General features: G+C 43.0%; 12 protein-coding genes and 1 pseudogene across 16 annotated transcripts; 7 read left to right on the top strand and 6 right to left on the bottom strand.

Moving 5' to 3' along the window:
• Positions 1-23,033: 23,033 nt before the first annotated feature.
• Positions 23,034-97,871, top strand: WNT5B (Wnt family member 5B; the record flags this gene model as incomplete). The annotated part of the gene is made up of 5 exons (XM_080363752.1): positions 23,034-23,122; positions 80,615-80,757; positions 81,503-81,750; positions 88,626-88,918; positions 97,413-97,871. The coding sequence occupies exons 1-5, from the start codon at positions 23,117-23,119 to the stop codon at positions 97,869-97,871; spliced, it is 1,149 nt and encodes a 382-aa protein (XP_080219878.1). The 5' UTR covers positions 23,034-23,116.
• Positions 55,326-58,952, bottom strand: FBXL14 (F-box and leucine rich repeat protein 14). The gene has a single exon (XM_080363911.1). The coding sequence runs from the start codon at positions 58,675-58,677 to the stop codon at positions 57,475-57,477; it is 1,203 nt and encodes a 400-aa protein (XP_080220037.1). The 5' UTR covers positions 58,678-58,952; the 3' UTR covers positions 55,326-57,474.
• An 8,042-nt stretch (positions 97,872-105,913) lies between the features above and the next one.
• ADIPOR2 (adiponectin receptor 2) lies at positions 105,914-154,515 on the top strand. 4 transcript variants are annotated; one of them, XM_080363696.1, is made up of 9 exons: positions 105,978-106,011; positions 116,030-116,141; positions 131,398-131,633; positions 144,478-144,597; positions 146,532-146,703; positions 147,374-147,560; positions 148,643-148,830; positions 150,050-150,243; positions 151,760-154,515. In XM_080363696.1, the coding sequence occupies exons 3-9, from the start codon at positions 131,466-131,468 to the stop codon at positions 151,889-151,891; spliced, it is 1,161 nt and encodes a 386-aa protein (XP_080219822.1). In that variant the 5' UTR covers positions 105,978-106,011; positions 116,030-116,141; positions 131,398-131,465; the 3' UTR covers positions 151,892-154,515. The 4 variants fall into 4 exon arrangements, with proteins under 4 accessions (XP_080219821.1, XP_080219822.1, XP_080219823.1 ...); XM_080363695.1 differs by lacking the exon at positions 116,030-116,141 and having other exon boundaries at positions 105,914-106,011; XM_080363697.1 differs by lacking the exons at positions 105,978-106,011; positions 116,030-116,141 and adding an exon at positions 107,761-107,821.
• An 8,691-nt stretch (positions 154,516-163,206) lies between these two features.
• Positions 163,207-294,211, bottom strand: CACNA2D4 (calcium voltage-gated channel auxiliary subunit alpha2delta 4; the record flags this gene model as incomplete). Its single annotated transcript, XM_080352552.1, has 40 exons — positions 163,207-163,293; positions 164,060-164,125; positions 165,057-165,186; positions 168,630-168,747; positions 174,018-174,038; positions 175,297-175,352; positions 176,330-176,382; positions 178,212-178,287; positions 179,120-179,190; positions 184,572-184,634; positions 185,570-185,614; positions 187,531-187,545; positions 188,657-188,718; positions 233,235-233,315; positions 236,451-236,578; positions 238,581-238,676; positions 239,878-239,971; positions 242,623-242,720; positions 244,163-244,208; positions 244,347-244,414; positions 245,099-245,160; positions 249,288-249,359; positions 252,854-252,940; positions 254,330-254,404; positions 256,505-256,585; positions 257,880-257,957; positions 259,222-259,239; positions 260,545-260,678; positions 262,308-262,386; positions 263,418-263,531; positions 271,247-271,336; positions 272,558-272,632; positions 274,225-274,375; positions 274,975-275,035; positions 276,088-276,219; positions 278,746-278,908; positions 280,620-280,679; positions 282,180-282,296; positions 288,794-288,875; positions 294,147-294,211. 40 exons carry the CDS (start codon positions 294,209-294,211, stop codon positions 163,207-163,209), a joined length of 3,270 nt encoding a protein of 1,089 aa, XP_080208678.1.
• On the top strand, positions 172,547-173,481 carry LOC308047634 (annotated as a pseudogene). The gene has a single exon. The product of its transcript is annotated as an uncharacterized misc_RNA (transcript).
• On the top strand, positions 205,882-212,970 carry LRTM2 (leucine rich repeats and transmembrane domains 2; the record flags this gene model as incomplete). The annotated part of the gene is made up of 3 exons (XM_080352566.1): positions 205,882-205,948; positions 209,696-210,286; positions 212,516-212,970. The coding sequence occupies 3 exons, from the start codon at positions 205,882-205,884 to the stop codon at positions 212,968-212,970; spliced, it is 1,113 nt and encodes a 370-aa protein (XP_080208692.1).
• A 19,823-nt stretch (positions 294,212-314,034) lies between the features above and the next one.
• DCP1B (decapping mRNA 1B) lies at positions 314,035-358,585 on the bottom strand (the record flags this gene model as incomplete). Its single annotated transcript, XM_080351377.1, has 9 exons — positions 314,035-314,115; positions 315,972-316,220; positions 322,524-323,363; positions 324,073-324,201; positions 330,940-331,075; positions 333,263-333,329; positions 354,709-354,836; positions 357,387-357,427; positions 358,433-358,585. The coding sequence occupies 9 exons, from the start codon at positions 358,583-358,585 to the stop codon at positions 314,035-314,037; spliced, it is 1,824 nt and encodes a 607-aa protein (XP_080207503.1).
• On the top strand, positions 345,096-830,398 carry CACNA1C (calcium voltage-gated channel subunit alpha1 C; the record flags this gene model as incomplete). The annotated part of the gene is made up of 49 exons (XM_080351364.1): positions 345,096-345,225; positions 422,264-422,585; positions 426,300-426,405; positions 628,707-628,846; positions 637,663-637,802; positions 658,929-659,090; positions 660,959-661,155; positions 683,137-683,240; positions 689,495-689,667; positions 713,089-713,179; positions 722,394-722,420; positions 724,541-724,701; positions 725,475-725,700; positions 731,652-731,859; positions 732,692-732,812; positions 734,729-734,843; positions 735,952-736,072; positions 736,200-736,269; positions 742,351-742,483; positions 744,199-744,328; positions 747,970-748,029; positions 748,166-748,225; positions 751,629-751,735; positions 753,226-753,313; positions 754,471-754,578; positions 755,258-755,310; positions 755,415-755,561; positions 756,439-756,640; positions 757,093-757,251; positions 759,836-759,946; positions 776,435-776,518; positions 777,141-777,224; positions 797,559-797,591; positions 800,597-800,725; positions 804,296-804,361; positions 807,527-807,618; positions 808,437-808,602; positions 809,502-809,629; positions 811,863-811,959; positions 814,126-814,228; positions 816,422-816,523; positions 819,204-819,331; positions 820,437-820,571; positions 821,457-821,809; positions 824,047-824,175; positions 824,648-824,757; positions 826,826-826,929; positions 829,508-829,831; positions 830,102-830,398. The coding sequence occupies 49 exons, from the start codon at positions 345,096-345,098 to the stop codon at positions 830,396-830,398; spliced, it is 6,636 nt and encodes a 2,211-aa protein (XP_080207490.1).
• Positions 830,399-839,145: 8,747 nt separating this feature from the next.
• On the top strand, positions 839,146-862,066 carry IL17RA (interleukin 17 receptor A; the record flags this gene model as incomplete). Its single annotated transcript, XM_080363629.1, has 13 exons — positions 839,146-839,274; positions 847,756-847,780; positions 851,013-851,159; positions 852,370-852,494; positions 853,554-853,680; positions 855,743-855,790; positions 855,884-856,041; positions 857,209-857,286; positions 857,723-857,798; positions 857,883-857,897; positions 858,756-858,857; positions 859,931-859,972; positions 860,550-862,066. The coding sequence occupies 13 exons, from the start codon at positions 839,146-839,148 to the stop codon at positions 862,064-862,066; spliced, it is 2,589 nt and encodes an 862-aa protein (XP_080219755.1).
• Positions 862,067-867,672: 5,606 nt separating this feature from the next.
• Positions 867,673-869,187, bottom strand: TMEM121B (transmembrane protein 121B; the record flags this gene model as incomplete). The annotated part of the gene is made up of 1 exon (XM_080340489.1): positions 867,673-869,187. One exon carries the CDS (start codon positions 869,185-869,187, stop codon positions 867,673-867,675), a length of 1,515 nt encoding a protein of 504 aa, XP_080196615.1.
• An 11,173-nt stretch (positions 869,188-880,360) lies between these two features.
• On the bottom strand, positions 880,361-885,180 carry HDHD5 (haloacid dehalogenase like hydrolase domain containing 5; the record flags this gene model as incomplete). The annotated part of the gene is made up of 8 exons (XM_080363297.1): positions 880,361-880,730; positions 881,252-881,440; positions 881,758-881,932; positions 882,510-882,543; positions 883,030-883,123; positions 884,299-884,411; positions 884,750-884,950; positions 885,085-885,180. 8 exons carry the CDS (start codon positions 885,178-885,180, stop codon positions 880,361-880,363), a joined length of 1,272 nt encoding a protein of 423 aa, XP_080219423.1.
• An 8,424-nt stretch (positions 885,181-893,604) lies between these two features.
• ADA2 (adenosine deaminase 2) lies at positions 893,605-912,742 on the bottom strand (the record flags this gene model as incomplete). Its single annotated transcript, XM_080362123.1, has 9 exons — positions 893,605-893,713; positions 894,633-894,835; positions 895,704-895,861; positions 896,885-896,993; positions 897,284-897,374; positions 898,527-898,654; positions 902,041-902,251; positions 909,334-909,559; positions 912,430-912,742. 9 exons carry the CDS (start codon positions 912,740-912,742, stop codon positions 893,605-893,607), a joined length of 1,548 nt encoding a protein of 515 aa, XP_080218249.1.
• Positions 912,743-944,282: 31,540 nt separating this feature from the next.
• Positions 944,283-1,042,543, top strand: CECR2 (CECR2 histone acetyl-lysine reader; the record flags this gene model as incomplete). Its single annotated transcript, XM_080349117.1, has 19 exons — positions 944,283-944,459; positions 995,799-995,893; positions 1,018,027-1,018,210; positions 1,018,954-1,019,093; positions 1,019,600-1,019,704; positions 1,020,321-1,020,370; positions 1,022,479-1,022,648; positions 1,023,398-1,023,475; positions 1,028,310-1,028,466; positions 1,032,692-1,032,821; positions 1,033,114-1,033,151; positions 1,033,243-1,033,334; positions 1,033,619-1,033,745; positions 1,035,101-1,035,528; positions 1,036,723-1,036,851; positions 1,036,961-1,037,783; positions 1,039,845-1,041,252; positions 1,042,092-1,042,197; positions 1,042,468-1,042,543. The coding sequence occupies 19 exons, from the start codon at positions 944,283-944,285 to the stop codon at positions 1,042,471-1,042,473; spliced, it is 4,443 nt and encodes a 1,480-aa protein (XP_080205243.1). The 3' UTR covers positions 1,042,474-1,042,543.
• Positions 1,042,544-1,060,734: the final 18,191 nt, after the last annotated feature.

Here is a 1,060,734-nt window from a genome sequence, read left to right as displayed (position 1 = left end):
TTCATCTTCTCATTGCCTTTCTACTTCAGAATCCGATTCCCCGCTGACTTTGTTGATGGTGACTTTTGGATACGGCTAATGAGAGCTCTTCCAAGTCTACTGAGCAAAGAAGAGGGGATCCACACAATACAAGCAGCTCTAGTTTTCTGTGAGGTTACAGAAGGATGGCCCTTGCCTTTCACTCATTTATTGTTTCTTTCTTCTTTCTTTTTCTTTTTTTTTTTCCATAAAAGCTGAAAGCCTGAATTTCATAGTGCTAAAACCAAATCTGAGTGTGCTCTGATTACGGCTCACAACTGGCCAGCATCAGCTAGCTAGCTCAGGTCTTGCTGCCTGTCTCAACGTTTCTTATGTTCTTAAATAACAAAGAGAGGAAAGTTTCCCTATTTGTTCCTGTTACTCACTTCATCTAGCAGCTGGGAAACAAGGTATGCATACCGGTACTTTCTGTTTGCTTAACTTTGATTTTTATTGTTCACTGATCTGTCTCCAAAGTGCCAAGTGGGGCATTTTTTCAGGTAACTGTTTTCATCTGCTGATTTCTTGGTTATTTTAGCAGAGGTTTCTCATCATAGGTCTGTGTCTCCTAAGTTCTTATTTTATAGAGAGCTCTCTCCCTTCAAGCAGGTGTGGTCAACAGCTCAGCTCCCAGCTTTAATTTGGACGCTTTGTCCATTGCAGTTTTTTCAGGCCATAGCTTTGTGAACACTGGCTGCCAACAGAATAGTACTAGGTATTTTGTAAATGAGAAAATTGCGACATTTAGCTTAAAGGTGTAATTTTAAAGCTAAGTTAGGTAAATCAGTAACATCATTCTCACTATAATTATAATTTAATTTATTTTGGTGTAGCTTAGGTCGACAAGGAATGAGTCTGAGTTCAGAGCTATAACCCATTCTTATAAAAAAGAGCATCTCGGCTGGAGTTGGCACCCAGCTGAGTACACAGGTATAAAATCACAGCTTTAGTTAAATCAGTGCAATTCTTCTATGTCTATGAGAGGCCTTAGTCTTGTTCCCATCCATCTGTGACACTCGTTAAAGTCCCTGCTGATAGGGAATATGACCTGAAATAGCAGGTCAGTTTGTCATTGTGGTAGAAAGCCGGAATCCTATTTTGTGAGTAGGACTTTGGTGTTCATTCTTGGACTATGCATTAACGGAGAGACACATTTTTTTCTGGCTACCAGTGGCTGTGTGTGTCTGGGGGCATCTGCAGGACAGAACCCTTTAACATGTCCCCATGTGCTCCTTAAAGGAGTTGTTCCCCTTTTGCTTTCAACACAGCAGTGGAAGAAATCTTGGTTTTTCTAGTCACTAGCTAATTATGAATCCTCTCAGTAAACCTCCCATTCAGAGCCTCCCATTTAATCACTAAATTGTTATGCTAAGGAAAATGTTCCAATATCTTTCAGGAAAACTGCATTTCATATGTCTTTCAAATCCACAGCACAGTTCCCCTGTAGGTCTTTCACACCTTGTTTTTATCTTAACAAGTGACCGATTGCTGCCAATAGTTAAGAGATCAGCCAAAGTTTGAGTAAGGGAAGACGTACCATGTCTTTTTTTCAAATAAGCGCTGAAAATTGGGCAACACTGAAACCTTATATACCTGTGGACTCTGTTGTAATCTGATTTAAAATAAATCACATCCCATTTCATTCTACTGTAGTGATTCAGCAGAAGAAACTGGATCCATAACCACGGTGTCCACTAGGAAGAAATATGTAAGTCTCCAAATAAGAGGCGATTCACACCTTTTTCGTGTTTTGAACTGCCCGTGTCAAATTGGGAAACATAGCTTTAGTTCTCGCTGTCATAGCAGCCTGTGTCTGAAGCCTTTTTGTCGTGGATGAGGAGAGTAATGGGAACCTGAATGTTTGCAAGGGGGCACGCCGGAAGGCGTGTAGACGGTGACTGTACACACCACTGAGCTGTGTCTCATCCCAGAACCACCACCCTTTTGGTCCCATTATTTGAGTCAGCACGTTTCGATAGGAGCTGTTGTTTGGAAATCTTCTCCCTCTTGCTTTTTCTTCATCACCCCTAATTACTCACTCAAGGAATTTAACGCCGCCTGTAAAAGCATCAGAGCCATCAGCCTAACATCATCGCGCCACCGCTCCTGACTATCTCATTAACTTATATGGTCAAATCTCCAGCTGCCCTGGTTCCCTGCTGTAAAACAATCCCTCCTCTGTGAGAAGCTGTGGAATTTCCCTTATCGATGGTTCAAATGACTCCTGCTTGTAAACCTCTTACTGAGATGTTCCTTGATAGTGTTTCTGCTGCAGGCAGGGGCCGGGGGAGGGGACAGCAATGAGGGGTGGTCACTCGGGGCTGTTATTTCAGTTCCCTGGGTTGTCCATGCATTGCAGAGAGGCTCCAAGTTTCAGTGCCGGTTCTTTGCATCTTTAAGTCAGCTGCCAACCTGTGACTGCATTTCTAAAAGGTGCCCAAAGGCACTTCGCTGTCCTGACAAGCATGTGCAAGATCCATGCGTCGGCAGCCAGGTGAATCTCGCTGTTTACATATCTCTCAGCCTCTTCCCTGGGAGGATTTGTCAAGCCTGGCTAGTTTTCACGCTGGCCATTTGGTCTTTTATCTCCCAGCCACACACCTGCTGTTCCTCCCATCTGGATTGTTGGGCCTTTGTGATTTTTCTCGTTAACCGCTGTTATCTCCTAAGTCTTCTAGGCTTCCCATCTTAAACATTGATCTCAGGCCTCAGTAAAGTGCTTTCAGGGAGAGAGCAGATCTCATTTAGGAATAGACTTGATCCAACTTGATCTCTGTTGAACTATTTTGGGTAACATATCTGATCCCGTGTCGACAGAGATCTTGTCACGGTGAATAGCTTGAGGAACTGTGTGATTTGGAAGGTGCTGCTCGCCACACTTTAATGCTCAACGTGACCAGTGAAAGCTTTTTCTTTTCACTCGTATGGAGTGCCGCACCACTGGCCTTAGGGCAAGAAGGGGATTTTGTTATCGTAATCCATCACAAAATTGCCTACCGGGCACATGGCAGAAGGGCCGTATGTGTACACATAGTGCAATGCTCATCCTGTTGCCTAACCCACCACTGCTCTTTTAAAATCTCATACCCAGGTGCCAGCAGCCAGGGAGATGGAGGCAGTTTCCTAGCACAACCATCCTGCAACGCAGCAGCTCTGGGAAATTCAGGGGCCCTTTCCCAGGCAGCCTGGGGAAACTTGCTCTTTCTTCTCTTTTTGAATGAAGTTCCGTTTGCTATGGGAGCTGTGAAAGTTTTAATTGCTTTAATTATTTTTTTTTTTCTTTCAAGCATTTGTAGAGAAATTGAGAGATGTAAGGACTTGAGGAGCTCTCTGTAGAAAATTTAATTAGTCATTTTAGCTGGGTTTGGGCTAAAAAATAACTCAAGCCTGAAGCCCACATACAGTGTAAAAGCTGTCACCCCAACCACGTTTGTTCATGGCATCCACAACTCCAAATACGTATTTTCCTCTGAATCCAGCCTCATGTGAAACACTAAAAGGATGTTACAACACTAAAATTACAGGGTGAGGACATGAGCACTGTTTGCGATTGGAAGAATTGCCTGGCATGGTCCCAAAGGAAGCTCTAAGCTTCTAGTATTCTCTCTCATTTTGACTGCCTTTAACCAGTTTTCCCACTAGAAAATGCCAAACCCTCTTTGGGGTATCTGATTTTTGCCAAGTCCAGGGGACGGAAGGTGAAGTTCTGACGTGATGCACGGAACTGTATGTGCCGTTTCTGGTTGCACGGCTGGAATATCCCTTCTCTGGCAAATTTTCTGGTACTTTGGGGCTCTCGGTATTTTGCACAAGGGAGCATTAATGTCATAAATCTTATAGGCATAACCCTGTTTTTTGAACCAAAGGGGCACTTCTTTTCTTTTGCCCTGTAATTCCTACGCGTTCTGCTGCTAATGCTCAAACTGTTGGGAAATTTCTACAACCGGTAGAAGGTTGACAGGGTTGAGTCCCCACTCCTGTACTAATTGCCAATCATTGTCACTGAAGGGGTCTTCACAAAGGACGTGGAGAGCCACGCACCGATACCGTTTTAAAGCAAAAATTCCACTACGTAAGTAACGCATATATTCTTCAAATGACTCCGATGAAATGCAAAAGGGAAATAGTACAATCAAGGTGTCTGATGTTTAAAAGAACCCCGTATTCAACTCAACGCCCGCACTGGAAGAGGGAAGCGGAGAGGACACGGAAGGCTGTGGATTAACTAACACTGCCCCAGCAAAGCCGACGGGGTAGGAGGGTCGGGCACGGGGCAGCGCGCCTGGCAAGGCCAACTCTGCCAACCCATCTTGTCAGTGTGGCGAGGAAAAGGAGTGTTAGGGGGCGTTTAAACAAAATAGTGGTTTTAATTGTTGGGGTTTTTTCCGCATAAATGGAAGGAACCTTCCACAACAGCAGATCCTTCTGAACAAAATGGCTGTGTCCACTGACTGTTTTTAAAAAAAAAAACTGTTTCAAAACTTTTTAGTGTCAAAGCATAAACACAGAAATCCTGACTTTTTTCCAGTGTGTGTGGTGAGTGCTGTAACCCTGTCATCAGTATCTCTCCTGACTTTTTCAGGGGTGTTTTTTTCCTGTTTTGTTTTCTGCTTGTCGATATTGTCTGTGTGGTCCTAAGGCTGGGGCAGTTACCAACAATGTGTGTCTGTTGTCAGATTAAAAAAGATAGTAGTAGAACTGAAAAAGATGTGTTTTAAAAAATATATTAAAAAAAATTTCGTCAAAAGGAATTCAAGTGAAGAAGCAACAAAGCCATGACTCCTCCTCTCGGGATTGTACGGAAAAGGATTTGTGGGCTTATAATTATAAACAGTTGCCTTTCACAGGCTTTTGAGGTTCAAGGCAGCTTGGCCTCTTAAGAAATGTTACGAACCCTGTATAAATTCCTGCTTTGCCAGGCTTATACTGTACACATGTAATACAGAAATGGGCAGAATAAACCAGTATTTTGGAAATCAATACTTTCTGGTAAGGGATAGCACCACCAGGTGTCCCTTGAGACAGGAAGAGCTCATGTAAATGGGCCAAATGCTTTGGCCGAATTTTCCCCATCTTCTCAGTCACACCCATTGATACTGAGGACCCGTTTAAGTGCGGATCAGCTGGTGCAGGTGGTCGTGCGTGGGGCCATTATCAAATTCTATTTCTTTGTGTTGGGTCTTGGTCACATAGCTGCGGCAGGTTATGGTACAGGAAAGGACCAGCAGCCACCTTCTGCTGCAGTTGCATCAAAGCCTTGCACTACTTAAAAGGAACAACATGAGGCTAAACCAGCACAAAACGTAAACAAAAAACTCATGCAAATCTTCACCTATGTGACCAGGTAAAGAATTTCATTAATGTATTTTTAATATCACATTTATTATATACTGGTTTTCCACATTTTGCATTTCGAGTTTGGGTCTTGAAAATCAAGTCAATCGGTTTTGCTTTTAAATAGATGTTTCCACTTCAGGTTCTCAGTGCTTTGATGGGGCTTTTTTATTCGAAATATTGCTTTTCCTTTTGGAAACTGGCAACAAAAAAAAATTGGTCTATCAGTCATGTGTACTCTTAGTTGTTATAAAATGTCGTTATCTAAAAGCCAAATTTTATAAGCAGACATTTTTCCTTTACCCCATCTTCCCAGCTCTCCTCATACACGGCCAAGTCTGTGTCCTCCCTGCCTGCCCGGGGGGGCTGCATTTGGCCCTTACTGACATGCCTGTTACAGTATATCTGGGGAGGCTTTAGTGGCAGATGCCTTTATGCGTTCAGATGCTAAAAGAGGATTAATGAAATGGGACCATGAACAGGGGAATAATTTCTGTGCTAGCCTAACATGCTGCTCCAAGCCCACTTAGACAGTATATTGCCGTTTCCCTCCAAGTCAGTAAATGAGGAGCCGCACACCGGGTTCACAAATCGTGTCTGGGGTTAAAACTTAAAAAAAAAAGGTGGGATTGGGATGCTCCATCCACTCCTCATTTGCTTTGGAAGAGATGTGTTGCACTTTAGCGGAGGGGGAGACAGGCTTTGGGGGTGGGATCTAGCGTACTTGAATTCCTTTTTGAAATAACAGCAGCGGGAGACATTGATGTCTGTGATGCAAGTGCGCACGCTGCCTTCAACTTGTATGTGTTTTATTGCTGGAGTTATGTTACTGGCAGGATAATGAAATTGCAAAGAAAATGTGTTATATTCAACTTTGCCTTGATAATATAAACACTTTGTTCATTTTTTTTTTCTTCTTTTTTTATTCACAGACTAAGTTCATCAGGAAATTATAAAATTATTTAAAAATTCTGTGCCGTGTCTTCATTTCGGGAAATTTTTCTGTGCTTTGCTGGGTGACCTCTCCTGCGTGCCTGGGATTGGAGGGCAGGTAGGAGGGCTGAGCAGCTGTGCGGCCCTTACCCAAAACCAGGCTGGGGGTCCCATTTGTAGCCCACCTTCACCACTGGAACAACCCCCTGAGGGTCTCAGTGGCACCACATGCCTGGCAACGCTGGTGGGCACAGCTGGGGCTGCCTGCAAGGTGAAGGTGAGGGGCTGTCAATCACAGAAGTATCCCTGGACTGCACAGCTCAGGTAAGCGGAGGTTTAGCAACCTGGTCAGCTGGTTCCTTTGTCTTTCTCGTGATGGTTTTCCAAGGAAATGTGTCCTAAACATTGCTAACGAGTGACTGAATCCCAGATGTGCAGCCGGGGCTGAGTCCGTGTCGGGGTCACGTCTCACGGAGTGACGCGCCTGGGAAGCCTTGCTGTGCAAAGGCTGGTGAGCCCGTCCTCTGGAGCACATTCCTGGTGAAACCCAGACGGGGCTCTTGTTCCTGTGGGAGCAGAGGAGAGTCTCAGCGCGGTGGTGTCAGATGTGCCGTGTCTCCCCCGAAACGCTGGAGGACACAGGCTCTACCTAGCGTCCAGTCTTCTGCCGCATTTTGAGGATGTGGGAAATTGCCTGAGTCATGTCACTATAAAATCTCATTTTTCTGGCTTTTTTAACTGTTCTAAAGAGAATAGCATTGCAACACTGGGTCCCACTGGTAGAACAATGTCCATGTTAAATACACTCCACTAGATTCTCTGCAGCCACCCCGAAGCCCTGGCAGATCAGACCTCCCCAAGTTGGATGCTTTCTAACCAATTTCTCTCTCAAATACTCTCCATTTCTTTCTCCTTTTGTCTGTCTATGCAGCCGATTTTTCTCTGAGCTTCCTTGCTGGCCTTGTCCCTTCTGCTTTCTGTAGATCCTGACTTGCTGTTTCCATACGAGTGACTTCATGTGTGACAGAAACAGACGTCCTGATCTCAGTGCCTGGATGTTCATCTCCCTCTGCTAATTGGATTTCAATCACTTGGGCTTCAATCAGGCACGTAAAGCAGCGTGTGGAAAAAGGATACACGGGGATTAAGGGTCTCAGGAGCTTTGAAAGGAAGAGTCCATTGGCCTTTTGGTTCCCAGTCTGGTTTATGTTCGCTTCAGCGTCTTTTGGCTGAGAAGGGGATTCGTGATTCCCATCAGGCCGGGGTGTGCCTGGCTTGTGCAGCGCAGTCCAGATCAGCTGAATGAAACCACATGCCACATAAATTTAACCGATTACTGTGTCCGATCGATCTGAAAGCGGTACGAGGGCCATTTCTGGACGGCTTGTCCTTTCAAAAGAGGAGAGCGAGTGAAAGGCAAGAGTCGCAGCCACCGCCAGCGGGAGAGCACATCTGCAGGGAGGGCACATCTGCAGGGAGAGCCGAGCCGAGCTGCCGCAGCCCACGCCGGCTCTGGCTGCTCGGTGTGTTGCGCCGCCGCATCCCCCCAGGCTGACTCACATTTTGGATAGCCCATAACAACAACATTGTCCGCTCTACGAAGCGAAGATGCCAAATCCCTTTTGTGTGTTATCAGGTTACACTTCATGCGTTGTGCAGCAAAACGCAACGAGGCATCTGAATAAAATTGTCTGCGTTGACTGCTGTTACTGTGACACGGAGCAGGCAAGGCAGCACTGGAAACAGCAAATGGTCAGCACTGGGATCAAGCACATGCAAGTTTAAAACGTTTTTTGTTTGCGCATATTGCAAAGATAGGTTCATAGAGATGTTTGGAGCCCCTGTGTTACCCAAGCTCCTGATTAAACATGGGCCTTCTGCAGTCTTCTAGCCAGGATGAATTCATAAAACCTACTTTTCTAAATTGCACCGGTCAGGGAAACTGCTGAAACCACATCAGCGATCCACTGGGAAGAGTAACATGTTTAGGATCTCCTGTTTCCATCAGAATCTGCTGTACTTGTGCTGCACAGGTGCATTCTGCTCATGTGGATTGATGTGGTAGGGATGCATCAGCTGTAGTGCCTGGGATTACCCGTAACCTTATTTACAAACTGACTGCCCACGCTAATGAGGCTATTTGCATATGGCTAGTGACCTTTAGACTGGGACTTTGAGGTATCAAGTAGCCACTCTTCTCGCTGGGCTTCAGGATGTTTAGAAATCTTGAGCAAATGGCCAAAGTCCTCCTTTTAAACTGTATTTAGAAACCTCCAAACTCAAGGAAGAACATATGCCCAGGAAAAGTAAATATATTGTAGCTGTATATAATAAAATTAATTGCAAATTATTTTTTCACTTATCAAGCAAACAGAGCCATACACCTTGTGTTGGTAGACTATTTCTGAGTATACTGATGAAGTGTTATAAAGCCTAGTGGAATGGTTGGACCAGCTCAAGTGCAGCAGTGGGGTTACAGCCAGTGATTCTCTGGATGTGGGCTCTGAATTCAAATGTTTTAAAGTATGTGAACAGTAGCTTTTCCCAAAAGGTTGCAGTTGTGAACATTAAAACTGGTCTAGATGAATCGCTGAGAAGTTAAATATTTAGGCCCGGGTTCTGCAGCCCGTTTGTGTGAAGGTGTCATTTACTTCAGTGGGAATTCAGCTCCAGGAATGTGTAGGGACTCAAACCTCGTGACAAGGGAAGTGAAAAAACATCCTGTTTCTTTATGTATCGGGGAAAAAGGATGGGTCACTGCTGTAGCTCAAAACCTCTCCTAGAAGGATTTTTGTGCAGCTCGAGCAAACCCTTCATTTCCTGTGAGGGCACACCATTTTGGGGAACCACAAGTCTTGGAATGCGTATGAACACTCTTAAACTCTCTTCTGTAATGCATAGAAACTGTTTTTAGCTTTAAACAGTATATTATCTTGTAGCCTAATGTATTTTAGTGTACGTGTGCATATATCTCTATGGGTCTGTGCTCATCTGTGTGATTATATACATATATATATATATATATAGGCAGCTGCTCACTGAAAACCATGTTTCAAGAATACTAAGCTTGCAATGCCAAAGCTCTGGAAATGAGAAAATCTTCATGACTTCATGCCTAAATAGGTCCATGATGCAATTTTCAGTTATGTGTTTATGTAACTATTTTTTTGCTGGACTTTTCCTTTATTAAGTGTGCAGGATGAATTGATTTGTTCAAATTGCGTAAACCCTGGCATTGCTGTCATCCGTGCTTCTTCCAAGCCCACCAGTTCTCTGTTGCAAACCTCTTGTTACTCTGATTCTCTAAATTGTCCCTCACATTAGTGACCACTGAGACATCCAGGGGGCTGCTCCCAGAAAGAACGAATTGCCTCAAAGTCCCCCAGTATTTTTCAAGAGACACAGGTTCATATCTGCTCTAACATGACTCTGAAGTGAACCAAATCCTGACATTTGGGAAGAACCAGACTTCAAATTCCACAGCCCACAAGTGCCTGGAGTAGGGGATTGGGTCAAGCACAGCATATGTATACATCATCCACATCCAGAGCTAAACTGGGTTAATCTCTTCTATCTATACATGTGTTTCGTAGTTTAGGTTGATGAGAAAAATCTTGTTATTCCAGGGTTATGTGCATCAAGCCCCTATTTGAGTACCTGGCTCAGTTCAGTTTTGCACATGTGAAAATGCAACCTAGTTCGCTTTAACCACACACCTGCACGTGCCCCAAGCCTCCAGTTTGTTTCTGTGATCATCTCCATCTCCTGGCAGAGGTGTCTGACCCTTCTCTGCAAAACATCTGCCAAGGGTGCTTAATGCCGCAAAGCAGCTTCTTCGACGCGTCTTCAAACTTTAATTGCCCCCACTCATTTCCAATGGGTTTGATAATTGGAATCTTCATCTAGACTCCTGTTTCTTCAGACACGTGGTTGGACATTAACTATGATCAGACACCATCTGCAGCAAAGATTGTCTGAGACTTGTCAGAGAGTCAAACACTCAGAGGGAGATAGTTTGACATTTAAAACAGAAGTGGTGACGTGCTTCCTCTGTTATCCCTTATTGTCTACAAAACATATAGACTTCCCCAGCCCAGGTCATTCTGGCAGCACCACGTGTCTCCCACAAAGTCCTGTATAAAAGATTTGAGGCTCTACCTGATAGCTGGAGTGACTGACATATCACAGAAGGGGCGCATGTTTGCGGACGCTTGTAGGCTGCAGTTGCTGAGGGCTGCAAGATGCTGTGTCAGATACTTAGTGGCTTGGAGGACATGTGCCATACACGCACATGGGATTGGAAGACTGAGCGCAAAGTGCAAAAGGAGGTAAGTTTGATTTCAGCACCTCGTTTTTTGATCCCCATGTGACTTCAATCAGCAGTTCACGCCATTCTATGAGTTAGTTAATTTAGCATTAATAGCTACTATGAGTATTCTGGTGGTAGTAGTTATTAAAGTTTGAGAAAGTAAAGTTAAGGATATTTTGAACTATAGCCACTTTTGCAGATACCCTTCCTTGCTGTAAAGTGGCATATTTTGGCTTCAGGTATGTTTTCCAATCCAAGTGGTAACAGTGTAAGCTTGTTTTTAGAGGGAGCCAGGGCTCAGCAGCAGCCAAGGCAGGAGCTCATGGCACCCACCAAAGCCAGGGAAGCTCAGCTGCTTGTAGGGAAGGTGCTTCATGCATCATTTGCAAGATCAAATATACAAGTACGATAAAACTGTCACTTGCCCTGGTCCAGGCAACTTACAACCTGAGCTTGATGTTAAATGCTCTTGGAGATACTTTCAACCAAAACAGAAAAAAACAGGATTTTTACCAGGGACTAGAAAATGGACTTATTTCTCCTCCTAGGAGATTCGTAGCTTTGTGTTAGGTTACTGTGGGTGGGGATCAACATAAAGTTTTGGCTGAAGAGAGCATCTGGTGGCTGCCTTTGCCCGTGCTGTGCAGAGCATGCCCAGCACAGGCTGAGCTTATTAAAGGCTGATGTTCAGTAGAAGATGGGAATTTGGTCACTTGGTTCTCCTTCTGCAGTACCAGAAATGGGTGTCTTCATTGCTGCTTTCTCACCTGATCTGATGCAGAGGGAAAAAAATCTGCAGTGCTGAGTGGATTTTTCTATATAATGTAGACTATACCGAGGAGTTTATCTGGGAGACTAATCCATTATGCATAAATACAACAGAATGATGGTTGTACAGGATAGCCTCTTTTTTGTTGTTGTTTGATTGGTTGGTTGGTTTTGTGGTTTTGTTTTGTTGTTTTGTTCGGGTTTTGTTTTGTGGGGGTTGGTTGGTTGGTTGGTTTGTTTTTAAACACTTATTAGCAGAACGCACCTGAAGTGGTAACAACGATATTAATGAGTTTGTTCAGACTTGCCTCTGTTCCCAAGATGACCTCTTTTCTGTGTCAGGTGCTACTGCTCAATACTCACGTATTTACAGACTCTCGGGGCTCCAAAGATATCAAGTGGACCAGGATAAGTGGAAATTTCTGCCATTAGCTTGATTCTCTGCAGAAGAGGAGGCCCTGCAACAGGGGATTGTATGGAAAACCAAGACTCTCCGCTGAGGGTGAAATATGACCGTGGCAAGGTCTTTCTGCTACTCAGCAAAGAAGGAGAGGACAATGGTAGCTGGCAGCTACTGTTTCAGCTGAAATACTTGACTTAGATTTGCGTTGGGCTGAGACCACGCATGCTGCCAATCGCTAAAGCTCCGCTAACTTGCAGCAATTTGTTAAGCCGTAGTAAATCCGTGGCTTGCATTGTCTCTTTGGATGGCAAACCAGCAAAATGCTTTTAATTTTTCAGTACTGTCAGCTCTCTGTGTGTCTCAGAAAGCAGCACCCATTTTTGTTATCTTTATTTTCTTTTTAACCCAAAACTGTTAAACACAAGGGGTTTGCTAGTTCCTCTGGATGGCCTGCAAAGTTATCTGGTGAGTGGGACAAACATGGGAACCACTACCCCAGAGCACATGGTGCTGCAAATCCTTCAAGAGGAGATGATAGGAACTAAGTTGCTCAATCTGCTCTGGCTTCTGCAAACTCCTTTGTGACCACTTCTAATACAATACTCTAAGGTCTCTATTTTTCCTGCCCCAATGACATGAGAAATGAGAAACACTGTTTTGAGCACAGATAAAAGAAACTCTTTCCCGTTGTGTTTTCAGGCCAGCATTAGAAAACTTCCATTTTGATGATAACATTGCACAACATTAATTGTGCTTCCTAACAGGGCCCTTTGAAGGGTCCTCTCCTGGTAATTTGGCAGCAACACGACACCTTGCATCCAAAATGGACCCCTCTCTAGACACAGGGCAGGAGAGATACAACAACCTGGAGGAACCCCAAAGAAATGACAGAACTGGGATTTGTCAGTAAAAGTTCGCAGCTTCCATCAGGAATCCATGTCCACAGTCATCCTTGGGTGGCAAGGAGGCATTCATGTCTTCAAACACCCACTCTCTGTAACCCACGGTTCCTCGTGGACCTGACGAGAGGTTTGGCTGCTCACCGGTCCATGAGCCTGGTGTGCTGGCTTCACACTGAGCTGCAGGGACAAGCACTTGGCCAAATGGTAGATGCCGGAGATGCAGTGCACGTAATGTAACATCAGTGCCTACCATCTCTCCCCAGCAGCCCAAGTTAGGCACGGTGACTTCAAGGTGACAGTGACAGGCTGCTCCTCGCCTTTACAGTTGGAGGCTTTAATTTGATCCCTATGTTAATGAAGTGATGACTCTTGAAAACAAGAGCGGTAACACAATTATTTATGCTCATCTGTCAGAAGAGGAGATCAAAGCTCTCTGTAGAGCTGCAGACAAATATGACCACGGATGACCCAGAGGCTTCCTTTGTGTGAAGTGACAGACCGGAGCATGACTTCATTGGGAAACCAGTCTTAGATCCATACAGCAAAGCCACCCAGCCTAACGCTGACCCAGGACTTTCCTCTGCGTTTGCTTACAGCTGAGTAGCGACAGGGGTTAGAGACGATGACGCCGACTTTCCCTGTTTTTGTTTTTCTGGTAAGAGACCTTATTCAGCACACCAGTATCGCTTATGCTCATCGTTACGTGTGCAATCTTCAGATGATATCTCGGCAAGTTCAGACACGATGGAGGCCTTCGGGTTGTGTCGCTGAGGGGTGCGTGTTGCAGCCTGGCGCTGTGCAGCGAGGGTGTCGTGCATCATTTGGGAACTTCTGCAGAGGTGTGAGGAGTCAGTCGCGTAGCAATCACTTCATGCCCAGCTTGGAGCCAAACCTGACCAGATTCCTGACATCCAGGTGTCTCGAAGCACACGTTCACCATAGCACTGACACCATTAACTACTAGTAGCTTCTCAAAAAGGAAGAGCCAAGGAAATAAAAGATAGAGAGCAAATCAACAAAAGATGATGTCGAAGGCCAGCTTCCCGCTTGCGTCCAGTAGAGCTCTGTCGGCACGTACCAGCTGCAGTTCAAGCCTCTAAAAGGACAATGGTAATGAATGATGTGGTCACCCCATTATATGTGGCCCCATTATATACTCATTAAGGATCAAGAGAGACAGATCTTGGCCCTCTGCACCACACAAAAGGTTGTTCGCTTTCCACAGATCTCTGTGCACAACGTTATTGACGCTGCTATAAAAGGGATTATACACAAGCCATATCCTGAAGGGTGTTGAACACAACATTACAATCTTATGTGATGTTTGGTTCTTCAAAACATAGCCCCTGAAGCACTGTGATGGAAAGAAGGTCCCCATCTGCATTTACAAAAAAAAAAAAAGAAAAATAATAAAGAATTCCAGCTCCCATGGCTGGAGGGAACTGAAAAAAATGTGGCTTCAATGAACACTAAACACTTAGAAATAAGAATCATATCCATCAAAAAAGGCCTCCCTGAGTAAAAAACAAGATCCTATACATGTGAGCAAATATGTTTTGGGGCATGAATCACGGTGTTTTCATTTTTTGTGGGTTTGGGTCTTTTTGTTTTGTTTGGGTTTTTGGGGAGTTTTTCTTTGGTTTTTGCAGGTGTATATAATTACAATCACAGGATGTGTTGAAGCATTTAGTGATTTGGCATAACCTCAGATGCCACAAGTGGTGTTAACAGGTAGGTACTCTGCACATCCTGGAAAATCAGTGTCTCAAGCTGAAAATTCAGTGATGACTTAACGATGCCAACCACAAAAAATACAGAACACATACACAATTACACTTAAATTATATGGGGGAACTATGTCTTCAATTTTACCTTTGAAAGAGTACGTGACAGCTATCTGAACTAGAACTCACTGGTTTGCGTGTTTTTAGTTTCTTGCATGTGTAAAGACATACACGCACACACTTTTTTACATAAACCACCCTTGAAAGGTGCCAAGGGCTGCTTGTGCCACAGGAGCATCAGTATCCATGTGTGTCCCTTTGTCTGGTGGCCGAGCACTAAGACCATATTCAATAGAACATCTGAGTACCTTTGAAGAAAACTATCTATTGCCACGTGGGGTTTTTTTTCCCTCTTCATATCTCATGGCTGCACTGGTGCTTCAGTTAGTATAGTTTCCTTCCACCGACTACTTTGTGTGCTTTAATGCCGATGTTTGTGTAAGCCTGTATGTTACCCATGCTATATATATTTGTTTAGAAGCCACAATGTCTAAGAATTTTATTTATGTTCCCTTCAGCTTGCCCTGTGAAGGCAAAGGCATTTGTTATCAAAGGACACTTGGGAGCCTAGAAAACACAGTGGCTTTCATTCAAAGGCTTTATTGTCATTGGGTTAGTTTGCAGAAGGACTTGTGAGTGGCAAAGCCAGGAGCTACAGAGCCCATCCTAAGAGTTGCTTACACTCTCCAGTTCAGCCCTGGGCTTTGTGTGACCCAAAAATAAAAGTAGGAAAGGCGCTGTGGTTTCGCTAGCTGTAAATAGCGACCATCCCTGGGCTGTGCGAGAGCTGTCCTAGGGCAGTGTCTGCCTCCGGGCAGCGGCACTAGCAATCACACTCCTGGAAGATGTACATTATATCATATATGTTCTCTTTCCTTCTGCAGCTCCACAGAACCCTCCCATTCTGCACAGTGACATTCCTGACCCCATCCAGCCTCTGCCCACTGTCCCAGCTCCCTGGCGACAGGGTGGCACTGGTGGTAGGGTGGCACTGGTCGCACCCGCCTGGCCTGGTGTCTCAGCACATTTCCTTCGCTTCCCTTGCTGCCTGCCAGCCCGCGGAGCGTGTGCCACTCACCCCAGAAGCCAACTGCGTCACCTGCGTGTCCCCAGGGCTGTCCAAGCGGGGCGTCGGGCTCAGCCTCACAGCCAGGAGTGCCCAAACCAGTGGTGACACAGAGAGACATCATGCAAGCCCAGGGAGCAGCTCTCACATCAGGCTTGGTGGTTCTGCCCCCCATGAGCACCCACAGTGGTGCCTGTGAGGCCGGGCAGGGGAGAGGGGGCTCAACCTCATGAGCCCATTGCCTGCCTTTCCCCGTCCATGTGAGCCCACCTGCCTGCACCGTCTGTGGGAAAGCTGGATGCAATGTGTGAATTGGGTTTGTGTCGTCCTTTAGCTGAAGTTGCTCTGTGGTATTAATCCCAGCGATTACTGGGAGAATAATCCCCTTTCACCTCATTGGTGCCAGGTCCAGCCAGAGGCCTGTCTTGCTTTCTAAGAAAGAAATTACAGAAGAAGCAAGTGAACAAAGAAATTCCAAAGGGAGATGATCAGAAAGAAGAGAGGAAAAAAAAGAAGAAGAAACAAAAGGGAAAGGAGAGGGAGAGGGAAGAAAGGAAAAGAAAGGAAAGGAAAGAAGGAAAGGAAAGGAAAGGAAAGGAAAGGAAAGGAAAGGAAAGGAAAGGAAAGGAAAGGAAAGGAAAGGAAAGGAAAGGAAAGGAAAGGAAAGGAAAGGAAAGGAAAGGAAAGGAAAGGAAAGGAAAGGAAAGGAAAGGAAAGGAAAAGAAAGGAAAGGATTAAATGGGGAAATTAGTGGAGTGAGGTAAACCCTTAGCATTGGCTGGGTTTCCCTGGTGCCACACAGCTCCAAGGGGTACACATCCCCTCCCACCCCAGCTGCACCACCCGAGCAGCTGCAGGCCACAGGAGGGGGGGTTGCCAGGGCTTGTCTCTCTCTGACAGACCCCAGCTAGAGCCTCACGTGCACTTTCCCCAAAACCACCCAGGGATGCCCAGCTGTTCAGGGACATCTTCTTGCCAGATTTGCTGGGATTTCAGCATGACCCTGCTAATCCAGAGGGAGGAGGCTGGAGGGGAGACTGCTCCCTTCTGATTGTGCAGAGCAGGAATTTAGGTTTCGTCATTTCCTGACAGTCAGGTATTGGGGGGAGACCACTGTCACAGCACCTGGGGTGAACAGCCCCAGCACGCTGGCCTCAGTACCCCCCATGTCTCTGCCCAGCTCTGCCCTGGGGTTGCTCCTGTCCTCGCCAGGCAATGCTTGCCCTGCCTGCATGCAGGCAGGGGTGTGCTGTCACCTCCCATGCACCCCAGCCTGCACAAAGAGACACACATGCACACCCGTGTGTTGCTGCTGCTGGGGAAGCCCATCGCATGGTTGCTATCACAGATCGTGTTTAATTACACTGTGGAGCTCATTACCACAGGAAGCAGCTGAGGCCAAGAATTAAATAAGACTTTAGAACAGGATCGGCCATTTGAACAGACAATAAGAATATCCAGAGTTGTCATAATTCATGACGATAAAAATTTTGGAAAGGATGTACAACTCTTCGCCTTGGGGTTTAAGCCAAGTAGAAGAGACCAAGAGACTTGGTCTGAGAGGAGGGGAGTCGGGGGGCAGATTACCTCACCGTCTGGCTATGGCCATGGCTCTGTGCCTCCCTGAAACACGTAGCCCTGGTCCTTATCAGTGGCAGGGCACCGTTTTGATACCCTGTGCATGCACCATGGGCATCTCCTGTTCTCCTCACCAGGCAATGCCTATCTGCCCATGGGAGGGGGAGGGATGGGGAAACTCTCCCAGCTCCATGGAACAAAACCCAACAGGGTCCTGGTCCACCCCCACAGCCACAATGAGAATGTGGGGCTGCCCCTGAGGGTGGGGCCAACCCCATGTCCCCGCCCAAGCCAGCAGTGGTAGCTGGTGGGACTCGGTGAGAGGCTGGTCCTCCCCTGGTTACATGAGCCAGGGCTCTTTGCTGGGGGCCACCAAGGAGGCCAGTTACAGTTTAACTTGCTCAGCCTACAGAGCCTGCTGTTGGGAGCACCTGTCTAATGATTAAAGTGCTAAACGAGAAGGAATGAACTCTGCGTGCTCTCCCAAGCCTTGCTACTGACTTACGTGGAGCCAGGCAAGTCAGAACTTCACCCCATCGCAGCCGCCCGATCTGTCTGTTTACTGCCACCTCCTTTAAACCCTTGTGTCTTCACAAGGGTTTCTCTTTATTTGATTTCTTGGTATTTAGGACCTAGTTGATGGCTCAGCTCAGCCCTTTGTCCAAGGACTGAGGAGAAAAAGAAAGGAGCTGCAAGGAGGAAGGCTGTGGCCACAGGAGAAAGCCCTGGTACCCTCACCTTCTCTCCACCCTGTGGAGCTCGATGTTCAGAAATGCAGCTCCAGACACTGAATTCCTTGCAGGCACCTGATGGGCTTCTCAGAGCTGCACTTCAGAGGACCAGGAGGGCAGGGGCAAACCAGACAGAGGATAACATCTGTAACCACTGAAGGTGGAGAGGTAGCCTGCCCTCTGTCAGGGTGGCACACATCAGCCAGGACTGCGGGATGTCTCCACCTGCTCTCTGGAGCCGTCCCCCAGCGAGCAGCATCATCCAGGTGGGAGATGGTTCCCAGGGGCCCTACCAGTGCATCACCAAGGTACGGAAAGGCAAATGCACAGCATACAGTTGCTGCATTGCTCTTTGTGCCCTGTGCTAGTGGAGGGGAAGAGCATGCTCGGAGAAGTCCAGCTTCAAAGGCAGCAGCTTCTGTCCATCCCATGGAGCCCGTGGCTGGCTCCTGTCTCTTCTCAGCAGGGTGTCCCTGAGCCCAGGATGGATTTTACTTGGTGATGTCAGGCCGGATGAATCCTGGTTTAATTGACTGTGGGTGAAATCGTGCTTCAATGGTTAATGTTACACTTGAGGCTGGGAAAACTAATGCAAGATCTTAGCAATTAGAGCTGGAAATGATTCAAGTCATCTAATTTGTTTCCTCTCCACCCCCTCACCCCCACCATTGTCTCTCCCGGGGACAGGGGCAGTAAGGTTCCCAACAATGTGTCTCCCTGTGCGTTGTCTGGTCCTGTCTCCCTGACTCAAGGAGCAGAGCATCCACGTGTCCCTGGGGAGACAAGTCCACCGCTTGAACGACGTCAATGCTAGAAAATGCTTCAGAAGTTCAGCCTATATTTCCTTTTGTGGAGTGCCACAAATTCTCAGGTCATGAGCTTTATGCCTCAAGGAAACTGGCTGCTTCCCACAAGGGCAGTGGCTGGGAATAAGGTGGTTTTCTTTGGTGTTTGCAAGGGCAGGTAGAGAACATGGGGGTGGGTCAATGAAGGTTTTCACACCTGCGAGGCAGTTCAGATTAGGTAACTCGTTTGGAATGAGCCCTCCTTTGGCAGGAGCTAAAGATATATATATATTTTTTTTCCATTTCCAGATTTTTATTCCATGAATTCCACATTGACTCGTAAAAATCTCACTGCTGGAAACTTGTCCAGTTCCTCGCAACAAATTGACCTCCTTTGACTTGCTCCTACTACTGCTACTAATCCCACCACAGGAGTGTGAGGTGAGTGGTAATGAAAGGGCCAAAAAAGGTCCATCCCAATGAAAGAAGCACAGCGAGAAGCAGCAGGTACTCCTTCAAAGCTGTCACAGAACAGGCATCAACTTGGCCTTGGCTCTGCACTGGATGCAGAGAGGACACAGGACCATCTGATCAGGGGGAGGCTTATTGTGCAGATGCAACAGGAATGGAAGAAGCTTGCCAAGAGATCAAAGCTTATGAGCACCACAGAAATGCCACACTGAACCTGCATCTATGTTAAGAAAAGTTGGAGCCACATAGCTCACTTTCTAGTGATAAGGTCTCCCACTGCTGAATAAATTCTGCAGGGTCATGCCATTAACTGAGAGGGACTTATGTTACTTACACAGATTAAATTGCTCTCCTCTGCCAAGTGAACTATTTCCACATCTCAAAGAGTTTAAGGACTTCCCTACCCTCACCAGCAGCAGAGGCCAGCCAGGTGAGAGACACGAGATCCATTACTGTACTAGAAGAGAAAGAGAAGTGTGAGGGCAACTGGAGCCATAGGAATGTTTCAGTGAGATTAAGAGAAGTAAAACAGCTTGTGGTGTCCTAGGGGGCTGCATGGGTTAAGCTACTTTTTGCAACTGATCAGATGTAACATTTTCCCTGAGCATGTTGTGACAGCGTCTCCCACCAGTATTAATCATATCCAAGACTCTGGTCATGGAGTGAAGTCCTCACCCTGTTCAGTTCCAGTTGTGGACACTGCTCATTATTAAATCAGAGGGACTTAATCATATCAAGACATCTTCTAAAGAACATTTGGATGACATCTTTGGCAGCCAAGGCTAGACAGGAGCCCCTCCTACTGGCAGCTGGTGCCCCCAGTACCTTATGATGCTCACCCCTGGACAGGAACAGGGGCCCTTTCCTCATCCATCCTCTGTAGATGGAGGAATAGCTTCAGTGGACAAAAATATTAATGAATCACTGTTTTGGTGGAGGATAAAGAGAACTTAAGGAGGAGACCAGAGGAAAAGAAGGCAGCCAACTTTTCTCCTTCCAGGAGAAAAACATCAAAGACATTTCGGCAGAGAGGACAAAGTGAGGTAAAGCAAAAGGGGGGGATCTCCTGTCCTCACCCACCCGTGTAAGTATGATAACCATCTCATTCTGTGTTTTTTGCCCTCAGCGCTGGCAGGAGTGCTAAATCTTCCCCTGCCTTGTGAAACACACCCCACCATGGGCCGTGCATGCTGGCTGAGGACCTCTTGCCTCTTCTCTAGCCCTTCAAGTGGCCTAGCCTTCAAGAGCCCTATGTGGCTCAAGGGGCCTACGGTCACCCAACTTTTGAGGTGTGTACCCCCAGTTGTTCCTCCTGCCCTTCCTGGCACCCAGCACCACCACAGGACTGACATACATCTATGTGCCTCACAAGGGCTCTCCTTGTCCCACGAAAGCAGGAGTGGAGACAGCAAGGAAGGATGAAAGTGGCAGGAAGTCCTCTCTTCTTCACAGGCTGAAGCCATGGACTTCCTCATGGACTGAAGTCTTCCTCCTGCGCTGAAGCCAGCATGGTCTTTCAATAAGCCAGGATCTTTGTTGAATAATCCACATAGACCATAGCTAGAGGTTTTAAAGAACATATGTATCTAGTCCTGCCAGTTCATCTCTACTATTGGTCCTACAATGGCTCTGCCTTCCCCTTCTGTCAACTCTGACCCTGATGTAAGACACCATCTCAGGGTGTGAAGCAGTGTCAGCCCCAGGAGGATTCCTGTGACGACTGGTGAGGATCTCTGGCCTGCTGACCCATTGCAGCCAGATGTGTCTCGTAACACCAACAGTGGAAAAGTGTGTAACTTGACAGGCCAAGCAATCTGTTACCACGTGTCAGTTCTGTGATGCTCCCCTTCATACCTCCAGGTCCCAGGAGGAGACCCTGCTGTTTGCGACGTCTCCAAAGGACCACCCTGCCCTCCACAGCCTGAACATGCAAGTAAGAAGTTCAACAGACAAGCAGGGAACAACAGCTCATATGGTAAACTGGCTTTACCTCAGAGCAAAAGAGCTGGCATCTAAAATTTCCTGCAGCCATCTGCAATTTCAAGACTGCCTTTGCCCTCTAATTACTTGGTATTTGCTGTACCAACTATTCTCTTTCTAGTTACATAGTGCTGAGGACAATGGCTCCTTATTTCCTACCACAAACACTGGGTTACTATTTACCTCCAGCTGTACCTCCTCTATCTCCTATTTCCCACTAAAAGAAAGCATTATTAATTACTACAGTGATGGGAACACTGGAACAGTTGGTCATAAATTAAGATACTCAGGGCCTTCAATTATTTGCACCATGTAGCCTGTATTCAAACATTTACCTGCTCCTCTAAAAATGCTCATGTATTTCCACTCTGAACCTGAAACGATGCTCAAAGCTTTTTTAAAACCAGGCACTTGTGTAGGGGTGTGTGCCTCAAGCTCCACCAAATCTCAACCTGATACAAATTTGAGTAGTTCCAGGAGGGTGAATGCCTCCCTGATTGAATTACCTCCAAAACGTCATCTGCATGCATCTGTGCATGTGTAGGATCAGCAAAGATCTCCTTGCACTACACACAAGGCTCTGCAGCTCCTGACGCGTGGACACCTTGGATGCCTGATGCAGTGGGACCTGGAAATGAGGATCCTGGCACAACAAGTGCAAATCCCGGCTTCCTTGGCTGCTGCACAGCTGTAACCAAGCTCGGAAGCCGAGCGTGTAAATCCTGCCTCTGTGTGCTGAGATGCCCAACGATCCTGAAGTGTAGGCATCACTCTCAGTTACATCAACATCAATTTGCAGTGATCCTGCTAATGCCTGTGCAGCTATTCCCTACTTCTGCCAGGAAAAGTGAGAACAGGGTCTGGCTGTGAATCTGTGAAGTTTTATGAGAGGATAAACCAGGGAGAGCCAGTGGTGTGATTCCTGGTGTTGCAGGCAAGGGATGGATATGCCTGTTGAGAGTCACCCCCATCAAGAGCTTCATGCAAGCTGTACCCTGCCTCCTCTGCCAAACTTTGCCAGGCTTTTTTAACAGCGTCCCTGAAACAGGCTTTGCCTCATTCGCACCTTCCCTGCAACCCACCCCTGCCCGCACCTAGGTACAGATGCCAAAAATCCCTTCAGATGAAGCAGCAGATTACCAGGTCAAAACTCTTTTGGCCAGAGCCAGAAACTCCACTGCTCACGCCGGAGGGGCTTTGGCTTCCAGCACGTTAGCCTCTGGGCCACAAGGGCAGGGTGCCCGTGAGCACTCACAGGGAGAAATGTGCAGGAGCTGGGCATTTAGGGGCGCTGGGACCCAGCGGCCGGGGAGGGAGCGACCGCTGCAGAGGTGCGCTGGGAGCGACCCACGAGTGACTGGGAACCCCCGGGGGCGCTGCGCTGCCGGGCCCGGGTGGGCGGCAGGGACCAGAGAGGAGGAGCCCGCTTGGTCCCCGCGTCCCCCTCGCAGCAGCAGGGGCTTGCCCAGGGGTCTCCTCCAGCCCCCTCTGCCGCACAGGGAAGCGGCGGTTCCCCTTGCCGCCCGCCCCACCCGCCGGCACGGGATCGCCCCGACGGCAGCGGGTCCGCCCCTCGCCCCCCGGCCAGTCCCGCGGCCGCCCCGGCGGAGGAGGCTGCCGAGCCCCCTCGAACGAGCCCCATCCCGGCGGCTGCGGCGGTGCCCGCGGTGGGGCGGGCGCAGGGCGCGGGGGGCGGGCACGGGGCGGGGGGAGGCGGGGCGGAGGCGGCCGGAGTCCCCGGGATCCGCCGGCACCTCCCGGGCCCGGCACTCGCCGCCAACTTCGGTCGGCGGTCGCTCTCGGTGCCGCCGTTCCCGGAGCCCAGCGCCGCCGCGGCGACGGGGAGAGCAGCGCCGGCAGCCTTCCCCTGCTCCCCTCTCGCTGCTGGCGGGGGGCTCGGCCCGGCGCTGCGACGGGGCCTCGGCCCCCGGGGCAGGTGCGTCCCCTCGCGGTCTCCGGCGGCCGCGACGCCGCGGAGGGAGGCGTGGAACCCCGTGCCCGCCGCGGGCGCCCGCTCACCTGCCGCTGCCGCCCGGGGACGCGGCGCCCGGGAGATGCAGGTAGGAGAAGCCCCGGCCCGCGGCGGCGGGGGGAGGAGGCCGGGGGGCGGGAGGTGTTTCGCCGTGCCGGGCGGCGAGGCTCCCCGGGCCCGTCCCGGTGCCGGGCGGTTCCCCGGGCGGCCCCCGAAGGGGCGGGAGGCGACGCGGGGTCTCTGCATTCTAGCAGCCCGGGAGACACGGCCGCCTTTCGCCGCCGATCTCTGGCAGCGCGGCCGGGGGCGCCCCCAGCCCGTTACGGCCGCCGGTCGGGGCAGGCAGGGCAGGGGCTGCGGGGGGCGCGGGGATGGGGCGGTCTAGGCTGCGCGGAGGCCCCGCGGCGGGTGGCCCCGGCCGGGAGAAGGGACCGTCGGGGGCCGCGGCTGCAGCCAGGCACCAGTCCCCGGGCGAGCTCCGTGACACGGGGCAGCAGAGGGGCGACCGGGGCACTGGGCTAGGGTTGATTGCAGAGTGGCCCCGGGGTGGCCTCGACGGTGATACTGCGGTGGGAGAGACCTGTGACAGGAGAGAAGCTGCTCAGGCATGAGGGGCTGTGCTCCAGCTCAAGGGATGTTGCTGGGGTGTGAGGGATGCTACTTCGGTGTTGCAGGTATTTGAGATGGTAAAACAGATGTTCGGACGTGAGAGACATGAGTTTTGCAAAACAGACGTTACTTCGGTAAGATGGACGTTACTCCGAGTGGAGGGATGTTACTCTCAGATGAGGGCTCTGCGAGCACAGCAGCTTTCCTGAGAGCATCTGAGGTCCCTTCTCACGCCATCCTTCTCACCTCTACGTCCATGGCAGCATGTGCCATCATGAACTGTGGTATGTGGCACAGGAGAAGGTGCTCATGCACATGGAAATGCAGAGTAGCAACAGTGTGCCCTGTCTCATGGTACGAGGGCATGAGCATCCCAGTTACGCCCGTAACAAGCACGCTGTTTCATGACACTTGTTTTTCTTCTGGGAATTATGGTGCAACACTTCCGTTAGTGATATGGGTAGAATAACTTCCCCAAACATATTTTTGTGTGCTGTGATGGACCTTGTTGCCCCATGCTTTTCGTACTTTTCATCTGCCACCAGATGGGTGTGCCTGTTGGTCTCTATATCCAACTTTTAACTGCTTCTTAATGCTTTCCCACCCGCACTCTCCAGCGTGGGACCATCATCACCCTTGCTCTGCTACCTGTACCCACATACATGTTCATCTTTGGGGTGGTGGGTTTTTTTGTTGTTTGTTTCTTACACATATACCAGCATTTATGTTCTCACTTCATTTTCTTTATAGCCCAAAACTCAGGCGCATGCATATCATGTTCCTGGTGTGCATCTGCATGCTTCTGATATAATCTGCTCTACCACACTTCACCTGCACACACAGACTGTCTTTTTCACTGATGCCTTCTTATCTGCCTGCACATTGAGGGCTCTTTCTTCTTGCCTTTTATTTGGGCTTTTGTGTCTGCACAACCTCTGATACACATGTCTAATGGGCACACAAGGTATCTCCTTCCTTTACACTCATCTTCGTCTGTATGTCCCTCTGGAGCCTGTCTGGGAAATGCATATCTCTGACATCTCGCTCACCTTCCCCTGCAAGTGGCAAGTCTGCAGGAAGGCACCAATACTCAGGCGTAAGCCTGTTGTTCTCTTCCTTCCCATATTCGCTACCGGTCATCGACACACGGGCTGAAGCGACTGCTCTTTCTGGTGGTGGCAGGTTTAACTTGTGGGTGCCTTTCTTCTGTCACACGCATAGACACTCTTGTAAACGCATAACCAAATTGGGTATGTGCTCTTCTTCCCAGAAGAGAAGGAAGTGAGCTCTCTGAAAGTTGGCAGGAGAGACAGACTCCTCTTAAGCCAGTGTCCTATGCATGGACACTTGTGTTTATCCAAGGTGGAGGCTTGGCACTGCAGGAATTCAGGTGGAATTTTTTTGCCCCAAGCATCCAACATATGGGATAAGTTCCCACATATGGCAGTGAAGCTAGCCCAAGTACTCGGGTTTTTATTTCCTCCTATGTTGAAGAAATTAGCCAAGTATATGATGAGAAAAGCATGAGGTTGAACTGCCAGGATGGGGTAGGAGGCAGAGCTGGAGAGGCAAGCTGGTCCCATTCTAGTCGTGGGTTTCTTCTGCTACCAGGCTCCATCACTCGCTCTCACTTCTTTGCCCAGGAGTGTCCACAGGAGATCCCTTCCTTTTGAAAAGGAGTCCCTCCCTGGCTTCTGTGCCTTCAGTAATAGCACACCTCTCCTCTTAGTGACTGTAAGCAGCCTCTGTGTCCTTTTCTGTGTCACTAGTGCGTGTACAATGAAAAATGTCTTTCCATGTGTAACTAAGCTGAAGCTAAAATAGTGGCTACAGGCTCTCAGCCCTGAGAAGTCTTCTCTCACAGCCCCTTCCTTCCCAATCTGCTAGAATTCACTACATCAGTTGAAAAACATTGAAGTATTGAAAGACCTGCGTCTAAAAAGCTGGGGGTTCCTACTTTTTCTCAGGTAGTAAGGTACGTCCTAATTGTATTTTCCAGACTTATTCTGCAAAGACCAGAAAACCACCTTTTTAAAGAGAAATTAACTTTCTTGCCTGGTGAAGTCTTCAGGAGCTTGACTTTTACGAAGTGATCAAATATTGTGAAATTAAAAAAAAAAATGAATAAATCAGTGCAGTCACCTTTAATGCTGTTTGTTCCTTTCTCTAGCCCAGTAGGCCTCTCTGTTTCTGGACTGCTTCAGATCTTGAGTCTTTTGTCCTGAAGTTGTTGGATTTGAGTTTCAAGGCGTGTAGGGAAATGAGTTCTTTTCTGAAAACTGCATGATTGCTCATTTAAATGAATATAAATTGTTTCTAGTCATAAGATCTTTTTTCCACTAGCGGATCAAAGTTTGAGTGAAAACCATTTCATCATTTCCGAATTAATTGGACACACACACAATAAGCATTTCAGAGAGACTTTTAAACATAGTACATTTAAAATCAGGATGCGGACAGCCAAGGCATGTTGTCATCTAAGACAGGGCAGTCCATGATTTGGTTCCATTTTTTGCATAGAAAGGAACCTTTGCTTGCTGGAAAATGGCATACAGATGTCATTAAAACTGAAGGCAGTGCAGAGAAGATTCACAAAATTCTTTTCTGGACTGGAAAAAATCCTTTTCTAATGGGAGATTTAAGGAATGTGGACCTAGGTAGCATTTCAGAAAGAAAATGAAGAGGTGGCATCGTGCAATACCTGAGCGCTTTTAGCGGCATTGAGCAGAGCTGGTACCTGGACAGCTTTCTCATTCAAGAGGAGAACCTACAGCATGTGGCTGGGCATTTGAGCTCTGTGCATTCACGGTAGAAGCAGGCAATGTTTTAATGGCAGTGTGATTAACCATCGGAACAACCAACCAAAGGCAACATTAGCTTCTCTAGCTCTTAAAATCTTCAAATAAAGACTGAATGGCTTTTTGGAAAAGATACTTTACTGGAGCACAAGTTCTTGGGTTCACTGCGGAGATAACTGGCTGAGACTGTATGGACAGAATTACAGATAAGACCAGACCCTGTGATCCACCACCCCCTTCCAAGCTTTGGCTTAGGCCATGATGAAGCTTATGTGAGCCTTCCCCTGCTCTGTGTGAGGTAGAGCAATGGGGTCACTGAAAGCAGATTGTTGCTTTTTAGCATAGCAGTTTCCACAAAGAAGGGATGCCGTGTCATTGCACAGCCGCTCTCTGTGAAAGCACCTTGCAAGGGGAGCCCATTGCAGACAGCAGGCTGTCCGTACGTGGGGATCCTTCACTTGTCCTTGGGAGCAGTGAAGCACACAGTAAGGTTTGATGGCTCGCAGTGGGGCCTTGGGCAGCACAGGGAAAGGAGCACTGTGTGTCCTCTCCAGCCCTCGGGGTCTGGACAACTCAAGCTACGGTTTGGCTGAGCCTGCAAGACGTCAACTCCTTGTTCTTGCATTGTGTCACGAGCAATCACCAAGCCTCTTCTATTACCCCTTTTTCACTCAGAAAGGAAGCTCAGCAGGGCTCTGGCACCCAGAAGGCTATGCCGATGCTGTAGCTCCTGTGTTTCTGGCTGGGTTTTCTCTGGCAGGGCCACAAAGTTGGTGAAGGGTTTGGAGGGGAAGCCGTATGAGGAGCAGCTGAAGTCACTGAGTTTGTTCAGCCTGGAGGAGACTGAGGGGAGACCTCATGGTGGCTACAGCTTCCTCACAAGGGGAGGAGGAGGGGCAGGCACCGATCTCTTCTCTCTGGTGACCAGTGACAGAACCTGAGGGAATGTCAGGAAGATGTGCCAGGGGAGATTTAGGTTGGACATGAGGAAAAGGTTCTTCCCCCAGAGGGCGGTGGGAGCACTGGAACAGGCTCCCCAGGGAGGTGTCACAGCCCCAAGCCTGACAGTGTTCAAGAAGAGACTGGACAAGCCCTCAGACACATGGTGTGAACTGTGGGGTTGTCCTGTGCAGGGACAGGAGTTGGACTTGATGATCCTTGTGGGTTCCTTCCAACTCAGGACATTCTATGATTCTATGATACCTTTCCTTTGCATGGTCCCCATATACCGTGCATACCCAGAACTGTTTATCTCCTCAGGCTGTGGTGTCCTACATGCTTCTCTCAACAGCTTTCCCTCTTCCTGAGGACGCTGCCTGGCAGGGAGTTGCTTGGAGTAAATTATGAGGAAAAAGCATCCATGCAGTTGGGTTCTTCCCCACCTGCTCGACCCTGATGGCCCTGTTCTGGGATGCCCCAGCCCACAGCTGCAGCCCCCCAGCAGTTTTTGCTGGGGGGTCTTCCCCAGGGCTCAGCAGCGGCAGATGGTGAGAGCTGTGTGAACCCCGTCTCTTCCCCTCGATATGTTTACCTGTCTAAATTTAACTCCCCAGCCGGCTTCATCCATCCTAAGCCGACCTGTTCTCTTGTGGCTGGGCTGTGGGTCTGGCTCCTGCTGCAGCGTTTCCTGGCTGCCTGGGGCTGGTGGTTTGCCGCTCGCTCCCTCTCTCTGGCGGATGCCGGCTCTTTCGAGGTCTCGGACAAGCCAGTTCTCCCCGCTGGTAGGTTTTATTTTTAAATCTGGTTGTGCAGCCCTTGGGACTGGAGGGTCCCTTGTTCTCTCATCCCCAGTTGCCCTGAGTATTTACTCTGCAGTGGGCTTGAGGAAATCTCCCCTCGTCCCACTACAGCCCACAGCCATTTTCCTTCTGGCTGTGGTTGATCCCCAATGGAGACCAGCCATGCTGAGTAGCTCCCTGGTCATCTCTAAAGGGACAGTGCCTCTTTCTGCCCCCATCAGGGCCCCAGTGGTGGGCTCGGTAGATGCTTCCCCATGGAGGCATCTTCATCATTTCACTTTGTTCAGAGCTGGGCTTCCCCGAGTTGGCTTTCATCCCAGTTTGGTTGGGAATTGAGTGATGTGCCTTTTGGCTTCAGAGGAGCTGGAAGGAGGGAGAAGCAGGGGAGAGGGAGCACTCCTGTTTCTGTTGGGCTAAACAGAATTTGCTTTCTTTAGAGTTTCAGAGTTTGGGACAGTAAATATGGCCCGACCTGGCAGCTGCCTTCATCTAAATAAAATTGTCAGTATCAAACCATTCGTGCCCTGCATAACCCTGCAAGGGACCCCTAATTGATCTCTGCTTTTCTAGGCATGCCTTCTTGTCATGTAGTTAATGCTGTGGTCAACCACATCACAGGGATGGTTTGAATCCTGGCCTCCTCTGTCACTCTTTGAGCTAACCCGGTGGCCTTGTGTTTAATAATCTCATATTTAGAGGAAAGGTAAGGAAGGCCAAGGTTTTCATCAATGACTAGTGATTTGGGGTATCTGACTTGAAACGCTGTCAAAGGTCCCGATTTTTTTCCAAGGTTCAGCTATTTCTGATGCTTGGGTAGGCTTAGGTAGTCTGGACTTGATTACTCAAAATGACTAGTCTGTTTTGCAAGTCTTCATCCCAGGATCTGGAGCAGAATTAGGCAAAATAAAATAAGGTAAAATAATACATGATGTTGGTCTCTAGCAGGGATAGTCAAATGGAGTGAGTCTTCCTAGACTGGGAATCAGTTCGTGGCCAGAGAGCTCATGGCACTGTTACATGCAGGGATTTGAAAAAGAATTCTTGGTTTACTTTAATTTGTGGGTTTTGATAGCTCATGGGAGAGGTTTGAAGGGCTTGATAGTTTTTCTCTTAGGGAAAGAAGAGGAGAGCAACATTTCTCTTTATGTTTAGATATGCAGTGTTTATATATACACACACATTAAGTCATTTTATTTGAAGGATTTGGGGAAAATACAGTATATTTTCTGTAGACTCTCCCATCTTAGTTGGAGATGGAGACTGAAGTGGTTGGGTGGAGCATGTATTTTTAGTTGGTTTTTTTCATCACTAAGGGCAGAGGATTAACAAAAGCCATACCAATAGTAGTTTTGCAGTGGTCTCCCTCAATTTATCTTTCTTTTCCAGTTGTTCTCTGTTCAGCTTCTTGGCTGGTTTGGTATCATTGTTTCACTGAGTCCTGAAGCATTGTAGCACCTCAATTATGGACAAGTTGGAGTTCTAAAGCAAATTAAATTAGACTCTCTCTTGCTTAGCTGTGAAAATGTTTCTGAGCTTTGTTATGCATCAAAGAATGGCAAGAGAAACCTATGAGCCTAAATATGTCTTCATTAATGGAACATTTTTTCAGAAAAAATCGTTTTGTGACTGCCAGGTTCATTACTCTCTGAGGTGTTCCTAAGTACTCTGAAGTTGTCTCTAATCATAAAAAGTTGATACTGTACAAAAGAATATGAAGTTCCTTTTTTTTTTTCCTCTTTTTATAGATAGAGCAATTCTAGAGGTTTCCTTATTATATTCTGTAGCTCAGATTTGTTAATAATTACTGTAAATATTGGTCATGGCAGAATGTCAGGGTTTTGTTCAGTAAATATTTTGCCAATATCATTTCTGGGTCATGGCTGGGTAGGTTTGGAGTATCCTGTGGCTGTCATTACTGTCGATTCTGCCGGGCTTCGTATCTTTGAAAACTAACTGGAGCTTTACAGTCTTGTATCAAGAGGATGGCAGATATTGATGGGGTGGCTTCATGACACACTGAAGTGGAGGCTTCTGGTTTTGAATCGAAATGTCAGCTCTTGCTCCAGTGCGTGGTGTGTCCAAATCAGGTTTCTCAGCAACATCTGCAGCCCTGTGGGTGGCTGTAGCTGTTATTCCACCTGCGGAGATTTCTCAGCCTGCTGTACAGGTAGAGCGGAGGGAGTGCTCCTGTGAATTATGACCAATTACCTGTCCCAATTTCTTTTTTTGTTTTTATAGCTATTCCCCATTTCCACCTATTATTAACAAGCTGTTTGGGAGTTTTGCCAAAGCATAAAATGAACTTCTATTAATTTTTTATTAATGGCAAGAAAGTTTTCAGCTGGTTAAGCTTGGTGAGTGCGGCACCGTTTATGTTCAGCTTCTACTGCAATTGTACAGGCTCTTTCAGCATCTCTACCATTTTCCAAGGAGCCTGCACAATCCTGAAAGACTCAAGAGCTGGCTGTCTTCTCTGTAGCATGCTGAGATGATCTAAGAGTGTATCTGTATTTCTGCACAATGTTAGTTGCACTTCAATGGCATAAAAACCCCATGGCACATAACAACCAAACTTTTTGTCCACAAGGCATGTAAAGCTTCTGTATCCTCTAATAAAATGGTACCATTTAAGTCGAACACGCATATCAGTGACAATTACTCTGGTCAATCTCTGCCTGAATTTGGCTGCTTGTGTTAGGTGGTGTCTATACCAGAGCACTGCCAGCATGGCTTTTCTGCCCATGTTGCTGTGACACCTTTCCACAGACCATGAATAAAGGCACCAACAGCTCCTTCTCTGGGCACAGCTGTGGCCAGCAGGCATCTCTGTCAGCGCATTGGAGTGTTTGGAGGCATGTGGTTCTATTATACCTTTTTTCACTCCATGAACTAAAGAAGTTTTATGGGGTAAACTTGATAGTCTGGACTAGGCTGTACTTGCAGAGGCAAGGTAATGTTTCTAAGTCAAGCATAAAACTAAACTACAAGCAATAGGAAGAGCAGTTATGTTTAGACAGAGTTGGTTTGTGTTAGCTGAGCTTAACTTTGGTTTATAGACAAGGCTGAACTAGGAAATTTATCTTAAATACATTAGAGATAAGGCTCTGTCAGTTCGTTGCCACGTTTGGTAAACCTGTGTGAGATTTGTGTTGGTGAACCTTGTGCTTCACGCAGTTGGTCCTGAGCTGAGCAGGTGGAAGGTGACCAGGTGCTGCTCACCATCACAGCATGCCTCTGAGACAGCATGGACTGATTTGCCTGTCACCTGTACCAATTCCTGCACCTCCCTGAGGCAACAGGGAAGGTTATCCTTAGTTCCAGACTAGTCCGCTAACTCATTCTTCCTTGTGGTAAAAGAGGTGGTGATCTTCACAGAGCCCCAAACCTTTGTCCATAGCCAGGGAAGCATTATCCAGCAGACCTGTGAGTAAAAGAGGACGTGTATGCTGGCTTGCAGGGTATGCTGGAGCTAGACTTGGGTTGGGGGAAGATACAGCCCTGTGGAAGTTGTGGCTCATTTGTGTCTTGGGACAGACATGGGGGACTGCCGTGCATAGCTTTGTAAACTCAGCCTGGGATTTGAAGAGTTTGAAAGCAACACTTGTTCCTAAGCTATGGATTGTCCTACAGAGGGTCCATCCAGACCTTTGGAAAGAGTTCTGTAATCTTGCTTGCTGATGAAGAGATGCTGCTTTGGAGGCCATCTAGGAGTATCCTCAGACTCTACTCCTCATCTGTGCGTAGAAATGGGCTTCTGTTTGTCCAGCACTCATCTGACGCTGTGGACCCCTTCACCTAAATGAAAATCTGTTGTTGCTCTGTAATTTTTTGGAGTATGATGTTCCGAAACAAGGCTGGGTGTAGGCATGCCAGACTCCTGGACTTTGATAAGGAATCCCCAGTGTGGATATGCCCATTGCAGACATCCATATACTTGGAGCAAATGCTCGGTCCTCAAGCAGCAAAACAAACAAACATGAAGCTGGTGAAATAAAAAGGCTTTCATTAGAAAACAAGGCTTGGTCTAAATTGAAATTTTCAGAAAAACATATTTTTCCACATTGATGTTTCAAAACCTAATGATTTCTGTTTCCAATTGACATTCAGACTTAAATGGCATTTTAAGTTGAAACCTGAAACAGGAGTTTAAATTTCAGGTCAACATCCCAAAATCTCTTGCTTTGGATCAACATTTCATTTTTAAATGTTTTGTTTCTATCCATAATATCTTGGTGGTTTTTTTTCCCTGTGTTTTCAAATCAAAAGCGTTTGGAATTGTTAATGGCATGAAATAGTATAATATTTTGACCTTTCATCCTTATTTGGGACACAGGCAAATGCTGAAATCCCAACCCTTCTTGGGGAACAGAGATTCCATTCTCCAACCAGATCCACAAAAGTATATTTCCACTGGTTTTGCTGGCCGGCTACTTCAATACTTTGTGTGTGATGACTTGTAATTCACTGCAGATTGAATCTGTGGTGTGTCCACATGGCTGGTCTGGAGAGGCTGAGGGCAGTTAATCTTTCTTGCTCTGTGTTGTGCTTTCAAATTAATATCCAGATTTCTTTCCCAAGATAAATTTTCCTTTCTAACCAGCATTTGGTAGTGCGCTGCACAGCTGCTTGATACATATTCCATGCACAGATGAGGGCTCTGGTGCTCAGTCTAGCTACGAGCTTTCTTGCAAAATCAGGATGTTTTAATATTCGAGACAGCTCCTTGGTTGTCTATTGTTTGCAGTCTCGCAGACTGCCATATATCTTTCTGCTCAGAAGTTACTTTTCCCCCTTCCCACCATTTTGGGGAACTTTTTCCTGCCAGGCTCTGAGCAGTGAGTCTCTGAAGCAGTTTTATGGTGTTCCCCAGAAGCATGCTTTTGTCAAGCTGCCTCAAAGCATAATCCAGAGAACGGTCTCTGAAGCAAGAAATGTCTTTTTCTGTTTGGCTTTGAGGTGTTATCTCCCGTCTTCAAAAATGCAGTTGGCTTCATCCACATCCCCTAAGCTGTTTTGTTTGGAGCAAAGAGAGCTCAGAAAATCAAGAGAGGCCACACACATAAACAACTGTGTGTGAAATCAATTAATCTAAACGAGCAGGAGACATATTCTTGAAGGAGAAAAGACTGGTTCTCACAGAAACCTCCCTTGTGTCCGGCATTGGCGGCACTGTTACAAACATTATGTCCCTGGAACAATGAAGAGCTAGGTGAATATTTTAAACCTTTTGGCTAGTATTGGCCAATATTTAGAGGAAGAGTGGTGTCCCATTGTGTTTCAAGAGCCTTCCACGCTCTTTCAGAACATTTTAACAAACGATTTTCATGATGGAAATGCTCACAGATGTAATGTTAGCATGCTAAACCAGAAGCTATTGAAGGGACCTAAGTTTTGACATCTAAACTTCAAATATTTGCATCACAAATTTGATTCCAGGAATTGCACTCATCCAGTCAGGGATTAGAAGCCATGCCTCTTATTCTTGTGTATTCAGGTAGCAGATATTGTCAGCAAGACGTACACAGGCAACCTATGGCACAGGAATTATTTGCAGGAGTTTATATAAACAGATTTTTAATCTCAAATTAGAGAAGAATCTGATACTGCTTTTTTTGAAAATCTGATAAGAAAAAAGAGGTTTCCTCAAGCTGTGTGTTATAAAGTATTATTTGTCTCTGTGGTTGCAGGACTGTGAAACAGGACACCAATGTGTAGGGATTTCTAAAGCCGGTTAGCTCACGCATAGTGGCAGTGCCCAACCTTCCCTGAGGAAAAAAGGTTATTCATGTCTCAGCACATTGTGGGCCTGTGCTTTGGGATGCCCAAGGGTCAGTGATTACCATCATACCCCAGTTCCTCTCTGCGCCTCTTTAAATAATAGTCTCCTCTCTTAGCTGGCTGGCCCAGGGCAGCAATAACACGTCCTGGAAGCAAAAAGCTGTGGTTGGCCTTTCTTGGCTGAGGGAAGGCCATGGAAAGGAGGCCTCAAGGGCTTTCCCTCAAGGGGAAGGCAGTGGGTAATCTAGGAGACAGCTACTCCACTCAACCTCTTAAACTGCCACAGGAGAGCATGAAGAGTACAGCTCTGAGAAATCAAGTGTTTGTGCTTGTAAGTGTTATTCAGACAGTAGAGTCTCTTCACAGCCATGAACCTTCCCTGCCCATAGCTTACCTCCCATTTGAGGATGAGAAAAAATAACAACAATTATTGCTTTGTGTTTTGCAGTGAGGTCTTCCTAATTATCTCCCTCTGCTTAGTCCAGTCCTGAACTGAAAGTTCATCCTGTGGAGCAAAAGGTTCCCAAAAGCTTGAAGAAAAACCAGCCATCTTAGGGGAAACTGCAGGATAGGAATCTTGCTTGGATGCTCCTGTTCATGCAACCTCGACATTAGATTTTTCCCCGATTTCTTGTTTCACTTCAAGTATGTAACAAATTATTTTTCTCATTTGAAAAGAAAAGGAAGTCATTTACAACTAAGACTTCAGTGTCTTATTTTTTAGTTGGGGCCAGGAGATTGTCCAGCAGGGAAGCCAAGAAGAAGTCCTGTGTTCCTGTGTTGCAACTGGGTGCCTTTCTAGAGAAGGCAGAGAGCCCTTCTTGTAGCTTTCTAAGTGGAAGAGCATGATCACCACATATAACCTGCTGATGCAAAAACCCAAGAGGTTCGTGGAAGCATCTGAGCAGCCACTGCCTTTATCATTCTGATCACCATAATTTGTTTTATTTGCTATCTGATCTGGTGGTGGATGAGAAGGAGATCATTTCCCAGGGCCCTCAGGGCAAAACCTGGGCTTCCTAAAGCTAAGCTTTCTTTCCAACCCTCCCACAGCCTTGGGGGTGAACCCTGAAGGCATCTTTCTGGATAGGTGTCTGCTAAAATGTACCAAGTCATTTCCAAGTCAGCTGGCTATACACCGCTGAAATTCTCCCTCAGGCACTTTTCTAGATCTCAAAAGCAGCTAGTGTGCTTCTTTGTGTGCTTAAATAGCGCTGTTAAAGTGGCTTCTTGTCCCGTAGTTTCACATCTATGAAAGAGGAATCACAGCATGTTCATATTTCCATGATGCTCGTGTGGCACTTACACCACCTTCTCTTGCAACAAGCCTGAGGAGGAAAGGTAGGTGCCTTTCTTGTTCCCTATATTCTCATCTGTTTCTTGGATGGAAATAAAAAAGAACTTTCGACAACACAATAAATCAAACTGTTAATTTCCAGGACCTAATTACAGCTCTCGGTTTTGCTTCCTGACCTGAAAATAAAACTCCTCTTGCGAAGTTTCCTTGTTTTGTTGTTTGTTTGCTTGTTTTAAACAAAGCAAGTAAACAAGAGCCACACTACTGAATAGGAGAGGATGATTTGCCCAGTTCGTTTTCCTGTGTTCCTCCCTGGGTTCTGCTTGGCCAGTTGTGCCCCATGCTGCGCTTTGGGAGGGGTGTACCCAGCTAAATATATCCGCGCTGCCTGTGAAATGCAGTATGGGGTGCTGCGTCATTTGGTGGAGTTTACTTGGAAAGTAAGGTGGGAAGCCAGCTTTTATTTTCAGCCTTGGGTCAGATGCATTGGTCATTTGTCTCACCCAGAATTTTAGTCTCGATCAGGACCTTGTCCTTGAAAGACTGACATAAAACCTACCCTCTAAATAAAAATTGCAGCAACAAAATAATGTTGGGGCAACCATATTTTTCTTGTTCGGCAACCAGATTTATGATCCAAGAGCTTCTTTGGGTAGGTCATCTTAAAAAAAGAAAAACAAAATAAGAACAACAAAAACCAAACCGAAACACAACAAAAAAACCCCAACGTAGCTCAAATATCACAGCTTATTGAGTAGAGGACTTGGTGTGATGCTGCACGCTCTAAATATATCAAGAAAGTACTCCAGTGCTGGCAGCACGCTGACAACTGGAGTCCTTGGGCTGTTGCTTATGTTGGGACAGAAATGTATGCCTCCAAGAAATGTGTGAGGAACAGATGCAACTTGGTGACTAAAAGGGATTTACATTTTGCAATCTCTAGTCCTCCTCTTTGGCTTGTCTCTCTCTACTGTTTCTGTTTGTGCAGTGGGAGCGAATTGACGGGAAGGGAAGGTATTCCCACAGTATGGAAATGCCGAGGGGTGGATGCGGCATGGGGAGGCACACCTGAGCTTGCTATAGTCTCTGCCACACACAGGTAACAGCAGCAGGGTAAGTCTCCATGCATTGGTGACACAAACCTGCTGGTGACTCTCCGGGCTCACCCAGGCCCACAGGTGGGTGGAAACCCTTGCTCTTTCTCCGTGAGCTTGCCAGGATCATCTGCCTGCACATTTAATGTATTGCAGTCTCATCTCAGGCTGCTGAATACGTTTTTTTGCTCTTCTTTCTTATGCCACTGTGAAAGGAATGCTGGTGTTGATATATGGCTGTCTTACTGAAAAGGAAGAGGAGTAAACTCTTCAGTATAAGATTTTATATTTATCCAGGGGGATAACAATGATGTGAAGTAATTTCTGCCTTGTGCTTTTGAGTGCCTAGCACATTGGGGCCTCCGAATATTCCTGCAGCGCAAGCCACACACTGCAGACCTAATCTGTACAGCTTTGCTGCCATAAAGCTTCCGGCACACAGCGGTCCTGGTCTGCACCAAGGGATCCTAGAGCTCCAGGATGCTAATGACAATAAAGTCTTCCACATTTCTGTCAAGAAGATTCAGTGGTAAGGGTGAGGGCTGGGCACTGGGATTTCTGGGGTTAACTCAGGCTCTGTGACTTCTGGTAAGCCTGAGTGCCTCCTTTCCTTCATGGGCTTCACCTGGGCACTGATGGCTGCAGCAGCAGGGACTGCAGAGGATTACCATTGCCATTTGAACCTGCCCAGGTGTAGTTTATCCCCTCTATAACACAGGAGTTTTGAGAGAGCAGGTGGGAATTACTTTTCTTTAGTCTCTGGTTCTGCTTTTTTGACTGTCCAGTGGTTCCTAGGAAAGTTGTAGGTAAGTGAAGCAATCCTGGAAGATATTGTTGTTCAAATCCGGTAGCTTGTAATCTCATCTTTCTTGTACTTTGTTCCTTGGTGCTTTACATCTGTGAAGTGATCTGTTCCCTCCATCAGTTGCCCCCACCTCAGCTCTGAGGGGTCAGTACAACTTCTGTAGCTGGGATTACCTGGTTTCAGTGATGGGATGGCAGGGCTTGGGGAAGGGTGTTTTTTTCTGATAGGGGCAGGCAGAATCCACAAATAGCTGTCCTGCAGCCCTGTGCTCCAGCTGCTGTACCACATGCTGTGGCACAGACTTAATATTCATGGCTTTTATTCAACCGCTATGTGAAAAGTAAAGGCTGGCTGCACAACATGCCAGAAAGGTACCTCTATTAGGAGAGGAGGTGCTGCATGGAAGCATGTGTCTCTAGTCCACCTCAGATTATTAACTAAACTATAATAACATGTAATTAGCCATTCAAAAAAATAAGCATTGCTCCTGTAGGAAGCTTGCTCCCTTCTTTCCCCTTCAAGCCCTTCTACCTAGCCCTGTTATCACTATAGATTGCTTTCTGGCCAGGCACTTCAGCCATCTCATATTGGTGGGCAGGTTGCAACCTGAGTGTCTGCTTCTTGAAAGGCATCTGTGGCTTTGCCTTGAATCCAGCTGGGGAAGGTGAGATTGGCTGAATCGGTCGCTGTGCCTGCACAGAGGGCGTGTTGTGTGAAATCACTGAGTGAAAATGCTGTGGTCTGAGGACAGCGCGTGGTTTTGACCCATCAGTAATGCTGCTGATGCTCAAGCTGGAGTTCCTCAGGGTGACTCTGGGAGTACTGAAGGGATGTGGTCTGCATTTCAGTACGTTAATGTCCCCAGTCCTTATATCCTGGGTCTCCAGGGCAAGAAACTGCTTGCAAAGGGCAGCTGATCTTGAGATGTTGAATTTCTGAACTGCAATTTCCCAGTCCCCTCTGCAGAGGGATGTGAGATAGCACTAGAGGATATAGTGGGCAGGAAAAATGTGCACCTCTCCACCAGTCCTTCTCCTTATTGCAAGTCTGAACATCAAGCAGCAGCAAGATCTTGGCAGCCCCCCTTCTCCCTTTGCCTTCTGCACAGGCCTCTCACTTTGGAGCCTTGGAGAGACCAGCTGACAAGCTGCAGTTTTGGGGAGCAGCCGGGCCTTAAAGCAGCAATTCCTTCAGCCATGCCAGACAGAGTAATCATGAGCTTCCTTGCTCTTGGCGGGCATTGACCTCAAGGGGATGAGGAGGGGAGCCAAGAAGGTAAAAGCAGCCTCAGGACTGGGTAGAGCAGGGACAGAAAAGGAAAGGAGCAGGGAGGGAGCACGTGCTAACCCAGTTGGGATACGGCACATGAGAAGGAGGGTGCAGGTTTGATCAGTGCACCTCCCAGTCATGACACTGTGCTGGCGTGCTACACTGGTGACCCCAGCACAACATATCACGTACCTGATGGGCAGTGGTGTATGGGGAAGGATGGGATGTGGTGACACACAAGATTAACCCCACTGCTGTGAGCTTTTTTTTCCTCTGTTGGCATCTATCTCCTGTTCTGTATATTCTCACCTTTGCTTACCTGAGGGTTGTCATCTCCCAAATAAAACCTGCATGTTGCTCATGTTCTGTGTAGGAAAGCCACAAAGAAACCCTGTAGCTACAGAAGGCAGAGTAGGAGACAACTCCCCGCCACCCCTGGCCTCCAGTCAGTTCCAGGAAAAAGAAAAAGTAGGGTGTCGTGTCATGGGAGAAACAGTCTTTCTCATGGGACATAAGGCTTTGTGTCTGACTAGTAGTGGAGGTCTCCTGGCACTGATGCTAATCCTGCCCAGGTTTTACTGTGCAGTACATAATGTAAAAACACGTGATAATTCCTTCTGTAGAAATTTTTCATTTTCTAAACAAGTGTGCTGTGTTCCTACGTCCTGTTAAACCGCTGCTGTGTGCCACTCCAGCAGCCTTACCTTAACAGCTTGGCTGGTTTGCTGGGTGGTTTGGAGCCTTTTGATGGAAGGCGCTATTTAATTATCAGCGGTGTTATGTTCCCAGAGCTCCCTACATGAAAGCAAAATACCGGCAGCCTGTAATTAATCTAAGCTAATGTGCCACTGTTTATACTCCATTTCCCAAACCAGACAGATGTAAGAAGACACCCAGCCTTCATCTGGGATCCTCCCAGGTTATTTCTGAGCTATCTTTGGAGAACTGTAGTGAGCGTATCTACCCACCCCACAAGTCCCTCAGAAATGAGTACCTTTAACTTTTCTAAGGAATGAGTGGGAGACTTTGTTTCCTAGCAGGGAGCAAGGTTAATGCCTTTTCGTTTGCGTTACCACAGCTGAAGCTGTCTGGAGTGGTACAGGAGCACATAACTCCTTCAGTAGTCATGAATTTTGCAGTGTGAAAGGGTCTGATATAATAAGCCTTGCTTCCTCCATGGCTTTGGGTGAGGATAAGGCAGCTGACTATGGGGATGTGCTGGATCTCTTTGGTGGAAAGAAGAGTGATTCTGTGGGACTCCAGTTTTAGAAGTAAAATATCATATGTTAATTTCTGATCAGTCTGCTACAAATATTTAGCAGGAGGAGGCGATGAAAATGCTTAGAGCTGTGGAGAGACTGAAAAGATTATGCACCTTTAGTTAGGGGGAATAGTAATAAAAAGCAACATGACAGAAGTATATAAACTTTGAAGTACAGAGAAGTAAACCAGGCATTCCTGTGTATACTTTTACATGATACAAGGTTTTCAATGAAATTGAAATAAAACATCTGACATAGGTGAAACTTATTTTTTCCTAACAGCACATAAATAACTGAGACCAAGAACACAGTAGAATGCAGGAAGGATTAGACATTTATGTGGATAAAAATCTTACGTGCAGTTTATGAATTTCATTCTAGCTGTTCTAGAAGGTATCAGGCCTCTTGCTCTTGGACAGCCTTCCAGCTGCAGCTGGTTAAATGCTCTTCCTGGCCACGTAAACCTCCAATACCTTCCTTTGAAACAGTGGACGCTAGCTTAGATGAGTTATTGCAGAGCCTTGTGTCCCTGAAAATCTCTGTCTTGAATGGTTGCTATAAACCTGGTTGGGATCAGAGGTGACCACAACTTTCTAATCACCTGAAGGCTGCGATGTGGCATATGAGGATGTTGTGGTCATCCTCAGGGACTGTAGATTCCAGATGGCAGTTATCCATCTTGTCAAACCACCAACTCACCTGTCTCAGTTACCTCCTTCCTCGTCATCCACCCCAGTGTTGCGGTGCATAGGTGACCTCTGCAGGTCTGAGCCACAGTGGGAGATGTTACAATATCGGAGTCTATGTCGTTCCCATCCTCTTGGAGAACAATGCATTTTGAGTGTTGCATTGGCACCTTGTTTTCAGCAGTATGTTTTGTTGAGTCCTAAGTGAGTTGTAAGCAGCTTAGTCACATGCTGAAGACTTTTGTTGGGTTTGACTTTTCCTCATTATGAGTATGTCTTTGGGCTCTGATTGTTTTCAGTGAACACTGATTTATCCAGCTGTGGATATACTGGTGCAGAGTAGTTCTCCCCCATGCACTGGTCATGTTGTTTGCTGGGGCATCCTGGGGGTACCCGGGACAGGCTCCCTGCTTCCACACCCCAGCATTTTGCTGGTTTAGCAGAGGTAGCCTGCTAGCATCACTGGCTGGGAGGGAAGAAAAAATTGTAATATCCAGCAGAGGGTGCTCATAAACAGATATCCCAAGTAACCGGGTACTGCTGGTGCCTCTGCGCTCCGGTTCTCTGGTGACTGGTCCCCAGTTTTGGTGGCTGTGTCCATGTTAGCAGGCAGAGTGGGCCAGGAGGAGAGAGTCTGGAGGGTGAACAGTTAGTGCTGAAGACCTGGAGGACATGCAGTAGCACTGTGGGGTCGTGGTAGTGGGGGGTTATGTTGGACTAGCTCTTGTCTGGTCTCATGGATATGGAGGAGATGTGTGAGGTGTCCTCCAGCATGGTCTCCTGTGCAGTTTCATCCAAAGGGAATCTAGTTTGCTGGCTCTAAGGCTGCTTCAAGTTGCAGACCACCGCAGGGGTAGTGTGATTGACAGGAGATGTACTTCAGGAGTGAATCCTGATTTGAAATACAATAGTAGCATGCTCATGGTTGTGTAGGTAATGGTCAGGTCTGCTGTTGAATCCCTGTCACCCATGTCAAGCTGATCCTTTTTGCCATGCCAGTGAGCGCAGATACTCCAACCGCTCTCCATTCAAGGCAGTTTCCAGCCTCTGAGTTTCAAACTAAGTTTATGCCTGAACTGAACTCAAACTCTCTGTCTCTCCATCAAAGCTTCCAAGTTTGATCAGATTTTTTATTTTTATTATTTTTTTTTTGTCCAAGCCACAAGATACAACGCAAAACTGTAACTTAGTCCCAGCTGTGCTCAGAAGGGTCACAAACCTTTTAGTGAACCTGGACTGAATTCGTGCCAAATTCCAGAACCAGGTGTATTTTTTGTGTGTTTTTAGAACCGTGTGTTGTAAATGTCACACGGCTCTGAATTTGAGTCCCCAGAGCAAACATAGCATGTGATCAGAGCACTGGGATTAAGGAAGAGGAGGAGGAATTTTTCTTCAGATAATTATAGGCAGCTGAGTTGCCTGTGGTGGGAGGGGGAGAAGCAACCTTGCTAATATTCAGCACCTTGAGAATACTCAGTGTAGAGTAGGCATCACCAAACTCCTCTGCATTGAAGTGGGAAATACCTGTCTGGTCTGTAATCCAAGGCATTATTGAATTAAAAAAAGAGCATAGGTCATGATTATATCCAATGCAGACGACTTCACTGCCGTCTTTACAAATCTCTCTTATTTTCCCTAACACTTTTTCTGCCGGAAAAATCCCACAATATTTAATCAACATACCTAATTAATAGTGCTGTCTTGCATAATTCATCTTTATAGTGCTCTCTTGCATAGGTTTTTCCACCAGTAGCTCTCAATGTGTTTTACAGATACATTCTTCTTGTGATCCCCTTTTGCACATGGGAAAAGCAAGGGAGAGGGGAAGGTAGAAGAGACTTGCTTAGATTATACGGCCAACCAAAGGTGGGGTCAGCAATAAAATTCCAGGTTCTTAGTTTGGAGCTCTGCTGGAGCTGCTCCTCCAACCACCAAAGTGCATTTAGGGCTGGACGAAACACAGCAGCTATTGAAACAATTCAGGACAGAAAGTGGAGGAAGGCAGAGATGTGATTACGCACATAGGGAGCGGTCACGTAGCCAAATGCCGATGTTTGTGTAAAGCGACATGTTGTCTTTAATAACCACAAGTGTGGTCGAGCACCCATTTATTTCCTCTGAAAGACAACGCGTCGAGCAGGTCAGCGCCCTCCGGCGTGATGCTGAAACACTGGATCAGTGTTGACTCAGAGGAAGGAGCTCTGCTGCCTGAGTCACCCCCATGGCTGCCTGGGGGACCCTGGTTTCCCCAGGAGTGTCAGCAAGACCCAGCGCTGCCATCCTGATCCTGCTGAGATCGGATGAGATCATGAGCTGAAGTGGTCTGGCTGCAGTTAAATATAAAGAGATACTGGAAAAAAACACATCTTGCTCTAAGGACTAGCAGGGTGGTGTGTTTGGGGTTTTTTAAAAATTATTTTTGGTTTTTTTAAGTGATTTTGTCTGGAATTACAGATCTTCCCCTGACTACCTCCTCCCCACCCCCCACCAAATAAAAAAAGAAGACAAAAGCCTTCTTTAACTAGCTTAGTAATAATAGTATGGTTTTAAAAGTACTTGTTTAGCCAATGCTGACTATATGCTTACACAGCTACCTCTGGCCTGGGAAAGATCGAAACCACAATGGCTAAGTATAGAGGCCTCTAAAATATCTTCATATATACAGTGCCTGAATACACAAACAGAACTGGTCTCTCTTCTGTCCAGAGGAGCAATATTTTCCATAGGATTTGTATTGACAGAGGTTTTCCTCCTGGACTTATGCATATTTATTAAAATAAAAATCCTCCAGGACTGCATCCATGTGCTGAACTCTGTTCCATGACCACCTTCAACCTGATATAAGAAATATGATTTCTTCCTGAAGAAAGCACTTTTTCATTTTGTGGTGTAGCAGGCTTCTGACTAGGGATTGTGTTTTTTAGTTTTTCTTTTGTTGGTTGGTTTTGTTTTTTCTTTTCTTTCCTTTGTTTTTAAAGAAAGGGGGAAACTGCTGCCAGGATTTCAGTCTTAGCTCTTGGGAACGGCTTGTGCATGGAGGAGAGATATTCCCATCCTTGAAGTGTGGTGGGATCCATGGACTAAGTGGCCAGAGCCATGCTAGATGCTGGGCACGATGAGATGCATTTGCCTCTGTAAAGAAAGCCCGTCTGTGCACAGCGTGAAGCTTGCTGCTGGGATAAACTACTCTTTGCGTTTAAAGTGCTTTGTAGCCTGTTTTTCGGAGTGCAAATCTCCTGTCTCTTTTGGAGCCAGACCCCTGACTTCTCTGTGTGCCTCCCTTTAAGCCTTTGACTTAACTTTGACAGTTGCTTTTGGGCAGTTGTGGGCAAAGTATTTTTTCCTCTTCCTCCTTTGTGAGCGTGATACCTCAAATATGTTCCTGCTGCTTCCCAGCTGTGGGCTCAGCTTTGTACTGACACAACATATTCTTGGGTAAATGACAGATTTCTCTGAACTGGGGTTGGCGCTCCGCGCTTTGCACGTAGCTGTAGGCAACGCGTCACGTTGTTTGGTGGGAGCCAGGAGGTGGTAGGAGTGGCACACTCAACGCCTGCCCAAATTATGCGCTCCAGGGAGCAACACCTGGTTTACGAGACGTGCAGATGTTGCGTAGGTGGTCCTCAGGCGCTTGTAGATTTTCCTGTCGGTTCTACCGTGGTTATCTATCCTGGCTCTGGATTGTTTGCTGGCACACCAGCAACCCTGGAAACCCCCCAGCTTTCATAATAATGAGAACTTGTCCTTCCTTTTTGGATGCAGCAGCTTCTTTAAATGTTTGTAACAATATACAGCTGAATATATAGACAGTTCTTTCAACACAAAGCCCCTGTTTGACACAATATGTCTGCAGTTACTGCACTCAAGCTGCGTTTTGAAACTCATCTGTCTACAAGGCCCATTCATTCTTCAGGGAAACAGTACGGAATGGGGCAGAAATGTGCCAGGACCTCCTCTGGTGGTGTTGGGAGGCTCTGACACAGGAATATCAGGCATGGGACTACTGGTGATTCTGTTTGAGACTTCTCTGACTTCCATGCAGATGTCTCAAGGATTTTTTTTTCATTTCCAAAAATAAGCTTTTGTGTGCTTATAGATATGTACCTATCTGAGTTTAAACACAAAGGAGCTGAGATGCAGAGGGGTGACAGGACTTCCCTGCAGTCGTGCGTTGAGCCCAGAACAGAATCCACTCTGTTATTTGTCCTGAGAGGTACAAGTCACCAGAAGCTCCTGTGGTGCTCTGGGACATCTGAGTGCCTAGGCTCTTAAAAATTCAACCTCTAAGCCTCTTTATTTGCCTCACTCTGCTGCCGTTGCTTTGCACAGCTACACACAAGGGCAATACACTGTGTAAGACACAGAGTTATAATTTCCTGGATGAGCAATGTTATTTCTGTACTGTATTATAGCTCAGTACTTCTGTTCAGTTATGAGCTCAAAATTGTCTCAAAAATAGCAGTGATAGTGCAAGCAGAAAACCAGTACCTACTTGTGCACCGTACCTTTGCCGAGTACAGAGACATTCAGCATGACCTCACTGCTGAGAGCTGGAAAGGCATTTTTTTTCCACTCTATGATTGTGGGACATCTTACACTGGTGACAGAACTGGCAAGTTTAAAGGTCTGTGATACTCATGCTGGGACAGTTTGGTACAGTGTACATCTCAAACAGGAATGGTTCCAGTTGTCATGGCCTATCAGTCCCCTCTTCTCACTTGCATCGTAAAGCTACGCTAGAAAAATAAGATCATTCTACTTTGCGCAGCTGCATGTGAAACGCTGATTATCTTTAGTCTCACTGAACTGAGCACATCCCTCGTGTCTCCATCAGTGGCCTCTGGGAGGGGACAGAAATACAGTCCCTTTTGACTCTTGTGGGAAACACTGTTGTTAGATCAAGAGGTGTGAGAGAACATCCGTAAGGAGGATAAAGGAGCGGGGCTGGCAGGTATCTGTAAAATAAAGTAGTGGGAGCGCTGCGATAGAGGGTGGATAGTGAATTATCTACATGTCTAAGGAAGCTTTAACAATTTACAAGTTGCAAGTTGTGTCATTATAATACCTTTATGGTATGTATTATAAGAATACAGTAAAATATTTAATCTTTATAACATCCCAGTAAGCAAATCACATCGGGATTCTGGATTCAAGTCTTGCAGGCCACAAACATTTGGGAGGATCCTAATAGTTTCCAGATGTATTTATCTCGCATTTAGAAATCTACCTGTATACTGCAGCATGGTAGTTGGGCTTTTCACAGGGCAAACCCTGCACAGAGGTGGAGCTGAAGCATATTGCATTTGAGGTCCATCTGCATGGAGATGAGCGCAAGGACTAAGGGAAAGGAGTTGCGTTCCAGGCCATGAAAAGTTACCCTAAACAGAACAGTCATCAACTCTTTTCTGTTGCCAGTTGCGGAGAGCTTTGAAAACACAGCTTAATGTGCAAGAAAAACAGAATATTTATGGTGGATCTGGAGAAAAATTATTAGAAGTAAACTAGAAGTGGCTGGGTAGGGGAGCTGCAGGCGGTGCCTTTAGGCAGACTTTTAGGAATGGGTAAGATAAAGCCTTGTCAGGAATGATCCGAACATACTTGATCCCACCTCTGTGCAGAATTTGGATGGTGATCTCTGGAAGTCCCCAGTGTCTCAGTGACACTATAAGTAGGGCTTTTCAAGGTTATCCATGGACAGCAGGCTGTGTATAAATAGAAAGACTCAGGACTCCAGGAGCGAGGCTTTTCTGTGGCGTTATGCCTGGCACTCAGTTTGTCAGGGTGAGAAGGTGGAGCTGGAGCTGACTCTTCACCTGACCTTAGATTTCTAGTGCTACCAGTGAATCACATAGGTCACATCCTACACCACTAGTTACTGGTGATTCTGAGTCCCTTATCTTTGGATAGTGAAGCTCTCAAGCTATCTTGGAGAGCAGACTCATCTGTCTTCCAGAAGTTAGACATGTACAGAGTACCTTGAAGCACATCAGCCTTAATGAGTGATTATGAGCAGGCTAGGCCATTTGTCTTTTTTTCTTACTGTCTTAAAACTGCAAAAACAGTGTCCATATGGATGGAGAGAATGAAGCAGAGAGGGGCAAAAGACCTGATCCAAGAGAGAGGAGAGGAAAAAAAAGGAGAGACATTTAGGCAGTATTCCAAATTGCAAAATCAAAATCCCCAGCTTAGGCACCACCTAGCTCCTGGAGGCATCTGAATTCCACAAATGCCTCATTTGCCTTTTTCTCTGTGCTTGTTTGTCTGGTGGTGTTTGCTTTTTTAACATTATTTTTATTTTTACACCTCTCAGGTGCTAAGTGTTGTGCTTACGTGCCTGCCCAAAACTGCTGGAGCCTGATCACAATCCAGAAAGCAAGCATCCTGTCCCCTCAGCCTCCTCAGGCATTTTCAGAGCACACCTAGCACACATGGACACGATAAGATCAAAAACCCAGTGGCAGCTGCCGCTTTCTTTTGAAACATCTCACATAGCAGCTGAACAGTTGGAAGGCTCAGGGATCAAAACTTCATTCTGTATTTTATCCAACGGCTGCTTTATGCAACACACCAAGAGGTTTCAGAAGGAGACAAGCCCCCAGAGTAAACCCTCCTGCTCTATAGCCATTGCTTCCTTCATCTACTCTGTTTCTTGCACCAAATCTGGAATAATCATCCACACCGTAGTGTGGATTATGTGAGGGTAATGAAGAGTGGCCCTTTCTTCTGGCCCTTGCCTGAGGGCTGATGGTTAGTGCCTTCTCTAGGAGTGTTAGATTTGAAGTACCATGAAGGGAAGAAGGAATTAGGCTGGTCTCCTTCTTCCTTGGACTACTGTTTAACACAGGGCATGTTGCTGCTTCCTCTGGGTATGGCTCAGCTGCTTGCATGCAAGCAAGAGCATGGCAATTTGACAGTAGAGGAGAAGCACCTAATTTTGGGTCATGTTTGAACACAGTTCCTGGTAGCTCTGAGCAAGGTACAGAGCTCCTCAGGCAAGGAGAGCCAGCGGCTTTTCTCTTTTGGCCAGCCCATGCTAAGAGTGCTGACAGTAGGTGGCTCCATGCCCAGCAAGAAGTTGTTTTGGAGCCTCAGAGGTGTCTGACTCTTCTTGGAGGCTGCAAAAGCACTGAGGACCCTAACCCCGGGATCCACCCTTGGAGCAAGGCCCTTAAAAGCTGGGTGTTGTAGCACACACATCTTTGGTGCCAAGTCTTTTTTGGAGCTTGCTGCATGTGACTTGTACAAGACCTCCTGCATAATGGCTTTGTAGAGCCAAAGGCCAGCCTGTCCAGTAGACCACGTCTCTGCCTGCTCCTTGGTTTTTCAGTTCAGTGAGACCTACAGGACTGAAATCAGTTGGTTTTTTGCAAGCTGTTATTAAAACAAACAAACAGAAAACAACAAACTTCTAGTGTTGCTTCTGTGGAAAAGTGTTTCCATTCATTGCATGGTGCTGGAGTGGGACTCATCTCCCCCTGAGACCAGGGTCCGTCCTGTAGGACATAGAGAAGGTGTGCTGCCCAGCCAAGCCCTGGTTTCGCTAGATCCAGCTGCGGTGGTTTAGGTTTCTGGCTGAGCCTGTCTGAAAGCGACACAGAGCAAAACACAAAGAGAGGGAGGGTCGTAAGTACCCCCATTCTCTCCTGATAATCCCTTAAAAAATAATTGCAGGCCTAAACCTCTGGCCTCCAGCAAATTTTCCACTCGATTAGAGGCTTTTGTGAAACTGGGGAAAGGGACACGCAGACTTGCACATTGTGCCGCTGCCCGAAACTTCCAGCTGGGATTTTTTCCATCAAAAGGGGATTTTAGTAAAACCATTATAAGGGGCTTAGTCACAGAAAAGCAGTTGAGCTGAGACAGGGGTAGATTAGCTTTAACATGCTTGTTTTTGGCACTAGGGACAGGGTGGAAGTTACACCCAGCCACTCACATGCAGGCTCCCTCTGTCTGGCTGAGTCTCCAGCAGGTGTGTGCGGGAGATGCTGTCCCCCTATGTCCCCCCGTGTGCCTGACACTGGTGGAGGTGAGGGGAGGGGAGCGGGTAGCCCAAGCGCGAGTCCTCGCGCCGTGTGGTCTAGGTCTGGAAGTCAAAAGTTGCTGCCGCTGGATCGGTCTTTGGTGTGGTCTGGGTGAGTTTTTTTGATAATGGACAGGTGCCTCTCGGGAAAGAAAACCATGAGGGGTGATGGCATTTACAGCCTTAAGGACCGTGTCCTGCCCCTGCCTTTGGTCTGCATGGGTGGTCCTGAGATTCGCTGCAGGGACAGTCCTGGTGAAGATGTAGATAGAGCAGCTGGGAGAGCTGCAATCCGAGCCGTACCTGTTGTTTTGACTGGACGTTGGCCTTCAGGGCTGTCAAGGCGGTGCTTTTTGTCAGCTTGGCGTTCGGCTGGTGAGGCTTGAAATAAAAGCTGTGGCAGCTGAAGGGTCTGAACAGATAGGGATGGCTTGTTGGAGCAGTTCTTCCTGCTGGGAGCTCTTCTACAGCCCACACTCGAACATCAGGGCTTCTGGGGCTCCAAGTGGCAGAGCTTGGTGTGAGAAGAATGGGAAGGTGTCCTCTTCACTTACTCTTCCTCTGTCCTGACCCGCCCTCTCCAGGGCTACCATAGGTTGGAAAACTCATACCAGTTTTTGCTGCTCCAAGTGGCAGAATCCAGCAGGACTGGAGATAGGAGAGGTGGGTGCCAGGTGCTGTTTGGCTGCTCCCAGATTTGGGATGTAACCTTAGTCAGGCTGCTTCCACCTCTCTTTCCCCATTAGTGATGACACTTTACTTTCTGCCATCTGTGCATGTAATGAGCCATGCAGAAGCTAATTATTAATGCTTGTAAATTATAGGGTATAGCTGCTCCTGAAAAAGGCACTGTCACTATATCTGTAGAAGCAGTGTGAGAAGTGGATTAAAAATAAATAATAAAAACCCCCCAAAACTATTCAAGTTTAGATGCTAAAAAGGGTGTGCACGTAGAGCCCTAGATACCTTCATAACTACAAAGGTACCCCACGGAGTAACTGTGCCAACACAGTGAAGTGCTGCACAACGAAACCAAACCAAAATACAATCTTAGGCTGTCCGGAGTTGAAAGGGACCCACAAGGATCATCAAGTCCAGCTCCTGTCCCTGCATAGGACAACCCCGAAATTGCAAGCGTTAAGTTCAGTCCTGTTCTGTTACCATTCTCATGCTTGCACACTTTAAAACAAAACAAACAACAACCAAACAAATTCTTGATGCCAAGCTATAGATGTCAAGAGATGCAGACTTAAGGCAGAATTACTAACCTAGGACAGGTGTTTTCCTGAAGGCAGCCAGTTTGGACTGGGGTGTGCCGGCTCTCACCCAGTGATGAGGTGCAGTTGACCAGCAGTCCAGCTGCACCGGCTACGGCTTCTTCCCATTTTTTTTTTCGTTTGTTTCGTGGTGCAAAACCCACAGGAGCCTTTGGACCGGGTGCAGGGGTGTGCTTTAATTTTAAATTAATTAATGCGTGAACCAAACGTGTGCAGTTGTAATTAATTAAATGGGGGGCAGGGACACCTCGGGGCGGGATGAGTCAACTCGCCGCCCCCCTCCCGCCGCTCCCGGGCAGCCGGGGCTCCGCTGGGGCCCGAACGGGCCCCAGCGGAGCCCCGGCTGCCCGGGAGCGGCGGGAGGGGGGCGGCTGGTTGACCCGGTAGCCGGCGGGCGGCACTCGGCGGGCAATGCTGCCTCCTGGCGGAACGGCGCCGCTCCTGCAAGCGGAGCCCCGGCCCGGGTGCGGCGGCGGCGGCGGGAGGATGGGGGAGCCGACGGGTCCCCGAAAGGTGCTGCGAGGTGGAGAGAGAAATTTGGGGCTGCCGGTGACTGTGCGGCTCCGGATAGGGGATGTATATAGGGGATGCAGATGCATATAGGGAATGGGGTTGAGGATGCTTCACCGAGCCCACGCCAACACAGACACCCCCCAGCCCACTCCCCCGCGTGGTACCATAGGGAGCATGTGCTTTTTGGTCTTAGCACGTTCTCCCCGTTTGGTTTTACTGGGTGTTTGGCCAAAGGGATCTCGTTGTCTCCATCACCTCTAGCCAACCCGCACAGGGATCGGTGGCATGTAGAGGGCTTTGGCCAAAGTGGCTGGAGATTTGCTGGAGTGGAGAGGCAGGCGTTGCATCCCAGGCGGCTCCATAAGGCTGGAGGAGCAGAGGAAACCAGTTTGCCTGTGGCACAAGCAGCTTTACGGGGCTTCTCCCCAATGCGCTGCAGGAGAAGTTTATAGTGCTGAAGCATGCCCGTGCTTCACGCTGAAGTTGGGGCACCAGGAATGCAACTGTGGCTGTCACAAACAGAGATAATGGCAGGGTTTTATTGCTGGCTGCTTGGCGTTTTAGATCGCCAAACAAGGAAGGAGGCTGCTGGCTGCAGTGTGGTGCTGTCTGTATGCCTTCTGTGCCAACCTGCTGAGCCCCTTAAGTTGCCAGGGGTTGTAAAGTTTGGGCACTTTGGGAGAAAAACAGGGGAAGGAGAAAGAAAATGAACCTCAGATTTTTTTTATTCTATTTTAGTTTATTTTTTTTAAGCTGGGAAGGGAAGTTGCTTCATCTTCAAATCACTAAGCTCTGTCTGGAGACACAAGACTCAAAGGAAGGAAAATAACGAGGAGGAGTTGCGCATTTCTAGATCCGAGTTAGTTTCTGTAGCAGAATAGGAGTTTGGTTTATGTCTCAGTAACCCTCTCATGTGGAAATACTTGCTCAGGGCATGTGTCCAGGCCCTGGTATTAAACTTTTGACACTCTTTCCAAAACACGCCCCAGATTTTAGGAAATATTTTAGGAAAATCCCATTTCCGTTCATCTTTCTGCCCTAAGGACAGATGGGATTTGGATCTTTCGAAATCTCCACGGTGATATTTCAAGTTGGGCTGCCATTGAGCTAATGCATTTGGTAGATTTAATTGAAGAATGGGGAGAAGCAGGACCGTCCCTGCCAAACATGGCTGGAGTCTTAAGTTCTGGCACAGGAGCCCAGAGAACCCTCTCCAGCTCTTTCTTCTGTGCAGCTCGGGGCTGGGGAATTGAGCAGGACAGCCTTGCTGGCTGGCCGTGGTGGGGAGCGTCACGCAGCCCAGCCAGCGGCTCTGGCACGGGGCCTCGCCGATGTTCTGAGGGGTCTCCACGTCCAGCCTGCACCACCCAGTTGAGTTTATTGACTATCTTTTTCCTCCGTAGAAGACACTTTTAAAGAGCTGCTGGGAGAAAGAGTGTGATTTAAGGTAGACGAAGGAGAGAGAGAAAACAAAAATTGTCCAGTTTGCTAGAAGCATCCCACGCACATAGGTTGCAAGGCTGCCAGATCTGAGGGACACCTGCCTTTGAGCTGTTAATGGCAGCCTGTGCTAACTGCTAGTTTTGGTTCGAAAAACTTTGGGTGTCTTGGCCACCCAGCTCTCGTTTTAACTCTTCATTGACCGCCAAAAGCAGGTTCAGTGGTAAGCTCTGTACTATCTAGCAGGGAGATCACCTCTCATCCTAGCACAGGCCCCAGGCGGTTTGCGTGACAGCTGCCCCGTGACCCCATTATTTATTAACAGGGAAACAAAGGAGCCCAGAATCACCATGACAAACTGATTCAGCTGAACCCGCAGCGTGGGGTGGGAAGGTATAAAATGTATAAATCTGTCATGCATGGACCTCCTGCGTGCTAGTCCAAGGGCAGCAGGACCCAGGTGGAGCTGCTTTTTCCATCCCGTCTCCCCGGGAGAGGAGCCAGCCAGTGGAGCAGCTACTCCAGCAGAACAGGGACCCACACACGCAAGGGACTTTGCTGCAGCTTGAGAGTCAGCATCCCCCCACCGCTGCCCCTCAGTCCCCCGCCACCTCCTCTCTTGCCCAGTCCCTTCATCCCTCCACTTTGCATCACTCCGGCTTGGCTCCTCTTTCTGCCACCACCTCTCAAGCATGGCACTTCTGCTCCCTGTAGATACCAGTCCATAAAGCAGGTCCCTGGCTCATCCTTCGTGCCCCAGCTTTTGTGGCCACAGGCGAGGGACTCTGCTGTCCCAACTGGCTCAGCTGGGTGGGCTGGGAATGCTTTTGCTGGGCACGCCAGCGAAGGTTGGCACCAAAGCCACCACTGGGACACTGTGGGCTCACTGACACAGATGGGAGACTCAGCTCACTTCCAACTAGCGGGGCTTTTTTATGGTTTTCTACCCCAGTTGCCAACTGAGTCATGTTCAAAAATTCAAGAGTGGCTGGAGAGTGAGAATTAAGTTTCCTTGTTACCCTGAGGAGTCATATGGTAATTGGTGTATGGTTACTGGCAATGGATTATTTGTTTTAAGAAACTCTTCTCTTCCCTAGTAAACACATGTGTTCCTCCAGCCCTGGCCTCAGTGGACAGGGAGGCCTGCGGCAATGCCCAAGGATGTGCTGTCACGCTGGGGCATGAGAGAAAGGCATGAGGAGCACTTGCTCCATTTATGTGAGGGTGTCTAAACACTAGGCTTGTCAGCTTCCTTTGGCTTGGATTCCCCTTAAAGAGCATGCCAGGCCATGTGGGCTATGCTTTTGGCCTCTTTTTTTAAAGTGGAGAGAGGAAGTTTTTGGATTTTTTTAGGAAAAAAAAATCCTGTCCTAGTTCTGATTGCAGAACTTATGAACACACGTTATACACGGTGTTTCAAAAAGATGGACCCAATTTAAAAATCACTCTATCTCTGCATCCATGAACCACCCATGAGTGAAATTCTTACCACTTGAAAGGGTGGGTAACCCTTTACCTTTGACAGGAAAGCATTTGTAAAGTATATACTACCTTGAAACTTGGTCCATCTTTCTGAAACACCCTATATTTAGACATAGATGCCCCGCTATTATCCATGTGAACATGAGGCTGAATGAGATGCGATTTTCACTCAAATCCAGCAGAAACAAACCTACTTTACAAGAGATGTATCATTCCTCATCCCTGGCTGGAGCTGCTGCCTACCCCAGGAAAACTAACATTTTCCACAGTAATGGGAACCTGATCTGGAATTGCTGCTCTTTAAAATGTTCATACATATACCCTCTTTTTCAGTCAAGAAGTTACTGCAAACTTTTTCTTAATGCAGGAAAGACAAACCCCACAGCTCCCTCCAAGTAGGGGAATATGGATATAGTGTCAGGCTCAATTAGATCCAATTGTGGTGGCTTTCCCTGAAGTGAACAATGCAGCTTTTGTGACAGACTCCCAGCAGAAAGCTTGGAAGTCTTGGAAAGAGGGGGAAAAAACAACACACACCCCGAAGTCCAAACCTTGAGATAGTCCAGGCCCTTAGGATGCGGAGGAGATAATGTTTCTTTTTAAGAGGGCCAGAGTTGGGCACTATTTTTCCCCTTTGAAATGCAGCACTGACATAGAAGGGATGAAGTGGTTAGAGCTGGCAACAAAGAAGAATGCCTTGTCCAGCCCCAACCAAAAACACCCACCGAGGCCAAGGCTGAGCACCCGGCGCAGGGGGGAACCTCCTTTAGTAGGGCAGCCGACCCACCTGGAGCAGCACCCCAGCCAGGGCTGCCGGAGCCGGGCAGCGCGGGGGGAACAAAGTGGCCTGCTCAGAGCTGGAAGTGCTTAAAATGCAAATATACAGGAACTTCAGACCATCCCCCTCCCTCCTCCTCGGCACGGAGGGAAAGCAGCTTAAATACAGCCAGGCCTGGAGAGGAATGTTAAAAAGAGGGGAAGAATCGCCCTCCTCCTTTCCATAGGGACCCGGGCCCGGCCGGATTGAGTATGCATGACTGAGCAAGCAAGCAAGGACAGCTCCTCTTTTAACTTTCCTGAACAATGGCTCCGGCTTCTTCCACCATTTCGCATTCCCCCTCCTTCGAGGCAGGAAGGGGGCAGCGGGGCGAGCGAGCCCGGCCGCCGGGCTGGGGGGAGACGGGCTTTGTCGCTGCCCTGTAAACACCGCTTAAGCTCCATCTCCAACAACAATAAAAACCCCACATCGTGGAAGACTAAAAAGGGTCCCCATCAGGTTAAAAGTCATACGCTGAGGAGAAAGATTATGGTAGTAGGACAAAAGGATGTCTTGGATTAGCCAAACTTTTTGCCTTTTTTTTTTTTTTTTTATTTAAGGTTCCCACTGTACCTTCTCTTTAATCTTAGCCTGGGGAGTGGAAACCAACCAAGGCATTTCAGATCTCCCAGGTCCTCATGCACCAGCAAGGGCAGTTTTTGTTGGTTTCTCTGCTGGGAAATGCTTTTATTTGACTGGTCTTCCACCCAGGGTGGGTCTCAATTTAAGTAAATCACAAAAAAAAAACCCTCTGCCATCTACCTGGACCTTTAAAAAACTAAGAAACAGCCCTTCAGTCCCCAATCCCAAATCTCTTCCTCTACTGTTGCGTACTTGATTCACTTGCTAGTGAGCTTCAGCACCTTTGGGTTGTCTAACTGAGCTGACATCTCACACGGATACGCAGCTGAACTTGGTTTTTCCCCGCGGATGCTGCGGACACCCTCGCAGACCAGACTGGTCCTACCAAACCCCTTCCTTTACAAGCTCTTGACGATGATGTTACTCAACATCCTGCACAGGAGGCACCAGGCTCTCTTCCTTCCTTCTCCTCCTCCATCACCCACTGGAACAAGAGCAAGAACCCCCAAACTCCTGACATTTGCCACACAGCATACTTACCAAACACACCGGACACCGGAGAGATAAATAGAGAGATACATGTCTTTAAAAAGCACAGACAACACAGATACGGCTTTTTTTTTTTTTTTTTTCAAAAACATACTTCATATTTCCTCTTTTATTATATAAATATGTTTAACCTTTTACTGTAAGAATATAAAATGTTTTAAGAGGATCTTTGTTATTTTTTTATACAAATTCACAAACAGTACAATTAATCCATAGGGGTCTCTGGGTTTGCGTTAACTCCGTGGTCTGGCCTGTTACTGTGGAGGATTTGAGATTTTGAACAGACGAACAAAAAAAAAAACCCCACAATATTTTCTTTAAAAAAAAATAAAAGAAAAACACAAAACCCAAAACTTACTCTTCCTCTTTAAAATAATAATAATAATAAAAAAAATCTAAAGACCCAGCTCCATTTTATTGACAGATTAGAGACAAGACAGATGAACTTCAGTCTCCTCCCCTTCACATTACAGCCTCAGGGCCTGCAGGCCAGCTCTGCTCCTCTCCACCTACAAACAGAAAGCCTCACATAGTGACCTTTTGTAGGTGATCTGGGAGGGGAAAGCATTTGCATATATTTATAGATATAGTTATTATTTAAAAAAAAAAAAATCAAACAACAAACTTGCATTTTGCATGCTTCTGTTAATAGGAGCCCAATCCTCAGTGTGGATTTTCATGTTACACGTTTATGGTAGAAGAATAAAAATGCAGCAGCACAGTTTGGGTCCCCAGTGAAGAGGGAGAGGCACAACCAGAATGTGAAGGTGGGATACAACGGGGTAAGCTTAAAAAAACAAAAATTAAAAAAAAAAAAGGGGAGAGGGGAGATGGGACGGGGCAGAGAGAAAAAGACGAACAAACCCAAGGGGCATTATTCCAGTCTAGGCACAAAAATGTTTCAGTCTCAAAATCTCTTTCCTGTAAGAATTCCAGGGCTTTTGAGGAGGAAAAAAACCAAAAAAAAAAAAGGTAACAAATTAAAACGAGGTAGCCAGACATCATATATATATTTATATATATAGAATATATTCAGCAGAAAAAAAAAGTACTTAAAAATCCACAAGAACAGCAACTTCAAATGTCTTTAAAAATAAAACCATGTAAGAAAATGAATACTGTGAAGAAGAGAATGAGTGAGGAAAACTGGGATCAGTTACAGGACGTAAGCAAGGGATAGATGGGAGAGTAAGAGGCTGTTTTTGTAGCAGTAATTTTTTTTATGCATTTCAAAATAAAAACAGGTCACAGTATCTCAAATGAAGCAGAAATGAAGCTGGAGATTCTTCCTCCCCTGGTTAGAGGGGAACTAGCCACACACTCTACCCTTTCACCCACGACCCAAAGAGGAATGGATATGTAGCTAGATACGTCTATCCCTGTTGCCAAGAAGGAGAGGAGAAAAAGAGAATGACGAAAGGGAAGACAAGTCTTGGTAGCTCTCAGTGTCCCCCAGTGCACAGGAAAGCATAAGACACTGAGGTCTGTGTCCAGTCCCTACAGAGACAGGAGAAGGAGGAAATGGAGAGATGGGGAGAAAGCATGGAGTGCCCAGGCTTTTCCATTAACCATAGTGCAGGATGACATGGAAGAACATACTGACAAAAGGAGAGGCTGTAGCTATCCCTACTCTCAGTGCAGTGGAGAACTGGCATAGTGGGAGGTTGTATCCACCCACAACAGAGAATAACATGGAACTGGAGATTGAAAACAGATTAAAAAAAAAAAATCAAAAAAAAAAAAAATCAATGTACCTAGGGAGCAGTATTTCTGTCACAATTCCCAGCTGACAGGGGAGGGGCAAGCGCAGAGGTGGAATGGTTATTTTGCCAAAAGCTGTGTCTGTGCCCAGCATAGGATGACTGGATGGCCAGGTACATAAGTATGGCTAGGAAGCCTTTTCTGCTGTTATTTTTTGTTCCCATCTCCATCCCCACTCTTTTATATAAACCAAAAATAATCTATTCTGAATACAGGGCAGAACAAGGGTCTGTCTTCATCCATCCTTAGTGCATGAGGGGATGGAATCAGGGAGTGGGGATAAAGAGGGGTGTCTCTAGCCCCAGTGCATAAAAGTGTGGGCTTCTACCTGTTCTGCAGAGAAGGATGCTATGGGGGAAGGGGAAGCTCTGTCTCCCCAGTACGGAACTGGAGGCATGACTTGGAAAAAGGATAGGTGCATTCTCTCTCCTCCTGCCCCCCTTCCTTCTCCTCCTCCACAGCGAGGGCAGGTAGGCAGCACAGAAGGGTCAAGGATATACCCTCCTTCTCTGTGTTCCTCCCTCCGGTGCCATGTTGCGTGGGTAGCGTGGGTCTGTGCGTGCCCCTCTCTCTCTCTCTTTCTCTCCTCCATTGCAGCAGTCAGTCAGTCAGTCAGTGAGTCCCTCCAGAGGAGATGGAGGTCTTGGGGCACCCACCTCCTCTCACCTGACCTTCTCGCTCTCAGTCATTTCCCAAAGTCCCAGGTTGAGCACCTTGAGGCATGGCAGCTGGGTGATGCGCTCCAAGCCCCGCTTGGTAATGCGGGTGCAGCCGTAGAGATCGATGCCCGTTAGCTGGCTGAGGTGTTCGGCGATGAGCTCCAGGCCCTTGTCGGTGATGCGGACGCACTGGCCGATGTTGAGGGTGCGGAGCCCGTGCATCTGCCGCACCATGCGGTTGATGCCCTCGTCGCTAATGTGGCAGGAGCAGAGGGAGAGGGAGCGCAGCCCATCCAGGCCCTGTGCGATATAGGCTAGGCTCTGGTCCCCCACCTTGTCGCAAAAGGAGACATCGAGGCCAGACAGCCGCAGGCTGCCCATGGCTAGATGCATGATGCCCGTGTCGCTGATGTTGTCGCAGGAACGCAGGTTGAGGCTGCGCAGGCTGCTCATGTGCGACAGGTGCAGCAGCCCCGCGTCCGAGATGCCCCCGCAAAAGCTGAGGTTGAGCTGGCGGAGGCGGCCCAGCCCGCGGGCCAGGTGCTTGAGCGAGAGGTCGCTGAGCTTCTGGCAGTCCTGCAGCGTGAGCTGCTCCAGGCCCAGGCAGCCCTCGGCTGCGCTGCGCGTCATGCCGGCCAGGTGCCCGATGCCCACGTCGGAGAGGTGCCGGCAGGAGCGCAGGTTGAGGCTCTTGAGCCGCTGCAGGCCCCAGGCGATGAGGAGGAGGCCGGTGTTGGTGATGTTGCTGCAGCCCCCCAGCTCGAGCACCTCCAGGCCCTTGAGGTACTGGGCGATGCGGCCCAGGCTGCTGTCCGTGATCTGCTTGCAGAGGCTCAGGTTGAGCGAGCGCAGGGAGCTGATCTCCGCCACGAAGGCGTGGCCCAGCCCGTTGTCGGTGAGGTTGTAGCAGCCGCTGAGGTTGAGGCTCTCGATGTCCGCCATGCCCTGGATCACGTAGCTCAGGCTGCGCCGCAGCGACAGGATCTGCACCCGCCGGATGCCCCGCGCCGCCAGGCTGGGGAAGAGCGAGGGGTTGGCGCGGCGCAGGTGCAGCTTGGCCTCCACGCCCCGCCAGACCGAGCGGTGGTAGGCGGCGTCCCGCCAGGCCGTGCACACCTGCGCCGCCCGGCCCTTGTCCCGCACCTCCAGGTACCCGAAGATCATGGCCAGCAGCTCGGGGAACAGGCACGAGATGTGCGTTTCCATCGCGCGCCCGGCCGCCCCCGCCGGCGCCGCGCTCCTCCTCGCCGCCGGGCCCGGCCCGCTTCCGCTCGGGGCCCGCCCGCCTTCCGCTCCGCTCCGCGCCGTGCCGTGCCGCGCTCTCCTCGCCGCCGCCGCCGCCCTCACATCGCCGGCCCGGGCGGCGCGGCCCGGCCCGCGGGAGACGCTGCTGCGCGACCGCCGGCCCGGCCCCGCACCCTGCGGCCGCCGCCGCCTCTACCGCCGCGCCGGGCGGGCCGCGCCGCTGCTGCCGCCGCGCTGCTGCGGCCGCGCCGCCCCGTGCCGCATCGTGCTGCCTCCCGGCGGGCGGGCGCGCCCCGGCGGCGACGGCGGCCCCCGCGCTCCGTCCCTGGTGCCGGCTGCCGAGCCCCGCCGCCTCCCTTTGTCTCCGCGCTTCCGCCGCTCACAGCCCGCGGCCCCGGGCCGCCCGCATCCCGCGGCAGCGACAAGGCAGCGAGGGCAGGGGGTCGCGCCGGCCCGGCCCGGCCCGCCGCCGGTACCGACTCCGCCGCTCCGGGCCCAGCCGCCGCCGGCCGCCTGCTCCGCTCCGCCGCGCGCCGCTCGCTGCTGGGCCCCGGCGCCGCGCTCCGGCCGGGCGCGAGGGGGAGGAGGCGCGGCGAGGCGGAGCGGGGGGGGGAGGGAGGCAGGGAAGGAGGAGGCGGCGCTGGGCCGGGCCTGGCGGCGGCGGCGCTCACGTTCCCCCCGCCTTCCTCCCTTCCCCCCGCGCCGCTTGCGCAATGGTACGATCCGGAACACTCCGAGCCGTCGCCCTGGAAACAGCGCGGCCCATTCGCTGCGCCCCGCCGTTAACCGTTGCCGCGCCGCCGCGGCGTCACGCTGCCTCCGCCCCCGCCCGCCGCTCCGCCGGGGGCGCCCGAGGCGCCCCCCCCCGCGCCCCCGGCGGCTGCCGCCCCGCTTCCCGCCCCGTCAGCGAGGAGAAGCTGCGGCTGGGCGCTGCGTCGTCACTCCCGGGTGACCTGTCCCCTCCTGGGCGGGGCTGGAGGAGCTCCCCGTGAGGAGGGTTGAAACCGGGGGGGATGGCAGCCCCCGCGTCGCTGTCCAGCCGGCCGTGTCGCTTCAGGCCTCCCTGCCCAACCGTGGGGGCCCGGCGCCTGCCACAGGCCCACCTGAGCGGTGGGGTTTGCCCAGGGCCGGGCATTGGGCTGGCTGGGAAGCAAACCTTTGGCGTCCCTGGGGAACCCCGGTCTGCTGGACCCCATTAAGGACGGACAAGAACTCATGCTGCTGCACAGGGTTGGCAAAGGGAAAGCGGGCTGGTGCCTCGCCTCTGCCTGTTGGAGCGCAGGCTGCTGCGGTCTGCGGCTTGGCCTCAAGGCTGCGTGATGGCCTTGGGAACCAAAATTTGGGAACTCCTTGTCCGGGCGTCCCTGCAGGAGCAATAGGAGTGTGGCTGTAAGTAGCTCAGAGATCTGGGTAACTGTCAAGGTTGCCAGACAGTGGACCGTTCTAGGACCTTCATGATAGGAAATGGAAAAACTCCTGAAAATGGCTTTCAGCTGATGGTCTCCTTGAACTAGAACTGAAAATACTTGAAGTACTCACATAAATTGAGCAATTGCCAATGATTTCCAGCAATTTCTTGAAAGAATGTTTGAAATCCCTGTTTTCTATGTGTCTGTAGCCTTGTGTAATGGCAACTGCGCATGTTTCAACACTGGCCAGTACTGTGGCAGTGTTAAAAATGGGTTAAGTTCTACCAGGGATCAGGTAAGGCTTTTCAAAACAGTTTCAAAAGAGCAAGGCTGCCCTTCTGTGCCAAAGGGTTGTAAAGAAAAAAAAAATAAAGTTCACATCTGTTCAACACGACGGGGTGCATTTTTAATACTGTTTGGATTAGTAAAATACTAGTAAAAACCGTGGTTTCTGACGTTTGCTGTACAGAGACTTTCACTAAGCTGAAGGAATAGGCTCTATTTCAATTATCATCTAGTTTTATCTGTTACAGAAACGTCCATGGCTCCATCTTCACATACAGATTCCAGACTACTGAGAGGTTAAACGTTTAGATTTCATTCTTTTTTTCTTTCCTCTTTGCTTTGAGTTGGAGGCAATGCAAGTTGAAGGACTCTGAGGTCCTGATCCTGCAATGAGATCCCTGTGTATATAAGCATCACTATCAACATTTTAGGCTGTGGTTTGGCAGCACAGAAAATCCAGCAGTACCATTACTACTACTAGTGAAAGTCCTATTCTTGGCTCAAAAACAGGGTGGCCACATGATGTGAAGCGCTGACCTGGTATTCATTCACTCTGCCTGCTCAAGTTAATTCGACAAGTTTTTGACAGGTTAACTTTTTACTAGCAGACTTTATGCTGGATCAGGTATCGCTGTACACAACTCCAGCCAGATCAGGTATCGTCTGCACCCCGGCGGCTGGCACACGGCCAGTGCAAAATTGGCGTTGGCTCCGTATCGTGCGCTCTGGCTCATTCAGCAGAAGCATGATCATGTGCCTTGGCCTGATCCCGATCAAGTTTGTACTCCTGGGTGATCCAGCAATGTGTAGACCTGTTTTTAATGATTGTGGAGCCACAGCTCCGCACAGACGCTGTACTGGGATGTCACCCACTAGCAATTATTTTTGCAGCACTTTTTTGGTTTTAGTTTTGCGCTGTGGGGTGGGTGGTTAACGATGGGGTTAATAAGGAATTGATAGGGGGAAATAGATTTTGCTGAGCAGCCGTACTGCAAACCTGCTGTGCTCAGACCCGTTGTAGAGCATCACAACCAAAAATGATAATTTCCTTGATGCGAGGAGCAGGTGAAAGATACTGTGTGTCTCATGGGCTGCGTTGGGCTGCCTCGGTGAGGGCTGCTCGGCTGAAGACAGTGGGGTCACCTACGAGAGTAGATGTCGGGCAAGATGTGAAGGAAATGTGGTACAAAGGTGGTGCTGGTGTATCTTAGTGAATGTTGCATTACTCATAAGTGGCAGAGCAACAAGCAAGTTATACAAGTCACTCTGAAAGAGTGCTAGTGAAGTCTTTTACCATATCATCTCGAATTCAACTGCAGAATCTTACCGTGGAAGTAATGTGGCATTTCCTCTATCTAAGCCTGTTACTTTCAAACCACATTTGAGGGGAATCAGGGAAAGGTGTGCTCTTTAAAGTATAAAAGCTTAACCTGAAATACTTTTTTCTTTATGTCTTAGCATGTTGTATCTGTAATGCCTGTTGTCTGTAACCAGCAAAGGCTAGAAATAGTTGATGCATTTTCTGGAGACCCTGAAGTTCCCTTTCTTGTATGTTATATGCTTCAAGCATCCGTGCTTCCTTGTGAATAATTAAGATTTATGTGTTAAATGGAACAGCCCTGGAATTTGAACTTTTATTCCTAATATACTGTGGGATTGGTTTTGGTTTTTTTTTGAGGAGGGCACAGAAAGTATTCTTGTGGTAGTTTTTTATTGCTCACTTTATCTAAATGACAGATGTTTGGAAATAGAGGTTTAGGAAGACAAAGTAGAAGTGCACGAAAAGAGCCAGTTTATCACATGGTTGTTCATTTAATTTTGCGTTTTCAGGAGTAAGGAAATATGTGCCATTTATTTCATGATCTCATATGGTATAAATAGGAGGCGGTAATCACCATGTGATAAACTGCATTTTATTAAAAATCTCTGTCTGCCTCTCATACGCACTCTGACGGCTAATCCATCCCCTTGGTACTGTCTTCAGCATTCCAGCCCCTAGAGCAGCTCCCAACAGCCACTTTCTCTTTTTGAAAGGACTTGCCAGGTAAATGTTTCGTTCTTGTTTTTTTTCTTCTCAATTTACACCTGTTTTCAGCAGGGGCCAGACAGTTTTGCTTGGCAGAGGTTCAGGAGGATCCACCTAACTTGCTTCTGCAATTGGAAGTAGTTTGTGCTGATAAAGCTGCATCATTGTCTATCCTGTATCTCTTACTGTATTGTTGGGCATAATGTCTACCAGATCTTTCTGCAGCTCCCACATCAGTCTGTCCCTGTTTGTTGGGGGTTTTTGTGATTTGGTAGTTGGTTTCTTTTTTGGCTTCTCAGTTTGCAGGGCAACTTTTGGCTCAAATGAATCTTTTAAGCAGTAACAAATACAGAGTCCTTCCCTACCTTTTCTTTCCTTCTGCTACCCTACTGCATGTGCTTTCTGCATTTTTATGGCTTCAGCCATGGCATGGAAAACTTGTGAATTTACCCACAGGAATCTGCTTGACATTTGGCTTTTTCGTACCTGTGGGCGGTGGCCACGGGGACTGCAGGATAGAAATGATACAAAACCACTTGAACAGTAAAGCCTGTGGTCCACTAACCCTTCTCTGTCTTTTGATCCACTTAATTCTTGAAGTGATGCATTTCCCCACCTTGCCTAGGTAACTGTACTCCTTTCCCTGACCTGGCTCCTGGAGGAACTGTGTTCTCCTTGCCTTCTCTTGCTAATCTCTCCCTTTGCCCCACTGGCTTTGCTGTCCCACACTCCAGCGCCCAAGAGACAAGAAGCAGCTTCATCTGAGGGAGCAGCTAAGGCTGCAGGGAAGGGGTGTTACAGGCAGCTCAGATTCACGTGCCCCACTCAGTACAGCTGTGATGATGAAACAGATATGAGGGAGGCAGGAGCCCAGTGGGATCCTTGGTGACACAGACAGCTGTGGAGATCGAGACTTTAATTTAAAACGTTGGTGTTTTCCTTTCCACCTTTGAAAAAAACAAGGCATGAGTGGCCTTAGCCTCTGTCATCTATTGCAGAGGCTGCAGGCTGCTGACATTTGGGTAGCAGCCTGATAGATTCCACTAGCTGATTTCCTGTGACAGGCTGATGTTGGGTTTTCAGTCCTTTTGTCCAGCCCACCACATTACTTTTCAGCTTAAAGCATTTCGCTGCAATCTAAGCTACAGTGGGAAAATTTCTCCACTCCAAAAAAATGCAACTGGCTTTAACGAGTAGCTCAGCTAATGCTGGTTTGGGACTGGTTCAAGTTCTAATGTCAGCCATGCTCCAGGGGCCTACAGTTGACCTTCACAAATTGGCTTCCTGACCTTCTTCATCAGATTTGAGTTGTGTCCACAAAAATCAACTAAGCCTGATACAACCCAGGGCCTTAAACCGAGTTTAAAGTTGGTTTAGTGGAACTTTAAAGTTAATTTGGGGAATGGTTTTTCTGTATGGATGAGACCAAAACCATCCTTTGGCACTAATTCCTAAGCCACCATCTTCTGACATGGCTCAGCAAAATGAGGGTGCCAGCTTGTGATGGAGAGAATGTGGTGCTCATCAGCATTTCACGCTGAGTGGACTCCTGACCAATACTGTAGAGCATTTCCGCTCTTCATAAGGTGTCAGCGAAGCTGCGCTGGAGTGCTTTAGAGGTTACTTTCCTTCCTTGAGTATAAAGCAAAAATGATCCCCTAGAACCCTTCTGTGAATGCAACCAGTAATTACATGACAAAGATCTCTGTTAAGACTTAGGCATTTAAGTGTAGGCGGAACAGATGTGTAATGTGCATATTTTAGAAACATAAGCATATATACATATCTATGTACATGCATACGCACATGCATAAATCAGGATAGAGCTGTTAAGTGAATGGATTCCCTTTGGAATTCGTGCTGGTCATGATCTTTTTTTGACCAGGGATTATAAAGGAAAAGTAACTAAACAGCAAGTTATTTGGAAATTGTAACACTGGGATCCTCTAGCATGCAGAGCTTTGTGGTGAAGCTTAGGCCACTATGAAGCTTTCCTTAAAAATAAAAAACTTGTATTTTTTCTATACTTTGTAGGTGTCATGCCTCTAATACAGTGCGATGCCCCGCAAGTCTGTGGTTTAGGATTACGTGGTTCTACTTGCACAAAGTAATTCTTTTGTGCCATGTATTTCCTGGTATCAGAGTGACTTATTCAAAATATGGCGTGCTGTGAATATGTGGTTAGGTGCTGGAGTGAAATTCAGAGCCATTGTGTCCACGCAGATTCTAGCTTTAAACTTGAACCTTTGGGATTTAGGTATTTTCTTCAGGTTTTTATTTTACTTGTCAGTCAATAACTGACAAGAATATAACTGTGCTGGTATGAGGAGGAATGGTCAGAGGATGTAAAGCTTGGGAGGTTTGGATGATATTCCCAGTTCTGCCATTAAATTGGCCATTGGTGGTTGCTGCTGTAACAGATTGAACCAAGCATAAATGAAAGGATTGCTTGAAGAACTAAAATAATATACTATGGTCCAAGCAACTGCACTTGAATGCCATGTACCTGTCGTGTATGTCTTGTCTACTCTGGTGGGACAGGACTGTCTGGTGGTTTGAGCAAGTGACCTGAGCCCCTGGCCGCAGGCCATTCTCTGACTCTGCCACGCATGTCACACCCTTCGTGGCTTATATGAAGCTCAGAACTCAATGATTAAAAATCATCAAAGGGAAAGTGCTCTGGGAGGACAGGATGTAAAATCTCAAACCTTGGCACTTGCAGTTCATTGCATTGGTGCTTTTTTAAGTGTTGGGTTTTGTTCTTTATGAGCAGTACCAAAGAAGATGGAGATGGCAGAAAATATCTGATGTAATCATTATTATTAAAAGCAGTGGCACAGAACCAAATAGATCTTTCAGGTAGTAATTGCTTTCATAAGCCATTCCTGGGGATTGAGCTCTGAGACCTCTACAACTTGATCTAAAAAGGGGAGCTCCTGCAATCACAGCAGAAATGTGGGTATGATGTGCTGTGTGGTACCTGTTACAGCAGCAAGTTTGTGAAATCTTCCCTGGTAGCAGGTGTTTAGTCCAAAACCCAGCAGCAGTGGCTAGACGTTGTATGTGTGCAGCTCTGCTGACTGCCAGCACATTCATCCTGGGATGAAGTAGCAATACTGGCCAGTGATGGTTATTTGGCTATTGGAGAAGCTTCTTGCTGTTCTCTTTGTCAGAAGCTCCAAGGGAGAAAAGGCATCAGTGCCTGGGCTTGTCCCTCTTCAGACAAGCCTCGCATGGGGCCCCAGGAGCAAAGTCCAGGGCTGGGTAATTCATATATTCTTGCCATAGTGAGAATTAGAGGTAACCTTGCAAGACGGTAAGCTTGGCCCGAGGAGCGTACAGATGGAACTGTGTGGTTCTTAGAACACAGGATTTTTGTACCTATGGATTGCTGCAGCATTACTGGTATTAACTCCTCCCTCTCTGGACTGTGGCCAGCAGCACATTTTCAGGTAGTAAATAGCATTCTAAAATTGGCAGTTCAACAGAACTGGACAAAGTTATGTCACCTGCCTTATGAGCGTTGGCTCCACACTGAGTTCTGAGAGAAAAACTGAAAAATTGGGCAGTATTGTTTTGGAAACACGCTGTAAAAATCAGAGTCACAGTTAGAGCCCAGCACAAACTGCAGGTGAGAGTTACAAAATACAGTTTTATACAGAAGGCAGGATAAAGATACAAAATACCATTTTATACTTACTAGAGGATTTGCATTAGTTTTGGTCAAAAGCAAGGTTACTTTAACATGTTGTTCCTAAAAGCAACAGTGCAGAAACTGGTGGTGCTAAATTCCCCCGATTTTCTGAAAGTTACCTGGTGCAACTCCAGTGGATGCATAAGTGATGGCAAAATGAGGTGCCTTGCAGAAAATGCTTTCTATCTTGCTTGCTTTCTTGCTTCTGTTCTTGAGTACACGTGTGGAGTGTCTTGAGAACACCCTAAAATGCCATTCAAACTGCTAAATTTACCACCATGTGTTATCTACCTGTGCATGACAAAAATCTTGAAAATCCTCTCTGAAAATGCAGGTGTAAAATTAAGGGCAGATGCAAACAGGGTGGGAAGAAAGTGTAGAGTTCACCATGTTGGAGGTAGAAATATAAACGGGTAAAAGAAGATCTGTGTTTTATGTTAGTTCTTTCAACTTGTTTCTACATAATTCACAAAAAAAACCCCACAACACCACAATGATCCATTACCTTCAGTGTAACATAAATTAATCTATGTGACCAGACCCTGTCATGAACGGTGAGAACACAACCGTCTTTAATCCAGATGGTTCCACATTTTTTAAAGTGTGTGCACAGAAAAACGTAAGCTAGAAATACTGCTTTTACTCCTTCCCCACTCCACCCCCCCCAGCATACGTGCTGACTAAATTATGTGGAAAAGCCTCTTTCTTTCCACTATTTCACCCCTGAGATCTACTTTTTTTCCTAGTCTTGTTGGTGGTGTTCTACACGCTTTGCCAGCAATTCCGGTTTGTATTCTTTATGTTCCTTTTGGAACAGTGAATCCTTTTGCAAGAAGATTATTTCTTGATGCCATGAAGCAGGAAACATCGACAAAAATCTTCAGATGTATTGAAATCTGTGAAAATATATACAGAACGGCAATGGTTGCCAGGATGTGGGAAGCAACAGGTACCTAAATAATACTCCTTTGCATATCTGTAGCAGCTCTCCTTGGGCAAAACGAGAGATCTATGTAACCATGTAATACCTGCAGCTTCATAGCATTTTGGGTTGCTTTGCAGATTTTAGCCCCATTGCATCTGTGGTGAAACTGAGCCCCAAAACAGATCTTCTGCATGGATGGGAAGTGAGTACCTGCTGCTTAACTTTGTTTGAAATCCTAGATGTTTGGGCTCATGCGGTCTCACGCTAGGTGCCCAAAAGTACAGGCATGAAATCAGTTTTTGGAAACTTTGGGGCTGAATGACTTTCCAGCGCCACATGCTGGGTTTGTGGCAGGGCCAGGAACGCAGCCCAGATCTCCTGGCTCCCTATCCACTGCCTGGACAGCAAGGCCAGTCCTCAGCTCTGTTTGAAGGGATCCTAGAGAGCACTGGCACTTTAGCAAGTCAGCTGGCAACTTTGCCGTGTTTTGTTTAGAATGGTTCACATTCTTCCATCTAATTCCCACACTGAAAAATTCCAGCTTCCTATTTTCCCCAGGCTGTCCCAGCAAGATGTATCGAATATGCAGATGTGATGGCACATACTCACACACGTGCTTTTCCTGAAGCAACTCCTCAAAGTTTGTTCTGGATGTTTGTTTTACTCTGGTTCCTCTAATCCCCAAAGTGACATTAAACAGATTTTTTTGTTTAACCTTTGTATGAAACACTCTCTCTCCCTTTATTTGTAAGGATATGCGGTTTTAGTTACATTTCGTTATATTCCCTCGTGCATGGAGGAGACCCTGTTTAAATGAAAACATATTATAATTATTACATACCATGCACGAATGTCTTCTCAGACATCTCCCGTACATGCCTTCCCTAGAACATACTTTTGAATGCGCACGTCACTGTATTTTCAAACCCATTCAAGTAATAAATAACTGCTTTCACTCTATGACTGTTCAGCAATATGAGGGCTGTTCACTCAAAGTCTTGGAAATACATCTTAAAGGCAGCTGAAGTTGTGACTGAGAGCAGGAATAGGAGCTTGGAGGCTTGGTACCCTGTTTCTTAGTGATGAATCCCTCAGTACAAAACTGGCACTGGACTTGACCAAAGAACTGCATGCTGTCAGCACGAGTGAAGTAAAGACAATGAAAAAGCTGGCTTCTGCTTCAAGTGAGGAAGTTATTTTGCTGGAACAGCATAAATCCTTAATAGGATTTCTTGTTTTCCCTGCAATATAGAGACTCAGACAATTCCTTCTCTCCTCCTACACCCTGCCGACTGCAGGGGTGGGTGGGTGTATCCTCATCCACCAGCTTTCTGTGGTCCACACCTGCAAACGTGTGTACAAGAGTAACGCTTCTGTGCAACACAGCATGCTTCCCTCACCTGGAAGACAAGCAGTCCTTACCTCCTCTACAAATACACTACGTTTTTGCAGGACAAACACATTTTTCGCTGCTAGAACATTGTATTTGTCAAAAAAAAAGCCTAGATTGCATTCCAGATGTACAGCAGTTCCACATACAGAAATTCCCTAGTCCCATCTAGTCAACATATTCAATAACATATTGCCAGGGTGAATAAATATGTTTAGGATAATGGAAAAAAAAATCTCTTGTACTGTAAAAGTCATTTTGAATGACAGCATAAAATAGATAATTTTAATATTTTAATTTTCTCTATTTGAGTGGCAGTTTGAAGAACTTAACCCATTGGATTTCTCCCATTGGATACATGTCTTACCTTTAGCTTCAAGGGAAGAATAAACATACTTCTTTCTTTGAAAGAAAGCTGTCTCCTATAGACTGTTTTCTTGTGTCTGGTAAGTTCTGTATGAGGTATTACTGTGGACATGGACTGCACTTACATGTTTTCACTGGAGGATCTTTAAATGCATTAGAGCCTGTAATGTATCACAGCATCCGCAAGCAAGATCATAATACCAATCCTGAAATAAAATTACCTCCTCTTGGCAGTTGAGAAAAATGAATTTCAAAGTCTCGGTTAGTAATAACCAAAACAAGACAGCTAAGCAAATCAGCAGCAGTGTTGGGCAGTCCCAACCTGAGCCCTTGCTATAGTCAGGAGACACAGGGTTGGATCCCCACCTTGCCTGTATCAGCACGGCTCCAGACGAAGTCACCTCAGCGAGGACTGTTCGTGCCAAATCGCTGGCTCTGTACGTGCTCCTTGCTGTAAATGCCGGCACAGTGCAATTTAAGTGCCGTGCATTATATGGCCAGAGAGTAGCATTAGCATAAAGGTGTGATGGAGCCTCAGTGTGACCCGGGAGTGGAGGCTGGCTGGCCCTGCAGGGGTCCTCACCTCATGTCCTCCCTGTGCCCCCGGGGAAAGTTTGGCCACAGAAGGGGATTTTAGCTTCCGTCTTCCAAGCTCTGCTGCTTCTGAAGACCCTTAATAGGGAAGACACCTTTCCCTTTGATCAATTGAGACCTTAGTGCGGCCTTTCAGTACTTAAAAGGGGCCTATAAGAAAAATGGGGACAGACTTTGTAGTAGGGCCTGTTGTGATAGGACAAGGGGTAATGGTTTTAAACTAAAAGAGAGCAGATTCTGGCTAGATGCGAGGAATGATTTTTTTACAATCAGTATGCTAAAACACTTGCCCAGGTTGCTCAGAGAGGTGGTAGATGCCCCAGCCCTGCAGACATTCAAGGTCAGGCTGGACGGGGCTCTGAGCAACCTGATGTAGTTGAAGATGTCCTTGCTCATGGCACGGGGTTGGACTGGATGAACTTTGAAGGTCCCTTCCAACCCAGACTATTCTATGATTCTCTGATAATTGTATCCATACATGGATTTTCACTGGGGATGAGAATCACCCAGTAGTAACTTGTTTCCTTCTGAGACCTGGTGACAATCTCACCATCTGATGCTGTAGGTGTATGATCGTGCAAAGATGACATCAACCCACATTGCGTCAAAATAAGCAGTCCTGCCCTCCCTCAGCTCTTGATACCAAACTGGATTGAAAAACTGGTTGGCATTAGAAGTCAAAATATCCAGGTGCCTTTCTGAAGTTTGCAGGATCGTAACCACTTGAATTGGGTACCCTTATCCAGCTCAGCTACACGTGCTGCAGGAACCATGACTTTTAAATATGTATTTGAAGGGCTGCAAAATGTGCGGTCTCAGAACAGCTTAGGGCCAGATTCTCCAGTGTCCATCATTCATGGGCTTGTACACTGCTTTCTCAGTAAATGAGGTGTTAGATAAGCACCTACATTTTCCAGATAATTTAACCCCTTAGAGTTTTGCTTTTGGTGGTTACAACATTTTTCATGTCAAAAGCAGGAAAGGGAAAGCTCAGTTTTCCACAGGCACCTCTGAAATCTGATTCCTTGTTTTGAAGCCTAGGTGTGGGCTGAGCTCTTTGGAGGATAAAGTCCCCACCGGTGAAGTGCAGGATGTGTTCAGAAACCCTCGTGATGGGTGGAAAGCCGGTCTGGTGTTGGGGTAATGCAAGTTTTGACTTTTGTTAGCCCTGCTGGGCCAGCAGAGCTGTGGGAGGAGAAGATGCATGCTGTTCTAGTGTCTGTACCACCAGCAAAAATGTTCGATTACAGTTCATGTTGAGGAGGGAAGCAGGAAAAAAGCATAGCTTTTTTTGGAAGGCTTTTGGATAGCTTTGGCAGTTAAAATATCTGTATAATCTGCTTTCAAAACTGAGTGAAATTCAAAGTCATTGAAAATGAATAAATTTGACTAAAGCGTGCTAGCAATTTCAGTTACTTTTCCAGTTCTTTTTTCTTTCTGCTCAAGGAAGGATTTGCAAAGCAGCAAATAGTAGTTGCTACACAGGAAACCTCATGTGTTCCAAAGCAGGTAATTTTACACAGAGGCATCTTTCAAATCAATGCTTCGTTACTAATTTATTAAGACTTAGATTTTTAAATTATTATTTATTTTACTATCATGTTCTTGCACTTTGGGCCTTGCCCTGGTAACACACAGGGGCTTTGGCAGCAATATAGGTTTAAGTAGTTCCTGTCCAAGAAGCTGATGTTCACCCTCTGTGCAGTTGTGCCCTCGGCCTGTGGCAGCGAGCTGTGAAATTGGCCAGGGAATGGATCCACAATGAAAAAACCTCCCAGGAACGCAACTTTTGTTGAAGTGCCGGTGCGGCTCCATGCAAATTTAAGTCAGGTGAGGGTGGTATTGCTCCAGTTCAGCCCCCTCTGGCCATGTGTTCCTAAGTCTAATTTTGAATCTTTTAAAACTCCTTATATAGTATTTTTTAAGTGTTTATTATCATCAAGGGGCTGACCGCACCTTGAAGGAGCAATGTCCTGTGGCACATAGCTGGGATGAGCCCCCCAGGGTGGGAGAGAGCCAGCAGAACCATATTGTCAGGCTCTGGCATCCTGAGCCTTAAGGGACAAGCTGGCACATAAATAAGTGGCTGTGAGCTGACCATGAATAAATTTAGACTGGAAGTTAGAGAAAGAGTAGCAGCTTTTTGTGTGGGGAGATGCCAGGCAGATTAGGGACCCCAAATAAACCATGGCTTTCAAGATGCTCTATAAGTTTCCATATGGGATCGTATGATATGTCACTGGAAAGAGGCAGAACCCCTTGTTCCTAATGTCAGACCTCATCTACTTAAAAAGTAAAAAGTTGCGGTGATTTAACTGAACAGTCTAGTTAAATCAGTATAGAACTTAATTTTAAAGGCTTTGGTTTTGGTTTAAAGGGTAAGTAATCTACACAAAACTGATATATAAGTCTTCCAGAATAGGTTGCACATTTTTCTGAAAATGTGTATCTGGAAACTTTTTATTTCAGCAGGTAATAATATTATAATAGCACTTTACAAACATGATCTTACACGGGATACTTTCTTTTCTGCAGTTAGAATTGCACATATGTGGTTGGTGATAGAATAAAGGTGAGATATAAAATTATCTTCTTTTTGGTACAAATTTATATGCGGTCTGTTCCCAAGACAGTTTGAACAAGTTCGGCTTAAATCTGTTGCATCCAGAATTAACTGGAAATTCCTACACTGAAGCGTGACAGTACAGAAGTTCTGAAATTGGTTAAATCAGTATAATCTTCTGATTTAGATAGGAGTTTATTTATATCAGCCTTTTCTATATATATATATTTAATACTAAAATACAATAAGCATGCTTGGAAAATGTTTTATCTTTGATTCGGAAACTGTTTTGTTAACTGTGGATGATACAGTTGATACACTGGGCATTATTCCCAAAATGTTTATTACTTGCATTTTGAATGCACTGTATTTGAGCAGGAACAACGTTTAATTGATCGCAGAAGTATTTGGTGGTTGAAAGAAAGGAAAAAGCAAGCAGATTTAAATTTCGATCCTGACTCAGCAAAAATGAGTAGGTATATCCTTACTTTCAGGCACCTGGTTTAATGCGTTGCTGAATGGAGGTAGATCTGCACCACAGATTTACTGTTTTGAACTTGTTACTTAGCCCATCCTGCACTTCTGTAAGGGAAGGGAAAAATAGTGGCTGTTAAGAGTTGTGAGGTCTAATGTATGGAGTGAATGTGCTTGCTTTGCAATTCTAGAGAGGAGGAAGAGCTGATCATTAATATTATTTTCATTAGGTTGGACTTTATAAGAACATCTTTGAAGACTCTAACAGGAAGGAGAGAAATTAAATTCAATTTGAATTTATTCCATGGCTTACTGTTTCCTTTGGAAATGTATGTATGAAGCTTTGGTGGCAGTGATTTAACTGACAGGAGGCTATTGATCTGAGTCAGTCTGACACCGGTCCTTGTGACCTACACCGAGATATTGAATGTCCAAGACAGAGCAGTAACTGTGCATCTGCCTGTTTCCCCTGGTCATTCACGCCTGGAGAGCTCAGAACCACTGCAGCAGCAGCTTAACTGTATTTTAAATATTTGAATTTCTTTGCCAGTCGATGTAATTATTACAGAGCATGGAACAAATGGAAAGGAATATATACTCAGAGCAAAAATGAGGTTCAGGTGTGGGAAACAGAGACATAATCCTCTCAGTTTGGGATGATTCCAGTGGGACTGCGGGAGCTAGACACCTCTTTGGGGAGGATGAAGGGTGCTCCGTGCTTTGCGAGATCAGAGTAACAAAGAAAACACTTAAAGTCATCCAGCTGTTTCCATCCCCTGGCCCATTCTGAAATCTCTGCAGAGAAGTTGCTTTGACTTGGGTTTCTTTTTGCTGCATCGTTGCTCACGCTGTTGGAGAACTTTGTCCTGTTATCGTTCCTAATCTTCAAGAAGGGCTGACGTACGTGCCTGTATCCGCCATAATCCAAGTCCAGAGTTCTCATGCAATTCCTGCAGCCAACATCAGCTCTCTAGCAGGGTAAGGGCTGCCCTTCTGTCACTGCTGGAGGGGTCTGTGCCACAGGTAACATACCAGGTCACAGGGTTGGCCCTTGGAAAATGAATAAAGGAGGAATGTACTTTCTTTTTTTCACTTTCCTCATGTAGCAACCCCAGGCAGTGCTACAGGCTCAGGGAAGAGTGGCTGGAAAGCTGCCTGGTGGAAAAGGACCTGGGGGTGTTGGTTGACAGTGGCTGAACATGAGCCAGCAGTGTGCCCAGGTGGCCAAAAAGGCCAACAGCATCCTGGCTTGTATCAGGAATAGTGTGGCCAGCAGGACTAGGGCAGTGATCGTCCCCCTGTACGCAGCACTGGTGAGGCCCCACCTTGAATCCTGCATTCCGTTTTGGGCCCCTCACTGCAAGAGAGACATTGAGGTGCTGGAGAGAGCTCAGAGAAGGGTGACAAGGCTGGTGAAGGATCTGGGGCACAAGTCTGATGAGGAGCAGCTGAGGGGACTGGGGCTGTTTAGCCTGGAGAAAAGGAGGCTGAGGGGAGACCTTATCACTGTCTGCAACTACCTGAAAGGAGGTTGTAGCATGGAGGGTGTTGGTCTCTTCTCCCAAGTAGCAAGTGATAGGATGAGAGGAAATGGCCTCAAGTTGTGCCAGACGGGGGTTTAGATTGGATATTAGGAAAAAATTCTTTATGAAGAGTGTTGCCAGGCATTGGAACAGGCTGCCCGGGGAAGTGCTTGAGTCACCATCCCTGGAGGTGTTTAAAAGATGTATAGATGAGAATCTTAGTGACATGGTTTAGTGACATTGTGAGGTGAATGGTTGGACTTGATGATCTTGAGGGTCTCTTCCAGCCAAAATTATTCTACGATTATGTGATTCTATGATTCTATGTCTTATTCCGCTCTAAAATGGTTAATCCTTCATGTAAACTTAACCCTTGGGGAAAGTGTTGTCTACATGGCCTTAGTGGTTGGAGTCTTCCATTCCTAGAAACCCGTGATCTTGGGGAGAAGCAGTGTGGGCTTTCTGACCTGCCTGGGGTTGTGTTTCAACCTGACCTCCTGTGTCTCCTTCAAGGGGGTCTGGAGAGCAATTTCTGAAGAAGAAATTGTTAGTACAAATTAAGGAGATGGGGTGCCTGTTTGGCAAGGAAGCTGTGACACAGTGGGCATGTAAAATAAGCCACTGAGCAGTCATCAGAAGATAATGCTTGGTATTTTTGTCAAATATACGTATTTAGTGATTTGTTAGATTATGACTACACACAGTGGAGCTGCAGTCAATTTGCTGCAGTCCCATAAACCCTGGTATTCTAGTAGTCGTGGGAACAAGAAGTACAAAACTTGGGCCAAACATGTCCCAGTTCATGTCTCTGGCTCTTGACTGAGGTCGCCAACATTCAAATAGAGTTCCCATGGAAGCGGGAACCGGATGGCCTGGATCTGTCCCTGGGAATATCATAAATGTGGACATTTTCCAGGCAGCCATGTACGTGCAGGGATAGGTCTATGTTGCTTCCTTCCAGATTTAAAAAAATCAAAACAATTTTGTTTCAGCACTTGCAGTTTCTGCAGGTGCTCCAGAGGTTGCTGCTGAGTCTCTTGCACTTTTCTTTGAGATATCTGGTGCTGGTCTCTGTGGACGAGGCTGGCTCAACACTGGGATTTAATCTGCTGTAAGAGTACAACTACCACCAAATCACCTTGAGAGGAAGGAGGATCATGTCCAGGTCTATAATTGGAGTTTGATGGAGTGTTTGTTTGTTTGTTTCGGTAGAGGATGAGGTGGTCTTGCTCCAGCTGAGCTTGTTGCCTCTCATGTGAACTATTATGGCATCAACGCCAATGTTCATAAGGATTTACATATATTCTGTCTCTTATGCTAACGAGAAGCTGTTTTATTAATAGAATTACTATCCTGCATACGTATTTTGGTTTTAAATGGTGAAAATATTTAGTATCTGGCCTCTCTTGTTGTCTGAAACTTCTGCCTTTCTTGCAACCTTCCTCCATTCTTGCTCTCGTTGGTGAGGCACTTCAGGGACAGCTGCCACTGGGTCTGCTGAGACTGGCAGGTATATCTTGGCATTTGCTACACTACATGCCCTGATGACAGTGAGACTGGATGTCATTGGCCGGGGGAGTCATGGAAAAATGAAAGAGCAAGGTAGTGGTGAAAGGAAATCTGGATCTGTCAGCAGGGGTGACAGGTGATGAGATGCAGAAAAAGGTAGCGCATGAGCACATCAGGAGATAAAACTGAGTGTGTAAGTACCGAAAGAAACAAGCAGGACATAAACTGGAATAATCTGCCCTTCCAGTGGAGACAGACAGTGTGTAGCAATTCAACAAAGCAAGGCAATGTCAGGACAAAAGAGGTGGACATGAATGGCTGATGTGCTGGGATACTTTGAGAAGGTTTTATTACATCTTCTGTAACACCCTAGCTGGATCTGAACCTACGGATGTGACTCCAGTTGCTGTTTAAGTAATAATTGCAATACATAAAACATAACACATTTGGATCTGAGAAGGTTGACACCAGTAGAGCAATGTGGAGGTACAGTGCTGAGAGAGGGACAGATGGGCGGCAGGGGAGCAGCACAGGGCCAAACAAGTAGGGGCAGATGGGATAAAAGATGATTTGTCTGTCTGGCTGAGGGCTGCAATTTAGCTTCAAGGGACTTTTTTTTCACAATCTACATTCCCTCTTAAACTGGTTCATCTGAATGGGCAAGTATGTGACTTTAATGAGATTCCTGAAGTCTTAGTAAGAATTGTGGTTAAAACCAAGCCTGCAGCCAGAAAGCAGATGTATAGCAGGATGTCACAGTACATCTCTTGGTGCCAACGGGTCCATGGCACAGAACTGGAGGGCAGGGATTCCCTTTTAAGCAGCACTTGTAAACCCTCCTTCCAAGGCAATGCAGTCTACTGGCACCTTAAGTAGAGGAGCTTCTACTTCAGTTAATATTTTTCCCATCTTGATTAAGTGTCTTATGTCAGAGAGAGCAATAAATGTTTCTGGATGCACTGGACATTGCAAGGCATTAAAAACAAGCATTGAACCTCAGTCAAGTTGCAAGAATAAACAGGAACTTGAAAGAGTCTCTTGATCAAGAATGTTTTCCAGCTCTCCCCAGTCCAGGAGAAACTGGACAAGATGCAGAAATGAGGATCATTGAAGTTACGTGGAAAGAGACGTAAATTTTCTTTCAGCACTTCTTATAGCACATGATAAAGATCTGTGTCACACTTGGGGACATCTGAAATTTTTGGAAAACAATAAGGGTAGGACAAAGAGTTTGCATGAGTAACTCCTTTTCTAATTTATCAGGGCTGTCTTCCAGACAGGGTTCAACTTTTTTCACGGGCTGCCAAATCTTTGCAAATGATCTCATGGACATGACCTCCTCTTCTTTCTTGGAGTCTTGCAGCTTCCCTCCGGCAAACGCAGCAGGGACAGTATTGGGAAAGCGGTGATAGCTCTCCAGCTGCTCTGCCGTGACTTTGGAAACTCGAGGTGTAAATCTGTGCTTCATGCACAGTTGTCACCTCTGAAAATCGAACAAAGGCAAACACAGGTACTAATTTTAGGCAGCCAGGCAACACAGTCGACAGTTGCCTAGGGCAGCAGACTGATGAATGCAGCAGAATGCCAAGGCTTTACGAAGACGCAGCCTCGCTGCCGCCGCTCTTTCCTCTAAGAAGGGACCCGGCTAGACCTAAGAAGGGAGCATTAGACCTTTAATCTGAGGGTTGAGATTCATGTTCCATTTTCAGGCGACAGCTCCCTATTTGGCCCAGGGGATCCACAGCAGTCTGGGTGAAAGCATCAGCACTCAGGGCACAGCGTGGGTTCACTGCTGCCGTCTGAGTGAGGCAGACCCACTCGAAGGGTTGGGACGGGACTTTTTCCAGCAGAAACAAGAGCAGCCCTCCATTTCAGAGGTCTTTCTGTTGCCCCTTCCTATAGCAGGAGCAATGTGAGTTGACGTGAGTGGGCTGCTGCAGGGGAGTAATCGTTTGGGATGACAGTGGGGGTCACTTGGGTGGTGGGGAGTGGACAAGGGTGATAGCCAGGAGGGGTGATCTGCCTGGGGTGAGGTTGGCCTCTCCTGGACTTAACATAGGGGTTAACCAGGGAACAGAAGAGCGAGCGAGACCAGTTTTCTCCAGGGCCTTCCCTCTACCCATTAGTGTAGTGATGCCTTCATGTCATCCGTATGGAGCCATCCCAAACTCCTGCTCATTCCTAGCCCCCCTTCTCCAAGCCACCCATATCCTGATAACTCTCCCAGCATCCCAGCAGCTCCTTACTCCGTCCCCCTTACCTGATGCCTCTCTGGCTCCTTTCATCCCAGCCCTCCAGCAGCCCCGTTTCACCCCACCTCTTGTCCTCACAAAATTTGATTGACTTCTCCCACCCAGCCCTGCTTTGGCAAACAACCTCGCCAAAGCTGTTTGGGCTTTAAAAAAATAATCCAAGCTTTGTATTTAGAAAATCGAAATATTGCTTTAAAGATTTTGGTGGCAAGTAGAAACAGGCACAAAGAAGAGGGATAGACAGTATTCTTCAGACCATTGACCAGGTGCTCACAGCTTTTGTTTGGAAGTTTTTGGCTGAGGTTGAAACCCTCCAACAACACCTCACCTGCTATTACCACTTTATCTGAAGTCATAAACACAGCCAGTGAAGAAATCATTTCAAGCATCTTAAAAAAGGACTCACTTCCATAATTCACATCTTAACTCAATGGCGGTCGCTCTTGCCAGCAGCAGAATTTAGGTAGAACTCAGTTTCAGACCTTTTCCACTGAGGCATCTCCTTTAGTTGCCGCCTTTGGGAGGATATTAGGTTGGCTGGATAAGTGACCTTATCCCATACAGCAATTTTTGTCTCTCCTTTTTCAAAATAAGATCATTGCCTTGCTTGTGCTTGTTGGCAGTCAGGTTGCTACTAGCAGTATTCACAACACTTTGCTGTTGTTAATCATCATACTTAAAATGAGATAGTTAATTAATGCCGTATGTTTCTGGACCAAGCTTTGCATGAGCATCTCCCAGGTTTTACCAGCTGGAAAAGTTTTAATTTCCATGACACCACCATGCCTTGGGTAGACCACCGGTCCAGCACCACGTGGTGATACGTCCTTGCCCCATGGAGTGCGGCTGCTGAGCACATGCGCACGGAGAAGCTCACACAAACATGGACATTGACATCACCCGTATTTGTGGAAATGCTGTCTCACATTCCTGGCTGGGAGAGGCACTGGTGCGGTTCACCACGGTTTACTCCTTTCTCAGAATCCACAGGGAAACTTGGTGAGGGTGAAGCCTGGAGATAGACCGCTCCCATCATGTCATCTATTTACATGGCACATGCCTTGTGTGCATGTGCGAGACAGCGAGGGCTTTTTCCCGTCCTAGTTCTTCTTTCTGCCTGTGGCAAGATGGAAAGGTGGGACGGTCTCATCTCTGCCAGCGAGAAGGTTTTCTGTATCTGAGGCTGGCTTGGAAATTCTTTAGGTGACATCACACCATGTCTGTGCAGACTCATTGTTTGTCATGGAAAAGCCATTCATCCATACACAACTTCCTTCCTCCCCAGACTCCTGGAGATAAACTTTCCATTCTGTCTATTCCCTATAGAAACAGACCCAAAACATGTATGCGTGGCTACACACACATACACCTCGCCATCCCTCCGTCACACTTGGAGCTGTGGGAGGAGGAAAAGGGAGGATATAGAAGATGTGAATAAAGTCACCCTGTTTTCTTCAGACGTGGATCCTGCTGTGCCTGAGCAGTAAAACCCCCCTCTTGCTGAGGTTCTGGGTCACACAAGGCTTTTTTGTCCTGAGGCTAATTCTGGCACTCGCAGCCCCACATCTGCCTGCCAGGTGAGATGGGCCACCAGCTGCAGGTACAGCACATCTGGATGGGGGAGGAAGCGAAGCGTGCTGCAAACAAACACAGCAAGTCCACCGTGGCGGGCGCAAGGAATTTGATAAAAAATATACTTGAGTGGTCTGTGCTGCCGAACCTGGTGATTCATGTCTCGGGCGCTGCTCGTGAGGTGGAGTGAAAGGCTCTGGGTAGTTGTGGGTCTTGCACCACGGATGCCATGGCCACAACCTGGAAGTCGCTGGAAGGGAGCCATACATTCAGCCTGCATTTGGGGAGCCGCAGGGGCAGGGTCGGGGGGGACGCCAGGCCCAGCGTGAGGCTTTATGAGAAAGGAGGGGGAAGGCATTTGTCCATGGCAGAGAGGTGGGGACCTTGTGGCGCAGGGTAGGACAGGATGGTGGAGGCTGTGTAGAGATGGGGGCAGCAGCAATGATGCCGATGGCGTGACAAGGTGACTATTTCCTTGTGGCGTGGAGGAGGTAGGGTGCGAGGAGCGTTTGTTGCAAGTACCCATATGGGTCTGGGATGCCTGTGTTTGGTTTCTGCCAGTATCTGGGGGGGGAAAGGGCTGAGGAGCTGCCAGATTGCCCCTGCCGTTGTGGTTCCCAGTGAGTCGAGCAGGGAAGAAGGGAGAGGGATGTTTGGACAAGAGGAGCCTTTGAAGCTTTTCTTCGGTCCACCTCCCCTGCTCATAAAGCCATTAGGCTCTGGTGCCAGCCCTATCTGCGCTCGTCGCCGGCAGCCCAGCCGAGCCTTGCAGACCCCCCGCCCGGGGCGCGGAGCCGGGGCAATGGCGTGGGGCCCTTCTAGAGGCCGTTTTGGGGAGGGGGCAGCTCATTTCCGAGCCGGCCCTGCATTACAAAGGCGGTGGGGCCAGCGCGGCGCTTTGATGTGCCCCGCCGGCTCCCCGCACACCTGCAGCCTCGGGGCTCCTGGCCGCGCCACGGCCCGAAGGGGTACCCACGGACCACGGGCTGGCGGCGGGGAGCCCGGAGGCTCCGGGGGTTCATCCAGACGCCCCTGAGGGTGAGGCCAGCCCCACACGTCTCCTCACTCCCCCTGGGCGGGACGGGGGAGCTCCCTCGGTGGCGGTGGAGCCCCGGCAGCGCGGCCCCTGCCCCCGGGCCGAGGGCGGGAGGGAGGCAGGGCCGCCGCCGGAGCCCCCGGGAGGCAGCGGCCGGGGGAGGGTCCTGCGGGGGGCGGCGGGGGCGGAGTGGGAGGGGGCGGCAGCCCGGGCTGTGCTTGCTGCGCCCCCGCCGCACGCAGGCCCCGCTCCAGGGCTTCTTTTCGGTGCTTCTCCGCAGGGCGCCCCGTCCCGGCGGCCGGCTCTGCGGGGGCTGCCCCAGCGCCGCCGCCCGCAGCCCACCATGACCGGGCCGAGACTGGCCCTCGCCGCCGCGCTCCTCTGCAGCTGCACCTCGCCGGTGGCCGACGCCAGCTCCTGGTGGTGAGTGAGGGCGCGGGGGAGCCAGCGGCGCCTTTGTCCGCCGCCGCGGGCCGGGCACCGGGGGCTGGGACCGTCCCGGGGCGGGCGGCGGCGAAGGAGCGGGGTGGCTGCTCTGTGCTCCCCGCGGGAACTTTCCTGCCTCCCGGGATTCTTTTGCAGCAGCTTGCTTCTTTCCAGGTTCCACCCCCCGCCACCGTCCCTATCCAGTTTTTGGGGTACGTGGGACGCAGCCCCTCTCCTCCAGGCATTTCTGGACTCCTTTTGTGCGGGATCGCTGAAATCCCATCTGGGCTTTAAGGTGGGGGGAAAGCGTAAGGAGAGGATGGGTAAGGTTTCCTACCCGCTGCCAAAAGCGCTGGGAGAAGCCGCCGAGCCCCCTTCCCCTAAAGAGCGGAAGATAGCTCGGCTCGAAGGCAGGCATCGCTCGCTGGCGGTCTGTTTAAAAAACTCCCCACTTTCTTCTTTTGCAGAGAAAGTGCTGAGCTTTCTCTCAGCCTCCTCCCCATCCCGGGTGTCCTCTGTATTTAAACTCAGGTTACAAACGAGCTGTGTTTCTCCCGCTAGAGCCCTGGAAAAGCCTCGCATCTGGCAGAGTCGTAGAGGGAGGCAGCTGACATGAGAAATGCGCCCGGGCTTTGGGAGCGGAGCGGGGCTGGGCTGGGCTGGGCTGGCGGGGAAACGTGCCGGGCGTTTCGCAGAGGGGGCCTCTCCCTCCAGACTCCCTTGGATGTTTTTCTCATCGCAGGTCTTTGGCCATGAACCCCATCCAGAGACCTGAGATGTACATCATCGGCGCTCAGCCGGTGTGCAGCCAGCTGCCGGGGCTCTCCCCTGGGCAGCGCAAGCTCTGCCAGCTGTACCAGGAGCACATGGTGTTCATCGGGGAAGGGGCCCGCAGTGCCATCAAGGAGTGCCAGTACCAGTTTCGGCAGCGGCGGTGGAACTGCAGCACGGTGGACAACACCTCCGTCTTTGGGCGGGTCATGAAAATAGGTAGGAGCACCCAGTATGGGGCAGGTGTGGGGCGCAGGCCGGCTCTCTCGGTGCAGTTTTCTCCCGTTCTTCAAATACACGCGCAGGAGTGATGAGCCCCATTAGCGCTGCTCTTAAAGTTGCTTTTAACGAGCTGTTCCATTGCCTTGTGTGCTGGTGCTGCCTGCACGGGTGACAGCGGTGCACCTGAGCCAGGAGTGAGTTGGGGCAGCAGGGCGGTGTGTGTTGGAGGGCACACTTTCCGGGGCGGGGGGGGGCATGGGAAGGTCAGGAAGAGGGGGGGCTGCTTTTGTTTTGTGTGCTTGTTCAAAGGTAGGGAGGGAAGAAGCTGGGGGGAGAAACAATGGACCCGTGTTATCATTCCCAGCATCTGGAGTGCCCTCAGACAGGGAACGCACCCCTGAGATGTGGGAAATACGGACTCCTCTGGCATGGGATTTTCCCCCCTCCCTGTTCTGCCACTTTCTATGTAAACTTAAGAGATTTTTATAATTCCTGCCCTGCTGGCAGTAAGAGGCACATTGGCAGGCCATTACTGCACTTGAATTGAGGTGTGACCTAGCTACATTGTCTCAGCTCCTTTTGAAATGCAATCATCTGATGGCAAGAAACTGAGAAATCCGGGCTCGGTTTGATGTGTCCGACAGTCAGGACAATAAAGAAAAGGTGTTAAAACAGTCACTCACACAAACATGCACATGCACACACGCATGCTCTCCAACCCCTGTCTGAAGGTTTTGGTTCCCACCCACAAAGCCGATCATTTACCCCGAAGAACCGTCACTTTTTCTCAGTTGTGAGGTCAGAGAAAACACTTAGCAAAGAGTGGAAAAAGACCTGCATCTCCTGCACCCCAGCTGCCCCCAGCATTGGTGGCACCTTTTTGGCTTCGCTGTCAAAAAAAGCACACGGGCAGCAGTACACTAAGAGATGCATCTTTAATACCTCTGGGGTGTGAAGGTGATAGAGTACCAGGATAACCAAGTCCTGTGATCCTTTCTGTTTGATCCTGAAATTCTAATGTGTCATCCTAGGGAATTTTAGGGATATTTCTGCATGTGTTACTCAACGTTTCAGAATTCCTAATTCAGCCCACCAGAGCCATTCTAATTCCTCCCCTTTTGCACAGCTCATACCCCAACAAATTGCTGCTTCTCTGGGGTACTCCACTGGGAAATGCAGTTTCCTGACACATACTTTCAGCTCCTGACACACATCCAAGTCATCTGCGCATCCTTGATCTCTCACTTTCTGATAGCAAGAGTGGTGGCCAGATGAGGTTGCATGCAATCCCATATTGTTAAAACTTGTGCTTTGGGGTATGCACACTGAGATTTTGGCTACTAAAGGAAAAGGACAAAACCCATACCTTCATCTCTCCCTTCTCATCACCCTCCCTCACATTTAACGTATCCCAAAGAACAAGGTAAATTTCAGATCCCCAAAGAGATCCTAGTGACTCCACAAGGACACCAGAAAATACTGGTTTACTCCCCTTCTGGAGTAACCTCATCCTCTTCTTCAGAACCTTCCTACAGGTTGGTCCAGTGGGTGAGTCCACACCTGGAGAAAAGAAGTAAGGGTGAACTAAGAGAAAGCAAAGATCAGAGCTGAAGGATGAAAAACTGTCAGATAGGATCAGAGGGCATATGCGAAGAAGGGACTAGAGAGGATAGTGGAAAAGGTAAGATTTATCCTCTCTAAAATGAATTAGATTGTATTAGTTTAGATAGGGAGTAGATATGGGTTTTGTTGAGGGAAGAGGTGGTGTGAATATGTGATGGGTGTGTCTGGTAGTCCTGCTGCTGCTCTTTGGTTTGTGTTTGGGTGCATTTGTTAGGGGAACTGTTGTATCTGTAGTAGGAATCTGCTGATGGTAGTGTCTGTGAGGTGGCTGCCTGTGTTTGCTTGCTGTTTAAAACCCCATCCTAACAAAGAGTTTTAAATCTATCTCCTTTAGATTCTCTGGTCAGTTAGAGCATATTTGGATGTCTATGCTCCAGCATGAGACAGCATGGAAAAGCAAGAAAAATGTACCAAAGGTGGCCTGGGCTATTAAAGGGTCTATGATGGTTCATCGCTGTTGTCTGTGTCAGTGATAAGCTGCTGTGGAGGGGGATGCTGCCTCTTTTTTTCCTCTTAGTTCCACCTTCCCCTTTTTCCTACTTCGTAATGAGGCATTGCTCATCATTTCGGCAAATCCATTTTCCACACTGGGGAAGAAAACAAAGCCTTTCAGTCTCTCAGGTTGTGTGGACTATAAAGTCATTCTTCCCTGGGTTCATACTGCGTGCCTGTCTCCTGTTTTCAATGTCTGAGCCCCAGTTCTGGACCACAGCCCTTTTTCTGTACTCTGTGCCAATGGCACGAGAAAGGTCTGGAGACCAGAATATCTGCAAGAGTGCGGAGGCATGCCAGAGTGCTGTGGAGGGGGGCAGGGGGGGGAAGAGATAAGAAGGACTCAGAAGGTGTATAGTATGCCAACAACTCTCAACTGCCCACCCACCGATGTGGGCATGGCATGCATTATACGATTTCTTGAGCTGCTCTAGATTGTGAGAGGGAAGGAGAACCTGCCCTGGCCAAGTCCAAAGCCTGGGAGATCCTCCCGAGAGCGTTCACTCAGAAACCTGGAAGATTTGTTTCCTTTCTCCCTTGCAGAACTTGGCTCAGCTCAGAAACGGGAGACCCAGTCTGTGTTTAATCATTACACCTTCATTTTGTGCATTTCACAGAGGTGAGGCAGTCTGATGATACAAAGCTTTGTAGAGGCATCCATAGCACTGAAGTAGACTGCTTTTTAGCATTGTTTTTTCCTGGTGTTTGTGTTGTGTTGCCTTTTAAATGTGATTTATTCAATAATGATATCTGGCGATGTACAAAAATTATCCTTCTGAAGTTACTTCTTGTTCTGTCAATACAGATTTTAGACTGCACATATGTGTATATATATATCTCTATACATTACAGAGAGACACATTCCTTACTGCTACATTTGTGAGAGAGAGGACAGAGCACCCAAAAAGATCATGTTAGAATTTCCTGAGGGGAAGAGAGAATGTATCTCCTTCTGTGCAATCCTAAACACAGGGCTGAGGTTTCCAGGTTTTTCCAGCCATTTCTGGAGCCAAAGATCTCTCTTCTGCCTTTTCAAATGCAAAAAGAAAAAAAAAGGCGTCATAACAAGTCATGAAAGCAGAGAACAAAGAGAAATATTTTTACTCTTTTTTTTTTTTTCCAAGATTGCCAAACTTTAGGGAAATGCTTTTTAAAAAAATCAGCTGAAACTAAAACTTTTCCATCAAAGAAGTTAGAGTGACACATTTTTATCATCTTAGCATCAGTCTCCCCTCTGGGGTCAGTTCTTCTCCCATCTCCTTCTCTTGCAGCTCCCAAAAAGCAAGCAAGCTGTGTGGACCGACACCTTGCCTGGGGACAGCTCACCGTGGCATCCCCGTCACTGCCATCCGAAAGCTGCCTCGTCCCTGCGCTCCCCATGCCGGTGGCGGGTGGGCGGCGGGCACAGGAGGGCAGCAGAGCTCCGCGGAGCTCCCTGCCGCCCGGCACAGCCTCTCGGGGACCGCAGAGGCCAGGGAGAGGGCAGAAGGGGGGGGGGGGTTACTGCCTGACCCCTCTCTGTAACCTCTGTTCAGGTTTGCACACATTTGGAGAATAACACCCCTGTCTTTTGAGGTGATGGCACGGATGTGCAGAACTGGAGTCAGCTTTGAGATGGTGACCAAAAAAATGAAATGCTTTTCCAAAGCTGGGAAACTTGGATGCATAAGCCCACAATTGCCAGCTACAAATTTGCTTTGTATTAGCACAGGGTTTCATGCACATGTCCGATCCCACCTTCCAAACTGAGCCTTAGTCTTCCAAACCTATGTCTAACAAGTGCTGTGGTTTGTTCTGCTTTGTGGGCAGCAAGCAGGGAAAAAAAAACCCGCTGTGACTTGTTTCAGCCTCCTACTGCCATCCTTAGCAGCCTAAACAATTCGTGCAGATTCAGGGACCGCGTATCAAGTCGTGCTGCTACATCTGAAATGTGGAGGTGGTTAGAACATGGGCAGTAAAAGTGTGAATCCAGTCTGTGCTTTCAGGGATCTCCCCCAAGCTATAAGGATGCTAAGCACCTGGAGTCATGCAGACTTGGTTGCACAAGCTGTGGCACCTGGAGGTCCTTTCCTTGTGTCTGTTTTAATCTCTATAGTTGCAGGGAGTGCTCTACTGAATAGGATGATTGGTGTGTCTGCAGGGCTGTCACCATACAGACACAGACTGGTAGGGACAAAACTGCACATTAGACCATTACCTTAAAGTACCCACAACATATAAACTAGATGAGTAAAAGTTGTGGGGGTTTTTTTGTTGCTGAATAAATGACCAGAACTCCCTTATTGGCTAGTCTCAGCAGAATTACTTTAACTGGGAGTCACTCCTCTTTACCTCTTGGATCAGGGAGGTTTGGGGGTCACAGTCCTCTCCTTATGACTTGCTAGCAGGGCCTTTCCTTCTATATTATGTGTCCTTTAGCATTTTATTAGTCTTATGCTGTACTCCAGAGCAGAAGCTCTTAGTGTACAACTCTCATTTTGGGGGGGTGGGAAATCACAACTAGTTCTGAAAGGTGGATGCCATTCACAGCCTTGCCTTTGTCTTGGGTCATTACCACTAAGCTGGTGATAAGCTGCTATTAATTACAGATTGTCAGCACATGCAAATGGAACAAGAGCATACCAAAAGCATCAGCTCAATCCTGCTGAGGGATATGGCACTGAGAGCCTCAAGGGTTGGTGACAAACTGTTCTTGGAGGATCTGCCCCCTGAAGTCATTCAAATTTGCCTGAGAGCATTAGAGGGTTGCCTCTTGCTGGGGCTTGGTGTAAGTAGCTCTTCACAATCAGATTGCTTATTCCATTGAAGCTTTGGCAGTTGTGCTCTTTATCACCTGAAAGTTTGGTGATGCACGCAATGACTCTGGAGGTGTCAGTTTAGCTATTTATTATACCTTGTGGGTAGAATGCAGGTGTGGATTGCCTCCTTCTCCTCATCCCCCTCTGCTCGCCCGCAGCACTGGCTGGTGCAGCACACTTGGCCTCATGCAGTGTTCTGGCTGCGTTGGTGCCCCGGTCAAATTGGAGCTGAATCACTGCCAGGAACACATAGCTGGAGAACCAATCCAGCTGCTTGGCTAAGGCTCTAAGCTGTACAGAGCATACACTCCAAGCAGGGCAGTCTCTAGTAAACCTGCTAATGGAAAGTCTTTTTATTATTGTCTACATGGGAAAGTTTTACTTGTTCCAACACTGCAGTTCTGTAGGTGTTGGGAGAGCCTCTGAATAGATGCTGTCGTGTAAAAATGGGTTTTCTTCAGTTTGCCTCGAAACAATTCTCATCTGACCTTAAGTAAACCAAAATGAGATCGATGAACTGAGTAGCCCATAAGGAGTGCTTATCCCAATTAAATGAAAACCGTTCCAGAGTGATACCTGGCTTAACCAGATTGCTCCTTTTGCACAGACTCAACCTTGTTAGTTCTCAATGATTATTGGCAAATTTAGTGGCTGAGGCAGCAGTTGTATTTTCAGTGAGTGAATAACCCTCTTCCTGCTTGAGAGTTTCCTCTGGGTAAAAATGAGAGGGTACTGAAGCATTGCTCTGAGGGGAAAGAGGCTGAACAGTCCCTGCCTATGGTGTTGCTATTTCTTTTGGGCAAGGCATGGAATTTCCAGGGCTCTTGAAAGGGCAAAGGTAGGTGTAATAAAAATAATAACCCTTGAGGAGCAGCACCTACAGATTCCTGAGGAGCATGCTCTTCCCAAGAACACTATTCCAGGTGACAGCAGGAATCTCAGCCCCTTCCCTGGTGAGAGAATCTCACCATGTGAGATTGTCGAGGGTTAAGATTGCGGGGTGACAATAAAACCCTGGCAGATGTATTGTTAACCCCCTCTCCCCCCACCACTTCCCCCTTTTTGCCCCTCCCTCTCCCCCCTTCCACTCAGGAGAGGCGATTGGGAGGAAAAAAGAAGGACAGAGAGAAGAGAGTTGGGAAAAATTAAAGATGTTTTACTAATGCTACTAATAAGAATAGAGAAAATAATACAAAATATACAAAACCAATCTTGAAAGTCTCAGCAACTGCAGAGCCGGCACCCAAAGTCCTGGATTAGACTCCACAGCCAACCAGAGCTGGATTCAGTCTCTCACTAGGCCTCAGTTCGCAGGGACGACTAGCAAGGTCCTCTCCTAATGTCGGCCATAAGAACAAGAAGAAAAAGGGAAAAGAAGGCCCGAGATCCTCGTGATCTCCCATTTTATATGAAGTATTCACGTGAATGGAATGTTATACACAGTTGGTCAGTTGTTCCTCGTCGCCCCTCTCGCGAGATGTCCATCCATGCTTATCAATAAGTTTGCATTCCATTGCTAGGTTTTACCAAAACATATGTCTGGTTCTCCAGGAAAATGCAATTAATATGAAGGCTTTAGCTGACAGGCAAAATTCACTGAAAGAGAAACTTGTTTTTAACAAAACCAGGACAGAGATTCACACATATGTCAGAGAATCAGATTTGAGTTTGATCCTGGTTACACAGGAACTGCCAGCTCTGGACAGTCAGTTGAATGGAGCTGTTGTTGTGAAACGAAAACAAAAACGGGATCCAAGGATGTGTTAGGACAGTTCCCCCTCTACCAGAACAGGGTGGTGCCCTGACCACCCCATTCCTTCGTTCCAGTTGATTGTGCCCCTTCTCAGGGCATGCCATGTCCTGCTGTCCAGGGCTTCTTCGCTTGCTCCTTGCTGCGTGTTGCGTTTGTTAGATGAGATCTGTCTCTCATTAATTTTGCTTCTCACATCTCTCTCCCAGGTAGCCGAGAGACTGCTTTCACCTACGCCGTCAGTGCTGCCGGGGTGGTGAACGCCATCAGCCGGGCTTGCCGTGAAGGAGAGCTCTCCAGCTGTGGCTGCAGCCGGACCGCCCGGCCCAAGGACTTGCCCCGAGACTGGCTGTGGGGTGGCTGCGGGGACAATGTGGAGTATGGATATCGTTTTGCCAAGGAGTTTGTGGATGCCAAAGAGAGGGAGAAGAATTACGTGAGAGGTTCGGAGGAGCAGGCTCGCATGCTGATGAACTTGCAGAACAACGAGGCTGGTCGCAGGGTGAGACAGATACTGACCCTTTCCTTGTTCTCAGAGGCAGATTCAGAAGGTTGCTAGATACCAAATTACTTGGAGGTTTGATGAGGGGTGGTCCAATGATGCCCCACTAATAGTGTATGGTCACATATTCTGTATTTCTGTGAATATTACAGACACTATTGACAATATTATATTCCAGTTTTAATAGCAGGCTTCCATTGCCAGCTAAAGCCAGTGAATGTTTGGGTCTGTTGAGATACTGTATGACACAAGTATGCAGGCATGTAAGCCCTTTCCAAATAAACTAGGTGCTGTCGTGGTCCATTTTCAAGGTTTACATTTCAGAAACTAGCATCCCAGAGCTGCTGAAGTGATGGGCTGGTGGTGAAAAGAAGAACCTGATGGCATGTGGAGTTCTCTTCTGCTGCCATCATTCAGATTTTTGGGATTATAAGGCTGGAAGCAAATATCAAAGCAGGCTGCCTGGCTATCTCTGAAACTTATGCCTTGCTCAGTTACCTTGGTATTGGTCAAACTAAACAATTTGTAGCTAGGTGACAGAAATTTTCTGAGAAGATACATTTTTGATCTGGAGACCACTAGGGATGGAGAGTCCATCACTTCCCTTTGTAGTGTGCTACCATCATTCATCACCTTGTTGCAACACTGTACGTCTCTATCATTTGAATTTATCTGGCATCAGCTTCCAATCAGTTCTTTTTCAGACTTTTACAGTTAGATCCAAAAGCCTCTTAGTAATCAGAATTTCCTCTGCATAGAAGTATTTATCTACTGTAATCTATTCACCACTCTTTCTTGACAAACCAGATTGAGCACTGAAGACTCTCTCACTTTCAGATGTTCTCATCAGCCACCACATCATTTTCACATCACTTTAGGGTACCCTTTCCAGTTTTCCCATATCCTTTAAGAAACCTGATATCAGAACAACATATTGGGTTCTGGTATTGATCTCACTGATTCTATAAACGTAGGTGAAGTTGTCCCCTTTGCATTCAGTATAGGCACATTTGCTTTTTACACAATTCCTCTGTCTGTGATTAATAGGCTGGAAAGTGTATCATCATTCATATGCAGTACAACTGTGTAATCCTGCCTCTTTCCAAATGTAGAGCAGGAATGCTTACTTGAACATTTGTGCCTTTTCCACAGGGTGTGTAAAGTTTTTATCATTCTTCTCTAGTAGTGAGCTCTTCCAAGGTTAATTTTATTTCTAACGCATATTAAAAAACCTTATTAAGTGTACTTAGCCTTGCTCTTTTGCACATTATTAACAAATATTCAGTTTCCTTATCAGTTTTCTCTCCTTTCTTACTTCTAATTGTTACAGAATTATCTTTCCCTTTCCCGTGTATGTCTTTCTACTGTAATTTCAGCTTCATTTTGCCACCAAAGAAGATATGCTCCATTTTTTTTATCGTGAAATCAATGTGTTAGGTTGAAGCACTGCAAATATTCCGTGGCTCTTTTGCAAAATCAAATTTGAGTAAATTTGCAGCAGGTGGAAAACTGTGAACTTGAAAGCTGTGGAACTCAGTGGGTTTTGGGTTGGGCTTGGGTTTTTTTTTTTTTGGTTTGGAAGGACAGAGGGTCTGCATTTGCTTAGAAATGGGGAGGAGGGTGCATTCCTCCACTGAGTAGTAGACTGCAAGTGGCATTCTTCTCTGCATTATTTGCTTTGAACATCTTATATGTCTGGAGTCGTGAACCTGGATTACTACAAATAAATACCCTACCTAAAATAGGGAGTGAATATGTTATGAGGCTTTTTAACAGCCAGTCCTGAGACAGAATATGGCCAAAAGTTTGAGGTGCCAGTTGAACTGTAGTAATATCTGTATCAGAAGATCAAGTCAGAAGACTCTTGCTCCACAGCATGGGTAGCACTACCCTGTCTTGTTAATCTTGTTCTATGGGCAAGTGTCTCACTGAGCTGTGATTTCACACAATGGGATGGTTTTAGATGGAAGAAAACTTTGTCCTGCTGTAAGGACAGAACTAAAACCAGTTATGGCCTCCCTTTACTACAGTGCAGAAGTTTGTTTAAATTGTGCTTGGAATGTTATGGTGCCCCCGCTTCTTTGGACTCGTTGACAAGCTCTCAGGACAGTTTCTGTCTCCAGTTAACGCAGGACCCAGACAAAAGCTTTCCAGAGGGGCCAGCAAAAGACAATGTTATTTCAAGCTTCATTTTTGTAGACTCTGTAGAACAGATGGCCATAGAAAATAACCTTAGATTAAATGAACACAAGTAATTTTATATTAAATTAAATGGAAGTATAAACCAGCGTGTAATTAAGCTTGTGGATTTCAAATAACAAACTCTGATAAAGTAAGGGAGCTGGTAAGTAAACTCAGCCGGGGAACTCGATGTGGAGGAGGCCTGGAACTTTTTCAAGTCAAAGATGCTAAAGCCATTACAATTCTGCATGCCAAGCAAGAGGAAAAAGCTTGTAGGAAGAATATCCAGACCTCACTGAATGAATAACTACCACAGAGAAGCAAGCTGTTAGCAATAGGCTGAGAGCCTACTAAGAATGGCAAAAAATGAGCTGATAGCAAATAAATAATGAAAAGCTCTGTCTTAGAGGTCAAGAAGTGTAAAGATGAAGTGAGAACAGTAAAATATCACGCTGAGTCAGACCTTGCAAGCAAAGGGTAGTAAAATAAACAGCAAAAGTTTTTTGAACTTTGTAAATTGGAGGAGATTGGAAGAAGGGAGACTGCTAGTCAGTGTGGATGGGGCTGAGTCCAAAGATGGGGTACTTTTGGTCCCCAAAGTAAGCGAGTGCTTTAGCTGGGGCTTCAAGTTGGAATGGGGGGCATTGCTTGTGGGGAGGGGTACTGTATGTCTGCTGCACAACAGACGTCTTTCTCTATCCCTAACACTTCTGCCTAGGGAAGCAAGTGCTTGTAGTGTAGAATTTTAAATCCCTTGTGACTGTGCTTTTTGGGAGAAGCCAGGCAAGGGGCTCTAGGGCAGGCAAGGTCTATCACAGGAGGCAGTGGCCAGTGATGCTGGCACCTTGTGAGAGTGAGGAAGGCATGAGAAGACAGCTGTCATGTTCAGACAGGTTGAGGAAGAGGAGCAGCAAGTACCAAAGGTTGGGGCCAGTGGACCTGAGATGGGTGGGATGGTGCAGGGGCTGCTGATGGAGGGGAGTTTGGGATCAGGTAAAATGATTCAGATAGGAGTCAAATGGCAGCAAAGGGCTGGAAGGAGGATGAAGGGCTCTGGAGGAAATGAGAGTGGGGCTTCGGGGTGGATTGAGTGGATGAGGAGTCTGGGGATGCTGGGATCAGGAAAGCAGACGAATATGAAAGCATCTGGATGGAGATGAGACCTGGGGTGGCTGTGAGATGGCATTATGATGGGTTCCAGGTTTTCTGGTGAGGATGGTATTGGGCCAGTACAGGGGGCAGCCTTTCCTCTTGGCTCTTAGAAATGTATTGGCATGGGAGCAAAGGAAAAAGGCTGGGAATGTAAATTATCAGAACGAAGGTGGAAGCAAAACTCCGGTAGCATAAAGGTTTCAAGTCACAGGGAGTGCCCACTTTGTTTCCTGGCACTCTGAAAGAGCTGGCGCCTGGCAGCACAGGCAGTGTGACCTTGGCAGCGTTCACAGGAGGACCTGGGAGAAAGGACATCTCAGAGGAAGAGGCAGAATGGCAAGTAATGTGAGAAGAATTTCTCAAAGATCAATCACGCAATCATTTAGAACATCACTTAATTCCTAAAAAGCAAAATAGTCCTCATAGGTCTTGCTTATTGGAACTTCTGTGAGACATTTAATTGTAGCCGCTATGTGATGGACAAGAAACTGGCTTGAGGAAGGATGTCAGTAAGTTGTATGAAAGGAGGTATCTGGACCTTGACAGAGATTAATTAGGAGAGCTCTTCAAGGACTTGCCTCAAGATCAACACTTAATATTTTTGTTTCTCAGCCTCAACACAAGAATTATGAATGGGCTGATGAAATTTGCCAATGATGCAAAGGTGGCAGGTATTATGAATACAGAGGAGAATCCAAATTTTGTACAGCAGCTAATGATATCCAGTACAACTACATAAAACCATCGTTTGAGGTCTTGTATGAAAAACATTTTAGTCATTAGGAAATAAGTAGAAAAGAATTGGACACAGCAGTCAGCTGCAGATGATTGCAGATGTAATGTGGCTCAGAAGGTGGTAAATATCCCATAATGTACTAGGGAGAGTATTTTCATAAAACGTGAGGGAGTACTAATGCCATTGTATTAAGCTCTCTTGAGGCCCCTAAATATTGTATGTTCTCATATTCCCAAGCAAATTTACCTCAAACTAGAAAAGTCTTGTTATGGTTGACCCAAGGGATAGGAATCTTTTCTTAAGAAGAGGGGCTAGAATAGTTTGCCATGTTTAGCCTACCAAAGTGAAAGTTGAGAGGGGATATGACTGATGTCTGTGTTAGCGGGAGAAGTAATAGGGGAGGAAAAGTACTTATTAAGCAAAAGGCCAATTTGGCATAATAGCAAATGGGCATAAAGTGAATACACTGAGGCTGGAAATTAGAAAAAGATACTTTATCATTGAAATAGTGATCAGAATAATGGTGGCTGAAAACCTAATTGCTTTTAAAAGCGCACTCCGTACATGTAAGGAAAATATTATTTGAAGCAGTGCCCACAATAGGAAGAGATCATACTTAACAACCAAGGAGGTCCCATCTAGTCCTGCATTCCTAAATGTTAAGTTTTCCCTTCTGAGATTATGGTTTTGGAAGCAGGAAGGTGCACGTGTAACTCCATACTCCCAAAAGCTGTTTTTGAAAGGAGTACTGGAGACATGGCAGTGAGCTTTGCTGAGTGACCACCAGGTGCCATCCCACATACAGCCTTGCCCCACTTTCCAGCCAGCGTTTCAGTTGATGTCTCCTGATTTCTAGGCAGTCTTTTGGCGTGTCCCCTCACTTTCCTGTGGGTGAGAAAGTTCTCCTTGAACCCTGAGGAGCTCTGGTGGCAGGAGAGTAGATGGTCTCTCTGCTCTTTGTGGTTCTCAGAAGCAGCTGAGAGGGATGGGAGGGGGCCAGGGGTCTTTAATCTTTCAGTCAGTCCTGACCCCATCACCCCTTCACTCCACATAGGAGTCCTTGTGGTGGTGGCTCCTGGCTTTATTGCTCTTGTTTGTTTGTCTTTGGCTGTTATCTCAGTATGTTCTTTCCTTCCATCTGTTTTTTTCTTCCAGTTGGTCTCAATTACCCTCTCTTTATTTCCCCGTACCATTCCTTATCTGTCTCCCTGTCTGGCGGACTGTGGCGATCTGTCCTTCCATGCTGTTTATCCAGTCAGCATATGGCAGGCCTCCATCATCAGTCACTCGAGCCACTGCCAGAAGAGCCTGGAAGGGGGTCTTAGCTAATTGACCACATAGGAATTCTCCATTAATTCTCTTCCCATTCCTGTTCTTGCAAGAAAAGAATTGAAAGAGAACTTGTGCTTATGGGAAGGGGCTTTAAGCCTGTCCATTAGAGGCATTTTCAACCTGTTTAAGTGGCATGGCCATCGATCAGACCCTGCCCTCAGAACTGCATGTGGGGTCTGTTATTCTTTACCTTGACCCAAGCCAGGCCAGGAGGGAGTTCTCCAATTTCCTCTGCTTTCTCCCCACCTGGGCAGCAAAGGGAGAGAGTGGGAGAGCCATTTAATATCTGAAGCTGTGGTTACCTCCGTGGGACGTTGATAGTGGGAGCTGCATGGGGGGCTGAGTGGTGCCATGCTTACCTGTGATAACTGGTAGCATTTGCATTCACCAGCACAGCTACTGCCCACATGGGCCAGATGTTTTGAGCATCAGTTGCTTAAAGCCAAGCCAGAGTGAACTCAGTCCCATAACATTAACTGAGAGGGATCGAGTTGCAGTGTTTTTCTAAAGGAACAAAGCCCAGGATTAGGAAGAATCATAATACTTTATAAAAACACATGCAAGGGCAAGGGAGGCACGAGTGGCCTGGGATTTGACAGAGCCGTAACGAAAAAGTGCTAACACAAGCTTATAACAAGTAGGCTGGCAGTGCAGTGAGGATATAGTAAGTGTCTGGGGCTCGGGAAATTCAGCTGTAGCTCTGTCTGGTTATAGGACGGCAGGAATCCTTAAGTAACGGTGTGGTTGGTCCTTCACAGTTGTAGTTTGATCCAAGACGAGTGCTTAACTTCCAGTCTCTAGCTGTTACATTGCACCGTGAGGGATTGCCTCAGTAAATTGAGCTCCGAGGAGCAGAATTAAAGCTTCTCTGTTTTAAGGACTCACTCCATTGACTTTCTTGGGAGCTGGATCGGCCTCCATGTGATTTAGCCATTAAGCCAAATTGAATCTTTGCTAGCTGTCAAAAGCATTAGAGGTTAGTTAGACCAGGGGCAACCAGTTGTTGTAGGAGAGCTCTGACCTCTCGCTGCTGGTCCAGAACGTAGTTGTAGGCAGAAGGTTTTGCTTGCACTATGCTCAATTGCCTTAATCACTTACCTCTTGGCAAGTGAATGCAGAGAGCTGGGAAGCTTTCTTCTGTGTCGGCGACTGAAGCAGGAAAGAACTTCAGTGTTTGGCTGCTTTCTTCAGCAGAAAAACAGGCTAAAAGACATATCTCTGTCTCCTTCAGAACATCCTAGGTTTTCCTCAGGTTTCTTGATCTCCCCACCAAATACAGCTGGTGGTAATTTTGCATCTAATGCCAAATAGCTGCTTGGCACGTGGGATCTGGCAGAGGCGCTTCCCTGCGAACGTGTGTGGTGCAGGATGGTCCCGGGAGAGCAGATGTGAGCCTGATGGTGAGAGCATGAGGAGCCAGGGCTGGGGGAGGTAAGCTGCTGGAACACAGTGTAGCTCTGATTGTGTAGGGATGCTAGTTCTTCGCTTTGCAATCTCTTGTCAGTGCCTTTTGAATGCTGACAGGATCTCATGTAGCATGCAATTTTTTACCCATCTCTGCAATTAATGGAAAGAACAAATGCAGCCTGCATTTCAGGTTTTTTTTCCTAGGTTTTGAGCTTTGTTATTCCATAATATTTTTCAATATTTCTCCTCCCAGCTGGTGCAGGGAGGAGTACAGTAAAGACCGTTTTCCTTTACACCCCATGCTTGCTCTGCTGAGGGTTAACACCCACTGCACTGAATTTTTGAGACTATTTGCTAATTTTGATTTCCCAACCTGCAGCAGGTGATGCCTCATTTTCAGGGGTATGATACATGTACAACCCCTGCAGACTCCCCAAAACATAGCCGAAAGTAACTCAGAAACGACAGTGCCAAAAGCTTGCGTTTGCTGTTTAAAATGCAGGCCCTTCTGCGTGGCGACAGTCCTGTTAGCGCAGGGAAATGTCTGGACACAAGACGGCGCAGGTTTGCAGTTAGGACTTGCAGCTCAGCTCTGCCTTGCAAGCAGGGCGCCTGGTAACACCTCAAGCAGAAGTGAGCTCCTTGGCTCCAGCGTGGAGATGTTCATCTTTCCCCTCACCACTTGCCACCCCTGCTTGCTCCTCTCTGGAAAGACACATCTTCTGAACGCGACCCTGAACAAGCTCTTCTCAGCAGAGACAGAGGGAAAGGGTGTGGGTTCATGGATTTATTTCAAAAAGGATGCAGGTGTATCCCTACAGTGATAGCATCGGTTCCTGGTGTGGGTGGTAGGAAATGGGCAGGTTCCCAGGTATTGCCTTTTCCCGGCTGTTGCTCTGAAAGGGAAAACATGCAATACCATGGTGGTCTGTGAGACTGGGCAATTTTTCAGAGTCCATGTGGATGGGACTCTTCCCCTTCTTCTCTCCTGCTCTTGAGACTGCTGTCAAGTCAGAAATCTGCCAGGAGAAAAGAAGATGGGGTGTGGAAGTCATGTTTGGAGACAATGTGACCAGAAATAGAAATATTTAGGGAACAAGAAGGTGCAGTTGCAACAGGCAGAAGAGACTTTTATCTCTTCTGAAGGGCAAAACAACAGAAATTGGGGGATAATCAAAGCAGCTACGAAAAGTGATGAATTAATTGTAATTAAGCCAGCTGCTGGTGCAGCAGGAATAAATGCAGCCTTGCCTGATTGCACTCACAGAATCACAGAATGGTTAGGGTGAGAAAGGACCTCTAGAGATCATCCAGTCCAACCCACCTGCTAAAGCAGGTTCACCCAGAGCAGATCACACAGGAATGTGTCCAGGTGGGTTTTGAATGTCTCCAGAGAAAGAGACTCCACAACCTCTCTGGGGCAGCTTGTTTCAGTGCTCCAGCACCCTCAAAGTAAAGAAGTTTCTCCTATTCAGACGGAACCTCCTATGTTTCAGTCTGTGCTCGTTGCCCCTGATCCTATTGTTGGGCACTACTGAAAGGAGTCTGGTCCCATCCTCTTGAGATATTTATAATCATTGATAAGATCCCCTCTCAGCCTCCTCCAGGCTGAACAGACCCATCTCTCTCAGTCTCTCCTCATAAGAAGGATGCTCCAGACTCCTAATCATGTTCCTTTTCCTGCAGGCTGTGTACAAGCTGGCGGACGTGGCTTGCAAGTGCCATGGTGTGTCGGGCTCCTGCAGCCTCAAGACCTGCTGGCTGCAGCTGGCTGACTTCCGCAAGGTGGGCGACTTGCTGAAGGAGAAGTACGACAGTGCCGCTGCCATGAGGATCAGCCGCAAGGGCAAGCTGGAGCTGGTGAACAACCGTTTCAACATGCCAACGCAAGAGGACCTGGTCTACGTTGACCCCAGCCCGGACTATTGCTTGCGCAATGAGACCACTGGTTCACTGGGGACTCAGGGCCGACTGTGCAACAAGACCTCAGAGGGCATGGATGGCTGTGAGCTGATGTGCTGTGGACGGGGTTATGACCAGTTCAAGAGTGTCCAGGTGGAGCGTTGCCACTGCAAGTTCCATTGGTGCTGTTACGTCAAGTGTAAAAAGTGCACAGAGATCGTCGACCAGTACGTCTGTAAATGAAAAGAGCCACCAAAGCAACAAATCTATATTATATAAATCTATATAAATATATTTTATATTTGTATAAATAAACAGATGATGATAATAATTAAAGAAGCTTATTTAAGAGACATTTTGGTTTTGAAATTTCCCCCATCAAGCCAGCTGATTTGCCATTCCTTCAGTTCTGCTGGGGAGTTTGTCTTTGAGTGCATCTCCCCTTGGATGTTTCAGTCAAGGAGGTGCTGACAAAGTGAATTCCCCCTGCACACATGCACACACTATTCCATTACAGAAACAAAGCCAGCAAGAAGGAGGAGAAGGGTGGCTTCTTTCTGATCTCTAAATATCAGCATTTTGCATAGTTATTGCACATCTGAAATGACAGCCAGGTGTGAGTTCTAGTTCTCTTGAATTTCAAACCCTGCTAAACTCACTGGGGAATTTGGAACCAATTCTTGATTCCTAGAAAGGACTTTGTCATGTTAGAGGAAAAGTTATCCTAGGCTTCTCTACTGTAAACCATTCCTGGACGCTGCATGGACCACAGTGTGGTGGAGGAAGGTTTACAACCTGCTGTTGTGAGGAAGGAAGGTGTGACCTGTGACTGACCAGTGCACAGCCTGGCAGTCCCCATGAAGCCAGCACCTAGCTCTTCTGTACTGCTTGGGCACAGGGGAAATCTGTCCAGCTCCGACTATGTGGCTATGTGCATGAGGGTGATTTTTCTTTCTTTTAATCCTATGCTGAAACTTAATTTGTCAATATAGAGGAGAAGCTGCTGGTGCGCAGGGATGTTTGCAAAGGCAATATACTTCATAGATTGTCAGTAGAAAGAAGCATTGCATGCACACACGTGCACATGACTCCATAAGTGCTCCTCATACCACTGCCGGTTATCGTCTTTGAAGTGGATGCAGGTGGTCACCTTGTTCAGCTCTATTAAATCCCCCTCACCACCATCCCAGATGTATAGTTTCTCTTTAACATTAAACACCCCTCAATGACATTTCTTTCCCTCTGCTGCTTGTGTATATGTGTGGTTTTGTGTTATTCTTTTGGTGGGTTGTATTTTATTCTGCTGCTCTTTATTTCAGAATCCAGGGGTCACGCTCTTCCCCAGCATAAGCTAACCACAGATAGGTTTGTTCTCAAAATGTGGGCGCATGTTCACCAATGGAAGTATTTTCTGTGTTTTTCATTGGTAATAAAATAGTATCATAAAACTGTACTAGGGCAGAAGGCATTACCAAAGTCTGCTAATCAGTCTTACCACATTGGAATTTTAGTAGAATCCAATTCATAAAGCAGGGAACAAATGCTTTTTCTAGCACAAGACATTTCCTGTGCCTCTCAGCATCTGCAGAGTTCATTTGCAGTCAGAACAATCAAGAGAAGGCAGTCCCCAAAATATAAGGGTTTGCTAATATACATCCCCTTTGTTACTGGCATTCCGAGGGTGGTGTTTTCTTTTTTACTGTAAATTTTAAAATGCGCAAAATGTGCCAATAAGCAAAGAGCCAGGCATGAAGATTATTATTTTTATATTAAACCTCTGTTTCTTATAAAGCATTGCAGTTTTACAGATTCCACCATTTCAACCACCAGAGAAGAATTTATATGTACCTTTCATACTTCAAATATTTGAGGATTCCAGAAAAGCACAAGGAAGAAAAATTATGTTTAATAATTAGGCGCTGTTGTTTTTTTAAACCAATGTGTCCCATTTTAATTTTATTTTTTCTAATCCAACAGGCAATATATTTGCTGGCATCCCAGAATGCAGTTTCTTGGAATATAAACAGTGGCCTAGATTTATTTTATTATATAAAATCCAAAGCCAGTGGTATTGTAATTCAAAGTAACGGAAATAGTTTTCCATGCATGGAAAAAATGTGAGTGCAATGGCCTGATCCAACTCCCATTAAACTTCAGTGGGAGCTGGACTGAGCCCAAGATCGGATGAAATGTGTGAGCTATTCACTCCTGGGATACTATGTATTTCTAGCCCAGTAATAAAACTTACTCTACCTTGGATAAATCTAAAAAAGACCTTTCCTCCCACCACCCTCACCTCATGTTCTTGTCCATCCTCGTTGCGTCAGTACTTGAAAGTGTCAGCTATTTGTATATGACACCCTCAGGCATTGTTAATCTGTCTAATAATTCCAAATGGTTTCATTTGGCCTTCCCGATAAAGACCACACATTTAAGGGAGTCGCAACTCTCCTTGCAGTTTGGCACCACAGTTCGTTTTGTGGGTGTAAACAACTTTGGGAGCAGAGAAGTTGGCATTGTTAGGACTACTATTCATCTGGGTGTCCCTCGACATGTTCTCCTTTTTCCACCTAAACTTTTGTCTGGATGGAAAAAGGATACATTTTGGCCTTTTGTCCCAGCACTGCAGACCTCTGGCCGCCTGGTTGGAGCCAGCAGTTCCTATTGGACTGAGACTACATTGCAGTAGAAGTGACCATTGGATTTCTTTCCCCCCTGCCCCCGCCCTGGGCTCTTTTTACAAGACCTAGGTTTCAGTCTTCCTCATTTACTGGGAGTTTTGTATCCAAAAACTTGATCCTGCTAAACTCTAGCTTAAAACTTAATTTCTATGGCGCCCACACATAAAAGAACCTCCTCAGAGTGGTAGTAAGTATAAAATAAGAGCACAGCTGGTTTGGTTTGATGCAAAGCCAAAGCAAGTCAAACAGAAAGCTGTAGCAGAATGGCTTCTTTTACCGTGAAAGTTAAAAAGTGGCGGATTTTAAGTTGTGACTTGTTTGATGCACAAAGTGGTAGAGGGATGTGGGGGTGGAGAGCTAAGCTTGATTCTGAGCTCTGACGATTATGTGCTTTGTAATCTTCAACAAGTTACTTGATTTTTTTTTTATTTTAGCCTCCAGCCTTCTCCTGTATGAAACGAGGAGTGGAGTACCTCCTTTTTCTGTAAAGCTCCTTGAGAAATACGACTAAAAAAACCCCAAAACATAATTGAAGGCCTACCCTCTACGCTTATTAACTCTGTCAGGCAGACAGCTGTATCCCCATTATGCAGGGACACGCTCAATTCGGGACAAAGAGGCTCAGCGGCACCTCTGAGCGTCAGATGCTCCAACGTGGTTGCTGGGGGGCTCAGCAGGAGCCTTGGAGAGTCTGTTGCAGCGCAGCCCTACACCAGCACAACGCTGGAGGCAAGACTGTTCTACAAAGGAGAGGTGAACATGGGGCTTGTTTATTTATGGGTATTGAATATCTGGTAGCAAGAGTGAGGCTTAGGGAGGTCAGCCTGGTTTCTGAATCAAATACCTGCTGGCTCAAATTCTATTTGCAGTTTCATATGGATAAGATATTCACACAATATGCTATTATATAGTGTGTGCTGGTAACTGGCTGCCACATTCCAACCCTGAAGTCACTGCACTTCAAGGCTGATAGAAATGACCACCCATAAGTCATGTAAAACTGAAATATTTTGGAGTTAAAGGCACTATGCAAATATACGGTTATTGCAAGTCAGTGAACATCAGCTCCTAAATGGAGCAGAACAGGATGCAAATCTGTCATCATTTTCCAGCTGGCTAGTAATACATAAGTTATAACGTGAATGAATGAGGCCTTAGTATGTTCTCCTGCAAGGTAAGCTAAGCAATAGCTGATCCCAGAACAAATGGAAACTTTCATTTGACATTAATTATGGTAAAAAGATAGTGGCAGGGTTGTGATAAAATTTAAAGCAACCTTTTAACACCGCTGGACTCCAGGCCATTTGGACTCTAGGCTCCCATTCTGTGTCCCCAAGAAGTTGGTGTCTACCCAGAGCTCAATGTAAGAGAGAGACTGCCGCCTTTTGCAATTCAGGAAATAGCCAAGTTGAACCCACACACACAGCTTGAGTGTAACTTACACTTTCTGTATGGACCCAAGTTTTGTAGCCCTGACAAAGCACTAATGAAGCAGATCTTGTTCAGTCATAAAAAATCAAACATGCAATGGTCTCTCTCTGCTCACTTGACCCCGTCCAGGGAGAAGCCTAGTAGGTTTAAATTACAGTCTGGGAACAATTCCTAATCACCTGTGGCTACAGAAATATAGACAGTATTTTCATCAGCTGATGCAGACACAGACATCCCAAGGGGACCTTGGGAAATACCTTCCAGCAACTAAAGGGCATTTCTCAAGTGTCTGTCACAAGGTTGTCCAGAACCAGCTGCTTATATGGTAATTCACTTTCATTTAGCTTTTGTTTAACTACATTTCAGGTTGAATAGTTTTGAGAAAATACTGTATGAAATCAAGTTCACTGAGGGGTAGGCTCTGAAGGAACTCTCATATCACATACAGTGAGCAGATGTGAACATACTATTGGATTGCCTTCTCCTCAAAGGTAGATTCTGTCTCTGTCTAAGCCATGGGACCCAGAGATGCGTCCCATCTCCTTGGCCCAGACGTGTAACCTGACCATATTCCAACTTCCTGCCAGGGCAGTGCAGGAACCAGTCCCTCATGTGCAAAGGCTGATGGATGCATAGGCCGTTGAGTGGGTAGCCTGTCCCAGCTCCAGCTCCAGGGTAAATTGCTGGTGGCTTTGAGAGTGAGCCATATCATGAGCATACCAGCTCTGAAGTCTAAATATAACCAGCCTCAAAGATAAGCAAAACAGATTTCTGTGGCCAACAGGACACATACCAGAAAGCACAGAAAGAATCATGATCCACCATTGTACATCCCCAAATAATAACCCAGTACAATACAATGATGGCAGCATGCTCATGCATTCCATCCATTCGTCTTCTCCTGCAGGGCCTGAAGCTGTTACTATACCCTCTTATTTCTTAGCTCTGTTTAAATGATAGTTGAAATTATTATGGTTTTTTTTTCTATTAGGATTAAAAAATGCATTACCTACTCAAAGTATTTTCCTCAAAGAGAGAAAGGGGGAACAAACAGTAGGGTCCAGAGTTCTCCCTGTGAGCAGGGATGAAATGCAGCAGCCATTAAATGGAGTATTAAATATTGCCCTATGACACCCAAGCTGGACACCCGCCCTGAGTGTCACAGTTACCTCTTCATGTTGCCTGCCCGAAGCAAGCTGGGCCTGATGGCGTTGTGGTACCACAAACAGCTCTGCCTGTTTGGAATGTGGTGGCTGCAGTGAGCACCAGCCTTCAGCAGCATGATGGAGTGTGCAGTGAGGGTCAGGCCCTCAGTGCTTTGGGATGAGAAGAAGACTCTGATAAGGAAAGAAATGCAAAGAGAATGAGCAGGCACGGCTTTACTGGGAGGCAGGGAGATGATAATACCTCCCCAAGGCCCCTTCCCTATTAGCACTGCCGCATGGTACTGTCACATGGTGGCAGCCATCCTGGGGAATTCAGAAGGGAGCTGCTCAAGAAAGAATGTTTGCCAATAGAGATGAAGCAGTTTAAAGGCTTATAGTAATAAGGCATTAAAAGGTCCAGGCTCTTCCTTACCCTAGGGCAGTTTTATTCTGAATCATAATTTGTCTTTTGGCTCTTCCTACAGTGCCATATAGTTGTGTCAGTCCTTCACGTGACTGCGGAAGCGTGGTGATCACATGGGGTGGACAGGATGAGGTACTGCCAGGACACATTGCAATCCTGCCTTTCAGGGGGAAAAAAATAAAGAGCTGCGGAGTAGACCCAGTGTCACTTAATGACTGTCACAGTCACTGTGCTGGAGCTAATTGTAGCCCTGCCTCATTCACAGCCCCAGGGAGCTGCACAAGTGCTTGGCCATTACCTTCCTTGGGCCGAGAAAACTGCTGGACTGAGTTTTCAGAGTGGCAGCCCTCTGCAATTCACTGTGATGAGTCTGCCCAGTCTCAGTTTCATTTACCACAGGCAAATTCGTTCTGCCTTGCTGGGGAACAAGAAGTTAACTAATGACCTGCCAACTTTCACAAAGCGTAGGACAAAACCATTCAGAGACAGATTTAAGGCAATGAACATTTTATATTAATGCTGTTATTTCTAGGAATTATCTATAAATGCTGAGGAAGTACCTCAGGTTTTTTTAAATTGTGTCTTTCTGAATGAATACTTCACCTCGTATGGCAGAGCATAGCTTTCCTTTTTGATTTCCACACTCTCAAATCAGAAAAAAAATCCACTCTAATTTCTTTAATTTAATATTTAATGAAATGGTATTCCTATCTCAATTTCCCTCTTAATTGGCTGAGTACATGTTAAGTTATGGTGACAGGAAATGACAGATGAAAATGACATGCAGTTTTTATATATATTTTTCGTCAGTGGAGCTCAAAATATTTTAAAATCATTAGCGTTATTTTACAGATGAAATACTGAAAGACAGGGCAGGAAATACTTCATCCAGCCGGCACAGGGTGGAGCTGGAGCAAGCGCTGCAGCTGCTACGCTCTGTGCTGCTGCCTGACGGCTGTCAAAGTACATTTCAGTTGATGAGGGAAAACGTAAATTTATGTAATAGTGCGACTACAACGTTGAGTAACTACCTTGCTCTCTTCACAATAATGAAGACTTTAATGAACGTGTGAGATGGGACATATTTTAAAGGAGACAATAGGGAATCATAGTTCTATAATCAGAGTTTTAAGGAATGGGCAGTATGTTTTAATGTTCATATTAGGGATCAAAATGCATGGAATATTAATTTATAGGGATAATTCTCCTCCCATTAACTACCTTTTTCACAGTCACTGGTTTGAGCTAAAATTTATGGGTGCAGGTGCAAGTGTATTGATTGGAGTGTTGCTCAGCAAAGCACTAAAGTGTGTAGAGCCCCACAAATTACAGATGGGTCCTCCCAGATCACCCAGTTGTTCTCCTGGGCAATTGTTAAGACTTTCCTTTAACAGGACAGTGCTCCCTTAGCGTTTTGACTGGTCTCACTGCGTAACACACAGGCCCCGGGTTTTCACCATTTTCACCAAGGACATGATTTCAGAAGCTGACATCTCCACATCACCCAAGTTTTCCTGCTGCTCTGCCGACACTTCCCACTAAACCAGAGAAACGTCTTTTTCTATTTGGTGCTGCCTTTCCCTTCCCCCACCTCAGACATACGTTTCAGGCCCTGTCACTAAGGCCAGGCTTCCCAGAAGCCTCCAGCAGCATGAGGCCTGGTAACACCGGTCTGGTTTTCATCATCAGGCATTTAGACGAGGTTCTTAGGGACATGGTTTTGTGCTAGATTTAGGTTATGGTTGGACTCGACGATCCTGAGGGTCTCTTCCAACTGAAATGATTCTGTGATTCCACCTTTCTGGCCATGGTGATAGCTGTGGCCTCCCCACCCCATTCCATGCCCTGGAGCATGCAGTTCAGTCCCAAACAACAAATGCTGGTCCAGTGGGGCCTCTTCCCCTGCCCCCAGCAGGACCTACGGCAGCTGCTGAGGCCCCCAGGGACGCTTCACAACTTCCCCCTGTGAGTTTCACAGTGCCTCTCTCAGGCTGGATGACTACGAGATGTCACCCTCGGGTGGCCCCTTTCCACCACGCCTGCGGAAAGGGCTGCGTGGCCTGGCGTTTCCTGTGACACCGGGTGCTGTAGGAGAGGGTGACGCTCTGCCGCCTGCTCAGGGCCCAGAGGAAGCCGTGTCACAGGAGACTCCCTCTCCGCCCCCTCGGGAAGCAAGACGGATGCGCCGACAGCCCCAGCCCTTCCTGAGGGGCCACCGGGCCCGCCCCGCCATCAACGGCCACCAACGGCCACTAACCGCCCCACACAGGCGCAGACCCGCGCCAGCGGAGAACAAAAGCCCGCGCAAACGTCACTCGCTTCCCTCAGCCAATCAGAGCCGGCTCCTGCCGCACCCCCCCGTTCCCCAGCCTCCCCGCCCCGGTCGGGCTGCCGCTCCGTGCGCCTGCGCCTCCGGCCGGCGGCCGCCCCTTCCTGACTGCATCTCCCGGGATGCAGCCGGGCTCCCTCCCCGCGTTTCCTTCCGGCGCGTCGTGCGCCGGCGCGGTGGGGCGTCCCGCATTGGCGGCGACGGCCTCGTGCGATGATGACGCTGTAGGGCCGGGAGGAGGCGACAAGGCCGGGGAGGTGGCGGTGGCGGCGGCGGCAGCGGTTGCCGCAGGAGGGGGGCGGCGCGGGGCGGCGGGCGGCACCTCGCGGGCGCCGGGGCGGGCGCTGGCCGTTGCCAGGGCGCGCGTTGCCAGGTGAGTGCCCGGCGACCCCGCACCGGAGGGGCTGCGCGGCCTGGGCGCCACCCGCGGGGTCCCGGGCCGGGAGCGGCCGTCTGCCCGTTCGGTGCGACGGCGAGGGGGAGCCACTGAGGCAGGGGGGCGCCTCCTTCCCTCCCGCCGATCCTTGGGGACGGCGCTGCGGCTGCCCCCAGCGAGGGTGGGTGGCCCAGGTGCTGCCCGCGGCCGGGGCCGCGGTCTGTCTGTCCGTCCGTCCCTGCGTTCTGTCTGTCCCCTGTGAGGCGGGCTTGTGGCCACGGTGTTTGCTTAGGGGCAGGAGGGAGCACTTGGAAATGCCGGGCTAGAGGAGGCTTTAGGCCAGTGAAGCACTCTAAAGTGGGTCAAGAACGCTGTAAGTGGGTCTTGTTTGTACACTTGTTGCTTGTCAGGACAGGGAAATGTGCTGCTGCTTCTAAAAGCTTTTTATGGAGGCGATAAAAATAGGAACAACTCTGCTTGCACAATACGGGAACCTAGCCTTGCCCGCAGAGCACTCTGTGTGTGCGTGCATGTCTGTGTATCTATAAACACCGGAGTTATCAACAGTAGATAATGTCATTATTTATACTAGTATAGCCACGATTTAGGTATTTGCAAGTAACACTTTAATGAACTTTTTAAAAAGTTTTTTTTTTGTTTGTTTTCGGAGAGAATCGGGTATCCATCTCTTGGTTGCTTAGGATAGGCAACAAAGATATTGAAACATGGTAATGGACTAGAAAACAAAGAAGAGAGGACAGCTGTTGTCCTTACTAAGTTTTTCAAGCAGTGTTGGTTTCTTTTTGTGTCTGCCTTAGTATTACAAATGAGTTGATGTGGTGGTTTTGGTAGGTGTGTGGTTTTTTTAAAGAAAATCCCTAATATTAACTAATAACTTCTTTGATGTACAGGCTTTGTCACTTTGTGTATATAAAGTATCGTATGCACCTGTCACATGGCAGGAAAGCTTTTAGGTGTTACTCCTTATTTGAAGATACATTCTGTTCTTAGTGCTGCTTTAAAGTTCTTCAGACAGTTGCCTTGTCTATAGCAACTGTGTTGTATATTTTTATAAAATGAACAGGGTTTTATAAAATCAGCCAGGTCCTCTGGGCAAACCCTTCTGGGCATAATCTGGTTTTCAGGAGCTGAATTCTTAATGTTCAATTTAAACTCTTGTTTTCACTCCTGTGCTTTAGTCAGTGTCAGGGAGTATTAAATTCCCAATTCTGTTCTGGCTGTTGCAACAGAGGAAAATACATTTATGATCAACAGAACTAGATGTTGTGTCATGGAATTATGGGTGCAGCGCAGTCATAAAATACAGCCTGTTTTCCTTATTATCTTCAGCTGTGAGCTAATATTGTATATACAAGAAAGGATGTGATTGTGTTTTGAGGTTGTTTTTCCTTTTTCTATAGGGCTACTAGCCACTTCAGTTATGAAAATTTGATGCTGTGACTCTGTCCTGGTTTTGGCTGGGATACAGTTAATTTTCTTCCTAGTAGCTGGTATAGGGCCCTGTTTTGGATTTAGTATGAGATAGTACACTCAGTATGGATTTAGTATGTCGATTTTACACAAGTATTTTGGTTCTTACCAGTCAAGGACTTTTCAGCAAGCAGGATGCATGTGTATAAGAAGCTGGGAGGGGACACAGCCAGGACAGCTGATCTAAACTGACCAAAGGGATATTCCATACCATATGACATCATACTCAGCATATAAACAAGGGAAGAGTTAGCTGGGGGATCACTGCTCGGGAACTGGCTGGGTGTTTGGTCAACGGGTGGTGAGCAATTGCATTGTACATTGCTTGTTTTATATATTCTTTTATTATCATTATTATTTTTCCTTTCTGTCCTATTAAACCATCTTTATCTTAACCCATGAGGATTACCTTTTTCCCCCCCCTCCCTCCAATTCTCTCCCCCGTCTCACTGAGGTGGGGAAGTGAGCAAACGGCTGTGTGGTGTTTAGCTGCCCACTGGATTAAACCTCAACAGGCTCTTAAATTATGGGGATAACTTACTTATGTGTAAACTTCAGCTGTACTGTGACACTTTTAAAGACTGAGTGTGTGTCGGGGCGACCTGAAAGTTCGTTGTTGTGTTGGAACTGTGAAATTAGTTGATAAAATATGGAAATAATTCCCTTGTCTGAGCTGATGACTAAATATGGTTAAATAAGCCTGTGGATAAGGTTGTTGGCAGCTTCATGGTGAAAACCATGTTGCTAATTTGGAAAACTGAATTGAAGTTAGTGATGAAGGACTTGATAGCTGAATCCCCACTCAGTCCAGGTTTTCAAAATTATGCTGAGTATAAATCATATAAAGAAAAAAGAATCTGGTGTGAAGGGGCAGAGTGTATTTTTGGCATACTTCTTAAGCAAAACTTTTCATGGTGAAACTCGCCTCAATGGATTCTTATCAGTTACATGTATGTCATCAAACATAAATATAAAATGCAATGAGTAGAGGAGCTTAAATTGTATCAGGTCTTCAAGAGAGCCGGACACAAACAAAGGGCTCCCACTTATTCCCCCACCCCAATCTATGCACCAATGGAGTTGTGTCAGTGACATTACAGTGAGTCTGCTCAAGTGACTAGTGTGTGGTTGTTTTGGCAGTTGTGGCTAAGATTCAGACTGGAAGCCTAACTCCTGGATACAGGGGGAAAAAGCTGGAGTTTGAAAAACCTGTGCTTGCTCTAGGCAAGAGTTTCTGTTGGTTTGTCATGAAGGAAAATTAATAGGAATTGGCAGGGCATGTAATGCCAGTGATTTAATACTTGGATGGATCTCTGCTGTTATGTCTTCAGTTGTGTGTTCAAGGAGCTGTGTCAAGCATTCATGTACAAAAGATACTCAGTATTAGGCACTACAAATTTTTCATGTTTTACAGGTTTCTGGTTGTGTAACCATATTGTCAAAGACTGTGCAAGGAAACAAGGCTTGCTTTTGTCAGTGCAGAGGCTGTCTGGGCATGAGGAAAATCTTGACAAGGAAACTTCAGGAGGTCGTTGGATTATTATGCTATCAGCAGTTTGAATGTTTAAATAGAAGTAGTTCTGAAATGGAAATAGCAATTTTGAGTATTTGTGGTTTGAAAGTGTGTCTGAGTCATTCAGTGAATTTTCTGGCAGACTGTGTTGGTAGATTTTGAAGACATTACACAAGATGATGGTAGTGATTATGAAAAAGTATTTGAGACTGTGTACAAGGGGAAGGCTATTACTTTAAACTATTGTTCTCTGATAAAAGTTGTTTTAATGCCTTATCTTTTCAGCAAGACATTGTGTTTCAGCTGGTTGTATTTAATGTGATGACCAGCTGCCTTTCCTTTTTAAAGCAATGTGTTTGTCAAGGCAAGTTCAATAAAGAAACTGGATTTAAAAAAAGAAGAATATGGAGACAATCAAGGTACTAGTTCTGCTAGTTCTCTGAAAACATTTTGGACTTTCACTTCTTTATTTCAATATGATACTACTACCAGAATGTTTTCCTTTTGAAGCAGGATGCTGCAGATTAGTATGTAAACTAATAAAAAGCAGGAGGTGAATTGTTTCCACATAGTTCCTGTTCCAGTCCAGTTTAAGTATTGACCTCCTGCTTTCTATGTGGCTGCAGCTAGGATGGAGAGATTCAGACTATTATCGTCAGGTAACTGTAAAACTGAACTGGAGTTTAACTTGCCCACTGATTGCATATGTTTATTGGAAAGTTTGTCTCAGTGGTTTGACATAAAAATAAAATCGCAGTCCAATTCGAAGATGAACCTCAAGGTTTCTTTTCAGGGCACAGTGACAATCTTTGTTTACAAAAGACTGCTCGACATGTTGCCATGTGGCAGCTGGTGTGGTGATAAGCAGACAGCCTCTGTCGGATAAGGAGGTGCCACAGCTTATACTGCTTCTGCTTGATTTGAGAAGTAGCGAAGAACTTGAAATAATGAGGTGTTGGCAAAATTAAGGTGCTCAGAATTTTGAAGAGGAAGTAGTATATGTTTAATACCAATTTGCCCTCTGATTTAACATGATTTTCACAATAACTTCTTTGGAATTTTCAGAACCTCATGGAAATATCTCTATCATTCAGTGTGTTTTGTTAAGTGGCATCTGTTTGAGTTACCTTATGGCTAGGGTAGGAAGAAAATTACTGTCCAGGGTTGTTGTTGTTGTTAGCTTAATGGTCTCTTGAGCAGATGAAATATGTTGTAGGGATGATGAGTATAAAATAAGATTAGATGGCTGTTCTATTTGTTGTTGCATGTAGCCATGATGACTCTTATTATGGAGTTACAGATCTCTGCTGCTCTGTTAGTGAAGGAGAGAGTCTCTTTTTCTGGCCATGCACGATTGCTTAGGGCTGCCTTGTGGTTAAATTGCTTTCAGAAAGATGTCTTCAAAGGTATAGGTAGATAACAAGGTTCACAGTTCATGTAATTGTCAGTGTAGAAAAATTTGCAGCATGCTTCATATGGATTTCAGTAGCTGTGAAAATGTGATGGAGTCTGCTGGGATGTGCCAGCTGCTGTAACACTCTGTGAACAGGACTAATTAAGCCCTTGTGAGAACAGAAATAGTCAGGCACTATTTGCAGGAAGAAAGGGTTGGAACAGGCAGAGCTATAATCATTTGCTCTAAGGTACCTTTAGACAGCAGTAAGCAAGAGAGTTAACAATTTACTTGCAGAATGGATGAAAGTCAAGCCTGAATACTTGAAGTGACTATTGCTGTGTTCTGCCAGCAGATCTAAGTATGTTGCAAACTTCTGTTGAGGCCTGCTGCTGGGAAGGCTACTTCCTTTTTTTGCCTGGTCTTTTTATCTTCTTTCTCACAGTATTTTATCTCAAAATGGTTAGCATTCATGTTTCTTCATCTAATGCTGAATAACAAACTTATACTACCTATATTGACAGATGTTGTAATGCTACAACATAGCCTGCATTTATGTATGTTGCGCAAAAGTCTAGATGTCTTTGCCAACGTGAATTGTTGTTTTTCTAAATGTATCTGCATGTATCCAAAGGTAAGGTGTGGCTTGGCTGACTTATAAGTACACCGAAGTAGTTTTTCATATCTGCTAATCTAATTCTCCTCTTTCTCAACCAAATTAGATGTTCTTATTGCCAACCTGTTTGGTTCCATCAGTTTAGAGGATTGCAGAGGTTGCTGTTCCTTGTTTGAAGCCAAGGTCAATTGTGCTGCTCTGTTTTGGTCTAAAGGATGACAGTTTATATGGTACAAATTTCATTAGGGGATCACTGGACATGTTAAGCAGTTCTCATACAGCTCTTAGATATGGGTTGTTTTGTGGGTAGGAGTCTTTAGTGGACTTCTCTCTGATTTAATGGCAGCATTCTGATGAATTTCCTGTTTTAGCTCCTTACTGATGGATATGTTTATTGCTTGACTAGTATAATGTTGTTGTGTGTTTAGTAAATTGGATTTTTGCAGATATTTGAATAAACAGGCTGTTTTTCTGGAGGGAACATGCTATGGACTTACTTGCTGTATGAAAAATTTTCTTCCTGTAATTCTGCAGACTTTATTATAAAGGCATGTATTTGTGCTCTCTTTATTTCTTGTGCAGACTACTTGATGGGTGATACTAGGTTTTGGGACCTGTTACCATAAGAAGGACTTCAAGCCAACATATGTCTATACATTGTTTATGAGATTTTTGTAAAATGCAGAACTTCTGATGGAAAATGCAGGACTTCTGATGGTCTCTTTAGCTCGGAGGAGACTGAGGGGTGACCTTATTAATGTTTATAAATATGTAGAGGGTGAGTGTCATGAGGATGGAGCCAGGCTCTTCTTGGTGACAACCAATGATAGGACAAGGGGCAATGGATACAAACTGGAACACAGGAGGTTCCGCTTAAATATGACAAGAAACTTCTTCACAATGAGGGTAGCAGAGCACTGGAACAGGCTGCCGAGCAAGGTTGTGGAGTCTCCTTCTCTGGAACCTGCATGGATGCCTTCTTGTGTAACCTCATCTAGGTATTCCTGCTCTGGCAGGGGGATTGGACTAGATGATCTTTCAGGGTCCCCTCCAATCCCTAACATTCTATGATTCTGTGATTCTATGGAGTAATTGAATTCAAGCAGTAAAATCTTTCGAGAGCGAATACTACGTCTGGCTTCTTAGATTTAATCTGAATAGTAATCTCCCTTTAGCTGGTGATAAAATTCCTTTAGCTAATATTCAACTCCTGCTTGTACTAGAAATACTTACATCTGTGTCTCCCAGTCTGCAGTGGGAGCTGTTTTAAAAAGCCATGCAGTGCAAAGATAGCTATAGCTGAGGCTGCCTGTTTTCTCAGTCCTGATAATATTGGCAAGCTTTTACCTGCAGGGAAAGGGATTTTACCATTTGGAACAAACTGGATAGCTAGTAGGACTTGAGGTGAAGAACCAATGAACATGCATTTCAGCTTCTCTCAGCTAACAGTTTAGGTGTGCTTTTGTTATGAAGAATACGGCACTGCATTTCCTAGTGGTCTGCTCCTGAGATTTAGTGGTTGCTATTGCCTGCTGTAAATGGAACGATGTACTTTTTCTGTTTTCTTAATGCTTTATGTATTCATCTCATTGCCTGGTGGAATTTAAACAAATACTAGTGCTGTGGAGATAAGTTAGTGGTGATTTCTGACATTATGGGATGTTACAACCGTTTTGCTTGTGAAGAACAGTGTGCTTTGCAAATTGCTATAGTTTAAGCAATTATTTTTGTGTCTCTGAATTCCCTAGAATAGCATATAATGTTGCAAGATTAATAACAGCAATATTCTGATGTTCTCAATATTAATATTTTAGGCATTTTTTTAATGGAACATGACTGTAGAAATAAAAGGAAGAGCCTATTCATAATTCTTATTAAAGTAGCTATGTGACAAAGTGCCAACTATTGGCTTTCTGCCTGCTGTACCTTCAGTGGGGAACAAAATAGATTATTTTCTGAGGTGAGTGTCCTGAGAGTTGAGAAAAGCATAACAAAGTCAACAAAAGCTTTACTTAGTGGTTTTCTGACCTTTATATAGTGCAAGCTAAAAAGAGGGTGCTGAAAAAAGGCTTGTGTCCTGATGATCTTAATGTCCATCGTTAAGTGCAACTGCTGCTTGACTTCCTGCTTCATGACCTTTTAATAATTGGCAACCATGTGAATTCTGCAGCATTACAGAAATATTTCAATAATGAATGTGTTATAAAAATCTTTTCCTTTTTGTGCAATTCACTAATGCAGTGAAGGAAGTTGCTAGGTAGCTTAAACTTGATTTGTAAGATATTTGAAAATTGCTCCTTTAAGAAATATGTTTTTGGTGTAGAAGAGGAATACTAAATTTCTCTGGCCATCTGGTAATGATGAATTATTCATTTTGCTCCTATGAAGGATATAAAGGAATGGGGTTTGGTGGTGTGGTTTTTTTTGTTCTCTTTTTAGGTCATCCTTCAGAAACAGAGTGTAATTTGTCAAAATGTCCTTTTCTTTTTATTAGGATTTTTTTCATAGCTGTTCTGGATTTCTTACACCAGCTAGGACTGTAGAGGAGGAAGATTGTGTCCTCCTGTAGTAAAATAGTAAAAAACATTAAAACTTTCTGGGCTACAGAAATCCAATATTTCAGTAGGAGGTGACTTGTTGCTAAAATAAGTGAGAAGACTGGTGTTGGTTTCAGCTTCTGTATCTGTAAAACTCTTCTAATTTGGCCTCGATCCTATACTCTGGAGTGTAAAGGTAGCATATTGCCTGTTTTCTGCTATGAAAGCAAACTCAGAACTTCAGATTAATCTGGTCCTTGACACGGAGCGCCTGACCAAGTTTCACAGTACTTGCATAAATGTTTCTGTCCAAAACATCTAACTAGCGCGTGATCCTGTTGAAAATGCCGGTTATGTCAACTGATTTGGAAGGACTCCAGTATACGGGGTCAGTGTAGGGAAAGGGAGATGATACACAAGACTGTCTGCAATGATACCAAAAAAATCTGAGATACTCAGGTAAGGTCAGGGTTGATGTAACAGTACAGCTCTGCATAGCTATGGGTAACCGGGGTCCACTTTGCGTTTTGAGCAGTAGTCTTAAAATGCTATTGTAAAAGTGCTACAAGATGCTGTCAGAAGATTAGTTTTTCATTCTTCCATGTAAGCACTTTCCAGCTGACTTTTTCTGTATCAGTTAATGGGTTCAAATACCCCCTTGTTACACATCACAATAAAGTCATTGTGAAAAACAAAGCATGATCACAGACCCCATGACTGTTTTCCTCTGAAAACTCATGTCTTGGCTCTGTTTCAATAGTTGATGATTATGTAAATGCCTGAGGGCTTATCTGCCTGCAAGACTCACATGTTTTGTGCAGTCTAAGGTCATTCTTGAAAAGGTACAATTCCACATTCCTGTTCTTTTAGCAGTAAGTATGATGTGTCTAGTAGTTCTTGTAGTACTACCTGAAATCTTATTACCTTTTGTGAGGCTTTATCCTATATAAAGATTAGAACTCCCTTAAAACTCGATGCTCCCTTCTTGGAGATACAGTTCTGAAGTAACAGAATATTTGAACGCTTTCTTATTTAAAGCTGAAGGGACTCCTGCATTGGGTGGTAATCTAAGCTATGTCTTTGTAATAAATGAACACATTATAAGCATATTATTTGTTACAACATTCAAAGCTACAGGTAACAGTGGTGGTATTTCAGGTTGACCAAAGCGTAGTTGCATAATTCCTATTGTAGGGTGACATTTAGTCATGCTAATGATGAAGTAATTGAGAATTATTGGCACTTAAAATTAATTACTAGGCAGACATAAAAAGGAAAGGTGTAGAATGTCTGTATTACTGCTGCTTGCTTTAGAGACTGCTTCTTCAGGGGATGTGACAGGTCATAGACCTGTATCAGCATATTGTGCTGATGGTGATCCAGTTGCTAAGCGAACACACGGAATGTGCATGCTAAAACTGCTTCTCTTCAGTGATTGTCCAATTGTCTTTGAACTTTTGATTTGATTGTGCTGAAAATCTTGGATCATTTGGTAAGTGGTCTAGAGAACTGGTTATATTAGGAGGCAAGTGGTCTGTTATTGAAAACCAATTCTGTTTTCTGTTGGAAATGTTGAATAAGGAGGCCATGCCACTGGAAGACTTTAAACTTTTGAGTATAAGACTTCATAAAGAAATATTACTGACACTTGCTGTACATAATGTAATATGTGTAATGTTTGAGCCATCTTTTCTGTCTTGTGTACTACTTGCAGTATGGACTTATAAACCTCCCTCTGCTGGAGTACAGTGAATGTCAGTTTGAAGCTGGCATGTGAATGCTGTATGCTTTACAACTCCAGTGACATGAGATTCTAAGATAAACTCAGCCTTCATTTAGAGACATTTTTAGGCTCTAACAACATGCCATGAAGTGAAGCAGAGAAAATGGAAATGAATTACAGGAAAAGTCTTCTGCATTCCTTGGCGTTTTCATGCTGTAGTATTTATGTCACAGGATCTTTCCCAAGCTCTGATTTCGAACTCCCATGGGGACCAAAAGCAACATTGTGTATGGCTTGACAAAAGTCCCTTCTGACTAACTTTAAGTGACCTGAGGCATATTAACATGTGGATTAATGTATTTGATAGTAATAAATCAGTTTTAACAAGCAGTGAAGTAGAGATTTGTTTGGCAGAGAGTTTGAATAAAATATGGTATCTGTAGTTACATTGAACATTTTATGGAGAATGATGTAGCTGAGATGGTTAAAAAATTTCCTGCTTTCCTTGGTTTTGTGGTGATGCATCTTTATACAATTTAGCTGTAACTGTGGAGTTTTATTTAAGTCAGAGTTGTTATAATGGTGAACAAGCCTACAAAAATGAAAGGATTCTCATTTAAATGGCATGCATGCATTTTGTCATTCACTGTACATGTTTAATAGCTGCTGTATAGCACACGTATTCTAAGGAGTGGTGTTTTGTCTTTCTCATCTGCGTACATTTTTTTTAATCTACTTTAAGATTATTTGGAGAAACAGCCTTCATGTTGATTGCACGTCCATCTTGTATGACTCTTGGACTGTAACCTTCCCAAGCTTAAATATGAACCTCAAGAACTGGTGGCAAGTTGAAGGTGAGAGAAATTGATCTCTGCTTCCTCACAGGTATTTGTCAGAGAGCAGCAACAAATCAGAGATTAGGAATATTAGGGGAAATGTATTTTAGTGATTAAGATAACTGCTTTGTGTTACTCCACAGAGCAGGTGTGAGATCCATTTGTCTCTTTGTTCTAAGTTATATTTCTCAGGATGCGTCTTACAGAAGATTTGTATGTTTCTGAAATGAGATGACACTTAATGGGACAAGCTTGGTTTCCACATTTAATTTGACAGTTGAGATGAGTGCTAGGTACATGCAGAGACAGGACTTGAACTAGTCATTCTGTTCCCCTTAGGAGGGAAACTAGCAGTGTGTGAGGTATTTGGTAGGGTTGTTTAATTGAGCAGTTGTGGTGCTGTGGGTTTTTTTCGGTGGTGTGTGGCTGTTGGTGTGTTTTCATTTTTTTGTTGTTGTTTTTTCTCTTTTTTTTGGTTGGTGTTGTGGTTTTTTTGTTTATTTATTTGTTTATTTTTCTTCTCTGTGGGCTTGTGTTGTATTTGTTTTGGGTTGAGGTTTTTTGGTTTTGTTTTGTTTTTAAGTTTTTTCTTAAACCTTTGTTCTTACTGTTCTGACTTTGGTAGTGGAAATCAATGACATCAAATTACTGTGTGACAGTTTAAACACTTCATGCAGGAAGGTAAAAATCATAGTCAGTGGTTAATCGATTTCATCTAATCTGTATGTAAGAATCGAAATTGGAGCACACTGAGTGTTTTGATTTTCCTTGAGTCTCTGGAACAAGGTGAATCATTCCATTGAGACTTGGAATTCCAGAATAGCTATAACATGAACCAGGCTGAGTCAAACCAGAAATCCCTCTGTCTCAGGATCTTGCCTTCATTGTGGAGCTGCTGCTTAAGCTTCTGCCTTGTGAGACTCTCAGATCACCCTCTTGTGTGTAACCCAAGCAGGCTGTGTGATATCCACCAAGTCTGCCTCCAAGCCATACTGCAGAAACATCTTTTATGTTGTCATCCTGCACTTGCTCTGTTTTCTTGCCCTTGTGTCCCACCCATGCACAAAGTGACAAGACTTCCTGCCTGAAGCTGAGAAACCAAGAAGCTTTGGGCTGGCTTGTGCTCAGCAGATCTGTGTTTCCCTGGGGGCGAGTGGATGGCTAGTTTGAGAGTGGTGCTATGGGTATGTTCATGGGGCAGACCACTTGATGTGTCTCCCTGTGGCAATATGAAATCCTGATGTGTGTATGCCAAATATGCCAGCTTGTCACATCTCTCATTGAGGCTTTGACTGTGCTTTGTCCCTAACCCCGCCAAGTACTTTGTCCCTATACCCTTTGAATCTGAAGCCCTGCCAAGTTATAGGACCACCTATGGGTCCCAGACAAGCTGACTGTTCAGTGGAGAAGCAACAAACTTGGCAAACAAGATTCTGGCAGCTATAGGGTTTTTCTGTTCCCTGGTCCTCTTATAAAAAGTCTCTGCCCAGAGCATGTCAGGGTAGTACTTACTGTTGTCTTGGATGCCTTTGGGGAATTGTTGGCATTGTTAGGGTGCTTTGCCTGGTATCCCTGAGAAGGTTTCCGGTTTGACGCTCATCATTTTCTGTGGGGTTTTTCATTTTCTGTCTCATAATCTGTTTTCAGTTTGTGTGGGTGTTTTTTTGGTTTTGGTTTGTTTGTTTGTTTGTTTTTGTTTGCTTGTTGATGTTTTTTTTGTTTGTTTGTGTTCTTTTTAAACCCTGTCCTTCCTCAGAGAGGACTTTCAAAATTTTAGTAAGGATGCCTATCCATTAAATAAGAAAATAGCTTCTAATCATGAATATTCAAGCAATATATGATAGCCAGTAGTTAGGGTCCTCTAGAGCTAGAGGTGATTTCATGTGCTCGACACCCCTTGATGGATTTATCCTGTGCGTTTGTCCATTTTCCCTGTTAAAGTTCCAAAGTATGCCTATTTGCTGCGTCAAGAACAACTTCTTTCTGTGTTTGAGGTTGCCATCTGCTAACTCTGTGGCTTTATCTTTGCTGACAGGCGATGCTTGGTATTTTCACTTTCTTGTTGTTGTTTTGGGTGGTGATGGTGGTGTAGACATGAAGATTGGGAAACCTTGTGCTGTGTTGAAATCTTACTGCAATTTTGAGTGGTCAGCTGTGGTATTTAATAAAACATTCTTTGCCATTGCAAAGCAAACCTTTTATCAAATAATTAATAAATGTGTAAAATGTGCTATAAAACATTTGAACTATTACTACTAGCACATCATAAAAATAGATATCTGGGTTTATATTTCATAAATGCAGGGCTTGTCATTTCATATGCTTGTTTCCTTAGCTACAACTGCTTGTTGTCTACATAGGTCAGCACTTACCTGCTCATCTGGGCAGGTCAGTTATCCTCCAAGGTTTTACTTCTTTTCTGTTCTAACGTACTAAGTTCACAACACTGATTATTGACTTTTCTTAGGACTTACAGATCTGTCAGTGTCTACTTTTTTTCTGAAAGCACGCATGTCACTACCGTGCTGTCGATACTGGCAGAACCTTTCATGCTTTTCTTAATAGTGTACCTGAGGATTTTAGAAGTAGTTAAGGCCATGTTTATTCTGTTTACATCTGACACCTGTATAGTTCTCAGCTAGGTTTCCAAGTACATCTTTGGCATACAGATTAGTGATTGGCTCCTATGTGTAGCGTTCAGTCTTTGTGGAGAAGCTTGGCCTGCATTTTCTCGGTATTGATGATAGCTGTCTCTGTACATCAGGTGGATCTGAAGAGCTCTGTTGTATCTTAGTCACAGCCATGGACGTGGTAGTTCATCTTTGCATCAAAATGACACTAGATAGCTTATTTTTTCTTACAGAAAGAAAACAAACTTATACTAGAATGAGATCCCTTGTTTGCTAACTCCATTCACAGCAGGTGTTGTGTCACCACAAGGTATTTTTTTTTATTTTCAGAATAGTTTATCTGAGTAGTTATTAATGTATTAACACCTCTTATAGATGCAACTAGGCTACAGTAAGAGTACCTTCAGTGAGTATTTGAAAACTGGGACAAATAACTATTCAGTAGTTTGCTGACCTAGTTCTTGCTCTCTGCTTGTGTTCCTCCTGTCTGGGCCCTTGTCCAGGAAAAAGCCCAAATTCCTACCCTTCCTATGCTTAAAACTGGGGATGCTTATCAACTTAGCCATGCTTCCTTCCTGTTCTTAGGGTTTCTTAAAGAAATCAAGTGTCTTCTATGATGTCTAGAACTTATTTCTGCAAAATACAAAGTGCAGATAGCAGCTGCTTAGCTCACTGTTTTTTGTGTTTCGGTGCTGTTGTAGGAGTGTATGTACATGTATGAAAGGCCCTTTGGTACAAAACAACATTGACCGGGTCATCCTGGCACAAAGAGTTCCCTCTGGGGAAAGAATGTATTAAAAGTTCAGATGGCCCATTTGGTTGCTTTTCCTGGAGCTGTTTCAGACTTTGTTATTATATTGTAATTTTCCTGTAACACTTTAAAGGCTAACAATGCTCTTCAGAGTTGCAAAATGGGAGAAGGAATGGAGGACTCCATCCACATTATTACATTCTTGCTTATGGGCAAAGAGGAAACACTGCTTCTGTATGTGTGTCTGTGTATATAAAAATAATGTGTCAGTATAGCCAAGAATATATTGTTAGCATAATGAAAATCTTAGCAGTCTGACTCAATAATCATTAGCCTAGATTTAACTCTTAACAAAAAGAATATTGCATTAGAGTACTTGCATACTGGAAAATGTTGCCAAACACACCTAAAATTGTAATATGCACACTTTTTTGTTTCTGTCCCTTCTCCTGGAGTTACTTATACTCTTCCATTGCTCCTCTGGGTCTTTAAGTAAGGAACTTTGGGCTACTGGAGAGTATAACAGGAGGCTGTCAGCCTCAGGACTCCTTTGTTGGGAGAAGTATGATGTTAGTGTTGCCTATTTCTTCATCCTCTACGATCCACTTGCGTTTTTTTTTTTTTTTTTAATGTGTTTGCTAACATGCTTTTATGCCTCTTTTCATTCTTCATTGGTCTACAGCTCCAGGTTTTGTCTGAATTTACTATATATGGTGCCCTTTATGTATGTTAGTTACTGTCTTTGTTACCCCTAAAGCCAGGTTTGTTCGGCCCCGTGCCTGCATTTTTTTGAACTGACCATCAGTGAGTTATTTATAGCTGTGGGATCTCTAGTGGCAAACCTGTGCCCTGTCTCCTCCCATGCCTGTACTGCTCTCTGCTTTTCAGGGCCTCTGCTGTTACATTAGGTCCGTATTTCCTGACATCATTGTAAATACCTCTTTCCCTAGAGGATAACTGGAGGTTATATCACACCAAGGTAAACAGAAGTAAAATAAATTAGACATAGACATCTAGTCAATTAGAAAAGCTGCTGTTACAGCTAAACCAAGTAAAAGGCAGGTCAAGAAGAGATCAGAGAGAGCAAGCCTGGCAATGCTCAGTCTTGCCTTGTGGCCCAGTACAGAGATGGTCTACTGCTAGCACTGGTAGTGCTGTGTTACAGGGCTGCATGGTTATGATTTCTCCCATTGGATGATCTTAAATTGCTGCCTATCACTCACAAGTCCAGGAAGAGTGCTGCAAACCCTCCTCTGATTCGAGGCTTCCGAGCAGGACCAAGTAAAGGATGCTGGAGGCATCTGCTCTTTTCCTTCCTTTGCCTTGTGGTGACCTGTGTAGTTCTGAGGGTAGTCAGTAACAGTTTATTGTGTTATATAGTCATCATTACTTAGTATAAGTGCTTCATATAGTAGTGTTTTTGTTCATGAATTTTATAGCTATAGTAAATGCTGTATTCTATGCATCATAAAGGCAAACTGGATGTCTGACTCCAGCTTCTTCTGTTTTGTGTGAAATTAGAGTTTTATTTCTCTTTTGTAACAAGGTATTTTTATAAGTGTAAATATTGTGTCCATTTCCTTTGAGGAATTTTTTGCTTAATCTCCCATTGTCACTATCTTCTGTTGTGAGTTATCTACTGCAAATAGATTGACATAACAAAATAATTTTTATTTTCCTTTAATGGTGCTGACTGTCATTCATTCAATGTTTCATTCATTCAATGAGCCAGTCCTCATTTTACTAAACAAGCAGGGTAGCTCTGTTATCAAAGGGTGGATTCCAACTATGTGCTTCAAAGTAGGGACAGTATGTTTTTAACTGAAGGTATATAGAAATGAAGTGCTCGTCATTGCCACAGCTCACAGCATTTTGTGTGTGTATTTGGGGGTCTCTTTTGGTTTTGGGTGGGTTTTTTTTGGAGTTTGAAGAGGTGTGGATCACACACCCCCATGTCCTCCTTTCCACACCCAGCTATCTGAGTGCATCAATAAGTAATAGTAAGTCACGCAAAACATCTAATGTGTATATTCCTGAAATGATTCCTGGTTACTTGAAAATGAACTTGGAGCATGCTTATGATCTTAAACTGTTTCAAACTTAAAATTACACTAACATAGCTGTGCTGATTGGACTGCAGGCTGCAGCTATACTAGCAAAAACCTCTGAGGGGAACACAGTTATACTAGCAAAAAGTGTTATGCCAAGCTGGTATAACAGACCACAGCAAGATGAGTCTTTATGTGAGTGTCTTGGTCTAGGTCCTGTAGACATGTTTTGAATTTAAACTACATCCCTACTTGAAGGGCTTACATTGATACAGATAATAATTTTGTTTCTTAGAATTTTAGCTGTAATCTCACAGAGTATCAAAATTTGACTGGGTGGTTTGATATATCTCCACAGTTATAGTACAGGAGAAAGTAAAATTTTAACTTAACATTTCTACTTTTGAATTACCTCAGTGATGTATTGCAATATCGGTGTCCTTGGCCTTGTTTCGGAATTTGAGATGACTTCAGATAATATTACCAGGAAATAAATGTCTATCCAAAAGAGTGGCACTAAATGTTAGAGGACACTAGAAGTTCACTTCGGATTATTTTTTAACTCTCAACAATTATTATATTTTAAAACACAAACTATTCTCTGGCTATTGCATTAAGGAAGTTAAGATATGAAATTAATAGGTAGCTTTACCTGATCTTATTTGCATAGAACTTTAGCCATATGACTAAGTCTGCTTCTGACTGACATAAATTAGGTGCAGTCTAGTTACAGTAGTTCTGCCTCTTTTGCTTGAGTTTTGGTGGTTAAGAATCTGAAAAAGATGCTGCACAGCTTTTTTGATCTTAGACTAATACGATGCTGTGGGTGTGCATGTTGGTTATTCCTACAATGTTCTTGTAACGTTTTTGCTACAGAAAAGTAGCAAATTTTTAGAGTTGTCTGACTTGTGGCAAAACAAAGTCATTGTTTTTGAGGAGAAAATGTATGCTGTTTTCAGCTGAAGAAATACCATTGAGTGTAAGTAAAGGAGTGAGTTTTCTTCTTCTTTTTCACAAATATAGGAATGTAAACATGCTTTGTAGACCAAACCTGTCAGCCACAAAATGAAACACTGATGAGCAAGCTTGCAATGTCATGAATAACCTTATCAAGATTATCAGTAAAACTAGAGTAAGTGCTTTCAAAAACTGGGAAGAGCGATCAGCTTTCTGCAGCCAGCTTTTGAGATCCTGACCACTGTATTAAAATCAGTAATCCTGGTAAGGTGTCTGGTTTGCTGTGCCACGTGTGGTCTGCAGCTGGTCAACAGGTCATAATAAAGGCTGTGGTATGTACAGACATGACAATTAGAGGCTGGGGCAAACACATAACTGTCAGTCCATAACAGGTTAGGAAAATGCTGCCTATAAAATACATAAAGAATTAAAATCTTGTGTGTGTGTGTGGTCCTCCCCTTTCTGTCATGTTGTTCACACTGCTTCTCTGAGGGTGTGTTGTGGTTTAAGCCGAGCTAGCAGTATGACATCTGCTTGCTCACCTCCTCCCTCACCCCCCCTCTCCCCCCCAGCAGGGGAGAGAATCAAAAGGGAAGGGAGAAACTTGGGTTGAGATAACACAATTTAATAAAATAACAAAATACTAATACATGACTAGTAAATATATATATAAATATAAATAAAACAAATAAAAGATACTGAAGGCAATTCCTCATGAACTCTGTCCACAACGGAGCAGTCAGTCCCAGCTTGCCACAGCTGGTCCCAAAGCTGATCCCAGAGAGAGAAAAAGGGAGGAAAAAGGCAGAGAAGCCCAAAGGCTTCTGCAAAATAGCAAAAGGACTAAATGTCCTGACCGAACCTGTCCCGGCTCGATAGCAAGTCAACACAGAGAAAACAGAAGAGGCAACTGGAAGGCCCCGCTCATCTGGAGCATGATGCTAATGGGATGGAATACTCTAATTGATCAGTCTGGATGTCAGTCAAGCTCTGCCACATTTGTGCCCCTCTTCCTCCATGCCTCACACCTGTAAGCAAGGTGCTCAGAATGTCCTTGGCTCTCAAACCAGACCAATTGAAAACATTAACTCTGAGCTGGGGTGTTATCTGCTTGTTCTCAAACTAAGTCCAAATAATGAGTGTGCTAGTGATGAAAGTTTTCTAACTGCACGAAGATAATCAACCCATTTTCAGTCAAACCAGCACAGGGTGTATTGAGCCACTTCAGTTTGCTGGTTTGATAGAAGACAATTATCTCATTCTCCTCCCCAGGTTAGTATTTCTCTAGACTGCCCCTGAGAATGGGTTGTGTCAAACACCAGAGTGCCTTGAGGGGGGCAGGCAGCAATGAGAAGTGGGGCTGTTTGCTCACCCAGGGAAGAGTGGGGCTGCTCCCTTGTGGCACCAGCCGGCCCTTAAATCTGCACAGTGATAGCATCTAAGTAAAGAGGTGTCCAAGCACACCATAAGAAGCACTGAAGGCAACTGTCTTAAATGCTTTCTTGCTTGAAGTTTGCAGGCCAAAATGTGTGTATTCCTCTTTGGTTTTACGAACGAGGTCGTAGTGTTTGTTTTTTGTACAGTTGCTTCAGCCTTTGGGGCATTTTCTTGAGTTATAAAAGGTCTCACTTGAGTTTCTAGAGAGATCCAAACCCATGCTTCCTAGGGGGAGAGTGGTGTGACTGCCTGGATAGAGGAATGTTTTGCTGTCTAGTTTGCTGCTCTTGATCTTTGTGCCATTTACATTCTCACACAAATGTGTGTGTGTGTTTGGTTTTTTGGTGCTTTTGATGTCTTTTTGTTTTGTTTTTGTTTTTTCACTCAACAGTTCTTCTGTGAATCTGATGTCTTTAAGGCAGTAGTTAAAAGGATATATTCTAAATTTTCACTGAAGAGGAGAGTAATGTCTAATTTCAGTCTTTCACTTTAGACAGTCTGTGATCCAAAGTGTTACTAACAAAAACCAACTGTATCTTTTTATTGTTGGCAACTGTGAAGTAAGTTGGTGTGAGCTAGTAGCATGCCATAGAAATAAAATCATGAAAGGGCACGAAATTGGAACATTTCTCACTTGGAGAAGCAGAGCCATTTACTGAAAAATGAACAAAAAACAACTTTTCCAGGTCTGGGTTGTGGATTTTTGTGGAACGTGATGTGAGAAGAATTTCTGTTCCTTGTTTTGTGCTGGTTTTGTGACAATTGTGTTGGTTTTGGTTTATTGAAGAGTAGAACTAATTCACAGCAGTCATCCAGTCTGTAACAACCGGACATTGTGCGTGGGGGGTGGGCCAACTGCTGACATAACACTTAACCCAGTTACAAAACTGAGGTTCAATTTGCAGTACAAATTGGACAAATGTTGTAACAATGTAATGGGATCCTCTGAAATGGAAGCATTTCGTTAATGGAGGCAGGCTGCTGGCTTGTTCCCTTTCTTTGGATCCAAATGCATCAGAATGTGCTTGATTGTTTGCCTCTGCAGCCTGCTGTGAAATAGCTGAGGCTGAAGTGTCCAGTGACAGTTTACAAGTTACAAAGGCAGCTTTTTGGCCACTGACCCTCTGCGGGAGTCTAATCTTTGTTTTGTAGATGTCTCTTTATCTAGGGAAATTACATCTAAGAGAAGAGGTGCTGGATTACTTCCTCATTGTTCCACATTGTTCAAGATGACTTCCAAAGAATTTTTACAGCCTGATTCATACTCTTCCTTTAGGGTACTTTGAGAAAACAAGGTTTTCTGTGATTTTCCTCCTTCCCCTGTTCATACATACCCTTGTTTGCTTTGGTTTTGACAGTAGTTTTAGAGAATATTTGGAATATTGGTGTGGATATTTAACTCTTTCATTCAAAAAGGCAGCTCAATCACTGAACTACTGAAAAAAGGTAAAAATCCCTTATTTCAAGTTATATTATTGAATCTTTCAGCGTTACTGTTTGTTTAACTTTTTAGCTTGTGGTCTTCCAACTTAGTGGCAATTCACAAATCTACTTAAAGTGTATGGTTTTCTTATCTCTTCTGCTTTACATATAATGAAAAAAATCAGCCAACCAGTGGATACCCCATATAATTAAAAAGTGACCCAGTATGGGTTAGCTAGGCCACATGTATGGGTGATACTCAACAGCTGTCTTAACTCATGTGATACAGTGCTTACTGTCTGACTCCCTCTTTCCCTTACCCAAACTGCAGATGTCTGCCTTGTGTTGGCACTGGTGCTTGCCCAATTTCTCCAGTAAATGGATCAGGGTGTCATGTAGGCAGAAAGTCAAAGAAGAGCTGCCTCTCCCCTCAACCAACCCAAAGCACAAAACCCAACACCTTACCAACAGCTCACTGCTGATGAACTCAATTGAGTACCAGTACTGGTGCTAGGGAATAAGGGAACCAGATGGCTGATAGGGTGATGCCACTGTCACCTGAGAATAATTCAAGCTTTTGTGTGATGTTAATGAACACTGTTGGTGTTATTATACCATTTGAGAGGGACTGCTTGTGACAGAACCTCTCTACCATAAGATAGTAGAAATATAATGTCAAGACAGCTATGTTTTGTTTCGTATACCTTATTTTGGTCAAGGTAGCCAGAGTCAACTATTTTGTAGGCAAAAATTGCCCTCCATTGATCTATATAAGCTTTCTTCTTAGCATGAGCGATCTGCCCATGGGTTGTACTGGAAGTACCTTGCCATTTGTACCTGTGCTAATAGTTATGGAAGTGGACTGTGCCTCTTCTGTTACTAAGGCCTAGTCTAATCAACTTTGGATTCAGTAGTGATTTTCAACTGGTAGGTGTTTACTGTTCAATTAGCTTTGTCATTTTACTGGCATGGACGTAGTTAGCCAACTAGTAATGCAGTTTGTAGCAGTGAGGGTACATGGACACAGGCAAGGCAAAGTTTGTAGACTGAGGTAGTATCTCTTACAAGGCTTTTCAGGCACTCACACCCTTCATTAAACATTAAAGAATGTTCTGAGAAACAATGTAGCCTGAAATTTTCATTATGGCCTTTTGTTCTTTTGATAACTGAGCTCTATGGGAGAGAATGAGCTAATTTTATGAAGACTTGTCCAGCGTGTATACAATGCTTATGCTAGTATATGGGATGCTTAGAAGAGGATTAGCAAGGAAAGAGCATACAGTGAATGCCAGTGCCTTCCTGAACAGGAACGTTTCTATCAGAAAGGCTGTTGGTCAATGAGAGGGGAGCGGAGGGGGATGCCATTTTCATTCTTCTAGATACCAGCTACAGACAGAACAAAATAGCTTTGAAGGGATCATTCTTGTGCTTCTTACAGAGAGCCCTACTGGGAATAGCTGGATGCTGGAGAGATTGCTTTGCCTAGGAATAGTGGGAGGTAGTCTGACCATCTGGGACTCTGTTTCATCCTAAAAAGAGAGTTACAGGTCTCTTAAATTTAACTACAAACACTACTCTTAGCATGCTTTCTTTGCTTTGCTGCCACGTGGCATTGCCTGGCTTGAGTAGAAAACCAGTTGTCATGCCAGGTGAATTGTGGGAGGTTAGAAGGGCTGTATTGCTTCTCCTGGAGAATATCCAGGAAGATCTTACAAAGAATAGTAGCATCATCCTGTGGTGCCTAAGTTTGTGTAAATACTTTTACCTTGTCATCTTAAGGAGCAAGACAGTGTCCTATATGTGCTCTGTAATTGTGGATGTTGACTCCTCTGACACTTACACAATGGTGCTGAACTGCTGAATATTTTTGCCTTCTGATTATGTTTTCAGAAAGACGATAAGTATTTGTCTAGAGACTGGAACAGGCACTGACTCTCCTTGCGGTGGGGTTGACTTCTGAACTGGGGTGGAGTGACCAGTTGGGAGTGATGACCACTTGGGCTTTACAGGTTGTGTGGTGGCAGCATCATATTAAGTCAACTAATGGAGTGCTGCATTTTGTGTTTATAGGCTGTGTTTAGAACTATGGTAGTATTAAACCGGTAAGTCCTTTCTAAAAGCTAATTTAGCCTTTAGAAGTTTTCTATAGTTGCTTTTCTCCGCTGATTTTAAACACAACAGGAACTGACCAATTGATCTAGATGCTGATATTATGCTTATTATATCTGCAATCATTAAGTAGATTTAAAGTTGTACATCACAACTTCCTCTTTAAATCTAAGCTAGTTTTAATGAAAGCTTTTAGTTTGTGTGCTGCAAAAAAGTGAAGGGACTTAAATGTAAGATTTACAATCTCAGTGAAACACAAAACAGTGTCTTCCAAGACCGCAAGTGTTCTATAGCTTTCAGTTTTCCAGTTTTTGTTTTCAGGAACTGCCTAGTCTTAGAGACAGAATGGGCAATAAGTCTCTTAGTTCACAATGTTTCAACCATCGTCTTCTGGCTAGATGCTACTGACCATACTTCTATTTTCTTAGGAAAAGGTCATCCTAGTCATTCAAACCCATCACAGAACTGTGGCATCATAGAAACTTTATAATAGAAATTAAAGACCATCTATGTCTTCTCTGTTCATAATCTCAGGCTGCTTTCTTTCACATGTGAACAAATAGTTTTGGCTGTTAGTACTATTCTGCTGGCAATGCCGTGTCTCATTCAGGCATACGTTTTTGGCTTTTGTAGTACATTTTTAAATGCTTTTGGACTGTCTTTTGGCTTGCTTACCTTTGTATGCTCAGTAGGGGCAAACATACTTAGCACTAAAAGGATCCTGCGTGAAGGGCAACATGGAAACATCTTTGTTCATTGAACAATTCTGCTGTAATGCCAAGAAACAAACACTTCAGTTTGTGCAGAGCTCTGAAGTTCAACTCTGATGCTGAATGCAAATCTCACTTGCTGGAGGTGAAAAGCATCTGTTTTTAGCCTTAGTGATCACTTGGCAGCAAGTGCTAGTGAAGTAAATCTTCAAGGCCTGATTTAAGAAGTCTCTTGGCATTCTTGTGTTTAGAAGAACCTTTTGCAAGCATCTTGGCCAAGTGTGGTTAAGCGTGTTGTGATGGTTATTACCATATCTCTTTGAGCATTGCTCCCACAATGTCACAGAGGTGATGTAAGGATGTGCACTGAGGCAATATAGCAGGTAATGCAGCACAGAATGGCAATTCTATTGCTAAAAGCTGGTGGAAGGAAAAACTAGTAAAACTTGCTGGTTAAATGTCTAATGCAGATTGAACAATCTGTGAAAATATCTATGGCTATTTCAGCTAACTACCTGTTGGAAATGTGTGGAATATCAGGTAGGGGTGTGTAGATGTGTGTTTGTAACCCTTGTTAGCTGCTCTGGTTTCTTGCATTTGTTTGGTTTTAGCTATAGCTTTAAATTGGTACAGTGTACTGTACTGAAATTAGTCTCTTAGAAGTTGCCTTTTAAGTGACGACATCCAGTAAGTTTCATTTTAAACTATAGTTCTTGTTGCATAGACTTTTCTTCTTCCCTAGATCAGTTTTACCAAATGGCAATGTGACGATGTCTTCATGTTTCTTGCATAAAAATAGAATTTTGAATTGACTGCTGGAAATATGACAAAACCAGTCACGATTTCAGTTGTTCTGTGGGTTTCTAAATACTTGTTCTTGATCTTAAAATCCACTTGTTCAAGTTCCTCATTGGGCTTCCTGTGTGATTAAACCTTGACTTAATTCTCATGAGGTGATAGTCCTGTGGCTCTTGTGTTTACCAAGTAAACAGCTGCAGCCATTTTAGAGGTTATTCTCAGATGGAGGTTACTGACCCTATGGTGGAGTTAGCAGGAAGGTGGGCAAACCATCTGCTCTGCTGTCATATTGCAAGCTTACCTTCCTGGGTGATTAAGGCAATGTGCCATACTGAACTCAGACAACTGAGGTATCGTTTGGTTCTGCAAAGTCTGTTACCTGCTCATTAGTAGCTCTCTCCTTTGGGGACTGCCAGGCAGCTGAGGGGATATAATATTACAAACTGCTGCAGCAAAATTATCTGTAGCACATTTGTCAGAGCTGAGAATTATCTTTTAGTGATCATGTGTAAATGAGATTAGTCCCTGAAAGGCAGGAGTACATTATTTATTGGCTTTTTGAAGGTGATATTTTATTACACAACTGCCAATATCAATCCCCCATCTTACATTTTTAATTTGCCCTCCTACATTAAGACAATTTCAGCATCTTTTATTGGGCACTAAAATTCCAATCTAATTATGTATCCTGGCAAGTTAAAAGTTGTTAGATGGGTTATCTTAATGTTATGTGTTAGTCACATCCAAGTACTTAAGATGCTACAGTAATAGAATGACACCAAGTGATTAGTACAAAATGAATATATTCTCATTCAAAGAGATTCTGAAGCCTTAGCTAAGCACCGAGTCATTCCAGTGGTTTCTGGCACTCTAATTTCGAAGTGCTCTGGCTATTGTGCCTCCCAAGGCAACCAGTGTCAATCAGGTATCTCTTGGCTGGCTATTGAAGTGACCACCACACAGTCATGTACAAGCAATGTGGTTTAACCCCAGCCAGCAACAAAGTACCACGCAGCCATTCATTCACTCCCCACTGTGAAATAGACAAGAGAATCAGAAGAATAAAAGGAAGAAAACTGGTGGGTTGAGATAAAGACAGTTTAATAGGGAAACCAAAAGCTGCACACACAAGCAAAGCAAAACAAGGAATTCATTCACCGCTTCCCATAGGCAGACAGGTGTTCGGCCATCTCCAGGAAAGTAGGGCTCCATTGTGCATAATGGTTACTTGGGAAGACAAACACCATCACTCTGAACATCCCCCGCCTTCCTCCTTCTTCCCCCACAATACATACTGAGGATGACATCATATGGTATGGAATATCCCTTTGGACAGTTTGAATCAGCTGTCTTGCCTGTGCCCCTTCCCAGCTTCTTGAGCACCTGCAATCTTTTGGCTGAAAAGTCCTTGACTTGATAAAGCATGGCTTGGCAACAGCCAAAACATCAGTGTGTTATCAACATTCTTCTCATACTGAATCCAAAACACAGCACTATACCAGCTACTAGGAAGAAAATTAAGTATCCCGGCTGAAATCAGGACAAGGTACCAAATAATACTCTTGGATGAGGGCTCTGATATAACAGGTTGTCATTACTTACATTTTCAGAAAACTACCCAATCTTTAGCATCTTGAGTAAAATTTACCCCAAATCCTTTATGCAGCGTTTCATGTGTAAAATATAGTTACTTTTCTGAGTAGAAAGCATGGGTTTTGGTTTTCGGGGAGAATTATCTGTTTCTGATTGCTGTGATGGAAAGAATGGTGTTTAAATTTGTCTGGTCTAATTCCTTATACAAGTAAAGGCACAGATCCATCGCTGGCAGTAATTGTGAACATGTTAATTTAAGCAAGGAAAACATAATAACCATGTGTACTAGTGCCCTCCTTGCAGTTTGTCTGAAGTTAGTTGCTGTTTGAGCTCTGCTTGCTTGTTGCTACCAACCAGTACTTGGTGTCCTAGTTTTGATGAAACCTATCCCAGATGATTGAGCTTGGGTACGAGCTTCATACCCACAAAAAGCTGATAATTATAGAGTGCCTATGATAAGCAGTTTATTTGTAAATAGTATTATCAGCCCAGTGTTTGCAACATTGTAAAAATAAAAATAATAATTTATAAAAACATCAGCATGCTTTTGTGAATTTACTGTTTATGGAGCTTACTTTCTATTGTCTTCAAAAGTTGAGTTTAACTCGTGTTACGATACGAAAGTATTAGTGGTCACAAGATGTAAATTCTTTGTCCATCAGTGTAGAAGTCTATATAATTGATCCTGTGGGAGTTTGGGCACATATAAAGGCAGTTGTCATAGCTGTTTGGTAGCTTTTAAGCATGTTATTCTTCCAGCCAACTCTTACACTCTTATTTTTCACTTCAGTTTAGTTATAAAAACTGTTTGTCTTTCAGAGCCAACACATAATCAGCCAAACTGAACCAAGAGAAAGCAGAATATTTGAGAAGGCTCCCAGCATCTCATGAATGAACTAACGCAACTCGATAATGCTGGTTCTCCAGAGCCAGGTCTACGACTCAGAAAAGGACACATGTCTGACACTGCAACAACACAGGCAGCCTTTGAAGAGGACAGCTCTGAGGAGAGGCTTCTTCTAGTGGAGCCACCCTTGTCTTCTGACCAGGATAATGTAAGTTATATGATTATCTATTGGTTTTGCTTGGGAAAATGAGTTTTGATGTAAGTGCTTTGGTGCTTGAGGTAAGTTCCAGAAATGTGAACCATGAGCCTACAGCCTCTTTCTGCCTGCTGAATAATTGTAAAAAAAAAAATAAAAACAGGAAGATACCAGAAATATTCGTTTGAATGTGTGGGAACTTAGGTGACAAGATGGGGCATAAGTTTAAATTTACCAGCTTTGTGGTTTTTGTTCCCTCCTCAAAGAAATGGGATTCATAATGGTTTGTTCTGTGCTGCGATGATGTTCATACCAAAGCTTTTTGTTCTGTAATTTCAAATTAATAATAAGTAAAAGTAGTTGACTCTGGCTGAATGTAGTCTGAACCTTGGCTAATTGCTGTTGTTTTAGAGATTAGAACAGAAAAATCCGTTTGCAAGCATTCCTGTTGGAAGAATGACCATACTGAATTAGACCAAACCTCTATAGTGTGCAATATCCTACCTCAAACAGTAGCCAGTTGCAGAGTCATAAGGAAGAGTACAGGGATTGGGAAGCATGTTGCGTTACTTCCTTAGGACACTGTCCCAGCCTTTAGTGATTGGTGGCTCACAGATTTCCTGAGCCAGTGGCAATGTTTTTGAATTTTCAGTGCATGTTCTGCACGGTCACAACATCCTGTGGAAAGGAATTCCACAGCTTAATTATGTGTTGTATGAAGGTAATGTCCAAGCATTGGACAAAAGGACCTTCTGGTTAGAGAGTTTCAGAACTGTAATTAATGCTTCTCCCAAGATATATACAGATGGGTATCATCACAGTTGAGTGGAAGAGGCGTTCATCTTAAGCTCGCTATTAAATTTATCATGGCTTAATGAGTTTACTGTATCAACTCAGTTACAGCAACTGTGTGGTTTTCGCCAGGAGCAAAACATGCTGATGAGACTTAATGTAGCCTTCAGTGCAGAAGAGTTGGGCTGTTGGTGTAATTGCATTTGCCACAGATTCTGGGTGTGGGCATGGACCACTATTGTGGTTCAGCTGACATGAGAACCTGTCTTTATTAGTTTGAGCCCTTGTGGAATTTAGTTTTAAGTCTCCTTGTAATGAGAAGTCAGAACAGGTATTAATGGCTAATAAGCCAAGCCAATGCACTGGAAGTTGTACGCTCCTGTAACTTCTATAGGGCATTCTCAGTATCATGGTAATAGGAAATACAGTAGGGGTTTTTTTTGCGTTATGTGGGAAGTCATAAAGCACGCATATAAGGTGCAAAGTGTTAGCCAATAGCTGAATTTGCGAAGGTCAAAAACAAGAAAAGTTGAGTTGTACTAGTGGATATTTTGAATGCACACACATTTATCTGACAGCGTTTGGGATCATATTTTTGTGAAGGCCATTTTCATTCTTGTCTCTGACTTTCCTGGTTGAATAATGTTAGTTTGCCTGTTGCCTGAAGATGGAATAGCCCAAAGTAAAAGCCCATGACTGATTATGACCTATAATTTTTTCTGTACCTTTGCTTAGCTAAATAGAAATTATTTGGATGAGTCAAAGTGATTAATTTTATAATTTTGGAAATGAAATGGTTAAAGTACTCTTATTCTCTCTTCTGCTTGTTTTTTCTGGCATTCTTAGCATGTGTTAATATTTTCTTGTTTGTTTGCTTTCATCCTTATGACAAAAGTATGTGTTTCTTTTACTTTGGCTCACTACAAATATTTAGCTTTCTTGTATTTGTCTTCTCTTTTTCCCAGTCTCTTAAAAAGCTGCCACAGAAATTTGGTTTTGCTATTTGGGCCTTGCTGTTCTGTCTCAAACTGCATCACTTTCTCTGCATTATATGGCCTCCTGCTTGGTTGACCTTTTTTCAGCCTAAACATTTATTGCTGCGATATCTTTACTTTTTTTTTTTCTTTTCTTCATAAAAGGCTGAATAATTGATGCTTCAGATGGAGCATCCCAAAATGCTCTGCTGTCAAAAGTACCAATATTGTCTTCCCAAATGGCCTTTATTATGTGGCATACTGCAGTATTCTAAATAATCTGAAAAAAACATTATGCTATGTATCTTCCTCTGTCTTGTATAAGCCTCAGCACAGCTGTTACTCAAATGCCAGCTAGGATTCACTTTTTTGCTCTACTATACATTCTGGATATGTGCAGCTGCCTCAGTAGAAATGACTTACTAGTTCAAAAGCATGATTTTTCCTCTGGTTTTGAAGAGAGTCTTGTTTAGATAACAGTAATTTGCTCTGCTGTAGGTGGCAATAGTACTTGGGCACACAAGCTAAACATAGGCTTATAAAAGGACTCCAAGTGGTGCCAGCTCTGTTAGTATTCTAGTGGCTAAATGCAACCACGTTAAGCTGATGATAATGATTAAGGAATTATTATTTTGGAGAAGGAAAGTAGATGAGAGCTGTCTTGATGGTAGAACAAACACAATCATTTAATATGCTTTTAAATGCTTCTGCTTATGACAAGCTAATTGTATTAACTTGCTTGAACATTGTAATATAGGTATATTCTAATAGATACTATACTTCCCCAAAATTTACTGGGCCTAAGACTTGAGGTATTAGTTTAAAAAAAAAAAAAAAAAGCCAGTATTTTATCCTGTGATAATATTATAATATTGCATTGCTTAGTTTTCCTATTGCCTGTTAGCCTATTTATATAATTGCGCTTCCTTTATTTATATAAAATCTGCCCCAGACTCTGCTTTAGAAGATTCCTTTTCCTCTGCCTACTTGCATACCCACTTTCTGCTCCACCTGTAGGAGGAAGCATTCTGAACTCTTAAGTAGTAGTAGTTGCTATTGATGAATTATTTTAATGGTATTTCCGAAGGAGGTGTGTGGAAGCATACTATTGTATTGTTCAGAATTATTTTCCATCTACCCCACAACTTGCATTATATGCTATTGTTTTGGTTTGGTTTTGTTTTGTTTTTAAATGAGGCCTTTGTCCCTGGCACCAGGAACCTGCCTGGGTGATTCCATTGAAGATCCTACTTGCTGTAAATTGTGGCATTCACTGAATACATGTAGCAAAGATTTACTAGCTGTATTGAGCATGCTTATCCTAAATAATAATAAAGCAGCTGCGTCTGTCTGCCAGTGCTGTTAATCTGTGCTGTTAATCTTATAATGATGCTTTTGAGAAGAGATGGGTCATGTAAAATCAATATCCTTTTACACCTGAACCTCTCAGTCTGTATTTTATCCCATGTCTCTGTGTTCTCTCCTAGAGTGCATATTTGTTCTTGCCTTATCCCCTCTTTTAAGGATCTGTTCCGAAGAATAGGTAGACATCTTGCTATCTTGTTTAAACATACAATTAGTGTAGTGGCAGATGAGTGGTGTGCTTTCTGTGACTTTGAGAGATAGTGACCATTTATCTGCATGTTGAGGATTTAGTGCTGAGAAGAGGATCAGGCAAGCTGCATAAATATTCACTTTCAGCAGTTTAAACTTCTTTCCCTTCTCTAGTTTGCATATGCTGTGTATGTGCTTATAAGGCATTTTTCAGCAGGTGCTCCCCTCTTGTAGCATGCTGGATTGCCTAACCTTTGGGGCATAAACTTTCCTCCTGTTCTAGTGTTTCTGTGTCTCAACCACCTTTGTAATTCAGGCATTGATAGTTCCACAGGAAATCTCTCTTGCTGTGGCTTTGTTAAGATGACACAGTCAATCAAATGCATGTGGCTTCTTATAGTCTGATGAACGGGTTCTTTATAGTGCCCTAAAAACCTGTGTTTGACTCTTTTCTTTTATACTTTAACCTGTCAATGACAGGAGGCAAATGAAAGAACCATTTTCTCTGCCTTTATTTCAGTCATCAGGCTTTCATGTTCCTGAATGACAGTTCCTTTTATGCAGTTGAGCTGTGTTGTGTAGTCATCCTGTGTGGTGCCAAAATGCGCCCACAAAGTGGAGATCTGTTGCTCTGAAGTATTTGATAAACTCTAGTAAAGGTCTAGAAGGGATATGTAGCTCTCAAGTCATCTGAATGGACAGAAGAAATTTGGGAAAATACTCATACGTGTTGCCTCTCAGGGAGCATGGGTTTTGACTTCCAGTGGAACTTGACCTCTGACAAATTTCATGATACGTATGTGTAGCTGCAAGTCTTTCTAGAGGATAAATACCAAAGTGACTTGAAGGAGGGAGGTAAAAGGGTGTAACAGATTTTCAGGTACAAAAGAAAAGTTTTAGAAAAATTGGAAGGTGAGCAAATGGCTCAAGACTTTTAACTTGAATCATAGAACTTACTCGAAGCCTTTTCTGTTATGAGAACTGTGTATGTATTATCTGCAAAAACAGGCTACAAAACTAGTTTTGGTATTTACAGAAGGGTGCATATAGATTCATGGAATTGTCAACTTGTCTTTATGGTGCATGATGAGAGAAAAAGTTAGGTGAAGTGTTAAAGGCCAAAGGCAGACATTTGAGTTTTAAGAACGGTCATTCTGGAGCTGATATTCATGAATTCCGATTGCCTTAATTTTTGTCCTTGCAAGTTTCTCGCTCTGTTTGAAACCATTTAACTTTATTTTCAATCTAGCATTTTACTACTGTTACTTGGAGTTATGATTAAAAACTTGGCATCTGCTTCTGTATTTGCCTTCTTCCTGTATTGCACTATAGGTTTTGTTTGTAGAGGTCATGGGAGAGGCCTGGCATAACAGAATTTGAGGTCTCACCAAAACATATTTACTTTTGTTTTAAAGTAGATGATGTTCAAAATTTGTTTTTCTGTAGACTTCTTCATCACCTCTTCCTTTCCTCCATTTTGCAACTCTTAGAAAAGAACATTATTTCTTTGAAAGTATGCAAATTGGCATTTTACTTCAGGACAAAATATGTTACCATCTGAATTTCTCCTTCACTTGTTCTAAGCACTGGAGGTAATGCATATTTTACTCAGACTGCTACTCACTAAAGCAAGTGCTGGAGTCTAGCCTCTTTCCCTACAAATATGCGTTTTTTTAAATTTCTTGGTACAGCAAGGCATTTTTGGATACACAGAGGAGAATATATCAAAGTATGCCCACTTAAATAGTATGAAGACATGTGATAATGTCTATGGAGATGGTTTCCAGGCTCCACAGGCTTCAGTTGGTTGGATGCTGATGCATCTTTCATGGGCAGTTGATGTGCCTAGTTTATTAACAGGCTTTTAGAGGTTGAATGTCTGCAGAAAAGACAGGAACTGTGACCTAGACAGTATTCTGCCCAGAAGGCTGGTAACATGTGGGAAATGGCCATGTCTCTTGTGTGTGCCCTGGCTCTCAGAAAACTCTCCTGTGAATTAACAAGAAAGCTTTAATAGGTTATGTCTTGTAGAGTTGCAGCTGGGTTCAACTGTCTCCTTTTAGTCTGGAGAGCCTGAGCTCTTTGAGAGAGGAAGTGTTGGCACTCTGCTGAGTTTGCTGCCTGCCAGCTGGTTTTGTAACCATTGCTTGCTGTGCTGTGTGTTGAAACTGGGAGAGGGAGGGAGCGGTTTTGTTTGTGATTCACTGGCACAACTGTTTCCCTGGGCAAGGGTTAGATTCCATGGTTTTTGCCTTTGTTCTCCTGGAGATCATATCTCCCTGACTTGGGCAGCAATGGGAGACATGACAGCCTTTCACAGTGATACAAGAGAATAAAATGTTGTTCTGGTGTGTTAACTTCCATCTTCCTCTGTTTTAAATTTATTGACTCTGATCTTACATTACGTTCAGCAGTACACTTTCGGTCTCTGTTTATTTTTTTAACAGAGCATTTGTTTTCCATAAGCCCAGCATGCTTGTTTTCTTTTTCTGCTGTCAGAATTAACAACAGCAGTAAAGCAGAAAATGGCACATGAGAATCTTTTGGTAGTAGAAGCCATTTCTATAGGCTTTTCACCAAAGTGTATGGATGAGCTGAGCACATGTGGCCATTGAGGTCTTTGGTACTTGTCAAGTACTGGGCATTGACAGAAAAGCAGTAGTTGCTACTGCTTAGAGATTCGACAAACCTTTTTCATCTGAAGATATTTAATGAGGGAGCTGTGTCTAATAAGGGTATATTAGCAAGGTTGCTGAAACCAAAATGTGACTTTGTCCTAGGACTGTTTGCTGAACGAGTGTTTAAAGTTAGTGCTTGTTTTTAATGAGTGCCAGCAAGCAGTCACCCATGACTGGTTGTATAAAACTGTTTCCAAGTGCTATATTAAATGGAGTGTAGCTTTTATAAGAAGGTGACCTACAAAGGAAAATTACTAAACTCCAGGAACCTTCAAGTACTTAACATTTTGACCAATAGACTGAAAGGGTCTTTGGCACAGTGCTATTGCAAGACTTTTTTTGGTCCTGTGACAGCAAAAACAGCTTCGCACACCCTGCTTAGAGAGTGAATGTAGTTAGCCTTTTGGAAACTGTGGTGTGCCTATGTTTACAAGCCTGTCAGATTAAGAGAGAATGTAAACTCTAAATGACAAAGCTGTTATTTTAAAGTAACTTGGTATGTGCAGAAGTTAGGGGAAGTCACGGAAATTTTTAAGGTGCTGTGCTTTTCCAGTTAATTAATTACAATCCGAAGAACACAAGCTGATGAAATTCTGAAATATGTGCAGCAGGCTTTTAGGAGAAATGGCATGGTGTGGCACCACCTATCAATGCTTTCCTCTTACAAAAGACCTGTTGATAAAAGGTCAGTTGATAAAAGGTCAGTTGACAAAATAGGCACAGAGGATTTGCTGGAAAAAAGCAGTCTGGCCAGCTGAAAAGGATGTTATGGGACTGTGATTATAAAAATAGCATTTTTATATTATAGCTTTGAACATATCTTGGCCATTATGCTGAATACTCTTGAGTTACTGAAACTGGCATGCTGCCCCAAGAAACATTAAATGACTTGAATGTCATGTTAAACACTATTAATCATTCATCTGATGAGATCAAGATAAACAAGAGCAAGAACTCCAAGTTAATGTCTAGACTTTGTGACTTCGGTTTAATATGGGGGATAACAGTGCTATTGTAAATGCAGCAACATATGTTTTCTAGCTTGTGTTCTAAGAAGAGAATTGCGTGTAAGTACTGAGTCTTATTATATCCCACAGTTCAGTGTTAATCAAGGCTTTGCTTTTTCTGAATTATCTTGCCTGCGTTACAATGATGTGTTCATACCGAGGCAGAGTTCTGTCTGGGGACAGCATCTGGGGGAGCATCTATCAGTAGCTGAAGGAAGCAAGAACATCAGAACAGATTCAGACTGCATCACACTTTGGAAATTCCTGTGATAGCAGCTTTAGGGCACTGGTGATGACATGATGGTGAATTGGCATCACAAACAGTTGAGCTTTGAGACATGAGACTTCATCAGTTCCAGAGCTTAATACTGCATAGGTATGTGCACAGTCAGGCCCTCAAGTAACTGAGTGGTGACTGTCCAAAAAGGAACCCTACAACTGAAGAGTTTAGCCCTTTATGGGGTTTAGGAGACTTGTATTGCAGTTACTAGTGTTACTGGTTAACATGCACTTCTGATTCTGCATCAAATACCATACATGCAACCAATGAAAACTGTCACATTTTTGGAATTGCAGTCCTGAAAGCTGCTGGAAGTTGTGGGAATACAGCAGCCTACTGAAGTGATCGTTAGTTTTAATTTCCTTAATCCATGGCTAGCTAGGTTTTTAGGCTCCTTTCTAACTGATGAATGCTACAAAAATAGGACTGGAGATCATTTGACATCCAACTGAAACATGTTGAAAAGAAACGTGGCCTTGAACATGGTCCACAGAAAGTATTCTGTAGTGGTTCTCAGTAAAATGGGAGCTGATGCTCTCTTTGTTTCTCTTGCGCTAGCTTGAGCTCCTCAAATCCCTTATTTTTCTGAACCAACTGTAATATCTAATAGGAAGCTTGCCTAGCAAAAACGTGACTGATTTCTGCCTGATTAGTATTGGATCAGCTAATCAGCCCAAGGATCAGATGAGTGCCAAAAGCAGTGTAAAGGAAGATGGGAGTGAGGAAGGAGAGGACCACTTTTGGCAGAGTAAGCTTTGTAGGTGGCTTCATTCAAGTCTGACTTATGTTTCAGTTTATGCACTGTACTGAACACAGATTAATGATGCTTTCTAGCAAAATTGCAGTCTGAAGTGATGAACAAGAGCTTGCTTGTCGCCTGTGCAAGTAGTAGTCCTGTGTAAACCCTCAATCTTTCTAGAAATCTGTAAACTGACATCGAGAAACCACAGACCTCAAGATACTACACTTTTATTGCTTGAAGTCCAGAGAATACAGCTTTCTCGAAAGTGGGAAAAGGGTTTCTGGCATCTTTTTCTACCATTGTGACTTGACTTCTGACAGGCTTTTCCATAGTAAGGGCATTCATAAACAGTGTATCTGTTAACAGATTTGAGAGTGAAAGTATAAAAACTGTTAGTCTATGTGAGAAGGACAAGCTGTTGTAGTAGACAAGGGAAGCATATTGCATTTACTAGAGCAGGTTTTATTGCAGTTTTATCTGTAACAGGGTCTTTGGCTGTGTGGTCTGACTTCTTTGGACCGTATTCAGGCAACAAATTCTCGTACTACATGTAAAGCTTTTTTAAAATTTTGTACAAGTGCTATAAAAGAGTGAGATTTTCATGTTAAACTTACTTAATGATGGCCACAGTGCAATTGGGATCTTAGGTTTCTTTCTCTTGTTTGTTCTGGTGCTCTAAGTCTTGCTTTTGGCATTAACATTTTCTATCCCTACCAAAGCACACACTGAAATTCTTGTTTAGAAGGTTATCTGTCGCAGGAAGTGTGTTGCCTAGAACTCTGTATGAAGTGGTATATTCAAGTCTGATTTCTACCTCTTCCTTTTGCTTTGTTGTCTATCACCATTGTTGCAATAGAATCTGTAAGACATCTCAAAACAAAATGAGTATGGGTAAACCATTAAAACTACTTTCTTCCAGCCATTGTCACTTGTCCTTCAGGTTTAGTTTATTCTCTGGTACCATTATTCAACTCGAGATGCATTTGTACTTCTGTTCTATGATTTCCGTCTCATTAGGTATCTGTATTATGTTTGTTGGTGGCTTTAACACTCTATGAATTTGTGAAGGGGTGGGATTAAAACTGGAAGTACTGTGTGGCATTTCCGTAGAATTAAGTGTCTAGATGATCTGGAGTGTAAGTATACAGAAGCCACAATTTCTGATTTGTATGAAAGACTGATTCTATGCAGTGCTGCATGTGTGCAGCTGAAAAATGACAGCTGCTGATTGCAACAAGTTCGCTTGTTATAAGTGGATGGGGGTTTTGATTTCGAGGTAGTCTGAAATGCTCTAAAAACTTCACAGAATTATTTAGTCAAAATTTGAGATGGCTTTTAAAAGAAATTGAGTAAATTAGATGACCTAAGAGAACATCTGAAACATTAACCAAGTGAAAATCCTTCTGGCCAATGATCTAGAAGTTACAAAGGCAAAAATTATTCTGGAAGCCCTTGGTTCAGGATATACCATACTACACTGAAAGTGGAAGTCTTGAGTTTTGTTCTGGGCTCTCATTTCTTGCATGGTCTTAGGCAAGCAGGAATGTTTACCCAACCTGTTCTCCATTTTAAAGTGCGATTCTGTGGACAGAACTTAAAAATAGTTGAAAACGGGTCCTGAAGCCTTTTCTTGGTTATGTTGTTGTATTCTAGAAGTATTCTTGAATTTCTGGTAAGATCAGCCAAATAAGAGAGACTGTGATTATCCTAAGATACAAAGGAACTTGTCACAGTGGAAATCTTAGAACAATATGCCTTCTGAACAGAAAAGTGGTATTTTTTCCCTTCAGTTATTGTCTGAAGAGCTGAAGGTCAACAGGCTCCTTCAGATTTCCAAATGAAAACTGGCATTGATGTTGTGCTCCAACTACAGAGTTCCAGCTTCCAAGAAGCACAGTTCACTGTTCTTCCTAATGGGATGTTATGGGAAGGAGTTGAGAGAGGACAGATGTTCCAGAACAGACCTCATTTTGCCTCCTTAGCAAGAAAAGGACTAAGAAGCTGAGCTTCAGTTTTTTTTTTCCTTGAATGCTAATTTTGCAGTTTGAGGGCAGGAAGGAGATAGTAAAATCAATTCAGTTTTCTGGCAGTAATCTGGACTGTATATATGATATGAATTCTTTTTATCACTAAAAGAAGCTCAGTAATGATTTGTTTGTAGGCACATTGCCAAAATGCAAACGATTGGGACTAGTTCATAAATAGCTGTGCTCTTCGAGCTTTACAGTCTGTTCAAATTTAAACCTTCCCATCATTCTAGAAATGAGAGTATGTGGAGGGGGGGAAATGAACATTTTTTGGCTTTGAGTCACTGGGCAGACTGCAATGAATACAGGCTTTGATTCCATAAGGGACCTTTTTTCCTTCAGTCCACCCAGTTTTATAAATTGAGGATTACTAACTTGTTCACCCCATTCCAGCTGGTCGTGATGTGGTGCTGGGGGAGGGAATTCTAGGGTAGCTAAAAGGCACAGCAGTGCTTCTTGTGCCAAGTGCATTGGAACTAAAACACCAGCCTTGCTTTTCTGTTAAGGCATGTTCTTGGAAACCAAAGATTTCTTTGATTTGTAACATGGTGCAGATTATCGTGGGCACCTTATCCAGACCCCCATGGCAGGGGGCTTGAACTAGATGATCTTCAAAGGTCCCTTCCAACCCAAACCATTTTGTGTTTCTGTGACCTTGAGTTAATTATTTATAGTGTTGAAAACTGAGACTCTTAACAAGATAGATCCATTAATAGAAAAAGCCAGTAAAATTGATAATATGGGAAATAATGTCAGTGAATGTTGTTGAGTCAGAATGAAACCAAATTTGTTTTTTAGTAATGCACTTTCTGGTCTAACAGAACATGTGCCTATTTTAGAAGGCTATTAAACCTATTTACATCTTGGTGTTGCCTGATGCCTTTCTCAATAGAATTAAGGGAATACTCTAGACAATGAAAGTGTATTTAAGACTGTTTTATCCTGCTCTAGGATCTGCCTAGAGCTGATCAATATTTATATCAATCATTGCTGTAAAATATGAAATCATTGCCCAGACTTGCCCAGAGGGGCTGTTGACTGGAATGATAAATGAAGGTGAGTAGATTGTACAAGGGACATAGGCTATGTGCAAAGATTCATTTAGTCAATCAAGTTGTCCTAGGATGCACAAATGTGAGGTCATATGTAAAATGTGAAGGACGTATACTATGTATTGTGTAGCAGAGATCTGCATGCTGTATAAGCAAAATTGGGTCAAGATCTATGTGGTGGGGGGACCTCTTCAAAAGGTGAAGCTTCAGTGGCTACTGCAAGTCTCTGCTACAACAGCAAGTATTAGCATGTAATTTCTCTCAGAACACACACACACCCCAACCCCCTGCCTCCCACCCCCCAAATATTGAACCTAGATAAGCTCACTGTAGGTCTAAAGAATTCTCCTTTTATTTATTAAAAAAATGAGTGTTTTAGGCAGTTTGTTCAGTTAACTTATTCATGGAAATGGTTAATAAGGCTTTATTCTAAGGAGAGAGCTGTAACGTGGGACAAACGCACAGCCAGATCTGATCTCTGACTCAAAGTTCATGACATTAACCTCAGCATTACTGATAATAATTTATATATAAAGTATCTGATGTTATATATTAGATCTTCAGTCACTTTGGATGGTATTATTGATAAGTAATCTCAATTTTAAAGTTGTTAACCTTCATGTGAGGGGGGAGAAGCAGCGTTCTGCCTTGTAATATAGAAGAGGCTGGTCTCCATACAGATTGTGGGGCTCTCTTGGCTCACTCACGAGGTGTGTGGCAACTTTCGGCGTCAAGCCTGAAGGGTACAAAAGACTCATTCTCTCTTTTCTAGCTTTCTCAAACTTGTACTTTGGAAACTGCAGCATTGAATGGAGTCTCTGGTGGGCCATGAACATTGTAGTAAGCAAATGGGAATCTAGAACTCTTGTGACACCCACCCCTCCTGCCCCACATTTTTTATAAATGGAAACCCAGAGTGTATCATAACAATGTAGATGATGTGATAAGTCAACGTAGGGTAAAAAACTACCACACTTAGTGACTCATTCCTAGAAAGTTGTTAGTGATATGTACTGGTTGAAAGCCAGGCTCAGTGTTTTTTTTTTTGGTTTTTGTTTTCATAATTCCCTTGTTACACCTTGGGGATATGGATGTTTCTTTTCATTTGAATTTTGCTTTAAACTTTGATATCTGTTACTGCTTTTCTTTGATAGCTTGCTTTGTCTAACTGGCAAAAGTTTCATAATGGTTTCTGGAATACCTTGGAAGTCAAATAAATGAGTAAATGTCCATTACTGGATTATAAGCTGAACATAAATGTTAGTTAAACAGAATAGATCTTCACATTCGAACCAAAAATTGAGGTGAAGCATTTATAACAAGGTAAATGTATTCTGCTTTTTGGCTTGCCTTTTATTATCCTAAAATGGCAGATAAGTTAGAGGCATTAAGGCAGGCATAGTGATAATGAAACATAAAATAGGAAGTAATCCTTCCCTAGAAGTGGGTAGGCTGCAAGCCTCAGACTCCATATCTGGGCTTTAATGAAGTGTAACTTACAGAAGAATGCCGCTTTCTTCCAAGCCTGGTGAAAACATGTGCAAAATGGTTGAGATGTGTGAATTGTTCTCAGATAACTAAGAATGCAATATTTTTTTGCTGGTTGTTTTGAATTCTTTTCTCAGTGCAGTACAAGGAAAGACAACTTCTTTATTTTCTAAGACCTCAAATCATAGCTTTGTATGGGAAACAACATCACCTTTCTCTGTTCATCTTTCTACAAAACATTTCCTATGTTTTTTCCCTCCAGAGTTCTGAGGATTCTAAACACAATGATGAGTCACCTCAAGAAGATGAAGGGTTTATGGGTATGTCACCTCTTCTCCAAGCCCACCATGCCATGGAGAGAATGGAAGAATTTGTGTGTAAGGTAAGGGCATGTGGAAACTGCTGAAGTAGTTTCATTTTCTAAGAAAGTTCAGAGGGCTATACCTGCAGCAACTGCACTACTCATGTGAGGTAGAGCAGGTACACATGAGCATTTCTTGTTATAACTATAACACTACAGCTTCTCAGGATCTCAGTCTGTCATAAATGAACACATTGTAAAGCATGGAACAATAGGGATTACAAATAAGACTGTAAATATGATCAGGCAAATGAGGAGTCTCTCTTGAGAAACACCTGTTAGTGCAAAGCAGAATAAAAGCCTTTGGTTTCCAGTGTTTCTGGTTCAAGGCACTTTCATTTACAAGGTCATTTTTTGCCCAGTTTTTTTCAGTCTTGCAAATATTTTGCTTTTTCAGCACCATTTGCATGCATTGTAGAATAAGCTTTGTCTGTTACTCAAAAAGAAAACAAGGCATATTAAAACTTTATCTAAGTAAATCCACTGTAGATTTTTATAATTGCTGACCTGGCTCAATTTTTGCTACTTTTAAAAGCCATGGGTCTGTATCAATCTCTAGCACTCCTTTCTTGGTGAAGGAAATGCTGCCCCTTTATATGCTTGTTCCTGCTGGTTTTATGAACTATTCTCTGATGTTTTTACAGAGGGACCCTAATTATTTGGTGGTCTTTTCTGTGTGGGTTGTTTTGGGGGTTTTTTTATTTCTTGTTGGGTTGGTTGGTTTGATTTGGGTGGCTGTTTTTTGGGTTTTTTTGTTTTGTTTTGGTTTTTGTGTGTGTGTGTGTGGTTTTTTTCTAAACTATTTATTTTTGCCCCTTTTTAGATGTTCTGTAGGGTGGATTGTGTAAAATTAATTCCTTCCTGCTGTTTCTACCTCAATTCAAATTTTTGGTTCATGAAGTAAACCAGTTAATTTTCTTGTGGAATATATTTAAGGACCTAGTCTTCAACTGGGTTGGTAATTCTAATTAGTTTTGTTTTGCTTCCATGAAGGAGTGTGGATAATTGATTTAAAAACTCTGGGCTCTTGTTGAAACTGGAATAAGAATGTAGCTTTTTAAACTTAGTGTTTCAGGATTCTTCAGGCTTGCTCCTGTGTTACTAGCCAGACGACAAATCCAAGGAATACTGCAGACACAACCCCGGTACATAAAGCAATTCCCTGGTGCCCTCTGCTTGGCAGTGCTGCTTCTGAAGCCAAACTGAAGACTCCATGTATCTTATGTTACTGAAGCAGTGCTAAGAAATCCTGTGCACACTTTTTTCATTTGGGACCAGCTGCAAGAATTAGACCTGTACACATATGCGCTCTCTCTCTTTAAAGAAGAAATCTGATGAAACAGAGTCATGGATCTGTTGCCTTAACTGATCTCTCCCTGTTTGTTTTGGAAGTGTGGGAGCTTTTTTTATTCCAACCTGGATAAGGGACTGGCCACTTCTTACAGGACTCTTGCCACTTCATGCTCTCTGGCCCCTATTAGTGTTGATGGATGTAACTTTATTGTTAGGCTGCCTCAAATGCTAGCAAATATATAGTCAGATTGGCTTGTGGTTAGAAGAACAGACTTTTACTTACTTATTTATTGGAGAGAACTAGGTGTAGACTTTTTCAATTAAATGGAAAGGATGATTTGTGAAAATAGAACATGGAAATGAATTAAAAGCTCTCCCTTTGTTAGCAGTGAGGAAGCCCAATAGCTTACCTGTTCAATGAAATACTGAAGTTTTTCTTTCTCTGGTGGTGCAGCTCAACCTCATAATGATACCATTCTGAATAGGGAACAGTGACTTAATTGCATTTTAGGTGTAGAGCCTTTTCCCCAGGGATGTCCCATCAGCCCTCTACTGTACTCATAGATTACTCCAACACTTTTACTAATATGGGTTTTCTGACTTTTGCCATAGATCAGAGGAGCTCAGTTCCCTGCATTTAACTAAAGTCTTCCAACTTCTAGGTATGGGAGGGCCGATGGAGAGTCATTCCCCATGATGTTCTGCCTGACTGGCTGAAGGACAACGACTACCTGTTGCATGGACACAGACCACCCATGCCTTCCTTCCGGGCTTGTTTCAAGAGTATCTTCAGAATACATACAGAGACTGGTAACATCTGGACACACCTTCTAGGTATTTTCCATTTGTTCTATTCTAATTGGTTTGATTACTCTGTTTCATTGAGAGCAAGATAGAATGGGGTGGTCAGCATTACCATTCCCTTAGCAACCTGTTAAATTAACAGGTTGGTGTCCCTCTCCTAATTTTATCCCACTAGGGTTGGATGGGACTTCATTAATCATGGCATTCAATACAAGGGAATGAATTGGAAATTTCCCAATCGTTAATAAGTTGCAATTAGATATTCTTTATTCCCCAGTGTGTAGGTGTTAATTGAGGTCATTTCTTGCCACAGGAACACACTTAAGTTGCGCCCTGTATGAGTGATTTTCAACATGCAAGGAGCATTGAAGGGAAAAAATTTCTTTGAACTACACCTTTTTCTTTTTACGTTTTGCAACAGATTTTTTTTCATTGTTCTAGAATGTCCAGTGGGTTGTGAGCATCTTGCAAAACAATTAAAACTAGAGAATCTATGCAAGTCTGTATTGCATGGGTTTGAGACAGAAATGGGGTTGGAATGCATAACTGAAATAGGGCAGTACTTTATTTTGCATGTGCGCTGCCGGTTTTAATGCAGCTCCTGTGTTTAGTGCTCCTGTACATTAAAGTCCTGCTTTTAGAAAGAAAAGCTTTCAGTATGCATGTACGTGATGACACCATTCTGCTTTATTTTTTTCAGGATGTGTGTTTTTCCTTTGTCTGGGAATCTTCTACATGTTTCGGCCAAACATGTCCTTTGTAGCACCTGTGCAGGAGAAAGTGGTTGTTGGATTGTTCTTCTTGGGAGCCATACTCTGCCTCTCCTTCTCATGGCTCTTCCACACAGTTTATTGCCACTCAGAAGGTGTTTCTCGACTCTTCTCCAAGTAAGTGCCTGGAGGACAGGGGTATAGGCCAAATAAGAAGCAGGTGGGAAAACAGAGTTGGGATTTATGCCTGGAGCCCGAGTGCAGGAGTTGTTCATTGCATGACTGCATGTACTTTGGAACAGAGTTGAGCAGAGATTAAATGCAGCTTCTTCTAATTATTGTTTGTTTCAGTATGAGCCTTTTATGCCGTCATTTTAGTCTTAGAACACCTTCATTTTCGGCTCTTCAGCAGGCGTGTGCATGCATCTTGCTGCTGCCAGTTATACGCCTAGAGCTTAGTTGCAGGACTATGCATTTTCAATGCAACTGTCACTTCTTGTCATTTCAACTGTTCTGAGTAACTTTGAATCTCAAACTTATGCAAGACAGCTCCACAATGTGTATCAAGATGTCTTGGTCTTCTGGTTTTAAGTGTTCTTTATTTGGCTGGCTGCTAAATATCTCCTATTTCCTAAGATTACTCAACCTAGGGTTGTGTAATCTGCAAGACCACCTCTAAAGTAACCCAGCAATTAAAAATTCCTTACTGAAAACTAAAGTACATCATCTTCTGTAGGAGCATTTTGGCAGGGTGTGGTAAAAAGCAATGCCTGTAGCATTGCCCTTTTCTTCACTGGTGTATACAAAAACCAGTGTAGTTGGAAAATTGGGACATTATTCCCCAGTGGTCACTTAAGCTGATGCCTGACTAACTCATACTTGTCAGATACTAAAGTGTTTGTATTGGCTGTGTTCTCACAACATAGTGTGCCCTTTCTTGTGTTCAGAGGACTCATGCTGTTTTTTTCCTCATCTGAAGCTTAAATCTGAGTTTCCTTCAAAAAGTTTTGGTCTAATGGCTGCTGTATATCTTGCTGATGACTGTCCAAAAATAGCCTTACTAGCTGGCTGTCAAGGTAATCCATCACTGTAGGAAGGCTTTGGTGGAAGAGTTGCCATCAGGAAGTAAATTGCACTGGTGAGAAGAACTTCATTTTGCAGTGAGAAGAGGACAATTGGTCTACTGAAGAAGAAAGTGTTGGTATGAGGACTTCTAAAGCTTTGCATTTCTTACAAAACTGATTTTTGTTTCCTTCTAGGCTGGACTATTCTGGTATTGCGCTTCTCATAATGGGCAGCTTTGTACCATGGCTGTACTACTCCTTCTATTGCAACCCTCAGCCTTGCTTCATCTACTTGATTGTCATTTGTGTCCTGGGCATCGCAGCCATAATTGTCTCACAATGGGACATGTTTGCAACCCCTGAATACCGGGGTGTAAGGGCAGGTAAGACTTGAAGTTAATAGTTTTGCTTCTTGACTGCTTTTCCTCCTTCCTACTTGCCACTTGGAAAAACTATCTTGGGAAGACTAAGGAGAGCTTAATTTTATAGAGAGCTAATGTTATTGGATTGGGAACTTGATGGGTTTTCTTTCAGCATTAATTATAGCCAACTGGATGCATAGACAAGGGCTAGTGCAAGTCCTGGAAGTGCATTCCTGAAATGGACAGTAACACATGCAGTAGGATAGCTATTGCAAAGTATTTCTAGCTATAGCTAGCAGCTTTGCTCTCTCAAAAAAAATGACTGACTGCTTGGTGTGTGTATGTGGATATTGCTTCTACTGTTAGTCTTGGTTTTGTAGTACTAGGCACAGACACTAGCAAATCGTTGGATGATTTAATTAATCTGAATGATTTGCCTAGATAAAACACTTATTTAAGAAAAAGAGCCGAGTTTGTTCTCTTCACATGATCAAAAAGAACAAAGATTCAGTTTCACATTCTGAGGTAGGAAAAAAGAAAGCATTAGGGGGCAGCTGTGGAATCTGAACACAGCTGGGTTGAATAGTAGTATTTCTTGTTACTTAACCTGCACATGCTGTCTACAGAAAATCTAGATTTCCTGGACAAGCTATGGGTGCACCTTCAGAGAGTTCAGCCTTCCAGACTGGATGGGACATGATTATTCCCCCCATGCACACTTTTTTGACAAGATTTCTGTACTTGCTGCTAAAATCTAAATGAATAAACCATGTTCTCGTATATGGCAGATCAGATGAGCCTCAGATGCTACTTTTCTGTTTCCTAGGACTACTTGTACAGTATATGATAAATAATCTCTTTGTCTCTCCTTGTCTTGCTCTTGTTGAGAGATTATGGTAAAGTGAGCTGTAGTTCATGTAGTCTCAGTGCCCTCTACAGTCCAAGAAGTGTAACTGGCTTAATGTACATTAAAGCTGGCAGACATGATCATTAAATGAAATATTCCAGTATCTGCTGGAATGTATAACTAAGTAGCTTCTGGTATATGAAGAAAGTCTGTGCATTCTTTAACTTCCTCTCCAGCAAAGGTCTTCTGGGGACCTCCAGCTTTAGGAATTTTCCCCTTTCTGCTGCCTTGGCAAATACTGAATTTTCCCTCTGTAGCTTTTGTGTTTTCGTTGTCTCCCTTTACCACCAGTGCGTTCAAATCTGACTCTTCCACATTTTCTTTACCTCCCAGGAGTATTTCTAGGTCTGGGTCTTAGTGGGGTTATTCCCACCCTGCACTTTGTCATCTCTGAGGGGCTCCTGAAAGCAGCCACAATGGGGCAGATAGGCTGGCTGGCACTCATGGCATGCCTGTACATCACTGGTGCCGCACTATATGCTGCCCGCATCCCGGAGAGATTCTTCCCTGGCAAGTGTGACATCTGGGTGAGTCTACAGAATGACTGAATGAGGAGGCCAATGTGAAAGCTGGTTCCCCTTGAGGCTGGAGGATGTTGTCAGTGTTTTCTTACTGCAAGTATCAAACTCCTGCACCAGAAGCATAGGTCTTAAGGGGCCAAACAACTGTGACCTCTCTGAGCCTGGCTTATCTGGTGCCTCTCTTGCTGAGTGAGCACAAACTGGCCGGTCTGAGGTAGCTGCTGGTGTGCAAACTCACCCCAGCACATATACTAGATAGCTTTAATAGGCAGGTAAACGACTTTGTGAACCTTTTGATGTGTATGTGTGTTGAGCGTCCTGCAAACACCTAATCTTACCTTGCTTCTGTGCAGAATAGTGCATGGTTATTTCTTGGATGTTCAGTGTGTTCTCTGGGATCTTTATCATGTCTGACTCCTCATCTTGTGCAGCCAGTGAAAGTGCTGGATGGAAGTGGTGGGCTTTGGAGGGATCTCTGGCCCAGAAGAAGGGAAGGTTGGCTGAGTGAGGGAGCAGATGGGGCAAACTTGATATGAGGGAAAAGATCACAAACACTGGAGAGGGGAAATGCATGGGGAAGGTGTAAAGAAATTGGGTGGAGCAAGAGTAGAGGTGAGAGAGAGGTGGACCTTTGGAACCCCTCTGTACTTCCACTAGGATAGTTTAAGGTCTCTAAAGAAGATCAGAAATGAGAATGAGGCCTGGGTTGTTTGAGTGGCTTTTGCACAGCACCAGTTTGCTAGGTTTGTTTAAATGGCCAAACGAAGCCTTGTTGTGATAATGAGCAAGGCTCCAAAAGCACTGCTGTACCACCAGCTCTTTTCCAAGCTTCCTGTGGAGCCTGCAAATACACATTTGTATAAATTTTTCAAGGGCATTATTCATATTGGTTATGGCTTCCTTCAAACAAGGGCATGCTTTGTCATGTAGCTCCCTCATGGTTTTCATTCTGCTGTACTATAATCAGTAGCATCCTGGGCATTCATTCGGAACATCTGGTTGTTTCTAGGTTTTCTGTTTCTCTATGGTGAAAAATAGAATAGTAATGTTCTGAAAATCCGCTTGATAGAACTTATGCCTGTAACCAGAGCAAAGTTTGTACCTGTTAGATGTGTGAGAGCCCGTTTATTAATAAGCCACCAGCATGTGTTGTGGAGGAACTGATTTTAAAAAGTGTCCTGCTTAAGCCTTTTGCCCAAAGCTCTGAAATTACCCTTGTCCCTTGACAAAGATGTTCAATAGTGTTTATGTAGCGTATTTGTTGATTGACCAGCTGGTTAAGATGACTGAAGGAACAGGTTGGGGGGGTATGTGTGTGTGTGTGTGTAGAATTTGATGATTTTGCTGGTGATAGGAGAGGGATGGGCTTTTGATACACAACTTGAAGAACTCTGCAGCTGGTGGGTTGAGGCACTGCCACGTGTTACTGTGTACTTCAGCTGAACGTGTGGCTTTTTTGAAGACAGGGGATCACTAGAACCCAAAGCCCCGCGACTGACCAGAAGTGTTTTCTTTCCTGCAGTTCCACTCCCATCAGCTGTTTCACGTCTTTGTAGTGGCTGGCGCTTTTGTGCACTTCCACGGGGTTTCGAACCTCCAGGAGTTCCGTTTCACGGTTGGAGGAGGCTGCACAGAGGAAGATGGGATGCAGTAAAACCAGCCTTCAGCCCGAGATCGTAACCAAAACAGTGCCGCGAGCGCGGCTGAAGCATACAGGCTAGTGAAATGAATACCTAAGAAGAATCCAAGTTTCAGCTGATGAGGCGCGGAGCTTCACGGGGATTCTGACTAACCAAGATAAATTCTATACCTCAAGCAATGGAATGAATCAATTTGAAGACCAGGAAATTCTGAAACCCTAATTTATTCTTGGGATCTACAGATTGAGCTACAGAGGACCCTTTCCAAATCGGCTTCTGTTCAATGCCATATTTATTTGTAGAATCGGGGAGGGATAGCTTAGCATTTCCTTTTTTTAAAAAAAAAGAAAAAAAAAATCAAGGTTAAATTTATATCCTCTTGGAGGGTTTGGGAATTGATTTTAGATGCTCTTTTGGGAGAAAAACAAATTGTAAATAAGATTTCTAACTTTCTGTTTAAATAAAATTTATATAAATGTTTTAAACAATGGGGGGGGGGTTGGGGAGGAAAGGGTTTTTGTAAAGAATGCAACATGCAAGTACCACACACTGTTTCAATTTTGCACAAAATAAATGATTGCAGGAGGACCAGGTAAAATTCCCAGGAGTGAAGCATGTTGGCCCTGCAGATTGTCCTGGTGGCCACCATGCCCCAGGCAATGTGGGGTCCTGGCCAGCACTTGGAGTAGGTTTTGTACGTGCACACAAGGGTTGTGAAGGCTGGATTAATCACATTGTCATCCAGGTCACAATGTTAGCAAGTTTGTTTACTCAAATAATTCGAAAGACACATCTGTGCCCTGCCCAAGCGGTGGGACAGCTGCCTTCCAAGCTTGCGTGGCCTGTGTAGTTTTGGATAGCGGATCTGACAGTAAGTTGTTTTGATTCTCATGATAGGAGTTGGAGCGTGGTGGGATAACTGCACATGAAATGGCAAACAGTCCAACTCCATCAGTGCCTGCCTACACCCAAAGGCCTGTGTTGAGCAGATGGTTGCTGTTTGCAGACCTGCCCTGTTTGGTCTTAGCAAAGGGTGGCGATGCCTTTGTCAAAAGATAGTTGAGCATGTGAGGGGAAACAGAAGTGGGGTTGAGATGAACCGGAAAGAGGAATCTGTGTGCTCCAGGACTTGGAGTTAACAGTTACTGCAGACCTCAAGCACATTACCGTCTCATGTGTCAGGCTCTGTAGGCCAAGGGAGTTTGCAGGTTTTTCTTTTTAAGAGGAAAAATCCACGGTCAGCCCAGTGCAGTTCCTTTTTTTTTTCCTTTTTCCTTAGGTCTGCTTCCCATCTGTGCTTTAGCAGTGGGACTGCTGGTATTTCTGAAACCTAAAACTAAGAGTTCAGTTGGACTGCTGTGGAGCAGGCGCACCTACTATACATGGGCAAGCATATACCCTTCTCTTGTGTAATTGATGTAGCTTGATCTTTGGAGCCCAGTCAGAAGCCACACTGAAGGAGAATCTTTGGAGTTGCGTTATGAAACTTGAACGTTTTGTTGGTTATGGCACAGGTATTGCTTGGAGTGTTTAGTTGGAAATTCAGAGCAATTACCTCTCTCACAGATGAGTTAAACAGCTCATAAAACGCTGTGTTTCACAAGGAAGGAAGGTAAAGGGCAGGAGTTTTTGGTTTATGGTGTATTTTTTTGGTTGTTTTGTTTGGGGTTTGCTTTTGAGACTCCTGCAGGTTCAAATTTTCATTCTTCAAGAGAAAAATGTGGATTGCAAAGATCTTCCCATAACCTGGGTATCATGCAGTGTGTTTTAGGGAGTTCCTTTGCCTAATGGAGTCAAGTAGAAGCAGAATGCCTTCCAAAAGTTGACTGGATATTGAGGCTTCACCCCTCGACTGGAGTCTTTGTAAAGCCTCTGAGAGCCTGCAGTAGAGCCTACGAGCTTAGTGGGACGTGTTCTCGGTAGGATCCCTACACTGCAAGCCTGTAGGGCCAGAAGTTGTTTATCGCAGGTCTGTGTGGTACTAGAGTTAAGTAAAGAGCAGTATTAACTTGGATGTAAGGGCTAATAGCACTGGCATCCCCGACAAAGAGTTGCCTGGCAGGAAACATACTGGTGTCTGAGGAGAACGTAGCACATATCAGAATCAGAGTTGTCCATCTGGCGCTTTGGGATGCCTCTGTAACAGTACCAGCGGATGGGGCCGTCTCCATCCTGGGTCATCCCACGTTCACTCCTTGAAGGGAGTCCTGGTCCTACACAGCACAGTACTATTACAAAAACACCGTGCTCCACCTGCTATTCTTAACCCAGTCAGTCTCTCCGTTTGAGAAGTTTGTGTGTTCCACTCAAAGCAACCTAGCTGTGCACTTTTCTGTAGCTCTTGCTGAGAACTCTTCCCAGGTTGGCACCTGAATGCCTTACTCTCAGCAGTCAGAGGCTTGCTTGCTCTGTGTGCAGGTTATTGCCATAGAATAGTTAGGACCTACAGCTTCTTTCCTTCCCCATTAAATAGTGGCCTTGTTCAGTATATTTCTTTTTAAAAATTGCTTACTGTTGAAAGCAATGAAGCACATTCTGGGGTTTTGATGGTTGGGGACTCTGGTGATGGTTCCATATAAGATGGGATCTTACTACTTGCTGTATTCTTAACTTCTGCTAATAAAAGAACCAAATGGAATATTGTCTAGTTTGGGTCTTTTTGTGCTGTGTGTGAAGCTTGAAACAGTTGCTCTCCCTTTCTTCCTTCCCAAAGTTTGCAGGCAACACTTCATAGGTAAAAGGTTTCTGCTGGTGCAGAAACCAAACTGATGCCTGAAGGCTTGTTTATGTACAGCTGAACCAATGCTTGCTGTGTGTCTCCTCGGCCAAAGCCAGTGGGTGGGAGTTTGTGCACCTGAAACTTTAGTTCTGCTGCATGGCATCCTCTTGATGTCTATAATTAGTGTCAAGTTTGTGCCTAGTCTTGCCATGAGATTTCAATACTCTAATGTATATAAACATCGCAGCAGACAAAGGTGTCCATGGACTGTGCTGCCCCTCAGTGCTGATCTCGAGAGAAATTTGTTTTTCTGAAGTCCAGACTTTAGTTCGATGCCCACTGGAGTTGCCAGTTGTAGCACGTTGCAGATGGTGGTTTGGGGGAAGGAGGTGGCATTGGGTGGGTCTAGTGCCACCACTTCATGAAGCCGCTCATCATATGAATTCTACTGACATACAATTATTCTGAACTTGCAGAGAATGAAAAGCCTGGGCCAACTTTTATACTATCCCATTTCTGCTTGGTTGTGACCTCTGCCATATTTTAAAAGTAACTTGAGGAGAAAGTGGGATTGGTGTTACTGCCAAGTTTCATCCCTTGCATTGGAAAGCTTAGCTGAACCCACACTGTAGAGTGAGGGCATAAAGCTGTAGGGTGGTCTTGGGGCTGGGTACCCCCTGTCAGGTCTCTCTCTCCATCCCCCAAGTCTCCATCAGAACCCAGGCTAAATATAATTTCAAAGGTTCTCTATTTTTGTACGTTTAGAGACACTGATTTTTCAGTGGCTTAGTTTTCCTGTTCCTAGTCTTGCAGGTTTTAGATGTGTACTATCCTGTCCCCTTGATCCAAGGTTTAAAAGGGTTTTCTCTTGCTGCTGCAGGCTGGGTGCCATGGGGGTAACAGGCAGGTAAGGGAAAAGAACAAACTGGCCAAGGAGTCCAACTGGATGGAGAGTGGTGGAAGGAGCAGAAACTGTGGTTTATGGACAGGATTGGAAAGCCAAAGGTGAAGTGCATGTGGGTGAGAGCTTGTGAGGAGGAAGATGGGCAGGTGGGATTGAAGGTGCAAACAACAAGAGCTGGGGAGGAAAGAGGGTGGGTGCTGGGCACTTTGGTTTATGTGGGCAAATTTTTAGGTGAGTTGAGATTGAGAAGAAACATTCAGGAGGCCTGGACTTAAATTCCTGGTGAAGAAATGCCTCCCAAGTAAGGGATTGATTGTCTTCTCCTGGCATGCAGGCTTAGGGGTGGGAAGGAATCGGGTTTGGCTGGGGAGGGAGTGGGGCTGGTGCTGAGCAGAACAGGCCGGTGCCTGAACTGGGGCATTTGGTCCTTCATGGCTGTTCCTTGGCTGTCAGCAAACATCTGTGAACTGCCAGGGCAAGATATAGCTAATCCTGCTCTTGTGTTGGCTCACACTGAGTCTGGGCATCTGCAGCTCTGCTGTTCATCAGTCACTTGACTCCAGATACGTGTTTTGCAGTGCCTTGTAAGAGAGTCCGCTCCAATAAATGGCCTGTGACAGCTTGAGGTCTCAGGATGGATTTTTTTTTTCCCTTTTAAAAATGCAAAGCAAATTCAAGGAGCATAGAGAACTTTGGCATCAGACAACACATGAATTGTACTAAAAGAAGCTGCCACGTTTTAATATGAATTGAGTTTATTTTGTTTTCAGGAAGCAGAGTGATACTTAAAAGCTGCCTGGGCAGGCTGAGGTTGTACGTCCTACTTCTTCTGTGTGTGGATGTGGCCATGCTTTGCCCACTCTCAAGAATCACTTGCTTTGCTCATTGCAAAGGGTGAACTTATCCTGAGTAGGGATTAAAGCGCTGCAATCAGGGTGAGTGTCTAAGGTCATTGCCTAACTCTTTAAAGAGCTGGAAATAAATGAAGCATATGATTAGGACAGAGGAACTGAGTTTGGTTTAGTTGAAGCTATTAGAGGCTTCCCTGCAAAACTGAATTTCTTTTTCCTTTTTTTCCCCTCCCTGCCTCCTTTGTGGCATCAAGCAATTTGTTGGAACCAGATTCTCCTGCTGGTCAGTGCTTCTATGTTTGTCTGGAGTGCCCAAGCTGAAATTCTCCAGGCTGATTGCCAGGAGCACTGATGTGCTTTGAATGGAGTTCCCTAAAAAGTTCAGCTCCTTGGAGAGGATGTGTGTTAATTTTTAGGTCCATATTGCTCTTTATGAAGAAGGAACACTGACCCTGAGCTCATGGCAAGGTCGGGCATGTCACATTGGATCATCTTCATGTACTTCAACAATGAGCAACATAGAAGAAACCCTCCACCTGTCCAGCATCACCCAGGTAGCAGTTTAGTTTGGCCGCAGCAGAACTGGTTCCTTCTTCACTATCTTTTAGAAGGGCATGTTACAACAGGACAAGGGGTGACGGTTTTAAATTAAAGAGGGGAGATTCAGGCTAGACACAAGGAAGAAATGTTTTACAATGAGGGTGGTGAAACACTGGCCCAGGTTGCCCAGGGAGGTGGTAGATGCCCCATCCCTGGAGACATTCCAGGCCGGGCTGCATGGTGCTCTGAGGAACCTGATCTAGTTGAAGATGGCAGGCAGTTGGAGTGGATGAGCTTTGAAGGTCCCTTCCAACCCAAACTATTCTATGATTTGATGATCATGTTCCCTGTCAGGCAGGTAGGCTTCTTGGGAGGGATGGTGGGGTGTGAGCCTGGCGCTCCTGCATGCCTGCTCGCTCTTAATTCTAGCATTTCTGGGAGCTTCACCTTTGCTCTTCTCTCCTCCGGTGAAATTCTTGTTTGAACAACAGAGCTGTTGCTCTTTCTGACCTGTGAGATGTTTGCACTGGAGCTTCATGATAATCTTATGTTTTAGCAGCTTTGTCTCTAGTAGTGGTACAACTGGGCACAGAGGCTCTTCAGAGTTGGCATTAAAAAAACATGCACTGGTCTAGTTGTAAATGAAATGGGAAAACCATGAGCCTGGCTGGGTTCCCAGAGCAACGACACATTTACCTAACAGAAGCAAATGACACCAAAAGCTCCTCTAGTAGGTGTATTTTGTTTTCATCTCTTACCATGCGCAACCTGTCCGTGTGGTTTGAGCTTTGCATCAGCGCTGTCTCGAGTTGAGCCTCCCCTGGACTGATGCGGTTGTTCTCTGCAGCTGACCTCAGGCTGTGGGGGAGCTCCCCCCCACCTGCAACAGGAGCAGCCAGGGCTGTGAAGCAGCAGCTGCTGCTGGGAAGGAGAAATAGGAAGCCGTCCATCCCGGGAGGGAGCAGCCGCCGCCACCACCTCCCCGTCTGCTCCCAGCCACAGCGGCCAGCCTGGGGCTCTGCCCTGGCTCTGGCCCAGCTCCCTCATCCCACTGCCCATGGGGGTGGCCAGGTTGGGTTTGCTGCCTTTGCCACGGGGCCTCCTGCCAGTTTCGACAGGGATGCTGTGTTCCTCGGAGGGTGGCACAGGCTCCAGCCCCTGATCCTGGGGTGGGAATTGGCTGTGCAGCACTGAAGAAAGCCACTGCTGGCTGAGATTGAGCCAAGCGCACAGCTTGGGTTTTTGGCTAGCATGTAACATCAGTGTACCCGCTGTTGCCAGCATGGAGCGTTCCCTGGAAATTCGTGTTATGAGACAAGGGGTAAATGGTTTTAAACTAAAAGAGGGAAGATTCAGACTAGACACAAGGAAGAAATGTTTTACAAGGAGGGTGGTGAAACACTGGCCCAAGTTGCCCAGAGAGGTGGTAGATGCCCTATCCCTGGAGACATTCAAGGCCGGGCTGGACGGGGCTCTGAGCAACCTGATCTAGTTGAAGATGTCCCTGCTCATGGCAGGGGGTTGAACTAGATGACCTTTGAAGTTCCCTTCCAACCACAACTATTCCATGATTCTATGATTCTCCTTCCCTGCTGCCCATGAGAGACCAGCCCCTGGTATGATGGCCAGGTGGCAGCAGGGCCTTTGGGAAGATTGGCAGCCTCCTGCCACCATCCCCATGGCCTTTCCTCAAGGAGGGCTGAGGAAGCACTGGCACGCATCCCTGTGTGATGCATGTGCTGCTCCTTACCATGCCAGTGGCAAGGACAATGGTGGCTGCCTGGCCCCAGTGGAGCAAAATGCGAGTGTACTAACAGGGCTTGGTGCACAGCCCTCTCCCACCAGCAACAGCGGTCTGTGCAGGGAAAGACGGGGTGACAGGACACCCAAAATGTGAGGCAGTAGCAGGAAGCAAAGCAGGAAGAGCTGATGAAATTCCCTGCGTAGCCCATGAGGAATTTACTGAAGAAACGTGCTCGGTGACGTTCAGGTGGGGCTATTACAGTTTGCATCAGGTGCTGCTGATGAGCTGCATTGCTGCAGCTGATGTCATGGGAGGTAATGACAGCAGCATTTGCTGGCAGAGTGGCAGAAGATGTAAAGGCTCCTTTCAAGTGTGAGCAGAGGTGGTGTAAGGGGCCCTGCAGCTGGGGCAGGGCAGAGGTGCGGGGAGCAGCCTGTGTGGAGGAATGGGGGAAGCTCCCTGGCATCTGGGGAGCAGGAGCAGCAACCCCCTCCAGTGAGGGTCCTGCCAGCAGTGGAGTCACTAAGTGCACGGGAGTTTGATGCTCCTTCCCTGCTTGCTTTTAAAAAATTGCTTTGTGCAAAAGTGCTGCATTTGATTGCCCTCATTCCCTTCCGCTGCAAGCAGAGGCAGGTAAGAGCGCAGGGTTTCCGTGCAGAAGGTACTAGTGGGCTTTGTAAGCAGAAAAAGCATCCTGGAAAATACTCTGAGGAGCTCTAGCCGGAGAGATGCACACAAAGCCAAGCAAGACTGTGGTATTGGTCCTTTGCTGTGAGAACGAGGGCACCCCCACGCTATACAGCGCCTCAGTGCAACCGCTGCCATGGCCAGCCTGGGGTGTGCCAGGCGCTTGCTAAGTGTAGGCTGACCCTGACCAGCCTGCTGAAAGCTGCTGCTCCTGTGACTGCTCCCAATTGCAAACAGCTGCTGTAAATCCAGGCCTGATTTTTCTGCTGTTTTGTAGGATGAAGTCATTCCTGTCTGGTCATACTTGAAGCTGTAGTCATCTGTCTGCTCTGTCCCAAGCCATGAGTCAAGGGAGGGCACGTGTACGTGACGCTGTGCAAGGTGTGCGTCCCTGCCTGCGGCTCGGACACCCTCAGTGCCCACCACAGTGTTTGGGAGGGGACAGGGTTACCTCAGCCTGCAGCAGGATGTTTCTGAAGCCTGTGAGGAGTGTAACAGAGAGATTTTTAGGTCACTTCCCAGCTCCCTCTCCACCTTCCTGGGAGGAAACCAGCTGCAGATTTAGGGCCTGTGAAGCCCCTGATTTGTGTGGCAGCCAGACGTGGCTGGGTGGGTCTGACAAACACCCTTCACTGCAGAGCATCACTTAAAACTCTTCTCCCATCAAGTTTTGCCTTAATAGTTATTCTGTTATCTAATATTCTATTATCCCCGTGCCTACATCCCCACGCTTACGGGGGGTGGATAGGATCTTGCAGGAGGTACAGCTGTGATTTGCAGTGCTGTCTCAGGATGGCAGCGGGATGCTGCTTGGCTGGAAGTGAGGGATGACTCCTCTCACAGCTGCTCCACTGCTGATCAGATCCTCTGACCTCAGATCTCTGCTTTTGCTGACCTATTTTCATCTCCTGTGTCCAGCACATGCCTGAAGATATTGGGAGCTGGAGCAACTGCTTTTCCCAGGGATTTTTCTCTTGCTGGAGGGCTGTGAGCTGCCATCTCTGCCAGGTGAGTAGAGCAGACATTGGAATTTGCTTAATCCCCAGAGGGATACCCAGTACTGCCCAAATGGTGTTGCTGGAGCTTCCTAGCGATCCTGGGGTCTCCTCCATCCACCTGTGCAGGACATGAGCAAGGGGGATGCTTAGGACATCCCTATCAAACAAAGAGTGCAGGTGTAGGTGCGCTCTCTGAAGCACAGCGGGAACAGGCGGTGCAGCCCCGTGAGGGGGCACAAGGAGGCGTCTCCCCCCACAGCCCTGCAGCCAGAGTCTGGGGAGCTCTGCCACAGGAGTGGGGCACCCCTAGAGCAGCCCCAGCTCAGGCAGTTGGGGGCTGTGGGGGTCATGTCTTACCCTTGCCCCTTCACAGAGGCCAGTCTTCTCTGGAAACACACCAGAGCATCTCCCGACTATTAGTTGCTGTCTGGTTTCATTCTCTCAGTGCAGGTCTCCTTACAGAAAACCGTGTTTATGGTGGATTAACGCACCTGAAATCAAACACAGTTGGTATGTGGCAGAGCAATGTGTATTTATGTAACTTTTGTGAGATGAGTGGAGATGGGACTGCTAATACTTTCTGACAGGGAGGTCACCCTTGAGAGCAGTGCCCCAGGAGGGCAGGCGCACGGAGCTGGGTGAGCTGTGCCAGCCGGAGAGGGATGCCCTGAGCCAGCGGCTCCTCTGTCTGTGAGCAACTCCTGACTCCTCGGCCTTGACAGCAGCCCCTTATTGCTCTGTGCTGCCTTCATCTTCCTCGGCTGCTTCTGGCTCTGATAAGGTCACTGCATCTGAAGCCTGGAAACACCATCTCCACCTCCAGATTTATGTCCAGTAGTGCAGCCATTCTTCTTTTTTGCTGTAGTATCACTTTAGTGAGGCAAAACCAGCCACAGCAGGAGCTGGAAAGGTCCCCATCGGGATCTGATTATGACCAGCACTGTCTCCTTATTGTTGATTGACACTGGCAGCAAGAATGGCAGCATCCATACCTACCCTGGCATACCTGAGTCCGTCTGTGGGCTCAGGTGGGGAAAGGGAACAGTCCCAGTGTGAGGAAAAAGCCTTTTCCCATAAAACTGCCCATTGCAGCAGCTACTAATGGGTCTAACCCCAGTGGCAGTGGGGGCTGCAGGAGTTGGGGGGCTTGGTGGGCCCACTGGGGAGCCCAGCACCTCCACGCAAGCAGCACGTCTGGAGGGCAGCGTGTGGGCAGCGCTGCTTGTTGGGCACAGGCACTTGCCCTGCAGGAGCTGACACCTCGGTGTAATGAGCCCCACAGCTCTCGGGGGGCTGTGAGGGGCACAGGGGGCTCCTGAAGTGGCTTGCTGGAAAGAGGAGGCCAGGGCAAGCCTCTGCCTTGCTGGCCTGACTCCTTGGTGCCATTGCAGTGGACCCACACGGGTGCTGGGGTGGCTACAGATGGGGATGGTACAGAGCTCAAGGTGAGATGCGACCCCGTTTGCTTCTGTAGCTGTGGCATCCCTACTCCTGTACCCCACCAGTGCCAGGACACCTAACCTGCCTCAGGGGTGACAGATAGCTGTGGGGTGCCAGTGTGTGCGCTGCATGGCCAGAGGCTCTTCTTCCAGTACCTCTGGTAAAAACAGTGACCACAAGCTCTTCTTCGCATCCCCATGAGTTGCCAGCATTTCCCTGATGGCCAGGCCACTGCAGCTCCATTTGCAGTCCCTCTACCCACACCTTCTCCCCACAGGTCTTGCAGGGAGAAGGGTTTCTGGAATGTAGTGTAGGGCTGCAATTCATACCAAACATGACATGATGAAGCTTAAGTATCTATTTAAAATATGCCATATATTTGTTTTTTACCAAGATGGTACGGAGTAGTTCATACAAAAAAAAAAAAGAAAAAAGGAAAAATGGGTGCTCCCCACCCATTGTCCATAAAGCTCTGTGAGAAATGGCCCATGCCCACCAGCCAGGAATGCCAGGCTTAGGGCAGGGGGCTGCTTGCCCTGGGACAAGCAAGGACAGCTTCAATGAGCAGGGCAGTGCTGCTCCAAGGGGAAAAGTGCCCGTTTCTTAGCTGCTTCTGCAGTGAAACTAGCAGGCAGTGGGGAACATACCCCTTCTCAGAGGTAAGTTCACTTCTAGACAAGAATCTGGATGCTGTGCTAGCAGTGTTGTCAGGGATCTCCTCAGCAGAGCTGGCATTGCTGCAGCTAACTAGTAAGCCCTGCTACTTCCCATCGTCCAGCTGTGTGTCACACTACTGCAGTTCAGGTTAGGTGCCACTATGTCCTGCCCCTGTGGTCCCAGTCAAGGACCACCCCTGAGACCAGGAGATGCTGCCTCACTGCTGGGAACCACTGAGAGCCCTGTTCTGGCAGGGCTGTGCCTGGGCTGCTCCAGTCCTGGGTGCTCAAAATCCTGGCAGCTCCCACTGAAGGACAGGCAGAAAACAGACTGCTCTTCTAAGGCCAGATCTGCCCCACCGAGCCCTGTGCCTCCTGGGGTCAACTACCCCAAAGTGGCTCCATGGGAGGCAAGGTGATGGTGAAATCTAAGCCATGCCAACAACCTTGGCCATTCAGGCTGGGCGCTGATGGCTGCAAGGAGCAGCTCCGTAGGTGGTGTGCTGCGAGCCAACCCTGCCAGTCCTCGCAGAGGCCTTTCGCTGAGGGATTTTGAAGGAGGGAGCAGCTTCCACGGTTGGCGCCACATTAGACCTTGTGACGAAGGACACAGGACATGCTGTGCTACGCCGTTAACACCTCGTCTTCCTGGGGAGCTGCAGTGGGCATCCAGAATGGCCTGTGCCTCCATCTCCTCCCCTCCTGCTGCTCGAGCCAGTGGCAGCCCCTTTCTTCCCAGGTCTCTGCCACATAAGGCGCATTGCAGGCAGTGTCACCGTTGCAGGCAGTGTCACCGCAGGAGCAGCGCCAAGGGCAGGAGGAGCAGTGTCGGTGAGACGGAGATCTCGGCAGTGCCACCGCAGTCTTGGGCATTTTCCTGGCAGATGGGAGAGAAGGTGTCAGCTTGCTTGCAGCCTGGGTGGCTACCGGCAGAGGGAAGGGAGCCTACCCCTTGCCTTTGGAAGGGGGAGCAATGCTTGTGGCAGAGGGGCAAGAGGAAGGATCACCGGGGCCAAAGGAAGGGACTGGTTTGATGCCTCTGTGCCATGGCATCCACCTGTGAGCCAGGAAGCCTCTCACCTTCTTGGTTTTTACCATGCTTTGCCCCACACCCTGAAACCCATCCCTGGGCCTGGGAGGCTGCAGCCGGATTAGCTCCTGCCTGCAGGTCCCTCCTGCAGCTCCTTCCAGAGTCCCCTGCCTGTGAGTGTGTCCCTGTGCCTGTTCCTGGCCATGCGGGGCAAGGACAGGCAGCTGGGCTGCCTCACATGCTGTGTGAAGGTGCCTGGACCAAACTCCTGCCAGCCCGGCAGGCATGAGAGCTGCCTGGCTGCACCAAGCTTGGGTCACAAGGGGTGGTTACAAGAATCATGGCTCTTCCAGCAGGTGACCCCCCTGAAGAAAACTAGCAATCCTCTGACTGCCAAGCTGAAGCCCTTCCCAGGTGTCACCAGTATGACCATCCTCCTGCTGGGAAGCTCCCTGGGCTGCGTCTGGGTCCAGACAGAGAGATGGGCACGCCATGTGCACAACGCAGGGGTGCAAAGGGGATGTATGTGCATGGGTACAGGCAGGTCCATGGTGAAACCCAGCTGTGTCCTCCTCTTCCTTCCCTCCCTCCCTCCCATGTCGTCCTGGGGTACCTCGGGGTGAAACGCGTGGCACGTGTCCGGCCGCCGCCTCAGCTTCTGGGAGCGCATCCGTTCACACTTCACTGAAGCGTTATGTGCGAAGCTGTTAAGGACACGGGCAGCAGCAGGGCAAGGGAAAAGGGGATGAATGCTGCATGGACTTACAGGGCTCTGATGCAAGCTGTGAAGGTGTAACTGCACAGCCTAGGGGACAGAGTGGGGAGGACAAGTCAGCCTGCATGGACTGGAGACATCTCTAGCACTAGAACATGGCAAGAAAAAATGGCAGTGGCCAAAATGCATGGAGAGGGCTCACCATCACAGTGACAAGCTGTGCCGTATCACTTCCCTTATGAGGAGTAAGGGATGAAGACTCAACAGGGGTGAGTTAGGGAAGCACCTGGGAGCACTGTCAAGGAGCCAGCCTGGCTGTGCCCACCCCACCACTGAACCTTTCTCCTGGCCTGTCCCACCCTCACCCTCATACAGCACATCTGACAGCTTGGCTTGGGGAGACTAGCTTCCTCTTCAGAGTCTGGAGGGCAGGACTGTCAGGGAATCCACAGACCCACTGTAGTCCCCCACACAGGACCTGAAGGAATGGCAGGAAGATGTGGCAGGGAGGTTTAAGTTGGACATTAGGAAAAGGTTCTTCACCCAGAGGGTGCTGGAGCACTGGAACAGGCTCCCCAGGGAGGTGTCACAGCCCCAAGCCTGACAGTGTTCAAGAAGAGGCTGGACAAGCCCTCAGACACATGGTGTGAACTGTGGGGTTGTCCTGTGCAGGGACAGGAGTTGGACTTGATGATGCTTGTGGGTTCCCTCCAACTCAGGACATTCTGTGATTCTATGTTGACTGTTACCTCCTTCCCACCACACCTCAAGCCTGCCTGCTCTGTGTCTCCCTTCCTGGCTGTCTCACAGTTCAGGCCATGCTCTCCACCCCTGTGGCAATTGCCACAGCAGCAGGTTTTTCCACCCTAGCAAAGAGGGAGCCATGCATCCCCACTGCGTATGGAAGGATATATTTGACTTCTTTCGCATCCAGCAGGACGGGTGGGAAGACACTGCAGTCACAGGTAGCATCCGTGACGAGGAGCAGGAGGTTACTGCTGGTGATCTGTTGTGCCACAAACATCCTGCAAGAAAAGAGTGGGCAGGAGAAAGCACATCCCTCCCGCTGCAGGGCCATGGCAGCTGCTCCCGCAACACCCAGCCCACAGCAAAGAAATCCAAGGAAAACACATAATTGGAAACAGGATCTCAGGAGGAAACGGGAGAGACTCAGCGAGCAGCTATGCACATGGGGGAGGAGGCTTTAGCACACCTTTTTGGTTTTTGGAAGCTCTGAACTGGCTCAGATTTACAAATCCTTGCTGGCACAAAAGCCAAAATCAAACCCACAACCCAGCCTACCAACCAAAAATACCAACCAGCCAACGAAACCCAATACAGGCCCTCTGCAAATGAGGCAGCATCTTGCAGCAGATGATATCTGAGAACACCTGGTTTTGTCCAGAGGTCTGCCAATGTCCATTCAACATACACTTATGCATATGCTTTTACAATGCAAGGATGTATGTACTATGAGGTCCTGTAAGGGGCAGAGTTTTGCTACATTGCATGTTGCTGGAGTGAGAGATGGACGATCCCAGCAGCATCACACGTTACTTCGGTGTGATGGGACTGACTGGCTGGTGCTTGGTCTTCCCCACCACCATGAAAAACACGCAGCATCACTTGGCAGCCACAAGTTCGCGTGCCCCTTCCCCTCCCTGTCAGACAAGGGTGCGGTGACGAGCACAGGCATGTGCTGGTGGGGCTGTGTCTGCATGTCAGCGTTTGCCCCAGGATGTACACGTGAGGGTTTGCAGAAGCGTCGCTGCCTGGTTATGTGGGTGGTGGAAGGCTTGCGTGGGCAGAGCAGGCTGAGGGCAGGCACGTGTTTGGGCTGTGTGCAGGGGTTTGTGCACACGCGTGTGTGTGCACGGGCAGCTCTGACGTGTCTCTGTGCTCGCAAGGCTGCGTGCACCTGTGGGCTTGCTCACTGGCACATGCCCGTCTGCAGCCCCCGCCCAGGTGAGCACGAGGGGCTGGCAAGGCTGTGCTGCCCACCCTGCTGTCCTGCCCGCTGCCAGGCTGCGCTGCCACCGTACAGCCCTGTCAAGGAGCCAGCAGCCTGGCCTGGGGCCACTGGGCGCAGGGATGGCAAGCTCGGTGTGCCTGTGCTGGTGGCCCAGCTGCAGCACTGCAGCCAGTACGTGGCTCTGCACAATCCTGGTCCTGCCAACCACCTCCCTGCCAAGGGAGAGGCCTTCTGGGTTACAAATACAGATTTGTGAGGATGTGCCCACTGCACCAACTGATCTGACTGCACTGGAGGCCCGCCCTGTCTCTCTGGTTATTCAGCACTGAATCTCAAATCTTGTGCCTTCTCGCCTCCAGGGATTTCTGTATTCACTTGTAGAGCTGTTGAATGTCATATGCTGCAGCTCACAACCATTTCATTAGTGTTCCTGGCTGATGACTGCTTTGGGAGCTTTAAAATGCAGATTTTAATCCATGCAAAATTCAGGAACCAGGACACAGTGTGGCCCATGCATGAATCCACAAGCTGTTTTTTTGCCCAGGATGGAGTACCTAGCCTATCCTTGCTCTACTGGGAACCACTTGAGCTTGTGAAACATGATGGAGAAAGCCTGCATGGCTGAGCAGGCCACTGGCTAATGTTCCACAGAGGCTGTGTGGGGGTGCATGTCTCTCCTGAGCATAAAAGATGCACAGGAGATGTGCCCAGGGCCCAGAGGCTGCAACCATGCCTGTAACTACGAAGGAGCTGAGCAGAACTCAGCAGCTGCTGCTGATGGTGCTGGTAAGGTGCTGCCTCACCCCTTGTACCACGTGGCAGTGAATCGAGTGGGATGGGCAGTAGGAGTCTATTCTGTAGTAGAATACAGTCACAAAATCATTTTGGTTGGAAAAGACCCTCAAGATCACGGAGTCAACCATTAACCTAACACTGCCAGGTCCACCTCTAAACTGTGTCTCTATGAACCTCATCTATGCATCTTTAAACACCTCCAGGGATGATGACACCACCACTTCCCTGGGCAGCCTGCTCCAATGCCCAACTACTCTTTCCGTGAAACATTTTTTCCTAATATCCAATCTAAACCTCTCCTGGTGCAACTTGAGGCCATTTCCTCTTGTCCTATCACTGGCTACTTGGGAGAAGAGACCAACCCCCTCCATGCTACAACCTCCTTTCAGGTAGTTGCAGACAGCGATAAGGTCTCCCCTCAGCCTCCTTTTCTCCAGGCTAAACAGCCCCAGTTCCCTCAGCCGCTCCTCATCAGACTTGTGCTCCAGACCCTTCACCAGCCTCGTCACCTCCTCTGTATTCTCTCCAGCAACTCAATGTCTTTCTTGTAGTGAGGGGCCCAAAACGGAACATGGGACTCAAGGTGGGGCCTCACCAGTGCCGAGTACAAGGGGACCATCACTGCCCTAGTCCTGCTGGCCACACTATTCCTGATACAAAGAAAAAATGCTCATCACCCTGAGATTATACAACACCCGCCCCAGCTCCCACCACTCAGGGATTGCTGTAACCACCACAGTACAAAATCCCTGGGGAGGAAACCTCTGCCAGCTTTCACGGGGAGGGCGGATGGGTGCCGGGCTCCAGTGGGATGGAGGCACCACAGCCAGAAGGGGTCAGTCCCAGGTTGAGGTCGCTGCAGCAACATCTTAACCCACAAAAACGTCAGTTTGGGGCACTTATCTTCTCCGTATCCACCCCGAGCTCACTGTACTTGCACAGTCCCTTGACGTCACCAAATCTGCAATCTCTTCTTCTAAAACAGTGTTTGGCAAGGCCTGGTCATGCTGAGTAGTGCAGGCTGTTTTACTAACCCTTAAGTCTTTCCTGCAGTCAGTCCAAGACTTAAGTCAGAGTAGGTAGGATTATTATTATCTATATATTTTTTTAAGAGGGATTCCAATGAGATCTGTTTGGACACCTCATGTTAGGAAAAGCTGGCCCAGTGGAAATTCATCCTTCTGTCACCTTTCCACACATGATATGCAGGTGCTGAAAATGGCCACTTTTCCCACTGACTTTTCTGTTATTTTGGACTGTTCATTCTCTTAAAATGAAAACAGAAAAGTGGATCCATGTCCTAATTTCTTACAGTTTAACACTTCTTTTTTTCCCCTCCCTGCTTTTCTTTTTCTTTTTTTTTTTCTTTAGAGAAACAGAAAAGAGAGAAAATTTAAAAAAACATATATATATTTAAATGCTCTTTCCCTCATTCTGCAGCCACCTGTGTTTACTAACAGATGTTTTTAATTTTTTCAATCTTTTATCAATAAGCTGTAACCCAGTCATTTCACCTCCCTGTTGTCCAGTGTGGCTGTTTAGCTTTGCTCTGTGGCCAGAGCTGTGGATGCGGCACTGGCCACACTATGGGGACAGTGGCAGAAGACTCTTTGCAAGTTACTGCCAGCCCCAGCTGGCTCGTGTGCTGTCACACCCTGGGGATAGGTAGCTCCCAAATTAAAGAGAAGCTGCAGTTCTTACTTTTGGCAATCTCCGCACTCAATCAGCCCGTTGGTCTCCTTGATGGCCGGCTCGTACACAAAAACAGGGTACTCTGTGTCGCAGGGCTGCAAGGTGTCGTGCTTCTTGTGCTTGTGAGCTGCAGTGATAAGGAGACAAGATGAGAAATGAAGGACAGAGGATTGCATCGGAGAGGGTTTCTACTGGGATGGAAGCATTTAAGACTAGCGGTGCAGGTTGGAGGACCAGCCCTGCATACCCCCTTGACAGCGGCCAAGAGCAGGTGCTGACCAAAGAAAGGGAAGGAGATGCTGCAGCGAGCAGCCAGGCAGCGATCTCTGCTCCCACTAGGTGGTGTGGGAAAACCAGCCTATGTGAAAAATGTGCCTACTATTCCCTCTCACCTCCCCAAAGCAAGGCTGAACCCTGTCCTGCCCAAGCCACAGCAGTTGCAGCACCCCAGGGACTCCGGTGGTCAGTTACGCAGGAGAATTTGGGCACTGGTGCCCTTGTGTTCGAAGTGGGGGGCAGGAGGGAGGGTCACATCTACGGAACCAGCGGCATCAATAAAATCCCTCCTGCCTAACCCAGCCCATGCTCATGCACTTTTAAAAATATTCACAGCTGTGATTGGGCTGTTCCTCAGTGCCCATGCTGAGGGACCTGCCCCTGCAGGGACCACGGGTGTCCATGGTGGGATTCTCCATCAACTGCTGATTATTCTCAAGTCCTCTGACATGTCAGAGCAAGCCCGCAGCAGACAATTTGAGGGGTGAAATATGTGTCACATTAAAAAGAAAACATTGCTGGCAAACAGATCTGGCCTGAGACCACAGGAAAGCTGACGATAGCTCTTGAGGACCAGCAAAGACCTGGCTAACTCATGGCAGTGGCTCCTGGGGGCAGCCATCCGCGTAGAGGTAGGGACCAGCTGCTCCACCACTCATCACTCACACTCTGTGGGACTCCCAGACTAATTTGGGGATGAGGGGGAGCTGAACCGCCTTACTGAGCCTCCCTCAAGAAGCAAGGGCATCCTTTCTCAGAATTCAGTGAAGTCTGAATTGACTGAAACTATTGCCTTGGGCCTTTCTGGCAATTATTTTCTGCAGTTGGAAGTAGCAAAGCCAGCTCCTGCCTCTGTAAGACACAGGGGAACGTCGCCGATGGAAATGCGAGGCTTTGTTGCTAGGGGAGAGGTGGCTGCAGCTCAGCCAACAACAAGTATGAGAAATGGTTTCTACATCAGCTTTGGGTCTGAGCACAAAAGACTCGCTCTGCAGCCCTCTACCCACGCAGTGGCCGCAGGCAGCCCTTCCAGGGGGACAGGCAGGGCCCCGAGTCCTGATTTGGAGGACAACCAGCTTATCCCTTGCAGCAGCGGTGCTGAAGATGTATAGGAAAGCCTCAGGAACGCGGGCTTTAATCAGTGAATGAATGGTAAGAAGGCACCAAGAGGGTATCCATGATCCTGATGGGTAATTTGCATCACTGTAAAACCCTCCCTGAGATCTGTGGTCTCCTTTCCCCTGACACTGCCGGAGCACGCAGAACGAGGCAGGCGCCACTCTGCGAGACTTGCCATCTAAACAATGTGGATTATGTGAGAGAGAGAAAACCTGGGTGATTTTCTCTGATTTTCATCTCCACCACAGTGATCCAGTGCCACAAGACATCCATCTAAGAGCCAGGGACTGCAGCCCAATCCCTCCCCTCTGATGCCTCACCCAAGTGAATATGATGGGCACTCAAGCACCTCCCTGCAGTCCAGAGTCTCCCGTAGTTGTGCCTTGTGCTTTTCTTTGGAACTCTCCAAAATGTCACTCACGAGGCAGCCTCCTACTTAAACTCTCCCAGATAGTGGGATCCACCTTTTAGTATCATGGTTAAGTTCATTTTGCACAGATTCAAAAGCACACAGGGCCTGATTTCAGCATGATGCCTTGTTCTGTGTTCACCCTGGATTCACACTAAATTCATCAACTAAACTTGTCATTTCAGGGTCCGGCAGCAAATCTACCACCAGCCAGGAGCTGCCTGGCTGTGCTCTGTCACCATTTGCTGTCCCTCTCTGCAAAACCCATGCTGCAGGAGCATGGAAAAGCCTCTGCCTTTTCTTTTTACTCTGACTAGTACTTGTCACAGGGGTGAACAGCCCTGAGGACATTCGGCATGAGCAGAAGACCCTGTTGCTGAGGTGAATTTCAAAGACTTAGACATTTCTGATGAAACACACAGAATATGCTGTAAGGAGAGAAGCTGCAAATGCTTTCTGGCTCAGAGCAGCTCCAGGCCTGGTAACCATATTCTGAGCAGTGAAATCCTGATGGACAAAAGGAATGTGAGGGCCAGAGTTGGAGTTCTTTTCCTTCAGCCTTAATTCACTGTACTAGTAGCTGGGAAAACAGTTCCAAACTCTGAAACAGGTGGCCAGATGGTTGTAGTCTGGGCCAGGGACAGATCTTCTTAGGGACATGCTTGCAGCAAGACCACGCATTGGTCCCTCAGCCACGAACCATCCAAGTCTCGTTGTGTTACCCCTGGATTTGCAGCACTGTGTGACCAGGGCTGTCACTGCAGCAAAGCTGTTGGCGATGGACTGTGCCAGTTCTCACTCAGAAGAACATCTGTGATGACCACAAAGGTGACCTGATAAAACTGGGGCACAATGGCTTGCAAGAATTTAGCGTATTGCTCATGTCAGGAGCGGCAAAAGGTCCTGACATAGCAGACACCTCAGCCAGGTCCTCATTTTTCCCCTACTCCTGGCAAAGAATGACATTCTCCACTATCTCTGTCTTCCTGATGTAGTGCCATCAAAGCAGATGGAGTTAAAGCCATATAAAAACCAATGGTGTGAAGGATGGCATGTAGGGAGGGTGTGAATCAGATCATCGGCTTGGAAAACATGGGATGGAAGGAGACTTGAAGCCTCCCAGCCTCAGCCGGTGTTGAATCAGGGCCATTACATTGGACTTGCTGGGCTTGGAGAACTGGGCCTCAAGGGTAAAGGCAACTACAGAGCCTACACGACCCAGACCCAGGACAAGCACGGCCAGCACAGCCTCCTGGCCTGACCCACAGACATGGGCAAGAGCTGTACCTCAGCTCTAGGCACAGGACTAGAGAGACAACCTTCCATCAGTAATCCTGGGCCAAACTGTGCCATGGTGGCACTCACAGGAGCAGCCTGGGCATCAGGAGGTCAGGGGTGCGAAGTGCACGGGGTTTAGTTCCTTCGGGGGCACTTTTGCCACTGGCAGTAGGGGCTTGGTCTCGGGCAGAGGCTGCGTTGCTGTTGGAGCCTTTCACGAACATCTGCAATTTGACTTGCTCTGGGTTAACCTCATCATGTGCATGAAGATGTATTTTTAAACTCTGCTAAATTGGCACAAGTCCCCTGCACAGACCATCTTAAATCAGTTTCTTGGCACAGGCTAAATGAAAAGAAGCTACTTTAAAAACCTCCTAACTTCTGCACAGAGACAAGACCTATGACAGAGATTATGCTTAAGCCTACTGCCACTTAATTTGCTTGGAAGCAAAGCAGCTGCAGCAGTATTGAGAAGTTCAGAGGAGCCCCGTGGCATGTACATCATCAGCAAAACGCTTGGGCTGAGCCTCTGTGGGCACGTGCTGGACATCAAAACTTTATCAGCGCTCTGAGAGAGTCTGGTGGTCAGGGATTAGCAAACAGTCAGAGGAGCTGATAACAAATTGCAAACTTTATAGCAAAGAGTGAGTTAATTCCAGGCTGTCGTTGCTACCATCTGCACTTCCAGAAAGACTCTGTCAGACATTTGGCAACCGATCCTTCTGAGTAGCAAAGGCAGCCGCCGCGCCTTGTTATGAACCACACAGCCCAGATTGTGAACTCATTCCCACCAGCATAAGTCATGGATAAATGCACCCAAGTCAACGGATTTACCCTGGGACACATGAGACAAAATCTACCACATAGTTACAAATACAAAATACAGAATTTAATCAATTACCTTGTGAAATATCCTCTGTGTACAGTACCATGCAGTCAAAAAGAAACTTTTCTGAGCTACAGAATTCTAGAAACAGTCCTTTCTGGGCTGCACGCCTTGACTGGAAGTATTTTTGGTTTAATTAAAGGCTTTCAAACCTGTTCTGGTGTCCATAAAAGCAGAAGCCCTTACAAACACAGAGAGGAATGAGATGCTGAGAGCAGTGAAAAATCTGTGTAAGCAAACATGTCTTCTCACCACCTCTAAAAAGCAGGTTTGTGTGATGAATGCAGGCTGAATATATCATGCCCGTATTCCAATGGCAAGTCTTGCCTTCCCAGAAAGCAAGAGAACTTGGGGGGCAGAAACAGGCTCTGTGCTGCAGAACCAGAGGTGCACAGCAAAACAAGGGTGGGCATTAGATCCCCTACCATTAATTCCTTTGCATATATCCCTGAATAAATGTGTGCTCAGTTTCTCTCTCACAAAATGTCTCCTTCTCTCCATACTTTTTGCATACACCAGCCTTGGCAGACAGTCAAGAAAATGTTAACATCTCTGGCAAAAATCTACAGCCCATTCTTAACAACATGTGCAATCCATTTCTTCCAGCCCCAATAGTATTCTTCCACCCTGCTATTCCCTCCCCAACACATGGACACTAATTTTTTTTCATCCATAGCCACACTCTTTCTTTTCCTCTTCTTCGTACAGTAAGACACATTCCAACTGTCTCTGCTTCTCTATCTCTGTCTCACACATACGTCTTGCTGGGCAGAGGGTAAATCAGCAAATACAAGCTAGATATGGAAGCAGGGAGATATACAAATATAGCCACAGTCTGGACTCTGTCTTGGAGGGATTTCTAACTTGCCTGTAGGAGTGGATTTGTGAGCTAGAGCATACACTTATCAGTTGAACTGCTTGAAAGTTAATTCTGCATTATCCTGGAGCTGGGCTGGAATTCATCAGAAGGAGCTAAGCCATGGGGTGTGGAAAAGAAGACTTAAGTTGCCTCTTAATATCTGAAGTCTGTGAGACTTGTATAATTTTTCCTGCAAGAAGGCACGTGTTGGTCTTTAGTTTTGGCATAACAACTGAAAAGAATGGTGCAGCTGGGAAGCAAGGTGAAGAACACAGGCTACAGGCCCATTTAAGCCATAGTATCGAGTGATAGTGTTGTCTGTGCCTGCAGTCCCTGAGGAGGCTGGTGTGTCACTTTTATTGATTTCTCAGTGACAGACCTTCATTCACCAGCTCAGCCAGGCAAAGGAGCAACAATTTTGCAGTGCAGGGACACAGAACCAGACACTGCCTTGTCCCTGTCACACCTTTCTGCAAGTCCCACATTGTCCAAGAGGTGGAAAAAAGTCTTTCCTAGCCTGAGATTTCTAGCTAAATCCTCCTCTTTTCGCTGCTACATGTTTCTACTTACAGTGATGGAAGACAGCCTTGGCTGGAAAAGTCAGATGACACACACAGACGCACAATGAAGATGGAGCCACGCGGCAGTTTCACACGATGGCAGTGCAATGAAGAGATGAATTTGCACACAGCAGTCATGGAGGTGATGCGGGAAAGAGATGAAGAAAGCACAAAAGGAAATGGTGATGAGCAGGTCAGCAGTGAGAACCTCTCCCTCCCTTTTTCCTTACATCTCCTCAAGCAAAGACTAAAACAAACTGCGGTCATTTAGCATCCACAGCAGCTCTCAGCAGGAACACCAGGTCGGTCTGTCCTTCAGAAAGAGCAGTCCCTCCTGCATTGCCACAAGTTCTGTGCTTGCTCCTCTGACTCTTCCTCACCACTCTCTGCATGGGGCCACTCCCGTTATCCTGACGCATGTTGAGCAGCAGCCAGGGATGCGTAGAGGAAAGCTGCAACTTGTGCTGCCATCTCTGGGGCCCCTCGTTGGAGGAGGTGAGTGGGATCTCAGCATTATCCAGACATTGGGCTGATTCTCTGACGAGAATGAAATCTTGCTTTCTAAAAATGACTGTTTCCCTGTTATGCCAGGTGAATTCAGTGCAGAAGACTCAGCCCCACAGTTAGCAGGGAAGGTACCATTATCTCCACTAAAAACGCTGTTAGTGCTGAATAATTAGTGAGGATGTAATAACAGCACCTACATGGCTGACATACCAGATATACCCCTTGCTGCACTCATGTGCCATCATCTCTTCTATCCTAGAGTCCAGTGGGCAAGTGAAAACCTTCAATGTGTTATTGAACCTTACTGTTTCCTGGCTAGCTCCCTGGTACCCCTGCTAGGCTCTGGAGAGCCTGCTGCTCCAGCCCTGCTCTGTCCCATCCTACAGGCCACCCTTGGAAAAGACTGGAAGGGGATCTTTCCAACCGAAGGCCTTTTCAGCTGAAGGTTGCTCTTGTCCCACTGCACATGGGGTGGAGGTCCTTGGAAAGAAGAGCTTCCCCTCACGCCAGTAGTTACCCTGAGGAAAGCAAGCGGTGTGCTCCGAGCTGCACACACCTTCACCCCAACCTTGCTCTCGTGGTGCCTGAAATGGGGGTGGGAATGTGGGGAGATGGGGTAGTGGCGAGATGTGGAAGCTGGATGCCAGGGTCCATGGAGGGAGAGGTGGCAGAGTGGACGGTTGGCTCCTCGCACGAGGATGAGCTTCCCTGTACAGCTTCTTCTGCCACCAGTGGCTGTAACACTCACATGCTGTGGGGCGGCTGGACTTTTGTGTACTCACCATCTGCCAAGTTGTCTGAGTGCCAGAAGCTACTCATGTTAAACTCCAAAAGTAAGCTGTCAAAAGAGCAAGAACAGAGGATGCTTTTTCAGCAGCCTGGAAGGATGCAGGTGTTAGGGAGATGGCCCTGTCACCCGGCAAGTATCAGTTCTAAAATGTTTACTACAAATTTGCTGGCAGTGGAAGTCTGAGGGTTTTTTTAATTTTTTTTTTCCCCTCCACATGCTGAGGGTGTAGCTCTGCATCATGGGATCTGTACTATGGAATAACTGAATGGGCTTTTACTTGAAGTGCATACTGTGTGGGGCCCTCGCCAGCTAAGAAAGGACTGCCTACGGCAATCCCTGAGGTTGGGAGGGGATTCAGCTACCATAAGTCCCACCTGAGGAGCAGGCATGGATGGCCATCAGGGAGCCTGTACACTGGCTACACAGAGGTAGCTGCACATCATGTTGAATTACTCTGAATAATGCTTAAGCATGAGGAGCTGGATCTTTGCCATACCTTGCCTTTTGCACAGCCAGCAAGCTGAGCAGCAGCACTTTCATCCTCATGTGAACTTGAACTCCAATTCCTCCCAGCAGTTTGAGGTGAGCCCGAATCCAGAGCTTGATTCATGGCCTCTCCTCTCTCCTCCCTTGCCTGTCACTCAGACCTGAGCTCCCTGGCTTCCTTTCTTCAGCCTTCACCCTCTGCAAAGCGAGGTTGTGCATCTGCTCACCACGGGCGAAGGACACAGGCGAGAGGACTTCGCATCAAGGATCTGCACGGGGCCCCGGGAGACCCGAGTCCTATTTCTGACTCTGCCACTTTGTACTGAGTGACTTCAGGTAAATCCCAGACCCGCTCCAGGCCTCTGCCTCTCAAAATGGGAATAGTAATAGGTTTCTGTCTCTCGGGAGCAAGGCGCTGAGCTGAATGTCAGGAGAAGGCTGAGAGCAATGCCCTACGCGGGGGCCTTGGCTTGTAGCTTTCTCAGCTCTCGCCCCCATTGGTCTGAGCCTCCCAAACACCCCCATCTTTTGGTACTCACATGAGGAAATCACTTATCAGCCATTTCACTGCAGCTAGAAAGGCATATATTGGCTGGAGAACAAAAGAAGAAATGAGAAATACCGTAAGAACCTGGTCAGAGAGTTTATAATTTTTATGCAGGACCCCATATTTCTGACCAGTTCCCTCCACTGATCAGAGCTCTTCAAGACAGGCTGGAAATTCAAGGCCTGAGCATCGCTGGAAAATGTTCAAAATACATCAAAAGCCAGCGGAGCTGCCTTGCTACTAATAATATCTTCTCACTCCCACCCCATCAGGGTCAGGGAGTTTATCAGAAATGTATGAAGGACTTTGAAGATGTAATTGCTTGATGATTTCTCTCCAGTATGGATGACCTTGAGAGCTCAGAGCAGAAGAGAAACACAGCTAAATGGGACACCACCAGTTTAGGATGCTTTTATATTCTGATAGCAAGTGGTATTTCTGGGACAAGCAACAGCATTACCCAGGATTTAGTATTATCTGCCATTGATTGATTATGCTTAACTGTGCTTTCATCCAGCTTTTCCTCAAGATGGAATGGCTTCTGTCATCTTTTCAGCTACAAATTGGGAATCCAGCATTGTCCCAGGGACAATTTATCTGCCAAGGATCCTGCTGCTTCTTTTCTTCATGGTAACCATGTCTAATTTTCATCTCTCTCTCTCATAATCATGTCCGTATCCTCAAACCCAAAACAGATGCAGCAGTCACAGGACACAAGATAATGTTCCATTATTACTAACTGACTTATCGTCAACCAAAGTAAGTCAGCAAATAGTAAAATGTATAGATGGTTGGGAATTTGACTGATTTTTTTTCTTTGAACGATGCATATGAACAATGGACTTCTCTCGATTTTTTTCCTTTTGGAGGGCTTTGCTAAGAGGGGAAAGGAAGAGATGAAGGCTGAATGCTCACCCTTTTATTCTCTTCCTAATCCACCTAATTTTTGGCAGCTCATATTTTGTGACATGTTTTTCAGTCATCAAAATTCTCAAGGATATGATCAAGCAAATATTTGCACTGCAATCACAATATTTTACCTATCCAGCTTAAGAATAGCTATTACCAAAACTAATATATTGTTAAAAATAAAACAGATTATTAAAAATTATTATTTTGTTGTAAATTCTTTGACTGGAAAAAAATGACCATGTGATGCTGTAGGACAAACTTCCAGCACACCACATTTTAAAGTATCAAACAATCATAACAGCAAGAAACACATCCCTGTTTAGGATTGCTTCAACTAGTTTGAAGTGGCCTGAGTGCTGACTAATTACTTAGCTCTGCCTGTGTGAGGCCAGTTTAGGACGGTAGAGTGGGATTAGACTTTGTATCAGACTAAAGAGAGGTTGCATTTGGGTACTGGCAAAACTGCTCACTCTGATAGCTTGTTCCCTGGGTTATCAGCATTTCTCAGCAGCTTTAGCCCCTCTCTCTGTGGCTCCAAGCCCACTCACACTTCCCTGAGAGGCTGACAGTTTTCTCCCAATGCTCTGTTCCCTGACAGTGCAATTTTTCTTCTTGAGCTGCTGAGTAAAACTATGCCCTGTAAAAGCATTTCTGTTCATTTCAGTTGCAAGCTGGTTCTTTTAGGAGGAGCCTGGCATAGTCTAGATCCTGTCCTCTGCCTGGTGCTTCCAATTATCTGTGAGATCCTACATGCCAACAGAGTGCCAAATTGGAAACCACCGTCAGTGGCCACCAGTGCCTCAGAAATCTGCCTTACATGAGTCTGGACATTCCCACCACTTGAAAGCAAACAGCTACTAAGTTCTTTTGGGGACTGTGCTACATCAAGGTGTTGGAGATATCCTAGGAGAAAGCCTCCAGAGCTGAGCCCAGAGAGGGGCTGTGTGCCGACAGATACGTACGCTGAGCAGACGCCGGGCACCGCTGTGGTGGTGGTAGGGTACTTTGCACATTGCTTGATAGTCATACATGGTCACCCTGCAATCAACACAAAACAAGCAAGCCGTCAAAAGCGAGCAGTGCAGCTGCCTATGGGATGCACACATCGGCGTGCACTGCTTTCTCTGGAAATGTTTCTGTGTGGAAGAACTAAAGCACTGGCCTGTTCTCGTGTCTTTGCTGTTTGGTTGGTGCTGGATTTCGCAAAGCGAGAAATACAGGCCCTGGATTAATGTAACTGGGTCAGTACAGGAGGAAATATGTCCCTAATTTCAGATGGTGAGTAAAGCAGGCTGCAAAGCATGAGAATTATAAGTGTAGCTATCTCAGGCCCCCCTAGTTGCCGTTTTCAAGCCACTGAAACTCTGATCTCTCTTTCAACATGGGCTGGGGGAGTGGAGTGAGACAGAGGTATTTTTAGGAAAGAGAGAGAAATGTGCTCAGCCAGCTGCAATGCCACATCTGGGAGGGCTCTCAAACAACTGCTCACAGAAAGGCTTTCCAAGTGGCAGAAGGAACTGAAGCACTTCACCCAAAACACCAAGAAGTGTTTCCCATACTGTCTTGCCCTGGGAAAGACAGAGCAGCAGCTGCTTGCTGCAAAACAGAGATCAGGACTTACAGTCTCTCTTGGTGCTTTGCAGCAGGTGGAAGAGCAGGAGATGAGGAGAAACAGGGTGTGTGGTGATGGCTGAGTGAGTCAGGGGAGAGGGCAGGTAGCTAAAGGAGCTCTTGTAGACAAATAAGAGAGCCACGTGCACCAGCACGTGCATTTTCCCCTGCTCAGTGGTGCTGCTTATAGGGACCAGTACGCTCTGACCCACACACCAGCTGAAGAAAGAGAAGTACAGCGCAGAGATCCTCCACTTACCGCCTGAACATGCCCATGTTTAGTAGCTGGGTCATTACTGAGCCTTCCACTGCACCAAAAAATTTTCCAGTCTGCAAGCACAAGAAAGGAAAAAAAAAAACCCAGAACAGAGTGTCAACAGTAAAATTTCCAAATGCTCGATGGCTCCAGCTGATCCAGTCTGTCTGGAGGCCTGCTACACATAACGAGCGTTTCATAAGGAGGTAAGGCTGAGCTTTATCCCTTGGCTGGCTGGAAAGCTTGAGGGAGGACTTCCCCCATCACCAGCTGGGCATCCTGCACCATTCCTACCGCACTTCGAAATGATTTAGCCCACGTAAGTCCCTGCAGCTTGCAACAGAAAAAGGCAGATTCTCAAGCTGCACAGACCCTGCACGGTGATTCTCTGGCAGCCTGGGCTCTCCTGTGGGTTTTTGTGAACCCACATTCACTGAATCTGAGTGCCCAAGTCTCCTTCCGCTTGAGCCTCTCTGCCTGCCTGCGGCCGCAGCAGCTTCGGAAACCTCTGTTCTCCTGCTGCCCGAGGCGAACTGACTCACCACGCGTGCACACATTTATTTAGGTAGCAAACACAATCTGACAACTCACTGCTGTGCAAGTTTGGAGCAGGCAGTAACCCAAACCAACACAACACACGCTGACCCATCCCTCTAGCTGACAAACTACACCCTGGCATGGCCAGAGCTGTGCCAGCACAGGCTCCACCCTGGCACAAGTTGCATTTGTGGGGGTAACAACCCCCAAATTTCACTTGCACACCTGGACTAAAAGTGGAGCTCATGGCTCTCTGGTCACATTTACGTTTTGGAGTCAATAACCTCAAATACAGTCCTAATCTCAAATCTGGAAACCACTGCTCGAAAGACTTGTTCAAATAAACAACAGCTCTGGCTTTCCTGATTACTAAGCCATGACAAATCTATTACAAAAAATGCTTTGAATCTGCCAAATCCACTGCTCTGTTTGCAAGCAAGTAAATAAAATACTCATAAATAATAAAAATGCAGATATGAGCTGTCTATCTATTTTCCTGGCTCATGGGTCTTGACATAGTAAATAGCTTCTATATGTTATGGAACTGTTCATGCAGTTTGAGGGGCATTTTACATTTCCACTGATAGGCTAGCAGTCATTTAGCACATATTAGGAGATGACAGATGACTTCATTTATCTAAGTGGGGCATTTCCACTAAAAAAACACACACACACAAAACTTAGGCAGATTTACCTAAAATCACATGGTAATCATCTAGCAGTAGTGTTACATGGTTATGAGCCTCTTCCCAACAGGCTTTCCAAGGCATTTCACTGTATAAATCGATACATAACATCAACTCCCCTTCAAGCATTTAGGCTGTAATCATCTCAGACATATAGCCAAATGTGTCTGAGCAAGCCCTAACTTTTTTTTTTATCTCCCTTGCTCATTCAATCTGATTAGGGTGGTGAGGAGGCCAGCTGCTTCCATTTAATACCAGTCTGCAGCCCCAGCAGGAGTTGGAGCTGTGGGATTTAATGCAGTGCAAGCTGCAGCTGGTGTGGCAAGGACAGGGGGCCACTGCAGGACTCCAAATGGGCCCAACCCTGTCCAGAGGTGCTGATGTCTGACTGAATTTATCCAGGTAGGATGCCATTCCTATAGGTACAAGTATGAGGAGCTATTAGCATAATTGCAAGTAAGGCCTAGGGAATGTGCTCAGAAAAGCATCAGCAAACTGGCCTTTAACACTGAATCAGACATTGAAAGCTTGCTGCTGTTTTAGGTACCCTGTGCAGGTGGCAACACAGGAAAGCATCACTTGGCAGCAACCAAAGTGGTCCTGTACTGAAGCGACACCTTGCAAAGCAGGTGTCATTACAACCTGCTTCCTCCAGTGACTGGCTGCTGCTCTCCTAGACACCCCTCTGCTGTGCTTCTCCTAACTCCCAGCTCTGCACAGATTTCCACGGGCCCTTGCAATTTCAGAGGTTCACAGCACAAAGCATCACCTCTGTCATCCTGCAGGACACACACTGCAACACAGCCCCCTGCAGCTGAGAGCGTACAGGTACATATGCAGGCTAAGCATGGGAAGGAGATGCATCCTGGAGCACACATATGGCTAAAAAGGTATATCACTGCTTACAAACATATATGTGTCACAGAATAATAGAATAGTTTGGGTTGGAAGGGACCTTCAAAGGTCATCTAGTCCAACCCCCTGCCATGAGTAGGGACATCTTCAACCAGATCAGGTTGCTCAGAGCCCCATCCAGCCTGGCCTTGCATGTCTCCAGGGATGGGGCATCTATCTCCTCTCTGGGCAGCCTGTGCCAGTATTTTACCACTCTTCATGTCCATGCTTTGCTGGCTCATTGAGCAATTTGCACTTTGGGATCTTGGCTTTTTAGCTGTCAACCTGCACCCTGTCCCTGCAGTCCCCCCTGGGCAGAGCTTGCAGACATACCCTATGAGATGCCTCAGGCAGAAGGCAGCATCCTAGAGAAAGAGTTTTAGTGAGTGAGGGGGCATCTGGATGCAGCATGTGGAGGGAGCTCCAGACCTGTGATGTGCAGCTGTGTCTCCATCTGGCAGCAAAACATAGTTAAAAACTTGGGGGCGATTGTGGGGCCACAGCTACAAACATCAGCAGAAACGTAGGGGAGAGAAGCCCTCACTGCAGCACAGCCTGGGCCTATCACATATTTTCCCTTCCTCCCCTGCCCTAGATTGCCTGATCCTCCTCCTCACCCACTCCCTTCTCCCGGCCCTGGCTAGTAACTCTTTGCTCCCTTCATGATGAGTCTGGATGGGGGGGATTAGCCCGAATTAAGAGATTTACTCATTCTTTCACAAGTAATCCTGCCAGGAGCTTCCAACTCGTCACTCATTAAAATCCGGAGTCCTCCTTTCTTCTGCAGTGGCTTCTGGCTACTGGTAAGCTTCCTGCTGCCTTCAGGCAGAGGATATTAGAGCTGATCCCCCATCCCAATCCCCCATCCCCAGGGCAGAGTGGAGCTGAGCACACTGTAAAGCACCACAGACCCAAAGGAACAAGCAAGGAGATGGAACAAAACATCTCAGAGTCCCCGAACTGGGTCTCTGGTGCCAGCCACTTGCCCAGCGGCTGTAAGGACATAGGTAATTAGGCACCTCTCTGCTCTTCTTAGCTGGGCCACTCTTGTTGGTCCTGGTGTCAGGTACAAGGCAGGAAGGGACAACAGCAAATTAGCTGACTTCTCCAGAAAGGCAAAAACCCCACAAAAATCCAGGTACGGGATTTTTTTTTTCCATTAAGTTAAAGGATGCAGTGAGGGAAGAGTGTGGCATGGGGGCAGGAAAGACCATATAGCAGCAAGTGATCCCACACAGCAGCATTCAGGGAGCAAGGTTATTAAACCTGGGGTATGGATTTAATGCTGCTGCTGTCTTGAATTCCCTGTAGGGTTTAACAGTCTGGACACTCATGGTACCACTGGGAAATAAAAGCAGTAACTGGAACAAGATAAAGAAATCAGCAGAAAAGTAGTGGTAAACTCTCTGAGGTCAGGGGAGGTAACAGCTAGAGGAGATGACAGCTCTGGTGCCTGCCAAAATTCCTGATCTCGGAGGCATGTGGATGATGCTTATAATTTAACCAAATCCACTATAATGCCATGTTTTTGCTAGTCAGGTCTTTCAGAGACGAGCTTTTTGAAAAACCCATTTTCCATAAGATGCAGGAAAAATACAAAGATAGAACCCAGGAGGCCAGTGCTTCTTTTTTGACACACCTAGTCATTGTAGGGGCACTTTTACTGGAATATTTAGTGAGTGGGGTAGGTCACTTTCCCGACAGAGAAGAGGCCGGTTATTCCTTGCAATGTGCCCTTCTTGCTATCTGTCTGTATTACCCCTTGGTGCCACTATGTTGCTGATTCATTTTGCTTTGTGAGCCTCAGCAGTTCTTATCTCGGCCCCTCTGAACTCACTGCATAGTGGCTGCAGAATTCATCATCTCACCTTTTTCTTTTGCCAGTCTATTTGGAAAATTCTAACCAACACAAGTCCAGATGGGAAACCATGGCACTTCTATTGGTGACATTCTCTGACTAAATATCCATCTAAAAATGTATTCTTTCTTTTCTGTCCCAGCTGCTTTGAGATCAATGCCACTGCTTCACACTTCACTCTTTAACAGACTCTTGTAAGGGATGCTGTTAAAGGCTTTTAGAAAAACTGAAATGCAGTAGGTCATCCATTCTCCCTTATCTCCTGATTTACTCACAATTTCAAAGAACTACAGCTGATAAGACAGGTTTTCTTCCTTTATAGAAGCTGTGCTGCTTGTCCCAGACATATCCATCGGGTGTTCTATTACTTTATATTTAATTGCCATTTCAACCTGCTTGTCACATCTTGAAGAAAGTAAGTTCTGGGATCAGATCTACTGCTTTTTGGAAATACGCATACAGTATTTGTGAACTCCAGTACTAGGGCAATTTCAATGAAACTCCACGCTTCTGTCAGTAAAAAAACTGCTTCATTTCCCATTTCTTGTATGAGCCCACTTTTGATATTGACTTATTGCTTTGTAGCTTATGGAACTGCTCCAACACGTTACTTTCTGACATCCAAATCTATGGCCTTTTATTATTTTGAAACAAATAGCTCCGTGATGAATTTACTGGAGAGCAGAAAAGTATAGCTAAACCGTGCAGTGGCTGGTAGTGTTGACTTTACCCAGGCTGCAGGGGATGTCACATCACAAACTGTGCCCCTTCAGCTCCCTAGAAACGGTCATAGAGGCACTGGCAGCAGGAGGAAAAGGAAGCAATTTCAGTTGCTTATATTTTTGTCAGTATTCTAGTATTTTTCCTTACTTCTTTCACCTCCGCAAGTCCACTAAATCATCCAGTTCTTCAGATGTGCTCCTGTTTCCAATTTGCTTAAATGATTTTGTCTTCATTTTTGCCTTTGGCATTTTGCTCTTACCATCCCCTAAGTTTTCTTTCCTGAAGAATGCCTATCTCAATTTCAGAGGTGTCCAAGAGTGCTGCTCCCTTCCCTTCCCTTCCCTTCCCTTCCCTTCCCTTCCCTTCCCTTCCCTTCCCTTCCCTTCCCTTCCCTTCCCTTCCCTTCCCTTCCCTTCCCTTCCCTTCCCTTCCCTTCATCAGGTCACACCTGCCTTCTGGGGCTGTCTCAGATCATCTTTCAGTAGCACTTGCACCAACGGAAAGGAGTCTGATTTCCTCACTTCTGATAAAGAGATATTTTGGCCAGTTCTTTCCTTTATCACTGCAAACTCATTCTTCACCTAGGATGTGCTGTCACTCTGCTGGGAGGCTTCCCCCTCACCACACAGCTGAATTTAAATTTAAATACCATGGCCACCCTTATTACACAATTGAACTTCATTTGTTTTAACCAGCTCTGGTGGGTTATTTAGGAACAAGCCAAGCACACTCTCCTTCTGCTTTTATGCTCTCTTACCTCTGCAGGTCTTTTGGAAACAAGTATAAAGCCGTTATTATCAATGAGGAAGCAATTCAGGATCTGCAGAGATGAAAGAGAAGCAACATTAAAGACAGTTTTTTCCGTGGTTGTCTGCTATGTGCCGCTGTGTGCAGGATGGAGCGGTGTGGGCTTGTGCTTATGGCAACAGCCTCAGCATTTCCACACCTCACCTACCACGGATTTGACACAATTGACTTGTCCTTCTCTGCCTCCATTTTAAGGTATTGAGTTTGTGAGCTGACTGTGACAGACTGCCTCTTGCCAAGGCTGTGTGCAGGCCTAGCAAGCTCTAAGCCACACTTAGGAAGACAAGACATCCTGCAGGAAGTGACAGAATATTTGGAGAGCACTTCTCTTTAGTAAAATGCTACCTAATGCATTCCATCTTCAGATTTCAGAGTTTTATAACCACTCATGAAATAACTCTTTCCTCACCATTGAGTATCAGTGTTGGTCTTTATTTTGCAGAGCAGAAAATGGAGGCCAAGAGTTTAGATGAAAACCTTTAGGTCTCACAGGGAAAAACAGGGGAAATCCTATGTGAACATAGAAGGAAAATTCTCTGGTGATCCCACTGTCCAGAGCAGAGGAGCCCCTGTCCCAAATACAGCTGAGACCAAGGCTGAAGCATTGGAATAAATGCAAAGAGGGGTGTCAAGGATGCATGTCATGCTGACAGGCACTCTCTGTGGCAGCCTTGGGAAGCCAGTGAGACAGTCTTAGAGAACATGGACTCTCCTTAGAGTCACTGGCTGGAATCCCCATGCCCCTGCCCGGGCTCAGCTCACAGTTCATAGCTAAGGAAGATCTAAACTGCAGGTTTGACTCAACAGCATGAGGTTCTGCCCCAGCTGTGCAGCCTCTTGTGAGGAGATGACAGGCTACACCTGACTTTTGGAGAGACAAAGACCTCCAAAGAGCAGGTGGTCAATCACACCCATCACAGGTATAGAGAAGAAATCTGGGCAACTTACCTCATCCTGACAGCTTAGTGGACAGGCACCGTCCAAGGCACTGCACTGGAAAGGAAACGCAGGGCATTAACCATGGCATGATCTCATCTTAGTCTCCTTCTTGGGACTGCTGAGCTAAAGTTCTCCATACCAGCATCTCATAAAACTCTGCGATTTAGCTGGCATTTCCAAGACAAGCTCTACAGCATGCACCAGTACCACCTCTTGTGTTGGCCACTAAGTGGCTTTGCAAATTCACCACCTCTCTGAGCAACGTTCCCTTTGCTGAGGGCTCTGATCCTGCACATGCCTCCCTATGTGCTTCCAGCAGCACCTGTGCACCTCAAGCAGAGACTCGCTAATGAAGGGGGCAGTGTCAAGTTCTCCGGCTGCGAAAGCAAAGATTATTGTGCACCATTGAGAAACTGGCATGCATTCCAGCCTCTGCGAGTATCTGGACTGAACACATGGCGTGATATTTCAGATTCTTCTCAGGCAGGGATTTTTGTTGTTGTTGCTGTTGGTTTCTTTATTCTGCAGACAGCTAATGATAAAATAGGATGTGAATGGTGCTCCTGTAGCCCAAGGCACCATCCATTTGTTTCACTTAGAATTTCTGCGTACTGGACTTGACATGTGTTTCACAACATTGAACCGGGTGGGGACGTGAAGGGTTAAGTGGTGAGTAACAAAGCCCTTCAGGTGCTTATTGATTTCATAATTGTTCTGAGTTTGCTGTGGCTGCGTGTGTCTGTCTCTTTGTGTTATTTTTTAATGTTATTTTCTCCAGCAGCAGAGGCAAGAAAGCTGACATGGTGTTGCCATTTCTGTACACGGGGTCCCTTTCTTGCCAGAGGTTTTCTGGGGTCAGGGAAGGACGCTGATGTGTCACGTAGACTCCCTGCTCTCAGCCAGCTGCCCTTTATTTCTGCAAAACCATTATAAATAAGCCTCAGCCCCCTTTCTGGATGATTCTCAGTAACAAGAGGTGAATTTGCCCTTTCAAACCAAAATAAGACCATTATTTTCAGTTAGAATTTGTTTCTCCTTTTGAGTTTTGCAGACCAGAGCCAACAGTTTCAGGTTTCTGTCCCTCTGCTCAACTTCAGAGGAGTCTCAGAAATGCCTGAGTTTGCTTCAACCCCTGTGGCTTTGCAATATCACATGCTCATGCTCCAACTCCAGCTGTTTTTTTGAGGGTCTAGGGATGATGGTTTAAAAACAGGCTTTTGCCCACAGTTGCAAGCATCGTCTCACCCCTGCCTCACCGCAAAATAGCATTGGGTTGTTTTGTTTCCCTGGATGTACACATAGAGGTGGCCCTGTACTTCATCCCTGGTGTGTTCCTTCCTTTGGTCAGCAGAGAATTATGGCTACAACGAACCACCATTACAGCCTTGGGGGTTAACAAATACAGAGTCCAGAGCTCAGAAACTGGAGCAGAAACCCAAGTGAACCAGAGTGGTATCCCATAAGAAGGGCCTATGTCTCACAGCATCTGCCTCAGCAGTTTGAGGACTGAGTCCTGCTGCCACTACTCTTCCAGACCCGGAGAAGCTCCAGCAGTGCTTAGTGCAATACTGGCCATGCAGCATTGGAAGCGCAGTGAGGAGCCTGATCTGAGAGTACCACCAGCTTGCAGGGAGCCCCTGAGAGGGTGCAGAGCTGAACCTGAGCTCCCTGCATCCTCTGAAACCACATCTACTGCCTTATGGGCAGTAGAGACCAGCCTACCTCACAGCATCCTCCTGCTGTTGGTCAGGTCTCCGAAACACTGCGACCCAGAGCCCTTTCAGCTTTGCCAAAGACCCTTAATTACTGTGAAGACAAACACAGCCTATGACAGGCTTGAACTATCTCCAGTGACTACAGGCAAGGGACAGTGCCTATAATATGCTGGCACACAAACGACACAATTACGAAGCCGCGCTGTGCTGAGGCACGCCGGGATGCCTCCCCGTCCCCAGCTTTTGTCTACTTACATCACTGTCATTGGGCTGGGAGACAGGAAGCACAGCATGGACATCCAAAGGGTCACAGCATGTGGTGAAGCAGGAGAGAGAGAGAAAACAAAATCTGTTAGTCATTCCTCTGTTAAACAGCGGTCTCGTCCTGCGAAACCATACGCAGGCTTTTTTCATACCAGCACCTACCAGGGCCGTGGCGTGCAGGCACTTGGTACACAGGCCTCCTTTCAGCTTCTTTAATAAGCCTTCCTAGTCTCACTTAACGCCCATGTGGGCTTGTTTGTGTGAGAACTGCCTGGGTATGGCCCTCAGGAGATTTTTTAAAATGAAGCTCTCTGCTGATGCTTCAGGATGTGCTCATGTGCTTTGCAGAAGTATTTTTAGCTCAGGTTAGGTTTATGTGATCTCCCACCTGTGAGGATGCTCCCAGCAAGCAGCCTCGTGCCTCCTCCTCTCTGTTACACCCATCTGATGGCAGTTCCCTCTCCTGACAGCAGAGAGCCGCTTCTGCCCTGCGCTGCTTTGATTCTTTCAGTCTCGCCTCTCCAGAATACCTCCTCGAAAGCAAAGCCTGGGGCCAAAACCCCTGGGTGGTAAAGGAAAAGTGTTTCACTTTTCCTGCCTCTCAGACTTGGTGGTGGGTTGTTTTAATTATTCCACTTCTCTCAGTCCAGCAAGTGTCCAAAATTAGGACAATACTGAAAGCTTATCCCTGAAGCAAATAATTTTGACTTTGGCAAGCTGGTAGCATTTCGTTACCATTAGCAAGCTGATAAGAGAGGGCAGGGGATTTTTTTTCCATGTGCCCAAAATTGCAGATTTCCATGAGGTTTCTGAAAGGCTGAATGAGCACAAACATATTTCCACAATTAAATGTGTCATATGCAGCAGAGCTAATGCCAGGCCAGGATGCTGACACCGTCAACATGGCATTTGCGGAACAGACTCATGGCTCACACAGCATTAGTGCCGTCAAAGGATTACGGAAATGTGTGACTTCAAACTAATCTACTTCATAAATCTTTTAATATGAATTCCACAAAAGCCCTCATCAAAACGTCATCGGATATGATGTAACATAGCAGTGACCTAGCTGAGAAAGAGTATTAAATTGTCTCTGCCTGATTGCTGATGCTCCTACCTGTTGCATGGCCATCCAAAATTTGCGTTGGAGCAACTCCAGCTTAATTTGCACACCCACCGCTATGAGAAACAAAAAAGAGGGAGGAGGAAAAGAGGAATGTGCAAGAGAGAGAAAAGACAAGCACAAGTTAGGAAAAGAGGAATAAATATTCACCCAAAGTAATGGGACGGAAATCCCAATTGCAACCTGCTTCCAGGTGTGAAGGAGAAGCATCGGGGGATCAGCGCTGAGTCAGACTGCCAAGTGAGAGTCAGAGGTTTAACAAAGTAGAGGAAAAGGCGACACTGGCTGCTGTACCGAGGTAATGACATCCCCCTCCCACTAACCACTACAGAGCTACGAACAAATTAACAAAAAAAAAAAACCCAAACCAAATAACAACACAAACCACCAGAAAAACCTCAGGAGAGTAAGCATGTGAGCTTTAATCTCTGTCTTTTGTAGCTTTGCCTGGCCAGAACAGATGTTTCTGATCACCCCAGCCTCACCTCCAGCACCACACAGCATCAATCAGAAATAAAGCAGGTCAGCATGAGGAAGGGATTCAAAAACCCACCTGTCTCAAGGGGAGACCACACTGATTTAGATTGCTCCTAAACCACTACAGAAGTACAGAAATATGAATGCCACTTGATGGAAAAGTGTCAATTAGAAGTAGTGCTTCGTTACCCAGTCCCAGCCTAGTGCATGCTCCACTAAGCACAAGTGTGTGTGTGTGTGTCTTTCTTAATGAAGAGCGTCCTAATTTCTCGGCTTAATTTCTCTTCTATTCCCAGCATCATGTTCCTGAAGTAAGGCATAGTTCCACATGAGAAGAAATAGTGCAGGGTCTCCCTGACAGAATAACCTGGCTGTCCCTGGGTAGGCTGACTACAAGTACACATAATAACCAGTGCAGTCATGCACAGCCTGGCATGGCAACGGGGAACAACAGGGCTGTGTGTCAACTAGTTGAATCCAAGAGCTCTGCAGGAATTGCAGCCTCCAGCAGGACCTTGAAATAGAATATAAAGTGCAAGTAGAGGGAGAAAAAGGAGTACAGAGGGAGAGTTAGAGCCCTTTTCACAACAGCCAATATCAGGCAGATGAAGTGTTGCTGTTTCTACAGATTTCCTCTGAATTAGCAGGAGCTTCAAAGCCTGGAACAGATCCTTTAAATCTGAATCACACCGTGTGGGTGCTTTTAAGATAACAGTATGATCTGGTGCTCTAATTCAGATGGGTATGAATTAAAACCGGAGTATGCAATAGTGTATTTTTTTTTTGCAGCACGAACAGAGATCTTGGCACCTGGCATTGGCTCCGCCTTTTATACCAGTGTCAGTGTCCTTCTTGTCACATTCCCACTGCTAGTACATCTTACAAAATTCTATTCACAGATGCATTTCTCATCCAGCTCTCCCTGCTGTAGACTGAACCTGACTGCCTGTACGTGGGGGAAATTAATGATTTTGTAGAGCTGCCTTGCCCTAAGCCTCGCAGAGCACAAACCAGACACAACAAGGAATGCAAACAAGGTAAAAAGGATGGGGCTGAGTCCAGCCCAGGTGAAGATTCATCAGCTTCAGTGGGGCTATCGCAGGCATGGCTTGGCTTGGTGCCTCTGCTGATAAACTGGCAGTCCACGGCAGAAGGCAAATGGTGCTGTTACTGCTGAGCCCAATGATATTCAGGTGTCCGATTTGGTATGCAGCTTTAAATATTTTGTTGTCCTCTAAAACCATCTCAAGAAAGAGTTATTCCCCTTATGACAGCAGATCACACCAATGGGACTGAACATTATCCAGGACGTAGAGTTTTTATGAGACTTAAAGACAAGTTGATACCTTCAGAACTAACCTTGCAGTGCAGAGCCCTACTGAGTCCCTCACGTTTGTGCCAGTGGGAACATCTGCCCTCAAATTATTCTTCAGGAGCTTTGCCCCTGGTTGTGTATCCTTGCCTCTGCCCAGGAGGCATGAGTAGCATGTACCAAACTTGGACAGAGTTGCCTGCAACATGAGGAAGGAGAGTACCTGGGGGCTTGCAATAGTGGCTGATGGCAGGCATAGAAAGCAGAGTCTCCTAGCTCTCTTCTTCTTCCTTCCACATTGCTCACAGCCATGTCTAACTGGTCTGTGCCATCTGTCAACAAGCCCCATCCTTTGGATGCAATCTTTGCAGCTCTAACCTCTCCATAGGGCTTGAGCTTACCCATCTTTTCTGCACCAGCCCTTTCTTTCCTTCCCAATGGTCCAGGAAACATTTCTAGCTATTCCCCATGGAGCTGCATAGAGCACCCCTCTCCTCCTCACATCACAGCACAGTCTGAAGAGGACAATGAAAGCAAAGCTGGGGCCTTGCAGACAGGTTTGTCTGTCTGGATGGTGCCCATCACAGGGAACAGTTTGAGAGGGATTGCTCCATGCTCCTGCCTGGTAGCACCACTCCTCACCAGTCGTGGTGGATTGGCAGCACCCGGCAAGAACTATAAGAAACTTCCACGCATTCACGTGATCTGAGGAAGACGTGTATGCTGAGGAGAAACAGGCCACAAACACCCTTCCAGTGCTAGTAACAAGAGTTGCCTGAGCACCTTGAGGCTGTTGGTGAGGACAGGTAGAAAGGAGGAAAGCAGTGATTCAGTCTGAGGTAAGGATGATGCTACAGCTCGGGTGGGAGTGAGAAAACCAGAATAACCCTCCTCTCTGCTTATTCCAAAGTGCAACTGATTGTTAATCAGCCTTTTTGCTCTGGTGTCAAAGAGCACGCTGCAGGAGCAGGAAGGTCTGAGGCCCGTGAAATGATGTGTGGCCCTGGTGTGCAGCACAGCAACAACCGTAGAGTCCTTTGAGAGACCGTGGCTAATAGTCATATTCCTACTAATGTGCAAACAACCTGCGCAACTGTAGGATCCCAGCAGTGAAATAAAACACAAGGACAAGCAACGCTGCACACGTCGCCTAGTCAGACGTTCCCTCATCATGTCAGTGAGCCACCCAGCCCTGTGCGTGACTCCTCACCAGCAGGCACCCTGCCTGCAAACCAAAGCAGCGCCCACTGCATGGCTGCAGCCGCTTTCTCCGGACTTGTGTGCTGCCATTTACCGTGGAGATAAGAGTCTGCCCCTCCACCTGTTCATCCCTCCGTTGAGCATGTCTGCCTCATTAGCTCATCCTCTGCGTGTGTCTCTTTCTGTCTGCCTTCCCTGGCTCCTCTCTTTGATGATCCATATGCTGTTCTCATAAGGAGCTTTTCCCCAAGATTTAATTCTTGGGCCTGCCGCACAACAAAAAGGCACAACGAAGAGTCACAAGATTACATCCTGTAGAGTGCTTATCAAGATGTACCTTGCCATTCATAACCTGTTTTCATGGCAGCCGGTCCAATGGTTAAATAAAACCCATCATTCAAGGGAAGAAGGTGCCAGAGCAGCAAAGCAGCCCTGCCTGTACTGTCTATTTGCATTGCCCATTCTCTGTTTCTGAAATATTCCCATTTTCCCTCTTGAGCCAGCAGCGGAGCTGCCCTGCTCAGAATTTTACTTGGAGTGTCCTAAAAATTTTACTTTAAAAATAACTTTCAGGCAAATTAAAATTAACAAAGGCCCAAACCAAGGGCAGTATGTCTATGATGAACCTGACAGAAGAGGCAGTTCAAGTGGATCAGTAAAAGAGTAATTATTGCAAATGTGAGCTGCCAAGGTCCTCAGCAAGCTGGAGGAAGGCAAGCGAGGGGTCAGATTTTGGGGGGGCAGGCTGCAGGAGCCCATGGGAGAGCACAGAGGGAAGCCTGACAGAGGCAGTGGGTTGGATTCAGGTGCTTACAGCACCCCTGTACCAATAGGCTGTGTCAGGGAGGGCAGGGGATGCCTCTGTTATGGTGTGGATGTAACCGCACCCCACACTTGTGCTGAACATGGGGGCTGAGCACGCTCTACCCACCACATACCAAATCCAGGGGAGCAAACTGTGGGTGCAAATAGCCTCACCCATTCCCCGTGGTCCAACTATCCCCTACCAGCACTCCTCAAGTTTTCCCTGAATCCCCAAGGAAACTGAGACTGGGTTGTGCTGCATGCAGGCAGGGGAGCATTACAGCAGCCCCGGCGCTCAGCTGCTGGGGATGCTTGGTGTGGCTGGGCAGGATGCAGCCAGCCCTATGTCTGCCGGCACCTCTCACTTAAATCGCTGTCTCAGACACACTGCTTCCCCCCGTTGTCTCCGGAGGACCAGTGGGAAGGGGGTGACCTGCTCCCAAGCCCCTGGCTTTCTCTCCTGCTGCCTTGCCTTGGCTGCAGCCGCTTGCCTAACCCCTATACTAAACCCAAGGCTCATCTCTCCTCCTCCTCCTCGTGCCTTTCTCTCTGGGTTTATTGTCATCAGCCATACCAGGCAGGGGAGGGATGGAAAGAGGGGAGGAGGCATTCAGCTCGGTGCCTCCTCTCATAACCTGTGCCTGACCAACCTGCCTCCGAGGGGGCTGCAAGGAGCTCCCCCCATCCTGGCATCTCCTCACCCCTCCTCTATCCCCTTGGCTCCCCGCACCCTGAGAAGGATGGCGGCAAAGCGGGGAGGAGGGAGAGAGAGGGACTGACAGCAACTGCCCTTTCTCCAGGATGGGTTGAGAGAAATGAAATCCTCCCGAGCTCCTTCCTCTGGGTGTTTGGGAGCAGATCCTGCCTGCCTGGCGGGGTGACTCCTCTGCACTGTCTGTGCGCGCTCCTGTGTGTGTGCTGTGCCACCGCAGATGTACCCCCAGCTGTCACTTCCCTGCGCGCAGTCGCTCCCTCTCCCGCCTCTCTCTCTCTTTCCCTCTCCCCCTATTTATTATTTACGGAGGATTACAGTCCCTTTCCCACGCTGCCATCTCACCGTGCGGCTCCTCTGCCCTCCGTGCGGGGCGAGCGGCTGGCTAGGAGGGGCTCCTGGAAAGTAAGAGAGCCAAGAGCCCAGCTGGCAACCGAGGGACTTACTGCTGGATTTGCTTTGGGATTGTACCGGGTTCGCTAGAAGAGCTGCTGTTCTCACAGGAGGTTCCGTTCCACACAGAGAGAGGTAAGTAGAGATGTCTCCCTTTTGTATTTCCCCCATCCCTTCCTTGGCTATGCGAGATCAGTGGGGCTGCCCCCCAGGAACCGGCTCCCCTAGGGAGAAAAGCAGTGGCTGGGGGTAGCACTGTCTGCCAGACAGCACGGTGCAGGAGTCTTGGTTGTGTGAGGCTGATGGGCAGCGAGCTTCCCGATAAGGCAGAACGACAACCCTGCCGCAGAGGCTGCTGGTACTGGTTCCAGTCCAGTTTCAGCACGGGCAACTGGGAGCAACTTCTCCCAGCTGTGAATGGCACCAGCGTTTTTCACTGCAGCTCGGGCAGCTCAGGTGCTGTGGTCACCAGGTGCCTGGCAGCTCCCGGAAAGCTCTGGCTTCTGTGCCCTCCTCAGGGCTGTGAGAGGGGCCAGCACACAAGGTGCCACTCACCTGGCCCATGGTGGCTTTGCTAAGTCTCAGCTGTCTTAGTAAGAACAGCCTAAAATGGAGAAGTGAGGATCAGAATTGGACAGGTCCAGCATTCAGTAAACAGGCTTAAGGCTGAGAAGTGTGTATATATGTAAGTGTGTGTATGTGTGCATGTACGATTTCACTCACAAAGCTCACAGACATGACCACAGGACATGAAGTGAAGGATACTGTTTCACGAGTGGAGACAAAAATAAGTCCCAAGTTGCTTCCAGCATCCCTGCACGATTTCTGAACTTTTGGGCAGAAGGTACAGCACTGAGGGTGGGGGTGAAACACAGCACAGAGAAACTTCACAGCCTTTTCCAGCACTGCCTGGGAGGCGAGTGGGAGAATGAGGTCCCAAATGAGCTGATGTGAAGCCCCCTATGGACAGGGATATGTATGTGAGCGTTAGTATGCGTGTGCATGTATATACATGTGCATATATACACATGCACAGACACGTGCAGACATACATCCCACTCAGGGCATTCTGCCCCCCTTCTCTTGCTGCCTGCCCAGTTTATTACTGCCACTGCACCTCATGCTAATTAAGCGAGACATGTAAAATTGGAGCTCTCCCATTGTGGGGAGAGAGGATGCCCCAGGCCCCACCAAATGGACCATCAGGTAGCCTAAACGCGGCATGTCCAGCACATCCCTGATGGCAACAGTGTTGAGCAGGGTATAGCGCTGCTCTGCTGTCGGTGCCTGATCTGCCAGCCAAGGATGGAGGGAGAAACGAAGATGTAATTTGGGAAGGACTGGAGCAGCTGCTATCGCAGGGTTTAAAGAAGAAAACCCTTAAAAGACAGCGGGACCCTTAAAGGCACACAGAGACTCATCACAAAGCAGGGAACATTTCTGGCAGTGAGGAGGAGGGAGCACCTTTCCAGAATTGCAGACCATTTTTCTTCTGAGCTTTGTCACTCAGGTCTGTTGGGGGGTGGGGGGTGGATCCTCCTCTAACTGCTGTGGGCAAACAACATTTGCAAGGGAATTATTCCACATGAGCGGAAGGCTTGCGGGAGTTGTCTCCCCGTCAGACATCAGTGCTGTCTCTGTTTGCGTATCTTGCCCACTTGGAGGAATTATGGTAAATCCTGAGTAAAGGGGCTGTTTGCAAAGAGAAAGGGGGGAAGCCCTCTTATGCAATTTTCATACCAGATCATAGATTTACCCTTGCCTCCAGCAAAGTGAATGCCACAGGCTAGCAAGGTGCACCCCCAGCTCGGATATCTTCATCAGCTACTCCAGCTCCCTGCCCTTCCTCCGGCTTTTCTCAAACTGAAGTGGAAAGGATTTTCTAGGCTTTTCAGCATCACAGAAAGCCGATGAAGGCAAACCCGCGTCTCGGTGCAGCAGGGAGGGCCAGCAGCAGCACAGGGCCATGAGGATACCTGGAGAGGAGCATCCAGGGAGCAGCAGAGGCTGTAACAGGATGGGGACAGGCTTCAGCCTGTGTGAGGGCATTTCTAGGCAGTTCTTCAGTGACTCTTCAGCATTTGCCTGTTGCTGATTCAAAAGAGAGACCAAGCAGTTTCCTTCACTTGCCATGTTTGGTTACAAGCAGCTGCTTACACCGTTTGACATCTGTCCCAGCCATGAGTGTCTAAAGCCATAATTCAAATGATCATACTGGGATGCTCCTGCCAGCTGGGTAATGCTCCAGAGTGCGACACCACGACACACAATCCAGTTCTCAGTGGGAAGGAGCTGGAGTTGGAGTCCAGGGGGCTGTTTCTGTCCCTGCTGCATGGAAATACACTGTAACACATACCTTATTCCTGCCATGGCTTTACCAATATGCTGGCTCACAAAAATGCTTTGTGTGGCTGAAGCCATCCTAATAGCAAGAATATTTTCTTTCTATAAACCAGTTCGATTCCAGGCTGGAGAGATCAAGGAAAAGTTGCTCCACCTGTGAGGGGTGGGATTACATGAAACATGGTTTTATTCACATTGCAAAAACAAGCAGTTGAAAGTTAGGAAATGTTGGGATTCAGGGCAGCGTGCCATCTGCACCGGGTTGCAGCCCTGACTGGTGGGATCACACGCTGTATTTTCAGAAGCTGCCTCATTCAGGGCACCAGCTACACGATGCTCAGGGAGTGAAGCAGGGGGCTGTTATTTAATTTTTTTTTTTGGTATTGCAAAGTGCTTGTCTGTTTTATTTGTTTACTGCCTGCCATCCAAACCCTGCAGGCAATACATCATTATTCATTGTCTTGTGGTGTTCTGAAGATGTTTGCTGCTGCAATTGCCTCGTAGCTGATGATAGAGAATTTATGCTTTTGATGAGGCAAAAGAGAGTGGTTATTTTCCTTGCTTTTGAAGGGAAATGAGACTTCCCATTTAGCCACATGGGGAAGGAGCAGCAGGTGCAGGACCAGAGCTTGGGGCCTCTTGGCTCTTGGTGCCACTGAGCCCTCCAGACTGTACCAGTTTGCTGGCAAAGCTGCCAGCATTTTGGAAAACAGCTGTGAGCACTCAGCAGTTCTGCAAAATGGCCCCTAGGGTCTCATGTTGGGCACCCACAAAATTAGGAATGCATAGACTGTGGCTACATGCCAAAACTGAGGGTTGATATTTAATGCTGACCATATAAAAATAGCCTTATTTATGACAACATCCTCATTGTAAGTGGAAGTATCATGTGTCCTTTGCACTGAGTATGGGACAGGGTCTTGTGAAAAAAAGAAACAGGACCTGCTGGGGTAAGCAAAGGCTGTGTTGTAAGGCATACATACAAGTGGCTGAATTGAGGTTGTGCAGGTATTAACTTACATTTAAATGCTTGGCTTTGCAAACCAAATGGCATAATTTATCATATGACAATTTAAAAAAAAAAAAAGACAATTTCTTGATTCTTTTTGGATGAATGGGAAAACAAGAGACTTTCCATTATTTATACACTGCAATGTCCCACATCCACCCCAGGAAGGACTGAGACTTAAATTTACAGCAAGGCCATACAAATCTGAACTTCAAGACTGACTGCAAGCAAAGGCTGTTACTTTGAAGAGAAGCCCTGCTACCACATTTGTCCTCACTCCAAGGAGGCTGGGAAGCTGGGGAGCTTCCTTTCCCATGGACCATGCCCTCAGATGAGGAGTAAAAAAGTAGGACCACACCCTCAGTCTGGAGAGGAGCTGCTACAGGCAGTTTAGCACTCATCACTCAGGTTCTCTTTCCATACCCGATGAGAGTCTCAGCTGCTGGTGCTCCCCAAAGCAGGGTGTGCTGCTGCTGCGGCTGTGAGGTACCTGAGAATTTTGCTGTGAGGTACCTGAGTGGGGGCAGAGGGGCTGAAGGTGTGCCCTGCTCTCCACACCACTTGCATTTACTGGTTTCGATGGGATATGAACATTGCCCAACCTGTATCTATTCTGTGGCTGCAAACCCTCCAGAAAACTAACGTCAGATCATATGTGAAGACCCTCTCCAGCCTCAGCAAGCTCTGCAGCATGGGCTGTGGTGTGCGTGCTAACCCAGATGCATCCAAATAGCCTGGTGGGAGCTCTGGGTTGTGAGAGCTGTCACCGCATCTTGTTGAGCTATAGGCAATGTTCCCAGCTTGTAAAGAGCATGTGTTCCAGAGATACTCAGGCACCCCTGGAGCTACAGGCTGCAGCCCAGACCCCAGGCAGTTTGTGTGGACTTTGCAGGGATGCCCCTCTTGGATGCTCTGGGAAGGTGATGGACGTCAATGGGGAAGGGCAAGAAGAGCTCCAGGCTCTCTCTTACAGGCAGCGTCGCCAACTTCATGCCGCAGTGGCAACTAAGTGAAACATATCTATGCAACTTAGGAAGGCAGAAAGAGGTCTCCTTCAGAGTTCAGTATAAATGCATCGTGTGAGAACAATGAGAGTCAGCCTTTCCTTGGGATGTTTGCCAGGAGCTGTGTGCGTGCTGGGTCACTGATCCCCTTATGATAAGAGGCAGAGAGGATTTTTACTGCTGGCATCTCATGCTCTGCCCCACCGCTGTGCATGCATGGATGATCCCTGCCCCTGTGCACATGCCTGGGGCTCAGGCTTGTGAAGTGAGGCAGCAGTGAAGTTCTTCCCTTGTCCCACCATGTTTTCTATCTCCTTCGTCTCCTGCTCCAACTGCCAAAGTGGCAAGTCACTACCCTCGCAGCCAGGGGTCTCATCCTGAGAGGCCTGCAGCTGGGAATGAGCAGCCAAGGTGCTGGGTGAGGAAGAGAGGAAGGGACTCTTCTCAGCAACTGTGGTGACAGCAGTTCTCCATCACGTTGGCTTCTCCACCAGAAGCAAAAGTAACAAGTGTCAAGCACTAGGAAGGCTAGTGAGCTTGCAGGCCTGGGTGTATTGCTATGAAAAAAGGCAAAGCCAGTTCTTGGGCTAATGCAGACAAGAAGGATGGCAAACAAGCAGGTACGGGACATTTTGTGTGCAGAGGACTACCCAAGCTTGCAGAAGCCCATCTGATTCTAGGAATAAGGAAGCACAAGGAGAAAGGCTTATGGCTGAATTGCCTTGGCCCCCATAAGATATAACAGGGGTTTCTTGATACTGATCTGGAAGCCTCTTGATTTGGCAGTCTGGCCACACTGTTTGACAGATGTCTGCCCTAGTGCCCCAAGGACAGAACTGTGAACTGAGAGCTTACACTAATAAAAAACCTTACATTTTCCTGTTTCCCTGCTAAATTGATGCACCTCCATCTACTGCTCTGTGCATGTAAATGTATGTCTCATTTCAGACAGGCTGGCACCTTCCCTCTTACAGACCTGCTGCATCCTTTAGGTCTCCCTAATAAGAGACTCAGGGAAGGTACTGGGTCACCTCAAAATTTCTAAGCCCTCAGAGAATCCTTCACAAATATGGGCCCATACATACCCTCCTTCTTGAATACCACCTGAATAAAAACAAGAAAGAGATTACTTTAGGATTCGGGGCACCAACCAACTAAGTAGTGTGGAAAACATCTATGTGTGTGTTGGGGAGGGGAATGAGGACCACAGAACCAGGATTCTCACTCCAAGCCGCTTTCTCTGCCCGGAGCCTCTCCCTGGGCTGTGCCACCCACCCACACCCCTGGGGTAGGGTCGGCAGGAAGGGGGGAATGGCATTTTAAATGCCAGTGAGCTGAAGGATACTCGTGAGGTGTAAAGGAGAAATGGGGAGCAGAAGCATGGCTCCCTCAGACCTGCTGGGTCAGGAGCGGCCACAGTCCTTCTGTCAAGGATTAAGGGCATGAGCTGCTGTTGACCACAGGATTAACCCCTGCAGGAAATTAAAGTCATAGAAAAGGCTCTTCACTCCACAGCTGAGAGAATGAGAAAAACTGGGATCTGGATTAGAATTGGCAGGGCTGGTGACAAGCCACCACCCACAGCCAACTGTTCTGGGCTGGATCAGAAAATGTTATCTCAGTCTTTATGTAGAACCCCCATCCACATCTCACTCAGTTACCAGTTTTTGCCAGCAGAGTGAGAAGAAAGACAACATCACTCCGTGGCAAGAAAAAAAGAGCAGGAAACTGGGTAGCCAGCTCACGTGTCCCTCTTCTGAGCCCCTCTCCCACTCCCTCACCCACTTCGCTTCTCAGCTGCCTTCCTTTCACATGGAGGAAACATGCACGTGGTTTGTCGCGTTCGGAGAAGATGCTGGCACACACATGGCTGGATTTCTTCCTGTCAGCTGCCCCCTCAGCTCTCCTCCTGCTGCTGCTCTGGGCCTCCTCCATCTGCCGCACTCTCACTGTGCTGGGACTTTCCTGTCACTCCTGTGTTGGATATCCCGCTGTCCCCACCTGCTTCCACAGCTTCCCAAGGAATCCCACATCTCTGTGGCAATCTGGGTCTTTCCCATCGGTGCTACCCGCCCTGGCTTCCCTTCAGATGCTCTGTGCTTTCTCAGAGGGTTTAACGGGGCCTGATGCCTTTGATACTTCCAGCCCTTCCAATATCTCCAAATTTTGCTATTGTGCATTGGTCAAGGAGGTTTGGCATGCAAATAATGCTTCCTGCTTAAGGTACGGGACGAGGAATCAAGAAAACTGGCTTCTCTCCTGATTTTGGCACCAGCTCATCAGAAAACTTTGGGAAAGCCCCACCAAAACTCCTTTAGTCTATGTAACTTTGATAAGCCCTACAAATCACCACTGCAGGACAGGAGAGTATTTACAAGCCCAAGTGATCCAGTGCAAGCCCTGTACTTCGCAGCTTTGAAAATCTTGAGTGGGGAACTGATGTGGGCTCATGCCAAGGTATCAAGAGCTGGGCAGCTGAAATTTCAGCCAGCCAAACTCATCAGCCAGTTTTACCTCTATCGTAGTTTACCTCTCCATAAAATGGGGATAAAATTGATTTTTCTTGGAGGGGCCTAGGGCGGAAACATTTTTTAACACCAATCACATTTGCGTTTCAGAGGTGCCTACGCATTGCTATTCCAAAAATCAGAAGCTTTCTGACCTCTTCATATCCCAGAGAACAGGATAAAGCTTTTATTCACACAAAGTCAGGAATGTGGCAGAGTCCCTTACAACACCAAGGAGGTTTTGCACTCTTCCTACTTTACAGCTTTCTATACGAAGTGTTTTGTATAGGTGTGATCGATCATTGCAAGTCAGATGGCACCATTTCTTCTGCAGCTGGGTTTCTCGTGTGAATTTAAAATGTGCTTTCCATTGATTGTGACAGCAAAACACTAATGAATCCTGAACACATGTGTTAATCAGCAAGTGCTGGAAATGAAGCCCCCAGCTATTTAGCTTAGAAGCTCACTAGGGCAGCAACACACACTGTATGTTTCTACAGAGCTGCTGAGCTTGGCTGCCACCTCTGGGTGCTTTTGCAGTCCAAATAAACAATAAATGAGGAGCTGAAACAAGGTGACCTCTTGTGGTCAATAATTTGCTAAACTGACCTACCAAATTGGGGGACCAAGAATGGGCATCATCTCCATGCCATCTAAACCCACTTGTGGTACTGTCAAGGGCACAATTCCCCACTAGGACTCATCAGACAGGTTACTTAATTAACTTCTGGTTGCTGTGATCAGATCCTATGGCTGCTGTGTCTCCCTGCCCTCTGTGTGTCAGCTCTTCTCCCCCAAGGGCTGATGCAGGAACAAAATACAGAACAATGCACTTTAATCACTGGAGTACCACTGTCCCCCACATTATGGGTGATGATAATAAAACAGGAATCCTAAAAGCAACAAGGAAAGGCGAGGAAAAAAAGAGAAACTCCTTAAAGTGTCCTCCCTCACCCTGCTGCATTTCCGATAAAGGCTAAAGCAATTCAGCATTGGAAAGGCGAAAGGGACTTTGCCACCTCTTGTCAAGGAGAGTGTGGGAGAGGGATGAACGTCAGCGTATGCTTCCTGATAATTTATTGCTGGCATCTGTTGCAGCCTCTGGTACCTACCCTTTTGTAATATAGGTCACCCGCATGCCCTGCCACTGCTCGTAATCCAGGCTGTTAACGGGGAGTCTGATCTCTGAGCCATGATCCAAGGGTTAGTGCTAGGGACTAGGAGAGATAATCAGAGACAGAGGTTGCTGGGCTCTGTTTCTGACTGCGACTCATCCGAGTGACACAGTCACCTGTCTCTCCAGCCTCAGTGTCCCTGTCTACCTACCTAGAGCAGAGACACTACTGGTTACAACCTCAGCCTTGCTTCTGAGGGGTCATTAAATATAAAATAACACAACCACCACCTACAACTGTGGTAAGGGCCATTCGTAAAGTAGATGGAAATCTTTGGATGAAAGATATCACAAAATTGGGAAGTGTAACTAAACCAGAATGTGGATGCAGGGAACTGAAACCCTCCCTACCCTCACAGTGTGCTCCTTGAGACCTGGCTTATGAAGGCTTGGGCTTTAGAGTGATGCTGCAAACATTACTGGTATCTGGGCAGGGAGAAGTGAAGCACAAGAGAGTGGTAGTGCCTGCTGTAGCTTTTGTGCTCTGGCAAGTGCAGTAGAGTCATTACAATCTCCCCAGCATCTCCTCCCCAGCAGTAAAGTTCCCTGTTCAAGCTAATTAGGGGAATCCTCATTAGAGAGTCCTCTAGAGTCTGTCAGCAGGCCAAATGTCCAAGTGGCACTTCAGCTCAGTGTATTTTTGGCCACCAGAGCCCATGGGCCAGAAATTGATGATTTCATTCTGTTGCTTTGAGCTGAAACTAAAAAAGTTGTCTTTTACTGTCCTATATCAAATGGCAAGAAGAAAAGGCCATCACCAGCCCCACAGGCTGCCCTGTTCATTTCTCCAGAATCTGGGAAAAAGAATCAACTCCAAGCACATGGAGGAAAGCTCAGGACAGTGTGTCCCATGGATCACAGGGGATTCAGCTGACACGTTGCTCCAGGTAGAAGGAACCATCTAGTAAGCCTGGGAAAAGACTAATGCCTGGTTATGGAGCCCTTGGGTGACTTCAGAGCATTCTGAGCTCCAGCGATGCAGATCAGCCTCGAGCCCCCAAACCCAGGCAATGCCACGCTAGTTCAGAATGGATGGCATGGTGCCTCTCCTCTTGGGCTGGTGGTGTATGGGAGACACTCCTAGGTCTGGCAGAGTCCTTGCTGCTGGAAAAGTCCCTGGCTGTCAGGCTGAAAGCAGCTGGATAGATTTGGTGGTGCTCTGGAGAGTCTGGAGGTGTGGGCAGGTGTTAGTTGTCCCAGGACTATTGGGGTTCCCAGTGCTGCGTTGGCAGTGAGTGCAGCTGGCCTGGTGCTCTGCAGAGCAGAAGGCATCTCTTGGGCCACAGTAAAACAGTTAATTAAGTCAGAATTAAAGACAACTCAGAGAAAACCTTTTAGAAAGACACTCTCAAAAGTCTTTTCTGTCTCCTTGCTCTCTCCTGGCTGCAGAATACTAATCTCTAAGGGCCTAAAGTGCTTATGGGCGATAGATGCATGGGAGAAACTGGTTTTTTTTCTGCATCGTTGGAATTAAAATTGCTCATAAACATACTACTTCAAGGCCTAAATGCAGAAGCTTATTGTCCCTTACACTTCAGCAGTCAGGAACCGCTACCTATCCCAAATCTACTGCTCTGCCACCTGAACTTATTCTTGGAGAAGCAGGTAGTTTTGTGCAAGTCATGGAAGTCACAAAAGAATTCCTGGCATGTGTGCAGGCCCAACTCTTTGTACACATTTGTAAAAGTAAGCTAGATTTGCACCTATATCTGCATATATACATGAAGACAGCTGCTTTAAAGTCATAAACGTGTATGAGCACACAAAGGGTGGCTGCTATCTATGGGGCGGGGAGTATTGTGTTTATGTGACATGCATTTAAAATAATCTTGGGTTTATCAAGGCGTCTCCATCTTCATGCATGTTGCAGTGCAGGAGACAGCATTAAAGCCTGAACAGGTGTTAATCACTATGCACTGTAATAAATTCTAAACATAGGGAAAAGGCTTATTTATACACGGCTGCTCCTCCCACCCTGCACTTTGTGCTTGAGCTTTGGTGCTGCCTGAGAGGGAGAGGCGCCGATGAGGTACCAGAAACTAGTGCCAGAGCTGGACTTGCCCTGCCAGAGCACCAGGAGTGAGAGGCAGAGACCCTCACCCTGTCACCATCCTTGCACCTGGGTATGCTGGTCCTGCTCCAGCCCCGCACTGTCCCCTGGGGATGTTGTGGCCAAATTGCAGAGAGTAGCAAGAGGAATGGGGGGGATACCAGCCCATGGCCTGAGTGGGGGCCTGGGCTGAGGGGACCCCACAGAGGGAAGCTATGCCACAAAGCACCCAAGGAAGCTGTTTTGCTTTGTTTTAAAGCTTAGCCCCCCTGATTGGAGCCAAGCCAGCTGATACAGATGGGGTGTTACAAAACAGAGCCAAAAGGCAAGAGTGCAAGGAACAGAGCTATCTATAACCCTGACAAAGTTAGACGGAGTGAAGGTGGGGAAAGGGGAAAGACAGAGCATGGCTGGCAGCCCCTGATGCCAAGAGCAAGGACGCGATCGTTTGGCGACAGGATTTGGAGCTGATCGACTCCCGCTATCCAGCAGGCAGATAAGGCTCTGTGGCTGTCAGCTTAACTCTGCCGTTTATTCCTGTGCTGTAGGGAGTTAAATAGAGCACACGGAAAGCCTGCAGCCGAGGAGAGAAAGTCAAGGAGGGAGAGGGAAGGAAGAGGCTGTAACTGGACAGTGCCTGGGCAGGCGGGTGGCAGTGACTGCGGGCAGAGCCCCTCCAGGTAAGTGCTTACAGCTTTTCATCCTCCTTGTTAATACTGACAGCCAGGGACAGGAGACTTGAGGGGTGGCATTTATGATGGAGGCATTGATATGGGGGAAGCTGAAAGTCTCCTTCTCAGCCAGGGTGAGTGCAAGCACCTACTGGGGACAGCTATTTGTTGCGGCTTCTCCTTTAGCAGGGACTACAGAGAAAGGGCTCCAGCTCGGTTTGGGGAATGGGGGCTGCAGTAGGTGAAGGTTGGATTAGTTTTGGTGCCATGAGGGGTATTAATCTATTTGGTGCACTGGCATTTGGGTAAATTATCTAAATAGCCTTGCAAAATGTACTAGTTTAGGCACTGAACCTACTTGTCTTTCTCACCGAGATGCTAATTTAAATATATGATTTACATTCCTATATAATATAAATCAGTCATGGGAGCCTGGGGGAGGGGGAGCAGCTGGCACGTGTGTGGGGAGAGTGTCCCGGTGGGAGCACAGCGCCCAGCTAAAATAAAGGCTGTAGATGTTGTCAGAGCCACACAGAGGGGATGGAGGATGGTTTATTTCTGTATCTTGGTTGGAATGTGTCCCTCTAACTGCTGCTGTGTCTGTGGGTGGCACGTCAAAAGCAAGCAGGGGAACAGGAGGGTCTGCGGTGTTTTCCCTTTTCCTGCTTGCCTGTATAAAAAAGGGAAGCAGGAGAGAAGGAGGAACCTGTTGTCAGCCTTTTATTGTCAGGGGAGAGTTTATGGTCTTTGGGTTTCTAATTAGATTGAGCATTTTTCCTTCTTCTAATTAAGATGTAATTCCTCTCTTTTCAACACTCCTGTTCAAGTCTCCCCTGCCCCAGGTCCTCCTTTCTCCTCCGAGGCTTGCTTGCTCCTCAGCTCCTGCAGTTGCTGCAGTGTGGAATCCCCAAGCTGGAGCTGTGTGTTTGCTCAGCCCTTCTCTTGCCATCACATCCATTTTACCTTCAAACAGAAAGGAAGTGCTGGTGGGGAATTCGGGGAGGGGGGAGAAGTGGCTTCGCAGCTGCTGGTGCCCAGACCTCAGAGAGCCTGAGCCGTGCGACAGGGGAAGGATGCACAGGTGGTACCAGCCTGTGTGGTGGTAAGAGAGAATGAGCTGGAGTCTGCTGCCCTGGCAGCAGCACCTCAGCAATTCATCCCGTTAACCTTGAGCACGAGGCTAATGTAGCTCCTGTAGCAGACGATTCAAGCACAGACTTGTCTCTTCGCCACTTAGGTGAATCAGGTCTTATTTCTGTACTGCAAGGTTCAGAGTGAATTAACGTTGAACCTTCATCACGCTGCGCCTCCTGAAACATCCTCCATCCTTCCTCCAAAACACAGCTGATGCCTCAAAGCCAACACTCTAGTTGAGGAGTGGGAGAGGCAACACTGAGCCCAGCCCAGCCCCACATCCTGCACCCAGGGAACTGAATCCCACCTGCTCTGCTCTGCTCTCCCCCTCCAGGACTCAGCAGGCAGGCTACAAGGTCATTCCTCCTCCCTCCGAGGCCGTGTGCCAGGCTGGCTGGTGGATGTGAAGACACGCTGGAGAAGACAACGATGCTGCCTACAACTGCTGGCCACCGGTGGAGGAGCAGGTTCCTCATGAGGTGGCAAGAGGCTTGTTGTAAGTAACACCTGCTCAGGTACTAAGTACAGTGATTCTGTTTGTCAAGGGAGCAGAAAGAAAATAGGTCACATCAGGGTTAAGAATAGGGGAGAGGGACAGCTAAGAATGGAGATGTTTGAACTAATTCCTGATTCCTTTAGAGGCCAGGCTAGCTGGGAGGGAGAGCGAGACTCTAAAGATGAAGATGGGCTTAAAGTGGGACAGTGAGTGATGATTGTTTCTGAATTCCAGTGGGCCTGGCAGGTGAGAAACAGTGAGACAGATACCACCGCACAAAGATCCACCCTGAACACTTCTCAGGCATCCTGTAAGCTGCAGACTCCTCTCTGTGGCAGGGGTTTACACATAGGCTGCTGAGCAAGGGTCACAGCTCCTCACAGCAGAAGTCATGACAGATTTTACAAGGGAATGCAGGATGCAAATGCAGAATTCTCCCACTGGGCACTGCCACATGTAGTGAAAATCAAGGAGTCAATAAAGAAGATCTCTTTTAAATTAAATTGTAAAAGTTCAGCCTATGCATCTTCCCAGTGGACTAGGGTATCTGCTACAGTATCCCTGAGAGCAGAGCAGAGACTGCTAGGGTGGGTGATGTGGGCATCAGGGAATGTACCTGCACTTCAGATGAGCATTTGGGAACCGTAGCGGAGCAAAGAGAGCACTTGGAGGGTGTCCATCCATACTGCATGCCCAGGTAGCTGAGCAGGTTTTCCTTGTTCCTGCCCCCTGATCTAATTTGGCACTGCCACTGTAAGAAGCTGGGGCAATTGTTTCCTTCTTCAGAAAACAGGCATCCTCACAGACTAGACTGCTGTATAAATTATTTACAATGAATGCTACTGAGTCTTGACTTTGATATACCTGGATCAGCTTTCTGCCACCTGCTAGCGTCACCAAACACTCCACAAAGTAACTTAATCTTCCCGTAACACAAAAACACATGCTACACATCCTTCTGTAGGGTTGGAAGACAGTTTCAAGTTCTGTCTATTACTTCCCTGCCTCTCTTCCTTGTGGAGCTGCATCCTAACCAGTGCAATGAGTTCCTTGGTCTCAGCTTACATCCTACTGGATGCATCTCTTGCAGGGACTGAAAATGAAATCAGACCATCTCTCCATGATTTTAGTAAAATATTTCCAAGAGCATAGAGCAATATATGGGTAACAACAAGACATTTTTGGCACATCCTACATGGCTGCAGAAACTTGGCATAAATCCCGTTCCTGAACATAACCACAGCAGCTGCCTGAGACTTTGTTCCTACCAGCCACTGCCAGCATGCATACTGGTGGAACCCCACAGCCACCCAGTCAGGGCTGGTGGTGGGTAGGCATTTTGAGAGATAAGCCCTGAACAGAATGCTACCCGTATAGCATTACACACAGTCTGCTCTTGCGTTTCTTGGTGTACAAAGCAGCTAAATGTTATCTCATCATCACAGCTGTCAATCTATTATTAATACTGTACTTTTGTTAAGCATCCAGGAAAATACGGGGTCACTTGAGTGACTCACTGCTCTCTCCCTTCCCCACTCTAGCTCCCATTCTTTTAATTCTCTCCCTAAACAATAGTGCGATGTATTCTGAATGGAATTAAGTATCAGTCAGACAGATAGTACCTGCACTGTGCCAGTCCATGGGCTATGAACTGCTTTCATGGCAGTCTCTGCTGTTGACCCTAACCTTTCCATGACAAGAAAGCACAGAGGTGCTCAGGGTAAAGATCTCTTTTGTATTTCACCATAAGGATCCCTAATTATCATTAAAAGAGCACAAAGACTGGCATAGCCTGGGCTGACATACACCTGACATCTCAACTGTAAGAGAAAAAAAAATTCTTGAAGAAATTATAAAAGATGGATGAAATGAAAAAGAGCTGGGACACTCTCTCTGAACACTTATCCCTTGGTCCTCAGTAAAGTCGTATAGCTTAGGATCCGAACTGTGTAGTTCTCCTTAGGCTACCCGTCCACAAATCCAACAACTCTCACAAGGATCATGGGAACACAAAAAGGCCCTATGCAGGATGACAAGGTTTGAGTGTGAAGGCAGCATCGCTGACAGAATCCAAGTTGATATAAAAAATTGGGCTATGGGGCAGACTAAACTCTAGAGAGACTGGCGCAAGGGAAGAGCATGGCTGACTGCAGAGATGTTCCAGGCAGAGCTTCTCCAGAGCATGGGACTCCACTGGCCCCCTCTCCTATGGCAATCCTTTCACAATTCCTTTTGGGTTTAAGAAACAAAACACCTGCTTGTTGGTTCTCTGGAAAACAAAAAAAACACAAAAAAAACCCCAAACAGGACAGAACAATCTGGTTTCCAGCCCAAGAAAGAACCACGAGATGGTAAAGACATCCACTTTAGCTACCATTCACCCCTAAAAACACTCTACCAACCCCAAGTGACTATCTTCTCCCGAAACAAGTGAAAAAGGGACAGGACAGAGCATGATGTACAGGCAAACCTGCTTCAGTTTTAGTCAAATGCTCAAACTTGTCACCTTAAAAAACAGCGAGGGAGCTGAATTTGCTTCCCACATTGAAGAAACTAATCTCAGTTCCACAAAAGGAATTAAGATGAAGGATGAAAATGTTTTACATAGTCTGCTTAAACATAACTCCCACTCCTCTAATGACAGGAGGCATAAAGCTTGCTTTCGTGTTGCTGATACTTTTTTGTCACAGAATTGAGAGTTTTAAAAGCTACTGGCTCCCAGGGAGGGTTGGTAACTAGTGCCCCGATGCCATCCACAAGGATCCAGACCCATGTCTGCAATGGTGATTCACAACAGCTCTAAAAAATGCTGTTTTGGGGATTGTCTGACCTTGCCTTTGAGACACTGCAGGAGAAAGGGGGAGCATGCTAACCATCTTCCTAACAGCCCTTTCTTCAACTAACAACCTGCAATTTTTTCCTCATCTCCATTGCTACAGGCAGTATTGGTTAGAGGAGATACTTGCAGGGCTGTTGCTGTGGGATTCAGAAAATATTTTGAGGGCAATGGCAAGTACCAGGTGTCCAGTGGTTTAGGGTCTCCTTGTTACTTTTTAACAGCTTTCTTGGTCATCCCTTTGTAAAGTAATCTAATTAATAAAAAAGTCTCTTGCCACAAGGCCCAAGCAACACACTGTGGATACGGAAAGCAAACGATACCCTAATTTAGAGGCTAACTTAGACCTGGGTCTGATCTGTCACAAAGATTAGGATTAAAATTGCAGGAGCACCACTGAGATGTAGGTTGTTTTGTTTTATTTTTTCTTAAAAGCTTTTCATTAACATGTCTATTTCTGAAAAAAAAACCCAAACCAGAGCTTCTTAAATACATACCAGTGCCTCCTCTCTCAATCCTGACTGTTTAGAAAGAACTGTCTTTTATCAGAGGTGACACTTCCCACTGCTCTGTGCTCCATTCTCCTCTGACAGGTTCCAGTACTCCAGTATCTGGCAGCAAAGTCCCCTGGGATGCACCCTAACTTCCTTGTGAAACTGGAAGGATATTTACTTGCTTCCTCATGGGAAAAAAAGAACAGGCTAAGAGGAAAGTCATCCTGCCGGGGTGCAGGCCAGCAGTGAAGGGATGTAGCTGTTTAGAGGCTCATTACAGTGCAGGGCATTGCAGCGCAGAATCCCGCTGTGAGGGTGATGGTGTAGCCGTAGTGGAGTTCCAGGTGGTGGTGGGTGAGGATGAGAAAGCACGGCTCTAATACCTGCACTGTTTCTCCTCTGCTTTTCACCTACCAGTGCTCGGCTGCTGGCTGTCGCTATGTGCTGCCGAGTCCTTCTTTGCGTGTCCTTCCTCCTGCAAGTGTAACAGCCACAACCTGGAAGTGGACTGTAGCGGCTTGGGCCTCTCTTCCATCCCCTCAGACATCCCCACAAACACCAGGACCTTCCTCTTTCTCAACAACAAACTCAGCATCCTGCCGGGAGCAGTGTTTTCCAACCTCTCAGCCCTACAGAGGCTGGATCTATCCAACAACTTCTTGGACCAGCTCCCTCAGAACATCTTCAGCGACCTGGGGAACCTCACGGAGCTCCAGCTGAGGAACAACAGCATCCGGGCCTTGGACAAGGACCTGCTACAACACACGGCGCTGCTGCGCCAGCTGGATCTCTCCATCAACGGCCTGGCCCAGATACCCTCGGGCATCTTTGATGACCTGCCTGCCCTCCGCTCCCTCTCTCTCAGGTCCAATCGCCTGCAGAGCCTGGACAGGGTGACCTTCGAACCGCTGACCAGCCTGCAGCAGCTCCAAGTCGGGGACAACCCCTGGGAATGCGACTGCAACCTCCGAGACTTCAAGCACTGGATGGAGTGGTTCTCCTACCGAGGTAGGTGCTCACGCAGCGGGAGCCAAGCACAGAAGCGCTGGTTTTCCACGGAAAGGCAGATAAAGACAGGCAGGGAAGAAGCTCAGGCAGATACATCCGGCAGGTCAGGCTGACCCAGATGCCTGATCTTAGCCAAGGAGCATGAGGACTGTGCTGCAATGCTAAGAGACAGTTTAGTGCCACTGCACCTCCATACGGCAACACTACCAGGCTAAGAAGTCCTCTGCAGCCCCATATCTCCTATTTCCTTATTCTGTTTCTAATCTGAAAGATCACTGTTTGGTTTGTTGTTATTGTTGTTTGTTTGCTTGTTGTTTTTTTTTTATTTTTTTGATCGGAAAGAACTTCCCTCAAGTAACATCAAAAATTTAGGATTATGGATTCCCCTCACCCTTTCTGCCTAGAGAGAAGAAATGCTTTTCATGCTTGAAAATAACCATGACATTCTGTTCCTTAAGCCAGAAGAAGTAAAAGCTGTAAAGCATCAGGTTTGTTTTCAACAAAAGAGCCATAGGAGACAGTGCCACTTGGGAAAATACTGCAACTAATATTAGCAAACTCACACTAAAGCTCCAATTAACAAGCCAGGCCTTATAGTCTGGCTATAAAATCATCATTTCAAACCAAGCAGGTTTTGACAAGTTTGTGTTTCTAGCTTTTCCTCAAAATATGGAAGGCTGGAAAGGTGTGCATCATTTAGGAGGAATGTCGACAGGATGACACACTTTCAGGTGCTGAGACTCAAAGAAAGATGCCACTTCTTACAGGAATGACAACTGAAGGTCTGACCTTCTGTTGCTGGAGCCAATGAGTAGGAAAGGGTCTCAAATCATGCGGATAGCAACAGTCAGCTGTCACATCCCTGCTGATCACAGCCATGCTGCAAAGAGATTATCTATGCCTATGGCTACACTGCAGTCTGAAATATGAATTTGTGTGAGCAGAATCAAACAAGCATAGGAGTCCCACTTTCCTGCCCCCTCCTTTTATTTTTTTGGTTTGTTTTCTTTCTTGACTCTTATATCACAGAGTCGATGGAATGCACACGGAGTTAAGTTCCCTTTTTTCTCTCTGTCCAAAGAAATTGCCCAAACTCGCTCAAGCATTTGTTTCAACATCTGTCACTATTTTCACGGAGGGGGGATGGATTAGTTGTTAGAAGATGGGACTCTGTGTCTGTTGTTATATTGAGAAGATACAGTCTGGTCCTATCTTTTTGCTTTAATTTCTCCTTTTCTAAAATGGTTTTACTGACACTTACATAACTCACTAAACAGTATGAGGCTGACTTTATAGATGGTCTCAGAGGGCTTTCATGTCCTGGCCTGGAAGATGTCTATGCAGATATCATACACTGTGAGCTCTACTGTCAAACTCAACATAGGCAGAAGCATACCAACCAGCTGCCATGGTTGAAGCTGTCCCAACTGTGGAGGGCTAAGGCATGCAAAATGTCTCCAAGTTAGGCAGAACAATCATTTTAAAGGATACCATGTGTCTTCCTTCTGCCCAGTGCATGGAGGTGTAGCCATTCCTCCCTCCACTTTTGACAAGCACTGAGGATCTGTCAGGCTCTCTTGAATACTCTCCCTACTCAGCAATGCACTCCTACATGAGGGACTGCATCTCCTGGCCCTACTGCTATAATAAAGCAGTTCTCCACTTGCTAACCATAATGCTGCTATGCCTGACTTCTGTAGGGCAAATGCTTAGAATCATAGAATCATTTTAGTTGGAAAAGACCTTGAAGATCATTGAGTCCAACTCTTAACCTAACACTGTCAAGTCCACCTCTAAACCATGTGCCTAAGAACCTCATGTATATGTCTCATATACCTCCAGGGATGGTGACTCCACCACTTCCCTGGGCAGCCTGTTCCAATGCCTGACAATCCTTTTGGTGAAGAAGATTTTCCCTAATATCCAATCTAAACCTCCCCTGGTGCAACTTGAGGCCATTTCCACTTTTGCTATCACTTGTTACTTGGAAAAAGAGACCAACACCCTTCATGTTACAGCCTCCTTTCAAGTAGTTGCAGACAGCAAATAGGTCTCCCCTCAGCCTCCTTTTCTCCAGGCTAAACAGCCCCAGTTCCCTCAGCTGCTCCTCATCGGACTTGTGCAGGTGTGAATGAAGTGATAGGCACTTAGATCACCTGAGGATCTAGCTCTGCTGTCAATGTATCGAGATGAAGCTGTGGTTCACTCCTATTATCTCTATTGGCACAGGTGGAAAAATCGACCAGCTGGCATGTACCCTGCCCAAGGAGCTGAAAGGAAAGGATATGCGAATGGTGCCCATGGAGATGTTTAACTACTGCTCCCAGCTGGATGATGAGAACAGCTCCACAGTGCTGGACAATACTGGCCCACCTTGCACTAAAGGAAGCCCAACTCCTTCCAAATCTAAATCGGGCCCAGAAACAGAAGTGGAGCCCAGCGTGGGATGCCCTCAGAAGCAGCGATATAGGCCTGTGAGCGTGCGCCGGGCTATTGGCACTGTGATTATTGCAGGGGTGGTTTGTGGAATTGTTTGCATCATGATGGTGGTGGCAGCTGCTTATGGTTGCATCTATGCCTCCCTTATGGCCAAGTACCACCGGGAGCTGAAGAAGAGGCAGCCACTCATGGGTGACACAGAAGGTGAACATGAAGAGCAGAAACAAATATCTTCTGTGGCATGAAACTCCTCTAGGAAGGAAAGGACAGCAATGAACAAAGGTACCTGAGAGCAGTCAAGCATGGGTTCTCCCAAAATATATCTTCCCAGACAGACAGACTGTGCTATTGCTCCACTCACTCAAGTAGTGCAACATGCTTCTGGGGGGTCAGGGCACCTGGCTCAATTTCTGTTGCTCTGCCTCAGGCCCATTTTATGTCCTTTCACCCTTGGGCCCTCTCAGACAAATAAAGTAGAGTCAGACCTTGAGTGCTTGCTGTGCCTCATGCCCTTGCACAGAGCTCCCCTCACATGTCAGCTGTGGAGGCAGCTGGCACCTTCTGGGAACCTGTGTCATCCTCTCAGCTTTGGTCCTGAGTCACCTTGTATCCTGTCAAGAGCTCTCTGCAAACAGAGAGCAGCTCTGTGAAAGCTTATGATGTGAGGAACAGGACACCAGAAGTGTCCATGCCTCACTTTCAGGGTCACTGCTGTTGTGTGACAGTAAATTGTTGCCTACCCTACAAGTCAGTGCTGCTGAGAGCACACCAGAAGGAAGGGAAGGTTCCAAGGGGATGACAACTATCAGGAAGAGATTTCCCTTCTCACTTTTAAAGGTGGAAAGATACCACTACCACCCTAACACGATGCCAGAGAGTGCTGTGTCCCTCTTTTTGCTCCTGGTCAAGTCCAAATCTGTGAGCTGACACACACGTCATCAGGTGCACAGATACAGAGCCGTCCTCCTGTACACACACAGCCCGACTCATTCTGATCCCACCACACACACAGAATCAGCCCCAGCTCCAGACACGGAGGCACCCCACCTGCACATGGAAAGCCACACATGCTCAGACTGATTTGCCCTCTGCAGGCAGCCATGAATACATTCAGCCATTTTACCTTACCCTCATCATAACTGTGCATAACACCTTCTGGTTCAGACAAAATACATGCACCCTGCCATTAAGGAGTTAATAAAAACATCTCAGCCATAGTGCAGAGGCAGTGGAAATGGGCAGGAGAGGATGGAGAGAGGCAAAGTTATTAAGGTTACAGCAGAAGTCTGTGGAAATGAGTACACAGCATGAAAAAAATAAGGTCTGCTCTTGTTTTCTATTTTACATTTTCTATGATAAATGGAGAGGGTAAGGAGATGAAGCCTCCATTTGGAAATGTTTGACTGGCAGAGCAGAAGTGGGTCATCAGGAAAGACTAGAAGAAGAGGTGGCTTACCAGCATCAGCATTGTAGGGCATGCTGAGGAGCAGTGTGAGCCTAGTGGAAGGTGGTGGGAGAAGACACACAACCCAAGAGCTGGCGTGGCTAGCCAGAGGGGCAAGAACAGTGTTTGGAGTAGGGTTATGCAGCTGGGGCGACCGAAGAGAGGCAGCAGAATTCTGGAGGGTCTTGAGGTGAAGGCTGAAACCTGGACCACAGGTGGGAGAGCCCAGGAAAGGTCCAGCACGGTAGGCAGCACAGCCCATATACTCTCTCCTTATCGTCACTGCTGTGGTCACGGCCATTCACAGCTGCACATGAGTGTGCCCCCCCCCACACAACTGCACACACTGCCACTGTCACGTAAGGGTGACTTCCCCCAAACAGGATTTGAAAGCCCTCAGACTGCAGCACCTCCTATTAGTCTCAGCTCTTTTCAACCTGACAGTAAAAAAAAAAAAGAAAAGGAAAAAAATTGAAAGGAACTCAACAACTCAACATAAGGACTCATTTTGTATCAGTGGAAGTGGGATAAAATGCTGTCTCCAGGGGAGAGCGCACATTGCCATGGTAACCTGCTCTAACCCGTCACAGTGGGTATTCCTGGGCGAGGAAGATGACACCGGAGGTCGTGCATCTGCAGTGCCTGTGGATGGTGTGATCCCTGCCATCAGGAAACGAGCTGGCAGCCAGCCCAGCTTTGCAGGGTGTTTCACTAGCAACCTGTGCTCAGAGCCCAGCGTGCACTGCAGGTGGACCCTGCCAGGGCACGTCACCTCTTCCCCCTGCTCCAGCTGGATCCCGATGCCTTTGGATGTCTCACAGCCCTCCTGCTTATTGCTGCTGGATCCCCATGGAAGTGATGCACACTGGCTCCTCTCCCCGTTCTGGTCCCAGACAGGTGGTTGTCCTGATCCATGGGCACACAATTCCAAGTCGTTAATCAAAGCCTGGAGTGGCAAACCCCCTCCTGGCCTACCCAGGGTGACCAGAAGCAAAGAGACAGGATGCTCTGGGTTGTTCTGGCATGACATCCCTTTGACACAGGGATGCATGGGACAGAAAAGGATGCTCTTCAGGAAGCAGAAGACCAGGCTGTCCTGGAAGAAGGACTAAGAGAAGCAATCCACCCCCAAGTGTGCGCACACATTGTACCCCGACTCCCAGCTTGTGGGAAAATGGAGAAGGAGGGGGGCTGGTAAGATGTGAGGAGGAAGGACTCTTCCCCCATGCACTGTATAGCTACTCCAACCATCCCATCTGCTGCAACCGTAGCCCGCTCTGAAGGGCAGAACTGGTGCAGTGCAGACTCTGTACGTGTGTTACTGCTGCTCCACATTCCCAGCAAGCCAGGACTAGACTCTGCCTGCTGGATACAAACCTCTCCCCACCCTCCCTCTCAGGAGAACTTATCCCTTTACCATACTGGACTCCGCGGTCATACTTGAAATGGGACTTGAGTCAGAGCGGTATATTTATAGATCTATATTTTACTTGCGTCAAATAATGGTGAGACATTGCACAAAACAAATGGAATCTATATATATGTGTGTGTGTATATGTGTGTGCGTGTGTGTGAGTGAGCAAGAGAATGAGACTGTTTTTAAGGGGACAGACTAGAGGTAAAATGAATGGGAGGGAGGCAGGGGACAACGCAAGGGTTGGGGCAGGGGAGAAATCCTCCTTTCCCTTCACTTTCCCTGTGACCTCCTCTGGCCCTGACCAATTTTTCTTTGTTGCTAATAATATTTTCTATATCTTGTGTCATGGGGCTGATTATGACCTTGCCCATCCTTTCCTTTTTGTTTTCATTTATAAGGCAGAAAGTTTGGATTTATCTCAACCCTAAGCAAGGGACTGCTACGTTTAGAAACCCATCCAGGAAAGGAGAAGAAGGGAAAGGGGAGAAAAGAGAGTTACTGAGAAAGATGAAGGCTGGCTGCACTGGAAAGCAAATACTGTGCTTGGAACGACAAGGACCTGTCCTCTTTCACACAGACCAAAGTAACAGGGTTCACTGGGAAATGTCCTCTTTACGCTGCTGCTGGCAAACAGGCTCTTACCTTGTTCTCCAGCACACCTGGAAAACAGGCTGCCCTTGTGTGACTGAGCTGCTGCACCATCCACTGTCACTCTGGGGAACACGGTACCCAGCCTGGTCAGAAACAAAGCTCTCCTGTGGGTTGCTGGATACAGAATGTGACCCAGTGCATGCCCAGGCAACAGGTTCCTCTGGTGTGTGGGGACAGGGGCTCCCATTGTCCCTGAGGCCATGGCTAGGCATGGGGGGAACCCCCTGAATGCACCCTTTGCTGTGGGCAGGTGTACCAATGCCACATGCAGGTGCCTGCCCTCGGGAAATGGCCATCTGGGGCAGGCAGGTCCAATATGTGCCAGGGCAATGTAGGGGCTGGCAGGGCCACCAGAAACACCCCTTCTACTCCCCCCCGCTCCCCTGGGTACAGGTACAGGCACATTTCTTGCAGGGAATGGATGGCACTTGTAATTTCTTTTTCTTTTTGTTACTGTTTGAGGGAGAGCAACAAGATTTTCTAAAAATGATTGAATGGAGGTTTCTTTGGCACGAGGCAGAAAATTTTTAAAGGTATACTATATTTCTGGCTTGTTGTTACAGAAGAATAATAAAGAATGTATTTTCCTATGCTCCTTCTTGTTTAAATGATATATCTGATAGTAACCTTCCCTCTCTCCCTTACTCCCCGCAAAAGCAAACACTGCAGGGATACAGCCAGTGAAACAAAAAAGACCCTGAATTCCCACATATGTGTATGCTTGTCTATACATGGTATTTGAACTTGGAATGAACATGTACATATATACACACACACTGTATCAGTGTCTAGGCAAGAATGTACTTGTAGTTGGAGTGAGGCTGTAGGACTAAATACACAGTCAAGGTGAGACTCTATATCTAGAAACACAGACACACAGACACACAGTGCTCCAGGGACACAGCCAGACAAGGGCGATTGTGTAACAAGGATAAGATACTGTGGCAATCAGCTCATTACATAAAAGTAGAAAGGGCCAAATTAATCCCTAGTGTAAGAACGCAGAAGCCAATGGAGTTATATTCAGGTCAAATTTGATTTCAAAGGCTTTTTTTTTTTTTTTAATTAGAGCATAATGTTCAATAAAACTTACAGCAACAAATAGTGAGCTATGGGTTCCTACATCTCCACATTCCTGACCCTCCTGAGCAAGGTTATTTGGAAATGGATGGAAATTGTTGTCTAATCCTATTGCACCCCCAAGTACACAAGCTGTCACTCCTAGAGCTAAAAGAGTCTCTCCACCAGCTGTTCACTGGCTAGGTCTATCACACACAGCTAAGAAGTTTAAATTCCCCAATTTTCCACTTTTCAGTGCAACATATACACAATTAATCACATGCTCTACCTGTGAGAAAAAGCTCATCTGGATGCACATGGAGCCACAAAAGATGTTAAACTCTGCCACCATACTCACACTGTTATACTCAGCCACCCTGTTATACTCAGCCACCCTGTTATACTCAGTCTGATCTTCACAGGGAAACTGGGAGCAGAACCCAGATACTCCTAATCCGATAATATCTGAGGCATCTGTTCTGCTGAAAAGGTATGTGCTGTGAGAGAATCACCATTATTGCTTAACTGTATGGTGCCTATGACATATAGTTTAATCTAATTTTGCCATGTAGGTAGAGGAGTGCACACAGATACTACTAAGCAGTTCATATAATACCAGAAATGTAGACCAGAAAAATATAAAGCCAACACACTCATTTGATGACTCTAGGCTTCTTCAGCTCATGAATTATCTTGGAGCAGGCTGTGATTTTCTGCAATTTGATTATCTTTCATTTGGCAAATGTATTTGCCCTGTATATATATATATATATATATATATATCTGCTCATGCACACATGTAACTCCATATATATAAACACATAAATGTGTACATGCATATATAACACATGTAAAATATATAAAGTAGAAGTCCTCCTCACTATCTTGTTCATTGGGAGCTTGCTGTGCCAGCTTGAAAAGCATTTGCTAGTACTGATTGGAAGCACGGGTCAGAGGGTCAGCTTGTATCCTCTGATTAGATAAGGGCAAGTCCTCACCTGGGATTTTTGAGGACTGAAAAGCCTTCCCTCTCAGAATACTGTGCAATACAGACAAAAGAATAAGCATTCCCTGACAAGTATGGTTACAAAATGGAGTGGAAGTAAATAAAGATCTCCTGTGTCATTTTGGGGAGATCCCCACACCAGTAGCAGCCCTGGAAATCTGGGGACAAGGCAGCATCCTTGCAGGTTTTTTTTTCCTTTAGGAGGTGGGGGAGAAGCAACCAACAGAAGCTAAATCTCTCCTTCCCATGGTGGCGTTGTGCTGAAGCCAGGCAGAGGCCATGTGCAGGGCACCTGGAGCTGAGGAGAAAGCAACGCGTGATTCTAAGAATAACTGCCTTGTGTGGAGCTTCTGGGCCAGGACAACAACACGCTGCTCTTTGCTTGGGGCTCCAAGTTGAGCTGTGACCCTTTGCATTTGTTTTTTCTTTGCCTTAACTTGGGAATAAACTTGCTTGTTAGAACAGCTGCAGAAAATCAACTCGTAAAGGGCATCGAATGAGTGATAAATGCAGGTATTTCATTTGAGGAAAGAGGCACAGACGATACACTGAGATATTCACCCAGCTCTGCATAAAGCTCAAGGGAAATATCCAGAGTAACAACAATGCTTTGCATTTCTGTAGCGCTTGCCTTTGGCAGCTCTCTGGGAGCTTGCAAACATTAATGAATTCACAGAGGCAGAGATTCAGAGAGTATAAAGGCCAGAAGGGACTTTAGATCATCCAGTATGACCTTCTGCATACTGCACGCTACTTGGAAAGTGTGTGGAAAAGAACCACAAACATTATTTGAGGGTGGCAGAAAAATGCCTTGCTGTGGAAGGCTTAAAGAGCTCAATCTGCTTAGCTTATGAAACAGAAAATAGAGAAGTTATCCTGTAGAAAGCCCAACAGTGAGTGTTTACATGCAGCTAAGGTGAATTTTCCAGAAAGGCATCCACCTTTGATTTGAAAACATTCAATAGATGAAAAAAACCCTTTTTCCCTTGGTACCTTACTTCAATAACTGTTCAAGCTCACTGTTAGCATTCATGCTAAATATCTCATTTGAATCTGTTTGGTTTCACTTTCCTGTCATAGGTTTTTGTTATGCTTCTCTCCCTTAGATTAAAACAACAAACATTCAGTAACTAGCATCTCTCCTTGTGAAGGTACTTTATACTCTAATCAAACCATCTCTCATTCTTCTTTTTGGTATAATACGCAGATTGAATTCATTAAGTCTTTCGCTGTAAAGTTTTTCCTTATAGCCTTTTGGTCGCACTCTTTCCAATTTTTCCTCCTCCTTTTAAAACCATGCTCCTCATCCGTCAAAATCTGTCCTCCGTATTGTAGGTATTACCTGACTATTGCCATACACTTTACACCTCCTCACCAACCATATCTCACAAAACACAGGCTGTGTGAGCATTGTTCCTACTTTAAAGATGGAGGCATATGGAAAACACTCAGGCAAAACCCTAACAAGTCAGTTGGAAGGAGTCAGATTACGGGAAACTGGTTCTGATCCCACCCATAAGCACATTTATAGTAGTACAACTGCACTGGATTTTAAACAAGAGTCTCCAGATTTCTTGGCAAGAGAAAAAACTAGCCCTTTATTTGAACTGATGGTTCCCTTCTAGCAGTCTCCACTTTCTGACCCACTCGTGGTCTCACACGGTTATCTTTCACATATCTCCCACCAGACAAAAAATGTCTTTGATTCCCTAGTTATTCTTTCTCTCTCCTCCTTATTTTCATCCTCTTGTGACTGCTCATCCCCTTTTCAGCGGCTGCCTCTGACCAGCTGCTTTTCAGATTCTTCCTTCTCTGATCTCCTCAACTGTCACTTCTCAGCTGCCACAAAACACACCAGCCCCCACATCCCCATCTGCTTTTTAAAGGCTTGTTGTCATAAGCAGGGGCTTCTCCGCTCGCTCTTCTTTACTTTGCAAAACCCAAATCAATCAGCAGAATCCACCCCACTGTGAAAGGCTGAGAGAGGAGTTTAGGTCAGCCCTAACTTGTGGCCTTCCAGATTCAGTGAAGAGAAACCACCACACTATAAAAGTCTGAGAGAGGGGTTTAGGTCAGCACTAACTTGTGGCCTTCCAGGTGCTGTGCTGAGGCTTTCAGCTGCATTAAAAAGCATATTTTTATTCAGTCATGCTCAAAATCATGGAGTGTGTGAATCACACCGTAAAAAGGCCCAGCGTTGTATCCAAAGGGAGTGCAAGAGGTGAAGGGGGAGAGCTCTGAGTGACTGCCCCGTAGCTTGCTTGCCTGCTGGTAGTTGTACTGTGGCATGGCGAGACAGGGGACTTCAGTTGTTCCCTGGTGATGCAGAAGGGACTGCAGGCTTGCAGAGTCTCATCTCTTTCTATTCAAGGCACCAACACCTTCTTACAGACTTTACAAGCTCCAGCTTAAACCCATTTGCCTTTTTCCCTCAGATTCCAGCTAAAGGTGCATTACATTAATGGCTAGAAACCCACTTCTAGTTTTGCATCCTAAATATTTTCATGGCCTATATATACTACATGGGCTTCATACGAGCTGTGTCCCTTAGTTTAAATGTTTCCTCTACAATGCATTTATTATAGCAATCCTATCTGCTGAAGCCTTGTTTCCATGTGGCTGAACAAGCTGGGTTCTCCCAGGCTCCTCTCATGGAGACAGGCTTCTCCTTCCTCTCGCCATCTTTCTGTCCTGTCTTTATCTGTCCCAGCCCATATTCCTCTGGCCAAAACTGTAACACAAACTAGAAGGAGAGGTCTCAGAGGGCTTTGGGCAGGAGCACTAACACATCCCCAGCTCCACAGGGAACACCTCTCCAGTTATATTCTAAGACAACGTTTGCTTCATCCACAACTGCATCACACCACCACTTGCCATCATCCTGCTATCACTTCTCAGCATTTTTATCCTCAGCTTTCTCAGGATATGTTTACAAACTCCATCATGACAAGTTGAAAAAAAATAATTCCTTAATTTGGTAAACAGATCCTAAGAACACACACATTTGAGAGCCAAAGGCTAGTGAAGAACAGGGTGGAGCACAGCAGGATGTGGCTGAGAAATGACCAGAGCTTCTGGGGACTGCTGCCCAGTCTACTCAGCTGCCTTTCAGCAAGGATCTCAGGACTGAACTTGGCAGAGCAAAGTTCCCTGAATTTTATGTAGGCATCAGGGGGCAACACAGCCTACACTGAGGATCTCCACTGAGGCTTGGCAAAATGGGCCCAACAGTTCCCAGAAGACGAGGGCTGCCTCTAGTCCTGCTTGCTGTGCACTCCCCCTTATCTCACAGAGTTCCCAGCTTACAGAAGACTTCTAATATTAGTTCTCAAGCAGATGACCTTGTCTGTTGTACTACTGAAATTTGTTCTGGTTTTGGTACTCCTGCCAAGGTCAAATAAGGCTTTCTCTACAATATCCTGGTCTGTTGTACTAGCGATGCCTTCTAGCATTGAATCATCAGGGCACTTCCTCACTACATATTGCTGTCTGTGTCAGGGTCTCAGATTAATGCTAGCAAAGACCAATCCATGACTGACCATGGGGAAGTGCTACAAGTAATCTTCTGCTAGACTTTGATAGGTGCCACCTTCCCACACTGACTTCTATATCTCACCCCGCCCCTCGCAACTCCCCCACCTAATCTGCTCCAATTAAATTTATTGTTTCTTACATGGCAAGTGCTTTACTGAAATACTGAGATGAGACCTTTGACATTTCTTTTTCTTCTAGGAAAATAACCATCTGACAGGAAGTGACTGGGCTAGTCTGGTTTGTCTAATTAGGTCAGCCCTAACTTGTGGCCTTCCAGGTGCTGTACCGGGGCTTTCAGCTGCATTAACAAGCGTTATTTCTATTCAGTCATGACTGAATGAAATAATCTGGTTAGTCTAGTTAGTCTCTGTATCTAGCATTGATAAACTCGTATTACCTGACTCCCTTTTCCTCTAACCGCTTGATAATAATTATACTTTCTTTCAAGATCTCCTCTAATGCCCTGCAAACATTACACAGGTCACATTTCCTAGTCTGAGAGTGACAAACTTATTTCTCCCTCTATTCCTTAACTCTAACCACTGAATTCTTACTCTTCCGGCCGGCATAGAGTCACCACTGCTGGTAGAGTTGAAAAAAAGATCATTTCTATGAGCCTGTGTTTCCATGTGCCAGCTCTCCTGGGGCCAGAGAACACCCAGGCCCAGCACTGTGAGTGCACTAAGCAGCTTGAGCTGCTTATTCCCAGTAGTCAGCTTGTTTCCTTTGCCAAAGATGATATTGCTGTCCTTATCAACAACTTGGGTGCAGAGTCCTCTTTGGTTTTGGCTCAGACTATAGTCTCCATCATCTTGACTTCACTCTTACAGCCCAGAAGTAGACCCACTTCTTATAACCTTTTTTTTTTTCCCCCAATAGCTGAAGAATCTTTTGCTGTTTGTTTTAATCTCCTTTGCAAGGTCTAACTCAGCTTGATTTGTAAGCAATTCTCACTTTATCCCTATATTTTCTGACCTCTAAGATGCAGCTTTCTTTGCTGTCTGTTCTTTTTCCATTCCACACAGGCTCTCCGCAGAGCCAGCTTAAGCAGCCTAAGTAGTTGCCTGTAGTGGCAGATGGAGGGCAACTGAATCAGGCATTGCTGTTTACTGACTCTTCCCAGAAACATGGGCTCCAAGGTGTCCCCAGAAGCTGAACCTCTCCCTCCCCAGTCCAAACTTTGCATTGCTGCCTGTGAAAGGGGTGTCAAGAGCCAGCAGCAGATCACTCCTCTGCACGCCCTGGGTAAGCAGTGTTGTCCATGGCTTGTCTATCTCCTGCACACACACCACCTCTGTCCTGCCTTGGGAAAGTGTGGTGCTGCCCAGGGCTTCCAAGCAAGAGCTCCCAGCAAAGCTCTCCCATAGGCAGAAGCAGAACAGCCACCTTCCAACTCTCCTCTCACATCCTCTGTACCTCACCACCCCAAAATGGGCTCATACCCACTGCAAGACACCTTGCATGAAGATTTGCTGATAGACCTTGTACAGAGCAAGGATAGGGAGAGAAAAAGAGGATGGCTATCAGTACACCCTCTGCATGGTATGGACAGTGAGAGCACAGTGTATGAGCATTAGGAAAGAACAAGGAATATTTCTGGGAATATTATTGCAATAAAGCACTAAGCAAACTGGTCTGATCTCATAGTTGACCCTGCTTTGAGTGGGAGGCTGTCTAGAGACCTCCTGAGGTGCTTTCCAACCAGAATTATCCTATGGTCCTATGATCCTTCTGTATTCCAGTGAGGGAAAGAGGAGAAGCAAAAGGTCTTATGAGGGGAAAGTGCCGATAGTAGGAGTCCCATTACATAGCCTTATGATGAAGAGATTTGTGCCTTAAGTGCATAAGTAGTGAAGGAGAAGAGGAAGCAAACAGGCTAAGTTTGGCAGTAAAAGGAGCCTTATGATGAAGAGATTTGTGCCTTAAGTGCATAGGTAGTGAAGGAGAAGAGGAAGGAAACAGGCTAAGTTTGGCAGTAAAAGGAACATATCCTAGGAGCAGACTGGAGCTGTCCTCAGGTCTGCTAAGTTTCTGTGGTTCTCACCCTGCAAAACCTGTCTGCTTGTGTTTTGGCTGAATTTAAACCAAACCATCTCACAAGATGTTTCCCATAACCTCCTCTGCTGTAATATTTACCACCTTCATTCTCACATCTGCAGACTGCTGCTGTTATCCCTTTCAGCATCTTCTCAAATGACTTCGCACCTCTGTTGAACTATAGGTCCTAACACAGGTCATGACGTCAATTATATCTATGCTAAGGCTGTGGTCCTTGCATGGACAACACCACTTTCCACTATATACCTTAGATGAATAGATGTGGGCTGTTGTGGGAGGACACGTGAAGTGAGGCAATGAACTGGCCTTGCAATCAAAAAAGATTTAGGTTTACACCCTGCTTGGTCAGACGTGTTAATGCCACTTGCTTGGCAATCGGTAGATCTTCACACAGCTTCAAATGGGAGGTCCTGGCCCATTCACGACCCTTACAGTTGGTCAGTCCTCCTGAACGCTCAGTGCATATCAACAGATTCTACACAGCCACAACAACTACACCCTGGGTACACCTCCACATCCACAGGGATTACTCATGTACCTACCTGTGTGCACACACAGAAAACACATGTCACCCCAGACAGGAATACATGCAAATGCTCCATGAATATATGCATCTGTGCACACACCTAGTTATACTCACAGACAAGTATCACAGCCACACAATACACTGCAGAGAAACTGTTTGCCTATGCAAATACACACTCATATGCACACATTCCCCGACACGATGTGCATCTACACATACCCCATATGCAATGCACTCCTAAGGGCCCCTGTGGCCCCAGGCAGAGATACAGGTCCCTGCTGACGCTGGCTCAGTAGGAGTTAATGCAAGAGAAGCCTGGGAAGGAAATTAAAAGCAAAAAAAAAAAGTTGAAAGCCCAGCACATGATTCTTCTCCTATCACATCTGTGAATCCTGGAGCGCAAGAGTAATTGTCTGCAATGAGTCAGACCAAAAGGCACAAGGAAATGGTTGCTATGGCAACCCACACACTGCTCTAATTCGGCTCAGAATTAGAATGATATCAAATAATTTGCACGCAAAGGGAACACAGCAAAGGCGCCGGGTGCCAATCTAAAGAATCCAGCTATATGCAAGCCTCTTCTGAGCCAGTGTCAAGGGCTCTTTTCCCTTCAAGCATGACAGCCGTGGCAATCAGAGGAGCTATAGAGGCGGCAGTGATGGATAACCTCAGGCTAGAAGATTTCTGCTACGCATGGGCAAGAATGGGCTCCTGGGCTGGAGCTCCAGCCCGGAACAGGCTCCAGGACTGGGGATGTCCTGGAGAGATGCCTCGGCAGACCTCACAAGAGAAATCCCATTGCTCACAAGTTGCTATGGTGCCCCGTTGAGAAAATACCCCAAAACAGCTGGTGAGGTCAGGGTCTGGGCACAGGCACCTATCCACGGCAGAGGAATTCGCACTGTGCCGGGCAAGGCACTGCCTGCATGGGCTGAGAAAAGGAAGGCTGATTCACTTAATCACTGGGTTTTTATTTTGTTTTGGGTTTTTTTGTTTTTGTTTTTATTTCCCAGTAAGTGGTGCAGCATGCAAACGCTGGCACTGAGCTGAGTCTGCAGGGAAATATTTATCATATAGAACCGCCTATTGTCTTTACTTTTCCCCCAACCAAGGGCTCATCCCCAAGGCTACAGGCAATGTCCATACACACAAGGTGCAGGCATGAGCCCCAAACTGAAGGTCTTGCAGACAATGCAGACAGCAGGTGCACCATGGAAGAAAAGGAAATTGCTGATGTCCAGCAAGGGTGTGCAGAATGCTATGGAAGATGTCTCACATACCTATTTTTAGCATTCTTCTGAGGATAAAATAAACATATTTGACCTCTTTGTCACAAGTTACTCTCTATGCATCGAGACATCTATATGGAGTTTTGCAGGCAGATTCTTGCTCTTTCTGCCTGTTCACTGACCTGGCTGGAGGACAAGCAGCTCTGAGCATGGAACCATGTGGCCCCAGCACTGATACCAAACCTTGGCAAAAGACAGACTTTGTAAGATCAGAGTCAGTGCAAAATAAGGCAATCATCTCACTTTTATCTGGCTCATAGAACAGCTTGTGTCTACCCTAGGAACACCCCACAAAGCAGCCTTTATGCTTGCAGGTCTCTCCCCCAAGGCTCAGCACGTAAGGTAGAATGCAATGGATGGCAGACACATGGATGGATGAAGGATGCAAGAGACACTGGTTCTGGCACACCAATGGCATCATGTAATGTTGATACCCAGGCCTGTGGAGTACTGGCTCAGGTCTTAGGCCAGCCAAATGTATACTGGCTGATAACAACGTCCACACAGATGTCCTGAGAGGTGGAGCTGGCATGGCTGCTATTAGTACTAAAATAATCAGCATTTCTGCCTTACCAAGTACTGCTATCAGTTTCTATGACTGAGCTCCAAGGCACAGACCCTTCAGATGTCTCTCATTTTGTCAGATAAAAGGGATGCCCAAGAAACTGCTTGGTCTTTGGGGATTGCCAGGAGGGAATGGCATCAGGCAGAAACCAGACATAGCAGGTGATGGGCTCAAAATGAGTTGAGTCTTCCTTCTTTCTACCCGTGCTACCACTGGCTGTAGGGGAGGCTTTGATTTCCATAAAGACACCCAGCTGATGCCTCAGGAGCTCACAGAAGTCCCTGCACTGAAACAATGATGTTGGCTCAACCTTCAGCACTAAAAGAGAGGCAGTATTCCTTCTGAGCACTGCAGTACACATTCAAGAGATCAGCTGCTCTCAGGTTTTGCATGGGTAACATTATTGCTGGTTTCCAAGCCAGTCTAGTGAAATCATTTTAAATTTCCAGCTTGGACACAGCTATTTCCATGAAAAAGGTGCTTATGCTATTGTAGCTTATTTCCATGCATTTTAGCAGCTTCTACAGGTCTAACTGTAACTTTCTAGAGAGAAGGTTGAAATGTTTTATCCACCCAAGCAACAAAACTGTAGGGATACAGAATTGTGCACAGATTAGTTTGAAAAGATGCCACAGCAACAGAACTGCTGAAAAAAGCACCTGCACCTCCTGTCCCTGCTCACTGGTAACATACAGCAGGTAGCCAAAATTTGGGACTAAGGAAGAGGAAAGAGAGATGTCAAGCTGGCCAGTAATCACTTCTCAAATGAAGGGCTTCCATCAGACTGATAGAGGTTGGTTGGATTTTACCCAGCGGTTTAAAGGCAAAAATTTCCTCTCATTATCTATTTTCCAGACTGTTTGATTTCAAATACTTCTGAAAAAAACCTAAGCTTTTAAAAAAATCTGTTCTTGCTGAAAGTACAGAGCTCTTCTGAAAATGCTGGCCTTAATAACTCAGTGTCTCAAAAACCTCTGTAAAATAGAGACAACATTTATCTCATCCTTGTTTGAGCTTGCCTAGGACTCTGCCCATACATGCCCAGGTCATCAAAAAGGGCAACAGCATCCTGGCTTGTATCGGGAATAGTGTGGCCAGCAGGACTAGAGAAGAGATTGTGCCACTGTACTCGGCACTGGTGAGGCCCCACCTTGAATTCTGTGTTCAGTTTTGGGCCCCTCACTACAAGAAAGACATTGAGGTGCTAGAGAGAGCTCAGAAAAGGGCGACAAAGCTGGTGAGAGGCCTGGAGCACAAGTCTGATGAGGAGCGGCTGAGGGAACTGGGGCTGTTTAGCCTGGAGAAAAGGAGGCTGAGGGGAGACCTTATCGCTGTCTGCAACTACCTGAAAGGAGGTTGTAGCATGGAGCGGGTTGGTCTCTTCTCCCAAGCAGCAAGTGATAGGACATGAGGTAATGGCCTCAAGTTGTGCCAGGGGAGGTTCAGATTGGATATTAGGAAAAAATTCTTCACGGAAAGGGTTGTCAGGTGTTGGGACAGATTGCCTAGGGAAGTGGTGGAGTCACCATCCCTGGAGGTGTTTAAAAGGCATTTAGATGAGGTTCTTAGGGACATGGTTTAGTGCTAGAGTTAGGCTATGGTTGGACTTGATGATGCTGAGGGTCCCTTGTGACTGAAATGATTCTATCCCTCCTTTCTGTTCTAGCTGCATTTACTGTTGGTATCATGGGATAACGATTTCACTGTGGTCCCATCACTGCAGATAAGAGCTACTGGTAACTTTCAATATAAACAGAGGAGAGATGCATTGTATAAAATAAACCTGCATCTCTCAAGTGCCCATTTGTTTCCATTTGTTGTCGTGGGTTGTTTTTTCTTTTTCAATCAGGTACCACGGAGCCTGTGCCTGCCCCATGGTTTGCTGGTATTGGCTCTCTCCCATCCCTGAGACACAACAACCATGGCAAGGAACCTAATGGAAAGAAACCGCCACCTGCCCCTGTTGGGACTGGCAGGCAGCTGACAGCCATGTGAGTCGAACAACGAGAAAGTGAGGCAATGAAAGAGACGTCACACACAGCCCAAAGTGACAGCTAAACTCCTGCACAGATTCCAACAGCTTCACTGGGGCTTTAAATCACTAAAAGCTTCTGTCAGCAGCTACATGTGATTTCTGCTGTGCACCCCGTGAGGACTAGAAAGCCCCAGGCTACTGACTCATGGGAGGGAGCAGATGACAGTGCTATCTGGGGCAGGACTTGGCTTGAGGAGAGTGTCATCACAATTCCTTATTTTTCATTTCCAACAAAGTTAGTGTACGTGAAAGGTACTGGACTGACATCTCAGGAGAATAGCTGCCTTCTAATTAATTATAATTAATCATCCAGGCATTACTTAATGTTTGCATAGTGCTTTGAAGCTCCAAAATACAATATAGCAGGTAGATATTATTAATTCAAAGAAACAGGTATAGCCAAACCAGGGGCAGGTTTGCCTGTGTGGTTTCGCACCTGAGAGACCACACCAAATCAGCTTGCTGGAGCAGGTGCATTCACCCCGCTTTTTTTTCATACATCAGAAACTTCTTGACTGATGGACCCTGCATGGTGACTCCAGTCATGTATGCGCTTGGGTATGATGTTAATCATCATGTACACAGCTGGGTTTGGTGACTCTGGTCACATATACCCCCTTGGCTGAGGGAACAAGAAAGGCAGGACCCCTTGGTCAACAGACAGGGCCCTTAGTCAATGAAATGCTTCACTTAAGAGAAGTTTCTAAACTGTTAATCATATACAACCACAAACCAGATTCGACCTAGGCTATAAATGGAGCCCTGCTGGAGATATCATTTGAGTTGGTCCTCCTGGGAGCAGTGGGTTTGCAGTCAGGGACTCTCCCCTTGGCTTGGGATGCCCCCCAAGGAAACTCCTCAAGGACTGAGTGCCCTTGTCTTCTTGGTGAGTGATCACATATTCTGGATTATCCTTGAGCGCCCTTGCCTGATGGGTGAGTAATTGTACCTTGTGGGTTACCCCTGAGAACCCTCGCCTGACTAGTGAGTGACTGTGTATTGTAGGCTGCCCTTGAGAGTCCTCATGGAATGAGTGTACATTTTGAATTCCTGTGTGTTCATGTGTAGTAATAAGAACCCAGCTGAGCCTGTGGGTTGCTTAATGTTATTGGAGTATTGAATGATCTCGGATAAACCTCATTTCTAGCTGTTTTTCTGCTAAGCAGTTTTGGTTAGAATAAAGTTTGTTTTGAGTTTATCATCTGTCTGGTTTGGTTCTGGTGTGCCTCTGTGACACTCACACAAGTGGACCCTGCCCTTGGCTTCGATACATCCTCTGAGAGACATGTAGGCACTTCGAACCCTTTGTTTGTCTCCCTCATGCCCTAGATCAGGGGCTTGGCCCACAGGGGAAGGAGTGGGATGGGTGAAAATGGGAGAGAGTAGGGCAGAGGACGCTGTTTTTCCCTCCTCAATTTGGTGACCTCCTCCTATGTCCATCTGTGGAGCAGCATCTCCAATGGCGAGAGGTACATCTTGGCCTCCCCCCAGACTTGTTCTGGGATTCCCTACAGAGCAAAGCCAGACCGAAATCGGAGGAAGGAGGCCCTTGTACTCCCCCGGCTCCATCCCTGCTCTCAGCCCTCCATCCTGGCTGCTCTCTAATCCCAGCTGACTGCTTCCTCATGCCCTGACAGCATACAGGTCTGTGTCATCTTCTGGACATTTGATTTTACCAGTTTGCCTTTCTCCACATTGGCTGGGGACTGCCATTCAGCTGCCAGAAGACAAGGAGCCCAACGCTCCCTGTCACTGGTGTCCTCCCCATGGGGGCACTGGGGGTGCTCCCACTCCACAGGCATGGCTGTAAATCCTAGAGCTTAATTTTTCGCTGCATGCATAGTGAACATTTCAGAGCGCTTACAAATCCCTCCCAGCACCATCAAGTCAAACAAATGACAGTAACAATCACTGGCAGAATGACAGGCCAGTTCATACCACTTGCACTTTTACAGGGGCACTAAAAAGCCTTTGTTGTTCTTTTTTTACAGAACTGTAGCAGCATTTACCCAGAAATTACAAACCTATCCAGATATTTGGCTTTCTGGGAAGCAGTACTAGGTACCAAACTGACTACTGGTAGTATCCTAATTCTAAATGAATATGTTATCAAGCCCACTAAGGGCTGACGCCATCAGAATAACAATAACAACAACAATCTGCATTCCATTCTGCTCTGACTGCCTCTTGCTGTGTCTCCGCTCGCTCCCCCTCCTTTACCTCCCTCCTGTACCCAGGATGATGTTGCAGTACTGCCCAGCATCATTCGTGCTGCAGCCTCTGCTGTGGGGTGAAGTTCCCTAGAATCAGGTCCCAGCCACTCAGGGTGGTTATATTAGTGTGAGGAAGGATGAAAAGAGATCTACATCCTTACTTTTGAAGCTGCCGTCCTTAAGATCAAACAGTAGTGCAATAGGTAGGGTGACTACAATTATTTTTTTGTTTTTAACCACTACTTTTACTATGGAAGATTCCAATGATGAACCAGTCACTAGTGGAAACAAAGCAGATGGTGATATAGATATAATACCTTTTTGCTCCCTGAACTCCACAAAACATGTTATAAACCTATGTCCAAGCCAGCAGATGGAACACACATCAGCAAACCCTTGTACTCCCACTGAAGTCAATAGGCGCTACAGCTGGGGGCCTGAAGGACTTTGGATCTTTTGGAAGAAATTATTTCTCTCAGTGCTGTCCTGCAGCACATACTTGGGATGAAATATCGTTAGTTTTCCTCAATGCATAAGAAATGTGGTATGAATAACACCCAGTTGAATGTACTATGTGTGGAAGTATGCAGGAGACACCTGTGGTCAGATCACCTAGCGTGCCTTCTAGTGACAGGGACCGTGGTATCTTTAAGGAACAAAAGTGACTGCGAATTCATTTCTGTGTCTCGACTTCTGTGGTTACCAGAGAGGAAACTGGTTTGTTCTGTATCATTTCCACAAATGACAGAAATTTTACCTTATTGTTATTGTTTTAACATGATTACTTTCCCTGTTCTCTGCTGGTTTCTTCACCCTCCTCTTCCCTCTGCAGGGGACCCTGTCCCTTCACAGCATGTCCACACAGACAGTTGATTCAGCATTCAGCATAACTGAGGGGGTGGAAATCTCCACAGGGGTTGTGAAAAGTGCTGCTGACAGAAGAGAATGGCTCTGTCAGGGGTAGATCCTCCTTCCACTTGTTCTTGCCCTAGCTCTTCCACCCAAAAGTTTCCCTCCTTGTATTTATGCTGAGTGCAAGACAAACTGTGTGCCTCTGCTCTAACTCACAGGTCAGGAAACAGAATGAAAAGAACCATGAAAAACAATCTTAAAAAAAGAAGATTTTCCTCCTCCCAAATTCTTGCTTAGGAAAATTATCTAGTGCTGCAAAAAGACCCTTTGTACAGTTTCAGTGCTATTCCATCCTCTGCTGGGTGTATTCATAAGAGTGTCAGCTAGTATCAGTTTTGGGAGCAGTTTCTATGACCCAAGCACCTGCTTAACGTGAACTTTATTGAAACCATCTCTATTTCACAAGGGTCTCTGGATAGATTATGTAATCATTTTCTGGCTTTGTTTGGGTTTGAAATGGTGGTATATTAGTGAAAAAGGCTATTTCACAACATAGCTTCATCCCTCAGCTTCAAAACTTTCTCAATACTCAGGTGAGACGTACAGAGTACCACTGTCAACTGGGAGTTACTGAAAGCCTGGAAATGAAGGAATGCTTCATCAGATGAAGTGAAACTGCCATAATTTTACTGACTAGTAGATTGAAGACTGTTCATTGTGTCCTACCCAGCCTAGGCAAAAGCAATGTTTGATTCTCTGATATGAAGCTATCTGCTATATGGCCTTCTCTCTACTGGGTATTCCTATAACAATTGGCACAATCTCATGATGAGATAAACATGGCACAGTTTTTCTTTAGAGAACTAGACATCTACCATTATGCTACTCAGTACAGAAGGAAAGTTTAACCGACTTTACTGTTAGAAATTAAAAGACATTACCATATAACTGGAAACTCAAAGTTGTAGTTCAGTATCTGTTCTACTCAGTCTTTCCTTTTACTATATGGGACTCCGTTACCACTAACCTTTCTTTCACAGGAAGCTTTACATTGCTGCATGTTTCTAGCGATAATTACTCCATTACCTGTTCCAGCAACCTTTTCCCTTAGTCAGTGCTTCCAGTCAGTGCTTCCACTGAGCTACATCCTCTCTCACCCAAATACTCCCACAAAGAGAGTTTAAGTTGGATATGATGCCAACGTTATTAACATTGCTCTGTTTCATTAGATGGCTGCTCTGTTTCACTTCTGAGTTTACTGTGCTTCTGCAAAGGCTGAAGCAATTGTTGCAGAAAATGGTAAAGCTTTACAAGATTTGGGGTTCTATTGGAAATATTGTGTTCTATGAATTTTCCATAAGTAAATGCAGAGTCTAGTGAAGGTCTGCTAGAGTGGGTTCAAAGCTCAGATACAAGGACAAGTTCGGCACTCTATACATCTGAGTTGGAAATCCAGCAACAAGCCCATTTCAGCAGCAAAAATTATTTTTCAGCAGAGATAACGATGGAGATGCAGGAATATGCTGTTCTTCCAAAACCAAAAGCGTCTCTTGCAAAAGGCTCAAAACCTGCATGGACTTCTCAACCTACTCATGCTCCAGGGAAACAGACTCAATTCACAAATTCACCAGCATTGAAGATGTGAAGCTTCCATTGAAACAGCTAGTTTCCTTTTCAAAAGCATATCAGCCATTCAGTGCCTATTCTAATATTCTCTGTTTAGTCTAGTTTTCAACATCACAAGCTATTGTGACTCCCGTCACTTCCCTTGAATGACAAGCTAACAGCTCTCAGCTCCCACTCTCAATACAAGATGCAACCATTTCATTCAAGATAAAAAGAGAAACGAACATGTCCTACCTGCAGCAATACCCATCTTCCCATCCACAGACACCGCCACAGCCGTGCTCACTGTCACCACTTTTGGCAGGCCACCTCCCTCTGTTAAGAAACAAATGCAGCAGGCTTGGTTAGCTTACTGCCAGAGAGGAGTAAAATGAAGTGCGGGCAGCTTGCTCATATACTTTCACATCCATGCCTCAACCCTGAAAAATCTGCAGGTTTGGAGGACAGCATCTTTCAAGACACATAAGCAACCTAAGGGGCTAATAAGTAGATTTTTTTTTTTTCCTAAATAATCCTCCACGATAAAAGCAGTATCCTCAGTGTGACTTATAAAGGACTGGCCTCCTCAGTTTGGGGCATGTAGAACTTTTCTTAGGCCAGAAGGCTGCTCTGCTTCGTGCACCAGCTAAACTCATCAGACAGAAAAACCAGACAGGTATTTCTGACACTGACTCTTGCAGAGCAAAGGCCAAGTCAACCTCTAGCTCTGTTAACCAAGCCAGGTCAGCGCTACAAACTGGAGAGACAGCACTTCCAGGTACTTCCAGGGTACGCCCATTTTAGAAACAACGTTTTCTGGGATAGATTCAGCTGCCTATAAACTCTGTTATGCCCCAGGGTCTCCTGCTTATCCTTTAGTTGCTGCTTTAAGCATCCTGTAGGTCCTGTGTCACATCTGCCAGCCCCGTGCAGATCTCTTGGCTCCCAGAGGGCATTTAAAATAGCACGGCTGGATAGGTTTAAGCAACTGAACCCCACCTCCCCTCTCTTTGTTAGCGCAGTTGTTTCAGCCTGCAATTGCCCATGTGACAGATTCCATTTCTGTATTTTTTAAAGTGATTAGATTAGCTTCAGCTGGGGCACCTCTTTTGGAACTGCCAGGGGACAGTTTGAAGGTCAGCATGATCGATTGAGCCTACAGATGATTCTCTCCTTGCATGCTGTACAAAAATCTCCTGCTCCGACAGATGGGTCAGGGATTCTTTCCTTCCCAAGAGCTCCAGCATTTGTTACTGCTTTCCATTTCTGCCTTCATCATTCTAGATGGTACCCACTGTGTCCAGAGCACAATTTGGTGTCTACCACAGTCTAGCCTAGAGTGTCTCATTTTTTTTTCTTTTTGACTGAAGCAAGGATATCAGAAATAGTAAAGCCCTTGTGAAACAAATACCCAGCCAACTTAAGCTCACGTGCCTTGAGCCCGACTCTGCCTTTATGGTGAACCCCAAATATCTTTTTCTTCCTAGGATGGGACAAAGAAACAAAATACATTTAGCACTTCCAGAAAACAAAACAAAAAATACTAAACACATGAGATATCTGGGCTGCAAGAACAGTTCTACTTGACTTGCAGAGCTTTTTCTTTTGGATTCTGGAAGGTGATCTGGATAAATTATTCTAAGGAACTACAGCCATTCCTGCTGTTTTCCTCCCCAACTGGGAGGTCTATGGGCTCTTCCCTTTTATGTAATGGGAAGTGCATGTGCCATGAAAATCCCTCATCATAGGGTAGGCATGTACTGAGTAACACAAAAAGTACGAAAGGGGGACTTTGGCATCAAACTATCAGGAATTTCTCTAGAAACTGCGTGGCCCATTCTGGCCAAAAGGTGGTGCACCCCTGCTTCACCGCATCTCAAGGAAAGGCCTGGACTTTACTCTGACAGTGAAAGACTGTGTCTCAGAAGCACCGAGTATTATTTCTTGTCTCTTCACAGGCATCTTGTGTGATCTCATGGATCACAGTCTCCCTAAGCCTAGCTGCTCACCTCTAAAGACACAGTCTCCCCGACAGCTCAGAGCACATAACGTTTCCAGGCCCATGCACTACTTCTTACAGTGTGCCTGTAGGGTTTTCAGGTGAATGGGGTCCTGGACTTGGTTGAAGCTTCTGACCAATAGCCATGTAATCAAAAAAAGTGGCAGCTGCTTGTCTTTTGTCTTTATCCTTGCAGAACTACCTGTGACTTCTAAAAAAGTCACATCAAGCCACAATCCCAATGTTAACCCAGCAGTGACTACTGGGGCCAGGGTAATGGCTGCCTTAGGAAGCCTCACAGGGTGTCACTGACTGGTTTTCTAACTTATACTCTATTCCTAAGAGTAAATGCCATGGCATGCAGGGAACTAAAATGTGCGTCCTGCCATGCCTCTGCTTCTCTCCACATTTGCCTTTTAGGTGAGATGTAAGGATACTGGGCAGAGAAAGGCTTTTGTAGAAGATCTCAAGTATTTTCTCTTTCCATCGCATTCCTGGTTCATCTCTTGCCTTCCAGTCTGGTTTTCTCCTCTTTGCTACTTGCTTTCCCACCCACCAGCCTCCCACCACTGTGCCACAAAAAGCTTTAACAGCTAAAGCGCTGAGCTCCGTGACTGAGATGGAGTGTTAAGGGCCAGGGAGGAGCGCAGAGGGGATTTCTGCCTTCTATGCAGGAGTCTCACATGTGTATTTTGTTTTGATTGTTTCTTTCTAGGCTCTTCTGCTTTCTTCCAGCCTTTGAGGAGGCCCTGGTTGGCCCTAAAACTCACAGGAAGCAACACCCTAAGCAAGAGACACTGAAAAATCACTCACTCCTTGCTTTCCTCTTGTGTTTGAGCTCCTTAGCTGGGCAAGAGATGCCATATTCTAGTAGTATGACGGGAAGGGCACAGGGCACCGATGAGACTCCCTCACCAAGAGGAAGCTACGGAAAAGCCTCCCCCTCTTTTCCTCCATTGCCTCCATAACAAACCCATCCTTTCCTATCATGGAAAGTGGTGATGGAAAAAAACGATATCCTCTAAAATCTTACACTGCCTGTTGCTGTCATCCAGTATGCCTGACAATATTCCCTCCCAGGCCTGGTCACACCTGCGTGTCTAATCCTTCTGTAATACCTTTACCTACCTCTTCCCACAGTCCATGATGTCCTCCAGGCCTGGAAGTACCTTTTGCTGCCCCATGCCCCGCATCCCTAAATCCTTCAGTCTACCAAGGCCCGTTGTTTCCATGTGTCCACTATCTCTTCTATGACCTGATGTTACACAGCCCTGACTGCCTTCTCCACAGCTTGTAGCTTTGTCTTTCCACTGTGTCCAGTTCCCATATCTTGGCCATGACCCCTGTGCAAAGACAATTCCAAGAAGCCAGGTCCCAGCACTTCAATAGGAGGTGGCAATAAAGGGATTGGCATGTCAGGGGACACAAGATATGAACAGTTTTCTCTGCTGTGGTGTTCAGGCTGGGGTTACCTGAGTCATCTTCTGAAACAATGCTGTAGATGAAGCTCCCAGGGGGATGCTCGGCCGCTCGGCGGTACCACAGAGGGAAGTGGTCCATGGTGAAGATGCTTTCCTTGTCCTTCCGCGTCAGGAATTTCCTGCCACGACAAAACCCAGGGCAGCCTTTCGTACGGGGTGCAGAGGAGCAGCAGCCCTCCCCAGGGCTGGGCACATCACCCGCATCTCATCACCTGGGGCTTCTCCTGCCACGGAGGGAGCCCGGGGACCCAAGGGTGACCCAGACGCGAAAGGGTCTTCGTGGTGCACCCCTCGCCCCGGGAACTTTGGGCGGGGGGGGGGGGGGGGGGGGGGGGTGTGAAGCCTCCTTCGTCGCCGAAACACGGCCACCGCCCGGGCCCAGCGGTCCCACCGCCAGCCGGGCGGGTCAGGACGGGCCCCACCCGCTCCCCCGCCGCCACTTCCCGGCGGCGCCCCCGCCCCGCTCCCCGCCGCCCCGGGGCCGGCGCGGCCGCTCCTCTGCCCGCCAGGTGCCGCTGTTGCCCCGGCCGAGGCCCTCGGCGCCGCCGCCGCCGGCCCCAAGGGCGGGCGAGGGTCCCGCAGGCGGCCGGGCGGTGCCCGTCGCGGCTTCCAGCGGGGAAGTTGTGCCTGGGGAGGGCGGGAGGGAAGATGTCCGCCAGGTCCGCCGGAGGCCGGGCAGGTTGCGCCGTGAGGGGCAAGGGGCAGGGCCGGGCACGGTGGGTGCGAGCGGGTGGGCGAGGGAAGCCAAGCTGGCGTGTGGCCAGTCGAAGGCTGTTAGTGGCCGTGGGAGAATGGGAAGCAGGTGAGAAAAGGGGATTAGATAGTCTCCTACAAAAGAAAACAAAACCGAACAACAAAACCCAAACAAACAAACAAAAACCCCAAAACGAAGATGATGCTGTTGTGGCTAAATAGAGAACTGGAGATGCAGGGACTAAAGTACTTGAGGAAACAGGTGCTCCCGAGGGCAGGAGGATGAGGCCCCAGGGGAAGGCAGTGGGTGCTCAGGGGACACCTCGTGAAAACCAGGTCACTGGCTTCCCTGGGGGTCCCTGCTGTCTTGCTTGGCAAATCCACTTTGCTTTCAGGCTATTTTGCTGTATACTTTGACGTAATGACAATTACTCATTTGTACCATTCCTTCCTTTCAGGGGGTTCCAGAAGCGCCTCTTGTGTGACACGCAAGGGGTCTGTCACTGCAATGTGGTGACTTTGGCTGCTTAAAAGCACTGAACAATGCTCCTGATGAGCAGTGGGGGAGAGGGAATCATCATATTGGCTTCCTGCAGCATACATTATTTTCTTCCTTGTTGCCTGAACCTGACTACTCTGACTTTAATCCAAATTGCCTCGAAAACGTGTCACCTTTCAGGCACAGCGGAGCTCTCTGGCTTGAATGTATGACTCGTGTTTGGGGAGCTCAGAGACAGCTGCCAAGAAGCTAAGGACCACCACCAACACTGTCCCCTTCTGTTCCATCTGCTGGTGTGCCTCTGTGACCTGTCCTTTCTTACAGCAGCATGCACCAGCCTGCATATTCAAAAAGCAACAGAAATGCAAACTATACCCTTTCCATGTCAAAACCCTCCACTGAACACACACATTTGCCTTGAGGGAGAGGACAAGAGGATGAATCATATATGACAGATGTCAGTCACATCACTTAATGCCTCACTGGAAGGCACTGGGATACTACTGCGATGTGGTCTATGTAAGAGGTAGAACAGAACAAATCTGGAAAAGGAGTTGAGACAGAAATATCAAACCTAGCCAAGCTGAGAATGTCACTGGGGCACTGGAGAGCAGAGCCTCTGCACTGCAAAATGGTCCTGGGGATATATGGTAACTGTGGACATTGTTAGCTGACAGAAGTAAGAGAATGATTGGAGGTTTTCACTGAAATGAATGCACTTTGGGACAGTGTTTTAAGAAAAACTCAAAAGGACAAGAGCAAGACAAAGGACCCTTACCCTGGCTCTGCAAATCGGCACTAATACTATCACGTTGCTCCCTTGCTTTCTGTTTCTGTTTTAACAAATACATTTCTAAGGCTGGTGGTGATTTCCTGCTTTCTCTTCAGAGTTATTGAGAGAAACCCCTTAATGCAGTTTGGGGACTTACCTGTTGGAAATTTTCTCAGATCCAACATATAGGGCACTCCTCATAAGTCCAGCCCGAGTGCCCAGAAATGCCACCTCGACACCTGCCTCAGTCTCCCTGTGGAACAGAAACACGCAAGCAGAAGCAAATGGTTCTCAGAGCAGTAGCCACCTCCCTGCCCCAGGGTGAGGACCTTCCAAACTAGTAGCCACAACTGGAGGTTTGATCCCAATTTCATTTGCAGTATAACCCATTTACACCAGGAGAAACACTGGCTCCTACCTGCTAACAGCAACAGATTGTTACTGGCTAACAATTGTCAGGCTTAGACTTGTATCTAGATTCACATCTTTAAGGTTTGCTCATTTGGCTCTCTTGTAGCTAGGCCATAAGCTCTTCTCCTCCTGCTAGCCCTGCTCCAGGCTGCCTGCATGGAGCTCAAGTGAGGGAGAGGGACAGCAGAGAGAGAAGGGCTGTCTCAGACATGTGCAGGATGGGCAGAGTAGCAGACTGACTCTGAAGCAGTAGATTGATTTGGAATCCTGTTGCTGGAGGCATCAAGGGCACACATGTGACAGCCCCATAGTGGAGAGCTGGCTGCAGTGTGGTGGCCTTAAAGCAAGAGTGCGGGTGTTGGTGTAGCTGTTTAAAGATGTGCTGATAGTTGAGTGTCCTAGCACGATTGCTGCTGGCTCACGCTCTGTTAGTGGCAGGGGTGCTGGTAACCAAAATGAGGGCAGGAACCCTGTGGCCACACATCTAAGTAGCATGTTGTCTGCTGAAAGTAGGTATTGTGACATGATACTAGATACTACGAGTAATAGGTGCCTCACTGGTAATAAGAAAGTAGGAAGTTGTTTACTGAAGCCAGCCTGTCCACTCCCTTCCTGAGGCTCAATGTGAAGGTATCACCAACAGAGACAAGATGAAACTCCCTTTTCTTTGCTGCTGGTAAGGGTGCCCTGAGACACCAAACTCATGCAGTGCATCTGAGTTAGGTGCTGCAAAGAACTCGTGCTGAACACCCCTTGCAGTGACACACCTGGATCACTGCTGTCCTCCGGTGATATTCAGACAAATTCGCCGAACTAAAGGCTCCTCTGAGAAGGCCCAACTTACTGGAGTCCACTCCCAAGATACACTTTTTGAGTTATTTCTAAAGTTATTGAGCTACTTCTGTCAGCTTTTTGAACTATTTCTGAAGTCTCTTATATGCTGTGCAAGCATCTGTGACTGTTTCAGGCACTGCATAAGCCCATAGCATCTGGAAATGCATCTTCAGTGGTGTTTTACTCCTATTTGTTTCTCATACACTTACATGGACATATTGAGAGCTAGTGTTGTCCAGTAGGCCTCCATGGGTGCAGTGACCACTGCATCAAACAACACTTCCTGGACCAACTCCTCATCACCTAAGAAGAGAGAACAAGAATCAGGAGAGAAAGACATGTCCTTCCCTAAATGTTTTACGGAGTTCCTTATTATGGAACATCTGGCTGACCCAGGGCAGTGAAGCAACACAGCACAAAAAGAGGCCTCCCCTTTCAGGGCTGAGCATAGGACCTGCCACGCTTGATGGCAGAGAGCACAAGAACAGATGTTACTGCTAAGACTGGTACTGGTACCCCTGCAAATTCAGGGGAAGGGATTTGGGTTTGAAAGTGTTGGCTTCAAATGAAATTATTCATCAGGCCTTCGCTCTGACCTTCTTAATTGAACAGGTTGTCCACAACCATTGCCTCAAATCCCTGCTTTGACCTTTCTTCTAGATGCCCTGTAGAAGGGCAGCAGACACTCCATTCCACTCAAGAAGCTTCTTCAAAGTCCCTGGTGACTTCTTCATGGCTTCTACTATGTCCTTGTGTTCATTGGCTTCTCTGTTACCCCTCTCTCTGTTCTTCCTGTAAATCTCACAAAACACTGTCCTGTCCTGGCTCCCCTCAGATCCTCAAGCCAGTCTATCCTACCAGTCTAGTCCAGCCTGGACTGGGACGAGAGGTGTTAGGAAGGTTCAAATATGCCATGTACTAAATAGCATGTTCTAAGATCCCTTTTATTTGACCTGCTTCATTTCTGTATTGCCCTGCCTGCATTAATTTCATGCTGTGAGAGTGTTATGGCTACTGTATTGCAGATACACTCCTTTCAGTGCTGTTCGAGATGGAGACACCTACCTGCCCCATTTCAGTGTTTCTGCCTCCACTTAATGGGCTGAGGTCCCAGGTCTCCCCTAATGTTTTCTCCCAAGTTCTCCCAACTTTCTTTCTCTTTTCTTTGTCAGAATCCATTTCTCCATCCTTGCTGTCATTCAGACCTCAAAACCAGAGCTCAGCAGCAGATCTTTCCCTCCCCAGGCCCCATGTGTCTAGGATGTATCCCAAATCCTATTTATTTTTCCTCCGCAGCACTTCCAAATCTGCATGTTTCTCATAGTCAGCTCTCCTGGAACTTTCCTCCTCCTCCTCCCTGGCCTCTTCAACTCATACATCTTCTCTTTTCAACCTCCTCCAAAGACAGCCAGGAGAGGTCTGCTCACACTATGCAAGAGAGAAACAATTATTGGATTTCATTTGGGTTTAGTTTTAAGAGATTTCCCTCTTCATGCCAAAGGTTTGTGCCTCTCGGCTGGAGCATTACATGCAAAAGCTTGTACTTGGCACAACTAAGGGGTGATACAGGGAATTGACAATTAACTAATTAACACTTAAAAAACTAACACTTGACACTTAAAGAACTAACCCTACCCCACATCACTAAAGACATTTAGAGAGCTGACCCTTTAACCCACATCACTATTGCCTAGCCTTGCTTAACTCTGTGTAACTTATTGTACGAAAAACAGGACTTCACTGACGCCTTGCAAGGATAATAATCCTTGGGTGCATCCTTGATGCATCCTTGGGTGAACTAGATTACAGAAACTTGGGCACAGGACAGGAGATATGCCAGTTTTAACCAACTCAGCAGTCTGAGACCTAACCAACTCATCACACTGGACCAAAGGTGACCATGTACAGAGAAAGAGGACCCGGGTTCATGATCACTGCGCAGCTGCAACCAGGAGGAGCCAGAGGTGGAGACTGTGGAAATGATCTCCCGGAACTTGTAATAAGAACCGCCTTCTCGGGGACAGGTTACGAATATGTATAGGCGTTCCTAAAACTTTCATGAATATGTAACACTTTACTGCATTTAACCAAGTTCACAGCTACTGTAGTTTTACACAAGCATTAGGTGAAATGATTCCCCGTGTGTCCGGCGTCGTAAATAAATGCATACCTTCCTTATACCTTCAAGGGTTGTAAGGTCATTCCGCGTCTCAGGGGTCTGATGCCATAGAGAGTGAAGGGGCTGAAGGACATCTCAAAGCTAAATTGCTATAGGGAGTTCCCATGCAGAGCTGCCCACCTCTGTTCCCTGACAGAGATCCCACTCTGTAGTGGTGCTATATCAGCTGCTCGCTTGGCTGCACATGGCCTGGAGAATGGGACCCGGTGAAAGGCATGAGCAGGGGGAGGAGCAGGAAAGAGAGTAATTCTATACCAGTTTTTCCCCCAGACCAGTTACCCGTTGTGTTTGGAAAACAGAACTAACAATCCTTGTTCTGAAGAACCCATCTGACTGGATGGTACCATGCAGCCCTCAGAGGATGTTGGCTATGGCCCTGTGGAGCAGAGTAGTCACAGCAGCTTTCCTGACTCCTTCTGCCATCACTTCCTCTATCCCAGCAGGTCAGTCTGTCTTAAATGTGATGTGCAGCCCCCACCAACCTCCTCTCAAGCCTTTCACCTTTCAGTATTTCCTGTGCTGAGACCTTCAATAAGGCTGAGTTATGTGACAGCTTTGAAATGCAAAAAAAAAAAAAATCCTCTGATGGCGACAAGAAAGCAAAACCTCAGCTCATTTCCACATGTGAATTAATCTGGGCTTGAGTTTAGTCCTGCCTGTGCGAGCGGGTGCCACAGGAGCTCAGTCTGACACCAACCAATTTGTCACAGTCTTCTCTCCCCCGTGATGGGTACAGGAAAACTCCAGCAAGGCCCTTTTGGTGCCTGGGACTCACATTCCAGGTCAGGCTCCTCTCCGGTGAGGAAACGGATCACAGCTTCCAGCTGGCTGAGCTTCCGATGGTCTGGATCAATGTCAGTGATGCAGTAAATCCTGGTGGGAAGGGGAGAAGAAGCCCACAGGGGCAAGAAAAAAAAACACAATCAAGCAAATGGCTTCTGGAAAATAATAACTGCAAACAAAAATTCATTGAGAAAGCTTGGGCTGCAAAGATTTTGCTGCTGGTGCATGCTGTACCCACTCAAAATCTAACAATCTGGCTATAAGTCAGACCCTACCAATAAACCAAACACCAATTAGTCTGACTGCTGCGCTTAGTGGGGCTGCTGTTGTGTTCTCCAACATAAGCTCACAACACAATGTAGCAGTCCCAAACCCTTCCAGCAGTCATTTGTATTACATGTTGTTTAAGATATGTACCTGTGTCTGTATAAATAATAACAATGTGATGGAGAGACCTGAAAAGCATACGGTCACGTGGAATGTGAGTAAAATTGGATTGAGAGCAGATAAATAAAATGAGGAATGAGCTTGTAGTATGACATGGTGGCAACAAAAGCCAAAGGGATACAGCTGCGGGAGCCTCAGGACTCAGTTTGGGGATAAGTGGGAGAATGTATTACAAATGCCTTATAAAGGAAACCAGTCTTTAAATCCTGCTTCCACGTTTGACCGCTTCATTGTCAGGACAACGGGGAGGAAAGTGTTATAAGAGAGAATTACAACTCATAAAGGAGCTGAAAGGAATGATTGATGAGAGATGTCTAAGAGAAATGAATATGTAAAGTGTGGTAAGCTGACACCCCAAGTTAGGAGTGGAAGAAGGAGAAGTCACTGCTTGTGTCTCAAATGCGCTGCCTGTGAAACTTGACAGTGTAATGAGAGGTGTGAAGGGCTGCGGGGCTTCTTGAATATAGTTATTTTGGCATTGATACAGGCTGGGTTCATGTGCCTGAGTGTAACTGAATGTTGGGTTCATGAAAAATCCCAAACCACACAGCAATAAATGGAAAGTGCCATGCTTCACCCTCTTTCATATCTAAACCAAGCAAAACCATAAATTATGTTTGCTATTGGAACAGAGGTTATAAATCACCTCCATGTTCCTTAGAAATTAGGTCTAGTCTCAGTTTGGAGAATGCCAACCAAAAATAAGCTAGGATTTAAAAAAGCATTTCAATCTCTCACTAAGCTTGAAATGAAATTTCCTGACAGGTCTGACATACTGTAGGTTTTGTAGCACAATTCTGAGCAACGTGAGGAGGAACAAAATGAGTTTGAGCACAGAAGACTGAGGATAACTCTCAGGAGATGTTTCCTAGCAGAAGGTTGTGCCAGGCCTATGTGAGATCTTCCGAAGGAAGAGCTGGAACTGAGATGCCTGGAAACAATCAGGTCTTTGCAAGTACAGACCCTGAACAACATTTTTTTTTCTCTAGGCCACAGAAGGTGGTGAAGTCAAGCCGAATTGCTGGGAACTTTGCCAAAATCTCATGACAAAGTCCTGTGTCATAGACAGGATTTCCTCCACTTACCATTCATTCGCTAAGGACAAGTCTGGCTGGAGCAAGTCATGCAAACCTGCAACCAGATAATACGCAGAGTATTCAGATAGGTAGCAGACAGGCAGATACAGGCTGTGATGATGAAGTGAAGCAGCAAAATGCAGAGTAGATTCCAAGTCCCTCAGGACAGTGTGGCTGTTTCATGTTAACTTACCTTCTTCCACTGAAGTGTTCCCCAGCAGAATGTACTCCCCGTGTCCCCTGGACAGCACAACACCCAGGCTGCAGGAAGGAGGGAAAACAGAGGGCTCGTCAGCAAGGAGAGGTGTAATCCCTAAACATGACGCTGAGTTCCTTGCAATTACGACCCTTAAAGACATTAACTCCCTCCACAGCTATTAAAGAAAAGAACATCATCAAAAGAGGATTAAGTGAGATCTGATTTTAGCACAAGAGGCTAAGGAACCTGTCTGTAGAGCTATGAGGCATTTTTGGTGACAATATTTTTGGGCAATGTTGTAGGTTCAAGTCAAAAATAACATTTCTCAAATCTGTGCCAATTTCAAACCACTTCAGCTACAGAAAAACACACCAAAAATTTTGCTTGCTTTCTCAGGTGATGTTTTATAATTTTCAGTTTATAATAAGGTTTTGTTTAGAGCCATACACCAGAACATAAAACATATTCAGTAGAACCCCAAATTGAAGATGTCTCATTTCTGTGAAATGAAACAACATGCTTCACCTAAGGTAGAGATTTTGGACTTGGAACTTCAGGTAAATAATAATATTCCTTTTGAGTTGACCCCAAACAGTATTTTAATGTTCAAAGAAACAAAGAAAGCAGTTATTCGTACTGCTATACTCTTGAGTCATAGCCAGTTTATGAAGAAAAGGGACCGATTTGCTGTCCCTGATGGCAGACTCCTGATACACTGCATTGGTGTCGCGTGAGTCTTTGCTCACCTGAAGGGTGTGCCACTGATGTCCGTGAAGAAATAATCATTGGTGAGGAAGAGAACTCGTTTCTGGAATAAGAACATGAACAGGAAGGTGAGAAAACATCTGACAGACCAAAGCATAGCGATGATGGGGACCCAGGATATACATCCCCAAGGCTAAGCAAAAGCAATGGATCATTACCAGCACTTCACACCCTGCTAGGGCTGGCTGGAGGCAGGGATGAATGTGCAGTGTTCAGCATATTCAGCAGCCTATGACTTTCAGGATCCAGGCAGCCACTCTGTCTTTCCATCTAGGGCTTCAGTTAAGCCTTTCTTTGCTCTAGGGCTCCTGCACAGGCTGTGGGGAGGGGTGGGGGGAAGCCGCTGTCCCACTCTCACACCCTTTGAGCCAACATGCTGGGGCCCTGCTGGTCTTTTGCTATACAGAGCAACCCTGATGGCTTTGCACATCATCATCATCCCAAGCAGGAGAATGGGGTTCAGTGGGGCAGGTAGGAAGGAGAGGTGGGAATCGGAGGAGTGGCAGGATGGCAAACCTACCCACTGCATGGGTGGGCAGCTGGGGCCAAATCTCCCCACTCCTGTGAGAAATGCTGAGATTCCTGACATTTGCTTTCATGCCAAACTGAGACAAAACAGTGACATATTCCAATTTTGTTAAAAAACATCAGTGAAAAAAAAAAAAGTTTTCAAGCTGAAAAAAGTGCTGATTCAAATCCAAGCTGTTTTGATTCACATGAAAACATTTTTTTCAGACTAACATTTCCACTGAAGACATTTCAGATTATTGAAAGCTGCTTCAGAACTTCAACTCTTTGCCAGACTGGGCTTTTCCTGTAGGAAAGTGTTGATTTCAGTGGAACGCTTTTCCAAAGGAGAAAAGTTTTTGGAAAATTTCTATCCAACCTTTATGCCAGTATATGAACCCTAATATGTTTAAAATCCCAGCTTTAGTCTGAAAACGAGGTGAGAGGATGTGTGTGGGAGACAGGGAGTGAACACAGAAAACTCAGTGTTCCCCAGGGAAAGCCATGCCTGCTGTAAACTGCTGGAGCTGTGCGGCAGTGGAAGTGGAGTGAGGCACAAAGGGTGAACCTGCGCCAGCTCCACAGTGTGCCCCGAATTTGTGCACACAGCACAAATGGGGGGTTATTAGTGAGGAGATGGCAGGCGGCTCAACTCTTCCCTTCCATCTCTCTCCATGCATGGCGATCATGTACTATTGGTCAACAGGGTCTTTTGCTGGGACAAGATGTTCCCAAAGTGCTGTGATACCCCCCAAGGAGCATGGCATTGGTGATGTTTCAGTGGCTGTGGGAAAGGTACAAGAGGTATTAAGCCTCTCTCTCCTTGCCAGTCTGATCTAATGGTGGAGAGGTTGAGGCACGGGGAAGAAGGAAACCAGGGGTTGTAGGCCTGCCCCTGAGGGAGAGGATGCGGTAGAAATTAGTGCCACTGCTCTGAGACCCTTTCCTTCAGCAGGACTTGTTCTGCTGCTTCTTTGCTCCCCTGACCTGTCCCTCTTCTGCACATGCAGCCACTCAGCATTGATGGCTAGTGGGAGGGAGACCAAATCTCCTTCTGGACAGAGGGAGGTGTTGGGTGGCCAGCCCTCCTGAAGACAGCTGGAGGTGTCACCACTCATCCATGGGAAGGGAGAGAAGCAGAGGCACTCTGGAGCCAAGCAGGGCTGGGGAAGATCAGGCAGGACTGTGCCACAGAGCAAGGGAGAAGACAAGACCATGGGCACCTTTGGTGCAGGGTAGGATGGGTGACTACCAGCATCTGTGGCCTGAGAACATGTGTATTTCCAGTTTTGGTATTGTGGCTGCACTAGGCTGTCACACCTGGCTAGTGCCATTATTAGTGGTTTGCCAAAGCTCCTACTCACATCCTTGCTCTTTTGCTTTCACGACCACAACCCATTTGTACCTTGACTGCAACCAAAGGCATTTCTGCCATCAGATATCTCTAACAACTGCCCCTTGTCTTTGGTCCTTATTTTTCCCTTTCTATCTCACTCCACTCTCAATACCCTCCTGAGATCAACCTGGGGAATTAACGTTTGTGGCTGACAGAATAATTGCTGTCCCCTTCACTCAGCCCTTGTCTCTGCCACCTGACTGCCTCATTCTCTTTGTTTCAATGCTCTGTCAGCACTTCCTTTGTTTTAACCACTGCTCTGCTTCATCATTTAGCAGAGTACAAGTGGGATTTGCTAAGTTCCACTTCTGGTCCCCGCTCTGTGGGTATTCTGATAATAGTGAAACTGTCACATTCTCAGCTTCAGTCTCCTGTTATCCTTCACAATGCTTGCAGAGTTGCAGAATAACACAGGTGATATCTTTTACCAAGGCTACTTTTTGTTATCTTTTTTTTTCCCTGGGTAAGAGAGCATAAAGGTGTCTCTAAAATACAGAACTAAAGAGTATCTCTGGATGACTCAGAATAAATGTTATTGAGCGTGCACAGAGACAGAGAAAGAGGTTAAGCTACAGAAATAAGCAATCTAGACTTACAAAGAGTAGATCTTGCTGGAAAATCCTGATTGCTCTTCTGACAGAATGACAAAGATAATGGATGAAGGGAATAAAGGGCATGCAATATATCTGGATTTATATAAAACACTTAAAACAGCTTCTCAGGAAATTTTATTCTAAAGAGTCAGTTAAAATGGGCTTAAATAAGATGTGGAGTGAGAATCAGCTGCAGTACTGTAAACTAAAGAAACTATAAACAACAGGGCATGTAAAGAAAAAGATCTAGTGAGAGGAACAGACAGACTCTATCTTAGGAACCCTGATGTACAGTGATCAGTAAAGACAAAATAAAACAGCATTTCTATGCTTACAGAGAAAAAGTCCCTACAGCCCTAAAAATTAGAAAGACTGGACAAAAGAAGTAATGGGATTAACGTAGGAAAATGGCAACTGGTAAAAGTAACTAAGAAACATGGAAACCAAGAAAGCCATTCCAGTGCAGTTGTGGGATGGAGAGAAAGTTGAAGGGACAGTGGGAAGGAGATTTGGGGCTCCCTGTTCAGAAATACCTGCTGCAGAGAACAGATGCTCTTGACAGAGCAACAGGGAAACAGTACTCAGATAATTCACTGAAGCTTTGGTACTTCTGTACCAGAAATGATACAGGAGACAAAGGAAAGACAAATAGTTACTGACCTGCTTGGACTGAAAAATGTGCCAATATTTCAAACGCAGATGTTGGCAATGCCCGGGAGAGGAAGGGCAAAGCCATTGACAGGTAGTTACAAACATCAGGAATAAAGAGAACTTGGTTACAACATCTTGCAGTACAACCATTCAGAGGAGATGGAGGGGTGTCTTCATGAGGAAATGGCATCATTTCAGCAGTGGTTGTGAGTAGTTGGTTTGTTGAAATTGGTGCTGACTGTGACTTAGCATGGGAGCAGTTCATCCAGCCTGGTTACTGAAAAAAATGCTTTCTATGGAAGATGGAAAATTTTCCTGAAATATGGAAGACTTCTGGGCAGTGTAACTTGCAGGACTCTGGAATACTTCCTAACAGGAAATGATGAAAGCCAAAACCTTTACGAGAGTTGAATAAACCTGAATGAAAAAGTACCAGTGAACATAAATGTACATGACAATTTTGCACTGATTCCAAGGGAAGATGTATTACCCTACATTAGAGCTGGTAGAGAATGTTCTAAAGTCTCCATTTCATTAGAACTTTTCATAAGAAATCTGTAAATATTTACATAGAAATTTAATCCTGGATTTGGATAAAGGAAATAATATTCTGACAGTGAGGGACAGTTTTTGTGAGTGCTTTTGGGTAGGGAAGGAGAGTTGCAAAATAGTCTTCAAACCGCTTTCTGTCTAGGTCAGCTCATCATAAACTCTTGAAGATCTCAGTTTCATTTCACAGCCCTATAAACAGTGAACAACATGGGTTTTGGCTTGGCCTGGACAATGTAGGGAGCTGTGAGGCCTTTCCAATAGCTTTGTAAGAGCAGAATGTCAGTAGGTATAAAGGGCACTTCTGAAGATGCTCTATTTAATGTCTTTAGCACATGTGTTTTGTATGTGGTGAAACAATAAAATCCTCACACTCAGAAATGCTGAGCATCAAAACCACATCCTTTGTGGCTCTACAGCATTCATTTCCCATCCTCTCCCTCCTGTGACCTGAACAGAAGGATAATTTCTTACCCCTTTATCCACAGGGACCTTCACATCCATAGAGAGGTAGCCTGTTTCCCCATTGATCATGGCAGTTCTCAGCTGCAGAGGTTAAGAAGATTAGTATTAGTGTCTCCAAGCGTTCCAGGAACTAATAGAGCCACTTGTCCTTAATGTACAGGGGCTGGCAGAAAAGAGTGATTGCAGGTTCCCCCCTCTCTTTCTTGCTTTTTTTTTTTAAACTGAAAACCTGTTCTCAGTGGTCAGGATGCTTGTTCAGTCAGGCTGATAAGTGACAGAAAAATAATGACTTATGTTGAAAGCTTGTTGATATGTCTCTTTAGTGAAAGGAAAGGATCTGGAAACTATGAAATTGCCAGTCCAAGTTTCAGACTTCACCTTTTGGCAGACAGAAAGTCATTAACATGGTGCTTTGAGAGCCTGGAAGAGGAGACACCTGAGAAACACACTAACTCCCCCAGACTGATTCCAAAGATCTTAAACATTTTTTAAACTGATTTATAAATTATAGGCTGTATTCAGCACCACTTCTGAGGTACAGCAAACCAGCTGTTTAACACAGCAAAGCAAGACTGGCAAGAGTATACGGTGAGAAGACCACTTTATTCAACTCAGGTTCCAAAGGCAAAATGTAATTTTCACAGTGACTCCCAGTCCCTTCCAAGAAAGAGACAGGGAATTTTTCCACAAGTGCAGAGGCTTTATGTCCAGCCTGTCAGAGTATATCAACCTATTGCTTCAGCCTGCATAGAAAAAAAAAGGTGGGAAGTAGCTTATTCATTCACACAAATTGCTTCCTTACTTCCAGAGACAGGCCTCCATTCAGGTGCTGGCCAATCTCAACCGCATTTGCTTTACAAGGCCACAATTCTGTTTATTATGGCTGTTTGATGTGGGTTATTTACAGACCTAGAATATAAAGCTTGTGTTTCCCGAGGCCCACGTCCTGGAAATCAAAACACTGACTGCTACTATTACTCCTTTCTGGCTAGGAGCATTTGACCTCCTGCCAGAGCCACGGCATATTCTCTATTCTATTTTGACAGCCTGCAACATTTTCTATCGGTTCTGGGTCTAGTTCAGATAGTGTTATTTCATCCATATTTTCTTCTTGAATGTCAGGCACCTCTTGTTGCCCCAATAAGACAGTAGAGAAGGTAATTAGTGGATATCTGAGATCTCTTTGGAAAAACTCCTTAGCTCCAGCTAGTCTGCAGACACACTACTTGTCCTGTGCCCAGCCCCCAGGTGGCAGTGGCTGTAGGTTGGTGCCATGATCCAGGCTTGCTGCTTCTTCCTCAATAGCTTTTCTGGTGCTGAGAAGTCAATTACAGCCCTGGTGTGTGGGAGCCACCATCATGCTCAGTTCTTTTGAGGCAGCGGAGCCTGGAGAGCGGGGTTTGTCCGGTGCCTGCTGAAGTACTCGTTCCCAATGCCCCAAACAGCAAACTCTCTGGCTCCAGGGCAAGAAGTCTGTGCTGTCCCTGTCACTGGCAGTGAGCGCTGCTGACTCTTTTTCCGTGTTTCCTTGTGTAGTTTCAAACCACTGCAGGTACACAGTTTTTTCTGAGGGATCTCACAACATCTAGGCGTTTTCATACTCAAGTTTGACATCCTTGCAGGCTAATTTCTTCTTCAGTGATTCTGTCAAGGCTGAAGAAGATGTGTTTGGGTGACAGCTCTTAAACTGATGGGGAGAATCCATCAAGCCTTCCTTTTCCCCTCACACTGGGAATATCCCTGTGTTGCTTTCCAGGCAAGTCCAAACTTCCTTGCTGCCCAGCTGTAGTTAGTATTGTTGGTATTTTTCCAGACAGTGTCATCTTCCCTTCTCTCGATTTCTTTTTAGCAGCTGGCTGTATTACACATCATTAGCACTTGGGCATATTTTTCCAGTCTGAATTTGCTGCTTATCAGTGTTGCTGAGATTATACTGCAACTGATGTTCAGTCTGTCATTGATCTAATACCATAGCTGCAAATCTGAGTGTTGAAATGTTGGCAGATTGCTGCAGTGGGTGTATCTTGGGAGTCTCTAGACTTGCTGAAGTCACACTGCAGATATTGGTCACGTCACTGAGTGTCTCTGTACCCTCAGGGACTGCAACCTTTCTTTCTTCTGGAAGATGCAGTACAGGAACACAAGGTAGCTCTGTTTTTCATGCCTCTTTTTGGCTTTTTTCCCCATTGGATAGTTTTACAGACAGACACCTCACATTTTGCATCTTATTTGCATTCAGGTATCAACATTATTTGGTCAGATGGGAACCTGCTAGCTGAATAAATATAACAGCAAATAAAAATCCTCTCATTTCCTGGATTTTTTTTTTTTTTTTCCAGTAGAATAGCAGACTAGGTGAAGAGAAGCAGCTCTAAAAGTGGTTCCAGTGAGAGAGAAAACTACAACAGTAGCAGAGATCCTAGAAGACACCAGCAAACCCTCACAAAGCCATTGGCAACCTGTATCTTGGTCATTCCACTGCATGTGAAGCCTCTTGTTTTTGTCTTGCTTTCCACATTACACACCCCGTCCTGTTGTGTTTCCTTTCTCAATTTGTCGCTCTTCCACTTCCCAAATTCCTTTCGTGTGGCCCTTTGTACTTGTCCTGCACTAACGACAGCAGCTACTTGATCCTCTTGCTGGGTAGTACATTTGCCCTACCTGTTAAAGTGGATATCTATAGCCTCAGATCCATTCATCTCAGCAGTCTCCCTTGTAATCCAGAAGCATGTGTCCCACAGCTAATTCTATCTTACTCCAAATTCAGGTCTTAACCTAGTAACTTAAGCATCTCTTCTCTCCTAATTCTTCCGAGTAAAAGAAAGCCAGCCACAGAGGAACCTCTCTAACTTCTCATTATATGTGGGTTCCTAGTTGTGCAACACGGCAATGTGCAGCTGTTGAGGTGCATGCTGTTTCTTGTTTATCACATTTTAATAATTTTGCTCAAAAGACAGTAGAAAAGGTATTTTCTAATATTTTCTCTCTGGTCAGCTATTGTTTTCAGAAGCTCCACACCCGTGCAATAAAGCGGTTTCTGGATATTTGTTTTTCCCAAGTGTTTTTCCCAAGTTCTTTATCTTATCCTCTTTGTCTATTATTAATACTGACTGCAAGCTTCAGTCTCTTTTTGAATGCTCTTTTTTCCTTGTTGCAGATTTCATTAGTTGAGTGACTTCAGCGATATCTCTCATACTACATGTACAGGTAACATCATGGGACACTGTCACACTCCTAAGCTGTCTTGGCTTTGTGTTATGGCAGCATTTGGGCCATGTACACACAGACTGGCTCCCCGCAACACCCTCCAAAGTGCTTCCTTCCTCCTACCAGTGCTTTTCCTCCCCGTTCCATGAGAAGGAAAACTCATACTGGGAAAGATAACAGACACTTTGAAGGGGAGCATCATCCTTGTCCTCTTGTAGACCACCAGCCTCTCTTAGTCAGGACCAGTTCAGCACAGAAATGAACAGGAGTGCATCCTGCCTGCTGCTCTCCCACCCCTTCTGTACAGGCACACAAAGTAATAAAAAGGAGCAGCTACAAAAAGGCTAAATTCACTTTCTGATACTCACTATTTCATCCTGGTCTTCCCATTCCACTTCTGAGAGGTCTACACTGTTGTAGTTTGGCTTAGGCTTCAGTTTCTTTCCTTCTTTGTACTAATATTTATTAAAAACAAACAAACAAAGAAGTAAGCAGCTAGATAACTTCCTAAACCAGCCCTTTAAGGATTGATATGTAATTTGAAAAATAGGGGTGTTTTTTTCTCTGACTAGGAAGGCAGTGTTTGAATGCAAGTACCTTCTTGGTCCCATGCCATGTATTTCTTTATGGAGAGAGTGTGGGGCTGGGAGACTTCGAGTGGGCAAGGCTGATCCAGGACCAAGGGACAGGCAGGAACACAGATAAACTTGGAGGTAAAGGCTACAGCCTCCTTTATGAGAATACTCTTCAAAATAGATCAATACGGTACTCTTGCTTCCAGGAAATCAGGTTTTTCCCACAACTAAAAGTGTAATCCCGTTAACACTATAACACCAGCAGGAGATCTTTTCTGATGGGAGTTAGGCTTTGGCTCCACTGACAAAAAGACAATCTTTTCACTCAGGGCTAACTGATGCAAGAGGTCCATTTCCCTGCAGTCTTCAGGGCGAAGGAGTAGGTATGAAGCAGACTAAGGGAGACCAGTTTTAGGTGGCAAAGCAGTGCCCTTGCAATGCTTTGCCTTGCCCCATCCTGCCAACATGATGTGTCCCTTCTCTTCACCTAGTGAAGTAACTGCCAGTGCTTGTGGGTCTCCTTGTGCCATTTTGATGACGGCTGCTGTGAAGCCCTGTGGTGGCACTGTCTCTTGCCAGTAACCACACTAGTGCTTCTAGCTTCATGCCAACAGGCATGTGTATGAAATGTAAAATCATTTCCTGCCTGAGTATCTGGGTAGTGGGTCCAGCTGTGTGTTTGCAGACAGATGTGTAGTCTGGAGCTCCAGGTGGCATTGTGAGGGAGAAATCTTGTCCTTGTGTCCACTCCCTCAAGTCTCAGAAGGTCTTTGCAGCCCACTGGTCTTGAAATTGTTTCTGACTTGCCACACTAAGATTAGTGGTGCTGGATCCTGCTAAACTCACATTCCCAAAATGCCCAACTCTATAGCTGCTAGGTAGCTATTACTAGGGTGTTATTCATGATGGATCTTCTTGCAGGAGATATGCCTGAGCGAGAGGAATTTTTTCTTCAGCTCAGAGCAAAACCTTGCATGGATGCAGATACAGGTGTAGCAAGTGCACACAGATACAACCATCACATGCACTTTTATGAAGGACAGGCAGGGTGCCTTATGCTTCATACACATGTGTATGTATATGTATCTATATATCTCTGTATCTCTGTATGTGTATTGAATTAATTTATCTGGCCCTCACGCTCCTGGATGCCTGTATATCAGGGCCCAATAACCTTCACAGCTCAACAAAGTGTGAAAAATCAGAAGCATCCCTGAAGGGCACTGTTTCTAAGTAAGCAAAGTTTCTCAAGTTCGCAGCTATACATACCAAAGGACGGAGGTCTGGGTGTGAAAGGATGTAGCCGTTGTTGGTATTGAGAAAGGCATATCCATGGACACCCAGCTGGAGAAAGAGGCATTAGAATAATTAGTGCTTGAAGTAGAAATACTCCTGTGTAATGGGTGCCACCAATACCCTGGCACCACCAATATTCAGAAATATTTTCCTTTTAAAGGTATTGACCAGCAGAAAATAGCATCCATCCCAAACCATTTATTTCTGGATCTCTGGCTGCTCTGTCAGAGCAGGCTGACTATGCTTGGAAGCACAAAAGGATGGGCAGGTAGTTGATTTCAGTACACATTCAGAAGAAGGTGCCCTCCTAGACTCTGAGTGTCCTGGACAAATACCACCCAGAGGCCGAATAAGCTCTCCGCAGCAGGCACAGCAGTGCTGCACAGAAAACGGGCAACGATGGGAAATGTCGTAAGCAGTACAGAAACAGTGGTGACAGGTCTGTATGGCCATCACTACATGTGCCCAGCAGTGCATGAACAAGCGAGTACAAATCTCACAGGTGGCTTCCCTGGAAACCCAGTTGGTCTTCAGAGGAGCTCTTCTCTCTGTTTCAGTGTTGACAAGACCAGACCTAGCCTAGGCCAATTGTACAAGCGTGTAGTCTTAAAATGCTTTTTAAGGAACAGCATAATCTAACAGGAGCAGACACTGGCTGATCTGATCTGCAAGAGATTTCCAAGAGGGTAATTTACTCAGATTGAGCCCTTATATAACACAAATTCCAGGACTACAGCAAACTTCCTTGTTGGTCTATTAAAGCTGAAATTTCCCAGCCCAGTGAGCATGATCATAAATGTATGAGCTCTCGAGGGCTGTAACTCTGGAACTTGCCCTTTGTAATGTGCATGCGAGGGAATTCAAGTTGAAGATCCCAGGTTTCCAAACTGGTCTCGAGCTGGAAGAGCTTCTGGGAAGCTGTCCTCTGCCCCTGATGTAAAGAAATCCTTCAGATAATTTTATTTCCTTCCCTGGCACTGCTTGGAGGAAAGACCAGTGTCCCTCCTTGTCCCAGAAGAAAGATTATTGTGACACATGGCCTTTGAGTGATGTGGAGGAAGATTAAAAGGTATTAGTTTTACAGAGAAAACAAATGTGTATAAAAATTGAATTTCATAGACCAGGTTACCCCAGACCCACACCGGCTGGCCTTAGCATGCTGAGTGCATGCACCCCAACACTCATAATTCCTAGGTTGCCTGAAGGATCATTTCCTACAGCTGCATGTGAATGGTCTGCCCGGCATCCATGTCTGGAAGCACCACACAAATTCATAGCTTCTGACAGCACTTTCAGTCCTGTGAGGCTTCAGCAATCGTATTTTGGACAACTGCCTAACTGCTAGTAGTTGTCTGATAGTTATTTAAGTGAAAATGAAAACTTGGAATGATGGCTTAAGTTGCTTGATTTTTTGGCAATCCTGAGATGTGCTTGCTGTCTCCTGGTGTGCAGGATGATTGAACAAAAGGTCACTGCACAGAATTTACAGCAGAAATCAAACTAAACAGTGCACCTCTGGGGAGTTTCCTGCAGATGAGTGTATTTTTTTATATCTATTGAAGACAGAGCTAATAGAAAGTTGTTGGACTAACAGTTCTGGAGGGCAAATACTCTATCTAGTTACAGCACAAGTGGGTGAGAGCCAGCTTCCTGTGCACTGTTCTGCCAAGGAATCTTCATGCTGATCTGGAGAAAGGAACCTCAAGGCATGTCAGAAAAGTTGGCTCTCAATAGTCCATTCAGTCCTTAGTTTTTCTGCTATGAAACTAGTTTAATGTTTTGTCAGTTGGCATGGCAGCTTTTGTCCACTGGGACTGGATATAAAACTTCAATTCTTCTGAGGTAGGCTGTCAGGTTTGTATCATCTCTGAGGGATCTAGGCTGGTGACCATCAAGACACAAACACTCCATGACCTCTTACCAGTCTACTGGATCATCCAATCCTTGTGTTTTTGAGGCAGCCTAAGAGCTTCTTCTAGTAGGGAATGATTTCCCTTGTGCTGTATAGAAACCACACATCACCACATCTCTTGCTTTTTGCTCATAGTTCCTCCTACAAGCTGAGGAACTACTTTTTAGTCATGCCCATGGAAGAATGACTACTGACTTTGCTGTGCAAAATAATGAATTGCATTATCTCAGTCTTACCTTATACCGTGGAGCAAGTTTTAACAACTCCCTCAGTGGTACATCAGAGCCCACCACACCCAGGAGAATGCCATGGGATCGCTTAAAAACAAAGGAGAATCCATTTTCAGAAGCAAAACTTGAGTAGCTTTCTACCTGAATACACATTATTGCCTTCCTACTAGTCTCTCACGTAACCTCTCTAGGCTTGTATGAATATGTTCATTTAAAATCATCTAACATACCTCAAAAAGTCTAAAGGGATTGCTTCAGTGTTTAGGGAGAGGAGAATGTCTACCCGATACTATTCAGTGTTTGTTATGATTCAGAAGTAACATAGAATCACTAAAAACAAGTTTTGAGAGCAAAAACCTGCATACCTTGTGTGTAAATAACAGAAAGGGCAGGGCAATGATCTAAAACAACATGGATTGGCTGATAACTAAACTAAACACCAAATACAAAACTGTTAATCTAGGAAAAAAGAACGCAGGAAATCCCCACAAAATGGGGAACTAGTTGTTTAGTAAGCATCTGAAGAACACGATGGAAAAATGATACATAGGCTGCCACTGCAGTACTGTGCTAACATGGGTTAAAACCAGCCTCAGGTGGAAAAGGCATACAAATCTTCATAGGATCTAGTGTCTTGTACAGCAATGGTGAGCTACTATCTGCCATTTAAAAAGGGTGCTGAGAAACTGGAAATGGTACAGAAGAGAGTGTCTAAAGGGTTTCAAAGCCCAGAGGAAATGCCCTTGTTAAAGATGCCTAAATTGTTCAACCTTTTTCTCTTATCGAAAGATGGACAGGTTTGACTTTATTGCAGTGTAGAAGATGCTTCTCAGGAAAAGATACCAAATAGTACAGGCTTTTTAATCTAGCAGAAAAAAACATTATGACAGGAAGGTGAGTCCAGACAAATTGGAAGTGGAATTTAAACACCAGTTTTTAACAAAGAGTGAGAAACCACAATGGAGAGCTCAGGGCCGGATGCCTGTCTTCAATGACACTTTTGCCAAGCACAGGTTATTGGGCTCATGAAAGACCGTCTATATGAAATGTAAAGGTCTGCAATAAAATGCACAGACTAGACAAGGTAATGATCTCTTCCAGCCTGAAACTTTATGGGTCTGGAAATTAGTCTCAGTTTGAAAATAGAAGGGATAAACCAGGGAGAAGTGTCGTATTTAAGGGCTATTTTGAAGGAATAGCATTCACAGGAAATGACAGACTATAATTTTGACAGATAAATATCAGCCACACATCCTGCCAAAGGTCCCTAAAGGCCAGCTTTTCTTTCATAGACCCATTGGCTATAAAAACCCCTCCAAGGTCCGCTGCATCCCTTCACCTCCGCTGGCTGGAAGAAAAGCAAAGCCCATGTTTCACTCACCGTCTCGTTCTTTTTGCTGAAGACTGGCATAGCCACTGTTGTCATGAGCAACAGACTTTGAGCTTGAGATGCAAAGAGCTGCCACAGAACAATGGGCCACGTGTTAACAAATGCAATATCACAGATAACCCGAATGAAAGGTGCTGGAATTCCCAAGGACCCCAGATGTTGATTACAATTAGCCACCTCCTTGCCTCCCACACCCTTCCAAAAACAGATGGCAGGACTTTTCAATACTCCGTATCCAAGAGGATGGTGGGATGGATGCTTGCTTGTGTGGGGTGATGAGGATGGGATGAAAGCCAGTGAAATGTGTTGAAGCAGGAGAAATTAAAGTGTTGTTTTAATGAAGAGACAGGAACCTGTAGAAGTGGTGGCACAATTTATACTCACCATACTTTGGGAGCATAGACATGAACACTTATGCAACAAGTGTAAAAACCACCAACACAAAGAGCACAGAACAGAAAAAAGCAACACAAATATGCACAAAATCACAAACATGACATCATCTATATTGCAAACACATGAATACCATGAATGAGAAACACCACATACAAATATCTGAAAGGGACAAATACAGAGCCTGCTTATATATACTTGTTACTCAAGCATCTAAGCTTAGGAAAAACAGAGACAAAATCAAGATCCAAACAGATATAATGTGGTGAGCTATCTCTACAGGCAATACAGGATGTGCACACGTAATGAGCTAACAGATGCTCCCAGTACTGCAGAAGAAAGATGCTCTAAAAACACACAGGAAAGGAGGTAACACAGGCAAGACACATGCAAAGGGGTCTCCCAAACATGCCCAGCTATCGAAATGACCTAAACTCTTTGATGCCAGTAGCATCCCCCTTCCATATCTCATTTGGTCAAGTAAGTAGCAAGGCAAGAAATGACCTCTCCATTACTGTGTACACTATGAGTCATAAAGGAGCCAGTCAATAATCTGTGGAGTTGCTTGGTAGAGATTTAAGCCTGGTATCTTGAGTTACTGGTCTGGATGATTCTGTGTGGAAATTTCCCATTCACAGCAACACTCACACCAACACACAGCAAGTAAACTTCTCTGGCACTTACTGGACATATGTAAAAAGAGATCCGGTGAACTAAGCTACAGCACAACAGAGACACCCCCAGCTACTCTGAACCAACAGCACAGGTCCCCAGTACATCCAGCATCTCCTTTTCTTGTCAGTGTAAGAGGGCTCCTTCAGCCCTGCAGCCCCCACCCCGCTCCAGATGTACAGGCCAGCTGTGGCTGTGGGCACTGGCACTGACACACCAACTGGCACAAGGGAAACAGCATGCTCACAAAACACAGGGGTGCAGTTACCTCCTCAGACTGTGGCAGCTGGTGAGAGACAGGGATGAACAGGTGAATGAATACATGCATGAAGGAATGAAACAAATATGGGAGAGGCTGGGGCAGAGAATGTGAAGAGCAAGCCAAGTGGTAAGAAATGAAATGGAGCAAAAAAAGTGCAGCAAACAAACCCCTGTGGCTACCTTGGGAAGTGGGACACCACACATCAGTGCCAGGGGTGGCATGCCTGCTATTAGAATTAACTTGTTGGGTAGCTAGTAGCATTTCTGGAGGTTTTGCTTAGCATACTCAAGTACCATGTCCCCAGATCTCACTTGGCACAGCTCCTGCAGCAGAAGACATGCCCATGTCACCCTCACAGAGCCAGTGTGCCATGGCTGCAGCCTCCCTGGTCAGCCACAGCTCTGAGGTGAGGGACAGACTCCTCCCATAAGAGCACAGCACTGATGCACCACAATGGTGCAAGCCTGGCTGCCTTGTAGGTATTTCCTGGGGTTTCTGTGGTCTTGACTCCAAATACAGTATCAAGCACCACCATGTGTGACCTGGAATTTGATGTTTCCTGCTGCAAAGCTAGGTTCAGTACCTCTAGTTTTATTTCAACTCAGAGAGTTCAGGTTTCTCACCGTGGATCTTAAATGCAAAAACTGTGGGTTCTCCCCAGGGCTGTGGCAGACACCCTAAAGTTGCTGCTGCCCAGACCTGGGCTAATAACTTCAGTCCCCCAGTGGGATTGTGTATGGAAACATTTTCCATGTATCTAGAAGATTTTTCCCCTCAGATCAAGGCCACTGCAGTGACATTAGGTCTTGCTAGCCTAAGGAACAAAAGAGTGAGCCTGCTTCCCAAACTGAGGTCTCTATCTTTGAGTGGCAAGCAGTGTGCTGTTAGTTGCTGGGCCAGGAGAGATAAGCCTATGTGACCTGTATCTTGAGCTGTAAATATTCTTTCCTGTGAATAATCCTTTAGAAGATAACCTGCTTTCACAGAAGCATTGCTGAAGTCTTGCTGTGCCTGTGTGATTAGTCCTGGGCCTCTGGGTCACTGCAGATTCAGACCTCAGTCTACATATGCAGCTCAGCTCCAGGAGTGAGGAGAAAAGAAATATCGTTTGTCTCAGCAACAGAGACCAGTAATTTCTATCAATCACCCAGCTCCCAGTTTTACATAAGTTCCAGGACTTTATTTGGTTCTGATACACATAAGATATTTAGATGGAAAGCTAGGACAAGTTGTATGCCTAACATACTAGCTGGGTGTCTAACACCTTTGCCAGTTTGGCCCATAGGCCCTACTGTTTGCTGACTAAAGTCTTGTGCTGCAGGTCCTTACCGCACTGTCCATGTAGGCTTCAGTCCAAATAATGTCATGGTCATGGTTGATGACCATGGGACGGCTGAGCACATGCAGGTACTCCATCACGTTCTCCTGGACATCCGCCAGCGTGGATATCTGAGTGTAGTAGCCTTCACAGAGAAACAGAGGTGTGAGACACTCTTCTAGCACATCTTCATTATTTTTAAATGAGCATTTGTGTGAAGCTAGAAAACTGGATGTCAAAGACTGTATCTGAGTTACCTGTTTCCAGAACTTTCTTCCTGCAGATGGGCCCATAACAATCCAACACTATACCAATGAATACAGGGGAAGAATGTCTTCAAGTTATCAAAATGTCTTCTAAACTAGCTGCTTAGAAATGCTAGCACAGTGTAATGTCATGAGGACTGTTGTCCTGCTTGTCACCACATGGTGAGAAGGATTGGTTGTACTTGGTACAGAACAGAGTATGTCAGATGATAGATGGAAAACTTTTGTTATCACTAGGAAAACACTGCCATGTGCAAAGGCTCATGATCTGATAAGCTTTGTGATGTAGAAGCAGATTTAGTGCACTTGAAAATTAGGACTGCAAGAGCTATACAATGTGTTGAAACAGAAAAATCAAAACCAGTGAGTGTTCTGCAGAGCTCAAGTCTGGTAAGTGAGAATTCAAGTGCAAAGAGCATATTTTTGTTTTGTTTGGTTATTCAGGAGGAGCCATTCTCACATTTTATGGTGAGCTAACAGCAACATGATTTCCCTGTCACTAATCTTATAGTTGAACATGCAATCTGAAATCCAGGATTTTTTTTTAATCTAACAAAATCTAAAAACGTTACATGTGATTCACAGTGCTAATAGACAAACGTTTCAGCCTTGAACATCCGTAGTTCACATTCCACAGGCCAGCAACTCTTGTCTGTCAATTATCTTCAGTAGCACATGCACCCATGCATTTCAGAGACTGCTGACGCAACTGGTCAGACAGGAAAAGAGTTGATACACCTAGCTAGTCAGCCCACAGCTTCAATCTTCCCTTCCTTTCCATGTTTAAGATTGATACTGTTGGATCAAGCCTGTCTCCAGGCATACTGAGACCAAGTCATGCCCAAACAGGGAAGACTTCTATTTTTTTTTTCCCCATCTTTTTCTTTCTGTTGCATGTTCTTGTAGGGGTAACTGGATGCTTTAGCTGGCCCCAAATACAAAGAGGTGACTCACCTACTCTGAATGGATTTTCCCATTCATGCCATTTCATGCCAGCTAGAGAGAATATTGGTTTTGGGATGTGATCAACAAGCTATTCTGATACCTCAGTGAAACCACTGGCACACAAAGAATTTGGCCAGGATACAGGGATTAACCCACAAATCTTGTGAAAAATGCTGTAAAATCTTTAAAGAAGAGATGTTTGTTTTACATCCCAGCCAAAAGATGTCAGGCTTTCTGACAGAGGTTTAAACAGATTGTCTAAAACCAGCAACTGGGACACAATAAGCACAGGGGCTTAGGTGGACAACAGCCAGCATGAATCTCGGTCACAGTGTCCCTTGGCACTGTGACAGGAAAATGTGGTGGCTCAGCATGGAGGACTTGTGTTAGTTGGACACGGGCACACTTCATGGGAACTAGCAGGGTCTGCTTTTTCCTTAGATTGTCTTCCAGCTGAGGGCTAGTGGGTCCCAGCTGTAGTGGGGAGGCCTTAGAGGGGTCCAGGGCCCTGTGACTGCAGCCCAGGTGTGAGATTGGGGATGGGAACCATTCCTGTACAGCACCTTTGTTGTTGCATGCGATCCATTTCACGTTGGGGGCAAAAGTGACCTCCCGTCCAATGAGGTAAGTGAAAACCCGGACCTGGGAACAAGAATGCAAAGATAGAAGAATCAGACTGTAACGTGCTACCAAACCCAAATGACCGAGGTTTGGCATCCTGCTCTACACTGCTGTGAATGCCTGTTTGTGGTGCACAGCAATAGCTCTGCCTTCACGCAGAGACAGGAGCCTCTTGCTCCATTTGTTTCACATTTTGTGGGCTGGAACTTCATTTCCAATTACAATAAGCCCCGAAAGCCAAGTAGCAGCCGGGATCATCTGAATAACAAAGCAGAAGTGCAAATTCTGTTTGATTTTATGATAGCAGCTCTGCCAGGCAGTCAGCAACCCCATGCAGAGAGGTTTATAGCTCACAGGAATCCTTTACTCAGGGGAACAGCTGGCCCCATGAATCATTTAGAGAAAGCTTCACCATTTCTCCTGTGTTTGACCAATAACAAAAGAGCCAATCCTGAAATAAACTGCTTTAACAGCCCCATGCTCTGGTCTCTCAGTAGCCTGCTTCTCTCCCCCTTTGTGCATTGCTGCTAGCTGGGATGAGGTAAACAAATAAATCAAGAGGGTTTAGGATAAGCCATGGTGTATTCTACTTTCACAGTCTGCTCCGCTAGTACAAGCCTGATATCACAGACCTCAAAGTAAATAGGACCGGAAGGCACCTAGCGAGGTTGTCTGTGAAAATTATAAACAGTTCTGGATGGGATTAAAATTCTCTACTTTAAAAAAAAAAAAAAAAAAAAATTCAACACAGTCTTTATCATCTTATCAGGGGAACGTTTTGATTCCCCACATCTTTAGAAAATGAGATGTATGAAAAAAACCTCAATCTGCACTGACATACAGATATCCATTTGTGATCCTGCTACCTCTAAAATCACCATAGCAGGATCCTGCCAGGCTGTTTTGGTTTATGTTAACAGCAGGATGCACGTGGGTATTGGAGAATGTGAATTCTCCACTCTGCCTGTCATCCTGGCTCACACTCCTCTATTCCCACCGTAGCAGCATAGGACCTTTCCTTGCCCTTTCTATTTATCCCTTTCCAGACAAACCTTCCGATCTGGCCAGTTGTATTTTTCAAACACAGCTTCATAATCCTCCACTGCTCCATCTGTGATCAGCATGATAGCTTGGTTACACAAGCCTCCTTGACCAGCGTCTCTGAACTACAAACAGAGAAAAAGAGCGTTAGTTTGCACAGGCCATTTCTGTGTAATTGCAGTGTATTCATTCATGATGGGCCAGATCCTGACTTCTTCTTGCAAGTCTCACACTGTGCTCAGAAAGAGATCTGCTTCAATAAGGACTGTGTTTGTATAATGCTTATAATTTTTTTATTTGTACAGCCCTTCCTAGCACATGTGGACAAAGGAGGCTTTACAGAAGTAAAATAGCAAGAAGAAAATAAGTGCTGTAGAGAAAGGGTGTGATTCCCTGCTGCCTCACATCTTGAACAGTCACATTCATTTATGCAAAATGACTATAAACTGACCATAAACACTGCAATTCTGATTTGACAGCAATAACTGTCACTTTTTATGACAGAAAATGTGAGAGGCAGGGGAAATGAGACTCATTATTTCAGAGCAAATCCATCAATCTGCCGAAGAAATAGCAGAGAAAGGCAGGAGCACATGAAAAAAGATGGCTACTGCCACCAGTGCTGAAACAGGTTATGAATGTGCCAGACAGAAAGGCCATACACTGTAATGACAGATGACGTGTCATCTGTGCATAAGTGACATTTAAGGTAGAGTGGAAGTATGGCTGGGACTCTGAAACAAACGCTCCCAGGAACACATAGAGAGGTGTTGAACAGCCGCACTTTTACAGGCAAATCAGACCCTGCCGGTCCATCAGCAAGGAAGACCAGCCCTTGGAATTACAGAATCACAGAATGGTTCGGGTCGGAAGGGACCTCTGGAGATCATCTAGTCCAACCTACCTGCTGAAGTAGGTTCACCCAGAGCAGATCACACAGGAATGTGTCCAGGCAGGTTTTGAATGTCTCCAGAGAAGGAGACGCCACAGTCTCTCTGGGCAGCCTGTTCAGTGCTCTGGCACCCTCAAAATAAAGAAGTTTCTCCTTACATTTAGAGATGGAACCTTCTATATTTCAGTTTGAATGCTGCTAGTCTAGTGCTCCTGCCTGCAGAGCTGCTTGCCTCTCATGGCCTCGGGTGCACTGGCTCTGGAGGAGAACCCAGCGCCTCACACTGCACCAACACAGCTCTGGAATCAGCAGTCACCACAGGACATAGCAGAGGACATTGAGGCACAAAAATGAGCATTTACTTTGCTGTGGTGCCCAGCTCAATGTCAGTATGCGCTTCTCCTTGCACAGCATCTCACTGCTTATATCGTCTGAGCAAGGAAAAGTCTAACCAACAAAAGAGGATACAGAAAGTCATGCAGAGTGAAAAAATATGGAGAGATGGAGATATGACAACTCTGCACAAGAGATTAATGAGAGGTAATAGCATGAGATAGAAAGCATACAGGAGATTAACAGAAAGGAATCTGAGGTTATATCAAACACAGCAGCAATTTTAAACTGTAGAGTGTAGCTATATCTTATAAATGAGGAAAATGGTATCCAAGTAGCAAGGCTAATTGCATAAAATAAAATCAATCGCCGGATGAGAGAACAAGAGCACAGGGTGTGAACTGGGATTTTTTAGATATTTTAGGGTTCAATTCACAAGTCCCTTCTGGTTTGGTAAAGCTATGTTAGGACAAAAGGCAAATGCCTTTACTAACACAGATGGCACTGTGATTCCACGCAGGTTAACATCACAACTGTCAGTACCTGGAAGCCAAGTCCAGATATCCCCTGTCATTTCACTACTCCCACAATTACCTCTGTGTTTGTTTCTTATTAGAAAATTACCAGGTTCAGTGCTAATATCACCATGTATCCTTCCAGCACCATTTATGTTATCAGTGCTGCCTCCTTCAACATTACTCTTGATGTTGTTTGAGTACCTGTTACTTTACTGCAGTAAGCATGGATTCAACAGCTTCTGAGTGACCACACATATGAACACATCTCTCCCTGTTTCTTGATAATCCCATTACTTGTGGCAGTGACCAGAATCAGTACAGATGATTTTTGGGTCCTTCTCTGGCTGGCTGCAGCCATAGCAAATGATCTGACAACATTCACATCAAGCTCTGAGCATAATTTCCCACTCTGGCTGAAGTCTCAGGAAAAGGAAAAAAGGGAAGATGAAGAACAAGATGTCTGAAGAGATGCAGTCTAGAGCTGCAGTCAGCAAATGAGGCATGGAGCTACATATTATCCCATATAACTTTGGTCACATTGCCAGGAGTAACAGGCATGTTCTAATTAATTCATGGTCACAGTATTGTGTACTCCCTTGTTTGCTCATTGCCATTTACTTTGCCATTGTAGCCTGGCACAGAGTTACTGAAGAGGCTGTAGGAACATCAGCATAACTCAGTGGGGGTCAGGCATGTGTGCTGATTATATACACATCTGGCCAAATGTCTGAGCAGCCCCTCTGTCTCCTCCTGCCCCATTCTTGTGCAGACCTGTCTCCAGAATTACTGAAAATTCAAACTCAGTGGAAAGCATCCCATGGGGAGAGAATTAGCAGTAGAGAAGGAAACAAAGCCAGTGAAGAAGAAATGAGAGATGGCATTAAGCAAAATAGCATAAACTGGTAAAAAGGAAATCCTGAGCTTCGCATATCCTGAAAAATATGCTCCAGAATCCAGGTCTATAAAAATGTGAATGGAATCAAGATGCTATTTATATGGATTTAGATAAGAAGCAAGAAAGGGAATAAAAATACTGTGTTGCCAGATGATAAAAACCAGAGGGAAATGGCCAGGCAGAGATGCTTTATAATCTCCATATTCATCATCAAAAGGACAATATTGTAATGGTTTGGTACATGCTGAAGCGATAAGAAACAAAAAAAACCACATGAATGAATTACATTGAGGGTCACAGAGTGTTAGGATTAAATAAAAAGTTAATTGAAAGCATTTGAATAGTCTGTAGACAGCAGGGAGGGACAGGATTGCAGAAGGTGTTGCTGGACTACTTGCCTCATGGGCTGAGACCTGACTGGGACTATACAAGATCCCAAAAGATGAAGAGGAAATAATCAGAAAACATGCTTTACAAGAAGGGAAGCAACTAGATGGGAAGATTGTCCTTAAATATCCAGCATGTTGACAGAATAATTAGTAACAAAGTCCTCCTTGAGTGCACAAAGGAAATGCGTCCCCACACAGATGGGGCATAAGAAGCCACAAACTCCTTTGATTACTCACAGCAGCAAACGGGCTTATTCTTTGTATGATACCAGTGTGCTCAAGTTATGCAGCATTTTACATCCCACTGAAATCCAGTTTGTTACCAGTTTCACCATTTTTTGTTCACCCATTGCCATTTTGGAGTAACTACTCATAATTAGCCTTGAAATTGGTGTAATGCCTGAGTTCAACAGTGAGTCAAAACACCATTAAACCATCTTGGTGTTAAGATGAGGCATCATTCCCAGATGGCCTCAGAGAGAACAACCTGGGGTTTATTTTCCTTCATGGAGTAAGAAAAACATCAGCTTTCAAAATACCAACTTACTCTGAGTGGATCCTGAGAAAGAAGGACCCATAAGAGTCACAGATTTTGTACTACCTAATCCCAAGAAAGTCATATATATAGAATAGGATTAGGGCTGTTTGTTTGCATATGTATGTATATATACACATATATGTGGCATGCCTATGAAAATATATTAATATCTTTACAATTGGTTTACACTGGAAAGAATAGGCAGCTTAGTACTGGCTAGAGAGGAATAACACAGAGGCACATCAGCTGGATAGGAATTAGCAATGTGACTGAAGAAACATAACTGTTGTCTTATGCTGTGTTAAGAAGACTATAGTGTGTAAAACAAGGAAGGTAATTATTCTGCTCTGCTTAGCACTTGATAGATCTCAGCTGCAGCACTTACATGCTGTTGGGAGGATGGTGTTTCAGGGAAGGCAGACAGCCTGCAAGCAGCCAAAAGCAGAGCAGTGGCCAGAACAAAGGGGTATAAATCCTACAGGAAAAGGATGAGAGGACAAGATGTGCCAAGCTTGTTGAAACAAAGAAGAGAAGGCAGCAGCAAGATAGGCTAAAACATGATAAACAAGAGCTCAAAAGATAGCACTTGATGTCTGAGAATTGTGAAGCACTTTGTAAATGTATGCTTAACACCGTGGTTTCCCTGGGATGCATATTTTACTGAAACCACTTGGTGTGTGGCTAAATTGAAATAGAGAGTTTAAGTGGTTTATTGAGCATGGCAGAGAGGGGTAGCGAAGGCTCTGACTAAATGTTCTCCTGAAACTGTTCTGCAAATTGCATCACGTATTAAAATATGCCTGTCTACCCCAGAACATAATGGAGGAAAACAAAGATGGTGCTCTTCTTCAACCTCTCTCTGCTACTCATACCTCATTGAGTAGGTCTCTGCTGGGCTATTAAGTCTACGAACAATTGGACTCAGGAAAATTACCAGGGAAATTTTGCAGTCACTTTCATTACAGATATTATTATTGGTTGTCTATTGTAATCAGCAAAGCCTGTTTCATCAGTGCGATGTAGCAATTTTCATTTTCATTCTCTTGCGTATGCCCCTGTGAACAATAACAGGACAGTCTGTGAGGAATGGCTGTGATTACAAGTCGAGAATGTGAATTTTGTCTGACGGGAAGGGGGTGGCCAATTCCACCAAAATTCCCCCTGCAGCAGCACAGATTTGTTTTTCAGGACACAAGAATGGAAACCGTTTTCCTCACCTATTACTGATATAGACCTAAAAAGCTCTAAGAGAAGATTTCAGAGCCCTTAAAGCCTACGAGCACTTGCAGGTGGTACGCTTTTGCCTTAAGGAGCTTAGCTGTGGTACTTGCAGAGCCTGGGGTCTCTGAGCTGGTGATACCAAGGCACACTAGATGAGAAGGGAAGCTACAGTTTGGGGAAGACACTTGCAGGACAACAGGTCTGATCCTCTACCTGCCTGCCTATGTACATGCAGCCTCTGGGGCTGCTGTGTGTGCACCCAGACACAATCTCTGTCTCTTCTGAATGTCACCAGCTGGGCAGAAGTCCCAGGATGAAGCTGCAAAGGGACTGCGGGATGCCCTGGAGGCCTCCTGCTGCACATGCAGCTGGCCCACAGTTGGCTGTCAACAAGGTGCCCAGCTACTGGCTTCAGTGACCTTGGACTGAGGTCCCAGTTCGCTAGAGAGGAGGCAATCATAGTCCATGCTACAGTGGATGATCTCTCTTCTGTCATGCTGCAAGAAAGCTGCCACCACTGTTGTTGGGAAAGGAAAGCTGGGTGGAAGAGATACATAGCCCTACTTCATACCTTTCTTTGACAAGAAAATCAGTGTTTCTGAACTTCTGTTTCATGGAGAGCAGTTCCCAAGATGCAGAAGAATGACACCAGCAGCCACGAAGTGTGCAGCCACCTTTCCCCATCTGCAGATGCTCAAAGGAAAGATGCACGAATGGCTGATTCAACTACCCTCTCCCCAGATACGAGGTGATAAAGAAAGGCATGAGGGAAGCAGCACTCACCGTGTGAATCAATAACATCAGAAGGTTTTATCACCACTGGGTGCCATACTGTCTAAGAGCAATTTCAGAGTCATTTTGACCTCATTAGCCACAGAAGAATCAACAAGGATCAGGATAAGCGATGACTACTTACACTGTTGACTGCATTTTTTATGCCAAATAGAGAGGAAAAATATTTTCTCTACCTGCCAAATAGCGTTCTCTCTGTTACTGCAGTGGAGTTGTTAGTCCACTGGGCTGCATGAGCACCACTCTTTTTCTCTGGAGATATTTTTGATCCAGCTGTGTCAGGACCAAAACTGAGGACAGTTTTTTCCATCTCAGCTGTTCCACCATGTACCTTCTATTTCCCAGGGGCATGCCTGACCCAAAGTATGTAGGGTTTTTCAAAGGTCCTATCTCCTAGAGTCTTGAGGATTGCATAATGTCTAGTGAGTGAGCTACACCTGCCAGAAAGAAGGTATGAGGTCTCATCATTAATGGAACCACCCCAGTTTTAGCATCTGTGCCTGCATGACTGGCTGTGCTGGTTGAGAGTCTGCAGTTGTACTGCACTGGGCTTCTTTAATATGTTGTCACTGTACATAACCAGTGTTATATTAGATATTAAGAAATATTTTTTCCTCTGGTGGAAAAATCATTTAAATATTCTGATTCATACAGTGGAGACCCTTATAGGCTCTGGATCTTCGTTTTTAAAGATAATTTTGTCATAAAATGCAAGGATACATATAGATAAATCTAGCAGCCATCTAGTCCATGTAATTGTTCCAGGTTTATATCGTTACTACTTCCCTATTCATCTGCGTAACTAATGCCCCAAAGATGTTGAACTATTACCACTAGGAGTGCTACTGTCCTATTACTGCAATGTCAAGACTACACCACACTCATCTCAGGTTACCATGAAGACCATCATGCTTTGATTACCACAGACAAGTCAGCTCAGCTACCACCGTCCCTGGGTTCAGCACTGATCATGCTTGCATTGGCGTAAATTAGAAACAGCATTACCATAGACAATGAACTTAAACTTTTAGTTTGTAAAATAAGTAAGAGTGGAGAATCTTTCCCAGGATGTTAATACCTCTAGCATGCTACCTTTAGCATCAACACCGTCATTATGGCCACTAGCACTGTACTATGTCCACATTTTTGTCAGCACCAGAGGCACTGATGCCAACCCCTGTGTGAGTGGTACAGGGATGAGGTGGGGGTGTTCAGCTGGTTCTTGGTCATTTTTTGGATAATATTTCTTAAGAAACAGAGTTAAGTTGTACATTTACCTCCAGGCTATAAGTCCCAATTGTTCACATAAGGCAATGAATCATTTATGATCCTTATCACAGGACATGATCAGACTGATTAATTCTCCTGTACCTGTGATTTCTCCCCAAGCACTGATCCTCAGCACACTGACATTGAAATAAATCTGGAGCCTGAGAATAATCTTTCATGTCTTCATCATCATCTACTTACCAAGACTCACTAATAACATTACTTATGTCCAGAATTATTGCCCTTAGCCGATCAGTTATATTTTATTGCCACCATCTATAACCAAGGTGCCTAGGCAATGCCCAGTTATGGGGCTCATTAAAGAAACACAAGACCAAAGCCTTGCTGGCTCCTGCAAAATTACCCCCGGGTTACTCCTTGTGCACTGAGGGGAGCAGATCCCAGCCCTTATAACTCTCACAGAAATCACGAGACTAGCAGCAGGAGGAAATAAAAGCTTCACTCCCATTGAAGTCCATGAAGTTTTTACACAAAAGCAACTGATTTTAGTCCAGTGAGGGCAGCTGGGTCAGTTGTTGGGTCATGTCAAGACTTCTTGGGCTGCTTCCCTCCTCTTGCTCAGCCAGCAGCCAAAATCCTCCTGTCCTAGGATGAGCTGGCACAATGCAGAAACGAGGAGGAGAGGCTGATTTGGTGGGGCCAGCCAAGGAAAGCAGGAAGGCTGCCACTGCCCCAGCACCCCATCAGCAGGGTCCCCACACCTGCAAGTTCTACTCTATTCAGCACCCCACTGCTGCCCTCATGGGCAGAGATCAGCAGCCCCAGGGCACCACACACAAACCAACACCTCAGTGAAGCCATGTCACCCCTGCATGCTGTTTGTCACAAATTTGGGGCCCTGTGAGATCAGTTCACACAGCCTCCTTCCTGCAAGACCATGGCAGATGGACTAAATTGTTAGATGTAGACATAGAGGGGAAAGTAGGGATGGGCAGGGACATGTGTGCCCTACACAAGCACTGATTTTCTTACCTCCCTCAGGATTTTGAAGGCCTCTGTCAAAGCCTTGTTCACAGTCCCGACTCCTTTTGCCTGGAGTTCGTCCACCAGCTGCTTGAAGTGCTGGCAAGAAGAGAGGCAGAAAGGCAGCAATGAGTTGCAGGTGGCAGGCAGGGCACACCCTGGGACCAGGGGTAGGGAAGAGTAACCTGGAAAAGTCTGCCATTGGGCTGCTGATCCTTCACTGCTACTAGCAGGGCAGTGCTTCAAGTGGCTGCTCCGTTGGCAGTGCCATCATGTTGCACCTGTGCCCAAGCAGCCACAGCAGGACCGCACTTCTTAGCCTGTGGGCTGTGAACCATTGTTGGTCCATGGAACGTCACACAAATGACAAAACTATTAGAAATCTCAATTTTCCTTATCTACCCTTTCAGGGAAGAAAAAAAAAAAAAAAAAAAGTCATTCCTGTGCATGCAAGAACAGCAGGATTGGGGGAAAATGAAAGTAATAAAAAAGCATTCAAATTTTAACAGGCATTGATCTGGTTGTAAACAAAACCCTCAAAAACTGCTCTCTGTAGGATGGACAGTGCCCAAGAGACTAAGAGTGACTTTGGGAAACACTGCAGGAGACATCATCCTGGAATCATACTCTGTGATGCAGGGCGAAGCTGGGAAAGAAATTTGGAGAGAAAGCCAGTTGTTGAAGACATGGAGGGATGTGCTACCTCTGTGTTATTAGTAAAGAGAGAAAAAGGAAGAAAAACATAGTAAGAGCAGCTAAAAATACAAGTCAGGCCAGATGGTGGTGGAGCAGCCTGATGCAGGCTGAGCACCTCGGGGCTGCTGAGCCCTCCTGAATCAGAGCAGCATAAGGCCTCCTAAGACAAAGACTACTGGCACTCCACTCTAGTAAAGGATAAGAGAGCATTCACCAGGAAAAGGCTGATTTTTCTCCTTTGTGAGGGCTGAGGACATGGGATTTCAAAGATGGAGAACCTTTGCCCCCTGCATGCTGTTTTTCCACAGCAGTCTGGGACAGGTCCACTTGGGCTCCGGCAGCGTGGTGGTGCCAAGTCTGTTGTGACACAGGGAAGCTGGTTGCTGCTGTTTAGCTAACCAGCTGACCTGGTGTTACAGAGGCTTCGTGTGAGCAATGTGAACCATGGAGCCAGCATAAGCCACTGAACTGGTGCTTGTTCTTGAAATATTGATGCAAACCCACAAACTCCTGGGAGATGGTTACTCCTTGTCACTGGAGTTTCATGTCACAGAATCTTAACCCCATGTACTTATTACATTAAGAGAACTACCTGAGTAACATCAATAGCAGCCTGGTACTCACCTCTCTGTTATCTCTGTCTGCTTGGACCAGGATACCCTTAAAACAGGGCTCAATAAAATGAACATAATCATTGTACTGCAAAGAGAAAATGAAAAGAAAGGGGTTGTAATGGGAGAAAATTAACTAAGTGGATTCAAGTCCTAGGTGGATGTTCAGAAAACAGTATGGAGCAATATGCCACCTATTCCCCTTAAGAATTGTTTGCATTGATTTTGATGAATCTTGTATTTGTTTAAATTATTTGTTAATGACGGTGTTTTGCCGAGTTCTAACTGAGCAGATCTACACATACAAAGTTACTTTTTTTCCACTCACACTCTAGAGATTTTCTCAATACTTTATTAGGTTGTGCCCCTGCTTTTGCTTGTAGCACTATTTGTACATGTTTTTGGCTTCTGGAGACTTTGAGCCCCCAGTCACCAGAGGAACCTTGCAACCAGATGAACCTTTGTAGCCTAATGTCTGATGCCTCTAGTGCACAGCCGAATGATAACACATTGAGTTATTGTACAACCACCAAACTGATAATTAGTGGGGTGTATGCTTCTAGCCTGATACATATGTGAGATAAAACATGACAGTGTAAACCTTTTCCTGCAAGTTTCAGAAGAGCAGGATTCATAAGAACATGGCTACGAGGCCACTGATACGCAGCTGATCGTAAAAGCTTAGGTCATGCTACAATGTATCTGAGCCAGTAGGTTCTTCCTCTGACTACAGCAAAGGAATATGTATTATGTGTTCTTTCTGAGATTGTTATTGAAGAACAGATGATATTTCAAACTCCTTAACGGCTTCCCTCAGTTTTCCTGCCAACACTGTTCACTCTTCCATCTATCCAGCCATATAAAGACAGAGCTGTCACCGCTAGAGTTTCCAACCATCTTACACGTTAAGTAGCTATCAACAAAAAGTAGACTTTATATCTTAGTGACCGTGCCCTGGCAAACTTTTACAGAAAGGAGCCTGAGGAAAGAGATAGTGCTTGAATTAGCTTTGAAAATTAGGAGGCAAGCAGCCACTTGCCTTTAACCTGGCAGCAAACCCCTAGTCTTGGCATGGATCATGGAAAAGTTTTGCTTTCTGCGGTTAGTGGTGCTGGTTCTCTGTGGGTAACTGGCCCATCTTTGTCCTGGCTAGAGCTTAAAATGGGAGAGAGTAACATCAAGGCAACCTGACCAAACTCCATGCAGGCCTGTGCAGACTGACCCTGAACTGGATTGCAGCCTTGAAAGATGCTGACGCATAAAAAAGCATATGGCAGTTATTTTCTAGCCTAGAAACATTATCCCGAGGATTATACTGCTGCTGGGTCCAAACACAGTATTATGCTATGCTCTTCTAGGTGGATTTATTAGCTCAGGTCCCTGTTAGGTCGGGTGTCTCTCTACAGCACCTTGTTATCTGTTGCAGTCACATCCCAAAGTAAGCAAAAAGATGCAGTTGGCATCCTCCATAGAAGGGAGTGAGACGACTTAGCAGCCACCCTGCTGACCACACAAATCTGACTTCCCAAGCATAATTGGTTTTAATCCTCTCCCCTATCCAATACAGGTACTAAGCATTGTAGTTACGCCACTCTAATGTCTGTAGTTTGCTGAGGGGACTGAAAGGTGGACGTGAGGCACAAAAATGATAACTCAGGACTGGAAATGGGACATACTTACTGCAATGATGTTGACAAAGTCATTTTCTCCCAGAGTATCTAAAATGGTGATGATGGTGTGTTTAGCAATGGTCATCCGCAGGCCCTTCATGCTCCCACTGACGTCCACAATGATGACAATGTCCTTGGGAGAAGTGGCTGCTTGGATGTACCTTTATAAAAAGAAGAATTAAAGGAAGCAGGGTGAGGGTATGGGGAGGAGGAATGCTGGGTGTGCTGCTGTCACATGATGCTAACTACAGCATAATATGCAGCAGGAGTACAGCTACCCAGAAGGGTCAGGCTGCACATCCAATGGGTCCTGTCCTACCCACCTTCCTCTCCCACCAGCCACAGCATTTCACTTCCCGCATTGGCAAGTGCTGGGCCTCCTGCAGACATATGTCCTCATTCAGCTGAGAGTGCCAATTGCTAAAGCCTCCATTAGCCATGCTGAGTAGACTGAGTGAATGCCCTGCATCTCAGGAGTCTGAACAGCCCCATCCCTCTGGTCACAGAATTATAAAGAGGAAGGAGACATTGGTGGCAATCTCCATGTGGTAGATGTTTTAGATGCCGTGTGGAAAGCTGGCACTGGCAGGTGGTAGGGCTTCCCAACCTACTATTGCTTTTGTTTATGTACCACTCATCTCTCTCAGGAGCAGCATGGGGCAGCACTTGCTGATCAGCAACTCACTGAGGTGTCACCTCGGAAAAGAGGGAGAGAAGAAGACTGAAAGGTGCTTTGGCCAAGTCTCTCCAAAACTCTTACCAGCCACGATTCCTGCAGTCGAAGGAGATGACTCCGTTCTCATCTGGTAACCACTTTATTCCTGAAGGGAGCAGCAAAAGGAGCAATCAACACACACAGACAAGCAGACATCTGCTCCCTGCTACCCAGGCACCCTCACTTCTGCTGTTCCCTTCTGAGATGCGGATACCCCACGGGGACATGTGAAACTGGCCAGCGATAGCAGCGACCATTCTGCACAAATACAAGCAGAGCAGCCATCTTTGGCAGTTCTCAGTAAACTATCTATTAATTTCTATTAAAAAAATGTACCTAGGCATAGTCTGTTTGAATTCGAGGAGCAATTGCACTTATTTTGAACTTTCTGCCACTTTGATGTAGTTTTCAACAACATCTTTTTCTCCCCAAGGGTTGTTGAGAGCATCAAAAAGCTGCAGCCGTGACAAGGACGTGTCCCAGATTCCCTGCTAAAGGCTCTGTTCACAGTCTTCTCTCCTTTCCTCTTCTGCAACATGTGACAGGACACAGAACAAGGGCATGCAGCCATCTGACGAAGGGGCCACCAGGCCAAGCTACAGCTGCGGAGGAGCTCGTGGATTCCTCCGAACATGGGGCCTCCCTCTCACACCGTGACCTTATGTGCCACTCACAGCTGGCGAGTGGATAACAAGTCAGGCTGACCAGCTCCATCTGCCATGTGTGGCTTCAGAGATGAAGAGAGGCTGTAGCTGTCACTAAAAACCACAGGGGAGCATGAGGCAGGGAGCCCTCCTGCAGCCTCTGCACCCCACCTGTGAGAGTCACAGGTCCTGCCAAGGGGTTTTGTGGGCTTTTTGGAGAGCAGTCTACCTGAGGCACACCCTTGCAAGCAGACTCCTCTGCGGTTGCAAAGGCAACATGTCTGGAGAGCTGGTCCACATGAGAAAAAGGGGTTTATGCCTGCTGTGGACAGTATTCCTTCAGCCTAAGAAGCAGCAGCAGTCCACCCACTGAGTATTTTGCTTACTGCATTCCTGCCGTTCCTGAGGCCATGCTGGCCTCAGCCTTCCCATTGGGCTCTTCCGTGGCACAGGCTCTGTCTTGCAAGATTTTTGCTTTGCATTGGAAGAGGAAAGCAAATCTCTGCTCTTTTACCTGGGTAGAGCCTGAAGAATCCAGTGGAGCTGCCGAAGTATTGCCAGGTCAGCGTGGGATCCCTTTCAAAGTTGTCCACAAAAATAGGATTCAAGGCTTCTGACATGTAAACGCCATTCAGGATGTCAGGGTCTGTGGGCAAAAGAATAGAAAATGGAGAAGAAAGTGTGCAAGAAAGGGGAGGACAACCACCAGCACCAATGGAGGAGGGAGATGGGAACAAAGGCAGCACCAGGAGGCATGCAGCCTTGTCCAAAGCTTTGACATTGGGCAGGGAATTGGCTGCATCAAGAAGAGTGTAGCCATCAGGAATAGAGAAGCGATTGTTGTGCTGTACTCGGCACTGGCGAGGCCCCATCTCGAATCTTATGTTCAGTTTGGGGCCTCTCACTACAAGAAAGACATTGAGGTGCTGGAGGGAATTCAGAGAAGGGTGATGAACCCGGTAAAGGGTCTGGAGCACAAGTCTGATGAGAAGTGGCTGAGGGAACTGGGGCTGTTTAGCCTGGAGAAAAGGAGGCTGAGGGGAGACCTTATCACTATCTACAACTACCTGAAAGGAGGTTGTAGCATGAAGGGTGTTGGTCTTGTCTCCTAAGTAACAGGGCAAAAGGAAATGGCCTCAGGTTGCACCAGGGAAGTTTCAGATTGTGCATTAGGAAAAATTTCTTTGTGGAAAGGGTTGTCAGGCATTGGAACAGGCTGCCCAGGGAAGTGGTGGAGTCACCATCCCTGAAGGTGTTTAAAATGTATAAATGAGGTTCTTAGGGACATGGTTTAGTGCTAGAGTTACGTTATGGTTGGACTTGATGGTCTTGAGGGTCTCTTCCAAGTGAAATGACTCTATGATTCTAAGTAAATTCTGGAGGGTAGATCACCACTGGCCACTACAGGTAATCTCAGCTTGGTCATATGCTATCAGCCTCATTTCTCTTTCCATCTTTGTCTGCCCTCGGGCTTTATGTTTGGTTGGAAGAGGTCTTCGAGAGACCCAGGAAAACTAGCACTGTGCTGAGCACAACTGGCACACCACACAGATAGGGCTCAGCTGCCACTGAGGAGGGGATATGTGGCTGTTGTAAGGCAGCTGCCTAATGCACCACTCAGAGGAACAGCCTTTCTACAGAGAGTGCTTAAATTTGTGCTAGATATAATTACCCAAGACAGAGCAGCTCTAGGATTTACATGCTGTTAGTCTCTTTCTCCAACAATTCTTTCTGTTCTTCTTTGCCTGTCCTTTCTTTCACAAAGCCTGAGCTGTCCTCCTCTGCCCCTGATCTCTTCAAAATCAATAGGAAGTTGCAGACTTGCAGGGAGTCATATGAGGCAGCGTATATTTGGTGTTTGTGTAGACTCATTGCCTCAGGAGACCAAACAGAGCAGCAGCAGTAGAAACAGGGAATAAGAAACCTGTCATTGTAGGATTAACTGTATTAATGTTGAAAGGCGTGGGGCTTTGACCTACCACTTCCTGTTTAGTCACTTTGCTAAAGGCAGCTTTAGTCACAATAGGGGAAAAACTAAACTGTGGCTCCCCAGCCATGAGGCCAAAGTAACTTATGGAGGAAGGGAGCTAAATGAGCTGTGGAGAGCCAGGCTTGCTGCTGCTTGCAAGGAGGGGAGTGAGTTCTGCCAGGCACGGCTCTCAGGAGGAGCCCTGAGCATAGAAGAAGCCCTCATCCTCTTCCTCCATCTTCTGTTCATCCTCCAGCCATAGCCAGAGAAGCTGGATGGTTTGTGTTGAGCTGTACATGCAAGAAATCAGGCAGCTGGGCAGTGCCTCTCTGCTGCCTCTGACAGCAGCCATTTGGCCACCTCTTTCTGTGTGCTGCTGTATGCTTGCCCAAAATTATGCAAGGGGAATAGTTGATGGGGAGGCAAGGAGGGACCCAGTTCAGGCAGCTTTGATTGTTGGCCAAAAAGAACAATAAGCTTAGAACAATCACAACTGGTGTCTCAGCCTGCAGATCTGGCAGTGTGCTGACCAGCCTGGACTAGTTTCTGATGTGTAACTGGAATGGTGTGATTGTGCAGGGGGAGAGGACATTGAGGCATAGACGAGGCCATGTGAGCCTCAGTGCCTCCCTGGGCTCCTGGAGCTGCCAAACTGCCAAAGGTTTGCTGAGAATGGAAAATAGCCCAGAACAGTCATGTCCCAGTAGCAGCTGTGAATTACCCCCAGTTCTCTATATTCACTGGGGATTAGGAGTGTCCCTGAGAGGTGTCAGTGCCTCATAATACAAAGGTATTTGTGTCTAAATTCTCAGCTGAAATCAATGAGATCCTTGACACCTAGAGACATTGACAGATCTGGCCCTTTGTAAAGAGTAACCATTGCCAATAAATTCACATCACAGTTTGTTTTCACACCATCTTTGATAGGGCAGGTGAATGCTAAGAGACTATACTGCCTGCCTAAGATGGAAGACTGTCCATCATGAGAGGTCTTCCAAGAGCAAATTATACCTAAGCCCTGTCACAGTGAGGGACTGCAGCACAGACATGACTGTGCCTTGGAGCAGTATCTTTTCAGCCCTTTTTTCTGTCAGGTGTTTTTTTTTCTCCTGTTCCCATCCTTTTTTTTCCCAGTATTATTACTGGTAGTTTCCATGGCAACCTATTAGTAGTCAGAAAGTAGAGGCCAGTACAGGCCCTTACCTTTGTTGTAGACATTGGTGGGGAGCTGGATATCACTGTATGTTGTGTTCACCAGCAGGTTGTTGAAATGTTCATTTGGCTCCAAAATGAATTCGTCTCCAAGCTCAACATAATTGTCATTTTCATCTTTCTCATTAATCAGTAGAGAGTTGTAGTAATCAAACTGTTGATGAGGACAATGGAAAAGAGAAAGGCAATAAGAGAATAAGACAGACTATTACCAGTACTGCCTGGAAAAACAAAACAAAACACAAAACAAACAAAGAAATAAAAACCACCAAAACCCCACCACCAACAAACAAACAAACAAAAAACCCCAACAAAAACCACCACACCCAAAAACCAACAACAAACCACTCTTTACAACATAAAAAAGGACATCTGGAGAACGCAGACTTCAAATAGGATCAAGATGAGTAGCAAACAAGAGCCATTGCCAATTGAAAAGTATCAGGCTCCTCAGATGATGTTTTCTGCCCTATTTCTTGTTTTCAGGTGCCTACGTAACTGAAAGCATGGTCACAACCAGCAGCAGAAGAGCCACCTGAGAGCAAAGAGACACAGTGGCAGAGTCCTATGGTCCATTAGGGGTATTTAAGTGACTAGCCAGAGAGGTGGAGTGTCTCCCTGGGTCTGGCTCCCAAGTTTGCTTCAGGGCATGTGGATGCTGACCTTACTTGCCCTGTCTCTACAGCTGTCAGAGGTTGCTAGAGTTAACTCCTGATGTACATCCAGCCAGGATTATCCCCTCACTCTGTCATGCCAAACAGCAGGCACTCAACAAGAGCAAAGGATAGAGCAGAAGGTGCTCAAAGATGATGCAATCTTCCCCCTGTGAAGGCCACTGGGGCTTTAGCATCTATGGTAACTTTGGTATCTTCAGGATGCTCCTCACCCTCGGATAACAGATGTTTTTAAGATGCTTTTGTTGACTCTATCTGAGGCCAGAGGTTATTTAAGAATTTATGTTCAAGCAGTAACTGTGCTTAGGGGGTGTGAACTGTGTGTGCAAATACAGGGTGATGTACCTCGATTCACCCATGACTTTTACCATGAATGCAGATAACCCAACTAGCTTGACTGTAACACACAATTCTTAAATAAATACGTAGGAGAGGAGAAACTGGTAGATAGCTTGATATCAAGAAGTATTTTCATTCCCACCCTTTCCCAGCACGGAGGGGTGTTCTTGCAGGGGTAGCCTGGACTTCTGCTAAGCACTCTGCTTGTACTGTGGACTTCCTTCATCAGAGGTTTCACTCTAGCTCCCTTCAGCAGCAGTAATCCCGTAGCTTGGCTACAGTTTTTAACAGAAAGCCAATTATTTGAATTGCTTGGACAGCACCAAGCTTTCACCTAACAGGGAGTCCTGACAAGTGGGTGTCTGCATGGTGGAGAAAAGATGATGGGAGCTGTTGAGAGAGTTGGTGAGAAACTCAGCTCATTGAGATTAATGGTTTGCTGCGAGTATTTGCAACAGCGTCCTTCTCATTGCTAAAACACACTCAATTTTCAGCTCATTTTCCAGTCAAGTAACCCACAAAGCACCAACTAATTTGCGCTAAAATGTCACATAATGACGATGTTGGTGTGCAAGTAAACGTAATGCAAATAACATCACACTACCCCCTATCTTCCCAAATCCTTCACCTACTGGAGCCAAAGGGACTGACCCCCTAGGTGTTACTAGGCTTGGGATATGCCAAGAAAGGCACTTAGTGACACTAGCTCATCGACAAGCTGAGTGTTCTGAAGACACAGAAACTCCTAACCTGCCTAGGAGCCTAAGGTGGCTAGGTGCTGCTAGGCCTGCTTTTTGGCTAGTCTCTCTGAGGACGTGTGTCATATTTTGTCACCGAGGGGGATAAACTTACCTCCAGTGAGGAGTTGTACTCGTGGTTCAGATCTGCATCTTCTGCTGCTTCCACCAACCTCTAATGCAAGCACACAGAAAGAAAGATGAGGGGGTGCTGTGGAGACCCCTCCAGAAGCTCTTCCAGCTGTGTCAGCCATTCATACATTTAGTGAAAAGATACATGGCTGCCTCCTTCACCACAACACAGAGTCACAGGGCTAAAAACTTCTCTCTTTCCCTCTTTTCTGCTGACCTGTCATTCTGCACCACAGCTTTACAGCTTGGAAGGTATATTCACACCTACTTATTCCAGAGTCCCTGCTAAAGCCCTGGGCAATCTTAGCTATCACAGGACATATACAAACAGAAATATGTCCATTTAGAGAAACAACAGCCAGAGATTTAATTTCGTTTTCCATGAACCCTTCCAAAAAGCCATGGGAAAGGCATTTCAGACCCAGCCTGATGTCAATACCTCATCAAAGGAAAAGGCCTTGTGGGAGTCTCAGTCTGGTATTGTTAAAGAAGACAAAGACCATGACTAGAGTTCATAAAGGGCTCAGCAATGCTGTGGCCATTTATAATCTCTTACCATTTATGGAAGGCAATATAATCAACTAGTATTCTCCAATATGTTGCTTCGGGGCACTAATTCTCAATTGGTACAGACTGGGAAGGAATCCAGCTAAACATGTACATGTTTTCAGAGTTGCACAATCAGCAACAGTCTCAGCAAAACTACTTTTTCTCCTTCAGAAAGGATAAGGCAATCCAAACACTGGAAAGGTCTGGCTATGAATTTAATGTTATGGGCCAAAGCTCTGGGTCTAAATATGTCCACATTTCACTTTGAGATTCAAATGATGTGTTTCTGGATGACTTTTCCACATTAGACACCTTAAACAGTCAAGGCTCTGTGACTACAGAAATATGCTTTTCAAAGTGGGTAAATATAAGGGAATATAATAGATCCTTAGATGCAAGAAGTAAGAGGGGCCATAACGATTACCTGCTCTGATCTCCAACACAGCAGCAGCAGCTAAAGACCTCTTGCCACCTCCTCCACGCTTCCTCATGTACACAGCTGGAAATCCAAGCACCTTCCTTGCAGCTCATGTTCAGGGGCTGCAGGAATTTCCCTTGAGCCACACACACAGCTGAAACAAGCTACCAGTCTTCAGTGGTCCAGAGGGCATTATGCAAGGATGAACTTTATTTTCACTTGTGAGAGGTTTTTTTTTTTTTTTCCCCCTCTTTAAACAGCTATAGAATCAAAACCTCTTTTCTCCTAAAAGAGTGTTCGTTCCCTCATATTTATTCCTAGACTTTGTTTTTGTCTTATTTCCTACTTTGGGCTGAAGGAGAAGCCAGCATTCCCTTGTCTGAACGCCCACATCCTCCCACCAGTATCTACTTAAAGCTCAGAGCAAGCCAGCTGCACCAGCAGGCATTTGGTTCAGCAAGGAAGTCCTCATGCAACCCCTGCACCCACACACTCCTGGTATAGGCAGAAGACCAGTGTCTACTGCTCTGGGGCTGACAGGAGAGGACTTCCTTCTCATAGCCCCCATGGTCATACCTCAACGGCTTCGACCTTCCTGCGGAGCATGCTTTCCATCTGCTCTGAGAACTTCTTCACCAGCTCCAAGCCATCCACCTCTTTGATCTTCAAGGTTGGCTCCACATCTTTGTACTTCTACCCAAGGAAAACCAGAAAATTCTGCTGAGCTGGAGGCTTATGTGGAGAGGGGTGAATATGTGTTATTGTTAGCTGGGCATTGTCTTTGGTGAAGACAGATGTGTTGAAAGAACTGGTCTGATTTACTACCTGATTTACCACCTTCTCCCATCTTTGCCTTTCCTCTTCTTTTACACCATAATTTGGTTATGTGCAGATCACTGACCATAACACAAAACATTTTGACTAAGTAAAAGCAACTGAATCAATTATGAGCTCATGGCTTTTAAAAGTAGCAATGTACCTGGTGCCTAAAAATAAGGGATAAAAGCAGAAGGCTGACTTTTGAAAACCTAAAATTAACATTGTGCTTACATCCATAGTCACATTATATGCATTGCATACCTGACATGTACTTAAGGCAGAGGGAATGGCAAAGGAATGGAACTGTATGCTGTCATTACATTGCCTCCTATGTCATATATGCTCTGGGGCACTAGTGGGAGAGATGTAATGCTAATGCATGTCCTGTCTCCCATGGTGCCACCATATCTGTAGGGTAACCTGACAGGAGAAGGGTCTACTCAATGCTTAAGTAGGAGACTGCCAAAGGAAGGTTATCTAGGCAGTTATGACATTACTTATTCAGAACACGTGGGCATGCTGTGGGCCAAGAGCAGCACAGAAGCAAGTCCCAGCAATTACGAATTACAAGCATGGCTTCTTAGTGCTGCCTCAGCTGGGAGAGATGCTGTAATGAGGACGATCTGGATCTGACAGCTTTAGATACAGCCAGTTTCTTCTGACCGTGTTTCACATAATCTAGGCATTAAAAACCTCAGAGTAGTCCCAAACTGGGTAACTGTAATCTGCCTCCCTAAATCTGCCCTTTCAAGACTGGATACAATGGCCTTTATTTCTCCATTTCAAAAAATCCCAAAGCTAACAGAGATAGGCGGAAAGAAAGACTAAAAATGTAGCAAAAGGACAAAATACAATTAACCTATTTTAGGAAACATGGAGACTTATCTCCCTGACAATGTGGAAGCACAAAGGCAACCAGTTGTGTTTCCCTCATCATCATTTCTCTCTGCAGTGTATGTACATCCCCTCCATCTTCATGTTGTGTTAGCACTGCAGCAGCAATCTCAGCCAGGGCTGGACTTCTTGTGCTGATACAAAATGAGGGGGGTGAAAAGGGTAAGGGGATGGCAGAGGCTTTAGTGGCACATTTGAATTAGAAGGAATTGTGGGGGGAAGGAGTTTGCATGTCTTTAGGGTGAGCAAGCGGAGCTCTTTTTGTTCAAGAAGCTCACTGACTGTCCAGGAGGGTGGCTGAGCACAAGCGGAGTAAGAAATGCCTCGAGGCTGGGGCTGGCTGAGGAGGTCAGACAGAAATAGCAGCAGCATCCAGCCTGCAGCAGGCATGGCGGGGAGGCTGCTCGCTCTGCCTGGCGTGATTAACAGCAAGGGTTTTACTGGATTAAAAATGCCAGGCCTCGCATCCCCTCTGCTGCGCCTGGGAAGCCAGGACATGTGGGGGAGGAGGAGGAGGAGTTGAACATAAAGGTTTGCGTAACCACGCTGACAAAAGAGAGATGTGCAACAACCACCCCCCCCGGCCCCGAATGAGGTTCCTGGCTGCTGACATCCCAGCTGGTGCCTGTCCCATTTAGCTCCATGTCATGGTTTTGTCGGGAGGTTAGTGATCTCTGCCACGCTGGGCTTTAATCAGGCCCTCCTCGGGGGGAGAAGGGTAATCTCTCCTGGGAAAGCCAGCGACAGAGTGGGGAAACAACACCAGCATGGGCAAACACGGGCTTTACAAAGTGACCTGCCATTGGTTACCTTGGGTCGTCCCTTGAATTAAAAAGATCAGGGCTCTTTACCTCTCAATTATTTTTTAATGTGCTTTGGACACATTGACAAGTAGATGCTATTAGAGTAAAAGTAATCATGAGCAATCTGCTAATACCATACACACATCTCAGCTCTGGGAACTAGCCAGAGCTGGGAAGACAAAAAAACCCCAAAAGACTTTCTGCAAAGTTTCAGTTGGCTGCAAGGAATTCACCATCTTTGAGCTCAGATCCTCTTTGAGTTTTTTTTTCTGACAAATGATCCAGCAAACCATTTCATATCTGTATTCCTGCCCCTAAAATCTCCTGCTATTAATGAATATTCCCTGCAAGAGTTCCCAAAGGTGGGAAACAGAGTAGTACCTGTGATTTCAGTACCGTTACCAGACACCATGGCTGGAAGTACAGAGCAAATGTCAACACAGGTCCTTGGAGCTGACCAAGATTAACCTGCACAACCCGAGTCTAGGGTTCAGGTTATCAGATAATTATAATTTACAGAACAGGCATCAGCTACAGGCTTGGGAGAACTGACTGTAAGGATCTGGTGTTGAAAGGGGTTGAAAAGTTAACTCTGATCTAATGAAATACTTTCATATTCATCCAGTTTTTAGTGTTTCCTTAAAACAACAGAAACAACACATTAAGATGCTTCTTCCACAGTGATGCAGGTGGCAATTTAGAAGTGGAATATCCAGAATTCAGTATCCTTAGTTCTATCTGTGAACAGAAACATGTCACCAAATATATTTTCTTGTTCCCACCTCCCATTGAAGTATACAGTGTTGCATTACTCACTGCTAGTGAAACTATATTAAGAGTGTGAAAGACATTTCTTTCATCTTCACCCAGGAAAATGTCTTGATTGAACTTCTCTAATTTGTCTGTTACTTGCCATGTAGTTATTTGTCTTACTTTCTAGTAATTACATAGCTGGAGCTGAGCCCTGCTGTCCTTTCTCAGCCCTGTCCACTGGGGAAGGCAATCGGCACTGCAGCTGCAGAGTGAAGCAGGAGGTAGTTCTCAGAAACGCTTATAATGCATCATTAACATAGTAGAAGAAAGAATAAGTTTGGGGTCTGCTGAAGCTGCTGGTGTTTCTGTCATTCAGAGGCGAGCCCTGAGAAACCCAGAATCACCATGGCATCCCCTCAGCATGGCTGCAGTCAGTGGCCCCAGGCCTTTGGTCACTGCCTGGCCAACTGCAGCAGCAGGGCTGTGACAAACAGACCAAGCAAGCCACAGGTTCAAGCTTTCTTTTCCTTAGTTCTGGAAGATGCTACTGCCCTCCATCCTGCTAAGCGTTTCATTTCGCCTCTGCTCTGGCTGTGTTGGCCTCAGCTGTCCTAGACCCTGGCCAGCATTTTAATACAGATCCATCATCTCTGAGCCAGGGTAAAGAAACAGGGGCTGAGAGAAGGACTGAAAAAATGGTCCCAGGGAAATAAGATGAAATGAAATTGCTGAAGGAGTAGGACTTGAGAGGTGAAAGGTAAACCTGAGCTGTTTGCTTAAGTAAGAGCAGGACATGCATTTATGAGATGAGTCTGCTGGAGAGTATTGACAGAGCAAGCTTGGATCAAGCTCATCTGTAGCCCATGCTGGAAGACGTGACAGTGACTCATTGAAGGACAGTTTTGCTCTGAGCCACAAGTGACACTATGCCCCACTCAGGTGGGTCTGTGCTGCATTCAGGCCCAAACATGTGCAAGAGCAAACCAGACACATGCACCTCTCCAAGAACAAAACCACAGGGACATGGACTCGAGCAGGCCAGTGTGGTTATTTTACAAGGCTGTCAGATCACTGGAGAAATATAGCTCTGCCTTGGCTCCCCTTGACATGAATGCTAGATAGGATTTGGTTACATTCAGGCTCCTTTTTCATCAGAAATCAGTTTTTGCTTCCAGAGAATTACACCAAAACCTGATAGAGTTGTGAGTTTTTGTTTAAAGTCTGTTTGTCATGACTCTCATTTTTAGTGGTACTATAGTAGCATCTACAGGTCTCATATAACCTCTACCCCAAAGAGTTCAAAATCGCAAGAGTCAAAACATAGTGTGGACAGAGGGAGATGAAACAACATCTCCAGGGGACCAACATAGCACATCTATCTTGATACCCACCTCAATGATGCATCTGCCATCCTTGACCTCCATTGTTAACTTTTACAACACTGGTATTTTCAGCTAAGCCCTGTTCTGCTGAGTCACACTGATAATTTAGACCTTAGAAATGTGTACTTTTTTAATATGTTAGTAGAAGTCGCCACAGAAACAGCACAAGTTGGCTGTGTTGAAGCAATAAGGACAAGACATAGTGGCTGCAGTATGGCTTCACACAATAAGGGGACACCCTCATTTTCCAGAAAGAACTGGTATCTGTAAACTTTCTGTTGGACAGCAAATACCTTTACAGCATCAGACGCAGATACCTAACTATCAAATAATCCAAATTTGTATCTCCTGCCTACTGGAGCTCCAGCACCCACCAGAGATGCTGTAGCATGTCACTTTGCCTCTGGCGCTACCACTTGGGAACCCCATAGAAGAATAGGCAATGCAGAAGCAACATCAGAACTTCTAAAAGCCAAATTTTTGACTGCATTGATATCCCACTACAGCTGCCTCAATGATTTGGGCATGAAATACCTACACTAGTGCTAATAATTTTTCATTGCATGGTGGCACATTTGTCCTAAGAAGAGCTGAGGATCAGTATAGACTTTTGTGATGCATGCTGAAGGTCTTTCTTGGCCAAGCCTAGCAAAAGTGATGCTCTCTTCCTCCAGACAGAAAGCAGGACTGTGGCAACGGGGAAACCAAGGGCAAGGCAAGGCAAGAAAAATGATATCCAGATCCCTTTTTTATACAGGGATGGGGATGTTATTACTAGTAAGAAGACAAAAATCAGACACCCAAAAGGCCAAAGAGGCACTGTACAGCTTGTCTTGAAGAGACTAATCAGAGAAAGAGTAAAGAAAAGGAATCATAGCCACATGAGGTGGAGAGGGGACTGCATCCCTTCAGATGTACTCAGCAGCCACCAGGCCCCCTTAACAGCATTTGAGAGGTGCTGATCCATGAGCCAGCACTGTGCCCTTGTGGCCAAGAAGGCCAGTGGCATCCTGTGGTGTATTAGAAGGGGGGTGGTTAGTAGGTCCAGAGAGGTTCTCCTTTCCCTCTACTCTGCCCTGGTGATACCACACCTGGAATATTGTGTCCAGTTCTGGGCCCCTCAGTTCAAGAAGGACAGGGAACTGCTGGAGAGAGTTCAGTGCAGGGCAACCGTATGAGGAAAGGCTGAGGGAGCTGGGTCTCTTTAGCTTGGAGAAGAGGAGACCAAGGAGTGACCTTACTAATGTTTACAAATATATAAAGGGTGAGTGTCAGGAGGATGGAGCCAGGCTCTTCTTGGTGACAATCAATGGTAGGACAAGGGGTAATGGGTTCAAACTGGAACATAAGAGGCTCCACTTAAATTTGAGAAGAAAATTCTCAGTGAGGGTGACAGAGCACTGGAACAGGCTGCCCAGGGAGGTTGTGGAGTCTCCTTCTCTGGAGACATTCAAAACCTGCCTGGACACATTCCTGTGTAACATCATCTGGGCGTTCCTGCTCTGGCAGCGGGATTGGACTAGTTGATCTCTTGAGGTCCCTTCCAATCCCTAACATTCTGTGATTCTGTGATCTGTACAGCCCTGCTGCCACAGTGCAGAGCTCACAGAGCCTGAAAGAATCATAGGATCATTTTGGTGGGAAGAGACCCTCCAAATCATCGAGTCCAAACATTAACCTAACTCCGGCACTAAACCATGTCCCTAAGAAAAGAGAAGCAACCTGACTGAGTTGAAGATGTCCCTGCTCATTGCAGGGGAGTTGTACTAGAAAACCTTTGAAGGTCCCTTCCAACTCAAACTATTCTATGATTCTGTGACATCAGGAATCAAAGGTACCACAACAACTTCTCTACAGCTGCAGATGGAAACATTTACTTAAAGCCCTTGGAGCCTTTAATGCTGGTAGAGAGTTAAGCCCAGTGGTACCTGTTGTTTGGTGACCGAGCCAGGCATGCCAGGCTGGGGAGAGAGGCAGAGCTCTGCACCTCTGGAAGGTCACACCTTCCAGGGCGTCTGCCTCAGAGACTCTGTCCAAAGAAGAGTTTTAAAGGCACAATTCAAAGAACTGATGAGTTACTGGAGGAAGACAGATGAGGAAACAGCAATAAACAATAGTGCCAGCTGGAGAGCTGCAGGAGAGGAGAATGAGCAGGTGAGTGATGAGCAAGAGGAGAGGGACTGATATGCACTTGGGAAATGAGGAGTAAGGGGTCAATGTAGAAGGGCACAAAGTGATCATCAGAGGGGAAACATGATGAGTACTTTTAAATTTATTTATTTATTTTAAATGGGACAGTTCAGCTGACATTTGGCCGTGGCTAATGAAAGAAGAAAAGGCATTAGATGTATCCCCCTCTGCAGTTCAAGGGGAATAGCCACAGGGAATCACTCTTTGTGTATGGATATGAACCTGCATGGTTTTGCAATTTAGCTGGAGACCTGTGTGTTTTGCTCTTTTTCACCCCAGGGGAAAACTTTGGAAGACTACATGGGAAGATGACGCAAAGCCAAGGGAAACCTTCACAGCTTTTACCTACCTTCTGCAACAGGAGAGAGCCTGAATACTTAGTCACGATGGAGTACAGCTCCCCACCAAAGGCATCTGCCCAAGACTTCACCCTAAAAAGGGGAAAAAATGAAAATCAGGAGAACTGCTTACTTCCTCAGACAGGGAAAACTCCATCTTCCCTAGTATGACCCCCCCTCTATATATCTCTAAGCCACTATAGTGATAGTGACCATGCTTTCTCCCCAGTTTGCTAGCCAGACAAGCAGTGAGGCAAGAGGCAAGTGCTGCTCTTGGACATTCTGCCCAGGACATCAGTCAGCAAGGAGAAACATGGAGTTCTGCTGGTCTCGGTCACTGCATTTTGACTGAAGGTGGAAATCATCTCATCCAACTTCAGAGGCACAAAAGTTGTATGTTTGGTCTTAGGTATCATCTGTTTTCCTCTATTGTTAGCAAAGTGAAATAAATAGCTCTGCAAAAACATATTTGTCTTCACTGCTGGCAGACAGAGCCTAGGGTGAAGGGCTAGACAGTGTCAAGACTGAAGAGAATTAAGTGTCAGACCTGAAAGGAATTGTCAAGATTCACCCCTTGGATTCAGTTCCCAGATCTGCATGGGGCAGAGACTAATGAGCCATAAGAATTCACTGCCTTCAGTGAAGATACTACAGCTCGATAATGCAGGAGTAGATTATGCACCTCATAATTGTAAACCACCACTCACATTTTTGCCATGCTGTAAATAACTGATGATAGCAATACCACATGGAGAACATAAGGATGTTGAAGAGCAGCCTGAACACTGAGCCATCCAAATCAAAATAGACGGCTCTTGTAATTGACAGAGCACTTCATCAGAAATCTGTTACATGATTCACATTAGGCAGTTCCACCTACATACAGTTCCTTCAACAAGGATTCACTTAGGAGAGATTTATTTAATGAGATAAATAGCCTGCTCCACTTACCAGAATACACTACTTATTTATGGGGTGCAGAGTCTTACCTATGGCTTCCAGTAGATTTCTTCCAGTCCTAAGCAGACTTTAGCCCCAGAGCCTGGTTTCCTAGTGCATTGCAACACTTTCTTGATAGAATAATATGCCAACACAGAGACAAGCTCTGGAGTAAAGCCAGCACAGCAATGGTAGAATAATCAAAACAGCCATCTTTAGCCTAGGAAAGTCTGTTTATGCTCCCCTCTTGCAAACAGACACACATAGGCAGCTATAGGGGATGATTTGGATCATACACAAGGCTTCTGCTCTGAACTGTACCTCTCTCTGCTGCCTAGTAAAGGAGTACAATAAGAGTGGGTGCCCTTTTTAATCACTCCTGAATTGCCAATGAGGCAATGAGGTTCATTTCTAACCACTGAGTGTGATCCAGCACCAGCTGAGCTCAATCAGAGCAATGCTCTGCATCTTGTTTTGACAGCCAGAGCTTTTGTCTCTTCATTTTATTCTTACAGAAAAAAAGAAAATAGTATTTTCTAGGAGACAAGGATTGATTGTCCTTATCAGAGTTGTGCTAGGGAGCCTAGAATAAAAGAGGAAACCAGAAACAGGGACCCCATGGGAAGCTCTCCTGTTTGTTGTGGTGACTAATGCATTCCCTGAGGTGTGTGGATCTCTGAATCAGCATTTAACTTGATGACCATCTGCAGCTGCTGATTTTGTAACTTTCATGTATAAGATGTTTTGTGCTGATATTAATGCATACTCTCCAGTCTCCTCACCTTTTACTGTAGAAAGAGAGCACCTAAACATGGAGTTTGGGTTATTAATGTTAGCAGGGAGGTTTATTTTTACCTCATTTCCCTGATAAAAAAAATGAGGTGCATGTGATCCTGGTCTTTCTGTTTTGTGTTGCGTCTGTAGCTGTGTGTGTGCCCCTATTCTTCCCAATTATTAACTTCAGCTGAGCGGGGCAGAGGAGTCTGTATATCAATTTCTGATTAGCTGGTGTGGTTGGGCAGCTTCAGCCCAGGAAGGTGCTATTATTGAGGTAAAAGGTCCACAATATGAGCTTAGCAATGATCAGCCAGCAGAGAAACCAGACATAGACACAGTTTCATAGTAGATTCAGCCCTGCTGCTTGTGGAACTGCTTGTTTGAAAAGTCCTAAAGTCTATGATGACTTGGGATTCTCTGCTTTCATTAAAACAGGAAAAGGGAAGGTCATCTTTTAGCTTTTGAGGCTGTGGAAAAAGAAGCCAAAGTACATCAACCTTGAAACTTCCCCTAACAGCAGAATTCAAGAAAAAAAAAAAATCAGGATTTGTGTAATTTTGTGATTTCTACATGGGTGCCCTCGGTGTGGGATGCTCAGCTGGGGAGAGCTTTCCCAGCCTGCCTGAGACAGCAGCCCCACAGCCACATCTGAGCTGCTGCTCCAACTTGGGGGCTGATATTTCTGCTGATCTCGAAGCAGGTCTGCAAGGCACCATGCTGCAAAATCCGCTCGCCCTGGGAAGAGGCAAAGGGTGAGAGGAGGAGGAAGGAGGTGCAAAGGCATAGAGGAGCAGAGAGAGGACCAGAGACTGGCAGTGTCTGTCTGGCTGGAAAGTTATGGAGCACAGAGGAATGAGAGGGCACAGAGGTCCCAAAGCCCTGTGTGTCAGGGCTAAAGAGTGGGTAATTAAAAATATATGGTGGCATTTCAGGGAAGCTGAAGATGAGGCAAGTGAAGAGAAAGAAATATGCTGGCATTTGCATATTTAAAAGACTATTATTTGTCAGGGAAGGGAGTGACTTAAGGGTACTGGCAGATTAAGGGCAGCCTGCTGAGTTTAAATAGGTTTCTTTATTTTTTTCATAAACAAGTGAGAGAAAAGGTCAATCTACAATTCATCAGGTTGCAGGGAAATTTCACCTAAGCCTGCTGGTTCCACAAACTCAGGAGCAGATGCAGTGAGGCAGTAGGGACAGCTTGAAGAGGCCATACCATGTTGACCTTCACGTCTCCCACCAACATTTGCTGATGTTTCTGGAACCCCAAGAAGCAAAGGCTGAGCAGCCAGCCCCAAATCCTCACCATCCTCACAGCTGCCAGTGCTCCAGCTTACAAGTAGGACAGTGTCCAGGAGGAAAGAGGAGGCTGTTTCTGTGCTGAACCTGCATCCCAGAAGGGTTGCTAGTAAGTGAATGTGCAGATTTTCACACGGCTGGCATTAAAGCAGAGTGAGCTTTGCAAAGATGTGAATAAGTTGTCAATGAACTGAGGGTGGTGCAGCAAAGCCAGGCACGACTTTGGGAGCAGCACAGGCTGACTGGGCCTTGTGTCACTTAACTGTGATTGAATCCAGCTGGTGTTTAAAGGCCTCAGATTTTGTGTCCTCAAAATGTCCCTGTGTAATCTATGGAGCAGGTCCATTTTCTACTGATTTACTCCCTTTAGTCCTCTCACCAGTGTGTTCTTCTACTGAAATTTAATTCAAAAAGGGCAACTTTTATGTTTTAGTTAAATTCATGATCATATTTGAAACACCAGGAACTAATTCAGCTCTTGGTCTGGTTTCAGTACCAGGGGAGAAAAGCTCTTTTTCTATTGTTTATTCTTGTACATGAATAAATTCCAGATCATACAAAGTGACGTAACTCTTTTCTCAGTAGTAAAGGGCTATCACATTATAAACAAACACATCAGAAAAGGATTTGGTCAGAGATTGCCTGCCTGTAATCCCCGCACTTGTATTCAGTGGTGAAAACAGCAGAAAGGGCAGGCTGTCTTCTTAATGCCACAGATTTCAAGACCTAAAGGTATTTCCATGCAGTATTTACCCTGGGCACAGAAAGCTGATTTTTATTTTTTGCAGTTTGAAATTATCAAGAGGTTGGATTTTTTTTTTCCCTCTATAACCTCTGTGTCCTTTTTTGTGCAACCCAAATCAAAAGCACTTTGTTGAGGAAGGGCTTGATAGTGCAGCCAAGAATAAAGTTGATGGCAAAGTTACTTGAGATAAGGTCAGCACAATGTTTGGTAATCACATGGGCTGTACTGGTGAGCACATCTGCAAGGGTCTTATTGGCACTTTTTGAATACAAAACATTTTCTCAGTCTCAGGAAAGGGCTTGAGCTGGCTCTGGTTGGTTTAGTGGCCATATCTCCTCCTGAAACTCCACAGCAGTGTTGTCTTCTCTCCAGACCAATCTGCTGTCCTGTGCAGACAGAAGCTGCCCCACAACAACTTTTACCAGCCACAGTGCTGCCATTTTTAATCCTTATAGGATTTAACTTGCCTAAATCAGCTTAACAAGGTGAAGTTTCTATAAACTGGGTTTGCTGAGGGCTGTTAGCCTCCTGCTAGGCTGCTGGAGTGGGCTGCACTGGTGGTGGGGACCTTCCCTGCAGCAACCGTGACGGGACCAGCACAGGGCGGGTGACCATGACGGAGGAGCCAGTTGCACACACCAACAAGCACATAGGTGCCCTGCAAGCCCACAGCCAGAAAGTTGCATCAAAATTCCTTGTGTGCGCACTAGCACCTGGCCCCAAATGCAGCACCAGCACAAAACACGGCTGTTCAGGCTTAGATTTTCATTCCTATGCTCCAGAGCTCTGGAAAGAGCTATTGAGCCCTTTGTAGTAAGGTGGAGCAGGAACAAGCAAGGAAAAGTACCGTGGCCTCTTTCTTCTATTTAGCCTCCCACCACTAATATCCACTGACATCCACACACATGAATAAACATGTGTGTGTATTACTCAGGCTGCATATATACACAAAAGCCTTTTTTCAGACTTCAGTATACCAGACCAGTGCACTGGATCAGCGCCAGTGATACATTTAGAGCTGCAAACCTTGCACTGCACAATCTGGATATCCTGGGGATACCTTCCAAGGCCAGATTCTGACCAGGGCTATGCAGCCCCAGGGTGCCCCTGTCAGGCTACAAACCGGCAGCATCTGCTGGAACTGCTCTGCTAAACTGGGGAGCTGCTAAACTGGAGCCATTTAAATCTGCCTCCATGGCTGAATCGCCACAAGTTGCACCAGCAGTGGAGTTCTATGGATGTGCCTTTAAACTTGTTTTGCCTTTTGCCACCAAGTGCATTAAGCAGAGCATTAATAGATGACAAAGTGCTTAACTAAAGCAGATGAACATCATTGCCTTGCTTGATGAAGGAGGGAAAATGGGGCATTGCACCCATGCTAGACCTGAGAACTGAATTTGTGGCTCCCATGCTCGTGTCTTCTCCCAGGAGTCATCACCTCCATCATAAGGAAAAGCCACCACCCCCCTGGCAGCAATGTGCCCATCAGAGGAGCCTGCATTCACAGTGCCTGCCACCGCTGGGGAGGCACTCCCACCCACCCATGCCCACGGCATCACCCACCCCACACCACAAACACCCCACGCCAGAGAGAGGGGAACACTCACGTCTCCAGCGGGATCTTCGTCTGGGCCCTGGTGGAGGGCAGGAGGCAGAAGAGCCAGAGCATCATCCACGGGACGGCCCAGGGCCCCATCCTCCACCCGCCAACCATCAGCAAGGGGCCTGGCCGGTGGGGTGCGGGGGCTCCATGCCCTTCCTGCTGCCCTGCGGGGGGTCCCAAGCGGCCCCCGCCATGCTGCCGGGCTGGGTGCCCCGCTGCTGCGGGGCCCAGCCCCGGGGTGACCCCGGCTACCTCTGCCCCGGGAACGTTGCTCCTGATGCCGAGTGCCGTCAGGGGTCTCTGGCTCAGGGCAGGCGGCCAAAAACCGACCAGGGACCCTTGTCAGCGGGGACCTATGGGTGCAGTGTGTCTCCGTGCCCCGAGGAGCGGCTGCGCCAGGAGGGAGCTCTGCGCTGGGAGCTGCAGCGGCTACATAATCCCCCGCCAGCCCCTTAATCCCTCGCCGAGCAGCAGCAGCCACAGATTTAGGGAAGTGGAGTGGGATAAAATCACCCAGGATTACTCTGATTCCTGAAGACGGGTCTGGGCTTCTCCAGCCGGAGGTCAGGCCATGCCTGCTTTGAAAGGTTGCACCCAAACCCTTGAACAAAAACTCCCTACCTTTGATGTCTGTCTGGCAGGCCTCCCTGTTGCACTGTGGGATGCTGAAGGGTCACCCTGGCACCACCCCCTTCCACTGGGGAAATGGGGTTGGGAACAAGAGCGTGGGGCACATGGTGGGCTCCTGCAGGCACCAGTGTGTCTGTGCCATGCTGTCACCTCGTGCTGAGGTTTGCAGGGGACTGAAGAGGCCCAGCAGAGCCGGTGCCTTGGCAGTATCCAGTCCAGGTCACAGGATCACAGAATGGTTGTGATTGGAAGGGACCTATGGGGATCATCCAGTCCAACCCACCTGCTAAAGCAGGTTCACCCAAAGCAGATCACACAGGAATGTGTCCAGGTGGGTTTTGAACGTCTCCGGAGAAGGAGACTCCACAACCTCTTAGGGCAGCCTGTTCAGTGCTCTGGCACCCTCAAAGTAAAGAAGTTTCTCCTCCTGTTTAGATGGAACCTCCTGTGCTTCAGTCTGTGCTCGTTGCACCTCATCCTATCACTGGGGTCCTGCCAAGGTGCTCATCCTCCAAGCCATGTCTGGAGACCTCACACAGGCGAGAGGAGAAGAGAGAAAATGGGCAGCGGGAGATAAAACCAGCATGAAAAAAAAGGACTCAGACAGTTAACTGATTGCCTCCTAATGTAAGCAATTATTTATTAATGGTTGAACCTCTCTGTTTGGGCAACATTCAGTTGAGATTGCCATCCCCTCATCTGTGCCTGGAGACCAATGAATCAAAGGAGCCCAGTGGCTGAACTTGATGAATAGCAGCAAGTAGCAAACTGCATGCTCAGATGAGGGGCACACTATATAAGCTCATTATCATCATGAGAAGTATGAATTATAAATAACTATAGATATAGCAGAGTAAAGATTATAAATGACTAGAGCAGCCTGTTGAATAGCTTGACTCTTTGGGCTATGGATTAACTCGTTTATTAGAGTATCTTCCAATCACCTTTTGCACTTTTGCAAATGGCTTATTTAATATAAAATGCAAAGCCATGGCAGATCATTAGGTTTCTCATAAGGATGTGGAGAAGAAAACTGGCTGTCAGAACACTGAAGTAAAACTAGAGCACATATTAGAGATGTGCTACTGGGTGCAGCATTGGTACTGCACTTTAAATGGGATAATAAAAGCAGCAGAGGAAGTATAGAAAAGGGAATAAAACTGTGAAATGTGGAATAGAGGTTAAATTGCATGATGAAGAGGCTGAAAGCCTGGGGTGAGCAATTAAGTAGTTACAGTAATAACTCAACTCAAGATAGGATGGTTTCATTATTTATTACAATCTTTACTCCAGACTGAGTATCTTTTTAGAAGTTATGATCTTGTTCAAGCAGAGGTTGGGGGCCTCAAGGGTGGAAATTTCCAGATGATGCTCTTAATCCGTGCAAAGGGTTACACGGGAAGGTTGAAATGCTTCTTTCTGACTTGAAAATCTACAAAAAATCAATTTCTACGCACACAAACACTCCAGAGACAGTGCCTTCAGGGCACCACATGGCTGTAGAGCAAATGCCACAGTCAGTATGTGAAGGCAACAGGCAGAGAAGAGCTGGATCTCAGTAATGCATTTCTCAAATGACCCAAATGCGGTGTGGGGGCTCTTGCCCTGGTATGTACAGACCTGGATGGCCACAGGGGAGTCTGGGGGTGAGGGCAATACAGAGAAACATCTTCCTCCCAGAAATGCTTGTTGCAGACAAGGGGTGCAGCATGTTCCCCATGAGAACAAAAGGGGCTGATTGTCCCTCCTTGGCTCTGGCCTCACTGCTGGGGCGAGGGACTGCGGGGCTGGGCTCCTGCTGCCTCCTCCTACCTCTGAGCCTGAAATTAGGAGAAGATTGCTCTTAGATGGGCTAGGAAGACTGACCATCAAGGTTGCATTTCTCTTTGTTTACCAGGATTAAAAATGAGGCGTAGTGTCCAGCGTACCAGGCTTCCCTGTCTGGATACTTCAGGGAAGAGATAATAAAAATTCATGTTCTGAAAAAAAATCTGAAATGAGATTTGAAGGCAGGAGAATCAGCGTTTTAGATAGCATTTTCTCACCGCTTTGCAAGAAGTCATAAGCAAATAGTTATTGTGAGCGATTTTTGCAGGATCTTTTCACTAACCCTTCCAGCTACTGTGTGCTATTTGCAGCTGGGACCCAGTTTAATCCAGATGGGCTCTGGCAAGAGCCCTTGTCTGAGTATGTTTAGAAACGCCTGAAACACTGATAGAAAAGGCAATGAGACACAGCAGCATGCTGAGCTGGGAGATCCAAATCCCTTTATTTGGATTTATCTCATTTACTGGATATATCTCACTTAACCTCTTAATGATCCAAAGTTGCAAGGGAGTGGGATTTGAAGATGAAAACAGCAAGGAAAAGGGAAAAATCCCAGGTGACTAGAGGGTTTCTAATGGGATTAGTGTGCATCCAGTTACTTCTGCAGAGCTCAGCCACCACAGTGTGCAAACACAGTTGGAGCACAGGGAGGAGATAAAAGATGGCAAGGTCTGACTGGGGAAAAAGAAAATTAATCACATGAGAATGAAAGCAAATACATAATGAACAGTGAGAATTTGAGGCTGCAAGAGATATGGGGTAAATACAGCAAATTAGAGCTAAATTTGCAAAGCCATGGGGCAATAAAAAGTGACAGTGTGATTTTGTGCTGTGTTTACAGGTGAGGGAAGACTTAGCACCCTTATTCAATTCTGGTTTGACTGTAACCTGATTTTAGTTTGGATTATCTTGTTATGAGAAGACACTGGCAAATGTCAAGACCAGCCAAAGAACAAATATAATCAAAACACTGGTGTAAGCAGTCTGTGAGTTTATTAAAGGCAGTGGAAACCCTCATTTGTAAATTGCGTTCATGTGATGACCCTGACCTGGAAATGCCTGAGCAGACTAATATGTAGTCTTACAGTGGGATAAATATGAGAGTGGGGCAAAATGAAGAAAGGAGATGGCACAGCCTCTTGAGGCAACTTGTCTCCGTGCAGTATTGGTCAATAAGGCACATTTTGTAGCAGCCAAGTGTCCCTTTGTTAGAAAGTCAGCTGGAACAAGGAATATGGCAACAACCTTGAACACAACAAGGAGAAGATTATGCAGCTTAATGGGGACAAAGAGCAGATGGGACAGTGCCTTGGCTTCCTTGGGCATCAAGCTCATTGTGATACCACTCCTGTTGCCAGGAGGTTTATCAGGCTTGTCACAGGAGACACTTCTTCCTCATGGCACCCATGGTACTGGTACCCAATTGGCCCATGCAGAGAGGCAGGGGTGCTCCCTCCTATTTTCTGGGTACTCTGGAGCGGTATCTCAGGGGCCACATGGAGGGAGCATCAGGATTCTTTTTGCACTGTAGGTATCGGGACTGGGGAAGAGTTTGCAAGAGGTCAGCACTGACTTGTTTTTCATTCTGGAGATACTGGGATCTTGCTGTGTGCCTGACACCACCACAAGCCTCAAAGCAAGTCTCTGCTCCTTCGTGATGCTCAACTTAAAACCTCTGGGACATAATAACTTAATAAGAATATTTTGCTTGGATTTTTAACAACTTAAAATAAGGCATGGTGGGAATAAACTATGTGGTCTTGTTCCTAGCAGATGCATTTATTTGAGATCATAATCTTTTGTGTCTCATCTCTTGGCAGGACTCAGATAAGCATCTAGGTACAAAAATCTCCTTTCTGCCCTGGTCAAAGATTCTTCTTGTGAAACTGCTCTCTCAGCAGTGTTTGAGGTTGTGTCCTGTTCAGGAGATATGAGGACGATGTCTCTGGCCTGCCTTGAGTAGATTTAGCTGTTCCTTGGGGTGGTTTGGAAAGCAGTCGCGCAGTGTTTTGCCAGTACTAGAGAACCTGATCTCCCTGTCCCAGGATCCTCCAGGAGGAGGAGGCCCTTGCCAGAAGCAGCGATGGAAAAGCACTTTTAGCCGTGGTTTTACTGGCTGGGCATACAAATCTCTTCTGATCAGGTTTCAGTGCTGTGGAAAGTTAGCACTCACAAGCCAAGTTTGCAGAGATGTGGATTTAATAGCTGAGCGGGGATGGGGAAGGGGCTGCAGACTCCCTGCTGCATGAGTGCTGGTCCTGCAGGCAGGGCTGGGCTGGGGGTGTCCCCCCACAGCTGGGTGCTGCCAGTTTGGGGCATGTGCAATCCCAGCTGAGCTGTGGGAAGCTGCATGTTTATAAATATCTCAAGGGTGGATGTCAAGAGGATGGGACCAGACTCCTTTCAGTGGTGCCCAATGATAGGATGAGGGCAACGGGCCCAGACTGAAGCACAGGAGGTTCCATCTAAATAGGAGGAGAAACTTCTTCACTTTGAGGGTGCCAGAGCACTGGAACAAGCTGCCCAGAGAGGTTGTGGAGTCTCCTTCTCTGGAGACATTCAAAACCCACCTGGACACATTCCTGTGTGATCTGCTCTGCGTGAATCTGCTTTAGCAGGTGGGTTGGACTAGATGATCTCCAGAGGTCCCTTCCAACCCCAACCATTCTGTGATTCTGTGGATTTTACTGTTTGGTCTAGGACTGAGTTGGCTGTGTGACCAGCAACATGCCTGGGACCTGGAACATTTGGGTGGGTGAGGCCTGGCAGATGCGCAGCGCTGGGTGGTGCTGGGTGAGCTCAGCCTCTTCGAGTGTCCCTTTTCACCTCAGCCATTGTGGGAAAATGATACCTCCTTCACTCCCAGGTGTGTTTTGGGTTAAATTAGCTGCTTTTAACACCATCTGGGTGCAGAGGAAATGTTCAATACAGTCTGAAGCTGTATGTTGAAAGGTTCTTCTGCTGTCAGAGAGCAGACTGATGAGTGCCTGTGGTCACAAGAAGACTCTGTAGAGGAGGCACACAAAAGTCTGTTTACCATAGGAATGCAGCTAATACCTGAATTCTTGATATCTCAGTAGGATCTCTGGAGAGAAGGACAGACTCACCCCTAGTGTAACATCAGGGGAATATCCAGGGAAATATGCAGGTACACCAACTGACATGTAGGCAGGTATTATGCCACTGACTTTCTTCATTTCAGGTTGCCTGAAATAATAATGGGTGAACATCTGGCCTGCAGAGCATTATGAGATGTCAGCAGGATGACTTGGACCAAATGTGTCCTTCTAGACCCCACATTCCACCTGCGTACTCTGTAAATATCTGCCTACAGACCCATTCATCTGCAAGCCACATGCATTCCCTGTTGTTTATAGAAGCAGCCACATAGGTGTCATATTAATTAATGCCTTTGGCTGGTTACTTTGCCCTTTTTCCTTATTTTTTATTTTTTTTTATTTTTTTCATAGCTCTACTCTAAATTTAGACTTATTCAAATACTCCAGGATGAAAACCCTCATCAGGCACAGTGTTCTGAGCAGCAGGAAATTTAGGGCACAGAGGGAGACACCAAGGGAGAGCAGAATGCACAGAAAACAAGGAGTACTGAAGCATCTTCCCACCATCTCTGAAGGCAAAGTAAGAAAAAAAAATAAAGGAAAAGGAAAGGAAAAGGAAGGGAAAGCAGATGCCCAGTTTGGGAAGAACTGTGAGCAGACAGCAGCTTTCCCGCCTGCTGTCACAAAGACACCCAGAGAGAAAGCCAACTTCATCCTTATCTCTCTACTACCAAAGGGTTAAGCCTAATCTTTTCCATTTCAAGTCATGTGACCTGAAAGAATTTGATTAGGAGGGAAGGAACCCCTGTTTTAAAAGAGATTAAAGCCTTTTGTGATAAAGTGGCTGCACTAGAACAGCTTTTTTCAAGGGAGGAGGCTTTGCTTCAAGAGGAGCCCCAGAAATTGTGGTGCCTCAAGTGACTACATAAATGATGCCACTTATTCTGCTAATCTCCACAGCCACAAAGACACTTGACTTCGTGTATGTCTAGCAACATCATTTATATTGCCAAATCCTTCGTATTCAATGCATGATGACGCAATGACCCTATTCAGAAGACATGCTACAAATACTTGCTTCTCCCTACTCAGTGTGTCAATAAGGATTCAGGACTTTGCAAGGTTATCAGGACAGAGGTATTTGGGTCATATTAGGGTTGCTGCAACCTGGCTATGCTAGAAAGAAGGAGGATCCCTCCTCCCATGTGTTCCCCTGTCAGGGTCAGCAGATGTGCGGGGCACAGAAATGAGTTACTTGCCTTTGTGATCTGACTTTATGGCCTCACCTATTTGCTGAAATCCTGATGAGGACTTATCTGGCAACAGCTGTAAGGTCCTTTGGAAATCCAGGGTGCTCTCTAATTATTTGCGCTCTGGCAAAGGGAGACAGCAGAGCCCCCAGGGGGTGGCAAGGACCATTTTCTCCCTTATCAAGTGATCTACAGGGGCAAAGCAGCAAACCCCTCCGCTTCCTTCCTTTTCCTTGATTTATTGGGATCACACTGTCAGTGGTCCAGGGGTCTGACAGCGCCCACGGGGAGGTTTTATCTGTTCCCTAACAATGGGGGTGGGTCAGGGAGCCAGCGGAGCTGGGCTGCAGCACTCTGCAGACCTCTCTGTAGTGATCTGGGCATTAAGCATCTGCCTGTCAGGAAAAATGGCATCAACACAGATGAGCTGACTACCCCCAGTGCAGCGTCTGTGGGCCATGGGCTCTGCGGCTGTGGATCTGCACAATATATACAGCAGTGGTGCCTGGGGAAGCTACTGTGTGCTACCATAGCATAAATGAAGGGCAATGTCTAGGCAAAAAGCCTTTATATATATATATATATATATATATATATATATAAAATCTATTTTTTTTTTTAATCTTTCAAAGGTTTCCTATTAATTTTCTTTGTTTTGCTGCAGATACTGAATGCCCAGGCAAGAGCTATTTTAGAAATGCGTATTAGCATTAGCTGGAATATTCAGAAATCAGTTACAAATCTTAAAAGTTTGATTTTTTTTCCCCCCTCCCTCCTTTTGATTTCACAGGAGGGAGCAGTTTTGTCAAAATTCTAGGTCACATAATATCATTTCATGCTTTTCTCCTTTGAAAACAGGGCTATTTTTTTCCCCACAAAAATGAGAGGCGATCAGTTTCAGTGTGATTAAAGATAAAAGCTGGGCTTTGGATACATTTTACCACACATTGATGTAGGTGTAGATGAAAACAGTCCATTCTTTCATGAATATTAATGAAAACATGTTTTGTGATTTTAGGCAGCCATCAATTGTTATTAAAAATACCCTGACAGTTTTGAAGAAGAGAGAGGGTGGGGGAAGGGTCTGCAAGGCTTTCCACATCCCATTAACACTATTTTTGCAGGAGCTTGCTTTTTGCTCTGCAATGACCCTGCAGAGAGTGTTAAAGGTGTTTCCCTGACCTATGGCTGCTCAGTGGGCTGATGGGGAAAGGTCTTCAGCCCATCTGAGCACGGCAGCTCCGGCACTGTCTCCTTTTAACCTCTGGTTACAATTCCAATCACTTCCCATCACCCTAAATTGCCTCTGAGTCAGTAATTAGCTCAGTCACCTGCCAGCTTCCATAACACACACTCACTCTTCCGTCCTTCAACATCTGACAGCATCTCGCACAGCGAGCAGCTTTCAAAGAGATTCCCCCTCCACCCCAGGGGTTTTCGTGCTGTGAGCTTGCCCTGAAAGGATGAAAATACAAACCGTGTTGTGCCCAGAAGGATCATTAAATGCCTTCTTTGATTTCCTTCAAGCGGCACAAATTAGCTGAGGAAGCATTTCTTGCTAGCAGTTTTTGCTGATGTTTTTTAACCTCCATCGGCACGGGATGATAGAGTCAGGAGAACCCTGTGGTGGGTGAGGTCTCTCCAGCTTGCAGCCATCTCCTCCTGACGTGGGTGCTGGCCAAGGAGAATGTCCATACCCCAGGAAAGAGTGGCTCATCAGGATTTAGCCTGGTCTAGATACATAAGGCACAAGAGCAAATAATCTCTCTCGTACTGCTGGAAGGTGTAACTGCTGGGAAGTGTATGTCTGAAGAAATCAGTTTCTAGCAGCATCTGGGCAGCATGTGGGACAATTGGTAGAGAGATGGGGACAACTGGCAAGCCATTTTCTTTGGTTGGGAATGGAGCAATCTGCAGCACTCTTGGAACAAAACTAAGAACTGCATTCACTGTTCATGACAAAAGTGGAATTTGGGATAGCTAGCACCATAGATAAATAAATAACACATGCATATGTTGCAAATAAGAAAATTTCTATTCCATTTTAGGATCCAGTTTAGGATTACTAGCACTATAGAGAAATAAGTAATGCAAGCTTATGTTGGAAAACAAGAAAATTCTAATTCCAAGTTGTCATGTCTGTCAAAAATCATCTGCCATTTGCTAAAGCCCTCCAACTGTCTGCCTTCTGCTTGGTGCAGAGTGGAGGTTGAAGTTAACATCTTTCTGAGCCAGAGGCTCCTGAAGTTTCAGACAGAAGCCAAACAGCTGTGCCCCGAGGGATTCCTTCACAGGAAATCTGATGTGCATAAAGTAGGCAGAGCGGCACTGAAATCTCATTAGTGATGGTTGCTTGCTGCAGCTCTGACCTTCACTTAATTCGTTCAAGTGATGCTGGAGTTAATTGGCATTCTCAGTTTGGAGTGATTCCCTTTTCTATCTGCAGTTTAAACCTAGATCTGCTCTTCTCACCAGGCCTGGAAATCCGCTAGAAAGAAAAAGCTTTACCTGGCTCTTCTTGTACTCTAATGTACAGTCTCACATCTGACAGCCACTAAGCTACTGTATATCTGTGTAAGGACCAAAATGTCATAGCAGGCAGTGGTAAAATGGGTGTTGCAGCTTGTATGCTGGTAATTCTGGTGGAGCACTTCCACTCTGAACACTTGCAACATCCATTAGACTGCAATGTTTTTGTCCATTTTCAATGTGCTACATTGCAAGAAATGAAGACCACATCTGAGAGAGCGTGATGCATGGAGTCAGCAAAGCCACTCAGGCAATGCCAACCTGGGAGCAATGGCAAATACTGGTTTGAAGGGGCAGGTCCCCGTGGTGGGTCTCACAGAGTACATGGTGTCTGCACCACACTGGGAAGGAGAGGGACAGCAGTCTCTGCTGGCACGGGGCATCCATCACACTGTTGGTGGTGTGTCTTAGGAGAGCCGTAGGCAGATACGAGTGATGTTACCATTGCTGGTCATGGCACAAGCGCTGTCACCTGAGTGCCGTGGCTGTGCGGAGGTGGCTGTGACCCGGCAGCAGTGCCATGTTGTGCTGCACAGGGACCTGCCTTTTCGTCATTAGCAGTGTACGTAGTCTGAATTATTATATCAGGCAAGTAATGCTCAAGCTTCCCCCTGCACTTCCCAGCTACATAAGACTCTACTAGTTGCAGAGTGTCACCTACCCATGTGGAGCTCAGTGCTGTAGAGAAACCACACAGCAGCTGGGATTTACAGCTGAAGCTGTTAGGCAGCCTTATGGTTCTCTGCTCTGCACTGCCGAGGCACAGGGCCAGCCGCCTCTGCCGGGACATTCCACCTGCTCTCTCCTCTCCCTGAAAATTCCCTTTACTCGGCTTGCACCTCCACCCCACAAGCTCCAGCTCACTTAAGAGGTGAATTCCTGAGACTGGCTGCGGTGGGGCAGCGCACAAGGCCAGAAACCCAGTGCTCATCACACCTTGGAGATGAGAAGAGTGCCCAGGATTAGCAAACTGTACTGTGGCTGTTGCCACAGTCCTCAATTTCTCATCAGCTTTGTCCCATCTTTAAAGTGCTGTAAGCTCCCATTTGGCTTCTCGAGGTTTTCCAAAGCTCTGCTGATATTTTTTCCTGTGCGCTAATATTTGGCTTCACATCTACCACCAGCTGCTTTCTCCTCATCTACAGAAACAGAACTGCAAAGGTTATCCGCTTCCAGAGCCTCCCCTCCAAGGATGGTCTCCAGCAGCAAAGGGCAGGCTGGTGATGGTTTCTCATCTCACTGGCACAAACATCTGTTGAGGGTGACCGGGAAAGAAAGGAGCTCAGTGCTTTCACAATCCTTCCAAAATGCTGGGGGTGGGGGTGTGGGGAGGTGGTGGGGAGGTGCTGAACACTCCTGGTCATACCTGGGCTAAAGGATAATAATGATAAAAACCCACAACCTAATGCATCTAGTATGAAAGAAGATGGAAGCAGAGGAGGTTGATGTAACCAAAACTCCTTAGAATTGATTGCTGAGAATGGCTAGGAGAGCTGACAGACTAAAATAGTTGTAGAGCCCTTTCCCTGCTTTTTGGCAGAGAAAACACCTATTAGCTGGATTGAGTAGGCTGCTGCACATGTTAACCAAGTAGAAAATTGTTATTAGCACCAGAAAATTGCAAATTGCGCATATAAGGGCAAATAAAGTCGAGAAGCAAATGCAGATAATGTGAGAGCACACAGCGAGCTCAAGTTTCTGTACAGGGGCTCTATGTAGACGAAGGGAAGAGTTGTTGCATTCAGGAGTCAAGAAGATGTTTTATCACGCACATCAGTTTTTGGCATTGCTGATCAGCGCTGTGCTGGGCCATCTCTGAAGCATGAAGACTGGGGTGGCAAAGGATAGGCAGAAACAGACCTTGATAGCTCAATAGTCCAACTTGTTCTAGCAAATTTGCATTTTGGGGAAGTCACTAACACATGGGAGGCTTTTCCTTTTCCTCTCCCACTGAAAATAGACTTTTTGTTAATTCTGGTCTTTTCTGAAATGCCAGTAGCAATTGCTTACCTCTGGACAGACCAGCAAGAAAACCTTTAAGACTCCCATTAAGCTGATGCAGTCATCTGGCAGAAGAAAAACATTTCAGAGGAGGAAGCGCAACAGCAGTTTTGTCAGCAGCACGTCGCAAATCACATCAGAGACTCCGAGCAAAGAGCTGAGGGAAGAGCAGACGCTAATGAGACAGGAAAGATAATGGGAAACTTGCACCAACTGGCCTCTTTAGCATGGTCTCTATTACACAGCTGGAGACAGTACATTTTGGAGCAACAGTAATTTATTTTTTGATCAATACAGGAATTGCATATGACAATACTGTCGCCATTCCATCCATTCCTGCTGGGTTTGTTCATTCCTCTGGCCCACGACAGGCACAGGGCACACTGGGCTGTCACACACCAGCCTGTGGGATGCAGCGGGGATGGAAAGAGATTCCTGCAGGGTCATACGGCACCCACAAAAGGAAAAAATATAACATCAGAAATCCTGCATTTGTCAGGACCCATTTTTGCTCTCTAGGCTGCTGCTGTTGCTTCTATCTGTTCTTTGCTTTTTCCAGTTTTCCCCACCTACACAACACGCTGATCTCTTCTGAAGTGCTGTATCTTAGAAACAGAGTGGTTTGGGCTGGACTGAGTGATTTTTCTGTTTGCTGCAAACAAAAACAAAGTGATGGAAAAAAGGAGAGAAGCCCCAGTGAGGCACAACTGAGCATCAAACTCTGCCTTTGCCTCTTGACTTCTGTGACCTCCATAGACCCATTATGGAACCACTCTTCATGACCATTTAAAATGGAGATAATATCTCCTCCTTTGCAAGGGTAATTTGTATAAAAAGCACTTCTAGATGCTTTGTATCTGTATCTGTCTAGATATTTTTGTAAAAGCTGTTTTAGAGCAATGCTGAAGATACAGAAATATATACATAAGACATAGAAATCCTTTAAAATCATATGAGTTCTCATCCAAAGAAGTTTAAGTGGATTATGAAATCACCACTATTTTCATCCTTTAAAAAAACAAAAAAGCAGATTCTTTTGGGTTAAATATTGATCAAAATGTGTCCCTCCCTTCCGTACCTGAACCTGCCCATCTTCCCCACCCCACCCCACTCTCTGTATATTCAGACCTGCCCCCTCAACACCAGTGTAATGAAACATGTTGTTTTGGTGTGACGAGAAGAGCCCCCAACTTTTCTCCTTCTGTCACCTCCTAAGCTGGTATTTTATCTCTGAAATCTTCCCATCTCCTGAGCTGATTTCTTCAAGGTATGCACAGTAGCACTTGCAGAGCACTCTGCTCTGTTTGAGTGCCTGCTTGCTGATGTTCCAGAAATGAGCGCATGTGGCCTTCAGCTTTGGTCATCAGTTGGTTCAATGCACTGGACACTGAAGAATGTTTGTTTGATGGATTTAGCAGTCTCTCCTGCAGTCAGGGATGTGCTTAGTATTTCTTCTGAACTTTATTGCTCTCCAAATTTCAGCTTTTATACAAGGAAGGGAAAGTTTTCCTGAACAAAATGGTGTTGCATTCATGTTTTTGCATCCCCCTGCTTCCTCTTCCAATTGCCACATCTTCACTGCTGTCCCTAGAGGTGAGATGAAAATTCCCAGCTTTCAATTCTGTTTATAATTATTCCCTATACTTTCTTCTCTCACTGTACGTAGCCAGTGTTTCTTCATACCTCTCAGTCAACCAATTTAACTGGAGATCTTAATCTTCTTCACGTTTCGACTCATTCCTTCTAATCCTCCCTTGATGAAGTTGATGTTTTCCTGCATGGACTTTTCTCAAAGATAACAAAGCTTTTATTTGTTATAGGAGTCATCACGTCAGTTTTTTGTTGCTGTTGCAACATTCCTGAGTTGTGGCACACATTTTTGGTGGGATGTGATCCACTTGAAAGTGGTATGTGGTGATGGCTTCTGCTTGCATGACAGACATGGGCAAACATCCCTGCCAGCAGCTTCTTTGGAGGAACTGGAGGTGGGGATTGTAGGAATTGAAGCAGTGGTAGGAAAGAGAGGACACATTATCTGGAAGTTTTGGAAATAGGAAGAGAAAGGTGTGTGACAAGAGGGTGAGACAGCAGGGACAAGCAGTCGATCCTAATTGCAAATATAGTCCCAAAAGAGACAGGAATTAGACCTCTCTTGCTAGACAGGAAGTGTTAAGTGTGAGACCCCTGAATTATGTTATGATACCACAGGCTGATGGACTTCTACTTCAAACTCTCAGCCGCAGCTCGTTGCATCCATGGGAGAAGCCAAGAGAGACAGGACTCCCCTGACAAGAACATGAGAGGGGAGCCTCACACATAAAAAAAATAACTTACTTAGATGAATGAGAAATGCAGGTACTTTTACTAAGTGGTAGGTCTGGGGCTACTGCTCTAAGCGGAAAGAAGGCAGCTGGTAGTGAGCCAGGCTGCTAAGCAGCAGTAAAAAATGAAGGAAAACAGAGCTTTTGTTCCCAGCCTGAGTAGCCCTACGCTGGGAGCACTGCCAAGAGCCTGCACGCTCCTTCCCTTTCTCCCTCTAAACATTTATCTACAGGCAAGTGCTGAAGAAGAACACACGGGTGCATCGGTTTTTGAAGTGACTCAATAATCGTCTCCCTCCCTTTTTTAGTGTCTGTCACACACAGATTTCGGGTATTGGTTGAAGAGATGCGGAGCAGCATGGTTCAAGGCTCTGCATTCAGCACCTGGGCCTATGGAGCAGTCTGCCAGGCCCTGGCCAAGAAAAGCGTTAATATTTATCCAGGATCTAACAATGGAATTAGCACCCCTCCATGCATGCAGTTGTAGCTGTAGGACTTGGCCATCAATTCCCATAGGTCTCTCATAGTTTGAAAGCAGGGTCCAACTGAACCTCTTCTCTTCTCTTCTCTTCTCTTTCTCTTCTCTTCTCTTCTCTTCTCTTCTCTTCTCTTCTCTTCTCTTCTCTTCTCTTCTCTTCTCTTCTCTTCTCTTCTCTTCTCTTCTCTTCTCTTCTCTTCTTCTCTTCTCTTCTTCTCTCTCTTCTCTTCTCTTCTTTCTCTTCTCTTCTCTTTCTCCTCTCCTCTCCTCTCCTCTCCTCTCCTCTCCTCTCCTCTCCTCTCCTCTCCTCTCCTCTCCTCTCCTCTCCTACTCTACTCTACTCTACTCTACTCTACTCTACTCTACTCTACTCTACTCTACTCTACTCTACTCTTCCCTGATAGTAAGATGTCAACCTTTCTATTTCTTGACTTTAGTCACCACATGCCAGAGGGTTTTTTTTCTTCTGCCTTTATTAGCTGGTGGTGTTCACGAAGACTTATTGTTCTGATCTCAGAACTTAATCTGCTTTTTGCGGAATTTGTGTCCAAAGACAGTAAAAAGGCCTTTTAATTAATGTATGCTTCAAATACATTCAAAAATACTTTCAATACATGTATGACTGAAGCTGCTACTCTCAAAAAACGTGTGGTGACTTCCTATTGAGTACACCAGATTTCTATGCTAAATTTGTTCTCCTTGAAAGTTTCTATGATGTTGCTTACCTTTTAAAAGGAAGAAGCATGAAAATTAGGTGCAACTATTCCTTTCCGTAATAACTCTGTTTTTTTTCTTTCAACAACAGCTATAGAGTAAAGGTGTTCATATATGGGACATGCTTTCTCCTAAAGCTATTCTTTAAAATGACTTAAAAATCTCATGTTTTTCTCACGCCTTTATCTTTCCACTGCTTATTTCTAGTAGTTTTCTCAGGTACACATACAAAAGCAATCTTGTTCCAGCATTTCATATTCACTTCTATGCTGGGCAGATTTTATATCTGAACAGTCTGTTCAGGTTTGATGGTAAATTAAAAAAGAAAAAAAAAGGAAGGGAAAATTCACCCAAAATTCTGCTGTATTGTGAGGAAAGGTAGGAGCTGATTCCAGTGTCAGTACTGGTTCAGTACAAGATGGTGGTGGTGGGGAAGGTGTTTGCAAAGACTAACTTTAGCCCAGTCAATCTAATCTTCCAGGCTAAATTAGGTTTGTACTGAGACTTTTCCTCAAGAGGATTGTGTCTTTCCAGTGGCTCTGCAGAGAGAATAGGCTCCTGTACCGTGGTTACCCTTTGTGGAGGTATCTATCCGCAAATGCTTTCCTGTGTTTCCACGCAGAGCCAAGGTAGGGGATCACAACAAAGTCACATTCTGACCTTTGTGGCATCTTCCGAATCTTAATGTCAGCAAAGAGGCAAAGGCCTCTAGATCGCAATGTCACAGAAGCCTCATGCCAGGTTAAGGCAGCGCTGCAGCTCGAGTCTCCTGCCTCATATTCCTCTCCCCACATTCCAACCCACTTATCCCCGTGGTTGCACCCCCTGTCCACGCACCACCAATACAGCTGCTGCCTGCTGAACTCCCCTGGGCTAAACCCAGCCTTGGCATGGAGGAAGTCTTAACCTGGACTAACTTTGCTGAAATACATTTTACCACACAGCTGTCTTAATTAAAATTCAGAAAAATAAAGGAAAAGGAAGGAAAGCCTGGCGTGAGGGCAGGGATGAGCAGCAAGGAATGTGTTGCTTTAAGTGTTTCTAAAGCTACAGCCCTTGTTTCTTCAGTGTCTTACAGAACCATGTTTTCCTCCTCCTGTTTGTATATGCCAAGCTCCCTCCTCCTATATTTGTGACAAATGCTGCGCACAGATTTACATCTGGAGGCCAGAACAAGCTGGTCAGAGATATCCGTAGCAGCTTGGAAAACCCAAGGACTTGTAAGAGTCTCTTAAAAGTCCTTAGGATTAGCAGTAAAGTTTACTGTAGGTTGACTGAGGAATAATTTTTTAGTGCATTATTCACCTCCAAGACTAAAATTTTGCCTTTTTCTAGGATTCAGGAATCCCTCTGGGTGAAACTGACATCTCATAACATTTTCTACATTGGAGCCTCAAATGCTTACTGAAAAACATCTTTTAATTTTGCCTTCTCTTCAGCAAAGATCTCGAAGTTTGCTAAAACATTAAACTACAATTTTAATATCCCAAAGGGACGAAGATATCTAGAATACTCATTGCTGTTATGACAAATTCAAAGCTCAACATGTTCTAAATAGGCTGTCAGAGGAGACAAAGCATCCTGCCTATTCAGCTGCATCCTGCTCCTGGAAAATTTTATTTTGCTGTACAATTTTAATTACTCCCTTTGCAGCTACAAGAAGCAGGAGTAAATAGAGAGCAATAGAGAGTTAATGAATAAAAATCAAATAAAGCATTTGAATTCTCTGTGAGAATGGCCTGAGGAAAGATTTGGATGCCTTCATTGAACAATATGGATTTTCATGAAAAACACTAACAGACTATGCTTCAGTATTTCACTGACTTTCTACTCTTCATCTTCTAACTCTAGTTTAATACGTGTGGAATTTTGTAAGGAAGTGGACAGTGGTTAAGTGAAAACACACTGAAAACTAATTCAATGCTGAGAGTGGGATTAATGCATAAAGCACTACTGCAACTTCTGGAATTCTTGCTAAGCCCCAATTTACAATGTATTTGTTCTACTGAAAAAACAAACAAAAAACCAACCCAAAAACTTAGCACTATATTAAGGAATACACAGACAATAAAAAAAAAATTACACATGTATACTGTGGAAGCATCTAAAGCAGAGTTAATATGACCCTTACGTACCTTCAGATTTTCTGCTTGCTACTTTTATTTTTCCTTTTTCAGATAAAAAACCTCACAAGCTCAAAGAAAGGCAATCCTATCAGCTGTGGCCTTTTCCTCACCAAAGGCCTTGATAGCTTAAGGGTTTTCTAGTTCCAACAGTGTCTTAGAAAATAAAACAAATTAAAACAGGGGAATGGAGTGTTCAGAACCACTCAAGTTCAGAGGTGATCTATCAAACCTGAAATCAATGTTTTGGTATCGTGCATAGATCTGGCTGCATAAAGAGACAGTCCCAGCTCATAAAAAGGCTGTTGAACACAACACAACACCAAAAGGCAGACATGAAGTTTCCAGTATTATGTGAGGATCCTCCAGCTTTCCCACGGTGCTGGAAGCCTACAACTATATATCTGGAAAAAGCCTTTTTTCTGAGACAGATACTTCAGTCTGCAGAAGAAAGAAGAGAGAAAGGGGCACTGCACAGTTTTACATTCCAGTGTGACTCCCAGTGCAGCCTCCAATTCCCAAATGCCTCTGAAGAAGCAGATCCTGCCATCTGAAATGGAAACCTACACAACGAGCTTGGTGTCATTTCTCAATGGAATTCTCTCAGTACTTTCCTGTTCCTTGTCATAAAATTGAGAGTTTCTTTCTGAGCCTGTTCTATCTTCTTACCTCTGTTGTTCTTGGTAAGCACACAAGTCAGCTAAAAGAGCACCTCTCTTCTTTAGCAACTACCCTCCTTTTCTCCACCCCACAAAAGGCAGGTTATGCCTCCTGAACAAGTGCAGGAATCCCTTATAGCATAATACAGTGGGAGAAATCCACCTCTGCCAGTGTCACTTGGTGTAGATGTAACCAGAAGAGAGGGCAGCGAGAAGAAACCCTGAATCAGCTCTGTCCTTGTCTGCTTTAAGATAAGCCTCAGCTTGTCAAACGTAGAACCAATACTATCGTTATAAACACTAAAAGTTAACAGATGTTTAAAAAAAAAAAGCCTTTAATTTTTGTAAATGATATGTTTCTCTGAAAAGCAACAAATAAGGATGCTTTTAAAATTTCTGCTTGCCTTTTTTTGTAAATAAAAATGTTTCTCCCATGACTAGAAAACCTACCACAAACACAGCTTGAGATGCTTAATGATTATTTTTACCTACCAATTACAGAAGTTCTACAAGTCAAATGAGGCCTATATATGTGTCCCCATCATCTTTAAATTGTACTCTCTGATAATCCAGCATCAGACACCAATTATTCATGTATTTAGCCTCATACAAACTCTTTTGTGTAGATTCCAATTTCTTCCATGCCAGTTCATTCAGAAATACTACTAATTAACTCAGCAGAAACCCATAAATTATAATGGCTACGGGCTTAGAACTAGGACTTGCTATCTTTAAAGCCTGCCTTTCCCGATATCTGCTCAACATGTTCTTTTCACTGAATCTGCAAGAATTGTAAGCAATTGGGTAACGAAATGGAACTAGAATACAACTTGCTCTCTGTGAGTGTAGGAAAAGTCTGGCAGTTTTGTAGGCATGCGTCTCTTGGGGTTATTACCTTGTGTATAAAGAAAGTAACTCGTGACTTTTTTTAATATTGACTTAGCGGCTTTCCCAAGGAATGTGAGCAAATCCCCTCACCCCTTGCCTCGTCCCTCAAGTCACACTCTTACACTGGAGAAAGGCCAGATGTATGAGGGTGGGGGCAGCTGTTGGAATCATTACAACTATACTAATTGAAACCTGCATCCTAATTTACACTGAAGAACCTTCACAGATGAGGCTACTGAGTTGTGCCTACATCAATGCCCACAGTAGAGTGTACGCTCATTTATGGGTTACTGGTTGGGTTCTCTGTGCCCACAAAAGAAATGCCTCCTCGGCAACAGCTCTGGGTTCCTACACTGTAGTAAACTGGCACTTTAGCAGCAGATGCCAATACAAATATACATAAAATTTATTTCAGTCATTTATTCTAATTGATTTTAAACCTCATGTGTCTTCTGCCAAGTGTAAAAACATTTTAAAGTCATACACATACAAGTGACCCAACAATTCTACATACATAGTTCATGGTACATGAAAACAAACTCAGCACATAGTGGGGATTATCCATTTTATTTTCTTTAGAAATAGATCAATGAAATCACTGTGCTCCAGGAACATACTAAAAAAAAATTAATGGGACTTTTATACCAGGTAGCCTTCCCCTGAACCAATTGTACGTTGCTTATAATAATGCAGATTGGATCTGGAATAATAAAAACATGAATCCAGTGCCACTCCAGAGCTATGCTGATAGCAAGTACATTCACGAACAAACCCGCCCCCCCCAGTTCTTCAAAACACGTGCAGAGTCCCATTTCTACAGCTAAAAATATTCTTGTTAAAATAGAAAAAGATTTTCCTACAAAAATTTGGGGGAAGGTCATGGCATTTAATTTAAACTGCTTTGCAGACAACTAAGTACGATGGTAGGTCGGCCTTCCCAAGACTTTCCTTTCCAAGATTTCACCCGCATTTTCACGTTCCTAAAAATAGTCCAACATTGCCACCCTGCGGTCAGAGGTGGACACGCTCATCGTGACAGATGATGCGACGTCTGTCAGCGAAAATCCACGAGAAATAGCTAGTCAATGAATCATCACCCTGCAAGTAAAAAAGGAAACTGAACTCTGAGAACTGGGTCCTTAGGCAGAGAAAGCAATTCTGAGTATGGACCAATATAAGAAAAATAAGATATTTTGTGATTAAGTCTTCAGTATCGTGATGCTCCTCTCCCTGAAGGCACAATCCACTTCCGCTGCCTTCTCAGTACAGCACGTATTTGCCAACAAGCAAAATCTATGTGTATGCAAAATGCCTAAGACCATTCACTTCTTTAAACGTAAACGTATTTGAAAAATTGGAAACCTTTTTCCTGGAGTTCAGGAAGCAACAGAAATTGAATTTAAAAATCATCTTTCACATAGACTTTTTCATTGCCGCCTTTCTCACGCTGAAGAGATATGCTTCATAAATAATATTTAAGAAGTTGTCATCATTCTGAAAAACAAAACAGGTAATTGTTAGTGCATGATAGGTGTTTTGAGCAAAGAGATTAGAAGGATCTTCTATTTCATGGACCAAATACTTTTCAATCTTACAGTTTTAAAAAGTGAGTAATAGGAAGGCTGTTTTCCTTTACAAAAAAATAGATATTATTTCCGAGCCTTGCTAGTAGCCTTAGAAGAGCTGGATGTGAATATAAATTTTACTGCAGCAAACAGGACTGTATCTCTATAAGAAGTAATGACAACAGAGAAAGCAGACTGTCCAAACTCTGGATTTAACTTGAATCCACCATTCTTGCATGACAATGCAGTGACAGTACAACCCTGTAATTTCTTCTCTTTGGCCTCATTTACTGAGGGATTTCCTTAAGTAGTTTCCACCATTAGGACAGTGATAATTCCAAGCATGTCCAAAAGAACAGTGAAACACTCTGGGTTTTGATCCCATACTAAATCCTACCTAGGCAAATCTTTATATCTTCTTTAGCTCTTTCAGACTTAGTGCTTCTAAATGATGCTGCTCCTTTAGCTCTGATGCTGCTTTAACTTTTTCCTTCTGAAGATTGTTTAGCAAAAGTGGGTTAACCCACATTAAGAAAGAGTGTCCTAGGTAGCTCACATAAACATAGGAGGACAATTTAAATCAAGATATTACTTCAGGAAAATCAGGAGCACCCAAGATTGTAGTTTTATATAATGGAAAATAACAGGTAAGAAACTGGCAGTAAATCATTCCCATGTAATTCAGTTAATCCTAACTACCACCAAGAACAGCAGGGTTAAATATACATTTTACAAGTACAGTTTCAGAGGGTAAAATCCAATTTTCCTTGACTAGTTTTATTTTTAACTTCATATATGGTTTTACTACTGTCTAAATTCTTGAATTATGTAAAGACAGGATAATGTGATATTCTTACGTTTTAATCCCGAACTAAAAATACAGGGAAAAATTAGAAAAGTCTCTAATTTGTTAAAGATGCTATTTTATTTCTGGGTCTATAACTTAAACCACATTTTAAGCAATTCAACATTCCAATAATTACTTATATTTTTATTTCAAAGCCATAAAGACACATAGTTTTGGCCTACAAACTGGATTCTTAAGAACTTGTGTCTCTATTCCTTGTGCTTTGTAGCGAGGTCTTTAGTTACATAAACTCTCAACTTCTACTCTTCAGATATTCATCATATGGCAACTTAAGGAAAAAAACATTCATAACCACTCACATCATTCCAGAGCAGTAAACAATCATCTCATACATAATATTATTAATGCTTTCTTATACTTAAACCTGTAAAACTGTAGCAAAAGGAATTTTAGCATCTGAACTAGAGAATTACATTGTATAAACGGAGCTAGTATATTTTTAGGTTATCTAACCTGTATTTTAAAGTTGCTCACGCTCATCCTGCAATTTTAATTTCCCATCTGAGCTCCTCTTACTGCTAACACACATCTCTGAAACATGTGGCAGCTAGGATAATCACTCATTATTTATCCTCAGCTAAAAGTATAATAGATGTCTCTCTAGCTCATAGGACAAGCTTATGAAGCTTTCAGTCATCTTTGTTCTTTTCTGTCAAATTTATTATCTTTCCTGAACTCAAAATCAGATGCATTAATCAAAATCCAGCTAAGCCAGCAGTGTGCAAGGAGAGGCCATCACATCCCCAGTCTATGTCATAGCGCCCCGTTAACATGCAGCCGTACTTAGCACAAATTCCAACAGATATTTTAATTATTCATTTAGCCTCTAGACTGGCAGACGTGGCTGATTGTAGGCTGCTTATATCAAAATGGGAATCTGGATTTTAAGCAAAGTAGGAGAATTCTTGGTGCTTTACCTGGATCAGGTGTAGAAGCGTTTCCTGCAGCTGCATCTTCGTCATCGAGCTGCTGTTGACCACAGATGTCTCGGGGGGTTGCAGAGGCAGGAGAAGGGCAGCTGAGCCACCAGCAGGTTCTTGGTTTGCTGTTGGCAACCGCCCACCTTCATTTGCTTTTGGTGGAGCAGGTGCAGACTGAGTGAACACCATTGGGGACATCAGCAAGGTTGGAGTCACAGTGGCAGGAATGCGTTGAGGTGAGATTACCTGTTCATATAAAAATAAAGTCATCAATTAAACCTATCTACTTAATTCTATGGGAATAAAGATGATGAAGACCGCGGACCAATTGGCAACAGGTACAGAGGCTGCTGAAGATTGACGGAGTTCTGTGAAACTCCAGTTCAGGACCACCCATATGATTTATTTCCAGATTAAAAGGTTTTCCCTCCAATTTGAGACCGCAGCAATGGATTCAAGCATGATTAAGTAGGCAAACAATCTAAGGATGAGAGCATTTTATTCAAGAAATCAGACTACTATTAAATATCAATACTGTTAGAGAGTACAGCTATAAAGTCGTCTACACAGGAACAGTAAATTGTTAAATTTAATCTTGGAGAAAATGCAAATACCACTATTAAAGATTAATCTTTGTACCTAATACTAGAAAGTATTATCTAATTATAACTTTCAAATTACTCTATATATATTTTCTTCTCATTTTACTTGAGGAGAAGGAAAAGAAAACAGAGATTAAGTAATTTATCTAAAGAGCTACAGTGAGCTGGTGGCGCTGTCAGAAACAAAACCAAACCCTAACCAACACACAGCTGACAAAATCAAGGCGGTTCTAAAAGAGAAGAAAAACCTTGTTGCTGCAGTAGTCCTGCAGGTTCCCTCAATATCATAGCCATGTCAACCTGCAAATATAGGTGTCAAAGAACTTTTACTTTTAAATTCTGTAATGTATCTCGGAACACTAAAATATCCAGGAAAAGCAAATACTATCAGATACAATATACAGCATAGCAGAAAGTTTATTCTCTCTGTTTGCAGATATTGGAGCTCTCTCCAGATAATTCTAGTAATAAATCTTAATCCTAATCACCCATCTCCTTGCTATTCAAGTATCCGATCTTCTCTTTTTCAAAGAATAGAACATACAAAGGAATTAGTATGAGCTCAGCAAAGCTCCTTTCTTTTGGGCTGGAGCATGATCTACTGCTCCTGTGTGAGGGTGAAAGGCTACTGCATCACTTCACTGCATGCCCTGGCTTACATTTGAATTCTGAAGAAAAATTTAAAACAAGTAAATAAAACTGAAGTTTATCTCCTAGGTGTGCAAAACAATGTAGCTTAATATTAAATAACATTCATATTTGTGTAGCTTGTCTTTATCCTGCTTATGATTGTTCTAGCCAAGACATTTCTAAACAAGAAACAGAAAGAAATGAGGAGGACTGAGATCTCATGATATTTTATGCAAAATTTAAGGAAGTAGAAAGACTAGGGGTCAGGAAAGGCTCATGGATATTAGAAAGCATGTACTACACACCTAATGCAAAAATAACCCAGTACACACTTTAGGTAAATGCTGTTTCAGTTTCTTAAATACAGAGTACTGCTTAAAAATGAAAGTCTCGACCTAGAGCTTTTTTTTTTGTAATCATAACAGAAATCGTAAAGTCTGTGTTATATACTCTTGAATGAGTTAAGGTATTCCTAACTCATTGTAGGTTTGCTTCAGACAGTAAGAGAGTGCATATATTTGTGCACCTGTGCTTGAAAAACAATGCTCATTTTAGAAGAAAAGCCATGTGAGGTCCAAAGTGACACCTCTATGGAGCGAGACCTTCACACTGTGCACAGATGTTCTCCTGTGAGAAGATTGTTCTCCTGCCTGTGGAAGATTGACTAAGTCCAGACACAGCACTTCTGCTCTACTCCTCCATGCAGCTGAAGTAACTTGTCTTTAATTCAAGCAAAATTGGCAGGGTTTGCTTAAATCAGATGATTCTTCCTAATGCGATGTAAAGAATGCATATACAAGCTGCTCTCCAAGGGCAGGAACCTCCAGCAAAGGGACGGTGGTGAGCAGCTGGAGAGATAAACTGTCCCACCAATACAGCTGAATTTACCACAGACTATGTCAAAGACCGAGATGACACATCCTTCGAAATCCAAAGACATTTCTCTCTGGAGTCCAAGTCAAATAAACAAAACTCAAGACAAACTGTGCTCTTAATAATATAACAGTTATTACTGTCAAACACGTATAAAGTTGTGGTTTAAAAGACACATGAAAAATAGTGTTTTTCTGGGATAGAAATGGCTTTTTGGTAGGACTTGCCAAGTATATGGAAGCTATATGGAATGAGCAATATTGCCATCTACTGGTGACACAGCTAATATTTACAGGCTACTGCAGAACTTTTGTGTCAGAAGAATAGAAAATAAACGCATCCATTTTTTCAGGGCATAGCATTTGTTTCTGTATGCAAACATTAAAATGTATTTTTTGCTAACAGTTTGTGCTCATAGCTTCTGCCATTTAACAATCTTTTACATACACAACCTGGTTTTTTTCAAAACACAAAAGGCAAATTTTCATTTTAGGTTTAGTTCACCTCACCTTCAGTCACTAGGAAAACTGACACCTACCCAAAAATGGGATGCTGATCTTGGCATTACTGGTGCAATTCTGCAGCACCATACTTTTGCTGAAAGCACTGAAAAGGCTCCGTAGGGACAGAACAGCCTTTGGGGCAACTTGTAGCTTTAAGTAATTTCACACAAGGAATAACAGCCCTTCCAAAAGGCTGTTCTTTCTTCTTTCCCACAGAATCTAATCTGAGTTGCTTGTTCATCCAGCTTCTGCTGAATTATCTTCAGCTTTATCAGGTCAACACTTACATCTCTGAGACACTAATAACAGAGTAGAGGGTCTACCATCATCGACGAAGTACAAACAATGAAAAAATGTGCAAAATAACCATTGCAGCATATAGTATTCCTTCTCTGAAGCACAGACACGCACTAAGATATCTGTTTGATATTCTGCATGGCTGCTGGCAGCTAGATGACAGGATAGCTGGCAAATTCACATAACACCATGAACTAAGGAATGTATCGGATCTCCTGTAATGCAAACTGGCACCCTCTGTTGCTTCTGAGGCTTGTGGAATCCCACGTGCACCAAGTGCTCCTCTGGAATATCTAACTGGTTTTAGTGGCATTACTTAAAACCGAGAACATTTAATGTAAGAATGGTTCAAGAACCTTAAGGACAGTTAGTACTAAAATAAAGCCAGCTACAATGCTAACATTGCTTTGTCTGTCAAGTTTAATTCAGAATTTTTAAATCAACCTTTAACTACAGAATCTTAAATTGCTTTTCAAAACAAGTTTATTGTATCTATTGCATTCCTCCTGTACATGTTTACAATCTCATGTCGGAGAACAATTAGAGAAGTAATGGTGCAATGCTCACACCAAAAATATTAGGTACTGTGCATATATTCAGAAGAAGTAATGTTACGTACAAAATACATTCTTGATGGAATATGCTCCAAGAAATGAGAAAAATGGGCTGTAAGATAAGTGGCCTTCTGAAGAAAAGATAAATTTGTGTCAAGGTTATTGGAAGCACTTTTAAAACCATAACTCTGATTAACATAAACACTTAAGCGTGCATGTATCTATAATCAGGATAACTCATGCCTAACACTAAGCATATGCTTAAAAGCCCACTGCAGATTAATGCTTTTTTATTGCATCTTAAGCACACGTTACTCACTGTCTGCATTAGAAATATTTCACAGAATAGGGCTGGCACCAGACCAGATCGAATGCTTCCATGTATTATTCTTCAGTGCCTTTTTTTTTTGGTAACTGGTCTCTTCCTTTCCATGTGGGAGATCAGTTCTTACACCATATGGAGATGCAGCACAAGCCAATTTAAACTTGGACTTGTAATGTGTCAATTGTGGAAAAGACTATTGCTTTCTTTTTCTTAATGCTGCTGATGGATCTAGTGTGTTCCTTTAATATGATTTTTCCAACAACAGACACTGTCCAGATACCTTTCTATTCCTGTCAGACGTTTTCGAATTTGCTTTCTCTATGCTGAATTGTAGTAAAAGCAGCAATACCGAAAGATAAATAATTACAGAGAACAAACCTTTTGCTGCATTTGTTGTCAGAATCTGCTTTGATCAATTTTGCATGAGCATGTGCAGATATATTTGTGCCAATTCAATTTCACTCGAATGTCTGTGTTTGTCTGCAGGCACGGCAGCACTTAAAGCCTTTGGTATACAGCAAGGATTGTATTATGAAAAGATTAATGTTGGTTTTAAAAGTTGTTTTGAATTTTTATTTTGTTATTTTATTTCAAAAGTAGGAATATCTCATGTGGCTACTTCATGGCATTCTACAGACTCAGTCCTTCGTTTTTAGCCCCCTCCTCTGCTGTTGTTGTTGTTGTTGTTGTTGTTGGCAATCTGCTGCATGTAAAAGAGGCCATTCCTTCCAGATTATACAGCTCTAGGTGTCTTAAACAATAATTAGTCATATTTTCATTACCATTTTTATTCTATGTATTAAGTCTCATTAACAATACTAAATGTGCCAGAAGAACTGCATCTAATACTGTTTTGACAGCAGCTGTTGCTGTGTCAGCCCATAAAACCACTCCTAGGCAGGCTCAGTCTACCCAGTCTGCTCACAGCCACGCAAAGTGAGACTGGGAGTCTCCTTAGTTACCTCTTCTAATTTTTTTAAGGCAAACTTGCAGCAATAATTGCAGTGAATGAGACTTGTTCCAGTGAAGGTTTTTGTCTTATCTCAAGCTACTGTTCTACTCGTACTCAAGCATAAAATCATTGAAATTGCGTTATGTCAGACTTCAGTAATTCCCTTCCCATATTGCAAGTAATGCTGCCATCATTTTCTTTTTCAAATATACACAAAGTCATTAGCCGTATCAGTATCAATATGGATTTTTCATTTGAAAATATATCAGCATATTTACCATTTTCTATTTATGCATATTGGCACTTGCCTCATTTCACTTTTACCTTCAAAGCAGGAATGCCTTATGTCTCCAAGCTATCTACATCTACCAGTGAAATCAGAGAATTTAATTTATAATAGGCAAATTCCATTCCCAGTGAAAAGAGAAGCACATTTTTTGTGACTCTGGATTCTCTTTTTATTCATTAGTACTCCACTGGAAAGTCAGAATACCATCTGTAAACAGCTGATCCTGAATAATTTCAATGACTAATCCCCCTCAAACTCTTTCACACAGATTCAAAGGCATGCCGCTTTAATTAAAATAATAAAAATAATGATGGCTATTTGCTATATCAAATTCATCTTCCTTCCAGAATGAGAAATCTTGACCTGTCACAGTGTTAGTGACAGATGTGGCCCTTAATGGTTAAATGACTGTTTCAGCCTCTTCACGTGTAGGACAACTTTCTAGAATAAGGAGGATTCTTGGAGCATGCTGAAGTATTCTGTAGTCTTTCACTCAGCTTTTAAAGAAGTTGCAGCAGAAAAGCAGCTTTTGAACTTTACACTGAAAAGGTGAATGTTTTATCATTTGGATAAGTAACTTCTAACTCCAATACAAGTCAGACTCCAGTGGAACACAAGTCCTGTGGACAGTTTGTCCACACTACAGGAAGTTAAAAAGGGCTGAGATGCTCGCTCATCCCCAAACAGGACATTTAAAGATGTTCAAGTGCAGAAGATCCTACAGAGAATGAAGCTGTTAACAAAGACAGCAGTTGTCCAGGATGGGACATTTTGAAATTGCACATGATGCTTTTCTGAGGAACAGAAAAATACACTCATGAGAGACACAGAGTCTACTGTTATCTCTCGAAATTTTAAGAGACCAATCTGACTTTTAAGGTCACAATTGCCAGAGTTAATGGTTTTGGGTTTTTTTGACAGCATTCAGGCACAAAATATTTATTTCAAAATAACAGATAGCAAAAAAAAAAAAAAAAAAAAAAAAAAAGAAGCTAATGAATGTAGAAGTAGCAGTTACAGTACAAGACAATTAATTCAGCAATACACAAATACTTACAAAATCTGTTAGAAAACAACTGACCTTTTAAGCACCTTTAGCATTCAAAGGAATGCATAGCTACACAGAGAGAGCTATGACTAATTTTATAAGAAAAAATAATTATGAAACCTGAAATATTACACTCAATAACCAGCAATTACACAGAAGAACTTGAGGCCAAGTACAGCAACTGAAAACTAGGTGAATTCTCAAAGTCTCTGGAAAAACCCAAGACTGCAGTATTTTTGGTCATTATTGAAATGCGAGAGATGTAGCCTTCAGTATTTACAGTATCACAGCATGGTAAATCATAACCTACTTGATGTTATTACATTAGCACCCACAAAATTAATTAAGTGCCAAAAGTAGTAATACAATAACAAGAATATACCTGTCAAAACAAAGACTAAGATTAGGAAACTCTGAGTTCAAAAGATTGCTAGATTTTTTAAAACTCATTTTAAATTTGGAAGTTGCCCATTTACCTGAAAGAGCGAGCTCTGTTTTTCCGTACCCGGTGCCTTCTCTATCCAGGAATCCAGTGGTTTCAGTGTGTTGGTATTCTGAGTAACAACAGGAAACTTAGCTGCCAAGGTTGGTCTGCTGGATACATGCAACTGTTGCTCTTGCTGCACAATCTGGAGTTTTTTCAATAACTCTTGAGGTGAAATCACCCCAGAAGTAGCTGCTTGATTGCCAGAGAGAGAAAGTGGCTGTCTGGGAAGTTTGGATTGTTCTTTACCAAGTGTTTGAGACTCTAAAGTCTGGCCCGGTAGGGAACCATTGAAATACACCAAAGGTGGCTGGTTCATATTGTTTACTGGTGCTGCCGGTGCTCCAACAGCAGCAGGAGTCCTGCTGAACACAGAGGCTGTCGAGTTCACAGATCCTGTTGCACTGGGCTCCATCTTAGTCACTGACCCTGACTGACTCTGTAATTTCTGCAACAAGCTCTGAGTGCCAGCAGTATCCTGAACCACGTGAGACGTCGCAATGCTGTGAGAAGTCACAGGTTGGAAGAGCCCTGTGAAAGCCTCACCCACAGGGTGGATATTGCCATTTTCACAGAGTCTGTTCTCGGGAAACTCAGCGAGCGGGTGAAGGTCTGTCCCACGCACCATGAGCTTCTGAATGGCGGGGCAAAGCTGCTTCTCGGCAGAGGGCGAATGCCTGCTGGGTTCTTCGTAGGACAGGGACCGTACCACACCCTGCCTCACAGGAAGATTCTCTTGATGCTGTTTATTAAGTGAGTCTGAGACATCTGGCTTTTCTTGCTTTCCAAACAGTGCTGTCAAAGACAAGTGCTGCGGTTCAGGATCCACATTCTGTGAGGGCACAAATGAAAAAAGTAAGCGCAGTTCCCTCAGGCATAAGTTACATTAAGCAGTGATAATATTTAGCCAGCAGATTTCACGGAAAAGCCAAGAAAACAGCTATGTTCTTTTCTCCTAAGAGAATTTTAAATAGTTTTGTCACATAGGAAGGGCAAGAAGACAGTTGTCAAGTTGCTAATGTGGGAGAAAACCACTGAATCTGAGATTTAGCAGTGGCTTCACTTTAAATGCCATGAAAGAGCATCTTCCCTTTCAGCCATCCATACGATATTAGCAAGAGACAGAAATCTCCCCTTGTGTAAAGCAGGGCCACTTCTTGTGCATCTTCCTGTCACAAATTAATTCAGTTTCTAGGATTTTCCAGTGTGATTCAGCTTAACTATATATCAAGATACTTTTCTTTATTTAGATTAACTAAATTCACCTAAAGGAAAAGAACACAAAAAATGTGGTCCAGCAACTGACAACCGACCAGCAGCTCTTGGTTGCATCAGTATAGTATGCCTGCAATTCACATGCTTCCACATCATACGGTGGAGGTTGGAAGCTTTTTTAGAAAACAGATTTGTTTTTTATTAAAGTAACTCCTTACGGTGGTTCCTCCTCAAATTCTGGCACTCACCTTCTGACTCAAATAAATATTCCTACATGGCTCCTCAATTGCAGCAGCACTAGTCAGAAAACACACAAAGTATTTTACCTTGCTTTGCTGAGATATTCGTTGATGCTGGTTTTCACTTGGCTTCACTGGAATCGGTTTAATTAGGTTGGGGTTGTTATAGATTGCAGAAGAACTGGTTATCTGTTTTGGTTCTGAGCAGGTCTTACACTGCAATAGAAAGGAAGTATTTTTTAGTAAGCAGGACAATATCTTTTCCTGTAGTTCTCAACTATAGTAAAATCCAGACATAGCCACGTACTCAATAACTAAAAATATTAGTTGCAGCACTGATTATGAAATGTTATGCTACTGAAGGAACTATAAGAACTACAACCTAATTTTCTAAAACCACAAGGCACACGTAAAAATAAACACTCGATTCCAAGACTCCCTGAGTATAAGGCCTTCTTCTAATTTAAATCTCAGTTCCCTTTCTTACCTTCTGCTTTTGCAGCACTTAAAAAAAAATATTAAAAAGCACCATAGAAACCAAGCAACAGACATGTTTTTCCCGCATCAGTAGGCAGCTAGAAGTAGTTTAGATACATGGAGTATTAAAGTGCCCACAAAGAACATTTTAAATGCTCTGTCTTAAAAGCTGGAATTCTAACTCAAACTCTTTTACATAAATATTCCACATTGTGCGGACTTGGAGGATGCATTTATCTGCACAGATAAATAATTAAAGGTTTAATCAATTTGTAGAATCAGTAGATCTTCTGATTAAATATGACAGGATTAATAACAATATTTATAAAAAGATGGGCAGACACTGATGACTAAAAGTGATCAAGGACATGGAATGACTAACAAGAAGAGAGAAGTGCATGATTTAATTCAGAAAAAATGCACAGAAAATGCTGCATGAAAGAGAAAATAAATGGAATAGGAAAATGTCTTATTTACACTGTGCAAAAAATAAGAATATACTCAACGAAACTAAAAAAGCATTGTGTATACAAGGAATGCTATTGTCAGTAGGAAACAAACCAGCATATTGCAAGTCATTGTCTCTTGATACAACTAAATCCAAGAAACCAGAAGGATTTTTAAAAGAATTTTTAAAGAAAAAGTTAATCCTATCTAACAAGAATATTTATAGTTAATTACCTGAATTTGATGGGCCCTAAATTTTATGACACAGGACTAATGGTTGCATAATGAATGATTACTTTTGGTTTCTCATTCTTTCCTCCCAAGGTCTCAGTCCTGCCCATTACTGGGGTCAGAACTCTGGACTGGACAGGCTGACATCAGGACACACAGTGAAGTCACTGCTGTGCAACTGTGAAAATGTCAGCGTCCTTTCCAGAACTTTTTGAGACAAACTCATTAGGATGCAAATGTGTTAGGTGAGAAAATAACCCCCACTCTCAAATACACAGAATTTGTCATTTAATCAATTTCTGGCACCTACTGCAACAGTGAACAGAAACACTGGTTCTAGGGCTGCTCTGCAGAACAGAACTTGAACTCTCGAGGGGACTCAAGGGGCTCTAGGAGGTTCTCAATGCCCTCTTTGCAACACTTGTCTCTGTCCCTGGAAATATTTAGAACTTGACATAACATGGCCCTGAACAACCCACTTCAGCTAATTTTGCTGTAAACAGGGAGGCTGGACTAGACCATCTCCAGAGGTCCTTTCCAATCTCAATGATTCTTTGAGTCTCTGCTGAAAAATGATCTCATGGGTATTTGGACAGCCAAGGGCTTCTGCAAGGAATTTCTGAAGGCACAATCTTGCGAAGTAGAAGTGTAGTCATGTACCTGGCTTTCTTCTTTTGTATGACAATTTTTGGTTCAAATGTTGATCTTAGAAAGAACTTTAATGCATGCACAGGCAATCATGCCATCAGTCGGTTAGCTATTCATTTTGAAGAAAAAATAAGCATGTCTCTCCCCTTTCCTGCTCCACCCCTACTACATAAAGTGAGAAACTTCCTCAAGCACTAGACTGGAAAAAACATGAAGAACAAAGTACTGACTTTGCCAACAATGCAGAGCTTCACAGTAAAACTTAATTTCAGTTAAATATAAAACCACATAGCAAGCACCTCATGGCTAATCTCAGCAGGCCACATTCACCATGCAAATATTTTAAAACTCAGCAACTTTTTTTGCCCTCTCTGGAAAAACTAAAAAACAAACAAACAAATAATTTTACTAGTATGCAGTTTCTCATTCACCAGAGCCTTGCTACCCATCTCACAGTGCAGTGCAAGTTTGATGGCTCAAGACGTCCCAAAATTAAAATAAAGAGCTAAGTCCAGAGAGTACTCATGGTAAGCCAAACAGTTTTCTTTTAAAGCTAGTCCATACTTATCGCCCTTCTCTATGATTCAAAGCCTGATTAATGGAAACCCTCAACAGGAATCTACACTTAAGTTTCACTTTTTCTAAGCAATTCATATTTAAAATAGCTATGAATGGATTGCCTTGAAAAATCAGAACAGAAAGAAGCCATGAAAAAACAGTGTAGAAGACAAGCCTGTAACACTAACATAATTAAAGCTTTTACGTGAAGGAAAAGTTTTCTTTCCATTTACTAGCTCTGAGTTAAATTTATCAATGCACTACTCAAACAAATTTTCTTAGGTTCTTCTGAGCTTGAATTTGAGTAACTTAGTTTTTTGTTGTTGTTTTCTACAAGCTTTATTTTCACATCATTTCAAGGCAGTTCATATGGACTCTCAACATTGCCCTAGTATTGAGACTTCTGCAACCTCACCAACCTTTTAAAAATTTTAAATACAGTAGGTCAAATGACTGAATTATTCTTAAATCATTTTCCCATCTAGTTTCTGAGTGGTGACCTAGCTTGTCCCTCATTTACTTAAAGACAATTAAGCATCTTGCCTAGTTAATTATCAGGTGGAAGCTTTTTTTTCATAGTCCAAATAAGTGCTTCCTATAGCCCCTTTTTTATCTATACTAAAACAAGTGAAGATAATCCTACATGATACTACATAGACCAAAACCACATGTCAGTAAGATTAAGTAGCTTTTATTCTCCCAAACTTTTCCCTTTGTAATGATGCTGTGTTTTCTTCAATATACCTCCTTATTGATATTTTTCAGCATAGCTTTTTGGGCAAAAAACATATAAGGACATACTTAAACTTTTTTCTTTAACATGATAGATACTCTTGTATGTTTCACCATGAGTTTTGCAGAATTTAAATAATACTCGTATTTCCCCAGGCTATTTCAATAGGCTGAATTCTTCAGAAACCATGAGAACCTTTGATTCTACTGCCCTATGCTGCCTGCTCACAAAACCAAGCATTTAAAAATGAGGCGAGAAGCATTAGAGTTTAACAGAATTATTACTATATAAGCATTTGTCAGATCAAATTCCTCAGCAAAATGTACAGCAGCATACACAAAGGCCTATAGAGAATGACATTGACCTGACCTGGTATCATTCCCATGGTTTGACAACATGGCTACTAGGCTGGTATCGAATACAGAGAAGTATGCTGAAGAGAAAAAAAAGCCTGTGATGGTTTTGAAGAAATCTGTAACTATTTGAGCTCAAAATATAAGGTCATTTTGGGAGATGGGTAGCTTGGCCTTGCCGATGAGTAAGTTGGGAGCAGCGGCATGACATTTTAAGCAACTGTCAGGTGGACAGGTAAAGAAGATTTCAGATGCCATCAACATCAAATATGAAGGAACAACATGAAAGAAATGTCACCATGCTCTTTAGTGATAAAACCAGAAGGGTACTCATCAGCCACAGCATTTGATGATTGCTACATCTTGCTTCACACGGGTCTGTCCCTTAGTCACGTGTCTTGTTCAAAGCTATGCTCCTGCAAAAGGTGCATCAGAAATCAAAAGGTTCTAAGATCAAGTCAAAGAAAAGCTAAGCAACACTGGAAAAAATATATGTCAATGAAAAAGAATAAGACCATGACTGAGGTTGTTTTGGCAAGTTTGGTGCAGTCAGAGACATTTGAGACAAACAACTGCTCTGTGTTGTGAGATTTTTCACAGCCTACCTGCACAATATGAAGTTCTAGCTGAACAGAACGTTATCAAAGGAAACAGATAACAGACAAGCGTCAGACCTCAGTATTGCAGCTCTCCTGAAGCAAATACCATGTCACATCCCCATCTCATACTCTGTAGCGTAAACCTGACTTTGAGACATATAAGCTGCTAAGACCTGTTAATTACCAGGAGGAGATGCTAGAAAGTCTGTTACAAGGAAAGAAGGTCAGCCAAGAGCTGATGGAACTTAGAAGAGCTTTGTAGATAGATGACTATGCTGAAAGAAATGGACTTTGAAGCTGTCGGAGCTAAAAAGCCCCGGAAACTGGACATTTCTACCTAGCTGATGTAAAGCAGCCACACAATGACATTAATGTACAGTCACATGAAGATGTCCAAGGTGTTTGCAGAAGAGAGGAACTAAGGAGGATGAGAACTTTCTCAAAGAAGATCAGTAGCAGCACGGATTTCCAGTCAGAGCCCTACTGAAGTGAGACATGCAGAACCAATTCAGGCTGTTTAAGAATAGTAGAGTAGACTCTGCATCATCCAGGCTGTGCATGACACAGTGCCCTTGGGAAAGCTCGGCCTTCTGAGTCTACTGTCAAGTGTCTCATGCAGTTAACAAATCAAAAGCTAAAGTACCATCAGAACATTTTACTGAAAGAAAGTGAAGAAGCAGTAAAAGAAGAGAAATAGAAGTCCAGAGGCCATGCTTGTTTGCTACCAGAAATTACATTCTTATCAAATGGTTGTGTGTCCTTAGTAATGACGAAGGAAGCTTCAGTTATTCTGGGCACATCAAGTAGACACAGGACGCCCACTTAACGTGATCTTTAATAAATCAAATATGGTGTAGTAATGGGTAGATGATGTAGAAGAACTGTGCACCTAAAACAAAAGCTTGTCCTGTAGTACAAGGCAAGGCACAATGGGTAAGAGAAACATATATTTTCATGCTTGGTTCTGTACCCTAGCAGCTCTTCAACTGTTTATCTCCCCAGCTATCATTATGAGGACTGTTATCACTTCTTCTTACCAGAGATCAAGAGAAGACAAGAATGTAAGTAGCATATTTTTCAAAAAATACTTTAGTCATTTAGCAACTTAAAGCTCCATTAGCATTAAGAAAGGGAAGGGGGAGCCCATGTATTTTCTTTTACACATAACCTCTAAATGTGTAACTTAATTTGGGAATAAGATATGCCCTTCAAAGTCAGTCACACTCTTAAAAGAAATTCTCATCACAAGACTTTAAAATTGAGCAAAATTCCTTAGACGCTTTGAAAATTGATGTTCTTATTCTACAGTTTCCAACACTTTAAAGCACCCTCTTCTCCAAAACCACACAGAATTCAAAAAGAGAACAACATATTTCGTAACTCATTTCAGCACATCAGCATTGTAAGTTGTAAGACATACACTGGCAAAGAAGTAGATGTCATAAAGCAGCCAAAAAGCACGACTGCTCTGAAACATATTGGCATTACATACAAAAATGGTTGTCATTGCCTTTATTTGTCATACCCTTCTTGATTTTGGTATTACTAACAAAGCAAGAAAACACACATTTCCAGTTCTTAAGAGTCCAGATACTCCTAGCACTCCTGTGCCACATGAAGAGGAAGTTTTCATGTTATTTCCTTAGCAATCCCTTAAATACAAGAAGATTAAAGATGAAGTGAGAAGCAAATTTGCAAAAGATCTTATCTGAAGGGAAAGAATTCAAAAATATTATTTAAACAGCAGGTCTTCTAGAATTTCCTCTCCTTTGTCTTGATTTTCTGTGTGCTCATGTAGAAATGGAAGGTAACTTTTTTTTAGATGCATTACCTCCTACTCATAGAATCCAAAGACAGTCTAATATTTCTCCAGTTTTCCATTCACAGTAGTTTAAGGTTATTCAATTAAAACTGCTTAAACATTTCATAATATCTCAAATCACACTCTTATGTCAAGACTAGGTACTGATTCAGTATTAAAACATAGAAAAAATAGCAGGTTTTGGAGGTGTTTGTCCAATATAATGCATTAAATCCCTATTACGAAAAATACTAGGCCCTAAGCTTCAAAAGAAGCTATAGCACAACTAGGAGGGCTACACTAAACTCAAATAGTTTGCTATTTTCTTTCTGAGGATTTTATTAGTAGCCACATTTAAGAAAAATAACATTTTCTCTCTTTAAATTGCTTATGTTTATCTATTTCTAGACTCAGAACCCTTATGAGCTTTATTATTGCATGGCAACACATAGGAAACAGCAGTAGGAACCTGCAGGCTCTGTAACAATTTGCAGTGTATATATGAATAGTTAAATTTATTAGAATTTTATTCCCCAAAGTAAAAAGTTTTTGATTGCTCAATAATAGAGAACATTATTAGTCCATTAGTTACTTCTTTATTTAGAAGCCTCAGAAGACCAAAGCTGCACATGGGCTGAAATCATACTACATTTCAACCTTTCCATTTCCTTCCATTAGTGTTTGAAAGTAGCTAACAACCACAATTAAAAGCAGTAACTTCACTGTTAAAGGTCTCCTCTGAAGGCAATAACTTGTATAAACCACAGAAACTATTAGCAGGTTTGAATACTTCAGGGAGAAAGAGGACACAACTTCCAGGTGCTACTCAATAAGCAAGAAGCCCAGGAGCTTTAAGGGTCAAACTAAAAGCCAATTTATACTTGTTCTTACCTGCTAGCATTCAACAAATAATCAACCATACATGTGTTCTTTCAGAAGCTTTTATTTATGGCATTAATTGCTTTTGAATCTTTAGCAAATTCTGACAAAATTTTTCTACCAGCAACTTTTATACAAGATAAGAAAGCCCACTGGCCAAAATCTACTTCACTTTGAGTAAAACTATTTAAAACCAAACCAAACTCTTTTATAAACAGCAAGTCTCACCTTGGTATACTCATCTTTGGCCTTGGTAAGCATCCGTAAGATATCCACTTCTTTATTATTAGCAGAATTCATGATCATTGGGGACAGTCCTGTTCCTGTGCCCTGCTGTGCTTTGAATTGTTCCTGCTGGGTTAGGCTGAAAGTTGGAGGTAAAAGGAGAATATACAAGACAAAAAACAGATAAAACACAGAAAGTTTAACCACAATTACTTTACAATAATGAATCAAAACTCAAATATTTTCTTTTTTTTTCTTTTTTTTAAATTTTTTTTTTTTTGCCTATCTACATTTAAACATCTGTAAAAAAAAAAAATCTATATTAAAATATAATTTGACCAGGCATGAGGTTCATTTTCTGTATTCTTGAATACACTAGGGTATAGACTAAAATTTCTGTAACTCAGTCACAATTTTTATATCCAGAAAGAGCAGGAAATTTATAGTGTTATTCAGTTCTGCTGGTGGTGGAGAATGGCAAACACACACAAATCAGTCATTAACTACTAGCAAATGACCGATTTCCTGCCCCAGCTGTTTTATTATTATTGTAGAATGCTGAGAATTAAAACACGCAGCCAATTGGCTGAGTGACAGGGTATTTTTTATCTATATGCAACACTGCCATTATAAACCACTATATGTGGTTTACAATTGCATGAATCCTCTGAAAACCAGTTTTTATTGTAGTAAATTACCAGTTTGAAAGTACCTAATCACCACCAACTGCAACTTGAACTAGTTAACTAAAATTAGCTGTCAAAAACCTGGGTTTTCCTAGGGTTCATTGCTTATTTCTGTAAATTCATCCTCATCAATTATTTCTTGGGTCACAACTGACTCATTTTAGAGCTGTAGGATACACAGCAACACCAACAAAAACCCCTAAACAAACCCCCACCATCGTCACAGTTTGTGTTTCACAATGTTTTGTCACTGCAAAATGAAAAGCAGCAGGTATTACTTGAAACAGAGACATAGAGGAAATATGTACTTTGTACCAAATCCTATCTGGAACATTGTGGTAGAAGATTTAAAGCACTTTGCCATGGATCGAGATGTGTGAGGATGAGCCTTGTTTGAACTTGTATTGCAGGGCACATAAATGGGCTTTTGGGCACTTGGTAACTTTGGCAATCAAAATTGATGTCACTTCCCCAGCATGCTTCTGGCTACAGAAACTGTTAGGATGGGGACAGACAACCCAAAAAGGAGAGATTCACAGGTCTGGCAGTGCCTTTGCATTCCGCTCTGTTAGTGCCTAATGCTGTCAGCTTGACTGTATCTACCTCCCATGGCTTTTCTTGGGATGAGAAAGACCTGGCTCTACGTCAGCCCTCCTCCTGCCCCTTATAAGAATTGTGACACAATGATATATGTCCAACCCTACATACTGCAGGAAACCAGTATATCCAATCTCCTCCTGTTCCTATCAGGCCCTTTTACTATATCCTCCACATTATACCTCTAAAAAAATTTAGAGTGCATGTGTTGACAAAAATCTGTAAGACTTCAGCTCCTTCCTCCTCCAAACAAACAGGAAAACCTGCAGAAAATAGTCATAAGGCAGGGATCATTACAAAACAAGCCCATCATTAGGCCAACCAGAGGGCAGAGCAGAAGAATGAGCCGTGCCCATCCTGGACACATGAAGAAAGCAGTGACAGTGAAAAACCTATCCGTGATATTGATAGATTAAAATATAGCTGAGAATACAGTTCCGTTTAAAATTGCAATCTCCAATTTGACTGCAAAGATTGTATAATGTACAAAATATTATTATTATGTAGATAAAAGATATGAATTCAAAGTCTTGCTTTATATTCCAAAAACAAAGTTGATTTTGTACATATTGGTAAGAAATTAGAAAGCAGAAATTCACTCATGATGTAGAAACAGGATAAAAACCACAGAAATTGTATTGTTACAGTATGGCTTCATGACTGCCTGCACTTCCATTGACATAGGGAAAAAATGAACAGAAACATTAAAAGAGAAAATCTCCCCAAACTGAAAAATATACTAAAACTCCAAAGAATACAAGTCTTCAAAACAGATCTCTGAGTCATCAGGAAATAAACCAGATGAACTGTTACATTCTGATGTAGCTGGAAAGCTGTGCAGCAAATTATGAAAAAGTATTGCAATACAGTGACTTATTTCTGATTATACGAAATGCAGGTTTGTGACAATTTTATTTGCAACAAAGTCTATAAATATAGGTTTAAAGTAGAAAGGTATGACCATCCTAGTAATATAATGTGCATGTATGTACAGAAATACATACATAAAAAAGCACAAAAAGTCTTGTTTACCCATCACTTACTTTTTCATGAGTTCTGCAATTCTTTGGCATTCTTCCTTATCATAAAACCAAATCCCATATATGGACACTGTAAATGCACATCAAACACAAACTATGAGCATCTTCTCAAACAGCAATTCTACCTGGTACATCTTTAAAAGTGACCTGTAAAGGAATTTTTAAATTTATTTCTGTCTTATGTTTTCCCCATCTATAAACCTAGAAATGACACCTCCAAAATCAAAAAAGATCAAAGGCATATCTCTGAGGATGTAAATTACAGGCTCTTGAACCTTCAATAAAGGCAGAGGTATTTGATCCTTCAGAACACTAAACCAGAGGGTTTTTTCTTTAAACCTTTTCTTCTTGCCATTTTTTTTTCAGTTGCTGTATCATATCTGTTAGACTCCCGTGGCCATTATATTGCAGGTAGCGTTGCACACACATGTAAAGCAGCAAGATCTGTTTAGTATTCAGCAACATTCAGGTCTATCTTATGTATCATCCAAGCTGTTAGAGTAGCATGAACGCACCTCTGCCTCCCTGTAGATTTCCTATAATGTTGCCCATTATCTTCCCCACCAAAGAAGTAATTGTCTGTAGTCAACCCCAGGATTACAAAATCTATATCCAAGTTCAGACATCCACTAAGGTAAGTGCCTGCAGCTTTGCCCAGCAACAACAGATTTAAATTTACTACTAGTTCAAGATTCTCAAATGTGCACACCGCTAATGAAGCCATCGTGATGGTAATAGCCATAATGGAACTGTAGTTAGTGCAGCTTTCATAATCATCATAAACAGGGAGCTTTTTTCCACTCACAACCATCTTATATAGCTCTTGTAAAAGTCAGCCTGGGAAAAAAAATCTACAACACTGTCTCAAAACAATCTGTCCACGTTTGTTGGGGTAACTGTCCTATTGTTAACCTCAGACGCAAACCTGCCATGAGAAAAGGAAGGGAGAAGCACTTAGAGGGTTAATGTGGATCTTCCCTTCTCTATCACTGCAACCTTGAGTAACATTCATGTTCCCTTTACATGATATGGTAGCAAATAAATGTTTTCCTTCCCCCTCCTACCAGACTACAGGCCAGAGATCTCCTTTTATCTTACTAAGAAATGGCAATTCCTAACATGTCTTCAGACACCGTAGGGGCGAGATTTTACTTAAAAGGAGCAGAAATGGATTGAGTACCTCTTTAAAAACAACTGCAACACTGCCCCTGACCGTGTAATATTTCCTTAAATTGGCAGAATCCAAAAGCAATCACCACTTCTTCAACTCCACAGAACCAAAACCATGGCATACGGAGTATATGTTGGCTTTGTTAATGTTTGGAATGAAAACGAAATGTACAGCTCCTTGTAAGACACAAGTGTAATACTTATCTCCATTCCCCCTCAAATTTTCAGCCATGTGTTGTCTTTTATATAGCTAAAAATGGTTCAACTGTTTCATATAGTATACTGGTGAAAAGCCTAAAAAACCCCAAAACCCAACAGCCACTGTTTAGACATACAATAAATAACATTCAAAAGATCCACAGTCCTTTTTATGATTAACTTTTAGAAAGCATGATGATGATTCTACTGCTCACCTAAAAAAGACAAGTAACATAGTACATTTGCAACACAGATATTAGCATTAAAATATGCATTTAAAATAGACATTAACATTTTGACATATTGCAACAAGTATATAATAATAAAATGTAAACCTGTAGAAAAGTGTCCAAACAATTCACAAGGTTCCAAAACACTGACCTATTCGGCAAAACTATGCATCCTTCTGGTGAAAAACATTTGAAAACCATATTACAAGTAACCCTATACTCTTTGATGTGACAACATAGCAAGCAGACTGAAAACCCCACACAAGTCGAATTTGTTTCTTTGTTATAAAAAAGAATCTCCAGTGCAGAAGAGCACTGATGAAACTTTGACCATCTGCTCCATTCTCTCTCTTTTTTTTAAATGTCTGCCACAGCTGGTGGCATCACCAATATGCAAGACAGGCTGAACAGATTCACATTTTGGCCAATTGATCAAACTTGTCCTGGACTATTTATGAATATCCAACAAATTTGAAAGCTGACAGTCCCATGGAAATACCGCAGTGCTTCTGGCCATTAAAAGTTGAAAGGCGGGAATCAACAGCAGAAGCAAGGTACTTCAGCTCAACTCAGTGACAAACACAAGTAAACTGTCTGATTACCAGTATCAAAGACCATTTAACATTTTACAGAACTACAACTGATACTTTGAAATACAGTTCAAACAAATGCAGACCCATTTCAAATCGCAGAATAAGGACACTAATTACTGCCTGTCCCACCAGACCAAACCACCACTCGGCAATATATCACATCTTAACTGAAGCTTTAAGCCAGGATATTGCAGATCCAGAGACCTTCAGCCTAGATACCTGAGCTTCGAACCCACCCACACCTCCTTTCTTACCTCAGTCAAACTGGCACTTTCAACCCAGCCTAGGAAGCACAGCTGAAAACAAGCTAAAACCTAAATCCGACATCCTCTGAGCTTACAGCTCACCCATTCAGCAGTGAAATTTTTCAGAAGTGGACGGTCCTCTTCTTCCTCCCACACTTCTCCGATCTGTCCAGAACACATGAACACCTCAGAAATACACTGACAAATAATCACACAGCAGCTCCATTTGTTACAGCACAATGTACTGCAAGCTCTTTCATGCATGGCAAGAACAATGGACCAGTGAGAAGGACATAACTCAGTGGAAACTGGAGATACCAGGTATGCAAACTACATCAATGTATGTTTTCATATTGAGTGCTCATCACCTGGAATAACCATGGTGGAGATTCATACTACAGTAGCCTATTCTGTTACAATCTACATTTAATGAAACAAAAATGTAAATAATAGTAATAATGGCCATCTTCTTGATTAAAGCTGAACACAAAATGGCAAAAAAAATGTTTCTCTGTATGACACCACATAAAAACCCAGGACCAGAAAAGAACCTAAGATGTTTAGAAACTGTAGCTGTCAAGCTAGGAAGCTCGTACATTCGTTAATGAAAACTAAATACGCACACAATATAAATTTCACCACAAGCTTTCTACTAGCATGAAAACACCGCATGTTTTATCAGGATTAAATCTAAATAGATTACTTTTATCCGCCCTCCATCTCTATCAGACTGTTTGACAGAAAGGAAATCCTGAATTAAGTATCATCTGTAGAACGGTAATTTCACTAAAACGTTCACATGTTAAAAATGAATCATCGAACAGTGGAGGCACAACTGAATCACTAAACAGCAGAGACACAAAGCAAATTATTCTACTGCAGCATAAAAGAGGAAATATTAAGTCACTTCTAGGCCCAGCTTCAGATACAAAGTTATCCAAGAAGAGATCATTGTAAAAAAACCCCAAACAAAACAAAACAAAACAAAACAAACAGAAAAAGAAAGAAACAAATCAAAGTCTCTTCTGCTAACCCAGTGAGCCAGTTACATGGAAAGTAGCTAACAAAAGCCCAATAAGGACAGCTAGTTTTATACGGACAAGTCAGTACACATCTATGCATCCCCTTTCAACAGTTCCAAAGTAATTTACTAAAATAAATGGGACTTAGTGATGAATTGATCACATTAAAGAAAGACTCCAAAGTTACAATGTTGTTAACAAGATTACACAAAACTAGAAGGATAGAATGCGGGTATCAAATCAACAAGAAAATTAATATTGAACAGAAATAATCTATATGCATTACTTCAATTATCTAATTGAAATTATTAAATATTAAGGGATATCAGTCTTTGGAATTTTAAAATTTGAAAAAGGTAAGTTACTCATAAATCAAACTGAAAAATTTTAACAAAAATCTGTGAAACTCATTTAATATAGCTCAGTGCTTGAATTTCAGGAAGTATATTATTTAATTTTGAAATCACAACTTCAGAGCTAATTCTACAGCTTCCGTCTTACCATTTTCATTTTTTGGCTATGGATTTCTCCTGTCCTCACCAACACTAGAGCACTTGACACTATTTATAAGCAGAAGCTGACAGCTGCTATCTACCAGAATTATAGATGACATTTTCTAACCTCTCAAAATCTGAAACATTTTTTTATTACAATGATCTAAAATTTATTAACAACTTCCATAATTCATGCCAAGTATCCTATTAGAAAGGAAGGCATTTTCTCTAGGATTGTTTATTTTACTCTTCATTTGTCTAGCTTCGACTTCCAGCTATTAGATTTTTGTCTTCTGGATAGACGTGTCCATTATCAAAGTTTTGGGTTCACTGTATTTTTTAGATATTGCTCTGCAGACTGCATACAGTATTTAAGCTTGGTAAAAGTAAATACAGAAATATCAGCTACTGACTAGAGACTCCCCTGTACCTAGAATCTGTTTTACACTTGCTGGTATCAAAAATAAATACATAAATAACACAATTCTTCAATTTTCTTGTTTTATTCTTGATATCACGCGCCTTAAGGTACTTTATGGCCTATGTATGGCCTAGATTCTTGCTCCTAAATATATAAATCCACCATTTCCTATATTAAAATGCAGTTTCTATATGCACATCTTACAAGGTAGTAAGACTCCTTTATGTTGTTCATCTTTTCTCTTGCTATCTACCATTCATGTAATATTTGACTATTCAGGAATCTATCAAAGTTTGCATCTCCTTTTCTAGTACTTTCTAGAATATTGGAGCCTCCATTTTGCAGGATCTACTGAAAAAAGAACCAAAGTAGGTTATATCCACAATAGTAATTTTTAATGTATGAGTTCTTAGCTTAAAATATTAATTAAAGCACGTCATGTTAATTTTGTGCTCTTCTACTCCAACGCAAATGTGATCCCTTTGTCCAAGATTCTGCCTTTACAATTATGATACAAGTCTACGATGCTTCTTCCACTTTGCTCAGGGTTGAGCAGTGAAGCAGATTTGCCTGTTGAAGCTCCACATCCTGTTCCGCAGCATAAAGCAAGAGAGAACTGGAACAAATTAAAGAAGATACAAAAACCCTGCAGCTAAAACAGCTGCACACTACCTTGGAAAGCTGAATTCCATCTCTGACGCTGCCCCAGAGATATTATGCAATGATACACAAGTTGCGAAATGTCATCTTAAGCGGCTGTCACTGATTGTGTTCGGTTTATTTCCCAGTGTTCGATTTGAGGTCCTAGACCTGGGTTTTATTGCATGGCCTGCAAAAACAACAGCTACTTATAATCACAACTGAAGTCTGTAAGTGTTTTTGGACGTACAAATGATAAATATATTGGAAAAATTAGGCCCGAGAAATTTAAAGTCAGACATCTTGCATTCAATTGATCTCTGTAATTGTAACTACTTTGCCTTACGATCCCAGTTTGTGAAATGGGAAGAACACTACTTCTAATCTGAGCAAAGTACAACAGTTCAGCTTATTCACGAATTATCAGCTATTATACTGATTTACTAATCACCTAAAACAAGAAAAAACCAGTTAATAGTTCTGTTCCTAGTGCAGAACTTCAGTGGTATCTAACAAAGCAAGAGGCCCACATACCAGGAACGAGATAAAAACAGAATACTGCATAGCCACATTTACATGAACGCTATCCAGGCTATTTGATAACTGAAGCAAAATCCTTATTGCAAAAGAATACGATCATGTAATTTAAAATTCCATAAGCAAAACAGAGAAATCACACAAGCAACCTTAATTTTGTTATTTGCTAGTTTAGAAGCCTTGAAGTTCTTTTAGTTGTTTATAGCTTTAAAGTTCTTTCAGACAGAACATGTTGCTTAGCTCTTTAGGTATTTAAAACCAAAACACTAGAAGAAAAATATTTTTCATCCTATTATACCATATTGACAGTGACATGGGTCATTAACAGGACTGCAACTTTCAGATCTCCTACTTCTCTACATTATGTAAAGCAACACAATGCAAAGCACATATAAAGCAAATGTATTTGTTTATCAATAATGGAAATTCAGCATAGATATATCCTGATATTTCCGGAAGTTCTTAGAGGGGAATGAAAAGTTTTGTGATCTCTCAGGCACAAAAATGCCAAGAAACTGAAGAAAGGTAAGAATTTTTCAAACAACCAAAACCTATATTTTGATATGAGCTTAACTTAAATTCCTAAAAAGCTGCTGAGAAAGAAAACAACCCTGTAAAATCACCAGACACTTGTTCTTTCATTTAATCATTGATAAAGCTCCTTATCCACTTGCTTGGGGAACTTTTAACAGAGACAGGGAAAAGGATGACTTGGTATTTTCGTTATTTCAAACATTATATATGAATAAATAGGAAAAAAGGCAGTTATTAAAGGGAAAAGCATCCTGCTCAGAGACACCTTAATGCAAACTGACGATTACATATAGAGAGTGAAAAAGCTGAGTTTGACCAGTCAAATTCAAGTCAGGAGGGAACTGTTCAAGCAACTTTCTTAAAAAAAAGCTAAAATAACAAGAAAAAATACAACAACAAAAACCCCAACAAAATGCAAAAGTCCCTCAAAACTCATTTCCCCAAAAGCAGATGGGTTGAGAGTGGGCAATGACTGGCAACACTACTGAAGTCAAGAATAAGTTCCTTACCACCATGTGTTTAATTGAGCCTGGAACCATGCCTTAAAACAATGCAAGAAGCAATTTTTTGTTAGTAGGATGGACACTGAAGTATCCCTGCCATCTTCAACCAACATGAAACTTCGGTGACCAGCCTGCAGACTGCCAGATAGAGCCAGCAAATACTTCTGATTTAATGAGACAAAAAGGGACAACTAAGAGATGGTAGGTTATTTATTAAATCATGTCTATGGCTCTACTGGGATAGCCTGACTTCAGGCAGATTTTTAATCAATATTTATCAGAAACGCTTTAGGAAAAAAAAAACAACTCTGTAATAGACATTATCAACACTGTCTTACTAGAGTGCCCCAAAGCTGAAGTTATGTTAGTACCATAGGAAACTTTAAAGTGCATTCATACATTTATTTCCATAAAGCTCAGGAGATATAAGTGTCCATAAGCAGGTTCTTTACTTGAATTTGCAAGAATTCTCTTAAAATCGCACTCTGTTGATGCTACAAGAAATTTTTAGTCATGACACAGGAACAGGATCTATGTTATGATCCATCTGGCTTAGTACGTTTATATTTTCCCTCACCACTGGCCTTCCAGTCACATTCACTGCCGTTGCATCATTAGTTCCAAATAATTTTTAAATCATGATAATGTGTGACACTGAAATTAAGGCAGGAAGTCTGCAGATGCCAGACTATCCATTTCTTAAATAAAAAGTTGTTCTTAATAATCCTTTATTGTTCTTATAAATAAGTTGTTCTTAAATAACAAATGGTTCTCATTACTATTTCACAATAGACTTCTGAAACGTCCACATCAGATTGGAGCTCCATTGCCTTGTGCAATGGAAACGATTAAACAGTCTCACTCAAGGAATGCAAAAGCTAAGTGAAGTGGTATTAAGATAAACAAATAGTAAGTGAAAGTACTGTTCCATTTTTGATGTAGAAGAATGATAGACACTGACTTTAGAAAGATAAGTGAAGAAGTCTGCAGCAAAGCTAAAAATCAAATCAAATATCCTGAGTCAGCAAAAGCACCTTTAACGAGAAAAAAATCCAATCAGAGAATGCCTCAGTGGAAAAGAAACTTAACACCTCAAAATCTGAAACTATTATCTATATTAGGTTACCAGTTCTCTACATTCTCTGCTTTCTGCAGCAAATCATAAAACGTCTTCTACGCACTGAAATGAAGTCAGGTCCTAACCTACAGGAATCATCTGAATACAACACAAAAATGTCATTAGAAAACTCTAGGTTAAATATATATCCATGAACTCTATTAGCAGAAAAGCTTACTCTAACAGAACACTATCCCAAGGAGAAGTGGAACTAGAAACCAGTCTTTTCTTGATTCTATGCGTATCACATCATACCTCGTAGCTAAAAGCACTGAGAACTCTCCTCAATCAAGGAGAAAGGGAGAACACTGCCTTTCCAACCTGAAGGCAAAAAAAAATTGCCTTTGTTTTCAATAATAGGAAGGAGAGCTGTGTTCACTTTCTCAGTTTCCAGCCTTTTTATTTCCACTCTGCCTTCACTAGGTTAAGACAAGCAGCAGCTTCTGTTATGTTTCTTGTGGAGTATCTGGGCTTCTAGTCCTGTGGGGATAAAGTCGGTTCTACTGTATGTGACATATACGGTTAGTAGAGGACTCATCAGGATCAGAACATCATGGTTCTCATTTATAATTTAGTCAAATCTAAGAATATGTTCCCAAAGATTTTTAAAGTGCATCTCTGGGGTACCTGCCACAGGTCAACGTACACTTCCAATTACAGAGCTATGGTCAAGTCCAAGGTCAAGTTCCCCAAACTCTGATGATGCCATTTTTTCGGTAAAATAGAAAAGAATAGGAAAAAGAAGGAAGAATATTTTCATCTCAGATAGGTGTTCAATAGCATGTTATTTTATGTTATTTTTTCCTGAAACCTGAATTTTTACTATAATCAGTCTGATGACCTGTCACTCCATATGGTTTAACTCCCACAAAATTATGAACAACTTCAAAAAGGGCTTCACGAGGGAAAAAAGCAACCTTAACTATAGATGATGTTTCCAAATCTGACTGCTGTGATCTCCTCTCTTATTTCTTCATTGCACACCTTCAGATCCTACGTAACAGAAATATATTTACAGATCTGGACTAAGTTCTAAACTTGCAACAACAAAAGTTTCAGTTGCTTTTATATATATACATATGTATATATATACTTGTTCTTGTAACAAGTAACACCTAAGAAATAAGATTAACTGAATTAAAAAAAAAATAAAAATGTATTTTTTCATTTGTATACTCTATACATGCCATAATTTTTCCTATACCATATCTATTTCTGAAATGGTTAGAAAAGAATAAAAAAAAAATCACACAGAAACAGGCAAAGGTAAAGTCAACTAGTCTTCCTGAAATTTCAAATGCATAGTCCATATTTACAGCATATCTTATGCATTTGCTTTTATTGATTTGCCATAGCTTGTTAACATGTTATATTCAACACATTAAAAAGTCCTTTTCTTCTAGTCTGTAGCCATTTCTCCTCTTAAAGTTGGCTGTGAGATTGCCTTCAGTAACATCTGCTTATCTGTAGAGCTGCCGCTGTGAATTTCTATCTATGTACGATTTTTAGCCATACAACACAATTTCATGGGCACAGAAAGGCCTTTCAATGTTCTGATGTAGTGACAGGCAGACAGTAATAAGTTTAGTCCAGTTGTGGGTAGGCTCATGCTGTGCTTGCAAGCTAAATGTCAGTAGATGGCTACGTTTTGGAAACTTTAATCACTACATTTAATCTTAAAGTATTAATTAAAATAATAATTAAAATAATTAAATGACCTACTTTATTCTAGTGAAAGTTGCAATTTAATAATTTCTTTAAGAAGATACAAATACCACCTCTTCAAACTACCGTACTGCTTTTTTCTTTTGATTGCTTTAAATCTTTTAGCATGTTTGTATATATTTTTAAAAAATTATTTTAACTATTGAAGTTAGTGTTTAGATTACTATGAATATGAGCAGTTTACTGACTTTCCTACCTTCTCACACAGAAAGCATTATGTGTGGGTATAAGTACATTGGGAGAAAAATAATGTACTCCTGAGATCAAGTTTGTCACCAAGAAAATACAACTTAAGCAGTAAGCATTTTCTAGTTTCAAACCTGTAATCCAACAGGAGGAAAAACAACAACAAACAGACACAACCAACAACAACCAAAACCCCACCCCCCCAAACGAACAACAACAACAACAAACAAAAAAACCAACCCAAAGACATTTATCAAATTCATTTTACATTAGCAGCTAGACATTGCACAATAGCAGCACTGGGAGGTACACTGCAATTTTGAATCCCTGAATATGGAACAGATATACACTTAAATTCAAATAAAAATTTGGCATTTTGCATTGGGTGATTTTCATTACAGCAACTGTATTATTTTCACACAGAAAGTTAAAGTGTGTATTTCATTTTGCTTCAGAAGTCAGCAGTATTTTACTAGCTCATGGATAATCCTTTAGGAATAAAACATATCAGTAATCATCTTCTGCTCTCCTCTCCTTCAGCTTTTAACTATGTCAGTGAAAATTTGAACCTCTACTTTGTTTTCTGTTTGAGGGAGAGATGTACAAAATATTCACGTGAGAGAAAACCAGAATAAAACCAGAAGAGCAATGACAACAACAAAAACAAGTAAAGCACTGCAGGAAGGCATATGATACCTTACATAAAAATCCAATGTTATTTCTCTCCTTTTCTAATTATGAATTTTCATGAATCTCATTATTGTGAGAATCTACATGTGCCCGTGTAGAGGATTTAACAATGTATGTTGTTAAGCAAATAATACTGAAATTTTGCAGAAAGGCAGTTTGTTTGACAGAGACAAAAGAATTGTTGGAGCTCATCAAACTGAAAGTCCATATCCTGTCTAAGACAATGACCAGAACCAGATGATTCACAGGAAGAATCTTCCTAGTCCCTTTATTGTTGACTTCTGACCTGAAGCATGTGTCTTACATCACTTACATTTTTTTTTTCCCCTGGCTACAGAATCTCTGGTTGTTTTTATTCATATAAATAATACCGCTATGCAAAGGGATTACTGTAACAGGCTCCAAAAGACCTGGGAGTATCTATGTCCAAATAATGAAGCTAGCAGGTCAAACCCACATTTTTTTAAAGACTAGTTTTAAGCAATACATTACAATATGAAGACAATATATTTTATTCCATTTTATTGAAGCAACCTCTGCATTGCAAAACCAACAACTGGGCTGCAGCCACAACCATTAAAGGACAGCAGATAGCAAATAATAAGCTCAATGCTGTTACTAGTTTGTACGCCAGTTAAGACAAAAAGCAACACTGCACTTGCAGCCTTAGAGGAATTCCACTGGAACAGTTGCACCATGTTTCTGTATAGAACACATTCCTTGTCCTTTAAAGGGTATGCTATCTTATACTTGAGAAGGGTTTCTTTCTTTTTTCCTCCTGTAATTGAAAAGTATTGTTTACTGCCGATTTAAGGCTTGTTTTGACGAAGAGAGAGCTGATGAGGCACTCAAGAGCTTGTATTAAATCAATACTAGTCAGAAGTGAGCAGCTTGTATATGCGCTGTGGGATACACTTGCTCACATATTTATCTTCCATGTTTTGAGAGTAGGTTACAAATATTTTTATATATATATACACATATAAAAGAGTGCCAGTGAGCAAGCTCACATTCCACAAGAAGTTTTCTGGCTATGTCAGGAGTGAAGTCCACCCCCTACTAGACAAACCTATTTTTTTTTCAAACAGAAGAGGATATTATCAGAGAAGTCCGTGCTGATATACAGAAACCAGAGATCGTCAGGGCTCGGTGAGGTGATGAGCTGACGGGTGGATGGCGCCTATTATCTTCACTTCTCAATCCAAGTTTTCCTAAAAAACCACAGGGGGAGGAGAAGGCTCCAGCTCAGCAGAAGGCACAGAGGACAAGAAAAGGATTAGGAGTGAAGAGCAAGGAAAGGAAGGATAATGCAAGAGATATTGCAGAGGTTTCAAAGAGCTGGAAAATAGTTTCTAGATTAAAAGACCAACTTGTCAGTAGTTTAAAGCAACATTCGGGTTTTAACTTCTGCATGAGGCTACTACATAAAATAACTCTGAAGTAGGAAACTATTTACTGAAAGGAATTTACCTTTACTATATATAGAAAATATACTCAGGTTCAGTTGTTTCAACGTTTCTTGGAATTTTAAAATGTTTCAAGCCTTAGTTCGGCAAGCCTATCACCCTCTACCCAGCCACCAGCCAGGGGAACCCGAAACGAAGTACAAGGGGAAGCTGGTGCATGAAACTCAGCTTAACTGCTTCTACATCAAACCTGGAGGTAAGACATTACCTAGTTGTGTGCACGCAAACTGTACTGGTATTTCCTTGCTTGGATAAGTATTCCCTTTCTATTTAAATAGAAGAGTCTATATAATGTATGAAATGATACTAATAACTTATAGTTGTGGATAATACTGTGGATACTGTGAAGTCCCGTATGTGTGATCACACTACCACAGGATTTAGATAATTCTGTTAATTCTCAAATCTGTGGAGTCAAAAGATGGATGGCTTCACTTGGCAATATATTGTCTTTTGAGTATCTCATGAACATCGCTTTCCCACTTACGCTTTGACATGAGAGAAAAAAAAAAAGCAAGCAAGCATAAGGAATAAAAAAGTTTTGTTTCATAGGCGATGAGGCTAAGAAGTTTAAAACATACAAAAACTCAAAATATTAAATGCACATGTGAAAGGAGTTACGCAAGAGGTTTCTAAAAAGCAACTAGCTCTGTAATATTTTCATTTGCAGAAAAAATATATATGCACTCATGTACATATCTACATTGATCTGGAAACATCTACCATTTTATACTATACAAGGAGGTGTGTATGAAGTAGAGGGTATACAGGTAGTCACACGAAAATAACCTATTTAAAAAAATAATTATCTGTTCCAACTTGAACTCTTGAGCTTTACTGCATCATATGCCTATCTTATCTCGAAAAGATGTCCGGAATTCTCAGTGCTGGCAGTACACACTCAGCTGTAAGCGTCCAGACAAGCTAATAGTTGCTTATATGCTGACATCCATAAATGGGAAACGAAGACTGTGTCTAGCAGATACACACAGTATTAGACTCCTTTCGTTCTATACAGAAACTCATCCACAACTGCAGGATGATTGATACATGCTTTTAATATTCTATTCCATATACTTTTCCTACCAATTTGTTTGCCCAGGCAGGAAAACAGTTTCACTATGCACAAAATAATTATCAGCCATCAAAAAACTACATAGCTTTGTTATCTTAGCTTCTTAGCCTGTTTCTTCTCACGTGACATATAGTTTCTCTGACTTTTAGATTGGATTCCATCATTCCACATAACTGAAAACCTACATTAGGATTACTGCACTACTTTTCTGTACACCTTTTTTTTTTATCACCTTTGTCACACAACAGAAACATATCATTAGAGCAAAAAGGTGGCTGCAGTTATCATAGTTACAGCTGCAAAAAGCCACAGGACTAATGCAAAGTATTCTAAGCCCTTTGCTTTGCTCAGGCTTCCACAACTGCTAACAAATCTGTAGGGTAGGAAGGCTAAGGAAGGAACAACAAAAATACCCTTTTAGGAAAGGCTGAATAGAAGTATCTGTGCTGAACTGGGTGGGGTGACAAGGGATACAGTTTTATGCTTCAAAACTTATATCTTAAGGCCTTCACAACTGGTATGTACAATTTCCACTGAAAACATACATTGTATTTAAAGGAAAATATTAATAAGGCAGCCCCAGAAAAAATAAACCTAGAAATACTTACTAGTACAAAAAATTTTGCTTTAAGAAAAACAAGCAAAAAAGGGATAACATAGTTCCTCTACTGCATTGCTTGTTTTACTTTGAACCTTAAGAACCTAAACCATTTCCTCTCCACAATAAGCACAAAAAAAATCGCAAACACTCTAAAGTAGAATTAACCAGTACCTGCTAATTCTAGAATCACATTAATGATTTAGTGCGGTTGGGGCCTTTGCGTGTCATTTAGCACAGCTTTCTGCTCAAAACAGGGCTAGCTTCAGTAAGACAGACAGGTAGGAAAAGAAGAAATTATGATTAGCTACAAGTTACAAAAGAAGAATATATGCTATGGCACTTTTTCAACTATTTCTTGAGATAATTTGCATATATGTACACTCTACAACAAATTATCCTGTCCTTTTCACTACATTAAAAATCCACTCCTGGTTCTATAGACTCAAGCAGAGCTTAGTTACAGATTTCAAAACCAGGCGTATCAGGTTGTAAACTCTAGAACAGGGAAGCCAACTAACCACGAGACAGCGAGATCATGATTTCCCATCTCAAACACCACCTGCCTTCAACCAGCCCTGCTGCATGTCTGTCCACACTCGACTGCAAAACAGCGTTTAGTTATGCCATCAAGTTACAATAATATTTTTATATCTCAAAAGGCAAGCATGAAAGATTTTTTTAGGTATCCTTGAAAATTAAAATGAGAGATAGAAAGCACAAAAATATAATAAAACATAAAATATGTACATTTATATCCTTAAAAAAATTTTAATACCTATAATAATTTCCAAGGGGCAGTTTATTATTTTTCTTGACATTCTGAAACTATTTATACCATCTTCTAAGCACATTAAAATGATTAGTGTGTTGAAGTATAGACTACAAAGTGAGGAACTATATGGGAAACGTAGTAGGAAATTAGTAATGCGTTTACATATGCTTTTATAAACTGGTCTAAGAACAGATAATTTTTGAGTGTAGGTACCATGAAGTCAGTAAACTCAGTGCTAGACAGCATCTCACGTGAAAAAAAATCATCACTGTACATCTAATAAACAAGTTTCTTCCTGCTCCTATTTATTTGCTTCTCTCAAGAAAATTTGCACATGACAAACTATAAAATAGTTATGTCGGACACAAAATATAAAACGGGTTTCCAAAAAAAAATAAGGCATGCAACATGACAAAGCTCATGCTGCAACCTTAATTTGGAAGGTTTAGAATCAATTTTTACTACAAAATTTAAGTATTTTCAGTATGCATAGTTTAAATTTAAAAAAGGAAAATAATATCTCTGCTTGGCAGTGTTAGCATTCCAACAGCCTCAGCAAAACTGAGGTTTCACTTTAAGGTCGGTAACATCCAGGGAAGGTAATTTTGACTGATGCTGCTGTTTTGTCTTGCTGGATACATGATGAATTTTTATAATGCTGATGAAAGGAGAGAAAGTGGAATGGGAAGAAGGAGGAACAATTTGTTTATTTCTCTGAGACAAAAATGTCCCCAAGGACAGAACCTCAGGTAAACCACAAGCATTTGTATTCTGAACAAATGGCAGTAGTCAGTCCATGCAGGCTTTAAAAAAAGAAAAAGGCTTTAGCCAAATCAGTTTAGCAAACAACAGGCTGAGAAGCACATACCTCTACTGAGGGCAAGGCCCTTGTGCCAAAATGACTTTGAATTTCTGTAGTTGGAGCTTTCACTTTACAAACACTTCTGTTCCAAATTAAAACTCTGAGGAATGTTTCTCAAACTACATAAATATTTTCTTCAACAAAGCATGAAAGTTCTAGCGGGCCAGAATAATAATTTCGCAATCAAACTTAACCTCAAAAAATTGTTCTTAAGTTATTCAGCTGTAATAAAAACATAGTAGTTTGCTTAATGATGCAGCAACAGAAAGCCATGTAATATTTCTGAACAGCAGACCACTGAATTTAGAGAAATACAATACAAATTGAATGAAGCTAAAAACATTTAAAGGTATTTGTTTCAAAATTCAAAGAGACCAATGTGCATTTGAGGAATAGTCATTTGAATACACAGTTTACTGTGTTCACCCTGTTGGGTTTTTTTCTGTTATTGGACCAGATACTGTATGTTGGTAGGTAGGAGGCTGATGAATAAGGCTCTCCATTTAAACTGACAATTTTACTGAAACCAAACAGAAACTCTATTATATCATAAAAACAAAGCCTTGAATATCTATTTTGCTGTCTCAATGGAAACAATTGAGCAAGTAGTTGTTTATTGGTCAATATGCAGAAGGCTGAATCTAAATATATAGACAAGTAAATTTAATCACCAAATGCTGTTTTCACACTCGAATAAAAACATACTTCAGAAGGAAGAAAATATTTAAAATACTGAATTACAGAATATATAGACTAAGAGCATATTTCAAGGTAAAAAAGACACTATAGTATCCAAAAGAAGATTGTTTTCCATGACATATTCATTTTTACGTATTACTCAAATTCTATTACTGTTGTATCCTGCTTTCTCTTCGGAAGCAAATTTCTAATAGTCTTCAAACCAAGATGTTCTTCACAAGAGAAATGTACTTGCAGGGTCAGTGTGTCTTCAGAAATGCCTACAGAAGTAGGACACTTGTTATCCATTTAGAATTTTTTATCAGGATGAATTTACTTAGAAGAGTGACCTGATATTAGCCACAACTGGTCTCCAAGAACGTGAGTTGTTCTGTTTGAGAGGGCTCTAGGATGCTGTTACATAGGGTTTAAGAACAAAAAATGATAGTTTAAGAAAAATATACACCATTACCTTTTCCTGAACATTTTTCATTCACTTATCCCCAAGCATATATTTGGAAAAATTTTCACATATAAATAAATATGACCTACAGGGGGAAAAAAAACAAACAACCAACAAAAAACAAACAACCAAACCAAAAACTCCCCAAACAAACCAAACCAAACCAAACCAAAACACAAACAAACCCTCAAACTTATGCTACTTCTTTAGAAACCTGGCAAACTTCCCTCTCCCTCCCATCCCATCCCATCTCATCTACTCGACATTGTTGCAGTGTGGGAATCTGCAAAAATAATACTAAATTTTCAGGGTTCTGGTAGACATATGGTGGCAAGTTAAACTGGACAACTGAAACTAGTATGAGGTTATGTACATATCACATGTGTCTAGACAGTTTTACCAAAACTAGGCATGCCTGGTCTGCTTTTGTACCGCTTCCTTAACCTCTGCAAAAGCTCACATTCAGTAGAATATGCCACATCTGATGAGGAAGCTTCATCTGGTTTCAAGCCCAGGAGATGACATAATCAAAGGCCTTGCTACAAATGTGGCACAGAAATGAAAGTAACTTCTATGCCCAAATATGTAGAGAATCTAGCCAAATATAAAATATTTCTTGACCTGTCACACAGTTTCTTTCTCCACTTACTACAGCACAAAAGCACCCAATTAACCTGCACCAGATCATTGTCATAATTAGCACACTAACTATTATAAGGTAGGATCTTGTATTTTTTTCTGGCAGCTGAAATGCTCAAGCTGAAGTTAGCTCTAAGATATGCAACTTAATATTCACCAAATTCTCTGTGTCCTGTAAACATGAAAACCAATATTCAGTGATAAAATGATAAATCAGTCAACTCCAGAAATAATTCACTGATCCAGCATACACCCATATACACCTGGCACAACATACAGTTGAGAATAGTTGTCAGTAAATTATATAGTTGACCAGTACTAAAAGGAGAAGATTAAGTTAGTTTAATCAATAATTTACAGTTATGCATTTCTTCTGAACTATCTCATATAAGCCAGCATCAAATATCAAGCAACGGGCTCTAAACATTAGTTTTCCCAATAAATATCACCAAGGATTAAGGAAAAAAAAAAAAGTACTAACTATGTAGTTAAGATTATTCAAATACAGAACCCAGGAAATTTAAAAAATTCTTCAAATCACTAGACGATCTAAACAAAAACAGAATTACTGTCATGCTCTCAGAAAGCAAGCATCTAAAAATGCAGTTAACTACATAAGTGTAAAGGTCACATTGAAAAATATCAATTTGATCCATAAACCTTCTGTTTCTTGGTGGACAAGGATTTCTGCTGGCGACAAAAACTGTAATTTGAGCTTCCCTTCCAGCTTTGAAATGAATAATCCTAGCTCTAGCCTAACAGATTTCCCAAACTAAACTTTTTTTGTGAAACAGTGGATCAGTGGAAACATTAACTGGCACAGATCCCAAATCCAGCCTGAAAAGTCCTGGGATTAGACTGTAGGTGTCTGCAACATAGTGTTTAGACAGTATTTCAGCTTTACATGACCAAGATCATATGGAACAATAGAAGATATATGAAAACCAACAGAGCAAAAAGGTTAAAATATTTCTTTTCTTATTGTAAGTAATCATAAAGCTTACATTTATTGTGTATAATTTTGGGAAGCTTTTCCTATTGTAATTGCAAAGCAATCTTTACAAAATGATAGCTATAACATGGCAAACTGTTGGCGGACTTGTCCAGTATGCAAGTACCACCTTCTGCTGCCAAGAGCATTTATTTAGTGTGATACAACCAGCCACAGACATTTAGCTGTACTGAAATGAAGTTGGTTTCAAAAAACATTCAAAATATTGAAAGAAACAAAACACTGGCCAGGACTTCTTTATTTCTCCAAATGCTTGCCTTTGAATTTTTCTGAAATTTACAGTCACAAAACCCAACGGTACGTCCTGGGAAAGCAACTATACCAACCAGAAGAAGAGAGGAAACTCTGCTAGCTTAGTTACATCTAATAAGAAAATATGTATGAAAAATAGAGTCAGAAGTAACCAACTCAAACACAAGGTTAGAAACAGATAACTTGTTTCCAGATCCTGTTGAAGTATTACTGCCAAACTGTCTAGTGTTTTGCCAAGTAAACAGCTATTACTGAGTACTCCTTGTTAGTAGCTAGAAGCAGGAGATAAAAATAATATTATAAGATTAGGACCTCAGAAACCCAGTTTTGGATGAAAACTCCATTTATTAAGGAAGAAGCTTGAAGCCTTAATTTTGCAAAAAAATATAAAGGCAAGTCGTGTAGTACATCAAAACACAAGGAAAAAAATTCATACAGAAAATTCAAGACAGATATTCAGAAGAGTGTTTAGATGAGATCATAGTGAAAACAGATACTTCTATGAGTCTATGATACATTCTATGATTCTATGATACATTCTACGAATTAATATTGAGGAGGTTCCTTAATTGTATGTAGCTTTAAAACAGAAGGAAGAAAGGGCTATAGTTACTTGCATCTTCGTGGATAAATCACCATGTGAACGATCTTTAAGGACCTAAAGAAAAGTCAAATTTTGCTAAGTAACTTTTCTTCTGTGGGTCTGTAATGCCAGCTTGCTCTGATAACATCCACATTTCTAAGAAAATCTGAGAAAACAACAGTTTTTCCTTTGAAGTACCAAGACCTTCCATTTTCTTAAATAACTTTGCAAGATTATTTTAGGAAGATAAATAACGAGGGGAAATACACCCCTATACCTGGAGCACATCTGACACTAAAAGAAATACTAAACTAGTAGATTTTTTTAGTAAAGCAAATATGAATCTTGCCTCAGACTAGAAAATTCTCAAATAAATAACATCTATAGATTTACTCATGGCTAGATCAAACGGCTTATTGCAGTAAAAATCAGACCCACAGACCCAGGCTGAAGATGCCTTTATAGAACTGGGAGTACCCTAGCTGGGGATCTTGTTATTTCTTTTTTATGGTTGCACTCAAGGGAATGATACAGTAAAGGGTACCACGAGGTCCAGAAGCTCTCAGATCTTGCGGCTGAGAGATCCTAAACTGCAAGAAAGGTGTTACTTTCATGTTGCCACTGGCAAATTGTCAGTGTAGGTGCTATGGGCTCACCCCAGGCGGCAGCTCAGCCCCACACAGCCATTCACTCCCTCCCCTCAGTGAGACGCGGAGAGAATCAGAAAGGCAAAACCAAGAAAACTCGTAGTTTGAGACTAAAGAGAGTTTAATAGGTAAAGCAAAGCTGTGCATGCAAGCAAAGCAAAATAAGGAATTAATTCACTGCTTTCCATCAGCAGGCAGCTATTTAGCCATTTCCAGGAAACCAGGGCTCCATGCTGTAGGATGATTACTTAGGAAGACAAAAGCTGTAACTGCAAACATCCCCCATTCCTCCTTCTTCCCTCAGCATTTATCGCTGAGCATAACACAACACAGTGTGGGGTATTCCTTCAGGCAGTTGGGGTCAGCTGTCACACCTGTGTCCCCTCCCAAATGCTTGTGCAACTCCAGCCTATTCACTGGCAGGGCAATGTGAGAAACTGAGAAGACCTTGATGCTCTGCAAACACAATTCAGCAGTAGCTACCCTAAAAAGAGCACACATTGCCTAGACAAAAGCCAGAAAGGAGCCTTCTGCATTTTGCTGTTGCACAATTAGCCAAAAAGCCCCAGACAAGTTACTTGAACATAGGTCCACTACTCAGAAGCACCTTAGTACTTAATTTTAAGACCCCGCAAATCTACGATTCTGACACTTCTTATGGAACAAAGAGCCTACACTCCCTCAAAACTCCTATTTTTTTTGCCTAATAAAAAAAACCCCAAATGAATCACAGTTTACATGCAGTAATCAGACTAAAGATGGTCTTACTTCATGTCAGCACAGAGTTACGACAACTTCTAGCTACTCTTTTTACACCAACTGTCTCAACAAAAAAGAAAAAATAATATATTGTGTTTCAAAAGGTAGATATTAGTATATACATAAATAAACTCCTAATGGAATTTCAAAAGGATTTAAAAAAAGATTACATGTACATAGGAAAGGATCTTCAAAATCAGATGGGAAAAATAGGTCTCACGGTACATAAAATCACAGTATCACAGTATGTTTGGGATTGGAAGGGACGTCAAAAGATCATCTAGTCCAATCCCCCTGCTGGAGCAGGAACGCCTAGGTGAGGTCCCTATTGTTTCTACCACATAGTGTGTGTGAACAACAGGATTCCCTCTTGATATACTTTCCCACACCAAATTAGCTTAGGAAGTAAAAAGGTCTAGGAGATTCTCAAACTGGGCTGCTTTCTATGTCACAAATTTCCTCTGATTTTACTTCATCCAGAGGGAACACTTCTGCATCACAGTTTACACAAAACATTTTTGTGATCTGATTCTATGCGTCAAGCAGAAAGTATACATCATACTACAGCTCTGCTTCCAAGTACAGATATAAACTGTATATTTAAAACTGCTCACTCTCATATAATTGCACACTGTAACAGTACATTAGTATATGTGCATATAAAAGTGCAGCTTTCTCTTGTCTTCCACTTATTTCTGAGTTTGCCTGACACTTGCTAATTCTTGTATAATCATGCAAGATAAACACAGAGCCCAAAGTAATAACTTTGTCTTTCGTCACGATTTAAATTAGGCTCAACACTATGTTGTTAAGAGTCACTCCTAATAATCGAGAAGTAACCTGCCTTCCAACTTGCTGTAAGGACAATATTTTGTAGCTGAAGCAGAACACGGGCTTTGAATTGGCTCCATTTGTCTATTTTGATGCAGAAAACCAAGACTACAAATACCACTCCAGCCGTCTGTAGATCTGCTTTATGGTGAGACTTCCCAACACTGACTGGGGTATATTTAGAACAGACAATATTTCTGTGAGTCTCTACACCCATCACATACACATGACCATAAAAGTCTACTATTTGTCAGTTAAATGAAGAGATTACTGTTAAGCACATACTAATACTTTCTTTAGAAGGGTGGCATTTTAGGAAGCACTGAGTGAGTCTTCTCTTTCAGCATGCCAAAAAGCAAACTGTATTCCTTAAACTGTAACTGTTAACCAGCTAGTTTCAGTCCTTGAAAGCTGCAGTCTAATCATTTGGACTGCCTTAACGAAGAAGAGACTCTAAAGAGGGCCTAACTTCTTTAGTGTTTAACCCAACATACCACATACTTACATCTGGCATTTCTGTACAGTAGAAAAGGGTCCTGCAGCTGGAAATCGAGGTCTTTAGTAATAGGTTCTGTTCGATTTTCCATGCTCAGTCTGTTCATAATTGTGAAGCCATGTCTTGGAGAAGCTGATCTAAAAATTATCAATTAGAAATCACATCAAGTCAAGGAAAAAAGAAACAACTACAATTGCTTCACCATATAGTTTTCAATTTTTTTTTTAAATTTTATTTCTAAGACATACTATGAAAGTCTAATCTTGTTGCCAAGGAAATAACAATTGACTCTTGTGGTGTTTTGTGCAATCCTTTTAATTATTTCAAACCCCTACATCATGTATGAGAAATAACAGAAGCACCATTAGTCTCACAATAGCTACAGAGAGTATGCCACATTGGTGATACTACCATTGCAGGTTCAATGATTTAGTCACAGCATAATCATACCTGCATGTCAGGTTTTCACTTCAAGTTATAAGGCTTGCAACTTCCAAATAAGCTAAAACATTACAAAACACCACTTCGCCCCAGACCATCAGCATCACGTTGTCCAACCACCACCACCATCTACCCTATAGTTTCTCACAGGAGTAGAATACAGCAATTATAACAATTCAGTCATAGGCCAGAGCAAGTATATTTTTTTAACACTCAGGTTAATGACTGCAGATAGTAACAGTCAACCCAGGTAAGATTTTCCACATCATCTAAAGCATAACAACAAAAGTGAGGGTGGTGAGACACTGGAACAGGTTGCCCAGAGAAGTTGTGGATGCCTCATCATTAGAAGCATTCAAGGCCTGGCTGGCTGGGGCTTTGAGCAACCAGATCTAGTGGAAGATGTCCCTGGTCATGGGAGGGGGTTGGACTAGAGGACCTTTAAAGGTCTTTTCCAACCCAAACCGTTCTATGATTCTAGGACTCTAAATCATTGTGCTTGTTCATGAGGGTTACACTACAAGTCAGTTAGACAATTTTATTAATGTGAGCTGTTAAACCTATCACGGTCCTGACAGGAGATACTACTTTCAAACCAAGTATGACAATAAAGAAAAAGATGATAGCTAAACATTTGGGAAAAGTGCCATCTCTGGTAATTGCTGGGGAGCGGATTTCTCTATAAAATTCAACACACAGGAACCTGCATTACAGGACTGCAGTCAACAGAAAATTAAACAAAAGTGGAACCCTTACCAAGAAACCTTGTTTGCAACAGTCAGTACTTAAAAGTATCCAAACAAAGAAACAAAAAAACAGCCCACTTCCACTGGTGTTATCCATATTGGAAGTCGGATTTATTTGACCATTCTTCAGATTTGCAAAGATGTGACAGGTGATAAATGAGTCAGCTCAAGTAAAATGGTTGCATTACTTTACATCATCACAACAATAATAAGAAGCAACAAAGGCAACAGCAGTGGTCTCCAACCTATGGTCTTTTGGCAATGTTTTTACCACAAGACGTCATGACTTTGTACAATGCCACAGGAAATTTAAGTTGAAACTGCTGGGGAGGCCAGCAGCTCACAACCTGTTCCATACTGTTGCTTATAGGGCAGCCAGGGTAGCAATCTCTGTTGTAAATGGAAACTTCCTCAATCAACAAAAAGAACAGCAAAAGATCACAGATACTAGAAGTGCCAGGTAACATGTTGTCAGTTACAGAGTTTTAAAACCAACATACTAGAGAAATACTACTTCTGTTGTGCAGTCCACAACTAGCCACCTCCACCTATTGCTAGCACAACTAAGGGCCAGTTCTTTCCTCTTGTGGTGGTAATTATAACAGCATCTTATCTCCTCTTACCTGAAAGCAGCTTAAAAAAATTACGGATGACAATTTCCACTGCTGGTACAAAAGAGCTCAGAAGATTAAAACCAGCATTCCCACTTCACACAAAGCTCACAGTCTCTTGGGCCTCCCTGGCACCTCACACATACATCTCTTGGCTTCTCAAAACAGCCTCTTGCTTTCTCAGTTCTTCTACGAGATCCTCATTGTCAAAAATGCTGAAGGAGAAAGTTTCTGTGCTGGTTACCCACCCCAGCAGCTACTGCAAAATCTGCTTACTGTATTATTTCCTGAGTTTAATAATAGTCACAGGGAAAACATGGCACACTAACTTGGAAACTCAAATAGAGGGAAGGCTGCACAACAAATCTAAGGTACATGCTAGAAAAAATATGTACTCAATGCTCTGAAAAGCCACAACCAGAGCTGCTGCTAAAAGAAAGCATTAAAAACATCCAAAATGTTGGATGAGATATGCATGAAAAATTAATAATCAGAAACAAAGAGTATGAAAGTACCCTAAGTAGGGAACATAACACTTTGTAAGTTCTACCATTTGCTTACTTTAAGGAACACAATTATTTATTTCACTATTTGTTTTTTGTTCAGATATCTTTTAAACTGCAAATGCTACCTTCTGTTGAAAACAACAGAACAGATTTATATGGTTTACCCATATTGAGATTTAAATCACATTTGGAAGTCTTATCCAAATACAAGGTGATGCCTTCTTCCCAGCATTTTCTTCATTGCATTTGCCTCTGCCAATTTCAGTTTCTTTTCACCTTTGAACAAGGAGGAGCATTTCATTTCATTCAGCCATGCTCCATCCCAGCTAGCTTTTCCACATCCACAGGTTTCACCTGCAGACATTAAAACACTATGTCCTCACCTTGTGTAAACAAACAGTGTTCCCTCCACATCAGTCTTCTCCTGAAGAAAAGGAAAGTCAAGAAAGTTGTAATCAGGGCAGTGTTCTGCTAGCCATCAGTGAGACCCTTTTTATCTCTTGTTTTATCAGTACCATTAGTCACACCTCTCTCACCTAAGCCATGAAATATAAAAATTTGGTGGCACAAGACCAGAGCAAGCACAGCTCACCATACAGCTGACCCAAGTTTTATGACAAGATATGAAAAGGTTGAAGGCTCGACACCATGAGACTAAACACTGTGCTGGATTAACTCTCTGCTACACCCAAGGGTGAAGCACAAGCCAGATTCAGGGAGAGGATTTTCCAAACAGCTCCTGCCCTCAGGGGCGACACACAGGATGGGTAAGGGGGAATCACACAAAAGGCAGAATGTGCAGGTTCTCCAAACACAGGCACTAGGCCCCACCACTATAGGAAACCCAGAACCACCTGCAAATAGCCAGAATGTTAAATTACTGGAAGATTCCCCAGGTGAATGAATTTTAAAAATCTTTAATAGCCTTTTTAGCATTGGTAACTCCAATACGCTTTTGCACGTGTTTTAGTTATGCTATGGTTGTTCGGATAGCAGAGGAGGTCCCAAGGCCCAGGTCCTGGTTCACACCCTGGTCTCCTACAGCTCTGCCCAGCGGGACAAACTTTTACAGCCCTGTGCACCTCTCAGCACCCACTCGTGAGGCACCGCAGGTCTTCTCATGCTCCTCACAGCAGCTGAGCCGGGCGCAGCCCCTCGCCCAGCCTGGTGAGGGCAGGGAGCGTCCCAGGACACGCTCCTTGACCGAGGCACAGGGCAGCCCCTCAGCACGACCCTCACCCCTCGGCCATGGTGGCGCCCCCTTCCCGCTGCCCTCCCTCACACGGGGGGGCGGGGCCTCCTCGCCCCCGCCCCCTTTCCCGACGCCACGCCTCCTTTCACAACGCCACGCCCCCAGCTATGGGCAGGGTCGCCTCTCGCCCCGCCCCCACCTCTCCCGTACGGTGAGGGGAGGGGCAGCCGCACGTACCCACTCGTTGGCGCGGTGCCCGAAGGTGTATAGCGCCACCTGGCTCGCCACGTCCACGATGCTGCTGATGTAGGGGTCGTGCTGCTGCAGCGCCGCCAGGCTGATGTCCAGCCCCTTGCCCAGCAAGGCGGCCCCGGACACCGCCGCCGCCATTTTGCCTCTCACAACAACACAGAGTTCCTAGTAGGCGCGACTAATCCAACACCGAGAGGAAGGGTGGTGGCTCCCACACCCCGCCCGCCCAGTCGGAGCGAGAGCGGGCGGGAGAGTCAGTGCCCAGCCACCGTAATCGAGCGCCGAGCGCTGCCGGCTCAGGATTGTTGCCGTTGGCGACGGGGCAAAGCTGAGGAGCGGCCTGGCAGGGCCAGGGAGGCAGTGGGGTACAACAGACATCGCAGCAGCTCCTCCGGCAGTGACCCGCCTGCGCTGGCTGGTTTTCCCTTCGTGCTGGCACCCTTTGTTTTCAAGCCTCTCCCTGTCACCGGGGAGGCCACTGACTGTCTTCCTTTCCAGAGTGGCGGCTGCCCACCGGGGAGACAACATGGTTCCTGCGGCTGGAGGCCAGAGAGAACCAGCAAAACTCGGCGGGACGTGCCGAGCAGGGAGTCCTGTGCCCACACCACTTGTCCAGTAGCCTCAGTGGCAGAAAGTGTGTTGGTGTGGTGTGCACCGCACAGTGCAGAGAGCCCCGGCAGAGCAGGAAGCCACAGGCCAAGGTGGAGCTGAAGCCACTTTGGCTCAGGCTGGCGTGAACACAGGAGCGCTTGAGTGCACTGGTCTGCCTGTGGAGGGAATGTGCGGCTGGGACTGCCCAGAGTTAGCACGTCTATAAGCACGTGTATCTCTAAGGACGTGTGTGCTTCGTGTGTGCTTCATGTTTGCTCACGTGTGCACCAAGGCAATGGGTGCACGGCACTCCAACAGGAAGAGAAGTTGGTTCGGAGCGATGAATATATAGAACCTGCATTTGCTATCATACACTTGCAGACTTCTGCCTAGAACTTAAGGGAAAAAGAACACAAATACAAACTAAGCCATCATACAACCCTGGTGTGTGTGTATATATATATATATATATACACGCATACATGTGACAAGCAGCCGAAACACAAACAAGCATACTATAATATGGAGATACTCAAACAGCAGAGAAACAGATGGACAAGAGCATGAATTTAGTTACCATATTTTCCTGTCAGACACACATATTTATTATTAATCTATTGATATAAACAGTTTACAGCAAATACATGAGCTTTATGTGGCATGCAGATGACGTTAATACTTACTTACATTTATAAGATTTGCTTAACTGAGCGGCCTGAACCACCTCCAAGAGCAAAATTTTGTTTACTTCATCACTTCAAGCTGATGTAGCAATTCTAGAAAGACCACCTTCTGTGTATGGAAGCAGTAGGGTGATATATGTTCTTCTAGAGAATGGAATTCCCTTGAAGAACAGAAGGCAGAGGTAATGGATGCTATCATCTTGTTGGTTTGCAATCAACATTTTTACAAGCTGGACATAGGGATGAAGGCTGCCATTTAGTTTTCTTGCTTTTCACTCTAGGTCAGATGGAGCCTGTGGGATAGAGTACGCAGTAGCATCTGCTCTGAGAGCAAATAGGCAAGCCCTGATGAAAAAGCTCCCACAGTGTGAAGTGAGGTTAGGAGAGAACTGAGAGAAAGCAAGGTGGGAATTCATAGTATTAAACGTAAGGACAGTGAGTCTTTTGAGTGGAGTTAGGAATGGGTGTGCTCTCAAGGCAGAAAGAGAAGCTGTTCTTTGGGACTCAGGAGAGAACATGTAGGTTTCATTGTAGCCCAGAAGGCCGCTGAAAATCGTATTGCTAAGAAGGACCTACAGTAGTGGGAGAAGAAACCTCTGTACATACTCTTTGATTATAATCTGTCTCTTTTTCTAAAGCCACCTTGTTTCAATTGGGGCTGTAATGAAATACAGCTTTACATTTAGAGGGGTTTAAGTGGTTTTGGTACTCTTGTGGTAGGAAAATGGCTCTAAGCATTTCCATTGCAAAGCTCCAGCTGACTTACAGATCCTGTAACAGCAAGGAAGATATGTGGGTGCACGGAGAGCAGGGGAAACTGCTGTCCTTGGTCTGGAAATGACCAGAGTATAATGGCAAAAAAAAGAGTAGTAAGAAGAAAAGTCATGTCGCTCAAATAGTGAACAGATGCATAAGCTTTTTTTTTTTTTTTCTGATTAGTCCTCAGTTCTCAGTTTCAAGGCACACCTGAAAGCACTCTTCCTCATGTGCTGGAATTTCCCATTACCATCTTATCTCCAATTCTTTGGCAATTTTCCTGCTTACAAAAAGTCCAAACTTGTCACCAAGGCATAGAAGCTTCAAACTCTTGGAGTTCCACTCCTGGAGTTTCCTTTTTTAGATGCCTTTGCTCCCTCCAACAATAATGCCCACAGAAAGGTGCCCTGTTTCTTTGTTGGTGTTGTTGTTGGTTGTGGGTTTTTTTGGTGATGCTGGGAAGGGAGTATTGCGAAGTCCCATAAGGAAGAATGTGTTACAGAAACTATATTTCAAAGGCTATTCATTTGAACTGAAAACAGTTACTCATAACTGCTATTGGGCAGGAGAAAGCAGTATGCAGAATTCAGATGTATTGCAGCCCTGTTCCAACTGAAAAAAAAAAAATGTTTGAAGCCCCTTTTGTTAGGTCAAACCTTGCACATTTGTTATGTTATAGAGAGAGACTGACTAAACGTGTCTCCTATGCCCTTCACTTGACATAAGGAGATTGTAGTGTCCTGTTTCCTTATGCTCCATGGGAGAAAACTCAACTGTCAGGTTAAATGTCTTGAAGTAGGCTTGTCAAATTTTTTGCCTGGTTTTGGTGCCCTGTTTGTAGATACTTCTTTAGAACTCCCTGACTCCTGGACTACTGTGTCCCTTTCCAACATAACTGGACAGACGGTTCCCTAGGCCTGTGTTTTGAGTCAGCAAATATGTCAAGCTTCTGATCAGGCCTTTCGTATTTTCTCTTGCACTGTGAGGTAGCTTCTGATGGTTCCAGCTGTTTTGCTACATAAGTGGGATGTAATTGCTCTTTCCATTTAGCCTGAAGTAAAGGTACTTAAAAAGGCCATTAGTTCTGCCCTGCTTTATGAGATCACTTGATAGTAGACTAAAATTTTTCCAATGCAACAAGATCTTGTTAAAAGGAGAAACACTGTGAATTCTTGCTGCATCTAAACAGTTAAAAGGCCATTTTGGCAGAAATGTCACAGTTTTAAAAGGGTGATTCTTTAAACTGCTGTTATTTGCTTGCAGTCAGTAATCCAGTAGTCCATAATAACTATCAAATTGAGTTAGAGTGATTTTGCTGTAATTTTTTTATGAAACAAAGTAATTTTCTAGCTTCCAAAATGTTGTAATTTCATGAAGTATATAATTAGAATGTCACATTTTTGTCTTCAACCCACCTGGATACTATTCTGTTAAAAAAAACCCCACACCTATGCTCTTGACACAGAATAAAAGGGATTTTATGAAGACTGATTTAAGGCAAAATCCACACAGCATGACATTCCTAAGGTCTCCATTAATAATAAACATTAACATGGTTAGGCCAAACCTTTTCACAAGGATTGTTCACACAGATATTGTTTGCTTCACATTCAAGAATCTATGGCACTTGTAAAGACTAAGCTGTGCCTCTGACAGCAAATTATCGACACTGAGGATATAATTTTCTGTGACTACATTTGGTGGCACTGCTGGGCACATACAGCCCCTGTCTCAGGTTCTAGCCGTTCAGTCCTGCCGTTCTGGCACCTTGGTACTGTACAAGGGCATATGTGGCCACAGAGTGAACCAGTCAGACTGGGGAGATGAACTGATTGAAAAACAAGTGTTCATACTGATGCTGAGATCACAGCCTCGACTGGCTGCTCTCCTGCCTGTTCACATTCAGGCCTTTCTCTAAGCAGCAGTTTTGTTAAGAATCAGCAGGAATCCCTTGAGAAAATGTGGTGTTGAGCACCTCATTTCCTTCACTTCCTCATCTCCAGCCCCTTTGGAGTTTTTGTTGCATGATAGTTGCCTTTTCCTTTTTATTCTTTCCCCAAGACTACCAAAACTTCTTCTCTGGTGGCACCACTGCTGGCCCTGCTAGCAGAAAGGGTGCTCAGGCAGTATTAATAACCTCCTCTTACTCCATCAGGGGCCATGCAAATATCTTTGCATGGCACTTTCCAGCATGATGGCTTCACGGGAAACACTGGGTTGCTCTTGTGGAGCTGGGATGATCCCACAAGGCTTGGCTGCCCATGCTCCATGTATTTCTGGGGATATGCTCGCAATACAGCAGTGTGGTGCTTCTCACCACTTGGGAAACAGTGCCCCTGTGGTTTGTGCTGGAGGCTGGCTGCATCCCTTCCCAGATGCTGTTGAAATGTATGGCCTTTTCAGACCACATTTATTACAGACTTTCAGTAGCTAGCTTTAGAGTCCTTTCCTCGTGCTCAAAGTTGAAATTGTTGTTTGTGCTGTTGGACTACCTCTTAACTCCAGTCCTAATGGTTAAAGCAATTTCAGTCTTTTTGTTCATAGTTTACTACTTGCTAAAGGTTCCTTAATGAATATAGGGTCAGACTGTATAGTTTAATCTGGTGCAGTTATTAAAAAAAATCTCTCACTGAGTTAAAACTTCATCTGGTTACTGTCATTACAATTCACAACAACTCCCCCTGCCTCCAAATAAACCCCCGTGCATTAAATTATTTGCATGCTCTTGTGTGTCTATAGTGTTGCTCCCTGGTGAAGTTTATGAGACTGTTTTTAGATTTTCTGCAAATGTTAGTCCACACAGGAATAGCGTGCTTTGGTATTGTTGGTTTTGAAATTCTGATAATATACATACTGTGTATGGAATAATTATCTATAATTTACTATGATTTTCAGTTGAAGGTTGTTTTGATGGGATTTTGGGGGGAGCTTTTTTGTTTTGTTTTGTTTTGTTTTTCTACATGTAAGAGCCTGGGTTTTTACCAAAAGACTGTTTATTTGTTTGACTTACATTTTGCTAAGTGATTCTGGTAGTAAGTAACTCTACACATTTTCTTTTGCTATAGACGTTTGCAAAACACAGAGCTTTACCTGTCTTATAGGCCCAGCTTGTGCCAGTGGCCCAGCTGGAGGAGCAGTAAAGATCCCTACTATTGTTAGTTGAACTACAGGCTTTTTCTTTCTGTCTTCCTATGTAGATATAACTCTTCTGGAGTGAAGAATTGTTTTTTATTTAACTGTAATCACTTCTCAGAGGGCATAATTTGACCTGAAAAAAATTGTAATACCAGGAAAAGACTATTTTAAAGGGAGAAAGGGAGAGGCTGTACCAATATAATTACATTGGATTATAGTGTTATACCCAAAAAAAAAAATATTGTGTACATTTAATCAGTAAAAAAATCTGATTTTTGGTGTTTTAAGTGACTATATGATTTCAGTGTCTTAACTTTCAGTAGAGTAGAAATGAGAAAATGATAAACCTAAAAAATAATTTTCTATGTGGAATATTTTCTCCCAGTTATACTAGTTGATACGATAAAAGGTGTTATCTTTGTTCATAAACTTTGCCTGACTTCTTTAACTATACACTTGTGATTATGATTCTGTCAGATCTCTTAATAAAATTCTAGATTACATCCTCCAGTCTCTCTCTAATGCTGATAACGTTCCAAACATACATTGTTTATTTTCCTGCTCTAACAAAGAAAAAATACTGTCAAAACTTGTTGAGTTTTTCCACCTTCTTTATTTATTTAATGTAGCAGAAAACACTGACTTCCTTCAGTAGTATTTCTCATAACATTTAAATTCACAAGTTCCTTTACTTTTAATCCTATGCTACTTTAATTACAGTTTTAAAAAAAGAAGACTGGATTTTATTATGAGAAGGCAACCATTCTGGGCCAGTATTTGAGTTTTTCAGTAGTTTTGTTACCACAACTGTATGTGCTTTTAATAAAGAAAATATTTTTGATAGCCATGACCTTATTACCATTCTGATAAACTGCTATAAACTGATTTGGTCCATCAGCTTAAATCTTTACACAGTTCATTGGCTAGACAAACCACCAAAATGCTGATGAGGATAGCGTATTCCTGCTATTTCCTTATTTCCAGCAGGTTAATAAGATACAATAGTAGTTATATCTCACCCAAGTTATAATAATACCTTTACAACCACATCTTTCTGGTAATCACCATTTAATTTAGCAGAATGAAACACCTGTAGCTCTAAAAGAGCTATTTTCCAACTAGTTACAGAGAAGACGGCCTCATTGAATTATTTCCTAACATGAGAAGTTCCATTAGATAATTACATAAAGTCAGGACCTCATTTTTACACCTCACCTGGCATAGGAACTCTTGCTATATTGAGGAGATGGAGTAATCACAAAGGTGTGCTGGTGCTGCTGGGAAGAAGCTGGGAGCAAGGCTGGTGGAGGACTTGGGCTGAATCTGGTCAGATGATGGGATGGGGTGCACAGAGACTTCTACCGGTGGTGTCAAAGTGTCTTTTTATGAAAATGAGTTCTATACATTCAAATCAGCTTTTTTTTTTTGGTCTTCCAGTTAATTGACAAAGTAAGGACAAGTTCTGAATAACTGTTATACCTCTAGTTGTCACAGTGTTACTTTATGAGGAAAATTTGCATTTTTGCCGTCTCAACTAACAGAAGTATACTGGGTTTTTGTTTGCTTATTTTGTGGTTTCATTTGGTTGGTTGGATTTTTGTGTTGTGTGTGTGCTTTAATGAAGAATGTTGGCATTTATTAAAGACTGATGAAGGATTTCATAGCTTTAGATGCAGCATAAGTGAATGAAGTTAGTGTTGTACCAGTACTGAATTCCTGAGAGCTGCAACAGATAAATTATGATATAAGGAAGAATCCTTAAAGTTAACAAGAAAGTAAAGTGGGGTGTCTGCCTCAAATATTCCCCCAATCTTTTTGTATTTTTGATAGCTGCTTATGAAAATTGCCATGGGGAAATTCTTGTGATGCTAAAGACTATTTTGTATCTGGTCTCACAGATGGTAAGAGCTTGTGAAAGTTCTCATAATTGTATCTTCTGTAATTAAAGTTAGGCTTAAAAGCTATTGTATGTGTCTTTGAATGTGAGGTCACTTCATATAATAGCATGGTCTTTTCATTTTGGTATAATGCTTTGGGTGAGCATTTTTATTTGTTGGTGACTTATTTGGCTAGCAGATGTCAATGAGGTACTTCTTTTAAAGTATACTTCCTTTCAAGCTGAAAACTGTATTTTTTTCTCTTGTTATGCACCATGGTGCAACAAGGATACACAATTACCTCTATGCTTTAAAAGCAATTAGTTGCTTCTTCCTGAAATTTAAGAATGCTTCATTTTTATTTTATTTCTTCATTTTGATTATTGTTTGTGTTGCTCTAAGGTTTGTCAGTATGGGAAGATGGGCCTGCATAGAAAAAGGAGCTCAGATTTGTGTAACTGTACCAGAAGATAAAACGAAACATTTGAAGTGTTGCCCTTGGAAACAATGAATTCAGTCTGTCCCTGTTTTCTAGGAGGGATGGATTTGGGCAAAGGCACCTTCCAGCAGGCAACCAGTAGAAGATTTAAGCACTTTGAATGAGATTTTGAAGTGGAAACTAAAGGTATTAGCACCACAAACCTCCAGTGGGTATCTGAGTCTGGGTTTATTACACTTGTGTGAATTTGTTTCCCCTGGTGAATTCTGAGAGCTGTGAAGGCGTTTGGCAGTCCCTCTCCTACAATCTGATTTTGTCATTTTCTGGTGACACTGTGCTATGTCTTCTGTCAGATTAAATTTACAGGCTTATTACCTTGCTTGACAGAAACATGAACTATGTGGACTTTTCAAAGGAAAACTTCCATGAGCAGTAACAGGATGAAGTTTCTTTCTTCCTTTTACTTTTCCTGCTCGCTTGCCCATATCTGTTAATTTTATTATCATCCTAAATTAATCTTACCATCTTCAGATGAAGGTGCTTTGTGACCTACAGTGAAATTGCTGTGTCATTTAAGCGGTAGTAAACTTAACAACACTGTGTAAACCTAAACCAGATTCAGGATATTTTTGTTAAGTGCTTCTGGTACTCTTGACTTGATACTCAACTTCAAGGGGAGATCTTTCTGAAACAGTTTTACGTGGCTTCTGGAGGAGTTCAGTTATTAATAGGTCAGATAATACATTGTATTTCGTGGTGCTCTCAGAATCACAGAATGGTTGAGGTTGGAAGGGACCTCTGGAGGTCATGTTGTCCACCTCCCTGAAGCAGGGCCACCTAGAACAGGTTGCCCAGGACCTCCAGTGCTCCAATGAGGGAGACACCTCAACCTCCAGTGCTTGGTCACCCTCACAGTTAAAACAAAACAAAACACAAAAAAACCCACAAAACCAAAACCAACCAAATGAAACCAGACAACCAAACCCACAAACAAACAAAAAACCTCAGTGTTTCTTGATGTTCAGTGGGAACCTCCAGTGTTTCAGTTTGTGCCTGTTACCACTTGTTCTGTCACTGAACACCACTGAAAAGAGCCTGGCTTTGCACTCTCCATTCTGGTATTTATATATATTGATAAGATCCCTCCTGAGCCTTCTCCAGGCTGAACAGTCCCAGCTCTTTCAGCCTTATCTCATGGAAGAGATGCTTCAGTCCCTTAATCATCTTTCTGGCCTTTCGCTGGATTGTCTCCAGTACACTCATGGTTCTCTTGTTCTCCAGGTGTGGCCATCATGCTGAGCAAGGGGGAAGGATCACCTCCCTTGACCTGCTGGCAATACTTTGCCTAGTGCAGCCCAAGATACCATTCAGAATCTTTGCAGCAAGGACACATTGCTGACTTATGTTCAACTTGGTGTGTACCAGGACTCTCAGGTCCCTTTTCGCAAAGCTGCTTTCCAGCTGGGTGGGTCCCAGCATATATTGGTGTATGGGGTTGTTGTTCCCCAGGTGCAGGACTTTGCACTTGTTTTGTTGAACTTCATGAAGTTCTTATTATCCAATTTCTCTAGCCTGTTGAGGCCTACTTTGTGTCATTTGCAAACTTGCTGAGGATGCACTCTCTTAAACAGGAGCTCAACATCTTAAACAATGCCATTAGTCCTTATTCTAATAAATATATTGGTGTGATTTGTTGTGTTTGGTGTTGGTTTGTTTTTGTTGGTTTTTTTCTGATGCAAGAACCAGCATGTTTCGTTTTATCTCTGACTTAAAAAGAAAAGGTATGGGGTGTGGAAAAAATGCATGAAACAACTTGGAATATTGGATTGTAAAGGAGAGATAAGGGTAGGAAAAGAAGTAGTTATAGTATTGTATTGTTGTTGATATAAGACACTAGCATACAGACTGGGGAAGCAGGATGCATGTGGAGTCACAGCTGATGATATGAGGGAACAGAAGAACAGGATGGAGCACAGGAGGCAAAGCTGATGTGGGACAAGGCTTGCCATGATGGAGTGGAAGGCAGGATTAGGATGGGGGCAAAACTGAAGGAAGCTTATGGCCAGAATGAGACATCTGCTGAATAAAATGAAATGGAAAGGACAGAGTTGTGTAGATCTTGGGGCAGAAAAATTCAGGTAGATTTTATAACTGGAAGGAGAGTTAAGAGGTGTGTTTTGAGGTTTTGATGGAATGAAATGCTGAGCGCAAGGATGGGTAAACAGTGCGCTGTCATTACTGGAAACTGCCCTTCTGCCATGACCATTTTTTAGGTCACTTTAATCACTGCTTGTGACATGACCTAGTTGGAAGTGGTTGCTGTTACAGAACAGAACGTATGGAGAGTCTCTTCTCATGCAGCGCTGAGCAATTAGGAACCAGATACAGCATCACGTACGTTTTCTGTCTTTTTGTCTCTGAGTAGTTCCTGAGGGAGACAGAAAAACAGGCATTTTATCTGCCTGCTTGAGAAAGAAAAGGACATAGACTTGAGGGTTGTAGGAGAAGTTACTTGACAATCAAGAGAAATGTTGTAATGATTGAGGAAAAAAATTATTAAAGGATAAAGCTGTCTAGAAAGCATCTCTGTTTTCTTTATGCTTGGCAACAGTTACCACAAGATGTAAAATCCTCCTGTACCATTCTGAGATGATATAGCCTAACATTTTCAAATGGTTTAATATCATTAATTCCAACTGATAAATAGCAGTTACATTTTATCCTAAAAGTAACTGTATGTCAATAGAGACTACTGTTTGAAATGTGGTTTAGGATATAGAGGGAGGAAAAGGCATAGGGTACTATTTTTAACATTCTATCTTGGATATTGCTGTGTGTAAAAAAATTATGTAAACCAAGCTGTTTTATCTGAGCTTTAGGTAGTATATGTATGTGTGTTTGTATACAAAAAACCCCAAACAAACAAAAAAACCCTAACACCACAAAAAAACAAAAATCAAACCCCAAACCAACACGGACCTGAAAGGGGAGATGGATTCATTTTACTTGTCACTGAAAATTTCAAGCAATGAAATGATGTAAAGCATTTCTGAAGTTTGATTTCCTCTAGCATTTTGTTATCTGCATTAGCTCTGTTAATGATGAGTCCATTTTCATTCTGTGTAAGTGAATAAGATGGCTTAGCTTATGGGTTTTTCCTTTCCCATGGCAAATCCGTCTTGCTCTAGAAGAGCATTTTAACTATGTTAAGTTTGTATTTTCATTGATTCTCAAGTGTCCTGTGGTACTGAGGAATATGATCTTTGTTCTGTGAATGAGAATACTGTACTTAAAGTGCTAAAGTAACAGAAAAATATCCCACATTTCCTTTTTCCAAAAATGTGACTCTGAGCAGATCTTTGACTTGAAGCAAAAGTAGTAGCAACAGGAATGGAGGTTCCACAGCATTTCTGGGCAACCTATTCCAGTGTTTTACCACCTTCATCATGAAAACAATTAATATTTTCCTTATGTCTAATTGGAATTTCCTCCTTTGTGACTTTTCTGCTGCCTCTCATCCTTTCACTATGTACCTCTGGCAAGAGGCTGGCACCAACTTCTCTGTAGCCTTGCCCTGAATACCTGAAGACAGCAACAAGTTCTACCTTAATTATCTCCAGGCTTAACAAGCCCAGTTCTCTCAGCCTGTCCTCACAGTTCATGAGCTTCAGCCCCCTAATTTTCTTAGAGGCTCTGGACTTCCTTCAGTATACCAATATCTAGTACTGGGTAGCCCAAAACTAGACAGGGTATTCCAATTATGGTCTCACAGAATGACTTCCCTGTGACCTACTGGCAACATTCTTGCTAATTAGGTCCAGGATGTGGTTGGCTTTCTTCACAGCCAGGGTGTGTTACTTCCTCATGTTCAGCTTATTGTCTACCAGGACATCTGGTCCTTTTCTGAACAGCTGCTTCTTGGCCTCTACTTATGTATGTGGGGTTATTTTAACCCAGATGCAGGATTTTGCACATGCCATTGTTGAACTTCATGTGATCCCTGTCAGTCCATTTCTCCAACCTGATGAAGTGTTTCTGGATAGCAATCCTGCCTTCCAGCATCCCCCAAATTTGGTATCATCCACAAGCTAGTTGAGTGTGCACTCCCTCTGAAAATCAAGATTGTTAATAGAAGTGTTACACAATATTGGCCCCAGTTTCAATAGCTGAGGGACATATGCCACTAGTAGCTGGCCACCAGTAGGGCTTTACACTGCTGATTAGAACCCTTTGAATATGCCAGTCTGGGGAAATTTTTATCCTTGTTAGTTATCCAGTCCATATCTCTACAATTTAGCTACAAAATATTATGGCATACTGTCAAAGGCCTTGCTAAAGTCAAGGCAAGTGACATCCATTACTTTCCCCTTTTCCACAGAGCCAGTCTTCTCACCATGGAAGGTAGTCAGGCTGGTGTGGCATTGTTTGCCTTTGGTAAATCCAGTCTGGCTGTTCCTTTTTGTCCTTTGTGTGCCTGAATATGGCTTCTGGGATGACTTATTCCATAATCTTCCCAGGGACTGAAGTTAGGTTGACTGTGCTACAGTTACCTGGGTCCTGCTTCTTGGAAATGGATCAGAAACCTCCACTGATAGTCATGACCTTTCAAAAATGAGTGACCTTGCAGTGACACTGGACACCTTTCTCCACACCTTCAGATACAGTTTGTGTCATTCCAAGGATCTGTGTACGTCCAACTGGCTTAAGTGCTCCACTCCCACAGACTGCAACTGGGCTCAGAGACCTGGAAGGCCTAAAGATAAACTTTACTATGAGGAAAAAAAGCCCCAACAAAAATGTGAAGTAAACCAGGCATTGAGTACCTGAGCCTTATCCATGTCCTTTGTCACTAGTTTCCCTGCCAGACTGAGCTGTGAGTCCACATTCATCTCAGCCTTTTCTTTGCTGCCAATGTGCTTACAGAAGACCTTCTTGCCTTTTGTATCTCCCACTATTTCCAACTCCCTCTGAGCTTTGTTTTTCATGACCCTATCCCTGCATTCATGGGCCATGTCTGTGTATTCCTCCTGGATACCTGGTTGCTGCTTCCACCCTCTACATATTTCCTTGTTCACGTTTGAGCTCAGATGGGAATTCTCTGTTCATCAATGGGAGTTTTCTGCCATGCTTGCTTCACTCCTACCTATCAGAATGGCTGTTCCTGTGCACTGAAAAGGGGGTCCATGAGGACCAACCACCTGTCCTGGGCCACTTTGCCCTGCAAGGCAGTCTTCTGTGGGATCCCACACAGCACATTCCTAAACAAGCTGAAATATAAAGTCCAGACTTGTGATTCAAATATTTCCCTTGTTCACTTTTTTCAGGATGTTGAACTGTAGCATATCACATTTGCTGCAACCTAGGCAGAACCTTGACCTTCACATTACCCAGTTCTTCATCGTTTTTAATGAGTAGCATGTTGAATGCCTCTCCTAGTCATCTTGCTGAAAATCTGCATCAAGCAGTTGTCATCAACATCTTAACATGATTATTCATGAGCAAGATTTGATTTCATGAAATGTCTAGTTCAGAATTACAGACTAAAGGAGTTTGAGTAAGTTTCCAAAACTACTGGGTGATTATCCAGACAGAACTGTTTAAAGCTCTCCCACTCCTTACATTAATAGGAGCCACAATATTCCCATGCTGACCATGAGGGGAAAAATCAATATCAGCAAACGCACATTCATATTGATTTATCTTCCCTTTTGGTTTTCTAATTTAGTAAAGGCTACTAATGCAACGTTACATAAAGATTCTCAGGAGAGTAAAAAGGCTAATGAGATCAGGTATCACTGTTTGTTCTCTGGAAGTGAACTGACTTTACTGTGTACAGTCAACTGTTGAGTTACCCGGTACAGGAAGGCCAAGACATACTTTTGAGCCATATATCAGAGGGATTAAAAGGAGCCATCAAGCTGACTCTTTGGGATGCAGGCCTAGCATGCTGTTAGGATATGAACATTAGAGAAGAGAGGTCCAAGGAACAAAATACTAAGCATTTTTTTCCCTAGAAGTATTCCAAGAAATGTGCATGTATTTGAATGTCCTACTATATGTATTTGTTCAGAGTTTATGCTGGTAACCTTTGTCAGACTAGATTAGAAAAGGGGTTTCTGGTCATGTGCAAGTTCTTATGCAAGTATTTGATTTTTAAGGTATTATTTCATGTGTTGTATAAATAAAAAGGAATGCATAATGAAAATGATCAGTTTGCTTCACTTACTCATTCTAAACAAAGGGTAGCAAATATAGGCAGGGATGTTTTTATTATTTGAAAACTGAAGTTCATGACTGTCCAGAACACAAAAAAATTGCCTCATGGGAAAATAAGTCAACTATATACATACATATTATTGAGATTAAATAATATTTAGAGATTAAATTAGGACATGACATAGTGCAAGCCATTGTGTGTTTGAAATGATCTAAAGCTTCGGAAGCAAAACTTGTTCATTTCACAATGTGCACTTAACATAGCCATATCAATCTTTTATCACTGTTTCTTGTACTGAATATTAAATCTCAAGACATTCAACCTTAGAGTTAAAATACGTACTACTTCTTATTTTTCAAACATGAAAGTGCAAAGTTATTGAAATCAGAACAGCATTATCTGTGTTCTTACTGTACATAATCTGTATGCATGGATTCATGATTGGAAGTATTATTTCCTTCATTTCACACAGTTGGGTAGCTTTTCCCCCATTTTTGAGGATAGGACATTCATAAGGGCACTGTCAAAAAGTAGGACATTTCCTTATCCTACCAAAGGACAAGGAATACAGCAGATTATGGAAAAGTAACACTGAATAATTAGGTCACTGAAGGCCCAGGCTCATAGAGGTATTTAGTGTCACAGAAGAACAGCTGATAATCTGCAGCTGAAAAACCATATTTTCAGGATGATTGTAAAAGTTGAGTTCTGTCTCCCAAGCCCCAAATTCCTAATATTTTCAACTTCTAATAAATTTGGCCATCAAGGCATTCTACTAGAGATATAAATACAAGAACAGTATTTGTCCCACTATAATTGATGGAAAATGAACTTTCACTAGTCACTTTCATTGGACCATCAACAAGTTATTGCTTATGAAGAAGGATTACATCTTGCTTTGGAGAACAAATGATAAGGTTGTTAACTCCAAATGGCCATGACATAGCTTAAAAATAACTGTGTTCAGACTGCTCTCTCCCAGTTGTCCATCAGCAAAGACTGTGACTCCTGCCTGGAGCTACAATAACACTAATTTGGTTCAGTATAGAGATGTGTCTTTTTCCTAGGGACAGAGATTTTACTGTAAATATGACCTCTTTACTCAGTCCTTTGCTTCCAAAAGTAAAGAAGATAAATAACTATCACAGAAGGTATTCCAGTGGTCCTATCAGAAGGTAGGACTTGGACATAACTTAAATATTATAAGATATTACTCCATGGAGACAGAATTGCAAGGTTACTCAGCCAAGCTTAATTCTTCTTTCTTTCATGTTGTCTTTTGAATATAATTTTCTTGTAATGCATCTCCTGAAACTCACACTTTCACCCACCTCCAAATTTAAATATATAGAATGTTATTACTGTATGATTTATTGAAATAGCTGGAACACTTCTATTCATAGCCCTTATTTTGCCATTTGAAAAAAAAGAGTAACTGATCACAAGTATGAGCGATCATACTGATATGTCAGCCCTGGAGAGAAAACAGGGACTATGCCTGCAGAAGTTGTGCAATCTGTTCTCTCTGAGCAGAAGAGTGCTGGAGATCCAGGTGTGGAGTTCAGTCTAGCTCTGAGGTCAGTGACTCTCATGGTCTGGGGTGTTTCTGACCCTATAGCTTGTTATTTTTCCATACTGAGCACATGGAAGTCACAATTCTTTTATGGAACTCGAAGTTTACAAGATTCAAGTCATGTATCTTCAGGATACAAGGCCTTGAAATCTGGGCAATTTTGCTTGTCAGGTTGCTAGTCCTAACTATGAAGCATTTATTCCTTTATTACTTATTTTCACTGATAATTTCTAGTATATGATTTTTTTAATATTGTAAGATAAAGCACTTCTTCCCCTTCTCTTAGAAATTACCGTTGTTGTTGATTAGGGGTTTTTTTTTGTTGGTTGGGTTTTTTTGTTTGTTTTTGGTTTTGTGTGTGTGTTTTGTTTGTTTGTTTTAGCTAAAACTTTGCTATAAAAAACTGAAAACGATCTCTTGTGGTAGTATTTCTTTGTATTTATGACGTGTAAAAGAGGGCCATTTGAAAATGAGAATAAATTTACAGGGTACCATTTAGTAACACCATAATTCACATGTAATAGTATGGATTTTCAGTTCAATATCTCAAATAACTTCACAAATATTATCTCAGTGAGGTGTAGAAATACTATGTTCATCTTATTTTTAAGTAAAAATATGGGAGAAAAAGACCACAATTGGTCAATATGAGTGAAGAAGCAAGATACATTTGAGGTTCGTAGAGAAAAATCTTACAATGTCCTTCTTGTTAACCTTTGAAATGCTAGCTCTTCCTTCCGAAAGGTTCTTTATAAAAACCTTAGTATTTCCATCTTTGTTTAGGATGGCTGCATTATTCACTGAAGTCAGTGTGACCCTTTGACTTCAGTAGGTTTCAAATTAGGTCTCTTATTGATGCTTGCGCAGTCACAAAATCTTTCTTAGTGACAAGAATCTCTCTCTATATATTTAACCTCCATGTTCCTTTGTAGGTAATGCTCTCCTTTTCCTGTCCAGGTGCCTGGTCAGTGAATCAACAAGTATTTTAAATATTTACTTTCATCATTTTGGCCTGGTTAGTGCAAAATCATGAACACCTGTGACATCCTGTTGTCTAGAAAAGTACTAATTTGGAAATAATTCTGGATAGCTCATAATATAGGACTGTCGGTGCCCTTTCTTTAAATAAAGTCTATTGACTGTAAGTTAAATGGACACTATCAAGCAATAATTTGTATGGGGAATTTTTTAAATGTATTTTAGCCAGAGGCCTGCATCTTCCAGAAATAATTTTTAAAAGTCAACACTGATATATTTGCATATTTTTTGCTTTTCACTGTTATGATTAGTGCCATTCTTCATTTGTAATCACTTCTACCTTTTGTTTCTAATGCACTAGTCAGTAGTTCTTCATCTCATGTAGCTTGGTGAAGTTATTAACCTCTTTACAACCAAGGATTAATGAAATAGCTCTGAAGAGACCTGACATAACACCTGTCTGGACAGCTTTCTGCTGTAGATAAAATAATGAGAAATTTTTTCAAAAATATTTCCGGTATTCAGAAAGTTTGCCAGTATAAATATTGCCAGTATTGCACTTTCCCTCACTGAGATATCAGTGAATTATTAGGGTCTGTGGGGACACTACTTTTCACAAATCATCCTCAGGCTTCTTCAGAGGTTTTAGAATGTACGTTACTTTCCTGAAAAATTTATTTTCTGATCTTTAGTTTTCTAATCTGAGGAAGGGAGACCTATTTGTATGTAGCTTTCCCCTGTCACTGTTTATCCAAATGCCTGCGTGATATTAGAAAAATATAGGAAAAAGATAAGTCAAAATTCAGTCTCAGAGAGTAGAGATTGAAGGGATGGACAGAAAAAAAACAATGCAAAGAAATCATGATGCGCACTGTAACCTGTCATGAGGAAATCTGCCTGAAGATTGGAAGTGTTGGCAGCCTTGTGTTCTCCTAGATCTTTCATTGCTTTCAAAAAGCAATGCAACTTTTACTGGTAACCAAATCTTTTCCACCTGAGGTTAGCAGGAAGACTGCATGTCCTCATGTGAAACTAAGGTTTAGTAATAGAAAGCCATGTGCATGCCATGGTCAGTTTTTTGTGTCTCCCTGCTGCTGTCTTTTCCTGTGAAATGTGGAGAATAGAGTCTTTGGGAAGAGGAACACAGAGCATGGAGAAGAAAGATCGATTTGATTCTTAGTGTTACAAGAGGCTAAAGATCTTGGGGGTATACATAGGCAGAGATACAACTAGAAGCTGGCAAGGAGATGTCAAGTGTCCCTCTCAATTTTTGCAAGTTTCAGTAATAAATTACTCTGCATTACAAATCTGCTCTTCCCCCCTCCCCTCCAGCTGGGAACACACTGGCTTCCACAGTGACTCACAGATGGAGGGGAAAGATGGGAAGATGTCAGTAAAAACATCCTTACTAACTGTATGTGGGGGTTGGGAAGAGTGGAGGACATGACAGTTTGGCTAAGTCAAGATATGTCTTGAAACAAATATTAAGGAACAAATTGTCTTTGTGGTACTTTATATGCTATCTGAACCCAGGAAGCTAAGTAGGGATAAGAATGAAAAACTAAGAAGAAAGTATGCAGAAGATGCAATGCATACATTAAATAGTGCAAAGTATTGAAGAAACAAAAGTAAAATATGTTGCATGGTTTGTTTTTGTTTTTGTTTTTTTTTTTTGAGGTGGAGAGGGAGAGACAGCAGGTACATCTCTTTAATTCAAATGTATTATATTTTAAGTTATAGTCTGTCTTATCTTTTAGAACTTGAACAGTTCTCATGTGTTTAGTAAGCTACTGAATAAGAGAAAGTAATAACAAAGGTCTTGAGTAATTCAGAGGTCATTGATCTCTCTCTGGTTATTCAACAGTCATTTTCACTTGGATATGAAGGATGACAACACTCTCTTCCTCAGTGTTTTGTTATTATGAGAGTAAATGACTCAGGAGCACCTTCTTTATGTACCACTTGTAGTAACTTCCATGTATTGGCCATTCATAGGCTGACAGTTTACTCAGCAAGTTCATGATTACCCACTAGTTTCTCCACCACGTAACCCATGGCTCACTTCACTTGGTGGGTGTTTTCTCCTTTCAGAGCTGAAGATAGTTTATTTAGAGAGGGGAGTGCAGAGTACTTTATGCTTTGTCAATATTCTGTGACACAGATAGCTGCTGGTAAGTGGTACCCTCAGTTCCTCCTGGAATCCCTTCTTACATTCAGAAGAAACAAGGTGGTGGAAAACATCTTTGCTCCCACTCTGCTGCATGTGGGTTTTCTGGTGGGAGATGATAATTCAATTGGTGACGCATTCATGATGTGTGTTGTAGTTTTTTCAGGTCCAGCTCTGCCAGATGTGAAGACCATAACAGGCTAAAGGCATTATTTTACTTTTATTTACAAAAAGCTGAATTTGGCTCTGGAATTAGTTCTAATTGTTTAAAGTTACAAAAGCAACTTCTTTTCTTTCTTTTAACCCTATACAAAGGAGAGGGCTGCCAGTGTTGCAAAATAATTGAGTCAGAGCCTGTTGCAATCAGAAGATGATTAGTTTCTTGTGTTTATGTGTGTTCTGATGTGAATTAAACCAATCTATTATGTCTGTTTTGTGTTCCTCGGGATGCACTATTTTTATGTGGAACTTGCAAAAGCAGACACAGTTCACTGATGTTTATTAGTGACCTTGTCCTCTGAATTATGGACAGTCTGCTTTGAACATGGGGAAACGCTACTAGCAGTCATTATGTGGATGTTCAGGTTTTTTGTAGTTGTTTAACCTCTCCAAGGCCTTGCTGCAGTTCTAGATGTAAAAAAAAAAAAGAGAGAAACTGAATTATGGGTGATTAAAGCTGAAATATTTATAGACACAGTTTTTATTTAAAAATAGCATTTGTGCCTAAGACGATCAGATGTACTAGTTCAGTATGAAAAACAAAACCAGATTTTAGTTGATATTATTAATAGAAATCGCATGAAATTTGGTAATGTAATTTAGCTGAAAATATTTTCTTTGAGTCTAGGTTTTGGAGTGGTTTTGTGTTACTAAATTTTATAAAGGAAAAAGAAAATAATATTCTGTATTTTTTATGGTTAGAGGTTTCAAAAACAAATAGTCGAACTACTGTTTATTTAGGAAGAGAATATAGCAATTATCAGAGCATACACCATAAAAATTAGATATTTCAAATTAAAACAGAGGCAAGGATATTAGAAACATAATTTTACTTGCTATGGGAAGATGGGATTCCCATCTATCACCAACAAGGTGTTATCAATTAAGATGGAAATGTGTTCTAGAAATATATTAAAATAAAAATTTCCCTTAATTGCCTGTGAGAGCAGCTTACATGGACATTCAAAATCCATCCTTATTAAAAACAAAAAGCAACAATATCTGGAATCCTGAAGTCATTATTGATTTAAAGTCACTATTTATGTTGATTAACATTTTATCTGAATGATGTCAAGTACTGCAGGATGTGGACCAATTGATTTTAAGGTAGCAGCAATCATTAGTGCTCAGTATCAAAACTATATCCAAATTTGGGTCATTAGGAAATGCTTCCTGATTTGAGAAATCATATACTGATGGGATTGAAAGAGTAAAAATGTATTATGTTTCTCTTCTAAGGCTCAGGTGAAGAACGTAACATACAGTGGTGTTTTTCAGCTCAATGAAAGAAACTCTTCCATGTTCTTTGTAAAATGCTAAATTGTGACAGTTAAGTAAATGCCTATTGTGAGTTACTGCTTTGACTTTTTAAATACTATCTTGGAGCACACTGAGCGGGAAGAGAGGTACCCTCGGAGCAATGATCCATGACTCCAAATAAAAAATGTAAATGTTAATGTGTTTCGAAGATGGGTTTTGCTCCACTTTCTTCAATATTTGAAAATATTCCCAGTGCTGTAACAACTCTCTTAATAAAAATTTGAAGAAAAAAGTCTGTGTAAAACTGTGGGTACCACCTATAAAAAACCAAAGCCTGTCTGAAAAAAGAGAAATTCCTGCTTCATGTTTCTTTAGAATGACAGATCTCCTTGGCTTCTCCCCCAAAACAGCGTGAAGCAGCACTCTTGATTAGTCAAGAGAAGGCAGTATGCAACCATCAATATTAACTGTATCACATCATACCATCTGGCTCCACCAGCTTGGAAATAATGGCCTGTATTCTTTAGTCATGGCTGACAGGAAACAACAAATTAATTGGAAGTACAATTGTGATTTACCTTTTACCCCTTACTCTTCACTCCCCGTGGTCTACCACTCATTTTGCCTTTCAAAGACATAATACTTCTAACTGTATTGGTTTATCTATGAAGAAGAGAATATTTATTATATACTAGAGCACTAAGTATATAAAGAAAACCAAAAAGTATGATGGTGGAAAAGTTAAGTTTCCTTTTAAAAAGCACACACAATTTATTTATTTTTTTTAAACTACAGAGTTGAAGGAATATACTCTTCTGCGAGGGTCCATTTAACGTTGATTCTCTGAGGTATTTAGGAACAGGGTGAGGAATGTTAGCATGTAAGAATACTGCTAGGCAGACATCTACTCACCTTTTATTTCCTAACACATAGTTGACCTGGTACCCTTGCTTTATTTGAAAATACATTTGATCTTACTTCCATAAGTTTGATTTTGTTGCAGGTAAAGTTTCTAAGATCCTTGCAATTTAGTCTAGTTCAATCTGAGCATAAAGAACAAGAACTTATTCACTGTCTTCATAGATCTCTAAAGCTAAATTGGCCCATGCTTTTCAATGCTTTAAAGAGTTAAAAATGCTATATAAGCACTATAACTTGGTTCTCTCTAGTGTAGCCCAGCTTTTAATTGCTCTGCTTGCCATATTACCTGGAATTCAATTCTTGCAAAATAAGCAAAGTCAGTCATAGTTATTAATCGGATGAGACTTCAAGTAGAGTTTAGAGTGACACCAGATGTAGTGAAGCTTGTGAGCAGATTGCATTTTTCTCCTGAAATAAATACTAAGCCAACAAAACTATATGCTTTGGGTTTCACTGTGCTGTCTAATATGTTGCCTTTCTGTAACTGTAACATATATCTGATAGCTCAAGAATTTATGGTCATTATAGATGTCTCTGAACCTTTTTGTAAAGTTTAGAGGACCAAGCTAATTTCCTGTTTTTACAATTATATTCTGACCAAATTCTTACAATAGCTAAATAGTTTCACATGGCATTTTTCATTTCCAGTCTTGAAGTACGGTGCGGTCTTAACCCAAAATGAAGCTTTAACTCAAATGTCAATTCTATCTTTGCGACTAGTAGAATTATTTTTAAACAATTTTTGTGTGCTCTGAAGTTTTTTGGATGCAAGGCACTCTGAATATCATCAGTGACTGTATTTGCTGCTGCAGACTATGGGAGCTTCATCTCAAGGACTGAGAAACTTAGAACACAGGGAGTCATGAGTATGTTCTCAACTGGTGCCAGAACATCAGTCCAAGCTGATTGCTCCTTTGTGTCTTTCTTAGGGCAAGAATGTGATTCATCACTTCCATTTTGCTGAACACTGAGGTGCAGATGCATCTTTATGAGTTAGATTTTACTTACATTGAAGACTAAATGGCATCCTGATCTCATTTGTAATAATGTAAGTTGGGAGTAATTTGGTAAAACCGATTGACCTACATCAGTATAATTCTGGTGTGAGATCTTGTCAGATTCAACAGCTTCACTGGAAATAGGTTTGATCCTAGCAAATACATATATTTAGTGCCCTTGAAAAGTATGTGGATTTCTCATGCACCAGGGAGCATGTTGGGATTATGATTGTCATTTACCAGTAGAATGTTCATAAAATAAATTCACTGAACATGTTTAAGCCGTGTGCTTTCCTGTATGAAAGTTCAAGCATGATGTAGCTTTCAATGAATGGTTAGACTTGACCACCAGCCCGCTTCCATTTTGACAATAATACCATCTGCCATTCTTTCATCATGTGCTTGTTCCTCTATCTTTGTAACTCTCTTGATGACTACATTGTTTTGATATGCTAGGCCAGTTAAGCTGCAAAAAAAATCTAGTTTAAAAATAGTTGTATGATTTTAAAATTATTTTAAAACTGGAGGAGCACAGAAGAAAAATTGTTTATATATGATTATGGATCTATTTCTGTAGTTCTATTTCTGGTAAACTGAAGATATCTGGTATAGTATAGTAGCACAAAAATGAAGATTTATATAAGTATAGGTACAGAGTCATTTTGGGCTGTGCTCAGGGTGATCTTACTGGCATGTCTTTGGGTCGCAGGGCCAAGCAGGGGTTGTTTTTTGTTTGGCTGGGATTTTTGTTATTATTTTTTTCTCTGTAGCATTCTTCTATCAACCAATTTTATTTTGAGAACAGAATTTCCTTGCTAGTTTCTTCCTCCTTCAACTAATTGCTGTCTTTCACTTCTAGACATCAGTTAGGCTGCAAAACAGCAGTACAGTAATGTACAGCTAAATAGAGATATTCAAAATGTGAAAACTGTCAGTCCATCCCCTGGGCACAAGTCTGTGCCTGTTCATGTTAGAACAACAGTCACATGTCTTATTAAATCAGGTACTCTTTGTGCAGCCCATGTACTGTGGATTTGCTCTACTATATACTGCATGAGCTCCACTGTTGTGCTTGTGCTGATAAGAGTTCTTTCCTCAGGCTGCAGTGAAAACCAGCAGCCCTTGTTGTGCATGGCAGCAATTGCCATAAACACCACAGACTTGAATGGAAGAGAAATGGATTCAGAGGGTTGTAATAGTCCCGTATAATTTAAATATTCATTTTCTAAATTCTTAAACTCTACCAACCTGGAACTTGCAGGCTACACTTTCCCTTTGGGACTGACAGGCAGCACTGACCAGTAGAAAGCTCAGAATGTCGATACCTCCATTTTTCTCTCTTCCTCCAAAGTTCAAGCTGTATTTCTTCAGGAGATGGCAGCAGATGATACAGTAATTTTAAAAATCATAGACTCTCCTATGAGACTGAAGAAGGGAAAAATATCAGTTACTCAGTTAAATAAAAGAATGATCAAGCCTTTTACATTATGCTGATACAGATGGAACTGAGCAAGATTTTGAACCTCTTGTGTTCCTTTGATGCAAGAGAAGTACCCTCCACACTAAAGGAAGATGGTAAAGTACAGGTGAAAGTGAATGAACAGGTTTTTTTCATCTGTTCTTGTTTCACAGTTGCAGAATATCAAAACACATTTTATACTGATTACAATAAAAGACACACCAGCAAAGTCTCATAAAAATTTTGGCATTTTACCCCTTTCAGTCTTAGAAACAGAACAACTAATGTTGGTTGGAAGGGACCTCAGGTCACCTACTCCAACCTCCTGCTTGAAGCAGGGACAAGATTGCTTAGGGTTCTGTCCAGCTGATTTTGAAAACCTCCAAGAGATGTCCTTCTGAAAAATCTGGTCCAGTGCTTGACAGCTCTCAGGGTGAAGAAAGTTTTCTTTATGTCGAGTTCAAGTTTCTTTATGTCTTATGTCAAGTTGGACCATCCTGTGTTTTAGTTGATGACCATTGTCACTTGTCACTTGTATCTGTTGTAAAGAGCCTGGCTTTGTTTTGCTCTGTAAGTCTAAAAGAAGAAACAAAGGAACTGGATAGAGAGACTTCTTCAGGGATTTAGTTGTTAAGGAGCGAGATCTGAAGTATTCATCTTGCTTTTACTCACCTAATCTTCTGAAGTCTGAAGACTCAAACTGTCTCATGGAAACATAAGTAGATGAGATATAAAGAACATCTCCTGAAGAGACGATCAGAGAACAAAGTGGGAAGTGTGTCCTCTTCTGTTCTCTTTACAGCCTGTTGCCTGCGTAACATTGGGTCAGACCTTTATTCTGTTTTTCCCAATTTGTAAGATTACTTATGATAAATATTATTATAATTTATCAGTTTATTGGTTTAATGTCCAAAATTCTGGATCAAGATAAAGGCCTGAGTTCTTTACAACTCCTATTTTGTTTTATTTTTTTTCTGGTTTAAGAAAACAATGCAGAAAGGTGAGGAGGACAGGACAGAAAGGAGGGATAATGGCAAGGAGTGAAATTATGCAATTGCACATGCTTGCTGTTTGTGTAATTGACATGAGCTTTCAATTGCCTTTTGATTTCATTTTTTCTTATGAAAAAATGAGTAGTTTTTCTTCCCACAGTGGAAAAGAGGAAATTAAATAAAGACTGAAATATTCCATGTTGCTCTGAAAAAGGGTGAGTTATGAATAACTGCTCAAGCAGCCTTAGCTGGTGATGTAACCTATTCTGAAACCTACCTATTTTGTTACTTTTCAGAAGACTGTAATCTTGATTAGCTGTGAGAAGGCAACAAGTTTTTCCCTCGGTGTAAAATTATTACTATTTTAAGTTCCAGCAAAAGGTGGTCCTCATCTAGTTCTTGGTTACTGTCTCACCCTAAATCGAAGAGGATCAAAGCTTACTTCTTGTAATGCATTTATGTTAGATAAAACTACTTTTTCCTTTTTTCTACTTCTGGTGTGAGTGTTAGGATCTTAGCATGGTTATTCTTGATCTCATGGAGTTCTTGAGAGGCAACTCTTATAAACTAGTGTACACATTGATGGCATTATCAAATAACTGAACTCAGCTATTTATGTTAAGGAAATACAAGTATTTCTTTCAGAACATGTGGAACTAGTCAGTATGGATTTTAGAGTTGTTTATTTGTTTCATTTTTCTTGTCTGCATGTTTAAGCAAAGATGGGAAGAAATGAAAGGAGAGACATAAATAAACTGTTGTGATTGCATGCTGGAGGGGTAGTTTAAATAACAGTATAATATTTTTCTTAGTTTCTAAAGCTACAGATTTTTTTTGAGAAACTGCAAACATAATGAACATTTCTTACACTGTGTTGATTCAAAACCTCCCTGTTGTATTATCCACCAAATCAAATAATGCTCTCAGCTTCACTGCCTGTCACTTCACCTATTTTACTGCTTCTGTTCCACCAAGGTTCCATAGCAGCTAAGGAAGCTTTGGAGGGCACATATTCAGGAAACCACCCATTACATATTGCTGCAAGTATTTGGAATATTCTGCAGCAGCTGTAGAGTTCACAAACAGTGACAGCCACACAACCATTTTTAAATTAAAGCTATTTGAATAAATGTTGTGTGTAAGCTCAAATCCATGCAATTGGAGTGGATTTAATTCATACAGGAACATTCAGGAACATTTCCAGGATGCCATTAATATCTCTCCAGCAAAATACACTTTGAAACACTTTGTTTTCCACTTCCATAACTTCTGTAACACTTTATTAAAGTCCCACAAAATGAACTTTGGATGTCCTAGGACAAAGATTAGTCAAAATGGAACCATAATCAAATGCACAGTTTTAAAGTTGGTGATATAACCAATTCAATTAGGGTCTGTGCAGCATTTGCTTGTAGTGTTTTGATGACGATTTTTATGAAAATAGAGCTATTTTGAGCACTCTGTTGGAACTAATTGTGTTTTAAAGGGCTGTTTGCAAAGAAGGGCTTTAGATCACTTGAATGCAAGGTTTAGGTGACACTGAAAAAAACGTGGACTGACTACAGCCTCTAACCATATGATTCTGGAACCTGTAGTTGAAATCAGATGTTGCCACATGTGGAAGTTGTCTTTAACTTAGCACCCATTTGAATTGAACACGAAATAATTATTTAGCTAAACATAATTACCAGTAATTTTAACAGGAGGCAGTGGGAGAACTGCGACTTGTAGGACAGATTTTAAGATTACATGAAATAAAGATGCTGCAGTTGAAACAGAGGCTGATTACTAGGTGAGTTGTGATTTTATGCGTTTTGGAAAGAAATAATGATGAGAAAAGCTAGAAGAACACCACAAAGATTGCGTTATAACCAGATACACTTACTAAGCAAGCTTAGTCCTTCAGTGTAGAAAGACTTATTCAAAATGAGATGTTGACATTGTGCGTAAGGCAAATATCACAGTAACTGACTATACCAATGAATTAATCTACTCATCTTTCTTGCGCCTGTTACATAAGACCATGTATTTTTTAGACCATTTTATCTCATTAGTGATTATTGTAGATGCCCCCAAATCTGTCAGAATTCCAAACGGTTGGCTTCCTCAAGTTTATCAATAATTTTCTCTGTTGACAAGGCAGATTTAGAAGTTCTGAGACTTGAAATGCCAAAAGAGAAGGAAGGAACTTGGTCTTATAGCCCATCCCTACATTTAAGTAGTTTTTCCTTTTTGAGCTCAGTTTATGACTTTTATACGTAGATTTTGTTAGACTAGTGAAACATATTTTTCTGCATTGCCTTCTTATTTTGACTTTGTGTAGTTTTCATTGTTTAATAATTAGATCCACTGAGGTTTCCAAATGCCAACATCCTGTAATCCTTCCAGTCACTGTAAAGTCTTCCTTAACAGTTTGCAAAATTTACTTTTTGAAGAATGCATATCTTAAAAAAAATATAAAAATCTTTGTACTTGCCCTAAATCTCAGTTTATGTGTGGTGCTTAGTTATGAACAAAATACAAACTACATATTCCTTAGAATTTTGTAGAACTGTGTGAGAAGATTAGAATGGTAATAATTTCTTCATCATTGTTGTGTAAGCAGTGGCAAGTATCTAAGATACCCTCAACAGTTTGCCTGATGATTTTTTTCACCACAGTGTAGGCTGTTTGGATTAAAAGTATCATTTTTCATTGTAGATCTCCTTGTAGACATTATTAGGTCATGTCTTTTGTTTGACTGGTGATTTTAGGCTACTATAGCAGTAATTATTTTGCTTTTTTTTCTCCTTTTTTTTTTTTTTAATTGGTAGTAGCTAATGATGAACTGTCGAGTTTAAATGTCTTTGTATCAGTATATATCCAGTCTAGATCGGCCCAATTATTTCTTATCTAAAATAGAAACAGTACAACGCTTTTTTTTTAAGTTTGGATCTTCCCCTTAAGCTTGTATGGCAAAGTAAGTCAAAAATTGACCTTTTCCCTTCTTGAGGAAAAGTGACTACTCCTGTATTGTAATTCTGCAGAGGTGTTAGACCTTCCTGAGTGCACTAATTAGCTCTGTGTCTGTGATGACGATGGCATAATGAAAACTGCCAGAAGTTCTCTTCAAGCCTGATAAGCATACCTGCATTTGTATCTTACTTGGGATAAATGTCTGTTGTGTTGTTGCAGTGTGTTCAAGCATTTGTTGGCTGCTATGCTTCAAATTTGTGCTTGAATTCATACAATGCTACATAGTTATCGTTAAATACTAATCACCTGTTTTCAAGTAGAAATGGTGACCTCTTTCATTTCTGTAGTTGGAATTAAAAAAAGCACCACTACCACCACCCAGTGAAATAAGAGATCACAGCTGAAAGCTGAAATACTAGCAAGGTTTGAATAAAACCACACTTTCAGATACTGAGGTTACTTTCTAGAAAATTCTGCAGTCTAGAAAATCAAAACCTACTTAAAGGCTATCAATTTCTTCTACTTCCTTCTCTTCTGTGTCTAATGAGAGTTTATTCTAATTACTAGCTACTTTCCTACCCAGTTTTCAGTTATTTCATTCTTTCTTTTTTTTTTCCCCTCAGATCAAATATTTTATGTTGTTTACCAATACTAGGCCTTAATATGCGTTAGTAGACCATACGAATATCTTGATAAATCTTATCATTTTCCTTGTAACTTTTTGCAGTTGCTTGTTGACGTTTGAATGTAAATATAAAAGCTAATGACTGAAATTTCAAAACCAAGTAAATATTCCTATTAATTTCAGTGTGAAAAATACAGCTATGTTTTCCAGGTTGACTTTGAAAATCAAATTTCGAAAGTTCCTGTGGATATGGCATTGCTCCAGATTTTAAGAAATGATATCACCTAGAAATCCTGATCATCAGCCTTTCTTTTCCATCCTGGATTTCATTTTCTTGAGAAAGTCTCCTGTGTTCTAGCTAGTCGTTAGTTTTGAAAGGTCTGCAATTTCCTGACCACACTTTGAATAGCTTTAGATAGGACTGTCAATTGTTTTCATTCCAATTAAAATTAAGCAACCAAAAAAATTAATCAAATAAAGAACATTTTTACAAATCCATATTCACAGATGTAAACAGTTATTGTTTTTTCAGTAACAACTAGGAAGATCAGATGGAGAAGATGATACTCACATTTTTAGATGATATGTAGTTCGAAAGAATCAAAAAATAACTATGAGAACAATTCTAAACAGAGCAGTCCCAAATTATGAGAAAAAAATTGCTATAATCAATATATATATATATAGAGAGAGAGAGAGAGAGTAGTCATGCAACACCAGCAAATAGCCCATATTTCTATTATGCTGAGTATGGATGAATGATGCAGCATTGTCAGAAATGACCGAAGTTGTCAAGTGTATTATGTTATTCATGCATAATGATTATTTTAATATACCCAGAACTGATCAGGCTATCACTTTAGGTTTGAGTACACTGAAGGAAAGAGACACTAGACAGAAACCAGAATTATTGACATGGTTGTCTTTGAAAACAGGAAAGTCAAAGTCTTTGTGCAAAGCTTACACTGTGTTTAGATCTCATTTATTTAAATCGGAGACAAAAGAAACCACACAAACCTATAGTTTTCAGTGCAAGAAAGCGCTGATTCTGATGGGAAGCCTTCTCTGTTGACAGAGGTGCAAAACCTTAAATTTGTGGTGAAAAAAGTACCTTTCGGCAAAGCAATAAAGCGCTCTGGCACTGTTTCTCTGAGCTGGCCCTGGAAAGAATCACATTTGTATAGTGAGCCATAATACTATTTCTAGATAAATACATTTATTTCACACTTTTGAATAACTTACCTTCTTATTTTGTGGTAAAATGCATTATTGCCAAAATAGTGTGAACATAATATACTGTAACTAGATAGCTAGATAACTTATGCAGTAGGCCAAATGAAAACCCTAGATAGTTTGAAAAGTACCGGGACTGCTTAAAAGAGCCTTTCAAATGATTTTATAAGTTTTAAAAATAGTTCAATACAGAATTATTGTATGCTTTTGTCTGTTTTCATCCCATTACTTTCTAACCCCATCTTTAAATACAGCCTGACAGTAACTCTTCCTTTCTGAATCAAGGAGATGTTCTCCTGTGCAACCTATTTGGGCAATTTCTGTGCTGAAGATGGATGTAGGTTCTGATACTGGATTTTGAAGAAGCTGTTGTGCCCAGTATAATCTATATATGGCTGGGTAAGAAGGAAGGAATACTACGTTGTACACAGAACAAAAAATTCCTGACATGAAGAATGGACTGTTGCATGTTCACATTATGCACTCTACAAATCATCTTTGACACTTTGTAACTTTAAATAGCTGTTTCTCAAAAAACTCTTTCTTGGTGCTTAGCATGGCCCTCATTACTATTGTTCTCACAGCAATTGGAGAACAATATTTCTCCTCATAGTATTCCTGTGGGGTAGAAAACTAGTATCTCCACTTTAGAGCTGGCTTAAGGCTGAACATTCATTGGATCATTTGTCCAATCTATAGTCATCTGTTTAGAGGAAGTCTACAAGCACAGATTAAACCTGGTGTGAGAGAACTCTTATGTCTGATCATGGTACTGTTTAACTCTAAATCTGCTGGCTGCCATATCAGGCAGGGACTAGGGGCTTTCTAGTTGGTTTTCTATTGAAATAATATTATTTCATAAATCTTTTAAGATCTTTCATTTATATACTCCTCTTTGGGCTGCATGTGTGGGCAGCTAACTCTGAAGAAAGCAAAGTGTGCTTCCCCCTTCAGAAGGCCTTAAAGCTTTTCAGAGCATCGGTCATTCAAAAGTAACAGAATGCCTTCTAATTCACTTAGGCTGCACACTTTGCCTTTAGAGTCCTGGCCTAGAACGAATCCAATCAGAGCGCTCAGGATTCAGAGGGAAGGGCTGTTGTCATCCCTGAAGTCTCTAAGCTGGTACTCTGGAATATGAAATAAAATCCCATCTGCATTACTTCTATGAAAAATGGAAAGAGAGAGAAAATGGAAAGAGAGAGTAAATGGAAAGAAATAAATCTTAGGCCAGTTGAATTTTCCTGGTTTGTGTGGAGGTTAACACCTCAGGTTCTTTCCTGAGGGAATTATTATTAAATGAGAATTTCAGTAATTACATTATTAAGAAAAAAAAATATCTTATAGGCACCTTTACTTCAAATGCCACCTCTTTACCCCACCTGTTTTCATGGACTATATCTTCTTAGTGTACTTTGTCAGTACAAATGCTTTAGGGGAAAGTGCCTTGATCATTCTTATGCCACCTTATTCTCCTTCATTAGGAGGATCTTTCCATCTTAATCCTACAATCAGTTTCTTTCCACTTCTCTGTATAGAAAATTATTTGCATCAGAATTGCTGAATAAGGAAACCTCAAGTTATAGTAGAATTTTATTTATGCTGAAGAAATTAATGCCAGCTAATATTCTTGTTTCTTGTTCTGTTTTTCTTCTGTATTTGATTTTTGGTAATCGGCCCAACTTGTGGCCCGCTGTGGGAGCTTGGCAGAGAGAGAGGGATAAAGAACGAAGAAGAAGATTTGTAGGTGGCAGGGACAGCTTGTGTATGTGGCTGCATATGTATGTGAGCTGGCATAAAGCAAGGCTATGTGGATGTTAACTGTTTAATACTGTATATAAATCTGTAGCTAGCTGATATTGCAACCCAGGAAGGGCAAAAGAAATATTTACAGTTGCCCCACTGGTGTTTGACTTCTGTACAGCAGTGATCAGCATACACTTAGTTACTTCCCCAGAGATTATGCTCATGCAAGGTTAAACCATGCAACTCTTGGTCTACTTATAACTGGAAAAAAATTGAGTTAGCACAATCCAAAATGGCAAGGATTTGTGGTCACAAGGAGAAAAATAAAATGTATATTTACACAACAAATGTAGGCAGTGAAGGCTTTGGTGTTCAGTCCTTCATAAAATGGTGAAGAGATGATATTTTTAGGAAAAAGGCAACTTGAATTAAAAATGAAAGCTAATATATTGCCGTTCCACCTCTAGCTGTGATCTTGCTTGATCTGGTAAGTTAAACAGGGTAAATACATGTGACATTATTAGAGAAGAAGTAGGCAATAGAGGAAAGTATTTTAATTGCTCAGAGGAACTCTTCCTCTTGAGTCAGAAATAAAACTGCGTCTCTACATGCTGTCAATGGCAATATGTTGTTGGTGAACTACCCTTTGAATAGCATGTAACACAGAAGTGATGATCAGTGGTTATTAGAAACCAAAATGACCTTTTTTTAGGACAAGTGCTTTGGCTTCATCCAGTTTTCGGTAAGTGCTTTAAATCTATTCCAGTTTCTCTTGTAGTTCCGAGAGGATGTGTTGTTTTCTTGTTTCTTTGCCTAAAACTGTTAGGTGGTGTTGTTTTCTATTATATTTTGAGTTCCATCTGAGAGACAGCTCATTTAGAGTGGTGGGGGGAAAGCCTCAAAAAGAGACATATATTTAATACATCCTACAGAAATCCATTTGTAGGGAAGGCACTAAGTTCGTTCTAAAGCAATTCCTTTATAGGGGTATTAGCCACTTTAGAATACTCTCTTTCTTGTTGAAATGGAAAACCACTTGAAAGGAAAGAACCACTGTGTTTTAAGTTCCACAAATAGTATTGCATGCATGGGATGTTAAATGGATACTCTGTTAGCATGAGGATTTACAGCCACAGGTTTGCACATAAGGACACGATGTTCTGGACATTAACCTCCATGTATGTCGGGGCGGTTTAGTTTCTCAGGTTGTGGCAGTTTCTGCAGTGGTTCCTGAGGGGTGTTTTTGAACTCTGCTTCTCTTGTTTAACATGGCAGCTCAGCGAGTCCAGATGCATTTAGCATGTACTGCATTCAGTTCACATTTCGTTTTAAAGAAGTAATTTTTGCTCTCTGTGGAGGCTTCAATTATAGAGGACCAAATGACAGGCATAATTAAGGCAAGCGGTGGGATACTAGCAGAGCACTTCGGTGTTTCCACCAAGGATTTTGCAAATCCTAGCTTGATTAATCTGTTTAAACATCTGTGCATCCTCTCGTCTGTACAATTTATCCCTGGGTATCTCTTTCCCTTCCGCTGCCTGCCTACCGTGCCTCTATCTGCTCGTAACGGATCAAACGCAACCGCAGCCCGTTCTGTCGTTTCGTTAAACGCCTGCACACGATGCCGGCTGTAACGCTTCAGCAGATGAGATTGTTCTCCTTGAAATGCAGCTCACAGACGCATTCCGTAGTGGAACCGCAGGGCAGAGCCCCACAATATTGAGAAACCGGATCGAAGCGGGGCCGGAGGACGGCGGCGCCGGCTGCCGCGGGGTGCTGGGGGCGGGCGGGCGGGAGGCGGGCGCGGCTCTCTGCCGCCGTGCCGCCCTTACTACCGTGCCACCGTGCTGCCGTGCCACCGTAGTACCGTGCCACCCTGTCACCGTGCTGCCGTGCCACCGTGCTGCTCCCCGGCCCGGCCCCGCCGCCGCTCCCCTCGCCTGTCCCCCCACTTCTCCAGGCAGCCGGCTCCAGCTCGCCTCCTTGACGTCATGTCTGTAGCAAGGTTTCAGCAGGCGCAGTGAACGGCAAAGGCAGCGTGCGTTCAACTTTCAGATCAAGTCCGGCGGCTCCTAACGCCGTGCGCAGGGGGGCTGCGTGCAGCCGCCGCAGCTGGAACATCTGGAAGCGTTCAGTGTGTCTGTCTGTCGGCGAGAGGGAGAGAGCGGGGAGCGAGCGCGCTGAGGGAGGGGAGGGAGTAAGGGGCTGGGACTGTGCTCTCTTCCTCTGCAGAAACAGCTCCCTGCCAACACAACGCGCTCAGAATGGCTTTGAAGAGGAGGAGCAGCAGCGTTTGAACATCTTTTTTTTTTTTTTCTTTTTTTCCCTCCTCCTTTTCTTACTCTGGTAGTTGGTGGACTTTAAAGGGACATTTAACCCTCAGAGCTTTGTCCTGGATGGTTTTGCATTTCGTTCTTTTTTTTTCTTCTTTTTTTTTTTTCCTTTTTTTTTTTTTTCCTCTCTCTCGTTTCCCCCCTTCCTGTTCTTTTTTATGGTTTAACAGCCAGAGGTGCTGTGCTAAATTCTTGGAAGGGGCCCGGATGTACTGAGGATGCATTGCAATTTCACTAAAGGAGGCAGTAGTGGAAAGGATCAGTTTTTGGTGTTTGATGCAATAATGGGAATCAGGTAATAATAAAAGGGGAAATACTGCAGCTCCATTCTTCCTTGAATTTTACCAAGCCGATTTTCAGAGGGATTAATCTGGACTCGTTTTAAATGGTCAATGAAAACAAGAGGATGTACATTCCAGAAGAAAACCATCAAGGTAAGCCTGAGATTTACCTCTGAGGATCTAGCAACCATTCTCTCCCCTAGCCTTTGTCCGTCATCTCCCGGTTCAGTTCAACCACTGCCGCCGCTGGCACAGCCAGCGGCAGGCGGAGAGGCCGGGGGAGAGGGACAGCCTTTGACACCGCTTTCCATTCGGAGACCCTCGCAGCCCCTCGAGGAACGGGTGTTTTATAGGAAATCCTGGGTAGAGAAAAGTTGTATTAAGTCGCCGTCGTCGCCTTCCGAAGCGGAGGGGCGAGGAGGGACGGCCGGCAATGGGCTGCGCGCTGTGGCCGGGGGCGAAGTGAAGGCGAGGAGCAGCCCGCTCGTCCGTGTCAGAGGAAGATTAACTCGCAGTGCGGCCGGGATTACGCGATCTTTCCCAATTAATGTCGTCCCGGTCCTCATAACCCCGGTCTGGGTACGGCTCCCTAAAGCACTAGGAGAGGAGCCCTTTTGCTTCTTGTACGATATTCTTAATATCTCACACGAAATGGGAGGGGAAAGGGGGAATTATCTATTTACACACATACGCACGCACTGAGAGACTGAGGGACATTGGGGAATGCCTGTATTAAAATTAAAGTTGGGGTTTACTTCGGGCAGCGATTTCTTGCCGAGCTCCTCTCAGAATCGCCCACATCATGGATACCCACCCGTGCTGCTGCTCCTCGGCATTAGCAAACGTCCCTAGCTATTCCCTGTAGTAAAACTTTGTTTGTCCAAACTCCAGAAACCTTCCTTCCCCGCCCAACCTCGTTCCTGAAGTTATTTTTATCCTGTTACCTGCGTGTTGTCACCCCCTCCCCTCCCTTCCCCACCAGCCCCGGCTGCACACACACGTCGGGACTGCAGAGCAGACAGAGCTATTTCCTCCCCTCGGCGAGAGAGGAGCAGCGCTCCAGCGGCTGCGAGCCCCCGAACTGCCTCTCCTTTTCCAGCAGAAACCCCCCAGTCACCGCCAACTTCTTCCTCAGCTCCCCCCGCTCGCCCTCGGCTTCGCCCTGCGGGGCAGACTCTCCCTCCGGGGCCAACTTGTCCACCCGCAAACGCGCCCCCGCCCACTGTGACTGAACACCTGGTCTTGGTGCGAGAGTGCCCGGGGGGTGGTGGGGGCCCTCACCAGGCCGGTGCCCCCACCCCACAGGAGAGCTCCCTAGGTGCCCTCTACCCCTGAACCGCTTGCAGGGATGGCCAAGGATGCAGCTGGGGAGGTGTATTTAGCCCTGTAGTAGCTCTGAATGGTGGAGGGGCAGTGGGTTTCAGAAATAACACCCCACTCCTTCTGATTTAATACAGATTAAACAGGAAAAAACCCCACCAACCCCCCACCTCAAGCCACTCTGTTGAAATAAGGTGGGAGGGGAAAGGAAGCAGCCCCTGATCCAGAGTGTTCCTTCCAAGTGGGAGTGAGTCCGCAGCACATGCAGGTGTAATTGGGCTGCTCTTCCTGGACCAGAGCTGATAAAGTGGATGAAGAGCTCAGCCTCCATAGCAATATGGCAACGCTATGGCAACCTAAATCCAGCTCCCTCCTTATCAGCTGCAGTGATTATATAATTGGAGGAACAGTTTTGCATCTGTCTCTTGATGTGGATTGTCATTACTCCAGGTGAAAGAGCAACTTCTAAAGCAAACAGAAAATCAGCCAGGTGGAAGAAAGTTCTGTTCTCTGATAGTGCTCAGGCTGCCATTTATTTACAATCTATTTTTATTTTGTGCAAACAGCACCTGAAAGGTTAAATTGGTCAGTAGCCAAGAAAACCTGGTGGCAAGGAGATGGGAGCAAACCAATCACAATGTGGAATGAACTAATTAAAGCAACCACAGATGCCCAGTTGCATGGTAGAGATAAAAAAGACAAGGAGAAGGCAAAGCTAGGTCTGTGATCCTGATCTGCTCCTTGCCTATAAGTGGGAAGGTCCATTTGGATAAGTCCTTACTCTTGCATCCTTCTCTGTTACTGGCAGCAAGGTGAATGTTCCAGGTACTACTGATGCAAGACAAATTTTAATGCCTATTCTTGAAATGTGAGTGACATGACTAGGCCTCTACTAGCATCTTCTTTTTGCACATGTCTGTTGTTGGTTAATCCCTTATCAGCCTACCTGAACAGCCTTATGCTCAGAAGTCTGGGCAGCAGGGGAGCCAGCATCATAGTGGTGTTCTTAAGATAAATAAATAAAGTATGCTCAAGGCTATTAGCTAGATTGTGAGGACTGTAGGGAAGAGAAATCGTATTTGAAAGTGCTTTGTTGACTTCTTAACCGGTATTTTGGGTAGTGTAATATGTTTGTTTTATGCTTTTGAATGTGACTTGGTACACTGAAAATCTTTTGCCCCAAAGTAAGAATTTCCTAATTTTTTTTTTGCACATTAAAATGTAAGTCTACTGGGTTTTCATTGCAGCTTCCTATTGCACAAAGAAAGGGAAGCTGGTGATATTTTTTGTTGATGCTGAGACACTTTTCAATGTTTATTTTTGCTACACAATGTGCTGTATTTTTATAACAATTAAGTATTCATTATTGCCATAGACCATACGCTTATCTAGAAAATTAAAAAAACCCAAGCACCCCACAAGAACCAGAAAAAGCTTTCAGAACTAACTACATCACATTTAATGCACATGTGGGACTGGGTGGAACTCTAGATGGGCATCTTTAATGCGTTCCCTCATAATATTTTGAAAACTTGCTCTCATAATATAAAATGGAAAATCAGTTTGCAAACTCACGTTTCACAGCCCTCTCCAGGGAGGGACCAGAAGGAGTCAACCCGGCCTCTGATTTTGCAAGTTTGATTCTCAAGTGTAGTTCAACCATCTAGTAAAATTGCGCTGCTTGCGATCCTGGCATTCAGTGGGATTGTTCCTGGTGAGATTTGGTGAGCAGCCAGAAAATGAAAGAAACCCAGTAGTTTTGCTGTGTTTTTCAGTTCCAGGACTTAGGGACAAGGGGGAGTGGGGAGGGTGAGCCGGTGGGGGTCCCGGGCGGTGCCTCTCCCAGGAGGTGGCACTACAGGGCTGCGGAGCCCCGAGGCGTTCCGGAGGGGTTTGGCAGCAGGCACTTCTAGGTCTGCTGTGTCCGTCCTCTGCTTTTCAGGAGGAAAGGCCAGATGTAGCACCGATAGATACATCTCTATCCCGGTATAAAATCCATTAGGATTGTAGAGCCCTTGGTAGGTCATTTATTCAATACAGTAGTGATCTTCTGAGTGAAAAGCCATTTCTGATGCCATGTCTGAACTATCCTTCCTTCAATTCCAGGCAATGCCTTTGGGCTTTGTCCTTATTGCATATTTTGAACAGATTTCTACCTGCTGCTTGTAAAAAAGAACCCCCTCAGGTATTTGTCAACCATAATTAGGTCTTCTTGCAACCTCCTTTCCTAACCTGCACATATTCTGTTCTTGAAATCTCTCCCTGTAAGACACTCTTTTTGTAGTCCTTGTGTCTTTTGTATCTGTTAAATTAGGAACTAATTAGTATTCCTTTTATTTCTCAGAAGCCTATTGATAGTGAGAGGGTCAAGTCACAAGCATAGTCCCTGATGCATTTTCTGACGTGAAGTGAGGGTCAAACCCACAAATATTCCCCTTAACTTTGCAGTTATAAATGCAGAGGTGATTGTGTACACTTCACAGCTGATTTCAGTTGAAGGGTTGAAATCTGTCTCATGCTGTGCTACAAGACAAAACCAATGGAGATATGGACTAGAATTTGCTTTGATTTTCTGCTCAATTTTCAGAATGCCATTTGTATTTCCTGTAACTTTTTGGGACACCGCTTTTACGTGTAGGAGAAACCGTGCTCTTTCCAGGGTGATAAAGTGATCAGATTATCAAACTGAGTCTTCATTTTTGTGTATTTGTTTTTGTGCTCTTGTTTTTCTGTAAAGATTTGTCAGAATAGGCATTAGTAGTGGGGCATGAATAATACTGCTAAGTGGTTTGAAACAGCTTATCTTCAGGATTTTTGGGGAAGAAAATCTGAATCACCACTCTAATGCAGCACTAACATTCCAGTCCCCACTGACTTACCAATAAATGCTTGTATTTATAAAGTATGATCTCCTGTCGCAAAGTACTTGGAACATTAAGTAAGCGTTAAGCATTTAATTCAATATAATATGAAATAGCAAAGTAATATAAAAAAATATTTAATATGATGTTAAATAACACTAAAGATTCGGCATAATGTGATGCACTGTGTTTACTTGTGGTAGTTGCCAGGAGAGTCTTCAGTAAAATAGTTAAGTGCTTTCAACCATTTCCTATCCTTAAAAGAAGTATTTAAGTATCCTGCTGAAGGCATGGAATTTAAAGTATATACTTTTTCAAAGATTTTCTTTGACATGATCTTCAGTCATAGAGTCCAGTTAGGGCTAGGTCATCAGCAGTGTTCCTGCTGCTGATTCTTCCTGAAGTTTGTGACTTTCTGCCATTCTGAACACTTTCTTGTGAAGACCAAGCTGGTGCACTCTGTAAACCAAGACACCCTTATGAACCCACTCTTGGTTGCATCTCTGTTCTGCAACTGAGTATTTTTGGGGGGTTACATCTATGTAATTCACTGCAGCAGCTGTGACACACCCTTACCATGTGGAATTAATTTATCCTACCGGATATTTACTTTAAGTTATTTGTCCTCATCTTTTTGTTTTGTTTCCTCAAAATACTTTAGAGAACTTGTTTGATAACTGCAATATTACCATGTATGCCTAGGTTTGGCTTACTTTTGATTTTGTGGAACATGGGTCTTGAAATGCTTAAACTAGGATTCATCTGAATGGCACTCACCCTTAAATTTACTTTTTTTGGCGGGGTTGATGTGTATGTGTTTGTGCAAATTGTGATCATGGTCTTTCGACTTGTTAGGAACTGTCTTGTTTAACCCTTTCTGGGAATTAATTCAAGGAACAGACTCACTGAAGTTTGTGAAGAGCAAATAAAATATTTCCTCTGAGCAAATATGTTTTCTAAAATTATTTTCTATCAACCAACATAACGGATGTGACTATGTGCAGTAAAAGTCTCTCTTAAATTATTGAAAACAACAAATCAGATCAATGCTGAAGAAAGCTTTTACCAGTGGCAGATATGTGCTTTACAAAACATAATGTTATTAAATGGTTCAGTTACCCATTTGCTTGTATTTTTGAGACTGTAGACAACACCAATATATTTTTCGAGTAATTTATTTATCTGTGACAATGTTTCTATTTAGATAATGTGGATGAGATTAATTTGAATAAAAGAATACCAGTTAATGTTTATTACTGGATTTAAGTATAATTAATTTGAAGGAAAGAAGGCAACATGAGGCATTAAGACATATTTTTATGACTGAATACATAGTTCATCTATTACATAACATAGAATTGTCATTTTTTTAATTGTAATTTTACCAATGGAAGTTTTTGAAAGAATACCATTTTTAGACAACTTTTACTTTATTGGAGAAAAACACCTTTATGTGTTTAAGCAACTTGAGGATTTTTTTTTTTGTCATCCTTCCCATTTTTTTCTTATGGGAGAGGAAGTCACAGTCAGTCTTCCATGTAGAGAGTATGGTGATGGGCTTATGGTGCTTCTGCCAGAGAGCCTGTGTAGTTTCAGGTGGCAGAGTGGTCCTGCTGGAAGCTCTGAAACACAGTGATGAATTTGTATGATCACAGGAACACCTGTTGCTATTGCAAGGTTGTGGAATAAATCAGGCTATAGTCAATAGGATATATAAATCTTCATCTGAAAGAGTCCTTGAAATAGTTTCAGTTTCCATAGATGGGATATAATGATGAGAGTAATATAAACTTCATTAAGAACTTGGGAGGGATTCAGGGTAACCCTTTCGCAACTGCAAGAGTCACAGGTGTCTCTGTATTGTGTATAGAGATTTCCATTACAAAAGCTGTATTTCTCCAAGGAACCTAAATATAATATTAATAAATTTTATTGTTTGGATTATTTAAAATGATAGTCCAATGGGATGGGGAAATAAAGAAAATGTTAATATATGTATCATAAGAGGTGACAGAAGATTTGATGGAATAATTTTGTCTTTATGTCATCATAGTGGCAGTTGTCCAGATATCACAGTGAATTATTGTGATATATAAGATGAGAGATTATTAGCGTGGTTTATTCTCAAGAGATGCTTAGATTGAGGGCAACCCAATGATGAGGGCTTTGAAGCTGGTCTGCTCTGCATGTTGCCTTCCCAGGCATCTTTCCCAGAAAGGGCAGTTCGGGGAGATGCTGCTCTCACTGGTACTCATTTCACTGCACAGAATTGTATTTCTAAGGAGTGAGGATTAAATAAAACCATAATGTAGGGTGGAAGGGACCTGCAGTGGTCAAGCAGCTCAGCACTCCTGCTCAAAATGGGTCTAATTAGATGAGATTGCTCAGGGCCATGTCCAGTCAAATCTTGCATGTCTCTGAGGACAGAGCTTCCACAAACTCACTGAACAGCCTGTTTCAGTATTTAACTACCCTCAAACAAACAGAAAAACCCAACACATTTTTCCTGGCGTCTGCTCTGTATATTTAAATCTGTATATTTTAAGATGGAGAGCTAATTTACATATATCAGCCAATAGCTAAACTACAGCCATGTTTCTGTGTTTAATCGGACAGAGGGTTTTCATGTGTTGAGACTCTGAGATGGAAGACTTGAGGGACTTTTGCTTCAATGCATCACACCAGTTTCAGAGTATGTTTGGTTTGTTTGGTGGTTGTTGTTGTGTGTGTGTGTGTTTTTTTTTTTTTTTTAAATTTTTATTTATTTTTGTTTTATAATCGTTTATAAGTGAGGTCAGACAGCCATGGAATGTACATTGTTCTGATAGACACACAACGAGTTTGTAAGCGGGTTGTTTTCCTGCACTGTGCTAGAATAACTTTCATGCAGAATTGTGGCTAGAGGCCATTGGCATGTATAATGATGAGGTAGTAGAAATCTATGAGTAGTTCACTTTAATGTTCCTACACATGTTAAGATATCAGGTCAATAGATGAACCCTGCTATAATTTACAAATGTTTGGCCGAATCTAATTACTTACTGTTGAGATATATATAGTGATACATAAAATCACAATGGAAGTGATTACTATAGGGCTTGAATCCATCCTAACTTCGATTTAGATTTCTTTTTCCCTACTGACTAAAGGTAATTGAGATAACTGTTAATGGATGTTCTATGGGATCTCAGAAGCTCACATAGGAATGCTAAGGCTATGGGATCTCAGAAGCTCACATAGGAATGCTAAAGCTATATATATTCATAAGGGATGCAATTTTCCTTTTTTTTTTTTTTTTTTCTCTGTGTGTGTTTTTTTTAGTCCCAGATGTTAAATTCTAAATCTCAGTGACTGTTTTAGCAGGCAAAATATTCAGAATCCATTAAAAGAGACCAGCAGGTTGAGGAGGAGTTATCAGAATACCACTTAAAGCCTTGTCCATGGGGATGGGGGAGAGGGGAAATAAAAGGTTATTTAATCTGGGACCTGTAAAGCAATAAAAGAAATTCATGAGATTCATCAGTCTCCTGAGAAGGGCACCAACAAACTTAGGACAGGAAGGACTTAGAGAGGGAAAACTTGCTTCTTTGCTAAAAGGCAGAAGATTGAAATAAGTCTCCAGTCACCCTTAAGAATTACTTTAATGGTTTTCAAACCAGACCTAGAAATGAGACAAAAATCTGGCTAATCCCATGGGAACTCTCTTTGCATCTTGTACATAAATCTTAAGTGTTTTAAGGAAAATGTTGTCTGAGATCCATCTACTGTTAAAGGGTGCTTGATCATATGTTTAAAATGTGCTTCTCTAAATGGTATTGTTATTTATCTGCACTTTTTTGGGTTTTCAGCCCATGATGTGGAAGATGGTTGCCTTTGGGTATTTTGGAAAAAACAATTAAATATGACTGAACATGACATTACAATTACAAAGTAAATATGCTCTAATTGAGTAATTAACTCAACATTTCTTCCTAAAGGCATTGTAGGAATGAATTCATGTTACTGATCAGATTTCAGATTCTTTATTCCAAAGGAGAAGAAAAAGGTTTCCATTCTACAATATGGCTGGCTAGATGTAAGACTTCTTGGGATACTTGTTTTTTAAAATTTAATACGTATTTTCAATACATCAGGTGTTCCTCTAACATTTTTTGTCGGATGAAATAACCTTTTAAATATACAAAAAGAGTACCTGTGTCTTTTTGCTTGTAAGTCAGTCCCACTCTGTTAGGTACCAGCTATGTTCTGCTTCATGCATTATAATAATAATTCTGAAATTGAAACCTGTATGATACAGCTGTTAGTAGTAGAGTTCATGAATTTTAGATACAGAAACACTACAAGGGACTGTGTGAGAAGCAATGGAATCCAGGTGAATTTAGGAATTAAAATGGATGTTTGAAGACAGTGGAAAAATGAATTATTGTACTTAAATACACTACATTGTGTATTTATCTTAAAATTTATGTTGAAGTCTGATACAGATTGACAACTATCAGGGATCTGAAAGTTGACTGATATGCAATGCCAAAGGTCACTGTGTTTTCTATCTTGCAGCTTTCATATAGTTCAGACCCTATGTGTAAATATTAGAAATTTGGATTTGGTTAAGTATCAAGGTGTCTGATTTCCTTGAGATAAATTTAGCATATTGACAGTAAACTTAGCAGATGAAACCAGGTAAGCCCAAGTGCCATTAAGCAAACAGAGGAAATCCATACTATTCATTACTTTGAGTTTTAAACAGACTCACGTGCAAAGAGGAAAGCTTCACCTGCATGCTGAAATTCCCAAATGGTGGGTAAATTATGTATTGTTGATTTATAAATTGTATAGATGCTCAGAGTGTTTTCAGGTGTAATTTAAATTTGAATTGGTGTCTTTCGAGAGAATTAGAATGCATTCATGGAGTGAAAATTGAAAGTGATCAGGTATAATTGTAGTTTGAATGGAACTTTTGTATGACTGTATTCAGGAGCAACAGGTAGGAGTGGACTATAAAATTTTTATGTCGCTTTTGCCTGAATGAAAATTTTAAGTGAAAAAAGCAGAGATTTACAAACGTCAGTTAGATTTGGTGCAGGCAGCATCAAAATTGAATTCTTAAATCAGTAAATGGCCTGAGTGATATAACTCCAATACCTTTTGTCTGTCAGATTCTCACTGGCTTTGGCTCAATTGCACAAATTCTGTAAGTGTGAAATGTTTGTTAGCAGGTGTTTGGGATGTGGTAATCCTGTACAGAGCAGTACACTCTGCTGAGCTCTGAAACACTTTACTCCCCAGCTTTCTTTGAAGAGACTTGTTTGTTATTTGTCAAATGTAATGGAGCTTATTGTTTAAATCAGAAATGGGGGAATTCCAGGTTTCTGGTAATTTCATGAGGGACTATGTTGAATCTTAATTCTTAAGTTTTTGTGTGTGTGTGCATGCGTGCGCGTGTGTGTGTGTGTTATTTATCTATTTAGGTTATGACCAAAAGACTTATAGTTTAATTTTAATTTTGGATTTGAAAATAAATGCAATGGTGAAGTAGTGACTGGAATAAATAGAGTTTCTCTTGTCAATTTGGCCATTGTAGTGAAAATCAGAAATAAAAGTACAGAGTGAAAGCTTAAGATGAGCATGGCTTGAAGGCTTTTATCTGCTTTAAGGCAAAGGGTGTCAAGAAAGATCAGAAGAGATGAAATCTTGTGTCCTAATTCTCATGCAGTGATAAAAGCTGTTATGCATGCCAGGAAGTCAGTCAAAAAATAACTAGAGGTACTTGGTACTGGGAGTTCCTAAAACAGCTTCTGAAGTGTTATAAAATAAAGAAAAAGTCAGATATCAAGTTTCAGATAATTAGAGCATGGAGCTCTACAGGTGCTTGGCAGAATCTCCAGAGAAGTATTTTAGCACATGGTCAAACTCTAGAAAGGATCGCATCTTAAAATACAAATAATTCAACAAAACATTGAAGAAAAAAAAAAATAATGCTGATAATGCAACTTCCATTAACAGTATGTTTAGGTATCATCTTAAATGCTTTTGATTTGCAGTGTGAGTTATACAACTTAGAGTATTTCTGTCGATAGATATGTATTTGACTAGGCCATACATCCTGCTGCCTTAATGCAAAGGTTATACTGAAATAAGTTTTCATTTGAATTTTATGGTACAGATGAGTCAGCAGCTTTCTGTCTATTTTTCTAGGACTTAACATTCTTGTTGAGAACTTTGCGGTTATCTTGCTTTGCCTTAGTTTTGCTCTTATTTCACCAGAACACCTTTTTACTTTATTTTGGGGCATGCCTTTTGAGATTTTGTCTGGTGAGTTTTTGAAGATGGTTTCTTATGGAGAATATGAGTGCATAGAATACAGAGCTGGGTTTGGGTGAATGTTGCTAAGGATGTTGGCATGAATGCTATGGAACAAAGAGTGCATAATTTACAAGAAATATGGATGTGGAAACACTATGTGGAGTCAATTTTACAAATATAAGAGGGCAGGAAATTTTTCTTTATGGCATCTATGAGTGATATTTTGATAATTCAAATGGGATGTGATGTAGGCTCATCCAGATGGCTTAATATATTGGTGAATTTTACTACTTATCTCCCTATGTCAGTGTTGAAATACTATTTTAAAAAAACTAAAGATAGAATTACTATAGAAGATGGAAAGCCCCACTTGTCATCTTGGGATTTAAACCTCTAGTTCATGTAGCTAGTTGTTTTAGTAACAGCAATATAAAGTACCTAAACCTAATTCTGCAGATACCAAACACTGAGAGATTTGACAGATTGTCAGGTGCTATTTGGGAGATTAATGTAAAGACTAAAGTATGGAAATTTAGAGGATCAGACTGTGTTTTAATTTATTTCTGTGTTACGATATAGACTTCCAGAAAGTCTGTCATACCTCCACAAAGGCTGTATTTCTTTCCTTTTTGAATGCTGGCAAATGAATGTTTTCTGTGAAGTTTTCTACCTATGTCCTTATATATTTACATGGTCATGATTCCCCTAGTGTGAACATCTCCCAGTGTTAAACACTTCAATGTTCTTCCCCACGTGCTAGGTCAATAGGCTTGAAAAATTAATTTTCTTTTTCTCCGTTAACTGTGTTATGAGTGTATGATGTGAAGATATTACTTTGGGAGGTTCAGGCAAAGAAATTAATAAGACCTTTAATTCTAATGAGATGAGTGTTATGAAATGGTATGTAGTTACTGATGTTCTCAAGGCTGTAACAGATACTGACATGGAAGTACTGGAATGCTCGATCCATCTGTCTGGGTGTAAGCCAAGGAGAGCAACCCCTGCCCTGGTCCTCCTGACTGCACAAGCAGGTTTGAGTCTTGTGGTACATTCAGAAGAACAGGTTGGTTTGTTGTAGTGGTCCAGCTGTGGTGATCAAGTGCAGGGCTCCTGATGGGCACCCCCATACAACTGTTGCCCCATGAATTTTACTGTATCTTTTCAGTCCTGCTGACTCTCATTTTCTCTGCCTTTGTGGCTCCCTTCTCTGGCCGGTCTTCTCCAAAATAAACAACCCACTCCTAGTTACATTTTTCCCCGCTAGTCACAGCTTTTCTCCATCCATACCCGAATTTGACGTTTCTATACTAGTACTTGGTAATCTTGGCCTTATTCGGTGTTACTGACACAGTTACCTGGATGTTGTTGGCCTTGCCATACTCCACAAAAGGACTCCAGTTCTTCCCTTCAGCTAACTGCAAAGTTTGCTCATCTCTGACTCAACTCCCGCCTAACCATGTGTGAAATCTGGCCAGTCCTCACAATGCTACCCATAACTCTCGTCAGCTGCTCACTCTGTTGTCATGTCTGGTAATTTCTCATGTTGTATCCAGTAGTTTTCCATGTCCAGATCAGTTACCCAAGCCAGGATTGAGTCATCTGCCTGCAGCCCTAATACCAAGTCTTCTGAAAAATCTGAACTTTGACAAGTGAGTCCTGTGTATTAATAAGAAAAGAGGATTCCCTTCTGTGTACTTACAATCTTTCCCTGATGATCAGTAGTTTTATAGTTCAGAGATGTAACGGTCATGGAAGGAGACCCCTATCTTGGGTAACTGGAAAGAAGTTATCAGACAGGTTTGGTCAGAGATCCACAGGTTTATGACGAATCAGTGCTGAGATGTTGGTATGAATTTTGGACCAGATGCTTATCATTAGCATGTGTGTGGTCTCACTCTGGATGTCAGTTGTAGAGACAGTGCACTTCTCTTGAATGTAGGAGTTGCCATGATCACATGTTAACCTGATAGATAAGGGGACTGCTGTCTGGTCTCTTTCTGAGGACTGTGCATCGTAGCATGTGGTGTGCACACAGTGTACTTGGTGCTAATGGATAAGAGGAATTATGCCTCTCTTTTCCTCCTATCTCTACACACACTTCTCAGTAGGCAACACTGAAGCTTGAATAGCAATCTAACTATACAGGCAATACTGGTTTTATCTGCCATCTTTCTAGTGTGTGTGCCATGAGACATACATTTTTGTTGTTTTCGAATAGCTGGAAAAAGTTGTCTACACTCTGGAATAATTAGAATGTCTCTGAGATGTCTGCAATTGCACTATGCCTACACAGTTGTGTATATATACATATATATATAGGCAGCTGTATAATTTGCTTAGTGGACCAGAGTGAATTAGTGTCTGTGATTGGAAGGGGTCTAGCTGTGTTATGAAAGATTTGGAAAGAAATAGAATAGTATTCAATAAGAGAGAAATGGTCTATGTTTTCAGGTTGTCATTCTTCATATAGTAAAACTAATCATTTGGCATAGATTTCATTTTACCTCTCTGTAGGTGTTTAAATTATTTAGTTGGATCTAATTGTCTAGAGTCCATGTGTAGTCAGTGGAGAGGAAGGCAACCATGGCCACAAAACATTATAGACACCGAAAACAAGTGGGATGGACTGCTTTTTTGAGGTACTTATCTGTGCCTTGACTATATAGAGAAGGCTCTGAAGACTAAGTTAGACTAAATGTCAGATTTTAGATTGCTAGAACTAATGAAATGAATTCCATGTTCTGCATGTGTTTTGAGTTCTAATTTTGGTTGTCAACAACAAAAATGTAGTAGGAAGAAAGGAGTTATGTGCCTATAATAGATTTTAATAAGTCACCTCTTTTAGGTGACTTGTGTGAATGCAAATATGTTAAATGGGTGGTTCTTCCCTGAATGTGTGCCATTAAATAAAATAGTTAAAGAAAAGTGTGACAAGAAAAACAATGAGATGGGAAAAATCCATTGGAAATTCAGGGGGGCTGCTACTTGAAGGATATCACTGTCTCTGTCTGGAGTGAGAACAATTCATTTTTCCCAAGATAATGTTTAGGAGTCACAAATACTGTGAATGCAAAATAGGTAGCCTCAGAAAGGAGATGGGGCTTTCCAGGCAGCATCAGCGAGGGATGGCAAGCATGCCAGAAGACACAACATCAGAGAAACCGTGCTGTAATTACTTCAGTCAGCTTCTTGTAGCTAGCGAGTGTGGTTAGCCAGGCTGGCTGGAATGTACAAAATTTACAAGGAAAGATTAACAGTTAGGTAATGTAGAGACAGTTCTCTGCGTTAACTCTGTGTGTTTTGTGCTTGTGGATGAACAAATACAGCATGCCTAATTTCGAATGTGCCAGAACAATTGCAAAATGGTACAGTGACAGGGTCCTAAAGAGAAGATAAACTGAGGTGCCGAGTTCATTTGGTCTTGTCAACTTGGCAAATTTGTCCAACTTTGGACATGTTGGCAAACAGGCTCTGCCTGCCAGAGCCTGGAGTACCAGGTGAAGTGTGCTGGGTCTGTGAATTTCAACCAGGGGGAGAGCCCTTGTCCCTTCAGGATGCAGCCAGAGGAGGAATAGAAAGAAATTTGTTCCTCTCACTGCCACAAGCAGGAATACAAAGTCTTTATGTATCATCCTGTTTATGTCTTCAGAGTGTCTTTTCCCAGAATTTATACAGAATCACAGAATGATTTGGGTTGGAAGGGACCTCTGGAGATCATCTAGTCCAACCCACCTGCTAAAGCAGGCTCACCCAGAGCAGATCACACAGAAATGTTTCCAGGCAGGTTTTGAATATCTCCAGTGAGACTCCACAACCTCTCTGGGCAACCTGTTTCTGTGCTCTGGCACCCTCAAAATAAAGAAGCTTTTCCTCATGTTCAGATGGAACCTCCTATATTTCAGTCTGTGCCTGTTGCCCCCTGTTCTATCACTGGGTATCACTGAAAAGAGTCTGGTCCCATCCTTTTGACACCCATCCTTGAGATATTTATAAGCATAAATAAGATCCCCTCTCAGACTTCTCCAGGCTGAACAGACCCAGCTCTCTGTCTTTCCTCATAAGAAACATGTTCCAGATCCTTAATAATCTTTGTAGCCCTCCACTGGACTCTCTCCAGTAATTCCTTGTCCTTCTTAAACTGGGATGCCTAAAACTGGATGCAGCACTCCAGATGCAGCCTCACCAGGGCAGAGCAGAGGGGGAGGAGAACCTCCTTCAACCTGCTGGTCACACTTTTTCTAATGTACCCCAGGATACTGTTGGCCTTCTTGGCCACAAGGGCACATTGCTGGCTCATGGTCAACCTGTTGTCTACAAGGACTCCCAGGGTCTCTGCAATGCTGCTTTCAGCAGGTCAAGCCCTAATCTGTACTGATGCCTGGGGTTATTCCTCCCCAGGTGCAGGACCCTACACTTGACTGTGTTGAAGAGGGCACCTGGACTCTGTCATGCTGCCCTTTGGATGAGCTATATAGTGACTGAACACCTGCTGTGCCCTGAACAAAGGCTGTGCTGTGGCAGCTAAGTTACATGAAGCAACTGTTGTGTAACAGCTTCCTGAAGCGCATCAATGAGAAATTCTTCTCAGAGAAATTGTCATCTGTGAAGGGGTAGAGCAGTGCAAAGCAACACCCTTCTTTTGAGGTGCTGATAAAATAATTGAACTTTTTGAACTCAAATTTGAAAATTGAATTTTGAAAATAGGAAGTTAGGGGAATTTTTGCTGAAAATAACAATTTTTAAAATGTAGCATTTCCTATCAGTGGATTCCAGTTTAAACTTTCTATAGAAATCACAAACATCTGCTATGCCTCTATGAGAAGCTATTCTGTAATTTTGCATAGGGTTGTCTATGATGCTATCTGTCATCATTTCACCATTTGCTTTTGAATGCTCTTTTACTGCCTGTGCCTGGTAATGATACAATGACTCAAAACTTGAGACAAGAGAATGTTTCAGGAAATGTATGGATTTAAGTGGGAGTAGTTTACTTAAAATAACATAACTGTTTTCGTAACACTACTTTTCTGATTAAGCCATTGTGCTGCAAATAGCTTGAAATAGAGACAACAATGGGGATCCCCAGTCTACGTGTGAAAATGTTGCATTTATCCCACCATGGGCCTCAATATGTTGCATGTTACAGAAAAATTTCCCATTGATGTATTTTAAAAATCATAATAGCTTTGTCTTTCTTACTGTCCTTGGACTGTCTGTGGATAACAGATTTTTGAAGGCATCTGCCAAGCTGAAGAATGTTGTTCAGTGGTTTCTGCATCCTTCTGTTTGAGCTCCAACAGGATCATTAGCAAAATACCCAGGCCTGACCCACAGAGACAAAGTGGAAGTCACCCGTGAGAGTTCACGATTACGTTTTCCACTGGTTAGGCCTCCTCATTGTTAGAAATGTGTACCTTATTAAACATCTGAGTTTGGTTAGTTACAGCTATGAAATATTTAATCTCATAAGGTTCTTTCCAGTTAAAGAGTCATGTGGTGTCAAATCTTTCACATGCTCATGCTGATAAATGCCGATCAATTTTTTTTTAACCATCTCTTATATAAGACTAAATGATTCAGATGTATTTAGTCTCACAATGTAAGGTATTATCCCACTCTACATTTTCTGCTACATCTTTTTCTGCGTTCTTTAAACAATTTTATTATTATTTTTGAGATTCTAGAACTGGGACCTACCATTAACCTAACTCTGGCACAAAACTGTATCCCTAAGAACCTCATCTACATATCTTTTAAACACCTCCAGGGGTACTGACTCTGCCACTTCCCTGGGCAACCTGTTGCAGTGCTTTACAACCCTTCCAGTGAGGAAATGATTCCTAATATCCAATCTAAACCTCCTCTGGTGCAACTTAAGGCCATTTCCTCTCATCCTGTCACTTGTTACTTGGGAGAAGAGACCAACCCCCTCCATGCTACAACCTCCTTTCAGGTAGTTGTAGTAAACTGTAAGGTCTCCCCTCAGCCTCCTTTTTTGCAGGCCAAACAGCCTTAGATCCCTCAGCCTACATAAATCTTGTTCTGTAGACCCTTCACCAGCTTTGTTGCCCTTCTCTGAACTCTCTCCAGCACCTCAGTGTCTTTCTTGTAGTGAGGGGCCCAAAACTGAACACAGGATTCAAGGTGGGGCCTCAGCAGCGCCAAGTACAGGGGAACAATCATTTCCCTAGTCCTGGTGGTCACACTATTCTTGATGCATGCCAGGATGCTGCTGGTCTTATTGACGAACTGGGCGCACTGCTGGCTCATGTTCCGCCACTGTCAACCAACACTCCCAGGTTCTTTTCCACCAGGCAGCTTTCCAGCCACTCTTCCCTGAGCCTCTAGCACTGCCTGGGGTTGCTACATGAGGAAAGTGAAAAAAAGAAAGTACATCCCTCCTTTATTCAGCATGAGCATGTAAAAGATTTGACACCACATGACTCTTTAACTGGAAAAAACATTATTTTTGAACCTCATACAATTGGCCTCAGCTCATTGATCCAGCTGGTCCAGATCCCTCTGTACAGCCTTCCTACCCTCCAGCAGGTCAACACTCCCACCCAATTTGGTGTCATCTGCAAACTTGCTGAGGATGCACGCAATCTCCTTGTCCTGATTGTTGATAAAGAGATTAAACAGATCTGGCCTGAATACTGAGCCCTGGGGAACACCACTTGTGACTGGCCACCAACTGGATTTGCCTCCATTCACCACAACTCTTTGGGCCTGGCCATCCAGCCAGTTCTTTACCCAGCAAAGAGTATGCCGGTCCGGGCCATCAGCTTCCAGCTTCTCCAGGGGAATGCTGTGGGAAATAGTGTCAAAGGTTTTACTGAAGTCTAAGTACACAACATCCACAGCCTTTCTCTCCTTCATTAAGTGTGTCACCTTGTCATAGAAGGAGATCAGGCTGGTCAAGTAGGACCTGTCTTTTGTAAACCCATGTGCTGACTGGGCCTCATCATTTGTTTGTCTTGTGTGTGCCATGTCATGGCAGTCAAGATGATCTGTTCTATGACCTTCTCAGGCACCAGCGTCAGACTAACAGACCTATAATTACCCGGATCCTCCTTCCGGCCCTTCTTGTAGATGGGCATCATGTTTGCCAACTTCCAGTCCACTGGGACCTCCCTGGTCAGCCCAGACTGCTGATTAATGATGGGAAGTGGCTCTGCCAGCTCCCTCAGTACCCTTGGATGGATCCCATCTGGCCCCATAGACTTGTGGGCATCTAAGTGGTGTAGCAGGTCACCAGTCATTTCTCCTTGGATTATTTGGGCTTCATTCTGCTCCCCATCCCTGTCTTCTGGCTCAAGGGGCTCTGTACCTGGAGCACAACTGGTCTTACTGTTAAAGACTGAGGCAAATAAGGCATTTAGTACCTCAGACTTTCCCTCATCCTCTGTGACTCTTTGCCCTCACTTCCACCAGAGGATGAAGATAATCCTCACCCTCCTTTTGTTGCTGATATACTTATAGAAACATGGTTTTGTTCCCTTTTACAGCAGTAGTCAGGCCCACCTCTAGTTGAGCTTTGTCCCTTCTAGTTTTCTCCCTGCATGACTTCAAGGCATCCTTGTAGTCCTCCTGAGTAGCCGACCCCTTCTTCCAAAGGTTATACGTTCTCCTTTTATTCCCGAGTTCCAACCAAAACTATTCTGCTGGTGCCACCAGTCTCACAGCCAGGTATTGATCTGATGGGTCTTCCTGTATCTTTCCTCATTGTACCCTGCAACTGGGGGGACAGAGAGCACTCCAGTGCATGTATGCTGTGCCTCCAGACAGGGAGGACACAATACTGATGCCATACTCCAGAGGTAGTGAGAGATGCCTTCTCCTTGTAAATAGACTGGCTGCGTTTTTTGTTTCTTTGGTTGGTTGGTTTTTTGTTTGTTTGTGTTTGTTTTGTTTGTTTTTTGGTGTCCCTAATAAGCAATAAAAATGTAGAATGTCTTGCCCACTGTTCAGATGGTATCAGAGTAAACAGTTTGTGGGAAATTTCTTGCTTCTTTTGTGATGCTGATCTGATGAAGTGCAGTGTCCTAAGAAAGGAACACAAAAGCCTCAGCTTTTGCTGACTTTGTGTGAGCTGAAAACTATCAGAAAGATGAAGCTGGAGCTCTAACTCAATGGCAGTGCATAAATATTGGCCACTGACTTCTAAGCAAGTGCTCTACAAACCTGGTGCATCTGCTTTTGCCACCTTTGCTTTGGTACGTGTAAATTCAGTAATGAACAATGAATCAGCTTTTATATAGTAGGATTTTTTATTTTTAGAAAGAATCTATAAAGAAGACTGTCTCAAACATTTGTCTGCATCTGCTGTAGAAAAGGTTACAGAGAAGCTGGTTAACAATGTTTGTATAGACAACCAGTGACATAAGAACTATTTTAGGGTTATGTGTTAGTGTTCAACCTAAGATGTAAGCCAGATGCTTTCCCCCTTCCCTACGTTCCATCCCCATACAGTTGCTTACAAAGCTTGTCTCTTGATTTTTCTCACCTTGGATTATACATGCTCCCCCCTCCTCTTTTTGCTACAGTTGCAATATTCTGATTTAGTGCCTTATTTGGTTTGGAAATGCTCTTAACTAGCAGAGCAAGTCAAGAGTGCTTGTTTTTGCATCTGGATATTACATATGCTTAATATTCAGTCTCAGAACATTCTGCAAGAGGATGCCAATAAATAGAATGTTAGAGATAGAAAGTACCAAACAACTCAATGAACTCATTTTCATCTTTGTGAAGTGACTATAAAAATATGATTAAATCTGTTAATGCTGTGATGCCTCTAGATCACAAAAGTCTAGTTTGTGTAAAGGTGTTTTCCTTGTTGTTGTTGTTGTTTTTGTTTTTCTTCAAATTGCCTTTTAATATCAACTTGAAATGGAAACAAGACACTGTTTTCCTTTGTTGTATAGCATGGTTTATGTTCCTGTGGCTCATAGGGGCTTCCTTTTTCTTGCTTTGCAGAGTACGTTGCATATGGAGCATCCTCTTGAAATCTGAGAATGAGAGGAAATAGAAGGATAGGACTGAGGCAGGATATTTTGCCCTTTTTTGGATCATCTTTTTCTAGCACCCTAATGGTGCCAAGTTACAAAGAACCCACCTTTTTGAATGCTTTTGTCTAAAATAATTAAAAAGATAACATTTATCAGATTATGAAAATAAGGGTAGAATCCAAACTTACATATTTTCACGTGCTTAATTCTTAGGATTTGGTAGAACTTCTTGTACAGTCTGTTTCAAAACTTTCTACTTCAGTTGCTTTTCTGATGTTTTTTTTTGGTCTCACTCCAAGCAGTAGGGTAAAAAAACCCACCACAACACACTGCACTTTAAAAATAGAAAAATGTGGTTTTTAGAACCCTAAGATTAATAGCTGAAATCAAAGTCAGTTTTGACACTTGAAATATGTTTTAATACCTCTTCCTTTGGAACTGCCTGCATTTCAAGAAGTGAGTACATCTTTAATTTATTAGGATATTGCATGCATAATCTAAAATTAGGTAAATGAAGTTTAAAATAAGTTCTAAGTTTTGCCTTACTGAAAAGCAACAACTAGTTTTCAGGTGACTGTTTTGTGTGGGTGCTAATGATATCATTTACACATGTCTGATTTTCACGAAGTATAATGTAGTAGGTTTCTCTTAAAATTAGGTATATGTTATTCTCTGAAGTGGTACGCCCAATACCCGAATGAACCTTTGATTTAGGTGCCTGCTGTGATCAGTCCTTGCAACCCTACCCACAGACTGAGACAGAAGTAGTGATGCCAGGTTTGGTGCTGGCTAGCAGAAGGAGTTGATGAATTTTGACTACTTTGAATGAGGGGGCTAAAAAGGAGGAGAGATATGGACCAGGTGGCCTTCAGAGATCCCTTTTAACCTAAGTTATTGTAGGATAATGTGGATTAATGTCTTCCTAATGGGGGTGTTGCCACTTGGAGGGAGGGCTGGCATGAAGTACTTATGGCTTGTATAGGACAGTTAGACATACACTCTCCTTTTACATACTAGTTAAGCCCTTTCTAGCAAACTCTGCCTGCCATCTGGGTTTGTGCAGCTGAACCTTGGCCCCATAAGCAACAAGAGAAAGCAAAAAAACTCAGGCTATAAGAATTGGCACTCTGTCTTGTTTATCAAGGCTGATCTCTATTTAGATATGGATATTAAAGGTTTTTTGTTGTTGTTGTTTTGGGGGTGTGTGTGTGTCTTTATTGAAATTTGTCTGTAACTCAGATACAGATCTATACAGTGATCTCTTTGGACTCCTTAATGATCATCTACCTGATGTAACTGGGAACAGACTGCTATTTCTGGACTGAGAATACTATGAGTTGTGAAAGAATTGTGATTGATTTTTCTAGGATGAAGAACTGTTGAAATTGCAGGCTTTGAATTATTTAAACATCATACCTTTGCACCTATTTTCCACTTTTTGCTAACTTTTGTGCCAAAAGCAGCTACAGTGTTGCTCTCTACCTTGTTCACAAACATGTGCATGCATGTAATCCCCACACATAAGTGGGAGTCATCTCATCTCATTTAATCCACTTAAAGTTGACATGTAATTAAATTCATGTTTTAGATTACTTCTGTACAATCTGAAGAGAGATTGGCACTTCCAGCAGCTGGTTTTGCTTGTATTTCAGATATCTGTCTTAATAATGGAAGAAACAATCTTCTGTACTGACTATAGAGGGAGCTTAGATAAGATCCCTTTTTTAAAAATGGCTTGGGTAGTGTGAGGCAAATCACATTAGCAGGTTTGTTTATTGATTTCTATCTCACTCTGAAGAGAAGCTGCCTTCTCTGTTTCAGCTCTGCATTCTCAGACAATCCGTACACCATCTAATACAGTAGAGATTATTTTAAACCTGCAAGATCTTAATTTCTATAAAGAAGTTACGTTTAGATTAATCACTAAGTGAGGAGTAATCATTCACCAATAAGAAAATGATGAGCAGTTAAGTTGACAAGTTTGTCAGAAGAATCCAATCCATTGAATTACAGTTAATCTCCAGAGCAATTTTACTGCAGTCAAGGAAATTTTACCAAAGATATGCTTGATCCTGGTACACTTACTGACAATGACATTAGCTTATATGAATGGTGCAAACCCATACATTTAAGCAAGAAAACTCTCTCTTGGTGTCTCTGTCTGAGGATCTGTGCTTGGGGGGTGTCCAAGAAACATGTTGTTCTTCCAGGAAACTCACCATGATGTTTAGGCACGTTACTGCAAAGGTTTTGTACTGATAGGTTCCCTAAATTACTTTAAAAAGATGTGTTAGTGCACAATACCATGAGACATGCATCTACAACTGTTTAATTTATATGCCATTTGGTGTTAGAAATGCCTTAGTGCTTTGCTTTCTGTGGGAGACTGCATTACCACAGTAGAACTATGGTTTTAGGTAAAAGCTGTTGCTAGCCATTTCTTTGAATAGATGGCTAATAGGGTTCCCTAAGGCTTATCTGAGATGAATACAAATACTGTTATTAGTAAAAACTATCTTTACGTCCCTGGTCCTCTGGTGCTATTTTTGTGTTTTATAAATGTTTCAGTGAGGTGTGGTTGAAGGAAAGTGTTCCTTGGTTTGACTTCTGAGAGCTTAATCTAGGTGCCACCAGAAACGTCTCAAGAAACCAAAAAGGATTCTTTGTGAGTTTCTTTTTGTTTTCTTGTAGCTTGAAAACCACAAGAAAATACAAATTCTTCAAAGGAAATTGGCTTCTTATCACCTTCTACACCACCCCTCAGCCTAATAAATGTATCTCGTAATAGAATTTGTAGTCCAGCTGAGTTGTATTATAGACTTCTCTGGCTCTTTTGATATCTACATCGATCATCAAACTTTTCATATTAGACACTTGCCTCGGGGCTTAACATTTAGTAGGCTCCATAGTTTTTGCCTGTATTCCTCCTCTATAAAAAAGAGAGACCAGTCTAGTTCTCTTGAATCCATAGTTACAGAAGAGAAAATCAGAAGCTAGGCAGATTTTTGTGACTGTTGAGGATTTTCAAACTTGTGCCTTTCTAGATTCCTTCAAGCAAGATTTTGACAAGGTACCTCTTTGGTGAAGGAGGCAGAACAGACTGTTGCTTTACTTTATTTATTTTTTTTTTTTTTTCAGAATGGAGAGATAAAACTGAAGAAATAAAAGAAGAAACACTTGAGTGATTAAATCTTAGATGATAACTTGCTATCACCTGTTAATTAGAAGGGAAAAGAAGGGGAGATTCTATATCATTTGTGTTGTAGACTGTGCTGTAAAGACCCCAAATTTGTTAGTAAATAAGAATATGATTTACTTTTACTACAACTACAGGACTGTATCTCTTATTAAAAATAAAAAGAACCCAATTCAACCCAAGCATCCCCTACCACAAAAAAAACCCAACAACCAACCAACAAACAACCCACCAAACCCAACAAAACAAAACCAACAAAACCCCCAACAAAGTAAACCAAAACAATACAAACCAAAAAACCACACCGAAAACCACAACCCAAAGAAACAAAAAACCCACCCCACCCCAAACACCTGAACTGTGTTCATTGAAAACCATGGTATTTTCAAATAGAAAAGTAAGAGAAATTTATATATAGGTTCCTAGATCTTTTACATGTTCAAGTGCGTATGGAGGAAAGGTTTTATCAGGAAGCAATGGGTTTCTAACATACTGTGAACCAAGCTGGTTTTGCACAGAGAGAACTATATACGTAGTGATTTTAAGGGAAGAGTTGTTCCATGATTTATTCCAGTGTGGACAGGGAATTATTACTGCTTGTATGCTTGTTGTGCATTACTAATGAGCCAGGAATCTGTGCTGGATGTTCTACCAAAAAAGAATAAAAATCTGTCCCTTTATCAGAAAATTCAGAATCTAAATAGTGTTGGCAAAGTTACAATAACTTACCATGAAGTTTCCACAGTTAATTTTCAAGCATAAACATTTAACTTTGGAGCCATTCAATACTTGAAGTGAGAGGAGCTTGTGCACTTGCTCTTTTTATTTAAACGGACTTGTTTCTTCACGTTGCTAGTAGCTCATTGTGTCTTCTGATGTTTATGACGTTCAGCAAAAACCTCTCTGTTTGGAGGGGGGAGATAAAGGAAAACAAAGATCTAGTTGAAAATGAAGCATGGTCCTTGAATAAGATTTTTTTGTTTAGATTTAAAAAAATGTTTAGTCTTGATGGCAAATGAACTGTCTTAAATCATGCATCTCTTACATGTGTGTTCTGAAGTCCCCAAACAATTTACAGGAAAAATTCTTTAACTCTCTTATCTGGGCTAACAACTACATACTGAATTTTAATCTGACACGATGATTAAAGTGCATGTATATGCTATAAATGTTGTTATAGAAACAGCCATAGTTCAAGTTGCAATCCAACTTTGATTATAACTCCTATCTCTACTTACAAATTACCTCCAGAAAAATCTTCTTTTTGGGGAAAAAAAACTATTGTCACTTTAGCAGTTACTTCTCAGAATTAATGTCTTGTCAACTTTTTTTTTTTTTTTTTCAATAGGCAAATAAGCAAAAATATCCAAACCATGCTTTAAAGAAAGTGAATTTTATGTATATGCAACCCTGCATTTGCCAGGAGAAATTTCCAGGGATGTCAACTGAAAATTTAATAAAGATTTCCAGAAAAGACTGTTTTCCTCATACAAAGAAATGGACTGATATAACTTGAAGATTTTAAACTTTGTGTATGGGTATTTGTTGTAGTCCTGATATACTGAAAGGCCAATCATTCTGTGGGCTCTCACCTTTCCACTGTGGAGTGATGAGCATGCATATGGAAGTCTTATAAAGTACTGATGTAGCTGTGATGATCTAAAGGTTTGAATGAAGCGGGGTTAATACAGAGAGGTCGCTTTTGATAGATTAGCTGATAAAAGAAATACATCCCCTTTCTGTGCAAAGGACTCCCTTCAGGTCAAACTTGCTTCCGACTAACAAAAGAAACTACTGCTGACTATAAACCTTACGTTATGTATGTGATCCTGGAAAAATGTTTTTCTGACCTTGTCTAAAAGAACTGGAGTGCAGGAGGAAACTGCCACCAATCCAGAAGTCAATAGATGTGCTTTATTGCAACTACAATTAGAAAGTGTTTTCTCAAGGTAACATCCTGAATTTTTCTTACGGCAAAAGCTGTTGCTCATTCTTATTCACTAAGGATATGGTAATAAATATTCCCTTTCTGTTGTTTGAAATAACATACACACATGTATAGTTACATATTTTAAACCTATATGTAAATGTTATCATACTCTTTCCCCCCTCACATGTTCAGGAGCAGCAGTCCAAGCTCTGGCATTCCCATTTCTGCAACTTTACCTCATAGTTCATGTCTTCTAGGCCTTTGGTTTCCTTGTTCTCTTCTGGGCAGCCTGAACTGAGCCACATCTTTCCTGAAGCATAGAACTTGAAACTGCACGCTGTGTTTCAGCTGAAGCCATGCCAGTTCTGAGCTGAAGAGAAGCATTTCTTGTAGCGTTGCATAGATTTTTATCCCTGTTTATGTGCTACGTTGTGACGACTGGGAAGAAGGCAGTATGACAATATCTACCTCTGTTCTGTTGGGGATCCAGTATAAGCCCCAAGGCTTTTCTGAAAATAATTTAGGCGGATGATTCATTTTGCTTAAATACTTTGCATTTGTCCCTGCTGAACTCCATTCTATTTTTAAGACTTTCTCCAATTCATGAAGTTCATTTTGAATTCAAATCCTGTCCTTCAGTGTATTTGCTTTACCTCCCAGCTTCATAGTTACCTGCTTGTTTAATAACACCATTCACCATTTCATCATCCAGGACATTAATGAAAATAGTGAACAGAATCATATCCAGGGCAGGCACTTGGGTACCTGCATGTGACACACCCTTCAATTTAGACTGTACCAATGATAACTGTTCTCAGACATCCACTGGTTTTGTACTCGTTATAGCATTTTATTTTTTGTTTTTCTTTATCATATGTGCCTAACATCCTTGTGAAATTGTCATACAAGCCCTCGTAAAACTATTAATGAAGTCGGGAGACACAACAGTCACTGCTTCCACCTGGTTCTGGAAGGAATTAGTTTTCTTTGACACAATGTATTCCTGATGGATTCACATTGTTTCCCCTCTTCCTCCTTTTTTTAACTGGAGTCCCCGCTCACCATTCTGAGACTTCTCCTGTCTTCTGTGAGTTCTAACCAGCAGCCAACAGGTTTGAGATTACTTCAGAAATATTGTTAAATATTGTAGGATATTATAGGGTATGGTACCTAAGTAGCTGGAATGATGGACATTATCGAAGTACTTTCTAACATGTTGTTTCCCTTTTACAGTATGAAATGATACCCTTTTTGGGGACTAATTGTGCTAGTGACCTGCTCTTGATAGATTTTTAGTAAAAATTGATGCAAAAAGGTCATGTAACACTTAAGCCTTTTTGCAATTATCTATCAAATGCTCTCCTTTTTCCATTGGTTAATGGATCAATATTTTCCACGTTCTCCCTCTTATTAAAAGATGATCTCATACACTGACATTTTTTTTGTATGTGTGTGTGTGATTCTCCATGTTTCTCGTTAGGTACCTCTCACTTCAGTCTTTTATAACTTCTTCTCCTGTGTGCTTGAATTGGTTTTACATGTGACCTTAGTAGTGTGACCAGTATCCAGTTATGACACTATGATTTAACCAGTTTTGTCTTTTACTGTACTCATCTCTCCTTTGCTTTGAGGAAAAATACAGCTCTGCAATGCATTTTCAAGGCTTGCACTTTTAGGATTTGGTTGTTTTTAAATTAATGGGGGAAAAAAAAAGGTGACACTCCACATTGGCATAGCTCTATTTTCATTTAAAGGAAATCTAAGCACAAGTTCATCTAAAATACGTGTGTGGCTAACTAGACGAAGTAAAAAAAAAAATCAAAAGTTGCAATTCCATTGTGTCATTAACTTGCCCACTTCTCATATTAGAATAGTCACTGCTTTTTTATTTTTATATATATATATTTTTTTTTTTTTAATGATGCTTTTGAGATAGTTAATATGCGGCATGGCAGGTAGATGTTATTAAAATGCAAATAACACTTGGAAAGGTATTAATATAATCACCATATATTTTAATAGTGATTTTAGTGATGACCATTTTGGTGATTCAGTTACAAGCTTACAATATCAGGTATTTTGTGCAACATGGTTCATTTCCTGTTGTTTGGCAACCTTATCTGTTACTTTTCTGACCGATTTCTGTTTTTGAGACCTGTATTTCTGTTGTTTTTTGTATTCTAAGTAGTTCTGCAAATTTGCATTTTGACAGAAATGAAGGTCTCCCTCAAAGACTTCGTCATCGAATTTGTTCACTTACATTGACTTTTACCTTTAGTTACTATTCAAATGCTTAAACACATGATCTATAGCACAGAACTACTTGAGAGAGAAGGGTTTTTTTCACCAGCTGGACGTAGTCAACAGTACAAATTCTTGCTAAAGGGTGGTAGGGATTAGCAGGGTGATAATACTGTGGATCACAGTGCTTAGTGAGTTACTGCAGTTGAGTGAGGGCTGAATCTCAGTTTCCCACTTCTGGTCAACTTCCAGCTTAATAATAGTATAAACAAATACGACAAAAGTGATTTAGGTATCACAAAACTTTATTTGTAGTGGGAAAATCGAGGGAAGTATTTTAACTGCTACAATGCAGAATGAAAATAGCAAATCCAGTAACTGCAGCTCCTAGGTTGCATCACAGTTTTCCGGTGGGGGAGAAATGAGTGCTACAGGTGAAATTTAGCATGGTGCCTCACAAGTTCAATATTAATTGTGTTCTGTTTACTTCCTAGGAATTAACATTAAGCATTTAAATTATAGGGTAGAATTTAATTCTCCCTGAAACTTTGGCTATGCTGGCTTTGAAAATATGTTGCTCAGTTGCTGAATGTACTTTCTGTGAAGCTGTGTGAGCGTCACTCTTTAACTTATGCCATTTCCGTAAACTACCTGTAGATCAAGTCATTTGCCACTGCCATTCGTTATTTAGTACAGATAGAGTCTGCAGTCTCTGAGCTTCATAAAACAGACTGACTCTTATCTGTAATCAATATTTGTAATATTTGTTAATATAAATCTGTCATTACTGACTCATCTTTTGAAATTAATTCGAGACAAAGCACTTTATTATGGGACTGATGATCGTGGTAGAAACAAAAGCAATGAAACCACCAGAAGTTGTATCCTTAAACTTGCTGGCGCATCAAAGTCAAAATGTATAGACTTGAATGCTCATGTGAAACTTAATTAATAAGCAATAATAATGGTGAATCTTGACACATTCCCAAGTTGCAGAAAAGTCTTCATTAAGATGCAGCAGCTGTTTACTTTCAGGACCACATGGTCTAGTCAGCATGATAAAAACACTGTGGTGATGGATCAGCAAGTTTGCTTTTATTGGAAAACACACATCTTTCTTAGCTGCTCTAATGGGTCAATATTAAGAGCTGGAGTCAGAGTTGAAGAATAATTAGAATTAGAGTAAATTTTTTTTTCTACTTTCCAGCATGCCTTAGGCTAAGGAGGTCAAATAGAAGCTAAACAGAAAAACTGCATCTGGAACTAGTCTGAAAATAAATATCTATCCCATGAGTAGCGCTGTGTACGATTTGCTTAGTCTTAGAAAACTAAGTTTGTCTGCCAGCTGATTGCCTGCTTCATTGAAGGAAATCTGCTTAGCCTGTGCAATTCTGAAAGCTTTTTCTTCAGTTTCAAAATCTGAGAGATGTGAATTAACTATTTCCCATTTCTTGTTTCTTTCAGCTTTCTCTTTCACATCAGAGTTGTATTACTCATCAGCTTCCTTTTGGCTGGTTTGCAACTAGGAGGTTTTTCAGTGAGCAGAGATAAGCTCTAGATTTTCCTGCTATGCAATGAAACTATAACAGCCCGGAAATCTTACGGCAATGCCTGACATAAAACAACATCTGACTCTATCATGTCCTTCTTTGCAATTCAGTGAGATGAATTTCAAAATCTTGCATGCTTTCTAGGTAGAAGTGTATCATGGTGCACTCTGTGCATCAATGTGCTTGTATTTATTGTACCTGCTTTAATTCATCTGTAGTGCAGTCATTGCTACCACATCTTGGTGCTGCACATCTAGCTATGAAATATACATCTTCAGTAATTATTTCTGTTCAAGAACAGTTCACCAGTTCCTTAGTTATGAATGTCTGTCATCCAATATTTTAAAGAAAACAGAGCGTCGTGTTTATCCCTTTGCTTTTTCTAGTAGTGTATAGAAGTCCATCTGATCTATTTAGTAACTATTTTTGTATTAATCTAAAATTGAACATGGTCAGTAGTAGACTTTGAGCTTGCTTTGAAGTAAAAGTTGATCTAACTCCTTTACTGGGTTTCTGCTCTCTGTCTGGCATTTACACTCTTTCTGAATCAGTCGCTGCTCACCAGATGTAAGTGCAAACACAATCTCTTGAGTGTGCAGTGTTTTGAAACTGACCACTGGCTTCAAAGCCTGTGAAGGAATAAGATCTGTGGGCCATTTGGGCTTCCTTTTACCTCTGTCTCAACATATGGGCCACAGGCAAACTCGCAAGTCCATAGAAAAGATAAGTAGTCTCTTAAATCTTATGTAGGACATATCTAAACAAGACATTCTTCCTAGTTGAAGTTTGCTGTTGTGACTTTGTGTAGATTTTATGTTGCATGTTTCTAACATGGTTATATTTTCTTCTATGAAGTCTGGGTGAAAATTCAGTTAATCTTTCTCAGGTTCTCACATATTGCAGTTGAAACCTACTCCAAAGAGCAAGAGAATCTATTCTGAAGTTTTAAAATTCACTCATTTTGAAGTTATTTAAGTTTTAATTCAAGTCACTGAAAAAACTTAATTGAAGAGGCATAAATGACTTAACTGTCTTTACTGAAACAGTGTATCAATTGCACTAAGTTGGAAGGGTGACTTTTATTTTTTGTACTGCAAGGCCTTCTAAATATCAGCCATATGTCACCTGACATATATGCTATTATTGTGGCTGGGCAAAAGCATATACTCCCTCAGTTTTGGCTAAAAGAAGTGCAAAACTTGGAACTGCCAGCTTGTAGCATTCTTGTTAATACAGACTTTTAAAGTAAGTGTTACTCCATTGATTTCAATAATTCATGTATCTTAAAGTTGGATTATCAAGATCAGGAATCAGTTCCAGTTTTTAAATATGTATTCATTGGCCTAAACTATCCACAAAGCATCCTACAGAGCACAAAAGCCATGAACTGTGCATTTGTGTTTGCATTTTTGCTTCAGTGTACTTTTGAGTCAGGCTGTTCTTAAGCTTATACCTATGTAATGTTTGCAGAGAGCTCTTGTTAAAATTCTGCTGTACCTTGAGGTGATCTTGAAAATGTAAGCGTTTTTATGATAGCACTTGAGAACCTTGTTTGGGTGCTGTGCCATGCACCAAATAGCATAGTGCTGCATGTCTGTGTGATAAAGTGATGCGGGCTAGCCTCACCTTTTGAACCTTCAAACAATTCAACTCACAAAATGTGGGGGTAAAAAAGGAAAAGGACAGTGCTTTTCTGTGGATGCCTGGAGATGGTATTGATTTGAGGCACTTCCAACAGCTCAGTATCCATTGGGTCTTGTTGGGAGGCTGTTGCAAGACAAATTATTGAGTAGTAGTTTTACTTTAAAATGAAGAGTTTGAACTGGAGGAACAAGCTGGTAGTAAGTGGATATCCTACACTTAACCTTAGCTGTTGATTTTACTGATACTTAAGATACTATTTCTCTTTTCTGCTGTTTAAAAAATGTCTTCACAATTAATTTTTTCTCTTCTTTTTTCCCTCCTTTCACAGGTTCCAACTATGGGAGTCCCCGTCCAGCTCATGCCAACATGAATGCCAATGCAGCTGCAGGGCTTGCCCCAGAGCATATCCCTACTCCAGGGGCAGCTCTCTCCTGGCAAGCTGCGATTGATGCTGCCAGGCAAGCCAAACTGATGGGTAGTGCTGGCAATGCAACAATATCCACAGCTAGCTCCACGCAGAGAAAACGGCAGCAGTATGGGAAACAGAAAAAACAGGGTACCACCACAGCTACGCGTCCTCCCCGGGCACTGCTGTGTTTAACACTGAAAAATCCCATCCGGAGGGCATGCATCAGCATCGTCGAATGGAAATATCCTTTTTGATGTTCTCATTTGGAAAACAGCAAATTGTTTGTGCCCATCAGGCGCTATTCATAAGTGTGAAGAAATCAATACACTAAGCTGAAAGGCACCACTGGGAATTTAAAGTACATGAATAGTTTTTGGTGTCTTAACAGAATTTCTGCTGGGGAAAAAAAGGTTAGGACTGAAGCTCTAACTATATCTTCATGTAAGAAACCACTAGAATTTTAAGTTATAAAGGTTAGGGGTTGAATTTTGCTCTTTTAAAAACATGTGGCCCAGTCTGAAATCAGTGGGGCATATGCAAGATACGAGGCCAGAACTAAACTGGCTCCAGGGATTGATATAATAGCAGCTGCCGGCTTTCCCTTCTTTTTCTTTGCAGGCACTTAAAGAGGTGCCGTCAGTTGAACAGCTCTGGTACTTTGAATCATACACACTTTTTTGCTGAACACTTGGCATCACGCTTTCTACAGTATGGAGAAAAGAATGGGACAAACAGAGGAGGAAAAAAAAACAAGCCTATGTGATAAGACCCTGAAAGAGAGCTAAGGTCTTCTAATCACATTGGGATTCCTCTTAAACTAGTAAGGCTCACTAATGTATGGTAATAGATACTGGTTATCTGGAAGAGGGGAAAAAGAGTTATAAGTAATACTGCAACACCTACATATGCAGTACAGGGCCAGATCTAGTAGTTTGAACAAGAGACAGACTGTGTCACAGATGATAGATGGTAACCACTGACACAGAACTGCAGAATATAAGGGTCAGCGCTGCTTCCCTGGAGAGTCAATGAGATTTTGGCCCTTGGCTTCATCATGTGGAAGGAGCAAAGGCTTTTTAGTCACCCAAGTCTGATCAGCACAAGCTGGAATTCAAGAATCTGGTGTGAAACACAAACTGAAATAATATATATCTCCCTTGTCTCCCCAAAGAGAAACCAAGACTAACACTGAACAGTAATTGTTAGTAAATCACAAGCTAATGGGGTTCTTCAGTAAATACAAAAGAAAAAGCATGTTGTTAGGGGTAGGTAAACACGTCAAGGGAAGGCAGTACAGAACTTGGCAGTAGTTAGCATGATAAAAAATGAATGTTGGCATTCAAGGCAATGTGATAATATTGTTCTTTTGGGGGTCTGGTGGGATGTTAGAAGGATCAAAACAGAATATGAGTATATTAGGTCTTGCTGACATGGGTATATTTTACAGATGAAGAACATATTAAAAATGCTCTTGTCAATTCTTACATGTCCTTAAATTACCTGCCTGCCTATTTCTTTCCTCTTTGGATGCTAATTTTTAATCCCACCCGATTAAGTTTGCTACTTTTTATCCCTTCTGGCATAGCTCTGATACTTTAAGCATAAGATGATGGATGATGACTAACAGGATGAAGCTGAATATTGATTTTCTTGCTAGCGCCCCAGTAACCACATGTCTTTAGAAAAAGAGCACAGAATGACATTTGATAAATGAATAAGATCAGCAATGAATGATGGGAATGATGTGTTGTAAAACAGGATACAGCACTGCTGAGATCAAGAGAGGACCAAACAATGTGATTAAAGGAATCAAAAAATGCTGATGCTTGCTTTTTTTTTGGTTTTGTTTGGTTTTAGGTGAGTTGATGGAAGTATTTTTATTTTTCCATCAGAACCCCTCATTGGACATCTGGTATTTATAAATGTGGAACACTTCAATGACAAGTAACTATATCAAAGGGTTCTTATTAGGTTTAATTTTATTCTGTACTCTGGATTTTCCTAATTGCTAAAAACTACTGAGAAAAGTTTAGCTTAATTTGCTGAACCACCAAAGTCTAAGCATAGTAGATATTAAACAAATATCAAATGGTACTCCTGTGGTTTCTTACCCAAACATTATAGCATTAAGGGCCTGAAGGTGCAGTTGCATGTAAGAAAATATGAAATTAAGTAATTACCTTATTTTGCAAAGATTTAGCTGTGAATTTAATTTTCTGCTGTGTGTGCAATGTATCTGTAGATTTTATAGCATAATATTTTTACAATGTAAAAAGAGAAGCAAAAATGCATAAATAGTGATAATTTAATAGATAATAATCCTGTGAAAACCAAAATCTGGGGAAAAAAGCAATTAAGAAAAGGAAAGCCTATGAAAATTCAGGGTTTTTTGGTAGTAAACACTATATATACAGCCTGAAGTATCTGAAAATTCCTGTTTGTTTCACAGGTAGTCTACCTACACTGATCTGCTCTTCTTCCTCCATATTATCTAATATCTCCTATTATCCATAGTCTTAAGCATGGTAGTCTGGCAAGTTTGGAACCCCTTGACTCTTCCATATGTGAAATGCAGAATGTATCTGAGCATATACATTGGTCAGGTGACTGGGATTTGTGTATATCTTGCAGTTCAGGCTGCTGCACATCCTGATCTCCTGTTCTTTCCTGCTAAAACCTGCCAAGAACAGCAGTCTGCTGACCAAAATCACACATGCTGTGTTGACATTTGGCAATGCTGCAAAGCCAGTCCCATGGTAGATCGATTCATGCTCAAATGTACTCTGTGGCACAGGTTATACTTGGTGTTCTCCTTGTCCTATCCTGCTCTTCATTTCCTTCCAGAGTATTGGTGAGTTACTCCAGACCTAGCCTCCAGGATGTTCTTGCAGGCAAGCAGATGTAGACAGACCATAAATCTGGGCTCTAGTCTGAGTTTGGAGACAGCTAATAAGGTTAAGGAGTCCATACAGGTAGATAAAGTGCAGTGCCAGCAAATTGGTCAGTAGAAAAATGCTTTTTGATTCCCATGGAAAGTCAGTGGGGCATCAAGGTGGTGCAGGATTTGTTTATTGAACATCCCATTTTTTTTTCTTTTTATTTATTTATTTATTTATTACCCACCGAACAAAATTGATGCCAGGCCAAAATACCCCTGCATGGATGCTAGTTCCTCTGTCATAAGGAACTCTTAGCTTCCTGGAGTCCTCAACATACTGTGTAGGCATTTCCCCCGCTGCCCCCCAACCATGATGCCAAATGGAATGGAAAAAAAAATAAATTAAACAACAACAACAACAAAAACCCTCCTTGAAATATTTTTAAGCAAATCTAGGATATGTGGCGGTGTCTAGTATAAACATATTTTAGACAAAGACATCTCTCTTTTTTGCCTTAAATTGTATCATCATTTACATGCCTTCTAACTAAACGTATGCGTGTATTATTTGGGCCCTTGCATTTGAGATGAGAGAGATTGAGAAAGGGGAAAAAAATTACAACAACAGCAAAAAAAACCAAAACCAAAACTTTTGTTAAAATTGTTTCAGGATTTGTAAATGCAGATGGAAAAGACTGAGAAACCAATTGTAAGAGGAAAGATGACATTCCTTCTAGAACAGGCTTCTGCTATTAAAAATAGTACAACCACATTTGAAGGAAAATGGAGAAAATGCAATCTAAATAAATAAAAGAAGAAAAAACTTTAAAGAAATCTGTGTTTACTCTGGCACGCGACTGGCCTACACTGCTTTTGACATATTAGGAAGATTCTTGGCTGGGAGCTCCTAAAAGCACTTAAAAAGGCATATGTTTCTTTTCAGAATACAAGGGTCTTGGAATGTTTTCTTTAAACAGAATTCTTATAAATCTTCTCTTTTTTATTTTTATTTTTATTTTTTTAAATTTTATTTATGTATGCACATTTTGGAACAATTTCCTTAACTCCATTCCTCAGACCATTTGAAATAATTATTTTACTGACTATATTTGCCAATTGTGTGGCCTTAGCTATCTATATCCCCTTTCCAGAAGATGATTCCAATGCCACCAATTCCAATCTGGTAAGTCCTTAATGGTGTTTAGTCTTACTATTTTGAAAATCCTTCTTAAAAGTGACCAGAGAGAGTGTTGAAGATAAGGAACATAAATATGTCCACCGACGATGAGAACATAATAAACTAAAAATTGGTTTTGAGTTCTACGTCTCCTCTATTTGTGTTAGCACCTATTTCAGTTGAGCTGGCTTTAGAAAAGAATGTTCTAAAAATTGTGTGGGTGCTGTATGTGATGTTTTCATTAACAAATTTCTGCATGCTGCAAAAGTGCTTGGTAAGTTTTAAACTGCAGGTATTTTCGGAAGAAATATTTTAATCATGGATTATACGATGGTTTTTGTCTTACAAAGTGCCATGGTGAATTTGATACTGTCTTACTCTCAGCGGATATATGAGCGCACAACTTGACTGATTTCTAGGAAGTACATTAATGCTTGGATTTCACAGACACATGTTTAGTTGGACAACGTTTGTGGATTTGGGTTTGTGTTGTTTTTTTGTGGTGTGTGGGTGTGTGTTGTGCGGGTTTTTTTTTGTCTTGTTGGGGAAAACTTTTCCTCTGTCACCAGTGATAATGTCAATGCTTTGTGAAAGAGCTGTTCATGAAAGAAGGCGAGAGTGCTTACTTTTGGCTTAGCATGAAATCACAGCAAAGAATTCTGTTCAGTAAGAGCACAACACAAAACAGCTCTGGAACACGATTCACTGGATTAGCAGAAAATATTTTTCTTCCTCTCATATATGTGAACAAATCTCCTACTTGTCTGGTTGAATCAGGATGAAAACTTGCTCCTGTAGTTTAAGAGTTGGGATGCTATTTTCTGATTGAAATTTACTGAGACTCAAGAAATTTTAGAGCAACAGGAGAGGAAAACAAAAGCCATACTTCCAAAGCAGAGGTAATTGGGATGGCTGACAGACATTGTAGTCAAAATGATCCATGCTGTTCTTGGAAGTTAATCGTTTGATTAAACATCCCTTGAAGTTATTTAAAACAAATTATGTACTTCAGAACTTTGCTGGAACAGTACTTCTGTGTTTGTGGTTTTTTTATTTTCTAATTTTTTTTTTTTTTTTTTTTAAAGTTAGTGTGGTGCTTTTCCACTGTAACTCCTTAAAGAAGTTTAAAAATAGGAGCAGATAAGTGACTGTTCTCTGCATTTACAGAACATATGAGTTGGTCTTGTTTCTCTTTTGCTATTATCTCTTTGTTACCTTGATTTAGTGTTTAACAACAATGATCTGTGGGGTGTATGTTCAAAACACTTCATTATAGCACCTTTCAAAAGTGAATATCTTTTATTTAAAAAAAGGCAGGTCCAATTGATCTACTGGTTATAAAAGATACTATGTTGTTTGTTGCACATTCAGACGTGCAAGGTTGAAAGAGGAAAACAAAGCAGAGTTGAAGGCTAGAGACTCTTAATCTTTCTTGAATTTAATTGGGTGTAGGTATTTGCTTTATTTCAGTGATGAGGTTGCTGGCTAATAAAGGTTAGGAGTATATTCATAAATGAATGAGGTATATTTAAATTGTTCTACTATGGGAAAATATATGCAACTTGTGAGCTGAATTGGTATTCTGCATTTGTTTTCCAAGACATTTTTTACATCATTTGGTCAATCTATCAAAACAGTCATGTAATTTGTGAGTAGGATTTAAAAAAATCCAGTCAAGCAAGAATTATCTTGGGAAAATTTAGAAATGTAACAGCCTTGATGATGAGGAGACATTGCTAATTTATCTAAACTGCTTCACAGAAGTAAGGGGAGAAGAAAATAAAATGAGGAGTCTGCCTGTTTGCACTTTGTTCTTTGAGTGTTAAGGAAAAGAGTAGTTAATAATGGAAAATGGGATACTAACTATCCCATGAGTGGCTTGCACTGGTGGAATTAAGACTCTGTTTTACACTACAAACGAAATCCTGGAGCTCTGACTACTCAGTAGCCTTTGTTTGTGTGATCTCCTGGTAGTCCCTGCTTGTGGTTGTTGTTTTTTTTTCTTGTGTTTTGGTGGTGGCGTTCTTCATTGTTTTCTGAGGGTGATATAAATATATCTTGCCACGTATCTACTGCAGTTGGGAAACAAACTTTTTGAGTATATGTCATATACGGCATTCTGAATTTTTTCACAGAATTGTGACGAGTTGCATGTCATGATTAGTGAGTAAAGTACTGAGCAATAGGGAGGGGTACTGAAGGAAAATTGGTGACAAAGGTGAAAAAATGTATTACTTGCGTTTCTTTGAATGGGATGAAAAAATAGATAGAACTCAGAGTTAAAATAAAGATATTTCAGACAACAAGAATTGCAGAAGAGTGGGACCTTACTCTGAACAAGCCAAAATGTACATGGGAGTGACTAGAAAGATGCTGGGTTTAACATGTAAATGTAAAAACTCATGTGCTCACTTGTTTGGTTTTTTTTTTTACATTTTTTTTTCTACCTGTGGGCATTTATTTTGCCATTAGATTTCTTTGTAGACATGAAATCTAGAGTTCCAAAGGCTATTATGTGAAACAGGGAAGGAGTGTGTGTCTGCAATATGTGCATGTAGGTTAATAATGTGCACAGAGGTGTGTACAGTGCAGAAGTGTGAGTCTGACTGAATGCATACAGAATCTTCCTAGCTGCCCAAAATAAAATTTCACTTGTTTAAGAACTCCTGATTCATTTCTAATTTGCAATTTAGTTGATTTAGGAGTAAGGCTGCCACAGAAACTCCCGCATCCCTGGTTTCCTGAACTTCCTGAGACATGAAGAAACTATCTACAGAAAACACTTGATGGATAGTAACTGTTTTACAAGGTCTGAAAGTGACACTACAACAGTTTTCCAATAAGTTGCCACTTTTCCCTTAGGGTCTGAGCATTCTTTCTCTAGGTTTCATAATAACTTTCACGCAATATTTTCTTTGGGAGTTGAGGTAAAAAAATAAATCCGTTTTTAACAAGCTAATGGATTAAAGAATGGTGAGAGAAGAGAAAGGAATTCTGAATTGTGTGACTGATTTCCTTCTCTCTGTAAAAGTAGAAAAATGATAGCTAAATGATGTTTTGATAAATACTTGCACTGTAGGAATTTAACAGATGTGATCAGCCATTGGTCAAATAGGGCAGACTTACTGCTGTATCTCTTCCACACAGGTCTTGAAGAGACACGTGCCTTGTTTGCCTGTACAAAACCAGTAACCCATTGTCATATCTCCAGTTTACTAAGCCTTGTCTTTAGGTGCAAAACCTGTTTGAACTCATACCACAGTAATTAGTATGAACACTGGAACTAAATACAGAAAAGTCTAATAAATAATTTCTTCCCTTTTGTGTTAGCAAGGAATTGTGACTAGCTGATATGTATTACAAGTTTAGGCCCCATACCGCAGGGATGTTCTGACTGGTCTCTGCAATCTGGCTTACTATAATGATAATTCCTGTAAGTCCTCAAGCCATTTTTACCAAGTCTAGGGATTGTATTTTCGACTGTGAAGCACTTTCATTTTTCAATTGCACATCTATACTAAAACTCAGTTTTCATATTCTTATGCTCAATGCAGTGTCTTTGTCACTAGTTTTAAGAAAAATGCCAGAGCAATATAATGTAGTAATAACAAATGCTTGAAGTTGTCTGCAGCAGTTTTTATGTTTTTCTTCCACAGTGTGTTCACTGGAAAACTTTTGAACTAGCATGAAAGGAGGGTGCAAATGTTTCTTGTATTAATGAACTCTGCTGAGACTTTGCTTAAATCTACAAGTAAAGAAAGCTCATGCATGACCCTCTGCAAAGAACAATTATGCATTCTCTTGATGCAGTCAGGAAAGTTGGAGCTAGTTTGAATGGAATTAAAGTTAGCCTGCATGAGGGGCTGTAACTGATATGGAGGCTTTCTGCTTGTTATCCCTGCAATTATGCATTAGAACTGAGATAACATGCATTTAGAAATAAAACTATAGACTGTCTAAGATAGGAAGCTGAGAGGAAAATGCTTCTGTCACTTTACTGGCAATTGCGAATGGCACAAGCCTGGTCAATGTCACAGCATGGTGATAACATAATGAGGTTAAGACCAAGGTTTACAACACGTTCTATGGATGGCGACTCAGTCAGTTGTTTATGCTTTGGATAAATAGCAGGAGAAGATTCCTTGTGGTGCTTCGATAGCTCTGCTTTCTGTCCCTTGTCCTTATTATAGGAAGGAAATCCTGTTGTACACTAGTTAAATATAAAAAAATGATCTCTTGTGTTTATGTGTGAGCTCATAATGGGATGTCACCTTCAGACTAATCTGTTAAACCTGAAATAGGACCCTGTGAAAAGGAAAGATGGGATTTCTGCTTGCTTGTCAGTGTTTGTGGTAATGTCTGCCTATGGAAAGGGAGCTTGCCTTTCAGGAAGGTATGTCTGCTTTATTAACTGGTGATTATGGTAGTACCCAGCTGAGCAGGTGATTCCTGTACAAAAAAAAAAAAGAGAAGAAACTGTTTTTAATCTTCTTTGCATTTTCAGCAGACTGACACAATAGGTATGGATTTGGCTATATATATATATATATTTATATATATATAACATTTCTAGATACTGGCATGACAAACTCAGCATTTTTTTTTTTTTATATCAGAGAATTCTGGAGTCAGCATACTGAGCAGCCTCTCAATTTTTCCCGTGCAAAGTCAGAAAATGTTAGAGAGCAAAGTGGGGGTGAGGGGGTCAGGAAAAGAAAGTATGGCTTTTCTGGATAAGGATAAGGAAGAATACTGCACAAAAGCTTTTGGTTGTCGTGTCATTGCTATCGTCCTCCTGTGTGACAGTTCCCAACTAGTAACTGAACACAGTAATGAGATATGCTAACATTAGGGGTGAGGTACAGGGCGGGATAGACTGGATACCAAGCTAATAAGCTCTGATAGGCTTATTAGATTGGTCCTCTTGCCAGCACTGCTATAGCTGGAGGAAGTCATAGAATTTGAAAAGTGAGGAGTAAGTGACAGAAGCTGGAAGAGAGGAGCAGAGGAGGCCTGAAAGGGACTGGAGTCAGGATCCAGAGAAGAAGAAAGAAGATTGTTCCAAAAAGTCTTTGAGAACTTCCTCCAGAAAGATTATGAATCACTGACCTATGTGATGCTAAGGAAGTTGATTGTGATGGAATTTAGGCTTAACCTTTCTCAAAGTCCCCAGAAGCCCTGCCTCTGGTAGGGAGAGACTGATACTCAGCATCTCTAGCAGCAGTGAAGTACAACGTAGAAGAACAAGCACTGGGTTTGAGAGCAAGACATTCAAGCTTGTCTGCTGGTTCTGGTGTTGGCAAACTGTGTGGCCTTGGGTAAGCTGCTGCCTCAGTTTCCCCACCTGTAAAGTGGGTTGGTTTCTGCTTTCATCATGAAGTTAGTCAGTGCCTTACATCACACAGACCATTACAGGGAATGCTGTAGAAAAGATTGTTTGCTATCGATTTTATTCTTTTCTTTACAATTCCAAGCCAGTGGTCACGAACTGAACAAGGGTAAAAATGTAGGATAGAGGCCTCATTTCTTTGCGCTGGTGGAGGATTTAATTTCTGCAGAGAAGAGCATAGGACTGCATCATCCCATTTTACTTGTGTGTGTTGAATTAATTTGATGGCGGCTTTTAACTTTCAATACTTGCAGCCTTTGGATCTTTTTTTAAATGTAATAATGTCATTTCCTAGGCTTTGTGAAGATGAAACTAGTAAAGCAGAAATTAATGCCTATATGCGTTACTAGGAGGACCTGTTGGGTTCCTGGACAGGCCTCTGCTGCTTGAGTTGTCTGGGTAATCAGCAGTGGTAAGAGGTGGTTCTCTGTGTGGAGCAGGTGAAGATAGGATTGGGAAAGTTTGGCAGAGCCATTCAGAGGAGCTCACCCACAACAGAAGAATGGTAAGTTCTATTCCAGGCTCTACAATGAATGTACTTAAAAGGCTTTTTGGTATCTTTGGAAAAAGGGTGGTTTTTCTGTCTCTTTCTTCCAATAATGCCTCCTTTTGAACCTCTCTCTATCTCGGCTATCATTGTCTTTTTCAGTTCTGCCATTTTTGTTTTCTTTACCAGATTGAGAGTCCATACTTAAGGTTTCTTGTCTTTCTACAATTTCATTAGCAGTTTTCTGTCCTACACAGGGCTTGCTGTTGAGTCAAAATCAAATCCCAGGCTTCTGCTTCTCTTTATACCAGTAGTCCCAGTGTCCTCACTCAGTCTGTGCTTGTTGTTTACCATCCCTTGATGTGATCTGAGATCTCTCATGTCTGCATGTCCTCATGTTTTTGTTGTTTTTCAAGTTCATTAAATTCATTAAATGCATCTTTGCTTTGCCAAGTAATTTTTCTCCTTCCAGCCCAGCTTCCATCAGACCTGTCTCTTTTGTTTTCCTTTTTTACTAATAATGGCAGTCTCCCCCTCTATAGTGGTTTCATATGTTACTCATCTGTTTTGCCATTTGATCTCAGTGCTATCCTCACTCAGCTTTGACTCTCTGACCACTTCTCTTGTTAATTCTAGTCTTAGATTCTTTTCTGCTTCTAAACCTGGTTTCTGTAAGCAAGGAATCCTAGTGCTCCTTTCAGCTGCTTATTTTCCAACTCCATTCTCAACACATTGGTCTCCCAGTCTGAGCCTGTCCCTGGTTTTCCTTAGCCTTTTCACTTTTAAAATCAGTAGTGTCCTTCCCAAAGATGTCTGGATTCCAGCGGTAGAAATACTGAGAGAGCAGCCCCAACTCAAAGGTCAGTTGCTTTATTCTGGCTTGATTCAGACCAGTTGAGAACTGTTATTACCTGGGTCCTTGAAAGCCTTTGTAGCCCTTGCTCAGCTCTATGGATGTGACACATTCTTGTCTGCAGAAGGTGTAAGATGCCTGATTAGTATTTGTAGTAAGAGTTCAGGTGTTAATTCTTAGCAAGTCTCTGTGAAGCCTGTGCAGATGGAGATTTTTAAAAGCCAGTCTAGTCAAATTTAAGTGGGTAGGCAAGGCAAAAGACGAACCCCTGATACAGAGATCATTAATTTGGCAGTTCATATGGCCTCGTTGCGAAGAATATGATCACTAAAGAAAATCATTGTTGAGGCTTATTTTTTTTGAACTGGGATAAATCAATGGATATTGTTAAACTTTTTTGTCTGAAATAGTGCACAAATAGCCTGAGAGAGAAGCAAGCCTAGAAAACTGTATTACCAACTGGCACAATCACAATTAAAAGCAGCTGAAAACAGTATCTTAATAATGAAAAGTGTTGGGTAGCTTTAACAGAAGTAGTGTTAGAGATTCACCTCCTTTAATGTCTTCCATATTAAAATGTAGCACAGTGCTTCACTGAATCAGTGGCATATTGAAAAGTGGCATAATAGGCTTTCAGAGTTAAATAATGAATTACATATAATGCTGTAACGATATCAAGTACATTTACCTTATGCAGTATATAGTGTAGTAGAGAAGAGGATTAAGAGATACAGGCCAAGGGGGAAAAAGTGGGTTTCAGATAGGATTTGAAAGTGAAAAGTGTGCCTTTGAGGCAAAATTCAACTATTCAAAAAGGACTGTCCTGGTTTGGAGGAGCTGCAGAGAAAGGACTTTTGTACAAACAGCTACAAAATTGGTAGAAGAAATGGATAGTCTTATTTGCTTAGAGCCAGACTGTAAGTGTAAGTTGAGAAAAAAAAATGACACAAACTAGTCCACGTCCATGGAAACAGTAACTTGAAATTTGCAGATTGTGTGTTTCTGCGTAAGCGATTTGGAAATTTTAACTATAATTGCATGATGTAAATTGATGTCTTGATACTTACGGTGAGCTTACTAATGCAGACCTTAGGCTCCAGTGCAGAACACCTGGCCAAAGCAACATACCTGCTCTTTGAAAACTGTTACACTCCTGTGGCTGCTGGTATTAGAGTTTCCTTATGGTGTCTCTAATGGTGGTGCTGATACCTTTAGCCCTGTGCGCTAAGTTTGGCAATGTCAGGAGCAAGATGCCCAACTCCCACAGCATAAGCTTTCCAGAAGCAGCATGGATGTGGTTCCCCAGCTAGCTGTGCTGGCAAGTGTGCAACTGGTTTTCAGGCTATCCTGATGTAGTTACACTGATGGGAGAGTTTGGGGTTTTGGAATTCTTCCCATTCTGCCGGCTTGCTATTATCTGTTGCTTGAAAAATTTATATTTAGGTAGCATATATTAGAAATTGAATCAATCTTTTGTGTATTATCTTCATCTGGTATGTTGATATGTTTTTCTAGTTAGCAATAAATGTGCTTAATCTCTTAATATTACTCTTTGATCTGAAGCATGGTGAATGCTTTTATGTGGACATTTTGAAATATTTTCATTCTATTACATACCTTCAAACATAAAACTTCACACAAGAGCGTAACACGTGTTATTTTGTTATTATTATTTTTATTTCTATCCATTGAAAACTACTTACAGTGCTGTTATCTTTATGTGGCCTTATTGTTTGTTAGAGTAACTTTAAAACAAGAATCCCTGTTTGGCTGCATAATCTCTTTTAAACATGTGGTCACAAAAGATTTTTAAAGATCTAGTTGCATAATTGTTTCACAACCTAAACTTCTATTTAAAACCAAACAAACAGAAAGCTTCTCCTCATTATGGTCACCAAGATAATGTTTGAATCTGAACAAAAGGCACATTAATGCCCTTCAGGAGTAGTTGGCTGAGATGAAAGACTGCAAGATGAAATAACATGGAAAAGAATGAACAGTGCCTATTCACCTCCTTTAACTGTTAATGCTAAATCATAACAATGACAAACTAACATAACATTACCACAGTAGTGACAGATATTGGGGCATTTAACTGTTAAGGATTGTTTTTCTGTAGAACAAGGAAATCTGCTATCTCTGCTCTTAAAACTGCTGCTGTCCTTGCAACAAAGGGAAGGAAACAGAGGATTTCCAGCTTCCTACTTCTATTAAATGCCTCAGGTGACTCCTGAGTTCAAGAAGATAACTAAGCATTTTCTTGCGTAAATACTGAATAATCATACACTATAGTAATGGAGCAGCACTATACCTCCATCTGGATTTTTCTATAAAATCCAGTGCTATATGTCAAAGTGGGGAGAACAGTAGGTAGAAGTTGGTATCTGCATGTAGATATCTGGGATGGATGTGCAGCTGTGGTGTACACCTGACGTTGCATTGATTTCTATGAGCAAGAAACTGATAAATCTCCTTTAAGACAATCAACTTGTATCATAATTTAAATGAAAAAATTTGTATCTTAATTTTTATAAGTCATTAACCATGATTTGTTCTTCCCTTATTCAGCCTGAACCAAGTGTTAGCTGTGAATCAAGTCACTGACTTTTTAATAGCTCTTATCTTATTTAACGTTTTTACTGTATCCTACTTCTCATTTGATAATTATATAACTTTTATCCATCTCAAGGATGCGATGCTTTCATCCTGACACAAATAAGTTCTGGTTTATAGCAGTTCAAACTCCAGCATCACCCTTTACTCGCTCAAATTAAATGTTTAACATGTTTTACAACACACTTAAAAATTACATTCTGGTTTTGGCCTTTTTTTAATATTGGATATGAATATTTATGTCCAAATATGTTTTGTCTCCAGTTTTCATTGTGCTTATGATAAACCCAGCACTGCTGCTATTTTTTTTTTTCCTTTCAAAGCATCAGGCTGTTGCATGCAAATATTTGACAATCCATAGGGCAGAAAGGAAGAAGCAGACAAACCAGAATTGAATGTTTTAGCCTTTCAGAGGCCATGAAATATGAGAATGTGTTTGAGTCTTTTGGATCGTCTTTAGGTACTGAAATCTTAGGGTGTGAAGGAAAAGGAGGAGGAAAGCATATATGCTGAAATGTATTTGTCACTCTCAGAAGGTCTAACTCTGCTAAGTTTTGAGCATGTATGTAACTGTCACCTTATAGAGGACATGGCTATATGTTTTAAAGGTTTGAAGAGCAGGAGTTAATCTAGAGAAATGCAATGCATTTGAGAGAACTAGGTGCTCATACAACTATGGAAATATTTCTGATAAATATCTGTTGAAATAAATTCAGTCCTGGCTGACAGCTCATTTTGGAAATGTTTACCTTTGCTTTCACATTTCAATATTCCATTGAAAAAGGATGTCACAGAGATATTGATCCCCCTTTCAGAGGAAGAGAGATCACAGGTTGTATTCAAGCTGCTGCTCATGTGCTTCTCCACTCTATTCATCTTGGCTACTCAAGCCATTTTCCATGGGAGGCAGGTAACATTGTTGGGCTCTGGCATGGATCTAAAAGAGTGTGTTTAAAGCAGTCAGTGTCTTTTGTGGTTCATTTCCCGTCTCCATCATCCAGATGTGAACTAATGTGGCTCCCAGGCTGTGTGCCTGTAGCTACACTTCAATAAAATACAAAGAGAGGTTTCATTGGACGTTAACTTATCATAACTTATACATTTTTCCTTTTCTTAAAAGAATCATAGTTTCCAAAGAAGGATTTTTGAACCATTGGTTCTTCAGTATGTCTTGGCTTTTTTTAAAAGTCTCGTACTAATACATTGAAGCAGAACTTAGAAAGAGCCTGGTTCCACCTTTACTGAGTTCCACTTTGGAGATCTTGGAGGTCAGGGTTACGGATGTTTCTCAGTGGTTCTCATAACAGCTCACACCACCAAGAGGCAGCATGATTGTCAGAGGCTGGCCTTGTCTCTGTTGCTCCCTGTCTTTAACATAAGTAGACACTTGTGCTGACACAGATGCTCAGGGTAACAGGCACCAGTCTGGAGGCTTCTCCCTTGTCTCTGCAGGCAGACATAGCAGCTGCTGCATGTGTAGGAGGAGTTGCCTCTTCCCCTTCCTTGCACCTTCCCTCCTGTCTCCCTGGGGTGGGTAGCAGGTCCGTTTGGCAGCCTGTGCAGGAAAGGAAGACAGTGGCAGAGCAGGGAAGGCCTTTCACTGCTCTCCCGTGGGTGACTGTTTTAAGCTTTGATCGGGCGAGTGTTGAAAATTGCCTCTAATCGATGCATTTGCATGTATGGACAGAGGGCTGAATGCAGCTAAACACAGTGACAACCACATTGCTCTCCATGCCTCTGACCGTAGAAACTGATGTGTCTTTACTGTTCCAGCCCAGAGGCAAACTGGGCTGAGCAGAGCCTTTGACCTTTTGAAAGCATGAAAATCCATAGGGAGCTGAAAATGATTCCTTTTTCGTTGAACTGCTTAAAATAAAGTGGCCTATGACCTCTTGAAATTATGTCTGACCCTGTGGGACTAGGGACAGACCAAATGAACTAGAGTACAGCAGGACCTAGAGGTGAGCACAAACTCAAATTTGGAGGCAAACTCCATACATCAGACTGTAATGTAAAGTGGAAGGTGGAAAATTCAAGCATTTAGTCTTGCTTTCCACTGGTCATATATATTCATGCAGTAATTCTTCTATCAAGAAAAAGGAAGATGCATATAGCATATTTGTAAGGACAACCTCAATCCTAATTTAAAGCTGTTTAAGAATAATGTAACCTGAAAAAAAACCATTGTTTTTTTTCATTGCTCCATATGTTCTTCTACTACTATACAAATTGACACCAAGAAAGAAAATGGATTTCCTAACTCCATGTAAATTCTGTCATATTATTCTTGAGTTATGGCTTAATTATCCCTATTATAAAGACTTTAACCTTTTCTATGCTTTCACTATTTCCTGATGATTCTTTTTTTTCTCCTGAAAATACTCATTAGCACTGTCTTTGAAGGATGGACATTGGAGGTAGATGAAGTTTTCAGTAATGCTCTCACTAGCACAACATAGAAACTTAATAACTCTTCTCTGGTTCAGTTTTTCTCCTTGGGCATCCTAGATTCTTATTAGTCATCTTCATTAGTCATCTTCTCCTTATGCTTGCATTCAGTTGACCTTGGATGTGATCTGGAAGCCACCCTGAAGAACTATTGCTCTCCAATATGTAATGACAGTTTGATAAGTTTGGCCTGCATTCCTTGATCTCAAATGTATGCCTTTGTTTTTTGGCTGAAACATGTTGTTCAATAGTTTCCAGTTCTCTGATAAATATACTCCTAAGCTTACCCTGCTTTACCAACAGCAGAAGCATTCAGATTTATCTCGGTGATTCTCACTTGAACAGCTTGTAAACAACATGTTGCTTTTCTTCTGCTGTTTGGCTACTCCTATCATTTCTCTATGTCTTCTTACTTAACCTGCTGGAGCCATACATTGTATACAAGTAATTACATAGTTATTCTGTTTTGCTATCAGTAAATATGTTTTAATTGCAACAGAGATCAAGAGAGACTGATCATGGGCTTTGAGTCTGTTGTATTTACTTGCCATATTAAAACCTATTATTTTACATCCCCTGCTCTGAATCAGAAAAGCAAGAACTGAAAGCTTGTAAACAAATCCAAGTCTTGCTTCCTAAGACACAGATGAGAACATATTCTCCCTCATCATATGTGAGAAAAGTGGTGATAAAGCAAACACTGAGGGGAAAATGGCTCATAGAATAATGTACAGAAGAAAAGCACCAAGCGAATTTCAGAAAGCCATCACATTATGCCTGGCCAACAAGGATTGCACAACGATTTTTTCAGACATTTAATGTCAGGAAAAGAAATCGTTTCTGCTTCAGGATATTTGCCATTTTCTTTATAATAGTGAAATACTATATACAGCCCCAAATGTTTTGGAATCTAATCTCACCATGTCCATCAAATGACCATGCTTGAGGTATCTCAAACTCTGCCAGGGGAAATTTAGGCTAGATATTAGAAAGAAATTCTTTACAGAGAGAGTGGTCAGACATTGGAACGGCCTGCCCAGGGAGGTGGTGGACTCGCCGTCCCTGGAGGTTTTTAAAGTGAGGTTGGACATGGCACTTAGTGCCATGATCTAGTAAACAGACTAGAGTTGGACCAAGGGTTGGACTCGATGATCTCTGAGGTCTTTTCCAACCCAGTCGATTCTGTGATTCTGTGATCTATTGATGAGGCTGGATAAATCCTAGCTGAAGAGAACATCACTTGTCATGGAGTGAGTAAAATCCTGGGCATGATGCCAGACTCTCAGGGACAATTTTGCCTTCATGGCATATAGTGATTTATACTTGTCTTTGCTTCCGTCACTGGGTGCTAGAACAGGGAGAAGGGGGAAGGAGGAAAGCAAAGGCACTGTATTCTCACAGGGATGTTATTTACTTAAAAATTGAAGTCTTCTCGTTGCCTTGCTGTTTTCAGGGTGGGGGGAGGGGAGGAAGTAGATTCCTAACTTCGTTTGAAATGATATCATCTATGCTAAACATGAATCAGATATGACAGTTGTGATGATTCTTTCTCACCCTAAATTAAGTTTTTTCATGCTGAAATAGTCATAATCCTGTGACAACATGAGCTAGTTCATGTTAAATAATCTTAGACTGGACTGCTAATAAATAGACTGATTTCTTGGTAGAATTTTTCTTGCTACTCAGTGATGTTTTGTTTCAGAGAGCAAAAGCTGATTTTCCAGTCTACTTTCAGTGAATCATAGTGAAGTCTATACACTTTAAAGATGGAAAACGACCAACATGATTTTCAGTAAAGCTTTTGGTTTTGCTAGCTTATTAAAATGAATTTTTGCACTTGGGAGCTGACTGACTTGTGCAAGGAACAGTAGTTTCCTCCTATTCCCTACAGCCTCACAGTTAAAATAGCATTCCCGGACAAAAGTTGAGTCAGGAGAGAGAAATGACTCATTCTCTGCACTGTTCCCCTCTGACATTACTTCATGAACAATCAAGAGGTTTAGTCTGAAGTATGACTGTTGTATAAGAATGCAGAAAGTTTACATTAACTGTAGGGGAGAGTGGAACAAGAATTTGGAAGAGATGTCCACTGAGAGTTAAAAAATGGACAAACTACATCAGGCTGAGGAAATCCCCTGAGCTGAAAATAATTGAAGGATGGGAGGGTATGCAGGAGAGGTACATGCCTGTCCTGTAGTTGTTCTTCCTTTGGTTTTTGAATATGGCCACCCTTGGAGGCACAATACTGAGTTAGATTAACCCTTTTTTGAAGTGGTAGGGAAGCCTGAAAACCAAAACTTCGGGATTCAAAATCCAGAAAGAGTCCAAGATTTTTATGGTTTTGTGGCCAGCCTTCTGCTGGCATGGAGGGGAAAGGAAGAAAAGGAATAAATATGTTTTGAATACCTAAGACTCATAACGCTGAAACTGTCTTTTAAGGTCAATAGTCTTTGCCTTTTAGTGAACTTGGTTTGACGGAACATACTTGTAAGTGAAGGTGAAGATTTGTGGTTTGTTATTGTAATTAAATCTGAGGAAAAAAGGGAGGTTCGAAGTTGTCAGCTGAGAAGCTCATCCTGAGACAGTAATGTAGGAGCTGCCAAACTCAAGTAGATGTCTGAAAAAGCACTTCTGCCTAGATTGCTAATTTTCTTGGTAATAAGCTTTGGCTTCATACACATTGTTGACTTAACTCTGAATGAAACTGGGAAATGAAACTGGGAAATGAAATCTAAACGTGACCAGTAAAACTATTCATAAAGAATTTTCTTCTTTCACATCCCTTCACATGAGAGAACTCTTCCCAAGAACATCACTTCATTTCCCTCTTATTAGGCTGCTCATCAAAGCTGTGGCCTGTAAACCCAAAGCATCAGTGATTCCTACCATGAGATAATACTGTCCAGATATATTTAAGGTGGTCTTGCTAACAGCAAAACTAAATTCTGTGCTTTCCTGAAACTTTCAGGATGCTGTCATGGATTGTCCACAGCACTGAAGGTGAAACTGGTCTTCTTGTTATGTAAAGAAGTCTTTGTTTTGGGAGTTCAGTAATTGTGAAAGAGTATTCAGCAAGAATTCTTCATTTCAGGGTGGTACAGAGAGTCGGAAGAGTGGTATTAAGCTGAGATAGCAATCTCAGCTAGGAATTGAGGAGGAGGGATGCAGATAATATCACACTGTCAGTTTGTTCATTTGTGATACAGCTCTCAATTCAAAACATAGCTTTTAAAATCCAATTTTGTTTTCATGCTGCAGTTAAGCAAGAAAAATTGGAAATCTGTGAAATGACACCACGAATCCTGCATTAGAGTCCTGGCAATGTAGTGTCACAAAGAAGCTGACAACTCACCTTCAGACTTGTGCCACTTTTTTCTCTTCAGTAGCTTTATTTCAAGGAGTTTTCAGTGGAGAGTCACACACAAGGACTATAAAGGAGATAGCAGGACCCAAGACATTTCAGGCTCTCTCCAAGGAAAACAGACCTAGCAGCACGGTCTAGATACTGTCCCTATTTTCATCAATTCCCTAGCAAGTGTGAGTCCAGATATAAGTGTCCTAGATATCAGAAAAATGGATCTCTCTAAGGCCTCAGAAACCTTGCCTGAACAGAATCCTCTCAGTCTTTCCAATAAAGTTCCTGACCAGGAAACTTTCTTAGAAGACAGCTTACGGAAACAGGTTATGCTTAATACTTATGCACAATATCAACAAGTGCCAGCTCTAATCACACAGGGGTATTCTACCCGTTTTTAACAAGATTTTTGCTTCCCTTTTAATCTTTTCGTTTCCTACATAGGGGAAGCACAGCACCTGTTTGACATTTTCCCAAGGTGGCTTAGCCAGTTTACCAGTTGTGCAGACATCATGCTATAAACCATTCAAAGCTGGGTGTGTAAGAGCTTTGAGGCAACTGCATTCACTCTGCATTAGTAATGAAAGGGAATTTCTCTGGACTCAGGAATTAGCCTGGGATGAGCTCTGTGGCGCCTGGGTCAGTCTCTAGTGTTGTTTGAATCCAAGGTTTGGATGCTGGCTCTATGTTGGAAAATATCCTTGTGGTTTTGCATTTGTTTTTGGCATTTCCCAGATTCTCTAGGAAGACAGTTCAGCAAGATTATTCTGAAAGCCTATTAAAAAAGCTGATTTTTTTTTTTTCTTTTTAAACACTCTAGTGTATAACCAGGGTGCCATTAGAATCAAGACATTGATACGTTTCCGAATAGAGGACCTTTGCTCTATGCACACTTTTCTGTTAAATTGTACTGTTAAATTTATCTTTTGTTGATAAGATTTCTTTCATGGACCACTGGTGGTTGCTACTGATGTCCTGAGGATGTTATTTAAAGTCATTTAGTAAAATTTGGAGTCGCAGTTCTGAATTTCTAAAGATGGGTAAAACTAAGCTGCTGTCTTACATAACCTGTGGCTGGGTCTCCTTGACTGTTGTTCTCTACCAGCAGATGTGGAGGGTGATTAGCACGAACCATTTTCTGGATCAGTGGACTTCTGGGAAGCTCACATGCAAAACAGGACAGAAACATAGGAACAAATCACATAGGATCAACATGATCCTATAATGACTCTTCAGGTCATCTTCCCAGACTTACCCAAGGTTCAATTGCTATGTGAAAATGTTGATGGAGCTGCTGCTTATTTTTTTATTATTATTTTAATGGCCTAGAAATCCGACCAGAACATTTCATGTTATTTCGTTGCCATTTTCACGACTTCTCTAATTATAGAACTGTCATGAAAAAAACAAACAATCTTCCAGTCGCAACTAATAAGGAAATAAGGAATATGCTAATTGTTTTACCACATTTGCTTTAGCTTTCAGTATTTGAATTAGGGACCTGGATTTAGGGCAGGCATCAGCTTCTGTTTGACTCTTACGTCTTAGAGAAGGTCACAGAGCCCATAGAAGTATCATCTGCGAGGTGTTACGGTATTTTCCACTTGTAGATTATAAGTGTTGTACCATGACAATGCCTTTGTCATTTTAATAATAGTTAATACAGTGATTGGAAGAAAAGCAGTTCAGTTCTATTAGGAACACTAATTATACACCTTTGAAAAGACACTGATAGTACATAGGACAAAAGAGTTATAAAATGGTTATAAAATCCTTGAGTTGAAACTTTCCGGTAGGCGATTCAAACTGATAGTCCTAATTCAACCAGCAGAAATAAATCCAGCAAAAATATATATGACCTAGATTATGTGAATAACAATTACTATAGTCTTTGAGAAGGCTCTGAGTATAAATGCTGATAACCACTACTTAAAAGACTAATTTAAAACTGCAGAAGAAAGTGTTTTTATTTTCTATCCAAATTATGTTATTAGAAGAAAAGTAGTCACTAACAATGTAAATTATGTGTTTGTTTCTTGAAAAAACTTTACTTGAAAAAAAGAGGAAGCTGCATTTACTAATATTTATCTGGTTTGCTTTGCTTTTTTTTTTTTTTTTTAAAGCAACAGGGAACTATATCAAATAACAGGAGCAATATACTGTGTGAATACTGATTTTTGCATTGTTACTGATTCTGAGTTGGTTTATTGTTTTTAAGTGATATCAGTGCTTTCAGAGGTGTTATGTCCCTTTCCTTAATGATATGAACGTTTGTGGTAGGTAGGGTTGGCAAGATATGAGTTCTGGATGTATCTTAGTGCTTGCTGTTTAGGACAGCACGTCTACGTGTGTGAGAGAGTATGGTCACCACTGTTCAGGTGAAGAAGGTAGTAGACTAAATAACAGCCTGCTTCTGGAGGGGGTTTCAGAACTGGAGGAGTGGGTTCAATTTCAATAGGCTGGAGCTGATTCTAGAAGCATTTTGTTTATCATTATGAAAATATCTTCAATAATGATTTTGGTTAAGCTGTCTTCTTGGGTTTGCTATTTTGAGTGAGTGCAGCCACACAGTGAAATAATACTTGAGTAGCACATGGCATCTGCATTAACATCACAGAGTAGCACACAGATTGATCTGGGCCATCTATGCCATTAAACTGCAGTAAAATTTAGAGAATCAAAGCCACTAAGAAGCCTAGGTGGTAGGCCAGACCCCATTGTGCTAGGCATTATAGAGAATAAAAGATGATCCCTGACACAAATCTTTCAGCACAGTGCTTGGAAGAGGCAATTCTGTGTAAGTCAAACCATTTTCTCGAAGTGCTCCTTTTCCTGAATGTGAACAGAGAACATATATATCAGTACAAGCTGATATCTGAGTGAGTTTATCTAAGTATCAAGAGCCATCTCAAACCAAGACATGTACCATAGCAAGTGACATGTATCGTAGTGAATTACTGCTTTACATGCCTATATTTAATAATATGTGAGTTTACATAGTATTTCCAGTTCCTTAAATTGTGCAAAGTTACCAAAACAGGAGGACAGTGTCTAGGACTACTCTGTCATAACACTGTATCTATCAATGTAAATAGATTTTTTTAAAGCTATGTTTTCTTTAATGGTACAAATGGAAGAAGAGGTGTCTGTTGGCTCTTGCATGTCTAGAAGTGGGATAAAGTACCATTGCTTTAAAGAAAAAAATATATAAGAATATGAGAATGTCACTGAATTTTTTTTTGTGCTTTACAAAATTAGATCTGAATGATAGCTATGTTTTCACCTGCATCTAACGAATGTAAGGTACAACATATGGGGAAGAAATTTTTAACTGAAAATACGCAATATGATTCCAATGATCTTATAGTATTCTCAATAGAATAGCTTGTAGGCCATGTCAGATTCTCTGTTTTGTGAAGAGAAAAAAAAATGGTGCTAGTGTTATCTTCAGACCATGTTAAATATTAATTTGCCTTTTTTTTTTTTTAACCCACCAGAAGATGAATCTTTAATAGTTGCAGTGTCTAACAGCCCACAGTAAAAGTTTTGTGACACCTTTACTGCATGTCACATTTAGATTTAGGGCAGCAGGCTGAGATTCAACCGACGGTATTGCTTCCATGCACTGTTAGGATTGTTGCTCCTGAGGTTCCAACCAGTGGCAAGTGCAGGTGTGCACTTGTTGTGAATAAAGTGAGTGAGGGCTTTGAAATTGCCGCTATGTAGTTGTGGGACCCTCCTCTCCTATTTGCCTTCTGTAACATGTAATATTTCAATTGTCAACCATTCTGAAAGGCCAGCATGATACACATGACCACTGGCTTGAAGTGAGGTTTGGCAGAAATGGGCATGCTTTGATTTTAGAATTTCCTTATACTTAGTCATCTTGTGTATGGGTAGGACAACACAGAATCCTTTTGTTTGGAAGAGACCCTCAAGATCACAGAGTCCAACCGTAACCCAACACCATCAGTAAACCATGTCCCTAAGTACCTTATCTACACATCTTTTAAACACCTCCAGGGATGGTGACTCCACCACTTCCCTGGGCAGCCTGTTCCAATGCCTGACAACCCTTTCCATGAAGAAAGTTTTCCTAATGTCCAATTCAAGGCTAGGGAAGAAAAAATGTTGTTTACTTTTCAGAGAGGATGAAGTAAATTTAAAACAAACTAAACAAAACTGAAGAAACAAACAAAACCAAATAGAAACACACACAAAACAAAAACAGAGAAAAAACAACAACAGAAACCAACCAAACAAAACCAAACCATAAAGTGTCATTTTGCCCGGGCTTTACTGATCCTTTCTCTTTGCCTGGAACAGACATCAGGAGACTCCACTATGTTACATTGCTGGCAAGTTTTCAGAATGGGTGTATCAAGCCCCATGGTGTCCTACTGAGGTTTGGATGAGAAGAGCATTCCTGCTATAATTACCCAGCCCACTTCCTACAAAACTTCTACTTGAATTTTGTATTCAGGTTCTCCTTGTGCCCCAACCTCCTTAGTTTTTGTGATTTAATGTTTGAGAACTGTGGCAATGAGAACTGATTAAGCACCAAGAATCATGGATATTGCCACAGTATTTTGAAATTAATTAGTGAGTGCTTGGTTTGAGACTGTGGTCAAAGGGTTATGTTTTTTAATTTAACAAAAGTTTCCAGTCTGGTGCTGGAATTAAAAATAAATCAGAAAAGTGATTGAGGTGGAAAGAAGGAACAATAGGCATAAGAACAGTAGTCTCTAATTGCCTTCAGATACTCTACAGGTAGATAATAATTGCAGATTGGATGGAATAGAGTTTCTTATGAGTTATGGGTTATGATAACTTTATTAAATAGTAGTAAAAGTGTCTGTTAAAAAAAATGGTTTGTGACTAGCTCTTTGGAATAAAATCATCAAAATAAGCTGCATCCTTATTTTGTGGCCCTTGCAGTTCTGCTTTCTCCTCCCTTCCTAAACCTCTTAGAGCAAATGGGATGTATACACTTTGTATTCTGCATTTCATTCGTGAAGTCTAAAACTTTGAAGTAGATTTATTATTACGTGTTTACAGGTATAAAATGTTGTTTTAGGACCAGGACAGAGCTTTCTGCTAGATATAGAGCAATTCAAATAAAATTAAAAAAAGTAATAATTCAGCTTCAGTCAATGTAGTGAGTCACTGTCCTGAAGACTTTGTTCTGACACAGTAGTGGATTAAGACAGACTCTTCCATCTTTTCTTCATGCACGACAAGTCATTTGGAAGAACTGTGCAGCTGGCAGAGAAGAGGTGTGAGCATGTCTATCTCCTTGACAGGCCTGACACTATTCCAGCTACATTAGGTAAAATTAACTGTTTGACTAGGGGCAACTTCTAGTTTGTGCCAGGATAAGGAAGAACACCTTGAGCAAGACTTATGACTTACCTTAATTTTGTTTTCTGTAGACTTTGTAATACGCAATTTTTTCAAGGGTAAACATATTTGCTAGCATCACAGGTACTTTTTCTTTCCTTCAGATGTAACTTTGAGCAGAAATTTGTGAAATGCTTATAAAGATGTTAAACTGTAGGATTTACTGATAAAACAAGGTGGTAGCTGGACTTCAATGCAATAATGTGATGACTATCACATTTTAATTATGTCACATGCTTTGACAGAAGAGGTTTGCATATGGGACTCAGTGAAGTTCCTTGCACCTCTATACTTCCCATATATTCACAGATTTCTAGTCTCATCAAAGGGTATGATGGAGATTTTGTGCTTTCCTATGAAATTTCAGAAACTGCCCACTGACCAATATAGGTTATCAACTACATTAACGATTTGACTGTATTGGATATTACATGGGTTCTTAGGATAAGTTTATTCTCTTCTCTGACTTCCTACATATTGGAGTGGTGTAGCTTTCATCCTATGGTTGTGCTTGGAATTCAGTAGTCTGAATACCATTGCCGTTGATCTGGAATATCAAAACTTGTAATCTTTATAAACTCTCAGGTGTACATTGGTATTAAGACCACAAAGGAAAAATATATTTATTTTTGTGTTTGTATATGGTACAACCTAAGAAGAATTTTTGAACTTCAGAATGGGAATGCAGGATTTTAAAAATGAGCATGGAGTAGTTCTGTAGTGAGCTCTAGGGTGCTTCATGAGAACATTGCAATTGCCACGTTACAAAATATATTTGCTTTATTGTTTGCTGTCCTTCCTTTGGCAGAGGACTCTAGTGGTATCTAAATAGAAGAGTGGAAGAGAAAAAGCCATTATGATGTTCAAGCTTATCTGAGAGGGAGAATATTTTTCCTCCTAGCAGTTGGTTTAAGCTCTAAAGACATTTTATTCCTGTGCTTTCTTTTTAAAACCTCCATGAAGTTCTGAACTCCCTGATTTTTTTGATTTTTTTTTTTTTTTTTTTGTGGCAATGAATTCCAGTATTGATATAAAAGCTTTTGTATATTTAGTCAAGTTTTTCTGCTTCACCTGTCAAATTTCAGAGCCTTATCATGAAAAATGAAAGCAAAACATGTCAAATAAACTTTGAAAAACATACTTTCTTAAAAAGAAAAAATAAAATCTAAATTTCAGTGCCCTTTATTATTAATCTTGAAAGTTAAAGTAGGAGCTGTATGCTCAGCTCTTTTGAAAATTAAACTAAGGCTTTAGATGCTTAAGTATAGACATAGAACGCTAACTTCAAGCAGTGACTTTACAAATTCTTGGCTTTGGTTACAAATGTTAGTGAATACAGGTAATAGCGCAAGTATTCCACATCATGCCAGAATCTAAATAATGAAAAGATTTGTATGATAATAGATTAAAATCTATTATGAAAACGTGAAGGAATTATTGTCATTAACCCAATATTAAATGACTGAATAACACACGAGGACATAATTTAAACAAATATCTTTTTACAACATAATAAATATTTGGGTTTGGAGCACACAAAGAAAGAGCCAAGACTTAGAACTTTGTTATTGGGACTGATGGAGGCAAATAGGGCATCACAGAAGTTACCAAATGGTGGCAGTAATGTGCCATTCCCTTGGCCACCCATTTCAGCTTGGAAGGTGAACTCACCTGCCCTGGGAATCCTGCTGGTATGCTAGATGGTGAAATGTGGCTGCTGAACCTCTGGTAGACACTCTGTGCGCTGCTGCATGAGCTCTGGGGACAGTTATCCAGAGCCATATGAATTGGCAGAGCAGATCACTTGATGCAGCAACGGCTTTTTACATGGGATGAATTCGAGTTATGGCCAGAACCCAAGGGAATGGCAGGAAGATGTGCCAGGGGAGGTTTAGGCTGGACATGAGGAAAAGGTTCTTTACCCAGAGGGTGGTGGAGCACTGGAACAGGCTCCCCAGGGAGGTGTCACGGCCCCAAGCCTGACAGTGTTCAAGAAGAGACTGGACAAGCCCTCAGACACATGGTGTGAACTGTGGGGTTGTCCTGTGCAGGGACAGGAGTTAGACTTGATCCTTGTGGGTCCCTTCCAACTCAGGACGTTCTATGATTTCACTCAGTTGTCTCCAGATTTGCCTACGAAACCAAACTCTTCTTCCTCCCCTCCTGGGGCAGCAGTAAGCACAAGGCACCTGTCCTCCTCCAGTTGCTCCAGTCCATGAAGGTCCCAAGGGATGTCTCCTGCCCCTCTGCTGTGCTCCCCTGCCTCGTTACCTCCTTGTTTTCTCTGTGGTAATACTGCTGCTGCCAGGATCACAACTCAGTCAAAGAACTGGTTGAAGAGCTGGAGATAGTAGGGTGACAACTATTTTTTAGAATTTTGGTAATTTGTACCAGTTTATAACAGCAGAAATTCATAGACCAACCCTCTCTACAGAGGTCTACAAGTAGTTCAGCTATTAAGTGAGGGTGCTCTAATTTATTAGCAGAGGTGTTCTGAAGGCAATTTTCATGGCTTTGTCATTGTGAGGCTTGAAGGAAAATAGTTAATGTGGCTGAAAGACAGAATAACAAGAGAAACCTTAAACTATAAAATCATCCTTGAGAAGGCCATTTAAATGTGTTTTGCTAGAAGAATAAATAGAATAATGAAATAAGGATACTAAGTTTGCCACAATAAATCACAAAATAGAACTAATTCATTATAGCCTAAAAAAATCTTTAAAATCCCTGAAATTCTGTCCAAACACCATTAGTAGATTGGAGCACAGGTTATGATACAATCTGAAAATAATATTTATTAAAATATAGGAAGATGAATACAAACGTGCTCTGAAGATATGATGTAAGGCCACTGATAATATAAACAGAGGCTTCTGCCCTAGTAGCAGGCGATCTAGAAAATTCTCTGTATCTCAGAAAATATTGAGGAAATTCTTTGTTTAAAAGAAATTTTAATAGAGAATTTTAGTATGGCCTCAACTGAAGATAAAACTTTTGGAACAGAGTTCATATATTTTTAAGTATTTGCAATTTGATCTGCTCCTTTACTGGTTCTGGGTTGTTTGGAATTTTTTTATTTGTGGTGATTGCAGTTTGAGTTTTAATTATCTTTTATTTAAGTACCTATAGTAATAATCAGAATATAGGAGGAAAATGAAAATGCCAGAATCAAGTTATATTCACAGAAGCATTTTGAATGGATGGACAACAACTGAGATGTTTGGATCTATATTCCAAAATTTAGGATGATTAGGATAGTGTTTTATTTCCAGTCAGTCTCTAGATCTAAAGCATGAAGAGAAATGGCGAAATGAAGAAATGAAGAAAAAGAGATATGGGTGAGGAAATGTCATGCATCCACAAAAACAACTGCGATCAAAGACTTGAACTTACAAAACAAACCAAACAACAAAAACAAACAAACAAATACCAAGCTGTTCAGACTTTGAATCTATTTAAGGACAGAATTGTATAAAGACCTGAAGTCTGCTTTGAGCTCAGAGCCGATCTTTGAGTGGGAGGTTGGATTGGATGACCTCCAGAGGTCCCTTCCAACCTAGATTATTTTATGATTCTGTGATTCTCCCTGGTCTGTTTTACAGTAGGCACAGAGGGGTACATTTTACCATGGACTTGTGCTATACGAATTCAAAGGCATAGCAGCTCTCCTGGCAGTGCCCCTTTATATGGTACAAGTTACCACACGTAAGCATCCCTCTAAGGGAACATGCTGACTGGTGTGGATGTCGGCAGTGGGCTCAATCACCCCAGCAAGGCAACACCAGCTGGGTAGGCTCCCAAGATGTTTGGATGTATGTGGGGAGTTTTTGGGCCGTATGCTGTGAACAAGCCAGGGCTTGGGGTGACTGAGGTGCACTAGGACCATACAGAAGTAAACAGAAGCTGGTCTGCTCTCGACCCAGGCTGCAGGAGGGGCCGTCATCGTTGCGCATGAATAGTTTGTGGACAGTGCCCTCAGTGCCCTGCAGCTAATCACCATCGTGGTGGGGGGAAGAATGACTGCAAGTGTAGCCAATTGTGGCCTGTGCTTGCCACATGGCCTTTTGGTATAGACTATATAAGGGTTGGAAAAACGTGGTCTTGCGGACATTGATATTCAGTGTTGTTAAGAGTTCATTAAAGGATATTGATGTTAAATTCATATTGAATTAGACTCATTACTCTCGCCGGCCCGCCCGTTGTGCTCAAAGAGGTCCTGCCGGCAATTTTGCATTCTCCACATCATCTCATGACAGATGTACAGCAAAGAGCCGTAAAGATGAGAATGCTTCCAGGAGTGAAGTGAGGATAGGTAGGTTCGGATTTGGATTCTCATTCTGCAGCAGATGCTTTGCAAGTGAAACACTGAGCTTGTGCTCAGTAGGAGTCTTTAATGTTGTTTGTTCTTCCTTTATTTGGGAATTAAGTATGATGAGTTGTGTGTTCATAATTGTCAGTGTGTTCACCTACATGGGTATTGTATTTGGTTTTGAAGAGTAATCCAAGATGAAATCATTTTCCTTTTTGAATAGTCTGGGCAAAATTGCTTAAGCCAGCCCTTGGTTTTTAATGACACTCTATGTTCATTAGGACAATGTCTAAATCAGCTTGAAACTTTGCTTGTTGTAGTCCTCTCTGCATTGCTTGGTGCCTAGCAACCACCATCAGGGCCAGTATTTTCATCCACTTTCCCTTTGAAGTGTTTTCCAGCATCTTCTAGCTAGGGTATGAAAATAAAACAGCCTGAGAGACTCTTACCTCTGTATGTAATGGCAATAGCTGATTTTAAGTACTTTAGGGCAAGCTTATCGTGGTAGGAAGCCCTCCAAATCATTCTTTATTATTCTAATATTATGATTTGGAATCCTTGCGCTTAATCTCTTGGAAACTCTTCCCATGCATGTGGTAAGAAGATGCAATAATTTGTGTGTTCTTTATCACTTAGAAAAAAATCACAGGTCATCTGCAGGGAGGAAGAGAAATCAAAAAATAGTCCAAAAGCTTCGTTTTCGCAGAGTTGTTCTTCAAATATATTATCAAGAGAAACAGTCTTGAATGCTTTCTAAATAAGCAGACAGCTTGCAGATATAAACAGCTTTTCATCTCTGTGCTGTTCAGACAATAATCTCATTTTCTCAATATTAATAACTGCAGAGGCTTTAGGGGAAAATCTACTCTTGCACCAGATGTTAAACCAAAACTGCATAGCCTAGACCTTATGTGCAAACTACTCACTTCCTTTGCCAGGTTTCAGTTGGAAGGTATGTTGGTCAAGTATCATCCTTTTTTTTCTCCCCCTCAATTTAGGAAAGTATTGTGCCTGCATTAGTTGAACAGTATCATGAGACATATATGTATTTGGAAATGCCATTTATCTATTGCATAAGGCTGCTTTCCTAAGTAGCGGCTTAGCATGATTATTTCTCTCAGCAGTAAAGTGAAAGAAGGAAATAACAACTATGTTTACTTTCTTTTTAATCAAGTAGCTTTAAAATTGACCATCTACATTGCTAGCTGTGTAGCATTTAATTTCTTTACAGGATAATAGCTCAGCTGGGGTATGCTGGAGCTTGTAGTTCTCATAGGTTCTGCAGAGGCAGTTCAGGGCACACTGCAGAACTTGCAGCTCTCTTGGACAATAGCAATACTTGCTCTAATGAAAACACAATTAAAACCAGGCAGGAGCCTCTGGACTCCCACTATAAGTTATTTAATTACAAGTCATGGAGAGCTAGTGAGATGAGATTATTTTCTGCCCATATGAGACTTTAATGGTGATGAGCTATTTGTGGAAGATGAAATGGTTTACAATTTAAAAAAAAAAAAAAAAAAAAGACCAGTCTTGGAGCTACATCCTCAGACTGTAAAACTGGTGTAACCCCACAGATTTCAATGGGACTAGGTCATAACTGTTCGAAAACATGGCTGTCATGTTGAAAACAAACTTAGATGTGGCGGGGGTGGGGAAAAACATGCCTATAAGCTCCTCTTCTCTGGGCCTTTCCTTATTTTACTACTTTCCTGCAGTCTTCCCACCTACATAGTCTTTTCTCTTTAACAGTCATACCAAGGAACAAAATCTATTTGTGTCCTTACAATACATTTCGAGAGACTGTCCTCAGAGATGGGTTGATGTAGCACAAACATAAACTAAGGGTGTATTACCTGAGTCATATGAACTATGCTGTTTGAATGAGAAAAGATCCGCAAATATTCTTTCAGCTGGTGACTGAATTTTGCCTACTGCAGGTTTGGGGTTTCTTATCTGATTACCACACTTTCCTGAAACATACTCCAAACCAGGTTTCAGTATTTTTTTTTAACAGAGTGCTTACAGCTGTGAAATTAAATGCTATGATTTAAGATCTGGGTGTTTTATCCAATGAGAAATAAATGTATGTTATCTTTTACTGAGCCAAGGATTGTACTGTCTCGTATGCACATACATTGTACTGCCAGTATGTATTTTGTAATTCATTTGGTATTTACAGCTGCTCAGTAACATCCCAGCTAAAATTTTAAAATATTAACCTTAGGTACATGGCAGTAAAAGGTCACCTGGGCCATGTGTTTATTTTCCTTGAATTAGCAGTTCTGCTCCAGAAGCACCTTCAAAAGTTAAGAAACATTGAAATATATTGCAAATTATATATAATATAATATAATATGTATATTTAATTTGCTTGCAAACTTTATTTTTTTAATGGCCTACAGTCTCAGTTTTGTCTGTAGAGGAGAAAGAATTTAATGGTAAGAAGGACAGATTATTCCTTTTGGCAGTTACATAGTTTGTGTGGTCCTTAGTCCATGTGGAGCAAGGAGATTAGGAATATGATTGTCAGAGCGTCCTTGTTAAAATGGTGACTGGAAGGAAGGTGGATCATCGTATTTTCCACCATATTTGTCATATGTGGCAGCTTTTTACTTGGAACACCTACATTGTTGTGGCAGCCCGTTCACACAGAGATGGAGGAACCAAGGCAGTAGGTGAGAATTTTTTAATAGAAGCCTCATTGTTTAGACAGAGTACTACCAGTAATTTTGTCCTCTAACTCAGGTCCAGCCTGGAAAACACCAGTTTCTATCATATAGGCTGCATAAATGTCAGACTGGAATTTTCCTATTAGCACTTGTGTCACAATAGACACTTTTTATAGCAATGTACACTACAAGTTTCTGCAGGAAAAGCTTTTCAGATTCAGAGTGGAATTTATAGTGAAGATGAGAAAACACACAACCTGGAACAACCCCCGAGAGGTCAGTGTCCAGGGCACTCACTTGACGAGGGTGATTCAGATTGAAGTCTTCAAAAAGCTCAGCAACTTAAGTGGTGATTTCTCTACCAACAAGCGCTCCAACTACCAGGTTACAGAATAATTTATGGCTTTTTACCTGTCAGATGTATTCTTGGTGAACGTAATTAAATACAGTGAAGAAAAAGTGAATGGGATTGAAACCATGTCCACAGTTAGGACAACCACTAGAGATGTGCAAAAGAAATTCAAGCCTGGTCTATGAGTCAGTCATTTATATATGATATCTCCAACAGGAAACCGTGGGAGACAATAATTCTGTCATCTAGCTGCTAAGACCTTATTTTAAAAAATTTAGAGTTGCATCCTTAAATAGACAGTATAAAGATCTGTATTGGGATTTCCCAAATCCAAGAAGAATGCTGTAATCAGCTGCAGAGCTTCTGGTTATGCACTGGGTATGGGAGCTCTGTTTTTTCTTGTAGACTCCAGAACACACTCATCTTTAAGAAGAATTTGTTTTGCTTAATTTCAAACTCTTGTGTTAGGAAACTAGGGACCTGTTTCACATTTATTCAGTTGTTTGGGTCTAGATGGAGCATTACATGGTGCCTCAGCACTGAAGATGACAGCTGGCTACACTCCATTTTATATACATGTTCTTCTCTTGCTGCTGTTTCATTATGACTCTCTGCGGACAAGGGATGTGCATCTATGTACCAAACTACTTGTAGCTGGCTCCTCTTTGCGGTTCCCCATGTAAATGGTCAGAAAGAAAGATGAAAGCCAGTAATAACAGCAATACAGTTTGCATTATTAAACTGCCTTCGTTGTTTTGAAATGCTTCAAGTGTATAGCAAGAGGAAAAATTTTAGAAATAGGCCTCTGTATGTTTCACTGAAATGTTTCAATTACTTTAACCCTTATTTAATGAACTACACAAAACTAAGTGCTTAAAAGCCTTATAAATAGTCACAAAGATTGTAAGCAGCCTTTTTGAACTCAAAGCAGGCTAATGAGAAGCATTGATTTAAAGGAACTGTACAACTTTGGCTCAAATTAGTAATGAGACAAGAGAACATTTTACTGCTTCAATAGCTTGTGTGAAATGAATTGGTGGCCTCAATCCAGTTTCTAGTAAATGTTTCACTGCTACAGTAATAGTCTCTCTATAAATCATGAGTAGTGCCCACATTAGAAAAGTCATCGCTGATATTTGACCATAATTGGCTGAATGAACATGTTCATGCAGGATTATCCTCAATGCCTTTCAAAGGAGTTTCTCTGTGCTTATGTTAAAAAGCATTGGCAAAGAATTTGGGGGGATTGGTAAGTGTTGCTGCAGATATTCTTTGGGTAAAACCCTTTGATTCCTAATTCTGTAGAAGTTTCATTTTTGTCCAAACTAAAATTTCATGAAAATGAAGTAGAGGAATGTAAAAAAAAAAGGCATTAGGCTATACGGTTCTGACTTCCTCCTGGTCTAATAGCTGATGTTCAATTATTCTTATGTTGCTGCCTCTTTCAGTAGTACGGACAATAGTATCAGTAGTAATTCTGCTTCTGAGTGCTCACAGAAAATGCATTCTGCAGTTCTGTACTTTGTCCTAGCACTTGCTGGTGTTTTCTTTACCTTTAATACAGTAAACCTGTTGTATACTCAAGCAAGGCTTTTTAAGGCTGAACAGTGACAGCCAGACCACTGGATGGTCAGGGTTCTGTTGTTGTTCTGAATTGGCAGCTGGTTTAAGTTCTCTTTATGAGACATATTGTTTTGCCTGCTTTCGTATTGCTTGCCACAGGGAATCTCCATAATAAGATCCCCTTAATGAGAGCTAGTAAGATATTCTCTGTCAAATTGTGAGTTTGTCAGTGAAAAAAATGCTTCAGGGTCTTAAGAATCTGATATCTGTGTAACAGTGCGGGTAAAAGATCCACAGGACTGTGTTATTAGAGCACACAGGACAGCCATTACCAACAGGTGAATCAGTCTGGTTAAAATTAGAACTGACTCTGCTCTTTACCAAGTCCTTGAACTGAACCTAGATCAGATTACTTTTCAAGTAACTGTCAAATCTCTCAGAGATTTTTAATTGGAATTACTAATTCAGGGCTCTGATCTTTCAATTTTGTTAAGCTCTTAAAGTCAATCCACTTTGGTCCATTTTCATGAACTCTTCACTTCCTTGTTCTAGTGATGGCCCTTTGTGCAAAATCTGCATCATGGAAGGGTAGCTCTTCCAGCCACACCAGATTTGGGAGGGACCAGAAACTTCCCCATGGAAAAGTAAAAATGAACCAACCAATTACAACCAAGCAAGAAACATACATTCCCCATGTCTGCTCTTGAAAGACTTCCTTCTGTGTTAAAAGACAAAAGGGTTTGGTAAAAGTATGAGGAATCAGCCATTTGGTGTAGTTAACAGAACCCCGACCATCCAGTGCTTCGGCTGTCACTGTTCAGCCTTAAAAAGCCTTGCTTGAGTGCACTATGTATACCTAGCAACCAGTCTCTCTTTTAGTGTACTTTCAACACAGTAGTATGCTATTAGCATTAGCAGGCATATCTCTTAAAGGTCAGATGAAGTCAGAGAAGCATGTTCCTCAGTGATTGTAAAACAAAGCCAGAGCAGAGACTTCAGCAGTGCCAAGGAAAAGGCAGTCTCTCTTTGTGTGCATGCATGCACATGCACCTGAATCAGAAAGCCAGTCTCTGCACTCTTTTAGAACACTGTAAGAACTTCATGAACAGTAGGTTCCTCAAAGAAACATAATACTGATTCTTGAAATGAGGATTTTGTTTGTTTTTCCTGAAGCAGTAATTAATGAGCATCAGTGATCCACATGCTGTGTCTAGGAAACTGTACAGCAAAGCCCATGCCTGTTGCATTTGTACGATGTTTTTGCTTTTGGCAAATTAAAATAATAAAATCATTGGAGATAGCCAAAGACTAATCCATCAGGAAGGAGTTTGATAAAATTGTGGTATTTTTTATTTTGCCTCATGCTACCTTATTGATAGATGTTGTTCAAGATAATTAGTGAGTAAGACTTCAGAGTTGCATGACAGACAATGCTAGGAACGGTACTTTGGATTATTTCAGTATTTACTCTACAAACATATTTAGTCTAATTGGGGCAGTCAGGTAAAACTCAAAACAAGCAGGAAAAGAAGAATGGCTCAAGCGCACTCCCTTCACAGCAAGTCCTTAAAGGTTTGAAATTTGGAAGGCTGTTTTCTCACTCAGCACTACAGATCATGAAGTCCTAACTGGAGTGAACCACAGCAATCCAACTCAGCAACATCTACAGGGTTATACTATAGCACATAATCTGGTTATGAGTTAAAAACCATAGGAGTCTCCTGCAGTGTAGAAGAATGAAGCCTAGGAGGTGCACACGACTGGACATGAATTGGACACCAACTGCACAGAAGCATCAGTGGAGTGGAAGTAATCATGTGGTTGTTCTCATACTGGAGGTAGGTTAGCAGTTGGGTGGCCATTGACTGTTTAAAAGAAAAACTATTTACTTTATTCTAAAGTTTGTTTACATTCCCCGGAGTGATAGTCAATATTATCTGCATTATTATGAGGATGATAGTGTGTACCTTGTGGTCTGTTCTCCCTTCCCACCCACATCTAACGTATTGGCAAATGATTATCTTCAGAAATTAAAGCTGCTTCCTAATGAGGCTAATCTTTGGAAACTAATGGAGTTTCTAGAACATTGATGATAAAATACATTATCTGTAGGAAGGTCACAGTCACATCATGTTCATTGGTAATTTTCAAAGTCAGGAATAAGTTGTTTTATTACATATAACATAACCTTGAATACTAAAAAGAAAAAAAAAATGTAGCAAAATTGAAGAGACCATTGGTGTAAGTCCCACGAATGTGTATCGTTCCTACCTCTTCACTCATATGCCTCTTATCTTGCATACTTGCTTGTGACTTCCTCAGCTGGTTTCAAACTGATGATCTTCTGGCTTCTTTACCTACACATCACCCATTTGAACCACAACACAGAAACGTCTGTTCTGCTTCTGATGCTGGTGCAGATGCAATTGGCTGAATGGGACAGAAGCTCCCCCTTCAGGCAACATTCCATCAGGGTCCCTCTTCCTTCAGGGCTCCAAGGTGTGTGAGATGATGGGTGCTCACAGAAAAGGTTAGAGAGGTTGGAAATATGTGCAAGCCTGGGTGATGACTGGCCAGAGAGAAGTGGTCATGCAATTTAAGAGCTGCTTTGAAAATAGGCCTCACAAAAAAAACAGCGAGTGGAACTCAGTGGAGAGTCATCGTCGTAGGATGGTAACTGCAGCCGTTACTCATGAGAGCTGTAAGATGCTTTTGTCCTTAACCTGGCAAGCTTGACTCCGAGAATAAATTTAGATCAGTAGGGACTTCCTAGGGTCATTTGGTCTAAGCATCCACTCAAAGCAGAGCCAACTTTGAGCTTAGATTGAACTACATAGTTAGATCAGATTGCTCAGTACCATGTCCAAGTGAGCTTTGATCATCATCAGGGATGGAGATTCCACAGCCTGTCAGTTTGGCCACATTTGTGACAAAGTGTTTTTCCTAATATCTTATTGGAAATGCTGTGGTAAGGTTTTCTACATATGTAAAGTCTGCTCTGAATTATACCCTGCTATGACAGAAAGGAAATATTCATAGTTTGAAACTGTTTGCAATTTATTTTAATCATTCAGAACATTTCAACACATTTTTTATTTTTCTTCCTCTGGTAAACTGCAATTACAAAAGCAGAGGAACTACTTCCATTCTAAATAGTTGTTAGGCACGTAGCTTTAGGAGAGAAAGCAAATAAGGTATCTGGCCTCTGAGGAACTAGATAGATGTTGAAGAATGAGTGAAAGAAAAAACTATTAATACACGTTTCTGAGGGGCACCAAAATGGAAGCTATTATTTATTAAAGAAAAGTTTGGTTCCTTTTTATTAGCATGAGTTTTTTATGAACATATAAGGTCATGTAATCCCAAAAATGCACTAAAAAGGTGAACAAAAAATAAAAAGCTTAGATTTAATATTTCTATGTTAATATATACCTATGAAAATCATACTGTTCTCTGCAGCAGCAAAGCCCGTAGAGAAAATCGTTATCTAAGTATCTTTTCAATGTGCCAGGAATTAAATATCAGTATGTTTAATTCCCTTATATAGGCAGTGAAGAGATTTCACTAGAAATCAAATTTTCAATTTTTATGCCGCATTATTCCTTCTTAGTGGTTTTTATACCAAAGATTTTAGACGTGTCATTTTCCATTGCAATCGCATATAGGTAAGAAATGCTAGAAACATTTCCTTTTTTCCTGTGGGGTAGATATGTTTACATACACAGAGATATTTCTTCTATGTTTTTGCTTTCTTGACTGCGATTCTTGTAGCCAAGCAGCTTTCCTTCCTATATAGGCATCTTTTGCATTGGCTCCTTGATTTGACCTTGGATTACCTGTGCAGCTGCTTAATCTCAATTTTGCTAAGACGTGCCTTCTCACTTTGCCCTTCCTTTAGGGAGCTAAGCATTCACTTCTGGTTAGTTTTATTTCAGTTCATAGCCACAGTTGTTCTTGGATGGTGTCCATGTCCTGAACATGCTGGACTCCTCCTTTCTGCAAACCTTCTGAGTAACAATAGTGTCGCATTTTTGTTTTTGTTTTTTTTTTTCTTGCAATGGAACCAGTGTGAGTTGCTTATTATTTGAATGATCCTCGAAAGGAGAATATTATGATGCTAAAGTGACATTGCTTTAGGAATGAAGATGAAACAAATAGTGTGAAATAGAGCATCTGAGATGATGGCATTCTAGTTATGTGAGGAAAACCATTTCATGGTTAGAAACTGTCTCATAATCTCAGCATAAATACATTCACATCTTGATTATTCCCATGTCTTCCATCATCTCTGTCAGTTCCTTAATTCTCATTCAAGGCTGTTTTAGATGTGCCCTAGAAACACAGAGAGCATGAATGTCTCATCTAGATCTGATGAAATAGCAGGCATAATTAGAATGTTTTAACATGTTTGTGGTTGCCAGCACGTCATTAACCAAAGATTTAGCAGGAGTCTGTGGGCAGTAGAATTGGATGTGTGTAAAAGACCCAAAGTCTTTTAATGCTTTTGTCTTTTGTGATTTTTTTTTTTTTGAGTGTCCAATGAAGAAAACATGCAGATATCTGAAAAATCTGTTCTAGAAATCTAAATTTTATCTTCCTTTGGGGTCTGATATTTAGTTAGGGAACAGTCCTAGTTCCGTGGCAAAACACCCACAAAACTGGAAAGCACTTTCAAGATGGATGTATCAATTAATTATTTCTTCCATCAAACTCAAACATAATTTATTGGTTTAGAGAAGTCTGCTGGCCTTAGAGATCTGTTTCACCCTGGAAATCGCTCATCATATCCACAGCTCTTTTTATGTAACATGTTTTTCAAATCAGATGTTCTTTGCTGGAAATACCTCGTCTTTATGGAATTTGCAGGTTTATTATGATTTTATAATTAAAAATACTTTTATTTAGAGACTAGCAAGGACACTACTTCCTTCACATTTGATAGTGCGTAACATACCCTGGCTTGTATATAATGATTTGTGCCAACCACATGTGAGTTAGGAGCTAGGAACTGGCTGCAGGGCTGTGCCTCGGAGATACGTGGCAGGTTTAGCAACCTCGTGTCATGCAGATGGACACTAAAGGCATGCTGTTGCTACACTAAAGGGTAAAGCAATGAGCTTTTATTTTCAAGATGATTAAGATTAGCAAATATTTCTCACTAGATGTACATACAGGTATGGATATCAATATAGGTACACAGAGATAGTCAGAACCCTGGATTTCTAAAACAAATTTTGGTTGAACGATGAAATGCATTCTCCACATCAGCATGCAACAAGAAGAGGCGTTGGTTTGTTTGTTTTTATTTCGCATGATGGAAATTGCCTGAAAACTAACGTGTTTTGTTAAATAATTTCTTTATCATTACTGACTTTGATTTAAAACTCTAATAACATGCTGAGGAAAGCTTCTGGTCACTAAAGTTATGAGGCATTATCACTACCAAAGATGATCTGATATATCAGAAGAACTTGATGATTAGATTAAAGTAGTAAACATCAGCTATAGTCCTGTAGCACAAAAAGCTAGATCATGCATTAAGAAGATTTCTGTTATCATCTGGAAGAGCATTTTTTGGAAAAAGCTATGATAGTTACAGTTTGACCAGAGGATGAGTATGAATTTGCACTATAACATAGCTGACAGGAAGGTTAAGGTATTACTTGAGTTAACAGTAGTCTGATAGATTGAATGAGGCATTAACCCTGTTGTACATGGCACTCCACAGATAATGATCTTTAATGTTAGATGTGAATGAAACAGGAGGTGGGGAAAGACATCTTTGGAGGACTAAGGAAATGGAAGCCATTATCCATCAAGTCGACTGAAGTAGTTTCACTAGTCCTGCTTACCAAAACAAAGCTGGAGAGAAGGTACAATTACTGACTGCAGCTTCTCAGGAAATAAGTACAAAGAGAAAAATACTTTGTTTAAAGGATAATTTAATGGTTTTCAACATTTCTGGGTAAATTGTTTATCACACTGTTCAAACTCTTTTTAAATTTTTACATTATTTTATATAGAAAAAATAGACATTTCTTTCCACTCCTCGCTAATACCCAACCAAGCACCACTTGTTTTGAAGCAGAGAGGATAATAACTCAATCAGACAGGAATAGCAATGTCTTCTATGTAGAACTGTGGGATTTCTAGTGACTTTAAATATTAGAGGGTCTCAGCTGTAAAATGGTGCCTGTTGCCAACAGCACAGCACACACAAAGTTTATGAGATCAGCCATTCAGTTATTGGTTTATCGATATTCCTTGTGTAAGAGAAAGCCATGTGGTGAATCATGGATGAGATTTTCTGCAAATATCCCTTAAAGATTCTGCTGTCTGCTTTCCCACAGTTCTCTTAAACAGCCAATAAAACCCCAGACAAGCTTGGGAAAAGAATTTTCCCCAGATGCACGTTTCAAGTTGCACTATTGTGCAAGGTCATTGCTACAAGCTCCAGTACAAGGGGAATGGTGGAGGCTGAGCTGAGCAGAGGGTGAACAGCTTGGGGAAGTGAAAAGAGCTCAGGTCTATGGGTACTACAGAATGTTCTGCTGTTATGTACAAGTGGTGACATATTTATAGCATTTTCACAGTCTGTCCTACTAAAATTGATGTTCATATTTCTCTTTAGAGCATCTGAAAGACTAATAGAAAACATCATATACTTGAGGTGTCCCATTCAAATATTGTGGACAGTACAACTGCTTTTATACCCTAATAGAGTCCAAAATCCATTGCATTTGCAGGGATTAGAATGAATTGTTTATTGGTCACAACTGAAGTGAACACATCTAATAGGTGCTAGAGGTCTATAGGTTTCAAAAAAACAGGCTGAATATGTTCTCCAGTATCCCCTTCTTTGCGAGCAATGATAGCATCCCTGAGGTACTAATATCCCAAGGTCACTTTGAAATTTTATTAGACTTTCCTAGTCCTCTCATTTGACAAACAAATATGGCCAGTGTTACAGGAGTACCAAAGGAAATATAAACTTAGCGAAGTGCTGATAAATGCTTGCTTTTTGGAGACTGTTTTTTCATAAGGGTCTACAAATCCCTTAAAAACTATTGCATAACAACTGTGAATAGGGCTGCTCAGGACGTTGTTATTGTTGTTATTGGCTAAATGTTTCCATCTGAGTTCAGTGAAAAGAAAGCTTTTGTAGGAACTTAGCACTTCTGATGAAGCTTAAACCAGAAGGGGTTCCGAAATCTTGGATGGGATTCCTGGCTGACAGCACTTCAGGCATAGCCAGTGTTCTGGTGGATGAAACACTGATTTGGGACACAGGAACCAGGGCTTCAAGTTCTCTGCTGTTTCCTACTGGGAATCGGAGACCGGGCTTCAGCTGGAATGGCTCAACTGCCAGAAAAGTGCAGTTCTGTTTGTTGCAGCGAGCAGGTGAAACTGGGTTATCCTCATCCCAGAAGAGACTCTTAAGCACTGAAGGCTGTATTTTTTTCTGTCCCTGTTATTACTTATTAATACAAAATAGAACTATTACAACAGGAGGTGCTAGAAAGGAACAGCTGTGGCTAAGTCCTCAGCTGAGTTTAGACTATCTAGGATTGAAACCTTTATTGCCCTGGCTGTATGTAAGGGATTTAGTTCTTGCTTTCTACATGTCAGAGGCATTCTCTGCCCAGTACCTAGGCAGATCTTACAGTATAGCACTCTGTTTCTTATTAAATGAAAAAAAAAATTGGAAGTATTTTGCATTTTTAAGGCAAACAATTTTTTAAATCTTAAAAATCATACATGGCAGGAAAGACACCTTAAATAAATTCATCTTATAAAAGTTCTGTCATTCTTTACAGATGAAGTGTTACTTCTTGAAGAAAGAATATTTTACTCTTGGTCATTAAAAATGTATAATAAACCAATAAATGTTATACTGAATCTGAGATGAGTTTTATGCTGAAAGAATAGCACCATGAATGAAAGCTCTTTGAACTGCTTTTTTGTCATAGGTTCTTCAAGAAAAAAAAAAATAAATGATAGTCTTCTGCTAATAAATTTTGAGTTTGTTAGCAAATTTCAATCAAAATTAGCATGTAGACATCTCAAAGGTGTTAAGTTTCTAAAACAATTACCAAGAAGGGAGGCTGATTAAAAGAGAGAAACCCTGTTACTGATTCCACTGACAGAATGGAAGAGAAAACTCAACAGCCAGTTGGGCAGTCAGCAGAACTGTACATCAGACAAACTCATGCTATGCCTTGCCCAAGCAAGAAAGGTCAATGAGATTTGGAGCAAATGAGGAGTACCACTGCTAGGAGATGGGGTAATGGAATGTTGAGAATACTATGGAGAAATAATGTGAATATGGCGAGGAACAGAAGGCCTTTTGCAGGTAGCTAGTATTGCAGGCATCTGGGGAAATGTAGATCTAATGGAAGTACAATAGGAAACATGGGATAAGTTGAGCTTCTTGTCCTGGAAGTGGAGAAGGCAGAAGACACATGGTATAAATCTGTTTGAATTTTGATTTTATTAGTTCTCCTGCCTCAGGAGACATTTGTTCCTTTTTATTTTTTGGAGTGGAGGGAGTGGGGTGATGCACTGCTCCTCTTTTTATGTAGGGCTGCATATGGCAGAGGTGTAGTGCTTGCATCTCTGCATAAGGGTCCTCATCCCAAAGAAGAAAACTGAGTTATACAAGTTTTATTTCAAATATTGTACATGTTTGCAGACTCCATTATTGAGAAAGAAGATAATTTTTAGGTTTGATTCTGTTTTGCTTGTCACATTCAAATTTTCTTTGAAGATTGTAAATTAGAGATTTGTGCTATGTCAGAGACCTTTCAAAAGAATCAGAAATATCCATATTCAAGAACCTCATGTTCTTTGGATGCTGATCAACATCGCTATTTTTTTCCTTTGTGCCTCTTATTAGTTGAAGTAAATGGATGTGTCATGCTACCCTTAGTTTCCTTTTTTTATTTAAATTTTTTAAATTTTTTTTTTTACGTCTTTGAGGCTCTGCTTGGATGCCAGTGTTTAATCTATCATTTCAAGTTGGTTTATTCCTCACTTAAACTCATAACTAAAGCTGATTAAGTCTTTCTCCCCAAGAAGTAGGATGTTTCAGTTTTGATGACAGTTACATAAAATCTTGGATAGAATTTCAGCAAAACAGGTACAGATTAGTGTAAATTAGTGCACACAAAAGGCATGGGAGATGTGTGATCAAGTACTTTATCTGCCAATCAAAAAAAAAAAAACCCCAAAGAAATCAAAACTTCAAACACTTTCAACATGTAAATTTGTTGTTTTCTTGCCATCCTTACCAATATTCGACTCAGATAACACAGTTTGTTGTTTGAAGGTGATGAGCCTGTTTCAAAGAGATAGTCTAGAATCATTAAAAGATAATAAAGAGTAGAAAATATAGATCTCCATGTGATCTTATGCTTTCAAAATGGTCTGTTTGGTTTTCAAAATGTGTTCATTCCTATGTAGTAGCATCCTGAATAATTCTGAGGGGAAAAAAAAATAGTGGCGAATCACTGTGGATGTTGAAGCAGGAGGATGAAGAGACAGGAATGAGGCTGGCTGGAGGCTGGCAGGTCTTTTGGCCTCTCTTACAAAGTAGTTCTCAGGAAGAAAATGGTGCAGAACTCCTGCAACAGATGAACAGGCTGATTTCTGGCCCATTTTTGAGAGCTTCCCAGGAGGTGGGAGGTGGTGATCACTCTCAAAAGACAAAGTTCTTCTTAGTTGTCCTGTACCTCTCTGAGGGAAAGCTACTCTTCCAAGGGGCATATAAGCTAATTGCCTTGACTCTAAAGATACCTGCTAGAGCTTTGCTTGTTCATTATGCCCACTTTCTGCTTTCATAACTGACATAGACCTCAAAACTTGAAAGACTCCTTAAATTACATTTCTTCTTAGAAATGTGACTTTGTTTAAAAAGAAAAAAAAATGTGATAGGTTGTCATGTTTCTCTCTCTATAACTTCAGATCAAATATATTTAGATTACAGATATTTTTGCTGTCAGCCTTGCAGACTTAGCAAAGAAAGACAAGCCTGATTCTTTCTTACTTGTGCATCATCACCAGCAATATTCTGCAGCATAGATTTGACTCATAATGAAACTTATACAAGCTCATTGTTTCAGTGTAGTTTTACAGGTGCCATAAACTTCCAGATCTAGCACTTCAATGGAAACTTATGAATTGATATATAAGTCAAAAATGAACCTGTCTGACTTTGTTCCTGTTAGCAGAATTATTTTTATGGATTGCTTTGTAGATGAGAATCCATAAAGAGAATAGTGAATCTTTCAAGTATATTTGAGCCAATTAGAAATTTTTAGTGGAAATTAGCTGCAATTCAATGATTCTAAGGAGGATTTTACTTCAAGTTTTAAGTTTAATGAGAGTTCAACTGGCAAAAAGTTTGTTAACGCCAAAATATATATGTTCATGTAAAACCATTTTAGATGTGGATTTTTCGACCAGAAATTTTGCAATTCTTATCCAGTCAAGAGTCAAGAGTAGAGTATCCTGTAACTTACTGAATTAGTTACAACTGAGCAAACCCACAACAGTCTCTAGGGAAGGAAAAGAATAAATATGTCCTCATGGGGAGGGTATTCCACTATACCTATTTTATTTTAAATTGATGCTTTGCTGCTATAATCTATTTAACTTCTGTACATAGATAAATGGTGACGTGTTAAAGAGACTGGGCCTTCTAATGTCCAAGAGGTGGTCATGTTATAATACTTACTGGTTCAAAACAGAGAAAGTAAATGCAGGTGGCAATTCCAACAAATTTAGAGCAAAAAGTACTTTCTCAGATGACATAACACTTCTACAGTGTATTTAAGGTGGTGTTTTCTCAAACTGAACAATGGTCCGGTAGAATTTGAGACATGACATCAGTGCATCCTGATTCTAGTGCTGCACAAGAATGAGATCTGTGTTCTGTTTTGGTTATGGGTTTCATCATCAGTTCTTCCTCCAATGTGCAATCTCTACATTTTGGATTAATAGAGACACATCTGTTGTGTTTTGAATGATACCTGGTGTGGAACTCCAACTAGATGCTTTCCTCTCTTTCTCTAGTGCTACCTGAATGCAAAGCTTTTATTTCTGTTTTGAAGTTAAATAGGTTGATATTATGGCAACTTTTTTTGTGTCTTTTTGGGGTTACTTGTTGTTTTAACTATAAAATAAAATGTAGATGCAAAAAATAAAAAGTATAAGACACTTCTTGAGGCTAGAAGGAGGATAGATACAGATTGATTTTAATTACTATTTTAATGGCAATATTCTGGAGGTAAATTAATAACAACTTTTTCTTGCATGTATTCAATTTAGCTAATGCTCCTGGGCTGCAGCTGTATTCCACAGAAAATTCATGTGAATGTGTGATAATAATTTGTATCTAAAATTCTAGGTTTTCTCTCCCATGGGAAATTAAAAATTTGAGTAGAAAATAATGTCAAGTTGGAATATACATGCAATATTTTCTGAATGAAGATTCAAAATATAGCAGTCACTTCAGTGGTATCAAAACGTTTTGATTAATTTCATTTCCACTTTTATATTGTACTATGTCACTAAGTATGATACAGATTACTTTTACATATACAATTTCAATTAATAGTTTAATATGACAAGGAGTAGACTAATTGCTATGTTCAACATCTGAAGTGGAAAGCTTTGACAATTTTCTGTTAAAGATTTAGTTGATATCCATGTGTCTGCAAAACATTGCAATTTTGATAAAATTATTTTTATGTCAGAGAACTTTTCTGCCTTTGTGGTTTGTGTGGTTTGTTTTGTTTCAATTTTTTAAGCTTTTAAAGATACCAGAAGAAAGACGTAATATACGTAACAGAAGTGCAGCAGAAATAAAATGAGAAAGACATGATGAGACCACTTGATGATGGCTGTTCCCTTATTTGCCCTTAGTACTGCACATGTTAAAGCTAGAAATAAGAGTTCACCTCTCCCTTTCTCACCCCCTGCCCCGTCCCCACCTGCTACTGCCTCTGTGGTACCCAGCTTAACTTGTAGCCATTGCTGGGCTCTTCTCTCTGTACCCAAGGCAGTGTTCAGGCCCCCTGTTTAGGATGTTGCTGAAGGATTTGCCATGGAAGACTCATTGAGGCATCACTTCCCCATAACTAGTTAAGCTCTGTGGAGACTCGTGCATGGCACAGAGAACAGAATGTCTTCATAAAGTCATACCACTTTGTGCTCCTCTTCAAGGGAGCTGCTAGTTGGCACCTCACACAGAATCACAGAATGTTAGGGATTGGAAGGGACCTCAAAAGATCATCTAGCCCAATCCCCCTGCTGGAGCAGGAACACCTAGATGAGGTTACACAGGAAGACGTCCAGGTGCGTTTTGAATGACATACATGCAAGAACTTGGCTAAGGAATCCCTAAATATATTTTAGAAACAAACCGGAGAAACTCAGAGAGTTCAAAATAACTCTTCTGAACTTCTTCTCTGGAAACCATCCCTGGAATGGGTCTTTGTGTTTCCCAAGGTGATGCAACAATAGGGAAAAATTAAGTCAGATTTTTTTCAGTATTTGAGTTTGTGGTTTCCTTACAGGTTATCACCATATTCTGAACACATATTGCTTTGTGTTTTTGTGGGAGTTGAAGGCCATCCAGACAAAAAAAAATTCTAGGCTGAAATCAGCAGAGTTAAGATACAGTTATATTAACTGTTCTGTGTGTCTGGCTATGTTTGTATAAATTAATCTTATCTGATATTCAGTGAGTCAAAATGTATAAAATTCAGTGATGGGTGACAGAACAAAGGGAAGAGGATAAGAATGATTTTTCTAACTAGAAGAGACATTTTAATTTAAGTCCTTTCTGAAAACAGTCACTAGTAAGAAATGCAGCTCTCATTGTTTTAACTTTCTTTGTATTGTTCTTGTTCATTTTTGGAAGTAATTTTCCACTCAAATTTGGCCTTTTTTATTTAGTGCCATTGTAGGGTGTCTAAAAATTTATTTTTAGAATATTTTCAGTAAATTTGCTGCTACTTTATGTAACTGTTTCAAAGATCCCTGGTGCACAAGTAATATTATTCCAGTTTCTAAAATTCAACATGCAACTCTTAAGTGTTTATTGTGACATTTTCCACTTGTCATTGATTCCTAATATACACTGAAGATGATTTATGTTTTATTGAAACAGGAAAAAAAAAAAGGCTGAAATGAGAGAATCAGTTTAATCATAATGCAACTGATGTGTTGCTTCTTTCTAAACACTGGGTCATGTACAGCATAGGATTTAGGGGGAAAATATTGTCTGGACTGGGTGATTGAGGTAGAAGAGAACTAAATATTTTGATCAGACTTTACTGCTACTGAAGCATACAGATTTTGCAACATCAAGATGTTTTAGAAATTCCTTTTTTGTTGCCAAGTTATTCATTTGAAGCAACAACGTTCAAAAACCACCAAATGTTTCATTTTAGCATCTTAAGCATTGAAAGTTTGCATATTTTAAATTGAAGTAACTTTCCATTTCATAATTCCTTTTTGGATTATGTCATTACATCTTGTTTTTAGTTTACAAAAAAAGAAGAAAATAATGTTTCCTAGTAGAAAGAATTAATGCTTCTTCAGACTTTCCTTACTTGAAATGAAAAAAAAAAAATCCTTTTTTAGTTAACAGAAAGGAATTATTTATTTTGTATATTGAAATGGATTCAGACACGATATTTCATTCTTTGTCTAGCTTTTCCTGTGAAAGGAGGCAGCTGGACAAGCAGTTTGGCCCAACCCTGCTGTATTTCTGCCATGGTCTTATCCCTTGAAACCTCCAAGGAACAGTTCTGGGGAATCCAGTAGCACAAACCCAAGCACATCTTGGAGTCAATAACTGGAATACACTGCTGATTAGGATTAGACTTGATTCTGGTATTTTAGTTTGCAGAGGTTCTTACAGCTATCTGTCCTCTAAAATAATTGTCTCTGGGAAGAAAGGTGCTGCAGATCTGTCTTTGAATGTGACTTTGGGGTGAGTTGTGGTTGTCATGGGTTTTGTTTGTTTAGGTTTTTTTTTTTTTGGTCGTGTCCATGTAGTGACCATTAAGAAGCAGTGAAAGCTGCCTTTTATTTTCTTAGTTGAAAATTTTAGTAACTTCTGTTGAAGAATTTTTCACTTCAACACTCTTTCCTTCCTTGGTGATGGGCCTTTGCAATGTTTGCTTTCATAAACCCTGTTGCAGTTAGATGTGGCATATCTTGCATTCCCATCATGTCTTCAATCTGAGAACGCCAAAGCCCTTGATGTGTTTGGTTGCACAATATTCTAAGTCGCATTTTCTGTCATTTTATAGGGCTCATGTGCATAGGGAATGTTTAGGAGTGGAAATGAAATTATTTTTTTCCCCTCATCCCTTAAGTACAATACAGTTCATATAAGGATGATGTAAACCAGTAGAGCTGCCATAATTTCTGGCTCTGCTGATGTAGAGATTTAGAAGATTTTTAGTCTTTTATCTGTCAGTTTCTTTGAATATTCAGAACAGTTTATCTCCATTCCTGCTTTTTAGTCTCGTGTTTTCATTGATTTGGAAAATCTTGCCACTGTCGTGTTTTAGTTGTTTTTGTTGCTTAGAAAAATGTGCTAATTTTAAAAGGTGATCAAAGACTGCAGAATATAAACACCCTGTAGCTGCTGAGCTCTTGAGGGAGTTTTATTATTATTTTGCCGGTTACACATGAACATCTAGGAAAAAAAGCCCGACATCTTTATTTTTAGGCCTTGCTAATTCTCAGTCTTCTCTTAGCGGCAGGCTACCTGGCAACAGCTCGTCGCCATGGCAACACCGCGCTGATGAGTGGGGCCCAGCCTGTCTGTTCTGTCTGGGTCGCTCTGATGGATAGAGAGCTGCAGTAGCTTTCTGGCCACCGAAGGGGATAAACTGACAAGCTCCTTGCTCACTCGAGAGGCTACAGTGCTGCTGGGGACCTCCAGCACGCTGTAGAGGTGGAAAGAGAGGGAAGGAAGGAACTTGTTGCCTGGAGTTCAGATTTTTGTTGGGAAATAGGGAGCTATTCCTGTCAAATTCTTCTCTTCTTTTGAGCCATCATCCAGACTTTTGATGTGCTTGTTGTCTTTGCACAGTTCACAACTGCAATTGCACCGGTACCCGTTTGTGTTCCTTACTCTGCTTACTGAACATGTTTTTTCTTTTACTGTTTCTGAATTCTTTTCTCAGCCACAGGCACCCAGCCCATGGTGCTAGAACATGTCCTGATTGCATTCAGATGGTTCATGTCCAGCATTGTACCTTCTGCAAAACACCAGTGGTAGTGTTGTCACTGATGCTAGAGTTTGACCTGGGACTTTAGTGCCAAAGCTGTAAGCCAAAGCAGAATTTTGAACATTTGATGTATTGAGGTTAAACTAGCACAAGAAGAAAGAGCCATTAGTCCTTTTGTAAGTTTATGTAATACTTAGTGCTAATGCAGTGGTTAAATTTCTTATTATTGTTTGTATTCATTCCACAGGACACTCAGATAATAGAATTTATTATTTTCTGACTTCTGGAACCTAGACATGAAAGTTTGCCAGAGAAAGACCATTCTCTCCCCTGGATGTTAGGACACATTGCTAGCTTTGCTACCAGCTTTGGATTGCTCTAACTTCCATATCTTGGTTTTTAACTCATTGCAGTATAACTCAGGCCTGATTGTCCATCTTTGCAAGGTTAATGCACATTAGAAGTGATTGGCATCTCTGAATTAGAAAATATTTTTATTGAAATTCTCCTCAGTGCTACTTGAGGAGGAGTGGGTGGATCCTGCAGGTGAACAACAGGTCACACAGCTGATTTTGACAACAAGGATTCTGCTTCTATGACCATGGGATCCTCCTTGAGTACCAAGGACTGCTGGGCAGAGATGGGATCCACCTTACTGAGGGGGTCAAAAGCATCTTTGCCAACAGACTGGCCAACTGGGTGAGAACTTTAAACTAAGAATGATAGAGAAAGGAATGATGACGATCCACAGTCAATTAAGGAAGGAGTGGACTGTGTTCTTAAGCAAAGGCTGCAGGATTTTACAAACAGGAGAGCGCTCTTAATGCACAACACTGAAGGGGGCCCACGTCGAGCCTATGCCTGCAATAAGGAAGTGCCTGTAGGACAGCATTACAAGGAAAGTTTTCATACCTTTTCTGGGAAATCAGCATGACCAAGTACCTGTCTGTCTGCTAATACACATAGTGTAGAGAACAGACAGTAGGAGTTATGGGTCTGTGTGCAGTTTCAGGGGTCTGCTGCAAACAGCTGCAGACACTGATCAAGACTAAGATGTTGATAAAGTCTTCTTCAGGCAACTGAAAGAAGCCTCATGTTCAAAGGCTCTGGTCCTCATGTGGGACTTAAACCACAGCAATATCTGCTGGAAGGGCAATACAGGAGGCTACAAGCAAACCAAGAATTTTCTGGAGTGCGTTGCTGATAAATTATTGCTAGAGGTAATTGAGCAGCCAACAAGATGAGGACACTCTGCACCTCATACTTACAAAGCAGGAAAAACTGGTCAGGGATGTTGAAGTTGGGGGTTGCCTTAGCTGCAACATCCATGAGGTGGTAGAGGTCAGGATTCTGAGAGGGAGCAAGGTAAATAGCAGGATCACAAGCCTGGATTTCAGGAGAGCAAACTTTAGTCTGTTCAGGATCTGCTCAGAAGAATCCTATGGGAGACACTTACAGGTAGCAGTGGGCTTCAGGAGAGCTGGTTGATTTTTTTTCTTTTTTTCCCCAAGAATCACCTCCTCAAGTCTCAAAAACAGTTGATATCAACATGCAGGAAATGCAAGGTGGCTGGAGGTCTGCATGGGTGAAAAAAGAGCTCCAGACAAAACTCGAATTTTGAAAAGGAAGCATACAATAGATGGAAACAGAGTCACATCTACAGAGGCACTGTCCAAGTATGAAGTGATGGTGTTAGAAAAAACAGAATCTGCCTGGAGTTGAATTCAGAGAGAAATGTGAAATACAAGAAATGCTTCTGCAGGTACATTAGTTGCAAAAGGAAGAGAAGGGAAAAGGTGGGCCTGCTGCTGAATATGGTGGTTGGCCTGGTCACAAAGGACAGGAAAAGACCAAGGTACTTGGTGCTGCCTTTGCCTAGGTCTTTACTGGTAAGATCATCCTTCAGGAATCCAAGGCTCCTGAGACCAATGGGAAAGTCTGGAGTGCAAAAGACTTAGCCTTGGTAGGGGAGGATGTAAAAACCAAATTGACATAAACAAGTCCATCAGACCAGCTGAGATGCACTCTCAAGAACTGAGGGGACTGCCTCTGTCATTGTGAGACTATTTTTGATTATTTTTGAAAGATAATGGGAACTGGGGGACGTTCCTGATGACTGGATCATGCTGTGTTTGTTTCCTTTGTAGTGTGAAAATAGAGGATTGTACTAATCATAACAATAGAAGAAATAGTAAATTCAAGAATGCCCTCAAACTGGCCATCAGAAGCCCATTTTATTTTGGTTTTCCAAAAATCTGAACCCAGAAAACATTGTACATGAAAACTAATCAGGATAAAAACTAATCAGTTACCTAAGTGTTACCTAATCAGTATTACCTACAGAAAATCAGACTTTTTTGCCTTGAAAGTTTGCTGGTTTCAAAACCTGGCTTTCCTCACAGAAGTTTCTGTGGGAACTGAAAGGCTACTCTAAACAGCCCCCATTTAAACACATTACCTACTGGTTTGCCATTCCTTTTGGGTTGATGTCAGTGTAACTGTGTTAATAAATAAGCAATGTGTTGAAGTTCTTTGATGTTGTCACAGCCTTTTTGAATGTGCAAGGTAGCTATGGAGCAAGTTTCCTTAGAGCAAAGAGAGCGGCCTATGGCAGGTGTGCTAATGGTAGAACACAGTAGGTACTAAGTGGCACAGGGCAGAGCCAGCACAAAGGCAGATCTAGGACACCAAGCACCCTTCAAAAACATTTGTGAGGGCAAGGGCCTCCCAGGGCCTGCTTTCAGAAATCAGTGGGAGGCTTTGCCTTGCATTCATGAAGTGAGTGATAGCAAGGTCTCTTGGGTCCTGCTAAGTTTCCACCAGCATGTTAAAATATTCAATATCTTACCTGGTAAAGAAGCATGCAACTGTTCCTGGCAGTTAGATCACTGATGTTTGCCTTGAAATTTCTCATCTTGAATCTGGATTGGTAGGTTTGGGATATTTTTCTTTTTTATTGTTTGCATTTTCATGTATTGGATTTTCTAAATGCTACTATTTGCTAGGTTCAGCAATACTACTTTGAGGGTTTCGATAATGTACAAGTGAAATGTTTTTCGTTTTTATCCAACAATAGCCAATATACCCTATTAAAACCCAGATGTGCTTCCTGTCATGTCACTTTGAGAGCCTGTAGTTGCCCACAAAAGCACTGATTGATATGCTCATTTCCCTTATCTGTCAGTGGAATAGAATACTCTGTGACTGGTCTGGTATTTTAGTAACTGTCATCTCATACCTCTGTTAACAGTAGCAAAACACCAAGTGCTTATGCTCATTTCTGTACTTGAACTTGACTGAAATTCCTGGGTTGGTGCAAACTACAGAAGTAAGGAATTTGTAGAATACATGTCTTGATTTAGAAAATTTTGGAGTTATCTATCTCATTTTGACATTTGGGGGGGAATTTGTTTGTGCATATATATATTAAAAGAAATGCTGATATCTATTATTTTTGCCATTTACTTTAGTTTCTACACCACTCATAACTGAGTGAAATGCCGTATTTTGTTACATGTGACATATGTTGATGATAATATACATCCTAGAAGCAACTGCACTTACTAATTTGGATTGAGGTTTTTTTTTAATAAAAAAATATTTGCTGTAAAGCTACAGACAAAATTCTGATTGATACTCACTGAGAGTATTATGTTTAGCATCAGTGGGAGTTAAAACAGTTTCTTGGTGTCGGTGGGCTCTGCATTGTTGAACCCTGTGAGTTAAACGATTTCCTAAATCAAGATAGTGACCTACTTAGGGGAGATTACTTTTCAAATAAAACCTTTGGAATCACAGTGTTATTGCAAATTCCTTAGCTATGTGCTATAGCAATCATTACAGTCTAATTCCACCCGTAATTGGTCTTTACTCTGAGTGTAGATTTCACTGGTAGATTGCTGAGGTTCTTATGTAAGAATTTGTGGAAGTCATAATAAATAGGAATTTTAAAAGAATTTAATTAGTGCAAAAGAATTTAAAAGGTTCAATTAAATATTTATAAAGAGATTTCTTTCCTTTTTGATCCAAAAATTACAGTACAATTTGGAGCTACTGGGTGGTCTTTGCAATCCTCAGTAATGATTTTACAGCTCGTTGGTCCTATTAAGGCCACTGGAAATGTTAAGCTTATCTTCTGTTAAAAGCATATTTTACTCATTACATACTTCCAAGAGTCTTACCATTTAAACACTTAAAAGCTGAGGTTTTGATTTTTGTTCCATCTACTTCAGTTTCAAGGCTCCAGAAGTCATCTTAAGTCCTTAACACAAGACGTGGGAACATCGAGAATCTTTTTGTTTATCTGTAGAAATTGTCACTGGAAGACTTAGGAAAACTTTGTAGTGGAAACAATATATTTGTTCTAATATTAAGAGTGAGGGAGCTATTAGAAAGAATACATAAACAAAAGAGAAACCTCTAATCATTCAAATGCTCTTTCAGGATAAGAAGTTGTCAGCACTGGGCTGCATTGTGTGCATAGTGATAAGATAGAAGATGACTGACACCTTTGGAAGACAGGGAGGAAAGGATAGGTTGCTGTGAGCTTTGCAGGGGAAACTTATTTTAAAGTTGAGATTATTCATATAGCCATCATTCTTTATTTTAGCACATAATTCAGTTTGGGGAGAGATTTTATGAATGTTCATGTGTGTTTCTTTTTTTTTTTTCCTGGATGTAATTACCCTGCTGACATAGTAAACACTTTATTCTCTCAATAACATAATCTGTCCAACAAGCTGTTGGCAGGATGGGAGATGCTTTAGAATACACCCAAGCTACAACTCTTTTTGCAATCACAGCATTGTTGCAGGTGGCTGTTTGTAGTTCATCATTCCTTTGGGAATAAAATCTTTAAAAATTTTAAGAAAAACACAACCATTACAAGTAGGACTGTGTTGTTGAGGGGAAGGACCATTCTCTAGGTAGGCTTTTAGAAGTATATTCAGAATTGTACTTGTGGCTGAGACACAGTTTGCTCTCTCTTGGCACCCCACTTCTTGAAACTGGATGCTTGAAAAATAAGAAATGCCACTTCTCTTTCATTTCTATGGGCCTGGCAGTACCTTTCTGTTCAGAGATTCTCCTGCCAGCCACATGCAGGTTCCTACCAGTTCTTTCTGCATTCTGCTTTTGGCCTCTCTTATCCTGAAGCCCCTAACCAATAGCTGGGATATAAATACACCTTGCAAATATACAGCACTTCAGAACTGTGGGGAGCACTTAGGAGAGGAGAAGGGTATGGGAAAGTTTTGAGCAGAAATGGAACTTGAGGTGCATTCCAACAGTAGCTATGAGGTGTGTACTGATAGTTTTTGTTAACTTCCCATCAATTGTTTTTAAGCAACAAAAGCAGAAAATGAGGATACACTGGGATTTATGGTTTTTATTCCCAATCCATTGACGTTCCTGGGTGTGTAACTTGACTAAAGAGACAGCCAGTGGGCCTTTATGATTCACAGTGCTAAAAAAAGGAATAAATACTGAAATTCTTTAGGAGAATGCGTCTATGCGACTCTTCATTGTAAACTACAATTATGGAGGAGAGCCTGAATCCTTTTATTTTTAACTGTGAAGGGTTGACAGTGTGTTATGTAACTTCAAAATATTGCCCTCACACTTTCCTTGAACATCTTACTTAAAATCCAGGAACAAAAGCATATGAAAAATAAAGTGCTTTGCTGTGTTGTATCATCTGTACTGTGTGCTCCATAAGCATTGTCAAGCTGGACTGAATATGCAATGCTGTGTGCTGTTGCTATCACAGATGCATTTGGCAATCAAAAATTTCCCCTTTCACAAGATGAAAAGATATTTTCTTAATGTTCATTACAGCGTATTAAGACATTAGTGCTCAGATCCTTTCAGTGCATTAGACAGAGCATTGTCATTCTTTTTTTCTCGTCAGATGAAATCGGTTATCTGAAATTGCATTACCTTCAAATAAACCAGAGGAGAATATGGGCTCAAGCTTTGACAATCAAGGCTTACTTCAGATAATGCAGTTAACCACTTGAAATAGCAGAGTGAGACATCTGAACCATTGCCACATAGCAAACCAGCAGAAAACGGGGCAATGCTTTTAACTTGTTCTACAATACTGCATACCTATGTTAAGACAAAACCTGAGGCTAAGGTCAGTCTACTTGTGGTAAACTTTCAAGTTGACTTTGCATTAATAGGTGAGAGAAAGATGAGAAGCTGTTAAGAAAAAATAAGAACATTTTATTTTCATTAACTTTTAGATTTTATACAGAGCCATATATGTTTGTGGCACTCTTCAGGCAAATAAAACAGGTCCAGACCCTGAGGAATCAAGACTATGGAGAAATGTTACACAGTAAGGGATAACAATATTCACAGGGAGACTGGAAGTAAATGTTTTCACAGGAGTGAAGTATCTTGAAATGTGTTTATGACACACATTTTAACATCTATCTAAGAAAAGGTCAAAGCAAAGCTGTACTTAATACTGTAAGATTATAACTGGTGTCCCAGAATGAGGGTCATTGATGGAAAAATGCCTAAAAAATTCAGAGCCATCAGGTGCCCGAAGATGAAAGACGGGATCTGGGAGAAAACTGCAAGCAGTGGGGAGGGCATGGCAGAAAAAAAATGTATGCTGCTAATCAGCAGCAATTAAGATTCAGACCAGTACACGACCCTGAAAGTTTAATTCTGTTTGCCATCCCAGCCTGTGGAAATGGATCTGTGTCTTGGTGCATAGTCCAAGGCTATTCAAAGACCCCATGCACTTCCACGCTCCCCTGAAAAAGTGTCTGTTTTCTCTTCCAGTTTCTTGTGAGTGAAGGGATAGTCTGTCACAAGGTGACAGGAGTGACCGGGCAGTGAGTGGAGGGAAGAGCAGGAGGCACCAATGATCTGAATTCAAACAATGAATTGAGGGAGCATTTAAACCATTTAGGCTCTCTGGATATAAACAAATTAAGCAAAGTGGGAGAATTTTCTAGTAACAGCCTGCTCAGCTAATCAAATCCCATAAAACTTCAGAAAACTCTGATTTAGGGAAAATGTCTGTTTTCTTTCTGGGACGTTGTAATGGGGCTTTTTTCTCTATGTGTTATGGAGGTAAACATGCGGAATTTGGTTGGAGTTGCTTGGTTGAGCCTTCTGTGAGTTTTATGAGTAAAATGAACTTGCTATCTTTCCTTGTGAAACAAAAGGACGGAGAAAATTTTTCAAGAAAATTTGAATTGTACCTCTCATCTAGGAACTGAATGGCACTCTGTTCATAGAAAAAAATCTTCTGCAGAGATCTGTTGTTTCTTAAGAATCACTGCTTCCTGTTTGATAACTGCAGTGTTGAATGTCTTAGAAGAGATTTCATGGTGGTGTGTAGTTTGCATGTTCTTTTTTATCCAAATGCATGAATTCAAGGAATTTCTGCATAACTTGGACAGTTTTTGAACTTGGACAGGGAAAAGAGTGGGATTATCAATTTTATGTACCATGAAATTGTTGGAGTTTGTCATCTTCTTAGTAGTACCTCCAAATTGAAGTGAGTGATGGGGAATGGAGTAATGACTGTATATTGCAAATGAAATTCTGAATCTAAGGGGACTTTGAAAGGCATTGAGGACTGGCTATCAGATATAGTTTCATCAAAATAAATACAGTAATCAGCTTTAAGGGGCTGTGGTTAAGATATGTAGGGTTTTTTTCAGGTAAGAGTTTTTGGAACAAAATGGAAACATCATCCTGGATGTGCTTTTACCAAATGTATTTTGAACTCATTAATCTTTTAATCTTTGTTTTATTTTATTTTTTAAAATCAATCTGACTAGAGATGCTCGTGAAGATCTTGAGAATAAAACCATGTGGTTTTTTTCTTTGATAAGCTTAATTTTCCAAGTTAATAATTTTAGCTTTTTTTAAAACCTATGTAAATACATTCGGCATGTGAAATGACACTGGAATGCATGTTGTATGCTGCCAAGAGATGTACTACTTAACTAAGAATAGTAAAAAACTAGTAACTTCCCTAACAATTGCATGCTAACAAAGATAAATTCTAAGGAAGGTCAATCCCTTTCCCCTCCACGTGCACAGGAAAATGCTACTTTCCTGGCTTAATTCCTTAAAGAGTTTTGACCTGGTCATTATTCAAACAGACACTTTACTGACATCACATTGGCTGAAGAAAGAACGAATTAAAATGTGGGAACTTGCCTCTGGAGTCTTCTTTATGGTGATTTAATACAATGAAAACATATTTTGAGATTAGGAGAGAATTCCATTGGAAGAGATGATGTGGGTTTGAAGTGAAGAAAGTACAGTTAGCTGTCACGGAGTTATTCTCAATAACAGTTTGCATAACAATAAATAGTTTACACCTCTATAGGTCCTTTCAGTCAAGAACCATGAAGTACTTTATGAAAATGGCCACATATTGCTATCCACACTTTGCAGATAAGAAATTGAATTAAATACTATTTAAATTACAGGTCCCAGGTCTCAAATGAAGGAGGCATATCCACGTTCACAAACAGAACTTCCTTTTTAAACTGTGAGACCATCCTGCCAAACCTTATGACACTTCTTTTTAACACACAAACTTCAGCAGATTGCAGTGAGAATTTTCTCAACTGACAACCATTTAGGCTTTATGGTGGCTGTTCTTAATTATGCAAATTTGCAGTCGTTGCCCAAACTGAGATTTAGGACTAGTTGGCAATTATATCTTTTTTAAAGTGCTGCTGGGCAATCATGAATGCTTTTGAATGACTGAACAGATTCACGCTGGGGCGATTGCTTGACCTCTAAATGTGAGGTTTTTCTTTCTTTACTGTCCTGATAGCTCTTAGGGTTACTCAGGAGTTTTCCAATTTGTCTTTTATAACTTTAGTATTTTCATGTACAATTTATTTTATTCAAATATTTTCATCAATAATTTACACACGAAAAATTTCATAAACTATACTTTATCTAAGAACGGCTGAAGATGCATCTGTCAAGAAAAGTTAAATTCTTGCTGCCTACTTCCACTATGCTTCTAAGAAACTACACAGCACTACATTTAAATGGAAATTTTCAGATTCAGGTTCATGGTTCAATATTAAAGACAGGAGATCTAACTTTCCAAACCAGCAAAAAGCAAGAGCCAAAATTTAAGTCTAAGCCCTCTGGTACAATTTGTTTGAAGTCAATAGGAATGCAGGAGAGCAGATTACCCTTCTCTTTGCACTATTAGCATCCTTCAGCTCCACTTTCTTCTTTCAGCTGAAAGCATATTATATGTCTTTGGCTTACATTCTCTCAGTTCTCTTTCTGTCTATGGTTACTTACTGATACTGTTTTATTGCCCATAGTTATCTTACAATTGTCTTCCTTGTCTATTTAACATTGTAATATGTTTGAGACAAGGACCATCTCAGCTGATGTAGAAATATGATCTCTGAAGAGATGGGAATTGAACTTCCATAATCACTCTGAGTAGGAAAAAGATAAAGCTTCAGGAAAAATAATAATTCCTGCATCTTAGATGCTATGGAAAAATATTATACGGACTAAAATGTCTACAAAACCTACTCAAGAAAGTACTTAAACATTGGTTTCAGTGTCTTTGTAGAACTGCTGCACAGGCCTAAAGTTCATTGTATTTTTAAGCACTTTTCTGAAGCCAGAGCCTGAATTACATTCTGTTACTGTGTGATTATTTTTTTAAAAAAGAAAACCTGCATTTTAATGCAAGTTTTCATTACTCTTATCCTTTGTTCTTTGGCAAATTGCATAGAGAAGTCACTGGAGAAAAAGAAGCCAAAAGGACAGGTAAAGTGGAATAATTGACAAACACTGACAAACACCAAGAGAGCCCCACTGAGACTAAATCTCATTAACATTGTTGTAGAACCAAACTGGGTAATCTCTTTCCTGATTTCCATTTTGTATAGAGAGACAGTCGTCACATATGTTGGTAGCAGAGAAGAATCCCAACTATGCAGTTTAAATATTTTCTTTATTAACCTTTGAGAAGGTCTATTTATGCCCTGTATTGTTCACTTGTACCCAGCAAAGTAACAATGAGGAAATCACTTCTTAAAAACAACAAACTTCAAGCAGCAATCCCTCCCTATCACTGTGGAGGTTTTTGAAGTTGGGGAAAAACTTTGTTTTGAGGCCAAACTGAACTGCATTTGATCTATGCATCAGTAATGGCTCTTTTCTATTCCTTTGCTGATAGTCTGTTATTTTAATTAACTTAATAAAATTATTTTATTGGCTATAGGCAGGCTGCAGGATCCAACATCTTGATGTGGCCGTGGTTGACTAATCTGGGTGAACTGATCTGATGGATGACAATTTATGACAATATGATAGTGATTTGTTAGATGTTTTGACATCCAGCCAAATTATGCTGTGTAAACAAGGCCCTAGTGGTTTGAAATGTTAAAACAAAATACATCGGTGTGTAAAAGATCAATGACACATTTGAATATCATCTGGATATAGAGTTTATCACACATATTTCAATTCTATATATGCATGAATGTAAAATACATATGATGTATCCTTCCAGACTTGTGAACACAAAACACTTTGTCATTAGATAAGCATTAGCAGTCCGCATTCAATTCAGAATGAGATTAGGTTATTCTTAGTGAGTTGATAGCATCTGGGATTAGGCATTCTTTTTCATTCATGGAGAACTGAAAAGAAACTCTCATTTGTCATCAGAGAGGATGACTTCTGTGCATCTGTATTATTATATAAATCTACCAGAAATTAATTGACAAAGGATGCCTGCAGAATACTGCCACAGGAAATGAGGACCAGGGAGACCTTCTGCATGTTTTTTTAACATTAAGGGTGCCAGGAATCAAAATGTTGCATGCTTGTTTTCGTGGATGCAAATAGAGAATCTGATGAACCGATCTTTAGCTTTTAATATGATCTCTCCCAGCTTTTATTTATCTGTTGCTCTTCCGTCTGCAGGTAGTGGGTTGAATTTGCTGCTATGGTAACTTAGGATCTAAAACCAGCAGAAATGTTTCTATTTTATAGATTTCATTTTGCCATTAACATTCTCTTCGTACTTTTACCATGGTCAAATTCTGGGATTATGGTAGAAAAAAAGCAAAAATAAACCAAAATTGTGTTTTTTTCAAGTGACAATTAAATAGTCTAAGAAACAACTGGGTGAGTGTGTCCAGACTGGTGAAGCTGAGGTATGGAAATGCTTGCTGTATGTCTTCAGTGATGTGTTGTGGTATGATTAGAAAACAATTCATGTAGGGTCCTTTCAAAGTTCTGCAAGGAGAGGTTGACACTAAGAATCATGTTTGCAGATCACAAGGATATCGGTAGGAACTGTAAGATGCATGTACCAAAGGGTACAGGATTGATTTGGACTAACCTTTATATCTTTATTAACACAAAAACTCTAAAAGCAACTGTTAGCATCTCCTTGTTTGATTCTCTTTCATAGGAGAATAAGTAAGCATAGCTCAGAGATTCCTTTGCAAAATTTTTTCAATTAAAAAAAACCCCAAAGAACTCGTATAGGAGATGAAAGAAGGTCCTAGATTTTATTCTAATCTAAATCATACACAAACAAAACCAGTTAAAAGAGAAATAGTGTGTATATATATTTATATATATATATATTTGTGTGTATATATATAGTGGATTCCCTGGGAGCTGATAAAAAGGAGGGAAGAAATTAAACAGAAGCAAAAGCATGCAAAACACTACTGAAACACATTCCCTAAACAATTATATTTTAGGGGAGAACAGATCAAGAATAATAATCTTAACAATGTATTTATTACTTGATAATTTAAAAATAGACACTGATAAATTTAAACCTGCAATTTCCAGTACTGTATGCTCACATTAGCATGAAATTGAATCAGTCTTTTTCCTGCCTCTATTCTGTCTATATTCTCTACGACTAGATTCTCTTAGTCAAAAATAATCCCTGTCTTATAATGATTTCCTCGCTGTTGTACAAATCCTATCCCACTTCACAGTGAGGTACAACTTGGTCTCATTCCGATCTGGTGTTGGAATACTTGCTGGAGGAAATAAGCCGATTTTATTTCACTTTTTTCTTAATAAGCTTCGTAAGACATAAGTTTCATACCAAGACAACTGCTCCCCAATCATGACAGCTTAATTTATCCTTCTGCAAATCTTTATGGATATTGCTTGATCTGCTCTTCAGAAACTATTAGTAGAAATGGGCAGAAAAAACTGTCTCCTGTCCTGTGAAATGTTGTAGCATTTCAAATATTGACTCATTCTGTAGATGGACAGGTCTTTCAAAGTAAAGAAAGATACTCCTTCTAGGGCAGTAGGCAAGGCACTCACTTTCCATGGTAAGGTCTATGCTTGCTTGGTGCAAATTTTTAAAAATCTCTCTCCTGTTAGAATACAAGTGATTTTCTACTTATCTAGATTTCTCTTACTGCCAAATTGAGCTTGGTTGAGCCATTCCTTTTTTTGAGTTGTTGATACAGACAAAGATGTTTTTTGAAGTTTTGACTTTAATTTATCAACAGCCTTCTGGAAAACAAACAAACAAACAACACCAAAAACTCAAACAAACAAAAATAAACAAAACCCAAACTTTATTGAAAATCTTTAGCTTCCAGAGATACTATGGTTGAAATGCCTTCTCTCTGGTGAATCGAGTCACACTTTGGACAGGACTCTTGGTCTCTCAGAAGATGTTGTTTTCCCTGTGTGATGGAGATCGTAACATATGCCCGCTGCATATAGAAATTGTGAGGGTGAATGCGTTTATGTTCATGCCTTGGTAGGTGTTCTTCCTAAAGTTAAATGCTGCCTGAAATTGGGAGTCCTGACCTTGAAATTGGTTGTAGTACTGTTATAGGCAAAATTCACCACAGAGCGAATGTGCCAACCCTCTATTTATCACTTACCCAGCTGTTTTGCTAAACTGCAGCTCCTTTAAAATTACACTCTGATTCATCAATAATTCAGCAATGAAGTCTGATGAAGAAAACACTAGATGCCATTTTGAATAGCTCCACTATCAGATGATAAGCTATTCAGAGAAGAGAGTGGGAAATCTGCTGAGATACTCTGTTACCAAGGGAAATTCACTTAACAGTAGAGAAAGCTACAGCACAACAGGGCTCAGGAGATTGTTTCACAACAGACCTTTGGTAGACACATAACAGAATGACGGGAAGGGAGAGGGAAGCCTGTGGGGTAAATATATCGATGTGATCATCTTGCGGCTTTGCAGGCTTATCTGGGTATTTAAATCCCACACAAGAAAAGCAGATCAATGCATAAACCAGCATATCGCGCATGAGCACAGGGGCTGGCAACCAGCCACACTCTGCCAAGGCTGCAATTAGTCAGTGTGTGTGAAAGATGTGTCTGTGGTTTCCCTTTAGATCAGTGCGAGGCTTGACTTTTTGGGGATGGCTGGCACAGCACAGGGCCTGAGCACAGGGTGCTGGTTCTCCGCACTTGTATGTGGGTCCTTCCCATCTCCTGAATGCATCTTATCATATAAAATGCTGCAGAGGGGTGGCCGCTGCGATGTGTTTGCTTTTTCAGTTTTTCTATGGTAGAGTCATTTCAGTAGGACTTATTGGTATCTTGGAAGTCTGTCTTCTCTCCTACTCCCTTTTTCTGCACCTTTTACTTGGGACAGACTTTTTATCAGGGCCTGTTGCAATAGGACAAGGCATAATGGTTTTAAACTGAAAGAGGGGAGATTCAGACTAGATGTGAGAAAGAAATTTTTTACAATGAGGGTGGTGAAACACTGGCCCAGGTTGCCCAGAGACGTGGTAGATGCTCCATCCCCGGAGACATTCAAGGCCGGGCTGGATGGGGCTCTGAGCAACCTGATCTAGTTGAAGATGTCCCTGCTCATGGCAAGGGGTTGGACCTTTGAAGGTCCCTTCCAACCCAAACTATTCTATGATTCTATTCTATGCTCCTACAGTGTGAGACAACATTTGTAATTATGTATCTAGATACAAGCACAGATATGCTATGTGTATGCATTAATGCTCTAGTAACACTTAGTGGATAAGACGGTCCATGTTAAATCATGGCTAGATCAAATGGATTGAATCATTGGAAATTATTTAACTTGTATAGTAATTCACCTGCCTTCATTTTTGGTTTTCACTGAAGTTCTAGTGAACTTTTAAGAATAAGTATAATTTTGAAACACATTCCGATGTATTATGAATTTTCTTCTATTTTCTTCTATTGAAAACATATGCATACTGTATGTTTGAAGCTTCAGCCTTTTGTATGACAGAAGGTGAAGCAACCTTCCCAAAAAACAGTTTTCATGCAAAGTATACGAACACTGGAACCTACTCACAATTCCCTGCAATGCTGCAAAACCAGCCCCAACATGGAAGCTGTGCCATCCATGGCATGTACAGGCCTGCGCACTCTCATATGAAATTTAAAGTCTTATGGAAGACAAAGTCATCTTATTTTCCAGTTTTGGTTGTGCTTGTGTGTTCACTTGATCTTGGTGATGCTGGTCTTTTGTCAGACATATTTCTCTCCATACCCTCTTCTTTAGTCCCTGAATTTTTAAATTTTTTCTACCTCTTTTTCCCTTAAGCTTCCCAAGGGATTTGCTTTTTCTTTCATATCTTAGAGAACAGCCCGTAGAGTCTCTTGGTAGAGTAACAGCTGCTTTTCTTTTTCAGGGACTACCTTACAGTTATGGAATGAGCTGCTCTTTGCAGGTGCTATTTAGCTCTTGATGGGAAAAAATCACCTTTGCCTCAGAGTCTTGAGGCCACTACCAATGTTAACTGTGATTATTTATATACAGTAATGCCTTAGAACAGCAGCCCCATCCTGCCTAGACTATCATTTTGATGCCAGCAGAATTAGAATAGTGCTCTTATTTATAAAGCACTCCATTTCTTGTTTTATTCTGTTTGCTTAAAAAAGAAAACATTCATTTAAAAATTCAGATTCAGTAATGCTAAATAAATAACATAGTATTAAAATGCAAACAGATTAAAAACAAAGGCAGCATCCCACTATCCCTCTCTCTCCTACACATTCACAGGCTCAGAAGGGAAGCTGGGAAAGCCGTAGCGTTAATAAACATAAGGCCAGCAGCAGTCATTAAATAAATATAATTTAAATAATCCCCTTGATATTTAAAAAATGCTGAAGGCTTTTGTTTAATAAAAAATGGGTAGGAATATAAGATGAAATGGGTGCTGTAGAGTGTGAATTCCACTGTCAAGAAATCAGCCCTGATAAAGTACCAAGACCCACCCCTTCAACAGGCAACAGTGGGATCCCTGGAACAAGGATGATGTCAAGTCAGTGCAGAGGTTTCTGTGTTAAATAGGGTCTTTCCAGTTGGGGTTTTAAAACTTAATGAGATCACCTTCAAGTCGAAATACCACCCTGAGCAGCCCACAGAAAACACTCAGGGCAGACTAAATCAAACAGCTCTTTGGTGAACAGAAGAGCAGACAGGCTGATGTTCTGAACAAGCTGCAAGATTCAGAGATGCTCTGCAAAGACAGAATTAAAGCACTTCCAGCCACATGGTGACCAAAGCGTGTGTTGCTGATGTGAGGTTGCCATGGGATAAGTAAGCAGCACAGGCAAACTATGCAACAGTATAAATATTTTCAATCATGTATTCACATCTCTTTCCACAGAGAGTTAAAACTGATGTCAAGATTCAGCTCACTTGCTTTCAGCTTCTGTGAAATGTTGAAGGACCACAACAGAGACAGCCAGGAAGGGACATGCTAAATTGCCTAGTTCCAAACCAAAGTGGTGACCTGATATTCTTTAATCATCAGCAACTTTAAAGAATACCTGTTTCTCCATGTACTGAGGGTTGTAGAGTGAGAGATATTTTCCAAATATACACAATGTGAAGACTCTTAGGAGTTATAAGACTCAGAAGAAGCTTCTTATTTAATCTGAAGAGCTGACAGATCTCTGAATGGTGATGTATATAACAGCAGCTTGTGCGAAAGTGGTGGAGCTAGCTTTAAAAATGAATAGTTTGGCCAGCAGTAGCTTTTTAATCACAGCAGCACAGAGTTCAAGTCAAGTTAACTGCCTAAGTATTTTCTGAGCTTCTCAGGAAAGCTTTGCAGCTTTTTTGGCATTCTGGGATTGCATGGCTGTACTGGGAGCTGAACATCTGTAAGCTGTGTTCAAGCATAACTCTGTGAACATGGCTGTGCGTGTATCTGCATACACGCAAACTAGTGCGGAGATGTGTATTTTGTCTAGTCTTGAAAACATAGTTCATAGATTTAGCAACACTTAGGAGAGGGATCTCTATAGGCACATTCATTCTCTACAGAAAAAAAAAATGAAGTAGTTTGTGTTGTTCATTTCTCCTCTTGTGAAAAATAAGTTGAAATATTTTGCAGTTATTGTGAGCTCATATGTAGTGAAAACTCTGAGTTCTTCCAAATTAATGTGTTGGTGGTATTCCTGGTATCATACAGGCAATGTTTGATAACTAAGAGCTTTTTTGCTCATAGATGGTGTGAATCCAGACCATTAATTTGTGATAGACCTTTTAGATCTAATTGACTTTTATTGTACCTACAAAATGGAAATGCATTAAAGAGCATCTCCATTTCACTTTTAAGACCAATAGCCAATTTTCTATTCTGTGTCTTTTGAGAATTCGTAATTGTCTTCCATGATTAGATATTGTGAGTGTAAACAATTATATGACATAACAGGATTTTTTTCAATACAGAGTGTGATGTAAACATCTAGGATTTAAGTTGCTGCAGCAGTGTTTCCTATTTTCCCTTTGCATTGATTTTTACTTCAGAATTCCTATTTCTTGTTCAGTTCTGTGTAATTTATTAAAAAGTAAAATATTAACAAATGTAAGAATTTCTAAGGTTTGCAAATCATGTGGTCATCACAATTTTTAATGAGTAAATAGGATATCAAGACACTCCAAAGGGACATCACAGTTTTTAATGTAGAATAGTTAGTGTTTCATAGCATATGGAGACATCACAACCCATGTTTTTTCTGTTGGTTTTTTTTTTTTTTTTTTGTGGTTTTGGCTTCCCCTGTGAAAATTCCACTAGCAAGGTCCCACTGCTTTGCACTTTCCAGAACTATTCCACTAGTCAAGGAACATTTATTTTACCCTCCAAAGTAAAACTAGATAAAAGTAGAACTATCTCGAGGTCTTTTAATTGAAATGCAGATTTCATACTATTTGGTCTATTTGGATGCATGCAATATTTGAACTCCATAGCAGTTTGCCTTGAGTATTTGACTGGAATGACAGTGGCTCTCATTTCTATCTGAGACTCATTATGCAGTTGGTAGGAATTGCACTATATCCAGCCTCACACATAACTCCTTAGATGAACTATCTACTGGAAGGCTTGCCTACAAGTCTTATATTCACCCTCATTCATCTCTGCTGGTTTTGAGAGACTAGTAATCCATCAGTCCATCCTCTTTCACAGTGAATAGATCATCCAAGCTGTGGAGCTGTAGAAAAGTTACTCAGGTAGAAGATCAGATAACATTTGGACAGCCACATGATATCACTTTGCTCTGAAGGACATACTCAGCTGTAGGAAGGAACAAATTAGTTCAAATAAGCCTTAAATTGGACTTGATGGACCATAGAGAGATCTTTGTCCCCTGGTACTTCACATTGCTGTTGCTTTATAAAGCATGCTGAAGTGTGTGTTTTTATCAAACTTCCCCTTCTCCCATTTGCCTTTTCCTCCCAGTGTGCAGCAGCTGATTTCCATAGCAGTTATTAGGACATGAACAGGGAAGACTTTGTGTCCCATGATGGATAGGCTGGTGCAGTGTGCAAAGCACAAGTTATATATCATACCTCCTCTCTTTTTCTTCCCACCTAAGCTCCTTGCTGTTGTCTACAATTTGTCCATATTTCACTACAGTTGATAACATACTTTAAATGCAGCAGGCCCTACTTGCATCAGGAAAAAGACCTCTTTTTATTTTTTTTTTTTCCTGGAAGGGCAGTTTTAATATTAGCAAGTGGCTGCTCCTGTGATGTTTGCAATATGTTGCTAATCTCTAAGTACCTGCTCCTGCCAGTGACTGAGGGCCTCCTGTGTGGTGGGTAGCGTGCTCCCCTGCCATTGATTTCAGCAGAAGCTGAGAATAATCAGTTCCCTGCAGGACAGGCCATGAGTGATCCAAGCAATGGGAGCACAGAAGGGTAATCACAGTGCTAACGAAAGCAATAGGTGGCTGTCTGTGAAATTTAGTTTCTCCTATTGAGTTTGTCTTGAGAGAGCAGGACAAATTTTGCTTGAATTAAGTGTGTGTATGAAAAAAAAAAAAAAAAGGCAGGAAAAGTCACTGGAATTTTTAGACACAGATGGAAGAATATTTTCCCACAATTATTTCTACTGAAATAATTTAAAAAATGCCCCTAAACTCAGATTGAGGCAGGATGAAAGATTTATATTAAGACAGTTACACATCAGTAATAAGCAGTGGAAAAGACTGTCTTTTAGCAGGATGCACTTAACAGCCTTAAATGAGATGCTACTGACAAGGATTTTGCCACCTCTGGTAGCTTGTTCCTCTAACAGTAGAGAGCAAGTGGGGACGCAGTATAATGATGTGAATTTAACACTAAAGAGAACATTTTTAGGATGGAACTTAGAGAGTTAAATAGAGATAATGACAGGAAATTATAACAGGGTAATTTTAGACCTGAGGGGACTAGATTGTGGAACAGAGAAATGGTAGAACTCGATTGTTGACACATTTAAATATAGACTGGACAAAATGTTAATAAATGTACAATCGGGAACAATTTGACATTGTACTCAAGGAGATGGAAAGGATGCAGTAATGAGTCTTTTAAAAAGGACTATCAGGTTATCTAATATACTTTGTTTCACTTTAAACATGCTTATATTTAGTAGAAATACAAATTAATTTGTCCTATTTATGAAAGAAAATGTCTCTCCTTTTTCTCCCATTCAAATGTTAAACATTTGATTTCAACCCATTGTCCTTAGTTGTCTTGTAGGGCATAGGTCTGTCTGCTAACTTGTACCTAGTGAGTGCATAGACAGTGATAATTTACTCTTTTGTACCCTAAAAGCCCTAATCTGTTCATTTTTAGTAAATCACTCAACAAGTAGCTCCAGAGAAGGGAAGGGCATCCAAATATGGCCCTCTGAATCTGAAAACCCACTGAAACTGTGAAAGAAAGGCTTGTTTATTGTAAGCAGTCAGCAGGATCTGTTAGATATTGGTATTTTGTGAACCTCCTGTCAATATCCCACATTCATTAATCACCGATACTAAACTGTTCAAAACAATCAGCGTTATCAAAGGTCATTTTTAATTTGCAGGCAAGACAGTGTGAGAGTGGGTGTACCTGCCATCTAAGGAAAAGTTATATTCATATGAATGGGGTTTTTATGATTGAGTTGTGCTAATTTAGCTTATCCTTTGAAACTCAAGTGAATCTTCAGAAAATTGTGCTTGTTTTAGTGTAACACGTTGAAAGATAACTAATGGTCCTTGACATCGAAGTTGTAGGTCAAGTGTAAGAACTTACCATAAATCTAGGGAAAAGTACCTTTCCAATGACATATGAAAATAATTTATATTTGGTACTATTTTTCATCTTGGAGGAGGTCCAGGTATTTTGCAGCTATTATCTGTGTGATAAGGTCTTCACTTCTCACTGATAGGAATTTATTGTTTACAAATTGTTGGTATACAAAATGTCCTCTACATTCTATAGATACGGAAGTCAGTTGTCCAAAGCGTTTGTATGGTAATAACAAAAACGGTGTAGCAAGGGAGACATACTAAAATGAGGCCACCCAGTCTTAAGGTTCTAACATAGCGGAGTAAAAGTTTGTCATGTAAAAGTCTAGTAAGAAAATATTTCTCTCTACTATATTTGTCTCGGCTTGCTAAAATGATTTAACTTGAGGATTTCCTTCTTACTGATTCTCACTACTCACTCTGACATTTCACTTCTTGGCACATGCTTCGTGCCACTCCCCCTCATTCTGCTAGCCACTGAACTGGCTGCTTCCTTTGGGACACTACCACAGGTCTTCTGGAGTGAGGAACATTACGTATCTTAGGTGAAATCCAGAAGTGAGGAGTTCAGAACAGATTATAAGTAATCCTCATTATTTTAATGTACACCAGAATGCTGCTGCCTTTATGCAAATATTCAGCTTGGCTTTGCAACTGGATGAGTTCATGAAAGAGCTAGGAAATTATATATCATATTTGAGAACCTCGTAACAAAACAAAGGGAATTGCCTTTCTGTGATATTGCATTTTGAGATTCATAGTCATAGGCTTAGGAGGAAAATGTGTTCTCCTGTTCATAGGAGAAATGTTTTTTTTTTTTTATGAATCTTATGCATTTAGGCTGAGAGGAGACCTTGTCGCTGTCTACAACTACCTGAAAGGAGGTTGTAGCATGGAGGGTGTTGGTCTCTTTTCCCAAGTAGCAAGTGATATGACAAGAGGAAATGGCCTCAAGTTGTGCCAGAGGAGGTTTAGACTGGATATTAGGAACATTTTATTCAGAGAGAGGGTTGTCAGGCATTGGAACAGGCTGCCCAGGGAAGTGGTGGAGTCACCATCCCTGGAGGTGTTTAAAAGGTGTTTAGACAAGGTTCTTAGGGACATGGTTTAGTGCTAGAGTTAGGTTATGGTTGGACTTGATGATCCTGAGGGTCTCTTCCAAATGAAATTATTCTATGATTCTGTTCTATTATTCTCTCTTTCTTAAAATATTTGACTAGATTACATGGTAGAAAACCTCCTTGAAATTTTAATACTTATCAACAAGAGAAGACTAAATAGTTCTTATCAGAAGTGTAATAGCATTTATTTAACTCAAGAAGCAAAATAGAGAAACATAGCATGCCTCTGAGCTTATTTTTTAAGAAATGAAACACTGACATAGTTCAATATTATTGTTCCACAAATAGACAATCTCATGGAAACAAACTTGTGGAAGCCTAATACTCTCTCTTATTCAAATTTTTCTTTACAGTGCTCCTTACCTTTCTTAAGGTCATACCTTTTCAGGAGAGAATATTACATGAGATCATGTGATTAAAAACAGTGGTAATGAGGAGTTTTTCCTACTTTTAAAAAGAATTGAGCATTAAGACATGATTTGCTCATCCTAAATGGAAAATAGTGAATATTCAGTTTTTCTTGCTTCTCAGGAAGCATGAGCATCCCATGCATCATTTCAGAAGTCGAAGGAACATTTCTTGTACTGGAAGAGTTTTACATCTCTGAACATTTAATCCATGGCCTCTTCAACAGTTGAGGTCCTAGTTGACATCTGTTTGAGATGATGGCTCTTCTAGGTATGTTTTCACCTCAGACATTCAGTATCAAGGGCTGAAGGAGTATCTGCCTTACCAATGTCATGTTTACATGGTATGATTGCTGTACTGAAGTGCATGTTACCATGAAGTGCACGTTGGTTTGGTTTGGTGGGTTTTCTTCGTTGTTTTTTTGTTTGTTCGCTTGTTTTTCCTTGGGGTGTAGGTGTTTATGGGGATTTCTGCCTTGGCAAACATGGAAAGAGAGGGTATGGGGCAAGCAGTTTGACCTGCTCTTCAGCAAGTCTGATGGAGCTGAAAGCAAATCTGTGAGCACGTACTTCAATTCTTTTGATTCTTTTCTAGATTCACGTAAAGAGAAGGAGGAAGGCTTGAGGATGCCTCTAAGCTCAGGACCAGTGACTGTCAAGTACAAAAGATATGCAGGAGGGAAAAAAATGAGTGGTGAAGAGCACCTCTGCTCTGTGGAGGCATTACATAGGAAGAGGGAAAATGCTTGGGATGGATGAGTGCTGGTAGCTGTAGTTAAGGAAGGGTGGGAAATTGAGGACATCCTGCATTCACAGGATGCTGTAGCAAAGAGGGTAAGACTGAATGAAAGGCGGTCTATTGCTAAATAGTGATTTCCGTAGCTTGGACAGAAGCCTGTTGAGAAAAGAACAGACAGGATTTGATGTTTATTGTATTCTGTACCTTACATTAATTCTAAAAATATGTGAAAGCAACTATGTAGCAGTCAATTATTTGTGTCACCTTCTGTTCACCTTCCCTAGAAATGTTTTTTATTAAATGACCTAGGTATATTAATAATATTAATTAGGAGTAAAGGAGAGAGACCATAACTGTACATCCTTAGCTGACAGAAGGAGAGGGACAAACAAACCTACAATGGATACTCAGTGTTGTTTTCCTTTTTGATAGCATAGTTGCCAATTGTACAATCTTGTTTGAAGGAACATCTGCTGCTCTTGAGAACCTTGTGATAGCAGGCTTTTTGTAGCACAGTGGTTAGACACAGCTTTGTTGCGTTCATGTTTGTGTGGTGGTTGACTCTCAGTTGAAGGAGTCAACCTCAGTCTGTCAGAGCAAAACCACCGTATCTCACTCTCATTTGCATTCCACATGCCATGTTTCAATTTTCTATCATTAAATAATAATTTGTAGCTATGTAGAATCTTTTATTAGGGATCTCAGAAAGCTTTATGAATATTGTATGAATGAATGGAGCCTTGCAACATGCCTGTGAAGTACAACGAGGTAAGAATCATTATCCATGTTTTCTGCAGGAGCAAGATAGGACATTAAAGCACAGGCAGATAATGGTTCTGAATTTCACCCCCAAATTGTGAAAGCACTGTTTCATAGCAAATCAATCAACTGTTGAACATGTATATTAGTAAAAGATTGATATATGTATATGCAAGTAACCTGGGTGCAGTATCAAACAAAACCCTTTTTTCTTCAAGGTCACATAATGAGTTTAGTCAGAGCGAGGAAAAGAGTTGATGTTTTAAGTCTCCCTATACACTGTTTTAAATGTAGAGCTGTTCATCCTCCTTGAAAGACTGAAATTAACAAGGAAGTTGATATATCCCAGTGAGGATTAATCCTACTCAGGGGTTCATGTGGGCTTCTCTGATTTATTTTTTTTTCTCTCTCTCTTTTTTTTTTTTTTTTTTAAATTTTCTCACATTGTCTTTTCAGTTGAATTCTTCCTCATTGAGTTAAAAATAAATGTCAAAAAATATGACTTAAAGAAAAATATTTGTGCCTCAGAACTGTCTGCTTTCCATAAGAAATACAAGCCAATTAATAAAGCAGAAGGAGGGATTTTGTCTAGGGATCTATCAAGAAATAAGAAGTGTGTATAAATACGTGCACAAAGAGACACATACAAACCCATTGAAAGAGCATTTCATTTGGACAGGATCTACTTATCAGCCTGGAAATTTATGAGGCACTGTAGAGCATGGACAAACACAAATGATGGGGAGGATACTATTTTGAAAGGCTGATGAAGTTCTCCATGTATATTTTTTTCTTACTGCATCAGGAAGCATGATGAAGACCACAAAACTGTTATTAGTTAAGTCTGTGCCACAGAGGTTCTGAAGCAGTTGTTTTTCCCCAAAACACTTAGAAGGATGTTATAATTCATTTATATGCTACTGTATCTATACTAGAACTTTCCCTTGTCATGGAGCTTGAGTCTCCCTTTCTCTGACTGCCTTCAATGACAGTTTTACCTTTCTCTGTGGAGATCTGCTTGAATACCTGGCTCAAATTCAAAACCAGATTTTATTTATTGACTGTGTACAAGCTGCCTGTGATGTTTCTACATGATCAGTCCATGTTATATGCAAGACATATTAATCTTCACATTACCCATCCTTGTCTTAATATTCTCCACCTAAAGGCTGTTAAGTATTCTTTAATGGAGTTATTACAGCCATGCCAGGTAGCAAAGAAGGCTTCTTAAAAGAAAAAATCACCATTACAAATGCCAGACTGTTAAAAGGAATATCTGACTTTCTGAAATGTTAGGGATTGCTTGTGGCAGAGGCAATAAAAATCATCTTTAAAGCGATTTGTGAATTATTAAATAAATTTCTTTCAAACTGCTTTATTACTCATAGGAATTGTATCAATCAACAGTGAGAGCTAAATTACTAGATCAGTCAGAAAATATTGTTGCAGCTGAAGAATCAATGCTAATTGAATCATTAAGGCATTATTACATGAAACACAAATAGCTACAGATGATAACTCTTTGCTCTGCTTGATCTATAGTCTACAAAGAAGACATAATACCAACAATTGTAATGCTTGATTGTTCTCCTCCTAAGCATCATGTTTCCTCAAACAATATTTTTTACTATCGGTGTTATTTTGCTCATAAATCTCTTACTAATGAATTAAAAAAAAAAAAAAAAGTTTACTTTAGATTAATGCAATATACATTTACTCTGTAATTCAAAGGCCAAACTTTCTTCAGCCAGACTCCTAGTGATTGCAATGAAGTTCAGAGCTGGGGACACTTTTTGCTTGGAGTATTTTTGCAATTTTGAAGAGCCTTGTCAGTGCTGCCCTTATTACGCTGGTTGAAGCAAGGTTGTGTCTGATAGAAACTTTTGGCAATCTCTAGTAAGATTGACACTGATTAGTGAACTCCTCTATATATGTGTTTTTCCATGGTTCACTCTTCACTGGCAGCCAGAAATGCTTGCTATTAATGCAGGAGATGAAGGATGTGGGTGCTGTCAATATCCTTGAATTTTTCAGGCTACAGTCATATAGGATCAACAAGGATGGTGTGGTATTTTCTGATTGCTGCCCAAGCCCTCTAACACATAAATAACTACAGTCAATTTGCTAGACTTTACCCTCTTGATGTGAGATTCAAGGGATATTTTTCTGTCTTCTAGCTGTTGTAATATCATTGTGTCATTGATAAAGCATAGTGGCAGACCAAGAGCCCTTGGGTTACGTGTGTATAAGCAAGAGAGAAAGTGAGTATATGTGGGTGTTGGTGCATATGTACTAGTAGCAGTGATGAGGATAGGATTTAGGTGGGTAGATGGAGGCTTGCTGGGGTAGATGGGAATAAGAGCATCCATGTGAGAAAGTGTGTGAATATGTAGGTTGGAGTAGGTTTGAGATGGTGTTTTTGTTTTGATCTTCCTACTCCCTCTTTTTTTTCCATGAACAAAACAACTTTGGGTTTAACATATGTGCTTGCAGTCATAGCAGGATTTTGATATATAGGGTGTGCTTTTTTACCCATCTTGTCCCAGCTGTAAACCCTGCATCATGTGAGCCAAAGAAATGTAGTGTATTTCCAGCCTCTTGATTTCTCATTTGTCTGGATCAGGAACATCATTTTAATGTATAAGATCATTTCTTTTTCAAATTGACATCATCTGCGTTCATCAAAGGTTTGGAGTAGTGTAAGTGCATATGTGTGTGTGTGTATATACAGTGATCAACTAAAGAGCTCTACAGGAGCTGAAAAAAAATAAGGAATTGCAGAACCCATGACATATTCTTTAAATCTGAAGTTCATTGGTTGTGTTAAGAAGATGGATGACTGAAAGAGCTTGGTGCCAGCAAAGGCCTGGAGTGCACCTTTTGAATCTGTGTTAATGTAATTTAATGGGTAAAACAACACAGCTGCATAGCTTTTCTGGTTTGTTTCTTTCTTTTAAAGTAAACATTCTGTTTTGTATTTATGCTGATGGCTTTTCCACAACCTTTCCAGGTGGTTTGCCTGCTAGTTCAATGTATCAGTTGGGAAATTTATGAAGTGTTTTTTTCTTTCTCCATCCTTTTCTACATTTCTGCTCCTCATCAGTGCCCCAAGTGAGTGGTCGCCATGTTCTATATTCACAGCACTGCAGATGCTCATCTCAGGATGGTGTAATTTGGCACAAAAAGCAGTGGGGAGGCAGCAAAACATCACACAATCATTTTCATTCAAGCCAAAAGTTATCTGAAGATTTTTTTCTTTTCCTTTTTTTTTTTTTCTTCCCTTTCCCCACTCTGTTTTCCAGGCCTGCATAATGCAAGACAATGTAGTGTGATAGGCATACATTCACATTTCACCCAACAAAGTACTTATCTTAACCATTGTTTGCAAAAGCTGGGTTTGTCTGTTTGGCAAACAAACAAATCCATGTGAAGTCACCTCCATAGTCAAACAGAGCAATTGTTTTAAAGAGGAGATCTTTCTGGGCATATCATATATGAAATAATTCCCCAGGCTGAAATTTAGTTGGTGTGCCATGCCAGTGAACGTGATCTGTGAATACATGGGGCTTGTTAGGAGAGAGAGAGGTCTGATACAAAGCCTCCTGCAGCTATTGAAAAGCGGTCCCTACCTAAAACCACAAAATGCTTCAGATGTGGCCACATTCTTGTACTAATGCACTAATGCTTCTTGCAGGACAGTCTCCATTAGTTAGTGACCTATTCCTACCTCATTCAGCTGGAGGTACTATTGACTGATACAGTGAAAACAATGTGACTGAATTGAAAGATTCACAGCCATTTGAGGTACTTAACAGTGATTTACTAGCTCATCTGTTTTGTGCATTTATTTTTTGGCTTTCCAATAAGGACCCATCAGCAGTTTCTTCAGACCTCTGAAGTTTACTTCTTGGGTTCTGTGGCTAAACCTACAGACATCATTGAGGTATATTCCATGTTTTCAGTAGGGACAGGATTTGATCTATAAAAAGCAGGAAAAAAAAAAATAAAAGGAAAAGCAAGAATCCTAAGATCTCTTTCAGGTTAGTTACAGGTGAAAAGCTCTAATACATAGAAAAGTGAGGCTGAGGATAAAATGGAAAGAAGGTCCTGCTCATGAATACTGAAGAGCCTAAAAATACCATACACAACATCTAAAGATAAAGACACAGAAATCAACAAAATCTTTTCCATCATTGGTGGTTGTGACAAATCACAAATCCCAGATTCCTTTTACAAGGATGATTCAAAACCTTCATGGCTCTAAAGATTATAAATTTCTTTTACTAAAATAAGTATAATTCCCAGTTGATTTTAGGAGGGCTTATTCCCTCACGCAGTCCTCCAGGTTTGAATAGCAGGGCTCAGGAATACTTTCCCTGTTTGTACATGAAAAACGAAAAAACAACTAAGAGGACTGAGATGTGCTTACTAAGAACAATGAAACAAACCAAGTCCTGTTTTGGAGCTGCAGCTTTAGAATGCTACTCCATGCTCATATTTGAAATGTGGCGCTTAGTCCATCCTTAATAACATTCATAAGAGAGCTGCTGGGAGGATTCAGTCTTCACACTCTAGTAAAGCTGGAGATGGTCTTGCCTCCTAATGAAGTCTTACTTTGTGAACTTTATTCTCCTTGCTGCCTAAGTTCTGTTCAATATATGTATCGTCTGCTTATTCTTGCCTCTAGAGGTGTACACTCTACTAGAAATGGGTTTGATACATAGCTGGATGATAGCTAACAGAAGACATAGAAATCTAAGAAATGTTCAGAACAGAAAAAGGCCACAGATTTCTCTGTTTCTGTTTTTATCCCCCATTCCTGATTTTTCATTCTGTCCCCTGGTTCTCCTCCAAAAATAAATTGGACATTTCTTCAGTTTCTGAAGTGCTTTGATTTTTAAGGCTTCTTCCAGTTAGTTCCCTATAGTAAATCTTGAACAAATTCTCAAAGAAAACAGGTGATGAATTTTTTCATTATTGGATTCTCAGAATCAATTTGGCTGCAAACAGATTGTCTAGGCCATCCAAACCAAACCTGGCCTGAATACAAACCTAATTTCTAGGTAGTTTGAAAACAGTGGTTGAATTCTCCCAACACCATTTTTATTTGGTATCAGCTTCTGGTCAGCTATCCCATATGACCTTGCATGTCAGTCTTCTCTGCAAAATTTATCCTGCTGTTAAAAGAGCTGTTGACTGGAATCAGTGGAAGCATCAGACTTTCTGCTCAGTCTGGTGCCAGTAATCAGCTCCATTGGGATCTGAGGAAGTTCAGTAGAACATAATGAGCTCTGTCTGGAAAGTGTCCTTTGGATCAGAGGTGTGCAACCTGTTGATGATGGTTTGAGAGGAATGTTTTGAATGGATGATGGATGGAAAATAAACTTACTGAATTAGGCCTGATGATATGTTAATGTTCAGATCAGCTTCAGTATTAAGGAGAGATAGTAGGAAGCACTGACTCTCCATTTGTTTCCCATGACTGCCCCGTGAGAGATCTGTGCAGCTTTGTCCCTTCCTAGCTGCAGCTGTATTACAGCAGCAGCAGAGAACAATCCATCTGCTCTCCATTTTGCATCCTACTTCCTTCCCAGGCTGTGGAAGTCAATGGGAGAGCATCACCTACCTTTTCCTTGGGGCAGTGGTGCCTCTGCTAAAATGCAGTCCACCTGCTCTTCCAGAGGCACCTGGAGCAGCTAAGAATAGGGAACAGGAGGAGAATAGACTGATAACAAAAAATGTGAGATATTTGAAGCAGTTCAGTTTGGTTTAGTCAGACCAACAGCTGAAAATGCAACTGGTCTGCAAGCTGTATGCTGAGTACCCAACCTTCTGCTGCTGCTGGCCCCAGTCTGCAGAGGTCTACCCAAGTGCTCAAGTCAGTAGGGAACTCCTTCATCCTCCCCACTTCAAGCTCAGCTTTGTGTGTGTGTTTATCTTTGCAGTCTCTCTCTCTCTGCCCCTTCTTTCTGCATCCTTCTCGCAGGCTGACTGATACAGTGACATACTCTCTATGTCCCTGAATCTTGGAAAAGAGTACAGTAGCATTCATGCTGCTCTAACTTGACCCTGATAGCTGTGATTTGCAAGGGCTCACAGACTATGTGGCATACAGCATGCTGCAATTATTTTCTTCCCTTCGGCTTGCTGCAGTTCAGACCCCTGGCTGGCTGGACACTGGCCAGGGCAATTCTTTGCCTGCTGGTGGCTTCCTTGTTTAAATACTGTTCTCAGCAGAAGAGCAGTTTGGTGGTAGAGAATCTGTCCTAAAGCATTTACTGTGAGCTTTCCAAATCAGTTCTTTCAATGCTCACTGTGAAACAATTAACTTCTGTTTTTTTCCAGGATGGTATGACAGTGCATCGTATTGATGTTGGGACAGTGAGATTCTTCATTATGCAGAGCTGCATTTGCTGTCTTTGTTGCTGCGTGAATATGTGGTTGCATAGAGGTCACAATCCTCAAACTCTCCAATAGTTTTTGCTTTGCTTGAAAATGGATCCTGTGACAATATTAATTAAATCTTAGAAGTTTCAATAATTTAGGTACAGATTCTGCCTTCAGCTATCTGTGTACTTTTCACAAACAAGTAAGAGCTCTGTGTTTATTTTAGATCCATCTGTCCTCATCTCCTTCTGATTTTTCAGAAAGGCAGCTGCTATTGAAATTCAGTGCAAAAATACGGAAGAGGAAAAAATACAGAAACCTTCTTTAAAATTCAACTCTGGATAAGGCCTTGACTTTTCTTCTTCCCAGGTTTTACCAGGGCATCCCTTTCTCACAGAGGCTTAGCTCCTACAGTCCTTTCTCAGGAAAGATTCACATTTAGACTTCAACACTCCTGAGCTATTTTGAAACCTAAAAGCACCTAAAATGGTTCAGGCAGAGTCTCCATTTCAGGATAATCATCCACGCATTTCACATTCCTCCTCAGATTGTTTATGCTGAACATTCTCTTAATCTCACTTGCTGTAGTGCCATCTTCTTTGTAAGAAATAATAAATCAAGCTTATAGTGTTCCCTGCCCCTCAACTTTAGTCCAAGGCCCGTGCAAGAGTGAGCAGATCCAGCCGCAGCGATGGTGCAGGAATGCCTGGAATCTCTCTGATCTGTTTCCAAAGAACATTTCCCCATGGCATGGCCAAGGAGCAAGAAAACTTTCCTTTGTAACAAAGCTGAAGCCCTTCCTCCGTTCACGCTCCTCAATATATTTAGCTTCTAGCTGCAAGCGAAGTGTTGGGTCCCTGGTACCATAGAAACTGACAGGTGATATATGTTGCTAGTTGGCATCCTACCTAGGAAAATAGATCATAAGGGAAAGGTGGTGGCACTACCTGATGGATGAGAATTGTTCTTTTACTAGCACAAATTCTGTTATCTGCATGCAGGCTTTACTCTGTCCGATGAGAGTTACCAGGGATGCTCGGACTGTGCCTATGATCCCTGAACATTCATGAAAGGGGGGTGTGAGGTGAGGAGTAAGGGCAGATGATACTTTTTGCCCACTGCATTAGAGTCAGAAAGTAATGCTGTGTTGTGCCTGTGGAGGGAGGAAAGACTAACTGATTTTGAATATTCATCTGTACTTCTACATGAAGTAAAATATTGGAGATACTCAGATGATGGAAAATTCAGTTGATCTCATTAGAAGAAAATCTAGGTCTGGGCCTTAAAAAAGTTTAAAGATGTGATGAAAATTAGGCTGCTGCATCTTTCATCATCCCAGATGGGGAGCTACCGAGATCAGTGCTTCGTAAAACCACAGTGTCTTTCTGAATATTTAAATATGAGTTAGAAACTTATTTTCAGAAACCTGATTATTGAAACAAGTAACACAGTGATATAAACATTTTTCTTAGTCCTCCTTTTAATAAAGGAGGCACTGCTTCTCTGCTTTGCAATTCTTCAAATTATCTATAATGTCCAGCAGTTTGACTTCAAAACAAACTTCCTCAAATATTTCACAGTCTTTAATACCTAAAGCTTTATCCCAATCTTGTTAGGCAAGCTAATATTATTATTTCTGTTTTAAGAATGAGGAACAGAATGATTAAGTTGATTGGTTGAAGATGCTGAGAAAGTCTATGGTAATGTTTCGAACAAGAAAAAAATCTTGACTATCTTTTTTTGTTTGTTTTTTTAAGCCTTTGGTTGTCTCTGGCTTTAGAGTATTCTAAATGGTAGATTTTTTTAAAAACACCTATTGCTTGTTTTATTTGAAAGAACTACAAGTGAAATGATTTTATTCCTTTGCTTCAAAAATGAAATTTCAGTTGCATTTATGAACACAAATCCAGGAATATTTTAGGGTTTCCTCCTTATCTTTGTTATGTACTGAACAGTTTTGCTGTTAAAATGAAAGGAAGTAGAAAACCAAGGTTAGGAATTTGGCAGCAAGGATGGGTAACTTCTCATACTTGGGCAATAGAAAAAATCTAGGGGAAAATTTTGAAGTTTAGCAAATCAATTACTTTCTCTTATTCCATTTGCATAATTCTCACAAAAGAAAGTTTAAAAAGTTTTTTATTGTTTGTTGTTTTTTTGTTTTTTTCTAGGAGCAAACACACTGAATAAAATCAGATTTTTCAACCAAAATAATGGATTTCTTTTAATCAAACTTTTTTTTTTTTTTTATAATAAAATTAGCTGACGTCTGAGGCCTCTGTCTAAATTGAGTGAGGAAATTTTATTTTAAAGTTATAACTTGTTTCAGAGAAAGAAAATTTTAACTAAGCATTGCCTTTCTATCATTGCCTTTCTATTGTATTTTATACAATCGTAAGCAGCTATATTGTTGGGTATTAACTTCAGTGGGTAAACGTTCACACAATTAAAGAACCATATCCAAAAATATTTCAGTAAAAAGCTTTAATTTATCTGCACTTAAAGTGATTTATTCTTGTAACGGATCTTCAAAATCAAGTAGTTTTCAGGGGAATGAGGGACCAGTGTGTTCTGTATAGGGAACTAGTTGAAAGTACCAGTTACATGTTTGAGCTACAGTAGTTAGTTTTCCATATCTAAGCTCACTGAAGGAAACAGTAATTGAAATAAATTGTTGAAATTCAAGACAATATTAGCCAAAAACAATCTAGATTCAAACTACTGAAAAACGTATTTGTGCTGAATTTGGTACATAATTTCAATTTTAAGAAATGAAAAAAAATAGTGACAGTCAAAATATTTCATTCTTTTCGAAACAGACTGTATGTATTTTGATACGTAAAATCATAGGAAACATTTTACATAATTTGAAATAAATTTTGAGTTCTTAATTTTGCTGGGGGAAAAAGAAAAAAGTTGTTTCTCAAACTGAAAAAAAATGATGTTTTCAGCTAATGTCTAAGCTAAAAAAAAAAAACCATAAACATTTTTTAGGCCTAAGGAGAAGTCTGCTTTCCCTATACTAAAAAGAAAGAAAGGTCAATTAGGATACAAGGTCCACAATGTAAACTTCACTGTCTTCCAATACCTCTCTTCTCCAATCTTGTTGAGATTTCCTTCCTCATATACCTGTCCATGCTTTCTGCTTTCCTATATAACTCTACAGTTGTACATATAACCAGCAGGGCAGCTGCCTGCAGGGCACCTGAAGGCATCAAAATGAGTTTTTCACCATATCAGATCCTCAGCGTCTTGATTTTGTGGTCTGTTGTGGCCAGTCAGAACTTCATGGCAATGGCTGAGAACATCTTGCAGTAAACCTGACTGCTGTTCCAACAGCACAAACCAAATGAATTAAATGAGGCTCTGTTTCATATCGATGGAAGTGCAAGGCCTATCACACACCCGTAAAAAAATTGCCTTCTATTCAACAGAAAGCAATGGTGCAACATACACATTGAGACCCAATTGAAGACAGCATCATTATAAGCAATCTTCTTGTTGGATACCTAACGCAGCTCTGTGACTGTCTTATCCTCTTATGTTATATTGAAAACCTGATTGTTCTGCTGCCAAAGGATAAAATGCTCTGGAATTTAGTCCATTTTATTTTAAAACTCAAGTGCCAGTGGCTGGCTTTCACCTCTTTTGTGATATTTGGAGTATCAAATAGCAGTATATACACTATTTCGGAATCAAAAACATGCCCCTCTCACTAAGTGATAGAGTAGTTCCTAGGGCTAGGTAATTGAAATGCTCTCCCAGCTTTAAAAGTTTCATTTTACACACATGTAAAAATAATGTTAAATAAGAATTTATTAAAACGAGCTCATAATAATTTCCAAGAATCGGTGCGCTCATGCCACTGAAGTAGTGGAACACACATCTTTGTACCTGGCCATGGATTTATACAGCTTTCTGAGCAGGAACTCAGCTTCTCCCAGCTTGCTTAGGTGAAAAACAGAACTTGAGGGGGGGAGTGTAGGAGCCGTATCTTCCCTTGTCATCAATTTTGATTTAATTTTGTTTATCTTAATTTACAACTTTATTGGGAAAGGTTTCTGGGGGCTTGCATGGAGCTTCGAGACAGGAGAAGAGGGAAACTACACATTTGTGTTCCACCTCTGTCTGCTAAGGACCAGGTACCCAAACCTGCATCTCTGATATGCACGTGGCTGCTGTAATCACAAGAATTAGTGCAGGAAGGGGCTGCGTTTTGTTCTAATCTGGGACAGACATAAATGAAGAAATAAATTCATTTAATGGAAACTTCTTTTATACTTTCTGTCTCTCCTGGTTAGAAGATAGGAGAGAACATCTTATGATATTAGAAAAGTTCAGTTATATTAAGCATGACATAGATATGGTGTGGAGGGAGCATGACCGATATCTTGTGTATACATGGAGTCTAAAACTAGTTTTGTTGCTCTGAACTGTGAAAGCTTCTAAGAAATTTCACATAAGTTTTTAGTTCAGTAAGAAAGTTCCACAGTTTCTCTTAGGAGAAAGGAAAATATTTGTTCAGGAAACAGAAAAACAGGGAAGGATATGGAATAACAGCCCTTTCAATAGTCGAAAAATAAATATTTCTGTCCACTTTGCTCTCAAAAGGCATGTGCTCACACAAACTAACAAACACTCCCTTGGGAGAGTAAGCTAATGAGGACATTTTTGTGGCAAGCTGATATTTTTTTGGCCCAGCTTCTTCTTTGGTACCTGTTTGACCTGGCAATTTAAGTCCTTTCTGAAAAATGGGGTTTGTCTGTTAGCTATATTGGAAATTGGAATTTCAGTGTGAATTTGTGATCCTGGCTTCTTCTAAACAGCCTTTGTCATCCATGTAGGTCTTCCTAGCCCCTGCACAAATTAAGGTGTACAGAAGCCTCCTAAGTGATGACTTGTGCCATTTTACTGACTTTTATCACCACAAGCAACAATAAAAGCAGTGAAATGAGAACTGTAACAAGCTGCTGCTTTGGCATAATAGCTTGGAAGTACTTTACCCATAGTTATATGCACCTGGTGCACTGTCAGATAAACACCCCAAACAGGGATCACAATAAAAAAATATATCCAAATATGTAACCAAAACCACCATAAATTGACATTTATAGGATCCTGGCTATGCTGCATGTGTGTTCCCCACTTCTGGAATGTGTTGGCTGTTGGTCATACTGCTCTGAATATCATTTTACCTAGAGATTTCTTCCTGCAGCTCTGTTGAAAGGTAAGGAAGAGGAGGGAGAATTGTTTCTAGATGAACAGATAGTGACTGAATTCAGTGCCAGGAGTATGGATCTCATATCACCTTTACGTTTTAGTTTTCAGTTACTCTGATAATTAGGAGCGATTTCTGAAGAACATAGGGAGAGTATGGTTGGATCTGCCACCCTGAATCAAGCTGTTGGTTCCTTAAGTCTAATATCTTTACCTGGGAATGGCCTTTATTTGAGGCATCAGAGGGACATAAAACAACCAACCAACCACAATATAATGACTAAGCCAACCAACCAACAACAAATAAACCCAAACCAACCAAACAAAAACAAAAACCACAAACAAAACCCCCAGTAACAACAACAAAGAACAAAAAACTCCAACAACAACATTCAAGAGATGCAGTGATCTTTCTGAAGTGAGGAGACTCCCATTGCCACAGAAGTATATTTTGGTCAATGATACTAGCCTACATTGTTCCAGATGTTATTGATAATGTTATCCAAATCTACTGCATATCTTTTGGCCTCCTCTTGTGACAAATAAATTTATCAAGTTTAGTATAGAAAGAGTAAGAAAAAAATACTTTTAAGTTTCTTTTCAATTTACTGAGTTTTGTTTTTGAACTGGTGCTAGGAGCTGTATAGTCCCTCTAATTTTTCTCGTGTCTGCAGTAAGTAATATCTGTCTTTGCATCCTCTACTTCAAAATACAATAAGTTGAACTATAGATTTAGATCAGTTTGAATCAGAACTATAGATATGGATTAGTAGGTTTTCTTCCTTGTATACTTGCATGCTTTGGTCCATGTTTCTGTTTTCAGTGCCCTTCCTGACTGTGCTTTTGAACTGGTTTGTCTGTCTTGAATTATTATTAAGTCTCTGTATTTCAGTTTATAGTTCTAATTTTGGTACCAAATAGATTATTTAACGTCTAGAGACCTTTAAGCTCTTGTAGATGTTTATTAGCATTTGGTGTAGACCACATAGCTTTGAATAAGAAAACCTCAGCTGGAACTAAAATGTAGCATAGTCATTTACAGTTTGGTACTCTGTTGCTTTACCTCTCTTTCCTCCTTCTTGGAAGGTCATATTACACTGTTAAGTGCAAATTTCAATTTAGTGTTTTGGTAGTAACGTTTTTCAAGCTGTTATGTTTCCCATACTGTCCTTTGCTTAGTGATTTGGTTGTGCTCTATAAACAGAATGACTCAGATTTGTTGTATTGAGCGTAGACTTGATTGTAGCAAAACTGTCAATCTGAGAAGTTCAGCCCTTTTTGGAAATATTTTTTCAGACTTCTGCAGATTGTTTGTTGAGCGAAACAGAAGTGGCTCGCTGATTTACAGAATTTGCTCAGCCAGTGTTCACAGTCAGCCTAAGGTCTTCATATCACACCCACCCCTCTTATAATGCTTGTAGTAGAGCTAAAGGAGTGCAAGGGCACAAAGCTTCATGCTAAGCTTCCACACATCTCATCATCCCACTCAAAAGGAAACTTGCATTAGCACATCCAGTAGCCTCCTTAGTGACATTAATACATAGGAATTAATTTTAAAAGATTTAGAAACTAATTTTCTGTTCAAGTGAATGTGTCCATGGAAGGATGTGTTAAGCACCGTCTCATCTGAATCATGTTTTCTCCATCCTGCAGAGTCACTGTGAGTCTTTTGAGAGTATAAAATACTGTTTACTTAAGTTTTTGTTCATTCATAAAATCTGATAACAGGAGTTTTGACTAACATTTTAATATACAAATAAAGGGTCAACTTGACTTCAGGTTAAGAAAAAGAAAATCCATGTTCACTTTGTTGCTATAATTATTTCTAAAAAGAAATAATTTTGTATTTCTAAAGATATTTTTCAAACAAGAATATTTTTGATAGATACTCTTTTTTTTGTACAGACATCTCTTTTAAAATATTTTGGCAGTTAGCAATTCCCAGAATCACAAATCACTTCCAAAACTCGGCCAAATAATTTAGCTCTTACATACCACAATGTTTTAGCCCATCAGGGTTGAATGCCCTTAGCAAATATTATGGCTTTGTTGGACTGAAAAAAAAAATGAACAACTTGGAAAACAAAGAGGGTTGAAAACTGCTGGATCACAGACTGGGAAAGTAATATTCCCATTTGCATATTCAGGCGACTACAACAGTTGGGTAAACTTCCAGGTCACAGAAGACTCTCTTTGATCATAAAATGATGCAGGACACATATTTGTGAAATTTTGTTTGCATCTCCTCCTGAGATAGTACTTTTGCAGCTGAAAAAACGGGTCAAAAAATAAATTGGAGTTCACTGTCTGCAATGTGACAGACAAAATAAATGAACTCATAACTTACAATTAAGTGATGGGTCCCAGGTTTCCCATGTGACATAAATAAAGCCATGCAATAGTCACAGTGCTCAGGCATAAGTCCCTCTTTTCACAGCTCTATGCCTTTCTATGTTCCATATCCAATCCAGACATATTTCTGTTATTCAACTATTTTTTTGGTACTATTTTTTAATTTTTGATTATGCCATTACAGCCAAAATGAAAGGTGGCTCTATGTTAGCATTTTGATACAGAGAAGCAGGGCATTTTTTAAATGAGTCCTCTGATTGTCCCCACTTAACCACCTCTTAGTGCATTTCTCTTGTGTGTTTTTGGTTCATGGTAAATAGATCCTCTCAGAAGAGCTATAACCAAAACCCCTACTCTGGATATGTATCCATAGGACTCATATTCCAAAAGGGAGCATGGGTGTCTGAACCAAGAATCAGTCTGCTAGAGAGCTTTACACTACATATATACAATGTGGATGTTTTGATACAGGAAAACAGATTACATTTATTCTGAATTAACAATGCATCTTTGTATAGTAAGGGCCTGAGTACCAACAGCTCTGACCTATTGATCTTCTTCTGTTGCTTTAGAAAACTTTCTCCTGTAAATGTAGTCAAAGAAAGCATTTTTTGAATCAGCGGGTTTTCAAAGTTTTGTTGTAAAACTATAAATCACTAGCCATTCTCTTTCTAATTCTTCTTTCTACCTTTAACCTGATGGGATATTGTACTGCGTTCTAGAGCCACACTCGATAGTTGAAAATACGGAAAGCCATGGAAGATCAAAATGGAAAATATTGTCATAGGACAATAGTCTTTCATGCTTTCAGCCCTGCAGGCAAAGAACAGATGTTATCTGCCACTATCAAACAAAATTAAATGACATATAAAACGCTAACCTGTCTTCCTAGTGAGAGTGCTCATAGTGGTAACACGTAATTGCTACTACTCCTGCTCTGGAAGGTCATTCAAGATTGAAAAAGAGATGCTCCCATCTTGTCCTTGGTGTAAGTGCAGTTACAGCAGGAAAAAAAAGCAGCCTGGTTTAATGGTAGCCTGCTGCTACTGAACACCTATTAAAGGAAATTCAGGATAGTATGTTTCTGAGTGTTCTGCTACTGTGAAAAGAAGATTAAAGGATAAGTGGCTTATCCTGTTACGTTGACTTGAGCCTGCAAAACAAAGTGGCAGAATTTTTTTTCTGTGGCAGTTTTGATATGCTGTTTATCAGTAGTGTATGGCTGCCATTTGAGAATTATAGTATGAAAGAAATAGATGCGAAAACATATTTTGCCCTGTAAAGAGGAACATATTCCAATGCAAGAAGTGAGAGAAACATAGAAAGCACTGTTCTACCTAACTTGCTCTGTGACTTCAGGTAAATCAGAATTAAAAAAAAGTGCCTGAAATTAGGTAATTGCAACATTGAAGCTTGGCTAACTAAAATGAAAGAAATGAAGAAGGCTCAGAGCCGTGCACACTGATGGAACAACTTTCTGGTTTACAACTTCAGTTTTGGGGAATTCACACCAGCGCTGCTTTCAGAAAAAATCAGTGGGTTTATGCTGTTGTCTGCTAAGGGAGGCACTTTGAATCATCTGTTTGAAAATCCTATTACAAAAATGCAGCAAGCTTCCTATGTGAGATGTGAAGAAATACTAACTTCCTAAATCGTGCAGGGAGCATTTCTAATCCAGGGCTCTCATCAGCCAGAGGGTAGAGGCACACCTAATTGCCCCAAATCACTGATGATTTACTACATGGGTAAGGGGCAGCATGCACAAACAACCTGTAAATGATGTTGCTAAAAAGCACTTTTTTGATATGCAACATCAGCTTCCTCTTGCTATGATACAAGTGTGTGATTTCTGTTCCTGTCTGCCTAGTTCTGCTCTGCTGGAATCCACTTATAAATCCCTTGCTGTTTTCCTTGCAGGGGCAAGGTAGCTTCTTTCTGCTAAAACTGATACGTGGACTCTCAAGGTCTCATTCACTGAGACACAAGCATGCTTTTATTCTCCTTCCAAGGATCTGATCTGTCTTCTGAATATAAACATTTATTTAATTCTTAAAAGACACATGAACTCCCTTCTTATACCTGATAAACTCAATGCTAACTACAGTTCAGTGAGGCTAGACGTAAAGCTTCAAGCAAAATCCTTATGGAAACTACAGTTTTGTGTCTCTCTGGACAACAATGGTCTGACAAAGTGGAAAGTCACCCTTCCAGACTGTGCTCATGTAACACAGTGAACTGGAATGTTCTTTCTACCTGAACTTTTGGACCCATTTTTTTCCTCGCTGTGCTGATGAGTCGTTGGCTAACGTGCTGCAGGCTAGTGAAAAAGTTCTCTAGGGTAAGGACAGGGTAGAATTAAATGCTCATGTGCAGTCAAAATACTGACAGTTACAAAATGCTCCAGACAGTAACTTGTTGGAGAGCAAGCAATGAGCAAAATGACTTCAATATGCAGAAGAAATTTAGATGCCCTGAGGGAATGCTAATTCAGAGAGATAGTGATAGGGATTACTACTTGATTTATAATGTGGCTTGAAAGGAATCAACAAGACCAGATCTTCTGCCTGTGTGTGCTCTTAGGCACACAGTAAAAATTTAGAAAGGAAGACATTAACTGTTCATCTTGCCTTAATGCTGCCTTGTCCTCTGACCTCTTCTGCTCAAAGTCCAGGTGGTTTAGTTTCTGTCTCTAATTAAACAACTTCTCTGTGACTTCATCTGTCCCACTCATTTTCACCTTGCACCTTTTTTTTTTGCTTCACCTGAAAAGTTAGTGAGTTAATAATTTGCAGCTGTTGCCCCAGGTGCTGCTTCCTGTCTGATAACACGCATAACCCACTTCAGTCTGTCTCCTTCCTTCTCTATTCCGTAGTAAGTGTACTCATTAAGGTCTAGAAAAGTTCCTTTGCAGACAAATCTCGAGTCCTCTTTGCCACCCAGAACTCTTCTGATTGGATGTATCGTTCATTTTCTCTGTTCTCCTTCCTATTCCCTCTGTCGCATCTTCCAGTTACAGCGGAGTTTTGTCTGGGCCACATAACCTCCAATTTGGAGAAGGAAATTGCACTTTGGCATGTCAGCCTGGAAATACTGCTGACCTCTCATTTAATTTCAGCTGTCTGACATGCTTCATGCTCAGCCCTCTGTTCTTTTGCTTTGCAATGTTTCTTCTGCCACATTTTATGGAAAAGAGTCAGAAGATGGAAGGATAATCTGTGAGTCACTTGTGCAATGATGACTTGCAGATTTTCTTCTTTCCTTCCTTGTTTTTTCCATCCTGTCAATCTTTTATTTCAGTTTCTTCTTTAAAAGGGGGAGAATTCATTTGTGAAATACATCGAATGCCTCAGCTCTTACTGCAAAGCATTTTTAAAATACTATCAATGCTTAGAGCAGAATTTCTCAACTTTCATCTGCAGGGTGTACCCATGGGATTTTTTTTTTTGGTCAGAAAGCATCATCTTATCACAGACATTTTAGAGCCCTATTCATGACAGCTCAGACAGGGAGATTATATACCCTTTGAGCTCTGGTTCACTTATTAGAAGTTAACAGGAACGTTTTGCTTGTGTGCTTATGCTTTTTTTCTACCCCCTTTCCTTCCCTCTTGTTGTTTCAACTATGTTAGACTACAGAGATACTGTAATATAATGATTTAGTATACTGAAAAATATTAGTTTTGTTATTCGGGACCTGAGATGTATTGTGTAAGTGGGTGGTTGAGTGGGGACACATGATTTAGTATTGCTCTGGACATTTTTGTACTGGAATGACTAAGTATTCTGGAAGTCATCTTAAGTTTCTGCCTGGGGTACAGATTTGCTGCGCTGTGTGTATTTATTAGTGATTGTCTAGATGGAGAAGAGAAACAAAAGAGAAATGAGAGAGAATATTATATAGTTTTATTTTAATATATTTGCTGATAGCTTTGTTTTGAATGTATCTTTTGTTTTGATTTATTTTGATCTGCCCATGAATTAGTTATTACCATATGTTCTATAAGTAGAATTTGTGTCACTGTTCAACAGTCATCATTTGACTATGAGACTTAAAAACATTTTCAGTTTTTCTTCTTTGACATTTTTAGGGTAAATATGTTTTTGCAATGACTTGGGCTGTCATTTAGTCAAAGCTGCTGTCAGATAGAGTAGCCCAGGCATCTCATCTCTGGCACATGACATCTCATTACTTTAGTCCTGTGACCTTCACCTAGCTCTATGACTGTGTCACATTCAGATTTCAACCTTCCTCATTTCTGCTGTCCCAGATATGTGCACTACCTCTACCACATGTGATCTTCAAAAGCCTTTTCTGTTCCTTTTAGAGTTTCTCACACAGTTTGCCTAAAGCGTTTCACTTCTGACCTGTGTAGTAGCTTTGCTATTTGAATCTCAGGCCTTGCTTGTAGAGACATTGTCACTCCTGTCAGGTACTGGCAAACCTGGTAATAGTCCACAGTCATAAAGAGTGCATCCTAAGCCACACTTCCGTAGTAGAGCAATTCCTGTCACGCAGCTGGATTTGAGGCTGTCTCTAAAACATGGAATTTGTAAAATTAATAAATGGAGACTAAGACAATACCATTCCAGTCTCTTTCCCTTTCAGATATGATACATTCAAGGTCTCAGTAGAGAAACCATTTCTTTTGGTCTAGTGATGTTTAAGCAGAACAACAAATGCAAATTCTTTTCATCCTTACGAATGTTTTAAAACACTGAGAAGCAGCTATAATCTTTTTGAGGTTTCCTGGGATGGTACAGCAGTTCCATGCAACACAGGTTCTGACTTTTCTTAAGGAATGCAGGAGCAGATCTGTGAACCCACAAATAATTGAAAACTGTAAATAAAAAAAAAAAAAAAAGGTCAAGAAATTAATGTCATTTTTAAAATAAAGGGGATTATTTGCAAATTATCTCAGAATTTAGTATGTAAAGAATCCAGGTTTTAATGAGGCTAACTAAATGGAAAAGATCTTAGAAATATGGATTGAGAGTGAAAAATTGTTAGATAACTGATCTCTTGACATTTTGTCATTCTCTAAGAGAATCCTGGAGCTTTCACAGCTCATAGAGCATAAATCTGAAAGGCTGCATAAGGCTTTAATATTTCTTTAAGAAAGCAAAACACAAATAATAAAGGACACATTCAATCCGCTATTTTGATTTCTTTCTGAAATGTAATATATTTTATGAAATTCCGTAATGCATATTGCAGTTGGAGTGAGTTACTACTTCTTTTTTTTTAATTTTTTTTTTTTTTTTTTTTTTTTACAGGCTAGAAGTATTACTCACTATCACAAAAATGAAATTTGTAACTTCTAATTAAAGAAGTTTAACACATTCATGTTGCTAGCAACATGTGTTTGCACGGAAAAGTTGCTGAAAGCTGACCCCATACTGGGAAAGTTGCTAATCTCCAAACAGAATCCTAGACAACTTAAAACAAACATTTTACTGCAAGCATTTTTAAGGTCACCTCATGTGTTCTGAGATGGTATTTCATTACACATTGGCAATGTGAATGGACTTGTGCCTTCAAAATATTGTTGTTTTTTTCCCAAGGAATCTTCTTGTCCCTATGCCTTACTACATTGTCCCTGTTTAATGTTTTCTCAAACGGAATACATAAATTCCAGCCTTCCTTTTTGTGATTCTTTGGTGATTTTTCATTGATTAATCAAAAAAGACATCTTGTCAGCTGTCATTTACTTGATGAAATTTGGTTTTAGTATGGCATTGAAAGGATTTCATAATTTAGAATTAATATAATCAAGTTATAACTATATTGTTATAATACACACTTAAATATGTTGCATGGATATATATGTGCACATACACCTTTAGAAGTAGTGAATTACACCATATATCTTGTGTCAACATGACTAGTATAATCTGCAGCCTCACAAGATTATTAGAAAAGATGCCTATCTGAAATATTCCACGGTAAAAAGCACCAATGGCTAAACTGGGAATATTTTTCCACTTCAGACACTTGAATGCAGACAAATAAATGGAACAAGCTGAGGACCAGATTTGATACAGGTAGGTGCCCCTGAAGCAGGAACAAAACTCCAGTGAGATACTTCCTACAGGGAGAAGAGAATCAAAAATGAAGTGTCAGCAAGCCAATGGCAGTGAGAAGCCTCTAGCTTAGAAACAAAACAAAGCAGTTTGTTGTCTTCAGTAATTATTCCAAAGTCATGCTGATTTGTAAATCCTCATTATGTCTTTGGGAAAAATGTGCTCCAGTTCATCCACAAGAACGGATTTGATTGTCATAAAAGTCTCTTCTAGCCTCACAGTACTTAGTGAAATCCTAACTTTGAATGAAATTGGTGACAGAAGTTCAAAGCAGCCATGGCTTCTTCATCTGAATCTATTGTCTTTATATATATTAAATATTCTAAAAGACCAGTGATTCCTTATGTCTCAAAGGTGGGATGGCTTGATGCGTCATCTTCAAATATTTGAAGTTTCAGATGAAGGATACTGTGTAGATGTGAAGTATTTACTCTTAATACTTAAGTGCACGTTAAAAAGGTCTGAATTCCTCTTGTATTTGCCTAAATGAGTGTGATGATAAAGTCTCCTTACAGTCGTGGTGAGATTTCAGCAATAATATCTTCCCATAACAGTCTCCTGGAGAAGGTGGCAGCTCATGGCCTGGATAGGTGTACTCTTCTCTGGTTAAACAACTGGCCTGGATGGCTGGGCCCGAAGAGTTGTGGTGAACTGAGCCAAATCCAGTTGGCGGCCATTCACAAGCAGTGTCCCCAGGGCTCAGTATTGGGGCTAGTTCTGTTTAGTCTCTTTGTCAATGATTTGAATGAGGGGATCAAGCGCACATTCGGTAAGTTTGTAGACGACACCAAGTTGGGTGGGACTGTTGATCTCCTGCAGGGTAGGAAGGCTCTACAAGGGGATCTGGACAGGCTGGATCAATGGGCTGAAGCCAACTCTATGAGGTTCCAGAAGGCCAAGTGCTGGATCCTGCACTTGGGTCTCAATGACCCCAGGCAGTGCTACAGGCTCAGAGAAGAGTGGCTGGAAAGCTGCCTGGCAAAGAGGGATCTGGGCGTGTTGATTGACAGCTGGCTGAATATGAGCCAGCTGTGTGCCTAGGTGGCCAAAAAGGCCACAGCATCCTGGCTTTTATCAAGAACAGTGTGACCACCAGGACTAGAGAAGTGATTGTGTCCCTGTACTCGGCACTGGTGAGGGCCCCACCTTGAATCCTTTGTTCAGTTTTGGGTCCCTCACTACAAGAAAGACATTGAGGTGCTGGAGAGAGCTCAGAGAAGGGCGACGAAGCTGGTAAGGGGCCTGGAGCACAAGTCTGATGAGGAGCAGCTGAGGGAAGTGGGGCTGTTTAGCCTGGAGAAAGGAGGGTGAGGGGAGACCTTATCACTGTCTACAACTACCTGAAAGGAGGTTGTAGCATGGAGGGTGTTGGTCTCTTCTCCCAAGTAGCAAGTAATAGGATAATAGGAAATGGCCTCAAGTAGCACCAGGGGAGGTTTAGATTGGATGTTAGAAAAAAATTCCCCACTGGAAGGGTTGTCAAGCACTGGAACAGGCTGCCCAGGGAAGTGGTGGAGTCACCATCCCTGGAGGTGTTTAAAAGGCACGTAGATGTGGCACTTCGGAACGTGGTTAGTGAGACTTTCACAGTTGGACTCAGTGATCTTAAGGGTCTTTTCCACACTAAATGATTCTGTGCTACCCCTTCCTTTCTGTATCCACTTGTTTTCATATTTTTGTGAACTGTATTTTTTTGGTAAAGAAACTGTATTCTGTGGTGTATTGTGAAGTGCCTTGCCTCATGAAGGTCTGAATCCAGCTGAGACCTCTAGATGTTACTGTACTGTTAATAATAATTAGCAATACCACGTTTTACTAAATGTTTATTTAGTCCTATACTAACAACATTTAGCACTCACGTTATATCACTGACACAATATTTCGACGAAACAAGTTAGAAAATATTCTTAGTTCTACAACATAAATAGAGGAATCAAATTGGAGAAACAAAAGATGTGGCTGGCGATAGAGCTGCATTCTCAAATCCTGTTCTGCTTTCAGGCTTGTTCTGGTTTCATAGGGCAGCCTGCAGAAGGAACTGTGCCACTAGAGTTTTCCTTTCAAATGGGAAGCACTCCATTTATAAAATAATACTTGACTGGTCTCATGGTCTGCATCTGGATATTAAGCTAATTAGGTTTGCCCATCCAGCGTTCAGGTTACAGTGGGTCTGGAGTTTGCTCTATCGCTTATCGCCTCTCTCGTTAGCACATTAAGACTGGTTTTAGATTTCTCACACTTTAATTATATTGACAGATAGTTGTTTATATGAAGGCCCCAAATGTATTTGTTTTCCAGTGCTTCTCCTGTGTTGCATATTAATGTTTAATTAGCAAAAAGATCCGATTACCTCAGCACTAAAAGTGAGAATAGCTAAGGGACCTGGTAAATATAAAATTAGATGCACAGTCAACCTTTAATCTGGTCATAATGCTGTTACCTAAATATTATTATAACTCCTATGATAAACTGTGATTTGATTCATTTTGAAATGTTTATACCCAGAGTGTCTGGCACAACTTGTTTTTGTGAGTATGCTAAAGACAAAATGTCTGAACTAAAGGGACAACTACTAACAAGCTTTATTTGGGGTTTTCTTTGGTTCAAGTGGTTGTTCTGTAATGTCTTTGCTTCAGAATGGGAACTGAGCTGGAATCCAAGTTGAACTTAAACCAAGAAAAACAATTCTCTAAGCAATACTTTAGTCACCCATAAATGTTCTCATGGCTCTGAGGACCATCTTTCAGTGGAATCTGTTTCTGAAGGAATAGCAGGTTTTCCCTCATCATTCTGGAAATTGTGGGTGCATAACTAAATGTAGATGTCACACGGAAATATATAGGAAAATATATTCTTAGGTTCCATTTTTGTTTTGGTGTGAAAGGTGTGAAGCCAAAGATTAGATGGGAGTTTTCACAATGGGATACATAAGGAATGGCAAATGAAAGTGCTCCTAGTAAGCTTGTCCTTCTGTGGCTTTAACGAGAGCTTTGCTATTTATTACAACTATTACCACAACAGTTTAAAAGGCTTTTGGCACCATGTTCTCTGCAAAACCTCTTGACTATTTTTTCCACTTAGTTTTTGTTGCTAAGTTCTGTTTCCATACATGAAATCGTTGTGTTTTGTTTTGTATTATGATGTCTCAGCAGCAGTATTTCATCATGGACAGCTGTTTTCATACCTGCATATTAATATAGCAATGGGCAACTTACACATTGCTCTGTTTCAAATTTGGGTCTGCTGTTAAAAATCGTGATTTGAGAACACATAGTAAGGTTGCTGGGATGCTGTGTGATAAGACATACATCTGAATTTTTCTGAAAGCATACATGTTTGATCCAGCTTAGAAAAGAGATATTTTTTTAAAACTAAAATTTTGATTATGCTTGCCCTTACAGCTTCCAAACAGAAACTATCTTTCTTATTCTGATTTGAGCTTTGAAGCTAAAATAGTTTAAAAATTGCACAAGTGACTTCTTTTTGTAGTCTAGGAACAAGATTTCTTCTGAGAGGATTATGCTTTGCCACAGTTTTGAGCAGTTTGCAAATGAAAGAGCATTTCTTTGGTTTGTATTACTATTTATTACAACATTTCCTGCAAACATAATTTTAACAAAACCTTGTCTTTTTAAAAACTTACATTTTCCTTCAGAAAAATTTTACCAATGTTTTCTTTTTATTGGGAGAAAAAGCAAACAAAAGTATTTAATTTCAAGTCTGGTTAATAGGAAACAAAGTTTTTCATTGTGTTGAACTGAACAGGAACATCTTCCCTTTGAGTCTCTTTGCTGTTAATTTCCTGAACTGGTTTTAACACATCACAAGAGAGGCAGTTGAGGAACCTGCTTCTGTAGGGACCAGCCTTGGTCTACAACACACTTGAAGCCTGTTCTCTGGTTGTGCACTGAGTGTCCATCACGGGAGATGCAATGCCTGGAGCATGGCCTATCATGTGTGACTGACACGAAAAAACAGAAACATATATAAGAAGCAATATGACAAGTTGCAAGGGTTCACAGTAGTATTAAATGAAACTTGAATAAAGTGTTTTCAGTGGGTAGTATCAAACAGAAATAGTCCTACAGTTCCAAACAGTTTTTAATATCTTCCAAGTAATTTGAAGCAATTGCTGGAAAAATAGTCTTAAAGCCTTATCCTTTAGCATGTTTTACATTATAAATTGCCTAAGTGGCAGTTCTTGGTTGTCATTGTGAGTGCACAAGTATGAAAAACTAAATGTAAGAGGAACCACATTTCTTGATATGAAAGCTTGCAACACAGATTAGAACACCTATTAGAAAACTATAAATAAAATTTAAATTCCTTTGACCAGCCTTCCTTGGCAGATAGGCTACAGTTTCTGAAGCACACAGTTGCTGTCAGTGTATTGATTTTTGTGGTTAATTCAATGACTAGATATTCTTGGAACTTTTCTCAGATATTTGCCAACATTATTTTTATTGTGTATTAATTAACTTCTCCCATCTATTAACTTCTTCAGTGATGTTACTGGGACAGATCTAAAGCTTTTTCGGTAAGCACCAAAAAGAAAGCTGAATGAAACTGCTCATTCCCTGAGAATATGTTTCTCTCTGCACTTTACATGTTGCTTTGAGTTCTGGCTCAACGTTAAAACTGCTGACCAAACACCCAAGATGTATTCAAGATTGGGTCTAGGGTGAACCCGTTGATATTCAAGGGGGAAAACACTGAGCATTGCTCACCATGTGTTTGCCTGCCATGTGTGTGAACAGCTATGAAAAGCTCCCTGCTTATGACCCAGGCAACTCCACATTTTCCATCTGTCATTGCCATGCCGTAGCACCACTGGTGTTAGTCATAGCAGATGTCCTGTGGTCATCTGTAAAAAAGCCAAACTCACCTGCTGCAAGGACAGATGGGATTAGTAGGTAACCTTGTTTGGACATAGGGGGACAGATTTAAGGAGAATAATTGACAGCTTCCAGCTGATCTCAACACCAACCAGCTCAGGTACAGATACGCAGAGCCTTCATGTTAAAACACCAATGGCTGCAGATAGGATGGCTCCCTTTCTAAAGCATATATGAGCTAGCTTGAATTACTTTTGTGTGCTACAGTATTCCTGAGTTGGTCATATGTTTGTCAAATTTCCCTGTCTTTCTTCACTCTTGTATGACTTTCACTATAGTTTTCAAATTTGTCATGTCTGGGTTAACTGTCCTGATTCCTGCTAGCACAAAGTATGTTTTGTACATTTGCTTTTTGTTTTTTTCTGTTTTAGTGCAATGTGGACAGTGATTCTGTGCATATAATTTTAATTTTCCAGTTCTCTTGCATGAGCTGTTGTTGAGCAGTTTTCACTGTCATGGTGACCTCATTCCATCTTCAGTGAACTAGATTTGTTTGCAAAACTAGAATTTGGGGACTAGGACTGTATTCCTTTTCAAACAGGTTATTTGGAAAACAAGAACTTTTTTCTGCCACCCTAAAGATTTAAGAAAAGGGGAACTCACTGAGAAAACTCTTCAATCCACAGAGAATAAATCGTTTTGGTCCTTTGTAAATGCTGTGTAAAGACCAGATTTAATTCAGGTGTTTGGAATGTGAACATAATCTTTCAGGATAGTTAAGAAACAGTGTCCTCTTTGATAGTACAGCTCTCCAAATGTTCAGGTTGAGCAGAAACACCTGAGAGTATACCCCAGCTTTTCAGTCACTTTATCTGAGCTGAACAACTTGAGTTATTAGCCCTGCTTCTGAGTGAGGCAATTGAAATGCCTGCTAAAGTAAACAAAGCAGGTAGCAAGGTGGAGAATTTCAAAGTTGGCTAAGGGATTTGGAGTAACAGAACAGTACCTTAAAAGCTATCAAAAAACAGAAAGGGGGGGGGTGGGGAGGGAGGAAGAAAAATAGTTGTATGAAAATCTGAGTAGAACTGGTCCTTCAGGCTTTACCTTTCTATTCCTAGCTCCCATAACATATCCTTTCTCCATTTGGATCAGTGCTGCAGCAAGACAGTTGGTGTTGGAGGTGAAGCAGGATCCAGGGAGTCTCCTTCTGTCCTTTCCCACTGTGGGGCCTCTTCTGGTTCATCCTCTCCCCCCTCGCTGTGCTTCCCAGCTGAGACCTGAGCTGTTGCATTGCAGGAGCTCCTTCACTGTTCTATTACTAATGTGTGTGCGGAGTCCTAATTACAATTTACCAAAATGTTTTTCCATTTTCTTTCTATCATGTTCTAAGTCTATAAAAGAGTGGGTGAGAAGACTTGTCAGTAAGTCACACCTCTTCCATTTTTTAAGCTTTATTTTTAGTTGACTGACTCAGATGGACTTTTGCTGTCAGAATATAAAAAAAGACTTTACCAGCATGTGTGTCTCTTTCCATGATCAGTCATTTTGATTTCAGGATTTGAGTTCATGAGGGGATGTATTTGTATCCTCAACTTAACTGATTAATTTCAACTTACATGTTGCTTCAGTCTCCTGAAGATGGAGGGTAGATTTCATGAAGCTGTGAATGTCACATGTTGCAACCTTAACAGTTGCTCCATCCAATAAATAGTTTCAGTAGTAAGCATTTGCAGTATGTGGCCTAATTGCTGTTGATATGTAACCGGAAACTTAGCTCTAATTTTGTTGCATGTACTGATGAGTCTGTGGTCCCTGCAATGGCAGTGAACTTTTTATTGATCAGATGATTTATCTAGGACAGTAAAAGAACTTGGATATGCAATAGGATATGGAAGAGAGAGCAGTCACTGCTCTTCTTTAATTGCTGTCATCATTCCTCCATGTCTAACACTTTTTACACTGCTGCTAGATTTTCATTTGTAGTATTATGTGACATTGTTTAACAACGCTCTCTGTTATTGGCAAACATCTGTAAATTGTTTTCTCTACTAATATTAGTTTTTTCTTATCTTTTACTTGCCTACTTGCATACACCCCCAGTCACCTATGCATTTTGACACCCACCTGTTTACAGGAAATGCACCTGCATAAGCACATACACAATTCTTTTTGTCGAAGACGAAATTGCTAGAAAATCTTCTTTAAAGGCCAGTCATTCCGCATAATGATGTACCAACATTTTCCAAAGATGTGTTCTAAAGAGCTGCTTCAGGTTGAAAGCCCAGCTCTGAACATGCTGAACCTGGAAAAACTCAACTTTGCAGCTAATGTGGTCTTCAATACAGAGGCACAGGGTGAGGCTCTGTTCTGAGGAATTGCTGCCTCCAAAAGTCTATGCCAGTCTTAATTTAAGTCACTTCCATTATGGTCAGAGTGCCTTAAATGTTTCATGCTGTAAACATCCTTAACAGGAAACAATTCATTTCTCATTGATCTTTTCTGGCAGCTTGCTTCCTCCCTCCAGTGGAGTGCACAAGTACACCTTTGGGTTTGCCTGCCATAGAGCTGCCTATTTCAAAACCAGTATTGACATTGCTGAAGCTTTACAGAGCCCATCAACCAAGGGGAGTTAAGGCCTGAGAGTTTGATGTCTCCTTAGCAGTTGTCACAAAGAGGAGCAAAACACTGATTGAGTGATTGCAGGGACGGGCCCGACCCCAGCTGTCCCAGTCAAGGACAGCTGTGTAATATCACCATACCAGCTTTGGTTCTTCAATCTAATATTTTCTCAACTTCTTGCAGAAAGCCAGTGAATTTCCCCTTTTCCTCTTGCTCTGTCTTTGGTACCAAAGTTGCAGTAGATTTCTGCCCAACTCTATATTCTCCCTCATATGCATATTTTTTTCTTGTGTTTGTATGTGTTAAGAAATTCCTGTTACTAGAGTCTTTGTGGTCATCTTCATTTCACAGGGTCTCTACAAGTACATTGCTAATTTCCATGTCTGGTAAAATATGAAAGTGTAAGTCCATTTGCTACCCTCTGTGGCACAGCATGGCAAGTACCAAAAGGACTGAAAACCATGGTGAAGAAACTTCTGTCTTCATTCCTCTGGTTCTAGGAATCACAGAAGGTCACTGGGGTGACCTTCAGTGGGGTGTGTTCCCTGCAAAACCAGACTCATTTCTAAATCAAAATGAGCACAGGAGTTTGTGCTGAATTGGCCGGCACAGGTTGCTCTTGTCAGAGGAAATTGTGGCTGAGAGGGGGCTCCTGCGGCAGGTTCCCCCCAGAGGGGGCAGGGGTAATTTAGGCTGTTGTGCTGAGGGTCAGGGGCTGCCCAGGTGTTCTCCAGTCCCATTAGAGGTGCAAAAGAGTCCTGCTTGGGGCAGTGGTACACAAGGGTGGGCTTTCTTTCCTTTTGGTGTAGAGATGAGCTTCTTTTCTCTAAGACAGACAAGACAGACATCTATCTGCTAAGCAGCAGCTCCCAGCCCTCCGTGGCCCCTCTGCAGGAGCACCCATGTGAGTGCATCATCTGACTGGTAATCTATGAGCTGGGACGTTTTTTGCAGCTTGTATTCCTCCTATTGAGATTGCTGATACTTCGCCTGTTAGTGGTGTTTGGTTGTTATCTGATACATGCATTTCTGCTGTATATTTAGTTTATGGAAAGCCTATATTTTTCCTGTGTTATGTTCCATTTGCAAGTATTCCTTTGCACAGGCTGCACAGTGAATGTTAACCGCACAGCTGGTTGTGTATGCAGTGAACGGGTGGGGGAGAGGACACTGTCCATACTAATGAACAGACTGCTTGATTTGCTGCTATCTAGTGGCTCTCACAGCCTTTGCTGTGTAATATTTAGGATACTTGGTTGGAAGAATTGTGATTGACAAAAGGCAGTGCTAATAGGTACATCTGACCTGAGAATTATATATAAACTGCAGGGCAGTATATGTAGCATAGATGATTTTAATTAAACTGTGTTCAGAAGCTATGTAGCTCATTAAAATGTGGGGATGCTAAGTTGTCAACTTGCCAGTCAAACTAAAAGGGTTTCCATCTAAAAAGTGGACTCATTTGAAAAATACGGTTTATTGAAATTTATCACTTTTCAATAATTATGCACTAAATGAGTCTGCCCTGTGAAGCAACACCACAATGGATGGAGTTGTGCCTGGCATAATGAAGCTTCCTGAGTAACAAAGAGGCTGGGAGACAAGTAGGTTTGTGTTTCAGGGCGAAGGGCAAGGCAGGAGATACCCAGTGGGCTGGATGTGCGAGGACACCATTGTGTGGATTTTTGCTGATTTAACATCTCTTCAGCTCGTAAACTTTGTGATTTCTGTATATGTCAGGGACTTTGTGCAGGCATGACTGGATTGTTTGAGATCATGTCTACCTAATATATTTGTATTTCTTGTTAAGCCATTTACATGAGTATGACTGTGCTATAGATTTAAGGTAATGCAATGGGTGTGTTTGTAGCAGATGTTTTTTAATTGTGGCATGAAATTGCAGGTTTAACTCATCACCAGTTATTTTCAGTTTGCTAGTTGTGCTCTATACAAAATAGTCTTAAAAGTGATTTACAAAGAAGTCTAAGTAATTCAACAGCATCATTTCTGAATATAGTTAAACTGTTAGTAATGGAAAACACACTCTTTGTTCCGTTTTGGTTTTCCAAGGTCAAGGTTATCCTTAGGTCCCATGTCAACAGTTGTATCCAGAATTCTGAATGTTTTGATGTATTTTATCTTTACTGCACAACTCTGAGGAAAGGTAATGCTGTCTACTTTGATAATCTTGAGAGGAAGGGGCTCTGGGAAACTTGTTACCAATAGCTTGGAAGAAGAATAAAAGAGCAAAATGCCACTTGTACTATGGTAACAACTTTTGCTGTTGGTGTTTTCATGTGAAGGATATTCTTAGGTTTGCACGATCCTACTGTTCATTTTACAGACCGCAGAGAAAGTGAAAGAGCAGAGTTGCACGGAAAGGCTCTGATGTAGTAGAAAAGTGTGTCTTTGATATCCTCGATTTCCGACTAGCACTATAACTGCTAGACTTTCCTTCTTTTCCAGCAATTCAAATACCAGCTTATTTTCAGGTCTTTGGTCTGAAAATGCTTATGGGACAGTTTCAGTCCATCAAGAACATCTGAAAGATGTCAGCCTACTCAGCATAAGCTAGCTAGGGCCATTAAAGCTGTGCAAAGAATGAAGTGTGGAAGAATCCAAGAGCAGTATGTGTTCAACTTATCTTGGTAGGTCTTAGATCCTTTGTCCTTGTACCTGTGTCAAGTAATTAAAAAAAAAATAAATACTGCCAGTATCTTTCAAATCTCAAAGGAAATTATTTGAAACACTTAAGAAGCTGTTTCAATTTGGTAACCGCAGGATTTCCACCAACATGCAACTTCATAGAGTAATATTGTTGGGTCAGACTTCTTGTATTTACAAACGAAGTCAGATCCTTGTATGAACTACAATTCATGGGTAAAAGGAAGGCAATTCTTCTGCTTCCCATGGTGATGGAGAATAATTACCAACTCCCAGAAGTGGCCGTGTAGATGCACAACAGCTGGGGAGTGTAGCAGAGATGAACACATGTTCTTCTAAAACAGTGGTGCTAAGGTCACTGTGTGTTGCAAACTCTAAGAAACACTGAACAATAAAAAATTTCAGGATGTAGGGGGTACAGAGAGGTTGAATGCTGTAGGGCTTTTGTTTTGTTTGAGGCTAGCAGACATTTCATTTGTGGTCCTCACCATAGAGGTACGCTTGCCCTTTTCTGGCCTCTGGCCACATCTTTGTGCTGGCATTAAACATCTTTTGCAGCTCTGTGATGAGTTAGATCGGGCTGAAAGCTGAGCTTGTAAGAGAGCCATGACTGGTTTTCAGCAGAGCTGATCCTTGCTCAGGTAAAAGGGAAGAGGCTGGCCAGGAGGAACTAAGAGAACAGGGCTGCCCCTTTAGATACCAGTGCATGCTTAGACATTGACATTAAGCTTCACGAACAGCAGCTTAAAAGCTACAGCATTCAATCTGGTTTTGGTCATGAATTGCACTTCTTTGTAAGATTTGGAATGTTAACCTCTCTAACTTTAGGAAATGCAGTCGGCTTTTCTAAATCACTCTTTTGGCTGGATACAATAAGCTTCACATATTGTCTTTTAGTGTTGTTACAAATACGCCCTTTTCCCTGAATTCATGTGGGGACTGCTCTAGCAATGAGTGAAATAATGGGGGTTTTTAATATCTTTTCTGGAGGTGCTATGATACTCATGATTGAAGAATACTCAGAAACTGTTGAACCTAAGGCAGTGTGGGAAGCCTGAGTGCTCTTAGAAGATGGAATGAACCTCACTAATATGCCTTTTGCTAATTTACCCACAGAAAAATGATGGTTTCTCTGCCACATTTGTAAAAAAAAGTAACAGCAGAATGCTGCAGTGAGGTTTTCATATTTCTTAAGACTTCATTGTTTTTGGAAATAAACCACAGGGCATTTACTATTACATTAAGAAGTATAATAAATAACTAATACTGTACATGACATTTGGAAAATAAATGATCGAAGTATTTTGTGAGATACATTGTGCTTGCTTTTGTGTTGGTGTTGTTCATTTACTTCGTACCTAAGAAAATTCAGGAATTTTCCACCTATTTCATAAAGAAAGAACTGAAAAATGAAAACTCAGTGTATAAATTTAGAGACTGAAGGGGCTGGTTTAGTCAGACAGACAAATAACTCACCTACTTCCGTGAAGTTGTACTTAGATGTCACACTGATTATGAAAACAAGCACAAATATGAAGAATGTAGTTTTGTGTGTGGTTAATAACGTCTAGGTAAAAAAGAAAAATAAACAATTTTTTTTACTTCCTCCAAAAGGGATAATTTTTAATTCTAAAATATTGCATTGTATGTATAATAGGTTTGATTTTTTTTTTTAAATGCTTTTTAAAAATTTAATAGTAAATGGAAATATTCTATTCTGAACACAAGTATTTTGACATAATCTTTTTTTTTTTTAATTATTCTTTCAACCATCAAGGGGTTGTGGTTTGTTTTAATCCAATCATTTGCCACAAACTTGTTCTACCTCTATCTTCTGTCACGTCTAATTGTTTTTCCTCCTCTTTCTCATTTTCTGCCAATGAGAGTTAGTTTTTTCATTTGTGGTACACAGCTTACATGAGGATGTACCTTAGTCTTGGCCTTATACCTACATAAATATGTACCTTTCATTTCTTGGAGAAAAGATAAATAAAATGAAAAGACATCTAAAAATAAGTGAATTGGATACTAGTTTCTCTTGTTTCATGCATTCCTCAAGAAGCCAGTTCCCATTTCAATAAGATGTTACAATTGGAAGATGAGAAAAAAATCTGGTGCCTTGAAAGGAATAATATAATTTCATTTTGGCAGGCTAGAGATCAAATTTTATGGTAGTATAGAATTCCCTTTCACTTTAAGGTATAATGGGCATATGCAATAGCAGGTGAAATTTGAAAGTAGAATAAGTGTTTGCTGGTATATGTGCAGGCAGCCACATACAGGCTGATGTTATCAGATGCATTTTTGCTGAAAACATTGGAGAAATTTTTAAATCAAAGAACCTCAGTCGTTTCAAAGGAAAACAACAATTCTAATATATTAAATATAAGTGTGGTTTAGAAATCTGGTATTGCCAGAATATTTGGTTTGGTTCTGCTTACTGGTGTTATTATTATTATTATTACCATTTATTTAGAAATACTTATGTCAGCTGTTTAGATAACTGGAGAAATTGCTAGCACCACCTATTGGCTGAGAAATCCTTCCAAAGTCTAAATTGTTCCTGTTAATTTCTGTTCAAAAAGGTGTGTATTCATTTGAAGCTGAAATATCTCTAAAAAGACAGCTTTCAGTGGGCCATTTCATTTAGTCTGCCTTTCAATAAATATAGTAATTTAATAATTAGTTGCCAGAACTGAGGAAGATTAGGGTTTCATTGCTGCAGTATGAGGGCTTTCTTATGCCGGGAGTAAACCTAAAGCTGCTGATCATTTAGAAAATTCTCAGGCGGAGCGCACTAATACTATAGCTGTCACTTTGCGGGGATATGAGGAAGTACTCAGAGCTTGGTGCATCCATTATTTTTGCCAAAAATTGCTTGTTGTTAAACCATTTGTACTGATCTTCTCATAAATAAAAGGTATTCAGGAAGAAAAAAACCCAACCCTCCTGCCTCAGCTGATTTATTTGAAAAATCCTTATGCTGAGCTAAAGCTTTGGCTCTTCAGTAACTATGTTTAAAATAGAGCTATGTTTTTCAGCCTTCTTTTTTTTTTTTTTTAATAGATTATTTATCCTTCCATATACATGAACACAGTAGACACGAAAGGCATAAAGAACAGTTATTTATTTCCACTCCTACTCTCCTGCCTTTTTCCCTATTAACATTATCTCCTTGGTAACACATCCCATGGATTGTGTCTATGATATGCTGGTTACTGCAGTTTGTCTGGTATCTTGCTACTTAAATGTATTTGAATTTTTTCTGCGAGGTCTCACCCTAAATGGTGAACTACTTAAAATTTCTTCCCTCCCCCCCATATTTCCTGAGTATGTTTTTTCTTTATTTTGTGACATCTTTTTCTCTGTACAGTACTCTTGTGAAAAAGCCTACTGATTTTTGTTTTAAATATTTGATAATGTGTAATCAGAATCCATCTGAGCCTAAAGTGTTACCACTTTTAACACCAATTACAGCCAATAAGGTTTTTTTCTTTTGCAGGGGGCTGATCAGACAGGTTTATATGAAATTTTTGGAAAACGATTGAGGTCTGCTATATTGCTGTAATTTATACATTCTGTATTTCATCACTACTGCTGAAAAATTAGTTAGTTGTTTGAAACGGGATCATATTAATCTCTGTGAATTTCTAAATGTGGGCTACCCGAGCTTGTTTGTTTTGGCACCAAAGAGAGAACCTCTTTAACTTCCTTGCCAGAATAATATTAAACTGCGTTCTGGGGATCTTTCTCTTTTATCTATTAAAAAGTTATTAAATGTCTTCCCAAATAAATACAAGGACATAGAAGTTACATCTGGGCCCTAAAAGTCCATTTGGAACCAGCCATCTTCTGTGAAAAATTTTGGCTTCATTAATTCAGAATTTTCTAGCAATTAAAAACTATATTGGCTAGTTAAAAATTAACTTAGCCCTGCTAAATATCTCAGTGGCTCCCACCCTTTTATAGTAATTAATATAGGCAGAGAAGTCAGGATTCTTCACTCCTGGTTCTGTGAAGCAGGAATTCTGCCTTCTGTGGTAGACACCTCCTTTGGTGTGCCCTGTCCAGTCATGCAAAGCAGAGACCTCAGAAATGGCTTTGGACTCCACTGTGATACAGTTCAAATGAGCTCACAAAATTACTGGTCACTAATAGTAGTGCTGTCTTTAATATACGTTTTATAATGGAAAATGGAGCTGATAATGGAAGGAATCTTTGTAAAATACATAAACATTGATATTCGCAAAGCGAAACCTTAACCAGTGTGGATTTAGAAATGCAAAGTGTTGAAAACACACAGTAGTGAGCTGGAGACATTGCAGAGGACAACTTCTGTAATTTAATGCTGAGATTATTCTGGCGAGATAACTGAGTATTGGCTGTGTTAGGGGAAAGAAAGCTCGGCATGAATAACCCGCTAATAGGACTTGTATGTCTTGAGTGCTAAAAGCAGCTTAACAACCTGCAACTTCATGCCTGGCTGTTCCTCTGTGTGGGTACTCTGTGTCCTGGTGACAGCTAACACATCGCAAATATAAATGAATAGGCAAACTCCCTTTTTTGAAGAAGATAAGATTATGTTGAGCTGCTCCATTTGTCTTATCTAATGTATTCATTGGTGATAAAACTCGTTCTTGTCTGTATGTGAAGCATCCAAAAATGGCTATAGTTTCTTGGCAAATAGACGAAGAAGTCACTCCAACTCCAAATTGAAAAGATTGGGAGTAGTGTTTTCAGTCTCAGGTGTCTGAGAGGTTCACTACTTGTCCATGTAGAAGTAAAGATGTTGTACTTAAAGGTACAGTTTTGACAAATTAAAGGGTTATGCATTTATTTGCTTTATCATTGTCAATGCTCTCTGTGCCAGGTGGTGACAAGATGCCTTATTCCAATAACTTGTACTATGAAACCTGTAGACACTTTTCGCTAAGTAATCCTTAATTTTCTAGTGAAATAGAGTTTTGTAAAGTAGGGGGTTGCTTCCAAGTTAGAAGCAGCATTTGCCCAAAATGTGAGTGTTTCAGTATGCAAATATACCTTAATATTCAATTATCTTTATGCTTTGTGACTGGCATGGTGCTGTATGTACATGGGAAGCAGAGAAAGTGAAAAGAGCAGGATTGACAAAGAGAAGAAATTATTATTAAGCTTTTAAATGATTATTCTACCACATAGCTTAGAGGATATTAATAAACCAATCTGAGGAGAGGTATTTAAGTAAGCTAGCAATCTACAAACCCGCACTTCTAAATAGATAGGGACCCCAGTATTTTTGCTGCAGCAAAGCTGGTAAGAGGAATGTCAGATTCTTTTGTTCTCAGAAGATTTTTGAGATGTATAAACTAGGCTTATGCAACTTGGCTGCTTTGAACTTAGAGGAAAGAGCCTGGGTCTTCAAAGTTTTGAGTAGGATGCCCAAAATCTGTGCCAATACTTCTCAGGAATGACTTGTGAATGGCACAGTGATCTCGCAACCAGGGAAGAAATGGGAGTGGAAAGAGACATGTTAGTTTCTGGGAGAAAAAAATGTTGATAATGTAATGAAGGCAAGTTGAATTTTGATTGTATTTGCAAATTTTCTGAGCTCTCTTATTTCTTCTTGGTTGACATGTCTAAATTCTTAAAGTCAATTACCCACAATGATGAGGAAGGCGAGAAGGGGAAATTACCCTGGCTGTCAGCACAGAGAGCTGCACTATTGACAAGGAGCATTTACCAGACGTGTTTAAAGGTTGTTTGCCTTATCAGCTGCATTGGCTGTGTTATAAAAGAGATACAGTAATCTTTCACACAAGCTAAAACTGACAAAAATAAAGCCTCTGACAGAAACAGACACTGTTATTAGGTTACACATTCGTAGCAGGATTTTCTTATTATGGTATCACCTGTTTCAAGAGCATAAAGACTGCCCAGACGGCAGACGTGGGTTACAGGCTTTACTCCCTTTCCCCTGCCAGGGAAGGAAGGTGGTGGGCAGAACAAACCCTGAGGAGCTGGGGTTTGGCTGAGGAGGAGCACTGATGTAATGTGCTACTTCAGTACACCTTCTGGATATGACAGAAATCTGACCCCACATCTCTGTAGGAGCCCTTGTGATTTTTTTTTTATTATTATTATTTTTTTAATTATTATTTTTTATTTTTTTCTTCCTGAGATTAAATTGCCCTCAAATTTCAGGAAACCCTTTTGGTACAGGATACAATTTTTTGTTTTATGAGTAGTTGCAAGTGCAGTTATGAATCTGGCCTTTGGGCTTCATGCATGCGAACGACTTGCAGTGTACTGAGCTGTGATACTTTCAAACGTCTTGCCAGACTTCGCCTGTTTTATGCTGCACTTAAGTTCAAACCTCAGCACAATCATTCAAGTTTAGCTGTTGGGTATTATCATCGAGACAATAAATTTAAACTATCATAATTTTCTCAGAATATAATAGGAAATATCCTATGGATTTGGGTATCGTGACTCTGCCAAACAGCATTAGATCTATATGCGAAGGATTTAGCCTCCAAGCACATATAAATTTGGCAAGCTATATGTGCATGTGTGCGATCCATGCAGAATTTCGCATGTGTTTTTATATTACTCTAGAGGTGTTTGGATGAGTGAAAAGTATTTGCCAAGAAGCCTGGGAGGATGAGCTTATAGGGATACCATAAGATTATAGTTTGCATGAGTGGCAAGTGAAAGGGCTCATCCAGGTGTCAGGGAGGATTTAAAGAGCATTAATGGGAATGAAGAAATTGGGTCAGACAATCTGCAACCCAGGCAACAAGGACAAGACGTTTTACTGCCTTCCAGCTTCGGGAACTATTCTGAAAGTAGTACTTTTAGAACCAGGGATTTAATTTGTGCAATGTAGTTATTGTTTTTTCTCAGGAGTCCTATCAACATGCATGTAAAAACATGTATCCCTAGCAGAAACTGCACTGATGATTTGCAAGAAAATACTTAACAAAGAGTGACAACGGGGGCTTCACAGGAGCCTGCTTACAAGACTACTTAAGGAAAAATCTGGGTCAAGTCTGAAGTTGTGCTTAGAAAAAGCTTATACAAGAAATACTAGTGTAAGCGAAATATTAACACTTTTGTTTTTCAGTTTTACAATATTTCTAGCCACATACAGTAAAGCAGTCCTAATTCCTGTTCCATTCAATCCTTTGCTTAGAGGAATTCCCCTCTTACATACCTGTGGCTGAACAGAATAAATTGTCCAAGTTCATACCCTTAGTGGACTAAAATAATTGCTTTTTGTAAATTTTTAAAATACAAGCAGAAAGTTCCCTTTGGATTAAAAATTGTCCTCAGATTAACATGATGACATGTCAAATAAACTTTCAGAAACTGTCATGAATAGTTAAGGTATATCCAGGCAAAGCAGAGCTGTGTAGGCCTGTGTATTGCAGGGAATGCAGGCAGGCAATTAATTCTCTTAAGCACAATAAGAAACTAAATGAGAACTTGTTTTCCAAATTTTTCACTAGGAACAGCAAAATAAAAAATTGCACTGTTCGTCTGTTATTGCATTGACTACAGCTGTATCAGTGACAGTTTTCTTGATAGCATTAAGTTAATACTAAATTGATGGGACTCTTTGGACATCTTGAGTTGCTGGAAACCTAATAGTATGTAGAGATGCTTTTCTGGCCATCAATGATAACTCAGAACTGTTCACAAGGATAAGAGCTTTGTACATATAAATGTATGCCAATCTTCCCCTGCTTGATTTTTTTTTGTGAAGTTCCAGCTGCATACTTTGTTCCCTTCTAGTCCTAAAATGCTATGCAGCATTCATTCCTTGTGGTGACTTTGTCTGTCAGGACCTGTCTTCTGAGCACATGCCCTTTCTGGGAAGGCCAGCATGCCTGAGTGTCCTTCAGCAGAGAACCTTGCAGTTCCCCCCTGCCCAGACTCAGCATAACAGAGCTTTGGTTGCTCTGTTTCCTGAATTTCTGACCCTTCTATTTCCAGTGTTCATATGTTTCTAAAATCCCCTTTAATCCCCTTTACTATCATCACTTTGTACCCTAGGAGTGATGTATTTCGAGGAAGAAAGCAGTGATTTCTGGAAGTATGCTTTGTAAGGTAATTTAAAATATTTTTAAGTAAAAGCTGCTGTTTACTCTGCAGCAAGTGTAATTACTAACATAAAGCATTAGAAAAACATTTCTTCTTCTCTTCAAAACCCACTGGTAACTCTTCTATTTAAGCATTACATCACACCAGATTTTATCCACTACAATTACTGTTTTCTAGGGGAACTAATATGGTCTTTTCACTTTTGGCTATGCTGCAAATCAATTTGGTATGAACAATACTTACCTGAAAGCATGCAAGATGATCTGAGAATATCTGTAAACCCTCCTCTTCCCAGCATTGCAAATGGATCTAGAAACAGAAACTGAGAAGATGAAGAGTGTGGTCTACTAATGTCTTTGTCACTTGGAGAGTAGTCTGCTTTGGTGTACTCTAGATGAGGCTACATCTTAAAGCTGTTTGGAGATTACAGAAGCCCTTCCAGCCTGCAAATTACTGCAATTTCTTTAATGAACATCTTAGCCCTGTCCTCGTCAGTCCAAACTCTCTGGTTTTCAGATATATGTGCACATATATTTTTTATGCAACTTTCTTTAGTTTGGGTCTACTGTCTAAGAAGCTCTCTTACTGTAATGTTTTGTTATTATAGGTAGCAATGGTATAAAGTGGGAGAGAGTGAGTAAGTAGGTAAAGAAGCTTGGCTGGCCAGACTTTCTCTACGTTTCTTATTCTTCAGTGTGTGGAGTAAAACTCCCTTTTTTTCCCTCGCTAGTGAGGTAATGCGTGCAGGTCTATCACAGATGTTCAGAACTCTAGGCGTCATATGATGGGATATTAGTCCATTATATTTATATTCACAATTGGAAGATTAAGATCCATTGAGAATATTTCCTCTGACCTCTGGAATTATATGGGTTGCAGACTTTCTCTAAGTGATTTCATTTATCAAGTCAGGCTTAAATTAGAACATACCTTCTAGTTTTCTAGAAAGGAAAGCCCTTGCTTGATGTATGACAACAAGGCACAGCAAATCTGTTGTGCCTCAGTAGTTTGAAAGGGTGTCAAAGGCAGGGGTTGAATCCTCTCTTTAGTTTTTACCAATCTAAAGGAAGAATTATTTCTTCCAGTTTCTGGTCACTATTCAGGTTTTCATCTAAATAAGATGCATTCATACCTGTAAAGATGTTTGTAAGATCCTTCCTTTTATTGACTGATAACCACAGTGTAACTAGAAGCAATGGCTCTAAACTACATCCAAAATTTTACATTATGTTCTGTGTGTCATTGGTCTGGATATTTAAAGCTTTTTTACTTCTGATCTTGCTTCTCTTTTGACCGTTGATACAGTGACACCTGTTTCCTTGGGCAAAAACCATCATTTTGTATCCAATGGCATGCTTTTAATCTAACTTGCTGCATCTATATTGCCCATTATTTTTTTTTTTAAGTAAATGGAAAAAATCCCATATTTACATATCAGGTAGTGAGCTGTAGATCTCTAGCCAGGATCCTGCTTAAATTCTTAGAAATATTCATGTTTTCCAAACTGTTACAATGAGTCAAATAAAAGCTGCAGGAAGTAGTCAAAACATTGTAAGGTATTTAATGAGTTAAAGAATAAAACTCCACAGAAATACTGTGAGTTTGTTCACCAAAGGTTTTCAGACCTATTTTTAGTTGTTTGAACATGTTGATTCTTATATAAGATTCATTCAGAATATAGAAACTAGTCGGTAAATATTCCCAAATGTGAAAGAATCGTATTTTCACCCATTTTGTTTCTGTCTTTCACATTCTAAAACAGGCCATGGGAGCATTTGAGATATATTTCTGTAATAGTTGCATGAAGTTCTAGCATTGATTCATAAACATACATCATGTGTTAATAAAATTGCCAGGAAGTCAGGACTTGGGCAAAGAGAGAGAGATATACTGTTTGGTACATGTATATATATTTAAATAGGTTCTGTGACTTGATAAATGAGTGTATTGCTCTTTTTTAATCATGTCTGCTTCACTGCAAAGCTATGACTGTGCTGGTGAGCTTTGCAATACAGCTACTTGATCACTGAGTTACTTCATGATGTATTTAACCACAGATATATCTATATTGGTTTTGGTAGCTGTGCTGGAGTTCAGGCTTGGCTACGCAGAGTAAAGTTGACTTTTATCCAACTGTCCAGAAAAGGGAGAGGTTGTGCTTAAATCCAGCCTTATGTTCCTGAGTTTCTCTGCCAGTAGTGGAAAAATCAGAACTTGATTAAAACCTGTCGAGGAACTTTGGTCTCAGGTGCAAGACTGAGCTTTCTGGTAACACAAGATAACAATTTTATGTCGCTGTTCTGATAAGGTGTTGAGAGTGCAGTAATGGTACTTGACTTTGCACAAGTGTAGCTCAGTCTCCTTGGTGTGCAAAGTTACAGCTTCCAAAAGAGAAATTTTTTTCACTGACCACTGAAAACTACTGAACACTTAAAAGGATATATTATGTTTTATTTGGTTTGCTACTTCTTAGCTCCTACTAATTTTAGGTATAACTGCAGTATGGTTATGCATACTGCTGAAGACCAAGAGTCCAAGAGAACCAGGGGGGTTGATCTGGGAAGGAATGACGTTGAGGCAACAGATTTCACTCTGTCCTTTAGTGGCATGTTATGTCTGAAAAGCTGCCGTGTAATTAGGATTAGCCTTGTCTTTTTAGGTTAAAGAAATAAGGTTTACTATACTTTATTATTCAAATGTAGCACTTTAAAGTTAATAGAAAAATATATTGTCCTATCTCCTGCTTGTTTATATAAAAAAAAAAAAATTGGCAACTATTTAGTGGCAACCCTGAAGAAAGGTAAAATAAATGCTCTGACACGCATATGTTAAATTTTATCACTGTTTTCCCTAAATTCCACTGATCTGGAGAGCTATATGAGAGTTACTGCTGTCTCCAGTAAGAGAAAAGAGAGGACATCTGAGATCCTGTACTACTTGTCTCATGTGCTGCTTCCTCTAGGCAGAATTAAGAGCCAGTCTGACATAACTGTTTCTGAGCATACACAGAATAAATAATAGGGATGGGGAAGTGTTGGAGAGATTTAAAACAAAACAACCATTCCAGCCTTGCCAAGCTAAATAATTTTAAATAGTTTTCCTTTCAAGAAACAGAGTTAAAGACCAGCATTGCAAATGAGCAAATACCTCCTGAATATTAATCGCTGTTCCTACTCCTCTTTACCTAGGAGAGGGAGGGAGGGAGGGAATTACTTCTCCTGCTGCTTCCCCTACCCACCTACTCTGGAAGTGATTGCAACTCAATGTGTAAATCCTGTTCTTTGACATCTGCATGCTTCCTCACCTGGTTCCTCAGGATACTGCAGAATATGGAAGAAATCAAAACTTAATTTCTCTTTCCTATGAGAAATTGCTTTGTTGAACAGCAAATGTCCTCGTCCAGGTTCACGATGTCCCCCATATGTTGCCAGTGGTGGTCAGTGTGACTGCATGGTTCCCAAACATCCGCATACCATAATTGTATTGGGGGTTGCACAGGTCCAACTTGAAGGTGATTTGCAACCTGATCACTACAGGGCATATACAGGATTTAATCAGTGCTACCACCATCACCACGAGGCCTGCAAGCCTGCAATTAATTGTTGGTATTAATACAAAGCAAGGTAAATCAACTGTTAAAAAGAACAAATGCAATTGAGTGACTTTGTTCCTTTACCTGCAAGGGGAAGGGAAATCACTGATGTTCTGCTATCATGTGTCTTAACAAAAATAATCTTATTCTTTCCTTGTTACCACAATAATTTTGACTGTTACACACTGGAGATGGAGTGCTGCTTGAAGAAAACTCAAGTGCTAAGGTGTTTCACTGCTATTATGAAATCAAGACATGTTCAGTATGTGGTCTGATAAGATCTGAGATTACTTAAGGGGGTCACGACTGGGCAAAAACCACTAAAGCTAATTCTACTTTAACATCAGAGAGGCTTGCAACATCATATTATGTATCCTAGAGATGAAAGAGCCTAGCTTAGGGACCCACACAATCCCAGCAAATAGTGTGTTGCACAGAGGAAGCAAAATGCATGGTTTCCACAGAAATGAAATGCAAAAAATCTTCCAGGGGAAAGAAAAAAAAAAAGGTTAAAAAATTCTTAAGATGCAGGATAAAATAGCTTCTAATGAAAGCAATGGAAAACAAATGCTGACAAAAAACAGAGCTTAGCACTAATTAACAAACATCAGCCTGCTCCTGAAAGTCTACAGGAGGAAACATAAGTTGCTGTGTGACTCACAATATGCATCAGATGAAGCAAATTCCAAGCCCATTTTGCTGGTGCCTGGAGATAAACTATTTCAAAGATGACAATTTTGGCAACAGCAATTTTGAAGTCACACCCTGCATAAAGGAGGTGCTCCAGACAGCAGCCACATTTTGGGAAAGATGCTGTGCCTGGAGCTGGCAGCAGCTGTGGTTTGGGTTAGGGCTGCAGGGCGATGCTGCCCCTCCACTGTATGGTGAGGTGCTGGGCCCCACCATGGGAAATAACAGCCCCCTTAATGTCACTGCCAGCCCTGCTTGACCTTTCTCTGCCACTTATTTCCATGGCAATCAGGACACTATTCTACTCTGTAGATTTTGGGCAAAATGATAGCTTATACAGGGAGATTATATTATAAAATGCATATTATATACGTAAATACATGTATACACACACACTTCTTTTTCCTGAGGCATTAGCAGTTTTCTGCTAATGTTTTCTCATGAGGAAATCTACAATTTTTCCTGTACTCCCTGAGTTTTGTTTTTGGAATTCAAAATGATGTTTCACTTTATAGATTCATGCTATCGAATCAATGTGTTTCAGGTCAATTTGATGTTAATCTTTGTCTGAATTGCTGTGATTCCTTGAGAATGTTCTGATTCAGGTGGCCCGTGTCCCTGTTTTCCTCCTGGGCTAGGCCTTGCCTTGGGGCACTCTCTGTTGTGATATCTTTTGTTTGACCATTGCAGTATTTTATGAGACTCAGATATTCCATTAAAAACAAAATCCCTTTATTCAAAGTATAGCTTTGAGTTTCAATCTGACATTAAGGTCTAAACAAAAAAATAGTGGCATTTCTAGTTGAAATTTTCTGGTACTTCATGTTCTACAAAATATGCATGATGTTTTGGCTTTTTGACTGAGTTTTGGCACAGTTCTTCAATAAAAAGCAGTGCTGAAATATCAAATGACAGTACTGAACTTCCCATTTTTTACTTGTTCTAGGCTTTGTTTACACTATTTCAGCTTTAGTGTACTCAGTCTGCTCTGCAGCATTACAGAAACCCATAATTCATATCAATCAACTCATCAAGGCTTCAATATGTCAATAATAATTTATATATACTCCTGCCAGTCCTACTGAAACAGAAGGAAACATGCATTGCCCAACTAGTAGTAAGCAGATAGTAGCAAATAGTGAGTATTGATAGTAATGGCGTGATAGCGTCCTCACTGCAATGTTATTCGGTAATGTGCTCATGTGAGTAACTTATATCACATGTGATCTCTTTAATCAGAAGAGAACATTTCATAAATGTATCTGTTCAGATAGGTCTATCCACATCATCTCTCTTAACTCTTAAACCAAAATGCGATGGCTTTGCTTTTTTTTTTCCTGCCCCCACCCCTGCCTTTGGTAGGATTTGCCTTGTATTTTCTCTTAATCTCTGTGTCCGTCCCTGTATATGTATTTACGAATCAAAGGCCCAAAGATGAGCCTTCCGTGCTGGAGTCATACATTTTCCTGAATGAGTATCTGCATGTTATCAAATATTTCAGTCAAGGTCACCAATCTCTGCTGTAATTGCCACCAATGCCTTTGAGAAATAAGAGTTCTGCTCAGATGGTGCTATATTTTGTGACCAGCACATTTTCTACCTTCCTAATTAGACTTGCAGTAGTGAAATAACATTCAGCTTCTAGATCTCTTGCAAAATACCCACAAGATACAGCTGCACATGTGGTAAAATATGAGAAATGCACAGTTCATTCCAAGTTCCTATTGTATCTCTTTATATACTGTCAGTTTGACTACAGCATGGTTCTAAAATTGAGATCCACTCCTGTGGTCTTCATGCTATTGTATGAGTTTCAATTAAAATGTAACTTTTCTTGACAGTCCAAACTGCCTTTTGATGCTCATTTGTAATGTAGTTGACCTCACTGTAGTATAGGAGACCGATTTAAAATATTAATAATAACAATATAATAATGCATAATAATAATAATAAAATATGTAAATTACAAATATAATAATAATACAAAAAATATATATATACTATAACAATACAAAAAATGTAATAATACAAAAAACCTACCAAAACCCAAGGTAATATCTTTAAAAGGTTTTATTCCTGAATTTTCTAGAAAATTAGCCTTACATACAACAGTTGTCCTGTAAGACACAAAAGTTCAATCATTCCAAAGAGTCACTTTGAGTTTTTTCTGAATGATTATTGAAATCTCTTAGCAGTCTCATCAAAACAAACATGGATGCTTCTGTAATTTGATGTACCCATTTGTACTTACTTGGTCAACTTGTATAAGGTAGGATTCAGCTGTCCATGTCTGAAATGAGATTCATCTACTTAAAGGTAAACGTCTCAAATAATTGGTTGAATTTTAGCCTAGAAGTGTTTATTACTTGCCACTGATTTTAATAATAATAATAATAAAGCTGCTTGGCTAGCTCAGTTACAGACCTGCAATAAAGGTGAATCCTTTCATCTACTAAAAAGCTGGGAATCTCATGATGCATGTCATATAATCTCTTGTGAGAAAATGGAAGAATACTTTCTCCTGAAATAAAATAGCTCTGATCATATATGCCAACGGGCCTGATTGCTGGTTGAAAACACTTCCATTCAACTTATTAAATTTTACTCAAAGGAGACAGGGAATAGCTATTTGGGCAGAATATGTTATCTGAGCACTTCAACACCTCTCTGACTGCCTGAGCGTGCTGGCTGCTGCTGCTGCTGCCATTTATGCTGCAGCTTGGAGAGAGAGACTAAAAAAGAGAGGGCAGATGCCACTGGGGAAATGACACCTCATAGCATCAGCAAGCGTTCCCCGTGTCCCTAGCGCTGGCGGAAGTGGCAGAGCTCTGCAATGTTGTGGGAAGGGATACGTTTGGCAGCTGATTGTGCTTGACACAGATGGGAATAGGCTTGTGAAGGATGGGCTGGATGCCTTGGGGAGGCATTGTGGATGGTGCAGGGATGAGCACAGGTAAAGGAAAGGCCCTTAGATCTGTCCTCTTGTGGCTGGAGGACCCTGCTGTATGCTGCAAATGCCAGTCACATCATTGCCTGGCCTTCTTTTTCCATGTAAAAACAACACAGTACTTTTTAAGGAAAAGAGGTGGCTGGATGACTGCAAATAGGTCAAGTATGAGCTTATCTCTCCATTAAGTGAAACAGAAAATATTGACAGCTTCCTACAGATTGCTTCTGTTTGTTTCGGTGCTGTGGCAGGCTTGCATTTGGAAGAGCAGGACTGCTTCCATTCAAATTACCTTTATCTAGGGACTTAGTTTACAGTTGTATGGATTGCTAGAAAAATCAGACCACTCGATGAAATTATCCTCTTCAGCTGCTGTTAAAAGGAAAGGACAAGCATGTTCTTCCCCCTTTAAGCATTGTTTCACTTAAGCTGGTTATGGATTTCTGACTTGTTTAGCAGTTTGTACTGTAGTTTCTTAAAACACTCTGGTCTTCTTTTTTCCTTTAAGTTCAGAAGGGTGTTTGGACAGAGTTAAGGGGTATTATTCAGGAGGATATGAAGCCATAAAAGGTTTTTGTGGATGATGAAATGACAAAAAAAGAAACTGAGAGTATGTAGCCACGAACAGTGTTTCAACTATGTGCCAAGAGTAAAAACCAGCCAACACAACAAAAAATGGAAGAAGAATTCTCGAGAAAATAAAATATTTTGCTTACATTGGGTATTTCATACAGCTGCTTTTATAGATTTTCCCCTCTTTTCAGGATTTATAGCTCTTACTAAACATTATTTTCCCTGCAACACCTTTTTTAATCTTTTTATAAGAACTCTATAACAGAACAGAAAATTTCCTGAAGCACAAGCAGGATTGTGATGACACTAGACCATACGAACCTAGTCTTGACTGATAATTGTCTAAGTCAAGAAAGAGAAAGAAAATGACAGCTACGAGGTCTTGGATGTTAGAAGCCTAAGTCCACTTCGACTGAATTCAGTTGTTTGTTTGTTTGTTTTCCACTGAATTCTGTGCAAGAGAAACCAGGCTCCAGGTGAATGAGTGTCTGTGGATGGAGATAAATGTGAGAGTCTTTTACTTTGGTGTGGCTTCCTGAGGGTTTTCTTTGTTTGTCTTACAGTTGTCTTGGGGCTTTTGGCAAAACTAAACTCTGTCTGCTGCTTAATATGGTGTGACACATGTTTTTAAAAGTGCATCATAGAAATAAATTCTTATACTGTCATGTTTACATTAAATGACATAAGCCTTTAGTATGTGGTGTTGGGTATTGGTTAGTTGGGTTTTTTTGTTTTTCCCCTAAGTGCAGGTTATTTTTTCTAAAGGCCTTAAACACTAGACAAGAAAATAGATATTCTAACAGCATAGCTTTGAAATTTTGACTAAAGGTGATAGTTATTTCTGGAGATTGGGTGAAACTTAAGGTTTCAATGTAGGAAATTGATTTGTGTGTGTGTGAAGTGGTTAGATGAAGTATTTATTTTTTTTAGTGTTTAGGCTTTGAGTAGCTTTGTTATACATATAATTAACATATGCTTGTACTATTTATAGGTAATATCTATAATATCACTGTCATGCTAATTACAAGCAGTAAAACCACCAGTTCTTTTAGTACCTTCTCTTTGCCTTAAGCAAGTGAGAGAAACGCAGATTGTGCATAGGTATAATCAAAAGGGCTAGGAACCAAAAGGTGTTTTGGATTAGCGAGCTGGAAATGCATTCTTCCAGCTCAAAAATAACGCTCTTATAAAAGGTGTATTTGCCCTTGTTCTTTGAGGTCAGTAAATGCCAAAACTCATAACCCTACCTTCTTACCTTAATAATAGGATATAAGGAAGCTGCTTGCATATTATTTAATTGTAGCCAGCTGTCTGGGTTGTGAAGAAAGATGAATATGAAAGCTCCAAAACAGGACAAAGCGATGTTATAAAAGAGTTTGGGATGAGAGGTAAGGCTGAAAATACCATTTACAGCTGAAACTGCAGTGAGGATTTCAAAAGGCACCCTCTAATCAGCTGAGTGGGAACAGCGACCATCCTGCCGTATACAGAAAATATTGTCACCTCCTAAGTTGCCAGTGCTAAATATGTTCTTTGGAGGACTTCCATTAAGGAACCAACCTAATACAGCATTCTTCAGCTCCGAATGTGATCTAGCAGTGTCAGGTGGGATGGCTGTAGGCTGTCAGTGGTATGCTGAGATACTGGAGTCCCTGTAGCAGGGGAGGTGCGTAGCAGCTCTGCAATAAAAAACCTTTGCACTAGGGTGATATAGGGGAGGTGAGAGTTGCCAGGGCCCATGCACACATCAGAGGGAGGCAACGGAGAAAGAGCCCTTGGTCAGTAAACTGTGTACATGTTCCCAGCAAGTCTGCTCTGCTTTCATAATTCGGTATTGTTTTTGCAATTCATACCCACACAATCAAAAGTAGTTTCTTTAATGCTGTAGAACATAATTATAGGCCTGACAGGCTCTGACAAGTTGGTAGAGACATTTATTCTTGCAGCCGGCAGATGCTTAAATGATTTTGTATTGGAAAATGCTGCCTGTGAAATGTTCTGTCTTAGTCTCTGTTACTAAACCCAGATTCATAATGAAGTCTAGCATCAAATATTTATGTAAAATTACTTTAATCTGTAAATAGTTTTATCTATAAAAGATAAAAACAGCTGAGAAAATTAGTCAGGGCAGTTTCAGAAGTTTGTGTTACTAAACAATGATGTGTCTCTTTTCTGGTCTCTTAAAATTGTTACCCAGCTGATACTTTACAGATAGAGAAGTCCACAATATCCATTACTACATAAGAGATGTTCATGTTCTGATGTATTAATAGCCATGTTACCTATCCCTTTTGGGGTCACTATGTATTATTAAAATCCTTTCACAAGAACCATTTGGAAAAGCAGAAGGCTTTATATAATAACCATGCATCAGTCATAAATAAAACACTTCCCCACAGAGTTGTCCCAAACCTAAATTTGTTCTCAGCAGGAAAAGACAACATCGTATACACTGACTTGTACCTGTGTAGTCCTCTCTACTTTCTAGTTTAAGTTGTGTTTTCTTTGAAAACAAAACCAAGCGAGCAAACCCACATTTGCCATGAAGCGACCTCAAGTACTTGGAAAGCCACAAGGAAGAGAGGGATGTGTCCAGCTATTTGAGATCTTACTCAGAGGTTTTGACAGTGACTGAGTTTCTTTTAATGAGTTGAGTCATTATTTGGAAGCTTCGGTAGCTGGCTGTTCATCCACAGCATGGTCGACTCTGAAAGTGACTGCAGCCTGATCATATGGAATTGCACATTCTCTAAGTATTTTAATAACAGCAAATCTCCTTGGGTCCACTTTTTCTAGCTTATGCGCTCTCAGATGAAGGGCTCTGTGGAGGCTCTGCTTATCCCTACCACGAGGGACACATAAATCTTAACCACTGACTCTACTTACAATTTTGTTTTTCATAAGGTTTTTGAAAGTAATCCCTTCCTAGCCACTAATCTGACCTAGTTACTATAAACTGATTTCTCTAGGATGAAAGGTCCAGTCTTTCCCCTGGGACTACTGTAGTGGGACTCACACAGATTACTTCATGGGTTTTATAATCTCATCTATGACTGCGTAATTTGGAGACTATCCACCAAAGTGTTTGTGCAGCCTATGTGAATGTGATATCTGTGTATCTCAAAAATGTTTTAAAAATAATGGTCTTAGTTGATTCCAGTTTGGAGAAAGAAATGGCTTGTTTCATTCACAGGATGTTGTTGTTATTTGCTCACTTGTTTGTGCTTGTGGGTGGGTAGAAATTTGTCAAGTGAAAGATCAACAGGAAAAAAAAAATGTTTCTCAAACTAATGAGATTGTGATTAGTTCCCTGTCTTCTAAGTGTAATTTTACAAGATAGGCTTAGCTGATCTGAAAGTTGTGACACCATTAGTTGATGTTTAACTGTGTCAGTGAAAAGTAGGTGTTGTAGAAAGGCTTGGACAGAAAAGGGTAGTTTTACAGTGGCCAAGAATAACCCTAAGAAGATTTGTTTTTCTCAATTGTGGACCTTCACCTCTGTATCTAGCAGACAATTGGAATATGAAGCAGAATATTGCAGGAAGTGCCTCTGTGATTTGTGCTTCCAGCTGCATAAAGCTTCAAGATAAGCATGGCAGTGTTTCCAGATACTTAGGTGATATTTTCTCTGGTCCATTTTCTTTCTAGACAGGCATGCAAGTGGGCTTTCTTGCTACAATGGCTATTTGGGCAATGTCTTAAGGAATCCAGATGAGACAAAATAAACCACAGTTAGAAAAATCTGAGGATGAACGCCTTTGAGAGGAGAGAAAAAAAAGCTGCTTCTTACCAGTGTTACTCAGTCTTGTGTAGGTTGTTCAGCTGTAGGTAGATAGCATGCCTCCACATGCTGTTTTCATAGAGGCATGGAGAAAGCTGAGGGACGGTGCTGTTTACATGTGATGAAAAAGAGATTTAGAGCTGTGGGTTGGCTCACAGACTGCCAGCACAAGAGTGTTTGTTATCTTACTGGCTCTCCCTGAAGCTTCGTATAGACAGTGGGTAACATGGAGGAAAGATCTGGTTCTTGAGGGCTACTCCAATGAGGACTCTGGAAGTGAAAGAGCGATTTCCCAGACCTGTTCAAGTGAAGCAAACAATATTGTTGACTGTTGTTTGTTCTCTCCAGCAAAGGTCATGGAGTAAGTGTGAGACATAGTGTTTTGATTTCTTGGTCAAAGTCTTAGAAGGATTAAAGACATCAGGCTCTCCTCTACTGATTAATACATCAGAAGTAAGCCCAGAACAGTTCCTCCAGAACAGTAATTGTTTTGTTTTGGGGGTCCTCCATATAGTGCTCATTTTTCATACAGGTCTCATAAAGCTTTTGGTAGAAAACAAATTTTGCCCCAAACTCAGCTAATGGAATCAATGCTAGCATTTCCCTGCAAGTTGGAAGTTACCAGTAAAGAGGAAATAGTCCCTTTTGGATTGTATAGGAGAAGAAGGTGGCTTTTTTTTCAGAAATAAAAAATTAACAGAGGCTTGAAAGGAGAGTTACAGAATACCACTTCTTGCAGATAGGAATAAAGTGTGTAGCTTCCAGGTTTAGCCTAGCTTACATGCATATTGTAGAAAACTCTTTGTTCTTAAGCTTTATTGCTGTATCTATTGCTTGTCTTGGAGTTCTTGTATATCTGTAGGCATATGAGAATTAGCTCATAAAGAACATTTTTTTTCAGATGTCTGCCTTTAGTGTCTATGAAATTCACTGACAAGAACAGGACTAGACAACTCAAGTAGGAACGGCAGAATTATTGTCATATTTGCTCATAAAACACACAGTTGGGATTCCCAGCATTACTTGCAATATGCAGACATTCTTGATCCTCATGCACTACACAGTAACCTCCTGTGAGAATGTTTACTTGCCATACAACTCCTTATTTTTTAAGTTTCTGAAAGGATATAATGATGTGGCCATTTTGTTGAATGAGTGCTGTATGAAAATTGTTCTAGAGTATGACGGCAATCATCCCAAAGTCTTGCTCAGGGCTATTGAAATGTTTCCATTTCTGATGGGAGCTGCAGCTAAACCTCTTCATGTGATAAAAAGCATTAAGAATATAAAAAGGCAGCAGTAGGTATGTAAAGCATTGGAAGGTCTGTTTTTATAGCCTGTAATCACATATTTACAGTGCTTCATTACTCTAAATTAAAGGTGTGTTAAGCAAAGCAACAGACACTTTCTGTAGAAGTCAAGGGAGGGGAGGGCTGCCTGCCTTGACGAAGCAAGTGACTATATTGTTCAGAATAACTGGCTAGAAAAGATGCATTTGTTCCACCTTCTGGGAAAAAATAAAGGGAATGAATTGAGGAGAGAGGAAAGGAGGGCAGGGAACAGTGAAGGGAAAAGGAGGAGGAGAATATGTATATCTTGCCAAAGCTCGTGTTAAGATTCCATAATTGAATACAGCAGGTAAGGAAACATGGAAGTTTTCTATGTTATAAATCAAGCTCCCTGCACAGTACAGACTATTTACTAACTTGCATATTTCACTTTATTACCAGTTATGCAAAATGAGACGTGTAGTTAAGGTCAAATTACCTTAATATGGTTAACAACTGTATTTCCTAGCAAAGGAATGTTTAACACTGAAAAATAACATTATAGCATTCTAGATTTTTGTATTTAATTTCCCAAAAGTAAATTTAAAATAATTAAGTGTAGAAAATAATTTTAAAAGGTTTGCAGCATTAGTCCTGGGAATTTACACAATCATTGTTTTGGCAACTGTGTAGCCTGTGTGCATGTGCCTACTGTAGATACAAGAAGAGAACAACCAACCCAGAGCTGTATGACTTACTATTTAATTTGCCTTGCAGCTAGAGAAATGCATGATGGAATAATGTACCTAGAAACCTGTTAATGCTTTTGCTGTTGATGGTGGCTACTTACTCAAGATTAGGTCCTCCACTGTATTCTAGGCTGTGCTTGCTCCGTGCTCTTGCAGAACACAGCTACACTGTGGTGTAGGCTGGGAGCTGCTCAGTTCCCAGTGTAAGCAGCTCACAGTAGGAGTAAATTTTATCCCTGGTATCTGGGGACCCAAATGGCTGTTCTGGCATCCAGAAATTGTTGAGACAAAAGCAAGATGCATCTTTGACAGGAGGAGCAAGGAAGCTGATATTAGGAAACCAGCACAGAGCTATATAGCCCATTATGCTGTTGTAAAGAGAGTAGATGTAATCTTGGATGCATGAATAGGAGAACAGGTTGCAGAAGAAATGGCAGAACCCTTAAATCTTACTGAGCATTGGCAAGACTTTAGATGAAGCACTGAGCCTAGTCCTGGGTGATACATGTTAAGAAAGGTGTGCAACAACTGCAGAGAATACAGAGGAAAAATGATCCAAGCATGACTTGCAGCTTAAGAATGTTTAGTCTAGAGACAGGAAGTGCAGACTAGATATTAGGAAAGAAATTTTAACAATAAGGATGGGGAAGCATTGAAATACATTGCCAAAGAAGGCTGTGGAGTCTCTTTGATTGGAAGTTTTCCAAAAGACTAAGCAAACATCTGTTAAAAATGATGTAAGTATTTTTGATTCTCCCTTGGAACACAAAGAAGGAGTGAATTATGCTTAAAGGGATGAAATAAACTAGCGATTTTCAAACTCTGGGTCATGCTACTCTTGAATTCAAAGGAGTCTAAAAGTGTTAGCAATGGCTACATCTAACAGCATTTGACCTTGAAATTTCTGGCCCCTATTCACATAATTGTTGCAAGAAGATACATAATCCGAAAGGGAGTTGTGCTTTTCAGAAGATGAAAATCATTGCAATAAATGTCTTTTGAAGCTTTGTCTTGGCCTTCTGACTCTGTGATCCCACAGAACTGCCACTAGAGCAATGCAGAGCAAAGTGGGCAGAGCAGATCTGAAATTCAGATTTCAGTTTAGGTTAATCTCTAGCATCATTTTTAATGGATAAAAATATATAATGGTTATTGCTGTCAAAATGTAAGCTAAATAGTCATCAGTGTTTAAAGCTGTAGTAGTTGTTTATTATAGTTATTCAAAATATTTCTGTAGAAAGACATGCAAAAACATAGTGTTTTTCTCCTTGTTTAATCTATAAAATGGCCAGAAATATTCGCTCACTTCTGTGGACAAACAATAATTATAAAATCTTCTACCATACACATATTTCTTTAAAAATGTATTTGTGTATGACAGAACATGGCAAAACACAGGGAATTTTGAAAGTCTTCCATGAGTGAATCTCTCTTTTAGTCTTGATAGTAGAGGAAGGCTGTTAATTCTGAAACTCACAAGCAAATGAAAATGTTTCTAGAGTGCATGACAGAACCACAAACTAGTCAGTTTGTCTATTGGAACAATGCCTGAGTGAGAACCACTGCCCATACCTTAGGAAATGTCCATGTATTTAGATCATTTAAACCTGGCATTTACAGTTATGGCTCATCTTTATTACTGGCTTTTAATGTATGCACAACAGAAGAAATCTGCTTTTCCGAGAGAAAACAAACAACCAACAAACAACCAAACAAAACCCAAAACGAAGTAAAACAAACCACACACAGACATATAATTTCCTAGTTGTCCTTTTTCTTTTTATGTAGTGTAACAAAAGCACAGAATAATTTAGGTTGGAAGGTTCCTCTGTAAGTCATCTTGCCCAACCATGTGCTCAAGGCAGTCGTGACTTCAAAGTTAGATCAGCTTGCTCAGAGGCTTCTTTCATTTGAAGTCTCATTATACCGAGAGATGGAGATCCCACAAGCCTCTCTAGACATCTGATAGAGTGTTTGATCACCCTTATTGTAAAGAAAAAAAAAGAAAAGTACAAAACCAACCAAGCAACCAAACAAAAATATTCTTATAGCAGATTTTTTCTTGCTATAATTTGTGTCTCTTGTTTCTTGGCCTTTAGTGGTGTAGCTCTGAGCAGAGTCTGGCTCCATTGTCTGTCCACACTCACATTCAGTAGCTGCAGCTGAAGGCAGTAGCTACATCACCCTCACCCCAACTCCAGCTTTCTCCAAGCCTAAGGAAACCCAGTTCTCTCTACCTCTCTTCATATATCATCTCTCCAGCCCCCTAATCATCTTGGTAGGTCAGTATATTTCTTGTATCTTTGGTGGAGAGCCTGATGTAGCCTCACATGTGCTAAATGTGGAGAAATGACCACTTTCCTCTGATTCTTGCTGTCATTCCTTCAATTGTGGCATCTAGATCACTTTGACATTAGTTAGATGATTCATACTGCTAGTTCAATACTTGCCATGCCTGGCTGTGTGTCCAGGTGATGAGGAGCAGAAGGCTTCTCATTCTCTAATGATTTCAAGGTAATTGAATAATGGTCAGGGCTCCTTGTAAAGAGTTGTCTGGTTTTAGCACCAGACATCAATGTCTAGTTGTCTCATTTTACTGCAAGCAAATGGTGTTGAGAATCTGCTTACACTATGACATGTACAACTTAGGTCTTGCCTAAGGGGCATGGATGCAGCTTCTGATGTATTCAGAAGTGTGGGGTTTAAGATAAGTGTCTTTAAAAACAAACAAAAAAACCACACACAAAAAAAACCCCACAAGTTCTCTCATTTTAAGTTCATAAGAGTATTTCTGAATATAAGAATCATAGAATAGAATTATAGAAACACTTTGGTTGGAAGAGATCCTCAGGATCATCGAATCCAACCAGATTTATCTGCTTGTTAACCCTCAGTACCCCTCATCTGCTTACTAAGATCAGAAAACTCTATATGTAGTTCTAACCACAAAGACATCATGTTTTTTCACCACTTGAGGTGTTTGAATCCACCATTATTATTTAGGCCTCCATATTATATTTTCAAATGAGATTTTAAAATAATATTTTTGCCTTTTCCCCCATCCTTTCTTTGTCTGGTAAGAAGTCTCTTGATTATTTTTTTATTTTCTTTCTTCCTCTGAGCTTATCCCGCCTTTCCATTTGAAAGAATTGCTGTAGCCCGGTATCTTAGGTACATTGTTTGAACGTTGCTGTAGTCATTAAAAAGAGTCATGGCTTGCTTTATGCGTATTGATACACAAAATGTCCCTGAGAAACCAGGAGAGATTTTGTATAGAGCAACTGATTAAATTTTATTATCTAGAGAAAAAATACTCTAAAAAAAGCTGACATCAATAAAACTGATTAATGAGTTCTTTTTTCCTTTTTCTTTTTTTTTTTTTTCTTTTTTTAGTGTACCTACCATAAGGTATTTTTGCTTAGCATCTGTATAAGATATTGATATAAAGTCAGTCCCTAGCAATGTCTATTTCAGACTTATCCTAGGCAGAGAAAGAAAAAGGTTTAACTCTAGTTGAATTAAATTTTTTAAAAAACCTCTGTTTTATTGCAGGAGACTTTCATATCCATTCAGAAGGGAGGACAATATTTTTGTTGTGTTTTTTTGTTTATTTTTAAATATAGATACACTTCATTAAGTTTTTGTCACTGCTCTATTGCATCAATAACAAGGAGACAAAACAAACAAAGCATCACTGAACGCTGGGCTTCCTCTCTCTGTGTGTTCCCATGCGCACATGTATACAGGCAAATTCAATAATTAATTGCAGCTGGGACTTTTACCAAGCTAATTATGGGTCAAAGTTTCTAATAGATGTGATGAGGAGGAGTTGGAGCAGGTGTAAAAGCTACACAGGGCTTGTCCCAGGTGTAAGTACTTGAAGTGTGACACATTGCTGACGACCAGATCAGTGCTGCTTTAAATGCAAGATGTATAGGGTTTTTTTTTCAGAAGAAACCTAATAAAGTGAGATGGCAAAAAAACCTTTTATCACTTCACTGCTATAAAACTGTGGTCCTAATGAAGACAGCAGAAGCTGTTTTAAATGTCTTGGGACACAGGAAATTCTTAACAATTGAATCTAGAAGTTCTGGTGAGTGGACTAAGAACTGATTGCATTTTATATAGAACCTACTTATAGCCTTCATCAAAACATGAAGCCCCTTAGCTGCATTTGAGTCTTGTCAAGAAAAGAGGTTCACGATTTCATAGATACATGTTTAAATCTTTATTACTAAGGGTGTGCTTGGCATAACTATGTCTGGTTTAATTCTTTTGCAAAGAGGTTCTCTGGAAAATCTTATCTGCATGATGGTCTGATTCTGTCATTATTTGGATTTCTACTCATACAGTGATGAATACAGTGGAAACTTCATTCTAAAGTGTGTGAGGTTTGTTGTTTTGTTGTTGTTTGTTGTTGTTATATATATACATATATATATATATATATATATAAAATAAGATTCCTTAAAGATTAAAATACATTTGAAAATACTTTTTGGAATATGCTTAGTACTGGTGCTTGACATGAGCTTTTCACGCTGAACATATGCTTTTGATAGGATGAAGGGCCCAGGGCAAGTATGCCATAGTACAAATTGTTTCAGCATAAATTACTAAGAAAGTATCATTACTGGCCTAATAAGTCTGTCTCTTGCTAAGATTGCCAGGAAGAAGGCCAGTTGGCAATAATAGTGACTGATAAATGGATAAAAGTGTGGTAGGAACAGAAATGAGACTAAGAATTCAACTTATTTCTTTATAGTACCTCTTTAGACAGACCCTTTGTAACAGATAAGATCTCTTTGATTTATGATCCAAACACAGATGATTATAGGAAGTAGCTCAAATGTTTTCTTCCAAATACAGTGTAAGTCATGTTGGCAGAATGATGGTGCTGCTTGCTGTTTCCACCATCAGTTTGTTTTCTGTGAATGACCAAGTAAGGATTTTCTGTGGACTTCTGCCCTTGTCACTTTTGTATCATCCCTTCATTTGACCAATGTGAAATTTGACAAATGTTACACTACCTAGTAATTTCTACAAGTGCCTTGTCTCTTAGTTGTAATTTCAGTCTTCTCAGAAGACAAAATAAAGCAGGACAGAGAGGAGGGAAAAAAGAAGAAAAAGAAGAAAAATAAATATTTCAAGGTCATTTAGATACCAGGACTCCTGGAAGTTTCAAAACCTGGGAGCATGTTCTCAAGTGGTAACAAGGACTGTGTTAGAATGAGCAAGTTTTAATTTTTGTGTTTAATTCATAGAATCATAGAATAGTTTAAAGGTCATCTAGTGGAACCCCTCTGCAATGAGCAGGGACATCTTCAACTAGGTCAGGTTGCTCAGAGCCCCGTCCAGCCCGACCTTGAATGTCTCCAGGGATGGGGCATCTACCACCTCTCTGGGCAACCTGGGCCAGTGTTTCACCACACTCAGTGTAAAAAATGTCTTCCTCACACCTATCCTGAATCTCCCCTCTTTTAGTTTAAAATTATTACCCCTTGTCCTATCATAAGAGGCCCTGCTAAAAAGTCTGTCCCCATCTTTCTTATAGGTCCTGTTGAAGTGCTGAAATGCTGCAATACTTAAATACTAAATTCCTTGAGTTCCTGAAAAAATTGTGGGTTAATTCAGTGTATTTCAACCAAAATTCCATCTAAAGATGATGGAAAACTGATGTTCTAATCAACTATGAATACTCTTCACAAGTGTGACATTCTTGTCTAGGATAGACCAAAGCTTTAAGAAAGAGCACCTCAGTTTTGTTACTTGTGACATAAATACAATACCTTTTGCTGTTGCCAAAGGTTCTATGTCCAAATATCTGTCTACTTGCATCTCTCAAGAGCCAGCTCAATGGTGCACTGAAGAGAAGCAATTTCAGTCTGTTAGTCAATCTTTTATAATTTTTGGCAGCCACATGGAGTTTTCGGCACTCTTTTACAAAGCATTGTTGCCTAGACTTGACAGGAGTTAAGAAAACAGTCAAAGACTGGACTATTTGGGTTGCAGAATTCTCTTCTGGCATTGAATCACCTTAATCCCTGCCAATATAATTTCATTTTTCAGAATTCTATGGATTTTTTTCCACCTTTTCTTCAATATCTGTTTTCCAGCTTGCCAGCTGTGCGTGATCACATTCTTTCCCTTTCTTTCTAGCTTAACCTCCTTTAAAATGCTACTCCAGGGGCCAGCAAAAATGGGTTGCCAGATAGAGCATTACCTCTAATCACAGCCAAAAAATACTCCTTGAAACAATGTGAAATAACTGTTTTAAAAAGAAGCCTGCCCATTTGAGGCAGTCATGAGCACAGGTGTGAGTACTCTAGATAGGAAAAAAAAAAAATTAAATAAGTATAAGTTTGGACAATGTTTTTCTGCTTTGCACGTCTTTTGGTTGTGTTGTTTGGGTTATTTTGTCGTGTGCTTGTTTGGTTTTTTTTTTAATATATACTTTTTTCAGATTACATCTGAAAATACAGAACCTGATTAAAGCACTGCTTTCTGAATTCTGACAGTTTTTAAAATCTCTTTTTCAAGCCTAAAATTTTAGTTCCTGAGACTGGCAGTTTGGTAGGATTCTATGGAAGTTTCTTAAATTCTTATGCTGAATTTTTCTTTGAAGATAGTAATACTATAACCTTCCCAACTATTAAGTTGATCACTCATACTGTTTGGCATTGATTATAGCAGTTTCTAACTAACCCATGCAGGCCATTTGACAAGATAGGAGCACACAGCTAGAGTCAAGGATATTGAGGCTGGTCTGCAAGTAAATATGCTGATGCAGGACATCAAATGTTTAGGCTTTAGGAATTCCTTATGATCACATGCCACAATTCTGTATTTGAACAGGATTATTTTCTCCTGTCAGTTCAGAAGACAGTTGCCGTTTCAATTCCTTGAAATTATGTCATACAAATAAGTCTCTTTTTTGTTAATTAAAATGATTGTAATTGAAATACTAAAAAAAAAATCCGTCATGCTTATGGACTCACCATCGACACCAGATTCAGGATAAAAGGTGATATGTGTCTGTGTATCTTTCTGAACTCTGATGTAAGCAAAGATATTTCTAATATGTTTGAGCATTGGAATGTGTATTCTGAGAGACCTGTAAAGATCACTGAGGTTTAGGTGGCAGGATAAGGTATCACTCCATTATCAGTTCAGGCATTCTTTCTTAAACATAATCAGGTTACTTCCAGTTATACAGGTCAGAAAGATACATAGTCATTGTTTCTTGAGCTGTCTCTTCTACAATTGCAGAGGCAGATTGAGATCTTGTTTTCGAACAAAATTAATGAAATACAAGTGAAGAAACATAATGCAAACACTTTTGTTCATGTTTCACTGGTTGCACATATTTGGAGGAAATATGCCTGCATTCAGTTCCAGGGTCTACAGATCCTATTTTTAGAAGCCACACTCTATTGTTAATCTGAGATTTTTGACTATCCAGTGAGTCAGAAGGCCTGACTGCCCAGAGATTCATGAGTCAGACAGGCAGGAATAGTCTGTTCTTCTTCAAGACACCAGGAGACATAGATTTAAAAAGGAGGTTTCATACTTAGTGAACAATACAAATGGAAACATGAAGTATAAATAGAAATCCTTTTACCCTTCACATTAGATTCTTTTCCCAGGAAACTCTTGTCCCAAAATTGCTACTTTACTACACTACCTATTTGTATATGAAAAAGGGATAGCTTGCCACCCTTCTTATCCTTTTCATCTCCTCTGTCTATTGGTTAGTTAATGTATTTCTAGGACACATAATCCTCTCACTGTGACATAGCTATTCCCACAGTAAAAGACGGAACACGTCAGAAGCCTAGAGAAGGGGTGTGGGTCATGGAGGAGAATTTCATAACCATTTAAATTTGTCTTCTGGAATTGTCTTTGGGAAGGGCAAATTCCAATAAACCACCAAAGACGCAGGGGTGTTTGTGGTCCTGAAGTTTCCTTCTGCAATGTATTTTGGTGGTATTCAGAGGAACAGACATTGGTGATCTTAAGTCTAATTAGACCAGATGGGAACATGAATAGCATCAGCTGGCTGCCTTTTGATCAATTTTAGCAGAAAGACATAAAATAAAGATTAAGGTTACCTACTGTTTGGGTGAAGAAAGCACATGAATCTCTAATAATCCAGAAATTATTTTTCAGAATGAGCTACAAAGTGATGCAAAGAAAATGCATTTTCTAGTGTGGGCTTCTAAGTTAAGTGAGAGCTTAGAATGCTAAGAGTTCCCTTCAGATTTGGTCTAAGACAAGGAAGTTTCATGAAGTGATTTGGAGAGCTAACTCATAGAGTTATCTAAAGAAATAGTGGCCTGTAAATGAAGTGGAACTGGATTAAATGTGTAGTAAAATAATTCAAATTATTAAAAAAAAAAAAGCAAAAAAAAAAGCAGTTGGCCTTTTATTTAGCCTGTAGTTTGATGTCTGTAGCATTCATATTATCTGTTGAGCTCTCTTAGGACTTGAAGTGGTACATGGTTTCTTTTGAGTCAAATATCTTCCATGTGACTAGGAGGTTAAAATAGAATAGTTCAGCTGGAAGGGATGTACAGCGATCATATAGTCCAACTGCCTGACCTATTCAGGGCTGATCGAAAGTTAAAGCCTGTTACTAGCAAGAATACCTGTTTGAAGTACCTGTATTCCTGGAGCTGTCTGTTCTTAATGTCTTCAAGAACTACCTCCTATTCTGCCCCATGGTTACTTGGGTGTTATTTCCAACAGCATAGTTAGCTTTGCAATTGACAGTGCAGAAATGCTCAAACCGAAAGGCTGCCTGAATAAGGACATTGTAATGAGTACAACAGTTTTTCATTGCCAGAGGCATCAAGATGTATGACAGAATTCATCCAAGTTTAGTATTTTCCCACATAACAATAGGGAACACACATCCAGACTCCAATGGATATGGCTCATCTGAATTTCAATTGTCTCTTCCCCCTCAACAAAAGTTTTAGAAAGCATTGCCTTTGTCAGGAAGACTCATCAGAGCCAACATTTTCACAAAGATATTGCCGAGTGTGCTAAGTCGAACAGGAGAGTATGTACAACAGCTACTGATGGATGTCTGTATTGTTCCCAAAACTTAAACTTTTGTGCATTGTAATACATGTTTTAGCATCAACTTGTTTCATGAAAAGTGCCTTTAAATGTGGTAGTCATTTCAGTTCTTCAAGCTAAGGGTTGCCTGTTTCTGATGATTAATCAACACATGGTATGCAGAGATTAATACAGGGAAATTATCTTTGGATCCAGAGCTAAAATAGAATTAATACGTTAATCTACAATTGAGTATATGGTTATAATATTAATCCAGGTGATCTAGAAATAGAAACAATACAAGTTGGTTGATATAAAATGTGAGGATAATTTTTAATTGAATTATTATGTAGATCAGCAAAAATAGTTAACCAGCAATCCATAAATTAGAAATAAACCCAACTGTTAGGGAAATGGTAAATATTGTAATCTGTGTGGGGCACAGTTCATAACAACTGCTCAGTTTATTGCATAAACTTTCTGCAATACAAAGTCACAAGTGTAGATCTGCAGAAACAGTCAGATTGGTATCACTGTGTTTTTCAATAAATGGGTGATTCCAAGCTATGTTGCATTACATAGGGGTAATAATGAGTTTCTTAAGTTAGAGAAGCCTCTTGCACCTCTTCAAAAGAGCTGTATACTTCTGTCAGCAGAGTAGTATGGAACAAGGGCTGGAGAAGTAGTAATAGTGAGTTCAGGACCATGGTACTTTGGAAGAACTGGATGAAAGCTGGAGGTGTAAGAGTGCTGGTTGTATATCTCTTGACAAATTTTCATACTAGCATGATATAGCATAGCAAAAAATGTTAGAGGAACATCATGTAGATGGCCAGAAGATCTTGCATGTTGTGATGAAAATGTTCAGAGAGAAAAGTAATGGGTACAAGTTAGTCCTGGGGAGATTCCTATTGGATATAAGAGGGAAATTTTTCATGATGAGAACCATCAGCCACTGAAATAATTTTCCCAGGGAAGTGGTGGATTCCATAATATTGGACACCTTTAAGATTCAGATGGACAGAATGGTGGGCCATCTTGTCTAGACCATGCTTTTGCCAAGAAGTTGGACCAGATGATCCTTGTGGTCTCATCCAACCTGGTATTCTGAAAGTTTTTAGAAATGAGACATCACTGACCTGCGCAACAGCATGGCTCCCTTTTGTTTCTACAGGGAGCAAAATGTTTCTCAAACCAAACCAAACAAACCCAACAACAAAACCAAAGAAACAACAACAAAAGAAACCAGGAAAGGAGGATGTACGGGAGAGGTGAAAAAAGAGGAAAAAAAATGTCCAGATCAGGTCTGGAAAAATGAAAAATAAGGTCATGGACTCCAACTCAAGACATGGAGGGAGTACCCCTGGCTGGGGCTCTCTCCTCTTCCTTTGGGACTCCATCAGTTGGGTGCTTTGGTCTGTCTGGTCTAGTGCACTTGTACTGCCTGCTCTTTCAGTAGCTAGGTGCCTCAATCCATTCCAACACCCACAAGTTCCCTGGACAAAATAATTCTCCATCCAAAGGGAAGAAATTTGAGCAGTGTTAATAACAGGAACCAATATATCTGATAAAGAAAAGACAACCTAACATATTATTTTCAAATATTAGACAAGTAGAGGGTTCCTTGCTATTAAATATTATCATTTCTGTCTCTTCTGTCCATCAAGCATTAATTTGTGACAATCTGAAGCTCAGAGATAATTGTTGTTTTATTCCAATTACATTACTAACCCTGTAACTCATACAGTGTGTTATCTTAACTATCTAAAATGATTCTGTGGGAGGGATGGTTTTCAATTCAAACCAAGATTTTAACCTTTTTTTCCCCCTCTGTTGTACAACATTTAGCATCAAGTCGTAACAGACACATCAATGATTAGAGATAATCAAAATTCTTGCTAGAAAAAAATCACTTTTTCTCTTGAATATGCTGTTCTAGTGTTCTTTAGAAATTGTTAACTGATCTGATTTGGGAAAAGCGTCTTCTGGAAGTTTCATTATCACTTGGTTGATGTCAACTTAGTCTTTAACTACAAAAGCATCTACTTACCATAATTTTATCATGATATGTAATTTCTTTTCCATGCTATAAGAGATGAAAGATTTTAGCATTTACAGTTATGACCATTAATACTATTTTCTTTTACTGGAGCTGCAGTCTGTTTCATGAGCAAAAGAAATGGTTGCTAAATTTCTCTCATGATCTGCTTGCCAAAAAGTTATAGTTTCCAGCTGGACTTAGTCCAGATTTTCAGTAATATAGATAGAATTAGAGTGAATTGAGAATGTTTCAAGATGGAAGATCATCTTCAAAGTTTAAGTCTGAAATATAAAATTCTGATTTTTGTCTACAATAATGAGGGTTAGAAACATCCCTAATAAAACTAGCAGAAATAACACTAGAGACAAGTCTATGCAAACGATATTAGAATCAGGTGGAATGGAAATAATTCTTTCCTGTCAGATCCAAAATCTGGTTTAGGCTTAATTTATGCCTGGGCTAGGAGCCGAGAGGATCTTTCTCATGAATATACAGACATTGATTTTGGGTTAAGGAAAGTACGGGGTTTTTTGTCGACTGTTTAGCAACATCTACCTTGACCGTGAGTTGCTTTTAGTTAATTTCATAAATTTGTCCAAATAGGGTAATTTATATTGTGATGGACAATATATATCAATCTATACAATTATTATCCAGTTGCTAATCTGGAGAGAATAAGATGGAAGCTGCAGGCAATAAGGAGGCGTGTGAAATAAGCACATTCGCATTCAGCCCCACAGAGAAGGAGTAAACAGAATAAACAAATATATAAGAAGTATGTCTGATGAAAAGAGCAAGATAAAAGCTTTCACCTCTCAAAACTGGATTGACTCTTTTTACTGAGGTTTGCTCTACCACTGATGATGTAAAAATCGGAGTGGGATTTTATCCTCCATTTTCTTCCACTTCTAATACAGAAAGGTAAACGATAGCATTATTTTAAAAGTGACATTTTGTTGTAAGCCTTCATAAATATCAGCATAAACCTTGTCTGGAGCATTAAAATCTTTTTATAGCACAAACACTTAGGATAATTTGATAAGGCGCACTTACTCCAGAAGAGTAAAAGTCCTCTCTGCATTTATTCTCAGCAAAGCTAGAGTAAAAACTTTAGAAAAAAGGGAAGCCGAGGAAGAGTTGACACAGGGCCTACTTATCTACTGTGCTTTATTTCAGAAACCACTTCAGTGGTCTGACAGCTTGCACACATTGTTCATAAATCCTGATAGCCACATGGACTATATTTGTAGAAGGATTGGTACCATATGGAGAAGATTTAAAAGTGTCTGCTAAATGCATATTCTCATATGATATTTCATAACAAAAAAATGTAGAGCTTTTACAGGTAGGGAATGAGAAAAACGTTACTCAAAGCTCTCTTAGAATATCGCTGCTCTTACTCCCATCAGCAAATGGGTGTGACTTTGACAGAAGTCCTTTACTTGGTCATTTTCAGACAAACTCTTGCTGAAGGCAAAAATTGGTAAGAACTATTTAAGGTGCCACTGTAGTTTTTATTCTTCTTTTGCTTACTAATGAGGATAATTTTATCAAGTGACTTATTTCAATTAATATATTTTGGATTCTGCTTCCATATCTGAAATTTGTGAGGTATTTATTATATATTTTGAAATGAATGCGGTTTCCCAGAAGTTTCTGATTATGGTGAGGCTAAACATGATCAAAGGATCTCCTGAAGAGGTAAATGACCATTATTTCAAAAAATTAACTAGTTACAGGTCTCTTAAAATCAAGCACTTTTTAGTTATTTAAAAATTTGATTTAAAGATGTAAATTTGAAAATTGTATTACGACCATGAAAACCTAGTTGCCAGTTATATAGTTAATCAACTAGATCATGTGGTGGCTGAGCTCTGCTATTAAGAAATGTGTGTCTATGTAGCCTCTCTGAAATGGGACCTCCTGATGAGATAATGTATCAGGGAACAATGATGTGTTGTTACATAATGAAACCACACTCCCTGTGATCTATGGCTGTGCTGGTTAAACAGGAAAAAAAAATTGCTGTTCAGTCTGTCTGTTCAAGAGATGTTGTTCTGTGCTTAGTTCCTCCTTAAAAATTGTAAAATAGCTTTCCAGGATCCCTTTTCCAAGGAAAAAAAGCCTACTGCATCTTGTTGTGAAAGTCTAGATATAAGCAAGAGTAGATAAAAGGTTGAATTGTCAGAGAACAGAGTTTCAAAATGCACAGGTATCTGAAGATGCAGATATGTGCCTAATGAGATTTCCTGAAGTGCCTAAGCAGGTTAGGGCCTGGGAGATGTATACCTTATTTGGTTAGTTGTCTGAAAATCTCGCTTGTCTCTATTAGCCCTTTTAGTGTTCTAAATAACTTTGAAAATTTGGCTAAGGCAGCTGAAAATCTGCTTTATCTCTTCTAGAAGCCTAGGAAGTCCTTTATACCCTGGCTGTTGGGGAAGTTCCAGTTATTTCTAATGGGTAGATTTAGTTATCTGTCCTCTGAGTTTATAGGCATGTGTTCCAGACTGTGCAGACAACTACCACAGCCAATAATTCCTCTTTCTTTCGTGTTTTTATAGTATCTGCTCAATGTGGTTAACTGTTTGTGAGGTACATATGCTGCCATATGAACCAATGTGCAGGCATAAGAAAATAAGATATTCTATTGGTTCAGGAACACTCAGAAAGTGCGATACATGTATGCATTTGCTTTCACTTGATCTGCACGTCAGCAATTCACAGGGAGTCTAAAACCTGGACCTTTTAAAGCTACTTTTTTCACTTTCTAGGGAGCAAAGGCAATCATACTCCTGTGTTTGGCTTCTCTAGTTCCAAGGTTGCTACCTGGTATAAATTAGTTCTTTTCCCTATTTTTGTAAATCGCAGATTCCATTCTGTCTTCCATTCCTAGCAAGGACTTCTGCTTGTCACAATCTCCTTATAACTGAAGGAGACCAATTGATTTTTGTTTCTTTATTCTTTTCATTAATAAGGCAAGACACTGCATGGTCCTGGTCCAAGAAAACTGGTCAGGGCTATCACTTTATAAAAGAGAATTACATGGATTACACGAGTGCTTAATCATTAAAAAATAAAAGCCACTAAATAGCAAATGAAAACTGGAAGATAAAACAAGATCACTTTTTATTGGCCTTTCCATGAGTTTGCAAGTCAGCAAAATTAATGTTGTAACTGCAGAAGGCCTAGTGATAAGACAGGCCTTTCAAACCTCCCTTGCTGTTTCATTGTGCTGCACTTCTCTAATGCTGAGTGTGCTTTTTCATAAAATGTAACTGATCAAAGGAGACAGAGGGAAAGAAACAGAAAGTAATCCAAAGCCAACCCTGCTTTTTAGATAGGATTTTCTAGCTGATTGGATTTGTATTAAAGAGGACTAGCGAGAGAAAAAGAAACCATTTAGTAACAATTACTTTTAAAACATTATTTTATGGTGGGGTGGAGACCATTGAGGCAATAAGTCTATAAAATTCAAACGGAGAGAAAAGCCAACCAAACTCAGAAAAAGGCACTTGATTTGTGAGGATCAAATATAATTATACAAATGCTGCTCAGTTCTAGTCCTGAGATAGTAATCATATTATCATAACTACAGAGGCCTTAAGCAAGAAGGTAACAACAATAATATATCTGCTCTTTTACCCCATTTTTAAAAATCAACACAGATGGCTTTAATGGGTCTTTGGGTTGTTTACACTTATATTTTCCTGAATGACACGGGAGATGGCTATTTCTCAACTGTCTGGGGCATCTGTTTTCACATACTTCAAATACATTAAAGATTTTTGTTATGTGTTTTGTTTGTTTTGAACTTCCTGTACAACAAAAGTAGGAACGGATGTGAGTTTATAATTGGGTGCCTCTTTTGGGTACAGACAGCTGGAAAAAAAACTGCATGAAACAAATCTTGCCCTTAGTTATCTTTAGATTATCTCATGGACCTTAAATTCTACAAGTGTAGAGACGAGACAAAACTATTCTTCATCATTCTAAGTAGAGCAGATGTGTCTTCTAAGGAAACACTGGTTTAGTAATCCTTAGTCAAAATAACCTGGGTTTAGTATCTTCTTTCAATCTGTCTTGCAGTCAAGCTCTGTCTCTGCCATTTGTCATAGAGTTGGTGTCAAAATATTTGATTTGCATGTTTTTTCATCCCTCTTTTGGAACTTGAATTATTTTAACTTTTCAATAAACTGCAAGTTGCTTTGGTAACAGGAAAAATACCCACAAAGTAGGGACACTAAACCATTAACTGTTCAGGGAGCTAAAAGCTCTTAAACTTTTGTTACACATAAACTCATACCAGTGTCACAGACTCTTTGGGGTTTTTTTTGCTACTGTTTTTCATAAACTTTTCTTGGTGCCTGGAAACAAAGGCTTTTCTTCTCAGTAATGGCATTTCATATCAAGATATTTGTCTTCATTTTGCTAGTTAAATAGAGCTACATTTGTTGTCTATTTTACGGTAACATTGAGCTTCTCATGTTAAATCAATGGGAAGAAAAACTGCGCCATTATACTTGAAATGTTTCAGCAGTATTGCAGCCTACGTTTTCTCTTTCTGCTTCTGTAAAAGGCTGTAGTGAGTGTAATAATTTTATTTATCGTAAGATTTGGAAAATATATATATGAATGAAGCAACCCTGACCGTTTGAGGAAAATGCCCAACAGAAGCATGATGTTACCACACAGCTTGGTTTTTGTTTGTTTTTCTACATATCAGAAATGGTACTATTACAGCTTTAAAATATTGGTTTAGCAGTTTTCAGGAATTTCTCTCTTTTTAGACTTGTGTCACTATGTGGACTATTGCTTCAAAAAGTAAATTTTAGACTCTGAAGAGAACATTTTTACTTAGTTCGTAATTGTGATAAATTGCAAGGATTTGGATGTAACTGCAACTTTTCAGTCTACATAGCCCAACTTAGCTAACAATATAACTACACAGAAGACTACACTGTCTGTGTTTCAGATAATTTTTTCTTTATACTGGCTTTTCTATGTAAAATTCTGTCATTTTAGGCAGTTTCTAGGTAATAATTTTAAAACTTCTTTTATTTCTGTAAAAAAGCAAGAGGCCGCTTTTCAAAGACAGATTATTTTCAGATAAGCTCAGCAGATCTTTCACAAGAAATAAACAGAGTGTGTAGAGAAGACAGCAAACTAGATGAGCAAGTATTTTTAGTACTGGGCTAGTGCAAGGAGTTAAATATTGCTCATATAAAATTTTTGTGGCTCCATTCCTCGTTCACTGAGTTCATAGAGGGATTGTCTTTAGAAACACATAAATGGAATAATTTCTTGTTTTCAGCAGAACTGTTCTTTTCTTTCCATTGTCTGGAACAAAAAATAGAGCATAGCAAGGTTTTAAATGAGAAACTTTCTTAGGAGAAGATGACTGTGTCTGGTATGATAGCTCTTCTCTTCTCTTTGCTTCAATCTTGTATTCCTTTTATTTCCACATTAATATCATTGGACCAACTCTGGTTTGAAATTCCTCTTCATAATATGGAATTCCCCAGGACCATACACATCAAATCTCTGTCTAGGAGATTGATATATTAGGATCAGAGACTTTTTTTCAGAACTTAAATAGTTTTTTGAACTGATGGTTATCCCCACATATTTTGCATAATGTTTATCTCGTTTCTTAGATCCATGAGCACGGCTACAGTTTCGATAATCCATGGATAAATATACCCATGTTGTATGTTTCTGTGAAGCCTATTTTGCTGGAGTAATGTTTTGAATATAGTCCAGTGGGTGAAATTTAGTATGTGAATGGTTACTATTATATTCACTTTTGTGTCTCTATGCAAAGAACTGTAGGCTGTAGAAGTCTTTCTGGCTATTTCTCACTTTTCTTATAATAAGAAGTTGTAATGCATTGCACACAGCAGTGATTCTTTCTCTTGATTCACTGTTATAAGACTTGTTATTCCACTATACTTCTATTCCTGAGTTAAAAGAAAAAAAAAAAAAAAGCTAATGATTGTTTGTGACCATTTTCCTCACCTTTTCCCAAATCACTATAATTTCTCTGACAGTACACAGAAAAATATATATATATATATTTTTTTTTTTCTTTTGTATTTAAAAATGTTCCAAACTATCCTGCCATGAAAGCAGTTTAGGATATACAAGCCAGTTTAGGTAGAATAACAGCTAACTGCAGTCCTTCCACAAAACTCAGATGGGACTCTTTTTGTAATTTGAAAATGTTCAGCCACTTTTTTGCGTTAATTTTTCATATTTTTCTGAGCTTTGTGCAGAAGCATCAAGAAAATGCAATAAAGACTATTCTGCAGCTTCAAGGGAATACGATAAGTATCATCCTGAATGTCTGCCTGAACCTTCAAAGTATTTGCGGTTTGCCCATGACTAATTTCTGGCTAGGTCTGGAGGGAACAGCTCAGGATGGCAATTTTTCCCTAGTAATATACCTGGATGTACCATTTTTTCACCAAATATGCCTTTAAGAAAGTTTTATTCCTCTTTCTGGGATGTTAGTTTGTGAAGCATTCCTTTGATTTTTTTTACCACAAGATAAAGAGAGGGGAAGGAAAAACCAAAATAAAACAGAACACCTCTCCCCCACAAAAAACCAAACAACAACAAGACCAAACAAAAATAATAACAACAACAAAACCTCTGTCATTTATTTTAGCTGATGCTGCTCATGTGCTTGCTTAAAGTGATGATTGGTATTGCTAATGAATAATACAGGGTCTGCCAGTTGCTCTTTTGCTGTTGATACAACTCTTAACAGGCATTTAGTGTAAACAGGTAAAATGTCAGGGTGGCTGGAAAGAAAAGAGTAGTAAAGTCGGTTAATTGGATGAAACACTACAAGGGAAACTCTACCTTTAGTCATACCTGACCCAGCTCCTGAGTGTCAGTGAGATGTTGGGTGTAAATTGCGGCAGACCGTGCCTGGATGTATTTTGCTGAAAAGCCGAATAGTAATAGCAGCCTCTCAGAAGAGACTATAGTTACAGGCTTCTGCTGTTGACATAGTGCTTGAAATCTCAAGGGAACACACTTCCCTGTAATAACTTGGGAAATCATCTCTTTTTAAGAAGACTAGTGTGTTTTGACAGTAGCATTTCTTACGGTGTTTTGAGGATTAGTACAAAGTGTAGCAACTTGCAAGTGGCTTAAATGTGGGGCTCCTGACTGATCAAAAAATAGCTGGGGAAGTTTTGATACTTGTTTTAGATGAGAAGAAAGGTGCAGGTAATTGCTTTTTGGTTATGACGGTGTTTGCATATGCCAAAATGACAGCTACTTAAACTGAAATTCTTGTGTCTTCAAAGTGAGCAATATTATCGTTCAGCTGTTCCTGACCATCAATTGACATTGTATTTAGTCAGTAGAGAAGGAAATGGAGGTGTGATATTTTTTTAAATTATTATTAGCCTCCTGGTTGGTCCTTTCTCTTACATCTGGAAAATTTCCACTTCTAGAACATTCATAGTACACAAAGAACTTGCAGGCAATTCCCCACATAGCTACAGCATTTCAGGACGCAGGATATTTTCAGAGGAGTATGTTTGACTTTATAATATGATAAAGAAGAATGGGTAGCTATTTTCAGGGACAGGCATACTTCATCTATCTCCGTCTGTTATTTAATTCTGAATCTCAAGAAATATAATCTGTGGTACAAAATAAGACTTGGTTTCTCTAGGTTCATTAGTGAAGCACAGATCCATCCTCCTAGCAAATATTTCAATCTGTACTTCAGTCTGACATGTGCTTAAATCTGTTATTAATCATTTTGTTTAAGACAAACTTAACTAGCATCCTAGACAGATAACAGAAAAGCCACCCAGAATGAAAATTTCCTCTTTTTAAAGAACTGAGGATGTAGTTACACATAACAGAGTATGCCCACTGAAAGTTGTCCCTGGAGTAATAGTGTACAAATAATTCAGATAAGACTACATTTAAGTGTATTGAGACCTTGTGTTTAAACACTATGTTTAGACCACTTGTCTCTGCAATGTGGAACATCTTTGAAGAATCTGTTCTAACGCCAAATGCCTATTCCACAATTTTATTTTCAAAGAAGTGTTTAGAAAACCTTTTAAAAATAAATTGTGCAGCAAATATAAAGCAGAACAGAGTATCAGCTGGAGAGAGGAGTGCATTCTTATTTAGTTCGCTTCTGCTGGCTTCTCCTTCAGAAGTCGACTCTATAACATGTTGGGATTTTTCCTCTTTTGTTCTTGCTTCTACTTGACTAGCTGGCTGGTTTGGCATCTTATACTCATGAGTATTTTTAGCATATCTTGAAAAACTCTGAGATGGATTCCTGCTGCTGATCAGCCAGTGCTGCATTCTCCAGTGGTTGCCATCAAAATATCTTCTGTCTGCTTCCTTGCTTACTCTTACTTGCTATCTTGCTTGCTCTTTCTTTACTCACCTATTTTTTCTGTTCACTGTCCATAATATTTGTACCTCAGTTAGGGTTCCCTCTTTTTGGGGAAGGAGACCTGCAAATTCTAGCTTGTAATCTGGATGTCTTTTGCCCAGACTCTTGACTCACTGTGTAAATACCTGTCAAAAACTTTAGGGGTGTGTTTCCACAGTGATTGCAACATGTTTATTGTAGTATTTTCCTTGTATTTTTCATACGTAAGAGGTCCCTTTCTTTCTGTGCAAGGTGTTTTGTGAGGCTGCAGGAATGTGCCTTACCTTAATTCTGACAAAATAACCTTTCTGTGTATTTAATGTAATGGGACGTTTTTCTTTTAATTGTTACAGAATAACTAAAACTAAGAGAGGAATTGTCTTCTGAACAAAGACAAGGCTTCAGGGGTGGTTTTTTTTTAGACCTAACCAGTACGTCTTTTCCTGATGCAATAACTGCCTTATGTAGAAACCTGAGTTTGCTCACTTTAAACTCAGATAAAATGTTCTTAGTTATTACAGGCTGTTTATTAGCAATGGCATTTTTCATATCTAAACTCCCAGATTCAGTATCCTTCTGCCTGGTCTCTCTCATAACACGTGCTGGGAGCCCAGGGTGACTGTGCCCTGTTTACTGCTGTGTTCTAGGGACTTTTCTTGCTGAAGCTTTTGCTAAGGTAAAAATGAGTTTGAAACAGAGGTTTGCCTTTTACTTGTTTGCCTGTAAGTGAGGCAAGATCGGGTTCACCTCTCTCATTACCTGCAGTGCTGTGCAACTGCTACTGCACCTGCCCAGTTTTCGGTCAAATGACCAGGTATTCATTTACAACTGGGTCAAACAAGGACAGTCTTTTACACAGTTTCAGTAGGACAGCTCTGCCATCTACATCCCTGAAATGAACAATGTGTTATTGATTTCTTCATAATTCTTCTCACTTTTGAGGGCCAGATTTCTGATCCCCAGAGTACATTAATTGGGTTCAAATCAAATTTCTGAATTAGCAGAGTTTTCCGGGAAGCACTCTGGGAGGTAGGGGAATGTGGCTGTTGATGTGAGCTCTCTTCACTTTAGCTTAGGGAGGCAGCATTGCAAACAGTTCCTGTTGCACTGGCAAGTATTCCTCAGGTGTTGCTTAGCCTTTTCAGCATTAGCCTGGAGAGTGTATTATTGTAGAGTCATTACTTCTCCTGTGCCTGTCCACTTTTGCTGTTTCCTAGTTGAGTGAAAAAGATTAAGCCCTGTTATATTTCTTGCTCGCTAACCTGAAGCAACAGCACCTACATGCTGCACATTTGTCGTGAGAGGATGGAGCAGCATCTTGGAAACTCCTGTTTTACCAGTAGCAGCCTCATGCAGAAAGCCCTGGATATCAAGTTCTACAATAAGGAGCATACATTTGTGACGCATGTGCTCAAAACAGAAGTAAAAAAAAAAAAAAATAAAACCCACAAAACCAAACAAACAAAAAACCGACCAACCAACAACAACAAAATGAGAGGGAAAATAAAGAATTGAAATGCATTCTGATGATATCTGGGAGTTTTCAGTCCACTGATATGACAGGTTACTATAAAGAGAGGGAAGAATGACTGCGCACTAAAGTGGGGAAATGGGCACCGAGAAGCCACAGGGCTGACTGATAATCTCCGTTCTCACTGACCTGGCTATATATGCGGCTGATGGTTCCTGTAACTTGTCCAGCTGCCATCACAGCTTTATGATGTTTATCTCAAATGTTTTACTGAAACCTTATTTATTCTTCTCTAGAAGCTTATTTCTTGTCCATTCAAAACTTGCAGTTATGTCAGACTTGGACATGCAAGGAGTACAGCAGTGTGCCCTTAGGGAAGCTGCGTTTAGGGCTGCTCAATCCTTTCCTTCTTCTAATTCAGTATAAATATATTAAAATTGAATTTCTTATGTGAAAAGATAAGGCTTTTGATTTTCAAAAACAATCAAATGGACCTCAGTAATAGCCCTAAGGTTTTGTTTTCTTCTGTTTTGCTAAGAAAAAAGATACCAACTAATACATATTACATTTTGACGGTGCCTTTCTTTAAACAGAAACCAGTTTATCTGAACTCTCAGTTAATTGGTTTAAAAATATGAAAAAAGCTCAACTAGGGTGTGCAGCCAGCTTTTCATAGCACATCCCGGAGTCAGTTACCATGGCACTGTGAAAGATTTTTGGTCGCCATGGCAACCTCAGGTCAGCTTGTTGCACCTTTTATCTTATGCAGACTGAAAGCAGGAGCTTGTGGTATCTGGAGTTAATATGTCGAGGAGGAGGCTGATACGTTCCCAGAGAGGTGTGGGTTGTGGTTTGTTTTTGTTTTGTTTTTTTCGCCTGCTTTAAACTTGATCAGTCTCTTAATTACTGCTGATCAGGCTAATGGCAGGAGCTGGCAGTAAGGGGTGAGTGAAAGGAGCACTGCCCGGTGGGTGGTGGGACAGCAGGGTGCTCCTGGGAGCCCTGCAGGAGGGGGAAACCTCCCCCCTTCCTTGCTGAGGAACAGCCTGCAGAGCTGCAAAGCCATGGCTCCATGTATTTTTTTGAGACACCCTTTGCAGCCAGTTGCTCCAGTCAGCTTTTTGCTAACCACACAATGAGACAGGCTGTGCCTTCGGTCCCCTGTATGCAGCGTGTTCAGACAGGTTGCTTTGGCTAAATGGACCCCACTGTTAGCATCCCTGGGGTGCAGCTGTGTCTCCTGGCCATTGCTCCATCCTCTCACCAGCAGCCTCAGCTCTTGCTGCATCTGTGATACCTCAGGGCATTTTCCTGCTCCCTGGGCACATCGAGAGGAGCAGGCCAGCCCAGGTAGGGAGGGTTGGGGCATGGTTTCCATGCATGAAGCAGGGCAGGACAGAGCACAGGCACCAGCTGGGGCACTGGGAAATTATGCTTCAATTGCTTTCTCAAGTACTCATCATGTAAGTGCTGAGCGACTTAAACGGGGAGGAGGAGCAGGTGGTATCCTTTAGCTTTGTGGTCCAGCTTTGCCGGCTGTGGTGAATGGCTTGTAGTGGATTTGTTTTGCTCACGTTTGCTCACCCCTGTCTGAGCTAAGCACCTTTAGACACAGTTATTACTGCTATTTTACAGTAGGCCCTTGGTAGCTGTGAAATCTGGGGCTGGAGGGAGAAGCTGCCTCCTTGCTATTCTGGCCCAAGCAGAGCGCAGGAACACGCAGTCTCAGCACTCCTGACTTCCCTTGTACTCTCTGCCTTCACACGCGTTTCACAAGCATCGCTCTGGTAGATTGCCATGTTCAGGCGACTGTTGTTAAAGAAGATAGGGTGACATAGGAAGGCCATAGGACCACCTCTGCTCATTAATTGAGCTTGTTTTGCAAAATCTTGGTGGCAGCAGGCAGGCCCTGGTGCTGTAGAGCACGGAAGAGTTCCTGGAGCTACAATTACGGAAGTATAACTCTGGCAACCTGGTGCTCAAAGCTGCTTCAAATGAACTTTTATACACTCACTACTTGTTTACCTTGAAATTGTAATGGCTGTGGTAGTGGGCTGGTGAGGAAGACTGGCAACAGAGGCAGGAATTCACAGAATCACAGAATGTTAGGGATTGCAAAGGACCTCAAAAGATCATCTCGTCCAATCCCCCTGCAGCAGCAGGAAAATTAAGGCAATATTTTTGAATTCCAGAACAGATTTAAAACTCTTTATGTTGATCTTCTCAGGGCTTCTGTGTGCTCTGAGGGCGGAGAAGCACATGCAACCAGAAGATAGTTGTTTCACATGTGTGATGTGAGGTGAAGCCACTCTACATATACTGTTGACTAAAAATGGTCAATGCTTAACCCATATTAATTGTGATTTCTGAATGTCTGGTCTACCAGGACCTCCCTTCTTAATAGTCTAACACAGAGCTTTCTTACTGCCTGGTTTTTAAAGCAGAACTTACTACAAGCTGCAGAAGCACTTAAGTTTTGCTTTTGATTATGAGAAGATGGTCTTTATATGAAGCTGGCAGTCCTGAAAACCTTAGGTAGCTGATAGACAAATGAGCATTACAATACATTTAAAATGCCCCTACATTTTTCACACATATTGCCTTGTATTCACACAGCTGCCTCCAAGATGCATTTATTCTTCCCCTCCCTCTGTCTGAGCTAGTGATGAAAAGAACCTCAAGAGGCCCATAGATTTATTCAGTAGGCTTTTGTTAAACCTCATTTGGGCTATAGAGTTTTCTGCTTCCTTAATGTGGAAAGGAAAAACTTTCCCCCCAAATCAAATCTTTTCTCAATTTTGCTTCTAGTTCAAGACCAATGGAATGAAAATCAGGGCATATGGAATATTTTGAGGCCTCAAAATAGATTTATATTTCATATGGACACAGGCTTTAGCTAAGTTTTATTTTATCATCTGTTTTTAACCTAATGATGAAGCCAAGGAGCAAAGTTTGGATCCAGTTTTGGAGGAGGAAAGTATGTGTTGCAATGAAGACTGTGTTTGTGATGGTGTTAAACTTTCTGGCTAAATTTAGAAAGTCTGTTTTAAGATTCAGAAATGACATTTTTGTATAAAGCATTGATACATAAATCCGTATGCTTTTAAATATATGGATTTCATTTAGAAGTCTGACAGCCAGAATTGAAAACACTTCACTATGACAGAATATTACCCTGTTAAATAACAGGGAGAAAAGAGAGAAGAATTAGCAAAGATGGGAACCAGATGTAAGAGCATGTTTTAAACTGATCCCTGCATTAGAGTGGAGTGCTTGCTTTCTCGCCTGTGCACTGGCCATTCTGCACTGGAGTCAAGCAACTTCCCTGCAGCTTTCCCAGCAGGCAGCTGCCCTGATAGCATCACAGTCCTGCTGCTTTGAGGAGGCAGAGCTATAAGGATAAAGTTCTTGTTTACATTTTAAACATTGCTCTGCTCAATACATTGAAAGACTGAAATATATACACTTATAAAAATCCAACAGCTTTTCAAGTCGGTCCTGATGCTGGAAGCTTCCTTGTTTATTTTGCCATAGCATTTGTTTTTGAGAGAAACCTGTGACTGCTGCAAGGGGCAATTACTTGCTCTGACTGCAGTGGTTTTCAGTGCTTAAAACAATGCTTAACAAGTGCATAACATGCCTGTGCAGTGTTTTCAGGAATTGGCTCTGTAGCTACAGAGGGAAGTAACAAGGAAAGGCAGAGCACGCTCTGTCTTCTGCCTGACTTGAGATAAATGACAGTCATCACAGAGACAGTAATGTGGCCTTTTCTGCTCTGCCCACCTGCTGCTGCTGCTGCTGTCAGGCTCTGCGCTTCGCTGCCATCCACCGTGACAGCGGCGCCTCCAGCTTGGCACTGCTGGGAATAATTAGGGGTGGCACAACTGCTGCGGTGGGAAACAGGAATTGGAGGGGTGCAAGCAGAGGTGGGGGGGTGCAGTGAGTGTTTCAGCCCTAGTAATAGCTGAGGGCATGAAAGGGAAGTTTTTCTATCTGGAGGTCTGACTGTGTCACATGGTGGAGAAAGGGACATAATGAGAAGTCACCCAGCCATAGTCAAAAGTGTAGGTTGGCATAATGTAGCTCAGAAGGGGGTAAGCCTTGGCATCTTTAAATACAGCCATGGTCCTTTGAAGTTTCTCCTGGCCTTCACAGGGCAGCTCTGGGTTGGGCTTCAGTGGGATCGTCCAGGGCAGAAATCCTCCCATGGACAGCAGGCTGTTTGAAAGGGCAGGCACTGTCTAGCTTTCAACACAGAAACGGCACGTCTTAAGGCACTTTAACACATCCCAGCTGCAGTTATTGGAGATAAAAAAAAAAAAAAAAAAGTCACCTTTAAGTGCATATTCTTTTTATTTAATAACTGTTAATGGTGAATTTAAGAATGCAAGCCCTACTGGATGTAACTAATTGAAAAGAGTATGTGGATATGGAGACCAAGTAATGAGCAAGCTGGCGAAGGGAGCAGGTAAAGAGTAGCAAGTTGTAGGACACAGAGGTCTCACTTAGCTCTGAGTTCACGGACTAAATGTAGGTGTGATATTAGGGCTAAGCAGTGGCTTTTAACCATGCAGAGGTCAGGGGACGAGGCAGAACCTGTTTCTAGAGATTTGAGGTGTTCCTATTAATGGCATGTATCAGTACTCATACTGGGCTGCAGCATGTGAGGTCCTTATTTTATCTGATCTAGCTATTTTAGGCTGACCCTCTATAGCTCAGCGTAAATAAGGACAGTTCTGAGAAATATGAAAGTATTAGTCTTCTTCTGAGGACGTAATAACCTACATTGTTTTCTCTGTGTGTGTATATGTATAAGTTTTTATGTATTTATATATATATACACACACATATAGCATAAATTATAAACTGCTGTGACAGTGTCTCATCCTTTTGGGATGATTGATTGAAAAACATGTAACTCTGTAGATAATCTATAATTGATCATAAAATGAGAAATAAATAGGGATAGTTACTGTTCTTCTGCATCTTCATTGAAAGAATTAACTTGCTGCTATTTGGAGACATCTGACGTGGAAGATGCTTAGGATCTATCATCAGTGCCTTTTGTAGGCCTTTGTGCATGATGGTTTTGGGCCCTCCCATAGTTTTCACTGCTGCTTTTAGACTTTTTTAAGTCAGCCCCTATGGGATATCCAGAAATGGGCATCCAAATCTGAAGTCTTCCAGTTGCTCAGTAGAACAAAAGAATAATTTTGCACATTAACTTTTCTTATCAATGTTTCACTGTCAGTGACAAATATTCTTTGTATGTTGGGAAGTAACCTCTAAAATAATGTTTCTACCAGTTTGCACCTATTTTCATCTAAGTCTAGTTTTCTACATTTATGTAATGTAAAAGCATATTATATACATTACTAAAGTCAAGTTGTACAGCATCTAATGTCTTTCCTCTCTTTCCACAAAGCCTGTTACAAGGTCCTAAAAAGAAATAAGATTGGTGTGACATGATTTTTTTCACAATCAGTCCCTGCTGGATGTTGGTAATTACCTTCCGTACAGTTACAAACATTTCATAATTGGTTCCAGAAACTGAAGTTAAACTGACTGTTTCCAATTTCCTTGCTGCTTCTTTTGTGTTATTTAAAAAATAAAAAAAACTAGAGGAGGGTAAATATGAGTACCTTCTTTAGTCTTGGTGAGTTCTTAAAATCATTGCAAAAAACTCTAGATTTCAACAATGAAACCTTTAGGTTTAGGCTGGAATGAAGCTCATTGGGTCTGGGCAATTTGAAAATAATTGAATTTAATACCTGATAATCTGTGGAGTCTTTTTCTATTCCAAGACTTCGATCTTGCTCTTTTCTGTCTGAAATTAAATGTGATAGATATCTGATGAAAGCTTATCTTTTGTGATGATAAACACACAAAAAAACATTAAACAACTTGACCTTTTTGACATCATACATCAATAACTTTCACTCAGTTTCATGGCAGACTACTCTTGAGCCTACCTTTATTGTGAATGTCTTTACAGAATGATTTCATGTTTCTTGCTGGTTACATCCAGCTTTGTACCCTGAACACTCCTAGTGAATAACACTCTAATATAATCTTGTTGGGCTTTTGTGCTTTTGCTTGGCAATCTTAGTTTTCACTGCTGGTTTGCTTCATTTTCATGCTTCAGGTCAATGAAGAGCTCACAGTCAAGTCAAGATTACTATGCGACTTTTATTTTCTCCACCGTGAAAGAGCTGATATATAAGGCTGTAAGAATTGTTTCATTAAAGAGCTTCCATCTGTTCTTAATGCCTTTTTCCTTAGACCATTCCTTGGAGGTCTTTCCTGATGATCCTCTGGGATTACTGAAGTGCGCTCCCTTGATATCCATTCCTTTGACTTCCCTGTTGTGCTACCTTTCCATCCTAAGAATTCTGAACACTTTTAGCCTTTCCCTTTAAGTGATGCCACCAGCTTTTTTTCCCTCTTTGTGTTTTGGTGTGTGCAAGTCCCCTCCAATTGTCCCAGATTTGACACACAAGTGTGTACTCATTCACGTCACCTGCTTTACTCAGGTGGCCAAGTTCAGAGGTTGGTCTCTGTGTAGGTTCTTGGAACAGTCGGCCTAAGAGTTGGGGTGTATATGTGTGTGCGCGTGTTAGCAGAGTGTGATTCACAGGCCACTTCAGCTCTTGCTCTGAGTTGCCATCTAGCAGGGCCCCTGTTTTTTCTACAGAATGTAAATGGAGACTGACAAGCTAATTTAGGCTTTCAAGTTTGGTGTTCAAAATGAGGTGCTTTTCCATGTGATGCCTTTCTTCACTTCCCCTCCCAAACACCATTTTAGCCTTGTGCTGCATCAAAATGTCTCTTTAAGACAGAAATGGAGGACCTGTGGGGAAGAAGTGTGATCTGGAGAGTCACCATGCACAGTACAATTTTCTGTATTCTGACTGATAAATTATTGTCTTCAGTGTGCTTTGGCATGCAGTGCAATTTGTCCATGTAGCAGTGATGATAGGTTGTCCTGAGCCAATAATCAAGACCGCTTTGTTTAGATTCCTCAGCCTTTTAGGGAAGTCTTAAAAAAGAGTTCTTATCTCTCTGTCAGTTTTTATTCACATTTTATCATAAATGGAGCAAGCATTTAGCCTTGAGAGTTTAGCTGTGATCATATTAAGAAGCAATTTAAGAAAAGAAAAATAATCAGCTCTGTTTGCAGTGACAGATTGTCTTTGTGCATCGCAAGAGGATACGGTTAATTGAATGTTGCAAAACGCTTAGGAAAGGAAAGCTGCTGTTCTTGTCATACATCTGAGATATCTGTGCCACTAGAAAGCAACAATCTGGCTTTGCCCTGGAGTTCCTTCAGCCTTTCAGCAATGGCATGTGATTTCACACTCTGTGTTTGTACCGTGTACCTAATCATCTTCATTCCACCTTCTCACCCAGAACAGTATTCCAGCATGTGCTCCACAGCCTGATACCCTGTCTCCCACTCTTCATCTTCCATAACACTTGCTTATCGTACAAGCTGAAAGGTCTCTTTCAAATTAAAAATTGGCTGTCAGGGTCACAGGGGCAGTGCAATTAATTTGCAGAAAAATCTTGAAGGGAATTCATTTAGCTATTCAGCTTTAAGCCTGCATTATTACCTACTTAAATCTGATTATTTACACCAAAACTATTAATGGGTAGTATCTCATTCTTGAGGTACCAAGGCTGTTTCCTCATGGCAGAGAGACTATTGACAGAGCATGAATTGTTCCATGACTATTCAGTGGCAAAATTAAAGGAGGTTGAAGGTGGGTTTTGTCCTCTTGGGTGCTTGTAATAATAGAATATTTTCACTTGCTCAGTGCCATCTGCAGCTCAGCTGGATCATCTTTCACTGCAAAATGTAAGACGCCATTGGTGATGTTTTAATTCAATTTAAGTTGGCTTTTATTTTGGTTTTTTTGATTTTATTTAATGGTAGAGATGTTTGGCTTTCAAGATTCCCTTGCTCTTGTTTTGGGAATTTGCTTGGTCATGTTAGTCCAACTTCATGACTGTTTTGAGATCAGTTTTAAGTAACCAAATTAATACAGAGGCAATCCAACTTCTCACTCACCTAGTACTCTTAAAGAAGTTTTCCAACCAATTTCAATGACATTAACCTTTCAGTTTATTGTGAGAGGCCAGTTTAGCAAAAGCATTTTTGTTTTCCAATATCTTAATCCTTTTTTTTCTATGTCAAAAAAGCTTAGCTCACCAAGACTGATGATTCCAGCTCTGTGAGACATTACAGCATGTACTGTACTATTTGCAACACCATGGAGCTAGTAATTAATATTTCCATGAAAACTATTTTTTTCAGAGCAAGTGGATTCATCAAAACTGAACCAGTTCACAGTCACAAGTTAGTTTTGATTAGCTTTTCAAGACAAATATTTTGGGGGGAGTGGAAATTTTCCAAATGTACAATACATCCACTTTGACCTTTTTTAGATTTAAAAATAGTGCTTTTTCATTTCAAAAATGACCTTTCGTTTAGAAAGCTAAGCTAATTATCATTAAAAATTTTCAAAACTAGAAAGTTTAGTATTAAATCTTTTCAGTGAGCTGAACTTTTTGGGTTTTTTTAAATCCTCCAACTTCTGTGACATAAATTTACCTTTCTGCACAGCCACAGATGTTGCCTGCCACTGACCATCATGGAAGCTAGAAGCTTGCATTGAAGCAGAATACACATTTTGGTGGAAGTTTCATGGAGAGGAGCCTATAGTTTTTGCCTATTCACTTATATAATCTGGAAAAAAAAGTAGTCGTCACTACACAACAAGATAACTACTGTGGCCTTTTTATATTTGTAAATCAGCCACCTGTTTAACACAGCTAGCAACTTCTTGAGAAACAATCCTGTCCCTTCAATCAGAAATTATGCTTACCATAACTGCGGCACACATATCCAAGTACCTTCTTACTCCTGTGGGAGATCCAAAAGAAGAGCTCATAGTCTGTAGAGTAAATAAGTATCAGAAAGATGTGCAAATGTTTATTGCAGAAAGAGTTTTTCTACATGAACTCAGCTATCTTACAGCAAACACCACAGCTATTTTTATGCTTTCCAAAATCATGTACTTGTCAACTAACAGCTGCCAGAGTGAAGACTGACATCAGTTTTCCAAAGCACTATGTCTAGATATTATAAAACTTCTTTAGCCCATCAAACCATGGTTATTCAGCCTTGTATTTTCTTACCAAGATATGATACCCATATTCTGTTTAAGGCCTCAGCCCTTGTTACAGCTTCCTCATGTGAATGCTTGCGAGACTGCTGTGTTTTGATCCTACCACCTAGACCAGGAGTAGTTACATGTATACAGTCTTAAAATTACATTTGGCCCTTCGAAGGCAGCCACAAGGCTGATGTGGCCCCTGGTGAAAATGAGTTTGACACCCCTGACCTAAAGCCTAATTGTTCATGTGTTCTTACTGCTCCTGATACAGAGCTGACTAAAGCTGTGAGCTCTGCATTACTTACTAGGTACGTGGTCACTGTCTGCTCCTACTTGTAGACGTGCTCCTTGTAACGTGCAGCTCAGCTTGCCTTCTCTCTGCAGGATCAATGCTGACCACTTACCTTCTACCGTCAACTCAGATATTTTATGCCTCATACTTATTTATTCCCTTTCCTGTAGTTTCACCTTTGATATATCTGTGAGTTCATAAGGGGCTTTTTGAGTGACATATGAAAACAGAAGCATAGAGTCTCTCATAACATATATGGATTCTTCATTGTACCTATCTGGTCTCTTTCTGCCCTAACTGGCCAGACTCCTTCCTCAGTGGGTTTCTTAGCTTCATGAGACCTCTGAGAGATGAATTCAGGTCCAGGCCTGCTCAGGATTTCTCGTGAATCATTTTATGTGCCTCACATATCTCTTGGGCCCCATGACATTCAAGATAAAGTCCTAGTTTCTGACCTCTTTGTCCAGATGTTCATCACTGTTCACATCCCAGCATTTTGCACACAGTTTGGAGAAAGCTTCTTCCAGCCATTCCACCAAGAGAGGCATTAAGTTTTAATGAGTGTTCGTTTTCATTGGCCTGGGAAGTATACACAGTATCGATGACTCTGTGTGCTGAAGTATCCCCTGGATCACAAATTACAGAATTAATAATCTGTACGTGGATAGATTCCTTAAAAGTCTACAAGGGCCTAAGCCTGGAGGAGCCAAGATTGCTAATTATATACATAAAGGTCTAAATCTGTGTTCTGGAGTCATTACTAGAATCCTGGAAACAGTATGAAGGGATGGGGTTGCTGAGGACTGACAATAAAGCTCAGAACTGGTAAAAAAACAACCAACCAAACAAAACCCCCAAAAATCCACAAAAACCTCCAATCAAACAAAAAAGCCTACCAACAACAAACAAAGGAAATAAAAAAAAGGAGGGAAGGAAGCAACTGCTGTGAAGTTCCCTTTCAACAGTGTAGTTAGAAATCATGACTATAGGTTTTACCTTCTTGCTCCCTTACTAAAGCCAGGCAAGTTTGATTTATGGACTTTAGTCTGCATTGTCTTATCAGCTATATTACATCTGCAGTGATCTTATGAAATTAAGGCAAAATCACAACATCAGTGTCAAGCAACAATAGGGCACACTAGGCTTCTAAGTAAATGTTTTCTGTATTGCCTTTTTTGCATATGGTATTCTATCATGGTTCACACTGTCCCACCATCTACTTTTCATTTCCACAGCATACTGCCTTCAGTGATAACCCTGACATACTGTCTCTGTTATATAAAAAAAAAGTGAAATCACATACACTATATTTTTCCTGTCTAATCCTTGCCAGTTTTTCCATTTAGTTCTCCATGCAACTTTCGTATGAGATGCTATGTGCAGCGAGAATCTTCGTGATAGGGACAGGCAGGGACAACAGCAGATAAGGCTTTAAGCTTTCATAAAGTTAAAGGAACTACAGAACTGGTTGGGGCACTGAATAGCTGAAGTCAGAGTAAGAGGAAGCCCAAGGGGGAATATGTTTAAAGCAGGGACACGGAATAATGCAGTCGGAGTAAATATTATCTTACTGGAGAAGATAGTAGTACTGAAGTTATGTGGCGGAAGACTTAGGAAAGTAGGTAGAGGAGTACCTGCTGCAGTTACGCACCTTAATATGCAATAGCATGTCTGACAACGGTGCTACTTGGGACAGATTCTTGCATTACTGAGGGGATCACACAACTTAGCATGTCCAAAAATGATTTTGTCACAGCACTCTGGTTTCCAAGAGACATAAGATTACTTTACTGGCAAGAGTCTGGTACTGAAAAAATCAAGTCCTGGGTTTGCAGTTGGTTGGCTTTGTGTGCTAGGATAACTTCCCTGAACCTATGTTTAACCATCCATAAATAAGAATAATTCTTATTCATCTTCCAGGCTGCTGAAATGTTTAATTAATTAGTAGTTTCAGAACTGTTCTGGACTATGCACATATGAGGCACAGTGAAGTGCTGCTATTATTTCTTAAGACTACACACATACCTTCCTTTTTTTAAAATTTTTTTTTTGGTAACTGTAAAAACACCCTCTGCTGTAAGCTACTGAAGCTGCATGGTGTTTTGTCTATCATGCTATACTAACCTTCCAGCCATAAAAAAGAACTGAGCCAGACATTGAAACGTTTACAGACACTTTTCAGTAATCGCTGCAGTTAATAGAAACTCCAGTTGCTTAAAGAGAAGTCTCAGTTTATGGCTGCGTTTGAATTTAATGTGCCATGAAACCATTCTGACACGTACAAAGCCTGAAGCTTTTGCTGCTCAAACCTTTCTCCATGAAGCTGAGAATCCTAATGAGAAATGAAGGCCTTAAGCTAAGGATCTTGCAACAGGCTGTTGCTGTAAACAGAGCAGAAAATGCACCTCAAGGTGAGAAATCCTCTTTAAAAGATGACTCTGCTGTGGAGGTGGAAGAATGCCAGAGCTTGCTTTAATGACCAAATCATTTGGAGTCAGGTAGATGTTTTGGCAGCTGCTGTTTGATAAAGGGGGAAAACCCCACAGCACCTTGGAATATTTCTGCAGCAGTGCTTTGTGGCTGCTACAGGAGCTTGAAAGAAAAGCCTCTCCACTATCAGAGCTTCTCTTTCCTGACCGTTTATTTAATCCTCCCACTCACCAACCCTTTTTTCCCTCCTGAGTACATATTGACCGAAAGGTGGTTGGATGTGCGCTGTTCTTCCTCCGTCTTCTTCCTGCCACCTGCATCAAATCCAGACCAACCAAGTTGCACCCAGTCAAAGTCTATTTCTGGTATTTGGGTTATTTACAAAGAGAAATTCAGTGCAATGCAGCAAATCTAGCCTAAATTCTTGATTTGTTAAGTTCCTTCACAAAGCTGGCTCTGGTCTGTGGGAGGCTGTTTTTAGAGAGATGGCTGCTGCCAACCAGGTGTACTGGTGTGGTCATGAGCTACCTGTCCCAGCAACACCCACTCCATGTTTTCCAGAGGAATTAGTGTGAGGTTCTCAGATTAAGGGTGAGAGGGTTAAACGCAAAAGGCTAGTTAATTGTAACCTCTGTTACTCTGCACAATATAACCTTGAAACAGATCTACTTAGTAATATTGTGGAAGTAAAAATTCACATATAGCTAGAATGTGGTGTTTCTCAAAGCTGTAGCAAAAAATCTTGGGCTGTGTGTGGATCTGGCTATAGTGTCAATTTGGTGAGGGTGCAGAACTGCTAACTTACCCCAGGTGCTTGCTGCTTGACATCAGAAACCTTGGATATGATTCTGTCTTTGCTAAATGAAAAGGTTTAACAAACTGGTATGTGTATAAATATATATATAATTATGCACACAGATAAATATATAAATTAATGTGTACATATAAAAGATCTGGAGGGAGAGAATTATTTCATATTTGTGTTGATGTTGTTGCCAAAACAGAATGAACACAGTAAATTCAACAATGCTGTCTGATCATTGTTGTAATCAAATTGAGTGTAAATATTTTGGCAGAGACTCTTATTTCTGTCAACAATTATTAGTCAAAAATATATTTGCTCTTTGACTGAAAACAATTTTCATTTATGTCACCAAACTTCGCTATTTTAGGGCATGTTTTCCATATTAGGTGTTTTTATGCATTACGCCTGCTGCAAAATTCCCAGTTCCCTTTAATAAGTAGTTGTGAATTATTTAACAGTTGCTTGAATCTTTGTACCTATCCTATCTGATTGCTAACTGTGGAAATGGCCTTCTTGTTCTGTAATCTTTTTCATTTCTTGCCACATAATAGTATATCTGGGAGGAGAGACAGACATACGTAATGGTGTGTGTCTGGAAAAGGATTTGCAATCTATTGATCTATTGTAATCTATTGATTACCTGTTTGGGGGTTTATTTGTCTCATGTACTCATGCATTTTTTACTTTGAATGCAAATAACACAAATAACATAAAAAATTGTTCACTGACGTTGTGGCTAATAAATTGAAAATTATTAATGATCACCTGCAACCAGAGAGTGTCCGTATAACCTGGGCCTTGAGCTCCCATTCTATCATGCTGCCTGTTCCAGAGCTGCTTCTCTACACTCTGCACTAAGAGTTTCCTCAGTCTGGCCTTGACTGTTTTCAATACCTAGATAATCCAGCTGACCCACAACATATAATCTCTTATTACGTTCTCCTTCCCTGGGTGCCTCAGTTCTTGGAAGAGTAAACGAGCTCATCAAAGATAGTTGAGTTCTTGTTCTCTGGTATAGCTGGCTTATTGCAAACAGAAAACATTGTTATCTCAAATTAAAAAGATTGCAGATATTTTTGTCAAATGTGTTCTCAAAAAACAACACATGGCAAAATTAATTCAAATCCCTTTACATTTGTAGGTTATTTCCAGTCCACAAGGAAAGTTTTCAGTTACACAGTCGGTATTACCAAAGGCTGTGGGGTCGTGAGTAACATCCTTGTCTTTCTGAGAGAGGAATAAATTCAGTAAATCAGATTACCCATTAGTTGGGTAGAAGATCAGTTTTAGAAATTGTTTGTTTCCAGCCCTTCTCTCATAAAGGGAGAATGAGGTTTGGGAGGTGTTAGCTTTGAATACCTATGAAAAGAGTCATGAATCACCTCGTCATTGCTCCTGAACAGGGTGGTTTGGTTGGTTCGGGTATGTAGCTTGGCTATCAGAAATGATCTTTGCTTGTCAAGACTGTTCTAGTATCAGAGTTTTCTTCTGGATTTAGTGACACTGAATGACAACTTGCCACAAATTCCCTGTAATCCAGAGGGTACTTTTAGCTTAGTTACAAGCTATCATAGAAGTTGTAGGAATTCCTTTGGAGAATCTTTGAGTTCACATGTAACAGAACTTCAGAGATTTTTGGTGTGTTGAGAAACCTTAACATGACAACCAAAAGGGAATGGCCCTTTTTCTCTTCAGCAATAGGAGTTTCTTACAGACATATCAGAGCAGTACTATAACTGAAGCTTCAAAATTGCAGTTCTTACAGGCAGAGCATTTCTTTTTTGCTGTTTTTTTGTTATGGGAACAAGCACTAGTCTGTAGATGTGGAATGGACATTGTAAACAATATTGCTGAATCACTTGGTAGGACATCTCCAAGAGAAAATAAATAAATAAATAAAAGTATTATCCATTACTTATCAATAGAAATGGAAGACTGTTGCTAATTTGAAATGCCATAAAAAGGAATCACTGAGCTCTAGTAGCCAATCGGCTTTGTTAGCAACAAACATATAGCAGATGCCATGTTGTTTGTTATTGGTGACACCTTTAGAAAGCAGAGAATGGCGAACAGATTTTCTCCGTAGTAGTGGGATTCAAAATCAATCTATTGCAAGGCTGATGATAGCAAAGTGTGTATTTGGCACATATGAGAAGAAAAAGGAGTGTTCTTTATGAGCTGTCACCACTACCTCATTGAGAAATGCTGACAGACGCAGGGCGGAGTCTGCAGTGTACGTAGAAATGGAGGAGAGCACGTGAGCCTGGGTTGTGTGAAGGAGATAGTCAAATAGCTGTAAGTCAACCACAGAAAAATGGGCACTAGGTTTAACCCTGTAAGACAGCGAAGCAGAATAGGATGAGCAGGTAGGGGAGATAAGATACTGAGCTGAAAAGTGTCTGGGGGAAATAGAAATATTGGGGCATCTTTAGTTTTTTTATATGACAGACTGTAGGCTTCATTAGTAATTTTGCGTATTGTTAAGTTTTTCGGAGGGAGGTTAAGACATGTCATTGTTTAAAAAAAAAAAAAAAAAATACAGTACTAGATTAAACATGCAATTGACAGTGTCCTGTGCAGACACTTGTTACATAGAGCTGACCCGCTTCCTCCAGCATTCTCTTTCTTTTTGTTTAGAAATGATGCTATTGTCTGTGTGACAGTTATTTTCCAGAGTATCCTGAAAGGGGCAAGCAGTGAAGGTTTGGTTTGGATTCCTTTCTGGTTTGGTTTAAGTTTAGCCCATTCTCTGGGCCTTGGTTCTGCATTACATGTGACATCAGGTGGCAGTAACATCACTGCCAGCCTGAATTAAAAAATACTTCATTTGATATCAGAGAGGCTTGAGCATGGATGTCCTGAATGGAAACAAATTTGACACACTAAGTCAAGATATTTTTCTGTGCAACGTGCAATTTGACCTATGTGACAAATAGTTTACCAAGAGAAGATTAGACTTGTGTTTGAATAAAAATAGTGATTAATCTGGTTGGGTAAAGATTACAAGCATGTCAGCTCCCTGAGCTTTAAGGAACTTTCAGCTGGCATCAGAAAGAAATCATGCATGTATGCGGCTGGTTTATAAGTACTGAGATATTCAAGGCTTTGTGTAGGTCAAGGATTTTGGATTATCTATAGCTCTTTTATTGCATTTGCATATGGAGTAGCTGACCTTGTTGTTGAAGAGTTTCTGTCTGTATCAATTTACTTGTTATTCTTGGGAAAGAAAGAGTGAAAGCAAAATTTGGGAATAACACAGGCTTCCATGGTCATTGAAGCCAAGTCTTCTAGTGCTGCAGGCAAACCACAGTATAATCGCTTTTATAAACTGATCAAACTTCATTTTTAAACAATTTTTTCTTGACGGCTCTTACTTGAGAGGCTGTGCTAGAACTTCACTTTTTTTCTTGTTAGAAATCTTCTAATTTCTGCTTGAAATGTAGGCATGTGCTGTTTCTTGAGCCACTGTGTCCTGTTGGTTAAACAGGTCTTCTCCCTCCCTGGTATTTACCATGATCTGTGTACAGGCAGCAATTACGTTCCCCCAGTAAAATGTTATTACTGGCTAGCCTCAGGTGAAGAGATTACATACCAAACTCACCCCAGCATTAGTGCAAATGTGTTGCCTTACAAGAGAACATAATGTAGCCCTATAATTTGGAACTGTATGTTAAAGAATTTGAAGTGGTAAAACTTTCAGAGCTGATAAAGCCCATTTTTATTTCATTCCTCTAATCAGAAGTGATGAGTCATTCTGCTGTGCAAACCCAGTCCTGTGGCCTGTCAGCAGCTTCTAGGAGAGAATAATTTCTGAAGAAATATTGTCACTTCTGTGGTGCTGCTTGTCTTGGCAAATCTAAAAGAAGTTTCCAAAATGATGTTGAAACTAGATAGGAAGATTATTTGTCCACTCCTGAAGTGAAGCCGTTTCTCTGTGGTGGGATACGGCGGTTCCTTAGCAGTGCGTTTTATTACTATCATGAGAACAAATGAGGTGAGGATCAAATTTACTTAAAACTGCATGGCAGGCTTAGGTATTTTGAGGGAGATGCTGGGTCAGCTGGTGTGCCTGCTGCTTCATTGGGGCCTGCGAGGTTTCCTTTTCCCTTTTGTTACTTTTGTCTTAATTTTGCAGCTCCCTCAGTCATGTCTGTTGTACCTGGTGGAATAGGAAAAAGCCTTAATGGTAGTGCTGGGTCTGTTTTCCTTTCCTTTTGATTAATTTAGGCTTTTTGATTAAGTGACAGCTTTCATCACTTTCAGCAGTTACTCTCTGACAAGACAATTTATAGATGCATTGGCATTATATGATTAGGACAAGAACAGTAAATAACAAATGAGAGTGATTTATTTTGAAATCCAAACAGATCCTCCTCCAAAATTCAATGTTCATGCTGTTTTAATATAAAGAAATAGATTTTATTTGTTTGCTGAGCATTCTAATACTCAGTGCACCTTTCAAGGATAACGACCGCTATGCAACAATGAACACAAAATACAAGATATTTAATATCACTGTGATGAAATTTGGTCTGTATTTCTGCAAAATCTGAGCTAGCTAGATATAAAGAAGAAAAAGTTAAAGTTCAAACTGCTCTTTGGTGTTTCCATCTTGCACCAAATCAGCTGATAATTAAATGTCATGCTCTGCTTAATCAATAGCAGTTAATCTCCAGCTACCAATGTAACTATCTCAAACTCATGGCTTACAGCCTCTCACTGGGTGTCTTAAGCCAGCTGTGCAGAGACAGACAAGTAGTGGTGATTGACATCGCTGCTGGAATTGATCAGACATTTTCTGGAAGTATTTCACTTCAAAAAAAGTAATTTCAGCAAGTTCGAAATGCTTGAAAGATGTGTGTTAACTTAACAAAATAGATAAAACACAGAAGGAACAGAGGCACAACATTCTAACACTTTATTTCAAAGTTTTTGGAGAAGAATATTTTGATTTTTCATTTTGTAATGCGTATTTGTTTTCAATAGCTCTATCGATGTTATACAATATAAACCAAAAAGATGAAATTGGAATGAAAGATTTTATTTCCTCTGAAAATAGTTTGATAGGTGTAGGAAGATGCAAGAGTTTTGGGGTTCCTTGCTTCTGTTGAGAATGTGGTTGAGTGTTATGGACTAGGATGTCTCTAGGAGCTGCTGGTAACACCAGCACTAGCTGCAGTATAGTTATGTACAGGCCCATGGGGACAAGCTGAAGGATGTCCAAGATGACTGAGGAAGTTTCTGGGATTATGTGACGCTACAGTCACTTACAAAATTGTATTTGGATGCGATACCTCATCTGGAGAGGCAGTAATATAAAGCACACAGGTCCCAAAGTGGTACATTTTGATAGGTCTATTTTCAACCAAATGTCAAGGAGAAGGAAGGACAAAAGAGTCACTTCAGTAGTGGATGTTGTAGGTGCACTTAACAGAGCATGACCAGTGAATTGTCACGTATTAGTGCCTGATAATGGACTAGTTGCAGCTCTTGATACTCTCTAGCAGCTGCTGCTCCAGCTCTCAAACTGCCAGCCCAGGACAAATTATAAGATTTAGAAGCTCATCAGATTTTCAAGACTGAAACCAAAACGTGTTCACCAATCTTTTATTAACTTCTTTGGGAATGTTCTGAGTAGATCCTGTCCTCGTCCTTACTGAAGTGATTCCCTCAAACGTGTGATTTCTTTGCACTCTGATACTAATTTTGCTTTTCCAGAGGTGGATGTTAGAGTGTAGTTCTTATTTGGTAGTCGGTTATAAGAAGAAATCTTGGGTCTTCTAATGCCTCATGAGAGACTTCTGGAGGGGTTTCATTTCTGTTCTCACTTCTGTTTCACATGTATCATACTAATTGCCTCATTTTGAAAAAGAATGTTTGGTCTATTAGTCTTCTATTGGTTTGTTTGTCTCAGGCCTTCAAGCCTGAGATGAGCAAGCAGGTTTCCTTATTTAATTTGATAAATGGGTATAAATTTGAATAGAGGATTGAAGAGAAATAAAAGATTAATGAAAGGTTGCTACCAATCAAAAAATGAGGTTGTTTTAGGTTTTTTTAAAGGTATGGTAATAGAACACTGAAATATCTTTAAAAGACTGACTAAGACATTATACCCAGATGGCTGTGCATGTTTCTCTGCAGCCAACTACAAGGGTCACCCAAGCTGCCATGCATGGATCCAGGGTTCTGTAATTCCAATGTATTTAAGCTGATTCATGAATTAGATTAATTTATTTGTGAAATTCCTTGAGATCCCTGCTAATGATAAATTCTTCTTAAAAGCATTTTTCTTCCTCCTAGATAGCTCCAGCTGATACAAGACTGTCTCTCAGGCCGAGTAACATTATGTTTTAGACCTTGTTCAGTGTATCTTTAGACCTCTCCTGTTCAATCTTGTTCATAATCTACCCTCGATTTGCAGCCACAGAACTGGGGAGCAGAATTCATCTTCTTGTCACAGGGAAGTGCACGGTGCAGCCAGGAATTACTTAAATGGATATGTGCAATTTCTGTTGATTGAGAAATAGTATTTGCTGTGCAGCAGGGTGGGAAGTCATGGTATGGAAGATTATAGGTCGCTGTGGGATTTAACTCTGATTCACTGAAGGTGAGGGGAGGCACAATTCTTTGTTAGGACAAGAAGAAATGGCCTCAAGTTGTGCCAGGGAAGGTTCAGATTGAATATTAGGAAGAATTTATTCACATAAAGAGTTGTCAGGAATTGGAACAGGCTGCCCAGGGAAGTGGTTGAGTCACTATCCCTGGAGGTGTTTAACAGACACGTAGATAAGGTTCTTAGGGACATGGTTTAGTGCTAGAGTTAGGTTGTGGCTGGACTCGATGATCTGAAACCTCTCTTCCAACCAAAATGATTCTTTAATTCTGTGAGCCATGAAGATGATGGAGTGGAGCATCTCCCTTATGAGGAAAGGCTGAGGGAGCTGAGTCTCTTTAGTTTGGAGAAGAAGAGACTGAGGGGTGACCTTATTAATGTTTACAAATATATAAAGGGTGAGTGTCACGAGGATGGAGCCAGGCTCTTCTCTGTGACAACCAACGGTAGGACAAGGGGTAATGGGTGCAAACTGGAACACAGGAGGTTCCACTTAAATATGAGAAGAAGCTTCTTCACAGTGAGGGTGCCAGAGCACTGGAACAGGCTGCCCAGGGGGGTTGTGCAGTCTCCTTCTCTGCAGATATTCAGAACCTGCCTGGATACATTCCTTTGTAGTCTCATCTGGGTGTTCCTGCTCTGGCAGGGGGATTGGACTAGATGATCTTTTGAGGTCCCTTCCAATCCCTAACATTCTGTAATTCTGTGACTCTAAATTAAATAGTTCCCTGTTAGAGGTGGGACTGATGGATATGTAAGCTAAACCATTCAGTAACACTGTTTAAGTTGAAATACCATGAAGGTTAGTAGCTGACTTTCCCAGAGTTTAAATGCAAGAGATCGTGTTGAAACTTGTCCCTCTTTTTGTGCTTTGATATGTTGTATGCTGACCTTTTAACCACAAAACGTAAATTCCTGCCCAAAGCTCCCTGCCAGACTGGGTGATTTCTAGGGAAGATCTATGTAGAGGCTTCCTTATGGCATGCAGGGAAGGGACGGGCCCACCCGCTGCCAGGAGTCAGCGGTGCCCTGCAGCATTCTCGCAGCTTCTGACTCAACGACTCAGCCAGATAATCCTCCCTTCCTGCTGACGTGAGGCTGCGCCGCCGCTGAGAGCTCTGGCAGTGGCTGGAGCTCAGCTTGGCTGCGTGTCTCTAGGAGTGCCTTTTCCTCTAGCACACACTTCACTGAACAACTCCGGGGCCTCTAAGACACTTCACAGACCTAAGTCTCTTACTCTCAGGCTAGCCACGATGGCCAAAAGCCAAGTTAGCCCTCCGTTTTCTCCTGGTGGGCTGCGGCCCTTTCTAAGAGCAGCCATAGCCCTCCTGCTTGGAGATGCAAACCCGCCTGAGTTAAGCATATGTTTATTCAAATTCTCAGGAAGCTGTGAGTTGAAGGATGCATTTTTGTCCTGGATTCTGTCTGCCTGTCTTCAGGGTTTTGCTTCCATGCTGCTGCTGTTGCTGTATGTTTTGGTTAGAGGCACTCAGACACTGGGACATCCATGCTTGAGAGGAGATTGTGGGTGTATTGACAGAAGTACTAGGAGGTACTATACATTCTAAATCCCAAGAGGCTAGAATTAAGACAAAATTGCCTCATGAGGGAAAATGAGTTGATATGGGTGTGCTTGCTTTCCAGATGAGTGTGCTGCTTACAGGGCAGGCATAAGGATTTTATTTTTTTAAACTCTTCTCACATTTCTCATTCCCATGTGCTTTTTTCCTTTGTGAAGAGAGGAATTAGCTGCAATCACAAACATTAAATTTATAGTGGACATAAATCACAATCTAATTCATGAGTTTAAAAGTCTGTGTACTTGTGGAGTTCTGGATACATTGTTAGCAGCTAATTCTTTTCCCTTTAATATACAGTCACAAGCCAGGACATAAAATAAGGATATATGTAAATCTGGACCTTTCAATCCAAGTTCATTTTTGCTTTTGACACTGGCTTTTAAAAGTCAGACTTTCAGGTAGCTGCTAAAAATGTGCAGAATGTCAGTGGATGAACACACTTGCAGCACAATGCATAAATGCATTCAAGTGCACATTTGCACATGAAGATGCAATAATTGTCTCTCCAGATATTAGGTAGGTGTAAACAAGTAACAATTTCTGCACACATGAACTGAAAGCATTTACAGATAGTGGAAAAAATGGGTTTTCTGGAGGCTATTAGGAAATGTGATCTCAGATACCTCATTAAGCCAGCATCAGTTCAGGTTACATCTTCTGTCTCTGTGAAAGCTTAGTAAGAATTTATTCCAGATTTTTGGATCTTTTTGTTTCTGCTTAGAAGGATGTGTTGAAAATGTTGTTCTCTGTTATCCTCTGTATTAAGTAGCCTTGAGTATTGCAGTGTCAGCCACAGCAAGTGAGCTCTGCACCTCCCCGGCTCCTGAGAAGCAAGTCCCAGAGCAGGAGCATGGAGGCAGGCATCCAGTTCTTACTCTTGGTTTCAGCCCCTCCATTGCTAATTAATAATCCCATGCACCTCATTTTCCCTGCCACTGACTAGTTTTAAAATATGCTTTCATTTAAGAAAAGAGCCTGGGTTCTTAGAGAGCTGCTTTCCAGCTCTAGCTGTGCCACAAACTTCCTAGGGCAGGTTGCAATTGAAATCCTAATGGGGAAGCCGTTGTGAGTTTAGCACTGCTGCCTTCTCCTAGCAGCATTTTTGTACACGTCATATTTCTTAGATTTGAGAACTGACTTGGCCCCAGTACATGCAAGTAACAATTTCTCCAGAGTTGACAGGAATTATTGGTTCCTGGTAACCAACATTCAGTCCTTGTTCTGCTGATGCTCTGTACTGTATTTTGAAGAGAAATAGCATTGGGTAGTATTTTCAAATAAAATGAAAAGGATTAAAAGTTGTATTGTGTGAGTTCTACACTGTCACCACTCAAGATCTGATTTATAAGTAGAGAAACATGTTTATTTGTTTCTGACATAACAGCCAGTTCTGAAAATGTGATCTGAAAGCCAAGATTGGGGTCATCTTGGTTAAAGTAGAAAGTATTGTTCTGAAGCACAAATAGACCTTGATTAACAGTTTAATTGCTAGTTCTTAAGATACAGAGTACAGAGGAATGCAGTTTCTTTTCAGGACGCAAACAAATGTCTTCCATTATATTTTAACAAAAATATTTCCTTTAGACTAATTTGATTTTTTGTTGTTGTTGTTTATTTATGCATTTATTTTTACTTCATTTCACTTCTAGGCAGCTGTTTTTCAAAGTACTTTGCTAGATCAACTAGTATCAGGTATGGAGTGAGCCTCTTTGCAAACAACTGCTGTTACTGAAGGCGTGGTCACCTACAGCTTTGTTAATGCCAAATGAGATTTGTAAGTGCTTAGGGACCTTGTAGTCAGGTCAGGGATATTTTTTTTTCTATTTTCTACTCAAGGTGGTAGGTAGACTTGTACAAGCTTTCCCTGTTGTGGTCCTTAATTAGGCATATTTCCTACAGTGGCTAGAAGTGGTCTAACCACCAAAGCCTCAGGTCCTGGGGCTCAATTTTTGGACCTAGCTGCAGGTTGCAGCCTCCTCCCCTATACAAGGAGCTGCTTGCCTCCTCCCCTCACATAGCAACAGCGTATTCCCACCAGGGAAAATGCTTTTCTCAGTTGCTGGACCTGCTCATGTCTACAGCCATCATGTGGCTTTTTAGATTGGTGCAAAAGGAGGTAATCTGTAATTTGAATAGCCAGCTGCATGCAGTCACAGCTGAACTGTGTTTTTGAGAGTTATGCTGCATAAGCTGCTGTGAGGTGTCATAGATTCTGCAGGCAACTGTGTGGAAAAGGGGTTTTTTTGTTTGTTTGGTGTTTTTTAATACTTCTAGGTAAATTTTGCTCTGTGTTCTGGCACCTTTAAACACAGTACATAGCAGTTTATCGCCCATCAGGAAATGAACAACTGTGACTTAGGCTGGTACATATATCTATGGAGAGCTCTGACACGGTTTTCTACCAAAATAATGTTCAAAGCTGATCTAAGTCGGGCTGGAGAAGTATATTGGAATAGCGTTGTGCAAGGGAGCTGTGTAGGAACAACGCTTTACAATGAGGAGAATCTTTTTCTTTCTAACTCTTCTTGGGGTGAAATGCCAACCTATAGTCACTTCAGGTTACAGGTTCATGTTTTCTTCTTGTCAAAGCTATTACAAATAAGGAATACTTTGAGCAAGGAGACATAAGTGCAGATGGGACATGCAGGTCTTTGATTATAATGTCTGAGGAACTGGTGTGCTATTTCAGCCTCAACAAAACAGGTTCACATGTGAGTACTTGTAGGTTAAGGACTTCAAGAGTAAAAATAGACCTTCGTATACTTTACCACTCATATCTTCAAAAAATATATTGGGTATTTCATATTGATTTATACAAGTTCAGCTGCTTTACAGAAAGCCAGTAGGCCATATCTTGCCACAACCACATTTCTTGACTTCTGTGCAGTAAAAATCTAATCATTATGACCATAGAGATTTTTAGACTGTCACATGTCTAACTATTTTAAAAGGTCTTCCACAGAGTGCTTGATGTTTGTTTGGCTTTTGCTTATATTACTACTAGTAGTAGCTGACTAAAGATATATCAATGTCTTCTGGGGAGACTTGTCCTTTATGCACATATGTATTCATGCATGCATAACAATATACTTCCATCTTATTTTATAACACTTAGGCTGTTTATATTGCTGTATGTTCACACCCAGCCTTGATCTAAAAGTATTAAAAATTATCTGCTACTATGATTCTCCAAACTTTGAAAATAGGCATTGAACAATGCTCCTGATGGATGTTTTCAAAGTGACTTTAAAATTTTTAAAATTGTAGATTTCTTAGTAGTGCAAAAAAGAAAAACAAAACAAAACAAATCTGCTTTCCTAATCCCAAGAAAATCCAGATTCAGTTACCGAATCAGCAGCTATAACTTCAGCTCCAATATGCTGCGTACAGTTTGTCTCAGAGACTGTTTAGCTGATGGAAATGATTAGCAATGAAATGTATTATAATAACTGAGCATGCTAAGGTTACATAAGTTCAAAAATACACAGTAAAACCACACTGTCATTTGCCTTCTCATGCAGCTGACCCAATTAAAAATGCTCGCTGTGTTGCATCACATGAACAGCCATCCTCTGAGTTCTCTCCACTTCTCTCATTTTCTTCAGTCTCCTTCCACTTCCATTCTTTTTCCTCTCCTCCCTTGATCTATCAGTTCTTCCCAATAAATGTTTGTATGTCCCATCTTAGCTTCCGCTCCTCTGTTTCCACAGGAAATACTACATTCCTTCTCTGTGGTTCTCTGAGAAGGGACATGCAGAAAAGAAAAATGCCTGGTAGATTCACCCCAAGGTGCAATCCATGCCAACTAAGGGAGCAGCGCTGCCATACGGCGCTGGGAACACGTGTATGTTGATATGGTGACAAGTGTGAAGGTTGACCTTTGTATTTCCTTCAGGAATGTCCATACAGCAAATGAATCAGTGCACAGGGCAGGCTCAGTTAATGATAAATCATACTTTTCCATTCCCACCCAAGATGTAGTAAAGCAACTTTTCTGCTACAGCAGGAAACAGGCAGGTGCAAATGCTGGAGCTAAGATCTCTTTTGTCTGGCAGTGCTAGTAGCAGCTGTTCCCTTATCCTCTGTTCAGAATAGCTGCTGGAGACAGGAGTATACAGGTACTACAGACTGTGTATTGCATTACAGTAAGCCTGAAAAAGCCATTTTGAACGGGGTTTTTAAACTCACAACTAGCACCAGGTGGGGATGTAGGGAAATAGCTGTCCACCATCTTTGCCTATGCATGAATTGCGTAAAACAAAGGATTACGTGGAACTAGCGAGTAATAGCACATGTTCAAAGCAGTCAAAAGAACTTGCCTTTTAACATGACCTAGGCTTGACCTGTGAAGCTTCTTCATGCAGGCTTTTGTGGATATTGAGAGTTCACAGAGGTTCAAGAAGAGACCTGGCTCATTCACAGAACAGAAACCCACTAAAAACCATTAGGTGCAAAGATAGTACTTGCGGCTTAGAAAGTTCTTCAGCTAAGACTGTTGTGCTAGAAATGGTGCTCTGCAGGAGCGCCACTGAGCTCTTAGCTGAGCAGATGCTGTTGGCCATCATGAGAGCCAGGATATAGGGCTAAGCAGATCTTCCACTGAACTGCAGCCTAATATCGTTGCTGTGTTTTTATGCTCTCCTTATTGCTCTCAAGTATTACTCCTGTTATAAGAAGTATGAACCTATGCTTAAAATGACTGCTCCTGATTTGAGTTGACATTTTAATAATACACCAAATCTCATGTGGCAGCTAATTGATCCGAGTATGTCTTTTTTCTTTGATGGGTTGCCCACCTTTGTACAGTAGTGGCTACCAATTTCCACGCAGTTCAGGCTTTTTAATTCACAAGATTCACAGAAGCACAGAATGTTAGGGATTGGAAGGGACCTCAAAAGATCATCTAGTCCAATCCTCCTGCCAGAGCAGGAACACTTGGATGAGGTTACACAGGAATGTGTCCAGGTGGGTTTGGAATGTCTCCAGAGAAGGAGACTCCACAACCCCCCTGGGCAGCCTGTTCCAGTGCTCTGGCACCCTCACTGAGAAGAAGTTTCTTTTCAAATTTAAGTGGAACCTCCTGTGTTCCAGTTTGAACCCATTACCCCTTGTCCTACCATTGATTGTCACCGAGAAGAGCCTGACTCCATCCTCCTGACACTCACCCTTTATATATTTGTAAAAGTTAATGAGGTCACTCCTCAGTCTCCTCTTCTCCAAGCTAAAGAGCCCCAGCTCCCTCAGCCTTTTCTCATAAGGGAGATGCTCCACTCCATTAATCATCTTTGTTGCCCTGCGCTGAACTCTCTTCAGCAGTTTCCTGTCCTTCCTGAACTGAGGGGCCCAGATTGATGGAGAATAACATTTGACTCTGCTACTGTTCTCCATCTTCCTGATTCTCTCCTTTTCTTAGTAAGTGTCTGATTCTGGCTTGTGATCTTCAACATTTAGAGTGCAATTCAGCTACCTGAGCTTGGGCATGTTGTGTTATTCTAGGTATCCAGGGGATCTCATCTGGCTTCCAGGAGAGCTTGGCTCTCCATTAGGTTCTGTGTCAGATCTGCCAGCCCAACAGGGATGCCTCAGAAAATTTAAGTTTTTCAAAATGTCTCTGTTCAGAAAAATGAAACCCATCATTAAAACACTTGTGGGGTTTTTCTTAGCAGCTTTTAGTACATCTGCATTGGCTATATGCTTTGAATTCTCTATCTCCTTCCTTCCTTCCTTAATGTCTTTCTCTGTCCTTTTATTCTTCATACCCCTTTTATACTTTGCCCTCCCTTCCTAGTTTTTCCTTTGCTCTGCTATTTTTATGAATTTCTCTTCTTTTCACTTCTTATCAATGTCATCTGCTCTTCATACCCTCCCCCTTCCCCAACTTTGTTAATGCAGTTGTCCTCCCTTTTCCACCCATGTTGTCATCTTTTCATCAGAAAGGCATTTTGGATTATGGGAGGCACCTTCAGTTTGTGTGCTGAAATTAGCATGTGGATTGTATGGTGAGATCTACATGCATGTGTGTGACTAGAAACTGTTTGGATACTGACACTTCCTTAGGAGCTGAATTACAGAACAAAAGATAATCACTTCAGCTTTAAACAATGACTTTGGGCTTCTCACATGCCCACTAGCTAAGCTGCAATTGGGATAATTCATTAATTAAATCATCTTCCAATAATAGCTGTTTGTATTGAATCAGCTGCATCTCTGTACCTCTTCCTTCCGTCTGCCTTTTGTTTAGAGTATGACTCAAATGCTGGAGTGCTGGGGCTCTTCAGAGTACCTAGCCAAGTGTATTGGCTCTTTTACATGGTGGTGGTTGTGTCAAATGTGCGGTCTCTTCAGCCCTGCCACAGGTGAGTTCAGGGCAGACTGGTCCCTGAGCAGGCAGGAGCCCGAGGCTTCCTATGAGGCATCCTCAGCAGCCGCCCCTTCCTCACTCTCCTCCCTGCCATGCCTCCTCCACCCTGGGAATCACAATAGCAAAGCAATTTTAAATCCACAGCACCAAGGAATGGGTTAAAACCTTGTTGAACTCTGAGAGTGAGCGTGTGTGTGTGTGTAATCCCTCCTCAGCCACCCGCTGCCTGAGCCCCAAAGGGAAAATCTTAGATCTCCTTATATGGGGATCTTCTTTTCAGAAGAAAGTGGTCAGAAATTGAACAGTGTCTGTGTTCAGTCTCCGTGTGTGCACAGTGCTGTCATCTACTGCATTACAGCTCCGCAGAGCTCAGTATAGACTTTCTCAGAAGCGGGGGGGTCAGGGCAGCTCAAATACTACTGCTTTTAGTAGTACGGCTCTGTTACAAAGAAACGTGGTGGGTATGATCTTTACTTTTGCAGATTTATTTTTGAGACTGGTACATGACTTCCCTAGTTGAACCTAGTGGTATTATAGATTCGCTGCTCCAGCACTACTGCTCCAAATTATTCTTACGTTATTCTCTTTATTTTTTTTCTTTTATTGCTCTCCAGGAGTGAGTATATGTGTGTGTAAGAACACCCACACACTCAGCCCAGTAAAGCTGGCCCACTCATTAGCTCAAGGGTATCTGAATGTGCAGGGGGCTTGGGGTGAATATTTAAATTTCCTTATATGGGGATCTTTGTAAGTGTAGTTTTATGGTGATTCATATTTTGGCCAAGGCTTGGTCTTGAGCCTTTTTCAGCTTTTTCATTAAAAAGACTGTTACATTTAGTCAGTACAACTATCAAATGAAAAGTAATACTTTGCATTTTTCCCCTCCTGCCTGCCTTGACCTATGCAGTGATGCATGTTGCACTGGTGGAGAGGAGAGAAGGAAAAGTGAGCTACGACATGGTGGGGGGCTGATGAGTGCAATTAGGATTGTGAACCAAAGACCTGCTCAGTCATTTCCCAGCATCCTTCCATAGAGTGACAAAGTGGCTTCCATCTTCCCTGTCTGTCAGTCAGAGCCCTGGGCTTAGTGTTTAATTTCAGTGCTGTACTCAGGGAGAGAGAGGCTGTGGTCTACACACAGGCTCATCTCAGAGCCACAGCCACCCTCAGCTCTCTCTCCTGTGACCCTGCTCCTCATCCTGCTGCCTGAGGTGGCCGTGGGGTGCATCCTAGCAGGCAGCCACAAGCTGAGCTGGAGTTTGGCTTATGCCAGTCTGGTTTGCACTGGAGGGAGGTTCCTGTGGCTGCACTTTTACAGCGTGTTCCTCTGGCTATGCATTTTCAGCATATTCACTTTGGAGGAGCTGTGTGGAATAAAAGCAGTGACGTAGCCTGTCCTACAGGCTCAGCGTGGTGGCTGCCTGGCCCCACGGCATTGTAAAGAATATATATGAATGAGCATGCTGTGGAGGGGAAGCTGAGGGTGAGCACAAGATAAGAAGGAATCAAAAAGGAGCTGGCAAACTGTGTGACACACCCATCGCCAGCCATGGACTCTAGTGAGTTAATGACTCCAACAGCTCATATGCTTCCTTTTCTGTTTATTTACTGTATGTTTTATGCTATAAATAATGCTGCTCCCTCCACCCCACATTCTTTCAGCTTCCCTGTAAAAAGTGCTAAATTGAAGGAAAGGACAGGTTTTGCAGATACTGGAAATCCTTTAAGCCCAAGGCCAGAGCTTCTTTCCCTGGGAGAAGTGAATTCTACTTTGCAAAGGAGAAAGAGCACTATGAGGATGAGCTCTGGGGAAACGGCAGCATTGTTCATCCAACAGACAGTAGGACCACATTTTCCGCTGTATTCTCGGTCTCATGCTTGGACAGGAGAGCCAGGGAGCCATGTCTGCCCATGAGATAGCAGTGCGTTCCCATTTCTCAGGTGTGAAGGAGAGTTACTGTGCCCACGCTGGTGTTCTGACTGGAAAAGCCATCAGAGAAAGTCTTATCTCGTGGAAATGCATATGCCACACTGTGAGCCTGCAGTCCCTATGCCACATATCGACTAGCAATATGAGCACAGCATCACTTTACTGTTAGAGATACAGGCACTAAGTTTTATTTCTAGGTGAGGTTACAGTAGTATCCTGTCTACTCTGTGTCCCGTTTCCCTAGAGTCCTGCATTAATTTTCCACTGTCTTAAGCTGCAATAGCTTCAGTAGTGTCCAGCAGTGGTACTTGCACAGCATCATGTTTACTGTGGAGACTTAAACACCAAATGAGAGCCACAGGAAACTAGGAAGTGATCCAGTAGTATCCAGCTGCTGCCATTCATTTCCATCAGTGAGCAGTGACTTTCAGCTGACGCTTTTTATTTGCATTGATGATGCAATTGCTTCATCCCTTTAGAAGAACTTGAATTAATTTTCAGGGATTGGGCTCTTCTCATCAGCCTGCCTGTGTCCCTGACAGTACTAATACTGAAAAAACAGACTTGATTAATCATTAGGCTTTTAAAGGAGATTTTGAAGTCTAGCTGCTTGGATTATCTGCAGTCATTGCCAACACTGGCAGGACAACCTTTAGCAGAATGGGACATGTTTAAAGTTCATCTGCACATGCAAGCATGGTATCTCCTCTCTATGACAGTAAGGTTTGGGAAGTGCTTTTTAGGTACATTGAGTCTATTTTCACTAGTACAAAGAAGAAATTATCTCATTGAAGGTCAGAAAGGTCTCTGTTCAATTCTCCAGCACATATATAATCACCCAAATGTTTTCAGTACTGGAATGTGAACATGCTTTGTGGGTTCAAGCTGGGTCACATGAAACAGGTACAATTCTTCTGCTATTGACCCTTCAAGCCATAAAGGTCCTGTTCATTTGAAAGGTGCTGTTATTACTTTTAATATAAAAATGTTTGTACTTCAGTTATCAAATTGCATTAATACATCTAAATATGTCTGTTCCACCATGTGACTGCTTTGGAGCTGAAAATGTCTTCTACTTTCTGTGATTGTCAGTGCGCTTCTTAGTACCTCTTATAGCTTAGATATTTACCCAAAGTATATTTCTTTTAGCAGGAATGAGCTTTTAGTCATGACATGAGCAGATATGATGCATGTCCCATAGATATAAGAAGAGAACACAGAGAACACTCCTGGGATCAGTTATTTGCTTTACCATTGTCTACTTCTGGACTCTGAGGAAGTCATTTAAGCTGCCATTGCTTGGGTGTGTTTTTATCTCTGATTCCTTGTGGTTTATATCCTTCAGATATGGAACAGATATAGCTGTTGAATTCTCCTTCATTGCCTCTTTGCCAAGGTTTGCATATTCAGCTTTTTCTTAGTCTTTCCTTTTAAATCATTTACACTGTGTTTAGATGTGGTGATGTCAAACAGTATCCAATAAGCAAAGTATCCTACTTTTAGAATTTGTAGGATTTCTTTACCAAGAGAAGAAAACATTCACCATCTTTGTAAGCTAGAAAATCTCATTCTGTTTTGTTTCAGAGTAGATATTTAGAGAAGTCACGGTAAGAAGCAAATTTACTAAATCATGCAACTTCTCTGGCTCTCAGTATGGAATATTTTCCCTACAGAGCACTTTCAATTATTTATCCAAAATCCTCCTAAATACTCAAAGCAATGGATCTTCTGAACTTTCTGTTGGAAGACTGCTTGATATCATCCTAGAACTACTTGTAAAGACAAATTGATGTTTCAGTGCAAGTTTATCTTTTCTTAATTTAATGTCATTACTCATAGGTTTCCTACTTCTTGCACAACCCAAAATTCCTCTCCTTTCTTGGTGTTTATAGCCTTCAAGTATTTGTCATTTCTTGTTATATTATTTTTCTTCATTGTCTCTGAGCCAAGGTCTGTGTACTTCATTTTCTTAGCATCTCCTTTTAAATCAGCCCCCGGATGTTCTTGTTTCTCCTTTGCTTCTGCTTTAGCTAGACTTTTGTTTTAGTTAATGAGATGTCTCAAAGTGAATGAAATATCCCTGAGTGTTCTAGAAACAGGGACTGAGTCTCCCTGTTCTCTGATGTGCTGGCTCCAAATGCAAAACAATTTAATGGAGTTTTGAGAAGGTCAAAAGATCCCTGAACCAATGCAGGAATTCCCAGATGTCCTATTTATTATAGGATTTCCCATATACATAAAATATCTTCTGTAATAAGGGACTTGAAATAATTTTTCCTCTGTTTCACAGGAAGCCAGCACTCACAGCTTGCAAAGGCTGCTAATGTGCCTGTGCAAATAAATTGTGTATGCAGAGTAAATCTGGTGTATTGAATTTAGTGTGGAGGCTCCTCCGAACTCTGTCACATGCTGTGTAGTCAGACTTGCTGTCTGCACGTGTCTGTCTGGACTTGTAAAGATGTTTAATCACAGTTGTGTCATGGGCCACCAAAATCCTTAAGACAGTCCGATCTCACCCTCAGCTATGCTGGAGTTACTTTGCATGTCTTGAGCCCTGAAACTATTTTCCAAGGTTATTAGAGGGACAGTAACATTCTTGCAAGGTTTTCGGAAGATAACCTGGCAGTGACATTTTTGCACTGGTGCAATCCACAGCCCCAGATACAATCCTCGCAGCCACTCTGTGACAGTGGCTAATGCTGCTGTATAGAGCTTGTTTCAGTCTCATGTTTTCCACTTGTGGTTCTAGCCTTCAAAGCTACCGTTCTTTTATTTTTCTGATCTAAATAATGTTTTAAACAATTTTTAGGTTTGTAACTATGTCATTCTTTATTAATAGACACTTGTGGACTAACATATTTACATATAATATTCCAGTAAACTAGGTGTGCAAACTTGACATAGTGCCAAAACCTGGCTTTTGTTTACTGCCTTTCAGTCTGTTTTCACCTTGGTTGATTTTGTTCCCATTGAGACTGAAGTGAATTAATTCTGTAAGTAATATTTCCTGAGGTGCTCTATCAAATGCTTGTAATTCAGGTACATCATGTATACTACATTCCCTACAGCCACTAATTTTACAATTCTGTAATAGATACTCAGGTTTTCCTGACAGTCTTTATTCTTTGTAAACTAGTGCAGCTGAAAAAGTTCTTCTATTATTCTGTAGATTAGAGCTGACTGACTATGATCTGCAAACCCTCGTTTTGTGTTTCATGTGGTCTGCAAAGAATTGTCTGATCAAAAAGAGCAGTCTCTTCCCCTAGACATTAAATTTCGTTACAGGGAGTTAGAGTACATTAAACACATTTCTTAACACTAGTCATGTATATAAGCTGTTCTTCTGTTTGCTACAGGACTGTGATCACCAATAAAACGGAAAGTAATCTGTATAATAGCAAGAGGAAAGGGTGTTGTGTATTAATTAGTTTGCGTTAAACTGTTGACGTTCCTCCAGAACAGAATATGTGCTCTATTAAGAAAGCTCAGCATCTCTTGGTCTTTGAAGATTTACATGGGGAGCTACAAAGGACTTTTCTACACCTTTTATAGCCACTGCCTTTGCTGGGAGTCACTGCAGCTCCAGTTCTCTTATGCATATGGGAACTTCTCGTCTGCATGTTGCTAGGCTTACATATTCTTCTTGGGAGACTAGAGAGCAGAGAAAACTGTGACACAGACCACTGTACTGGCCTCCTGCTAGTTGAGCTGGAGATACCTTGCTCCTTGAGTTCTTCTTGCTCTGCGTGTGTCCTGTTGTTCCCTGGTGAGATGTAGTCCTTGTGATTGTTGTTACCTCTTTTATTTTAGACTTCTCGTGTTGATCTGTTCCAGTTCATTGCTGTACAGAGCAAAACAGAGTAATCATCAGTGCAAGCTGCACAGCTTGTGCTTTATAGGTGTGTAAGTGCACTGCGCACTCAAAGGATTTATTGCATTCATGTGTTTTCCTGCCCTGTTGAGCAATCTGTGTTACTTGTCCATCTCTTTTCAGTGCTGTGACTTTGTTCCCTTCTTGTCACAGTCCCTGTGCATCTTTCCATACCCTTTCTTTCTATGTCTGTAGTTTTTCACCCCTGGTTTCCTTCAGAGACCAGGTTATTTCTTCAGTTTCTCTGTGCTGGGGCTCCAGGCATTCCTTCCTTCTGTCCAGGGGTCCACAGCTCATTTCTTCCCTTCTTGTGCCCTCCATTCTTCAGTGTGGAAATGATCTTTTATTCTCCCAAGTACTTACTTGTCTTATACTATGTTCCTCTTTCCCCTTGATCCTTTTTCGTCATGGAGACAAGAGCGAAGCCTTGGAGAGAGTCAGTGTTATGGTCCCGAGAAACAAAATATTGACTTTGGTGGTTCTTTGTTTTTCTGATCTGGAGACAATTATTGAGGCACTAAGATGTGGGCTCTTCTCAGCTGTAGGTATTCTTCATTACCCATTTTTGACTTTGACTCATTCTCCATTTTTTTTTTCCTAGACCAATACCTTTATTCCAAAAATGCTTCCTGAAACTATAGAATCATGTTGCTCACTCAGTCAGAAGTTCCCTTACCAAAGCAGGGCAGCTTGAATATGAGATCTCTTTGTCTATTTTTCTACCTTTCCAGAAATCAATACTAGAACACTAGAAGTTTTGCTTTCTCATACATTTCTACATACTCTGCATTTTTTTAATGTGTTTTTTTCTTTGTCACTTTGCCAAAAAAGTTGCTCTGAGCTTCTCACATTGCAGAACATAAACATGTTTTCTTTTCTTCCCCACTTCTAATATTCATACTTACAATAGATATTTTATTCCATTTCACCCAAGTGGGACAGGGGTCTTTTTTTGCAAGGTCTGTCTCTTGCAAAAGAATAAAGTGAGATTTGTCTTACTTTGTAATCCCTCATTTTCTTCATTAAATATCCTCACATGAGGAGTCAGTGAAACTCACTGTTAACATTGGTTCTTTAAATCTCTGTTTAGGACAAACATCAGTAAATTATTGACCTAGGAAAACTGTTGCAAAAGAAACTAGATAAGTAAAATATCTTATACCATGATGATAAATTTTGGGACACAGAGAAAAGTGTTTCTTTGCAATCTTTGTCTTCCATTAATACTAGTAATGCACAAATTCTTTCACAAGTGAAGGCAGATAAGATAGCCACATAAAGCATATCTTTATATGGCTCTGACCCAGTTAACTGTCCTCAGCTGGGAACCAGAATGCCTTTGTCGTATTTTTTGCCGGCCTGTGTTTTTCTCAGTAAATTTTTCACCTGCTGGTATATCTAATTTTGTATTATTGCTCCTGTTACTGCAATCCTAAGAGATTTATCTAGCGCACATCAGCGTCCTCTCCTGTTGAACTTTAGCCCCTGCTGAGTTCTCACTGATGGAAAGAGTCATACTTCCCCAGGTTGCATTTGGCTTGTAGCTGTCCCATTTGCTTAAGCTGCATGATAGGAAGAAATTGCTCTTCTCTACTGTGTGTGTACCAGTAAGCCAGTTTCTCAAGTTATTTCTTTATACACCACTTTCCCATTCTCCACAGCTTTTGTTGTTTCATGCACATATGTCACTGAGCTCTGACTTGTAAGGAGTTAGTGAAGTAGGGAGATATTGGGGAGCTCTTCCAGCTGGCTGAAGCTGCAGAACAGGATATTGTAATGATAGGGGTGTGATATTACAGGAAGAACAGAAAAGGGGCCTTTTGTGGGACAAGAGGGAGCAAAAAAGAAGCAGACAGATAAGATGATCTCAAAACTGTAGTTAAAAAAAACCCCTAATTTTGTTTATGTGCTACCTCAGAAGATATTTGTGCCCCTGTACGAGCTGGTTTTTCTCAGCATGCTAGTCAGGATTTGAAGAGGACAGGACAACTGATGCTTTCAAAAGTGTATGTAACTGTGACCAAGCAGCTGCCTGGTCTCTACTATCTAAAGGCTAAACTGAAACCTTCCAGCATCGGGCATGGCCAAGATGTCTCAGATTAATTGTGAAAGAGAAGGTCACACACTGGCTTTAGACCAGGCAAGATGGAGTTAAACAACTTGGCTCATGAAATGTCCTAGGTCTGTTTGAACAGTCCTGAGAAAATTCCCTCTGTTACTAGACTGACCGCGTTCACCCAGCCACCTTGGGACAGCGAAAGGAGAACAGCATGCCAGCATGTTCTGCCAGTGCAGCTGCTGGGGTCTGGTATCTCTTGCTGGGAGGACTGGCTTGGAGCTTTTCCAGGATTAAATTGCTGGCACTCGCTCCATTAACAATGAGCCAGAGGAAAGTCCAGGTTGTCTCTGCTTTGTGCTGCTTTGTTTAGATCACCTGAGCTGCTTCCCTTCAGGCTGCACCTTTTTTTAATCTAAATTTGGAGATTCTGCATATTGTACTTTGCTGTCCTTGCACTTGGTTGTTTTGTCCTTCCTATTGCTGATGTAGGTGAAGGTGGTGGATGAACATGCTATTCTCCATATGGGTCACTTTATCTCATCAGGAGCTGTGATGATAAGCCACATTATTAGAAATAATCTTCCTGCCTGTCAGCTGCCTATTAAGAAAATGCTGGTGTGAGTGTGCCTGTGTGTTATTGTAGAGAGAACATGGGTGTATTATACTTGTAGTCAGGCCACCTTGGAGAGTGAGGTCATCAGCTGTGACAGCCCCGAAGAGTCTGTCCAGAGGCTTCGGATCCCCCAACACACCATTATTGCTAATGAGAGCCACCAAACCACCTACTGAAGTTGGTGAGAGGGTTAATGTGGTTGCCTTCTTGCACGGAGGTCATTTCAGAAAATGTGACCATAGAGCAGGAGACCAGCAGTTTCCAGCCTCCCTGGCAGTCCTTAGGTTGAGACCTCACATTGGGGTCTCCACAGAGTCTCTTCTTCTAACCTTGAAAAACCACAAGCAGTGTTTCAGTTGAAAACAAAGTAAACTTCAACCCCAAGGCAAAACCCATTTTCAGAGCTGTGTACAAGATGCCTCAGCTTGTCGTGGGAAAATGTACTCCTTTGACAAACACACCAAATTTCACATCACTACTAGTGGTCCCCCTTTAGTGTGCAAATGACACATAATGATCCTCTCTGGTTCATTTTTGCCCTCATCTGAAAGCCATAATGACTTTAAATACAGCTTCTTGCTTCCTTTGATGATTGAGTGTCCAGAACAGTCCAGCTTGGAGAGGCTAAAGACAAACCAAATAACCAAACCCTGCCCATTTTTATTCTCCTTCCAATCTAGTAGTAGCAATCTCCACTGTGGTTAGTTGTATGACTTTCTCCAACCCCATAATCATCAAGTCCCAAATTAAATGTATTTAATACAAATTTATGATGGACAGCTGTATTGAAAATACATTTATGGGCTGAGTATCTTTTGTCCTTTTTGTACAAGCTGTGAGGTGTATATACCCAAGACTGATTATAAATTCGAAATACTCATATTGCCCACTTCAGATAATGCCATTTGTCTCCTCCAGGCCCAAGCTTCTGCAGTCTTTGAAGAGAAGGGCTTGGCTTCAGAAGGAAAAGGTTGATGCACTTGTCTATAAGTTAATGTTTTCATCTGTACATAAAAAAAAAAAAACTTTGTACATTGTACATAGCAGGCTTCATCTGCAGCTTCATGTATTTTCCACTTAGGAGTAACCCAAAATTACAAGTTCTTAGCATGCGAAAGTACAGAGAAATACTTTATAACATCACCACCCCAGACTGCACAAGTGTTGATCCGAAGGACTCGTGTTCTCTTGGGAAACAGAGGGAGAGAGGAAATGCACTGGGCAGAATCCCGGTCCTCAGGATGTTGCTTAATGCGCATCCATTTTTGTGTTCACTCCAGCTATAAACAAACACTGAGGTCCAAGTGTGCTTTGCACTGTTTGGGTCTAAGAAGTGTATTTTCTGACTGTTTCCAAACCCTATGCCTGGAGGCATCCGGTCTTGCCCTGGGAAGGAAATCCATGCTCAGGGACTGAGAGACCACCAGGGTCTGATGTGGACAACAGAGGACCAGAAGATTGAGTTGTGCTGTATAGTGCATCATGATTTTGCTATAGCCCAGTGATCAAGCCTCATGTGCTGGATCCAGGCTGCTCTTCAATCCTGTCTTGATTGCAGCCCCATGTTTGGAGCGTGCTTAGCTTCCTACAGCTGCAGTAGGGATATCACTTGTGTTTGGATCTTGCTTATCCTGTTACTGATTTCATCCTTACACCAGCTGATAAACCTTGAGCCAAGATGGAATCCTGCAGCCCCACTGCTTGGGCAGAACTGAGAACTTCCCTTAAAATGTTATTCTCTCTCCTCTCTGGGAGGTGAGCTGTCTGTTTGAACATCTTGGCATCAGCTGTACTCTTTCCTGTAATCTATCAGCCTGGTGAGATTTGGACTGGCCCACATAGTCAGTAGTGCTCTGTGAGTTGCAGCTTGCATATGTGGACACTAGTTTGGGTGTGTTAGTACATCCAATATAATATTCATTGCTGGTTACAGGTTTATTTTGCAGGGAAGCATACTGTGATACTGTGTTAGTAAGGGAATGGTAGTTTCTGGTTAGACATCACAGGACTGCATCTCTAATTTTACTGCAGTGTGTGATTGTCTAATTTGAATCAAGGTGACTTTATTTGAACCTAATTCACTTTTCAATCTCATTTCTATTTTGCATACTCTGGGGATGCATCTGTCCTCTCTTTCCCACCCCAGTTTAAAAAATCTCCAGTCTTATTTTGATAGAGTTCTTTTTGCTACTAAGCACTGAATTAAACAAGGAGTTAATTTCTTAGTGTGAAAAAAAAAAAAAAAAAAAAAAAAGCCACACTTCTGAAGCTTTTGGTTAGTGCTTTTTTTCCCCCAAAGACAAAGAAGAGAACTCTTGTGTTAGGAAGCTCATTTTGGAGGAAGGAAATGGAGTGAAAACTAGCAGTATTTGATAATCAAAATGATAACTCAAGTATTAGGAAGTATTCTTACTGTAAGGCTGCCTGGCTTGTAGAAGAGGTTTGAAAGAGAAATTGTGGAACTTCCATCTTTAGAATATAAGAATAACAAAAGTAGACTGGACATTGTAAGGGAGAATACACTGTAGAGCTCAATTCTATTTCTTCATTTGTAACTGTTCAAATCTCTCTGACTTTCCTTACCATGCTATTAGTAGCTTGTCTTCTGCCAAGACAAGAAGTGCATGTCTGTGTGTGGTGTTAACCACTAAATGATAAAAATGGGGTTCCTTCAGGGCTAGAGGTGAAAAGAATGGGTAATATCTCCTTGTTTTCCCCATTTATCTCTGAAGGCATTCCACCTCCCTCTTGCTCCCTCATTGTTCTCTACTCTTTGTCAACAATAGGAGCAGAAATGGAAGTTTTATATATAGCATTTGTGGGGCCCCTGTGCTTGGCAGCACATTCTCTTGTGGTTTTGAGGCTGGAAAACAATGGTTAATGGGGTATTGTGGAAGTTTCTCTGTCCTTGTTAATGTCTGTAAGAAATCAACCTTGAGAGAAATCTACAAATCTCAGGTCATTATGACTGTGGCACCTCAGGCTCAAACATGAGGGACACAATGGCTATATTCATTAGGCAGAATAAGAAACTTTATTAATGAAGGTGAAGCTTTTAAAAGTTTATATCATGAAACATAAGAGTCTTTCTGACTCTTTATCACATACATGTGTTGTTGAGAGAGAAGTTAGAACATTGTTTTTCTTGTTCCAAAGGGATTTTTTCAACCATACAGGTAGTGTTACTGACTTAAAATGAGCCTGCAGATGTGGGGGGCTCTGCAAGTGTCACTATTTCTTTCCAAGGAATCTTGAATGTTGGAGGGTTTTGCCCCAATTGTGAATAAAGCTCCAACGGTGTGCTTGCAGCAGCCTTTTGTGGATCTGCAATTTTCAGCGAACATACCTCCAAATTCTTGGGTGTATATGGGTGCAGTTCACGTATTTTAGCAGCTGCCACAGTGCTGTAGGTCTTGATATATGACCTCAAGACGTTTGGTAAAGCATTAGCCTTTAATATTCATTAGTTAGTCCAAAGGTTTGTACAACTGAGGGGAGACCAATTATTGATAGGTTATGGAAGTGTATATAAACTAGATTTTAAGTGTTTAAGCAATAAAATGTTGTGTTTGTGGCCACAATATTAATTAACCATAAGATGCTTGAATGTACTCCACTCTCACTTTGTAACCTCCCTCCAAGATAAAAAAACCCAACAAAACAAACAGACAAAAACCCCCAACAACAAACCATACTTGTATGAAAGTGGTGCAAGGACGTGGAGGCTTGAGACTCATGCATATAAGTTCACTGCACGTATGTCATTAATAAACTGGGAAGCTGTGAACTGCCATGATATGAATACCTGAGAGCAACTTTCTTCTCACGTGATACCACGGCACTTGAAATTCACTGGAATGCTTTGATAATCACCTCAAGGTTAAGGCCAGGATGAAGCTGATGGCAGGTTATATTTAGCCCAGGTCCTTGACTCCAGGGCTCACTTCCCTGCTGGTGCAGCTGGACCCATCTCTAATGACCTTCAGTTCACATAGCAAGGTGGATTCAATTTTTGGGACCTTTGGAAATAAGAACTGTTTATGAACGAATTCCCGTGGGCTATGGTGGATGTTGCTTGCATGCTTGGTCTAATCTTCGTATCTTGCTAAACGTCACAGTTTTACCTTAAGTTCCACAGCAGTTGGTAATTTTGTAATAGTCCAGTCTTGGGCAGTTAAGTTGCTCTGGGGTTTGATCTCAAAACCAGTAAAATTCTAGCCTGCATAGTATTTTTAGTAAAGTTTGAAAATGTGTGGTAAACCCTCAGAAGCTATGAATCAAAGAAAAAGAACTGTAAACATGCTACTGCTGTTCTTAATAGGTCCTTTTAAGGCAAATTCAGGGTTTGCGTATTTATTTCCTGCTAGTTATAGTATTTACTAGTTTGAAATAGATATAGAGTTTATAGAGAAAATACTTTTCAAAGAGCAATGAGCAATATACAAGAAAGTGCAAAATGGAGTGTTTAACAGCTTATTTATAATCTCCAAAATTTGCTTGGAGAGGAATAAAATAGGGGACACATTACAGGGCAGGTTTTTTAGTGGCTGTTTGTTATGTTTTATATATATATATATATATATATATAAATGATTCTTCTTGTCCGTTAATGAAGCTGGATGTAATGCTACTGGAAACTTTAGGAACTGTGCTGTTTGGGACAGAATTGGGAACAGTATTCAGCCTTTGGAAGGGAACAGAACTGTAGATATCCTACAGGCATCTCCATTCTAGGCTGTCTCTCATGAAGAAATGTGTTGTTTCACCCTGATTCAATGCACAAAATGTCTGGTTCCTTGTTTGGTATTGTCAAGGACTTAATACTTTTCCTGTTGCTGTTTTCAAAGTGCTTTTGTAGTGTGAACTGTGGGGTACCAATGATGGAAGGGGTTTCACGTGTGATAGAAGCTTTGTTCTGCTGTCTCTTTAACTGGCAAATGGAGGTCTTAAAACCATGCTCAGTTAAGCTAGAGTGACTGGGTAATGTGTGTTTCTCAAATTGTAAGGCTGAGAAATGGAGTAAAAGTCTGAGGAGGCCCAAGTCCTGATACTGTATTGTTTCTGCATCATTCACCTCATTCCCTGCTGTCCCCCACTGGAAAGGAAGGATGAGTGCCACAAGTAGGACCTGATATGGGAAATGAATAGTGATATTCAGAGGTATATCATGAGTGGGATCACATGGTTTTCTTCAGTCCTGCTTTGCAGTATGTTCATTTAAATAAAATCTTGCTGGGATTGCTGAAATCTGATTGTTGTCCTTTTCCCAGCTGTTCTTTCTACAGCCTTATAAGTGTAGCCAGATCAGTTATACTAATGATAATCCAGCAGAAGCCCAAAGCCTAGAGTCATGGAAATTTACTTCCCCATTCAGTGTACCATGATATAAGCAAATAATTATGTTTTTAATATTTGGTACTGTCACCCAGAAAAATAATACTTATAAATTTCGTGACACTGAAATCAAATGCAACCCACTTAATTACTAGCAAGTAAACAATGATTCTTCCTCCTTAAAATACCCAAACATGTTCATAATTAGCTAATTAAACTACCCTATAAATGATTACTCAATATAAAAGAGCGATCGAGAGGCAGGCAGAGGAGGAAAAGCAGTGAAATCATTACCCGCAGACACACTTCTTTCTCCAAGGAACCTAGTGAATTGTTACAGGAGAGATGATGGGTGGAAAATAATAAGAACAGCAGCAATAATTAACTTGACAGCACTAATTAACTTGACAAGATCCACAGTTCGAAACCAACCAGTATGTTTGTTTTGCAGAGAGTAGATCACGTGTGAGCAGATGTTTACCTATTTCTCGGCACTTTTGCAGTGCGCGTTGCAGATGGTGTTGGCAGAACAGGGACTGACAGGGCAGTTTTGGGTTGAGCCTCAGCTCACCACGCATGATTTAGATAAATCAGATTGGCCAGAGTTTTCATTCTTGAATGCTCAGTTTTAAGCAACAAATTCCACGCGTGTGCAAAGCTTTTGAGTGGGCCTGAAAAACTGCAGAAGGGCAACTCACAAAATCAGCCTTACAGTGCTGTTTTCTGCTGCAGACACAGTAGTTGCCCTAATTCAGTGTTGCTGTGGGCTGAGTGGCCCATTTAAAACATCTCTGTGCCTGATGAACCTTCACTTATCTATAGCCTAGGACAGAAAAAATCCCCAGCTTCCCTCTCCCTGCTTTTTAATATAATTTGAGAAATCCTTGAAGTTATGAAAGATCCTAACATTTTGCTTGAAGTGGCCATTAGAGTGGAACTGCAATTTGGTGTCTCTTCTGCAAATTGGTAAGATTTGGTTAAAAAAAACAGGCATTTCTCCCTGGGGACTGGGTGTCAATGCTGAGTTTTTAATGACACCACTTCTAATATCTAGGCAAACCAGGAAACTTCTGCTGGTGTGTCATTTCGTCCAGAAAAATTTGTTCATTCAGGTATTCATAACATATCTGCATAAAAATTGTTTTATTGTAAGGAGATCTGTTGTTTTCCAAATGTTACATAGGTTTAATTTATACTTCTGTGGCATAGCAAAGCGACATTCCTTAATTTCTGAATCTTTTCTAGGTTCCCATAGTCCTTGCCAGCCTGGTACCTGAACATTGCCTTACAGCTTCAAGATGATAGCGTTTCTCTCCTCTTTCCCTGCAGAAACCAGGCAAAGGGGATTTCAGTCTCTTCTGTCCTTCATCTACCCCATGTAACAAACATCCTACATAGATGTTCTGCTTATTTCATGTTTTTTTAAGCTGAATGATAGTTGAAAAACAACAAGACTAAAAGGGCTATTTCTTAACAAGGCAACGAAAGCAAAAGTTGGTAATACTGTTCAACAGAATGAAAAATGTAGGTGCCTACCAGGTTATGGAGACAAATGTCCTTTAGTAATTGTATGAGTCAGATTAATTATTTTCCAATATTGTAAACCAGTCTGCTTTACTCTTTTTCCTTTAGCAGATTGGCAGAGGACAGAGACGTATCGGTTGTCGTTCCTTCCTTAGATCTAATCAATTTTTATAAGGTTCCTTTGTATTTTGGTGTTGGAGAAGCTGCTGGTTTTATGATCACTTGTGATGTACTAAAGTGGTAACATTTCTGGACAGGCATTGCAGAGATGAGGTACAAGTTTTGTGCCCTTCAAATTCTGTTTTCTGAGAGAACTGTCTGAAGTGTATGGACCTTGATAACTTGAATCAAGCAATACATTGAAGTGATATCTTAATCACTGTTTTAGCTTTTCTGCCTTGTCACTGAGATATCTGTAATGTTGGAAGGAGAAACATGTATGTTGTTTAGAAACTGCTTAACAAGAAAACTTCTTGGTGGCTGAGGGAAAAAATAGGAAAAAAATGGAAACGAAGCCTAGGGATGGGGAGTAGAAAAGAGGGATGCCTGCAGAATTGATCAGTCTTCCCCAGGGCACCCAGCAAGCAGCTTCTTCTGGGCAATAAGATGAACAGCTGGGTTTAAAACAGGTATCTACCCTCTGTTTCTTGCAGAATCCTCTCTGATGCAAAGTTGCCTTGACTCAGTCCCTGCAGTAAACTGCCTTCAGGCCCTTCCAAACCCCATTCAGCTGTCAAGTACTGCCAGGAGAAGCTAGCCAAATAGCTTTTTTTTTTGCTTTCTCATATTCCTTTCCTGAACTATCCTGAGTTCAAAAACCCTTACATATATTAAGCACATCTTATTTCTGTTTTCTTCTTCCATATTGTCTACGTAGCTTTGTCATTCCTGGATAAGTTTCACAGACAAGTAATCTTATTTATATTTTTATTGGTTTTGCCCATGAAAAAGGTCGTGATTCTGCAGAGTGGAACCCTCAGACTAAATTGTGTTTTCGTCTGTGTGCATGCATCGCCACCCAATACAATGCTACAGTCATCTGCTTCACCTTGAGACAGCTTGGCTTCCTTCTGTGTTGTGTGCTCTTTCAGAAGCTGTGTCTGCGGTGCTGACTGAGAGCTGACTGCTGGAATGAGAGGGAAAAGGAGAAACCATATATTTTCATATAGACTGCCCCTTTCCTCATGTATTATACTTGGAGGCAGATGTCAAAGCTTTTCAAAGCAGAGGTAGCAAAATCCATTATTTGGTGCCCAGGTGGCTGTTCTCAGATACTGAAGGAGTTTTGGGAGCGTTTGGGAGCTAGGTATTTTTGAGGAAAATCTGAGGTGTAGGAAGGTTGTCTACTTTAGGGTAAAACTAGTCAAGCACAATGAAAAGGAAGTTACTCTGAGCCTAAATTAGTATAACCAAGGTGAAACCTACGAGTTTCCCATAAGAAAAATCTCAATGTGAATTCTTCCTTCCCATGGGAGTCTGTTTCTTATTGTGCTTTGGTTTAACTTTTCTTTCTTTCTCCTCATGTGCCTGTAGCACTTTTGTCTATCATTCTTTGGCCTTTCTAGCCTTAACATCCCGAATTAATATAGCACAATGTAAATATCATGCACAACTCTACCTAATAAACAAGTGTACATGCTAAATATTAGAATGTGATTAAGCACTTCTGAACATGTCCTCTGTCCTAGATCTTGCACGACTCATATGTCATGACAGTTAATAACCAATCAGCTATAATTGAGTAAAGCAAGAAAAAAAGGATAATACCGAAAAGGAGGGGGCTTGGGCTTTTTTATTTTTTTTTTCAATAGTACAGAGATTCTTTTCTGTTAATAAAAGAAAATAGATTTTTGTGTTGCCTCCATTTAAAGATCTGGAATTGCTCTACATTCCTTTCAGGCAGATTGTGAGTATACAGAGGGATTAAGCCACTCTCTGCAGGAATGCAGGCATGCTGAGCAGAGATACAGTTTCAAACGAGGCAAAACCACTTAAGAGCTCAGGGTACAAAGTCAAGAAAGCCTCACCAGTCCAAAAAAAATAATGCAGAACATAGGGATTTCTCAAATCAAGGTGGGCTGTATTTATCTAGCAGAAATTAGTAGAAACAGAGAGAGTGACACTTCTAACTCATGAGGGAAAAGCCATTGGGATGTTAACATCACATCTTATTAAATTTTTCTGAAAGGAAGGTTTCTGAAGCAGATTTGGGGTTTCAGGTTACAGAACAGTACAGACGATGTGGTACATTTTTAGGTCTTGCTCAGAGGCTAGATATAAGAGGAAAATGTAGCCATTAAAATACATTGATGTTGATAGGCTTGTATATGTGACAGCATATGTGTGGTTTTTTTTTCCTTCCTAACCGCACTGAATTTCAAAGATAGTGAAAATCAGAAATTGATAGTACCTGTTACTCTTGGTTCTTTTTTCCTAAGCATCAGCATATTCTTAAACAGTTAAGAATAACTGCTAAAACTGCAGTATTCTTCTCAGAAATGACTGCCTGGTAAAACCCAGCCCCATAAAGATTATTTTAGGAGGCTGTAAAGCTCCCCTTGGGAGAGTGCAAAGTAGGAGCCCTGGTGAGGGAAGGGCATTACGGACACATGTGGGGCTGGAAAAACACGAAATCTCTTTCTGGGGACTCACCGCTCTTTCTGATGCACCTTTCACTGGTTGTTCGAGGCCCTGCTTTCTCTCCTTGTGAAGATTTTCCCTGCTCACACTGCAGTGGCCATGAGCACCAGCATCAGCAAAAGCTTACTGGTACAGATTTGTAAGGAGTGTGTTAAGTTTACATTGGGGAAGAATGCTTACTGTCAACAGAAAGCCAATATTATCTCCTTTTATTTATGACCTGCTCAGAATTTCATCTCAGATCTCCATTTTAATCAATCTACCCACAGCATGAATTCTTCTGATTGCTTCTAAGGAGGAGTGCCATGACCTTAGCAGTGAGCTATACTGCACTTATTTTACAAGAGAGATCTAGAGATGTGGGCTTTGTTGTGCACTCAGTAGGTACACCATCTTTTTATATAATTGGTTTCTGTTCTGCTATTTAAAGAGCAGAAGCCGACTGCTTTACTTTGTTGCAGTCCTGGAGCGTGCATCCTGTCAGACACTCTTTTAGTTGAACAGAATCACAATTTTGCAAGGGATATTTTGGTTTTGCAGAGAAAAACAAACAAACAGAAAACACCAAACAACATAGCAACAGGTAGGAGGAGTGACCAGTTGATGCACAGGGTCTAATTCAGCTTCATTAAGACCCTGGCAACCAGTCAGCAATTTATAAATGGAGCAGCAGAACACTATTGTGCAGAAAGTATTACAGCTCCCTCTCTGGTGAGTGTAAATACAGCTCATCTCTACCATGTGAGGAGCTCTGCAGCCTTCTGCACACAGGTCAGCAGTTGATTGCAGATTAAACAACAGAGTGGTTTTAACAAAATAAACTACTTACTAGCTACAATGCAATAAATTCATTATGCTGTGCTGTGTAATATCATATCATATCCTCTTTGGTTTTAACCAGCGTGGTAACAGAAGGCTACTAGGCTGTTTTTGATGTTTTTTTATTCAGACATGATCTCCTAGTTGAGAGAGATTTTTGGCACTTCTGGTCCCCATCAGGGCTGTGGTTGCAACTGTGGCATCTTGGTATCATTTTGATGTTACAATGAAAATGCCACCAAATTATGTATGCTGCTGTAGCACTATGTGTCAGAACAGTTTACAGAAGTGACACAAAAATGCCCATCTCAGATAATGAAGTTTCTTTGGTACCTCATGAGCATTGCTTGGTATGTACACCTTATCTATGGCCTGAAATAGGATATTATCCCCCAAGATTCCACCATCCCACTCCTTATTTTATCATAAGGTGGTAATTAGGTAGGCCCAATTTCCAAACATGTCCCTCAGTTCTGAACAGCTTGGGTTTTGGAGATTGAGACACAGTCACCTGCAGTTTCAACTAAACTTCTGGAAATCCTTGTATAAAATGAGAAGAAAAGTGGAGTGCAAAACAAATCAACAACAACAAAAAGGAACAAACAAACAAACAACTCACCAAAAAACCTAAAACAAAACAAAAACACCACCAAAAAATAGACAAAAGATAGAAAGGTGGCAAAAACAGGAGACAGGAAGTGGAATGGAAGCAACCGAGTGGGACAAAGAGGGGCAGAGACAGCAACATCTCAGTTTTCATCCACCAGGAATTAATCAAAGATTTCTAAACATTTAGACAAGGTCTTTTCATGCTTGTCAGAGGTTCATCTTCTCTAAATTGCTATTAGCTCGTTAGCTGGTTAAGTCAGCCAAGTCAGCATGCCAAGATCCTGTCCCTAGAGGCATCATCGCTCCAATTAGTCAACAAACCACTTGGTGTCTCTGAAAAAAAAAATAATCAGCCTGTCATTGTCCTAAAATGGGTACTTAGAAACTGGCAGACCTCAGATCTTCAAATACCGTTATCCTATGTATTTCTCAAATTTCCCATTTGTGAAATGGAGGCAGTTTCTCTTTTGCTCATGTGGCATTATTTGTATTTTAATTCATTCATTACTGTCTGTGAAATCTATTGCAGTCCTTGGATGACGGAGACTGTATTTATTCAAGTTACTAATATTGGTGCTTTGGAGACTACTCTCATCTATGGAAATCAGTAGATTCAGTGGCTTAAGCCAAATTCTCAACAAATTCTGACTCTTCCTCTGCTCCTTGTAATAAGGGAACTCCAGCATTGCTCCAGAGACATAAGGAGTTCAGTGATCCACTAATCCCCAAATTTCTCTAAGTCCAGGATTAATTAAAAATATGCTCAGCAAAGCTCATAGATTTCTGCTACAGGGCCTCTGTGGACCTAAAGAGATCAAAAGAAGGCTAAACATTCGCAAGGTCGTGTTCACAAATGCCCTTCAAAGGCAGATCCACTGAGGAAGAGAAACTTCCACCAGAAATATCACCAGCCTAGATGAGAATTGGCCAGAACATTAATGCTTGAGAGTTTTCTCGGAGAGGGGAAAGTCCCTCTGCTTAACACAGCTTCTACAGTGTAATCTTAGAAAACTCTGAAACTACACCATCAGGACAGAGAGACTCCATTCCAGTGTGATTGCAGTGACATTTCTAAACTGATCAGCCTGGGGAGAAGCTTGAATTCTGTTTCCCCCAAGAGAACCATTGAGCTCTTTGCCAAATGATGACATACGGAGGCATTCCTTGAAATCCCAAATGGCTAGCAGATTCCTTGTGGAGATCTGCTTTAGCTGCATGAGTGTCAAAGATGTTTTAAAAGGCTCTTCACTCATGAGTACAGAAGGACTGTCACCTGGTGTCTTTCTGCCCAAAACCAATAAACAGCTGCCTCCTAGATGAGACAAATCTCACTGGATCTTGTGGCCATGGACATCTGGAATAAAAAAGCAAGGGCTAGAAGATACCTTGGGAGGCCATTTAGGTATTCTGCCTCACAGAAGGATTTAAGCTCTAGTGATTTAAACTTCCCAGGTGGTGTACTTTGGTACGTGTATCACCTATATTGACATTCCAAAGAAAGGTTTCCTTATTGGCCAAACGTAAACCTTCTTTGTGCCCATGTGAAGCCATTATCTCCTGCCATATCTGAAGTGAATGCAGACAAAGGGGTTATTCACCACGTCTCTGAAGCAGTCTATAGCCTTGTCTTACCTTCTCTATGCTGAACGACGTCACATCAGTCTTTCCTCTCAGGTCATTTTTCAAAGCTTCTGAAGATCCTTGTTCCTCTTCCCTGGTCCCTCTCCAGTCCATCCACGTATTACTTCATTCACAGAATTTCAGCATAACTTTCACCCCTGCTGTGTAGAGAGGAAAGATTTCTTCTTGCCTCTTGTGGTTTGTACGTTTGTTTACACATCCCAGCATGTTGTTTGCTTTTTTTTTTCATTTTGCAATAGCATGACATTGAGTCATATTCAGTCTGTGATTGACTATAACCCCTGGAGCCTTCTCTGAACATCTAAAGCACTAAGGTGGTGAGACAAACTTATCCCTGGCAGTATCATCCTTTCAGTCAGCTCTAGAAGACCCGTGGGATAATTTAGCTCTACTGGTTTCACATCTGACAACTTACACGAGAGATTTCACTGTCATTTCCTTTTTCTGTGTAACAGCCCAACTAAATATAATGTAGTATAGTGAATCTAATTTCATCAGTTCTTGGTAACTGAACGTTTCATGAAGGGAACGGTTGCAGAAAGGAAGCTAATTAAAATTAAAGAATTTCTCTCAATTATTTTATTTTATGGCCTTTGCTATAGACCAGTGGATTCATAGCCCTCCTTACTTTTTTTTTTTTTTTCATCTCCTTGTGAAAACAAATGAAGTTTCAAATAAAGCAGAGTAAGACAGCATGGAAGACTGAAATGGAGGAGTTACAAGTGACAGAGGAGACTGGAAGTTCTGGAAAGCAGCTTGTGGAGTCATGCTCAGGGGCTTGAGACAAGTCCTTGTGACATGCTACCTTACTAATATTTTTATACATTTTCATAAATCCTGACGGTTCCTACAAGGAGGGAATGGTTATGAAAGAGAAAAATTGCTTTGGAAAATTCCAGTTTAGACTGACTAGAACAGGACAATTTCATCAAAACATGAAAGTGTTTGCAAAAATTCAATCACAAAGTCTTTTTCCATCCATAAAATATGAAATTTTAAAAGTTTTACGTTGTTTTGTTTTGTTCTTGCAGTCTTTCAAGGGATCAGAAGAGTCTCTGGACTGAGCAAAGCTTATTACCTGCAAAACTTCTTCTTTTTCCATCTGTGTGTAACAAGCGATACCAAAGATAGTCAAAACAGAATGAAAGAGTAATATTGAAATTATTCTTCATCATTTCTACATTCAATCATTTTTACACCCTTTTTGCTAATCCGTAAATAGTAGCAGCTTTTTCCATTTAATTATATTTTTCAATCGATTCCACCATTGAGCTCAAACATTAACACAATGCTGCCTTAGCACAGTTTGTAGGCAATTAAAATAAAACACTAAAATCCACCAAGTCTGTGCAATTTGATTTAATGTTACTGTAGGAGAATATTTCTGGTATCACTGGACCGAATCTTACTGTACTTACTGGGTTTTTACTCAGTTCTTGCTCATGCAGAACTTCTAGAAGTTGCTGAAAATTGTGTTCAAATCAGGACTTCATTTAAAATCTGTTCCATGAGCGATTCTTTCAAGTGTTTGCAAAATCTATGTTTTACTCTTTCTTTTTTTTTTTTTTAAATAAAATGAGTCTAAGTTTATTACACAAATATCTTAAAAGCTTTACCTGAAATGCCATACCATTTGTTTAAGGTATTACTTTTTGCTGTATTAAATATGTAGTTTGATTTGATGTTTGTGAATTTAATGTGGTAGTCTCCAGCTAAACACAGTAGCACAGTAGTAATTGCATATTTGACTGGGAGGTAACAATATGGTGGAAGAATAATTGTCTTAAAACAATATCTAGGAGTTTATCCAGCTCCTGCCACATTTGTATTGGCAACAATGAGCCTCACTTTACTATGCGTGACCTAAAATGTACCAAAAGCAGAGTGGGGGAATGAAGGGGTAAAAAGCCAGAAAATGTCAGGGGAGGACACTGTGCAGTGTCTGTGAGGCTATGAAGACTATGTCCTCAGCACAAGAAAACACTTAGGCCCCACCATAGCTCAAGCACAGGCATCGGCTGTCTCATTTCTGTGGTGTGAGCTGGGCCTTGGCCAACAGTGAGGCAAAAGTGATAGGTATAGTGTTTCACAGATCAATTGGAACAACTAGTCAGGATGAAAAACTTGGAAGACATCCAGTGCAGCAGCCTATAATGTTAATAGCATTAAAAATAATTTTCAGGCAGATCAATATGAATCCTGTTTGCTTAGAGGCTGATTGAGGAGAGAGGGAGCCTTGGGAACAGAGTAAGTGAAAACACGAAGTGTGTAACATCTTATTTTCATCGAGTGAATGTGAAATCTTTGAAATCCAAGTCCATTTGGTAAAACGCTTGCCAGCCCCCCAAGGTAGTCTATCTGACATAGAGGAAATCTGGCTGAGTTCTTAGAGATCACTTCACCAGAAGTGACCTCCCAAGTGATGGGTGTCATAAGGATTTGACTGTAACTGATGAACGGGAATTCTGGTTGTAGGGGGGATTTATATTTATTGTTTTTTTCAGGCAGCCCAGCTGAAACCTGATTTTCCCTTTAGACGAAGAACCCACAGCCTGCAATGCTTGCAGGAGATAAAGCCACTCCTGAAGCCAGGGAATGTAGGAAGAGAATGCCTTTTTGCAAACTGGCCAGAAGCTAATCAAGCTGAGTTTAATTAAAGAGCATTATAGGATATTAATAACATTCCTGACCTTTCTTTGCCCAGACACTAATATTTTTCTTAGTTTTTATTTTAAGTTTATCTACATGAGAATAAATATTGTCTTAAGGGTTTATCATAGTAAGAGAAAACACAGGTACACTGGCTGCCTCTCCCCTCTTCTGGCATGAAAATTCATAGCTCACTATAGCTCTTTACAGACTTTTCACTTGCAAAAAGCAGCATGGGTGCAACATTCATTCCTTATTAATGCCTGAACTTCATTAGAAATCTTTCTTCCTTGTTTTTAGTGAATTAAATGCATTAGCATGCATTAACCCATTTCAGAGCTGTTTCTCTTCTTTCTGTTTTTCCTCCTGCTTGTTTGCCAGTCAGGCTGTTAGAAATCTGAGCATTGTCTGGGAAATTACAGTATGTCAAAGCTTGATTTTGTTGAATATTAGAATGAAAAGTTGAAGGATTCTATATGTGATATTTCCCCTGTATACTGTCTCTAAAGGAAATTTCTCAGAGTATTTCAGTGCAGAAATAGCAGGGCATTATGTTTAAACATTTTTACTGAACAAAAATGTTTTTACATTCCCAGATTCATGTGTTTGGCTTGCTTGAAGCAAATCCAACTATTTTGTTATTATGTGACCTTACATTACTCTGCACCCACCCAAGTGCTGCTGTGGGCTTTCTGAGGGTGATCTCGTGTCCTGCAGGCTGGGGTTACACCAACTTGACACCTTACCCCAGCGTAATGGGATGAAAGGTGGTGGTGTTTAGAAAGGTTAATAGTTTGCCCCTTTATCACTGCAATATGTTCACATATTAGGATGAAACACACACTTGTCTTACAAGAAATCAAAATACATGTTTCAGTCTGATGGGGGGGGCTGGGAAGGAAAGTGGGGCAAGGATCCAAATTTGACTTTCCATCTTCTTGTCCCTGGGTCTACTTCAACATCAGCAGCCACCACAGTGAGAGGCGGCAGAGTGGCTGATGGGAGTCAACCAAGGGACAGAAGAACTGGCAAAGAACACCAGGTTTTGTGGGTTTTTTTTGGTTAGCCTAAATTAGAAAAACCTCCTAAAACCTAAAACAATTCTTTTACTTCTCCTTGCCTAGAAGAAATCTTGCTGCTCTGCAGAGCTGCAGCCTTGTGAGCTTCATCTGTTTAAAATGAAGTCAATTTCTATTCTCTGGGTATTGCACAGGTCGCAGTCATGTTTTTAATTACCAATTAGACTTCCATTAAGGAAATAAAATGAGTTTTATGTGCTGGTTGTCGAAGGTCCTTATAGCTGCCTCATTTCACGTGCCCTGTCCGTTCAAGCAGCAAGAAATCGAACAGAAACTTACTCAGGGGTAGTATACAAAAACGGAAAAGCTTTGCCCCACAAAAGGAAAGAGAGAAGCTGAGATGGAGAAGCTGCAAAGACTTTTCATTTTCCATTCCCTTCAGTTGTTTTTTTCCTGTCTGTCATGAGCAGTGTGAACAGAATGTTAAATATGCCCTTAAGTTACTCATGGAGAGAAAAGGTCACATGCACATATACACTCCATCCCTTTCTTTCTCTCATGCGTGTGTGTACATCATGTGTTTGTATGAACGCGTATGGAGAGACCCCAACCCTAGAACATTGAACTCTGGGACCAGTTATTTGCTTAGAACTTTCAAGAGGGTGAGGTTATAAATAGTCATCAATTCAATTTATTTATAAAGCATTCACTGTCAAGGCATCACTGCACAAACAATTATGAAAGAATTGTAGTAGATTGAAAACATAAATTAGAGCATCATAAAATGCACGAGAGTGACTGGATTAAAATGCATTTGACAGAAATGTTTTAAAAGTGGGATTAGATGAGCTCTTCTGGGTGATCAGTCAAAGAAAAGTCTGTGCTTAGTGGCCTATTAAGAGAAAGATTCAGGGCCAGATTTCTGCAGGCACTCTCTTGTGGCACTCAGGAGTTGAGAGTAATTCACAGAGGGTCTAAATTTTGCTGGATGTGGCTGTGGTTTCTTGAGGAGCCCATGTTTGCTGACATCTGATCCTGTGCTAGCTGCCCAAATACTTCTTCCTTTTGGTTGTTCTCATCTTGCCCCTGCTAGCCATGTCCTCTTCTAAGGACATGTCCTATGTAAAGGACTCATGTGAGAAAGGCAACATCAGTCATTTTGTCAGCTCAGTACATGGGGGTGCCCCCTTCAAAATGGGGTTCCCCCTGCAAGGCAATTTAGGGAAGGCTTCTATTTCTTTAGTGCTACCTGAGAAGTTTTAAAAGGGGAATTCAGCCTGTAGGCAACTACTTACCTACTTAAGAGGATAGTACTTTCCATGTTAAAGTTAGCAGCAAAATTCTTCCCAATTTAGCCTATATTTTAGTCTAACCTGACATGTACTAGAATTACTCAATACCTTGTGTGATTAGACCTTTTTTGTTGTTGTTAAAAAAGTGCCCTTTTTTAAAATTTTTTTAAAAAAAATGTTTTTTGGGAAAAAAGTTGCTTCATTAAAAAGCATAAAATGCAACTTCTCCACACATTCTGGACTCCTCATGGATAAGGGGATTGTAAAAACCCTTGGCACACAAAAAGTCTCATTATGGGCACATTTCCAAAGGAACTCACTATCCACATGTTGAGCGCTGCTATAAATTCAGTCATTCATTTTGGGACCCAATTTTTGGTGATCTCTTAGAAAAGATGACTCAATACCAACATGAATGTTCTTCATTGTGCCTGTCTGTATGACAACAGTCTAAGCTCACAGGACAGATAAACTACAGTTGTGATAATGTTGATTCCAAGTAATTAAAAAATCATCAGCTCCTGAAATCATGTGATTGACTAGAAATTGATAAATCTCATGGGAACAGGATTAGTTCTTTTAAGCAGTCAGATGCTTGGGGTTCACCTTTGTTAAGCTTTTTTCATACAGTAAGGTGTAGAGACTTGTTGAAAACTAATGTACTGAAAGCACCGATTGTGTAATGATGATCAGATTAAAACAATATAGTGAGAAGAACTTTGGACTTGTGACTTTAGAAATCAGGCCATAGATGGTGCAAAACAGTAAAATCATTACAACAGTTATTGCTGAGGTCATGTAGCCTGTTTCCAAAAGCAAACATGCCCATGTATCCTGCTTAGATGATATGCTATAAAGAAGACCTTTTAGAAACTGTCCTAATGAGTCAAAATTTAATTAGATAGAGATTTTTTCAGAATTCCTCCTAAAGGGGGATATATATTTACTGTTCTGCCTGGCAACAAAATGCTCAATATTTAACACTAATATGGTTTTGAGCACAGAAAGATTAGGTTATGCTAGAGTGACCTGGCTTTAATACTACTAATAAAGAAACATAATAGTTAAATGGAGCACTGAAATGTTTTATGGCTGATAGACTTGTATTTCTTATTGCATACCTGATTGAGTTCAAACACCTGATTGTGGTAAACAGCCGGTTTCTAACTTATTTGAGTCATTTTGGAAGCTGGATGAGATATGCCTTGTGATGATCTATTAGATGTAGCTGTCATACCGAGGCTGCTCTGATTTAAATGGATGCTTCTGTCCTTAATCAGTGGTTGGTAGACGGACAATTGACTGTGGTGTTTCAAATGGTTGTGTTAACCTTGGGAGAAGACACTGGACTGCCTCACTGCCTCTGAAACCACATAAAGAAAACTAGTAAAAGCTTTCTTCTAGGAGTGTATTTAATTCCTAGGCATGGTGGCAACACACCACCTACCCAGCTTTTAATTTCTATCCAGAGATCCTAAATGAGACTCTTATAGTCATAAACCTTATGCTGTCTTCCCTAATGTTGCTTCCTCCTAGAAGGGTAATCTCTTATTGGTCTGATTGGAATACAAAGTGACAGTTCATTTCAATTTAATCAGAGTAGTAGACCAAAACAAAAGACACTAGGATACAACATTCTTTGCCTCTTCAAAGCTCTTCACGTTGAAATGTTTGTACATGGCCTGTTTGAATGGCTTCAGTTCTTGGTCATGCCAAAGAAAAACTGAACCCATAAAGAACATATTATCTAGATTTAATTAATATACAGGCAGGATCCTATTTTTCTATTTGAGTCCAAAAAAGAAAAAATCTTGAGCAACAACACCCAAGAGATTTCTGCTACTGATAGCCAAAGACCGTAAAGAAAAATCTTATATAGGTTAGACATTATCTAATTGGTACCAGATTCCAAATTTTAAGTCCAAATGGATGCATAATCTTTTATATGAATCCAGAAAGGTGCATGCTTGACTGTCTCTGTTGTGGAGAATGAGGTATCCCACTGGGAGTCGTTGATGTGCAATGAAAAGGAAATACTGAGTTTTTTAGATTATTCTGAGGACTAGAGGTACATTTAGAATGATAAAATATGCATACGGAGTCTCAGACAAAAATATAGGTTGAAGAGAACTTCTGTGGATTTTCTAGTCCAAATTCCAGCTCAAAGCTCTAGTATACATGTTTCAAAAAAATTCTCCTCTCATGTTGTGGTGCAATGATATTGGTATGTTAGCCCCTTCTGAAATGTATGATTTGCAATAATTACATTATTCTGTATAGCTGGAGCCTCTTTCTCCACCTAATGTTAGTAAAAAATGTCGGTGAAATTATGGTAAATCAGAACAGTAATTGCATTTATCGTCTGTATTTTGATTTAAGTGAATAAGGAACATATGGCTCACTGAAGGGGAAGATGTGTTTGTACAAGGTATGTAGCACAGGGGATTAACCCCTTGTGCCTTGGCTTTGTATTACAATTGGACTCTGACACAAAATGTAATTCCACTGAACCCATAAATAAGTTCAACATGATCCTTGTCAAAGTGGTGTAAGAAAAATAAGGAGCTTAGACTAGATCCTGCAAGAGAGCTATGCATGAAGGATTGGTTGATTTGCCAATGGTTGATCTGCCAAGTCTTGAATACAGGGTATGTGTATCAGGTCTGTAATCATTCACAACTATTCATGCCCTCTCTTTTAATCACTTCAGTGAAAGTTCTTTAAATGGATCATGGGCACGTTATGAATTATCATAAAGTACTGAAGGCAGGCTTGCACTATGTTCCTTTTTTATAATTACTCAGATTAGTGAGAATTCTGCCTTTGTTTTATTCTTTTAGTATTGAACAGCTTTAAAGTAGCTGCACATGAGAGTGTCTCCTGTTTACATGTGTTAGTTACAACGTGGTATTTCTGCATCTCTCAGTATGAATTTAACTCTGCTCATTGTAAAACCTGATGTTGTATAGACACTGCCTTTGTTTGGAGCGACGGCAATACTAGTCATATTTGGAAATCTAACCTTTCAGAAGCTCTTCTTACTTCTGTTTACCAATATAGTGAGTTATGTTTAGTTGAATGATAGTCACCCACTTCCTCCTTTGGATTTCTTTTATCCCTGCCAGGATTGATTTTTGAGAATATTCTTATTGGGGAAGAGATGGGACATTGTGTTTTAGGACCAGCAGTAACAGTAAATGGAGTTACATTCAGCAGTGTGCTATCTTATAATCCCTTTCTCTTTGTCAAATAAATGGATATGGCCACTTGTTTCTGCAATGACAGTAATTTTAAGGAGAAAGACAGACAAAAATCCAAACAGGTTCCTTCCTCTGAGTTTCATTCCCTCATGTGCTTGCATACTATTTTCATGCATACTTAGCTGGAAATGTCTCCTGAGTAACTGAGTACATTTGGAAGTAACTCAGTGTCAACAAACTTGTGTTAACATCTGCTCTATTGAATTGATCCTTCAAGTGCACACATGTGGCTCTTCCTTACTGAAGGTCAAAGATATTTAATGCTAACAGTAGCCTTCAGGTCAGCATATTTGCAAAGTGAGAATATCCATATCTTGGATGTGATGATAGCTTGTAATCCAAAAACACGGAACCTTTTTCCATGTCATGAAGTCTCTGGGCCATTTTTCCCAGCGCTGCAGTTTAGTCTCCCTACCACCCATCAGAAAAGATTATTGTCCCTACTAGGAAAAAGTCTGAGTGCTTCCACTCTGACATGTATCTTTCATAGCCTGTTTATGCAATTAATGCCAAAATATCCTATATGACATGGGTCCTTGAAATATTACTGTTTTACTTGGAGTACTGAGTATTTGCATTACTGAAGAAATGTATTCTCTTAATGTTTAAGGAAGCACTAGGGAATAATAATGCAGACACTGACGTAACTTGGTCTAAGGTCAAATAGGCAGCTTCATAGAGGTTCTAGCTGTGCAGTGCTTGCTGCACATTACTTCAGATATAAAAGATCTAGTTTTTGAAACATGCCTTGCAACAAGCAGAGCAGAGTGCAAGCAGAGAGACAGCAAAGTTTGAGAAAACCTGTGGTGGCTGAATTTTAGGCTATAAAATGTTTAGACTGGGGTGTATGAGATGTGAGGACCTGATTGTGATTTGAGCCTTAAGTAACTCTTGCAAAGAAAATGTTATAACCTTGTAGTACTGCTGAGTGGGAGGGTTTTGGAGAGCTAGGATCCAGATCCAGTGAATGATTAAGGACCATATCACTCCTCTCCTGATGGGAGAAAAGCCTTATGGCACTCTCCAGTAATTTGTTTGGATTTTCCCTTTTCAGACTCCTTTTATGAATGCAGGATGTCATTAGGTACAGTTTAAAAATTATAAACAAAAACAAACATATGACGTCTTCGGAAGGCACTTGGGATTAGAGGGGTTTTGTGCTTAATACAGTAATCCTCTTTTGGAAATATATCTTAGAGCCTTAAGAGTAAGTTAATGTTTGTTTCTTCGTTGAGAGGAAGACGATGTATGATTTGTTTCTTGGCAATGTTAGTGCCGGCTAATCCATCAGCTAGGGCAGCTGAGGCTCATGTCCTGTATCTACCCAAGAAAACCAAACCAACCAAATAAAAAACAAACAAACAAAACCCCCCACGAACAAACAAAAAACCACACTCCACCCCAAAAATGAGTGGTAGAGCCAGCCCCAGGACATCTGTGTATGCTTCAGAGACTGGCCAGTTTTCCAAAACTTTTGTCCTTCCTCTTCTTCCACTTCTATGTTTTTAGGTTTTCCTCTGGTTTTTGAAACATTTTCATCGCTATTTCCCAAGCAGGAAGTTCCTGTTTTATGATTCTGCAGCCTGCAATATGCTTCATGTGTCTCAGCTACATCAGCATGGTTCCCATTTCTAAGGCAGAAATGAAAAAACCCTGTTCCCTCTTTCTTACAGCTCCAGAATAAATTCTCTCACCTTTGATGCTGTGGTTTCGATTTGCGTTTCAAGGGGCAATGCTGTTGCTCTCTCCTTTCTCTCCTGTGAAAGTAGCGGGCAGATTCCTCCCTCCCTGTCAGCAGGGTGCTCTCTCATAGAGAAATACCAGTATTTTTCTAGCTTGGTTTCTTTTAAAATGGCACCAAAAGGGCTTCTCTGAGGAGTGGGAGTTATGGATACTTTGCAGTGCTATGTCCCTTGGAAGCTTGAAACGCTGAGGCCCAATCTGTCTGACCTGTGAGAGCACAGCTTCAAATGAACAGGCAGAAGCATAGAAGCCCATTTAGCAGAGGCAACTTAATTGTTCTGTATCTGCCAAGGGCAACAGGTCCTCCTTTCCTTTCCAGCCTGAGGCCAGGGGGCGGTTGAGTCATGTCTGTGAGTTCACCAGGCAAGGTGGCATCAGAACTGGGGCTGCAAACCAGGTTCTCAGGAGCCCTGTTATGTTACATCACTACTGAGTTATGCTGTGTTCATAAAGACTCTTCAGTTTTATAGTATAAGGAGAAAGGAAACACAAATTAATTAGTAGACTTTTCAAATTTTTCTTAAATACAAGCCAGAGTAGCTTCCTGAAATGGTCTTGGACTAGCTACGCTGTTTAATCTCAGCAGTATTTTTCCTTCAGTTTTAGAACCTGAAATCATTAATTTAAGTGCAGAGGATCATAAAATCTCTCTCGTCTGCTCAGCATTCTGTATCTTATGTTCATTTTAGGGGCTTTTATAGAATTTTATTTTTTATGGATCTTTACACCTTAAGCAGAGAGTTGTAATGAATTTATTCAAACAGCTGGTAGTTGTATATGTGTATATGCACATATTTATGTATAGGTGTATATATATATTCATGTGTGTGTGTAATATTTTGGCATATTATTATGTCAATAACATGGTTCAACAAACAGCATTATTACAATAACAAAACAGGAGTCTTTAGTCTCATAGGCTTCTTTAGAGGCAAAAAGGTATGAGGCTTCTAAACCCAACCAAATGGAACCTGTTAGTCGTTGAAATACTGGCTGGTCTGTGCAGTATTAAATATTTAAAAAAAAAAAAAAAAAGTTCCAGAATTTTCTCAAGTACTTGATTTCTTGGACTTTGATTATATTATTGCAGGTATTTCAATGAAATTCATGGAGTGGAATGGTTTTTCTGGCCAGGCAGGCCTGCACAGCACTGTGTCTACAGAAGCAGCACAGAGCCAGACACAGAGCTGGCAGCAGCATTTGTCCCAGGGCACCTGGAGGTCAAGGACAGCATTTGCTGTTAAATTACTGGGCATGGGGTTAGCTTTAGGCCTTCCTTTTCTCTTGTTCTACAGTCTGCCAACCTGGAGTTATTAAGCAAGAGGGCAGGCTCCTCAACATCCCCTTGGTATCTGTCTTATTTGTGAACTATTAAGAGACGTTTTTGGGAAGGTCTATTTTTTAGGGCCTACAGCTTTTTTCCATGAGCCCGTGTCTCTGTTTAAAGAATGAGATGCTGGATTAATTCAGTGCACAGGGCAACCTCAAAGATAGTCTTAATGAGAGAGTGGACCTACTGTGGCTCTTTTAGTGGGAAGGAAAGAGAGCTTGCTTACAACTTTGGAAAGCCTTTGGCTGAAATGGGAAGCAAGACTCAGTAATGGGCTGGGTTGCAGCAAGAGAAATCTTTGTTTCAATCCTAAAATAAGTTCATTCATCCCTGGTGAGGCCACATCCATTCCAGGCACAACACTCCCAACTCCCATGCTTGGTTCAGGGTAGGTTCTTCCCCTGCAGAGCACATTTCCATCTTCCTCCAGACTCTACACAGGTTTTACCTTGTCTTTTCAGAGGTAGAACATCACCTCCCAGGTAGAGCTGCCACGGCTATCTGCATGGGATGACATCTGGCCTTGCACCATTCTGGTAGGGGCATGTAGCAGCAGAAAGGTGCAGGGCAATCAAAAAGACCCTGCATAGGCTTCTCATCACACAATCATTTTGTGTTTGGTGGTTGTTTTTTGTGCTGGGTGATTTTTTGTTTGTTTGTTTTTAGGAGGTTTCATGATAGCTTATCTTACTTTACAAACGCGTGCACAGAGTTTGATCGTTTGGGTCTGTTTGATTTGTACATCAATTAGTACCCATTCAGTTGTCGGCAGTGGTAGAGGGAGAATGGCTGCCAGGTTAGCCCCTTCTAGGAGTGTGCAAGCCATTATGGAGCTTTTTTCTGCGGCCGATCCCATGCCTGGCCTGCTGGTTGTTAGCATTTATGTGCCAATTCCTGTGCTAAATTAATAGTGCGCTTGCTATCTGTGGAGATGGGGACATAGTCGCTAGTATTGTACGCCTTTGTTTCCTATTCTGAATTCAAGGGGAGTAAAATCCTTAGCGTGATGACCAGTCTGTGTCTGGGATGATGATGGACAAATTCTGTGTAGTGGTTATGTTCAAAAGCATTATGACTGGTTCAAATAACTACAGATAATTATACTTTTTCTTTTTTAGGTAATTCCCATAGTACGCAATGCAAAATAATACTGCAAGCATTGTGAAAGCATTGTCTGAGGGAAAACCTCAATATTTTAGAGCACAAACATGTGCCTGCTATTGTCAGATGGAATTTCTCAGTCATGTAAAATAAAATGTTAATGTAAACATGCAGATGAACTGGAAATTGCTTTTTTTGGATCGATGGGTTGCTACTGAGTTGTTGTTAATTACCTGGAGCTGAATGGAAGAAGTTCAAATGGGCAGCTGAGTCAAATGATGGAATGATTTTTTTGTAATCCTGCACATTCTGTATTGCTCTGTCATATGAAAATATCCTATGTGCATTCAGCTGAATAGAGGATCAGGGCACTTGCAGGTGGAGCTGAAAAGAAAAATGAAGTAGTGACCTGCCTGAATGCCTTGCTGGGTACACTGTAAGATATGACCAAGAATGCCTACGTTGTTTTAGTTAATAATTATCTCACATTTTTATTTCTTTAATATTGACTTTTAATACCTTACTTTGTAGTTTAGCCTTGCAGGGACCTAATCTCCTTTTGCTGTCATCTAGTTTGCACACATTTTTTTCACACTCAGCTTGCCGTGCAGCACTTCAGTAGTGATTACCTAATGCTGTAGTTTCCCTCCTACTCAGATGGAGGTCCCTACCATTTCTGCAATACTGCTGTTGTTATTCGACACTGGGGCCAAAAACCTCAGAGATAAGAGACAGTGAGCCTGTGTACTGACTCCAAAAGCCTGCTTGCTTGTCCTGAATCAGACTGTACTGTCACTGGAAGTGACTTTGTTTGGATGTACTTAATTGCAGCCTGCATTTCACAAGGACATGTACATTCCTGATGGAATGACTAAAAGCCTCCAGTATTAGTCAGCCTGATCTGTAAATCGTTTATCATCAATATTCAGCCTACCTATTCCTCAGCAACAGAAAAGGGAATCCCAAAGAAGGCACAGTTTGACACATAGAGTCATAGAATGTCCTGAGTTGGAAGGGACCCACGAGTATCAAGTCTAACTCCTGTTCCCGCATAGGACAACCTCACAATTCACAGGACATACACACATCATTCTTGGGAGGGCCCATTTATATTTCTCTGCATCTCCTTCCAGAAGCAGAAAAGGATTGGATGCAGTTCTGATGGCTGACAATATTTGGCAATGTACTCCATGGTGAGCTGAGTGTTAGGACATGCCTGTGTTAATCCTCTCCTTCACATAGGCCTATGCAGCAGCTGGTCCCTGCCAAGGCAAGGGCAGCAAATTTCAGAGCCCAACCAAATTTATTGTCACTGTCCTGTCAGACTGGCTGCAGACAATGCCAGCCTGAGGATAAGGGCCCTGTGGCAAGCCATGCATGTTAGATGTACCGAAGTGGCAAGTCAGTGAGTTGGAGGCTGCATGGGTGGAGTGTGACGAAAGAAAATGTCCTTATCCACAGTTTGTCACTCACGCTAACCGTTGTCTCTTTTTTTCTCTTGTCTTCCCCAGGAACGAGTGGAATATCTCTTTCTCATAATTTTTACAGTGGAAGCATTTTTAAAAGTAATAGCATATGGACTTCTCTTTCACCCCAACGCTTACCTCCGCAATGGCTGGAATTTACTAGATTTTATAATTGTGGTAGTAGGGTGAGTACCTGCATTTTGTCTTTGAATACAAGGTGCGCATGGGAACGCTGGCAACATTTGGGAGCATGAAGGGGGTACATTACCTATGAGTGATGTTAGAGGTTGTTGACTATCATGTTCCTCCTGCAACCAGCATTTTTCCCTGCTGCATTAGTCCTCCTGCAGACTCCATGTGTTTTAACAAGTTTTATTGTGTAACCTAAACATACAGTTATGTCACTGCTCTTCTGCAGATATCTAATTTCAGTGTGTAGCAATGATTTACCTAGAGGTAAATATTAAAGACTGACAGTCAGTTGATGTACATATTCTGTCTGGTGTCCCTTGCTGCTTAGTCTTTTCCAAGGCTTTTAGTGGCTTGCAAGATATGGAAATTAAACTGGTCTTTGGGAACACGGATGAAAATAGGAAGCAGTGCAAGGCTATTGGATAAAGTCAAATGCCTTATAATACTTTACTGGAAGAAAATCCCTTTATAAATCTGTATGCACATTAAAAATATCTAGGCAGGATCCTTTAGTTAAGATTAGAGTTAGATGATAAATAAATTCTGCTATCTCATTCTCAAAGATGGATGAAAATATTAAATCCCAGGTTTTCATACTTACAAATAAAATTAGTTCTTCAGTTCAATTGTGTTGTTCTGCTGGTGATTTCAATACTTTTGATTCGGACACTCGTAATATTTTAAACTTTTTAAATACTAATTTTACTATTGTAAATCAAATTGCCACTTTGAGCTGAAACCTTTCTAATCCCCTTGTTCCTCTCTGTGTTTTTCAAGCTTGACATTTAATTTATTTGAGCAAAAGCAAAATAAAACACCTTCTGCTTTTTATACCTAAGGGTAACAGATAAGCAAGGGAGTTTAATTGTGGTTGCTGAAGGGAAGAGGTGAAGGATAAAGTATCCCTGAAGACAAAGAGAATAAGTGTTTCTTTGCCTGAGTAATTTGTCCCATCCTCCCACCACTCCATTGTTAAAGAGTTTCATCGCCCACAAAAACTTAGTCTTTTTACCTCTTTACCAAGGAAAGCATGTGTCAGCTCTTAGGGAAAATGTTAAAAGGGACACTGACATCAAAAACCCCTCCTTATTTCTACCCCAAACCAAAGTCCATCTAGTTCCTTGACTTTTTCTGTGGTGGCCCAAAAAAATTATGTCAGCAAACTGCTGTGTATTACCCAGTTCCTCCCACTTTCCATCACAGAATCATAGAATCATTTTGGTTGGAAGAGACCCTCAAGATCATCGAGTTGAACCATTAACATAACTCTGGCATTAAACTATATGCCTAAGAACCTCATCTGCACATCTTTAAAACACCTCCAGGGATGGTGACTCCACCACTTCCCTGGGCAGCCTGTTCCAATGCTTGACAACCCTTTCTGTGAATAATTTTTTCCTAATATCCAATCTGAACCTCCCCTGGCACAACTTGAGGCCATTTCTTCTTGTCCTATCACTGGCTACTTGGGAGAAGAGACCGACCCCCTCCATGCTACAACCTCCTTTCAGGTAGTTGCAGACAGCGATAGGGTCTCCCCTCAGCCTCCTTTTCTCCAGGCTAAACAGCCCCAGTTCCCTCAGCTGCTCCTCATCACACTTGTGCTCCAGACCCCTCACCAGCCTTGTTGCTCTTCTCTGAACTCTCTCCAGCACCTCAGTGTCTTTCTTGTAGTGAGGGGCCCCAAACTGAACACAGTATTTGAGGAGGGGCCTCGCTAGCACCAAGTACAATGAGATGATCACTTCTCTAGTCCTGCTGGCCACACTATGCCTGATACAAGCCCAAGATGCTGTTGGCCTTTTTGGCCACCTGGGCACACTGCTGGCTCATGTTCAGCTGGCTGTCAATCAACACCTCCACGTCCTTTTCCACCAGGCAGCTTTCCAGCCACTCTTCCCTGAGCCTGTAGCGCTGCCTGGGGTTGTTGTGACCCAAGTGCAGGACCCAGCACTTGGCCTTGTTGAACCTCATACAACTGGCCTCAATCCAATGATGCAGCCTGTCCAGATCCCTCTGTAGAGCCTTCCTGCCCTCCAGCAGATCAACACTCTCACCCAACTTGGTGTTGTTTGCAGACTTACTGAGGGTGCGCTTGATCCCCTCATCCATATCATTGATAAAGAGATTAAACAGAACTGGCCCCAATACTGAGCGGTGGGGACCGCCACTTGTGACTGGCCTCCAAATGGATCTGGCCCCATTCACCAGAACTCTTTGGGCTCAGCCATCCAGTCAGTATTTTATCTAGCAAAGGCTGGAGACATCCAGGCCATCAGCTGCCAGCTTCTCCAGCTTCTGCTGTGGGAAACAATGTTAAAGTCTTTACTGAAGTCTAAGTACATAACATCCACAGCCTGTTCCTCATCCACTAGGCAGCTCACCTTGTCATAGAAGAAGATCAGGCTGGTCAAGTAAGACCTGCCTGACAGGGTAAAGTGAGTGGAATGAGAATTCCCAGTAAGGAGAAGGGAGGATAAGCTGGAACCTCTTCTTAGTTCCAAGACCTCTCTGTCTCCATATGGGCATAATGCTTCTCCTTACAGCAGTGCCCGGTTGTCTTTCTCCTTCATTCCTACTGGCAGCCAGAGGATCCCACAGGAAATTAGTAATTGGAAAATCCCCAACCCCTCCACTGGCATTGATGCCCAATTCTGTAGCTGGTTCTGCATTTTAATGCCCTCAGCTATCTCACCTGCTTGGGAAGTGCATAAGTTGAAGAACAATTGGAGAACAAAAGTCCTATGAATATATTATAATTATTCCTTTTTCATTTTTATGAGAGAGAAACTTTTTAAAGGGAGGACACATTACCTCTTCTTCCATTGGAATATGAAAGAGTAGGGCTCCAGAAATCAGAGGGCAGCATTATGTCTAATTTAACTACAGTCCTTTTCAGTTTTCCTACTAGGACAGTTAACCAGCAAGATGGTATTCAGCCTGAAATTAATTCCCTTGCCAATGACAGAAGCTGTGGCTCTCAGCTTGTCTATCCATTCTTGCCTCCAGCAGCTCTCAGTCACTAGATGGGGAACAAAAAATGTAACTGGGGAGGGATTACACGAGTATAATAAACATGGCCAAGACCCCAAGGTCTCTGTTAAATAGTAACAATCTCAAGTGACAGATTCCACTTCAAGGCCAGATGGGTTCCTTTGATGTTTATCTGTTTAAATGCACTCTACAGTACCACAGCCTAGACTGGTGTGCTGCTTTTTCTCTCTACAACCCCTCTGCAAAATTTATATGGTGATACCATCTGTTCCTGTTCTGCCCTATCTTCTTTTCCTAGGGGCTGTCTGAAACCCCTCAATTATATTATGTTTAAATTTCAGCGGATTTGAACATTTTGTCAAGGAGGAAGTCCTGTGGAAAAGGTTTAAAATAAATTTGAGAGAGAGAGAAAGAGGAGGAAGAAAGCAAGTGCTGATAGCATTTCATTTTGGTGCCTTTTTCTATCTGTTGATGGAGCTATTGGAAAAAGCTGAGTAGTTTAGATATAGCTGTAGCACTGGCCAGAGGGATTTATTTGGTATGTGGGGCAAATTATGGCGTGGGACACATACTGGAAGCATCAAGACCACACCACCCCCCCAGAAAAAAGTAGTAATTCCCATTTGTGCTTGTTCTACCTTAGGAATTGTCTTCATTTCCAATGATGATTGTCCTTGCTACAAAAATTAGAAAGGTTAGGTAGGAAGTACTTCTTCAAGTAATGTTAAAAGTTAAAGGAGAAAAAAAAAATAGTGGTTTAGATAATTTGTTTATCTCTAAATCCACGTAGCATATCATGCTTGCCACTTATATCTTGAAGAGATAATACAGCACAGCTGTCTTCCTTTGTGTTAAAACATACAGGTCAATGGAGTAAGAGGAAAATGGACATGTGTAGGACCAAGCATAAATTCTAGATGGAAGTCTCAGTTTTTATAAAAATTCATATAACTGTGTGACTCTGTATTTTCCCGTGCCTTCTGAAGGTAGATGCCCTGGTATCCAGAGGGATTTTACAGTCAGTGGTTCTAATAAGGCCACAGGAATACACAGCAACAGAGGGGAGCACTGAACACAACTGCTATGGTTTCTGGAGAAGGGATGCACTTTACACCTGTAGGCATTTAACAGCTTATCGTTCCTGCAGTGTGGGAGATCTGCTTATTCATCAGCTAAGTCTTTTAAAGCTTGACTCTAGCTTATCTTTAAATAGCCTATGACCCTGCTATAGCAGCACCATTAAATGCTGCTTTGAAGAAAAATGTGTGTGGGGGGGGGTATCAATCAGAGGCTCTGTGGATAAGAACATTATTAGTTAAGAGTAGCGATCTCACCCCTAAGCTGCCTAATGAGGCACAACCCACAAACACTAATGGGTAGTCAAATTGTTTTCTGCTTCCTTCAGTTTTACTGTTCTTCTTTCAGAAAACATTTAAACTTTCAGATATAACAGTGATGTCCTTTAATATTAGGCTGTTAGAGGAAATCTCTCTTGAGAGACGACCAACTTGAAAATGTTGTGCTAGAAGAATATCTGTCTTTCCTGGCAGTGCCGTGGTTTGTCTGCCAAGCACAGTCATTCTCCAAGGACCCACAGCTTCTGCCAGGAAAAAAGAAAAAAAAATTAATTTGAAAGGCAGTCTTACTTGGGAAGGTAAGCGGTGAAGGTATTTGGAAAGGATCTGAAATTCAGAGCAGACTGGAAAATGCAGTCACAGTACATGTCTTTCTCAAGACTTGTGGGGAGTTTCTAAAGGGCAGACACAAACACTTTCACAATCACAAATCACAGGTGAACTGTAAAACACTGTGAAAAAAAAAAATTGTATTTTACTGTGTATACCTATGAGGATTCTTTCAGCCATGTTTTCTGCTGATTTTTGACCTTAGAAATACCAAGCCCTCTGCTTTTTTCTTTATATTCTGGAGGCCCTTGACAAGTTCTTTTTTTAATGCTATAAAAAAATCAGTGTGTCCTCTCCACAGAGGAAGAAATTGAGAGCTGTAGAACAGGTTACAGCCTTATCATGCTGCTGTTGGGGTCATCTAGCAAAGCAAAAACCTTTTGGATATTTCAGACGTCAAAAGGGAAACAGAAATATATAAAAAAGAAAAACAGTGAAGCTGCTTCATACTTCACAAATAAATGTACAAAAAAATTAGAAAGAGGAGTGTGTCCATACATGCGTGAGCATGATACACGTTTTCTGCTTTATAGTCCATGTCTGTCAGGTGATTTTAGTTTAGGTGTAGTCATGTCATAAGTGAAACTCAGAAATCAAGATGCTGTTAATTGTGCTTCATCAGTGGAAAACACTATATGCAAATGAAAATGGAGCATGAATTTAGGCTGGCAGAGGTAGTTAGCTAGAAGAAAATAAGATCGATTTCTGTATTAGTTTTCTGAAAAAATGTGAGATTTTCAGCAGCCACAGGAGATTATCCCTCTTGCATTTTCATACTATCCATACTTCGATTTCTCTGTCAGTGTAATATTCTCTCACACAATGCTTGGTGCATGCATTTCAGCTAACTCACCTGTTGAGAAGAGAAGGAAAGAACTACACCTCTCTCCACCATACCTTCTGTAAACCAGAGGTTTAAATCAAAGAGCAGATTTTCCCTTGTAAATATAGAGTAGAAGGACTCTGCCTTCATGTTTTATGTCAGTATCTTAACTTCTATAGTCTATAGAGCTTATAAAAACTACAAACTGTATATGGGTTGTGGGTTTTTTCCTAATGGAGAGTAATGAAATGAGCTCTCAGAAGTCTTACCTTTCTTTTGCCTCTTATCGTTGGTGCTCTTTCTGAACAGAACACTTTTTCACCCTCTCCTCTGGGACATAAGAATTTACAGGCAGTTGTAGCCTCCAAGTCATAGATGTCTGCCAATGCGGTAACTCAGGAGGTGATAGGGACAAGGAAGTAGGGTTGGCATGATGTACTGTCAGATTGAATAGTGGAGGAGAGATTCAGTAGGCCAGATTTGGCACAGTCCCCAATAGAAAAGGAGAAAGAGAGTGAAATAAATGAGAGAAATAAAAAGTTGTATTGCATTAGTAAAACGAGGATTAGTACAGGGTAGATATTAAGCACAGAGTAAATTTGTTAAAGCAGGACTAGCAGGAGTAATGCAATTAAAGTTTAAATGTAGGTTTTTAAATTGGGAGCAGTAGGAATTACTGCAAATTGCTCCTGAAATACAGAACGCTGATGGCTCTGGGTACCTCAAGACAGCACGTTTAGCACATCAATGCTGGAGCACACCAACGTGGTCAACTGGCCTGCAGTGGAGTTGCATTAGTCTGAGGAGGGAGGATCTTGCTCCAGTGGAGTGAGCTGTCCTACTGGTAGAGTTTTTGCTCATCTTGAATTAATTTAGGGCAGGTATAGCTTTTTCCAGGATGGAGAATTCTAGAGGGGCCCGTGGTTTGCTCATTGTATGAGTGGCAGGAGAAATGCCCTTGGTGCCAGCTGCCAAGAGATGCTGCTTGGTAAAACATGAGATCAGTGAAAATGGGGACCAGCAGAATGGACCCACAGTTTTGGATGGTTTCTAACTCAGAATTCCTTGAGTTTCTTGTCTTCAACATGGCAAGAGAACTGAAAAACAGCATAAGAAACCTTTTGCAGTGAATTATTTTTCCTCCAGAAGATCCCAGGAGGTTGGGACTGTTGTATAGGTATGTCAGTCGTCATCTAGTATGGGAATTCTGTTGACTAGGAAGATAGAAATGTTTGAATAAGAAATAGGGCATGTTTCTAGAGCTTAATCACTAGCTTACTGAAAATACATTAGCCCAAATTTGACCTACAGCGTTTCTATTGTGAAGACCAGCAGAAAATTGCAACTGTATAATTTGTGTACACAGCTCAAGAAATACATACATTCCAATAATTCAGTTTCTTTACATCAGCCCTTGTTTATCTCTCTCTGTGATATCTGCAGTCAGTGCTGTACATCTCATAGGCTCTGGTTTTGTCTTCTCTGCATCCTGCTTCTCAGTCTGCAACACCTACAAGCTCAGCATCCAGCCTCCCCACACACAGTTTTTCCCACGCTTGTTACCTAGTTGTTAAATCTTTCTGCAGTGCTTGAAGTTGAGGCTTTGAATACATCCAGTTAGGAGTTCCTCAGTCACAGCTGACAGGTTTTGTAAGACTCTTCATATGAAATTTTTTAAAAGTTGCTTCAGAAGCTAATTTTGCGTTTGCACTCCCCTAATCCATATTTTTGTGTGGATTTGGTGCTGGGGAAATGTGTTGGCTTAGATACTTCAGTAAATGAATCCTTCTTTTTGTATCCAGGGCAGGCTCCCTATGTTTGTGACCCTATCAGTAGGTTTTAACTGCAGACTGCAGGCATTGGAGCCCCTGGTAAAGAGATCAGGCAGCTCACTTTCTGCTTGATAGGCAGTTTGGGAGTTCTCTGTGGAATACATCAGAACAGACAGATGAGATCCCAACAGAAGCCCTGCAGACTGCAAAATCTGAGAGAGAAATCAGTCAGTACTGAATCTAGGCTGCTCCAACTAGGCTGTTTCTGATATCCCAGGTGGCTACTTTAAAGTTATCTCTGGCACCTTCATGGCATGCTATGGGCCATGGGTCTCTGCCAGTCACAGGCAAGCTTTTTCTACAGACCACCGAACATCCACTTACACCGGAACAGCTTTTAACCTGTACTGAATTTGGCTTGCTTCAAGCTGACGACTTCAAGGCTGAGAGCAATGTAATTAGTAAATTCATGAGGAATCTGTCTTCCCCCAAAGGTACTAATGTTTTACCAGAAAAATGGAAGCTGCTTCCTGAAAGCTAATTTATTAAATCAAGTTCTTATTAACACATAGTGTGAGCCTTCAGCTCTTTCACAGAAGAACATTGTCTTTTCTGCCTTGCTCTGCCTTTTCAAATATGTTCTGAGTGAGACATCTTCTCCTTAAAGTAGTTACTCCTACTAGGCAAGATAAAACATTAAGATTAGTATAATAAAACATTCTAATAATAAGACTCCTACAGTTTTGCACTTCCCCTAGCCAATGTATCAGGAGATTTACAAATGGGTACACCAGCCCATTATCTGAGCATACACCATTATCGAAAAATTTGCACCTTGAAGGATCCCTGAGTTTTGTACCTGCAGTGACCTTGGTGGATCTTAACTTCTTGTAAAATAGATGACAGACAATTAATGACTGGATTATTTATGGATGGTGGGTTTTTTCTGCCTGCAAGTTGAATTGTTGGTTAATAAAGATGGCAAAATATTGGCAGCAGAAAGGGCAAAACATAAAATTTATGCTTTCTAGCCTTTCCACTCAACTCCCGCTGGGTATGTCCAGACCATCTGGTAAGCACAGCCTGGGGGCTGCCTTTGAAATCTCACCCAGTTGCTCTGCTGTTGATGACCCATTAAAATGGGCACAAGACATTGCTAAAGTGGCCCTTTTGAGGCACCTGTCGTGCCCCAGCACACGGGGCAGGGAACACACCTCCACGTGCCATCAGGCAGGCTGCTCGCAGTGGGTAGCCTATAGCTGCTGCAAGGAGCCATTGGGCTGAAGGCGGAGCACATCATGTTTATGTCTGCTCCAGAAACAAGTGTTTTGCAAATGGTATAGACATCACCATTAAGCTGTTGCATATGGGAAGAGTCTGCCTCTCCTCCAGCATATGTCAATGTCGACCAAGATGTGTGACACCCTTTGCAGGTTTGTGAGATAGTTTGGGTGATATGATGACGATGATCTCTGTTCCTGTTTAGCCCAAGCCTGGCTGTCTGCCTACAGATTGTTTCCTCTTTCTTTTTGCAGGCTTTTTAGTGCAATTTTAGAACAAGCAACCAAAGCAGATGGGGGGAATTCAATAGGAGGAAAAGGTGCCGGATTCGATGTTAAAGCACTGCGGGCTTTCCGAGTATTACGTCCATTACGGCTGGTGTCTGGAGTTCCTAGTAAGTAACATGATTGTTTTTATTTTATGTATGTCTGCTGTGTGGCATGGAGCAGAAGTGATTTGTGTAACAATTTTGAAGATGGAGAGTGATGCAGATTATTTTTTGTGTGTGTGGGAGACTTTTTTTTAAATTAATGTGTATTCATTATAAACATGATATTAATCAAAGGATGATCAAACCAGAGCTAAAGGGGAGCGGAACTTTCACGGTATGTCTATCTGATTGTGCAACCTTTGTAAACAAAGAAAGTGGGAGATCCAAGATTTTCATTATTTCAAGCAAAAGATCCTTTAAATATTTGTGAAGTCACAGTGCATTGTTGATATTAAAAACACTTGACCTTGAGAGAAATGCTGTATGGTCATTTATGTCGATTTCAGAAGGAGAGGAGCTTTTTCATTAAAATTGAATTTTCTTCTTTGCACGTGATGTTCTGATCAAGAGCACTGGGAACAATTTAGAACCAACAGGACATAGGGCAATGACACAGTCGTGTTCTGTGTTAGTCTTATTTACTTAAATTATTTGTAATGCCTCTGAGAAAGTCCTCAAGCAGCTTTTGATAGTCTAACATCCATTTTCTTGTTTAAAAGGAAGGTATGAGTAACTGCAAGTCTGGTAATTCTATTGTGCAGGTGGAATATGGACATCACAGTATGGGAACATTATATCATTTGGCTTGAGAGTTTGTCACAGCTGGGACCCACTGGCCTTTTCGAAAAGGGGTCAGCTGAAAGTTGTCATTACTTTCCATGCTTATAGCAATGAGAGATGTAGTCAGCCAGAAAGGAGTTAAACTTCTCCAGAATAGATGTGGAGAGAGCTTTACTTATTTTTACTTGGGGAGCTTGCTAGTTTGATACCTAAAAGTACTTCTAACCTTAGTCATTCAAAAACCTTGAGCCAAGTTACCATAAACTTTGTGAGATCAGCTTCAAAATTATTACTTATTTATTTGGAGAGGGAGGAGGGAAGTGGGGTTCTTTATTTTTTGGCTTGTTTTCTGACCCACTGGGTTATATTAGAGCCATGTTTGCAGGCTTTTCTTTCATAAAGGAGCAGAAACTTTTTAAATGGAAGATAAGAATGTCTGTTGGAGGAGCTAAAACACTGATGAAAGCAAGAAATATTAGGCAACTGACAACACTATTATTTGGGTTCACAAAAAGCCATGCTTAATAACCTGTCTGCTAGGCTTCAGCTTGTGCCTGACTTGGGGTTACTTTGGGCATCAGTGGGTGAGTAGAAAATATAGAAAAGTAAATGCTGTCTATTAGGCAAGTATGGATCTTCCCCTCTGATACAAAACTAGCATCCACTATTCTTGCCACCTTTGTTAGGTATTACTGCAGGGGATGGTTTCATACAGACATGTATACCATGCAGTACCTTCAGTCTACGCAGAACACAGTGGCCACATTTGTCTCACAAAGTCTTCGGTCTGCACTGGCACTCATTTAATTACTGGCTGTAAATTAAAGTTTTGTTGTTTTTCCCTAGTCCTTCTCTGATCCACAACTTCTTCTGGCACTTTCTAGTTGTGTGCCCAATGTATGGCAAGGGGAAGGTACTTGAATTTAAACATTTATGAACTGGAGCCTTCTTGGTGAGATACAACTTAAGCTGGGACGTGTCCCAAGAGTTGTTCTGGCATAAGCTGAGCTTAACTGTGCTTATAGTTCTCACTGTTCTGGAGAACAACGTGTGTTTCCCAAGGCAAAATATTTGTTACTACTGTTCAAGTCTCTTGACTAGTGCTCTTAGAGAACTAGAGGAAGCTGTGGGAACAAAATCTGACACAGTTCATATCCCTATGCATTTCTGATCCCAGCGTAGACTATCTAATAGCACTTGTGTGGGTTTTCTCATGAATAAAAGTAGTTAATTTGCACCAGAACAGAGCCAGGGATCCTGGTGCATACTAGCAAATATTTGGTCTAGACAATGAAATGCCCATCCACTGTGAAGCAGGCAAACCATCAACTTGACCTGACAGACATCCTCCATTAGTCTTTATGGTTCTAAGGACATATTTATTGAACCAGGCGTCTTTGGGGCTGATGTGGCTTTTAGAAGGCCTACCGAGATCTGCAGCTAATACAACCTCAGTCTTCACTGTGCATTTTTGTGTTGTACAAATGCCTGTTGATTGGCCTAGATAGATACTATTACATCCATATGTATTAGAGCGTAACTTTTCTCATGAGGCCCTTTAGATAAGATTGCCTAAGCCAACCATAAATAGTACATTACAGGATTACATTATTACATAATAAGTTAGTGCAGAGATTTAGAAGTCAAATCTCTGGGTCTTGTTCAAGTTCTGTCCCTGGGACATTATAAACAGTGTGTGAGTTACCAACATTGTACTTGCCGTGTTTTGCCATGCATAAAAAAATGCCTTTTGCTTCCTTCCCCTTCCAAAATGTAGTAGACTTTTCCACTGTGAGGAGATGACCCACACAGATTTGTCCCAAAATTACATGTATGTAATATTCACTGCAATTTCTTCTCAACAGACTCTGTAAGTGTATGGAAGCAGCATCTCATTATTAAGAGGGGATCCTCCAGGTTATTGGCAGCTGCCTTCTGCTTGGGAGGCTCAACATCTGCTGCTTGGCTTGAGGTCCAGATCTAACAACCACTATTTGGAAAAACAAACACCAACAAAAAAACAACCCAACAACAACAAAACAAAACAAAAAAACCAAAACAGTATAAAGTGCAATGATTCCTATAAACTAAATTTTTGAAGCATGTGGTGAATTTTTGCATGCAAATCTTAAACTAACCAGGACTAGGGTTGGGAAATAGGTTGTCTGAGGTGGAGAGTTTGGCTTGCAGCATGGAATATTTTTTTTCTGAGTCAAAAGGAGTTTGTGTGGATTTCTTTAACTCTGGCTCAATCTACAGAAAATAATCCAATTTAAGAGGCACATATTTTGTATTCAGTTTTGAGCATTTAAAGGCCTGTTTCAGAATATAGAGAGTTTCCATATAAGTATGATTAGAAGTAGGGGAAAAACATATGAATTGCCCTCTAAAATAAATTACTAGTGTCTGCATTTTGCAGATGGAGAGACTAAAGCAAAAGTTCAAGGTTTAACACTTTCAGAATTCTAATTGGCTAATAGTGGCTGCCAGTGCTAGACACCTGGGTCAATATGACTATCTGAAAGCTTCAGATAGACAGAGGGCATTGGCCTCAGAGCTGAGAATACCTTTCCTCTTAGTCCCTTTGTGGGAGACTACAGTGGGTCCGTGGATTCCCTGACGGAGGGCATGGGAACAGAAATGAGCCTTGAAGACATGAAGGCCTACCCATGAGAAAGATGGGAGTAAAGGAGTATCCGGAGATGTTAAGGATGTACCCGTGAGAGAGAAGGGAGTAGAAGAGTAACATAGATGATAGCAAAATTAGCCAATGAGATGTTACTGCTGTAGCTTGTAACCAATAGTGAAGAGACACATGAATTGGTAAAACTGTATAAAAATGCACTTGTGGCAATAAATGGCATCTACTACTTTAATCCTAGAAGAACTTGGTCTGTGTCATTTGTCTGTCTCAACCACGACATCCCATCCATGCTTAGTTCCTGGGATTTGTCTGTCCCTTGCTAGAAAACATCTCGTCTGTCTAGTGAAGAACTCAAGGACCGTTCAGCGCAGGAAGTGGTTCATCTGCAAGTAAAGTTGGTGCACCCATAGGCAGACAAGCAAAGGTACCTTTGACAATCTTTGTTAGGACTGAAATGTCCCAGGCCCAAAATTACTTTATTGCCTCCTGAAGTCAAAAGGGTTTGAGGTCATGAAACCAACAAATCCTGAAAATTATATCTGGGTGACTGTCATGGGCAGATAAATATTTCATATTATTTAAGAGAACAGATTCTTTGTGGTTATATGGACATTCACAAGACCACTTGTCATAAGGAAGGAGATAGAAATTTTGTTTAAATGGTGAGACAGATATTTTTTACCCATGTCACAAAACAATTGTAGCATCATGGAAGCAACCTTCAAAGGTACTTAATTTAATGTATTTGGGTTGCAATTAAACCTTAAAAAATTGGTGCTATGTATTTATACATTTCCAAGCAGTGCAATAGGGATTGATTGGTGGGTTTTGTTGTTTTGGTTGGGTGTCTGGTTTTTTTGTTTGTTTGGGATTTTTTTGGGGGGGAGGGAAGGATGGTTGTTGTGTGGGTTTGGTTGTGGGTTTTTTTGTTGGGTTTGTTTTTGTGTGTATGTGTTTGTGATTTGTTTGGTTGGTGTTTTTAGAGGGGGTTAAAAAAAAAAGTAGTTTGAGTTTCTTTCTTGAAGACTTTTTTGGAGCACTTGCTTTGTGAACAAAGTAAAATTTAAAAGGGATAATTAAGCAAACCATTTTTATTGTTGTTATTATTACTATTATTTCTAACTCTTTTTGAAGTCATACTGCTTCTGGAAAAATGAGCCACTCCCAGTCTGTTTAGCCTGGTATTAATTTGTAAATTAATATTGAATATTTTCAAATGCACACAGACTACTTAGGTCACAGTGATAAGTCACTTTTGCAAATTAAACATAAGCACTGTATGTCATTGATACATGGGCCAGACTTCAGTGTTCAGCTATTCTGTTACTAGCATACTAACCTATTTCTTGTAGTACATACTTTATTTCAGTTTCTGAAATAACTTGACTGCTGGTGTTTCAAAGCATTCTCCTTGTAAAAAAAACAAAAACAAACCCCCAAAACTTCACATGTGCATTAAAACACCCATCTTAATGTAGCATTAAGATCAGTATATTTGTTTCAGAAGTGAGAAAGCAGAAAATGATTCCCTTGACAGACATAAGTAGACAAGTGCAAAATCAGCATGTATACCAAAACCTAATCACTTTAGTGTCTTGGAAACTGTCACCTAGTATCTTGTTTGACAGGAGTAAAGCATTGCAAAGCTTCCTAGGGATAGAATCAAGTCAGACCTTTTGTGTTAAGAGCTTTCTGTTGATTAGTCTTCTATCTCCATTTTACATTATTAAACATTTTAAAACTTGTTTTCAACATTTGGTGCTTAAGGAGGGCAAAAATAAACATCCAATTCAGTACCAAAGAAGCATAATCCAATTAAAACAGAAAATCACCCCTGAATATTGGAAAAGGCAACCAGTTACTCCTATGCATGCAAGTTCATGCACATTTAGCTTATTAAATTTCATTTCTATCACCTTTATTCATGCTGCTCATACCACTTCATATATTCTGTTCATCCTTTTAATGTTGTACTTCATCTTCATGTGGCCACTAGTTATTGCCTATCTGATATTTGCCAAACTTAATTTATAAGCTTTTCTAATTAACTTGAAATCCATATAATTTGCATAGATGTCATGCCCCATACTTGTATTTTCAATGAGATCCTCTGCTGACCACCCAGGTTTCTGTGGGCAAAAGACTGTGATATCATTGCCTAAGCTAAACTTGTTTGTTTGGGTTTTTTGTTTGGTTTTTGTTTGTTTGTTTGTTTTGTTTTGTTTTAAAGAACCACAAAAAGCTAAGCCTTTGGTATATTCAAGCTTCACTAGAGTCTCCTAGCAGAAGAGTTACTCAGTATAGGTAGGTCTCTAGCACAAGTACTTACATGGTCTACTGAAAATGCAACAATCACATAACTGGGAAACACAGGGTATGAGCAAAGAACCAAAGTCAGAGCCTCCTCATGACAGTGCAGTGTCTTTCTGTCAGGGAAACAACAGTGTGTAAATGGCTGAGTATATTTTTTTAGTTAAAATAAAATAAGACCACAATTTTCATGCATGAATGCCTAGAGATGACTATCTTTACATGTATTTAAATAACTAACTAGAGCAACAAATTTTTTTGAATGATGTTACTGCAGAAGTCCATGATTGCTCTGAGTTAATATGAAAATCTGGTACCTTTGGACAAAGTGAATGAAAAATATAAACATTTTTAGGTTTTGGTCTGTTTCATTACTAGTCCTCATTTAGCCTGAAATACTCTTCTCTATTAAAACTTACAATGCTTTCTCAGTCCCAGCAGTGTTCTCTACCCTATATTCAGTGCAGTGTTTTCTCATTACCACAATCTTCTTCCTTCTTTATCCCAAACTCTTTGGCATTAATTAGATTTTTCTTTGAACTTTGAAGTATGCAGGAAAGCATCCTATCTTTACTTGTAATGTCCTGATAAATCTGAGCCATTCAGGTGTGTATATACGATGCCATATTTACCACATACAACAATGAAGATGAGAAGTAAAAAAGTCCCTGAGGGCTCTATGAGAAGAGTGTAGTGCATGAGGAAAGTTTTGCCCAATTGAGAGATGCTGAATTGGCAAAGTCATCCAGCCATGTGTGGTGTTAACTTGCCATGCTGTTGCAGGTGAGTGAAGCAAGGAAATCCCAAGGCTGATAGTACTGGATTTTTTTCTGTCTAGGTTTAGTCTGTGTTGTACACTGCCTAAGTACTTGTGAGTACCAAATTATGGTCAGTTTTTTTGAGAAGTAAGAGAAAAAGGCTTTCAAATGCTTACAGTATGTTTAGGCTATAGGCTACATTTTCCAATGGAGATTGTTCCTAACTCTAAGATTGGCAGTATTACTTTTTGTCCTCCCCTTTTTAAAGGTATATGATCTAATCTAATTTCAAATCATAGGAGAATTCTGTCTTTATGATCTCATAATTCAGAGATATCTCCCACTGAAATAGAAGTATAAGGGGACTTGTATAGAAAAATATAGTTACTTACAGAGCTTATGACAGTAGGGACATGTCAGACCCTCCATGGTAATCCTCCTAATGTTAGACTAAGCCAATCCTCTATCTCATGTTTGATTCCAGGACACTGAATTTGCTTTTGAGTGATTTGTAAAAAATGGGGGTTTGATTCCTGTTGGCTATCAGAAGGCCTCTTAGTGCTGTGAACTAGAAACTGGTACTATGCTGCAGGCTTAGTCCTGAGCTACACCTGACATGGAGGTATTGTACCTAACCAAGGGAGAATAGACATAATATTTTCTCTCTTGTGTAATCCTTGTAAGCTGAGTTTTTCTAGAGGCCAAACTGAACTTAGGTGTAATTGAAGCATCCTCATAGCCACTGTCTACCCAGTGTGTGGAGAAGGCTAGGCCAGTAAATAAGTATCAAGCACCATGCAGAGAGCCCAGTTCCTTCTGCAGGCAGCACACTGCTTCTGAAATCTTACATTCTGCCTGTACTGTATAAAGGAAGGAGAATGAAATTGTGATTTTAAACTACCCTCAAATGCTCTCTCCCAGGGGAGATTCACTGTTCTCATTTGCAGCACCATGTCAATTTGGATGTGCTAAACCACTTTACTGGAGGGTGAGAGTGAGACCTAGAGCAACTCTACATGTTGTCAGTGCTTTCTGTATTTCAGTGTGCAGTGGTGACATTCACCTTATTCCATCCTCAGCACCTGGCTCTCTGGCCTGTTACTGCCATTCTGCTTGGGCTTGTGATGCCCTTCCCAGCCACTGAGACAATACAGCTCAATCTACTGCAATTATTCCATTTCTCAGCTGTCGAAATAAACACACCAAATGCCATTATTTGGCTTGCATTTGAGATTTATATGGGGTGGGGTTTTTAGTGCACATTCAAATTTTTCAACTATATTTTCTCATTGTTTTCTGCACAGCCCAGGAAAATTAACACCACTTTATATAGCTAAAGAAATAATGTGATTGAGAATTCAAGAAATCCAAAATTACATCTCTTTTGATAACCATACATTTTTGGAATATGACAAAGAAATGTGAGCCATTGCCTCTTTCTGTATGTTGAATAGCACAGATTAAGTCTTAAGTTTTAAACAAATAGTATCTGGCAGTCAGGAATACTTTTTTTTTTTTTTTTTTCAAAATGTGTGTGTTTCTGGCAAAGTATAGTTGACAGTCATCTGTTTTGTACTTGGTTCATGTTTATACACTGTCACTAGTGGAGCTGAGGGCTCAAATTTACCCTCCTGATGTATGTGAAGTTATGGTATAAACAGCACACCAGTGGAGAATTCTATCTTACCTTCAATGGGAGGAGGTATGAGAAGTGACCTGATCAAAGCTTACGAAGTGTAAAAGGTTTGTGTGTAGGTATAAAAGAGTAGAGTAAGCTGGAGGAGACAATATACTTGGCAATTTGCTGTCACCAAACCTATGTGATGAAGGTCATTGACAACAGTGGGAATTGCTGCAAATAGATTTGGGCAAAATTTGGCTTCCAAATCTTAACTCTGCATTAAACTTTGCTGGTTTTGCATTTAATATTGTCAGCTTCTGTCAAGTCCAGTTTTCCTTTTCCTTTTCTTGGGCTCTAAAAGCTGCAGAAAACATGCTTTCAAACAGATTTCTTGCGTTTTCCTTCATTCTCGAACAAGACTTCTCAGGCATTTGTGCCATCTCTCCAGCACATACAGCACCAGGCAAGGACAAGTTGCATCACCTTTCCCTTGTCATTGCCTGGCTGTTTTTAATCTCAGCTGGCCAATTTATTTTGTTTTCATTACAAATGGGAAGGGAGTGAAGAAAAAAGGGGAGAACAGTCTGAACCAAATGTCCTCATTAAGCTTATTTCTTCATAGTTAGCTTAAAACGCTACACATGCTTGCAAGTCCTTTATTTACTTAGGTCATTGTCACTAATGGAAATAATTTGACTCCAGCATAACATCTCCCATAGGTAAAGATCATTCCTATGACTTAGACAATCCGGATCTAAAGCATGTTTCTTCGAGTGGTACAACCTGCGGAATGATGAAATTTATTGCAGAAAAGGCTAACTTGGTATAGCAAAAAGGGGTTTGCCGTAGTAAAAAAAGATTACTCACAGAAGCATGGATTTCTTGTTATAATAAAGATTTCTCTCATATTTAAGGAATGCCAATGAAAACACAGAAATATTTATTACTTGAACTTGGCCATGTAGCTCTTTTAAAAATAGCACTAACTACAAATGTACTCAGTAACTGTGTCAGCCTTTATCCTACCAGTTACTGTGCATGCTGGCATGATTATTCAACATGTCTTCACGATAGAACAAAACAAAAAAAATCCCAATACCATAATGTGGGACCACATTAGGGTGTAGGCATTCCCTTCCAAATGAAGAAAATAAAGCCCACACTGACATAAAAGTGCAGATGTGGGGACATTAAAACAATCCTAACTTGGCTTACTAAAAGGATGTTCAGAAGTGCTCTGGATGGATCAGACTTTATTTCTAGCACTTTTTTTTCATTCTTCAAGTAATGCTCAGAGCTTTCATTCAGAATGTTGTAGGGCATGGCTCTGAGAGAGCGAGAGACCCTGCTGTCAAGATGTTTGTCCTAAAGCATCTGAAAATCTAAGAATGCCATCTGTACTCTCCTGTGAACAGTGTACATTGTTGTTTAGATATGCTTTTGTCTGGACCATAAAGGAACAGAGGCATATACACAGATTGTCACTAACTGGTATCAGCAGGAGTGTGTTGGGTTCCTGGTTGCTCACTTGTAGTTGTTGCTTGTTGCTGTCTCTGTGACGAGCAAGGGAAGATACTGCTGTTCCAGATCAAGACAGTTGAGGATATGATCTCCTCTTTTTTATTCTTACATTCTCTCCCACATGACCTTTCTACTGCATCTGATGTCATCCCAAACTTCCATCAAATATCATTTCATACTTTGATTCCAACTGGCTACATTTTACATTGTTTATTAATGTAAGATCTTGTAAGGAATGACTTGAAGTGCTTTGTTCATTTTCTCTAAAGTGAATGTACCTCTATTAATTTTCTGCTGAACCATGTGGACTTTTTAACATGTCTGAATCTCTCTCATCCTCTCTCGAAGAGGTGACAAACACATGCTGGGTAGCATTTGTCTTGGAGGTGGGACACAAGAGAGTTCATAAAAGCATGTTTTGCTCAGAACATAAGGTGGTACATGGATGCTCTCTGACTCTAGCATCATTTGAATTGATTCTACTTGTCCTGGCCTTCCAAGAGCATTGGTAGGTGCCTGTGCTCATTGTTGTGATTTTCACAAAGCATTATCAAAATATTAGCAAAGCACAGAGTGTTGGACCAGTCTGTTCTCTCAATGAGGGAATGTATTTTAAGTCTCCTGTATAGTCTCCAATTTGTTGGGTTTTTTGATGTTCTGAATTTGTAATAATTCTGCATCTTGTGCAAGTGCTATAGGAAGAAAAAAGCCAAAGCACACTGAATTGAGAGGAGGCAAATCTGAAGAAATTTATTTTAAAATTTCAATGGCTACATTAATCTCTTGGAGACCTTCCCTCTTCTCTTTAATCCAGCTTCTCCAAAAAGAGCTGCTGCTTTCTGAGTTATGTCTGCTTGATATTACCGTGCTAGTTGAGAACATGGAAATATTTCCTGGTATGAACAACTAATAAACTTTTCTATGCTTAAGCTGTTCACTGATGGAACACATAACTTGTTCTGATCACAAGGAAGCATGGACCCCAGAGGCAAACGACAGCCCACCTAACTTGCTTGGTCTCTTCATATTTTATCAAAGTTTTCTTTCTTCCACGGAAAAGGAAAGCAGATCAAACATTTCTCATAATCTCCCTTTTTTCCAGAAGCAAATCCAATTCCTGTTCAACACATGTAACAATAACCTATCCCATATGTATTTTGCCCTTTGTTCCAACTGTTTTTTCTGAGTCGTCTGAATAGCTATGCCTCTTATTTTTTCAGTCTTAGATTGTCTTCTCCTCGTTTGTTCTACCATATCAGTCACAAATCAGAAAACATCTGCTAGCCCTCTGCAAAGAATCTGCTAAAGCTGTTCAACGTTTTTACATCACGAGCATTTTTGACAGAAAGTAACTCATGGAATAAAAGAAAGAAGAAATTATTAAAAATCTGGTTTTGTCACTTTTTCCATAAACTTACTAAATTTTATTTTCCTTAGGAGTGGAAAGAGCTATAGAAATTAAATTCATCAGATCACAAAACTCCCTCTCTATATTTTCTTCAAGTGTCTCATCTTTCAGTGAGATGCCATTCTTGCAGAGAGCTCTCATTTTTAAAGGTTGCAGTACACACCTGATATGAGAACCGGGACATATCAAATGTCATTTATATTAGAGGTGTAACAGGTTGTTTTGTTTTCTTTGTATTACTTGACACATTAAACTAGCAGCCTGGCTGACATTTCTGTTTTGTTTTGCATTGGCTGTTGGGTTTAGTGATTTATTTTTTTTCTGCAATAACTGCTGTTCCTTGTTGTTCAGCACATTTGTGCAATTGACTTTTTGTCATAGGTCGTTGCTGTATGGTGTTTTTTAATATGTATTGGAAGTTACCAAAAGATAACGTTTCTTTTAATCATGTTTGATGTCTCTGTCACAAATCAAACCAATATGTCCATGTATCCATACACACAAGCTTTACAAAGGCCTGTTTTAAATCTAGCAGTTCTACTGTTTATTATAAACAGTGCCCAGTGAAAGAATTTCAGGTTGAGTCTCACCGTTGCCCTCACAACATAGGTGAAAATTTAAACTCAAGCTTTAGTCCATCTTTTGCTTTTCACATTCCAGTGTTGAGCTCACTATTTCACTTAAAAGCTTTACTTTGGAAGGGGCCAAATTCCCCTCAGGCTTTTATTTGTAGATTTCTGTACCTGTAAAGAATTTAAGTTAGCTGTTCAGTTTGCAGCAGGAGAGCCTTATGAGCCCTTAACAGCGTATTGAATGTAAAAAGAAATTCAAAATAAATAAATGTTTAGTTCCAGTACATTCCAATAATAGATACACAGTCTGTACAAAAATCTTTTGAATTGTGCCAGTTGTAAAGACAGTAAATATCAATAAAGAATGGTTATTTTGACTGACACATACGTCTTTGCAAAAACTGCAACTATTAATTTTTATGTCCAAACATATTGGAGCCTACCTAGTGAGGCATTTTCTTCCCCCAAAGCTATTTCATTATCTAATGCCTGCAAGCAGAGTTTTAAGTCTAATCAGATTTATTTAAAAAATCAAAAGCACCAGTCTTACTAGTGTGGAAAAGAAAAAAAAAAGCTGGAGTTTTAGATAGTCTGAGATGGGGACTGATTAACCACTGAATACATAAGTCCCTAAATCCAAACTTTCTACTTAAAACTAAGAGGCAAAATTATTCACATATGTCTGGCCATGTCTTTTCAAGGATTTTGGCATTGTACTGTGTGTTTTTATTAACAGTGTTTTCAGTAGTTTAAACAGAGAAAACAAATCCCACGTGTGCATCAAGACAGTAACATATCAGTGACCATATATTGTGTGGTTCGCATAAATTTGTTCATTACCTGGCCAGGTAACTTTCTATTTTTAGGTTATCAAAATACTCCTGAAAACCATGTACAACAGTGATTTTGAAAATATTGTGCTATGTCTCTCCAGAGCTTAGTCCCGACTATTCCCATTGAGCACTATCCAAAGTTAAGATGTGGAGTGAGTTTTCTTTGCCAGGGCTATACAGCCTGTGTTTGTCACATACGATGCTGCACATCTACAGAGATAGCCATCTAAAGAGAGAGTTTTAGAGTCAATCCAGCATTTTGTTGTACTTTTTCTGTCATGAGAAGGTAAAACTTAGTGTAGTTCATGGTATGCCAGTCGTGTTAGACTTGGAGCATTTAAACCACAAAAACTGTCTTTGTCATCAATATATTTTTCTCAAAGTACTACAAGACTGTACTATTATCATCCATGGATGCACTTTTACATTTGCAGGATCCCTGGTAGCATTCATTACCTTGCTAGCTTTTACCTTTTCTAAACTTGTTCATGAGTGATAAGTTAGAAAGGACATCAGGAGGAGCTCAGACAACTAAAAGACTCTATTGCTTACAAGACAGAAAGGATTATTTAGTGATGAACATAAGGGGCTAATGTCCACTTACCTAGGAAACTACGAGAGAAAACAGTTAAAAATAACGCTATTCATGACCCTGAGATTTTGGCAACTTCACAAAGTCATTTGTGACCCAACAGTCATTAGCCCTCCACTTAAATGCTGGTGCACTCAGAACTGAGACCCAAGTGCTCCGAGCCCATTTCTGTTACTGTGATTCTTTAGCAGTTACAGGTGTCCACAGTTCCTTGTTTCAAAAACTACATCTTTAGGACACAGTAGTCTGTGTAGTCATTCCTCAGAGCTGTACATAAAAAGCATCTGACATTCTGAAACAAAGCTCTTTCATCATTATCTCAGTTCAAAGGTTTCTTAACTATTGGTTTGGGGGTCTCCCTTATGAGGAAAGGCTCAGGGAGCTGGGTCTCTTTAGCTTGGAGAAGAGGAGACTGAGGAGTGACCTTATTAATGTTTACAAATATATAAAGGGTGAGTGTCATGAGGATGGAGCCAGGCTCTTCTCAGTGACAACCAATGGTAGGACAAGGGGTAATGGGTTCAAACTGGAACACAGGAGGTTCCACTTAAATTTGAGAAGAAACAGCTTCTCAGTGAGGGTGACAGAGCACTGGAACAGGCTGCCCAGGGGGGTTGTGGAGTCTCCTTCTCTGGAGACATTCAAAACCCACCTGGACACATTCCTGTGTAGCCTCATCTAGGTGTTCCTGCTCCAGCAGGGGCATTGGACTAGGTGATCTTTTGAGGTTGCTTCCAATCTCTGACTTTCTGTGATTCTGTTTTTATACTTACTTGGCCAGAGAAACAGCAGTAGAACATTTTGACACATTCCTCTACAAGTTTTCTAACTGAATCCAGTGGCACAGGACTAGACCAAAATTTGCTTCTGTACTGGAGCTGGAAAGACTGTTCTCTGTCACAGCTGTGCTTGAGCAAGAAGAAATTTTAAAAGTGTAAGTGTAATGGATCATTTCACTGAGAACTGGTGTAAGCTTCTGGCCAGACTGTCTTTGGTTTTGCATAGCTGTGCAGTGTGAAGGAAATTAAAAGTTCTCCTTATTTGTGATCCTTCACAGTAATTAAGTAAAAACAAAACTTTGCAATGAACCCAGGAGTGGTTTTCTCAGAGAGTCCATGAGTGCCTTGTGTAGCAGAAAATCAAAGCTATTTCACGAGAAAAGGTGACAGCTGATCCTTGTTGGCCTGAGAACTGCCAGGGCTCCTGCATGCCCTTTACCTGCCTAACTTTCAGCCCTTCTTTAGGAATCCTTGTCTGGCCACGAATACCTGACCTTGTTACCGACACCTCTATCAGCATAAGACTACATTAGAGAGCACTGTGCTCCTTGCTCAAAATGGCCTCAAAGTTTATTTACTGAACTTCATTTCTGATTTTGATCAAAATAGTCTTTTTTTTTTTCTGTAATATGCAATTTTCAGTACAGAATTGTTGCTTTTCTCTCCATGCTCCTTCATTATACACAGGTAGCTGGATAGGAGGAACACAAATGCTTTTTTTTTTTTTTACATTGAAAGTGTGTAGATCTTGCCAGGACCTCAGCTGAATTGAATTAGGATCAAATAGCTGGAGAATAAAGATGAACTTGTAGGAGCTACCTAATGTATTGGGACTGGAAAAATGTGCAAGATCTTCTGATCAGCAAACAGCCTTCTAAGAAAGTGAACACGTACATTCTTTCAACAAAAAGCTATTAAAAAAGGTTAAAGCCCCCCCCAGAGGTCAGAGGTCACTTCTATGAGTGGCAGTAGAGGTTTCTTCCAGCAGAGAGGCAAAGAGCCTAAGGCAGCCTGTATATGTATCCAACCATCCTCCTCATTCACCCAAAAGCTGGGGCTGTGTGGCTGCCATGCTGAGGGCCAGCTGCATTGTTTGTCTTAGCTGGGTGACTCTGATGAGCAAAGGATACTGAAAATTAATTTCTTCCTAAGAGAAAATGATCCAGAAGGAAGAGCTGGGGTTTGTTGTGGCTTTTGGTTTTGTTCTGCTGTTCCTTTCTCACCTCAAAGGATGAGGTATGGGTGGTATTGCAAGACTTGACAAATATAAAACAATTGTGTTGCCATACACAAGCCCATTTATATGAAGCTCCTTTGGGTGTGTCTGTTTCAGTTTGAAAACTCAATGAAAACATGGTTTGAAAATAGAGGAATGAGAACATTGGGACCAGATGCCAAAACTTTATTTTTCTATTCATACCAGCAAGCGGATTTGAATTATATGGTCATATATGTTTAAATAGCATTACTTACTCAAAAATAGTCACTGTTCACTGTTCAGCTTGAAAAGTATCTTTCGTAGTTTTTCTTTCTTTTTAATTCAGCTAGTTTTCTCTCCTGTGACGTGTCTTTCCTTCCTGTTCCAAGACCTTCTCTATTGTTCTTGAAATAACATCTGCAGCCCCAAGAACGCTGCACTACACCCACAGATTTTGCTTTATCTGCCAATATACCACTAATATTTTGAGGCTCCAGAAGAACAGCAAAGGACGACCTCCCTGAATTGCTACTGTACAGCTGTCCTTAGCTGAACTGTGCTGTTATTTCCCTTTGCAATACTGGTGAAGAAAGTCTTCAATGTTTCCCCTCACAAGTCGTTGCAGGTGTACTTATCTAAGATACCTTCCCATGACTGTAGACTGTTTTGTGATAAAAATGTATGTCATTTTCCAGGCTTCCTTTAAAACCGGTATAAAACCTTTCACGTTTATGAATATTTAATTATTTTCAATTTTCTTAGCCAATACTTACATTTATAAAATGATAAACATCCACTTTGGGGAATATTATTGGTTATATTGCTTGTGCTTTGGAAATAGAGATAACTCTAGTGGCAGTCTTTTAGTGTATCATCAGAAATCACTGTGATTTGTGGGTAGGCCTGGCTCATGGCTGGGGTTGGTGCACAAACTCCATCACTTAAGAGTGGTTCTCAGAAGTAATCTGACTCAGGCACTGTGCTGAGTCACAAATCCTCCCGTTTCCTCCTTGCTTGCAGAAAGTAGTAGTTTTCTTCTGAACTATAATAGCAGAAAAATAATTACCTCCCACACCCTTGGCACTGGTTTAAGTACAAAAATCTGTGTGTGTTTATGTGTTTATCAGGAGGCGGAAGACGGATGGATGGATGAAGTTGAAAGTCCTCTCTTTTCCCTTTTTTTCCTACTCGTTCCCAAAAGGTCATTTGTATGAGACTGTGCCTGCTCACGCTCCTGGTTTAGGCAACGCCAGGGCCTTGGCAAAATATAGTGCTGCAAAAACAATGAAGGAGTAGTCTTGGGATACTCTTTCTCCGAAGATCTGGACTACTAACATGATTAGAGCAGGAAACAGCACTGCCCAGCAAACCAAGTTTGGTCTGAAATTGAAGACACATGAAAATGTCAGACAGACTGTGCTTGGAAAGGCCCAAATGTTGTTGGTTTGGAGGTGGTTTTTTTTGTTTGTTGGTTTTGTTTTTGTTGTTTGTGTGTGTGTGTTTTTTGTTGTTTTTCCTTTTTTTTTTTTCCCTGAGCCCAACCTACACATAGTTTCCTTAGATATGTTTCTACAGTGCAACAATGCCAAGTGCATTTTTGCAGCTGGGTCCAGTGCACTTTTTTCTTTTACTTTTGATGCTATATTGCTGAGCATTGGTTGAAATCCAAAAAGGCTTGTAAGTACACAGTCAGGTATGCAGGAAATCCCATTGCTTTAGGTGCAGAGACTTACATGCTTAGAGATAAGCACATTCTTCAATAACTGCCTGAATTGTTGAAACAGCAACCAGCCCCTTTCATGATTTTCTTCCTGAGACGAAAATACAGCATCATATGATAGCTCTAAAGCATCTGTGGTGTCCCTAACAGTGTATTGCTCATAGCTCTGAGAGAGATCAATGTCGCTTGGTATGAGCTCTTTTTCTTCTGTCTTCCCTATTCTCTTTATTCCCCATTTGTGCCCTAAATGTTCAGGTTGATGCAGTCCTCTAGAGGTTGAAAAGGGCTTGACCTGATATAAAAAGCAATGTTGTTCCCATGTAATAAATATTTTAAATATTTTATCAGTGTAAATAAATGCTAAATTCTGTGAACCCAAGGAATGGCATTCAGGTATTATGTTTACTGAAACATTTATGGAGTCAGCGTCCGCCAACAGAATGCAGCCAAGGGTTTTCTCTTTTAAAAGTAAACAGAAGTGCTTTTAAAATAAATACTGAGAGCTGTTTAAGATCTTCAATTATTAACAGAAGAAAAGCACGGGCTGAAAACCTGCAAACAATCCCTTTTGTGGCACTTTCCCTACCCTCTGTGCAATTATTTCTTTGTCCAGCCTGGAGTGAGCTCCTCAAGGCAGATGCTGTGCCTTCACAGATGTCTGGAGAGTGTCTAGCACATGGAGGGAGCTTTCACAAATGAATAAGTACATTTGAATGCCAAATATTTGAAACCCATTTAGTTGCCAGGATGTAAGTTCAGGGCTCTGCGTTGATGGTTGGCCAAAGATGACACTGCCAGCCTCTGTATAGTAGTGTAAAAAACAGCTCTTCATACTGCTGTGGGAAAGCAGTTATTGGCATTGCCTACTTGAAATCCAGAGGCCAGCTTTTCAGTCTGATCAGGTCACCAGATAATTGTGATTTAATTATGAGCATAAGCTGCACAGCTCAGTGCTAGGAGTGCAAGCTTTACCTCCACAAGGGAGAAAATGCCAAAGACATGCAGTGGTGTATTAGAGCGGGGATCAGGTGAGCAGGACTGTATTGCTCCTCTATTGTGAGCACCCGTGCTGGGTGATATCTCTCTGTTGCAGTGTGCAAAGATTAGGAGCATGCATGAGCTGGTTCAGAGAAGTCTTTTTTTAATAACTTCAACTGCCTTTTCTTCCTCTGTGCAGAGAAAGACCATGTAAAAGCGTGTAGAATTTCTCACCATTGGTTAGAAAAAGCTTTGTGTCTTCATGTAAGGGGGTGATTCGCCTTGACATACCCAGATTGGAAATGCATCTGATCATCCACAGTCACTCATCTCCACCTGCGATATTTCAGAACACAGATTTGATGTGTTTTGAAGTACTTTTTTTTATTTAAAAACTGTCTCTGATTTACCTACCCATGGCTCTCTCCCAGTCCTTTAATACTTCTTTATCTGCTCTCCCTGTTTCTTCTCCCTTGTTATACTACACTAACTTTTCTGGCTGTCCAGGCCTGGTTCCTCATGACATTCCTTGCAACACCTATTCATGCTGCAAGTGACCACCTGAACTGAGAATAAAGTGACTTCCTGGCATCAGCTATAATGCAGCAATAAACTTGACAGCAATGCTGGGAGCGTGGCAGTGTGCATATATCCCTTGCATTTCTACAAGTAGCATTCATGACATCTGAGAGGACATTTCTAAAGTTGCTACATAGTTAGTGGTTTTAAACTTTTAAAAACTCTCTAAGTACTTTAATGGTAATACTGCCTTAGCGGGATACTGCACAGTGCACACATCAGTTCATGCTGACAAGTATTTAATGGCTCATCTCTTCCTCAAAAGTGGTATATTATTCTTAAGAAGCTTTTCTCTAATTATGCTAGCTGAAGCTCCTGTAAGTCTTTTGGTGGTATATGTTCTCCTTGACTGTCTAAACCGTAACTACTAAATGTAACTACTCCTACATGTAGCTACTCCTACATTTATACAGTCCTAAAATCACATTCAGGCCTTTGAAGGCAACCGCAAGGCTGATGTGGCCCCTGGTGAAAATAAGCTTGATATACCCCTGTGCTAAAAACTTTGTCATCTCATGTTTATGGTGCAAGCCTTTGATTTCAGAAGCACAGCTTTGTTAATGCAAAGGCCATTGGTTTGTTGCAGATACTAACTTCTCTGGACATCTCTCATACATTGATGCACTTTCATGGCGAAGGTGATAATGAAGCTACATATAAAATGAGAGAGCTTTTTGTTCTTTATTGTGTGTGTCCTCAGTACTGTCTCTAGAGCACTGGATCTATCCTATGATGAATATTAAATCAATTAATAACAAAAATTAAGGGTGAATTATGTAAGACCTGGTATTAGATCTCTTGACCTTGTAATCCTGGTTACATTTTGGATTAACAAGGCTCCTAAAAGCACTAAAAATTGAGGCCTTTATTTGATTTTGTGTAGATTTATTTGAAGCTACAAATATTTCAATCTGCAAAGCTTGTGGGCCCTTTTAAGGTTCATAGCTATTTGTAGTCTTTTAACTGTCTTGTATCATTGTACATTGTTTCAGAGAAGGTGGGATATTGTTTTAATTTTCTGGTGAATGTTTCATTCTTGATTGCTGTAAAGCATTGGAGTGATATAGATGTGGATTCTAATTCATTTTCTGTATATATTTAGAATTAGTAGATCAAGTGAGGCAAGCATCTAGGGGGAAATGTTGAATGTCTCATGTATCACAGCAATATTTTTTCCCCAGAGACATTGCTTATCCAGAGTAAGTACCTAGAAGTAACTAAGAACACCCCACTCTTGTATAGGATCAGTTTTGATCCTGTCAGTATTCTTTACATAAGGATCTCTTTGTGAATACCAGAATGTTGCTTGCTGAATATTACTCCCTTTGGATAGTAGAATGAACCATTAACAGATAACTGAACTGACTCCAGACACCCGAAAAAAAAAAAAAAAGGCTCTGACTAAAAGGATGCTAGTAGCCAGCTTTAGATTACTAGGAGGCAGTGAATGACCTTGCTGAACTGGCAGCTGATGCCACCGTTGAGTACTTCTGCTGTGTTCCATCGTGGCTGGGAAGCAAATGCAAAGTCTCAGCCTTAGCTGTGAATTCACAAGTGGAGTGCCTATGAGTGAAAGTGCTTGTCAAGAGATGTCTCATCCTTATTAGAAAGTATTTAAATTAGTAAAAAAAAAAAAAAAGTAATAAAAATTAAAATCTAAAACGATAGATTTTTCGAAGTTAATGGTTATCACAATCTCTCTTGGCAGATGTATAAGAGACCTTTACAACTTGCAGATCACATTTTTCAAAAATCACAGTTACTATCAACTTCTCTGAGGAGATGACAGCATTTGCAGGAGACATTAATGGCTTCTGGCTCTCAGTCATTGCAAAATCATGAGCTTGTAATTGTTCTGATCTGGCTATTTGTAGTCTGTAGAGTTCTAGAGGTCTCTCAATACTTCCAACATTAATAACTTGCCTGTGACAGTGATTCCCATCACTGCCACTAGTGATAATAACTTTAAGACCTTTGTAAATGCAAATCCTTACTAAGGGCTTATGAGACTGGCTTTGTTATGCTGATTTTACAAATGAGGAGAAGGAGACAGAGAGAGGCCCATGAATCTGCAGCTTCAGTTAACTGCATCTGAGGGCACAGCTGCTTAGCGCATCAGCAAACTCAGCTACTTGTCACCTTCTCTGAGCCATTCTGGGACTGTTTGGCTCACTCGTGCTTAGGACTTACACCAGTCTCATGCCTCAACAACAGACATTTAATAATATTTTGTTTGTACTATGTTCTGAGGACCTCAGCAACCTCTGTTATAGAGTGATCTCCACACCTTGAGGCAAAACCAGCATTATTGGTTCTGACTCTGTCCCTCCATTCAGACTGAAGGTGAGGTGGATCTGGAGTGCAGAGAGGAGTGCAGGTCCTGAGAGGGCGAGGAGCTCTTAGTATGGGTTTGGTCGTCCATCAGCAGCTCAGGCTCTGCCTGAGCCTGGTTTGACCTCTGGAAAGATCCAGAATTGGGGTGGAAATGAGACTTCAGTTTGCCATCTCTCCCCATGCGCTGGGGTGCACCGCTGTGGTACCCCAGAATTTGGTCTCTTGAATGTCTCATTGTTCTTGTTCTGCTTCAGTTCTCATTGTTCTTTGTTTTTCTTGTGCTTTAATTCCCCTAAATACGGTCTCGGGATTAGCTTGTGTCTGGTTTTCTAGGACAGGCAAAATAGCTAAAGTGTTTCCTCCCCAAGGTGATGGTATTTCAGTTACAAGTAAGCTAATACTCCTTTTACTTTAGTCTGTGATCCAAGCTGCAATGGTAAATTTGTGAAATGCTGGGGATCTTCCAGAGGGAGGACATCTGTAAATGCACATTTTTACATCATCAAGATAATAAGTTCAGGTGAAGGGGAATGAAATAAAAATGACATATTATTGTGCAGTTTATGGCCTCTCTAAATTTTGTTCTCTTGTTGATAAGTGCTTCCTTCTGTTCTCTCTGCAGGTCTCCAGGTGGTTTTAAATTCAATTATCAAGGCCATGGTCCCTTTGTTGCATATTGCCCTGCTGGTGCTGTTTGTCATTATTATCTATGCCATCATTGGACTGGAGTTATTCATGGGGAAGATGCACAAGACCTGCTACCATGTGCAAGGAGGATTGATAGGTAAGGGGAATACTATATCATGCATATAAAGATTTTCTGGGGGAGGCTTTCTCTTTATATAATGGAGCTTTTGTACTGGCACATGAGATGTGTGGCTCTTGCTCCCTGCTATGTACCTGTTTGGGGTTTCACAGTGATGGTTCCTCTGTGCTGCTTCTTGGGTATGAATCACTATTGATGGAGAAAGACTGTCTTTAATGGTAAGTGTTTAGCTTTCTCATCTTGGGCACACAGTTGTTGTGTCTGTAAAGGCTACAAGCAAAACTGCCTGTTCCTGCTGAACACAGTAGTGGACTTTTTAATGTGGACCTTTGGCACTATGAGCCAGCTTGAGCTCTTTAATGAATCTCGCAGAGGCTCAAGCAACACTAAAGTAGTGATGATTTCACCACTAGCAGACTGAGCTGCAAATGAGATGGCAGCACAGAAATTAACAACTCCTATATTTTATTATTAATCTTGTACATAAATACTTCTTCATTTTAAACCAGTATAATTGTAAAAGAATACCTACTTGAGGCCCAGTAGTTTGTTTTTTTTTTCCTTTTTTTAATCACAGTCTGTAAGTGTGGTTAGAAATGCAGCTAATGGGAAAGCAAAATTATATTAATGGGAAGAAACTTTTTGCACCAAATCCATCAGTAAAGAACTTTCAAATTATTGACAGAAAGATTCTAAATTTTGAAATAATTCACTTTTATTGTCACTCACTCATCTAACCATCTGCACTTTTTTTGTTTGATTTAATCAACCTGAACAGCAGTGATTCCCCATGTGGTGATGGGTGCCAATGTCCAAGATGCAGTTCAGCTTGTAACTAAGAAAATATTGTACAGCAGGAAACTATTTAAGAAGTTCTATGTTTTCTGCTTGTATAACATGGGCAGATTTCATTTTCTGGAAACAATGCTGGAACGATAATGAATTATCAGTCTGGTTTGCATCTTTAAAGTGTATATGTCTTTCTCCATACTCTCTGTAACTATAATATGTTACAGCATTCAGTTCTAATATTGTTATTTCTGGGTTGCTTTAATGACCAGAATGTGATCAGAACTTTTGGAAAACTGCATTTTTTGCCATATAAAACAAGAAACAAACCTAATTACCTGCTCCCCCACAGATGCATACTTGCATCTGTTACAAATGTAGCAATAGGCGCTGAAGCTATATATTTTAAAAAATCCTATTGCATGAATTTTTGTGCTTATTAAAGTGTTTTCCATGGCATTTTGCATATACCAAAGTATCTGGGCAGGTTTGTTGTATGGGTTCTCAGATCCCTGGAAACACCTGTACAGAATAAGGGGTGGCTAATCAAGCAGCAGAGCCTTGTATAGATTCTGAGCGCCACTGGGCTGTTGAAAAAATGCCACACAGCTTCTAAACTCCAAAAGAGCAGACTTTCAGAGACACTCTGCTGCAATTTGTCAGTGACCCTGCACCATACTGACCTCTCTCCACTGAAGCCTGTCTGCTGCAGGGCCTCAGTCTCCTTCAACAGAGCTGCGACTCAGAGCTGCAGTTCCCTTCCAAGAGTAACCCAGCATGAAAACACTGGTCATAACATGCAGCCGAAGGAAATGTGGTAGACTTGATGTAATGTTCCCTCTCATGTTGAAAGACATTTCAGTTTTGACTGCAAAATTTGACAGCTTGGCTATTATTTTTACAAAAAGAAAGTGAAGCACAACAAAACATCCCTCTGCTCATTAAAATTAACACACTTTCTCATGTATTCCTAGAGAGAGCTGTCAAATTCACTGCAAAATGTATTTGTTAAAAACAGATATCCTTCACTCACTTATCAGCATGTCAAACAGCAATTAGTTCTCTTCATCGCTGTTTTCTCCCCCCTCTCCTTTAAGATACGCCAGCAGAAGACGACCCGTCTCCGTGTGCCCCCCAGTCTGCGCACGGACGGCAGTGTCAGAACGGCACCGAGTGCAAGGCGGGCTGGGAGGGACCTAAGCATGGCATTACCAACTTTGACAATTTTGCTTTTGCCATGCTGACTGTGTTTCAGTGCATCACGATGGAGGGCTGGACAGACGTACTGTACTGGGTACGTATCCGAAAATGATAAGCTGAAAAGCCTGCTCGTGTGCTCCGGCTATGTTAAAATTTCGGGGCTTTAGCCTTTTTGCTTTTTCCGTGTAAGGAAGGCATTGTTGCTAGCATGGAGCTTTAATTAACTCAGAATATTAATGGGTAAAATGGGAGAGTTTATCAGGCACATTTAAATCAAATGTAAATGTTGACTTTCCATTGATATTTTAATGTTGAAATATGGCACATGGCTTACTGGTTTGAAGATTTGCAATGTATCTTTGTTGAGCAGAATGACATGTGAAGACCCTCTCTGCAGGAGTGAAATATCTCATATGCCTCCAGATTACTGATGTAGAAGTATTAATGACAGATAACAGTGTGCCCTACTCATGGCATTAATGTTACAAAGGCACTACACTGATCAGTTTGTAGGTTTTGTAGGAAAGGCCTCACAAATCCCTTTTCATGCCAACACTACTCCTAATTATAATTTTTATCGTAATAGTATTAGAATAAGTTCTCCTAACTCTAATGGTATCAGTCATGGTTACATGTTTAGCCAAAACATAACATTAATCCTTAATCTAAGTGCAGTCTCATCTTGTCCTTTCCCCTAATTCTGTAAGTTTCAATAGCTTTAGTTTATACCTTGCAATTCCTAACATGTTGGGAAATTCAGTGACAATACAGTTATACTGTAGGGGTGAAAATCAGATTTAGCCTTCATCTGTAAACCAGCGTCATGGTTTAACCAGAGCTAGCAATATAATTACAATAGCTACTCGCTCACTCCCCCACCCCCAGATAGGGGAGACAATTGAAAGGGAGAAACTTGTGGATTAAGATAAACACAGTTTAATAAAATAGCAAAATAACACTGACATACCATTACTACTACAACTACTATGTATTAAATAGAAATAGAATATAAAATAAAAAGATACATGCAGTTCCTCATGAACTCCACCTGCACTGTGAAGCCAGTCCCAGGCAACAGCACCCTGGTCCCAGAGGCCTCGGCAAAATGGCAGGATGGCAAAAGGCTGAACTAAATAAAGTGCTGAACAGAACTCTTCTGAAGAGGTCTCCGTCCTGACTCCAAACTGCTCCCAAACTAGCTGGAAGATCCTGACTCTCCTTAAATATGAAGCATGATGCTAATGACATGGAATAATCTTATTGATCACGCTGGATGTCAGTCAATGTCTGCCCCATCTATGCCCCCCTTCTGAGCTGCCTCACTCCTATGGGCAGAGCTCAGAGTCCTTGGCTCTCAGAGCAGAGCAATTAAAAACATTAACTCTGTCCCAGGTCATTATCTTCTTGTTCTCAAACTAAATCCGAGCAACAACAAAAAAAAAAGGTTTCTAACTGCATGAAGAATATTAACTCATTTTCAGTCAAACCAGATATAAACATGGTTCTGGATTCAGCTCTTGCCACCAACTTTCACAGCAATATGTTATGATCCAGGAATTTAATTCACACACAGCCCAGCCTGTCTGTATAAGGCTACTCTGGACAATGACTAACTTTGAAGACTGGCGTTATGATACCTGATTCTCCAAGATGGTAGAATTTCCAGTGAAAATAAGATTTGTGCTACTATGTGTAATGGAATTTAACTCAGGATGACTCAAAGCACACCAAAGGATAATCTGAACTGAAGCAGCTTGCATTCTTGATCAACATCAGCTTCTCTATTAATCGTGAGCCTGAAGCTGCATTCTACCCACTAGTGAGTTAAATTTTACAAGATTTCCCTTTGAAGATTTAGCTTATCTGCAATAGCTGTTCTCTATGTGGAACAGCTAGCAGTTGTCTCTTTATCCTTGTAAATTTAGATTAGAATTGTGACTCTAGCTTCCTTCTAATGCCTGAGATAAAGGGCAGAGATCAAACCACAAGGGGAGTCTGGGTCTCGGAGCACAAAAATTGCCTTTACTTGAAAAGAGAGTATAGATTAATAAAATAATGAAGAAGAACAGAAGTTAAGTCAGAAAAGGAACTGGGCAAAACTACTCTACTGCTCAGCTATGGCTGTATATAATATACTTGGTCTTTTACCACATTTATCTCACATTCCTCCAGTCTTTGTATGTTTGAGAGGATTTATAGTTAGTTCAGGAGAAACAGGAGAGAGTAAAACATGTCAGAAGTAAACATGAAGGTAGCCTTAGCAGTGTATAGAATTTAGTATTGTGAAACCTATCCACAAGTTATCATCATTTTCTCTAAAAGCCCAAGTTACAATAGATCCCACTGATTCTCACACCTCTGGGTCCACGTGTAATTTGCATGACTGTATGTGCATCATTCATAACTAAGATATCAGTTATCTGATACCAGCCAATACCATATACTCACTGCTAAATTATTTTCTACCATGACTGCTGCAGATGATCTGATTTGGTTTGTGATAGCCCTGCAGCAACCTGGATTTTAGCCGTTGGATTTTGCTTGGCATTCAGCCAGCTTTTTTCACTAAATTCTGGAGCTCTTTTTTTTTCTCTAGAGACAGTATGGTGAACTGAGACCTGATGGTCATTATTTTTAGGGTCATTCATATAGTTAGCCTTTTAGACTATGGCTTTGATAGAATGCTTGCTTTGGAAACAAAATAAATGTTTGTTATTGTCAGTTCTCAGTTATTCCTAGACAAGACTACAAAAGATAAGAGTTAGCACTGCAGGTAAAACTTCAGGAATTGAGGAAGACAGATTTTAGTTTGCAAGCAACAACAAAAAAGCCTCACCTCTGTTTAAAGGCCATGAAATAGAGAGTTTGAGTAGATTCCTGAACACCTGCGATGACAGACATACTTGGTTAAGCTCCTGCAAACAATCCTGAGAGTACTATTGTCCCATGCAACTTTTTGCCTCTTTGTGTTATTTTGACAAAGTGAGACAGAAGTCAGCACTGATCAATGTTTGTCATATAGCAGGGAAGGCGTTTGAGATGCAATGGGTATTTCCTTCTGCAGAGGGGTCTGTGCCACTCGGGGGGCAGATATTAATTGGGCAATTACTACAGGGCACACCTGTGAGAAGCATTGTGGTTTTAATATTTACCTGTAGAGAAAGACTCTAAAAAATTCACACTGTAATGTCGTATGTGGATATTTCAAACCGTATCTTCCAGCTTAGGGTAGCCAAATCAAAGGGAACAGTAATTCAGGATAGTAAAGAATAGAAAAGATGCAATATTTCAATTGCTGAGATTGAAGGAAGAATTTTAGTAAATGGGATGGGACTTAAATGTTTTAAATTTTGTGTGAGCCACTCTTTCTTTAGTGAGTTCTGACTCATATATAACTCTACTCCCTGGTCTTTGCCTTTTCAGCCAAGGAAGAGTGGACTTGGGGTAGAGAACTCGTTGGGGGTTGCATCTCCATAAGAGAGCAGGGATAGGAGGCTATACTCTTCTCAAGTAGATAACACTCTGAAAGATCTGGATCCACAGTGAGGTCATGGAAATTAAAATTTGCTATATTAGGAAATAAATATGCATAGTTAATTAAAAATCCAGACTTTAAGATTACCTCTCTCCAACTACATCCTGAGATAAGAGACTTGGTTGTCCATTTTATGCTGAAAGGAAAGATTAAGGAATGTTATAAGAAAATGTTGTCTGTGAATCGGACAATGTTGAGGCTGAAAATTTTAGGTGGTGATTTTCAGAAGTCATTACTTAAACCTAATGATGTAAACTAATGGGTTAATATTAAAAGTCCTGAGCATTCAAAATTCAAGCAGACTGATAGGTTCTTAACTCCTCTGCAACTCAGGATAGATACCAAGGTTTGAATCTGTTTCTACTGAGGTCAGTGGCAAATTCCAATTAATTTTGAAAGGTCAGGATCTCACCTTCCGTTTTGTAAAATCTTGATCATGCTGTTGACATTTTCCACAGGTAGTCAAATGTGAAACCTGAGGACTTAGAGGTGATTAATCAGGACCTTAGTGTCTATTATGATAGTCTTCCAAGGGCATACATGTGGATGTAGGGAGTTTTCTTTGCCCCCTCCTTAAATCTGAAAATAAGAGCCTCACCTAAAACTCAGCAGAACAACAGATAAAGCTCTGAGCTGAATTACTTGGCTGGAAATATTTAGCCAATGGAGTAATTCCCTTGCTTTGAACTTTTCTGTAAGTGCTGTTCAATTATGTATTCCTATGTTCTGAAAAAATAGCTTTTGAAATGTACCTAGATCTCTGCATTCTTCTCAGTGGGAATGGAGGGACCTTAGGACATTTCAGCATGTTGCCCTGAAAAATATGCTAGTAATTTCATGAAACCTATGTCTGTCTTGTGCCACACTTTGCAAGGTTAAAACCTGCATGTTTAAAAGTTAGAAAGCTGTATGACCTTCTGCAAGCCCTGGACTCCTAATCCACTTAGTAACTCTTCAAATTTTTCCTTCAGTTTCTTGCTTCCTTCTTCATGCTTCCTTTCATGCTGTCTCCAGCTTTTCACCTCTGTAGTGAAGCCTGTTTCCTGTCTCACGAAGTACTACTTCCCAGCCTGTGATCCACATCCTAACAAAAAGATAATTAGAGACAGGAAAGCAATGCACTTTTATTCCCTGGAAGGGCCGGACATCAATAAGATTGATAAACTTTCCAATCTCCTCTCTCACTCAGCAGATAAGACTTGTGAGTAGATGGGCTTCTTTTGAAATGTGAAAGCAAAATGTTAGGAAAAACAGTTTGACACTGCTATAGTGGCAGGTAAGACAATTACTTATAAGGAGCCAAATTGTTAATGTAAAATAACTATATTGGACTCTTGACTGAAGAATTGAACTTCTTTGAAAGGAGCATTAAGTGTTCATAGGAACACATCTCACGTACTGCCTCAGTTTTACCAGGTTTACTTTGTCCCTATATAACTGCCAGCTGTCTGTCTCCCATGCAATCAGTTTGTAGAATCATTTCAGTAGACAGGCACCTCTTATGATACGTGACATAATAATTTTCCTATGCATTGTAGAAAGATTGAGCTTATTATTCTCAAAACTCTCCTTCATGTATGACAAGCCAGCATTATCAGCTCGCTCCCTCGTGCAGGCACGAAGGCCTGTTTTCTAAATCTGTTTCTGAAGACCCCTCAGTCATGCGAACTTCCAGCAGCAGATTCAAATCCAAACATTACAAATTGAGTCGTTTGGTATCTTGTAACTACGGTCTGTTATTTCGTATTGTCTTGTTGACTAAGGAAGAAAATTAATCCCTGTGCAGCTGGTAACATCTTGTTTAAGTATTTGTAGGCATTTGTTGTCTTGCCTTAATCTTTTTCTAGTCTGAGCAGATTCAGTTCTCTCAACCTTCCCTAATGGGTCTTCTTTTTAATTATTTTTAATCAATTTGTTACTGTCTTTCAGGGGAAGCTTTGGTTCTGAGTTAAATACAATTTGGACAGTGCCCTGTCTCTAGAAAGGCTTTAATCTTTGTGTGAAATCTGCTTTCTGCAGCTGGACCCCTGTGACACTGCATGCAAAACTGCCCACTGCAGCCTCAGTTTTATGTGCCTGGTCTCTCCACTCCCCTGCATCTAAGAAATTGTATACATAAATTAAAACAGAGTGCAGAGCAAGTGCAAAATGCAACCATACATTGCGGTATTGGGCTATTCATACTGCTGGGTAGTGGAGAACCTGGTCCTGAGTTGTTCTGTGTACAGCTTGCCCATTACAGCTTGAATTGTAGGACCAAGTAATTCTACTTGATCTCTTTGATGTAATAAGCAGCCTTGAGCCTGCCACTGTTCTTGGAGTATTGGCTTTGTCCCATGTCATTTGAACAATGCTTCAGAATACTCAGTTGAACCTCTGAAAATAACATGCAGTGCCCTTCAGGGGCAGTTTACCTCATGACTCTAACTGTAAACTAAAGAGTGTGGTATTATTATAGATGGACTAAAGCCAGGTCTGGATAAGGTCCAGGACACTAACCTGTCCCTGGAAGAGATGCCTGAACTGGCACATAATAAGTTGAGTCCCTCAAATTTGACTGAACAATGCTTAGTAGGCTTGCCCAGCCCCTAGGCAAGAAAATATTTTAGTTATCTAAAACAGTGCAGTAGAGCCACTGCAATATAGTGAGAGCCACAATGTAGTGAGATTGAATCAGTGGAAACATTCAGTAGCCTCACATCCTCAAGGACAGCATAGAGTAGCATATATAGATGCAGTGGGTTAAACAGGCTGTCCTGGAATATCCTTCAATCTCAGCCTGTGAGATCATACTCGCAGGAGTTACTAAATGAGTTAGAAACTGGAATTCACAGTCACCCTTAAAACAGAAAAAAAAATGGACAACAGAAATAAGTTACTTTGCTGACAGCATTGTCATATCTCATGAGCCTGTTGCAGCTAATGAGGAAGATGATGTGAGGAATACAAAGATATTGTCACAAAGTGAGATATGTTAAATGCAGAGCTGCAACCCCCAATTTTCAACAGCTGTGTTTTTCCTTCCAACCCTTTATTCTTGCAGCACTTAGGCTTGAATTAGTAAGGCTTTCCACACAGGAGAATGATCTGATTCTAAGAATATATCTGTCTACATGTTTCCATGGTGTTCATTCCCCATCCACCCCCAGCCCTCCAAGAAAATGCTGGGCTTTTATTGTTGTGTGGTTGAGGTTTTTTAATCATCTTTTTGGCAGGGTTTTGCATGGATGTGAAAAATATACAAAGAATGAGCACGCAAGTATGAGCAACCCATCTCTGTGATTGCAGAGGTTATTTCATCTCTATCTGCTGTAGCAGTGGTGGGTAAGGGGAGAGGGCACATAGTTCAGAGCACTGAAGGGCCACAGCATTAATGCACTGAAAAAGCAGTGTCCACATTTAATTTGCATAAATGCTGACCTAAATCTGGTTTCCCTTTTCTCATTAACAACTTCATGTGCAACTGTCATGGTTGCCTGTATGGCTGCCTTGAAGGTAAGTAACAGCAGTGACTCGCTGATTGCCACCTGCCACAAAAACCTGCTGCTGAACATTTGTTCAATGAAAAATAGTCACTTGTTGTGTGAAATTAAGTTTTCATGGGCCCTTCAGGTCTCAACTTTGGACCTCTCAGCCCTCTTCTATATAGAAGTAAGATCTCCATCAAAAATAAGCTTTTTCAGGTTGGTTATGGGGGAGGTGTTAGTGGAGACCCTCTGCCCAGTGTTCCTGCATGGGAAGGACCTCTTTAACAGCCCTGTCTTTTTGTTGCCCTTTCTCTATTCTTTCTTCTTTTGTTCTTCCTAAGACTATTTCCTAATTGCTGCTGTCTAATCACCACAGAGACTTTTCTTGTCTTTAATCTTTTATCCCAGAGCTATAAAATTAAGAACTAAAATACTGGGATATTTCTATATGACTTAGGATTTTGAGTGCCTCTGTTTATTGGTGCACTGCTTGGGCCCTACTACAAGTTTTTCAAGAACTGATGATCGTTACCTTCCGAAACAGTAGTTTTCAGAGTTTTTAAGTTTGAACCCATATCCACTAGACAGATTTGCAAATAATGGGCTTTGGTTCACTATCTAGACCCTGGGAAAAATAAAGACAGGGGAATATGCCCAAGCCCAAAACACAAATGGTGGCTCTAGAACTGACTATTTATAAAACTCATGTTTATTTTGAGTTAAATTTCTTTAAACGCCTTGTTTTGAAGACAAAGGGAAATACAACCAGGCCCTCATCAGTCTTGCTGTGAGTAATAAGCCTTTCCTATCTGGGAAGAGAATTGGTCCACTAATATTGGCTTTATTCATTTATTTCAGTGGGATTACTGCCTGAGCAGGACCTGAGGACTCAGTAGTCATACCACCATGAGCATATAGTTTAGTTGTGTCTCTGGCTTCCTCTAGAACTGTCTCCAGTCCTCTGAACTACACGCAAATTGGAGGCCTAAAACCATTATTGAGCACATCTCCCTAGAGATGCAAAGTGTCCAGAAGTAGGAAATGAAGGTTTTAGGACTCAGTGAAGGGAAAATTTACGACAGAACATACATGCTGTGAATTTTTCAAGCATATCTACAAGAGTCAGTCCTAGACGTTGTCCTGATCTTGCCTACTTGATGTTGCTGGTCTTATCAACAAGAAAAAGAGAAGTGGCGGTCTTGTCTGCCAATAATGCAATTGCACCTCATTCAGGCTCTTTGATAGTAATTTATCCAGTGAACACCTAGTGCTTATACAATATCTGTGAGTGGCTAGTGTGCCTGTAAGATGAAGATTTATTAGCAGTGTGCTATAAGTTCTAGATATTGTACATTTTATTTGAGACTTTTAGGTGTGATTTCACAACTGAAAACTGGGTTCATAATCTAAAATGTAGACTGGACTTCTAGCAAAATCATAGATTGGGAACTGGCTAAAAAGGAAACTGGGATATACTGATCAAGTGTGAAGAAAGAATTGACAGTCATGCCTCCACTTAGTAAAGAAGGTAGTGATTATCTACAGCTTACAGTACTGTTTTTCATTATCTTTATTTTTAAGGACTTAATTGACTATGTAAATCTATGAACAGTATGTGCTTGTGTATTCCTGCACATGAGGCAATCAGTGCTGTTCTGATATACCTGTGGTAGAATTTGCTATCAGTCTGCACTGAGATAAATAGAAGTGGTTATAAGACAGCAATATAGTAAAACAGGCAGAAAATCCTTTCTGGATAATCAGCCATGCAAATGTGAATACAAAATAAACAGAGATGGGAAGGGAAAGCCCAGAGTTCTAAGATAAAATGAAATCATTAGATTTGGAAACCCACCATCCTAGGGCATATTTTCCTGCTTGAAATCAGCATTTTATTCTTTTGCAGTGAAATTTCCAAAGCCTTTAAAAGATGAAAGGTTTTTAAATAACCGAGCAGCAGTGAAAGATGGTACTGCTGCAGTAGCTGTAATGAAAGAGCTATCAGCCCTGTAGCTAAATAGCCTTTGGGCTTTTGGATTACTTTTTCAAAGATCAACCTTTTCCTTTTAAAGGGAAAAAAACCCATACACGGTTACGTAGGAACAAGGCAACTCAGGTAAAGCTTTGTGACTTTTGCCTCTGGAGGCCTGATTTCAAATCCTGATTAAGTTACACAAGTCAAAATAATTTTTGGAGGTCACTACATGATGTTTCCGCAACTTGCAAATTCACCCAACAAGATAACCCTCTTGTGTAATGGGTCATGTGAGAGAATGGAGACCCTTAATGGGTGCTATTATCTGTATAGGGACCTGTCTTTGGCAGAACATTGAAGATGGATCAATGACATGAATCTCCTCTAAGTAGATTTACTGTTCAGGATCCAAGAGTAGAGATGTAATAAGAAGGCAAAGGTAATGTCACTATTTATGACAGCTATTGAGCAGTCAAGAGGTAGGGAAAATGTCCTGTCAGTCACATATATCAACAAGCAGAATGGATCAAGAGCAAGAGCTTGGCATACTAGACACCAGGCTATGTTTGTGGGAAGTCCTGGAGGCCCGCTCAGTCTGGGCCCAGAGTCTTTAAGAGCCCTGCCTGGGTCAGTGTATGGCCTGCTCTTTCCCATCTAGTCTGTATGACACAGTCAGCCTCAATGCAGACAGAATGACCTGAGCCAGCATTTAAAAAACCAACCAACCAAACAAACAAAACTACAAAAAAACCCAAAATTGACAAAGAAACAAACAAAAAAACCCACAAAACAACAACAAAACCCCAATCAAACTAACAAAAACAAACAAAAAACTCCAAACAAACAAAAAACTTTTGAGGGAATAGTTTAAACAGTTTAGAGGAAACTATTTACATCCTCAAAAAGGAACAGCTCCAGCACACTCCAGAATTAGTTACTTTATCAGACTTCAGGGACAAACTTTTTAGCAGAGCCTGTTGTGATAAGATGATGGGTAATGGTTTTAAACAAAAAGAAAATAGATTTAGACTAGAAATAAGGGAGAAATTGTTTACAGTGAGAGTAGTGTAACACTGAAACCTGTTGTCCAGAGAGATGGCAGGTGCCCCATCCCTGGACACATTCAAGGCTGGGCTGGACGGGGCTCTGAGCAACCTGATCTGGTTGAAGATGTCCCTGCTCATTGCAGGGGGTTGGACTGGATGGCCTTTAATGGTCCCTTCCAACTCAAACTAGTTAATGATTCCGTGATTGCTTCACAATAAATGAATTTCAATATTTCACTCTGGGGTAACAGACCCCCTCAAAATTGCATCCAAAATGCATCCATGCAAATATATGGGTGAGATTCCTACACAGAGGGATTCCGATTGCAGTTAGTTGTCTATTTGCATTTCTGTGTTGGAAATTGTATAGGTGTTTTTGGAAGTTTGGTTCCAAAAATTTATATCTTAGGCTGCTATCATGGCTACAGCAGTGACTCAGAGTGAGAGGCAACTCTGAAATCAGTGGGTGATTTCATTCAACCCCTACTTTGTTCAAGGAACACTAGATTCAGCTTAGACCTGCACTCATTTTATGTTTCATTCATTTCACTCCAGTGTTGCCCTCAAGGTCCTCACTGTGCTCTGTATGCTGAAGGATGAGTCCTGATCTTCCACTAATGTAGATTCTGTTCTCTGCCTTTGGGGGGGGTTAGTCTAGAACTAACATCTTGGCGAAAGGTATTTGAATTGGTCATGCAAGTACAGGAACACAGATACAAAATCTGCCTGTGTTTTCCATGCAGTGCTACTGGTTTTATGGGAAATTATTAATCCAGTTGAAACTGGAGAGGACAGCTGAGATGAACTGGCCAGGACACTAATGCAGCCTAAATGATGGCAAAAAATCCTTCTTTGGCCTACATTTCTGAAAGTGTTTCTCCTCTAGCTTATTTTGTTCCTGCAACATCAAGGCATCTACACTGCTGGTGACCAATACACCAGATTAAAATTATTCTTTCTGGGCTAACTATGGACAGAAGTAACCACAAGCATTCAATTATTATATCAGTAATTCTTCCTTAGTTCTCAGTGAAAGACACAGTCTCATTGATCCTAAATTATATGGACAATTGTCCCATACTAAACTGAAATACATTTAATTATTTTTTTTTGCTTTTACGTCTTAAACTTGGAGGAGGAGAGCGAGGTGGCAAAGCAGGAGGCTTATTGGAGCTCAGAATTTGCCTGTGATGTAAGGAATTCTTGCTGTGTAATTAATGTTTTTAGTGGGAGTTCAGAATCCCTGTATTGCCAAAATACTTCAGAGTTACGTAGCCCCCTCCAGTTTTCACAGAAAAATAGAGAAGTCCAACAAGAAACCACAAAGACTACAGGTAGGATGAGAGGAGGTATAAATGGTAACTTCCTGATTATTTCTGGTTTCCCTCCTCTAGTATAGTTGACTATAGGAGTTTCCCAGTGGTACTTGCACTAACAAAGTTTAATATGCTGAGATTTTGTTAGCAAAATTCGCTTTTCAGATAGTTGATTTGTTGTGGTAATCCATGTCCCTTTAGAACATTACTAGAGCTAACAACTCTTGCAACTCTGTGAAAACAAAACCCAGTAACACTGCTATTTTCTCTTAGTCAAGGGAGAGCCTAACTTTTTATTCCTCTATTTTGAAATGAAAAGGGTGAATTCAAATGCCAGAGTCCTTTGCTTTCAGTTGAATTTGTACAGTAAGCTTGTGTGAAGGCCGATTAAACTTACAGATTTAATTAATACACTAATAAACACATACAAGTCTATATTGCCCCTCTAACTCTCTGGAAAGCACAAACTACCATGCCCCAGAAGTTTGGATCAGTAAGCATTTTCAACAGGAATAGTTTGTAGTGGAAAAACAGTTCAGCTCAATCATTTTGTTCCACAGACAATTTGACTTGCTGGTATTAAATACCCATTATAGTTCTCCTCCTACTCTCAGACAGACCTCCTATTTCCTGTAACAGCTCAGTCTGTTAAAGAACATCTGACTGCAAAAAACAATGTGCACCCAAACCAAAAACAGCTGAAATATGAATATAGAACTTTACTAAAGAATGAAATAATGTTGTGGAGTCCAATGGTTCTACACTGGGGACTAAAAAACATAGTGGAAGGATTTAATGTCAGCATACAGTATCAGTAATCCAGGACTAGGTGATTGAAAGCTGATATATTTAATAAGTGTCTCTGACTTCATACAGTCTTTCCCAGCTGAGAAAATGTGCACATCCTTGAAATGGTGGGGCCAGTATTTAATAAGTGATGAAAATATGACTCAGTGCTGTTATAAAGAAATAAGCTTGGCAAATTCTACTGGTAGCAATGTACTTCCCACATACTGTATGCAACAGAAACCCAATACAGTTTTCTTCATATCTTTTATGTCGTCTTCGCTGAAGGGAGTTCACATAACAGCAAAATGCCATTCCATTGTGACTGTCTAGTTTCAGAGAAGTTCAAACAGCTATTTTACATGTTTTCCCTTTGTTCACAAGCAGCAGACATGGTTATAAGGCAGTGCTTCTAGATTTCTGCTCTTTGTTCTTGCACAGGTTGCAGCAGCCTTAAGTCACACAAGTCAAAATAATTTTTGAAGGTCACTACATGATATTTCCGCAACTTGCAGATTCACCCAACAAGATAACCCATTTGTGTAATGTGTCATGTGAGAGAATGGAGACCCTTAATGGGTGCTGTTACCTGTATAGGGACCTAACTTTGGCAGAACACAGAAGATGGATCAATGGTAGGGTTCTTCTGCCAGCCTCCTGCCTTTACACAGTCTCCCTGAGAAGTTCAAGGCAGTCAAGACATATCTTTTGCAGGAGCGTGTGCTCTCATGGCTCTGAGGTTGAACCTAGCACTGCTTTCACTTGGGAATCTTCATTGTTTCTGGAGATTTCACCCTCTTGTCGGGGAGATCAGGTAGCAGAGCAACGAACTGTAACTATACCCAAACTTTTTCTAAAATAAACTAGGAATTGCGGATCACCTGGATCAGAGCAGGTATACTTGGGTGAGGACATGTACAGCAGATTCAATATAGTCTTTTTTAGCAGGGCTGAAAAAGCAACCTCTACAGACTCAGTCATTTCAGATCTGCCTGCCCGCTTCCCCTTCTCTCTTCTGAACTCACCTTCCATTGCTACAGTTTCTTTGATTCTTTCTCAAGGGTTCTGTGTTGCAAATTAGTGTCTTCCCTTGATGTTTCTGTTGTCCTCACCGAGGCAATCCTTTCTCAGTTATTGGCTCCATTTAGCTCCTGCAGAGAGTTCTGTACAAATTGTCAATATTTCTAAATCAGGGTGGAATTTTAATTTGCTCTTTCTATCACTACACAACACACAGAGCAACTGGGCAACCAAGGTACACATGGGAATCTTATCATTCTTCCCACTGCCCACATGTGATGAATCTTGATGACATTATTTGCTTTTATCCTGCAGTGACCATATAGAAGAATAACCTGTCTGGAGCATTATCTGCCCTGGTACAGTATCCCTGTGCATTTGCCTTCATCCAGCTTGGTCTTGCTTTTCTCATGAAGAGACTGTGAGAAAAGGTTATAGATGTGAACGTGCACATAGAGAATAAAGGCCTATATGTACATATAGGATGCGCATATGGAATTTGTAAAATTTTGTGATTGAGGTAACACAGTAAGAAGAGCCTTAAAAATAACTCCTTGCAGGGAACAAATGAGCTTAAAATTTGCCTTCTTCTTCAGTACTTTAGAACAAAAGAAACGTGATTGTCAAGAATTATCTTTAACAGGAGCAACTGATCAAGTGCCACACTTTCTTTAGTCAGCAATTCAGACTAAAGCTGAGTTGAACTCTTCAGTCTCTCCTTTGCATCCATCTGATCATGCCAGTTACAAAATTGAGAGTATTTCAGAACAGTCATAAGGAGCAACTGTGGCTTGGAGTCCCTTTAGGACTATAAGAATGTTGATGTTTAGAAATTCTACTCAGAATAAGAGCAAAGGCATCTGGAGTCCTTTGCTTATATTTTAAGCCATTCTGGAGCAATTTTATTCCATTGTTCCGAAGACCATAAAAGTAAGTCTAGTTTATTTTAGGGTTTACAATTTGCTAATAAGAAGGTTCGGAGTTTTATGGGTTTTTTTCTCCCATCTCTGTCCTTTTGTCTTGAATCAGCTCTGAGACCTTAAATTCCTGCTTCTTATCACCTGTCTTAAAGACTCAGAAAGGCTGAAAGATCATTTCAGGTCACGAGATAAATTATAATATTTCTTGTGATGCACTAGAATGTCTAGACTGAAATGCTTATATCTCTTTGTCATTTCTTAGTCATTATGTATATTAAACTTCTAATTTTTCCCAGGGAACTTCAGAAAATGAGCTCCTTATTATATACTTCTCCCAATCTGCTGCCCCATTCTATTCAAGCAAAGCACTTATGCATATTAGTTCATTTCTGCTGGTAACAATAATATTGACCATTGACTTCAACAGAATTACTTGTATGCCTTAAATTATGCACATACGTGAGTACTGGATTAAAAACCAACCAAGCAAAGACAATTAATTAGATTTTAAATACTGAAAGATCTACAAGGTGGAATCTTCAACCTTAGGATAATAATGCATGAAGTCTGAATTCAGCTTTATGATGGGTAACAGGAAATGTGATCCTTTTCTTGCTCCTTCTGTGAATGCTGAAGTCAGATGGATACATGCTGTATATGGACTTACTTGAGGTGTATGTGGAGACCAGCTAGGGATTTCTCACATTAAAATGTCCTCTTTTCATATGTTTATTGACATGACATGCAGCAGCCTCACATCATTGAGGCTCCAAACAAATCAGCAGATTCAGGACATGTAGGATTTCAGTGCTATAGAAGCAATCCCATAGTTTACCCCACAGGTTGGAAAAAGTGCTTATGGAGCCTGACATACACAGGAAATCAATTTTAGTACTCTGTGCCTTTTTACTGTACCTTCGATTTTGAGCCCCCTCATTGTAAGATTTCTGGGGCTTCTTTCAAGCATTTATAGTTTTGCAAAAAAGTTAGAAATTGTGAGTAACTATGAGTAACTTCCTTATTAAAAGCAATATTAAAGACAGTGAGGAATAATTAATGTATTTATCACAAGCATTGCATGAAAAAAACAGTATAACACAAGCAGTGTGCTGCTCAGAGGTCAGAGAAAAATACAGTGTGCAAGATTTGTTACCAGAGCCAACCAGCAATTCTAAATTTTTGCAAATTTTGGGGTTGGTTTATTTGTGTTGTGATCTCAGTAGTCACAGTCCAATTACTTAAGAGTTGTTTAAGAGCATGACCACTGAAGAGAGAGTTTTCAGGTGTCCTTAGATCTTTAAGGAGAAGATGAGAGAGAAAGGAGTCAAACCTTTGCATCGAAAGTCCTGTGCTTCTCTGATTACTAGCAAGAGTTTTCAAGGCAAAGACTGCAAGTACTGCAGAGCCAAGTTGTTCCTAAGACAAAATCAGCTCAGTAGCTGAGAAGTCAACCAGCAGAGAATGATTCATTGAACAAATAGTTTCTTTTTTATTTGCAGAGCAGCCTCAGAAATCATGCAATTGCTAGTTACAGTTGTTTGTTAGATGCTGCCAGCAATACCCATTTTTTCTTTTGGGATCAATGTTTGGTTCCTCAGCTATTTCTGTTGACATAACGTATCTAGCAAAAGTAAATATAAACAAATGAATATTTTGAAGTTTTGCTTCTTCACTATACAAATTTACCTGGACACTTTCTTGGAAATTCACCCTCCCTTAATTACTTCTGAAGGGTTACATTGGTTTTACGAGACCTTTTTTGTTCACTGATGGTGTAAATGAGAGGCATTTAGTCAGTTTGTGAAGTTTCAGAAACAAACCAAAGTTCTAAGTATCATGAAAGTACTGTGAAGATATAATGGAAGCCAAAACAATAATTGAAGAGTAGGAGTACTTTCCTCTCTAGGGCACATAGTCCTTGCCTAAGATGTAGGATTTACTGTCTATATTGTAGATTTTTTTTTTTTATTTAATATTGTAAATAGAGCTGTAGCTGTGAATATTGAAATTCCATCCTCTGTTTATTTTAATTGTTTTTATACCTGAGTTCCAATTTAAAAAAAAAATATATATATATAGGGAAAGCATTTTTTCCCTTACAGTGCAAAACAGGGTGTCATACTATTACAAAAAATGTTTCTAGTGTCATTTAACATGGAGTTTAAAGTAGTAGTTCCATGAGTACATATGTAAGTGAAACGCATTCACCCAGAGGTTCGTGGGAAGAGAAGGAAAGAGAGAGAGGAAAAGGAAAATTTATATATCAATCCAAACCTCTCTACTTAGTAATTGATCAGTAATAAATACCTAAGTCTCACAATAGTGTATGCATGGCCCTTTATATATCACATGAACAATGTCTGTCAGGAAGATCTCTTGATCTTTAATCTAAGCTGAGGAAATAATTTCTATACATCCTTAAAGTTTTGAAAGTGTTTTTCCTGAAAAAGCTAGTGTTCAAAATGAAAACTTCAAGCAAGAAGGTATACTCAGTGGCTATTTAGTGTTGCCTTTTCTTTCTGCTGAGTCCTTCTCCCAGTATTCTCTGATTTTATTTCCCCATATCATTACAGCTAGGTTTCAGCTAGAGATTTTGCTACTGGCCATAACCATTACATTTGGCCAGATCATCTCCTGAGGAGGTGAGTTCCACAGATTGGTTGTAGGCTGCATAAAATGGCATCTCTACACAAAATTTTCAAATTTACTGCCCTTTAATTTTATTGAGTACTCTGCTCTCCTTGATTAACGTTACTCTAGGAAAGGTTATATGCTCCATTATAGAATACTTGAAGCACTTGACTTGTATTTAAAGAAGGCTATCATAACATTCAATAGTAATTAGAAATCAAGTAGCCATTCATTCAAGAAACAGAAGACTAGCCCTGGTGTCCTAGCTAACTTTCCATCAAGCTTCAGCTCTCCAGTAATGTACACTGAACAAGACAGGCTTCATTTTTTTAATTGACCTTGCTGCTTTCCCCTGACAGCTGCTCTTCTGTGATGGATTAAGCTTTTTCTTTAACTTTCAGTTATTTTTGAAAGACGTGTGGCACAAAGTGTCAGGGTGTAGATGTGTGAATTGTAAAATCAGAAGAATTTAGTGAATTGTGTCTACTCCTTCCATGAAGAGACTGAAAGACCTCCACTATGTCCTTGGTGGTGCTGAACCATTATCTTACTAGATAATATGCCTCTGACGTTATCTTTGAACTATGATGCCTGTGTAATGAATGAGATACTTGCAAAATGTGCCAGACTATTATCCCTGGGAAAAAAAAAAATCTCTAAACAGGTAAAATGTGCATATCTCCTGTGACTTTACTAATATGTCTACACCTAGTTCTGAAGACCCAGAAGACAGAGGCACAAAGGTATGTTTATAGAAATAAACAGACTTTTTGTTCTTTGGCCTCTACGGAAACTGCTGGTTGTAATTGTAATCAGCAAACTACAGAATTAAAAATCTTGGTGTTGTTTCTAAGACATTATCTATATCATTGAGAGAAAGTCTTTCAACTGGAGCTTGAAACGTCATAGTCATAGTAGCAGTTAAGGATGCTTGACAAAGAAAAAGCTCTTCCCCAGTACACAAGGTCCATCAGACCTCAAATATGTTGAAATACCATTTTCTCATCATGATGCTGAGTGGTTTCTTTTCAGGACCCAGTAAGGCAAGGTAATATCCCACTTTGCAGGTTGGAAAGCTGAAGCGTATTAAGCCAAAATGATGTCCTCACAGTGTCAGAGAGAGTATGTACGAGAACATGAGAAGGAATCTAAGACCCTTATCTCTGAGAGATGACATATTAATGTTCAGAAATGTACCAACTTTCTCACTCTTGAGAGTAGTGAGCTGTGTTAAGATGTGAGCTGAGAAAGGTTAGGCAGTTTGACTCAGAAAGCAGAATTATTTCCATAAATTACAATCTGCAGATTCCAACCAGTGCTGTGCCTAACAGTTGTCTGATATGTGCTTAAGTTGACATGAGGTTGCAATCTCCTTGACTATTGTAGCTGGAATATTATAATTCAGACCTACACTGATAGTCTTTGTTCAGAACTGTATATTTATTATAGAAGATGATCCACCTTTTCTGTTGAGATTCCTATTGAGAATAGGAAGCACTCAAGGAGAAGAAGTACAGTCAGTGACCAAAGAGCTGAACTGTGTATCAGGAGTTGTACTTGTCTGTCCTAGAAAGGTAACCTATAACTGAACCCTCTTGTGTTTACTGTAGACAACACTACAAAATATATGCTGCATATCTCATTTTCTGCACTCAGTAGTATGTAAATGGTAACACTCCTTCTGATCTTGTCATGACCCTCTGCAGCCTCTCCACTTCAATAGCATAATTAGGAGAAAATCAACTGTACCACCTAAGTTATGTTTGCAGAAAAAGCCTCCGGCTGCAGTCAACAGGACATGTTTATGCATACACACATGATTAATAGCTACATATTCACAGAATGATGATAAGTTTCCAGTAAGCAGTTTCAATCAAACACAGGTGCAATGTTTTTAATGATGATTCTATGGAGAGCATTGTTTAGTTAAGGACAGTCTAGCCTGGACTTCTAGGATACTTCCATTTTGAAGGACACATTTCCAGATATTTGGAATGATGTGATCTTAGTCAAGAATTTAGTATTCCTAAAATGTTGATATGTTGCTATTGCTGTTCTGAAGAAATCCGTAAATCTGTTTTTTATTGGGGTTTTTTGTTGTTTTTTTGTATGTTTATTTTACCCCAACTTCTGCCAGGCAGCCTGTATCTCTGCATTTCTCCTGCAGATGTTGTTCAAGAGCAAATAGTATGCTCACAATGTACTGTCTCCTATTAATGGGATTTTTTTAACACTATTTACCAAATACCTGATGTTATATCAGCGTATACATTCCTGTCACCTGTGGCTTAGTCCCACAATGTGTGAAATAATCTCATCTTCTACTAAAGAAAATGAGATATGAGAGCACCAAACATAGGGAGTCCAGCAACAGAGAGACAGTAAGTACTCAGTTGTCTGATAAATACTGATGGCTTCTTGAGAAGCTGTGTCTGTCTCTGCCTCTCTGTTACGTGTTTGACTGGGCAATAAAAAGGAGATGAAAAGCTGACCTCCTAAATGTTCAGTTTGAGAAGTCCCAAATGCTCTGCTGTAGCAGAATGCAGGTCTGTTTTTCAGGACTAATTTGTGCTGATGCTAGCTTGTACAATCGTTATGCAATTGTGCAGGCATTGGGAATAGCCAGAGTACGTTATAGTCTTTTTATATGTTTTACCTGGCCATGACGGAAGCTTCTTGTCTTGTAGAAATTTCTCGATGACAGATTTGTACAAAAGGACAAGCACCTGAATTCTATACCCTGCACCCTGGCATTTGCTATTTAGGATTCACTTGTACCACAGCTTTACAAAGTTTTGCTTTTCCAGCTGATGAAAAAGACTTGTCAATAGATAAATACTGTACAGCTGAGGCTTATTTATTACCATCTATCATAATTAGAGGGAAGTCACGTCATCATTGTGCCTGTGCTGGTAAATTCTAGCAGTTTTTCAAAGTCATCCATACTTACTGTTTGTGGGGATTGCTTTTTATAGGTAGTGGTGTTCTTTACAGAAAAGGGAGTATATTAGGTCTCATTTCTTTACTCAATTCCAGCTTAGGTAGTTACATTTTGCCTGCCTGATTTCTCCTCTGTGATTTCAGGTGAATATTTGCTTCCATATTCATTCACCATGATGTTTTGTTCTCTATAAAGCACTGATGTGTTTCACACTAGAGGTGTCTACTTTTTGGTCATGCAGAATGAAATCTAGCTTGCCAACATAAAGGATAATCAGTATTATTTATAAACCAACTGAACAATTCTGTGCAAATATTCAAAGGGAAACTGGATAATATGCTTAGGGAATGATAGAGGGACTCCTGAATTCCTGAAGGGAGTTGTTCAGGCCCCCACTTCTGACCACCAAATGTATTAATCTTGTGAGGAAGGAGCTGATTAACTGTTTTCACAGAGGCAGGCTTTGAGTTTACTTTTTAATGAGTCTACTTTAGTTCAGTCACAGCTGAAGGAGCTCCAAGATAGAGCTCTGGATCAGCCCATTGACTGTGGACTATTGCCAGACAAGGACTTTGGTGACAGTACTTTGAAGGAAAAATCAGTAACGGACTTCCGTCCACAAAGAACTGATTATGTTAGTGTTACTCTCCTGCCTTGTCTTACTGAAGGTCTGAAGTTCTTTTCCTGAGTTGCTATGAATCTTGAGTCAGACCGCGTCCCCTGAGGTGTGTCTCAGTGCCCATGTATGGAAGAACATTTCTTCTGTGATCACAACAAATGCTTAGGTTGCAAAGCAGAGTGCATTTTCCTGGAAGGAGAGGACAACATAAGATTTTCAAAAGCATGAAAAACAAATGAACTTGGGCTGCTTTATAATTTTAGGTACTTTCAAGTCTGCAATTTATGTTCATAAACTATTGGTAGTGCTCCTGAAAATGTTAGCATCATTAAAGAAAGAGATGGTGGTTATGTCTGGCTCAGGAGATAATTGTTCATTAAAATAAAGAAGAGACTGATATTTTTGATACCTTCATGAAAGTGACATTCTATTAAAGTACTCAACAACTTTCCAATATTTTGACCTGTGAAGGTGATTTCAATATAAAATCGTGTTTATGTACAAGATGCTTTTAGAATACATACAAAATGCTCTACACATAATACAGGTTCTGGTGCTAAAACAGTAATTTGCCTGCTTCAAATGCAGATTCGTATCATAGTGTGAAAGCAAGACCTATGCTCATGTCGTTCAGTTTACCTTCTCAAAGCCTCTGAGTATTCAATTGTGTAGAAATCACATTTTGAAGGAGAGATCTATGCTTCAAAGGGAGAAAGGAAGTTTGTGAGAAAGCTTTAGAAAACATTTGAACAGGTCAGGACATGGTGTGCCTTGAAAGAATCTTCCTCAAAAGCACACAGCCACTGCCCTCACTGTGGGAAACTGTGAAGATAACCAGAGCCTTGACAGGGAAAGATTAATATTTGCCCACAGTTATTACATGCTCCCCTCTAAGGTACGTGTACCTGTGCTACAGATGAGAAGTAAATGTGGTCTGACAACACACTCTGGCAGTGCTTGGCAAAAAAACAGCGGTATTTTCACTGGCAGCAAAGAATCACATATGTGTGCAGTGGTTCGAATAGAAGTTTAGAGGTTGTTGGGTGGACCCATGTGGTGCTGTGTGTGAAGTCCAGAAACTGACAGTCTGCAGCTCTGAGCATCCAAAGTGCTAGTATGGCACATGGTTATATCTCAGCTTATATTAATCACTGCCTCTAAGCAAACCGCTAGAGGAAAAAAAGCAATCAAAGTCACATCAGAAAGAACATACAGAAACACTAGCTATGATTATGTGTAAACCAACCACAGGCTCTGTTTACAAACCTTTCCATCTGTTCCTTTGCCTGATCATTTCTGCTTTCCCTCTCTGTCTTCTAACTTTCCTTCATCTTTCCAGATGCAGGACGCTATGGGCTATGAGTTACCATGGGTGTATTTTGTCAGTCTGGTCATCTTTGGATCCTTTTTCGTTCTAAATCTGGTTCTTGGTGTGTTGAGCGGGTAAGCTGACAGTTTTGGTGTCCTTTTTCCAATGCTATAGGGCAAGACTCCATAATAAGGGTTGTTCCCTGTCACCAGGATTCTTTCAGAGGAATTAAAAATCTGAATCCAAGGAAGTTTCATATCAGCTTTAAAATATTTTGAAAAAAATGTTCAAACATTGCAAATAACAATACAGGTAACAAACAAGGTGGTGTTGTCTGACAAAGAAATTCAACCTCAGGACATTACAGATAGCTAATGTTAACCTGTCATAAATTTCCAGAAAACTGGCTATTGAAAATCTTATTGCTGGTGACTTGGGATCTCTTTGGCTGGAGCCTTGCAATGCTCAGAATCTGAGCTTGTCTCACTAATTATCATTCCACTCTTCCAGGTCAATGATGCCATAGGAAGGGACTGGCCCTGGATCTATTTTGTTACACTAATCATCATAGGGTCATTTTTTGTACTTAACTTGGTTCTCGGTGTACTTAGCGGGTAAGCAGTACCAGGAAAATGTTTTATTATTGTTTATTTTTTTCAAATTTGTATTTCTATTCCTACTTTCCGGTTACTAAAACAACAGGCAGTGGCGGGTTGATATCAGGAGCCTTAATAAAAGCCTGAGGCTATTGCTGTGCCAGTAGCAAAATACAGCACTCCTAATGGCACGGAAGGAGCCTTTTGACTAAATCAAAGCAATATAAGACAACTCTTTGCCTTTAACATGTTCCTCTACCTAAAAGCTCTACCTGTACTCTGTGGGAAGAGGACAACACTTTGCTCCCCTGTGGGTGAAGCACACCATTCACCATAGGAGGGGATCACAGTAAAATCTCTGGAAGAGTCAGTGGGACTGAAGGAGGAATGAGAGCATGAAACAATTCACTTCACATTTGTGGGATGAGATTTCTGCCAAATTATGTCTTCTCACATGAGAATTTTTCACATTGCTTAGTATCTCTAAAGCACAGCCTCATGGGAGACTATTTTCCCTGGAGAGTGTCTTGGGCACATTTCTTCTTCAATAAGCAGAAGAAATTGTTGTGCAGATTACAAGCCTAGCATGGCGCAGGGAGAAAAGGTCATTTCCCTCTGACCTTTTCTAAGGATTAAGAGAGAAGCAGGATAATTCCTTCTGGTGTTTATGCAACCCTAAGACATCTAGACATTTAGCTGTATTTCAGTTCTGCAGCATAACCATCACTGAAAAGCATCATTTTACTATCTTTGATTAAAAACAATTGATATTGTCCCCAGTAGCTGAAAACTTTATTGCATCTGGGGAGCCACATAATTAGAGGAATCAAGCCAGCAAACATTCCTCGCAATATTTTAAGTTCTCCTAGAATTAGGCTTCTAATTCCATATTTGGCCATGACTGGGTGCCTACAGCCATTCTGTGTACCTGGATAAATATGGTATGAGGACATTTATGTATCCTCTTTCTCTTTGCTTCTAACATCCTGCCTCTTAATGAGCTCTAAATGAATTTGGTCAGAGCATGTACCTGTTGCCTGAGCCCTGCGTCCCTTGTCTTTTAATCATAAGAGAGGGAAAATGATCTCTGAGCAGAGGAAAGAACTTGATGCCTCACAAAAAGTATGTCCTCAGTATTTGGGCCAACAACATAGGAAGGGGCAGTAGTAGGACTGGAGAAGAAGATCCACCATTGGCCATCCTGCAAAGGCACAGGTAATAAGCAGATCTACAGGAGGTGTTAATGCTGTCTTCATTGCTCCATTGAAGGAGACAAGCTGAAGAGAGCTGATGCAGAGAGAAGGGTTTCCAAGCAGTAACTGGAGAAGGAAGAAATCTCCGGTAATGAAATGTGAGGCAATAGTCTGTGTTTGGACATCTGGAGAGTGATAGTCTCGGTACAATTTTAAAACATAAGCTACTCATTTCTCCAAGTGGGTACTCTGATCAGCAGGTGAGGATGTCAGCAGTAATGGAGGATGATGACCAGCTGACAGAGGGAAAGTGATCTGTTGTATCAGAAGTTCACTCGAGAACCATATAAGATAATCGTTAAAGATTATATAGTACCTAATTGGATGAACTGTGCCTGTGAGCCCAGCCCTGAGGAGTGCATACTGTTGAAGCAGTGCTGATTCAATTTACCCACACTCAGATTTGTGTCTGTACATATTTAAGAATTGAATTTCCCCTTTCTTTCATTTTTCAACTCAAGAAAGTGTGTTGGGGCCTCGATTTTCCACCTCCTGACAATACTGCAGCCAGACCACCACAGCTAGTGGTAAGAGATGGAAACAATCTGTAGAGAGAACTGAAATCAAAGATTAAGTTCACCTTGTTTAAGCTGTGAGTCACTCTTTCTGGCTGTATTCACAGTGTTATGACAGCTGCACTGTTTCTGCAATTTTTTTCCCAACTGGAGAAAAGTAAAAAGAAGCTTAAGAATCCATGAAAAAAAACACAGAAATGGTGGGAGAAATGTTCCAAATTTTCTTTGGACTAAATAAGCAGTTCTTAAACAATTAACTTTCTAAAGCAGTTCTAAATTCTGCTGAGTTGCAAAGTATCTTCACTTTGCAGATTCAGCTCTTTTGAGAGACTTGCTATTAGTCTGATCTATGTAGATGATCCACCTTTGCATTCTATGTAGATAAAAAGCAGTATTCCTGGGTATTCTTGTACATCCATTCTGGGCATCTGTGATTTCTTCCCATTTATTTATTTCAGGAACTTCACCGAGCATGTTGTGTAGGTAGACTTCATCAATGACAGATTAGCTTAGTTTTTTTAATCACTTCTGAATACGTAAGTATAATTAATTGTACTCACAAAGACACTTTGATTGCACCTGCAAAATCAAATGCTGAGTTGTACTCTGCCTAAGGAGCTCATCTGTAATTTGTTTTTCCTCAGGTATGTCATCCATTCATGGTCCTTCTGGTGAATTTACTAGTCACATGCTAAACTAAATAGTATGACAGATTATTTATGTGTAGAGCTATAATCCTCTTCCTGTCTTCACTGAGCCCAATATAAACGTATTCCAAAGGAAATACCCAGCCAGAAGATCACATAGTATCTCTCCTGAAGTCCATGCAAAAGGATTTCGGATCATTGCTGTGAATAGTGATGTCCCTCTTAGAGGTCTCTTGAGATCAGAGATGTTCACATCTGTGTTATCTGTTTCAGTCAGTTACTGAGGTAAAAAAAAAGGACAGTATGGGTTCAACTTTCAGAGCTGCTACCTAAGCATATTGATTCACATTTCTTTTGTATTTTGCCTAGCAGTGACCCAAATCACAGGACTCAAGCCAAACAAGCAGTTACTTAGTTACTAGTTACTTCTCATGGAGGCAGGAGAACAGCCTTTCCTTCTTGTTAGAGAGGATCCTGGAAAGCTCATTTGGCTGCTTTTGATGCTCTTACTGCCAAGGAAGAAGTAAGAGTAAATGGAAGGCTGTCTATTGTTGTATCTCCTCCTCAAGCAGTTTTTGTGGATTTTCAAGACTTTTTCCCAGTCTTCCATCTCCTCTTCCAACCTTCGCATTCCTTGGTGTACTTGTCAGGGTAGATGAGGTTTGAAGCCTTGCATTGCACTTTGAGTAGTAAGGAAGAGTTTTGAACAGCTAGACTTCTGCTGTTTTGCTCTCTTTCCATCACACCTCTAAAAGGAAGGAATCATGTTGTGATCACATATAGACAAGAATTACCTATATTTCATCATCAGGATGGGTACAAGAAATTTTCTTCTGGAACACCATAGAATACGGAGCTGGGTGTTTATATTTATAATCTTCACCGAATCTAACCCCACACAGAGAAAACATCTCTCCAGAATACTCTGCTTTTTGGTATTACCATTGGCAGTTGTGTCTTATAATTTCCTATGAGAGGCAAAGGGAAGTGTCACAAACTGAATTCTGCTAAAAACAACTAGATTCACTGACTCTTAAACTGATGTTCTTTTGTTCACTGACAAGAGATAGATTGCTTGGTAGTTCTGAAAGCCTTTGTCGACCTTATCCTGATGTGATATTGCAATCTTTTTTGAAAAGGCCACGTCCAGACTCAAGATGGCATTTCCATTAGGAAGCTTATTTGGTCCTTGGCCTCCCTGCTGAAAATGCAAACAATGACCATTTATTGCCAACTGTGATGGTGGCAGAAGTAATGTGCACACCTGCCTGCAACAGGAACTGGACTGAGGTCACAAACTCATTTCACATGGGATGGTAAATGACCATTGGTAGTAATTCTTTATCATGAACCACATTTGCCCAAGGACAGGCTGGCATTCCACATGGGATGTGGTTTAAATTGCACAAGCAATTTCCTGAGCCACCTGTTCTCGGTGGTTTAATGTTAGTAGATCATAGGAATAGATAATTTAAATAAGTTATCTTCTTTGAAGAGTTGTCTGAGATGTGGAATATCATACACTGTACAGACAAAAGAGATGTGCAACTGCAAATAATTTAGACTAGATGACCAAAGTATTTTCAGCTGTGCTATTAAAAAGCTAGGTAACAAGTTCTCTCCTGTGCAGACAGTCAGTGCAAAGGCATCATGCTAAAATGTCACGCTGGTTTAGTCAGTTCTCAGCCGAGCCCAAGTCCTATCTGGGAGAGACAGTAAGTGGGGACTAAAAAGACCCAAGTAGACACAAAGCTTAGATGCATCTAACATAAATGATCTACTTCAGTGCACAGTAGGAATTTCACTTTCTGTAAGCTAGGCTGTTTCATGATGTTTTCCACTTCAGTTTCTAAAACAGCCCTTTCAAGTTAATTCCATGCAAAGCTAAATAGTTCTCACTTGGAGTTGAGAGCTCAGTCCCTTTCAAAGTTGGACCCATTTGTTCTAGAATCTAAAATACCATTTTAGGAGCCAAAAAATTGAAATATTGGGATTTGATTTATCAAACAGGCTCAATAACAAAGGCTTCTTCAGTGGCTTCTTTTTTTGAGAGCGCATCAATTCATTAATTTTGATAAGGCACTATGTCTGACCCAGAGGAAAGATGTAACCAAGGCAGAAAAAATAACTGGTATTGACTGGATTTTTAAAAAATTCTTTTTACAGTTTTTTATTTTTATTGTTGGGCAGTTGTTCATTTGTGAGAAAATAATATTTTTCACTCTTGCTGTGCTTGCAATAGCTGTTTCTGCTTTGTGACTAAATCTGGTCCCAGGGTTGACTGTGATCTACCTTAGGGCATTGTGACAGGGTGATAACCACATAAGCATACTTTGTCACATATTTTGGCTTGAAATGAAGGCATCATCCTACTTTCATTCTGCTGCAGTACTGGTTTCATGCAGAACTCATAATAATAAAAGCCTGACCCAAAGCCCATGAAGTACATGGAAATCTTTCAGTGCGTTTTGGACAAAACAGAAGGGAAGTGAAGTACTTCATCATCACTGTTAGAAACTCACCTCCACCTCAGTTGCTTCGGGACACTTCACATATCACTAACATTTTGGGTAGGATTTTCATAATCCTAATATTATCCCACCAAAATTAGTAGTTTTCTTTTCTCTTTCTTTTTTTTTTTTTTTTTCAGGAACAAACCTAAGGCAAATATTACGTGGTTTGGGGTTTTTTTGTTAGCTTTATTTCGTTTTTTAAATCCAGTCACTGCTGACAGTCATCAGCAAGGGTAATGGATAATACATTGGAGAGAATGACTGCACCTCTCATTTCTATCTGCTGTGCGTGCCTTGTGTAGCAATCTGTTTCAGCAAGTATAAGACTTAATGCTTAAGTACTCTTGGGCCAGCACTTTTCACAATCATTAAGCTTACTTTTTAAAATACAAGCACTAAAACCTGGTCTAAAACCGCATGAAAATCTCTAAACGGAGGTAGGTCAGCATTTCCAGAAAAAAATAATGCAGTATAGTTGTCTCTGAAAGAGAGGGAAAAACGGCACCACAGGCGAAAAGAAGGCAAAACGAGCACCTGGTTTCATAACTAAGCAGCACAAAATACTTATTCCTATGCCCTTTATTTTAAGGCTATATTCCCAATAGTAGTCTTTCACAAAACTATCAAATGTCTACCCTAGTTCACTTTCTGGTAGAATATGTCAGGTTTGTTTACCCAATTTAAGCTTTGAAAAATATGTTTCATGTCAGATAACAGCCCTGAATACTGAAAGTCTGAAGTAACACATTGAGGTCTGATTTTTCAACTGTATTGTCCAGTACTGTGGGTGAAATTGCCCATAATTGTGTACAGAATTGTGAGTACCATTAATTACACTTACAATTAGCCCGTTTTAGTTATGATGGCACGTATAATCACAAGAACAGATTGAAACCTGGCTAAAAGTTAGAGCCACCATCTCCCTCTCCAGATGTCAGACTATTGTCAAACAGTTCATCATCGAATAATCATTATTCATATAGGTATTTATGGACAACTGTTGGAGATTATCAAGTGGTAAAGAATATTAGAAACTATACGGTATTGTACATAAATGTTACATATGTGTTTTATTTGAATTGTCAATCAAATGTTGAGAATGAAAGGATTAAAAAAAGGTATTCATCTCTTCCTAAGCATTGGTAAAAATGTGGGCACTCCAGCTGTTTTTACATGTGTATCTAGCAAGGATACTTCATTCTTGTGTCCATCTTGAAAGAATAGAGAAAGCTGGGTGTGCTACACAGGATGTGGAGACTTTCTAATGGAAATCAGTCTAACCCATTGTTTTTCAATCTCTTCCTTCCCTCTGCCCTTGTCCTGTCCCTCCCTCCCTCTTGCTAGGGAGTTTTCCAAAGAAAGAGAGAAGGCTAAGGCTCGGGGCGATTTCCAGAAGTTACGGGAAAAGCAACAGCTAGAGGAGGATTTGAAGGGATACTTAGACTGGATAACTCAAGCAGAAGATATTGACCCAGAAAATGAAGATGAAGGCATTGATGAGGAGAAGCCTCGAAACAGTAAGCAATTTTCTTCTGTCTCTCTCTGTCTCTCTGTGCTTTTAGCAAGGGAGCCTGTGCCCACCTGCTGTAGTGCTGAGATGGCTTATAAAGAAGAACAGGATCTTCTTGAGACATTCACTGTGCTTATACATGATTCCAGTTTAATTTCTGTAGGAGACTATGGGAGGGAGAAGAAACACATGTACAATATTTGATATTGTTGTGCAGATCCTCAGTTTCTTGTCTGTGCTACTGACGGAAGATCCTGATATTAAACAGGAAAAGGATTAATACTTGCTGTTAGAAGTCCACTACTAGGATAAGTTTAAAAATATACATCTGTCTTCTGTTCATTTACTTAATTGCAGTTCAGTGTTGCAGGCTGTTGACACATGGTTAATTACTTAGAAAGCAAAGGTTTCTAGGCAAATCAGTGCTACAGTATGGGAGAAGGGCCAAATCAGCCCTGTTGTACATTACGTGAGCCATCTGTAACTCCATTGAAGTCAGTGGAATTGTGTTTGCTTTTGCCAGGCTGGAATTAAGCTCTCAGACATTTCTTGTAAGGGAATTATCTCTTACTCTTTTGTTCTGGAGTTGAAAAGATGTTTGCACAAAGTGAGAATTCACCAACTATCTCTTCTTATTAGAAACCCTGAAGAAGGAAGGGCTTGAAAAAAACAGTGATTCCCCACATTTCATTACCTGCATTGAATCTCCTCCTTCCACCTCCTCTTTTACCAACACAGGCTATGTAACATTTCAGAAACACATAGCAGTTGCCATTGCAGGTCCCACACTTGGGAAATGTCAGAGTTGGAACCTTTAGACAGTTACACTGGCTCTACTCTTTGCTTTCATTCCTGAAATGTGCATTTCCTTAGTTTGATTTTGGAAGACACGTAACATTTCCTTGGAGATCTCCCATCCTACCAAATAAGCAAAATGATCCAATCAGAAACGTATATTCTAGTAACAGGAAAATTGGACATGGTAAAGTTGTGCCTAAAGAATAAAGCACTATTAGTATCAGGTGTTCATGATCTTTTGGGGAGGAAGCACTCCTCCTTGTTGCTGACAGAATATTTAAGTTACTTTAGAAAAGAAAACGTAAGGTCATTAATATCAGGTGATACCCGTGACACTCAGGTTTCTGGACTTGAAGGGGTCACCAAGGGTAACTTGCTCAGACTTTCCCCAAATTTTTATTATTTTTATTTTTATGTTGGTGCTTCACAGGGCACACAGATTACTTACACAATTTAACCTCAGTAATCACTCAGAAATTAATTTCTTATTCATCAACAAAATTTGCTACTCTGTGCCATGTAATACATGACAGGTGATGTATGGTGATTCAAATTAATTTATTTGTAGACATAATTTCCTATTTAAAACAAACAAACAAAAACATCACTGTGATGGTCTCTGGTTGGTTTACTCTTATGTCATCTGAATGGGGAGGCCAAGGACTGGGTTGACACACAGCTCCACTGAAGCCACCAGAAGGCTTTCCCTTAACTTCAGTTGGAGTTGGATCATTTTTATCACATTTCTTTTTAGGGACCTGCCTCCTAAAGAGAAGTGTAGCTATACTGCTAAGGTAGTGTGATGACAACCTGTCTTGGTTACTAGCAGATTTGAAGTTTTTCAATTAATACAGACATAATGGTGACATAAGAGTTTTGGGATGTGTCAGCTGTAGATTCATTGCATGTGCTGTGGGGTGGGGTTAATCTAGATTTGAGCTAATAAGCTCCTTTTATGGGTGATGATGTTAAGAACTGAAAAAAAATCTTCAGGTTGCTTTGAGTTCTTCCTATTCAGTTTAATAAGGCGAGTTTTGTAAGACATGGTTTATAAAATTAGTCGTTTTACATCTGACAAGTTCTCTACAGTTTCTCACCATTGGCTGTTAATGACAGAATTACATACTATTAGCAAACTGACTTGTTACCCATTTCTTTTCTGAACTATTAATGAATACACTGTCCTCAGTGCAGTTGGCCCCAAGTGTCAGGTCTAAGGGCAGTGGTTGCAAACTAGTCCCTAAGTACAGAGCATATCATTCTCTATGACACTGTGGCTTCATGTAACAGTTTTTCTTACATGACAGACCAGGCTTGGGAACAGATATCTGCAATGCATAGTGCTATACAGTGGAATTACACAGTAATTAGATTATGTGGTATTCAAGAAGAGACCAGACAATGCCCTCAGACACATGGTGTGAACTGTGGGTTTGTCATATGCAAGGACAGGGGTTGGACTTGATGATCCTTGTGGGTCCCTTCCAACTCAGGACACCCTATGATTCTACGCCTCGTTGAGAGGAATTGCTCAGGATGTGAAGGAAGGTGGTCATGCTGACAAGTCTCTGCACAAGATCATAGCAGAGACAAGCAAACAAGTCACTCTATGCCTGTTTTTCTGACGTATGTGCTCCATCTAGAGCACGCTGCTGATAGCAGTATTTGTCTTAGCACCTATGGCCTGCATCTATGAATGCCAAATTAATCCTTTGGTGTGCTATCCAGTGCTGTACCTTGGCCTTCTTCCCACCACAGGCTTTTTTGACTGTGGAAGTAAAGGGTCTCTTTGCTGCCGTCCTTTGGTAAGAAAGCAAATAGCCTCTGGATACAGACGGTAGAGAGCAGTGTTTCAATGCCCCACCAACCCCAAAGCCAATCAGAACACCTGGATGCATGCTGCCATCTAGCAAAGTTGTGAACCTTACCTTCTGGCCCTTTGTATTTCATAAATTATATTCATTTTTCCTTTCCAGTAGGTTGTTGTAATTTACTTTTGCACAAATTGCGGGTACCATGTTGTTTAAACTTTTTATTGTTATTTTATTGTATTTATTTATACTTCTGAATTTCAACCTTTATTCAGGTGAAAAGTGAGAACGTATTTTCAAAGAGCTTGCAGATGTCCTCTCCTAAGATGTCATATTCACTTCACTGTTTGGCGTGCTTATCTGTCATGTATGCCACCTGGGAAGAAACTCCTGATATACTTACTGTACCTACCTGTGTGTTTCCACATCTTGCTTATCCTGCCACCTATGAACATACCTTCTGCAGAACCATCTCAGCCAACTCAGGTGCTGGAGACTAGTTTACTGACCAGCTCTAACAAGGCCTGTCTGCTCTCCTGATATTGAGTCACATTGTAGCTGTGTTGCTCTTGGGGCTTGGTAGACCTGCTAGAAAATTGCTTGAATAGACACTGTATAACGAAATCAAAAAGAGAAGTTGAGGTCCTTTCCTTAATATAATAGTGTCAGGTTAAGATAATACCACAGAAAAGCTGCCACGAGTAAGTGACAGGGTGTTTTGCTTGTTTTTTTTTTTGTGTGTGTTATCTACTGTTTTGAATATTTTGGCATTCATGCCAGCAGTTAACCACCAGTAGGGTTAAACTGAAGGGAGAAAGATGATACTAATTCTCTTCCAAACACCATCTACAAAACAAGGTCAAACTATAAGAGACAGATGGTGCAGCTCAGGCATGGTTGTAAATGCCTCAGGAGTCCCTTTGGTTTAACTGCCTCCAGGACATTTGAACCCCACCTACTAGCTGTGCTGAGCTTGCATTGCTGACAGTCCAATGTCTTCCTTGTCTTCTTGTGTTTAGCTCTTGCTGAAAGAGCTCAGATGCCTCATATGTGGCTTCAGTGTGCTTCTCCCTCAAGTAATCTTCAAAGTTCATTGTCTTCTTTCTCGAGTACAACATCCTGAACTTCACAGAAGAGTGTTACTGCCCCTTTCCAGAACACTTTGTTCAGTGACAAATTAATTAATAATGTTGACTTCTAAGGTGTGAGTCCTGAGCCTTTCAGATAACAATTCACTGAAGTACACAGGGCAGTTCAGACCCCCTAAAGCTGTTCTTTTAGTTCAACAAACTTCAGGGGTTGCATTCACATCAGTTACATTGCACTAATGCTCAGGAGATGTGGGCTTCTGCATGAACTGACAGTGACTCACACTGTTACTTCAAAGAAGTCACATCAGTTTTTGCTTCCTCGTATTTCTCCTTGGAGGTTATTTGCAGGTTAGGAGTTTGGGTTTTCTTATAAAGGATATCAGAAAAGTTCAGAAGTTGAGTTAAAATATACTTATTAAACTATAGTCTCAGCTAGTGTAAACTCTGAGATTCAGCAGTTTACACCATCTGGGCTCTGACCCAGGTAGTCTTCGTAAACTGAATCATCCCAAACACAGAAAACATATGTTTCTAGTCTCTGTCCTTGGCTGAAAAGGCAGGTTTGCCACCTTCCTACCCTGTAAAGCAGGCTGCTGCCTGCCTGTCAGCATAGGAACTGCCACCTGTAGAGCAGAGAACATGAAGTGCAAGGGGAGATTCACTTGCATCCCCATTTGGTTTGTCTGCCTATGCCAGTTAGGGTATCATACATCATATTTAGTATATGCCACTGCTTTCCTGAAGCTGTCAAGCCTTGCCCTAAGTCTCCCTGTGTGTTTACAGCGCTTAATGAAATGGTCAGCAAGTTCAGGGACTACAACAATAAGCATCTTAGTGGAGGAAAGGGTGAGAAAGGAAAAGAAATGCAACCAGAGCTGGACAATCTATGCAGCCTTTAGCCGATGCTCTCCATAGCAGAGGTCTGGGCAATCTTCTTAGGCAGTTTATTACCAGTTTTCTCTCACATGCATTGAGGGGTTTTCACAGAACAGACTGAGTTCATCCTCTGCATTTTGGGAAGTGCATGTTTAAGGCTATTTTTCCTTGTTGTTTGCAAACACAATTTTGCAATTATGGCAGATGTGAGGTAGGAAATGTGAAAAGGCTTCTAGGGGCTGTTTGTGTTGATGGTTTTCTCCTATGTTCTTTCCTTGATAGGCCTTCCACATAGGAAGAAAATATTAATTCAACAGTGGAGAGAGACACATGTCATGGCACAAAACAGCTAGTGAATTTCAAAATTATATGATAGCAAAGAGAACTGTCCTCCGGTTGCCACAGTAACTGGGAATTTGCCCTTTATTTTCCTTCCTGAGAGTGGTCTGGAATGCATCTGTGTTGCTGTGGGCAGAGGCAGGAAACCTCAATCCAACCCAGATTCTCCTCCTATTGAAATTAATTGGCAAAACTCCTTTTGACTGCACTGTGGTCAGAAAAAAAGCTGTGAATGGGCAGGGAGAAGTAATTTTATGTTTCTGACTGCTTGGATTTTGCCCTCCCTCTGTTTTCCTCTATTTCAGTCCTATCTGGTGCTGCCATTTGCAACACATGACCACATTAATGTCAACGGAGTCTCTAAGAGTTATAGAGCCCACTGTTTGGCCTGGAATCTGATAACAAAGGTGTTCTGTGATTCAAGACAACTCTTTCTTCTAGTGAAGTCATATCCAAGGCAGTACTGTAAATTCAAGAGCTGATTTGCAAGTAGCTTACCCTACAAAAATTTAAACTCTAATCATACTCCAGGGGTCTATTGTAGTGGGACTGATGGCTGTAGATAATCAGGTTTTCATGTAACACAGCAGAAAAAGCAGTACAAATCAATGTATTGCTTATCAAAAGCACATAGCAATACTTCATACAGTACATTAAATAATGAAAGGTATGGGCAGAGGTTTATCTCTAGGTGCAGATTTATGCCTCAGTTAAAGTGGGAATAGAAATTGCCCTACTGAAGAGAAAAACTACAGAAATGCAGGCAGGTTCTAAATATGTAAAAAACCTAAGCTGTTTAAAAAGAAATAGTTTTGAGTCTTCACCTTCAGTTTGTTAACATCTGAGTTCACTGCCTCTAAGGAATCATCTGCAATCTAACTTTTTGGTGGACCACAGATTTTGCCTCAGTCCTACAACCAGTGTTACTTGTGAACAGCACTAGTCATGACTAGGCAGTAGAGTGCATTTAAACACAGGCTAACGAGAGTCTTCCCATGTTGAAAATTATTTTGAGACAAGGAGGAAGTTTTCAGCTGCCAAACTAAAACTTGTAGGAGAAACTGGGACCTCATGGACCATTAGAACTTTTGGGAAATCTGTGTATTTCATCAAAATACTTTGTGCTTCTGAACATTGGGCCAGAAAGGAGCACAGGGGAGCTGGTGGTTCAAACAAGAGAAGAGAAGAATTTGAGAACTCTAGAAATAGAAGCCTCAGTAATTTCTACACAAACAAGGTTTAATTCCCAAGAGCTCCAACAGTAATTTGACTTTATTATATAACAGAGATAAAAGCATGACCACCTTTCTCTAAAAGTTCCTGCTTTTTAGGATTTATCTATCCAATTTCTCTTTGACTTCCTTTTCCAAAGTCAGCTTTTATACCAGAAGGAGACATCGCTGGCTTCGGTGAGGCTACGTACCAAATATTTTCCATTGACTTTAATGAAAGTTGTCACTGACTGCTGTGCACCCTTTGGAAAAGTCAGTGGTTTTAAGCTGGTTTGTGTACAGATCTAATCAGGATTCCAAGATAGAAGAACACCAATTTGTTCAAATTTTACATTTAGTAATTTCATATGTTAGCTTGCTCTGTGGCCTCTGAATCATGTGCTCAGTTGTACTGACAAGGAAGTAGCTTATTACTTTCATCCTGAAAAAAAAAAGCATGGTGCTGTGGGATAATGTGTAAGGCAGAAAGTACATGACAGGATTTTCAAAGGCTTAGTTACAGGCTAAAATCTCAGGGTGGCCTAAAAAAACTCTTGGTCCACTTTATATGATGAAATTTAATAGGGAAATGCACAGCTAGGGAATTAACATGGAAGAATCAAAGTGGAAAATGAGAGACAGTATATTTACAAGATGTCTATTTTAAATTCAGTCTTGATCATCACTGCCATAAAACTCACGTCTTTTTGTTCTATAAGCAAAAAGGTGGTGCTCTGAGTTAGTTTTTGTCTCTTCTTTAACAGAACACACTTGAAACACACTTGAACTTGTCTGTTAACGGCAAATCAGTTCACCTTGATTTATTCTAGTTTCATCTGCAGAATTTGTCCAATGTATTTCACATACATATGGAGGCACATGGGTGAGAACCTCTTGATGGGCACGTGCAGCTTGATATTTTAGAGGATTTTTGCCTGTTGTCAAGAAGCAATTAAGAAAAAACACAAGGTGCTCGCATGGGATCTAGGATCATCTAAGCAAAAGCTGTGAGAATCACAGGCTGGAAAATGAAACCTTTATCCATTTAGCTGCTCCGATATCAGTTGGTGGTTTGAGACATCATACAAGCTCATTTGAGACATGCAACCTGGTTGAATTTTGCTTTCTATGCATAAATACAAGGGAATAAAAGCCAGTGTTGTAAAATGATTTATTGTCTGTCAAAACTTCATCTAAAGAGGAAGAAAGCACAATGTCATCTACTTTTATCATTGTCCACTGATGTGGAAAATAATCATCTGGTAAGAAAAGATTAGCTGCGGTGCCAACAATTGTAGGTATTTCACAAGGGCACCTGATAGGTGTTTCACAAGGGGTTAGGGAGCTGTGATAGATTTATTCTCTTTCACTTGGAGACAGAAGGACAAAAGAATTGCTTTTTGGTGTTCATTGCACTTCCAGTTTCTTTTCAGGGAAAAAACAACCTACATGTACCCATCTTCAGAGGTTCCAGAACATGGTTTGCTTGGACACGAGTGACAACAACTCCCAGCTGTGTGCTGTGCCCAATGCATGCTCTATAGAAAACAGCTCCAGTGACATTTTTCTACCTTGCCATCTTTTGAAGTAGCTCATCCATTGGTCTTCATATAAACACTACAGTTTAATGACACTTACTGAAAGATCTTTGTAAATAATAAGTCAGCTTTGTTTTTGTTGTGTGGTTGTTCTCATCTTCACAGAGAAGCTCAGGTTGCAAAATGCTGTATGGGTCTGTGCTACAGATGTCAAGCTTGAGTCTATAATTAGCATGCTGCCTAGAAAAATCTTCTGGGACGTTAGTTCTCACATTGGGCTGAATCACTCCTGCAGTCCTCAGGCAAAAATCCTACTGAAGTTGCTGGGGATTTTGCCTGGGTAAGGACTTGGGCCTCAATCTGTTTCATCTGAGGTCAGTAACAAAACATGCAAGTGTCAGCACTTCAAAATGTTGCCCGATGTGAGGTCTTGATGCGCCAGAGACTTCTTTGTGCTCACACATTACTTCAATATTGTGTAACTGTCATCCACCAAAGGGAGAGCATGAGATATTCGGGATCTGAAATTGCTTACCAGGACTGAATAGTTCAGCTAGTACTGTTTTCCCAGTGCCTAATTCCACTGGCTAAAATACAGTTTTATCTGGCATAAATCTAATGTACCATCATTACAAGGGTTTTGCTTCCATACCTGTACTTAAGGAAATGTGGGATCGACCCCAGAAAAACTTTTATATCCTAAAATGGGAAACCACATATATAAGAAAAGAATGAGAAAGCATTTATGAGGCTTCATAGTGATCCTGTAGGTAGCTGCAGTGACACAATACCTAGGGCAATGATATTCAGTGCTGTAGACGGAAATAAAGCTGCTATTTAAAAGCATCCTTTTCATCATGTAAGTTTCTGTGCAGGTGAAGTAACAAAAGAAAGATGATTTAGAGTGATTCTGCTTCCACTTTTGCCTCATGTTCCATCAGTGTCAACAAAACTATGATCCCAACAAGTGACTTGTTGTTCTGGGCTCTTTTGCCTAATTTAAAGGCACAGAAAGGCTAAACGACGTTTCCAAGGTCACCCACCCACTCAGTGTCAGTGCCAGAACATCTCACACCTCTGTCCTGCCCTCTAGACCAGAATTTTGACCTTGGTTTGTAACATATAAGGCATTTACTGGTTTGATGACATGGTTTTGAACTATTTCCTTCCCTCTGAATTCACAGTGACCATCCTGATCACTTTAATAGATACAATTTTCTTGTTCTCTTGAATGTGTGGATGGTTCATTCTGTGTAAATTAACCAACAGGTTCATTGTTTTGTTAGTAATATAATTTAACGACTCAGCTTTTATCAAATGCAGCATTTAGGCTCATTGTTCTGTAGATTTCACAGCTTCGCAGTTTTTCTTTCTGGCTGAAAGGAAGCTTTGATCATAAAACAAAAAGCAGGCAACCTTTTGAAAACCTTCCTTCCTTTCCTTCTCTACTCATAGTTACTGCTGAGGGTAGGTAAATCCCATCTAATGAAATGAGATGTGGAAGCAGTTTAGCTCAAGCCTGCATTTTATGCCAAAGCACAATATGGAGAAAACAATTTGTTTCCTTTGTTTGAATGGAGACCAAAAGAAGAATGAACTGCTGGTATTCAGGAAGCCTCAGAACAAAGCTATGGCCAATGTTACAATTTATAATTCTGCATTAATTTGTTCCAATATGGTATCAGAAGGCCTGATATTGTTTGGTGAAGTGGGAAAAGCATGTCTAGAAAGCAGAGCAGAGTAACTCTTCAGTTTGGAGGCGGTGGGCTGAATTCAGGCACATGTCTGACTCCAGCAGCCAGCTTCTTGAGTGAGTGCTGGTGCATAGTGACAGCTCCAAGATAATTAACTGACCCTGAAAGGGTCACTGCAACGAGCATCTACCAAATCTCTGTGCCACTTCTACTACTGTTGCATGAAAGAAGGGAGGGCATTGTGGAGAGTAAACTCCAAAACTGTGCTAATTTCTGCCTGCAGGCTCAATTTTTATTCTTACTTCCCTTGGAGGCTTCAAAAGCTACATAAATTAGATAAGCTCCCAGGCTGCTGTAGTTCATATCTCAGAAAAAAAAGTCTTCTTACAACATCCCCTGAGACTGAAAAAGGTTTGTGGGGATTTACATACTCTTTCACTCTCTTGCAACTGAGGATCTGGCTTGTTTTGTCCAACTTACAGTTTTTTACAGTTTTTCCTTTCCCTGACTCTTGTAACCTGGAGTGCAAACAACATTACAGTGAGAACTGCAGCAGCAGTGATGTGTGACCAGTTACAGCATTTAGAAGCTGACATTAATGTTGATAGGGCATTAAGTTTATCTACTATAAAAGCTATTTCCCTAGCAAAGACCTGTCTGGTGAGATAACACCTCTGTTTTGCCTGCTGGAAGAGAGACTTATGTCGATGTAAGAATCCTCTTATAGTACTAATATTTTACAGAGAAATATCTCTGAAGGTAAAGCTTTTGAGAGAATCCATTGTTTATGTAGCTGGGGAAAACACCTTTCTGCAAATAAATTTATCTCCATCTGCCCTGTTGGGAAGTACTTCTTGAAGCTGTCAAGATTTATCCACTGACACCATGATTCCATTTCTCAAGAAAGACATTAGAGGAAACAGTCTGTGAGAAAACTGCCATTGCCATACCTTCTGACAAACTGAACGTTATTTCCCATGGTTAGAACAGCCCAGAAAGCATTCAGTACCAGGATCTCCGCAGAAAATTTTAGGAAGACATGCCACAAACCTCCAAGTAATTTTTCAGATGCCTAATGTGTGTCCTTAAATCTTTATAAGTGGATTTAAAATTGTGGAGTATTCAATCAGTGAGAATCACCCATGATCAGTGTTTGAAAATCAGCTGTCATTGCATATGGAGCCTTAAGAGTCTCTTTGTTGAGAAGAAAACATTGATGAGCCAGACTGATAGCCGCTGACACTCAGAAGACTTTTTAATGTGGTGTGAAGAATTGTTAAGAGAGAGGTTGTGATATTCAGTAATGGCAGCTGAGGGACATGGAACATGTGTTTGGAGTTAGAAAAATTATTTGGGGTGAGAATTAGTTGTATTGCAGTAATGCCAGCTGAGATCAAAGCCACAGCGTGCCTGGGACTGTATATACTCAAATTAAAAGTATCTGTATGTACTTTTTACAGGAAAGCAAAGCTAGTATACATGAGGTTCAACTGCCTAAACACACTTACCTGATGCCAGTTTAGACAGTTCAGCGTACCTAATACCTTCATTGTGGACTGACAGATAAAACATAGCAGTTGGGGCTTGTACTGTTGTGGTGTGATAGTTGGAAGGGCATATCCCAGGTGGGATGTCAAAAATCTGAAGACATGGAGGAAAAATTTAGTGCAAATAGAACCTTCAATATGGATCTTGTAAGCATAGTGTCTTGAACATGTTCTTAGTAGATAGAAGAATGCGATAGGACCAACTGTAATAGAAATTGTTCTGAGTTTTTTTACCCCTTGGTCTAAGCATGTATTCACTGTGAATTATCGACCTATCTCTATTTCTTCTGTGATGTATTATATATTATAACCTGAAGATTCTTGTGAAGAAAGATAAATACTGAGGTCCAGACCTTGTATTCCTTGGCCCAGACCAAGAGCTCTGTGTGGGATGGGGTCAAACTGGGAAGCCTCCAAGAGACCAGGACAGGCTGAGGGATGCAAGAGGTACATTAGCAGAACTTTCCTTGGGAAGCAGTCACATTCTCCACCTTCCCTGCCCCAGACTACAAGGTAGCTTGAGTAGCCCATCACTTTCTTAAATGGATTCACAAGCAAGCACACAAAAAGGCAAATATAATAGTATTTTGTTTCAAATGCAAATGGGGTTAGCAAGCTGACCCTGCTGTTCTGAAGGCAGCACAGCACAGCCATTCAATGAGCTGTAGCTGACAGGAGGTCTGTGACGTTGTGATGTCTCTGTGGCAGAGCTCGGAGACAAGGAGTCTGGATGACATTACACAGCTGAACGTGTATGTATATTACTGAATTCAGCCTGGAGAAGAAAAGTCTCTGGGGAGACCTCATGCAGTCTTTCATTACTTAAAAGGGGCCTATAAGAAAGATGGAGACAGACGTTTTAGCAGGGGCTGTTGTGATAGAACAAGGGTAATGGTTTTAAACTAAAAGAGGGGAGGTTCAGGCCAGATATGAGGAAGACATTTTTTCACAATGAGGGTGGTGAAACACTGGCCCAGGTCACCCAGAGAGGTGGTAGATGCCCCATTCCTGGAGACATTCAAGGCCGGGCTGGATGGGGCTCTGAGCAACCTGATCTAGTTGAAGATGTTGCTGCTCATGGCAGGGGGTTGGACTAAGTGACCTTTGAAGGTCCCTGCCAACCCAAACTATTCTATGATAGCCAATGCTGGTGCAGCTGAGAAGAACTGACAGCTGTGAATGGCACCCAGCCCTTCTCAGAGTTTTGGTGGGAAGCCTGGGACGCTTGCAGCAGGACCCCAGTAGAGGCACGGCTCTGGCAGAGCAGCAGTCACACTCTTGCTCTGTGCCCATTCACTTCTGGTTATCAGGTGAGAAACTTCCCATCCACTCCAGTACAGCTGCTGATAGGATGAAACTCTCTGGTTGTTTTTGCTCCTGGGAAGAAAAGCAGGTCTCTCCATCCCAGCTATCTCATCAACAACATCAAGCCTGGAGAGGTGGCGGGGGAAGGAAAATGTTTCCAACTGAGGAGCGGAACTGAAAATAGCTGTGGCACTGAGTCTGCCTGCTGATTGCAGCAGCTCTTCAGTTAGAAGGATTGTAGAGATAAATCAGCAGATTAGAGAATCGACCTTTCAGGTCTTGAGGACTAGATTCAAATCCAACTTTAGCGCCCATGGGTGTTTGTAGCACTGCTCACACCCTCATTTCCATTTACAAAGTTCACAAATCACAGGATAATGCATGTAACTTCTCCTTGTCCACTTGAGGAAGGACTGCAGTCAGACATGTTCCCCCAAATGCAAACTACAGAGGTCTTGTAGTGGACTCAAGGACAGGTAACGTGGGAATCACTGGAGATCATGATGAGGATGTTTCTGACTACATTAAAATCCCTAGGCTGAAGTAGCAGAAGGGTTAAACATCAGAACAAGGATGCGGTGGCAGATCTGTGTGGATCCTCACAGATGTGCAGATCAAAATGTAAGTGTATTATGTAGTTGTTCGAAGAACCACGAGCAGAATAACAGGGCTATGCCAGGTCACGAATGACTTGCTTTAACACAGCTGTGTGAGGGAAGCTTGCATAACACCTGCCCACACTAAGCTTAGCTCAAGCTGTTGTTATCAGTCCCTCACTCTCCTGCATGCTAGAAGTATTTGCAAACTAGGAATCTATTATTTCAAGGCCACTATAAAATGCCTGTTTCTTTGGCTCAGGGTAATTGACCTGTTCTCAATGCCCTACTCAAGAGGTGTGAAAGCTTTAATTACAGGTTTGACAAGCTGACTTTAAGGGCAGAACTCTTTAACTTCAATTCTTTGCTTTTCTCCCAGCTGCACAGTAACACACAGCCTGCCCAGCTAGCATGTCTCATGCTTCTGACTCATGATATTGTGATAATAGTGTCTAGTATCAGACTAGTCATTATGTTAGCAAAAGTGTCTGAAAGAACACCACATGCAGGAGCACCACACAAAATCACAAGAATTATATTTACTAGGCACAGAAGAAATGTAAAAGACTAGGGTTTCAAAACAGAATTTTATGCACATTGCAGAAGAGGAGAGGTGATTTCCATTTCAGATCATGAAGATGAATAGAATAATTTCACTGTGATCCATGAATGCAGTTACGGAGGTCTAGCACTTTCACACAGCCTTGGCTCCAAAGTGACCTAGATCTGATGTGTGTGTTGCTGTACCTGTCGATTAGTGAATGGAATTGCTTGGTTGTTTACCATCAGGCAAGGCATCATCCAGAAGCCTTCTCACACATCTCACATGAATACTGCTATTAGAAAATGTCTGCACTTGCTGAGAATTAATCTCTGTCAGGCACTGCCAGTGCAACAGGACTGCCTCAGACAGCCAGGGCTTTGCTGCACTCTTTTCTTGATAATATTAATGCTTAAATATTTTAAGCAAGTCACTCCTACATTAAGTCTTCCCAGATGCAGGAAGCATACACGGCTCTTCGAGCTTGCAGAGTGGTATTTCAAATGAAAATATTCAGTCACTTGTTCTTTCCCATAGTCCCTTCACGTGTGGCCCAGCCTCTGCCCAGTCTCTGCCCAGTTACCCTGCCTGCCATTTGAAATTATACAGCCTGATTTCTCCCTCACATTCACTTTCCTTTGTTTTTATGATGTTCTGCCAACAAGGGCCAGCTTCCAGGAGAATAGTTTCCCTCTTCAGTACCAGACATAGTCCTCAGAAAGACCTAGCACAATTCCTGCCTCAGGTCTCTGGCTGCAGGCTTGTGTGAGCTCCCTCCAGGAAAGATTTCCATTCTGAGCTACCAGGGCATGACTCCCCACCCGCTGCACCATCCGAACAGTCCCTGCTGTCCTCACATATCCTGTTATGCGCTCTAGCTCACAAACCGTAGGTCTCTCACCAGGTTTTCAGGCATCACACACCTTGAAATGGCTTGTGATACACAGGAATGTCATAAAACAGCTAGAGATGCATCTCAGTCGCTTTGAAGCATAGCAGTCTAGGTGGTAAGCAGCACTCCCTGGAGAGATTTTGATGACCAAAGCAGATCAAGTTGGAACTAGCTTCTGTAATTGTTTTTGCTTCTCCTGGATGCTGCATGGAAGATAGATTCATAAGTCTGTGAACCAGAAGAACTGAGATGCTTTTGCTGAAGTAGAGACCCTCATCAAAGTTAATGATTCACCACACAGGGTGTATATTTGTATGGGTGGGCAGATGCAGAAGTTCCCCCATGCACAAGAATTTCAGGAAATACGTAGTCTGCTTTAAAACCACAATTGTGCTGGAAACTTACATGTTGGTTGTTTTCTTTAATAACAATGAGCAAAATGATTATTAGAGGGACAAAAGCCATCAAACCAGGAGGGATCTTTTTCTTTCTGTTGTCAGTTTTGCTGTCTTGAGGGCACTTTCTTTGTGGCTAGTTATTTTGTTCATGATCAATGTTTGTATCACTTCCCAACACACCATACACAGTGTTTACATCTCTCATGCTCATTCCTAAGGCGCCTGCCAGACCAGCATTCAATAATAGAATCCTTCTGGTTTTCAAGTGAGGTGCTCCTATTTGTTGTTTGTGGCGTACACTCAAGCATGTATTTGACAACACTGCTGCTTGTCCATCCTTCCTCTACTAAAAATCATAAAGAAAGAAAGACAAATATTGCAGAACCATTCAGAATGCGCTGTAGTGGTTTGTTCACTATCACAAAATACTGTTGAAAGAGTCATAGAACCTCAATTGTTTTGCCTTTTTTTTTTTCTTTTTAATGAATTGCTTCTGAATTCTGCAGGGAACCAGAGGGGTTGTTTAGAAGTATTGGACTGACACCAAAACCTTACACTATAAACCATGTTCTGGCAAGTAAATGCCTTGCACTTTGGCACATTAGTTGTTGCTCCTAGCAAGGCAAACAATGCAAGTCATTTATCAGACAAGAAAGCCAGTTTAGGATGCCATAGGAGGATCCAGATTCAGGAGAGAGACATCTTTCAAGATCTGTTATGGTAGCAGCTCTGTCACCCTGTGACCCAGCCCATCTGTCCCTCCTCAGCCCCAGGGATTAAGAGAGCTAATTCCATTGCACTTGCAGGCAAATGCTCTGCAGTGAACAGACTCCTATCATGGACTTAGATGCTTACTCAACAGGGCAGCCAGGTACCCAGGGAGACTGCTTGGTTTGTCCTTTTTAGCAGAGAGTTACATGACTTTCTGTAAAGTCTGTTTTTGGATGAGTCCTATATCCTGTGTTTACAAGACATTTGAGACACCACAGGGTTTGCAAAGAGTACCTTTGCCCTTCAGGAAGGGAAGTGTGAAGAGGATTTTAATTTCTTCCTTTCAAATACAGAACAGAACATGTGTGAGGCATCTCTTGGCAGGGCCAGGAGTTTGACTGTGCCCGTTACGTGATCCTCTGGGCAATGTGCATTCCCCTCACTGGCTGAAATGAACAAATATTTCTGGAACACTGGGTGTTACTGTCAATATTGCTATAAAAAGAAGAAAAATGGCAGCTGTTTAAAGTCGTTGTGGAGTTTGTTATACTAAAGTAAGTCCTAAGAAGATTAATTAGTCGCAAGGTAATGCATTCGTAGGTGCTCAATAACATGCATGTGATAATGACAGGTCTGTTAATCACATGCCTGCAGAGTTGATACATATTGCCATCTCTTCTGTTCCTCTTTGTGTATGGTATAAATTCACTTAGATATTTCTCCTCAGCATCATAGGATGTGTGTGTGTGTGCATATGGTGACACTCTGGTAGGGGAGAAGGACATGTAAAAGCAAGTCTTTCTATATAAAAAAATAAACATTACAATTTATATTGTAAAATATATAATTTACCTATGAATGAAACGTTTGCTCATATGACACTCCATCTCAGTGTTGGCAATGTTTCTACTCTCTAGTGCTCCATTCAGTAAACTGTGCTACAGTGCATCAGTCTTCCTTGATTTTTCCAGTGCCCAGCCCGGTTTTACTGTAATGACAAGCCTTGTAACATCTTTGCTGTTGGTTTACTGGCATGATGATCTTTTTGCCAAAAGCTTTTTTCTGTTTGACTGTAGTGGATACAACTGGCAATCACTTGATGGCTCTTCAGTACTGTCCTACATTCTGTGGCTGACCTTCAGTGAAAGTGTGAATCAAGCTCTCTCCTTCCAATTGCCTGATTCGTACATAACCCAAAATTAGGTTATACAAACCCTATATATTACATGTATTTAATGTAATATTGTGTGTATAATACTTGTCCGTATGAGCATTGGCATCTGAGCCCTTGGTAAGCATTTTCCAAGTATTTTCCCAATTTTTCTGGATTTTTTTTTTTACTCTACTATATTTATTGATGCATTCTGTCTAACATTGGGAGGTATGTAACCACCAAGATCATACATATAGTTCATGTTTCCTTTTCTCTTCATCCGTGGAAGCTTTCCTATTGCAGAGCTCCTTCTCAAAACAAAAAAGGCAAAAGTGTTTCCCAGTCATATCTAGTATGTTTTCCTGACAAAATCAGGTAATCTAGAGAAAACTAATCTTTTATCTCTGCCATTTACTTTCTGCATGCTGCTTGCATTTAAGAACATACTCATTGATTGCTCTCAAGACACTGTGTGCATGTAGTAGAATAAAAGCTGTATCTTATTTAAATTAATGAATAAGATGAATGAGTGCCACATTTCTGAAACAGGCAATGAGAAGAGGAAAGCTAGGCAATATTCAGGTATTAATTAAAATGAGAGCTCTCCGCTGAAAATATGAGTTGATTGATATTCTGACAGCTGCCCATAGACTCATTCATGAAATGATGGGCATGAGAGGCACCACGGGAAGCAGGGTTTTTACTGGAGACAAAGTCGTTCACTTGATGCACATTCTGTTAAAGGAAGCAGCCTGGATATTGCAATTTATTCTTGTTGTGCTTGATGGAAAAAGAAATCTTAAATCCCAGCTGGAGAATTCACAGGACTTCTTTGCTCTTTAGATTTGCTTTATAGTTCTGCAGTTTCACTTGGGAGACATTAGCATCAGTAATAACTACAGTACTTAGCACTTATTGTAATGTGTTTCATCTGCAGATCTCAGAGAGATCTGCAAGGTGAGTGCAGAATTATAATTCTCCTCTTAGGGAAACTGAACAGATACATAGAAATGCTTGGTCATATGGACAAGGTGACACAATAAGGTGACATGATGGTGGAGTGACCACAGATCCTTCTGACCTCAAATGCCAGAGTGGACAAAAGGGGTGATTTAGACTTGTATTTTGCAAAGTAATTCAATACCTATAGAAATTGGCGTGTTGGAGAACTTGGAGTCTAAGTGAGCAATTAGAAAACACAATCAAGTGTATTGTTGCTTTTCTTAATTTGAAAACCCACCACAGGTCTTTTTCAATATGAGTGGGCGTACTGTTGGACAGTCACACTGTTTCAAGTGAGCTACCTAACCCAAGGGCATAAGGTAAATGCCCAGCCTGTCCATACAGTTGAGGGACACACCAGTATGACATTCAGAAAACTGGTGATATGAACCTGTCTGCCTCTGTGGCCTAACTCAAACAGCTAAGCTGGAAATGTGGAAGTCAGACAATGTGAATAGTCTCTGACATATGCAGTTCTAAAACTAATGCCCAGATCTGCAAAGTCATGTAGTAACATGTCCCGTTAAAATCTGCGGAAAATTTGTGCTTTGTCTATGTTTGTGGAACTGGGCACCCTTTGCCCAGGCATGATCTTGTCTGGCTATTAAATTGTTACAGTATTAAAGTGGGATTCAGCAACAATTGTAGCAACATATAATCCATGAAGATAAATCTGAATATTGGAATTACTTCCACTGCTGAGATGACAAACATGTCATAAATGCAAGATGCAACAGTGGTAATGATATTTCTGAACTGGGAGCAAATTATTCTCCAAGTGTGTAAAGGAAAAATTATCTCAGGGCTGCACAGAAGGGTATTTGCTTGTGCCAGCTTTCTGTTTCAGAGGTTGGAAACCTGCCGTCTAATAGTTCATTGAATGTCCATGGGGCATTTTCTTGGAGGAGGAACATATGTTAGTGCAAGAGTAGAGCTGGTGTCAATGCTTGCTGCCAGTGACATGGGACAGAGGCTCTCAAAGGGTCTTGCACATCTGTCTAGCCAGTCACAGGCTGTAGACTCTGTCCTTATTTCGCTCTGTTGGATCTCAGAGGTAGAATTAACGTAACAAGCATAATTTCCCTGATTTATTTTTAAGGGAGCTGCTACATAGCTTTTGTTGTTGCTTTAGTCGCTGCAGGAATGCTATGTAAGTAGTATAAAATTGGAGTTCAGGTAGTCCAGGAGAAAAAGGTTACATTCAGAGATAAGCCACACTGTGGCAAGGTAAAAGAAGTGCAAAGGCTTCAGAAGCAACTGTAGTACTGGTACTTATGGTTTGCACTCTGTTGAAACCATGAGATACTTGCATGCCTTTTAAAAGTTTTTTCACTTTCCTTTAAGAAAATTTCTATGCTGTGCTACCTAAATAATATGTAACTAATGGGAAATTTCATCAACCAGAGTGAATTTATGGACGTGATGATAAATTTAAAAAAAAGATTGCCATATAAGCAAAGCCACCATGATTTACCCCAGGAACAGATACGCTGGAACAGGCTGCCCAGAGAAGTTGTGGATGCCCCATCATTAGATGTGTTCAAGGTCAGGCTGGATGGTGCTTTGAGCAACTTGATCTAGTGACAGATGTCCCTGCTTATGGCAGGAGGGGTTGACTAGATGATCTTTAAAGGTCCCTTACAACCCAAACCATTCTATGTTTTTGTGAAATACGTAATATCTTCTATGGTACCCGTCCCTGCATTATTATTAGTTATTTACTGTACCGGTTCTGTTGAAGCGAGCCGCTCAGTCAGTGTGTGCGTTGCCCTGTTAGCTCTACTGCTGTACTGCTGCTCCTGCTGTCATCCGGCAAAGGCCAACTGCCTGATGGAAATGCTTTCTGTCCCCTTTGACAACCTGCAGTCACTTAGGATGGAGGGGTGAGGGGGCAGGCAGAGTTGTTCTCTGCTGTCAGGAAGTCACCTATATAAGACATTGGTATTTAGTTGCTTGACCTAATACCTTAGGCTGTTAGGTGGGCAGGTGAATAGTATGCACAGGGATCAACTACTGCCTTGCCCATGCTGCAGTTTGGACACCGAAGCATTTTCAATGCAAAGTACATGGTGGTGGAAGGTTTAGTGGCCTTCTTGAAGGCTGGGAAGTGTGGAGGTGGGGAACCCACAGAGAGGCAATGTGTCCTTTACATCTGGCAGAAGCAAGCCCCTTGGGGATCTCTGATTTGGTTATGAGCAGTGGATTTCTTGAAGTTGACACGGAACCGCTCCTGTAAGAGTACTCAAGTCACTGAACACATGTGGCACAGGAGGTGAGGCATGAGGATTTCCACTACTAAGATGCACTGTGCCCAGGTGGGAGGAAATCTGCTTTTGCCTCTTTTTTGCTTTTGTCTCAGCTCCCAAAATTACAAGGAGGAAGTAGCCAGTGAGATGGCATAGTCTGTATACCATGGTCCTAAATATAACTCTGGTCTGGACTAGAACCCACTATTTAGAAAAAAACATCTCTTCCTGATTAAAACATTCCTGTGATGGATTTACCACCAGTATTCTTGGTACATGGTTCCAGTAATTAATTACCCGGACTGCAAAAAATGCCTGCCTGCTTTCTAGACTGGATCTGGGGTGTGGGCACAAGGTCTGTGTCTCTGAGAACTGAGACAGATAAAAAAGCCATCTGGGCAGTATTTGATTTATTTCCTCTCATGTTCAGTCCCAGTTTATACACACCACTTCTGCAGCATCTTCAATTTTCAGGATATGTTAACTGGCCTGAATGAGTCTCCCAGCATCTGCACTCATGATTATTCCCTGATATGGAAGGTGAAGTGAGGTGCCAGGTAAAATAAGTGATTGCCCTGCTGAGAGCATGCCATGTTGGATATTACTGTCCTAATCTCCTGTCTGTCCTGACTTTAAACTTCTAGGCCATCATTCCTCTTATACTTGATACCATCTTAATACTTTTTATTGTCCTTAACATTTTCCATCAGTGCAGTGTAATGAATGTCCATGAGCCAGTGCCAGCAAGCTAGACTGAACCACAGAAGCCTCTTCAGCCCCCGTGCTGCTGCATCTGCATCCCTGGCTTTAACTTGGCTTTCTGCAGCAGTAAGATTCGGGAAGTGTGAAGTACGTTCTAAGACTTCCCTGTGCATGCACTTCTGATCTGTGTGGGCTGAGGACCTTTGTGCATAATAGGCAGAGGATCAACAATAACTATTGCCATGAAAAGACATGCAGGACATCAGAGGACAAGTGCCATATGTAAACTCAAATGGAAATTATGAGACATAGTCTAGAGGTATCCTAGTTTGGGTAAAGCAGTGTACATCTGAGTGTTGGATGAAGATTATTTATCTCCAGAGAAGAAGAGAGAGAGAAATGTGATTACCCCAGCAACTTTCCTTTAGGAGCTCTGACAGTTTCGAAAGGGTTTCTAGATATTGGAGCAGTTAAGAAGGGAAGCCAAGGAATCTCATTCAAAAACTGGCTAGTCCAGGTTCTGACCACAGGGGTCAGGAGATAACCTTGTGATAAATTGTGATCACCTTAGTCTCATCAATTTCAATAGGTCAGACAATCAAACAAGATGAGTTTTGCTATTTATATCACCAGAAAAAGGATTTTACCCATAAACTTAAATTCAACTTCATGTTCTCAAAAGTCACTTATAAAAAAGAGCAGAAAGCAAGGAAGAATTATCCTCTGATGATCTATTATAATATTACATACTTCCATATACCTTTGGTTTTAACCTTGTACTTTTAATTCACGTTATGAAGTTTTCAGACAGAAGTGGATGTCATGTGTAAGCTGAGTTCCTTGTTTTTTTCTTTTGCCTGTCACTGGCTGCATGTTCTCTATTGATGTCTTGTTCCTGGTACTTGCCACTGATCCTCTTGTCTATGAAAGGAAGCACTCCAGCTGGCTTGCCTGATAAGAAGAAAGGAAAGTTTGCTTGGTTTAGTCACTCCACAGAAACCCATGGTAATGTTCCGCTGCACTCTGTGTCCACACTGCGTATATCTCTGTGTTCATGTCTATATATCTCTATACAGACTGACATATAATGTACTTTCGTATACTTCTGCATGTGTGTGCCTTGCTTTTTCCGTTGCTTGTGCAGTGTCCTCTTCATGCACTCAAGATAATAAGCTGCCTCGCAAATCAATCTCTTGCTAATGTCTTCAATATTGTTTTCCATTTGCAAATAAGCTCAAATACATCTTGAAAGTGCTTTACCTCATCTTCAAAGATGTCTTGCGAAATATCAATGTTTTGGGTTTTTCCTGAAGGGTTTAGTCTGGACTGAAAATTTTAATTATGAATGTTGTTTTTTCTTACAGCTTACTTAACTGTTTCATGCGCATCAAAATATGAATTCAGCTGATTCCTTAATTAGTCCTTCCAAACAGATGAGATTATGAAAACATCTAGTCTTTGGAAAGGAACAGACACTATTAGAGTCCATTATTTCATAGTTATGTCAAAAGTACTTGAGAGTCCATTATTTCATATAGTCCTGAGAGCACAACAGAAGAACTTCAGATTTCCCAGGACATATGTTGTAGGCATGTGAATTGTTGCAATGAGATAAAGGAAAGATAGTTCATTTTGAGGGGCATTACTACCATAATGCTTTCAAAAGCCAGAACCCAGGATGTCTTTGGAAGAACATTTTGGTATCTTTCTAGCCTCTGGAAGAAGACTTGTTCCCATGGCCCATTAAGCGTCTGCCCAACTAAAATGCAGAACCGATTTATTACTATCCTTTTGTGCCAAGGACCCACAAATAGATATGTTCTTAATATTAAGTAACATATTCTCACAGGCTGTTAGAAGCTTCTCCAACAGCTAATAGTGCATGCTCTGAAGTCTCATCTGAGATATATATCAAAATTCTGATACAGGTCATGTTCTGAAGTTCTACCAGGCATCTGAGAAATCTGTTTAACTCCTCCATCATTCAGTTTTAAGTATAATTTTTTCATTTGTTTTGTGTATCTGAAAAGGCAGGGGGAGGAAGACACATATTGGATCCTATTCATTCTCCGAACTTATGCTGAATGATTATATATTAAGGATTTATTAGAGCTCATATAAGAGCTAGGAGCAACCAGTGGAATAGAATTGTGATTTTTTTTTTATGATCTGTAGAAAAAAAATATTGAGGTTTGATAACAGATAAGATATGTGACAGGTCCTTGAATCCAGATGTGATAGGTTCACACCTAGGGTTGCTTTCATTTGATGTTTGTTCCATGACACCTCTTTAAAAGCCTAGGAGATTCTCTCTGGTTCTTAGTTGGTGGGTGTCAACATAAAATCTCCACCATATTTCATATACATTAGCTCCTTTTTTGGTAGGATCTGAATGGGTCAGAGGTCTGAATTCCCCTCTTATCCTTATAGGTCAAGTTTATAAGCATGAGGTTGAAACACATTAACGATTAGTATCCATCAGTATTATTTATTTGGTACTTGCTAGCGGAAGCCATTATTCTGAATACCTGTCAACCTGGTACTTTTAATTTGCATTCTACTCATCACACAAGAGATTGGGGAGGGCAGTGAGATGGTTGGGCTGGTCCAAGTAAAGGGGCATTTTTTTAAATGTCCCATTGAATCAAGCAAAAGCTTATTTGTTGGTTTTGCCAGGTTCTCTAATTTTGGTTCTCAATACTAAGATTTCCAGGCACTAACTCTGAAAGAAAGAGAGCAGCTGCTTCTTTCCTTTTTTTTTTAGCCTTTGAGCAACCCATGTATATTCCTAAAGTCTACCTGCCCAGCCTGGCCTGCGCAAGGGGCCACTAGACTTGGCCAGCAAATTGCTTAATCCTCAGGAGCTGCCACTGAGGGTCTTCTCATTAAGCCTGTTCCTTCACTCATGTGATTCCTTAATAGATGTGCCACGTTCTCATGGACAACCTTCTCTTTTTCTTCCTCTTGACTCTTACAGTGAGCATGCCCACCAGTGAGACTGAGTCCGTGAACACAGACAACGTTCCTGGAGCAGATATGGAAGGCGAAAACTGCGGTGCTAGGCTAGCGTGAGTACATATACACAGATATATGTAAGTAGGGATTGGATTGAGCTTTATGGGTTAAAGCCAGGGCAAATGTCAGACTTTTTAAGGGGAAAAAAACCCACAATGGATGAAAGGAGAGAGTGCAGAAGATCTGTGGATCCCAGTTCTTATCTTAATTGCAATGTAAACTCTCTCTGGACAGTGGTGGAGATCCTCTGGGTTTACATAGATGTAAATAAAGTATAGAATGCCTGGTATAAACAGGATAAACAGATCTGGGTTTGCATAATAGCTAAAAGAAGAACTGACGCATAACAGTGTTCTTATTTTAAAATTCCTCTTTGGTGATAGGTAATTAAATCCAGGATATGTAGAGCAAAGAGTGGAAATGACTGGTCTATTTAAATTTCTATAACGATACTTGTATACTTTACAATGTCTTGTAATAGAAATATGTGGATGATAATGCCCATCCTACAGCCTGAATTGCACCCTTCAAATGCTGAACACTATACTGTAGTGACAAAGGAATACATGTTGGGAGGGAGTAATTCCTCCTTGAAATTGCATCATTGTAGTTAATGGAGATGATCAAGAATATGTGAGATAGCATGTATGGAATACCATATTATATGGTGTATTTTTTAGCATCACAGAGAGCAAGAATAGGCAAGAGGAGTCCTTTCTTCGCTTTTGCACAAGTTGAACAAAAACAGACTTTATGCTGTGGAGGCGATACATTAGTCCCTCCAAATTTCCTTGAAAATTGGGCTAAGCCTATCAGTGCTATAGCCTGTACCACTCTGGAGTATTTTGAGGCTCTGTCCTGTCCTTGGGCATACTTTGAGCCCTTTAGTGTTGGTCAAATGCTTCTCATAAGTACATAAAAAATGCTCTATTTTGTCAGACCTGTGGTCCAGCTGGCTCGGTGTTCAGGTCTTGACAGTGACAGGAGGACAAGTGTGCAAGCCTGGCCATTTCCTACTTTCCAGTTCTCTTTTAGTGTTCCCAAATTCGTGCTTCTTGAATTAGAGATGTTAGAGGACACTCTTCTGCTTCTGCCTGTAGTGGCCATTTGTGGACCCCTCATCTATGGATTTGTCTGAACCCACTAAGGCTGTCTGCCCTCACAGCCTCTGTGGCAACAGGTTTCGGAAGTTCACTACCTGCTGTGTAGACTTGGCCAAGCAAATTGCTTAATCCTCAGGAGCTGCCACTGAGGGTCTTCTCATTAAGCCAGTTCCTTCACTCATGTGATTCATTAATAGATGTGCCACGTTCTCATGGACTTTCTCGTCTGTTTCAAGCTGATCTACTACTACTTTCAGTCAACATCCTCTCCTTCTACTACTATGAGATTTGGTGATCAACAACTCCACATTCAGCTTATCTATCACTTTCATGACATTGTAAACCTTGATTGTATCTCCCACACATATCCTTGGCCTTCTCCTCTACAGACTGAAAAGGAGGAGATCTTATCTGCACTACAAGATGTGATGCATAGAATATGTTGTAAATTCAGTCTGCTTTCCTGTATGTGTCAGCCAGCGACTCAGAAACCCCAGGAGAAATTCTTTATGATAGTTTTTCTTCACTTGCCTGCTGTTGCCTACATGCTGAGTCTGGCATTTTAGTATGGATTATGAACTCTTTTCTGAAAGAAAAGGACTAGATCTATTCACAGGGCTGAGGCAGTTGTAGCCCTCCCTTTAGCACCCCACCAAGTTGCTTGTGCTCTTGTCACATTACAGGAAGCAGCAGCTGGGTATGTGACCACTTCTTCCAGCTGGATCCAATCTGGAGAACCATCTCTATTCTGCAGTTATGGTTCCCAACACAATGGGCCCCCTGGTGCTTCACAGTGCCAACAACAATGGCAACTGTTACTATAAAGTTGCATATATTTTTAATATTACAGCTTGCATTCATTTAATGTCCTTAATCCCAAGGGATCCTGAGGCACTTTATGAAATTTAAACGCAGGGATTGTTTTCACAACCCGAGAGTTCAGCCACTTTCAGGATAAAATGTGACAGATGTTTAAAAACAAAGGGCACAAGTGTATAGGGAGATGTATGAGGGATAGCTTGTTTGGCACTGAAACTGCATGGGGAATTTTGGCAAGCAGAACATAATTATCTTAGCTGGAATGTGGCCAGGAGAGCTGAAGTTAAACACAACTCTAAACATAATCATGACTTAGAATGAAGTTTAATTAAAATAGCCCAAGGTGCCCACAGGGGAATGGCAGTACTGTGATCTGGCACTGCAGTCGCTATGCTCCTGGTGCAAGGAGAAGGTATGGCTGTGTCCAACACATTTTAGTGAAGAAGACATTGGAAAATCACAGGAAAACAGAACTTAATTTCTTCTTCCTGTGTTATAAATGTTAAAATAGGGCTCTAAGTTCCACCAGGACATGTAAGATTCAGGGACATAAACAGTTTCTTTGCCACTTGCCACTTCATTTGAAAATGCATGATGTATAGTAGGGGAATTGAAGTCTGTTATTGAGAGGGTTTGTTTACCCCTTACCCAAGGACAGTTAAGATCCTCAAGGCCTCACTCAGATTGCTTTTAATCTCTAAGAGATGGATAGGCTTCTTCATCCAGAAAAATGAATGGCTGTATGATTGTATTTGAAATTCTGGAGTGAGATACAAATTTTGCCAATGCTCCCTGCTTTTGCAAAATGTTTGTTTCAAACTTGTGGAGCTGCAGCTTCCTTAGTTATGGGTAAATTCAGATCTGCCCTTAATTCTGAGGCTTGGAGTCCTTTCTGGTTTGTTTTGTTCCTGCATCACACACTCAAGCAGAGACATAAACTAGCTTACCTGGTTTCAAGAAGAATTAAATCCTCTTCTTCTCACTGAGATCCTCATTTAAACCTCCCATAGACTATTATTCCTGCAGGAACATATAAAATGTAAGCAAGAATCTATTTGAGTGAGCATCTTCTTGTATTGCAACCCAAACAGAGAATCAGAATTAAGCCTAGTGTTCCAGCATAGAGGTAATTCATGTGAGAAGTCAGTTGAGGTCTTCTAATAAGTTCCTCATCTAGTACTAATGACTTTGAGTAAGCATTAATAATTAGAGTCATGCCATCCTGATTTATTCTAGCTGAAGATTAGGCCTGGACCTTTGAACAGTCATCTGCCCTCTGGGTTTTGGTTTTGGAGTTGAAACGGCTAGAGAAGGTTTTGTTTGATTTTTGAGTTTCATCTGTTGCAGATGAGTCTTTATTTTTACTAGCCTGCTAAGATCAGCTAATGGCCATGAGTCCCCATTGCCTTGCTATAAACACATTTTTTCCCAGAGGCAGCACTGGGCAAGTTGAAGCCAGGCATAACTGAAACAATAGGGAGATTTCAAGTCAAAGGTAATATATTTATTTATTCAGTGGCATCAGGCTGCTAGGGCATTTAACCACCCCAGCACCACCACCATGGTGACAGGCTGACCCTGCCATCAGAATGCACTCATGATAAAAGGAAAAAAAGTACCCAGAAGACTGAAAGAAAAAGCATTTTTATTCAGGGTAACTTAGAATTACTGGCTTTTCTCTATGCTCTTATAAAAAGCTGTAGAGCTTTGAAACGTTGGGCCTGTGAATGACAGAAAGATCTGCTTGACAAGCCAGGTTCAGGCATGTCTTTTGGAAAAGGAGATCTTCCCTGACAGCCTTTCTCAGCTCCACAGAGACATATGCTATGTAAGATCAGGAGAGTACCTCTCAAACACAAGCTATCTCCTGTTGATGAATTGTCTCAAAGAAGCTTTTGTTTCTATAGTATATATACTATAGAAACTGCCTTCATCAGCTGTGCTATCTGGAGCTATGCCAATCTTCAAACCAGCAGAAGGAGTTTCAGGAGGAATCTAGCATCTAATCTCTTTTTGCTTGTTTTCTACGTCCAGTTTCTTAGAACTAAACCCAAACAAAACAAAAACCTCATTCGTATTCATTCCTGGTGTAATTCTGCTGCCATTAGGAGAGCTGTGGCAGGGACTAGTTCCCTTCCTAAAATGGGTGTTAGCTTTATCAGGCATCTGAATCTGAAAAAGGTTTTGTAGGGTTCCACAGGACATTGAAAAGCGTCCCACAACTTTCACAGTCTATCATCCTTGTCATGGTATTGCCTTGTGCTGCACTGACATCTGCCCTGCAGTAGAAACACAACAGCTTTCATCCTCAAGGACAGCATTTGGATGTGGAACTTATTTTACTTCTGATGTGTCACAGCTTTAATAACCTGTTGTCTCTGGGTACAAAGAAACATGCTTCCTCTGCAGCGAGCACTAGCAGGATAAACCAGAACTAGTAGCAATGAGTTTCTATTTACATGATAGTCTTATACCCAGGACTTTGCAATAGTGAGTAATTTCCTTGAGCCTCTATGGTTACTGCTGTACAGGACTTAGATTCCTGAGTACAGGCTATTGCTTGTAATCAGTAGTAATCTGTTCTGTGCCTAATGTCAGCATATATAATCTTCCAATACAACCACAATGTTGATTTTTTAGTACAACCAAACAGATCTGGAGTGCCATAATAACACTTACTTTTATATATATGTATTAGCTTTCATTGTGCAAACCAGTGTTCCATAGAGCCTCAATAAAAAAGTGAAGCGCTTGAGCTCAAATGGGAAGAGAGCTTAAAATTATCTACTTTCACTGAAACAATAAGCCACTTGGCATTTTCACCTTGGCCAGGATTTCCATACATTTGAGGGACAGTTCAATTGCTTTTCCACCAAAGAGGGTTAAAACAATGAAACAGGATAAAACAAAATGAACATCCTACCCTGACTTTCCAACCGAAAACAGTGTGTCCTGAAAATACTATGGACAATAGAAGTTTTCCCTGGCAGCTGAACCATCAGTGATTTTCCCTTGGTGATTTTCTCATTGTGAACATAATTCCTGTGCAGCTCTTGCAATAATCAGCCTAGGAGCCAGTGGTAAAGGCGAAAGAATCTGTTTGCTTGGAGGTTCACTATAGTAGCTGCTAGTTTTCACCTAATGAGAAGACAGCCACCTTCCATGAGGACCAAAGTCCCCATCATCTCTGCCAAAAGCTTCAAAACCACTCCCAACTTCAGCAGGAAAACACAAAGGATCGATCCGCATGTGTCAGCCTCAGCTACTGCTCTCCAATTTATTATGAGCAAGGTGTTTTTGATATTCACAGTCAGCTCTAGATATGTATCTGAAGGACAATAGCATGCCCTTGTTGATGGGGAGTTATCTTCCTTTTTCAGATCCCGTGACAGGCCTTGCCTGTGACTTGCCACAGGGAGAGCAAGATTATTCACTAAATGCTGAAGTTCTGCTCTGTTTTCCCAGCCTGATGAATAGCAAACCAGCTCAATTTTAAGCTAGACAGACCCAGTTTTCTTAATGATATTCTATAGATTTTAAATGCTGCTGGCCAAGGACCACCTCTCTCTTAAAACCAGCGTTGCTTCCTTCAGTCCTTGTGCAGAAAAGGGCAAGAATGGAAAAAAAGAGGCAAGACATTGCTGTGTGGACTCTGCTGAAATTCAGTGATTGCCTCAGCAGAAGGATCTCAGTCCATGTCAGAGCACGAGTTATCCATGGCCAGTCATTTGTTTTGCTGGAAGCTTTTAGTTAATGGTCAGAAATGAGAAATGGTCATTGCATGTCCCTGTACAACTCCCCAGTGTTAATTGTGTTACACAGAAGGTAGTGGCAGAAGGAGGGAGGCCTATTGCTCCTGTGTGAGTTGCAGAGACATAGCTGAGGGTAGAACTTAGCCCCAACACTTTATTAGGCTGAGAAATTATCAGGTATGCAACATGCATTCCTTAAAAATTTCATGTCACTATATGGTCTTGTCCCAGTAATATGTGAAAAAAGGCCTCTGGAGTGGGCGTCTTCTCTTCAGGGCTGCCAGAATCCTGACTAGAAAGAATGAAATGTCATCAGCAGGAACAGAGAGAAGGGAAAAATGTGGTGCTGCCTGACCAGTAACTGCATGAATGCACGGTATTGCACCAAAACAGAATCATTATCACATCAGGACTGTGTTCTCACAGTTCTAAAATCTGTAAGATTTGCCTGGTGCAGCTCTTTGGATGTTCCCCAAAGTTGTGTATGACCCAGAGGCATAGCAAGTAAATTTCTGAGAACTTTTACTAGTATCCAAGGGCATTTTTAAGTCATCATGAAGATAGTTGCCTATAGGCAGGATCATATAGTGTAAATGTAATTGTGACCAGCATGCAAGATAATTTTGTGGTCATGTTTAGTAATTTCTACACCAGAAAACAACTATAACATGACCTTTGCATCATGCTTGGAGACCTACAAGATTTTTCTAGAATTTTTTGTTGTGTGTACAATTATACAAAATCTTCAATCCGTGTTATACAACAGTGTCACATCCTTCACAAGCACATCATTCACAAGTTTCTCTTTTTTGGTGTCCACCACAAACAGAAAAATGAAGACTTTATCTCTCAGACTGCAGGATATCTTACTGTGTTTGAATTGTGCTGATCATCCTGAGTTTGTATTGACAAAATATTTAAAACTATCGTATCTGTATGTGGTACATAACTGAGTAAGGTTAGAAGAGTTTTAGAGATTTCAAAAGATAGCTAGCCAGACAGTAGAGGTTTGATTTTTGTGTTTCTTTCTAAAATATAACCTGAGTTACATAGTTCCTATGATACAAACACTCACTAGTGATCTGAATTGGTTTTTGAATAGGCTCCTATACCGTGGTTTTAAACACTAATTTCTCAAGACATTCCAGAGCTGCACACAAATGGGGATACTCACTTTCTCCCAATAACATAAAGCTCCCAGGACACTAGGGATGCAGGAGGTTCATGTTGAAACTCAGCAGAGAATCTGGTCCACCCTGAACTCCTGGCAAGTGCCAGTATGGAACTTTCACAAAGAGGCCATGGCAAAGCCCAAATCCAGACTATTTGACAGCCCCTAGTGATGCCATAAAAGCATTTTTTATATGACATTGTTCGCCCTAGTTCTGAAATACAAAGTATTCTTAATCATAAGGGCCATTTGGAAAATGTGTTTCAGATTCAGGCATAATGTTTTCAGAATCAGTTATTGTACAGTTTGTGTTTCCAAAATTCCATTTCACTCTTGGATTCTGCCTCTAAATATAAATCTCTTCCTCCTTCCTTGTCCTGTTATATATATATAGCACACCCACATATGATAAAGCCTTCTGCCATAGCAGTAAGGCAAGGGAGGGGGGTGGGGAATGCTATAGCTAACCTATGGGAGCACTGAATGCACTTGGCTGCTGTTCATAATGCTCTAAAGATATAATTATCACATGCATGATGAGTACTACACCTGCTACATCTCCTTTGCTTAAATAAATAAAGGATTCCTTAAATGCCACACAACTCCCTTACTGGGAAAACACTAGCCAGAAGGGTCACCAGAGGACTTCATGCTCCCTGCCCTTCACCTTTCACAAGGCGGGTTCTCCATGACATCTCTCTTGCTCTCTTCTCCTACCCACCCCCAGCCTTTTCCTGTGAAAGTCCTCACCATCTCCAGTTCAGTGCCCAGCTTTCTCCTTCATTGTGATTTTTTTCTTCTTTTTCTTTGCCATGTCCTTGTCTGAGCCTTCTTTCCTGTTGCCTGTAGATCTGATCCATTACAGTTTGTATGGTGTGCTTATGAAGCAAGAATTCTCAGTGAGAAGTTGGGATCACTTAAACGCTAAGGCTGTGCTTTGTTTGGTACTTCACTCCTCATCCTTGTTAAAGCTCACTTTGTCTTTGCAGCATAATTCAACATTCTGTTCAGCCAGTACATTATTTCTCCTTTATCTAAGGAGTTCTCGTGTGTGTCTGTAACCACACTGCTGCCTAGTATGTGGCCCAGACAAACTGCCTGTGACACAGCAGGAATGATATATTCAGTGAAAAGGCTTTTTTTAAATTATTTTTTTGGCTTGGACCATCTGCTGGTGAAATGTTCATATCATTAAAATCTCTTCCACACAAGGAAGCTAACCCATCACTGATTACTTGTCAGTGACCAATGTCCTCAAACAGGGACATGACCATTTTTAAGACTGCTACAGAAAGTAATGTTACATGCTTTGAGAATTACTTTGTCTCATGTCTACTAACAGTGAATCCATTTTTAAGCCAGTACAGTAAGACCTTTGCTGACTGTTACCAAGGATGAATCACTTTCCTATCTTAGAGGGAACCTTAGGAAATGCTTCAACCCAGCAGAAATATCTTGTTTATAGTCACTCCCCAGATTCTCATTTATTCTGTTATTGGTAGTAGATTTTGAAGTGTCCTAAATCACCTCTGACTCATGTCATTGCATCCACATACCTTTATTTCTCTCTGTGTGCCACTACGTATGTACCAAAAGGTAGCCAAGGACTCAAAAAGCTTTATAGGATATGTGTAAATCAGGGCAAGGTAGTGGTTGAAGAATTGTGGTCTATTTCTAGCTGTGCCTGTGACTTCTCACAAAAGGTTGATGAGGTGAATAAATCCAAGTGCAGGGAACTAGATATCTAAACACATATATAGTGGGCACATGGCCAAATATTCGGGAATGCTTAAGTCCCAAAATTTCATTGATAGCAACAGAATCTGTTGTTGTTCAGACCCTTTTGAATTCAAGCCAATTTATGTAGATAAAAAAGACAGATAAGTGTTGGTATCTAAGTTTGGAAATATCTACCATGCACTGTTTTTCCTTCAGTTGCTGAGGGAAAAAAAAAGCATTATTTTCTCCTATGATTTCATAATGTTCTTATATATCCTGAAGTGACAGGTGATGTGTGAAATTAGCAAGTCTGTCTGTATGAAGCCACACATATTTTAATATAAGAAAAAAACCTAGTGACTAAAAGAAAAAAGAGTCATACTTGAAAAGTGAATTGGGTAGCAGATGTAGAGTGCCCCTAGCATTAGTCCAGACTTTTACCCAAGAGAAAAGCCAGTTAGTTCACTGATGTCTGTAGGTGGTAGAATCCAATCATGGGATGACTCCTGCTTTGTGACACCCACTGAAAAATAAGATTTGTATACCAGGGAATTCTAGCCTACATTGACTTACGGGGGATTCAAGAGGAAAACAGCATCCATTAAAAGTTAATTAAATTTGTTTCTTTCTATTGCTGTTTTCATAAAAGCCTGGGAAGTATGGGACAACTTCAGAGACTTTAATGACAATTCTTATCTTTCAGGCATCGGATCTCAAAATCAAAGTTTAGGTAAGTAAATCTGACTTTTGCTTTTCCTCCTTTCCCCTGGTTTTACTAATTACTGTGTGAAGTGGTTTACTCCTGCATCTGTGGATCACAGTGGTGATTCTAGGAGATACTGCCAAACTTGTCAGATTTTAGTCAGTCATCTAACAAAAATCAAGATACTTTTTCTCAGTTTCATACTGAAATAAGGCGCAGGGACTACTGACAGTATTTCACTCGGATGTGCCTATCTGATTGCTACCTACATATGTCGAGCCATAAAATGTAAAAGCAGAAGAAATAAGAGTTCAACCGCATAATTATACTACATCCATCAACATCAACCCTGTCAGCTCAAGGTTCGCTTTCCTACACTTTGTTGTACTACTCTGCTTTGCTTGATTGCAAATCTTTCAGTTGGTGAGGTTTGCATCTTATTTGTGAAATTCTCCCTTTCACCATGGGACATGTGGAGTTTTTCTGGTGATATTTGTTTTTCTGTTGACTTTAAGCTTTTGAAAATGTGAAGCAGTCCCCAGGTGGTCATCTGTGGGTTTCCATTGGATAGGCTGACTGAACTTGTAGAACTTGGTTGTTGAGGTCCCAGTTCATTTCTGCGTCTTCAGTAGGAAACCAACTGCCTCTTTTACACTGAATCCAAAGTCAATTTTATTAAAAACTAAATTAATTTTCAGAATAACTAGAACAAGTGGGCACCTAAGTCCTTCAGCTTACCTAAATAATGAACAAGAATGTAAATTCAGGAATGCACATATGTGTACATACTGCGTATATGCATCCCTGTACAAAGAGTTGCGTCCATGATCACATTTTTACTGTCCATGGATTTATTTGTATGTAGGTGTAAGCACATAAACCCACATATAATCACATGGTCATGTGCATGCATATTTGTGCACAAGTACACACGAAAGTGTGTGGGATTGTTAATGATTTAATGAAAACATGAGTGTCTAAGTTTTGTGCCCATTTTGAAAGCTGGGAAGATCATTTCTTGTCCCAAATCCACTGCAAAACACACAACCCTTATTAAATGTTTGTTCTGGCTAAAGTGTGTGACTTTATAAATTGCATATCTAAAACAGCCCGGACTTGATTACCTGTTAAAACACTGTTCCAAAATTCTTGGCCAGTGAACAATGTTCACGTTGCCTGCCTTGGTTGATATGGATACTGAACCCTGACCTCAAGCACGGCCGTAGTTTATCACTGGAAGTAATATATAAAAGTAGACTAGCCAAGACAAAGTCTCTCTTCTTTTAATGTCATCTATGTGTCTGTTTCTAAAGACACACACACGCGTGCACACATATACATATACATGTATATAATATCTGTATAAAACTATTAGCTTTATTATAGAGTGGCAAGTGTTGCCTGGAAACTGGTTGCTATGTAAGTTAAATTCTGAGGAGTAGGAGGTGTGTAATTAGCTTTAAATATCTTCTGTGGTTAGTAATTACCCTCAGAAATCAGTGACACAAGGGGATGTGTTCATGGAAGGCAAACTTTAAAAGGTCTGTTGATTAGCAAATGGTATCCTTCGTTCCAGGCATGAAGGTGAGATGCTGAGGTCCCCTAAGTTTTGTTTTCCTGTTCAGAGTTAGCCCTCACATTGGGCTTACTCCTGAACATTGCTGATTGTTGGAGATGTTCCATGGATTTTATTTGACCTCATCTCTCCAAGGACTTAATCCCCAAAGGTCCATGGGATATGGTGGATTTCCTTTCATTGACTACCCTGAAACTGGGCAAGGTCCCATTGCAGGCCACAAGCATTAAATACAAAAATAAGAATATTTTTTTGTGGGAACTGGGCTAAAATCCTCTCAAGATAGCTGTGATGGATGTCTTAATAAGATTAGGACATAGCTTGAAGAGGTTTATTCACCCCTAAATGTTGCAAATTGTCTTACGACTAGCTTTATTCCTGTGGCTAAAGAAAGGATGATCACAACTGTCGGTTCAGATGAGAATGAGGGAATATTTCTCAGGGTGAACTTTAAAGTTATTCTGTACCACTCTTAAACAATAAATCAAGACTACAGTCTCTCTCAACAGAGATTTGCAATAGCCTAAGGTTCCCTATCTGAAAAGAACTTTTCCTTTTCCAATTTTTCAAGTCGTTACTGGCGCCGATGGAATCGATTCTGCAGAAGAAAGTGCCGCGCTGCCGTCAAGTCCAATGTTTTCTACTGGTTGGTGATCTTCCTTGTGTTTCTCAACACCCTTACCATTGCCTCTGAACACTACAACCAGCCAGACTGGCTCACAGAGGTCCAAGGTGAGGAGAGGCGGATGGTTCCGTTTATTGTTGTCGGTGTCAAAAACGGGGGCCAAGGGACGAGCTGATGCATTAGACCACACAATATAAAAGGAGCATGCACAGCTTCAAATAGTCCTCTGTCTGTGCAGGATCCTAAATAATACAACAAAATACCTGCCTACAATGGGAGAAGTTTCAGGGAAAACATAAGTCAAAGCAACATTCCACTGGGTGTAGGTGAAATCAGGAGCTTCTGTTAAATACATATTTGCAGCAACTGGATTTCCAATTTATGGATAGCTACTGGAGCCACAGGTTCTCCAAGGTTTTCCCTGAAATGGTATTTGTGATAAATTCTAGTTAGCAGGGAAGTGAGGAAGAGTGATTTGTAAGGTTCTTCTGTCTGCAAAACTGTTGAATCCTCACTGGAGGTGAGAGCAGCTGAAAAGCTTAATTAAGCAACAGTAGGTAGCACAGCAGCTCTTCTATTCCCACTCTCATCTATAGATGACAAGCGTGATGGGAGATTGTGCACAGGAAGGCATGTTCCTGTCATGGAGGTTGTGTGGTTGTGTAATACATTGCAGCTGTATGTGCAATACATAAGAATCACTGTTAACATCTTTGTAAAACATTTGTGTGAAAGAGATGCCCATGCTAACCCAAGCTTATATGGAGTTAACCTTTCAGACTGATCCCAGAAGGGGTTTCTTATACAAAAGGGTTGATGGTTAGCTGTGATAGTCTTTTTACTAAGTTTCATTAATCTGTTTCTGTTTGTTTTTCATGAGACACTGCCAATAAGGTGTTGCTAGCTCTTTTCACGGCAGAGATGCTGCTGAAGATGTACAGCCTTGGTCTCCAGGCCTATTTTGTGTCCCTCTTCAACCGCTTTGACTGTTTCATTGTGTGTGGAGGAATCCTGGAAACGATCCTGGTTGAGACAAAGATCATGTCACCACTGGGCATTTCGGTGTTGAGATGTGTTCGACTCCTAAGAATATTTAAAATCACAAGGTACTTTTGTACTTCTTTGGGAATGAAGGAGGGCTACTGCTCAATGTATAACATACATAGGTACAAGTCACTCACTTCCCTGTTTTTTTCACTTTTTCTACCACTAACTGGGTAGTGAGAATGCTACGTTGACAGTCCTCATCTTCTTAAATCTCTAGCAGGATGAGGAGGGCTGTACAGACTGGGTATCCCTGATGTGAGTGGTAGGATTGGTGAGAAGTCTGACATAAGGGGATGGAGACACTTGGTACCATGCAGATTGTTAAACTGAAATCTGAAAGGATAGTGTGAGCTGAGCTTAGGCTCTTATGGTTCCCTGCAAAAGACAAAGCGAAAACAAAACAGCAGATAGCCTTATGACCTTTTCTGTTGCTTTATGGTGACAGAGAGGAGCCTGAAAGTCTGCTTTGAGCCAAATAAACATTTGACTGAGAAACCTATGCCAGCTCCAGTAGACTCAACAGTGGCCTAAGTGATAGTGTTAACACCAGCAGCTATAGGCAAAGGATGTTGCCATCCCTCCTTCTTCAGAGGACTCCAGCATGAAGCAGCAACTCTATGAAGAAATCAGATTTTTCTAAGATCCAGTCTCATCTTTTTTCCTTTTCTTTCTTTCTCATCTCCATCTGCATCATGGCACAATGGTGTCTATTCAACAGTCGCTGCTTCCTGCAGTCAGGTACTTCCAAAACACCAGCTTGGTTTGACAGGAGTTTTTCAGCTTGAAGGGAGGTTGTAAAAGAGATCAGCTCCCAACTTAAGCAGATGGGAGCTCTTGGAACAAATCTATCCAAGGGCTCACCCAAAGCAGCATAGGGTCTGCCTTTTCCCATGTGAGCACCAGTCAGCACGTTATAAAAAGCTTGACTGAGGTGGTGAAAGAGTGCGTTTTCTGCAAACCCAGCTATGAAGATGTCCCTAGAATGGGACTCTCCCAAAATAAACTCTCCCAAAGGAAATTTCTGACAAATTTGAGATAAAAAACACAACACATGAGAAAAACAAGACCAAAACTGGAAGGCGGTCAAGATGGCAGAGCTGAGAGGCAGAATAAACAACAGACTTGGAATTGTGCATTGTACAAGATTTACCCTTAAAGCTTCTGAGCTGCAGCTTTCTGGCAGGGTGGATGGTTTTCAAGGTTAGACAGCAGAGACAGAAAATCAGTTTACAGTCTCAGAGAGAGAGGCCAAAGCAAGGCTACACTTATTAAAAAAAAAATAAAAAAATAAAATAAATAAAGTGGTCTGTTTACACTTGTGATCATAGAAGAGGGGAAAATGTTCCAGCTAATAGGAGTTTCCAGCAAGAAAGGCATCTTTGCCCTTTCAGAAATAGTGGGGATCTCTGGTCTGGTGACTGTTTTTCCTGGATCTTTGGGTTTGAAAGCTATCATCATCGAGTCCCAGGCCTGGTTTCTGAGGAAACCAGTAGCTGTTTTAGGCATTGAGTAATCAGATACACCCAGGGCAACATACCAATAGCTATAAAAGCATAAGTTTCAACATAGCATCCTGGGGAGGTCATTGTTTTTTCAAGACATTTCTCCACTCCTACACAAAATATATACCCTATCTAAGAGAATGCTCTAGTAGAAAGGCAAATGCTGAGAGAATATCATTAATACTTGAGGAAGCTTGGACTACTGGACTACTCAAATATTCTGAAACCTTCTGGCAGAGATGTAATGACGGAACCAACCAGCAGTAGGACTAGTTAGATTTACCTTAATTCTGCAGCAGGACTAAAATACAATTTTGCATGGAAGCAAATTTTACCTGGAATATATCTCCCACAAATTGTAAATGGGTCTGTATGTAAAGCACGGAGCTGAGGAATAACTTGTAATGAATAATGTATTAATTGGATTTTGCTTTCTTCCTTGTTCCTAAAATATTGGCAAGTAGGTTGCCGTAGTCTCAGATTTATCTGTGGTTTTAATTATTTAGAATTTTCTTCATGATTTTTCCCCTCCGTGAGTGAAGTTCACCCTCATGTGGAAGGCCCTAGCACAAGCCTTCAAAGCAGTATTTTAGACCCACTCACGTCTTACTGCAGGAGAGAATATTATGGCATTATAGCAAAACTTTTACGTCTGACATTCTCCAGTAAAATACAATTTGTCCATTTTTCACTCAGCTCTAAATACAATTTATTCACAATATTATCAATACTGGTGGAATACACCACCTGAGTGCAATGATAATCTAGAAGGACACAATCCTAGAAAGCTGGGAAGGGTAGGAGGGATGATAGTATAATGTTTTATGTCAGATATCTAGTCATGAGCAGTGACATGGGGACATATAGTGGAGATGGAAAGAGTGATAATCAAAGACACTAAAAAGGCACAGAGCAGGAAAATTATTCTGAGGAGCGTAAATCAGTAGGTAGCCTAATATTTATATATTTGAATGGATTTTCCATGGTAAACACCAAGCACAAACAAATTCTCGGTGCATCAAGATGATACACTTCTAGGAAAATCATAAATACAGCTCCTTAATATAAAAGCAATAAATAAAGACACCACCAGATGAACAATGCATCATTTTGGGAACCACATTTAGAATTTCAAGAGCAAATGTTTCTTCCAAAGTTATAAATACTCTTCAGAATCATTTAGTCTTGTACATCAGACAAGCAGATAATACTGTTTGTTTTGTTATCCCTGTTTTTCACAGGACTTTGCAGAAAATCTCCCTTTGCTATGAGAAGGCGAATTATTTTCTCTTTATAAGTAGGCCTTTACGGCTTTATAAACCCCTATATTTAGTCTTTTATAATTTTTATATATATATATTTGTAACAGCATACTGAAATTTGATATTTTATACTTAATCTAGATATATCACTGTTAACTGTAGTGAGGAGAGACAGGGCACCTGTTTTTTGTACCTGCTTTCAAAGTGGTTGTATATTAGATGAACAGTGTGGGAAGCTCTCCTACGATGAGACTGCCAGCTGTTGCTACTGTTTTAAGCTCTGGATCTGTGAATGCCAGTATCATAAAGACATAGTGGAAGGCAATGGAGAGGAAAGGGAAGAGAATAAAAGAACACATTCAGTTCTAATCCCGTTCTGCAACTGATTTTTGTGTGAGACGTTGAACAAAACTTCCCTGCATCATTCCTCAACTTTGAAAACAGGGATCATAACCTTGTCCTGCTCACTGGGGTTTTGAAGTGTCTCCTTGACTGACAACCCCAGGCTCCAAGATCTGCCAGAAGGAGATGTCAAGAAGCACCTTCATTTCCCTCTAAGTCTGACGCAGCAGCAGTGCTTTTTCTCATACCTCCCATTATATGCTACCTGGTCCAAACCCTCTGATTCCACGCAGCAGTGCCATGAGATTTATTGTAGCTGTATGTTCTTTGTAGTATATTAACCAAAAAGGACAAAGTAGTGAGAGACTTTTCTTTGTCTGAGCTTCAACAATTCCTGCTTAAAAGCCTTGAGTGACCCCAGATCTCACTCTGAGAGGGTGTTCATGCTAGTTCTGCAACCACCTAATGTGACAGATGGTAACCTCAGGTCAGGCTTCTAGAACACTAAGATAATTGTTATTTTTCCCATCATCTCTTTCTTTTTCCTTTTTTTTTTCTTCTTCCCCCACTGATAGGTTTGTTTGCTTTTCTAATGGTGCTGTATTTCTAGCTGGCACTCAGTACACAGATAAAACAGCACTAATCTTATCACTGGGTCATCTCAGTTAATTGCTTTAAGTTTGATAGTTACATAAGAAACTGAATCTCAGGTATCGAGCCATTTGTAAGAAATGCAGAGCTGATAAAAGTCTGGGCAATTGTGCTCTGAGATAGCAGGGCATTAAGCTTAAAGTGAGTCCCCGAGACTATTCAGATGTATAACAGCATTCCTGTATGCCTCTAAAGAGCACTGCTAGAAACACTTAGAAAATGTGTATCCTGGCTGGAGAGATGCTCTGGACCCCATCAATTTCAGGTTTAAGGATGGTAAACTCAGTTGAGTTTCATCAGAAATGATTTTTTCCCTTTTCCTGTATCACCTTTCCTTCCTCCCAAAGTGTGACAGCATGTGAGCTGTAAGCACAAATGCAAATACAGTGAACTGTTACATTGCACATTCAGTGCAGATATTTGGTGGCACTAAGCCCACAGTTACCATGCCCTTACCTTTGCTCTGTATTTTTTCATTGCTCATGTCTTTAATTGCAGTTAAACTTTAAAGCATTATAGTTTCCTCTGAAGTGCTGAAGCTGGGCTGGAGGGAAAACATCACAGTTCTCTTTGAAGCTCAGCCCTTGGAGATGAACCAGTTGCTGAACTTCAGAGGACATGGTGGTGTCCCTCTGCAGATCGGATTGCTAACCTTCATAAAGTGATTGGGCTGCTCAGACATTCCTGACTTCCATGGGACAAGTCTTCTTTTTACAATGACATTTTAAAAATACTAATTTAACTGGGATTTTAAGAATCCTTGTCTCTAAAGACCACAATATCTTCAGGGAAAACAAAACATAAACAAAAACAAACAAACAAACAAAAAACTGTATGTTGAAAGATCAGGCTTCCTCAAAGGATCAAGAGGACTAGACATGTCTGTCATCCTTCTCAAGTGGAGCTTTTGTCTCCGAGGAAAATATGGCTAGATATTCAGAGTTCCCTAAGGAAAGAAAGGTTCAATATTAAGGGCTTTGGCAGAAGGAAATGGAGGACATTAGCCATGGTGGAATCTCAAAGTATGGTGGTGGGCCACAAGAGATGGTGCTAGAAGGAAGACTCGGAGATCAAAGGCCAACATTAGTGGCTTGCTGGCCTGTGAAAGTTGTTGAAGTTTGCTAGTAATGTGCATTCAAACTGGAGTGATTACAACATGACAGCTGATCTTCAGCCCAGTCTGAATGCTCTGTTAGACTCAAAACTGCCTAAAGAGAAGTGGTCATGACTAGTTAAGCGGTACACAAAGAGTGGTTGAGCAGATGCCAGACTAAAGTGGAAGTTGCTTCATCAGTAATGTGGTGGATCCTTTGGCAATTTTTTCTAAAGCTTTTTTCCAACACATGGCTACTCTGCAGGCGGGCAAGGAATTCAAGCAAACTGACATGCTGCAGCAGAGCACACTGCTGGCATCTCTCTCTTTGAACTCTAACGTGAGACCACAAGGGCAGGAAGATTCTTTCTCTGCATCATACATCAGTCTGATGTGGGCACAAGCCTGAATACACCGGAAGAATAGGTCTTAGCCATCCTCCCTCCTGAATGAAGCCCTTCTGAAATGTTCTGCAGCCTGTTTAAGGAAGTATAGTGGATTTGATACTCAAAAAAGTTGTGATGGTGTGCTCTTCCAAGATCAAAGGAAACTCTGGACTTTATGGATGTAGAGAACTGGAATCTCTTTTAGGGTCCACGTAAAAGGACCTTTAATGTTTTTCTCATTCCTCACAATTCCAGAAAGTTTAGCAACCTCTGTCTGTGAGTGAGCCCAAGCATGTACTCACACACACCAGATTTTGGACAACTTTGTATTTGCATCCAAACTGTTTCCCCATCTGCTTCTGTTAGTTATTACAGGCCATTCTCTGGAGTAAGGTATTCTGGCTGCCATAACATCTGTGAGTGTTGTAATGATGTTGGTTAGAACGTAACTCACTGAAGCAGCAAAAACTAATCACTGTATATTGATATAAGATTTGCAGAGTCTTGGATGGAGAGTGCTGCAATAATCTTCTGGGTGTGCATATGAGGTAGGGGGTGGAGGGAATTGTGTATGTACACGTGGGGTAGTAAAATTACTCATTAGCTGCAGTAGGTCTCATTATCTTAGGGAAGCACATCAATGATTCACTGCTTAACAGAGTGTTTGGAAATGCCTGCTTATAGCAGAAGGCAGCCCGAACCAATATCCTGTGCAGTCCATGAGCACCTGTCTTGGACTGAAGGAATTTTAACTGCCTCTGTTTTGTCTCCCAGATACTGGAACTCCCTGAGTAACCTTGTGGCTTCACTCCTGAATTCAGTCCGCTCCATTGCCTCCTTGTTGCTGCTTCTTTTCCTCTTCATTATCATCTTCTCACTCCTGGGGATGCAGCTCTTTGGGGGCAAGTTTAACTTTGATGAGATGCAGACTAGGAGGAGCACATTTGACAACTTCCCTCAGTCCCTCCTCACTGTGTTTCAGGTAAGCACAAGAGTGGTCCAAATGGGGCAAATACATTGTGTTTACATGGGGCAAGACAGAGAGCAGGTCCTTCACCCTGCCCGTGCAGCCTGGCAGTCCCCAAGACTGACATCAGGCTAACAGCTCCAAAAGCAAAGTGCCACACTGTGTTGCCAACGTAGAGGTATTCCCTCTCAAAATGTGAAACTGAAGCCAAACCCGCTGTATGTAGCAAGGCCACTAGGTCTTAGCAGGACAGGACAAGAGAGTGGCCATTGCCATGCCCCAGGGCAGCACCTGCACCACAAAGCTCAACTGTGTAGCCGCTTTCCCCCTTCCCACAGTACTGGGAAACAAATATCTGCTCATAGCACCAGATAGGTAATCAAATGGCCTCTAAACTGACTGCAGAGTTGGGAGTGATTAGCCAAGAGCATCAGGATCATGATTTCATGCACAAAGCAAAGGGAAGTGGCAGGGAGGGCCGTGCTGAGGGCTATCTTCTGTGCTACAGGCTGTCTGAAACAGACACATGGAGGGAAATGCTCATGAGAGGCTGAGATACTTGAGCACTGTTCTCTGGGAGAGATTTTAGGCTTCAATCATCATCTTCAAGGGGACATCTGGGTTTTTTTTACACTTTGAGCACAGAGCCTCTTTACATTTTCCTTGTTCTGTTGTTGTTTTGCTGGTTTTTAAGAAAAAATCTGTAGATGGACACAGCCAGACTCTCCAACCATCCTGGGGGAGGGCGTGTTCTCTGGGATAACAGATATCTTTGTGTTAATGGGGTTTTCAAGTTCTCTGTGTACTCTAACACTGTATCCCTTATTGGTGGGAATGTGTCATTTAGATCCTGACTGGGGAGGACTGGAATTCGGTGATGTATGATGGGATCATGGCTTATGGCGGCCCCTCTTTTCCAGGAATGTTGGTCTGTATTTACTTCATCATCCTCTTCATCTGTGGAAACTGTATCCTTTGGTGCTACGTTTTTCTCCAAGTGGGGCTAAATTTAAAGCCACTCTATACTACTTGTTATGTCAGAAAACAATGAATTTCGTACCTCACATTTTTACCTTTTCCCTAGGACTGAATTTTGGCTTTGCACTTCCAAATGTTTAACAAGTTGCTAAGGCATATAAACAGTTGGAAGAGCCAGTTATGTGCCAGTTTCACATGCTAGCTTCTATTTAGTACCTTTTCATGTTTAGTGCTTTTATTTTTCCTTTCTCTTAATCCTCCCATAGGTTTTTCCTTCCTGCCTTCTCCAGAAACTAGTCTCTGTGTGTACCTACTGTGCTTGTTGCATATTTTTGCTTTAATTGCCTTTTCAGTAATATATTCCAAGTGCTTTCATCCCAGCCTTATGTGGAATAAAAATATGTATAATCTACAATATGCTATATACAAATGCCGTAATAGGAGTAACATATGTTTGACATAATTGATTTATGTGAGATCATATATTAATTCATGTATAAACTAACAGGAACCATGTTGCATTTCAGTTACTGCAATCTGTGTGTTCTTCAAACAGAAAATTGTGTGCTCTGTTATCTCCCAGCCTGTGCTGGTGCTAAGTAACTTCAGTTCTCTCTGGCTTCAAGGTGAAGTGAGGCCACTGTACATATACCAGGAGGTACAAAGCACATTGTATGATTAGGCTGTGAGTGTCTTTTCACAGGAATTTGCATATAACACAGAGCTATGGTTCTGTTTCATATCTTAATTTGCTCCAAATTTGTTCATGTTTAGTTTTTGTTTCCCTAATAAATGGCCCTCCCATGTCAGAGGTGATGTTTCTTTTTATGCTGGTTCTTCTATAAAGCCACCTTGTAGTCTCAGCCCAGCTCTTCTGGCCTTTCCTCATAATTCAGATGTCTCAAACCCTGTTATTTGACATTTCAGTTGACCTGCGTGCCCTGTCTTCAAAATGAGATGGTGCAATTCCAGTTATCTGAAGGTCGAGGTAGGCAGTCTGCCTGACAGCTTAAAAAAGCTACAATTTGGATTTGTTTGTGAACTGCAGAGGAAAGTGTGAGCCAGCTCTACATGCTGGCTGACTTTGGAGCCATTAGACCTAGGTGCCAGGGGAGGGTGGTGGCTCTATTTCCAGACAAAGCCTTGAACTGGGGCTTGCTTAGAAGTTATCATGATGTAATTAGACCCACTCTCAAGAAATTTATAAAATAAGCTGATATTCAGATTTGTAACTCTGACTGTCAAGAAAACAGTTGTAGATCCTTGCTCTGCAGTTACACGGGCATGACTGGCCATCCATGGGCTCTTTGCTAGGAGATGGCGGAGTTGTCTACTCAGTCCTTCAGTGCCCAGACTAGATTAATTTCTTTTTTATTGTCTCAGAAATTCTAATGAGAGTGCAATGTTTGCCGCCCATAAAATCCACTCGTGTCTGTGGGAATACCTATTAATGAGGTTGTTCAACTCAAGTACATAGGTCAAAACTGGAAAGCTTAGGTGCCTTATAGTACAAGGCTCTTGAATATGAGTGCTTTAATAAAAGTGACCTAAACTGTCAAAAATGCAAAGCATTCAATGCTCCGCTTGTCTTCAGTGAGTTTTGTTGCACAAAACAAGACTCTTTTGGGAAATCAGAAAATAAATATAAGTCTGGATATAGATGTTTTATATCAGTCATTCTGTTGTGAAATTTTGGAAACCTCACACAGTGTGTTAGCCATTTGGATGGAAGGTGTTTGTTTATGCATGCTGGATATGCACATCCTGAACATTTGTGTGAAATGGAAGTTTGGAAAATCCAAGAGATCTGATGACAGGTTGCTAAAAAATTTCTATTAAGAAACCTTTGGTATAATGTTGTTCTGCAGTTTTCAAAGCCCATTTTCTTTAATTAGCACACAAACAGATATCCTGCTGAATGTATTTTTGGCCATTGCTGTGGACAACCTTGCTGATGCTGAGAGTTTAACATCTGCACAGAAAGAGGAGGAAGAGGAAAAAGAAAGGAAAAAGCTAGCGAGGTAAAGACATTTGCATACACCCATCTACGCTCATATGCATGCATTCCTGTGTGTATAATTACACACATGCACATATATATGTGCAAGTAAGTATGTGTGTATAAGTAACATTTCTGTGTAACTTCTCTGTGTGTATAGTTATACACAGTGTGATTAATGTACTTATATATGGAATTATGTATGTATAATTTTTTATGTAAAAGAATTCAAACTCAAGGACAAGAAACTGTCATGAGCTGGGAGTCCCCACAATTGCAGTGATGTGAGCAGAGGAAAGGAAGCCTGGGTGACTGATGAGCTTTCAGGGCATCAGCAGAGAATGAACACGAAATGATGTTAATATTGCAATCCCATTTGAGTCTCCCTGTTACATTCTGATTATTTTGGACCACAAGGCATATCTTCAGACTGTCATTCCCATGACAAGACTCAGCAGCTTCCTTCTCTTTCGATGCCACATGTTCTTCTTCTCTTGTCAGTCCTTTGAGTGTTTCTGCAGACTTTTAGGAGGCACGAGCTGGATGTAGAGCTTCTCTGATAATCCCAGCTTCCAACAGCTAGGAAGCCTCTCCTTACTGGTTATTCCTATCCATTGTCCTCCAGGCTGCTTGGAAGGGATCTCTTGTGCAAATCTTCCTGCTTCATCCTGCATGCTAGTCAGCAGGTTTCCTTGGCCCTGGGAGTGCAGCGAGGGGCAAAACTTTGTAGGCAACCTAGTGGAAGTCCACAAGATATGGGTTGAAAATGGTTCATACCTTCGTCATTGGGTGAACAAAGAGATTTCTGCTGACAGGCCTAGAATATACATGTGCACAAACACACAGGCACATACTTTCCCGAAATGCCCATGAAAACGCACACACCCCAACACGCAAGGACATGCCATTGAGAAAGCTATAAAATAAAGGTGTACTATATACAATGAAATCAGATTCTTTGCTTGCAGATGAGGATGAGATTAAGCCACTGGTATGTAAGCTGGACTCAGAATGGAGGTGCCAGCCAGCTGATCATTCTCCTAGTGTGTGCTGTACTATGTGAAGTTCCTGAAAGGGAAAAAGCTTTTCACCTTTGTAACTCTTTGCTTTTTATCTTGTAAAATTGCCAGGACTGCTAGTCCTGAAAAGAAACAGGAGATAGAAAAAACAGCTGTGGAGGAGGAGACAAAGGAGGAGAAAATTGAGCTGAAATCAATCACTGCTGATGGAGAATCCCCGCCTGCTACCAAGGTAAGGTCTGCTGCCAGCCAGCACTATCTGTGCAATGATGGCATGAACAGCCTGGGTTTCTGAGGGAATGAAAACCCTCTGCCTTGTCTGATAAAGGCTTTGCTTCTTCTCCTACCATTTCTGTCAGATCAACATGGATGATTATCAGCCCAATGAAAACGAAGAAAAGAGCCCATATCCCACAACAGAAGCTCCAGGTATATGTCTTCTTCCTCTTAACCCTGATTCAACAGAGATAATCTCCAGTTTCTAACGCACATAAAGCCAAATTCTGATAGCAGGTGTGTTGAACATGTAGTACTTTCATGACAGGACAGGATGATGTGTTTGCCTGTGTTTGTACAGCTGTGGACTTGGTCCTTTGCAGTCCCTATACTGGTCAGTCATATTTGATTTGGTTCTTCGTAAAGCTCTGTATTTGGAAATAGGAAATAATATACAAATCTTATACAAATCCCTGTATATGAAAATACACAAATCTCTACAAATCAAAACAGTATGACTGTTTTCAGTCTATTTTTTCAGTAGTCAGTGGTCAGGGAGACTCACAACAGATACTTATGAAGGCAAAACGCTGAATGCTTTTTTGCAATTTTTTTCTAATCAAAAAAGAGAGTGTGACTTATTAACATAATTCTAAAGGCATAAGATCTCCGCCTAAAATTGAAAAAAAAACAAGATATAGCATTAGTTAGGCTAGTTTTCAAGTCAGATGGACCTAATTAATTTCACCCTCAGATACATAAAAGGTTGGCTGAAGAAATCACAGGACTTAAAACAGTTTTTCTTCAAGAGGTCCTGAATAGGGGGTGTGATTGGAGCAGGAGAATTATAAGCTAGTCAGTTCAACTTCCATTATTGGAAAAGTGCTGGAACAAATGATTAAACAAACTATATGACTACAAGATAAGAAGATGACTAGCAGCCAACATAGATTTGCCAAGAACAAATCACGTCAAACCACCCTTATTTTCTTTTAAAAGGAGCTGACAAGACTTGTAGACGGGAGAAAAGAAGTAGATGTCATCATTGGCTTTGCTAAGACTTCTGACCGTCTCTTATAACATTCTCATATGCCAGCTAGAAAAACATGGTCTAGATGATTGGGAGAGAAATTGGTCAGACCCTTTATGTGCAGAGTAGTGATGGCCCAAGTGAGTTCTACAACCCAAGAGACTATTCCAAGTTCAGTTCAGTTCATTGTTAATGGCCTGAATGATGGAAGAGGGAATATGCTTATTACATTTGCAGATGACATAAAGCTAGGAAGGACAAAAAGCATGCTGGAGGGCAGCATTAGAATTCAGAGAGCTCCTAAGGAACTGGATAAATGGTCTAAATAAAATTGAAAGTGCCAGGCTCTGCACATAGACAGGAATAAACAACTCACAAATAAAGGATCTTAGGTGACAGCTAATTAGGTAACAGTCCTTGAGAAAAAATATCTGAATCTTGTGATCACAAGCTCAACAGGTGTCAGCAATATTTTGCTGTCTTTCAAAAAGCAAGTAGTGAGATTTATAAACAGTGAAAACATGACCCCTTAGTCCAGTTATGAGTTTCTTCTAGCTGGCAAGTGAAAGCTAAGCAGAGCAAAGCAATTGTTTTATTCTGTTCACCATTGATAAGATCTCATCTGACATATCACATCTCATTTTGGGTGCTCTGCTTATGAGAAGTGGGGCTGAGTTGGAAGGAGTGTAGAAAAGCATGGTGAAAACAGTGCTAGTAGGAAGCAAGAACTAAGATTGAAAGAACTGTGGTATTTTGAACTAGGAAAGGCAGGAGAAACATCTTCAAATGCATAAAAGTCTGTTATATGTAGGAAGAGAAATATCTTCATTATGAAGAAGTAACAGATTAAACATTCACTCCAGAGGAGAATTTGCCAATGGTAAGGCTAGAAAAGATCACAAAGATGGTTGTGGAAGCCCAGTGTCACTAAATGTTGTTAAGAACAGGTCAGAAAAACATCTGTCAGAAAAGGCTTAGATATCATAATTAGTTGATCCTGGCTTAGGAGAGGCATGAACCACAGGGCCTTTTGTGATCCTTTCCTGCTCTGCACTTTTCCACAATTCTGCAACAGGCTGTAATAAAATACATTCTCATCTATTCCATGATTCTTAATAAATGTTTGACAGTAGATTGGTGTAATAGGGTAAAAAAAAGACTTAAGAGTTCATTTTAAATAGCTGGACAAGGATTTCAGACAAGCAAAAAGGAAAACTGTTCATTGCATTTGCTTTTCAGTACAAAAATCCTCTCATTTGCTCTACTTGTATTCATCCGTATTTATAGCCCATTTATCAGGAACAGAGTGTGGTTCCAACACCACGCAATACTGTTTTAACATTGCCTGGGGCACATCACTCTGGCTTTAATCTTCCCAGAACCTCTGTAGGCACAGGCACTTACTGGACACACATCCCCAGTTGCTAAGGGGTTTGTGGGAGCCTTTAGTCAGAAGCACAAACTAAAACAGCTTGATACAGTTCTGTTTCTGCTTCTCAGCTGGCTTGATTTGCAGACCATTACATTTTTTTGAAGGTACAGTCACCGGTATATCAAATTTAAGCCTACTGACAATAGAATTTTGTTTTAGTTACATTCTGTGGACAACTTACAAATAGCCCAGCATGTGAACTTTATGACAAAAACTGCATCTACAATTAGTGTCATGGACACTTTATCTGCAGCTGTGGATAGGATTAGTGTGGAAAATTAAGTAAAAACACTTTTAACTCCTCCCTTGGGGTGACAATCCCTGGTTTGGCATACTTTTGAATAGAACCTAAAATCTGAATGGATATTCAGGTTTTCTCCTGTCTCCTAAAGTATCTGAAATGTAAAGGGACTACATCTTGATTATTTGCCATTGTATCTGCCATTTCTAAACAGGACTTTTCCCTGAATTGTTTATCAATTCTTTGTGTATAGTGAAGCTTGTCTCTAACAGCTCACAAAATTACCTGACCCCAGAGTTCATGGAAGTCAACCACAAGGCTCAAATACAGTCAAGTTTTGTAAATCCCTTGTTAGTTTGGATTTCCCATAGTCATCTATTCCATTCTGCTGTATAAAGCTCAGAAACACCAAGACTCTCTCGTTGCTGATGTGGTATGTCACATCTGCCGTGTGTATTCAGTTTTGGGGAACAAGGCTCCAGGGCTTTCTCTGGCATTAGCAAAGAAGAATTTCCCAATCTCCACACATGTACCCTTTCCAGTTCCCTTTTGGCCAACTGACCAGTCCAGAATCCTTCTGCTGATTGCTGATCAGTCCAGCTGTGGCACAGGAGATGCCATGCAGACATGTATGGCCCATCTGGAAACACACCTTTTCTTGCCCACTTGCACGGGGATCCATTTCAGCTGTGCTTTGAGTGAAGCACTCTATTGCTTCTTAGACACAGTCAGCTGGTTATATCTGTTTTCTCTTTATGATTTAAGCTGTTGATGCCTGTGCCCTCTCGATGACTCCCTAGCATTCCATCCTCTGAAAATACTCTTTACCCTAAACCAGTGTTCAGAAACAATTTGAAATGGTTACTTCATTTGTTTTCCCTTTATTCTTTTGACCTACCTTGCTCAATATCCTATTTGTTTCCTCTGTCTCAGCCAGTTTTCTCAACAACCTCTTCTGACTCTATTTGCTATACAGTGTTGCTCTTAGCTCCCAGAATAGTCTGTGTACTTGCAGCTCATCGGATCACCTATTCCCTTTGTTGGAGGCAGGGAGTAGTTCTTCCAGAGATTTGTGTACACTAGAAGGATTATTAGGATGATATGTTTATTATAGGAAGACAGGGAGCTAGTCTTGCAGTCTAGTACAGAAACGGACAAAGAATTCAGAACGTCAGTTGAAGGTAAAAACTTGAGATGATTCATGGAAGCTTGAAGCAAAGCAATGTCCTTTCACAAGAGTTCTGGTCTTTGTACAGTAAAAAGAAAAAAAAAAAGAAAAAAAACCATCAAATGTTTCACTGATGCTGCACTGTAGCCTGTGTGTGCTTATAGCTTCTCAACCAAAGGACATCACCATTCTAATGAAGCATAATTCAAGATGACAGTCCCAGATTTGAATTTCCTTGAACTTTAGGAGAGTTGAAACTTAGATCCAAACTTGGCAGCTCTGAGTCATGTTTCTTTAGGATTTTGTGGCACGCTTGACTAAAAGGGTGACTTTAAACACAAATATACCTTAGGTACAGAAAACTGTCAAAGAACAAGTATTGGATTGCAATCAATGTACTGCTCACCCCATATGTGAACACCATGTTGGCCTTTGCTCCTATGGAAGCTGGCAACTGTGCGACATATGGTTTCTATATGCAGGTAGATAGCTTAGGTAGTGACATAAGCTGAGGCTGTAATCATGTTATTCATTTTATATTTGGGCTTCACTGTTTCCTTACTTATGTGCCTTAGACCCTACTTTAAACGAAAAATATTTAGAACATTATTTTTTTTTCTAGTGCTAGGGAACTGGACATGTTTTCCATTCTGAAGGTACATGTGGTTGCCAGAATCATTAATATATTTCTTACTGTATGGCAGACACAAGAAAAAGAAGAGAGAATCAATATTGTTTATGGTCCTGATCTTTCTGCTAAGACCCCGTTTTCCTGAGGTGGTGTTCTATACCCATTTCAAAGTGTTTTTTTAAGCATTCCTCCAAGTAAAAGAATGATCTAATAGTGAAGGCACAGAACAGGGATTCAGAATGCTAGGGCTTTTTAAGTAAGGGCTCTCAAGTATTGTATGTGATCATGGGCATTGGTATTTTGGACTGTTAAAGAAGAAAAATAATTTTCTTACTTCGGTCATTGTCAGCCCATTCTGAAATCTACAGATAAAAGGTACAAGTGCAAAGTATAGTAATATTGTATAAATATGGGTATTAACATTAACACCAATTTTACAAGTACCATACAAAAAAATACTTCTGAAAGAATGCTTGATACAACCTGTAGAAAGAGTATTATAAAGTATTAATGTATTACAACAAAAAATTGAGCTGTTAAAAAATAGATTGGCTTAAAAAGTAAAAGCTCTATATAATAGCTCAAACATTTATTCAAAAATCTGTCAAGAATATTTGAGCTGAACTCTTGCTACCAGAAGTGTAAAGAAAGACTCCTATTTGCACGCAATAGTGTCACGCATTGAAAAGGCCACTTTTCTCCTGTTTCCGACATCTAGATTAAGATCTCTGCTGATTCATCTGTTCTTTCTGATGTGTCCATTACTAGATCAAGTACAGTACCTGACTCTAAAGGAACAGGCTCTTACTGGAATTTATCTCACTTTATGGATTCAGTATAAACCTTTTAACTACAATTTCCTCCTTTGCATTGGCTGGAAGATGAATCAGTTTCATCTAACTTGTCATTCTCCCTTCTTAAAATATTTTTTTCCTGTCTCGATGATTAAGTGAGAGGATTGGGATCTTTAAAATAGAAAAATTGTATCTTGTCATGTACACATCATGTACATCTACCTTCTGACTTCAGAAGGTAGAAAAAATCCCCAAAGGTGGAAGGTTCACTTTCACATACCACTTAGTCCATGCCTCTGCGTTTTTTTCCTTGAGGGTGCTCACTGATCTGCACAGTGCCTGGAGATCTGCTCCACAGGCATCAGGTTTGAGAGTCTCAGCCTTGTTCCTGCCCTTTCAATTTTCCCCCCACTGAAGTATGGAAAGGGACAATGTTAAGAATTTCTAGTTGGTGTAGTCAAAGTGCCCATGCCCCGTGATTGCTTTGTGGTATACATGCATTCAGCCAGGCAATCCCAAATGGCCAGTGACTACATGGAAAGACTGTTGTTTTGCTCTAGGAACCAGAACACCTAGCAGAGATATAATAATGGTCACGAAGTATGTAAAAGCCTTCTGAAAGAGGAAGGGAATTCTCTATTTTCTATGCCCATGGAAAATAAGAAAAGAGATAATGGATTTAGACAACAGCAAGAAATATTTAAGTCAGTCATTAGAAGAAGCTTTTTCTTTCCAGAAGGAATGTAAAACATCTGAAAGGACTGTTGTGAGGACATTGTGGGTTTACCAGCATTAGTGGTTTTATGTAGAGACTAGACCAATATCTGCCACGGCAGTGGATGCTGTCTTGGAGAAAGGAAGTGGACAAGGAACCTCAAGCTTTCATCATACTATTTCAATGACTCTTAATTTTTAGCTCTAGTTATGACAGGGACAAATGCCCCAGCACTCAAGAATGGGTTGTATTTTGCATTAAAATACAAAAATACTTCTTGCAGCAGAGGAAGATGAGGAAGAACCCGAGATGCCTGTCGGCCCTCGGCCTCGCCCGATGTCTGAGCTGCACCTCAAGGAAAAGGCTGTGCCTATGCCTGATGCCAGCGCTTTTTTCATCTTCAGTCCTAACAACAGGTATTTAAGAGACTGCTTAGCTGGAACAAGGAGGTGGACAGCAGGTATCCCTTTCACATTGGGCCCCAAAGGTTATGTGGTGCAGAGCTCTCTTCCAGCAGTTCATACCAGAGACCCTCTTGACCAGCCTCTGCTTCAAAGGCCCTGGCATGCAATCCTCACGAAAGCACAACTGTAGGGAGAACCCTGACAATATTCAATGGGAGCTCATTGCACCTGCAAGCCTGATTGAAGACACAAGTCATGAAAGCTTTGGAATTAAGGGACTTGGAAGCAAGTCAGTAATTGGAATTACCCAACCTGTTCAGGTCCAAATTACAAGCAAGTCATCATGCAATCAGTCACAGATGAGGTAGGAGCTTCCTGTCCTAATGGCTGCTCAAAATCCACCCCCAGTAGGGAGTTCATGTGTCTCTGCTCATTCCTACGCATCAAGAACAAGTGTACAGGAAAATGGAAAAGGAGGTTAAGAGCCCATAGCTCTGAGAGGAGACTGAAAAGAATCATCCTCCTCTCACACTCTTCTCTCAGGCTCCTGAGGGAAACCTGTGGCTTCACGTTGCCTCACCTGTCTTTCCAACACAGACGTGTGAGAACAGTACTGTGAGTGGAGGGCTGAGCTGTGACACACAGGGGAATATTTCTTTCCAAGGGTGCAGAAATGACCTCACAGCCCAGTGGTCTGTGCAGTTCCACGTAGCCAGGCATCTCCCTTGAGGATGTGGCCTCCCAGCACAGCCCCAAAGCCAGGCAGGGCTATAAAAGCACAATTGAATTCAGAGCCGGTGTTTCCACAGTAGGGCTTGTGCCACTCCTCCTTGGAGATGTGCGAGAGGGAGGGATTGCTGATGATTGGGACTCATGGACTCTAATGCCAGCTTTGCCACCCACCCACTGTCACTTGTTGAAGAAGTAAATTAACCTCTGCAATCATCTGTAAAATTGCTATAATAGGAGCTTGGAGGCTTTACAGCCAAAAGTAGAGCTAAATAGATTAATGAAGTGCCTCTAGAATTATGCACAGGACTGTTAGGAGGTTTAACTCCTTGTATCCTGATACCAATATACAGAAGGTAAAATGGCCTCCAGTAAGCATACTGCTGTTTGATGGGAGACTGCTACTTCTTTACCTGCTAGTTTCCCACTAAGAGCACCTTACATGGTGTGATGTACTCCCACAAGCCCTTTGCAAACACCTGTCTGCCCTGTATCCTTTTGGCCAGGTCTGTGCCTTGTCAATAAGGTAAATCCCCCATAGCTCCTATTCAGTGACGCTCCAGCCCCAGCTCATAAAGATACTGGCCACCCCAAAGCTTGTTTCTGCTGCTTTCCCCCTAAATGAATGGGGAATGGTTCTGTGAATGAAAGCAAAGGATATAATTTTTGATTGGCAGGTTTCAGACCATATCAAAATCACGAAAGGCTCTGTCAGGTGGGAGCGACTGCTCTGTATTCAAATGCACAGAGCGTGAGTCCTGCAGGCAGCCCATCCCTCCGTGTCACTACATGAGATGGAGAGTCAGGGCTGCCCAGCTCCCAGCAGGGCCAAGCACGGCTGCCTGGGCCATAGTTCTCGCTGCTGCTGGGGCGGACAGGAGCTGCTCTGCGGAGCAATCCTCCAGGGCCAGTCCTGATGGCAAAAGAGGAGGGGGAACTGTTTCCCAGGCCTTGCTGTTCTCTGAGAGATAAAGTTGTGCCTCTCCTCTCTCTTGCAGGTTTCGCGTCCACTGCCATCGAATCGTTAACGATAACATTTTCACCAACCTGATCCTATTTTTCATCTTGCTCAGCAGCATCTCCCTGGCAGCTGAGGACCCTGTCCGACACCTCTCCTTTAGGAACCAAGTATGCTTCCCATCCTGTGTATTAAAAGTGTGGTACAAGCAGGTCATGAGTTGAAGCCAGGAAAGGCAGAAAAGACTGCATCAGAGGTTTTGGGAATGACTGTCTTCCCAGATCTGTGCTTTTTGTAGGCTGCGTGTGAAATCACTGGGTTTTGCAGGGAACGTGAGTCAGTGCAGAATTTGGCCTCTAGTTTAGTTCAGAAGCGTATGTAGGGGAAAGAATAACAGGAGGCTGAAGCAAAATTATTGTTACCTGGGATTAAGGCATTAGAAATGGTCTGTCAAAACATGGATTGGGATACAGATAGTTCTAATTTGGGGGATTTACAGGTTCCCTTTGGAACATTTGCTCCCCTGCCACATGCTCTCTTTTGAACTAAAAAGCCCAGGGCCTGATTTTCACTTTGTTTGCACTGGTGTTAATCAGGACTAACATTCTTGAGTTTGCTGCCGTCAGTCTGGGGGAAATTGGTGTCATCAAGGTTAGAATCAGACTATTTGAATGCAAGCTGCAAAACTCTCATTAAATTTGAGATAATCCTCAGAAAATACGCTGTGCTCCTCTCCTCGCCAGCCTAGGGGAAGGAGAGGAAGGCATTCAGCACACAGATACATTCTTACTGTATTTCCTGACGGTTCTTACTAGCTTTTTGAAATGTTTAGTGCTCCCTTAGCTTTGCCAGTGGTTGTTTCTATTATTCTGGGGTCATTGCAGATATCAGAAGAGTCTGCAGCTGTATGTGAGACTTCTGATCTCTACTGTGTGCAGTGGAATTCTGGTAACTTTATGCTGGGAGAGCTTGCTAGCCTTAAAGAGTAGGAAATTTTGTTGTTGCTTAATAATTAAACCCTTATTTAATGCTCAGTGTTCTACCTCCCTGAAATGTCCTGTCCTGGGCATACATTTAAACACACATGTGCATGCAGAGGCAGTGTTAATAGGGGTTTATTTCTGAGCTTATCTCATAGCTGCTTTGCATTTCCTCCTGAAGGAGGGTACTAAATAATACAGTAAAACCTGTGCCACCAATGACCCATTTGTGCACGGCTGAGTGTGCTCACCACATAGGGATAAATGTATGTCAATATGTATTAGCACTGTAGCATGTCAGCTGGCATACGGGCTTCTGACATGCCACAGAATCTGTAGCAGAGAGATTTAAACCAGGGAAAAAAGTAATCAAAGCTGGTTGTCCTGGATAAAAGAGCTGAAGGCTTGGGGCAAAGTGTTGTCTTGTGTATTTGAAGCCACTGATGTTGCATGAAAATCTGTGTTTAATTTTTGCAGGTCCAGATGTTTAAAATGTATCATACCAGGGGACTCTGACAAGATGTTTAGGTTGCAAATGTGGGCTGCCTTTGCACTTTGACAGTAGAACAATAAGATTGTGTCCTGCCCTGTGCCCACACAGAGGCCTAGGAGGGAAAAAAAGCAAACTAACTGCCTCTGCCTTCACGCTGGGACAACACAATCGGGCATTAACCTGTGCACAAGGACTCATGTGGACTAGTGCTGCTGTTGACACAAACTGTTGCAGAACAAGAAGACAGGAACAGAGAGAACCTCCTCCAGCAAGGGCTTAGCAAAGAGTCTTAGACACTGCTTCTGTCCCAGGGTGGGCTAGTGGCTGCATCTTTCTTGTGTCACATAGGGCTCAGGCAGCAAGTTTTTGGAAGTACCTCCCCAGTCTGATCAAACAGCCTTCAAAGCCCAAGTAAATCCTAAGACTTTATGTTCTTGCAATATTATCCTGTTTGCATCTTGGCAAGGCATTAGTTCATTTTAGTATGTTGTAGACTAAATTCATATTTAGTTAATAATAAATATGCCTGCAGATAAATAATACTGCCTGCACAGGAGGAGCGATGATCATTTTCATTACGGGTGATTTCATTTATAAGGGACCTTTTTACTAGCTGCAGCTTTGAGGCCACATTCACCACTATGCTCCAGCTGCTTTGCAGTGCTCTGGTGATGTAAAGCAGCTGCAGGTACAGCTTAATCATCCACTTTAATCAAGTTTATGGCTGCTTTATGTTGGTGGAGTCAGGCAAAGCAGCTTGAGAGTACCCATGAATCTGACCTATTGATTATAAAAGTATTAAATTGTTATGATAACCCAATGTGCAGACCTACAAGGCAGCAATGCAAGGGGACATTTTCAGTTATAATATGTGTAAAATAGTATAGGATGAAACTGAGATCTGTCCATCATTGAAATGGCCATTTTTTAATTCTCTAAGTTGCAAAAATTAACAGACCCCAAGACAGTCTTGAAGAGAAAACAACTTGGGGTCAAAAATTGAGCAGTGACCTAAAGAATTTTAAATTACACAGTAGCACTAAGTGATACATCCCCCCCATTTGATACTTGGTGTTTGCAAATTAGTTTAGATTTGAATCATGCTTAAATAATGCAATCTAAAATAACCCTGTGGTTTGCAGTAGCTACCTCACTGCCTATAGCATACCAAGCTACAGGAATATAGCCACCTATAAATCTGAGTTAGGGTATGGGCACTGCGATACAATAAACACAGGGGACTTAACTGCTTTATGTTTATTAGCATTTTAGCAATGAAGGTTTAAGTTTCACCCATGATCTGTTTTGCACAGCTACCACATATTGGCCTTCCGCTTTAGAACTTGGTTAAGCTAAAACAACAGTAATCCAAGGGCATGATACTTCTGATTTTCACCATTTGTAGTCCAGGTAATGTTAAAAATGCTTGGGATATTGGAATATGTTGGAAACAGAGACTTCAGTTCTGGTCCCATTAGTCAATGAGAAAGTTCCCATTCGCTTTTGCGGGACATCAACTGATAGGCAGTGAAAGATGTTTCTGTCTTTGATGCTGTTACTTTGAAAATCACTTTATACTTCCAGAGTTGCTGTTGCCTTCTGTGACACTCTAGGGCCACTTTTTGTGGTCTGCTATGCATGCCACCAGCACCCTCATCACCAGGTCTAAGTTTATGGGAATTATGAGTGTTTCAGCTTGTCTGTTATCCAGGATGCCAGTAGAAAGATGCAAGATCTAAGTTGGGCACCTTTAGCGCACAACCAAATTATGCTTGCAATACAAGTGCTGGGATTCTGTTCAATTGGCAGAGTCTTTGTTATTCATCCTAATCCAGGGCAAATCAGGATAGAGGGGAAAAAAAACCAGCTAGAGCACGAATTTGCAGTTTGCTTTTCTTCCTTTGTGAGAGGCACAGAACAAGCCTGAATGGAAGTTAATAAGAAGGAATCTCGTGTTTTCCACTGAGAGACCAGGCATCCTTATATTCTCAGTTTGAAAGCCTATTTGGGAAAACCCTGGAATTGTCTGTTCTTTATCAGATTAAAAAAAAAAAAAAGAAAAAAAAAAATCCCACAGCAACAACCAAAAAGTTATTTTGCCTCTAGTGCCCTCATGGGATTGTAACTCAGAAAACATTTCATGTAATGTGCTTCTTGTCCTCTGTGCCAGGACCTTCACTGCATTCAACAGGACATTGTTACAAAACCATTTCCTATATAGTCCTCCTTGTTCCCTTGTTAAAAGGCATATGTATTTGATTTTGAACTGTGATTTTCCCATTCAAGTGATCAGTCACTGATTTACCTTCCCCGCTCCTATTCCCTTTTGTTTTTACAGATTCTTTTTTATTTTGATATAGTTTTTACTGTCATTTTCACCATTGAAATTGCTCTGAAGGTAAAGTGCCCATCTTCTCTACCATTACCTGTTCACAAGCTTACTAGTTTTCTGCCACTATCTGTTGCTAACACACACGCCTGTTTGTTCCCGGGTCACACTCAGTACCACTAACCCGATTGTGCTTATTTTTCAGATCCTAGGCAATGCAGACTATGTCTTCACTAGTATCTTTACATTAGAAATTATTCTTAAGGTAACCAATCTGAGCAATGCACTTGTTTTCTTCTCTTTCTTTCTTTCTCTCTCTCTCTTTTTCTTTTCTTTTGTGTTCTTTTTTTTTTTTTAACCTCATTATTATTTCTAAACAAAGGATTGTTTATCTTTTGATTTTATTGGTTTTGTAGTTGCTTACAGAGTCTTCTGTGAAATTCTGATATTCAAACTTGTAATTCACGACCTAGATCAAACAGTGCTTTCTAGGGAATCACAATGAAAGGATGATCTTATTGGAAAAAACAAGAGGGGACCAAGAACAAGGCCATCACCCCATAAATTTCAGAAACAGGATTTGTTTGCTGTGCAAGGAATCATGAGCGCATACACTTCCTCTTACACATGCTAACACCCAAAGAGCAAATCTCTTTTCTGCTCAAGTCATGAGGCCAGACCAGACATCAGCCAATGACTTCTGTAAGGTTATAGGGCGCACAATCAAGTAGGAAGCAGGGAACATAGCGCAGGAGCTCACTTTTTAGGTGTGGAGAGGTAACCACGAATACAAATCATTGACACACTGATGACTGTAGCTGGGAATAAATATTGTTGCATTGCCTGTTTGAAACCCGGCTTCCCTTTTCCAAGGAATATGCTCCATACAAAGGGAAATGTGCAGGAGAATGGTTTAGCTCAGAAGAAAATAAAAATAGGCTGCCTTGTTCTTAACTCTAATTTTCCCAAATTGGTAGGCTAATAATTTAAATAACAGTAATTGAGCTAAGTTCTGGCTTTCTAAATGCTAGGTTCACTTGGCAGCTTGATTTTTTTTCTCAGCAAGCCAGTTTTAAGTGCTGGCAGGCAGTACCTTAGAGTTGCTCAAATCTTGCAGCTCAAGACCCTAATAACAGTATCCATACTGAACGCTGGCAAGCAGGGTGGCCCCTGCACATTTTTGTAGAGAAACATGCTTTTTGATATGACTTAAAATCACTAAAGACATAATGTTCTCTAAAGAGTTGTACATATTATGCTTGTGTCAATGTGCATCTGTGTTTACACAATAAATCTGAACATGCACATACGAAATGGCTGATCAAAAAAACCTGTCACAAAAGGAAAACATCTCAATGGCAACATTTAAAAATTAAACCACGGTTCAAGGCACATGTTTGAACTTATGATTACTAATTCTGCTCCCACTGAAGCAAATGGTAATGCTCCTAATGACTTCAGTGGAAGCAGAACCCAACTCAACCAATTGGCCTATTGCTGTTTACATCAGGAACTGCATAGTACCTGAGCCTTCCAGATGTCCTCCTGTTAACTTCAGTGGATTTATGTCAGCACATCTGGATATTCTCTGAGTTCAAGTGGGAGAGGAGTGCAAGGACTACAAATGTTTAAGAAATTCTTCCATTCTTATCCTGACAGTTCCTGCCTCAGGAGTTGCTTAATTTCTCAGTGCGTTTCTCCACTGCCTTGCATTGAGCACAATGTTTTGCACAACAGCAAAGTTAGTGTAAATGATAAGAAAAAAAAACCAAAAAATGTATGTTCAAGTCTGTAGAAAAACAAGCATTACCTGCCGTTGTGTTGCTGATAACACCTGCAAGCCTCACACTGCCATGGTGGAGTCTGGCAAATGTTAGCAAGGTGACCACCAAGGTTTTTTAATGGGCATCCTGAATGCTTATTCAACGTCCCAGTTGGGATGCAGACATAGATTATACACTCTTTGAGAGTCTCTTCCAAGATAACAAAATCTCTCAACAGGCTTGAGAGAACACCAGTTTGTATAGAATTTAAACTCAGCAGAGCTTTCCCTCCTGATTTCAATGGTGTCTCCTTTCTTTCAAGACTGCCATACAAAATCTAACCAGTAAAGGGTATCTTTACCACCTTTGTTATGGCAAGAACCCCTCCCTTCTTCCCCAACTGAATGTGTCTATAAGTATAAATTCTAACCCAAGACCAGAGTTTATACTTCCTCCCCTTCTAAGTTCTGTCTGACTGATTAATAGTCAGTTCCCTGACGTCATGGATGTTTGGTGAAAAAAATAATCTGATATACCATGTGCCCTTCCTCCCTCCTCTGAATAAAGTCATCACAGGTAGGCATGGCTGGAAATCACTAGCAGGCACACCATCCTGAGGTATCTGCAGGAGTCGGAAAACTCCAGTTTGAATTTCTAGTTCACACTTCTCAGCTGGGAGTCTGGCTAGAGCTCGTAATTGATGAGCAATCTCATGGTGTCTGCTTCAAGTTATAATACTTCAGACATCTAACTTAGACAAAATCCAGAGGACCAACTTTAGCAGCCTGTGTTCCTAATCCAGGTAATGGAGGACTGTTAGCAGTTGTGGGGATGGGGTTTCTCCAAAGTGGCTACATTAGATTGCTCACTGAGTCTAAGGTAGGTGGTACAAATACCCCCATCACCTCATCCTCTTCAACCATGTCAGACTCCTTAAGTCACATTCTGTAACTAAGCTCAGTCTAAAATTCAAATTCTGAGTTCAGCAGTGTTTAGGTCTGACATTGTGGCTGAGACCCATTTCTGTTTACACTGTCACTTAATCCAATTCTGGAACTGTGACATCCTACTCAAGGCCAGCAGGTATTCAATACCGCTTCATACCCAGATGAGGCAGAGAGTCACTTGTAAAATATGTAGCATTTCTCTCTTCCTCTGCTGTTTGATGTTCATAATAATTACCTTCACAATGAAACCATTCTGTCTCAAGGAATCTTACCTTGGGCTTTGTGAGGAAAATTCAATTGCTTCTAGAATAAAAATGGAGGAAACTGGATAGGAAAAGGGGTACAGGATTGAGCTGAATGGAAGGAGCAAACTGAAGAGAGCAGGAGTTTCTTCCGTTGCTTCAGTTCAGCTCTAAAGCATCAAGTCCCTGAGGAATTCTGCTTTTTCTTCACAGAGGGAAGAGAGCTCAACTGTTCACTGCAGCTGGTCTAAGCATTGAAAAACATTACAAAATAGCCTTTTTTATGTTTTTTTAATTCAATTTAGCTAAAGAAGCCTTTATATAATACAAGCATCATACTCACAAGTGTCCTCTGCCATTGAAGAAAAAGGGGAAAACATACGATTGCAAAGAATAGTTTTTGCAAACAGTCATTCTGCTGCTTTGCTGATTCTAAATATTACGTACTTTATGCACTCAAAGTGCCTGTTTCCCCACTGAACCTAGTATTGGCTTTCCCTAGTTAGGTCTTTCATGTTTATCTTACTGTCTTTTTCACTCTCTTTTCTTTCAATGGGGACTCAACTTCCCCTTTGGGGTCTGGGGGTAAATTGTCTGCTATGTTAGAAATACTGCCCCTCCCCAGTTATAATAGTCTGAGCACAACAAGGTGGGTTTGGTTTCTGAACAGATGCTAACACCAAAGTGTGGTTTTGTCTTCATATGCCTTCCTGCAGATGACCGCATACGGGGCTTTCCTCCATAAGGGTTCCTTCTGCAGAAACTATTTCAACATCTTAGACCTGCTGGTGGTCAGCGTTTCTCTCATCTCCTTTGGGATCCAGTGAGTGCACTATTTTCAACTGGCTGTTTTTTGGGGATCATAGGGCCAGGTTGGGAGGTGACACCTCCGGGTAAGATTTTTCTCATGAGCCTGGAGGTATTTTTCTCAGATGACTCAACACCATTAAAATTCATCCCCAAGAGGGGAGGTAATAACTGGGACATGCTGCACTAGTGACCTGAAGTGGGGACCTTCCAGAAAGAGCAAATGAGAACAAGAAACTTGGTCCATTGGGAATCATGACACTTAGCTTTGTTCCAAGATCTCTGATTCACTGTATCTGCTCAGTACAGTTAAGTGACCTACTGTTCCCTCCTAGACCTCTCATGACCTCTTTGGAAAACAGGGTGATAATCTTTTGCTACTTATTAAGATGTTGTGGGTCTTGGTCAATGGATGACCATCAAGTGCTTCAGGAGCTGTGCAAGGATCTGCAGAGCAGTGGTGGCAGCAACAGTCAATCCTGCTTCTGTCCTACCACTTTGTCTTAATTGATGTGTTAATTTGTTCAATAAGTTTATAGTTTACTTGACTATGTGGAACTCTGTGTGTCAGATAGGGAGTTTCCTAAGTAGTATCACATCTGATGAGAAATAAGCTCCCAGTTGTTACCATGACAGGTTAGCAGCTCACCTATATTATGTTCCAGAGCTAAGTCAAGAAGAAGGATTTGTCAGGTCCATCGGGCTTTCAGTCAAGGTCTTAAGAATGGTACAGTGCTTTTTTTGACCTGCTATTTCTTTCTTGCAGACCTAGCTGGACTCTTAATATATTAGCAAAAAACTGTTCCCAAAATCAGTAGGAGGGCCTGATGTCATATGGTATGGAGAATATTCTCAGAGTTTTAATCTGTGAAGAGGCAGAGAACTCTTTTGTAGTACAGAAGTTATGTTCAGCACTAAAATTAAGTACCTAAGCCATCCTAATCAATTCAGTGGGAGTTTCCACATCCTTAAATTTATGTACACACTTAATTGATTTGCAAAACAGAGGCCAAACACATTGCAGGATCAAACTGAAAGTGGATGGTATAACTTTAATGCTGGAGTCACCTGGAGTTTCCACTCTTCTATGAATATTTCAGTAGAGTGCTTCTTTGAAGCTTATCTGAAAGTGTCTTGTGGTGACTACATCTTGGCAGAATTTCCATATCATAGACATATACAGAGTATTTGGCAGAGTATTTGCTCTGCTTAAAAAAATACCCTGCCCATATTCTATTGCCTTCATTAATACAGCAGAGATAGTGAAAGCCAGGGGAATGTATACTTGAGCCTGCCTAGATCAGGAAGCAAGACCAATGAAGTTAACATCAGAGAGTCGTTTCCTTATTCCTGAAGTGCTATAGCAAAGAGTTGCCTTTCTACCTATCCTAAGCACTCTAAAGCTATGTAAGATTTCAAACAAGAAAGAGTGTGTAAAATCCATCTGCCCTCACAGCACATCCCCTATATCCTGTATCTCTCAAACCTTCTCATACTTTCTTCCAGATCCAATGCCATCAATGTGGTGAAGATCCTGCGTGTTCTGCGAGTCCTTAGACCACTGAGGGCCATCAACAGAGCCAAGGGACTAAAGGTTAGAAGAGTTTCAATGCATTGTGTAAATAGTAAACTCAATGTATTTCAGGCTACAAGGACTTATGTAGTGGTTTGAGTAGGGTTTCAGCAGAATCACAGAATGGTTTAGGTTGGAAGCGACCTCTAGAGATTGTCTTGTCTGACAAATGTGCTCAAACAGGGCCACTGAGAGCAGGTTGACCAGGACCATGCCCAGATGTTTTTTTTAATACTTCCAAGGAGGGAGACACCACAGCCTCTCTGAGCAACTTGTTCCAATGTTCCGTCACCCTCACAGTAAAAAGTGTTTTCCAATGTTCAGATCGACCTCCTATGTTTCAGTTTGTGCCCATTGCCTTTTGTCCTGTCGATGGGCAGCACTGAAAAGAGCCTGGCTTTGCCTTCTCTGCACCCTCCCTTCAGGTATTTATATATATTGATAAGATCACCCAAGAGCCTTCTCTTGTCCAGGCTGAACAGTCCCAGCTCTCTCAGACTTGCTTCATGGGACGGATGTTCTAGTCCCTTAATCATCTTTGCAGCCCTTTGCTGGACTCCCTCCAGTAGATCCATGGCTGTCTTGTACTGAGGAGCTCAGAACTGGACTCGGGACTCCAGGTTTGGCCTCACCAGTGCTGAGTAGAAAGGAAGGATCACCTCCTTCAACCTGCTGGAAGGACTTTGCCTAATGCAGCCCAGGATAACATTCATCAGCTTTCCAGAGAGGGCTCATGTTCAACTTGGTGTCCATTGGACACTCAAGTCCTTTTCTGCCAAGATGCTTTCCAGATGGCTGGCCAAGCATTCACCACTGAGGTTAAATGATGTAGCTTGCAAGGTTTATAGATGGGCACACAAGCCTATTTTAATGTAGCATTGCTGTATTAGATAAATTCTTTCCTGTGGGGCTGGTGGGTGCCCAGCTATGAAAGTCAGTGATGCTGGAAGTTTCAGAGAGCTGAGCTTTGGTATTTTGCTAACCCTTTCTGCATGCTTCTGAGAGTATGGTGAGGAACGTAACAAGTTGGTTTTCTCTCCCTTTTCCTGAGACATTACTTAATGGGCAATAGTTAAATGAAATTATTTTATTTGTATTTTTAGTCTTGAGCTTCTCCCTTAGCCAGAGCAGCTCAGAACAATCCTGCAAGTTACTTTGTTCCTATCTTCCATTTGCAGCATGTGGTCCAGTGTGTGTTTGTCGCCATTCGAACCATCGGAAACATTGTGATCGTCACCACTTTGCTGCAGTTCATGTTTGCCTGCATTGGAGTTCAGTTGTTTAAGGTAAAACCATTGGGCCCATTCATTTGTCCATTACCCTGAGCTGTATTACGGGGTGGGAAGAAAAATAGCATGAAGAAACATGAAGGGGGATGGAGTCTTCTGTGTAAAAGGCAAAACATTTTGGGGCACTATCAGTGTTACCTGGGCTCCTGTTACCAGTAGTTCACCAAAACTGCATGAGGCATATTCAGAACTCCTGGCCTTCATCTGTAACCATAAGAAATTATCAGTAACATCAGTAACTTCCTTCTTCTTTAAATAGCTTGTGGCATGACTTAGTGCCAGGGAGGTGAAGGGGGCTGCTCTAAAGGATTAGTACTTACAGGAATGGGCATGCCAGATAATCATTGGAGGTTATTAATTCACTTATTTATGTCTGCTTTTATTTCTTTGCCCTTCAACACCCTTCTGACAACTAGTGCTCTGCAGCACTTAGTGGTCATGCACCTCAGGATGTACATGTAAAAGTACTGTCCAAGCAGATAAAAGCCTGTGCTCTGAGCTACCCAGATGCAGGCAACTCTCGATCCAGTTTTCTCACATCTACCTGCAAAAGAGCATGTAAACATACTCATAGTCAATTAAACAAGTAGTAAATGCAGTTTCCTTGCTACATGATCTGCCCTAACCCTTGCACTGTCAGGAAAGGAAGTTTCATTCCTCTTTCTTCCTTTTCAAGGGCAAGCTGTACAGCTGCACTGATAGCTCCAAACAGACAGCAGCAGAATGCAGGTGGGTCTGACCTTTCCCAGCTATCCCCCCTCGCTGTCCACCCACTCTCAGGCCCTCCTGGAAGTGCAGTTCTGCCATGTTCTCTCTCTGCTCTCCATCTACAGGGGATACTACATTACATACAAGGATGGTGAGGTCAACCAGCCAATGATACAACCTCGGAGCTGGGAGAACAGCAAGTTTGACTTTGACAATGTCTTGACTGCCATGATGGCCCTCTTCACTGTCTCAACCTTTGAGGGATGGCCAGAGTGAGTGCTTCTTGGACCAATGCAACACTAGCAATGTCCTCATTCATTTCAAAAGAGAATATTCAAATGCAGAGCATAATCTTTCTCATTCTAAGTATTTAAATAAGTCTAAAGTATTAAATATAGCAGTAGTAGCATTGTAGTATTATGTACTTTGTACATTCCTCAAGGCCTGCAAGAATTGCTGTTCCTGTACTTGCAAACAGTGCACAGCACTGCCACTAACTCCTAAAAAAGTGATTGCCAGTAGTAGCAATGATATCAATATTTGTTACAAATTTTATGTATACAAATGGATATTAAATTTTTGTCAGGTGCTTACCAGTATTGCCAGGTGTTGCAAGTTTCCTGACAGAGCCAGTAGGACAATATGAAACACAGCAGTGCTATCTCTGCCATATAGGCAGACATAGGATATCTTACCAGGCTGTGCTGTCTGTGCTACAGAGGCCAAGGACTCCCACACCTCCAACTCTGTCAGAGTGACATGTGCACGCAGGATGTCAGGGGGTAATGCTAACAGCAGCATTAACAAATGTTAAAAGTGCTGAGGTTCCTTTTTCTTACAAAATGCACTTCCCAACAACAAACTCTCCTGTCTTCTGTTAACTGAAGGGCATGCTTTTGTTTTAGATTTTAGTTGTTCAACCACGGAAACATTTCACCTCTGAACAGGTTTGAATGTGTAGAGTTGGTAAGAGCCATGTCTTCTCTTTTGCAAGAGTTCACATTCAGATCAATGCAGGTCTGCTCATCTGTAAGTGAATAATCGTGATACAAGTAGAAGAAAATCACAAAGTTAAACTTTATAACATCACCTATAAGGCCTCAAGGCAATTGCAGATTTTCTCTGCATTGGGCTCCTGTTTGCTTTCAGGTTGCTGTATAGGTCCATTGATTCCCACATGGAGGATGTGGGACCCATCTATAATCACAGGGTTGAGATCTCCATCTTCTTTATTATCTACATCATCATCATTGCTTTCTTCATGATGAACATCTTCGTTGGTTTCGTCATCGTCACATTTCAGGAACAAGGAGAACAAGAGTACAAGAACTGTGAGCTGGACAAAAACCAGGTAATTTACAACGCCTTGTTGCCACTAAAAGTCGAAAATACATTGAGAATAAGCATTTAAGAGAGAAATAGATACAGAGGGGAACATGTGAAGATCACCAACGAGATACAGCACTAAGCTGGCTTCACTGCCATCTTTCAGGAGCCAGGTAAAAAAAATCTTGCTGTAAGACTTGATGATGGGACAACACGTACTTAAAATGTGTGCTATAGCATTTAGTTCACTAAGATTAGATGAACGTGACAGCATTGTCTGGCCAAAGTAAATGCACATGAAACTCTTCAACAGGTAGAATATGCGTATTCAGATTACAACCTAAAAGAAATTCTTCTACCAAATATTTCCATTTCAGTAAAAAACTTGAAATACGTCGTGTTCTTATTATATTTGGGGTAACTGACCAACTTTGTATTTTTTTTCTTATTTTTAAATCTATGCTGCCTCTTTCACAGCGCCAGTGTGTAGAATATGCCCTGAAGGCCCGGCCTCTCCGGAGATACATCCCTAAAAACCAGTACCAGTACAAAGTTTGGTATGTGGTCAACTCCACCTATTTTGAATACCTGATGTTCGTTCTGATCCTGCTGAACACCATCTGCCTGGCCATGCAAGTAAGTAAGCAAATAGAAAACCCTACAGGTGATGAATTATTAGACTTTATTAGGGAAAATGAAGAAATGGCCAAGGCTGAGACCTAGTTTCACCTTCACACCATGTATTGAGGGGGAGGGAGGAGAAGAACGTGATAAAACCATTGTACCATGTTCACTCCTGATGATTTTTAGTTAAAATAAGGAATCTGCCTCTCCTCCTCTTCCTGCTAATATCTGACACTTGCAACAGTTTTGTTTTAACTCCTTAAAGACAAATAGATTAAAAAAAAAAAAAATAAAACCACAACACACAGTTACATCACAGACCAATTCAGTTGCCACTATAATAACAAGTGACTTTTAAAATCCGACTTGGCCTCTATGAAATGAAGGAATAAGCCCAGAACTGCCACTCACCTGAGATCTGAATTTTAAATTTTGAGTTTTTGCATGTTAAAAAGTAGAAAGCAATTAGTTTCACAGTAGATTAACATGTGCAGATGGAACAACAGTAAAGGGGAAGGAGTCAAAACGTTTACTAAGTAGCTAGCTTAAAAAAAAGAAGTCTTACATTCCTTTCAGTCGGGAAATGGACTCTCATAGACACAAGCTGTTCTGTACATTTCCCCAAGTCTGTACTTTCCTGATTTGTTCCTTCCAGCTCGTTTCAGCCCAAGGCCCCTGTCATTTTCAGTCAGTCCCAGACTCCACCTGCTAACCCTGTCTCTGGAGTCCCAGTTTCCTTGGCCACTCAAGCCCTGTTCTCTTCTACACTCTGTCTGCTTAAGAACTAGTCTACCTGTCACTCTCCTCCCTAAAATCAATACTTTCTCCTCACCCAGTCAGGCTCCTAACTCCCTTCCCTGGTCTGTGGCCCAGACAGTCCAGATCCCCACTCCTCAACCAGTCCTTCTTTTCACTCCAGAGACACCCAGTTGCAGTTATTTCTCCACAGACATCCTTTCTGGTCTTTCTGCCCTTTCCATTTGATTGTCTGCTGCACTTTGTTCCCTTCTCTAGTTTGTCCCTTACTGTGGGTCCAACTCCTGATGCACTCCTACACCAGCTTCCCTTTTGAGATTAGCATCCCAGCACTACATTTTCCACTGGCTCAATTGCAGTCTGCCCAGCCTCCAACCTGCCCTCAAGCATAGCTTCAGCCTCCTATCAGTCACTAACAGTCTAAGTCTGCATTCCCGGTTAATTTTCACCTTATTTTGTCTCACTGCCTCCAGTCCAATCTCAACAGATTTCTTGATCCCCCTACTTTTTCTGGATCTGGTCTAGCTCTTTCCCATCTCCACTGAAAAGGCTTCCTCTGCAATCTTGACTTCAGGTACCAACAAGGGAGGGAAGCAGCATGAGCCCAAGAAAGCACTCAGCTCTCGAACTGAAATATCAACTGCCATGCTTTCATGAAGCAACAGAGAGGGACTATTATGCTCACTCTAAGGCTTTGAAACATGCTCAATTTCTGTGAAAATGGCACATACCCAGGGCAGGTAGGGCTAGAAACTGTGAGATGTTTGTGAGCCCACAGGCAAGACAGCACCTCTGGAGATTCTAGGAAGTCTATATCCATCTTGAGAAAAGTACAGTTTTTCAGAGGCTTATACTGTGGCCAGACTTGAGTCAAACATTGTAAGGGACAACAAATACAAAAGCCACAAGCCAGTAAAATTCCAGGTTTTTAAGTAGAGTCCTGCAGGTACTAAAGCCTTTCAAAGAAAATGTTATGAGAGAAAACACCTCAACAATAGATTTTTCCTTGGGCTGGCTTTCAGCTGCAGCTGAACTGTGTTAACTGAAACTACTTTAAATAAATTACCCTGAGCCAATGCAGACTATGAAAGCTCATCCCAGCTGGTTAAAGTTTATCAAAGTTAAGCAACTACAAATGGGGTCTTATAAAATGAACTGGAAGATGACCTTAGTCAATCAGTCTCAAGTATAATGATCTGGAAATGGGGTTATGAAGAGTGAGGTGGCAACATTTGCAGAAGACACCATTTGAATTAATTAGTAGAAGACAGAGAGTAACTTCATAGGTTCTTAATAAAGTTAAGTGAATAGGCAGCATGATTGCAAATTTAATTCAGAGTTGACAAATGCAAGATAATGCATATTGGAAAGATATGATTTGAGCTGCTCATGTACTTTGCAGAATCCTGAATTAAGTGTAATTACTTGGGGAATGGCTTGGTATAATTACGAACAGCTCAGTGAAACCCCTGTTGACTGTGCAGTAGCATCAAACAAAAAAGTAATCCAAGTGTTATGGAAGAATGAGATAGCAGACACAATTGGAGACTGTCTTGTACCATTATGCAAATTTATAATGAACCCTCAACTGGAATGGCAAGTGTGATTTTGGTAACCCTCACTCAAAAAGACTTTTTTAAAAAGATAGGAGATCCAGAGCCAGATGGCAAAAGTGGCCAGAGGCATGGAGATGTGTGAAGGGAGATGGGAATTCTAAACTGAAAGAAATTGGAGCGTGCTGGGGTTTTCTTTAGAGAAGACCAACACAGAGGGGCCCTATGGATTCCTAACTAGCTGCTGTGTCGGTTCCTCATGCTGCTGCTGGAATACTATTTTTCAGCACTACGGTCAGAGCTGCATGTTCAAGGAAGCCATGAACATCCTCAACATGCTCTTCACTGGCCTCTTCACTGTTGAGATGGTCCTGAAATTAATCGCCTTCAAACCCAAGGTAGGTGCTATAGGCATAGAGTTTCCTGGCCTCTGTGTGTGTGTGCATGTGTGCGGGGCAGCTGTGAGGAGAAGGAGGAGGTGAAACTTTCTGATCTATTACCCCACCAGTAACTGAGCTGGACAGTTGCTCTCTGGATTGGAGTCTCACATATATTTAATAACTTTTTCACTGGAGAGTAGACACACTAAAAACCGAACCAACAAAAAAAAAGCCATATCTGCTAATAGAGAAGGTTCCTAGTTTTGTCTTTTCATTGTTATAATAATGACACTATGTTATACTAGAACATGTTTTCCATTCTGAATATTATTCTAATGCTCTCTCTGACTTTTCATAAATAAATTATAAATAGCATCTCATGATTAGTCTCCTGGCCCAAGTGAAGTTAAGCAAGCATAACTCATGTTGAGTTATTAGCTTTTGAGTTATTAGCTATGTTTCTTCTGGGAGGGCTACATCTCAATGATAGTTTGGATTACTTTAGTTTTGAATTTAATGCTTTATTGATAATATTCAGTATCTCAGCAGGTCCTGACTGAAACTATTGGCCTGTCCATTGGGCCATGGCATTCTAGTAGCATAGTTGCACCATGGATATGATTATAACCTTCAAGTTCTTCCAACTAAGTTGGCACAGCTGCTGGGGGACAATGACAAAGATTCTGGCCTCACATATTTGAAGATTACATAAGGCTTTCTTCTTTGGGGTTTAAATTGAGTGGTGTGTCATAAGGAGTGGAAGCCAGACACTTAAGCACAGGTAACTCATGCCATTTCATATCTTCAGTGATACCTTGATACATTGGGATTGGCATATACTGTCTGAAGCATCAGTTTTAACATCCATAAAGATGAGAAGAATAATGTCTGACATGCTTATCCTTCATGTTAAACTTCCAGAGGATCACTGTAGTTAAGAGCTCCTCATAGCTCTAACCTAACATCTTCCTCATCCTCATCTCAGAAGCTTTGCTCTTCAATTCTACTGAATTCAGTCTTACTTTTTCTTTTGAATTCTGTATTGACTTTACTCCCACTCAGCCACTCTCTCCTACTTCTACACTTTCTAGGGATTTTTCTTAGAAGAGTCACAACTTCATTTTTCTCATGAGCCCAATATCACTATCCTTTCGCAGATGTAGTTCTCCTGGAATTTAGAAGAATCTTTTGCAGTCCTGGTGATGGACTGATTTTTTTTTTTTTTTTTTGTAGGGGGAATCTCAAACACTGTCTTAGGAAATTTACAAGTGTCATCATCTGTTTCAGAAGGGAACATAATTTTCAGGAGGCATTTACCTTTCACTTTGGAGATTTTGCCATGTCAGCAAGCAAATCTTCTGGCACTTGTCTCATCTGTACATTATATACCCAAAAATATATTTCACAGGCTTTGTAATGTTCTTCTGATTTTGTGGTTCTACTTTACAGGAGATTCTTGACTTTGGGAAAGATGAGGTTCTCAGCAGAATTTGTTTTGATACTTTAAGGAAAAAGTTCAACCCGCTCAAATGTAGAGCTCTATACATATACAAGGAAGACTTTACCTGACATGGTTGCTTCTAACTGTAAGGAATTGGACTTGGTGATATTGGAGGTCCTTTCTACTTCCTATGTCTTACTTTTCTGTGTTCAATCTCCTTTTCAAGAACAACAAACTATTAGGTAGGGTAAACATGTATCCTCTGGAGAGAAAAACATTGGAACAGGTTGCTTAAAGAGATTGTGGAATCTCCATAATTTGAGGTTCTATGATTAATTTAGGGAAACATTTTAGAAACAGTTTAGGAATGTATGATCTGCCTTGGGACAGGGAATGGACTAGACCATCTCACAAGGCCTCTTTCAGTTCAATTTTCCATGATTCTGTAATTTCCAAACTAAAACCTCAGCTACTAAACTATAATAAAAGTATTATCAGAATAGTGGAGTATTAATAAAATCTTCTCAACAATAAGACAACAGACAATAACCTCAGGCTGGGTCTTGCCCATCTTAAAAGAATAGACAGGGAAAAGAATAAAGCTGTTTCAAATCCTAGTCTTGCATGTATGACAAAAATAGTACTAACTCTTAAACTTCTATTTTAATTAAATACCTTCACAAAAATGAAAATAAATAAATAAATAGAAACCACTGGATTTACAGGGAAGGAAAACAGGAATTAACTTGTGAAAACAACTAATACAGCAAAAAGACTTGCCTCCATCAGTATATTCACTTCAGTGACTCGAATTTAGAAACATCAGAATTTCTTGTGTAACTTGCCATTGGCTGTTCAGTACAAGGATGTGGCCTACAGTCTTCATTCTCTGCTCCATATTGACTCAGCCTGCTCTCCAGAGAAGGAAACCACCTCTCCCAGATGACCATTTGGACTGATGTGGACCAATGCTGGGGGCACAATGTGTGTCTCTTTAGGTTGCACATTGGGATTGAAACTGAACTTGCCCAGAACATCTTCTAATGTGGGAGTCTCCTGGCATGGAGCAAGTTGTTACCTCAACCCTCTGCTTGGCAAGACCTTGTGTCCTCCTATCACTCAAGGTATGAAAACACGCTACATTTGCAGATGGAAATTGTCCTCAGGAACATCAGCTGGAAAAGTCAAAAAGGATTTCTTTGTCACCTGGGTGAACATCACTACAGCACAACCACCAAGTCTCCCAGACAAAGAAATGAGATGCTGGGTGATATTAGTGTTTCCCAGATGTGAAATGGCAAGCTTAAATGCTCACCAGATCTCTGCTGAAGGCAGATTTGTCTGCCACTTCCTGAACAAGAAAACACAAGCCAGCCTTTGTTTTAGTTGCTTTGTCTCATTTTGAATTTGTGCCCAAACATCACTCTTTTCTATCTGAAGAGTACCCTAAAATGAGGGAGCTGTAAACCTTATGAATGACAACAAGAAAGCAAGAAACTTGGGTAGCTGAAGGTGTCTTGCCCTTACCTTAGCCACCAGCCCTAGGAGAATGTGGCAGACCAGAACTGAACACAGAACTGAAACTGTTTTCTCCAACTTGGTGGTGTTTAACCCAGCAGTGGGTGCTGCAGCTAACCTTCATCTGCAGCAAGCAGTGCAGTCACTGGCTTGTAACTCTGAAGCGGCTGCCACAGAGCTCTCCCTTGCAGAGTCGCTTCCTAAAGGCACCTTGGAATGAATGGTCTGCAGCAGCAAGAGAGAATCACTGTTTTCTCCATCTGTGCAAGGTGAAACAAGCTGCTGTTTATTCATACCTTTGCCAGAGAGAATTGCTAAGGGAACTGAGAAAGGTCTCTGAGGTACTCAGAGCTGTTATCGCCCCAGCTTCTTACAGAAGTCATCACAGGGATGTACCCATGCAGAACAGCTTTGGGAGGAGTTCCTAATATGCAGAGTTCTTCCTGCAGGCAGTGGTGTGGCAATCACTATTGTATGAAGCAATGTAACACACTACAATGCTACCTATGTATTAAACACATAACAACAGAAATGGTGGCAGCCTCTGACCAAATAGATTTTTTTACTGTATCCAGTTTTTGTTTCTTCACTCCTCTTCTGTGAGGAGACATGTCCTTCTTATTTGCTAGTCTTGCTAGTAAAGGTGAAAAAAGGCAAACACAGCCAGTTGCACAGACATTAAGTACGATCATATATGTGCCTGACTGCAAAGAATCGGCACAGATAATCCAGCTCTGCAACTAGTTCTTGTGGTAAGAGCAAGGATTTACTCATTGAAAGGATAGCTGTAGGAATAAGGAGGCAAGTCTGAGTCAGGGCTCATCTCCTAACATTTACAGAAAGTATGTGAGGAGGGTTAGAAAGACAAGGACTTTAATAACTAAACATACTGTTACTGTTGAGATTGGTTGCTCTAGTCAGCAAGTCCCTTTTTATACCTGTCCTTTTTACTGGCCATCTTCTGTTTTGGTTTGTTTAGTCTCCAGGGAGTCTATAGAGAAGAGAGGTGTGTGTTAGCTGGAGCAGCTGCTGCTGGTATAGTGCATGCCAGGGACAAGACCAGCCTCCAAGAGCCTCTGAATTTCTGTGTGATACATTTTCTGAAGGAAAGGATCAGTTATCCCAGTTTTTTTGCAAGCAGAAATCTAAGCACTGTGTAAGATAGCTCATCTGTATCTGATGCAGCCTTGACAGAAGGGTATGCTAACAATGAGCAAGAGAGATTCAGGATGATTAGGACTGCAGATAAAGAAAACATCCACTACATGCCCTGCATCTCCTTACAGAGTATTAATGTGCTGCTCTGAAGCAAAACCCCCAAATGGACCTTAGTGTTTGTCTTGGCTGGTGCTCATAAACTGATTCAAGACTAGTCACTTCAAAGAGTCTAAAAGTAACGCTGTTGAGCCAAGGCCTTTTGCTGCTTTGTTTTTCCAATTTTATAAATTCTCCAGCCAGTCTGGTGAGCTTGTTTCCAGTTCCTGCATGAAGAAAGCAGCTGCTGCTTCATGCTTTTTCCAGAGAAAACTACTAAAGGGAATGAGAGGTCCTGTGCTGTCTGGGATGCTCACAGCTACCACTGTCGTAGCTTCTTAAAGAATAAATCCCCACAAGCACCAGTCCATGAAGGACCAGCTGCTCTACAAAACCTGCCGAAGGTTTATCTTTTCAATTCAAAGACAATGACTTCAAATTCCTATTTGTATGAAACTGCACCATCTGTCAGCGTATGTGCGAATGTGGGTACGGATATTCCTCCAGGAATTTCAAATCTTTACAGCTCCCTGGAATATGCTGTTTTACTGATGAACCACATCTCCTTTTTCTTTCAGGAAACATTGTATCTCTCCTCTCATTAGCTAGGAAAGGACTAGTAATCCGAGAGCTAAGAATTTTCTACCGCTGTCCTCACCATCTCAACCTAGGGACCGCATATCAGTGGAACTACTCCCATGGATAAAGTAAAGCACATGTTCATATATTTTCTCAAATCCAGGTCTGCATGTGGAAAGGGAATCTTGGGGACTCCCTCCATGGAATTATGACTGTCAGAGGGACTATGGATCACAGGTCTATCCCATTCACCAAACACTGTCAGCAACTTTCTTTCCTGGGTGTTTTTGGCTGTTACTTGTAAAGCAGCCTGTAACAACACCATCTGTCCTGCCTCAGATAGTTAGTTCAGTCCCTCCTTTGTGACTGCTACTTTACTCTGAATTCTTGCCATTCTTTAATGTCATTTTCATGTGGCAGAGTTCAGGCTTCTGTGCACTGTTTCAAACAAGTCTCACATTCAGTACAAGGCATATAATCCCATGTGATCCCAGGAAGAGCTGTGACCCTGTGAGTAATGGAAGTCATGACTGTCACCCATGGTTATTTCTTAGTCTCCATTTGCTGATGGATCTACACATCCTTTGTGTTTCTTTCTCCTGTAATATGCTTGCCCTTCTTTATTCCTCTTTAAGCTCCTCTCAGCCAGCATTTATCATGCATTTGATGCACTGATATCTCTTCTCAAACCTGCAAAATGACTCATTCATTTTTCTCCCTTTTTTACTACTCCATTTCCAGTACATTTATGCCTATAAACAGATCTGTGAGCAGTCTCTCCCTAAGTCACACTGGCTGCTTCATACTACTTGCATTCTTGTTTCTCACCACAACCAGAATTGTCACTCCTTTGTCAGGAATAGATGCTTGGTTCCAGCATTTTCATCAACTGAAATTTATGTCCAATGTATCCCCTTGAACCACAGAAACAAGGCTGGTTAATCTTGGAAATCTAATGTTTTTTGCACTTCTTCATTCTAGTACCTTTAGAAATACTCACGTAGGTTACGTTCTGTCCTGGCATCATTCATCACAATGTTTTATTTCTCCAACTTATACAGAGAAAGCAAAGACATTCTGCACTGATACAAAAATGTCAGGAAAACTGGTTACAATCGAGTGGTCTTTTGCTCAGCACTGAAAAACGCTTCAGGTCCATCCAACAGACATAGGAATCATATTTAGTTAAAATCATATGGTCTGGGATGAAGTATAGTGGTATAAATTAGTAGTTCAGGTTGTTTAAATGTATACATGAGCCCATGGTGCAGGCAGCTGCCTCCATCTCATGGATGCCACACAATTGTCATTGTCATATGGCTCTTACTTTGCAGATTTTCTCTGCTGGTTTTGGCAGGTTCATAACCTAAGTAGTCACCTAAATGTTTCCTCAGCTTCAGTATTAACCCTTTCTGTTTTGGAGGGATAGCACCTTCACATGGCGCATTTGCTGTCTGGGTTGTCTAGCGCAAAAGGAAGGGCTGTTTCCACCCACCACCCTGCCTTTGGTTGGAACAAGTGAAAAAGTGGTGTGAGAAAGTTAATATGTTTCAGATTCTGTGGGTGGGGGAAAATATATACCTCATCCAACAAAAAGGAAGATTGAATTCTGCTTGTTGCAGGGTAAAAAATAGTGACCATGGAGAGAACTAGAAACAGTCAGGGAAGAAAGTGTGTGAACTGAAAAATGAAAGAGAACTAAAAAACTGGAAGAACAATGTCTGGGGGGAAAAGAGAGAAACAAAACCTGAAGGGGAAGAAAACTAGACCCAGATAATGAAGAGTGAGAACAGACAGAATGCCCTTAAAAGCAGGAAGAAAAAAAAAAATAAATAAACTGAAGACCCTGAAAGAGGAAAGTATTAATAAAATGAAGAAATGATTGGACAAAAAAATGATGCAAGGAAAAGAAAAACAGAAACAGAACCGAAAGGAAAAGTAAACATGGAAAGGGATTTTTAGAAAATTAAAACTGATAGCTTTTAAACTAATTAACATCTTTTTGTGCTTCTTCACTTTATTTAAGTTCCCTGGCAGACATCCCAGGTCACCATATACAAACACATCAGTATCTCAGTCACAGAGCTTCCCTGTGTACTGTCTCATCAGAATAATTTGCAATAGAAGTTAGGTGCAATGTATTTCCCTACTTCTGCGGATTAATTTCAGCCCTGTTGCAAAATGCTTCAGCGTGTTTCTGCAGAAATGCTTCCCTTTTTCACTCCAAATTTTTTCTGGGTGATGTCTGAGTGCATTGAATATTCCTCTAGATCTTCTGTACAGTCAGTAGCCCAGCTGGAATTAATCTCAGCTGCTCCAACAAGCCCAACAGCCATCTGATCAGAAATCCCTGCCATCTCTGTAGCACATGACCAGACACTGTGCTGTATGGGTGCAGGCAGTCCGAGGCTCTCAAGGAACTGCTGAATCAGGCTCAACGGTTTTGGAAATACATCAGAAAAGGGAAAAAAAAACAACTTTAATCCCTCATTAATGACGCCTCGGCTTTCTCTTTACTCTGACTACCTGCCTCCCAGGTGTTTCATGCATTTTGCATAGCATGCATGTCATGTGGAGATTTGACCATATGGTTTTTCACATCCACAGGTCTAGGAGGAAGAATGAGCATCTTTTCTAAGCCCTTTCTGCAGAAGTAAATATTAGAAGTACTCTGTATCAGAGTAGCATATTTAGGTGACTTTGACATGAAGAAATACTTGGGATAATTATTCTGGACATAAACAATAAGGTCATTCCCGTCCTTTATAACCATCAGTGGGTTAGAACAGAGAGGCATCAAGTAGGCTTGCCCCTGGATGCTGCTTGCCTGAGGGAATTTCTGTCTCCCTGTACATCCAAGAGAAAGAAGAGAACAGAGAGGCTAAGAAAGTAACTGAAACTCTTGCAGCACGGTCTGTGCCACAGCACTTTCACAGCAGCTCAGCCTTGAGACTTTCTCATAGAACACGGAATGACATCTCACTAGCCTAGGCTCAAAGCAGCTGGTATGATATTCCAGGCACGAAACTAAAAGTAGTCAGGAGTCTCTGCTGCTGACGTGTTACAAGGCAGCAACACTGAAGGGAAGAGGAACCACATCCTGGTGGTCTTGAGTGCTGGCCCGTGAAGTTAAACAGTACACCTGATATGTAGAGACTCATGCAATTGATCTTCCAATTAGTACAGCAAAAGAAATTTTGCAATAGAACTCTCAGGGATGAGGTTGATTTAGCAGCAATTTCCACAAATGAGGAGTCAGCAAGTGAATAACTGCCTCCTCTGTCATGTGAAAGTATGGGGAATCCTCTTTGATACTTCTAGATTCCACTGAGCTCCTCACCAGTTCCTGCGCGTGCGTGGGAGGGGAAGTCTGGCCGTTCCTGACACTTTGAAGGAGAAGAAAGTAGTGCCAGACTAAAGTTTTCTTATTGTGCATATGCTTATATTCTGAGATGGCATAGGCGTGACTCCATGTAAACAAGTCATGCAGTGTGAAAAACATTTGGTAGGTGAATGTAACAGAAGAAACTAGACGGATGATGAGAAATGGAACTTTACAGTAAATCTTAGCTCATACCTCTAGTTGAATCTGGGTCAGGAAACACCAGTGTCTTCCTTCTGAACACTGGTTGACGTACTCTACAAAGTCTACTGGTCTCTTTCCCATTTCCTCATAGAAAATGTATGCTGCAGAAAGGCATGAACAGAGTGGTTCTTGAGTGGTTCCTTTGTTGGTATCCCCAAAAGGAGGCCAAGAATGAAATGAGTATACAGAACAAACTTCCCTCTTCATGAAAAAACTTGTCCTTTCATATTGCAGGGGAACAAATTTGTGAGGGACAAAAAGGCTTGTTTGATGTGCTTCTTCCCATGTTACATTTGTTGTTTAAATGCAGGATGTTCTCCTTCCTGGAGGATGAGACCAGCAATTTTCTGCACACAAATAGATCATCTAATTACTATATAGAATGTGTGAAGTTTCTAACACTGATCAGCCAGAGCTATGCAATCCTACAGCTTCCTGAAGGATCAATAGGGAGTTCAGTACACACAAAAACTATTAAAGAAGCTGTATAAGAGCTTGAATGAGAGAGGACCTGTTCCTTGACAGCAAACGTAACCAGAGAATTTGCATATTACTGCAACATTGTGACAGATTTATTTTCAGTCTGGCACTTGGGGGTTTTAATGTCGTTATAAATGATCAAAAATAATTATATGACTGCACAATGCAACAGTGTGGGAAGTACTGTATTAGCTATTACACTTAATTATTTAATACGGAAAATTATTCACACAGTGTTAAAAGCCCAGTGGGATGGTGAACTGGGGTCTCATTCGCAATGGCACCGACAGCGTCAGCAGCAGCCTGCAAAGGGAACAGTTCCAGGGAAAAGTGACTTGCTCTCACTCTCAGAAGAAAAATCCCAACCCTCTAGCACTTCACGTGAGGTTACTTTAAAGGGTCAGAAGTTTACACAGATGTGAATCTTCTGTTCACATAAGAATGATACTAGATAAGAGACTGTGATACAGCCCCTTTTAAGGGCTGTTCATTATGTTAGGAAAGAACATTTCCACAGCCAAATGGTCACCTGGCTGAGGTCTAAGAGAAATGATTTCTCTATGATGCATCTGGCTTTTGTAGGCCCTTGGAAACTTCCGTTTTCTGCATTTCACAGAATGGTTGGAGTTGGAAGGGACCTCTGGAGGTCATCTAGTCCAACCCAACATTTCTGCTTACCGAACTGTAAAATCCTTAACAGCAAAACCCATCCTTTTGCTCCTTTCATAGAACCATTTCATCTTGCTGGTTTGGTTTATTGCCTTCAAGAGTTATTTGTTGGCTCTCATCAAGACCTGCTTTTTCTAGACCTTGCAAGTCTTTGAGCATTTACAGCTTCTTCCTAATGGAATCTGACAGCAGAATTCTCACAGAATGCATTTTCTGATAAATTATCTGTTCAGACATCGCAAGCTATCACATTCACTTTTCAGTTTTTCTGGTAAAACTGGTGTTGATTTTGTTTCTCTTTGCTGAGAACAAGTCTGGTTTCTGACCACAGGGCAGTAATCGTTAAATGATTGCAAAGTAATTACTGCTCATGACAAAAAGGGGCAAACTTCTCACAGAGTATCACTTTGCCATGACATACATGTAGGAAAGTAAAAAATGTTTATCTTATTTTTCTAGGTGGACAGCATATAAGAGAGCTTTCTGTTACTCTGCCTCCATTTTCATGCACTTCTGTCAAGGAGGCCTCAGGCATTACCCTCCCTTCAAAGGCAGCTAAGAGCAATCCAGGCCAAAAATGACACCAGGGTCAGCTAGTCAAATCATCCAGTTTCAGCACGTTTTACTCTTATAATTTCCTCAGGCCTTCTCAGTGTGTGAAATGCAATCTTTGACACCCCTGAGAGATGCTTCCAGAATAAATTCTTCCACAATAAATGCTTCCACATTGCCTTTTCATGCCTCTTTCCCAGTCTTTGGAGGACCTGGGATCATAACATTGCACTTCAAGCCTTCCACGTGTCTGAGTGCTTGTGGACTACCAGCCACTATACAGTAAATGAAATACAGCAAGGTGTAAAATAACTACACCACCATGTAGGTAGGTATGGAAGGGCTCACACGACAATCTGGAAAATACAGTTCTGGTTGCAAGATCTGGAAATGGGAATTCTCAGTTCACAGAACAGGTATGATGAAGACTTTTCTAGGTTTGTCTCATGGACATTGTCTATTATCAGTGGGTGTGGAGAGCGTAAGAAAGGGTCTGTTGTGACACAAAAGGTTACATAGTTCCATTCTCTGTAAATGTTTAAGTCTATCAAATATTGGCTTCAGGACATTGGTTCAGGCAGTGGTTTTATTTTTTCCTCTTTTTTCCTGTGATGGAGGCATTTGTCCTCTAGCAGCACAGGTGAGACTCGTAGTTTGCTTTAGGACCTACAGGATCTCAAACAATAATCAGAAGGTTGTCACTTTTAACCTCGGTTATCAAGCTACCTCAGTTTTATACCAGTGATCTAGAAATAAATATTTGGGGTGTTTTTTCCAAATCACAGAGCCATCAAAGTCCTCCAGTTCCTTTGTTTCTGTCAAGCAGAGTGTCCAGCATGTTCCAGTTAGGTCCTCAGACCCCAAGGGACACCACTCTGCTTTCACCAACATCCTCATTGTGAGAGGGAGCATGAAGCAGAGTGAGAGATGGTAAAGGAAAACATCAAAGTTATTGAGCACCTATCTTGGTCTACAAATTGGTCTTGTTTTCTTATGGAACAAGCAAAGAGAGGTGGGAGCCTTCTTTGGAAGTGACCAGACCTTTGGGAACAGTCTGGGGAGCTGAAAAGCTCCTCTGCTCATTCCCAGTCTGCAAAAAGATGTGATGGAGGACAAGGGAGCCTTATACAATTCCATGCAGCGGTGACTCATTACAGAGACTGGTAGGTGAACTGCAGGGAGTCTGTGTCTCAGAATTAATCCATCAATGGATGAGAGCTGATAGATAGTATGCAAATAGATGCTGTTTTCCTGCAGCCTGTCAGGAGCTCCAAGCAGCTGCATCCTCCACTTTATTCCTTCTCTGTTAGGGTCTGCTAATTTCCCTGATTGCTGTTATGGCTAAATGATATCTTAGCGTAACAGAATTTGCATCTGATACAAATCTACATTCGGTGTCAGGAACTATTGTAGCTTTGTAAGGTTGCTCAGGATACAGGCAAATCGTTCAAATCTGCTGTGAGAAGGTATGCTAAGAGTCACGGTACTGTGTAAATGTCATTTTATTCAATACTGTTTTCCAATGAAACTGTCCCTTTTGCAAAAATACTTTCAGGGAAAGCCTCTTATAAAAAAGTCTGAGAACTGACTCTCACAGCTCCACATAGCCTGCAGCATTTTCAGAAGTGAATTCACATACTAAGCAACCATCAACCAAACTAGTAGCTCATCTCATTTTGCAAATCCCCAACAAAATCTGCTTTGATGCCCTTTACAATCAGCAGGCAATTTTTGCTAAGAAATCACACTGAATATCAGAGTATCAGCTCCTTTCACTTCTTCCTATGTACTCTTTCCAGCTGATTAAGGTTGGTGCTTCTTTTTTGTTGTTTTGACATGCAGGTTTATTTCAGATAAGTGCTAGCAAGGTTCTTCTGTAGTTTGCTTTCCTTTTAGACTGTGTAGTTATCTATATGTCTTATTTTCTCCTCCTTGATGCATCATTTCTGTATTCACACATACATGTGTGCATGCACGTCTTTCCCTTTCCTCCTATGACATTGCAGCGTCTTCTACTGGAGACCATCTAATCGACATTCATATCCCACCCACTTAATAGCCTTGACCCTTGCTGTGCTCTTCTCTGTAGAGGCTTTTCTCTCAGATGAGTTTGTAATTTTTGCCAGCTACTTCATAAGAGCTAAAAATGAAAACCTGGGACTAAGCAGATAAATAACTGCACCCCAAGCAACACACAAGTGACCCTGCAGCTCCCACAGGGCTGGATGCTCAAAACCCAGCTGGTACCATGACTCAACAACACCCTTCCCCTGAGGATTTCTGTGCTTCGGCATAGATCCATAGCTCTCCAGCCACCACACATTCTTACTGTGGGCCCCAGGTAACTCTGAGCTCAGACAATTTTCCTTGCTGTTAATGAGGCTTCTTAGATGCTGCTTTTAGGATCTTATATTCACAAAAACTAAAAGAAATGTTCCCCAGGGGTTTCAGTGGCTCCATGGGTACCAAAACAAACCCCAGCTTCTTTTATAATTAATATCAACAACTAGGAAACCTACAAATTATTGACATTTACTCATTCTGAAATGTTACAGTGTCTGCTCCCCTGAACAAATGAGATTCCATTCCAGTCAGCTACTGCATATTTATGCTCAGCCTTTCATTAACTTATTGATCATGTGATGATACACTATCCTTTGCTACCTTTGGGGAAATAAAAAAATTGGGAAAAAATGTGCTCTAATGATGGGACTATTCCGTGCTTCTTGAATATTCAATCCAATCCTCCTGGTCTCTTTCTGTCCTCCTTTCTCCCCAAAAGCTTCATGGATCTCCAAAGACATCCCACAAGAGAGGGTGACTACCATTCCCCAGTAAGCCCCTGAGGCTGCCATTATGTGACACGTAGTTATACAGCTGAATCAGGGTCAAACGTCTCCCTTTAAGGGTAAAATATGGTATTACACTCTAAATTCCTGTACTGCAAAAACAAACAGTGCCATCAATTCATTTCCAGTCAGACCTCCACCCCCTTGGGAAAAGTATACAGAACTTTCTGGTGGGAAAAATAGTTTGGAAATACAACCTCTTTATTAGAGTGAAGGCCCTTCCTTCATTCAGCTTGTCTTTCATTAGCCACCCTGGTACACTCCAGTGAGGAATGTGGCTTGAAGAGGTACTTGAGGTCACAAGAGATGAGTCCCCAAGGGGTGTAGTTCACTCCCAGTACGTACTCATAACTCCTAACAAGATTATGAGGTCTGATCCAAAGCTTAGTGACAACATGGCTGTTTGTAGGTAAATGTCTCTAAGGAGGGTGGCTTTTTAAGGAAGGATTCTACTACCTCTCACACAAATGAAGCATTCGTGTTCTCTGTTCTCTTTGAGCTCACTTACTGTGAGTAATATCTTCCTGTTTTTCACCCTTCTGTTTGAAAGACAGAGGGAGCAGGTGAGGAGGAAAGGAAGGTTTTTAAATTCATGTGTTTCCTTAATCCAACACTGGCATATTGGATGTGGGGTTGAGTAAAACTGCATTCATATCCATGCTTCCTCTCTCTCATTCATCTAAGAGGTACTGGAGGAAGAGAGGAGCCCTCTGAGTCCACCTTACAGCCACACAATAACGTACCACGATGACACTCTTTCTGTGGTCCCAGAGCAGGCCAACCCATGACTTTCAAGCAAGGAGCTGGCTGATGAGACTCAGCAGAGCCAAGCAACTCCCCAGAAGTTAGAAGAGTGACTCCAGATATACTGTGGTGTCACAAAGGTCCAAAGCAGCAATTTGTGATAGCAATGAAAAAGGGCCCTTTTCTTTCCAGGCCTAAGTCTCTCCTGAGATGTGTCAACTGTGTCAGTGCAGTGTCCTTGCTTCCAGTGAGGTTGCATTACTGCAATGGGGAGCAAAGTTTAATTCACTGGCTTCAGTTTTCACCTGGATTTTGTACCAAAAGCAAATGCTGTTTTACCAACAGTAATAACTTTGGGCTCTATGTCTGGAGTTGCTCAGTAAAAAGAAATTGTGAATTTGGTTACACCAAAAACATTCTTGCAGTATGATGCCAATCACAGTAAACAACCGCCTATCCATCATCAGAGATTTAAAAATAGTCATCATTTTCATGGGCAAAACCTGAACAACATTTTTTGCATCTTTACCCTTACAGCTGCCTAAAAGCAAACTCCTTTTTTGGTGTTTTTTTGGAGGCTTGTTTGGGTTCCTACTAAAATACTTAATAGTTCCTAAACTATGCAATTTGAGAAGGAAATGGAAGATAGCCATGCTATTGAATGCATGTGTTCATCTGGCATGTGAGCAGTGCCATTGCCTTCAGCAGGACTGTGCACATGAACCGGGGCAGGAGGATTGGGTCTGTTGTCTTCTACTCTGTTCTCTTTGGTCCTGCGAGTGTACTCTCTGCCAAGGTCGCATCAGGCTGCAAAGGCACTTTTTGCAACTCTGTATGATCTGTGTCTGTCCTTTATTTATTCAAAATGTGTTTGCCTCTACAATTTAATCTGCTGTTCTCTCCCTCCCCTTCCTCTTGGTGAAGTCTAATTACAGTTTTATTCCAGGTCCATCTGGTTGCTAACGCTGGACATCACCACTGAATTCATTCTAATATTTGCTGTGTATTTTCTAGGCTGGACGCTGAATAATAATATTCTCTGAATTTGCTTTTGCTCCTGTTTCCTTCCTCCCTGTTGTAGCTAATTGTGTAGCTATGAGATTATTTTTCCTCCCAGTGTAGATCTGCTAAGTGTTGCCTATTTCAGGCTGCAGAATAAAGGTTGGGTTTTTTTCTACTTTTGAGAAGAAGATTTTGAAGTCCACTTCACCAGCTCCCCTCACTGGTGTGGAACCAGCTAGACAGTGGCTTTCTCTGCTTCATCTCTTTTTTTTTTAATCTGCCTCAAACATAATGCAGTTTATAACTGTGAGTCTCAAAGCATTCTGGAGGCAGTGTTTCAGCATTTAGACACTTTTTACCAGCGCCCACTCCATGTGATGGCTGAACCCACAGTATTTCAGGTTCCCAAGGCTGGCTTGTGCAGTGCCAGTGCTGGGATTTTAATTTATTTTTTTTTCTTTTCTTCTTTTTGCTTTCTGCAGCACTGCCTGGGAACACAGACTCACACTTTACCCATGACCTGACTCTCTGGCTAAGAATAGCAGTCACATTGCAACTTGGGTTCAGTCTCACTGGAGACATGTTGCAGCTGGGAAACAGGGAGGTCAGATTAGCCCATGCTCACAAAACCAAACATATAAAAGGAGTACAGAGAATTTTGTATGCTCGCCTCCTTTTAGGACTGCAGAACAAGGGGAAGAGGTTGGCACCAGTGTTCCATGAGCCAACATAAGTTCTTTACTCATGACATTGACTTGGGCAGGAAGTTTACATACGGAAGCTCACCTCCTGGGCTGAATGGGACTTTTTCCAAAGTTCCATCCTTACAGCCCATCCAGCCAAAAATCATGCAGGATGGGGACAGCAGGCAGTATTGATTAGCATCTCCTGAGCCCTGCTGAGGACAATGAGATGTTTGAGGTAGCCCCCGAAGTAATTCTGCACAGCAAAGTGAAGGTATGAGTTTAGCACATGCTAGTGGATCTACCATAGCTTGTCCTAGACAGCTGGTGTGGCAGTGATGCTATGGCACAATCTTTAGCATAAGTGAGCAACACGCCTCTCCCTGAGCACATGCTAAAGCCAACTTCACTCTTGTTCTTACCCCTTCTTGGTGGGAAGCACCAGCACATGCTACATTCATACATTGTTTTTGCGGTGCAGACATGCTTTCAGAGTAACAAACACACCAGTCCTGCTCTGTAGTTTAAGTCAGGAGCTAAGGCATTAATAGAACCTCTTAGGCTGCTGACTGTTGTAATACTCATTGTGACTGGGTAAGGATAAAGGTGAAAACCAGTGAGGTTTAAGTAGCACATCCGCAGTTTGACTGTGCCCTCTGCTCTATCGTGACGCAGCAGCCAGCTGTTCCCAGCACCAGCACAGAACATTACATCTGGAACATGGACTGGAGGGTTGATATCCACACCAACAGAAGCACAGCAGTTTTTAGAGAGAACCCTTCCCCCAGCCAAATCTAAGCTAAGTGGGGAAGGGTGCTGTGTTACTAGGAATTGGAGGTGTCTGGAGGAGCTTGTCCTGGAAGCCCCTACTCCTGTGAGTAGCCACGCTCAGAGTGATCCTTCTCTTCACCCCCCGTCCCAGAGTCAGAGAGGAGGTCTGGCTGCTCTGAGACCACATTAGCTGGGTAGGGTCTGCTCACACACGTCAGGGATCCCAGGACTAGGCTACAGCTTGAGACACAACAAGCAGACTTAAGAGGAAAACTCCTTGAGGTATCAGGGCAGTAATTCTAATGGTAATTTTGAACTGTTTTTGTCTGTCTAACATTCCTTTTTAATCCCCATCCTGCCTGCCCCTTCCTTATGTAGGGTTACTTTAGTGATCCTTGGAATGTTTTTGACTTCCTCATCGTAATTGGCAGCATTATAGACGTCATTCTCAGTGAAACTAATGTGAGTATTACTCTACCCTCCCCAGGATACCACCACCTCCTCCTCCTCTGCTGTTCCTTCTCTCTTTCTCACTTTCTTTCTCTCTCTTTCTTTTTTTTTTTCTGATTTTTTTCCCTTTAGTCATGCTTTTATTGAACTTGCCGTCGTCCTTCTCCTTCTCCCAGGGAAAAAAAAAGGAGGGGGGGAAATGCCTCCTTCTTTTTCACTTGTCATAGCTCGCCCCAAGGCTGTGACTGGTGAAAGCGCACAGAGTTTGGGGTGTGTGTGCTTTTTTTCCCTCCAAAAGGTAGACATGCTTGAGTGTAACTTTTTGACTAACCAGGCTTTTGTTGATACTCTCCATCATGTGAAACGTTACAGAGGTTTTGAGCAACCAATACTGTAGAGTGGTAAGAGACTATTTAATATGCCCACGTAACCTCTTTCTTTTCTTATTTTTTTCCTCTTCTCTCCCTCTTTCATGCTTTGTTTTGTTTTGTTTTGATTTTTTGTTTTATTTTATTTTACTTTTTACTTTTTTCCCTCTTTTCTCCCTTTCACTCTCTCTCTCCCTCCTCTCTCTCATTCTTTCTTTCTCTTCCTTTCTCTCTCTCTCTTTCCTTGGCTTCTCTGCCACATGCAGCACTATTTCTGTGATGCATGGAATACATTTGACGCCTTGATTGTTGTGGGTAGCATTGTTGATATAGCAATCACCGAGGTGAACGTAAGTAGCTGGCGTCTGTCCATGATCGTGCCTGCTCTAACATTCATTTGTCTTTCCCGGGTTCTTTTTCCCCCCTCCCCCTCCCCTTTCCTTCTTTCTTTTGAGTTTGTTTTCAGAGCTTTTCCTTTAGTTTTGAAGTTCTCTCTTTTGATTTGTTTTGTTTTCTTTTTATTCTAATTTTTGGAACGACTTAAAGGACTTTTTGACTGTTGCATCATTTTCTTCCCTTCATAATCCGCCTGGCATGAATTAAACTGTATAGCAGGAAAAGTGATGGGAAATGTGGAGTGTAAGTGAAAAAGCTATTTGTACCATGGGAAGTTGCTAGAATAGTTCCAGGCCAGCACTTTGGCCTACCCAGTGTTATGCTTTGCTTCCCATGGCAGTTCAGTACTCTCCACCCCACAGAGATCTAAAGGTCAGTTCTTTCGAGGTGGAACTGCGGGAACCAAACCAGGAATCCTCCCTGTGCCTCCTCACTCAGGCTTCCTCCAAAAGATATAAAGACCAAACCATCCCTGTTTAGAGGAACCTGCTCCTAATGTTTAGCTTCTAATTTGAAAAAAAAAATGTAGATCAAATGAAAACAAACCAAAAAGCCCCCAAAAAAACAAAGCGCCAGAGTTTCAACCCAGTTTTTTGGGTTTGCAACCAAGGTTGCTCTATCTTACAAATCCCACCAGCACAATTGACATTGATTGGCCCCACTGGTGCCCATCTCAGCAGACAGGTAAAGGATCGAATGAGCCACTGAGGCTGAAATGAGCAGCTGGTGTTCAAGGAATAAATCACTTCAGACAAACCTTTTCCTCTGTCTTTTTTTAGAGATGTATGGATATAGAATTAAAGGATAAAGAGCCAAAGGACAGGCAGGAAGCACACGGATTCCCAAAAGAAAGACTACAAAGGACCCACTGAGTTTCTGAGCATGGCCAAAAATTGCACTACAAAATACAGCTTAGTGAGACCAAGAAAACAGAAAGATTGAAAGAAAACTGCTGTAAATATGTTAACGAAGAGCACATGAATAATGAATTTGGAAAATTATGTGGCTATTCAATAAACATTCCAGCTTGGTATTGTTGTGTACTGTAGAGGCAATCCATTGCAAGCAGAAAAGTGACAGCATAGTTTTCACTCAGTGCTGTGTTTAGGAAAAAATGGAGGCAATATTTTGAAAAAAATCAAAATGCCTTACTTTGAACTTTCCAAACAAAACATTTTCATATCACGGTTCTATTTTAATTTCTCCTTCTTTTTTTTTTTTTTTAATTCTGAAACAGGGACATTCATCCATGTTGCAATATTTTAATTTAGAATAAATGAAATATTTTATAATAGCCCATTTTCTTTGGTTTTTGAGAGAATGAAAAATAGTTTCTAACCAAAAATGAAGTTTTATTTTACATCTCTTGAATGTCCTGCTTTCTGGACACAAAAAAAAATGTTTGCTAGAATTTACCCTAGAATGTGGTAAACCATTTTGGTTACACTTTTACTATAGGGATATTAGGATTGAGCTGACTTTGTAGAGGAAGAGTACAGTGATGAGCAGGCTGAAGTTGATAATTTTAAAGAATGAAGTGAAAACCTTTTTTTATGCCACCCTTGTCAGAAGAAAACCAAATGGGGAACCTGGCAGTAGCCTTCAGATTGTCAAGAAGTTAAATGCCCCTCCTTAGAGGTAGAACTGTACATGGTAATTGAGGAAATAAGTATGGTTAACTGGAGGTGAATTACACTAAACATCAACAAGACTTTTCTGACTGATGTGTTTGAATCCATACAAAAGTCTTTCAAGAAGAAAGGAGAGAAATTCTTGAGTTTTGATAAATATATGGAGGTCTATTATAGTCAGAAACCCTGTACTGGAGGGAAAAATCTAATGGATCCTTTTGAAGAAATTCACAGTAATTTCCTTTCAATTAAAGAACTTTTTACGTCATGGTTTAAGACACTTTGATATACATCTTATTAACTTTAGTCATCTAAGAGGAAGACAGATAGTCACCCAGGCTTCCTCTTAGTGGAAAGAAATGAATTCCTCCCCATACCAACTGATGCCTCTCTGTGCACATCTCTGACAGGGGAAATGAATTGCTCTTTGGAGGTGCCCATCCAGTGACCGGAGAGTGTCTAGGTTTGTTAGGTTTGTCTAGACACCCAGCTCTCAGATGCTAAATTTAAGCAGGATAAATCGCATTTGTTCTCAGCATGTTGTCGAGAAGGTCATGCTGCTGTTAATTGTGCTGTGTTCAGATCTTCAGTCTCCAGGGCTATCCATACTGGCGTGTTTAATTACCGCTGACAAGGCTCCCTCTCCTTTCCATTCCCTGTCTAAATTCAAGTTTGTGTTGGCCAAGGCCCAGAAGCCAGTTTTTGGTTGCAGAAGTCTATGAAAAATGAGGTCATGCCTCTGCCCAAACAGCCATCACCTGTCTTAGTTGAGGAGGCAGCAGGAGCAACCCTGACTCTTTTAGTCAGGGTTATGAACAGCATTTCATGATGGTCCCGCTGTTTCCTCTAAAGAATCCTTTCCTTCTATACAGTTTTTACAGATTTCTGCACACATCTTTTTGTTACCTGGCATGTTTAAATCTTCTCTTTTTATCCAGGCAAGTCCTTTGCTACTAGTTCCCTAATGTTTGTTACTAAAAACTTGCACAATCTTTTGATGCACTGGTAAATGAGCAGCAGCTATGAATGGAGTTTGTTCTGAAATGTTCTGAAATCCGTTTGCACTTATAACCCTTATTGAATAAGAGAATGTTTTGTATGTTGGTTTGTCCTGTCAGATTCCCTTCCTGCTAGCAGCACTTGATACATTACATCTGTAGCAGATGGGCTTTGGAAATAGCAGCCCATCTTGGATGGACAGTTGTCACCTTCCCAAGCAGTGTGAGGCAGTTTATCAGATACACTTCTGCCTTTTTCCTCAGGAGCTTGTTGCTTTCTTGCTGTTTGTGGGTTTGAGCAAACCCTGCCTTGTGTTTCTGTACACTGTCTTGTCTTGTTCCAAGAGACCTGGAGTCTGAAAAAGAAAGAAGAAATAAACCCTAAAATGCCAATAAACTCCAATACTTGGAGATGTTTAGCCTGGTCAGGTGCAGGTAAGATGTTTCTGCCCAACTCCTTAGAAGCTGAAGAACATTTGTGGTAGGGTCTTAGAAGGTGCTGCTCTTGGGGCTAAGGGACAGTTGTCATTGTGGTCAATTAGGGAAGCTGGAGACACCTGGCACAGGTTAGTTGGACATGTGGCCGTAGACATGTAAGCCTGAAATCTCTGTGAGGTTCACCAGACGCCAGCACTCAGGGGAAGCACATTCAGCAAGTGCTGAGCTGCAATAGCCATAGTTGTGGTGGGAACCCTGCCTGACAGGCTCCACAGTGTGCATCTAGGTATGCGCTTGCATTCCTTTGTGCAGTTCCTCATGCTCTGTTTTTTTCCTTTGGACAATTATTTTTGTTTCTTGAAAAGGAATTTCCCAGACCAAAACCTTCATTAAGATAGATGTGAGCGTGCATGGGTGGGCTTTTGTGTGTGCGCTCCGTTGGTTGTAGTATATGTTCTTGAACATGTTTGGATACTTGCATATGGGCTACAAATCCATGGGAGAATGTACAGACATGAATCCCTGTGTGGAGGAAAGAGAGTGTGTATGGGCACATACATATTTCATACATATCTGTGTTGTGAATGGTTGTTGATGGAGACACATGGGTTGTTGTGCATGTAACTGAGTCTATGAACAAGTTTTCTGAGCCAATGTGGGTACCTTATTGTGCAAGTTCAAGCTGCTTATAGGTGAGTGTTTATATGTGAGAGTTTCCTGTATGTGGGCATGTTCATCTGCATGCCTGTGGGTGAGTGGACACTTGCATGTCAAGCTCAGGATATTTTTGTTAGCATCACTGTGCACTCAAAAGTAGTGAGAAGGCATGTATTCATGCGGTGGGCCCTCAGGTTGCTTTCAGCATTTCTGAGTGCTTTGGGAAACCTCCACTTAAAACACCTCCATGGCGTTGAGATACAACAATTGATAAATCCAATTGCATCACATTAGGTCCACTTGCTTACCGTAACTTGGGAACATCTCACAGGTCCTGCCAGCCATCTCCACAGACACATGGACATGAATCTCACACCACTGAATACGTGCAAGGGGCACAGGGCAGTTTAAAATCTGGAGGGATTGAGAACCTCAGAGAGTGGCACAGTTTCTGCCCAATTTACTTTTCAGTCCCCTTACTTTCAATCTGAATTTTCAGAGATTTGTTTCTCAGTAAGTGTTACAAAACTAGCTTCCTAGCCACAAAATGAAGGGTTTTTTTAAATTTTCTGGAAATATTCAATGTTCCTATTTTGGGTTACTGTTAAGCCACTTCTTAAGTAACTAAAGAGGGACGGTAAAACGTTTTTAATGTGCTATTGAAAAAAAGAATTTTCAAGGTAGATACCACATCTACCGTGTGCCAATTCTCTTTAAGTGCTAAGACCAAGAATGACTATTGGGGAATAAGAGAAAAGACTCTGTAATACATGGGGCCTGAGAGGTAGGGCCTGTGTGTTGTATTCCTTGGATTTTCACCAGATCCCTACAGCTCAGTCTCCCCATCAGTATATTGGAGGTTATTATTACTCCTTACATTAAGAAAGCATTGTCATTAGTGTTTACAAGACACTTTAAGTTCATTAGGAAAAAAATCAAGGTGGCAAAAATTATTACTATCTATACTACTACTACTACTACTACTACTACTACTACTACTAATAATAATAATAATAATAATAATAATAATAGGAAAGAAAATGTTATAGGAGTTTAATAAAAGCCAACAAATTTGGAATATACCAACCCAGAAGCAGCCCCAGGCACAAGCTTGCATTTCCTTCCTTTCCACATCAGCAGACACAACCTGGAGTTGAGCACTGTGAAGGTGACTGACAGCCTGCTGTTCCCTCCTCCAGGAAAATAAAGTTGTTCATGACTATTTGTTGTGCTGTATCAAAGGGGGAAATCAAGTTCAATTTGTGCTCTGTGCTACAGTGCCCAAAGTGACAAAAGGAAAATGGTCAGATCCTGAGTCACTGGGAAAGCTGCTAATGTAACATCCTTCCTCTCAGTCGGAGAGAAAAGCTGACACCTCTCTGGTCCCCAGGGTCCTTTTTTCCTTCAGTCTTTCTCAGTGTAAGACTAAGGATTCACTGTGGCTGAATCTTTGTCTGCCACCAAAGTGATGCTCACAGCAGTGCCTGCTTAGCTGGAGGAGTTGGCCCCATCTAGCTGCAGTGGGCAGATGTGTGAGGGTGATGGAGACAGGCTCAGGGGGGAGCATGTGTGTCTGCAGAGCACCGGTGTAGGTACCAGTGACAGTGGGGATGTCATGTGTTTGATTCTGTCTGTCTAGAAAGGATGTCAGGGAGGGTGGGTTTACACCTACTTGTGAGCCTGACGAGGGATCCTGCTGGTGCCTCTGAGTGCGTCTGCATGTGTGGGTACCCCTGTGTTCATCAGCTGTGTCTGGGAGTGCATGAGGATGACTGAGCAAAACCATCTGGACTGGTATCCATCCCACCTGTTCTACTCAGTGACTGTACTTGTGTGTCTGAATGTGTCTGTGAACACTGCAGGAGGTAAAGAAGAGGAGGAGGTACCTGTGACAGGTATGCGACACGATACAGCAGATGTGACAAGCCAGGGGTGTGTGCATGGGTACATGATGTGAGCTATCAGGGACAGAAAATCGGTGACTTGCAGGCTTTTTTGCAATAATGGAATATTTCCCTGAGTAAGTTGCCTTCGTGTTGTAGCAGTATATGTTTTTCTAAGAGTGAGTGTTGTGACTGGTCCAAGGGTTGATGGAAATGGTGAGGGTTTTTTAATGGCAGAAGTAACAGCAGGAGAAAAAAGGAAAGTACAGCATTGCATGTGATCTGACCCACAGTAGCCTCTGGGATACCTAGGTGCTTCAGGAAGTAGCACTCCTATGAAGGTCAGGGGAGGCCCAAAACCCATCTTGCTGCATTCCTTCTGCTATAAAAGGTTGGTCAGGTCTGTTGTACTCCAGCCTGCTGTGTAGTGGTTTGGTGTTTGTCTATCAGATATTCAGGAAAGCCGAATACTTTGTATCTTGCACTTCTGAAAAGTTTTCCAAACTCCAGTAGGAAGTCAGCAGAGGGTTGCAGTTTGCTTGATTCCTAAGTAAGTTCAGGAAGGCCAGAGAGATACCAAAGCATTCAGCTCCCAAGAATACTTGGAGACCTGTGCAGTGATTTCTCCTTTAGTCTTTTTTTATTTCTCAAGTTAAGTAACTCAGGCTTAAACCAGGCGCATGGGGCCTTTCCTTACAGTCATCTTGCTTTTGGTGTCAAGAAGCTTCGTATGATTTGTCATGGGCTCCTGCTCCCATTCTTTGAAATATCTGACAGCCTATACTCAAGTCTCCCTCTCACCTTCTCCTGCACTTCTCCCTTTTAACCCACCCCCTCCCTTTCTTCCTTTTCTCCCTTGCTTTCCTCTCCCTCGTCTCCAGCCACACTTAACCTCACAAGTTCATTTTCACCCTCAATCAATGTGTCTAAAGGCAGAGAACCAGTGGCTTAAATCCTGCAGTCCTTGTTCAGGCAGAATTGCCCCCAGGGGCATTTTGCCTGTGCAAGGACTGGAGCGGTCGGGCCCTGCGACACAGCCCTGTACACACACCCCCCCGCCATGGGAGCAAGGATCGGTGGAAGGACGACATACATCTTAGCCCACACCTCAGTTGGGACTGGCATTCATCTCTGTCGCTGCGTCTGTCTGTCTGTCTTTCTGTCTCTGCCTGTCTGGTTCTCTCCGCTTCCATGCCCTTTGCTGCTCAGATTTTGGCCATCAGCTGCCACTGGAAACAAATCTTTGCAATTGCTAGAACTTTCAAGTTCATTTACCTAAACCTTCTGGAAGAGGCAAAAAACATCTCCTTCCCTCTCCCCTTCTCTCTCTCTCTTTCTCAAACGCCATCTGGGTAGCAGAGGCCTCCAAATTATGTAGCAAAGGGCTGGAGAAGCATAGTGGCTTCTTTTGACATCTTGTGTTGTCATATCCTTACTGCTGCCATCCTAGAAGTTGTATGTAGTCCTGAGCTATCCCTGTGTGTGTGTATATGTATGTATATATGACTCGTTTTCTTTTTTGAAAAAAATGCTGATAAAATATATGGAGGGGGGTGGATTTATTTGTAGTTTGTGGGGTTTTTTGTTGTTTTGTTTTGTTTTGTTTTAATATCCAGTGCTGTTTTTATCGTTAGAATAATCCAGTTAACACACCATGGTGGCCTCAGCTTCTATACGTAGGAAGCCACGTTGAAGCATGGTTGTGAGCTTTAACAATGGCAAATGCCAGTTCACAGTGCTTTATTTTTACTTTGGTGGGCTACTCTGAACTCTTCCTGAAATGAGGCTTAGATCAATTCGGATTTGATCACCTCTTATGCTTAATCAACAATTCTAGGGCATGTTTTTTCTCTGTGTTGGTGAGAAAGAAGTATGGTAAGACTATCCGACCACAACCATGTTTGAACAGCGTTATTTTGGTTTTATTTACGTATATTTTTGTCAGGAAGATGGGGCCTCTTTTTTTCTCTCTTTTGGCTTAAAGATGATGATATTCTGAATGCATTTCCAGAGTTCACAATATGATTTGCCCATTCGAATAGGTGATTTTGGTAACTGCACAAATTTTTCCGTAAGGAAAATATGGGCAAATAGAAAAAAAACGTATGTTTTGCAGTAAAGAGAATGGTTAATGCAAATGACTCCTTCCTCAGTTTACCTGAGTATTTGAGCTGTTACTGATGACCAGCAATATTAGCACCATAAGAAAAGAGAATGTAGTTTCCATGGGGAAAACTAGTTTGAAAGACTCTCCATACTGCTCAGTTTTGAGGAAATACCACGATATTGTGGTTTCCACAAAACTACTTGTTATACTTGGTTTCTGACATTATTCCAGGTGCATGGAATAATCAGCATGTATTTTGATGTGGGATTTAAGAGCAGCATAAAAATAAATTTGCCCTACTGGATAAATATAGACACATACATGCTAGTCATCTAAAACACGAGAAATGGAATATGAAGACTCCAGGAGAACAAATCCTTAAAACCTAATTATAAAAGCAGTAAAAGGAAAGTTAGATAGCCCTATAGCTGTTAAGACTTGATGCACAAACCTGTCTGGAGTCCTTCTGAGTGAAAATGGTTAGAGTTGTCTTCAAAATGCTGAGGCATGATATCTCAATCACTGCACTGAGGAGAGGATCAGGCTTTTAATAAGTGCAGGCTTTCACATACCTCAAACCCTGATGGGTTTTAAGGCTTTTAGAGAGGGAATCTTGATTTCTTATTTGACTGTAAATTAATTTTACAATAACAATAATAGCTAAAAGTAGGAAGACAAAGTACAACAGGCCTTGTCCTGTGTTGGTTAAATGGTAAAATAAGTGTGTGACATGTACATTTCTGTATAGAGTTATTTTAAAAGTACACATCCAGATTGTCTGAGCAGTATTTAATTCTCCCTGTCATTTTTCTATCACATCATTAAAAATAAATAAATAAATAAATAAAATTCTGGCATCAACATTTGTGATATAATACAGTTCTATTTAATTTTCCTTTCAATTCGAAGTTTTTTTCCACAAAGCTCAAAAGAAAAAATAATATAAAAACATTAGAACTACCCCAAGCTGGTTACATTTTCCATTGGCTTCCTAGCCAGGATAAATCATTCCTTTTGCCTAGTAAAAGTTGCTTTTAACTTTCCCTGAACTCTGTTAGAGATTGTATCTTCATAAGAATCCATAGAAAAATCTCTGACTCTGAATCCTTAGATCGTCTTTTAATATATTAAAGTTAATTATGATAGCTCCCTAAGCACTGTAAGTTAGATGGTCGGGTGCTTGGGTGAGTTCAAACACAGCTAGTTCTGCCATCTAAGGCAATTCCTTGAAGCAGTGAAAGATGTCTTCTGGCATTTAATTCCTTTTTCTAAGATCTACTTTGCTGAGAATGCCCAAGAATTTTCCTGCATCGCTGTTCTCCACATGCAGATTGCAGCAATAAAGGGTGCACACTCTCCCATATTTCACTCGCTCAGTTTTACTGTGAAAGCTTCTGTCCTTCATCCAAATTACAAGAGCTTTTAACATCGGTCCTCCAAGACCTCATTCCCTGCACCATCTCTTACTATTATGCATATTTAGAGATCTGCTAATTGGTTCCAGATTGCACTGCCAGTTGCAATGAAAGCAATTTAAGTGACAGAAGAAGGAAAAACACACACAAGTATTTTACTTGTTTTCCTCCTCAACTTTCTCTTCTCTGCCATCTTCTTGTCCTCAGTCACTTTCTCCCAATGTTGCTGAAATTTTTGGTAGCAGAGATCATGTCTCCCATCCCCAGGAGCATTAGGGGCAGTTTTAAGCAAGGCAGTAATTAGTTCCCCTCTGCTTACTGTGTCAGTGATTTTTTTTCCTGTCTTTCTTCAGCCAAGATACCATCAGTCCAGGGGAAAGGCTGTTCCCCCTTGTGAAGGTTTTTGTGCCAGGCACTCAGCAGCAGTTCAGCATGGTGATGGGTACCATTCTGCAAACTCAAATGCACAGACTAACAGGAACATTTGAGGTTCCCGTTAAATAAAGACCTGGTTATGGGTTGGGTTTTTTTTGCTGGTAGGCAAGACAATGCAACCTCCCAGCCAGATCTGTAATCAAAGGTAAACACGTACAAACTAATTTTACCCCTTCTAATACAGTCCATATAGCACCCTCATTTAGCTCCTGCGCCCCTCCCTCTACACTCATAAGAGTTTTTTAAATTTTTCAGTAGATAACTGTTTTTAAAATGGCTGGTCTGTTCTTCATGGAGACCATCTGGCACAACATGCCAACAAAATGATTTCTGCTTCATGTATCTTCATAGACATCTGCTAAATGGGACCCATTCCCAGTTGCATCCAGATGACCTAGCTGTAGAGGCTGGTTTGCTGCTTATGGTCAGCTGATTGATAGCCAAAAATGTGGCTCTGGCTCTAATTGCTAGTAAAATTGACAATGTTGCAGAGTAATGAGACATCCCACCTGGTCACATCCCAGTTTTTCTCTCAAAATCCACTTTCGAACTTGGAGACACCAGTCAGTGGTGCTGCCTGCTGAGCCTTATCTGAGTGACTGGGAGAAAATCTGCTTCACTCAAAGCCAGATCAAGTGGCATCTTTTCCTGAGCTGAACAGACATGAAGGCAAAGAGATCTCAGCAGTAAAGAAACACTTGTTAATAGAAAGACACTAAAACAAATTGATATTTAGAGCTAGGGATTTTGAGGCTCAGCTGTGTGCCCAGACTTGAACACAGTAAATCACACGCAGCGAGTATAACATATCATCCAAACTGCCCTATTGTTTTTTTTAACCAAAGAATTCATCAAATCAATAACCATTTATTCTTGAAAAGAGGTATAGAACAAAAAAAAAATGTTGCTTGGTAGCTTTGTAACAGCTAAGCTTCAGTCTCCATACGACCACCTTTAACATGCTCTGATAATGCCCGTGTTTGGCATTTCCAATCCCAGAATGTGTCATAGGCTTTATTGTATTCCATATTAACATATAGAAATCCAGTATGATTCTGTAGGCTGTTGTCTTCTAGGAAACATTCTGAATCAAAATTAAATAACGTCGTAACTTGGCAATGAAAAGATACAGCCTGGGAATTAAATACGAACTGTTACAAATCTCGGATGAAAATGGTCCATCACAAACTCTCTCTTTGGGTTGCTGCTATCTCTGGCTATCCTCTCTTGAGCAGAAATTAATTACCCAAAAGTAACAGGGGCTGCTAGTTCACCTGTATCTACTGTCTCTTGCAATCCACACTCCTGTTGCATTTGAACAAAGGTAGATTGGGTTTTCAATGTGCAGTTTCTTTGAGCACTTTCATCAAAGCGTAAGATGGCTCATTCATCTTCGTCCTCTCCCAGAGCCTTTGGATTTACCAGAGGAAGGGTCCTGGCAACACTGCATGCAGAGTCTTAGAGCTGGCAGCCTGCCTGCCTTCTTCCCTGGAAAAATCTGCTCATGATCTAGTCTCCATCTGGCTCCATCAGTGCCCAGAAGAGTTATCATACTGAGGGAGTGGGTATTTTGCTACAGACCACAGGCCTGTTTCTGACCTTGACACCACTGGTGTAATTCCCCATCAGTTATACAGGAGCCACAAAGATGCTACTGAACCTTCCTTCTGGATTCACACGCTCCTGCCAACCACATCACAGTAAACCCTTCACGCTGGGCTCACAGCAAACCTCTTCACAGATGGGGCCCAGCAAAGCCTGAAGGTCTCCAGCCTCCTTTTGTCCATAGGCAGGTGAGGCTGCCCAGAGAAACCCCAGTAACACCAATACACAGAGGGCACCAAGTTTCAATCTGTTCTTCATTTTTCCTTCTTGCTTTTCCTTTTTTCGACATCCTGGAAGCCTATCAGCTAGTTAATAAGTAATTAACAAATAGCTGTAGAAGTGCTCAAATGTTCAATGCACTGAAGACAAGCACAGCCACAACAGAAGAAAGATGTGCTTTTGGGAACTTGCTTTATTCTTCAAATCATCAGCCCCAAGGGAGGATGAAGCCAGTGGATGATACTCACCCTCTCAGTACTAATGGAGTATTGCAAGATGTTGGAGACAAGGAAAGTTCCTGCCAACCTATGGCTCAGGAAATTCATCTTAGAGAATTCTGATGCCATTATCCTTTTCAAGACTGGCTGTGGGATGGTACAAGAAATGGATAAAACTACCCCTCATACAGCACACAACAGCATGTCCTTAAAGTAGCCAAGACTGGCATGAATGCTCTGAACAGACTCTTCTTTTTCATTTCAAGATCAAAATCAGTGGCATGGTCTTAGTTTATGAGAACCTTAGGAGGCCAAGCCATGTCAGATACCACCTCTCTACTTGCAGCCCACCAGAGCAGCTGTGCTTTCACAACCTTGCTACAGATAAGTCAAAATGATGGATTTTTTGGGTGTTTGGGATTGGAGAACCTGGATATGAAAAGAACTTTCATTAGGAAATTTTGAAAAGCAGCCCCACAGATTTCCCTCCCTCCATCTCTCACAAACAATGGGGGGAAAAAAAAAAAATAGAAGAATGACCAATGTAAGAGAGAACATGAATCTTCCTAAAGGGGTGCAGGAGGAGAAGACTGCCCTTTCCAGCACAGTGCTAAAGTCACTGCTGAGTTTGGTGTTTAAAAGTCATATTAACTTTGCCATAGGAAAGAAACTGAGGCATGTTGGACTACTTAGGAACAGCAATGAGGAAACTGTTGGCATGGTTGGTGATAGAGTTGAGGAAAGATGGAGACTCGCGAACTCTAAATTTTCACACTTGTTCTCGCTCTTTCTTGCTCAGGAGTCTGGTCTGATCCCAGGGTCATCCCCCCTCAGCCTGCTCTACACTGGGAAAGCCTGATTACCTCCTTTAGTAGCACTTGCTCTGTTGTGGATCAAGAACTGGGCAAGTGAAAAGCCAAGTTGAATGAAAAAAGTCCACTCTGTCACACGTCCTTCTGGCAGAGGTGTCCAAATCAGCAAAACCTCTCCTCAGCCAATACTCAAATTGGAAAATCCTTTAAATCACTCCACCTGTAAAACAAAAGTAAAAGGTCCTGCACACAAGTGGCCTTTCAATATTTATTTGCATGGCTCAGTTTATCTCCAGAGCCTTCCTATCCAGATGTTCTAGGGCACTTTTTTGGCTACTTGTCCCACAAAACACAAAGAACAAAACACAGACAAAGCTGCACCTGCCTCTCTGAGTCAGACCAGTACTTGTACCTGAAGATGAGCAACACATCTCTGATGGTGTTTAATATCTACTTGTTCCTCAGGAGCCACCCAGGCTTGATTACCATAAGACTTGAACTCATCATTTACCCAGAGCTAATGAGAAGGATTATTAAAACATCCTGAAAATTAAGAATAATTTGCATAGATATACTTTACCAATTGTTCTGCTTTCATGAAAGTAATGGGAAAAAAATAGAGCTTTCAGCTGTGTAAAAAGTGACTCTCATTAGCTATCCAGTAATTGTCAATCTAGAGTAATCTGCATAACCAAATTAAAGCAATTGACTTTCCTTATATTTACCTTAAGCACTTGGAACCATAAGATTACTGTCTGACAATTTCATGGATATATATATGAAATTAATTAATAAGCTATTCAAATTGGCATGATTTGCATATTTGAAGGTAATTAGAAAAGCGAGTTCTAGAATTTAAAAATCTTAGAATACATAGGAAATGAAGGGAAAAAAAATGATAGCTGCAGGACTCATTTGCTTTAAAAGTTACCTTGACCTTATTAACTGTATTCGAAATAGGCTTTTGTTGCATACAGGTATGCTAATATGTCCCCCAGTATCTGAGATCATGTGGAATCTATGTGAAGTATAAATGCATATCTATTGCATTTGTATGAGCTGGTACTTTATGTCTATTGACCCGGTGCAGGCAGAAATGTAATGGCAAACTTCATTGCAGGTGTCACATTTATCCTAATTCTCCTTATTGCACCAAATGAGAATTTAATTCCCCAGTGCAAGAGATCTCAGTCTCTTCTGCAAAGCTACCTGAGGTTTAGCTTGTCACGTTGCATTGGAACAACTCAAGGTTTTTTCCAGGGAAATCAGCAGGTTGTTCACCATTTGCCCCAGTAAAAGCGGCATCATACACCTTGATTCCCTGTTTTACTGTAAGACTGCACCCTTTTCTAATAGACACTAAAACCAAACCTCAATTTATGACAATTATCTAAAAAAAAACCTCTGGTGCTTTACCCAAGTTAGGGTCATAGGAAATGGAATCAAAATTTTAAATTGCAAAATGTTCAGTAAAAGATTACTCCAACAGAAAGAATTGAGGAAAATCAAAACATTTGCTTAAGTAAAAACAGATTATTCCAGACTTGATTTTTTTCATAGTTATATAACATTTCTACTTGAAACGAAAAATTAAATTGAAATGTGCGAGAATAAAATGTGAGATTTCAATCTTACATTACTTAAATGCTTTTTTCAAAATTGACATGTTTCTATGGAACATATCACTTTCAGCATCAGCATTCTTCTAATGGAAAATATTTTTGTAGAAAAAAAATCTCTGACTAGTTTTATTCAAAATATTGCTAGAAATTCTCAAAGAACGGCACACTTAATTATTTTTTATTTTTTTCCTGCTAATAATTTGATTTCACCATTGGGTTGTGGGAATTGAGAATTATGCCCTCTGCAAACCAGCAGTATTCTCTGTTAGAGAGATACCAGATACATTTCTGCCTGATTTTGTAATAACTTCACAGACTTTGGTGGCAGGTGGATTATCTCTAGAGCTCCTGTGATTAAAACCACACACAGCAGTGGCAGACAGATGACTGTGGAGGAGGTTGTGGTAGCTCCCCAGTGCTCCCCAGGCTATTACCTGCCAGCAGCCAGGTTGATTTGAAACTCTGACTTTTTTCAGCTCTCCACAAAGACTTGTGTTACTCAGAGAGCCTCCTGAGGTCACTTCAGAATTTTGACACTACAAACACCAGAAAATGTCTAGTGGGTTTTCTTTTATCATGTCTCCATGGCACTGACAACCTCTAAATCTCTTTTTTTTTTTCCCTATACCTGGGTAAATTCTTGTTCTTCTTGAAGTTATGTCCTTGCAGATCCCATCTCAACTTGTATGGGACCCACATGTGTGAAAAACAAATCTCCAGAACAGTAGAACTGTTGGCTTGCACTTGCCCTATTTGTGTCCCTTACATCCAGCCAAGATGGAAGTGGCCAAGCAGCTGAAACAGCCCTTCGGTTCTTTCTCACTACCTGTAGCAACAAAAAAATCAGTGTTGCTTGCAAGGTATCCATTAATGAAAATGCCTTTAACTGCCGTCAAACTCTTATCTATGTATGACAAGTTCATTTCCCCAGAATGTGTCTTTCTGCCCTTTATTTTGTGCCCAAGAAGGTCACAGATGCGGTACGGCTAAAGCAGGTAGGACTCTTGAAGGACTTCTAGATACAAAGAACTTGAACTAGAAAAGACTGATATCCTAGAACTGCAAAGGAACTACATAGCACTGCAGCCTGCTCAGGCCAACTCTACAGTGTGGATTCTCAGAGGCATCCTTCCTGCAAAGAGTATTAAAAAGCAAGAAGTTAATATCTATCATGCGTTCCTCATGAAAGAAGGCTAACAGACCAATGGGAAGTTTCCAACAGATACAGCATCTTTATGGTTAACTTTTAACTCTCCAAGTGTCAACAGCAATCAAGGAAACATCTTAGACATCCATCATCAACAGCCAACTGCTGCAAGTGGTCTCCTAAGAGCTTCATCCACAAGCCATATTTTCCTCAGTGGAGAAATGCCATTATAGATTGTCACAAAATGCAAAATAAGCATCTGACCATTTGTTTTCTTGAGAAATATGAAGATATTCTGTCATATCGTGGTGCCAAAGTCTCGAACACAGATTTCCTGTCATCTCTTCAAACCCAGGGCTACGAGACAAAATTAGAAGCCTGCCATCATACCACTGCATTGACTGAGACAGGTCTGACTAACAAAGCAACCATAACACTGTACATTCAGCTGATTAAATGTTCCCCAGACCAAGCCAGACCAAAGTTCTCCACAGCATAAAGGTTGGATTCTGTCTCACAAAAAGAGATTCCTCCCTACGAATGGAAGAAGTCTTGTTAGAAAGTAAAAAAAATATCATCAAGAAAGTTTTACCCGTCAAATGTCAGGAAGAATTCAGTTTGGATTTCCTAGCAAAGACTGGATCATCTGAAGGAGCTGAACTCATCATCTTGAGTATGTCTTGTAGTGTTAAAAAAAATTACTGTAATCAACAGTGCTGGTAATGGGAACACCACCTGCCTGTACTGCCATCTCAGTGGCAGTCAGGCTTCACATCTACTGGAACATGCTTACTCAGCAGTCAAGCAGCCTCCTTGGATATATTGATTAAGTATGTACTGTACAACCCTAATGGAGCTCCCCTCCAGGCATTTCTAGGTGCTGCTTTTCTGGATAGCCAGTACACAGGGTGTTTCAAAAAGACTGACCCAATTTTAAATCAGGTTGAATTTCAGATCAGGTCCATTTTTTGAAAGATCCTGTGTAGTTGTAGCAGACTAGCCAAAAACCCCAGGGAACTCAAACCTCTCAACATGGTCCTCCATCTCCAGTGTTCCATAGGGACGAGGTGGGATTGATATCTCTTCTCAGGATTTTTCTACTGCAACTTTCATTTTAATCTATTTATTAACATATCTTATTTTTTCTTCTAAATCTTTATCTATGCAGAAGATATTCTAAGCCATGGATATTTCAAGGGGCTTTGATACTACCATGATGGTACAAAGTGTTTAGTCTTTTTGCTCATATTTTTGCTTCCATCTTTACAGCTCTGAAAAGCCAAGTCAACCCTTCTCAGAATTTCAGAATGGATTATGTTATACTATAAACATCATATCATATTGACAGTTACATGTTGCCCTTGGAACATAGAAACTGGTTCTCCTGGAGTGCAAATTTTATTGTCTCCTAGCTTTCAAAGCATTCATACTGTAACCAGGATTTGGAAACCCATAAACACGACCTGTTGCAAGCTATTTCCTTGACTTGATGGCAAGATCAGACACCAAGTTTGATATGTGAGTCAGTATGGAGGTTCAGGAGACTTTGATTCTCCCTGTACGCATCTGGAGGTTCTTTGCAAATAGCCACCAGAAAGCCTCACTTCCCACCTACCCATGTGGAGCACGATTAGCAGGAACACAGTGCTATCAGCTACATTATTTGGTGCTGTGGTCTCTGAGTTTTTAGGTATCTCTCCATTGAATAAACCTGTCTTCTTTCCAAGAGACCTCCTCACCTGGGATCCTGAATTCGTGGTAGGCATAAGCTGTGCCTTTCACTTTTGTGCCTGTAGAGCAGGGGTGTCAAACTCATAGAGCAGTTACAATTATACAGGCCTAAAATTACATTTTTCCCTTTGAAGGCAACCACAAGGCTGATGTGGCCCCCCAGTGAAAACAAGTTTGACACCCCTGCTGTAGAGGCTTTAAGGATGCACACAGTTTTGCAGCAGCTTGAGTAATGCATCTGTTTAAAATGTTGGTGCCCTACTACACATTGAACAGTTAACCTCAGATACATGCAGGTAAAAATATTCTGAGGAGCTTTTCAGATGTGCTGCAGGGATCCCCCAGTCTTTATCCTGCAGAATCTTTACTTTGGCCTCCAGAACATGCTTTTCTGTTTCATGACCTCTTCTGCTCTTTAGCATTTCTATTACCTTTTTCAATATGGTGACATCAAGATTAAGAAAAAAAAAACAAGAAATAAATGGCCCAAGCAGTTTCATTGCCCTCATCTTCACTGAGTGTCTTTACATAGATGCAGCCTGCCTCAGACATTTCTCTTCCCACTCTTAGCCTGCATGTTCCCTTCTCTGTCATTCTTAGTACACCCTTGGACTTTTTTGTGGTTTACACTTCAGGTCCCTGTTCTCTATGATGGAAATTGTGCAGAGCATCATGTCTTGACTGATCTTGCTATTATTCTTGTTGCCCTTTCCCATTCAGTTATGTGTGCTGCTGTGCCCCACATGTCAAGAGCAGGGTAGAATACTTGAAGTTCCTTTGCAGGCTAGACCACATGCAGGTAAAAACAAGTATAGCCAAAGCTGCCTTCTGTTAAGTGCTGTAGATTCTCCAAAGGCTTCTTCAAAGACATCAAACTGATGAGGATTTGCTTTTGTACATTGTTCTGAGATTTCTAGAAATAAAATCCTCTCCATTTCAGATGGGAATTAGACACTGGATTTATTTCCAAGTACCTATTATCACCATGCCTCAGTCCCTGTGAGCTGATGTGACTACTACATTTTCAGGTGCTGAGTGCTTGTCCTTCTGAAATCAGCATGCCCACATTACTTGCAAGGCTGAAGATTCTCAGAAAATCTAGCAATAGCTCTCAGCTTTATAGTTAGGAATGGCCACACTTGAAAGTCCCAGTAGCAAGTTCTCAGATACCTGTGCTCAGGTCCATATGGCGACTTTTTGGCAGAGGTGAAAAGTGGTAGGATTTGGCTACTTGCTGAAAGCTTTTTGGATATCAGAAAATGTATTCAGGAACCTGCAGCTGGGGGTTGACTTCCCTTCATATACTCATGCACAAAATATCATATGCACAAATGTATCAGGAACCTCAGCCGGCAGTGCTACAGTTTGTACCAATACAATCTGCCAGCATTAACAGAAACCTTCCCATGCTGCTTTTGAGCCTTTACTGTAGGTAGTAATATAATTTGCCATATATTTGACCCCAACTTAAAACACAGGCCAGTTAGCTCTGGGAATAAAAGAGGAGTAAGTCACCCTCTATTTCACTTTCTTAGAAGTGCCAAAGAGAGCCAGAACCTTTGGTTTCTAGTGTTTCCACGTGTTGCCAACTCCTCCGAGTTGAGCATCCCACATCAACAGTTCCTTGTATCACGATATCCTTTTATACAGCTCTTTTGACTCTATTACATTACTATTATCTGCACTTTCTGATGAAATACTAACAATATCAAGTTAAGGTATAATATTCCACAGTAATTTACAAGCCTTCTTCAGCCAGTCAGTCACAGATGAACAAAAACTGTCAGCCAGGGAGAATGGCAAATCCTGAAAGGTGCTGAAAATTTTGGGGCTTACTTCAGTTAGTTTGAAGGAGCTTTGTACCTTCTACCAGGAATGCAGCAACTAACAGAATAAGGGTGCTTCTATTGTTATAAAAGATGATTTGTAAACCTAGAAAGAGGAAGGGAGATGGGACAGAGAAACTTTTTGCTGGAAAGATGTTTGCCCAGCAACACAAAATCAAATTCTATGCCTGGTCTGTATGTAATGTCTCTACGGGCACCACTCCTTTATTTGGTATTCAAGCCAATTTTTGCCTGGATGTGATCTGAAAAGAAAACACAAGAGCAAACATGTCAAAGAGGAGAATAAAAGCAATTAAATCTGACACTGCCAAAACAAAGAGTTAACCCAAAAGACTATTATATGATTAGGTGTACCTAGGGTTTTTAATTGTTCTCATTTGCCCGCATCAACAAATAGGCTGTACATCCAAACTACATTTTTGATTTAGGTAATACAATGCCAGATTGGTTACTGCAGTGTCCTTGGAGAAAAGGAGCGCACTTCAGGTGTCCTCTGTGGCACCAGAGGTGAATTCTGTCATTGGCAGAAGAAGAAATTCATCAGTGTCAGCTTTGCTAATGTAGGCACAGGAAGTAATGGCAGACAGGTTTGGCATATGGGACATAAGATAGAGGTTAGGCTTTAAGTATTATGTTACTGTTGAACTGAAGGACTTCCAATAAAGCTGGTTTTATTTGATTTTCAATTCTGCTTCTTACACCTAAGGGTATTTGCAGCCTTGGGTGTTTTTCAGAATTGTTCTCAGTATTGGAAATGGCCCCAGAAGTTGATCAAGGAATGTCAGGCAGAGTGTTTGCAGCAGCTAGGCTCTTCCAGGCACGACAAGGGCTCAGCTCAGCTCGGCCTCCAAGGACACATCCATTGGGTCCCTGGAGCTTTGCTGAGAGGTGGGTAAAGGTACAGCAAGCTAACCAGTTTTACCAACCCATTTCCCACAGCTCGTGGTGGGTGTTGTAGGGTTGCCAAGAGCTGATTAGACTGTCCCAACTCATTGTCTTAGCAACAACAAGGATATTGCCCAGAACTATGTGTAAGGGAATGGGGATATAAAAATAGGAAGTGTTGCTTTAACACTGGGATGTTATGGATTTACAAATCAGACTGATGCACTAGAAGCTGGCTGGTCCCTGTACAGACATGGCCTGGATCTGAACTGACAAGCTAAATCAGCCCCTGTATGGAACTTGACAGTAATGATACAAGAAATCTTTTAACAATATGAGTACCTGCACTGCCTGGATGCCAGGATGTCTAGCACTCAGGAGATACTGAGTGCAATTCAAGTGTGGTGGTAGTGGATACAGCTTACATCAAATTCAATGGGAGTTGTACCTACCTCTGCCATGGCCAGCTTTGATCCTGGGCATCCTAGGGAATAAGCCCAGCCTCTTGTGCATTTCTTTCAAACTCCCTTTTGCCCTCTTCTGCCGTTTTGTTGCTCCTGTGTTAGCCAAGACCTAGTTTACTAGGGCTCTTGATTGGAGACTTATTACAGCTTATTTCTGTCTGCCTTTCTTTAAAGCCAGCTGAACATACCCAATGTTCTTCCTCTATGGTAAGACAAAAAATACAGACCACCCTCCCAGCTTCTGTGACACTCTTTCTAACACACTCCTTTATTCTCTTCCCGTGATCACAAGTTCTCTCTCCAAGTCCAGCCTAGTTATTTGTGCATGAAGCTGCCATGTCGTGTATTGGTGTGAGTCTGGTGTTCACATGAGCTGTGAATATGCTGCACATATGTATTTCTTGTGCATCCTGAGCTTTCCTTGGTCAAGTTAACTGTCGTTCTGCCTTCTAATGAATCACCAAGAGAGAACTAGACCTGGTAAGATTTCTTGTTAGTAACAAACTATATCACTATCAGGATGACACTGAATGAGTTTGCAATGTGACTTCATGTCCAAGCCTCCACAATGGAAGGGATGGGGACTCTGACTTTGCTCTTCAATGAGGTGAAGCTCTGTAACATTACAGTTCTTACCTTGCACGCAAAAAAAAGTTGTGCCATGGTGCACAGTGTTCAAAGGCAGTTCCCACGCTACCCCAACAGAGTTGCAGTAACTTCCAGTCTCTTGATTGCCACTTTGCAGAACCTCCTTCCTCGGGCAAGGAGATGCCTTCAAAAAGCTGGATGAAAGCCAGGGGAAAGCAAGCAAAGCTACTCAAGCACCGGCTAATCTGTAGCCACCTAGTTGTAAAATGATCATAATCTCCCAAGGCATTGCTGAGTGTTCTTGGCTAAGTGGTTTGATGCCAGTAAATTGTAGATTTGCGTCAGAGAGGAGTCTGTTCTATTTTATCCGCTGCTTAGATTTTGCCTGCTCCGAGACCCTAGGAGCGCAGGGATAATTTTCTGCCTAGAGCAGCTGCCTCCTCTTACCAAGGAAAGACAAAGAAATGCTAAAACCTTTGTTCAGACCCATGTCTCAGCTTGCTGCCATTCAAAGGGCCAAGTCAACAAGAGCAGCAGCAGGTAGAATAATAAAACACTTTTTTTTTTGGTCACAACTACAGCAATACTGCTGTCCAAATATCTTTTACATTTGGACCTCATCTCTCTTTTAGGTGCTGTTGGAGTTTAGCTTCTTACAGAAAGTGTAAGAGAGAGAGGCCATAGGAGTTCTGTAGAACTGGGAGAGGTGTGTAACCTTATAGTTAGGCCTCTGGGACTGTGGTGCTCAGTATTGAATTCCATGATTTTTGATTTCTTGGAGGCCGTGTTCCCTCTTTCACCTCAGAGCAATTCTCTTTGCTTCACTGAAGCCCCCAGTTTGCTGTCCAAGTCAGAAAACTAGAGTGATGTGAGATGTAAGGAGCACTCTGTCTTTTCCTTGACACAGGCTGTTCCCCTAATTTTTTTCACCCAGTTACTGCACAGGCAGCAAGCGTCAGCCTTTGCTGCAGACTGGAGGAAGCTACCCAAAATATCCACAGGTAGACAGACACACTGCAGCTGGGGTGCCATCCTGAACTATTGCACATAGCGCTGAGCTTTCTGCACGAGTGGGGTCCACACGCAGCAACAAGCAGCCTTGGCCCCTGTGTGTCCCTACGGCTGCACAGCAGGAGCTGAGGCACGGACCCAGCCGGGGGCAAACTGAGCTGAGCCCCAACCTGCTCATCCCGAGTTGGAAACAGGAGCACACCCAGCGCACAGGTACATGTCCCCATCTGGACATTTAATCCCAGAAACGTATAGGCAGGCCTTGGGTTTTATCAAGAGCAGACAGACTAGCAGCTGCTGTTTTCACTGCCCGGTGACAGGAAATCCAAAGGGTCTGTTCTCTCTTGGTTTACACAGTGGTGAGTAGTTAACAGCAGGGGTGATCTGCACTGTTTCTTCCTCCTAAATGTTGCTCTTTTGGTGGTGTTCAGACTGAAACTGTGGTCTTTGCAGCCTGGGTGGGGACAGAGAGGGGGGGTTTCTGTGCACTTCTTTGCTCCACCATAGGTCAAGTGGCAGGGTGACAGTGTTATCTCCCCCTGCGACAGGAGGTCACATTCCCACAGTGCTGCTAGCAGAAGCCAGCAGCACCGCAGGCTTTGCACAATATTTTAGGGGGGTAATGAACTGGGAAACATGGCATTTTCTGTGCCTCATCTTCCCTCAAGCTAGGTAGCGGGTCCTCTGCTGAGGTGAGGCTGCTGCTGTGGCAGCCCTCAGACAGACATGGCCTTCACACGTGTGAACATCAGAGCTGGTCGGAGGCCCAGGGGAAAATGCTTAGGGACAAAGCAGATGCTGTGAGGGAAAAAAAAAAAAAAAAGCCAGAAAAGACTATTTTAAAATACTGCATGCTTGAACGGTAGCAGTGAAGCCAAAATAAAATGTTTTTAAAAAAACAAAAGTCAGTGCGCAGGCTGTGGGAAATACAACGGGGTCATGAGAAATGCGAAAGGCCTAAACAGAGAGCAGCAGGAGCCAGGGACTGCGGCCCCAAACCCAGAAGCCTGGGCACAGCGGCGCAGGGACAGCGGGGCTGCCAGCAATGCCGGTGACGCCAGCAGCGGGGCAGAGGCAACACACGCCATGCCCCCGCAGGGTTTCGCACCCCAGGGCAGAGCCGGGACCTGCTACTGTTTCTCAGCAGAGCAAGAAGCTCATGGCTGATGCCCAGCGCCAGATTAACCAGAACTGCTGGCTGAGGCACTTGCTGGGGTAAAACAGCCCAGTCAGGTCAGAAAAGAAAGTATCTTTCCCGCCCCCATCCCGAAGTACCATGTCAAAGGAGAATTGCATCTTTCCAATGTAAGGAGGAGATGCAATGGAGGGGTATATAGTATAACACATCCCTAATCCCCAAAAGTCCAGGCAACCTGAAGGGAGAGGCTGATGGCCACGAGAGCCCCCCATAAAGTAGCCACACCACCATGGGAGAGAGCACAGGCTTGGCCAGTGTTGGCCCCTCTCTGGGCTGCTGGAGCAGTGCAGGCCCAGGGAGTGGTACCAGGACAAGGAACAGTGCAGTGAGCTCTCGGCGTAGCATCCTCTGTGGCCCAGGGCCCCTGTTCCTCCCGTGCTGTTGTAACTCCTGCCTCTGTGCCAATGGCTTCCAGAACGCAGAGGAAAACTCTCGCATCTCAATCACCTTCTTCCGACTCTTCCGCGTGATGCGTCTTGTGAAGCTCCTGAGCCGAGGGGAGGGCATCCGGACGCTGCTTTGGACCTTCATCAAGTCCTTCCAGGTATTCCTCCATTTATATCTAAGACCTAACCCTTTTCTGTTTCCTCTTGGTGGCCCCTCAGGGAGGGGTTTCACCCAAGTGTCTGAGCTGAAAGGCTGCTGGTCAGAGCTGTGCGCAGCCATGACACGTGGCACAAATGAGAGTAAATGGGGCTTGCAGAGAATGACTGTCTGGGTACAAGTTTCATCTTTAAAGCATGAGTAATTGCTTGAGACCTTCCTGAACAGCCTTGATAGCTCAGTTCAACTCAATTACTGCCTGTCTGTAACCATCAAACCTCCTTTTTTTTTCTGTTTTAGCTGTACTTTATATCTGTTGCTTTAAGAGAAATACACAACTATGAGGAAGGCCCAGGTCTCAATTAAGTTTTCCTTAAGCCTTGTTTTGAGGATTTCCAGTGAGTAGTAGAGCTGTGTGACTCCCATGCTTTCATCCAGGAACTGTTTCACATTTTCAGGCCCACACCTTTGGCCCTGGTAATGATGCCAAGTGATTAAATTGCTGCTGCTTTTGCCCTGGAGGAAGGTGCGTTTCAGTGGTAGGTAAAGTGCCAGAGCAGAGAGGGGAAGGCGAAGGAGACCAGACTGGATAAGAATCATTACCTCTGGGGGAAATAAACACCAAGAGATAGCTACTCACTAGAAAAACCGCCTCCGAATCAGTCCCTAACCAAGCCATGTATAGGAGAATGGTAGTTAGAGATGAAGCATGGCATGTTCCTACATTTTACAAGTATTTGACCTAGACTTACTGGGCCAGCACAACATGGATGTTAGCTGGGGCAGGTCCACAGGAAGCGTGAGGGAAAGACAGCACAGGACTACAAACAGTTGTCTAAACATGAGGAAAGATATAGGATGCATCACTGGACAAAAGCATGAAAGAGCAACTTACACAACCCAGAAGTCTTGAAACAGCAACCGCGTATCCCTCAGACTGAGGCTTTAAATGGTCAAAAGCATTTGTATTAACTCAAATGGGAAAGGAGCTGATCCACACTTTAAAACTTAAACCTCATCAGCTACAACACAAGCTGCAACCAAAGCCTGCAGTGGTGTTCTGTCTGCATCAGCAGGAATAGCATGTGTGTACACCAGGGATCAATCTGGACCTTTTCCAGTGCAACTATCAGGTGGTCTCAGTAGCCAGACCCCCCGGCTCCTGCAAAGGACTCTCACTTTGCACACTCCTTTGACGGCTAAAGAACCTAATATTGCACAGCAGTTTTCTGACACATCTGTACCACATGTGACTTTTTCCAACTGCTTACGCGGTTGCTAACTTCCAGGTTGTTATTTGAGCAGCTCCAGTGGGAACCATTTTGTCTGCAGGCATAGGAACGAGATTCCCTTGGCACAGCTCAGCCACTCTCAATGCAGGGGACAGAGTCACACTTTCCAGTGCCTGCCTCTCCTCCACTCATCCCTGTGCCCCTTCAGCCTCTTTAGCAGTAGCTTTCTCTTATCCTGAGCTTAGCTTGCCACAGCTCTTAGCTGGATGGGATGAGATGGATGGGAAAGGGAGTGCCTGGTACTTCCGTTCAGTGACCTTCAGACCTCTTTGACTGGAGAGTCACTTTTAGGCAGGGCTGTAGGGTGATGGGAGAAAGTATCAAGGGAGGTATCTCCCACAGCAGGGAAAAAATAAATTTAAAAAAAAGCACTGCAAGCGAGTGCTTTTTCCCTTGAAAGCCTTTAGCCATTTGTAATACAGTATTCTCTGCTGCGAGCTCCTCCTCTTGCTACTACTGGGAGGCTTCTTTGGTAGCTAAGAATAGCCACTGTGCAGCGCTCTTAACTCAGCCACTCCCACTGTCAAAAACAGGGATCCCTGCAGACTTTGTCTGGCACAGGCTCTTCTCTGTGTCCCCATATGCTTCCAGGAAACATCTTTGCTCACACAGGGCAGCCTAATAAGCAGTGAACTTGCACTGGTGTTCAGCTGCCATCATAACTACCATGTGCCCTGCACATGGCTCATGGTCCTTCCATCCAAGCTGGGGCACTGGTCAGGGGAGCGTGTGGTGGGAAAATGCTCAGCGGGATTTCCGCCTGCAGAGATAGCACCAGAGCCCAGGCTGGCGAGGGCGAGGAGTAGGAAGTGAGAGGGGTGCTGAGGGCAAGGCAAGGCTGTGGGAATCACAAGGACAAAGTGATAAAGCCAGGGAAGGATGGAGCTGGAGCAGGACAGAGCCAGAAGAGTGGAGTATGGGAGGCAGGGAGCTGAAGGAGCCATCGGGAATAAGAGGTAAGTAAGAAGGTGCAGAGAGGAGTGGGCTGAGCAGAAGAATATGGAAAGACAGTGGAGGGCCAGACGACCAGAAGGGAAAACACTTTTACCATCTCCATTTGAAAGACAGCAGAACCAGTAAGGTTATGCACCTCACATCCTGTCTGGACACTATTCCAGGGACTCTTCTTAGTGTGTCCCAACTAGATCCTCACAAAATGTTTGGAGCCCAATTCTGAGCTGGTGTGTCTCCACTAACATTGTGGGGTAACCATACAGATTTGTCTGACCCAAAAAAGCACAGAGGTATCAGCCCCTGAGCCTCAAGATGATGATTACAGACATTGTTTAAAGGTTTGAATTTTTGCCATTTTAATATTCAGATCTCTTTGAGATGACTTGTGCAGATCTTAGTGAAATCTGCATAGTGGTCAGTGAAAATTTTTCCGCAATTTATCCTTCAGGATTTAGACCTGTTGAATTTAGGTGTAGATTTAGAATGCACAAATCTTACATTTAAAAATAATAATGTTGTAGGCTTTTTATGCTCTGTGAAATGGGGTGTTCAAAATCCAGATCAGTGACTGTACTCACATTTTCGAGATGAATGTGTCCACCCATTGCCTCTGAAGTAGGGTCTGGAAATGTCTGGTCTAAGCAATATATGTTTCAAAAGCAACAGAGTAGAAAATTCCTCCTCAAAAGCCTGAGTCTGTGAGAACCTGAGCTGTGCCCTTGATTTCTGCTAGTGACAGAGGAAACCCGATAGCAACTCAACACTTCGCTGATTGCACAGACCTTTTCCTTACCAGGCAGCTGTGCATATCAGGGCTCTTCAACAGCTGATCACAGACACCCGGTTCATTGTGGACACTGTCACAAACACCTAACACTGAACAGGGAACAAAGCCGATGCTGCTTTAGGTACTTAGGATGGTACCAGCCGTTGTAGCAGGAACCTTGAATTTGGATCTCAGCAGCTGTTGCTTTTTTTATTTCACCAGACTGGGTCCAGAAAAAAAAAATCACATTGCAGTTAGTGCCAGAATAATACTGGTTGTGAGGGTTTTCTCCTGCTGGTAAGCAGTTGTAGACACTGTGGAGGCAGCAGAGCGACACCATCACGAGTGGGAGCAGAGTCAGAGCCGGCCTGAACTAGGTGGCAGCAGAGCTGGTGGGGGGGAGGACAAGGAAATATGGGCCTGTAGAGGCATCTAGTGGCCACTTGTCCAAATTACAGAGTCCGCGTTTGGAGCTAGTTTCCCAAAGCCAGGAGCAAGACCCAGGCTCCAGTGTGCCCGGCTCTCTAGAGACACGGTGATTTTCTTTTTTCATTTCTAGGCTCTCCCCTATGTGGCTCTCTTAATAGTGATGTTGTTCTTCATCTACGCCGTGATCGGAATGCAGGTAAGTGATGCTAAAGAGCTCAGCTGTGTCTTTCTTCTCCTGTTAGAGTTTTGGGATCTGACTTATAAAGTAACTAGATCAATATGTGGTTGTAAGGGCTTACAAGAAGGTTTTCACCCAGTAAGTTAAGATGGCAACTAACCTTGGTTAGAAAATATTGTTTACCTATGCACTTCCAGCAGAAGCACAACACACTCCAGGAAAAAACAAAACAAAAAAACCCATCACAAAACTGAGCCATTAACCGACCCATTTAATGGCAGAATGCAATATGTAAACAACACAGGATCATGCCTGCACTCCACATTCTCAAAGAAATACCCAGCAGCAGTGGCAAAGCAGATTTACTGCCTCACTCCTTGGTTCAAAACAATTGTTTCCGTGGGCTTGTGGCTGTGCTGCACTGAACAAATCCAATTTTTCTCTTGCATCACTTTCACACTGGTGTAACTTCCACTGAATTGTAAAAAGCTTTTGATTCACACCCATGAAGGTAAATATGGGATCAGACCCAACGTACCGACTCTCTGTGTTTGTGCCAGCTCTTCAGGAAGCTGCATCAATACAATATCCTATTCAGTTTGCAAAATGAACTTGGAACCTGCCTGAGCATTCATCTGTGCAAGGAACTGATTTTGCATACAGACCATTGAAGAAACCATGTGATATAGGCACAGTCTGTGGCAGTCCCAGCCTCATTTGCTATGCTGCTTTTCAAACCAAGCTTCTCTTTCCACTTCGGTGTTAATCAAAGATCTCAGACAAGTCAGCCATCTGGGACCAGAGACCAAAGTATAGAAAGGCATGGCATAATTGCTTCCAGAGGTCTTCAAACATGACAGGCTTCTTGGTTTCACAATGCTGGCAGAATTTGTAATGAAATTCATCTGACCTCTGCGACCTTATTTTAATTTGTTTCCTGTTATTATAATGACATCTTTTCACAAACTCATCTACCCTCCCCCAGTTTGAAAAATAAACCTAATCTTTTCTTGAATTATCATAGGTTATCTCAATTGCCTCTAGTAATTACAGCCGTCATTTAGTCTACTAGGCTCATACTGTAAGCTTGCCAGTTTTGCCTTTAATACCTAGCTAGCTCAAATGGCCAAGATCTTAGAGGATTACCTGTGCTATACAGAAAATCACTTGAGAGTATTACTAGTGTTCTATAGCTACGCAAAGCATTAAAAATGGTTTCCAAGCACCTACACAGATCGAGTCTACAATGATCAGGGAACTGGCAGGACTAGATATTTCATTCCCTTTTCTGTCAGCTAGTTCTAAGTTGGCTATTTAATCCTTGGCTTACATTCAAGCCTCTGTTTTAATCATCTCAGCAGCCTGAAGATCATATATCTGTCTTTCACATTGATCTAGATTACTAGATCTCTTCCTGCCCTCCTGTCTTCCAGTGAGAAAACCAACTTTTCTCATCTTCCCTCTTTGCTTAGAGCCAACAGACCTGTTATCATCACTCTTTGCCCAAATGGCATCTCAGACATTTTGTGTGCTGCTGTCTTGAACCTGCTGACACATAGAGTTCCCTCACACAGAGGGACACATAGGAAGGAAAATCCTCCCTCGCTCCATTAAGCAGCTACCTTGAAAGACTAGATGTACCAGATCTGATGAAAATAGAAGTATTTCCCACAGAAAGGAGACCTACCACTTTATCTCAGCTACTGCCCTGACTTGGAGTGTAACAACATTCAAGCCTCACTGCCTCATGTGCCCAAGTGGAAAAATCCAAATTGATGCTGATGGATGAAGCCACTCATATCATGGCCCAGGAGGCACAGACTGGAGACAGGAACCTCCAGTAGGTGCCTAATGCAAAGCACCCATAGCAGCTGCTGCCAGTGCCTTGAGTGTGAGGGAACCTGCAGGGTCATAAGGCAACTCAGACTTCCAGCATGGGAAGTTCCCTTGCCTACACTTGCTTGAAGTGAAAAATATGGGCTGTCTCAGCTCACCCTGCCTCTGAACATTTAAACTGTCCTCCTGCTCCTCCTCAGTGCAGCTGGGCTGTCGCTGCTGCCCACGGTGTGGGGGCAGTCAGGGCTGGGGAAGGCCCACACACCCATGAGGAACCCCTGCGGAAAGCCTGCCACATACAAACCTTCCCTCCCATCTGGCATGGTGTCCCCACTATTGTCCCTGCACTTCTCTCCACGTCATCATTTCTCTTGGGGTGTTAATTATCAGTGACATTTGCTTGAAAAGAAGCTCCATGTTCTCTGGGAGCTGCTCTGTTCCTGCTGCTCATTTTGGCTACAAGATTACAGCTCTCAGTCCTTGAGATCTCTGTCACATTGCTTTCGATGGGGAATAAATAGTCCTGACTGACTATGCTGTGCAGAGACCTTTCTGACAGGTGAGGTTTGTTAAGCTCTCAGTCCCGGTGCCTGAAAGTACCAAAGATATATAACACTTTTTCAAAGAAGCCTGAAACTCTCCTGCACTGCGAACTTTACATTCAAGGACAGACCTCTAAAAAGGTTTGCTGATGGTTGATGGCTTCATCTGGTGGCTGGATTAACTAGTTGGTGCAGTGACAGTGATTGAACATGGAAGGAAGCTGTTAGCCATCCTTGTCTGGGCAAATCTAGTCATCATCTTCACACTGCTTCATTTTGGGGGCGGTGGGGCCTGAAACACCTCCAGGTGGCAAGCATGGCCACTAGAAGAGCAAGCATTTGGACAATCTCCAGATCCAAGGCAACATACTTTACATTGTTTTGGGAAGATCCAAGGCTCCCCACAGAATTGGAAGCTCAAGACTTTGCAGCTATCATTTCCTCCTGGTGAAGACAGATAAACAAGGAAGGAGCCTTTTCTGCTGTGTTGTTGATTTCTTTCAGCTGGACCCCCTCCCCATATGACTACCTGTTAAAATAAGGCCCCATGTCACATATTCAGTGTATGAAATAGAATGTCATGTTTTAAAAAAAGATGTCTCTTGTTACAAAATGAGTGCTTTTCCTGTGATAAAGCACAAGCAAGGGAAGGAACAGCAAATATGAAAGACCTGTGGAAATTATTTTTTTAAGAGAAGAGCAGATTCTATTAAAATCAGAGTCAGGGTGAGGCCAAGAGCTACAGGTGACATGAGGTTTGGGGATTTTGCAGGGCTAACCTGAAAAGACCTCTGCTTTCTGCCAGGTGTTTGGTAAAATTGCGCTGAATGATACCACAGAAATCAACCGCAACAACAACTTCCAGACCTTCCCCCAGGCAGTGCTGCTGCTTTTCAGGTGGGTGTCTGACAGCTCTGGATTGTGTCAGTCTGAGAACACAATTCCTCTGCTCTTGGGCACAGCTTATCTCCTTCTACCGTGACATGCTCGTGAGGTGAGTAGAAACGTGTTGACCTTTAGTGAGTGAGCCTGGGAGCTGTGTCAGATGAAACACCCAGTCCCTGGAGCCTTGCACCCTGCCAGCTGACACTGGCCAACACTCAGTGCTGGGGAGGGTGGCAAGTCCTCCTACTCAGAAGGAAGGTAGCCAGTTTTCAGTGCTCTCCAACACTGATATGCATCACAAACTCCTCCTTTCTTTCAAATTGAGCCAGTGTGACTTCCAGCTTATTTTAGCAGGGAAAGGGACATGAACTCCCACTCATGTTTTGGTATGGCCATGCCCAGCTCAGCTTAGCACATCATACTGCTCCAGCTGTGGCCAGGTGTGCCAGGGCCAGGGAGGGGTGCTGAAGGTGCAGGGAGTTGGCACAAATTCCACACTTTCTCCTTTTTTTCAAGGAGTTTTTTCTTGCAATCCACAGCCATATCACACACATCTCGATGACTCCCGCTGCTTGGAGCAGGACAGCCCCATATCCAGACTAGGCAAAGCCAGTCAGGAACAACATGCTGATGACAGTGACCAAGCCAAAAAGAGGAGCAGAGTATGCCAGTGTATGTCAAAGAACAGTCAACAGCCTAACTTGCTTTTAATTGACCTCAGTGGCAAAATTCCCATTAACGTTAATGAGAGCAGGAACAGGTTGCTAATGTGCCAGTCCCTCTCACATCGAAGGTCACTGCTGTCTTCCCTTGTCCTTTGCCGTGCCCAGGTGTGCCACCGGTGAGGCCTGGCAAGAAATCATGCTGGCGTGTCTCCCAGACAAGAAGTGTGACCCAGAGTCGGAGCCAGCCAACTCCACCGAAGCCGATAACTCCTGTGGCAGCAGCTTCGCTGTCTTCTATTTCATCAGCTTCTACATGCTCTGTGCCTTCCTGGTGAGTCCACTCCAGCAACCAAAACCTGCCCTCTGTCAGACTGAGCCCCTGCTTCCCCAGATATCAGCACTGCACAGCAGAAGAATGATCTGAAAGAGGGAAAATGTCCTCATGCGGTGTTTTCCAACAGCACCCTTTCAGTGACAACACCCTCTTGGTCACTGCCACTCCTGCCTCCCTCCAGCTGTGGGGGATGCTCTGCTTCCAATCCCAATCCTTTGTGCGTAGCAAAGGAGCACTCTTTCCCCCCTCCTCCTCAATGAGAAAACCAAATTAGCATGTTGTGGGCTGTGCTGAGGCTAGCAACGCCTCAGCCACACATCCCACCTTCCCTCCTACCTTCCTTCTGGCTGCTGAGCAGGTTTTTACTCCGCTGCCAGCAGCAATGACTATGAGAATACACATATCCCACTTGCATCTGCTCCATGTTGGCAATGCGGCATTGCTCAGAGCAACAGCACATGCTCTGCAGCTGGCATCAGTGTGCAAAACTCTCCCAGTGAACAGCAGCAACAATTAAAAGGTTTTGGTCTTGGGTCAGAAGGACAGACTTTTATCTCCGCCCCACTGCTTATAGAGGATAAATCTCAGGTTCTTCCTCCACTACCCTACTCTGCTGGGCAAAAGCACAGGTAAATAAAAAGCCATCACAGCATGCCTAAAAGTTCATCAAACTTGGGCCTCATCTATTCAGTAGGGAAGGGAAAAATGTGACTAGCTAACAGTATCATGTCTCTAGGATCTTCCCATTTAAATTGGGGGCTAGCATGGAGGAACAGAAAACCCACCACCAATGGCTTTCCAGTTTTATGAGTCCAAATCCAGACCCTAAAGGAGAACACAGTAAAGTCTACTGTTACTTGCCTCATCCATCAAGTCATCTCTGTCCTTGTTTGCAGATCATCAATCTTTTTGTAGCTGTTATAATGGATAACTTTGATTACCTGACACGGGACTGGTCCATTTTAGGACCACACCACCTGGATGAGTTTAAAAGGATCTGGGCAGAGTATGACCCTGAAGCCAAGTAAGTAAACCTGCCTGGATATCAGAGCTCCTTGGGAGAACAGGATCATTATTTTCTGTTCTCTAAACCCAGTGCAGTAAGTGCCATGTTCCTCTTGCAGGAGCATTTTTTTTTTCTGCAAAAATCCTGAAATAGATACATCCACAAGGTATTGCTGGTGAATCCATAAGCCATCAGTGCAAGGATACATACAAAAATCTCAGCATTTACTCTGCACTGTTATCTGGCAGGACATTGCATCACTTTCAGTTGAGGGGAGATAGAGACTTCAGAGAGGGGCAGCAGGAGATTGAGGAAAGGAGGTTAGAGGGTTGGTTTATTGTTGCATGTGTTTGTGACATTGAGCGCTCACTCTTCTGTTTGACTTCCTACTCACAGGAGAGCTGCTGTGCTCAAGTCTCCGTTTTGTCATGTGTCACATAGGCCCATCACAACCTCTACCTTCACATGGCTGTGTTACATTGTCTACAGGGTTATTCGCATCAGCAGACTTGCAGAGATTTAAAGTTACACAAGAACAACCCACACAAGGGCTTAGCTGACATTCAGTATTATATGCTCTGTTTGACACATGCTTAGGCTTAAAGTGCATTTAGATCCCTGTGACATTACATTACAGCACAGTTGACAATTGTAATTGCAAAGCCCCCTTCATAATGCAAAGAGTGTGGAAAGAGATCTTGGCGTAAACTAAAAGCAGACCTCTTTAGGAGACACAGTGTCAAGATTAATTTGGGCTCAGTTTCTGCAATATGTGAGGCCATGTCACATTATCAGAGTGACACATAAATTGAAACTCTTCCATGGTGGCTGCCCAGAGAGACTTTCAATATGGATAGGGGATAAGCACAGAATTCTAATAAATATACTGTTTGTTAACAAAACAGATGCTATGATACAATTCGTGCTTGTTTAAAGGCAAGACTACAGAGGCTGAAGCCATATCGCAAATAGCCGCTCAATCCAGATGACATCCTGGTCCTTCCCACCTATAAATGCGAAGTTGTTTTTTCCTCTTCCCCATTCCTGTCCCATGCTTGAAGCCCCACCTCTGGCTCTGGTAGCTCTTCTCCCTCCATGAGAGAATTCTTCTTTTGAGATGCCCACTTACAAAACTTAAAATAAACCCAACTGCTGCTGTGGAGGAAGTTCAGCACTTTGTTTTGCACAGGCTCCGGTAACACCCCAAAGCATAACTAGGTATCAAAAGACAGTGGCTTGGGGCTATTTATATGGGAGGTAAAGTGTCAGGAAAATAGACCATTTGCACTTCTATGCCAGCTATAGCCCTGAGACTGACAGGTAAACAAACAGCCATAGATGGTGGGGCATAGTTGTGCTGGGGTGACAACCCCAAATTGTCCATTCATGCACTGAGGAACTGCAGCATTCAAAACACTGGCATCAATTCTTGCAAGCGTTGACTCATGTATAACTGACAGCTGGGTTTTCTGTACCAGTGGGAGTTACATGAGTGCTGGGCAAATCCTGAGGAATGCACTGAATACAAGATGCCTGAAATAATACCTTCAGCTATTCACGTCCTTCAGTTTCACATCCTTCCACATTATACCCTTTCCCTTAGTTTTGCAGCTTCTACACAGGCAGCGAGGACACATTGTAATCAAATTACATCTGTTGGCTAAGGACATGAAAACATTGTGCATTCAGCTACAGGTATTTTTCTTATATACAGTTACAGTCCATTTTGGGTGAAGAAGAAAAATGACAAAAGGATAAAAAAAATCTTATACTTCCTATAACTTTGGGTAAATAAATTAAAAATCCTTCCAGAATAAGTGAAAGGAATAATGTTAAAAAGAACCATTAGAGGAAAGGAGAAAACAAAAACAGAAGACCAGACAAAAGCAAGAAGGGCAAAAGGAACAGAAGCTGAAACAGTTGGGGGTTTGTTTTTGTTTTTGTTTGTTTGTTGTGTTTTTAATTGTTTTTAATGGTTTGTGTCATTACTGGTATTATGCTTTAAATTCATGTGGGTTTTTCCTTTGTTTTGGGAGTTTTTTGTTGTTGTGTTTGTTTGGGGGATGGGGTTGTTGTTTAGTTTGGTTTGATTTTGTAATTTGGCATTTAAAATGCCAATTTCGCCCAGGCTACAGGGGGCGTGGGGCTGGAAAGATCTTGCTGATCCTTCTAGCTGCACCTGCACTCCACAGGCGGCTCAGCAAGTCGCCCCATGCTGAGGATGTGATCCTCACTGTCTTCTCTTCTTCAGGGGACGGATCAAACACTTGGACGTGGTGACCCTGCTCCGGCGAATCCAGCCCCCCCTGGGCTTCGGGAAGCTCTGCCCTCACCGGGTGGCTTGCAAAGTAAGGCACGCCATGGCTTGCGGGGTTGAAGTCTGCGACTCACAGCGACTCAATAGCCTATGGTGGCATTTCCAAGCCGAGCCCGGTGCCACAGTTCCTCTGGGCGGCAATAAGCCAGCCCAAGTGCGGGAGAGTCGCCAGCAGGCAGGTTGTCTGCTCATCAGAGACATTAGAGCCCAGCCAGCCCTCTCTTGAGGCAGGAGAGAGCATCCACGATAATAACCACAGCTCTCAAATATTGAGCACTGAATCAACCACATGTATATTTGTGGTATCAGACACACATCCCAAGACAGATAAGGAAAGACAGAAATAACAGGGCAAGTAGAAGTATCTCTGAGATTTTCTTCGGGCTAAGCAGTGCACAAAAAGTGCAGTGCTATCTCTTGAGAGGTCGAGAGAGGTTCTCCTCCCCCTCTACTCTGCCCTGGTGATACCACACCTGGAATATTGTGTCCAGTTCCACACTGTCAGTTCAAGAAGGACAGGGAACTGCTGGAGAGAGTCCAGCACAGAGCAACAAAGATGATGGAGTGGAGCATCTCCCTATGAGGAAAGGCTGAGGGAGCTGGGTCTCTTTAGCTTGGAGAAGAGGAGACTGAGGGGTGACCTCATTAATGTTTATAAATATGTAAAGGGTGAGTGTCAGGAGGATGGAGCCAGGCTCTTCTCGGTGACAACCAATGATAGGACAAAGGGCAACAGGTACAAAATGGAATGTAAGCGGTTCCACTTAAATATGAGAAGAAACTTCACAGTGAGGGTGATAGAGCACTGGAACAGGCTGCCCAGGGAGGTTGTGGAGTCTCCTCTGGAGACATTCCTGTATAACTTCATCTAGGTGTTCCTGCTCCAGCAGGGGGATTGGACTAGGTGATCTTTCGAGATCCCTTCCAATCCCTAACATTCTGTGATTCTTGCTTAAATAACCAATAGGTATTAAACAGCAAGGTGTGCGTGGTATTAAGATACAGGAAAGGCAAGGACAGATTTTCTGTGAAAATGTCTTGCTCATTTCTCTGGTTGCGAGACTACAGATATGAAGAAGTACTCTCTCTAGTGAATAATTATATGTTTGTAACCTTCATGCTTCCTTCACTTTAAGTTCTTTGTTAATCTCCTCACAAGTCCCAGCATTTGTATGTGACACTTGTAGTTGATTTTATATCACTCACAGAGCAAAACACAAAGCCTGAGGCGTGTACACAGAAATATATTACTTTTGTGGCCCACTGCCGACCCATTTCAGTCTGCTGTCTAGCAACCATTTGTTGTCTCAATCTGGTTCAAACTCCCCAGTCTATGATTGCACTGGTAGTGATGGAGGATGACACCCATCCAATTTGGTGCTAAACCAGGCCAGTTACATGAAAGTGACAGAAGACAGAGCTTGAACAAAATCAACCCCTGGAAGTGTAAGAGTTCAACCCAAGTCTCTGGTGTCTCTTGCTTCCTGAGATAGAAGTAAGGACGTAAGATCTGGTGACTCAGCTACATCTGTTCCAGACATATGGTCTTGGTCTTACTGAAGTTCACCCTGCAGTTGCAACAGTACTCAGCACTCTCTCCTACATGGCTTTACAGAATTACTGCAGACACAGCCTAGTTTTAAAAGGGAGAAGGGGAACAGCTGGATAAAGCACACCAGTTTTCAGGTTCAGCTAATCCTCTTTCTCCAAGCTTGTCACCTAAAGAAAGACTCTGGCTCTCTATATACATTTGCACCTGGCACACCTTTAGTGCAGGCAAGTTTGCAGGTGCTTTATGAGGCATGAAAAAATCAGTTTGTTCCTGATAAGAATAAAAGGTGTCATTTAAAAGACACATGTTTTGGGGACTGGAAGAAATATCTGTCCACATAATACACTGTGGGCAAATGCCCACTGGCCGCTGAGCAACACAAAGGTTAGAAAGCGATAGCCCCATTGAATAAAACAGGGTATCTATTATAGCAATGTGAGACAGACCCCATGGTAAACACATCATAGTCAGGACCATCAGTGGATATGACAAGCACTTATTTATAATTGTGTAAATAAATCCACAGGCTATGGATGTTCACATAAGAGGGATGGCAGGTCTGGAGGGCATCATGAGGGCACAAGAAGAGCACGCTTCAATTCATGTGTTGGCACTATCATTGTTGTCTTTCTTCTTACTCCACAGCGTCTTGTCTCCATGAATATGCCACTGAACAGTGATGGGACTGTCATGTTCAATGCCACTCTCTTTGCATTAGTCAGAACAGCACTGAGGATCAAGACAGAAGGTAAGAAGCTTGCTGACTGCAAGGGTACAGAGGTAGCTGAGTGGTGTTCACACCAAAGTGTGCTGAGCTGGAATGCAATAAGGACATCTTGTGTAAAATGATCCCAATTACTCATACGCAGCACATGGCACATAAAAGCAATGTGTAGATGTTTGGAGGAATAATATTTTCTAGGGATTGAATGATGTTTCCACTTACCTAGAAATCTTGTGCTTCACATGGTATCATCATCATGTTCTTTACAATGGTCTCAAAGTTAAATGTTTTAGATAATGTCTGCTCAAACAGCAATCAGAGGAAGGAAGAAGGGCAAAGCAGCCTCACCTTGTGCAAACTGGTTAAAGAGCTGGGGCACTTTTTGATTGTTGCCACTTATCTTCCAATGTAAGAGAGGCAAAAGAGCTTGGACTCGGGGGTCTCACCTCACTAAAACTCCTCCTGTTCTTTCGTTAGCATGAGTTAACGTCACATTGTAGTGACGGTGGTGTTGTAGGCCTAAATACAGATGAGAAGCAAAGGGACTGTTAATAGCTTTGCACAGACCAGCAGGTGTAGTTGGGGAAAGTATACAAGATTTTGAGCTCAGCTTGTCCTCTTTGTTGCACTCTGTCACCTGCTGTGATGAAAGATGTTGGTCCAGAGTTAAAATGTGGTTTCATGTATTCATGAGATGCTCTAAAAGAGCTTGTAGGTCTGTGGTTCACAGCTAAACACCTTTGTCTCAGGAGTGGCTGCATCACCTTTCAGGCATGGGAAAGCAGAGACCAGCAGAACCCTAGCTTACTGTGCCAGGGTTATAGTGACAGCTGAGCCAAAAAAAGTTGTAAAATTTAAAAATTGTATTAAGGCCTTGTTTGTCATGCTAAACAGAATTTGACTGTAGCCAAAGAGGCTTTCCTGAGGAAAAAGCCAACCCCATCCATTGTAGAACATCTTTGTGCCTTATGAAACAGAGACCCAAGAAGGGCTCATTTTTCTTGTCCATCTTAGGCTCAAACTTCCAGAGTCATTTCCAGTGAACTCCTGGGAAACCACCTAAAGCCTTAAACTGCTTTCTTTTTTGCCTTAGCAGGATCTTGTATGTGGTAAGAGCAGTGGTTTGAGAGCCCTCCTGAGTCAGATTTCTGCCTTTGATGCTGTCCACCTCTCTCACCCTCAGCAAGTTCCTTAGTGTCCCTGTCTTTACTGCATCCTATTCAGAGAGAGTTACTGCCACGCAGAGCCCTGAGCAGCACACTGAGGAGTCTTGATGCTGGGGAGCAATAAGCAAAGCTGCAGGAAAGGCACCTTTAGGAGGACAAGATAGTGTTTTTGTAGACCTAGAGGGAGAGCTTCAATTATAAAGGGTTTGAATGTACATAAATCAAGAAATAAAATTTAAATCGAGTCATTTGGGAGGAAATGGGTATCTAGAAGGAAAGGATATAAATCAAATCTGCTTCACTCACTCTCAAAGGGGTAGTGTGTAATTAATGCTTCATTTAGCTCAGAGCCCCTTAGAGGAACATGTAAAGTCTAAGTTCAGACAGTTACAAAAAGGCTTGTTATAGCCTCTGCTGTTCTTCAGAGAATAAACACAAACATCTTGGGACAGTCCTCTGAGTCAGACAGTGAAAGCCTTGCACATACCTGGAGTGCCTTGTCAGGGCACTATGCAGACTCCCCAGGGCAGGCTCTTGGCATCATGTGAAGAACTTGATACCTGCTGGGAGGCAAATATTGCAACAGGTAATTCTTGAGAAATGCTGCAAGCAGGCCCAGGTCTTCAGATTTGTAGATGTATCTTTACCATCAATTACTAATATTTGCATTCTTCAAACCGTAGTTTTCCATTAACTGACCTCTGTTCTCATCATATTAAACCTTCACTGGATCTCAGTTAAAATCTGAAGTATTAGACAAGATCGTTGCTTTGGGGAGGAAGTAGCACCGTAGTCCTGTTGTTTCTGGCCACTGCAGACTGTCAGTTAGTGACACAGTCACCTTCCTTCCCTGAGATGACTATGCATATTTAGGAAGAAGACCTCTTGCTGTGAGGGATCTTTAGCAATGGTCAGAGCATTTCTTTGCCCAAAACTTTCCACTACTGAAAAAGCTCTGATATTTTCCTCCTAAGATTGCCATGCCAGACATGAAATTGCTCCTCTGCAGGGTCTGCTTAATTCCTGTCTCTAATGATTTTTCACCCTGCAGGTAACCTGGAGCAAGCCAATGAAGAGCTGAGAGCAATAATTAAGAAAATCTGGAAGCGCACTAGTATGAAGCTGCTGGACCAGGTGGTGCCCCCGGCAGGTGGTGAGTGCAGAATCTTGTCCCAGTCTCCGAATCTCTTTGTCTTTTTCCCAGCCTGACATGTCCTACCACACCTCATGATCATCAAGTAGAATATGGAAGACAGGCTTTCTTCTACAAGCTGTTACTTGTATTTCATCAGGCTAAGATCTGGTTTCACCTGTACTAACATGACTACCATGTTCTTACTGCTAAGAAATCAGGGAAGGAAGAAGAAATGTATAAATAGGAGTTAGAAACCTTCATTCTGAGATCTTGCCCCAATTTGATCATAGATATTTGCTCCCCTGGACATTACCTAGTGCCTGCTGGGTGCAAAGGAAGCAGGCAGAGTTAACTAGCTCCAGGGAGGATCTGAATGCACAAGAGATACGACTTTACACTCAAGTTAAGGACATAGACCTTTCCCATAACCCCTTTGTATGTAGCAGATCTGCCTCTACTGTGGTATATGGCTTTTTTAATGTCACAGTATCACAGTATCACAGTATGTTTGGGATTGGAAGGGACCTCAAAAGATCATCTAGTCCAATCCCCCTGCTGGAGCGGGAACGCCTAGGTGAGGGCGCACAGGAACATGTCCAGGTGGGTCTTGAATGTCTCCAGAGAAGGAGACTCCACAACCCCCCTGGGCAGCCTGTTCCAGTGCTCTGGCACCCTTACTGAGAAGAAGTTTTTTCTCAAATTTAAGTGGAACCTCTTGTGTTCCAGCTTGATCCCATTACCCCTTGTCCTATCATTGTTTGCCACCGAGAAGAGCCTGGCTCCATCCTCATGGCACTCACCCTTTATATATCTATAAACATTAATAAGGTCACCCCTCAGTCTCCTCTCCTCCAAACTAAAGAGACCCAGCTCCCTCAGCCTTTCCTCATAAGGGAGATGCTCCACTCCCTTAATCATCTTTGTTGCCCTACCCTGGACTCTCTCCAGCAGTTCCCTGTCCTTCTTGAACTGAGGGGCCCAGAACTGGACACAATATTCCAGATGTGGTCTCACCAGGGCAGAGTAGAGGGGAAGGAGGACCTCTCTCGATCTACTAACCATCCCCCTTCTAATACACCCCAGGATGCCATTTGCCTTCCTGGCCACAAGGGCACAGTGCTGGCTCATGGTCATCCTGTTGTCCACCAGGACTCCCAGGTCCCTTTCCCCTACACTGCTCTCTAATATGTAATTTCCCAACCTATACTGGAACCTGGGGTTGTTCCTGCCCAGATGCAGGACTCTACACTTTCCCTTGTTAAATTTCATTAGGTTATTCCCCGCCCAACTCTCCAGCTTGTCCAGGTGTCACTGGATGGCAGCACAGCCTTCTGGCGTGTCAGCCACTCCTCCCAGCTTAGTGTCATCAGCAAACTTGCTGATAGTACACTCTATTCCCTCGTCTAAGTCGTTAATGAATATATTGAATAATACTGGCCCCAGTACTGACCCCTGAGGCACTCCACTAGATACTGGCCTCCAACTAGACTCCGCACCATTGACTACCACTCTCTGGCTTCTCTCCTTAAGCCAGTTTGTAACCCACCTCACTAATCTATTGTCTAGACCACACCTCCTCAACTTAGCTGTGAGGATGCTGTGGGAGACTGTGTCAAAGGCTTTACTGAAGTCAAGGTAGACCACATCCACTGCTCTGCCGTCATCCATCCACCTTGTTACATTCTCATAAAAGGCTATGAGGTTGGTCAAGCATGACTTACCCTTGGTAAGTCATGTTACTACTTTCTAATGTGGTACCTGTCAAAGACTTGTACCTGGAGACAATCTTCAGCCAGTCTGAACTGATGTAACTGATTGCTGTGGGTTTCTGTGCAGTGTACCCGATGGGCTGTAGTTACAAGGCCTCTATGTGACTCATTTACTGTGCTTCTTGAGAGCCCAGATAGATGAACATCCAGTGTGACCTTCACTGACCTTCCAGGTGGTCCCAGGGGCTATAACACAAAACACAGTTGCAGCCAGATCCTGAACCTTGCTCAGCCCACTCTGAAGTCAGTGGATCATGTCCTATGAAATTTCAAGTGGGTTTGGAGAATGAAGGAAAGTTACCTGGATAAAAACTCGGTGTACATTTTGGCTCATTGGCAGTTCATATTAAGTGAGAACACAGCAAGGACTGAGCCATGACTGCATTTCTGGGGAGAGGTCATAATTTAAGTTTGCTCATACCCATCCTGGGCACAGACAGGCAGAATTTCAATGCAGAGAAATGCCAGATCGGGTCTGGGGTGGATGGTCAGTCAGATGCTGTGGGTGAGCCCAGACTCTAAATATGTTTTACCCGAGGCTATCACAAGACAGAGCAGCATGCATTGACCCAGACTGGGAGGCTGCTGCTAGCAAGATCCTACATGGTAAATCAGTATCAGAGACTGCAAAGGTTAGAGGCACTTCACCATAACCACTGTACATGCAAAGGTGCATAGCTATAGGCATTCTCTGCCAGCAGAGCCAGTCTATCCAGATGCTATATGCACCTCTCCTCCAGACTATTTACAGCATGCACTGGCTCTGGAGAAATCCCTTCCTTTAGCCCTGGATCCTGATACCAAAAAAAGCAGAGATGTACTGCGGTACCTAGTGTTTCTGCTGCGAATTGCAAGCCTCACATTAGCAAACACACTGTTAAAAATCAGTTGCTTTTTTTAGTTAACATTTTTTTAATACCACTTTCCAGATGACGAGGTGACCGTTGGGAAGTTCTACGCCACTTTCCTGATTCAAGAGTATTTCCGAAAGTTCAAGAAACGTAAAGAACAGGGCCTGGTGGGCAAGCCCTCCCAGCGCAACGCTCTCTCCTTGCAGGTGACAAGCGGGCATAGGATGGACAGGGGTGGTACAATAGAGTCATTAGACCCCACTTCCCTCTCAGCCATTCTGGGGGCTGCAATGGGTTATCTCTACTTGAAAGGAGCTTGTAGACACTTTGAATTACCACATCAATCCTTTAGGAGAAACATGTATGTATCACAGGCTACATCCCATAGCTGGAGGTAAAAGGCACAAGTGACGTATATCCACAGTTTATCAGTCTGCTGGTAATATTTGAAATTTGGGTTCCTTTTAGAGAACTGCTATGAAGTGTCCAGCAGACACTCGACTGATTATCACATTCATTCTACCCTTTCTGAGGGGAGTCAATATAACAGGGTCAGGGAGAGCATGTTGCCAAGAAGAAAAATCAGTTAAAAAGCACATAGCATTACTGGATGCCAGGGACATCCAACAAACAGGACATCATGCTCTAAGACCTGGGATTTGTTCCCCACTGTGCTACATGTTCACTGGGTGGCCTACCAGGCTATGTGAAAGAATGAGAAAGCCCCATTGTCCCTTGAGTCTTGAGTAAGAAAGAAGGGTGATTCTGGAGCTCCAGCAAGCTAAAAAGTGCTGCGATGCAGGCACAGACACAGACTGAGGTCTTGGCATACCCACAGCTTACCTCCCTGGATGAACTCTCTGGAACAGATTTCAGTCAGTGAGGGGTTTGAGGACTGTCCAGGTCCAGATGCCAGAAGTTTAGTTATTAAATCCATATTTAAGCTACTGATTAAAAAGAAGAGTACATGGTTCAGCTGGAAGTGTGGCTGCTCTAGGGCTTCTGGTTGTAGATCTGAGAACCCAAAGTTGAAAGCACGCAGACTTGCTTAGTCAAGCCTGTGGATTTATGTCTATGTCCTGTTGTGATGAAGCCAAGGGACTAGCAACAAACGTTCCTGGGTTGGATTGCTAAAGGTTTCTCCCTCTGTAAGCCGGAGATGAAAGAACAGAATTTGTTGGTGTTTTTCTAGGAGCTGAGGATGCTTTATTAAGTAAAAGGACCCCACAGTGCTTAGGAATAAATAGTACTGCTTTTATTTCTCATATACCCACTCGGAGATATGAAGCTCTATAGTTTGCTGTTTTGCAGGCTGGTCTGCGCACACTTCACGACATTGGGCCAGAGATCCGACGAGCAATTTCTGGAGACCTTACAGCTGAAGAAGAGCTGGATAAGGCCATGAAAGAAGCTGTTTCTGCTGCCTCTGAAGATGATATCTTCCGGGTAGGTGCTGAACAAGGTTACACGCTGAGGCTAGACCAGTAGCTGAGCTCAAAGAGTGTTACATTCTCTTTTATGCACTCTGTATTTCAGCTGACTCCTCCTTCTTGTTTTCTAGACCCTACTAGAAAACAGAGTGGTGGAGTCAGGGTGCCAGGTCCTGAGATCTTTGCACAGTTGTTATCCCATTTTCTTCCCAGTGGAAGTTTCCCTCATAAAACCTAAATAAAATCTGAAGGAGAATGGCCAAAGTCTTCCAAAAAGTACACCAGAATCCAACAGAGATTTTTCTGAGCAAGTTACCTAAACCTTCTCTTTCTTATTTCATTCCTATTCATTGTAATTGTCTCCTCTGGTAATATTTCCTCTTCTTTGGCATTTTCCTCCTTTCCTTACAGAAAGATGCTGTCAGACCTTTTCATTACTCATCGTTCAAACAGTAACATAACTGGCTCATTAAATCTTTCTCCATTTGTTCCTTCAGGTGATTAATAGTTTCTGATGCTCTTCTCAAATTCCCTCTCATGCCAAAATGTTGCTTTGCAACTGCACTGTGAAAACCAGACAGCAGTTACCTGGTTCTTGTGTCCCTACCCAGTCCTGCATTTCCAAGACTGGTGGGAGGTGTAGAGGCACTGTTGCCTCACCTATGCACCTGGCCAGTCCTCTGAAATATCTAAGAAAGGTAAACCTTTCCCAGCTTGCATGTTCCCAGTTTCTCTGATAGAGAAGTCCCTGCACTGTACCCTGGCAGAGAGAGGACCAGTGCCATCATGCACACTTTCATCCCCACATTTTTTTTCCTCAACAACAGGCTAAGCAGGAAACACCAGCGCCCTTGCACATTTTCTCATGCACAAACGGAAATCATTTATGTTCTTTTGACAGAGAGCTGGAGGCTTGTTTGGAAACCATGTCAGCTATTACCAAAGTGATGGCAGGAGTGCGTTCCCCCAGACATTCACCACCCAGCGACCTTTGCACATCAATAAGTCTGGCAACAACCAAGGCGATACCGAGTCTCCATCTCATGAGAAGTTGGTGGACTCCACCTTCACTCCCAGCAGCTACTCATCTTCAGGCTCCAATGCCAACATCAACAATGCCAACAACACTGCCCTGTGCCGCTTCCCCAGCCCACCCAGCTACCCCAGCACTGTCAGCACAGTGGAAGGCCACGGAACCCCCTTGTCACCCACCATACGTGTGCAGGAGGCTCCTTGGAAACTACCTTCCAAAAGGTAAGCTTCACAGCAGACAGTGGGTCAAAGGACGAGGGAGAGAAACGTGCATGTAAGCACCAGAGCACTGCTGCCTCTCTGCAGTCACCCACCAGACATTGACCCACCTGCAGCCTGGATTGAGCCTTCTGGTTCTCCACTTGTGCCCACGGTGCAACAGATATGCATCAGCTGACCACTGCAAAGCAGCAGCACTCTCACTGACCCACACACTTGATTTTGTTGGGCTTTATCATGAAGAAACCTTTGTAAGAACCAAAAGGAGCCTTATTTATCCCTCCTTCACCCCAGGGAAGTGTTTTATCAACTGGTGACTGACAGAGAAAGAGACTGTAATTCATCTCTTAAGCGTCCAAGGGGGAGCTTTGTAGAAGTCAGTGGTTTTTCAGCCAGTGGGTCACATCTCTACAGAGGTCACCAAAGGCATTCTGGGAGGAGGGAGGCAAGGTTTTCAGAGATGCCATACTGTTCAAAGCAAAGAAAATCCCCTTCTCTGGATGGCTTTCAGGCTGTCTGCACACAGATAACTAATGTGAAAGGAGTATCAGTTTTGTCAGTGGGGAGTTTTTTAACCCTTTCAGTAAAAGCAGGAAGGAGCTGGATAGTTTGTTTTTTTTTTTTTTTTCAGTATAGGGGGTGGGCAATGTGAAAAGCCAGAGAAACGCTGCACAAGTAAAGGACAGAGGAAATTCAATGGGTGCAGAATTGCCCAAATAAACAGTCCAGTGGTTTTTCTATTTTGTGTCTTCCTGAGGGAGGTCACAGGAGTTGCCCAACATGTGTTACCATCTGCCTTCCCCCTTGCTGACCTGTGCTGATGTGACACTGCTAACATGGTGTTCTTTTCTCTCCTTGCTTCCTTGGGCACCTTCCTTGTATTAGGACGCATTACTACGAAACACTGGGACGGTACGTGTTCTCTCTCATACTTCTAATGCTCTCTGGGTGTAAGACCCATTGTTCGTCCCACTAAAAGTGCAAATCCCCATAAATGCTGAATAAAGTTCTTTTTGGTATCAGTAGAGCTGAAAAAGAAGTAATGATCACCATGACATCTCCAGAAAATACTCCCAACTCAGGGCTTTTCTGCCCACAGGCAGGTAGTGATGCATGGACTGTTTCTAGCTAGTTTCTAGACTTTGGGGTAGTTTTTTTGAGTTTCTAGCTGGGCTCACTCATCTAGGCACTCTCTGATCACAGCATAGTGACGTACACCCTGGCATGTTCATACAAAAATCCTGTATGGTTTTGGCTAAACAGAAACTGTTGAGTACCTTAGCAGTTTTACTTGCCTCCCACCTCAGCAGGAAGGTCACTCCCACACTGTCCTACAGGCTATTTTAATACCATGCACATGCACATTTCTCCCAGTGCTTTTTGCCTAAACCAAATAAGAAAATAACATTTCCTACCCAGTCCACGGAAGATGAAAAAAACCTGCCACACTGTGAATGCTAATAACAGGCTGACATTGGCTCCAGTACCTTCATGTCAGTATTTCAAAGATTCATGCTACCTTCAGTTTTTACTCTGCTCCCCAGAAAACACAAACTCAGAATGGCGTTAAGTATGAGAGCTGAGACATGAAACAGAGGGACAAGGAGGAGGCAAACGGGGAATTAAGGGCTGTCACACTTCGGGGTTTCAGCTGAATTCAGCAGAACAACTCTGCAGTGAGTGAGGAGAAAAAAGGGACCAAAGATGGGAAAGACAGCAAGGAACAAGGACATGAACAGGAGGCAGAGGGGAGAGATGATGCAGAGTACAGAATGTGGGAGGCAGAGACCATACAGCACAGAGCTGACAGGAGGGCTACTGGTAGTGTCTAGGAGGCTTCTCTGAAATTCATAACCAAGGCTTCTCCAAGAAGGGAAACAGCTCTATTTCCAAGAGCTCATCTCGGATTTTACTTCAAGTTCAGTGGGGTATATCTTTGGAAATGTGGTCAGTGCGATATGCACATTTATAGAGTACATGTAGTCACAAATTGCAATAATATGTTTACATTATTGTTCAGCATTGATTTAAGAAACTCTTCCTCTGGAAGAGGACACAGACACAGACAAAGGTTGTTTCTTTGTATTTGTGAACTCTGCAGCTCTGCTCAGTCATTCGTTTTTCTATGATAGCTCTTCAACATTATAATAAACTAAGACAGATGGAGCCTGTCATTCTTGTCTTTATAACAGGTTGTCTTTACCATCTCCATATCTTGACTTGTCTTTTTTGCTCATTAGCTCCAGTTCCAGAGACAGCCAGCTGGCAATTGTTTGCCAAGAGGAAGTGTCTCAGGATGAGACTTATGATGAAAATTTGAATGAAGACATTGAGTACTGTAGTGAACCAAGTCTGCTCTCTACCGAAATGTGAGCTTTGCAGCTTTAGTCAAGGTGTTTGGGTGGTTCTTTAATTGAGGGGGAGAGGTGGGAAAAGGTGACATTTTCCTACAGAAATTTCAATTTATGGGGTAAGGCCAGAAGACTTTAGTCAGATAACTCATATATCAGAATTTTAGGGGTTTTTTTAATGCAGTTCAGCCCTGAGAAGTAACATTTAAAAGATACTTCACCTAGAATTTTCCTTCTTCTCTGAGTGAGACATCTGGATCTGCAGGGCCTGCCCCGTGTTCCTTTCTACCATCTAATGTTCCCAAATCTCATCTTTAGAGTGGTCTCTTCCTCATGGTCTCTTATTACTGCTCCTGGATCAGCCATAGCTTGAAGCTAGCTCACTACTGCATCCATTTGATAGCATGATCTTCTGGTTTCCCTGCTGGAAGAGGGGCTGTTCTGTCCACTATCAGCTGCTTTTCTAGAATCTGTCTGTTCTCCTTTCCAGGCTTGCATACCAAGATGATGAAAACAGACAACTCACTCCACCAGAAAACAACAAAGGAGAGGACACCCGGCACTCTCCGAAGAAAGGGTTTCTGTGCTCCTCGGCACTAGGTAACCTCCCAGCACAACACATGGGCTGCGCTTTCCTCTGCCTCTGTTGAGTTCTCACCCCTTGCTGGAGGAATCCCAGTGTCTGTGGGCACTGGTGTTGCTCTTTGCTGCATGTAACTTAAGAGAACAGGAATCCCATGGCGTGCATATGATCGCGATCATGCACATGACTCTCTTGGCTGTATGCTCAGTCAACAGATGAATCTGTGGCTGTTTGGATAGTCCATGGCTGTTTGGATAGTCCACATGATTTGTTTGATTAAGCCCGCCTGTGAATTAGGGGAGTTTATTAGAACACCGGAGGCTCTCCAAACAGTCACCAGGGAGTCACCGGATGGGCTAACATGGAGCCTATGGTGTTCTACTCTGTGTGTATTCAGCAGGGAGGAAGCAGAGAGTGTCTCTTTTGTCTGCTATAAAGAAAACAGTGACTTTCAGATTAAGTTAATACAATACAAATTTGCTTTCTGTTGCGTTTGTACCTGGAGATTTTCAACTGTTTGAGTGTGCAAACTATGCTCAGGCGAAATCCATGAATCACAAGATTTCATGAAACTACCAGGACAAATGTGAGAGGCTAGAAGAAAATGAGCTCTTTTTTGTAGAATATTTTTCAGCCTTTTTCATGAGTACTGGTGTGGAGAAAAGGAACATTTGGGGGGAGAAACTACAAAGAATCCTGTATATAAAATATACATAATATATAATATATAGCATATATTATAAAATACATAATCTGTAAAATATATTCATACCAAAACTGTGACAGACTAGGTACTGTGATGCTTAAAGTAAGGCTACTGAGTCTTCACTCAGATTCTTCAGGATGCTTGTACAATTGAGTATTTTAAAAGCATTTCCTTTATTTCAAAATTTAAAATATTAGGTAACAACAATTCCTATGTCTATCTCTCAGGCCGAATTTGCAGTCAGTCCTTGATACAATGCTTCATTAACTACATGCTAGTGAATAATTATACAGTGATATCATACTTGTTTTACTAGTTTTTTTTTTCTCTAGAAAGAGGAAATACTTTTCATCTGCATTGTACCTTTCATTCTCTTGGTTATAACACATTTCCTCCAACCTCTGAGAGGGCCTTTTCTCAACAAATCAGTATTATAGATACCTACTATTTTCAGAATCCTATTTTTTTTCCTTCTTTAGAAAACTGGCAATGAGATCAGGAAGTACTCAAAGTATTTCAGTGTGCCATGAAGCTCTATCTTTAATACTGGATTTATTTGCCATTCTTCAGAAGTAAAGCCTGTGCACTTTTCATAAACATATTTTGCAGTATTTTTAAATGCCTACATAGGAAGTACCCTTCTCATATTTACAGAAGTAAAGTTTAATTTTATCTCAAGTAAACAATGTGACTATTTTAATAGTTCCCCCTAAAATGTTGTGGGGCTTTTTCTCACGAGAAGGAAAGCTTTTTTCGCTTCCCTTCTTTCCAAATTTTGAAAATGCTTCATGTCTATATAAGCAGCCTTCCATTCACCAGTGAATTCAACCATCCATTAATTCACTGCCACTTGACCTTACTACAGACACAGCCTCATAAACTGTGGGATGTCTGGCAGCTAAGGGACAAAGATCACACGCGAGCAGGAGGCTGGTGTCACCTGAGCAGCCTGACATCCCCTCCTGTACATTGTGTGCAGCCAGGCACAGCGCCAGAGCCTCAGCTGCCATCATCAGTCCTGCTGGGGGCTTCACCTGGGCCAGAGAGGTCTGAGAACATGGCCACTGCTTAGGAAGGAAATGAGCTGCATGGTGTCTACCAGGACAGTGTTTTAAAAGAGGAAAAATTAAAATCATGGTGTAGAATTTTATCTTGCAGCTTACTTGGAAGGTAGTGCTGGTTGGCCCATGATGCTTTACTGCTTTTTGTAAATACAGTTGCTTTCGGGAAAGGCAAGGTGTTGAGGAAAACTGGATACAGCATAAAATGTGGGTGTATTTGCTATGTCTCCAATGGGATTGCACTAAGAGAAATTGAAAACAGATTACCTGTCGTATGTTATGAGTGATGGACACAGTTGTGTATAATTGCTCTTTCAGGTCGAAGAGCATCTTTTCACTTAGAGTGTCTGAAAAGACAGAAAAACCAGGGCGTAGATGTCTCGCAGAAGACAGTTCTGCCTTTGCATCTGGTACACCATCAGGTAAGCATTAATAACCACAAAGTACTCAGCAATGTAACTGGGACCCTACCATCTGCAGTGCCCTCCCCCATTCTATCCCAACCAACTTTTTAAAAACCATTTGGGATAGTTTCTCACCCATATCAAAGGTTCCATTTTTAGAAATCATATTTGCCATTGTGCTCATTCCTGCTCCTAGGATTTTTATCATTCCCGGAAGAATGCTACAGGAACATGTCCTTTGGAGTCAGCAGTTATTATTTTATGATGTTCATGAAAGAGTTAAAAGAAACAAACAAACAAAGAAACACCAAAAAACCCACAACAACAACGACAAAAAAAAAAAAAAACCACCTAGCTAAAAGGTAAAAATAACTACCCAAATTGCATGGGGCAGTGAAATTACACTGACTTTGAGGGTAGTATGCACATGAATAAAATGTGCAGGGTCTGCTTTATTATTAAAGGTAACCAGTAACTGTAATTAATCATTTTAAAACATAAACTGATTACATGTTATTAATCAAGTTATTAAGCCCTTTGTAACTGCATTCAGCAGCCTAGCAAATGTAGGCTTAGGCACGGACCTAGATGATTAGCCAGCTGTCATAGTCCAAAGTAGATTTGTGTCTTTTAGTTTGATGACACCACCTTTTGTCACCATAAAAGAAACAGGTGCAGATGGTGGTGCCAGCCTTGCAAGTGGGGCATCCTGCTCTGTGCGGCTCGCCGAGGCAGGTCAGAACAGCCTTCCCACCTCCTTAGGCTGCCACAGGGGCAGAGAATGCCACGTGGCAGGGGCTAAAAGGAGTGAGAACTCCTAGCAGAGGAGTGAGAAATGAGTGCGCTTGAGGCTTGCTGGCTTTTCTCACCTCCACTCCCAGCCAGTTATCCTTTAAGGAACAGAACATAAAGCAGCGGAAAGATTGCCTGTGCTGAGCACAACAGATTCAGTTGTTCATGAATGGTTGAAGGGGTATTCTCATGAAATACTCATACATCATGACATGTAAATATATGCAGCTGAACCTCAAAGCAATCCCTAAGAGCTTCTTTCAACCTCCTCGGTACCATAGATTTAGGACAAAACACCTTATATATGTTTCTGCCAACAAGATGATAAACTGGTTCTTTTGTCCTGCCTGACAGATCCAGGGCTCTCCTTGAAGTCCCAACAGTTTAAGAGATGTGCTGAAACCATCATATCTTGCAGGGCGTGACTTACACAGATGAATTTTTAACAGCTTGCTTCCTCAATTAAATCTGATAGGAATCTGACATCTAATTCCTGAGATAATCTTGGTGAAGCTTGTAGATAACTAATAATTGATTATTTTGTTCTTCTGTCACTGAAATAATCAGCGCAGTATGGTTATCAGTTCCCAAGGATTTCAGTGGCAGATGGACTGAGTTTCGCTTCATTTTAGATACTTCAAAGTCAGCTGTCTACATAGTTTTAACCAGCCAGTTCAGTCTCACTGTGGTCAATAGAGGCAAAGAGCAACTGCAGAGGGCAAGTATAAGTCCTGTCTAAGTCTTGTCCTCCAGACAGCATTTTCAGGTAGGTATCCAAAGAAGACAGGAGACTTGAGAGGTGTCCAGCTTATTTTCACTGGGGCCACATCAGCCTCGCAGTTGCCTTCAAAGGGCCAAATGTAATGTTAGGGCTGGATAAATTTAACTACTCCTACACTCCCACAGTGAAAATGAGTTTGACACCCCTGCTCTACACAGTCAGCTCAGACTAAACACATAGCCTTCAGATATCTGAAGGTGGATGAGACTAACCCCAGCCCAAACAAGAGGATTCTCTGCTACACAATCCACATGCTTTTGTATTTTCTATGGATTTATTCATTTGCTCGTACTAGGCAGTAGTGAGCTCTGTGAGATGAGCTTATGACTCTGACGGCATTGCTTACGGAACGAGGCAGCAGTCACTATGAATAAGGCATCAGATCAGCCCTGTGCAACAAGAGGTTTCTTGAGAAATTTGTCATAAAAGGAGGGCAGATGACTCAGAGGTTGTGTATATGATTACAGGAAGGACTGCACGGCTTGAAGTATAATTATCATTGATCCTCCCACCAACAGCAGATGCCTTAAAATCCAGTGGTAGATTTATAGTTATTGCCAATTGCAGACACATATAAAATTCACATCTGGTATCTGCTCAGGTTCCACAGTAGATGCTAACAGAAAACACAGCAATTGGCAGTAAAAGCTAGCAGCATGGGTGGTGGCAGTGGTGGGAAAACGAATTGCTGTCTCACCCACTGGAGAAGAGGTGGTGTTTCTGGCAAGGCTGTGGGGACCAGGCTGCATCCCTCCTGTCAGTGCAGTGGCTCCAGGGCTGAAGAACCGCAGTTATGCGAGTTTTCAGTCTGGTGCTTGGCAATAGTGCAGGATACGCCATTTAAAGGAAAGCTTACAAAATGAGTTCACAGGAAACATCCAAACCCTTCCAGGAGCTAGCAACTGTTTTCACAAGCCTCAAGATCCTCCAGGCTTTTCTCGGGTAGTTTCTCCAGAACCTCCTTATTCCAGCCCTGCTGCTAAGAGCAAATTCTCATCTGCATTGTTCCTCCTCTGTCCACAGGCGTTAGCGGTGGCCGGCCTGAGTCCCCTCCTCCAGCGAAGCCATTCCCCCACCATGTTTTCTCGGCTGTGTGCTACACCCCCTGCAACCCCCTGCAGCCGTGGCTGGCCGCAACAGACCATCCCGACTTTGCGTCTCGACAGGGCAGAGTCCAGCGAGAAGCTCAACAGCAGTTTCCCATCAGTTCACTGCGGCTCTCGGTACCCGGATGACACCGGCTCCAGCAGCCCGAGGAGAGCCAGGCCAGTCTCCCTCACTGTCCCCAGCCAGAGCGGAGGGAGCAGCAGGCAGTTTCACGGCAGCGCGGGCAGCCTGGTTGAAGCGGTAAGACTACAGAGCCACAAAGGACATGAGCAGTGTCATGATCAACTAGAAACGCGGCCCTCGGAAGAGGAGGGCAACAGATATATTGCTGCCCACGATGCCAAGGGTGGGAGAGCCCATCTCCAAGCAGGGGTTAGCAGTGTGCATGGGAGGAGAAGGAGTGCTGGGGAAAATACAGCGGTAAAGAGGGTTGTCTTGGGGTGCAACAGGGTTGATGATGCAGAGTACTAACGTGTATCTTTGTCTCTGGTTCCCTACCTGCTTTTGAAGGTCTTGATTTCGGAAGGACTGATGCAGTTTGCTCAAGATCCAAAGTTCATTGAGGTCACAACCCAGGAGCTTGCAGATGCCTGTGACATGACGATAGAAGAGATGGAAAATGCAGCAGACAACATTCTCAATGGTAACAGCAAGCAGAGCCCCAATGGCAACCTCTTGCCTTTTGCTAACTGCAGGGACCCAGGGCAGGACAGTGCAGGAGAGGAAGAGGAAGAGGTGCAGAACCCGGATTGTAGAAAAAGTCAGGAGGAGCTCAAGGACAGCAGGATTTATATCAGCAGCCTGTAGTTGCCAGGGCTGGAAGCGATGCTGGTTTTTTATTTGTTTCAATGTTCCTAATGGGTTTGTTTCAGAAGTGCCTCACTGTTCTCGTGACCTGGAGTAACCGGAACAGCGTTCTTCATTCATTTCTGTTGGGACGAGTCGCAGAGTTGGGTGGTGTAAGAAAGCTTTTCAGGAGCGGATAGAACCCCAGCACGTGTCCATGAAGGAAGAGTGAGGAGGAGGAAGAGGAAGAGGAGAGCCAGCTCCCTCTTTTTTTCAGTCCCTGCACAAGGAACGACGGCTGCCTCCTGAGCGCGAAGGGGAACCTCAGCCTCCCGCCGACAGCCCTAGCCAAAAGGACCCTGCCTCAAACGGGTGTCTTTCGACTTTGCTTGTAAAAAAAATCATTTTGCACATATTCTGTATGAGCCTCACCGTCTCCATAAAGCCAAGGCCCTCTGACGCGGGAGGAGAGGAGGACTTCTGCTCTGGATTCCCGCACCGCCCAGGGAAGGAGGAAGCAGAAGCCCCAGGGCGCCCGCGGGGCAGGTGTCGGCGCTGCCCGTCCCTGCCCAGACTCCCAGGCAAGCGGTCTCTGCCAACCAATCTGAGCTAAGGCAGCGACTCCTGCCAGCCAATCAGAGCTCGAGCAGTCACTTTCCAGCCAATCCGAGCTCAGGCAGTCTCCTGCTGACCAATCGGAGCTCAGATAGCCGGCCATGCCAGCCAATGGGAGAGTGAGGAGCAGGCTGTGGCGGGGCTGAGCAACCTGCCCTGCACTTGCTGAGGTGGTGGTGGGCTTGCGTGGATCTCTCCTTGTTTTGCAGTTTGATATTTTCTTGAAAGCATGTTGCAGTTTTTATTTTGACTTTTTTTTTTTTTTTTTTTTTTGGAGGGAGAAGGGAGTGTTTACAATGTTTTGTAATCACCTACCTTTTTGTTTTGGTTTATTTTCACCTTTGCAAATGTTAAATTGGTTTGACCATGCTGTATTATTTAAACTGTTTTATTTTTTCTCCATTGAAATTTGGTAGAAGTATAATGATAGACGAGTTTTACCAAGCATTATGTACACCAAGAATTTGTAATTTTATTTGCTAGTAATTGAAACCTCCTTTTTTTGTTGTTGTTTTATAATTTAAAGATAGTAGGCAATGCACTTGATATAGTCTTGCACATTTGAGTGATTGATTTGGGTTCTTTTCAGTGCTAAGTATATCTGCGAGTGTGGGAGCAATACGGAGCGAGTGTGCGTGCGGGTGTGTGTAACTGCATGCAGTTCTCCACATCCTGGTTTGGGCTGCAGGAGTTCTGTATCTGGGGCCATTTGAATGCAAAAACAAACCACTGTCTCTGCTTTTGAAAGAGGAATCAGTAACTCTTTGCATTTTCTGTTCCACAAGATATGCAAAAACAATGCAATAATATTAATTTTAAAAATATAATTGTAAGTTGTGTTGGCATTAAAACTGTATAGAAAAAAATTAGGGGGGTGGGGAAACAAAAAAAAAAAAAAACAGAAGGCGTTACGCTTTGATATATTCCGTGTGATGTTTTATTGCATTGATAATGTTTCTGTTGAAGAAACCGTTATACTTGAATTCAGGTCAGTTTCAGTATTTTTCAAATATTTTTTTAAAATGAATTGCAATTGTGCCAAGCAAAGATAATGAATTGAATTAAATTTGTTTTAAAAAAAAAGAGGGAAAAAAAAAGAAAAAAAAAAGAAAAAAATAATCACTTCTTGTATATTTTGCTGCATGTCAAGTGAATCATTTCGTATTTGGAATGTGCCAAGCTTTACCTTTGAACTTTTAAGTGCTTTTCTACGTGTGGTTGGGGAAAGGGGTACTATTTTTTTTTTTCCTTTTTTAATTTGTACAATGAACAAAGTGTACCTGGTGTAAGTATTCTGCAATCCACTGACAGGTTGAACGTTACTGATTTTGCATATCTTGTGTTCATTTTTGTTCTTCTTCACTCCCTTTAAACATGCACGATGACTTTATTGGTAGAGAATCTTTTTTCCCCGAGACCGGGACATTTTATTCAGGCTTTGTTCTCTTTCCTTTTGCTCAATTTCTCCAAAGGTCTCATCCTACTTGAGGGTGGCAAGACCCCCAAGCCTATTTGGCAGATCCATCCTACATATTCAGCTGGCACCAGCAATTCAAGAAACAAGGGAAAATAAATCTTCCTTTGAATTTATATTATTAAATAGTTAACCCTGATCAATCGTAAGAGGATCCTGGGATAAGCAAAGGCAAGAGACAGAACTGTTAGCAAAGTAAAATTATCAGACTCTAGTCTGGATTGAAAGCAGAGGACAGGTGAGGGAGGGAGCTCTGGATCATTGCTTAGGAAAACTGCTGCAGTCTGGTCGAGATGAAGATGTTACCTTACTTTCTTGTGTTCCTGTGCACGGCCTAATCTCTCTTCCCAGTCTTTAGTGGATGGGTCAGATTCTAAGTCACAAAACATCTGATGGCACAGCATGTCCCAGTTATATTTCCCTCAAAAGAGTGTGAACCTCTGTTGACTTTCCCCACACCGATAGATGGCCCCAACCTGTGAGAGAAGCTGAAAAAACAGGCAGGTATTATTAGATTTTATGCAACTGATTTTTGTCTAGACTGCTGCTGTTTTTTCTCCCTTCTCAAGATGCTTCACAAACTGGCAGATCAGTGCTGAGCTACGAGGTGTGACCTGACTCAGAGCTAAACTTTCATTCAAATATTGAGCTTCTGCAGCTGGCTGAGAACATCATTTATCGCGTATGTTGATTACACTATTTTTGTAATGCCCTCATTTTTCTTCTCAGTTCTCTGGGGCACAAAGCAGAAATAGAATATTTTTGACAGTGCACTTTTTTGAACCGGCCAGTAGCAGCTCAAGATACCTGGCAAACAAATCCTTTTAAACTAGAGAAATATTAATCAATTTATACAACCATCTGGCATCAGAATCCTAATTCAGGACTTCCCTGGAGAAAGTAACCAGCTGATGTCAGTGAGTCTCATTCTTTCCATCCCTCATGCATGTACCAAGGTGGGCACCCAAGCGCATCTCCCTTTGAGAATTGACTGTAGGTAGTACTCAAGTGCTCCAAAGCTACTTGAAAGGAAATAATGCTGTGCCCAGATGCTCCTGAAAACTAAATCAGTGCAAGGGCTCCCTATCTCATCTTCTTCCACTAGAAAGTCCATCTGACCCTCCCTATGGGAGACAGAGGTCTTCTCTGCTCCTGAGAAACAAGGTACTGATCTAAATTAGTGGTGGCAATGGGTGATTTGGATGCTTGACAGTGCATGACATCTTTTAAGATTTTTCTTGATGGGAAGGAAAATGGTGGAAAGGATTGTGCCACACATGTTCCGGGTGAAATCTGTGACTCCTTTGGGGGTCAGAGCCTACAATGACCACAGGAAGTCCTGCTCTCTGCTGGAAGACCCCTTAGGTCCTGCGGAGTGGCAAACACGTGGCTAGCAGAGAATGCAGATGACTTCTGTGTTTTGAGGGGCAAGCATTAAATTTAGTAATTGCTGATGCCAGCTGTCCAAATTTCTCTTTCTGGGGAGGGCAGCATATTTTATTTTTCATTTGAGGTACTTCAAATGTGCACATTGTGACAGGCCTGAGCAAAGAGCTACTGCCTCCTTCAAGTGAGGTGGAGTCTGGGGGACGGTGGGAAGGCGGGGGCAGGTTTAATTCCTGGAGTGTCCTTCTTTCCCTGTGTACGGGAGTGGATGGTGGGTACAATCACTGCACTGTGGATGCAAGCTTTGAAGCATCTGATGGCTGAGGAGTGGCATGGAAGGAACGGGGAAAGCGATCTGCTGTTCGCCACTGGGCATCTCTGACTTGCAAGAGTACACTGCAGACTAAAGACATTTCTTATAAAACAACAAACCTCCTCCCTGTATCACTCCTGCTCATTATTCCAGGCAGTACTGGGCCAGCCACACCAGGTGCATTTCTTTTTTCCTTCCTTATTTCTGTGTGGCTGATGTGATGGGGAAGAAAGTGGAACTTATGATCCAGAGCTGGAGTTACGTTACCCACAGACCTTTTCTGCATCATCTGCCTCTTCAGCTGGACACGTGAACGATGATGGTGTAGATGCTGCTGCTACTGTAGGGGTCCCGCCTGTTTTTGTACCCTGCCCACCACACCCCAGCGCAGAGGGACAACCAGAGAGGCGCCATGTACAGAATCGCATCTATTTCTGCTTTGTTTTCTGACTCAGAACCCTGCCCCCAATGACTACAACAACAATGACAACAACAACAACAACAAAAAAAGGGCAAATGCATTTTTTACATTTCTTGATAATTTCCAAAGCAATGTATCATTGCTTTCTTTAGACTGACGCCAATATAACAGTTGTATGGGTCTCAGCCAGGCTCCTGTGTCTTTTCTGCCTGATAGTTTCAGATTGGTGTATGAAATGTATGCGCGTTTGCACACAGACACAATCATACGAGGTGACAGCAGCACCAGCCTGTGGGGTTGTTCACCTGTGTCACAGATGAAGTTGAAGGCCTTGCTTCACGCGTGTAGGTGAGAAACCCCAACCCGTCAGTCCAGTGAGCTGAAGTGAAGCAGCCCTACTGAGACAGAACCCAGCATCTGAAGATATACACATGGTCCCGTTGCAACTGTCCCCATGACAGGGGCAGCCTGGGGGAGAGGAACACTAAACAGGGAATCTGGAGCACAACGAAGGTGATACAACAAGGAAAATCCAGTCAGGGGCTTCTGATAGCAGTGAGATTTTATCAGTTCCCACAATGAAAATTCTAGTGCATATAAAGAAAATATTCAAGGCTGTCAGAAGCCCCAGTTCCCATCTTGCTAACAAGAGGACGGAGGGCAGTAGAGGCCAAGGAGATTGTACTCATGCCAAGAATGTGAAAAACAGATCTGGGCCCAGAAAAATTTGATTATATCTTTCCTCCATTAATTTTCTTCTCCAAAGAAGCCTAAAGAATATAAATTTAAATAGCTGCACAGAGTTTCTTTTATTCTTCTTTTAAATGCTGTGAAGTTTTAAAAGTTTTATTCTGGGTTAGGAAACTCAGGATCCAAAAGGTTTCCAGTGGGACCTCAGTCTGTTGTGCTTTGTTCTCTGTTGCTGTTTTGTTTCTGGACAGCTGAAACCCCTATGGCCCTGCTGCTACAGCACCCTGAGATGTGGCAGGTGAGGGCAGAAGCACAGATGAGAGGTATGTCTTGTGCTGAAGACAGACTGGTCTCCAATTGCTTTCAGTAGCATCACACTGGAATGAAAATAAAAAGCCCTTTTCTGACATAAACTTTAGTGTTCTAGTTAAATCCTCCATTCTTCCCCTGCCCCTTGCGGGGGACTTGACTGAACTGTTAACACTTGAGCATTAAAAAATAGGTCTTCTTTAGGGGCACAGGGTTTGACTAAGTTGCTAAATGTGGGCATCTGCTGCCACTTGAGATACCCTACAGCACTCTGCCCAGCCAGCAGCAGCTGGTCCAGAAAGACACAGCTCTTCCCCAGGGCTGGTGTCACAGCTTCCAGCCCCAGGTGGATGGCAGAGACCTCAGATGGCAGGAGACAATTAGGCAACTTAATCAAATCCCTGTCTAAAGGGCTAATTGAGAGAAGCAGCACCAATGACTGATGTAATAAGGGAATCTTCATTAAGCATTACCAAGGGCTTAGATAGGCACCATCAGGAGATCATCTCCATGCTCCCATGCGTTGTTTTTCTACACCACATCACCCAGACAGTCTCTGCTCCTGCAGCCTGAAGTTCAGGGCGGTCTGCCTAGCCTTTAAGTTAGGCCAGGGTTAGTGGCTGCATCCCAGGCCCAGCGCAGCAGGGGCAAGCCCAGGCAAGAGCAAGCATCACTCCACCCACAACAGATTTTTTTCTGCCAGCATTCAAACAGCCCCTTTCCAAACCATTTTCCTATTCAAGACAGTCCCACAAACTCTGACACCACTCATTAGCCTCACCGTTTGGATGATGAAATCCATATATTTTTCTGCTGCATTTTGCCCAGCCAGGCAAAATGCAAGCTTTTTCCCAAACAGGTTGTAATGCTTCTAGTATTTTAAGCATCCTAAGCCAGCCTGCTCCCATCTCAAGCACCTAGGTAGGCTGGCAGCCAATACTACCTATACATCACCAACCTTATGATCGCTCATAGAAGTGATTGGTTCAGGCTTATTCAGTCTCGACAGTTTGAATGTGGGATGATTTCAGAGGAGGAGGAGTGAGATTGTAAATATCTCTTTAACAAACATTGCTGCATCACACACACACACAAAAGGGGGGAGATACTTTTAAAACTGCCTTAAAAAATCAATTCTGAATGATGAAATCTCCCTCCAAATGATTGCTGCTCGACAGAGCAAGGGGTAAGTCGCTTTGGGTGAATTCTGGCAAGAAGTGGTCAGAATCTAATCCAGTTTCAGGAATGAAAGTGTAATTTAGGAGCTGATCTCTCAGTCTGAATTCTCATCAGCGCCAACAACTGAGCACTGAAGGATCAAAACTGTTTAAGTTGGGGGGGGTAGAGTTTCTGGTCCGTATCTGCACAGTTTGGGTCTGGCCCGGCAAGGTACTGCACACCTGTGTTTCCCAGTGACTTCAGGGAAGATGGGGTTCCTCAGCACCTCTTAAGTTCAGGCCCTGGAGCACCATTTCCTGCTCTGATCATCAGCTATAAATGTTGATAAATATAAGTGTTTTGCCTTCATTTGAATTGCCCAGAGCTGTAAAATGACCTCTCTCAAGTATAAATCAGTCCAGATATGAACCTCCTCTCCCACTCTTCCCTGCCCATCCTCCCTTGCAACTCCACCCAAGCCCTTCCCTGTCTCAGTTCTTTACCTCCTTCCACAATTTTATATCTAGTTTTCATGAACCCACAGAAATGCTTTTGTAAATAATGCTGTACAGTTTGTAACCGTCATGTAAGCCTGTCATCAGTGCCAGAGTCCGTCTTGCCCTCTCGCACGTTTTAAAATCAACAGAGGAAAGTTAGAGTGAATGGCCCGCCAGTGAGCTATAGGGTCATCTCTGTGTGGGACAAATGTATATTCCTGTAAGATTGCATTTTTATCTAAGGAATGATGTTATTTTAAAATTGCTAATAAATTTCTAAACAATGTCCAGATTTGTTTAATATTGTAAGTGGTATCAGAACTCCTTTGACATTGCCCCCTTCTCTCGGCAGTCGCTGAAAAATAAGACAGCTTCCTGCAGCTCCTTAATTCCTTTTACCAGTCCCACTGCCGTTCGTTGGCTTTCTTGTGTATTTAAGGACCTGCAGAGCAATCTTGGACAGTCACAGCCTGCCCCGTTAAAGAGTAACTTGCGAAATCCAGCCACGCTTTGTACTGTTGTCACTACAGAAATTCTGCCATGTCATGATGTCCAAAGTGTGACTCATGCCTAACCACACACATTTTCTCCACAGGATTCTTCTTTTTTTTTACCAAGTATATGCATCAAAATATGACTGCCCATAGCCTAAATACAGTGTAATTGGTACATACATAAGCCATAAAGCTAATGGGACAATAAGAAGTAACACATCACACATTTACTCTTCAATCAAATTTATTGTACTGTGTTTATCAAGCAATTACACTGCAGTGCCAGCTGAGCACTGTATTTCCTGTCGCAGCACTATAAATCATAGTGTACTCCAAGTTTGTTGGTATAACAGCGAGCAAAATAGTGTCTAAAGAAAAAAAAATAAGGTTTTTTTTCAGTTATGTGTGTATATATATTTTTTTTCCTGCCTTGCATGCAGATGTAAGAACTGCGGGCTTTGCTGCTGCTATCACTTAGTGGTGTCACGAAATGGTAAAACCCAGGAGGTGATTAAAACCTGTGGATGTCATCAGCGTGTGAGGCCGATCACCAGATACTTCATTATCTCCAGGCTCAGACCAGCCCTCAGTTAATCATTTGTTGCCACAAAGCCATCTGAAACTGTCATGCTCTTGGCTGTCAGTTCAAGACCAGCAAACGGTTCAGCTTTGCTCATAACCTCACTGAGCGGGAAACCCGGCCGAGCTCTCCCAGGCCGGGCTACGGCTTTGTGTGAAAATCATGAGGTGAAAACCACAGCAAAAAAAAACCCCACACAGGTGAAAGCTGTTTGTGGGTGTCCTGCGGTGCAAAGAACAGTGTGAAACCTGTGGGACAGCTGAAATGTGGTGAGCATCAGGAACAAGCAAAAGGTTTGCACAGCCTCCTGTGCATTAGATGCATTTAGAATAGGCCCCCGACCAGGAAAATACGCTATACACCTATAATGCTTTTTATTGGGTAGTTGCAGACCGCTGCTGTTGATTTTTAATGCTCATGGTATTTACCCAAAGCGAGAGGAGCACGCTGGGGAAGACAAGCATGCAGACCTCGAGCACCCCTTCACACGCTGCTGAATGCAGAGACAAAACCCGGGTAAAACCAGGTTAGGCTCCTTGGCCCCGACCTCTGCCACAGAGCAGCCTCTGGCAACCATCGGGACTCACTCGGGCCTCACAACAACCTGAACCGGGCGGAGGAGGATGAGGCGGCCGCCGCCCGCTCCTCAGTGCCGCAACCCCCTCACGAAACAACGGACCCAACGGTCCCTTGTGGCCGGGGAAATCCTGCCCACCGCCCCGCCCCAGCACCGCCCCAGCACCGCCCCGGCCCCTCCTCAGGTGAGGGCGGGCACCGCCCCGCGCCCAGGTCGGAGCCCGGAAGCCCCGAGGCCCTGGCGGCGGCGGGGCCATGGCGGGTGCGGGGCCGCAGCGGTTGCTCCAGCCCCTGCTGCTCCTTCTCGTCTTCTCCGCCTCGCCCACCGCCGCGGCCCTGCGGCTGCTGCTGGGCGCCGCGCCGCCCTTCACCTGCTCCCAGCCGGTAAGCGCGGCGGTGTTGGGAGCAGAGGGAGCTCAGTGATCGCCGGCCGGGCGGCAAGTGGTGGAGCCGGGCGCGGGGTTGGCAGCGTCCCCGCGGTGCCCACAGCGAGCCGGGCCCGGCGGCAGGGCTGGGGAAGTGGGGCTTTCCCGCTTCCTATGGTGTGCCGGGGGGGCCCACGCGTGGCCGTCTCCGCGCGGCCTCGGGCCGGGAGCCGGCGGGACAGAGGCGGTGGGCGGTGAGGTTGGGGTGAGGGAGCGGATTCTCTGGTGGAGGAGCTGGGGGGCCGAGGGTCAGCGTAGTCCCGCTCGCCCGGGAAAGGGCTTGACGGGCGCGGTGCCCCCGGCCCGGGGCCTCTGACCGTCCCGCACCCTCCCGGGCAGCAGCGTCCACAGCCGGCCCCGGCGGGCAGAGCCGCTGGCGGCGAGCGCCGGTACGAAGCGGCGTCCGGACGCAGGGGGGACTGCCCGGGCAAGCAGGAGGTGACTGCGGACGGGACCCCTGCCCGGCTCTCAGCTGGCAGCGGGTGCCCTCGGCCTGTCCGAAGCCGGTGGCCGTTATGGCCCTGCTGGTCACCTCATCTTCGCATCCACGCTGCCTTGCTCAGTTAAGGACTGGTGATTGTTCTTGTACGGGTTTGGTGTGGTTGGTGTGGACTGTGTGTATCAAAGCAACTGTACACAGCGCACAACTGCATTCGTGCAACATTAAACCAGAATTTTAAGTACAGCAGAATCAGCTTGGCCGTGTGATGGCTGCCAGGAAATGCCTGTCACTGACATCTCTGAGGGGCCATGGCTGGGGCTGAAAGTTCCTAAAACTGCATGAAATTTACTGAGCAGGATGTGAGTCTTTGCTAATAGCTGAGGTTGCTTAATGTCTTAAATGTTTTAACCTGTTCCTTCCAGCTAGGGGGCCTTTTAGGAGACAGCAGGGTGTCTCTGCTGAAGGAGTGGGTAAACAAACATTATGTGAACTTGAAATTTTGAAAAGGCAGCTTTTGGTTGCCTCTTCTCCTTGCAAACCCAGTCAAAGAGGATATAGATCGAGAGCTGCACATGTGGTGTCTATATAAAAAGTGAATTAACCAGCCTGAGCCAACTTTAGCAGACTGAAGTACAAACCCCTAGCTGGTGTCTCCCTGGGTATTTCAGGAGTTTGTTTCAGTTTTGTTTGGCATTTTGTTTTGGTTTTGTTTGGGGTTTTTTGTTTGTAGGGTGTTTTGGTTTTGTTTTTTTTTTCGTCTAAGATACATGTAAAGAGTGTGTGGAAGGGGTAGGAGATCTGTTTTTACTTTTTTATTTCTGTTAATAATAGCAGTGCATGCACGAACAGAATAATGGGCAGCTATCTTCTAAGCAGGAATGTTTTATATGTCATGATGCATTCTCAGCAATCTAGCAAAGGCAGTTAAGCAAATGCAGCTATAGATGTATGTAAACCAAGATGTGTCCTTTGGGATGAAAGCTTCTGTAATCTTTTCCTGCATGCGTTTCCTATTCTTTGTCTATTCTGTCTCCTTTCCTAATGTTTGACCATGTATTTACCCCTGTTTTACCTGATCTCTGCTGCTTTCACTCCTATCTTTAAAAATACCTCAAGAAAACAGTCCACTTCTGCAATTTTACTTTAGGTTGGACATTGTGAAGTTACGAAATGCAAAATCTTAGCAAAGGGGAAAGAGGACGTTACAATATTGCTTAGGCATCTAACATAACTGTGAGTATCCCAAACATTGCTAGTCACACAGAGCTTGAGATCAATATAGCATAGAGTTTCTGTGAGTCCTTGGATGCTTGGGCTTTGACCGACTGGCTGTACCTTTTTCTTTAGCGAATGTGAACCACAGTAATTCAATGAGCATTTCACCAGTACCTCACCAACTTTCACTGAGGAAATGTGTTACCCTGCACTCTGGGCGTGCTCATATATCAGTGAATGTGTAAGCCTGCTACTTTAGCCTTTTCTTCAATAAGCTGTTTTCTAAAACGCAGGCAGACTTAAAAAAAATGAGTTGGCTTAAGCCAGTGAGCAGCCTTTTCAGAAGCAATTGTGAAGCTGCTGACACATATAGGAAAAAGTATCATCAACTGAAGTTATGACAGTTGAAAACGGTTTCCCCTTCTCTTTCTGGTGGTCACACTGTTTTCAGAGGATGATTCAGTAACCCTTCCAATGAGTGACTGTTGTGTGGTTCAAAAGAGAAGCTGTTGCTGAGCAGGGTTGGTGAGACCCACTTCCTTTTTCTAACCCACTACACTCGTGCTGCTGTCCCTGAGCTTTGGAGTAGCTCACAGTGAGCAACAGCAGTTTTTCTCAGCATAACTCTCATGTGGCAGAGGCTGTTTTGAAGATGGAGTGGTGGAGGGAAAGTGTCATATCGGTATCGGTAGACACCTGTAAGTTGTGAAAGTAAAACTAAGTGCTCGTTAACAGCTTGTCATATTAAAATGCCAACAAATGCACTCAATGGGCCTTATTCATCAGCACTCAATCAAACCTGCTCAGCTGAAAGGCTGAATAGCACAGCTGCAAATCCAGTTCCTTCCAGTAACTATTATTTGAATATGTCATCTGCAGGGAGGTGGGGTTCAGGATGACTTTTTTTTCCATGCACAGGGGAAAAACATCCCACAGTTTAAATACCCATCTGGTTGTTCACCATCAAGTGTTTAATCACTGTGTTGAGTCACTGGGCCGTAACTGTTACACAGCACGGCATGTCTCAGTGTCCTGGAGGAATGCAGTGTTTATAACCCAGCCATCTTTAAGGGGCTGAATAGGTGTATGTGGTTTCGTCTTTGAAATCTGTCTTTCTAGCTTGATGGTTATTCACTACAAGTCTCTGGAGAAGAACTGATGTAACATCTCTTATGAAGATAAGCCATGGTGGTCCATGTGAGGAAGACTCTTCCTGATCCTCCTTTACAAATGTGTTCATTTGGCCTTCCCTATTGACTGACTTTTCTCATTTCCCTCTGTGACATCTTTTTGTTGTGTTGGATGTTACCATAAACCAGGAGTGTCAAATTCATTTTTGCCTGAGGCCACATCAGCTTCATGGTTGCCTTCAAAGGGCTGAATGTAATTTCAGGATTCGGCCCATGGGCCTTGTGTTTGCCATGTGGTTGTGTTCATTGTACTCTTTTATCACTGGCACTGTCTCATAACACAAAAGACATACTGGTTTTTTTCCTTGAAACACAAACATGTATTCACTTTCCCTTCTATCATTAAATTGCCTTCCTTCTGCATCAATTTTACTGGACATTTTGGGATTCAGATTGTTTCACCCAAGATGTATGGTGTGCCACCTAAGTAAAAGACCAAGATGTCCTTTAGGACCAGGTTAAATAATAGTCAGGCCCCCTCACAGAGACTCACCTTTTGTTCAAACCGCCTTGGACAGTGGCATTATCCTTAGTGCTGTTCCCCACCATGAACATTCTCCTCATTCTTCCATGGCGGAATAAGGGGAAAGTTCCTTCAGGGGTGGACATGCCTACTGATATTCTCCTTTATTACCCCCTGCCATGAGGATCATTATCCTTATTCCACTACCACACATACGCCCTCCTCCTCCCCAAAGAGACATTTGCTTTATTTCACCATAACAAATCCTAGCCCGCACTGTCCTTCTTAGCCCATCTGCTCAAGCCATCCCCCCCTTAAAGGTGTATTCCCAACTGGGCAGTGATGTTTCGTTTGATAAATTAGTCAGATACATGAACTTTAACAAGTGGCCAGGACTGTGCCTAACTACTGCTCACGCCCCAGAGCCTTTCTGTTATTAAATGAAATATTATTAAATGACATTAGCATGTCATCGCACAAGCATGGCCACCGCTGCTGGACCACAGACCTGCCCGTATCCGTGGAAAACAATGCAGAATTCATGAGTGGGACCCTGGCTGCTGGTTACAAAATATCTTTTTACAGCTACTTTTTAAAAATAACATGTAATTCCTAAAGTTCACATGTCTGGCTAATTTATTAAAAAATTAAATGAAATGTTTGCCCAGTTGAGAGTAACCTTTTAAGCACACAGCCCCCCCACCTCTTGTAATTCTTGTCTGTCTTGTCTTTCAATGCCCAAGGCAGTTACTAGTGTCCCCATCAGTGTCACCTGTTACTCTTCTTACACAGGCTCAACGCTCTCCTGTAGCTGTGGCCGCAGTTCCCACTGTTCCCTGCTCCTGCAGTATAACATGTGTCACACGTGATGCACATGTGACCAGCGCTGGCAGGAACCTGAGGACAAGGAGCTTGGCACTGCCACCAGGTAGAAACAAGGTGCCGGGCCAGATAAAACAAGGTAGAGGGCCAAATTCAGCCTGCAGGCCATGTGTTTGACACCTGTGCCATAAACCATGGTCCCACTTAGTGCTACTAAAATATTTCTGGACTTCTTGGCACGAAAACAATTAGTGATCAAAACTACCAAACTTCAGTATCGAAAGGATTATTGATCAAAACTACCGAAATACAATAAAGAAAACTTTAAAACTGATTTTTATGATGAAACTTCAACTTTTGAGTTTGGATTTGATTTTGCTGAGACTTTGTATAAGGGCAAGAGAAAGAAACTATAGAGAAAAGTGCTTAAAAATTCAAAACAATTTTGTAGAAGATGGTTGCTTCCTATCAGCCTTAAACCAATCATCTTTTAGCAGTTATTCCTGTGATGAGTTCATGTCCTAGTGATCTCCGCTTCTTTTAACTAAGGAATCAAGAAAGGAAAACTGTAGTAAACTTCATATTGACCAGACCTCAGAAGATACATAGAATGGCTCATAGGTGAGAGGCAGATTTTTAGAAAGCTGGAGCCTTTCCCATTCAGCAGCTGCTCTTTAAAAGAAAACTGGATGCTTGCCCAGCTCATGGCAGTTTCTTGCTAGTTACCACAGTGTCCTGCTGGGAAATCTTGGCTTCCTATTAATTTAATTGAATTGTCATGGCATGGTGCTGTTAATCAGTTTCCCTTTTATTCATGTGATTCTCCATGCAATGTGGTCTGTTCTTTTTTGGTGTCGAAAGCAAGAAAAATCTTGGGAAAAAAAAGGAGTGAAATAAACTGTTGCTTAGCTTTCTGTGAAAATATGGCAAATAAACATGAAGAGTTGACTGTGCCTGTCATCTTCGGCTGCTAATAGTTTCAGGCATCACCTCGCAATCGTCTTGCTCTCATCCTTTTGCCTCGGCTGTAGCTGTTCTTGTTGGACCTGAAAGGCAATAGGAACCTGGTGAGAAGAGAACATCTCAGTTTGAGCCCCTTCTTCTATAATAATGTGCAGATCATGTTGCCTGGCTGTGGGCTCCATCTTCAGCTTTTCTGCAGAGCTCTTCAGTGTAATTCCTTCTCTTCCTATTTGTCTGCTTGTCTGTTGTGTGCAGACACAGACATATGCCTCAGTTCTGTCAACACTTCTTAAAATGCTGCTGGCTTTATGTGGGCAAGCAGAAACGACCATCACTGTAATTTTATTTCTGTTGTGTCTTCTAAATTTGTGCTTGCTCAAGTAGGGAAACTGGGTTAAGTACTTCTGCTGACCACAGCTTTGTTAATGCACTCTGAGTGACCCAGTGCATCAGATAACATTTTGGATTGGTTGGATCTTTAGAAAAGAAAACCAGCAAGTATTCCCCCTGGTGCTGAGGAGGCAGCCAGTGCAAGTCTGGAAGTGGTTGACATATTTTGTTGCAAAACTGACTTGTCTTTTTCTTTAATTGCTTCCTGGCTTTTGGATGGCATTCTCTGGAATTACACTTCCCTGATATTAAAGTATGACCTCAGGTGCAGCCCAGTCCAGTTCACCTTGGCAGCTTAAAAAAATATTATTCATGGTAATTGCTTTCTGGGTATCCTTTGGGATTGCTGTACCTCCTCTTGCATTGTGGCTTTATCTTCTCCTTTTGTTACCTTTGCTTCCTTATGCCAATAGCAAGGACTTCCTAGCTGGATTAATCGTTCATTTGGGGCTGTTAGGTCATCCCTGTAGCACTTTGGCAACTTGGAAGGGAATGGGAAAACAATTGAGTTGGTACAAGCTGCCATGCGGTGGGAGAATCCTTCCTCCTCCCTTGTGGTAAACCTGCTAAATTCTTGACTGACTGATGGCAGCTTACAACACTCCAACGTAGTCAGTTCTGAATCCTTACCAATCAATTGATGGTTCCTGATTAAGCTCTTGTCTTCTCCATGAACATCAGAAAGGGCACAGCCTTGTTGATGCTGGAAACATCATTGCAAACAATTTACCTGGGGAAATAGACCTGGAGGAAAGGAGAATCTATTTATATGCTGTGCTGGTTCAATAATCATATTGATCATAAAACAAAAAAGGGGAAATGCAGCACTTCCTCATTTAACCACATCTTATCTGCTAATAAACAAAAGAAACACCAGTGCTCAAATGAAAGCAGATGTTGCTGCTCTTAAGGCAAATAATGCTTTATCATTTATATAAGAGCTTTATCATGGTGCAATTTACAATAATTACTAATGACTGCAACAGCGCAAGGACTTAATTATGAAATATGAAGTGATAGTTTTAACAGAAATCATTTAATTACACACAAAACATGGTTAGTAGCCAATTATTTTTGTTGCCTGTTGTGGGCTCACCCAGGCCAGCAGCTCAACCCCACACAGCCACTGTCTCTCCTCAGTGGGATGGGGAGAGAATTGGAGGGCAAAAGCAAGGAAACCTCTGTATTGAAATAAAGACAGATTAATAGGTAAAGCAAAAGCTGTGCACGCAAGCAAAGTGAAATAAGGCATTGATTTCCATCGTCAGGCAGATGTTTAGCCACACCCAGGAAAGCAGGGCTTCATCCCATGTAACAGATACTTGGGAAGACAAACACTATGACTCCAAATGTCTCCCATTTGTCCTTTCTCCCCAGCTTTTACTGCTACTCACAATGTCATATGGTCAGCGCTCTATCACTTTAGTCAGTTGGAGTCAGCTGTCCCACTTGTGTCCCCTCCCAAATTGTTATGTGCCCTCAGCCTACCTGCTTAGAGGGGGTAATATAAGAAGCATAAAAGGCCTTGATGCTGTGTAAGCACTGTTCAGTAATAACTAAAACATTCCTGTTTTATCAACACTGTTTTGGTCACAAATCCAGAATATAGCACCATACCAGCTGCTGTGAAGAAAATTAACTCCATTCCAGCCAAACCCCTGCACCTGTTTATGCAAAGGGTATTGTCAGGCTAAATAATTTACCTAAGAAAGTCTAATTAAGCATTTTAAGTGTTAGGAGTAATTTTTTTCATAGCCTAATCTGCTGTTCCATTCTGGTAGTTACAATTTATATGTTTGGGTTTTTTGGGTGTTTTTTGGGGATTTTGTGGGGTTTTTTTTGTTTGTTTGTTTGTTTGTTTTTTAGTGATTGTAGTGTAGCTAGTTTTGGTTTGATATTGTGGCAACAGGATGACAATATTCACGTTTATATGCCAAGGCATAGGACACCTAGCCCGCATCTTGATTTACTAAGTCAGTGAAAACTTCAAACTTCCTTATCACTAGGATTTTGCATCACATTAACCAAGCAAACTGCCGTGCTTTTTCCTGGTGACTGTGGGGTCTTCCAGTATAAACAAAACATACCTGGGGGAAACCAGACAGAGCTGACGTAACTCCTGGCAGCTTCTTTATGTTCAGGACATCTTTATCCTTAATATGAAAGAAGCAAATTCTGACTTTTTTTTTTTTCCCTTAAATATATTTCTAGAAAGCAGAAATCACCATTTCCTACTTAAAGGCCTGGTACTTCCTAAATGTTGTCTTTTCCCTTCCCAGCTTCTTATGAGGCATCAGGAAAAAGACCAGCCACAACTGATGCAACCTTTCTGTTCAGGCAATACAGGACTATTCATCACTGTGTGCCACTAGTTGTCAATCCAGTTTGAGTTTTTAGAGTGTCATTGTGTGGTGCTTTTGAACCCAAAAATCAGATGAAGGAGGGTGCCCTGCAGAAGGCAGCACATAGCCCAGTGCTTCAGCAGCAAGAGTGGCTGCAGAGAGCTCGTGCTTTCAGTCTGATGGGCTTACACCTTGCAAGCATTACTAGCAGGATCAGTGCTGGGTAGCAGTAACTTACAAGCATTTGTGTTTAAAAACCATACCCATCTACTTCAAGCAATCCTTCATGTTACACTGGTTTCTGTTTACACAGTCTTGGGTTTTGGAAGGTTTTTACTATCATCATCCTGTATTTTTTCCTCTCTTCAATTTCTTTCTATTATTGCAACTACTGCTGTCATGTACACAGTTCAGGTGTGCACAGGTTTCATGCCGTGTGTCCGTTTGTCTTCTGATTAACAACTTTGTGCAATTTTTTCTGATTGTTAATTCTTCTAGTTTGTACGTGTTGCTATTCACTGAATTGTTTTCTTCCTGCCACCAAGCAGAAGTAAATTACTGTTAATCCAGTTTCTATTCTGAGACTAATATTCTTGTTTCTTTCTCTCCACAGGATTTAAACTGTCGTGTAAGAAATAGTAAGTAATTTTTTTCTTTGCAGTTTATTCATCAGGTCATGCCGGTTTTGGTTTTTTGGGTGTTTTTTTTTAACTGGGTTGATACAATAAGTTCTTTCTGCTGGAATCGGAGAGATGTAAAGCGAAGCACTGCTATCATGCCTTCTTTGGGAGTTTTCAGTTTGATCCATAATCAGCTTCAGCTAAAAGAGGAATGAGAAGTTAAGTCTTTTTCAGGATGAAGTTGAGGGGGTAGTTTCCATTTAAAGCTGAGATGGTCAATTTTTAAAGAAATGGGAATTTTAGGACAAGTTTGTTAGTTAATGTTCATTATAAGCTATTATATCTAGGATGAAAAATTAATGTATAAAGTAGAATTTTAAAAGGGGCATAAAGGAATGCAGCTGAGAGCAATTAATGTAAATTACTTGGCATGAAAGCCAATGAATTAACTCAATGATCCTAAAGGTTTCTTCTAACCTAAATTATTCTATTATTCTGTGAATTGGAAAAGGAAACTGGAGTTACTGTAAGTCTCATTGAATAAAAATATTGGACATATCAGGTGTAAGGGGTCAAGTTTACCAATTGCATGCATCTGGAACACTTTAGTATAGTTATGGGTAATGTTCTTTAAAAAAAAGAGGAGAACATTCTGCATTTATCTGTTTTGTCCATGGAGGCATCTGGGTGGCATTGCAGAACTCCTTGGCGTTTCTTTGCAGTTGTTGTTCTAGGAAGGCTCATTTCTGCCTCAGTGCCCAGCCCTGTATCGTACTGGCACAAGTTGTTTTTTATAGCCATGCTTGGCATGCAAGATCAGTGAGATGACTATGCTGAAAATAACCAGATTTTAAACTTTTTTTGGCAGGAGAGGGCTTGGGTGGGATTGGATTATATTTCCCATTGGAAGATGGCCATTGGAATACAGCTTGACAACACAGCTAAGCTAAACTGCAGCTCCACCATTACAGAATCACAGAACGTTAGGGATTGGAAGGGACCTCAAAAGATCATCTAGTCCAATCCCCCTGCCACAGCAGGAACACCTAGATGAGGTTACACAGGAAGGTGTGCAGGGGGATTTGAATGTCTCCAGAGAAGGAGACTCCACAACCCCCCTGGGCAGCCTGTTCCAGTGCTCTGGCACCCTCACTGAGAAGTTTCTTCTCAAATTTAAGTGGAACCTCTTGTGTTCCTGTTTGAACCCATTACCCCTTGTCCTATCATTGGTTGTCACTGAGAAGAGCCTGGCTCCATCCTCGTGACACTCACCCTTTATATATTTGTAAACATTAATGAGGTCACCCCTCAGTTTCCTCTAAGCTAAAGAGACCCAGCTCCCTCACCCTCAGCCTATAAAATACTACTTTATTTGAATATTTGGTTTAAATTCTGCTTTATGATCTTGTTCTGTTTTTCTTCTCTAGGGGAATTTTTTTTTATTTATTTATTTTTTTAGTGCTTAATGTGCTCTTTTCTGAAAGGTAGTTAATCTTACCAGGTTTTCTATAGATATTTTTTGATAGAGTGAGCATTTGAGGATTTTCCAATTACTTCCTAAGCCTAAAACCATGCTATCACAAGAAGGGAGATTGCGCGCTTTCCACTGTTCCCATCACTGAAAGTGTACTTCAGTGGGGCTGTGGGGGACTGATTGTGCCCTGTGTCACAACAAACTGCTGGAGGAAAAGTGCTGCTCCTACCCATGTCCCTTCCACAGCTTACCTCAGGGCAGTGCCAGCAGCGATGGGCCTGCAGGCTGAGCTGCTTCCCCGTGCAGCCCACCAAGGAAATGGAGAAATCTTTGTTTGACAGATCATTTTTATGAACCAAATCATCCCACAGCCCTATGATAGTTTGAACTCCTGCAAGGGAGTAAGTGGAAAATGTAGCCAAGAGAGCAGTCTTCCATTAGCAGTGTGGATTTCTATCAGCTGAAACTGGTAGCAAAGCACGTTTTGCTTTTGAGGAGTTCAACCTACAGATTTATTCTCTTGCTCTTCATTGTTCTCTTTTCAATATTACTGGTTTGGTGCGGATGCAACAAATACCTAAAGAATATCATACAGGTCTCTCCAAATCCTGTATAATCATTTGACTTCTTTTTTTTCCTCCCTCTCTTTTGATATATTCAGTTATCACACTAGCCTATTCGTAAGATTCATAGATTGCGTGACAAAGCTCACATTCAGTATTTTTTCTGCTAGTTATTCAGCAGTGCTGTTATAAATAAATACCATCATAAATTCTCATTAGGTAAATATGGCCTACACTATGTGTGCTTAGATGTGTATTACAGTGCGTCAAGAAGTGTTTTGTCTGAACAGGTCCAGTATACAAAGTGTCTCAGATTTGTTTTTATGACAGCTCTGCCTTCCCCTGCCCCCAGGTCAGACAGTTATCATGTGCTCTATCATCCTTTACTTCTAGATTGTTGATCTTTTTTAGAAAAATGCATTGCATTTGGCTTACACTCACCCCACAGAGCTATTTAAAATATTCGAACAGTAATAATTTCCCACTTGCCACTCCTTGATTTGTCAGCCTAGTTCTTCTTGCATTTATGCTTCACTGATATTCAGCAGAGCTATTTTTAATATGCTCTGGTAAGTCAAATGTCTTACAAAAGTCTAAGTAGATCATGTCTGTCTAATGCCTGTCATACCTGATTTCATTTTCTGATGAGATTACAGGACCAGTTTTCCCTAACACTGTATTGACTAGCATAAATTATTTTTCTGTCCAGAGAGCTCATTAATTTAGGAAAGGCTTAACAAGCAGTTGTTGGAAGCTAAATTCAAATGTACATTCAAATTAGAAATAAGACAGTTTTTAAACAGAAAGTAACTGTTGGAACAATTTCCTTGGGTATCTAACAGACTTGTTATCGTTGCAAAGTTGGAAATTAGTACTAGTCTTCTAACTAGTTGTTTTCAGCAGCAAGGTATGAACTTGCTGCAGGAGATCTTGAGTAACCTTACTTAACCTGTTTAACCTGACTGCATTTATTGTGATAATTACTAATGGATTTTAAGGAAAAGAGGAAGTATAAGTTACTAGAATGGGTTCAGAATATTACAGGTAATTTATAAAGTATTTGCTTGCTGAAAACTTTCTTTCTGAACTGTGAAGCAGACTGTCACCCAGTTTTGCTCTCTGAGTAACCTTTACCCAAAGGGCAGACCATAATTGCAATCAAGCAGAGTTTCCTAAGCCCTGCTCTAAATGGCTGCTTTTGTTTGCTGGGCAGGTACCTGCATGGAGGAGAGCTGGCTGCGGGTTCCCATGTGGACTCCTTCTGCTCCAAGGAGTCTTCATGTCTCTTCTGATGTTTTCCATCAGATGGATGGAGACCTCCTCCCTGTGATTCGGGTAGAATGGGAAGTGGCCACTGATGGTAAGTGGCGGTTGTTTAATGTGGACATGGAACAGAGGAATTAGGTGCGATCTAGTAAGGATAGGGAGGAGAATTATGACTTGAAGTCTTTTATTGATCTAGTCACGAAAGTGAAGCTTTGAAATTTGGGGGTTTGGCTGCTTCGTTTTGTTTGCTTTGAGGGATGTTTTTTCTTGGTGACTGAATCGGGGCTTTGGGTGTGCTGGTATTCAAGAATTTAAAATGTTTCCACTGCTATGGGATAATGACACTTAAAATGGGAGAAGCGGATAAAAATGGAATGAAGCAAGTCACACCTTTGCCATGGCAATGAGAGGATAAAGGTTTGCGCTGCAAGCATTGCCTTTTTTTCAAGGCGTAGTAATGACTGCAGCAGTCTTGTGCAGGGGAATTACATCTGTGAACTGAACAAATGAGAATTAATTTGAGAGAGCACCAATAGCTTGTGTGCTGTTGAGCCAGTGCAAGTTCCTCCCATTTGGGTAATCTAGTCCTTGTAACTTAGGTTTCCTATACACAGATATGTCTTGATAAAGGAATAATTGTCTCCTTGTTGGAGTTTAAATGAGTACCAGTAAATCAAGTTTTCTCAGTCTCCAGATATCTTGGATTATTTTTTGTTTGTATATGTTTCCCTTGCTTACTCTTGTCCATTGTTTTGCACTGATTCAAGACAGAATAAAACACATTCATTTCTTCCTGCTGCAAGCCTTGTGTCTGAGAACTGTATAGGGTTATTATCTCAGTGTGGTACTAGTGCTACCGTAGTGTAGAAGCAAGTGTGACACAGGTAACCCAGTTGTTTTGTGTAACTATGGTTATAAACTTTCTCATTGGAATTGTACCAAAATAAAAGCGTATTTGCTCTGGTGCCCAAACTGCATGAAGCAGCCTTGAGAGGCAGAGCTAAACACAACACTGAACCTGTGGAACTGCCAGGATGTCTGGAAGAATGAAGCTGCCTTCTATTCTGCCCCTTCATTTGCACAGATGGAGCTCATGCAGAATGACCTTTAAGCTGAAAGTGCCGTTAGTCAGCCTTGCATGCTCACTTTTTCATGGTCAGTTATCTTTGTGTTGTGATTCCCCAGTGCTTCAAAGGAGTAAGGCTGTGACAAGACCAGGCACGGTGGTAATGTCTGGGGGAGTTGCAACCTCTACACATGCAGATGGCAGGAAAAGACATCTCTCTCTGTCCCTGTCCCTGCAGCTAGCATCCGCTATCTCCGAGGGGCAGAGCTGGCTGTGATGCAAGTGAGCAGCAATCAACAGATCTGCGCACAGTTTGACTTTCAGAACAACTTGACGCTTCAGGTCCGTCCAGATGGAGGCCGGGTGAGTGCAAAGGGCTCTAAACTACTTTTTCTAGTCCATGGGATTGTTTCTGCTTCCACTGTCATACAACAAAGTTATTGATTAAAAAGTACAGCCTGTTAGAAAAGTCAATGAAACAATCAAGATACTTGGCTTCAGACAGGATGTCATTTCCAGTTTGTTTTACACTTGTGTGTAACTGTGTACAAGCTGCTTACTTATCTTCGTTTCTTCTCTTTCACTCTTCCCATCCTTCAGGTTTTACAAATTGTTGCTCCCAGCACCTAACACATTTCATCATTCTGGATGTTGCTTAAAGGAAATAATTGTAGAAGTTTTTGTATTCTGCTTGACAGCCATGACATTTATAACCTTCTTTTTAACTCAACCCTCCTTTTTACTTCCGCTTCTTTCTTGTACTCCCTTGCTGTGGAGGAAAGCACTAACCTTGGGGGTGGTCCTTCATCTTGCATTCAGTCTAGGAAACTCATCAGAAAAATGCTAAGCATCCACTGCGCCCTGTATGAAAAACAGGAATCTGGAGTTTGTTCCTTACCATACAGAAGTGGGTCATAGTTGGCTGACCATCTGAAGCCAGTGCCTCTCCCAGAATTTCCACAGCATTGCTGATATGTGGAAAACAGTATAGATTTTAAAATGTATGGAGTGGCCAGGTACAGAGCTATATATGTCGAAGTGCAATTCCAAATGCTTAGCACTTTGCACAGCACTGCAAGATTCATACTAAACCAGAATTTCAGTCTCAAAACTGCATATTTTAGCCTTATCTCCTTTCAGTTCAGAATGTAAATATGTGGAAACTCCACATGGTTGTTTGGCATCAGAGATACCAAGAAATAACTGTGCTTTACTCATTCCAAACAGAAGATCCTGAGATAGATCCAGAGATTGGTACGTTTAGTACCCATGAGTTCCTTTTTTTTTTGTAGTCAAGCTTCAGAAGAGGGTCATATGAGATGAGGAAACACAGTGGAACAGGACCAAGTCAGCCATTAATTTCAGTGTGTTTATAGGGCAACATTCTAGTGTTAAGTTCTTGTGAATATGCTTTATTTTCAGTGGAATTTCACTTTTGACCGTTTTGAAGTGGAACCTGGCCAGACTTATCAAGTGACTGTCTACCACCTGCCCAAACTGGGTGTACCTGGAGACTACAATTGCAAGTCCACATCTCTCACAATGCCTGGTAGGAGATGCTCTAGTTAGGCCTTGAGCTTAGGCCTGTGATGTTTTGTAGACCTGTTGTTGGTTTTCTGGGCTTTTTGTTTGGGTTTACTTGTTTGGTTTGTTTGAGGTTTTTTTGTTGGTTTTGTTTGTTTGGGTTCGTGTATGTGTGTTGTTGATTTTATTTGTTTGTTTTGTTTTGTTTTTTTCCCAGAACAAAGCCATGAAATGTGAGAAAGTTTGACAATAGGATGATAATATTATAAAAAACTGTTGCCCTTTCTCGATATTACTGTTGAGAAAGTCTATGGTGCTAGCCTTATATACAGTACCCCTGTGGTATATATCCAAAGTGCACGTATCATTTGCGCTACAAGTCACTATCCTTGTTTCTGGGATCCTGCATCCAGTAGTTTGTCAAATCACTGCTCGTGATAAAGTACAGGTTGAGGGACTATTTTGTGAAGGGCAGACTCTTTGCTTCTGGTTCACTGTAGTTCCTACATGGAAGATATTTGTATGAAAAATTGTAAATGCTCTTCAGAAAGCCAGACAAAGTCTTGGACTTAGGCCTCTGATTTCTGAGAAACTGCATTTGTATCTTGTCAAGAATTCTGCTACAGCTGTGGCTAAAGAGAAATTTATAATGAAACCTGAAAACCAGTGTAAGTGCCCCTCTACTTGAAACTAAGTTATATTTCCTGGATTTTGTTGCTGACATATTCATCACTGGAGCAGACACAAGTGGGGCTGTAGAGTAACCTTTCATGCTCTTTGCAGACTATCACTGCAGCTTTTACTTAATTTTAAATCTTTCAAAGTTGCTCCTCTGCTTGTGGAAGCTGGAAGTACAGGATAGTATTTTCAAATCAAGAGTAAAGTTTGGCTTCTAATATTAAGTTTAGACAGGTGAAGTTTGATTTCAAAGGCACAGTTAGGCATAATTTACCAAGAAACTTGATAGACCTGACTGCCTGACCTTTTCTAGTGTGTATGAAAATTTTCATATAACTAAAAAGAACTTTTGTTGTTTTCCCTGAAGATGCTGAGCATATGCACTGCCCTCTGGCTGCACTGACTAGTTTGTAGATATTTGGCACTCAATAGAGCTTGAAAATTGGTTCATAGTTTTCTTAACTTACTTACAGTTGTCAACCTGACTTTGTAGTTATAAAATGGTAAAGCATGTGGTTTTTCAGTCAATGTGAGCTTGAAAAGGAGAGAGAGGCACTTGGTTTTCAGCTCTCTTATCCTTTCTTATAACTGATCATACTGAGGAATTTCTGGCTTTTATTCTCCACTGTTCTTCAGAAACCTAGTGCACTGTGTCAGACTCAACAGTTGGAGGGAGCTTTGCTGATTAGAGCTCACATGTGAATTGCAGGAACACTATATATTTTGCAGCTTTGAAAGTCAGAAATTATAGATATGCAATGTTTCCTTTCAGCTGTTTAAGCAGTGAGTTGTTCTTTTTTCCTTTGTGTCCAAACCCTGGAGGAGAGACTTAATGTACGCTGAGACTTGTAAATACCACATTACTAAATGATGAATATGTAACTCTAGATTTGACTCTGAAGAAAGTCCCAAAGAGCAGCGCCGATCTGCTAAATGAAGCAAGGAGAATTATAAATGTGGAAGAGTGTTTTGGGGTGAAGAAAGATTCCAGCCTTCTAGTTTTCCCAGGGCAGAATGATTTTGGAGGAATCTACTGCTGTGGAACTCTCAAAGTCCAGAGATCAATACGAAGTTTTATTTCTACTATGACCCTCTCTGCACAAGTCTTATGTTAGCAAAAGTTGTCATAAATTACTGTTATAATAGTATTGTATGTTTTTAGTCTCTTCTTATTAAATGTTTCTGTTCTAGTAAAAAAAAATAAACCTTCTGTAAAGTCAGTGACGGGGCTATTTTTACATTGTAAGCCAATACTATTCTGCTGCAGAATTTTGCTACTGCTTTGGAACAAAGTTTTCTGATCATCAAGGAGGGCTTAGCTAGGTGTCTGGCTTCTGATAAGAAAATGGGTGTTTTTCTTAAATGGAAGTACAATGTTTCCGACTAGTCACTGATGGTCTTTCTTGCAGACTGCAAGGACTCTCTAATGAAAAGAACCATCCCATGTATAAAAACAGGTAAAAATTTTTGTTCGGGTTATGTAGACATGGGTGCCCTGTTGAAATACTTCCGACAATTGAGAAACTTGGGAATATCTGCACTACTTACAGGCAGTTTGTGGGAGCCCAAGATCCAAGGTGAAATTCTAGATGATACATCTCTGCTTGTGAGCTTTAACCCGTGGATGGAGCCAGCCCGATACCAAATTCATGTGGCCAGTTTCTTGAATGAGAAGAAGTGTAAAATGATCACACGTGATTTCACTGAGGTAATTGCCTTCATAAATTATATTATCTGTGGTAATTTAGACAAAGATTTCTTTAACAGTTGCTAAACAAGGAGATGGAGCCATGCTGTAGGAGATGTAACAAATGCACTTGTACAGCAATTTTGAAGGAATTATTTTCACAGATTTTTTATTACCTTTGGAAAAGGGAACTTTATTTCAGGAATTTGGTTGATAAAAGATCAAAAAGAGGTTTTATAATGCACTGAGCAGTCTGTAAACATCTGCAGAGAAAACCAAAACTTGGTGTTTGGTACAGAGTTTCAATAAATCATTGAAGTAGCTTATCGAATGTAATAGTTTGGGGGTGTTAATTAAATTTTTCAAATCAAGACTTAGCGGGTTTGTAACAAGGTTTCAATCCCATTGAGAATCAGTTCCTGTAAGTCATACAGTCTATATTGTTGAGAAGCTCAAAGTAGATCCAGAGCGTCTTGTGCAATAAGAAATGTTCCACTTCAGGCATCTAAGGGAGGAAAAACACTGAATATTTGATACCAGTCCCCACCCTTCCTTGGGGGAGGGCAGATACATTGGCATTCAGTTTGCTTGATCTTTCCAGTCCTTCCACACTCCATTAGTACTGCATGCACTAATATGTGTTATTACTGACACAGCTGTGTGCGTATTTCCCTGGCAGAGGGGAATATGCCTCATTTTGGAGTATGTATTTGCTAATCATTATGAAGAATATATTTAGATTGTCATTATACCGATTGTATACAACCAGTAACAAGGACAACATATTTGTCTGTTCTACTGTCAGAAGCAGCAGTGTTGACAGCTTTTTTTAATTAAACAAGGAAGCTTGTTAATGTTTACACATTAAATCACTGAAGACATTTACATTGTTAAGAAACTGTAAATTTAAGTTAACATGTGAAGTTACAAAATGTACATCCTTAATTGTTTCCTGTTACCTGTGCAATATTAGCCTGCTGTCTTGATTGTATTACCATATCTGTCACACAGGACTCCTGCAGTGATGGTGGTCAGACCATTTATCCATTTTGCTCTCTCTGGGCTTCTTTTTTTTTTTCTTTTTCTACTTCTTTAGTAACCACTCCATATTATGTCAACCGCTTGTCTTTTTTCCTACTTTCATGCAATTTTCTTCCTTCCCTTTTAACTCTCATCTGTTTCCTGCAGGGTGGACTGCAACAGCAAGTGAATGTCACAATCAAAATAGAGAAGAACATAAGAGCTTGCTGCAACTACAAAATACAGGTAGGATCTCACTGTTGTCCCTGTGTCCTTCCTTCACCAACAAGGCAAGGAGCAGCTTAGGAGTGTTATGGGGTTTTGCAGTGTTTTGTTCTGCAACTGGCTAAGCGCTAATCACCTGTATCACGGAAATAATTATTATGGCTGCAAGAACAACTCTTTTATACAGGTATTCTCTGTAGACAGTGGCTTTTCCTTAGCACAGGGTTGCTAAGTCAGACTATGGAGTGGGAGTGGCAGATGTGCAACCTCAGGAGCTCACTGCCTTCTTAATGTACAATGCAAGAATTCTTGATAAATCTTGTTTTCTGAAGTGAAATGGGAATTCTGTGTCCCTCAGCTAAAATACAGGGAATGTAGAGGCAAGGGGAAATTAAAGCAGAGGAAAAAAAATGGTTTTAAGAGTAGCTTCAGTTTTCTGAATTTATTTCCACTGCAGATTCAGCCATTCTTTGCGAACTGTGGCACAGACTGTCTGAGACACTCCACTTTCATCCCATGTTCACCAGCTCCAAGTGAGAACTGCTTTTCTGTAAATTAGATCCCCATTGTCTTACAGATGAGAGCTGAATTTTCAATGTCACTCTTGTCTTTTGCAGGTACAGACCCATCAGGTAAGAAGTTCTTCCAATACCCTGAAACTTTCTTTGCTGCTCTTTTCCTGTCCTATAGAATAACAAATGATCCTCTCTGGGAATGACCCGATGGGCAGGAAATGTCCCCATATAAGACTGAATTCAGAATGAATTGTGTTAAGAGTTACTTCACCATGATTTAATGAGGCAAGTATTTGTATGCAGTGTGAACCTTAAAGAGCAATTTTTTTAGAGATACTTCACTTGCATAAAATTATTTGAGAAACAGTTTTGACAAGAAGAGTCTTAATATAAAATACTTTCTGTCACTTTGCTCAGTGTTAAAAAATTTGCATATTATAAAGCAGCTTTTGGAGATAATAGCTTGCATATATTCATTTTTATGAATGTCAAGATAAATCATGTGCATAATGATTTGACATCTTTTTTTGGCTTCAACAACACCTGTAAGGAGCTAGTTTGCCCAAGATTTAAAAAAGAAAAAAATACCTGTAGATTGAAAAAAATAATCACCCAAAATGGTGATGATTTTTTTTTTTAAGATGGATTACATGAACAGGCAGGCCATGGGTGGCATGCCTGTCAAAGCTAGATAAACATTGCTGTTTAGAGGAAGGTTATTGATCTGTGTTTGCAGTGTGCTGCACATATGGTACTTTGTTGGAGCAAATTTATGGTGTAGAGCATCATCATGAAAACAGGAATTTGTTTTGAGAAGTGAATGGTATGTTGTAAGGAGGAAGTGCTGAACTGTCCGTGGTTTTGGGCAGAGCCAGGGTCCTTCTCCCTTGGCCCCTGCTGCTCAAGAAACTCCTGTTCTTTGGTGAAACTTGTATTTGTGTAAAGCAATGTCTGAGCACTATTTTTGTACTGCAGGTGATATGATTATATGGCTCTACTGGTGTATCACTGGGATCTGTGTGTTACTGGTGGGATCAGTCATAGCAGGTGTGATTTGTATGACCAAAAAACGAGCAGGTAAGATTCATACCAGGTAGGAAGAAAAGACTCGTTGCTAAAACTGTATTTTTTTCCTGCTTCTGTGCCTATTTCTATTGTTGTTTTCTTCCTTGCTGTTCTGATATCTTGCCACTGAGATAATGCCTGTGTAAACACCTTCTTCTGTTTTACATCATGAGACTCGTAACATCCTAATACCATCCACCTACTTAAATAAAGCTTTATGCTGTTTGACACTCTCTTTTCATAGTGCTTCAGAGCTCATGAAGGGAAAAAGGAACTTCATAGTTCAGCCCTTTGTTTCCTGCAGATTGGTACAGATATCTTTTCCATTTCTTTTTCTCCTGCATTAAATAAGAGTTTTGCAGGACAGGAGCTTCCTGTTTGTCTACACTGTAGTCTTTCCCCTGTCCCCCAGAGTCTCTACAAAAATCATTTTTATACTATTTTGAGCCAAGTAATGTTTTTAAAGACAAAAGAAAAACAGGACAGAGGTTGACATTGAGCTGGTTGGAAAATTGGATACTTTAGGACTTTTGTGCTGCAACCATGAAGCAGCTATTAAAGGGCAACTGTGCAACTCACTTGGTGGAGGAGGGGTCTGTTTGTGGTTTTAGTCGGTTTGTTTTTACCTGAGAGGAGCAATTGGAAATCTTTTGGAAAATTTCTTAATATCAAACTTATCTATAAAGTATAGCTAGGGATATTGTAGTTGCCTCTTCAGAGAAGCCTCTTAAGAAAAAGTTATCTTTTAAAAAAGCCTCTTTTCCTTCAGGAGAGGTAGTAGAACCAATTGGAGATTCTATACTTCTTGAGGCTGACCAGATCTGGGGAAGATGAAGAAAATTGGTTTTGAGTGCATTCCTTCTCCTCTCAAAGGAAAAATGTGGTGAAGTACATGGCAAAATTGGCTGTAGAAGAGTCTTTATTCATTTAGGGGTTTTTTTTGTTATGCTTTTCCCTCCCCATGGTTTTAGCCCTGCACAGTTAAAGATTTTTTTTAACTTAGTTTTTGGAAGGTGGTGTCTTTTTTAAGGGTTTAATCTTATTTTGTGTTTTCAGAACTGACAGTGACTTTGTCTCTCTTCCAGGACACCGACGAGGGAAATGCAGCCACAATGACTTACAAACTGGTAAGATGTCCTGCCTCTGTTTTATCAAGCACATCTAATGCATTCTGAAAGTCTCGCAGAATTGTCCAGAAGGTGCTCTCATAGGCTGTACTTCTCTGTAGGTGCTTCACAAAAAGTTTTTAATATCCAACAGTCTTGGACAGAGAAGACAGAAGTTGAAATGCCACATTTGGGAGATGGGAGATGATTGCATTGTAAAGTGGTGAGGCTTTTGGCCAAGCTGAGGCTGTGTTGGCAAAAGAACCTTTGCTAATTGTTCAAGTCATAGCAATCGGAGATTGTTGTAGGTGCACTCAGCTCTCTAGCAAGATAATACAGCTGCATGTACAAGCCTCTTGAAGCTGCTGTATTATTTTTGTGTGATGAAGTTTCATGAACCACCCAGGCATTATTATAAATCACAGCTCCACTGTCTGATCTTTCTTATTAAATTTAGGCAATGAGATGTTGCTATAATAGCTTCAAAACTGGGAGATGCCAGAACCTTTTGTTAAACTTCTCCTGTGTTGATTGCTGCTGATTTGCACCATTACAATTTTGAGAATGTGACTGAGATGAATATTTTTCTATCTTTCAGCAGCACCATATACTGACCTTCCTCTCCCACCCTTGAAGCCCCGAAAGGTTTGGGTTGTATACTCTGCTGATCACCTGCTGTACGTGGATGTGGTGCTGAAGTTTGCTGAATTTCTGATGACAGTTTGTGGCACTGCTGTAGCCTTAGATCTGCTAGAAGATCAAAACATCTCAGAGTTAGGGCCATTACCCTGGCTTACTCGACAGAAGAAGGAAATGGAAGACCTGTCTTCAAAGATCATCATCTTATGTTCACGGGGCACCCAGGCGAAATGGCAGGCCATGCTTGGGAGTGAGCCTGTGTGTCTCAAGCAAGATCAGCAAAAGCCAGTGGGAGACCTGTTCACCCCAGCCTTGAATTTGATCCTGCCGGATTTCAAGAAGCCGGCCTGTTTTGGAATGTACATAGTCTGCTATTTTGAGGGGATTAGTAGTGAGAAAGATATACCTGACGTGTTCAATGTCACATCCAGGTACCAGCTGATGGACAAGTTTGAGGATATTTATTTTCGGATTCAGGACTTGGAGAAGTTTGAACCTGGGCGCATCCATCGAATCCAGGAAATCACAGCTGAAAATTACATCGATACCCCTAGTGGGAGGAAGTTGAAAGAGGCAGTACAGAAGTTCAAGAACTGGCAGATGGAGCACCCAGACTGGTTTGAGAGTGAAACTATCTGTGTGGATAATGATGAAGAGTTGCAGTCTCTAAGCAAAGAGAGCCAGGTGGATTCATTGCTAAGTGAACCAGGTGGAATTGTGAAACACCAGCTTCACCTGCGGGAGCCTGACCCTAATTGCTGTTGTGTCATCAACCTCCACATGCATGAAGGTGAAAGTAGAGGCTGTAAACTGCAACCTCAGCTTAATCCGTGTGGGGATCCAACTTCTCAGACTATGATCCTTACTATGGATGAGGCTCCTCTAGTTCAGGTGGTGGAGCCGGTCTCTTCTATGGAAGATGGAAATATACTCAGTCATCATGTGCTGAGTAATGAGGATTGTATGGTAGGAGTTCCTCTTCTGGAGACAAGCTTTCCAATGAGGAATGACATCATCCTCCATGATGAGTCTGAAGTTTCAGCAATAGATGATGAGAGTCCTGCAAACCTCTCAGGTGAACTCAGACACCATCTGAATGGACTCATGTACTCTTTTTATCAGCAGAGTGTCATTCCTTCAGAGCCATCTCTCTGCCAAGAGGAGGCTGACAAGCAACACCAGTTGGTCTTTGATGACCAAAGCAAAGACCAAAGACAGTCAGTGCAGTCAGACCAAGGCTACATCTCTAGATGTTCTCCTCTGCCTCCTGATGACCTTGTGGAGGAGGAGGAGGAGGAAGAAGAGGAAGAGAAGGATCAGGAAGGACAGGCAGTCTTCCATGAACTCTCTCCAGAGGTCCTGAACAGTCTAAAGAGCCTCCAGCAGCAGCTATTTCTCCAGGACATTCAGCGAAGCTCTGACTGGGGGTATCGAGTGGAGGTGATGGACATTGGCCAACCTTTGGAGGACTGTTAGGCTCTATCTTGGACCTGCTCCATTTGAAACACAGGGATGGAAGATGGTACCACACACAGTGCTGAAACTGCATTTCCAACGCCATTCTCGTCCTTGTATTGTACATGACTTACTGGTGGGATCTTCCTGTCTGCTGCTAGGAGGCAGGGTTGCCCCACTGACTGGTAATGTTGCTTCCCATCTGTGTGGAGAGAAGCAACAAATATCAGCCACCCCCATGAAAGAGCAGGCAGTCGTTCTGTTCCTTGGGGAAATGTATCACATTCCATCCTCGCTGACAGATGGCAGAAAAATTAATGTGGCTCATCCACTTGTGCCTTCAAAATACTGGTTCTGTTGCACTGGATAAAAGTCATGGCCAGGGTTTTTTTGTAAAATAGATTTAGATAACATGGCAAAATTTGTATTGCCATTTTAAATGTTTTGTTGTAAATGCTATATTAAAGATGTGTGCCTTAAACTTCAGCTACATTATGGCTGTCTAAAGTTCAGCTACTTTATGGTCGTCTCTACCTGGTTGATACATGTATCTGGAGATTTTTTCTTTTGCCACTCATTCATTCATTGGCAACTGCATTTCCATGGCCATTCAGAAAAGAAGTGGAATAACTGAGCAGTTAAGTGGGATAAACTTCTAATTAGGGATGTCTTCATAACTCTCCCTACCTGGCTACTAGAAGATATGTTCTTGAAAACCAGCAATAGGAGGAAGCGGAGGGGAAAGGGATAAAGGACCAAAAAATGGTATTTGAGTTTATTATACAATTGTAAGAATCTGCAATTGAATACAGAATTACTGAATCAGGGGAGTCTGGTGTATTCTTTAACATGTTCCTGTTCGCTTTTGAACATCATAGCACCAATAAGACTTGGACTGAAGATCTAGGTGGTGTCACACAATTTATGGAAATCAAAGACTCTTTTGGAGGGGAAAAAAGTGTAGCGTCAGCAGGTACCATTTTAGAGTGAATATTATAACTGAGTTGGGGAGAAATGGGTGTAAGATGTACTTACGTGGTTATAAACTCAAGCACAGGTAGTCCAGACTAACCATTGTGAAAGACTGAATAGACTAAGGGATTCATCTTCCAGGAGCAGTAATGGAAACTCTACCGTTTCCAGTGTTTTTAAAAGGTTGGGCGTTATGCACTATAACAAATGGTTCACTGCAAGTGATTGCATGTTGGCCCATGTAACTCTACCTGGGTAGTGGACTAGTCAAAGCTATTTGTCACAACTTCTGCAGTCCAGCCCACTGGGTAACAGCTTGTGAGATGTAAATACATCCAGGCCTTCTTCCTTTGTCCAGACAAGCTTGTCATCTTCCTGTCCTTCTAAGTTTACTTGTCAAAAAAATGTTAAGAGAATTTTACTTCAACTTTTTAAAAATCTGATATCTCAGAAGATAACCTGCTCTTTTGACTTGCAACCAATATTGTATTATGTATATTTTATAATTGTATTTGTTTATAACTTGTGTTTTGTTCCTTAAATTAAAAGAATACTTTTGGATATATTTACTCATGTCCTCAACTCTGCTTAACTCCTTATGTTAGTATTTATTACAGAAATTCAAGGCAAAACTGAGAAACAGAACTGAACTGGTTGGCGAATACCAAAACATTCCTGTAAAGCGCTGTGCTGCTTGATACGGCTGAGGACCCTCCTGTGTGGGAAGTGCATGCTCCTCCAAAATGGGTGTTAAAGAAGTGAAATGTTAGTAATTTCTGTGCAGGGCTGGCCAGTGAGGCAGGACTGAGTCAGGTTGCTTTCCCTGCAGCCAGATGCCTAGGAAGACTGAGAAAGGGCCAGTCCTCACATGGATCCAAACTTACGACTGGGCGCTACCTCCCGTTCCTGTGTGTATAGGACCTAACTCCACAAGAGCTAAGCAAGAGGCAGCTGGGATCTCAGTGCTTCTCCAGTGAGAACCCATTTCTCGGGTTATGTGAATAACTGTCATCTTGATGATCCCGCTTCTTAATGTTCCTTTTATCTTACAGCAATTAACATGTAAATCTGAGATTTTTTTTTTCCCATCAGCCTTTTTCAAGTTGTATGAATTCCTGTAAATTGCTTAGATAGGAAGCTCAGAAGTGTCATCTGGATTTTCTTGCCTTAGTCATTGCCTTCTCAAATAACACCCTTGGTGTTACAGCTTTTAGAATTTGCTTTCATTTGCAAGAAGCTTGTTTGAGGGAAAAATCCAGACACTATTTTAGCAATCCAACATGAGCAAATCAAGTAACTTTAATGCATCTGTTGGTCTCTGAATGCAAAATTGAATAGCCCATCAAGACTCAAAGGAGGGAAAAAAAGAGAAAGATCAGTCACAAGTTTCTAATTTTATTTTAACAATCTTGCTTTTTAAAAAATACAAGTTTTGATTAATGCCAGGGGGATGCCAAGTGTCCATTGGCCACAGGCCTTATCTCTCACTTCATTTCCTCTCCTGGGAGTAGTCATGTCTTTGTTATGATAGCAAACACAGCAATAAAATCCTAAATAGCTAAGTTGTGTTACAGGGCTTTTAACAGAATCCCAAGGGTTGTATGTCTTAGTATGGCACAACTTTGTTTAGCAAAGTGATATTGACCTGGACGAGTAATTTAATGTTGGCAGAACACACAGTAGGTGTGTGAGGTGCATGGGGTGGGAGGTTGTTTGCACTTTAATGGTACCACTATCTATTTCTTCTGCAGATGGACCTATTGTGCAGCAGAGGGGTTTAAATGGAAGTAAGAGCTCAGTTACCAAAGAAAAGAGAATTCCAAAGGAGGAGCAGGGTTATAAACAAGACATTGAAAGAGTTTTAAATGTTTCTTTGTAGTAAGTAATTCGAGTGGCAGCAGAGCTGCCCTTTTAGTTGCAAGGGGGCTTCTCTACAGCCAACCACAAGAGCTTTATGCTCTCCAAACAGCACATTTACTAACAACCTAGAAACTATGGCACTACAAAGAACCACTTTTTCTACAAAGGAATTCTATGAAACAGAAGCATTGTTTTGCAGGGTCATCTGTCCCAGGGCAACATTTGCATCTATGCACAAATTCAAACTGTGATTTCAGTGTTAATGGTTTAAATATGCCATGGCTAGATAAGTTTCAAATATGCCATTTTCTCGATAATGTCTTAAATGGAAAAAGGCACTTGCTGTTGAAACAGCAACTTTAGGTGCTATGAAGGGGTACTGAAATAAGACTTTTAATAATTCTGCTGTGATACTTCTTGTGTCTCAGCTATGCTTACACTTCAGTATATTAAGGATGTTCTTCTATGCACTTTGGTGCTATTGTGTACTTGGCTGTAGAAGCAGCAAAATGTAGTTGAGGGGCAATAGTTTTTTTTTTCCCCTTCACCTTGTTTTGGCAAAGTTTTGTGGGTTTGGTTTTTTTTGTTCCTCTATACCTAGGTATAGGTATTTTATAGGTATTCTTTCTTGAATAATGCTGCAGTTCTTTCTGAGCTTTTACTCTCAGTTTAATGCTGAAAAGGGAAGGTGAAAGAGAACAAGTATCTGTACAACCGCAATATACCTGTAATTACACCTCCTTTGGCTAGGAACTTAGCATCCCCTCGACACATCTCACATCACATAGGAAAAATTCACAGTACCAAGTTTTACAATCACAGTCACTCACAGCACCAAGATTGTCCAGACAAAAAGAAGTTACTGAAGAGAAAGGCCACTGGCCAAAGTTCACACAATTGCCCACCTAAGGGCTTGGATTAAAAATAAAGCACTGGTGGGAAAGTTAAGCCTAGCCTTTCCCGACTCTCCATTTGGCACGGGGAGAGCAGCACATCACCCACCTTAGCTGCAGCTCTGAACAGGAGAGTGCTATTGCTCCTTCTTTTCTGGGGGTTTTTCTAACCCCTCAAAACTCACCAGCCACCCGAGAGCTGGGGGAGAAGAGCCCCATGGCACCCCCAATTCTGCCTGTGGGAGCTGGAAGTTACCAGACTGTAAACATTTTGTTGTAGCAGTCTCCTGGAGCAGGCAGTTGATCCCACTCTGTGAAAAGGGAGGTGGGACAGAGGCTCAGTCCCACAGGAGCCTGAGCCCTGAAGGAGAGACTGGATGTATGTGCAGGAGAAGTCTGGGCTGCACCTGCAGTCCTGCTGATGGCTCTGGGTAGCGATTGTGCTTTATTTCCCCTTCCCAGCAGTACAGCCTGAAAAAAGGCTCAGGATGGGAAACTGGCACTTTCCCGATGAATGCAGCCTTGCCCAGATAACAAAACAAAAGCCTCGGAGGGGTAAAGTCCTTCCTCTGAGCATGGCCTATGTGCTCCTGCTTCCATTTGACTGGTTTCAGGAGCAGCTGTAGCCAGACAGAAGAATGGGTCTTAACCCCTACCAAACATTCATGGAGCTTAAAACCAAAGATAAGTTTTAGTAACCTCTCTTGGAAACACAAGTTAACATCTTCCCCACCCACCCTTAACCACATGCACATGGAGGGCAGGATGCTGGTACATGGGCTTTCTCCATGGCTCCTGCAGCACTGCTTTCTGTGCTGAAAAGTGAGGTCCACCAAGCACAGGGCCCACCCCGAGCAGCGCAGATATCCTCTGCTGTTTGAGAGGGGGCATTTGGCAGGCCTAGCCCATCTCTGCTCTCTCAAAGAGGGAAGGGGGCCAGAGGAAACCTTTCCAGGCTTCCCAGGCAGTGTAAAGGAAGACCCTATGCTCTGCATAAAAGAAAACCAACACCGAACCCATAAACATGCATATTCACAGAGAAATGAGAGTGCCAGCACTGGAGGGCTGCTGTCTGAAGCAAGCAGTATGCTGCTGTAAACCCTGTTCTCACCAGAAATAAATGTCTTGGTGGTAGTGAAATGGGGTCTAAGCCCCTGGAATATGTCCATGCCTGATTCACATGTTTCTTTAGAGTGTGAAGTCAACTTAAGATGCAAAAGGTTGAAGCACAGAGGTAGACATTTTCAGCTCTGAGAAAGTGGTTCCTAGGCTTGAAATGACCAGATGGCCGACATGCTCCCAGAGGTTCCCCAGCTGGCACAACGAAGACCCTCTGCAGCTCTGCTGCTGCAAAACAGAGGTGGCAGCTTTGCAAGACCCAGTGAAACCAACATGTGTTTCCTTCTGTCCTGCCTGCATCCTGAAGGCACAGCCTCTGCTGGTCAGATCCCTCTCACATCTCGTTGTGGTCAGCAGGAGTTCTAAAAGAAGGGGACAAAATCCACTGGTCCATGTTGTTGAAGAGGAAAAGGAAAAACTAAACCTTTATGGTCACAAAGCAACACGATGTCCTGGGGGGGAGCGGGAGGGAAAGAGTGGGACCCTCCAAACAGTGTGGAGAGGCAGAAGCACTAGAAGACTTTTTGTGAAGGGCAGGTGCGTTTTCTAGCGACAACCGTCTGCCGTAGGCTCCTGCAGGTAGTCAGGTTCGCAATGAGCTTCCGGTGCGGGATTTGCCCGGGGGAAACAGAATTGGAGAGCAAGAGTCTGACAGGGGAGCCCGCGTCCCCTTCCCCTGCTCGGCCACGGCGGCGGGAACCTGAGCAGAAACGCAGAGAGACTCTGCCGGGAGCGGAGCCGGAGGCGGCGGCAGCCCCTCCGAGGGCGGCGGCCGGGAGGGTGTCAGCCCTGGGCAGTGACCGCCAAGGCGTTCACGTACCCGTGGGGACCCACGTCGACGTCGGAGAGCCCGTGGGCCATGGGGGCGGCGGCAGCGGGGGTGGCGGCGGCGGGGCCGTACTTGGTGGGCGGCGGGGCGGCGGTGGGGCGGAGGAGGCAGCAGGTCTCCAGCGCCTCCAGGCCGCGGCAGGCCAGGAAGAAAAGATTCTTCAGCATGAAGAGGGAAAGCGGTTGCTGGTAGCGCAGGAGCAGGAGGCAGCGGAGCGCCAGGAGTGGGGCGTCCAGCAGCCCGGCGGGCAGGAGGAGGTGGAGGGCGAGCCGGGCGGCACCAGGAGGGCGGGCGGCGCTGAGCTCGTAGAGCCACAGCACCGGCGAGGCCAAGCAGAGGAAGTAGATGGCGATGAGGAGGTAGCGCAGCGGGGCGGGCAGCGGCGCCGGCCGCCCAGGCTGCAGCACCAGCTCGAGCAGGGAGAAGCTGTCGAGTAGGTCGAGGCAGGTGGCGAGGAAGGCGGCGGCGGCGCGGTGCTGCGGCGGCGGCTGCGGCGGCAGGAGCAGCTGCCCGGCGCCCTCGGTGCCGATAGCCCGCAGCAGGCAGTACAGCAGCGGGGCGGAGAGCGCCAGGGTGATGCGGAAACCAGTGGTGCCCAGCGGCAGGCGCAGCTCGATCAGCTCCAGGATGGAGGTGCCCAGGATCAGCGCCGCCTTGGGCGTGAAAGCGATGGAGTAGATGAGCCAGGCGAGGTGCGCGTAGGCGAAGTCGCCGCCGCGGGGGGGGCCCCCGGCCCCGCGGACCCCAGCCCCCCGGCCGCCGGGGGGACCGTGCAGCAGCAGCGGGTGCGGCGGCGGCGGCCCGGGGGGCGGCGGGGGCCGCTCCCGGCGGCGCGCCCGGCTGTTGCGGCAGAAGAAGATGCCCCAGCCGGCCGCCAGCACCAGGTCGGTGGCGATCCAGCTGCACCAGTATAGGTCGGTGACGGCGATCAGGTAGAGGTCCAGCAGCGCGCCCTGCCCCAGCAGCAGCACCAGGGACAGCGCCTGGAAGCCCCAGCGCCGCCCACCCGCCGCCCCGCCGGTCCCCAGCAGCGTCCCCGCCGCCGCCCCGCCGCCCGCTGCCCCGCCGCCCGCCGCCGCCGCTCCGTACAGCTCCGCCGCCGTCATGCTGCGGGCCGGGCTCCCGCCGCCGCTGCTGCTGCTGCTGCTGCTGCTGCTTGGGAGCGGCGAGGCGGCGGCGGGCAGCGAGGCGGTGAGCGGCGGCACCAGGGGCTTGCTGATGCTGATGCTGTCCTCCTCCTCTTCCTCCTCCTCCTCCTCCTCGGTGCTGCTGCGGGGGCTGCGGGGGCGGTGGGCCCGCGCCGAGCCCGAGCTCGACCCCGAGCCGCGCCGGCTGCCCCCACTGCTGGAGCCCCCCGGGAAGAGGGGCTGCCGGTCGGCGGCGTGCGGCAGCGGCGGCGGCGGCGGCGGCGGCTGGAAGGAGCCCGAGGAGGAGGAGACCGAGCGCTGGTTGGAGGCAGCGCGGTGCATGGTCCTCCCCGGCCCCCGAGCCGGCGCGCCGGGCCCGACGGCCGCGCCGCGGCCCCCGGCCCGCCCCCGGCCCGCCCCCCGCACCCCGCGCCGCCGCACCGGCAGCGGCAGAGGCGGTGGCAGCGGCGAGGACAGCCCGAGCGGCGGGAGCCGGCGGGGCGCGGCGGGGGAGGCCGGGGGCGGTGCCGAGCCGCAACCGCAGCAGCTGCCGGAGCCGGGGCGGGCGTCTCCGCTGGCGGCGGTGGGTGGGCTAGGGGTGGAGGAGCGGAGAGCGGCTGTGCGGTCGGGGGGGGGAGGAGGGAGGCGAGAAGGGGAGAGGGAGTAGACGCCCCCCTCCCTGAGGCTGCGTTGGAGCCATTTCTCGGGGAGCACAGTCTGGCTGCCGCCTGCGCCCCAGACCTCTGTGGATGGAGCCGGCCGGGCCTGGGAGAGTCACCCATGGGCATAGTGCACCTCTTGAACCCACTCTGGAAAATCAGAAGTACTTCAGTCCGCCCCAGTCACTGCAGGCTGACCAAGACGATAGCCAGTGGCCTGGGGCAGAGCCCAAGCAAAGCACTCACTTTGTAGTTCCTCCTGTGTGGCACAGCATGTTTGGCTGCCCATATTTTTGATCTGTTGTAAGTAAATGTATATCAAAGCCACTGCCACCTGTTTCCTGAGTTCAGCCAAGACACGTACTGAGGCCTCTGCCCAGCTTGCCGTGATGGGGCAGTGCCTTTACATTGATATGAATAGCCCTAAAGTTTCTGTGTCCAATTAAAGCATCAGTCAGGGCCTTCAGTGACATGCTAGCAATGTCCTCAAAATGAGTTTGGCTGTGTCGATCTGTCACAGCACCAGTGCTAGTGACTTGGCACAACGGGTTTCAAAGTGTCTGAGCGCTCCGCATCACCAGTCCCTCATTCCCACCTGTGCACACCAGTGATGAGCCAGTTGCTGCCTGTCAGTGGTGTGAAGCACACTGAACAAGCCATCTGTATGTCCAAACAATAAGCTGTATTAATTACACTGTATGATAAAGACACAAAATAGCTTGTCTTTTGAGGATGTTGCTAATCAACATATAGGGCTGAGTGAAACTCAGATGCTTAGTACTGGGAAAGGACATTCAGGACAGCAGTGACAACTGTCTAATACATGTTGGTGTCCCTGAGGACTCCTACTTCAGTAAATGTCACTGGCTGCTCTTGACAACAAGGAGAAATTGATCTGGGGTACCAGGAGAATTCATGCTTAAAACTGAAACAAAGAAATATAATAATTGAGAAAGAGAAGGGGAGAACTTGGGGTCGGTTGACATGAAGATCTCTTTAGACATATAGCAATAATCAAGAGGAAAAGCAGTGAAAGAAGAATCACAGCAAAAGCATTCTTGTCAGTAGAGGCTGGAGTAAGGGCACACAGATAAATTTATTTTCTAAAAGCATGATCAAAACAGATTGCAGGGAGAGATAATTGGAGGCTAGGCAGGCTTTAATGTAGTTACTTGGGTAGCACAGTACTGAATTGGTACAACCTCTAAACTGGGGTAGCAACCCACAGGCATTCTCATGATGTCCCACACTGGTTGCTATCTTGCTATCCAACCTACTGCATCTCCACTGCCATTACCTGCATGGCTGGGGCACAGCTAGGATGGGGGACACCTATTTTCTGCTACACTCACATTGTGTTTTCAATGCTAGGATACACTTGCCTTGCATCAGCCCTACTTGTGTTGTGTTCCTCTAACTCACCTTGTCATGGTTCGCAGCATCAGATGAGACTGAGCATGCCTGTGCTCTCTTTCTGTTTAAGAGCCCTTTCTCCCTAATTCCACTTTTCAGTTATCAAATAAAAAGACTTTGTTAAGAAGGTCAATAACTACAGCATAAGAAATATGTGTGTTCAAAAGAACAGTCCAGCCTGGAGGGCAGTGAATGGGATGATGCATCCTATCCTGGCACTAGGATAGAGGACACGAGTCTTCACCCCAGGGTAAAACAGGCAGGACACCTATGCAGGTGCTCACAGATTGACTGAGATGCAGCAGGCAGCATCACCAGCCTTGTAACTGTGACAAGCATCGCTGACATTCACAAGTTTAAGATAAGGTGGGTACAAAGAGGGCTGTCACCGTTTATCTGCCAGCAGGTGACTGCAAGGCAGCCTCACGCTGAAGACCTCTCACAGCAAGCTCCAGACAGCTCTATACAGTGGTGCCTGCATTTAGTCCAGGCAGCTTGTGCGCCTCTGCTGAAGCCATTGTCCCAGGCATCACAGCTTCAGCATCCCCTCTGCCACACAGCACCAGGGGGCTGCCCTTCCCCATGGGCTGCTCTCTCATGATGCACATCCCGTTTCAAAGCCTTAGAGATGCTGCCATGTTGCTGCCTCCACGGTGACGAACAAAATACTCTTACTTCTGTGTTGCTGGGGCATGATGCTGCCCACAGCCACCCAGCATGGGAAAATGGTGAGTTTTTGCATGACAGAAGCAGTGCAGCTGAGCAGCTCAGACTGAAGTTATTCAAGAAGAGAGCAAGCAGTGAGCCACCTCTCCTTTCCTTGCCAGATACACTCCCATCATGTTTGCTTTGCTCCCCAGCCTCTTGAAGTGTGTGGATGTCAGATGGTCTCCGTTATACAGGGAGTGTGAGGCTCGAGGCAATGGCCAGGATGTTTACTGTCTGCGTTGCTCTCTCAGCTTTGAGCAGGGCCCAGTGCTACTTTGGTGTCGGGAGCTGCCCAGTTCAGGACCAGTTCAGAGTGACACTGAGGATTTGTGAAAGACACTGGCTCTCTCCCCTAGTTTGGTTTACACAAAGGCTGTGTTGGTTGGTGGTGTGTGTGTGTGATCAAAGGTAGAGGGCAAAATTCCATTATTACGTACTGGATCCTGGCCTTTATCCCGGTGTGATCCTTCTCAGAGTAGAATCATAGAATCTAGAATGTCCTGAGTTGGAAGGGACCCACGAGGATTGAGTCCAATTCCTCTCCCTTTTTTTCTTGTGGGGTTGTCATATGCACGGACAGGAGTAAGCCAACACTTGTGTCACTGGCATGATTAATGTGTGGTCAGTCCTGACCACTAGCTAAATCGGTCTTGCTCCTAATACCTTCACCTATTCCACTACAAGAGAAGTTTTCCACTTCTATGAGAGGATGTGGAATGAAAACCAAGCATCCATCTGGGCTGCTCAGAGCAACAGCCCTCACGCAGAGAGGGTTGCTCCTGCCCTACCTGAGCAGCAGATGGTGACAGTTTTGCCTCGTTGGCTCTTGTGCTCCAGGCTGCCCTGGCAGCCTGCCCATAGGCACTTGCATCTCCTCTGTTTTCAGTCCACAGGCTCGTTTCACAAAGAAACCTCATCTCACAAAGATTTGGCTGTGTTTCTTGCTGGATTTGCGTCTGCCTCACCTGCTGGGGCAAGTGCAATTGGATGGGGGTCCGTGGGCTGCAGGAGGGATGGGCTGTCACCCACATCTGGCCTGCCCACCTGGGGAAATGGGCTCTGATGTGCCAGCCACAGGTGATGTGGTGAGCTCAGCCCTGGGGAATGCAGGAAGTGAGGGTACCTGGGAGGGGGCCGGGTATGAAATGGGCCTGCCTGGGTGTGAGCAGGGCAAGAGGAGCCTTCTGGAAATGGTTCTCTGGAAATGGAGACGTTCCTGCTGTGGATGGGGAGGCTCCTGTGTCCAAGGTATTATAGGCAGGTGGGAACTGTGGCTGTAGAGCAAGGAGAACTATGAGCAAGGATGATGGGGGGGCACTGGGAAGGAGGGTGGAAGCTTATGGGCTTCCTTGGGCTGAGCAAGGGCTCCAGTAGGGCAAAAAACAACCCAAACAAACACGTGAAAGTAAGAAAATAGCTTATCTGTGTGGAAGGAAGCAGAAATTGAGCCTGTACCTTAAAATGGGAGTGAGGGGAAAAATGTATTCTTGAGAAGGCACTGAAGAGCTTTTTGTAGCACACTGTAGGATGAGATATGACAAGCTGATGCTTCCTGTGCGATCCAGTTATTTAATGCAATGTGCAGTCACTGGAAGTGTTAGTACTTAACCATTACTGTTAAAACACTAAAAGGCTAAACTATAAATAGCTTCCCCTCTTCAGCAGCTCCAAAGCTATGTTTCTGGTTTCTTTATGTATTTATGTGTATGCATAGATATGCTTGTGTATACGTATATTTAAAGGCAAGCAGCAGACAACAGAGTTTTGTGGAACAGTCATACTGAATATCTAAAATACTCCTTTTTCTAGTTTATGCTAGTAGAGGAAAGAAGTAGTGTGCTCCCAAAAATGTCCCTGCTGGGGGGAAAAACAAAACTTCACTGAGGGCAGAACTCAAGAGGAGACCAAATAATGCCTCGGTTTCTTGGGGGAAGGAGAGGAAAAAAGAAGAAGGCAAATACATGCCTGAAAGAAAGACCAGAAACTAAATCCCTAATTAACCCTGCAGTAAGCTGTCAGAAACTGGCAGCAAGTGGGAGGGAAGGAGGCAAAGCTGATCTCAGTGAGTTTGAATGTAATCTGCTCTAACCACACTTAAAATGCCTTTTGTGTGAGAAAGGAAGGTTCTGGGATTCTCTGGCACATGCTTTGTACTGTGCTTATCTGAGCCATTTGAATGGTCAGGGTTGTGGTTACAGCTGAGTGTAGAAGGGTTTCACCTGGCCAGCACCAAAATTCAAAGCCACTTTGGTTTGTCCATCTCCGAACACTGAGTATTTGTAACAAAACTGCTGATCTAGTTTTGGGAATATAGTTATTCTTCAAAAGGGTATAAAAGTGTAACAATCTATTGCTTGCAATTACATGTCACTTCAGAGAGCTTTCGATAACAATATAAAATGCAAAGAGTTTTTTGGGGTTTTTTTTCATGCTTGTAGTGGGGGTAGAGGTTTGGAGAGTGAGAGGATTTGGGGGTTGCTGTAAGTCTTAGCACACAGTATGTATTGGAACTGACTTTGAGGAAAAAATGGAAGTTCTTAGCAGTTGACATGACTGAAAGGGAAACACAGGTTTATTATAGTGAATCATAGAAAAGTGCTTTTCTTGATGGAACCGTTTGGTTCCTAGAGAACATGTAGCTGCTTTCCTGGTGTGGGGTTTTAAACTGTTGCAGACTGGATCCCTAAAGGTCTTTAAGTGCATGATTTTCATAAAATTGACTGTGTGGCTGCAAAGATCCATGAAGACTTGTGCTTTTATAATTGAGGTTAGGTAGATGCATTAAAGGACAGGTTTGAGCATGTCCCTGAAGAGCCAAGGTCTGTACCAAGGTGAACAGGTAACTGCTTAGGTTGTGTTCAAGGCTCAGAATCCATAGAATAAGCATTTCCCAGGACTTACCCTGGTTTGGCATTTACCTGGGAACAAAATCCAACTTGAATAGAGTTCTCAGTCCTTCTCATTCAAGCTGTTCCTTCTCTGGTGTTCCACGATGCCACTGTTGAACTCTGCTCCTTATCTTGGTTAAGGATTTCTGTGGGATTCTAGCTTCCAGCTAAGGCTGTCTCCTACAAGTGACACCTTCACCCTAGGCTGTCCTTTTGCTTTCACAACAGTGTAGTGATTAAAAGCATTTGAGAGGTTTGGGTTTTGATCTCTTTCTGCCTAACTAAACCTTGATCTGCCCTGTCTTGGGCAAGTGCTCGAACTACTGGAGTACTGGCTGAAAGGAGAAGCCTCGTTTGTGCTTTTAGTATCATTTGTTAGAGGTTGGGGCCATAGGTAATTTCTCCAGGATATAGACTTCAACTCAATTGCTCTGTCTGCTGAGAATGGGAATCTGTCCAGTCCATGCAAAATTGCTTTTACTGCTTTATCAATTGTTCCTTTCAACATCAAGTTCTTGGGACTCTGAATTGTCTTTGTTTTGCTGTCTAATATGGCTCCTGTGAACTTTGTAGATGTAAAACCTTCTGGTGGAATATCTTATAAGAACAGTGCAAGTGAATTGGCTGTTTCTAGGTGATTAAGGCTGATGGTTTCTGCCTAGCAAGATCTTTAATTTTCCATTTGCTTAAATCAGTGGAAGCTTTTGACTCTAATCTGAAAGTTTGACCATTAGTTTATGTCTGCCTAACTCCACTCATCTTTTTCACAGAATGGCTGGGGTTGGAAGGGACCTCTGGAGATCATCCAGTCCAACCCACCTGCTAAAGCAGGTTCACCCAGAGCAGATCGCACAGGAATGTGTCCAGGCAGGTTTTGAATGTCTCCAGAGAAGGAGACTCCACAACCTCTCTGGGCAGCCTGTTCAGTGCTCTGGCACCCTCAAAGTAAATGAGTTTCTCCTCATATTCAGATGGAACCTCCTGTGCTTCAGTCTATTGCCCCTCATCCTATCACTGGGCACCACTGGAAAGAGTCTGATCCCATTGTCTTGACATCCACCCTTGAGGTATTTATAAACATTCATGAGATCCCATCTCAGCCTTCTCTTCTCCAGGCTGAACAGACCCAGCTTTCTCAGTCTCTCCTCATAATAAAGGTGATCTAGGCCCCTAATAATCTTTGTAGCCCACTGCTGGACTCCTTCCAGCAATTCCTTGTCCTTCTTAAACTGGGAAGCCCAGAACTGGATGCTGTACTCCAGATGTGGCCTCACCAGGGCAGAGTAGAGGGCCAGGAGAACCTCCCTTGACCTACTGGTCACAATCTTCTTAATGCACTCCAGCACCTTTTTCAAAAGGTACCAGGGCTCTTGTCAAACAAGCTGGGTTTCTTTTATGATCACCAGGAGTTTAACATAGAGCCAAGTAAGCTTCTAGTGGTAAGGATGGCTTTCCGTGTGCTCTCAGGCTTGATCTTCATCTGCAATAGCAAATTAAGTTGGTGGGATCTAGCTTGTGGTTTCCCCACCCACTAGGAGTAATCGTTACAAACAACTGTTTAGGTCAGATCACAACTAAATGCCCACCCTGAAAGCATCTCATACACCAGTGGCATCCCAAAACTAGTCTTGACTCTGAACAGTCAGGGCATCATAGCTTGTGATGTGTCCTTCCCCCTGACAGAATGGGAACGGTCAAAGTTTCACTCATCTCACCCAACTATGGCAGATGCAGAGCTTGCAAAAAATTGCAGTTTAGCTCAATCAAAAGAATCACTGGAGGGGCATCTTTCAGGGTGGTTGTCTCAAGAAAACCTAAGAATGGCTTGATGAACGGAACAAAAGACAAAATTTGTCCTGAAAATCTTCTAGGGCAAAGACATGAAAGAGATCAGGACAATAATCACAAAACACACACACGACACCCTAAAATTTATTTCAAAGAAAACATCCTTTATTTTGTAATATGTGCTAGATCAAAGGAGCAACTCTGGAACTGGACTGAAATCAATATGAAATCTAAAAACAATCACAGCTTGTGATTTCTCTGTATGATAAGTAATCACTCTGCTACAGTGTACATGACATAATCTGAAACATTACCCATGTACTGGGGGGAAGACGATACATCAGGATTAAGATTGGAAGAAAGGGGACAGTAGTGATATACAACTCCCTGAATGCCAGGCTAGTGGTTGCATGTGTCCTATGGGATAAAGGAGTTGACCTCTCTGGCCACTATGTTACTGTATGGCATAAAAGATTCACATCCAAAAACAAGGTCTACCCCTCCTTTGGTTCCTCCCTGCTGTTCTCAGTTGCCTCACCTCCCTACATACTCGCTTTATGTTTGACTAAAACCCATCCATCTGTAGAAGACGGAAGTTGCTAGGATCTGTTCTTCACCATGTTTGTTGTTCAGGGCAGTGCACCATATAAATATTAAGGTATTAGATCAGCAAATGAAGTCCCCTTTCCCGCTTGGTCCCATAATCTGCACAGAAGTATACTTGCTCCAAATGAGAGAAATATGGCTCCAGAAACACCACTTCTGTGCAATGCATGAGACAAAGGAAAACTTTTGTTCCAGCCATGCTTGAAGCTAATTTCAGGAAGCTGCAATTCCAAGGAAAAAGGATTTCACTGAATCCTAGCAATAATGGGTGTCCATAAATGAACTGCAGGTAAGCTAGAAGCCTGCACAGCACTCTGGTGCAAAACACTTGGAACAGAGGAGACCCTGGCAAGCACCTTCCTCTGCAGAAATCTTCCACAATTGGGTCAGTATCCAACAGCAACTGGAGAACCCAGATTTCCTATTCCATCCACTGTGACCATGCAGCTCCTAGGCAGTGACTTGGACAAAGTGCAGTGTTTCATGCAGCTGAGCAAGGGAAGAAGAGAAAGGTCTCAGTGTTGCTCAGACCAAGGACAGCCCGTCTGACTAATTAGTGCACAGACCAACAAGCAGAGCCTTTTACGCAACCTTACTTGGTAAGAACTGGGGAAAGGGTACAAGATCCTTCTAGATTTCTTCTCCTCCCTTCTGCTCAATTGCAACTCGCAAGCAAAGCATTTCTTAAACTCCTAATTGCTGAAGTTCCTCCTACACAGTTTTAAGACTCCCAGAGCACCGTTTCAGCACTAACATGGTGGGGGAAAAAGAAATCTGGAGCTAAAATCAGATTTGGAATCTGAAGCAGATTCACGTCAGTCAGCTCACCTCCACTGCTATTTCAAAACCAGAGATGCCTGGCTCGCTCTCTGTGCAAATGCAAACCTCCTCCTTTCTTGAAGGAGGTGCTACCTACCTCACTTCTGGCTGAGGTGGGCTGTGCAAGCTGATATGAAACTACAATCTGCCTGTGATTTCTCAAAATTCTTTGCAGTGCTACATCCCTTGGGGAACACTGGTTCAGCAGCACCTTGTCTTTGAGTAACTGGCACCACAATCTTAACAAGTAACAAGAATGAGCTCTGCCAAAGGTTAGTGCACACAGATGGCCAGACCTTAGTATTTCTGCAGATATATAACTACCAAATTGAAGGTGTTATTGCCCACAACAAGCTCTCCGAAGTCTATGTAATCACACCCTAGAAGACAGTTCTTATTTAATCTTATGACGGTTATCACCCAAGTTAGCAAATATTGCAAGGGAAGGGAGAATTCCTCTTTCTGCAGTGGATGTCACCTCTGAAAAGGGAGGCTGAGGAACACTGGAGCTAGTTTTGGACACCAGGTCCACAGCAGAATTGACTGTGGAGATGTGCTGAAAGCTAAAAGACCTTTCCTATGTTAGATGCAAAGTCCTTCCTGGTACTCATGCTCCCGGAAATAGAGACAAGCACTTGTCTTGTGCAAGTAGATGAAATGGTAATTTCTTTTTCTCTCTACTGACAGGCAAAGGATTCAAATCTAAGACTGTTCCTCACATTATAGCTGCTTTTAGAAGCAGCCAAGCAATTCTTGTTCTGATAAGACAAAGGAGAAGAACTCCAACTAGTGCTAAGAGAGGAAGAGATTGCTTGGCACTACAGATTTCACAGGAAGGAAATTCACCCGAAGGTATTTTTCTGCTCCTATTCAGAAAATAAGGTAGAGAAAGAAGCCACAGAAAAGAAACTCTTTGCCTGGGTCACTGACAGAGCACCCAGTCCCCTTCAGATGCAGAGCCTGTCATAACATAAAAAACAGAGACTGCTCTGCAGCATGACCTTCCTCAGACAATACATTAGTATTGAGAGGATGGAGAGGGACTGAAGCAGAATGTCAATGCACATGGATGTTAATATTTTAATTAAGAACAACACAAACTTTGGCACATAACATCTTGTTTTTACCCTGTGTATGAGGCTGCCTGGTAAAGAAAGAGGGAGGGAAGAGGAGGCAGAGCAGACCTACTTATGATCTCTGTGTGGTGTGAGCTAACTAGGAACACCAAGTTGGCTGTCTGGGCTCCAAAGGCTTACCGTCACATATGCAGACTGGTTTATGCTTCTAAAATCACAATGCTCCTCTGGAATTAAGACACTCCTTGCTGAGCCAATCTTTCACATGGAGTTTCTGAAGCAATGCTTGCTTAGTTTCTTTGGACTCTCTAAGGAGACACAGGTCTTGATCTTTCTGTGGATACCCTGAACTAGGAACACAGAGGCAATAGAAGGCGGAAATGCTCCTGAGCAGGCAAGTCCCAGCTGCTAATTCATGTTAGGGGGACTCTACCTGCATAAAAAAGGAAGAGGAAGGAACAAGGATCAGACTGTATGGTATATCCCTGATTTGCAAACCACACAAGGGAAGACAGGAAAAAAGGAAGTGAAGGACAGAGACATTTGTACTTTAAGGATGAAGACTGGGGATTTGGGGCTCAAGTACCATCCTGCCTTGATTTCCTCTTTCAATCCTTGCATGCAAAGAAAGAGCAAAGGTGGGCTGTGACTCTCCCGGCTTGGCCCTTGTGGCAAAGAAGGGCCCTTCTTTGGAAGCTGTGCCAGCTGGAGCATGGGGATGTTCCTTGCAACAGCTGGGTCAGGGTGGTTGCCGAAACAGCCTCTTGCTGCAGCACTGAGTTCTGGGCAAATACACCTCTGAAAATTCAGGCTCTGTGGTGGTTTCCTCTGCTATTGAGAGCAGGCTGCTGGCTCCCTGCTGAGATGCGAAAAGGCAGAAGTGTTCACAGAATGCTAAATAGGGGGCAGGGAACAATACAACTTTCCCCTCAGTCATGCAGCAAGTTGCTCTGGCTACTGGAGCTTCCTTTGAGGGGCCCTGCCTCTCCATAGCTGCCAGAGGGCTGCAAAATGGGACTTTGTTTCAGAGTGACAGTGATGCAGCGACAAATCCCCAGGCAAATTGCATTTGTTAAAGTCTGTAGGCACTTACTCTTCACAAGGCAAATGTTAAGACTTAAAGCCTTTCCTTGGCACAGTGCCACCACCACAGCTTCTGGTGGCTCCTTGCACAGGGAAGAGCTTCATCCTCAAACACATCGCAAGGAGGAGGGTGGGCTTGCCTGATCCTCACACACAAATGGTGGGGAAAAAAGAACTCTGACGGATGAACAAAACTGAGATTGCTAGGACAAGCCTTCTCCTTATACCCTGTTTCCATTATGGCTCAATTATTGATGGCAGCAATATATGTTCATGGTTGAAAGTCTGCTGGCAGCTGTCAGGATTGCAGATGAGTAGCAATAAAAGCAAGGGGCCTTTAGTGCTGAGACAGGGAGTTTTCTTTCATATTGCCTAGATCAGAAGACGACTCCAGGTCTCTCTCCATTTTTCCTCTCTTCCCCTTCCAGTACATAAAATCCCTGATGGTAGATCTTTAGACACACCTGTCTTAACTCTAGCTCCAGTTCTCCTTCTTGAAAGCAAGCTGTACAGCATCATTCACATCCTGCACTATGTAAGATGCCTCCACCAGGCTGGGGTCAAAGCAGAAGTCCCGATGGCCGTGGAACACGGTCTCTGTTGTGCACTCCTTCATGCTACTGGGACCATCCGCATTGTGGCGGTAGACCCCAGTGCAGACCAGAATCGACTCACAGCTCTCCACTGAATTGTTGCAGTCCTTCTTCAGCTCAAGATGATCCTCAGTTTGGGGACTGGCTGTGCACAGGCTCTTCTTCACCCCAGCCTGGACCTGGTTCTGGTGAGCTGACTTGAGGTAGTTGCTGTAGAGGTTTGCCCCATAGACATCTGACATAGGGTTATCCCTGAATAAGGACACAGTGTGAAACAGAAATGAGAAACTAGCCCACACATCAGCTTCTGATGCTGGCAGACTGGAATTGAGTCCTGCTCAGCTGTGGTGAAAGCCACATGCTTTACAAACATCTTTCAAAGGGGAAAAGACACAACCAAAGCACCCATAGCAGTTTCAGCCATTACTGTAATATATTCCCTGCAATCCCAAAGTGCTTGGCCTAACTGGGCTAATGGTACTACATCTGAGTCTCTTAAATTTTTCCTTAATCCAACTATGATACGTGCACTCTGTATCCTACAGTAACAGCTTCACTAGGCTGATGGGCCCTTCAAATTATCAAAAGTGTAGGGTGCAAAAGGCTAGCAAGCCTCTGCTCCAGGATGTGAGGCTCCCAAGGTACCATAGGGATTTTGGGATTAATTTTAGAAACATCCATTAAAAAACAAAAAAAACAACCGCAACAACAAAACTTAAGAGAAGTCAGTATGCAACTCCCTAAGGAAACCAGCAGGAAAAATCATCTCTTACCCAACTGCATAGAGGCGTCGGATGGGAGACTTCCAGCCCTGTTTCTCTGCCTGTTGTTTTATCAAGTATTCAGCATAGCGATAGGTGACTGTGCTGGGTTTGCCAATCAAGGCCTCGTACTTCAGCTCTTGGCCTGTCACCTTCTTGTAGATGGTCTCCAAGCAGAGAAGGAAAGTACCATGGCCAAACCTGCTCCAGAAAGGAGGTCATCAGTATCCCTAGTCACACCACTTATGCAGCAAACACACCTCAGTGAGAAGGAACATCTGCTGTAGCCAGTGTAGCATGTAGTTTGGACACAGTATCTACACACACACTGCCTCCCCAGGCAACGGTCTGCTTTTTGCCTCTTGGAAATTTTAGTCTTTGCTTCTCATGCAGTTTGCATATCTGTGGTTAATTATGCCATACAGTCAACTTTAAATGCTGAAAACTGTAGTAAGAAAAGACCACCTGCAGGAGAGATGTATGAAATAGGCTAAACAAAAAGCACACATGCTTTTCACCTGGGCATCTTGGCTTCAGCCATCCACAGGAGATCCATGTTGCAGGCAAGAACAGGCAGATGGGGGTATGGTACATCTTGCAGCTCTGCCCCAGGGTTCCCATTGCTCAAGAGTACATCGATAATAAGTTGCAGGCTTGTCTCCCACCTCACTGGCTCACCAAACAGTATCACACCTGGAAGATTTCAAGAGACACTTGGAAAGCCACAGCACCCAAGTACAGGACTCACTACCAAAAGCCCACCCTCTAGCAAAAGCACCCCTTTCTTGAGATGCCCAGGCTTATTCAGCTACTGCTGGAACATGGCTGTTGCCAGGGCTCCAGTCTGCATACCACAGAACAATAGGATAGTTTGGGTTGGAAGAGACCTTCAAAGCTCATCTAGTCCAACCCCCTGCCATGAGCAGGGACACCTTCAACTAGATCAGGTTGCTCTGGGCCCTGTCCAGAGCAGCCTTGAATGTCTCCAGGGATGGGGCATCTACCACCTCTCTGGGCAACCTCTGCCAGTATTTTAACATGTGCACCACTACTTCCAGATGCTGGGGCACGGCACTCAGAAAAGCTGGCTTTGCTCTTACCAAGCTTGTGCTTCATGCTGCATGAGGACAGCGAAGCTGCCTTCGGACTGCATCCTATGAATAAACTGCCTACAGATACGGAGGAGCCAACAGCATGTCATTAACTCCCATCCCAGCTGGCTTGCCTTGCTGTTATTTCTGTTCATATGTAAACAAAGGCAATTGCTTACCTTCTATAGTAGGGAAGCCAGTGGTTGGAGGAGGCTGCCAGAAAAAAAACGGAGGCTGCATTAGTAATGCAAAACCTAATGTCATCTCCAAAACAAAACTAAAAATTCTTCCTTTGAACCTGCCAAGGCAGTCCCATAAAGAGGCAGGACAAGGCCACCTGGAATCCTGAAGAAAGATTACCCCCAGCCCGCCATCCCAGATTGGATTTCACAGATCTTGCATTCCTGTCTCAGGGCTGGAGATGTCAACCAAGCCACCTTACCACTCACTGCAAGGAACAGCAGTGCAAGACAGGTGTGGCACAAGAAAGGAGAGGGGAAAGTCACTGCCCTTCTCGCAGGAGCCCACACTGGAAAGAGCAGAGAAATGCTGGCTGCTCCGTACCAGTCCCAGGCTCCCGCTGAAGAAAGTCACTACCAGCCAGCTGCTCTGTGCCTTTGCAGCTTCTCCACCCCATGCTATAGACTATAAGTACCACCACACCAGGCCACCCGTTCTACCAATGCATCAGGAAATTACCATCTGTTTTGGCCTCCGGCTCTGATCCACCATGTCTAACAGGGGATATGCCTTCCTCAGTGCCTCAATGGTGACCACATGCTTGAATCCCAGGCTATCAGAAACCATCAAGGAAAGTTGTGGAGACTGATTTTTTTTTTTTAAGTGACTGGGTTTTTTAAAGTTATTTGCAAAAGCATCTACAGGATTAAGAAATACAAGTGCTAGTAAGAGAGCAGTTATTTAACCTGGTAATGTATAACCTTACAGATTTCAGTCAAACTGTATGCTCTGCTTCAACCTACAGGTGGCCTTAAAGTTTAAAAAAAAAAAAAACCAAAAAGAAACACTGGGGTGATTTAGTTTGTGATCAGCAATCCCTGTAATTAGGCAAAAAGCAGAGGCTGTCCCAAGACAGAAAGGATGTGCTTTGGGACACCTTCAAGGCCAGAGTTCTCTTACTGATGCAGCACAAGGGGCTGGTCAGGCTTTGTGGATAGATGCAGAATCAGTGAAGCTCTGGTCAGCTCAGCTGGTAAAAGAAAATGTTCTGTGCTGATAGAACTACGCAGCAACTGAAGGATAAGTTGCACTTATTTGCAGAACACCTTGCCCTTAGCTCACCCTACTGGCCTTGGGGAAACAGAGATGGGCCAAGGTTTTGTACCAAATGAAGTTAAATGCTAAGTACAAGGTGTGACTCCGCATGTAGCAGCTACCACAGGTAGATCTTACCTCTTTGCAGATACAGAATATGTCAGACCTGTTTTGCTGTCACCTCAGCCAGGCAGTATGCATGTGGGACTGTCATTCAGACCACATCCCTGCACTGGGATGCTCTGACTCTAACGATATTTGAGTACCTTGAATTTCTGCCAGATTCCCAGGAAAACCTTAGCTGTGGAATAGTTGGGAGTGATCTCTAATGCACTTTGGTGTGAAAGAATAGGGGGAGCACAATTTTATCTCCAAAGTGACAGAGGCTCAAACCTGATGGAGTCCTCATGGTGACATCCCGTCAACAGGAACTGCAATCATAGGAGAGGTCATCAGTGTGAGAAGCCAAACACAGAACAAGGAGAGCCAGGAGGTGACCAAGATGGAGATCAACAGCGAGTGCCTGCACTTGAACATCTCCACAAGGCTGTCTCCCCATAAGATAAGAACAAAGACCTTTCTGTCCCCTTATGCTTCTACAAACTGACCAAGTAAGTGCCGAGGGTAGCAGCAGGGCAGGAGCAATGGCATTTCGCTGGGCAGCTGCAGCAGGACACACAGAGCAAAGGATACTTTTGGGCATTCTCCTCCACGGGCCCCTGCCCGGCCACCAGCATGCACTTCTGGTGGAACTGGCTGAAGAGCCGCAGGGGGCTGTGGGACAGGATCACCTGCTCCGGAGACACCTGCGGGATGAAGGACAGGTGGGAAAATTTCCCCCCTTGCTTTCCGCGGTCGGGTGCCATCCTTAACCGCGGCTGCCACCTGCCGCCCCCCATCCCCTCGGGCCGAGGCAGGGCCGGTCACTCGCTGGTGCTGCCACCCCCGAGCCCTTCACCCCTCCACGGGAAGTCGCGTTAGCGGGCTCCCTCCTTCTCCTCCCGGTGCTCCCCTCCGAAGCAAGGACCCCGAACGGCAGAGCCGTGAAGTCCCCGCTTCCCAACGGCGTGGGCTCCGTCTGACCCCAGCGGAGCCGCTTCGTCCCGCCGCGCCTGCTGGTCCGACGCCGACCCGCCGCCCGTACCTGCAGCCCCAGCGCCTGGGAGAGCTCCTGGGCCTTGGCGGATCTCAAGCAGTTGCCGGCGTTGGTCAGGAAGACGACGGGCACCCGCGGCCGCCCGCTGCTGTCCACCAGCCTGCGGAAGGCCTGCTGGGCGGCGGGCAGGGCCTGGCTGCCCCGCACCAGCACCCCGTCCACGTCGAAGAGGAACCCGAAGGCCGGCGGCTGCAAGGTGAGCGCAGGGGACGGTCACCGCCGCCGGGAGCCCTTCCCTCTCCCCACCCGGCCCGCGGCGCCCTTCCCGGCCCGCGGCAAGGACGCGGGCGGCGGGCCCGGCCCCCGCTGCCGCCGCCGCTCACCTGGCCCCCGGCGCAGCCCCTGTGGGCGGGCGGGCCCCGCGGCCCCGCGGCGCGCAGCAGCCCCCGGCCGGCCCGCAGGCAGCCGCCCAGCGCCATGCCGCTCCCGCACGGCCACAGCCCGCGGCCGGAGCACGCCGGGGCTCGTAGTTCCCGGACTACAGCTCCCAGCGAGGCGCGGGGCCCGGCGGGGCGGGACCGGGGCGGGCAGGGTGGAGCGGGAGCGCCGAGGTCTGCACGCCCGCACCCCGAGCGGGTCGGCGAGGCGCTGCCCGCGGTCGCCGCGAAAGGTGCTGCTGGCTTGCAGGGATGCGGTGTCCCTTCTGCTTCGGAGCGAAGGGTTACGGGTTTGGGGAGAGCTGGGAGAGAGACTGGGGACGGCGAGTGGATGGAAAAGCAGGTGTCGGCGACAGCAGGGAGGCTGGCGGGGAAACGGGTACGAACAGCCCTGCGGTGGGACAGGCGTACAACATCATGAACGAGGAGATCATGGCAAGGGGGGAGCGGCAGGCGTAAACCCATCCGAATCAGTTACACCAGGCCTGGCAGGGCTTTATCTAACCTGTTCCCAAAATCAAGGAACAGGGCACACAAACCCATTTGCCGTTCCAGTGCTCTCGGTTTCGTGAGTGAAGCTGCTCCAGTACCGTACAGTCCAGTTCTTACTATACAAAGGCATCTCCCAGGATACAGCCTGGTTTCAGTCTGAGGTGGTTGCAACTTACTTACCATGCTTTCACTGCACACGCAAAGTATCTTCACTGCAACTTTTTACCTGTGCAAACTGCTGTCATTTCTACACAAAACTAAGTCTTCTGGACTTTACCTTACAAATCATAAAGTTTTCTAAAGCTCTGGACATTTTTCTTGCTCCCCGATGAACTAGTGTCCCAGTGGCTCCCTCTTTCCTGCAGCATGGGACAGAAATCTTGATGCTGAATTCAGCTGAGGCCCTTCCAGACCTAAGGAAAGCAAAAGGTTCACTTCACCTCCATGGAGACGAAACAATGTTTATTTGCTTTCTGGCTAGGCTTAAGATCGCCTGATTCCTGCCATACGGCAGGTTTAACGCCTATGACTTTAGTCATCAATTACACAAACAGTGTAATTGTTTGTTTTTATGCTTTCATTGTCATGAATACAAGCCTTAATTCATTTTTGACCCACTCTAACACCTTTCTGCAGAGCTGTTAAAGCACTGACAACACAGGGTTATACATTTGTACAAATGGTTATTCTTCCTTAAGTGCCTTTGCCTTAACTGAACTGCCTACTGTTTATTTTAGATAATTTTGTCAGCCTGCAAGGATCACTTTTATTTCTCAGAAGTGTTTGCAGTTCCTCCTGCTCTGGCAAAACATGCTGGTCTTGGAGATGCTACTGAAAGTATTTAGCTCCAGCAGGCACTGCAGAACTGGGCTTCAAACTGTCTTCTTCTGGCAGAAGGGAGCCAGTTACAGGTACTTATGTCTTCTCAACTGCTTCTATACCCGCTTACAAACTAGGGACAGCCAACCTCACGACCTCATTTCCCTTGGCTGCCAATGAAAAAATACAGTCAGAGACAGAAGCAAAGGCTTTCTAAACTTATTGACAAAGGCAAGCACCTTGTCTCAGTGTTTCTCAGCTGTTCACTAAGGTGAGGAAAAAATGTGATTGATGCACTGTGATTTATGCTTAAGTATTGGCTAAAGTGGATTTATGACCTTTCAAGTATATAACCACTTGCGAGTTAGATGGGTTATTTTGGTTAGTGGCTTCTAGTCGCTGACATCAAGCTGATCAAGCTGGATTGCTGAGGTCCCTCAGTCACTTCTTTTTAACTAGAAGGATACTTTTGTACTTTTCCTGTTCCCAAGACTTGAGAAACAGCGGTGAGAGACATCTCGCCAGTTCCCTGCTGTAGGATTTAATTTTGAAAATGATGAGTGTATCTAAACATCTTTGAGTTCGGGGCTCTTGGGAGTGGTTTTTGTTTGGTGTGTTGTCATCCCCCGCCCCGTTACAGCCAAAGCTCTTACACTTTGATGCCCGCCGGAGGCGAACCCGCCGATTCCCCCAGCTGTGTAACCCACCCAGGTCCCGATGGATTTTGTCTCTCACCTAATTTCGTTCGTGCGCGGGGGCCGGCAGGGGTCGCCTCTGCTCCACGGCGCGCAGGTGAGGCGGGGCCTTGGGGGGGCGGTGGGCGCAGCCGCTCACCTGCAGCTGCCACCCGCTCCCCCCGCATCCCCGCCATGGGGGCGGCCGGTGCTCCGCGGACAGCGCGGGCAAGGTCGAGGTCGTGGGTGGGGAGGGTGCCAGCAGCGCCGTGCTGGAAGGGGCGAGGGGTGGTGTTGTTCAGCTCCGAAGCAAACTTTTGGAGATGCGGGGCGATGGCGAGGTGGTTTCTGACTTTCCTCCCGTCTACCCCCTGGCTGAGGTGCTGTGCCTGCTAATAGCGTTTTTGTGCTATGCTGCGTTTTCGTCTTGTGGAGCAGCCGTAGCGCAAAGCAGTGATGTGGTTTGGGCTTCAACAGCACAAGGAGGGATGTTGGAGGTGGGGCCTGGGGTCGGCAGGGGATTTTATGTCCACTGTGCCTCTGAGACATGAGCGCTGGCACGGAGGGTGGATGGGTATAAACTAGAACGCAGGAGGTTCCATTTAAATTTGAGAAGAAACTTCTTCACGATGAGGGTGCCAGAGCACTGGAACAGGCTGCCCAGGGGGTTTGTGGAGTCTCCTTCTCTGAAGACATTCAAAACCCACCTGGATGCCTTCCTGTGTAACCTCATCTAGGTGTTCCTGCTCCAGCAGGGGGATTGGACTAGATGATCTTTCGAGGTCCCTTCCAATCCCTAACATTCTGTGATTTTGTGCCCACTGTGCCTCCAACACATGAGTACTGGTGGAGAGGGTGGCTGTGTTACCAGCCAGGGTACCCACTGCTGAAGAGGTGCCCCCAAAGCCTGTATGTGCCCCAGTGAGCATTCCCAACAGGCTGGCAGAGCTGTTGTATTTATTTTTACACAGAAGACTGCCCAACAGGCTGCTTATTTTTAAACCGACACGGAGGGAGTTTGCCAGCGGTCGGGCACAGGCTGAGCCTGGCACGAGCAACAGGGATTGACAGCGATGTGGCTGCCAAGCACAGCACCCTGCAGTGCCTGCCTTGGCTGCTGAACCCCCATCCTCCCTGCACCAGCAGACAGACTTTAGTCCGCTCATCCCTCTGCTAAATGCCCAGCCATGTAATTTTCCCATCAAGAGCTGAGTCTTTCTCCATAACACTACAAGGTGCGTCCCATTTTGCGTGTTATACAAGAATGGGCTTTACGATTTCTTCTGCAGGCACATCTAGCAATTGCCATATCCCCTAATATCCCCAGAGATGGTTTGTCTGCCCTTCTCACACCAGCCCACAGGAGATTCTCTCTTCTTCCCCCTTACACTGTGCTTAGATGTTTCCCCCACCCCCTTTCGTAGCTGCTTTTAAAGACAAGCAAAACAGGCAGTTGCCCACAGCCTTCTCCCGTGGGCTCCTATGCAAACTTTGCAGCTCTGTTTTCCCTGGACTCATAGCCCTGTCATCACCCACCCCCCTTCTTGACCTTCTAACACCCCCCTTGAACGCAGCCGTACCTTCAGTCTCTTACCACAGAGGGTCTAATGACCTGAACCAACCCTTCCCCCACTCAGTTTATCTCTTCTCTTTCTCTGCTGCAGCCTGCCCATGAAATGATGGACAAGCTAAAGGTTGAGAAAATACAGCAAAATGCCTTTCTTATCCTGTAATGACCAAGGGGGAGGACACAGCCTGATAAAAATGACAAGCCAGAAGAATCAAGAGCCAGACCCTTCACCTGCCTGTCCCTCAGCAGACAGAAGAGGCTTGATAGACCTGCCATGATTGCAACTGCCGCAAGCCTGGAAAGAAAGGAATTAAGTACTGAGCCAATTAAGAGCTTCAAGTTTCTGGCTGAAGAAATGTCCTTCTGCTACTTGTGAAGAAATAAATTCAGAGACTTATACGAGAAAAACCTGAAGCAGGTTGAGTGTTGGGGAGCTGGTAGAAAATGCCTCTAGCCCTGTGCTTTATGGCTTTGCTTAGCATCTGGCAACTGTGTAGTCCCACTGCAGTGATGGAGGCTCACATGATATATAGATCCAGCTGCTCACTTGGGCCTATCTCTATTTTCAACCAGCTACTTTGCTCATCCGTTTTTATTGGCATGATTTTTGACAGCAACCACTAGCACTGGATCAGCCATTTCCTGATGGTGAGTGACCAGCAGGCAAACATTTCATGTGTTAAAGTGCCCCAAAGGTGCTCTGAGCTGCTGTGCAACAGAACACAGATAGACCTGTGATGTGGTGTGCTGCGAACAAAGCTCCATCCACCTCCCATTTAAACAAACTGAACCTGAAGAGGCCACAGGGAGAGAGTGCTGGGGGAGATAGCAGGCATAAGGCTTGGCGTATTCCTATGGCTGCTTGAAGTAAGCAGCACAGAAACTTCCATGGGTTTTCTACTCCTTCCTTGCTCCTGAGTCTGGCTGGAAACCAGAGTGGGAGCTCTTTCTACCCCTTTAGATCTGCCCTACTCAGTCTCCCACCTCCCTTGTGGCTGTCTCCAGCCCTGTTTGTCCAAACACCTCCTTCATCTCAGGTTTTCACATTCTCTATCTGGCCTTTTCTTCCCATGCCCACCATCAGCACTTCGGGCAAGGAGCCTCAGGCCGTACCATGTAGTTAGCTGGTGCTCCACGACACACTAGCTTTGAAAAGAATGGGCTGGTCACATAGCATTTACTGTTCTCTGAGTTTCCCTCTCTTAAAATCGTGCTAGAAACAACTAAAATGACCTTCAGTAGTTCCTTTTACTTTCCCATGCTGTAACCACCACAGAGATGGTACAAAATTGTAATAGGAGGAGAGGCAGCACAAGCAAATTGTGTCTGTCAGATAGTCTCTGTATGGAAACGTATCCCTGAGCTGGATGCAACTACTGTGTGGTTTGGGCAAGATGGGACTGGAGGACCTGTGTGGTGTCTCTGCCAGGTGGCTCGGGCTTCACTCCCCTGTGGTTAGCCCCCCTGGATCAAATTGCCCTTTGCAGGTCCTGTGAAGACCTTTCAGACTCCCTGTTAACTGTACTCCAGGCTGAGTGATGTGAAACATCCCCCTCCACTGCACATTGCAGATTTAAAACCACACATCAAATACAGATATGCTCCATTTTTTTTAACGGAAAAAAAAAAAAGGAGGGAGGAGGGGGAAATTAAAACCCCACAATGAAAGCAGGTTTAAAAATATAAATATATACTATGTTCTGAAAGGGACAGACAAGGAAGCATTATATGCAGTATATTTGCCCACAAATGTGAGCAGTGAGCCAGGGTATTGAGGGTAAGGGAATGGACTGGCAGAAAAATCCTTGAAATGTTACTGCAGATGCCAAGAGCTGAGTCTCAATGAAGCCCTGTAGCCGAAGTTACCTGAAGCTTTGGGGATATCTGAATAGATTGATCTTTCTTAACTGCTGCAGTCCAGCCTAAGTCCCTTGTTTTTTGCACACCTAGCGTTAGGGAGGTGAGAATGAAGTCCAGGTTTCTCAATTTGCACCTTTCTTCAAACTAAGGCCCACTCTATGGAAAAGTCGAATCCCAGCAGTAAAGCAGGCTGGACATCTTCCTGTCAGACTTGCTAAGGCTCTGGAAATGGTTAAAGCCCGTCTGTTGCCAGAGGACTCTTGGGAAGCCCCAGACACAACACATGGCAATGCCCTGTTCAAGGAAGGATCCAAGGAAGGCTACACCACTGGAATTGGGCTTCTCCATGTGGTTCAGGTTCACCTTTAAACATATGTGACCAGGACAGGAAAGTGTCTGCTATCTGACCAACCCCAATAGGGATACCTTCAGCAGAAGTGGAATCACTAGGCTAGTCACAAATACAAATACAGCCTTGTAGAGTCAAGTTTCACCTTTCGGGGGGCTTCATCTGAAGATCACCTCAGACCTGTACAATTTTAAATCCCTGGTTATGTCTGTGCTGTAATCCTGACTAGCATTATTCACTGGTGGCTCCAGACATTGGACATCATCACATCATAGTTCCTGATGCAAAGTAGGTAAATGGCCAAGTGCACAGCAGGCTTTTCCTAGGAAGGCAAGGACAAACTGGGCACAAACAGGTAAACTGGTCCCAGCAAGTGTCTGGCAAACAGAAGATCTCACCTGCAGGTAAGGACGGGGCAGGACTACAGATAACCAGAAGTCCATCAGTAGTTCAAGCCCTCAATAGAGCATATGCAGGAAGAGCTGAAAGCTTTCCACTGTGGCAGAAAAGGGACCTGGGTCAACATGTGTTGAGGACCTCAGGTCCTCCCACACTGGCTCTGTGATGATTAGCTTCACGTTGGCAGCAAAGAGGCTCACTGAACTCATGGCAAATAGAAAACCTTCCTCCAACCACATATAGTAAAGCTGAAAGATCAAGGGGCTCCTCGGAGGGACATGGCTTTCGGTAACTGTTTAGCAGCCATTCCACTCGTTTGCAGCAGTTTTCCTTGGCAGCATTACAAATAAGGCATTGCCCAAGTCAACATCTGACCATGACCTCAGGGACTTTAGGCTGAGCTCTGTAAGCAACACCCATGGAATAGGAGGAGGAAAGGTGGCTCTACTCTGGCTCCTCCTCCAGTATAAAGTTTGTTCCAGGACCAAACCTGCATCAAGGCCCAGGAAAGGCCAGCCTGCAAAGGGCAGCTGCTGGTGCTTCAGAGGAAGGAGTGGGCTGTGTGGGCAGAGAGAGCTGGAGGAGAGGCAGCTGTGGCTGACAGGGGCTGGAGGTGTGAGGCACTCAACCCCCTTGGTTAGCGAGGTGTGTAACTGGGTTCTCACTTTTTGCTTTCTGTGGTTTGCGTTGGTGGTTTCTACAGTGTAGACACTTTTGGTTTGTTGTGGTTTCACTTAGTTTTTGTTGTGAGGTTTGTAGTGTGTTGTTTTGTTTTGTTTTGTTTTCCCTGGGATAACTAGAAGTGAACTTGCAGCCTGTAAAATGTGAGCGATTTAGTATGGGACACATGGGCTGTGCAGCTTGATCCACTTCTCTAGTAAGTATATTTGCTTTCTGCTAAGGTGTTTTAACCAAGGTCAGTGGAAATAAACACTATGGCCAGACAGCTTGGGATAATTAGCAGAAAACATAAAGACAGCCAATTTGCTCAAGCTGGTTAGATCAGGAAACAGCAGCCCTCACAAGTCTGTGGCTCAGAGGAGGGAGACATCTTCCAGCAGGAACTTTTGTAAATTCTCCCTTGGCTGATGCAAACCAGCATAATTCTACCAAAGTCGGGGAGAGACAGTGGTTGATCTCAGCTGCATGACTGGGGTACATCTGCTGAAGGATTTCACTGAATTTACTTAATATCCTGATTAAGATTTCTTTTTTTAATCTCCCTTCATCTAGTTCTCCTGATATTTTTGCTATTGCTAAACAAGGGAATCTGCTTGTCCAGACAGTATTTATTGTGTAGTTGCTGCAATACACTTTTGCTAAAGAGCTGGAAACTACAAAGAAACATACTGGATATCCACAGTGTGAGACTGGTTCTCCAGCAAGGTGGAACTCTGTCTGACAGACTGAATAAGGCCACATTTACACTCTGAGTTAGGCAACAAAGGCTGGTAGTGGAACCTCTTGAACTCAAAAATGCTTCCTATAAATGGGAAGCCTTGTGTTAATGTGGCCCAGCGCAGGGGGGACAGTTTTAATTAAGCTGGATCAGGGTGTTTTTTCTCAGATGAAAAGTGATTTAACTTCCTTGTGACCAGCAAACAGGAAAAGACTTTGCAGTGAAAAAAAACACACAACAAACTGTTGTCAACTGAGGTACCTCTTTTTGGCTTTATGATCACTGTGCAACCAGGCTTAAATGTTCTCAGAGCAAGTTCCATCAGCTTGTTTCCAGACGTGGTAGGTCCTGAAATAGCAGACATCAGACCTATGACTGGTTCTTCGACCTAGCAGTGCTATTTTGGCAGCAGGCCCAGGGTTAAACATAACAAGAGTCATTTTCAGTCCTTGCTCTCCTGAAGGTCAGTGGCCCAAATGGTTGGATGTTTGTCTTAGCTGTTTCCAGACAAGGTCTGCATTTTGTAACGATAAGGCAAAATTCAGAGATCCTCATGTTGGCAGCCTCTCACGAACTCTAATTGGAAAGTATGTTTTTCCTGAATAAGGATGTCAGGATTTGATCATCAGTAATTTTTAATTGTGTTGACTGTTTTGTGTGGGATATTCTTTTGTTGCTGCTATAAAGGCTCACTGCTCCATTTTACCTCCAGTCCATGACTTTCACAGGATAGCGCAGCTCATTCTTTGCATTAAGCCTGGCTTACCAGAATCACCCATTGCCAGGTGAGACTTTGAGGTTTGTTCATCTGCTGGGGTCACATGGAAGAAGTAGTCTCCATCTTAGCAATAAGGCTAGCTTGCTCTGGCTTGCCAAATGTCTTCTGAGATGAGTCTCCTCCACTCTAAAGTTCCCTTAAAAAGCTATCAGAGAGGTCAGCCACAAATTGGTCCCATTTGTTCTGCCAGACCTCTTTGGCCTTGGCTTTCTCATCCGGTAGCATGGCACTATATCTGTGAGGAGCAGAAAAGTCAGTGTCAGACAGGAGACAAGGGGGCAGCTATTTCAAGATCAGTGACCAAAATGAAAAGGCAGAAAACAGCAACAGATTAACCCTTGCAGGATGTGCTTACACCACACAGAGTAACACAGTGTGAAGACCCCTGAGCTGTTGCTGGCTGGGCTCACGCTGGGATGAGAAGCATCACAGCTCTATCAACAGCTACTGAGTCCTGCACCATGAGGACCAACAGCTCAGTCTGCAAAAGCTGTCAACTCGCTAGGCAGCAGCCAGTGACCAGCACAGAAGAGTCAGCGCTGATGTCACTTTCAGATATCTCCTGGGCTTGGTCCAAATCAGTAGGAAATAAGAGTATTTGTTGTCTCAGTGGCCAAGCAGTGCCTTGGGATTGGCATGAGGACTGGCATGGGATGTGGCAAACAGTCAAGACTCTAGGAATGTGTGGAAACACTCTGGGCATCATATCCAAACTATTTTGGGACATAAATAGTTGTCTGGATAAACAGAAAAAGTGGTTAAACACATGCAAACTACATGCTGGTAGATGGTTCTCCTGTGTTTCCCCAGTGGGCCATGGCAAAGGCCAGAGCAAGTCAAATTTGGGCAGGAATGTACAGGTAATGCAAAATCATAGCATTTCTCCCATCCCAAGAACCAGGTGCTAGAAGCAACTTTGCAAAGGATGGAAAAGGGAGGAATAAACTGAGACACTGAGTTAGAGAAAGGCACTCAAGGGCATGGGCACAGGAGCCTCTGGGATCCCTGTGTCCTGCCCTTGGAAGAGACACACACAGGAGACTGGAGATTAACAGAAGCCCAGTTCATGTGGCAGAGGAGACTCTGGGTCCAAAGTCCATATACAGGGGGTTTCCAGGGAGCATTACTATAGCTAGGTGAGGGAGGTAACTTACTTTATGGAGTTCAGTGCAAGTTGTTTTAAGGTCCTCAGGTCAGCATTCATCCCTCCAATGGCCATGAATGCTTCATAGAAGTCATAGGAGACTCCCTTTGCCCCAAAGATAGGAGGATCATCAGGACTTATCACAATAGGGTGCCCTTCAGCCATGAGGCTGGCTGCGGGGTGGCTCCGCAAGTCAGCTACCAGCAGCAGGACCTTGGTGGGGAAGGGTGGGAGACAACACCATGTCAGGTCATTGCTGTGGCTGTGTTTGCATTGCAGCACCCGTCGCACTGCATACCAGCTATAGCTGCCCGTGTCAGCAGGTAGTCATCAGGAGGAGTCTCCAGAGGGCTGTTCAGAGCATGTTAGGTGTTCTGCTCTGAACTGCTGCAAGAGGAGCCTGCTTGTCTCCACTGACTATCCAAGGAAATTGGTTTCTAAAATTAGTCACGTAAATCAAGGCCAGTGGGGTGAGTAACTTCCGCTTATTTACAACAACTCAACTGTGGACATTTCAGGAATAGTCTTTTGGTTATGTATTTGCCATGACACTTAGCCAAGGGCACCTGGAGCTGGTACCAGGGTTCTCTTGCTCAAGGCTCACATTGGTACATCTCTACCCTAGAGCATCCTTTCTGCTGCGCCCAGAAGATGATGGACGGACACTATGCTAATGTGTTGCAAAAGAGTTTCCCCTGGTTATGAATTCTACAAACCCCAGAGACACCCAGTTGCAGCCTCAGCTTCTCAGCCTCTGGCCCTCCTGGCTTTTCAATATTTTCCATTGTATCTCTTTAGGGACCTCCCTGGCTCCGGGCCTCATCTCCACTAGGGAGGACTGCCCTCTCAGGTTCCTCTGGATAGGAATTTAAATGATTTTGAGCTCACTGCATTATAAGCCTTATAGATACCCATCATGTGTTTACATAGCATACTGCAGGGTAATGTGGTACAAAGGAAACCGAGCCAGCATGGTTGCAACAAAACATCTAGCTGACCCCAACTCCCTACTGCTCCTAGCTGCTATGGTAGATCCCATTCCAGTGTGCCAGCCTGAAGACCTAAGCTTTTACCAACATACCTGGTTGGAGATGGGACAGACTTCTACAGGAACATCCCTCTTCAGAGACAACTTTTTGGCTACTGGGTGTTTAATGAGTGCAAGTCCATGGCCAATCCTGCTGGTATTCAGTAGCAAAGCATCCAGCACATTACTGTCTACAGAGGTGCCCTGCCAGTCTGAGCAGAGACAGGTAAGAATCATCGCAGTGCTGTGAGGAAATACATCTTCTCAAACTGCTAGATGAGATGGTTTTGTTAATAAGTGTCTCAGTCGCAAGGTGAGAGGGTTGCTCATGATCTGAGTTTCCACTTTGCATTTTCAGTGAAATAGGGATTCAAATCTGGCCTGAACATTGCCAAGCATAGAAATACCCACTCATCTCAACCAGTTGTGGATGCGTACAACATTGCTCTTACAGCTAAGCTAATCATGCTGGTCTCTCTTCATAGTCAAGGGAGACAAGTAATCATTTATGGGGAATGGCTTGTGCATTAAGATGAGATGTATCGTATTTTAGAAGTGCCTGTTACTGTCCATGGCTTTAAAGGGAGCCTAGGGTCACTGCTTCACCTGTAGACATCTTCTCTGTAGATCTCAACATGTAATAAGCATGATGCACTAGTTAGACAAAACTGGTTAGGATAAATCCCATCCATATGGACTGAATAAAATATTTGGAAATAATATATATTTATATGTATATATACACATATATAATATTTGGAATAATAATACAATGCCCAAGAAATGAAGGGCAGCAATCAGTTGCTTTGACGAGTGTATTCAGTTAAGACTGAATTCAGTTAAGGCTGGCTCAGACATTCCTTCACCTTAAAATGTAAAATAATGGTTGAGGAATTCTGCTGCCGCTGTGGATGAGAGGTGAGTGCTGCTCTGAGGAGGAAATAGCTGCGTTGCACCAACAATAACTCTTGCAGCCTGACTCCGTGTTACACACAGGGCAAAGATGCTGAGCAACATGATCCCTACAGTCAAAAGCAGGGAGCAGGTAGGGGAGGTGCCAAGTAGGAATGCTACATCAACAAGCTGATATCGGGAGAAGCATAGGGAAAATTGATTACACACATGCATATATACACAAATATCCCTCCCCATCATCTTATACAGTCAGGCTTGCTTTGCAAGACTTCACTTCTTCCCTCTGCAGACAATAACAGCCCTTGAGTCCTGACACTTACCAGTCTCCCCAGCATGGAAAAAATAAGGCAAGTTGACCCCCAGAGAGTATGGGATGGTCAGGGCATCCTTCAGGTCCCACAAAGAATGACCTTCATCCTCATCACCAACCTGGGGGAAAGAGAAAAGGTATTTTTGAGCATGCTCTGGAAGACGGTGGGACTTAAAGCAATATATTGCTGAGGTGCCAACCATACTGAAATTGTAATGCTGATTCTCTCAGGGAATTTTGTCCATTACCCTCAGCAAAATCCTTAGCTGAAGGATTTGCAATTCATTTACAGTGATTTCAGTACAGCAGCAGAGGATCTGTCTCTGGTATAAAACATATGCCTTATTATACATGTTGTTCTATCACACCTATAGGGGTTAACTTGAAGCCACAGAAGAAATACAGTTACCAGGTCGAAGCCTGCCAGAGTGTCTGGGAAGTGGGCTCTGAGTGCCATGGCAGTGACGACGGCTTCTTTAATCTGGGAAACATTCAGCATCCTAAAGAGCAAGAGAGAGAAAGCAGTGCAGAGGCTCACTCCCACGGGCCTGCCTTCTTTGGGTTTGAGTTGTGAAATGTGACCCCCAGGGGTATTTCCTAAATGCAAGTCACTCCTGAATCTGACAACCAGCTTCAGGTCTCCAGAGTAACAACAGTAGAAAATTGATATTATGAAAGGTAACCCCTGAATGATCAGGAAATGCCTGGCTAGATCCTGGTCTCTCTTGACTTGTGACACACTTGTCTAAGATTCACTGGCTTTCTCATGTACCAAGCGGGGAAGACAACAGCATGGAGAGAAAATGTTTAAATATTTTTTTTTTTCCTCTCAACTGTCTTGCTGGGAGGTGCAACAGTAGTTGCTTTTCCAGAGAGTTTTAAATTTAGATTTCTTCCAGCCTTATCGGACTTAAACATCACAGCGCATTTTGCAGACAGACTCCGTCCATACCCAAGCTGGCCAAAGGCAAGCCAGCTCTGAACTGGAAACAGCATCATGCTGAGCCGGAGTGAGTAAGTGCTGCTGAGAGGTTTGTTATATTTGCTCAGGATCACCTCACATGACTTGATGGCATCTAGCTGACTTGGAGAACAGCCTCGTGCCCGCTTGCGAACAGCAGCACGAACATACCGTACAAAGGCTGCTGGGAGAACAGCGTTTGCAGGGTCCCGCGAGGACCTTTGCAATACCGAGTGCCCATACTCGGGCACTGCTGTCACTGCTTCAGCTTCCGCAGAGGGGAGGAGTGTGTCCAGGCTTGGGAAGAGAGCACACACGGCTCGGACACGCACGCACACACACAGCTCTCCCCTTGCTCACTCCTGCACCCAGGGCAACCAGGCGCTTGTCTCCCCCGTGCACGCTGTCAGCTAACCCTGACCGCTTTGCACGTACACAGACTTATATAGATTATTTCTCATCCTCAGCCTCTTACACCTGCCAGGGGATGCTTTGGGAGTCAATAGCCTGAGTCTGACAAGGCATGTGGGCTTTGCTAACCAACTGTGGCACTACAGCCCAGCCCTCAGCATCACTCCTCCTGGCACTGCCTGGAACCCTCTCTCCCCATCACCACCATAGCATAGCCAGCCACACATAAAACCTCTTAGCCAGCCACACATAAACCCTTTTAGCCCCGCTCAGCTTCTACCTGTGTGCTGCAAATATAATCTTGGCTCCAAGAAAGTCAGGGTGTTCCTTCACAAACTGCCTGGTCACTTCCCGGTAGGTTGCCACAGACCATGATTTATTGTGCTGGGTGCCATCCAGTTCATACACCTGCAAGATGAAAAGCACATGGCAAGCAAAAGTTGGAAGAGATGTTTTCTTGGAAGGTGGGAGAAATGAACTGAAGAAAACCTCAGGAGAAGCAATGTGCTACAGTTCTGGCAAAAGGGCAGAAAAAAACCCCAGTTAAATCTGTGCAGAACATTTTGTTCTTGAAGCCTTCACCATCTGGCAAGAACCAAGGAGTGGTTTTCCTCCCTTCTGTATGATTCAAGAAACAAGTTTCTCCATGTTCAGATATGGTAAGCAAGTGCCTTTGAGTACTCAGCGGAGACTATGACCTCTCACTCACGTCTGTATGAAATGTCGGAGCATTTTACCCAGCTGTATGGCAGCTCACACACACTCTGTGCCTTGTGGTGGCAGACTGTCAGCCAAGGAAGGCTCAAGGCATGAGAGGGCTGAGCTCCCTAAGCTATCAGCTGGACTGGGCTTCTGCTCCCCTCTGCCAGAGGTTTGCTCCGTGACCTTGAGCCGTTTCATTTAGTCTTGCCCTGGTTTCCCAGTTCTCTGGCTGCAAACTGGGAAAAATAATCCTTTTGGCATGCTCAGTCTCATCAACTTACTTTGGAGTTCCTCATGACCAAGGCTATACACAGGGCTTTTGCCCTGATTATTGCAGAGACATAGACCCTATGTTCCCTGTTGATACTGATCCATAAAGGCCCTGCCTGAAGTCACTCACAAATGGTGGCTGAAATAATTCTATCCATTCTGCTCTGTTGCTTCTCACCTTTCTTTTCTCCTTCACCCTTCTCCTCTACCCTGTAACTGCTCCACTCCACCTCCTTACTTTCTCTCCAGTGTTGCCCCTCACTAAGACCTTGTGCCCCATCACACTGTGGCATCCCCCTTGCAGGCATCAGGAGCTGTGGGGTGGCTACAGATGCTCAGAGGGAATTTTTTTGCCCTGCTGCGACCCATGGGAATGTGAGACTTTACACAGCTGAATTTGCAAACACAGCTGGGTTAGGGGGGATTTTCCACAATGTTTGCTGTTTTGCACTAAATCCCGACTTTAATTTACTTTACTGCAGGGGCCGCTCTTGGTGATCTTTGCTGCAAGGCAAGCTTTTGCAGAGAGTCAGCACTGTTGTTCAAGCCTTGTAAAGGATCTCCAGCCACACAAGCATCTTGCTATTCCTGTCACACCCTGCTCACCTCAACTTTAAGGTCAAAGCATTTCCCTTCCCTCTCGTCCAGCTAGGCTGGAACTTCCCTGCCTGCGCTGCCCATCAAGCAGCAGCCCAGCACACTCCAAGCTCCTTGCAGCGCTAGAGTCATAGAATAGTTTGGGTTGGAAGGGACCTTCAAAGGTCATCTAGTCCAACCCCCTGCCATGAGCAGGGCCATCTTCAACCAGATCAGGTTGCTCAGAGCCCCATCCAGCCTGGCCTTGAATGTCTCCAGGGATGAGGCATCTACCACCTTTCTGGTCAACCTGGGCCAGTGTTTCACCACACTCATTGTAAAAAATTTCTTCCTCATGTCCAGCCTGAATCTCCCCTCCTTTAGTTTAAAACCATTACCCCCTGCCCTGTCCTAACAGGCCCTGCTAAAAAGTCTGTCTCCAAACTACCCAGGCTGTAGGCAGCCCTGCCTATACCTCACAACATGCTGAGCTGCCGGGTGCCAGCAAGCCCAAGGGCTCAGGAAGCTCCCACGCCTGGAACCAGCACTAGAGGCTGGATGGGAAGCAAGTCTCCTCTGCCAAGCCTCTCTTCAAAAGGCATTACAACCATGTCTAAGGACTGCCGGTAAATGCAGGGTATCTTCCAGTCAGGCCCATGCACTCCTATCATTGCAGATACTCTTGGCCCGGAAACCTCTGTGACCTGGGGCGATGCCAGTACTCACGCTGTCTCATAGCACAGGAATTTTGACATTGCTGTTGTTTTCTCTTTCTACGTACCCCAGGGACAGATGGTGACTAAGTTCAGAGCAACTGTCTTATGACCAATCCCCAACAAAGTAAGAGGCATATAAGCTTTGTGGTCTTCTCCTTCTCCCTTGTGTCTTTTTTTTTTTTTTTTCCATTTCAATACACCCTTCTCATCTCAGGCATGATAGAGTGCCAGCCTGCAGCCCTGTCACTGAGCCCTGTTTCTCTATGGGGCCATCCCAGGTCACAACAAGGCAGGGTTAGGCAGCCCTGCTCTCCAGGTGTTGGGGTTACAGTCACAAAGCCAGATAAGCCTCTAAATTTGTCCTATCACCAGCCTGTCTGTTGATAGGGTGGCTGCGGATGTGTGTCTAGCAGCAGCAGTGGTTGCTGGGGTGCAGACATTCATCTGCAGCTGACCAGAGCCCACCAGCCATTGCATGCAAGGGCGATGATTTAAGGAAGTTGCTGGCAGGCACATTCAGGAGTTGGGCCACCAGTGGGATGTCAGCATGGCTGCTCCATCCACTGGATGCTGTGGTGCCAGCAGCAAGCTGGTACCCACATTCCCACGTACAAACTTCCACTACCACCTGGTCGTTCAGGTGCTGCTGGATGGACCTTGCACAGCAGCTCTGTTCCCACTGCAATGGATTGTTAAGAACTTGGAGGTGGATGGGGTAGTGAGGTGCAGCAGCCTCAGTTAATTTCTTTTGGCAAGGAATCTGCCTCTCTGGCAGAACTCACACTCCCATGCTGCCCCACTTGGAGCTGGTCTAGAGAACTGTATGGAAAAAGTACACCTGCAGGGTCAAAATTGTCACTGAGAAAGTGGGAACTGTTATAGGTGAAGAACCATGGTGGAGTCAGCTGGTGCTTGAGAAGGTATCAGGGCAGTATGTGATTGTAGGACAGTCTCACCATCTCCAGACGACATGCAAGGAGAAAGGTCTAAACTATTAACCAGAGATTTTAGTGTTAGTGGTGGTGAAAAGAGCAGTTCATACTTCACATAGCCAAAATTTTAGGTTGTCTGCAAACTGTGGAAGGCTGTGCTTTGCCAAGCAGCTTACTAGCCTGTTCGGATAATTCATTCTGAAAATAGCTGTAGATTCAAAATAACGTAACTCTTCCAGAACAAGTCTCTATTCAAGATGGGAAATTGTTCCAGAAGAGCTTCCACAGAACAGGTGATTTTGGTGAAGACTAGCCAAGATGCATCTTCCCAACCAGCAAGATTTCAACCCAGCTGCCAGTCAGACTGTACAATGCAGTCTTGTGCTGTTGCTGCAGTAAGAACAAAGTATCTCTGCCTTTCAAGCCCTTGCCTATGCAAATCTCAAACAAAGACCTTTGAATATGATCAAGGTTTTCCAGCATCCTTAGAAGGGCAAGTATGCAAACATCCAAAAAACTGAATTCAAGATAGGGCTTGAGAAAAGCTATGGAGAAGTAAGGATTTAAAAGAATACTAGAGAAGCCAAAAAATACATACCGGAGGCAGGATAGCTCTTATCTCAACATACTGTATGTTATCTTCATAGAGCTCCAGCAATCCCTGGTAGAAATAGGCCTTGAAGACGGGTGCATAGCAGATAAGTCCAGAGGCAATGAGAAAGACTTCTTCAAATCTTTTCCAAATGAAAGTCTGAGAAGGGTAGGCCAGCTCGGGGGCATCTGTCACGAGGGTCAGGTTTCTCAGCAAGCTGTAGAAAAGGGTAAAGGGAAGAGGAAGAATGAGGAGAAAAACAACTAAACCAGCTTTCAGCATTCAAAGAGACACTAGCTGGCAGATGGGTGTTTGTTACAGGAGGAAATAGGATTCCTCCAAGACAGGTGTGAGTTTTATTTTCAGAGGCCAAGCTTTGCGGATGTGGGACTCTCTGACCACATGCTCTGGGGTGCAGCAGGGCAGCAGCTCTGCTGAAGGAGGCATGTGGGTTTTGGGCAGGACCAAGAAAAGATGCAAAGCTGTTCCTGCCACAATAGGAGCCAAATACCTATCTTGGAGCCTGTTGACACTGCAATACATATAGGCGTAAAAATGACTGGTGCAACTAGGAAGCATTCAGGTCGTTTTTCTGCCTGTATTCCCCTTTCTGTATTTACTGCTCTAGTAGCTGGTACACATAACAACTGTACCCTTTGACAGGTAAAACTCACATGCTGCATATTGAGCTACAACCTGGGTAAGACTAGATGTTCAAAGTACCCACATCTTCCTTTTTTGAGGGGAAAATCTAAAGGAATAATGGAGTTATAAAAGGAAGTATGATGGGTTTATATGATTAGAATTGTTTTCTCTTACCCAGGGGTATCCTTAATCCAAAATCAGACTAGTACATTACTCCTGCAGACAATATATTCTCCCAAACATCTTCAATGCATGTAAAAAGTTACGACTACCAGCCCTCTGTTCACTACCTAAAGGCCAACAGAGTCTCTGGGAGATGCCATGCACTGGGCCACCACCAGCCTGCTTACTAAGCCTGTAACTTGCCCTGGTACATTTGTGTTGTCAAAATATGTAATCTAATATAAGCAGGGGGAAAATGATTGTCCATCAGAAATCCTTTCCCCTCTCAGAGGAACAAACATGATATCCCACCTGCCTTGCTGATAACTTCTTCAGAATTCACTGGTGGGAAACAACTAATAAAAATCACAGGTCCTGGCTTTTCTTTAGTGGGACAGAAACAAATTTATTTCCTCCATAGACTCAGCTGGCGTATAAGCCTCTTTCAGAAATGCAGAGGCGGAAGGTAGTTTTATCAAGCAGAGTTTAAGGGAGCCAGTAATTGCAAGACTGTCTAGTTGGAGGTGACAGCTTGCATTTAGGACAGCGCGAGCGTCTGCCACAACACTGTCCTCTGACAAGCTGATAGCCTTCATCCCACTCAAAGCCTTGCCTCAGCAACAGCTTGCCTCCCTCTGACAGTGGCCACCTCAAGAAGGGTTCGTAATAAATTTCTTAGGCCATAGGTGGGCAAACTGAAGCCATCACAGCAAGCTATAGAGCTGGGTGCTTGCACATGGATGGGTTTACCAGTCTGACCATGCCTGATGTTTATCTAGTACTGGAGGGCTAAGCAGATTCAGACAGAAATACTTTTGACTGTGCTTCATCCTTCAACCAAGTATATTGTTCCCCTCTAGAACAGCTACAGATCTTTAATAATGTTTTGTATTTGATGTCTTGCCCCCCATCCTCGCGCAGCAATCTGCTCTATTATATGGGAGAGGTGGGTTTGATTTGTGCTCTTATTATCTTCTTCCAGGAGGCTTCTGTGGATGGAATTAAAAACCTCCCTCCTACAAACATGAAATGTGATCTGGTTCAAACTCATAAACTAAGACATGAGTCCCTCCATCCTGCCCATAAAACAGACCCTGTTCCCCCAGCATCTGACTGCTCTTTTGCTTTCTAAAGACCCTCTTCCCGTGGCTGCTGTTTCATTTCTTCTTCACTCTCTTAATTTCTTTGCTTGAAACAATTTTAGAAAGCAAAAGTCTACATAAGGAGATGCTCTTACCACATTAAGGATGAGATTTTACATGCTCAACAGTCAGAAAAACTCAGAGTTAAGGTTTCCACAGCAACTTGGTTTCTGCCCTCATGAGCTTTACAATAAGGGCTTTGGTGCCATTTTCACAGGACACTGGGCAACCCCAGCTCCTGTTCAGTAATCCAGGCAACCAAAGGCGATCGAGCTGGACCATGGCAGGGGCGGGCAGCATTTGAGGAGGGCAGTGGGGAGCACACAGAAGTGGGAAACACTGTAGCATCACCCTAGAAACCAGGAATGCAGGGAGCATCTTGAAGGCGCTGATCCAGCTGCCAGAGCGGAGATGGTGTGCTGCAGCTTGGTGGTGAGGGAGAGGAAGTTTCGTGTGGGAAGAGCTGGGGAAAGCAGACTTTTCCCCTCCTTTCCTGGCCTCAGCCCTGGCTGAAGGGCAGCTCCCACCAGCCGCACACGCCGGCGGAGAGCACCTGCCTGAAGACGAGAGCCGAGTGAGGCTGTTCCCACCAAGCCTGCAAGCACCAAGGGAAAAACCTCCCCATGGATCAAAAGGCCGTGCAAGCCTGTTCTCGCCACCCTGCGCAGCATCGTTTCAGATAAGGATGGGTGGTTAGTTGGGCTCCCACCGCTTTCTGCCCTTGTCCTGTGAGAACTCAGCTCCTCCAGCAATGAGCTTGCAAAGGGCTCTGATCCCTGCCTTTCAAATCTAGTTGTACGAACTTCTGGTTGTTTACTTAGCCTATGCTCTTGGGCTAGAAACAGCAATAAATCCTCACACCACCCAGCTCCTAAAAGCACATAAATCAAATAGTGTGTTGTTTGTTTTTTTTTTTTATCATTCCCTTCCCTTTGAGACTGATTATTGATCCCTGTAACTGTTGAAGATTTATAGCATAATAGTGATCCATCCTTGATAACTGGATAATCTCCTAAGGGTTCAGGGGCTTTTGCCATCAGTAGCCCATGCAGATGAAGTAAAGCTTCATAAATGTATCTTTTGCTTCTTTTCTGGAATGGGCCCTCACCAGTGATCAGGTGCAGACTACAAATAGCCTTCCATGTCATGTCATATATGCACTGAACGATGCTATTGCAATGCATATGCCCAAAGGGGCACAGCTAAAACGACCAGCTAAGGCTTATTTATTTTCAACTGCGGTTTTGCTTTCTCTTTTCCCATTTCTTTTTCCCCCAACTGTTTTGCTTTCTCCCACTATATAATGCAGAAGCAAATGGTTTTGTCACCTTGTTTTTAAAGGGATTCTTTTTCCTCCTTCTCTTTCTGTTCTTGTTGGGTAATTATACCCCTCTCCTCACCGTAGTATCTGAATGTCTTCCAGTGGTGCATTAAATAGTGTGACTAACATCTGTCACATGTGGTTCATTCACTTGCTCTCGCTCTCTCGTCCCCTCTTCTTCTCCCCAAGGGGAGACTTGTAGCAGGAGCAGAGTGCTTTGTTTCTGTAGTGGGTTTTTATTCTTTTTTTCTCTGTTTTTCCCCTTGTAATGCACACACTGCCCTATTTTTCTGTTAGATAAGGCAGTCGGAGGACACAGAGGGGAAGGTGACGGAGGTCTGGGCAGCCGTGAGTTCCCAGGGGAGTTGTCCCCGCAGGCTTGGCCATGGTGTCAGCTCCCTCACAGATGACTTCATCCTGGTGATGGAGAGCTCGGCTGGGCTGCTGGAGCTGTGCTGCCGGGGGGCACGGCCTTAATCCCCGGGCTGCTGCTGGGAAGGTGTGGGGTGGTATTTTACAAATATCTGGAACATCAGTGCTGTTTCCCTAAATATCTAGGGACATGCTTGTTGTGAGATCTCACTTTGGAGACAGTGGCCGCTATGTTGCATCTTGAGGAACAAAATGGTATTCTCCTATGTCATAATTGATCGTGAAGTAAATAAGTGAGGATTGTTTTTTTCTTTTAACTCTCACAGCAGAATTCCTTTCTTTTCTCTGTCTCTTGGCCCACGATCTCCTGACTCTCATAACAGCATCCTTTTGGAAGCTTACCAGGAAAAGAATACTCCAGGGTCTTGGCCCATAACTCGTGTGTTTTGAATAGGAATGATTAAACCTTCTTTTGAGGGAAACAAACAAAAAGACTTCCTTCCAGCACACTCACACATGTATATGTACCTAAAAATGCAAACAGCAAGAATGCAATGCAGATACCTCTCCCCCTCAGCCCTTCCTGGTCAGGAATGCAGTAAGGTGAAGGAGGTGCAGCCTCTCGGAAACATTTCCATTGTTCCCTTCACATTCGCTGATCCACCGCGTCTCACATGAGAGCCCTTCCCTGCTGCCATATTCCCTTGATACTTCCTTGAAACCACCCAACTATCCATCCGTTCCTTCCTCTGACATCTGCTTTCCCTCAGCTTGTCAGTGCTCAAGGGCAAAGAGGAGTGTAGGGAAGAGGTAGCCTGGGATGCACATGTTCAAGAGACTGGGAGAGTTTCCAGAAACTGAGAAGCAGAACAGATTGAGGCCTATTCCTGGCTAGAGACCTATTTCCAGACGGCCAAAAAACATTCCTAACCCCTAGACTAGTACCCGGGGATTAGAAGAAAATAGGAGGGGAAGTACCTCAATGTGGCTGTTGTTTGTGTGTTTGCACATTATGTGCAGTGGCTTCTCTGCAAATTTGTGGTCATAAGCACAGAAGGGCAAGAAATGAAGGACAACATATTAAAATGAGTAAGTCTGAGCACCCAGGATGCAAGAGTTTTACATTTGTACTTGGCCCTGGCACGTGTTTGCTGAGGAAAATACTTAATTGCTCTCTGCCTCAGTTTCCCCTCTTCCCTTGGGGACACCGTTGTAGCAGGGTCTGTCTTGTGTCCCTGTGCCTGCCACTCTGAAGTCCTGCTCTGACTTGTGGCTGCTATGCTTGGTTGGACAATTAATACAAAAGAAGAGGAACTTGATAACACTGCCTCTGAAAAGAAGTCGTGTTCCCAGACAGGACCATAGGGAACCAGACAATGCACAGCTCCACCCTCCTAGGTGTATAGGATGCCATGGACTCTAGCCTCAGCCAGAAGGCAATGTCATGCTACAGAAACACCACTGAAAACAAATACAACAGAGGGCTATTCCTGAGACAGTTCTGAAATACCCAGTGCAATTGGTTGGGCTTTAGGGAAGTGAAGCTGCTTCAAAATCTCTTGCACATTATTTATGGGTCTCCTGGTAGAGTTGAAGAGAGCTGGTGCTATGTTTTTTTCCTCATCATCACTTCCAGTAGAAATGGAAGGGAGCTAATGGGGAACCAGTTCTATCTGTGGAAGATGTAGATAAGTGACTTCTCACTGGATCTTATTTCTTCCATCACATGTCAGGGCATTCGAGCCTCAGGTTATAAAAGGTCAAGAGTGCTGTGTTTGGCACTACCTTCTCTTTCCCTTCTGGAAGTGCTCAGACCTCTGTAGGAGATGGGTGGTAGGTGCCCTGGAGCATCAGCTCCCTCTGCCCTGCCCCTGGCTGTTGTTGGGGAGGGAAAGCAATACCATGCTAAAGGTCTGGCAGCTCCTCAGCTTCCCAACCTGACCTCCTTCCCAGATCTGTAGGGCTTAGAGCCCAGACAGCTTCCACGTGGAGGCAATACAAGCTCCCAAAGAGTTAAAAGGTCTCTATTTAAACCACACACCCTCACTGAAGAGCACTACAGTAAAACTCATCAAATTTTACTTAGGAAATGCAGTAGCTAGGGTCCACATCACTTGAATCCAGTCTTCTCCTCATGTGTTGGCATGGAGATACTCTCTTTAATTACACGACACCCTACACAATTTTTTTCCATGGGACCCCAGCCCCTGGAGCGCCATGGATGACAGTGCCCTGTGAATGGATCATTAGTCAATATTTTCCTTTGTCCTCGTCACTCAGTGTCTGACTTCATGCATTATTTAATGTGCTCTCTCCAGCCCCCTGCACACCACGCAGAACTACATGCTTCCTCCTGGCCTTTTGGCAGGACTTTGTCCCAGGATCAATATCTCCTGGATGAGGAGAAAGGGCTCCCTCTTCCTGACACCACCAGCTGGAGGGGGAGCTGGGTTATTCCCACCCGCCTGTAAGTGATTAAATGGTAGGTGGCTGCTGAGCAGCCAGCTAACACCTGGTCCTGATAAAAAGTCTGCCAGCAGTTATGGTAGAAGCTGCCTGCAGGGAGAGAAGCTTGTGCAAGGTGGTGAGTGATGCCTTGGGGAGCCATCTGAAGTGTGAGTTCCTGGGCAGCTATAGGAGGCCTTGCCTGCAAGGGGAGAAGCTCTGTTAGCAGCCTGGCATTGGTGGGGAGGGAGGTGCTGTCAGGCAAAGGACCTGTGTGTAGGGTTCATTGCCTCAGCCAGTGCCCAGGCTGAGACCAAACCCTTTGCATTAGGGCAGGAGGGCAAGTCATGGTTCCTTGTGTCCAAGGGTCCTGTTGGGAATGAGTCCTTCATGCTTCAGTGTGGTGGGTACCAGTGGGTTTCAAAGAGAGTCTTCAGAAAACAAGGATGGTGTTTAGATGAGGAGGATGGGTTGGTTGTGGTTTTGTTTGGTTGGTTTGTTTATTTTGCTAGTGCAGTAACTTTAACATAATTAGTTTGCCCAGCTTCCTGCTCTGAGGTGAAGTAATGACTTTACAAATTACTTCTCTGCTGTTGAGGAGAGCCTGTTTCTCAGCTACCTGAATTCCTTGTCCTGTTCCTGGGTACCTCAACGGATGAGATGAGGTCTTTCACTATAAAGTCTTGTCCCTTGCTGGGGGTACATCCAGCCTGGGTGCTGAGGAGAAATGGGGACAGGTCACATAAATCCGCTTAAACTATTGTATTCAATGTGTCTGTGCAAAGGACCAGAGTGAGGGTACACAGAAAACTTCAACTTTGGTGATCTCTAACTCTGGTGTACTTAATGCTGCAACCCTCAAGCTCTTATATTACTATGTGCTTGTTCTAGGTACATGATGATTAGGGCTCTGGAGCACCTTTCTTATGAGGAGAGACTGAGAGATCTGGGTCTCTTCAGCCTGGAGAAGGCTGAAAGGGGATCTTATCTATGATTATAAATATCTCAAGGGTGGATGTCAAGAGGATGGGACCAGACTCTTTTCAGTGGTGCCCAGTGATAGGACGAGGAGTAGCAGACACAGACTGAAATATAGGAGGTTCCATCTAAATGTGAGGAGAAAGCAAATGAGAAAGTTGGACAAGAATGACCCTGCTGGCTACACAATGCTGTCATGAAGTATTGTCAGGCTTGCAATCCCTTTTCACTCACCTGCTATCAAACTCAGTCACATTGTGCAGCTGTTTCCGGTAAGTCTCCAGCAGAACCCACTGGGAGCACTGGGCTGGCACTGGATGAGGAGGGTGAGGCTTGGAAAAGCGAAACCGAATGGTGCCCATGTGTGTGAAGCAGATGTAGCAGTCAGGGAGGTAGGTAGCATTGTACACCAGCCAGTCCACGCTCAGGATGGCATAGTCATGCAGGTGTAAGACAGCACCTGGTGGGAGGAAAAATACATCCTGATGAGACAAGGCAGCTGAGGAGAAGGAACTGAGGCTTAATGTGATAATAGTTTGAGTTTGCCCATCTAGGGGCATCTGGAAATGCTTCTAGATGTCTGTGAGTGACCTCTCCCAGCAGAGACTGTGCAGCTGCTCTGCCTCCCCTATGCTGGGGGATGTGGCCCCCTCCACATCAAACACAGGGCAGGCAGAGCGTGACAGCTCCCTGGGAGCGGAGGGAGGTGGGAAATCAATAGGGAGCTCTACTTCTCCACTGGGATGGAAAATGCTCTGAGTTATTAAAGGTCTTTCGCACAGACTTTGCTGTGAGCTGGCTCAGGCCCCACTGATTTAAAGAGGAACTCACACAGTAGGCAGCAGTTTACAAGGCATGCTAGCTGACTGGCAAAACTGAAGCAAGCCTCTGTATCCAATCTCTTTGAACCCCAGCCTCATTTGTTTTTTTGGTTTGGGGTTTGTTTTTTTTTTACATCTAGACTGTGTCTCTTCTTTCATCTCTCTGAAACTCTTGCGCACATCCAGATCCCAGACCATGACACAGTGGGGAATTGCACTCAGGTGCAGAAGTACCATCTACTTCTATCCCTTATCAAAAGCATGCTCACTATCATTGTATATCTGCTGCTGGCTGGCACCAAAGGCCTTTGGGATGCTCTGTTATTATGCAGTATGGTGGCAACTGCCTGTTTTCCTGGCAGAGGAAGTGTCCTCTGCATGCTCACCTTCTTCAGCCCATCCTTTTGTTTTGCTAAAGTCTCTCCTTTTGCAGAGACTTTTTACATTATTGGTGCTTGAACTAAACTTCACAGTCATTAAAGGAAGATACTGTGAGAGCTAAAGTCTTACAGGTATGTATTTTGTTAGTCTAGGAGAGACCTCATAGTCAAAATAGTTTTGACACCCTTAGGGGTAAAGGGAGAATGTGAGTAGGAGGAACAAGACAAAAGACTGGTGTGCATGTGACATTAGACAAACTTTGAGACTATATAGTGGGCTAATATAATATAGACTATAATGTCTATAATCTCTCACTACAGAGAATATCACTGTCAAGATGCTGAGCAGCTGTTGTTACTGCTCTCACCAGAGCTAGTGCAACAGAATGGGCATGGTGCAGATATCTAGATCTTACCCTCCTCTGTCTGGCAATGCCACCCTCTTTCCTATGTCAGCAGCAATAGAAATTACAATAATGCTGGAGCAACAAGCATTCCCCAGGGCCTCTGATCAAGACTGAGGCCTCTAAGACTAGGTCCTACTCAAGCAGTTACAAGGATGTCTGTTATCTTAGCCCTAAAACTTTACAGCTCTTGCAAAGATTCTGAGAACCCATTTTAGCATTGCCTGGATTGAAAAGGTTTTGTTTGTTTGTTTGTTTGTTTTGATTCCTCCTTGGTATCAAAGATACCCTTCTCTTCAATGAAGTACTTTAAAATTCCTTACTATTCAATTTAGCAACGAAAGGGTAATGACAACTCTGACATCCCAATCATTTATGGTAACAGATTAGGATACTGCAAGCCAGGGGTCCCCATCCCACACCAGAGGCTGGGAGGGAGAAGCTGGGAAGTGATGAAGATGGCTCTTAGCCATGTGCCAGTGTCACAGCCTTACAGGTGAAAAATGCTTCTGTGTAGAAGTTGACTCCCAGATCCCCCAAAGCAGGCAACCAACCTGTTTTCAGGCAGCCACATGAGCAAGGCCATGGGACTCTCTATCTAAAGAGGGACTGCCTGGAAGGGTGGACATAGCCATCAGAGACACAGGAGTATTGGCAATATCTGCTGCATCTCCTATCATGCTTAAAGAAAGCACCTTGTTCAAATGCTTCCTTACTGAACCAGAGATGCAGGGGGATAAGCTAGTCAGGTAGAAGTCAAGGCTTTCCTTCTGGGATCAGCTCAACCTCCTGCTTCTCTCCTGAACTGTCAGCAGCTCAGGGACATGGAGACACCAGGCTTCCTGCTTCACAACCTAGGTGGCTTGGATTTCCACTTGACTAAAAATATCCTTCACTCCTTTTCATCACAACCTGTAGTACTGAGCTTTCAAATGTTGCCATGTCCCAGGCTGCTTGTCAGAGGATAAACAGGGTGATGTGGCAAAGGTATTGGGCGATCTCATGCCATTATCTAATCTATAATGTTTCAAATGCCTTAAAAACTATGTCTGTGGTGCAGTGTGCAGAAGCACCTTTTGGTATAGGGCATGGCAGCCCATTAGAACGTAACTTTCTGCTCAACAAGGAAGAAATGACATCTCTAAACTGAAGAGGAGACAAAGCACAGGCTTTGACTTCAACATGTGAAAAAATTTGTAGTGTTGGAGGTAGCGCTTTCCCCCTTTGGTGTCCCCAGACTTTGCAGTAGACTTCGAGGCTTGCTACAGAACCACATCCACAAAATTTATGGGGGGAATACAGCACTTTTAACTAAGAAGTGGGCTATGACAAGTTTGGTAGCATCTCTGTAGTACGTGTGAAAAAAGCAAAGGCACTGGCTGCAACACGCTGAACAAATATGAGTGTCAGTGACGTCTTGTTGGCTTGGCTTCCTCTGCCATTTCTCCACACTTGAAAGGCTGAAACATCCATATTGTAAGTTATAGCAAATGCTACAATTGCTGGAAGTGGGTATTCATCCAATCCATCCCCCTCTTCCTCTCTTCCCCTGCCCTGTCCCCAACCTCAGAGGCAGGGTTCTTCCTGGAACCCATCGAGGACTGTTTACAGCTCTAGTTAGCATGCCTGCAGCCAAAGGTCCGCCACATTTGTCCCAGCTCTGGCACAGAAAGCAAAAGGCAAGAGGAGGATGAATAAGATGAGCAAATCTTAAGCCAAGCCTACCTTTTGGCATGCGCTTTAAGATGCTGAACACCATGCTTTGATCAATGAGGCCTTTTGCCTGAAAGAAGTGCATGCTTGGAGGAAACTGTCCTGTACTCATGGCTGTTGCAATCTCCTTTTTCTTGAGGTTTATGAGCTTTGTATTGAGCTGCTGTTCCTGTGTACTCAGCACCACATTGCCACCAGTCTGATGGGCTTTCTCTTCCTGCATTAGGGAATCTCGGTCATGCCACAGTGGAGTGGGAAGGCAGAGGGGAGCCAAATTGAGGAGAAGGTATGCCAGCCTTATGTCTTGTCCAGTTGGAGGCTTCATCTTGGTGCTGCCCCTGAGGGGGAATAAAAGAAAATTGGAGCACTAGTAGAGGTCAGGTGACATCTTAGCTGTGACTCACTGGGAAATGAAACTGCTGGCCCATCTTGCAGAACTAGTGGGTTAATTGAATGTTCATTACTGGGGGAACATCTAGTACCCATGTCCTCTGTATTTAGGATTGTTTATTCATGCACTCACCATAATGCTGTCTACACAGAACAAGACTGTGGGATGGAGATATTACTCCCCAGATCAGGCTGACAGCATGTCACGCAGACCTGCATTGTGGTGAAGGTCTTGTCCTGGAACAGGGGATTGGCGAGGTCAAGACTCTGGCTTGCAAGATGGGGTGGAGCCCCCTCAGAATAAGGGGTGGGTGACAGCCATGCTGCCAGCATCCCAGGGTGGGAAATGGGATGGCATTGCACTTGAAGTGCTTTGGGTTTTTGCTTGAGCTAAAATATCCCGATTCCTGACACTTAAGACATTGTTGCACCACTATTGCATATTCCAGCTATTGGAGGGGTTAACATACAGGCAGAAAACCCCACTGCTTCCCCTGCAGTGACAAAGATGTGTCTCTTCCTTGCAATCCCAGCACAAAGAGGGTAGAAGGGAGACTGTGGGAGTAGTGAGACATCACAGGAGACAGGCATATGTGAACATAGAGAACTTTGCCCTTCCCCAAAAAAGCACAGCTGTAATATAATCCTTCTACACCAGGCTTTAGTGACTCTCCACACCAGTCTTTACAGACCAAAGCAGTCTGGGGAAAGGTTCACCATTTTGAAATTGAATTATTTTATAAGTCCCTGCCTGCACATGTGCCTTCTGCTTCCAACCTCTCCTCCACCCCGAGTCCACAAGGATGCCCTCACCCCCATCAGTGGGTCCCAGATGAAGGCATTCTGGAGGAGCAATCTGCTGAGAACAGAGCGGGGGTAGATGCAGCTACCCGTCAGGCCTGGGTCTGACCTTAGAGAAAGAAACATCCTAGAAGGTGCTATCTTATCCGTGGTGAGACTGACTCACTTACTGTTAACTTTCCTCCTCCTTGCATCCAGAGCTCATTCAGCTGCAGTTTGAGAGAGCAGGGAACAGTTATCTCCCTTGCAAGCCGGCACTGTCCCAGCAAAGATAAAGAGGCAGGATCCGTCCCAGCGATGCAGAGCGAGGCATCCGCCAGCGCAGACAGTTCCTCTTCCTGTGCTGCTGCTCCAGCTTGCTCGGCTTTTATTTATCCGCGTCCCTACTGCTTCATGAATATATAAAGAGGAGGAGGAGGCAGAGGAGGTTATGAGAAAGCAGGACATAGGCGCCCGGGCAGGTGGCTGAAGGAAGCTGGGCTGGGAACAGGGAGGCCAAAGCAGCGGGGTCTGCGATGTGAACCTTTCCAGCTCCCACGCCGAATAGAGTTGGATTCTTTAACCCATTATTGCCTGCCTATGAGGCAATCAGGGCAGCCCTCCCACATACCCTGATACGCATACACAGCTTTTACATGTCCTAGAAAAAATGCTTGGGCACACATTCCAGTATGGGGAAACTCATAAGCCTTTTTCAGGCTGCCCCAGGAATACATGTGAGCTTGGGTATCTAATCTGATGTAGAACACTGTGCATTTAGGGCTAACAACACTGCAAACTGTACTTAATAACAGCTGGTTCTTATCCAATAAAACTGTAATATGTAAAAGTAGTTTAAACTAACTTTGCCTGGCTATACCAGGGATACATTGGGCAGATAGAGCTAAACTTGTTCCTGGAGACTAAATTAGGTAGAGGTGGGTATGATCCTTTTTTTTTTTTTTTTTTTTTTTTTTAAATCACAACAAATATTGTAATTTCACTTTTTTTATTTTGCATAGCTGAATGGGCTCAGTTTTGAAGTTACCTAAAACAGATGTTACATAAACAGCTTCCAGCAGAGAACAAAGTACATTTGGCTTAATTTAATCAAAATTTTAATGATTTTATTTTTTTTTAATAAAAAAAAATCTCGTAAGCCAAGAGCTATTGAAAACAACCCACAGCAGTCACAAAGACTGGTCTTGAGGCAGATAAAGTAGAATCTGGTTAATAAGACACTAAATTTCATTAGCTGGCAACACTGCAACAGATGGAAAGTGGAGTGGACAGGATGCCCCTGAATATCCCAGCTGGATACCTGCCTGCTTCCCCACCTCTCCTCATCCCTTCATCATTTGCTGTCACGAAGATCAGTGCCAGCATCCATGCAGGGATCAGCCTGGGTTCCCCAATGCTCTTTGAGCCCCAGCTAGGGCAGCGTGTCTGGAGGGTGGCTGTGGTGCCCTACCTGATGCCCAGCAGGATGGGGGTTTTCTTAAGTCCTGAAATCATCCTGTTCCCAAAAGGAGATCCAAGGAGCAGAAAGATGATCCAGCTGTGCAATGCTCTGCAGAGTTGATGAAAGCAACCTGAGGATGGGAGGTATGGGGAGAGACCATAGAGGGAAGTGTGTGGAGTGGAAAAGTGATGGTTCAGCAGGGACAAGCGTTCTGCCTTCAGCTACCTTCAAGGGAGCAATATAAACGAAGGAAGGGAATTGCTCTAATTATCTTGGAGTAGTAAAGCCTGGTGTTAGGACCATAAAACCAAAGTCAGGCTAGGCAGTTACAAAACTGTCTCTGCAGTGAGCAATCGAGTACTAGAGACAGGTTCCCAGGGAAGTGCATTGAGAAGGGTTAAAACACTGTGTGAAAGACCTCAAAAAGCAGCTCAGAGCCAGGCAGGAGTCTTGGAAATGCCTGCCAGAGGGCCTTAGAGATTTGCAGTGCTGGTTCATCCCATCAAATCAAGTTTGAAAACCAAACCCAAAGTTCGGTGCTAAAACACTTCTTTAATGGGACTTTTCTGCGTAAGCAATCGCAGCCATTGCCAAGAGAACGCTTTACAGATGCTGCGAGAGTTGAGCTAGGAAATAAGGTGTTTGAGATGCTTTTCTCTCTACTGAAGTGTGGTCCATGCTCTGAAAATTAAAAACACTGGGGGCTAGCACAGGTGAAATAAGACCATAGCTGCTTCTAGATAGGACCTGTCTGGATGCGGAGAGTAGAGGGAGGAAGAACCACAGCCAGGGTATGTTTACCACCAGCCAGGAGCCTTGTTTGTGGGAAGACCTGGGTTCTTCTAGTGCCTGCAGGCATTCACAGCTCTGGCTTCAGGTCTTCCTGGGAACCAAGGCGTGGTACTTTCCCCATCTAGAGCACCGACAAGGAATGTTATAGGGGTCATTTCCACACTGACACATCTCTTAGCTAGTTTTAATTCTTGCTATGAAGTGAGTAGCCTGGCTGGAGATTACATAATAGCTGTGTGCCTCTCTACATGACCATGATTGCAGTTCCTATCCGGTCTTGACTGGCTCCTGAGATAATCGTAAATTCCCGGCTCTGGTGCCAGGGCTGATGGAGGCACCAGTCATGCCCTGCTCCCTCCTCAAATGCTATTCCCTTGTTTCTTGGGTGGTTTCTAGCCCATGCTGACCTCCCGGCTGCTGCAGCTGTACCTAGCAGTGCTCAAAAGCCCTGTTTTAAAGCTGTCCTGGGTACGCCTGTGCAAGCTGCAGACACTCTTTCTTCATGCCCAGCTGCACATCAGATGCATGTGAAGCTTTAAATAGCTAGTGCCCACCACTTGGTGCTCTCAGTGAGTTCCTCTTGCTTCATTTTCAGTTCCATGTGAGAACCAGTGTTTTTCTGAGCTTCTTGGAGGCAATGACTACTATCTCCTCCAGCAGGTTTCCCCACCTCTCCCTGCTGCATCTTCCCTGCTGCCACCACAGCTCCGTGTCTGCTCCCAGTGTTCGGTCCCTTCCAACAGCAGCAGTGCAAAGAGAGCATGGACACCATCCCCAGCAGCAGGGTGCAAGAAGGGGAGAAGGACCACAGAGGAAGCAGCACTGGGCTTGCAGATGTGCATTTTTCACTTCATCTTGCAGCTCAGTGTATCACACAGTGCAAAGTCTGTCTCTGCTACAGCCTCTGCATGGAGAATGAGCTTGCTGTGAGCCACTGTGGATCCCAGCCCCAGAGTAAAGACCTGAAGCACATGTAGATGACAGCAAAAGCGACAGTGATGGCAAAGCCAGAAGAGGCTGGACCTAAGAGTGGTCCACACCTGGCTGTGTTTCCTGTGGGGGCAACCCATTTTGCACAAGCCAAATCCAAACTAAGGACTATTTCTGATAACACAGAGGGTTGGAGTGTCTTTTATCTTCCTAGCCTCTCTGAACATGCTGAAGTCTAAGACATACTCTGGAAATACCACTGTAAGGCCAGGAAGGGAAAGCTGGAGCCAGGAAATGCATTCCCAGCTCTACCAGTTAACTGTATTTTCTGTGCCAGCTGCCTCATTTGTGAAATGAAACTGATTCCCTGCCTAGCTGCCCTGCTTGACAGTGGTTATTATTTACAGTATCTGCTGGTAAAACAGCCACACTCTGCAGGCCAGCAGCTAGATAACTGCAGTTTTAAAGCAGGTCTGCATAAAGGGTGTACTCTGGTTTTGAGACAAAAACTACGAGGTGAGACAAGGGGCTGGAAGACAGCCTGTAGGTGGGCAGATGTGGCAGTGAATGAGGGCAGGCTGTGGAAAGCCAGCTCCTTGAACCCCCATCTCCCTGCTGGGCCTGGGAGAGACCCCAGTGCCAGTCCTGGCTTGTGAGCATTTCACAGCTCCTGGTTAATGCCTGCAAAATGCTCACAACGTGTGAAAGTGCTAAGTGCTGTAAGTTATTATTAAGAATAGACTGGCCCAAGATGTTTGGGATGATTATTAAAACCTCCCCACTGACCTGCTAAATAACCTCTGCTTTGGTCTGGTTGGGCACAGGTTGTTGGTTTGGGTTTTTTTCTGTTTCGCCACACACACACACTTCATGCCCAGCCAGGCAAAAATATGGGTCATTTTCCAGCCAAGCAAGGAGGTCAGATGGAGCCCTGCAGCAGAGAGGGTGCCAGTCTGCCATGGGTGGTGCCAGCAGCGTTGCTCCCCAGCCTACAGCCACAAGCTCCCCTCACCCTCAAGATGCTCCACCCCCATTCAGAAACCTTCCTTTCCCTTAACCACCCAACCATGCCTCCGCCCAGCTGTCCTTCTGCTCCTCTCCAGAGATATCCACGGCTTTCTGATGATTTGAAATTAAAAAGAAACTTGAGGTGCTACAAGAACTGGAGCAGGGAATAGAGAGAGCCAGGGGAAGCGCTAAACTCCTAAATTAACACTGAATCACTTGGGGAGTGGAGTCATTGATTTGTAATCATTGCCTGGCTCCCAAATATAATAGCTGTGAATTCCTCTGACCAGTGACCGAGACAAGGTGCTTTGGGCTATTCCCAGCACACCTGCAAAAATTCAAATCCATTTTGCTCACAGAAGCAGAGCTTCCAGCTCCAGGAGCCCAACAGCTTTGTGGGGGAGCCCACAGCACTCACTGGCAGCAGCACCGCACACATGCCAAGCTGCTGCTGAGCTGAGCTTGCAAATAAATAAGTCAAAACTGCATCGTTTCCTTCAAATACCCCCCTCAGGGCTGTTCTCTGCTGCTGTCACCCCACAGCAGAGGGCTGGGAAAAGAAAGGACAAAGCAAAGCAAGCGGGTGTGTATTAGCACCCTGTCGCTTTGAGAGCAGTCAGCAGGTTGCTAAGGGCTCCCAGGGTAGGAGCTGAGAGCCCAGTGTATTTGGGGACAATACTCGGTGCCATCCAACACAGGTCCCAAGCTATCTCCAAGGTTTTTACGCAAAAGCTCCAAGAGAATATTAGGAGAGCGTTGAGTTTATAATTTGTATTCTTGTATTCTTTCTCTTTCTCCTACCTGCTAGGGGCAAAAATGAGAGCAAGCTAAGCAACCAAAACATCCTGGATTAGCAGGAGTACCTGACTCACTCTCCCTAGGGAATGACTTCAGGGAAGGAAGAAGCCTACTGCTAGTGAATGAAGCATTTTCTTGGTTTTTGCATTAGTCACATCAGGTTTTCTGCCTGCTCTGGAGGGTATATCTGTCACCAGGCTGTGGTATCTCCCATGAATTAGCATGGTTTTGGAGGGGTTGGCCCTAGTATAGCAAGCAGGGCAAAATTCCTATTCCTAAAAGCTATATTCCATCTAAACATTCCCCCCTCGTCTCAGCCTCCTACTCCACCCACCTTACTTCCCAACTAGAAACTAAAACAAACCACATTTCTGCCCACATCCCCCCACCTCTGCCCTAGGAGTCCATCATGCCTTGATACAGAAGATCTGAATCCATCACTGGTCATTTGGCAGCTGTGAGCATCCCCATAACCTCTGCCAGAACACCCTGTGTCTCCACTTCTCATGTCATGTCATCTCACTGGCTCTGCATTTCTCCACATCTACATCACCCAGGTTGCTCCACCGTCACATAGACTTCAAGCCCGATCAGTAAGAAGTACAAGGCCTCAGCAGTGGCATAGCACCATGACTTCTCTCTCTCACCCAGAGATCTCATAGAAATCCCACCAGAAGACACGTTTGTTACACTGAATCCCAAAGGCTCTATCTTATACATTAAGGCTCCAGAAATGCTTTGGGAGAAAGGATAACAAAGCCTGGGGAGAACACCAGCAGCTACACCCAACATTCAGCTGCTCAGAAAGTCACTCTGTTGGATGTAGTTTCTTTTCCTCCTCTGCATGAGGCAAGCAAGTTGACATTTAGAACGTGTTTGTACTACAAAATTAACGGTAGTGAGGAGCACTTGAGTTAAGACCTGGCTGCTTGCACCAAAAGCATCTGTCCTATAGCCAAGCTTTATCCTGCGTAGGCAAACCTCCAAACTTTATTAAAGCCTTGAGATGTCAAAACAAGGCTTCTGCCTTGTCCTCTTTACAGGCACCTCCAAATACCATCACTGCAAATGCAGACACTGGCCTCAAGCCAGTTAGCTCTAGCAGCACTGCCAGCAAAACATCATTTCCCCTAAGCATTCCCCCACTTCTTAGGCAGGGCTGTGCTCTGCAGGGATTTATATTGCTATCAACTGTAGCAACACCTGAGCAACAGAGCTTCAAGCAAGGTTAAGGGTGCTCATCACAATAACAATAATCACCTGCCCAGGGTACACACACAACAGCAGAGCCCAGCTAGTTGGGATCATTACAGAAAAAGCTCAGGGCATTTATGGCATGCCTAGACTTGTTCTTCCTGTTCTTCAGAGGCATTCCAACCCAGCCCATAACACTTTGCCTCTTGTCCCCTGGCACCTCCGAACCCCATCCTGCAGGTAGTGATAGGTGCGATCTTACCTTCACCTAAATAGCTGCACAGCCCCAAGAGATGCTTTTTCGCTAAAGCACTACAGCACTACCTACATCACCACAGCAAGCAGAGGAGTTCTCAATGGACCCACCCCAACTTGGGTGATGAGAAAGGCGTGAAGCACACACCAAGTGTCACTTTTGCAAGTTCTCCAGCAACAAGCTGCAATATGATCACTGATCTCACAAAGCGAGGCACAGAGGCTTCAAGGATTTGGCTTGCAGAGTGTTCAAGCCAAACAGCCCATGTCTTTTGGTAGCCATGGGGATACAGCCACTTCTTAGCCCACCCTGGGAACAGATAGCTCAAGCCCACCTTCTTTCAGTCACTGATGAACAAGCCTTGGTTCTTGAGCCTCACTGTTGGTTCTAAGAATGGCTCCTGTGTGAGTAATACACCATGTGAAAGGAGGAGGAATGGGCTGCTACGAGGTCCACTATGTAACCTGCATCATCAGCTATAGGAGGAAGCATGGCTGCAGGGACCAACCCCTCTGCCTTACCCTGGGTTCCCACTCCACATCTAGCATAGACCCCCTCCAGAGTGGCATGTTAGGAGCCCTGGGGGAGCCATTATCACCATCTGCCTAAAATTGCCCATTCCCATGGCCTTCTTCAGTTCGAGAGACAGACCTCATGGCTCTGGCACACATTAAGATTTTGGTATGTGGCACGTACGTGCAGGAATGCTGCCCATCGTTGCTTTGCATTATAATGTGTGAGAGCTGCTTCCTTTTATATTCCTCCTGATCAATACGTCTTCTGCAGATGGACAACTCTATTTCCCACTGTGGTTTCACTCTGTTGGTGACAGCCAAAACAAAATCACAAGTGACATCAGGGATATAGGCATCAATCAGCATGTCAGCTGCAAGGAAGCAGCAAGGCTTGGCTGCTCCATGAGGGAAGGTGAGCCTGGAGCTGGGGGCAACAGCAAGGCAGGCACAGGGTGGTGGCCATGCTGGCAAAGGCACAGTCCTGCAATACCTGAGCAAGAAGAGCAGAGCAGGTCTGGGGACAGGTAATCAGGTTTAGTAAAAGAGCAATTGCTGGGCAAGTCTGTGATAACAAGACAGATATGAGGTCAACTCAGGGACTGAATTTCACAGGCTGAGGTTCACAAATACAGGGTACATGGCACAGTCATGGCTGCAACACAGCCATGAGGTAGCCCAGGTGGAGACTAAGTGCAAGAGTCTCAGCCTGCAAGTGAAGAGCAGAACAGGCCCTCACTGAGGCTTTTTAGCAGTGCTTTCTCAAAGAGCTCTCTTCAGCGTTGGACACCTGCACGATTACCTGAGTTAGCCCTGAGCCCAGGGAGCCAAACCCCCAGGGGATGTGCTCAGGGCCCTGACATTAGCTACCACAGTGTGTGAGCCTTCTCAAGCCAGGTATAATCAAGCCAGGGATTAATATAACCTGCTGCCAGTCTCCAGACTCAGCACCACACCACCACAAATGCCCATAGTAAGAGCAGCTCCTCACCTGTATCCCAGGCTCTCTGCCTGGTTGGGACAAGCCTAAGTTAACACTGGTGTTGGTACAGCAGTCTAATCCTCCAATCTGCTTCCTTGAACACCACTAAGCTCTGCTATAGTACAACTCGAGGCAAACCATGCAGCAGTGCCTGTTCACCGTGGTTTCATCGAGTCTTACCTCTGACTTTTTTACCCTCTTGTTTTTGATATGACAGCAAATGCCACTTAAGGCTGGCTGCCATTTCTTTTTCCATCGCTGAAAGTTTTCTACAACTTTGAGCTCTAGTTTTCCTCCATGTTTGTGGAAGGTGCCCTTTGCCTCTTCCCTGGCTTTTCAGGAAGGTTCAGGGTAGTGGTTTGTAGCATTACAACCAAGCAGTGCTTTGGCATCCCTGTGCCTTCTGCAGCAGTGAAGTTGTCGACTCCTACAAAGATCTTGCTTGCATGGAAAGGATGTGGTAAGTTGCTGTTAAATAAAAAAAGAGGAGGGAATAGAGAAATTGCCAACTGCATAGGAATAACTGTGTTTTGAGCAAAGTTTTTTAAATGTTGCTGGGGATAGAAAGCAGTGCAGAGCATAGGAGGGAACTCTGCTTCAGGGGTAATACTTGTGTGCACACACTTTCTTATGCTTAAAGGGTATTTATTCACTTTTTCACTCTGTAGAGGGAGAACTATAAGCCAAGCTGAACTTCTAACTGACTCCAGTGACTCTGGTAGTTCCTGTTTATTCACCCTGTTGTGAGTTGGACCTGAACCAGATCCTATCTGCATCTCTCTCGGGTGTTCAAAACCCAGCTCTGGGAGATGACAGGAATCACAGAATGGTTTGGGTTGGAAGGGACCTCTGGAGATCATCTAGTCCAGGCCACCTGCGAAAGGAGGTACAGCTAGAACAGATCACGCAGGAAAGACAAAACATTCAACACTTGTTCCGTCTTCACCAGTCCCTGAAGGGAAGAGGGGGCTAGCAGCCACCAGCACCCTTTCTTGAGTCTTTTCCGTGACCAGGCTGAAGATGTATCAAGGTAGGGATGTAGGAGGGACAGTAGTGTGATTAGGTTCTAATGTCTGGGTCTAAACTCTGCATCCAGCCTTCTGCCCTGCTGAGGCCCTACTGCAATAGGAGAAATCAAGGTTAATAAAACATATGGAGGGCTGTGCCACAGGCACTGAGACACAGCCAGGCTGCAGCTTGTTGGAAGGGGCCATCTCCATTAATGTGAAGAAAGAAGATCCAACAACTGCATTTAGTCTGTAGATATCTTAATGTCTCTGACGCTGCCAGCTTGCCTCGTCCTGCCACCTCCCCAGTCCAGCGTTCATTGCCGATCGTGGCAGTGACTTGAAGCCGTGATTGCCAGCACGGGAACTGGGGCCGAGGGGAGCTTGCTGAGACAGTCAGGCTCTCCGGCAGCCTGTCAGCTCCTGAGTCCGCAATGGAAATCAATCACTGAAGCTCAAGGAAGCGCACCTTAAACAAAAATCCAACGGCTACACTGAAGAGGCAGGACACGTCCAGCCTGTTGAAATGACATTGTAATTAAAACTTAATAAAAAGTGGCATTTATCGATGAGTTGTATTAACCTTGTCTAAAACCATTCAGACAAATTAAAACTCCTCTCAGTCTTTTCCTGCCACATTAAAAGCAGCAAGGCATGAAACAGATCAATAACACTAGCCACATTGGCTCTTTGTTCGGGCCAGAAGAAAGATCTGCTGTTGGAAAGCTTCAGCTGGCATGGCTTCAGCCACCGAGACGCTGCCTCCTGGCCTCTGCCAGGGCCCCTGCTGGCAAGCCCCAAAAGAGATTGCCAGGGTACTTACAAGGGCACACAAAGAATGCTCCCAAAAACGCTGCCGGGGACCAGCTGTCCCACTCCGGGGGACACTTCCAGGTTATTTGCATGAGCAGATATAAATGTATGCCCTAGAGAGTGCTGCCAAGGCCCCTCCTGGCACACAGCAGGGGCTACTGCCTGTGCACAAAGCAATACGGGCCTCGGGGTGAGGCTGTCACAGCCCCCCTGCATGCACATCGCACCCCTGCAAGGGTGCTTCACAGTACAGCCCCTCCTGGGATCATAAGTAGCCAGGGAGCTGTGTCCCAGCTGGGTCGCTCTTCGCTGCTTCTGTGCCGGCTACAGACCTGTAAAGCAGAAAGACTGCCAGACCTTGAGCTCTTTCCTTCCCTCGCCCAGCTGCGTCCGTCTCTCTCCAGGCACACAACAGCTGAGCAGCTCAGCACCGCGCCACCTGCTCCCCACCTCCAATCCTCCCCTCCAAACCCCATGCCCACTCACCCTGGGGGACGCTCAGTGCTCTGCCCCTTGGCTGCAATCTCCTCCCACAGCGCAGGGATGATCAAGCAGCATGCAGTGGTGGTGGAAATGAGAAGACACCTTGGAAGGAAACGCAAAATACACCCAGCCGAGGCAGGGTGAGCAAGTCAGCCCCACACGTGCCTCCTGCCCATGCAACCAGGCAGGGTGGGCAGGAACAGGCAGGAGAAAGGCACAGGGACAAACAGGATGCCTCGGTCTTCCACCCGCTGTTGGGGATGCTCACAGTTAGTCACAATCTGCTCACGACGAGCAGTTATTGTGGCTTCTGTTAAGAACTGCCCCTACATGCACGCTCACATTTGCTGTGGGGTTTGCTCAGGCTGCAACCCCGGTGCTTCCCCCTGCAGTCCTGCCATGGTCCAAATGCTGCTCTTCTCCCCCATTGCTCATCCGCTGTGCCTCAGCAGCTGCTGACCATCACATATGAACACCACTAAGTGTGTGGAGATGGTGGTTTAAATCTGTTGGTTCTTATATCAAGTAGGCACCAGGCCTGTCCCTGTTTTGGATGCTGGTAAGTCCTTGGTCTTCGTTAGAACTCGTAGCAGCCACTGACACAGGGGAATTGTGCTCTGGCTGCCAGCAGCCTTTCGGTGACTGAAGCTGATACGTGGGCACTGCTCGTGCAATGTGGGCACCCTTCAGGGACGCTTAAAACAAGTAAAAAACTTTTAGATATAAAACATTTGGTAAATTTCTCTGTGGAAATGCCGGTGCTGCAGCATGGCCAGGGAAACCAACTTCTGGGAGAAATAAATCTGATAAAAAGAAAGCTTGGTTCTCTCTCAAGTAGGTAGCAGAGAAATAAAACCAATTTAAAAGAAAGTTTGCTTGCTTGCTTCCTGCTCCTCGAGTGGGTAGTTAAGCCATGGAACTCAGTACCCCAAGGTATTTAAGGCAAAGGATTCTTTTCACCTTTTCACAAACCCCTGGCATAAACACTTACTGGAGTAAGAACCCTACGGGCATAAGAACCCTCCAGCCATGCCTCCAACATTGCATTGCCCTCAGGACTGTTCAGGGTTACAATGGGCATATTCAGTACTCGGCAGTCAAAGTAGAAATAGAGGAACTGGTTTGTGTTGGATCAGACTAACTCCTCCTCCTTTCTAGTGCCCTGTCTTTGCCAGGGTTCAGGATCATAGGCAAGGGACACAGAAACTTCCAGTAGGTAGGAACAGGAAAACACCCCTACTTACAAAAACCTTCCCAAACTCCACAGGCAAAGGTTGAATTCAGCTTTGGTAAGCAGGGCTTACTTCACTAGAAGCTTTTGTTGCTTTAATCATAGCTTTTAATATCATCTGTAAAAATGTTTGACACCTGCTGAACTCTTCTCTGACTCCTGCTAATAGCTCTGGGCTTCACCACACATGGCAGAAGCAAGTTCCACAGGTAGGATGTGAGTGGTGTGAAAAAATATCACCTTTAATTGTCCAGATATGATTCCTAATGTAATTGAATATTTCTGGATTTCACAGTGTGAAACAGGAGGATGAGCTCCCAGTGAATATTTTCAAGCTGCTCATTCTTCTATGGAGTTTTATCAAACTGCAATCACAAAGGAGGGGGAAAAAAGACTTTGACTCAACCCTGGCTGGGGAGGAAAATGCATTTGTTTTTACTGTGTGGTTCTGCTTTCCATTTGCATTCAGAATTAAAAGTACTGTGTCTAGCGGCAAAAGTAAGTTCTTGATGCTTTTCCTCTCCCTACACCTTGGTTTTGCCTGAGCTCCTTGCAAAAGCAATGCCAGTGTAGGAGTTTAATATAAAGCATTAGCAAGCAAAATCTGCCACACTGATAAAGGCATATTAAGAGGAAAACCCCGCGAAAGCCTCAGGTCCCCTGTTTGGTTCGCAGGGTTGCAAAACATAAAAAATTCCCTTTTTAGTACACTGGGGAAATGTGCTCCAGAGTAACTGAGAGACAGGTGTGGAACCCCATGATGCCAGTGCTACAGACTCGCTTTTCAAGCTAGAACAATACTTTAAAATGAAAAATTCATTACCCAGATCTGTGAAAAGCAAATGAAGCTCAGCCTTTCCTAACCTTGACATTTTCCAGACTGCTGGCCAAATCCACGGGTAGGACACATGCACCCATATCCACCCCCACCCTTCAAAGGGCTAGCTGGCCCGACAGAGAATGCCTTTCAGATGTGGCTTATCTTCTCTGAATGAGCTGTGACACCACCGAGTCCCAGCATACACGGCGCTGTGCATCTATACATCTAATTACTAAAACTGGAGATAGCAAAGGCTTTACAGCTCTGACTGTGCCCTATTCTGGTGTTGTCCCCAAAGACACAAACCAGAGAAAGAGTAGGTGAAAGCAAAGTGTGAAAATTAGTAAGTTCATTCTCCAGTAGACCATTTGCGTGCGTTACTGCCAATTGCAGCTCCAGTTAGCCATCGCGAGCTGCTTTGGCAACCAAGGTCTGCTCACTGACGTGAGGCTATCCTTACACCACCCTCCTTGCTGTGTGTTTCGTCCCTGTCCTCCCCCCGCTCTGTCTGTAATGTGACAGTTTCTGCCAAACAATGTTAGTGCATTAGCCACTTCTCAAACGATCGCTTCCCCACTGGGTAGGGTCTCTTCTGAGCCACAGGACAGAGACCGCAAGCCTCTCAGCTCCAAAGAGATTTTTCCCCTCTCCAGTTAGTGGTATTCCCTGAGCCCTTGCTGATGAAAGACACAGATGTGTCTGCAGAGGAGCAGCTCTCAGTGTCTGCCTCATTCCCCAGAGCCCTCTTCAGCCAGTTTGATGTCTAAGTGGAAGGGAAGAAAATAAGCTGACAGTGGGGTTACCACCCAGATGATTTTCTGAATTGATTAGATGCTTTTTCATAGGTCTCACAGCCATACAAATAGCAACCTCGTTGGATCTTGCAAGCTAAGTAATGACCTCGGCTGCGAGAGCTCCAGAGAAAGACCAGCCATAATGATGTGCTGCTTCCCTAGGAAAGAAACAAAGGAAAACAACATGAAGGGAACTAAATAACAACTAGAAAGAGGCAAGGGAAATGCAGCTTGCAAGAGTGAGAGGAAAAATAAGCACCTTTCAGTAGCAGCTGCTTTTTTACTCCAATTTGTATGTAAAGGGCTGGGCAGGCAAGGAAAAAAGAGGTCAGACCACAACTTTCTGGGATCAAGCCTGTGAGTGCGGGGCAGGCTCATCAGCAGCTAAGGGCCTTCTTTGGGTGTGTTATGACAGAGGTGATGCTGTAACAAAGTCCAGATCCCTTCCAGCTGTCATATGCTGGCCAGCCCACTGCCACCGGTGAGATGGCCAGGAGCCCCGTTAGCAGCTCCAGCCTTGACCTCCCTGCCAAGCCGAGCCATGTAGGGCAAACATCGTCCCTCACGCCAGGCTCCCGCACCCCAAAATCCTCACGGCCGCCTTTTTATGGGCTCAAGCGAGCACCGTCTGTGCCGCGGGCCTCCCGCCGCCCCCGGCCCCGTTGCCCCGGCCTCTCTGCCCGGGGGCAGGGGGAGCCCAGACCGGGCGCGGCAGATCGGGGCGAGGCGGCGGGGGGCGGCCCCCGGCAGGTGGCAGCCTCGGCCCCGGCGAGCCCGGTCCCGGTGCCGCTCCCCAGGTCGGGCTCAGCTACTGGGCCCGGGACCGCCCCGCAGAGCGCAGGTCAGAGCGGCGGGCGGCAGTGCTGGCTGTCGGTGCGCTCTGTCTGTCTGGGGTCTTGCACCCCAGCGGGAAAACCTCTGGGGTGTGCAAACGGAAGGGCTGACGAGCTGTACCGGGGCTTCCTCAGTTTCTTTCTCCCAGCGTTTCTGAAGGGAAGGCCCTCCTTGAGCATCCCTGGGCAGCCCCACTCGTGGGGAAGCTGCGTGATAGGCAGAGAGCGGGTGAAGCTCTCTCTGCCTGGACTGCAAAGCACTTTGGAGTGCCACCAGGGTAGGGTTTGCTAGAGCCAGAAGAGGCGATGGGTGGCATCAGAGGGGTGAGTTGTGTAAATGGGGAGACTTAGGCTGGACTCCAGAGGACTGTGCTAATTTGGATCAGATACTGAAAATCTATCTTTGAAGGAGAACAAACAGTCCAGCCTTCCTAATCTTTCGCTCCTGAAACCTCAGAATAATGCGGATTAGAAGAGGGAGGGTGAGAAGGGTGTTATGGAGCCTCAGCTCATTGCTCTTTCCCATCTGTGCTGTGCTAGTCTTGCCAGAGGTTTTTATCTGACAAAAAAAAAAGCTGGAAATAAAACCCACATACTATATTCCCTCTGCAAATGCCCCACGCCTAGAACTGCAGTCTGCTGCTCTCAGCGCCTCTAATTAGCTAAGCAAGGCAAGCACTCATTAACCCCACCTGGGTCACTCTGCAACTGGGAAAGAGGAGCATTAACCCCCACATGGCTCCAGAATAAATAGGTGAAAGGCAGTTTTATTCCTTGTGGCTGCCTGTTCTGGCAACAGGGCCCCAGGAAACCTGGCCCTGGAGCAGGGCACCTTTGGGTGCTGGGCAGGATGTTGGTGTGGGGATGCTGGGCATGCTGACAGTGCTTCTCCACAGAGTCCAATTCCCCTGTAACGTACAATTAGCTGCAGATCTGGAAGGGAACTTTAAGAGAGGTAAAGATTTGTTATACCACCACAAAGCACAGCGCTGCAATTTTAGCTGTTCTTGTGCCATAAATGCTTTGCTAGTAGCATCTCCCAGAGTGTATCTGTGTGGGAACAGAGAAAGGCTCTGGCATGGTGGGTACAACTGCAGTGACAGTTTGGCTTGGCACTTATCTGGTGTTTCATAGCCATAACTTCAGAGACCTAAGTAAAGCCAGCTAGCAGCTTAATTAAATATATATATATATATATATATATATATAAAATGTGGTTTTTTGTTAAAGTTAGGGCACATGGGGTAAGTGAGCACCAAAACTATTCCCTGTGCTGTCATAAAAGTATTTGTTTCCTTCTGTGTCAAGGCTTCTCTCAGATCAGGTATTCTTCTCAGCTGTGGTAGTACATCAGGCCTCAATCTAGAGCCCAGGGTGCCAGGTACAAGACGTACATGTGAGACAAATCAATCACTGCCTCGCACCATTTGTAGCCATTAAGTAAAAGTCCTTATACACTGGATTCACCCAAAATGTGCAGGCAGAGTAAGTCAGAGAATAGCAATAAGTGTGTTGTTGCTTGTTCAGTAAAGTTCATTATTATTTTTAGGAAATCTGTGCTACACCATAGAAGGCATCTGTCTGGAAAAGGACAAGAGGAATAGGAGCAACTGCTCTGCCTGCAGACAGGAGATGATGAAGAACACTGAGCTGCAGTAAGTGCTGAAAAGAAAATATGCCTCTGTCCTTCTCTCTCTGGTACAAAGAAACAGCATGGGGCACAGCAGCTGCTGAAGCCAGCAGCAGGAAAAGGATGCAGAGTGCTTAAAATACTCTGACTGAATCTTGGGGCTGGAGAGAAGTTCTGTCTTCCTCTGTGTCCCCCACCCCACAGGTGGAAGGAAATTCAGGGCAGAGAAGGCCAGTGGTGTAGCCTGGCACCCATTCCAAGACTGGAAATTATACTGTGTGTTCCAAAAATATGCTATCCTGCCTCTCATTCCTCCTTTGCAATCAGGGCAGAACAGTTAATTTGAAACAGTACAGAGAGTCACTAAACCAGCAAGTGACCAGTGACTTCAAGTGACCCCCCCCCAGCAACTGCTCACAGACTTCTTTTTCTAGGAACTGTTTTCCACTGGGCATTGATCACCGACATGGAGATGTCAGGAATAGAGGTAACAGGCTGAGAGTCATCAACCTGAGCTACTAGCAGCCTTCTGGATATAGCCAGCAAGTACAATATTCCTTCCCCAACCCTGCCTTCAACCATTCCACTTCAGATGAAGGGCCAAATGGTTGGCCTGAGCTGCTAGATATGTCCTTGCTCTGCAGCTTTGAGGTTTCCATGCCATTTCCTAAACAGAAAGGTTAGAAAGGGACAGTCTGTATAGACTACATGTGTACTTAAACACATATATGTGCTTATGCACACACAGGCCTCGTCACGTTAAAAACATTGTAGGAATTTCTTGCCTATCGTAACCACACTGGCTATCAACACAGGCAATAACTCCAAAGCATGGCTATTAATTTATAGAGTCTGTAACACACAGTTAAGCAGACCTTGTAGCAAATAGTAACGTATTTGGCAGTTCATTATAGCTCTTGCTGTCTCTTTATGTAATGTTCCACATATAGAATCTACAGGCATTTAACAAAGACCTGTTGATAAAATTGCATATGACTACAACTATATGTTAACATCTTCATTTCACAGACAATGATCTGAGGCATAATGGTCACTTTACTAACAGCAGTTTGGACTGCTAAAGCCAATAACATTAAAAAAAAAAAATTAAAAAAAGGTCACTATTTATGCTAGTTTTTTCCCTCCTGTATTTTTTCTCAGCTGGATCAAATAAATAAGTTTGGCTGGTTTCTCTTTTATTTCAAGTCATCTTTACTTTTCTTTCTATTTGTTAATCTTTCCCAGCATGGTCTTCAAAGTTGGGGTTAGGAAGACTGCAGGGGAATTTTGGCTGTCAGTTTGGTTTATATTTGATATCACTGTTGTAATGGTTCCAAAATGTTTTGCCAAAGGAATTTTTGCTTTGTTTTGCTTTCAACTTGATTCCTATCATCTACTTCAGGACAAAGGGAAAGAAAAATCAGTTGAGAAAAGCATTTGCTTTGGAAAGGTGAGAGTAGAGTTGCGATGGGTATTTAGAGACTCTATTTACATCAGAAAGAGAGAGGAGGAAAAGAAAAGCAAAAGTAGTGAAGTTTTGCCTCTCTAAGCAAAGAGACTCAACAGGAAACAGTGGCCTTATGTAGGGCCCCTTTCTGAAGCCTTAGAAATCTGGACACACGGAACCAGAAATCATTTAGGTAGTGCCTTGGTCTAGAGCTCACAAGCAACCTGTTTCTTGCAGCCACAGGGCTGATAGGAGAGCACAAGCTAAAGCTGGATGTTATATGTCAGCAGACCAGATGATGGACTCACGGAGGAGAGAAGCTGGGAAGAGTGCTCACTCCTGTGAGATGCAGTGGCTGCTGAGAAGCTTAAACAAGAGAACACCCAAGAGATTGCACTTATTGTCATCCCAACCAAAAAGCTCTTTGAGTAGGTCCCAAAAAAAACAGCTCTTCAGGTGTTTGCAATGAGCAATGCTTTATCCTCCATGGGCATTGTTCCCACTTAAAACAAAAGTAGCAAAGCACAGTGTTGCCTGCAAAACGTTGCTCCTTGGGCCAGTGGAGACAGGAGACCACTGATGTCTGGTGACCCTACCCAGCCAAATGAGTGTGACTGTGGCAAGGCCAAGCACACCCACACTAGCTGCTAGCTCACCAGAAGGGGTAATGACAGGATTGAGGATACTTGTCACTGATAAACCAAATTAATGCTTGAGTGGGCTGGTCCAGTTCGTGCTGAAGCCTACGCTGCTGCCTCTTCAGCACCACTCTACACATGCTGACTCGGAGATGCGCTCCCCATCCCACTTCACTCCCAACACACACAGGGTTTTGGCAGGTGTTGCCTGAGCAGGGTATGGATCAATAAGTGCACCCAAAAAACACCTGCGCAGTTCCTGCCTCTTCACAACCCCTAGATCAAAATGCAGCTGACTTAAACATGAAGCATGACTGGCAGCTAGGCAACACTTCTTGACAGATGATACTCTGCAAAAAGAAGGTTGGCTTTTTCCCCTGATCTTTGTAGAGCTCTGCCCAGAGGAGCAGCAGGATGGGCATGATCTTGTGCTGTGTGAACTGTGCACCATAAATCTCCCTGCCATGGTGGGTGAGAGACCGCTTCTCTGCCATGTCTCCCTCACACTGGTGAGAATTTTCTCCCACCTCATTGCTCCACAGAGAATACATGTGCCCAAGCAGTGTGTTTGGTGGAGAGCAGGTGCTGGAAGCCAAGTGGACCTGAATAAGGCTATATGCCCTGTCTACATGTCTCGGAACATCAGAGCTGTGTGTTGCCACTTCCCATGGCAACTGTGGGCTGCTGGACCTGTCTTGCCCCCAGAGACTTTCCCATGTCCACTCTGACTGCTAATCAAATGTACAAAACATGTTCCATCCACAAGCATCTCCGGAGTACGTACTAACAAGCCGTTTTTCTGCCTCCCAGCAGTCCAGCTGCCTCTAGCATAGACCGTGCACAGCAGGGCAGATTTCACTGGGGAAGGGGAAGATTAATTTCTCCTACAGCTGAAGCTGTCTGGAATTGCTTTAAGAGCAGCAAAATACAATTGCTCAGGTTGCAATGTCCCCGGAACACACGTGCCCAAACAATACCAGGGGATGGCATCAGGACTGGCTAGGACCTATATACCATATTACTTCTTAAAAGATAGGACCTCTGGAAATTCTGTCCTGCTTCCTTCCCAAATGCACACCTGCCCCACCAGCACACTATTGCACCTCAATAGTGACTCAAAGGGAAGATTGCAGACTCTGGATGCGCTTCCCATCCTCTCCTGGGTCTGTCACAGAGGCCTCCCATCCCATACAGAGCCAGCCCAGCTTACAGGAGCTTGCACGAACCCAGCTTTTTCCCCATGGAATCCACATGCTTGCACGCTTCGTGTCACTGATGGACACAGGCCTAGCTGGGTGTTTGGGGTGACAGGAGGCAGTGGGAGGATTTGCTATTTCCCTGACATGCCAGCTCTCTGATTTAAGTTCCTTAACCCCCTCAGGCTCAGCTGTGACTCACTGCCGGTATTTGATCATATTTTCAGAGCAGGATTAATTACGCATTATTGCTTGTTCACATAATGGATCAGTATCATCTTCAAAGGCCCATTCTTTGGAGGAGGAGGAAGGAGACATGCCCCATAATTTAGTGACCATTGCTTCTAAATGAGAAGGTTAATAGCTTGACCACTTCATATTTTAACCCTCCGAGTCTTCTTCCCTCTCTAATTGTAAAGCATAATGTTTTTTATTTCCATACAGCAGTTCCCTGTGGGGCTTTGTCTAGATGTATAAATTAAAGCCTTGCTGCTGCCTTTTGGGGCTCAAGGGCAAATTCTGCCCTCACCCAGAGCATAAAGTGGGGTCACCCCCACAGCTGTCAGCAAAATTACCCCATTTTGTCTGCATATCGCTGGGAGTGGCCCCTGGGAACAGGCAAAGGAAAGATGACCACCCAGATAACACGCAGGATGGTTGGGTGCCAAGTACTTTTGCAAATTGAAGTGTTTATCTAGGTGATTACATAGAACATTAACTTCAAGTGGCTGATTTTTTTTATGCCCTGGTCTAGCAGGGCAGACAGCATCTTGGGGGCTGAGGTGGACAGACAGAGCTGCCAGCATATGTCACTCTCTGCCCAGTGGCAAAATGAGGCTTAGATGTGAGGGTGAACCAGGAAGGCTGGATGTGGAAACGCAAAACACGAAAGCTTTAAAGTGCAGAAGAATAAATCAGCCAACCCTTCTCCCTGCTTCTCCATCACGTATTTCCTTGTATTTTCATCAAATCACAGGTTTAAAACAGTTCAGGTGTTTCCATGGGAGCCACCATTCCACCACAGCTAGGTCATTTGTGGCAGGACCCTCACCTAGAATTCAGGGGAAGGTGGAGGTGCTTTGGTAGAGCTATTTGTGAGGCTGGGAACTGAAGCCTAGAGGTTCCTTTGGCCAAAACTGTGATACGTTTCTCAGATCTCTGTTCAGAAGCCTTCAGTGTCCCTCCTGCCTAAAGCCTGACTGTAAAGAGTGCTAGCAGCTTGTATTGACATCCTATTAGCATCGGGAACCCTGGAGCTGAGCTTCAAGTGTTTGATGAGAAGTAGTAAATGAAAACCAGATGGAGGACTCCATGGATGTCACTGTAACTTACAGCATATGCAGGTGTTTTTTTTCCACTTCTACAGTGCTGGTTTAAACTGGACTAAGTGACCAAGAGAGGTGTCCAGCCACTGTCATTGTGCGGCCTGTCTTAAATACATTGCATGGCCTAAGTCCACACCTCTGAAAGCCTCTGAACAGTAGAGTTGCCATGGAGGACACAAGGGCTCCATCAGACAGGCAGGGTTACTTCCCAGCAGACAGTTAATTCACCAGTAAAGAAACCACTGTCATGCAAATCATGTCCAGGAAGCAATCCTTTGGGCAACCTTGGAACATTGATTTTCATGGCAATTGCAGCCAAAACCTTGCACAAGCATGTGCAAACCCATACTAGTGGCTCGAGCTTCTTGGATTTAGTATTAGTTGTGGCTACAAAGCATTATGCTGAGAGGAAAGGAGAACCGGGGGTTCTAAGGAGACAGCAGCACCCCGTATCACTCCTTGTACAGCTCAGTGCACTCTGTGCACTGCAGCATGTCTAATGCAAATAGCTGCACTGCCTTGCAGCCCCCCTGCCCCCATTAACAGTGTGGTGCTTGGCTGTGTCAGAGCCCAGGGAGGACTGTTTCTGTGCTGGCTACCAAGCTGAGGTACAGGGATGTGCTGCCAGTGCCTTGAAAGAATGAATCAGAATCATAGAATAGTTTGGGTTGGAAGGGACCTTCAAAGCCCATCTAGTCCAACCCCCTGCCATCAGCATGGACATCATCAGGTTGCTCAGAGCCTCATCCAGCCTGGCCTTGAATGTCTCCAGGGATGAGGCATCTACCTCTCTGGGCAACCTGGGCCAGTGTTTCACCATCCTCATTGTAAACAATTTCTTCCTCACATCCAGCCTGAATCTCTCCTTCCTTTAGTTTAAAACCATTAACCCTTGTTCTGTCGTAACAGGCCCTAATAAAAAAATCTGTCGCCATCTTTCTTATAGGTTCTTTTCAAGTATGGAAAGGCTGCAATAAGATCTCCCTGGAGCCTTGTCTTCTCCAGGCTGAACAATCCCAACCCTCTCAGCCTGTCCTCACAGCAGAGCTGTTCTAGCCCTCTGATAACTTTGCGGCCTCCTCTGGACCCTCTTCAACAGGTCCATGTCTTGCCCGTACTGAAGCTGGTGCCCGCAAAATGCAAAGTGTAAAACCACTTCCCAGCCCCTTGGGAAATGCAGCAGAAAGAGCAGCCTGCCTTCTCTGGGCTGACTGTCACCCCTTGGCCAGCCAGGCACCCCTCACCTCACTAGACACAGCGACTGGAGAGGCTGGGGTGAGAAGAGGAGAAGGCAGCTCCCTGGCCCCACTGCCAGCATCTCAGATCTGTTCTAGTGCACATTTAGCACTAACGGAAATAGCCCCTAAGGTCAAGACTGTGCTCTGTGGAGAGTCAGGCTTTCCCCTTTTCAACAGAAAAAGCTGAGTGTCTTAAAACTCCCTAGTTAGCAGCAGGACTGTTCTGGGAAAGGTCTGGAGATGAGTAACCGGATTAGTCACTAGCTCTTACCCTTTGAGGCTGGGCATGTAAAATCCCTTCACGAATCTGCCAGCCATCCCCCACTTCAGGCTGCTCATAATCACTTTTCTCTAAGCGACTTGACATCCAAACAGGTTTTGATATTCTTTCATGCACCTTGCTCTGATTGAGACCTGGGTGTATTATTTATGTCAGAGAAAGTGACCCTAGCTCTCTTCCTTGCACTGGAACCGAAGATGTGTCTAAACCAGTTTAAATTGTGTTTATGCTGCACGAGTTAAATTATATTTACTGAGTTAAGTAAACCAGTAAAAGTGCAGCTTAAACTAGTTCAAGAGCAGCTACATTAGGGGTCTAGAAACAAATAAGTTTTGTTATATGTAAAAGAAACTTTTCTCCAAGTAGGCCAGACCTCATATCGAAGCCATTATTAGGAATGTCAACTCCCTGCCTTCAGTATTTACAGAGAAACTGGATTAAGTGTCTCCATCTCACCTAGAATAATAATGTTTAACATGTAAGTAACATTTTACAATTTCAAAGCAATAAACACTGAGATACCATGGTAATGAGAGCTGACAAGGCACTAGCATTAACTAATTAAGCCTTGCAACTTCCCTGAAGTATCTAAATATGACCATTCCCATTTTATAGATGAGGAAAATATATATTAATTGATTTACTCAAAGGCACAGAGCAATTCAGTGAGAGAACTGGAACCACAACTCAGTCCTACTAAAGTCTGGATGGCTGCTCAGCTCTCCATGAGGCTCTGCCTTATTTCTAGACCCATGTGTCAGTGTAACCTGGTATCCCATTCTTAGCAGGATTTAGAAATAAATTACTCTTTATTTCTGTTGACTGCTATGGAAGGAATGGGATTTGAACATCTCCCTAGCCAAATGCAATAGCAACAAGCAGAGGTATCTGTGAGGTTGAAAATGGATGCTGGTGAAGTTGCAACAAGTCAGCATTTGGGAATTGTGCTCACCACATAAGTAGCGTAGCAGGAAAAGCAGCTAACAGATGAGTGTCAAAGTGTTGGAAAGGACTGTGCTAGCTTGAACCATCTCAGGTCTTGCCTTTCCAGCCCCCACCACAGCTGCAGTAATCAGTGTGCATACAACCATCCCATTTTTTAATTTGTATGGACTTAGTGGTTTACGTCAACACTGAATCTGGCCCAGAGACCTCCATGGGGAGCACAGCTTGGGCATCAGTTCTGAATGGAAACCCTCTTGCTAGGCACAGGTAGGTACCCAGCAAAATTTCTTGTAGCGATATGAGATCAGCAACTTTAGATAAGAAATCAAGCTTTTCCTCACATAGCGTCTTTAGGTAAAGACTACGGAAAACTGGTTACAAAAAAGGAAATTTCAGCTGTGCTGCCAGAGCTGCTTTGATACCTCTAATCCCCATCTAAGAAGGTGTTAAAACCAAGAACTGAATTATTACAGGTTGTAAGCAAAACGACCATTTAATTCCCCTCCAGGAACGTAGTTTTTGTCTCCTGAAGTGACTGATGGGGAGCTCCTGTACATGTGGAGGACTGCCCTGGCATGAAGCATCCTCTGGAATTTGTCTAAGGTTGTTCTCTTGGACAACCTCTGGCTACAGCGGTGAATGGGAGTTGCACCCAGCGGTGTTGGGAGGCAGTCTATAGGAACCAGTGTACAGTATATATATCAGCACCATTGCTAACCACTGGTCTGGAAACAATGAAAATAACTCTTTGCTTATGCCGTGGCACTGCTGCCTGTGGAAGAGCTGCGGATGGCAGAAGCAGAGACAACAGATCTGGAGAGACATGAAAGCATTTGGGTTTGATGTGTCTCTCTGCTCTGCTTCCCCCAAAGGTCTCCAGGGCAGATCGCCAGCTCCACATCTTGCTTTGCAGACATTCAAGCCAGCCCGTGTCTGACTCATCCCTCTGCCAGATGCAGGGACCAGCGCTCGGCAGCAGCTGTGAGCACGGCTGACCACAAACAAACACACACAGTGGGCCCCTCTCAGTGATACTCTTTGGGGAAGGTTTGGGAAGATCCAGATTCCCTGGCTTTAAATCCATTGCCACAAATTTCTGTTTGTCTGTTAATTGCTCTCTAGGGGTCAAAACATCAAGTTACAACCTGTGGTTTTCAGGTCCAGTGGATTAAGAGTAGAAAATCTGTTGAGACCTAAGGCTTAGATCTGTTGGTTTGATATGTAATTCTGTAAAGCACATAGAAGAGGAGCCATGATGAAGGATGCTTTGCCACATCAGTTCTTGCCAAACTCCTGCTAGGTAGATGCTTTTTGACTAAGAGAGATGATGCGAGCTAAAAATGGCACGATGTTGCCAATTTTCTGCATAAACTAATGGTGCTGTATTTTGTCTGCTGTTATGCTTCAGGGAAAAGAGTGGCTACACCTCAGTAATGTGAAATTATTCCTACTTTCCAATGGTTTGCTCAGCTGAAAATAGTGTTGTGAAATAGATAACTGGGAAATTACAGAAAGCATCAATCATTTTTTTAAATGCTAGGTCAGGTTTTGCAGGAGTGACTGTTTTCACATTAACTTGTGCTTCGAGCAAGTTGAATGTGTACATCCAGGAGATGAAACAAACAGTGCGCCCCACTTTGGCAATTGCACCCTCTGTGGTGTAACAGCTCGGGCCTGAGCATGAGAAGTTGGAGGATACGTTCTGGCCAAGCAACAGGTGCTTGAGCAGATGAGCCTCAAATCCATGTTGCCCGTGACGCAGGCTGCAGGAGTCATGGAAAACCTCCTGGTTACTCAAAGCTAAAGAGGTGTTTGTGTCCCAGCTAAATCTGCATCTCTGCTTATCTTAGTTGAAGTTTAAATGTATCTGTATTGACATTATATACCCGGCTTCAGCAACAGACCATGTGCAAGCGGGTTCACTGCAGCACAGTGCCAAATAAGTGAGAATGTAATTTTTTCCTTGTGCTACTTCTGTTTCCAACTCCTGTGTCCCACACTTTCAAGCATTGTCCGGGCAGACCCTGTTCTTTCTTGTGCTTCCGCGCAGCAGCTGTTGTCTGTGCCCACCCACCTCTTCCCCATTCATTTTCTGCCTTAACATCTGGATCTCCTTTTTATTGACTCCCTCATCTTTTCTCTTGATAACTTACATTTTCACGTTGTTAGGCTGCTCAGACCCCAGTTTATACCTTCCTCATCTCACCTTCTTATTCAACCTTGCAGCACTCCACTAACCAGCCCAGTCTCCTGCTCAACCTTGCCTTCTTTATGCATCTATTTCGTTTTCTCTATTCAGATTCTCCCTTCCTGACACTTTACCATCCCTTTCAGCTGCTCCCTGGTCTTTCCCTTTCTTCCTCACAGCATTTCCACTCATTCCACTCCCTGAGTTTTTGTGATTACGAACTTTTCCATATTCCCTCCTAATTTAGAAAATGTATAGACTCTTCCACTTCCCACCTCTCACACTATTTACCGCTTTTTCTCATCCCCTTCTTCCTTTGTGTCTCTCTCATCCCACACAGTCTCTTGACTACACCCATGACCTCTATTCCAAATCTGTTTTCCTCTCCTTCAGCACTTTCTGGTCAAAGAAATGGGACTTTTCCTGTTGTTCCACTCTTGTTGGCTTTCATGCACATTATTTCAGCCCCTTGTGTGCCATTGTTGACCCTACTTATAAAATCACAACTAGTGGCTCAAAATAAGTGATTATCAAAACCCAGCATGGATTTCTTCTCTTGACTCTCCTGGTTTACTTACAGGAAGCAAAGTTTCCTACCTGCTTTCACACATCTATTGTGATTGCTCCAGCTGCTTCCATAACTCCACTGCCACCCAGAAAAACCTGGACCCTCTTCTTCACCATATGGGCCTCAGTTTACTTGCTGTCTGGGTCAGAAAGACAAGGGATTAAAGCCCTGATGGTAAATACTTCAGTCTTTGCTCTGTTCAGGAAGGCTGTTGAACTATGCCATGGAAACCACAAAATGTCTTTGCTCAGGAGGCCTTTGAAAAGTGAAGAAGGAACTCAAAGGTGGATTAAAATGCAGAGAGTCCTAGAAGGTAGATGTGGTTTGGGGTGAAAGTAGGAGGCTAAATCATGTGTTTTCTAATTCCTAACTCAGAGACCAAAAAGAAGCAAAGATAATGAGATTTGCTGGTGCTAGACTTTTGAGGAAGGTCAGCACAGAGAAGGGAGCAACAAAATTCAGATGTGCAGGAGAAGTGAAGCAATTTACAGAGACAAATGCAAAAGTTTTGTTTTGAAGAATCATTGGGTTTAGTCTATTCTTAAATTGTTCCCCCTGAATTAGGAAAACCTGAACCCACCCTGAAGCTCTGTGCTTCTGAGAATGTGTTACCAGTGAGAACAGTCTGAAGTTTGGCTGATCCTTCTGCAAGTAGTTTTGAGATTTCACAAAACAAGACCACAGGTCCCCTTGTACCTAGTTTATAGACACTTAGTCAGTGGGGCTTTAGCTTGAAGCCATGAAGTGGAAATGCAAGGAAATTAAGAGGTTTATTCTGAAAGAGATCCTTATTCACTTCAGCTGGAGAGGAACCGACCTGTACTATCAGTAATCCATTCTCTCGGAGTTAGACTAAAAGAGATCTACCTGTCATTAACCTAATATTGCATTTAAGCTTTACCAAATCAGGCACATACTGCAAGTCTTTCTGGAGAAAGTGGAAAGTATTCCTCCCCTCTTTTTGTTTCCAGGTGAAACAATCTGTCATACAGGAATGGGCACATTCAGTCCCTGCACTTTCAACAACATTTTTATTTGGTTTTGGCACTTTGAATTTGGCTTTTTTTTTTCTCAAGAAAATGGGCTCAGAAATCCAGAGATTACCTCAAACGACAAAAACATGAAGCTTTGGTTTGGTCTATCAGCCTCAGAATTCTTTCTCAGCGTGGGTCTACATGATGCAAGCACTCTAACTTATAGAAAGTTTGGGAACAAAGGAAGGGGAAAAGCAGAGAAGGGAAGAATCTAAGTATGGAGTGAAGTGAGCAGCCAAGACTGGATATTGAGCTGAAAAGTCATCTTACAAACAGCCTGGAAAAAAATGATTGAGAGAAAGAATACAGCATACTGGGAAAGGACACTGGTCAGAACAGGCTTTGGTTTTGCTAGTTATGAACAGGAACCTCGTAACTAAAAGTGGTTTGGAAGGGGAGAAGTACACAGATTTGTGAACAGAGATATTTATCAAAGAAAAGGAAATGCTGTATTGTATTCACCAAATCTTTGCCTACTGTTGAACAGCAATGGGAGAACAGAGAAATTTTTGCTTGAATAATAAATCTAAAGATGTAATTTAAGAACAGTGTAAGAATCTAGCAAAGTGAAGCAACCTGAAATGATCATGGGCAGCCAACAGCATCCTTGCATAAAAGTAACAACATAAGAGAAAATACAGTCTGACAGAAACAATGGTGACAATAGAGGGAGCCAAATTAATTCAAAAAGTGAGGCAAAATTGGGACCATAGCTCTTCTGATAAAAAGAGAGGTTAGTACTCTTCATTAAAGTTCACAAAATTCTTAGTGGGATTTAGAGAGGGGATACTACAAAGCTATTTGGCCTAGTGTCAAGAACAAGCAAAGATGCAGCAGTACGATAAGCCATGGCTGGATATCATTACAGGAATTCAGGGAGGAATGTTGTGACAGAACAAGACAGAAATGCTACATAAACTCCCATTACATGGCAAGTGGACAAAAAGTTTGCTCCATGGAAGAATCAGACATTAATACTGTAGGGTTCTGTAACTGGCCCAAAGGAAACTGCGTCTGAGGATTTGTCACTCCAAGATTTCTCACGCACATCTACTTGTACTTTATAGTGATCCTGTGTGTTGACAAAGTACTATAAGTTAGTTTGCACTCTTCTCTTTGGCTGTTACCATATTGTAGCTGGAGCTGGTTTAATCCAGTGCAGGCAGATACAGTACATGAGAGATCAGATCCTGTCTTGCTCAAGATCAAGTCTTGAAGTCATTGCGCCTTGAAACAGAGTCAGGCTTTCAGTATAACATATTAGTCTCCTGCAAAAAATGAATTAACTAAGTCAAAAGGTTTATTAGGAAAACAGATGCAAAGGTTGTACTTCAGTAACTAACAAACCAATTAAACAGTACACTTTTTGGCAAAAAACTTAGTGGAAAAGGCTTGGGAAATCTATGCTGTGGGTGCAAAAATTACAGCAAGGGAGAGAGAGATCTGTAGCTGAGGAATGATATAAGAGGCCTGATGGCACCTCTTGTATCTTGTCCTCTTTGCCACTCCATTTCTCAAGTGACTCTCACAACCCCCCAAAAGAACACAGCAGCTGCCATACCAGAGCAGCCCAGTAGCCCTCCTAATTCAGTCTTCTCACTTCAACAGTTGCTACTCTCTGATACTTCAAAGAAAGGTGTGAAAAAACAGGCTACTGGACAATTATAGAATAACCTGCCCACAGGGGAAGTTTCTCCCTAATCCCTCACCATCAGTTAGTGGTTACGTTGTGCCTTGAAGCTCAATGTTTTATATCCCTTCTAAAATTTATTTATATCCTGTCTAATGTGACCATGAATGTTCTCAGTATCCATATAAATGTCTAATCCTTTTCTGAATCCTGCTAATCTCCTGGCCTCAATGAAACCTCATGGTAACAAATGCCATGTGTTAATTATACATGGTACAAATATTTCATTGCACCATTTTAAATTTGCTTCCTTCCAATTTAGCTGGGTATCCCTTGATCCTGCAATATAAAAAAGGGCAATGAAATTAGAGCTTGTTCATTCTTGCCAAGCCACACTGCTGTCTCTTGATTTGCTTTTTCTCTAAACTTCTCACCCTCAGTCAAAGTGTTCCCAGGTCAGGCTGTTCGGTGGTGGCCTGGGGGACAGCACGGAGCTCATGCCTTCACCTTATTCTCTGTTGCCAAGCTAATTTTTGAAGGGAAACAGGGAGAGGAAACCCTGAAAGTCTCAAAAATAAAAGCTTGAGGTTGCAGACTCTGAAGTCATACTGCTCTCTTGATGTCAGCTGATATTAGCTCAGCAGCAACATGATGACATTGACGATGCCACTGGCCTTTCCCTCTCTGATGCCTCCGAGTCAGAGGCAGAGCAGGACATCTGAGACATGATTTCCCCTTAGCATGATCCAACTGCTCTTCAGGCTGCTCCAAAAAGGGGAGGTCCCAGTTCTCTTCCCACCTTGTCTCAGGCGTTTCACTGCTTCCCTGCATCCATGCTGGTGGTCACCAGGCCATGGGATTTGTCCAGTCAGTTCTGGACTAATCACACTCAGACCCAGCCTGAGCTCTGCATGTCTCCATGTCTCTGCATGTCCTACACTGAGCCCACGCATTCACAAGTTGCAGCCCATGGGGAAGGGAAAGGAATGGGAGAGGGAGAGGGAGAGGGAGAGGGAGAGAGAGAGGGAGAGGGAGAGGGAGAGGGAGAGGACAAAAACGGCCCTGGCCAATGAAAGCAGGAAGGAGTGGAAGGAGTTCTAAGCTGTGGTTAAACACTGGCTTTGCGATGGTTTCACTAGAGGTAAGACCCCAAGATGATGTGGGGTCTTGCACAGCGACATTTTGCAACTGTTTAAAAGCCGAGCAAGGGACACAGACTGAGAGGTTGTAAAGTGATGCAGTGACAGCATGCCAAGTTGCAGCAGCTTGGTGTTTCACTGAAGCTCTGTGTCCCATGAGGGCAGTCCTGCGAAAAAACGCATCCGTGCTCTTGCTGGATATTTTTCCGTGTTATATTTCAAAATAGGGCAGTTTTAATCTCTTCGTTTCAGAGGCAGGAGAAATGGAGGTACTGGGTGTACAGATGAGACACTGAAGTGCCTCAGGGCAGAGGAGGATGGCCGGCCCCTCACAGCAGCAGTGAACAAGTGCCTCTTGGGCTCCTTCACACAAAACTACAAAGTGAGGAGCTAAACCCTGGAGGGTTCCCCCTGCGCTGCAGCCAGGGGCCAGCCCCAGCAGCCACAGCCACGCCGGTGACCTGCCAGAGGGCCCGGGCTGGGGAGCACAAGACTGGCACCAGGGCGGAGGCGCTGTCCCGGGCAGCCCGACGGGCAGCCCCACTGTCCTGGGGACCGGAGCCGGAGATCCACCCGCTCTGAGGGAAGGGGCTGCGGCTGGACACCAGCAAGGTACGAGGGGCTGAGGCGAGGGGCAGAGCCGGGTGACCCCTGGGGCGAAGGGCAGGCGGGGGGCGGAGGCTCCGCCGAGGGCGGGCGCTCAGTCCCGGGCAGCGCTCCGTCCCATGGCCTCGCTTCGCCGCGGGAGCGGGCGGGCACCGCCCACGTGTGGCCGGGGCGCCGCGTCCCTTCCCTCCTTCGCGCAGGGACGGGGACACGGAACGGCCGCGTGCCGGGACACAAGGGCCACCGCCGCCCGCCCGCCCCGTCCCCAGCAGCGCCCGGCCCCGCCCCCCCTCCGGTGGCCCCGCCTCGGTAGGCGTGGCCAGGCGGGCGCGAGGGGCCTGTTGTTGTGATGAGCGCCGGCTCCACCCCCTCCTCGTGCACGGCCGCACAGCCCCCCAGTTCCGCCTCGGCCCCGCCCACCCCGCCCTCACGCCTTTTGTCCACTCCCCGCGGCCCGGCCCGCCCCCCGCCCGCTCTCGCCTCCCCATTCGCCCTCCCTCTCCTAACCCCGCCCCCCCGCGTGGGACCCCGCCCCTCCCCTCCCGGGTCCCCTCGCCCCCCCGCTCCGCCCCGGGCCCATCTGTTCCCGGCGGCGCGGCGGTTGCTCTGCAGGGCGCGGGCGGTGGCGCGGGGAGGCGGAGGAGGATGGGCCCACGCAGCGGCGGCCGCCCGCGGCAGGGGCAGCAGCAGCGCCCCCGCCGGCCCTAGCGCCCCCGCGCCGGCGCCGAGCCGCCCCATGCGCGGGCGGCAGCGAGGGGGCAGCGCGGGGCCGCCGGGGGGCGGCCGCTGAGCGGCGTGGCGCCGGGGGGCGGGCGGAGCCGGAGCGCCGAGCGGCGGCGGCACGCAGCCGCCCGCGGAGTGAGGCAGCGAGCGAGCGGGCGACAGGCAGCCAGGCAGCCGGCGGTGGCCGCGGGAGATGTGCCCGGAGGAGGACGGCGGCTGCGGCGGTGGCGGCGGCGGCGTGGCAGGCACCGGCGGCCCCGAGGCGGCGGTGGCGCTGGACGAGCTCCGCTCCTGGTGGGAAGTCCCTGCCATAGCGCACTTCTGCTCGCTGTTCCGCACCGCCTTCCGTCTGCCCGACTTCGAGATCGAGGTGAGAGCCCCGCGCCCGCCGTCCCCTCCACGGTGCGCGCCCCGCCGGGCACCCGCCGGCCGGTCTCGCCGCAGCCCGCGGGCTGTTTTCGTGCCGCGGCAGCGTCCCCGCTGTGCTCTCCCTGCCCGGCGGGTCCCGCACGCCGCTCCCCATGTCCCCCAGCCCCGGTGAGCCGCTGGATCCCGGCGTGATGCAGCGCGGGGTCCCCCCTCCGCTTGCGACAGATGCAACAACTTCCCCATTCCTCTCGGGTGCTTTCGCAAACTTTCGGTGCGCCCGTCCCGGGGTGCCGGTGGGCGGCTGCGGGCAGAACCCAGTCCCCGGCTGCGGACCCGGCGGAGGCAGCCGCGGACGGAGCGGGGCCGGCCGCAGCCGGCCCGCATTGTTCCGCCGGGCCGGTGTCCGCACACAAAGGTTGTGGGGGGACGGACTCGGCACAGAGCCGGCGGTGGGTCCCCCGTGCCTAAAATGGTGGCGGCGAGAGGCGGGCCCGGCCCGGTAACCCCCCACCTCCCCCGGGAGTACCCGCGGCTGTTGTTGGGGGGGGGTCTCCAGCCCACTCAGCCTGTGCCCAAGTTAGTCTCTTTTGTTGGAAGGTGGGGGGGAGGAAGGAGGTCCCCACCTGGGCGGTGCTGCTGCGGGGTGGGGGGCGCGCAGGGTCGCCGCCGAGCCGGGAGGCGGGTGGTGCAGCGTTTCCCCCGCACCCCAGCGAGGCCGGGCCGCTCCGCGAGGCACCGCGCCGCTCATTGTGCGGCTCCGGGGGAGCGACGGTGCCTTCCTCACCGCTGCTGTCCCCCGTGAAGGGAAAACGCGGCTTTCGTACCTTTTTACCCATTTTCCTCTGTAACTTTCTTGTGCCTTTTTTTTTTTTTTAATTCTTATTTTCGCGTGCGTGGCTAATGTTCCGTAAATATTTTGTGCTCTGGCTACAAATGTTACAAACGAAGTGTGCCCTGGTAGGAAACCTTTTGTGCTTGCTGTGAAAAGCTATTCTTGCCAGCGCGTTGGCAATAAACCGGGTGAATAACGTGGTGGCGTGTGTTTTTTAAAGACAGTAATTGCCCCGTGAATGAGAATTCCAAAGATGCTTAAAAGTTCAATGGGATGCGCGAAGCTCTAAAGAGCAAAACTCCTCGAGCAGGATGTGAATTTCTGAAGAGGGGGAATCCCTTATGCGGTGCGAAATCTTGAAAGGGGATAAGGTCTCTCAATGATGCAACTTCTTGCGAAAGGGAACTCCCCTCCCCCTCCTATTGATGCCAAACCATTAAAGGGGGAGGCTCTCCGGGCCCAGCAGAGCAAAGTCTTGAAGGAACCTGAATTTACAATGATAAAAGGGCCAAGGCACTAGCCTTTCACCTTTGGAGGCAATTAGCATCTGGCTTGCTTCACAAATGAACTAAATGTGGGCTCCCCTTTGGTTCCCGGAGCACGCTTAGGGTGGGGGAGTTAACATCACTCGGAACAAATTACCTTGCTTTTTTTGGGGGGGATGCCCGGGACGAGGAGTGCATGCACGTTGGTGCTGGGGGTGTTGCAGAGCAGAGGCAGCATACTGAAAACATTGCCAAAATACTCTTGTGCGTGTGGATGGCCTGCAGCACTTGGCAGAATCGAGTTTTAAAGGACGGTGTTTTGAGGGATGGTTTGAGGGAGTCACGGTTAAAATCGGGATGCTGCGAGAGGATGGATGTGGCTGTCAGAACTTGGCATCTTCAGACGCACAGAGTAAACCTCCTTCCCCGGCATGGTGCTAGCAGCCTAGTGCAGGCAGTTTCAAAACTTGCTGTTCCTTGAAGCTCACTGTCTTCTTACCTCTTGCCTGGTGTATTTGTTCCAGCCTCGTCACTGGTTTGAGGGATATCTGGGAATAGCGCTTTGCACAAAGAGCTTCCCCAAACAGTTACTGGTGTGAAAGTGGTGGCTAGCAATGGGACTTGTACTTTTTTGCTAAGAGTACTGCTCTGTGTGAATTTTGATGTATACTTTATTTGGCTGCATAAAGAAGGCTCCCCCTCTTGGTTTTGGATCCGGGAATGTCAGTGCCCATTCTGGCCATCTCACTGCTGTCTCTGAGATGGGCTTTGAGCTTCAGGGGTGTCTGAATATAATGAAGGTGCCTGTTTTTCTAGCAGTTTGGGGAAACACTAGAACTTGAGGCAAATATTAGGGGGAGATAAAACCGTATCTAGCCATCTAAAACCCAAACTGTGCTCATTTACAAATGATATTTTCTTGCTTTAGCATTGGTTGTTGTGGGGACTTGTTCTTGTGGCAAACACAAGTGGTTTGAGAAGTTACCACCCCTTCCCTCAAAAGTTACTGCCCTTTGTGGGTAACCCAGGGGTGAGTGCCCTGGTCCATTTGAATGCAAACTAAAACAGGTGGTTTGAGTCAACCTGTTTTCTTGTGTGTGGAAGCAGAAATGGAGATCTTGGCCTCAGAGGGTTTCAGCCGGAAGATGGACACACTCAAACTCCTTGAGCTTCACAGCAAATGTTTGTCTGACTCTGCCCAGCACCTCTAAGGGATGGCCTTGGTCTGGATGCGGTTGGCTCTTCTTGGAGAATATTCTCTTCTTCCTAGGAGGACTGAGCTCTCAAGTTAAATCCTGGTTGGCAGTTTTGTGGTGTGGGGTTTTTTTGTTTTGTTTTGTTTTTTTCTTTTTCTGATACCAGTGTATCTCCACTTGGGAGTTTGGTACTAAACTCTTAAACGTTGTTACACAAACTGAAAGTTTTAAACAAACCTTAATTCTGCTTGTAACAAGTATCATCTGCTCTCTTCCTCCCTCCGATTTTAGCAAGTGGTGAGGTTAAGGTTTCGTCGCTAGTCTCTGCAGTCCCCAAACCAGACAAAACCTGATCTTCCAATATGGTTTTGGTGGATGTTTCATGATTTTTTTTTTTTTTTTTAAGCTATAGTTATCTTTTGTTTTTCTCCCTCCTTCCCTGTTTTTTTCCTCTCCTCTCTTTTCTTCTGGTGGGGTCTGCCCATAGCTAACTGGAAGGCTCTGTAATGACAGGCCATCTGGACCCATCCCTCCTGTGCTGAGCAGATTTGCTGATGGTATTTGAGAAGTTTGTGGGCTTTAGTGCAGGGAGGCAGCACAGAGGTCCTTTTTTATTTTTTTAATTTTTTTTTTTTTTCTGTCTTTTTAAATGCAAACCTTTCGCCCTCTACTTATTGACCCAAAATAAAGTGAAGCTTCCAGATGCGGGGCTGCCATCAGCATCTGGATGTCAGAAACCTGGGAAGCAGATGTTTTGTTTTCTTTTTGCTGGACCAGTGCGTACCCAGAGACCATGGGAAGGGGTTTCCAAACCAAAAGAAAGAAGTGCATCCATCAGGCTGGGCCCTGGGCATTGTTCAGGAAGGGGGTGGGCGCAGCCAGCCCCCATGCTGGCTCTGGCAGATGCAGGCGCCTGACGAGGCACAGGGCTCCTCTTTTCAAATCTCCGCCGCAGCATCACCCGGCGATGGACTCGGGAGGGGTTCAGCTACCGACAGTGGGTCAAAAGTTCAGTGGGCCAGGAGCGGGTGCTCCAGGATGCGTTCGGCCTCATGCCATGTTTTTAAGTGAATCTCTGAGGATGGCAGAAAGGACTTCTGCCTTCTGGGGTGGGGGCGTGTGTGTGTGTTATCTTTCCTACCCTCCTTTTAAATGGCTGCCTTGTCGGCCATCTGCTGTACCAAACTTTCATGCCATTTCAAAAGTGGGGTTTTAGCTGTGTTGGTTTGGTTGTTGTGCTTTCTTTCTCAGTGGTTTGTAAAATCAGCTTTGAGTACATTTGTCCTTACTTCTCTAACAGTACTCCAGCAGGAGAATGTCTGTCCATAAGGGGCACATCATTTTTTGGTAGACCTTGCCTTGATGGACAAAAAAGATGCTTTCCGCAGCCAAGTTAGTGCAGGTGATGATAGGGAGTGATTTGTTTCCCTCTTCAAGACCGGACTGTAATGTGGGACACCTCTCATGACAAAGTCTCTCCTGGCCATGTGCCCTCCCTTCTGTGACTGAAATATCCTCCTGGCAGCTGAAGGGATTGTTTGCATAAAAAATATTGGGAGAATATTTAATGTTTTCAACTGTATTTCAGTATAACTTGAAAACACTGGACAGAAGCCAGCGTGGCATGGCCACCCAGCTCTTTGGCATGTGCTCGCGGGAGCTGTGGGCTAAAACATTTAGGAACTTCTGCCTGGCTAGGTGGAGGGGAGGTGACTTTCAAGAACGTGCTTGAAAATAGTCAAAACATTGTTGTTAACTTAGTTTATTTGGAAAAGGGGGAAAAGCCACATTACACAAGGAAAACATAAATCTTTTCCTGTGGTTTTTAAAAGCGCCTTTGGGCAAATTGCCTCTGCTGTTAACTTCACTACAGCTTTAAGATGCTTTTCCTCTTTAAGATGCTTTTCCTTGCCTCTTGCCCCTTCCTGGCGCTTTGGGCTCTGGCTCTGCCTTTAAGTACATTCCTCCCACCCTCAGACAGGGCACCACTGCTCTTGCCCACCTTTTTTCCTCCCGTAGTGCTATATCTGCCATGTCAGTTCTTGAATAGGCTCTTTCTGTCAGGAATATTATGTGGCTGTTACAAACCAGTGGCTGCTACTGCTCCCATGGGTCTCCCTGGAGGAGGAAGAGTATATAGAGAGGAAAAGCTGTGCCCTGGCTCTGTGAAGGAGAGAGCAAAGTACAGGGGGTCCTTCTATCTGTGCAGACCAGGTAGACCTTTAAAAGCAAAAATATTTTTTAATGTGTTAAACTCAAGGACTGTTAGAATTTTAATACTTTGAAAAACATGTTCTTCTTAGTGAGTACAGGATCGTCAAATATGATTTGAAGCTCCACTGTCCTGTCATGTTGGATCCTGCTAGAATTTCTTTGTGCAGCCCATTGCTCTGTGCTCTCTGAGTGGGTTCCTTGTAATCTGTGACACTAAAATGGCACAGCCTTCCTGTTCTGCCAGTGGTTTGTACAGAGTTAATTCCACAGGCAGTGTGGTACGGTACCTGAGTGCTAAGCCTTCACTCTTCTGTAGCTATTCTGGTCTGGTACTGCATCATTATTTGTATTACAGTAGCATGTACAGCACCTACTGATGCCTCATCATGTTGTATGATAGCAGAGATGGTCAAGTAGTTTCTGATCAGAAGAATTTAGAATCTGATTAAGATAAATGCAACAAGTAGGTGCAGCAAGCTGACCAAAATGTCAGTGAATTCATGTAGATCAGCTCTACTCATAGAGGGTAAGTCTGAGCTACTTTAAATGCCTTTTCAGTAGAATAGTGCAGGCATTAGGATGTCTGTCCCTCTTGCCATTTGCCCATTGGCAGTAGGCAATGTTAAAGTGGAAGGCACTGTCCAAAACAAGAGCAAACAATAGATCTATCTGCTCACTAAAACTTAACTCTTGCACAAAGCTCCTGGCTTTCAAAAAAGCAAATTGTCTGAGTAAAGGCAGAGTAATTGGCAGTGCAGGGAGAGATGCTGTATGCTGAGTAGACATGGTTGAAAAAATGGACTTGATACTGAAAAGAAAAAGTGTCTACCTCATTGTGTGGAGAGACTCATTTATGGACCAGTGTATGAATTTGGGTTGTATATCACAGTTGCTCCACAGTGCCTCTGCTTCCCCTGGTCAGCATCAGCTTCATCAGAGCAGAGGGTGCAGACTCAGTATTTGTTGTTTGAAAATCAGGTTTAAAAACCAAGAATGCAATGGAGGGTTAGTATTGTTTTTACTGTTCTTTCTACCTGTCCTGTCCCCACCATATTTAGTTTTGTTGCTTCAGCAGTGCCCTGTTCTTCTCCCCGTGTCTGTTCTGGCAGCAGTTCTTCCTTTGCTGGTCTTCACTTTTGCTGCCTTAGTTATTCTGTTCATAATAGAATCATTAACACTCTACATGTCAGTATTAGGCTCTAGGGTTCATTGAGATTAATGGAGGGGGAGGAAGAGAGATACTTCTCGGTGCTGTTGTTTCAAGTGGTCTGCAAATTGGAAAGCACTATATCAGTTTCCATTTCAAATGCAAGTCACATCTCTCCTAACTGTAGATCTTCAACTTTTTAACAAGTGTTTACATTATATATAATGAGACTCTAGTGTAATTGGATACAAAAAGAAGGAATAGGTAGTTCAGGAAGCTGATATGTGAGTTAAAACATTATCTTAAGCCTGTGAAAAGAAACAAGAAGTGACTGCATGCAGCCAAGGGGTGTCTGAACAATGGATGCGAAAGGTTATTTTGACAGCAACATTTTGAATGGATCTGAGTTAGGTGACAGGAAAGCTGGGGAATGACTGTAGCAGTCAAAGGCTGAAGAGAAAGAGGAATGCAATAAGAATTCTAGAGACTTGGATGGAGTACCTGCAGGTTGATATTGCAGATTTTTTGTGGTCGTAGTAGTTGGCGGCAATTGCTGCTTCTGCTAGCACAGCTGACTTTGAAAATTGTGTCTGGCATTAGCTGATGTGTTTGTGCACCCACAAGTTTAATGGTTTAAGCTGAACTTGTTTAAAAAACAATTTAAAACCATCAAGTCTTTCCCTGCTAGGAAAAAAAAAATACTCTGTGTAGTAACTTAAATATGACTTTGCAGTTTGCTTTGTTTACAAAGACTCGACTACCACAAACCTGTACCAATTCAGTGCAGCTGATGTAAACCTCTGCGTAGCGCATCTAAATTAGGCCTTGAAAGTTTATTCCTTTTGGAATCTGCTCTAGCCAAACCAGCTAAAAGTAACACCTTTAAAGTGTTGCAGCTTTATATGTAGACCTGCTTAACTGCGGTTTTTCTCTCCCTGCAAATAATGCCGGCATAGCTGTGCCATTCTGCCCCTGGCATCTGTTAAGTGCCTGCATGAAGGGTGAAGAATTAACTTTTGTAATGGCAATGGATGCTTTCATAGACTTCTTTGAGGCAAAAATCTCCTCAAGAAAAGGGCTATAGGCAGAAATTACAATAGCCAGGAAGTTAAAAGTTCCCAAATTAAAAGTTTGTCTTGTAAACTTTATTGTAGGTAGGTATGAAAATATATTATTATATTTCCCCCCCCCTTCCTCGTTACCAGAAGCAACAGCATCTGCTGTGGTGGTGGGAACAATGCAGCCTAGTGATTCCTCCTTCCTTACAGTAGAGAATCCTGTTAAACACACAAGGCAGTGCCTCAGAGTGTATCCTTTCAGCAGGCTTGTTCCTTTTAATGGGTGCCCATTCCTGGGGTCTCCATTGTTTCACCAACAATAGCACTAGGGGCAGCTGATTTGGTTGACAGAAAATGTGTTAATTTAACAGATCTATTCCCTTTAGCTGCTCTCCTTCCTATTGTGCCCCAGTTCTCCCCCAGTTCCTGGGGAGGAGGGCCCCAAGAGCAGGGTCTGTTAGGTGGAGGGCTCCTGCAATTAGGAAGGGTTTGCGGCCTTTTGTGTGAGGCATAGAAAACAGCTGATGGGAAAAAGCAGTCCTAGTATGGTTTGCTTACTGCCAGAACATGTTTCTCTGCTTTTTTAGGAGTGGATTTTAAGTCTGCCTTTACTTGGGGACAGGGGAATGATGTGACACTCGGGCTGGTGGTAGTCAAGCTCTTTGCTTTGCTCCAAGGTGGCTTCAAGGCAGCCCAACATGGCAACTCTTTTCAGAGCCGGCTCAACTTCTTGACAGACTCTTCATATCTTGTAAATGTCCAGATAAAACCCCAACTTTACACTGAAAAAACCCAACCTGCTGGTATCTCCAGGGTACGACTGCTGAGGGCGGGCTGGAGAAGGCAGTACATTAAGTCAATACTGGATGACTTGAAACACAAGGGGCATCATGATCCTCAGGCCACTTCTGCCTGGGCCAGGCCACCAGTTTAACATGATCCTGGGACTGATCTGATTTAAGCAGTGCAAGCTCTTCACCCTGGGTGTGCTTACACAGTGCCATAGATGTACTTACACTGGTTCAGCTCTTCCCTCTATTAACATAGCTTAGTTCAACATCAGGGTGGTGGTGATGGGGGTGTCTGGTTTTTACATTGATGTGGTTGAGCTGGTGTCTTCAGCCCGGTGGGAAGGAGGACACACGTGCTGCCGAGGGAGCAGTGAAACCTGAAGCTTTGGTTTTGGGGGATGACGGCTGCCAGAAGGAATATCTCGCTCCCTTTCAAGCCCTTGCTCTGGTTGTGCTTCTGACTCTCTGGTCAGTCCCTTCCCCAGTGCCAACCCAGCTGCTTGCTGGGTTCTGGCTGGACTTTTGGGGCAGTTGTAGTCCTGTGGTGGCACTGGGACTTTGTGCTTTTTTGGTGGCCATAAGCTGCTGGGTCAATCCACTGTGGCTCTTGAAACTCTAGTGTTAGTTTAGTCCTGGCTACTGTGGCTGGTGATGCAAAAGGAGCGCTGGAGAGTCTTTTTCCTCCTCATTGGTAAAGCTGTTGATTCTCTGGCCTCGTGTCTCCAGTTAAGCCTGCTGTAAAGGGGCTGGAGCTTCACACAGCCAAAGGGTTGGAAGGCAGAGCTAGTTCCCTCATTTCTGATGAGCCCTGTACACAGGGAGTTGTGGCAGCAAAAATATTTATATATCTGTAACACAAGGCAAAGAGAGTTGTGGTTTTATTTTATTTTTTTTTCTTGCTTGGGTTTTTTGTTTGTTTTAGGAGGCAAGGGGTGAAAGTTCATTTAAAGAGCTTGACTCTTAATAGAGCTTGTCATTGTTGCTAATATAAAACAAATGATGAGCATAGGAGAGGAGTCAAAGGCTCCCTCTTCTGGTGTGCTGGGAAGGTTCAAATGCTGAGAAATAAGCAAGGAAAAAAAAAAATCCAGAAAGCAAGACCCCTTCCATGCTTTCCTGTGGTATTTAAGACCTCACTTAGGCCCTAACCTTAACCAGCCCAGCACACAAGTTGCTTCATGACCCCTGAAAAAGTAACATTACGGGTGCTTTGTAAAAGTGAAATGCATTTTCAAATGCAAACTACATTGTACTTGCAAGTAAAAGTGAGTCCTGGTTTCAGAAGGGTTTCCATTCTGAACATGGAAGATGGCAGCCCTTCAGTTCCTGTGTCTGATATTTCTCAGAGCTCTTCTTTTTCTGTATCCTTCTCTCACAAAGATCATGTCTTGTCCCATGCAGGTCCTAGGCCGCATATGTGCATTGGCATGTAAACATGTTTGGGATGATTGCAGGGGCCAAGTATGGTGAGCACTCTCTATAGAAACTGCATGTCCAAGACTCCAGCATCCCTGTTGCCTTTGGTTGAGTCAGCCAAAAATTCTAAACTTGTTAATGGGTGATTGATGGAGAAATGTGCACAAGGAGTAGTGCTTTCTTGAGGGTTTTTGGATGAGTTTTCTAAAAATTCTTGTATAAAGTGCAGTTGTGAGTACCTCTGAAATTAATAGGATTTCAGGGCCTTAGAGAAGTGACTTTTTTTTTTTCTTTCATATTTTTGTATTCCTCATTGGAGAGTTTGACATCATGTGGCCATTTTCCCTGTGTTATTAGTGTGGACTCATGAGCAGCGTCTGGTGGAACCCAAGGACATCAATGCTCAAGCCATCTTCCCATGGCAGCTCCTGCCACCTGTCATGGATGGCAGTAAAACTGCTCACCTGGATTAAAAACCGCAACACTGTCTTCTTTAAGTGATCTAAGTCTAATCAGGAACAGTTTCCCCAGCTGGCTCCCTCCACATCCACACAAAAGGTTGTACCAGCTTGGCTGAAGCAGTGGCATGGGAATGGAAACAGGCAGCAGGGAGGGGAAGGGCTTTTTATAGCTGACACTTCGGCTGAAAGAAATGCTTATCGCACTGCAACCCTGGGTAGCAGGTGGAGTAAGACTGCACAGGTAACAAGAGGTCATGCAGCAAGGGGGGGCATGTGGGGAAGAACCCTTAGCAGCCTCTGTAAAAGGATTCTGGAGGATGTTTTTTGGTACTACATCAAGGCTTGCTATATGTATATATTTAAGTTAACATTCTGGTTAAAAAAAGTTTAAATTGAAGTTGATGGTGATCCTTTTAATCGTCTCTTCCAAAGTCAGACCCAAATGTGCAGTTGAAATCAGTCAAACTTCACTGTAGTTCGCAGTCTTGCGCAAATACAAAATAGTGCAAAATTTTATAATCTGTCTTAGAAATTCAGGCTTTAAAAGAAAAAAAAAAAAAACAAAACTAAAGCATTTTCCCCAGAAAACTTTCCCTTAGGCTCTGGTCACCCAGCAATACAGGTATCTAACCATCAGGATTTGCTTGCCAGTGCTTAAGAGGCTTGTGTTCTTGGACAGGGCAGCCATGTAGAATAAACAGGGAATAGCAGTCTCAATTTCCTTTCTTTCAGCCCAATACAAGGTGCTGAGGCACAGAAGACTATTTTGCCCTTAAGATAATTGTGTGTTGGAGAGGATCAAAGGGCTTGAGGGTGGGTGTTTTTTTGGTGTTTTTTTTTGGTTGAAAGGGGATTTTCTCCATAGACAGCTGCAGTGGTGCATTAGTAGTGCAATGGATTATCTTTCCATGATCTGTAGGATCTCAACCAGCTATTGAGGGGCCCTGCTGAATGCTGCTGCTTGGGGAGGCAGAGTGAAAGTCTCCTGTAACAGGGGAGACCTGTAATGCCTGAGAGATCAGACCATTTGACTCCCCCAGCCCCAGCAAGGAGGGTGGTGCTGGATATTCTTAGGCTGTAGATAGTGCCACAGAGCCTGGGGAAAGGGAGCCCAGCTCTTGGTTATGATTAACTGCAGCTGATGCCCTGCATCCACCCTGCTCTCTGATGGAAGTGCTTATTAAGGAATGTGAGAAGGGAGCCGATTCCAGCTGCTGCGGCATCCCGTAAAGGGCAATGTGTAATTTGGGAGGGTGTTACGAGTCCCTTGGTGGAACAAACTACTCGCTGTAGTAAGCGTCTGACCTGGCAAACACCCGGACTTTCTCATTTTGGGAAGTTTTGGATCGTGGCTGATCCACAAATAGCCGTGGCATTGAGAGGGAGTCCCTTCACGTGTCCGGATGGGTATCTGTGTCCTTGCTCTGTGCAGGATGGGGAGGCGGTGCATGTGGCCTGACTGGCATGGGTGGCAAGAGGCGATGGGACAGGCTTGGTGCTATCAGAGGTGGAGATCAGGTCATGCTGTGCCTCCCTGACCTGATTTCAGGGCTGGAGGATGAGGGGACTGGAATGCGAATTGTGGAGCTGTCAAGGAATGCGGGTCCCCAGGTGGCCACTTCAGCCGCTTGTGCTTAAGTCTGGCTCTAGTTGCATCTGCTTGCTGGTTAATGAGTGGTGGGGCAGCTCTGCTGTGGCAGGTTCTCCTGCTTGCCCTTCCTGAGGTAGCTGCCAGAAATATGGGGGTGACAATAGTGTTTTGGTAGCTAATAAACTCCCCGCCTTGGCATTTTTAGAATTTTCTGTTAACTTGAATGACACCAGTTTTTTCACTTTGGGAGGGTTTTTTGTGAATAATGAAGCACAAGGCAGGAGGAACCCAGCCTTAGGTTTCAAGGCTGTTTTCAGAATGGGCAATTAGATAGGTAGAATTGTATTTCTTTTGTAAGCAGGACTGGTTTTAGAATTAAAGGATGAGCATGGACTGCCACATGATGTGTTGTTTTCCCTTGGAAGAGTAACTAGTTTTTACAATCATTGGCTAGTCCATAGCCAGTTGGCAGGAAGGCTGCTGTGAAAGGATTGATTATTAGTGGATACTTCATTGTGCTGTCCAAGCCTGAATTTCTTGATCTAACTGGTTTTCTTCATTTGGAACGGCTGTAGTCAGCAAAGAGAAAAGAGGGAGATACATCTTCCATCTCTGCAGTGTTGTTTCTTGTTCATGGGATGTGCTTAGGAAAAAAAAAGGGTCAACAAAAAGTGTCAACACTTCAGCGTTCTCATAGGCAGCCGGCTGGCTGGTTGGCCAGCTGGGGGCTGCTCACAATTTTTCTGCTTCCTCTTGGGATTTTCTCTGTTTGTTTTCAGAGTGGTGACTTAAAACTAGTGCTGTTTGGTGTGAGCATCCTGAAGGTTCCACTCATTTCCTGGGAAATGTGATAGGAGTGTGGAAGTATCACCAGAAAGGTGATCTACTGCTTAGAAATGGGAACGCCCACCCTGAGTTGCAAAGGCACGCGGGCAGCTGCAGCAGTGGGAGCTGAGTTAGCATTTAAACCAGCGTCAGAGGATGTACAGATGCAGCAACGCAGGCTTGAGCATGGACAGCAACATCTGTTGGGCTCCTCAGATAAATGCTGGGATGGTTGGGTTGTGCTGAACCACATCCTGCTGAAGCTCTTCTGATAAACCTGGGCTAGCTAATTAAAAGTTTATATGTGCATGGCTAGGCAAAAAGCAGCCATGCCGCTGTTGCTCAGTAGAGTAGTTGGTACTGTTCTTTGGGAAAAAGAATTTCTGAGCTGGGTCTGAGCAGGAGTGATCCTGTGGGTAAGGGGCTGATGGAGGAGATGGTGTGGCAGGCTTGGGCTGGGCTGCACACCCTGGCTCAGCTGCCTCACTGAGCATTAGCAGTTGGAAGAGGACAGCTGAGCTAGTACTTAAAAAGCAGAGGGGTGGGAGACTCCATGCCAGGTCTTGAAAGTACAATCCTAACCCTCTGCTTATCTCTTCCTTTCCTCCCCCACTATTGAAGCCCCTCTCTGTGTGGAAGTGTCCCAGTTCTTGCAGCTGTGTTAATTGTAATGGGTCATTTAGTCCTGAAATCCCTGTTTAAAAGGGGCAAGTCCTTGCCTCGTGTGACAGCTGCTGCCTTGCACTTTTCCCCAGGCTGGAAATAACTGCATATGACACAGGAGCAGAGTGCAGTGTGGGGGAGGGAGGAGGGTTTCTGGCTTCCTCTTATTGCTATAATGGCTTTGCTGTGTGACTCTTCTCCCATGTGGACCATAGCAGAGTCATGCCCCACATATTTAGCAGATCTCGCAGTTGGCAATGCCTAGGCGATGTGCTAACAGCCTGACGCTCTCTGGTCGACTGTAGCCTTCTTGGGCATCTGGGAGCAGGAGAGAAGGGACATGTGGTGATGGTGACACAGGACACTCGCCTGGACCATCAGAGAGCCTCTGGAGACAAGTACTCATCCCTTTGGGAGGAGGAGCCACACTGTTCTGTGCAGAGGAACAGAGATGATGAGAGGCAAGGTGGAAACGTTTCCACTCCTTGCTCCCATCCCTTCTCCAAAATCCAAAGCCTTGAGCCCATGGAAACCTGGCCAGCTTTTCCTTCTAGCTGAAGGGCTGTCTCCTGATTGGAGTGACAGCTTTGAACTGGAAGACATTATTTCATTAGTGTGCTAATCAGATACAGAGATTACCTGATTGGCTACTTAATAATTAAATGAAGTTGCCTGTAATTCTTTGAGCACACAGAGAACTAATTAAATTAACCCTTCACTGCCCTGTGTGCCTGGGGTGCACTTGCGTGAAAGGGAGAGGGCTGCTTCGCCAATGTGGGGACTCTGAGCAGAAGTGGGTGATGGTTGCAAAGTGCCCAGTACAGGACCGCCAAGGTGGCCCTTTCTTATTAAGAGCCTAGAGTGGAGAAGACATACTGCTATACACTCCAGTTTAGGTGGTGTTTGGCCTACCTGGTATGTGATAGGCATGTCTGTCAATGCTCTGCCAACAAATCTTGCCCCCAGATAGCCTAGACTGGGGTGTCATACTCATTTTCACGGGGGCCACATCAGCCTCATGGTTGCCTTCAAAGGGCTGAGTGTAATTTTAGGACTGTATAGATGTAGGAGTAGTTACATTTACACAGTTCTAAAATAAAATACAGCCTTTTGAAGGCTGATGTGTCCCCCAGTGAAAATGAGTGTGACACCCTTGGCCTGGAGAATGCACTGGGCTTGTGGAAGTTTGTGTCTAGGCATGCACTGTAAACCAGATGATGGCTTTATAACATGTAATGAAGAGCAAAGCATTATGAAAGAAAGATGCACTTCACAGTTCTTCAGGAGAAACTGTCAAGTGGAGATCAGAAGTTGTTCTTGTGTACCTTCTTCCCCATCCCCACTGGCACACAGCCCCAAACAAGCCAGGGCATCTCCATGCATTTGACAGGACTCCACTAAGTAAACTTGGTGTTTACCACTTGTCTCTTTCTACTGCTTCAGTGGCTGCTTGAGGAACTGCATTTGCACATGCTCACAGGAATACCAGTGTATTTCCTGCACTTTGAGGAGGACACAGGAATCACATCAGTGCCATAACTTTATTGTAGATTTTAAAAAATGTGAAAAGAGTAATAAGGAGAAAGTTTCCTTGTTTTCCATCCCAAATGCTGTGCCTAAGCTTCCATATCCTGTAATGCTAGAGGTGTGGCATGGAGCTTGAAATTTATAGTAAAGGGCTTATTTTTATAACTTGTGAGAATATAGTTACCTGTAGAAGACACGCTGTGTTCAATTATTTCATTGCTAAGGTGAAGAGTCAGCATCTATAATTTTTTTATATCTGTTTTTAGTACTGAGCACTGGGTTGCGGCAATAAAAAAGCTACCTTATCATGATGCAACTCCACTCCATGGCTGCTGCTGCCTTCTCCTTCTAGACTTTGCCCACACATGTTAAAATGAAACTGTCAAATTAAGCACATTTTGCTGTCATCCAATACTAAACTTGGCAGAGAAGAGCCCTTGGACCTTCTGGCCTAAGTTAACCACAGCTGGCTTGAGCTACTCCAGTAAGCAATTGCCTCCCCTCCGCTGATGGCATGTAGATCGACTTTCCCATTCTCTGTGGTCCGTGTTGCTGGATCTGCCCTCTTCCTCTGCCCTGAAAATCAATGACAGCAGCAGTGTCCTCAGAATCTGCTGCTCCTCAGTGGAGAGATAAATATCTGAGGGGCTGCTTTGTCTATAAAATCTGGCTTCCACATGCCAGGCAGCGTGAAATGCTTGCAAAAACAGGTCAGGAGACAGAAGAAAACAGAGAGAATGGCAAACAAAAGGGCAGTTTTCAGGGTAGTTAGGTGGTTGTGGTGCTCTTGTCTGGTAGGGAGTGTTTGCTGGTGAGAAATGATCTGTGATGTTGACTCTCTACAGATGTGGGTGTGCTGGCAGGGTTTGCAAGAAGAGCAGTGTAAGCAGAGAGAAGGGCCAGCAAGCCTTGGGATCGCGTGTCCCTATTGATCCCTGAGATCTAGCATCTCGGCTTCCAAGGGAAGCCACCAGACCTGTTCTCCCCACTAGCTGAGCTATACACCCCATGCCAACCTGTGGCAGGCCTAAAGCTATGGGAACCACCTTCTACTCCTGGCCAGGGTCTCCTGGAAGTCACTGTCCCCATTTTGTGAGCGAGTGGGCAGACATAGGGCTTAAAAGTGTGAGTCTGGGGGGAGGTGGGGAAAGTCCATTCAGCACACACAGAGTCAAGTTTGGGCCCAGCTGCAGAAGCCAGTTAGGTTTTTGTATTATTAATATTTGATGGTGTCCAGTTGTAAATGGGCAATAAGCAAGGCTAGCAGGTCTGTGCCTTGTCTGTTGGTGCATTAAAAAGCTATTTTCTGAGGAGATTTCTGAAACAAAAGATATTCTAGCATGTGGTAGAAGTGGCCATTTAAATGCATCTGACCATAAAGATGCTGCCTGCCAGCAATTTTGATATCAGAGCTTGTGGGACTCACTCCTGTGGGCAAAATCATGCTCTGCAGGACAGAGCCTGAATGCCGGAGATTCAGTTTGGAGACACAGTTCAGGGAGGCTTTTTACCTCTTGTGTTCTCCTCTTTGTTTTTGTTTATGGGTTTACGAAGTCGGATTAGCATTTCAATGTTGGAGGCGAAGGCCCTTGGGGTGTGGTGGAAGGCGGCGTGGCACAGCCGGTTTGGGATTACTGCTCCTTTCCCAGCAGCCGTTCTACCCCGGGGCTGGTGGGGAGCCAAGCCGGAGGCTTCTCCCTGTTGGGAATGTGCCCAAGCTGCAGATATCCCTCCAGCTGAATCTTAAGGTAGATGGGCAGTGGCATCACGAAGGGTGATTAGACATCTTTACAAGCAAGGCTATTTTTTTATTATTATAGTTTTAAATGGTAGCATAAGTGCTGAGGAAAAATAATCCAGCTCTGAATCCAGAGGCTGCTCACTTTTTCCTGCTGGTCTAATATAAAGTGTTGCCTCTCCACAAACTTGGCTTTGTTTTAAATCCTGGGAATCTCACATCCACAGTCCTATTACTGTAATAAAACAGTATATTGAATAAAACAGAAGCCTCTGCTCCTTTTCTCTCCGTCAGCCATAACGCTGTGTTCAGTCGCAGCAGTGTTAATTTGGAGCAAGTCCAGTGGGTTCAAGTCAATGTACTCCAGATTTACGCTGCAATTGCAGAAAGCAGTGTCTCATTTGAGACCAAAGTTTTACCTTTGGGATATTCCTTGTTTGTCAACTAGAGCTGACTGCTGCTCCATGTGGCACCCAACCTGTACGCTGAATATGGAGTGCTAAAGAAACAGTCTTACATGCTCCTGTAATGCAAGGCTGTTGCGTATGGTTGAGCTTGCGAACTTCAGTTCATGCAAGAAGCTTAAAGAGGTAACTTAAACATAAGAACTTATTTGTCTTTATTGCTGCTTTATTCTAAAGAAAATCTGAAGATGTTTTTAATCTTCCCCCACTTTCATTAAACTGCTCCTGTGGCTTTCCCCCCTGTGTGACGAGAACAATGTATTATTTGGTGAAAGGGTGATCTAAAAAAAATCTTCCGAACTTTTAGCTATTAACAAAAAGTAAAAAAATTATTTCTCTATATTAGTTTCACCCTCTTGGCTGTCTCAAGTCAAGCACTAATTTTTTCTTCTAATGTAAGATTTTGACTGCTAGTATTTTGCACTGCCTCTCTCCTCATGCCTAGGGCACTGTGTACACCTTCATTCCTCACTCTTCTCCACGTTACTGTTTGTCTGCTGTCTGGGAGAGAAGCCATTCAAGGTGCCAATATGTTAAGCTGTTGAGAGAATGGGAAGAGATGAGATGAAGGTATTGTTATGCTGGAAGGTGTTAATTGGTGCTATCAACCACTGGTTTGATTTCAAGACAACTACAGCAATGCTTGAAGTTCTGTCTGAGCTAAACAAATGGCAGGGGCTGTGCAGGTTCCCCATCTTCTCTTTTTTTTTTTTGAGTGCTTATTTCTCACCCCCCAAAAAATAGCGGGGCGATACACAGTTGAGCCAAGAGTATGTGCCTGGACGTTGAGGAGTTAGTTGGATGTACTGCACAAAAGTCACCACACCACGTGTGAGCCCTGGCTGGGACAAGGAGCAGGGGTTGGGTAGAAGATGCTGAACTGGATGGTGATGTTTCTGGGTTCCTCAGAAGCACAGGAACAAAGTTACTTTGGTGATGTTTTCTTCTGTGAGATTTCCTGGTTAACATGCAGATGCTTGATATCTTGGGCAGAGCCCTCTTGTAGGACAAATACCCAGTTGCCAAATAAACCCTCTTACTTGTCTGAGACTCCTGCCTAGTAAGGGGGCAAGTGAGAATCTCTATTCTTCTATCTGTAGGAAGGGTGTCCAAAGTCTGACCTGTGGCACCAGAAGAGTGGATTGTTCCTCTGCAACTGAAGAGGAGGAGTCCTCTCCTCTGCTGCCCTTTTGTCCATAGGTAGGAAGTAAGGAACCATCCTGATTTATTTTCCTACTTTTGCCAGGATAGAATAAGAAGTGAAAAGACAAATGACACCTGCTGCAACTTGGAGACAGGTTAATTTTAGCCTGGGTACATTAATGCCTCTTCCTTCCATCAAAAGGTCCAAGGTGTGTTGAACATTACTCAACCATACCTTTGTGTGGACCTCTTAGCGTTCATGTAGACACATGCATCCAGCCTCAAATGCTTGTTCATCAGGTTCCTTTGGTCACGATGGGGCGAGTATTGCCATGTTGGTGTCCTACCTAGGGAGCAATGGCTTTGCTTGTTGCTTTTCCAGACTGTTCATGGCATGCACCTGGTTTTGTGCTGCTGTACGTGGAGAAGAGAGTGAAGAAAGCATCCAAAAAGAGAGAGGTGATGCTGGAGGCTGAGACCTTTAAAGTGTAAATGATCTGTGAAGACTGTTATGAAGGGAAAGCCAATCAAGACTTGATTTCAGGAAAGATTGATAAGGAAACCCTGATATAAATTCACAAAAATATATAGTCAGCAGGAACCTCCAGACATCTCTAGTCAAAACTCTTGCTTGGATTGAGCCTGTTGCTAGCAGTAGATCGGGTTAACCATAGTTTGAAGAACACAACACTTTTCTCAGTTTTTTTCCCACCCCTGAAAAAAGAGAGCAGATTTCTCACAAGTTGTTTTAAGAGAACATTTAGCAATGCATGATCTAAAACTATTTGCTGAAATTCAGCTTGAGCAGGAAGGGAATGGGGAAGCAAAGGTGTGTAGTTTAGGCAGGGATACACCTTTTGCGAGTGTTTTTTTGAAACTCCAATTGAACTGTGACTGGTAATAAGAAGGGGTTGGAAACTACCAGTTCTTTTTCTCATTATATAGGGAGTAGTTTGCCTTTGAGGGATGGATGTTGCCTGTGCACAGATACCTTACTTCAGGAGTCATTATGTAGGCACTCCAAATGGGACCTGTGGGTAAGGAGCATGCAAAATAGCAGCTGTTGCCTTGCCAGAAATCCTGTAGACCAGACAGGAAGGGTTTTAAATTATTATTATTATAATTGTAGTTGTTGTAGTAATTGTTGTAGTAGTTGTTGAGAACGGATAGCCCAAGAGTTCTGGCCTTTGCTTTCTTTTTAAGACTTAGCTCATTTGCTCTACTTCCATGTGCTCAAAAGTTAGGTGACTATCTAGTTCCTGCATCCCTAGCAGCACTTTTTCAGGTGGGCCAGCAAAATTCTTTGTGGGGCCACACTGACATAGGTCAGGTTGCTGATCTGGCCAGTGGATAAAAGGCAGCAAAACACCTCAGCTCCCTTTGCCTGATGTTATTTTTTGCCTGGATTAGTTTTATGAACTGGCTTATAGACTGGCCTGGCAAACAGTAGTACCAGCCACACCATGGTGTAGGAGTTGGAATAAGCGGTGGGGATGAGAAAAGGGGCAAGAATAATTTAGTCTTCAAAGTGGACTGTCGGATCAGACTGATCATGCAGGGGTTTGTCACTGTCAGTGGAAAGGAACTGGTCTTTGAGAGATGAGAGAAGTCTATTGTAGTCTGGTGTGGATCAGTCTGAAGGTGTCTCTCCCTCCATGGATGACGGAGAGGAACTGAGTGCACCAGCTCAGACAAGATGTCAAACTTAAACCTTTTTTTTTTTTACTCTGATATTTTATTAATGAAAATATTAGCATGCCTAGTTAATGTTCATAATGCTTCACCTTCAGTGCTCTTGTAAATACAGAAAAAAAATCAGCATCTACAAGCTGAATCTCAACTTCTTAACAGGGCAGGTGCAAGCAATAGCTTTACCATGAAAATCCAATGGCTAGCCATAATATAACTGGTTGAAGAACTATTAGCTCTGGGGCAAAATACCCACTTTTAACTGCTTGCCTTTGGGTAGGCTGTCCATAAAATTGGTCTGTTCCTGCATGCTTTTCAGTGTTTCAGTCCTGCAGTTAGGGCTTCAAAGCACAATATTCGCTGCCTGTTTGCTGATGTAATTTGTACTTGAGCTCAAGTGGTAGCAGTGGTAGAGAAGGTGTCTGCTTCAAACTACTGCCGTGACATGATAGTGAGGGGTTTATTGTACATTATTGTTTTCTGGGTTGAAACTGATGCTAAATGATTACCAACTCAATTACTTGATAGGAAACTATAGATTTACAGTTTCCTGTGCAACCTTTAGTGCATTGCCTTGTACCTGCAGATGATGATTGTTTTTAATTATGGGGTCATTTGCTTTTTCAATGGGAGAATGGCGGTGCTCGCTCTGTGGGGCAGATGGTGCTGAGAGTATAAATCAAGGCTGTGCACAGAAGGAAGCTGTTAGCTATGTGATTCTCACCTCGTTTGCTTAAGAATTTTGAAGGTGGGCAGGATATGAGAGATGGGAGCTGCTGCAGGAAAAGAAAAGCTGTCTTTTGGCTAAGTAAAGGTGTAGTGCCATGCTGGTCTAGCCCATGGCAAGGCAGGTGTGAGGTCTTTGGCTCTTATTGTGTGATTCATCTTACACTCTTGCTCCTAATCAAGGAGATTACAGCCCCTTTTCACCTACAAGTTCAGTTTTGTGGAGTTATGCGTGAAACCTGGACATGATCCAGGTCTTGGAAGTGAAATTTTTGAGTTTTATTTTTTAACTGAAATTATTTTGCTTGTCTGGCTTACAATGAAGCCCACAACTGAGTGGAAGAGGTGTAGGAATAGAGGAATAAGGATGGGTTTTGCCAGCAGAAATATACTGATGAGGAGTTGCCTATTCTGTCTCAGCACTCATCCCTGTTAGAGAGACCCAGACTGACTTATGGCTCTGGGTGAATCATTTATGCCTCATTTCTCACAAGAAACCTTTATTTACCCAGGTGTGTACTTGAGGGTGTATTCTCATGTGCTCCCCGCAAGCTGTGGCAACACAACAGTTTATGAGCTGTTGTGGGAGCTGGGAAAGAGCGTAGGTGAAGCCAAGGGAGACAGCATGGGGTCCCAGATCGTGTCGTGGATGACCCCCATGAGTTACTGTGTTGGCCGAAGCACAGAGGGCAAAGGCTCCTTCGCCTCTGACTTGTGCTGCAGAGCTTGGATCCATGGTTTCTTCCACATGTCTCCTCCATCCCTGGCTGCTGGGCATCCATATGATCCAGATAAGGGTGTGTTTTCCATATGCTGAATTATCCAGCTGAGGCATGGCTGTGGGTGCCAGCCAGTACAGAGCTAAACTGGGGAGATGTGTTAGAAATGGCAGAGGGAGTTTATGCTTGGTAGCGCTCTGTGGCATTTCTGGTTCAGTACTGAACCCTCTGAAGCTGCCTTAACTGTATTGCCCAACTCTTCAGCTTGCTGCTGAAGTTGGAATCAGTGCTGGTGCTGCAGGGAAGAGCCTGCCTCTGCCACAGGTTCTCTGAGAGGCTTTGGCCAAGGCAACTTTCTCTCTCTTGCTTTTTTCCCTGCCTCTGGGGTGTACTGCTGCTGACCCACCTTCTCACAGTCCTGGGAAAAATAGCAATTCAAACTCTGTATTTTAAATGCTGCCATAAAAATGCCAAGCATGGGGCTTGCAGGATTTTTTTGGGGGTGGAGAGCAATCTCAAGTAGAGGTGCAGCCACCGGCTGCTTAAATTGAATTGTGAATTTTGCTAGCGTTGGTCATTTTTTTTTTTTTTTCCCCCTCCAATTTCTCATTTGTCAAATCAGATTAAAAATCATTAACTTGTAAATAGGTTGAGAAAAGAATTAGTGCTTATTGGATTGAGATACTACGTGGAGGACACCACAGCAAAAGGTCTGTGAAGCGATTAATAGCTTATTTGGTGGCTGGGCTTAGAAGTGATGTAGCAAATTAGGCATAGGGATACATAAAGAATAAGAAGGATAAAAATCAATATTGAACAGCTGTCTTTACTTCCTAGTCTCATGCTCTCATGTACTGAATGAAGTGTAATGGAGATGTATGTGATTACTCATTTAATAACTGTTATAAAGGGTTTGAATAATGGGACAGATCTCAGGTTGTTTTTACAGTCCTAAATGTTGCATTTCCTTTGTAGCATGCTGTCACCTGAACTGTTAGGGAGGGTCAACAGTCTGCATAGATTATATGAAACATATAGTAACAAGTGAGTCCCTGTGGCAGTGTAAAAAACCAAAATACTCCAGTTAACAATGAGCAAAGAGTGAAATGAAGCTTTGAGTGTCCTCGTTTTAGTGAGGACAGAAGGGAATGGGAAAAAAATTGAGCATTGGTACAGAATGTGAATAGAGGCAATTGTCTGGATCAGAGATACACAGAGTTATCATACTGGTTATAGGTCTGAACTGTCTTGGTATGACATAGCTTTCTGACTGTGGGATTACCAACAGACTCAATATTATATATACAGCTCTGACTCAAAAGACAGGTGATTTTCTGACAGAGGTCTGTAAGACCTAACTTTTCAATAACCTAAGTATTGTAGTCTTAACAGATCTGTGGTTTGCAGAAATGCAAATTTCTCTGTGTCTGATGAGGTAGGCTGTATGGGGTGGATGTTGTCAACAAGCTGGCTGGTGCTGCTTGTCTCTTCAGGGATAATAGAATCTGGGAACAATTAAGAGGCAGTGTAATCAGTTCCTGGGGGCAGGAGCATACCCTCTTGCTTGTCAGCATTCCCTTGGCTGACTCATGAACTCTGTTGATTGACTTGGGAAGCAAATGAATCCAGCTCTCCTCCACAAGGAAGAGTTATAGAGGCAAGGCGGTGAGAGGAATACATCAGATCTTGGGCAGTTCCAGCCCTCTGCTGTGAAATGTGTGGAATTTACAATGGCTACTTAGCTGCTAAGCAAGTAGGATTTTTTTTTTTTTTTTTTGGCCTTGAAGTTCTGCCCATCCTTTGAATTAAAGACTATAAGAAGCTATAGCTGGGAAATGCTCACGCATGAGTACAGAGGATGACCGTCCTTGGCAGCTTGCTAGAAAACATACTGTAACTAACTATAGTTGTCCAAAAATAAATGCAGCCGTATGATTTGCAAGCACTTCATGTATGTTTTGGTAAAAGAAGGAAATGATGTGTTTGGATTTACAGCTCCTTGGGCTACCCTCTCATTATCCAGCCATTCCCAAGCAGGTAACTAAGAACTTTTCTTTGGGGTGCAGGTGGACATCTCTTGGTTTAACGCAGCCTGTATTTCCATGTCTCCTTCCACCCAGGAATCCTATGGGCATTAGGGGCTGGTTGACGACTGCAGGCAGGCAGGATCCCCGGGAGCTGGGCAGCATCCTGGTCCTGCAGGTGAGACACGGTGTGACACAGAGGGGTTAGCTGACCTGCCACAAACTTCCTGCATGAGCATGGGCAGTCTGCAATGCAAACCAGATCATCTGCCTTCCAGTCCTACATGTGGAAAACACCAGAGTGCTTAAAGCATGAGAGCACTCAAAATGTTTCTTTTTTTTTTTTTAATGTTACTTAGTTCTTTTGCCAAAAAAGTCTTTTTTTTTAATACTGTATTTTGATGGTGGTATTCTCTAGGTAGTTACTCATCTCCCAGGCATACAGAACAGGAGCATAAAAGGTTGCAGTACACCAAAACGCTTGCAAGGAAAGGATAGGCTGCCTGAACAGGACTTTCTTTTTGACCCAATTTGATTTGTGATATCTTACATTCAGGGATGAGAAAAAGGCCAGTGGTGAAAAAACACTCACAGAGGCTGAGTGGGCTGGTGACAGGAGAAGCTGCGGAGCGGGGGGAGAAGAGAAGAGCACATGGAAAATAAGCTCCTGCTCCCTCAAAAACATGCATGCAGAATGATAGCGGGGTGGGTGTGGGGGCGTGTAAGCAAGTAACATCCCAGAAGCTGGAAGAATAAAATGAAAAGGCATCAGGATCAGCTCGCAGATGAAAGGCAGCCCCTTTAACATTTGCTCCCGGACTCCGGCAACTCTCAGCAGTTGGCTGGAGACTAAGCTGGACGGTCCTGTGGAGCTCCAACAAAGGGACGAAACAAACCCCCGTCCCCCGGGGCCCCCCTCCCCGACAACGCGTGAAACAACTTGATAAATGATTGCTCTGTCAGGGGACCAGGGGATGGAGACGTCTGGGAGCGCAGGGGGAATGTATCTAATTCAGGCGTGAGGGGAGCGTGGGGTGGGAGTTGGGAGCAGGCAGAAGGGCGGTGGGATGAGGGTATAGCGGTCCCCTGCCTTGGCAGCAAAATTAATAATTACGGAGGAGCAGGAAGGGCCAGGTGGTCTCTGTGGGGTTTTCTTGCATGCAGGCTGGTGTGCTCCTCGTGGCTCGTGGGGCTGGGGACTCGCGTGGGTTCTCCCATCCTCCAGCCCCCCCCAAGCTGCTCGGCCCTTTGCATTACCTCATGTAATGGGGATGGCAGGAAATACAAACCTCCCCCCGCCGCTCCCAGTTCAATAAGGGCTGCTGATAGCATTGAAAGCTGCAGAAACGGGAGCCCATGCCCTGGCTCTATTCAAGGGAACATTCATTACCCTAAAACAAAAACAAGAGGAGTTCACAGCTGGGGCCCAACACTTCAGATCCCCCTCCCTCCCTCCCTGCCTCTCCTGCTGCTCCTCCACAGTATGTGCGCTGCAGCTATTTATACAGTGTCTCCTCCCAAGCACCCTCAGTGTCCAACCCTCCGCCACTGGGATTTACAGGGATGGTGTTGCGCGGGCATCTTGAAGGCAGAAGTGATCCAGGGGCTGGATCTGCACTGGCAGAGAAACCACATGCCACTGTTGCCAACCAAGAAAAGGCTATATAGCTTGTGGAAAGTCACAGCAGCTGGAATAGCGAGTGGTCCCCTGTAGTTTAGAGTGCTGACAGAAACCTGGGCTGGAGTGGCTTGTTTTGGCAAGGGTAGGAGGGAGCAGCGGGAAAACTTCAGCGAGTCCTGCTGGAAGCAAATAGGGACTTGGTGGCAGCGTGTTTTTCTCCCTTCCCCCCCTGTGGGAATGGAGCAGAGAACTTAATTTAGAGCCCTCTCGAGCTGCTGGTTAATAAACGCTTGATCCAGGAGGCAGCTGCTGCCACTACTTACAAGGTGACCCAGAGCCCCGTTCCAGCGTGTCCCAGGCCACTATGTCATGAGCACCAGTTGCCAGGAATAGAGAGTGCGACAACGTGTATAAATAAATAAAATGGGGTTTGAGTGCACTTCTGTGTTTGGCTGATGAAGAGCAAGGGCCTGGCTTCAGGAGAACTAAATGCTGAGGTTTTGTTGCTTTGGTTATCTGTCACCCATCCAAACAGAAGCCATCCCCAAGCCTCGCTCTTGTGGCACATTGGCAATAAATAGGTAAAAAATAGGTAAAATGTGGAGGCTAGCTACGAGGAAGAGTGCTCTGAAATGTGCCAGCTGACAGCTCCAAGCACATCTTCGTTGGAGAATTCGATCTCCCCTGCATGTTGCCCTTCTCCTCTGGTTCCCTCTCCCAACGTCTGTGATGAGCTTAGCAAGTTCTTTGGCGCAGGTCAGAAGGCTCACATGCAGTGGAAGTATTACATTCATTTAGATTGGCAGGCCTCTGACTTTGCTGTAAAGATAGAACCTAAAGCACCTGAGTGTTCAAAGCCCTCTCGCACCTCCCTGAATTAATCCTCTGTCTCCACAACATTAATGAATTCTCCCATAGTTCAAAGGGAGACCATTTTGGAACAGCTACACATATGGTGCGAGAGCTGAGAGATGTCCCTGGAAGTGTTGTGTGAGCAGCCCCTGCAAGAATCCAGCAACTGCTGTGTAACACTGCAGGGTAGCCCCTTGCACTTATTTTGGGCTAAGTGAAATGATGTTCAGCTGAGTTAAGTAGACCTATTTATAATGTCGAATTGCCTGGTTGAAGCACTGTTGCAGATTAGGAGGGCAGGAGGTAGGGGATAAGTCAACCTTTTAAATGCTCTACCTATTGGTAAGGAAGAACTGCTGGTGCCAATGGCTGCTCTGGTAACTTCCTTTTGCTTTTGGCAAGAGGGTACAGTTTGCCAAATTTGCCCTGTATTATAAAAAGCCAATGTATAGAAAGACTCTTTGTGCTACTTGTTTTGTATTATTGGGAAAGGAGAGGAAAGTAGAAAGAGATTTCGTATAATATTATCTTTATATGCTTTCTCTGTACTTTGATTTATTTCTTGTGGACCTGAAAAGGTGGTAATAAATAACCACTAAAACCACAGAAATTAATAATAGTACGGGCAAGGCAAAGAATTGTGTTCTTTATGATCATTTGCAGCACCTAAATTATAAAAGCGTGACACTGGAAACTTTAGAAGGTAGGCCTTTTCTTGCAGTCTAGCAGGGAACAAATCTTGTCTTGTAATGTTGGCAGTAATGTAGGCAACCCATTTGTTTTTCATCTACTGCAAGTTCCCAACTCATATAGGACTCTACCAACATTGTGCAGCATTTCACCTTTATCACCCACAGCCTTGTCTAATACTCCAAGCAGTAAGTTCCTATGGAAGGCCAGAGAGGACAACTGAGTGCAGTGATTTCTTTTAAAGCCCCTGCCATATTTTACCAGAACTTGTACTCTTACATGGTGGTAGTTGTTGGTTGTGTTCTGTTTTTGTTGTTGTTTTGTTTAAAGGAAGTAATTTCCTACACAAAAGAGAAGTATTTTTTCATGCAAGACACAATTAAACTGGAATTCATTGCCACAGGATGTTGTGGATACCAGAAGTCGAGATAGGTTCAAAAAGCAATTAAACAAATTCATGGAAGAGAAGTTCATCGAGGGCAATTAAGCACAAAGATACAATCTCTGGCACAGGAAATCTTAAGCCACAGCTTGCTGGAAGTTGGTAGGGGGGAAGCCTTATGGTATGCTTGTGCCATTCAAGTATTTGCTGCTAGTCACTGTCTGGCAGGATATTGGACTCTGTGGACCTTTGGTCTGACCCAGTCTGATGGTTATATTCATCTGTTGCGCTTTAGACAAAATGTACGGCGTCCAAGTTTTGCTAAGGAAATGCTAAGAGCATGTAGAGATGTGTGAGTCCCTTTTCTTGTCTCTTTTTGGCATCTCAAGTAAAAAGCAGACTCAAGACTAGGTCTTGTGGTGGTAGAGGACAGCGCTGAGCTCACAAGGAAGGAGGGAGGCAGTGGGGAGGAGAAGAAAACTGGGGGGCTTATCCACTGTCCTGCTGGCACATGAGGTGCTCTGCGGAGTGTGTGGTGTTCGTGGATGGGCTCCAGGAGCTTCATGTGCTTCCAGAAAAATGTGTGTCTCCATGAGTCCAGCCTTCCAGCAACCTGCCCTCATCTGCCAACTGCTTTCTCTGGTACATTCAAAACACGGTGCCTGTTAAAGTGGGCTCAAAATGAGACTCAATGCTGATTAAGAACATGTAGGTACATAAAGCGGTTCTTCGGATGGAAAATAACTCAACTTTTAGCCCTTTCTTTAGTGTTATGCTTCCTGCAGTTTCCTTTGGTCCAGAAATTTAAGTGAAGTACCGTTAACATGATGTTATATTAAGTGCTGTCACTCAAGCTAGGTAATGCAAGGTACTTTATTATTGAAAACAATTGTTATTGGAAAACGCTTGATCTATCTCAATAATGTTGGTTGATTTATATCAAGAACTGTAAAAGCCATAACAAAAAAAAAAACCCTCAGGTCCACCCTTCCTACCCTGGGCAAGCCTGTAACTGTGCTGCTAGAGGATTTGTATCAGGGTGCCACAGGGATCAGAAGTAGTTTCTGCCTCAAATTCACTGATGATTTAGAGAAGGAAATAGGCAGTGCATTAATTAAATCCATGGATGTTAAAAATGCTGAAGGAGTACCATTCAAAAATGCAAAAGCACAGATAAATGAAAGTTGGAAAGCATATGCTATCATATCTGGACATAAACAGAAAGACTCAAGGTGTGAAAGCAAATGCGCCATCTCATGTGACTTTTGGTCAAAATCAGCATTTCATATTTTACTTGAACCTTCAGTTCTTGAAGATGCTTTGATAATGTGACCCAAGTAGATCTCCAGTGTAGAGAACTAAATTGAGCCCAGTGTTTATTATCATTTTAAAAATCTTGCTAATCCAATAGGTCGTGCTTGTTGGAGACCCAACACCTTGTTCTCAATGTTTTAGACCAGTAAAGCAGACACTAGTTCAAGAGAGGCTGTAAGAGCATAACAGTGCATGATGTTTTCTTCTTAAATGTGTGTTAATACAAAGAAAAGCTACTGACTGTGTATAAAGGAATGTTATACCATAAAATGTATTAAGACTGGCAGTAAACCCTAGCCTTTTGTATAACCACACTCGCGGCGTGCCTGTTTCTGAACACCTTAATACCAAAGCAGATTGTGTGGAAGTCATAGATTATCAACCAGAATAGCAGTGGGTGAAAGATCCTATTGTAAAGAGAGATTGAAAGCCCTCCATATACTCGATGCTTACCTGTATCTAAAGGGCACAGACAGGGAAGCCAAAGAAATTGGGTAGTAGAAATAATAGACTGAGCTGGAGAGGGAGGAAAATGGTTCTGAACACAGGGAAGGGCACCTGAGCAGAAATAGGGAGCTCTGCTCTTGAAACACTTATATGAATACACTGGAGAGAGAGAGGTAGCAGAGAATATCCGTCCAATAGTCCAGGTTTAGAAATAGGATCTCACATTCCTTTTTGTGCCTGTGAATTTTATGCTCATTAAAATGAACAGGAAAGCAGGGAATGGTTAGTACCATGAATCAGTAGTGAGCTCGTCTCAGTAACCAATGTCAGGGTTATTTGGCAAAGTATGAGAGTGGGGTCACTTCAGACATGCTTCTCTTTTTTTTTGGTGGACTTGGGCTAAATACTGAAGAAGTGACTCAGGATTTACAGGAAGGAATTAGATGGCAAATATACAATGATCTTGCTATGTGAGTCAGTGCTCTGTATACTAGCTGACTGTTCAGAGGTCAGGTTTTGATGATGTTTTCCCTCACTGAAAGAAGATTAAAGGTTGGCATCTCCTCAAGTACTTTTTTTTTCCTCTGATGGTGGATGTCCTTCAGGCTGGTAATCTCACACCCACCTTTCTCTTTGCCTGAAATGATATGATGTGGGCCACATTATGTGACCTGCAGGGCAGATGTGCAGCCCTTCTCTCCTTCAACATCACAACAACATCCGCTTCGAGTTTTGTCTGTGCACGTTACAATTCAACAGCTGCTATTCTACTTTTAAGTCCTCTTTCTAATCTGAATAGATATGTAGGTGTGGGCAAAACCTAGGCAAAAAACCAACAAAAGTGCCTCCTATTTGTTTTTTGGATGAGTTGACGATAGTAACTGTAGAATTGATACAGTCTCCTACCACTTTTCAGAGAAAGTTGAATGTTTTAGACATAAAAAGCTCTGTTTCTCAGCATTTTTTTCAGCTATTCTTGTGGTGAGTTAAACTGTCTTTTCCTTGAATGCAACTCTCACAATGAAGTTAAAAGCATGTCTTCTCCGTTTCCTTCCTCTTTCATTTTCAGCTACTTTAATGTCCAAGGTTTTTCCACCCCTTTGCATTGAACCTTCTGAGCAGGTTCTGGATGAGGCCACTTGCCTGGCTTGTTCTTGTTTCTCGTCCCAAGCCATGCCTAATATCAGATGCCTTGGCAGAGAGAGTAACATCTGGCAAAGTGGGAAAACTGCAAAATTCTCTTGACTCCAATTGCTGACATTGTTGATGTTTTGTGGTTTTTAATCTTATTAGGATTATTGCTTCAATAAATACCTTGCAGAGAAGAGTTCCCTGGATTAGTTCTGTCTGCATGGGTGCAGCAGTATTTTCTTTCATCACTTCTAAATCTATTGTCTTTTATTTAGTTGGATGACTCCTTGCTCCTGTCTTATTGGGAGAAAAAGAGGGTGGGAATGGGGAATAAATGCATCCAGATGGCTTTCTGTGGCTGCTTTATGTATCACATGCTTGGATCGTTTCACCTCTTATCACTTCTTGAATGTAGCCCAGAAATTTGAAAATCATTAGTTCTTATTCAGCAGATTTTTCTTTTTACGGACTGTAGGCCATCCAAACTCATGCTAACTAGGGTTCCGCAAGCCTCAGTTTTGTAATGTGTGTATTTTGTAACTGAGTTCTTAGACAAGCATCTTTCTAATTTATGTCAACGCTTTCTGGACTTTTGAGTTTCTGATATTTTGCTTTGTTACAAACAGTTTGAACACAATGTTCGGGACTGAAATTGTGTTTTCCGTACTATTTTTTATCTCTCTTTAATACGAAGCCACACATCTGGTTTGTGGTTTTGACAATGACTGGACACTAAGCAGATGTTTTCCCTGTGCTGTCCACAAGGGCACTTAGATCTTTCTCTGAATTGTTACGATTAATGTGGAACCCATCCATGTCCACAATTAGTTCAAATTCTCCTTGGCAATTTGCATAACCATGCACTCGTGTGAACTAACATTTATTTGTTACTTGAGTGCGTCTTTCAGATTTATTTATTTTAATTCTTGCTGGTTTTAACTAACATATAGAGCAGTATCATCAACATTTTTTTTCCTATTTCACATTGTACGTGCCCCTTTCCAGATCATTTAATATATTAAATGTTGATCATAGTACCTGCCCCTGGGACTTCCCCCATTAACCCTCTTGAAAACTGGCCATTTATTCATGCTGTTCATTTTTTCTAAATTAGCTTTAATCTATTGACAGATGTTTACCTCTCACCCCATGATTAGTTTCCCTAATAGGCTGCTGTGATTAATATTACCAAAGGCTGTTTGAAAATTCAGATTAATTATATCTACGGGTTTTCTTCAACCACTATTTTGACTTTCCTTATAGAAAATACGGAGGTGCCCGTTTTTCTTATGGAAATACCATGCTGATCTGTGCCTCCTGTATGGCATTAATCTAACTTTCATAACTACTCAGTTGAGCCATTTTACCAGGTACTAAAGCAAGGTTTACAAGTGGCTGTAATTCCCAAGCTCGCTGTCGTTTTTCATTCACCAACGCATGGTATTGCCTGCCCTGCAGCTTTGCCACTTCCTATTTAATTTTAATGATCGAGCTGCCAGCAAAATACGTAATACACCACTTCACTCTTAACATTGTTTGAAACTCAAGCAAGTGCTACCCTGGCCAGTTTGTTTCCAATTTAAATTAATTTTATGTGACTCCAGGCATCAGTGGCAGGCTGCCCTGGGTTTTTACAGTGCCTGTTCTTGAACTGCTCGTTACCGGCGCCTGTCAAGGGCTCCTGCAGGGTTCGGCTCTCTGCGCTGCCCTGCTCTCCCATACCGATGTGTTTGGTGTAGCCAACGCAGCATCTGACTCTGGAGATGCACTTTGACAAGGTCTTCCGAGTATCTTGACAACCCCTTGCCCTCAAACATTTGGGAAGCTTAAACAGGTTTGTGAAAATTGGAGATTTTCACTTTTTCATTCAAACAGGCAAGCAATAAATCATCATTTAAATATAATTTTAGGGGTTTTTTTCCCTTTTATGTTAGTAAAAGTTGGATTGTCTATGGATGTTGCTACAGTCTCAAGATTTACAGTCAAATTCAGTCTTTACATTCAATTCAGTATTTTCTTCTGTACATGTTTAAGCGATTTATAGCTTTAATGCACATATACTTGGATAATAGCACATTACTCGGATTCATTTAATGTTTCATGTTATAAAATCATAACTGTTTTATCCTGTTTACAGAATAAACTATTTTCTTATGACCTATATTAAAGCGCTTTCAGTTAAAAAATTGAATGAAAGATGCACTGAACCTTTTAGTATTAAATTGCGTTAAATGATATGCTTTGCACCTAAAACTGATTTACTGCAGTTAGCTGACTGAAACAGGTTGTTTCTGATCCCCCAGGTCCTTTTAGGGGTCTGTGAAGTCAACATCTCAGCATCTTACATATAGGTTTTTATTCAGAAATTGGAAGCGGAAAGTAAGTTTTTGCTTTACAGTTCAGTGCACTAAGGGTTGTCCTCAGGTTGCAGGTGGGTGCTTAGCAGCAGCAATGTCCTCCTACATGTTGTGCTGTGTTGCCACCACAAAATGGGTAGAGAAAGGCTGACACACCTGTAAAATATCACAGCAAAGAAAACTCAACCAGCTGGTCCATTGTAGGACTGAAAATCCTAAAACCTCCCTGTGCTTGGTCATGGGTGATGGCTCAGGGCCTGCTGCAAGGATGTGAGTGCAGAGAGGGGGAATGCAGGTAGGGGAATGGGGCACCAGCCTGGCAGCCTTGCTATGAAGTTACACCTAAAATTTTATCTACAGTGACGGGAATAAACAGAAATGAAATGCATGCTCTTCGCTGCTTGCAGGTAGGGTCCACGGATGTCAAGGCTCAGTTTATCCTACCAGTAGTGTCTATTCTGGGCTCTCCTGTGTTTTCTGCCAGTTCAATCTGGGAGTCATTTTACCTCTCTTGGCAAATATTTGGTTTGTATGGTTTTATGTATAATATAAAGGACTGATTAAAAGTCAGAGAAAGCTTTAGCTCTTACTGCTTTTAATTATTTCAAATGTAGCTTTAGATAAGTTTAAAAGGTATTACTGTATCTTAAGTATTTGAGTGTAATGTTTTAGTGGATCAAAACAGCCCATATTGCAGTTCTTGCAGACTTTGCACTGGTGCTTGTATCCCAGCTCAGAGCCTGTTTACATCTCCTTTAGTAATACAGTTAACATTCAAATGATTTAAGGTTTATATTCCCAATCACAGGGGGAAATAATTTGGTAGAAAGTACCAAAAATTTTAGCTTAATCATTGTTTCTTTATTTCTAAGTACTCAAGTGCATCTCAGATGTAGACTCAGATATTGTAGTACTTGGGACATTATACCAAATCATCCTACTTATGTCCCATCTTTGCAGTGTCATGCTGGTTCTTTCCTATACTTTGCAGCATTGTTCTTCAGAGGCGTTCCAAACTTTTCTGCCCCTTAAAAATGCTTTTCATGTCTTACACTTTGACTGGTTTTGGTACCTCTTCCCCTCACACCTTATGAGGTTTAATTTCCCTGAGCTGCTTTCCTGCGATGGATTTATTTGCCCTGTCCCTGCTGCTGTGATTACATCCCACACTGCATCTGGTCCCAGCAGCCTGCGAAATGTGGTCCTTGGCACGCGAGTGCCTGGTGTTTGCTGTCCTAACTGCTGCTTCAGACACCGCAGTGCATGTCAGATGTTTGAAGAATTCAGCCTCACAACTTTCCTGTGCATTAAGAAAGTATTTTCTCGGTTTTAAGGAGCAACAAAGTGAAATGCGCAACATCATGAAGGAAATCTGTGGCGCAGCTGGGAAATGAACTCTGATCTCCCTGTGTCTGTCCAGTACCTTAATTACGTGATCATCTCCACTGCCTCATCTCAAATTCGTCTCTTGAAGTTGAATGAGCGTGTCAAACTGCATTTTTCATCTCTTCTCTTTCGTCTGCTTATAGCTTGAGGCATTGGAAGAGAGTGGAGCTTTTACATGTTGGGAGCCTTCTTCAATACTGTTCTTTTATCCCTTGTTTTTGCCTCCTTCTTACATCCCAAGCCATGTGAAGTCAAGTCTCTATTTCCTTCTACATGTGAAATGCAATTTTCTGTATTCATACACATGCTTGCCATCAAGAGTTTCATCTCTGTCCTCCGTTTTAATGCTCTAACAAGATTTTTTTTTTAGGACTCTCACATTTTTCTTCCTCCATGACATTCAACTCTAGGCAACCAGTGTTTTCTGCATTTGCCATCTAAATCATGTTCTTTCCTGTTCAAATTTTACTATCCCCAGCCTGTTTCAGCATGGAATACAAACCCTTTTTTTCCCTGTATACAAAAATGGATATATAGGATTAGATCAAAGGTCTGTCTAGCCCAGCATCCTGTCTCTTGTTGTACAGCGGATACCCAGGGAACAGTGTCAGAATGGAGCAATCGAGCAACGATACTTCCCTAGACTGTACTCCCAGCCACTGGCTCATATTTGCAGCTCAGAAACTTCAGTTTGTATTTAACAGCCCTTGAGAGTTTATTTTTTAATTGTTAGTTTGCCTGTTTCTTCTGTGAACCCATGTACATTTTTAGCATCCATAATATTCCATGGCAAAGAGACAGGCAGATGAATTATTCCTTGTGCAAGGAAGTGTCTCCTTTTGTTTGTTTTTGTCCTGATAATTTAGTTTGATGTCTGTCCATTCTTTTCCAGAAGGGACTATGAGCACTCATTCTCCGTGCCATTTCTGGTTCTATAGCCTTTTATTGTTTTGCATAATTGTTTTTCCTGCAGAAGCTGTTTTATGTGTTTGATCACTCTTGTTGCCCTGCTCCAACTTTTCAGTTCTTTTTCTTCTCTAAATGTGGGGACCAGAACTGCATGTGGTGTTCAAGGTGTAGATACACTCTGTGTTTATACAAAAGTATAACGATGTTTTACGTTCCTTTTCTCAGCATGCCTACTATTATCAATTTATTTTTGACAGCTTCCACTATATTACTTTCAGGCTTCTGCACACTGCTGCCCAAGCTGCATCTCTGCTGAGCATTCCACTTGCATTTTTGCTTGTGCTCTGGACCCTGAAAGTTACTCTTGCTTCACCAGAATTTCCTTTATCCTCTTGCTTCTCCCTTTTTATGCTTCCACCATATCTGAAAGAGCTTCCTTCCTCCAGTGCTCTTACCCACCTTGATCTCTAAATTCCTGCCAAAGATTCATACTACAAAGCCCTTCAAAAGCATATGCTCTTTTTTTCCCCTTATCTAGTGTACCAGGACTGTCAGGCAACTTTCTATTACACTGGAAATAAAAAACTGCCTCTAAGATTTGTGCCAAGCTTACGGAATGTAAATCCACATATGTATATCCAATTCACTCTTCTTTATTCTCCTTTCCTCTTCACCATCTGTCTTCTAATCTGGTTTCTGTGTGCATTAAGGTGCAATTTTATACCAGCCCGGTTAATTCCAGGTTTAGTTCTAGTTTACACTGTTTAGAAGTGTCTTACGTTAATAGAGCTTAATCTGCTCACACTGTGTGCAACATCTCAAGAAAAGCAGCACTGCGAGTTTTCAAGAAGCAGTTCAGGGAAGTCTGGTCTCTATTCCTGCCTGAGAGCTTTTGGATAGAAATCATTCAGATGATCTGTGTAACTTCTGCGTTATAAGCCCGATATTCCTTCTCTGTGTCGGACCTGCTGCACCACTGATGTGCAGATGTACAGCCTGTTTGCCTTCCAGACGCGTTGGATCGTTCACAGATGGACTCTGTGAGCGGCGAACACACACGTGTGAGGTTGGAGATGTACCAAGCACGTTGTGTTTGCTGCTTATGCTGGGCTAGCACGTAAGCGTTTGTCCAGAGCTGTCCTGGGTGAGCAGCCCTGGCTGGATCTTTTAGAAAGGAATCTGCTATTGTGTGCCTTCCTATGCAAGTCCTAGTATTGCTGTTTTAACCACAACCAATATGGGGGAACTCTGTGGTTTTATACCAGTATAACCTATAGTTGCTATCATCACTACAGTTTATTAAATTACCTTTATGGCCTCTCTCTCCCCTGAAAGTGTAGAGTCAAATTTGTGTCCAGTTCTGGGCCCCTCAGTTCCAGAAGGACCGGGAACTGCTGGAGAGAGTCCAGCACAGGGCAACAAAGATGATGAAGGGAGTGGAGCATCTCCCTATGAGGAAAGGCTGAGGGAGCTGGGTCTCTTTAGTTTGGAGAAGAGGAGACTGAGAGGTGACCTCGTTAATGTTTTACAAATATATAAAGGGTGAGTGTCAGGAGGATGGAGCCAGGCTCTTCTCGGTGACAACCAATGAGAAGACAACAGGCAATGGGTATAAATTGGAACACAGGAGGTTCCATTTAAATTTGAAAAGAAACTTCTTCTCAGTGAGGGTGACAGACACTGGAACAGGCTGCCCAGGGGCTTTGTGGAGTCTCCTTCTCTGGAGACATTCAGAACCCGCCTGGACGCCTTTCTGTGCAACCTCATCTAGGTGTTCCTGCTCCAGCAGGGGGATTGGACTAGATGATCTTTTGAGGTCCCTTCCAATCCCTAACATTCTGTGATTCTGTGAGTCCCGTACAATTTCAACAAAAAGGGGCTGTTACGGGCCCTGAGCATTTTTGAAAATTGGGTGTTGTGTTCAGTTGCTCCTGTATGGACTTTGGGCCTTGGTTGAAGCTGGGGATAGACGTGATTCTGCAGAGGCAGTGAAGCAGGATCAGTTTCCTTCTTCCCCTGTCCTCCGCAACTGGAGAGTTTAGCTGCAGTGTGGTTTTGAAGGTCAGCAGCATTTCAGGCCCTGCAGTTGCGGAGGTGCTGAGGATGACTATGTCCTTCAGGTTGCATAATTTCATTTACATGTAGAGATGTGAATCACAGAAAAGTCTGAATCTGTTCCTCTAAGGTATAGCTCCACACCATGCAATAGTGGGTTGGAATAAATTTGTTAGCTGAGTGTTAAGTTCAGTTAAGCTAAATTAGAAATGGATTGATGCTGCACTGGTCAGAGGCCTAGTCTGAGACTTGTTAGGCTCGATTTTAGTGCTCTGCATTTGGCTTCCTGTGTGATCCTGAGCAAGTCACTGAGCTTATCTGTGAGAAGCCCACATGGTTGTTGTGAGGTTAAATGCCATAAAGATGCGTGAAGTCCTCTTTTGTATATGTTACTGGGCTTATATGGAGGTCGAAGATAAAGTTAACAAAACCAGTCCCTCTTTGTCAGCCCTTTCTGTGTCCTCTATGGTTGGAAAAAACCCACACTTAAAAGTTCCTATATAACCAAATCTTACTAATATACTTGCACAGGCTGTACCTGAATAAATGATGTTGCACTTAAATGATTAGCTATTGAATCTAATGTCTATGATTATATTGGCAGTGTGATCTGCTTCTGTAGCGAGTGTGGCTCTGAGCCATTCTGATAAAAAAGGGACAGAAACAATCAGTAACCCCTGCTGCCAGGCAAAGGAGGGATGAGGGCTGGGGCAGGGGTGGACAAAAGCTTTATCTTTCTCTCTCTCTGTTTTTTCTAAGAGTTTGAGCAAATTGGTGATAACCAACACTAAAACATCTGAATCATAAATCGATTCAGCTACTGCGTGACTCCTAACAGAGTATGAACTGTTTGTGCCTTAGCTATTCCCTTCCCTGCTAAACCATGCCTTGCATTTAACTCACATGTAACACTTTCCCAAAGTCTTTGCAGGTTTAAAACAAAATCCCATAACACTTCTGACATTTACGTTATCAGGGCACCCTTTCGTTTTAAGATAGCTTTAGGCAGGAGATGAAATCACTGCAAGGAAGCCCAAAGACCAGGGATGCAGCCGACGTGTTCATCCTTCTCCCCTCTTCCCCCACTCACCACCCCCAAGAGCCAGGACTCCTGCTTCTCACTATTGTGAGAATTAATCCTTTAGTGCTCCTTGCTGCTCTACCTTCTATATAGCCAATAAGCACCGAGTGACTGAAGGGGGTGGGGGGGTACATGTGTGTTTGAGGGAATGAATAGCAATGGATCAAACTGCTCTAGCTCTTTTGCAAGTGCTGTTAGGAAAATATAATCAATTGGTTTTTATTTGAAAAATAATTCCGATACCTCCATTTACATGAAAATGAGTCTAGGCATTCGGGGATTTTTCTTCTTCCTTCTCAGATCAATGGGCAGAAAAAGCAAATTCTTCACTTCGCACCCCAGCTATAAATTGATACAGAGATAGTCCTGAGTGCTGTCCCTTGATTGCCGTTCCCTGTGCTCTTGTGTTGACTAAGGCCGCCTGCAGAACATGCATAGGTGGAATTTTTTCGACACCAACACTTATTTTGCAGGAAAAAGAAGTGACATTACATTGCTGTGGTTTGATAACTTTCGTCTGTGTGAGTAACCTTAGAATGAGAAAATTTTGTAGTCTGCAGAGTAAGATGTGGTTTTATGGGTTTTTTTTGTTTGTGTTTTCTTCTTTTGTATCGACTAGGTGGAAGTGGCATGGAGGTTATTGAGTTAAAATGACTTCCTGAGATTTCTGCATGCTAGAGTTGGGAAACAGTCTTTGGAGCTCCCCTTGACAAAGCCTTATTAGTTAGGCTGAGTCACAGGAAATGTTACTGCCCATCAACATGGTGGGATTAAGTCCTCTGGGAGTGACCAGTTCAGAGGCACCTGTGCTCAGGGGCAAGTAGGTGTTTCGGACAGCAGCGGCATGCGAATGTATTGACCAAAATGCTGGGGTGTGCAGAAAACAGCTGTGCTTAGTCTTGAAAGATGTGAGGCTTTGAAATGTTGTAGTGCATAGCACAAGTAAGGCTCCACGTGCCCTCTTTTCAGGAGGTTTGGAAATCATGGGATTGCTTTATACCCATATGTTTTGTACTCATTTTATTTGAAAGTTTGAAGGAGTCTAGTATGTGGAAACTGAAATATGAAGAGAATGTAACTACAGCAGTTTGGGGGGAATGGCATGCACCTTCTGAGAGGAGACTCTAAGCTAGTATTGGTTTTCACAGTGGAGATGTCTAGGATTAATTTATTCTTGGAAGGAAAATCGTGATCCTCGTTCCCAGCACTCAATGTTCTCCATCATCTTGCACTTTTGCTAGTTTTCTGTATTTTACCTTTGAAATCCTTGATTATTTATTATTTTTTTATTTTGTTGTCTTTAAGTCGTTTTTAACATTCTTGCAGTGAAACCAGATCCTGTAGAGAGCAAGGCTGCTCTTTGAAAATTTCCTAGCCAGCATGGCTTTCCCTAAACTAGAATTTTTCTTAGTTCCTCAGTTTTGCTCCTTTTGAGCACCTACTTTGGACAGAAGTGGCGGACAGGATGAGACATCTCCTTCACAGCTGAAAAACATGTAATTGGTAATGTTGTAATTCGGGATCCTTGCCTGGATGAAGTGCCCGGTGCAGCTGTCCCTGCTGCTGTGGGACTCACTGTTTGGAGAGGTTTGAGGAAGCTTGCGTACAAAAGGGCCTGCCATCTTCTGCTGTGAGGGATCTGTGAAGAGTTCAGCTGTTTTTTGTTGTCTTACAAATATTGAGCCTCATGAGAGCTTTAGGTGTTTGTCTGTATATCGTGCATATTGAAAAAGAGCAGAAGATAGTCAAGTGGGTTGCCTGAAGTCACCCAGCCTGACAGAGCTGCAAATAGGTTTCCTTGGCTCCCAGTACTGTACTTTAAACCACAAGATGAGTCTTTTTTGAAAAGGATAATCTATATGTTCAAAGAAGGCTTTGTAAAGCTCCCATTAACCTCGGTGCCATACCTAGTGAGGAATCTAATTTATGTTCTGGGAAATGAAAGCGGTTTTGAAGACCTCAGTGCTGCAGGTCACAGTCAGACCTTCAAGGTCCATTGCCACCAGTTTAATTTTTCTCCTGCTTGGATTCACCTCTGTCATTCCTGAGAAAGGAGGCGCAGAACTGTACTCCTAAGGAAAGATTGCTTGAGACATCCAGTTGCGTATAACTGAGAACAAAGTCCACGTGTGGGTTTTTTTTTTTTTGCTGTGCTTAGTTAATGTACAGAATGGCCAACGTTCCCATTCCCTCCTTGAAAGAGATACGTGCTGGCAAAGCTCTTTTTTTACTGCATTTTATCACTTAGTCAAGATGTGAAGATCTGAATTCCAGTAGCCAATGACTGGAAATGTCCTTTCAAACTAAAATGTTGAACTTTAGAGTTTACCCCTGAGTACTCCAGCTACCTTATCTGAACAGCAGAGGACATTTTTTTTCCAGTTTTCTTCTGTTATCATGGTAGAACACAGCATGTGAATGTTTGAGAAGAAGTAGCAGTATGTTAACCTCAGCCCTGCTTTTACTCAAAGATTGCAAGAGTTTTACAGGGTTGGCTGAAGATTATCTAAATTTGTGGGGGGGAGGGAAGAGAGATGGACAGAGATTTAGCTCTCATCACTGAATGCATGAAGTGAGAATAAAAGCCAGGGCTTTTCTGATCCCATGCTCTACTAATAACACTTTTACAAGCCGGTTATATAATTATCTGCTACCGTATTTTTTTCCCCACTTCAGGCAGATCAGCTATTTCATCCAAGGGACACGTTTTGTGTGAATCTTTGGATAATCCAGTGTTATCAGTTCTGCATTGAATTGCAGAAACAAAACTGGCTATTAAGTTTACAAGATGTAACAGAGCTTTGCTTTGTTTTTTAAAATGTGGTGAAACAAGCCAGGGTTTTTTTCCTCTTTGTTATTCTGGATGGCATGATAGAATTTAGGAGAAAAAGTTACTTGAACTAACGTCTGTAGGGTAAGCATTATAGCAATAGACCTGGTTTCCTTGGTGTCTGGGCAATAATTTTACTGCCCTTCTCTCAAATTACAATGCTGTTTATAATATGTGTTTTAAGAGTGTAGTTAGCATTAACATTTATGAACATAATAATCATTCACATTAATAATAATTTACAGTTCCTGGCAGATGTAACTATTGTATAAATAGCCAACTGTTTGTAGCAATCTGCAAATTTATTGGCTGTAAAGACAACATTAAATTAAGCTCGAGAAGAATTCCTGTATGGCGTATGTGTTGAAGAAGATATTCATCCTGTGCTCTGGAAGAAGAGCTACAAGCACTCCATCACCTTTTTTATGGAGCAGCATTACCAGATGTGGAGTAAAAAACAGAGTGTCCTTCTCCTGAACACATGAAGGGGCCTGTATCATTTCCCTTGGCAAACACATGTGAGCTGAGCTCCTTCCAGATGCAGGCCGAGGTGGTGGTTCTGGCCAAGGGGCCTTGGTCAGAACAGCTGCACCAGTGACACTTGTGTGAATGTCGAGTTACTCACAGTATGTCACAAGAACCAGCTCCTGAGATTTTACACTTTACTTGACAGCCAAAAAGCCCTGGGACTGACAGTTTTTGCATTGTTTTTCTGAGCAGACCCTTCTCCCCTCTGCCTTTCCCCAGCCACAGGCCAGGGAACAGGAATTCAAAACCTGCCTGGACTGTGTCATCTCATCTAGGTGTTCCTGCTCCAGCAGGGGGATTGGACTAGATGATCTTTTGAGGTCTCTTCCAATCCCTGACATTCTGTGATTCTGTGTAATTCCCGCAGAGCTCCTGCATCATCTCCTGACTGCTCCCAGCCCTGAGAGCAGCCAAGTTGGTCACCAGGTAACCCTCTTGGGCACTGTTTGGGTTTTCCCAGCATTCTGTGGAAGATGAAGTCTCAGCAGAGCTGGGCAGGTCTGCGTCTTCAGCAGGACAGACAAGGAAGCATGGGATTTTCATTGGAGCCAGGAGGCCAGCTGGAGAAGACATGCTAGATAGCTACCACTTGGGGATGGAAGCTCTGAGCCTCGACAATGATTTAAAAGCTCTGGGAAGCGTTTCCACTTATCCGAGGAAATACAGATTTTTTTTGGACAGACCTGAAGGTAGAGTGTAGATACTGGAAGAGGTAACTTCTTGTATTTATTTTGATATTGGATCCTGCGGTGACATGTGTTATGAAGCCAGAGCTGTGTAAGGAACTGTGACTAGCATTAAAATATTCGACAGGCTTGAAACACCATTTCCTGTGACAAGCCTGTCCCTTAGTCTATACATCTCTCATTAGGGTGGCACCATCTGTGTTTCCTATACTAATTTAAAAAAAGATGTATAGAAGCCATCAATTTCTGTATTGAAGTATGTCTGGACTCAAAGAATCTGTCAGATTAGCAAGGTGATGCATACTGTTACCTAAGAGTATGAAAGAGACCTGTTGGTTATGCTTCCACAAACTGTTATGCTGTGGAGTAGATTAGTGTTTTTAAAACTTATTCTTAGGCTTGAGACTAAGCCTGTTGCAAACAGGCAGTTCACACATCTGAGTGGCTGGCTGGCTGCATCATCAGGGTTGATACTGATAGGCAGCTATTTCATAATTTTGCAAATTCTTCGTTGCTAAATTATTAGAAAATTGCTGGAACTTGCATTTCAGTGTAGCACTGCAGTGCTATTCGCTCACCATTCATGTTGTCCACACACTGTAATAGAAAACTGTGAGGCACCTGTGTGCGGCTGCAGACCTTCTCGGTGACTTTTGTTTTGTCTGACCTGGAGTGAGAAGGAAGAGGTTTTGGTGCCAATAGCACCTGAGCGGCCAGCCTGGGTTTGTTTGTGGTGGGTAGGCTGTGGGCTGTGCTGAGTGTGGCATCAAAATGGCAAGGAGAAGAATAGCTGGCAGTGGAGATCAGATTAAAGGAAAAAAGCAAGGCTTTACAGCTTTTTTAAAAATCTTAATACGTTTTGCCATTTCCTCATGCTTTTTCAGTCAAGGGTGAGCCAGAGACCTTTCTTCCCCCATTCAAAAGCCAGGTTGACGTTTTTGTTTGAGGGACAGAAGGGATGTAAGGGAGTCACCTGAGCCCTTAAAGGGTGATCTGGACTTTCTGTTTCTTTCCACGCCCACGGAGATAGTTTTTCCACGACTTTCTTATCAACTGGCAGCTAATAACATCCTGGAGGGTAAGGGGAGAGTGGTGTAAATGCTGGAGCATCGTCACTGCCACAGAAGTTTCATGGTGTGAGTGCAAACCAGCTGCATAGCTTGCGTGCCGTGTTGCATCAGCAGTGCATGATGGTAGGGAGTAAATCCCCTAGGAGTTTTGGCCTGTGTGTGAACTAGATAAGTGGAGGTTGGCTTAGATGGGCCAGTCTGAATGTATTGAGAGTGGTAAAAATACCTTAAAAAAATTTTCCTAGTAAGTCTTGAAATCTTTGCAGAAACTTTAGCCAAGCAATCCATTCCAGATTTTGGCGCTCATCCTTTCCCTTCCCCGTGCTCATGCTGAGCAGATGAGTGCAATGGCCAGACCTAAAATGAAGAGCATCTACAGTCTGATCTCATCCTCCCTCACTGCCTTTGGCTAGAGAGGAGGAGGAGCTTTGAAATCGGATTATTACTTCGAGCCTCTTGGCTTTGGAGCTACAGACTGTTCCCCATGTTGCCAATGGGCTTAAAAGCTTAGCAGAACTCCCACTAGGTACCCAGGAAGCCTCTTACCGCAGGAGATGGTGACACGGCAGGATCAGCTGTTCTTTATTTATCGTGCGGCTGAATTGTCTGGGGAGGGACCGTGGCTCACCCGGTGATGTTGTTTCCAGAAACAACGTCAAGAACAGGTAGAGCCGTGTTGATGCTGTTCCCCACCGAAGGGACTGCGCATAACCAAGACGCCATGTAAAATGGTTGCTGAACTTTTAAGCTGTTGGTGGTATTTAGCCTGTAAATGGGAATGATAAATCCAGTACTTGTAGAGAGAAAGAGTTTGGGGTTGTTTCTATCAGCAAAGAAACTACTAGCATGGGACTACGAGAGTTCAGAAATGTATAAGGTTTAGTGTATTATGGGTTGTCTTCAGAATGGTACAAATCTCTAGCTCTTTACTCGCCACATTCCTCACTTTGTCTCCCCAGTAAAAAAACAAACAAACAAACAAAAAACCCAAAACAATGAAAAACACAAACAAACAAACAAAAAAACCCAAACCAAACAACAACAACAAAACCACCAACAAACCAGAACAAACAAACAAAACCAACAACGACCAAAATATAAGCCAGTGCAAACTATAAGGAATTTAACAATCTGAATACATCAGATACAAGTGTGGTTACCAGGAGATATCCTTTCTAGATGATAATAAATTATATCTTTCTGAGGATGAGGCAGACAGGATGCAATTCAAGCAGACTGTTGTTTCCTCTCATACTGTTGTGTTTGTAGGTTATTTTCAGCTAGAGGAGTTGAACTTGTGGCTTGGGCAATAGTGGTCAGCCACTTTAAGGTGTTTTGGTTTGTTTCGCTGTTTGTTTTTTGTTAGTGTTTTGTTTTTAAGGGCGTGACCCTAGTACTTTTCCTGTAAAAGCATGAATCCCTGATTAGAAATTTAAGCAGACTGGTGTTTAAGCTTGATTTTCTTAACTGCCCTTCACAGGCCTTCTAGAAGTCTTCCATGGGGTCTGCCAGAGGTCTGCAAACCACAGGCTGGAGACTTGGTTCTGCTGAGCCTGAAATGTCTTTCTCCCATGTAAAGCCAGCTCAGTGCCCAGTGTGATGCGTCCCCTTCAGCCAGCGTAACTGGCTTATGGTAAATGGTGTAGATTATCTGCTCTGAAGGAAGAGGGGATTATTTTGAAAGGGAGAAATGATCCTTTGGAGGGAAATAGCACGATCACCAAATGCTTTGGCTGCTAATAAAGCTGCTGAAAAAGAAAGATGATGGCAGTGGTATCGTGTGTCAAGCCTTATGGGTTCTCTCTCTGCTGAGTGAAGTGTGCCCCTGGTAAGGATGCTGGGGCTTGTGTTAGTTTCTCCATCTGTAAAATTGCTCTGCATGTGGGTTTGTGCCTCCCCTTCCTTCACAGGTGCTGCAAGCCTTTCCTGAATTTTCTTTAAATGCTTTGATGCTCTAGGATGAAAGCTGCTCTAGAGGCATAAAGTACTAATGTGTGACTATTAAACAGAAACTAATCACTTGTTGCTTCAGAGCTTCAGATGTACCCTGTCCATCTGAAAAGGTGTTTTGCAGGGGAAAGAAACAGAATGAGCAGCAGTTTTAGATCTTTTAGATGCTGACAATCCATAAACTTCGTAAGAGATGCAGCTTTTTTTACTCGCGTAGCTTGAACTACAGGCAAGATGAGCTAGGAGAAGAGGAAAGCTTTATTAGCACCGGTATGCTGCTATGGGACACGAAGGAGACTGGATTGATCAGTCTGAAATCTCTTTTCAGTACAGTTTAGCCACCCAGCGTGACCTGCTCGTATTTGTTTGTATTACACAGCAGTGAAAAATTCCAGTTGGAGAGCAAGCAGCAACATGCTGTGCAAACAGGGGAGGGTCCCTCTCCCAAAGGAGAGATCAGGCAGCAGGTTAACAGAAATGGAGAACAAGACGACACAACCATTCTGGCATGTGGGATAGAGGGTAGATAATACAGTGGTCTCAGATCACCAGTAGCCTTATGCCCATCCCAGACTTTTAAGCATCCTGATAGAGAGGCTAAAGGAAGACAAAATCCGAGTGTGCCTAGAAAATTCTAGCCTGACCATAATGTCCATCAGAGTTGCAAAGAGTTTGCATTTTCAAACATACTTGGGCTAAACTGAGCAGAATTTGGCATTTGTGCATTCTCTTTCATAGCTGATGGAAGGTGCTGGAGGGAGAGGATGGTTGACGTTACCCATTGCACTGCCAGCACTGGGCGGGGGGTAGCACGTGGGATTTGTTCTTTGCAAACAGCTGTAATGTGGAGGCAATACGACTAATTCTCCCTAGCTTTCTGTTTATAACCATCTCCCTCATACAAAGCTGTCATCTCACACCTCTGCTTAGCCCTGGAGTAACATTATGCTCCTATTTGCAATGTGCTTGAAATAGCCTTCAAAGTCTGCTTGCAGAAAGTTGAGGGAGGTAGAGATCTCAGAAGGTACTGACGGACATTAAGGGGGGGACCTGAAGAAATGGGAAACAAGAAGACCTTTGCTGCTCTTCCTCCCCCCCTCCCACCCCCCCCCCAAATGGTGGTCCCCTTCTGACAGGGTAGCTTTTCTCCCTCGGTGTTTGCTCTTCATCCCTTGCCCTCACACACACCAGTCTGACGGCTCAGATAAGAGCTGGGACTGTTGTGGTGTTGTGGTGCCAAGCATCACTAAACCTCTTTACTTTGCACCCCTGAAGCTACTGCAGAAGGCCAGATTGGTTCCCCCTGGAGCTTGTGGTCCCCAGGGGATGAGATGAAGATGATGATGTTTTCTTGAGGAGAGCTGCTGACTTGGTCTCTGCTGTCAGGAGTGTGGGGAGGGTGTTCAACATCCACTTTCCCTGCAATGCAAAGGCGGAGCACAGAAGAAGGTGGATGGGGTCTTTTGGCTAAGGAACCTGTAAGGCCATGGAGCATCTTACAGAGTGAGGGTGCAGGACTATGGGGAAGCTGGGAGAAACACATCTGGCTGTAGATTTAGGCAATGGCTGATGTCTCCAACAAGCTACTGAAATTAAGATAACATGGCTGGGAGACTCAATCAGGATCCAAAACCATAACTTCTTTCTGGCTTTAAGGCAGCCATCTAAACCTACTGTTGTTTTTGCTTCTAGGTTATTGGGGCCCTAGGAATACCCTTAATTCCTTACAATGCCCTCCCAGTTTGTCATGCCTAGTGGGGCAGTCTCTGTAGGTTTCATATTTTGAAAATTATTTCCATATGATGGTAGCAATCTCAAGCCAAGAGAGAGTGGCACTGGGCCACAGAAGGCACTCTGGCTGCTGGGCAGGGCCGTGTTTTTTGTGGGCATGTTAAGTACACTCCAGGAGCTGAGCACACTGACAGACCAACAAGCTGAGAGTGAGATTTGGGAGAGCAACTGGCCTGTGGTGTAGCTCTGGATCCTGTCACCTCAGCTTTGGGACCATGTCCCACTTCCCATTGTGTTGACCTTCTGCTGCTGCTTCTGGTGATTGGGCTGGGTTTGCTCTGTGGCTGAAAGGAGGGGGCCACACCTTCCTCTCTGGGATGTTTTGAGGTGAACAGTGGTTCCTCAGAGTCCCTGCATCCTCCTTGCAGGCACGGGATGGCTGGCTCTTCAGTGGGGTAAACAGCTCCTAACTGGAGATGTGAAGCACCCGCTCTGGCTTCAGGCAACACAGGGGTAAATGATGCTCACTGGAAGCATTTCAGACCTGCAGGTGACTTTCAGTCTTCCTGCTCAGTCCTGGAACTGTATTCTTTTGCATGAATTTGCCTAACTCTTGCCCAGGTATCTGTTGTCATAAATTGTCTGTGAGGGGAAAAGAACATCCTGACTCAGTTCAGTGATGGTGTCACAATTTCAGCACATGGGTTGGGGCTGGCTCAGCAGACCCCACTGGTAGCTTTTGGTGATCTCCTAAAGCCTGTTGAGTCACTTGGGAACATTGCAATGGAAATCTGATAACAGCAGTGGTATGGAAATAGAGCTGAAGGGACTGAGGTTTTTTAAACTGATGGCTAACTTGGACAAGGCTTTGCTGTGCTTAAACTGGTTATGTCCCTTAGATTCGGTTATCACAGAATGTTAAGGATTGGAAGGGACCTCAAAAGATCATCTAGTCCAATCCCCCTGCTGGAGCAGGAACACTTAGATGAGGCTCGATGATTCAGGTCCAGCACAGAGGAGCCTTTTGAACTTCAGTCCTGTGTCTCACAACCCAACCTGCTCATGCCAGGCTCTCCCATGTACTGGGCTTTCCCTGTAGCCTGGGAGGAGCCTGTCTCCTGGAACAAGAGCCCCAAACTTTGTGATGCCACCCTCTGAGCAGACAGCTTGTAAGGTGCTGGACTCTGACTGGCTGCTTTCCATACTTCAGAAAGCCGGTGTGTGCAGCAGCCCCACCGTTACCTCTGTGCTGGTGTTGGTGACAGTGGTGTCAGTGCTGTCATGGTTGTAGACTCATTTGTTCACTTTTAACCAGGAGGTCACAGAATCATAGAATTATTTTGTTTGGAAGAGACCCTCAAGATCATCAAGTTCACCCCTAACCTAACTCTAGCACTAAACCATGTCCCTGAGAACTTCATCTATGCATCTTTTAAACACTCCTAGGGATGGTGACTCAGCCACTTCACTGGGCAGCCTGTTCCAGTGCCCAACAACTCCTTCTATGAAGAAATTTTTCCTAATATCCAATCTGAACCTTCCCTGGCACAACTTGAGGCCATTTCCTGTCATCCTACCACTTGCTACTTGGGAGAAGAGACCAACCCCCTCCATGCTACAACCTCCTTTGCAGACAGCGATAGGGTCTCTCAGCCTCCTTTTCTCCAGGTTAAACAGCCCCAGTTCCCTCAGCCGCTCCTCATCAGACTTGTGCTCCAGACCCTTTACCAGCTTCACTGCCCTTCTCTGAACTCGCTCCAGCACCTCCAAGTCTTTCTTGTAGTGAGTCTATCATCTTTCCTCTCAAAAGTCTGGACAGATACCAAAATGGAGTATACTTTGGGCAGCCTGGGCCTGGATTCACCACGCATACAGAGGCCACAGCGCTTGGGTGCCGTCAAGAGCAGCACAAAGTAGCAGTTGCAACAAAACACAGGTGTGATACTGGGGTTTAATACACCTTCACAGCAGCAGTGTTTGTTTCGGACTGAAACCTTGGCCAGCAGCACACTGGAGGGGTTACCTGTACCTGCCAGAGTGCCTGGCATGGGGCAGCCAGCCCTGTCCTCCCAGTCCACTCCTGCCAGCTGTCCCAGGGAGCAGGGACGGATGGATCGGTGCCCTCCTGCCCGCTCGGGCTGACCCTGCTTTGGGCCAGCACTCCTCCTGGGTGAGGTGGTCACCCTTGCTCTGGCAACCGCCTCTTCCCGGCAGCCCTTGCCTGACTCAGAGGGGGATTTAGTCCCGGGCTGGGGGGAGGGAAAGACGTTAAACAGGCTTTTCCCTAATGAGGTGTGACGCCAGCTGGAGAGGGGGAGAATCCTGCTTTTCTCCTGTCTGTTGCTCTCTCTAGCTAGAGGAGATGTGTGTGTGTGTGTGTGTGTGTGTCCCTCCTTCCTCTGCTGATTTGCTGCCTTTTCTGTTTCCTTTCTCTGCCGTCCCCAAAGCGTTTTGGCAAGGTTCAGATTTCTGTGCTCACAGCTCAGTGCTCAAAGAGAAAAGGGCAAAAACAAAAGGGTTGGAGGCGTGGGGGGGATGGTGGCAGGGAAGAAGCCCAGCAGCTTGCCGCTCACCCTGGCCGGGACAGAAGAGTGTGGGGATGGGTCCTGGGGCAGGATTTTGGTGTCTGCTTTCCCCTGAGAGTCCCTGGCATCACTTTGGTCACCTCTACTCAGATACACTGCTCCAGCACTGTGCCACTTGGCTGGCCATCCCTTGTTGGAGAGGGGGGCTGGAAAAACAAGGTTTATTCTTTCTCCTCCTGCAAAATGTGGGCTGAAGCATTAGGTGAAAGCTTGAGGGGATTCTAAGTCTTCATCACACTCCTGAGATGTTAAGATTTGCATTGTGTCCTCCTGGTCCCCGGCATTCCCACAACCTGGGCATGTGGGAGAAGTCCGGGATTTAGGTGTTTTGGGGCAGAAAGCTGGAGAATCTATAGGGATAGAAAATTGTGACATTCAGTTAAACAGGGCAAGTGGACCTGGGTCCTGGTGCCTCTTGCTGCTCTTGCCCCTATCGCAAGCAGTGACAGGAAAAAAAGTAGACAAAAACTTTACAGGACAATGTCAGTATCTTTTTTTCCAAGACTAACAATCACAGTAATACTATGACTGTGCTGGCATGGGATGTGGCTCTTAGTGAGGACCAGAGTGGGTTACAGGCAGCACCCATGACATTTGGCAGTGTGGTGCAAACCTCTTTCTACAGAGGCACCGACAGCCTTGCGCCTGCTAATGATGGACTTTCATTAGCTCCATCCTATGCCTGCACTCATTAATCCTGACTTGTGCCAGGATCCTTAAGCCAGAGTGGCACGGGGACCCTGCACCCAGCCATGTGGCTCTGTGTGCTCAATGCCTGTAGTGAATAGCTGCAAGATCCATCTGCAGCCAACTCAGGTTCTCAAATCTGCTCTGCGCCCTCCATGGCATCAGGGATGAGGGACAGCTGTCTGGGAGAGATGTGGCAGCAAGAGAAGGGGGGAAACTCCCCAGTCAGGTGTTTTGGGGAAGACTAGTGGGTCCCTGCCTAGGAGACAGCACCTTGCCCAGTGCCTGAGGAATGTCCCCCAGCTCCTGCAGTGACCTGTTGGCTCCAAAAATGTAAAGGTCACTCTCGGACCTGGGAAACAATGGCTGCAGATAGGGGCTATCCGAGCGGATTGTGGCCGCTGCTTAAGGAGTGTTAGTCAAACAGCAGGCTGAAAAGGCTCACGGGAAGCAATTTAAATATTCCTTCGTACAAAAGGCTGTCGCATCCTAGCAGAGGCAGGCTGCTGGCTGACAGCTTTAGCGCACAAGTGTACATGGATGAGGGAGAGGCTGAATCAGGGCCAATATCCTGGAGAATTTTTCTCCCCCCACTTCATTCTGGATCCTAACATGTCATTTTTCACAAGCTGCATGTTTACTGCAGTAACATACCTGGGATGTTCTAGCACATCATGTACTTTTTGTTAGAGAGCGAATGTCCATTAAAGTGGTTTACCAATGGAATAAATCAACACTTCCAAAATACTAGCTGCTTTCCAAGTGAATTCACTCGATAATTGTTATTTATATAGCGTGATTACTATTTATACAACTAAAATATCACTCTCTCCAAGGGATGGCAAGCAGCAACTGTAGTTTTTGTACTTGTCATTAAGCACGGTAGTCGTCTAGCATGCAGAACACAGATACTTGGGAGTTTTCCTAGCTCTGTGGCCTGTGGCAGGCACTCTGTGTCAGGCTTTGGCTGCCCGCCGCCGTTTCCGCATACAATAGATGCGTTTAATACATTCTTTGTGGGACAGGTGTCAGGCTTCCTCTCGTGAAGCACTTTGGCTGTGGCACAAGAGGTAAATAAAAGCAGTGTTGATAATGAAAATATGCCATTAATACATTTCCAATAAAAAACTACAAGCGGCATTTAATCTGCAATCTGTTATCAATAATTTTATTACCGCAGTTACTGTGGTCTAATAAAAAAGCACTTTCTCTTCTTTATTGGGTAGGTGCCAAAACGTTTATCCTTTATTCTCTGGCCATTAACCTTTATTCTGTAGCCATTAGCTTAGCCATTTGTGTTAACAGTCTGTTGAGTAACATTCAAGTAGGAATTTATATTCAATCCATTATTTACTCTGAAACCCAAAAAGAATACCTTCTTATGCCTGTATTGTTTATCCATATTGCAACTTGTTAAGTGTTATATCCTACTGATGATAACTCTTATAGGAAGTGGATTTTTCTTACTGTGAATGATTTTCTGGCATATAAATAAAACTGTAGTTAACATAGTAATATTTTGAAAACAAAGCCTAAAATTCCTAGCTGAAAAGAGATATTTCTCACAACATGTATGAAATTCATAATAACTACATTTCAGAAGTTTATCCTTTTTTATGGATCAATTCCTGTGTCACACCTTTACGTGAACTCCGTTGTGCTGAAATAAGCCATGATGCTTTCCAGCTCTACATCAGGGGCTGAGGGTTTAGGTCATAAGGTCTGACATCCCTCCATCCTTTCTTTGTCTTTTAATGGAGGGGAAAAAGAAAAAAGGGAAATAATTATTTGATTATTTAACAATAATCAAAATGCTTTATTTTCTTTGAGGCATTTTCTTGCTAGCTTTCGGCCATTTCTGGCTCTCCACCTGAAACTGCTACTTCTCTGAGTAAGTGGCTTTTAGAGCCATGCTTTCGAAGCACATCTTTTAAAAGAACTCACCAGCCTCAGCAAGTGGAAAGCAAAGCACGAGGATGAAACACTTGATTCCTGCCCATCAGCTGAACACAGGAGGAATCATGGGTTTCTTATTAGGCTGTAGTATCTCAACCTCACAGAACCCTATTTTTCTGTTTCCAGACAAAAGCATTAGTCTTCTGGCTGGAGAGTGACATTTGGTAAAAGCCTTTCAAGGTCTTCCCATAAACTCTTGCAATGAAGAGGTGGTAGTAGCAGTATTTTTAATGATGAGGAAGGTCGGCTTACCGAGTGTATGCTCTGCTGCCGTACATGTACTTGAGGCTGCTTTGGTCTTTTTGGTCCTGATGAACTAGCAGTAAACGTTAAGAAATTAGTTTGATGGCTGGAATTTGTTTTTTCTCCTTTCTGCTCAATAGGAACTGGAGGCCGCTCTTCACAGGGATGATGTGGAGTTTATCAGTGACCTGATCGCCTGCCTTCTTCAAGGTTGCTATCAGCGCAGAGACATCACGTGAGTTACCTCTCTCTATGGCTTAAGCCCTTTGCAAGGGGAGCTAATTAACACAGTCATGGGGATGTTTCACAGCTTTAGAGTGATGATCGGCAGCCACCAGCAATCAGGCCAGATGCTTTATCGAGTGGAAGGGAATTTCAGCTCTTCTTGGGTTGAGTTGCAGGTTTTTAATTTTACAGACTCACTGTTAAGCAAACTTCTTTGTTGAGACCCTGTGAATTCTGTTTCATGCTCTGCTGTAGCACTAGAGCATACGGTGAACATCCTCATTGGCTGTTACACTCTGCACTCTGTTTGGTCAAATTAGTGATATCACAGTAAGTCTTTAAATCATCACGTATTATTTTAACATTTTATATGTACTGCACAGAATAAAACTTGCTGCTCTGCAGCCACCTCGCTTGCATGGAAGATCCCATGGCAGTTCAAAGGGGCAATTGTAGTTATTCGCTTAGAAATAAGAGCATTGGAATCATTCAACTGAAGCATGCTGGGAAGTGATTTGACATGTTCTCCTGATGTTTCAACATCCAGAGACACTTTTTTAGTGTCCACCAAGTTAGCCTCACAAACTGAAACATCCGTAGAACGTCATTCTTCAGAGGATCACCACTCACGCAGTGAAATGTGCTCCCAGTTATAACAAAGGCTTGTTGCAGTGTGTTTTATTTGTTCTTCTGTGAATCATGTTAATAGCAAAGCATAACTGTGGAGACAAAGATTACTTGGCATAATTTGAAGTTGTTTAGAAGAGGTGTTAAGCAATCCTGCACCCTAAGATTCCCATTTTGTACAGAGACTTAGATTGGTAGGTCCTTGCATTGAAAGCTCTATTTCTAGTTAACTGATTATGTTCAATGGAATTTATGTAGTTTATTTTAATATATGTGTCTGCCACTTAAACAGGTTCTCTTGCACTGCTGGGCTGACATTCAGCATAAGTATCAGGACATGAATGAGGCAGCTGCACTGCATTTACTGTTGCTGATTGAAACTGATGTGATGAGAAGCCTGACTGTTGAGGGACTGCAACTGTGTATACCTCCTTCATCAAAATAGCCATACAGCAATATAATCTTGCTTATAGAGATACAGCAAGTTTGTTTCTTCATACCATAAATGCCATAAAGTACTGGCTTAAGTGTTTTGCCCACCTTAACCAGCTCACCCTTGTAGAAGCAGTGGAAGATTTGTCTTTGATAAATGTCATAAATTCAACATTGTGAGGTTCTCCTAAACTCTCCAGATCTAAGATTCTCCACTTAGCAATAGCTCTGTTCAGTTTTGTCCCTTTTCTCAGCTGTTTAAACTAGCAAAATCCAGGGATGAATCACGGCTGAGTCGTTGGGCATTGGCAAGTTGTCTGGGGAAGGTTACATGTGGACACATGCGTATACACTCAAGCACAGCTACGTGATGCACCTGGCAGCTCAACAATGTGTAGTTATTTGGCATTGCATGTAGGTCCCACTTTGTGCCTGTGTAAATACAGCTTTGGTTAGCTCCAAGATGCAAAAGCTGTGAGGAGGCCATGTCATTGCAGAAGGAAGAGCTGGTAACCCAACTGTGGTTTTGGTAGCCCAGTCAGTTTGTATTGGTACTTACGTAGCTGTTTCTGTGTGTCTGTCTGTGTATGAGCAGTGCGGTAGGAAACGGTGGAATGCAAAACCATTTAGTGAAATTGTGAGAACTTAACACCTCACCTGAAAGAGGAATAAGCTATACCCTTTCTATAGCGCCTCCCATAGAATGAGGCTACCTTGTGGCCAGGGGAATACCAACAAAAGTCTTTTCTGCTGAGGAGGTGAGGGAAAAGAGCACAGCGGAAGCAGCTTGCTGGACATGGCTGAAGGAATATATCAGGAAAATGGCCTGGAGCCACTGGCATGTTACAGAGGTGGGCTCTGAAGCACTGCAGAAGAAGCAAGTGGGAAGGCTACTTGGAAATGGAAGGAAAGGTGCTGTATGCAGAAGGATGTCAAAGGAAGAAGCATCGAGATGTAGTCTAAATATGGAAATCTGTAGATAAATGAGAATAAAACTGATAGCTTGGGTACATTTCTCAGAAACAAGTTTGCCCCAGTGTTTGTTTCACACTTCCAAACCAGATGTGGAATATTTATCCAAAATGTATGTATGTTTTTTGAAGTCTAAAACCCACCTTGTTCCTTACACATTTGTTTCCAACACCTTTGTTCTCTCTAACCTGAGTTCAGCAGGCACAGGCCATGGCTAAGGCACAGCTTCTCTACTGTACCTAGTTTGTTCCCAGTTAGTGGTAAGGATTTGAGCCTCTAATTCATTTTTTGAGTGCTTGGTGGACATAGATATGCAAATGTAAGAGGCAGAATTTATGTAGAGTTTAGATTTGGCTTTTCACAATGGGACAGGGCTTCATATTTTTCTGTTGCAGACAGAAAGTAGGTATCTGTCTCACAGGGGAAAAATGACCAGTTTCACAGGCCGTAACAGTGGCGTTACAGCAGCGATTTCTTCAGTTGTTTGAGCTCCATGTCCCCATGCCAAAGCTGTGAGCTGTTAATCTTTAGGTTGCAGACTTTGCTCCCTGTTGTGCTGTGGAGAGGAAGGTGGGAGCTTGTTTTCATCCTTGTTCTTGGGCTGGAGCACTGCGGCTCAAGCACAAGATGGTTCATATAACTTAATATAAAACATAGTTGGCCTACCTCTCTGAGGGGCTATGAGGTTCAATTAGTTTTGTATTGTGTATTACCTCTTTGATGGCCAAAATGTTATCTGTCTATGCTTGCTCACAGTCTGCGAGTAGCTTGCAGTTCTTAGCACATCTGTTTTGATGGCGTGCAGAACTTGCGGCAGAGCTGGGCTGCCTGGCTTTAATCATGCATCATAGAGGGGTATAAAACTGTCACATACCTTTGCTAATTATAATGTGCTCTCAAGTAATTTTGGAAATGGAACCTAGCTGAGAGCCCTTTTAATGCACAATTTTACATACTCTAGCTTGATTTGCTTGTTATTCTTTGGGGGGGGGAAAAAAAAGAGACTAATACTTTTGTAGGGTTCTGTGATCCTTGGTTTTGAAGTAGAGCAACTTTACCTTGGCTTTGATATTATTTATGACAGACTTTTTTTTTAAAAAAAGAATTATATACAAAAGAGAACCTGTTTTTTTACACTGCCTGATGACTAAAGAGTGTAGCTTAAGACTTTCTTTGCGTTATGGATATCTGTATTTAACTACAGAGACTGCTTACAGGGATACCGCATGATCTTCTCCAAACTCTTATTTATCATAACATATCATAGCTGTTAGGAACACTCCTCATTGATCGGGTTCTTGCCGTGTTAAGCACTGTAGAAGTACAGAACAAAGAAATGAGAGTCTGCATTTCTGGTTTCCAGCATCGGTAGCAATGACCCCATAGCTGTCCTTGCCTAGCACCAGATAGTTTGAGCACTTGGCCAGGACAGTTTCCCCGTTCCTCCCTTCTTTTTGCTCAAAATACTTTTGTGATGTGATCTCTAGCTTTTGTTGTTTTATAAATACCCTTCATAGTGTTCATATACTATATTATCCATACCGCCTAACTATTAACAATGCAATAACTAAATCCTTGAAGCTTTTTGTTTGATTTCTCTGCCCGGTTTTATGCTATAGGCACCGGTTCGTTTGATGCTGGTGAGGTTACCCATAGATTTTCCCTTCCTCTAGCTTTGTGCTGAGGCCTTGAAATGTCTGTTTTCTTTTAATTGTTTCAAAATACGACTGCCTGGAAAGTGGGGAGTGATGAGGGAGAAAACCCTTCACAGAATTTTGGGTTTATAAATAAATAAAAATTAAGCAGTTTGAAAAAATACTGGTGCTTGCTTCAGGTTCTCTCTGATATAAATTGGGCAGCTGCATAGTCCCTAGGGGCTGCGACTTTAATTCCAGCAGGAAATGTCACTTGATGACTTGTATCAAGACAGGAAGATCAGAGCTTCAGCTAACGGCAACAGCCGCAGCAGGAGCCTTCTGCAGCTGTTTTTAAGTAAGAAGTGATGGTGTGACATGGATGTGTACACTCAAGTTAAATAATGCCGAAGAGCTCCTGCGGTTCAGCATTTCTTTGGGTGAAACTCATTCTTCACTGCTCTGTTATTGCATTTTTGCTATTTTTCTAATGTGATGGCATAGGAAGTTTCAATGACTTTATCATATTTCTCATTGGGAGATGTTTTGTGTGCTTCTATTGTCTCTTGAAAAACATTTTAATGGCCTTTTCTTATAACATTTTAATTTTTATTTTTTCAACATGGATAAGTGAGGAGGAACAAAAACAATATCTCTGCTATTGCCTATGCCCCATGAGACTATTTTTTTTTCTTACACCTCAGGAGACTGGTCCATCACTGTAGCTGAAAACTAACTATCTAATTGAACTCTGTGGCACCACAGACAGCATTGGCTTCCTTAGGTACCTCAATTATTTTTTTTTCTTGTTATTTCTTTCCTTAATGTGCTGGAATTTTTTTCCCCAAGTGGATAATCTGTTTTGTGCCCACCTTAAGTTCTTTCTGGATGTGTAAACTAACCCTGGAGTGTTTGGCTTATAGTTTGCACCTGTTTTTTTCAAGCTGCTTAATTATTTGTTGTTTATTTGTCTCATACCCTTACTGGTTGCATTGAGAAATACTGTTACTAATCAAGAATACTGTTCTATTCTTCTTATTTTCTGGTGCTTGGTCTGTAATTACTTATTTGAGCTTTCATCAGAAAGAGAGAAATCTAAAATCTTCTAACTCATAGGGGCAGAACGCCCATTTCTGAGGGCTGCGTTTAACATCTCTGAGTATTTAACTTCTTGCTTCTGCTATGTCATTTTTGTCCATCCTTGTCCTTTATTCTGTGTGGACTGTGTCTTTACAGGCTACTTGGGGTTTATTCATGTTTTGGTAAAAGTGCCCTTAGTAAAACGCTTAACATATTGAAATTGCCCTTCTGCACATGACTGTGTGAGCTGTGTCCTTTTAGGACTGCTGCATATTGGTCTGGTCCAGGAGATAAAGTTGCAGGTCAACTTGGAAAGCTGGCAAACCAGTGCCAAATTTTCAGTCTTGTGGATACTGTGCTGAATATGGCTGCAGGAATAGCTAAGCCAAGGGAGCAAGACCATCTGAATGAATTCAACACTTCAGTCCATGCCATAACATATGGGACAGCCAGTCTAAGCTCAGTCGCAGCAGACCTGGGGACCACCACCTTTCAGAAAGAGATTTAACAGCTGCCACTTGCGTTTGTGCCAGTGACCTTGGTTATAGCACCTGTTTCAATGGCCCAGCCGCAAAGCACCTCACTAACTCGGAATCATATTCATGAATGCCAAGTGAATATCAACAAGATCAGCATTATTTACTGTCTGACTTTTAAGAAGCGCTGCCGTGCATACATCATGGAGATCGGTGGATGGCCTCTGGAATCAACCCAGTATCATCAGCGTAGGAGATACCGTGAGGGGGCAAGGGAGATGAAGTGGCTACATTGCACATCTTGAATCTAATATTAATATTTATTATAATAATAGTCAAACCATGCAAGGTGAGGCTTTTAAAGGGTAAAAAGTGAAAATGAGGCAGCTGGCAGGTGTTGGGAAAGGAAGGATGAGATTACAGCAGTAAAATAACACGGTCATTCAGAGATTAATGAGAAGCACAGTGGAATAAAATTGTAGAGTTCAAGTATAAATAAAGCTAAGTAAATGTCTTTGATTCTCAGATGGATAAAATGAATCTTTGAAGAAGAATTTGAAGAAAAGTTGGTAGCAGGTTCTGGAATTACTATTCCATAGGTGTGGTACAGCATAAGGAATTAAAATGATGAAAGAAAAAGAGAACGAGTAAGCTGTGCTGTTATTGTCAGGGCAGATGGATGAGAGACAAATAGATTGGATAGCTGGGGAGAGGGAGTTATGCAAAACATTGACAGGGAGGAGGAGGTGGCTAAACTTAGAAGGATGAATAGAGAACATCCAGTGAAAGATCTTCGAGATGGCAATGATGTGATCTTGCCTATGTCAGAGTTCGAAATATGAAATGGACAGCTGTATTTTTAAGTTATTGATGTTGCAAACCAAGTACTCTGGAGAGGAGGAAGAAAGCAATGATGAAGAAAGAAATTGAGAAGGCAAGTGAAAACATCGTCTCCTTTAAAGGAAGAAGACAAAGAGTGATGAAGAGAGGGAGACAGGATGTGGAAGTTCTCTCAATGTGGAACCTTTCCCCTCACTTTCGAGACTTTCGTCCCGAGACAGTCATGCTCCAAACCACACGTGCAGGATTTTTGCTCCAGCACGGTTGCAGGCCACATCCCAGCACCTCGGCCCTATTCAGAAACCAATCTTTAGTACAAGAGTGAATATCGGAGAAGTTCTGAAATTATTTTTTGGGAGGCTTTTAGCCCCAGAGAGCTTGATGAAGAGCTGGAGTGGCTGCTGGCCAGCTGCTAAGCCACTATAATGATTTGGTGTTGTTATGTCAGTCTCTGTTCTAAGTCACCTATACCTTTAGTTTTGATCTCATCTTACCTTTCATCCTTCCTCAGTTCCCTTCTGGCTCAACTGGTGTAGTAGCTTAAAATTTGGAGAAGAGGAAAAACCTTTTCTGAAATAAATCCTGAAAGGAACTTCTTTAGGACCTCTTTATTTATGTTTAAAAGCTTGGTTTTATCCATTGCCCCCAGAAACTTGTGATCTCTAGGGCTGGTTCTAAGCAATGAATTTGACAAGCTTGTTTGATTCAAGGCAACCCCACACTGGATATTTTTTGCCTCAGACGATACTCTCTTCTCCCACATGAATCATATCTTTCTATGAGCAGCAAGGCACTTAAGGTCTTGTTTCGTATGGATTTTTGCCATAATACACGCATGTGTCTTATTTCCCCATCATCATCAAGACAATAACTCTAGCTTCTTCCCCACAGTGCTCCTCATCACTGTAATACCCTCAGGTCCTCTCTACAGCCCCTAAACAATCGGAAAAGCTTACGGCACAGCAATGCTGTTGTGTTTCCTTATGGCTATGAATTGGGAGCATGCTTTCTGTTGATGGGCACTAAGAATGAACAATGCAGCATTAAGCTGGCTTCACTTTTCTTCAAGGATCCAGGAATGAATAGTAAATAATGATCCTCTTCCAGTCTGAATGTGGGGCATAGTGAGCCTCATTCCTATTTGCTCTTTTAGAATATAGGAGATGTATTTGGGTCTTTTGTAAGTTAATCAGCTCCAGCTCCCAAGGGCTGATCTGCTTCTCTTCAGAAAGAGTATCACCATCAAATAACAGTAGTAGAAAGAAAGAAAGAAGCATGTGGATGAAAATTGGCAAGCACGGATTGAAGCCTGGTTAGATTCAGGTGAAGGTAATTGATGAGGGAAGCAAAATGCCATCACAGACCAACCAAAGCCGTTGCTATCTTACCAGGTCAGCTCACAAGGTGAAAGTTTGGCTATGGGTATGTTCCTTTATTCTGCTCATTCCTCCCGAGACAGACTACTATGGCTCGATCATCATTTTGTCATGTACAGAGTGGCTTGTTGTTGGGCGTACCCTGTGTGTCTGGTTGTCGAGGTTGCACGGAGCAAGACACAAAACAAGGTGTGTGGGGGGAAACTCCGTGCTTTGAGAGTCAAAGTGTGCACATGGAGGCAGCATGTGGCAAGAGCAGAGCCTGCAGCAGGCGTTCTCACACTTCATGAAGGACCAAGTGTCTTTTCCAGGTCAGATCCCTATGTGCTGGCTGTGCACCCAATGTGCATGAACCAAAGTATTCCTTAGCAGAGCCCTTCAAAGCATCTTACCAGGCCTCTTAGCCCACACCAGTGTTACCCAAATCCCCCCCTCCCTGCCCCCACTCTGACTGACAATTTGGCTTCCCCCATGATACTTATTTCCCTCTTGAGCACCCAGATCCTTCTCTCTCCATTTTTATTTTATCTAACAACCTGTAACTAGTTCTTGGGTTAGTTAATAAATAGTCCTAACACTGGTTCTTTTTGTTTTCCTTTTTGATCCTTCAAGAGATTGCCTTTTGTTATTCAAAGCTGAAGGTACTTGACACAGAAGAAATGCAGAAGCCCTTAGGCTTCAAACACTGTCTGTCTGGGTGGTTGTGAGATTGTTATGCCCAGAGGTGATTCCCATTCTCAGTTTCTGATAAGCCTTGGGAAAGAACCAGGCAGAGAAGAATGCAGCTCTCTGAATTCCTGAGGGGTACTGGGAGGCATCCATCCATGTGGGGACTGGAGGAGTTTCACCTGAATCTGTGGTGGGGGAAAAGGTACCTCTCTTACGTTAAATTGTGCTCAGAAATGTCCAGGTCAGATGGTTTTGTTTTGAGGCCCAGGAATTGCTCCTTGAGCCCTGAGAACTGCTGTGTCTCAGATTTATTGCCTCATGAGCCTGTGCTCTGAGAAGAACCTAGGTTCTTTGCTTTTCCATTCAATCTAAAAAGTGACATAACTTAGTGAAACTTTTAAGACTATCAGTGTCATCAAGCACAAACATGCTGTAAAATCTCCAGTTTGGCAACAGTATTGCTTAATCTTCTCTTGGTGATCTTAGACTTTACCAGGGGTCCAGCTGTGCCCTGCAGATCAGTGCATTCCTCCTTCAGCTGGCTCTCCTACTCTGCATCTCTGTCTTGTGCACCAGCACCACCAGCTTCTGTACTGATCATCATGACATCTTGTTACCATTATTTTCCTGTTCTTCAGTACCAGCATACACTCCAAGGCCTTCAGTATGCACCCTCATGTTGGCTCTTAGGCTCAGGAGCTCTCTTCTGCCTCCTGCCATTCTGCCATTGCCAGTGGTGTCTGTTGATCATTTTCTGATTTTGAACCTGACAGAAAACTCTGCATGTCAAGGTCTCAGGCGATTCTTACCACTTCATCTGAACGTACTATCGGGGTAAAAGATGTGACTCAACAACTCCCTAGGCTGGTAAGGTCCTCAGGCTATTACCCACTATTGGTTCTTCATGTTGGCAGTGAAGAGGTAGCAAAGGGAAGCCTAAAGGCAATCAAAAGGGATATCAAAGCCTTGGGTCAGTTGGTTGAAGGATCAGGTGCTCAGGTAGTATTTTCTTCAATCCTTTCAGTAGCAGGCAAGAATATAGAATGGAACAGTCAGACCCAGCTGATCAACACGTGGCTCTGAGGCTGGTGTCATCAGTGGAACTCTGGGTTTCTTGGCCATGGGGTGGTCTATTCTTCACCAGGTCTACTGACACCCAATGTGATGCACCTCTCTCAGAAGGGGAAAAGGGTGTTTGCTCGGGAGCTAGCAGGGCTGATTGACAGAGATTTAAACTAGATCAGAAGAGGAAAGGGGACAGTACCAGGCCAGTCAGTAATGAGCAGCGGGATGGCACACCAAAGCTCGAGGAGCTGCATGATAGTGAGATTCTTCAGACTGCACCACGAGGTGATGAGCACAATGAACCACACTTGAAGTGCTTCTACACTAATGCGTGCAGCACAAGGAAAAAGCAAGATGAACTAGAAGCCTTGGCCCAGTCCCAGGGATATGATATCATTGGCATTAGCGAAACCTGGTGGGATGAATCCTGTGACCAGTGTGCCATGATGGATGGCTACAGGCTATTCAGAAGGGATAGGCAGGGCAGGAGAGATGGGGAATGGCACTGTATGTAGCGGAGGGGCTGAAATGCATGGAGCCGGCAGTTGGCGACAGGAAAGTTGAGAGCCTCTGGGTAAGGATTAAGGGTCAGACAAAGCAGATGTCATTGTGGGTGTCTACTATAGGCCACCCGGCCAGGATGATTATACTGATGAGTTATTCTTTAAGGAACTAAGGGAAGCCTCTAAGTCATAGGCCCCTGTCTTATGGGGGACTTCAACTTGCCAGATGTCAACTAGGAATATCATACAGCTGGTACAAACAGGTGCAGAAGATTCCTAAACCATCTGGATGATAACTTCTTGGTACCAGTACTACGGGAACCAACCAGGAAAGGTGCCTTCCTAGATTTGCTACTCCTAGCAGAGAGGGTCTCGTGGGTGAAATGTCAATTGGCAGTTGCCTTGGCCTCAGTGACCGCAAAGCAGTCAGGTTTAGAATCTGTACTAATGGGAGGAAAACTGCCAGCAAGACCTCAACTCTAGATATGAGGAGAGCAGACTTCAGGTTGCTCAGAGAACTACTCAGTAAGGTCCCCTGGAAAAAAACTTTTGAAGGTGTTGGGGTGCATCAGTGTTCGCTGCTTTTTTTAAGTGCCACCTACTAAAAGCACAGGCCAGGCAATTTCATTATGTCAGAAGTCAAGCAGAAGAGGCAAAAAGCCGTCTTGGCTGATCAGGGATCTTGTTCTTGAACTATGGTGAAAAAAGAAAGTATGTGGTTAGTGGAAGCAAAGTCAAGCATCATAGGAGGACTACAGAGATGCTGCTCACCACTGTAGGGAGGAAATTTGCACAGCTAAAGCTCAATTAGAATTGAATCTGGCCAGTACTGTGAGGGACAATAAAAAGGGCTTTTAAAAATATATTAATGGCAAAAGGCAAACCAGAAATAACATTGGCCCATTACTCAATGAGCCTGGTCACCTCATAAACAGGAAGACAAAGCTGAGACATTTAATGCTTTCTTTGCTTCTGTCTTCAACATCTGGAGAGGTCCCAGATGAGTGGAAGCTGGTGAAGGTTGTTCCAATCTACAAGAAAGGCAACAGGGATGACCCTGGCAACTACAGACTTGTCAGGCTCGCTTCCATGCCTGCCAAAATAATGGAAAAGATTATTCTGGGAGTTATAGAAAAATACCTGAATGACAATGCTGTCATTGGTCCCAGCCAGCACGGGTTCATGAGGGGAAAGTCTTGCTTGACCAACTCAATTTCTTTCTATGACAAGACTGCCCACGTAGCTGACCAAGGGAAGCCTGTCCATGTATCCTCCCACAGTATCACAGGCCAACTTGACACCAGACTTTCTTCAGGCATGAAACAGAGAGATTTTCAGTTCTGTCTTTGATTTATCACAGGTGCCTGGGGTGAGATAACCTCTTTCCTTGGTCCTTTCCTCCTTGGACATTACGTGTGATGGCATCAGCACTGGTACCACCCTATTCTAATAACAGCTCTGCATCCCTTTCTGGGTAAAGCTTTGGTAACTGATATTGCCTCTTTTTTGGACTCCCTCGGTTCAACAGATTGATTCCTCAAGGCAGGAAAAGAGCAGCTGACACTGCTGGAGACATGCAAGTTTTCTCCCTGTGACTGATGGACTATCCAGTGCAACCCCTGATAAAGAAGCAGAAACCACTTATTGCTTGATGGACGCTTAAGTCTCCTTCCATTCAGACAGCTTGTATATCTGACACCCTGTCTTACCAGGAGTTTTTTGGAGGTTCTGACATATTTCCAGATGCCCAGTATTTTACAATTTCAACCATATCACAAGGAACTGAGGTGTCTCTTTTTAGAGAAAAAGTAGCTGCAATGTCATCTGTTTTCTTCCATGGTGGAGCTCTGGTATGTGTTTCAACACAATGGTAGGTAGGAAAGTGCATGTTAGCGGCTAATACAGAGCTGGTTTCCTTTGGAGTTTAAGTGTCCCCTTGCTGCTCTCGTGAGTTGTACATCACACTGAAGGAAACTGATTTGTTATTGGGCCCTTTGACTAAAGGTGTCAGGGTAGTATCTTAAAGGTAAAATTGAATAAACAGTGAAGTACAGAGTGTCTGTGGGGTTAGTATGTTGGCAAAGCTTGGCAGGTGTATTTAAACACACCTTTGGTGTGAACGTGGTCATCCTGAGTCAAACCAAACAATGCCCACGGAAAACACTTATTAATTACAGTTAAGGAAAAAGACAATTTTAAACCTGTCTCAGTCTCTTATTTTTATTTATTCAAGGTAAATAATCCTTTCTGCTCATCTATTGCTATTTTATGTTTTCACAAATATATATAGCAATACTGTTTGCTTACGACAATCATGTTTCAGGATCTTCTAGCAGAATTATTTCCCCCCCGCTTTTAATCCAGTTATCCGACCCATTGATTTGTCATTACCAGTTTTCACTCAAATTGCAGCTTAATTAGTGGGGGAGGAGGTTCCTGCTTCTCTGTCCATACCACTACCCTAAATCCTTGCATACATTGGAGAGTACAAATCTTCGCTTCATGGAGACTGTGCAGAGGCTGTGTAGAGTTTGAAGGAAGGGTTGAGCTAGCATTGAAAAACAAGCAGAGAGTCATCATGGGTTTATATTTATTTTAATCCCATTAAAATTCTCTGAATCTGTCTGGGCAGTGTAAGCATCTTCCTACTCATCCCTTTTGGACTTTGTTTTCCTTTGTTACCATACTCCTTCAGCTGTCTTTTGGGATGTTTCTGGCTGCTCTGCTTTAATTGCTGCTCATATTCCCATTTCTTCTTAATCAAACAACAAAAATATGCAAGCAGCCTTTGCTCCTACCTAGAAATCAAATGCAATCCCCCTCACCTGGTGTGCATCTAGTTAGCCTTATGTGTCTTCCTCATCCTCCAAGTACTGCATAATCCACCAGGCTTGGCAAATCCAACCCTTCTCTCCTGAAGTGCTTCACATCTTCATACCACTTGCTTTCTTTCTCTGGCTTACTTGGCCAAATAGGCTGCTAGTCTCTTGAGATGGGGAGATCGATGCTGGGCATCTGCTGGTTTCTTCCTTGTGCTGTGATAGGGCAGGAGAGGAGGAGCAACAGGGAGGCAGATAAGGGCAGTGAGGAGCAGCTTGGTGTAGGTGGAAGAAGGGCCATCAGTGCCTTCAGATTGTGTTTCCTTCACCAAAAATCATTTTCACCTTCTTGCACAGAAGGAGAAGCAACAACATGCCTCTTTGTTGCATCCCTGTACCTTGAGCTGTTAAGAGGTAGGACAACCACATGAAACACTTGTGGCCCCTCCTGCTGATCCTGGGAATGGCGATGAAAATAGAGCAGCCCTGGCTCACAGAAGGGTGCTTGGAGCTCCTGCAAGCAGGGAGACAGAAAATGACAGGACAGTTCAAAGTAACAGGTATGTGTGATTTCTCCTGCCGGTGCTGCCTTTCTCTCACACAGCCCAATTAACAGGGGTCACAGAGCACTGATTAGCTGCCTTGGCGTTTTGTGAACATAAAGCAGTGAAAAATCCAGGGTGAATGGGGGAGAGAAGATCAAATAGACACTTATCTCAGCACTCCTGCCTGTCCCCGGCATTTGCCAGCCTAAGGGAAGAGCCTTTTCAGAACAGGCCAATGTGGGACTGTGTTGTATCTGCCAATATCTCTGCTGCTTTTCTGCCTTCTCTCAGCAAAATAACAAACAAGTCACCCCCAGCAGCTGTGTCATGCATAGGGTGGTTGCTAGATAAAAGCCAAATCACAGGAGAAGCACGGACCATAGGCAGCAGGGGAAGATCAGAGCATGCCCTTTTGCCGCACCAGCGCGTGAGATGAGTCAGCTCACAGCATGTAAAAGGGCATCTCTGTCTAATTCAAGAGTTGCTGAGTGTGGTCTAGTAGTATTAAAGAGCCCAAGCTGCAAACTTCCTTGGTTGCTCAGTTCATCTTCTGTGGCTGAGGGAAGACGTCTGCATGAGCAGACCTGGAACCTCCCTGAAGGGTGGGCAGCTGTAGTGACCTTGTGGCTTCCTCTTCCTGCTTCGTGCTCCCCTTTTTTGGAGGTAGCAAAGCAACGCTCTCACTTCAGCTGTCATACCCAGGTTAAGTGGCTGCACTTGCTTCTGTCAAGCCAGCACATGCTCCTGTGGTGTGATCCCTTATTAGACTAGACAGCCCACATCAGCTCTCCATTCTCTCTGCTTCCCTGGAGACACTGCCCCGCTCCATAGCTGTTCCTATTCTGCTTCTCTGTGGGATACAGCATATCTGCCAGCTCCCATTCCAACTTCCCCAGTTTGTATTTTATAGAAGATTGCTTGAGGTAAGATGGAGGAAGACAAGGAGCAGGAGTGGAGTATTTGTAGCTGCTGATAGCTTTGGGTTTTTTTGGCTAATTATCTTCCTCTCCCAATCATGAACACATTAGGAGTTCAGCTGGGAAAGCAGTGGATTCCCTGGCATCCAACCATGTAAATTAGATTTCCTTAGCAAGATCAAGCAGCCCTTCTGCTGGAGAACGTCCTGTCCTAACTTTGTATTATCATATTGGAGTAAAGGTCAAGAACCCCGATGTCTTCTCTAAACACATCTTCAGCATATTCTTGGGAGTGATCTCAGTACCACGTTTGAGCTCTGGAAGCAAGTTATGGGGTGGACAAGTGAGGGTCAGGGAACAGAAATTGCTAGGGTGCTGAATTTATTCTGCTGTTGTCTACTTGTGCAGAAAACTTGTATGTACCTTCATGGACATGGAAACCTCTGATAACTCATGTTTCAGACTGCCAAATTCAAGAGTTAGACCAGACTGCTTTAGGGAGAGCTGCTACTACTAAACACTTGCTAAACAGTTGGGAGGTTTTTTGTTGTGTTTTTTTGGTTGGTTGGGTTTGTTTGTTTGTTTGGGGTTTTTGTTGTCCTTATGGTTTGAAAGAAAACAATGGTTGTAATGCAGAAAGTTCAACAAGGGTGAAGACAAAGGTCATTGTGTGAAGAACTCAGTGCAGTCCATACTGATTCTTCAAGGGTCTTTCTCCTCTCCTTCACTGCCAATGCTCCTGAATGGCCACACAGGCAAGCCACAGAACTACTTGAAGTTTGGGTAGCATCTAGCTAGAGCTAGTTTTCTGAATGCAGAGGTGGAGGACAAAGAGGCAGGCCTGTACGTGCCTTGTGATGGTCTTGTAGTCCAGCAATCTCTGCTGTCTTTCTGACTCTTGGAGGAGAAACTTCTCTTTGGAACCTCGACAAGCCCAGTTTAATTGTTTTTCCCTATTTTATGGTCCCATTCAGTGTCTATTAATGAAAGCTCTCCTCCGTTGGTTTACAGCCCCTTGTAGGTCAGCTGGTCTTCTCCAGGCATGAACCAAAGAACGGCACTGAAAATTAGTATGAACCTGAGTGTTTGTTTCCTCCCTCACAAGGCCTCTGCCAGGGTTGGACATTCCTGAGATCTAGTCACCAGTTTGCTGTGGCCAGGAGTTATTGCTGCCTTCGAGACTGTCCCTGGCTGGAATTTGTGAAGTCTGTCCCCACTAGTGGTGCAGGACAGTGCTGTAGCTAGCGGCACTGACAGTTGAATCAGAAATGAAATATGGATGTTAAAGCTTCGGGTCGTGATTTCTGAATCTCCAGCTCCTTGGTCATTTTGCTCTGCTACAGTGAAATGTTTTGAGGAGGGGCCCCTCAAGGTGCTTGTTGCCCTTGAGCCTCTGCCAGTTTGATTGTCCCGATGACAAGTTGGCCTGTGGTCTGAGGAATATGTGCTTTCTCTTGGCTTGCACACCTTCTGAGGGAGCCACACACACAGGGCTTGGAAGGAAATTGGGAATATACCTGTTCAACCCTTTTCTCAGAAGGATGGGGTTGTATCTTTTTTTTCCCCTGCATCATGCATGACTTAGTTTCTCAGTAGGCTAAATTGTTTGAAGGTAAAGTACAAGCTGGTCCATAAGGCTTCCTCCCCCACCTCAGATAAGAAAACTCATTAATATAGTAAAAAAAAAAAGTCCCCATTGTTGCATGAGAGCTCAAGGTCAAGCTGGTAGTAGTAACTCATATTGCTTCTAAGGTCAGCCTAAGCTTTCTCTTTCTGACAAGCCACGATAGATTGATCATGGGGGCCCTTACATTATTTTTTTCTTCTGAAATAGGCTTTGCTTCTCCTGACCCTGTTAATGATGTTTGACTGAGGTCATCCCAGCAAACCCTGAATCCTTCCCATTACCTTCTAGAGGGCTTGCCTTTGTGCCAAAGCATTGTAGGCTTGTTAAGCATTAAGCTTTCCTGATCTCTGCTGTAGCAAAGAAGCTGTGTTCATTGGAGAGGGGAGAAATATCTTGAATGCCATCTGTCAGCTAATGCTCTCATTAACACCTGAGTGACTCACAACACCAAGCTGGTTCCTTTTTGACAATTCAGAACTTAAAAGGTGCCAGCCCATAAGGTGAAGTATCCTCAGTCCATAAAATTAATTCCATGATAAAAAGTCTGTTCTGATAAGACCTTGACTTTGCTGTTGTTTCTTATAACTATGTGATCTCTTGGTCACAGAGGCAAAACCAATCCTCTTGTGTGCTGTGAATTAGATGCCCAAGAAATCTTTTTCACTTATTACTGAGAACCTTGTAAAAACAATGCTTCTGCTGGGTTGCTGAGGAAATCCAAGTTTTGTTCAGCTTTTAAAGCTTTTACCAGACAGAAGTATCACCTCTATTGTTTTTCTTACTGGCTAACTCTGTAAAAGGAACTACAAGAGTAATTATATTCCTGTTTAAATAGTCTTTGAGGGAAAGGCTGAGCTCTGCCAATCTTGTTTTCCATGTTTCTCCCTCATACTACTCTTGGGCAGGAGGTGGAGGTGGCCTATTTTTGTTCCTGCTCTCTGTCATCCTCTAGTTTTGTCAAGGTTCTTGGTTTGAAGCTTAAGTACAGAACAATATTCTGTCTGCGATTGGACATAGGTCAGGCTTGCCATTTTCCCAGCAGTTTCAGCTCAAGAGTGTTCCAGTATTTATTCTTCCGTTGCATTTTGTAAATTAAATGAAACAAGAGACTTAAAACACTGTCAACATGACAGATATTCTAGCTAGCGGGTCCAGGCAATTATTTGGCATCTGAACTTTCAGAAGGCTTATCTGTGTGTGCCAGCAGTATCTGAGCATCACTGAGAGATTTCTGTCTCCAATATTTCCAACTCCTTACCCTAATGTTTCTTTTAATCCAGTTTTTATTCCCACAGGGTTGAGGGTTTTGTGTGATGGTTTTTAGGTTTGTTGTTTGATTTGTGGGGTTTTTTTTAAGGGGAGTAAAGAGGGGGAGCTTGTAACAAACTTGGCAGCAATAGAGCAGATAGGGAAGTGTGCTGTGACAGTAATTCCACACTCGGGCCATGGCACCCTGCCTGCGGGAAGTGCAGATTGACACAGGGACTCTCTTACTGAGTCAGTGTTTGTTTTTGCTTTTGGTTTTCTTGGCTTGATTTTGTTTACAGTTTCCTAGCCAAGGTTTGATTTACTTTGGAGACTTTAAAACTAAAAGCACAAGTCGCTCTGCTTCCTCTGGGCACAAGGATTTAAAAGAAAAGAAAAAATAAAAGAAGTGTTTGTGTTTACACATAATTCCAGCCTCAACAGTGCTGGACTCACCCGGAAGGCATTTTACATTGAGTTTGCTCTGCAAGGTGCCTGTGGGGCTGAGGTCTCTAGATGCAGCTGTCTCAAGCATGCATACCAGAAGCTCCAACAAAGTTTTTCCATATATCCTGTCAACCCTGCAAAATTTTTGCTCTCTCTTCCAGAGGTCTCCAAAGGAGCCTCTCTAGGAAGCTGGGCATGGTGATGAGAGCAGGATGAGGGCTCGCTCTGTGAGCTGGCCAAGCTTCTGCTTCCAACAGCAGTGTGGCCCTGTGCATTAAAACCTTGGGTGGTGGGAAGGATGCCTCTTCTGTGAGCAGGGGAACTCACCACAGAGGCAGGCTGCTGAATTGGGACGTGCAGGCAGGGGGAGGATTCCTCAGCCCCCCTCTCCTGTGGCACAGGGAAACCCCCTCCTTGGGTGGCAGGTGTCGGGGGCTGCGGCACTGGGCTCTCAACGGGGTGCATAATTTCTCTGACTGTTCTGGATGCTGATACCCATGTCTGGGAGATGCCCCTCCTTCAACTTGCTCCTATCTTCTTTATGCTCTGATTTTTTTGCAGCTGCTACTAAAGATCACAGGCGACTTGAGCTGTAACCTCGCTGGTACTCTTGTAGATTGTCTGCAGCTATGCCTTCCCTTGGACACTGATGTGCTGGGTCGTGTCCTTCCCTGTGCCTCAGATTTCCTTCTGTATATGTAGATGTCTGCAGTGTATGGTTAAAACTTTCAACCACAGGTGTGATTCAGCTTTGGCTTCCTTTCTAATAATTGCAAAAAAAAAAGATAGGAACCTCTGAGAATGACCCTGTGGTTTCAGAGCACAGTCAGGGGCAAGATGAAGAAATTGCATTGGGCTCATGAGAAGTCACCTGCATCCATCTGGTATGTATCATATAGATACACATGTGCTATTCCACCACTTCCCCACTACAACTATCCAAATTGCTTTGCGTATCTGGTGGCATCTGCAAAACAGGGGGACATTGTGACAACTGAGGGAAACTTTGTCTTAGTTTTCTGAAATATTAATGGTGCGGAGGTTAGTGAGGTTGAGAGTCTGTGGGAAGGCTGAAGTTTCATAGTTACTGAGTACTCCAGGGTAACTTCTCTGACCTCTTGTAGGTGATCTCTGTAATGGTTTCCCTTGGTTAATGAGCTGTACAGAAGATGCTTTTGCTGTATGACAGGAGGTGGTAGACGTGGTTGAGATACAGTGACAACCATTGTGGCTTGTGGTCTGACACTTTTGTATTATTGTTTCCAGAAGCCCCAGTTTACTTTCGGGGGAGAGTTGATTTTCCTTTGGATACATGCCCTGAGATAGAATGTGTTTGTGTACCCGTCCATTGTCTTTAGGAATACTTCAGTTTGTAGAGAAAGGATATTACTGACTTAACATCGCCTCTGTTGGTCAAGTGTTGTTACAAGTCTCAGTTATGCTGAGAACCTCAGGAGAAGAGCTACTTCTGTCACCTCAACTCAGTGATCTCATTCCTGCCTTCTTCCCACCTACAAAAGGGTTTTTGGATGTTCTCAGGTGCAGCAGATGCTGTAGGACTTGCCACACCTATAGGTATATCACTGTCCTGTTTGTAAGCTTGAAAAAAGGATATTTGACACAGTGCATCCAGGTCTGTCTGTCTCATTCTTGGTTTTGAATTGTATGGATAATGCTAAAGAGTTCTGAGCATTTCTGCTTTGCACAGGGAAGAACCCCAAGGGCAGATCTCGCAGATTGCTGTGCTCCCTGCAGATTTTCTTATGCAAACCAGGAGGCCTGTTAAGGAAACCTTTTTCAAAGGGAAATTTAATAGAGACAGGCTAAGTGAGACCAACAGTAGGTGTGGCAGACAGGTTGAAGAGGAGCACCCCAAATTGGTCTGGAGGAAAGAGGCTGGCCCCAGGGAAGAGGGAAAATATAAATTGGGTAAGACTGAGAGTGATTGGGAATGCCTTGAGACATCTGGTTTCCATCTCTGGTTCTCATTTCTATCCTTATTCAAAGCGACAAATGCGCAGTAGCTGTCTTTGAAAATTGATGGGAGTAGGAACTCAAAGTACCCTTGTGGACAGAGCTTGTAATGTATTGGACACTGGGTGGACGGCGGAAATTTCTAGTGTTAGCCACTTAGGTGAAAGCCAAACTCACACCAAATCGGTTAAGTCAACAGAGCCAGTCCCCAGGGGGAATGAGAGTTACATAGGCAAAGATTTGAAATGGTCTTCTGGAATTGAACGGCTTCCTGGTTCAGTTTTCTTTGAAAGCAAACAAAATGGTAGAGCAAGATAAGTCAACTCGTGCAAGTGGTAAAAGTAAATGTCTGAGCCATACTTTTCCCTTTTTTTGGTAGAAAAAAAATTAACCAGAAAAGTAGGAACAACTAAAGCCCTGCTACTTCTGTTGCTTCTTCCTGGCATTTCATGTCACCCACGAGTTTTTCAGAATCCTAGGGAAACTGCCTTTTCAGTCAATTTTATTGGAAATAGCCAGAGCTATATCAGATCTGATGAAATAATCTTCTAACCTTGAGCTCTGACAGAGCTGAACAACCGAACTTGGGGTTCTGAAACTTGGATGTTCTCTGAGAGCTTACAGTCATTGCCATTATGCAATGAATGTCTTTTTTTGTTTTGATCCAATGTCTTCAGTAAATATCTGGCATTTTAGCTGTGTATGATGAAATAGCACTCCTAAAGATAAGAAGTCTATAAAGAGAATTTAGAATCCTACTTTTTGACAAGTTTAAGTCCTTGTGGGAAGTTGGATTGGGTCGTAAGGTACATGAGGAAGGCACTGTGGGAATGCACAGCCACTTCAGGTAGGTGTGCTCTGCACCGAACGTTTCATTTGTAAAAAAGGATAGTTGCTGTAGTTTTCACTGTAAAATTAGCACCTGTGACAGTACAGAAATTGCTTCATAAACCAATCCTCCTTTGTTGTGTTGACTGAACTTTGTGAGTGTAAGGGACCGTTTCAAGTCGTATTTCTTTGATTGCCGATATTAGTGGGGCAAAACAATGACACTTGGAAATACTGATGCTTTGCTTGTGTACACAGAAAAGAGCAAATTCCAGGCTTGCAGAAGGCAGTAGATCTAGGTGCATTCAAGCATCTGTTGTTAAATACAACCGAATGGCTGGTAATGCCCATCTGCTGAGAGGAGTTATCTCTGGGAGGTCAGCTTGTGTTTGACGTCAGAAAGAAGGAGGTGGTGGGGGGTGATCTGCAGGGTGGTGGCATCAACTTCTCTCTGCTCAAGGAGGAAGGAGAATGCTGCCATGGCTTGAGGAATCATGCAGCATCTATTCTTGCAGTCACTGTCCAGTCATGGTCCATGCAACAAAGTCCAGTCTCTACCAAATGAGTGAAGCCCCCTGTGTAACAGCTAAACTTCTTGATGACTTTTAACAATCTTATTCCAGTTGGATCGCACTCTTCTATCTATTTGTTTAAAACTAATAGCTTTTGTAGTAGTTAGCAATTTCTCAGGCAAATGCAATTCTGTAGCACTGGCATGGTTCCATTAATCATACAGAGTAATCTGTTTGTGCCAAAAACCTATCAAGTTGAGCTGCCTTTTTGAGAGCTGGTGGGAATGTGTACCCAGTGGTGTTCTTGCCGGCATATGGACTTCCCGTGTGTGCAAGAATGGCTGGGGCACAGGGGAGTCTCCCATTGCTTCTCTCAGCGTACACAACTCCAGCAGGCTGAGAGAGCCTGGCAAGGCTCAGGGCTCCAAGTGACATGGACAGATCTTAAGAAACTTCTATATTTAGGGACACACAGCCTCACCAGCACTTTTTTCATTCCCTCACCTGAGATTTTCAGCAGTCAGAATAAGGACTGCAGTCTCATTAAAATATAGACAGGAGTTCTTTTAGCCTTAAGCCCCATCAGCAATCTAAGGTGTGTCAAATGGGGACATTTACCCTCAGTGCCAGATGATGGTAAGAAATGTGTGTTTCCTTGGGATTTATATGGTGAACTGCTGGCAATGAGAGGAGGACTTTATGTGGCCCAGCTAGCAAATGAGAAAGGCAGTTTTAATAGCAGTGTTTATGAAGAGTTCAAGTGTTCAGCTTCGTCTTCTGGGAGACTAGAGAGTAGAGAGTCCTTGAGGCTGAGGTACACTCATGATGGGAATGAGCCTTGTTGTGGGGCAGGGTCTAAGCCACATGCACTAATCAAGCTGTGCAGATGTCCTGCCAGAGATACTGATGCAGGAATGAGCAGAAAGTGGCAGCAGCTTTGGGGACAGAGGAAGAGGAGAATTTGGGCCACAAATTGGGAAGCACACAGCAGTAGAGCAACAAGGAGATGATCATGGCAGAGGCAACTATGGAAAGTTTCAAGCCGCTGAACTAGGACAGAAATACTGCCTAAGAGGTAGAGAGAGGAGCAGGGCTGGACAGTGATGGATGTGAGAAGCAAATGGAAAGCTGAAGAAGAGGGTCCATGCATGAAATGGGGAGAGGTGGAAAGGAATCAGGCTCATCAGCATCATTCCATTGTGGTTTATTTAAGAGCTGATGTCTGTGCTCGCTCAAGACACTGCCCATTGGGATAGAAAGGGGATGGGGCTGAGGCAAGATCATATTGAGCTTGTTCTTTCAGCTTGGAAAGAAATAACAATAATGCAATGTCCCATGAGCAGTTTGTGTATAATGTGCAATCCCACTGCGTTGCAATGAGATACTGGGTTTTGGGAACCTGAGTTACAGAGCTGCAGTTAACCATAGCTGTTGTGGGGCACGGATGTCCTTCGTCAGCTGTCTCTGTAGTGTTTGTTCGAATCACTCGGTCACACCAGGTGCATCTGCCATGGTGAACTACAGTGAGTGTCTGGGACTTTGTTTCCTTGGTTAGATCCCAGACGTTTCACAGCTACCTGGAAGACATCATCAACTACCGCTGGGAGCTGGAGGAAGGGAAACCCAACCCTTTGCGGGAGTCCACCTTCCAGGAGCTGCCTCTACGCACCCGCGTTGAGATCCTGCACCGCCTCTGTGACTACCGCCTCGATGCAGATGATGTCTTTGACCTCCTCAAGGTGCTTTGGGTAGCAGGGAAGGGCGAAATGGGGCGGCTGCAGGACCTGGGCTAGATCAGTGAAGAGAAAGGTTGATGCTATTAAGTGTATTTTAAAGCCAGGTGCTCAGTGGAAGTGTGGTGGATCAGCAGTTCCCCATCTCCTCCCCTGCCTTGTAGAGGACTCAAGGCAAGCATGCAAGACGGCTCAGGGGGCCCTTGCCATGCGCAGATGCATTTGTAACACAGGAGCCGCAAAGTAAATTGGCTTCATCGGCTACTCTTCCTTCAAAGAGTGAATTTGGAGATGCTCCAACTGTAATGGCAGGGCTGCGAGAGCCGAGGCCGCCTTGCTGAGGGATGGTGCGAGATGAAAGGATGGGGCTGCAGTTTACTGGGGGAGCTGGGGGAAGGGTGGTGGCAGGGAGGGGGGAGGGAGCTTTTCAGGGCTGTGTGTGACTGTTGCTGCACTAATTAGACCTTCCCTGTCAGGAGCACCAGAGATGAAATGTTAAAATGAGAGAGGCCATTCAAATTAGTGATGCCAATCTTAAATCCCTCCCTGGACAGAGAGCGAACGTCACTTTCCCCCTGGAGTAACATTTTCCCAGCTTGGCCTGGAGGAGCAGCTGTACTGCTGCTGTGGCACGATGGGAGGGGAGGACGGAGGGAGGTGTTCGCTGAGGGGTGTCGTCATGTTTTGTGTGACAATGTGGCTGCTTTTCAACTTGTCACCGTCTGTCGGGGGGCTCTCGGTGGGCGCAGGGCTTGGACGCCGACAGCCTCCGCGTGGAGCCGCTGGGCGAGGACAGCAGCGGTGCCCTGTACTGGTACTTCTACGGCACACGGATGTACAAGGAGGACCCGGTGCAGGGGAAACCCAACGGAGAGCTGGCTCCAGACAGGTAACAGTCCCCCCTCACCCCATATCCCCCCGTGTCTGGGTGCAGGGGGCGAGGGGGGGCACAGCGCAGCCAGCCTGGCTGGAGCGGACTCCGTCTGACTGCTGTTGTGTCGGGGATGGCAGCGGGGGGGGCCTGAGAGAGGGCTGGGGTGATTCGGGGCGAGACTGGAGTTGCCAAGCAGACTGCGAGCTGCCCCGTGTCGTGCATTGTGTGGGAGCCAGCCTGTAGCCTTTGTGGCACCAGGAGAGCCTGCTGTGGGAGCGATGCTGCCTGCCCCACCGCATTCCTCCCTGTCTGCCCCACACCGTGCCGGCGGCTCCCAGATCAGACTCCCAGAGAGTGGGAATCTCTCCTCTCCTCCCTTCCCTGTCCTGTTGCTGCTCTGATTTAATCCCTTCTTTGGTTGGGTTCTAGCAGCTGTTCTGATTTCCCTGCCCTTCTCCCCTACTGCCAGCTGCAGTTCCCTTGCTCAGCAGATATTTCATGGTGGTTTTGCCATTTTACAGGGGATGCGGGGGCCAGACAAACACCTCAAATGTTCCTGGCAAAACAGGCAAGAGAAGAGGGCGACCCCCAAAGCGGAAAAAACTACTGGAAGAAAATATGCTGAGGTATGGAAAGGTTGTTCCTGCAATAGACATAAAATACATATGTTCCCAGAGGGAAGTATAATGTACTTCTGGGGTTCCCCCAATAACTATGTATATATCGTGCAGCCATAATTTCAATGCATCATTGAAGTGAAGCAAGCTCAGACTTGGTGGCTGCTTTGATCACTCTCCAAAGAAAATTCTGACTGAGCTGGAAGCGAAGTTGGGTGAAAGAGTGGGTATCAGTCTTCTAACTGCCTCACTGCGGATACAGTTCCCCGGTGCAGCGCTAAGGGATATGCTCCTGATAAAGAAAGCTTTCACCGGATAGCGCTTGAAGCCAAAAATCCTGGCCACTTGAGTCAGTATAGATTCTGGGATGTTTCCCATAAGAACTGAAATACAGTCCTTGCCCAACTCCAGCCTGCACCTTTCACTTCTTAGAATTTTATAAGGCTATGATAAATATATATGTCAATATATATATTGAACATGTGTTCTTCATGCTGTTTTTTTCCATGGCTTTGCTGTGTATTTGATCATTGCTGCATCCCCCATTCTTCTCCTCATAAGCGCCTACATTTTGATGATGTGAAGTAATGTATTTATTGTATCACTCCTCTTTCTTTTTTTGTAGGGAGAAGGCAGAAGAGAACTTGCTAATCCGTGAGACTCAGATAAGAAATGGTAAAGAGATTTTGCCGGGTCAGGGTTGATACCATCAGCTAACACTGCTCTTAAATTATCAAAGTCCAGAGAAATGCCTTTCTCCGGAAAGGGAGAGTCTTTCTGATGGTGGTTGGGGCTGAGTTTGGAAGGAGGGGTTGGCGTCAGAGGCTTCCTTGCAGCTGGGAGCCTGCGCACCTGTGGGCTTCCTATCTTATCATGGATTAGTTTGGGATGAAGAAATGTAATGTATTGGATTACACTAGGCCTTAGGGGCCCACCTACTCACTGAAGTTGATGGAAATGGGCCGTGAATGGCCCTTGCTCCTCCAGGGATGAGGTGAACACAAGCCCATGTTTGTAGCGAGTGCATTTTTTTCCGACTGGGAAGAGTGTGGGCTGAGTGATGCCAAGATAGGGAAGGAAGACCATTTTTGATTCTCCTCACCTCTCCTTCCCAGTGATCACTGGGTGACTGAACACTGTGAATGATGGCTTGGGGATTCCCACCTAAGGGTTACCGAGGAAAGCAGAGAAAGAGAGTTGGCAACATAACGGGAATCTGAGTCTGAGGGGCCTGGGACTCGCTTCTCATACATGAGGATGCATTGGCTTCCACATAACCCTGAGGCTCAGCCCGCAATTCCTTTCCTGTGCCTCCTTCCCTACACCCTTTCTCTTCAGATTTCCTAGCAGCTGCTCCAGAGCTGGGCAGCAAAACAGGAGCAGAGTGAGTGAGGGGCTGGGGATTTTATCAGATCATTCACCATCTCAGTTACCAGTCCCCAGTACGTTAACTGGAGCCAAAGCCAAGGGCAGGTTAAGCTGTATGCTGGCCTGTGACCTGGAGCTGGCCTGTGCTTGCTCTGGGCCACTACCCCGGCACGGAGGTTGCCAATGAGAGGGGATGTGGCTGGAAGGAGGCTGCAGCTCTCCAGCCTTCCTGGGGCAGAGAGCTCATGTGCTGGAGCTGCTGGCAGCTCAAATCCACAAAAGGGTCAGGGTCAGAGAGAAAAGGGCTCTGGCTTTTGCTTCTTTATATTTTTCATAGTTAATTTGCTTGAAAATGTGGTGAGAAGCTACGTGACATCTGCCAGTGGGGGTGCTGACCCTTGCTTTCTTTCCAGTAGCCTGTGGTTAGCTCTAGAAGAGTGTAGAGGGAGCTGAGAACCCCTCAGTCTGAAGGAATTTCAACCAACATCTTCCCCCTCCCCAAAAATGGGCCACAACCTTTTTTGCTTACAGAGCGTCCCAGGGCAAAAGCATGCAAGTTGCAACCCATGAGGCTTCTCCGCTCTGTGTAAACATTTGCCGAGCAGGAACCACATTCCCCCTCTCCAGGTGGGTGTTCCAACCACCACACGAGAGAGTCCTTCCTCCGCAATTAATATTCAAATGTTTCACACAAGGCGGAACAGTTCGGAGTGTCTTGGTAGTTGGGACATGCTTCAGAGCAGTGGGAGATCTGCTTCAGATCCCACTCTGGATGGAGCAGGGATGGGATGTGAACTTTTGGAACTTCCCCCTCATCTGGCAGCCCGATGAAGCCCATCCTTCACTTCCTTTTCGTCTCTTTCAAGTGCCTGCAAACAAAATGTTTCATTTGGGGAGAACAGGAGGTTTTATTCACCGCAGCAAAGGTTTTCAGTGCAAAAAAAAAATAAAAAAAATAAATAAAAAAAATTGGCTTATTTCAAATAACATTAATTTTCAATGTTTTTATTCTGCTGCCAGACTGAATCAGACATTTGCATTACCCTATGTCCTGCTCTGGCTGACAGCCTCCATTATAAGAAACAAATTAAATCCTTCTCTCTGGTCCATCATAACTGGAATGGAGGCTTGCTACAGGGGTGTCACGCTACCCATGTGTTGCAAAGCACCACCATTACTTCTTTACCTGTGTACTTCCTTTGTGTCTTGGCATCCCTCTCGGTGTCACATGGGGAGTCAGCAGTGCTGCTGGTGGATCAAGAGAGCTTTGGATCTACATGAAAAACATGTTTCTCATAGCAGCGGCCATTGGCCATATCTGTTGCTCTTGCCAAGCCCTGAGGATAGCAGAAGGGATAAAGAAAAGTTGTTAGTCATAACTGCTGTGGAGATAACATCCTTTCATGTTGTTGAAGGGTCCCAAGGGCCTGGCCGTGGGACATGGTGGCTGCTGTGTCAGACGGAAGAGGAGTGGAGGCAGGTCACAGAGAGCTTCAGAGAGAGGACTTCCCTTAGAGAGCGGCAGCTCTACAAACTCTTGAGTGAAGACTTCCTGCCGGAGATCTGCAACATGATTGCACAGAAGGTGAGGAGACATGACATCCTGTTTACCTCTCTTTGACCGCTTCCAAGAGCATGGACGTTTGCTGATGGAAGGAGAGCTAAATCCAAGCAGTCTGTCACCCCATCCTGCTCCCCCCAGGTCCAGCCTGCAAGTGTTGTGGACGTGGGGGCTGTTCAGCTTGTTTATGGGGAGAAAGACTCTCCTCCATGGAGCGGCAGTGCTAGGGTTGATAATTAAGGATTCTGGTTCATGATTGCACAGCAGCGTAGGTAGGATGTCTGAAGGGGTTACTGTCTTCAGCCAACTTCTGTGTCCCTTTTCTGCTAGCAGGGAATCTCTGTCTGCTTTTGAACTGTGGTGATTTACAGCCTAGCTTTTCTATGCAAACTGCCTCTGATTCCACTTTTACTGCCGTTTCACAGCCAGCTCTGCTGAAGGGGCAGTGGCTGCTTCAGCTGTCCTAGCTAAGTCCTCTTCAGCTGCTACCTCAAAGCCCTGAAACTCCGAAGGGTATTGTCCGTCAACTGAATGTTTTCAGGTGGGACAGATTTGGAACGGGATCCTTCGGCTAGATGGCTTTGTAAAATGTACTCTGCAATCAGCATGATGTTCTTGGATTGAGTTCAGTTTGCTTGTTTGCGACCCTTGTAAAGCTAATAGGGATTTCATGGTCACTTCTAACCCCCAGAGTTTCTCCTGCCACTATCTCTGATGTGCCCTAATTTCCTCCACTCTCTTTTTCCTTCCCTCAACTCTCAACCCTGTTTCAGGAGAAGCGTCTGCAGCGGACAGAGTTTTCTCCCAGGTGGATGTCTGACCATCAGCCCATCAAACCAATCAAGCAGGAGGTGAGGGGGGGAGTGCGAGGGGGAGGACAACGGAGGGAGGTGAGAGCAGATGCCTCCTGGGGGAAAAAAAAATAAACCGCAGCATCGCTATTCAGTGGGAAGGAATCAGTTTGAAAGTGCTTGTGCTGAAAGAGAGATGGGTGGTAATGCCCGTCAAAGGCAGGCTGACACTCAGGGTTTCTATGGCGAGCAGGGAGGTGCTGCCCTCTGCATCGCAGAGGTAACTGGCCTCGCAGCTGCCGCAGACTCCAGTGCAGCTGCATATGGAAATCTGCACTCAGTCTGGGGAATTCCACTTCAATGAAAGTGCTGGCACATTCGAGGCAGTTCAAAGAAAAGTTGAAGAAGGATGAGAGAGCTAGAAGAACCGGCTTACAAAGGGAAATGACAGAAATTCAGCCAAGGGGAAAACGTGAGGCTGCAAACACATGAGGGTATAGATAGCGCAGAGGGAGAGAAGAATGACTGATGCAGTATGGAGCTGAGCTAGGAGGGGGTCAGCTGGAAATGGAAGTCACAATTTAGGCTGCTTAAAGAAATGCTTATCAAACTGCAGCCTTGTCGACTGAAACGGCTCTTTCCATGCCTCTTCACCCTCATCTCCTCTCCACCCCGTCAGCGTAACAGCACTGCTGCTTGTGGGTCTGTGCAGTGAACCAAACCCAGGAAAATGACTAGAGTTAAATATAACCTTTTTCTTTGGTCAGGGTTATTTTTAACAAAAGATCAGCTTTCTGATCCAGTTCACCACACAGCCCCCAACAGTCACGTTGGCACAGCCAGAGGCATGGTATGGTGGAGATGGGGAGTCTTTGAACTGGCAATTGCTACCCAAAGCAATCGGTCAGGCAACACGGGATTAGCTTTGGAGGAAAAAATGGGTTTGATTCTATTAGGCCGTGGCATAATCTCTTGCTGTAGATGTAATGAAAATGTAGTTACCTGGTGTTTTGTCAAACCCTTGGAAATTAAACTGCAGGGAATATTCTACGTGAGCCAGGGTCAGGGGTTCCCACAAAACAAAGGAGAAAGTACAGTTGTCTGCAATAAATATAATTACTTAGAATAGATAAATAAAAGGAAGGAAGAACCTCTCATCATACTGCAGATGAAAGCCTGCCGAGAGGAAAATAAGACCCCAGCAGTGGTCAGTTTGGGGATAGAATTGCTCTCTGCAAAGCCCACCATGCAGGAAGCACAGGGACACGTGTTTGTTCACAGGCAACAGAAATCCCAGAGGAGGAGGGGAGTGGGAAACACATGGAGCCTGAATGATGCTAATCAGTACCGCAGGTGCTCCAGGTCTGCGGCAGCAGAGGGCTGTTAATTGCTGCCTTTGGGCCAGTGAAACGTTTCCAGCGAGTGGGGGGCCCTCCCAGCACCCGCTGTGCTGAGGCATGGGGAGCCAGCCAGCATGAGCATGGGGACGCTGGCGGTGGCTCCCCAGCAGGACGTGGCAGTCATCCCTGTCACAGGGGAGCCAGGGAAGGTGCCAGCATGTCTGATGGCTTGTTTGCCGAGCGAGGAGTGGGCAGCAGGCGAGTCTGGGGGAGAAAACTTCAGCCCAGTGCAGAGGTGACCCCTTCCTCTCGGCTCCGCGAGCTGGATGCCGCATCGGTCCGAGATATAACTTCTCTGTAGGCTCCTAATCCTGTGGAGGATTTCTCAACAGGTGGTTCAGATTAGCTCCTCATTAAAGAGCCGCCTGAGCAGCACCCTCATTAGGGCAGCGCCGTGGAAACTGGAGCAGGGAAGGTTTGGAGGGCGAGGGGCCGGGGCGCCTGGGGCATCCGTGCCTCCTGGCCTCTTGCTCCTGAAGCCTGATACCCACTGTCTGGAGAGCAAAGCAAAAGGCAGAAGTTTGACCCTTTTGGGGTCCCGGGGGGAGAAGGCAGTGATGTTGTGTCCTGGAGTGCTCTCTGGCGGAGGGAAGGAGGTGGTGATGCCACGGTCACAGATGCAAGGAGTGGTTTTTATCCTTCAAGTAGAAGGGAAGCTGAAGAAATGTCTCTTTGCCACCTCTTTGGTTAGGAAGGAAGTTTCACTTGTGTTTGGTTCATATTCTTATTATTCTTATTGTCCCGATAGGCATCTGCTTCCATCACATCTAGCAGGAGTTTGTGTTTGCTGACTTTTTAAACTGAGTTGAGAACCTTCATCCTCCATAGGTTTAAGTGGGATGCCAGGCAGTTGTTATCTCTGAAAATCACATTTTTTCTATGTCTGAAGCATCTTGAAAAGCCTGTGTCAGCATTGCTGCTGCCCTGCAAGCACTGCAGGGAGAGAGTGCCATTGTTGTGGGCACCTGCTGCAGTCCCTGGTGGTTACTGCACTGCGCTTGTGCTTTCTGCTTTTCCCTTGTCTTATCTTTCTGGATCTGCTAGGATGATATCCTCTCCTTTGCTTCAAATTGTCCCGTTGCTTTGTCGATGCCGTATTTGTGGTGGTTTGATGGGGAATGTGCTGTGGATTCTGTGTTGCGCCATTCCAGTACAAGGTGTTGAATGCGCCCAGCAGGCTTAGAGAGGTCCTGGTGTGAGCACTGTGGCTTGGATGTTGTGTACCTGTTTCTGTAGGACATGAATGATGGAAGCTGTATGAATCCAGGGAAGGGGAGGGACTAACCTGTGCACCAACCATTGAAGAAATTAGTGTGGCATGCCAGTCTGGCTTAGATCTATGGGCTGGAGAATCGAAAGGCTGATGGTCACATCCTCAATAAAATATCCTGGTGTACCAACTTCTGGTGGCTGGTTTCTGCTCACCTCTTTCTCTTCCTAATTGCTGCAGAACCTGACTCTTGATTCCTACTGCAATTTGAAGATTAATCAAGAAAGTTGAGGGAAAACTGACAATGGTCAAGATCTGGCCTGAAAGGAAGTAGTTTGCAGTGCATGAGTAGGAAATCAGATGGCAGAGCAATTAAGAGAAATGGATATGAAAAGCATCGGAAGTGGAAATGTAGAACCTGATTCTGTACGTTCTTAACCTCTTGTACTTGGCATAGCAGTTTCAGTTCTGGGCATTCTGGTGTTTGGATATTGATCAATTGGAGGAAAGATCTGAGAGAGGTAACTGGAATAATTAGGGAGCTGGAAGAATTGCTTTATAAGGAAACATTTAACCTAATTACAGAAACACAGGAGTTTTGTGTAAGTGTCTGAGACAGCCCATAAAGGCTGGAATGTGGCTGAAGAAGAGGAGAATTTATGCTTGCCCAGAAGAGCGTAACTAGAAATAATTGGATGGAATGAGGGGATGAGAAATTAACTCTAGACCAAATGTGAGGAGAAGCTGGCTGATCTAAAAGGTGTGTGGACTCATGAGATGGTTTCCCTAGGAAAGCAGTAGAAGAGTGAAGTACTAGTATTTGTCAAAGATCTGAAGAAGAAAAAAATACATGGGCAGAGTTCCCTTGTGCTATTTGGGTTTGCCTAAAAAGGATCAGCACACAATAAGTGCTTTTCTGTCCACTGTGTCCCAAAATGCAGGATGTCCCTGATGTCATCAGGGGTCCCATCATGCTTTTTTGGACACTTCTCTCTGGCTTTTGGTGGTTGAAACGTAGTTGTCTTAGCATATTGTTGCTGCTGGAGACAGGGACATAATACATGATGCTCATCCACGGAGAGCTGCAGGGGGAGATTGTAGGGCAGTGCTGTGTACAGAAAGGGGAGGCAGAGGGGGAATGAAGGTACAGTGAAACCAGGCAGCATCTCTAGGCATTTATCGAAACACTCCGAGGTGCTGCTTTTATGGAATGAAACAAGGACAAAATAGTAATCATGGTGCCAGATTTTTTTTCTGGGGATTAATAATGGGCCTGGGGAAGTTGATGGTCTGAGCAGCAGTCGAGGGACTCCAGCTGATTGCTAATCCTCAGGAAATGCCTTCTGCCTCAGTGATGGTTGCTGGTTATTCCCTGGAAATGAAGGTGGAGAAAACTGTATGTACATTGTTCTTTTCTGGTCGATACTCCCTGCTGATAAGGCACCATGTACCTTGGTCTTGCAGAAGTCAAAGAGGGAGTGGCTGGTGGATGACCAATTCATTTGTCTTATAATTAGATTAATCTAATAAAGGTAATACCACACTGCCGGATACACATCTGGCACTTTACTGGAGAAATAGGAGCAGGTGATCCCTGGTGTGGGAAGCCTTGAGTCTAAGTGGGGTCACACAGAGCCTTGCAGGCTGCTGGCAGTGGGGAGGTGAGGAAACATGGCAATAAAGAGCCAGGCATCCTTCAGTGAGAAAACTGGTCAGGGGACCCAGCAGGAAAACTGTCCAAACAAGCAAGCGAGAGCTAGTTCAGGAGAGATTAGCATGCAGAAATATGGTGGCCAGTATTTAAAACAGGAAAGGAAAACACTCCAAATGATACCTCGGTACAAGGCTGTACCAGTGTCTTTTACTATCCTAAGTCCTACATGTTTCATAGCAGAATAGTCCTTTCTACTCATGCTGGCAGCTCAAGACTCCACTATTTGGAAGGGATAGAGGTGTTCTGTGGGAGTGTCAACAGCCCGAATCCTTTGCCCAGAAGGGAAATCCACATGGTGCGATCCCGGCAGAGCAGCAGTTTGTCTAACCCCTCGCTTCTCCTTCCTTTTTCCCTGCCTCAGTAGGGTTTCATCGCTTGACAACTAACTTTTCTTTCCATGTTGCTTTTCATCTGAGAATTCATATATACAAATGCTTTTTTTTTTTTCTTATTTTTTCCTCAGCCATTCATTATAGGTCTGCTTTAATACTTGCTCAAAGTAAATCTGCCTCTGCTCAGACTTGCATAAGCCAGTGCGTTACATTTTTTCGGTGCATCATTTTGTCGCAGGTAAACCCGAACGTGCTGAGTTCAGTGGAGAAGCAGAGGCGCAGGGAGGAAGAAGAGGAGCGCCAAATCCTTATAGCGGTGCAGAAGAGGGAGCAGGAACAGCTGCTGAAGGAGGAGAGGAAGAGAGAGATGGAGGAGAAGGTCAAAGCGGTGGAAGGTACGTGTGGCCAGTGTGAAGCAGTGGAAGCTGTCAAAGCTGAGACTGAGATCTGCCATTTCCATTCCTCCCCTGCCAGACATGCTAACGGGAATACCTTTTCTTGCACTTACCTCAATAAATTGGCTTGGCTGTAGTTTCTTTTACTTTGTCCACCTCTCTCAGTGCTGGTAGCTATTCTCTAGAGCACCCTTCAGCTGTGTTTTCTTCCTCAAATCATTTATTTTCTCCCTTGCCCCAGCTGTATTTTTCTCCTGCCATTTATGGTGTTCCTCTGTTCTCTTCTTCTGCCTCTCTACTTGCCTCCTCATTAATTTCCCTGTGTGCAGGATTAGCTGGGTTTGCTCTTGCTGAATAGCATTTGGCCCTTTTGGCCTAATCCGTGATAAAAGAAGAGTCCTTTTGCAGAGAAAGGGAAGGGGACAACATGGGAGGAGCAGAAGTAATATTTTTGTATTGCTAGTGGCCAGTTGGAGAGCTAAAATGAGGGGACCAGGCTAAATAGAGCACCAGAGGTGGCAGTTTCAGGTGTTGGTCTTGTTTTTCCGTGGTTTTGAATTAAATGCTGACTTAAGCTGTTTTGCAAGAAACGACTGTTGTGTTTAATACATCGGATGGAGGCACAGACAGCAGGTGTTCAAATAGTACACATGATGTCTAAGAGCAGGCTCATTTCTGACCGCTTTCTCTCTGTCAGCCTCTCTAATGGGGATTCTTTTATATGCTGCTTTTGCCACAGTGGCTGGCTGGGCTGTCGCAGTTCCAGGGAAACACTGAGCATCTTCACAAAACTGTTCTGGTAAAATGTGGTGATATCAGTATCATGAATCCTTAAATGGATAAAGAATCAGAAAAGGAAAAAATATTAAGTCCATGTAAGCCTTTTAAACTTTCCAAGATGAAACAGTTTGCTACCAGATGTTGGGTAGCAGACCAGATGTTATCTAAGAATAGTTTATTTTACTTGCTTACCTTCCTAACCTTTAGAAAATCCAATTACTTGCTTGGCCTTCATATATTCCTGGTTGCCAGTCCTGGCTAATCTGGTGCTTTAAACTCAGAATCATCCAGCTTCCAGATCTGCCACAGATATCTGTTTCATCTTGGCAAATTACATATTCTGTATGCTTTAATTCTCCATCTCTATAGACAAAATTAGTCTTGAAGTTCCAGAAAAACCTGCAAAGAAAAATGTAGTATTCAAGGTTGCTCAGGTGTTGTTTTGGTATAAGCCATGTCCTTTTCTGGGTTAAGACAATCACATCAGCTGATGAAAATGCACCAGAGCCACTGAAAGAAACTGGCATGGAGTTGAGCAGTAAACTGTTTTAAGACAATTGTGCATACATTTGTGCTTTTCTTGGCAGAGATGCTTTTATTTTGTTTGTGTGGTTTCTTTCCATTCAGTTTAAACTCGTCCTTAGTCAGTTTAAGCCAAATCAGGAGAAGTCTCCTTTTAAGTTGATGCAAAAGATGTTTGGAAAGGTTATTGACATGTCTGACATTCAGTTAAATCACTGCAGTACTTTTCATCCCTAGAAACAGCAGATATCCAGGTGAAACTTGGGCTTCTTAACCATCTTTCCTTATTGTCAAGCACACCCTCGATTAGCAATTTACTTTCATGACAGTTCTTACGATGGACAGAAACTGATTTGAAAATGAAGTAATTTGTTTTGTTTGGTTCCCACTTGTTAAAAACTGGACAGATTTTATGGCAACAAAGACTTTCTTGTATTTTGTAGTCCATTTGGGATTTAACATGAATTTGGGTTCAGTTTTGGGCCCCTCATCATAAGAAGGCCATTGCAATACTGGAGAAAGTGCAGAGGAGGGTGATGAAGCTGGTGAGGGGCCTGGAGCACAAGTCTTATGAGCAGCAGCTGAGGGAACTGGGGCTGTTTAGCCTGGAGGAAAGGAATCTGAGGAGAGACCTTATCACTGCCTACAACCACCTGAAACGAGGTTGTAGCATGGAGGGTGTTGGTCTCTTCTCCCAAGTAGCAAGTGGTAGGACAGGAGGAAATGGCCTCAAGTGTGTCAGGGGTGGTTCAGATTGGATGTTAGGAAAAAATTATTCATGGAAAGGGTTGTCAGGCATTGCACCAGGCTGCTCAGGGAAGTGGTGGAGTCACCATCCCTGGAGGTGTTTAAAAGGCATTTAGATAAGGTTCTTAGGAACATGGTTTAGTGCTAGATTTAGGTTATGGTTGGACTCAACAATCCTGAGGGTCTTTTCCAACTGGAATGATTCTATGAGGTGATATGAAACAGGATGGAATATCTGCTCTGAACTTCATCAGCATTTCTTCTGCTTCTTGGTTTTGGACTGTGTGCCTGTTTTTAGATCACGTTCCTGTTTCCAGTCTGGGATTTCACTTCCCCCCATCCCAACACATGCCCAGGTAGCAAGTCTCCTGATGGGCCCATCTGTACGTTCCTGAATTTATGAGTTAAAGCAGCTTTCTAGATTTCTACCACAACAGCAGGTTAGAGTTTCCCAGTTCTCTTCCCAGATGCTGTTCCAACATTACGACTTGCACACATGACTGTTTGAGGTACTTTTTAGGGCATGGGTTAGATTTTGAAAGATGGTGGGTATGACTCAACCGATGCCAACAGCATGACAGTGAGCTCTGCCAGTGATCTTTAACATGCTATATTAATCATTTGCTGTGGTAGGTAGAGGGACCTTCCATTAACCCTGATTGAGCTCCAGTCTGGTACCAGGGTAGTGCTTCGTGATTCCTGTCAGTTTACCAGGTCAGGGCCTCAGCAGGCCTTGATGGATTTCTAAAATCTACATCACCTTGCTTCTTGGTCACTGTTGCCATGAGGTTTTCCTTTTGCTGCCCAAATCATCACCACATTCTCAGCTTTCCCACTCAGATGACATTATTACGGATGTCTAAGTGAAGCTAATTTTACAAAAGAAGCATACAGTACTGAACTGTGCTTGAGCAGACTGCTAACTCTAGTTTGATGTCGGACTTCTCACCACTAAATGTTATAGTAGATGCTGATAGATTCTGTAGGACATACCAAATGCAAGTCTTGTCCACCCAACTTCAGTGTTACCCAGAGCCTTCTAAAGGGAAATTTGGACTGTCTTTTAACAGTTTTTGACATACCTACCCATGGAATGCCCTGGAAATCTCAGAATCAAAGAATGTTAGGGATTGGAAGGGACCTCGAACTATTCCTAGTTTTCTGGTGTCCTCAACCCCCATTCCAAGTTTGGTTTTGACTGATAGAGTAAGACAGTAAATTAATACTCTTCCACCAGAGCTGGTGCTTCTTGAATCGTTGGCATTTTCCAGAGACGGAGCCTCTGCTAAAGGGTATTAGCCAAGTTTTCCTCATCTTTCACTCTGGGTGTTCCTCTACTGTGACATTCTCTTTGAACGTTACTTTCACAGAATTCTGCTCCTACAGAAACTTGGTACGACCGCAGGTGTTTAGCAAGTCAGATGAATTCAGATTTCCTATAAGAAAAAGGAAATGAGGTTCATAAGAGCCCATAAACTTTCTATTATGAAACAATCTGTTAGCCAGCTGTCTGGTTGCAAACCACAGGTTATATTACCAGCATTGCTTCTTCCTGTCTCTCACCTCTTAAACTAAAGCTGTCCCAGTGGACCTCCTGTGTGGCAGCTTGCTCCCTCTGGCTGCTGACCATGAAGGCCTATCTGAACAATCTTCCCAAAGCTGGCTGTGGTGGTGAAGGATGTCAATGACCCCACAATGACCCCAGTTACTCATTGCCACCCATCTGACAGAACCTCAGCATCGCTCTTCATCCACTTCAGTGCAAAACCAGCTTTTTGCCTTCACCTGGCTGAGGTGAAGCATTTGAAGGGATGGTAACTTTATAAGCCAGCTCTTTCCATATTGCTGATCTATGCCTAGATTCGTGTGTTGAACTTTTCTCTTGGTACCACGCCGTGGTCAGGAATTTGTCTGGAAGCTGGCTAGGGCAGCATTTGTATCACAGTAATGCTTCAAAATCAGTGATAGTAAAGCCAAGGGGAAATGAAGATGTGTGCTGATGGTGCGCTGTATTTTCACCTCCTCTGCTCCTGTGCTGCCACCACATTTCCTGAAAGAACATCAACAATTCACTGGAGTTCTAGAGAGTTGCAGGAGCTGCCTTTGTTTTCCCTGCAGGATCTTGTTGACAGGGAGTGCTGAATGGTTTTTCACCTCTCTCCCCACTTTACTGCAGAACGAGCCAGAAGGAGGAAGCTTCGTGAAGAGCGGGCCTGGCTGCTGGCGCAGGGGAAGGAGCTCCCCCCTGAGCTTTCCCACTTGGATCCCAGTTCTCCTGCCAGGGAAGAGCGAAGAACCAAGGACCTGTGAGTATGCAACTGGGCATGCAGCTTGTGGGTGCGTCAAAGCTTAGGTAGGGTTACAGGGAGGAGAGGAGTGTGGTCATTCACAGGAACAAGGAGGGGGAAGCAAGGCTGGAGAAGAGCGAGGAGTAAGATGAGACACATCTGGATTTGGTGCACACTAGAGGATTGTTTGTGATGAGGCCTGATTGTCAGCATTGTGGCACTGTGCGTGGGGTGGAAGGGAAGATAAGGTGAGAGAGCATGTCTTACATGGCCTCGGGCTGCATATTCACTGTTGCGTTCCCTGTTACAGCTTTGAACTGGACGATGAGTTCACAGCCATGTACAAAGGTTAGTCCTCCAGCCTCAACTTCTCCTATTGCAAGAAATGCTCCTCTGAGTGCATGTGTGTAACCATTCACCTTTCTTTTGTTCCTGCCAGTTCTAGATGTGGTAAAGGCTCACAAGGACTCTTGGCCCTTCTTGGAACCCGTTGATGAATCGTATGCTCCCAACTACTACCAGATCATTAAGGTATGGAGGCAGAGTGGTCCAGCCAACTTAGCGGATGCACTTTATTGACTGCAATGAAGTTTTTTGGAAGTGTTTTGAAGTCTTGGGGGCTATGTTACCCTCACAGTCAAACTGCGTGACTCCAGTAGTCCCTACTAGCCTAACAAGTCAAAGAAACCAAAGATGAGAGGCTGTCTCTCAGGAGAGCAGCCTCTGCCCCCATCCCCTCTATGTGAGGAAGCTGGCTATGCAGCTTCATATGCCCCACTATGCTTGCTGTAACTGGAGGGTTTGTTGTGTTTCAGGCCCCTATGGACATTTCTAGCATGGAGAAGAAGTTGAATGGAGGTCAGTACTGCACCAAGGAAGAATTTGTGGGTGATATGAAGACCATGTTCAGGAACTGTCTTAAGTACAATGGTGAAGGAAGTGGTAAGAGCAGTAAGATACTGTTTGTCTCTTTGCAGTGCTCAGTCAAAACAAGCAGTGGTCATCTTCCTACTACATGATTTGTGCTTTTTCTCTTTCAGAGTATTTTTGGGAGGCCAGACAAAAGAGTGGGAACTCCTGAGTAATATGGCCTGGGGTTTTAATGAGGTTTTTAGGACAGTTTGGTCATGCTGGATTGGGGCATGGCATACTAAGGGACTCCCATGTTGGTAGAAGTCTGTTTCTTTCTGAGCTAATCCCTTTGTTTGCTTGTGTGTGTTTGTGTGCCACTTTTTCTTGTAATATCTAACACAGACTTTGAAAAGCATTGGAATCTCATTAGCTCTCAGTATCTGTTGATTAACACTAGAAAGTAAAGAATGAATCAGGCTTGTAATCCTTTGGATGGAAAATTTGATTTTGAGGTTCCTTGGCTATTGAATGAACAACATGAGTCTGCAAATGGGAAAGCCTGGGTTTACTTGCCATACCAATTAAAATTCTGCATGTTGCTTAGGTAAGAAATCAGATCACATATAGTGGGTCGTCACTGCAGTCTGTGTCTCACCAGCACCACCTTGAAAGGGAAAGTAGTTAGAGCTACAGGGCTTCTCACTGTGGGCCCCAGGTAAAAGCATTCCTGAGTGCCACTGGGAGAGCTCCGTTTCCCAAGGAACTTCTGGGTTACTTTAGTGGAAACAACTGCAAAGTCATTTGCTTCAAACCCTTGTCATTAACACCTCTTGCATGTCTTTTCCTTCCTATCCACTCCAATGAAAAGTAGGAACCCTACTGAGCAGAACTGTCATGTAGAAATTATGCTGGTGTTGGCAATAGCTTTCATGTCAGGGTCAGCAAGTGCTTTAGAAACCATACATGGAGGAATATGTTTGCTGATTTTCCTCTGTCTACAGCAGAGACTTGAACAAGTCCAAGAAAAACCTGTGAATGTAATCAAATAGCATTGCTGGAAGTTCACATTTCTTCTCTCGGCACTCTGCTGGCTAACTCCGCAGGTCACACATCTCTGCAAGCAGAGGTGGTGCTTCTCCTAATGCAATTCTTGGCACTATGCTGGAACACTGGGTTAGTGCTGACTGTGCAAGCCGTGCTGCTAATGGTACTTTGTCATGCCTGTGTGCCTGTCCTCTGGTGGGGTTGCTGAATGAATCTGATGTTGCATTGCTTATTGACTTTAAGAACGTAAACCAAAGTCAGTTAGTTAAAAATAAAAGTCCTTCCTCAAAGAAATTTCATGGAGGGGAGATGATTTACCTGATGGGGCAAGTCTGATGTTGCTTAATTGTTTCTCTCTGTAAGGCTCTGTTCCTGATGTTCTTGAGTTTTTTTGACTGCAGAATATACCAAGATGGCTTACAACTTGGAGAGGTGTTTCCACCGAGCAATGATGAAGCACTTCCCTGGGGAAGACGGAGACACGGATGATGAATTTTGGATCAGAGAAGATGGGAAACGGGAAAAGAGGAGCCGACGGACTGGCCGCTCCAGCACAGGCAGCGTTTGGACTCGGTCACGAGACTCAGAGGGACCAGGCAAGAGGCAGCAACGCCTGGAAAATGGAGGAAAACCTCCACCGTATCGAGCTACTTCCAGGGCTCCAGCTTCTTCCTCCTCTTCCTCCTCCTTCTCCTCATCCTCTGCAGAGGATCCAAGTGGCAACTCAATGCAGCCTCCTCGAGAAGTGGGCCCTTCCAATGGGCGAGGTTTCCCTCGCTCTCTGCAGTACGGTGGCATGCCCAGCTCTGTGCCACATCCCGGCCAGATGGTAAGAAGTGGTTTCTGCTGTTCTTCACCCATCAGGCCTGTGGAGGGGAAGATATAAATGAATGGAATTAAGCTCTCCTGTGAAATCTCTTCCACATGGCAAGAATCCTTTCCCAGAGACTGAGGGTCAGAGCTATGGTTTCTGCAACTGAAACTTTTCAACCCTTAGATTTAAACTGGTACAGTTCAGTCTTACTGGGTCTCCGTTTAGCTTTCTAAGGAAACCAGTTTTAAGAGTAGTTGGGGATGGAAAAGTACTTTTGTAACTGGAGGCTGTTCCACGTCACCACCACACTAGCTAGAAACAGTCTCTTAATGTTTTCCTTGGTCAGCATGTCCCTGTGTGGGCCTGGGCCAGCCCTTGCTCCCACAGTTCTCTTCTCTCCTTGGAGAGTTACCCCATTGTGCATGGAAACCAGTCACATTCCCTTTCTCAGCCTCCAGATTATGATGCTGAACAAGCCAATCTTCTTTTGACTCAATTGTTAACGGATGCCTGGTAACCTTGTGCTATCTGTGTACCACTGCATTTGATTCCTTGAGTATTTATAAAAGCAGCAAATGAAACCAAACGCAAGGCCACCCCGGACTGAAGCAGTGACCTCCCTTTAGCCCAGCATTTATCTCAACACCACCTGTTCTGCCTCTGCACTGGGCTCTTCCTCACCCGTCCTTCACTGTCTTCCATTTTAACCGGAGATGTCTTGTGGTGTGCTATATCAGCTGCTCCTTTGAGACCCAGGCTACCCCTCACCCTTTTAGCTAGAGATCAAACAAAATTTTTAGAGTGCTTCTTGTAATGCAAATACTGGGAGGCAGTAGGAGAGCTGGAGGCAACAAGTATTTTGAAGGAAATCCAGCACATTCCCCAGTTGTGCTGCTCTCATGCTCTTGTGGTCCACTCCTCTACTTGGAGTGAACCACGGCTCCATCCAGTCTTCTTGGTTGCCCCCAAGGAGTTGGATGGCACCTGAGTGCCGGGACATGGGGCTGGGGTGTAAGGGTGGCTTTGGCAGGTGAGATTTGTCACCTCCTACGAAAAAAACCATGTTTTTCCTCGTATGTGTAAAAAAATCTGTCTGCTCATCAATGTGCTTCCTCCAGCCTCATCTTCTCACCTGCAGCAGCTCTGCTGCTTCTCTGTGCTTCACAAATTGTTTTATTTCTCCCTCCCACACCCTTCCCTGTCCCTCAGAGACCAGCCGTGCCAGGAACATTTGGTCCCCTACGTGGATCAGATCCCACAAAACTCTACGGCTCGCCGCGAGTGCCTGAGCCCCATCCCGGAGAACCGGTCCAGCAGCACCAGCACTTTGCCATGCAGGTAAGAAATGTCGCAGCCAAGGGGACATGCAGGTCCCCTCCAATCCTTGGTGCAACGGCTTTCACCGAGACTCACCCTGTCTCTCTCTCTCCCCTCACCTCCTCTCCAGCCGGCCGTGGGACTGAACGAGCACCGCGGGCACAGGCTGGCTGCCCCAGAGAAGCAGACATGTGCAGGAGCGACCCACGTCTCCAGCCTTGGCCCCCGGCCGGGCACCCTGCAGCTGGGGCGTGTCAGTGGCCCCCCACCTGATGCCGTCTACCCACCAGCCCAGTTCCAGCAGGGCTTCCTCCCCCCGAGGCACAATGGGCCCCCCGTGAGGCCGCCAGAGGGCTCCGAGGTCCCCTCGGGGCACATGTACCGGCCCTACAAGTACCTGAACCGTGCTCACCCGGCTCTGTGGAATGGCAGCCATGGCCCTGCCAGCCAAGGTGCCATGGGGCCAGAGGAGAAGTCACCCATGGGGCCGGGGCCATCGCTCCAGCCCCGCAGCATGGGTCATATGATGGACCCCCGGGCCATGAGGCCAACACTGCCTCCCAGCCAGTGGACAGAGCAACCAAATTTCCTACCTCATGGGGTGCCTCCCTCAGGGTATATCAGACCGCCTGGGAAAGCCAGCAGCCAGAGGATGCCGCAGCCAACAGCCACTCTGTTCGGGGGACAGCCTCAGGTGCAAAGAGGGTGCCAGGGCGGGGACTCCATGATGGACAGCCCGGAGATGATTGCCATGCAGCAGCTGTCCTCCCGTGTCTGCCCGCCGGGTGTGCCTTACCACCCTCGCCAGCCGCCCCCACCGCACCTCCCCGGACCCTTTCCCCAGCTGGCTCATGCTGCTTCCACTGCTGGCGTGCAGCCTCCAAAACCCGTTGTGGGGAATGGGAGCTCGCAGGAGCTGACCGGTCAGACCATGAAGCCAGAGACCAACCAAGGTAACACCTCAAGCACCCACCTGCCAACACGGCAGCCACTACCTGTGGGGTTTGAACTTCCCTGCCTGCATCTGTTACCTGCATCCCCCTGCTCACCTTCCTTTTGCTTGCTACCAGGCATCCCTCCCACCTGCTGCACCTTTTCCCCTGCCAGGGCAGACCCTCTGCCTGCCGGTCCATGCTTGCAAGGAGGGTGTGGGGGCACCCTCAGGACAGCTTTGTTGCTTTTGGGCTCCAGCCTCGTAGGGTCCCAAACTTAACTGTTTTGCAGATGCACAAAACCTGTGTCTGCAAATGTGGGTTTGTTTGGATTTGTGCCACTAGAAAAGCGAAAAGTATTCCCTGGCTTACTGGAGTAAATTTTAAACAGTGACTGAGGCTCAGCAACAAAAGTGCTGGTTTTTTCTAGGAAATAATTAAATTCTTGATTAAACAGTTGTGGGGCACACATTTTTTAAGTGTGAGGGGTTTATTTTTTAAATCTAAATTGGAATATCTGCTCAAGCCACTGCTTAGATTTTTCTAAGAATGTTTTCCATTGTAGCCTGCCAGGGGTCCCCTATGTCCCAGCTATCCCTGTAAACTCTCAGTTTACCATTGGGTGCAAATGCAAAACATAGTCTGTAGTGCTTCTAGGGATCACTTGGAGTTAATATAAAAATGGGATCTGCAGAAGGTTTGGTAAGTAAAGGAGATGTCATGTGAATAAAGGGTTTAAATACAGTCCTTTGAGAATATGTCAGTACGGCTTCTCCTCTGAAATGCACATGTGTCTCATGAGCTCAACATCTCAAAACCTTCACACAACAGGACTGTCAGAAAGCCACTGAGCAGCTGTGTCCGTTCAGGTGGGGTGGCAGCATGTCATGTGTGCCATCACAAGTTTCTTTCTAGTTGAAATTTCATTCATTTTAGCGGGTAAACTGGAGATCAAAAAAGACCCTTAAAAATAAAACAAACCAAAAGTAGAGATCAAAAAATCCCAGAGATCAAAAAAAATTTTTTTTTTCATTAATTCTAGCTGGTAAACTAGAGATCAAAACCATTGCATCTTTTATCAATCCCTCGTGTGCCTTGCACTAAGAAGAAACTCGTTCCTTGTGTGGCATTGCTTAAAAGTCATTATCATTTAACTGTGCAGGATATAGAACAGAGACCAGAGGAGGATGTTGAGTGATTGCAGGGCAGAGTAGCTGCATCTCCAAATCACAGTTGGTTAAAATACGGCCGTGATCAGCTCTGCAGTATCTCTGTGTGTGGTAACGCTTCTGCCCAAGCTGTGGGCAAGTGGGGTTTGCGGACTAGAAGGGGCAACACATCATGAAATCTGGCTGCTGTTACCTTGGCTTCTTTGCATGCTCTCACGTGGATCCTGCCATATTTCCCAGCTCTGCATGTCCATTAGGCAGTCTCTGCACACCCGTGTGTCAGACCAAGCCCACGTGTGAAATGTTACCCTGGTGGAAGTGTGACTTATCAGTGGCTTGCAAACTGTGTCTCAAGGGTTCAGTCCATGCATGCCATCTTTCCAAGAGAGGTACAACCTCATGACGAGTTATTAAAAGAGCCCTTTTAAAAGAAGGAGCCAGTAAAGATCACCTAACTTTGCAAAAATGTGCTTCAGAATTGCTAAAGGTCTCTGAAGGAAAGACTGTGTGATAATTGTGGGAGGGAGGCTGCAGCCCCACAGGAAGGGTGGTTGTTGTATTGCCATGCTGCAACAGTCCTGCAGGAAGTTTGAGTAGAGGATGGGACATTGTAGGCTTTGGAGTAATTCCAATGGAAAGACCTTTGTGTCTTCAGAAGATCACTCATTTTTCTCTTCCATTTGCACACAAGTGGGGTGCTTTCCCCATCCACATGTTAGGGACTTGTCAGACAGAGCAGCCCAGCAACTTTGGGTCAGCAGTAAAGAGGATGCTAAAAGGTTACTTCGGTAGTCCTGGATAAGCTGTCAGGAATTTGGGTGAGCATGATTAGACGCGTGCATGTCAGGCAGGGAGGGCTGATTTCCGAAATTAGGCTGACGTGTGACTTTTTCCCCGCTCTCTCTCTTTCCAGTGGAGCCGCCAGCAGGTGTGGACGAGAAGGCTCAGTGCATCGGCATTCCTGATGGCGCCTACACCAAACTCCTACCTCATCCCAAGCCCCCGCTGCCCATGGAGTGCACCAGGCGTGCCTTGCCCCCGGACGGGGAAGGGGACAGCTCCGGTGTGAAGGCTGACATGAAGGCAGGGCAGGGCAAAGGCACGTGGCCAGTGGAAAGCAGCTACGCTGGTGGCCCGGGCTGTGCGAGGGACCTGGTGCCCACCCCAGAGAGAGGGGGTCCCCTGCCCGAGAACGGGGTGGCGAGTGAGGGGCCGGCAGGCAGTGCCGAGGGGAAGGGGCTGACTGCCAACCTGCTGGAGAAGCCCGTCTGCAGCGGGGGGAAGGTTCTGCCCGAAGCAGCCGTGCCTTGCATGGGGCAGGGCACCAGCCTCCCTGGCATGGACGCCAGCTCCATGGGTGCTGCCCCCAACCAGTTCCACCCTCTCTACATGCCTGGCTTGGAATACACTAATTCAGCCGGGCGGTACCACATCAACCCAGGCCTGCAGGGGTTTGGCCCCATGATGGGGGGGAAGCCTCCTCCTCCTGCCTCCCACTCCCAGCATTTCGCCCCGCGGGGTTTCCAGCCGAGTAGCGCCCACTCCGGCGTCTTCCCCCGGTACCGGCCCCCCCAGGGCATGCCCTACCCCTACCAGCCACAGCCTCAACCTTCCTACCACCACTACCAGCGACCGCCCTACTACGCCTGTCCGCAGGGCTACGCGGACTGGCAGAGGCCTCTGCACCCCCAGGCCAGCCCCAGCGGGCACCCCACCACCCACCCACCCCTGGCCAGACCCCCTTTCCCGGATCGGGGGTCCGCCGGTGGCTTGCAGGGCTGCGAGGCGCTGAGCACCGCCCTGGCCTCTCCCAGCCGCATGGACGTAGCGAGTGCCAAAGAGGTTTCTCCGAGCGACGGGCAGGAACTGGGGCCTGAAGATGAGAAGTCTGAGGAGTCCCAGGAAAGACCGGAGAGTCCCAAAGAGTTTCTTGATTTGGACAACCACAACGCAGCCACAAAAAGGCAAAGCTCGGTGGCAGCAGGGGAATTCCTCTACGGAGCCCCCCCACCGCATCTGGGTTCAGGGATGGGATTTGGCCCATCAGCTTTCCCTCCCCACGGGGTGATGCTACAGACTGGCTCTCCTTATGCATCCCGGCATCCCGCCAGCCATTTCCAGCCCAGGACATATGGATCACCCATGAATGCTCACCTGTCTCATCATCCAGCCTCTGGCCAGGCCAATGGCCTCTCTCAGGAGGGACCCCTGTACCGCTGTCGAGAGGAGAACGTAGGTCACTTTCAGGCCTTGCTGATGGAGCAGAGAGGCAGTGGAGGTGGCATGGGGGGGCCACCCCAGGACTTGTATAGACCCTCGGGGTAAGATCATGTTTTCTGCAAGAAGGCAAAGCGGGAGGGGGTGATGCCTGGGTGACGATAAGTGTTGGATGTCCTTGAAAGGATGGCTTGAAGTCAGAGGAGATGGCAAACAAAGTTGAAAGGCTAACAGGTGATTCTTAGGCCTTTAGAGTAAGAGGTCTCTTGAGCTGGAGAGAGAGTCTTGTTGCAGCTCCTTTAAACAAGTAGCAATTGCTATCATGGAGACCTATTAGCCTGTCCTATCCATCCCCACAGCAGTACTTTGTTTTATCTGACATTGTTTTATTAATATGTCGTCCAGGGTTGTGCATCTCTTAACCAAATGGACTCTTGGCATTTTATTTGCAAGAATTTTATTGCATCTTTCTCATAGTGGGGCAGAATAGCTAATTGAAGTGGAAGTTAGCCTCTTGTTATGATCTTCTTTAATGCTGCCCCCTTTTTTCCTCTTCCTCTTGCTTTGCCCTTCCTCTCTGTTACAGATTTCCCTCACAGAAAATTACTTCTCACTGAGACTGTGCATATCATGTTTTATTCCCAAGTGGAAAATTCTGCTACTCTGAATGTTCCCTGTTCAGATTTTATAAATATGCTTTGACTGTTACTGTTTTGTCAATCCCAGCATGACAGTCCTTCTTCTAGTATTCAGGGACCGCAGCTTACAACTAAGCAATTAGGGGAGTGATATGGATTAAAGGTTGTATTTTGGGGGGAAGCTGGAAAGAATACATGAGATGCATGCTTGTATGCGAATGATGTATGCATGCATTCAAAGAAACAGACAGGATTTGCTCTTGATGTTCATGTGCTAAAACTCTCTCCATTTAACCTGGCTCCAGAATGCAAATGCATCAGGCTCAAGTTCCTTTCCCGAAGATGCCTACGGCAACCATGTCCCGGGAGGATCTGACATCACAAAAACCATCAGTGTTGCCTCTGGATCAAGTAAGAGCTGTTAGAGCAGAGTTGAAATGCGAGTCTTTCCCTTCCACTGGTTAAAGGAGTGAAGGGTTTGATGAGAGTGGGAAGCACTGGAGGAAGCTGGGAAGTGAACTGCTGCTATGCAGAGGAGCTGGGGATGTCTCTGTAGTGTTAGCTGGCTATAAAATGTAACCTAGGCAGAACAATAGTGCTAGCTTTGAACTCGCTGCATGCAATCATGAGGTTATTCCTTTCTAAAGTTAGAGCCTCCAACTCTTGTTCTTCCTCTTCCAGAGCTAGTCCGAGGAAGGAAGGTCCTCATGAAGACGAAAGCCACACGTGATTTGGAAAAGGGGGAGGAGGGACAGGCCTTTCTCCCACCCTCCCCTAGCCCGAGCAGCATGTAGCTTCCTGGGTCCATGGAACACGGTGCCGTGATGGCTCTGGTGTTGGAAACCTGGAGCAGTGCGGTGCCCCAGCAAGCCGAGCAGCTGGCTCACCACCACAGGGCAAAGCATCGCAAACTAGTGGCTTTCACTGACCGGAGACCGCGTCTCGTTCAGGGTTTGAGGGATTTTTTTGGGGCGGGGAGGGTGGGGGTGAGGGTTGAAACTTTCATTGACTGCTAAACTCAGGTATATTTTTCAGGGTGGAAGAGGATGATGATGGAATTTTACTTGTAGTATTAACGTGTGTGTTTTGGAGCTGGATCCAGTTTACAGAATTTAACCTGTTGCCTTTTTAAATAAATTTCTGTTGTTGGTGAATGTATTGTACATAATGGGGGAGGGAGTGGGCCCAGCTTGTAGTGGGCTTAGCACTGGAGGAATCCTTAACTGTTTACAATCATATCACACTGAAATCTTTCAGGATAGGGTGAGGGTTTGGGGGGAGCAGGGAGAGGCAAGGGAACGTGTGATGGATGATTTGCTGTCCTCCTTCCCGTCCTCTGCATCTGAAACACAACCCAACAGTTGGTTGACTTTATAGCAGGAATTGCTCAGGAGCATAACGTATCCTCCTCTTTCTCTTCTTCCTTCTTCCCCTCTAACTTCCACCTCCACTGCTCTGGATCCAGGGCCTGAGTGCAATTCCAGCTCCTGTCATCGTGGGGGAACAAGGAAACCAGGACCAGGAATTGAAACTAGGACAGGACACTCATGCCATTGTCCCTTCTGCTAGTATAGGACCCTTCTCCTTGCCTTTCTGATAGGAGAAATGTATGCTCTAGAAAAGAGAAAATGGCATAACTGGTCATCTTAGACTTCTTTCGATGAAACCAGTGGAGCAGCACCTCTCCAGTAGAACAAATATTGTGTAAATCTGTATTGCCTTGCTGCCTGAGGAGGGCAGCCAAGTCCCGCCTCCCCCACCACCACCTTTCTTTCTCTGTCCCTTTCTCTGACCCTCAGTACCCCAGGTTTCCTGACCACTCTTGGTTGCCTATGGAAGAGGTCCATGAGACTGTTTTGGGGGGAAACAGTTGTTTTGCTGCAATGTGAGTTGTTTGTTGCCCTCTGGAGCTGGACTTGGTGTCTGCAGGTTGCAGGTTAATTGAAAAGCAACGATTCAAAATCAGATGTTGAGGTGTCGTGGCTAAGGGGCGAGGGATGGATCATGTACTTGAGTTGACTTGGTTTACGTTTGTCATGGTGCCGTAGCACCAAGTCCTACATGGTTAGTGGTAGCTTCCCTTGAAGGTTGCGTGCAGTCTGCTCGGGCTTTCCTTGCCAGTTGCAGTTCTGCACTGAGGAACCCCTGCGTGCTGGTGCTTCTCCAGGCACTGACACCCAAATGCAGGTTTGACAAATTAGTTCAGTAGGAATCTCATCTGCAGATGTTTATTAATGTCTTAAAACCTAACAAGGAAATGCAGCTGATTATTCTTGGAGGAGCTAAAGTAAAAGAAGGTGCAGCCGCTACACTACTGTGGTACTGTCTATGTTACCAGCTAGGGGACAGCCTTTGTCTCCAGATTTCTGAAGAATTTTTCTGGCTGCTTTGTTGTCTTGGATGGTGCCATCACCCGTATCTTTATCTGGATTGCACTAGCATGCATGGCTGCACCACCTTTGTCCTGCTGTGTAGATCCACCACGTGCTGGCAAAGCTGTTTGAGCAAATGGCAGGTAGCATCTGATTTGAGCGATTACTCCTTCTGTCCTCAGCTTTAGAAAGCACAAAAATCCTAAAAGATGAGAAATATTCTTTCTTGAAATATTTAGAACAAGAGAAGATGGCCACATTAGTGGCCTCTTACCAACGAGCCCCTCTACTCTGTTGCTACAGTACTTTTGCCTCTGATGAGCTGTGCATGGCCAAGACATTTTCCAAGCCCAACAGGAGTTGAATTTCTTCACGCTGTTGCTACAAGCTAGTTTATTATAAACACAGCTCTTACTCACTGCAGCAGCTAGCCTGGGAACTATAGCTGCTGTACTCAGCCCAGTGAGTTGCCTGGGACAGCTGGCTCCTCCGCAAAGGGAGACTTCAATACAATGTGAATTACTTACAGTTATCTATCTATAGATGCCATTACGTTACAAAAGGGAGATTTGTTTTGTTTTGGTTTACATTTGTGTTCATCTATCAGGGAGCAATTGTCACTGGTGAACTGGTATAAAGTGGAATAGAAGACCCTGAAGGTTGTCCTTTGACTGAGAAGCATGGACCTTCTCTCCCCAGCCAAGAACATTATGCTACAGCTCATCCAAATTTGTCCCTGATCTGAAGGTTCATCGCTGGCTCATCAGCCGGCAGTGGGTTTTCAGAGCTGCTCAAAAGTGCAGGTCTGGACCCCTCTCTGAATGGAGGTACTGAAGCAGCAGTAGGTATTTATGAAAAACAGTGCAAGTGTAACTGCTCTTCAAGACAATAAACCTGGGACAAATGAAAATACATTCTTCAGTTCATTGTATATATAAAAATAATTTGAAATAGCACATTCAAAAGTAGAGGAACTGTAAAATATAACTTGTAGCAAAGTGTTCAAAATTCTGGAAAAGTAAATGCAGATTTTGCAGAAAACCCCTGCTGTACTTCAGCCTATGTCTTCTATATCACAGACAGCTAAGTGACTATCTGAAGTGCCTTTCATTCAGCTCATTGTGAACTTTGTGGAACAGGACATTTTTAGAAGCTATTAAAAAAACAACCAACCAACCAAAAAGCCACTAAGCTGAAGCACTCTTGGCCTTCAGCTAGAACTGGCGCTGAAAACATGGTTCTAGTGGTCATGGAACCTGGCTGAGCACCAGGCCCAGATCAAAACAGGCAAGAAATAAGAAAGGCAAGAACTGCTTGTGGTCTGCCTGGAGAAGGGTAGTAGAGTGTTAAGACAGTGACAGATACTCTGAGGATCCTATATGGAATATGTGACACGAAGATGTTATCCCTTACCTGACATAATGCAAATCTGGGAGAAGGGTTTATCTTGCAGATGGCAGACAAAACTGAGTAGTGAAGCTGACTCCTGGGAGAGTTTCTAGGTAAATGGCTTTTGATGTAGTCAGTAGTTCTTATTAAAGTGACTAACAAGCTGCTGTTGTGAGGACACATGGTTTATATTAGAAAAGTACTGATGTAGGGCAGGTGGAGCTACGGCTGGGCTGCAGGGACAGGGCTGTCCTGGAGACAGGGCACGCTGAGGGAGCAAGCTGCTTGTGGAATCTTACCTTGGAGTTTCCAGACTTTCAAGTGCTTTATTTGTAAGTGTTTTTCTTTCTGTGATGACATCTAGGGATGCCCCGAAACCCAGAGGTCTATCTCACTAAGTACAATTTGAGCAAATTACAGAAAATTGGTATCCCTCAGAGAGCACAGGGATGGGAGCAAATTGCTGGGGTGGAACACCAGTGGAAATGTACAGGCAGAGGCAGAAAATGTGAATTTTATAGTTTATGGTTTCCCAACCTATGCTGCACAGGGCTGTTTCGTAGATATTGTGAAAGAGATGGGTTTAAGGAGGGATTTAGAAGGGAGTAAAATGGTGGCTCTTTATGTACAGAGCAGTACTTTTTGACATGGGTTGGCATACAATGCAGAATTGTAGCTGCATTTTAAAATACCCTGGCTTTAGAGTGCCATACTTGTGTCACTATGTTAAACAATATTTTAACACAATGCAGAGAAATTCTGGGCTCTGTTTGGAAGCCCTCTTTCTCATCCCCCAGCACTGTTGCAGTATAGTGTATTACCAGTTGATCCTTCTTCAGCAAGCCTCTTGAGCTAGTGACTTTGCAAAGTTTCCTGTAACTATTACTTTTCCTATAAGGAGGATGTGTTTTGCTGTAATTATGGATTTCTTGTTAAACAAGGCTACATAATACATAGAACAAATATGATGTTGAGCATGCCAAAATTTTCCAATATTCTCAGAAGAGCTGAGTACACTCTTTATAGTATGTTGCTCTGCCCACCGCCTCGCCCTTTGCAAGTGGTGTGTGGTGTTCCCAAGTTCCTAAGATGTTTGATTGCCATTATAAATACCATTGTATAAACTCCCACTGGGACACTGGAAGCTTTGGGCATCTTAAGTCCTACAGGCCCTGGCAATTCAACTAAGCATTTTAGGAAGGCCAGTCGCTGAGGCTTCACAGTGATTTTTAGCTGTGTCCAGCAGAAGTTTGTAGTCTATAAATTTTGTGGTGTGACCCACCAAAACCATTCAGTAGCAATCCAAAGCACCAGCCTGCAATGAGGAGGACAAAAGAGGAAAGTAAATTTGAAGCTTCAGGGCCCAACTGGCTTGATTTGTGACTTTAAAGTACATGGAGACACTTTTCTTGGAAGAGCTTCTGATCCTTTCTTGTCTGCCAAATGCCTGTCCCATGCAGCCTTTCTGAAACAAATCTCCTGTGTATATTTTTGTAAGTGTGGTTTCTCGGGGTCTTGGAGAGCTATCAGCTTCTTGATGTCTTATCTGAAAGCTAGTCACAGGGGCTGTCTTTCATTCTACTGACTGAGGCAGTTCTCCTGCAGCTTCTCACCCCAACACTTCTCCATTTAAAATGAAAGTATAATTAGAAAAACAACCTTTTTCGTTCCTGTTCAGTCAGGGCTGTTCCTTTGCTCTTGATGGCTTTGTTCTGCTTTCCTTTTCCAAGGACATAGTGTTGCCATGTGCATTGTGGAGTTCTGGAGGAGGTGCTGAACTGAGTGATGAGGAAGAGCCATCCCTAGGGGCGGCTTGGAGAAGACAAACAGGGGAATTGGTGATGGTGTGGTTACCCCTGGTTCCCCTCGCTGCAGAGAAACCGTGTAACTCGGTCTGCGCTTAATCAGAGCTACCCCGTAAGAAGTTTTTACTGCAATGCATTGGTGGTAGAGGAGTTTGCTCTTGCAGAATTCCTGTTTGGCTTTAAGTCCGATCGGTGCCGGTGGTGGAAGAGCAGGTGTGTGAGTGCTGTATCCTTTCTGTAAGGCCAAGGCTGAGATAGCTGGCTGTGAAAGCAGCGTTGCAGCTGCAGGCCATGTGACAAGCTTTTAAGAGCATGTGCTTATTGTAACCGAGAAAGCATCTCAAACATTGACCTTCCAGCCTTTCCCCATCTGTACCTGTTTAACATACAGATGGGGGTAAAGCACATTTGGGCTTGGCAGGACCCCTGCCGCCCATGCGGAAGGAAAACGCTTTTAACCAGCACATAATGAACTATGCTGTCTGGGTTTCACTCTCTGCTGCCCACCTCCCGCTCTGAGAAAGAGCTGCGGATAACCCATTGGGCCCACCTCTAGGCAAGGACATTCAGGACAGGGTTGTATGTATTTGAAGCTTAACAGTAACATTCAGGTGTACCTTCGAAGTGCAGGTGGAGTGAGCTGTGTGGCTCCCTTCCCTTTTTGATTCCTCTCTTGCCTCAGCTCATGTGGTATTTGAGGGACCACGGAGCATTTTGTAGTTTTAACACTGCTGGTCTTTCACCAACTGAGGTGGTTTTTGTTTTCCTTAATCTGCAGCAGTGGCCTAGATTTCTTCTGGCAAAGGTCTTCCTCTTTTTGAAACGTGCATGTCAAAGTGGATAGTGCATCCTGGAGAGAGCAAGAGCTACATTCACTAAGTGGAAGAGGAGATGAAGGATTAATTAGGGGTGAAGATTAATTGGGATTTTCACCAACTCCAGCGAGTCCCTCTGTCCTTTGCCTCTTCTATTTGGAAATGCATGGCTCACTAGCAGAAGGGCAGTGAGTGGAATATCTTATAAATAAAAGTGGAACTGGCTCTGTGTGGAAAAAAATCCCTTGCTGTGGACAAAGTTAGGCAAGATGGCCATTGGGAACTCCTTTGGACTTCAAATAGGTGAGAGGCAAACAGATACCTAGTGCACTGAAACATATGAAAGAGGAGTGGTTTCCCTTTCTAAAGCCAGCCAGGCAGCTACAGGAGCTCAGGCCTCATCTTTTCAGTCTGGAACATCCCCTCATCCCCTTTTGTGTCATGTACCAACACTTCCCCCCTCCTTGCTTCCTAGCTTTCAAGTTTCTTTCCCTCTGCTTGCTTTGCTGCAGTCGGTTCCTGTCAAGTGCAGAGATGAAAGCTCACTGCCTGCATGAGTAGAAGGGCAGAAGGTTGAACTCACCAGCTGTCTCCTCTGCACATGTGTATAGAAAGCAGGTGGGGGAATACACATTTACTCTCCTCATGAAATTAAGGTGTCCTCAATGGCTTATTTGTGTTCTCCCCTGTGCCCTTGGGGTTTTGCCCCCTGGCACGGTGATGTCTGTCCCTCTGTCAGCACAAGGATTTGTTCCTGGCCCCTGGCGCAGGGTTTCTGCACATGATCCTGGTGTGTCTACCTCCAAGGGGTCTTAGGTTAAAAATATATACTGTGTACAACCATGAAAACTGTCGCCTCTCTTCCTTGATAGATCAATGAACACCGCTGCCTGATTTTTTTCTGAGCAATAATAATGTGCAGCAGTGCAAGTTAGACCTTTTCGGATTGTTTCAGGGAGCGGATGGCTACGAAACTGGGGGCCTTCACAGCTTGCAAGATGCTTTCTGTGACCCTGCATTTTATCTACGCCACATTCCTGCTTTTCCAGGAACTGTTGAATTGATTTAGGTAGCCAGGATAGAGCTGGTTGCTTCCTCTGTTTTGGGGAAGGTAGAAAGGGAAAGGAGCGAGCTGGTAAAGTTGAGCCTCATCCATGAAGCAGAGCACATGGAAGAGGGGTGCCTGTTGCTGCTGTGGAGCGAGGGGTGGGTGAACGGCTGATTTAATTCCTCTGGGGGAGGAAAGTGACCCACTGCTGCTTCGCTTGACATTGATGGGGGAGGTAGCAGGAGAGCCTATGCCACTACGTCCATTCTTATGAAGTTGGGTGATGTTGGTTTGTTTGGTTTGTTGTTTTTTTTTGTTTTTGTTTTTTGTATTATTGTAAGTTTGTAAAGAATGTAATCTGTCTATTGGGGGCACAAGGAGAAAACGGGGGCCTTTCTCTTTTTGGGTGAGGCATTTCTTATGTTGCTGTGTTTTTTGTTGTTGGGTGGGGAAGGGGTCTAGGGGCCATAGGGGCAAAAGCCTGGCCGATGTCAACTGGTTGCAGCTGTCCCAGGACTGCGGGAGGTTGCGGTGGTGCTGCAGCAGAGACCTCCCACACCAAGCTGTGAAAACAACCCCTGTTTCCATCCTTCAGTGGGGGGAATCTGACCTGCGTGATGCTCAGGACTGGGGTGTTATACTGAGTTGTGGGACCTAATGCCTGAGGGCTGGTCCTGCTCGTCTATGGCTCAGTTAGAAACTGGGCTGGTCGGCTGCCCGTGCTGTTGAGGAAAGGTTGGATTTGATAAGCCTGAATTTCTCAGTGCTGGAGTTGCTTGCCCCAGTGCTCCTCTCCCCAGTGGGGCTCAGGTCCTGCACCTCTCCATCACCTGGTGCCCAGGAACCCTGGCTCTCAGCCCTGCCTCCTTCCCCATCCCGCAGAGCACAGTGTCAGGGATCCTCTTCTCTCTCCTGCTGCTGCAAAGTTGTGTTAACTTTCCTGGTCAATACTGGAAAGGGGAATGCTATTTATTTTTATATTGTGTATATTTTGTCTTGGTCTGCTGATTACCTTTGTTCCCCAAGAGCGACAGTTACCTCAATAGTTAGTTTAATACTGTGTGTTGGGTAATTTTTTTAAAGAACTTTTTTAAAAGCTTGATCCTTGGAGGTCTGTAGATTTTATTTCCATATGAATTGGTTATTTTGTATAAAGTACGTTCTTAAAATAGCAATCACCCATGCTGTATGTGTGTTTTCTTGTCTCCCGGATGGTGTCACTCTTCCTTTGTAAGGGGGGAGCAGATGGGGGTGGAAGGGGATCACAGAGGGCTTTTTTCAGAGAGACAAAGCCCTGGACTACAGACAGACACAGTTGTACCACCTGAAAGCTATTTACAAGAGAGCACCTGGAAAGCTAATGGGGATTGTTTCCCCTTCTGAAACACAGCTGTCTGCTATGAACCACACAGTTGTGGAAACGAGATGGGGTCACTGCTTTCCTCCAAAGTCTCTGGTGGGCTTTGGATTTTTCTGCTGGTCAGGTGTGCTGGAAAACCAGTCTCCCTCCCCAAAACACCATGCTGTCTTGAGTTGCAGGTAGTCCATTCCTCCACACTCACCTCAAACCCTTTGCTTTAAAAAGAGTGACTGCCCTTGAGTGAAGTCGACAGTGTGACGCTGCTATGAAAGAGCAATTAACGTAGCCTACATGATTCTCCTTTGTGCTGCTTTAATGTTAAGCAGCACAGGGTATGGCAGCCCTCGGGGGCTTTTAGAGGAATGGGAAGCCTTTTGAGCTCATGTGCAGTGGTTTGAATCCATATTGGACCCAAAATAGCACTTGTCATTTGCTGTTCATTAAATCTCCCATGGGAGATGAGACAGTGGTTTCAGCCCTCCCAGCAGGGAGATCATAAAATTATAGAATCATTAGAATAGTTTGGGTTGGAAGGGACCTTCAAAGCTCATCTAGTCCAACCTCCTGCCATGAGCAGGGACATCTTCAACTAGATCAGGTTGCTCAGAGCCCCATCCAGCCTGGCCTGGAATGTCTCCAGGGATGGGGCATCTACCAGCTAAACTTTCTCGAGGGTTTCAGCAACAAAACTGGGAACTGGCCATGCCATTGCATGCGAGAAGGCACCTGCTGTAGGTAAACGGGAGCAGCTTGCACTTGGGCCTCGCTCAGCTGGTCCCTGAATAAAAAACTTGCTCAAATTTGCTGATTTGGCAGCTTTTCACCAGAACAAAATCAAAGTAATTTTCTGTAAGGGCCTGCCAAAGGGGGCACAGGGGATGAACAGCATAAAGCTGGGTCCACGAAGGGTCCCAGGCACATGCTGTGTGCCCCTTCCCTTTCCTCCCCAGCTCTTAGCTGGTGAAAGCTCCCTCTGCCTTCTCCGGGGATGGTAATAGATGCTCTCGCTCACACCTCCTCCTGCCAAAACAGCTGCTCAGAGTCGCCTGCTTACACCACAGGCTCTGGTGGGAGCCTTGCTGAGGCCAGGGCTGCTCCCAAGCCCAGTGCGCCCACCCAGCTCTCAGCAATGAAGCTGCCTCTGCAAAGAGATGCTCATGAAACATTTATCTGTGAGGCCGTAGCCCACACTTGTTGGCCAGACCAGGAGCCTCATGCTGTCCCTGTAGCTCTTCTTTCCCACTGTGTGCCCTAAGCAGCGTGTTCATCCCCTCAGGCCACCAGCGTTTTACAAAGGTGAGTAAAAGAGCCCCAATGAACTAATTGTTAAAGAGCTGACTGTAAATCCCCAGCAAAACTCTGCTTCTGTGGCCCTTCAGGGACTCACTCCACCCTCTATGGCTTGGTCTGAGAGTGACTTATCCCACCACATACCTACATATTTTATGTACAAAGAATCCCGCAGAAGTGCATGTTGGCACCTTCATGCTCCTGGGTATTTGGAGGACCCTGAGCTGTGATCTGCTGCACCCTGACACCTTGAGCACCCCAACACCTCCTAGTGGGTGTGGGAACTGCCCCTCCTGCCCACATGTGGCAGATGCACTCCCCCTTCCTCCCACCCCAAAAGCAACAGAAACTTCTAGGCTGATGGACCACTATGGTCATGCACGTGCCCCTTGGTCGACAGACAGGGCCCTAGACCAATGAAAAGTCTTGGTTGAGAGAAGTTTCTAGATCACTACCATAAATGACCACAGCTCAGATTCAACTAGGACATAAATGGAGCCCACCTTGAGTTGATCTTCCTCAGAGCAGTGAGTATGCAGTTGAAGACTCTTCTGCTCAGTCCGGCCGTCTAAGAACACTCCTTGAGTGCTGAGACACCTCGCCAACCTGGTAAGCAATTTTCTGGGTACCCTCAAGAGTCCTGACTTTGTAAGAGTGGGAAGATGCACATTTTGAATAATCACTCTAGAGCTTTGGGATGTGATGCCTTGAGTTTGAATCGGCTGGGCAGTTAACTGAACTCCTAACAAGTATTCAAACCTGTGTTTTATTATGTTATTAGAGCGCTGAATAATTTTGGATAAACCCTCTTTCTAGCTGGCTTTCCACTGAACAGTTCTGATTAGAATTGAGTCTGTTTGGCGCTAATCACCTGTCTTAATTGACTTTTGGGGTGCTCCCATGACACCAGGTGAAGTCAGGCATCCCCGCAGGCGCTTCCTCCGAGCTGGGCTGAGTTGAGCTGTTCCTGGGGGCAGGCGAAGGGCTGCTCTCTGTCACGTATCCCCCTTCCTCCTCTCCCCCCGTGGAGGCCAGAGTTCAGGGTGATGAGAGCAAGCTGTCCAATTTAGGAAGAGGAGGAATTCGGTCACCCCATCAGTCCCAGGAAGCATTTGGGTCAGAGGGGATTGGCAGAGGGAGATTTTTAATCCTGGGGCTAAGCCGGCACTGAGTGGAGCCGGTGTTAATTGGAACCAGTCTCAGGGATAGGGTGGAAAGTCGTTGCTTTTAGAGGTGCCTTGCAGCCCAAGCGAAGACAAAGCTTATCTGTGCTATAGGAAATGCCACGTCCCAACCTTGACAAGATGCTATCGTGAATGTAACAGGCAGTATCAAGCCAGGCCATGTGTCCCCTTAATTTTTTACCATTTTTCCTACTTTCTGCTGTCCACAATTCTCATTTCTTCTCCTCCTTCCCTCCCTCCATGGATTAGCAAAGCAACCCCCCCTGTACTAAGAATGAGCTTTCCTGAGCTCTTAGGCTGAGGCTTTAAACTCTCAGCTTTCTAGCCTCCTGCCTGAGAACTGGGATGCTGCCCACCTCTAGCTTTTTGTCCATCCATCTCAGAGCAGCTCGCTAATCCATGAAAGCCTGAACCGGGGCTGGGTGGATGAATCGGTTTCAATGGGGACCAGTTTAGTGCCCCATTTGGTTGTGGAAATAAATGGCAGCCCCTCACCCCCATGATGGGGCAGACCCTGAGGGAGCTCAGAGTCCAGGAAGGCTCTGCTAGAGTTGACAGATGATGTATCTTTGGGGGTTGCCTAACAGCAAGGCAAGAACTGGAGTGCCTTTGGCACCCATTGGTGTTTTGGGAAGGGTTTATTTGTTTTGCATATTTTCCTAAAAATAAAGAATCCTGCAGGTAAAGTTCCCATCTTGAATTTTCCTATTAGTTGCCATGCTTTAGCATGGGAGACACCACCTCACACAGAAAGGCAGGACTAAGGCATTTGGGGTAGCTCAGGAAGACTCACATGTAGGCTGAAATGGAGGATTTCTATTAGCAGAAAAGTTTAGCTATAGAAATTGGAAAAATACATCCACTCATAATTTAAAGATTTTTATTGTTGTCCCATGCTGAGATGTAAAATGCAGCTTCTCCAAGCAGCTGGGGATCTCTTACGGGGTGGGACCCCACTATATCTCCTCCAGCTCTCCAAGCTGCAATTTTTGTTCGGTGGAAAAAGCACAGGCACAGAAATGTGAAGCAAAGCCTCTTGCCTGGTGGAGCCAAATGCTTCGCTCTTAGCCATAAACTCAGTTTGAAGGTACAGCGTTGTTGTATATCTTTATACATACACATAATGAATGTTAGGGTCTCCTAAGTGCCAACAAAAAATGCACACTTACTCTGGACCATAGCAAGAGTGCTAAATGCTGGCCTCCAAATGGGGAGCCCCAGGGGTCCTGTGGTTGCCCAGTAATGAGGAGACAAGAGCAGCCTTGCAGGAGGAGGAGGAGGAGGAGGAGAAGGTGGGAAGCGGCAGGGGCTTGCCGTGGGTCCGGAGCAGCATCTCAGGGCTGCCCCCTCCTTCTCTGTCAAGAGGCCACATGATCCCTGCCCACTTTTCCAAATTCTTTTCCCAAAGAGGCTGCCAGGGTGGGGAGATCGTAAAAAGTTCACCCCCCTTGTCACAAACGTACCCGTTCTTCCAGGACCGGTGGGTAAAAGTTGTTTGCAATTTCCTCAGGCCATGACCTTTGTTTTGACCATGGTGGAGGAGGATTGCAATCCATCAAACCCTCGCCTGGCCTGTGCCGAGGTGGGGGGAGAGGGCTGCCTTTGGCTGGTGAAGGGGGACTGCCTGTCCGAGGGGTACAAGGACACTGCTTTGCCCCTTGGGTTTGGTCAGGAGGCAGGGGGACGCCTCGCTGCTGGCTGAGGTGATGGTTCAAGCTTTCCAATGGGGGATTCAGTGTGGGAAACTGCACTGTGTGCGCCACACTATACGCTCCTGCCAGAGAGAGTTGAGACAGTATGCTTTAATTTTCTTTCCTGAGAGGGATGCTGGATGGCGATTTGCTGCATCGGCAGAGTGGGGAATGATGTCTTGCAGGACTTGAGCCTAGAGCCAGCCCTGCAGAACCGCCAGCAGCATCAGGACCATGCTTTAGCAGGAGCTTGGACAAAATGGGAGATGCCAGCAGATTTACCACTTCCAAAGCCCCAGCCACCAATAGTCCCTGATACTTACAGGCTGCACAAGCTTTTGGAATATCCTGCACCACTACGTTTTGTTAGGAAAATCAGCGGCAAACGAGAACCATCCCCTGGGAAATGGCTCCCATAGGTGTTTGCCTCTGCACTGAAGTTCCCAGTGGGGCAATTCATCCCAGGAGCACGTGTTCCCCTGCACCTGAGTGTCCCCTTTGAAGACATACCTGCATATGAAATGAATCTCCCCGGAGGAAATGCAGCCTGCACATGCCAGTCTACCCCGCTTCCCTTGGCCGCCTGCCCCATCTCCCCTCCCTCTGATCTCCGCTTCCCCAGGGAAACACATCCTACCGCACTTCCCTGACAGTAAACACAGATTCCCCTGGGAAGTTACTCTGTGAGGAACCTCCTCTTGGTCAAACCCTTGGAGAGCCCTAGATTTTGGGAGTCAGAAGGGAGAATCTCAGTATTTCACCTGGTCCCTCGTGTAACACCAAGCATGGCCTTGCAACACCCAGACCACCCTTTCCAGGCTGACCGCTTACATGGGAAACAGGGCATTTTTTACCCTTTTCCTAGGAAGGAGCCACATGCTGATTTCTGGGCACGGCAAACCACTCTGTGGAGAAATGTGCTGCTTGGTTACCTGTTTGATGAGGATCCTTTGAGATGAGGGAGGAGAAGAGACAAACCTTTTACATCTTGAACTGAAAACCGCCTACTGGAGGGGGAGGCAGCTCCTCGAACTAGGAGGAGGAAGAGGGAGCAACGCATAAGGTCCCCAGAAAGTCTGTAGGAGACAAACCAGACCTCTTGGTAGGCATCACCCTCCTTTCCCACTTAAGTCATCATCACACTTTGTAGCCTGTGGATGCTGATGCTGCTTCTCTGCAGTTCTCTTCTCCCGCTCTGATTTCCTCCCCTATACCTTTGTACCCACTGCTTGACTTGCACCGAACCCGACCCTCTTCTCTGCCCTTGTGTGCTTGCACATCCCCAACACATGGCTCAGAGCCCAGCCCCCTGAGGGCCAACCCACCCCACTAAACCCCACCTCCCCTCCTCCAGCTGACCTGCCTTCCACCCTTTGTCCCGTGGGTCCCACTGTTTCCTGCTGGTGAGAGCCCCAGGTCTGACAGCTTTGAGGGTGTCCAATATCTTATTGCTTTACTCCAGCTCCCAGGAGGCACCCCCTGAGAGAGCTGAGCTCCCTCTCACCAGTCTGTCCCATTGAGAGGATGACTTGGGCAGGGCCAGGGGCAGCTTCTTCTCTAGAAATAGAGGAACAAAGCCTACCACTGAAACCACGTTTTTGTAGGGATCAGACTAGGGCTTTGTTTTGCTGGTGCAGCCCACCACAAGCCACATGTTGGTTTGGAGGAGGAGATGGCAGTGACCATCACAGGGGTGTGCATGCTGGTTGCTGTCCCATGTGTGTGACTGACAGGCTTCTCTGTGGGTATCATGCAATGGGGATGCCTGCAGTTTGGTGGCATGGGGCGGGGGGGGGGCATGCTGTGCTACAGCAGTTCAGGGAAAGCTGCCCTGTAGGGGGCCTTGTAGAGTCAGGACTGCTCTTCTCAGCAGGGGCGAAAGTACCCAAATTCAGCCCCCTGAAAGGTCAGAAACCTGCCAGCAGTTCCTACTGCCAAAGCTTGTGATTCTGGCATGAATCCAGGCAGGGTTGGTTTCTATGTTCACCAAGCTGCATGTGATGTTACTTGACAGTCTTCTTTCATTTTAAAATGTTGCCTGTAAAGAAAAGCTTGAATACCACCCCTGCTCACATGGCAAGGGGAAATAAACCCTTTTCCATTGTAAGCAAATCTCTTGAGGGAGAGTTTAAAGCTCTTGAGTCAGTAGCACTGGGGCTCAAGGTCTTTGATGTCCCATCACATGGCGACCATTGCTGCAGCTGAACAGGCCCAGCAGCTGCAGGCTCAGGCTTGTCACACAGGGGATTTTGTACCCTGGTCACTGGTGGCATTTGGGGTCTGTCACTGCCAAAACGCCAAACATGGCCCCTCCTCACAACCTGTACCCTGTACCCAACCCAGAGATTATGTTATGCCATCCGGGCTCAGAGCACCTATTTTCAAGCCTCACTGAAATTAAACCCAGGGCACGTGTCTTTTTCCCTGGCCCTGCTTTAGCTGCTCTCCCTCCAGCCCAGGAGATCCTCCATGCTGCAGCCACAGCTCCCACGTTGCTCAGAGCGTTTTTGGGGGGACAAGACTGGGCACCCTGGCACTCGCCCTGGGGCACTGGCAGGTGTGGGAACAGTGGGGAGCCGGGACTGGACCCTGCTTGACTCTGCCAACACCTGCCTTTTCTCCAGGGCTGATGCCTCCTGCTTGTTTTTAAGGAGGGGATGTGCAGAGCATGGGAAACAGCAATGATCTCGCTTTGCGTTTTCATCCTCCTTTCCCTGTCACGGATGTCTCTGGGCCTGCCCTATAGGCAGATTTATGGCGGATGCCCACATGCCAGATGTCCTGGGAGATGAAAGTTGCTGCTTGCTGCATCCTATGTTCACGTATGCGTGCACACACGCCCCTGCGCCTCCCAAAAGACTTATAACTTATGCTCTCTATCTTCTCTCCAAGATATTTCCCTTCCCTTCCTTTGTTAGCTTTCCAAACCCCCTTTTGTCTTTGGCACTCCCTGCAGCCTGGGCTGTGCCAGCAGGAGAAGGCACCCTTTGCTCCCACTGACAGCATCCAGTGGTGCTGGGTGAGCGTGGGGTGCCTTTTGCGTTTCCCATCCCGCTTCCCTCTCTCTGGGATCTGCCACTTCTTGGGGTTGGAAGCAAAGAGACCTGTTACCCGGTGGGGGCTGCTCTGTGATACCCCTGCACCTCCCTGCATGCCTGAGGGGAGCTGAGGGGTGTTACAGCTCTACATTGCAACTTGGAAATGCCACCTCGGATACCCACCTTTGCCCCTTGCAGATTTCTGCAGCTCTCGTCTAATTTATAAGTGTGTGTGTATATATATATATATGTATGTATGTATGTATGAGGGGGTGTATGTCTCCCAATGTGTTTATTTGCTTTTACCAATAGATGTTCACAATCAAAAAAGTTTGGAGCCCACTGGCCTAAATCACAAGCCAAAGTTTAATATCAAAACAAAGGTGGATGCCTGCATGCCAGCATCTCACTCAACCGCTTATAGACATAAAGCAGCTGAGTTTCAGTCAGCCCCAAGGGTTTGCATCTCTCCTCTTTTCCTCCGCTGTTACCTAATGAGGGTCAGGAGGCTTATGGGGACCTCAGGCACAGAACCAAAGCAAGCACAAATCTCACTGCTAGGTGCTGAAGATGGGGGATTCCCATTTGAGGTTGTGTGGAGGGGGGAAACATGCACTTTCCCCGTCTTCGCACTGTCAGGTGTCCCCTCCACTTCAGCCAACAGACAATTCAGAAGTTGAACCGTCTCTCGCCCAGTTCTTCTTGCAGAAAAGGCTGTATTTTTTTCTGCCCATACTTCAGAGAATTGCTGTGTGCCCAGCCATGGTGCAGCAGAGCTGCCTCCTGCCTGGAGGAACCACCCTCTCCCCAGCCATGGGGTTGGAAAAGCACCATCTCCCTGCCCGCAGCATGTGCTGGTTATCTACAGTTAACCTATAGCTATAGCTGTCAGGGGGACACAGAGGGGTGAGTGCCCTCACATGCCTTTCCAGCCCATTTGAAATGAAAGCAAAGCAGAGCTGTGGCTGCCACCAGGCACAGCTATGTCCCTCCTGTCTACCTGATGGCTTGGGGTGGTGGTGGTGCCTGGGGTGCCCAGGTAGGTGGCCAGCCTGTCTCTCTGGGAAGTTTGAGGGGCTCTAGGCCAATGCTCTGGTCCAGGGGATGGACACCAGGCACCTTCAGCCCAGCTACCCCATCACAGCCGTCACTTCCAGTCACGCATAGCTGGTGCTTAATGAAAAAGGGAAATGCAAGATGAAAAAGGAATGATTAGTGCAGAGCAATAATAGTGATCAGATGCAGTGAGATATGGTAGCAATATATTAAATAAGGAACAGAAAAAAGCCAGATGGTTGCTCTGATTTACTTTACAACTCCAGATGACTTTACAAGAGGTCACTTCGTGGAACTGAAAGGCAAATGCTTCAGGTTGGATGAGAGTAAACATTTAATGTCTGCCAACATAACATGTAAGAGGCCAAGGCCACAACTCAAATGCTGTGTTCAGTTTTGGGCCCCTCATCAAAGGAAAGACACCAAGGTGCTGGAGAGAGTTCAGAGGATGATCAGGCTGGTGAGAGGCCTGGAGCACAAGACAGATGAGGAGCAGCTGAGGGAACTGGGGCTGTTTAGCCTGGAGAAAAGGAGGCTGAGGGGAGACCTTATTGTTGTCTGCAACTACCTGAAAGGAGGTTGTAGCATAGAGGGTGCTGGTCTCCCAAGTAGCAAGTGGTAGGATGAGAGGAAATGGCCTCAAGTGGCACCAGGGGAGGGCATTGGGACAGGCTGCCCAGGGAAGTGGTTGAGTCACTATCCATGGAAGTGTTTAAAAGATCCATGGATGAGGTTCTTATTGACATGGTTTAGAGGTGGACTTCGCAGTGTTAGGTGTACCATTGGCCTCAATGATCTTAAAGGTGTTTTCCAACCAAAATCATTCTATGAGTCTGTGATGTCTGTGCAGGGACTTCTCCCACTCCAACCAGCATTTCCAGGGTTGCCAAGGGGTCACTGCAGGCATTGTGGGGTCTCCTGCCATCAACCCAAACTTCTCATTGCTTTGTTCTCCCACCACATCATCCTGCCAGCGGCCTGGGAGGGCTGTGAGAGCTGCTGCTGCTCTGGAACAGCACCCACTTCACAGAGGCTGCACAGTGAACATGCTGGTTTTACATGCACACGTGCTGTGCATGTCTTTGGGGGAGCGGGTATTTCTATGAGGTTGCCTGCATTAATTTTTAATCGCATCTATGCTTTTGCGCCATGAGTGTGCCATAGTGAATAGAGGTAAATATGGCCATACAGCCATGGGGACAGCGGCATATCCTTTTATATGCTGTGCAGATGGTATGTTGGTATCTCAGGTGTCGCATGTCTGGCATTTGTGGATCCAACAGTATCACCCCTCCAAGGTGTTTGATTCGCCCTTATTGTCAGATGAATGGGCAGGGAGCGCAGGGCGCTGCTGGCTGTTTGTACAGAGTGTGTGCAGTCTCGCCTGTCAGGGCAGCATTTAGACCTAAGTAAGGAAGATAACTGTCAGAGGGTAAATGATTAAATAGTTGCTTTAATAATCCAAGTTTAGCCTAGTGGTGAAAAATTATGTGATCTCAACAGGCATATCTATTATAAAGCCTTTTTAATGAGTAAGAAATCTGTGGAGCTCATTGCAGGATACCTGAGAAGCCACTTGACCTTTTCAGTTTTTTTTAATTGACTAAGAAAATACCTCTGTGTTTAAAAGCAGTGTGAAATAGTGCCTCAGTTCTGAGTGCTAAAGAACCCTCCCAGATGTATGTTGAGCCCTGTAACTTAAAGCTGATCACTGAAGTCAGGAGGGAATTTATTTTTCTGACACAGAATACTTGAATTCTCTACAGAATTTTTGGCTCTTCGTGCCTTGAGACAAGAAACGCTACTGCTGTCAGTTGACCGTGGCCCAGTGTGTGCAAGTGAGTGTGTTTTGGGAGCATGGAACCAGGGAGGAGACGTGAACACAGGGGTGGGTGCTACC

Source organism: Nesoenas mayeri, assembly GCF_963082525.1.
Source record: "Nesoenas mayeri genome assembly, chromosome: 1".
NCBI classification, from domain to species: Eukaryota; Metazoa; Chordata; class Aves; order Columbiformes; family Columbidae; genus Nesoenas; species Nesoenas mayeri.
This window is presented reverse-complemented; position numbering and strand designations above follow the sequence as displayed.

What these genes read in the sequence shown, in the direction of transcription:
- FBXL14 (XM_080363911.1), bottom strand. Translation starts at nt 58,677, where the DNA reads ATGGAAACGCACATCTCGTGCCTGTTCCCCGAGCTGCTGGCCATGATC.
- ADIPOR2 (XM_080363695.1), top strand. Translation starts at nt 131,466, where the DNA reads ATGAATGAACTAACGCAACTCGATAATGCTGGTTCTCCAGAGCCAGGT. An exon ending in CATCTGGACACACCTTCTAG is followed by an intron (nt 146,704 to 147,373) that starts GTATTTTCCATT and finishes TATTTTTTTCAG; the next exon opens with GATGTGTGTTTTTCCTTTGT. An exon ending in GTTTCTCGACTCTTCTCCAA is followed by an intron (nt 147,561 to 148,642) that starts GTAAGTGCCTGG and finishes GTTTCCTTCTAG; the next exon opens with GCTGGACTATTCTGGTATTG.